The sequence below is a fragment of the Nyctibius grandis genome, chromosome 1, assembly GCF_013368605.1.
Source record: "Nyctibius grandis isolate bNycGra1 chromosome 1, bNycGra1.pri, whole genome shotgun sequence".
Classification (NCBI taxonomy): Eukaryota; Metazoa; Chordata; class Aves; order Nyctibiiformes; family Nyctibiidae; genus Nyctibius; species Nyctibius grandis.
The window spans coordinates 7,306,661-8,317,456 of NC_090658.1; the positions used below are offsets into that span (position 1 = coordinate 7,306,661).

Here is a 1,010,796-nt window from a genome sequence, read left to right on the forward strand (position 1 = left end):
ATTACCATATGCTACTCTGAAAGGGAATAAAGGGTATAGCTACAAACAGTGAAGCTGGCATTCATGACCAGTATATAAACAATGTCATTGTTCTAAGCGGTCCTAGATAGTTATAGGGAAGTTCCAGTTTAAGGCAGCCAGCTCCTGAGGAGTGTGCCTCTGCAAAGGAAGAGCAGGAGGCACAAAGAATTGAACAATAACTCTTACTCATAGTTTCTGTTTGCCCCTTGTTGCTCAGGCCCTGAAGTGCAAAGCTTGCAAAGTGGCTTGAAAGTTTCTGCAATCTTTTCTCCCCCCTGCAATGGAATGAAAGTAGCTGTGCAGAGCAGCATATTTCTTATAGTTGTGTAGTCAGTTTGAAAATAGGAGGCGCTTCTGAGGGCAAAGCTTTTATTTTGGGATGTGACTCAAGGTAGCATTTTTGCTTCCTCTTCTTGTTACCAAAAATTAAAAGTATTATTAAACTAGTAATGTTTGCAGCTATGCTGGGGAAACTATATTGCTTTAACGGGATTGCACATGTGTAACTACTTAAAACTCGGGGCAGCGGGGGGGGGCAGGGAGTAGGACACTAAAAGTGGATGGAATCCCACTCCATTTATCACAATTACATTAGCTACACAAGGCTAACTGGAGTGAGGAGTCAGAAAATTCCCTTTCATCACTGAATGGTAGGTAGAGCCAGAATACTATAAATGTATCCAGAGCACAACTCTGAATTCAAATTTTCTGGGTTTACAGTTCTGTTTTAAAGTGACTTCTCTGCCCTTAGAAATAGGTCTTGGAAGTGGACTAATATAAAAATTTGAGGGGACAGATGGTTGAGACATGCTAAAGATATGTCCATTTTCCCTGTGTTCCCCAGAGGAAGGCAACTATGCTATATTTTATTTAGTTGATGGTACAGGGGTTACTCTGAAACCATCCAATCCCCTTTTGGCTCAATTTATTTAATACTGACTCTACAGCAATTACCTCGTTTCTTAGAGAAATGTAAGTGAGAACTGTCAAAGGGAGAAGAATAGTCCATGGAGCATCAGAGAACCAAAGAGCCAAAAGACTTTGACACAACTGACTTCCCTTATGACATGTATTTCAGTGTGTACCTGTCTGTTGTAGCCACTTCATCCTTCCCTTTTAATTTTCCCTTGTATGGGAGATTGTACCTTGCCAAGCCTCTTAATTTGAATTTTTACAGCTGATTTATTATGATTTATCAGTTACTGCTTTTCCCTTGTTAATTTTATGTGTTCAGCTTCACCATGGTCCCATGTTACTCATGAAAGGACCTAAACTATGTTCATTGATACATACCAAACTGAACGTGGATTGAGTACTGCTGTGATTACCTGTAATATAATCTGTTCTGCAAATGTGGGAGTGGTAATTGCTGATTTCAAATTTAGAAAGTATTTCTGAGGAAAAAAAAAAAGTTTCAACTATTTTGTTCTGCAGAACTTACCTAAGTTTTCTTCCTTATATCTGGTGTTAAAATGAAGATAAATGAAGAGTTACACTTTCTATGATAGGAATCCTATGATTTATGATCAATAGGAGAGAGATGAAGAAAAAAAAAAAAGTCTTAACCTAGTATCTATAGAGGTTATTCCAAACAGAAGACTAGTATTGGATAAAGGCGTCAAAGTACCGACAGAGAGCACTATGAAAAAGACTCGGAAACAGAGCATTTGGAGTGGAGGACTCACACAGCACCATAGGCTAAACTAAAGCCCGAGATGTCAGTTTAGGTAAGAGTCAGAAAGTTCTGAAGCTGAAAATGAGAAGCCTGAATGTGATGTGAAAGATAAAGGAATGATAAAACCAGGTGCCAAGGGCAGGGGGTGGTTAGCAGCTGTATTCCCAATAAACCAAGGAACGCAGGGTGACAAGCAGGAAAAGGGGTAATGTCAAAAGTATATCTGTTATGGTTTGAGGATCAGAGAGAGAGGAAAACAGGTTTGGAGGACAACGTGAAAGGAAAGCAGATAGAATTTAGCAATAGCTTAGCTAAAGGAGAAATAGGTTTTAGTGTTCTGATGGTGGAAGAAAAGAAAAAGTTTGACAGAAGGGATCTAACAAACTTGAAACACTTTTTTTTTTTGGTAGTTAGCTGGAGGTGAGAAGGCACACCTTCGATTCTGCTGCTAAAAATGGGAGCTGGGAGTACAGCCAGCAGAGATTTAGATCACTCAAAGGCAAAAATGACTTTTGGAAATACTGAGAATAGGTGATGTCATTGAGGTGAAAGAGACAAAGTGCACCAAAAGAGCTCCCCACGAGGCTGCAGGACAAGGAAATTTGTCTTTTATCAGCTTATTCAATGAGTTTAAGTTGGAGGGGGAGAAGTTATTACTTTTCCTTTCTTCTTTGACATTATATAGATTGATAGGTGCAATCATCAAAAAGATTAAAAAAAATATTATGAAGATAAGATTCAGACTTTGTCAGTGTCTTCCTGGTCGCTTGGATAAGTCAAATTTCAGTGAAGGAAAGGGAAAAGTATGCTGTAGATTCAAAAGGTTTAGAACTAGTTTTGCTACATAAAACATTGAAAAAGTTTTGGAGAGAGGTTTGATGGAACAGGTTTAGTAGTGAAGATGAGAGGCTGAAAATGAGAGAAGAGTCTGTGGAGAGCGGTGTAGGCTGACTCTATGTGAAATTTCAAGGTAAGCTCAGTATTTCTCAGCACTGTGAACAAGGTTGAGTTTTAATGCCCAAGAAGTGAGGGGGAAATGAATTCTCTCAGAGAGGATGAAAAGTGACTCCTGTGGCTGCTTCTACCTGCCTGAGAGAGAGTAAGTCTGCAGCCATTGTAGACAAGTCAGACACAGTGCCATGGCAACTGCTACGAGACCTAGCAAGTCTGTCTCTTGCCTTCTTAATAAATTCTGCTTTTTCCATCCCATAGGTCTGAAAGGTTCTTTATTTTCTCGTCCCCCACCCTGTTAATTGCTTGCTTTGCTAATAAGTGAATATAAATGAGGAAAGATGTCATACAAATTGTTAGACAAAGGTAAGAACACATGCAGGGATGAAATAACTTGAGAAGGCATCAACAGCAAAATTGACTGGTTTTAATGGGCAGATGAGAAGGCATGTTTGTGTTTCAGAGTAAATATTTTACTATCTAGAAGAAAAAGTTAAGTGCAGCAGGAGGAGTTGTTATTACGGATTGATTTAAGGATACAGGTGAGGAAGTACTTAAGGATATGTTTGCTTCATGTTGGCAGCTTCGTATGATAGAGTCCATTAGTTTTAGAAGGCTTGAGCGGAGTCCTGTTTGCTTAAAAATATCTTGGAGTTTTTCATATTGATTGGTAAAGCTTTTTGTGCCTAGGGTCTTGACTACTTCAGGGGCTTGATATCTGTCTTTGTGCTGTCACCTCATACGGACATCATTCATAATACCAAAGAAGCCTAAATGACCTCAGTAAAGGACACAAAAGATATTTAATCCTGATCTGAGGGCTCAAACGCCAGAGAACCTACTACAGACCTTACTTGCAATGGTTAATTATTTTCACTTTTTAAGAAGGTGAACCTTACCTTCACCCTTAAATCTTGAGCTTCCAGCTCTTGAATTGATCATGGATTGCTATATTAGACTGGAGCCCTTCAGAGTCAAAACTTATCCAAGAGTGGATGATGATCAAATTATATTTTAACACACTTGGATGAAGAGTCAAGTAAATGTTTTTAGAACTGCTTGTTCTTGAAATAGTATTTGATTGAACTAAGTACTGTGTGGATTGATTTCACCAATTTGGGAAAGAAAATATGCAGTACAGAAGTTCTTAGAGCAGATTTCCAGTTCAAAAGCACTTTGGTAAAGCTGGACAGAAAACTAGCAGTAGAACTAAGTGAGATTTTACACTTCTGCAGCACATCTGAGCAATCAGCCAGACCTTAGTGTTTTAATATGCATAATCTATTCTATGGTTTAATGAGATCTTGAGTTGTTGGCTCTGAAGATTGTTAGTACCCTGGTGAAGAGCCCTTCAGACTTCAGGCATACAATGAGAATTTGCTTCCTCTTTCAATTCTTCAACTTCTTGGATAGAATTTATTATTTCCCTAAATATAAGCAGCTGCCAAAATTCATTATATATTATAGTACCCCTTTCTGCTATATTTAAATCTGTCTCATTAAGTAGATTAAATGGTTGCCTCTTGTAATTAAGTGCAGATCAAATATTATATTGCAATACTACATTAAAAACATAAGAAATTACACCTTTTCAGCTGCAATTCTGAACTTCTTAAAGACAGAAGTGCTACTCTGACGCTGATGGTTTTTTTTGAGAAACATCTGGTCAATATAAAAAGTATATCTTCTTATAGATGTGATGCCAAAGTCAGAAATATCACAGATGAAATGTGCTCTGTTCTTTCCCACTTGAACTCCATTTAAAGAGAATTCTTTCTTTGCCTGTTTTATCCTTTCAGTCTCTGGGTGATGACGACTTCCTTCAAAGATTTCTGTTGGATGTGGGTTATCTGGACACCAGCAAACTTAAATATTAGTAGAGCTCAGGGAACAGAGAAAAAAAATATAAACCTAGTAGGGGCTTATGTATTAATTCGGTAAGTATTTGTTATATTTTATAACAAAATAACCTTTCTATTTCCACTAGCTACTTAGGGACAAATCAATCTATGAGAATTACTTACAAAAGTTCTCTTGCATGTTTTAAAATTTGATCAAGACAAGTATTGTGGACCCAAACCTTTCTTCATATGAACTTGCCGAGTCCCAAATCTAAATTCAACCCATCTTAACATCAATCACACAAGTGAGGTTCTTCAGTTAAGACTGTTTATTGAAATGAGAGAGGGATTAGTTGTTCTAGAGGTTTGATCCCCACCTAAGAATTGCATCACCCTTGAAAGCACCTCTCTCCCTTTATTGACCATAAGGCAGTGCAAGGCAGCCATGCTCCTGATCTAGGCGCCCCTGTTAATGCCTAAAGTTGGGGGATATAAGCTCAGTGATCTCCACTGAGCACAACGTAACCAAAATGCTCAGTGTAACTTGGTCCTGTAACTTTGGAGTTAACTAGTAGGCAAATACACAGCATTTCTCTGAGTTTGGTTCAGGTATGATTTAAGTATAAACTAAGCGTGTGTTATTAGTTATCTCAATCTGTATCCTAGAGAGATTTCTTTGGATAATACTGTCACTAATTCTGATTTATCTGGTTTCAAACTGAGGCACTAATTACATGATTTCTAAAAGCTAAATTCTGTTTCCCAACTCTAAGGGTAAGTAGAAGTGAGAAGGCGGCTATTTTACTACTGCATGCATAAGAAAACAAATCCTATTATGAATACAGGCTGTCTCTGTTCTGCTCAACTCTGCCCTTTACTCTTTTGTACCATTTTCCATCCTACATGGTTGTGATGCAGTGGCAATCAGCCCATTCTGTCACCAGTGCCTGAGTCAAGCTACAGCATTTTCTCAAAAAGAACAAAGAGGAGGCATCATACTACTCTTATTTACCTGCATTAGACCTAGCCATTATGAAGTCCTTAATTATGGCAATTTATCAAGTTAGCCTTAAAATTATATGTACCTTTTCCCAAATGCCATATCATTAGCATGCCCTATTTTGGCTGTCTTTGTGAAATAGTAGAAAGCTTTCTTTAAAATAAAACAGTCTTCCCACCCACCCCCAGAAGCTGAAATAAGCTTGATATAGTGTACATTTTCACTTTGTTTTATATGGATTGAAAAGTATTAAAAACATGGGTTGCCCTGACTAGGTTCTTAATCTGTAATTTCTTGCAGAAAGTGATTATTGCATGTGCAGTCCCACTCAACAGAGATTCATGAAGACAACGTAGCCATAATTTAGTGTGGGAGGTGGAAAGTGGTTGAATTTGAGGTCATATGAGAACAGTTACATATTTCGGCTGAAAACGCTTCTCTCCAAAGAATAAGGTCAGGTTAACTCTAACAGAACCATACAAACCAGCCATCTGAAATGCTTGTTGCAGTGAATTGGTATATATGGAAGATGCATTACTTTTGTGAAAACATGCATTAGTGTTCATAAGTATTATCACTTAAAATACATTCCCTGCTCTGCCCAGCTGATGCAAGTATCTCCGAAAGTGCTCAGCAAAGTAGAAAATGTAATCAATATATATATTTACGTGTGTATGATTTATATTTATGTCTTTTTGAGAGGGCAAGCCTTAGGCATAAGAAAGTACTTGCATCTTTGTTATTTTGCAAAGCCTTGAGGACTCTGCTGACCTAGTAAGTTGGAAGTTGTTCCATCTTCTCTTCTAACAGTAGGAATAGAAAGAGAAGAGACTCACTTTCTAATTTAATTGCTTTTCCTACAACACTGAAGTGAGAAGGAACTTTCTCCTAGTTTCATTCTGTCTGGCAGCCTCTGCCCCCCGCTTTAGCTGGAGATCTAGAACCTAGTTGGATTCCAGATTTGCAGGTTATCATCTTTTTGTCATAGTTCTAGGTTTTATTAGCAATTCTTAGGCTCTGGATTGGAGTCTCATTATTCTGGGCACAGTGAAAACAAGTACAAGAAGTAGCTTCCACCTCAAGAAGTCTTAAAATGCAATCTGCTTTTCTGGGAGCTTTTCAGTTCTGTAGGCTGTGTCTGTGTTAGCAAATAGTGCGGAGCAGTGGATGTGGAGCTGCAGAAACAGGTGGTGATGCAGGCTCAGTGTACTCACTGTATGGGTTTGGGAGGGGGGGAGCAACATCTGACTAATTAAGATTTCATTCTGTGAATTAAATGCTCGTTAATTGTTTGAAGTGCACTTCCAATTTAGTTTCATCTGAAACTAGTCTAGTTAGTGCACACAAAAAAGGTCCACAATGTGAACCAAAGCAGGTAAGTGGGGACAATCAGGAGATTTACTTTGAAAGCACATTCTTCAACAAAATTATCGCACCCATGGTGTTTTTTTTTTGTGTAAAACATGCTGTTGTAGTAGTGGAAATACATTATCTGTGTCCAAGAAGTTCATATCCTGAGTGCCTAATGAATCTATGTATCTGAATGGAATTCAGTTGAAACCAATGGCTTAATACCTTCCAATTAATCTTTGTTTTCTATTATTTTTCTGTGCCCAAAACACAGGCCCTAATGACTTACAAAATACCACTTAAAGGTTCTTTGTGTATGACAGTGACTATCTTGAGCAAAACTCAGGAAACACTCTTGGAGCAGAGGGCTGAAACATCCACATAAACACCCAAACCAGTGTTTCCTTTTGTGCTGCTGCCTTTTTGCCCCATGCTGCTGAACAATTTTAACAAAATATTTGAGAGTGTCCCCCAAACCCTCTGTTATGCAACACGTAGCTGAGTGGTTAAAGGCTCAACTTTTAAAACTTTTATCTTTTAAAATATCTTCAACCTTTTTAACCTAACAGCAGTTGTTAATAAACTATAAGACCTAAAGTTGAGATGAAATAGTATATAGTAAAACAATGATATCAAAACAGCCATCTTACGTTAAACATAATGAAACTCTGCATAAGCTTGTTAGGTAACTGGAATAAACATGCACAAGAAAATATTTTCAATGCTCTTCATTTCTCCTTTTAGTAATTATTGGATGGTTCAGAAAAACACAAACAGTATCTTCATGTAAGATCACTTCTTACTAATGACAAAATTCCTGAACAAGTCAGCACAGAGTGAATTGTTTTTGGGGGATGGGGGGGAGATATATAGATAAGTTTCTTTGTTAAGAAATAATGCCTTGGCTCTACTATCATTGTTGTAGCGTGATTCAGGATAACCGGCCTGGTCTGTGTACCCAAGTATATTGGTGAAATGTGACAAGCTACCAAAAAGCCTCTAACAAATCATCATACTGATAGTTTTGCTAATGCAGCAACAGGAGCTCGCTCTGAAACTGAGACAAACAGACAGAGCCTCCACTGTTCTGCCCTCTATGAGACAAAAGGTAAGAATTACATGTTGGAAAAAGAATTTCCAGTGTAAGCCCTGGCACTGCCTATCAAGTTTGCCCTTCATGTGGCTGCAGATACAAGGCCAACAAGAAGTGAGAAATAATGATCGTATTTACCAAAATGTAGAGTGTTTCTGTGAGCTCTGTATTTACTCTCGCTACACTAATGGAACTATTTCAAGACTGTTGGTCTGCAAAATAAGATACTTTCATTTTACCATCACTCATGTAAACTTGATGTTCTACTGATGTTGCATTAAGGATAAAATTATCTTCTGTGAAAACAGAATAATATAAGAAAACTCAGATTGATTATATTACCTTCAAATGGTGAAATATGGTTTCAGCCATTACAAATGCAATTTCTTATGAAGCTCACTGTACTTTAGAAACAAAGTTAAAAGTGAAAATATATGACGTAAGGTACAACATAGCTACATTTTTTTTAAGTACAGTATAGTCATGTGATTAGAGAGGCTTCTAGTTAATATTTCAGTATCAGGGTCAACATTGCTCCTGTCTCTACCCACTTGCAGAATGGAGCTCATTCCCAGGAAGCTTAGTCAGCTCTGTTAAATAAATCGCAATAGTATGATTTTAAATTGTATGATCAAATTTAACACTTACTCTTGCAGTTAATGTAGGATAGAGTCATTTGTAAAGAAAAAAGTATTTGGGGAACTCGTAACTCAAATGGCTGACCAGATTTTGCTTATAGTGTCAGTGAAGCAGTATAGGTCTCATGAGCTATGGCTCTGCTGGCTGAGCTTGAGTTCTATGAAATTTTTAAGCATAGTTCTCATGCTTTGCAAGACTAAATAGGATGTAAGTATAGTCACATGAGCAGCCATTAAAGCTGTAAAGTTCGATAGATTCATTTCTTGGCTTAAAGCACTAGTGCACAGCTGAAATTTGAGATGCAAGTCTTCAGTGGCACCAAATGCATCAAACTGTATCTGGTGGAAGCTCTGCAAACTTTGTTCTTAGAATATGTCAGCTACTCAAACCAGAAACATTTTTCAGGAAGAAGTATACCCATTTGATTTAGTAAAGATTTCATAGGCACACTTTGGAAATTCTGATGAAGAATGGGAAAAGAATTAATAGGGTGGTGGTGAAATCCAAGTTCCCCCTCTGTGTAAGTTATCTTTTTCATTAAAAACCAAACTAAACACATAAAAAAAAAAAAACCAACCCAAAAACCTGAAGTTTTGGATCTAGTCTAAAAGAAAAATATTTCTGAGATCTCAAACATTGGTGTTATTTCCTGTGTAGGATGCTGAGAATGGGACATAGTCCGGTAAACTGATGGCAATGGCTCAGAAATTGACATGATCACATAGTCATAAAGGCTGGGAACCCACAGATCAAGCCTTTAATGGAAAGTGATATGGAATCTGGGGTATGTCCTTTTTGCCATGTATTCCAAGTTTTTCAGTAGCTACCATCTGGAATTAAAAACATTAATTATGAGATTAGAAGGATAAAAATCTATGACAGCTCCTGCAGATATTATAGCAAAGTTCATTCCATGTACTCAAGGAAATAGTACTGTACCACAAGTTAAATATTCTCAGAGTTGTTTTTTATTTAATTGATTTTCATTTTAATATATACAATGTATTTTTTGTAAGGAAGAAACAGTTCTTCAGAGCCTTTAAAACAGATGAAGGGGAAAGATGAGTGCATAATTTATGTACCATTTGCAACACACTGTCCTGCACAAGAGGGGAAGTTCAGAGGGGGAAAAAAAAGCCACCTGTGCAGTTTAAAAGAAGATGCTGGGATGTTAAATGAGGAAGAAATAGAACTTCTCTTCCACAGTTTAAACTCTGAAATGTTAGCATGTTTTTCCTTTATACTTAACTAAAGCACTTGAGACACTTTTGACTAAGGCAATGGAAGCTTCGTAGCTAAGAGTGACAATACCTAAATATGACTGCAATGTGGCACACTGTTTCTTTCAAAGCTATAACAAGCTGCTATCCTAACAATCTTTTATTGTACAATTACAGCTTAAATTGTTACCTAGTACAGAACTCCTTATTGGTCATGGCATTTTGTTTCTTTTTAATCTTGTCTACTGTAAAACTACAGGAAATGTCTCAAAGGAATTATGGGAAAAGAAATGTGTTTTTCAGGTTCTCTGCGGGAGACTGGAACAGGCTGCCAGGCAGAAGTTTCAAAAGAAGCCTTGCTATGTGAGATGCTATGGGAGTGTGGAGCAGCTGAGGAACAGAGAATTACCATTACACAAACCTTCTAGTTCCTGGCTGAACAAGACAGATTTCTTGTAGAAATTGAAGTTACGAGCTAATGCAAATCCCTAATATGTGTGACAAAGAAGTGTCACAGCTAAGTGGGAAAAGGCATCCAGTGTCAGAGCTCTGTCAGGATGAACCCAAGAGGGGCAGCTGCCCCAGGTGTCTGTGGGGTGCATCAAATGACATGTAGGTGAGTGAAATTGTTTTACTGACAAAAAAAACCTGGTGCACAGAAAGTAGAATGAGCAGGTCTGACTTGTAGGGATAAGGGAAAGAGGCGAATGGTGCTGGGCCAACAGGTGCCTTTTCTTCTCTCCCCCTGATGCCATCCAAGGCAGTTTGCATCAACTTCTCTGCAGTGGGATGCAGTCACGGGGTAGGTACCAAACTGTGTGGTATCCCACTCCTTTGGAATGCAAACTTCATGGGGAAGAGCAAACAGAGATCCTGTCAGGGTACTGTGTGGATTCAGTTCAGCCTCAAATACTTTTTTCTTCCATCTTAAGAAGGAAGAAAAAAAAAAAAGGCAAAATGAGTGGAGAGAGAGCCCTCCTCGCTTTGGAAAATAAATTCTTGCTCAGTCCAGGAGTGGGCAAAGTTAATACAAATCTTGGTTTGATTAGCATGTATATGAGTCGTTTGCAGTCATTTATCTGCTTTTTCCTTAGTGCTTTTGTCCTAAGCTTGTTATTTTGCTCTGCAAAAGTGAGGCGCTGATTAGCTGCTTTTCTGTTATCCTCTGAGGAACGAGTTCTGCAGGTGCTGAATTGCACTCAGAACGGTGGAGAACTAGCACCACGATTTACAAGGAGGCATCAGGTCAATACCCTGCTGAGGAAGAGAAGGAATAGGTTCTGATCAGAGGAAGATAACTGCTTCTGCCTGAAAGTTAAACAGGTGCCCTTGAGGGGAGACCACACAAGGATCACAGGTTCAATCAGCTCCAGAGATGTGGTAATCACTAGATGGGTCATTTACCTAAGTAGTTTAGAGGTAGCAATAACTATTCATTACTGCAGAGCTCTCAAAATGATGGTTCTCTTTTTTGCTTCTTTTCATGGGCTTCTTTCCCTTCTCTGAGCATATAGAGAGCAAAAAAAGAAAGCCATTATATTAAATAGCTCTTAAATAAGGTGGAACAATGAGCTTGGTTATAAGTAGTGTTTGTAAATGGTACCGAAGAAGAAAAAAAACCACAGAGGACAGTCTACAGCTATTAACACAAATGATTTCCACTCATGGGTTTGGAATGTTCTTAGTCCAAATTGACCTAACTTCATACATTTGAGTGAGTAATGTTACAAGAGATTGATAGTCTTTCCTTTTGAGCACAGGAGTAAAAAGAAGATGGGCATTCAAATCAGTGTCATCTGATGAAGGGTAGACTCGTGCCAAAGAAATCTAGAAGTTCAAACTGCCTGAGGCACAACCTGGCACAACAGTCAAAGCAAGTTACTCAAAGCTGCATGGTTAAAGAGGACAGGTTAAAGAGACACTTGATATCCGTTAAAGAGAGCTATTCCTGTGTTGTTTAGACTAATCTGTTTGCTTAGACATTCAGCTGGAATGCAGAAGACTTGTATTCAGTTCCAGATTTTATAAAGACAGCCCATGCTCCCTGGACAGTTATTTGACCTCTTCTGTGGTTCCTATATGAGAAATTGGTGTAATAGTTCTTTTGCTCACAGTTATGTGCTGGCAACCAACAGAAAGATTCCTGCTTAGGTGCTCTAACTCCGTGCTCCATCCACTAAAAGATAGTTCAGAGAAGCAAGAATGGATGTTTTCTTTGTGTAAGCTTTCCTTATGAAATATGTTCTCCCTGGAAGCCGTTAATCAAAACACAGTTTGATGCATGGTTATTTCCTTGATCTAATGTTTACTGAAGTCAGCAGAAATCTTTCACTGGTGTTTAATGTCTTCCCCCTGTCTTGCTGTGATGCTTTAAGGTCAGTGGGCCAGCAGAGGAAAAATGCTTGAGAGTAAAAGCCCTTGAGATGAGTATGAGGCAACAAGGATCCAGAAAAATTAATCTGAAGGGTTATATAGTTTGTAATTTAAAAGTAATCATAACCCTACAGTTAAGAGATGGTGTAAGTACTGTTGCAGCCATGGTGGTTCAAAGGTAGAAGGGAAATAAGATTTGTTTATCTTCTAAATCAAATTTAAATGCATTTATTCTTACTTTTATTACACTTATCCCCATAATCTGAACTGCAGAACTGAGTGCCCAAGAAGCTGAACACTGACCCAATAAATATTTGTATTTCATCAGGTAGAGCAATTGAATTTTGAAGTTGTAAATACCATTGTTTGAACTTCCAGAATTCTTTGCTTGAGACATAGCCTTCATTAGATAACACTATCTTGAATTTGCCTTATTTTCCCACAAAGGCTGATAATAACCTAGAATTCAGTCTTTACGTAAGGAACAGAAGCAGGAGCAGCATGTGGCACAAGAAAGGGTTGTGTCCAGACACAGCCCACCCAGCTCCACTCCAGCACAAGTAATGGTTGTCTCAGCAGCTTGCTTATTGAGGGGAGCTCAACACCATAGCCTCTAAGTGGTGAGAATCCTACTCGCACCATACAAACCTAACGTGCAAGGATGTGGGCAATGCTGAGGAAAGCCAGGGAGGTAGTTCCTGAAATTGTGGGATTTTGTTTTGATGGGAATGAGGAGGATTTAGGTTTTTGCCTCTCCTGGAAAAAATAAAATTTTAGTGTAGTCTCCTTTCTCTCCCACTCCTGTTCTGTGATTCACATATCCTGACTTATAAATAAGAGCTACATGATTAACTTCTCTAGTCATTGTTTTGGGGGTGTCCAGCCTCTCTTCACATCAAGTGCTTATTTAGTGAATACCTGGAACACAATTTGTAATTACTGGGACAAATTCAATATGTCCACAGAGTGTTTTAAGGGGATGTATTATAATCTGCTTGTTTTATCTTTCCGCTAATAGTTTCTGGAGTGATCTTTATGCCTTTAAGACAAATTAGCTGATGAACCTGGATTGAAAAGTAGGATTTAGTCCTAAAGAACAAAATACCTAAAAGGCCTTCAAATTCTACAGCTATAGGATTTTTATGAACTAAGTAAGGAGCAGCACGCAAGAGGTCTTCAGGTAAGACACTTTCTATATTATACGTATTAAGTGAAAATGTGTCTTGAAAATTCTGCCCTCACTTGATATTTATTCTGCTATCTATTATGCGTTGTCTTTAGGACTATGTTTTCTATACCATGTGATTGCACAGTGATAAATGATTCAACAAAATTAATATAATGAAAAATGGGAATGAGATTACGTACTTTTACTATGACTTGTCTGGTTTGTACAGATAAGGGAGTATATGAAATATAATGTTATCAGTTTAATCTATTTTACTTTGGACATTACCATACCTGTAGTTCATTAACAGTAACGTTTTTGCTGTGTAGGTTTTGTACCAGTGAAGTTGCTTAGCAACCTTAACTCCAAGATAATGATGGCTTGCTGCCTGTGATTAAAGAATGTTTTTTACTGTATTCTGTTTATGATCTATCTAGCTTACTTATTTTCTTGTTTGCAAACTCTGTTCCTTATTTTTCATTCCAAATATAGCAAGGTATGTGTACATTCCTTGAATAATTTTATATTTAAAATTCACCGCATAGTCACCTACTCAAGTGAATGCAAATAGCACAATAGTATTATGAAAAAACTCACACTGTACGGTAATGCAGAGACCATAAAATGGAGAAGTGGTCTATAGAACTACTACTGATACTGCTGAATAAATCCCTAAAACCTTTTCAGCAGAAGTGCATTGCTAATAACCGTGGATAATGCTTTAGTTCCATGATTTAATTCTCATCATAAATAAATAAATAGAAAGCTATGGGAATTGTCCATATGTGATACTATACTTTGGAACTGGTCCAAAAAAGTGAAATGCTACTTTAAGTGCTAGCAAATGTCTTTTGATACTGTTAGTAGATGGATCAATTAGTTTAATAGTATTTATGGAAGTCCATTGGACCTCAACACTAACAGTATTCTGAGCTAATATCTGAAGGATGGCACATGTTAAAATGGATATTGGGTGACATTATCTATTCAATATATTTCAAATGATTCTGTTAATTCCTGCAGAGGTTATCACTATGGTTACTGTGACAGAAATTAAACAAACAGGAGAAATTTAAAATTAATCCATCCTGAATAAGATTCCAATGGGATCTAGAGTCTCATTTAAGCCAAACTGAAGAGTGACAGCTCTTCAGCTAATAGCATAACCTGTGCCTGCTGGAAGGAGGGGTTCCATCCCTGGATTTGATGTCTCTGTCATAAATTACTTTCCAGATTTCACCATGTAGGAAGTAACGGGTTTGGAATGGAGGCCTAGCTAGGAGCTACCGATGTAAACTGTCTGCTTCCAGTAGACTGGAATTAAATCAATAATACTTCATGGTATAGAGATTTGTAACTGAGATACTAATATTGGTATGGATGCAATATGAATGGAAATACGTGTATGTGGCAGCACCAGAAGTTACAGCAAAGTGTGTGTTACAAGACTGGGACTTGTATTGAACTCTCGGGATATTGCTCCCAAGACACTGTACCCAGTAGTAACATTGAGGAATATGCTGTTTAAATCCAAATGAGAAAGCTTGCACTCTGATAAGGGCACAGCACAGATGCTTCCTCAGTGCAAGACCCTCCATCCTAAGCCTAGGAGGATGGCAACAATTTGCAGCATATCATATATGCCAATCCTTTCCTTTTTCCCCAATGGGAAAACATACATTTCAAACAAAAAAAAAGGAAAAGCAGACAATGCATAGCGAGCTTAGCTAAGGCTGATGGAGCTATTGGAATCAAAAGCAAAGCACCAGCTGCCAAAATGGGTAAACGGCTTGTCTTTGTGCTTCAGTATTACTTTCATTCTAAATCAAATTAACTTCATCCAAGACATATGGACAACTCCTATAGTGTGGCATTTACCTCTGATTTTGAAGAGCTTCTAATATATCAAGTTGCTTACAGTTCTTAACTGTTTATTTTTATTTCAACAATTATCATTACTTAGAAATACAGAAATCCTGATCTAAATGAGCATTTGGAGTAAGTTTTTAGTTACTGAACTCGACTGACTTTCACGGCAATGTTGGGTATGTGAGGATGTTACAGAAAGCAGGAGGGGAAGGCATCTAATATGCAATTGTGCTAATGTCTATAGCAAACTTATTGTTAAAGTAGTTTCTTTAGACCAATGATGTAAAATTGCAGCATTTGTGCAGTGACATCCTGCTGGATCAGTCCGGTATTGCTTGAATATTTTTGTAAAGAATACTTTAAAAAATAGATGTGTTACCTTAATAGAAGTTGGAAGTTGTCTCGTGTAGGACATAGTCCCCCTATGTGAAGCATTTGTTTCAAATGTCTACCTTCCACTTGTGTAACAAATCTGAGATTGTGTTTGGTGCTTAGTTTGAGCTGGAAATCCTGTCTGCTCTCCTATTGTTGCCATAGTTGCCATGGGATCTGAGGCAAATTAAAAAAAGTGTTCTTCACAAGGAAATTCATGCAACCAAAATGCAAGACCTTGATAAGAGCAATACCAAGGCATAACAGGAATACAGTAAGGTCAATTAAAATACCCTATTGAGTGACAGGGAATTCTGCTACGTTTAGTTCACATTTACTTTATTCTCTATCTTACACCACATAAGCATGCTTATAAAAGTAAATCTTTGGCATTTGGAGATCACCCTTTACTTGAAATCCTGCATCAATTAAAACACTTTAGTTTATGCTGGACTAAACATTAGTCTGTACAAAACAGTACAGTGAGAAACATCCAGGAAGCTGTTAACAGACGTACCAGGTTGAGGATCTCATGCACTGATGATTATGAATTAAATTAATAGAATCTGGAGCACCCGATTTCTTTGTGTAATGAGATGCCCAGTGGGGAGTTCACAGTGGTACTGTTGGCTGGCTCTGGAGTTGAAGTCACACTAAATTATAGTGAGTCATAAAGGGACGTGAATCTTGTATGAATCATCAGAAAACAGCAACTGGGAATAACACAGTATTTTTAAGGGAATCCCTATAACCCGTGTAGTTAGTGCATATGTAGTCACAAAAGAGTTTTACTCAGCCCAAAGTGAGTCTCAACAATATCTGGTATGTAAGAAACTTGAGCAAATCAGAAAGACTGCATTGTGATAAGTTAAAATGTTTTCTATTTTTTAATTATAGCTAATGTTTTTTCACAGGAAAACATTTCTTGTAGGAAAACCTTTCAACCTTGGTAGCATTTAAAGACAAACCTATAACTTCAACAGCTAAATATAGTTTTCAGTGGTAGTATAAGAACATCTGAAATAAAATAGTCAAAACAACTTTCACATTATACACTCACTCAAGATTCAGGTTTAAAACCTTCATGGGGAATCATGTTTAATATTTAGTTAAACATTGCCAATTATCTTTGGAACCACACAATAAAATAGAACTCTAGTACTTGTCACAAAAAGTGACATGAAACAGCTTATTCCAGTATGAATGAAGCTCTGAACGTAAGTAAACCTTTTAAACCAGAAAAAGGAAATACATTAAAGGTTCAGTGGCTCTTATTAAAATTAGTCATTCCCAACACTGATCAGGAAATGTGATGCTCTTGAAACGGTCTCAAAGAGGATACTGTCATTTTGATAATTACACATGACCCCAATTTATGCTAAGATATATGTAAAAGTAAACTACATCTTACTGCTATTCAAATATTTATAAGCTTTCCAGCTGAGCAGTGCTAATTAAAGATTTATACACTTAAAAGAAAATCTAAAATAGTACTTTTAGCTTGGCTTTTATAGAATCCTTTTTTCCACCAAGATGTCATATAGCAGTACAGCTGCAGTGGCATTATGTGCAGAAGGCCATCATAACTGAAGAGTAAATTGGGAGCTACTATTTCCATTGCATTCAAATTTCCCATGACATGTTTTGTCGGCGTTGGTAGAGTCTGGTTCAGAACCGTGGGGTTCAAATTTAATTATTTAATTTGAATGTTTCCCAAGGCCTTTAAGAATAGTTACAGAGAGTATAGAGCACCGGTCTGAACACCCATAGCTATTATTCCACTTTGAGCTAACTACAATACATTTTCTTGGCAACAGAGATCTTTAAAGTTCTGTCTCTCCTCCCACACTCTCAGAGCAGTATTTTCAACTTAATGTGACTATTACTTGGTAACATTACTGTTCACATCAGGTTAGGGTTAATAACATTAAAGGAATAAAAAAAGATGAACTGGAAGCTAACTTTTAGAGATAAAATGTCTAGTTCAGGCTTACATGAAGCCTCTGGTGAGAGAGCAGGCTCCTAAAGCCCTTTGCATTTATTAAAGCCAGAGTTGGATTTACACTGAAAGCTGCAGAAACCTGAAGGAAGCCACCTGAAGGGTCGATAAAAGACTGTCAGGTTACTGATAACCCAGGTCAGTTTCTTCACCCAGATCAAACTTTATGCCAGCACAAGAGGAGGATGGCATGGAGTAAGAACAAGGGACCGAGGTACAGATGATTCTTTCTTTTGGCACCAATGCACTGCCGACTTGAACTTTGTGTGGAACTGTAAGATAGTTTTCTTTGGTGTAAAGGAAATTCTGCTTGAGGATTAAGCAGAAGAGAAATAAACATTTTCCTCTCTGTTCTACCTAAAGTGATCACCAGTAATTCCTCTGGTTGGAAATGTGGTGTTCTGAAGCCTGATTTCTGGGTAGAAAGTATGTGGGTTTGGAGGCCTTGTTTCTACCAGCTCCGTGGAGTTTTCGTTTGAGGAGAAGGAAGGCAGAGTATGTACACATGCGTGCATGTGCATCTGTGTGTGTACTACACAACCACTTTGCACCTTCGTAGTCAGTTGGGCTGTTCTGGGGAATACATTTAAAAGACGTGTAGATGTGGTGGTGCTCAGGGATGTGGTTTAGTGGAGGACTTAGTAGTGTTAACAGTTGGACTTGATGACCTTAAGGGTCTTTTCCAACCTAAATGATTCCACGATTCTAAAAGGAAGAACAGATGTCCTGAAACTGCTGGTTTCAAATGTTTGTCACTAGCTAAAATAAAATTGCTCAGTGTTGTTATTACTTGCTAAAGGTAACATTAGGCAACAGCACTGCAGAAATTTAAGTGGAGAAGTATTCTTGTGGGGTGGTACAGCCACAAGTGCTCTCTCTGTAGAGAGTGCTGTGCATCAGACAGCAGCTCTTTATAGGAAGGTGCCTTAGGTACTAAAATCTTTCAGTGCAGGTGTCTTATATTCTCATTGAGTGTGGTGGATACTTACCTTTCCGTAATAAAGACGAGTGAGGATATGCCACCACAAGTTGTTTCTTGAATTGTTTAGTAGACGTTTGTGCTGTGAATGGCTGCTGGAGAAGTACAAATTGCTGCCTTATTATGAAGAACTCCCTCCCTTCTCAATCTGCCTTTCCTCATCTTCAAGTTCTAAATGAGATTTTCAGCTATTTTTGTGTATGTTTTTAAGGATTAAAAGTTAACATTATCTTGCATATTTCTTTGGTTTTGTAATGTTAAAACCTATAACTACTTTAAGCAGATGCTTATATCAAATATTAGTACTTATAAAATCTATTAAATCTAAATGTGATATTTTATTCAGGTATTGCTGTGCTGCTTTTTAGCTAAGCTGCATTCTAATTGAATGTCACTGTTTTTCAAAAGCTTTATTTCAATACATAAAGTCTTTGACATATTTAATGTCTTATTTTTATAGAACTATTTAACTTGTAATAGTAATGTATTAATGTGATACAAATTAATAGCATTATTTATAATTTGGGCAATCACATTAATATAACAGCATAAAGTAACATATTATTGCAATAATATTATGAAATGATACATCTTATTATCACATCTACTTGCAGTTTATACTATGTTTGATATTTGACAATGGTCATACAGTTCAGACCACAGATCATGTGGTCCCAGACCACTGTCCAGTGTTCACCAACTCATGTATACTTGAAGAAAGCACTGAGTGCTGTCAAGGGCGGTCTGGATCTCTTCCAGTTCCCTGTTTTTTACTTGTTTTCATACTTTTTGATTTTCCCTTCCACCTTTTATGTTTCTTGTTTTTTTTTTTTTTGTAATTACTTGTTTCTTCCTGCCTTGCTTAGGGAGGACACTTCAGCCTTGGGAGCAGACTTCTGCCTGTCCTTAAGAGGAGGCTCAAAGGAACAGTGGCCACATAAGAATGTTTCTGAAAGATTAAAAACAGAGTAAGTACATAGGATACTTTCTAGCCTCCATCTACTGAGTAGCCCAGAGACTTCTTGGCCTAGATATGGTGCCTGAGTATTTAATAACCCTGGCAAGTAGTTCCTTAAACCTACTCTCTACTACACAAAGAAAACTCTTGTGTGTGTTTTCAGCATAGCTCCTAATAGCTTAATTTGATCCCCCACAATTTTTGTTTGGAAGAGGCAATGAATATTTCTATCTGACCTCTCTATACCACTTATGATTTTGCAGAGCTTTGTCATACCCCTTCTTAGTCATCACTTTTCCAGACTAGAGAAAAATATGTATTTTACAAGTTTTTTTGAAAAAAAACAAACTTATATAAACGTTTTTAAAACTGTAGGAAAACATTACTGCTTATGAAAGACACCATCCGTTCTGTAGAATCATGGGCAGTATTCTGCTTTGCTCCATGATCAATAGATGGTGGAGCTATCTGCTTTTATGCTTGGTATGCCTTTATCATCACTAGCAGGGGACTACCCCTTTACTTGCATGGTAGTAATCCTTACCGTAGTGAGGCTTGCTGTGGTCTGCCAGGCTGTTCTGCAGGCAAACAGAACCACCCAAATAAATTACAGCACAATAATAGGTAAGAGACATTTTCTTCTTCCCTATCTAATATCTTACTGAAACAGCTTTAGTAACACATAGTTAACAGAAACAGACTTTTCAATGTATTTAAAAAGGACTGTCAATCACAATGGAAGTCATATCGTTCTACCTGCTATCTGTAGTTACCATTCAGAAAATGACACGTTCATTGAATCTTCTTGTAGACACAGGAGCCTTTGCTGAACTTGGAAATAACCTGCAATCTTGGCATATGACAGTAAAGTAGAAACAAGAAAACAAACAACATCAACTTGAAATAATCAGAAGAATTGCACTGGCAATGCACTACTTGGAAAAATCCAGCAGTTAGTTTAAATAAGAGATGATTACTCTTTTTGAGTACTTCAGTATAAATTAGATTACATCAAGGGAAAAATACTGTGATTCTGGATTTTGTCTTTTGTAATAGAAGCAATTGAGTTTCTTTGCTTAATTTTATCATAGAGTCACAGAATAGATGAGATTGGGTGGACCTCTGGAGCTCATCTAGTCCAATGCCCCTGCTTGGGCACAGTCACCCACAGCAGGTTGCCCAGGACCCCATCCCATTAGGTTTTGAATATCTCCAAGGATGGAGCCTCCACAACCTCTCTGGACAACCTGTTCCAATGTTCAAACACCTTCACATAAATAAACATTTTCTTATACTCAGCCAGAGCTTCCTATATTTTTAATATGCCTCTTGTCCTGTCTAGATACCACTGAGTGTGGCACAGTTTTCTTTACTAAAGGTCAGTTGTAACAGGAAAGACTGAAGAGAAGCAGCATTGAGTACCTTGGTCTTTTCTGTGTCCTTTGTCATCAGATCCCCTGTTCCATTCAGCAGCAGGCCCATATTTTCCCTAGACTTCTTTTTGCTGCTGATCTAATTGTAGAAGCCCATCTTTTTGCACTTCACATCCTTCAACAGCTTCTACTCCAGATGAGCCTCAGTTTAAATGTAACAGATGATTTTAGATAGATTTAGCTAATTCCAAAGCCTCTTGCAAATTAGTCTGGCTCTAGCAGAGGTTTCAAGACTGAGTTTTACAGATGCTACTTGTTACTTGAAGAACCAGGAGTTTAAGAAAAGTAAAAATGCAATTCCCAAACCAACACAATTGTTGCTTCGGACGTCAGTTTCCTGAAATGTAGGAAATCTATTTATTTTCAAATTAATTTTTGCCAGGAAAGCAAATTAGACTGTCCTGGACCTGCTATAGCTGACAAAGCACTTAGAAATGGAATGACCCTTATGAAAACTGAAGTAACTTGGTGTATTGTTCAAACTGTCTGCCTCTGGGTTTTGCCTTTCTCTGTAATATGCCCTTAGAGAATGCATAATACTTTGGGAGGAGACAAAACGACATTGTTGCTCAACTTAGCTGGAGCTTATGTGAAACAGGTAGCTTGTTAGAATTGGAATGTAATTAATATAAACTTCGCTAACTATTAATATTAAATTGATTTCTGAGTAGGCAGTAAAAAAAAATTTGGTATAGATGGTTCAGCACTCTAAAAGCACTAGGTCAGAAAATTCCTTTGCCTCACAAATCCCTCTGACACATACTATGGCACTGAAAATTACTGTTGACCACAAGATAGACCTAAAGTCTCTGTATTTCACAGTTGAAATACATGGAACATTTAAGAGTTCTTAAACTCTTCATATTTTTCCGTGACTATTTCTTCATTTTGATGTGCTGACTGCACATTTTCCTCCACTGAGTCACTTATTTATATCATGAAACAATCCATAATCTTATTTTTTGAAAACTTTTCTGGAGAATACATAATCTACTCTCAAATGCAAATTCAGTAAACAATGATGAATTGGGCCTGCGTTCAAAAAAAGCACTCAATTAAAAGTTTAAGCAAATGTTCAAACATATGGAAGCACCTTTAAGCATGAATTCAAAATTAACCCTGTATGGGATTAACATGCTGAACTGGGAAAGCATGTCATGTTGGTAGGACAAAAATGTGAGCACCCAAAAGTTAACTGTAACACTTCTATTTACTGACTGATTAATTGTCCTCTTTTATAGTGGTAGTAAAGAAGATGAGACTGGGGAATGCAGTCCTCCATGTTCAATCTGCAGGCAAAGAGGTATTCCCATCTTATACATATGCTTTACTTGCAACTTGTAGTTTTTTTGGTGCATGCATGAAATGTTTTTTGTACCATATGTGTGAAAAGAGAGGCAGAAATGACCTTTTACTATGACTTTGTGCTGGTTTTGGCTGGGATAGAGATAACTTTCTTCATAGTAGCTAGTGTGGGTTGTGTTTTGGATTTGTGGTGGGAAACAGTGTTGATAACACAAGGATGTTTCAGTTACTGCTGAGCAGTGCTTACACAGTCAAGGCCATTTCTGCTCCTCACACCACCCCACCAGCGAGTAGGCTGGGGGTGCTTGAGAAGTTGGGAGGGGACACAGCTGGGACAGCTGACCCCAGCTGACCAAGGGATATTCCATACTGTATGATGTCATGCTCGGCATGCAAAGCTGGGGGAAGAAGGAGGAAGGGGGAGACGTTTGGAGTGATGGTGTTTGTCTTCCCAAGTCACCATTACGTGTGATGGAGCCCTGCTTTCCTGGAGACGGCTGCTCACCTGCCTGCCGGTGGGAAGGAGTGAATGAATTCATTGGTTTGCTTTGCTTGAGCGTGCGGCTTGTGCTTTACCTATTAATCTGTCTTTATCTCAACTCGAGTTTTCTTTTACCCTTCTGATTCTATCCCTCATTCCACCAAGTGGGAGTGAGTGAGCAGCTCTGTGGTGCTTAGTTGCCACCTGGGGTTAAATCACGACAGACTTCCATGGTGACAATCCTCATTTTGGTGTCATTAAACTGTTCATTAATATTGAATTAACTACAAGGGACATCTGGAGTGGACATGATATAACAAGTAAAAGTAGAAGAAAGTGAAACTTCATTAAAGATTGTGCTTTAAATTTTTTATAGACATCTGTTTTAGAAAAGCTTTGCAATTCCATTGCCTTACACTGTCAGCTTGCTTTACACAAGGCAAACAGCATGTGAGGAAAACAAGTACTTGCAGTCAAGGCTGTTAAATTGCAGAGAGGTTAGGTCTTACATTCTTAATCTTTGAATTTCATTCAGTGTGTCCTGGATATGAGAAGAAAAGAAATTATGCACCATTTCTTTCAAAACCATTTTTATTTTTGAGGTATACATACATTTATGTGTATTTCTAGATATCATACATCATTCACATTAGCAATAACTGAAATAAAATGTCACTCAATTCTTTAATTCTTAATATATAGGGTATAAATTAAACAGTCTTGTTATGCTGCTGTGTGAGCTACGGAGCTGTATTTGCAACATTTGTTAAGACTGAAATCCCATAAATAAAACATCTAAGAATTCAGTTTATCTGCTTTTGAGATGGCACGAATATGTTCACATATTGTCTGAGCTGAAGGAATCTGGGCTTCTTAGATTGAAGAAAAATAGGTTATAATTGGTAGCAGCAAATAGTGTGATCATCAAGAAAATGTGCACTATTTGTATTGACTTTTAATAAACAGGAGTAATGGCCCTTTCTCTCTTTAGCAGAAGACACTTCAGTAGGTATTTAAAGTTTCTGCTTTATTAGCACTAGGAATTTAGTAATAACAGGTGTGAGAACTCCAATGTTACCTATGAAATCTCATATTTAATATTTGTTAGATTTTGCAGAAAACACAAAGCAAAAGAAGGAATGGTTGTGTAGTAAACATTTACGTCTTCCATTTTTTACTATTAATAATTTTGCATCTGTGCTTTGTTTTTTGTTCCCCCCCGCCTTCAATTGTTCTCATTTGAGGAGCCTGCTCTTTTCCAGACTAATGCATTTGCTTACATTTATGCACCACAATTATTTCACCCAAGTCAACGTGTTTCTAGAATTTGCAAACCTGGAACCAAAGCATGTGTCTCAATAAGCAAGTGAATCTGACTTTCCAACTATAATATCTGTCAAATGTAATGGAAATACAATTATTTCAGGGGGGCTTTCTCTGAGGAGGTGGGTTGGTCAGAGTTTACTACTTAGTAATGTGTTGTGAAGTGTTACCATCTCTCTACCTAAATTCTAAGCCCCAGGTGAAGTTGTTCCCCAACTCATTGTAGCTGGGCCACCGTCAGAGGTTCATAGCCCCAGCCACTCACAGCAAACCAGACTTCTAGCCCAGGCGCTTGTGGTTAATGTTTGCAAATCTAGAGGACTTTGCTGTTGACCACTCAGCTAAATGTATGATGTGAAACGCCCTCATTTCAGAGCAAGAGTTTGTTTTGGAGTAGTGTCTGGGATTTCTTTGGCAATTATTAATTTTGCTAAACACGGTATCAAAATAGTGTATTTAAAAGTAAAGATCACTTTTGTTATGAACTGTTTTCTTCTACTTAAAACCACTATGTATCATCTTCTCAGTACTGTCAAGAGTCTCTGACTTAAAGCTGAAGATATCTTATTTTGAGCTACTATATGTCTGTGAATTAAAATTTCTTAGGGAGACAATTTTTAAAGACAGAATAACTGAGGTCTAGTCTGTTGTCGTTGACTTACATCAGTCCTTACAAGCATGACAGGCATAGTGTGAAAGCTGCTTTTCTTCGGGTTGATTGTTCCATCTTATGCTAATGTTGCTCAGATTTGGTGACATCCTTCATTATATACGTTGAAGAGTCTTACATTCCTGATTAAAGCACATAAAAGTTCACTGAAATTCTCTCAAACTATTGTTTCATTTAGTGTAAGTGCCGTGGGCATCACAATCACTTAAACAATTTTTCTAAATGTTTGCCTGATTGTATTTCACATTAGCCTGACCTAGCACTCATATCTGAGAGGTTGTGTCCGGTTTCATTCACTGTAAGTCAGTAAAGCCTCTACTGACAGCCTGGGGATATATACAGAGCTAGTGAAAGTAGCTATATGCCTTGTTTTATTATTGCTGGAATTTGACCTGTAAGAAACCTTCAGTTTTTATCCTGCAGAAGCTGTTTCTTAAGCCAAGGAACCCAAATTCTGTTTTTCCCCTGTAGTTCTTTTCTTTCTCATATATGAGCTGACTACTGAAATATTTCTGTGGTTTCTGAAAAGCATACTGTTGTTTCCTTTTATAAAAACAAAACACACACAATTTCCTACCCCTCTCCACTCACCAAAATACTGTCTGTGGCTACTGATATAAATCTTGTTAATGCCCATCAATATGACTTACATCATACTAAAGGATATAAGGATAGCCTCTTAGGCGCTATCCTTGATCTACTTTTTTTCCAGAAGGAAACTCTTATAAAAATCTTTTCTATAAAGGGAGAATATTGTAATTCTTCAAAGAAATAGAATTTCAGCATCCTCATTATCATTTAATCAGAATTTGGAGCGCAATGTCTTGTGTTCAGGTAGTTCCTTATCCCTTTTTAGTTTTCTCTTTCAAGGTATTACTTTTTCGATTGGAACTTGACATCACCTTTGAAATGGCATTTATCGCCATGGACGGCATTCAACCATCATTAAAGGCAGCAGGCACTTTTGTCTGCAGCAGCTACCCTTTGAGACTAAAAACCTGTTCAGAATTCTCTCTAATCCTGCTCAGATGCAGGAATATACCATAAGAATCTGATAAAACTCTACTGTCAGATGAGTTTTGACAGTTGTATACAGTTTACTTCTATCAGGGTAGCATTCAAAAAAGAAGTCAAGTTAATGCAAGTGTTATAAACCTGTAGATATCGCTGCTGAATCACTGCAGTGTTTCATTTGAATAGCATAATGTGAAACTGTGGATGGTCAACAGTGATGGCCAGTTAAACATAGAAAGAAAGGTAGAGACAGATCTTATATGAGGCTGGATAATACGTATGAAAAGTCTGCTGGCAGAGTGATATCAGTAAATGAACATCTGAGCAAGAATTGATGTTGTTGGTTCATCAAGCAAAGTCAGTTGTACTAACAAAAGCACTTTGGTATCAGCGTTATTGTGTCTCTACTGGAAGGATAGTGGAGAATTAATTAAAAAAAATTAAATTCAGTAGTGTTTCTAAGTTGGAACATTTTTTTTTTAAAGTGGGTTTAAATTGATTTTTCACTAAATACCTACTGCTAGGATTTCTATTTTCTGGGCTTTCATTTTCTTCCCCTATTCATGATTTGCATTCTATTGGCTTCCTTAATCTAGTCTTTAAATCATTTCTATCAAACTGTCTCATCTTGGTATTATAATATTAACATGCTTTGTTGTTTTCAGCTTGGCAGTCTTGTTCAAAAATGTACATCGTTTATATTCAGGTAAGACTTTATTTGCATGAAGAAGTTCAAGTGCAGCAGCTTTTCTATTTTCCCTGGAACGTTTTTCACATTTTAAACATGTAACCATTCTAGATCACCTTTTTCCATAGCTTGTATAAGTCTATTAAAATGAAATTTGCTCTAGGCAATAAACCAGCCTAAAGCTGAAATAGTGACTCTGACCCTTTGGAAAGATGTAAAGAATTTATCAGAAAGTGTTGTGTCCCTTTGGCAATGTCACAACTGATTATCCTTGTGACATTGTACATCTGGCATTTATATTGTTATCAAATGGCCAGGGCAAACTCAAATGCATTCTGTTGTTCCTTATTTCATACAGAAACTATTTTAAAGTTAAGCAGATATTGTTATTATAGAAAGGGGAAAACTGTGAAACCTTACTGCAAAACTCTGCTAAGGCAGATATAGTCGTATATTTCTAAGCCCACTGTTAATCTAGCATTCTAACTTCTCATAGATGTTATAGTGCATACCTTCTTATGTTATCTTAAGCTGTGTCTTTAACCAGAAAAACAGAAGTAGAAAACACAATTTATCTGCAAGTAAATTGTACCTGATCTTGTGATTGTTTAAGGTGAATTTTACCTGCTGTGTCTAGATATATGGCTTAGGGTCGGGGGACTGGGAGTGAGTTGTTCTGGCAGCTCTACTTGAACTAACCTCATTACCCTTGGACTCTTCCCTCAGGCTATTTCTACCCCATTTTGTACAAGTAGAGCAACATGAAGAGAACGAAGTTTGCAGAGACTTGAGTCTATGACATGAACTACTAATTTATCTAACTTTTTTCTTTTTGTCTAAGTAGCTGTTTTTCCTTAGAACTCACTAAGTTGTCCAATTAGATTGTCAGAAGGAGCATTTTATTACTAAGGTCTGAGAAGGCATCTTTGAGGTGTTTCTTTAGTGTTTTAAAATCAGTTATGATTAAACAATATTTTTTAGTAACGTTTCATGTTGTTTAATTTTTAGGGTGAAGTTCAATATGGGAAACGATCAACAGATGAGATGAGTATCAAAACCAGAAATCATCATGAAAATGGTTTTGCTACCTTTACGGACACAGTCTATAATTATAAAGTTTTTAAAAATTAGAATACATATTTCGTACACAGAAAGCTGTTAGTATTTAATGAACTGCAGAAGTCCTTCAGGATGCATATAGTATTTCTCTTTTTGTTTACAATGGTATTTACCTATCCAGAAAAGTTGTTTTCAAATGTAAGTTAAGCAAAGTCCAAAGAACTGAATTATTTAATATAATTAAATTCAATTATATTGATAAACCTGTTTATTACTTCACATGCAAAGCACCAGAAAGAAAAGATCCAGTCTAAAATATGTGCAAGTCCCCAGCAGAAAGAGATTAACAATAAAAAGATTATGGAGAGCAGCCTATGATAATACTGTTCATAGATAAGAACCTTCTTTGATATAGTTTCTTTTTTCAAATAAAAACCACTGAAATGCAACTGGATTTAGGCATAAAATGAGATAGTATTTCAAAAATTCACTACTTAAAATAATTACATCTGGAAGCAAATATTTGATAAGCACTTCTTACATACATCACAGTTATAGCTTAACACTTGAAATTGAACTCATTTAATAAGTGGCATCTTCACAAATCACATCTATGGGATATTGATTTGGATACTAAAAATAAGCAGATCCAAAATTAATGACCACTTTGCAAAATGCAGTTGTGCTGAAATATAGTGGGGCAACTCTGGCTGTATTTGGTGAATTTCCATTTCTACCTGATTGCTAGTTTAAGAACCTGGACTGATTTATCAGTCTTGGGAGTATTTTTCAGTTTCTTGTCCTATCAGCAGCAAGATACAAGGCACTGATATTATATGCTATTCTAGATAACAGCAGCTTATTGCTATTTAATTTTTCCAATAATAATGATATATTTCACCACAATAATATATCATAATTTTAAGAATTTTATTGAAAATTGCAATTTTCAGCCATCGCATGAGAGAACACTGAAAGAAACAGCTTTTAAGAGTCACGACTTAAAAATTCTCTCTCGTGTCCTAGCCATTTCAGATGCTCTGTGTTCAAATGTATTTCACTGACTGCTTATGTGACTACCAGAAAGCCACCAGAAAGATGGACAGAAGATAAGAGACATTTGTGGCTCAGCTAATAACTAGTAAGTCCACCTGTAGTAAGATGCGCGGTTGTGGGAGGGAGCATAATTTCTGTGAGGTAGTGGCTGTTTACCAAATTCATTGCTGGGGTCCTGGGGACAAATGCCAGGCAATGTATCCCACTGATGGTCCTGCTTCTCGCTGAGCACATGACACAGTGGCTGGACTTTTCTGCTGTGAAGTGCAGACTTGACATCTCCTGCTATTTCTGGTGACAAATCACTTGGGAACACGTGGCCCTCAGTGTCTGTGGTGGCCACTGTTGGACTGCCAAATTGTGAATGCAGGTGGCTGCACTCTTAAGTGTTTTCTTTATTTCTTTAGCACATGTAAGCTTCTCAGGAAGCTGTCCTCTAGAGACTTGTTTCAATTCTCTCCCACTACTCTGGTCACTTATAACAGCTGCAGGTGTCTCTGAGGCTATCATCTGATCTCCCTCTTGTTCCTGTCTATTTCCCCAAGTATCATCTCAGTGTCCAGACAGAAGGTAGCCCTCTAAGTCAGGGCTCAACAAGAAACACACATCCCTACAGTGTGCCCCAGAGAGTGACTAGAATTACTGTCATTGCTTTGTAATCTTTCAGCCCTGGCAGGCTCTGTGAGTCGTTCATACAGTTAAACATCAACCACGCTCTTTGCTGAAGGATGGCCACATCCAGGAAACTCAGGATGTATACAGTGACTGACCCTTGCTTCCTGTTATTGCTCAGTGGTGTGAATGGTGTATGCTGCTTGTCTTTGTTTAGCCCGCACCCGGGGCTAAACAATAGCAGTTTTTCTCCTGCCCAATGTCCCTTCCCCAAATGAGGAAGGGAATTGGGAAAAAGAGAGGGAGACTTGTGGGATGAAGTTAACCAGATTTAATGAAATTAAGAAAATCAGTATAAATGACAACACAAAACAGACAAAAAATTATACTAATCCAGAAACCCCTGGCAAGTTGCTTCACGAATGACAACAAGGAATAGGGAGAAGGAAGGAGAGCAGGAAGAGCCCCCACCTCTTCCCAGCAAACCCTCTCTTTTATAGTGAGCTTGATGTCAATGATATAGAATACACCTGTGGGCCAGCCTGGGTCAGCTGCCTAGATTTAACTGCTGAGGGCCTTGATCACCATGGCTGGCCACAAACTGAAACCAAATCCCAGTGAAACCAGGACACTGCTTTTTGCCAGCCTCGGCCACTGTCATTACCATGGCACCCAGGGGACAATTAAACCAGGTCCTCAACTCCTGTTGACCTCCACAACATTGCTTTGGGTTGCTCCAGATACCACCACAGCCTGCCTTGAGCCTCCTGAAAGGTGCTTCCCAGGTAGGCACTTCATGCTACTGCTCTGAAGGTTCCCTTAACAGTGAATGCATGGGCCTGCTGCCTATCCATGCTACCTTTAAATAACTGGGCAGATGCAGTCTGGGTGTTAGTAAAAAAAATTGTATTTAAGACAATTTTTCAAATTTATTTAGAGAGATAATGTCCCCATTTATAATGACTATGCAACACAGTTTGTGACTGTGTTGGAGGGACTAAACCTTCATCCTGATAAATTATACTTTGAAACGCATTTACTTGTTTTGAAACATTAGTTCTCTGTGGTTTTTAAAAAAATGTTTTCTGCTTCTGAAAACAAACAAGTTATCAGTAACAGGGTACATTTTGTTATAAAACTGTTTTGTTTCTATTCTAACAGAATGTATTTGGGAGACAAATTTTCGTAATTTGCTAACTAATAATGTCATTCTTTTCCTTTAGAGATAATTCTAACACCTTAATAACCCTGTAGGATACTTATTAAAATATAAGAGATTAAATTCTAATGAGCACACTACAGACCTCTTCTTGAAAATGCTTTCAGGAAGCGATTTCTTTAAGGAAAAAAGATTAAATTAATTTTCCAACCTATAACAAAAGGCAGAATGTAGTACCTAGCTGTCACCACCTACAAGAATCATCATAAATTAAGTATTGTTTCCCTGGTTAGCCAGCCATTTATCCCATAGACTGCTATGCAGGCAGAAAGTCTGCATTTTTCCCAGAATGGATGATTTGGAAACTTTGCTATATATCAGCCTTAACCATAATTCTTCTTGTATGTAAGTACTGATGGATTTACAATAAAAAGGATATCACAGAATCACAGAATCAGCCAGGTTGGAAGAGACCTCATGGATCATCGAGTCCAACCGTTGCCCCTACACGACCCTGTCAACTAGACCATGGCACTAAGTGCCATGTCCAGTCTTTTCTTAAACACATCCAGAGATGGTGACTCCACCACCTCCCTGGGCAGCCCATTCCAATGTCTAATAACCCTTTCTGTAAAGAAATTCTTCCTGATGTCCAACCTGAACCTCCCCTGGCGAAGCTTCAGGCTGTGCCCTCTTGTCCTATCGCTAGTTGCCCAGGAGAAGAGGCCGACTCCCACTTCACTACAACCTCCCTTCAGGTAGGTGTAGACTGCAATAAGGTCACCTCTGAGCCTCCTCTTCTCCAGGCTAAACAACCCCAGCTCCCTCAGCTGTTCCTCATAGGTCAGACCCTCCAGACCCTTCAGCAGCTTGGTCGCCCTCCTCTGGACTCGCTCCAACACCTCAACATCTTTCTTGAAGTGCGGGGCCCAGAACTGAACACAGTACTCAAGATGCGGCCTCACCAGTGCCGAGTAGAGAGGGACAATCACTTCCCTAGACCGGCTGGCTACGCTATTCCTAATAGAGGCCAGGATGCCATTCGCCTTCTTGGCCACCTGGGCATCAGGACCTTTGTCAAGCTTGTAGATAACCCGTGGAAGAGGATACACAGTGCAAACACCTTCTGCATTACTGTATAGTCGGAAAATGACCTGGTGGGAGGAAGAGAGCATTGTAGAGCCATGGTGATAAGGCTTCCAGATCATGGAGATCCTCAGAGGACAATGGGCTGTGACCATCATTATAGTCCTACCCAGGTCATAGCAGGAGTGAAACGTTATATACTCCCTGGTTTCTCTAATACTGTTAGCACCTAGGCTTTGGATTCACTGTGGTTAGTAAAATTCTATACTCACGGTAAATTATTCACTCTCAGTCAAAATAAAAAGAGGTTTTCCTGGTAAGTTCAAGATTAGCAGAATAGAGCTCATATACAGTTCTTGACCAACTTGAGGGGGGGAAATAAAACCAAGCCTGTTTCCTACAGATCAGGAAATACTTGTGGATTATGGTTTACTACTAAAAAAATTAGCACTGATTTCGGCACATTAGGAAAAGCCATTAATATACTAGCAACAAAAAATGTTGTAATGAGGTATAACATATATTAAAACTAAACGTGATGAGTACTATAAAAAATGAAGGTCAGAATTAAAGCATTTTGTAAGAATTGTGATGTAAATATCCTACTTTCCTAGTATATCATATACTATGATGTCAGTTATACAGTCTCCTGGTTTTGGCTGGGATAGAGCTCACTTTCTTCTTAATAGCTAGAATAGCGTTGTGGTTTGGATCTAGTGTGGGATTTGGTACGAGAAGCATGTTGATAGTACACTGATGGTTTTAGTTGTTGCTAAGAAATCAACGACTTTTCAACCTCCCCTGTTTTGCTAGTGTGTGGGTACACACGAAGCTGGGAGGGAACATAACCGGAGCAACGGGTCCAAATTGGCCGATGGGGTGTTCCATACCGTGCAGCGTCACGCTCAGTGTGCAGGTGAGAGTTGGCCAGGAAGTTGCTCTCGCTGTTCTGGGATTGCGGTTTTGGGATGTCTCTCCTTCGGGATCACTAGCCAGGGCTGGGCTGGGCATTGGTCAGGTGAGCAGTTGCACAGTGCATCACTTGTTTGTATATTACTATAATGTTTTATTTCAATTATTAAGTTGTTTTTATCTCAACCCATGAGCCTCTTTACCTTTCCCTTTCCGGTTCTCTGCCCCATTCCCCAGGGGACAGGGGAGAGCGAGCGAGCGGCTGCGTGGTATTTCACTGCCTGCCAGGTTAGAACCACGACATGCAGTAACGTGTTATTTAGTAACACAAAGCAATAAAATACAACTGATGGGGAAGACATTTTAATTACCAGCATTCAGGCTGAGTATTGTTATGAATCTCCTATAAAACCTGTACTCCCAAATTATGAACTAATTTTTGCCAAGTGATTTAACATAATTAAACTAAAACCAGTACACACAAACTGTTAGGATATCCAGGTAAAGCAGTTATTTACATTACATTACTGTTCTCCCCTCACACCAAACAATTTAGAACAATTCAGTTGAGAGGAAAGTAGTTAAGTGGACATGGGGTATATTGCATTAAGATGGAAGAAAAAATATAAGGAAAATGTAGATATGCTTTCACAGTGCTGGAAGCATTTAAAGAAAAAGAGCAGAAGTATGAGTTGTATTTACAGGGGATAAAAATAGAGTGTACTACTAATGGAAAGGTGAGCAATAAACAACATGAAAGGTTAGGTGAAGCAAAGGAAATGCAAGAGAAGACAAAAGAGTGAAGTAAAATTAGAAAGAAAAATAACCTGGAAAATAACCATGCCATTGCTTCAACAAAATTGAAAGACACCCCCCACCCCACCCCTTTTTTTCATGTTGGACTCCATACAAGTAAAAAGATACAGTTCTTTGCCTAAAAGCAATGCAATCCAGCGTGAAGTCCAAGGCAGCAGACAACATGAATGTAGTGCAAGAAAGGTACAGAGTAATCGTGATAGGCTCGTGTAGTTTTATGTATTGTGGTACATCAGTCGATTGAACTGAAATTCTTTTAAACTATTTTTTTAAAACTTGACTCTAGATGGAAATGCAAGAAGGATGGTGAAATCAAATCCAGCAGCAGTTGAGACAGGTTGCCCAGAGAGGCTGCAGATTCTCTATCCCTGGAGGCTTTCAGAACCCAACTTGGAAAAGCCCCGATGCAAATTCAGTGCAACCTTGCTGTAGGCAAAAACTTGGACTAAAGACCTCCCATGGGCCCTCCAGCCATGGTGAGTTTGTGATCCCTTAACTTTGTACAAGCTATGATTGTGTATGTATCACAAGCACTATCTCACTAACATTAATTAGCAGATGTACTTTTGTAACTGAAATGTGCCTTGAGAAGAGATTTGTCTCCAATCTACAAAAGGTGCGCAGGAATTGAGGAATTTAAAGCAACAGAATCAATCAGAAATGGTGAGAATAGATAGCCGTGAATAGATGGCATCGTTTGGAGGGGAAAAAAGCCAAAACAACCGAACAAAGAAGAGATGGAAAAGCAATGAGTTGAAAAATTAAGTTATTTCTTGTTACGTATGAACTAAACATATATTTATAGATAGCCTATCTTTTCATCAGTAACTATTTTGTACTTATATATCATTTTAAAATGTTGACTTGTCTTTCCAGTTTTTACACCTTTTATCTACTCTCTGTGCTCATTCTTTCAATTCTCAGCCATATCTTAGTTTTTTTTTTCCTGTCTGGCTACAAAGTTGTTGTAAAAGACAAAACAGGTAAAATAGCAGAATAATGAAAGTGGATGTCCCCTCTGGTGAGATCTAGATTTCCTCAGTGGGAGATATATGACCTTCTTTCATTGTTGACACTTGAAATCTTTCTTCAATAATGTCATTTCAGTCTAATTTTATACAGTCAGCATGTTAGATGTCTTTTAAAAGTACTCCCATCTTTTATTGCTTTTAGCAACCAATTAGTTCCCAGCCCAACTAGTCCCAGTTGCTCAGCTGTATACTGGGGATTTGGCAGGCATAATGTGTTGGAATAAATCACTCGCCTTCTGCACCTTGCAGTCTTAAAATAGAAATCAAAATATAGATGTAGATGTGTGCAGTGACAATGGAAGAACCAAAACAACAAAATGCATCTGTTTACCTCTTCTTATAGTCACCCCACATAAACCTTTCTAATGCCAGAACGTTGCTTTTCTGGAAAGTAAAGAAGCAAGCAATCATTTAAGGAATTTTATAATAAGGAAATATTTCCACTACTGCTGCAGATTAATACTACGCTTTCCTCTGCTAGATCTGATCGCATTTAATTATCTTCCGTCCTTGCAAAGCCACTTGATATGGCTTTCTTGATTATAAGAAGGTTGTATACAGCCAACAGTTGCATAGTATGTCAGTGGTGCCGGTTGAAGTCAATAGAACTACTTTTATGTACTTTTAAGTTTGAGCACATGATCTCTGATCCCAGAGAGGAGTCCAGGTTGAACATCCCTGCCTTTTTTTTTCTAGGTCTTCTGCTGCACATAGAAATTCAGGTCACTGGCGTTCTTTTGGAAACTCTGAAAAGCTCTTTCTCCTTTGCAAATGTGGATTTCGATCATAGGGTATGGCTGGTGTGAACAGTAACATTCACCATATTGCAGCATTCAGCTACAACATGGTGTCCATTGCAATAATTAAAACATTCATCAGTCTCACATGGTATAGATAATCACACCTGCTACTTCTGAACTGTAATTAAGTTCTGGGACTTCTGCAAAGTTTGGGAACATACTCCATTTGTTTACATTATAAGACCAAACTGTGTTACGATACTACTGTGTTGGAACAAAGTTTTCCAAAATAGTTGACTTAAAATAGGTCTGACTTCAAAGCAACTACAAATTTCTCTTCCAAAAGTGTTTGTGATTTAACAAATCAAATAAAGACAAGTGTATATCTAAATACTAGAAAATGAGAGTCCCTTAATAATGTGTCTATATTAGATAATCTGAAAAATTATCTCAGATCAATGGTTTCAAGTGTTTAATGTTTTATTTCTTTACTATCTAAAAAGACCATTTCTAGATACAAGTATAACCTTAGTGGATAAAAGATGTTAAACTGAAATACTATGCATCTGACTTGTCATGAAATAATACCCACAGTAAATCACAGCAACAGTACAGAAACATTCTTCTTCTCTTTGTTTGAACAGTTTAGTTCTCACATTATGAGATGGACCAAAATGTATTTCCCTGACAAAATGGATTAACATCATAAAGCTGTAAGAAACACGAGTATAGTGCCTTTCATCTTTCCATCCAATCACCCAGTTGGACAAATGGGGCTTGCAGTTACTTGCCTCCTCTTGAGCTCTTTTTGCCCAAGGCAACAAACCAGAGAATTTACAGGTGACAGTTTATCAAATGATTGAAGTCAGTTAACTCCCTCTCTGCCTGTCACTAGGCACCATTTTGTCAACAGAACCTTGACCCAGGTGTGCTGGCAGCTTGAAAGTTTAGAAGGTAGGATGCAACTGTCAAATAAAAGATGGGTGATGTGCATTTGATGTTTTAAATGCACATTAGCGTATCTGAGGGCAAACGTGCTCATAAAAGGTGACATTTTATCAACAGTATTGTGGAAGCCTTGTAAAAAGATCTCAGAGCAGTTTTATCCTGTGATATGAATGGACAGGAGGAGAGACGTTGTGGTTACCGTACAGGGGCTGCAACTTTGCATTCAGATTTCTTGCGGTGGAAGTGTGCACTGGCACAGGATTGAATCAAAATGAGCAAGACTGTGCATAACACTACAGGTTGCTTTGATAAGTAAGAATAATGATGGTTGAAATACATTTTTATTAAGTATAAATCATTTATAAACCCATTTTAGATTTTTATATTGCTCTGTTATTGGTATAATAAATCAATTTTGTTTAATAGCTACTGAAATTATATATTTAAAAATGTACCTTCACATACATAAGGAAAGAATTTTCTCTTAACGTGTGAAATTGTCCATAGCGTTCTGTTGCTTTTCTTTTTAGTGAAGTAGAAATTGAGGAAATAATCTTAATCTCAATTTAAATTTGCATTTAAAATTTGTATCCATTAATGGAAGTGATATTTATATGATGAAAATTCAGAAATATTTAAGATGTTTTTAAGACATCTTAATTTCATCTTTACCTTTTTCACTGTATTCAATGGAAAGTTAAATAAACTGTGTAAATACCGATGAAATAAAGGACTGCTTTTCATTGTACACAATGAAAAGGACTGCTTAGTGCATTTTAATTTCTCTTAAATTCAATTTTTTTGTTTCATGCCCCAGCATTTAACTTTGTAGCAGTACAAGAAGCTCTTGAAATTAATTCATAACCAAGACAGTTTCTAGTTGAGGAAAAAAAAAAAAAAGAGGGAGAAGAAAACCACAAATATTTTGTGTTAGATGAGATTAAAAAATCTTTTAGGTACAAAGATTGAAAAATTAGTTTATTTATGGATTCTGTGTGCAGTTTCTGCACTATTTTGTTGGTTTAGATTGTTATAAAGTAATAAGGAAAATAAACACATGAAATCTGAAAAACAAGGTAAACATGGCTGTATAATGATTACTGCACATTATTAAAAAACAAACAAAACCCCAAAACCAACCAAAGAAAGAAATCGTACTTTTTTTTTTTGTATATAACATTTACTGCAGATAGAAGGGTTTTATTATCTGTGTAAACATGCTTTTTGAAGTGAAGTATAAGCAAGTAAGAATTAATTCCAGGTAACTCACGTTACATAACCTTTGAAATGAACATACTTTACAGGTTATGTGTAGTTCACAGGCATATTTTAAACTGTTTTATGGGGCAGCAGCTTCTGACAGTTGCTTCTGTGATGAAGAAGATATAATTTTTCTTCTTGCTAAACACTGAGGCTTTTCTCACTAAACTGCTGAGTTTTGCTGCCCTCAGTTCGATGTCCACAAACACAGACCCTGGCCCTGCACTGTGTTGTGTTCGTGAACATGGCATCGGTTTGCCACGTCTAAGTGCCCTTCCCTCTTTTGCACAGCGTTTTTCCAACATTTTTAAGACTACCAAGATCTGGAAGAGCCAACTTCCATTCCCATCCTCTCCATTTCTCCAGCAACTGATATTTTTATCCCTCAAGATCTGTGCCTGAGACCAACCCTCTCCTTCCTCTCTTCTGGTGTGCCTTGTACCCCATGCCACAACGGACCCCTGTGGAGGCACCGCTCATCCAGTGGCCAAAACCTGCATCCTCCAGGGACCTAAATCTGCTCGGCTTTACTCCGCTCTAAGCTCAGCGTGGGATCTGCCATGTCACTGCCTTTATTTTGGTCAGGATGGTTGACAGGGATTGTAATGCTGTGCATAGGTGCCTTAATGCTACTTTGGTTGGATGATCCAGCAGTTTGAATTGAAGCTGTAGCTCTCCTTTGGTACATTTATTCACTTACATGGTGTAGTATTCACTCTTATAATAGGAAATGTAAATTAATACATCCCTAACAGGAACTCCCTAACGAGTCATTACTTTATCCATATGTTAAATGTTCATTTTACAGCTATTAGTAGAAACCTATATTGTGCCTAGGCTATATATCTCTTAAATGTCATTTTTGGACATTTCCCACTTTTCCTGTCTTCCTCTGTAGAATGTTACCAGTGTGTTCACTAGGCCTTGGCTGGCCTAAATACACCCAGATCATTAGACAAATACCAATTTCCTATCAGTTTCATTTTCATGCTCATTATTTCAGCAGAACGTTTTTAAGCCTTCTGAGCATTGCTTTAGCCTACCATGTACACCTCTCACTACAGTTTTCTCAGAAAAATAATCTATTTTGTAGCCAGATTGGTTTTCACCCAAGTACTGAAATGCTGCTTTTCAGATAAGTTTTCCCTCCACATTTGATACCGCCAATCGCTTCTCTCAAAGATCGCTGTCTTTGACTTCCACGCATCAGTTCTAGTGCTTCTGCTCTTATTTTTCTGGCCGTTGTGCTGGTGTTTTTTTTGTGTAGACTTGTCCTCCGTTCTTCTCCATTAGCATCTCCTGGGATTTCTGTTTGCGCTCACTCGAAGTCTTTGCTATAAATCTAGTGTTGTCCTTGAACAATTTCAGCCATTTACATGGACAGTTCAGTGTCTGCCTAGAGGCAGAAGTTAATTACTGTATTGTGTGTTAATTACTGTATTGTGTGTTATACAAATTAGTACTGTATCTAAGCAGCACTCCACTTTTAGGATGCTATCTGTTGGGATGTATTCCTTGCTTGGTAACAATGGGCAAACTTTCCACTTCAGGCTAAATCTCTGATTGGTGACGCTATGAAAAAAAGAAAATAAAATGTATTTATATTTAATGTTATGCCCCTGTGCCTGCTAGTCTGTTGCAGGAAGAAAAATACATAGTCTACATTTTGTTCCCTGCTTTCCTTAGGGTTCACGGCAGTGTGTTAGTCTGCTGCCAGCATCCAGGGAGGAGGATTATTATTCTCGTCATGTGGATGTTTTCTTTCTTCCACTGACTGAGAGCCACAAACTTGTCAGAGAGAAAGTCTGATATATTTGTGCCTTTGTCCCTTTAAAATTCATTCATGGCAGGCATTACATGTAGGCAACCAGGGAAAAACATCTTTCTTTATAAAGAAATTAGGTGTGTTCCCCAAACAGCATTTCTAACAGCCGATTTGCCATATATTATTCTAGCTCTGGCTGTGGGAATTGCATGCTTGCAGACAGCTGTGGAATGATTATTCATGTTTCATATCTACAAAGCTGAACGTTTTGTTCCTATTCAGGAACAGCGTGGAAGACCTAGCCCAAATTAGCTGGGAAATGACTTAAGATTTTACTTGACCTGAAGGATCAGTGATCTTTGGAAGGTTTAAGGCCTCCAGAATCAACAAGTGTAAGCAGCAAAGGACAGGTCATGCTCACGTTGAAGTCAGTGACATAATTTCTTATGGCTTCAGTGGAATCGATTGTACCACCAGCAACTGAGGGAGGGGAAAAAAAAGTAAAACGCAACAATAATTTTCTTACTGGAATTGGAACATTTGAACATTTCTGTTTTTAAGTTGAAGAAAGTTTTACTCCCATCTTTTATGTGGCCTTCCATTTTGGTGCTGGTGTAAACACCAGGCTTCGTGATTTTTTTGCTTTTATATACTGACATAAAGGAAATGTATGTAACATACTTTCGTTACATACTTTCCAAAATTATGGCTATTGTAGCGGCTTTTACAAATGAAACTGAAGAATGTGTACAGATGCCCTTTACAGGAAGAGGGTTAAGGTTTCTCTCTCTCCCCTTCTGGTCTAATAAACATTGATTTATAAAATGTGGAACAGATCCCATAGGACACTAGAATATTCAGTAGCTTGGTAAATATGCAGTGATCTAGGACGTGGGTTCAAATATTTGCTCCACATCACGCAAGCAAGCATGATTTAAACCAAGAGCTCTTTTTTAATGCCTGTTTAGCTGTTGGCTTCTCTCTCATTTTCATTATCAAGATGAGAAAACTGTGCTTAGGCTACCAAAGCACGTGACCTGGGCAAAGTGAAGAAATCAAGTAAAGACAGAAGATAGTAACATACCCTTAGGAGGTGATCTAGTATGAATATTTAAATATGCTTTGTAAAGAGGAATCTTAGTCTGATATTTAACTGGTTAAAAGGTAAAACTCTGAGTGCTCCCTCGCATCAGTAATTGTGAGACTAAGGATCTGGCTGTAAGGAATTGTACCGTGACCTAAGATTAATGGTGAGAGTAGAGGTGCTAATGTGTTTATCAGAAACTATGAGAAAAGAAGTCGAAACATTGCTATGTTGTGCCTCACCTTTCTTTGTTACAGGTCAAGCAAAAGAGCGTTGCTCTTCACCGAAGAAAAGCCTGTTCTTGACCAGAAGGTGTATGTAAGATACTCCGTATGATTTTGCTGAAATGGTGCATTTTTCATGTGGATGGACACGGACGCCTTCATGTGCTTGATTTCAACCAGACATCTCTGTCCCACCATGAACTACTCTTCATAGGTAAAGTTGTGCTGGTTCATAAGCACTGTGAGGCAGACGAAGGCCGTGGGTATGTCCTTTGTCACCCCAACCCCTCGTAACTCCTGCGAAGCTCCACGTTAAGCACCCGCTGTGTTCCAGGGCCAAATCTGTTCACCTGCACGAGGAAGGGCCCTTACCTCCACGTGGATGCAAGTGAAGCAAAGAGGATCCGTACAGCTGCAGGGAAGCTTTTATATTTATTTAAGTCTATGGAAGTTTGCGTGTTTATTTAGCCAAGGATAAAATTAATCTCAGTAAGGAAAAGGGAGAGCGAAGGAGGCGCCGAGGCGGGCCTTCCCTGACCTTCGGTCCCCAGGTGGACGTTGACTGCGCCCGAGGTGCGGGTCTGTGGTTGTGAGCGGCGTTTGTCGCAGCAGTATTACAGGGACATCAGAGCGCGTACCGGCGAGCGGAGCCCCCCCGCAGGCCCGGTACCGGCACCTACGACGGCAGCACCTCCGTGTAAACCGGCCGTGGCAGCTCTTCCAGTCCCACTGCGGCGGCGCCCCCGACGCGCCACAGGGGGAACCCCGGGAAGCGATCGAGGCGGGGAGCGCTCGGCCAGCCGGGGTGGGTTCCGTCGGGCCCCGCCGCGCCCGGTCCCGGTCCGCAGGCCGCGGCCCCGCCGGGCCCCGACGCCGTCTCTTAGCAACGGCTCCCGCCCTCCCGGCCAATCGGCGGCGCGCTCGGTAACGGCCGGCAACCCGGAAGCAGAGGGCGCTCTGCCCCGCCCCCCGCGGAGGAGGCGGGGCGGTGGTGGCGGGACGGGGCGGGGGGGGGGTAGTGCCCGCCCGCTCCCGCCCCGCGGGGGCACCGAGCGCGGCGCCGCCGCCACCGCCGCGCAGAGCGGCCACTGTCGCACCCAAGCACCCACCACACCTGCCCGTCCCGGCGTCCCCCCCCACAATTTCCCTCCCTTTACACACACACACACACAACCCAGCGCCGCTGTCCGCCCCTCCACCGCGCTCAGGCTCCTCCTGGCCGGTGCGTTCGCCGGGCCCGGTCCGGCGGCAACGGCGGCGGGCGGAGGAGGGGGCTGCTGAGCGGCGTCTGCCGGAGCCAACGGGCGGCGGGAAGGGGGGCGGGCGCTGCGGGGGTGTCGGGTTAGAGCGAGGCGTGACCCAGCTGACGGGCGCGGAGCCGAAGCCGGCGGGGAGCAGCAGCAGTATCAGCGCACGGCGTCGGTGTCGCTCGGCTCTGGCTCTGGCACGGCGTCTCATCCGCCCCCTCGTGAGCCTGGGGAACCTGCAGCTCAAAGCCGCCGCCAACCACACCACCATGTACCCCGGCAACAAGCGGAAAAAGCTCTGGCGGGAGGAGAAAGGTATTTACCGCCCTTCACCCCGCTGCCGGGCCCGGGCCCGCTTCTCCCGCCCTTTACCTCACCCTGATCCATGAGGGAGGGACGTGGGGCGGGGAGCGTGTCCCGGCCCTTCAGCGCTGCCGCCCCGCGGAGGGGTGCCCGGCAGCGCTTCCCGCCGCCCGGGGCTGAGGTGACGCGGGGGGAGGTGTGCGCTCTGTGTTCTCCGCCGTTGTCCCTGCGCTTTCCCACCTGAAAGACCCTAAAATTTCGCGCACCCGGGGGTCCCCCCAGCCTCCCGGGGGCGGGACGACCCCCGAGTACGCGGGGTTTGGAGGTGTTTCCCCCCACCTCGGTTATCGCTGACTAACTTTGCCTGTGAGCAGAGGGACCCTGGGGCTGAGGGGAAAGGGGGCGGGAAACAGCCCCTCTCCTGAGGGCTTCCCGCCCTCGGGTCGCCTGGCGTGGAAGTGTTTTTCAGGCCGAAAAGTTGGGCACATGCCGTCAGAAACATGCTTTATTTCTTATTTTAATTTTTCCAGGGGAAAAAATAATGGTTTATTGGTATCGCTGGTGTAACGTGCCTCGAGTTTAACTTCTAGTATTGATCAGACGGGGTGAAATGTTTGGAGTATGGACGTATGGAGGCTCTCAAAGCACCCCCCACCCCCCCAAAAAAACCTATTTATTCTTTATATTTTTTTTTAAGGACCCCCACCCTGTGTAGTCTCCGTTTATAAAACCCCACTGTCAAACTCCAGAGTGTGAAAACCGTGGGACAAGCATTTTATATAGACCTCCCCATTTTGATACTTTCTATCGAGCACCCGAAGAGCAACATAAATACAGAGAAATTCCCACAGTGGAATTATAATATTTACACTGGCTAGGAGGAAGCTCTTTGCCTCACGGGTTTACAGATAATCTAGAAATCTACAAGGAGGAAGGGAAGAAAAACAAAAACACACCAGACGGTCATGTTTCAAGTTTTTTTTCTTGCCTTCCATCACCTATGTGACTGTGCCTGTGTTTCAAGCAAAGAAGGCAGAAGACCTTTTTGAAGGATAGGATTCATCCTTTTTGTCTGTGGCAGAAATCAAGTGCACGTTGCTAATGAAGAGTTGTTAAAACACAAATAAATTGATCTCTCTGTAGGTTAGCTGATTCTGTCAAACTCTCCTCAAAGGAAGTGTGTTTAGTTGCATGCTTTTTTTCTTTCAAAACTGTCTTACAAAGCATGTTTCTGCAGTTAAGGTGAGGCAATGAATTTCCAGCAGGCATCTAAGTTTCTGTTTTCAACAGAGAAAATATAGTGAAATCTTCTCAGGCATTGATTACATGTGATCAGCTGACTTTCCCTGTGCAAGTCCTTAATGCTGTATGTCATTACCTTCAAAAAATGCTGTTTTTGTTCAGGGGGCAGACAGGGAAAGGTTTCTGGTAGGCTCTGGTGAGTGTTCCCATTACTCCCACTTGTCTCTTCCAGCTCTGCTGCTGTCTGTGTGAATTCATAGCCTGTGCATGTACTTGGTAAGGAGGGTCAAGTGGAGGGACTGGAGAGTTAAGCTGGAAACCTGAGCTGCAGGCATGCTTTTGTTGTCTTAATCAGCTGTGAGGAAGGTGGTCTCCATCAGTATGGTGATGTTACTGAAAAATCAGAGCTCACGACTACTGGTGAGATTTTTCTATCCAGGGAAGTATGTTTGTGAGTGCTAGCTGGCCAGAACTCAGTGTCTCTTTGCCTAGTGAGAACGAACAGCATTTGCCAGTTTTCTGCTTCAGAAACTGCTTTCCAGCACCATGCTGGTGATGCTGGCCCTGGGTATTTTGAGTGAGGAGGGCAGAAAAAACTTCTGTGTTCATTGTTGGCACTGCTTTTCAGTTTGTAGCTCTGACTGTTCTTACCAAGTACCTTCTTTACTAGAGAGGAAAACTATAGAAGCCCAACGTCTTTCCTTCCTACCCAGATTATACTTCTGAAATCAAATCTCTTCTTGGGTCTGCCTTTGCTTTTCCCAGGTACTCCTGGCCCCCTGTAAAGCTGGCTGTGCTCTCCGGTTCCATTCTTCCCATGAAGCTCTGAGTGCAATCATTCTCAGCCTTTTATATTCTGAAGAACTTTCTTTTAAAAAAGAAAAAGAACTGATTGCTAGATATTGAGTTCAAACCCACTGACAATACGCTTGCTGTTCTTAATTACTTTCTTGGTAATTAAGGGTTGGTCCACGTTCTCCCAGGGTGGATCTTGCATGGGAACTGATGGAACAGAGTAGGAGCGGAACTGGAGTTGATTTCAGTGTCTTACGGTACAGGACTGGTCTGCCTGCAAACTTTCAAAGGTACTTCATAAAGCTACAGGCAGAAAACTGTTACTCGCAGCTAAGGCCGTTGGAAGCATCTTCCAGGAGGTTTGTGTGTAATTAAAATTCAGTTTAAATTTTCACTGCTGACTCATGAGAGCAAAGTTTTATCAAACCTCTCCATAGAGAGGAACTTGTGTTTTGAAGGCACAGATCTGGCTCTGTAACCTCTTCGACAACAGGCAGTCAAACTTCCTCTGCTTGTCAGTCCCTCAAACCTGACATGCACACACGCTCTCTCAGGTTTGCCTTTCTGTTCTGCACGTTAAATACTTGGTGTTTTGCATGCTTGATGAGCAAGTAGTCGAGTTAAGTGCGTATCTGTTGTGCACAATGGTGATCCTAATCACATTAATTTTACTTTTGCATTTGTAAATATCTAAGTAAGATACCCAAGCCTGAATAATGTGAGAGAAATGCTTTTGTCAACTGAAGAACTCGGTAATACTGTCATAAATATCAAAATAAACTTATTTTGATAAGGGAGTCTGTGCTCAAAACCTGCTTTTGGTTATTGGACTGTGCTGATTGCAGCCTGCATAATTAGGAAACTTTGTTTTGCAAAAAACCCTCCCAAACCCAATGAAAGTTATCTTTTTTTTGTTTTTTCTTTAAGGTTTGATCTGAGAAGCAGTTTCCATGTTCAGCTCACTCACTGCTCCTTCAACTTGAGATGAAAATATTTTCATGCCCATCTAGTCCTTTGTACTAAAGGCAGATGATATGGGTCTAGCCCTCCCCTACAACCCTAAAAACTCTTCAGTCATCAAAGAGCATTTATTACCGATTAATATGTCAAGAAAAACTATTAGTATGTTAACAGTAGTACAGTGCCACTGGTAAAAACAGACCCAGAAACTTGATTAGCATATGGGTGTCCTGATATGCTCTACAGTTTTGTGTGTTCCCCCTACCCACCTCCTTTGGGAAGGGGAAAAGCTCTGCGTCGTGTGCTGAACTAATACTAAGCATTGATGAGGTGGGGAGGGAGAAGAGGATGTGACTGTAAAAATCAGGTACAGAGTCTTGCTGAAGTGCCAAGTTGTCTGCAGTGTTGGGTCGTTGGGATGTTTTTTCTTATCTTAGAACTTGGTCTGTTTATAGCAAGGTCTGAAGAAGAGTGAAGGTGGCAGTAGCTGTCATAATTGTACAGTCTTTGAGGCTTTACTTTTCACTAAGTGTCTGACAAAAGAAGTGGTGACTTTCTCAGGAGAAAACAGCCATCCATATGTGTTTTAGTGTGGTAACCGAGTGTGTCATATTAATGCTCAAATAAACATCTCTTAAAGCTTAACCCATGCTGCTCACTTTAAACCCAGGTTCTGTTTTGCAGCACTTCAGCAGATGCAGTTTGTGCTGGTCCTGGTCTGCTTTTTAGAAAGATGTTTGGCTGGTGGATGGCAGGGGGCTTTCCTAGCACTTGGGATTATGTTTGACCAAAGTTTGTCAAACTTGCATGCTTGTATTACTAACTCTTGGGTATCTAACAGATACCACAGTATTTTCTACAGCTACTGATTTTTGTCTCAAAAGGGGATTAAATGCCACTGGATGTGTCTAAAGCAAAGGACAGCAGTTTTCTCATGCTGCAAACTACATTGTTTGCAGAACAAAAAAACCCAACCAAACAAAAATGCCTTTCTTATCACCCCAGCCATCTTGAAAGTGACGTAACATTTGCTTTAGCTCTGATTTCTTTTGTAATGTGGTAGCACTTTGTTAATTTTGTGCCCTGCTCCCTGCCTTTGCTTGCTGGCATTAAAAACTTGTTTCAATAAAAATGTTTCAATTTTGATCTTCTTTTTTTTTTTTTTAAAGTTCTAGTTTACAAATGAAGAACCTAAAGAATAGACTTTAATACCTGAAAACTTCCTATAAAACAACAATTCCTACTTAATAACCTTGCTGTTATCTGATCTGTGAATTAAAGTGGCAGGAAGAAAAGGCACAGTAGTGATGGGGGGGGAGGAAGTCTGGACAGTTGAAAAAGCAGTGAAGAAGCATTTCTTTTTGCTGAACTGGGATATCCAGAAATAGGTGCATGCAGTTGTTCAGATGCACTGTGTTTAGCTCCTATTACTTGTAACTCCCTGAATCACCTGTGCTTGGTTCTCTCAAATGGGATTTCATTGCATCAAGGACACTGAATTGGTCACTACTTGGCTGAAGTGCAAAAATATATAAAAGCTTGCAAAACTTTTTTTAATTTCTCTTTTCCCCTGAACAGAGCGCTTGCTGAAGATGACCTTGGAAGAGAGACGCAAAGAGTACTCAAGGGATTATGTTGCGTTGAAAAATATTCCAACATGGATGGAAGACTTGAAAAGTAAGAGCGAAAGTGATGGTGAGTAAAACAGGGGAATCCTGTAAAATACAAACCATTCTGTTTTCTCAGTCTGAAGTTACTTTTAGGAGGGCCAAGACTTAGAACCCATGTTGTTACTAACAGTAGCAGCCTAATGTGGGGACAAGAGCACTTCGGGGGTGAGGCAAAACACCAACAAAATTCCTTAGAGCCTCACTGGTGTCCACTAATTCTGCAGATACCCCCGAACAGAGTCATGGTAACACTGATACCCTTATGTGTGTAAAATAGCTATTCTCTGCATGAGCTTTACTTTCCAGATACTCTGACACTCAGCCATGCTTGATGAACTTTGTCTTTGAAACTTAGTGAGCCTAACGGTGTGGGGATTTAGGGCAAAATAGGGTTGTTCTTGTCAGTGGCTGAAAAGCAGAGGGGAATTGCACAAGTTGTGTTTTTTTTTCTGAAAATCCAAAAATGGGAGAAAATTGGATTTGAAGCCTCCCTTGAAAACAGCATTTCTTACTCATGGTCCTGCCTACTTTCTTGGGCTAAGGGACATCAGCCTGGCCTGGATTAACTCCACTTCTCTTAGCATGTGCAGTGTTATCACAGTAACAGTCACCAGTAGAGTTGTCTAAATACTTGCAGTGAAGGCTGACCAAAAATGAGAGTCTGATTCACTTATGTAGAGTATTCTGTACGTAATTCTGTAACAGTGACTTGTTTTTCATCTAGTTCTTTCATCCACACACATGTGTGGAAGAAAAGGGGCTTTTTCTGAGCCGGTTTCCTCCTCCTTTTTTCTTTCTATGTCTTGTTATCCTACTTGGCTGAAGCTTGTGTTTTTTGGAGGGGGATCTTACTGAGACATGAAGCGTTTCCTGCTTGTGCAGGCATAGGACTAGTTTTCTGATGCTTGTTATCATTAAGGGCAAATACTGGCTGGTGTGAACAGGTGTGTAGAGTAACCTTGTGGCTGCAGGTGAACATGATCTTTATGATAATCACTCCAGGTGAGATGAGGCCTGGAACTAATCAGCTGTTTTTAATAAAATGGCAAAGCTGTAACACTTTTTTTAGCACAATCTGGAGGAGCTGACAGATTTGCAGATGCCACTGTCATAAACAACGAATGCTATCCTCTACTCCTAAAAGCATCTTTAATGACTTCTGAAGTGAAAATATGTCAGAGGTTGCTGAGCTCTTCTGTGCTGATGAATAGTTGTATTGCAACAGTACCCATAGACCTCTTTCTCCCATTATAGTAGGTCTTTCATATCTTACAACATCAAGAAGCCTCTCCATCTAGAAAACAAAGGCTGCATAAAAATAATAAAGATTACCTGACCTCTCCAAAGTTCATTTCGGGGGCCTGTGGTACATGGGGTTATGCAGTCTGTCATGTGGTTTAACTGGGAGAGTCTTTACCTGTTCTAGCCTAAACTATGTTTTTATTCTAACTGCTCTCAGATTCTGTGTAAAGTGCTAAAATTCACAGGTCTGGTATTACTTGGGCTGTTGAATGTGACAAGGTGTGGATTTACGTTGTAATTTCTGTTACACTTCACATAAGCAAACTGTTGGTGTCTAATATGCAGGTATTGAATCACAGCAGCGGTGAATTTATTTTCTTGCAGCTGCTCTTGCATTCTGTCTGTTAGTATCCAGTGCACTGCAAAAAATGCTGGAAGGCAAAAGTTGTGCTGAAACACTTTCTTCTGTGCTACTTGAAGCTTTTGTTATGCTGTACATTCAGGAGAAGATACCCATAGTCACATGTTTTCTTTGATGTTTTTGTTGTAAATAAGCCATGTGGAATAGTGAACTTCTAGAAGGTTACACTGCTGAAATGCTTCCATATTTCAGCTGATCAGTACAATTAAATAAGTATATTGATGTGACTGTTACTGCATTTGTTTCAAACTTTATTTCCCTTAAGTGTTGACCCTGCTCTGAAGGTATCAAGAGTGTGTAAGAACTGTCCTTCTGAGCTGAAATACTGAAAAATTAGAATTTAAGTCGTCTTGTTGATGAGAACTTCTGCTTTGTATACTGGGACATACAGAGGGCAACTGGTAGAACCTAAATGAGACTTTAGAGGGAGCAAGTGAAGCCCCAGGTATGATGAAATCAGTGATGAGTTGTCAATGCCATGCCCAAGTTCTGATATTTTCTTCAAGTGAAAGGCTGCTTCTTGCAGTGACAAGCTAAAGAGGTCTGAAGGGGGGAAAACAAAACCAAAAAAACCCGCTGTACGCTTGACAAGCCAAAACAGCAACTGATGGGGAATGCAGAAAAAATTCTTTACCATTTACTTCCAACACTGTATACAATGAAAAAGTGACAGATTGATTAGTAAAGTGTGGAGTGGCTGTTCAGGAAGAGTGATGAGGAGAAATCAAGAAAGGAACCAAGAACAAATAAAGTGAGGCAGTTGCAATCAATCAGCTGCTGGAGTAAGAAGCTCTAGGAGAAGGGGAGGGCAACTGGGTTGGCAATAGTCCCTGTAGATACTCAAATGGAGATTACAGGTGTTCAGTACTGTACAAATTTTTGTACAGTTAGGAAAAATTGTGTGAACAATACAAAAGCTTTATGGTACCCATTTTTAAATGCAAATGACTCACTGGAGGGTGTTAGGAGATTCCAGTTAGGCACGTATTTTTGTTATATGCAGGTTTAACAGAAGATTATTGAAAAGTCCATGTGTGGAACTGTGGAAACTGAAATGACCTAAAAGGTTCGTGTTAGGAAGGAACCACCCTGACCGCTGTGATACCTCTGCGTGGTCTTTATTGACAAGTTTGGAGAATGTACCTTACTTTGGAGGAAAATGTTTCTTCCCCACCCTTTGGTGTAAAGTTGTGTTCAGAATAAATTCTGAAGAAAACCAGTGAGGCTTGGAATAAGTTGATGTTAAGGTAAATTTTGGCAAGGCTGGAAGTCTTTGGAAGAGGGATGTGTAACAATGTAAAGGCTTCTGAGGAGTGAAGTTAGGGAATTCTGAAGGCAGCTGACAAGGGCTTTGCCTTTCTTTATAGCAGCAAAGGTGTTTGAAAACATTTGGAAGTTGAAAGCAGCTGTGTCTAGTTTTTGTTTTTGTTTTGCTCTTCTGTGACTCAAAGAAAATCCTACAGTTTTTGCAGGTCTCCTCATATGGATGTGACTAGCCATAAGAAATCAAGTTGGTGTGAGTTTTGGCATGGAATTTGGTCAATATTTCTGATACTTTTTGATTTGGGGAGTGGAGGGGGGAAGCGTGGCACAATGTGAAATGCAGGGACTAAGCCCAGTGCCTGCTTCTCTGAACTGAGGGAAGCAAGCTGATGGGGATATGTGCATTTCCAGAAGGACCATGTTGTCAACACCCCTTGGTTTTGGTGTACAACTTGCCAGGCTGCACCAGTGGACCTCAGAGATCAAGTATTTTAACACTGTCCCTCTTCTTTCCACTGCTGTTACTGACAAGTGGCCCTCTTTAGTGTCAGAGGGGATGGAAGGGAAAAAAATTCTTGTTCTTGAAGTAGTTCTGTAAGCTTTCTTTGTGTTAACTGCATTTATTAAGGAAACAAGGAGTTGTCTGCTTTGGAAACAAAGAATGAGCCTGTCATACAGATCTGGATAGTACATATATACTGTAATCAGTCGTTCCTCCCACTTCTTGTCCTTCAGATATACCAAAGGCAGACACATCTCATCTGTTCTGTTATGTGCTTTGGGGAGAGTTCCCTCCTGAGAACATGGGAGTAATGGACTTGTTTTCTGAAGCTCTGGAATTTATATACCTTTATTGCAATGCTATTTATTATATACCATTTTATGCTAGGCACTCATCCTGTACAGCAGTGGTAGCTTATGTTTTGTGATGCTTGGTGAATGAAATGCCAGCATGTAGATGAATAACTAGTGTTTTTTGAAGTTAAATACATATATTAGCTTTTTCTTGGTTATTCCCAAAGATGACTGCTCTTTAGTGGGGAATGTGAGCGATGACTTCAGACAACTTTTTCTTGAAAGCTTTTTGAAAAATCAGGGTCTCGGGAATTCTGTTGTCACTGAGTTTTGTGTGTCACTGGTAGAAAAATGTTTTGTTGCATTAATGGGATAATTCAGAAAATAGAATGAAATATATAGTTTAACTCAAGGCAGATGGCAGTCCTGCTGACTCTCACAGCCTCTGGGATTCATTGGTATAGCAGTGGTGCCAAGAAAACAGCAAACTCGGGTGATGGTTTAAAGATCTTTGCTAATGGTAAGAACTACCTTTGATTGGATGAAGTTAAAACAGGAGGACACAGTAACTGTTGAGCTTTTTATTTTTGTTCAAGATCAAATGCCATGAAAGGTCTGCAACTCATTTTTTTTAAGCAAGTCTTGAAGTATGTTTAGATGTTTTGGCAGCCTCTGGATTTTCTGAATCTCTTTTATTTTCAGAAAGTGATATGGTTCAAACTGTATTCAAATTAATCTACTTTAACACTGAGGGTTTTATGTATAATAGTAAGGTTTGGATTTAATAAAAGTGTCTTTGTACTATGAATCTATAGTTTTCTAAATATTCACAGTCAGTTGACAGAAGATTATAGAGACAAAACATCTAGATGAGCCACTCGAAATGCTTCATGCTGAAAAGAAAACGTGTGGTAATACTGAGCTCCGTTGACCAGCATTTCTTGAGATGGTTAACTAACCACAGGTAATACTGGCTTCTTCAGAGTGTCTCCATGTGGCCCTGTTTGATGTGAGTATCTGTCCTGCAGGAACCAGGAATCAAGGTGATGATCATCAAACGGCCTTTGGAAAGTAATGCCTCTACTAAGCTGCAGTGAAATTCAGCCACATGTCTACAAGTGAGAAATAGCATCTCTCTAAACCACTCATTATTTTCAGTGAGTTATACAGAAAAAGAAATTATGTTCTACTAAAACACTGAGGTTGTCAAAAGTTGGCCGACAATCGATAAGTTCTGTCTGTAATAGCTACATGAAACCAGTATGCTTCAAGACCATCCCCCCACCAAAAAAACCAAGTCCATCAGCTTGCATTATCTTTTTTCTTATAGTGACTTTCAGCAGCTGTCTTTAGAACAGATTTCTAGCTGAGTGACAAGGATGAAAGTAAATCGAGACATCTTTGCTCAGTGTGGTGCTTGCTATCTGTCAGTCAAAGAAAATGGTGCTTTTGCTACTGAAACTCTTTGTTTGGTTAAGTTCACAGTGCAGCAGTTTTTCTGCTTAGTTCACATAGAAAACTGCAATAACTTTTGTGTGCCACAGTTCAGGATCTCCTGCTGTTAGCTGCGGCCTTGAATGTGAGTTCCAGCTTCGCTTCAGCTCATGCTGTATCTGGTTTTGTCCTTACTTTTCATATTTGGCGTGACACACTGTTACTCATGCTAGACACGTTATCACAAGGTCTCTTGAAGACTAGTGTGTTTAAGGTCAGAAAGCTGTGTCATTTAGATGCACGCAGAGATCACTGCTTATTAATTGCTGTGTATAATAGCTGGGGGAGCTCCGCTAAAAGACTAACATCTGTGGGTTCTGTGAGTTGTGTGAAGATCATGGTCATGAAGTGTTCTGAACACTTAAGAAATGGCACGCTTTTTGTGGAAGTGGCTATAAATCTGTTTGCTCATTTCTGCTGTCTGTCCATGTTACGCATATATTAAGGAAGCAACAAAGGAATTCGAGTGGTAACACAGCAAACCATGTTTGCAGCTTATTAGTCTGTTCTAAAGGTGTCCAGGAGTCTGTGTGCCCATGGCATAACGTGGAGTGACTTCAAGGCTGAGATGGTTTGCAGTTGGCTGCGACAAATACCAAAGGCTGCCAGAGCAATAGGGTGTAACCGGAGCCCTGTGTGCTCTGCTTCTCCCAGGCTCTTGGCTGCCCTTTGGGGATCTGTCCTGAACAGATGCAAAGCTGCAGAGTGGTACAAATCTGACCATGTGATCTACTGACCCCACACACCTTTCTGTATTCTTAAACATATACCTCAGCTATTATTTTCCAAAGATAGCCTTGCACAGCACAGAGATGGGAAAAAACTATTCAGGTGCAAGTTTACTTGAGTGTAAGCTGAGAAATGATTGGGGGGGGACACACGACACTGTGTTAGTTTGTTTTTAGAGGCAAGTATTCCTGTCTAGTTAGTGATATCTCTGATGTAAGTGGATAAAGCAGTGTGTTTACTATGGTGGGGGGAAAAAACCTACAGTAAACAAAAAGAACCAATATGTATTCAATTGACCTTGTAATTCCCTGGTGAGCTGCATGCACATAACCTTTATAGGATGGATTAGCTGTCAAAGAAATGACGCTTGTGTTAGTTTTCCTTAAAGTGTTTTTTTTTTTTTGGGGGGGGGGAAAAAAAGAAAAATCTTGCTTTCAGCAAGTGAGAGATGATTATTAAAACACAAAAAATCAGTTCTGTTTATATAGATTAAGTACACATAATCCAGTGTGGCTAATCCTCTCTCTAAGAAAGTAAATCACTTGTCTTTGATGTAATTAAGATGAAGACTTCTTTTTAAGCTGCTGTTCTATAATTTTTTTCAACAAGTTAACTTGCACACAGCATTAAGCTTATACAGGTTCTTGATAGAGTTCTCATTTTGTGGCCCTTCTGCATGCAGCTGAGAGAGCCCTCTTATCTCCAGTGGCAGCCAGCTCCTCGAGGGGCAAGAGTTAACCGTAGGAAGGGATGCTGCTCTCCACAATAAATTAGTATCCTTATTGAAGCTCTGCGAACTCTCAACATGTTTTGGAGAGTAAAAGTAGGTGGAGGTGCAAAGGGAAGTTAAGCACATCTTTGCTAGAAAGAATATTTCTAATGTTTAAGTGCTGGTGGCATGAGTCTTGACCAGATGAATAACTCACAAGTTTCTGTTGCACGCAATAAGAGAAACAATCCCTTTTTTTTTTGTAGCTACTGAGCTTCACTGTGCAGTGAAGTTTTGTACAGAAGTCCCTAAGGAAGTACTAACCAGAGTTAGAAAGTCCGGATGATGCAGTGTGCTGTCAGCTACTAGGCTCGTTCGGAGTGTGAGGAAGGATGGCTTTAACAGCAGTGATGCCGTGTGTTAAGTCAGTATGTGCTGTTCTTCAGAAATTGCTGAGAAAGTGTAGGGTTTCTCAAGTTCTAGCCTGGAGTTTTTCAGTTGCTGACTTGTCTCCTATTCAAGACTACTAAGGGAAAGAAGAGGAATAGTAACTTTTTGAGTGAGATAGCTTAATGTATGCGGGGGGAAAAGTACTAGGTTATGCATCTTGGTTTCCAGTAATTTGTGTTTATGTATATGTCTGTCTTTTCTCCTTTGATTATTATTTTTTTCCCCACCTCTTTTTTGTGTATAAAGGATGAGCTTCTTTTGAGCACGGGGGATTGCAAGATCAAATCCTCAAATTAATTTCTTGCTCTACAAAGATGGTTACAGTAAGTCATCTAAGTTTGCTCAGTCTGGTAGCTTGGCTAAAGCCCTAATCTACAATTTATGATGGATTGTTGTATAGTCTTTTGCAGACAGATGTGAGCCAATGTGCCAGCCTGACTACAATTAGGTTGAGGCCAAGATCAAGCTGTTGAATTGTACCCTTGTCATGGCTTAATAGTGTAGACCTGGTGCCCTGTTGACTGGTTCCATGACTTTTGAATATCTTCAAGCGTAGGTGGAAAAAGCTGGTGTCCTGCAGAATACTGAGAGTCTCTTTTGATAAGACAGTAAGAGACTGGTGTGGCTTGTCTTATTTTACTGTAGCTTAGATGTGACATTTATGAAGGTGCTGAACTATTGCTTCAATTAGGATTTGCTGCCTGGTGCTGATAATAATTAGTGATCACACAGGGTAGGCTTGTGAGCTGCTGCTCTTTGGATGTGAGAGGCTTGCATCAAGTCTGGAAGTTAACCACCACGTAAGGATATTGGTTTAACACCCTTGATAAAGCGGTGGGATCATTAATGTAGTTTAAGCTCATTGAGCACTGTGTTTGGATAATATTAACCAACTTTCATGCGTAGCTGCATTTGCTTCATGCACAGTTAAACACTTGATTGCACACGTGTTAAAAACCCAATCATTGGAAACCAGATATGCTTGGTCCCTTTTTTGGTTCACTAGAGTCAGATATGTCTCTAACAAACCAACTAATGTCCAAATAAGTTGCTGTAGTGCTTCCTATGTGAAGTGATATGCAGCTTTCCCTGTGAGAGGGCATCTAGATGATGTGCCATTGGAAAATCCAGTTGACAGAATTCCTCAGCCCTGTAGGAAGTGCTGCATACAGTCGCGTTTGTTACGATGCACAGAAAATGCCCTTCTGTGCTGGAGACAAGGCTTAACAATCTGGTTTATATTTAAACTACTATTTTGCACAGCTTTAAAAACCATTGAAATTACAATTTTGTGTGGCTCCATTTCACTAAAAAATACTTCTTATTTAGATAGAGGGGAGGGGGAAGCATAATGTTTGTGCACAGGAAAGGTACCGAGACTCGCAGCTGTTGTGTGTTGGCTTGGCATGTTTGCAGAAGTGTGTGTCACAAGGGCCTTTACCAGAGTTTCCAGATGTATTTTTGTGGACAGGATGCTAAAGAATGCACATCTTGCAAAAGTAAACCTCTTAGCCTTGTGCTGGTATAGCCAATGTGTTTATTTCTGAAAGTGGAAGTAGTTCTGTACATGCATCTTTGCACTAATAGCATCTCTCGGAGTTTGTGATCAAACCCTGGGTTAGAAAAGACTGCTCTATAGTTTACCGAGAGAATCCTGTCCAAAAGACTCAGTCCATCTATAATGCAGGTATGAAGAAAACATAGAACTGATTGCACAGCTGTCTTGCTTTAAAACATTTACCTGCCTTATAATACCTGCCCTTTGCTTTTTTGCCCATATGCAAATATGGGCCTTTTTGGTTGTCTCTTTGGTACTGATGGTTACTCTGCAAAGGTGGCATAAGGTACTTGTTTTTCATTTGCTGCACAAATATGACGTTTAGTTGAAGTTCAGCCTGCATTGGATATATTCCTGTATGTTTAATGTAGTCTTTTCTGTATGAACAAGGTACTCTAAAAAATGCACTGCTCTCATACAAATATATTGTGTGTTGCAGTGCTGTCCTTTTGTGGGAATACTTTATGAATCCACATCAACTGAAAGCAAACCCCAGACTTTATGTAACTGTCGCTGAGGGTATGGATCAGTTCTATTTAAAGAAAAAGGAGAGTTCCATATTTTCCCCTTTCTGCGTTGCTACCAGAGTTCTTACAGCAGAAGGTTGGCGAGTGTATCGCAAATAACTGAATCCAGACAGAATAGCTGGTCCACGCCAACATATGCCTGTATTGACTTAAGGGCTTTGAGGTTGGTTGTGTCTTTTTTTTTTTTTCACAAAATCACAGAATGTTAGGGATTGGAAGGGACCTCAAAAGATCATCTAGTCCCATTCCCCTGCCAGAGCAGGATTACTTAGATCATATCACACAGGAACACGTCCAGGCGGGTTTTGAATGTCTCCAGAGAAGGAGACTCCACAACCTCTCTGGGCAGCCTGTTCCAGTGTTCGGTTACCCTCACTGTAAAGAAGTTTTCCCTCATATTTATGTGGAACCTCCTGTGTTCCAGCTTGCACCCATTGCCCCTTGTCCCGTCAAGGGATGTCACTGAGAAGAGCCTGGCTCCATCCTCATGACACTTGCCCTTTACATATTTATAAACATTAATGAGGTCACCCCTCAGTCTCCTCTTCTCTAAGCTAAAGAGACCCAGCTCCCTCAGCCTCTCCTCATAAGGGAGAGGTTCCACTCTCTTAGGCAGACATGCAGAAGATAGAGCTAAATCTTTATTGTAACTGCCTGCGAGTGTGTATTACTTTCTGGTTTTCAAGTCCTTAATGTAAGCAAGTATGACTTGCAACACTAATGGGTCTTGGTAGAGTCCTCTTCAAATATTGAAGGTTTTCTTCTGTCCCTTGCTGTTGGGATTGAAGCCCTATTCTTTCTTAGGGTAGCAAATTACATGCGGTATCTTGGACAGTAGGGAAGGGGAATGCAAGGTAAGCACTACCCACCAACGTAATGTCTTCATGTGGAAAACATTATCTTTTGTACTTGCATAAAAACTTACCTGTACTAGAAAGCAAAAGTTTCTACTCCCGTCTGGTAAGCAGTTTGTCACTGTCTCATGCAGAGAGGTTCTTGAATGACAATGCCATGAAGTATTTGCTGACAGTTTTGCGGAGGTTTCACAGTTTACTGGTAGTAACTGTTTATTTCTAAGCTCCACAGTAAGGAGTACAAAAGGCTGTAATGCTCAACTAGAGAAGCTGTTGCTTAGCAATGGTGTAGGGAACTCAAAAAGCAGAGAATATAGAGTAAAAATTGCCTGACTGCTTAGTAAGCTAATGAATGAAAGTTAATGAATTTGTCATTTCCCCCTATAAACTTATATTAATTCTACTTGATGCTATATGTGCTGTGCACACCTATTAAAAATGGGTTTTCACTTCTTGGTAAATAAAATAGATGATACTGAAGACCTGACACCTGGTTGCTCATGAAAAGGCATTCTTTTCACGGCCAGTTTCTAAAGTTGAGTGAAGGAATACCGTGCTGCTGGTAGTGTAAGTCTTGGATGAAGGCTCATAGTTATCCCAGGAGGTACTGGATTGATTTGAACATACCAGGAATACTTGTATGAATGCTGTGATATTACCAAGACACAACTCTTGCAGTGAAGGTGATCTTTGGCTTTGAAGGAATCTAGTGAAGTAGCATCACCTGTAGTCTTTTAGCTTTACAAAAAAGCACCAACATATTTCTGTGAGGCAATGAACAGTCGTCTAAAAGAGTGCATTATGTTTTTCCTCTCAGTTTTTGAACTTCCATTGTTAATTAAAAGTTCTCTGTCGTAGAGGGAGATTACAAACTAGGAATTGAGTCAGAGATGATGCAGTGTAGTTCCTGCCTCCACGTGACCTTAGTTGACCATTTAGTGTACTTCAGTACAGTGCACACTCTTCTTCTGGAAGAAGGATCTGTGTATCGAAATTCTTGCTATCCATCAGATTGAGGTACTGTTAATCAGGCTTGGGCAAGAACTTAGTAAATATGCTGTCTGGCAGTGTTTTTATTCCAGTATATAGTCACAATGTCTTGAATCCCTCTGAAGGCTCACATTTAAAAAAACCCACCAAACAAGACAGTGATTGAGTTTCTTTAAATACACAAAGCACAGCTCCTTCTGGATCACAGCTAAACCAGCAGCCATTCCTATGGACCCTAAATCATGGAATCTCAAACCGGCAGAAGCAAGCATAGCGACTGTAGCAGCTGGATGCTGATTCTCCAAGTAAACACACAAATACCCTAGGGCCTCAGCCTACTTATGTCGTGTCTTTGCTGTCACTGTGCATGCCGCTGAAGTGAGAAGACTTTGATTTATGAATTGACAATTGTGTGTCCCTGCAGACCAGGCTCCATCACAGATAAGAATCGAGAATGTATTCCTTTTCTTGTTCTCCTTGTTTCTTATTACTGCTTTCTCAAACTTCGGTACTTCTGCATTCCATACCAAGTCTTCCCTTGTTTTACAAAAAACTTCAGAAAAAGGGGAAGCTTCTCCATTCTCTCTCCTCTTCTCCCAGACTTAAAGGGTTTTTTTGCTTCTCAAGTTTGTTTATGGGGGACATACAGCTGTGTGGGATAGACTGAGGAAAAGGCTGGAACATGACGCTGCAAGGACTACGCAGACCTTTGTAACGCAAGAATATCTGCATTTTGCATGAGCGTTGTGCGGGTTGTTAGGACTGACTGGCAATTTTTTTAATCAATTCTCATGGTACACCACTCATCCTCTCTTTCATGTGTGATGTAGTCTTCAATGGCTCCAATTCCATCATGTGGCTGAAAAGTAGGAGCTTGTATTTACAACCCTGTTCGTGGGCTGCTGATAGCATATCACTACATTTAACTTGGACCAAGTGAGTTAGTTCTGGGCTTTTTGCAGCAGCTTTAGATGGGTGTGTTATAGCACTGTTGAACTCAAATTATGGTGTGGTTCATTGGATGTGGGCTCCTCGGTTAACCAGTGGACATCAGGTGATGCTCACATCCTCAGATGGGGATATTTCATACCTCCTGAAAAACCTTTAATGGGTGATACCGTGACCTCCTTACCTGGAAGATGGGGCTGAGTGCAACCTCAACAAATCTGTGAGCGGTACAAAACTGGGAAGTGTAGTTGATGTACCAGAGGAGCCAAAAGGATGATCAAGGGACTAGAGCATCTCTTCTGCAAGGAGAGGCTGAGAGAGCTGGGGTTTAACCTGAAGAAAAGATGCCCCAGATGGGATCTGATCAATAATTATAAACATATGATAGGAGGGTGGGAAGAAGATGGCTCCAGACTCTGATCAGTGGTACACAGTGACACAGGACAAGAGGCAATGGGCACAAGTTGAAAGAGGGAATTCTTTCTGAGCATAAGAAGACACATAGTTACTGTGAGAGTGGCTGAACGCTGGAACAGGTTGCTCAGAGAGGTTATGGAGTCTCCGTATTTGGAGATGCTCAAAATCCAACTGTGACAGGGTCCTGGGCAACTTACTCTGGGTGACCTGCTTTGAGTGGGGAGGTTGGAATTGACAATCTCTAGAGGTCCCGCCCATCCTCATCCGTTCTGTGATTTGTGGTGTCTGTATGCCTTATGAGCTTTGTACTTGGCTATAGTCCTTGGCTAATCCAATTATGCCACTTTGTAATTAGCTGAGGCACAGCATGTTGGCAGAGTGTGCAGCCAGGGAGAAGGTGTTGGTGTTCATCATGAAGTGCCTTTGACTTGCATGATGTGCTGCGTTTTTGGCTAGGTAGAAAGTGATTTGTCTGCAACAGATGTTTCTTCCTTGTGCTCAGGTTCTGATCTCGTTTAAGTCCAAGAAGTGATGGAGCAAATCTGTACAACAAATCTGAAGTACTAGAGTGCATCTGTGAATGCTTTCCCCCTGGTGATGGAACATATGGAAATAATGCTTATCTTGATTTAGATAAGCAATTGCTTTTCCTGTACAATCATCCACAGTTAGTAGGAGTAGAAGCAGGCACGTAATGTAACAAATCTTACAATCTGTCTTCTCTAACGCTTTGTAAGCCTATGCAGAAACAAATGGATCGGAAAGCTGCGCTAAATGTGAGATTAGTAATTGCTAATAGTTTGTCATTTTTAATCTGTACAAGACACTTGTAAAAACAAAGCATTAAAAAAAACCAGCACTGAGGGAAGAGCGCGCAGAGTATGTAGGAGAATGGTTGCTGTACCTGTCCCTGTGGTCAGTGCACTCTTAAACCTCGCTCAACTCCTTTGTTTTTTTTCAGCAGTCCAAGAAAAGTGGAGCAGCGTCCAAGTCCAGCCTTTGCTGAGGATTCTTCTAGGAGTGGAAAGGCTGGCTCTTGTCTGGGGTCGATGTTGGGATTTTTTGTCCCTTGCTCAGATTCTTTTCCAGCATTGTTTCCAGATCATGTTATAGACTGCTGTTGGAGAAGCCTTCCTTGTGAGGACACGTTTCTACTAGTAGCTGTTGTAGCAGGGATGAGATAGCAGACAGACTGCTTATTTATTTTTGACTTGGAATTAATTTACTTCCTTGAGCTGTGAATTCTAAAGCTGACTATAAATGATGAAACTCTCCCATTTTTAGCTTTGTTTCTTGCAATTCAGTCTGTTACTCTTGTTTTTATGAACTAGAGGGGAAAAAAAACATTAAGTTGTTTGACTTGTTAAACAAAATTTCATTTTAATACCACAAGCCGTGAGCCTAGCTGCCATAAATCCTTTTCACTTGCTCTTTGATCTCTTCTTATCTGTGTTTACTCATGGAGTGCCAAGAGCCATTTTCTTTGCCATAGGTACCACTTTATACTATGGGGCTTTAGTAACTATTTGTACTACTTTGTGTGTACTCTACTCTTTCATTGTCAAATAATTTTTAAATAAAAATGTGATTTTAACAGAAGCTCTTCCACTGTAGGTCTTGGTTGCAAGCTCTTCGGTATTGCTGTACGGACTTCTATAATTGTACATCTGAGACCTGTTTCAAAAATTAAGATACTTTAAAACGTACTAGACTTTAAAATCCTGGCTATTTTAGCAGTGACTGAGTTTCAGAGTTTATTTTATAATGAACTTAGGTTTGTGCCATCCTTTTCCATCGTACCAGCAGAGCGTATTCACGCCCTTTATGGGGGCTCCCTCTAGTGAGCTGTTGTGAAAGTCCTTTTTCCTCCTAGTTCTGAAGAACTTCATGCATTTTCTTTCCAAGTGCAGTTTTTGTTGTCTATCTAATGCATTTTTCTGCACATGTGTAAGATGTAAGGGTCCCTTCCCTTTGATGCAACCTAGAAGGAATTGTACATAAAGCTGAGGGATAGGACTGCCTGTTTGCTGTACTTGGCATTAAGATCTCAGCTGATGAGCTGCTTCGTACTTCAAGAAAAATGTGCCTAGAAAGAGCTCAGGGGCATTGAGAGCATGACTAAAGGGCCAAAGGATGTGACCTAGGAGAAAAAGCTGAAGGAAGTTGGGTTGGGTACAGAGGAATGGAAGATGGAGTGAATCTGGAGGTGGGACAAAAATTTTCAACTGTTTTATGTTGAAGATATTCAACTCTAATATATCCCTGAGCTGGGGAAGGGCAGGGGCAGGAGGACCTAGAGCATTTGTGGTGTCTCCACTGTTGTGTGTCTTTAAAAACAGCCTAAACAAAACAGATTTTAGGAAGGATATAACAGGATCAACTCTATCCTTCATGTGTGTGGGTACACAGGTGATTTAGTGACTGTTGACTTTGCTTTCTGATAGGAGCTACAGTGAGCTTGTTTACAATACTAAAGTTTAAAAATTAAAAAGCTGTCTTTATTTTTGCTTTATTTCTGTATTTGATATTTTTCAGTGTATTGCTACATTTCCCTAGCAGATGTTGTTTCTTGATTTATTTTTTTCCTGTCAAAATCACTCCATAGAAGGGATGGATAAGATCTGAATTAGGGCTAGTTAGAGGAGGAAAGTTTGAGAGTTATTTAGGTTAGAAAACTGGCAGAAAGGCTGAGTAGGTACTTGGGAAGAAATTCAAAACTTAGTCTTATGAACTGCTTTCATATTGTGTGTTTCCTTAGGGTTCTGTTAGGTCCTCACCTGCTTGTGAATATGCAGATTTGTGGTGTGTGTGTGGGGTTGCTTTACACCTCAGTGTCTCACTTTGCAAATTTAATTTAATTTAATTTCTTTCCAATGAATAGACTTGAACAGACTGTAGTTATGCCTCTAGTCACTCTCCGATAGAGCTTCTATTGTGTGATGTGAGTGGAATTCAGAAAGGCATTTCAAAAGTTTGTGAATATTCCATTTACCCTCCTCCTTAATAGTTTTCTTTGTGCCAATTAATTCTTTGAATTCATTTGAACCTGAAAGCTGTAAATGTGAAATCTACCTGTATGTGAGATTGTTGCTTTGCTGATGCTTTTAGCCCTAGGTCTTAAATTAATAGGGCCCTTTATTCCAGAGGCAGGGCTGGCACTAACTGGTCCTGGGAAGTCTTCAGGAATGAAGACTCTGGGATTGCACTGTCTCAGAAATCAGATAGCCAGCCTTTACGTGAATTTACATTGTAAAATCCACATTAAACAGAACAGAAAAAGGGTTGTTTTGCTTTTGTCATGCACATATAACTGTAATGAAATTCATGAAATGTTAATGTGCTCAAACTGCAGTTTGAGTCCATTCATAATCCTTACTGTTCATGCAATGCACATAACTGCATGAATGTGGAGATTAAGGAAGAAAAATGAATAACAAAATTCACTGTGCGAGAGTTGGGGGGAATAAAGATGGCCAAACTAATGCTGGATATTGCTGCTTTGTGAGAGCTCACCAGGGGTTTCTTTTTATTTCAGGAGGGTCTCCCAGTAAAAGCCCCTATACTTTTACTTTTTCAGTGGAGATGGACATGGGGTAGAGGTGCGGGCAGTGTCTTGCTCTGGAGGGAAGTAATGCCCCAGAAATGGTCTACCCTGGGGGTATACAAGCATAAAAGCCCCCAAAAATCAGAAGCCATTGCCCTACTTAAGACTGCCACAGTCCTATTTCAACAGCTATTTTAGCATTTTACTAACCATGGCTTAAAACCTATGATCTGAAGGCATCCAGGCTTCTTGTGCAGGTGCTTGCTATGTGTTTGGTTTTGCTTGTGAGCCAGGAGAGCTGTGGTGATGAAGGAGATGGGAGCAGTTCTTCCAGCAGGGAACAATCCTTCCTTCCTTGACAGCCTTCACTGCCCAGCTGGATGATCTTCAACATCTTCTAGTGCCTCTTAAATTTTACTGGAGCTATAGTGGAATTCCTGTGGAGGTACTTCAGAAAATTCAGTGTCTCTTTTTCTACTTGCTGCTTTGTCCTGAAAACTTGTCGTGTTCACAGCCACAGACCAAAGAAAATATTTTCTTGTCTTGCAGTCTGTGATGCCTTCATCTAAAACTGAGATGGACTTTGTAATAGCCTTGATGTCGCGTGGGTTTAGTTGCGGTGTTTTAGTTTGTTTTTTTGGTAGGACTGGAATATATCTGAGTCTTCCTGGCTTTCCAGCCGCTCTGCCTTTAAGGTGCATTCTGGACAGCCAGTGTGGAGACAGGCTCGAAAGTTTGATTTGCTTGGCAAGCAGGCTCTCTTATCGCTAAAAACTTAGGCCTTTGAGCCTCGGCACCCAACTCTCATTTTGTGTCTTGTACCGAAGACTATGTTACATAGCAACCACTTCAGAGGATTTATTTCTTGAGGATGTATGTAAAGCTGTTTCATTAATGAGAGCAAGAAATATTCTCATTACGCTACGAATGCAAGGTAAATCTGTCACTGCCAGGATTTTTATTGATGCGCTAGTATGCACACATGGTGTGGGTCCTTTGCAAGTGAAGCAATGTCCTGGAATTGCTGGTTTGTCCTTGCTGAGTTACGGTACCATGAACTACAGGATAATACCTACAGCATTTGAGTTTCTTGGGTGTATTTGAGGACTTACTGTGCTTATTCACAGGTCTGTGATTCACCATTACCTTGGGAATAGACTTCGAAGTAAATGAGCGCAGTTTTTTTTTTTAATCTGAGAAGCAGACAAAAGTGTGTGTGGTGAAGGAAGAGATGGGAGACAAAGGTGGGAAGCGAGTTATTTGTAAGGGCCAGGAATGACTTCGCTGTCTCTGCCAAAATGACTGAATGGACTACAGGAGAAGAAAATATCCCCAATCAGATACCAGCTTTGACTTTGTTAGGAAATGTTGTCTGCCAGGCCCAGAGATCTGACAGATGGCAAAAGGGTCGTCTCTCCTACAGCTATTTGTATGACATTGGGATTACTTTTGTAATCAGCAGCATATTAGTAGACTTCTTGAGTGTCTTTGTGAACAAGACTTGGCTCTCCACAACTTCCATCAGTGTTGAGCATCCTTCTGTAACAACCAGAACGAAATAAAGTAAGTGCAAGCTCAAAACCTCTGTCAAATCAGACCTTTATTGAAAGAAATGGGGGTAACCTATCTAAGATGTACACGGCAGCATATGCTTTTACTGCTGAACTGTATGAAAGACAGCAGTCATCAGGGCTCTTCCAAGAACTCTGGGGCAGGTAAGGGACTTCCTGAAGAGGATGTGGTAGATCATATAGGAATAGTGGTTTGGTTGTGTGTTTGGTTTTTTTTTTTGTTGTTTGTTTGTTTGGTTTTTTTTCCTTCCTCATGAGGCAGTGAATTTACTAAGGCTTTTCCATGGGGAAGGAGTCTCAGCAGAACCACACCCAAATATATTCAGTACTTGCAAAGAGTGAGAACTAGAGGCAAACTTGTGAAGTCTGTAGAGGATAGAAAATGAGGAGGCAGTGCTGGTGTGCACAACATCGTGTTGTGTGGCCCCCTACAGAAAGAGTTAGATGACCGTGCTGGTGAATTGACTGAGGGACATCTCTGCTTTCCCACTGACTCAGAAATTAGTGATAATGAGAATTAGCTTTTTTTTATTGTGTGGTATCTGTTGTCTTCATGGCTCCTCCAGGTGTTTTTTTGTTGGTTTTGTGTCATATTGGCACAAATACTGTAGCATCCAAACTGTACTTTCTATTTAAATGGTTTTAGTTTGGAAAATTCAACGTGTTTGATTTGATGTTAACTAGTGTTTCAGTAACTCAGGCAGAAGGTGGAGGGGGAGGATGATGGTGTGCGTTTTAAATTTGGCAGAGCTCCAGTAGGATGCTCACTGGGGAGAGATGGGGAAAACAACTGTCCTACTTGCTGGCAGAATGCAGTTAACATGACAGCAGAAAATAAGTCAGACTGTAAATCGGTCACGGAGGCTGATTTTTATTTTACTACAACTCAACAGCTAACTGCAATGGTCATCTTCTGTGGAAAAATGGATGAACAGTATAGCTTTTAGGTTACAGTGATAAAAGGTTCTTATTATGATCATGAAAACTTGGTACCTTTCCACAGAAACACTCTTTGCTTTGGTTAAGACAGTGAGGGTGATCTAGTGGGAATGGAATAGTCGCTGAATATACATGAATACAAGACTACCTCTATGCTAACGTATGCCATACTGGCAGCATATCTTTGGCTGGAGGTGGCATGAATTTTGCACCTAGGCATTACTATAGCCGATCTGAAGTAGAATTGAGTGAGACTTGGTTGTTTTGGAGTGATTGAGATACATGATTTCTGATACCAGTCACTTGTGCTGAAGTTAGAAGAGCAAGATCTAAAATAAATGCAGCTTTCTTATTTCTACTTATGGTTGCTTGTAATGCTGACAAATTTGAGCAGGTATACTGGAATTGGTGGAAATTGATTAAAATGAAGGTTGGTGTAAAAACTAAAGGGCCAAATTTGGTTGGATTGCTTCTACCTTCTCACTAAACCTTCCCTTGAGGTCTTTTTAATGACAAATTTCCCTTGTTTTTAAGATTGAGAACTGTTTCCCAATTAAATTGTCACTTTAGCAATACAGTTCTATTTCTGGCCGATATATGAACTCAAGCCTCTTGAGACTTGGCTTGTGTCAGAGTTAATTTTAAAAAATAATAATAAAAATCAATTAAGCAATCTTTCCTTCTTTCCTTAGTTCTTTGAGGTAGATGTCTAACAATGTGAGACTATGTTAAGCTTTTGGCCAATATGTGCATGTAGAAGTGTTTGAGGTAACTGAACTGTTACATAGATTATGACGCAAATGAAGTGAATTAATAGTTTACCAGAATAAGGGACCTATTATAACGCTGTTTAGTACCAAATCTTTTGAAAGCTAATGTATATTATGTCTTCACCCCCCTTCTAGTTGGGCAATTTAAGGCAGCAAAGCTCCAAGTTTAAATCTGCTGGTGTTTTTGTTCAGGCTTTTCTTCTTCCCACTACCTGCTGCCAGGGCTAGTTCTGAATTTTGGGACTGTTGGCAAATGGTGTGCTCATGTGTTGTTGTTCACATTCGGAATAATTCTGGGTTGGATAAATTATTGCTTAGGTAGGAGGATTATCTTAACTGATTCTTCATTTTTTGGTAATTTGCACCCTTGTGGTGACCAAAGAAAACTATTTGATGGATCTAGCTCTAAAAAATGTGTATATTTATATAGTTATTTTAATCATATGGTATGTAGGCAAGGAATCAGTGCTTCATAGCAGCTTGCATTTGATAACAAATAAAAAGCAAGTAGTGTGTTTGTTTTGTTGGGTTTTTTTTAAAGGAGATGCTGTTATCTCTGTGGGTTACTGGTGCCCTCTCGAGGCGAAACCGAAAGATGCAGCAGTCTGACAGCAATAGTGTAACGGGAATTGTTGATACCTGCCCTGGACTTCTGATTAGTGATCTCGGACCAACGTTTGTAATCTGGTTTTACTGCTTTCTTGTTTTGTAGGTGAAAATGCTAAAGAAGATCTGCAAGGGAAGAAAAGTCTGAGCGAGAAAGTTTCTCTGTATAGAGGTGACATTACACTGCTTGAGGTTGATGCCATCGTTAATGCAGGTAGGTGGTTAAATGTTCTATGTTGTTATGGATCAAAAGTCTGTTATAGTGCCACGTTACAAGTTTGAACTTTGAAAAGTTTCATGGAATTGTTATCTCCTGTGGAAATCTGTTGGAAACTACATATTTTTTTCCCAATTTCTCTACATTGCATCTGTTAATCTTGTGTGCCTTTACTGTGACAAGGATTGTTGCGAAGCTTTAATAGCATGGTCACCAAGAAAAAAATAATGCTCTTGTATTCATGTTTTGACTTTACTTGAGTAGCTGAGACTTCACACTTCGTATTGTAGAATGCTGAACTTTGATACTAAGCTGCTGCAGTACCTTCCAGTCTGTTGTTAGAAATCAAGGCGTTTGTGGGCTAAGTAATGTGAAAACCTTAACAATATGGTTACAGGAAAACTGAATTTCTGTTTTTGTGTGGTTTGACTATTTGCTTTCTTGTAGGAAGATTGTGTCTTTGAAATTTTTGGTCATGACCTACACAGTTCTAAATGTTTTAGTACCTCTTCTCACTTAGTGACCATGTCTATGTATGCAACTGAGGTGAAGAACTGTGCATAGCATCCTCTTGTGACAAAAGAGGGGGAGAAATGCCTATGCAATTAATTTCTTTGTGGATTAGGTTATAAGAAGCTGATTTGGCTGATTGGGAAACACTGTGGGAAGGCTTCCCGCTCCACACATGCCCCAGCCAAATCTTGCCTGCACTCCCCACCCCAAAAAGAATAAGGTTTGTGTGTCCTGAGGCTAGAAATTTTTTTCCCCACTAGTATTTGGCTGGCATTTTTTTTAGTTGCTAGGAGTATTGATTCATTTTCAATAACTAATTTTTGGTGGTATTCATTTATTGGAAGGAAACATACTGCAGTATCTTCTCTGTGATGGAATAAAGTGCAGGGATTCCTAAGGTTGTGTTGGCCAAAATTGATATGTTTGCTGAACATAGTAAAAAGCTGTGTGGAGACACTGGCTCATATCTGTAAAGGGTACAGAAATGTTTGCTCATACAGTGTGGAAGTTAGTAAACAGACTCTCTTGGATTGTTTGATGTTGTTTCTCTCTGCCTAACACGCCACTTTACAGTGGAGACATGTTACTGGGTTTTGTGGAGTACAGGTAGAATCCTTGGTTATCTCAAAATGCATGTTTGCACTCCAGCAAGTAATGAGGGTGGTATTTCCATGCAAAAGTCTTCAATTAATCTTCTAGTTTACTGATGCACAAAAGCCTTTCCAAATTACAGACAAACAATATGGTAGCATCCATGTAGTAACATAATCCTTTCCTCACTATGTTGGCAAAGCCTTAGAAGCTTTCCTCGTTTAATTCCACCCCCTGCCCCGATTCTTTCAAGATGACATTTCAGTAGTGCTCTCACTGTCTTCCTTACTTTATTACTCTACAGTAAGTCAATATTAGCATACTTCTCTCGATTTATATTTAGATTCTTTGTTCATAGGCGTCCTTTGAATTACAGGCTGGAACTGGTTGCAGATTAGCTTCAGAATGGGAATACTTTGCTTTTCTTGATTTAAAGGGTTTTTCTCCTTTTCTCTTGAAATGTCCAAAAACCTGTATCCCAGATGGTCGATGACATTATCTATCTGTAAAATTGCCTGCCATCCTGGTAAGGAATGCATCTATCTGAGGAGAAATAAAAAAACAGAACCCAATTAAAATCAACGCGTATTAATATGTAATTTTGAGGGAAGGATTAAAGACCGCTCAAAACCACAGAGTAAAACTGAGGTTGAAAGACCTAAAGAGGGACATAAGACTCTTCAAGTATCTAGAAGGCTATTAGCAAAAAGAAATAAGTTGTTTCTGCTGATGTCTTCAGTAATTTAAAGAGGAGTTGGATTTGGGCATAATGAGAGATTCAGATTAGATGTTGGCAAAACTACTTACTGGAAGGGACAGCGATACCCCATGGTATCAGGCTGATGTGTAGCAGCAGTCCTAGGTCAGGGCATTGGTATGGGTAGGTTTTTGAGATTCTTTTAGCCCTTTTCTTCTGTAATATTTTTGTAGTTCCTGAAGTGCATAATATATTGACCATTACAAATTATTAATATGCTTAGATTAAAACAGTAACCTTTTATTACCTTGAAAATCAAATATTCTCTATATGTCAATGCAGTAATTAAATTTAAAGTCTAAGCCTTTGATTTGCTCATGGTTTCAGTCTTCCTTTTTCTTTTGGAGTTAAACTTTTTAAACTTATTGTGGAGGATAGCTGGAAAGCTAAATGAGGAGGAGGGTGTTTTGGTTCAAGATCTATATTATTTATGTAAAAAATCCAGTTGCTGTATTGAGAGATTTTTTTAAAAATGAGAAAAAAAAGTTTCAGTGAAATTGTAGCATCTCTTGGATGGTATCTAAAAATGCGTTTCTGCACTCTGTAACGCTTTGGCAAAGAACTCTATTGTTTTTCCTTCTGCAATTAAAATTATCCAAGCCTCAAAGAGATGAAGCAAAAAGTAGTCACAGTACCAGCTTCTATCCGTAAGTTGAGTAAAATGCAGTCTGTCAAACATGGAGTGGGAGACAAACTTTTTAGAGGTAAATCTGTGCAAGTTCTTTTTATACTTAAAGCCTTTTGGCTACCGCAAATGTTACTGACTGACACTCTTCCTAACCCAGGGCTTGCAACTGGCAGGAGGAAGGAAGGAAGGGACCCTCTTGAGACTTTCCCTCTGAATTTAGGAATTCCATGAACTATCTCCTGTAATAAATAGTTTAACATACAGCAAGTCATAGACAAATTAAAGCTGCAGGAAGATACTTACAGTTTGAATGTTTTCATTTGCATTGACTTATGCAAACAACAAACTGTGCCTTAATTAAAGGGAATAGTGTGTCAAAATCTGGGGCTGTGGAAGGGTTCCAGGTGGTTCAAATTGTCTCTAGATTTGGATAAAAACATATTGGCAAAAAAACCTTGTACTTTCTAATACCTGCCTGTGAGGGGTAAGTGAGACATAGGATTTACTTGATTAAACAGGGGTGTGAGAATATGTGCAGTAACTTGTGTGTAGCGCTGACTTTATACAGTGATGTTCTCCTTCGGGCATGCAGCTAACAGCGTGACTGTTCAGAGTATGGCCAAGTTTATTTCTGAGCTATACTACACAAACACTTGTGTTAAATGTAGTAGCTTATCTTGTGGTCTGAATTCTGTTTCACTTTTGAATTTCTCGTACATAAATGAGACAAAGTGGTAACGAAATTTCTTCCTTTAGGCTAACAAAGGTGTTAATGGTGGTCTTATGTAGCTAAATGATGAGCACTGCTACAAAAGGATCTCCTTTTCTCCTAGACTAACAGACAAACTGAATGTTACTTTCCCAAAATGTTTTACAAATATTTTATGCTAAAAGAGGACAACTATGGAAACAGTGGAAGTAAAAGTTTGTGTCTTTGCTCATTGTCAAAACAACCATATCAAAACAGCCACTTTCAAATCATTCGTGATCACAGTGAGGATCTATTTTTCTGGCTTCTGAAGAGAGAGTGAGTTAACCTGAGATGCAGTGTGATGGAGACAGCAGCTGAAAAAGGGAGCTGATAGGCCATTTTGCTAAAATCAATGTCAATTATCTACCCCTGTACATGTCTCATCCTTCCAGAATGGTTCCCTGAAACTTCCTTGCTACTGATTGCATTGCAGACAGGTATTAGTTTAACTTGATGTTTTGCCTAAGGTGTCCTGTAATGTTAATTTCCTTTCCCCTTTTTTTTTTTTTAAGGATTCGGGTAAGATCTGTATGAAAATCTTATTTTTACTCCTATATCCTTTTCTGCTCTTTCAGTATTAGACTCTAAGGATGCGAACAGGCTGTCCTTGAGGCATGTACTTACTGTGTAAATCCGTGATAACTGGCCTTTTTAACAAATTAAATATTCCTGAATGTCACTTCATCCTGATTGCAAAAGTGCTTCAAGCACCTGGAAGCCAGATAACCACAATTAGCCGACTTCCAAATAACCCATGGGAACTGAGCTTGGGCGGGGTGTGTGTGTTTAGAGGAGGGAGAGGGGGATCATTTAGTCCCTCTGCCCCTTTCCTCTCAGCTCTTTTAACACACGTTTTATTCAAACTGCAGGCACTTCCTGATAGAAAGCATTTCTGTGGACCAGATGGGCTATGTGAGAAAAATAGTTTCAGGTGATATTGGAATACTAAAGCCACAAAATGTGTAATACCACCCCTACAGCCTCGCCAGCTCCCTCTACCTTAATGTTTTTGAGCTGCTTTGTCAGAGGTATGATACGGATTTAGGGAGCAGGTCGTTCTGCTGGCCGTTAATTTAGCAGCAGTCCAAAATAAGTGGTGTATGTCCTGAGTTGTGACTCTCAAAAAAAGTTGTTTCCCTCTGAGTGTGCTTGTCTGCTGCCTCTGCTTATTTAACGTCTGGATGGTATGACGTGATGGTCTCATGGCTTAGGTGGGTCTGATGTTACGCTGGTCCTGGCTGAAGTTTTCAGGGCCTATTGGAAAAACAAAAAAAGGATTAGTCCACCAGTCATGGAGCTTATTTTACTTAATTCTAGGCTTCCTCAAGTATGTTGTTTTTACAGAACAGCCAATCCCAAGTACAGAAATAAGCGGTAACAGCCTCAGTAAGGTTTGAAAAATAAATTGTGCAATATTTGTAGTACCAGCTAAGCAGTAAGTACTAAATTTCCTCTGCATTTTTAATAAATATAGGGAAAGATATGTTGCTATTTGTGTCATATGCAGTAACTTTTGTGTCATATGCAGTAACTTTTTAAATCTGAAGTAAAGGAGTTGCATTTTTGGAGTGTGAGATGTATGTCCATGTACCTGATGTACCTTAAGCGGCAGTTCATTGTTACTGACCTCAGGTATTCATTCACTTCTTACCTGTTAATAAATCTTACTGGCCCAGTTCGAAGATAAGGCATGTACTAATGTGCTTGTGAGTGTTTTTACTAGGAGCAAGATCGAGGGGAAATGATGATGCAGGGGAAAAAAAAGGATTATCCTTATTTTTAGTTGATTGGAGGGAGGAGGATGACTTGCTGAACACTAGAAGAAATCATACTTCTTAGCTTTGAAAAATATTCTTGGATACTTGCACAAAAGTATGGTACTGAGAACAGAAACCTTTAACCTACGGGAAAAAGGAACGTTATCAGTTCTATTCAAGTAGATATTTCTGGTAATAAGTCTATAGTGTTGCTTCTAAATTAGTAATTAGACAGTTGCTACAGTTATAGCAACTAGGTGGCTCCTTTTAAACTGTAATTGAGTGCTGGAATCATGTCTAATCCTCCCAAATTTGGGGCCAAACCGTTACTTTTTGAAAGGAATATTTTTTTCTGTTTGAGAAAACAAATGGGAAGTAAAACCTTACTCTGATAAATAATGAAAAGAGTTAGTGAAGAAAATCAGTAAACAACTTTTTAAATCAGTTTTTTACTAACCTCGGATGCTGGAATTGAGTTGCTGACTCTCATACTGTTCAAGAAGAGGTTTCGTCTACAGGAAACCATCTACGTATTTGCAGTGAGTCACTTCAGCTGGAGATGCTGGTTTGGCAGACACGCTGCACAGGTTTCTTCGCTTCCTTGGCACACTGTGCAGGGCCAGCCGAGAGAAGGTATGCAGAGGGGAGGATCTCTTGGTTGCTTTAAAGAGGGAAGGGTGTTTTCATGGAGTGAATTACATCTTTTTAACAAATTCATAAGAGTTTGAAACACTTGTCCTGCTGTACCTCCCTGTCCCCAGTACTGGAAGTGTGTGGAATTGGAAAATGTTTGGTTTCAAATATTCAGTGTTTGCTTTGCTTGTGGCAGATCTGGTTTCAGCTGGAGCCTCTGCATGACTCCACTTAGAGGATGAAATAGTCATTTTCATATGAAGTCTCAACTTTCCCTAATGAAATATGCCTTTCCTCCCTCAGGCTTCTGACTTCACAACCATGTTTAAGTATTTTAGTGTAACAGCAATATCTTTCTCCAGTTTTCTTAACAGGAGATAGTAACAGATTTTCTTCCATACTCTTTCTTTTCCTGGCCTTGACCTTGAAGTATAATCTGATTGTTTAATTTTATGAGGCATCCCATTTTTCTCAAGTCCAAAATTACACATCAAGGTAGGAGTACTATGTATTAAAACTGGGATCTGAATATATTATCAGTGAATTATGCTTAAAACTGGGATCTGAATATATTATCAGTGAATTATGCTTAAACTACTGTGTAAGTATAGATAGTGGCTGAACTATGCCTTTCCACATAAACAGCTTGTTAATGTGCAATCAGTCACTGCAGTTGCCTTGAACTTGGTGCTTAATGAACAGGTGGGGAGAAAGGATGGATTCTAATCTGGAACAGATCTGACATCAGGCAGTTTCACTGATTGCTAATCCATTTCATTTGGCAACTTAATTTATCACACAAAATTTTCATCTTGTAGCTTCTGAAGTAGAAATTACTTTAGAAGTGGCCTGTCTGAATATTATGAAGGTATTTGAATCAGTTGTTGGGCCTGAACTAGTGCTGTGTATGTACTTACTCTCCCCCTTTTTATTTCACAGTGACTGGTAGTTCTTACTCTGGAGCTTATTAGAAATTATTCTTCAGCTCTTCATTCATTATAGAAATAAGTCCCTTAGCTCAAATGTTCCTGCAACTGAAAATGGGATCAACAAAACATGAAATCTGCCCTTAAGTTGCTTATAGGATTTTTCCATGGGATGTTTGCATTTATTAATGTTGATTTTGTGAGTGGTTTTTGTTGGTTTTTTTTTATCCAGTTGAGCTAAACACAAATGCTTGCTTATGCTGGGATCTTATTAGTGAATTTGGCGTATAGTGGCATGTTTTGTAAGCACGTTTGAAATGTTTTATCTCCAGTGTATAGATAGGGGAACTGAAAACTTGTACTGAAATATCTTGCATGGAGTCATCTGGCATCTGTCAATGTAACTTATGCTGTAGTAATTTCCTCTAGGAGTAGAACCAATAATGGTAACAAATTGTTGTTAATTTGGTTTTCATCTTTAGTGTGAGCAGACTGTGGTGTTAATCAGAGGTTTCTCAAGTTAATTTACAGTTGGTGCAATTACACTTCTGTATAAAGCTCCAGACTAATTTATTCGTAGTCGCCACTTATTCATCAGAAAAGTCAATGTTAATAGTTGAGGGAATTGGTCATTTTCAATCATGACATCTGTGAGTGAGTTTATTACTGCCTTTTGTGGAAAATAAGTGTGGCTGGTGAGTAGTAGACATGGTTAAACTTGCCCTCTGCTTTTGATCTAATCTGATTTCAGTGTAGTTCTCTTTAGTATAATACTCATTTGGATGAAAACTAAAAATCTGTGTAAAGTGACAGTGATCGAGAGAATGAAACCAAAGAAAAGTACAGCTAGATGTGCTGTTTAATTTGGGTGGATTGCTTCAGCTACTGTCTCAGTCAGACACTGTTTGCTCTAAGGATGTGGCAAAGGCTTAAGATTGAGGAGACTCAGAATTGTACTGCAGCAAGGATGGTCACAACGTACTTTGAAAATATCCCAGGTGTAATTAGTGTAACTTAAAACTTAAGAACAAGAAAAGAAGGGATTGGCAGTGCTACAGACACATGGCAGGAATGAACTTTTTTCCATGTTCTGGGGTGCTTTGGAAGGGGAAGTTAATTGTGGTGAAATGTTTTCAATATGCCAATATATTCCACCCGTGTGTCACTTAGCTAACAGAGATGGCTTCTCTGTGGGTCTGTGCCTCAGACATGGGCCTGGCCATTATGCTCCTGAATCATGTGTTGTGCTTGCGAGCTGAGGGTCTCAGGTGATGCAATGAAGACCTAAACCTTGCATGCCTACAAGGAAGGCTTTGCTGATCAGCCTGCCAGATGCTGCAAACAAATAAGCACTTTGTGTTAACAAGCAGTGGGATGGAAAAATACACTTTCCACTGGAACAATGCAGTCAAAAGGCTCTTTAAACTAGCAGATGGTGGACTGAGGCTTGGGATGCACTGCAAGTTGAGGTTCAGAGCAATGCAGATGCTATTTGATTTCCCATGTTATTCCACGCCAGTGTAGAAGTCTGAGTAGAACGAGATGAGGGTGTAGGATATATATCTAAGTATCTAATATCTTAATATCTAAAACAGGTTGCCCAGAGAAGTTGTGGATGCCCTATCAATGGAAGTGTTCAAGGTCAGGTTGGATGGGGCTTTGAGCAGCTGGATGTAGTGAAAGATGTCCCTGCCCATGGCAGGGTGGTTGAACTAGATGATCTTTGAAGGTCCCTTCCAGTCCAAACCATTCTACTACTCTGTGAAATACCCTGGCACAAAGTTAGATGGCCAACTATCTCCTGTGACTGGATTCAGCAGTCTGTTAATCTTCTGAGAATCTGTCATAAAATGGGCAAGGTAGACATTTTAGTAGCCTAATCTAACCTGATGGTCTATGGCACGTGGATTTATTTGACAATCTGGTTGGTCTTCATCAGTGTTGATGCTTTCAGGCTGCTGTCTGTTTTACCTAGACCAATATGTTCTCCTTATTTCTTTGTGCATCCATTGTTGAACCCATTTATTGTCTCTGATTCTCTCTAAGCTCCCTGGGGCAATAATTACCTATATAAACCATGTATTGATGATATTTTTTTTCATAAAAAAACCCAAATGCAAACTGCTTGAGAGCTTTATGAATACAAATAAAACATTTTGAGTAACTTTGACAGTTTCTGGAGTAGGGGAAGAATGGGCGGGAATAGAGGACACTATTTGCATCATTTGTGACTTGTCAGGTTTAGAAGTAACTCACTGTATTGTAGTGTTTGTGATTTCACTTGATCGCTTCTCAGGTTTGTGCTTGGCCACTCAGACTTGGCACGTTTTATCTCTCTAAAACCAGGGACTGTATGTGTTGCAAGCAGGGCAGTCAGAGCTGTGTGGTCTCTGCTGGAGATTTGGGTTTCTAGCAGTGTTCAGTAATTAAGGGGAATTTCACAGGCTGTGAAATGTCAGGCCTTTCACTGTATCATCTTCTCTTTTAGCTTTTTTGTCCTCTGACACTGCTTTATTTTATCCTTTGTGGGTTGGGGCAGAGGGGTAACTTAAAATCCTTGTTCCTGTTACTAGAACTTCTTTCCTGTCTTCCAGGACTGTAACATGGACTTTAGTAACCATCAGACCAATGTGATTATTGATCCTTCATGCCGTGGTTACCCTGGACCTTTTGTCTGTGCCACTTCTAGAGAAAACTAGCAACATACAGGCAAAAAGCCTGCAATGTTGGACTTCTGAAGTCTTTAACGTCCTGCAGCTGTGAAGTGTGAGGTGGTGCGGGATGCCATGAATGCTTGCTGACTGCAGGTGGCAATAGTGCCACTGTTACTGTGAAACCACTTTTTGCCTGTATACCTTAATTTTCCTGGACATAAAATCAGTGAAGACTTAAGCAGAGGAAACAAAATGCATGTATTCTAGGACTGCTTGTTGGCTAGGCCATTGATACGGCTCGTACTTATGTCTACTCCTTTTCATTATGCGTGTTTAGTGTGTGTTTGAAATAGAACGGGAGACAGACGTGGTTTGGAAGAACTGTAAGCATCTGTTTTACTTCATAGAGGAAAATATTTAGGAAGGACCTTGCTAGCAGCCTGTGTCATCCTACATTTGACAGTGCAACTGTCATCTTGAGCGTACTGATGGAGCCAGTGTGGCGTAAGAAACTACTCAAGGTTGTCTTGAACAATTGTGCTTAGTTTCATAATATTAAATCCACTTTTAATCAGGACTTGTGGGGGATTATCCAAAGAATTGTAGGCTTTTTAAGCCAATAGTTGCAACCGTGTGTTCTCAGCCAAGATGGGCATGCAACATGGTGTTTTTTTCAAGCTTTTGCTTTTTAAAAAACCCCAAACCAGTCAAGCTTCTAGTAATTGCAAAGTGTTAGCACACAAAAGAGAAGACTTCTTTGAAGTCTCTTCTCTCTGCAATACCTACAAAATCTTGGCAGCAGGTGGTCAGATGGTAGGCTGAGATCATCCATGTAGTGTTAATGTTGCCCCCTCATACTTCTCTGTCCGGATGTATGTTTGCTCTTTCCTGCCTTTATGTTGTAACTATAAACACATTGGGATGGACTATGTTGTTCTGGGTTTGTACAGATATTAGCTCAACATGATCTCAGTCAGTATAATAAGTACAGTAAGGTTAACATGGGAGTTAGTATTTTTGTGTGTAACATAATCCTATTAAATACATGCAGTTAAGTATTGAATAGGGGAAGGTCCACTTTGATTGGAGCAAGTAAACTTGAGGTTTATCTCATCTAACTTACTAGACGCAGAAAATGGGATACCTTCTCACCAAAATGGTAATGAGAGCTGATGTTCAAAAATGCGAACCCCGTCTGTCTCCTCTCCCTTCTCCTTTGGCAGGAGGCATTGCTTTTGCCTAATTCTCTTAGCTGCTGAGTAGAAGACTGATGCTGTGTCTTCCACCCTTTGTTATGATTTCAGGCTTGCCCTGGGTTTTGCCATTTGCTGCAGATTTTGGGGAAGCTTTTCAGAAATGTTAGTCACTTGAAATACAGTTTCAATTACTTGTTACATAAATAATTATGGACTGTGAAATGCAGTTTGGGTTTTGTTTTGACCCATGGCTGTTAGAAACCGACGACAGGAAAACATTTTTGTTGCAAAACCAGAAGTTGCTTTCTTTAGGAATTCAGAATGTCTCTTGCTTAACAATTAGTATTAAGTGTATGACTTGGCTTTAAAAATCTGGACTCCAAACCCCTTTGTGTGACTTGCTGTCACAGTCATAAAAATTAGTAATGGCAGCTAAATACACATCAAAGCATGGTGGAGGCTTACGAAAGTGGTATTTGCTTGTTAATCCAAGCACAATGGCAAGTGTTGTTTGCATCATGTGCAAGTAATAGACACTTGTGTGTTTATATGCCGTTGTTCAGAGTTGTTTCTGAACGGTGCTGTGTTGTTTGGATGTATGTGGGAATTGTTTTAATTATAGTATTGAAGGTGCTGCAAAGCCCAATGCTTTCCTCACAACAGTGGGGTGATGAGCTACTGCTGGTCCCATACATCTCTGAATCACTCAAGGTTTGTTTTATTATCTCCTGCCTGAATTGTCACTTGTACAACGTGCTGGAATGGCCAAGAGGGGACATGGGTGGTAGAGTTCCTTTCTTCTTTGGGGTACCTTGTCTCAAATACTGGCACCCTGGCTGCAGACGAGCTATTCAGAGCTTTGCAACTTCTCCCCTGAGCTGTGCTGGCGGGCAGGCAGTCTCATAAAGAGGAGATCACTTGGCTCTTGTAGGAGCTATGTTGTAATGGCCCTTGTTCTCAGATGGTTTCAGCAGTGGTGCCTTGAAGCCTGGGGCTTTTATTGCCTATTATGTTTGAGTAGTTGAAAATTGTGGAAAAACACAGATTCAGAAAACTTTTTAGGATTACTGCTCCTTCTCCATTTTGTCACTTGCATGTCTACGCTGCAGTAACTTTAACCTGGTGTACAACATGAATCACTTAAGTATGTCTCTGTAGCACCTTCATTTTATGTTTTAAAGTTGGTTCTTGTCGAGTAATAAATAGAAATAGTTAGTATCTGGTATGCCTAGTTGTAGGCTGTCTCAAAAAGATGGCTCTGTCAGCTATATTTGATTTGTATTTAGAATGTTTTGCATTGCAAATCATGTTAGAAATGCTTTTAAATTTAACATGTGAACCATATTGCTTTTTCAAGAGAACTGTACTCTTGTGTCATGTGAAATAACTTTTTATTTCAGAAAGAGATGGTATTGCTTTCAACTCTATCAAACCAGGTTATAGAGGAATATAAGTCTTCCTAGTGGCTTGATATGCTACATAATATTAACTGACAACCCATCTCCTTTACATTTCTAAGAATTTGTGGTGTATAGCCTGTTTCAGAGAAACTGTGGTTTTTCATCCTGTTGGTTTCAGTCCACTGTGAAGTGATTACATTGAGCAGTGTGGTCCAGGCCACCACTTGACTAGTTCTGAATTTCTGCAAATCTGAGTCCTGGTATTACTCTTTCTGAAATTAAAATCACATTTTATAATTACTTCCAGAATAGTCAGTCAGTGAAAAATGGTGGATTTTACCTGAAGAGTTCACTAAACTGCATCAGGAAAAAATAATAGAAATCCAGAATTTATGCACGACTTATTATTTCTGAGGTTCTGTGACAATTTTCATTTTAGGTTGGCCATTACCTTAAAAAATAAAACAACTGAATCTACCCCGGGGGAAGGGTGGACTAGGACAAATACAGCAGTTCTTAGTTTTCCTTTGATTCCTTGGATGAAGGCATCTCCAAATGCTAGAGGCCAGATGATTTTTGCCTTGTGTCACAGCAGAGCTTTGCCTACCAGCAGTTCTAACCTTGGCCCTGACCCGATAATTATTGTTCCCCCCTCCCCCGCACTGCTAGATGACAAAACCCAGCATTTCAGAGAGCTGAGTGATCAGCATTAGGGTTGTTTCGCCACAAAGAGTGATTTCTCTCCCTAGCACCTCCTTTCTGGCAAAAATGAATCTGCTTAGGAGGCCCAAACTTGGTGTTTTGATAGGGCTTAGAGCCCAAAGGCTCTTTAGATCAGGAGTTTACAGCTTCAGAGGCTACAACTCTAGTTCAGAGTAGTTCCCAACACCAGTAACAGATAAAATAAAAACTGTAAGATTTTGGTTCCCTACTTCTTTCTTAGTGCCCATGTCCCAGGGGTTGAGTTACATCTGGCTTCTCCTCTTCCTTCATGCTGGCATTGTTGGACTCAAACCAGGATTTGAGCCACAAAGCATAGCTCAGCAATATCTCTCCTGCCTTCCTCTTCTTTCCTGTCCTCCAGTGCTAGCACCCAGCAAAGCAGCTTGCGGTGACTGCGGCCTCCCTTTTTACCCTTTCCACCCTTACCCTTCTTGGGGAGGAGGATGTGAGAGGGGAAGCATACATAGTGTTGCCTGTTTTCCTTAGAAAGGCCCCTACGAGCTGTTATCAGATGTAGCCTCCTAACTGCAAATCAGTGTCTCAAATCATGACCTTCAACCTTTGGTTTCAGCAGCCATGGGCACCAGCACTCAGGGAAGCTGTGCTGATGTATTTAAAACCGCTTGTTCTTATTTGGGCTGGTGCTAATCATCCAGGAAAGCCCGAGTTTTGTTCTTATTTCTTGTCAGCCTCTTTTAGAGATCCAAGGCTGTTCTGCTTTGCCTGGGGGTGAGAGTGAGATGGATGACTCCTTGGTGTCTTTGCTATAGACACCGTGCCTCGGGAGCCTCCCCTGAGCGCCGCTGGAGTCACTTCATATTTCATAATCCCCTGCTGACAATTAAGTCAATTTGCTGCTGCAGGCGTGATGGAGCTAAGCTAGGACATGTTCCTTTCTTAGCCAGGATATGGAGTGAAAAGCTTACTCTTCTGCTTTGATTGAATTGAAAACTGAAGCATATCATTACCTGTCCCTGGCTTGGAACATGGATCATTCATCAGTGGCATTGACACCCTTTCTGGACTTCTTACTCATGAATTTCTTTTCCTTTATTTTTTTTTTTGTTTAAGGGGAGGAGGAATCAAGGCAGGCATGCATTGAGTTTGGTGCAGATGGTGGGAAAGCACCACTCCTCAGCAAGAAAGGATCCAGCCATGAGCTGGGGAGCCTGGAGCTCTAGCTAAGGACCTGCTTGTGGGAGTGGAGGAGGGACATGGCCTCAAGATACAGGGCTTTAGGAAAAGGGGACAGGTACTTTGGATCTGTGCAAACTAAGTAGTCATCTTCCAGCATGGTCTCTGGAAAGGGATTATTTTTTCAATTCCCTGGCCAAATGCAACTTTCCTCCTGCTAGAAGTATTGCTTTGGCTTTGATTTTTTTTTTTCCTTTTTTTCCTTAAACAACAATATCTTACATAGTCTTGCTAAATATATAATTTGGTTAATATTTCTTGTTCTAGCTTGGGCCTTATTTTTCTTCAATCCTGGCATGAATACAGTGCTGCAAGTTTGGAGTTAGTGTGGTGAAATGGAGGATGATTTAATATTAAGTGGAATTTTGTGTGCTTTCTGGTTGTGATGAGATTAGTTTATGAATTGGATTACATTTTTTCATGTGTGGTTGTTACGTTTTTTAGACACAGAATCTTTTCAGTTGATGTTTGTACACTTTTAGCATGGTATTTCATTCTCAATGCCTATACTGCAACATTTAATATGTGTGTATAGTTGCACTCATTGTATTTTGATTTTTTTTTTTTAAGTTTAGCTGCAGTTTTCAGTGTTTTTTTCAAGACTAGCTAAGTAAATAGTCTGCACCATCAGCAGTCTGCTTGGCATTGTACAAATACTGAAGATAAATCCTATATAATTAGAGAGACTGAAGAGTTTTAAGTTATGATCCTGAATTCTGTTCCCTTGCAATATACCTCTTGTGAGTGCATATGAAGAATCTATGAATTAGCTAAGAAAGAAAATGTGCATATAAACCAGAAATAAAAACAGTTGCTGAACAGCCCTAGGCTTTTACTTCAGCTTTTGTATGAATTGGTCCAGGTATCCCACAGTGGGCTAATTCTTAGCAAGACTGAGGTAAATGTATTAATACAACTTCAGTGGTGCATACATGAAAGTTTTATGTTACAGAAGTTTGTATGATCTTTCCTTCAATTAGAAGAGAGCATTTAAAAGACGATCTATGTAGTATCATCGCTGAATTTCCTGCCATGTAACGTACATCCATGTGTGAAGATAGCTGATGGGAGAAGGGAATGGAAAGATGTTTGAAAAGATTATTTATGTTGTTTTTTTATTTTTTTTTATACTGATGCAACTGGGGGCTCACTAATTTCTTTTGAAAACCTTGCTGGGAGAAGCTGAGGTGTTAATGGATGTAGGATTTCCATTTTCAAGTTATGTGAACTATTTCAGCTTAAGAATCACAACTCTGAATCTGGTACTTCCAAAGCAACTTTCTTCTGCTTTGTCCAAAATGTTTGCTTTTCAGTGCGCATGGGTGACTCTTTTTGGTATGACCACATCATTCTTCTGAAGCTTAATACCTACATTGTATATAACAGCTTGCCAGTTTTATGAAAATGCTGATTTTAAACAAGGCAGTCGTGTCACTGGGTAGATTTGAGTTTAAGCCTTGAACCTGGAAAAAGCTGCACAAGTACTTAAATTCTAGAGTAGGCATAGTCGTGTTCACTTTGGAAGGATTGTTCATACATAATTTAAGGACATATACGAGTCTTGAAAAATGATGTGTTAAAGGGCTATTTCTCATTGAAGTTTTTTTCCCAGTATTTAATAAAAAGGCATTAATTTTTGTTCTCTTTAAAAGCTGCTCTCTAATCACTGTAGTTCATTATTTCAGCTTCAAAGTGTAGACTGTACAGAGAGGCAATGAGGTGTATCCACATCTAGAAATTAAGCAATAATCATGTAGTTTGGTGTTTCAGCAGGCTTTGTTCATTAGTAAGTACAATGAGCCATTGTAAGTACTTGCTGTAGTCATGATGTTCTTAACAGTCTGAAACTGAAACTCTCCAGAATGATTTTAAATATATATACTCCAGACTGAAGCGGTACTACTAGGTGTACCAAATGCCATTCCATGTGTCTTGGTGTAACGGTGACCGTTCTACAGAGTCATTACGGGAAGAATATCGGAAATCGTGTGTGTAATGTGTGCGTGCAGGCGTACGTGGCTTTGGATTTACCAATAATTCGTGCTTGCACTGAGAGCGAGAACAGCAACAACTATGGGCACGGCACAACGATTGGAAAAGCTTCTTTAACTAAAAGACATTTGAAGAAATTGAAGCAAGAGCAGGAGAAATGAAGGCACAGCAAACACTGAGAACAGGGAAAGGGGAGAGAAAACCTAAGTGCTGCAAATCAGTGGGACAAGGAAGCTAACGTTCAAATACAGGTGGGCACATGCAGAAGAAATTTAGTGATTTGGTGGGTTTGAATTATTGAAGATCATCTTGCAACTCCATGGACCCAACTCTTAATCATTAAGACGACGCCTACAGATTGTGAAATTTGATCAATAAGACCGTAGGATGTGAAGAAATGGGTGCTTTTAATTTATGAGAAGATGAGGGAACGTTTAGATGTGCTAAAGATGTGAGCGGGAGGGAGGGGGAGACGGTCACTTGACCAGGGTGTTGTGGGTCAGGGCTGTAATTATACAGCAATTTGGAAGCTTCTCAGCAATAAAAACCAATAACACTTTACTCTGAATGTGAGGGGTCTGTCTGTGTGCTTTAACTCCTCCCCTGGAAACTGCCAACCCCAGACAGTCCTGAGCAAGTGCATGGAAATGTGGAAGTCAGCCATTCGGAGAAACTTCTTTAACCTTTCTAACCTTAGTGAAGGACTGTATGTAAATAGTTTTTCTTGATAGTGTGTGCATGGTAATTATGAAATGCTTACATTGAGGGGGAGGGAGAGAAGGAGCCTGTGTGTTTAGTTACTTTTGATTTGCCAATGGACTGTTACAGAAATTATTCTCCATCTATGATACTGAACCACCTGTACAAAAGCTGCTGATTTTCAGTCATGTTTTACAGCACAGACTGTACTTGTAACCTAGAAACTGTGCGAGAGGATGGAACAAATGCCACGGGGTGCAAAGATCTCTTGAATATGGTGTGTTCTGAGGGAGAGTGTCGTGGTGCGGTTCTGCTGGCGCTCGTGTGCCGCGCGCTCTGCGGCTTCTCCGCGCAGGTACAACGCCGTTGTCTGCTGCACATCGGTTCTCAGCCAGTAACACGAAGTGCAAAGCCATAGCTCATAAACTATTAACTATCAACGTTTAAATCTGATCCAATGAAATGGCAAGCTGTATAATAACCCCAGTTGCCTTCACATTATATTGAGAGCAAAAGGTTGGTGATCCCAGACCAATGCTGGCCTATCCTTTGCATCCTAACAAGCATAAAACATTTTATAAATGGAGGCAGAGTTCAAATTACTGCTCTTTAGGTTTTTTTGGCGTGCGGAGCACTGAATTTCCACAGTTTTTATTGTGGAGACTTCGAGTCACTAGAGTGTGCTGCAAGCCCAGCCCTGTGCGGCGTGGGCTGGCTGCGAGCTCGCCCCAGTGCTGCTTTCCATGCCGCTGGGCGACCTGAATTTTTCATCATGTTGCTTTGCTGTTGCCTGGGCAACTTGAGCGAATTCCCCTGCTATTTTCTTTGTGTTACACCCTACTTCCCTGCCAATGAATGACCTGGTGGCTTGTTAGCCTGGTACCTGGGTGCCCCAGGAGAGAGAGCATCATGTTGTTAAGCATTATAATGTCCCTACGGCAGCCTTTATTTTGCCGAATAAGGATCTCGTAGCAGGTTGCCACGCTGATGGCTTATAAAGAGTTGGTATCAACAGCATTTAATTAAACCCTTTATAGGCACTGTGTAGTTATGTTTATGGAGTTGGGCTTTTGAGCTTTGTGGTGGTGAATGCGGGGAAGAAAATGCAGACCTGCTGCATAGGGCTGTGGATGGAATAAAGCACACTGTGTACGGTGCTTGGAAATCTATTCACTTTATCAAAAAGTCTTAGTTCTGCCTTTTTAGAATAAATGTGGTCTGTTTTCCATGTTCCTGCAGGTTATTCTTTAATAGAGATGCACAAATTGGAAGTAGTAATATTTTTTGACATTCAATGCTTTTCTGCTTGGTCAGGAAAACTTTGTACAGTTGGATACTTCTCATATTTTTGGTGAAGGCTGAGGCAGTCTGGATGTCTAGCTGGAGGACAAATCCAAAACTGTAGAAATGTAATTAAAAGATTTTTTTATTACTTCTGCTGTCCTGTCTTATTTTAATTAAGTTCATCCTCTGATGAAAATTGCACTCTGAAATATAGTGGGAAATCCATAACGCCTTCCCTTCTTGGATGAAGATCATGGTTGACAGTTCTCCTCTGCGGGCATACTGTGAGTTTCTGCTATGAGAATAAAAGCTCAGCTGTGCAGGGAGCAGTTTTCATAGGGACAGGGCTAAAGTTGTGAAGCTTCATACAGAAACGAAGGACAACTGTCTTCCATGTGAAGTGTGAATTAACCTGTCTTTTGTGTAAGTAAATGTGTATTTTTGAAGTTGTAACTTTCCAAAACCAAAAACCTGCTAAGAAAAAGCACTGTTATGTGTACATTTCTATACCTATACATTCTGAAAAGAAAGAAATAAATGATAAACTTGTTGCTCAATGCTTTACTGGAAGGCAATCTAGTACAAGGGCAAAGTCTATATGAGCACCCCTATATACACAACAGGATTACCAGCAGTTACTAGCATCAGGCTACTGTCAGGGCAACCTCTTTTTGTTTTCCTTGCAGCTGTGTGTGCTGTTGCATGCTCCAGTATTAATCTTGTAACTCATTCTGTGAAGCAGCCAGGCCATTTTGTGCAATTTAACAGAAAACTGTGGGGAATATGAGCACGGATTACGACAGGTAGGAACAAATATTCTGCTGAAATGTCCCCTTTTCTGCCCCTCTGATAATTTAGACTATTTTGTGTCTCCCCGAGCATGTGGATGAAGTGGCCAAATCAGACTGGCAGAATCTTTAAGTGGGGTTAGTGTTTTATGGCAACGTGATAACTTTGTTTAATCTGGAAGTAGTTACGGCTGCTAACATGTCTGGAATTTGTGCCAGATGGTCATTTTCTTGTCTAGAATGATACAAGCTAAACCTGAAAAAAAAAAAAACCCAACCCAGCCCTACAAACAGGTCTAGCAGCTTCACTGTTCATACAATGCATGGAGCTGTTTTGCCCCGTGTCTTTAATTGAATGTGATGAACACAGGTTTGACACACCAACTTTTGAAAAGTAAAAATTCTCTTTTTAGGCCAGTGAGGGATAAATCCTTCTTGTTAATCTTTGCTTTACTAATGTGAGAAATTTTTTTTTTTTTTTTTTTTTTACTATTTTTGAGCTATATGTTAAGATTGTAAATTTCCTTGGAAAGCTAGCAAATGGAACATGCCTATGAAGAGATTAAAGTAATTATACTGCAATGCTCCACTAGCAACCAAGAGCAGTCTGGAATAAAATTATTTGGAGACACGCCAAAGCCAAGTTTGGTTCCTTTTTAAGCTAAAACTAATTAAAGTTGTCAGGTCTCACAGTGGTCAAAGGTTGTTCAGCTGCTACTTGAAATAAATGAATCTTTTTCTCAATCAGTAACGCCATCAGCTACATGTTTGCAGCTGCCTTCATAAAAAAAAAAAAAGAGCTCCAAGAACCTTCTAGTTCTTCTATGTATGTTCACCTTGGCCTAGGTCTATTTTAGCATGTCAAATGGTATATTCTGGCCACGATATGGAGTTACCTGTCTTGCCAGCTCTTCCCATTAGTCTTTTTGTCTATGCCCGCCTTTTCCTTTGTTATTTTATTTCATTTGTAGGGAGGAATTCTTATGAAGAAACTTTATCAGGAGGCTGCTTTAAGACTTTCTGTTTTAGAAAAGCTGCTTTGAGTCATTCTATATATTTAAAACAGCTGTACAAGATTCAGGAGAACAAATACAGATTCCTAGAATGTAAAGTCTGATTAGTCTACTAAATTTTCTAAAATATTCTTAATTTTTCAGATGTCATATGCCAAATACAATTGACCTCAAATTCTGCTGAATGAGCTGTTGGTCATGAAGATAGTAATGAGTTTGCCAGTTTTAAGTGGTGTAACCATCCTGACACTCTGGATATTTTTTTTTTTTTTTAATCATGCTAAATGTATTCCTCCCTCATGCAAATACTGACATGTAATCATTCAAAAAATGCTTATGGCACTTTCAAGAATGTAGAGCCTATACTTACTGTTAGTAGTAGGTTTTCGTGAGAACCTGTGTAGGGGATACCGCTATATATAATGAGGATGCATTATCCATATGTTCCTAAAAATGTGAAATGGTTAAAAAGAATGGAGTTGCGATTATTGGGTTTTTTGCTATCATATCCGCATTGATGTGGAGGTAGATGTATATACTCAACGTTTGAGCTCAGAATGTTAAAACTGAATTTTGCAATCCTGCATTTTGTAGTTTGGAGGTAGAAAGTTGGAAAATGTGTTTTCCAGTGTCCAACTTGCTGCATTTACTTACCCAATTCTGGCTTTCTGTGACACAAAACAGCATGAACCTTCAGAAGCTACTTCACTTATGCACCCATGCACACACATGTGTGTTGAAAAAATATAGCCAAGCAGGTCATTCTTTTGTGCTTTTCTTATGGGTGAGAAATATCTGGGTGAAATTTATGTTTTTGCCTGAAGAACTATCTAGAAATACATTTGTTTGCATTACTTATTAGTCCAAGTGTTTTTCCTCCAAAAAGAAAAAAAAAATGTTAATTTTTAAAAACTCATTTAAAATTTTATTCTTAGGTTTAGCTGGATCTGTTTGTACATGAGGAGGAAAAAGATCTGAGAAGACATGGAGTAAAGAGGCTGATATCAGCCAGAGGTGCTTGCTGAAACGCTGGATGTATTTCACTTTTACATACCTCTTTACATCCCTCTTCCAATAAATAAACTTTTACCTCTAAAGTTTCACCTAGCTCTACTGTGGACTTACCATGAAATTTGAATTTCAGGCTTGACTGGCTAAATTCCAACTGGGATAATTAATAATTTGCCCTTGAAAATTAATTTGGGGTTTTGTATTCCTTCTTTTTTTTTTTTGTTTCCCCCCTCTGCCCTGGGCAGCTTTGAAGTGGTACTTCTAGGTTTATTCTGTGTGTATGTGTGTATATATTTTGCCATGTGATACCTGTGCATTAGTATAATGAGGAGTATTGATGAGACAAGCTTGAAAGCATGAATTGGGGTTGGATGTCAGTTGGCTTTCTGTGCTTTTGGATGTCTCAACCTTGATATTTCGTGAAAGGTATTGGGTTAAATTGACTTTGTCTATTAGTCTTAGGAAGTAAAAAAAAAAAAGCTTAGTGGATATTGCAGGTTGCAAAGAGGTGCTTTTATGGCTCTTAACTATGTTGCCAAGATATTTTTCATATATGAAAATTGGACACATATGAGATCAAACAGGTTGTGTAAGACTTGCTTTGACTTTATAGCATCTATGTATAATTTTAGTAATAATGTTTAAACACAATTATGAAATAATACTGTTTCCTTTCCTGTGAATTTTTGTGCTTGTAGAGCTTACCCTTATAGTGAGCTTATATACCTGTAACTGTTCACAACAAGCTTTCAACACCAACTACAGAGGAGACTTATTTAACCAGACTGGAATGGCCATCTAAAGCAACGCTAACGAACCCCGTGGGATAAGGGTAGCTCTAGTTACAGCAGGTGCTTGCTAAGCCGGGGTTTAGCAATTTGTTGCCTCAAGCTGTGAGGAAGGCAACCTGTCTGACCAGAATGTCAGTTTATGAAACTTCTGTGGAGATGGCTCCAGAGGGGTCAATGTGTAATGTTAAAAACTAACAAAACCTTTTTATTAAAAAGGGGAAAATACTTGCTCTGAGTGCGTTGAGAAAAGCGAGGAAGCCCCCTTCAGGGGAGGTTCAGGTTGGACATTAGGAAGCATTTCTTCTCAGAAAGGGTCGTTAGACATTGGAATGGGCTGCCCAGGGAGGTGGTGGAGTCACCATCTCTGGATGTGTTTAAGAAAAGACTGGACATGGCACTTAGTGCCATGGTCTAGTTGACATGGTGGTGTCAGAGCAATGGTTGGACTTCATGATCCCAGGGGTCTCTTCCAACCTGATTGGTTCTGTGAAGTTCAATTGCTGTACTTAATTTTTCAGTAAAAGAATCTTAAAAGTGTCTATTAACAATAAAAAAAGTTATAAGCATATTAGACTGGATGCTGTCTTTACGTGTTACCCTACTGAGAGAATTACCCACTGCTTGGCCATGGCAGTTCCTCCACGTCTGTTTGGTGCTCCCTTTGCCTTTGCAGAAGGGCCCTCTTTGACCGTAGTGTGCTGCCTCGTGTTTATTGGTGTGGGGAACTTGGGCTCTAGCATTGAGCAGCAGCCTCTAATTGCCAACTTTCTTAATGCAAAATGTATTTTAAATTGTTTGCTGCTATTGCTGTAAAATCTCTGGACCAATTTTGTACCAAACTGCTCTGGTTTGGCCATCTCATGCCCTGTGGGAGGGAGGGCTGGCAGCCCTTAACCTTTCAGAAGAACGGAGGTGGCTTCAGCGTTAAACTTCTCAACCTCTAAATCTTCATATTGTAAAAGTGATTAGACAGATTCATAGTCAATGGGTCATAAATGGATAGTAAAAGGACTGGACATAAATGTACGCTCTAACATCCTTAATGGAGCAGTTACGGATGCAGGGGGAGGGGACCGCAGGCAGTTGCCAGGCTGCCACGTTCTCCCTGAACATCGTCCCCTGATGCTCCCATCAGGGAGAAACTCCTGTGCTAGACAGACCATTAGTCTTACATGGTAAGGCATTTCTTCCTCTTAATAGTATTTTGGAGTAGCTATCTCTTGCTCTTAAAAACTAAACTACTTGGGCTTCTCAGGACAGGTTCGTTTCCCCTCTTTGCCCCTGTCATCAGGAATAAGTTTTAATTTGCATAAAATATGGAAGAAAAGCTTCTGCACTTATTTCTGATAGCACTGACGTCCGGAGCCGTTCTTCCCTTGTAGGAATAAATGTCATAAGCTAAGTCCACCTTCTCTAAATATTTTTTTTTTCCCTTTTTGTGTTCACAGGTTGCCTTGTAATGACTGACAGATCAATTATTTCAGCAATATGTAGCTATTTGGGATGTCATGGAGTGGCATGTATACTTATATATATACACTCCAGTAGTTAAAGCCAACCATGGCAGTGATGTGAAGCTGAGTGCTGTATTCCTAGAAACAGGAATATCCAAGTGGCTATAGAGTGAGCTGAACGTGGTACCTGTTGGGGATTTGCTGTTGCTGGGATAAGCAATAACGGTTAAAATAGAGATGTGCATCCACAGGCACACAGGTGCTTTTTTAACACAGTGTTTTAATCGAGTACAGGGTATGGAGGAGAAAGTTATTACGTTGTTTCTGTGCACATAGCACAGTTAAGACTAGAGTATTTTCTTGAGAAGTTCACAGTGGATTGCCAGATGTTTTCTCAAATTTGCTTTCAAACCTACACCATGACAAGCTGCACTTGCCAGTCTGAGTTGCTAATGATATCTAGAAACCTTTATGTTAGTCACTAAAACCCACAAACCCCTGAACAAGCAAACGAATCAAAGAAGTCATGGATTAGCTTGTTACGCTGTCCTGGATGACTTGTTTTTCAGTATGCTTACCGGGATTGGTTTCTACTGCCCACCAGTTATTTAATCCTGTTTTTAACACGAAAATTTGGTGGGAAAAGCTACTAAATCTCCTTTTCTAAAACAGAAGGTCTTTATTTATTGTTTATCACAGAACAATTAAAATTAATATGAATGTCTATTTACGAAGGCACTAAAGCTTGTAATAGCTTTCTTGTTTGCTTTGGGATTTATTTAGGGTTTTTGAGAGCTACCAATGCCAGGTAAGAAATAAAAGACTTTTGAAGCAGAAACTGGATGCTGGGGTTTCGTAACTTTTTTTTGTTTTGTTTTTTTGGAATTTTAGGATTACATCAGATTATGAAGGAGACAGGCCTTCAAACAGTGCCAACACAGTAATGGTAGTGTTTAAAACACGTTTTGTTTTGTCAGTAAAATTCTTGAACTTTCAGTATTTGTATGTCAAAAGGTAATTTTTGAGTGATGTTATGTACATATACATGATGGTTTTTATCACCGAGTAGTTCAGTGTAAGTATTGAGTATTTCACACTGAGAAATAAAGTGGAGTTGTTTTGTTTACTGCTGGTAAACAGTAAATATGCTCTTCATATTTCATACCAGCGCTTCAACAAGTATCTACTGCTTTACAATGAAAAACCCCAAAAGCTTCTAGGTTGCAGCTGGTGAGAGAGGTCATGTTTGTACCTGAGAAGAGGTTGATTGCAACTGCCAGCTCTGCTATAATTCAGCTATTACCTATCGGTTGATCAATACCACACAGACAGAAAAACCCCAAGTTGAGGCAGAAGTGAAACTCGCACTTTTCCTGGTCAACCTTAACTGAAGTGGCTGCTGCCCGTCCTGAACAGAAATGCTTTTGCTTTCATCTGTGGTCTGCAGTGGAAGGACAAAAGGGGAGACTTTCGAAAGCCATAATGAGAATCAGGAGCTGAAATCCCATTGACTTATAATGAAGGTTAGGGGCAGACGCTTTCGTTGTGCATCAGAAACTCCCCTCCTCTTTCTCAATTGTCCCAAGCTGCTGATGGTGGATGAGATGTACCCGTGATACCTTCTGAACTCCTTTAGGGACAAAAGTTGTCTTGAGTTATTTCGTTTGCTGTCTTGCCTGAGCTGAAACACAGATCCCATTTACTTGTTTCCGTGAAGAGCAGTCTGTAATCACATACACATCTCCGTCCCTCTCCTCTACGTGCTGCAGAACCGTGTCTCTCTATAGTAAAGCCTCTTGAAAGATAAAAGCACTGAGAACTTACTGCTCGGTTACTTTGTACTGGAACACTGGGTACCATGAGAAATAAGAGTTAAGATTTTCTGAAGGTATCTTGTTGTGCTATTGTATGGGAGAAGTTTTGTCTGGTGACCCGCAAAAGATGTTGCAAAGGACTCTTTCAAGCAGTGTTGGAAATACTTTCCATGTACCTACATATGGCTGTGCTGTACAGGAAAGGTAGTTTAATAAGTTTAAAATACTTCTTCATTCCTTGAATGACTGAAAAAGTCACGTCCCTTTTTTCTTTAATATATGAAGATACTGTCACAATTTATACATTTTTACAATATTGCGAGTTACAACCTTGGAAAAAATGCTGCTAGCATACAGAAGGTTTTTTTTTTTTTTTTTTTTTTAAAAAAAAACATTTGGATCTTCCTCTCCAGGTATGCTTTTCCTATGCTGAGGGAAGCTGCTCCTGTGGCAAGGACCCGTTAGCGCACACACTTGCATAATTCACTGCAAAGTGTCCAGGCAGCTTTCTGACTGTCTGGTATTTGTGGAGCAGGGCCACAGCCTCCCTGTGTGAAGGGGTGGGGACAGAGGAGTATTGTTGTTTTGGGAAATATATGGGAAATACAGAGACTGATTTCTTTGAGACTTTAAGCATTCTTGGATACAGCATGGAATTAAGCCTATTTTTAAATCTTGGTGTTTGTACTTTCCTAATTGTCAGCTGATTCCTCCCTCTCTGTGTCTGTGAATGCATTGTGTATTGTGTGCTATGATCTCTGAGAATTTAGGATTTAAACTGATTCATAGTTACTGTTGATAAAATTCTTGATCCTTCCTTTTGTGTTTGAAGATCTTTGTACTTTGGTCGTTATTATAAGCGCAGCATTTGGTTTTAAAACATGAGACTACATGAAACTAATTTAACTATGGGGAGTCTGCAGCGAGTACCTCTATTTCCTGCATTATTTTAGGAGCTGAGGAGGAGATGCATCTGTGTGTAACCCTCGCTGCTTTTGGAAAAGCCTTTGGATGCATTATGGATGAAGCTAGAGACAAAGTGCGTTTTAAAAAGTATATCTTGCAGAGTCATATGATTGTACAATCTATACTTGTTATAATGACTAGACTTGTCCACCTTTTTGCTTGTGGCTTTCCTCCACAATTCAATAATCTTCTTTATTATGCGTACATTAAATGATGAATGATCACTTTATAAAACTCTGCCAATAAAACGTTGGAAAGTATTGGAAGTGATGTAGGCTCGCCATTTGTCTTGAGCTGGGTTTCACGAATCCGTGTGTCTTGCCTGAACTGATAGTTACCAAAGGTGCTCTTCCACAGGGCAATGGTTGGACTCAGTGATCCCAGAGGTCTCTTCCAACCTGATTGATTCTGTGATTCTGTGACTGTCTGTAGAAAAAGGGTGTTCTTGCACGTGCATCTGCTTACCTCTGTGTGTGTTGTGTATGGATTTTACTTTGCCATACCATATCAGAAAACTCAATATCACCACAAGCTAACGTGCTTTCTATAACGTTATGAAGTAACCTACATCGGTGGTTGTTCTTCCTAAAGGTTAGAATACGTTTTTTATACCCTGAAGAGTTACTACTGGAAAATTAAGCTGAGGTCTCTGATTTTGGCTATTAATATTACACCCTTCAGCTGTTCTGTCTGCATCTTTATAGTTTTGTAACTTTATTTTGGTTTAATCTTTCCATTATATAAAATTTTGTCATTTTTAAGAACCAATTACGAAAGCACAAGTCAGAAGAAACTAGTCTTGGGTGCTTCTGGAAAAAACTGAACATAAGGGCAGAAGTATGGTAATATCTTTATCACTGATTTAAAAAAAAACAAAAAGATTGGAAGGGAGGAGACAGGGAACATTTTAAACCACCTGAGCAATGTTTTCTTGGCTATAACCAGTAGTGTCTTTATACTGAAAATGGACGGTGCCCTCGCGTGTTATCTTCGTTATCTGTCTTATGTAATGTTGGCCCAAAACCTAAGCTGTTTTCCGAGTGTTTTGATAACTGAGAATGTGACAGAAGGTTATTAAAAAGTAGAGATCTTGAAAGTCTCCAGAATAATTAAAATGCAAAAACCACAAGTAAGTAGCAGATGGCAAGCAAGTGGTTGAATTAAACCAATAACTCTTTAAATACATAACCTTAACAGCTAATGTACTGACATGGCAGACTGTACTGCATTTCCTACCAGCATTGTTTTAATGATGGCGAGAGCTAAAATACAGTTTTAGAGACTATATTTTAAAAAAATAACATTCATTAGCTTAGTGTGTTTTAGATTTGATCTCATCCTCCCTCCCCCATTCACATGGATTTTGTTCTTCAGGCTGGTGTTTTGCAAACTGTTACACGGGCTGGAGAATGGAGAGGAGTCGGTGCCTCTCACTGCTTAGTATTTAAAAAAAATAAAATGAAAGTAGGTTTGCCACATGAATTTCAGTAAATGTGGTCAAGGCTCAAATCACGTTTGTTGCTTTGTGAAGGGAAGAAGCATTATTTAGGAGGGTTCGGAGTCAGCGTAGCTGAGAAAGTGGTTCTTGCGTGTTTTATAGTATGGACCTTGTTTTCACGTCATCCCCATCACCTGCTTTCTGTTAACTGGTGAAATTTGGATTTTCAGGCTTGGCAGAGTGAGCCCTAAGAAGGCTTTAGATTGAGGCTTTATTTGCTGGCTTTATGCCCACCTGGTTATAACACCTATGTTCTTACATGTTTGTATATTGAATTTTTTCTAATTTTGACATGAGAAATCAATGAAACGCATTCAGTTTCAGGTGCTAGTGTGCGTTATTTTGGGGTTTATTTTGGTTTTGGACTTTGCACAGTAGCATTACCAGCTCAAAGATGATGTTCATATTTCTATTCTTTCTAAGATTGGTCCAATGGAGGGACCGCTTTCAGCAGCAGTATCTGGTGGATTAATTGATTGCTGTGACAGCATATATGGTATAATAACTGTTCCCTGCCTCCCCAGCCATGAACATGCAAACATAATTGTGCTGAACATGTACTTGAGAGTAACATAAACAGGTTTTGTTGCTAATTCTTCAGTTTAAACTATAGACTAAACAGTTTAATGGTATTAGAGCCATTAACAGTATATATATGTTGTCATGGTAACAAGGACACCTGAGATAGTGCAAGTCTAATGTGATATTTTTTTTTTAATAGAAATGGTTTAATGGAGTATTATGTGCTTCTTACTTACCTCCATAGCTTAATTTACTTTCTCTATGAGAAAATGTGTTTGCTCAGCCCACCCCGAGTCCCCTTCTTTCTAGCCTCGTAGACTCCTTTGGTTACCCTGGTCATGCTGTGCTGTGGTTTTGATCAGTCCTGTACCAATCAGGACAGATGCTGCACTCATTTTTTATGTCTATAACTTTCAGCATGAGGAGAAAGAAGGGAAAGAGTAAAGGAAAGGGTTATATCTATCCATGTGTGAATTCATTTGTAAGCACATGAGCATTAACTTTCTCACTTTTCTTCCTTCCTTTCAATCACTTCATTTTAAAAATAAAATCTCTTAGAATAGTGCTATGGGTTTTCCTGAAGGCCTTTGTAACTTCCTTTGTTTGGTGGTGGTAACTTGAGCTCAGCAGAATACCTTGGAAGGATTCCTTGGTGGTGTTGCGTGTTGTAATTAATGGGATTTCTCTGGAAGCGAGACAGGTAGCCAGGGTTTTGGAAGCAGAAATCCTTTGTAGGGGAGCAGTTAATGAGACAGAGACAAGGAGAAGTGTAGTAGCGGAAGCATCTGCTGTAGTTTGTAGCAGTTTTCTTTGTGCTAGAGCTGCTCTCTGCTTCCCTTCCAGTCCAGGCTGCTGCACCAAAAGGAAGGAAAAATGTCTTTTTTTCCAGCCTCTCTTGTGTTTCTGCCTCTTCTTAGGGAAAGCAGGGAGCTGAGTCTGGTCACTTACTCTGGAGAGGGACTGGCAAAATTTGTTTTCTGCCCAAGCAATGCAGTTTATCTCCTGTTTTACAGAGATATTTTGGTAGAATAATAATTTTGAAGATATTTTTTCTTAAAGTTCATATGACTTAATAAGGAATTTAATATTTCCAAATGAGAATGCGATTTGTGAGTACACATGCTTGCGTTTCTCTTAGTCAAATCTTATCTTTTCAAATTCAGACTTCTCGGTGCTTTTGCAAGAAATCAACAACAGAAATATCTGAATAATTTAAAACCATCTTTAAAGCAATATGTGTTAGAACAAATTCCTTTTCAAAATTTCTGCAGCAAGATCATTCTCTTAGGATTGTAATGCAGAAGTTTAGTAGGATATCGAGATGCTGCCTACAGCGTATGTTAAAAGAAAGGTAGCACTAGGTAGTGCTTTTGTTACGACACTGTTCAAAGTTACAGAAATATTTCCTGTTCTCTCTAATGGAAACTCTTATTTTTACTTGCCTCACAACAGTAATGCTCAACTAGTCATTAGAATATCATTGCCAGATATTTTGAATAAACTGTTTTCCTTGAATGAAAATATTATCAACAAATGCAAGAGTGTATTCACTTATGCCAGATGTACAAGTAAGAAATTTGAATATGCATAAATAATTTCCCTTGGATTGCTAATGAAGTCGACAGGCAAGAAAACAAATGGCATGCATTTTTATTCAGTAAACTCATTATTTAATTGAAGAATTATTTAAAACTTCTGATACAATGACTACTTCTTGGACCTTATCTTTGTATCAGTCTCTTCTTAATTGCTTTTAATTCCATGTAACTCTTTTTTTTTTTTTTTTTTCCTCAGCCTTTTTAAGCATTGTGCGTGATCTGAATCCAGATGTGTGGGATCGGAGTTAGGCTGAATGTGGTGTTCTGGTATTCTCTGCACTTCTGGCCATATGGGCATCTTTATTTTTCTTTTGTGAGTCTGCTGAAAAGCCTTACCGCTTACTGTAGACAAGAACACTTGCTTTTTTCCTTAATGTGTTTGTTTTCAGTTCTCTAAAGCTATGAAAATCCTGGCAAATGGAGGAAAAGAAGATCATTCCTATATGAAGTAAGTAGGAGTGAGGTTACATTCCATTGAAAGCCCAGGAGTCCTAGGTGCCTGTCTTGGGCAACCCTGGAAATTTCCCTCTTGGAGTTAGGAAAGAAATTCAATAGTTTATTTTATCTTAATATACTAAGAAAGTATCTGTTAGCATTTAAAACATAAATATCTTGATATAGCAGCATTTTATTGAGCTTGTTTGACAGCTGTGTATAGGCTAGGTTTTCTTCTTCTTTCATAGATCTAGTTTTCTTCTTGGTCTCTTCTCCTTGGTGCAGAAATGATGCAGTGATATGTTTATATACGATCAACATTTCATTGGAATGTAAATACAAAGGAAAAAATTCCTTTAAGACTGAGTTTAGGTTTGAGATTGCAGCGTGATGAGGAGAGATGGGAACAGCGGTGGAACTTGGTCTTTTTTGGTGACATTAGTTTTTCTTGTAGCTGCCTTGTGCTTAAACATTTTAGCTTGATTAAAATGAAGCTAAAGGCAATCCTTGATTCTCCTTGAAATCGCCTACTGCGCTCCTGGAAAGCTTTTGTTAACTAATGTTTGGTTAGCTGATAACAGCAAAACTGTGGCTTTCAGGTGTGTGTTAGCAGGCTGTTAGCTGGGACTTGGCGCTCGGTGGTCTGCATCAGTAGCAAGCCTCAGGATGAAGCTCCCTGTTGCTTTGGCGGTGGTAAATTTCCCTCTGTCAGGTTTTACTTACCGCTTTGTATTTTAACTGTTTCATAGAAGTAACAACTTTTGAGCTACCTGTGTTTCGAATTGCAAGTGTTTGGAAGGTCACCATGGTAGTTTTATTCCTGAAATATGCAGCCATCTGGGTGATAGCCTGGAGAGGTGTCCCGTAAATGAGAGGAGGAGGGTGAAGGTATGCTGTGGGTGTAATGAAGCTGGGGTGAACATCCACTTGTTTCTGACGAGCGTGCCTCTAAGGAGAAGTTATGGTTTGGAAATTGGAATAAATTTGAGAGAGCAAAAGTGTCAGCTGTATGATAGGAGCTTTCTCTTGAGCAAAATAGTTGTAGAAGCTGACCTCAGTAACGTGAAAGAAAATGCAATACGCTGCTTGCACCAGCTTGGAGCCCAGGCATAGCCCGACCTCGTACAGCTTCTGCCTCTAAAGCAGCCAGTGGGGCTGAGGGCGTTTGCATTTTCTGCATTGAACAGCAAGTTATTCAACACACACATGTGTCATTTTGGAGTGCTTAATAGTAATGGAGTAGAAATTACTTCATAAAATGAAATTTGCAGCGAAGTGCTGTTGTAAGGAAGGAAATTCAAATGCAAGACTCTGGTTTCATTGATTTATCAAGTAACCTGTTACAGGATTGAGCTCTTGCTTGATTCAACAGATGAGAGGCTCTCTAGCCACATCTTCGTAAAGCATAACGGCAAGTGAAGTTTTTTGTGTTGTAAGCAGGAATAGTATCCCTTTCCAGATAACTTGCCAGACTTCTTGTCAGTCGCCATGTTCTTAAATGAGTCTTGAAACAGGGCAGTGCTGAAGGAATTTATGGGATAGGTTTGTAAATCAACTGATAACTTAATTAACGTAGCATCTTAACTACTCATCTCTGATTTAATTTTTTCCAGATGTTTTGTTTTAATGAAAGTCTCTTTAGAGACTCATGAGGAAGGTAACATCTGGGGAGAGCATTTACGGCAAGCTTGCATGGAAGTAAAGTGATGCTCCCTTAGTCATAGCTCCCTGTTCATGTCAACACAGGTGGCAATCCTGAGATTTGGACAGGTTATACATATTTTTACATATATCCCCACACATAAAAGAATAAAAACCCCCCAGCTTTAAGTAATGTGCTGATTTTTAAAACAAAACCAAACCCACAACTGTCAATAGGCAAGTGGTAATCACAGTTCATACAGGCAACGTTTTTGTGGACTTGGACAAAAGCGCAGTGGTTGTTACAAGTGATGTACATGGAGGTCAGCTTTCAAGTCAGTCAGCTTGGCCTAAATACAGCTAAGCTTGCTCCTGTGTTATGGTAAGACTTAGCCTATAAAGCAGGAGAGCTCATCTGAAATACTGCAAATAGGATGCAAACAAAAACCAGAGCTGTTGAGTTCTCTTTTGCTGAAAACTTTTAATGTGCTTTTAAGGTGCATGTGTTTAGAGGAGTGTGAGCCACTCATTTAATAGCCTGGATGAGAGCAGACAGCAGTTGGGGCACTAATGTGATTGTAAGACACTTGGCCTGCATCTTCAACAGTCACTTTAAGAGAGTTTTTCTTTTGTTGTGTTGACTCTATTCAGATGACACATTGAAAAGCAGAGTCTATGTCAATACCTCATCAAGCTTTTGCTTTTATAGTACGCTGTAGAATTACAGGATAAGTTAGCTGCATTTTCTATCCATATGCAAATACTTACAAACAAAAAAATCCCTTGCAATATTGATTATCAGTGTTAGATGATCTAGCTGCTGTTGCTTTAGTTTGTGTGGCAAAGTGATTCTATTTGTATGCATTTCATGTACTAGGAGAGGAGCTATTAGGAGTTGTAAATGGTGGTGCCCATACCCAAAAAGTAGTAGGAAACGCTCTCCTGAAGTCCTGTCCCAATGGGACAAGCCAAGCACTTCCAGATACATTAAAAGTGTTAATAAAAAAAAAATAATTTTTTTTTAAAAGCTTTATGTAAAAAGCATATTTGTCCATATGTTTTAGATAAGCTATCTATATTTTTGTAGAAAACTGATATTAAATGGAAATTCAAGCCTTGGCGGCTTTCTTAACAAGAGACACTTGTGGTCTGGAGCTCTGAGATCCCAGGACGGTTCCATTACTATAATTCCACAGCGTGAGCTTTAAACGTATCTGGAGATTTTAATGGATCACATGGGAAGTAAATCTCTTTGTACCTGCCTTAAGCCATATGTTAGTGATACAAGATGTTGAGCTGCCTATCTCTTTCACTCAGTCGCAGCTGTGTGCTTCCAGAAGGGTTGGGTTTTTTTGAACTGTAAAGGGAAGTTTCAGATTCCATTCTTCTCCCACATTATAGGCAATCTCATGCTTTGTAATTTCAATTGTGTAATTTTATGGATTTTTCTAGAAGAGGTAATTTTTTGATACATTTCTAAATCTAATGATGCTTTTAAAAATGCTTTATGACTTTTAATATAGTCACTTCATTCTTTTGTTTCTGTATGCCTTTCCTGTTGTTGATCAAGTTTCTTTGTTCTTACCATTTAGATAGCATGCACAAAACCTATTTGCTCCCAATTGATATTGCTGAATATCGATGCAAAGCAAAATTAAACATTTGAATAATGGACTTGTTTTTTGTACTCCCTGTTTTATTGTTTTCTAATATAACTGTAATCAGTGAATATTGTAAACAATTCATACAACTGTGAGGAAAAATAAAACAGGATTGAAATTTTATGCATGATAGGACACACAGACTGTTAATATCTAAGATGCAATTTATTTTTAATAAACTCACAATTCCAATTTGCAACTCTAACCACTCTTCTGAATGCTGCTTGTGTTTGTTGTTCAGAAGTCATACTGGTTACTTCACAGTTCTTTCAGGGATGTCTTAAATCACTGATTGAACTCCCACCCTGGAAAACCGAGACTGATGTTCTCCCTCAATAACCAGGACTTTCTCTGCTTGCAATTCCTGTAAGAAATATTTACGGCCAGTAATTAGTAAATCTGTAATAGTGAAGAAAGACTTCTTCCACCCAGAGTATCTTGGTTGTAGTTGTAAACCCAATCTTTCTCTCGTACATGTACGTGGCATGGAACTCGAGGCAGTTACTTACCACTCTTTTTATGCTCTTTTTTTTTTATTTAAAAAAAAAAAAAATGGGGATGGGGAGGTGGTACTGGGGGAAGTGCTTAGAAATATGCTCCACACAGAACTGCAGGTAGCAGGCAGCTCCTTTTTCAAAAGCATATTATGCATAGCAGAGAGAAGGAGCCTTTATAGAGAAAAATTGAAATAGGGGGAGAATAGAGTGGCGGCAGCAGGGAGTAATTTTTTATTCCTTTTTCGCTTGGTAAGGAGAAGATAGTTTTGTTGAGAAGATAAAAGTGCATGGGGGGAAAAAACCTCAAAACAAACAGTGAGGGGGAGTATAATGAGGCAAAATGACTAAGGGGGAAAGGAGAACTGAAGGGGTCAGCTAAAGGGTGAATGTTGGTGAGGAGGTTTAGAGAAGAGGTTGATGAAGTTTATACCTGATTCTTCAGGATGGGGCTTTTTCAGCCATAGATGTAAAAGCTAATTTTTGGTATGACTTTTGTTTCAGGGAATAATGACTAGAAACTTTAGTTCCTGTAGAAATCTTAATTTCTTTCAGCATTAAGCAATATGAAGCTTATCCTTTTGAAAAGAAAATTGATGCAGTTATTACTCCTTTCAGCAAGATGCAAATTATATGCAGTATTACCAATGAAGTTTATACAAGATGCTCTGTACTCATGGTCTTAGGTTTAATGAGCTGGGCTAATTATACCATGCCATAACTAACCAAGTAATAACAAAATTGATTTTTTTTTTCTTCTACAAGATGCTCTGGGCTTGTTCTCAGATTTAATGTACCCATGTAATTGCACAATGTTGTACTTCAGCAAGTCATCAGAGAGTATTTAGGTTGTAAGTAGTGTTGCGAGAGTGTGCAGCTTCTCATCTACTTGGTCCACACTTACACGTCTGCGCTTTGACTACTGAGGAAAAACCTTGTTGACTGAAATAAACATGGAGTTGCTGAATTTCAGTTGTCTGATGCATGTGGGAAAGAAACGTTTCTCAATTTCACATTTTCATTTCCTGTTTTATTTAAATGAGCCAAAGGCAAGCTATGATGTTTTTGTAGTAATGTCTTTTTTTTCTGTAGGCTAAGTAGTGCAGATGGAATTCACCTCAATTTCAAGTCTCCAAGTTGGCCTTCTGCTGCTTCTGTAGGCAGTGGAGCAAGAGTGCCCCTCCAAAATGCAATCCAATCTTTCCTAAAATAGGTGCCTCACAGCTGAGGTAGAGTCTCCTTTGGAGTTACTGATGTCTCTCCATTCCATGTAGACAGAGATGGAAACTGTTTAAACTAAGCAAAATATCTAATTTAGACCTTTGTCTTGGTGTAAGTACATTAAACGTAGCTTCTTTCACTTTTTCGTCACCTTTAATGAAAGTCTACAACTGTCTGTTTCAGACTATTTCCATTTATTTGAACTGGGCTTTAGTGGATGTTACTACCTGTTTACATCGAGATAAATGGCTTCTTGTTCAGGAACACAGGCAGCCTTTGAACTGGGACACCTTAACAAGGTACTTCCCAGCACATTCTCAGTGTATCCAGAGAGTAATTGTGTCCCCAGATAAGCCAGGGAGACTTGGCTGAGCACATATGGAAGGGTCACAGAGGGGTTCAACCAAAGAATGTGGCTGGTAGTAACCAGGAAAGCTGTCAGACACTGCAGGCTTTTGGAGAACTTGAGACCATGGGGTCATGAGGCTTGTGGGTTTTTTGTTTTTCATCTGGAAGTCTTCGTCAGTTGATGTGCCGTGTGCTGTCGCGCTTGAGATGAACAAGTGACGCTCAGTCTTGGTAACGTGCTGTTGTGGGGTAGTTTTGCTCTTAGCTCTGTGTGAGCCGACTTAGCTCCTGTGATTGCTAACATAAAAGTCTTTTTTTTCCTGTAGCTTAGATTAAGCTTAATGATTTTGTCATCTTTTCTGTTACTTTCCTTTAAGGAGGAAGTAAAAAACCCAGTACCTTGTAAAATAACATCCATCTTTATTTCCTTTTAAATAAAAGACTACATGGAGCAGCCATGGCTATTTAAAATATATCATAGAATATATCATGCAGGAAGAAAAGCCACCAAATAAGTGGATTTAGAACCATAATTTGACGAGCAGTGGGTTCCTTTTGAAAGTTGGTGAATTAATATCAGTTTGAAGTGCAGAAAAAAGGCAAAAATTTCTGCCTTTCTCATATTTTGTGTGAAGTGTTTTAGGTTTTAATTTTTGAACCCACTATATTCCTTCTTGAATGAGATGAAACTGTTAAGCCAAAGAGCAAGTTGGCCATTATACTTGTCTTTTTAATCAGCTAAAGAAGGCTTAATTTTACCAGCAGTATAATTTGTTTGCGTTTTTTTTTCCCCCACTCTCTTGAAGAGTCAGCAGAATATAAATGACGGATACTCTGCGAATAGGTACCAGGTATTTGACATCATTAGAACTAACGCTGCTCTTGCCATAATGCCACAAAAATGCCTTCAGTGCATTTGTTTTCCTAGGACTGAATTCCAGATGTTAATTTACAGTCTGCCAGCTGCTTGGTTTTGGTGGTTTTGTCAAGTTGCAGGTCAAAATTATGACTTTTTTGCTGTCCAGAGGATGCCAGTGCTTGCATCACCCGTGTCTTATGCTGAACGCTTGTCTAATTGCAGGCTAACTTGCAGTTTTGCCTTAAATTGCTAGATGAAATGCATGCGTAGCCTGAATCTGCTACAATTGTATGTGACCCTTCTTATGTGTGTACGCTCTTGGGTTTCTGGTGTGCGAACTTACAGGCGATGCAGCTCTGAATTTTATTCTTTCTGGGCTTGTGGAGTAAGTGTGGTAATGCTGGGAAGCAGACCATGACCTTCTCATCTTGCAGGAGTGTCGGCACTCCTCCTTGACACAGCGATCAAAAGCCGGGTGTAATCTCGATTCTATGACTCTAGTAAACGTTGGGTTTATTGCTAAGTGAAAACATTTTCAGCTACTAACTATGGAATTGTAAACTTATATCTCCGTGACAGCAAAAATAAATGTCAGTCTCTCACTTAGAAACATGGCTGAACAATGTGTGCTAACAAATAAGCTAGTATGATTTTTTTTTTTTTTTTTTTGCTAAAAGCCTGTGTTTGAATTAATGTGAAATGAGTAACATGCAGCCTCACTTGGAAACTCATTATAGTTCCAATCATTATCTAACACTTCAAAAGATAAGTACACTTAATCTCTTCTCTGACCTATGTTGATAGTTGGGTTTCTTTACACAGAATTTGCCTCCCCCCCTCCCCATTTTTTTTTCTTTTTCTTTTCATGGTCAGATGAAAAAGTAGTAAAGGAAGGGGATGGTTGGAGAACCAGATGCCTCTGTTTTTACCGTGAGGACACTGTAGGAGTTTGTGCTGCTCCAAAAGTGATTAAGTCCTAAGGTCAGGTACAGCATACACACACACATGAGCAAAGCAGTGCATCCCCACAACTTAATGGGAGTAGTAACAGCTCCTTTAAAATTTAGCTTTTGGGCAAGTCTTCGCTGTAATTTATCATACTTGCATTGCAATAATTACTGTTCCTGAAGTTCTTTAAAGCTGTAAAGCAGCGGCTGAGGATGCTCAGTGCTGACAGGTGAGTACCTGTGTTGTCTGCTGTGTTTTTCACTTGGTAATGAGCATTGTGCTATACGCTTTTTAAGAAGTAACCGACTTTGCTTTTGCAGTATTTGCATTTAAATAAATTTTATTTCTGTAATGTAGTGGCACACATTGAATTTTAAAAGTAGTGGGTTATAAACACTAAAGGTAGTTAAAAATACTTTAGTTCTTCATTTAGCTTCCAGTAACTTGAATTTATGACATATCTCTTTTTAGGCATATTCCTTTCTTTTTTCCTGAGCAGAAATATGTTCTGATATTTTAACTTAGCTTCCCTCTTAGAAGGAAGTTGATATTTGAGACACTGGTTTGAAATGGACAATAGTCTCGCTTAGAAACCGTCAACAGTAGTGTGCGCTTTTAATACATCTTTCTGCCATTGAGTTAACTTAATTCATATATATTGGTGCTGTGAATGGTTATGTCAAAATATTTTCTTTACATTAAAATCCTTCATGCTTAGTGTTACTGTGCAAATGAAATAATGCAAGAGACAACTTTTGCATGTAAATTTCTTTAAAAGGGGAAAAAGCAGTAGAGCGGTAACATGTCTCTGATGTATTGGAGAATGAAAGATTGGGTTGCAATGACTTCTCAAAAGACAACAAAGAACTTCTGTATCTCTGCTATTCTAACCCAAAATCTGGGTAAATGTTCAGAACAGGAAAGCGCTTACAGCAGTATAACTCATGTTTACCTTTTTTGTTTCTATACAAGAAACTAAAACTTGTTCTGACATAGTTAAAATGGAAATTTTTTGTCTAGAAAGGTTAAAATACTGAGAAAACAGGGTCTTGTTTTCCTTCTATAGATTTACTTCTATCCTTCAGCTTCAGTCTGTCTGAATTTTGTTATTCTTGCTGTTATTCCTATGTTATTTCCTATCAGGAAACTTCTTAAAACTCTTATAACCATAAAATCTTCCATATTGGGTTTCACTGGCAGCTCAGCATCAAAACTCACGGCAATCTGGCTGGAAGGCTTGTTGGATCTGCCTCCAAATCTGCCGCTGGCGTTTGTCAGGAGTGGGTCCCCGCTTCCTCTTGCCGGGCAGCCACGAGACCGTGCGCCGGGTCTGTCTCCCTTGGCTGGGACAGTCCCTGACTGTTGCAGGTTCAGGCTGCGCTTCTGGCTTCTAGTGCTGCGTGACGCTGTGAACACCGTGTGTGACCTTGATCTTATTAGTTTTCCTCCGTTGAACCTGTAATACTCGCCATCAGCTTTGCTCTGTTGCACCTTCGTTCAGTGGCATCCTGCTAAAAAGACTTGTGGGCAGCTAATGGTTTCATGGTAAAAACCCTGCTTTGAGGCAGAGAAGTTTTGACCTGCCGTGGCTTCTCGCGTCCCATGAAGCAGGTCAGGATAATTTGAAACGTACCTTCTTATAAACGATGGTCATATACGGACACTGGCACCAAATTCCGTTCTCTTGTTGTGCATATAGTGCTCTATCCAGATGTATGTATGCTGGTAATTAGCAGCCCTGACCTAATTGCTATTTCCAGATTATTAAGAGCTAAAATCCACCTGTAATTCTTAGTTACAATAATTAGGATTAAGTTGGGGCTGCCAGTTATCAGGCAGGAAAAAAATCAAATGTAAGTTTTCAGTTACCTCTGTTAAACAATTGTATGCACTTGCAAACTCAAATAAGATGAATAAATTCTCCATGTAACTTACATTTTCCTGTAGTGTTGCAAAAGAACATGAAGTTTCTGGTGTGGTTTTTATTTTTCTCTTTTACCATGTGCTCACTGTATATTGCATTAAGTGTGAGCAACACTCGTTTAAAGAACTGAAAACCCCCAAATCCTGGAACTGGAAAAGATTATCCAAAGAAATGAGAAGCTTGTTTCAGGGAGTACTTTTCTCCTGCCAGTTTAGCTCTTTTCTGGAACGTAACTGTTCAGTGCTGGATGGCAGTGCTCTTTTGCCTGTTCAGGGTTTCAGAGTGGGGATGGTGGTGGTGAGAAATCCACGATGATGGAGGAGGTGGACAGGTCTCTGCTTCCCCTTGCTTCAGTTGTTTAAATTTTTTCCCCTGGATCCTAGGGGGCTTAGTCCTGCTGGTTCCTGCCAGGGTATATATGTGCATTGGCAGGCCTGATATTTATAACCTTTTCCATACCTTGTCATGGCCAAGTTTTCAGTCTTGTAATAAAATCTGATAAAGAAAGCTTGTATAAGCTTTAAATAAATCCATGCACAAGTAGGCATTTGTTCCAAGTAGTCAAAACCCATTTGAATAATATTTTCCCCTGCTCCTTCTCCCTAACTTACTCTTGCTTGTTTTCAACAGCTACCAAACACGGTGTTACAAAGCAAAAGGCAGAAGTTGGAGGACACCAGGAATCAGGGTTTCAGGGTTATTGTGGAAGCACTTAGCCATGTGTCTGTGCCCACCATTAATTTATACGGGATTTGGTATCAGATGTGAAATAGGAATTTGTTAGCCTCTTGTTTTGTGTTTTGGTGCTTTTAATGGCATTTTACTTAGTCATGGTAATTTTCACAGATTGAATTTAGGTTTATTTGGGTATTTTGTTTCCTAGAGGTATAATGAAACTGAATTCTCTTCTTATGTATCTTGTTATGTTGCCAAATAAGCATAAAAGTTAGTAAACAATTTTTGGAGTAGACAGCTCCTCTCTTAGCGAGCATGAGCAGGGGCTGTCATCAGAAGCTGCTACAGCTTTTCAGTGGCGATTCAGAGAGATCTAACGTTTAAACTTTGCTTCAGGAATATTAGTGAGTGTGTTTTCTTTAAAGAAGTTACAAGGGAGATTGAAGAAATTTAAAGTATTAGTGACTAAATCATATTTGTTATGAAAATGCTTGGTTTATATAGTAATAGAAATATAAAAGTAGTCATTGTTTTTGCATAAAAGCAGCTGGTACTGCTTGATGCCAGAAAACTTGGTGCCAAAGAGAAGTTCCAGCAAACCCTATTGAACAAAAACAGGGCAGAGAAAGGATGATTCATAGCCATGAAGAAGTTAGAATAGTAATAAAAAGGAAAGGCAACTCTCCCAAACTTGGGTGAGAATGTTTTCAGAGAGGGATGTTCCACATGGTACCCTGATGCTGATCCCCATGGAATACCATAATAGTGTTCAGCTTCGGTTGGGAACCCACAGGGAATCCATTTAATGGCCATGCATAGGTGGATGCAGTGTTGGTTGTCTTTGAAGGGGATAATTTCCTTGGCCAAATTCCTTGGCCAAACTGTTTGAGCTTTAGGGATACGGTTTACATGTGGTGACGCCAAATACTATTACAGGTATATGTGACTTGCTGTTGTCTGTTAAGAAACACGTTGCTTTAACTCAAAGTTTCTTAGAGTTTTTACAGACAGGTACAAGAAAGGTTGAATGTAGTGGGTGTCTTTACGGGGGCAGTCAGGGAAGGTACCGAAGTTGGAATTGAATTTTATCAAAATCCCTGAAGACTCAGCGAGGTATTCATAAGATTTGACAGAATAATCCCACGTAGGGTAGGCGCTAGCAAAGCCCTGAAGTGCCACATCTAGGGAATGTGACAGAACGTGGTAGATTTCTAATGGTCTATAAAAATAGAGCCTGAGAGGCGGCGTGTGCTGGTGGTTGGATCAGTGAATTTCCCCTCCCTTAATAACGGTGCCCTGAAGGCACCATTCAGCTTAGTTTCAAAATGGTCATGAACGTTAAAAGCAACAAGCTGCTTCAAAAGTGTGTTGAAATTTAGGATGCTCTGTTTCAAAACAAGAAAAGAAATTACAAGGCTGGAGCAAACAAGGCAGGATGAGCAATATCAGGTTGTAACTCTTCTCCCTTACGAAACAGTCCTTGATGCAGCTTTTCAAGTGCAGCCTAACGGCACACAATTGCATGTAAAGTGTCAGTCAATAAAGAATACTTTCACAATAATGAAATGATTACCTTACTGGAGTTGAAAAATACATGAGGGAAAGTTATTTTCTGAAAGAAAATTATTTAGAAAAAAAAAAACCCAACCAATTTAATGCGTTGTGAAATAGGTGATGTTACACTTGCAGTACAAATGTTTAAATACTGAACTTAGCATGAAATAGTTGTATCAAACAGATGAGTAGAATAGAATGAAACTCTTAGAAGAAAAGTAAGCTGCGTTAGTGACACACAAATCACAGCTTATAGAGGGTTTCTCTTAGAATTAATTATTCAAATATATAGGTGTATGTATATATAAAATGTATAACCCAATGGTTGTAATAACCAGAAATGGCACGATGGGTATGAATCTCAGTTAATTGTTTGATAGTATCGCTTTTGCAATATAAATTTATAAATTCAAAGCATTTTAAACAGTAAGTCACAGGAATGTTAGTTTTTTTTGCACAAAGCGCGTGAGTACTAATTAGAATAGGAACCTTGCAGAGAATTGTTTATATGATGTCAATATTCATGTTTAGGGTAGCACCATAAATCTGTAATTGCTATTTTCTTGTTAATGATGGGGGGCTTCGTAACAAGGGCTCGCATCATTTGAAGAGCAGTAGCCTTTGTATCACATGTAACTTCTGTTGTTCTGGAGGGTCTGACCTATGAGGAACGGCTGAGAGAGCTGGGGTTGTTTAGCCTCGAGAAGAGGAGGCTCAGAGGTGACCTTATTGCAGTCTACAACTACCTAAAGGGAGGTTGTAGTGGAGTGGGAGTCAGCCTCTTCTCCCAGGCAACTAGCGATAGGACAAGAGGACACAGCCTCAAGCTTCGCCAGCGGAGGTTCAGGTTAGACATTAGGAAGCATTTCTTCTCAGAAAGGGTCATTAGCCATTGGAAGGGGCTGCCCAGGGAGGTGGTGGAGTCACCATCTCTGGCTGTGTTTAAGAAAAGACTGGACATGGCACTTAGTGCCATGGTCTAGTTGACATGGTGGTGTCAGGGCAATGGTTGGACTCGATGATCCCAGAGATCTCTTCCAACCTGGTTGATTCTGTGATTCTGTGAATAGATGTGTATCAGCATTTTTTTACAAACGTGAGAGTATCTTTTGAAATAAATGCAAATGATTTCCTTTGATACAACTGTTAAAATTTTCTTAGACTGACGAATGAATTACAGACAGTGAAAACTTGTTTTAGAGTTTATTAATTGGGTAAATAACGATCGGTTGACTAGTCAGAACTGTTGCCTGTTGTATCCATAGGGTACTAAAATTACCAGCAGCTCATTGCAGTGCTTCCCCTCTGCGAGAGCGCATGCTGGCGATCTCAATTAAGCGAGGCATTTTGATAACACTTATATAATAAGTATTGTCAAAACCATGTGTACAATAGCTTGTTTTTACTGTGGTGTCTGTTACTGTTCTAAATTAATAAATTCTCTGAAGTAAGTTTCTTAGCTGCAAGTAATGCACAGTGATCACGTGTGACACTGCTCCCGCTGCACTGCTTTTGCATCTTTACACAGGGAATACTACCCCTAGGGACCACTCAGAAGTTGAAGAAAAATGAGTTTTCTTATAAAAATGATGTTTAAACTCATAAAACCCATCCTAGAAACCTGTGATATTTTAACTTTCTCAGCAATTTTATTGGTATTACTATTTTATCTGGTTTATTGCATCCTAGGTTGTAGCACCTGGAGTTTATGCTCTTTGATGTATCCTGGACTCTTAAACATGAGAGAGATGTTGATCGTGTGTATGCTTTTAAGTTTTCAGTGTTTTGGGGTTTGTATATATATAAAGTCAGCTTGTTCTGTCAACATTTAAAGTTGGTCAGTCAACAGTTCGCAGTATGTAGAAGGATGGTAAAATCAAGGCGTAATGGGTAATATAAAATGCTTCTTTTCTGAGAGAAAGGAAGGAGAAGCAAAAGTAGAAGATTGTTTGGAAGTTTTTTCTCTTGCTCCTCTAGTCACTAAGCTTGTATTGAGCTTTACAAACTTGAAATGGATTAGCCCTCATGGTACTTTATATGAAAACTTAGCCAAAACTTTGTAAAATCTGGATCTTGATTAGATGAAAAAAATTTCAATAATGATCTTGGCTAAATTGTTTGAACTTGTTTAAAGCTTCTGTTTTACTGTTCACTTGAGGGGAAAAATCCCTCAAGTGTGAAGAATAGTATTTTTTTCCAGCTTCTTTGTGTCACAAAACAAGAGGAAACCTATGTGTTTCATGCTTTATATAGCACAAGAGGGTCACCAGATTTTTTTTTCACTGACTGCTTTTTATCCCCTTCAATGGGCACTGACCAAGAGGAATAAACCTAACGTCTGTCTTTAATAAACTCAGTAGAACTGTGTCTTGGCGAAACAAATTTAGTCCATCCATTGCCGGAAGAGTGAAAACAGTTTTCTGATTCTTAATGGTCTAAAATGTCCAGGAATTTCTCTCTAGAGTGTCCATGCAGATGTGCATTAAGGTAAATATGTTCTTATATGCAGATATCATACTGCATCTTTCCCTCCCTGTGTCCCCAAATGCCACCTTTTACACCCTTCCTTCTTTCCCCGCCCGCACTTGCTACTGTCTCTGAGGTCTCTGGGCCCTGGCTGATGCTGGTGCGTGTGTGCTGCTTTGTAAGACTGGCAAGGTGTTAATCTAGGTCTCTGTAATCCACATCGACTTACTGATTTGTTGCCAAACATATAAATAAATACCTTTAATCTCTGTGCCTCTGAAGTTGCTTAACAGGCTTGAAGGCTGGTACAGGGAGGAATGATCACAAAAGTCCCTTTCCTTAGGAAAAAGATTACACTGGCAACAGTTCTACCTGTTCTGCGATCTAATACTTTTCTTTCAATCAGCAGTGTAACCATATGCTATTGTTTTGTGAAGTATTAGAGCTTACTTGGGCACAGATGTTATTTACCGCCTTGGTTTTAGTTTCATGGATCACTGTGCTGTTCAAATCCTCTTTTTCTGCTTTTTTTGACCTTAGTTGCAGCTGAACTACTGAATGCAAAGGCTTATTTCAGTTTGGACTAATATTGATTGCTAGTGCTCTTGCGTGCTGTACATGCTTCCAAACTGAATAAAATAAGGAAGGTTGTTTCTTAGACCTGGGTTATATCTCTTGATACAACCATTCTTGAGACCATGATGAAAACCAGCTGTTCGTAGCTACTGAGCTGTCTTGGCCAATATCTTCCCCTTCTTACCTTGGAGTAACTTTAGAGGATGGGGCTCCCAAAGACTGCCAGCAGCTAGAGTTCAAGAAAGTGCAAAAATGATGTGGATTTCATACTTTAATTAAAAGCAAAATAAGGTCATTACTAATAGTTGTTAGTTCTACATTTAAAAACACGGTTGCTGTTTGCACAAATGATTTCTGGAGGAAAAAAGCCATCACAGTTGAAAATGTGTAACAAAATATGTGTTATTAAAAATCTACTGAATACTTGATTGTGTGTGTGTTTTGCAGGAAGATGAGATTTTAAAAAGCTTAATGCTGTAAAGTTCATGATCTACCCTCCTGGTTTCCAGGTGCTTTCACTCATATTTGTCATTCATCAGAATTCCTCATTTCTTTCTACTGTCCTGTAATTCCTAAGGGAATAGGCGACACGGCACTGGCTGTGGCCCTGGGTCTCATTCCTGTTCATGCATAAAAATTTCCATTTCCCTTTCCGAGGGCAAAGTTTATCAGGCGTTTTCTGTATTCATTTAGGAAAATTTCTGATACTTAGTACACCACATTGTTTTCTCTGATATCATCAAATTTCACGGAATCTTCTCTCCTCAGATGTTCCTGAGGGGAATCTGTTGGTTTTTTTCAGTAGCTGCGTCAATTTGTATATCTCAAGACCTTGTATCCCTCAAGCTTGCTTGGCTTTCATAGTCATGCCAACATATTTCTCAAGGTAGTTAAGGAATTATTATTTTTTTTTTCACTTCAGAGTTACTTCTATTTCTCTGAGGGGAAAAAGTAGAAGAAACAAAGCAGAGGAAAATTGACAATATTACCCAAAACCCTGACTATAAAACAGCTGCTGCATGTTCATGTCTTATGGGAAATCTTGGCTTTATGAATTAACTCTTTTACCAAACTGTTGAAGCTGATTTATTACTATTGAGAAGTACTGACTGAGACTAAAAATCTGAGGTCTTGTATCTGAAATGCTGTAAAATAGGTGGTTATGAATAAAATAGGTGGTTATGAATAAGCTTATGAATTTACCTTTTTTTTTTTTCCCTTGTGGTATTCGAAGATAAGAGTATGTCTAATTTCTCTGGGTAGCTTTGTCTGTTAGGTAGCTCAGGGACTAAAATACTTAATTTGTTGGCTGTATGATGTATATAATATCTAGTTTGTAGAAATGGGCTTGTCAACTTAGCAGAAATGGATCCAAGATCATAAATTTTATTCCCTCCCATCTGTTAACCCGAATTGTTTCTTTACCACGCTATGTCTAGGAAATACAAACCTAAGAAGCTAGAAAGCTGGTAGAAATAGTCTGAATCAAATCAAAGTAACCTAATTCTATCGCTGCACAGGAAATTAAAGCTTAAATCCTGGTATTCCTAATTGATCAGTGCAAATACGTTTATCCAGGAGCCTCGACTGTAGCAGCAGTAGCATCTCGTAGTGAAGCTGGGTCAATTCCTCCCTCAAGTCAGTGTTTCTCTGGACATATGGTGGGACATATGGCTCTCGCAGGACTCTGTGCCTGGGTGTTAGCTGGTGATAGGTGACGAGCTCTGGATGTGCAAGAGGGAGCTGCAAACCGCACCTCTGATGGCTTTTTCTTTCCCCACACCATCACAGGGAAGTCTTTAATTTGTCAGTTGCTCTTTTTTTTTTTTTTTTTGGCAAGTTGAGAGAAGATTGCACCAAGGTAGCTGAGACCATCTCTGACCTGATGTTGCAGACTGGCTCCGGGTCCTTTGCCCGCTGGGTGAAGAATTATTTTACCTGACTTAAATGGACCTTTTCCTAGGTTTAAATCCCTTTAGGTTTTTGTTATGCTTTCAGCCTCTCCACTACCTGTGCTGCTTTACAAAGCTGGATCGCGTCTCATCTCCACCTTTTCCTTGCTGGTCCGGAGAGTCCCAGCCTTCCCAGTCCTAATGCGGCTGCATGAGTGTATGTTTTCAGCCACATAGTTTTTAAATCATAGCTTGCTATGTAATGTACAGGACTTTGGCAGCACTTATAGTCAGTGTTTTCTGGAAGATAAGCAGCAGTCAGACTAAACCTTTTCACTTAAGAGAATAAATGTCCTTTTAGAGCTATACTTCAGAGATTTGTAAGGAATTGAAAAATGCTTTTATTGAAAATTCTCAAGAGATTTCAGATGATGAACACATAATGTAAGAGTGAGGCTGAGCCACTCGGGGGGTGTGTGTGTGTTTTTCTTGAGTTATTTTCAAAATATCTTCTCTGGCACTAGAGTTCTTTTAAAAAAAAAAGAAAAAAAAGAAAAAAAAAAAAAAAAACAAAACCAAACCTCAAATTCATGGAAGTGGTTGGTTTGACATTAAACTGTCTGGCATCTCTGTCATTTTCTCCACCTCCACTTTGCCACACAAGCATGACATCCCTCAGATATCAGACACTGCATTACTGTGTGCTCAGGAAAAACTAGGGAGCTTTTATGGCTGTTTTCCCACAGTGTGCTGAAGGTAGAAAACCTGTGCAAATGTGTGTCTGATTTACAGCGAGTTGCACAATGGGGTTTAAATGATTAGCTGTATTTCAGTCTGAAACGTGCCTTTCTTTTGGACAGTTTTACATCAATTCTTACAGCTAGCTTTTTTTGAGAATTATATTTTTTGTCATCCTTCTCTTGTAAAAACTAATTATGTTTTAAAATTTGTATTTTGTTAAATTTATTACTATTCTATCCCAAAAACTAGGTGGCCAATGACTGTAACTGGGTAGGCTGCATGCAGAGAGTTGGCAAGTCACTGGCACAGGGGTCCCAGCGTTTTGAGCCAGACTTGTGTGTCATCCAAGTCAGTATCTTCTCAGCTTCCTAGCAGAGTCCTGGGGCTGTGACTCTGGTCTTAGGGGTTACCATTGTAGGGCATTAGTTTTTACAATAGTATTTCATCTGAGTAGATTAATAAGCATACTTTTAACTTTTTGTATCCACACCTTGGTTTTTGTACTCCTATCTTAAACCATCTTCCATTTGTCTCTCTTTACTTCTACTCCTGTCTTGCTGTGTACTTATTCCCCCTTCACGGTCTTTTTCTTTGTCAGTGACTTCTTCCATTTTTCTGCCTTCCAAGTTATTTTAATCACTTTTCATTCTCTGTTTCTTTATAACCTGGCAATTTATACTTCACATATTCTAAACCTTTCCCAAAATACATTTTGCTGCCTCTTACTGTTGCCTGCGTTCCTTTCACTCTTCATCAGGCTTGAACATGCTTACATCATTTCATGTATATCAATAGTGCTTTTGATTTTCTAGCTCCAGGTACTCTGTTTTGCTCTGGTTCTCTGCTGCTCTGCTCCACTTCTCTCTAATCTTATGGAGGAGTGATGTTAGATTGGCTTTGCATCCAAGCTCCTTTCTCTGATTTCTTCCCAAGAGAAGTGGGGAAGAGCAGAAACAGAGTCCAGCCTCTCCAGGAACCTCTGCAACTGGGGAAAAACCAGCTCAGCTTCAGGACTTGTTATGAAGGTGTCACTGATTCCCCAAATGGAGAACCTTGCCCCGTACCTCACTTGATCTATCAGGTGAGGCTTTTTCCAGACATGCTCAACATAGGAAAATGTGATATGCTTTTCCATGAAGACTTATTTTACATAATGGGATATGAAAGTATGTTCTAGATGATTTGCATAAAACTAAAACAAAAACTTGAGAGAAGAAAAGAACTCTGCTACCTTTTATCATCCCATGTTTTAAGATAGAAGTTACTCACAGATCTAGATAAATTTTATGTATTCATCGCCAAGTAATTAAGTTTTACCGTTGTTTCTCTCCATTTTCCTCTCATTTTTCTTGCAGTGTTCCATCATAAATTTTCATTCATGAAAATCAACCCTTCAGATTTTTGCAGACAGTGATACTGAGGGACAGGCTATAGGTTGCACTCAGCAGAAGCTGTGTAACTAACAAAAATTTTCTTCTTCTGTAAAATATATTAAAGGGAAGTTGAGATGCATTTAAAACCTACCATTAATGTTTGATTTTTGTTGGTTTTGTTGTTTGTGGGGTTTGTTGGTTTTTGGTTTGGGTTTTTTTTTTGACTAAAGAAGCTGTAGGCATATTGGTTTTAAAAGTAGGCTTTAGGGTCCTGCTGCTGGGCAGAGCTTTGAGGTGAGTCTGTACAGACTCTGATGAATGTTGGAAGGCTTTGAAACATGGGACAAAAAGCAGGTTTTATTATACTATAAACTAGAATAATGGACTGTTCAGACAGAAGTCAAATGATATGGGAAGAGGTAAAAGAAATTAAGAGGTTCATGTGCAAATCCTTCCTTGACTGTTGTGTCCTGGTGAGTGGATTCATTCTCCCAGCCTTGATTTCAGTTGCTCGCTGACTTTGTGGTGGCAAGGCCTTACCTCGAGATACGGTGCTCCCTTGTTGTAGTCTTCTAGTTTTTAATAAGGACGTGAGAAGGGTTATAGTGGCCTGTCTATGATGGACTGCAGTGGGATGCTGAGCAGTGAGCATACAGTAATATATTTTCCTAGAGTACTCTTTCAGCCTCCTCTGACAGGTAGCTTGGAGACTGCTTGAGTACGGGTGGTCTCTCTGGCTTTAGCATTTGTCATTTTTCTGCTGTGAATTTATCCAGGCACTTTTTGAGCGTGTTTGAAAACAGTGAACTTCATCATGTCCCTGTTTTACCTCCTTCCCCGGTCACCTGTGACCAGTGAAGAAGACAAGCCCCAGCTCTCCTGCCTTTGTGAAAACTGCCCGTGTGCTCTGTACTTCTGTCTGCAGTCCATCTTTTTAACTACTTTGATACACACGTGAGGACCTTCTGTATCCCACAGCCACCTCTTTGAATTCAGTTAAGAAAACAAGATATTGTGGTATCCAGAAACGAAGTTCTTGCTTTATACCAGTTTTTACTGGTGAGCTGAGAAAAGACTAAATATTAGTAGACGTATCTAATTGTGTTCTTTTGGGGGCTTCGGTTTATTTTCTTCTCCTAGATCCTTCTTTGCTTAGCTCTTAAGCTTTTGAAGGCAGTTTGTTTTTGGTTTAACATGAGTTGATCAGGAAATGCAGCCATTTTAAAAGGACTGAAAATTAAGAAAACCTACTACATTGAAACAAAAAGGAAGGAGAATGAAATCTATTTTTTCTTCTTGACTCAGCTTTCTACTTCAGTATTAAATTGCAATAACAATGTAAAAGTAGGGCAGCAGCTTTAGAAAGCAGGAAAACTACTTGGTGAATATTATTATTATTTTCATAAATAACTATGTCAAAGTACAATTCTGAATGGGAAGGGCATTTGGTGTCACAGCAGCAATGCAAGTGGCATAAATCTAATAGGAAATTACAAGACTTGTTCTGAGGGACTTGATGCCTTCTCTGTCAAGCACAGGCTGGTGTATCTATTTGCATTGGAGTATTTTATTCTTATTAAAATAATTGTGTGTTTAGCACTTTTTTTTGGTGAAATGGCAGCCTTATAGGGAGCTCTGCAATTACAGATCAACAGTGTCTGTATTCAGAAAGAATGTGTATTTTGTTGCATTTACTGAAGCAACAATACTGTAACGTGTCTTTTTGTCCCAAGCAGTCTGAAAAGTGCTTAATCATGTAATTGGTGTATTCAAAGGAAAACTGTAGTGCTGAGTAAAGAATTTATTAAATGAACGTGATTTTCAACTCTATCAAAAGGCTTTTAGTGAATATTTGAATCTTAAAATGCTAGGAAAAAGAAATGTCTTTGTTTAAATTTCTGTTTATTTTTTGAAATTCTGGAGGAAATTACTCTGTTTTTCACATGGCAAACACACTGTATTCTTTGTAAATATTAATACAGCCTTTCCTATTCTGACATGGGCTCACTGACTTTGGCACTTTAAATGCATATTTTACATCTTTTGTGGACCTGGAGAGAAACGTTTGTGTTTTCAAGTAAAATGATACATTTTAAAAGGGCAACAGATAACATCTTATTTTTCCTTTAAAAGAAATAACAACAACAAAACCCCCAATCTATAGGTTTTTTTTCTCTCTGATTTGTATTTGGGAAAAGGGAGAAAAAGCACACTGCTGTCTTCAATATGTCAGTGTATCTGATCACAAAATATCAGATGCATTGAAGCAGAATAAGAGGTCATCTGTGTTTCTAGCCAGTTTCTGCCACTCTTCTCTCAATTAAATCTATTAGCATGACAAAAAAAACTTTGTGTCACTGACACACGCTTTAAAAATTTTCATGTGGAGGCCTGTTCTTATTTCATTAATTTTCCCTTAAATAGCGGTGCCTAATTATGAGCTACATTAAAGCTTATATAAAAGGGGAAAAATCTGATGCAGATAAAATCAAATTTTCTTTTCATTTTACAGGCTTTCTGGGGGCTACTTTTGAACTGGAATAACAGTAATGACAATCAAAAAAATTGCTCTGACTTCAAGGGTCTTTTCTAACCGTGGGAGCTGGACAAATTGGAGTTGAAAGGACCTCTCCAATTAACATGTCATCTTCTGCTTATGTGTCGGACAATACACTGAATAGCCAACTAATTACAGATGTTTCAGCTTGTGTGGTTTTAGGTCCGATCACAGACGTGGCTCATGCCTCTTGATAGTTTTTTTTCCTCCTCTAATAGCCTAATGAGAAAATAAGCACTCCAGCGAGAGTGGGAGTAAGTTAGTAAGATGGCCTGGATCTAAATGTCACACTTGAAATATTGGGCTGAAACAGGTCTGTTGTGTTCGGGAGGGTTTTTGCTGTATGGTGACTTCTTTGCAATGACCTTGTTTCTCTTCTGGACAAAGGTTTGAAAAGCGAGAGTAGCACTGAGGGAAATAGCATAGGTAAGAATCTGCATATTAAAGTGGTTTTTAGAAAACACTGCAAAGGATAATTGCTCATTATTTCTCTTCATTGAAAACTTTATATTTTTGAGCTTTTTTCATTATAATAACAACTTTTGGGTGAAAGAGTTGTCGAACGGATGTGGCGGTCGTACTGCCCTGCCCATTTGCAACCTCAAAACTAGCCGAGCTTTGATAATGTTGTCTACAGATTTAGAGAAGAATCCTGATTTCTTTCTGAGGTATGGAGTTCACTTTCAGCCATTTCAGCCTGGGTTTGTATGTGAAATTTAAAACAGCATGAATGAAGGTGGTAAGAAAGTAGGCTGAACATTCAAAAAGCTTTCTATGTCTTATTGGCATTCTTTCAGAAACTATCCTCCTCCCAAACTGTCTGGGAGCCCAAAATAAAGGCCATTAATCTTTACATATTTATTGTGTGCCCTGCCTCACCCGAAGGCTCTGTCTCAGGAGACATATTTGACTCTCTTTTTTTCTTCCTGCAGTATGGCTGTTTGCAAGGCCAGCAGTTCACTTCACTGGATGCTGACTATAGTTTTCATTTGGCCTATAAACTATATTTTGCACCCACAGAGCTGAAATCTGTGCACCTTCTGCACCTAAGTACTGTTTCCAACTTTCAGCAGCTAAGACATTGGTTTAAAAAAAAATGCAGCCATGAAATAGAATTTTTGGTTTCTCTAACTTTAACTAGTGCATAATATTCTCCTCTACCCTTAAAACTTTGAGGAAAGTCTCCAGTGGGTGACAGATGGCTGATTAGGTAGAAAATGTGTGCCTGAGCCAATATTAATAGAAATGTTTGTGGCTGAACCGCATTAGTACTAACCTCGCTTGCTGTGATCCTGGGAGAGGGTGATAATGCTTGTTATGAAACGTTGAAGTGACAAATTAGCCATTAGGATTTTATAGCTGAGGTTTTTATTAAATGCTTGTTGCAGGGCGTTTTGGCCTCAGAAACTGATGTGCTAAGGGTATAACGTTACTGTTGTCTCCGGCCACCTGGGAATGTTGTTCTTGGTGTGGGGGAAATCAGTGGTCATCTAATTAGGTGCAACATCTTAAAAGTGATGCTCAGAATATCAATATATCCTTCTAATTTTGCTGAATTTGAGGGACAGTTACAGCCTGTCCCCTGAAGAGGCGGCTGGGGTTTGTTTGGGAGACAGGGGTGGGGAACACATCTCTTTCACTGTCAGATCGAGCTAAAGGACTGTTAGGGCATGGGATGAGGGATGTTGAGCACCGGTTCTGTGGTTGAATCAGAAAAAACAAGTGTCAGAGCTCCTTTTCTGCTCTGTTTTGTCCTGTGGGCTGGACAAGGTTAGGGCACAGCACTAGATGGTTTGATACTATGATTTGCTGACCACTGAAAGCAGAACTTTGTGGATATTTAAAGCTGCCATGCTCAATAGTGGTCACAAATATGTGGTTTCCAAAATATTGATTACTGTGGAGATCCGGTGGTGATTTTGGGACATTTTAGTTCCTTTCTTTTAGTGTGTGAGGAGCTGTGAATCTGACAGTTGTGGGTACTGGAAAAAGCTTGAAGTTCCCAGTTGCTAAATAATGTGTGTTCTTTTCTCCCTGTAATGGAAAGGTGGGGTAAGGGGCTCAGGAGTGATTCTGGATCTGTAAAATTATATTGGAACAAATGAAGTGCTTCTCAAGTGCAAAATAAATAGGTGTATATTGATGTCACCTACAGATAAGCTAATAAAATATGTGTGCTGCTCAAAACCCATTTCATTTTCTTACATCTGCACCTTCTAAATAGGTCTGGCTTCAATTTATTTTGCTAACTTCAAAAAAAATTGTTTATTTGGACATTAAAAATTGAATTGTCAATTCCATTATCCTCCTTGTGAACTTCAATTTCAGGCTTATCTGCATCGATGAAGAAGTGTTCCAGGAGGTTTTTTTTTTTTAATTGAAAAAGATCTATTATTACTTGCAAAACCTATGTAGAAAGTTGCACAGTTGCTGATAATCTGGGATTTCCCCAGTGTATGTTTTTTGCTTGCTTAGAGTATTTGCAATTAAAGTCTTCATCTCAATAGTATAATTAAGAAATAATTTACCACTTGGAAGGAATAGGTCTCTTTGGGCAATCTGCACTGCTATCGGTTAATTATTACTAATTTTTGGTTATCTGATACAGTTCTTCCTGACCTGACATCTGCATAATGTAGAAGCTAATGAGAACAGAAATTAAGCCTAATAGTTGACATGTCCTCTATTTGATTGGAGAGAGTAAGGTGGAAAGAGATTAAAAATAAAATTGTCCAAGTGGGACTTCAGCATTACTGGAAACTTTATACTATGCACAAAATTTTTATGTAGATATCTATCTATGTAGAGAGAGAAAGACACACATGTGATTTAGCAACACTTCAATTGCTTTTTGTCATACTAGCTGAAATACTGACTACAAAATCTGAATGCTACAGCGTACTTTGCATAAGCTTAATACCTAGTTGCTGCGGGACTTGCTGTGAAATCTAAAGTTTTCCTCTTTTTTTTTTTTGATCAATAAGCTTTTTACCTTTACTGTTGCTAAGGAAATATTTCCATTGCATGATACACAGTGATGTTTTTTATATTATTCACTTAATATGTCTGAGGAATGTCTCTACACACTGTGTCGGATTGTCAGACTCTTCTGTTTGCTGTACTCTGGTCCAGAAGGCGAGATCCTGCCGCAGCTCGTGTGGGTCACTCCTCTTGCACCACGCTAGTTCTGGTGTTACGCCTAGTGGGTTTTCTACACCTCTCTTGGCCTCAAAATGTTTAGCTTTGTCAATATTTAATCTTTGTCAAAGCTGGAACTATTCATGGAGATTATATTGAGCTGCCATGGGGGTGGAGATTATGAGATCTGTACTCGGCACTGGTGAGGCCGCACGTTGAATACTGTGTCCAGTTCTGGGCCCTGCACTTCAAGAAAGATGTTGAGGTGTTGGAGCGAGTCCAGAGGAGGGTGACCAAGCTGGTGAAGGGTCTGGAGGGTCTGACCTATGAGGAATGGCTGAGGGAGCTGGGGTTGTTTAGCCTGGAGAAGAGGAGGCTCAGAAGTGACCTTATTGCAGTCTACAACTACCTGAAGGGAGGTTGTAGTGAAGTGGGAGTCGGCCTCTTCTCCCAGGCAACTAGTGATAGGACAAGAGGATATAGCCTCAAGCTTCACCAGGGGAGGTTCAGGTTGGACATCAGGAAGCATTTCTTCTCAGAAAGGGTCATTAGCCATTGGAAGGGGCTGCCCAGGGAGGTGGTGGAGTCACCATCCCTGGATGTGTTTAAGAAAAGACTGGACATGGCACTTAGTGCCATGGTCTAGTTGACAGGGTGGTGTCAGGGCAATGGTTGGACTCGATGATCCCAGAGGTCTCTTCCAACCTGATTGATTCTGTGATTCTGAATATTTCAAAATACTCTATGTTTAACATCATAAAAACATGCACATACATTTGGGTAAAGGGAGAAGATGGCCTTTCAGGTTTCAATGCAAACTTTTGTTCAAAGCAAGCGGGCGTTTTCCATGGACTGGTCGGTGTGAAGCCTTTCCTCCTTCTTGCCAGCAAGAGGTTTGTGGCCACACGTGCGCACACAGAGTACACATTTGATATTTGCTCCCCAGTAAATCACGGCCAGTAGCTCCAGGAGGCACTTTGTGCTAATAGTGCTGGGAAGCCAGAACGTGCTGGGGCTTTCTGTGATTTGAGGGCAGACGAGGGGAAAGAAGGAGAAATTGTTTAAACCTTTCTTTCATATCCATCCCATCAAACTCAAAGTGTCTGTGTGCCATGTCAGCATAAGCTATTGGGGAGGGAAATCAATTTTCTGGGATAACATAGGTCGGGGGGGAAAAGCAGAATTTGGGTCCCAAAAATAAATTGGGGTGAGTTGTGGTTCTGGTAGCCAAAGGGAGCACCCTCCTTGGCGCTTTGCTGAGGGAGCCCACAGGAGTGCCACGGCTCGACAGATGGGTGCAAGGGGAGTAAAGAGGTTTGCACAGACAAAACTGTTATGGTTTCTATAAAAGGAAGTGTTCTGCTTTGAAACTGATAGCAAAACTCTTACTGGTATTTAATTTCTGTGTTTTAATTATTTAAATTTTTGTATCTAATAAGACTCTAATGTCTCATGGAGACCATTGACTTAAATGGAAGTGCACATGCGAAATAAACTGTATGTGACTATTTTAAAGCAAATAAAGGTGAGATACAGGACAAGACCATTATGGGAAGTACTAATCTGATGTTCAGCTTGGTTCTTGCAGCTCTTATACAGTGGTAAAAGGTTGTTTTATTTGGCTGAGACCAGGTTATTCCAATTAGCTGTGAACATGGACAGGTTTATTCAGAGACGAAAGGCCGCCTAGCACGTTTCGAAGGTAGTTTACCCATTGTAGCTGTGACCTTTATTGATCCAGAGGCATTAATCCATTTTAAAAAAAATGCTCCATTTTGCTTTTGTTGACTGCAGAGCAATAAAATCATGTTACACTTCGAATTTTTCTTAATGAGAAAATAGCCGTATCCCAATCGAGAGGATTATTATGATAAATGGGCAAAATCTGCTCCCATCTCAGAAACTAAATGCATTTTTTTTCTATTCAGCAGCCACACAGCTCACGAAATATGATGACAGATGCAAACAAGCAAGTTAAAAAGCCCGTACAATAAGATCTCATCAGAACTTTTAAAAAAAGGGGGAGTGCAGCATATGAAACGAAGCCATCTGTCTCTGCGCTACAAAGCATTCATTCCCTTGGAGAGCATAATTATGGGTCTGGCTTTTCTGTTGCTGGATTTTTATACAAAATTGGCCCTAAGAAAAACAGAATTGTTTCAGAATAATGTAAAATAAATAACTTGTGCTACTGTAAGTTCCCTGGAGTACGACCACAGAGTTACAACTTCCATTGCTGTTCTCCATCTCTCCAGTAGCATTAGGTGAGAACAGTGGTATCTGCGGTGGCGGTTTACTGACCTGGTGGCTTCTCATTAAAAAAAGCTCATTCATGCTTTATCAATAAAATAATTTAGTACGTTGGAAGAATCTTTTTTTTGAGACAACAGGTAAATTCTCAGTCCTGCTGCTTTAAGTGATAAATTGCTTTTGGGCTTGCTAAATATTAATTATAACTTTTAAGTAAAATTGAAAGAGCAACTGAATTGTATTTCTTATAAGGGGGAAATTGAGCAAATTTCAGTATTTAGTTTAGAATTCTGGAATATAATTTTTTACCTATTTTTAGATAAAATATTACTATTTTGAATAATACACATAAGTATATTTGAATCACCCAAATTAGCCACGCTTGAGTCCTTTCAGTCTCTGGTTCCACTTAGTCATAAATTACTTATCTTTAAAAAAAAAAAAAGTACCAAGACTTAGTGTTATAATAGAAGTGAATCAGGTAATTTTTAGTTGGACCACAGCTGAATTATAGTGCTCTCCTGAAGATAAGAAAGGTGGTGTTCAGGAATTGCGCATTGCTCTGTGTAAACTATTGTATTGCTTAAGTAATTTCACTTATTTAAAAAAGAGGCTTCTAAAAGAAATATAACGTAGAACAGAATGTTCTCGTGTGGAAATAAGATTGCTTTTACCTCCTTATATTGGCTCTGAACTTGAAGTTTCTTGATGGAGGTGGTGTCAAGTATGGAAGCGGTACTGGGATGTGTCTTGGCACAAAAACTAATAAGGCAGTTAAGGGAAACATTACAAGGAGTGAAGTACGATGATTTGGAAGTGCTTTTTACTCTGAGAACATGGGAGCATTCAGCATGTTATTAAAAAACAAAGAAGCTGGTTTATATTTTGCATGTACCTATTCCCCCTGAATAATTCTGTCATTGATGTTACAAACGTGTATCACTCTCCTGCTCTCTGTGTTCAGTCTGTACCCTGTTGCAGTTTTCTGTTCCTAAAGTTTAATGGGGTATCTATGAGAATCCTACTCCTTGAAGTAATAAAATTTACCTTCTTAAATTCTCGTCAAGCTGTTCAGCGAGGTCAGATTTGCTGTCAGTTAGCTTAGCAGCTTTTTATCAGCTTACGGTCGTGCACCCTCTGTGCAAGTGTTTGCTGCTTTTGCTATGGCTCTAGAGGTGCAGTAAGCCCAGGGAGGTTACGTGGGATGGAGGGGAGAGAATGGGAAGCCCTTAAAATGTCAATTAACTCATCCATCTCAAATTCCAGTATCAGCTGCTGCGTGACTTCAGGTGGCCAAACATCTTTTGGTTGACAGCAAGAAGGAAAACCTCTTTTCTCCCCGTACACTCAGAATCTGTTGGCTGCTATGAAATTGAGAGTTGGCTTCCACCTGTATTTTTAAATACTTGCCCATGAGTTTGGCTCTGAAACAATTTCCAAGCTTTGTTTCCTTCCAGTCACTTGTGGAAGGTTTTTCCTTTGGTCTTGCCCCAGCTAGGTTCGGTTTTAACGTCCTTGTTACCTTACGGTGGATGGACAGACACCAGTGACCTGCAGCTTTCCTTTTCTTGACTAATCGTCTTGCTTTGGGTAGCATCCGCTTTTATGCTCTCTTCCAGTCTTCTAGAAGCAGATGCTTATTTTAAAAACAAATATTAATACATTAGTATGCGATGCTCAGAGCGGCAATTTGAGAACACAGTTAATGTAATTTTCCTGTTCTGTAACACTTGTTTTCCTTGTATGCAAACTCTGGTGGAGCAACTGTGACAATCTTCTGAGTTGAAGTTTGAATATTAATTTTGCACCGGCTATAGGAGCTGGTGACAACGTAGACTTTAATAAGCCTGGCACTCAAAAGCGTTGAAGCATAACTGGCAGTGTCTTGAGAAAAGATGAAAACTCTCTCACGTCACCAAGGGGCAGCTGAAGTCAAGAGGAAGCCAGCTTTTATTATCTCCTTGACAGTCTTTTCTAATTGGTTTTGTTGGGCTCGATCGATCTTCTTCAAGAATATGCAGGGTTTCTTGCATTCTCCGTTTAAGATTTTCTTACTAATTTACCAGTTTGCCTTTTTTTAAGAGGCACAAACTGAACACCCTTTGTGAATCTCATGGAAAGCAGTCCCCTGACATCAGAGAATTTGGATAACATAGATGCTACAGGGAACGGAGGGTAATTGTTATGTAGCTTCTGCTTGCTGACAGAAAACAAGATCATCTGTACCGAAGACGTATCAGTAAGGATGTGTGGACACCAGTCCCCATCCAATGCTGGGGAGAGACTCGTCTGACGTGGTAGTTATTGTAGTTTCGCCCTGGCTGATGTCTGTATTTTATTTTTATGTTGCAAAGCTCAAGTTCCAGTTAACTTAGATAAATTGATGCTTGACAGTAAGTTAAATTCTTTGACAGTAAATTTTGTCCTTCAGTGTGAATTTTCCCAGCAGTTTTTTTTTTATCTTGAAGGTATGCAGCTATTAATATTCGCAACTGTTCTTAAAAAAAACCCCAACAAAACAACCAACAAAAAAAAAAAATGAAAACACCTCAAACAAACTCCCAAAACCCCCACCCCATGAGTAAAGGGCCTCCCCACAGTGACCGAAAGTAAATGGCAAAAACTAAACCCCTAGTACTATTTTTTAAAGGGTCTTTTGCGGTCTTTGGCTGGGAGCTCTATGCAATAGAGCTGTAATTTTTCAGTGTGTTAATAAGCTGCATTTTTTTTTTTTTTTTAAAAAAAAAAAAAGGTTAATTGGACATTTTCAGTCTAACCAGTTAGGGAAACTGGGGCAAGTTCTGCTTGCTTTCTTCCATCAGTAATTCCTTGTGGTGACTAGAGCTGCTTATCTGGAGAAAAACGCCAGCAGAATTTGGTCTGTTACGGGTAACCACTGAAAACTACAATTAACGAGTCTTAGCAAAACGCGTGTGCTCTGTGTACGAGCGCAGTGAAAACTGTCGGGTGCGGATTTGGGTGGGAAAGGGACAGTATTTGCATGATGCTGTCAACGCACTTCCTACAGTGCGTTTGGGATGAGTTGATTCTTTTTCTGAAGCTTTAGCCATGCTCTGATGGGTTACAGCAATGCTTGGGAGAAAACTGAAGGCTTGAATTCATGAGAAATCTGTGAGAAGATTCTCAATTTGAGTCGAACAGTCAGGCCAAAGAATTTTCTGCACTCTTTGCAGTGTGTATTGATTTCCTGCTCCCCACGTGAAATATGAAAGCTGTGGTCATTTCTTAGTTACACGGAGTATTGGACTAAATTCAGAGGAGGACAGATGACTGACACTGGAGCAGAGCTAATCTGTACTGTAACATGTGCCTTGTTCTGTAGAAAAACAGGCAGGTAAGTGATCTGGTAGTGTAAGTTGGGAGGAGTCGAGCGACTTGAATTACAACCAGCAGCTCTGCTTCTAACTTGTGCCACTTGGGACAAATCATTTCAACTCAGAGTGAAATAGTGTTTTCATTAAATCAAAGGTAAACTTCTCTTGGTTTTGGTGGAACGTGGTTTCATCCTCTGCAGTTTCTTGTGTGTTTTCAGATATGATACACAGGTGAGAAAATGATGTGATGTTGAACATCATCAACATGATTACGCTGCTGCCAGCAGAGGAACAAGCAAATAAAACCTATTGTGGCTGCGTGTGTTAGGACTTTCTTTACACTGATGCTTTCCTTGGTTATTGAACAATTTTGTAATTTCTCATTTGCACTTCTTAAAATCTGTTGTTTTACTGACATTTTATTCACTTGTTACACTTTAGACCATTTGCTTTCTGACAAATTTGCCTGTGGTATTTGCACACACAACTTATTGTATTTGTGTGATGCTGTCTCTTGCTTACTGTAAAAAAACAAAAACAAACAACCACCAAACAAACAACTACTGAAATATTTTTTAGGAAATACATGTAATAAATTAAGGCTGTAATTACATAATGAGTCTTACCAACTATCAGAAAAAATCCACTTTAATACATTCTAATCTGTACAAGTATTTCCAGAATGTGACATGATAAACAGTACACTTGGGTTCCACAAATTAAGACATATAAATGGCTGTTGAAGATGGTTGAAAAATTGCTGGTGGTGGAGGGTGGAGCTTTGCTTTACGCTAATCTTACAGCAGCTTATGTAAAACCTATCGTTTCCTTCCCTGCTCTCCTGGCCTGCCCTGCAGTCTATGCAAGTCCAACTGGTCTGTCTTCTGCTGTTACACATCTGCTTCTAGGCTCTAGCTAAATTTTACAGTATGCAAAATTACTATTTATTTCTCGCAGAGTTGGAAGAACAGGTAGAGAGGAGAGGTTTGCAGGGACCAACCTCCAAGTTTTTAGAGTGAAAAGAAAGATGTTAATTGTTACCAAGGAATGAAAGCATCATCTAATTTCCCATAGTCTGATAACTGTCAGTTACTGCTAACTATGGCCTGATTTGAACAAGCCACATAAAAGTGAACAATTATGTATGGGATTATTCAGTACTGCAGTTTTAGTTTGCCCTAATCTTTTATTTAATTTGCTAGTTCACGTTATAGGATTACGTGAGAATTACAAAAACGTAAAACTATGTAAGCAGACAGGTTTTACAAATTCCTATGTAATATTTTATATATGATGCGTTTATTAATATGTACTTCACGTCAGTTGTGAAGTTCATTACATTCTCAACTGCCCGTGTGCTCTTGAGATGTTTCACTGAGGTTTTTTTTTCTTTATACTGGTTTTTGCTTTCCTTTTTCAGCCAGTATATGCAAAACACCAGTTGTCATGTTCAGAAGGAAACAGCCGCATCACTGCTGGCATGCCAGAGAAGAATGCCGGCAGTTTGTATTTCAGCACAGTAAGATGTTGGGAATCAGTCCATCATTGCTAAGGAAAGAAGTGGGCTGGATTCTCATTTTATTAAAAGGCTGCTAAGGCAATCTTCTCCTGCTTGTTGATTTTTACACTTTGAAGAAAAACTGCTTTGCTAAGAATATCTTTGAACCTTCTCAGTCTTTATTTTTATAACATAATAAAGTTAAAATCAACACTGCCAACACAGTTCTAACAAAAGGTAGAATATAGTGGTGTTATATATTTCATTATAAGTATCTTGAATAGGTGAAATGTGTGTTTGCTTCAGAGACTGAGTGTGTGAAAATAAGGAAAAATAGCGGCAAAGAAACTTCTTAGGCAGAACAAAGTCTCATCCCCAGCCTCTTTTTTCCAGTACGCTGTATATGGCTCATTAAGGCAGCTGCCTTCCTATAGTCATGGCTATATATAAAAACAGAAGCAGCTTCAAATGTTTCTGGGCAAAAGCAAAGTTGTGAAGTCTGTAGATTATTGACACCTGTGGCTAGCAACTGCTGTAAACCTACAACTTTCTCACTTTCCTTAATGATTTTGCTGGTTGTGGATGCTTGAGCCAAAGCAGAAATACATTTTTTTCGTATGCATCTGTGGTCGTTACGCACATGACTTACAAGCCATGCTCTCTGTTAAAGAGCTTACAGGGGCTGCCTGTTGCAAAGACACTTTCACCACAGATGGCACAACTTGCGCCTGAGTTCGGAAGTGAGGTTTTCTGTAGAGGTCTTTCAGGCAAAGGAGTATTTTCTTTCAAAGTGCCTCTTGGGATTAGTATTTCCCACAGAGGACCGTACTGAAAACCTTCTGCGTGGTGGCTGTAACTCTCACCTTGGGAAAAGGGCTTAATGGATCCCCTTGTCCCTAGGGGCATTTCAACAGTTTTGCCTTTAACTACGTCCACTGGATATAAAATATGTATGTATAGGTCTTACTATGCTTTGTGACAAATGGAAGGTGTAAAAGCAAAGCCTACTCAGATAAGGGTTTGCTGTATCTCAGTTGTAGGGAAATTAAAGGAAAAGAAAACCCATGAATGAAATTAGTGTTTTTGTATTTTTTTCTAACTCAAAGGCTAATGTCTTTGAATTGACAACTTGTTACCTCACTGAAAAGAGCTTAGTCTTTTTGAATCCAACTCCTTAATCTTGGAGATGTGTTTTATGTAAATATTTTTCATTTTAAACTGTGACTGGAACATTGTAATATGCCACCTAGAAAACAATGCTGGTGAAGATACTGTTTTTTTATAAATATACCTGCAGATATGGCCATATATTGGACTTCTATGTACAGCAATCCTGTGCAACTTCAGAGCTCTTTGATGTGCAGCCTTCAAGGATAAGAGATTAACCTCTTTCCCTGGTAGACAAAGAGTTCTTATTTTTCGTCTTTTTATGGGACCTTATCCAAAAGTCATCAAAGTCTATGGAACCCACCCTATTTACTTCAATGGGAATTGAGTGATTTCTGTGGTCCAATGTATAAAAAAAAAACCCCAACAAAAACTTTGCAGTAAAGTCATAATTACATCCAGATGAATTTCTCTAAGCGGTTGTGAAGCAGCTGGTGGAAATGCCTTGATCTGACCAAATTCAGCATGCCGCTTGTTTCTGTATGTGGGAAAATCTGACACAATCTGGAAGTAATTAGTCTGGAACCAAGAGCCACCCTGAGTGGTCCTTTTTAAATGAGTTAGAAATAAAAAGGCTAGAAAATCCTTAATACAAGGTAGATAATCTGCAGTGTGTTGCGGAAGACATTTTTACCAGTAACTTATCTTTTAGGTTTTTTTTAATGTGCTTTTTTTTGTGTGAAGCAAGCTGTACGTGCAACACATTGTACAATGATGGTTGTCTTCCTATCGTTCTGTTTTATTCTGTTCTTCTGCACGTGATGCCCGTTATGCAGCCTTCTGGGTTAAAACCTCTTTTTACATCAGTATATGGGACACCAGACTTGAATTTCTAAGCAAGACTCTAGCTTGGTGATGCGGGCACAGGAACCTTAGCTTTGCTCTGGGCAATTTTCTGGGCACTTCTGTGTATTGCTGCTGAGGAACTAAGAAATATGAATGAAACACTTGTGAATAAAACTAAATAAAAAACAGTGAGATGGTGAAATGGAGATAAATGTGTATGTAATGTTCAACAGCAGGTTTGTTCCTTGTGCTGCTCCTCTCTTTGCGGTGGGGCACATAGCAATTCATTCCTGAGCACAGCAGTCTCGGGGCAGAGCATCATCCTGCCTCTGACAGTGTTCAGTAGCAGGTGTTTAAAGAAGACAATAAAAAGACAAAAAGCTAGTAATAGCTCACCTGAATTATGTTCCCACCTTCAAAAATGGGCCATAAATGTATCTCACCAATTTAAGTGGAATTATTTGTGCTGGTTTGAGTAAAGGAAATATGAAGGCAGTGGCCCTACATCTTTTTCCTGTGAGGTCAGTGCTGAACTGCTGAGCTATTACTGCTTGACCAGAGACACTGAAAAAATAGGTTGGGGCAAAAGAGAGAAGCAGCTAAAAAATTTAAAACGAGATGATTTTTGGAGAGGCAGTGCACACAAGAGTTGAAGCATTCCTAGGTATGCCTTTTAAATTAGCAGTAGTACGTAGGAGATGTATTTCATAATGTAAAATGGGAAGAGGGAACGAAAGAGAAATTTGAGAGAAATGCAGTGATGAAAAACCAGCAAGATGTAATATACTCTCAAGCTTCTAAAACAAAGGAACAAAATTAACTTTTAAAATTCTGTTATGATTAGCTGAGCTGTAATGTAATATAGTAAATCTCTCAGCATTATGTAATAAAATTAGTCAAAAGATGACAAAAGCATAAACAATGCACTAATGAAAAAGCCTTGCAGGACTCATATTTAGATTGGATTGTGCCTGTTTGATTTATGCTGGTGTGAGATTGAATTGTGCCTGTTTGATTTATGCTGGTGTGTAAGTACAGCCGGCTCAAGTGTTTGTGGAAGCATGGACAGCATCCTCTCGCTCTGTGTTTGCTGTTCCTTTTCTGTATTTATTTTTTTAAGGTTTGGGAATGTATTACTAAATATTGTAACAGCATTGTCAATTATAGAGTACTGGGAATAGAGAAGTCTGTTGTGCAGTCTGAGAATATAATTAGGACAAGCAAAAAGCCATATTTTACTGTAACATGGTAAATGATGGAATTGCTAGATTGTCTTGAGCTCACTTGGCTCAGCTTAGGTGCACATAAAACCCATGCGCAGCAAACTTTTCACTTGAGCAATATCAATGCATTTTAAGAGGAAGCATTCCCCTGGTGTCATTTAGATTGCAGGCCAGAGCTCTGCATGTGTTGCTATTTCAGAAAGCAAAATACATGCAAATATCCTTTTTTTTCAACATCATTTCTGATGGTACCTCTGATGTCGCCGTGATGGTGGCGACTGCTTTGTTCATGCATAACGTGCGTGAGCCTGCAAGCAACACTGTTCGCTGCTTTTAAAGCAAACCCAAACCCAAGTTATATAGATGAGAATCTAATTTATAGCTGTGAAAGATGAAACAGAAGTGGCTTATCAAGTTCCATACCAGTTCCTTGCCTTGTGTCCGAGCTTTGTTTCTGCCCGCCCTGTTTGCTGATAGAAATGCCACTTGATGCTTCATCAGTACGTTGTTTTCAGCTGTAGCGTGGAAATACTGTCAATGTTTTAGTATCCCAGGACACTAGAGCGTAGCTCTTTCCTGTTTTGATTTGACATGACAGATATGTTTGAAACCTCTGTTCTGAACAAAAGCGCGTGGATGTTGGCAGCTGCTCTATAACACAAGTTATAAAGAAAGTAGCATAATGCAGTGGAAAAGATAAAAGAAGAAAGATATTAAAACTGAGTACTTCTTTGTAAAATGTAATCAATTTAAATGAGGAAAAAAGAGGATTGAATATAACCAAACATAATGCTAACTGCTCAGGGATGAAATAGAATGGACTGGGTGCTCAGATGTGTTCTTGCTTTCAGAATCCCGTTTGCTTGCAAAACTACTCTTGGATTTATTTATGCCTCGCCCTCCAGACAGGCCAGGAAACTCCATGTGGTTGCAGCTGAGCAATTAGGACTGCGCCCTTGTCCTAGTGACACAGTACGTCTGCAATGCTGTTGCAGAAGGCACATCTGTACTGTATTTTTAGGGCTGCATCTTCAACGGAGCAAGTATCAGACTCGCTGTTGGGCACTATCCGCTCTGCAGGAGGTAGGGATCTCTCGTGCCCCAGCACGCCGGGTGGCATGGCGTGCCGATCGGCGTGCCCCGGCACAGCCCGTCCTCACGTCGCCCACCGCCTGCAAGGCGGTTACCTGAACAGGAGCGGGTGGGAGGCAGCGTCTGTCTGAAGACGCCTTCTTGAATGATGCAGGGATTAGGTAACTTTGTAGGATTTAATGGGATCCATGTGACTTGAGTTGCTGATACCAATACACTGATTTATGTGCTGATGTATATGACAAGCACCCAGCCTCCTTTGAACCCTCCACCCTTGCCTGCGTTACGGAGGTGCAACGAGGTAACACTCATCCCTTCACGGTCTCGGTCCACCCACACGCACCATATGCATAATTTTTCCATAAAGGATGACTGTCGGGATGTATATGATCTGAATTTAAGACAGTTGCATCTACTGTTATTTTTCACATACAACTGTTTAGCTATATAGTTTATCTAATCACAGCTAATTGTTGAACACCCGAATGAGGCTGTTTGTTGCATTTTGAGAATCACAGAATCACAGAATCAACCAGGTTGGAAGAGACCTCTGGGATCGAGTCCAACCGTTGCCCTGACACCACCCTGTCAACTAGACCATGGCACTAAGTGCCATGTCCAGTTTTTTCTTAAACACATCCAGAGATGGTGACTCCACCACCTCCCTGGGCAGCCCATTCCAACGTCTAATGACCCTTTCTGAAAAGAAATGCTTCCTAATGTCTAACCTGAACCTCCCCTGGTGAAGCTTGAGGCTGTGTCCCCTCGCATCGTGTGATGCTTTTTTAATGAAGGTCCTGATACCTGGTATCTTTTTTTCATATTGCTCAATTTCATTGGATATCTTGCATTTGTTAATATAAATGCTTTTATGGGAATTTTTTATTAAGTATGACAATACTGTTTGCATACCAAGTTACAGATAAATAGTTGAGTCTTCAGAAGTGCTCATTGTTGGGTGAATCCCACTGAAGTCAGTGGTAAATCCTTCATTAGTATCGAGACTAGTACAGTTAAGGCAACACATGAGCACTTTTGAAGATCATGTGCTAAGAAGGTGTCTGTCCGCTTGCAGGACTAACAGGATAACAAGCTCATTGCTTCTGTTACAATGTTAGAATTTGGCTATTTGCATAATATAGAGCAGTAACACTTTAATTTACAGTTCATGAATAAGCCTTTCAGACAGTGGTTTCAGACACGACTGAAATTTGTGAACGCTTCTCAAGTAAATTGCTGGGTTTGAGCACGTTGTTATTTATCTGGAAGTCGAAATTATACTCAGATGCCCAAGCCTGAAAACAGAATGTAATTTGGCATTTGTGCATAAATGGTTCCTGAACAGGGATGGTGGGGAAGCGCTGAAACGATTCTTTATTTAGTTATGCATGTAATAGGTAAACTTGGTTATTTTGTTCTTGCATTGTAAATGTATCGGGTTTTTTTAATTAGGTGGCTATAAAGAGAAAAAGGCTGCAGTTAAGAACAGTCAATCAATATCAACCTTTTTTGGTTTTTGGTCAATATTTAAGGGTAGTGCTAGTACTGGAGAAGCCCTGCTTGCTCTAGAGCTGTAAGAAACTGGTAGGTTTAAAAAGGACTCCTGTGTGTACTCTACATGACTAAAAGATATTGCTGGAGCTTTTCCTGTGGTTGCTGTGCCGGTCCTTTGGGTAAAATGTGAGATAAAGCCTGAGGTGGGGCCTGGGAAGTGTCTGGTGGTGGTATTCATGGGCTGCATGAACTTGTCTCCCAACAGCAGGATTGTGGTGTTCCCCGATGCCAGGGAAGTTGTGTGAAGATGAATGTAGGAGTAGTGGCAGATGTGCTGACTGAAGAGCTGCATCAGGAGATGAGCTGACATATAGCTAGAAAGTAAAGTCATGTATGATGTCTAAGTGATAAACACGATAAAAACTTGCTGAGGAGCAGCTTGGATTACAAAGAACTTCTTGCCTCTTTCATGTCTCATGATAATGAAAGGGTCCATTCTTATTCAACATCTTTCAAATAGGGTTCTAATTAAGCAATAACTAATGAAATACGAGATTAAGCATCAGCAAATCTCTGGTGGTGAGACACGTGCCCAGGGCAAAGTCCAAAATAGTTTTGTAAAATTTGTATTTGAAACAAAGGAAAAAAAAGTTATTAGAGAAACGGGAGATGGATCCTGTGAGCGCAAATGCAGATTGAATTAATTTTCTTAGTGCTATGCTGAACTGGAAAAAATGTAAAATTAAATATGTATCCCTTTTAATGTGGTTGCTATATCTTCACCACAAATTTTTAAAAAAATGCATCTGTAACCAGATAAGAAGATGCTATCAGGCACTTTTAATTTTAATTAAGGTTTAACCTATTGGAGGAATATATATTTAAAGAATTAATTAAAATTCTGTTCACTGTATAAGAGATTTCAGTATAGGAAATGAGTTAATTGCGGTATCATAGGGGATCTGTGCTTTGCAAGCTGTTTTGTGATGCTAAAAAAGCATCTTCGTGTGGATGATCGGGACCTCTCGGGAGAACCAGAAGATGATGATGGCTGCCTTCTTGGTTTAGTTTGAACAAAGTAGTCGCTGGTCTTGCTGCATCTGTGTGTGTCAAACAGTCTTATTTCGGTTTCTGTTTTTCTTCAGGGTGGGTGGCTGGCACTAATGCTCAAAATACTTGAGATAATTGGGCATAATTTGATTGCATCATGATAATCCTGTATCTTGCACGAAGGGCTTTTAAGGTGGTTAAAATACCTTTAAAGACTGAAGTCTTTCAACGCTGTCATTCTTGATAACCTTGTATCATTGTGGGTTTTTTTTTCGTTCTGCTGAACATACGAAGTTACTGCTGGAGTTCCTCAAGGATCAAATCATGCCTTATTTAATATTTTCATTAGCAGCCTTTACAGAAGAATTAGAAGCATGCTAAATAAATTTGCCGACTCCAAAGCCGAGAGACGTTGGCAAGGCCGGGGGAGGACTGGATTATTATGTGAGAAGAACCGCTTTCCTCTGCCGTTAATTGGTTTCAGGAGAATGTCATGTGCTTAAGGACAGATGATATTAATTTCTGCTATAAGCTCACCCTCATCATTTGGGAGCAGCAAAGAATGAAGGTGTCCTGCTTGTATTTAGGAAGATGAATTTAAACTGCCACAGGTCGAGGAAGGGTAATTAGGATGATGGTGGAAGGATTGGCCAGCCTTTTTATGAGTAGCCTGGAAGAGCTTGGCTTCAGCCTAGAAAAACAAAAGCTGAGAGAAGACAGGATTGCTCTCCATACGTATATGGAAGAAAGAAAAAAAGTAAAGCTATTTAAGCTATAGGATGGTTTTAGGAGGTGTTGAGTGTAAATATGGAATCCACTTAGGCTGGCAGGCAGGTTATTTCTCACCCCCTGTTTGGTGCTTCCCCATGGGCACGCTGCCTTGAGCATTAATGAGTCTTGGCAGACCCCAAGGTCAAGCGTTGGAAGTAATTCTCTTCAGAGCACATTGATTGGGGAGCTTGCTTTAAACGATTGCTTTGAAAAGAAAGAACAAAGCTTCTAGAGGAGAAGTATTTAAGAAGCGAACGTTAACGCATAGGCAGCCCTGTCTTCCTTAAGGATTTACTGCTGCTCTTGGTGGTTGCATGGACGTGCCAGACTTCTTCCGACACCTCTGAGTAGGTGCCAGTCTGTCAGAGCAGCTCAACTAAAATAAACCTTTCTCCCACTCTCTGCCTGCTATCGACCCTTTGAGAGAGAATTACCTTTTAAAATGTACTAGGCTGTTCGCTGGGCTTTTATTCTGCGGCTTTAAACTAGTTTTTAAATGAGCAGAGAGGAGCTGAAAAGTGTTGGCCACTTTTAATACTGTCATTTAATGATCTCATCCTTTGAGCCAGTGTTTGTGGAGAGATGGCTTATCTTGAGCCGTTCTCTCCTTTCCTTGCCTGTTTTCCACAAGAGTGTCTCCTATTGTATTAAGCCAATAACCCTTTTTATATAGGTCAGCATATAGTATTAATGAGCTTTTATACCGTGGTTATAAATGTCACACACATTTCTTGGAGTAGGGAGTGGGGAATAGAAAATATTGCCTGGATTTGTTCTTTCCTTTCCAACAGTAGATGTGTGAAACAGTTGACCTTCTGATAGAAAAAAAAAAATTCGCTTTGATTAATCAGAGGCTTTTAGCTTTTGTCATTTAAAATGCAATACTAAACACCAAATGTGGTGCTTGCCTTCAAAAGCATCTGCTTTAGGAAAATTTCAGACATGAAGTTGCTGTGAGATAGGTGTACCTGTAATAAGAGAATTTTACAGGACAACTTGCAAGTAAAAGTTGAGAGCTTTTATTTGTCTTGTGAACCTGCAGTATGTTCAGAAGTGCTCAGCTGTGATGAACCTCTGCTTGCAGCAGAGCAACGTGAGTTTTATCACCGCCTCAAAAGGCAGCAGGATTAGTGCTGACAGAGTCATAAACGTAGCAGGCTGGGCTTATACCAGGAGTGGCCAACATGTCTGACTCGGTGTAACGTGTCCAAGGCTTCATATGGATGGCAGGAATAAGAAAACATCTTGCATAGCCCAGAAAGTCAAGTAGTGGGAAAGATACACAAGTGGCTCATTGAGAGGAGGTGGTAGCAGCTCTCCAAGGCTCTCGCTCCTGCCTTCTTGAGTGTCTGGATTGCAGAGCGCTCCAGTAATGTCCTCCTTCAGGGTTTCTACTATTCAATTTCCTCCAGCAGCAACCACTCCAGCACAATGTTACTCCTGGTAAGATGCGGTAGCCCTAGTGCTGTCGCTTCCATTTTGTTTTCAGCCACAGTTATCTTAGTAAACAAAGGACTGAACATCTGCAATTCTGCTTTATCAAATGGTCCTATAATGCTGCAAACAAAGAAAAGGGGAAGCTGAACACATTAGAAAGTAGCTTAATAAATTAGTGTTAGTGTTGTAATTTGCTCAGTCTTTACTTTTGGATTTTGGCTACGTAGCAAAAATTGCTTGGAAGAGCAATTAATTTTACCATAAGAATGATGATGCTGTATACAGAAAAATATCTGACCATATGTTTGTACTTATTTTAAAGGACAATGACTGATGAAATTTAAATTAAAGGGAAAAATAAATTATTATTATTAGTATACATTATACTTTCGAAGAAAATGGAGAATAGATGGATTTAGAGCCCTAATTTTCTCATTTGCATTATGGCTGTGCATAATACATGCTTTTGAGACTTCTGGGTAAGGGTCATCTGAAGAGCATTCTTGAATGGCAAAGTAAATACCACAGATTTTGCAGTGATAAACAGATGATCTGATATGTACTTGCATGGATTTCAGTATTTTACAGCTTTTTGCATATCTGGTTAGTACATTTTACGTTCCTCTGGCATATTGTGCTTGTTCCTTCTATTGCTGCGGTTGGGCTAAGAATTACTGTCAAGTTGTAAGGTCTTTTTCAAGCTGATTACTTTTAAAAATCGTTAATGAAGAAATAATATTTCAAAAAGGCCTTAAAAAGCACATTTTAAAAAAAAGATTTTTCTGGACACAGAAAGTAAATACTTACAGGGTTTTAAAATCAAGTTGGAATATGGCATTTACTCACTATGGTGGGCAGGAGTGTGTGTTCTTTTTTTTTTTTTTTTTTTTTCTTTTAATTTCCTACTAGTTTTAGTCTAATAGGAAACACCTGCAATTATCATTGTTGCCTTTCACCACATAGGGCATGGGTTTTTTCTAGGCAGGTACAATGATTACTCCTGCAAAACTGACAATTTAACAACAAACCCCCCTTGCAGCGTTCAAGGAACCTGCATCATCAGCATGTAATAACGTATTATAGGCATTACGTAGCAAGCGATTCTTTTACCATTAGAGAAATAGTCAAATCTGGGTCAGCCCCCAGGAGAATAAGAGTTTAAAGGTCTGGGACAACTTCCTAATGCCTGTGTATCAATTGGCCACCTCCCTGTTGTGCTTCAGCGGTTCACGGAAGTGCTGGCAGTTTTTCATGTGCTCTCTGAGTCCTGTGCTGAGGTTGCTCATCTGTGGGCTCACAGTGCTGCTGTCCTCTTTCGAAAGAGAGATGCTTCAGGTTGGTGTGCAGTGTTTTAGGACTGATGATGGGGCTCTTTAGATGTCTGTCGTGCTTGGAATGGGTGACATGCCATACATTTATACCTTTACTCATATTAGGTAATTGGGATGCATAATGCCCTAAAATAATCTTGGTGCCTCTCTTTAATTTTTCTGTGAACAGACCTAAAAAAAAAAAAAGTAAAAAAAAAAAAAGTAAAAAAAAAAAAAGTATTGGAGGCGTTGGGTCTTCTGTCTCAGCAGTGTCTAAAAATCCTTGGAGGAACTGAGGGCCACTCCTTGCCTTCCTGTTCTCACTGCCATTGAGCCTGTGGTCCTTCTAACATAGCACTAACCTGCTCAGCCAAATGGTAGATGTCATGGAGATATCTTCATGTTTGGCTTTTTTTGTGTGTGAGGTGAAGCAAACTTCAGTAATCCCCCATCTGACTATGGAGAATAAATGTGAAGTTGCTTTTGGGCATACTTATTATTCCATATCCTCTTTCTTATTCCTGTTTGTTTTCAGGACGTGACACTAATTTGCACTTGCACAGTTCTTCTATCTTGATTACTAAGCAGGCTGGATGATGTGAAGACCAGCGATGACATTTTGAAAGACCAGACGCTTGCCAGTGTCTTTAAAATTCTCTGTTTTCTTCCTTGTCTGATCAAGACCCAGGGTGAGACCTCAGAGGCAGCTTCCTACAAACGCAAAAGCAGTCAAAAATGTGATCCCTGGCTTGTTGGTCAGATGAAAGTTCATCCTAATTTTTTGTTTGCAATGAAGCAGTAAGTATGGCTGACCATTGACCAGACCTAGCACAGGTGTCAGCACCTGCTGGAGCTGCTTCTGGGACGGGGAAAAAAAAAAATCTCCCCCCCCATACTGTGTTTTTAGCAGGCTGTAAGACATGACCAAATGCCTTGGCAGGTCTCCAGCGCCCGTTGGTGCCTGGCATGGTTATTTCCCCATCTTCAGGAATGCCGCTTCATTCTGGGGAAGGACTGAGCACGTCCTAGAGGGGTTCATCAGTTGATGGAAATGGACCCGAGCGTACCCAGACATGAGCTGCTTCTGTTTTAAGACATTTTCCTATTTATTTTCTTTAAGCACCAGTTTATGGCAGTGCTGTACAGATTTCTATGAATGACTCTGAGACAATATGCATTTTATTCACAAACTAGCTTGCAAACCTTAGAAAGAGGTCTATGATGTGGGGATTTGACATAGTATCTTGCTGGAACTAGTATGCAAAACAGAATAAGAAATATTTTTAAGGGCTAGCCATATTTTGCTTCTCTTGAAAGTATTTTGCCACTGAAATCTTTGCATCAGCCAACTGCTGCAGAAATTTTGCATAATCCAAACCAGGCTTTTGTTAATACTTCACTAGTATCCTTTCAACCCACTGAATGCGTTTTAATTGATTTGGAGGGATTATACTGAAGGATAAAGTTAGTCTTTATTAGCAGAAGGAGAAAAACGAGTAATTTTTTTTTTTTTTTAAATAAAACAGTGTTTAATGTGGTAGTGAGTACTTTCAGTAGTGTTAGGTATTCTGTGGAGGAAAAATAAAATACCTGTCAAAAATGTGCTGATTATGGCAGCTTGCCCAGAGCTAACCTCATTGCAGTAAAACCTCCCGGACCGGAACGGGGTGCCATTCATGCTGTTCACCTCCTGAGTTGTTTTTGCAGCGTGTAAACCCAAAGCCAACAGCTGTCAGGTTGCAAACGGCTGAAGAGCGGTGTGGCGAGGCCCCGCCGAGTTGCTGGGCTCCTGTCCTTTGGAGAAGGTGTCAGCCAGGCCATGGCAGCAGTGGCCGGAGCCTGGAGGAGCTGAAAGTGTGGGATTAGGAGAGTTTACATCCTTTGACTTTGTACAGGATCAGTGGATTGAAATCACTTTGATAGGTGCTTTTTGAGGATTTTGCAGGGTTGGTTGTTTCTTGATTTGTTTGGGTTTTTTTTCAAGTCTCTGGAACTAAACACTGGGCTTTGTGCCCCCTAGTTTTGCAGCAGCACTAGTATTGAGTTTAAAGTGGACATTAAGACAATCAAGCCTGTACTGACCGTATCAGCGGTGTGCTCCTTCATGGGACACAGAAATATCACCTTCAAATCAATATCAAAGACAGACTCCCTTCCCTTCTCTTCCCAACCTGCTGCGGTTGCTTTGGGAACAAGATGCATTTCTTGCATGAGCAGCCCCATGGGTCCTTTTGTCCATATAGCTGGGTTTGTGAAAGTTTGTTTTGTTTTTGTTTCCCCCCCCATCAGTAAAACAAGAAATCTACCTGCAGCATATTGTGGCGCACTTATTTTCCTAATTAGCATCTTAGTGTAATGTCTCTCCTTCCTTCCCCTTTTCTCCCATTCTCTAATAGCCTAAAAACTAAATTGGCAAACCACTTCTGGTGCTTTTAATATTTAATGACCAAAATGATACAAATATTAAGAAAGTCAGTTGATAACACAGGGAAAATGGGAAGATGTTGATGAACCATGCTGTGCAAACTTCCATTTACTTCTATGCAGAATATGTATTGAAAAATATCGTGGGGGAGGAGGGTGGCCTTAATTAAAATGTGCTCGTGATAACTAGCATTGGGTATGAATTCAAATAGACCAAACCTTTAAAACTTATTTTACAGGTAAAACTGCTGGGTATTATGTCAAATCATCCATGCTTGAAAGCTATGTCATTTGGTCTTTGGGTTGTGCTTGTTTTTTTTTTTTATTAAACCATAGCATAGGATAGTAATAGATTTCAGATTTTGGGACAAAATTTTTTAGGACAAAACTGAAAACTTGGGACAATTTTTTTTGGAGAAAACCAGTCCCTATTACTGTTGTTTTCAGAGGTCTGGGTGCATTCAGCTCCTCTTAATGCCTCTGTCAGCACCCAAGGAATGCACTGATCAGTGCAGGCCCGTCATCTGTTGGGTCCCCAGGCCAGCAGATGATGAAAAAGACCTGACACAGAGCACTTACTGACACAGATAAGCCATGATAAACCAAGTAGTTATTCTTATTTTCAGTGTAAGTCAGTTTTCAATAGTAGAAATGTTATTTTGTGGTGTTGCATCTCTCCCCCAAAATTCTCTTTAATTGACCTTGCTTAAATATACGCCGGAGGAGAGCAGCGTTTGAGAGCAGCTTCTTAGGAATATATGATTTTTTTTTTCTTTCTTTTCCCCTTAACATCTATTTTTAAGCTCAAGTATTAGTGGAGATTTCCAGAGTAAATATTTTGTGGATGTGCCTACCTTGGATTTAATAGCAAACTCTTTAAGGCGAGTTTAGCACCATTCCACTGTGTATCAATAAGTACAATTAGCAATGAAGAGGTTTTTACATGCAAATCAGTCATGTTTACTGAACAAGCTCTCTCAATAAGATTTAAAAAAAAAAAAAAAAAAAAGAAGATAAAGAAGAGCTTAGAGGTAGTTATGGTCCTGCTAGTGCTCAACCTTCTTGACCCTTTAAAGTACTGACAAATTTTCTTGTAGTCAAAAGCAGCAAGACATAAATAGGAGAGCTGAGGGGTCTGAGACAGCCGTGGATGAGCTGTTTATGTCCTACGTGCAGTTCCACCGCCGCCTTTTCTCATTTATCTGAGGAAATTGCATGAGGTCAGCAATTTAGCTCCCCCACTGGTATTCTCCTGTACCTGACTTTTCTCTTCATTTGGCTGCTAAGTGCTGAATTTCAGCGACCAAAACAACTCCCAAGATCTGTGAATACTGTGAGGTTTTTTTTCTTAATTTTTATTTTAGGAGGCTGTATGTCATCTCTGTAGAGAGAAATGAAAAGGTTTTTAGTGGATGAAGTAGGTAACATGCCATTAAAGAGTTCTTAGAGTAAAATAGTTGCTTTAAAGACATTAGGCACAGAGGTTCTGCATTATCAGCTAATGCCCTGAAATGATGTTTGCTCACTGGGTTAGCACTTTCCCTGTATATGCCTTTCTATCTGTTAAGGAGCTCCTGTTCCTTACGGGCAGTACTCTGTCAGGCTTCAAAAATAAGTCTTCAACATTTCTTGTGAAGACTATTGAAACCAGGTAAACAAAAAAACCCCAGCAGATTCTGTAGTTGTCCACATTCTCGCGCTGAGTTCAAACTGTGTAGAAAATGAAAACAGAGTTTATAGTTTTGCAATGCAAATAATTTTTGTTTCTGATTAATTGTACTTTAAATAGGGGATGAGCATATATAGTACGTGCAATCAAAAAGTGCGTAGGGTTTATACAGGCTTGGGTTTTGCATGTACTTCTGGAGTAAGAGTTACAGCATGACTTCTTAAATCCTCTGCTTTGTCAGAACATCAGCATTCCTGGGTAGAAGGGTTTACCTCTTTTAAAAGTTTTGTTTATCATTGAATCCATGGAAGAACAACACTTAAGGAAGCCAAATTAACTCCACTTTATACATACAGAGCATAGCCTAAGATGATGCGTAAGGTAAGGACGCTTTCACTTATCCTCTGAGTTGCTAATGCTTGTTGTAGTAATTTAGGAAATGACACTAATATAGCAGGCTCAGAGCTGGACAAGGGCTTAGATTTCACAAGTGTTACCCAGCCACAACGATTTCTGCTTCTAGTCCATAACTGTGTATGTAAATTCAGCTGCTCGTCTGCATCTCAAAAAGCCCCAAATTTTGAATAGGATCTTACGGTGGTGAAAACTGATCTCGTTACCCTAGTGCAATTCTTGCAATAAAAGCCCGACTTCAAGTTAAAAACCTGGAAAGTGTTATTGTGAGGGGAGATGGGGAAGGAAAGTTTGTGGGGAGCTCTCTTACCCCACCGGCACCTGCCTTAAATATGAGTTGATGTGGGATAGGTGTTCACTTAAAATTGTCAACCAATTCACTTTTGTATCCAATTAAAACTGAAAGATTTGGAGTGAAACAATTTGTCTCTTGAGTTAAAAAAAAAACAAAACAAAACAACAAAACCAAAAAAAACCCCCCAAAAACCCCCCAAAACCCCCAAAAAACCCCACAAAACCACCCCCCCCAACTAAACAAAACCTATCCCCAGAAAACATCTGTTTTCAAGTAGAAAGCCAGTTGCCTAGTAGGCATTTATCAGAAACTAAGAGCACTGGAGGAAATCAGTATTACATAAATAGGATATGGCACTTCTGATCTAAATTTTTAAAAGTATTTTGCATAAATTAAAAAAGTTAAACTATGCATAATATGTGCATAATTCCATGCTTTTGAAAATGATGTTCCCATAGTTAATGATTAAAGAACATCGTGCAGTCCCTTGATTTGGAACAATTAAACCTTCCACAGCTGCGTCTATAGATAGATATTCCTTAAGCTCGGCAAGGGGACAGGAGCGGGTGCTAGTGCTTGGCTATGATCCGATCCCTTTTATTGATTACTTGAGAGGGGCTGTTCAGGACAGAGTATCAGCCTATATGAATACTATCAACCAGCTTGAACAAGTCAGATTATTTAATTAGCCCTATTAAGATGCTTCTATTTTTATAACTTATTTATGAGTGCTCTTGCTAAGCTTAGAAGGTCCAGCTTCAGTCTTCAAAAAGCACTTTCAGCTCATGTTCTTAATCTTGAGGGGTTTTATACCGTGATTCCACTATGTTTTCATCCTAAAAAAAGGCTAAGGGGCTCTGAAAAGCAGTTGAAGTTGGGTAATAAGACTTCTGCAGTCCTGGCCTGCAGGTTTCAGGTGTAGGACACTTACGATGTCCATGCATGATGGACATCTGCTCGGTTTCCAAAATGTGTGTTGTGTGCCTTTCCCTTAGACCACCAATAATCCAGAGGATGGTTATTTCTTTTAACATCCATTTTGGTGAACTGTTTTTCTTTCCCCTAGGACGGGAATGTTCCCCAGCCACCACTTAAAGACTACTGTAAAATGAGTACCTTGCTTGATGTCCAGTGCTGGTAAAACGCGGATGATGCTTGTTCTGAGCTAGATGCTCTGTCACTCTTTTACTGAGATCCATATACTTCGTGTGTTTTTATGTAGTTTTTTTTTTGAGAGGAGCAGGAAATTATTTGATGAAATAACTATTAAATCAAACATACATATTTAAAAAAAAATTTAAAGCAACGGTGTCCAGAGTCTGATACCTGTGTCATGGCTGTACCTTCAGAGTGTTTGAAAAGGCTCTAGTTTCATCACAAGGGCAGGACTCCTACTCCACCACCCCCAAAATTAAATTTATTGGCAAAGAAAAACCACGCTTTCAAGTGTAAAATTTTCATGTCTGAATTCAGTCAATGGGCTTTTCCTTTCTGGCTAAACCACTCCTGACTAGTTTGGAAGAAGAAACTCCCCACTTAGGGAATAACTCTGTGCTTTGTAAGGTAAACTTCACTGGTGGTAAGCCTGGCTTGTGGCTTGAAGCTTTTGTTGTTGTTCTGGTGTCAGTGAAGAAACAGTTAATTAAACAAAGATCAGTCCTAGGGTCATGCTGAAACAATAGATGGATTGGGAAGCAAGGGTAAGGTGTTTTGAAAGCAGAGGGTATTTGTGTGAATTATGGTTCCATCCAAAACAAATTTGGTTTGGGTAAATCCAGGCAGATGGCCTCTGCCAGCTCACATTTGAAGATCTTACCCAACTTTAGCTGCAAGTGAATATGCAAAATTGCATCCTCTTACTTAGCAGAGAAGTCTATATATGTGCTTAGTGTGTTATGTCGTCAGTAAATTACTTTAATGGCAAATAAGGCTTTATTATTTTGCTCTTGCTTTATTGCATTTGCTGCTCTACATTCAGCATGTACAGCGTTGGCACAATATAGCTTGCATGCTAGCTAGTGCATTAGCAGAAGAAATGGTAACTGTGTTCCAAGACCGTGATACTTTGATATTGGTACTGTTAAAGCCAGAAGAAACAAAAAAAAGACCAACCCAACAGTTGTTGCATTTCCAGCTGCTGTACAAAGGTAGGAAATAATAGCTTATAAATGAAGCAAATTTAGTTCTGGAAGGTACCGAAATGAGACAAAATTAATAGGGTTTCCAAAGTACTCGGGTTTTTTTTGGAGTCAGCTTTCAGGTTAAAACGGAACTGTGAGCAATCCAGGATAGCAATATAAATAAATAAAAAAGGGTGGGCAATAATAAAGAATGTAAAAGATACTTGGCATAGTATTTTAATAAGGAGGATGCTGATTAAGTCTGCACATGGGTTTAGGCAACGCTGAAAAAAAATTCCACTCCTTGCTCCACAATTAAATATTGAACAGTACACTGAAATAACACGGAATTAGAAAATGATTTGAGATAAATTTAATGTGGATTAATGTTATTTTGATAAATGTGTGGAGTAAACTGCTCAATGTAGTAATCCGATTTGCCTACGTATATAACTGTCTAATAGAATGGATTTATGAGTGGTGCTAGAGAGCACTGCGTGCTATAACTGCTGCGCTATGATAAGTATAAGAGTCTTGAGAGACGGGCATGACATGGAGCAGAATGGAAATTTGTTTAAGTATCAAAAGAAAAAAATGAGTCTAGTTTAAAATTAATCTTTCACTTGCCAAGTTAACGCATTTTAATATTACGCGTGTTGCATAAAAGTTGGTGTAGAACCTAAGGAAGATCTTGTATGCATGATGTGCCATTTTTTTCCCATGGACATCAATTGCAATAGGAGGATACCAGCTCTCCCTGCAAACCTGGCCTAGTTCTTGGCAGAGGACTGAATCACTTGTCCAGGTTTTGACCCTCTTTCTGCTGGAGATGAACCAGCAATGACTGGGCCAGCCTGCTGAAGTTGCTTTGGAATTGTCTCACGATACATAAATTTCACATGGAGAGTCCTTGTACTTAAGGTTCACATGCAATTATCTCCTCCTCAAGTGGCAACTTTTTTATAGCCCATGTGACCTTTGAGTGGAGTCACCCAAGATGCACAGTAGATGGTATGTACCCCTACTGGGCTACCTCTGGATGAGGTGCCTCAGGAGACACGTGGGAGAGTACTCATTGAGTTTTCTTTTACCCTTTTCACAACACAAATTTGGAGTCAACTAGGAGAGAGGTTTTCATGTCAATAGCTTGAAAATCAGCAAAACCTATTTAATTTTGTTATTGGAGAGCTGATGGCATAGAACTAGTAAACTATTGCTGGTGACCCAGCCATTAAATGGATCTCAGATGTAAGAGTCCCGATATGCTAGCTTAGATGAAAAACAGGTCCATCTTCTCCATCTGCGTTGGTTTTCCTTTCCCACTTACTGGTCGGGCAGCTTTTTGCACAAGAACGTAATGAGACTCCACATGCTTAGTCTTGGCTTTTTCACCCTTCCCTGTATTTCTACCTGATGGGAAAATAGAGCAAAAGGGTCTTTAGTGCATTATACAGAGCTGAGCACACAGTTGTTTAGCATAACGTGCCCTTTTCTGTTACTTCTGGCATCGTGGATCCAATCAATGTTCCATGGGAAGGAGAAGATGTGATTTGTGTAAGGTCAGTAGGGAAGCACAATGCTGCTCCTCCACTGCTCAGGAACTGGAGGATAAAGGTGAGGTTGAGGAAACAGTACCATGGCACAGGGAGTTTGAAGAGGAACTTCCCTGGGCACATCGGGAAAACGAGGATGAAAGCTGCATGTTACTGGAAGTTTTGGGTCTGCGCAGTTAGATGGATCCCTGGCAGGAGAACTCCTTGCAGGCTGACAGCTGAAACCATCACTCTTGGTGCTTCTCACTGTTTTTTCTTGTCATCTTCTATCCTTTACCACTCTTAGGGAAACGGACAGGCCAAGCACCGCTAACATTCTCTTAAAACTGAATTGTAATTGGTTTACATTCCTTCTTGTCTGAGAAATTGTCCAAAATATTAAGTATTTTTCTTTTGATTTGCTGTTTCTGTTGAAAAAAAAAAAAAAAAACCAAAACCAAAACCTCTGAGGGCTGTAACTCCATGCCTTCCCTCCCTTGCATTGTTGATACACTTCAAAGTTGTGAAAACTTACTTTCCAAGTAATTAATAATAAAGAAACCCTGCAAGTGTGATACTGTCAACTTGAACAAAGAAAAAGGTGAAGCTCATGACCTGAAAAGTATAGCTTCTGACTGGGTTTCCCATCAGTGCACTGCAGAGGTGCAGTATTATTTTGAACTAATTTTTCAGCTTTATTCATCAATAAGACCAATATTTTTCATAGTTAAGTTACGTATGAAAAAGTGGGTATTTTATTTTTTTCCTTTTTTTTTAGTTTTTAAAAGCTTGATACACGTAGCGTTGGATCAAGGCACATACAAGACTGGCCAAAGGGCGTACAAAGCACTTTGGTTTTTAGTTGAAGAAACAAATGATTTACGGCAACAGAGAGTGGCGTGGGGTTTAAACATGAAATAGCTCATAGTTCAGTAGGAAGGCAGAAAGAAACATGTTACCTTACAGATTTGTCAAGGAATTTTTGGAAAACTGTGACAGTAATGGGCAGTATTCCTGACTGTAATGGCAATATATTGAACACATACCTGCATACCCCCTGGGTATACGCTTTAAAATAGCTGTATTCCCCAATTGTCTGTTTACCTTCATGACTAAAGTTTTTGAGACCTTGCTTATATTGCCTGTTTTTTTTTGTCTTCTTTTTTTCTTCTGAAACTGCACTTTCAGCCCTTTTTCTGTTCAAAGCAGTTTCTAAGTGTGTCTCTGTCCTCCTGCCCTTGCCTCCCAAATGCCTGTGACCATCCATCACTGTTTTCTCTGTAATAAGCACACCACTGGTATTGATAACCAGAAATCTATCCCTAAACCACATCTACCCCCTTGGTTTGTAAAGCCTAGCGCATTTTTTAAAAATTCCTTGTTAGGAATTTGATTCTTTCTTCCAGGGATCAATTTTTTTTTTTTTAATACGTGTCAACAGCTTCAGTCTCATGCATGTCATCGATTTGATTATTTTCTTTTAAATTGAATTTCACCATTGTTGAATGGATATATCCAGACAGCTGATATTGCCCATTACTACACGCATTTTTGTTTATTGAATATTGTTGTGGTTTACAGATTTAATAGACCCAACATTGAAAATTCTGTGAGTTTTTGCAACCATTTCTTGATCTTCCTGATTTGCCAGGTTCAACATTGTTTTATTGATACCAAAGTGAAAAATGCCTGTGCTTACACTTACAAGGATCTCAGATGAATGTTCTGACTGCTCAACACGGCAAGAAAATTCACTTTCACAGTCAACAAGTCATCTTACTCAGTAGAACACAAAAGTTAAATGGTCTGTAACTTCAATATTAGCAAGGAAAATACAGTACAAATTACTAAAAAATACTAAAATATAGAATTGTGGTCAGGTATCCCCACTACATTAATCGCAGCAGTAGCCTGAAATTTGAAACTTTTAATAAAAAGTTCTTAAATATAAATTATATGGCAAATGTACAGTACATTGCTTTGTCAGTCTTTTAATCCAGTGTTTTGCAGTAGAACAGCAACCGTTAAGTCAGTCTTTTCTCGTTTTCTTTAAAAAACAAAACAAAACCAAAAAACCCAACAAAATCCAAACCAGTCTTTCGTGTCCTTCAGTATCATGAGTGTGAATGATCTGAATCTGGAATACCACTGTCTCTGTAGCTCCTGTTACTACTGCTTTCACTGTGGCTGTTCTTGTACAGATTCATGCCGTTAGGTGGAAAAATGGTGTGTATTACAAATTCCTCCTTGGACACTTGGTCGTTGGTTATTGGTATCATCTGGAAAGAAGTCTCCCTGATTTCTAGGATGGAGTTATCCTTCTTGGTTCCCGCTTCGGCGTAGTCGTCCTTTCTCCGGCGTCCCTTGCTGTAGGTGCAGTTCCGGGAGAACAGGGACCCGTTTCTGTGGACGTACCAGCAGACCAGGGCCAGCAGCGCTATGGCCACCAGTGCCACCGCGCCGCCGATGATGGCGGCTAATGGCAAGCTGGAGTTTTTGTAAGGTTCTTTCTCCTGCTCCCGGTTGAGGGTCGTGGTAGGGTTGTACATCTTAAGAGGTGCCGTCTCAGTCTCGATGCATTCGGGGGTTTCGTCGGAGAGATAGATGTTGCTGGTTTCCATGGGAACCATGCATACACGGTATGGTGATTCTGGTTCGAGAGCCGTGAGCAAATAGTCGTTTCTGTCGCCCGTAACTATCGTTTCAGTTATAGATCCAAAGGCAGGGCTGTGACCCATCTTGAGCCAGCTCAGTCTTAAAGCAGTCATTGGTAGAGCAACTTTCCAGGAGATGTGAATAGTCTCCGTGCTTACCGATTTCACAAATATTGTAATGATTTTGCGTACCGGGCTTGCTGTGGTTCTGTAGTTTTTATTTAGGTTGGGAGTCTTGATGTCTGGTTGTTTGGTCACAGAAACCGGCCAGTGTCCCTGGGCCGGGTATAGCGTGTTTGGTACCGCAGTAGTGATTTGAATGGTGCTTATCATGCCATCGTCCTTACAATCAAATAGTTCCGCGTTGAGGTCTTTGATAGCCATTCCACGTACTTTTTCTGGTGCCTGACACATCAGTCCACGTACGTTAACTTTTAAAGGCAATGACTGTAACCAGTCGCGTACCCATTTCATTTTGCACCCGCAGTGCCAAGGGTTGTTGCGAAGAAACAGTTGAGTTATGTTGTCCAGATCATCAAAGACACCCTGAGGTAAATTGCTGAGATTGTTATTGGACATATCTAGTCGATACAACTGCCTTAAGTAAGAGAAAGCATTGGGTGGCACACGGTTGATGTGGTTTTCTTGAAGATAAAGCTTTCTTAAGTTTGTTCCCGGCAAATTTACCGGTGCGGCTGTGAGCGAATTGCGAACCAGTGACAGTTCTGTGAGATTGACTAGATTCGTGAAGACTTTGTCTCCTAATCCATGATTATTTAGAAGATTTCCATCTAAAACAAGGCGTTTTAGATTTGTAAGGTCTTGAAGGGACAGCTCTGAAATCGTGGAAATACGATTATCATCCAAGCGTAGCTCTTCTATCGTTTTAGGCAAACCCCAGGGAATGGTGCTAAGGTGATTTCGAGAGAGAAAAAGAAGTCTGAGATAGATGTTGTCCCGGAAAGCTCCATCCTCAATGCTAACAGCGGAAACGGAATTATCATCCAAATGCAGTTCTTCCAGATAAGGAATTTGTGAAAGTGAATCATAAGTAATGGTCCTTATATTATTCTCCTGCAAATGCAGTTCCTTAACGTACTTAGGGAGGTTAGTGGGGAATTCATCTAGGCTGTTGTGGTATAAATATATTCTTTCCACCCTAAGCAAGTTCTTCAGTTCTGAAGGAATCCCAGCATTATTTATTTGATTGTTCTGAAGGAAAAGGGTAGTAGCATCCTCTGGGATTCCTGTAGGAATAGACGTCAAATCGCGATCATTACAATATATGAAACCCACATCACAGCGACATACTGAAGGGCATGGTTTGGCACTAACAGAACAAGGTGCCATCTCAAGTAACAGCCCTATTTTAGTCCAAACTAGGAAGATGCTCCAGGTTACACTAATCATGGTCAGGAATGGTGAGATTTGTATACAGTTCTGATCTTCAACAATCTAAAAAAACCAAACAAACAAAATTATCCAGATCATCAGTGAAGAAACTGCAATGAAAATTCAACATTACAGAAGACATCTGAAACACACAAATTAAACCAAAATTCAAGCTTGTAACACATTTTACTTTCTTTTCCTTACATCAATAATTGTACTAGTTCTTGTACTAATTCAATTAAGTTAATAGGTTATTCTGCATAGTAACTGAAAATAATATAATCAAGTATGTCTGATCTGTGAATTGTTTTGCTTAAGCAAGAAGGCTCTTTCTAAGGATTCTTTTAGACTTCATGTGTAGAGACAATCTTTGTTTGCAGAAACCAGGTAAGTACAGAGCTGAAGTCACACCAGAGTTCAAGTAAATCATTCTATATCTGAAAGATAAAAAGTAATTACTAAGCCAGCTAACTGCCCTGGGAGCCTTCAAGTGAACTATAAAACCCTTACTAAACCCACAAGTTTAGTGGCAGCTATTTTGGATGTGCAAAAAACTCCTAATGGTAAAGCATAAAATGCAGACGGAAGAGCAAGGGCCAGCTAAAGACTTTTTTCCCAAGGTCTTACAAGTGCTCAATGTCACGTTGTGTATCTTACAAATACTGCAGCCTACTTCTGTTGGTTTTCGAGCTGTAGTGTTTAGAAAGGTGAATGTTAACAATTGGTAGGTAGCTAACAACCTGATGCAGCTGGTAGAGCTATGGCTTTCTAGTTGACTGGATGGAATATTTCATTACATGCTTAATTTCATGTTTAAATATTTGCCATTCTCAAAAGTCTTCTTACTAAGCAGTACACTAATAAGAGACTATTTGGCAGGTTTAACCACATTTTCCCATCTTATTAGTTCAAACTGTGCAGGGCAGGATAACATAAATTAACTCTTGAGACTGAAATTGTACTTTGCATTGGTAGTGTGTTTGTACATTGAGCTCAGGTAATTAGTATTTTTATAGCTTTTAAGACAACATAATTCAATTACCATTGTAATTAGGGTTGTGAGAACTTCTGCAAGATGACCTATGCATTAAGCGGTGTCATGACCTTTTCTCTTGAGGGTTCATATCTTAATTGAACTTTATTCTCTGAGGCATGAAAAGAAAAATAAATTAATATTGATCCTACCGTATTTAAAGGTACGAGTAAATTTTGTGCTTGAGGATATCCAGTAAAGAATGTCTTTCTCGCCAGTCACTCTCACGGTTTACTCCATGGAGCTGTTTTTTTCTTGTTGGTGTTGACTCAGATGGTCCTCCTCAGCGGTGTGTGTTTCCTGGCTCCTGGCACGATACTCAATGAGCATTCCAACCAAGATTTATCATGGTACATAAGCACACCAGGCTGGGGCGTAGTAAAGCTTCAGCTTCCCTCTATTTTTGTTCTCATGTAAAGTCTGTGAATGAAGAGCCTCTTTTGTTTGGTTTAATGCCTTTAGCAGGAATTACTTTTCTTTGTAACTCTTACAAACTCTTCTGTGCAGCGTGGTAGTCGGAGGTGGTACCTTCAGCGCCGCGTGATGGAAGCTTTTCATTATGCTGAGGCTTGAAGGACGGCAGCCTCTTCAGGAGGTCAGGAACGGGGCTGCTTTTTCCTGTCCAGAATTATCCAAGTATAAACTTTGTACAGTAGCTACATCCCGATACATCCACACCTCTTTGAGAGAACCATTAGCCAACTCTCACTTTTTAACACTTTTTCCAAATTTGTAATGCAGGAAAGAATTTCTCCCGCGCTGCAAGAACACAAGTTACTCTACTGTAGAAACGTTAGGCAATTCAGGTGGTTTTCTTCAGTTAAAAAACCCACAAAAATTATTTCCTTCCCAGAAAACTCTTTTAAAGCTTTCCTTGAACTCTTAATTTCCTGCGAAAGTAAAAACAAACAAAAAAAATCTGAATTAATAACAACAGGTGGACACTAGTATTCACAGTTGTGTTGCATCCCCTACATAAACCGTGCTCTGCTTACTGTATACATGACTAGCACATCTTGTTTTCCCAAAATATTGGTATTTCAGCAAAATACAGAGCTCTCTTAAGAAAACATTTTGCTGTTTAGTCTCATGTTACTGCAGTTTTGCTGGAACTATGTTTTCCTTTCTTTCAGTAGAAAAATAAAGTCATCCTGCATTGACAGACAGTAACAAAATATTTGTAAATGCTGTTTCCCACCTGATAACAAATGCCACTCCTGCCTCCTTGGAGGAGGCCAGGATGGTTGCTTGCTGTGTGTTCTTGGTAAACTGAGGTAGATGATGCTCCTCCCCTTGGTTTTAAATGCAAAGGGAGATAATTACCATTCAGTAGTTACTGGATGAAAGCGGAAATGGTTTTGATAAATACCGTATTAATATTTGACATTTGCAACATGCTGATTTGGAATTGGGGACCAACTAGGCATCTGTATCAACTCTTGGACAACAGAGATACATATGGGGGTTTTGTCCATGCAATGTGCTTGATTTGCAGTCTGAACTTTTAAGCTATTGTATTTGTCACTTTGCACAGTGGAACTGGTGTTTAGATTAGCATTTTATCTGATTTTTCTAATTTCAAAAAAAAAGAAAAATATTTTCAGTGTTGGCTGTTTGTATTTCTTGAAGAACTCTAGTTATCTGGTTATTTTTGAATGTTTGTTTTTTAATTTGGGCTACTTCACACCACTATTGCACAAAATATCCAGTGAGATACCAAGCCTGTGTTCCCTGAGAGCATGTAGGTAGTATGTCTGAAATACAAGAGGTTAAGTTGGAAATTAAAAAAATCCTTAATGTTTACTTGCTTCTCCCTTTTGTGACTGCATGTTGTCCCGAGAACTGAGCACAATCCTCAGACGTGAAATGCTAGGAAGAAAGAGCATGCTGAGTAATGCTTGCTTAGCTGCCTTCCTAGGAGCTTAACTGCAGTAGCTTCTGGGCCTTCATAAAATATTAGACCTGAACAGAAACAGTTTCTGTTTTAAAACTTGTCTTTTGTAACAAATTTGAAGCAGGTCCATCATGAAATAGCTCAGTAACAATCCCATAGTGACAGGAAGTATGCAATGATACAAAATTATTGACATAGATACAAACCATGCTGCTCTTTTTCATAGAAAAATGTTTTTTTAAAAAAAAGCCCCCACTTTAGAGATGGTGTGACTGTGTCTACTGAGGGAATGGTAGAGCCTTTTTTCTCCTGATGCTGCTTTCATGCTCATCTGAGCTTTGGTTTTGCACCTTGTTTTCAGCAGCTGTGTAATGAAAATAGTAACTTAACATGAGAGACTCCCACTGTGGCATAAATAAGTATTTTAATGTATGCTTTATTTAAGGCAAAACCTCAATCTGTGTGGCCACACTTTAGAATGCATATTTTTTGGCAACTTATGTAATTTGGGTAACTTATGCAATAGGCATTATAAAATGGAACAAAAAGGCTCCATATTCTTGCAGTGTCCAGTTTTCTTGGTCTGTATTACTCAAGTTTGGAGAAAGAAGTCCAGGCTCTACTCCTGAAACTTTGAAACAGAGAGTTGCTTAACAGCTGTATGAAAAATGGTATCTCTTAGGAACTAATGTGAAGTTGTGATAGAGGGTATTTTGTGGAAGTATATTGTGAAGTAGGAATATAAATTTCTTAAATAGGCCTTTGAAGGTTACAATAACTCTGAAGTACTTACTGAAAAAAAACCCCAACCCAGAACCATAAATTTTCTTTAGAACTTTTAGAGCTGTAAAAAACATGTTAGTATTAAGCAAAACAGAGGCTCTAGTATGCATACATTAGATATATACATACACACACAAGAAACCAAGTTCATTTGTTTTACCGTTCTAGCCTATAAACTGTTTCCTCTTTGCTCCATTTGATAGTCATCCCTTCCTTTATTGCCGCTATTATAATAGCAGTAATGTGTAGGATTAAAATGAAAGCACTAAAGCTCATTAAGTTCTTGGAATTTTTTTTATCCCTTCTCTCAAAATTACATGAAAACAAGAGAGAGAAAAAGAAAAGCAGGTCGCTTTGGAGAAGACGACACTGTTTCAAAAATGTGGATTAAGACTATACCCCCCACTCCCTTTTCTAACCTTAGAATAGTTTTCTTCAGGTTTTGATTGTTTGATATCTCTCACTTCCCTTTTATATCTCAAGCCATAGCTGAAAACAATGTTTTTGCATATCAAAGGCTCCAGTGATCTGTCTACAGAGAAGAAGGGAATCCTGCTGCCATGCTCCAACTTTCCCCTTCTTGAGCCGTCTCTAAATATTCCCTGACATCGAGTCATTATAGCTGATCCGGCACGATGAAAAGAAAAGTGACCCCCACTGCTACAGACACTGTGTCCAGGTTTCTGCAACATCAAATTGGGAGGCTTCATGGACACATGGTTTTGAAAGAAGCCATTGCTTTTGAACAGAGCAGATTTTTAGCAAGTATGTGCTAAAATTCATTTTTGAAATGCAAAAATGACTTTTATTGGCAACAAAAGTAACATTGGAGCAACTGAACAGCAGCTTCTTTTTGCTTATCTTTATTCCAAGTTGAATGTTTTCATGAACTTTGCTGAACTGCATGGTTAAATTACTTTTCCTGGGACATTGTGTAAGCAAGTGTATGACTACAGATAGCGGTAATGCTTGAGCCTCGCGCGTGCGCTTATCGCTGTGGTACAGCTAAGCAGGGGGACATCTTATTTTAACATGTTCAAAGTAATTTGCACTATACAAGAAAAATGTACCAAAGAAGGACATTGTATTTACTATAAGGTTTGGAGTCCAGCTGCACTCCCTCTCCTGTGGGCAGGTAACAGCAAAAAAAAAAAAAAAAAAAAAGAAAAAATTGAAAAAAAAAAAGTTTTGGTATATTTGAAAAGTTGGGAGCTTTTCTAAAAACGGTGCCAAAGAGATCTTTTCTTTCCAAGCTGTGAAAAAACGTGAATAAAATAAAGACCTGCTTCACTCGAGGTCACACAGTGCTTATTTGAATTTCTAATCTACCTCTGTGTTCTCCGGCAGGAGCTCTGGTAGTTCAGTGGCTTCTTTCTAAGCATCAAAGTAACAGGGGGAAGGGAAACAGCTCGGTATTTTTAGGTTATAAATGACAAGAGTATCGTTTAAAGTTAACATTAGAATATACATACTTGAGAAGCCTAACAATTTTGCTTAATCAGTGTACTTACATTCCAGAATTACCTCTGTATTTGTTTATAATCTGAAACATTAAATGTGCTTATCTTTTAAAATACTTGTGAAGTCAGTCTACTGCATATATTGCCAGTTGAGCTTACAAAGGTCATGCTGCCTTCTTAAATAGTTTCACCAACTTTTTTTTTTCTTTTCAAAAAAGTTCCACAGTGCTAATCTACACTTAAAACAATGCCCATACTTTGTTTTCTTTAAGTGTATTACTCAGGGTTAGTTGATAGTGACAGCAAAATGCTTTCTAAGCATCCTGTCTAGGAGCTGCAATTTCCACGATCATCATATTTCAGGAAGGTGCCCCAGTCTTTTGTTTGGTGCTAGGCAAGCAGAAGGTCCTCTAGCTGTCTTTCCAAGGGGTAAAGAATGCAAAGGATTTTGTTAAAGTGAGAGTGAGCCCTTCAGTCAGCTTCTGTCTCTGTGTTTTGGTGAAATTTGGGGGTTTTCTTCTGTTGGAGGAGGTTTTATTTAGTGGTAGAAAATTTGTTCCCCCTCCTCTTGTGTAGTAGTTGAATATAATACTGCTTTTGTCTTCTTAGTTCTAACTCGTGTCATAAAAAAATGCAAATTTTCATGTGATCTTCCCTCAAATGCAAGTGAATCTGACTTAGAAATGGATTCTGAGTAAAAGCTTGACTCCACGCCTAAGATGAACCAAACCAGTCTTTGCTGTAGAGGATGAAAATGAACTAAGAGTTGTTCTCTTCTGAAGTTTACTTTTAAAACCTTTCCTGGTTTTGAAGATGCTAGGTTGAAAAGATCCAGACTATTATGCTATTCCTCCTCGCTCTCTTGTTTTGCCTACTCTGCTCCTGCAAAGGTTGCACGTTAAAAAAAGCACTTTGAGGGGGAGTATTTTGCAATGGCTTTTGCTTTGGTGTTTTAGGGCTCTTTCAGTTTAGCCAATTATGGCTTCTAGGTTTTCTTTTTGAGCACTGCTTTGCTGAGGTAACTCGCCCGTGCTTAAAAGAAAAGAATAGAGAACAAATGCTGCCATTGTTTCAAGGTAAAATCCATTTTTTTTCCCCTCCTCTTGACAAGTTTAGGTGGAATTATACCTGATAGGGAGCTCCTGGCACAAAACATTAGGCATATAAAAATATTACTTAAACACTGGGTAAAGTTTCAGTAGTTTTTCTTTCCCTTTTAAAACAATTGTTTGCTCATGTCCTAATTATTGCATTTGCTCCTTAAAAGATTAAGACTTAAAAAATCGTGAAGCTGTAAGATTACTTGAATTCTTACAGCTCATGAAAGGAAGAGCAGAGTTTGTGATGACAGAATATATTTACTGAACACTTTTCAAGATGCCTGCCCTGAGTGACTTTTTTAATCACTTATTAGAAATAAATGTAAGCAATCACATATTAATTCCTGGGTGCATTCCTGTGCTTTGAAGTGATTAAGGAAAAAAAAAACCTTCAGAAATAACTAGCCATTAGCATCCATGCTTCCTGCTAGAAGGAGACAAAGATGGCCATCTACCAACCGAAGCCACTTCAAATAATTGCAATGCAAAGTTTGCAAACTCCAGCAATTGCTTTCATTAGTCACCATCGCCTTACGCAATATCTTTCAACTTTTAGCTATTGGTGACAAGGGAAAAATGAAAAAAAAGGAAAAAAAACAAACCCAAACAACCCAACCCAGAAATGCATCTTTATTTTGTTCTTGCTGTAAAATGCATACACTTTATTTCTGGAGATGAAAGCTTGCTGCAAGTTTACTACAGAGTTTTTTGCCCACTGGGGGGTGGTACACGCTACAAAAACTGCGCTTTTAAGAGCCACAAGTCAAGATTATTTTTTTCCTGCTGTCCAGTTTTCTCTGCTTTAATTACAACAAAGTCTTCTGTTGAGAAAAACAGAGGCAGCCTCCAAAGGAGAGGGAATAATAAAAAAAAAAATTAAAAAGAACCACTCTTTCAGAGAGTTTACAGAATCTTATTTCCCATGCTGATTGTATTAACTACGGTATTTATCTGCTCATTCTCCAGTTAAAATAAATTGGTATGAATGTACCAAAAAAAAAAGAGAATTAGCATTTTAAATATATGCCAAGGGCTGTCACTGTTTCTAGTATATAGGAGGAACGCAGAAGGCAGGAAAAAATGCAGCTTTTAGAAGTGATTAAATGTAGATGGAAAAACAGAAAAGCCTGATAGCAGCATGAATAGAAGGATTAGAATAACCTCAGTATATTTTAAGATAATTGGCTTTCTATAAACCCAGGTATACCTTTTGTTTATGAAATACTTGAAAACCGATCTTAAACAGGGCTGTATTGTATGTTTGGGAATAAATTAAAGGAAACTTGAGGGTGGGTTTTCTTTTCTTTTGAGGGAGGGAGGGAAGGGCACTGAAACCTCTGAAGTATGACCTAATGTGTGGCATATATTGACAAGGCAAACACATACGGATCTTTTTGTTTTATAGCAGATAATTCTTTTCTTTGTACACTTGAATTGACAAATGCATTTTTTTCTCTAATTCAAAGAAATGTTCATTAAGACGCCATAACCCCAGGCAGTAGATGGTGAGCATAATTGATGCTTCTATCTTTTTGGGCAATATATTTTAGGCAAGGAAATTGGGGTCAGGATAATGAATTGAGTTGTTTTTTTTAAAGCCTGAACATTTTCAGCCTCTTCTTTCTATACTTTTTCTCTGCATAGAGGATTTACATGGAAATGCAAAACGTGAATCTTCTTTTGCTAAGTGGCAATAAGAAAATGCATTCATGCTCTTTCGAAGGAATATGATCTAACTGTAATGTAATTCTGCATTTCGGTGTGAATCCCTTGAAGAAGGGAAGCGACTTGGCCTTCAGTCCAAATTAGTAACCCATGGCTAACACCACTCCCCGAATTAGTTAATTACACGCACTCCTCGTTGCGTTTGCAACACTCCGCTGCAACTTTGAGTTGGATGCGCCAGGGTTGTGCTCAACCCCCTTTGCGGGCAAAGAAATTAAAATTTAGGCTACCTCAAAGAGAAAGGACCGAGCCAGAAAGGCAGCTGTCTGTGCAAGAGCAGAGCTTTTATTGCCAAAGGGGGTGATCTCAAGAACGAGGCAGGAACCAAAAAAAAACCCCTCCAAAATCAGAAAGATGCTGTGAGCGAGGGCAAATGCGGGGGAGCAGGGCTGCTGCGGTGAGGGGTGGTGAGGGGGATACTCGGGCTTCGCCTTCCCAACTAAGTTGCAGCTCCTAATCGTGGTGGAGGGAATCGGTAAAGGCAAAGGCTCTCGCACATCCAGCAGTCGGGAAAACAGGTTTTTGGGGCGAGAATAACGTAGAGATGAGGTGTGCAAAGCAATAAGCGGATGAAATACTTATTTGCGAGCCATTTCTAAATGCATTTGCTGTGCGTGTACGAGGGCAGAGAACCGCTTAATAAACTCGGAACAGCAGCAAAGTTGATTAAAACTAGGCAAGGACCTTCCGAACGCCCGGAGGATTATCTTCCCCAAGAAAAGTGGGGCGGGTTTGAGGAAATTTGGGCCTGTTGCCTTCTTTCTTAGCGTACGTGCAACCATTTTGTTGCCCATCTCCTCGCCCGCAGACTTTGTGCGGGAGGGCGCACGGCCGCGCGCGCCTCGGGGTTCTCAGTGTGTGCGGCGGGGGGGGGGGGGGGCAAGTTTCCAAACGAGGGGAGAACGGCGGGGTGCGGGCACCAACACTTCCCCCGCCCCATTAAAACCAGGGGCTGGGGGTCCCAGGAGCGGCGGAGCGGGGGGGAGCCCGGCGGCGTTGCTCTGCAGCTCCCTCCGCCCCCGCGGAACGCGGTTTTGCGCTCTTTCTCCCGGGGCCGGTGCAAGGCTGGCACCGCACGGCCGGTTTCGGGAGTAGCCGGTTTGCGCCCCAAGTACACGGCGGGGGTGTGGGGGGGCAAAGGCCGGGAGCAGCTACCGCCGGGGGTGGCCGCCGCGCTCCTGCGCGCCCTGCCGCGCAGCCAGCGGGGAGCTCTCTGCCGTAGCGCTGTGCCTGCACCCCGGGGCTGGGGGTTCTCACTACATATTCCTTCTCTAGCTCCGCACCCCTTCCATCCCCCGACCCGCGCAACTCCCGCGGAGAAAGCGCTTTTATCCCGCACTTACCTGCGGGGCGCGGAAAGGAGCGATCCCGGCTACAGTGCAGCCGCCGCGGTAATTCCACTCGTGGCTGGGAAAGGGCGCGGGGAAGGAGGCGCCGGCGGCCGTGGTCGGGCGCGGAGCGATGCGCCGAGCGGTGCGCTGCGCTGGCGCGGGGCAGCCGCGGAGCTCGGCGCGCGCCCTCAAGTCGCGGCGGTAACGGCGAGCCGCGGGGGGCGGGGCCAGACGTCACGGGGGGGGGGCGGGGCCGGCGGGAGGGGCGGGGCGGGGCGTGGCGCGCGGCGCGGCCGCTAGGGGGAGCAGCAGGCGGCGCCATGGCCGGGCGGGGGCGGGGGAGGCGCGGCGGCGCCTCAGTCCTGTGGGGAGCGGGGGGGTGTGTGTGTGTGTGTGCTGTTCGCTTGTTTCTTAATTTTTTTCCATTTTTTCGGTAAAACAGCGGTGGTGCCGTCGCTGGCTGTGCTGGGAGGGAGGTGGGTGCCCCCTCGTCCCCTCAGCGCTGCTAGTTAAATCCCGAGTGACCGTTTTGGGTTCCCCGGTGTGGGTTGGACTCCTGCTGGGGCAGGCGACGCTGGGCAGGTAACCCCGGCCACGGCCGCCTTCTCCTTGGTTTTCGCCCAAAGATCAAGGGTGGTTGCGAGTTGTACAAGTGCTTTTAAAAGAAAAATATGAATAAATCAGTGTCGCTTTCCTCAGCTCCTGCAAACAAACGGCCGGGAGTGGTGTCCTCCAAAAGCCCACGTCCAAGCTGTAGCACTTCGCTTGAGGCGCCGGGAGCGACGGCGGCAGCTTCCGAAGGTTTAAAGGTTTTCTCGAGGTATTAGCACTTAATACTGTTTAAAATCAGCAAGTGGATAAGCGTTGCGTGGTTTTCGTGCTCCACCCAGAACGGCGCTCGCTTGGAGATACCTTATCGTGCCCGGCGAGACTGAGATTGAGGGCAAGTGAGGCCCGGCTGCTCTGCGGTCTTCAGGGATTTTCCATTGGAAAATAAACTTTCTGCTCTTCTAAGAAAAGCAAAAATTTACGGTGGTCAGAGGACAAGCTAGAAAATATGTTTTTTCATAAAACTTAGTTTCCCTTTACTTGTAGCTTACTAACTTACATGAGCAGCGTTAGATTTGGCAGATGCAGTTGATGTTTCCACTGTTGTTTTTTTAACTTTTCCATCAAAATGGGGGATTCTTTGAAGGCAGACGGCCGCTGCCTTCACGAGTGTCCTGTTCTCGTTAGCAGCACATAGGTGATCTTGACCATCTCCTGCTTTGACGCAGTGTTCACTAGCACAAGGAGCTGATGTCCGGGGGAAGGCAGGCTTCTGAGAACCATCTCTGCTGGCCTTAGTTGTCCTGCAGTTGCACTTTTTGCTAGTATCAGAAGATGGCAAGGCCAAGCTCCATTAAGTCTAAAGAGAGCTTGATTTCTTTAAGGCCTGTGGAAACCACCAGAAAGTTGCATTTTCTGTATATAAAGTTTGAATACTTAAATTCCCTTTTTTTACCTTTTGACAAAAATAAGTATGGACAAACTAGAAAGTGTCAAACTTCATCCTTTTGTCAAGAGGAATTGTAATGGATTTTTGAACGCCATTTGATGTATTCAGATGTTTGAAATGTTATATGCATGCTATATTTATTCAACTAATTAAAAAAAATTCCTAGATTGATTTTCCTTGACCATGAAGGAAAAAGATTTTTTGTACTCACTATCACTTCAATTCCAGTCTTTCCCTGAGAAGAGCAAAAACTAATAATAAATTGACTACTAGTTGAGGTACAATTGTCTCTATTGATGGTCCTGGCAGAGCGAGCTATGCCCTGATCAGCTCAGTATATACAACTGTTGCATATTCATCTTAATGTATATGTAACGTATGTATGGCTGTGTGGATATGTCTGTACACGTACTATACAAATATAGGTATGCTTGGTATTGCAGTGTGTCCGTGTCTCGTTGTGTGGGACAGAACAGTGAGCCGTGGTAAAGCAAAAGACCTTTTGAGATGCTGCGAATCCTGTAGATCTTTTTTTTAACTGAGATTCTGGCAAGATTATAGCAGCATTTTTCAGAAGCGTCGTGTATTTGGTATTTCGCATGCCTGAGTTAGTTGTATTAGTTAACAGATCCCAATGTTATGCTGCTGTGCCATGTTGCTAAGCTTTAACATATATCTGTGGGATATTCATAAAAGATATGTATGGTGAGCATTCATCTGGCCCAGTGCTTATGGCACCAGTTAGAAATTACAGTAAATATTCCTGGAGAATTCCAACGGGCATGTGAGAAATAATTAGATTTTATCAGGTCACAGCTGCTCTAGAGTACTGAAAGGTCTTTAATGTGCTGTTGCAAGCAGATTTTTCACTGCATTCTTTTATGTAAACTCTGTAAATATACTTCTTAAGAACATGGATAGCCTTTAAAATACTCTCCACAAAAAACCTGTTGTATGTGGAGAGCTTGACCGTGTCCTCCATCTTCTTAAAATGTAGAAGTTCAAGGCCTCTTGAATTCCAGGAGAATGGAGGAACTCTGTTAATATCGATGGAATTACTCATATGTGGGGAATAAAAATATGCATATGTAACACAGATGTATCAAATCCTAGGAATATAATGAGATATTTTAATTGAATTTCTAAGTTAAAATAGTCTTTTACCTGTATTTTGTTTATAAAATTAATTACTGCTCGTGACATGGAGATTAAAGTTCTTGTCAGACCTATAGGGAAATTACCTTTGGAAGGCATGACAATCTTGTTAACTTGAGGGAGTTTAAAAGGTGGCAGATGGGAAATTTAGAGTACTTCCACTACATAATGTGTTTCAAAGAGTTTTAATGCAAGTTTATAACACACACTTGTAAGGTGCTATTAGGTCAACGTGATAATGATGATGCTTGGGTTTTTTTTTCCCCGGAGCACCCTGATGGCATGATAAGAATCCCAGTTCTGGGAACTCCCTCAGCCAAAGGTTGACCTGGATGACTCTTGCTGTGACTTCACAGGCATTTTGGATCTACTTTGTCCTGCTGTAAATCAGGTTCCAGTCATAAACATTTCTGGGCAGGACGTTTATGAAATGTTAGGAAACCAAACACATTGACCGGGAAGGGAAATTGAATCTGAGAGCACTCATCCTCAGTGCAGAGGAGAGAGAGCTGTCTTCAAGCATTGAAACTGAACCATTGCTTCTTTGAGCTTCCCAAGGACAGATTTCTTTTAGATAAAACTGAGAGTAATAGTTTGATATTCAATGAAATGACCTGAAATGAACGTTAGTGGTTTTTAGCTTTAGGCTTTTATCAGGTTATATTGATTTTTCAAAGCAGGCTGTCCCAAATCCAAGCTAGGCATTGGTTGATTTATAGAGACATCTAAGAAAAGAAAACACTATAATATATGAACTTTCATATGATACATGTCCTGTAAGGTTTGCTGATATTGACTAAGTACAGTTTCTCAGCAAATACATGTTGCAGTTTGTATTAGAGCTTAATCTTTAAATGGTCTGAACCATTTCAACATTAGAATCCAATTTTGGATACATTCCTTAAAAAATAAATGCCTATCAAATTCAGCTTTCAGCATCGTGTAGGTACACAGAGTACCTTGTCAAAGTTGGTGTAGCAACTCTGTATCAAATGCAAGAGAAACGAGAATGTAATCATGCCAGACAGCCCACAGTAGAGTTAAAAAGGTATGAAGAGTCTAAAGCTAAATACTTGTTTGAAATTAGGTGGGCTCAAGAGTGCTGCTTTTTTTTTTTTTCCCTACAGAGGAATGTTTGAGAGATAATAGTTGTAATTGTGATTATTCTTTTGTTCTGTCTGTAAGGGCCAGGAGATTAGAGCTCTGCACCTGTGTTTTCTGCCATTCCTCTCCCTTCTCTCCATGCTCTCTCCCTGTTCTTCTTCCCAACTTTCCTAAACAGCCCCAGGGAAAAGCCCTGTCAACCCAGAAACACCCCTGATGCAACCACATCTCTATTTGTCCTAAGGCAAATAAACACTTTTGCTTATCAGATCATGTGCTATTGATAGCAAAATTAAGTAACTTAATGGGCTACTTGAAATCGCAAAGCCTGTGAATAAGGTATTTATTTTTTTTTATTTAAAGAACATACAGAAATGGATGAAGAAAGCTGACTGGGTAAAGCCCATACCAAGAAACTTTGCTCCTAATGCTTAAGGCTGATGGCTTTTTGTGTTTAGAAGGCAATTTCTTCTATTTGTTAGTTGTCAAACCAGGAAGGCATCGTGCGAAAATTTTTAGGAGAAACAGAGCTAACTCCTTCACAGCTATGAGGAATATGGAGTTTTTTGCTTGCAAACTTGACAAAGTAATCGATGCTGTCAGAACAGAATAGACTTGCTGTACTCTTGACGTGGCTGTGAAAGTGTGTTAAAGGAAGGAAAAATAGTGTTCCCCCAAAACACCCTTGAAAACTTTAACCGAGAGTGTTAGTAATGTCTAGTATGTGCGAGGAAGAATCCCGTAGAGGACAAAACTGCTTTTCTTCCCCCAGGGCATTCCTTACATTTGCAAATTCATGCTTTTATGGATGCAGCCTATACTGAGCCGAACAAAGCGGTAAATGCATTTTTTTTACGTCTGCCTCTATATAAAGGGTCCCAGTAGTAGAGAAATACTTTTAAAAAAATAAAAAATAAATAAAAAATCAAACCTTCTGAAATGAAAAAAAATTCTGGTGCAGTTTTAGTCTTGGACTCTTCTTTTTTGGAGCTTTGATTTCTGCTTATGCGACAGCTGCCCAAAGCTGGCCTTCAAGAATAGAGAGATAATGCAAGGCAGTGGTGATTTGTGGCTTGCTAAGAAGGGGCTTGGGATGGATGACCCCTTTCTGTCCATCCTTCTGTTCCTGTTTTGCCTGTTGGTGTTTGTGAACTCTTTGCTGCTCCTGCTGTTGACTGTTCAGATACCAAGCAGATATCTGTTTGGTGAAAATTCATGGTTCCTGTTGGATTCTTTGGGTCTAGCAGGTGTATATCCACTTGAAGATTAAATATGATTTCTCCATTACTTGAGGAATTGGGCAGTTTTTAGGAGACTTTTTGGATGAAAAATCTGGATGCTGGAAGTTAAATAACAAGATGTGAAAATGTTATTGTAAGTGCACTTAGGTTACAAGTTATCTTCACGTGTTAGTAACCGAGATGTGGGGATTATTTGAGTGAGTGTGATTTCACTTTACAAAATTAAGACCTCACATTAAATATCTTGACTCAAAATGAGATTCTCTTAAAGAAATATTTTCATGGAGGAGGTAATGTTCCCTTGGTGATGTTTTTTACGGTGGAATTTCCCCTCTTCTGAGGTAGAAGTTGAAACAATGCATGTAGCCAAAAGAACAGTTATATTTCCATATGCAGTTTTCATAAATCTTAGTTCTTCATAGCTGTATACTGAAAGCTAGTAAGTCACATTCTTTCTCACAAGTTTGTTTTCAGGCCACCAAAATGCTTCTTCTGGTCCTTTCTCTTTGTTCTGTTTTACTTCCTGATGGCCTCCGAGTTTTTGCCACCTCTCCATTTCTTCTCACCATTGTCAGCCTCTCTCTGCCAGGCTTTCTGCGTACACCCTGCCTCTTACCCACCTCCTCTCCTCCTGCACTGCCCAATAGCTGTTCTTCTGCACATCCAACCCACACAGGAGCGTTTACATTCCAGCTCTGTGCATTCATCTTCGGCCATGAGAAGCTGTTTGTGCTGAACTCTCTTCTCTCCCTCGTTGTCCTCCTTTGGCCCCCTTTTACATGTTAAAGATTTATGTGTTTTCTTTCCTTCTCCTATTGGTCCCAAATTAGGTGAGCAGTTTCACATAGGTCTAATCTTGTAAAATTACAGTGGCCAAGGTCTATGCAGAACTATAATGTATTAGTTACCCCATTTGAATATTTAGCATTCTTTGTAAACTTAAAGCAACTGCGTGGATATAGTGCTGTTGAAGGCTTTAGGTGGTGATGTGTTATCTCTAAAAAAAATGTACATCCCCCGCCCCGCTTTGCACACAAATCAAAGCAAAGCATTAGCATGCTATATTGGCCAAATGCACCACCCTAGTTGTATGCGTTGTTTGTGTCTAGTCTGTGTTAACATCTGGCAATCAGCTGGAGTCTGTGCATTTGCTGATTTGCTTGTGTAATACCTGGTTTTGAAATTATGAAAGGGTATGTGCCAGTGTTGAATATATGAATAACTCTAAAGTGTTTATTCTCAGGAAGGACTAAGATTACATTGTCTGAACAGATTTGTTTAGTCGTAAGTAGGGGTGATTATTCTGTCTTTGTCTATTCAGCAAGAGAGGGCGTTTCAGAGGTGGCTTTGCACGACAGCAGTTAATGCCGTTGGCAGAAAGTTACAAAGTTGATACGGTGATTAAAAATGAGTTAACAGGAATTTTGAAATTTCCCTAGCCATGAGGAGTGTAGTTACATTTGGTGAGATTCTGACTCAGAAAGAGGATATATATGCAGAAACTTTATCTCAGTTGAGAAGACAAGCCGCTCTTGTACGAGAATCAACTCCACCAGCACCATCTGCGTGAATCAGTGTGGAAGCTGGCTTGTCTTCAGCATCTGCTGGCTGAATGTACTGTGGAAAGCTCCTTGAAGCTAAACAGAAAAAAAAAGTAGTTGTAAGGCATATGTGTATTCTTTCACATTTGCTTTTCCTAGTTATACATTATTAATCCTGGTTTTACTTTTTACCAGTGAAATTTTCTCTAGAATTTACCTGGAATGTAAAGGAGATCTCATTTCTAAAGCATTGGCATGCTCAGCGGAGGCATACTGTTCCCTTCAAGTCTCAGAAGCACATTCATGTTGGAGGGTTTCCCGTGTATTCCTAGAGAGATCCCTTTGCAGTTTTCACCCGCGTCGCAGTTGCAGCACCTGGAGAGAATGACTAGGAACAGTGATGTGTGGAGAGCAGCTCTCCCCTGCCTGATGTCTGCCCAGAGCCTGCTGGTAAGCAGGGAAGTGAGGAGAGGGCCTGAGACGTGGGAATTACTTTGAACAGGTGATGGGCACGCATTATTTAGTTGGTATGGCTTGCTGCTACTGAGGATGGACTTCCCTGAAGTAGTAAGAGACTGAAGTTTCATGGGAAATGGGATCTGAAAGTCATTTCAAGCTTAGCGTCTGGAGCAGTGTTCTGCGTTTTTTTTATTCTTCCTTAATCCATCTTCAATCTCCGTCCTCCAAGGTTTTGTTCTTTGGCCTTTTGTGAACATGCACTAATTGCTGCTGCCAGTCCCAAGGCCTTGGGGGGAATGTTGGGAATTCTGAAGAGAAACAACCTGTAGAAACCCATAAGAGACCTTCAGCTCTGTGACTCAGGAAAACAAAGGCATTTTGGCTGAGCACAGGTTGGATGTGGCCATATATGATGTGTGGCATGCAAGACAGATGTCTTGGCTGAGATGGTGACAGCAGTTCCTTTATTACTGAAGAATAGAGTCTTTCTGACTGTGGATGGTTCAGAGAAGTAGGAGATTGCAGAAGGCAGGATGGAAATCTTGAGGTGCAGCAGTTGTGCATTTGCTGAACACTTTCATCAAGATCTTTTATTTTATCTGAGTTCCTTGTTTTTCTTCTCACCTTAAAAGTAAGAAAAACAAACATAACCTACATTTCACATGCATAGTAGAGCATGCTTTTGACTCCCCCAAGAGTGGTCTACTCTCTAATAGCTTTGTATCAAATTCATTGGTGGGGAAAAAGACTGTTAAAGCTGCTTAACAGTCATTCTCCCAACTGCTCCTCCACCCTAAACCGCACAACTCTCCATTGAAGGCTTGTGGCATCAATGTCAGAGGCTTCATCTCCATTCCCTTTGGAGAGGAGTTGGAGAGAAGGTCAAGGGCAGGCCTAGGTCTGCCAACCCAGCAGGTAAAGCGAAAGGCCTGTAGTGCAGTCATTATAGTATAAGTGATGCCATGGAAGAGAGAGATCTGTGATATACGCTCTTAGGTGGTTTGGCTTTTCATTTCTTTGCTTGGTAGTCTAGACAGGTTATAAAACCAGAATACAAATCAATTTCTAATTTTCAGGTATAATGACAAAGCTTGCAGGTGCAAAACTCAGTTTTACACGTTGCTATGAAAGCAAAAACTATTTGGTGGTGTGACAGGGCTAGTTGGAGCTATGATCTGAATCAAATATGGTATGTCCGTGGTCCCAATTAAAGTGTTAATTTACCTATTTCTAGATAAGCAGCTTTCAGATACAGTAACATGTATTTTATTTTTAATTTAATTTAATTTAATATTTAATTTCCAGTTATTGATTAAAAAAAAAAATCTTCATTTGAATGAGAGAAACAGAGCAAGTCCCCTAATTAAAACTGGAGTGGTTCTTGACCTTAACAGGGGTTGTTTAAAATAATGCATTTCTAAAACCATCAGTGGTGCCTGAACTAGCACATTATTTATAGTTGTTGTTCACCTGATACATATATCAGTATGTCTTTCAATAGATTAAAAAACACGCAAGATGCTTGTTAGAACAGCAATGTGATTTTATACATAAAACTTCAAACATTTTACAACTAAAATGACCATGGTATCCCCTGAGATACAAAGTATGATTATTGGAAGTAATGCACGAGACATTTGCTTTTGTAGTTTTCAAGCACTAAAACCAGAAGTTTGCCTTGCAAATGGCAGCAGATGCAACACCCAAACTCCAAGAGAAGCTCAGGAAGAGCTGTTAACAGCTGCACTGGGAAATTACCTTCCTATTTAAATATGAACACATCTAAAAATAACCCCAATGAGAAATGAAAACTGTATTTGTTTCTAGCTTGCCTAGCATTTGTCTTTATTTCTATTTTATGTTGCGTTATTGTTCGTGGATATAACAAAGCCTACTTCATTTCTTCTTGATCGTTTTTCCCAGGGGATGCAGAGAGGCTCTGATTGCAATTGTAAATTCTTTAGCGAACAAGTCATGATTGCTACGGATTGTTCAACCACAATCATATCAGGCCTGTGCTGGGTCAGCTCCGTACTCTGTGCACACAGTGGAGCCTAGAAGCATGTAACAGAAGGGATTCAGGTTATTGAGTTCGGTTCGCTGATAACTCCAGGCAAGCACAGCTGAAAATGGGCTGTAACAATACAGCTGGGCTCTTTTAACGGCTGGCTGCTACCACGGAGGGCAGCCCCATCTCCTCTTTTGCATCAGTGCTTGTGTTTGGCCAATCCTTTTGTTGGCTCAGCTGCCAGAAAAATCACACTGCCCCCCAAAATAAAATCTGTTCTGCCGGTGCTGCTTTTCCATCCAGCTCACGATGGAGCCAGACAAGTGCTGGTGCCTGCGCCACCGCAAAAAGGGAGCGGAACCATCCTCTTCCACTGCAGCTTGGTGGCTCGGTCAGGCGTGCTGCACTGAGGAGCTGAAGTTGGCTTTTGTGGCCAGCTTTAGCAGCACTGCAGGTATGCTTTTCAGACAGGTAAAAAGTCAAGTTTCAAGCCTTGATAGGGGCTCTGCTTAGTATCCACAGATTTAGTGGGAACTCTGTGTATATGTGTGCGTGGAACGGTTTCAAGTACAATACATCATCTGGAAGAGCAGATGATCCAGCTCTAAATGACAGCCAGTGACAGTGCACGTCACAAATTGCTGCTGGCTCACTTTCACTTATTTGTTTGTTTACTTCACTGTTCTGTGCTGCCTGCAAAACAACTGCAAAGCCCTGCTGCCTCCTAGTTAGCTGTGGTCTTCCACCCTCCATCGCCATTCCAAACTGACTTCAACGCTGCATCTGTGAACTTCTGCCTTAGAGCTCTTGTATAAACTCTTAGTAAACATGCGAGTTTGGCATATGCAGCTGTCAACTTTCTTATGGTTTGTGTTGTCTGTCATATTACTATGAAAACAGTTTTCTTCTTTGCTTTTTAATTTCTGAACTTAAAAAATACTCGGTTCTTTCTTTAACATGTAGTGATACATCTACTTATATTTTTTAAAACGATGGATACTGTAACGTGCTGGGGCTGTTACTGTGGAATTACTTTGTTGTTTTCCTGATGGTCTTCAGGTTTTTAATAAGTTGGCAAAATGCCTCATCGAAGGGATTGTGGGATTCATGTGAAAAGTGGCAGTTTTGTCAAACTGTGTGGCAGCAGTTCATTTTGTCATGGCTAGCGACCCTTTGCTCTCTTGCAGTGTGGTACTTATTACTGAAGATTTCATGTAGAAGCAGTCTCGTGCAACTGTTGATGAAATGTGCAGCATTTATTCTGGTAGTCACCTGAGCAGTGGGGTTGCTGCTTGGTAGCTACCAAGGACAGTAGAGTTCATTAATCCTACGTAGGCCAACTATGAAATCCAACCACCTTCTCATCCAAGGGTGGTTGGGGCTCTTTTCCCTCTTAGAGATGAAGAAAAGTTTTTAACATGGCCCTTGAGTTGCTTTTGGAGTGACTGCTGGAAAAACATGACTGTAACCAGTGTAAACCTGGGAATGCTGTGGAGAAACGCAGGGAACGGGCAGTATTATGTCCCTTGCTATGAGATCCCAATCTGTAGAAGACCATAAAGCAAGTTTATATATGCTGGGCCAGAGAGCCAGGAGGACATGGTATGTTTTTGCATTCGCAGTTCAGCTAGCAAACACATTGCTGTGTTGTGTTTGCGGTGGAAAGCAGAGGTTGATGAGAACGAAGGCAGCCGTGGCAGCCAAACCATAAGTCATTTACAAGAATAATGATGAGGCATCGCTGTAACAGGCACTGACCTGTTGCTGGCCTGTGAAGGGTTGCACCTTCCCTCTTTGAAGCTATACAAGTTTAATAGTTTTTACCTGAAAACTTTGTAATTCTGTTGAATATCCTCATAACACCGTAGATAATTTGCATATGTATTTTTATTTCATCTCGTGACAGGAATATGTTGCCTGGCTTATAGACATCTTTTTGAAATAGCAAATTAAGGTTCCTTTAAAGTTTTTGGGTTTGCAGACTGAGCTAAGCCTTTTCGAGGTTGTTTCAAAAGTGGGTGTGGAAAATTTTGCAGGCATTAGTGTGTTGTTTAGAAAACAGACAGTACATATCTTCAAGTCATCTGACTTTTCCTGGGTTAAGAAGGAGAACACTGCAGACAAAGAGGCCTTTTAAAACCCATACTGTCAATTTGTGTGTCCTGTTGCCTGCCGGCTCCTTTACCTCTTTCTGGAGGGCTTAGTCATCCACACAGTTAGTGGTGTGTCTCCTTTCATGTGTGTTTTGGGTCTGTTATTTGAAATGGAGTTAATGGAATATGCCTTTTAAAATTTTAAAACAATTACTTTGTAATAGTATATTGCAGTGATCTGCAACAGAGAAAACAAATTGGTTAAGGAGCACTGGAGTAAATAATCTGCTAGAATAAGGCAAAACCCACCCCATTTAGAAGAATAAAGGAAATATTTTATGGCTTCTAGAACTTTTTATATAATCGAGTGTGACTGCTTTCCTCCCTGTCTGTGCCCTGCACACGTGTGCACATACGTATTTTCCTTACATTCCAAATGTTCCTGATCAGAGCAGCTAGTTTCAGGCAAAAATGTTGCTAGGAAAATACCAACCCTGGAAATGGCAGCTATTGAAAGATTAGAAGTGACTGAAAACAAAATCTTGTAAAAGAATTTCTAATGTAATTGTAACATAATTTGCTGCTGCTCTTGCTCTGCTACGGCACGATTAAGCACTGAATTTGAATCAGCTTTTAAAAGAAAATGCTTAGTTTCATTCCGCAGCACAATTGGCAACTAAATAAAAGTTCAGACTGGGATTTTTTTTTTTCAGCCCTCTTTTCACAAAGAAAGAAAAATGTACATAGAGTCTTTTGTGTTTTTTCGGAGAGGAAGTGTAGCACAATAGACGGTTGGAGGAAAGCAATTCCGATAATCAGTTTTCTGTACTACTTATTACAACTGGTCAGGACTGGGTTTTAATTAAATTTTAGGGATAAAGGACAATAGTGTGTGCTAAGGATGGCGAGTCAGCTTAAACTTAGAATTTCCTGGCTTTTATCCATTTCTGTGCCAAGTGAGTAGTACTTAAATGTATGACTTCAGATGGGATTCGCTTGTATAGAAAGTAATAACTGTTGAGGTTTTTAGGAGTTTTTCAGTCAGTCTCTTTTGACTTCCAGAGTAGGTATTTGTCCCTGGGTGGGTAATAGGAGTGTGGCACCTGGTCGTGCCCCCCTTCTGTGCCAAGCTTCAGCACTGTGTGTTTGTACAATAAGTTGGCAAGTTTGTTAGTTTGTCATTATTTTAAAAATAAACTTAAAATATAATGATTTCAAAAGGATAGTTTATGAAGAGCCAATGCTTTTTGACTCTTAAATGTTTTGTGTCAGGTTCAGAGAAGATGAAAGTAACCTCGTGTGCCATTATGACATTTAGCGTGACCTTTGGTATAATGGAGCCCAAATAACCTCTCAACATTATTTTTTTGTATCAGAGCTGTCACAGGCACAACTTCAAAAAGCATCTGGTCTTCCAAGGTGAAATGAAGAATCCACTGCATATCTTAAATATTAACTGTTGCATGATCGCCCTCCAAACTGCCCTCGCTATTAAAATCTGTTCTCTCCAGTTTGTGATTTGTCTGGCTTCAGTGGCTTTGGACATTCTTTGCAAGATGAGTAATCAACTTGATAAGAGTCCTCATGCATTCTGGGGTTTAATGGCTGCAGGCAAATCACTCTTAACTTGCTGTTGGATACGTATATTGATTACATTCCTACGCTTGCCTCCATTGAAACAAATATTCTTGGTTTGTAATTCCTTCTTGTAGAGCTTTTCTAGTGCTTTTCTAGAGCTGTTAACATTTTTTTTCCCCAAGGTGGATACAGCTGCAGCAGTGATAGCTTCAGATGGACCTCTAACAACAGACCATTTGAATTCTTTACTGATAGCATCCCTACTTTTGCATAATTTTTGCCATGCTTTCTTGTCAAGCTGGCAGTCTACAGACCTTTTTAAACCAGTTTTGGAGAATTCTGATTCTCTGACATAGCTAGAGTATTAAAAATGAAAAGCAAAAAGAGCTGTCTTACAGGCAGCGTGGAATTTTGCTTTTGTATTCTTTAACCATCGCAAGAATATCTTAGAATCTTGAACTGATACTCCTGCATGTTTATTGATGAACAAGCACCACTGTTTCAGTATCTACTTCATAGAGCATGATATTTATTAGACAATTGAATAAAATATATTAGTTTTTGAGAACTCCAAAACACCACATTGATATATATAGAATTTACCCACTCTGAAAGAGGACACTGCTTCACAGACTTTCCCTTTATACTTTTGTGGGTAATATGCTCAGCTAAACTGTCATGTTATATACATGCTGTGCTCTACATATGCATTACAGTAGTTTTTCAGCAATGATGTGAGAAACTAAAAACCCCAACATGATAAGTCAATACACAAGTTAGATCTTTTGTACCTATCTGCTTTTTAGCTGACTTTATAGGTTACGTTTGTGGTTCTACGTGGTATGGTTTGGGATACTTAAAATTTGAAAAGCTTCTAGGCTTAAAAAAATATGATTGTAAATTAGTTAATTTTAATCTAGAATTAATTTCATTGACTGAATTGTAAACCACTTGAAAATGGAGGCACCTATGAGTTTTGCTGACACATCCTTAAAGGGAACACTGGTAGCTTCACAGTACACAACTCTATAAACAATGTTGTTAAACCTAATTATTAATACTGTAAATATTTGGATAGGTATTTGTCATAGCATTTTTAGGGCAAGTTCCTATACTGTATTTATCCTAAGTCTAAGGCATATGCTGCTTTTACACAGACGTTCAAAATCAGTGTATTCAGGCTGCTTATTCCCACCTACTCTCATGAATCATTTGAAAAAGGAGGATGGAAAACACTGACAGTTTTATCAAATGCAATCCAAGAAACGCATTAATAAATACTTTCCGCACACCCCCAACAACTTGAATTAACAATAAACCTGATGTGAGACTATGAAATCGATACCCACTCCCCGTTTTTTCCCGTGTTTGTGCCATAAATGGTACAGGGAAGGCTATTGAGTAATTTTGCTCAATGATGGGTTATATATTGCTTTTACAGAGATCAATTTTCTACTTTAGACAACAAAAGCTCTAGTATATATTTTTTTTATTCTAATAGCTGAAAAATTATTTCAGCTAGTCTTGCTTATCATATAACAATAAAGCTTTAGGGCAATTGACCTGCTGACCTTAATTCCCAGGAAACTGTCACATTTGTTCTTTATTCCTTTGTTCAGCCTAACAGTGTGACCCAAAATACTACCGCGCTTTAAAGTTTCTCAGCGTCGTAAGGTCAAGCTTTGGTCGCCATAGTTACAGTTCAGCTCCGCGGGTCAGAGGGCAAATAGATTAATGATGTCAGACACATCTTTAAATGGTTCTTACACCGCTTCGCCATGCGGTAAGCAGCTGAGCATATTTGATATGACAAAGGCCTTCTTAAGTCTTGCTAATAGGAGGATCTTTGGAGACATCTGATGGAAAGGTCCTTTCCGCTGGGCGCCGGCGTTCAATATCGAGCGGCGGTGGGCATCGGCGGCGGGCTGTTTCGGTTCACACTGTCGGAAGAATATTGCAAAGAGTGGATAAATAGCCGCTGCTCCCCTGCGCCTTTCTGGGCATCCGATTCCTTTGTCCAGGATTCGGTCCAGTGGTTAAAAGCCCCAGAGAGGATGTAAAATAGTAAGCTGGAAGAATATATTAGCATTCTTGATGAAAGACGTGCTCTCTCCTTCGCAGCAGTGAGGTGACACACAAGCCAAAAGTAATGTGTTTTATGTGCCTGCTTTCTGCTAGGTGTTAATAAAAGCCCTTCTTCATACATGTTATAGTCGCACATATATTAAAAACATATCTAGGTTCTTCCTCTAGATAATGAGACTTTTTAAATTAAAAAAGGAAATAGGCTGGCTTGATGAATTCTATGGGTTCCTCGTGGAACAGGCCGTGGTGGTTTGGTCTAACATAGCACATTTGTATCAGAATTCAACAAGACTAAGCAGCTATATGATCGTTTTGATTTACAAGCAAGAAGTTTTCTCCTTTATGAGATCTTATTACTCGCACACCTGCACTATTGCAGTTTTTTCCGAGAATGCTGCATGTTGCACAAAACTGAGAAGCTGTGGATGACCTTACGTCATCGCTGTTAGTTTAAAAAAAAAACAAAAACCAAACCCCCCTCCAGAACCACGCAAAGTACTTTCATGTGCACCGTATCCGAGTATCTTCAGCAAACCCCTGATTTTGAAACACCATCTGTGTGAAGCATTAATGTATTCTTGAGATGGAAATCCAACTAAAAACATGTGTAAGTCACCAAAATGAATGAAAGGAATAAAAAAATTTATCATGAAGCATGTGAGCAAAATCAGTATTTTTCATTCCATGTATATTCTACCCTTTATCAAAATGCACCATCAATTCATCATTGGGATAGCTGACAGCAGGAAAGTAAAGACTGTTGATATAAAACGGATTTAGCTGAAGAGTGGGGTCAGAGCCTCTCCTCAACTGAGTGCGCTGATGCTGGTGGATGGCAGAGTAGCATTGGTCTTGGGAGGGCCTTGGTTACCTGAGGCTGTTTCACAGCGATTTCTTGCGACTGGCAGAACCACATGGTATTTCCTTTTCAATCCACTGGAATTAATTGTAGCGGAAGAATTTAGAAACCTGATGATCAGCAAAATAAATGCTGAACTGTCAGGGCTTATTCTATTGCGCCGTATTAGGGGAATAACAAACAAATTTTAATGTTCTTTAAAATAAGAGTCATTAATACCTTACTTCTGCCTCTGAAAGGTGGGTTGTTAGCTTTTAGGGTAGTTTTCCTAAACCTTTTTTATCTTAATACTTGGTATTTATCAGATTCTGTTCCTTTCAATACAGTTCCATGAATGGAAAGTTGTCTTTATCCTAATACTAATGAAGAGTAGAGCACTCTGGTTAGGTTCAAATACTTTTTTGTTGTTGCTGTAAGGGGAAAGAAGGGACTCCTTACTTTCTGATATAACTTTTCCAGTCCCGTAGGATGTATTACAGCCTCTTTCTTTATAGCTCTCTCAGCATCTTGGCCCAGTGCAGTTTCCTTTCCTTCTGCAGAACACTGATGTAGCACTTGACAGGTAAATGCTGTCCCCCGTTTCTTCTGGTCATGGTGCCCTTCTCCCTCCCAGCCCAAGTTGTTTCACTGATATTCTCACATCCTCCCCTGTGAAAACATTCTGGTTTAGCACCTGTTTTTTCAGCCTGCTCTGGAAGTAAGTTTCAATTCCTTCAACTTTTCTGTTGTATAAATTCTTGCAATTTTATTAGACTTTTGGAGACTTTCAATTGTCACTGAGTTTAAAAAGTTAACTGATGTTTTTAAAAAGTATTTCTCTTCAAGAGTAAATCATTTTGTCTTGGCCTTGAGAAAACTGCGGAGTTTCGTCTGTGTGACATACCTGGATGTACTAAATCCTGCACAACTGTGACTTAGCCTGTGGCGTACGACCGAAGTGGGAGAGAATATCTAAACGCGGTAGACTAGGGGCAGCGCTACCAACACAGAAAAACAATGTGCATCCATAGTAAATTGTTGATAGAGCACTATGTACTAAATGAGTGAGGCACTGTTGGTCCTGGTACTGGTGCCATCCTGGGAGAGGGGGAATTGTTTTCAGTGTTGACTTCTTAATGCAAAGGTATTCTCTTGCAAGATGAAGAAAAAGCAGCTGCTGCAAACTCTTCCACTTGTTTCCCTACGGCTCTGTGCACCTTTCAATGCTTTATTGATAGAACAGCTCAACTAAGGTATTTCTTAATGTGGCAAGTACTGAGCTCGGGGCACTTGTGTCCTCTGGGAGTTGTCAAATACTGTTGCTGGAGTTTGATTTGGCTGTGATCGTTTGATGATCAGTGATGACACTATTCTTTATGGTCATTATTTTGAATCAATTTTATGTGATTGACAGACTCACATAATTAAGAAAAAAAGCCAAACCCCAAGCTTTAAACACTAGCCAGCTACTGTAATGTGCTGGTGATGTGGGAGAATGTAAGCGTGACATCCTTTTGTATATGGATTGATTTAGACATTGAAAATGTAACCTAAGGTTCCTCGATTTCTAGAGCCTTACCATATGTGCTTCACTAGATAGCCTATTAGTATCGTTAGGAACTATGTCTAAAATGATGTTATTCCATAAGGTAAGACTTAGTTTCCATGTCCCAGTAATGAAGTGTATTAAAGGGGTTTGCATCTCCTTAATTGATGAAGAGTGATTCTCTGCTGGAAGCAGACTACTGGGATATAATAAAAGAATTATAAACATGATAAAATAAATACATTAAGAGGAAAAAAATATGTTATGGATCTCTGGCTGCAAATTTGTGCGCCATATCTTTCCAAGATAGCCACTAAAATCAAGGAAATTTACTAACTTACTAGTGAGTTTGTTTGCTAGGTTTTAGTTGATATGTTTTGACACGTGTTGTAGCCATATGTTCTGATGGGGATTTTTTTGTCTTCATTAAACACCCATATCCTTCAGCGGCTTCAGCCACTGCCTGAGAAATGGCAGCGAGCGCCTTTGCCAAACCTCCCCGTGAAGCAGCTCCCTTTGTGCTGCCTTGAAATGAGTGACAGCAGAGCGTGCTTTCCCTTATCGGCTCTCCCCTGCTTTGAACAAAACCACGGTCCTTTCTTTTGCAGCTACTTTTATTAGAGCTCCACGAAGCCCACGTTTTTCTCATGCTTTCTAACGTTACCCTGTGTCTGAGTTTTCATTTACAGTGAAACTTGAGGCACAGTTACTGCCCCATGTCTTCCCCTATCTGAAAATAATTCTTCTTCCTTATGGTCTCTGGGACAGCCTGTGCTAGTCACTTCAAAGGTCTGGTTTCTTTCAGGGAAATAGTTGATAGGGATGGAAATTTCCACAGTCCTTTCCTGATGTTAATATAGGAGCTCTGATTTATGTGAGGTATAATTCTTCTAGTTAGAAGTTTTACAATTTGTGAGTCGTTTGTGTCCAGGTTATTATTAGATTAGGTATCCATTTTCTTACTAAAAACTCTGGACGAGACGAGGCTCAACATGAAGATTCAGAAAGGGAACTGTTAAAAAAATATGGAATACTTATTTTTTCAGGATATTTTGTTTTATACTAATCGTACTATGCGAAATAGAAGTGCTCAAGCACAACTTACAGTGAATTTTAGTCTACTTCTGAAGACAACTTTAATGTCATGTAATTAAATAACTTTTAATATCTCTGTGTTATCAAGTACTGTGATGTTTTCCTTTTTCACCACAGCGAAACCAATTATCCCTCCTTCTTCTGTAATAAACCACTACTATCCTTATCACTCTGTAAAAATAAACCTGTTGAACTGACGTTTTCACGATTTGTGTGTCTCAAAAAATTTACTTGGGAAGCTCGAAATGAAGACTTTCCGATGTGAAGCACGTGGTAATTGCCCGGGACTTTGAAGGTGCACAAAAATAGATTTTTCACAGTGATTTCCTAAAAAATGAGGCTTGTGCCATTGGAACTGAGGCATGGGTACATGGACGATTCTGTACAGCAATTTTTAAGCTATTTACCAATTTAAGAAAATGCGAATTAAATGATGGGGGAAACTTATAGTAGCCAAATATACCGACGTGCTGCTTTTTTAATATGAAGTTTAAAAAACCCCGTGAGTGTCGTGTCTGATCTGATTGTCTGCCATTATAAATGGTGTCTGGCAGAGTGGATGTAATTTGTGTACAAAAATGAAACGAGCGCTTAAGGGTAGAAAGTACTGCAGCTTTTTTAATATAAACACAAGCATAATGCAGGCTGCTTGTTGATGCCTCTCTTTTTTTCTGTATTAAATCTCATCAGTTACTGTGCACCACTACTTAGGTAATGTTTCCTTTTAATTCCATTCATAGCTAACATCTTCATTTTTGTAAAGCATCTGAGATTTCTTTTTGGTCAAGAACTCTTTTGAAGTGCCCAGGAGTACTACTTGCAGCTGCATAAATGGTTTGACACTGTACTTATGATCCCATTTCTCAAAGGTATACAAGGGGAGAAACAAAAGGGGGCTTCCCCTAGTCCTGCTTACATCCAAGAATGGCAAAAACAAATCAGAGACTATAAAAATAATCGTAGCAGATTTAGAGAAAGACAGGGGTTGGCAAGGAGTTGTGGTAGGTACATTTCTTTGCAGATGTTTAGAGTAGAAACTAAATAGTGTGACATATCTAGTATTAGAAAAACAATATTTAAAAAGTAGAATAGAGTAAGAAAGAGGGAAGCATTTTTCCCTTGATAGAACTGCAGATAGGGTAATCATCTCAGAGAAGGTTTGAAAATCAAAATGCATAAACAAAGTTCAATTTAGTTGTACATGTGTATCCTTTCAGCTGGTAGACCAAATTATTCTGATTGTTCCTCATCAGATTTTAGTCCTTCTGTTCCGTGCTGTTTATATTAACTTCCATTAACCTACATGTTTTGAGTGAAAGTTTAAAATGGGCTATGAAAATTGCTTTCATCACTTCTCAATTTTAAAATAAGCATCAACACTGGATTACTCTGTTCCTATAATAGATTAGTTTTAATCCACAATAACATAGCCCAGAATGACTGCATGCTTTTAAATGGAAGTTTAAAAGTTTAATTTTTTATTTTGGTCAGTGATTTTAATAGATTTGCAGCACACAAAGAAAGAGTTGTGTTTATTGAATGCTAGAAATTAGATATTTAGGAGTTCTTGCTTTTGCAGTTGAGAGATCTTGTTGCACTTTAATGTAATGCACTTACAATAGTAAATCTATAAATTGAATAGCCTGAACTTGCTGCTTCTGTGCACAGGTTAGCTTCGAGTTTGAGTACATTTTCCGTTCTTTTAAAGTCATCGGTGATGAATATAGTCTAAGGATCCGAGAGTATGTATATGCATGTATTTTAAGCATTGTTGTTCGCTGAATAATTCATGTGAAAGCTGCTCATAAAGCTTGGCTAGTAATGTACCTTTGAAAGGTATTACCATCAATATCTGACACGACTTTGATTTCCGCTAATGATATGTAACCGGGAAGACTGCTTCATCTGTCACTGTGTATAAATCACTGCATTTGGGTGGTCAAGGAGACCACTGTATTTGGTAGTTTGGGAATGTAAATCCCTAATCCATCACTGGTAAACTGGATTTCTAAGTGCTGCTTTATACGTTCTGTTGTAGGTCTTTGTTTATAACATATTTGATGGGTTTGGAGCTAGTAAGAGGCGAAACTGAGCAGAAAAGCATTTATTTAATGCTAAAATCCCAGCACGTAATGCTCATTTGAATAAGGAGAACTAAAACGTAGAGCAACAAAAGGTGAATAAACTATAAATGAGCTATGAACTACTAACCAGCTGTTACATGCCATTTTAGAAGCAAAACAAATTAACGCAAAGGAAAAACCCAAGGAGAACGGAAAAGGATTTTTGAAGCAAAACACAGATAACCAAGTAGCGCCAAGAATGAGGCGGGAGGCCAGCTCGGTCACGATCGCAGGCGAGGGTGCAGTCATTAATTGTTCCATAACGCTTTGCCCCTACGCAGCGTGCGTGCACACACAGGCACGGGGTGTGCGTACGTGGGGTATTTTATCCTCATTTCCCAGCTGAAGGAGCAAAGATGCTTTACCCAGTGCTACGGAAAGACTCGGTCTGGAGCCGAGATTAGAATTTAATTTGATCAGCCTTTAGCGAGAAGGAAGCATAGGCAATTAGAAGGTGATGAAGAGCCTGTCAATACACCTATAGAAGGCTTGGGTATAATAATTCTTCTTGCTGGGTGGAAGAATTATTCTGTGTAGTAAGTGACATGTTTGGGTGACAAAATATCACCAACTTTGTAAGAAACGAGTTCATTTCATGCAATTATGGCAGTTATCTTCCCAGCCACATCCTAGGCTGATGCTGTTGGAAGAAAGTGAACGAAGGGGATTAGGATTTCAAGTTTTATGAACAGTGAAGGAAATAGCCTTAATGTTTTTATCTAGTAAAAACTGTCTTTACTTTCAAACTAAATATAACAGCTTTTGGGAAGGAAAAATGAAGAAGCCAGAGGATAATGGAGCTGTGAGCAGTAAGTGAGATGAGCTTGAAATAATTAAGCATTGCTGGAAAAAAGATACTTTTTGAGATAATAACAAAAGTTTTGCCCAAAGGACATAGGATAGTCCAAATGAATCCAAGCCTTCTGTATGTGTCACACAAAATAAGCATTCTGAAAAATAAACTACTATTAAGTACTGTTTGACACTCCACAGTGTATTGAAAAACTGGGTAGAGAATCCCAAGCAGACTAATTCAAGACTAGTTCAAAACAATACAATCAGTCGATGAATCAATTGACCATTTGCATTTTATGGAGATTTATCCATGTATATGTTGTTGTTTGTGGCATGAGGCTGAAATAATGGATGATAAGTAAGCTTGTTTACTTTGAAGATAATACTTAGTTTAAAGAGTTCAAAAAAGGCCAATCTATAAAAGGAAGTTAAGGAAAGAAAAAGGAAATTATTTTCCTTCGTGGAAAGTGTTTTGTGCATCCAGGAAAAAAAAAAAAAAGTAAAAAATGACGGCAGTAACTTCACAACTTGGTTGTTCTGTGAAGAATGAAAAGTTGGTTTTTTTTTTTCCTAGGAGCAAATAAAAGTCAGATGCTTATTTTATACAAACCTAGCAGTCCCTTGCTATGCTGCAATGGGCTGCTGAAATGCACGTAGGAGTTGGCCTCCCTAACCAGCCAAAACCTCTGTAGCATCCCATCTCTCAGACTTGAAACACCAGGAAATTCAACCATAGCCCCACGATCTGCTGTATCTTGTCTCTTCCCCTGTTTCTCCACAGAGGAAGGTGGTTTGAAGGTAGTATGTGAATGGAAAATTGCTGACTGAAGCCCTCTTGGAAGAAGAGCTTCAGTTCTTGACTTTTTACGTCCAGTTGAAAACTGAAGTTCTTGGGTCAAGAACTAAAAGTAAGCTAATACGAATTTTTCCTTAGAAGTGAGAGGGTGAAGGATCTGAAGACATGGATAAAGAAAAAGTATTGAACAGAACTTAAAAGGCAAACCAACAATGCAGTGTCTTAATTGGATCCTATAAAAACATTTACTTCAGTATGGTAGTTACCCTTTTATCGTTGTTTTGCAGTTTCTAAGACATTATAGAGAAATCATTTAATTTCTATGTTTACTTTGAAATGAACTAATGCATAGTGCTAGGTTTTCTGTTTTATGACTTGCGTTATTGCTTCGCTGTGTTAAAATCCTCTCCCAGTTCTTTAACCAGCACAGATCTGTTGATAATTGAAATCTAACAGTCAGCTCTCTAAAGAAAGAAAAGGACAGGTATTTTTTTCCCCATGCTAATGTAAATATTGATTAAGTAGATTGCGTGGCAATAGAAAAGCTAAAGTGAAAAAATATTTCTGATTTTTAGATTCCCTTCTTTTGGTGTATAAGGATGTAAAGCAGTGTGCATGAGTGGAGCTTGTGAGGCTTATACGTGGAAGCAAAACCTGAACAGGAGTTAACTTTGTTCTCACACCTTTCTGACTTGAAGTGATTTGCATATCCCAAAGAACCAAAAATTAACAGGCCAGATTTCCTTGCTTTTATTAAAAGTGAACTGATTATTTGACTAATCTATACATATCTTGTATAACAGTCTTCATAAAGTTCATACTGCTTTTAAGAAGCTTTTAAAAATGGAATAATTTTTTCCCTTTCTTCTAAAGCTGTGTTTGGAGGGGCTTTCTGTGCAGTCCTTGCAGCCCTCCTGGGCATGGTTGGCCCCAGTCTTTCTACCCTGCGCAAAGCTCATGTACTGCTCCCGTTTTCAGCTTCATCTTTGTAATTGTAATGGGAACTTCTAACAGAGCTAAGAATGCAATTTTACACAGACATTTGGCTGACTTTCCTCCCCTGTTTAAACAGAAACAAATATTCCTTCTGATTTTGGTGACAAGATGCTGTGTATATCCTTTAAGTACTAGTTCACAACAGTAATTGCTACTGTGTGACAGATTGTGAAATGAAGCCATATTTTTACTGTTTTTCATGGATTTTCAAATTATACTGGATCACCAGTCACTGCTGATTATTGCTTTGCAGCGCAGAATTTTAAGAAGAAACAATGCAAAGATGAGGTTTCTTGTAAGAGCGAGATCTGAGCTGCATTAGGTCGTATTCGAGGGAGGCTGATGAAGTGTTCTGGAGGAGCTGATTTCTGCCCGTGATGAGCTGCTTAGCTGATTGAATAGGTGACTGAGTTCTTGACAGCTGTCAATCTTGATATTTGCTTCTGAACCTCTGGTTTGCCTCAGTGATCTTCATCTCCGATTTTCTTTTCAATTTTTTCTTTTTTGCTTAGTCTCGTGTGCTCATTTAAGTTCTGGTCTCTGCGTTGCCTCTTCCTTTTCCAGTGGCAAACCTTTCATTGCTTTCCTCCACATGCAAAGATATAAGTAGGCTGCTGTTTTTAAATTCTAATTTAAAAAAAAATACAGAATCTGCAGGAAAGAGGATATATTTTAAAATCTGAAAAAGCAGTCTAAAGATGAATAATGAAGTTCCCTTTGTCCAGAGTGGCTAATATAAGATAGATAGAGATATACATAAAAGATACCTCAGTTGGGAAGTGGCTGACTGAAAATCAAGATTAAATTGTCAGAATGAATATGTATGTATCCGTCCAAACAAATTTTTAAATGCACTTTGACCATCACGTACACTGAATTTTGCTGAATTTTTTTCTAGGAAGAAAAACCAGGACAGGGATGTCTTTGAAAGTTTCCCCAAGATGTAGCCTGAATTAAATTTTTTATACACACAAATCACAGAAATTGATCTGCAGCTTATAAATAAAGTATTGTTTTTGTTGTATCCGGTTATGAATTATGAATAGGAATGCCTAAAAAGTGAAAAGCTACAATAGTTTCCAGACTATTAACTGAAATCAGAGCTGTTTAATACTTTATTTCTTTTAGACTGACTCTCAAAGTACTGTAGTAGATTAATCTTGCCATTTTTAACAAGAATTAAAATTACATATATCATGCCGTTTATTGAATTGAATGTCACATTCATTGTGTGTGTAGATAACACTACTTAAATATTAAATACATTTTAAAACAGAAACAAATTTACTCCAGTGCTAGAACACTGAAGCCAGGAATCCTCGAGTCCGTCCCTAGATGTGCTGTAATTTTGTGACCTATTGCGTGCAGTCTGTTAACGTTTGTTTCCCTGGCTCAGGAACGTACGAGTAGGTAAGGAATTTAAATACCTAACTAAGAAATTTTATTACGTGAGTAGCATGCTAGTAATTATGTCTGGATATAATAATTTTTTTTATACTTACTATCCTGGATGAAATTTGAATGTTATCAAGAGGGGAACTGGGCTTAAAGCCTTAAAGTCTGTCTATTTATTCGTAATAATTTAAAGAGAAAAGACTGCCCTTTCTATTGCTGCACGCAACAGATTGGGCAAAGCATGGTCTCCCTACATTTAATTGTGAAGTTCGGCATAATTTTCAGTATCTCTGAAATACCTGGCCTGGTTCTGTTTTATAGAAGAGGAAATTATCAGCCACACAAAACCTCCTGTATTCGCTCAAACCTTGAGTATGCAATTTAAAAATAATTTAAGTATTCTGTTGTAAGCGTGACAGTATTTCACAATTAATGGAAAACTCTTGTGCCTGTGGAACCTTTGAAATGGGAAAGGAGATTTTTATCTCTCCTCCTGTTCTCATGCTTATGCACTCCTCTGCGTCAGATTTGCAAATGTGTTGGATCTGGTACTGTGTGTTGCTAGGTGGCACAGATGATAAAAGATGAATTTTCAGTGTTCTTCTAAGTGATTTTGTTTGTGGTTGATCTGTGTGTATTGGTGGCTTTTTTTTTTTCCTCCCTGGAGGTGGTGTGATGGTGGGGAGGAGGAGAGGTGCTAAATTCAGGTTTATAAAGCAAATAATAAAAGATGTTCGCACCTTCAAAAATATAATCAAAGCGGTAGTTTGGCCAAGAGCGTGGTAGTTTTGCAAATTTTTCTAACATATTTATTTGAGAGTAAAGTGAGGTTTTTTTCTCTCTTGAGTGTAAATTGTCAAAACCAAGATGATGTGTTCCTGGGATTGCTTTCCTGTAGGTGACTGACTACAGGTTATAGTTTTACAATATAAGATGCTGTTTTCTGAAAGGACAGGCACAGAATACATATGGTCGAAAGGGACTTCTGGAGTCTTCCAGCCCAACCCTGTGTTCAAAGCAATTCCAGTTAGATCAGGTTGTTCAGGACTGTGTTCAGCCCAGCTTCCCATGTCTCTAAGGATGGAGATTTTACAACCTTTCTGGGCAACCGTTTCTAATACATAACTGCCCAAATGATGAAAAGTTTGGCCTTACAACTCATTGCAATTTCCAGTTAATGGAAATCTAAGGTGGCAGGTGCCAGGATGTCATGCAGAGGATGGATAAATGCACACCAAGGTGTTTCTTACTGGTCCAGTTATATTCTGTGCAGCGTGTGAGGTTTCTTGTCAGAGCAATGAGGTAAATGGTTTGACATTTCATGTTCAGCATCTGCTCTTTTGGCTTCTTTGTTATGGGGAGAAGATTGGTTGGACTCAAGCTAAGCTGACCAGCAACGTAATGTCCTTTTTATTCCTGAAGGCATGACCATGGGGCTCAGGAATCGTGCATCAGGTCCTTGGCACATGCCTGCAAGAATTTTGGGTTTTGAGTGGTAAGAGCCACTGATCATCAGTCCAAGTGATTTTGCTGCCTGCACTATCTATGACAGTCATCAGTTGTCAGATCAGATCACATTCCTGCTGCAGATGCTACTTCTCCACGCTCTCATTATTTAAACCTAGATGATCTTTGTGTATGTGTTTATACAAGACCTTGTTTTTTTCTAGCAGCATGCACTGTGTGTTTTCATGAAACTGCATTTCCACAGTTCTTAAATAGCTTGAGTTTGCTGTGGAGGATACCTCTAACCTCAAACTCATGCTTTTGGATGAAACATGTTCAAGGTAAGAGCCATCTTACCTCCTCTTACATGTCTAACATTTAAACACCTAGATGTGAGCTACACATCTCTCAGCTTTCTGTTACAATCAATGGAGAGAAATAAATCACAGAAAGTGATTCAGCTTGATCAAATTAGGACTTGAAGATAAGTTAGAGTAATTGCTGTCTGAAGCCATTTATTCCTTTCCATTGTCTATAGGAAACTTTGACAGTTAAATGTAAGCTAGTTACGTTAGCTCGTGGAAACCTTACCTTACGTGACTGAAATCCCACCTTCCTGTTATTGTGCTGCACGTCATACATTCTGCTTGCTTAATTATGGATGCCGCTTTTAGCAGACAGCAATTCTGTCTGTTTAATGTCACAAATTCAGTGACAGATATGTTCTGGAAAGAGATTTTGGGGTGAGCGATTTGTTACGATTTAAATGATTGAATGTATTTTGATGTGACAGTTACATTGTCTAAGCAGAAATAAGTATTTTCTGAGTTCTGAGGGAAAATATTCTGAGGAAGGACAAATGGTAACACTGTGTAAAGGTAGCTGACAGCCCATGTATGGTGGTCTGAAATTTCCATACACAAAGATTACGCAAATGTTGACAAGACATAAAAATAAGTACTTGTGAAATATTGTACTTGGTCTGAATAGTAATAAGACTGGTTTTAGCCAAGCTATTTCCACTTGAGGCCAGCACTCAAGTGTCTGGGAAGACACTAGATGACCTGGAAAGAGAAGATGTGGGGATTTTTTTTGTTTGTTTGGTGGTTTTTGCATTTTTTTAGGCAGCTAACCTTCTCAACTGCTGGCACTAGCTGTCAAAAAAATACTTATTTGAAACATGGAGACCGGCCAGTATTTTTGACTTAGGAATAAAGACAGAAATAAAAGTTAATGTAGAAGCCTGAATCTATTACAAGTTGGTTGGGGCTTTTTTTTCATAATATTATCAGCTTTGTGGATTGATGGCATGGAAACTGTTTTGTCTAAGGAGTAAAAAAATTAGATGACCGGTTGTTCCTCAGAGGCAGAAAGAAGATGCACCTGATGCTGATAATTTATGAGATAATTCTCTGCAAACTCTGGACTCGAAGGGAATACTTGTAATTTGAGATCGGGGTAAAGTTGCGGCCATGTTCAGGAGGAAAGAGATTCTGACTTGTGGTTGGGATTTGATGTTTATTTTAGAGCTCTAAAAGAGCATGATAGTATTTGGAAGATACTTTAATAGCAAGTGAGGCTGTCACATATACATGATAAAATGCATTTTATTACGTGCTTTTGCAATTCACCAAATGGGTAACCCTACGTTAAGTGTAGAATTTATAGATAGAAAAGCATCGCAAGAATATAGCTCAATATTCCAAAGTATACCATCTATAAGAGGCAATGAAAACATGTCTTGGCGCTCAGAATTGCGTTCATTCATAGTTCATCACCAGCAGTTGTGAAAGTAACTTTTACTAAAATACTCTGATTTTTTTCCATATTAGAATATAAGGCCTCTTGAAGTTTTATGTCACTTGCACTTTTTTTTTGGAGTTTTCCATTTTGTGTTCAATAACTGACAAGGAGGTTTTTTTTTTTCTTTTCCTCATGCATGTTTTCTTTCACCAAGAAGGAAGTGTTGTGCTCTCAAAACGTTAACCTTTCCTACATCCCTGTGTGAGATTCATGCATGAATATTGTCTCAGTCTACAGGGACATTATCCCCCTGGAGCTATAGGAAGGTGTTGTAAGAACTTGGATTAAAGCTCTTGAGTCCCTTGTTGTAAAGCTCATGCTCAAGGAGGTAGAAGCTGCTTTTCTATGCAGTGGCAGGCTTTTTTGGGCTGGCTCAAGAAGTGCTGGTCACATGAGAAGTGTTTTGACTAGAAACAACTCCAATCAAACAAATCTCTAAGGGTATAACTGTTGTGTTTCTGATCAATGAAAGCTTACGGTGAGGTCTTAATTCAGTCCATTACAAAACATCCTCTGCCTTCACTGAGGTCAGATGACATTTCAGGTATTGAAATGCTGTCTGAAAATCCCTACCTTATTATTATACGTTTTAAAAAGTAAATTGTTAACAATAAATGCACTTTTATCAACATATCAATATAAATTAGAGATTAAAAAGATGGATAGCTTTTCCATTGTATGTTAATATTTAACTGACTCCACAGATTTTTATATCTATAATAAATGAAAGGTGTTGTCTGAAAGATTCGGCTCGAGTTCTTCGTAGTTACTCATTGTAGATTTTCTATACTGTATTTAATATTGGAAGAAGAGACCTAAAGTAATTTTAAGTAGCATCAGAATTTTGTGATGACCTTTAAACTTTTGCAGTGATGTAAGAGAGTGACCTTTCATTGTTAAAAAAAAAAAAAGAAAAAAAAAAAGGAAAAAAAAGTACCTGCCACAGGAGAGCAAATGCCATCTGCTGTACTTAGATGTGTTAAAAACTCATCCAGGTAGAACAGCCTTCTTTCTCATCTTGGTCGGTAAAGATAAACACATGTTAAACCTTCCAACAGTAGCTCTCCGAGTTAGGATAACGGCTGGTTAGACCTTCTCAAATAAAGAGATGCTGAAGCGTATTGTGGTTGTTCCTTCCTGACTTCGAATGATGGAAGGAAATATTTTTATTAAAAATTGAAATGTTTCTTTTGTTGTTTAGTTTCTTTATTGGAGTTTGTCTTGTAAACTTATAGATCGTGAGAATGCTTTAAAGATGCTTTAAATTTACCGATTAGTGAAATCTCAATCTCATTCTGACTACACATTTCCAGATAAGTCTGAAGTTTATTGAGCTGATTTATTTTAGAGAAAAGTAGCATGTAGTCCTTTTAAACAACGCACGTAGCAAAGATTATTTTTTATCTACTGGTTGTGCAAAAAAGAAAGCATATACAGTTTGGTGTGTTAGCTCGGTTTTGTAAGCAGTGCTGGGCGGTGAAGTTGTGGTAGAAGAGTGCTCCATGATTCTTCCTTGGGGAAAGTGCTGAGCTTTGGGATCACCTAAGTTACCTTTTCTCTTCCATACAGTTGTTAATATCGTTTGGTTATTTTTTGGTAGTGTTTGCCTATTTTCTGGAGGGTTTGTTTGTTTTAATTGTAACCAATGGAAGATTTCCCCTTCTGTTGGGAAGAGGAAAATGTTGACTTTTCACAGTGCTTCCATTTATCTCTTCAGCTCTTGCCTGGGGCTGTGTGTATGTGTATATTCTTTTGCAGATCTGAATTATATTTTCTGTCTGGAGATCATAAGTTTTTTTGAAAGCGAAACAAAATGATTAAACTGAAGTCAACTGCATTATTTGGAGCTGCTGTATGTGTTTATCCTCGTAGAGCTTAATCCTTGACTTTGCCTCAGGCTACTAACCCTGTCTGGTTATTAATTCCTTAAAAATGCCCTGAGCCAATGTTGCTGCTGTTATAACTTGTTTGGGGCTGAAATGAAGTTGACGTTTTTCTTAGCTGCAGCATCTTCTCACTCTAATGTCACAGGATCAATTGGTTACAGCAGTGCTGCTGTTTCACCATGTGCCTCGAAAAATTTATTTCTCCTACAGCATCTGTTTAGGCTTCTCAAGTTAACGTTTAGTCTACCAGGGATGTAACCCATTTTAATGAATGAATTCCAGAGTGGTTTTGGAAATACTCTCACTCTACAGATCCTAAGTGGCCTATTATGAAGGAACCCGTGTTTGTACTATATGAAACAAAAAGAAACCCATCAGCAAGATCGGAAACTTAAGTCATTACACTGTAGGAATAGGAAAACTATGAAACTGGGGTGAAATAAAATACCATTTGAGACATTATAAACTTCTTTCTGTATATGCTTTGGGGCTGATTTCATAAACTACTTTAAGATGCTCCCAGGGATAAACGTTGGCCCAGTGTGTTTGCGTGTGAGATTTTCCTCTCCTGAATGTGTGGATGAGCTTCTTCCAGGCTGGAGTTTAGAGTTTTCTGTTTTAACAGAAGCCTTCCTATAAAAAAAATCACATAACATGCTGTAAAATCACAGATTAGCTTCAGGAGCAGCAAAACCAGCTTGGCGAATTGTCTCCTAGCACTAAAGCCATTCCCTTCCTCGTCAGCTGGCATGAGCTGTGTGATAGCCGGCGTAGCGCAGACAATTTGTGCTGCCGGACGCCCAGCTTGACTCCGACTGACTCAGCGGCGATGGGGGGACGTGTCGGAGGAAGGATGAGTCTGAAGGATGTGACGGTGCGTGGAGCCTCTGCTCTTCTGTGCCCAGCACGCAGCTGAGCTGATGTCCTGGGAAATTCCCGCTGCCGTGGGAAGCCTGTGGACCAGCGTGTGGCTCTGTGAAAGCCCTGTGAAGGAGAAGGAGCAGAGTGTATCTGCCCAAATGCCACCATCTCTTTGCTATGCTTTTATAAATGTTCGCTTTATTTTTTTTTCTTGGTGTTAAACGTCTTCTGGTTCCATGGGTTCTTTGAGACGTGCTCTTGGTTTTCAGGATGAGTTAAAACTTCTTTAAAAGTGGGGGGATCACTTGAACACCTTCAAAACAGCCTCCCCTTTTCCCCCACACCAAATTTTTTATTAAAAAGGAAGTTTTGTCTCCAGATTCCTGTTTTGAAAATGAGTGCCTTAAAAGCCACTGCAGAAATAAAATCCCAAACCACTGCTGCTGCCTTCTAGGAAACCATGCCCAGCAGGTATCTTGGAAGAAAAATAACTCAATTAAAAAACAGCAACAGAAGGAGGTTGTCCATTACCACCAACAGTAATATTTAGCGATCTACTCTTCCCTTTGACTAAGAAGTCCAACATATAGAATACTTCTAAGTGTCTTGGCGTGTCCAACCACCAAAGCATCTTCTAGCTCATGTTATAGACTGCGCAGATAACTTGGTTTCTAATCCTCATGTGAGGGACAACACAGAATGTTATTTCAATGCATCTTCGTATCAAACTATAAATAGGACTTAAATATTTGAATAATATAATGAAAACTTTTAGTCAAATACGTTACATTTATTATGTTTCATTGACCTTTTTGCATCTTGTTCTATTGGTATCACATCATCATAAAGCTTCCTCTGTTCTTGTAGTGCCAGAAAGGCTTCAAATTACAATTTCAATGGTGGAGTTAATCATGATAGATAATTAAAGCAAAGCCTGTGTGAAGAATGCTGAAATTCTGTGAATATTAAACCAAGAAATTACTTTACGCAAGATTACTGTAATAAATACAATATGAAATAATTTCATCCATGCTAAACAACTTTACTAACTATAATCCATACTTGGTATCTCACCATTTTCCCTATTTTCACACTTGTGGGAGACAAAGTTAACGAGACGGTCAGCAGTCCGTAATTAAGAGGCAAGCGGCCTCATGGCGTGGGACTTCCCAAACGACTATTTTTGAGTCGGTGAATATAATTTATACTTCTAAGTTTGTTTTCAGCATATTTATAATGTTGTTCAACGGCGGTATAATAGCTTACTGAAGTCAAAATGTGAGATGCGTAACGCTGGTGGTATGTAAAGTGCTTCAGAAATTAAATGGAGACATCCAACTGCCTTTTCTCCAGGGGAAAGGAGAAGAGTGTATGCTTTCGTAGCTGCATAAATTTTCCTTAACCAGAGCAAGTTACTACGTTCCATGGGAGGAGAAGGGTCTGGGCCAGATCTGTAATGCCTCATGAAACTCCTGTTTGCCCAGCACACAGCATGGAGCTGCTTCTGCCACCACCATCCTGCAGCAAACTTTGTCTTTTTGGGTGATGGTGATCCCAGAGCAAATAACATCGGGGAAGACTGGATCGATGTGAAACAGTCTGTAAAGGCAATGGAGAAGCTGATTCAGATAAGTGTTATTTCTTATGCATTAAAAGCTGTGAATTAAATGCTGTAAAGGAAAGATCTTAAATCTTGAAAAAGCAGAACAGATTTAGTTTCAGTGTTGAACTTGGTTCTCCTGGCTGCACAGAGAAATCTGTGAAGATTTTGAACATTTAGGAGAATTGGGCTCGGCATCAAGACAGTCTGGAGTTTGAGCTACACTGATCTTGTTTCAGCAAAGTTCCTCGCTGCAAATGGAGGTTCAGCTCCCTGAAATGTGCAGCACAGCCTGTGATACGGCAGAGAATTAGCAAAGAGTTAAGAAGCAGGAGTGGTTGATCAGAATAGGTGAAATTTTCATAGCGCTTCTTGTGTTTTTGAAGCCACATTTTCAGCTCTTATGCTGGCGCGGGAGAAGGCAGGGAGCTACTGGCAGGGAGACAGCAAATCACAGCCATTCACACTGCGACCAAACTCTGCACGGCGGATGGAGGCGGGGGCGAGGGGGTGACATACGTACGTTGCATTAAAGATCTGATAGGGGGGGTGAAAAAAAACGAGTCATTTTAGTCCCGTCCCCCTCCACTAATCTGACGCAGCCCCTCTCCGCTCCCTTGCTTCAAGCGCAGCCCTGGAGGCACAATCTAGTTGTTTCAAGAGGAGTTCTGCTCTGGAAAACGTCCCCTTTCTTACTCGACGGCGCTGCCAAAGATTATTGAAAGCCTCTATCTGCTGACTCCAGTGACAATTTCTATTAAGTTTTCCACCACCAATTTCTATGGTGATGCATGAACAAAAAAGAACGCAGCTTGACTTTCAGCTCCAGAGCTATTTTTACAAGGCTGGCTGTTAAAGACAAATAACAGAAAACATTTTCTTTCTAAACTGAGCATATTTGACATTGAAGGTCAATGAGAGATAGTACGACCAGGACTCTGATATTTATGCACATGGTTGCTTATGGAGCAAATTAAACAATTTAATGACCTGATGACTTCCTCTTCTATCTTCCCTGAATGAAATATAACCCTCTTCACCCCTTTGTGTGCCTCTCAGCCTGTCTCTTTTTGCCCAAAAACCCTTAAAGGATTTTGTCTGTGAAATCAGCACCTTCCATTACCCTTGCCAGGTGCAGCAACTGGAATTCCTGAAAAGAGATTCAGGGACGTTGTGTGACTGCTGCTGCCATTATGCAGATGGTCATTTCTTCCCTTGCTAATTAATATCAAACAACGAAGAGAAAGATTAAAAGGTATCATGTGCTTCAAAGCCTTTTTTTTCCCCTTATATTCTCTGAAAGAAAGAAAAAAAAATCCTGGAAACCAGCTGGTCAGGGAAATGCAGAGGGTTAGTATCTATTGATGCTGTCCTGGTTTGGCCCAAACCAGGCCAATTAGTCTTAAAGAAACCAAGGTCACTGCTAAATTCCTCACTGCTTACGAGTGAAGAGCCAAAGGGGGGTTGCACCTGCAGGAAGGAGCAGACAGGGCAGGTGACCCAAGATTGACCAACGAGGTATTCCATCCCACACACGTCATTCTCACTTTCCTATTTATCACTAACCCACTGCCTTCTGGAGGTGGGGCCCAGGAGGGAGAGGCTCTCCTGTCTTCCACTGATTGGTACCAGCTTTGCCAATTCTCCAGTTAAAAGCCTGCAGGTGTGATGGCAGGGGGAGCTACTGCATTTTCCCCTCTGCCCATGCTAGGGGGAGCAACTCTGCCTGAGGAGGACTTCCAAGCTCTCAATCTTGGTTTTGTATATATTTGTATATATTTGATTATTTCTATTATTATTGTTATTATACTCTTTTTCATTACTATAGTTTATTAAAACTGTTTTAACTTTCCAACCCGTAAGTCTCTCTCCCTTTTCCCTTTCCCTTAGGGTGGGGGGGGAGAGGGTTAACAGAGAGCGTCTGCCACCGGGTTAATAGCCAGCCCAGCTTTAAAACGTGACAGATGCTCAGAGCTGTGCGTAAGCCAGCCCTCCTCTGTGGAGAGGGAGGGGGAAAGAGAGGTGTGGATGTTTTTGTCGGAAGGTGCTTTTCTCACGGTGCCCAAGATAAAGGGACTGACATTCTTGCAGTGCTCTAATGGGGGTGGAAGAGTAACTGGATCCTGAATTAGGTGGTTCACTAATGTGTGTATTTTTTCCAGTCCAAGTAGTTCTGCCTAGCGCCTCGGGCTTCTGGAATGGTGTTTCTATGCCACTTAAAGCCTCAGGTTTGTGCTTTTCAAACCAAAGAAGATGCGAGTTTTGTAATGTCTTCATCCTCGCCTTTTTTTTTTTTTTTTAAATAGTAGGTTCAGTCCAAGTGATGTTTTTTATCTTGGGTGGGGTTTTTTTTGGAATCAGCATAATTATAATATTATGTGGTTAATTTTATTTGGATGGAAATAATTTAATGCAGCATATAATGTATTGAGATTCTGATTTTTTTTGTCGAGTTTACACTCTTTTTTCCAATGTGGGCTTGCGGTTTCATTACAGCAAGTTCCTGCTTTGGATGCAGAGACTTACGTCAGATTCACCAGCTGCTGCTCCCTCTAAATAGGCAGCGTGCCAGTACCAAGGATTAGCTGGGTTACTCTTTGTCCCACCAGTTGTTTTTAAAAATCTTTAACTGCAGAAACATCCTTGTGTGTTGTCCCTGCAACTCAGAGCCTGATTCCCTCTGTTCCAATCCTCCTTTTTTTTTAATCCCAGGTGATCTGTTTTGCTCGCACTTTTGGTATTCAGTTACTTGCTTTGGAAAATACTTTTGTAAATGTATTTGTGTTTTATTATAAGCTAGCAACCTTCCATATAAATATCTTTCACCTCTTGTCTTCGATGATGGCTTCTTGGGAATAGGTTTCCTTCACCTATCACAATGGCTACAGTATTCAGATACTGTCATTAAAATGCTTATCATAGGGGGCAAATGACTTTCTGATAATTCAGGATGAGAAAACAGCAGCAGTAAGCAATGCTTACATGGACTACAGTTTGCTCGACTCGTGGAACGATTTCGTGAATAAAATTACCTCCATCCTACAAGGGCCATCCATGGCTTGAAGACAGCGGCTTTGTGCAAGTCCTTCTCAGTCCATCATCTTCACTAATAAAGCTGGACTGAAATCCTAAACTGGCTCCTCATTTAAGCTCAGTTGCCAGGTTGGTGCTGCTGAGCAGCGTGGCTGTATTGCAGCCGAGGCGGGCAGGGATTTGCCTTACAGCGGCTGCCTGAAGGACCAAGCGGGTGTGTTTCCCCGGAGGAGCTGAGGCTGCGAGCGGTAGAACCCAGCTCTGAGCGCCTGTGTGACGGCGCTGGGAACAGAGCTGTACCCCTGTTATTGTTTGTGCGCTGTTTCTGTGCTCCCACGAGAGCATCTTGGGACATATCATGTGTTCCTACTGAGATGCTTCTGCGGTCTTCAACTCTCCCCCTTGCCCAAGTTAATCGTGACAGTTTTGGAGCAGGTATGTCCTTTAGGGCAAATAGCAGGGAAGTTATTGGAAGACCATGAACACTTCGATGCATTTGCCTCTGTGCTCCTTGCAAAGATGACAGGTTTTAGCCCAAGTTTAAAAAAGAAATCTGAATTATAACCACAGCCCAAGCCAGAGCAGCCAGCCCGGACAGACTGACTTGTACTAAAGGGCCAAAACACGCGTAGGAGCTAAGATGAACCATGAGTTGAGTGAAGAGAGACTGCAGTGCTGTTCCTCTGCTCCAGGGCAGCTGCTTCCCTCCAGGCTACAGGATTTAACTTCGTTAACCATGCTAGGTCAACTGGAGCATGCATTTTAATATCTACAGAAGATTTATTCTCAAAAGGCGGAAGAGCATTTTCAGGCCTATAAGATTCATGCTGTGAGCGTAAAGAAGAGAGGTGTCTGGCAGGAGCCTGAGAGTAGCTTGGTGGGGGAAGAAAACATGTCAGGTTTAAGATTGTGGTTTCCCTCTTTTCCCCTGAATACCCTTTGGACAGAACAGTGTGGGTCTTTGCTCTCCAACCATGCTGTTTTTCCCCAGCACACAGTTTTGCCAGGTGAGTATAATCGTGATAAGAAGTGTGTGTAGAGCTGCATCATCTTCAGTTTCAACCTTTGTCAGCAGCCATATGTGATAGCGGGATGTGTTTCTGTTTGGACTATTAGTATGTGTCTTGAGGGAATGAATAGGGAAAAGCTTTTGTTCAGAGCTCCTCGGGATGCTATTGCTGTTGTCAGCTCTTCAGAGTTGCAGATGAGAGGGCCCTGGCAGCGGGTGATTGAACCAGCTGTAGAGTATATGTTGCTGTACAGGCCTGTGCACGGTAAACATTTCTTCTGCAGTTCTTGCTGCTACTCAATGTGATGAGCTCTGCTGCTACATCACCTGCTGCTGCTGCACTGCTGATCTGCCCAAGCCAGGTTGTTTCTCTTCAAAGAGCTCCAAGCCTTCCCTCCCCACGCTTGTCTCTTGTGATTTCCAGCAAAGAACTCAGAAAACATCATCAGGTGATTTTTTCTTGGGCAAGCATGCTACTTTGGCATTCGTGCATCGGTTATCTAAGGGATGTGTCCTACCCAGAGGACTGTGCACCATGAGTGCCCACTCCATTCTTTAAACATACTTCTTACGCTGGATTTAAGATTACCTGAGGAAGCTGAAGTGGTAATAACGGGAGGAGAAAAAAACCCACCCTAATTCTAGTTTAATAAATATTGGACTGTTATACAGCTTTAAAAATGTATATAAATATAACAGTTAATATGCATACACATTTTAAGAAGGCATTACTTAACCATTTGAAACCTGGTAGTTGCCAAGTAGTTGAAGACTACTTAATTGGGGAAATCAGTGGAGGGATATGTCTGATTTTAATTTTTTAAAACTGTTTTCTTAATATTAGTTTCACAAGTAAGAAAGTTTACCTTCTTGTGCTCCCCTTGATGGACTCTTACATAGTTCACAAGCCAAAAGATTCCAGTGTTTTGTTTTGTTTTTTTTTAAATTTCAGTAGTGTCTCTCATAGTATGATAATGCATAGGTTGCCAGTACTCTGAACGACAGGAGGAAAAGGTGGTTGTCTTTGCTTTGAGAGCTGGGACCTACTGAGCAAGCATCCTACCTAGAAGAGATTCTTTCCTTTGTCAAGTGCCATGTTTCATTTTGTAAACGACATATAACTACGATGGCCCATGTCTCGTTGGCTTTCCCTTGAGATAGAAGATACAAAATCCTGCAATTTCCTGGAAGCATTTCCTTGTCCCACGCACTGATACTAAAGACTGTATAAATGATGCCTGTTTAATTGTTGGAGAACTGACATTGCCGTGTCACTAAAGGATGTTCTCTGTTGAGGAGAAAAAAATGCGCTTTCTGACCTCAACAATTTAATGGATTACCTTAAAAATCAACTTAATTTAAGAAAGTTAAAAAGAAGACAGTCGTAAAAGCTCTGGAGTCCAAGGAGTGAAGTTTAACTTTAATGGTAGCCTGGACTGTGGTAGCTGGATCATGTTAGTTTACATTAGGTGCCAGTTAACAGCATGATCTCCACAAAATGATTTTATTCTTCCCCATACTCTATTTTTATTTAACTGTTGTTTGTGGTTGGTAAGCTGCTCTTTTGATGATTCAGTGAACTGTCATTACGGTCCATCTTGTCTCTGTATCTTTTTTTCTTATTTTCCCATGCCATCTTCTAAGGCCGTGTTAGCACACAGATGATCAGCAACAGATTCAATGCTGCTTATGGGCAACCAACTGTGGACTAGGACCTGATCCAGCAAACCATTAGGCATGGACCTTGTTTCATTGACGTCAGTCGTGACTATATGTGTTCTTAAAGGTGAACATATGCTTTGGTGCTTTAGTGAATCAGTCTGCAAGGATACTTGTAAGTTAACGTCAGAACTGTCATGAAGAGGAAAAAGGTGGCTTTTCCTTAGCAATGCTTCTTCGGTGGTGTCCAGCAGAGCGTTTTAGAGACACCACCTGAAAATTATTTCAGATTTTATTATGGGGGAAAAATCCAACATATTTTCTTGCAGATAGCATTCATTATTCCAGTCTGACGTGACTCAAAATTTAGGAAGAGGTGCCTGTATCTGACTTGGACAAATGCTGCTTTGTCCTTGGTTGAGGTTTGTCAAATTATTACGTCGAAAGTTGAGAGGCCCGTGAGGGAGTTTCATGCTGTTTGTGGGTGGACCCATGCTTGTTCTGTAAAGAGAAGTAAGACTCTCTCCAAAATACGTAGCTAGTCCTCCTCTGAAAGAAGTACTCCTCATGTTACCAAGTTTCATTCTTACATTCTTAGAACACAAAATATTTTCTATCTACTCATGGCATGTTTGTTAAAAGGAAGTGTTCTCCTGTTTTAAGATTGATGTTGATGTTTCTGAACTTCTTTGTGCACTGGGTTATCAAGGTAGGCCACCTAGCTCTTCTGCTGTCAAAAGGTGTGTTTCTTCTTTAAACTTGAGAAGGCTGGGGGAAAATAGTCGCCCGTTCTCATGGCCTTCCTGGCTGTGCGAATATGTTGGAGTTTGGCTGTGTGCTTAGAGATAGTGCAGTTCTTGAAATAAAATACACAGATCCATTAAACACCAGGGAAAGAAAAATGGTGCTCATTGTACTGGTATCACTTCAGTCTTCAGTTTGTTGTGGATATGAAGTTAAAACTTTAGTATCCAAGAATGTTCTAAAAATGTGGGTAAGTTAAATTATTTAATTTATTATTCTTTTCTAAATGTCATAGATATCTTACTAGTATTGCCTAAGTTATCTGATTTTGCTTTATACTAGCAATAAAGTTGTATGTGTGAGTTGATACAGAAAGGATTATTCAAAGCATAAGGATTAAAAATGAATTCCTTCTCAAATATTTTTAAGAACACAGACCATACATACTTTACACAACACTTTAGTAATATACCGCTTCTGTAAGAGAACTTTTAAATAGATCAGGATCAGTCTGATTTCTTTTGTTTTAAAAAAATATATGTTAACGCAACTGCGTAGCATTTTAAGAATAAAAAATTCAAATGTTTGAAATCAAGATAGCTGTAATGTTGCCACATATTACAGATGTTAGTACGCAAATACATTAAAACAAGAGAATTACACTTTTAAACTGAAATTTGTTGGTTTGAGTATTAATTGAAGGTAGTGCAGATATAGAATATTGGATGATCCATTGTGGCTGTAATGGCTGCAATCTTTTCATTATCTTTTCAGTCTTGGGAAACTGCCAAGTCCTGGAAAGTTACAGCTTTAGAAGAAACAGAGTTTTTTGTCTTGCTTTAATCTTGTATGTGAAATGGTTATGCTGATGACTTAACAGCTTTGAAGAATCCCCAGTTCTTCTCTCAAGACTAGTACTCTTAAAGACCAGATTTCATGAAGAGGTGCATCAGCTTACATGAGGGTTCCTTTCTAACTGCTAGGGCTGAAAAGTCAAGTTAGTAACCTGAAAGTAAAGCGTAAAATGGTATGAAGAGACTGTTCTGTATATAAGAAACAATCTTGGTATTAAGCTTGTATAGTTTATATAAAAACTGTAGCTTCTTAGGATATTGCTGCTTTTGCTCTTTGACAAAACAGCATTACTACAGTGAGTTAATCTTACAAAGTGGACATTTTGAAACAGCACTTGTAAAAGCCATGTAAAGAGAAGCCAGGTGAAGACGTTGAGTTAAATTTTGGGTTTCTTTTTTCCATTCAAGTTGAAGATGGCAATTAATGCAGTCGTCTTGATCTTTTTGCATTTAGTCATTCAACATAAAGCATGAAGCTCTCAATTCAAGCCTCCATACAGCGAGTGATTGCTTCCTACTACTCTGAATAGGGCTGTTTCTGAACTGCGACTGTATCTAATCAGCAGAGAGTGGGCTGACTTCACACCAGTTATTGAAAACACATTTTCATAAGGCTTCTTTGCTGACAAATATCCAACCAGAATTCTCTTATATGTTGTAGTATGCATTGCTATTGAGAAATGTTTAGAAATGCATGTATAGTATCAACCGTACAAATACGGGTTTGTAATACTACTTAGCATATTCATTATGAATTCTTGAAATGTTAAGTTATCTCTGTCCTACAGTGTATCTGCACTGAGCAAACTGTGGCTGGGGGCCAAATCCATTTTACAGCTATCCAAAACAGTCTTGTGACCAATCAATCAAGTTTACACTTACAAAATGCCCATAGCGTAAGCACCTAAGGCACTGTGCATAATCCATACTAAAATAAATACGATATACTATCTCTGAATAGCGAAGTCAGGTGAAATTAGACATGTGCCTCTGAGGTTGTAGTAGATAAAGGAATCCGCTTCTGTAGGAGGAGATGATTAACATGTGGTACAAATGCACACAACTCGTAAGGCAGTTGCATTTTTGAGATGTGAATGGAAAATTGATTGAATGTCTGAAGGGACCGAAAAGATAGTGAATAAGAAGGTTTTATAAATGGGACACAATCAGGCCACTGAAACTTCCACAAATTAATGTTTAGCTCTGACAAGAGGTCTATCGTCTCCTCTAACACAATCAGAACTCCATGAGCTTCAATTACTGCTGAAACTTCCCTGCTGTTTGGTCAGGGGTGTTGACTGTAAGAGTGGACAGCCCTCAGGCTTAACAAATTTTGCAGTAGGAGCACTGTGTATTGGTAAAGTGTGCAACTTGGAAGCGTCTTCTTTTAGAAAAAAGGAAAAGAACTCCATGTCATGAATGAAATACATTTAAAAAAATAAAAGGGTCTGGATACTGTGAGATGAACCAACGAGATGAGAGGCTTTACCCTGTTTGGTGATCTCACGCTCACATTGCACCCTCCCAGCATGACCTGCACTAGGTCCCTGCTTCCTTTCCCAGCAGGTACATATTGTCCATGGGAGGTGGGACCGAAAGTCAGGCTGATCCATGCTGTGCCACTGCTTGCTGTTGGCTGTCCTGGGCATCACTGGCCAAGGTCCCCAGGTGGCCCCGATATTTGCCTCCATGCATAAGCCTGATCTCCAGGATCTGTCCTCCAACCAGCATCTTCACCTTCTCCTTCCTGCCTCCCAAGTCTCCCATTTTACTGGTCTAACTTGCCCATGTGCAGCAGCACAATGTATGATCTACCTCCTGGTTTGTGGTTCTGTCTCATGTCTGTACCAGCTGCAGCTAGCAAGTAGCAGGTTAGTATCTGAGCATTCAAAAGTTCAGTTTTGCTCCCCTCAATTATCTGCTGCCCATTAGCTTTTGCGATTTAAGCTACTTTTTTTTTTTTTTTTGCCAACGACACCCCAGCACTCAGCTATAAGCAGACTGTGCAGCTATGAGCATCCAGCTGCTCTGTGTGTGTTACAGCAGTAATGATCGAAAGAAAGCGGGGTTTTTTTGAGAAGGGGTGAAATAGTTTAGCTAGTGCAGCATTTATTCTAATACATGAATCCAGTATTTAACGTGCAGGTAGAAAAAATTGCTTCCTATTCTGCTAATCCTTGGCTGGATAATTGACAGCCTTCTGGAACTTCATTTCTAGCCTTTTCAGCTTTCGTTGATAAAGATGCAAAAAAGACAGACACGTACAAAAGGACTGTATATAGCGTATAATTCGTTTTGTAGAGCTAGAACATCTAGCTGAATGTGCCATTGATTTACCCTGGCACTAATTCCTGGTGAATAGCTCGTTTTGAAAGTAGCTACAAGTTGGCGTATTTGCAGGAGCATTGAATTCTGGCACGCAGTCACTGTTGTATTAAAAACATGATGTGCAGCAAGTCTGGAGAGCCTTGGAAAGTGAGATATGAATAGAAGCTATGAGTTGCATTGTTATTCTCGGTACATACAGCATAAAAAACCCCAAACAGAGTAAGCTATGTATGTTACCAATAGCGTACAGTTTGTGGCGTGGATTTTTCTTGCTAAATGTGTTAGCGACGTTGCATTTATTAAAAAATTGTACTCAAAGCCACTTTAAAGTCCATATGGTATCTGTTATGATTGCCTTAATAACAATAGCGTAATTATGGGTATTATATCTTTATAGGATTGAATGTGCAACAAACATTGCTTGTGAGCAGCAAGTTTTCATAAGAGATGACAGCTGTTTTAGAACCAAAATTATGGCTTATTTATTGTGTGTATACATTCGAGCTGGGCGAAAAATAGCAAAAGAATGAAATCTGGGAAAGAACTATTTCTTGCTAAGTGTTATTTTGCAATATAAAAGCTAGTTGTATACTAATGAACAATAAGAATGGGTTGGTTGGAAATAACATATTTCTGTAAAATAAGATGTTTCAAAAGGGTGCCTCTAGCTGCAGAATCTATCAAGTATCAAGTTTTTTTCCCTTTTCTTGGAGGGAGAGGAGGAAGACGAGAAGGGGGAGCTCCTTCAGAATTGGAAAACTTTGCTCAGCAGTGGAAAGTTGTAGTGGAAAACATTGAGCTAAAAGAGATGACTGATCGTCCCCTCTGTAAAGCAAGGGTGGCTGTGGCCCTGGTGAGAACAGAGTGGGGAGAAGGAAGGAGCTGCTGAAGGTTCATCATATTTTGTATGGATCTTGTAAGGGAAAGTCTCTGCACTCTGGTCTGGCAGAGACAGCGCTGACCTTCAAGCAGCGGCCCTTGTACGAGTACCCCAAGGATTAGGTACAAGAGTGAACTGAGTTGAAAAGAGTGGTTGCAAGAAGGTTAACTCCAGAGCAGGGTTCTCTTCTCTCTTTTTTCTGTAGTTTTTATAAACCTGTGCTTGTCTGAAGCAGTGGTGAGTACCACTCAAAAAATTTAGGTACCTCAAACCTTTTACATCCTGTAATCTTGATGTTGGAAATGACGGCCAGGTCTTTAGGATAGGTTGCAAACAAAAGTATTGTAACAAGAAGTATTTTAACTGAAAGTTAGTTTTATACTGTTATTTACTTGTCTGAGAAATCTGTATCGCTTACAGGTTCTAGGAACTTGTTGAAGGTTAGAGAAAATCCAAAGTTTTAGCTTGTAGATTGTTATTGCAGAGCCTGTCAGCCTCTCACAGAATTGAAGAACTGCGAGGTGGGAACTTGTAAAGCTGTATTGGGGAGGTGGGGGTGGAGAGGAATGCAGATGGGTGTCTTCATGGCTGCAGATGAGCGAGACTGGTTTCCAAGAAGGGAGGAAAAAAAGGACGTGCAATACAGATGAACAGACATTCCATAGCAAGGCTTATAAAGCATTAAATTTCAGGCACAAATACAAACCAGGGCTCTTGCATATACAGAAAGGAACGTTTGTTCCATGTGAAGGATCTTGGCACAAAGGGAGTTTCCAAAATATTATAAGATTGTTAAAAACTTGTTCCCCGGCATAAATGAATGGAAAATTTCTGGTGTTTGCTGCAAGTTAAATGTCCATTGGTTGTATCTCACCGAGATCTAAAACTAGGAATAAGAGTGACAGCTCAGATTTACCCTGCGGTGATCCTGTGACAACACTGTTGGACAAATTCCCTGTAACAGAGGAGAAAGGTTGATCATAGATAAACTAGGCTACAAAAAGCAACTTCAGCAATTCTGAAAATCCTGAGCGCAGTGAGGGAAAAATAAACATGAACCGAAATTCTGTATAATTCCTGTTTAGGTTGTGTACCGTGTTGCTGAAGCTAATGTGTCTGTGGACACGCTGGACGAAGGGCTGCTGTATATTATAAAGAAGACCAAGGAGGAGTGATGGGGAAAAGGAGAATTCAGGGAGTGGGAAGGTTTTGAGTTTGCTTAGAGGCATCATTGCTGGCATGGGCTCAGAAGCCGAGCTCAGGCTGCATTCACCTCTCGGGTTTTATCCAGGTTTAAACTCTCTTAATGCCTTACCAGCATTTGCTTTACTTGTAGGCAACTGAGCGCAATGGGGGTCTTGGTTTTGAGGAGCTTTTCTGAGGGCTGCAGCCACGTAGACTTTTTCAAAGGCAAAGGCATCTTAAAAAGCTCTTCCCCGAGCTGCTCGCTCCCGTGTCTCTGCTGCTGCTGCTTGGCACCCGCCGGGATCCCCCGGGACTGCGCATGGAGCGAGCAAACCCTCGGGAGTCTCCGGCTGCGCACTGCTGGTGCCTTCACATCGTGAAAACAAGTGTCTGCTTTGAAATCCGACGGCGGAGAGTTTATGTGCTCTGACAGTTGACATGGGAGCAGAGAGAGATCTCTTTTCTGTATGGAAGAGGTTTTTCCAGATGGCATCGTGGAAAGAAGCACCATATGATGGGTTGCTTTGAAAATGCTTTGTAAACTCAGGACTCCTCCCGGCTTTGTAAAAATAAAATAGTTTAGTTTTTTTTCTTTGTTTTCTTTTCAGGATCATTTTAAACATAGTGGGATGCCAAATCCTTTGAACAGCAAATACTGGCAGACTCTATGTTCTCTCTTTTGTGATAGAAATTATTGTCAACGGTGTGAAAATGGGATGTTGACTATTTATGCAGTGACAGTTGTGTTTAAGTAGCTTTAAATTGTGTAGATCTTGTTAATCTTTCTGAAAAAACATAAAATGTAGTGGAGTTTAATGGTCTTGGGTTTTATTCTGTGGCTGTGTAATTTTTTATTTTTTATTTTTACTAAAGCTATGAAATGGTTGCAGATCTCATAATTTTATGGAAATACGCTGTAAAATAATAACCTTGTTACTCAATTTTGTCTGTAGTCTCTGATGTGATTTAGAGCAAAGTTTTAAAAAACATTTTGCAAATTGCCAGAGCTTATTACCTAATGCATTGAATTACAGATGGAAAGAAATGCTGTAGTGGGTTAATACGAGTATAATGGCTGATCCTGTTGGGACCAGGCTGCAGTATCTTTAAAATGTGTACATCCGAAGTGGGTGAAGGTGTAATTTCGAGGCCCTACTCATTCCCAAGTTGGCATTTGTGTGGGAATTATTTTACTAAATTCCAGAATGCTTTGCATAGAAATCCAACAAATAAGGTTATGTTATGACAGGAAAAGTGATTATTTTTTTCTTCAACAGTAACATCAACAGGTTTTCAAGTAGGATGGAAACCTGTTTGCAATTTAAAAGACTGGAGGACTACTTTTCCTTTAGGAAAATGTTGTGTGATCAAAAACTTGAAGTTGTGATGGAAAAAAAAATTGGAGCTGATGGGCAAGTTTTGCTTCTAGGGGAAAAAAAAAATCCCTTTTAGCATGAAGTGTTTGGATCTGAAACAGCTTCCTAGTTCTGTTTTTTTCTAACATAAGCTTGCATTAAAAATATATATGTATATCTAGAACAAAATGTTACACTGACTAAAAAAGTTAAAGTTTTTTCTTTTTCCAGAAATGAGTTGCAGAAGCTTGTGACTCTCTTTTAGCTTTTTTCCACTTCAGAATATGAAGGGGTTTAGATGTGGACTGTTTGGCATAACAGAAAATGCAATTCCTACTGAAATCTAGTCTTTGCAAAGCAATCAGATAAACCATTGTAATTTGATTTTAATTTTTTCATTTCAGACTTTGTAAGGTGCACCTTACAAAATGTCCTAGAAGCATCTGCTGATTGGGTGCTGTAATTAGGATTTGAGGCAATAAATTGTATTAGTTAAAGATGTTTTGGATTCTAAGGAAAAGAATGTATTTCTAAGGTGATATGATAGGTTTGCTGCATTCTACCAACATTGGTTGAGCACTATTTTAATATTCAAGAGTACTTTGTCTGTCCTGGTTTCCGAACTTAGAAGTTACTCCAGGACATTATAACTACATATGTTTGTGCAACCTGGTGTAGTGGAAGGTGTGCCTGCCTGTGGCAGGGGGATTGGAACTAGATGATCTTTAAGGTCCCTTCCAACCCCAAACCATTCTATGATTCTAACTATTGCTACTGCAACTGCTGCTGTTTGTCTTTGCTTTGTGTGAAGCTGATGTTTGCAAGTGAATGAGCCGTCTATTGTGATGAATCTTTTGACGAATTATTTTAGGAAACAGTCAATCTTTCAGAGTTATTTTTAATGACGGAACTGACGCAAGGAGGAAAAAAAATCTTGCTGATTACATCTGTCCAGATTTTGTAGGTGTGTAATGTCAGTCATTAGGCTAACAAAGGTCTTGCTAGGGTTTCCACTTCAGCTGGCAGACTTCCTTTCACTTAACTGGATGTTGAATCTACTATGAATAAAGACTCAACAGGTCTGTAATTAAATGAGTGTAACGCTGAACTCTCTTTTGCCTTCTTGGCATAGTCATCTGCATCTGAGACCCATCTGCAAACTCTGTGGTGGTGAAAACGGACTGATTTATGCCACTGTGACACAGCAACCCTTTATGCCAACAGGAAAGGACATGCATTAGGATCAGAGCAGACTTGATTTATAAAAAAAACAGTGTTTTATCTGTAGTAAGAGACCCTTATACAGAACTAGGGTCATTTCCAAAGTGATTCATTATATATCCATATTTGTTTATTAAGTCCCAAACATTACAGGGGATGTTTATGTTATAGAAATTGCACTGGTTATCAGAAAACAGTTTTCAGGCGAGTATTATAGTACCAAAGCTTGTCTGCTCTTAAATCCTGGAGTGTGTCATGGAGTTTTGGTAGAACACAAAGAATGATGTTGCTGTGGTGTAATGCACATACCAGAAGGGATTTGCTCTGAAATGCTGGTAACCACAAAAAGCAGAGAATTTTCCTCTCCAATTTCCATTGTCAGAGATGGTCCAACATGGGTTTCAGGGGAGACGTGCATGCTTGACACGGTACAAGCAGAGTTTTGCTTTTTGCCTTTGTGGCTCGAGATCAGTTCAACGCCTCTCTTGTCCTCGAGAAATAGATATTGCAAAAAAAAATGTGCAGCATAAAATTACCTGTTTTGATTTGTTTACTTTCAGGTGAATGCCAAAAGTACAACTTTAAACAGTTCATCATTTAATGATCAGAATAATCAGTTCATTTGAAATAGCATGCTGTTTTAAGGCCTGTTTTTAGATCTAACCTGTTTAGGCTAGAAAGGAACTTGAAATAAAACAACATCAGAATCTTAATGTATTTGCAGACAAACATCTGCGTATTCCCACTGAGTAATTCTGCTACTTAAATATTCTTTGCTCTTCTGGTTCTGTATCTGCCTGTGATCTTCAGGACGATTCCTTAGAGATCAAGGAGTCAAGCCAACCAACACAAATATAAAAGTGTTGACAGCAGAGGAGAAATCTGCTTCTTTGCAATCTTAATCTTGGGTTTGCCTGAGTTTCAGCATTGTGCAAACAACTGAAGGACTTGAGGGTATGGGCACTGTTTTTGTGTTTTTTTTTTTTGTTTTTCTGAACTCAACACTAATGTGAAAGTAGAAAACCATATCATAAACTAGCCTAGTCCTTTTCGTCATTCTTATTTACTTCCTGCTGGTTGATTAGACTGTTCTTATTTGTTTGACTCATAATACTCATTTTAATAATTCACCTGTTTCTTTCTGTTTCTTATTTATCCAGTCAGTGATTGGAATATTTGTTTTGCAAAAGAATGTAGACACTGTCAATAGAAATGGTTCTTTTAATTGCATTCGTCACCTTGACTTTGCCAGAGAGGTTGATAGCCTATAAACACTGTGGGAAGACAAGTCATCATAGTTTTTTTTTTTTTTTTAAAGACAAAGAATCTTGATTTGTTACACATTAATATACAGAATATTTAATATAATCTAAATAAATGGCATGTTGGTAATAGCAGCAACACATGAAGAAGAAGAGTTGTACAGACTAAAAGTTATTTATAAAAAGTAATATTTTCTAATGAAAAGTAATTGTCTTTATCTGTTATTCTGCAAGACTCATGTTTAAAAATTGGTATGAATATTTAAGTAAAGTTCTTTAATATGTTAAAATTACATGTATATAAAAGTCTTGCCTCATATTTGTCGCCTGAAATTTGTTTCCTGCAATAGGAAAATAACAGGAGTTTTCTTAATTAAGTAACATTTTGTTTGGAATACATTCTTATTCAAATTCATTTGTTTTCATTCTGTCTTCAGTTAAAGAAGAGCTTGTAGAGATGAGTTGCGTACCTGTATGCCAAGATGATCAGGTCAAAATGCTGTGACTTGTAAAGTCTTTTTGTTATAAATATATTCCAGATAATTCCATCTATTTTATTCTCATTGGAATCAAATTATAGCAAATACTTGCTTTACCCAAGATCCTCTGTTCCCCAAGAACCCTTCACCATTACTTTTAACGTTACTAAAAATACTACTGAATTTAAAAATATCAAAAGCAGAATTTAAGCTGGTTACATTTAGTGCCTTTTTCTTCTGTAGGTGACTCAGGCTCATTCGTCTTTCTTTAAATTGAGCATTTCTGGAGGTTTTTCCATTTGCACACTTTGCACATGATGCCTTCCAGGATAAGGCCCATGCCGTTGAAGGTCTGTCAGATAAGTAAAGAAAAAGCAAACTCTGATGTCAAAGCTGAAGCTGGAAAGGATGTGAAAAAATCTCTAATGTATTTGCTATAAATAAGGGACGTAGCAAAAAAAGTCTTATTTGCAGAAGGTCAGTGACTAGCTCATTCCTGTGTAATTTTGGGTGGGGATATACAAATTGATGTGAATGCTCCCCACCGAGTTTCATTTTTAGATTGCCTTTGTATTTCATTTTGGTTGTGAATTACAATATATTGTGGAAATCCCTGTTTTACAGTCCCCCTCAAACCTTTTGTAGGGGTCTAAAACTGACCGCTTAAAAATCAGTATTGAGTTTGTGAACCATGGACAGAAATAAGTGATTTGATTATTCAGTTGTGAATAATTTAAAGGATTTTTTAGGGGGTTAAGACTTTAAATAGAACTGTACAAAGTATGAAACTTTTTCACTGACTTCACTTAGCAAAACAAAAAGAGACGAGGATCAGAGAAGATTATTGTATTCTTTAAAACCAACCTGGCTTTTCTTTTTCCTACCCCTGTGAAAAATCCATTTGCTTCTAACTATCATAGATAATAACCTGAGGTTTGGCAAAACTGCTTTACCTGGACTAGAAGTGACTGCTGCTGTCTCCTGTGGTTGCCGATTAAAACAACGTGCAGCCCAGGAGAGGTGGAGCAGAGAACGTGGAAGCCCCACCAGGGAGGGTAAGTCACTTCTTCATGTCTCTGGAAGAAACTGGAGAGATTCATGCTACAGAAAACTTTCTTGCTGGAAACTTAGAGGCTGTATCTGAAGATAAAACAAATGTGAAAGAAGTTACGAAGCAAAATGTGCTACAAAAACAGTCTGTAGCACATTTCCAGGATGAGGTGGCGTTTCTCAAACGTTGTGAAGGTGCTCAAGAATGGGAAAGGTGAATTACTAATGGTGTAAACGGTTGGCTAAAATGGTTTTGGTGGATAAAGTGGCAGACGTCATGCCTTTATCTTGAACACTGCACCGGGAAAGCTGAGGACTGCAAGTTTCGTTATGTTCTGAGCAAGTTATTAATAAGTGTGATGAAAACTAAAACTTTTAACACCTGCATAAATACAGCTAATGCCAGGTTCAGAGCATGCAAAAGCCAGGCTTTCCTACACATTGGGTACTAAGCTTGTGAAACTTGTTGCCAAAGGGTATTGCAGATGCTTATGGTTTAAAGAGAGGCTGGATGAGTTCATGGACAAGAAAATCACTGAGGATTACTTAGAAACTACAGCCATCTGAGGAACTCCCTGAGCTGAAAGTGTATGGAGTATTAGGAATAATAACTGTATTTGGGAATATTGTGCTTGGTTATCCTGTTCTTGTACTCTTTCTTGGTCATCTTTTCATGGTATCTGCTAGAAGTAGGATCTCAGGCTAGGTGGACCTTTGCTTTGAAATAGTACTGCCGTTCTTGTGGTCTTTTCTTCCAGAACACCATCTGCCACGTATGAATGGCTAGTTACAGAAATAAACCAGCAAACGGCAGAAAACACAGCCTGTTAGAAAAATTCCATGGAGGTATGCGGGAAGAGCTCAGCAGACCAGTCACGTATCCATCATGTTTTCTCAATGTACTCCTCTCTTTTTCTCTGCAGAGCAACGCTGAGTTATCAACAAAGAAATGCTCGAAGGAAGATTAGGGCAGGGCCTCTGAGTTTGTGCTTGTCTGGAGGGTTGAAAGGAATTGCACAGCCTGTTTCTTATCCCATGCTCTGGTACAAAAGGCATGGGTGGGAATGTCTGGAGGGGAGTGGGAGGTCAAATAATAGTAATTGGTTTTGTTTAGTGACTTGCATTCCTTGCTCCTGATTACCTATCATTAGTCCCTGAGCTTGTGCATCACTGCTCCCTGTGCCCTGTGAGCAGCATTAGCTCTTTCTTTGGGGTTGGGGTTACTCTGCTTGGTTCCCAGGCTGGTGTATGGAAAGGGGAGGAACAAGTGCTTCTCCTGAGGGCAGGACCTTTCAGATCTTGCTTTGCTGCTTCTGTACGAAGTGGCAGGCTGTCTTTTTTCGCTGAGATTAGCGGGCACGAGCTTGTCAGCAGGAGTGCTCGTTTTCTGGAAGCAGGATGAGGAAAAGGCAATTGCAGGGGGCAGGGTAAAACGTGATCCAGTAAGAAATTGTATATAAGAAGCAAAGTGGACTTCAAACTCTGTGAGCCTCCATGTTACTGCAGAATAAGCCGTGCTGAAAAGTATCAAGTATGCATACTGGATCATCCTTTCAGGAATAAATGGCACCCGTGGCCTCATTTTTACTTCAGTCAGTTGCCTCGTGATACTGGCCCTCTGTCTTGGAGGACCTGGATTCTAGAGGCAGGCTGGGTATTGATTTCCTTTCCTGTCTTCTTGCAGAATAGGCTGTATTTTGGATTTCCTTATTTTCAGTTCCTGAGGCTGTAAATCTGAGAAGTGGTGTATGGAACTGCAAGTGTGGAGGTCTTTGACTTCCATTTGTCCAGCCATTGGAGTATTAAAATAGTAGGATTAGGAAAAATCCTATTAAACTTTCCACATTAAAAGATTGCACTTATATGACTTCACAAATTTTTAAGTCTTATTAAATTAGAATTTTTACAGAACCCACATAGAATCGATACTTCATTGTACAGGCACAGCACAGTGTGATCTGGTCCTTAGAAATGCTTTGTCCATAGATGTTGTCGTGGGGATCTCTCCTCTTGGTGAAGGAGCAGGCAATACGGTTGCACTTAGAAGGCTGTGATTCTTTTAATCATAAGCGTTAGTTTAGGGTGGTTTTTATTCCACATCGATTTTTGACAGTCTGTTAGGACCATTAAGTTGTTTAGATCTCTAGGTAGTGACAGAGGAAGCAGCGTCATTCAGTCTGCCACAGGCAATTAAGTATTTTATTTTCAGGATCGGAAAGGCAGGGTTACTTTAGAAAGAAAAATCAGAGGAGAAATATGATTACCAGTGAAGCCTAGGTAACACTTGTAATATTTAAGATAGATATACTCTTGGACAATTATTTGTATTGCTATGATTTCTGAATTTATGATATAGAGATGGGTTATAAGCAGGGTTATAATATTTTATGTTTTTAATTACAACTGATAGCGCCAAAGCCAACAGCAAAAAATAGTGCGATGGAAAAACAAGTAATTAGGGTCTTAAAACAAAAACCAAACCCAAACCCAACCCTCTCTAGAGGCAATATTGTTAACAATTTTTCCATTGTTACAGAGTGTGGATTCAGTTTTTAGTCCATAATAAAAGATGCTGAAATAGACTTCCTAGAATTGTGTCTGTGAATAATCATCCTCAGTGCATGTGGAAGTAGGGGGGAATATCTGTTTGTAAAAATTGCTCATTCTTTGGCAATCAGTGTTTACTCACTTTGATTAGAGAGAATCTAAGATTGGGTGACATATTTTCCATATCGTGTGTTGAAGCTTAGAAAAATCTTAACTGTTTATGTGCCTAAGTAACACACTTAAATTTCTGTCTAGTTTCTGAATTTAGCTTGTGATAATCTTGAGGTTTCCTCAACAAAGTTTCCACTGAATGTGATGAGACTTTGTCGATAACTAGTTTAGCAACTCTTAAATATTGAGCCAGTTGAAGTTAATTGATTCTTTATGTACCCAAGTTGGATTTTACTGTCTAGTTTTAGGTATGTGTATTATGTTAATAAGAACAGAATACTTCTTAAATAACATTGTAAATACTTTTAAATAGCTAGCTTTTGACGAGTGTTACAGGCATAACTTCTGGAATATATCCTTCATTGCATCTAATTTTAATATAAGCAGAAATTATATTCACTTTTGAATCACCTGGTTTGTGATAGGATCCTTATTTGGTTAAGAAAACCAAAGAAACTGGAATAAAAAGCCTTCGCTGAATTTTTATCTAAATACTTCATCTAAATTCAAAAGATAGATGATTTTGGCCCATGAGAATTTGTTTTTTTCTTCTGAAAAGGGCTTTGGAAAGTAGGCCTAGCTAGTTTTGCACCTGAGCACCTCTTAATCACCATAGTGGGTTTTTCATTGACAGCAAGGATGAGGCAGCATGATAGTAATAAGAGAAATGGTCATTAACCTTCTAATCCTTTCAGAGGTAGTGGCTTTGAAATTCATAGCCTTCAAAGTCATGCTTTTTGAGAGTCAAGTTATCAGGCAGGAATTCATCCAGCTAATGCTTTCTATTGCATATGGTTTTATTTGGGAAGTACGTGGTTAGTTAGTGCTTTGCTTTTGCTACCCAGTTGTTTAACCTTTGTTTCAAACGAATGGGGTTGTTTCATTGCTGCTGCCAGATGCAAGAGGCATCTTTTTGTGTTCGTTAAATGGGCAATGAAGTGCTTTAAGTGCTCCAAAGGTTTCCCCTTTCAATTATGTAAAACAACAATAACAAAAAAAGAGCTACAACTTTTTAAGCTTTTTCCTAGCAGTCTTAGCAGTCAGGTGAAAATAACTGAAGCTTGTTCTTTGTTCTGTGTATGTGACTACGCGCTGTGCTTTGGGGTGCAGGAGAAGGAGCTGAAGGCTGGATGGACCTTTTGCTTACATTTTTCTTCATTACTTATTCCTCCTTAGGGCTCTTCGTAGCTCAGAACTTGGTGTTTCAGTGGCAAGGGTGCTTGAGATTGCCATGTTTTGCTACGTAAAATGAATAAAATCAAGGAGAAGAAAACAGGACAAAGAAGCGAGTTTGCCAGTAATTTGTCTTTTTAGTTTTGAGATGCTCTCATCACCTTTTCCGTGTGCTCCTCGATGGGCAGCACGCAAACCATATTGATGGAACAAATTACCATTGGAGTAGTGCTGAGGGAGGACTAAACTCTGGTGGAAGACTTGCTGGGGGATGCAAAATCCTGCTCATAGAAAACATGCCAAACTCTGTGTAAACACAACTTCTGTGTTCTCCACGGTGTCGTGGTTAATCGGTGGGAGTTGATAGTGCCGTGGAAAGCAGGAGTTAGCGTGTGCTGATCTGTGACTTGCCTGTCAGAAGCTTGAAAGCCGTGCGGAGAGCTGTGGTACGTGTCGTGAAATCCTGACTTTTTCCCTGTTTATGTAAGCTGTTTCTGTTCTGTCTCATTTTCCTCACAAGTGGCGTTTTTAAAGCATCGTGTTTTGTGAAAAGTATCTGAACAATTTTATTTCTGGATGATTTATTTAAGGGAAAAAAAATCTTTATTGTACTCATTGTAGAAAAAATAGCTGATACGTGTCCGCTCACTCAAAAGAAAACTGTAGTGGATTTGAACTGGGTCTCCTGAGTACTTCCCTTTCAAGAGAGACTGCCTTTCCCATAATCATGATCCATAAGCTCCTCTTAGTAAGACCTGCTCATGTTTTCTTTCAGAAGAGCTTCTGGGCTCTTGAATACCCAAGCTCTACTGACATCCATGAACCAGATTTGCTGTGGCATTTGGAAGTAGTCTAGAGGGGTGATGATACGATATTCCTACCTGGTGCTAAACTGTCTGTGCCATTTTCTGCAGAGTTTGATCTACACTATTAAGTGCTCAGTATTTTCTTTACCTTCATATTTAAGAACTGTTAGACAGAATTATTTTTCAAGTATAATTGCTCAGTCTGTTTTCCAGATGACGTATTATGGTGTTAAATTTCTGGTTTAAACATTGTTTATAATCCTAACTGCACACAGAGCCCAACTTCCCCCCTGAGGAGCTCCTGCAGAGCAGGTGGCAGGATACTGGCAGATGAATTTATACTGTAAAGCCTCCATTTCAGTCATTAATTCAGGTTTCCCCTCTCTACCTCCGTGGGTAGAAACTAGATGTTGCCATTGGTATTCCTTCATGAAAATACTGGCTAAAAATGAGACAAATGATCATAAGGAAAAAAACTTGGGGCTTTAATGTCAATGTAAGTTTTCAGTTAATGGTAGGAGAAGGGTTGTTGTTTGACCTACTGTGCTTGAAATGCAATTGCAATATAGGATTTTGTTGTTTTGTTTGTTGTTAATCCACGTAAACAAGTGGAAGAAAGGATGGGGAAAGTAAACTTAATTTGAGAAGTAGTAACTCTTCTGAGACAAATCTTAAATCTTGCTGAACCAGAGAGGTTAAAATAGTACTCACTGAGCACTAAATTTAACTTTTCAGTATTTATTTCCTGTAGGCTGATTAAATTGTCTGGTCTCAAGGGAGCAAGTTTTTTTTCACATTGTGATAATGATTGGTATTCAATATCCAATTTAGGTTGTTTGTTTAATGATTCAATACTCGTGATGAATCTTGCTAAGTGAAACTTTTTGTATATACATCTGAGTTGTAGTTGAAAAATAGCTTAATATCTAATCTTAATAGTGCATATATACATTTATATCTTACATACTTCTGTTTTTCCATAAATAGTATGACTCCACAACACACGTTTGTTTACAGCTTCTTAATTATATTGCCAACGTTTCTGAGACACTGAGGGACAAACTTTAAATGATATACATGGTGTTCAGTAAAATGTTCTTAAGAGCTTTGTTTTTGAGAGAAAAAAATTACCATAATGCATATGAAAAGATAATGGCTATTCTTCAATCAAGATAGTTCCTGGTCTCAGGTGATCTTTTAACTCCCAAGCTATCAGATAACGTTTTCTAGTTAGAAGCTACATTCCCTCTCAAGAGAAAACCCTGATAAATTAATTTGATTCTGAATTTTTCTTGACTACCCAGGGGCGTGTTGTAGGTATCTTTCGTGAAGGAGGACTCTGAAAGATGGAAAGCAGCTGGGAAGTTGCAGGCAGTATTTATTGGGGCAAGGAAAAAAGGGTTATTTTCTCAAATGTGAACGTTGCTTGGATGAAGCCTGCTTTAGGCATTTACATCTAATAGCTGCTTGTTGGGATATTTGCCTTCTTTCTAACTTAAGTCACTTTAATCCGGTTACTGGAAACCGTATGTGCTGAAACTGAAAGGCAAAATGTCATATGGCGGTGGAAATCTGGATAGCAAACGGTGAGAGAGCAGCTTGACAGAGGAGCAGATGGAGCAGAAAGCAAACTGGTTAGGCGACATAGACCTGGGGCGAGGAGAAAGCAGCTGGGAGAGGAGCTGAAGAAGAAAGAAGTACCTGGTAGAGGACATGGTTGTGAGAAAATGTCATGTGTAGAACCTCGGAAAGAGAGGAGAAATGTAGGGATTAGGTCAGGGGGAGGGAACCATGGGGGGAACTCGAGGGGCATGAGTGCTGAGACAGGATGGCTTTCCTCTGAAAGAAAATCTTGGAGACAAATAGTGCTTGTTGGCCCTGATAACAGCATCTCTTTCGGGCTCAAGATTATTTCTTTGCTCAGGAGTAGCAGTTCTCAAAGGGTTGCTTTCAATTAAGCACTGCAGATTGTGGTATTTTGGGCACAACTGGCTTTATTTAAACATATGTGCAGTCGTGGAAGGATGAAATGGTCATATAAGACAATCCCTTGCAGGAGTCTCAGGCCAGATAGAAGTACTGAGTAATGTGAAAATACAGCTGCTAACTTAAAGTTCATACCAGCTGACTTAAACTTGTGTTTGTGGATGCAAACCTGGTCTGAATCACTCTCTGATGCATTTCCACTTACTTGTGACAGTATCCTCTGAGTGCTCGAGTTCTCCCACTGTACCTGCTGTGCATTTGTACGAGGGGCTCACTTCAGTTCTAACTGGATTTTTGCTTAAGAGTCTTATTGTGGGTGAAAACACAGACTTTTCTACTGTGGTGTTTGACTGTGTTGTACCAAAGCGAAAATGCTGACAGGCTCCCAAACTGCAGTAACCTCTTACTCTGCAAGATCTTGAAAACTGATATCAGCTGTCCCTTATTCTCCTCCAAAGTGCAGATTTCCAGCTCTGAATATGCATGATGTGAATGCTGTAAAACTTATAGGTCAAATGCTGTTATTGAACCTAAAGAAGGAGATTCACAAGAGCTAACTGGATCCATCATACAATTGGTGGAAAGAGGGACATTGCTCCACGGGATGGGAAGGTTGGTGGCTATATCCACTGCGTGCTCCAGCTTGCTTTCTAGAAGGACTGATGACTGTACGGGTAACCAAGGAGAGCAGTACATTATGCTAAAATGATTATTTGTGAACACCCTTTGAAATATAATAGTCCACATGCTGTCATTTACAAATTCCCAATTTGCTTTCCGCTCATGTGGCTGCAGCAGCATTAGTTAAAGTTGGCTGGTTTAGCAAACATTTTTTGTCATTACGTGTATTTGCTATTACATTCTTCAAGTTTAAATCATGGAAAAGTAAAAGCATTAAGCGGTTGAATAGTAATAAAAATATCTCAACCCGATGTTCTAGAGATGATATATATACAGCCATTTACAAAAAGAGAATAAAATGGAAGAAAGAAGAAAGGAATATCAGTTGGGAAAAATCTTATGTCTTCCTGGCAGTTTTTAAAGCTGCTATAAGTTTTAGTAGTTTTCTTTTTCAACAAAAGAAACTAATTTTTTCAATTTAATGAATTTAATAAGTAGGTGATATTACACAGAAGTTTTAGTTAAAGCTTTTTTTTTTAAACTGCAGCTGAGTAAATGCTCAAAGTATTTCTTGTTTAACAAAATAAAAGCAGATAATTTAGCTTTTAAAATTATTCCTTTGGGATGTAGAGAGTTTTCTTATAGTTTCTAGACTTTAAGAAGATGCCTCCTGAATAAACAATATTTTGCATCTTTTCTCATGGATTTTGTTCCTTCTGGTGAGCTTTTTAAATGATGTGTTAAAGTGGAACATGTAATCCTCTGTCACTGTATTTTTTTAACAGAATGCTTTCACATCTGAGTACAATACCATTCATAAGTGGTCATCGTCCATTATTAAATAGATGATGTTAATAGAGGATTTTTAATGCATTCACCAAGCATCTTAATTAACATTGGTAAAACCTGGTTTATACCTTGGCAAATAATGCAAGATTCAGTTCCAGCTTGTTGGCTCTTTATCAACCCCTCTTAAAGCTGCTGGCCATCAGGATCTTAAGCCTCCCATGCCTGTGCTTAGGGTTTACCTGTTGAATATGATTTTGATGACAAATTTAATGAAAGTTCTTATATGGAATAATACTTTTACACCATGGCAACGGTATCAAAACATTACTGCTCTTCCTGCACTCATTTTCTTTTACTGGCCAGAAAAGCGGTTTGTGACTGGGGACTCTGAGAGACTTGTGAAAGCAGAGAAGTGGTTTTTGTTGGGGTTGGGTTTTTTTTCCTTCACTTGATCTATAGGCTCAGTGTAGGTCAAAAGTACCAAGACAGGAAGTATACTTATATTAAAATTAACTAGAACTCCTCCTAAATAAATAAGCAAAACCCCCAAATAACCCAGCTTTGCAGAAAGATACGTAGAGCTTTTTTCTCCTCCATAGTAGCTCTACAGTTCTGTCTCGTAGCAGGTTAAATTGAGCCCACTGGGGTCATTGGGACATTTTTCCCTATAAAGGCTGTAAAAACACCTACTTTCCCCTAACGATAGATGCCATTTCTAAAAGCATAAAACCTCTCGTGCTCTGGAGCCAAAAGCGTAAGTGGAAGCCTGGTTTCTAAAAGCGCAGTTCAGGGCAGATGGGTATTTGCCGAGTCCCACACCGGGCTGTCGCAGCGGATCTTCGCCGGCACCCCTCGTCCTGTCCCAGCTCCCGCGGGGCAGCTGGGCTGGGCTGCTCCCAGCAAGGGTGCTGGGTACGGAGACCCATGGCAGTTAGCTGACAGCATGAATAACTGGGTGCAGGGGGAAGGTCAAAGCATCTGATAACAGGGGCTTCTAGTACTTTCCGACAGTAACTGCAAGAGGTATTAATTTTGTCTGTCATAACAGACTAAAGCAGTGCTTAGGAGCTGAAGATTATTCATTTAAATTATGAAAAGGCTAAAGTTACAGTGATGGATGTTTTGGAGGATGCAAGAGGGGACTAAAGTTATATTTAAATATGCATCCACTATGAAGCTGTCATAACATCCCTTTCAGTAAAAAGTGAAATTGCTGAGCTGCGAGATTTGTTTTCTGAAGCTATACTTAGGACATATCCAGTCTTCTGCTTCTACGGTATTTCTCAGATTAGGGAATTTAATCTTTTTAAGCCTGGCTGTTAAGTACTGACCCTCATGGTGGTTGTGGCATGAGAGCTTTCCGTGCAGATCTGAGTTTTGGTTGGGTCCCACAGGAGGTCCGTAGGTTGCACGAAAGGGGCTTGAACCTCCAAATGGACATCCTCTGGAATTATTGATTTTGCAGAACAGGAAATACACTTTAAGTGCATTTATTCTTCTCAAGAGTCCTTTGGGTCCACCAATGGTTGAGTTTATCTTTATGAAAGGATGTTTTGCACGCTGGACGTAATGCATTTCAAATCTCAGCTTCACTGAGATGGCAGTGATAGAGTATATTTTAATATCCTCTCGTATAAAACTAACATGGACTGTTTCATTTCTAGTTCAGCTTTTTTTTTTCTTCATTTTAAAGAACTATCTTAGATGCTTCAAACAAGTATACTTTTGTTCTTTTGAAGATTAATTTGGAAATTGTAATGGTGGAACATATAATCTGATTGCATTAATAATGGTTGACTTCATCCTGCCATATGAGATGCAGTTAATGTGGGCCTCGATGGAAGTTTTCTTCAATTCATTACAGGAAAGGTGCCCATGATGATGATAGTGGTATCCCCCACTAACACGTACAACTGATTTTTGTGTTGTTTCTTGTAGGACCTATTGCAGCTTTTATAACCGTAATTCTTTTAAAAAGTGTCTCTTGGATACATTTCAAGAGGTGTGCTTAAAATTTGTAATGTGAATTGAAAATATAAATACATTGGTGTATCTTCGGGGGATGGGAAGAGACAGCGTTTTTAGCAAATCTTCTTTTGTCACAGTCTTGCCTTTATTTGCTTCCTTGGGATTAATGTTTCTTGTTTGTTGAGTTTCTTGAGTTTTTGGTTGGGGTTTTTTGGGGGTTTTTTTGGGTTGTTTTTGTTTTTTGTTGGTGTTTTTTTTTTTCCTCTGGTCCTCTCTTATTCTGTTTTCTAATTGTTGATCTTGCAGAGGGAAAACAAATTTTATCACAAACAGAGCAGGCAAAAAAGCCATCAGCTAGTAAGGAGTTACTGCTAATAGATCCATGCATCTGGAATATTTAAATTCTGTCCCTGTTTTATTCAGTGGAGGTTTTTTTAGTGCTTCAAAAGTCAAAACCTTCAGGATTTGCAAGCTCTGCAGCTTTCCCCATCTTGTAAGAGAAGAAAAGTCTAGGAGAAACTTGGGAAAGAACTGGATAAAATATCCTTTCAATTGTTTAGGATAAAGCAATTGGGAGTGGGTAAGGATACATGAGGACATCTTATCTAAGTCTAGAACTTTTAAAAGCTTTGATTGAGGTGTGTTGTCCTATTAGATATGCTTGATCCTATTAGCACTACAGCCTTTTAGATGTTCAAAGCTGGGTATTTTTGAACAAAGGTTGTGAATAAGTGACTTGCATTTACATAAGGATGAGGATTCTCCACCCTGGGAGTTTACATCTTGATATCCTTGATTAGATAGTCCCTTCAGGAGAGCACTGCAGACCCAGATACAGGCACGGTGTGTTTGCTCATCAAGATACTACTGCTTTCTGCAGTTCTTTACAAGCTAAGGGAATTTTTAAAGACTTCATGGCTACAGACATCTTGGCACAGAAGCAGACCTTGTGAAAAGCATGTGTGTTGTCTTGTAACAAAGTGGTCTTTTAAAAAAGACATGACGTATTTCTCTAAAAACAGGCATGGTTTGCCTTTTGTAAAGTTTATATAGCTCACCCTTCCATGTTTCCATGCAAACTCCAGGATGCTAAGTACTGCTGTGGTATTCTCCGCTGCCCCACCCTCCACAATTTCCATTATTAAAAGATTGGTGAACACAATTACTTAAAAACTTGTCTTGGATTTCACAAGTTTCCTTTTTGGAGAAGGATTACAATTTTTGTCTGTGGTGAGACAGGATTTCTCTTTTCTGCAGTGCATGTTATAAAACGCAAAGCTGTCTGGTTGGTGAATTCAGCAAAAATAAAATGATTTGCTCCAATATTTTTAGACTTTTAAGTGTTGGTATTTCTCTTACTGGCGTCAGTCCTTGTTTTATGGCAGCTGGTTTTCCACTTTCTGCAGTGATCCCAATGTCTTTCCATAGGAGTCACCAGCATGCTCCTACCCCTTTCTTGTACAGATCAGATGGCTTTGCAGTATTAGTAGAATGTAAACTAGCAGTTTAAATGAGATTACTGGGATTAATCATCTGGACGGGGAAGATTTAAAGTGGCCTTGATTGAGGTCCTTAAAATTATGAAGCAGACAGTAAAGCCATTATGGTCAAAGAGGAAAAATGATAAAAAGAAATTAAGTTGCAAGGAAAGAATGGATTTAGTTTATATTTTGTTTATTTCAAAAGAAATAAAGGCATGATGTTACCTTGTATTTTTCTGATCAGCATAGAAGTTTCCTTGTGGTAAGAGAGAAACATACCATGAAATAATTACGTTCTAAAAAGAGAGTTTCATAACACAAAGAAATACTTCTGCTCTGGAAATCAAGTGGAGGAAAGCATGTATACTTACTCTCTCTAAATATTTTTAAAGAACTCTGTGTGTGTATAACAGGCTTGTATGAGACCTTTCATCTGAGGATTTTTATATAAAACAGAGCATTTCAATGAGCAGTTTATGCTTTTTCTTTTACTCCTTTCTGTTTTAGGGATCTGCTCTCCTGGTGTTATTCTTCAGTTTGATTTCCACCATTGTTTTTCTGCACTTGAGACATTTATCTCCATGTTTTCTCCATTCTTAGTGTGGCCTACTAGAATAATTTTGTTTTAGAGACGTGGCAAGAAAAGAGTGGTGGCTCCTAGCCTAGTTTTCTCTCCATGTGCCTGGACAGCTCTCTTATGCTTGAATTATTAGCTGCTTTCTTTTGGTAGGAAAGGGACAATTAAGCCATCCTGGATGGTGCATGTTTTGCTTTTCCACTGCTCTGTGCAGCAAGCATTTGACCAAAAGACTGAGTAGGAAATACAGTTTAAAACTCAATCAAGGCTTTGGAATACTGAAGTAATAAACTCTTCCCTCGATTTCACACCTTGGAAGTCGGCTGCGCTGAGTTTTATTCTTGGCTGGTGGCTTGCCGTTTCCCCCTCCTCAGTCTGATAGCTGTTGTCTAAGGAATATTAGGATTTGTCTTTATTTTTGATCACTTCGTCTGCCTCACGTGCAGGATCAAACTGTTGCCACCCAGTGTTCTTGTGCTACCACGTGTAGCTTTTCTCCTTTGTTCTGTTGTAAGAAGTAAGGGGGTTTTTTTTTGGTTGTAATTTTCAGTAATTAAACTGATTAGAATTAAACTGGTGGGGAAACTGCATTTGATTACACAGGCAATACAGAGGAGGTAAAACTCATCTAACTAGGTTCCTTTCCAGCCTTTAGGCTTTTAATAGCTGAGTTAATTTCCTAGAGGAATATGGGCTGATTGAGGGAAAAACTATAATCATTAATTGCAGTAGATTTAATTTGCTCGAAGTATAAAGAAAAGACTGCCTGGGACTTCGGGGGAAGAAAAGAGCCGTGCTCCTGCGCAGTCACTTATTCCAGCCAGAGTAGTATGTTTTTTGCTGCACGTAACAAATTCTGGTAAATTTTTTGGACTGTTTGTGGCTTTTATACATATTGGTAGGATATGTATGATCACAAGGTTATTAGAAATAAATTAACAGGACATCTCTTCCTGCAAAGCATGACAGTAAACTTATGCTGTGTATTTAGTAGTGTAGGTTTTGTATTGTAATCTATCTACCTGATGCTTCAGGAACATAAGATCTTCTCTAGCTCTCCACTGAACTGTTTCTGTGCTGATGTGGTTATAGAATATGAGATTTCTGTAGTTGCTTTCCAAGAGAAAACAGAATTTTCCATATTCAATAACGTGGCATTTTTATGTCATTTAATTTCTTTCTCCCTGATGATTAGAGCATGTGACTGGTGTTTTGAGGCCTCTCTCTATTAATTGCCACTAGAGAAGTAATTTTACATAGAGCTTTAAAAGATGATTCATCTTTTTATTTTCTGAGCAGCTATAAAAACATACTTTACCTGCCCTACAGATGTGCTTACATATAGCACAAGATGCCTGTAATATCCTTTGACATTAGTGGTCTCTGTATTTGTATAAGCAGCATTTGCACTTTGCCCAATTCTGTCTTTTTTTCGCAGTACATTTTTCAGGAGTACTCAGCTGGTTCATAAATCACCTTCGTAGTATTAGAATAATGAAATGAAGTGTTTGCTATGCACAAATTAGATTATAGCATCCCTGTTTTGTGTTTCCTAGATGTCGACTAGATCACTGTGAGTACATACTAATCCTGGATACAAAAGGTCTATGTGAAAGCTTGGAGCTTCTTAAGATTTTGAATTTTCCTGATATAAAGTATAGAAGGAATGATAACTCATTAAAATACCTACTTATTGAGAACATTTTTTTAGAAAGTTGCTCTAGATGGGCTGTAAACATTGCAGCATTTGGGAGAAAATGCCTAACCTCGGACTGCACACTTTCATCATGGTGTGGTTTCTGTGCTACATGTATTTGTCTCCCTTTTTGCCTTACAGAAAGACAGGTATAACCAAAAACACCGATGTGCTTATTTGATCAACACTTTAAAAATAGTCAATAATAGGAAAAAAAAGGAGCAGCAAATTTTAAAGTGATTAATCAGCTTTCCCAAATTTATCTTTGGTCTAATTGTGTGTAGAAATTGTTTCTAGGATTATTTTTTTGGCTTTGTTTCCTCTGTCTTAAGCTCTGATCAGCGAGCCTCAGTCCTTTTTATTGAAGCTTTCACTGAGAATACCTCCAACACTTAGGTGCTATGGTATACAAAAAAGCTTGTGATTGAGTTGTGACCCACACAAAGGGTCAAACTTGTTTGCTTATTTGTTTTACTTGGTGGTACTACTCTCGAGTCAATGGGCAAACTTACTAGAAGCAATGGAAGCAAATGTTAGCAAAAATAGCAAGTACAAGCAGTTCTTGCGGTTTTGGGTAGTGGTTATAGCTGAAAGGATTTGCGGTGGAAGTGCTTGTGGTGATGATGGTAAATTAACCACAAGCATCTTTGCCATGAGGGGATGAATTCACATCATCTGTCTTGGGTTCGCATAGCACAGATGTCCCCAGTTGGCACCTGAGAGTGCCTCCCTCTCCTGTTTGGCCATTTAGGGAAACTGGTCTTCCGCATGTGGTCTTTTGATCTGCATCCAAAAGTTCTGTCTGCTCTAGAGAGCTCAAATATATTGTCTAACTGGGAATAGCCCTACATGACAAGGTAGCATGAGTCCTGGTTGATATGGGCAACACTTCCATATCTAAATTTGACGAGTGGAATTTGCAGGAAGCAAGGATGGGAAATTTTAGGGATGACAGTGGTGCAAATACGATGAAGTTATTGATTAGGTGCTGCAGCTTGATGGTTTCTCTTTCTGCATGGCATTATCAGTGCGTGACAGTGCAGCCAGCCTGCCCTCATGTTGCGCTTCAGAGAAAATGGCAGATTCTTGTCCAGCCTAACCTCAGTAAATTTTTCATCTAAGCCTTAATACCTCTTCTGCCAGAGATTATCTGCTTGAATGCACAGCCTTATAACAACAGTGCCTATTTACTGCATTTTTTTTTTGAGGAGGGCTTTAATCTCCTTCATCATTAAGAAGTGCCTGTGATCTTTGTGTTAAAAAGGTATCTTGAGTCTATAATAAAACTGACTCCTTGCTTTACTTCTCACATAGCCATGGGGTACCCAAGGAGCAGGTACGCAGCTGATATGCAGGCAAATAAGGTGCAGGGCAATTTTTGGTAGGCAAGTAGCTGAGCAGTACGGCTCCAACCTGACGATTGTTGAGATAAATCGTGAACTGTGAGCATCTGCAGCTAGGAAAGATTAGAAACCCCCAACAACCTGACAGGAACAAAGAATTGTCCCACACAATCTGGAATCCTGTCATTGCCAGGGGTTTCATCTGGGCTTTTAGCTTTGTCACGCCTTTGAAAATATCTACAGGCCTTCACATCATTTTGATTACTTGTGATCTCCCTTTTCTTTAAAGTTCCTGAATAGAGTTTTTTAACTTTTCAGGGCATGTGAAAATGGTAAGCTAACGATAATTTTTTTTCCCCCTGTATTTTTTCAAACTTTAGATTGTTTCTCCATTTTAAGACATATTGTGGATTGTATGTTCCGGGAACAGTAAAATGGAGAATACAATCGATCTCTCTCTGACTGAGCTGACTTACTTTTATCATAAAAGGGGCAATTTCTGATTTCTCTGATAGAGTAAGTAGATGGCTATACTTTGTTCTTAATATCTTTTATGGTCTTCTCAAGGTTTGTTTTTTTTTTTTTTAGCTTCTAGATTGTAACTTTTTGAAACAATCGGTTAAGATAAAGCATGGATAGTATATTCGACAACAGCATGCAGAAAGGTTTGAGACAATATTCTTATGGACAGTGTAAGATATCCAATCCATATTTTACTGTAATGCTTTATTCCTGGTTTGACTGAAATACCCGGGTTATTAAGTTCCACTTTCCCTTATAAAGGAATACATGACTGTTGTTACCCAAATATTTAGCCCTATAGCAACAGTTTGAGCCTGTGTTTGAAAACAAAAAAAAAAAGCACAGTAAAATACATAACCAGATTCTCTGTTTCTTCTGTCATGTGGCTCACACTGACCACAGTGGGAGCTGCTTCTAATTTCAGGCTATATAGAGAAAGGATCATTAGAGAGGTTACACAACACGTTCATACACAGAGCATGTTACATTCACTCAGTTGGATACGTTTTAAAGTAGACATTACTTCAGTGCTTTACTTGCAGGCTCTTCAAATCCTACATGTCTGCGCTGGTTGCTTGCAGGAGCTTGTAATTAATTGTCAAAATCTTCCTTCCAGGCTGCTCTTGCAAAAACAGTGCAATAACACCTTGTCTTCCTCTAAGTTTGTGGCAAAATTTGCAAGTGAAGTCTTGTCTGCATAGCTGGGAAAAAGTGCGAGGGCTGTTTTGGTAAGGCATGAGGTGTGCCTTTTCTTTTTTTCTTCTTTTTCTTTTTTTAAAATGAATATTGTTCATGAGTGTTAATACCCCAAGAAAAAACAGTGGTGTGGGCACTTACTACTTTTCCTCCAAAATATGCCCACTGAGGTCAGCCCTGCAGCTGTAGCCAGGATTGTCCTTGTTTCTGCCTTTGAGTAGATCAGGAGCACCACGGGGTACGCCCCTACCACAGGGTACCTCTTGCTGCTGGTTACCCTACAGAAAAATGCCCTGTGCTGCTGTCAGGGCAAAGCCCCGGGTAGCTTCTTTTCAGCAGTGGCCTTTGGTTTCATAACGAGTCAGGGCTTTTTATTGTTTTGAAGCCTGAATGTTGAATATTAATGTTTTCAAGACTGAAATATGCTCGTTTTTATCACCTTTTGATTTCTTTTTGATTTTCAGAGTGTAATTGTTGCTTTATTAAAACTTTTTGCAATCAGATGTTTTCCTTCTTGAAATCAAATATTATGCAATTATTTCCTACTGAAGGAAATTGAAATGAAATCTTGTGATTAGGCACACCATAAGTATTGTGCCAAATTATCATTATTTTTTTAAAAAAAGTATAAAATCTAGGATAGTGTTCTTATGTGCAGGTAGACTTTGGGAGGTTCAGAGCTGGCTGTAATTTTGAAAAGACGAAAGCAAAGAAAGCACAAAGAACTTCACTTTAATTTTTTTCTGTATTCCAGATAACATGTTCTAGTACCTTTGGGATACTGGAAAGATACATGAATTATATAAATTTCACTAACTATTTTGAAATAATTACTACCAAAACTGCTTTTCTAATTGTGCTGGTAGAACCTAGGACTACCTCATACTCTGTTTCACGTAGGCTTTTAAATATTGATGATGACTCTACTTAAATGGATTAATTATATACTGCAGCACTTTGATTCCCTTTAATGTTACATTTACAAACCACACAAATGGCCCAAATTATGAGATGAAGAATTGGCTGTAGTAGACCTGAATATTTTTTTCCTCATTATTCTACCCTGAAATAAGTTCCTGTTGCTTTATGTTTCAGCTCGGCTATATTTTAAAATACCTTGATGATCTAGAAGGCGACTTTAAGTGGTTGAGCAAACCACAAATTGACACACAAAATGGATGAAATCTTAATTCATAGCTTTCCCTTTAGCGTCTGGTAGTGTGTGTGACAATTTATCAACCTGTATTTTAGAATGAAATTATTCCTGCTTTGTGCCTTTCTTGCGTTTGTCAGAAAGAATGAGAGGGACGTGGAAAACGAGCGTGCCTTCTGCAGAGGGGTTCACTCAATCCATGACGATGGATATTTCCATGCTTACCAGCCAGTTTTAGCCTTTTCTAACTCCTTCCCATTCAAACTGCAGCTTCTGATTCAACAAGTCTGTCATCTTTTCCCTCCCAAGGATGAGATCAGCCTCATCAAACAGGTTCTTCTAACTGTCCTTCACCAGGTGTTGGTGGGAAACCTCTTTCTTTTGCATCACTTTCTTTTCTTTGATTTGGAATAGATGTTTCTGGCTGGCTGGAAATAATACCAGTGGATGGGGATAAAGGGTATTAATTTCCTCTTTATGAATGTGTGAACTGCTGTTTTTGCAGGATTTCACCTGAGAATATTTTGTGGGGTTGTGTTGGGGACTGAAGATCTCCTGATCACAGAATCAACTAGGTTGGAAGAGACCTCTGGGATCATAGAGTCCAACTTTTGACCTAACACCACTGTGTCAACTAGACCATGGCACTAAGTGCCACATCCATGATGAATATGTTCATCTGGGTTTTTTTGGATATTCTTTTAAGTTGCATTTTTTGCTATGTTTGACTGACTTCCCCACCAAGAAGCAATTGTGGTGATTGAACTCCTCAGGCTACTCGAAAGTTTAGGCTCCCTTTAAAGCTGGAGCCTAATCTTCAGTCCATATGGAAGTTTATACAGCAGCATTTAGGAAGTACTCTAGGCCAAACGCTTTCTCTCATGTGTTTTTCTCAGTGTGTGTTAGACAACTTCAATTTCTGTTAATTTTCTCACACTCTGCATTAAAGCAATTAGTGTATTTCACTGTAAGGTAAAAACCTGTCATTTTGCTCCTTCTACTTTGAAGATATGCCTCCAATGTACTATAGATTTTAAATGCCAGACTGATCACTGTGTGCTTATTTCTATGCTGCTTTCACAGTACACTGATGCTGCTGCTGCCTGCTGCCTTGCCTACGTTAGGTTTTGTGGGTTTGGTGGTGGTTTGTTTTTTTTTTTTTGACTCTTCATATCACATTTCAGAGATGCTTTGCATATGACTGATTAAGCTTAATGGGTGTAATATATAAATTTTAAAAAAAGCTTTCTTGCACAAATGCATGTTATATATTGAGTTGGTAATGTATTAGAAGAAGAAAAATAACTGAAAAGTTATGACAGTTATTGTTTCCTTATTGAATTCAGAATGTTGTGAAGGCAATTTCCTTGACAGGATCAACTCCAGAGCACTTACTAGTATGCTGATACTTTTTTCCCTTACTCTACCTATGAAATACCTTTTAAAAGCTTGAAATTGGAGATAATGACTGCTTTATTTGCAAAGATGGCAAAACTTAGTTTTAACAATTTGTTCTCCATACAGAATTTATGAGGGGGGAATAGAATAGCACAGGTTGTACGACAAGTAAACCACAAAGCCGTTTCATTAGTTCCAAATACAAAACCTGTACTTTTAATTGCACAAAGCCTTCCGTTAGATTTTATTTATCTTTAAAGCAGGACAAATTTGTAGTGTGCACTTGCAGTATCTGGGAAAAAAAGTAAGGCATGGGAAATTCAGTCCCTTTCTTCCGTCTCCTACGTCATCTGTTTTGCTAACACAGATGGTGGAAACTTTGTAAGCTGAATCGTTTGGACTCATTAGGTCATGCTTCTGGGCATCTTGGCCCTTTAGAAAGCGAGCTTGAAGTTGGTACTTTTTACTAACCATAAAATAAGACTTGGGAGACCTTCACTTCTGTTTACAAAGTTTTTTTATGGGCAGAAGAGGAGGAGATTTCTTAATACGTAGAAGCTCAAGTCTTTGAGTGTGTATCGAGAATATGATGTGCTCTTGATCCCCCGTTAAAAGCACGCAAACCCCAGAACTATTGGGCTAAACTCAGAAGCGTCTTAGGAGCCTTCAGGAGCAGAGCGGGTCAAGGCCAAGTCTTTGGCCAATGCAGGGATTGCTCCAAGGAGCTGTGGCATGAGGGCCAGGGTGCGCAGAGCAGCCAGCCCTCCACAGGGACTGTCCCACTGCCCTTGCACTCACGGTGTAGCCTTCTCTGTAAGCCTCCAGCTTGTGCATCAGCCGAAGGATTCAGTCCCAGTTTGGCTAATTGGTGTTAGTCCAGAGGGGCGAAAGCCCTTTCCAGGTATAGAGAGAAGCAACTTGTTTGCAGAAATCTTCTACACCTTTGAAAACAGTTAAGTAAATTGCTGCTACCCGTGTTACGAAGCTGTTTCTGGTACACGCTTGCATGCAGGTTATTTTCACACCCTCCATATTGAGTAAGTATCTGAAGGCTGTATTTACAGAAGGCGTATAGGTGTCTGAAGATGCTAATAGTGGTGCTCACTGAAGTGCCTAAATGTTTCAAGTTGATCTTATTTTGTAGGCTGGGTGGTTTTCTAATTTCCACTAGTCTCTGCTTTGCATCATTAGGCACTTACATAACTTTGCAAATCTGGCCCAGTCTGGTATTATAATGTTATTTTACCTCTCCTGATTGCTGTGGCTTTGTGTGCAAGGAAGTATTTTGAGTAAAGTTTAATTATAGTGGTGACTATACTGTAGTATGTTGTATATGGCTGTATTTTATTTACTATGTATACTTCGAAATTACTTCATGATCTTTAAGCCTAAAGCTTTTTACTTTAAGGCACCAAAACACATTTCCTGTTAAAAATGGTTGAATGTACAAGGTGAAGATGATAGCTCACTCTTTTTTGTTCTCTCTGCTTTCTTGAGAGAAGATCAAACAAAATGCAGTGGCAGGTAAGGATGTCTCACAAAACATGCAGAAGAAATGTAGCTTCCTGTTCCATAAATTACTAGTACTCTGCTCACTAGCTGCCTGTTATGATGTTTTATTGATGAATAAAAATGGTGTCTGAGGCAATATAATGTCTTGCATCTTACAACACTGCCAGTTATAAAGATGTCTTCTTGAATAAATTTCACAATTAGAAAGTATTGACAAAAATATTTAATCTTTTTTACATCAAAATAAGCTCAAACATCTGCTGCCAAAGTCAGACAATATCAAGTAATCTTTTAAAAGTGTATTTTTATTATACTGACAGATGCATGGCTGCATGACATAGATGTCAATTTAAGTTACTAGTGCCATTAATACTTGACAAAGACATGCTCCCAGAAGAATTTACGTTTTTATAATGTTGTCAGATGAGTATATGCCAACAAAAAGTAACCAGAGTTATTCAGCTATGTTGTTAACAAAGCTAAAAGCATGTTATCTCCAGAGACATCACAAAAATTGGTATTGGCATCATTTCTTTTTTCTAAATTTCACTGAATTGACAGCAGAAAAAAGGTAATTCCGTGTCTGCAAATGTCTGTTTAAGTAACCCATACATATATCCTTTTTCACTTTTCATACCTTTTGGCTTACAGCGCAGAAAGATTTTCAGTTTCATTTGAGGTGAACTTCTTCGGCATTCGTTTGCTTTCCACGAACTTTCAAATAATCCTACTTCTTGGCAAGGAGGCTATTGTAAAGAGAACATTGAGGAAAATGTTAAGACCTGTGCCAGAGTTTCTGGTCTGCTTATTCAGTCAAAAAAGTGTTGGAAATCTATATGACTTAATGTATTAAGGAGGCTGAGATTTAAGACATTCATGTCCAGTTCTTATTTGTCAAATATGCTGGTATATTCATTATTCGAATTTGTACACTTTAGTAACCTGAGATTTCATTGTGGGTATTCTGTAATGAGAAACTAAGCTTACTTTAAATTCTTTCCTCCCAGGTCTTTTATTTTTCTTTTCTTTTTCTCCTCTCTCCCCACAGAAGTGTTTTAAAAGGAATTTTATGTCTTAGAGGAAGAGTGGAGTTTTCTGGGTAGACCAGACCAGTGTTGATGGAGTTTGTTTAGTAGCACTGTCCTAATGCTGCTCCTCTATGTTAAAAAGAATAAAAGTCTAGTCCATTGAGGTGCTGAGTGATTTGAAATACTGAATTTCTGGTTGAATCTGGGGTTATAAACATCTCATTAAGGGCAAAATCGTTATATTCAGTGATTAGGGACTGGTTTTTCTTTTAAGAGGATTTTTTTTTAGAGCGGATTTTTTTCTCAGAGATGAGCCTGAACTTTGTAGAAACACTTTTTACTGCTAATGCTTTTGATGTATCTAATAAAAGGAAATCTAGAACTAAAGGGCTGAAAGCCATATTATTACTTCTGGATGTATTTCTGTTCGCTGTACTGAGGCAGACTGTGAGGGTGAGATCTGTCCCTCAAAAAGCAGAGTTCAAGACTCCTTTTAAAGTAGCAGCAATGAGCAGCATCTCCTGTGCTGTGATTTCTCTCATCCTGCAGCCACTATTTAAAATACACCACAGGAACTGGTCCCCAAATGTGGCTTTTTTTAAAAAAAATTATTATTATTATTGGTTTTTATTGAAGCCTATGTTACTGGTGCAGGCAAAAATATTTAAAATTAGGTGAGCTCTCACTTCTGCTGCCTTTTGCAGGCCATCACTAAGTGAGATGTTTTGAATGGGGCTTTATCAATGTGTGTTATATTTCAGTCTGACAAGGAAGTACGTAGTCTGCTGGCTGCCTGACCACTCTGTGTCATCACTCCTCTTAGTATAAATGAGTACATATTAAAATAATATTTCAAGGTTTGTAATGTGAGTGGATTTTCAGAACTAATGCCCAGGAATCTATTGTAGACTGTAGTTTGTAAGGAGGCAATTTTAAAACGGTTGGGCAGGTCGACTTGAAAGGGTAACATGTGGAATGAAATGAGGTGCAAGAAGTCTTTACCTCACATTTCTTTGGAGCCCCTCTTATGCTTATTTGTTTTGTTTTACTGTTCTTTGCCTTGGTTACTTGGTAGCAATTCAGTCTTCTTCTTTCCTCCCACTCCGAGTCTCCTATGACTTGAGAATCTTGTGCAGCTCTGGAATAGAGAAATAAGGACAACAGGTTAGTCAAGATGGATTTACTAGTTGTCTACAAGTGTTGTAACATTTGCTGCCTAAGGCTGGGCACATGCTGAGTTGCGGGGGGGAGTTGTGCGTGTACACAGTGTAGTGGTGCAGCCTGGGGGGCAATTTGGACTGCATCAAGTTTGGAGGTTGAAAGCTCCCAGGGTCCCACTGCTGGTTGCTCGTACCTACCCATAGTTGAACCTCCACAGCCAGAGCCCCTTTCAAAGTGTTTTGCAAGACTTGATCATTTGGGAGCACTGCTGGACAACATGCAGCTGTAGATTAACACTGAGGGACTGAGAAGAGAGGCCACGCTTGCTCCAACACAATATGATGTGATTACAGCTGTGGGGCTGTGCTGACCTCCTCTCTGAATCCAGGTGAAAATCCCCAGCTCTGGCTGGAGAAAAATATTTGTTAGGTGCTAAGTGATGAGTTACTTCTTTAATGGTAAGGCTTTCCCAAAGATGGAAAAAGAGGTATATTTTATTGAACTTTTCGAGTACAGTCTGAAAAATCTGAAAAGAAAAGTTCTTGCTTTTTGAGTGACACATTATCTTTCTGGAAAGGATACTGTACATATAATTCAGCCATGTTCTTTCCTGGCATCATAGGAAAATGGTTTGATTTTCCTTCTACTATGCAAGCATAATTCTTTAAAAAAAAAGTGCCTATGAATTATTACTGCAATTTCAATAGCTGTAGTAGATGCATTGCAGCCAAAATCTATTTGAACTGTTTTTTCTGTTTCTATAGAGAAGTGTGTGATGCTGACTTATAGTATATGTTATTAACAAGTTTTAGAAAGTATTGGAAAGATGAACATTGTCAGGAAAACTTAATGAGAGAAACATAATTCTCTGAGAAACCATCGAATGAGAGTTTGCAGTGGGGATGTTGGCTGGGTATCAGAAGAAACTTTTTTAGCAGTGGAAACTCTGGTTGCAGTCAGGTATAACAGGTCTTAGCTGTGTCTCTCAAGTCTCTCAAACGTTAATAACTGAAATCCTGGAATTTGACTCATTCAAGAACTAGAATGGTAATTGTAGGTGTATTCTACAGTGCCAAAAAGAATAAGCTTGAATAGCAGCCTCACGGCAGTAGACGACACTTTGTTACTTTTATTTTCTTCTGATATGAAGTATGCTGATTTTTGTCTCAGATAAACTCATTTTTCTGCAGGGAAGGTGATGTTACCTGTTGCAGGAGGCGTTTGGAAGCTGCTGCAAAAGTATATGGGGCTGTTTTTAAGTTGTGTCTTTCTTAAATAATCAATTTCAGTGAGGACAAGAGCAGATAAATATAGAAATATTGAAGTTCAGTGGCACTCTTTGCGATACCCCTGCACACATTTATTATTACTGTCATTATATCTTTTTCAAAGGCAATTTATATATGGCAATATTTGTTCCCTGCTAGCATTTATAGAGGATAGCCCAGAGGTGTTCATCTAGTATGGACGATTGATTGTGTTGTCCTCCTTTTCAATTTTCCATTTTGTGCCTGTTGCTCCAAACTTTCTGTATCTCCAAACAGGCACTTCTTTGAAAACGACTACGAATGACTTTGTTTTGAAAACAAAGATTATTTGCCCCATTTTCCTCCATCTAATCTTGCAGAGTATTAGAACCAGACTTGGATCAGAAGGATGCACGAGAACATCTCTCTAGGTCTTGGTCTCAATGATTCACTCACTCAGTGTAGGAACAACTAGTCCTAGGATGGATAACTGTCTGTATTTTGCAGTTTACTTTGATTTGATGTGGTCAGCAATGCTGGATATAAAGCTGCATATTTATTTCTTTAAAGAACGTTGCATTTTGAATAATATAGAGCTACTTCTTGAGTCACTGTAAGATGATAGTATTAATGATAAATGTTGCTTTTAAAATCAGAGATCTTGGGTATGCTACTTTGATGGAAAATGTAGCTTTTTGATGAAGACAGTTTTACTGCAGCGTCGAGGAAAGCTGGCTGCAAATGGTTGAGCTGAAAGTGGATGTTAAGTCAAGGGTGTTTGTAGAATACCTGAAAAAGAAATGAGGAAGACAAAGGTAACTGTCAGTTTTTTGTAAAAGTCTCAAGAAAGTGATGGAAAAAAACAACAGCAGGGAATTTGCTGTTATAATCCTCTATTTAGGAAGCTGAGAGAAATCATAAAAACAATAAAGTATAACAGTAGAAAGTTTGGATACTGAAAAATACCTAATTTATTCTGTGCATCTTGCCATCTACCCTTGTCCTGGAGCAGGAAATGGTTTGCTGTATAGCTTCTCCCTTTACTCATCAACAAGCAATAACAAAGACCTGTGTCCATCACTTATACTCTTGCTTTTATATTGTGTTTTATGTATATTACGATACGACAGGGATTTGTTTCCCACACATCTAAAGGGTGAATACTCAAGGCAGGTTTAGAAGCCTAGGCTGTCCTTCTGTTTTGCCTAGGCAGTGAAAGGAAAAGGTTTGGCTTGGTTCCAACTGTGCTAGCTTAATTTGAAGAACCATCTTGTATCACCATGGTCTGAAAATTGCTTTCCATAAGTGATTAACCATTGCTGGCATGAGTAGCTGGATGGTTACAGGACAGAGGCAATTAAGCATACTGAGTGAAATCCCAATTTAATTGCATACAATGGTAAAACACCCTTTTATATCAAGGGGGCCAAGGTTTCCCATCGTCATCCTCAAAGGTCCCATGTCACAAAAAACAAGGAGAGCTAATCAAAAGTTGCACCAAAGTCTATTTAAGTTTCTGTAAAATGAAAGACTTTTACTTCATTTGGTAATCATAAAGGAAGGTGGTCTATAGAATTATAAATTCAAGATTGTAATTTCATTCAAGATATTAGCTTTAATAATTATATTACCGTTTTATTTATTAACTTATACGTTCAAAGATATTGCAAAATAGTGCAAAGATAAAGACTGATTAAAATTTACATGAATGGTTGTTTTTGCAATACATGTTTTTGGATAAGTGTAGAGTAGCAAAGTTACTGAAACAATGGAAAATCTCTTGTGAAACATCTTCTGTTTTGGTTCCATCTCTATTTAGGAAGCCCAATGCTAACGATTCTCTTTTTGTTCTTCTTGCAGCTAATTCCAGCCTTCTTGGAGGTGGAGGAGGTGAGTCTTTGCTTAATGCTGTGTTTATTCTTAAAGTGTGAAATATATGCTGAACAAATGTAGTGTTTAGTTGGTTATAAAACAGTACGTGGTAAGTTCAAAAGATGGAAATGTAAAATAATTAGATGGGAAAACCCACCAAAGTCGATAATGTTTCATATCATTGAGGCAGAGTTTGTGACTGCTGCTGAATCCTGTTTCCCCTCTGGATTAGACCAAGGCTGACCTGTATATGAGGCTGACTGACACATAAAGGATTGAACTGCCTTATGTTATGCTGTGTTTAAGTATTTAGGATTTTTAATTTATTTCAAGGGAACCTTGAATGCATGTTAAATAAACAATTTTAAAAGAAATGTTAAATAATGAAAACACAGTAAAAAGTCATTTTAGTAAATTAATGAGGCTTTATCTTTGTACTTTTTTTTTTTTTTTAAATCTGGGTGGCTTACCCCATTCTTTTTTCCAGAATACTCAAGTAGATTTCAATACAAAACTTTGGTGCACGTAAGAGATGCTACCAACATGTCTACTAGTAAGACAGAGATGCTCAAGTGCATATAGTGTGTATTGTTTCCAAATATATGGATGCTGTTTTATTTTAGTAGATCGATGCTATTTTGCTTTTTGTAATACTGAAGTACCGTGGCTGTAAAAGCTTACACAAGTGTTAACAATTCAGGAAAAAAAAAAAACATGAAGAGCTTGATCTCAGTTTTCTGTGACTTCCCCTGCCTCCCAGAGGGAAGTAAAAGAGCTCAGTTCTGGAAATTTCACAGTGCAGGAGTGGTACAGGCAGCGACTAATCTTCCTTCCTGGCTGGAGTTAAAAGGACTTGATGATCAGAGCTTACATATGCAAGGGTAAAGGAAAGGGCTCTGTAAAAGAAGATCGCTGTTGCTTGTGAGGCTTGAGGATAAGTCGTCAAAGCTTTTGTTTTAACAGCCTTAAATGAAGAGGCAGCCCTTATTTCTGGACCATGAAAAGGTGCCTGACAACTGCACCTGAGCATCTAACTAAAAGTGTTCATGTTTCTCAGCTGTGTGTCTGGACAGTAAAGTACAGGGAAGCCTTACCTGGTAATCCTGTTGGATTAATCTGTTTCTTTTGATTTGAGTTAGTTGTTTGCAGTATACCAAATTTTTCTTTGTTTAAAAGATAATCCTTTAAAAGGTAATCCTTTGCTAGCTGTTCATGTTCCTGGGGAGCCGTTCACATGCCTTCTCTCCAACGCTTGCTCCCAGCTGGTAATGTCAAAAAAAAAAGAAGTATAAATCAATGCAAATGTTCAAATTCCCATCAGGTTCCCAGAGCACTGCTGCTGCTGAAAGGATTTGGCTATTGACTTTCCGTGGTATTTATTCAGCTGGACTGTACTTCAAAAGTTGATGTCGTTCAGCGTGGCACTAGATAACGTGTCTCTCCCTCTGCGGCAGATGGGATGAGCCTGCACTGTGGGTCAGGTCGGGATTTCCCCTGTATTTTATGCGTTACAAGCAAGGGAGTTTCAATCAAGTTAATTTATTGGCAATTAAAAATGTCCCACCCCCACCCTTCCCAGTTTCCTGACTCCTCAGGGTGGGCTGAGGTGATGGCCGCACTCACCAGGCTGGGTCAGAGTGATGCTGCACCTTCTCTTCTGCATCTCCCCTCTCTTCCTCCTGCCCTGCCATCATTTTGGGCTTTTACCACCATTTCTTAAATAAGCTTCCTCAGCGGTCTCAGGAGGCTCCTGGGGCAGGTTGAGTTTTGGCGTGTGGTGGGTCCCTTGGGGAACCGGCTGCGGGCGGCGCAGGGCAGCCCTGATGTCCTCCCACAGCGCGGAGGGCTCTCTGCAGCCCCCCGGGCCAACACCCCGCGAAACACAATCCCAGATCCTGTAATCTCCGACGGAAGGATAACAACGTAGCCCCTTGCTTGCAATGAAGGTAAAATACCAAATTTGAGGATTTTATGGCTTAGAGTTTGACTGGTAATGGTTGAAGGGCGGCGTTTGTGCTCTGCAGGTGCTGTGAGCTGCCCTCAGGTAGGGTGGCCGACTCGCCCTCAGAGTGCACTCACTTAGGTTTTCCAAGTCTTTTGAGGAAAAATTCTGAGAATTTTTCTCCCAAAGTATTCCCAAGTTTGGGCAGCCGCCATGGGGTGTCTGTGGCTCCGTCCTTGGGTGCATGCGTTGTCTGTGACCTTGCAGAGGAGGGATGGGTGCATGGGGCCTGCAGGCTGGAGCTCGCTCAGGGGAGCACAAGATGGCGGCACCCCTGGCTGGCCCACCGGCCTGCTGCAGGCACGGGAAGCCCGGAGCCCCTTGGAAAAATAACTCTTGGAAAAATGACGTGTTACTGGCGACGTGCCTTTCTTTGTAGAAGGGATCATTTCATTTCCAGCTGAATGGGTTTGGATTTTAAATTCTGGATATATTTTTCCCTTTTTCCAGAAGGAAGTGGCGGCAGCACTCCGCGTGAAATATTGCTAGTGAATTATTAAAACACTATTATATATGTAAACACCAAAGCCGCCTTTTGATTGTAGATGCTGAATATTTGTGATAATGTATAGTACCAGCGTAGTTTCTCCAATAATGGGATATAATTCAGTAACGCTCGTTAATTTAATCTCTCTGTCACTGCTGGGGGTATGAATAGGTATCTTAGTTTTACAGAAAATGAAAACCAGAAATTTCTGCTTGTCCAAGCTTGTGCAACAGATTTTGTGATTTTGAGCTGCTTTTGAGCTGTTCTATGTTTGAAATCTTTTCAGAATTGAACAGAAGTTAGTTGGAAATAGTTAATTTAGACACCCTGGTCTAATGGTTGTGAATTACTCAGTATGTATGTTGTTAAAGCCATCTTCTGGAGGAGAACTGTTGACAAACCCAATAGGCGATGTCGGTAAACATAGCGCACTTGGTTGTAAGTTCAGGTGCTGGTGGGTTTCGGTGGCTGCTTATCATCCCTGCATCACCTCAGAGCCACATCAGGGCATCCGTGTGCTTTGATTTCCCCGAGCCGGAGTAATGATTTATTCTTGCATTCCCCATTTAAATGCTGTCTATTCATTTTCATGACCATTTGGAATGAAGAGATAAAAGCACAAAAGATACTAGAAACAATTTTTCACAGAACTGTTTAATCATAAAATCGAGAAACCCACAATAGAGTCTTAGAAGAATCTTTAGTTAAATATAGATGTCGAAGGTTTCTTTGACGTTTCAAATAACTCTGAAGTTCCCAGGATTTCATTATGAGTTTGGTGAGTGAGCCTTTTTTCTTTTTTAATTCTTTACTGTTTTTAATAATTGATTTTTAATTAGGAGGCATATTTCGCTTTCAGGTCTAGATTTATCACATATTCAGCATCTCACTGCTCCGATTAACTTGCACAGAGCATTATGTCTTATTGGTATTATCATCATGTATTATTTGTCCCATTATGTTCTAACAGTGTAAAGGTGAAAATTATTAAGAAAATTACCTGCATTTGGAGGGAGTGAGGAAAAAAACATTTCATATTTTGAGAAAAAGTGACCCCTTTTAAAAATGTATCATGAAGTTTTGGCTGTGGAGAAATCAAAATGCCCTATTTTGTATGGCAATTTTTTTCTTTACGTACTTTTACAGCTGTGTCAAGGAATGAAAGTATGTGATTTCAATCACTTTGTTAAAGCAGAGTGAGCAAGAGCTGAGATTTCTCCTCCTCCTTACACTTTTCGATAGTTCGTGGGGTTTTGGGGGTTTCGTGCCCCACTGTCCCCACCTTGTTTTCAGTTATTTTCCTTGGGGTTCATTTTTCCTTTACTTCATTTGCTGACTGTAACAAGTTCTTGTTACATGCTGATTTCTGGATTGGCTTGCTTTCTTTGACCTTAAATTAAGGGTATATTTAAAATAGTGAGCTAGGGATTTTTTTTTTTGCTCATAAGATTTTGTTGCCCCTGCTAGAGTTGGGGAAGGAGACATAGTTTAGTGCATCCTGTTATGAACATCACTTTTGTCAGCTCTGTACTTGAAAATGGTAATTTTGTCTTTAAAAACTCTGAGAGGAGACAGGTTATATTCGCAGGCTTTTGGAAGCGTTGTTTGGACCCAGTTTAAGTTGGTTGCCCCAAAAGATCTGTCTGCTTTTCTGTTTTTTCTCCATCTCTCTCTTTTTTGGCCAGTATAACTGTGTCTTTTCTAGGGCTTTTGCTGGCATGGAAAAAATTAATTCCTATATAGCCATAAGTATGTTAGCATATCTTAAATGTAGACCAGACCTACCTCTCCAGTCTGCCAAGATACGGTTTGTAGGCTTGTCATTTTCAGCAAATGTTACGGCATGAGGAACTTGTATTGTGTTCATGATCACAGCAGGGAACTGGGTTTCTCTGTATGTTATGGGGTAGGCTCCATTTTGAAAGTGGGATTTGCTTGCCGCCTTTGTTCGCCTTTAGCTCTGTGTTAGATTATGATAGTGGCAAAAAAAAAGTGTTGTCTCCCGCTAGAAAGAAATTACCACAGGCTGTCTTCTATCCTGGAAAACGGGTTTATCAGGAGGGAAATGAGCTACTCAATGGCTGGAGTCTTTTGCTGAGCCTGAGCGCAAAATGACATGATGGAGGAGATGGACTTTGTGCGAGGGTCAGTATGTCACTCTAAAATGCGAGCACCTGTGCTCACCTACGTGCATCTAGTGCCACATCAGCCCAACGGGATCTCCGAGATAACAGACATGGATCTGGCAGGTAGGACACAGGGCTGGGTGGGCGTTTGCACCTCTCCAGAATGACAGCTGAGGGTCAGATATGTCACTTTGTCTGGGACAGCTGAAATACCGCTAGGTACGAGTGTGTGAGCATTTGGGTTGTATCACGGATCCAAATTGATCGTGGCGTTGTCTTCAAACATGGGTACAGCAGGTGTGTGGCAAAACCATCACGGCTGCTGCTAGTGCTATAGAAATAGAGGATAAAGGCTGGTAGGGTGCTGCCACAAAGTCACCAGCATTTGCCAGCCACCCTATTTGTCAATTAATTGCAGACTAATGGGTTCAGAAAGCCAGTGATTACCCGGTCAGTAGTGGCAGGAGGGAACAGCTGACATAAATCTCTTTTCTTAGCATCCCTCCCCTTGGCCAGGGATAAAGTTTTGTTCTCATGGCTGTGACTTACATACGCTACTAACCATTTCCAGCCTCCTGATAGTTAAATCTCTACCAAAAAAAGGAGGTGTTTCACTGTCTGAATAGTAACTTGACATGGACTTACATGGCAAATGAATATTCACGATCTTGAGAAGTGAAAGTTATACAAGAGAAAATTGGAGGCAGGAAGGAGACAACTTGCAAAGCACCCCATAAGATTGTAAAAGGAGAATGCTTTAAGTGTTAGACTGGCTTGATGCTAGCCCATTCAAGATGTATAACAGGAAGAAGACAAGCCTGTTTTATCCTGAACCAGGATGAGATGCTCTCTGTTTTGGATTTCACAGGGCTTGGGCTTGATATTTACATAATTTAAATACAAGTGAAGCAAGGGTTTAAATCTGAAGTTCAAATTTGTGCATGACGTGCGCGTAACATGAATGCATCCCTGGAGAGGAGAAGAAAGAGTTTGGGAAAGGAGCACTGACAGGATTCTTTCATCAAGAAAATAAGCATTATTATTTTGTATTTTTTTTTTTTTTTAATGTCAGTCTGTTGGCATTTTCTTGTATCATGTCAAATGCGTTTGTCAGATTGGGGTGTGCTTGTAACAAATGGCTTTGTGGAACAAATGTGCTTCATCTGGGATTTCAACTATCTTCAAAAGCTTTCAGTTACTTTGTACACTGCGTCATCATATCGTAGGTATTTAGATAATAGCTATGAAGGTACAAAGATTTTCCTAGTGAATAATGATCATGTAGAAGAACTGATAATTTAAGGTAAATGGCCGTTTGCCTTTGTTGCTAATTAATCCCTTTCTGCTAGAAGATTGCTGCTGCAATTCTGTAGGGTTGTTAAAGTGTTTTATCTCTTTTTACTATTTGCATGCTGTTCTGTTTCATCTCTGTAAATAGAGTGGGTTTGAGAGGGCTGTATCCACCAGTTCCCCCACTGTGACAGTACATCAGCCAATTAAAATTGTAATATTTATACTTTTATGTATTTCTTGCTGTAAAGCTGTTATACTAGTTCCATTGGTAGCCCAGTAGCTCAGGGTAGACTGTAACCCTTTCAAGGGGGTTGGTTCAGCCCAAAATCTTGTTATTATTTATGAGCTCTTTGTTGGATCAGATCAAAGCAAATAGATTTCTCTGTAATTTAACTGCTTTTATAGAATTTATTCAAACTTCCTATGTAAGCCAAGTCTTTGTTTACAGGTCAGTTATTCTTGAAAGGTTTGTTTTTCTTTCTTCAATCTGTGTATGTATGTTTGCTTTTTTTTTGCCTTCTGTTATTGCAAAGGATATTTCCATGTGAGTTTCAGTTCAGCTTTAATTAAAATTAGTGGATTTTCTCATTTTATAGTGCATTTAGAGATATAGTGATGATAGCTCTATAAATAAATAAGCATAGTTTATTTCAAATGACCCTTAACCCAAACTGCCATGACTGTATTTAAATGTGTGCTCTTTTTTATAGAGTTTCTTTTTGCTGTTGTTTAAATGTGATCTATTTTGCTGTTTGGCTAGATAGGGTGCTAGCTTCCTTTCTCCAGTCATTTTATACATTCTTATGGGTAATAATAATAAACAGAAAGTCTCTGGATTGATTTTAAGTATTTCTTAGATTTTGCCTAATTGTATTCTGTTAATTACACTTTCCCAGCAGTAACTTAAAAAAAAAATAAATTATGTTTTGCTGTTTACAGGAACTGATACAGGTATATGATCAGGTGTTAAGTTTCAGATGTGTACATATACTTGTTAATGCACACAAATTACTTTCCATAACAATTTAAAAATACATGTTCAGCCTGTGATCCTTTAAAGTGGTTCTCCTATTCCAGCCACTGGTATAGGAACATGACTTTACATTTCTGTCATGAAAATAATCTAAAATTTAGTGTGTCCCGGCATACTTACTCAGTGCTGTCCTCAGCCTTTTAATATTGCCGCTGTGTTGACCTAATTAGGCATTAGAAGGTGATGTTTTATTTTTCACTCATCAGTTACTGAATGCTGAGTCCACAACGCTCTGAGCTCCCACTTAGTTGTGAGGCCTTTTTCTTACTCAGATAGACTGTCACACTGACTCTCCTCATTTTGTTATGATGTAATTACAGTGTTTTGTACCCACAACTAAAAAACATACAGTTTCTGCCATATATATATGACTTTCATATATACATACTTATATATATGCATGCCACTGTATATTTGTGACTGAATCTTGCAGTCTTTTCAGAAAGCCAGACTTAATGTGTGTGTGTGCACACATGCACATGTGTATAAACAAATAAAAATATGGCATTAATTTTGTTAGACTGGGAAAGACCTTTAGTTCATGGTCACTGAAAATTTAAGGTGCTCTTGATAAACCCAAGCCGAAAAGGGAGGCAGGTATATAAGGAATGTATTTCTTTCTCTTTTCATTTTTGTTTCTTGTTACGGGACAGAGCTGCAAATCAGGATGAGAGGTCACAAACCTTCCATAATCCACAGATATCACATGATGTATAAAGCAGTTCATGGTATGTTTGTTACGTGAATTGGATCTATGCTCTAAAAATGTTAAACCCTTTTTCCACATATAGACAAATAAGTATATATGTCTCACATGTATGTCTTGTATGCAGAAAATACAATTGTTTTTTCATTTACCAAGGTGCTGCTCAGACTTCTTAGGATACTTCTGTTGAGACTCTCCCTCTGTAGTTGGAGGTGAAGAGCACAGCTCCCAGGGTGAAAATAGTCTGGGAGTGCAGGAAGCGACGTGGGTGGCTGTGTGCTACAATGAGAGTATAGTGAGTCAGGCATTCGAGTATATGTATGTGTCAGTCTACAGAAGACAGTTTTTAAAATTAAGCATTTGGTTGGTTTCCTTAAAGAAAACTCTGTAGATCGGGATACCTGTCAAAGCTGTTCAGTTTCATGCCTAACAATCCTGACAGTGTCCCTTTTGCTGAGGTAAGAATGAAGCGAGCGCTGCAGTGAAGACATGTTTTATTAGGCTCAAACAAGGGGGGTGGTGGTTTTAAACCTGTTTTTCAGATTTAAGGTCTACAGCCATTTTCCTGGTCCTGTAACGGAAGCCCTGGCTATTCAGTAGGAGGAAAATGTGAAATGCAATTTAAAACATTTAAAAAACACATTTATTTATTTATTTTTACAGCTGATATTAAAAGAAGTAGAATAAATGAAATAAAGGAGTGATGGAGGTACTTGACTTGTAGACATAGAGGCACTTTTGAATATTAGACCGTTTACTCGCGCTTTCACATTGGTTTGCCTAAATACAAAACAAAGACCTTAATCAGTAGAGAGTTCCTTATAAACCCCAAGCTCATTACTTTCCACATCAGATGTATATAAATGATACATGTGTGAGCAGCAAGGCATGGAAAAATGGCAACAACTATTTGTTGTTCCTGTTGGTTATTGTTTTTAAAATGTGTGCGTGTCCAATAAAATGAAGATACGGGCATTGGGTGTCACTAGCACCTCTCCAGAAGGAGGGAGAAGATAGCTCTATGTTTGCTGATGTACTCGGCATGAAAACTCGCATTCCCCAAAGGTCAGAGATTGGAGGTTGTCATCATCATTAATGCCCCACCTCCTGTAATGGAAAGAATTTACAATAGTTTCTTCTTGTTGTTTCTAATGAAAGCAATTACTTCATAGTCACTATATTTTCAAAGACAATCTTGAATAAAACTTAGAATTACACCATAAAGGCAAGCGAAAACCAAGTAGCGAAATTACTGATATTCCAGAAAGAGTTTATAACTTTCTTCTTGCTGCACAGAATGAAGGATTATGAAATCAGGTCTACATTCACCTCTCACCTTCTATTTCAAATTTTCTGCTCTTTCCACAGAGCTTCACTACTCATTTATGAGTTGCTCTTTGCTGATCACATTTTTCCAAAGTTCCTCTTCTCTGTGCAAAACACTTACAGATTATAACATGCAGCTTTTCAAAAGCCAAGAAAAACTCCAGCAGAGCAGCTGGCAAGATGGTTGAGCCGTGGAAAGATCTGTCCTCCTTTGTTTTCTGCGTGCCTATCCTTGCAGTTCCTCTGCCTTCCAGTTTTGGGAACCCTCTATCAAACAGGCAGTATAAAGGGGAATGAACTTTGGCATAATAAAAAAAAAAAATGTGGTGATTGCTAATGAAGGATTAAACTCTCATATAGATGTGCAACTTATTTTTAAGAGACATTAGTCGAAAACCTGCAAGTACAAGTCTGTCTCTGCAGTTGCTCACCTTTAAAACTGATAAAATTGGATGGTAACACAGCTTCCAGTTGCTAATTTTCATTCTCATGCTGTATGGCAAGCTACAAAGTGGACTGCTCCTGTGTTTTGAGAAACAAATAAAGTTCTCCCCCCACCCCGCCCACACACACACTTTCTAGGGCTTCAAGTTCAGCCTGAATCACTTTGCAGATTCAATTCAGAATTTATTTTTAAAATCAGTTGTAGTGGGGGAACAGTAGACCGAGGTGTGAAGTAAACCAAGGTCAGGAACTGCTGAAGGTGGCTTTACTATGAAAGAAAACACATGATGAACCTCATCCATCTGAGCATTATTATCACAGAACCTAAATGCTCCACAGACCTTTGGTCCATTTATCCTAATTGCTCTGTAAACAGAAAAGTAATGTTTTCTCCATTTTACAGTTGGGAAAATGAGACAAGGAAACCGTATGTTTTGCAAAAGGTCCAAATAGAAAAGAGCAAAAACCAGCTCTCTGAAGGCAAAGCGTAACTCACTGGGGTTTCATAATGCCTAGATTGGTTTTGCAAATAGGAATTTTAATTCCTATTTGGAAGGAAAAGGAATTTTAATTTTAGTACCAGTTTCATGGGTAGGAACAGGATGATACTTGGAAAAAGAGGAAACATACTCTACTGAGAGCAACTTTCTGACAATTAGACCTTAATTGGTTATACAGCAAATTCTCTAAAGGAATGGTAGAAAGACCACCAGCTGGAAATAGGTTACTGCTAGATAACCAGTTTTACACTAATGGAGATAAAGTTTGACTATAGGAAAAATGTGACATATTTGAGGCTACCACCATTAGTAATTCTAAATAAACAGCAATTCACTGTACTTATTTGGGGCTTTTCTATATTAAGTTACAGAAGGGCTGTTTACTTTTATTTTGAATTTGTATAATATTTATAATAAAGCATTTAAAAATCTTTTGGATGACAAAAAGAGTCTTCCGGATTAAGAAAGTATCTTAATTTTGTTATCTACCAAATCTAGCCTCTTCCAACAGCAGAATTTCAATGATTCTCCCATTCAAAATGCTACCTTATAATTATGTGTAAAATAGTTGGGTTTTTTTCTTTACAAAGTTGCCTTTTTCCTCGTTCTTATGTAAATGCCTTGTAATGTGTAGGGTTTATCATTGAAGTTTCTTTTAAAGTTAATTTATCTTTTTAAAATTCAAAATCATCTTTGTGCCATTTGGACTGACAGATCTGTAGTGTTGTAGTTTTGGCTACATACACAGTAGCAAAGAACAAAATATTTTTTGTCACACTTCTACTGTTACAGTTCAGTCTGTTCCTTTTACATTGTCAACTTGTTTCTCTGGGCTTCATAGAGGCATCTGTTTTAATTTTTATTGGGCAGGGCTGCAACTTAGCAAACTCATGTAAGCTTCACAAATCATTCACAAATGTGGATGATTAAATCAATTATGTCTTGGCTGAGTGATCTATGAGTGTATTATACACACACAATGTTAAAAGAATGTTATTAAGGTGCAAACCCAAGTACTTAAAGTTAGGAAGTGCCAAAATTAAAGTTGCCTGCAGGCTCGCAGTCTCTATGCATATATGTATTATGATATTGCCTCTAACTGTACAATTGCACTGTTTTTCCAGCTGGAACCTCATCTCAATCATCCTCTTTGTTCAAAGCATAACCCATGTTTTACTTTTTGTGTACTTAGACTCTGGTCTGCAAACCAGTATTTGTTATGGTACTTACCAGTTTGGTATACGATTTCATAAGTAAATTAAAGATTTCATAGGTAATAAATTTGTCTTCCCCAAAACAATGGTGTTATCTTTACCAAAAGAAAAAAAAAAAAAAGAAAAGCAGAGATTAAGGTCAGAATTCTGATTTTAAGGCCCAAGCTATGCAACATGGGATTAATTTCTGTAAAGTAATGGAAGTCCTTGAATCTCAAAAAGTAGGTTTGATAAATTCCAAGCAATTCTGCAAACTGGAACTTGTACATCAACTCAGGATGTAATGCAACATCATAAATCATCAGACTGATATTCACCTTGAGATTCCCACCACCTTCTCTACTTCTTGTTCACAGTCCCACTACCTGCATTTTACAGTTTACTGCTCCCTTCATCACATTCGTTCAGAACTCTGTTGTGCTAAATTTACATATTAAAGAGGGCTTGGTTTTAGGGAGGGTTTTTTACTTAGACAATTTCAGACTGTGGTCTTAAAAAAGTTTGCTTTGACATGATTAAGGAGCATAGAGCTGATAGAGGAGTGATGGGTGTGGAAACAAGTGAGAAGGGGAAGAGATCAATGATAACTTCATCTGCTGCTGGGCACGTTGTAATGTGAGACCCTGTTCTCAAACATTTGGGGTGGGGGGAGTGAGTGTCCCCTTCCTAACTGCCTACCTTAATGTTCACTTCTAAAAATTAGCCTCTGTGTCTAGCCAGTCACGGTTTCCTCTCTGCTCCTGGCTCACTGGCTGATTTCTTCACTGGGAAATGGTTCCGTTTTAGTCCCAGGCCAACTTCCCAGATCCTCCCTCTTTGAATTTGCGTGCCTGTGCCCTTTCATTGCCAGTGTCACTCTTACGCCATATGTTGATCACAGCTTTAGTCACCGGTCCCTCTCATCTTGAATCCTGCCATCCACCCTTAAATGCAGGTAGTGCCCCTTCTCCTTCCTTTCACCAGTCTGTACTGGGATGAAGGGAACAGTGTTCTGACCAGGCAGTAATTTGTCGAGCCAAATGAATTCATTACTCAAGCAAATGAAAGACAACTGCCAATTTCAGAGTTGCTCTAAGTGAAGAAAAAGTTTATGAAAGCCTACAATTACGGTTGTCATCTTTGTTTATTTTTTAATCACAATTCTGATTTAAAATGGTTAGCCCAACCTAGCTGTACCACGGTGGTCACCCCGTCTGCCGTTCCGTGCTCTTAGGAATGAAGGCAGTATTGTTGGTGTAAAGGGATCAAACCCCTGGTGTTAGTACTTTCTTTGTATTTCTTCACCCTTGATGATTCGGCAATGATTTCTCCACGGGGATTATTTGTTCAAGGGTGGGGTCTCTGTTCAATCTAGATATAACCCAGCTGCGGTGGAATTTAGCCTTTTCTCTGGGCTTACAAGCAATTAGTGCTTCAGCCAGGCCTGCCTGCCCTCCCAGAGAACAAAAGATTCACCAGAAAACTTGTCCCTTGAAATGACAGCTGGATAAAAAATCGGCAGATTTAGCAGACAATTACTTCGAGTCACTTTTTATGGAAAAGTAGCATGACCTCACCATGGACCGAGATGGAGACCTCTTATACGTATAAATTTATATGTAGGTAACTAGTGGAAAGGGTGTCAAAAAAAATGAATATTCTTAATAACACCAGGTGCAGATAACAGTCATGTGTGAGTCTTGAAGGAAATTTGCTCTGATGACAGGTCAGTTTTTCATCAGGAGCTGGAAAATTGCAAACATATGATTATTCAAATAAGATGATATCTGCAAATAGGATATACTAAGCAAACACTGTGAAGTTCATATGCGATATTATTATCATCTTCTCCCTTGAGAGTTGATTCAGCAGGAGCAGTTGAATTTTTTTAAACATAAAGAATGTGGATGTTTAGAGGAAATTGTTTCAGGATAAAGGCAAAAAAGTACCAATGCACATCAAATATTAAATAAGATTCTCTCTTTTTCAAAATTAATTCCCAAATTTGATGCTATAAAATTTTAACAGTTGTGGGAGAGCTCCCAGAAGACCCTTCATTATATCTCATTATTATAGCATATGTGAGGCCATAGTACCCTTGGTTGCCATAGTTCCTTATTTAATCAAGAAAAAAATGTTTCATAGCTGCACAGCTGGATAACCTTCTGTATCTATAGTTTTCTCAAGAAAGTCGTATCTATGCTCCATACTATCTTAATATGAATTTTGCTTCAAAAATTCGTAAACCAGACTACTTTTTTTTTATTTCCTGAATACGTGGCAAAGGTTTAAGGTCAGACCACAATTTTGCCTTATGCTTTTCTGGGTTTTCTTAATAAAGGGAAGGTTTTTTTCCTTTTGCAAGGCCAAATGTGATTGCAGGCTTGTAGTATTGCAGCACAAGGAAGGCAGAGAGTCCATGCTGGTGGGTGTGACAGGTTTGCCATCGAGCATATGGGTGTATGTTTTTTAAAAACAACCTGAATTCTGAATTATGTGTTTTTCTTTAATTTATGTTATTTAAAACCTAATACTTCTTACTGAACAAGTTGTATCAGGTCTCCTCTGGAACTGCTATCAAACAGCAGTTTAAATATTACTTAGCTTTAGGTGCTAACTTTAGTTAAATATCTGCCCTGCCAGGGGAGACACTGTGAGGAAGGCTTGTTTAGCTTTACAATGCCAGTGGTAATGTTTAAATAACTTTGCAGGCATAAAATATCGAAGAAGGCTGCTGCAGTCTCTAGGAGCTTCTTAGAGCGAATTAATGCCTTAATACTCAGGGAATATTTACAGTGTAATAATTGAGGAAAGTTGATTAAATATACAAAGCATTTAAATACCCATTTTAAGCTCACATTAATTCCTGGCAAGCTAAAATATCTTGGCATTTAGAGAATTACAAACTTCTAGCAATGAGTTTGGGCCTTAGAGCAGCGTGCCCACTTCATGTGAAATAGAACGTTTGGCTTCACAAGGCTATGACATACGTGGCTGTATTAAGTCATACTGAGTCTGATCTCTCGTGGTGGTGGGATGTGAAGATTTGCCAGTACCGTTCCCCCTAACTAAGATGGTAGAAGACAACTGGAAAAGTTCTTGTTTTATTATAACCACGGGGATCGTTTCTTTCCCTCATGTGACTCTGCATACAGACATCAAAGCTGCTGATCTTTCGCACGTCTGGGTAAGAGCATCCCGACTATTTTAAAAGATTCTTTATATAATCAGAGGAAAGTAAGGCTGGGTCAGACAGTATCACTTCTGCTTAGGTCACTCCTGGTAGATACTTGTCAAACTCTTCCTTGTGTTCTTGCTTGTGACTCTGCAACTTCTCCAAGCACTTTCCAGTGCATCACTATCTATACCATTATGCCATTGAAACATTTTTCCCTGGAATCTTAATTGTTTTTAAGCCTGAAATTAAAGGATTCCTGTTGCGTTAGGGGGGAAGAAAATGCTGCCATGTCATTCACAATGTCTCATCTGTGAGAAAAGCAGGTGCCTGTGAAGCAGCCCACAAGGCTAGTGATGAAGGATGAGGACACATAAGAAATTTGTAGACTCCTTAGTTTGTTCCAGGCTGCCCAACCTGGTTTTGCTTTTGTAGTGCAAAATGTCTGTAAACGAAAGTACTCTTTCCGAATTTCTGGAGAGAGAGACAAGATGACAGCAGTACTCCTGCCTGCTCCTTTGTGAGTAAATCTTCCCTGGATGCAGTTGCCCTGAAATTACAAAAGGGTGCAGATGGCTGTCTCCTCCTCATCTGTGGGAATAAATCAGACATGAGAGTCGTAGGCTTGGCAGTTAAGCATTTCCATTTGTAGAACACTGACATACTAATGACGGTAATTTTGCATTTGTTACTACATGCCTAATCTAATTAAGTTTTTCTTAGGGTACAATTGTTGTTTTCTGTATTTAATTATGTACGCACCAGGTGCAAATGTTAACAGTAGCTGAATTCAGAAGGAAACCTTTTATCTTTGTGTTATGCAAGACCTCTTTTCTGTATCTTTAATATTGCAGTTAAAAAAATGCATACAGTATTTGGTTGTTCCAAGGACTTATATTGACATTTCTGATTGATATACATAGGAAACGCTAATGAGGACTAAAAGTTTACATTACTCTTAGTTTAAATGTGTTTAAAACTCTTTATGAGCTCTACATTTTTGGTTTCAGGTGTTGCAATAGTTCAGACTCCTTTTCCCAGCTATACTGCTGATTTTGAGCGTTGGCAGACTTCCCACACTCCATGACAGACCTGCCCCTGTCTGTTTGAAAAGGTCTGAACTACGTAGGGGTCTGTTGTCTGAATCTGAATTTCGTGGAGCACTGGTAAAACTGCTTCTGTGACTGCCAGCCTGGCTGTGAACTTTTTGCCACCATTTCATCAATGCTTGTTCAAACATTGAAAGAGAGTTTTCAGTAGAATTTGTTCCCTGGAATAATAAACTCAAGTATTATTTTTAAAGCTCAAGGACTTGAGCTTTTAAATGATGTAAAAGACTGCTTGGAGGCAAGTGACTCTCAAAAGATTTTGGAATTATAACATTAATTTCTAAATAAAGTGAACTGGAATTTCAGTACAGTTTCCCACCTGTATATTTGTAATTGTTTTAATCTATTAAGTAAAAATAAGTAAAGCTTCTATTTTCTAGTTTCTAGTCATTCATTAGTAATCTGTATTTACATAAATTTGGCATTAAGTATAATAGAAAAATTAGATAAATGATGGATGGATGCATGTTTGTTCTAAAGCAAAAGACACCCATAAAACATTCCCATTACTAATGAATGAAAATTGTCTATAGCAGCATTTTTCAGCCTTTTCTAATTTGTGAATTATTATACATTTTATAGGAGAAGTACGGCCTGTATGTGCTGTGAGTTTAAGCCTGCTGCCAGCATGCCGCCTTCTCTTAGTTACCTTCCGTGGATTCCTTCAAAGTAGGATTTTAAGCCCCCCATGGACCACAAGTCAGTTACTAGTGACCTGAAATACGCTACCTTTCATTTAAGGATCTCCAATAACTCCTGTGCTTAATGATCACTTTTCATTGGGCTGTGAGGTATGGTCGTACGGTTGAATGTTGAACCATTTTCAGTATAGAAACATAAATGTTCACATTTATCCTGGTGTAAGATTGACAGCATCCGTGGTGTTTATTCGAGATCCAGGTAAACAAAGAAGCTGTGTCTGATAGGTGTTTTGAATTCAGCTTTCCAGTGTTTTTAATAGTAGCGATTTCCCCCATCCCTGCCATTGTTCCTAGAGACCTCTGTTATTTCAAGTTCGGTTTGTTTCTCACCCTTCAAGCTTTTAATTTAGACTCCACTCCATTGATGGTTTATCACAAAATTTGTTCAGAGGCTTCCATTTTTTAAGGTAGCCTTTTAACTGCTACTGATTATGCATTGCATCAAAGAAAAGTGGTTGAAAACTTTAAAACTACAAATAAAATATACATCAATGGGTTACAGTAATGAATGCTAACACACTGATTCTTCAGAAAGAGCCCTTTAGGGATAGAAGACCAAGTTTCAGGTGATGTAAAAAATAGTAAACTTGACTTCTGAGAACAGCTTGCTGGAGTTAGTGGTCAGGCTTTACTAAAAATGAATTTTTAATAGATTAAAATAGGTGCATTTAGTATTAGTTCATAAAAGTCTTCAAATTAGTACCAGGATTAGTTCTTTCTGGCAATGAGGCCCGCACACTGATGGGAATAATAACTTGTCACTTAGTTCCTAAACTTTTTTGCTTTTGGGTTCATTTTTCCATTATTCCTGTTCCAGGTGTTGTTTTTTTTTCCCCAGAAGTACAATGATTTCTTTGGGTGATAATACACAGGCTGTGATATTTTAGAGGTTGGTATCTGTTTCCATGTAGGGATGCTTGGAAAAAAAGAAAATAAGACTATCTTGCAAAAAAATATGCTGGCCTCATTAGGTGCAAAAGTGTCTCAAATGGCCCTTTAGCAACACTTTGGCTTCTCCAGCTTCTCAGCATGAAAACATGTCTAAGTAAGTTATATTATTTCAGGACAGTGAACAGCTTGCTTCAGATCCAGCAACTGTGTTTATTCTTTGCTTTTGGTTTTTCTCCCAAATGAAGAATGTCACTCTGCATTGTTTACACTTACATCTCAAAACAATTAAGCTAAAACAGCTTCATAAGATTTAGAGCTGGCTTTGTCTCGGGGAAAGCTTTACAGTCAGTTTCCAGAGTCATGCAGTAAATAGACTTATTTTTGTTTTTTCAAGCTGGTGCGATTGCATATGTGTTCATCGTTCTGAAGAGGTTTGAATGCTGTTGATTTTGAGTTGTGCATATTGGCAAGGAAATTTACCCATAATTTCTGTATAGTGCTTTAATTATCTTTATGAGAAGAACAACTAACTGATTTATTATACCTTTGGGGATATATTTTATTATATCCTTGGGGATCTCACTGAAACACCTTTTTCGTGAAGAAGTGGAGTAGAAAACAGTAAAAGCTTGCTTGCCTTTTGACCTGGTTTTGCAGGGATAACATTTATAGAATCATTTTTCTGTTCCATTTTGTTTTGGTTTGTGGCCAGCCATGGTGATCAAGGCCATCAGCAGTGAAAGCCAAGGCAGCTGAGCCAGGCTGGCCCCCAGGTGTGTTCTATAGCATTAACATCAGGTTCCCTATAAATGGGAAAGCTTGCCGGGGATGGGGGGCTTTTTGCTCTGCTCTTCTCTCCCTATTTGTCCTGTCTTCTCTCCTCAACATTTACTATCCCTGGAGGGACTTGCCACCACTCTATGAGCTAAGTATATTTTTGTGTCTTTTGTATTAGTATCGATATTGGTTTCCTTATTTTATTAAATCTGTTTAAGTTTCAATCCGCGAGTCTCCCTCCTTTTCCCAATTCCCTTTCTCCGTTGTGGAGGGGTCTTGGGTGATAGAACAACTGGTTATTGTTTAGCCCTGGGTGCAGGCTAAAAGGAGACACCTTTTATTACAGGATCAGGTAGAAACAAAATACAGAGACTTTACTCCTTTTATTTTTCTGTGTCCTTGCCCATCTGTGAAATACATGAAGAACTTTTACAGTCTGAACTGAACTTGATTTATAACATAATTGTATTGTTCTAGTGCTTAGTCACAGAAATATTACAATATGTAGGGAACTTTAAACAGAGTAGTGTTGCTAAGGTTTAAGGGACCATCCTGCTCTCTCATTCCTTCCCCACTTCCATGTTTCATCGACCTACTCCTGTATAACCACGATACATGTTGCTGAGTGTGCAATCCAACACTTCTTGGCTTTCTGTTACAATAACTGGCATTTCTTTCTCAGTAGGCAGAGCTTTAAAAGTAATTTCCCTTAGCACAAACCACTGGGGTAAAAGTTTTAAAAAAGGCTGTAAAGCTTCAGACCTTCTCAGCTTTCTCATTTCTGGATCCTGATTCTGTTTTCTCCTTGTGGGGTGAAAAAGGGGTGCCTGAGGTGGCTGTAAGAATGAGCTGCCTTCTGTACACTGCTGCTTCCTCCTGCCATTCCTTACCAAGCGCAAAGCCTTGTTTCAGCCAAGAACTCAAAGTGGTTTGTACTAGCTGTGCTATATGGGTCATGCACACATGGGACTGAGCAGATCAGAACTGTTAGGTAGCTGCTTATATGGCTGTCTGCTATAACGACCTGCCATCCAGGGCTGTATGAAGACCTTCTGAAGCATGGGCAACGTAGGACATCAGTTTTGTCGCCTGTATACATGCTTTTCCCTATATGTATGCTGCCTGGGCTCTTTGAAGCAGTGTCTGTCTCTCATCCTCTGACCTGAGCAAGTTCCCTGTGAAGAGTCCCAGAGTGTTTGCATATCCATCCTACTTGCCAGGGAACAGAGCAGGTGTGAAGCAGAGCGAATGGGGGCTCAATCCCTTGCAGACTGAAGGAGACCCTAGTTTTCCTTCAGACGCTTGTCATGCCTCTTCCTGAAGGTTGTCCCTACAGAGCTTGGGGCAGCCTGCTCACTGGAATTGGTAAGTGGTGAGCAAAGGCAGGCATCAGGCTATGAGAAAGGTGCTCCCAGTTCCCAGGGCCAGTGCTGTCGCCTCTGGCATTCCCTGTGCCCCTGCTTCCTTCCCGCAGCAGCAACAAGAATGGTCAGCGTCATTCCTCCACAGGCTTTGCAAACGGTGCAACTGCAGTTAAGAGGTCTGCTGTCAGCAGGGGTTCAGAGGGCACCGAGGGGGGGGATTTAGCCACTGTTGCATATACAGTTCAGAATAATTTTCTGCTCCTTTGATAGTCCTTGATGTGTGTTATTCAGTTCCAGCCTAATCAAGTTAAATGTTTTAGCACATTGTCTTTCTTCAGACTTTTTACAGAAGGCCAGTGTAATCTTTCTTAAAAAGAAAAAATAATTCCCCTTTCATCTTTCTAGGGAGATCACTTTATTCATGTGTAGTGACCTAGCTCAACATTTGATAACTAGTGTGTCACTGAAAGTTCCTCATTACGGTCCCAGCTTGCGGACCGCCTGGAGTGCTTCATTATTAATGTGAACTTCAGGTTAAATTTTTGGATCTGTGCAGGTGCATTTGCACTATTCATTGCAGGCTGGTGACACATGCCTCATGGAGGGACAAGAGTACGTAAGGCTGAATGTGTCTAAAGGCGTATGGAGCACTTAATGTTTTGACATCAGCCATATGAGGAGTGTAAGGACTGAGGCTCGAGCTCTGTGTTGATTATAATCGAACTTTTGCTTTCCTTGGCAATCATTCTTTGATATATAGGCACTTAATCTCAGTGTCTGGAGAAAAGAAGTAGAGAGATCAGAGAGGGAAGGATAAAGGGGAAGCCACACTCCGATTAAAGCCAGTAACATGGGAAAAGCTTAGTTCTTATTCTAGACATGAATGCGTCTTTGGATGTAGATGATAGTTACATGGCAACCAGACACTGCAGAGCCCTCCAGATTGCTACTGGTTGTAGTGCAAGATGTAAGTAATCCTGTTGATGCAGCTAGGATGCTGTTAAGGCGATAAGTTTAGGAAGAATCTTGCATCTCCTTGACGGAAGCTTAATTTTGACTGTTTTTTGCAGTAGTTGCTTAAGCTACCTAAAGTCCACCAACCATCCATCTTTGCCTCCTGAAATCAAATAAGTGACCTACTGAATTAAATCTCTGATCTTAACTTGTTTGGTTTATAGTCTAAATAAATAAAAAGGTAAAAGGTAACAGAGTCTAATGTCTCATACAGAACAAGAGAGCTCTGTACAGTTGCAGGGTTATTCATTGTTTTCCCCGAGTTTTTGTTTGTGGGTTATTTTTCCTTTCTTAATGGCGAATTTCTCTGGGGACGTCTCTATCTCTCCCCACCTCTGTCTTTTGTTTTGTTTTGTTTTAAAAGAAATATGGAAATAGCAGAAGTGGGAGGAGAGGTGGATTGTAGGAGCAACAGAGCTGGAAGGACAAAGGGAGATGGGCTGAAAAGGAGGGGAAAAAGAATGGTTACAAGTGTGTGAAAGGGAGTGGGAAGAAGAGGAAATCTGAGTGCGGGACTGAGAGCACTGGGAAACGTGGGCAGGAACGAATTGGATGTGGGAAGAAAACTCCTGAAACGTTTTCTTTAAAGATGTTGGCATTATTACAGTAAGATAGCCTCCGCTTTACTCATTGAGGACCAGTTCTTGACCTTACCTGCTTAAAACAAGTGCTAAAGCACCAAAAGGTATTTCCTCAATAGCTTAATATTTTACACAAACATCTCTCTCAAATGCTGAAGGATTAAGGGTTTTAAAATCTTATACAATTGTATATCATTTGTGTAGGTGAAATCTTCCTAGTCATTTTACTCTATTTAAACTGAATATATATACTGATGGTTTTTTCTTTGTACATGCGAAGAGCAGTGCCCTGGTTTTCTAACAGGGTATCATAGAATCTGCTTGAGTTGAAAATATCATATAGTCTGAAAATGGGAATGCAAACTGCCTCTGGGGTAAAATGTGGTTTTAGTGACTAAGGTGGTCATGATAGTCTGCATTGAATTGAAAAGCTGATAGAAAATTAACAGATCTGATGACACTGTAACCACCGCAGACTAGAATTTCATAGAAATAATCACTTTTGAAAATTACAATTTTATTCATAAACCTAATCCATACAATAGCTCTGTCCAGTTGTATCTGAATGCATCACAGTTGACAAATCAAAGTAAGGGTATTTTAGATTCATGTTTCTGGTTCTGGCCAGTAGCACTAGAAGATGAAATCTCCTTCTTGTATGACCCAGCTCCTGAAAATCCCTTTTTCCTCTTAAAAAAAAAAAAAAAAAAGAGTACATTAGATCTCTAGAGACAGTTTTTCTAAATTTGCTGTTAATACAGTGATTTTGCCTTTTGGAGTGGTTTTCAAATATGTGTATATACCCATATTGTAGCATTTTAAAGTGCTAAATTGCTATTTAAAAGATGGAAGAAGTCTGGACATTTATTGACTAATTTAAAGTGAATTAAATATACCAATTGAAGTCATTTAATATCTGTTATCATTTGTCATCTACACCTCAAATATTTATGGGAAAACATCCAAGAACTTGTATGGTATATTTAAAATGTGTCTGGTGAGTGTCCCACATGAAATAAATTATTTTTATTGCCTTTTGGAAAAGTACATATTTAATAGTGAAATGCTTTGCTTATGTACTTAGATAACTCCAGTGTATAATATGGGTCCAAAGGTCTTTAATTTATCATAAAGACAGGACTTTAATGACAAAGTAATGGCTCTGATGTATCTGTAACTTTGGGATTAGATATTAGTAAGGTATCATATCTTTCAGCTCTTCCTTATGTGATGTGACATTGCTGCCCCAGACATTTTTTACTGCATGAGCAATCGACATAAATGAAAACTAGAAAGCATTCATGTTAAGACAAGAAGCAGTGTTATTCTCAATAAGGTGACTTCAGAAAACTGTCACAGAGATATTTCACTGGAGACATTCTGGTTTGACCTCTACCTCAACATTCCTTCTCTGTCTTTTTTTTTAATGATTAAACAGGGGAGAAGGGGTTTGTAAAAGCCCTCAAGAAAACTGACAGTTCATTGTAGAATGTAGCTCTTTCTCATTTCCATGTATTTTCCTGCAGGAGAATGGCTCTCTGAGAGCACGTTAGCCTTCAACCTTGGCAGGTGTAGAAGTAAATCTTCAGTATTGGGATTGAAATGTTATACCTGCTTATTCTGACATGATAGGTGACAAATGACAGAGGCATTACTGGGTCAGGTGAAGTCTTTGTCATAATCCCTTTTCCCCTAACTTTTAGCTGGTGCAGCAAAAGAGAATCCTGTTTCAAGGATTGTTAACACCGCCTGCTACAAAATTCCTTCGGGAAGGACCAGAGTGCTTTGGATTCAAACACTGACTTTGAAACCTGTAGGAAAATGGCACAACCTATGCTGATACTGTAATGGCTACTTTGGTTTTGTTACTGTGAAAATGTATTATTGAGGATATAAATGCAATTTTTTTGCAATGTAAAAATATATTAATTTTAAATGAATTCCTTAAATACTTGTGTTTAATGGGATTTAGACATGCAGTCTGCTGCAACGAATTGTGCAGCAAGGTTTAACTGATCTCTGGGTTGAGGGCTTGCCCTTTAATTTTGGGTAGCACAAATAGAAAGCTCTATCTCCATTATACAGGATTTTTTACTCATCTTTCTTCTCCAGCACCGTTTCGTGTTTTTGTAAGTTTTACCTCATGTCTGGTTCATCCATAAGGCTGATTCTCCCCTCAAGACTGCCTGTGGAAAAAGTATTTCTCCCTTTGGTAGACGACTGCTGTCCTACTTCTCTCCTGTAACCCCGATACATTCCTTAGGAAGGAATACAATGCCTTCCTGGCAGGCTATGGGGTCTGTGGCTCATACGCTGGAAGGGCAATGGGTTGGAGAGCAGGGAGGACAGGTACCTGACAAGAAGCCTGAGCACCAAGTTTGACCCCAGTCCATCTCCCATTCCTGTGTTGGCTTTTGGACTACTTCAAAAGCCAGATGAGGGAATGGTGTGTCTCCTTTTAATTGGCGAGCAGCATTGATATAGTCCGTTTCCTGCTGGAACTGCCTGGAGCAGAGCAGGCAGAGCAGAGAAACAGGAGAAGCCCTGGGCTCTTTTCGTCTCAATCTCTGATTGCGGATCCCCCTGGAACCATGGGGTGAATCTGTCCCTTTGTATTTTTGAGTGAAGTGAGTGCTGATTGATTTGTCAAGCGATTACACGCTCAGATGAGATACTGGAATGTATAGTTTGATTCGTATTCAGTACCACAGCAATGCCTAGGAGTAGCTTCATATAGTACAATGAAGATTGTAGTCATTGTAGGAGAATGTGTACGTAAAAAATCACCTTTCTGAATGTCTTTTAAAATCTTATTCATGAGCGTATATTTTAGTTTGTTTTCTTCTTGGGCAATTTTCTGACCTTGCACTTGCAAAAACGGAATGCTGCAGTTTAAACGTTGGCCAGAAGGACCTGTTTCTGAATAAACAATACCAAGGTGCACTGAAGTTAATTGCCTTTTGAGGGTATATCTGTCCTTTCTAAACTCAGGTGCCATAATATGTACCTAAGCCATGAGGAGGTTTCAACTCATCAAGAAGAGCTTTAAACAAATACTTTGGTTGATTGGCACATTTATACTATGAAAGATGTTGCTCCTGTGAATATGAGTCCTAGAAGGTCATCTTTCTACATAAATGCTCACTCTCTCTCTCAAAATAAGTCCCCTCAAGACCCAACTACCCATATTTTGTTCTTGGCTGGCCTTTTTGTGCCATCCCCTCTCAGTCCCTTCACTTGTCATGCCGTATTATTTACAGGGTCAAACTTACATTGTTGGGGAATCTGTAAGCTCCTTTAAGACGAGGCTGCTTTCCACAATTTTAAGCTTTGAAACTTAAAAAAAGATGGCATTTTGCACAGTTTTTAGGCAATGCCTAGGTGCTGTTTACTGCAGTTACTGATTACTAATGTACGTGTGTTTCTTGAAAAGCAGTTTTCAATATTTGAGGCATAACATAGTATGAGTCATTTTTTTTCTTTTAATTCAGAAGAGGATTTTTGTATAAGAGAATCTTAAGCAATTGTTATGATGTGAAGTGAATATATTCAAGTTGTGATTTCTGAGCTAATCTTGGAGTCTGTTTTAGAAATTACGTAAAGTTGAGGCTATTTAGAACAATTCGTATGTAGTAGTTGCATTTACTAAGCAGCGGCTCTTTGCTTTGGTGAAAGCAGGGAGGGGGAATGTTGTTTTTTTTTTTTGTCTTGTACATTAATCACACATGTTCCCAAGAAGTGACTCTCTGTTTAAGGACATTGCTTTTCCAGAACAGAAATAATAGTTTCGTAAGTTTTATTGCTATCAAGCCACTAGTTAAAACAAGTTTTAGGAATACTAGAACTAATAAAAGTTTGAGTTCCTTTGAAGTTGTGGCTTTGAGTTGATTGAGAGCTCAACCAAACCTCTTTCCCTTGCAGTTTGGGCATATGAAACCTGAGAAATAATAACTAATTGTTATTTGTTTGGCAGAGACCTGACTGGATATTACCAAATGAAAACTTCTGGGTCTCTAAATGGAGCAAAGAATGAATGGTCTTAAGCTGAGAAAGGTGGGGATCGATGAACCAAAGGCAACACAGATATTAAATATGAGCTTGAGTTTGTTCCCTTTATTTGTAGAAACATCAACAAAGAGAGGGGGGCGGTTTGAACTGGTGTAAATTTAAAACATGACTACTAAGCTGTAGTGAGTCTGAATCTCTCCATTGTCTGCAAGTCATTTGGTGGTAGTGGCCTGAGGCTTAGGTAACCCCTTGAATACCGGCTTTCTCCGTGTTAGGGGCATGTGTGTGCATATATTTATCAATCTAAATGTGTTTGTGTGTGTGTGTATATAATAAATGTAAAGGTAAGTATTGGGCAGATTTCAGTTCGGTTTTCATGCTCTCACTGTTTTAACAACTGTAATAGTTGCAAAGGGATGTTGCTGTATTTACAGTCCTTGGTGAAAGATGGGTTACACACGCAAAAAATATTTGAGAACTGTTGGTTAAAAGTATCTAAAATGGCTAAATTCTGGAACTTGCAAGAAGCGAAAAACACAATTCAACAAAAATCTTGAAGTGTTTTGAGGTGATAGATGGATACTAAAATGATTGACAAGCTACTCAAAATGGCCCTGATCTTTTGAAGTCTCAGAGTAATATAGCTTTTGGGATGGGACCTTTTTGTTTGTTTATTCCATCTCTAGAAGCCAAGTTCTGGGTTTCTCTGAGAGGTCAGAAGACCACTTTAAACTCCTCTTGGCAGAATGACATTCATCCTCAGTGGGTTATCTTGGTGCTGACGTGGAACCCACTTAGAAAGCAGAATCCTGTTCTGTTCTACTTGCATTTTGTAACAATCTCTCCCAGTACTTCTTGAAATACCAATGGTAATATGAAACACAGATTCTTTCCAGATGGGTATGGTGGTGTCCATATGTCAACGAACATTATTTAGGAAGCGAGGATAGTTCATAGATGAATACCAGAAAATACTAAAGGATATATTGTTGCTCTGATTTCCCCAAGACAGAGCAAAGGAGGATAGTGTGTCTTCCCTCTCCTGCTCCATGGATAGAGTAGGGAAAAGAGGAGATGTTTGCATGGTCTGGGAGGAAATGGGATTCTTATTAGAAGAAAGGCATGGACAAGATGAAAGGGAGTAGGTGTGGTACTTTAATGCTATCTGGGTTGCTGCTGGCTCATGGAATGAAAGGGAGGCCTTTTGGGAGGAAGCTGCGAGACAATACAGCTTTTCTGGGCACAAGATCATCATCTTGTGTCTGGAATGATCTCTGGAAATATATTTCAGGAAGTAATTTTCAACTTCTTTTAAACATCCCTGACATGTTGAAGCAATCAATGTTTTAATTTCATTTTGTTGACAAAGTGTTTGTTTAAGAATATGTTGTAGCAGTGAAGGCAAGCCTGTAGCGCAAACTTGCAACTGGCTGAAATGTGGTACGTTTTAAGAAATCTATAGCTCTCTAATGACATTCACAAACAATAGCAGGCATGATTATAAGCAAACCAAAACCAGTCTCTTCTGGTCAGTTCCTACATGTGTAGTATTTCTCTCTGTGTTGACTGTGTGCTAAACAGAGAACTTCCTTTAGGTAATATGTAAATTCCTTCTAACAAATATAGTTTATTAAGAGAGTGACAGACATGCCTTCATTGCCAGTCTGGAACGGGCAGTTTTTAAAATGGAAAGAAATGTCTCTTCACTTGCAAAAATAAAAATATCGCTTGAAACATAGGTGGGGAACATGATTTGTTCCTTTACTCCATACAGATATTTTGACCAAATCAGATGTAGAATTCCTGTGTGTTTTGTTTTTCATTAGAGTTGTGCATCTATTCCCTTACCTTAGTGTATAACACTTCATGACGTGTATCATAATCTGTGTTGGAGTAATTTATTTCAAATCTTGAAAGGTAAAGAGAGTACTGATGCTCACCCAAGTTTCTTTGGCACATACGTGTATCTCTTCCATAAGTGCTGTAAATAACAGAGCAAGTCATTCTCCATTTCATTAATGCACCTCAGCTTTGTTATTTGAAGTTCCTGTCTCGTATATGTAATAAGTGAAAAGGAAATGAGACTTTGGAGCAGATAATGTAAACACACACCATTTCTGTGGTTTAACTGAAATGAAATGAACACTTTGTTTTATAAAAACCTAATTATTGCTATACCTTCCATGCATTCAGGCTCTTAACTCTGGCCTGGCCAAGCCTGTAGTGCCTCCATTATTTCAGGCATCAGGTTTTATGAAATATAGTATTTCATATTGTAAACACAAAGGTGCTTAATTCTCTGCTGACTTTTGCACATTAGGAAAAAAAAAGGGAAACCAAGGTTTTCACCTCAGTCTCTTGATGTTTGCTAACTTGGAGATAGAGACAATTTAATTCTTTGTACTTCAGATTTCATTGTGAAGGTGTATTCTCATTACATGTGCTGCGTGTAGGTAAAATAAACTGGGAACTGGGAATAAAATAACTTAAACATAACATAAAAAGTTGCAAATCAGTGCACAAGCCTCCCCAGTTGTAACCTTGTCTCTAATTCTTAGCTCTTTTGTCCCAGATTATTTTCCCATCCTTCCAACTAGGAGTTCTACCAAGTTCTTGTTTCTGTCTAGTTTCCCTCCCCTGCCCCCAAGCTGTTGTGATTCAGTCTTTAGATTAAATAGTCCAGACATGTTCTTGAAAGTATTGAATTTTCTTGGCTGAATCTTCTTTTTTTTTTTTTTTTCTTTTTTTTTTTTGAATTCCAAAGTGTAAAATTTAAAATCTGGTCAAGTTATGAACTAAACTCTGGACCTTGTAACAGATTTAAATCTTTTTTTCTTTGTACTTATGCATTTCATCTTTCTTTGCATTACAAGTTCCAGAATTGAAGAGAGATTTGTATCTCTGTTCTGTATATCTTGTCTTTGAATTACTGTCAGTTCTGACCACTATCTATCTGTTTATATTACCACACAAAACCGTGATTCCAGAATGATAATTGTTTCATGTTTTTGTCCCTCTTCCTTTGGGCAGTTCTGTGGGTTGGAGGTTGATAACTAGAGGCTGTCAAAGCTTCATGTAGACTTTTTTTTTTAAAAAAAAACGGAATTAGTGCTATGCTATCTAGTTTATTTCTTTGCTTAGGAATGATAAATAGTGTGTATATATATATCTGGAGTGCTGTGTCCAGTTTTGGGCTCCCCAGTACGAGAGGGAGAGATGGAGCTTAACTGGCTTTTGAAGGTTTTCCTCTAGTCTGGAATGTCTAAGAACCTCCACACATCTAGCAGCTACAAAGGATTTTGTGAAGATTGGCCCTGGCTTTTTAAAGATACAGGAGTCTGAGTGGTTAAGGTGAAGTACCTTTCTCATGCTGAAAAAGGATTCAAGATGCTTTTTTAGCACCACTTATTTCTCAGTTTGCTTCTCGTGCACAACAGTCAGTTTTAGAGACGAGAGTCCAGGGAAATGTGTCAAAACCAAATATATTGAAAACCTGATCTTTGAGAAAAGGGTGACAGACTTGGGTTTGTTTTGTTTGAAAGAGAATAATGATCAGTTGTTTTCCATGCCTGGTGGCTACGTTAGAAGAAATAACAGCTTAAAGTTGTAGCAAGGGGATTTTAATAGGAGGAAATCTCAGTTAAATATCGAATAGGCAGAAAGGCTTCTTAAACATTGTATAGATAAAGATTTGGCAGGGATGCCATAGATATTTAAGTAGCTTCAGAGAGCGAGAGATCATGGACTGCATGACTTCTTGAGGTCTGATCTTAATTTCTATTAATTCTGTCTGTAGAAATACCTTCTTATTTACATCAGCATATCAAAAGTGACTTTCTTTTTTGGGTAGAAAACCCACAGTTTCTGAGGAACCCTTCACTTATTTCAATTTATCTAATTGGGCAGTGGAGCATAGGAAGTGTCAGGTTATATAATTGAGCTTTATTGTTGGTGGATAAGGAGAGGAATTAAGAGATTGCCAGAATTACATTAACCATTTAAAGTGCAGCCTTGCTCAGAACGCTTCGTCTGGAACATCCTGAGAGCCATCCACATCTTCAGCATGCTTTTCCAGTGAAATAGAACAAAATACCTAGAGGCTTACCAAATCTGTTCTCGTAGAATACCAACTAGCTAATTGTTCTGTACAAAATGTATAAAGTTAAGGTAGAAAGCATGTTGATAACCAGTGTAGGCATGTGAGACCATGAACACATGACCTTATTCTCTTCAGCAGCATGTAGGACCAGAGAAGCATTTCGAGACTCTTTTCTTAAGTTGTCCACTACATTACAAGGGCAAGTAGTGACAGGATGAGAGGGAATGGTTTTAAACTGAAAGAGGGTAGATTTAGATTAGATTTTAGGAAGAAATTCTTTACTGTGAGTGTGGTGAGACACTGGAACAGGTTGCCCAGAGAAGCTGTGGCTGCCCCCTCCCTGACAGTGTTCAAGGCCAGGTTGGATGGGGCTTTGAGCAACCTGGTCTAGTGGAAAGGTGTCCCTGCCTGTGGCAGGGGGGTTGGAACTAGATGATCTTTAAGGTCCCTTCCAACCCAAAACCATTCTGTGATTCTATTCTATGATGATTACAATGGCAGTGGCTGATGCCTCAGTTGTCATTCTAAGTATACATATAATTAACAGTTTGAGTTTCTATCTAAGTACATATACATTCTCTGTGGAATGGACATGGTTTTATTCCAACGAATATTAGAAAAAATTTGCGTACTCCTCTGGTAAGTATGAAGTGCTCATACATGCATAATAATAAAAGACATTCTGATAATAGACTATAACTTTGCTAATAACTTTACTGTCAGTTAACAGCTGCTCACTTGTATGCCAGATCCTTCTGGGAGGTTCTTTAATGTAAACAGTTTCCTTTAAAGAAGAGAGAAGTGACTGTTGCTAGCCATCGTATGCTGGGTTTGTTACCTTGTAACAACTTTGAATTTTCATTCACAATTACAGGCTATTGTTACTGATGGAAAAGCCAAGTCAAGCTCATTTTAACACTGCCCTGAAAACCCTATTTTTAGGTTGTGTCAACAACAGGCTGATGTGTTCCAAAGCTGATTAACTGGTAGCAGATTTAGGTGCTACAGAAATATTTGTCTTCTGCATGAAAATTGATATGCCAAAGATATACTTACATCAAAAAGCCGAATGCTTGAAAACATCTATGTTTTGCTTTGTATCTGCCATAAGATTCTTCCTTCCTGCTTTTCCTTTTCATGTTACAGTTTTGAATTTCCAGTTTACAATTTTTAGGATTAAATGTTATTAAGTGTAAGCATTGTCTTCACTGTATTTACTGGAAATTTCAGGTATCTATTGTGAACTTTCTCAGCCTTTAAATGAAGGAGTAAGGGCTTATTAACAGCCGAGCAGTGTCTTGCCACTTTCATCAAATATTTGAATTAAGAGAGATTTGGTCATAAAATACTACTAAGTAGCATTTTAAACAATCTGAATGAATGTTGTTTTTCTCAGAATCAAATTTAATTCCTCTGTTATCTGGAATATTACTTTACCACCTTTCTATACTGTTATCTCTGAAAAATGGCATAGAAAACAATAGAGTTTTCTAATTAAAAAAGAGAAAGCACAGTATATCTGGAAGACTTGAATGTTCTGTATCCATCACAACAATCTGCACACTGCAAAAAAATCCTTTTCTCTGGGAATATCACTTTTAAAGATGACTAATTTCTAGGATGGCTCATCTAAAGAGATTAAAAATTATGCAGTCTCTAAATATTGATCCTTTGTGTACAAATATGTGTGCTGCTTCTGCTACATTGTCAGGAAGACTTGAGTGATTGTGTGTGATATTAGATCGTTGTGTACAAAGAAGAGACATTAGCTTCTTAGTCATCAGGAATTACATAAATCTAGTCTGTGTGCTTAGTGCAGAGTGTGTCCCACATAAAAATTCAGAGTTGGTATACCTCTGGTTTTGGCTCTACTGTGCTGCTTCATAAATGGATTTTAAAAAAAATGTTATAATGCTGTTCTCTATAACAGTGTTTTCGTTTGCTTCATGTGGATTGAACATGTTTCTACAAGTAAAATAGCCCAAGCAAGTATTTTTATAGCTCATACAATGGTGTTACTTCAGTCCCTACTTAGAAGTATAGTTTTTGAAGTATGAAGGTAGTTCAAATGTTTATGAGCTTTTGTTCCTATTAATGAACAGCGATACATCCATTTCAAAGCTAGATTGAGGGCAACTAGTTTGTTTTAACCTCTGTAAGGTGCTTAAGCCTTTCAAAAATTCGGGACTCAATGGGCTAGAAGTTTCAGTGTTTCACTACTTAAGTCCTGAGCCATTGCACCCTCGGTTTTCGGGTCTGAAAGCTTTATGCCAGAGGCACATTTAAAAGGTAACTGTAGCAGACGAGAGAATTTTAATTTCAAATAAAATAGTATTATAGTTTATGTTCTTATTCACTCACAGTGTCAAATGCCATTAATCTTTATGTCAGTTTTAGAGGTTTAAGAAAAGCCAAACGCCCAATTACAAAGTACTTACAAGGTACTTAATGCAGCTGTTTAAGGAAGGGTGACGGTGGGTGGCTGAGTGAGTGAAAGGGATGCTTGCGCAGATCCTTTTACTAGTGATAAATTATATGCAAGTACAAAATTAGTATTTAAACAAGTGATAATTCTTTTACTATTTCAAATCTTAGTGCATAAAAGTATTTATAATTTGAGAGGTAAAAGAAATCCAGATGACAAACTTTTTTTATGACTAAGTGTTCTAGATCTCTTGTATCATATAGGCCGTTTTATTAAAGTTGATCTGTGAAGTGCAAAACACCTTACCCTGCCCTGAAATGGAAGAAATGCAGAAACCTAAAATACATCAGGAGAAGGTTAGAGATTGATGAACTCAATATCTGAGGAAAGTACTGAAACATCATCATGAGATCAAAATGAAAGGGCGAATAAAAAGAGCTTAGGTCAGCTTTTAAAATGTAATATTCTTTGGCTAAGATCCCACTCCTTCATGCTTCGATTTAATCTGTCAGGGCAAAAGGGCAAAGGTTCGCATGATTGCTGGGGAGGGTACAAGATGCATGACAGAGCAATTTGCTGAATTTCTCTGGATGAGTGTAGACAAAGCTTACATGTCTTTGCTCTTTGTCTCTCTGACAGTAGCCTTTAACATAGTCCTTATTGTTCACTTTCTGGGTCACTGAAAGCATTTGTAAGGTATTTTTGATGCAGAAAGCACGTTAAACTGTATTCTAATTTGTCTTAATTGCTTGTCTCACTAAATGGTTAATTCACATTTGTATGTGCTCAGCAGTTTAGAAAAAAAGGTGTTTGTTCATATATGAAATCTCAGTAATTACCAAAAGTCATTAGAGGTGTTAGTGGATGATCAGCATTAGACCACCTAAAACCATTTATTCTCACTTCTCCTGCTTTACTTTAAAAAGTGCTAGATGATTATTTTATAGTTTGTAGCACTTTACTGAAGTTGTACTCAATCCTTTTTCTCCTTGGAGAAATATTTGGTCATTTGAGATTGTATTTCTTGATTTCCCTGGGTGATGGTGTATGTGTTAACCCTTTGTTGTGCTGTTAAAATCCTGTGGCTCAAATTGGCCTTCAAGTTACAAAACAGTATGTGTCTTCAAGTCAATCAACCTGGTAGTAAATAGAGGGAAGTATGTGAGCATAGATGCATATCTAAAAATTTTCATATCTGGTCAGAACACAGTTATTTCTAAGTCATGAAGATTCCAAAGACAGTCGTCTTTTCCTTTTCTGTGCGTTACTACTAATATGTATAACTTCTAAAGAAAATGGAAAACTGCTGGCTTTTCAGGTTTGTAGACTGAAGTATTGATCCTGCAGTTGAATATTCCCAAACAGAGGGACTTTCCAACCAGATGCAATGGTCCGTTTGCAAAATTTATCATAGATTTGGAGTCAAAGTCTGTACAAAATATCCTCTTGGTTTAGAGAGTTGAGTGCCTTTGTACAGTCTGCAGAAATAGGTTACGAGCTTCATATCTCTTGCTTCATTTAATTCAGCTTTATTCTGTTATTACAGAAAGAAAGGAAATGTCTTGCAAGCGTTAAGTTTGCCATTAGCAGAATTAATGCAATGGTTTTTGTGCATCTTGCGTATGATGGTAATGTTTGGTAAGTCACTCGTAGTAGCAACAAATGCCTTAGATCAAGGTTAATTTTGTTAAAGAACAGCAAGACTGCTGGTAGCCATGAAAGCAGAGAGGAAAAGACTTCACAATGTATTTGGGCAGTTACCTAAAAGCAGTCTGCTTCAATCTATGTGCAGATTCATTCTCGTTGCCTTTTTGAGCAAAAGAGGAAAATGACTAATGAGACTACAGTAGGTCATTTTACAGACCAGGTTTGTGTCATCGTATTAAATAATGAGTGCTAGGTACTTAAAAGAAATTATTAAATGCATCATGACATTCTAGATCTGATTAGTGATTACCCACAGCTAATGTAGTCACGCATAGAGGACATCAGTTTGTCAATACTTCGGGGAAAAAAGCATCATTTGTTGCTCATACTTCATAATCATCTTAGAATCATACTTTTTCTCCCCTCCTTCTTTTAATAAGTGCCTATTAGTGTTCCAGTTGCTGTGCTTGGAGAGAAAAAATACATTACGCAGCCCATAATGCTTCGGACTGCTGACCTGTGTCTGGATTGATGCCCAGACATAGAAGATGACTTTAGAAGTCACCATAGAAGATGGGGGGTTGGAACTAGATGGTCTTTAAGATCCCTTCCATCCCAAACCATTTTATGATTCTATGACTTGAGCAAAGGTCTGCACCTGAGCAATGGAAACTACGTAGTTAGTGAGTGGGCCCAGCTCTGAGGCCTAACCTGAGAATGTTGACATTAATGTTTACAGGTGCCAACCAGAGTTTTGAACAGTTGGAGCTGAGTAAGGCTTCCCTTATCAGTTGCTTAATTTTGGCTTTTATTTTTGGGAGTTATAATTTTACCGGTTTGCCAGACATGACAATGTTTTCGTAGCTCTGAACATTTAAGACAAATAACAATTATTAAAGAATGCTAACTTGTTGGTTTCAGAAGTAGCAGTTACTAGCCATGATTTTTGTGATGTCCTCTAAATTCAGCCCTCTGTTTCATATGTGCCTTTCCCAGCATCACATTCAGTTAAACTGTGTCTGTACAGACACCCCTGCCTCAATGCCTGAGAGGAGGTGGGCGTGAAGATCCTTTCCTGTTGTATCACTTCTCTGTTTTACACTGACTGAAAATATTTGTTTTCAAAAATGTCCCAGCTTAGCACAAATAGCTCCCTGAAAGAAATGCAAAGAACTTATTTCAAAATCATTTGTTTGCGGGAATCACGGGGACAGTGTTTATGTTTAGAACCTTTAAATAAATGGGAATTGAGTAAACCTTTTTTTTCCTTCTAGTATTTTGCGCTGCATCTTAGGATAAATCAGTGTCCAAGTTTTTAACTAGCTTTATTGTTTGTTATGTCTTTACTATTTTTCTATTTTTGGCATGCCTTCCTTTGCTGATGCTTATGTTGACATTTATTCTGATTAGTTTAAATGAAGGGCTGAACCCTGGCCCTATCCTTTTAGATGGCATTGCTTATGAAAGAATAGGAATGGCAATTGTATCTAACTACACAGTGCATTTAGGTAGTTTGTATTTAATGTCCATAAAAATGTATTTCTTTTCTGAGGTAAATGAACCATGTACATTATGTGAGAAATTCGTGCTCCTACATTCAGTTTCTCCATGAAAAATTATCTCTTTAGGTAGGGCTTGTGCTGTACTGAGAAGTATAAAGCTTGAAACTGTTGATGTGTTCTGACATTGTACAAGGGCTAGGAAGATTGTTCTGTTGCTTGTATGTATCCAATGATAGGATTTCAGGGTGTGTGGGGTTTTTTTCTTTTTTTTTCTTTTTTTTTTTTTTATTTTAATAAAGAATAAGTGATACTGAGATGTTCTGTTTCATTCTGTCTGGGTCCAGTTTGGTAAGTTATTGGATTCCTGTGGCTGTTACTAATATGGCATGAGGGGAGAGCATTCAATACCTTGTAGATCTGATTCCTTTCCTGTTCTCTGTGTCCATTTTCATTTAGAAAGTTATTTTCATATCTTTTTCTTGAGAAACAAATTCTTTCATAGGAATTCTGTGCCCCAATTCTTTGCTCAGCGGTCAAAGGTGGAAGTCTCGGAAGACATTGCTGCAGATGGGTTAAACAGTGGATTCTCTTTTGAACACTGTGCTTGTGCTTCTGCCTGAGGCGTCTTTTATGTGGGAAGCCAAGGGGATACATTTGATTAATTTTGAAAATACACTTCCTCCATACCCCTTGCTATTCTTAATGTTAGGGAAACTGGCATGTTTGTGTTTGACAAGATTGTAGTACGTGGCTTGCTTCTAGCTTTACAAATGTTTTTGATTTGAGCGGTATTTTCATTTGCGATTAGATCCTAAGTGTAATGGTAAATGAGAACCTGTTTTAAAATTATGACATGGAATCAAATGATGATGTGAAAATCTCATCTTTCATTTGAAAAGTCACTGCTTCTCATGCCAGAGAGAGCAGCTTTCTCAAAGTGGGCTGTAACAGGGAACTTTATCCTACCACTTGATATGAATCTGACATCTGTAGCATGCTTCTTCTTTGCATGGGCTTTACCATTTCCAGCAAATCCTGAAAATATGAACACTGAATAGATGAAATGTAAAAATTGTCTTAGTTTTTTTTTAAAGACCAAAATATGTAAGCTAGTTCAAAACCCCTGAATGCTTGGACTGTAAATACTGGGAGTTGAAAGTCCTCTTCAGAACTGGCTGCTTTGATTCTGGCTGCTGCCTCTGTCCGTGTTCAATTCAGGGAAAATCAGAGAGTCTGCACAGAGATTTTGCCTCAGGTGACTCCTATTTGAATGGGGATCTCTGCTGGAATATTGCACTTGAACCTCTTCCTGCATTGGGCTGTTTCTGATTTTAAATCCTTCTGCCTTTCCCTCGTTTGTGGCTACATGTTGGAGGACTTCTACCTGCAAAGCTAGCATTAAACTTGCCTATAAATGTTTTCAGTGGAATGTAGATATGACCCAACTTTACTTAATTCCTACTTCTTCCTGCATTTAAAGCCTTTTTTTTTTTTTTTTTTGTTGACTGAAGTATAAATGGGGTGGGGGATTCCTCTCTTCCCCTTTTACAATTGTGATTAAAGAAAAAAGAGAAACACTTAATCCAAGATACTAGTTTTCTTTCATTGGTTTTGTGAGATATGCTTCAGGAAGACATTTGTTCCTACACAACCTGTTTCAGTGACTGGAGAACATAATATGTCACAGGAAGATGGAGACTGTGTATTTGTTGGGGGCACACTGTGCATTCGGTATAAAACAAACATTTTTTAGGTGCTTGGCAAATGTGTTGATTGGCCTGTCATTTGAAGAAAGGTTTGAGAAGAGTAATAAAGCTGAAGTTGGTTTGTATTTTTTAAGTGAAAATACTCATTTTGATAAAAGCAGATCCTTCATATACACAGCCTACGTAAATTATGTGTAAACTATCTGGATTAAATCGGGAAAAGCCAAGGATAATTTCTGCAGTCTTACATACCTGAAAGAGTTGGCATTCAGTTACCCAGGCAAGGCTGCAAGCATTTCTGTGGGGGTAAAACCTGGCATTGCAAAGTATCCAAATTAAATATAAAGTCAGCTAATGCAAGGAACCCCCTGTTTCGTTTAAATGTACGTTCCAGTTTATGTGCTTGCTAATGTTACATCTGTTTTCTGACTTGCATTGGATTTTTTTTTCAGCTGAAGATAAAAAAAAATTAGCTAGACTTGGTTTGAACAGTTGTTTAGTATCGGACTTGTTCTGTTTGGCAGACAAGAGTGAGAAGGCTGAAGAATGGGGAGGCTGGAGGAGAAGTTATGTTCTTGAGAGTGATACATGATAACTCCTTAATCTTTTTGGTTATATCACTTTGTCTGTAACTGTGGGTTTTGACAGTCTAGTATTGGCTTATTTTACGGTTATGAGCTGAACAGAAGCCTCCCTATTCTCTTGTAAATAAATCTGAGAGCTCCTAAAGAAAATAAAAATCTATGTACCAAAAACCATTTATAACAACTTAACTTTTGACAGTGAAGGATATCTGTCTCCAGTAAAACACTTACTGTTGGCTGGTTTGGTTTAGTTAATCATTGATTTGCCACACAAAAAATAATGACAAATTATGTAAACTAATCTGAAAACTCAAATTTGTTACACCTAGCATTTACTTTGCAACTTGCAACCCATTCTGCATAATTTTACAGTTTTATAGAAATAATTGAACGTGATAAGTAAGTGGGAATTGATGTACCAAACCCACTAGTAGTATGATTTAGGTTATCTGGTAAGTCAGGCTTCTCTCTGACACTAGAGAAATGGCATAGCATGTTTCAGATGATAAAAGCCAATCTACCGTTAAGGCTTGAATTGAATGTTGTGCTGTTTTAAAGTGCGCTCAGAATATTGCTTGAAAACGTGGGAAAAGTGAATGTTATGAAAGTAAAAGAAACAAAACGCGCTCAGGTAATCGGTATCCCCAAGGAAAGGAACCAAAGCTGTGTAAGATAATTGAAATGGCTTGTGATAAGCACAACTTTTAAACTGGTTGGCTGTGGATGCACCATTTTGATTTCTTGTGACGGCTGTATTCTGGGAATCTCATTTGAGAGGTCAAACTGAGTCCCAGGAGCTTGTCAGGCTTGGACGAATAAAAGCCGTGTTACAAAACAGAAAATAATGCAGGGAGGAGAGAGGAGAAGGACAGAAAAATACATCTGGAAAGGTCAGAGATATTCTCACAAGTACTGGTGGCCAGTTTTCCCTGATTTGTGTATCTTCTGTTTTAAGAGTGTCTGATTTATTGTGTTGTGGAAGTAATACCAATTTTATAATAATCTATTCTAAAGATTAATTATTAAAGCCCATTATTAAGGGCAGTATATTCTTAACCTTATCTTTAATTTACGAAGGTCATAAATATATCCGAACAAGGGCAAGACCACTATCTAGAAAGCAGATGTGAGAGCCAAGAGCTTTGGATCTCTTCCAAGTGGTTATTCTGGGCTGTGGACCAGCTCTACATCTAATAGAAAGAAGTGGTTTTCTGGGATCTGTTCAGAGTAGAGTGGCCACTTGATCCAGAGGTATGGAGAGGAGCTTCCCCAGCCTGCCATGGGGGAGCTGCAAGGCTCACAGCCCTTGCTCTAACCCAAGAGATTTGCTCTCCTTGCTCTGACCTGTGCACAAATGGCCTTTTAAATTTTTTTTTTTTTTTAATTTTTCCCATTATTGTCTGTGAAATATGCCATACTCAAATGGTGTTTAAAATCTCGTGTGGCAAAACCTAGAGTCTGTCATTTCCAGCAAATGTTTTGAACAATGCTAAAGCAATTTGGAAAAACCTTTTAGCATACAAATTAATTTGCAGTATTAATATTTTCTCATATATGAAACAAAGGCTTTGTTTGGTAGAATAAAAGATTTTATCTCCAGGTAGTCCACGTTTCTCTAAAGCAGAAATTGTAGTCAGTCATACAAGGTACAAGGAAGTCACTGCTATGTTTCCCAGCTGTGAGTTAGAATGAAAAACATCTTCAAGTGTTGTTTTTATTTTAACTTGATTACTATCTATGAGTTTATTCTTGCACTTTTAAACCATTTCCTTCCTGTTATCAGTAGATGCTCCCTAATTAAAAGCTTCTAAAATGTAACATAAATTAAGTATAGAGGAAGGAGGCAAGAGTAAACAAATATTTATAACTAGCTTGCTATCAGTCTGGGGCGTAGCTGGTTTGGATGGATGGATGAATAAAGCTTAAAATAACCCCAAACAACCAAGCTGTAGAAGCTGAGAAAAAAAACTGGAGAAAGCTGAAGTACTACCTGAGATGAAAAGCCTTGTATGATTCAGGAATTGGAAATATGAATGGGATCATTAACGATGTATTACCTGCCTTTCTGTCTTAAGGATATTAAGATGGCTGAATCTTGATATCTGAAAATATTATTTGATTTTTTTTTCCTGTGTTTTAAGTGGTATGAAGTGGCAGCCTTCCGACTGAAAATGGTAACTAGGCTTTTTTTTTTTTAGTCAAGATGAAGACTTCACTGTGTAGTGAGTTATTGCTTCTGACCTAGCTCTTCTTTGCTCTATAACACTGAAAGTATGCTGAAGGAGGGGTGAAACATAATAAAGTAGATCTCGGCGACAGTAATTCTGAAGCCATTGACACCAATTACTGCTGTTGTAGATAGTGCTGTGGCAGACTGGAATTGCATTTGGGTGCCTTTTAAGTTTCTTCTCCCTTTTCTGCAGTTGGGCAGAACATCAGCTCAAGACCCCAAGGGCCATGTTAATTACAGCACCACTTTGCAAATTTATTTGCACTTTTTTTTGGTTGTATTAATGCCAGCAATGTATTTTAATTTCTTCATTTCAGATAGTGATGATTCTGCCAAAAATATTTACGTTGGAATTTCTTATAGTCAGCTAGATGATGATTTTGCATATTTATTTTTGCTAATTTTTAGCTAGTAGTCCTTGAAGAATAGATCTGTCTTGTTGAAAAGTGGAAAATATTAACTTCTTTGCACTGTCCAATGTATGTGCCAAAGAGAATAACCAGTAATGAGAGAAGTACCTGGCAAGGATACAAAAAAAGTGCTAATTACTTTTGATGGGAAAATTACGTTTTAATTTATTTAATGTCTTCATCTGATACATTCAAGACATTTACTATTAGTAATGATAGGGAAAATCAAGAGCAGCTGCACATTCTGAGGAACCATCTATCAGAAACTGAGCTGAGATCACTAATATTTAGCTCTTCATACTATCGAATGAGCAGCATCAGCATTTCTCTATTTTTCAGGGCTTTTTCCATTCCAGTATTTCAAAAGTTTGGGTGGGATGGGAACTTGACAAATGCTCATAACCATTTATTAAATAATACCTCTACTCTCAACCATGCTGTGACATTAATGGTACTAATATTTAGCATTGCTAAAGCAATTTTCATCATCGTATCTGAAAGGACTCTGCACAAACAGATTGGAAATGTTAATCCCAGCGTACAGATAAGATAAACTAAGCAAAATAATTGTGGTACATTTTTGATGGTGAGATGTTTGGGGAGCTAGCCTTAGATTCATCAATTCTCTCATTTCCCATCTGTTCCCCTAGCAGCTGCACATACAGGAATTTTTCTATCACCCCCAGTTGTGGTAGGAGAACAGAGATTGATGGATGGAAAAAAATGCAGCACTCGAGCACACGTATTTGCTAACACAGGAGTAGGCTGTTGGGTGTGGATGAGTAGTCGGCAGGAAGCTGCATGGGACCAGTTAGAGCAGAGATAGTGCAGGAGGAGAAGAGGGAGCAGGACACTTTGCATGCTGCTTCGCTCTGTGTGATGTGGGTTTAGGAAAGGAGAACGTCACCGAGATGAAATAAGCGCAGAAGAGAGATTGAGTTGGCAGGAGCCTGTAAAACCAGTTGCATGTACAGCGCTCGGATGTTGGACGTGTTCCTGGTCTCCCCATTCCCACCATTTTATATTGCAGCCTGTCTGATCCGCAGCTGCGTGTTCAACATGCTCCCTTTCATCCGTCCTCTCTCAAGCGCTCTTTTTTAGTCTAATATGAACTTTATTGCTATTTCCCTTTCTCTTTTCCTGTCTTTGTTTCCATATTTTCTTTTCTTTTAATTTGGCCTTTTAATTATGCCCTTTCTTATGTCATCTTCCTTGTTTTACTGTCCTATTAATTCCATTGCAACGCCCCCTCCCAGCTGTAGGGAAGGAACACGCAGAGCTCACTCAATATTTACCGACCATCATATCCCCTCTGCTTCTATGTTGTATTAGCAAATCCTTCTCTGTTTTGTCAGCTCCCGGGAGCCGGCACTGACTGCTGTGATTCGAACATTTAGCAAAGGGAGCTACCTTTTCAAAAAAAGGTTTTATCTATCAGTATGTATTTGCGTATTCATAAGTATCTCACCAGCACTTGAAGAATTCAATCCTGTGCAGTGCCAAGCAGTTCCTCCAAAGGCTCGAAGCTCTGTCAGCTCTCCCTGACCTGGGGGCACGCAGCAGGTTAGACTTGCCCGCATCAGATCACTGTGACAATTTATTTCAATACTTTTAAAGTCAAATCAGTATAGGATGCTTGAAAAATCTCAACCATGAAGTTTTAAATATGTTTTTTTGGTAGCTCAGGTTCCCAAAGATGATCTTGGTCTCATGTAGACATACTGAGTCTTTAAATACGTGTGTGAGTGTGTGCATATACCTGTAGATAGTCCTGACTTGAACTTCTTTTCTCTATTCATTACATAAACAATGGTTTTTTTTAAGTACTTCTGAGGCTGAGTTATTATTTGCAGAATTAGTAATAGAAAAATATTCTAAATATAGTATTTTATAAAGCATATAGCAGCTTTAAAATAAGCTTATTTCAGTGTGTAATTTAATAATAATACAATGTTAATATAGGATATAAGTAAAGAACATAAGGGCAGAATTGCTTGACCTTGATTTTTTTAACTGTATCACTTGCATGGACGCATTATGCATTTGCTATGGTCAAGATGAAAAAAGAATCTGGAATTGTTTTCATAGCCAAAGGAAAATATGTGAGCAGAAATAAGAAGACTGGCTATGTCAAAATCTGGAATCATTCTTCAAATTTGCTTTGAAAATTAAGCTTTTAACACCAAGCAACTGGCTCTCTTAAATATCTTGTTTCAAGGAAAATACAGCAAGCAATAAATAGCAGTTTCCAATGGCCACTGTAACTAAATCTTGTTCTTCCTTCAGTGGCCTCAGGACAATTGCTCTAAAGTCTCCTTGAAAGAAAAAGGCTATAATTACTGCTGCAATAGTTTGCTTTGCCGCAGATGTAGAAAACATGCTTCCTCCTCCTTTGTCCTTTTTATGGCTATTTTAGCTTCACCTTTCAATGTATAACTGTTTATGTCTAAGTAGATTCTCTGTAAGGTTTAAAGACTGCAAGTGACTAAAATGTAAATTGACAGCTTTTTTTGATAAATTGAACATCATCAAAGTGCATTAATACTATAAAATACAAATTTCATGTTTTGTTCTCAATGTCCAGAAATTGAAATGTTTACCTAACAAATGATCTGCTGATTATACTTTAAATGATATTAAAAAGCACATGCTAATTAAAAAAAAAATAAAAATCCTGTGAAATTTGGTTTTACTGGAAATTAATACCCAACATTTTGCAGGATTGAGGGTCTTGGCAGATCTAAGCAAAGCTGTTTCTACACAGTTGCTGATATTCATAATCTACTGTAGAGAAGAGACTGTTTTATGAATGTTGAGAAAAGATCAACACTAACACCTAACAGATGGGTTGCATCAGGAGAACATTTGCTAACAATACTTGATCTTAAAGACCTGCTGATACCTTGTGGAAAAGATTTGAAAACCGGTTCAGAATAGATTGAAGAATAAGGCTTCTAATGACAAAGATTTCACAACTGTATATGTTGTTTTAATGGTCTAATTAAACAGATCTCATTCTCTGAATTAGTTGTTCCACATGTCAATTTGTTTGGTCGTGGGTTCTTGAGTATAGGTTTTGACTTCTGCGTTATGATCTTAAATAAACTTCTGCTGTACATTGGATTTTTTAAAATGCATAGTCGGAAACGTTTGAGACAAATCATTAGATTTACATATTTAATTAGGTGAGTTTAAACAGGAAGCATACTGTGAAAAGATCACTTTGTGCTGAAACTTTCTGGCATTTCAGGATGGTGTAGCTCTGTAAGAGAGGAAACCAGGCTTAAACAGTTTGGAACTGGAGATGAAAAGGAATTAAAAGGCAGAGAGGTGGAAGTTCATTGTTTGTAAAATATTTATTCTGCTACAGTGCATGAAAGTAATGGATTTTGGGGGGCATTAAATCATTCATATTCTCTTTAAAGGAAAATTTCTTCTTGCTGTAATGTGAATTATTTTAAAAATACATTTGTTGAAATTTGCTGTTAGCACAGGGCATCTCTAGCTGTCTTGGGTACTCCTGTGGTTCCCATCCCAGACAAATGGAAGCACGTTAGTGCCTTGGATGTATTAATCTCTTTTGCACCAGGAACTGAAGGACAAGGCCAGTGATGGTCTAAGATGAGGGGACTTGGACTTGATTCTCTTGTTACTGAACCTACCTAGGCAATACCAAAGGGAAAATGGTTAAAATGTTTCCAGTAGTGTTATTTTTATAAGTAAAGCTATATACTTCTAAGAGGGCTTGATCCTTTGCATACAACCATCTTCTTGTAACTTGTAAGTTTACCCACTTATTTGTTCAAACATTGCCGGCTGTTTGCCAAGCTTATTCATTTTTCATATTTTTCAGGTAAAATGGCTTATAAGAATAGAATCATTCTTTTCCTTAAATATCTCCAGTACTTCTGAGTTTTAAAGTACAAATTTGATATTTGGCTACAGGATGAGCATTTGCCCCCTTTCTGGTAGTATTTTATTACTTGGACAAGTTCTAAACAATAGCTGCATTTTCAGGCTTCTTAACATTTTAACGAATATATTCAGTAAAGAGTGCATCCATGTGGAACGCTGTCTGCTTCGGAGATAAAAGACTTTTTAGGCGACTGTGTTTCCATGCAGTTCACAAATGCAAATAATAGTGCTATTTCATTAGTATGAAAATAAGCTGAGGAATGTTATTAAGCACACAGGTAATTCCATGTCAAATGTCATGACTCCTACCAGGATATTTTTGGTTTTCATGGCTGGTCTTGGGAAGCATCTGAGCAAAAAGTAAATTGAAAAGTGAACAAGAAGTGGCCTCATGCTGAACAGCAAGAATTAAAAATTTGAGTAGTTAGAACATCATCCAGTCTTTGTACTGAGTCAGGCAGATGTTATTTGGGGAAAAGCAGCCACCCATGTAGTATAACACAATGGACTGCATTAAGGCTTTACACATAAAATTCAAACTGGCATTTCCTAACTCTCAAGTGGTTCTCCATACGATAATTATCTTAAAACGTAGTTTTGATGTAAAAGATAAACATTTTCTGTGTAGCTAGTGATATCTTTATCAAAGTGTGTGCTCAGGAGATCCATATCTGAAAGTGTGTGAAATAATTTGCTGTTATTACCCATCTTCAGCTGCTTTGCCCCTGTTCATAGGCTCAATCCTTTTTTTCTGCTTACCCTCTATATGTAAGTGTTTGCCCTTACAAAGCATGTCTGTGAACGTCCTGTTACTCTCCAAGTGCTTCAGGTCAAGGGTTTGTGAATGTTTTCATAGTGCAGACCACATTTTAGCTGTAATTTAGGTTGCGGATTCTGTGCATGCCACTTCTGACTTTATATACAGCCTTTCTGCTTTATCAATACTTCAGCAGTTGCTCAGAAGGAAAATAAATATTTCAGAAGTATTTTGTGCTTCTTAATGCAGTTCAGCAGTTGAAGAGGACCCATTGCTGTCAGATAATAGCAAGCTTATCTAGAAACTTCTTTGCTAAGCACTGGTGATACATAGATGATGATATAAGAATCTGTGCTGTAACTGTTATTTTTCCCACAGATACTGTAAATTTCAGGTAATGAGCAAAGAGTGCATTTCCTAACTTGTCTAAATGAGTTATATGCATCAATGCTTAACAGGAACTTTTTCATCATCACAAAAATCTGGCTCTGGGAAAGAAATGTATTCTTCATTCCCGAAGGTAAGCTGCTATTTGAGTGGCAGACTTAGAGCCAAATGTTGCCTCATTGCTGAAAAAGCTTTGTTAATTTGAGCTGAATGCTGCCTCTTATGTAAGCCTGGAAAAATTAAAATATTGTTGACTTTGTATTCAGTAAATCAGAACTTCTGATCACAGAGCCCACAGCAGCATGAAGATGTGCTTTGCTTTTAGAAGAGAAACTGTAACCAGAAAACTCTGTTGCAGGCCCTTGTTACAGCATCAGGGTATAGATAACAGGCTGGAATGGAGAAAAAATTTCCCTTCCAGGCAAATGACGATTATGTTTTGAAAACACCTGAAGAAGATGAGAAATGTGGTCAGACTTATCCCTGGCACTTGCTTAACTAGCTCAGTTCTAAAATTTCAGATGCACGCAAACTAACCCCAGATGGTATATTACTGAGTCTTTAGGCTTTGTTTTTTTTTAAACTTTTGATGTTTAAAATGTGTTAATATTTCTGCTTCTCGCTTACTCGTTCATGACTGTTGAGGAGGGTATTTTACCTTGATACTATATGTTTCCTGGGAGCTGCACTCTCCCTTGATGCTGGATGCCCACTTATGTCATGTTGCCATTAGAAATAAACTTTAAAATTAATTTAAGATAGAGCTACCTTCAGTGGAAACTTGGAAAAGGTAAGTCTTACTGGGGGTGTGAATGGAAACCTCCTCTAGAGTATCTTTATTTTTTTTGAGTGATCATGGACAGAAGCAGGGGATGGCACATCTGTCTCCTTGCCTGGGAGGTTCTCTAGAAGAAAGAGCAAGTCCTTATGCCCCAGGCAGTGTCCGGCAGCTCTCCCCTGTTCTGACGAGGAAGGCTAACGTGAAGAAACCATAATTTCCTGATAAATCTGTTCGTCACCTTTCTTGGAAGCATCTACTACCAAGTCTCTCCCATTAGCCTTTTCCTTCTGCAAGCAAATGCTTTTTTGCAATTTTCAAACAGTAAATATTAAGATCTTACTGCCTTTTTTTTTCTTCTTCTTCTTTTTTTTTTTTTTTTTTTTTAAAATCCCTTGAGGTTCTCACTTTGAAGATGAAACTTGTTAGGTCATCTCTTCCATCTCCTGGCACGTTCAGGATTGTCCCGCAAAAGCAGTGATAGCTTTTTGTCCAATTTAGTGCTCCACTTCCCCCTGGAGACTAGACTTCAGATGATAGCTTAATGCATCTCTCAGTGGCAGCCACTTTGTGAGATGTGCCATATAAATGCCTGGATTTATTTAATGCACTGTGTCAGCTTATGATTCATATTTAAAATAAAGATATTACTTTACCTGTATGAGTAATAACAATTTTAAAAGTAAAAAAACCCAAAACAACCTTCTGTAATAATCTATTGTTGTATGTCTTGTTAGAACAGTTTCCAGGGCATGAACAGATTAATGGAGTCAGGACCGGTTTTGTTCAGTTTCCCTTAGAGATTCTGCAGCACTTGAACTGCACAGTTTGTTTGCAGAGGTTTGTGGCTCTTTAATTCAAATTATAAAGAAAAAAAATCTAGCAGTCACAAGTTTATAAAAATTCCCCTTTTACACTTACCTATGTTGATTGATAGCTATTTTTTTTTTTCACTTTTTTGGGAGTCAAGATACCTTTTCTGTTAGAAAGTTTTAAATGAAAATTTACCAAGAAAATCTCTTTTATATGCTCCTAAGTAATTTACAGCATCCTGTGTCAGAAGCTGTTCCAGCTGGTTAATTACATATGTTAATTACGACCCTTATTTCTGTCTGAACTTTTCTGGACTCAGATTTTAACCACTGGACCTTTGCTTTGTTATATCAAAGAGTCTTTTAATGTCAGATATCTCTGCATGTGTTGCAGGGACTGGTGGGAAGACAGCGTGCTCTCTCTTTCTTTCTAATTTTCTTGTCCATTGGGAAAAAATTCTACTAGGTTGTTACCCATTTCTCCCCTTAGCTTCAGATGTGGTGGTTTCCAGACAGCGATCTCTTGGTTGACTCATGCTTAGGTTGATGCATCTTCTGCCTTGTGTGGGGCCAGGAAGCCTCGCTCCAAGGTCTTGGTTTGTTACATCCCACGCAGTAACAATTGATACATAGCACTGAACATCTGAGACTGTCCTAGAGTCATGGGCCTCAGCTGCTAGTTTGCTTGGTTTAAATTGGGCATATGGTCCTATTTTATTTTTTATTTTTAATTTTTTTTTGCTTTGAAAAGATCATAGAAAACTACCTAGTATTTATGTGACTATTTACCTAAAATATTTAAATTATGATTAGGGGAGGTGGAAGGGGCAGTGAGGTTCCTAGATATGTGTTCATAGCACTTAATTTGATGTTTTTATCACTATGTTGTGATCCGGCCCCTAAGGACTTAGTAAATGGCAGTAGCTTCAGAGTTAAGTGATGTTTGGGTATCTCTTGACACACGGGTATCACACAGTGCTACACCCTTGGCACCTTGCAGATATAGACCCCCAGAGAATAGCGGCATATGATCTCATCAAAGATCTGTAAACTCATGGGAGGGTACAATGCCAAGTGATAAAAATGGACAAAAGATGCCAGAAAAACCTGAGGAATAGAGTGGAAGCTCCTGACACCGTATATTGTAAGAGACAGAAAAAACAAGACAAAAACACTTTCACCAGCTCCCAGACGAAGGAAAGAATGACACGTCATCCCATTTTTGTCAGATAACTCTTAGTGGAGATCAATTACAACCTAACTAAACCATACCCCCTGCTGCTGCTTCTGTGGCCAACACAAGAGAGATTGTTGTTACAGAAGAATAAAAGTAGTCTTAGAGTCTGTTTTTTTTATTATCTTTTTATTTTTTTTTTAAGACAACAAAGGAGTACAGCTGTGAACTGATCTGATGTCCAAACATCTACAGATACAAATATTTTTTGCATGTGTATTTAACCTCAGCCTTTAATCTCTTGGGATTTTAATAGCATTTATTCAGATTGTTACAGTATTTCTGTAAGGATTCTCACCCTTACAGACATCCATCGCGATTTCAAAAAAAAAAGATGCTCAGCTTCATCACAGACCATTTTAGATTTGAAAAATCTGTGATCGGTTTGAATTTCTGTCCTAGTGAACTTGTCACTCTCTGAGAAATAATCTTATTCCTCTACTACTGATTTCCTTTAATTTGAGTCTACGGGTTATTTTCCTGTAAAAATTATTCTATATATTAAGGACTTATTAGTTGTTCAAGGTCACTAAACACAAAAATCTTAAGAGTAACTTTGAAGTCAAATTGCATTTTTCTAACCAACTTAAAAAAAATAAATCTACAAATACAGTTTTATAATGAAGATGCTGGCAGGACTTTATTCATGGCTGCATAAATACCACTGCTAAGACATAGTCACAGAAGAATAGCACTACCTGTTTGTAATTTTAGATGTAGTTATATAAATTTGTTCTGTTTGTGTCACGTAATGAACTGAAGCAAGGCTGCAGGCAGTTAATGAGGTTGGCTCCAACTTCTAATATTTGCAGAATTCTGCATATGTTGTGGCATTTAAATATTGTTATGCTGTACAGCTACTGACATGGTTACTATTAACTATAAAATCAAAATGGGTGGTGATTGCTGTTTATTTGAAGTGGGGTTTACATCAATTTTTGCAGAGATGAATGTTTTTTACAGTGTCTTTTTTCAGCCTGAAAAATGTGATTTCTTATTAATGTCTTTACTCTGAAAGATGCAAAATGTATTTCCTTTTCCTAGACTACTGATCTTCCACTCCCCATCTATTCTCAGTGTTAGCTGGGCTTTTTTTCATGGGCAGAATGTCAAGGGGACTTGTAACATCTAGTGTTGTGGTCCTTCTCCTAGGTCTGCCTTTCCCCTTGTAAGGTGAGGCACCTTTTCTTTTCCAGTTTCCCAGGCACAACGGTTCTTTGGACAGCAAAGTATAGGTGCAAAACAGGTTTGCTTGGGTTGGAAAGACGCTTTGCTCCTGGTAGCTTTCTGTTTTCCCGTTAGCCAGAAGTCTTTACCCACTGGCCAACCTGTAGTAACCCTTCACATTACAAACACAGCCCACCTCCTGTACCCACCAATAATTTCCAGACTGAAGGCAAATGGCACATGCTGGGTCTCATGTTTTGCCCAGTAATGCATTAGAAAGACACTGGCTTGCAAGAAGTAATTATTTTCTGGAACAGAAGAAAAGCTTACAGAAAGAACAGTGCATTTAAGGGTGGTCAGATATCCTAAATAATACTGTGGTCATGTAAATTGGATTACTCTGGGGGAAGGGAGAGGCGAAGTTGTTGCAAGACCTTGAATTGGCCAGAGCTGGGAAAGGGATCTGCCTTTAAACTCAAAAAGCCACATTGTATTTGGATGCGAACTGTAATATCTCGCATCTTAAGCAGAGAAAACTCAAAGTGACTAGGCAAGACAGAACAAAAATAAAAAGGGTTTATAGACAATCTCCCCCTTTGTCCTGGCAGGCAGCTTCCTGCTTTCAAGCTCTGTTCCAGTCAGCTCGGTGCCCTCGGATAGCAGCAGGGTGATGGGAAGAAGCTTTCGGAGAGCAGGCTGCATGCCCCGTGCCTCCTGCGGCAGCCTCTGTCGGGGCGCGGGCTCTCCACATCTTGCTGGGGGTCCCCCCTTTCCTGTCTGCCGCAGCCAGCCGCGGGAGCGGGGAAGGGGCAGCTCCTTCCAGCAGAGAGCTGATCTCCCCGTGCCCCTTCGTAGCCTTTTAAGGCAACACCGTAACTGTAAACTGAGAAGTAAAACAAAATAGAAGTGCCTCTCGAAGGAGATTCCTTTCAAATCAAAGATAAGATCAGGAAAATGCCACTTTTTGGTATAAAACTGCTTTCAGATTGCAACAGTTGGTCAGAATTGTTCTGCACTAGGTTTGCTCTTAAGGTTTGGATTAGATACTAAAATTTCTGGCGAAATCAGTTTCTTCTCGTGACACAGTTGTGGTTTCCCTTTTTTTTTCTGCATTAAATCTGCTGTTCTTGCCTACTTCTGAGGATACACATGGACTGCGGTCACTGCGGATCTTGTCTGGGCATTAGCAGTAACCGAGAGCTGCTGGCGCCTGGAGTCCAGCATAGCCTGGAAAAATAAACACCAAAGTGGTTAACGTACGCCTCGCTCTGTGCTGCCATAGGGATTTTAAGACTAGCAAAGGTATCCATACGCTGCACTGCAGCACAGGTACAGCAGCACAAGTTGGCTACTAAACAAAGTCCAAATCTCTCTCACTCAGTTGTTTTAGAGGACAAGCAGCCTCGACTGTACCATGTATCCATTTGCAGCTCCCTTTTATCACAAATATCCTCCTGGAAGAGCCTTCTGCAAGCCTAGCACCGCTTCATTGCCCGCCTGCCCCAACTTCAATAGTTTCAACCTACGTGATTCTGAGTGAATTCAATGCTGTGAATTCTAATTTTCACGTCTAGTGTCTGTTTTTCACGTACTCGTGACGTGCCAAGTGAATGTGTGCGATTTCGGAGTTTTCTTGGCTTGTGTGTCTTGCAGGGGAGGCAGACATTTCTCCTAAAGTATCTCAAATAATTAGTTTCCCATGGTTATTTTACTGTTTTATGTTGCACGAGGCTAATCCTTACCAAAACAGATTTTGACTTCACTGGAGAGATGGAAATTCATTACTTCACTGTTATTTTCTGCGTCTGGCTGCTTTGTTACATCTGTAGTCACTAGGAGTTTTGCCCCATAGCATATAAAGGCCATTATATCTTCTGCTACTCCTTACGAATGACGTCCAGATTAAACTTCCAGCCCTGTGCCTTGTTGAGGACTATTAGAAAGCATCACTGTACTGACACATTCCATAGCTGCAGCTCCCCCAAGGTGCTGTTAATGTGACTGAAGGATTTCTGTAAGTGAGCCGAGGGTGGAAGAGCTGTAAAAGGGAGAGAGGAGTTTTTGACGTTTCTACTTATTGTAAATTCAGAATTTAACTGTTGTCATGTACTGGCCTCTGCTTGGCCTCACAGAGCTTTTCTTTCCAATTATGTTGTAAGATGGTACTATATAGCTTCTCATAATATATCCATCACTGATCCCAAGTTTTACGATTTGTTATATGCCGTATGTTTTGATTGCTTACAGATTTTCATTATTCCGAAATCGCCTACGTTTTAAAACAAGGTGTGGGGTTGTGAGACAGAATATTCAGGCACTTATCTAGACTTTGAATCATAAACTAGATCAATGATTTTTTTAAGAAAGCAGAAGAGAGAACATTATCTACAGAAAGAATTGCACTCGTGGGCTCTTGGCAGCAGCATGTGGACCTCTTGCTTTTATACCTATGAAACTGAATTCAAAAACATATATTAGGTTTGTTCAGTGTCGCACCTTGTTTATAGAGCTTTTTGGGGAAAATTGTTTACCCAGATGTTTCGTCATCAAGAATAAGCCAGTTTAAGCACAAATTAACACAGTGCTTGGTTATTAAGTATTTAATTCTCAGCGGTGGGCCATTACAACAAGTTTTGTTTCTCTGTACGGTATAGTAAGGTATTGATTAAATAGAGGGTTAACTTATGCATTGGAATATGAGAAGTTGGTACGTCATAGCAAGGAAAAAGCAGGACAAAATTACTGCAAATAATAAGGAGAAATTATATTAGGTAGCTTTTATTGTCTGATGTTGAATATGGCTCTTCTGTTTTTGCTGGTGGAGGCGTTATTAGGTCTGACTCCAGTTTGTTTACAAAATGTGCCTGGGTCCACTTTTTGTTGTGAGCAAAGCTGAAGCATGCAGCGGTGGCTCTGAAAGCCCTGGGGCACTGACAAGGGTCAGCTCAGACAGGTGTGTTAAACTTTTTCAAAACGGCGCCTCTATATCACGGCCATGTCTTCTGTGCGACGTCACATTCAAGAGAAAAGAGCTTCGCAAATCAATCCCAAGTTGAAAGTAGGACTGAAATCCAACCAGTTCACTTGAATGCCATTTATTTATGACAACACCTTCACTCCATGCTGTCGTGGAAGCTTGTTAGTTTCAGCAGAGTCACAGGACATGCAACAGTATGTCTTTGGGGCATACATACTCTTTCTGTGTTTTTATTTCAAGGCTGGGCAGCAGTATCATGCTAATAGGGTGCATGCCACTCCATTGTCCCTGAATCTTCAAGGTCCTGTGGCTCACTAGATCTTTATGGCGTTTTATATGAGGCTTAGTCAGTGACATTGTTCCCTGGTGGCAGAAGCAGAGTGAGACAGATGGCAAAAGCTATTCTTTTGTCAGAAAAGCTGAGGTGGAGACAGGAAAATGGAAGGAGAAAGTGTCAGTATAAACGTGTATGATGGGGAAATAAGGAAGGACAGAAAATTACGGTATACAGGGGTCAAAAAAGCAGGAAAAATCAGTGTCCTGTCTCTTGGTTAATGTACCCCAGTGATTTCAGAAGTTCTCTATTGCGAATAGTTTTTCTTTGCTCGTTTGTCTGAAGGCAGGTGATCTAGCAGTAATATACTCACTGTCTGTATTTCTAGCCTTGAGAGTGAAAAGAGAGTCCTGCATGTAAAGACACCGTGCTCTGGTGTGTAAGGGTTGCTCCAGATTCAGCCTTTATTTTTTTTTAGGGAGTCTGAAGCATTTTCCTCTGAAATGGGTAAAGCAGTCAGAAACTGTGTTAATAAATGGGATGCCGTACACCTGGCTATCTAAACTCACGCAAATTACATTTGTGCTACTTTTTCTGTCATCATGGAAAACTAAGTCACAGATCATGAGGTTAGCAAGTACCTTGGTTGCTTCCCTACCCTCAGACAGATGGTGCTTCATTGCTCTGCAGCGTGTCATGGATGTGAAGAATCCCACAGTCAGAACAGCTCCTGATACCTGCCTCGCTATTCCCCGCCTCAGCCTGCCGCCCCATCCACCCCGTTACAGTCTTCATCAGTGCTTTCTACTCCATCACTCCTTAGTGTGATTTCATTTGAGATTCTCTTTTTCATAAAATAAGCCAGGAACGGAGCAGTTATGTATATACATATATATAAGAAAAAAATTCTCAGTGGTTCCCTAATATCTCCATAACAAGTCTCGCCACAGACTTTTTAATTTGCTTGTGTGCAAGTAATTTTCAGCAGTGCTATTGGAAAGCCTGAGCTGGCGTTCGGTATGTTCTGACAGTCAACTGCAAAATTGTATTGCATTGTCCCTTTTGTCTACCAAGAAAGATTTGGCATTTTTGTTTTACTCCGACTCCTCTACCACCCAAGGACCTACCTGACCAGGTTTGCAGACTGGTTAGGGCTAATCCTACATAAGTAATATAACCCTAGAAGTTTGGGAGGAAGGAGAGAGCAATTTGCAGCGTAGAAGTTACACATTTTTTACCTCTATATGGACACAGATTAGCTATTTGGTTCAAATATTTTTAAAATGTTCCCATCAAAGAACAAGCCTGTCTCACTTGAGTCAGAAAAGCAAAACACCAGAAGAGTATACAGGCATCTGGCAACAGTGCGTTTCATTGGAAAGTCTGGGGCCATCCCAGTTTTTTATCTACAGTGTCCATCTAAGTGATTAGAAAATAACTCAAGTCTTATGAAGCCTAATTTTATTAGGTCTGATAGGCCTTCCTGAACCTTTTTACTTCTCTCCTGATTTCCTTAAATCCGGATTTTTATGGAAGTTATTTCTATCCTGTTCTTCCACCCTGCCCTTCCACTGACTGATTTAAAACAAGTCAAGCTTTTCTAGCACATATGGCTTTCCGCGGCTCAGCTATGCTCCCTGAAATAGTGATTGCTTTACCAGATCAGTTTTCTTGCAAAGACTTCCAAACAGTGATCTAATAAACCTGATATGTTAAAATACTTAAGCATTCAACAAGTGTTTGGCAAGACAGAAGGATGTTCTTGGAGTTAATATCCACAGAATATAGAACACGTAGCATCTTACTGTGCTGACAGTGCTGTAACTCATTTTATAGTTTGCTGCCTGTAGATTTTTTTTTTTTTTTCCCCAGTCTTGTTTTTTTCCCTGGTCTGCGATCTTAATTCCTGAGGTGCAAGCATGTACGTTGGGCAGGTCAATATTCAGAGTGGCTTTCTCCAGCTGTACGCTCTCTGTGCTTGTTTGGCCAGTGAGAATTTGCACTAATACATTGACTTTAACTGGATGCTTAGCTGATTGACTCTGTCATCACCTCATAGCTTTCTGCAGACCTGGGGGATTTGGGGAGGCCAGTCAGAGGGTGGAATGGCTGTTCAGCAAACCTAAGCTTAGTTCTTCCCTCTCCTTCCCTGAAACAAACTGATTGTTTCCAAAGTGATTGATAGATAGAAAGAAGGTAAAAATCTTAACAAGACATTAAGTAGTTTCATTGAGAGGTAATTCTTCTAGGAACAGATGGAGGCTTAAGGAAGACCTAGGGTCTTGGCAAGGACTGGTTTAATGTCTGTTTTTCTTCCTGGATTTTATGTGTGTGTGTACATACACATTTTTATATATGTACATAAACATTTTTATATATGTACATACACATTTTTATATATATATATATATATACACACATATAACATTTCTCTCTTGAATAAAAGGAATTAAGTTTTCCTGTCCCTGCTGTATTGGCTGAAGAGCTGGCCCATTGCCTTAGAAAGCCTCTAATTTTCCTGTCTTTGCCCCGATCTCCTCTTTTTTGTTCCATTGGAAAGTGTTTTGCCTCTTCTAGCACTCATGCCTGATTTGTAGAAAAGCGAGAATCAGCAATGGTAAGCGGGATGAGCAGGGGATGCAGCTGTTTCTGTTGCAGGACTGCTGCTTACCTGTTGCTTTGTTCTGTCAGGGGTCCTTGCTTTGCTGGGAAGTTCTTGTATCCTGCTGATGTCTGATAAGGATTTAAAATTCTTTTTTAAATTGCTGTGGCTCAGGTGGCTCTAATTAGTGACTATGGCACTGCTATTCTCTCTTGATGCTAACATGGAATGATAAAAGACCCTCCCTGCCCTGAAGAGCTCACCATGTAAGTGGAGGACAAGAGACAACAAGGAGATGTAGAAAGCAGGCCTGGAAAGCCCAGCACAACGGAGAGGTCGTCGTGAATTTTGGGTTAGGCAATAGTCAAAGCATAGCAGCTACCAAGGCCCTGTCAAGGAATTCTTCATGCTGGCAGCTGGAAGCAGCTAGCTTGGAGCAGGCTGCCGTAGGTCTTTATCTGTATACAATCCATATCCAGGGAAGGGAGCAGGATCGAACACCTAATATCAATAGTAGTACAACCACATGAATCTTGTATATAACAGTTATTATTGTGAGAAAGGTGGGGAAAATGTTTTCTCAGGATCTGCCAAGCCCAGCAGAGGAGAGGGGACTTGTGTGAGGAGCAATGTGCCGCGTGAGAGCGGGGAATGGCAAGAATAATTAATGCCGTGGTTAGGGGAGTTACCTCTACTTAACGTGGGCTTCAGTTACATGTTAAACATACATCATATCCACTCTTTTTAAGCTCATCGCAGGAATTGCACCAATTCCGTTTGCATAAGTCAATACAGGCATTGTGCTGTAAGCAGATTTTGGAAGCAGAGTGAAATATGGTAGTCTAATAAAACATTTGATGACTTCAATTTCTTATATTTAGATATGGTCCTTAATTGTGTAAGGACCAAAAATTAATGTAATAGTTTTAGCTGGCACACAGTGTCCTGTTTAAGAGTTCCATTTAATCTATAATCTGTAACCCTTTTTCCAGTGTCTTTGAGATTATGCAGTGTACTGAATTTTCAGACCTAGTTTTTTAGGATATTAGACTGGACTGTCTGTTTTACTCCTTCCTGGTGTCCAAAAGTTTTTGAGTTTGAAAGCACTGTTGATTTGGTTTGCTTAAGATGTTCTTTTCCGTTCTTCAGTATTCCTCAGTGTTAACATTCTGCTGGTGTAACAAATATCCAATTTAAAACATAAGAAGATCAAGTGGGTAATAGAGGTTCAAGCTGACTTGATTTCTTCCCAGAAAAATACACAAGATGGTGAAATAGAAGCCCAGACAAATAATTAATTATTGACTTTAAAAATAGAAAGGAAGAGACAAGCTACATAAAAATAATTAAGTCCTGCCTTCAGAGAATACTATTTATCCACACATAAGAGAGTAGTGACCTGTGTTTCTTGTGAAGAAAAGATGATGTCAATTAATGTTTTTCTACAAAGCTTTAGTTCTGAAACATTTTCTGCTGAATTACAAAAAAAAGTGTAAGTGGAATATTACGGAACACAAAAACAAAGTGAATTTAAATTAAGCAATAAATTGTCATGATCAATTAGCGCTTCCTATCATGTTAAAAATCTACTCTAATAAGTGAAGATTTTAAAAAAATATTTCCCTTCTTATCCTCCACTCCTGAAGAAATTAAATAACATTGACAATTCAGACACTTGGTAGAGAAAACAACCCGGATGATTAATCTGTTTAGTTCTCTGACTGACATTTACAGAGCTAATTGTGTAGTGATGATGCTTCTTTAATAGATCTGAATATTAATGGAACATTTGGTTAAAGTTGGAAGTTGTTTGTTTAGGAATATCACTGGAGAAATAAGAATGCTTCATCAACTTCAGATTTTCATCACAGGTTTTATGACATATCATGGAACTTAAGTGCTTTTATGACTTGTAAAAAAAATTGCTTCAATATTTGACATTTTGTGCTTCAAGGAATCCTGATTGGCAGTTGATTAGCCTTTTGCTCAAGTCATTATCTTCTTTAGTGAAATTAGTTGGCTAGAAAATTGCATTGTAATTCATCAAGGGGAAAGTAACGTTTCAAAAGCTCTTGAGAGTATGATCCTTTTTATTTAGTATACAATATAAATTATTTTCCTAGCATGCTCTTCTAAAATGTACTATTCATCATATTATAGCAGTTTGTGTTAAATTATTGTATTCATTTTCGTTTCAGTCTTTCATTGAAACTAGGTGATACCTGTGTTTAAATTAGCTCGTGAGTAATATTGAAGGATGTGTGTACGAGAGTTTGGCCTTGAATCAGAAAAGCACTGAAACATGCATTTAAAATCTAACCTGAATATGTGGAAAACTCTTCTCTTAATACATTTAATGCAATGCTGGTAGTCAGATATTTCTCATTCAAAAGGAAAACTTTCTGCAAAAATCATGTTAATAAATAATGAACAAATGTTATGGTAAGGTGAGGAAAATATATTTGCAGAAAGAGCAGCAGTTCTACAAAGTCAGTAGCGTACTGAAAAAAATAAGACTATAGTTTTGATAAATGTTCCTCATTACCTAAGTGGAAAGTACGGTGCCTGAAACACACAGCTAATTAGGTGTGTATGGGGGCAGCACGGTGGAGGTCATATGCTAGAAGCAGTGGGTAGGATTTTCCCTGCCTCGACTTCAGGGACTTGACTTGTCTTCTCCTAGGTGCTTTCCTGCTCTCCCAGGTGACTGCGAGAGCTCACCGTGCAGATACCTCTGACATGAGGTAAGACAGAGAAACAGCAGTGAGACAATAGGAACCGTGTTCTTCTGAAACAGTGGGTTTCTAACCAGTTCCTTTCCAGACACCTGAAACATCAGATGCATAGATTGATGGGGGCTGATGTCTGGAGATTGTCCTGCCCTGAGTGAGGGGCTGGACTACAGGACCTCCAGAGGCTTCTTCTCACCGATATTTCTGATTGCTGTATAGCATATTTCAGTTTGCTACTCCTATTGCTCTTGGGTTGTGGAATAAAACCAGTTTTTTGCGATGTTGTGGCATGCAGTGGAGATCATTCTCTTTTCCTTTTAGTAATTCTCCTTCTATCTCCAGCCATGGCTTAAGGTCACATTAAGCACAAAGAAATGCTTTTTGAAACACTGAGTGTCACCATCTTAACTAACTTCAGATTGTGATACAATCAACAAGGTGCTTTTTTGGTGATGTTTTCCTGTTTTCATAGCATGCTTGTTTTCAGATGTTTTAAAGCAGCATCTTGATATTAGAATTTCTAGATTAATTAAATATATATTTAATCGGAATACAACTACATGTGTGCTGTGTAAAATTAGCTACTGTGCAGTGATTATCCAGTGGCAATTAATCCTAGCTTGCCAGTAATCTTTTCCTACACAGAAAGATAGAAAATATTTTATCATTGCAGTTAGCATTCCTCCTGTGAGGTAAATGTCTGGAAGAAAACACACATGTCAGATGAAATAAGAACATTCTTTGTATGTGATTTAATACCAGTTAACTCACTGGACATCCTCTAAGACCTTAATTAAAATGATGTTTTTGTATGAGGCTTGTTCCAGTATTGACAGATGTGTCTGCCTGAGATAATTTAATGAATCACCTCACCATTGCAAATAATGGCACTCTCATAAATTGTCTCCTAACTTCTGTGAGTTTCTTCTCTGTGCTAGAATAGGCTTATTCTTACCTCGTGCCTTTCCACCTACAGTGCAACATTACCTATTGCTACTGTATGCTACTGTTGCCCGGTATCTGATAGATAAGTAGCAAAAATCAGTTGGGCAGAAACAAGCCAATCTGAATTGTATTTACTGTAAATGGTCTGAAAAAAGAGTTTCACAAAGTTACCTCCCTAGTTTGAAAGTCAGAATTTTAAGCATTTTGTGTTGCATGTTTTGTATCTTTCTTACTTTAATTACTGTTGTTATAATAATAAAACAGGTTTTTTCCTAGTGTAAAAAACTTAAATTCCTGGATCGTTAATAAGACATACCTACATTACATTCTGTACAAAATATTTGTCAGAAGGAGTAATTAAAATTAATTAATGCTTCTGGTAAAGCAGTAATTGTCCCCTGAAGGTATAGAAGCGCTGGACTGGAAGATGTTTTCCAAGAGCTTCCAACAAAGTAAACAAAATAAATTTCTTTAAAAGAAAGACTGCTTTGAAATTCGCCCTGTATTAATGCAGCTTACCTCTCCAGCTTATTGATCGCTTATTGTCTTAACAAAAGGAACTCCACAGTCTCTCCAGGAAACATTTCCAGCTACGAGCTATCCCTCTTGGCGGTCAAGGTCTGACCACATGATGAAGTATCACTCCTCATGCATAAAATACAGGACGGAGGAATTGGTCATATCTGTTCCTCCCACCCCCCAGATGTTATATTACGATATGCTTACCAGGAGTAATGTCACAGCCTTTAATTATTTACAGAAGTCATAGCAGCAGACAGTGTAATGATGATGATGCTTTGCGTATCTGTAGTTCTTCTGTCTGAGGAATGTAAAGTACTTTACAAACATTAGTTAAGCAAGTGTTATCTTTCCATCACTACTACGAAGTGGCCCTACTGGAATAATCAGGCTGCTATTAACTGAAGTTTGTCTTCTCTTCATTCATATTTAACATGCTGAAATAATTGACGTATTTACTGTGTGCTCTTATTTTCCCTGTTCCTTTTACTTTGTGCCTTATTCCTTTAGGGCTAGTTTTGGAGGAGGGAACTTAATTTTTAAAGAATGTTTATTCTCTGAATGTGAAACTGAAAAAAAAAAAAAGAAAAATCATTTCATAGGAAGGTTGTTTTATAAGGAGTTTTAAGAATTCGAAAGACTTCGGTCTCCAAAGGCAGGCTCTCTAAAGCCCTGTCTCAATGCGTGTTGCAGAGTAGCTGGAGAATATGGTGCTTTCTTGAGTGTTTGTAGAGTTGCCAGAGCGCCTTTTAGACAGAGGGGGGAATGTAATTTTAAAAAATTGTTTGGCAGTAGTGATAGGCTAGCGTGTATGGTTCTAAAGCTTCTTGGCAATATTGTGTAACTCTTCTGTCTAGGAAAAATATAAAAGTTGCAGACAGCTTTTATCTAACCTGACAGGGTGCAGTAAAATGCAGTGCTCGCAGCTCAGGAGGTGCTATCTTCCCGAATGCTGCCAAAATATATTGGTGTGCCACAATACAGTGCTGCTTTATTAAACTCTCTAAACGAGAAAGTGGGATGGGATTTACACATTTCCTGTCTCATTATCCCGAAGTACCTCTGTTCCCTTTCTGAGGGAAAACCATATTCTCTCTTGTAGGATGTTCACTTTATGGTCTGAGACCTCGTATCACTCATTTGTATCAAAGATGTGACACGGCAAAACCAACAGAAAGGGTTTTCTCTTTGGCTTTGCTGATTTTTGTTGATGGGCGTTTTGTAAACTTTGGTGTTGATAGGTCAAGAAGTCATCCGAAGGGCAAGGGATATCTTACAGCTGTGAGGAGATATCCTTTTCTCCAAGCCAGAAAAACAATGCTGATTCTTTCACAGCATATTTGTGATTTCTTTCCCTGGCAGACATCAGAGTAACATCATAATACCATGTTTGAAAAGACAAAAGGGCTGGGACATCTTCTAGATGGTAACTTCAATTATTTGTCACCATTACCTGTACTGGAAGAATTTTTAAGATCTATCCCTTCAGTTTCTGCAGTGTTTCTGGATCTTCTGAGTTGAAGTAAGGGTTTTTGAAAAGATATAACTTTCTGTGAAGTTCCCATTGTTTAATGTGGTCATTGTGCTTGACAAAGGATACTTATTTTATTGTGTAGCAAAAAAAATGTACAAGGGAAAGTTTATGCATAAAATTTGTAGCATTTCTTCAGCTTGGTAAAATCGACTAGAAGCATAACAGAAGCTCTGAGGCATAAGGAAAAGAAATCAAATTTCATGTTTTCTAATCTTACACACATTAAATTTCTTTTGCAGTGTTTTTTAAGCTGTACTGTGTTAGGTCAGCTATGTTCCTTGCCTCTTCTGGGGAATCTCGGCATATGTTCCTGAGTGTAATAACATCTACACATCTTTTTTTTTTTTTTTCATTTTTTTTTCCAGCTTTCCTTTTCAGTATTATAAAAGAATTACATTTATGCTCTTGGGAACTGTTAATGGTTTTGAATCACTAAAGCACTCTTTATATGAACAGCTAACATTGATCATTTGCTTAATAACTGTCAATTTATGTGCTAATGTTGAATAATCAAAAGTAAGATAGCGAAAACATATTTGGTTATTCATCAATGCCCTTTGACTGTTCATAGTCTTTTCAGAAAGACTATATAACTATATGAGAGAGAGACACTGGCAGAACAGGTATTTAGGAAGAATTTGTTTGCTTGTTGGAAAAAGGATATATTTGACAAAAGGTTAATTGTTGTTTTCCCATACCTGTGCCAAGGAAGAGTATGTGCTGCAGTTAGGATGGCGCTTTTCTGCGTTCACCCAAGTGTCTCGGCATTGGGGAGAGAACGCTCACAAAATCCTAATTTTTGAAGAGACCTTTCAGATATCCACATTTACCCTCTGCAGTGTACCATGTGGTATTGCATCCAATTTTGGAGCTTTTGAAAAATCATGCCTTGTTTTGTACGTTGTAAACCCGTTTCTGCTTTGCTTTGGAGTGGGTTTTGTTTTGATGTGTAGTGAAGCGGTATCTAGACCAGCGTAACTAAATGGAGCGCAAGAATTGGGGAAACAGTAAAGTACAACAATCACACCTACTGCAGCAGAAATGGGAGCAGAGCCATGAATACCTAATTGACTGCAGTGATGACTCTGCCCCGTACAGACGTTATTTTTGAGTGTGTTTTAGCAATGCTTCAATTTTGCCTCTTTCACAAAGCTCCAGACCAGAATGTGTTTAGAAAGTGCCATTAAAGAGTATACCAGACTGATGGCAACGTGGGTGAAGTTTTCATCCGAGCCGAGGAGTCTTGTGTATTTCAAGAAGTTGCTCTCCTTATCATTTGCTGCATCGTGGGAACAGTTTATTTTGTCCTTGAGATTAATTTCAGAATGTATCGATGGAAACAAGAATAGTGACACTGGCTCGTCCTAGCATTTCTACTCTACGAAAAGCTTTACATACGAATCTCTACTCTTCTTTCTTCCCCTTACTGCAGTCCCTCTGACTTGCTTTGCTGTTTTATTGTTGGTTTTGAAGGGATCAATCCCTGGGTAATATAATTCTATTATTAAAGTACTTCTACATCAGTTTAAGTTTAGGCATATACTGAGGCCAATAAGTAGAAAGAGGATTTAAGAGGAATGAAGGGGCTTTTTTTGGAGCTATCCTGCAATGTCTTTTAATTCCTCTCAGGATTCTGGAAGTATCTGTCGCCAAGGTGACTGTCTGGAGTCCTATAGACGAGGAGGCTGGTTGGATTCCTGAATCACGAAGGCCTATTATGATATACTGATGGTGCCAAATTTTGGACTAAGTCCATTGTGGAGTTACCGAAGAACATTGTATTTTTTTGAGAAATGCTGCTGAAATGTTGCTCTGTGTTTGCAGGGGAGAAGAATACCTCCCGATCTGTGGGAATTAAAACTTAATTAGGCCAGGTTTCTCTGAGAACACCTAATAATTGCGTTTTCCTTTAAAACCCGCAGGTTTATGAATAATAGAAGGGAAAGATTGAACGTGGCTATCTAAACTTTTTTTCTTTTTGCTTTTTATTCTGTGCTTTCCTGTGGTATCTCTCTGAAGTATCAAGAGAACATTATTAGTTTCACAATGATTAACTGTATGGCATCTAAACAAAGTACAAATGCTGTCTCGTGGAGCTGTTTTGTTGCTTTCAAGTAGGTTTGCAACACTAACTCGTCTCATATTTGATAGGGAATCTGCTGAACATGAGAAAATGTTCAGACTGAATGACTTCCCAGTCAATATTCCACCAATAAGTGCTAGAGGTGAAGTCCAGACCCTGATGTTCCCTGAGTCATCTTGTCAGTCACGTCCATGACCTTAGCTGTATTTCATAAATGTTGTGACCACAGGTGCACACACTTCACTTACTCATTCACAGATGGGCAGATTGTTGTAGTGAAACCTGGGGCTCCTTGAAGCCAAAGACAGTTTTGTCAGGGATTTCTTGTCAAACTGGAAAGGAAATACGTGATAGTATCCATCTGTGCTTTGTTTATGCCCCTATCTGCATCCTATATGAGCAAGCTGCAGATTTTGAAACACTCTTATTCTGGTTTCCTTGTGCTGTCTCTTGCCTACTATTAATTAATTCCCAACATGTTATTTAATCTACTGGTTATTTGCAGATGTATTTGACACAGGGCTGCAAGTTTCAAAACAAGTGGGTTCCTGCATATTTCTGAAAACTGATGTCCAGAGAGAAGGTAAAGCCTCTCTTAAGGGGGGAAATCCAGGGAGATTCAGCCGTTATCTATTTTGTTGACATTGTGTGGCTGGCCAGTATTTCAGCTTCAGCATAGCACATGTGGCTTTTACCCTGCCAGCAAACCAAAAAGGTCTGGAGTGGACATGTGGAAGAACTGAGTGAGGGGAGACTGGAGATATGGAGCTTTCTGGAGATGTAGGGAGGATCTGGAAGGTATTGAAAATACCATGAGGTATTTTACCTTCAGTTTCCCTTTCTGCGTTTCCCTGTTTGGTGTCTGTCTCCTTTATGAAGTACATAAAATCCTCTAATAAAAAAGCTGTGTAAAGCCTTGAGGAGTTGTTTTGATGTGATAAACACTCTTGCATTCAAATTATGTCTGGTCTGTAAAACATTGCTCAATGAGATTTCTATTCAAAACAAATATTCTTGTAATATCTGTATCTGTGCTGACATGCACATAAGGCATTAATGGAGAAGGAACAATCTATTGGTACTTGACAAAAAAAATCCTATTAATTTTAAACAAAAAAAATCAAGTAGGAAGTGTAGTTCAATAGAGGAAACTACCTTTTAGAAGGTTGTGAATGTCACTCACCCTTTTACAACAGGGGGGCCGGTAATTAACTGTGTCCCACTGGATTTTATACAATAATATTTAAAAAAATGCTTTTGTTGGGTTGTTTATGTAAATGCTTTTAATGGGCAAATAGATTTGTTCAAGCAAAACAATGCTTAAACTCCAGGCATTGCGTGCCAGCATGAACTAATTAAAATCATATTGTGCAATAGGTCAATAGATCAGGAAGTCGGCCTTCTAATTAGAAGAGATAGTTATATAAAAAAAAAATTGTTATTGTTGAAAAGGAAGAGCAAAATTAAGAAAAAATAATCTAGATGTGAGGAAAAGAAATCAGAACCCCAGTTCTCTGCTGAAAGCTGTGTTAAAAGTCAGCCTTTTCTTTTTGAATCGCACTGTTGCATATAGAGATTTGAGGCTGTAGCTTGTCCCTCATTAAGGATCCTTGCGCTCATCCCTCTGCCTGCGGTGCCTGCCCGTGTTGTGCATACCTCCGTCCTCAGATAACAAATAATAGTCTGGCCTCCACAAATGGAGGTCGGACGGGAGTGTTCAGATCTGGTTTGTATTTGCTGTCAGCTTGGACCTTTCATCCTCCTTAATACTTCAGCTACACCTATTTTTTGTGGTTCTTGCTATCACCACAAATAGGTGCCTGGCCAAACTGAATAGGTGTCATCTTGGGACTGTTTTTGAGTGAGCCTTTTGTGCCAATTATTGTTTAGCTTTCGGTCTTCCATCTTGATAATTGAAAAACATTTATTTTCAATAACAGGTAGGTGTTGGGTGTTGTTTTACCCCGGAGCATAAACATAATTAGTAAAAATAATAACAATAGAGAGATTTTTAGATGGTAGAACAGCTTCTTGACCTTTTCTGTAGATTTTCATCACTTCAGAAGGGTGAAAGGCAGATCTGTTTCAACCATGCTTTTGTTTTGTAAAGGAAAATTGAGCAGGAGGTTGGACTGCATAACCTCCAGAGTCCTATCCAGAGTAAGTTATTCTCTGATTCTGTGAAAGGATATATGTTGAAAATAAAATACATTAATACTATTAAACCTAGTAAATCTAAGATATCTGTTTATTGAAGTGAAAAGCATCGTCTTTTCATAGGACCATGACGAGCTTGTCTCTACAGTGTGATGCTGGTAATACTGAAACATGTGAAATATTTATGGTATGGGATTGTAAGTTAACCATAGGGCTTCTGGAGACTGTCTTACAAAATGTTTCACCAGCATATTCATGCGTTTTGCTCATTCAGTTTGAAGTGAGATGTGTATTTCATAAGTACTTAGCTGTGTAGAGTTTTATGTATAGTGTGGAGGATTACTTTTCTCAATCATCTTCCCATCAGAAGTAACTAGAACGATAGCATTAGATTATTTGTGTAAGTCATCTCGATGCTCTGAAAGAGGTTCTCCATCATTCCCTCAGTCTTGCTGCTTCCTGAAGCTTCATCCTTAACATCACCAGTGCAAGCAGATCATATTAGTCATTCTAAGACAAGGCTTGTTTATGCTTGTACCCTCGGGTAACTGCTGAATGTTCGTCTTCTGCCATTGCTCAGTTGTTTGTTAGAGCCCGTTTACAAGTAAAACCTTAAGGGATGACTATCCGATCATACTGACTTCTGTGTGTGGCTGGTGCAGTTTGAGTTTGATCTGAATTGTTACTTTGATCTTTAGCACTTTGATTCATACCGGTTGTTAGGGCTCAGTAACAAAACTGCTGCCTCCTTCTAATGCGGAGATTTGTTTTACTTGGCTATGAGAATGGGAGCTTTTCCCCTTTATTTGCAGGTACACTAATGTAGGCATTACTAAAAATCCTGAAAAATTCAAATAAATTTCAACTAAAATAATACTTAAAGGGTGCATTTACCTTCTTGTTTATAGTTGGAGCCTTGAATGTGCTTTTGAAGGAAATCCCCTGACTCTTCTCACTGCTTTGGTATTTATCATCATCAAGTATCTTGGAGCACATGAGCTAGGTTTCTTCTTGGTAAAAGTAGACTGGAGGATGTGTCCCTAATGCCTTCCACTGCAAAATTGGCGTTCAGTCCATGGACCAGACAAGAACTAGCCCAAAATAAAAACAAATAAAACCCAAAGCAAACAAAAAAACACCCCATCTCCACCACCAAAAAAACCCTGAAATGTGTATATTATTTATATTACAGGTTCTCAGCACCAGTTATTTTACTCCACAGATGTGCTCTTATTTTGACCCACTGTATTTTCTAATGAAGATGTACCCGAAGTGCTGTATTTTAATAGAAAAATGTAGATGGGGCTTAATATACCTTTCGTATAGACAGTAGCTCACAATGCCTCTGCGAGCTTCCTTGCCGAATTCACCGTAGTTTATTTTTGTAATCCTGTGTATGACTTCCTATTTGTAAGCCTTTGAATCATATGAAAGTAGGCAGGCAAAGCTATTTTTAAGTGTACCTTCTAACAGTGAGTAGAGTAATATTAAGAATTATATTGAAATTTATTCTGCATTTGACACCATTGGTATAAGCTGGTTTTTGTGGTGGTTTTTTTGTTTTTTTTGTTTGTTTGTTTGTTTGTTTTTTAATATGGGTAAAGATTCTGTTCTGTAACTGTTTCTGGAAAGGATACTGATTTGGAAGTGGAATTTATGCCCCGGGTCCATCACTGATGCAGTCTTTGGAGCTTCAGTATCTTCAGTCAGTGTTACATGTCCTCTTACTTTTTTCTTTGGCATATTAGACTGATTACTTGTTTCTAATGGTATCAGGCTGCATTTTAGATATGAATCACGTATGGTTAAAAACCCAATAAATTTAATGAGTCTGGCTTAAGAGTTCCAACATAACTTTTCAGAAACAGATTAACTAGGTTATTTTTATTTCTCTGCAAGCTCTTTAAACTGGAACTTTCCATCTTTTTTTCGTACAATGCTAGAAATATACCTCACCCCCCGCCCCCCCCCCTCCTTTTAATGAAAGCTGGAAACGGAAATTTGGAGGCTTAAGTATAATACCAAATATCCCAGGATATATATTGTTCAGTCTTTCTACTTGTTATCATATGTGTTTTCTTTAAAAAAATGTATTTTTATATATTGGACATATGCACATTTGAATATGTTTACTGCAACTTTTATGGGCTCATGTTGAGCTGCTTTTTCTTTTTAAAGTAATGTCTCAGTGCTCTTGTATTATTTCGTTAATATTGCTCAAACTGCAGAGAACTTGAGATGGTTTGGGTAAATTGTTGTCCAGAATTACCTCTTCAAAATGCCGTTAATACATTATGTATCTGTGGAACATTGCTATAGCGTTGATGCTGTTTACTCATTAATTACTGTAGGCTGCAGCTCACAGTGTTGGCACTGTGGCTTGTTTGTTACATGTGATGATCACTTTATAAATGTCAATAAAATCAAGACAAAAACCTCTAGTACAACTGGAAGTAACAACTCAGTATTTTCCTCATTAGTTTTGGCAGCAAAGTAGTCTTACAAAGCAGTATGCAATAAAACACCAGCCAACTGAGTCCCACACTGTGGCTATAATTACATATTTTTGCTTGCTAATCAGTAGAATTTTTCTGTGTACACTATTATACTTTAATGGTTCTGTTGCAACACCAAATTTACTACAATGTTCTCTTGAAGAAAATGGCACATAATGATTTTGTATTTACTACAAGAAGATATTAAACTAAATAATATATAATGGTGCTGCACAGATTAACCAGCTCTTTAGTTCTTCTGTTCCTTATCTGTCTTTTAATAGTGTTTTAGCACAAACATAAAGTTGTTTGGGAGGGAATTACCAGAATTACTGAACTGGTAAATATAGCCATCTGAGGGGGATATCTTGTTTCTTACTCGAAAACTATTAGACTGTAATTTTAAGCTGTGCTTAGTACTTTAATTTCCCTTCCCACAACTCATGGAGCACGAGGAGGGTTGCAGCCAGCTCAGATAAGTAATAAGTTCATTAATTATAGGCTTACCTTTCTTGTAGGTTAAAAAAGCTTTGTGGGACTTGATTAAACAGGCTGTTGGGGTACGGCCCTGTGGAGGGCTGGGTAGTGAACAGCTCAGAGAAGTTCCCTGTGCTACTTCTGGATTCAGTGTCTTCCATTAACTCTAAAGGTCACTTGCTATTATCAGGCTTTGTGTCCTTCTCCTTTTTTAATTATTTTTGTCCGATGTGATTACACCACAGAATAAACAAGCATAGTGGGCAATGTGAAGGCTTTTTTTTTTGTCTAATGCTCTTTCCATTATCTTGTTTTTATTTCTGACCTTAAATAAATAAACAAATGCTCAAGAATTTTTATTCTTTTTCTTTTTGTGCATGGTTATGCAAGTCACTCAAATTCCACTTGATCATTATGAATGTGTCTGACAATCTTAGGTTAGTATAATGCTTTTCCATTTCCAAACAGAACTTTACTGTCATGGACAATCTGCCCAGGAGTGGAAATGGAAGGCAGGGTCTGATGATGCCAGCTTGCCCCCTTTACTCCATGCACAGTTAATTATGTGTGAAGGTTATGCCGATTTTTATAGATTTGTCAGATTCTGCAATGCAATCTGACATACTAGTGAGCATAAATAGTTTTTCTTCTGTATTTGTTTTGCAGTACGAGTCTGTATGAGGATACGATACCGTTTTTATGGAGGAAGTTGTACTCGGTGTATGTGATATTTTTGCATGCTGCTGGAAAACATTTGATATTTCAACATTGCTGAATGTTGATTGTGTCCTAGATCTTTTAGGTTATCTTTTGGCAAGCATTTATCTTAGATGTGTTGCACATATGATTTATCATAACCTATCAACAAAAGGAAAGAATATTTGAGACTTTTTATGGGTAATTAGTTCTCAGGCTTGTGTTAAAACACTGTCTGAAAGAACCTTGTTCATACATAATTTTCTGGTTAATCTCGTGTTTACCTTTTTCTTCCCTTGTATTTATTCCATTTGAATACATTGTAATGTGTTCAATTGGATTTACCTATTGCAAAGCAATTTTTGTATAATTAATACTGTTAATTAATCTGGCTTGAAACAGCACTCCAAATTGAGAGGCTGTTTCTGTGATTGCTGGCTGAGAAGTATCTCAACCAAGTTTTCTTCCTTCAGTGGTTCACGATAAAAGTAAATTAGCACAAGTGAAAATGGTCCAGGAAATAAGAAAACCAGCCGCTACTCAGTAAATAATTCCTAGTATTCCTATAGCCTGTTAAGCCTTACTGCAAGCAAGAGAATATCTCCTTGTTGATACTTAGTCTTACTCCTTTGTACATCCCAGCTGCTGCCCTAATTCAGAGTTCCTACAATCCCCGTGTTTTTTTTAAAGTCCCTTTTGAAGTATGCCCAGAACTGGATGTATTTTGCTTCTGTAACTAACCTTTCCTCTGTTACTTTCTTCATCTTCTCTCACATGTAGATAATATATCACTTAAAACTGCATGAAGATTCAGTGCTGTCACATATGGGTTAGAGGGGAAGGGAGGAGATGACTCTTGAAAACAAACAAACAAATTGTTAATAAAAAGTGTTTAGAACATAATATTTGAAATCATAAGTTATTAAAAATTTTTCTTGGCAGACCTGCTGATCTTTGCTTTGCAAGATGAGAGAGTTGGGGCGGTTCAGCCTGGAAGAGAAGGCTGTGGGGGGACCTTATAGCAGCCTTCCAGTACCTGAAGGGAGGCCTACAGGAAAGCAGGAGAGGGTCTTTTTACAAGGGCAAGTAGTGACAGGACGAGGGAGAACGGATTTAAACTGAAAGAGGGTAGATTTAGATTAGATTTGAGGAAGAAATTCTTTACTGTGAGGGTAGTGAGACACTGGCACAGGTTGCCCAGAGAAGCTTTGGATGCCCCCTCCTTGGCAGTGTTCAAGGCCAGGCTGGATGGGGCTTCGAGCAACCTGGTCTAATGGAAAGTGTACCTGCCTGTGGCAGTGGGGTTGGAACTAGATGATCTTTAAGGTCCTTTCCAGCCGAAACCATTCTATGATTCTATGATTTTTAAGGGAAGTGGAGCTATTCACCTTGCATGACATACCTCCTTCGTCTGGCTCAGGCTCAGTGTCTTCTCCCAGGTTTTCTCAGAAGCTTTAATGTATTCTTTATTCTAGCACTGATGTATAGTATTCTGGTGCTTGGTGCACCTTATAGCTAAAGAAAAACACCACATTCTCCCATGTCTGGTTAAGTTATACTTACTTAGAAGGTGTATTTCACTACAGAAGCCTTCAGGCTTCAAATACGCAAAGACCTGAGTGAGAATGGCTTTGCTTCCATGTTGTCTGTGAAGAGAAGGTCTTCGATCACATCCCATTGGATTTCAGTGGGGGAAAAGTGGTTAGCTTTCAACATTTTTTAAAATCTATTTTCAATACACCTTTAAAACTCTTAGGAATGACATGCCAACAGCCTGTTGGGCTGTGAGGATGCACCACAGTTATAAGGCTCCCTTTGACACAGCCATTTTACAATTACTACTTGGTACCCTGCTCAGTCTAAATCCTTGACCTGTGCTTGACAACTGCTACCTGATCATAGTGAATAAATTTGTATAATCGCTGTGTGATGGCTGCTTAATAAGTGTACTCTAAATATGCAAATACCTACGCTTGCCTAATACAAGTCATCTGCCATGACTGGCCCATGCATTTAGTATTTTTGAAGCGTTTGCAAGTAATGGAGCACACCATTGCAGTCTCCTGTCTTTTCATGCGGAGCCCTAAAATGCTGAAACCTACAGAGAAGGAAAAGATGTATTACAAAAAAAACACCAAAGAAAAATAGTTATTGAACAACAGACACAAAGTGCTTGTCTATGTGTGTTGTAAATGGGGAAAAAAAACAAACAAAAAAAACTTCCTTAAAGACTTTGCAGTAGTTTTTCTACTTTCATTCTTTTTTTCTAGATCAGCAGCATGCTTTTACTCAGAATAATCTGCAGTATTTCTTTCCCTGCTAATGGTGCTCTCCACATTACACGATTTTATGTAGAAAAAAATTCGGAAGACACACAAAATTGGAAGATACAAATCCAAATGCTTGTATGACTCTTGAGATTCTCACAAAATGCTCACCGAAAACCAAGAAAAAAGCATGTCCAGAGCGATACAGAAAAGACATCTTGCGCAGGCCTGTGAGTTACCAGTACTGAAGGGTTGGAAAAATATTCTGTGGAAGCACTGGTAATTTCTTTCTCTGATCTTGCCCTCTTCTTTTAAGCATTTGCCTTTGGTCATCATGTCAGATAGGCTGCTGAGGCAGATGGACAGTGAGTCTTACCAATTTGTCCATTTCTCTGTTCTTGATTTAATTTACATGCAGCATCAGAACATTAGTAAAACTTTTTTTTTTTTTTTAAAAATCTGAGTTTCATTGCCCTTTCAGACACATTATTTTATCTTTTTAGATACTTGTTTCTTTACTGTTTCTCAGAATTTAACTTAATGTTTCCAAATAGTGCAGGAGGAAAAACAGACCCCGTAGTTCTGTGCACTACACAGAGATTGATATGACGGTAGTAGCCTTATGTCATCAATAGCTGAATAGCCATCATGGCCAAAAAGAGTTTTGGTGAGATTTTAAAAACAATAATGTGGATACTCACTGTGAGTTTTTCCTGTGCTTGAGGGAGGAAGCACAAAGGTGATTGCTTAAAAAAAAAAGGAACAGGTGAGGGGCTGAAGGAGGCTGGCATGTTGGTCCAGGTGAAAATGGGCATCGACTTTTCTGTGTGGAATTAGAAATAAGTGTTAAGCAGAGCCTAATTTGCAATGGGCTGTGAAAGTGGGGGGAAAAAAAAGTTCTGATGTCGTCTCCCTAAACATTTACATCATTTAAGTTCAAGGTGGTGCAAACCCCTAAATGGTAGGTTAAAATTTAGCTAACATAATTTAATTTGTATCCCTAAACCAGGGAGTGCAAAGAGTGTAACTAACCTTCCCAATTTCCTGCCTTTTCTGAGGGACACAGCTATAAATTTTTTCACACGGTCTTAATCTGTTCCACACACTTTTTATTTTTTTAGTGGGCATAAGAAGAGGCTGTGATGCATGAAGTTGGACTTCAGAGTTGTTTTCTTTATGAAGAATGAGAATCCTGTAATAATAGCACACTAACATGAATGGAAATCCAGGATAAAGGAGGCATCCTAGCAATGAGATGTAGATAAGCCTTTTTGTCCTTCCAATTTGTGTGGTATCCAGCTGGCAATGAAGTCCTGTTACTGCCCAGGAGGCTGAGGAAAGGATTTTGGAGTCACCAAAGCCATTTCTTCAGGGTGATACCACATGAAAAAAACTTGCAGCTTCTTAATAGTCAGTTTGGGAAGCTGGGGGAGCAAGCTGAGATGAACATGAGCTGAGTTTGGTTTAATAGCATAGAACAGCCTGAAATTTCACCAGACTTCAGCTTAACACTTCTCCATAAACATCAACATGCAATTTTTCTGCTTCCTGCAGTGAGGTATTGAAGGCTGAGCTGTCTCATTTCCATCTGTAGAAGAGTGTGGTATGTCAGGTGTCTCAACACTAACACAATTAAAAGGAAGTGAACGGTTCCTTCACACATGCCTTAATGTCAGTATCTTGGACTGGGAAAAACTGGAAAACCACTATTGGAGCCTTTCCTAGTTCTTTTTTTTTTTGCCTGCCAAAAGTGTGACATTCAGACAGGTTTATCAGACCCATGTTTCTCTGAGCCCTTATGCTGCTGGAGTGGGCTGACAAAAGTGTGAATCCTATTGACGTTATAACTGTCTACAGAACTGGAGAGGACCACTCAGAGACTAAGAAAGATGATATCCTGAGTGAGATAAAACAAACACTTTCTTCATTGCTTAGTCGTTTATAGAAGGAATTTACAAATTGTCATTGCTAACGTGACAGAACAGCTTTTACTTGGCTTTTCATATATTTTTAATATGAGTTTCTGATATCCCAAGATACTTGACTGAAACAAAAATCTGCCAAAGTTTGTGCATTTACTATTGTTTTGTGTTTTTGTCAAAGTAAGAATGATTGGTTGTGTGCAATAAATGTAGAACACTTAAAATTTAACAGGTCCGTGGGTAAGTGAGCTTTATTTTGAATCATTGTTGACTTATTTATTTCCATTATTTCCATTTATTTCCTTATTTTATGTGTTTTTGCCAGTTTATAGCATGGACATTGATTAAACTAGATCTTTCAGCTGCTTTTGTTATGCTTGAATGTGAACTGCATCCAGATCAAGGAGAGCCTTCTCTTAAAACAACCAGTAGGTTTTAAAATTTAATTCCCAGCACTTTTTACCATAGCAGGCAATAAGTGATGGGCTTTAAAGATAAATTTGGAGGATTTCAGCTAAACTACATTCTAAAATATAATTTTGCCTTGTATGACTTTACAATAAAGCTTACACATGCCATTGTTATGAGTACGTTTGTTCCTTGCAGTTTGTACTGGAATAATGGTCTTATTATATATTATTATTACTTTTCATTACACTCATTCTGCAGCATGGGTCTAGTTGGTGCTGGGAGAATTTTAATTCTGGCAGCAATGAGGCCCCTTGTGCAGCCTCAAAATGTCGATTCTTAAATGAAGATAAACCTTTCACAGAGAATGTGTATTGACACATGAGGTAATCAGTAGCTGAAGCATCAAGACTTTAAACTCTCAGTTCTGTCTTAATTTAACTCAGGTGTGGGCACTAAGAGTTTCTGAAAATAAGAATTTTAAAGGAACTATAAATTTAGATTGTCTGTGATGAAACGTGAACCTAATTCAGCGAAATAGCCATCTCAAATAGTTTATCTGTGCTTTTTGTTTCTAAAATGGAGAATTTTAAGGCTAAATCAGATTATGCTTTTAAACTCCTTGAGATCTTGGCCAGAAAGTACCGTATAAATGATAAGTATTTAAAATTAATTATGTTGGAGGCCTATAAACCAGTGCATTGATTAAAAATCTTCAGTTCATTAAACTTCCCAATGGCAGAGGCCATCTCTGTAATATAAACTGCCATTTCTAGCAGCAGCGGCCGACTGGCATCTGTGTTGTAATCTTTTTAAGATCCCCACCTTTGTTCATTAGACCAGCAGCTGTTGTCTCTGGCTGGGCAGGATTTATTTCCCCTTGACATCTGTCCCAGAGGTGCAGTTGCAACTTTGGCAGCACTTCATTCCAATGAACTTCCTAGAGGTACTTTACCAGTTTTGCAGAATGAGGTTGCTTTTGGTTGTGAGTTGGGGTTTGTTGTTGTTGTTTTGGGGGGTTTTGGTTGATTTTTTTGGGGGGTGGTTTTGTTTGGTTTTGTTTTGGTTTGGTTTGGATTTTTTTCTACATACATCCTTGCAATGGGCATTTGTGACAGGTCCACAAGGACTGAGGGCACGTATACCAGAGGTGTGCTACAGTCTGGGCAAAACAGCTTCCTCTTGCGTGTCCCTAGCACTATATCTGATATAATGACATTTTTCTGTTTTTATTCACTCCTGGCATTTGCCATGTGGAAGAACAGTACTGTTTCATACATAAATCATGCACAGTTAACTTTCTTAAATAAGTAAATCACTCGAATTTCCTAGTGAAAACGAGAAATGAAAATCTGGAAAAGCACCAGAGAACACAAATTACTATGGAAAAAAAGAATATATTGATTCTTGAAATATAACTTGATAAATCTGCATATATTGTTTACATTGTAACTTCAATTTATCCAGACTCACACACAAGGTCACAAAAGAAGTTTGGGTCTTATTATTCCCAGGGGAATTTGTATTTTTCTGCTGTGGTGTTTGATTACCTTATCCTTTTTTATTACCATCTGCACTGCAAGGCTAGTTTTGCTGAGGGTTTTTGTTTTTTTTTTTTTTTTTTTTAAGCAGCATCCCAGGATACCCTTAATTCTGTGTTTCCTGCGCTTTTGCTTCATTTGCAATTTTAAGAGATTTTCTATGAGACAAAGATTTATTCTATATTGTATATCAGTAAATTAGCTAGTTTTTACTATGTAACTTCAACCCTGGAGTACAAATACAGTTGCTTTACAATAAATTGAATAAGAAAGGATTTAACCTTTTAGTGTCCTTTAGTGTGCAGTATAGAAAGATGATGTCAAAGATTTCCATATTTTTGTTTAATGCATTGTTTTTAGTACACTCTCATTTTGCCTAGGAGTTTTATTTTGATACTCGATTTTGTCCATGTATTTTAAGCAATTATTTTCAGGTGACTTCTTTGTGCAACCAGTGCCATTAACTGCAGGAGCTTTGGAAAGAGTTTTTCTTCATTAACGGCTTCTGCTGAATTGTTGGGAGAACAAAATGCTGTCCCTAAGTGGCTCCTAAAACTTATGGATGCATGCAATGAGATTGCTAATATTATTTTTAATGAAAAAATGTTGGAGTAGTACTTTTAATAGCTTTCCACAAGCATGAACAACTTGAACTATAGAGTTAAATCTCAAGCTCCTTGAGCTGTTCTTCAGCCCTCAAAATACAGTTCATCTGTGCAGGTCTTCAAAACTAAGAAGCTCCTCCCACGTGCTCGTCCAGCCAAGCCATGGTGAAACAGTAAATATAGAAACCCCATTTGTATGGGGTCTCCACACGTGACATTGCAGTGAATAATGGGATCACATGTCAAAAGACAAGTTGAACTGCTTAAGTCTTTGCAGTCATCTGAAAGCAAAAGCGTTGTCTGCTTTTTCAAAGCATTTATTTTACCTCAAGGTAGATTCTGGGGAGCATTAGGCAGCCTGGCAGCTGCTTGTTGGGAGGGGAACGCAGAAGAGGGACCATCCTGTGGATCTTTGCCACCTTGCTGGTGGCCCCAGGCAGGACTCATTAATGCTGTCAAAAATCCTTAGAAATAGCTTGGTTTATAAGCATGAAACTCATATCAAGAAGCACAGTATCAATAAGGACAGTTAGCAGCCTGTCTTTACTCCCTTTCAGTGTTACCAGTACTTGGAAATGCCAATTAACCATCATGCGGATCGGAGATGAGATTTCTTGTCAGTTATGAGTGATAGTTTTGTCTGTGGGATTTTCCCACATCTTTCCCATAGCTGTGAAATGGCAGGTCACTTGTGTATATAGATGACCCGAAGTGTATATATGATTTCCATAAACCTGGACAGGAAGGCAGCGTGCAGAAAAAAAGGCATACTGTGAAGCAGAGTGATAGCTTCAAAGTCAAATGACATTTTTCATTGGCTGTAAAAAACAGTGATAATGCACAATTCCTTATCACTGTCACATGACGTAAGTCAGATTTGACCATAAGTGCCCGGCTTTTCAGTCAGTTGCACAAAGAAATTCCAGGGAAGGAACAGTGGGATATGGTTTAACGTTTTCCAAATCTGTTTTGAAAAATGCAGATGAGCATCTATATAGCAAACTGATGATACAGATGAAGTATCTGAAACCAATATATCAAAGATTCTTCACTTTCTATAAAAGTAATTTGGCCGCATACCATTATTATTATCATGTAAATCTCTTCCTCCTTTACTACACAGTGACAACGTAGCTTTGGCCATCATTTTTCCCTCTTGAGGTTGTTGACATTTTCTGAAATTTCCTTAAAGTTGCCACGTTAACAATGCTTACTTCTCTGTACACTTACATTACTAGTCAGTGCACGCTTCCAGCAAACAAAATATCTCACGTAAATGTTTTGTGCATGCCCGTTCCATATTTTTTTGAATTAATACAGCTAAGACATGTTTTAGCAGAGGCTGAAGTATCACATTTAGATGTGCTAATCTACTCTGCCTTTGCCAATTTTTTTCTTTGTTATGCAGAGTATTCATATTTGGCAAGATATTTCACTGCTTGGGTTTTTGCTTTAAGAATTATCAAACTTGTCATATAGATTGCGTATATTATTGGAAACGTAGAATATTTCCAGCGTGATTTATTGAGTTATCATATTAAATGGAAAATGCATACGTAGATCAGAGGTCATCTCTGCTCAAGTATTTAATAATGTACGATAGAAAAAAGGGGTTATTCAAAAAATTGTGGGTAGTTTGGTGTTTGGGTTTTGGGTTGGTTTTTTTTGTTGGTGGTTGTTCCCCCCTCCCTCCCACCTTCATTCCTCTATGTCATCAGTCACTGAAGTATATCAAATGCTAATGTCTGTGTTTCCATCTATGCCTGTCTGGAGTATTCAATCATTTTCTGTTATGCCACCTTTATAAGGGAAATATGCACGTCTACTTGTTTGGTTTTGGCAGATGTCTTCCATTTTCCTTGTCATATGTCAAAATTGGTTACGATAGAATTGATTTTCCTCCATTAAGAATTTAATTTTTTTTCCATTATGTTTTCATCTTTCTGGAGACTGCTTCGATTATAAAGACTGGACAAGGGCCTGTGTGGAACCAGCTCCAGGAAACTAGTGATAGACCATCTTCCTGTAGATGTATGTGCATTAAGAGCATGCTGCTTCTGTCATGAGATCGTTTATAGATGGGGAGCTGGGACCGCCTATGTGTTGGCTGTCCCAGCTGATCTGGCACGTGGTATGTTAATATATCTGATAAGTTAATACATAGCAGATTTAGAAGTAGTGATGAATTTGGGCTTCTTCCCTGCCAGAGGCAGTGGTTCCTTTTTGCGGGCTCTGTTGTTTGGCTCTGCTCTGAGCTGGACTCGGGTAAAAATTAATGGAGTTTGGGGGAAAAGAGGTTGATTTATCCAGGTGGTTTGGTTGAGAAGGCAGCTGAACAAATCATTGTACAGACACTGCTCAAGGGAGGGTGCCTGCTTGTTAGGGACAAGAAGGAGCTCAGGGGTGGAAATGATTAATCCACTGCCAAGGGAGTAATTGCATGGACTTGAGCCCTTGTCCAGTGCTCCTGAGGTGAAAGTCGTCTTCCTCTGTAGAGAATCGTGCAGAAAGTGCTAGTCCTAAGCATCAGTGCTGTTTTTATGTTAATGTCTCAGGAAATATTAATGTTGGTAAAGATTGTGGTAGTGGTGCTTATAAAAATATACTTGAGGTTTCGATGCATACTGGTTTACTTATCCTGCTTGGTTTGGAAAAGCATTTAGTAATTAAGTTAAAATAATTAAATTGGATATTACGAGCACAGGACAGATTTCAAGCATTCTTTTTTTCCCCTCGAGGTTACAAAATATTATTCTTGCATTAGCATCTTGGAGTCTGTTGAGCAGAGATTTTGGGTAAGTTAAAACCAAAAGTTCAGCTAAGGTAGAGTAAGAAGACTTGGCGTCTTGGCGTAGATAGTGCACAATGTGCTTACGGCTGGTGGTTTGGCATCCACATTCTTTTCAATATGAATATTTTAGAAAATTTCATTGAAAGTGCAACATCACATGATTTTGTAATTATCTGTCTAATATAAAGTATTTCAAAATGACGTTTTAAAAATCAATGGCACTGTGTCCAGGATGAGTATGGACTATTACAAGGAACCACTTATTCATTTTTACTGTCATGTGGATATTAACTCTGGCATAGAACACCTCAAAAAAGGCGACCGAGTTTTTAACACTTAGTAGAAGGCGGCTTCATTCAGAGAAAGACGTTAATCTGCCCCTCCACTTGGGAATATGTGGCTTCAGGGAAATACTTAACACCTTGCAAAACCAGCTATGCCCTTAATGCAGCAAGGCCAGTCATCGTTTCCATTCCAGCTTCAAAAAACATCTCAGGGTGAGGGAGTTATCAAGTCTCCCTGCATCCCAGTGGGCAGTGAATGGGCTGTGGGTATGCTGAGTGCCCAAGCCTTGTATTGCCCAAAACCTGGTATGTGAGCCTGTAGAAAGCTACACAGGTTATGCTATGAACAGATTATGTGCATCTCTTGAAAACCCCTCTCCACTTGGCTTTTCAAACCTTTTGTGGTTTAATTGCTTCAAAAGTGCTGTTGGGAACTGCTGTAACTTTGAACTGGTTAAAGCTGAAATAAAATATTGAACGATACGCATACAGAATCTTCCTTTCTTGTCTGCATAAGTATTTGTTTAGCCTTTATACTTCAGCTTATTTTACCTTTTTTGAATTGATCTTGTAGTTTATATGATGGTTATTTCTCATAGTTGAACTTCATCATTGCTGCTGACTTAGGGCCTTACTGTAGTTAATATGTTCAGGCACACAGTAGTTCCCTTTTTTTGTTTCCTTTTTCTTAAACTTTTTGCCATAATTACAGTAAATGATTCCTTTGATTGCATGTTGAGAGGGCAGAAATGCTGTGCCAGCAGCCTTTTTTTATTTTTTGCTGCTGCTCCTATTCTTCTGCTGCCTCCCGAGGGTGATAAGATCTATGCACTCCACTAATTTTTGTGCATACTTAGCTGCAATCGCAACCTTTGGTAATTATTATTTAACTAACTCCAAAGTATTGCATGAATAATGCAAAATTAAAAAATGTAAAAAAGAAAAAATGTCAAAACAAGGTATTTTTTAGATTTCAAATCTATACGCATAATTTCTTAGAATTTTTGTATAAGGCAGTAATAGCATGGTGACATTAAACGGTCTGCATAATTGTAGGTGTTTCAGAGGTATGTAGTAAAAGAGAATTTGGCATTTAGCTGGGGATCAAATTTGTTTTCATAATTTGTAGTGAGAGTTTCTTAGAGCCTTGAATAAGACCCTTTTCTAATGTTGAAATTTTAATTCTGCTTTACCTTTTCTAGGTGTTTTCTTTTCAGTGAGCAGAAGTTGACTAAATATTATTTTTTTGATAAACACATTGCCTAACTCTGGCAGAAAAAATGTATATATTTGGATATCCACTTAGAGATCAGTAGGTCTGTGCTGTGAATGTAAAAATGAGCAGTAAATATTTGTGGCCGTGTATTTGTGTGAAGGCAACATAAAGACTGGCTTTTAATAAATAAAAGTTTCTGGGTTTGCTTTTGTAGTGGATGGCTGTATACACAGAGCTGCTGGGCCCTGCTTAGTTGCTGAATGTCGCAACCTGAGTGGCTGTGAGACTGGACAAGCAAAAATTACGTGTGGATATGACCTACCTGCAAAATGTAAGTCAACCATTTCTCGGTGTTTTCTTTTTGTTTTAAGCATATGGAGCTGCTATGCGTGCTTTATTTCCCTGTAGTCTAATTCGACAAGGTATTCATTTTACAAAATTAGCAGTGGGACTTAATTAAGCATGTTCTGTAATAATGTCTTCCCCTTAAAGCAATTCAGGCTTTTCTAAATGATTATTTCACCTATGTTATCCAATCAAAACCTATATGTCTCTAAAATATAAAGCATCTTTCATGTTTATTTTTTGCGAGCTAAACCATATCCTTTCATATGCGTAATAAAGGATTGGAAATGCTTTATGAAGAATGAACAAAATATACATTATCATATTTAAGTTCCACGGAGACACTTTTTGGAAATGTTACATTTTTCATATTCTTCATGCAGATTCCTTGGTTTTGAATACTTTGAGAGCTGAGGAGATCAAAGTGATGTATTGTGTTTTCAGCTGCTACGTAGAGGCTGATTGGCAATTACTGTGAAGGCATCTGTCACACTTTAGCTTTCCACAGAGTGCAGCTCGGTGCTGGAATGTGTTTGCACTTTGAAAGTGGAATTGTCAAAATTCCCATCCTATTCAAAACAGGAAGATGGCTATTTGACCTTGTTGACTAGATGTTGAGTTTGTCTTGGAAAAAACTAACATATTGACAGCACATTGGTCAGCCAGTCTATTATGTAAGAATAAAAAGTAGGAAAACTACAAGTTAGGATCTTACAGAGTAGTATATTAAGATATGATGATACAAATACCAAGAAAGGATTACAAACAGCACATAACTAGAATTCGCGCTCTTTTTTTTTTTATATGCAGTCTGCACTAGGAACATGGCTCATTGAAAAATATTTAGATCTGCTCTCTTAATTTGTTCTACACTTTTTTTCATGTAAAATCAAATCCTTACTACAGTACCAGGTATCTTTTTAGGTTCCTGTGGCCCTTTTAATGCCTTAGGTAAAGAAAATTGTGTTCCCAGTCATTTGTTGGCACCTTCTATGATGATGATAATGATGAGAGCTACCAATTATTTCCTTGACAGTGATAATTGCTATATACGGGAAAACTTTGCTATATTTTATACCTAGTTTTTACAACGTGTTAATGATTATTTATGAAAGGTTAATTTGACTAGAGGTCAGGGAAATTGTTGAGGAAGATTCAATGTGGTAGTTATGTTAGGTTTGTAATGGCCAAAATCTTCACCAGATTCTTATAAAACGGATAGAATTGTTAGATAACACATTGTAATTTACACTACTGGAGATTTTTGATGTTTAATTCTTCCCCTTTAAAAAAAAAAGTCTTGGGAGGGCTGCTCATCCATAGGTGCATAATTCCTCCCATGTCTTTTAATGAGAGAAATTAAATACAAGGTATCAAAGCAATGAGTGCTGAACTGTGTTAGAAAGGGAAAGGGTCATGTCTGAGGTGTGGCCTCCCTTTAAATTTTATAGCAGTTTAATGGGTCTTGCTTCAGTTAGGTTTGTAGAACGGGATCCTGTTTGAAGACTGTAGGAAAATTCTATGGTTTGTCCTTTATGTAGGAATAATAAACAAAACAATGAGAAAACCCATTATCAGTTGCAGTTGGAAATAAAACCTGTAACCAGACATAGAGAAAAGTCAATATTCTGCTTAATCAATATTCTTAGAAATTGAAATTGCATCAAAGACACGTCTATTTGTATTTGATCATGCATCAACATGAGAAGGGGAAAGGATGCATTAACTGACAAACAGGCACAGGGAGGGAAATGTACAGTTTGCATGCAGAGGCTGAGAATTAGATACCTGTGATTTCTTAGATTTTTTTCCTTAAAACATATTTGCGTTCACCAGCTGTTGTTTTCTTTTACTTTTCCCTTTGGAAGCTTTGGGTTGTAGGCTTATTAAATTATTGTACCTTTTAGACCATTCATCTGAAAGTGATCAAACAATCAAGAGTCTATTTCATATGGGTATCTTTTGTCACTCTGTGTCACTTTGTCATAATAGTATGACAATTTAACTGTGGAAACTATTTTACATCTGATTTTAGTGATGAGAGCAGCAACATGATGGGAGGTCTGGACTTCCCCATCCAGATGCGCTGTGATGCAATTTTGTGTGGCGGCAATTTGCTGAAGGTTATAGGTGAATGGATAACTGCCAGCTTTCACAATGAGTTTGCTTTTCACTTATCTCTTTGTGTATAGGAGACCAACTACAATAATTCATTAACAGTTTGAATAGTGCAATGATTGTTTTGTTATCTCTGCTCTTCTCGTGATTGTAGTTGGATGAATAATGGTAGTAAATGTGAAATGAATTTCCTAGCATGATGAATTGTTATTTTTTTTGTTATTTGACATAATTGTAAAATGTTACAATCATATTTCCTACCCCTGGGATTTTCCCATCCCTAGTTCTTGATCGTGAAGTGCTTTGCTTGGAAGCAGTTTACTGAAATCAGCAAAGCTGCTCTGGGACAGAGCAGCCTGCATGTGTGCTGTATGACGCAGGACTTGGGCTTCAGCTGAGGACGCCATGTGAAAGAAGACTTAGTATTCAAAGATCATGCAGCATATTGCTTTGTTTTGTAGGAAACTTGGAGGAAGATGGAATTAAATTTGGCATTTGAAGGGAAGGTATGCTTTGTTAGGAGGCTGGTAGTTGGTAAATAAGAAACACTCTGGCAATCTCCTTTATGATCTATTGTATTTTTATTGACTAGTTTGTTGTATTTACTTAGGTTAAATAAGAGCAGGTCTGGTAAATAATTTCTTCACAAAGGAAAAATTGAAAAATAATGTCTGACTGCAAAATGCAAAGATTTAGGGTATAGACGAGCTTTCTGTTATTTGTTCTTGTTGCATCTGAGTCAGAGATCAGTTAGCAAAATACGCAAGTAACAGTAAATATTCAGGGAGAGAATACATAAAATAGTTCATTTTTTTCCTCATCTTTTTATCCTACTAGTGTGAACAGGCCGAGATTAACATGTCTATAGCCTAGAGAAGTTGCTTTATGAACTTTTCAGGATACATATTTTTGAATGCCAAAAAATAGTCTGTATGAAAATAGAAGTGAAATAAAATTAAGTTTTCTCATTACCAGTTAATGTAACGTTCAGTACAGTTTTACAGAAGTCAGTGTAATCACCATCTGCCTTCTGTGCTGCAAAAGCCTACACAAAGCCCCCCCAAATGCCAACAGAGTTATTTACTGAATACATAATTTGGTTGATGTCATCTATTGTTGTTTTTCAGCAAACACCTATGCAGGCACCCAAGTTTTCATAGCGCGTTGGAGGGCTGAAAAAGGCAGTGCTTTTTGCTCTAAGATATTTTCCTTTAATGCTCTCCCAGACCGATCATCAATTGCTTAACTTCTGTACTTCATATTGTTGTTCCTTTTGAAGAAAAGTTCATTCTAAATATTGTACAACTGGTCTTCAAACATTGAGCAGTACTCTGATACCGTCATGCTTTAAATAACAGATGAACAGTATCTGTTTAAAGCTCTACAAATGCTTGTTTTCTTTCTCATTTGATTAATAGTCTCAGTTGGCTCTACTGGCAGAAAATGGTCAGAATGTAAATTGTGTTTATGGCTGGAACCAAGGGTCCATAACAGCCTCGTGGCTTGTTATCTGCTTGCAGAGGTTCATGATAAAAAAAAGACCCTGTCAGAACACACTAGAAAATACAGTCCTGTTCTGCAAGGTATTTAACAGGCTTAAAACCCCTTGAAGACATGGTGACTACAACCAACACAGGTAATTGGTACCCCAGCCTTGGCAGGAAAGGACCCCCAAACTAACTTTTATCTATTGTTAGTATGTGTAATAATAGTTTCTTTCTTTTTCTGAAAAATGGTTGCTAATAAAACCCCTAAACCTAGGAAAATAAAATCTTACAGCCTCTAATATGGGATAGAGCCAACCATTAGTAAATTAAACATGAAAGGTAGACTTTCAGTGGAGGTACCTTGCTGGAAATGCTAGGCAGTTTCTAGTACATTGTTTTATGTTATTAATAAAGCTATAATATTTAGAATAAATTTCTCTGCTTGATATTTGTAGTACTTTAAGCAATGTCCTTTAGGAAATACCATATCTAGCATAGTCTTCTGGTGCAAAGTCACTGTGTAGATCAATCTGGAGTAATGATGTGAGTGTGCTCTCAAAGATAATTCCTGCTGTGAAATAAGTAGTTAGGAGGAGTGCTAGTGTTAAATGCAATAGGAGGAATCAGCCTTTAAATTTGTTTAATCAGATGAAAAAGTGGAGATTAAAAAGTGTGCTGCTTTATATAGACATAATTTTCTGTATTTAAAGGATGAATATTTGGAGGGTATTATTTTAAAGTAAGGCTGTAAGGGTAGTGATTTTAAATCTTTCCGTATTTTCTTGGAGATCATGTACAGAGCTGTAATTAAAAGGTTGATTATGCAGAAACGGAACTCCAAAACTCTACTCCAGTACTTCAAAACTGATAAATTGGAAAAACGGGGCATAATATTCAAGTGTATTATCTGAATTTCCAGGATTCCACAAAAACCTTTGTACTTACTTTTAAAACTTTGGTTGGTGTAATACTGCATAAATTTTGTTTCAAACTGTTCTAAATTTCTGATATGCGAGAGTCAGAGAGATACTTTCTTCTGCATGGTTCTGTTGTGTAGAAGAACATTATCTGTGCATGATTGTTCAGTTTGCTACCTCTCTATTTGTTTTGGGAAGAGGTAAGTCTGGGAATTGGAAAATAAGTCTGGGAATTGAAAAAGAAGGCATTAAAAGTGAGCAATATGTGGACAAGAGAGGATTGCTTAGAGAAGACTAACTTGGCTACAAACTCCCAGTTGGTCAAGGTCCTTGATCTTCTCCCACAATTGCTTTTAAATATTTCAGTGACATCAGGTATGCCACCAGATGTATAACTAGACTGAAGTTTGCTGAAATTTCAGTTGAAAAATGCTGCTGATAAGCATAGGGTGACACAACCATTAATGTAATTGAAGCTTCATAAATGTTATGATAGTTTTCCAGGAAGGATGTCTTTACACTCTTTGTCTTAGCTGAGTAGCATCCCATTATTGTCAGCGTTGTGCCCAAACTGCGTGACACTGACTGGAAAAAAAGGTATAGCCAGGAAAAGTTCTAGATAGGTATTTCCTGAAGCAGCAGACAGCTGCAGCAGCTGTTTGCTATCCCTTTTCTGTATTTCTTAAATCCGTATCAGTGCTTAGATATTTAAAACTAAATTAAAAATAAAGCAAGGCAAGTTAATATAAAACAAAGGTCCAAGACCTCTTGTTCTCGAGTGATATTCTTGTTGTTTAGATTTTAATGGGAAATCAATTTTTTTAAAGGTTAACAAAACTACTTACTACGTTTTTGTGTGTTTTTCTTCTGAGTCGGGGATTTTTTTATAACCTCAATTTATGTATTTTATAACCATTTTGAAAGTAAGTGCAGTGATGTCTTTATTGTGTTTTAATTTGGTCTAATTGGCTCCAGTCATCTTAATGACCTGCTATATTCACCATTAACAATAGCGTACATTGCATATGCTGTAAATGTGTTGGAAGGGAAATACTAATGATTACTTCTTTGGTCCTAAAACCTGCTTGGATTCTAGAGAGGCTTTTATGGTATATTGTAAAGCTGTATGGCTTGTCTCTCCTTTCTGTACACCCCGCTATGTACACACACAAAGGAAGAAGTTAGGACTCGTGGGGAATGGTGGGGAATGCATTTATCAACTTCAGTGACACAAGTTCAAACATCTTCTCTTCTAAGTCTGCTCAGGGTCTGTCATCTGTTTGGGTGGAAAAGGGCCAAGTGCTGTAGCTACCAGTTGAAATGTGTGGTTATGAATCAGCAAGAATCTTCCATCACGAGAGTATATGGTCTTTGTCCTTGGATTCGAGCCTAACTCATATACATTTTTTAATGGATAGATTCTTTAAAATTTAATTTGTGAATGGACTGGAGTGCGCGTTTGTCCGTGCTCTGTGTAGTGTCGTGCTGTGGTTAACTTACGGCATGTACTGCTGGAAACCCTCATTTCACATCAAATTGTTCAGTTAACAAATGTATGCGTTGTGGCTAAAGGAAATGTTTTACTATTGATCCTCACTACTAAATCTAAATCCTCTTCTTCTGGGCATCACTTGTTACAGTCTCATCATTGAACACTGGACTCCAGGACAGGAGTGGGCACAGACAAAATTAAGAGGAGGACTGAACCATTTGCTCAATAATTGTGTCCACCATTGGCTTATAACGTGTGTGTTAATACAACATAACGGCAGGCAGTAGAAAACTGATGCCATGAATTTCCCTCCCTGGCCTTATTTCTGTATTTCTGGACATCTACAATTTCTGCAAAGGTCTAATTCTCGGTGATGCTGAAAGCAGTTGCAGAGCTGAGTTTGCAGTGTAGCGTGGCTGTGACGGGAGCCCATGCTGTTTGGTACCACAGTTCCCCGGTGTCAGCATCCAGTGTGCTGGGGTTCACCCTCTGGATACCCCCTTGATGAAACAAAGAGTAAGTTACAAGGTGTAAACACTTTCCTAATGCTTAATTTATGTGTACAGTGCTATTTAAATTGTCTCCTAATTCAGTGAAAAATAATTTACACTGGAATGTGCCTTTCCACACTGGTGGCTATAGTCATTCCTCAGGCATGTTGGCACTGGAGCAGGGCGTTGTGCCCCTTGAGGCTAATATATTTTATTTCCTCCATACTTTGATATAGTTGGTCCTTTTTACTCAAATAGTAATAAAAAAAATAAAAAGTCTAACGTGTAGCAGAAAAATAAACAAAATTCTGATCGCTACAGTCAGCTGATGAGGAGAAGGGGTTATAATGGGTTGTAATAGAGATGTTTATGCTCCTTTAACTGCAGCGGTTGCTGCTGCTTCCACTCGAATATGTTCCCTCAGTAGCCAAAGCCTGCACTCAGTACTTGAAAAATTAATCTTTGATGCATGAGATTTTGTCTGCCTGAATTTTGCTTGTCTCATTTTAAATGGTGATAGAAATTGCTTACTGTAGTAAAACACAACATTAACCTCATAGTGTGTTGGCACTTTGTGATTTATGCTGGTTTAGTCTCTGAAAAATATGCAGCCTGTCTCCAAAACCTGGATTTAGCTTATAAAATATGTTGGCTTGAATTGGAACACTAACTGCTGATCTTCCATCTCCCTAGGGTAGGAAAAAGGTTTAAAATTGTAGCCTCTCGGAGGTCATTAACTTCATATCATTTCTTCAGATTAATAATAATTATATTATTGTAGCTGGAACATTTTAAAAACAGTACAGCCTAATTTTCTTTCTTGCAAGCAAAGTATAGGATTCCTTTTTGTGCTGAATCTGCGTGTTCCTCAGCCAAAATTATGACAAATTATTTGCAAATGGAAATAATCAGATCATAGGTAATAAATAAGGACATAGCTATTTTCGTTCTACTATTTTGAAAGCAAAAGGAATAATATGGACATGAAAGGTGCTGTGAATTTTCTGAGTTATCCTTCACTCGCCCGCAGACCTCTCTGTTTACTTGAGGATTAAAGCTGCTAATTTATTTTTATTTTTTCTGAATATATTTTTGAAAGAATCTTACAGATGAAAAGTGGGGCTATTTCAAGAGGAGTTCTTCACCTGTAACCTAATTCCTTTAGACCACTCTAAAGTGGATAGGGTGGGAAGGATATGTAAAATGGTTTTAAAAAGATCTTTCACCGAGCAGAGGGATCTTGAGGCTGTTTCACATAACCTAAGTGTACGGACTGAAACATGTTTTTTTTGTGAAAACTTGGGTCAAACATTTGAAACATTTCTCTTCAGGAAGCAGACATCAGGTGTGAGACTGCAGGGCGTAAATAATGTTTTAATTGCTGAAGGAAAGAATCTAAATACTGATTGACCAGATAGTAAAAAAAAAAAAAAAAAAAAAAAAAAGAATTGGTATTATTTTACATGCTGAAGATGCTGTTTTACTACTGGTGAAAAGATACCATCATCACGGGGATCAAAATCACATGGATTTTTTATGTTGTTGTTGTGCAGCACTAGAAATTTATGAGAAATTAGTTCCCCATTTTTTTTTAGATTTCTGATAGCTCCCCCTTTTCTTAACAGTCTTCACACACAGATTTTTATCTTTTTTTTAGTTTTGTTTGAAATATTTAATGCAAGTTGAAGAGGATACATTAGGCTTTACTTTTTAATTTGTTCTTAGACTTTTCAGATTCTTTCTTTCCTTTTTTTGGTATTAGTGAGTTTTCGATGATGTTTGTGAGTTGTCATCAGTGTTCTCGATGTTATATTGTTCTTGCTGTTATGTTCTTGAGTTATCATCAGTGATCATGTACCTTTTTAGAAAACAAAAGGGAAAACCAAGTGATGGAGGGGATACATGTACATTACTGTATATGTAGCTAAATGTGTATTTATATTTTTCTCTGCATGCTAGTCACTGTTGCAGATTATTTACACCATTGTGTGACTTGCAAATGTTCTACCACTTATTCTCTTCTGGATAGATGGCAGTATCTTTTAGGTTAATTAGCTGATAAGACAAAACAGGTTCTGCATGTCATTCATTTTTAGCCATTTTCAGAATACTCTGAGAAGAAAGGTTAGTTTTTAGTGGTTGCAGCACAGGGCTCTTAGCTTGCTGGATTAGGACTGGAGTTTCACTGTTGGGAATACAGAGGAACTTTGAAATGTATCATCTACAGGGCACAGTGGTCACTCTGATCTGGGCTTTGCACCTTTCTGGATGTCTTTGAATGTTAACATAAAACCAAACCGTAACAAAAAAGACCCAGCAGTACTCCAAGTGACTGATAATAGCTTTACGACCAGGTTTAGGAGGAAAGTGTTATTCATGCAAGATACAGTGCTTTCAGTGTAAACTTTTTTATAGCTGTTTCTGCCCACATGCTGGTTTGTAGGTGAGTATAATTTGTATAAAATAATTTACGCAGTAAGAAGCCAGAAGAAAGTGTTAATTAAACAAATGTCACCAACTTTGAATTACATCTTCTTACATACTCTTCGTTAGCTATTTGTCATGCTACAAATCTCTCTCCTGGCTCCTCAGGAAAGTGAGTTATACTGAGCTCTCTTTAACCTCAGACACACTGGGCTGAATTTTTATTATCTTCCACTGATGTATCAGAGAGATGGACAGAGAAATGTCTGGCTGTTTTAATGTTTCAATATGGCAAAACAGAATGTATTTGATACATCACTGCATACTTCTAAGTATGCTTCCTATTTAATTTTCAATAAAAATCGTTGGTAGCTTTCCAAGGCTTTTCCAGGCTTATAAATAAATACATAAATGGGAAATGCTTTGCAACACTAAAAGTAACCTTTTGATATCTAATTATATGTATGTCTATCTGGATCACATTTATTTTTTTGCAACTTTCTTACTACGCTTTCAGTATAATTTTATACAGTGTTTGCATTAGAATTAAAACATGTGGGTCGGTTTTGAGAATGTAAGAATACAGTAAGAATATTGTTTAATATCTTGTAGCCTGCATGGGCTATAAACAGCAGGTCATCAAGACTGTAAACTGTTAAAGTACCCATGAACACAAAGGAGGAAACAGTTTCTTGTTGAAGCTTTTTGTTTTAACAGCTGCATTATTCATTTTTAATTCTCCAGTAGAACTGGGGAAAACTCTGCACATGTTATATGTGAAGCAGAGGGGGGGGAAAAAAAAACCTTGAGACTTTGAGAGGTGTCATGGATAGCAAAATAATGTCATATAATACGCTCTGAAAGCCCACAGTTTTGAAAATCACAATTCATTCAAGTAAAAGATTGCATTTGTGTCAGGTGTAATCCTGTCAGAGGTGTAATCTTGTTTAAAACAACTTTTTTTCGCAAAATGGAGCAGAAATGTTTCCAGGGAAGGCTGTTCATTTAAAATTAATTTGTTGTAATACAGCCCTATTCATGAGAAGCTCAAAGTGAAGTTAATACAAAATTGACTGGGGAGCCATGAATATTGTTGGATTTCTTTCAGTTTAGAGAGTTGAACATAAGCAAAGATGCAAAACAAGTCATTTTAAATCAGAATCTTACACTTGGCAATGAAAGACAACTTCAGAAAATGAGTTTTGGCTTTGAACAATTGGCCACAACTTGAGAATAAAACTGCCTCCCCGTCACTGCCAGGATCCCCGTAATTGCATGATTTTTGAAGGGTATAAAAACTCGCCTCTTGTTGTGATTTATTGTTAAAGAATTTATTACCTGTCTTGCTTGGGACTGTATAAATGGAGTCTGCGTTTGACATAAAAATTAGTTTTAGCCAAGACTGATGTTTCCCTCCAGATTACAAAAGAAAAACAAAATAAGACCAAAAAAACCCCAAACCCCCCAAACAGCAACAACAACAGCAACAAAATCTTGTTTGGGTTAAAATTTTTACAGTGGTTATTGTTAAAATGCTTCCAGTATTGTCCTTGCCTTCCTCACTAGCTCACACTCCTGAGTTAAATTAGCTCTTGTATGGCACAGCCACCACATTGGCCTTTCTTGGATTTGCTGCTTTTGGCGAGGGAGGGGACCTATCTGACACCCCAGACTGGGATGTGAAAGAAAATCTATATTATGTTTGATCAACTGGAATGCCACTGTGTTAGCATGGGAATAATTAGGATAGTAGTAAGAAAACATATACCAATTCCCCACCATGGGGAATTCAAAGGTGTCAGAGAAGATCCATGTTGAAGCATCAGGGGCCTATGAATCTTCCAGATACTTGGACGTCCTATTGCAACTACAGATCCACGAGTGCTCTTTCTTTACGGAACTTTAATTATGCAATGGGGTATCTGGGGTTTTCTCGTTTTAAAAAAATTAGATATGGAAGTATGCAAGTTCCTCAGACCCATTTTGTCAAATCAATGTAATTTATAACACTTCACGATATCTAAGACCACAGTAAGATTTTGTCCAATTTTTTTCTCTCCCTTTTTGTTGTTGATTTTAGACAATGCTTTATTTAGCTTTTCCACCAGATGGGTTTTTCAAAAAGAGCAGTTAGTTCATGGTTCAGAGAATCTCTTGTGATCATACATAGAGGGTGAGACTGAAAATGAGAGAGGATTTTTTTGGTCTTTTTTCTTTTTTAGTAACAATATTTTAGGGGCCCAATGACTATGAATAAGAAACCAGGGCAGCACAGATGAGTAAATTCCCCCTATAGCAGACACAGCATGTTCTGAAAGGAAATCGTCTAAGATGGGACAAGTCCTCACCTCATATACCAAAGAGCTTAGGGGACTTTGGCCTTTTTTACACGTCGTGAGGCTGTTCGGTGTGTCGCGTGTTCCTGTGGCGTCTGAAGAAATTGTAGCTGCAGAGCTCCTTCTGCTGCTGTTGCTCTCCTTCTCCCAGACAGCTCAGAGCTGCGCTCACGCCTGCAGGGATGCAGAATTTGAGCGCCTGTTTAAAAATAAAAAACCCACTGCGTGTAATCCATGTTAGACAGGTGGGTCAGCATGACAGCAAGGGGAAAGAGAAAGTTTCCAAATCTGACTTAGGCTTACTATCTTTTAATAGGAGGTGAACATATTTTGTCAGTTTTTGGAATATTCTGTGCTTAAAAACTGTTCTTTGAATTAGTTCCAACTGTGGATGTGACTTTTGTATCAGAGTAACTTACCCACCGAGAACAAACCGAGGGTATCGGTGCATTTCAAGTAATCCACTGAACCGGCATCAGTTGGTAATAACTTTCTGTCACTGCTATTCAGTGTTGGATTTGAAGCAGAAGTGTGTAAGCAAGTGGCTCTGTAACACATTATCTAATCTAGCTCCTCATAAGAATCCTGTTTTATTAAATAAATGACGATTCTTATTAGCCGCAGGTGTGGTAAGTCCCTGTCTTGTGTTTTTCCAGCAGCCTGACAGTGTGAGCAGCCTGAGATTTCCATGTATCACTGTAAAGTGAATGAATTGTTTCCTAATCTGCCCGGTCTTTTCTTTTAGGAGGTGAATTCAGTGGCTTTAAAACTGGGAAAGCTTTGGGCGGGGCCAATTGCTCTGGGCCCTGCTCTGAAATGAATGCCTCCAAAGTGGTCACCTCTCGGTAGTGCCATTTTTGGCCACATGTGCGGTACACGTTTGTTCTCCTCCCACACTTTCCTCACTTTTCCCTATTATCTAACCAGCCAAACAAATCTCCCAGCCTATGGCAGAGGAATTCAGTGTGTTTCTTTGATACTGGGCCTTGCATTTAACTATTAGCTCCAGGTTATCCTTAGTACAAACCAGTGCTAATGCTCATTTGGATTATTGTGTGTTTTATTGGAGAAATTGTAACGGAGATGTGCTGTTGATGTTTGGAAAACAATGTATTTGCCTACCAGTGTTTTAAAAAATAAAAGCACTGCTCTTGGCGTACAGTAGCTGGATGTTCAACAGCAGGAGCTGTGATTTGGCTCCAAGCCCAGCATCCATTATATCTTGCACTTTTAGCCTCCAAATTGATAAAATGGCAGGCGTACAATTAACAGATTTAACTACAGTGTCTCGTACCTAAATGCTGTGCCTGGCAAATATATTATCCCTTCCCTACCCCTGCATTTTTGTACTACTTCAAACATCACCCCCAGTCTTTCGACCACTTTCTTGGTCCGTAACTTTTAGTGGTGATCTCTTCACATTGTTATTGTGTCTTTTCAGAGAGTGACAGAGCATCCTTGATCAGTTTAGTGTTTTCCCAACCATCTCTCACCCTTTCTCAGCTGTCTTTCCTTCTCCATTTATTGTCCAGCTTGCTTCTGTTTGGTGTGAACTCTTTTTGCTTTTAGTGTTTACCTCTATTCCTTCCTTCCACCTGATGAAAGGAACATGTCCTCTTAGTACAAAGCTGGGTCTAAATCTTGGGTTTCATTGAAGTCATACTAGTTTGAATTAAGATTTAGGGTTCATTCCTACTAAATTTAAGAGAAGCAGCTGAGCTTGGGCTATGGAGAGATGGAAATGCTATCATCCCAGAAGCAAAACAGTCCTCTTTTATCAGGTATCTGTGTAGCTAGGTTCAAGCATTTCCAGTTGATCTGGAAATATTTTCTCATCTAAATCAATATGTTAATTCAGGCCATAGTTAATTCACAATACAAGTGTAGTAACTAAAGAGATTTTATTTTTCATCTTGGTTATGCACCTTGTTTTAATATATGCTTTAAAAAGATGATTGACATTTCTTTTTACTGCATGAGGTGTAATATATGCAATACTCTCTTCTATACATACAGGGAATACCCCTTCATTTTTAACAATCACAACCGCTGAAACATTGCTTGCATATCATTGCTCAAACCATACACATTTTTAAATGCATTCCTTCTGCTTCCTTCCTATCAGATGTTGAGAAATGGCTGATTGCAATTTCTCAAAGTTGCAAGAACTAGTCTAAGCTTGCCTTCTGATCAAATACAGTCTTAAGACATAATGCTTTATAACAGGCCAGACTATGATTAAACACACAGAGTTTTAACTTGTGAATACTTGACCAAATAAATGCCATAATCAACAGGAATAGATGGCATGTGATGATTGTGATTCCATGGGTGTGAAAATCCTCCTTTATTAAGGCATTTGTTACTTACTTTCATGACGTGAGTTTCATCTGCAATCAGTCTCATAATATGCATAGCATCTATAAAATTATCAGGGTTTTTTTTGTTTGTTTTTGTTTTGTTGTTGGTGTGTGTGTTTGGGTTTTTTTTTAAGAAACCATGGCTTTTCAAGTGGTTGCATTTTGGGTCTTCATGGAGAATTATGTGTTCAACTGGTGGGCTGAACAAATATTTCCTTACCTTGCCTACTGTAACATCACTCATAACTAGTTATCCTATTAGAAGTGTCTTGAGGCTTTGGTAAAAATCATGCTTTTCTCCCTTTTTAAGTGATCATTGTTTTTGAAAGCTAGAGAGACGACTTTGTTTCTTAGCTTTTAGTCTGAAACAGCATGCATTTCTTCAGTCTTTAAAATGCGAGGTTTCTGTGTAACCAAGGATTGTGAGACGCTTTCTTTTGTACATTGATGTTTGAAGGTATTCATTCGAGGGTAATTCCAAGTAAAAAGAAAGTCTCTTGTGGCACAGTGGATGTCTGCAGGTGTTCTAATCTCCTGCTGTATCACTGTCTGGGAGATTTCACCTTCATGTTTAGGGAGTTCATTTGGGCTAACTGGGATTGGCAACTCTGTGCAAATGAGATTGTAAATGAAGCTTGAAAGTGGAATTTATTTTAAAGAAAATATTTGGATTAAAGAGACTGTGATATATTTATCATTCTATTTTCCTCTTCCAGCTGAACATTCTTAACATTTTCATATTTTGTTAAATTATATTAAAAATGTAAAAAATGTAAAAGAAATCGAGGTGGATCATTAATACATCCCACTGTTCTTTTTTTTTCCTGAATATCAGTCATACTTAATGCATTCAGAACATAATTGTAATGTATGGAGAACTCAATCTTAACTAACAGGCTAAGAGACGAGTAAATCGGTTTTCCTTCTTCATTTTGAAGTGTTTTCTTGAGAACAATTTTCTGATGGCAAGAAGGTTGAATTATGGGTCACATTTAGGTAGCTCTTTTTTTAAGAGCAGCGAGAGATGTTATTAAATGCTGTTTCGCCCTGGCGTCCTTGCTAAACTCAGTGAAGTTGGCTTGAAAACTGACAGCGCTTTGCCCTTCATGAGTAGCTGGCTTATCTTTATGTTTCTGAAGACTAGTGGAATTTACTAAATCCTTTAAGGAATAAATGGGATATACTTCATATGTACAGATTTTGATCTACTTCCCTTTATTTTATTGACGTTACATCCGCGTGCAAGGTCGGTGAACGAGGCATGGGCTTCCTCTATTCCTGCAGCACGCTGGCAGTGCTGTTCTGTTCTCACAAGCACTCCCAGTTCTCTTTCTTCAAGTTTCTACTTGACTAATGAAACATTTGCATTGCTCTTTTGCCCGGTTCCTAACAATTCCCTGAGGAGCTGTTTTCACTTTCTGTAGCGCATTTACATTTTATCTTTGTAAGAGAGGGGTTTTGGCATCTATTTTTTTTTCTACCCTAATGGGATTGATTTCGGAGTTACCTACGCAACCATTCCTACATTCCTGCATAAGTATAAACCTTCAAAATACATAGAACAATGTCCTTTACATATCAGAAGATTAACTAAACTGGAGAACAATAAAACTTAGTGAAGCAGGAAACTTCAAATGATGTGGAATGATTTTTGAAGCTTATGTCAGTTTTGTTAGAGCTTTAATTTTACATTCCTGTACTTTTCAGACTACTTGACAGTGAGCAAATGGTAGGGTGTACTTTTTCTACTTAGGAATGGAACAATTTAAAAAATAAAACTAGTGTCTTGCTTGAGAGGAATGGTTCTTATTGCTTGAGACATCTAAGACCAAGAAATTTCATTTTGCTCTCTGTTAGAGATGTCATTTCAGCAACCTGAACAAAGTGGTGGCGGAAAATTTTTGCTTGGAACGTCTTTTTGTGAGCTTAATGTGGTTTGCAGGTTTTCTTGTGATATTTAAAAGCAATTGCTTAGGTTGTGGCAGCGACACAATCCTTAGTTATGCAAACACAGGTTGGTTTTCTTTCTCTGGCTTGTGCCCTTCATGTTAAGACAGTTCCTGTGGAGTTAAATATGCTGTCTACGTAAATCTATTTCAATATTGTGGATAGCACTATAATTCTGTATGTTCATACAGCATACAGTCATGTTCTTCAAATAAGGGAAATCTTAAGAGAAGAGACTTTCAAGTACATAAATGAGCACTGATCCTTGTGGAGGATAATACTTCCTGCCATTCAAATAATTTTCCAAATTCTTTTTTTTTTTTCCTCATTTATTTCTGGGCTTAGCCAGGCATGGTTGATGTGTGTAATTCCAAAATAATGGAAAGAATAACATTCTGGAATGAAATGCCTTCTTTTTGGACAAAGCAAACATAAAGCTGGAAGGCTGGAATTAAGGCTGGAATAGCTGGGAAGAAAGACGGTTTGTTAAGAAATGTGTAATTTTGAAGGTATTAATTCTTTACAGCTTGAGCTGTCACGTTTAAGTCTGCTTCCTATGGTAGAATATCGGAAGTTACCCATTCAGATTGTTAACACAGTTAAACAGTCAAAACAACTTAAAATTGCCCTATGTGAATCATTGTCCTGAGGAATTTGAAAGAAAGTAGTGTCGCTGAGATATGTTATGTTCTCAGCAGGGAAAGCAAACTTGACTTCCCAAGACTTACCTGCCACTTCCTAAATACCATATTCAAACCCATGCATATATTTTCATTTGTTTGTGATAGGCATAGAAGTGGGAAGTCCCCATTCATCCCTACTGCTCTGAACACGATATCTAACAAGGTTGACAGGTCTTGTAATTTGTTTGCTGCTTCTGTTCTTTCCTTTCTTTTTCTTCAATTCACAAAAGAGCTGTATTCCAATTCCTGTCACTTTTTGTGTGCTAAATTCACTTCTAGTGAACCTACACTTAAATCTTCTGCTCTGAATTAGAAGGTGGCTGCACTTACATGAATAGATTTTTAAGGATGAAAATAATAAGTTTCAGTAGCTTAAAATTTTATTGCCTAAGTCTGTTGCTACATACTAATTCTAAGCACTCCAGTGCTGATTTAAGGTCTTACTAGACATCTTCTCAGAGAGATTGCAGAATGAGTGTGTGGGTACTAGGCACATGGGAAAATCTGGCCACTAAATAATTCTTTAGATTAAAAAGAAAAGGCACTGTGGAGCCTGAAGAGTCTTGCTTAAAAGATGTCCTGGGTTGAAAGTTCAGTCCAGCAATCCGTGATTGCTACAAGCATCAAAGAGCCTTAAAAAAAGGTTGCAGCTACTTAATGTGGTGCATTGCTTGGTGGAAGATATTGCTGTCGAACCTCCAAGTATACATTTTCATTGCCTGGGAGTGTCACCATAGCTGTATAAACTTTAATTAAGGGCTTAAAGCATTATGTTGTGGTGGAAGAGGGGTCAGAGAAGAAGAGGAATTGAGAATTTAGATCAAATATAGAATTTAGGCCAAAAAGTTGCCTCTTAGTTCCATGCCATTTTTAGTGTTAAAATTCAGTGTTAAAAAGAAGAGGAATAACTGAGTGATGAGTTGCTGCATGAAAATTTCCAGGAGGACTTTCTGTTTTGTGGCTCTGTGTCAAGAGTTTTCTTACTAAGTGATTGTTTCATAAAATGAGTGGAGAAGTGGTTGAAAATGTGTGTATATTGAAGCTTACTACAGTAAACTATCATTAAATGATCAAGATCGTTTGCCCTGTGTAACACTTCTCTGCCTGTGGTGATTTTCTGAACACCAAATCCCAGTGGCTCTGGGTACCTCTGGAGTGCTGCTAAAAATCTCAACTTGCTTTACAGGTTCTTGGCACCTTTCAGGAGTGGATGGAGGAAGAATGTAGCAAACTTGTTGGAACAGAGCAGTTATGAGTGCATGGAAAAAATTCTTCCACCCATACCATGACTGGAGATAGGGTGTGTCCCATGAAGTTTGGGATGGGAAAGATTGTTTCCCGGAGGCAGTCATCGTCCTCCCGCTGCTGCCTCTCCCCAGAGTGAGCTCAGAGGCGTGCGTAGGAGGAGACCCATTTATTATGTCTCAGGTCTGTTGTCAGAGCCAGCTTCTGTAAGTGGCTGTAGGGATCTGCCGTGGAGTTGTGCTCCTTTAATGAGTTCACACTCTGGCCTGTGGTACGCATTCTTTGCGTTTGACATCATGGCAGACTGCTTGGCCTTTCAAGGAGAGGAGCGAGGTAGTCTTCCAGTCTTCGTTATGGCCCATTTCAATGCAAATAATGAAATAATCCACTATTTTAAATATTGGAAAGGATTTAGGCCCATTTATGCATTCATTTTGGGTTTCCTTATTTGTGATTCTTCAAGGCGCAAGGTTAAAAAAATAAATTGGAAGGTACATATTTCCCCAGCAGGTCATTAGTAATGAAATAGTGAACTTTATCTTTTAATTTATATTGTTATTAGACCACACTTCCAGACATTTGTCTTAATGCTTGTTTCCATGTTTAATAGCTGAGCTAAAGGTTAAAAAAAAAAAAAGGGTTGCTTCATCATTCTTTCAGCATTCAGTGAAAGTTAGTCCAGCTTTAAGGTGTCTGTACCAAAGTGCTCCAACTCGGAGCTGCATGATTGGCTTCTGAGCAAGGGCTTTGTGAAGCACGGAGGATCATGGTATATTGGAGATAACAAAGCATACCACATTATAACATTTCTCTTTTCTGTTTATGCTTTTATAGAGCAGAGGAATTTTTTCCCTAGTGTTTATTGAGGGAATCGGTGATTAAGTTGCGGAAAATAAAATTATTTTCTTGAAAGATATAAGTGCTTAAACCTAATACTGAAGCAGCAGGTGAAAAATAATAGTGAAGCTGGTTTTAATGCGGGAAGTGGAGAATGCGTAATTGAAACAGTATGATGATGAAAAGGCATTATGTGAAGCTGTCAGAAGTCATTATAATACACTAATTAACACACTTTGCACTCTTAGCTTATGCTGTTGTGTGCTAATATTTCTTCCTCTTTTGCCTTTTGTATTCCTTAACCTTTTCTGCAGGTATTTGAAGGCAGGCAGTGGTATTTCCCGTATTTTGCTATTTGCTATTTTAAATGCTTTTGTTAGAGGAACCTGTCACCTGCATAGTATGGATTTTCCTCTGGATAGCAATTTAATGTGTATGCTTGGGCTTTAGTTTTGTTTTTCTAATGTCTAGAAGAAAACATAGATTATATTTCAACCTAGGGTAGATAATGTCAGATTGTAAAGGGACAACTGTAGTCTGTGTGTGTGACTGATACCTTCCTTTGCTTGCAGCTTATCTACCTTATGTTGTGAGTCTTTCTGCAGAAAGCCTCCTTTTGAACATAACAAATGTAAACAACCAGTAGGTCTTTTTATCTCACAGGACTTCTGGAAACGGTTCAGTGTGAAATCATAGAATCAGAGATTGTTTGGGATTGGAAGGGACCTTAAAGATCATCTAGTTCCAACCCCCCTGACACAGGTAGGGACACCTTTCCACTAGACGAGGTTGCTCGAAGCCCCATCCAGCCTGGCCTTGAACACTGCCAGGGAGGGGGCATCCACAGCTTCTCTGGGCAACCTGTGCCAGTGTCTCACCACCCTCACAGTAAAGAATTTCTTCCTAATATCTAATCTAAATCTACCCTCTTTCAGTTTAAAACTGTTCCTCCTCATCCTATCACTACATGCCTTTGTAAAAAGCCCCTCTCCTGCTTTCCTGTAGGCCCCCTTCAGATACTGGAAGGCTGCTATGAGGTCTTCTCGGAGCCTTCTCTTCTCCAGGCTGAACAGCCCCAACTCTTTCAGCCTGTCTTCAAAGGAGAGGTGCTCCAGCCCTCTGATCATCTTTGTGGCCTTCCTCTGGACTCGCTCCAACAGGTCCATGTCTTTCTTTTGTTGGGGGCCCCAGAGCTGGACACAGTACTCCAGGTGGGGTCTCATGAGAGCAGAGTAAAGGGGCAGAATCACTTCCCTCAGCCTGCTGGCCATGCTGCTGGTGATGCAGCCCAAGATACAATTGGCCTTGGTGAGCTTCTCATCAACCAACACCCCCAAGTCCTTCTCCACAGGGCTGCTCTCAATCCATTCTGCGCCCAGCTTGTATTTGTGCTTGGGATTGCCCCGACCCACGTGCAGGACCTTGCACTTGGCCTTGTTGAACTTCATGCGGTTTGCACGGGCCTGCTTCTCTAGCCTGTCAAGGTCCCTCTGGATGGCATCCCTTCCCTCCAGCATGTTGACTGCACCACACAGCTTGTTGTCGTCAGCAAACTTGCTGAGGGCGCACTCAATCCCACTGTCCATGTCGCCGACAAAGATGTTAAACAGGACCAGTCCCGATACAAGCCCCTAAGGAATGCCACTCATTACTGGTCTACACTTGGACATTGAGCTGTTGACCGCAACTCTGAGCGTGACCATCCAGCTAATTCCTTATGCACTGAGTGGTCCATCCATCAAGTCCATACTTGGACTTGCTTAAAATGCCATTTTAAGCATCAGCCTGCTTAAAATAACATCACAGGGTTTATGCACCACCTGAGGAGATAACAGTTTAAATGATATGTAGAGCAGGAATTGGTGCTATGTGTGAATTTCATCCATCGCACTCAATTTAGCCAGTAATGCTTTAGACTGTTTACCATGATCTTTACATATTTATGACTGAATTTTGCCAGTGCTGCTCTTCTGTTCTCCCTCATGGGTCTACATACTGTGTAGTTTAAGGCCTACTACAACTTTTCAGTATGTTTCCAGGCTCCCAAATACAGAAAGCAGGGCATAAGCTGCTGTCCAGCCTTTCCTAGCTGGTCCACACTTTGCGAGGCTCAGTTGATGAGCTCTCCATCCCTAGATGTCCCAACTGATTTCAAGCCCTGATGGGCTTCCCTCTGCTCAGATATGTTTAGCCATCTGAGTAAACCTTGCCTCAGTTAATATTTTCTGAATGGAAGAACGAAAAATTAAAGATGAAAATGGAGCAAATACCACGTGTTGAAGTAAATCTTGGAAGAGAACAAACACAGTGAAATCAGACTCCTGTTTCTGTCCCCGGTGATGAACTTGAGATGGGAGAAGCTCTTTTGTTCCTGAAGTATTTAGAGCAATTTTGCTTCTTTCTGAGGCCAAACATGGAAAACTTCAGTATAGCAGTGGGAAGAGCTCTCAACAGAAGCTTCTGTTTATGGAAACTGTTGTGCAATCCATGACTGCCACGGCTTTTCTTACTCCAGTGCGCATGCTCACATACACATCCCTGCTGAAAATATCATTTACAGTTAATGCCTTAGGCATATCTCCAGTGCAGTGAACATGTATAATTTCTGACATAATATTATGTGGTAACTGTTGGCAAACTGTTCGCTTCATGATGGAAGTCAACTTAGATTAATTACTTCTTGATGTTAGGAAACGGCAGCTCTGAGAGGTACAAGCTGTCCCGTGTGCTTCAGAGGCAAGTTACCATCACGTTCAGGCTAGTTCCTGCTGTAACTCACTGCTTGGATGATCTGAGAACATACAAGTTTATCAGAGGATGCTGCTTGGGGCAGAGAGTTGATACCAGGAAGGGAACGAGGTCTGGGCTGTGAAAGTGTAGCCTGGGGGGGGTCATTTCCACTTAGGGGTACTGCTGGAAGGGTGGTTTTTCCATGGGCTGTGGTTGCTGTAATCTGCTCCTGAACTTTGACACGGATTGTGAAATGGAATTTCTTCCTCCTTCCATTTTTGCATAATCATGTGAGAAATCGTTAGATATGCATCAGTCCTAGTGCTACTTTGGGACTTCATAATTTCCCAAGATATTGGGGTTAAGGTGGGACCTTCCAGCTAAGATGCTGTTCTTCACCGAGTTTAGCAAAATATGTTTTACATAGGTGAAATTTTGCAAAAGCACAAAGGAGCAACTGTTGGCTGTTTTGTGAACAGCCATTCTGAAACCCAGGCCTTTTGCTCCATGAAAGAAACAGATGAAGAACACTTCCAGAAAAGTCTTTTGGTTTTGTAAGGTTATGTCTTTGCAATAGGTCTTACCTGGATTTGCTCTCTCAGTTTACAGAATTACTTGTGTGGTAAGAGAAGTGCAAAAAATGACTTAGATCCTCATCTCCTCTTTTAATGTGACCAGAACATTTTCTGTAGGGAGACATTCCTGCAATTTTAGTTTGGAAACTCTTTGGTGCTCTGAGTAACACATATAATCTGAAAAATTACCTGAGAATTATAACTCAGTTGGGATGTTTATCTTTTAAAGCGAACATCTGTTTGATTTGCTCAAGTTTCTTTTTAATACAAGACTGATTTCTGTGTATGTAATTTTAGATTGATTGATTTGCTTTTCTCTTGTCAAGACTGGCCGCTCAGGTATTATTGGCAGCTCTGGAACACTTTTAAGATTTGCTCAGTAAATTGAACATTCATCGAGGGTAGTTTTCCATAGCAGCTGATACAGTGCGTCATAACAGTTATTTCCTACTTTAATGAGTATTTCAGTCAGAAAATAATGGGATTTACCTGGGCAAACCTGATTCCTTTTCCTCTTGCTTAGCAAATGTACTGTACCTACCAAACTTAGGATATGTTCAAATAAGAAATTGATAAAAAGGACATTAATATTGAATCTCTGAGATGAAACTTGCAGGTATGTAGTGTGCTACCTGATGATAAGTTAACTTTTTGAATGCGCTTTAAGGACAAGAATTGTTTTTTTCCTGGTCAGTCTGTATCCACTTTTGAAAGACGATTTATTCTTTTTTTTTTTTTTGGTAGAAAAGGAACTACTTAACACTAACACTAGAAGAAGATTTGCACTTATATAACAGATCTATTAGGCAGTCAAAAAGAGCTTTCTAAATCTTACTCTCTATCACATTCACTAGCAGTATCAGATATTTATAGTAAAAGCAATTATGTTTGGTGGGGGTGGTGGTGATGGGGACAGACAGGATGGAAAGTGGTTATAAAATGCGATTTCTCACAAATGGTAGATGTCAAACAAAATGTAAAATCTGAAGGTGCCATGTAAGCTCTGTTCTCAGAACCTTTGTTTGGAAGACATGAGTTTTACTGACAGCGTATGACAGGAAGCTTACATTTTTCGGAGTGGGCTGAAATGTGTCTGAAACCGATGGCAGTCAATCTCAGACATTCACATCTCTGGTTTTCACGTTTTGATGCAGCTAGAATGAAATGAAAGAAGCACTAAAGCAGCACAAACGAAGTAATTGGAACCTAATCACACTTAATTATTAGGCATGTGTTTTAATTTTAGGCATATAAATAGGCTTGCTGAAGGGAAAAGGACATATTCTTTTCATTACCTAATATGACTTTTCAAAATGTATGCTGTTCAAGTAGCTGTATATCTCTGATATTTTTACAGAAGATCCTTACAGTCATCCAGTTACACAGGATTTTTTTTCATAAATGGGCTTTAACTCTTTGTTAAGTTTTCCTGAAAATAAATAATCTGACAATAGCATTAGCAACATTGAAAATGTAGCCATGTTTCATCGCCTTACTTAAGGTTTATATCCTTGCTCTCCCCTTTTTATATACGTATAAATTTGCAATTTGCTGTCTTTTGTTTCTGTCTTTTAGAGTCATCTTGCCTTCATTAAATAAGAATGGTTAAAATATCTTCAATTGTAATGTGTCCTCCACATTGCTGTTTTAAAACTTTCTAATGATTGTAGTTTCCTGTCTGTTGTTCCTTTTCTTTTAAATTCTTGCTACCGGAAAGATCCGTTCCTGGGGGGCATGACTAGCATAGACCCTGATCCTGCACAGCTGCCTGCAGAAAGATAGTAGCAATGATTATTGCTGGTGCTGTCAACTACTTGAAGTAAACAGCATTAAAAATGAAGCATGCACAGGTTCCAGAGTCAGAGTTGCCAATGGGTGGACACCTCCGACAAGTCCTATTTTTTAAAAATAAGAAAAATGTTTGGCTTTTGGGTTTCTGCTGAATTGGCTTTGTCAGCTCATCCAGCCCTTCTTGTATGGGAGGCCAGTTAAGAGCAGCCCAGAGAGGGAAGTGGGTTTTACAGATGCGTGATGGCTGCCTTTTCAGCTGGCAGACTCTGACTCTGATTTGAACGAGGCAGTTCAAGAGCTAATGTCCCGAGTTCCAGCAGTTTAAGCTCAGCAACCAAGGTCCTCGTGACAGCATCTGTAACAGCATCCCTTCTGCACGGCTTACGTGTAGTCATCCATCACTCTGCACAGGAAGGACTCTGCTGTGCCTGTGGAGATGCTGAGAATGTGCAAGATACTGATAACACCAGGATAGTTTATTACGTTTACCTGCCATCTCAAGAAGGTGTTTTTCCTAATCTGTGCACTCTTCATGCCTGTCCAATTAGTCTTTGGATAATCTGTTGGTCTCTGTGCACACATTAAGTGGTGGAGTTTTCATCATTTAAACAAACATATTGGACTGTGTTACTTTCCTGAAACACTGTGTGTTGTGTTTGGCCATATTCTAGGTTTGTATCTTTAAAAACATAATGCCATCTTTCACACACCCTGTGTATTGGTCCACACGTGAATGCTGCATAAAGAACATGGCACTAATCCGACGACTGTGCAGAAAGACTCCTGGCTGACACCCAGCCCTGCCACGCCTCTCTGTGGTTTTGCTTTATTGATTTATCTGCGTGATACCAGTGGCATGAGACGTAACAATGTGTTTTTGCTTTTCATGCATTTGTCTCTTTCATATTTTTTTCCCCCCACTGCAAAAGGGAGCATATGTTCCTCACTGGTTGCATTAATGAGCCTTTGATGCCATTGCTAAATGTAGCAGGTAGAGGAAACTCATCCTTGATTTCTTATTTAAAGAGGACCTGTTGATATATTAATATATATATATATTTTTTTTTTTCTTCACCTGGATGCTCAGTTTTGCTCAAGCACAGTCACTGTTGTGGCACTAGATGTTTGAAGCAAATAGAGAAGATTTTGTTCTGTGTCATATATTGGCACAGGTAGAACTTTTACATGAATGCAGCTTTCTGCTTAGAGTGTCCACATCAGAGATTACACAATTACAGCAGTAAAAATATGTACGTTTACATTGGCATAGCAAAAAATACTTAAAGAATAAAGAACTATGTTTATTTGTCATAAAGGGTAAGAGTTTTAAATGTCTTTCTATGTTTCTGGCACTAACTGGATGGTATTTTATATGGATGCTTTCTGTTTGCAGAATGTATTATTAGAGCAGAAGTGTGTTGCATTTGAGTTTAGACTTAGGTCTACCTTTTACCTCTGGAGATGTATCACATAAGTTTTCACTTCTGAAAGTTCATCTGTGCTGACATTCTCATTTTTAACTCATTAGGAGCCCCTATAGCAGAGAAGCTGAGGAATGCTTTGTGGTCCTGAATTTATATATCACTGGGGTAACAGTAGAGCCTTGAAAGCTGCAGAGGACTGAATTTCAAAGAACATGGCAAGCCAAAAGGTTGCCGAAAATCATGTGTCCCTGCACCTAACCCCATCACTCCAGTCGTTTTCAATTGTTCATAGTCATATGCTTTTCAGTCTTGTTCAATAACAGGTTTACAGACCTTTGACATCTCTATGTAAAAATGAACTGACAGCTTTCCAGCAACAGCTGGTGAAGGGCACTTCTAGCTGTTCATTATGAAACAGATTAAAAAAAAGCACATGGTTTCATATTCCATAGTTTGTCTCCAAGTTCAAACTAATATTTATTGAATTTTTTTGGTTTTGCTTGACATTGATTTAGCTTATATATAATATGTGCTTTTTACTTTACTAAACATTTCCTTACGTGGGAAGTGTGAAACCAACAGTCTTGGCATGGTGTTTTGGCATTGTGAGTAAATTTTATAATTGGTTGAATTGCTTTTAAAATGTTAACTATGTTAATTTCCTCAGATGCCGCATCTCTGATTTTTCCAAACAATTCAGAGACCATGCAGTTGATTGCAATTGGAATTGGTTTTGCGATTTAAGCGTAGCAGATTGAAATCTAACTTGGGGTGTCCCACTGAAATACTGTAGCAACTATTTGTAAACTTTCTCTATAAATTTATTTATAAATAGGTCAATTTCTCATTAAGATTCCTGGTTAATCATAACAACTGAGTATAAAGGGAAGGTCGGCGTTTTCCTGGAGTCAGCTGGCAAAGGTTGTACAGTCTTTTAAACAAGGAAATAATTTTATAATATAAAAGCACATCCACACATTTACACATTCCTAAACGCAAATTTTAAAGCTAATTTCCATCTCACTATTTAAATATTTCCCTAGACTGATGGCTGGCATTTTCTTGATAGTTTGAAGTACAAGGCTGTGTGTTTATGAAAAATCTGAAGGCTTAAATCTTTGGTGGTGGCAGTAATCATCTTCTAACCAAAAAACATTCATCTGACTGCTGTGATCTTCAACCACTGCTATGATGCTATTGAAAGCTCCCCAAATGTGTCAATTTGCTTTCAAACTTTGATCCCTGACTCTTCTCTTAAGTTCCCCCAGGGCAACATTCCACTTCCCTGACCATCTTGTATGTAAATTGTTTTCAAATGAGTGAATTAATCAACATTGCAGAACCTTAATTGAAAACACAACTGATGATGCATGTCAGTTCATTCAAGTTAGAAATATATTTTAATTTTCATGTTCCCCAGAGAAATTAGCATCTCTCACTTTAACATTTCAACCCTTCAAAATTACAAAGAGATTTTAACCTGAAAAATGCCAAAATTACCATTGTCAAATATCAACTTTTAACTTCCCTTCTGTTAAAATCCCCTAAAAACTTCTAAGAAATATTCATCAAAAAATTTCAATGACAGACGGAAAGTCAGGAAGAAGTTCCTAACAGAAGATAAAACGACTGATTTTGTTTTATTCTGTGGCTTGAGATATTGAAGCTTAAAAGACCAGTTTAGGCATATTCCCAAAAGAGTTTTCAGGTGTCGCAGAGAATCATTTGTGTAGTGATACTTCTAGGAAACTAATTATGGCAGAAGTGGAAAGTCATGAAAATAGAAGATACACTTCTGACAGAGGAAAACTTGATTTCTAGAAAAACTGCTCAATCAACACTGACCCCTTCAGTTGTGTGCTGCCCCGTTTGTCCCTGTTTGTTGTTTGTGCGCACCTTTGCCTGGGGTGTGAGGTCGTTGGTGCTTTGGTGGGTTCTTCCAGTTGGAACATACCCAACACATTTCTGCATCTGGCTTCAAATAACGATCTAGCAAGATTGGTGAAAGCAAATGACAAAGCTAATAAGTCCTTTTTTTAAGGCCCCTGCCTTTTAAGAGGGGAAAAAAGAGTTGTCTGTGTCAGTATGCATCAGTCTCTGCCGCTATGAAACGCACTTTGATTTTTGTGCTTAAAATATTAGCCTTTGCATTATACTCTCAACAATTATGTTTACTATTTATCGTGTGTAAGGTATATATGCATTGCTGATTGATGAAACACCCATGGTAGGTATTATGCTGTCCATACTTTTTTCCAGCAAGATATTGCAATGAAAATAAGTATCCAGGTGGTAGCCATGGGAAGGGATACCCTGGTGACTAAACACAGACAGACATTTTAGGTCAAGTAGTTGACTTTTTTTTTTTCCCTGTACAGTTGTACCTCTAGGTCATTGCTATCACAATTGTTACTGTCAGCTTCAAGTAATTCCTTCCCCCACATCTTTCAGTATATTAAATGAATAAAGTGGTTCATGTGACTCAAACAGCTGTACGAGGAAGGGTTTTTTTTTTTTTAAACTATTCTTATTTTTAAATTGAAGAGCTTATTAAAAAAGAAGTACTTCAGTAAGTTAAATTACTTAATGCTGCACATCCTTGGAACCCTAATCACTTCCAGATGGAGCAATTCATACTTCTAAGAGAGCACTAATTTTAATGTGAATCGGGGTTTTGGGTATATGCATCTTAGAGCACCCTTGTACATTGCAGAGCCAAAGCCCTTAAAAAATTAAGCAATCTAGTTTTGAAAAGAAGTACTTTATTTTTAAACTTTCTTTAAGTAGTTCCCATTAAAAATAGATTTTATTCCCTGCTGCTGTTCATGTGGTACTCGTACACATTCTTTTGAAACTGCAGTAAACACAGAGGCAGGAGGGTAGGAAATGTAATTCGGTGAAATACCTTAACCTTACCTCTGGAGAGGTGACCTCTGTGTAGGTGAAAGCGAGAGATCTTCACAGGTACCATTAGAGGCATTTTGTAATATTTGCTATCTTTGCTAAAAATCTTACGTATCTCCTCACACATCTTGTTTTTAAATTCCATTTTCAAATTCTCTTTTTACAGTTAATTACTTTCGCTAATTAACCCATTTCTGTTTTTTTGTATGGGCTTGAGGATATGAATATATCTCTCACCATTGCAGTATTCGGACATCCTCTCTGTAACATCAATGCAAAATCAGTGTCATGACTTGCTTCTTGGCCTCTTGGGGCACTTTCTTATGACAGCAACAATTTCTTAGTGATCTGAACATGATGCAGCTGCATCTTTTCCCTTAAGAGTATTACACAGGCTAGTATTCACTGAAAAAAGGGTTAAGTATGTAGTGGTGTTTCATCCTAAAGTGTGTACTGGCTTAACTTCTTGTTGCTCAGAGCTGTAATTGCCACTTGAAGAGTGGGATCATAGAGTCTCTGTGTCTGCAGTTGAAAACTTGTAAATGTGAAGCAGATACAACTTGTATAGTCAATTCTATTTGAAATTTTAGATATTTCTAACTGGAAATGTCATTTATTTCAGTGAGCGTGATTTCAAAGCGTAGATGCTATCATGGTTAGCCCCACTGCTCGTTGTTTCATTTCTTAGCAGAGGAAACAAAAGAATCGTGTACCTTATCTAACACATAAAATAAGTCTAGCAAATGCTAAATCACATGTTCATTTTGCCGTACAGATATATGTAGAAAATCTTAATGTGTATTCTGCGTAATCTACTTGATGACTTTTTATGTTGGGGTCAGTGGAAGGTAGGTTGGGAAAGATAGGAAATCATGGGAGATGATAGGCGTCATTGTTCTCTTTGTGCTCAGAAGAAAAAAGGGGAAGCAGTAAGGAACGTGTGTTGTACTGAGGTAAGAGTCAGGTTGTAGGGACCAAGTGAATCATGCCATATTCACTGGCACGTTGATACCAAGATAACACCAAATATATTTCGTCATTTCTTACCTTGTGACTTTTTCTATTTATGTAGTGATCTCTTGGACAGCCAAAGGCAGGTTCCAAACGTAGCTGCAGTCCCAAATCACTCCCCTTTATCCCTAAACATGATGCGAATGGCTGTCACTGAAACCTGCCCTGGACATCATATCAGCTCAGTGTTTTGAGTAACTATGTCATTGCTTCTAATAGCAAAGGCAAAAAGCTGCAGCACAGTGTTTGTGGCTTTCAACCCAAGCGCGGTGCTTCCCAGTGCTTTTTTTTAACATGCAACATGGTTGCTTTCCTCTGGAGAGAGAGTTTTTATTTAATAATGAGTCCTGTTTAGGGGTAAAAAAAGTGTATTTTATCATGTTTTGTGCTTGTCAGAGGTGTTTTTATTTACTTTGAAGTCACTCACTTGAATCCTGAAACAAGGCTGGATTCCATCTGTGTTTTCTCCCTACTCACAGCCTCAGTAATTTATGTAGAGATTTTATTGTAAAATATTGAGAGATTTTAATTATCTGTAAATTTACATTCCACATTTTCCTCTCACAAATTGTGATATAAAAACTAATTCTACATGTAAGTGTGTCAAAATATAGCGTATACATTTCTCAATAAATTTTAAGAAGTACAGTTTTTCTGTGATTGTAGGCTAAAAATGTTTCCTGCTACGACAACCGTTTTTTAAGTTGTGGGTACGACATATTTTAGTGATAACATATGAGTAAATAATTTCTGAAAGCTACTGTTTCTGTTGTTACTATGTATCTATAACAAACTCCAGGTACAGTTAGTGGTACATACACATGGAGCATTTTTCTCATTTTGAATTTGTTAAATGTAACTCGAGCAAAGCAGGAAAGATGTGTGATAATCCTCTTGCGGCAACAATCGGGTGATAATAACTTTAATATTGTGAAGCGTAAAGGAAAACAGCAACGTTAGAAATATTGCCATTAAACGAATAACCAGCACATCATGAAAGCAATAAACCCGTGGTGTAAAGGTTTGACAATCTGAAGTTATTGGAAATACCTCTCATTTTTTCAATTGATGTTGAAAGCTGTTTTCTTTCAAAGGTTTGTAGCAAAACAGAAGTATGTACCATGATCCATATTTACCAAACATGTTTATAAAAGCTGACCTGTAAAATGCTCTAAAGTAAAACAATTTTTTTTCTGGAACAGGTCATACTCTTGGGACACAAGATTTTATAGTTGAGTGTGTTGGTTCAGTGTAGAATTTACAGACTTGAAAATTTGCTACTGCTCATTTTATGAAAGCTAGATTACAAATGGAAGACTATGTATTCATGTGATATGCAAAGTCTAGGCCTGCCTTGCCAACTGGTAAGCTGCCAGTTATAAATTATGCTGTAGGTATTTTCATGTAGAATATGGGTAACATACTGCAATTTCTGTGTTTAATTTATTAAAGTACAGTGCAAAGCAATATATAGTCAGCCTTTGCGTACTTTAACTCCGCAGTAGGCATATGCTTTTGTTCTAAATGTAATCAAAATTATGGTGTCTCAGATACCACTTAGTGAAATCTGTTGGCAAAGGCTACAGTTTTTATTGTGACGACTATATTTTTACATGTCTTAAAACTAAATGACATTGCTGTAGCTGCTGATTTTGGAGGCAGCGTTCTTTTCCTTGCAGTGCGGTGCACAGCTGCTTTGTGAAACAGGTAATGTGCTAAGGGTGATAGTACTCCCACCTTTCAAGTCAGTACTACTAGCATAGGGAAAGAAATAAAAATCATTACTCTAATGCTTTTCTACATATTTCTAGCACCTGCTCCAGGGGTGGCCATGAGTAAGTTCCCAAGTAGCCCCGTGACTCAGATTAAAGTGCCTTGGTGTATATTGCCAGCAGTTTTCTTGTGTTGAGAGGAACATCCTGCAGGCATGGGTATAGTCAGCATATACACTCTTGGAAGATCATTATAGCATAGGATAAAAAATTCACATGCAAATCTTCCATTTGGATTCAGTACAGGTAGAGGGAGCAGAAGACTATTGCATGATGCCAGCCCTTGTTCCTTCGTAAATTAGCTTAAAAGTTGATGCAAAGTTATCTTTGATGATTCAAACGCCAATTAAAGCAATAGCAACATAATCAGTCATTACAGCATACTGTATTTTAATGACTTGAAGAGCTTAAATCATCTTCTTCATCTTTGACCACACCTCCACGTATTTTATTTCCATCTGAGATGTCAGACATTCAAATGGTTTTCAAAAGTTGGGCGTCTATTCCTGGGGGCCAGAATAACTTCTTTATTTTAGCTATTCTGTAAGAAAATTTGAGTTTTAGGAGAAATACTTATGAAATAAATATTTATGAAATACTTATTTATACCAATATTTATTGGTAACTGTCACTGTCTCGTCTCAACTGTCTATAAAAGAAGGGCTAGTTTCACTTTTCACCTTCCTTTAAACCTTCCCTAATATTCCATTAGGGTATCAGCCCTATCCAGAGAAGTTGTTTTACCCTGTGGTCCTGAAACACACAATTAAAAAAAATACATACGTCTTATACCATCAGGGCAAATTTTGGGTTCTGAGCCAAAATCTGCGGGCTTCTCTGGCCTCTGTATAGTGAATTAAAACCCCAAATGTTTTCATAGCTATAACCTTGAGCAGTTGTTTTGGGATAGATACCAATAAATATAATGGGTCCACTGGGAAGAGACAGAGCATTTTCAGATTTATGAAGGGGAAAAAATCAATAGTCTCCCTGAGGCTGTATAAGTCATGAGTAGTACCAGTATTTTTATGCAAAGTTGACAATATCATGAAATATAAACCCTTGGATTGGAATTTTACCAGAAATTAAAGTGGCATTAAAAAGAAAAGTAAATGTTTTGGCATATGTAGTAAGAAGGTGGTTTGTATTTCTTATCATTTTGCACTGCGGATTCCTTTCAACTGAGCAATAAAAGACAGTTCAGAAAAGATTTAAGAAGAGTTTGGTTCTCAAGCCACATGTCTCATCTGAATTATGTCTTTTTTACCCCTTCTGATTAACTGTGTCTGTCTCTGAGGAATACTCATCCTATAAATGACAGGTCACTCGGGCTGTTCTTTAGCAAACTGGGTGTAATGGAATTAGGAATATATGATGGTTTTGAAAAGGTTGTACATGCCATTCAATTATAATAGCATTTAATTGCAAATATTTACACCTAATTACACAACAGTTTTGTGAAGTAATCTGGTTGCTCCCAGGTCTCCCTGGCTGATTGTCCTCCTCGGCACTTGCTTTTTTGGTTTTCCATTTGTTGTGTTTTTTTTTTTTTTTTGTCTCAAAAAGGGGAAAAGAAAAAGAAACTGCACTAAGTTTTTACTGATATATTTGGAGAGAGGGATAGGTTCTTTTGGAGGCAGAAGGAAAAGAGGTTCTTCACACGAAACAGATCAACTAAAAGAAGTTCAATACGTGAGTAGCATGAATTGCACTGTAGCACAAATTGATCGTATGTACTGGAAATTGTACTTCTGTCTTTGAAGTATTACTTCTATAAGGCTGACCTGTGTTTGTGAATGAAACAAAGGGAAAATAATTCCGTACTGAAAACATTCTGGTTCAGTACCGTCCTTACGAGTGAAAGTCGAGTTGCAAAACACCTCATCCTGTTACTACCCCATCAATATTTTTAGAATGATCATTTTTCATTTTCCCATATACATTGTAATATGTCCAAAGAGTAGCATTGTCCATGGATGTTTCATTACTAGTTGCTTTTATCGGTATGTTGGTAAGGAATTTGGGATGACTCCCTGATGATGCTCAGTCATGTTGTGAACGTGGTGTGTTGTTTGAAGACTGTGTGCAGATTGTTTTGTATTCATTTTCCCTCAGTATATTATAAATCTAGATATCACAGTAAAGATCACAGAATTAAACCATAGGGGATGTTAAATTGAGAAGTACTAGTATTATATTTCTGCTGCCCCCCCCAAAAAGGATAAGTGTGTTGTTGCTACTGGAAAACTGAGAAGCTTAAGAGCGTGTGAAAGATTTTTTTTTTTTTTTTTTTCACTCTTTATCTGCAATGAAAAACACTTGAAGGGAGATACTTGTTTTAAGTATGGGCTGGAAGAGAGCCCTGCTTACTCCTCGTTAGCTATGCTAATAGAGGTATAACTAAGAAGACCTATGTAATCTATACTGGCATCTGTGCATCAGCTTTCTGGTCACAGCTTTAGGCTGGGTTGCCTAACCAGCAGCCAGCTGGCTCTGCCCGCGCAGGTCGATTCATGTGGCCAGCCTCCTCCAGCAGCCTTTGAGGTGGGCGAAGATGGCTTGATATTAGACGTGTTCGCCTCCGTGGTCCCAGACAGCTGTGTTGTGCGTGGAGGATAACTGTGTCTCTTCCCATGTGAACGGTGTCTTAAAAGAAAGGGGAACCTGCTCTCTGGAGACAGTCCTCTTCTCGTCAAGCCAGGCTTTGCAGGGCTGGTTACTTCCATGGTGAGCAGCAAAGCTCGCCCTTCCTTTCTGCCTTGGCTTTGCAGAGGGAAGGGGAGAGGAGTTTTGCGCTATCCATCTCGGGGTTTGGCTATGTCTGTGGTCCAGAAGATTGAATTGTACCAAGCTCTGTTTTAAATACAGTACCTGCATGTAATTAAAAAAAAAAAAAGAAATAGGTCCAGCAGTTTGGGACATGCACAAAGTTTGGATATGCACAAATGGAAATAAATTTAAACATGCAGCTCCAAAGTAAACAGATATGGCTGTGGATATACACAGGGAACAGATCAGTTGAGCTTTACATAGTAATTTTTCAAGTTAAACATGCTTTAATGTAAGCCATAAATTTCATCATATGAATATTTTTATGAGCTGCATTTCATCCATTTATTACCCTGGAGTTCCAGATAGTGACAATGGGTAAATACAGTGCCAGTTCACCTGCGTGTTGAGACACCAGGAGCCTTCTCTCTTCTACACGTTGTTTAAGCAAGGGTAACAAATTACTGGTATCATTTCAGACATATTTCAGTGAGATTTTTATTTGACAGCGCAGCTGCCAAGATTTCTTGTATAGGTCCAGGCCATGGATTTCTGACTTTACAGAATCACAGAATGGTTAGGATTGGAAGGGATCTCTGGAGATCATCTAGTCCAACCCCCTGCCAAAGCACGGTTTAAGGTGGAGGGTCTAGTTTTGAGGGTTCAAATGTGGTAGTAATGGCAGCTTCTTCACAGCATTTTCACCCATTTTGGGGCAGATTTTACTTTTACTAAGGATCTTGACTCTCAGTTTGCAAATTAAAATGATGATTCCTAAATCTGTAAGACTGTGGTGCTCATGAAGCAATGAAGTACAGTGAAAGTAATATACATCAGAATAATTTGCAATAGATTTTGGACAGATTACTGTGCACATGCCATATTATATGCACCTGTGTTATTAAAAAAAAAAATTCTCATTGTCTAAGAACCCTCTGAGAAACACAGTTGCGAAAGGGAGCTTTGCCGTAGTCTGCCTCAGGCAAAAAAAAAAATCTCGATTCCCTAAAAATATTCTGGTGAGGACATGGAGACTGTGGCCTGGTAAGGCCTAGATTTGTGCTGTCTGTCTTGGGGCGCTTAACTGAGGGATCTGAGTTTAGGTGTCTGTAGATGTGAGCGAAGGAGGTACACTCCTCCCTGCCTCCCGAAGAGGGATAGCTAAGTTGCTAATTTAGGCATATTCATTAAGTGTCTGATCGTAGGGTGGGATAAATGCCACCCATAAACATGGGCAAAAGACAATCTGTTATTGGAAAAGTTTTTAGAGGATGGCAGCACATGTTGGACATTATGTATTTAACCAAGTCTGTTTTCTGTAATTATTAATGTAGAATAAAATATCTTTTCTGATACAGAACCCCCCTTGGAAAGACGTCTTGTGTGCATCAAAGTGCGAGTAGCGTGGAAAAAGCTAATTTACAAGTAACTACTTATCTGCTATATTGATGCTTTATACATATGACTAAACATACTGTGTATTTAGAGGGTAGGTTAGTATTCTTCCTACATATACCTGAGACGTAACGATCCCTTTTGAAAGTTTTACTGCAGAGAAGTACATCAAGGCACACTCCAAGAGCCAGTGTAGCTTCCTAAATTTGCTTTTCCTATTTCAGTCTTATTAGTATTTTCATCACTAACTTAAAATTGATCAAGGAAGACAAGTCCTTGCAGCCATGAAATCAAGTGCTGGAAGCAGTCATTGCCTTTGTGAGTGCTGTACCGTAGCAACCCTATCTGTGGCATGTAGCGAAGCATTGCAATTTGAATTTTGGTAGATGAAGGAACTAGCTATAGTATTAGCAGACCTTAATCTGCAAACGGGATAGAGCTTTGGATGTGGAGTGACCTTGTTTGCTAGGCATAGCACTGTGCCTCATAGCTGTATAGTAGCTTTCTAATACTTTTATTTTCCAAGAGTAATGACATCTCTCACCCGTGTATTGATGACAAAGTCGCCACGTTTCTAGAGAAGGGATTGTACTGTATCGCGTAATCTTTTTCTCTGTCTTCACTCAGAGAGATTATATTTGCTTTAAAACATCGTGGTAACAAGCAGCTGATTCTGTAAATTTGAGAATAACACCCTCCCTCTGCCCCAGATATCCAGACCTTGTTTTTTTTTGAATGTTATTCATTTCTTTATGCAGAGAAATCCACTGTTGGCTTGGTCACTGCAGCTTCTTATATCTTTTACTAGTGTTACACTTAAGGATTTTGTCATACCGATTCAAATAAAAATTATATGCTGAATTGGAAATGCTTTATGGTCCTTACAGTGGATAAAATATGTTAATTTGTGTAAATACTCTTCTGAGTGCAGATGCTTGCACTGAAAGCGTGCTTGTCTTAAAAGCTGCATGTCTTTCATTCTGGCCTTCTTTTATATTCACAGTTTATTTTTTTTTAATACGTGTCTTAATATTTGAGAAGAGTTTTTAAAGGACACATTTGAAGCTAAGTGAAAAAAAAACCTCCTAGCTTTTTCATAAATATTCATGGTCTCATAGAAAAAACTTGTAACTGAATTGCCATTTTCTTTTGAGGTTTTGTGTGTTCTGCCCCTTTCCCCATTTTTTTTCCTTTATGCTTCATTTCATTGCTATAGATTAGCAAATTAAGAATGCTAGGTTGGCTGAGCCATTATATGCTTGACATCAAGTCTGGTATGTGAAGTGTTAGTCTGCTCACTTTTGTCACAGAAATTTTATGTTTCTTAATAATGTGTGATAACACACAAAAAAGTGAATTATGGACTATGCACTTTCAAGGTTTAGAGTGTAACCTGAAGTATTTACTTTATTTGTGTGTCATAGTTATTTAGCTTATAAATAGAAATACATGCAAGTTGCATTTGAGGCCAACCACCACAATATGGCATTATATGTTAATTATATTATGAAGGAAAATTTAGTGAGAAAGTTTTTTTGGCAATACCTCTGTTTGCTTCTTATTGAAAAAGATTTACTTCAGAACTCAGCTGTGAAATTCATATTCTGAATCCAATGGTCATTTAATTTAAGCTACATGACAACTTGGTTCCCAGGCACAGATATGAAAATAGACTATTTCTGATTCAGGGGAAGTTGCTTTTGTTTTATCAGATTCAATAGTTTTGCTCATCGAAGAGATGTCACGTTGCTCTTCCTATTTTTAGTAGAACCTCTTTTACTAGAAAGGCTTTGATAGAAGTGATGCCAGGTAAAGCAGAAATAAATGTGTGGTACCAACAGCTGGACAATACCATTGCAAATACTGACCTATTAGAAAAACATAACGGAATATATGCAGCAAAATACACTGATACGTTTTCCTTACAGCAAAATACAGGCATATATAATGTTATAATCATTAAATATTAATTTTTCAGGTTTTCAAGTCTACACCTGCGGTAGATCGGTACACTATATAATACATAAAAGATGGACTGTGTAGTGTGATAAGAGTAATGAATTTCACATTTCCCACTACAAAACCCACAGAGCCTGGTACCAACTGATCATAAATAAATGCCCAGTCAACAGCAGTGTCAGTCCCTGTAAGGAGAACATCGGGGTAAATAAATCAAATGTTGTTGAGGACATTTTTCTCAGCAGGAAAGAAACACACAAGTGCTTTCCGGATGTTATTCACTGCTGATTATTCATTGCACACTTCTATTCCATCTCATTCACTGAATTTCAATGTGTTAGACGTTTAAAATTCAGTCAAATGCCGGGGAGAGAGGGTAACAAAGGCAAAGGACTAGGATATTCAAATCTCACCAGAGAAGTGAGTATATAAAGCTGAAAGCTGGCAGCACACTATAATAGCCAAGACCTGTAGTTCTTTTTCCCTGGTCAATAGCTTAGTCAAAAGGACAGCTTTGCATATATTACGAGGGTATCTTTTAATAATATATTTCCCTTTTAGTGATTTGCCCTTCTCCCCCTGTCTTTTTTAGCATTTTTCACCATGTGCAATTTGCATTCATATTACATATTCCTGTTTGAGTAACATATGTGCGTGCTGTCATTTTTACAGCTTAGACCCATCAATGCCTTGCTTTGGGGCAGAGGGGGAATGGCTTTTAAAAGTCCCAAACTCACCTGTTCCTGCTCACCGTAGAATACACTGGATTGGAAATTTATTACCCAGAAAGCTATGTTCTAGTTTTTTGCTGTACTTTTGCCATACAATTTCTAATGCTATTTCTAGGAAAGCTAATTATAGGGTCCACAAACAGAGGTTTCAAATTCAGATAGTTTCTGGTCCTTCCAGTTCCTTATTTTGAGATGGCCTTGGGAATGGAAAATCCAGTGATTTGTCCCTGGTCACATCTAGGACTGCAATGGAATGGGAGATCTTGAAGAACTGAGTGTAGGGAAAGGTGAATATACAAAAGTAGTGTGTGTAGTAAAAAAAGTGTTTGCATGTTATATACGCTGACCTGAAATAAAAATCGATACAAGTTATCCCTAGAAGCAAATAATTTTTAAAAAGTATTAACCACAAGCTTTACATGTTCTGGGCTCGTGCAGCCTGTATCCCCTGGCATAGCATTTAATGATGAAATCAGGAATGAATCTGGGATTCAGATTTCCTCCTTTGTTGCAGGTGAGCCACAGTGGAGCACAGGGCTTTTGTGGTCCAGTCTGAAGTTTGGCCCTACACACGTGTATTTTCTTACTGTTTCAGTTCATGAGGATTCTTGTTTAGTGCCTAGGGGTTTAACATTTCTGCCCATGCCTTTTTTTGTTAGCGTGGTTGAAGCTAGCAGGGAGACAAACAGATGAAGAGCTTCCGAGATGAGCTGCATATGTAAAAAGTCACACCAGCGATGGCCCTGTCATCAACTCCTCCTCTCTTTCAACAAATAGACCGAATTATATAAGCTGTGTATATAAGAAATTGCCACCTTCTACTTCTTTCAAGTTCTTTTGGGTAGAAAAGGTCCACCAACATTTATGTGAAACACTTACCTAAAATTACTCTGGCTGTTTGCGCTCTGCTGCAATGCTACCAAAAGAGATGGTGTTGAAATAGCTTCGGAAATTCTACAGATTTTTCTCCTGGCTTTTTAAATGGTCGTTTCCGACTTGCGGAAACGTGTGGCTGTGCCACAGCAGAGTGAGTGGAGGCTCCTCTTCCTTGTTATTTTGGTCGTGCGCATATGCATCCGTGAAACGACGATAATAAAGATTGTGTGACCTAGCTCACTGTGGAAGTCACATCTATGACCTTTTGTAATGTTGAAAACTGCAAGCCTCCGGAATCTACCAGTGTAAATTATAATACGAACTTAACCTCCATCTTCTGTTTGTTTGGATTCACAGTTTCCTTTTTGTGGGAAGCATATGTTACGTCACCTTTACTCGAGTTTAGAGCAGGAAAGAAGCATTTCCCTGAAGTCAGCAGATCTTTGCCATGGACTAGATGTAGGTTATGACCTCCCATACCCTGTTGTAATCAGTACACATGCTGCTGCTGTAGCACAATGTTTGCTGCATGCCAGAGTAAAATAATAATAATAATAACATCAACTTCCAGTACAAGGCTTGAATACTACAGAGATGCTTAGGTTGATGACATAGTTAATCCCTGTCTTTAAGCTATAATGATCGTATAGGTTAATGTACTATTAGACAGATAAGTAAAATGATTAGTTGTACTTTGCTTAAATAAAAGTTAATAACTAAATGTGGATAAGCATAAGCTGGACGTAGCCAAAGTGACAGGCGAGGTGAAATGACTTGAGTATATGACTGGATGTATATAAAAGGAATTGTAGCAGATATGCGGAAGCTCAAGAGTAGGAGGATCCTTTCATCTTAATAACAGATATTTAGGACCTGAATGGGAAACTTAAGAATTAAGAGGCTTGAAGAGAGAGCTATTACAAATTCTGCAATGAGTAAATAAAGAAAAAACTGTTGAAGAGACTATTGGGAAGGAAAAAAGTACTGACAAACAAGGAAATACGAACTTCAGTTGATAGTGGAGCAGTGGCAATGTCACTGATAGTTGGAACCAGAAGGGATTCAACAAGAGAAAGGAACAATTGAATATTTTCCTGCTCATGTATTTGTGTTACTCGTTGCCTATGCAGGGTATGATTACTGGAAATATGTAAAGTGGCAAGGAGATGAAGGGGAAAGGGATATAAAATGGCCTGAGAAAAAATTAGTTCTAGTTTATTCTGCTTTAGTATGGTACATGTAGAATTAATAAAGGAAAAGGAAATCATGATGTGAAATGAAAGAGCAAGGCTGACATAAGTTAACACATTTAAAGGACTTGATCCAGTTGGTTTAATGTGTTTAAGATCTTAGTGTATATCCTGATGCATCTCAGATTAAACGCTCATTGATGTGCGCTAAAAGAAAATAGATGAAAGTCTCTTGAATTTTCAAGGCAGGTATTGTTTTTTTAGCTGTGAAATCTGACTGCCAGTGAGTGCATAAAGATTTCCTGTTAAGTGAAAACAGAACAGGGGAAAACGGAGATAAAATCTCTTCCATCAAACTCTATTCTATCAAAGCATATAAGGCACATCTTCCTCTCACATTTGTTTAGTGAATGTTAGTGTTTGAATCTTACAGGAGACCTTGGTCCACAAAATGTCGTCACCCTTTATTTTTGCCAATACTGTACTGTAGTTTTCAGGAGAGAAGCGGAGTGGAAGTAAGAATGCCCATACAAGTAAATACCTTACACTGTCATAACCAGCCGCAGAACGAAACACGGGAACGCGTTACACTTCTCCGATAAACCGCCAAGGCTTCAGAGAGCTTTAATATCCCCCCAAAATCCTGTCATTGCCATCACACGCTTTAACCCCTTTATGCCATGACTCGTGGTTTTGTACCGTAGGACGCGTTGACAATGGAGCAGCTGTCATTTGCTGGCTCTCTGCTACTGGTCTTTGAATCAGAAATGTAACTGGAAACAATGGCAGACTGAGTGGTGCTGTTTGGAGGAAAGAATTCTGACTTCTACGCCTGGTTTATTAACGTTGACAGAGGAAATGCTGTAAGCATTAAGGAATTCTCTATTTAATAATACTGTACTATATGCCTGTCTGCTTTAAACATCTTAGACTACTGAAAATCAGTCTTGATTTTAGATCATAAAGAATTGTAAACTTTTTATTGACAGAAAATAGATTGCACTTAATATGGAAATATTTGGATATATTGCATGAACACTTTTTTTTTTTAATATTGTAAACAGAGAAGGAGGAACCAGGGTATTTACTTCAAAAGTATCTTAAGTTTCTAAGGTGCTGAATTTTTTTAGTCAGTAGTGACTTTTTTACCCAGAGTCTCCACCCAGACGATCTTAGTATCTAGGTTAGATATGAGGTGACACAACAGAGAATAAGAAAACATTAGGCCTGGGAAAGGGAGAGGACATTTACATAAAGTAAATGAACCTCTTTGATTGCACTTGGTTACACAAGATAATGGGTTAGTGTGGTCATTTCTTTGGGGAAGGATTTTATTTTTTGTTTATGAATAGGTTTAAAGAGCAGAAGACTAATGCTATGGCTCAAACTGTTCACACTGAAAAGGGGGGATTTGGCCTAATACAGTTTGATAGAAGCATCTACTAAAATTATTCAAAAGGCTTTTTCTGAATTCCTTTGATCATGTAGCTTTCAAAACATAATCAACCTGCTCTTTGGTTCTAAAGTAGGGCATTATCAAAGAATATGTGCTGCATAACATCACACTTCCCTGTAGTCAACCAACCGCCTCACTTAGTCTTCACTTGGAAAGATGCAACACGGGCCGGTATAGTTTGTCTCAGTTTTTCTCGTTTGTTTATTACACCCTTAACGTGTTGCATTAATGCAAAAAGAGACACCCCCCACACCTGGGGGACTGTTATACCACTACCTCTGGGCATGGCGTTCCAGTACTGAGAGAACAGCAATGCCACCTGCATGGAAAAGTAACATTGGTGTTTTCAGTACACTGAGATCTCAGTTTTAGCTGCCTTTTGCGTATCGTGTTTCTTTGTGTTTACAGCTCTGTTCTCTCCATAGACTCTTTCTCTAAATGCTTCTGCATACCCTAGCATTCTGTAGACCTAACCATGTCTTTGTGACATCCTTGCCGTCCCCTGGGTTGCTTCCAGCCTCTTGAGAAAAGAAGTGTTTACGCTCCTTACTGCAGATAGCAGTGAACTTTTGCTTAAGCAACTAGGTTGACTGCTGCTTGTCTGTTGTGCAGTTGGAAATCACAGCCATCTGCAGTAATGACCTCTGTGTCTTGGGTGTTTAATTCATGCATTAAATAGAAAGCTTTTCTGTGCTTGCTTCAGTTTTGTGATCTTACCACATGAAAGGGATTCTTTGCACTCATGAGATCCCGTGGGCATTGATCCATAGTCTTTATCTGTGCACATAGTTGCTCTGAGAGAATACAAGAGTTGGAAAGCTTGTCCTTTAGTACAATCCAGACTAGCAGGTATGTTTGTGTTCTTGGTGGATGTGTTTGTCTGATTGCCCGGGTGAGATAGCAGGTTTTTAGATAGTCTGTATCCAGCATTCAAGCATGTTTGCCAGAGATAGTTAGCTGATCCTGCCTGTCTCCAAAGTAAATGGGTTGCTTTTCATGGCTCTTCAGCAACTAGGAATTTGGGATTTCTGAAACAACACATTGGGCTCAACTTTGGAAATAATCCAATACGTGTTTTGTAATTTGTTAGAGCTAACATGCAAACGGGTGGCTCAGATAAGGGTGATTTAGGAAGTGTAGCAGCTATTTTGATGAGGAAATTGGGGACCACTGTGATGGGAATATGCTGGCAAATTTCAGGAACCACAAAGCAGCATATATATATATATATATATGCTAAACTACTGTGCCATTTATCACTTAACAACTAAAAATCAAGCGTTAATTAAACATATTAGTCAAGTCTTAGCTGTACAGTACCGTACATCTGATGCTGTATTGTTGGCTCTGCTGGCTGCAAACCATGACAGCTCTTCATCCCTGAGGTTGAGCTGGCTAAGCCTGAGAGCTCTTTGATGAGGAAAGCCAGTGGGCATCACCTTTCTTTCCCAGCCTCCGTTGTGCATCACTGGTGTTTATATACACTTTTTCCATGCATCAGGACCAGTCTCATCCAAAGGATTATATTCTCTTTTCATAGGTCAGAACTAGTCTATTCCAGTGTGTCCAGAGGGTTGTTGCCTTCTGAGTGCTGATCCATCGTGGCCTCTTCAGATGCATGTTACCTATTTTCAGACTGGGTCATAGTCATCACGCTTATTCAGGGTGTTGCAGTCTGCGTATGACTTATGACTGGGTATGATTATCTTAGTCTTACTCCTTTTTCTTTCAACTCTGCCAAGCACAGATACTACAAAATATTTCAGCTCCTACACTATGACATGCCCTCTTGTGGTATTTTTAGGGTAGAGGGCAAATGAGATGTGTTCCACAAATAGGCCTTATGCTGCAGTTGAATGGGGATTGCCCTGAAATTATATACACCTCATGTCACCTACATCAGATAGCATTACAAAGGAATTTAGTTGCAGCGTCAGATCCTTTCTAATTGAACGGATATCACTTGGGACTCTTTTCCTTGAAGTCTACCCACACATTTTCTTTGAGATCCAATCATGAGATCCTTCACTGAGGAAAACACCCATTGAGTAGCTGAGCAGATGCCTTTCTAATCTGTTTGGCTGTCTGAAGTCATCAAAGGTGTGAACTTATATCAAAAAAACATTTTGCCTGTGTTCATTTTATAACTGCATGTCTTCCTAGAGTAAAACATAACAAAGAATCTTCTGTATGGTCAAGACGATAAAACCGTGCCAACCTCGAGTTACTCAGACTACCAAGCGTGTTCAGTAAAAGGCATGATGTGGGATTTTTTTGCAAAGCATACATATCTGCTTATGCAAAGGAATTTTGCATAAAACTAATTTTAGAAAGGCTCTCTGATGGGTGATACCTTGACTTAACTTGTCTGATGAGACCCCCTCTGTTTTGCTGCCTCCAAAGTATTTGGTGCAAGCATATAGCATATCAGACTTATCTCTGAACATGGCTTGTAGACAAGGAATGGAGCTCAATAGGTCCCACCTGAGTCTCTAAAAGAAAGGGAAACTGTGCACCCCCTATCTTCAGCTCAACAAAATACAACTCAAATTCTATCTAAGCTGTGGGGAAATCCTGTCATTTCTGCTGTCTTGCTTCACTGAAATGGAAAAAAAAAATCAAAAGCAATGTTTTATCTTATTTGGCAGATATGGCCGTGTTCTGCCATAATGGGGCAAAAACGTAGTTTATGTAATCACATAGTGCCACTCCTTGTTTAAAGAGATAGATGCTGTAAGTTTGTCAACATCATGGCTTGCATATATTACAGTCAAGGAGATCTTCCCTTGTGTGGACTTCTCCCCTCTCTGGGGCTACAGCATGAGTAGAAGTCTAGAGCAAGAGCGTCAGGATTCAGAATATGTTATTGCAATCTTACTGTAAAGCACAGACAAAAGGTTTCTTCCCTTCATTTTCCCACTTTTATGATAAAATATGAGTGTATTTCTTATGCAGTGAAGAAGCATGCCCAATTACGCTATCCTGGCTTGTTAGTCACTAAGTCTTATGAAATGTTGCAGGACTTTAGAAAAGATTTCCTATCATTGTCTGCTTAAAGAACCCTCTCTATTAAAACATAAAGCTTCTCGGTTATTATTAAATGTTTCAAATTGAAATGACTGAGTGAATCAGAAATTGCTATTTTCCCAGCAGAGTCCTTTGAGAATTTCGGAAAGGGAGTGTATCTTCTGTGAATTGGATGCACTGCCATAAATGTGGTTGTTCACTAATCAGCTCTGTGTATGAACATAAATTTCATAAAACTTACCCTCTGTAACAGTTTTTCACAGGATCACTGCTTCACTGAGGCTGTGATACCCTAAGACATGAAGGCAGTATGTATTATTCAGTAAATACTTCCTTTGCTTCATAAAGAAATCTAACCTGCTCAGCATTTGCATGTCATTACCCTGCCACAGCTGTTTATGAGCAGTGCTGCTGTCTCAGCTCTGGGAACAAACAGGCTTGGGCATGCATGTGAATGACATGGTTCGTTCCTGTCTATTTTGTAAGCCAGAATTGTGGAAGTATCTCCCATTCTTGGCTTGACTGTTATTCTCTATAGCAAGCCTTATTTTCCCAGGCAGATTGTTGAAATGTGCTAATGAGCCTCCAAAGAATATAAAATATGTGCTCCCATGGTTGCACATTTTCTAGTTCAAAAGCTACTTCTCGTGGCAGACCCAAGCATAACAATCTGAAGCAATCGGAGATCATTTGCTCTGCTGTTTGCATGGCCACACCCAGAATGCATGTCTAGTTTGCTATTGTCTTATAACAGTAGTGTTGGCTGAGACCTGAGTATTAAAATAAAGATTTGCAGTGATGTATTTCTTTGATACACACTCATTTTCCTTCCATAGGAAACCAATGCCGATAGTTTCTTCCAAAGTAGAACGTAATAAACTAGAAAGCAAATGTATATACGTAGCACGTTGCTCAATAATAATCTCCTTTGAGAATAAGGTAGCTTTACTTTACAAAGTTAGTGTAAGCCATAGCAACTGCAGTTAGGACCCTATATGCTATACATACATTCATTCCACTTTGCTATGTACCAGCTTCCTTGCATAGAGTGAGTTCTCTGAGAAAGTGGTCTTTGCAGGCTAATGTCCTCTATAATCTTTGTTTTAGGAAAAAAAAAAATGGGTTCCTCAGATACAACTCTTCTTTCCCATGCCACAAACATTATCTCCAGCATAAATGGACACCTGCCAAATTCTCTGTTATCCTTATGATCAGAGCAGCCTGTGTCTCTTAACTTTATGCCTCAAGAACACCTGTGACTTGCGTGATTGCATACAGCTGGCTGGCTGTCCCAGCTTCTTGCCTTTGCTGGGTCTCTGATACCTGGAGGAATGTGAAGGAGGGGAGAAGGTGTGGCTATTCCCACCACAATGCCTTGGGTCCTCTCAAGCCCTAGCCGGATAGTGTAAGGTATTCAAATGAAATTTTGAAAGGTAGGCGGTGACTTTTTTTCACATTTCTACAATTCTAACTTAATCACAAAATAAGTACTGTATGTGCTTTCCACTGATACACACTCTTGGCTGTACACAGCCGAGTAAATGTTGCATATACTTGGTTTTGTAAAGCTGGGGACTTTGTCTTTGAGACATTTTGCCAAATTCCTGAATGGAAAATAACTAGGTGATTTTAATGACAGTATCCTGTGTCAACTGAGCTTAATTCTTTAGCATTAGTACTCTATTTTTGAGAAGAACATTTCCAATGGAAAATTTCTGAATTTTTGATTAAGATATTTCCCAGAAATGCTTTGCCCAGCTCAGTTCAAAAACCAAATGTTCAGTAAAATCAAAGACACAGTGGGTGTTTGTACTTCTGCGATTTCACAGGAAAACTTTATGACTTCACTTTTTGTTGTTTTTGTAGATCTACAGTGCTTTATTTTTACAATGTACCTGTGATTTAGGGCCCTTTCTCTGTTTTGGTAGAAAACAAAATTCACGACTTCAGTAAATTGGCAATGTGGTTCTTATTTTATCACCTATTTGAAGGTGTGAAATCGTTTTTGGCAGAAAAAAATAATGCTTAAATTATTCTTATGAAGAAGCACTAAACTTCATATATGAAGTATTATGAGTATTTGGTATTAACCAAATCAGTGCCATGCGCTGCTACACTGCGGTCTTTTGAAAACAGTGTTATTTTTTTTCACTGATCAAGATGAATTTACCTACATTTTAATAACTCTTTGGTGACAAAGAGTTATTAAATTGTACAAAATGTCATTTATAAATATTGTTTATACAACCCTCTTCTTAACTGGACAGAAAGCAGCAAGTGCACGATAGTTGTGCTTGTTGCCACAAAGCCTGTCCACGTGAATCCAGTTCATTGGAGCATCCATACGCACTGGCCCAAGGCAATAGCTCACTCAGCCAAAGCTCAAGAGGTATCAACTTCAGTTATTACTATCAGGAGTGTTATCTTAATCTTTCCATTTCCGTGGTGTTTCTTCTCCTCATAATTCCCACACCTTGGCTGCTTTTTATAGAATTCTTTGAAGTGAGTTAGCTACAAAAGGGGTCAGATCACAACCTCATGTGAATCACACTTGTTCCTTGAAATGAATTAGAGAGCTGGACTTACCTGTTCACCATCTGCTGCTTCGCTTGTTGCACACGGAGGAGCGTTTCTGCTAAGTGCATTCAGTAGGATTTTTTGTTTGATTTTTTTAAGTCCCTTGATACATCGTTAAATACTGATCTCAAAACAGATTTTAAACAACAAAGGAAAGTTAATTGATTTTAAATGTTGACACAAAACACATTCTTTTCTCTGTTAACAATTCTAAGTGAGTAGGAATGGTTTTTCGGGGGACTCTAATTTTACCTCTCCAAATGCTCTTCAGAAATGAAGAGAGAGAAAGAAAAGTTTCTTTGCAGGAGTTGAATGCTGTCTGTACTATAAATCTGATGTATTAGTATCTCGTGAATAAAACAGAGTGTCTAGTGAAAAACTGCTCTAAGCAGAGAGGAAAATACCACATGCTTCAGTTGAGTGTGAATAACTCGATCAGAGGTCCAATATAAACTCAGTATACGTGGTACAGTACAGTGCACCACCAATACGTAAATAAAAGAATTCCTTTCAGGGATTACTGTCTTTCTGTATTTTAGATTAAAGCAGTTTATAATGTGGCATATACAGTTAAGAGTATCTTCCAACTATCTGTAATTTTCAGAGATGTTAGTTCATAATGATTTTGTCTCTACATGCAATGGCATTATAAAATGTCTCTCCAACTCTTCTAGCATTAGGATATGTGTACCCTACAGTCAAAGTGCAGTAGCTTGAAAAAGAAGTGTGATGTTTATTAGGTCTAATTGCGCATAATTTTGAAAAGCTGTTTGACATCTAAGAAGAGATAAATGTTTTCACACTTCTAACGTTCAAACACGGCACACTGCCTTCACACCAATTATGCCGCTGTATCCTATGATATGACCTTCTCTTTAGTTTTCAAGCTGCTTCTTTTCATTAATTTCCTTCCTAGAAATTAAGATTTTGCTTAAAGATTTTGAAAAGCATTGGATTTTTCTGCATTCGTACTATTTTACTATGTGTTAAATAAGGTACAGGTGTTTTTGCAATTACTGAGCCTTAACATCCTCCTTGAACCTAAAATTCAAATTACATTCACATCTATACAGAGTAATACTTGTGGAGAAAAATTTTCAAATGACTATGAATTTTTCAAAGCATGTATACAGTTGAGGTTCACTTATTATTCATTGTACAAATTATACTTATGCGCTGGATCATTACATGTTGTTTTTTATTACAAAAAGCACGGAATTTCCTTCTGTATTATAAAGAACCAGCTTTTGTGTGCTTTCTCATGCAAGTAAGATCTTTCTTCATCGGATTTTCACATCTGATCCAAGAATTTGTATTTTAATACCTACACAATAATGTTTCTGTTTAGATTTGTATCTCTTCTAAATAGAATAAAGAATAAGGATGTGATTGTAACATGTTTTACATATTGCCATGAATACTTTAAGGAAGGAAGAAAGAATGGTAGTTAAAAAAAAAACCCCAACAAAGTGGTAATGAAAAATTTTGTAGTGAAATTTAGGTGACATTTTAAATTGTTGAATCTGGGTATTAAGCCTTTGAAGTTTACTTGTTTTAGTCCCTCAAATAAATATTTTAATTCTCTCTCACAACTAGTGACTTCTAAGGAATACTCACACACTCTCACATTTTGGCGTAACAAACTCCACCAGTCCTTTGGGAGTCATTATTTTCTGAATGGCATTTTCTCAGTTGTGTTCTTCACTGATTGCTTTCTCTTTTGAGTGGGGAGGTGAAAGGAAGCAGAAATGACTGAATACTGTTGGTGGCTATGGTTGCAGCAGGGAGGGATTTTTAGGAAACAGATGGCTGTCTGCCAGCAATGGAAGTAAAACCATTCACTTGAGGGCATAAAGTGTAAATGGGGGGCAGAGCTATCCTGTGCAATGGGTGTAAAATGTCAAACAGCCAGTGAATGAGAACCAGAAATCCAGATAATGTGTGTTGAGTAGGTTGAGAAACCTGGATGAAGTCCTTGGGTTTTATGTATTAAAATAAGAAGGCAGTCTGAAGAAAGGAAGAGGAGAAGACAGACACCTAACTGCAGGAATGAAGAGGCAGTATTATACTTAATTGAAAAATCAGCTTCAGTGGTAGAGTTCAAGTGGAAACCTAGGGAAGTGATGGGGGAAAGGAGACTACATGAACATTAAGGACATACCTCTCTGTGTGTTGCACCGAAGTATTTGATCAAAAGGTGGGGGAAGAAACCAGCTAGAAGATGTCATATTTTCAGTGAAGAACAGGAAGAGGAAATCATGTAAGAGAAAGGATGCAGCAATGGATGCAGAAATACCAAAAGCAAAGGCATCACTGCAGTACTAATATTGATGAAAATTGCAGGTTAGGTAGTGAAGCCTATGGAAGAATCCAATGTTCTGCTAGTGAACAGAAAACCTTCTTTTCCTGCTTTAAATGAGTCCAGCCATTTTCCTTACAAGACTCTTCTTCAAAATGGAAAATACTGAAAGGTGGAAAATGTTACAGTGCATTCAGAGCGTAGCAGAAAACAGTAAATGGTGGAGTACATAAAAAAACCCCAATGCCATCAGTGTGGGTACGTAGGAGTATGGTAGTGGCTGAGAGGAATCACTTCAGGTGAGAAGGAGGAGGGGAAGGGGTGAGGTGGAAGGGATCAAGGTGGGAAGGAAGAGGTAGCAAAACTTTTTTCATGGACAATGCCCAAATTTCTTAGGGCTACCTGCAGTCTTAGATTTGTCAGTCATGACACAGAGTGTCTTCAACAAACCCTAGATGGCAACCTTAACTGGTTTTGAAGAATAAAAACATAGGAGCATGAATCTGTCAAATTGTAGCATCTGGCATACTATAATATCAAATTCCCACAGAGACTGAAGAAACATATAGTGAAATATAGCACCACTGAACAAAAAAGCAGACCTAGCAGATGAGTGCAGTGGACAGCATAACTTGCATGCCCAAACATGTGATCTCAGAAGTACAAGTTAAAAATTGCGTAGTTATGAATCGGGGAAAAACTTGAAATCCTCTATCTTCAGTTTGAAGACCTAATGCAGAAAGGATGTTCCCTTCTTTTTTCTTTGAAGGATGGAAATCTTTTGTTCCTCATGACAGAAAAGTCAGCTCTGTAATAATAAACCACTAACAAATGGGACTTGCCGTGGATTCCAGGGGACCATGAGAAATATTGTCTGCGTAGTATTTGCTGCAGCAGATATTAAGTGATCCATTTCTACTGCTGGTTTCCAGGTGATGTTTTCATGCTAGCCTGTGACATACTTGAAAAACCCAATAAAGGCAGCCTTAGTAATGAATGAAAAAAATAAGGAAGTGACTTATTTAGACCATGCAAGTTTGAAGAACATCTTGGTTAACAGGAACACTAAATAAAGTGGCACCAGTGGCAGTTCAGAAAATATAAAAAGGATGTTCTTATTGGGTAGCTTGTGGGCTAAACCACAATATTTAAAAATGCCTTTTCCAAACATAAAAACTTAATGAGAAAAACTTGCAAGTATAGAAGAGATTGTTTTAGGAACCTGTGTGATTTCACATCCCATCCTCTTGTTAGATGGATGGCTTTCAGTTATTTTCGTATCACAGAAATGCCATATTAGATACAAATATCAAATATTTTCCTATTAAAGAAGTCTAGTTGCCAAGAGACAACTAGAAAAGGAAAGAGAAAGACCTTCAATCGCTGTTTGATATTCATTTATGCAGTGCTGAAAAGCCATATAGAAATTCTAGGAAGAAATTATTTAGAGTTCCATAAAAATAAGTAAGATTTGTTATTACAAGAAAATTGCTCTTATATAATACTCATTCCACACTCCATTTGATACAATTTCAGTACTGTTCTATCTTAGTTTCATTATTTCATGGTTAAGAGGGTTTTCAAGCTAAGCCCAGTAAAAGTTGGGTGTGTCTGTACTTTTCCTCAGGATCATTAGACTTGAATTTATCAAATTCTCAGGCCGTCATGGAAAAGGACTGTTACGAATTATTTTTTTTCTGTCTCTAGCCATTAGAGAAGCATCTAATGTCTTGCATCAGATAGTTTTGCTGTAATAGATAATATGTTTTATTTAACCAACTAGCTTCTGCCCTGGAACAAGGCAGAATAAAGCTGTATTTTTTAACTTTATGCACTGAGAGTGGATAGAGCCTGTCAGTGGGACAGGGCCAGTTCCCATCTCTGAATGATTAGCAACTTCTCAGCTGGGAATAATCAGCAGAATGAAGTCCATCTGTGCCATCCCTCCTGAAGGCCATCAAGATTTATTAAGGAGTCAAGGATGTAGAGCAGGATGTCTCCAGCAGAAATCTCTAGTGTAGGAAAAGGGGATGTAGCCTTTGTGGGGGACCTGGCTGGGTAGGATTCTGGGGTAAGGAGACTAAAACTGAAGTCATTCCTGAATCCTCTCTTTTGTTACTCAGTTTTGAGTTTGGGCTTTTTTTGTTTGTTTTGGCTATAATAGAGATTTTTCCATTTTCTTAGTAAATTCATACTACCCTTTCTCTGACCTTTGTTCAAGAATAGCACATGTGCTGTGGTTATGGCAGCAAGGATGGGATTTTTTTTCCCCTGAGGGTTTCTGTTAGCCCTCTACCCATTGTCCAGCGATTATATTGATTCTCATCTTTGTAGATTAATTTGTTTATAATGCTCTATATGTTAGGAGTTTTTACTTCCATCTGAAAACTAATTTCAAACATTGAAACCAGTAGATACTCGTATTTCCCAACAGTATAGCAGGAGAGATTAAAAAGAAAACAAACCAGTATGTTGCTGTGGGACCGAGGTGCTTTTACCTAACTAATCAGTATTCGACCATTAATTCTGTTCAATTCCAGAAAACAAAATTTCTTTCTTCAAGGTTGCAGTTAAAAGGTATTCACATATCCAGATGGCTTATGGGCATTATCATGACTTGTGAATTGAATTAGTGTTTATGTGGAGTTCCATTTTTCTTGTTTCCTGATTTGTGTTTGCATAACTTATGGCAAGGCTGCACTGACAATATGCTTCACTTGAAGCTATCCTTCTATTTTGTGTGGCATAGCAGTGACCAGCAGGGCCTGAAAACAATAACAATATTTCAGGAGTCTGATAGGTGTTCACTGTTTTATAAGTTATATAGACTTTTCCTACAAAACCAGGTTTTCATCATTGGTACATGGCATTGCTGATAGGTTGTCAGTGGGAAAAAAAAAAGAGTTCAACATGGGCATGATAAATGAATTTGAAAGTGCGTGATGTTGCCTTAGAAGGTTTAGAAGCAGCATTGCCTGGGTAGATTACAGTGTGGATACTGGCATTTTACATGTTATAGTAATAAATGCAGATGGGCCATCTTTATCTCTGTTACACACACTGACATCTGCCATAAGTATTATATTTGCTCGCTGATAAAGAGCTTTTTCCAGCGCCCTTAATGATGCACAGCTACATTCTGAAATGAGTCTTTTTCCACATTAGCCACATTTATTAATGACTCTGCCAGAACTTTTTTCACATCCACCAATTCAGAAATGTAACGTGTTCACCTGCAGCATATTGTAATTCAGATCCCTGCAGGAAAACTGAAGCTTAACATTTGCAGATAGACTCTATTTCATTGAATGTGATGGATGCGGATACAGATTCTCTGTACACTGAAGAGGTTGCAGGTAAAAGCAAGTATTCTGTCTCGCACTGAACGTGATGAATGTGAGACTTGAATGCCTGGATATTGAAAACACACATTGCTTGAACGGACAGGTATACTGTATCCACACTTCTGATCTCTGCTGCATACCTATCCACGCTAGTCATTTTCTTTGGTGCCTGCTGTGTGCCAGATTGCAAGTCTAGTAGAGGGGGAATTCAGTCTGAATCTAAAACCCAGGATTTCTGGGCCTTAACTAATTGAGACAACATGGGAAATATGAAGAAGCATCTGTTACCTATGGTCACATATTTTAAAACAAAAAAAAGCAGGGTAAGTTTCATCCTTTGAGTAGTTTGCTGGCCTTTGGTGTAAGAAATAAACACAGGATGTTTGTTGGCATTCAGAGTTCATTTTCTTGAAGGGACTGATTGTTAGCAGCCGCCTCGCAGCGATGCAGGATACCTGCTCTGCTTTTCCCACTTCCCTGCTGGTCATGTTGAAGGTGAATGGACCATTAATGGATGCTCGTGGTCCGGGAGCTGCTTCAAGCTTCTTACAACTCTTCAGTCTGGAACTGAGCAATTTTCCTTGGAAAACGCTGGTACAATCTCTCTCGTGGTGAGAGGAGACTGGATAACATGGTAGACTGAACAAAGGACTGCTCTTGTCTCTGACTTGAGCTTTTTTCCTAGATTTTTTCAGAGTTGTACAAGCCAGGCCTTTCACGCTGTACAGGCAGACTCTAGAGAAGCTGAGCACTTGCAATTTCTACTGGAAACAATGAAAGCATAGCAACTCTGAGAAAAGCATGCTGGTTTTAATTTAGGAAAGTAAATAGAGATTATGTGGCTATTTGGGAATAGACAACTGATCTAGGATCAATATCCGTAGCCTTTGAGAAGGGGCTTTAATTACTGTTAAAATCCAGCGTGGAGGAGAAAGACTAGTACTAAAAGGATCTTTAAGCAGGGAATGGCAGGCTTTGAAGAGCTACTCAATTTGTCAAGAATTATACTATATATTCTTCTGCCCAGCCATCCTGGGGACTTTCACACCATCCCTTTGCATGCTTTTGCCAGCCAGGTGTCACGACCCTTTAAAGGTAAAAATGGCTCAAACAGGAGACTAGCATTATTGTGGAGTTTGAAGAAGAAAATAGTAAAAGATAATTGATTGAGAAAAGGGAGTTGCAGAAGCTTAGCTGCTCCGAAACAGAATCTCAATTTTATTACATGGAGTAGATTGCAATTCTCAGTGACACAGCTCCACTTCTTTTCTCACTTGAGTTTCTGCAGTCATTTCTGATAAAATACTAAAAAATTACTTTTAAGGCTGTGAAGGAGTGATGAGGGATGGTTGGGATTTATGATGTTGATTAATAGAGTATAAACCATCAAATCTGAAAGGCAGTATCGAAAAAGGCCGGGAAGATCCCTCTGACACACAAAGTGTGAATGCAGGTGAGCTGCTTGAAAAGTTTATAATATTAATAGTGTAAGGCTTAGTGCAGTGTGCAGTATAGTCCCATGTTTTAATGTGACAGTGTTTTTCAAGTTGTTCTTGACAAAGCATGTGATCAGCACTGAGTACTGAGTGAATACATTTCATGACCTATCAGTTGTCTTAACAAGCCTGAAACCTTGTAATTCTTCCTTCTGCCATTAAAGGAAAGGCCTGGTACATGCATCTTTTTCAGTGCCTCACCACTTTTCATACAGCTTTTCCAAAGAAGTGCTTGGGTTTTCAGAATGTCCCTTCATTTTGGGAAGAGAATGTGCTTTCTGAATAGTACAATTCTAAATTTAAATGTATACCCCAGTGAAACGGGCTGGAAACATCAGCAGGTGTTTTGCAGAAGAACAGCAAAAGACTAAGTAGGGACCATGCCAGGCAAGGGCACAGGGATAAGAGGTGACTAGAAATATTTCTTTCTATACTCTTCAAATTTATGTAAGCTGATGTTAGTAGTCTAATTTGTACAGTGCATGTGCAAAAGGATAAAGTTCTGCTGACCTTTCCTTAATTATTTATCCCGTAAGGTTTCAGTGCATAACCTCTGAAGCGCAAACAATGAGACAACATAGAGTGTTTTCCTACTGATTTCTTCACTAGAAGTCTGATGGTGTAGTACATATTGTACTTGTGGCATTCAATGTAAACTTCAGAGCTGCAGATTTAACAGGTCCTGCTAAGCTAAAAAGAGACTTTGGGGCAGGAAAAGGCTGCAGACTTTCTGTAATGGGCTGAAACAGGTATGTAGGTATGTTTGACTTAACAGAAACATTGGGACTAACCTAAGTCTCTGTAACTCTTTAAAAAAAACCCAACTAAAAAAAAAAAAAAAAACACACACCAAAAAAAACAACAAACAAAACAAACCAAAACTCCAAGGAACCCCCCTCAGCCTTCCTCCCACCCTCAGCTTTCTCTAGGTACAGAGCAGACAAACATGTTCAGGAAAGAGAATTTCTCTTAGAAAGGTAACATGGATTCTTGCTGTGAGAAATAAAGTTTTTTTTTTTTTCTTCTAGAAAGAAGAAAGTAATATAAACATAGAAGTATTTTTGCTTTTCAAAACCAATCAATAAAAATTGATTTTGCATACAGCATACATTTGTTTTAATGGCTTAGTTTGTGTGTATAAGGAGCACATGCTCTTGGTAGTTATGAAGTAGAAAGAGATCTGGGGAACTGTATTTGGTAAAAGTACTTCAGTAGAACTGTTTAAAGATTATACAATTAAATTTTCGTAAATCTCATGATGTTTTCTGAGATACTTTAAATTTCCAGTGTACGAGAGACATTTGAATTATTTTAATTGTGTTTACCTAGTGCCCCATGGAAAGAAGTTTACTCTAGACTTCACAGAGCAAAACAAGAAGCAGGAACAGTCCCTCTTTTCAATAAGAATTAGAATAACTGCTGATTTGTCTATAGAGATTTGCAGCTGTAAATAGCTGTCATTATTAACAAATACGTAATCCATTGTAAGTTGCTTTTCTCAAAGTTTGAAGCGGACACGTCAGTCTGTGAGAGATGGTGTGAATTTTAAGCAAAAGTGCATTAGGAGGACAGGCTGCAGAAGGTCTGGGTGAAGAAGCTTTAGCACTTTCATCTGTTGTTTAGGGATCATGCTTTTCAAGCAAAATACCTGGACATCAAAACACATTGGGAAATAAACTTTTGTCTTACATGTAATATTATTAACCTTAAGCACATTCTAATATTTTTAGTAACTTACTGGTTTGCTTATTTTCTTCTAATTTGGAAGATTGGAAATATTGGAACTACTTAGAATGCATTTTTAATGTAATCTTATTCAGACCAAAACTAAAAAAAAAAAATCCTGTTTTGACAGGCTCATGGGTCAGAAAACAGAGAAGTAGAATCCCTTAAAATTTAATTTCCAGTAATGCTTGAGCCATAGCGGCTAAATACACTTCCCTTTCTCTTTGCTTCTGAACCTTGCAAGCTGTTTTATGACAGCCAACGAAGTCTGTGTTTTATGCACGTGTACAGTTTGATAAGAGGGAAAATTACAAAACTGGAGAAGATGAATTTTGCCTTGATTGACCTCGGACTCTTATTTGCTGGTTAGTGAAGGAACACTCCTTTGAAGTGCAAACGCAGTCACTGTGTTTAAAGACTTGGACTGCACAAGTGGGAAAACAATCTCATGGATGTTTTTCATTTAAAAAGTTGCTGTGTAAATGATAATCAAAGAGCAAGCTATTCAAGAGTTTCTTCTCCTCTTGTTCTTTTAAATACTTTCTATTCTTCTTCTGCATTCCTTATGCTGCGCTTTGGCATTTGGAGATGAATGTGATCTCATATGGTGACAATAAGGCCAATTCAGTGCCCTTCTGTAGGACATTAGGCTGTATGTCCTGCTACACGTAAGGGATTAATTAAGTAGCTGTGAATAGCATATTTGAGACAGAAAGGTCACTGTCAGCACTTTGTGTGCTTATGCTAACCAGTTATGTTAGGAGAATAAAATGATGCATTAAGCATAATTAAACATGAATCTGGGATGCTTCAAAGTGGAACCAGTTATTGTCAATCAATTGACTTGGTGGTGTTTTGTGTGAATGGTTCAGACTTTGTTAATGACAGAGTATTTCCATATTTTTGACAGGGTTTTTATTTTCTTAGCAGCCCAATTCAGAGTCTTTTTGTCAGGTGGCCATCCTTTGGTTGCATAATTGTATGTATAACTACTTTATATCTGTCTATATTATTAGCCTCTATTCTAAAAAAGAAAATATATATTTGGAAAAGTACATGTCTAAAATCCCTTTTGGAAGAAGGTCTTATCTCTGTTGCTACCATTTTTAATGTAACAGAGGGTCTCCACCAAGAAAGGAAAGACCATCTTCTTCATGGCCCTGTGTGCACCAGGCTGCTTCTATAATGTGCCCTTTCATGTGCCCCATGATGCCTGTATGAAGCTGCAGTTACCAGCATAGGTTCTTCTGTACATCTTTATTGAAAGATGGGCTGCAAATTGCAACCCCTCTTGGACACTGGCTCTGTGTTACAAACTGGATGCTTTCTTTTTGGTTATTACTGATATAAATTGAATACCACTGTTCTGGGCGCTGTAAGAATGGATAATAAATGTCAGTCTTTGTCAGAAAGAGTTATCAGTCCAGATTGGTTTGTGGGTAAGTGATGAGGCAATAGACTGCTAATGCACAAATTGTTCAGGCACATGGGAAATATTTAAGTACTACTGTCATGATGTTTTCTATGCTCAATTTACTGGTATTATTATGTCATACTGGTGAGTTCATCACCAGGCCCTCTCATATTGCTTTGTATTTATAATAACTAATACAATTTGTGTGCTTTTCTTTGAAATTATTTCATATTTATAGTGTATTCTTTCGATTTTGTTTTTCTAAAAAAAAAAAAATGAAGCAAGCAGAAATCCTGGCTGATGTTTGGGAAGGTTGTTTGCCTCAGTTTTTAATATGTGCAGATGAGGTTATTTATTGCATGTATTCAGCTGGCTTTTTCTCACAACGACAGACTATCACTTTAGTACTGTAGGGTAAGACTTTAATTTTATTCATTATAGTTGGTGGAGGATTGGCTAGGATAGCCTCTAAGGATTAAACCCGTTTATCTGGGTATGAAAGAATCATTTGGTAATCTGCCAGAGCACTCTTGTTGTAAGGGGAGGTTTTCCTGTCAAACTGAAGAACCACTCAGATAAAAAGGCTTTCTGTGTAGCTATCTTCAGTGCATGAAGTCGTTAGCTTAGGACACTTGTATCTCAAAAACTCTTGGGTTACCTGCTCTGCATCAGATACTTGTGCTGACGTATTAAACATCTGTATTTCAATCCTTGAAGTCATGTTAACATTCTTTCTTATCATATTGCAAATACATCATCAGAGGTTGTTTTGGACTTTCTTTACATGGTTTCCTCGTCAGTTGATAAATGAGTCTCTTGACAAGAACAGCTCATTCAGTGCACAGTAACTGGTAGCTCTTACTGGTTGTAAAACAGAAGCCACAAATGTAGAGCTGTTCTTCATCTTCTGGAACTTCATAGGTTACCCAAAAGTATAATTTCAATCAAAATAAATCCATAATGCATGTAGAAAGTGCCATAAAAGATGCATTCGTATTTTTTGTGCAAGGGAAAGCAAAGAATTAAAAACAGTCTACTGAAGCAAGGAAAAAATAAATATAATGACTAATTTATGTGTATAATTAAATAATAACTAAATTAATAATTAAGACAATGGCTATTATTTAATAGTTCATTTCGGTTTTGTGTCTGTCTTGTTCTCAGTACAAGAGGGGAAAATGTGCTCTACTGTCATGCAATGGGAGATTATTTTGATCATTTAAAACCTTTAAATGCCTTTTTAGCGGAGGAAGACAGCATTTGATATTAAAAAGTGATGAACTTCACTTAATAAATCTGAACTTGTTTCATTGAATACTGCTGATAGACAAGTAAGTAAAACCTTTAGATGTAGAAACTTGCTCTTATAGGAAGGTTCTGCAACAGTGCAGTCAGGCTCTTGCATTGCCAGCAGAAGGCTTACTGGAAAAATATTATTTCATTTATGAGTTTATGCTGTTCTTTGATGCACTATGTAAAATTAACTTTTATCTCTAGACAAGATCTAAAACGTTTCCAACAGTTCACTTAAAAGGGTGGGGAAAAAGAACAGTGTGTTAACTAAGAAGATGACATATTGCCTGAGGCAGTCTGCTTTGCTCTTGGCTCTAGGAGGAATTTGCTGTCTCCTAAAGGTCTAATTCTTTTAAGTGTGGGCTTTTTTTTTCTTTTTAAACAACACGTAGCTGTGGTCTTCTCAGATATTTTATGAGTGCCAGTTGCCAAAACAAAAGAATAAAAATAACCCATATTTCTGGATAAGGTGAATCATCTGCTACCCTGCCTCATCTTCGGTTTAAGTACAGTGCTTGATCCACGTAGCTCTGGGGAGCGTTCTGATCCTGAAACAACTGGAATCCATAAAATTGATCCGGTTTTAAAACGTGGGAGGTGATGTGTCTCGCAAGTGCTTTTCATTGAGAAAATGATAATTGAATAAAGTTTCAGTAGCACTTGAGTGGTTAAGCTATCATGTGTCCGACAGAAAGAATCCTAACAGCTGTCTGCCCCAAACAAAGGGATCCTTCTCGGAGTTTGTTTAGGGCCACGTTATGCCGTAGATCTCAGCTTTACAAGTATATTTATGGACAATGAAATGTAGTCTCCTTTGTGACACTTTAAGAATAGGGAATGGCAAAAAATCCTAATCTGTTTAGCAAAAAGGTTTTTTCACCAAAAAAGGGAACAGATTTTGGATATAGCGTGACTTCATATGCGGCATGCCTCTCTGTTTAAAAGGCAGTCCTAAGGACTTTAATTTCCGAGCGTGCAGCTAATCGGAACCCTGATGCTATTTTGAAAATCACCATGGGAATGTCTACAAATAATAATCATTTCTGCGCAAATTAAAATATAAATGAACTTGTACGTAAACCCTGTCATCAACTTTAATATTGAAAATGCTACTGAGCTTTAATGTGTTTTTCTGTCCACTTAGATATTCTGCCCTGATTCATTCTCAGGCATAAGACTGGGCCTCAGCATCTGTTTTGTCCTTGTGTAGAAACTGATCCAAAGCCCACAAACATCTAACCGAGTTGTGAAATTTGGATCTGATATCCATCTTATTTTACTGGTTTTTAATGAGGATTATTGGGTGTGAAATTCACTTCCTTGCATGTCACAGAAAAACACTTTAATTAGGAATTCTGTGTTGTTTTTCTCAGCTTTGTCTTCCATGGCACCTTCCAGTTCCCATGAGGTGAGCCTAAGGTTGGAAGAGTGTGGGAATATGTCCATGTGCCACATCCTGATGCCTCCGAAGGTTATGTAGGTGGAACAGATGTATGAGGCAGGCCAGCAAAGCTGGGCATATCTATGATCACAAATTCTACTCGTCACTCGTGTATAGAAAAAATAAAATCATTTAGTGATGATCTGATAAGAGCTGGAAAAGGGTAGGAAGATGGGGTTATATAAGGGGAAAAAGGGAATCAGAACAGGAGTATCTGTACTTTGTCTTCCCTGTGCTTCTGTAGCCTTTAAAGCTGACACTTGAAAAGTCTCTTTCCTTTTTCAGGTGGTGGAATGAGCCATCTCTACACATCTCTGTTACACTCGTCTACTTGCAGCCCACTCTGGTTGCTTTGGCACTCCTTCTGTGGCTGTATGTTTGTCTAATGGGTTTGCGTAGCTTCATTTTTAAATAGGGTATTATTATTTTTATAATCATTATAGAAACCAAAATGTGATAGACTTCCACAGATTTTTTTAAAATTTGGAATAGATTTTTTTTCTTTTTCAAATTCCAAATCACAGGAATGCCAGCTTCTGGGGTTATGAAATCCCAAGTGCCCCCAGCACTTTATAATTCTTGTGCAAAATATGCAAGATTACACTTGCAGCCAAGTTCTTGTACTTGGGCATAGCCTTAGTGTCACAAATTAGATTTTAGGGAAGGTGGTAGCAGAAACGTTGGCATACCTTAACTCAGTATTCAGGACCAAATGATGAGAAATATTACTGTCCTTGGGAAATGCCTTCCTCTTCCAGTGATGCTGTTCATTGTGGTTTAAGATGTTCTCACTGGGTGAAAAGTTTCCCATTCAGTCCACTGCAAAACAGTAATAAGAATGCATGAAATCAGTGAAAATAATTGCTTCTATCACCTCATTAAGATTTTGTATTAATTTGTCTAGCTATACGTGCTTGTTTATCACAAGGACATTGTTTTTAACTTTGAAACATGTTCTGCAGATATTTAACCATGCATTCTTTTTGAGTGAAAAGTGACTACCACCATTTTTTAACCACTTTTTCGAAGGAGACCATTTTCATTGAAAGTTTTGTTGATCTGAATATTTGTGCTTTGTAACGTGCAAAACTAAAATGTTTCAGTGTATGCTGTTTTTAAGGAATGATCTGTTGCATGAGATGATTAAACCAACAGGCCAACTTGTGAACCTCCGACTTGGCAGTTGTGTGGTCTATGTTCAGCATATAGACCTAGGACGTTTTTCAGGTAACTGTGGAGCCCTTACTTGCTTAGGTTACCTATAGCTTAGGATCTCAGAGGAGCTCTGTTTGATGTATCTCTATGAATCAAAAGGCCATTAACTGGAAGGGTCAAAGGGTTAATGGAAGAAATAGTCTCCGCTTGCCATTATCTTGCAGCATTCTGCAGGAACTGGGGAACGATAACACTTGCTCCCCTATTTCTGTAGGTGGTTTCTAAAAAGGTGACCTCAGTGTTCTGTGACTAAATAAAAGATAAAATGCAAATACAGAGGCCAACAGAAATGAACTTGCTTAAACTGCTAGCGGAGAGCCACGCTCCATTAAATGACCACTTTGGTAGCATCAGGTCAAATTCTTCTTAGATGAGTAAAGGTCATAGAGATTGTATTGCTTAATTGCCTAACTTTCTCTTTGTGTGCACTGTTGTTATCATTTTGTGTACCCCAGGAGAAGAGCACTTACTCTCTCGGGGACTTGGGTGTATGGAAGATAGAACATGGAGAAAGATAAAAGGGAAACTTCAGCTTAGTATCATATCAGTGATATACTCACCAACTAAATAATTTTCCAGAGTGTCCAAAAATGCTTGAAAAATACTTGAAAGCATTAAAACCAAAACACGTAGCTTTCTCCAAGATACACACATGATTCGTCAAATAGACAGGAATATGTATATCTTGCCTCCATGAATGGTTTCTGTCCAGAAATCTCATGAAGCTGTTCTACGTGTTACAGATTCTTTTATTAATTATGAACGCTTCTTATAACCTCAGTTTTGATGCTTGGTTAGTCTTTTGGAATAATAGAAACAAATGTAAATCACAAGGTAGCCCATGGTATGTTGCATAAAAAGGTCACTTGCTGAGAGACCAGAACGTAACTAAGGTAACGTTATATCAGAAAATCGGAGAAGATGCTACGCAAGAAAGATTAGATTCACTCTGTGACATCCGCATTGCATTTGGTATCAATTCTAAATACCCACGTAACAGTTGTGAGGGAGAATGAGAGAGGTGTCAAAAGCCAAAAAGAGTAAGGGAAGAGTCCAGACTGAGTGTTTAAAGAGATGATATGTGGATGGTTTGGGGTTTTTTTTCCTTCTTTAGTTTTAGGCTTGTAAATCAGATTGGGCTTGAAACAGCCAATGTGAACTGAGTTATTTGCCACATGAGGGAGATTCAGTGTGGATGTGAAAAGTTGAACTTGTGCATGAAGTTTAAGTTTCTTGGTCCAAAGGATACCAAGTAGCACTTTTTAATGGAATTTTTAATATTTTGCTAAACATTGAGATAGTCTTGATGGCCTCAGTTCAGCTTCTGAACTGCGTTTCCTACATTTGTCTGCATTATTTTAAAGCTGGCTTAGAACTGAATTTGGAGTAAATTAACTGATTGGGACTTCAGATTAGAATGCATATGCAAAACCAGATGGTAATGCATTGATTAAAACTACATATATACACATATGTATATGTAGAGAGAGTTTATCTAAAGCATATTACCAAGAGGAGTCTAGAAGAGGAGTGTGTCCTTTCTTTTTTTTTGAGCCTAAACCAGGTCAGAGCCATCACCGATGATGTTGTTCACAAAGCTATATTCCAAGCTGAATGAAGTACAAGTATCCTTTTGATACTTCTGGCTAAAAATACTTTCTGTGCATCAATCTCTAAGGGGTCATAGGGCACGGTGAGGCTGACGGATAGGTAACAAACCAAATACCAGCGTTATGCCCAAGGCATTATGTATTCTGGCCAACTGTGTAACTGTGTTGTTCATCCCCAGGCTATGTGATTTTGAAGCTAGCTTGAGGTTGTTGACAGTGTCAGTTACTGCTGTCACTTGATTTCACTAATTCTGACAAGAGAACCATGTTTGGATAAAACAAAGGGAAGAAGAATTGCTCTTTAATGTTATCCCAGATGGCTCTGTCCTTTTCCCCTTTGCCTTCATTTATTTTGGGCCATACAGTAATTCAGTTTTCCATTTATTTTTTTCATCTTCATTACAGTAAGATGCATTAGTGAACAGGGCCACACTCTTGTTTGTAAAAGCCCCACTGTGGAAAATATTTGGCAAAAATCTGCTATTGTCTTTGTCACTTGTCAGTTTTTCCTTTCAGTTTCTTTTCTAATTACACCATTTCTTTTCCAATGCATCACTTTCCATATATTAAACTCTCCAGTTCTTAAAATTGCAAGTGCCTTGACTATTTTATTCCTGCACAATGAATATGGTGATTAAAGGGACGTGTTACACATGTTAAACTTTCACTAAGCAGAGAAGACGCTTTGGGGAAAAGCACTAGACCATTCCCAATTGCAATTAAGAGAGAAGACTAAATTTGAAAAATTTAAACAGTTGTTGAAAACTCTACCTTCAGTTTGGCCCTCGTCATATGGTTTCTTACTTCATTGCACTAAACTAAAATTAGCGATGAGTCCTGTTAAACAATTGTGCATTTTTAAAAAGTTGCTGCAAATTCTTACAACAGCTTTCTTTTTTGTTTGCTGCTGTTGTTGTTTTGTTGTTTTATTTATAAGGGAATACTAGTCTTTTTCTTTCAGTATTTTGACTCATAATACTTCTTTTGACAGGAAATTACATCCAGCTTGTGAATAAAAACATGTAACTTCCAATAGCTGTTTAGTTTAATTGTTCAAGGGAAAACAGAATTGAGGTTTTTCTGTCATAGTCACATCTGTGAGTTACTTCTTGTGCATGTCCAATAGGAGTTGAATAAACTTAACTAACAAAATCTTTTCAGGTGAATAATACTGTTCATTAAGATAAACAATTAACTGTTATTCATTGCAAGGGAAGAATTAATTTCATGTCACTACAGTGGTGATTTCATAAATAAATTTCACGCCAAGTCATTCTTGACTCTTTAGAAGATTTTAAACATTTCCTCCATTCCCCTGTAAAAGATCCTTTCTCACTTCTTTTGGCTTCTGTGATCTTAAGCCAGCAGACACTGTCTTTTTTTTAAGGTTGGAGGTTAATCGGACAAAGCATTTCTTCATTCGTGTTTCAAAGTCTTCTATCTGATTTTTCACTTTGTGGAAAGTCTTTGAACTTCTGTTGGAATGTCAGATCTCTAAAAGAACTTCATTCAGGGAACCCAAATTTTTTTTTTGCCTTACTTCAGGGGTTGGGGCAATAAATGATTTTTAGGCCTGTCTGAAAACTGCACTGCTAATTCTACCTACTTCAATTATACTGGCCACGAGCCTCCAATAACTTGCCTTTTCTTTCATAGAGGGTGAGTGACCTTTTTGACTGATGCATAAATGAAGGAACAACACACAAGTCGTCTCTCAAAAGTAGTTGTTTGTGGCCACCAAAGAGGACCTTTCTTGGGCAAATGAGAGAGGGAACTGGGGATTGTAAAGGCCAGTTCTACCAGTGAGGTAGATCAGAGTGTTGTGCTTTTGTAGCCCTGTAAAGACTTACTGGGGGAGCAGTGGCTCCTGGGGGATTAGCCATAGCCTACAACGTGCACTTGAATGTTGATACCTGTCAACAACCTTGGCAGAGGGGCAAAGGATGCAGCAGAGCATCCGGTTAGCTTTTGGCAGGAAGAAGTGGAAGAATATAGCATCCCTTAAAATGCTGTTGAGGGGACTGCAAGATTAGACAAGGATGGAGTAATTTACCTTTTTTTTTTTTTTTTTTTTTTTTTTTTAAGTGCACTGCTATTTAAATGTGGAAATGGAATTTTTAAGACTTCAGGAAATTCAGAATGAATCTTTACTATGTTAGGTATTTTAAAAAGTTTATCTTATGAATAAACCCTTTCACACAAAGTTGTCAGTTGTTCTTGTAGGAGAATCATATGCTTTGGAAACAATTTTTTATTACCCGTACTATTTTTAGTCTCTCTCCCAGGCTAAATCACAAGTATTTTGTAGATGCTGTATTTTGTAGTTGTGAAAGCATCTATCAGGATGACTACTAATAGTGATGCACTTCTCTAATCTGTGTTTTCTGACATGGATCTTTTATCTTGTCTCTGGAATGGATTATTTTTTTTTATTATCTGGTATGCTTTTTTGCCGTACATCTTTGGCACCCAATAACCCATGGAGAATTTCGTTTCAGACAAAATAGTGACTCCAGCAGAAAATAAGTGGAGCCTTCTCCTGTGTAAGTTGTAATTGAGGTTATGGCATGGCATATTGCCTTTGGCAGAGTTCTATTACTGAGAAACTGAAACCATGATTTTGAGGCTGCTGCAGTGTAAGCACAATGAATTAATTATTAGAGACATAGGAAGAATTAGAGGAAAAGAGAACAGCTTCTTGAGTGAAATACAATGTATTGAATTTCGGAAAAAAGAGGAGGAGAGCAAACAACTTAGTAATGAGTAATCCACTTTCAAGTAACTAATGACTTCTTTGCAGATCTGCAGGAGTTTTTCTGCTGGTTGGGATGGCTCTCCAAAGTCTATCAAGTGTTTCTTAGAAAATTTATTTTTGTTTCTTCAGATTTAATTGTGACTCTTTGATGAGGGGCATGTCAGATATCAAGCCACTAATACTACTGTCTGTAAGTTGGTTTTAAATATATTTTGAAATTAATTGCAAGAGCTCTCACTTCAAGAAAAGAAAACAAATGGAAAAGAAGGAAACAAAACTTGTTTTTTTTTTAACAAATTAGATGAAAATACTGGCCTGATTAAGAAAACATTCTAAGTTTATTATTTAAAGGACATGGGATATGCTGTTGACGTAAGTCTTTATAGGTATGTGCCTCATTCATTTGCTGAATCAAGTCTTTCTTTCACAGAGGGACACAGTACTTTAATTTTGAGTTTTTTCTTTTTATCTGCTTTGAAAGAGTGTTTTGTACAATCTTGGATGGTCTCTGCATGAGTTTAGGTCTGTACAGAAAAATAACCAATCTGTGTTTGGATTTTCCTACATCTGCTGATGTAACTTTATACCCTACGAGCTGTCTTCTAGAGATAGATGGCAAGGAGCAGGGTGGATAATAGGGACTATTTCACATGTATAATATGTAGCAAACCTGTCCTTTTCTCATTTTTGCCTGCCTTGCACTTCGTTAGTTTGTTGTTTACCTTTTCTTTGTTTCTACAGTTTTATTTTTCCAATTTCTCATTGAGGTCCATTATTTTGATCAGACATCAGTGAAGTCATTACTCGTTATTTTCTGAGGGTTGAGGAATGCTGAGAGTCTCCCTACACTGGCAAAAAGTGATTTTTTTTTAATCTCCTTTGAGAGTCCTCACATCTCATCCAACTCGTGGTTCCAAAATGTTCAGTTTTGGTAGTAGGAAGATGCTCTGTGAGTATCACAGGTGGATCTGATCAGTTCAGTCTCTCTTTACTCTGGTAAAGGAGGGTGAATCCACTGTCACACGATGTTATTCTTCAGCAGTCCACAGTAATCGGTGCTTATGGTTAAGCCCACTGCCTACGCATTTAGTGTTTTTATAATGTGAGAAAGATTTTGCAAGCATACAATTAGGTCACAGATTTGCATGATTCTTTTAAGAGTCTGCAGTAGTACCCTTATCTCATTGTTTTGCTTGTTAAAGTAATTTTTAAATAAGAGGGATGTATCTCTACAACTCCCATTTATATCACAGAATCACAGAATGTTAGGGATTGGAAGGGACCTCAAAAGATCATCTAGTCCAATCCCCCTGCCGGAGCAGGATTACTTAGATCATATCACACAGGAACGTGTCCAGGTGGGTTTCAAATGTCTCCAGAGAAGGAGACTCCACAACCTCTCTGGGCAGCCTGTTCCAGTGTTCAGTCACCCTCACCGTAAAGAAGTTTTTCCTCATATTTATGTGGAACCTCCTGTGTTCCAGCTTGCACCCATTGCCCCTTGTCCTGTCAAGGGATGTCACTGAGAAGAGCCTGGCTCCATCCTCATGACACTTGCCCTTTACATATTTATAAACATTAATGAGGTCACCCCTCAGTCTCCTCTTCTCTAAGCTAAAGAGACCCAGCTCCCTCAGCCTCTCCTAAGGGAGGTGTTCCACTCCCTTAATCATCTTCGTGGCTCTGCGCTGGACTCTCTCTAGCAGTTCCCTGTCCTTCTTGAACTGAGGGGCCCAGAACTGGACACAATATTCCAGATGCAGGCTCACCAGGGCGGATACAGCTGTAGTTTTCACCTTCTAAGAAAATCTAAGTTTCTCAGAAAATGGGAAAGGGCAAATGTTATGTTTTAGGATCCTTGATATGTCAAATAAAACTATGGTGGTATGAAATCTAAGTAACTGTTAGTAAAATAGTTGGGATCCATGCTAGAGCAGCTAAGAGAAAAGGAAAACTTTTGAAGACTCTTCTCCTGAAGTCAGGGCTTAAAACATAAGTTTTTAAAGAAGCATTAAATGCTTCTTTATGAGGGCACAATGTGACTTTTGTTGAAAGCCAGTTGGACTTGTGCATTTGAAAAAGATACCTTTAAAATTGTATATGGTGTATAATGAAATAGTGTAGAGGTTGTAAATGCATGTATTAATACGTATAAGTTGGGTTCAGATTGCGATCGTTAGAATGATTGAAGTAGTAGGGGAAAAATGCGCTCTCAAGTTCTTTCACCTTTTCTTTTTTTAATATGCTTGATATTTTTATAACAGCCTCTAGTTTACCTTTCTTTTCGTGATGCTAGCACCCTGAATTGAAAATTATGGCATAGCTCAAGGACGAGGTGGATTGAAGTGCTTTTTATTACTGACCATTCCCAGGCAAAATGTTTTAAGCAAACTGGGTAATGGAGGTAAATTACATTATATGGGGTGCTGGCCTTAAAATGATCTTTCTATTATGCCATCTGATAAAACAAAATTGCATTTGAGTTGTGTAAAATGGTAAAACAAATGAATAATTGCAGTGTGTAAATAAGAAAAAAAGAAGTGTGTTTTGACTGGTTAAATAAATAAATTGGAAAATCCATGAAGTTGAATAGGTGTTTACTTGAACATATTTGATAGAAGACATCCAGTCTACTGGAAGGCTACTAAAACAAACCAACTTTACTTTTGAAGGAGCCTGAAAAACTGACAGATACAAGCTAACAGCTCACCAGAAGTCTGTAGCTTTTTGTATTGAAAGTGCCTATGTCACAATTTTGGAAGTGGAGTTTAAAGATTGAAGTCCTCCCACAACCATCTACAAATTTTACCAGTTTGGAAAAAAAGATGATGACGCTGGCTGTACTGGATCAGACTGAAGATGTATTTAGCCTAGTGTCGTGTCAGGGGCCAATGAGAATATTCCCAAATTTCAGAATATTCTCCTATCTTCCAGGTATTTGTAACAGAGACTTCCTCAGCCAACAGTAGTGTCTTATGAGATTTTAGTTTCTTAAATGTCTCCTGTTGCTTTTGAACTCGCTTAATGCTTCACATTTGCAGCATTCTGTCACATTTTTTTCACTGTTTTATTGCATGTTCAATGAAGAGCCATGGCCCCTTGTTTTTCTTCTGTTTGGGTTTTTTTTCAGCCTCCCTGCTGCCTGTTATATTTGACTCCAGTTCTTGCCTGTGAAGAGGCGGCGAACAGCTGCTACTTAATCACCTTCTCCAGGCCACTCAACTTACTATGATCCTTAATCACAATTTTTAAAGTAATAATTATTATAGTTGATATTTTAAAATCTTTTATGTTAATTAATGAAAGAGAGTGGGGTTTTTTTGTATACTTAATGGTTTTTGCATATTGGTTAGGGCTACGTGCTGAGTTCCTGGAGCCCTTAGTAGGGTTTGGAGGAAAACCTACTGGAGTTCTCTGTTATGAGAAGAGGGTGGTGTCCATGCGTTCATATAAACACAGGTAATTACTAGATTGCTGAAGGGGTGCATAGAGCTGCATTTTCTTTGTTTTGATTTGTCTTTTTTTTTTACAACTCCAAGATAATACCTTTGATCTGCTCTTGTGGTTTATGTTGCACCCAGGAAGCAGCCAGCGCTCTGTTCTCCAGGGTGAGCTGTACCTGTGCAGCTCTTGGGAGAGAGGTCCATCATCTACATAGCAAGCACCCTTTTTTTTCTTAATGCAGTGCTGCTGCTTATGTGGTCAGATAACTCATTTTTCAAAGGGCAATACACTATAGTTTATTTCCATCTATTTTACATCAGGCATGTTTTGCTTTACATCTGCCTTAATGTAATTTGCTTTACATCTGCCTTAATGTAACTTGCTTTACATATGCCTTAATGTGTTGGCTGTATGAAAGGCAGGCAGCCCTCTTAATGTAATTACGACATATCTCTTGGGGTAGTAAACCCTAATAGTTACAGTTACATGCTCTGTGGGATGGGGTAGTTCTGAGGACTGGTAGAGACCTACTGAAACCTCCGTTACTGGATAAGCTGTCCTTTCTAGCTGGCATAGAATAACTTGTACAAGAACCTGCCTTAATAAATTGCACATTAGTCAGTAGCCATAGCAAAGAGATCAATGCCACGTGCATCCCTCTTTCTGACCTGTATGCTTCATCCCTGTCCTCCCTGGTGTGTTTAGACAGTGTTGATACAAACTTCACAACCTTCTCAGAATCCCTCTCTGAAGAGTAAACTTCAGTCACCTGTAGGTGACTCAATCTGGCTGGTTTTGTAAAGAATAGAAACGGGCGACAAGATAGGATAAAATGGTGGTTTTCATAAAACGGTCATAACAGATGATGACTGTTTATTTGAGAAGGATGGCAGACGAAACAGGAAAGGAGGAAAAAACCACTAAGAAAAGAGAATGCTAGTCTATAGTTCATGAAACGGACCTCAGAAGTTCTTATGGTCGTCTTCCTCATCCTGTGATACTTCACTTTTCATAACAGATTGCCCTCTACACGGATATGGTGTGGGTTTTTTTCAAAATTTCAAGTAAATATTTTAAAGATTATTTTTAAAATGTGAATGTGTTTGATAAGGTGATGTGGCCCCAGTTCACCAAAGCACTTAAGCATGGGCTGAAAAGCCCTGGTGAAAAAATGGCTGATACAGAAAGTTCTCTAGTGGTCCGATTTATAAACCCGTTTTCCCTTTTGCTGGTATCCCATTTTCCTGCAAATTGCCATCTTTTAACACTAACATTCCCTTGCCTTCAATATAACATTGTAGCATTATTAAAACTGGTGTTTGGGCGGGCTTTGCGGGATACAATTTGGAAGAATTTAGTGCCACTAAGCTGCAGCACTGTGCACTTTCCTTCTCAACTGGCTTGTGCTTAGCAGTTTGAAAATTGGTCATTGGGCCCCGAGGATATATATATTTACTCTGTTAATTTTGGGACACCCACGTTGTTAGAGCACAGTTGGTCTTTACCACCTAGGTAGAACATGCTGTATTCAACAAGGCTTTTGAGCTCTCTCGTACTTGGATTTTAGGATGTCATGCCTTGGTGAGCAGATTGAGAGGATCTTCATTTGCCTTTCACAGTGAATTTATGGCCCTCGGCCAAATTAAGCTCACATACACTCCTGATGCAATATGTGCATGGGCGTGGAAGCACAGATAGAAGTTCTGGCTTTCCTATAATGGGGTAATGGAAAGTCTGTAGGGAATGGGACAATAATTTCCCCATTATGAATGGGCCTAGGAAATGAGTTTTCAGTTTCACTAATGTAAATCTTCTCTATGCCCACTCAATTTACTATCCGCTATGCCTCTGGGTCTGCACTAAGAAGCGCTTCTGCACTTGTCTAGACTGATTAAGATTCATATAAATAGATGCCTTCTATATGAAATGTATTTTGGCACTGTATTGACATTGGAATATATTACTCTGTTAGCCTTTAACAGTTGAACAAATTTAAATAAAATGATGGTTCATTTTTACAAGGTGATAAAATGAATATAATTGGGTTAATATCTTAATCTGGCAGCCTGGAATTAGATTACACATACCTCTATGTGCAAAATTTGATTAGAGAAAATCAGATTTTCCATTCCACTCACTCCTTTTGTGACCTTTGGATATTCCATCTTGTTGCCTAGAAGGAGCCAGTTCAGACCAACCAGTCCAAGTCTAGTGGTGTCACTCATTCCTCCCCTCAATTTTTTTTTTGTCCATACTGTTTTCTTACTGTGAGAGAACATTTGTTTTCCCTTAATATTCCTAAACAAATTTCCTGTAGAAATGGCAGTAACATGCCAGGTGGCTCTCACAATTATTTCCTGTCAGAAAAAAATAAAATTGACTGAGATGAATTTTGGGATACTAGCAGTAGTTAGTTTGGCTTCCTAGGATTTGCTGTGTGGACTTATTTTGCTTATCAATCTTTGGTGTTGGTTGGGGTCTTTTTTTTTTTTTTTTAAATTTGTTTTCTGTTGCAAAAACACCACAGTGGGGTTGGTTACAAAAGCTTGCCCAGTCACTTGAGAGATCAGTGACTTCTGTCACCAGGGCTTCAGGAACAGAACAAAAACTGCCAGAGCCTACTCCTAGACATACTAAAATTATTAGCACTGCTTCCTCGCCTGACTAGAAGCTTCAGTAACATCACTCTCTGCTTCATATAAAATAAGTCCAGTGACAGAAAATAACAAATGAGATAACAAAGCACAGCTTGTTGAGATTTGTGCATGGACTCTTAAGCAATGGTCATTGTTTCAGTATTTTATATCACTAATCGTTGCTGATCTGCGTATTACTAGTTTGTTTATGTGGGGTGGGATATGATTTAGAGAAGGTACTTTTGTGCTGAGTGTCCAGGTTCCCCAATAGATAGTTTGTTGACTAGAAAAAAGATACATAACCTGGTTTGCGGTGTTATATTAGAGCCTTATCCTGCTCTATAGAAACTCTTACTGAAGGTAGTGACTGGGGACAGGTCCAAGAGCGAATGTTTTTAGTGCATCCCTCTGCTGCTGCTCGATCAAATAGTGAGAGGCAGTGAGTGGCCAGCTGAGAGCAGCAGTTTGGTCCCCATGTGTTCATTACTGAGCTGGGTTCTCATCTGCTCTTTCAGACAACGTGAAGTTGGACTACAATAAGACATATTTGAGTTACATTTCAGTCTGAGGGGCCAGTCATTACAGGAGCAAATTATTGTCCTGTAGCTTCATCACAGTGAATTTGAATCATATGCGATCTGTCAGGAGAAGTAAGGTATGTGCTTTCAAAAGAATAAAATCTTATGAAAGGAAGGATGCATAAAAAGGCATTTCAAAAAACTTCCAGACCACCTCCACAAAAATCCACGAGTCTAGTCCTTCCCAGGGGAAAGGGGTTTTGCTCCATCGGTTGTATTTTCTGTTTATCTCACACACACACTTTACTGTCCACTTTGTCATTATTCTAATAGTTTATTCTGGTTTTGGCAGATTTGGTGTCTCTGTTGAATTGTGCTGCATTGTGTTTACGTGCCTCCACCACATACTGCTTTGTAGCCACTCCTTTTCTCTCTCAAAATATTAAAATACTGCCCTGGGACTGCCAGGTTACATTTGTGACATGTGCTCATGGTAAGGCATAGCTAATGAATCCTAATTAATTTATTGCCTCTTGTAGCTGAAACACTTATATATGACTAATTTCAATGTTGACAGCAGTTTAAAAGCTTAAATACCAATTGCTGTTCCAGGAAAAAAGTTGTTTTAAATTAATCACTTAAAATTCAAATTTAATGTGGTCAAGTTTAGCAATTCAGTAGACTATTTAAATAGAGCATCAAATTAATAGATCTGGAAACCTCTAATGTTCCAATGAACAAATTAAGGCATCAATGCTCATTTTTTAGGCTTTTAAGGATGAAATAATGTCAATGCTTGAAGGTTGGCAAAAGTTATTTTTTATAGGACATGTTCATCAGCCCTCAGGAGCTGCAGTAGCCCTTCCCCTACCTTATGAATTATGCTGTATTTTCAGTGGTGTGTGCTTGCATGTGTTGCAGTGACATATATCATTGAGGCGCTACGGAAGATGATCCGTGTGCCCTGGAATGCACCCGAGGAAGTTTAGATGAAAAGTTCAGCTTATGTTCTAGTATGGGTGAACTGTTTCCACCTTTTCCAGGTCTTTTTCTGCCTGTAGGTCTGTTAGTAGCAATTTCATTCAGCAGAATCAGTGACAGTAAAATGCTGTGGCATTGTTCACTTCTGGTTTTACTTTTTAATTTGCTTTTTCTTTCTGTCTGTTGCTGTGCAAACTTTGTGCGTGCGTATCTTCCAACATAAAACAGGTTTCCAATTCCTATTTCATCCTTGAAAGTTTAGTCCCATTTTTAGTAAATAATTTTATTGTGCTTTTTAACAGACAGTATATATTACTGGTATTATATTATAGTATTACATCTGTCATTGTAACACCTACAAGGGATCGCAGATTAAATTAATCTCAGAATTTCAGACATCTCTAAATTCCTTATCCTGTACAAGTTTGTATTGCTGATATAGTGCTTTTCTATGTAAACATATATTGAATCTCAGATGCCCCCCTTGTTAAAAATGTTTGTTATCATGGACTGTTGACCAATGTATGACTGCAGCTAAAAAAATGAACCAAATGTTAGCTTGTCTAAGGCATCCACTGCAAGTGTGTGCAGAAGATACTGTAATGACGAACTAATTGCGTGTTTGCGCTTCCGATGCTTCTAGACATGTTTTCTCGGAGAAAAACTGTCGCAGAACTTAAAATGATCCACACTTAGGCAGTGAAAATAATTTAGGGGGACAGAAAGAATCTTTTATACAGAAAGACTCAAAAGATTGCCTTCCCTGTAGAGGAAGGCGTAGAAAACATTGATAGTTGTTATATACAACACAGCGGTAAGACCTTGGTTTGTTTGTGGCGTGTGAACAAGCTACAGAAAGCAAAAACTGATATAAGAAATACATAATGTTTGATTAGTTACAGCTCTTAAAATATTAGGCCAAACCTTTAAAAGAAGTAAAAGCAAAAGGTGGGAGGGGAGGTGCTGGGCATAGACCTTTGTAGGGTCAGTAGTCACACGTGGAGGGAAAAGCTTCTCAAATTACTTAGTGTTCAGTCAAAGGAATTAAACCATGTTTCCTCTGGGTACGTGTCCTTTATCACCTGAATATCTCCCATGAATTAACACCAGCTCCTTTCCTTCTCCTCCCCTGGACTGCACAGGAGACCCTTAGCTCTCCTGGGTCAAAAGGCTTCGGCTTGGGCTAGACGTGATTTGGTTGATCAGCCTGTAAGTGTGATGTGATTGATTGGCTGGGTGCTGCCAAACAGGATGTATAGCTGCAGGCTGTGGCCTGTCTTTCCCTCAGCAGATGCATGAATTTAGGTGTTTCTTTAGGTATGTCGACTGGCTTTCATGATACTCTGAGAGTATAATTGTCTCTTAGACTTTCTTTTTAGTTTTGCCCTTTCTTTTTAGTTTTGATGAAGTTGTCCAAAAGGTTTAAAAGTCACGTTTGTGTGGTGGAAGAAGGGAAACTATCACGGCCAGAGCACTCACATAAGCTTTCTTGCTATGTGAAACTAGACCTAAATGAGAAAACCTGGGTTTTGGAAGTAATTTAAATGACCCTGCTTCAGGGCAAGAGACAAACTCAGATTACATTCACAATGTGGAGAAAACATTTATCTTTAAGCATAATGTTATCCCTTAACTGTGTCCATCTGGATTTCTTCTATCTTCCTCGGAAACATCTGGTATGGGCCACAGTTGGTGAAACGATACTGAAGAAGTTGAACCACTGAGATGATCTTGTCTGGCAATTCCTGGACTGCCAAGTCATTAATCTACCACTTTGTCCTCAGTTATCCTGATTAATACAGCTTACAAATATTCTTCTTTTTCTAAGAAGAATTCTAATTTTGTGTACGTGCTGATAATTTCTTTTCTGTGTGGTCAAGATATTTTTATTCCTTCCGGAAGACGCTAAAAGGTAAATTTCAAACGAAAATGCTCTTGCATTTGAGAGCAGGAATGGCTTGTGAAGGGATGAGAAAGTGCTACCTTGCTACCTTCCTTCTTGAACGTGCCTGAAGAGCAAACTAGAACACCAGTCACTGACATTTGAACATAACATATGTTGTGTGTTGATCCAGCTCTCTACCCTTATAAAAAGGGGGGGAATGCTAAAGAAGATGCTGACAGGCCAGCATAGTTTTTGTGGTGTGTGATACGTGCCAAATTTCCAATGATCTAACAAAGCCATCTGCTTTCACATTTATCAAAGGTCAGTACTTATGAATTCTAGCAGCACAGCTGAATTGATTTACTGACATGAAGGTAATTATGAGCTCAGGTCAGAGTCAGGATGAAGGTATAGCAGTGAAAAATTCTGTATTTTGATGGCAATCCCTTATACTGTCTAGAACATACTAAACTGAACTGTTGTTAAATCCTGTATTTTCTTCGGGGTACATGGACTGAGGTGTCCACAAAACCACTGAACTTTTGAGAGAAAATCATTGACTTATAAGGAACATCTATATAATATTTTTTAAGAAAACTCCTAGAAATGAAAACAAAAAACTGGGAAACCGGAAGCATTGCTTTGAAATGGGAAGGATCTGGTAGATGTCTTTCTGGCACAAAAAACCACAGTAAAGCAGCTCTAGATTCACATCCTAATTTTAATGCTTCCAAGCATATAGATTGTATAATTACATTTGTCTGTTAAAATTCATTGATACCTGATTCATTGAATTTTCAGGACCTTTATGAAACAATATTTTTTCAGTTAAATTTTCATTAGCTCCTCACATAAAACCAGTTTTTGCTCCTCCGGTTCTCACATTTGTCTCTAATTAGTCTAGAATTTGAAGCACTAGAATCTTTTTTATGCACGTTTTAGAATATGAGGTTATATGGTTTAGAAGCATCACAGCCATATGAAAATCTCTTCTTATAAACAGAGCAGTCATAGCTTCAGAGTGAAACATGGTTTAAGACTGAAGGCATGTACTAATATCCATATATGATCTACCATCCATGTGTGAGAGGCTGAACCAAGAGGATCAGAAGTTCCTTGATTCATTAGATATTATTCTGTTATATTACTCTGTGGATATCACTCCCATCTTACAGATGAGGAATGGAAAGCAAGTTTGACCTAGTGGACATAACATAAAGGTGAAAGGCAGTGTATTGGTGACCACTACATGACTTTTCTCAATTTATTTCATTGCCAAGCAAGCTAGACTGTTTTCTTGTATCCTTTCCTCAGAGAATCTGCTGTGTCGCTTTGCCCCTGAAACCTCAGTTAAGTGCTTTGTAGAAGTTATTTTCCCTGTAACACAGGGTTTTTCTGGGAGTTTTCAAAGAGTAAGGCCTAAAATCCATTCATTTGCTTTTGAGCTTGTATAAGTATGACATGTCTCGCTTCTGCTCCTTCAGGAGGAAGGACAAGAGAGATTTGCTGACACACTAATCTTTACTGTAATTCTTAAAGCCAGAAAGGAAAGATTTTTTTTTCCTATATTGTTCTTCATCATCATCTTTTGAAGACAAAGCTTGTATAGCCTTGAAATTCGTGAAGAGCCTATTCCTCCATCCCAGCTTGAACTCTTATAAAGAGAACAACCTTTGCTAAGTCAGCAACATCCAAATTCTTCCCTTTCAACAAGAAATCATTCAGAGGTATGGATTACTTTTCTTCCTTTCGTTTTCTTCTGATTTGCTCTAGTAAGACAAAAGCTAAGTCTTGTTGCTAAGGCTCGTGTTTCCTCAGCAGATTAAGATGCTTACTGTGGAAACATATCTCATCTTACAATCTAGTCAAACCCAAGAATATTTTGAAAGACAAACACTTAGCAGGCCATCCATTTTTGTCCTTTACATGGTAGAAGACTACCCATCCCTCTGATCAAAGTTTTCGTTTTGGCACAGAATTTGCCAGCTGACAACACTCATTTGGCATACTTTAATTACTCTTTTAGAAAACCATTTTACAGCTTGGAAGACATGTCTGTGTAAAACTCCATCAGTCAGAACTGAGTGGAAGTTTTGCTATTGACTTCAGTGAGGTCAGGATTGCATCCATTATTTTTTAACACTGTTAAGTAGAAAGACAGAAACTCTTCCTGTCAGTAACCATTAGTTGTGGAAGTGCACTGGAATTATTACTAGAACTTTAATGGCCCAATAAATCAAAGTGGTTCAAATTATGAGGGCAGCCGAAGATACGGTCACAGTGTCTGACAAACCAGGGCGTCATGATTCCTTTCAGTTTTTCAGCATTTATTTCTTCTCTCCATACAGCTCACCCACTTCTGGGGGGAGGAAGAAGGGCACGAAGGGTGAAGAAACGAGCCAAACCTGCACTGTAAAGTTAAAATTCTATCATGATCATTTTTTACAGATTTAAAGGGTAACCATTAAACCACAGTTGAATACATTGCTATAAAATATAGCTATTGAGTGGCTTTGCTTCTTAGCTTTTCCCTTTTCTCCATAAAATTTCTGCTTGATTGGCTGGGATTCAGTGAAACCTCATTAGGGCACCATGGTTCATTAGACCTTAAAGAGGCATCACTGAAAATTGAATTGACTGTGCTGTGATTCTCTAGTTGCTGTGATTAGTAATTGTCTGATGTTATGCTATGTCCTTTGCATACGTAAGTCTTTCTAAACTCCATACTATTTGTTAGAGAGTTGATTTGTTTAATAGTTAAACTCTGAATTGCAGAATTGGCAGAGAAATTCTTTATACAATGACCAAAAAATATAAGCAATTATCTTTCATTCCGAAATATTTTTCAGGAATTACTCTGATAATCTGTACAAAACAGTAATTTTCACACTTTGGGTTTCTTAATTATGTTTTTTTGATTTGAGAGATGAGAATCTGACAGTTCCTTAGACTTGCTAGTGCCGTTAGCCAGGTTGATAGTTGAAGAGGAACAAATGCCATCATGAAAAATCAATCTTTAAAACTTTTCTCCCCATCCCCCAATAAACGGACTAATAAAGTATAATTAGGGTTTTTTAATCAAAGTTAGAATCATGTTTGCCAGAGCACCAATGTTATTCTGCAAATGTAATCCATTGACAGTAAAATTAAGTCTGTCCTGATTTGAATCATGAAGTAAGATATATGGAAAGGAATGGGGTCTAATGTGAGAAACCAATGACTGAACTGGTGAAAACAGCAACAACAGAAACATTTTCTCATGTGCAGACACAGAGAATCCTATTTGCCTCCCTGAGAGGACAGTTGTACCTATAAACGTAGTTTGCTGGTGAAACTGGAAGGGGAGACCATGACATGTGAAAAGATGGTAGAGATAATAATTGACTTTCGCTCTGGAATGATGATGATGTGACTATATTTGAGGTAGGAACTGGTTCTTTTTTGCCCTTCAGCTAAAAATCTGACGTTTTACGAAGTTATTGCTCCTTGAAACAGCAGTGTCAGTTTTTTTTAAACAAGCAGAAAAACATTTGTTTTCAAGGAACAAGGTCTTCCCTGCCTTGCTTTGGAAGTGCAGAGAGGACCTCCGCAGAAGAACTTCAGTGGAAGAGAAACACAGCACAACTCTTCCTAGGAGCAAGGAGAAATCTCTTTGGTCTGTTTGTGTGGGACCTGGCTGAATGTGCTGGTCCAGGGCTTGACTGCAACACGGGTAACGAAGGCAATCATGCCGCACAGTGTACAGCAGGACTAAGGCATCGATAGCTCAATATTACATTTCACACTCCTTTACTAGTCGCTAGACCTTGTCCTGTCCTATCTGGTAACTCTTTGCTGTAATAACTTAATGGGTGATGACCAGATTTCCCTCCTTGATATTGGAAGAAATTTAATTCATTTATTTTCTTGGTTTTATACGTATAATAGTCTGTTAATTGCCAAGAAATTAAAGGGTAATACATAGCTGTAGATAAACTGGGAGTGAGTTTTTGACTCAGATGAACTACTTTGAGGAGAGCTTGCAAGCCTCTGCTGTGAATATCAGTATTCTTACAATGTGTTATTATCAAGCCTAGGAAAGAATATTGTAGCATTATTGTTGGTATCACATAAACTTGGGTTTATCTCAAATAATAGAGAGCAAGAAGCAATGATAATCTCCAATTTAATCTGTGTACTCAGTGAAATGAAACATCATGCAAAATTACTGGGTTTTGTCTCTGAGGAGGCAGAGCACAGTGATACAACGACATATATTTAATCAGAAGGAATATATTTAATAAGAAGGAATTATGTGACAAAAAAATGTGACCAAATGACATGGGAACTGCTTAGAGATATCAAGACACAAAATTTACACTTTCTATTCCATTTCTATGAAATGAGCATTTAAAGGTCAGGAAGAAAGGCTAGTATTTGCATTTAAATGGAGATATTTTAAGTTGAAATGGTGATGGCTGACCTCTGGACCGACTCAAGTGGATTTTTGTTTCATTTTTAGGACTCAGAATGAGGTATTAAAAAAAAAAAAAGACAAAATACTATGAATCAGTAAAATGCTAAAACTATTTCTTAGGCTCTACTGTATTGCTACGTATTTGCACATACTTGGTCTTCGTCAAACTATTCTATGCTTTGTGTAGTTTTAAATAGATGTTTGGCCTCTACGACATAACCATCTGAAGGTGAATACAAATTCAAGGAACCTGACTATGAAAATACTACAGGTAACTGCAAATCCACATGTTTAAGCTCTCTGTTCTCTCAGAGCACGCACATTTCTCAGTTGGTGCATGAGACACCCGAGAAGTTTATGCTGTTTGATAGCCTGTGGTTCAGCATGACATATACCTGAGAGAGTTGTAACGTTTTCATTGTGTATTGGCAGTGCACAAACTGATGTTCCAACTTTGGAACTACACAAAAGTGTCTCAAGGATGCAGGTTTGGTGTGAAGCGTTTTTTTCTTTCTGCTTACTCAGTGCTGATGGATGGGATGTTGGAAACCTTTAGCTGGATACCTCTTTACTCAGCTACGTGTTTCCCTCTGGAGCAAGTAATGCTTGTGTTGCACTGTGCGGTTGGGAGCTGAGGCTTGTTTCTCGCATTAATTTGTGCTGAGTGGAAATATTAATGCAGCAAAGATTGCTTTTCCCATTCTCCTCTTGATCTGTGATAGGTGTAGGCTAGATGAAAGGTGATGATACAGCTGTGACTTCTCTGCCAGTTCCAGTTTGGGCCAGGCAGTGTTAATACAGAAGTCACCATCCTGGGATTCAGATTTGCTGTCATTATAATGCTGACGCGCATTCTGCTGACAGCGCTTCAGGTAAAACTTGAAGAAACTTGTTGTGTACAAAGTTCTTGAGGGATTTTTTACTTAGTGTCACACTGCCTACAAGTGTGTGTGGAAAAAAATACCACGTTACCTTCTAAGAACTACCTCTAAGATGTCACCTGGATCATCTTCTGAGCTGTCAAGATTGGCAGCAAAATTTTCACTTATTTGTTAAAGATCTTTCTCACTACAGGGGTCTGCTGCACTGGAAATAACGCATGGTAGACAAGAAATGCATGTAAAATGTATAACTTGAAATAGATTTAAAAGATCTAATATTTGAAGAGAAGTCTGCTGTACTTAAAACTTTGCGTGCAAAAAACATAGTTACTTATCAATATGTAGATAATCTTTGCAATTAGGTAGCATTTACACTGCCTGTATACTTAATCTCTTTAAATACATGTTGTATATTTCAAATTTGCTGAAGAGGGAGCTTGAATAGTTTCAGATATTTCACTGACGAGATCTTCCTGAAAATTTCTAGCCTTAGAACCACATGGTTGTGGCCTCTTTTTATCACTCTGAAATAGGAAATACTCGTGTGAGCTGTTGCGAACTACCTGGGCAAACTGGCATGTGCAGGTAGTCAGAGAACTGGAGAAAACCAACACAGCAGGAGAAGTTTTTATCACTCCTTGGTAATGATAATGTCTTAAGACTTATTGGTAATAAAATGTTCAGCTAGAAATATGAGGTTTTAATTGATGCCGCCCTTTTAATAAATCATGTCCAGTCCAGATTCCTGTTCCCACAGACTTCAGCAGGGGTGAAGGGTCAGCCCTCTTTGCAACTGCTTGCCTCTCGAAAAAGGAAGAAATCCTTCTTTGCTCAGTCCCCAGTTAGGGGCAAAACAAGATATTGAATTTCTAGTTTCGCCTGTGCTGCCTCATGAGTGACTTCCAAAGCTGCTGGGGTGACTTTTGTTTTTTCTGAAAATACTGCATTGCGGTATATCTTGGTCTTACGGTACTGAGGTGTCAATACATTTGTTCAGTCAGAAACACACTGTCTTTTTTGAACATGACTTTCTGAGTCTTGCTGCTCTGAAAGGGAGTGTTTCTCTCCTCATATTGATTAATTATATTTATTAGTTATGATTAATATTGATTATCCCTCTTCAGTTTCTGATGTCAGTTTTGTAACAAGAACCCCATCTCCCCATGATGGACTTTCTCTTTCCTTATTAATGCTGAGAGATGCCAGTGCTCATGGCTGAGCAGTCAAGTAAATGAAAGTTCACGCCTTCCTGCAGTTGCATTCCCTAGTGACAAAATTCTGCCTAAAGAGATGCTGATTGAGTGCTGGTATATTCTATTTTTGCTTTTAAAGGAATGGTTTTAAAACTAATGAGTTTACTTTGCATGTATGGACCATTACTTCTGTATGTAAATGAAGTAATTATTTGATTTTCAGTTATAAAAGGAGTCAATCTGTAGAAGAAACTTAGAATATTTTGATAAATATATTTGAGCTCTTCCACCTTTATTTCATCAAAGATTTGTCATTTTCTGATACCTGTTGATGTGGCTTTTGGGATAATATAAAAAAGGTACATGGCAGTAAACAATTCATTGTGCTAGCAACTGGAGCCAGTATAAGTGTTCTTACATGAACAAGACTGACATCTCCTGAATAAGAATTTAAATTAGTTCCACTTTTCAAGTTTTCAGCATCAAATGCTTGCTTTTGACCTTGGGCTTAACCATTGTGAGGTTTTTTTCCTGGATGTTCTGTATATTAGTCGGTGTGTCTGTAGACCAACATCTTTACCTTAATTATGTGACAGGAGGTTATGCCATACTTACTAAACAAGATATGCTTGTAGATGTAAGATCTCTTGTCTACTAAAACTGTAAGTACATATTTCACCGCCAGGAAGTAACAACATATTCTGCCTTAGCTGAGGAAGGTGAGACTATTTAAAAAACAAGATTATTAGTATAGATGCTTCTAAATTCAGGGCTCATTAATCAATTTTACAATCAGAGCAGCAAAAATAAGAAGTGTGTCATCGGGAGCTGTGATTATTTCCATCAACAGCAGCAGTTTAAAATGTGACTTGTGCAACTAAGGCAATAAGTAGGAAGTAAAACGAAAAGAAATTATATATTCCCCAAAGACCATAACATTTTAATTGGAGGTTATCTAACAAGCATGAAAACTTACGGTTCTTGCCGTTTGCAGAGTGAAGGGTGAACTTCTGGCACGCTGACTTAGACTCTTCGTCTGAGTTTACCTAGTTTGAGATAAGCTAGCTTCATATCTTGTGACAGTCAACTGGGACCCGGTTACTTCTTTACAGCTATGGCCAAATTCATGAGTCAGAGGAAACCTTCCATTTATTTCAGCCAAACCCATTTTTTACAAGCAACACTAGAATTTTCACATTTTTACTGGGGACATTCGAAAGGGGAAGAAAATAAATGGAGTAATGAAAGTGAGAAGATAATTGTCAGGAAAATGAAATGGGAAAAGAGAAAAAGTTATTTTAAACAAAAGAAGGGAGAGCCAGCTAGGAATTACTTATGTTTTCTCTGGTCTGCTTTTGTTAATGTGGAAGCCAACTTGCTGAAGGAATGAGAAGCTCATGTGTTAACCTACGGAGAGGAGAAACAGCAGAATACATTTGCAGTGCTGTGAACCTGGTCTTGCTACCTTCGTTTCAATTTCCCTAGTGCTAATAGCATAGAAAACAGCAATAAAGATGGACCATCTGCTGCTGCATCTTATTAAACACTCTGCTGTTTAAACGTGCATTGAGCAGATCCAGTTGATACGTCTGGGCACTAAGAGGTTATGCTTGGCTATGAGTGGGGCAGCCGGCATTCCTGGATCCCATAATGGCCTATAGATTCTCAAAGGCCGTCAAGGAGATAATAGGAAACTGGGGCTTCGGACAGCCCCTATAGTACAAAAGGGGCCAAGAATCTTATTATTTTTATGAAAACAACCTAAAGAAATACAGTTCTGTAGGAAGAGAGATGTATTTTCTTGGTATCATACGGAAAGAGCAAGGTAGGGAAAGAGATTCTCAGTTAGTTTTAGCACCAGAAGCAGATTTCTGTCCGTCAGCCATAGCTACCCGAGAGGCTTCTCAGCCTTCACTCAGAGAGATGCCCCAGTCCTGAGATTGTATTTTCTGGAAAATTATTCTCTATCATGCACAATATAAAGACATAGTTTTGGGTATATTTTAAAAAGTATTTGAAACAAATGGAGATTCTGATTTTTTTTTTTTGTGGCTTTAAGTGGTATTTCAGAAAACAGATGAAGTTCAAATTGTGCCATCCAGTTGTGCTATGCTGAAGTAATCTGTCTTATGTCAGTGAGCTCACTGACGTTAAATTTTTCATATGTGATCCTGTTGAGGTTTTGAGGTTTCTCTAAAGGCTTTTTTAAAGAAATAATTATTATTGTCCCATACTTAAGTATTTTCCAATGTTGGGATTATTTAGGTGCAACGTTACCTGCGGTTGGATAAACATGTATGCCATTTATAGTCAACACCATAAACAGCACAAACATGGCAGGCTGTGTGCTTGTCTATGTAATGATTAGCAATTTCATAGTTTTCTTTTTAGTGATGCTTGAAAACCATAAATATAGCAAAACATAAAGCTGTCACAATACATGATAGTGGCAGCCTACTGAGAAGATAGTCATGATGCAATTAGGTATTCATTGTGCTTTTTGACCAGTAAGTGTTTGTCAATTGAAGAAAGATGCAACAGCAATAGGGACATGCATGTTATAAACTCAGTCAAGGAAGTGGCAAACACTGAGTTCTCCAGCTACCTAAAGTATGTATGACACGCAGCCACTTTTGCAATTATGAAGACCATACGAGTCTCATTTGCTCAGATATATTTATCTGTTTGTTGCCTTGTATGGATATGATAAGGAAGAGTGGTCACACACTGTCAAAATAAACCACTGCAAAAATGAGTTCTCTACCCCCTCTGCTGATCTGCAGAAATTCTAGCTGAGTATTCATCTTCATAGCCTTGTATTTCCAGTTCCTTTTAAAATGCACTTTAAAAAAATTTTGACAAAGCTTATAGAATAAAAGAGAGATGTAGAGATGTATAATGATGGTTTAAGGGGACAATTTCCCACTATATCATGTCTTTGTTGTGTGATGTCCAGAACCATTTGTTAAAAATCTTACTGTGAATGGATTTAGGTCCTGTGAAGTTTGAAGTCTCCTTTTTTGCTTCATGTTCAGCTTTTTAAAAAAAAATCTACTTGATAAGATGAGGATTCTAACTTAGTCTGACAGATCAAGGGAAATTTACAGTTGTCTTTTCTGTCCTTCTTATGTTCCTTTTCTGCCAAGGAAAATACTGCCGCATGGAGATTGTCAGTCATCAAATAGCACTAGGGTAGGTTTCCGTATGAGTTTTGGCTGTCAGCAGTATGTATGGAGCATAACACAGAATGGTTTCAAATCCCTCCGTACCCACACATTGCTCGGTTAAAGAATGGGTCTTGATCCCTCCCCCCTTAATTTTAAATAAGGTTTTTCCCAATATGTGCTAGATCTTTATAGACTTGCTTTGAGATTTGCTTACAACACAAGATCCTAATGTGTTCACATGTGCTGCATAGTATTTTCTTATGCATGGCATAAATTTTGATTTAGGAGCTGATAAGCTGAAATGAGGACATAAGATTTCAGCTAGCAATTAATGTTTAATGTCATCAAAAAGTTTCCTATAACGCTTTTTGCATGGACTTGCAAGAAGACTGACACACACACACACACACACAAAAGAGTAGATCTAATTAGATGTCAGCTTTGTCAAGCTAATTTGTTTAGAGACGTATCTGGCAAAAAGTTGCATAGCGCACTGTAGGCTCCTGTTCGTATCTGACAATTTCAGTAGGGCTGCCTTCATCTGCTCTCCCTTCCTGATCTGATTTCTGTCTGTGGTCGGCCTCATCCCTGTGACAGGCATTAGAGCCCAGCCAGAGGCTTTAACTTTTGTCGTCTTCACCTTTCAACTGATTTAAAGGAACCAGACTTCCATGGAAAAGAGACTCACCCTGGACATCTGCCACTTGCTAATTGATTTAGTTTAAGCAGCAACATCCTGATCTGCCTGGATAGACACTGAAAGCAGTGGTGGTGGTGCTGGTGGTAGTGATGATGGTGGGGAAAGGAATTTGAATATGCAAGAGAAAATTCCCTATCCTGACAAGCCCACCAAGCACAATGAAATTGTATCTTATTGTGAGCCTGTGGCTACAAAAGTGGGTTGCACTGGAAAAAATACATATCTACCATACACCTTGTCATGTAGGACAGATGATGCCCTGCCTTACTCAGACCTCTTTCAAAACCAACTAACTTAAACAGGATGTGAGAACACAAACCATAAACCAGAAAAGGTCCGTGACCTCCTCCATCCTGCTTGACCAGCAAGTGCTGCCCTGTCTCTGAGGCCGCAGTAATTATACTTTCTCATTTCAGCTTTGTATTGCATTCAATGTTGTTTTAATTAAAAATAAATAGGTAAAATAACTCCTTAGAAGTGGCATCCCAGGAACAGAATTCTTCAGGGTATTTTGCTAAAGTTAGGCTTGTTTTAATCAATTTTCCTGGAGGACATGGAGGATGGATGTCAATTCTGTGATCTCAGTTAGGTATGTTAAAGCTGAAGGAATAGTTAAAAGGTTACAGCTAAAATTGACCTTATACTCGTTTGATGTTCAAATCTTTCATGTGTTGACAGGTCCTCTCAAGTGAAGGTCGCTGCTTCAGCAGCAGTAGTTTCCCACTTCTGTATAATGCTCAGCAGCCTCATAAAAATATTACATTCAAAGTGGAAATTACAGGGCTGTTGACTTTCAGCTTCGGGATAAGTCAAACTGAGTGCCCCTAAATAGTCCATTGATCCATTTCCCAGCAAACACACGTTTTAAAGCTGGAACAGATGTTTAGACTATTCGTCAGGACAGGATTTCTGTCCAGTATGTTTATTTTTTTCCTCAATAGTTATATGAGAAGTACTTCTACTCATAGGTGATTTCTTACTTCTTATTAGGCCTAAATTTTATGTTTCTTCATTCAACCCATTGCATCCAATAATATATGCCTTCAGATAAACCCAAACAACTTATCTTTGTCCTTTCCATTGATAGCCCTTATAGCTGTGGAAACTGTTAAGCCCCACGACCGCTTAATCATTCCTTAGCCAAGGAATGGATTGAATTTTTTCAACAGTTATGAGATGTACTATTCTGTACGGGTCTTGTGCTACTCCAAAGTATGTCAGAAATGTCCAGCATTTAATTAAGCATTGAATTGAGCAATGTGACTAAGTCCTGTCACTCTTTGTTTGTGCCCTTACTCTGTCACCAGTGGGAGGAATGTGTGCAGGACAGAATTTTGTTTCTGCTGGGTCTTTTGCTGCTTTACCTTAGTGTGCGTGAGCTGCTGTGTATCTCATTAAAGGCTAGGTTTGGTGTGCAGTTATGAGTTTGTTCACTTTATCATTGAAAACCTGTGCCAACCCTGCTGTTTTTTTAAAATCTCATTTGGTATCTTACTCTTGCCAGCCTGGAGTCTTAGTTTTTTTTTTCTTGCTGAACTCTGGTGCAGTTTGTCTACATCGTTCACAGGAGTCAGCGTGGTGTAGAGGTCGGGTAATAAATCTGGGTTCCTGGCTCTGGCTCAGACGTCCCGTGTGAGCTTGATAAATCATTTACCCTTATTGCCTCAATTATGAAGCAAAAAGAGGTAATATTTACTTATCTCAGAGGCACTGTAAAGTTAAGATGTTTGAAAGCTTCTCCACCTATTTCTCTGGCTACTTATATTTCTCTTATCTTTAATTGAACTTTGTCTTTGGTGTCTTTTTTTTTTTTTCTTTCCCTTTTCCCCCTCAGTGGCCATCACTCATTTTCTATTGTAATTATTTTATCCTTAGTGGAGAGGAATGCTCTCTGGCTCGTGATCTGTCAACTGTATGGGTCATCCTAAAACTCTTCTCTTGTAAAGTCTTCTAGAACATTTTGTTAAGCTGCATTTTTTTTGTGTGGTTTTTTGTCCAAGCTTTGCAAAGTTGTAGCTTTGTAATGTGTTTCTGCTTTGTTAGTACCACCTCATTGTCTTCAGTTAAGTTTTCATATGAAGGTTTAAAGACACTGTGCCCTTTCATATATTATACTTGTGCTTTTTTCTTAATCTTTTTGTGTTGGTGTAAGAAGCATCCCTAGGAAATTGTACTATGTTCTCAGGGAACAGTAAATTGTTCAGTAGTAATTTACTGTGAGGGTGGTGAGACACTGGCCCAGGTTGCCCAGAGAAGCTGTGGCTGCCCCCTCCCTGGAAGTGTTGAAGGCCAGGCTGGATGGGGCTTTGAGCAACCTGGTCTAGTGGAAGGTGTCCCTGCCTGTGTCAGGGGGGTTGGAACTAGATGATCTTTAAGGTCCCTTCCAACGCAAACCATTCTAGGATTCTATAATTACCTTCTTACAAATACGCCTATATTCTTAAACAAAGTAAAAAAATTCTTAAGTTTTGGGGTAGAGCAGAGATGCCTGTGTACCTGAACTACTTCAAAATGTGCCTGTTTGTGCAGTTGTATCATCAGTGAACACATATTTTATGTTCCCCCGTGAGTGCCTGTCACAGGGATGATGTAAAAGACAGATGAATAAACAATTGTGTGAAAATGAATATGCTTGAACTTTGAGTACTATTGTTCTTGTTATTTGCATGTTTATTTTGCATAATAGATTGTTAAAATAACAAACCCATAAGGTCTGCTCCTTCTTTTTGTTCATTTTACTTTGGACGTGAACTGCAGCCTTTCAAAGGTATTTTGCTGTACATCTGGGGCTCTTCTCCCTGTATTTATTTTTGTAATGAAAGAATAAAATATTCCAAATATTTATAAGTTTTAAGGAGATTACGCTGCATTTGAAATAAGGGTTATGGCTGTTTAAAATGTACTAATGATGCCTAGAGACAGATCAGTCAGAACTGCAGGTGAAAACTTCCTTGTTCCTGGTCATTCAGTAGAAGGGGTGCACAGTCAGGCAGATACTGTGAAACACGCTTTTTTTTTTTTCTTTTTTTCATCTCTCCCTACTGCTAGACAACTTCAGACTTCATTTTTTTGGTCTGCACTCCATACTGTCTCTGATATAGCTTGGAGAAATGTTTACTTCAAGTCCAGATCCTGTTATGAGTTTCAGGCCTAATCAGCAGACTCCATGAGAGATTACTAGAAAAGTGATTTAAGCTCTTCTCTTGAGGTTTAGACATTTTCTGCAATCCTTCAGCTTCCAGGGCATGCGGTGGAGCCTCTTTTTAACCGCAGTTCTCTCTATCTCTCTGCTTCACAGGCATTGGGATTTAGATCAACATACCTTACAATTTCAAAGGGTGTTGAATCTCATGGAGCAGATTTGGATGTACAGAGTACAGAATCATGGCAGGCGCTTTTATTTTTTTTTCCAACAGGTCCGTTCAGAGGTGGTTCATTTAATGATCCTGCCTCTGGCTGGAGTTCCTCTTCCTCTACAACTCTCCCACAGCAAGGAAGTTTGATAATTTAGCATTTGGAAGCTAAATCAATAGGATACATTCATGAGGATAGAGATCCACGAGCATTAGTGGGAGCAGTTCTTGTTTGCATGCCAGTAACTCTTGTGCCTTAAACGCTGCATGAAAGACACTTGCTTGAACTAAAATGTACGTGGGAGTTCAATGGTGGTAGTTACTCCCTCTTCTGTAGTGTTAACTATAAGGTATCAATTAGAATAATGATTATGCTGTTTAAACAGCACCTGTATTTCTATTTTGAATTGGCACTTTAAAAGCCAGTGATCAAGTTATTGCTTTATTAATGTAGATCTGGTGAATATACTAACTAATGACTTCAGAATTTGATGTGACGTGAATGTTCTATTAATGCAGAGGAAATATTAGGCTATCATCCCTGTCAAGTAAGAAACAAAGGAATGATAAATGGGGTGAATAGTTATCCCAGCTCCGTGCAGTTTCACGCAAGTTTGAGGTACCACCCTGAGATTATAATTTGAAGAGTTATTTTTGGAACAAAAAAAGAATAAAGTGAGGTGGCACTTGCCATGTGTTAGACCGCCCGAATGACAATATAATGGGACTTTCCTAGGCACACAGGGCAGGAACATCTTGATGTTTCACCTTCAGCATCCATCACTGGTGGTTACTGCAGTGCAAAGTTGTGAATGAAAGTTAATGCCGTGATTTTCAGTAAACTTGAACTTTATCTTATTTTTTTGTGGCTTAAAAGGCAGTAAAGCCCCCTGCGATGAAACTGCATCTCTCAAGTGACAGGAAGCTGTTCTGTAGCACCTGCAGCATTTATGCTAAGGACTGGCTTAAGGTCTTCTCTCCTTCAGGTACAGTTTAATAGAATGAATACTGCAACCATTTGTTCCAGAGATATATTCCTCTAAAAGGTTTCTTTATTGACTTTTTTTTTCAGTATTCCCTTTCTGTAATTTCTGTGGAGTTTAATTATTAGCCCCAGGTATCCTGGTTGAAATCCAGACTATAAGAAATGGAGGTTTAAATTGAGACTTGTCTTTTGAAGTACTGTAGAATAGTTTTAATATAGTTCCTATAATGTATGGGGTTTTTGTTTACACTGTTGGGTAAATGAGACAAAAATGATAGCTTCTGTTTGAATTTGGGTTTATGAAGTCAGAGTCTCAGAGCAAATGTCTGTGTGATTAAAGTGGTATTGAAGCATTATTAAAAAGCTGCAATTTCAAATATTTTATGCTTTGTTTCGCATATAGTCAATCTACAACGAAGACTAGTTACTTAATGTAATTCTGGTGCTTGCACTCTACTGAAGTCGAAGAAACTTTTCATTGGTCCCTGCTGGCTTTGGATCAAGCCCTTGGTTTTAAAGTATTGATTAAAAGAGAAACTCAATATGAATAGGAAGCCAAGAGAATTAATACAGTGAATGCGGTGAATTAGCAAAAACAACAAAAAAAAAAAAGCAGCTCCCAAAAGATTGCATCCACAAATGTAATTTGTTCCTTTGATTTGATGAATCTGGTTCCAGGTGCTTATTCAAAAGCTGTCTGAGTAGTGGCTTTGCCTGTACCTACCCAACTGCTTTTTTTTTCTTCCTCTTCTTTCTTTTTCTAATAACTCTGCTGTTTAATAGATTTTTGTGTTCCTAGCATTTATGAGATTGCTATGTGGTAAAAAAATATGAACAGAGGAGATTTAATTAACAGCTGCTACAGCTGTTGAACCTTAGAAGATAAAATACTGTAGTAGTGAAGGTTGTCAAGCACCCCAATAAAAGATGAAGTGCCCACTGGAAGAACCAGTGTTGTCACTTAAAATGTGGTAGCCTAAGAGGGAAAATCAGGATGGTGCAAGGTGTCCGCTGTAGTCTTGCCTTTCCTAAATCACAACCCTCAATAATACAAATGCATGGTTTTAAAAGGAAAAGAGGAAACAGAATTGAGTAGTTTCTCAAACAGCTCCCTAAGGTCTGCCATATCTAAATACTGTGAATGGAAATTGCTGAATAAAATTAATGCAGCCTGTTTGACAAATCATATGCTGATTTACCTGTGTTTTGATATCCTTGGGAGGCTTATGCAGCAGAGAAAACAACTCAAAAATAATATAAATCCAGAAAACATATCACAGAACTTTGTTGTGCAAGCACGCTGTGTTTCAAGCTACGTTGATTGCACAGATCAATGCTTGTGGTTTAGAAACTATATTTCAATTGAGTAAATAATGTTTTATATGTCCCTTAAGGTGTTTGACATTTCAGCCATCCAGATTAGTAAAATAGAAGCAAATCTGAAGGATATCTAAAATTGCAGTCCAGGTAACAAGAAGATTAATGAACATATTATTCATCACAGCACTGCTCACTGGGGATATGGTAGTTTTTTATCTACAGACAGAAATACAGAAGAGAAGGATGCACTTTAGGGACGTACTCCTGATCATGGTTAGCTCTCCCTCTCTTACACAGCATGGCCTTTTTCCTGCGTACCTTTTTTCCTTTGGCAGACCTACTATGTCAGAAAAATCTATAACCCTCTTGAGAGCGAAGCAGACTGCTGCTGAATCTATCACTTTATTAGGCTGCAGGTGAGACCCCGTCCTAATACACTGAGGCCAAATGATCCTTGGCCTGGTCTTCAGGTAGGGAGAAAAATTTGAAGACTTTTAGTGTGCAGAAAAAGCATCTGTAAGAGCAGAAGACCATGTATTTTGGCTTTTCATTAGGTCAGCCATTCCACTGGTGGAATTAAAATGGTGGGGGAATAGAGTTTGGGGACAGACAAAGGAGAAGAGGGAAGAGTTATGTACCCTTATGTACCCTATGGTTTAGTCATTCTCAAATCACTATCCACATCTTCAAAATGCATTTTATAGGCTTAAAGTTCAGTCGTGCTCATGCGAAGGGCCAACATGAGATGCCATTTTACTAAGTGTATATGCTTAACAAATCATGAAACCCATCACTAAAGTGTGGATCCACATTTTGCCTTAATGGAGACATAATCATATACTCTCCCAAACATACAAAATGGAATCTAATACAGATTTCTTTTCCTGTCCCTGAGATTAACCTTATTTCCAAAGAAAAAAGAAAAATATGTGTCTAATAGTAGACACGTAGATGCAAAAGCAGTCTCATGCTGCTAGCATCTACGCTGCTAAATAGAGAGGGTGATGAAGCAACCTTGAGTGTTCCCTCAGCCCTAGTCTGTGTTGCTCCAACTTGCTCTCTCAAAGACCAAGTCTGGGGCTGGCTGGAGATCTAACCTGCCTCAGAAATTGCTTCAAAAAGATAGTATGTGCAAGAGTGCAGCAGGCTGGGCTCCTTCTACATGGCATGACAATTCCCACTGTGTCTACAGAAGACTTGCATCTTATGATTTTGGTTAGTCCACCCTTTTCCTGAGAGAGCTTGTTCTCATTATCTAATGTGTCTGTAAAAGGGAGCTTTTTTCCCATTTTGATACCCAACATTTGGTGGCTTCCATTTCTGAAAAGACTGTGGCAACCTTTGGTCCTCGGGTTCCGCTTTCTAAACAAGTGTGCGCGCGCACACGCACAGAAAAATAAAGATTAATAGGTATTTTTCTGTTCAGAAGTTGAGATGAGCTCACCTTTCCTTTCAAAAGATTTGTGTTTTAAGAAGCAGTTGTGTGTGTTTGCTGGGTTTTAGCTGTTTCATCATTCCGTCTGATCAATTAAGTTTCAGAATCATAGCAAGTGAAGATCCATTATGTTCATAGTCAGGTATCTTTTAAAAATTTTCTTCCAGTTTTGAGTTTGTTTGGCCTCACTGAAAATTCTGCAAATCACATAATATACCCTGTGTTTTTAGGCAGAGCTGGTCAAGAATTTTCCAAGATAAAGTTTTTTCTTCAGAGCTCACCAGTTCCTCAAAAGAGAAATGTTTTCAAGAAATGTATTTCATATGCAGCTGATGGAGCTAAATAAGTAACTGAGGTCTACCAATTAATTGCCTGCTTTTTCAGGTTTAATAATTTCTTAATTTTCTACCTGTTTAGTGAGTTGATCAGTGAGTCAGATCTATTTCCCTGAATCTCTGCAGTTAACATTTCAGAGCTCTGTGAGAGGGAAGAATATATACTCAGTAATAAATTGTGGATAAATACTTGATAGATAAACCAACTTTAAAAATTTAGTTTTTCTTCATATCAACTTATCAAATCTATACAACAGCAAAAGAAGTATTTTATTCAGGAATGAGCGTGCAAAGTTTTGATATGCAGTCAAAAGTATATACTTGTGATTTTTCTGTGCTGTTATTTTATTTTTACTGGAGAACAGAAGTGTCTCTGTGCATCCCTCACGATGTTCTTGAATAGAAGACCAATGAGAATACATCTAATAAATTAAAAAATAAGTTTCATTCCTGTATTCAAAGGGGAGTTTAATGAGTTTTTCACACAGTAAACAGTAGTGAGTTTATGAACAGTCCTACCATGCTTGTGGTGAAGGCTATGTAAATTACACTGATGCATATTTATTCATGTACTTCTTGTGGGAATATATTTAGGGGCCTATAAGCATATATCAGAATTTGTTACAGGGAAGGAAATTTATGAGGAAGACTTATTATCCCAAGAGTGGAATTAAGGTGAAATTAACAAGTAATTGAAGTTATCTTTGATCATGATTTTTCATTCCCTTTTTTTTCCCTGCTCTAAGGAAGTGAATATTTTTGATGTTCAGTAGAGCAGTACAATGCTGCACAGAGAAGCATAATGCTGAATTTTCATAATACTGTTTGTAATGCAAATGAGGGACACTTCAAAAACAGGTTGATTAGCATTTCTTAATAAAATGCCAGTCTCCTCCTTTTTCTTCATTAACTCTATCAGCAGATTACATAGCTAGATTTTAACGTCAGTAAATGTGAAGTGTGTGGTGACTTCTCGTGATATAATTATTTGGTGGCTCTAAATAGTTTCAGATCGTGCGTTTAAAACAGTTCCTCCAGCACTAAAGCATTACAGTGAATTAATGAGCAGCTTGTCACCTCTGGGACCTTTCCTTTGAAATCCAGTCTCGCTTAAAGTGAACTCCTGCCATTTCAGGCCAGCAGCTGGTAAAAGGTTAGAAAATGAATGAGCTCCAGGGAAATCGCTGAACTTCCACAGGAGCATATATTTACTTTAGTGCTGTTTTTCAGAGATCAAACTGGGGGAAATGCAGAGCTGCTGTGCGGTTCCTCCCACGGATGGCATCAGCCAGCCAGAGTATTCCCCCATCGCACGGCTCTCAGTGATGTGCTTTGCTCTCCTCTCCTGCCCTAGCTGCCGCCAAGGGAGGCATGGCAACATAATAGCTTGAGGAAACGGGCTGCCTTCTCCTTCCTATGTGTCATTTAGGCTTCTTAATTATTTTTGTCATCTTCTTTTTAATTGCCAAAGCTTCCTCCTGTTCCTTCTTGTGCTTTATTTCATTTTTTAAATAATTTATTCTCTTCCTTATCTCCCAAATCTTGCTTTCTCTTAGTGTGTGTTTTTTATTCTTTTTTTTTTCTCTGTTGTTTCCCAATGGGAGACCCAATGAGCTATCTCATGCTCCACACCGGGTGCATCTTTCCTTCCCTGCTAGACACCTGTGAGGAGCTATCTTTTGCCCTTTTTGGTTCCCATTAGAGAGACTTCAGAGAATGCAATGCTTGTTGTGCTGCTTTGATTTTAGAGGAGAAACAGGAGTGACACTGTATGAGCTTGAAGTTCAGAGCATCAGTAACAGCAGTTGGAGAGCACAAGTCTCTGCCCAGTTTTGATTCCAGTTGAGCATTGCTTTGCTGGTCAAATTTCTTTTCCTAACTGCATGAGGCAACAACGAACTGAGTTTTCAGGGACAGTATTTAAATAATACGTTCAAACTATGATAAGCATTCAGATTGTACAACTGAACTTGGAAATTTAAAAGCTGTGGAAGAACTGAAACTCGTTACTGTCCCCAGAGAAGCACTAAATTAAGGATACTTTAATCTGTTCTAACTTTTGTGTCTTAATGCTGTCTTGCTTGTGGTTTGTGGCACAGGGCTGGATCATTGTGATCAAACTGTGCAGCTACCTAACTAACATCTTGTTTCTTCTAAGACTCTATGCAGGATTCTTTTTTTCCTCCAAATTTGAATGTAGAAATAACGTATAACCCTTCCTTTTATTAAGATGGTCCTAGAGACTCATCTTTGTTAGCAAATCATCTTGACAATCTTCTTCCTTTCATGTGTGTTGATTTTGATTAGGTAATTTATCAAAAGCCTGTTATTAGCCATTTCTTAGGCCTTCTGTCTCAGGCAACCACTTGTCATGTTATCTGGTTGGGGATTACTGCTCAGCAATCGAGCCAAGGCTTGCTGCATGCCAGGCAGCTCCGTCCTCTGATTTCAGTTACAATACTGAGGGACAGGGAAGTCGTGTGGAATTGCCCTTTTTCAGTAACTGAGTCACTTAAATTTGGCATTTAGGATAAAACAATGATTTCCGCTATTGATGATTACTTAAGCTCTTTCCCGTTGATATTGAGTCGGATCTTAATTGTTTTAAAAATAAATGTAGCTCCAGCAAGCTGCGTAGTTTTACAATCCGGCAGTTTAGTTTAACTTGTGCGTGGCAAGTTACATTGATGGCTTTTGCTGTCCTCTTTTTTTATTTGATTTGAGAGAGAGAGTTGTATCATTTAAAAACTATTGTTACTAAATTAATTGAGTGAAGCAAATTAATTTGTGGAAATATCTTCATTTAGGGGAAAATGTTGCTGCTTTTTTTTTCTTTGTTTTTGGTTTTGAATTAGAACCACAGAAAATTCTGGCTTGGAAGGGACTTCTGGAGATCATCTGGTTTGGCATTTTGTTGCAAGCCTTAGATTTCAGGCCTTAGATTAGGTTACCCAGGACATGACCAAGCTGAGAGTTGATTATTTCCAGCAAGGAGATTCCATCACTTCTCTGAGCAATCTATTCCAATGCTCAGTTGCTCTCACGGAGAGGATTTTTTTTCTTATATCCAGATGTACTTTCCACTGCAGCAACTTGTGCCAGTTACCTCATGTTCTGTCAAAATGCATCCTGGTGAGAAGAGTACCTCTGCTTTCTCTATAACTACTTTTTTTTAGGTATCGTAAGATTATAACTAGATCTTCCGAGCCTTTTCTTCTCAAGCCCAGTTCCTTCAACTCTTCTTCCTATGACAAGTTCTCTAATTCTCTAATCTTCCTGGTAGCCCTTTGCTGGACCCTATCCAATTTTTCAATCTCTCTCTTGAAATGTGAGGGGACCAAAACTGGACACGGTATTCCAGGCATGCCCTAGCAAGTGCTGAATAGAGTGCAGTAATCACATCCCTTGACCTGCTGCAGTCCAGGACATGGTTTCTCTTCATTGCCTCAAAGGTGCTCTGCTGACTCACATTCACCTTGCCGTCTGCCAGGGCCTCCAAGGGCTTTACAGGAGAGCTATTTTATGGACTTGTGTATGTCCAGTTTGTACAGCTGGTCCCTATCTCAACTCTCTTCTACAACTACAGGCATCGCTGGCCTTTTTAGTTTGAGTTGTATTGGGGTGTGACTATCACAGCGAGAGGTGCTGAGAGGGAATTACTTTAACTGTGAGTGTCTTCTGGAGGGAGGACAGGATGTGTACACACACACACCGCCCGTCCTTCACCTCAGTGCTCTGATACTAATGGAAGGGAACTGGTGTTTTAATTTCTTTATGTCTCCAGGAGCAATCTGGTTTTTCATCAGAACGAAGTTGAAAGAGCATGCACTGTTTCTGCATTGCGTAAAAATGCCTGCCTGGCCTCAGACACTCACTACTGCCAGTGCTGTTTGCAGAACATTGAACTCACCAGGCTCTCATCCCGTCTGCCCTTTTTCTCTCTATTTTGCAAACTGACCTGCTCCCTTTGCCTATTCTCCAAGCCAGGCATCCAGAACCCAGCTCCAAATCCAGAGACAGGGGGCTGTGTTAGCATGACCTCAGCTTCCTCAGCAGGGCCCAAGTGTTCAACATCAGCACTGTTGGTTTCCCGGCCCACCTGGACTGGAGCACCAAGCAATCTCCAGTCTGTTGTGAAAGACCTGCCGTACTTCTCACAGGGCATTACCTCACAAGGCAAAATAAGAGGAGGAAGGGAAAGGATGGACTGCGTAGCCTCCCTAACCACCCAGTGTTATGTTTGCTCATTGTCTGCCACTGCCTCCAGCAGCTTTGTTACGAAAGTTTTCTTGGGTTGTAGACAGCAGACTCAGCCTTTATGCTGCTCTGTCAACAATTACGTTACAGATGAGTACTGCCAAAATTTTGATCATTTACCGAGTTGACAGTTGAATGCATTTGCTCAGTGGAAACGGGGTTGCAGTCTTCCACATAAAGGCAAAACAGCTGCAAGAGCCGTGGGAGGATGAGCTAGCTCAGGGTATGGGGTTGGGAAGGCAGGACTGCCCAGCCACAACAGCAACTCCACTGGCTGACCAAGAAGGGGCAGTGATGTAGCTTCTGCTCTTGCCTGTCCTTTTACTTGAAACATAACAGCTATGTGTGTTGGCAGGTGTCTGGCCAGGTTTCCAACATGGGAAGATAAATAAGGACTTTTTTTTTTTTTTTTAAAAGAGATAAATAATTGCAGTTATTATTGATCGTGAAGTGCTTTATACCTGAACTACTTTCAGAGTCTGTGGCTCTGTCGATGCCCTGTATTACCTGACAACAATTACGTAGGACTCTTGATAGATGGATGATACGGGGCCAACCTCTCCGTTAAGCCTGTGGGCTCTTTGCATGATTGGATTAGGTCAGTTCCTAATGGGATCTTTTTCCATATCACAAGCCAGACTCAATACAATGTAATCAGAGAAGAGCAGCTAGCGTGCTAGCACGGTTAGTTGTAATGCAGAGAAAAATCAACTTCACTTTTTCTTAGGTTGTTGCAGTAATTTAACAATTAAAAATTAATTCATTAAGGAAGCTGCTATAAAGTGATAGTGTTGGGGAGAGTCAGAGCTAGGAAGTTTTCCTAGCTCCCCTTAAAGCCAGTGGAGAACCAAGAGATGATCAGTATGGAGTCTGATAAATTGAGAAGCACTCAACACATTAAAAGTCTAAATTTTTATTAGACATTAAGAACTTGACTCACAATGGCTCTTTATTTGTATGGAGGGGAAAAAAAAAAGGAAAATATGTAAGTATGGCAGGTTTTAATTTAGGCTTGAGAGGACAGTATCTTAGCCAGGTTATTAACATTCACCTTTCAGCAATGGTTTGGTTATATGGCTTATTTTAAATAAATCTTCAATGAATGAAGAAAAACAGAGACCATTTCTCTGGTAATGATAAAAGCCCAGTGCCCTTTGTCAGTAATGGGACAGAAACGGTCCTTTTTTGCATAACTTTAAAGTTTCCAATTACTTTTCCTTCTTGTTTTCCTTCATTCTGAAGTTAAAAAACATTCAAAATTGTGCTTGCATTGTTCGATGAAGGTGAAATTTCAGAAAGTTAAATGTTCAGAAACAGGACTAATTTGATTTATGTTAGCTGTCCTCCTGGGAGCATTCCTTTGCTTCCTGGTGTAAAGGCTAAGGAAAGTCAAACAGTTCCCATATATTCCCAATATTATACCCCATGTGTCTGATGCTGTAACACGGGTTGGCCCAAGACCCAAGGGGCTGTGTCCTTTGCAGGCTACTGAATTCTAGTCCAACTTGTGACTGGTGGGAAGGAGACAGATGTCATATTCTAATCATGACACCAAAAAGGATCTGAAATGCCTTATTTACCCTGACCATGCCTTTACCAGAGTCTGATGGGGATCTATTAAATGAAAGATAGTAGCTAGACCAAAGGGGAAAGAAAGCATGAAAGTATGGTCATGAATTTGATCCTGAAGTTAGAGGAATGCTGGAATATATTGAACAGGTAGGTGACAGATAGTAGTAAATCCATGCTAAGAATAGATTTTGGTAAGGAAAATAAACCCCTCCAATTAGTTTCCTCCATGATTCATTTAGATTAAATTTTCAGTATTTGGGTTTATATTTGGGCTAATGACAGCACTGGACGATCAGTTTGCTACTGGTGAGTAGGAAATTGTATCTGGAAGGGCATGGTAGGAAGTGGGATCCATTTCATCAATTTCTTAGGAAATTAAGTTTTCAATTAAAATAAAATTGATTTATCTTCCTAGAGATAGGCCTGTAGAGGCTTACATTTGGGAGATTATCACCAAACATCCACAAACAGATGGCTCCCATGTTTCTTTACTTATTAACCTGCCCAAGCAGGGGAAAAAAAATAATCAGTACTACTGGAGTCTTGTTGGGGAGCTGTAGAATTGACAAGAATCAGGTGTATGTGTGTAGCGGGGTTCCTGGTGTTCAAAACTATTGGAGTTATTCATAGGGAGAAAGACGTACAATCCACAGTGGAAGAAAACAGATGAGGTGACAAAAGCACTCAGCTAAAGTCAGCAAGTTAAGCCTGTTTGTCCCAATGACTTATCTTTTTCACAAAAAGCTACTTTTTTTTTCTATTGGAAAAGTCGGGGGGCGGGGAGAGGTATTTCTTTTTTTTCTTTTCTTTTTCTTAAAAAACAAAGAAACACACCCTCCCCTCAAAAAAACCCCAACCTCTGTAAAATCAAAACGATTCCCTGGAACAGTACAGCCAATCTGGAATACTTATATTGACTTCATTTTACCTCTGTTGGGATGAGGGAAGAGAATATTGAGAGAGGCAGTGTTAGGTATTTGAAATTTGAAAAAGGTTAATATTCTGGAATTTATCATTAAAAAAGCTGAATAAATATTTTTTGTATGTATGTTTAAGTGGTAAGTGCTGTGGTCTAATTTGGAGGGAATTACCTGATCTCCTGTTGAGCTGGAAGCCCCCAGCAGAGCCTGGGGAAGGTGTGAAGCTCTTCATTTCAGGATCACTCTGCTATTTCCCCAACATGTTCCCATCACATGTGTTTCCATATTCCTCTTAAAGCATTTACTAGCATGTGCAAAATTTCCAAAATGTCTAGTTCTGTTGAAAATTATCCTTTCTAAACTAAGGTTTGATCTTTTCCCACAGATGCAAAGTTTGATTTCTGTTTGGGGAGGCAGGGGTTTTATAACTGAAGAGTTTATATTTGCTCTCAGTTGGTGCTAGGTAGAGATTTGGGAGTGCTCAAACCCTCCCCCACTCTTCATCCCACGCTTTCACTTCCACAAAGCTAGAAACACTACAGATATGCCGGACAAACAGAAACAGCATTCTTAAGTAGAGAAAGAGGGAAAAAAAATGCTAAGATCAAATAGCATTCACTACTGCAATTCAGTGTGAACAGCTGGAGGCGGCAGACAGAAAATGGAAGAATTCAAATAATCCTACATTTGCATTCACAAAACCATGGAAAAGAGAATTTCTCTTCAAAACTACTCACTCCTGAGATGTATGCAACCAGGGCAGAAAATAAAGATTGAAGGCAAGGCAGAGCAGAGGCAAGCACGGACCAAGAATGTCAGTTTGGTTAAAATAAAAAATGGTGAAGGAAAAATTAAGGAAAGAATATTGAAAGGGAACATGTTGAAGGATAAAAGCTGTCACTGAAGAGCAGTCTAATGCATTGAGGTATTGATCCAAAAAATGCCCTATAAGCTTTGCAAAGAAAGATGTGATGCTTTGGTTTCCCTGGAGCATAGAGGTACGATAATTTTGAAACAATTCAGATCAAAGGAAAAAAATGTATCTTAAACCTAGTAGAAAGATGAAGCTTCTGTCGTTTTCTAAACCCAAGTTATTATGCATTTCACCATACTTGAAATGCAATCTGAATTTGGGAATCGCTAGGATCTGGGACTACAGGTCTTGCTTGCTGTGATCATCTACATTCTGAGAATTTTTGTGCAAATGAATTTAGGCAATGCCTCCAAACTGGCACATACTGTTTTCTATATAAAAATATTGTAGAGAGAAGGACAGATAGAGAAATATATATATAGAATAATACAAAAATATTCTTTGAGTATAATCTCAATCCCAAATCATTGCTGAGTATTGACACTGATTTAACAAGAGCAGAATGGAGCCATTTGCAGTGAATAATGTATTAAGTAGTTGGAATGTGAAGTGTTTACTAAAATAAGAGTAATTATACAAACCAAGCTAATGGCAGTGAAGTTGATGGGAAGCCTGTGGAATGTGATATGTTGGTTTGCTGCAGTATGAATGCTGTGAGTAGGGGTATTCTTGTGGGTTTGTTTTGGTTTTTTTTACACAATACTCTGAATTTTTAAAGGGTTTTTTTTTTTTTTTAAATTGCTTTTACATGGGAATATGGGAACATGAAGTAAAGCATGTTTTTCCCTGGTCCTAATGTCTCTTCATACCATGTTTAAAAACACCCACACAGCACTACATGCAACATGCAGAGAGTTGAGATTTCCTTTCCAAAAATTTCTGAGTTTTTATGTACCATGCTGAGATTGCAACCTTTTTTTGTTGGTTTGTTTTGTTTAAATAAGCTTGCACCACAACATAATGTGATAAAAAGGGAAAAAATGAGAATGGTTTTTCAGCATCTTCTGTCTGGAGGTAATACCTAACAATATAGTTGGTTACATCATTACACAGATTTGCTGGTTATTATAAGGACTGCACCCATATCATTCAAAGACCGCTAGAAGCCTATGAAATAACTTTGCGTTCTCAACAGCAAAACTAAACTGATTCCGTGCCCACTGGCAAAGGCTGAAGTTTCCATTGATAAATGTGTACAATATGTAGAGACTTGGATTTTGTTGGTTTTTTTTTTTTTTTCCCAGCCAAAATTTATGCTTTAATGTTGTGAAGAATATATTAGAATACTGTCAAAATGCCCTTTTAATAATTTTATTCTTGATTTAACGTTTTCAAATATTGAATCTGTCTTTCAGCTTTTAGTGTGAAAGTTAATCTGTTATCTGTTATTAATAACTCCTCAGACAAATGCTTTTTTTCACAGATGCACACATGTGCAATGGAACAGAGAGTTATTTAACTATAAAACTTGGAATCCAGCCCCAAGCCATAGATGCCAAATCAGAATTTTTTTTTCCAATTTAGAATAAAGGCAACAAACCACTAACACACAATCTTTAGAAAGATTTTTGAAAAACGTTTTTACAATTTTATTTATTCACCATTCCTTATTTTATTAAACTAGTTAGCAAAAAAACCTCTTGTCCAGATATTGCAGGTAGGATGTGTTGTGAGAAACAAGGTGTTTTTTCTTCTACCAACCTGCTTTGTTTTGTGTATAATTTATAGGCGAAGACATATCAAGTAAGCTAATGAAATAATTGGAAATTGATTGGCATGTCGCATAAAGGAGGGCATACAGCACCCTTCTGCATGACTGTGATGAATAGTGGGCATGGGTAGATGAAGTGGTTGCTTGTGCTCGGTATGATCCATAACCTTGAACTTCAGAAAGCATCCTTAATCTTGACAACTATTGAAAGAGTCTCCTGTGGATAGAAGGGCAAAAAAACCCCTGAGTTTTCTCAAAATGTCTGTTGTTGGTTCCTGAACCCCTTTGGCGTTCTGCAACTAGCTCAAAGCCAGGAGCCATCTGAGCAGCTGTCCAACATCTATGGGATCTGCCCAGAAGGGCCAGCAATGGCAGGATCGTCTTGCTTTTGTGTGGGTGTGAATTCAGGGGCATTCCCTCTGCCCATGTGTTGATTTCCCAAAGTGAAGGGACATTAATTGCCTACCATTTTCCACCCCTCTTCTAGGTCTGGCTGAAGCTGGCTAATGGCTTCCAAATGTGTTAGAAGACAATTTCCATAGAAAAGGATGGAGAGGCAGGTAGATGGGAGGAAAATCGCCTGGGCCTTGTTTATTATAGGAGCCAGGATCAAACCAGAGCCCATATGTGCATTATAAGAATTAATCTAGACTTTGGGTCTCATCTAGGGATGGGTCCCTTGCAAACACTTCCCTCTCCAACAGTATGAGTTGAAACCTTTGTCTCATGACTTCTCATTTGAACACGACTGCTGTAGACTCAAGTGTTGGCGGTGTATCAGCATGTCCCGTGCGTGGTAGGAAATTCATTCTAACTGTTTTGCTGCCTACTGAGGGTTGGTTATTGAAAGCTGGGACTTCCAGTGAACTTTGGGTCAGATGAATAAACTGTTCTGGTTGCAAGGAAGCATCTTGTTATTGAGGAATTGACTTCTGAGTAGTAATAATTGTATAAATTAGCATTAATTTTCAAAAACACATAGTATCAAGAGATTTTGCAAAACCGTTGAGCAAATGTTGTATGCAAGAACAATTAAATAGTGGGCTTCAGAGGTTAGGCTGGATGAAGAAGCAAGGAAAATGGTTACAATAACTGCTACCAGCAGTTGACGGAAGGTGTTTCAGCAGCTTGACTTTTTGAACATAAAAGGTGCGTGTGCATAAAAGGGTTAAGATACGTGTCTATGGGAAAGTCGCTTCTCTAATTGTTCCTGTAGTATAGATGACAATTAATCAGAGCATTCAGAAGTTTTGAAACAGAATTGAGGTGAACTCAGCTGGTTTAAAGCATACCCAACAAGTTGTATATGGCAGAAGCCAACCAAGCAGAACTCTGTCCTTGACAGCAAAGATTAACGACCCACCTCCCTTTAACTGATGGTATCCAAAGTGTGCTCCCTCCCCCTGCCTGGGGCAGCTACCAGAGGCTGCATCAGGTAGATGCACTCCACTGGGTTATTTAATTTCTTTTTATTGGCATTAGAAGGAATATTTAAAAACAAAATCTGCCATATGTGAAGCTCTACATATTTTCTGTGGACCTAATCTCTTGGTAGCCATTTATATTTTAGGAACTGACATGTTCAGTTTTATTAAACTAGCCTGAAAATGAAGAGCAACTGTTTAAGACCAGAGCTGTTGACCTTATATTTCCCAAGTAATAAGATTTTATTTACTGTAGTTACTGCAGGCTTACTAAAAACTGAGGAATTTTTTTTTTTAATACTTTGCCATTTCTGGTATGTGTATGTAGATGCACACACTGTTCTTGCATGTTGTTCAAATCAATAGCCAAAGAAATAGTTTGAGAAACATGACAGTAGACTGAAAAACATCTGAATGCACAAGTGCTATTTTCAGCTCAGACTGCAAGTTTTCAAGCAGAAATGCGCACCAGTTTCACAGAGTATTTTTTTTTTAATTTTGGTTTGACATGTAAGTCCTTCAGCATGCAGATGGACTTGTGGCGTCAGTATCACCCTTAGAAAAGAACAAGGATCCGTTTTCGCCAAAGAGCGGTTGAACATTTTTTTTTTCTGTTGTGTTAATTTTCATGTCTACGTCCATCATTCCCACCTGTAGCTTTGCTGTACTATAAAGTCGTAGTGCTTTCACACTGTGTTTTATTTACAATTTTACTTAGGCTTTAGGAATCAGAGTTTTCCTGTGTTTGACTATCTGAATATCCTCCCAGTAAGGGGAAAAAAACCCCATATAATTTATAATCTCAAATGATTTTTGGTTTAGGTAGGCCCCAAAAGATTTTGAAAACCCTGTTACTATTTTGTACAGGACTTGATTGTCTGTGGAGTTGTATTGACTTTTTCTTTTTCCCCCCCTTTGGACTGCATTATGCTTCCTTGGCAAAGTTAACAGATCTGAGAGAGACTGGGTTGTGCTTGCAGATGTGAAGCTGCTCAGTAGGGTTGGGTTTTTAAACTTGGTTTTGGTGTGGTTTTTGTTTTTCTGAGAAAGTAAAGAGAATGAGGAAATACACTCAATTAAGTAATAAAATAGTTTGCAATAAAGATAGGTTGGGGTTTTTTCTTTTTTTTTTTTCCTCCCTCCAGAATGAAAGAGAAATAAATGAAAATTAAACCTTTCATTTATCTGAAATGTCCACGGGCAATTGGAGGGAATGACTTTTCTTACTAGGGTGCTTCAGTTGCGGACCTCTACATGGAACTGGAGAGTCTGTGTACCGTGCAGGGATTTTGATTTGGGATTTGGTTATGTCTTACAGGAAGCTACAGTACACGTGGAATCCACCATCTTGCTGTTGCTTCTGACATATAAATTTTCCAGAACAAAGCAAAGGGAATGTATTTACTGTAACATCTGTGGTGGAGCAAATAAATGGTATGACTGTGGTTGATCAAATAACTCTTGTGATTGAGCGCTGTAGTCCTGTGTCAAGGGAGGGATTTCAGAAGAGTGGAAAAGCCTCATTGGCAAAAGTATAGAAAATGGTTTGGGTGAGGTAGGCTGAGGCATTAGGTGGAAAAAAGCAAATGGGTCCTTTTTTCATAGCAAAGTGTCCTGTTTGAGTGCACCAGCAAAATCATGGAAGAGGGAGAGAAAGAAATATTCCATGAGTTACGATAAATAACAAATAGAAGACGAAAACAAAGGATTTGGTTCGGTCAAAAAATTATTTATGTTTTCTCAGTGATGAAAACAACCCAGGAGGATACGTACAGATATATTTATTTTGTGTGTATCTGCCTTCCATGTTGGCTGCATACAAAGTACATACAGAATAATTTATTGCATCTTTCCATGACCTTGCTGGTAGTGGAGATAAAAACATAAATTGTGATATTTTTTTTAAAAATGTTTCCTTTTAATTTGATATCCCTTTAGACAAAGAACAAATGTTCCTATGGCGTGACAGAATTCCGAGTTCCTGAAATACACTTGTCTACAATTCTTTTTTAAATCAGAAAATTGTTATTCTGTGTAACAAAATGACTAAAACTGAAAGTTTGATGGAGAAGCAAAGGAAATTGGCTTCAAGGAGTTCTTCATGCAAAACCCATTAAGACAGTGGCTAATGTATACCTCAGTCAAGAGACATGCCAATAGTTTAGGTGTATCTGTCTTTTAGAAGTGTCACACTCTTTCTTATACATCCAAAGTGGCAGCTAGATTTTAACTCAACCCTATTATTTCTGAAGAGATTAATCATTACTTGCCAAAACAATACTGATGTTAGTTTATGGACTAATACTGGGTTCTCTGATGCACAGATTTTTAGCAGAGGCAGGAGGCCTAAGTTCTCTTATGAATATTTTAATAGGTTGCACTCCCTCGTTCTTCCTCATTGGCACATAAATATATGCTCCCTCTCTTGACAGTGAGCTGGAAGTGACACTTTGCAAAATAACTTGACAAAGGTACTTTCAAAACTGTCACTTCCTTATGATAATTTAATTATTCCCTTTTTCTTCAAAGAAAACTTCAATCTGTTTGCAGATTCTCATGCGCATTTTTATCTACTGCTTTTGGAGTTGGAGCATAATATTACTGAAAGGAAACAGTGTAAGAAAAATCTAGAGATTGTCGCTTACAAATGTAGGTTTTGGTATTACAAGTCTGCAGATTTTTAAATCAAAAAGAAATATTAAAATCTGACCAAAATACTGATTTTTGCATTGAAACTGTCAAATAATCATTTAACAATATAAACTGCATATCCTACGTATTCATGCATAGCATATCATGAATACTAACAGGCTAGATTATAATTTTATAAAATATAATATTGTACATCATAAAATTGTGTGTTTCAAGGAAATGTTTGGGGTTTTTTTTATTGTAAAATAATTTTTATTATATGGATGGCTTTGCTTCTTCTAGAAGGTCCAGGAGAGAACATTTGGGACTATTAAGAGAAAGGTTCGATAAAAGAACAGATATGCTTGACATGGCTTAAGTGTTGTGTGTTTTAATCAGATTTTTTCCAAGAAATATCTTTTTCCAGGATTTCAGGTTAATTATTTATAACAGAACTCTACTTGATAGCAGCGAGAGCTGGATAGGTAGTCATTTTGATGAGGTAGTTCTCTTGAAGAATACTATTTATTTTAATACTATTCTCTGCTTCAGTGACAGTATCTATAGCTAACAGAATACGTATTTTAGAACTTCATCCAACGTTAAGGATGTCGTATTATGGGGAGCATCTCACAGTCCTTGCTGCCCTCTTTGCAGGATTAACTGAAGACCTGCTTTGGGTTCCAGAGCTTGAGCCACAAGTTGTAGGTTCCTCAAGCATCTTTACCATCTGAAGAGTTTTGTGATGTTGGCTTTTTGTTCTTTTATATGTATTTGTAGACAGACTGGTTAGATTTAGTGAAATATTTGCAAAAATCCATTCTAATTTTTAGGACAAGAGCGTTATTTTGGTGACTTTTTAAATGTGCACCTCCATACTTGGGTTTATGTGTATTGACGCACGCACAAACACCATGTATAGTCACATTACATTCTATACCTTGATGTCTGTATTTTTAACATCAAAGTAGTGATGACCCTAAAATACTTTTTTTTTTTTTCTGTAATATAGACAGTTTTAGTTTATAGAGACAAACACTTGCAAATTGAAAAGAAAAAGTGACAATTTCAGAAAACAGTAAGGCCACAGTAGTACAATCTCCACCTAGTATGTGATACTGTATATACTGAATTATAAATATTCCCCTCCAAGTAGAATGGCAATATGCATTTGCTTAAAACTCCATGATAGTTAATGTCTAGTGTAGCTGAATATTGCTGCAAAGACCTTTTTTAAAGTCTCCAATATTGGAGGACTCAGCTGAAAATAGCTGCGTGACATGCCTGAAACAGATTCAGACGTCTCTGCTGAGCGTGAGGAAAGACTTGAATACCAGGATTACAGATCCCACAAATCCTCTGCTCAGTTTTACAGAAGGATCAGGCAGTTTATGTATTCAGTTAATCTATTTTCACTTCAGTGTAATGACTTGCAGCTGTAGCCCACTTCATTGGCAGATCAGAAGCTATGCTATAATATCTGTCCGACCCATACCATTTGTCTTGGAAGGCTAATTGTTTAGTTTACGGCATGTTTTATTCTCCCAGGCTATGCTTAAAAATAAACAGAGCCCAGGCAACCCAGACCCTACTCCCCTGCAATAACTCTGCGATGTCCGTGGTACTTGCTGTCTGCACTGGAAGCACAGGCAGAGGAGCCCGGGCACCGCAGATTTATCTTGCCAGGCCCTGTCTGGGTGTTCTGGTAGGTGGTCAGTCCACACGTCTCGCGAGGACTCTTCCACAGATCCTTTTCAGATGCTTCCTAAAGCCGACGCTTGAAACCCTTTGGCTCACCCCGCTTGGGAATGCTGAAGCGGACTCTTCAGCAGGGCAGGCAGGTGAAGCAGATTTTCTGACTTATCCAAAGTTAAGAGGATAACCCAGCCTCCAAAACCATGGTGCCTCTTTGGGTCTTCAGTCTTTATTTTTAAAACCTCCCTATCAAGTTGTGTTATTTTGTTTAACAAAGAGCAGTTTCCTTTACTGCCATCTAGTATTTGCATGCATCGAGGGCCAGACTCTGTTTGGAAGTCAGGCTCTACATTTCAGGGAAATCAATACCAGAGCTTGGCTGCTGGTGTGCAGCACCTACAGTAGCTGAGCTGTCATTTGTGGGCTGTATTCTGCAAAGTTTCATAAAATTGCCGATGCTCCGATGTTTTGCTGTGCTAAGAGTAAGTTCGTTGGGGAGCTGAATGAACTCTCAAGTTTTCAAATCATCAAATTACTTGAAAATGAGAAGATTCTTCTTTTCTGAGAGGAAAAATGTTCAAATCTTTCAAAGTATGAAGTGACTGGAGCTCATAGAACCTGAGGTCCCCTTGGCTTGCTGTAATATGTTGGCATCTATATCACTTTGGAAGATGGGACCAAGTTATTTGGGCCATTGCGAAAATTTCACATTGAAGCTTCAGTATGCAAGGCCTACATTGACCTACTGTGGGTGTAGAACAGGATGGGAAGGCAACAACTTGTCTCTTTTCTGCCATGAAGCAAAGAGTTTCACTTCCATTGAGCCAGTATGCACCTGAAGGTGACGTGAACTTCCTACATAAAAACGCGGTGCCTGATGAGCAGGGCTCGCCTAGTGTGTATTTAGGTGGAGGTTTGCATCAGATCAATCTTTCAACATTTGCTTGTGCAAACAGGAGACCTCACTGGTAACAACTGTGAAAATACACATATATGACCTAATGTATACATTCTATATGCAACTGTGGGACGTGAACTTTATATACATTAAAAAAATTACGAGCACACGTACATAAGCACACCGGCATGTTGCCTGCTTTGCTGTGCATATTTTGGACTTCATTAGCTTCTGTCCACAAGTAATTAGAAGTACAGTCCAGAAATACTTGACTGCTCCATTTCTTCTATCACTTCGGATTCAGATCAGCTCGCTTGGATCTCAGCATTTAATGCAAGCTTCTGCAATTAAACTCTTCCCCATGGCGTTTTACCACGTGGTGTCACGCTGTAGCACTGTTTACTTAATCGCTGTACTTTGCTGGATGGCAAGTATTTCATTAGGAACTACTATGAATTTGCTATAATGCAACGTAACCTAATGAGGTCTTGTCTCCAGTCAGGACAGGTTTGCTTTACTGGTTGATCCGATTATCTAGGTAAAGCCTCAGTATAAACGGGACTAGGGAGTCTTTTGCACACACGTTTTAAAATGCAATTATGTTGTCACTAGATGACACGCCTGCAAGACTTGGTAAGATTCATTTAGTAGCTCAGCTGTGAGGTACTGCAAGAGACTTTTGATTTTAAAAGTTCAGACAATTAATTTGACACGTAAACAGTAATTGTTTGGAGAGATACCATGGCTATGTAATATTAGTGTCGTTCTTGTTTTATTGTGGTAAACTTAAATTTAGCATTGTGTTGTAAAGGCAGAAGCATGCTTTTAATTTGAACTATAAAAGTAAGTTGAAACATTGCCTTCCGGGTATTTGAATTGAGTCCTCGTCTTTGATTTTACTAAGAGAAAAGTTAGTGGTGGGAATTGGTTTAGAGCATGTGATTCAAATTCATTCTTTGGCAAGTTCCTGGATTCAGGGTTTAATCTAGGGCTTGGCACTGCTGACAAAGGTGAAGTGTAGTTATTTACCAAATGGCACCTAAATTAAGCACTAAGCACATGCTGAATTATTTGTATAAAGATAACCTGTGCTTTCAATGTTACTGAATAGGAAAATGCTGTGGCTCCCCTATGAGGACCACAGGAATTTTCAGCTTTCGTTTCCCCATTGAGTCTCCTTCGCCTCCCTTTTTAGGCTTTGTGCAAACCTTTGAGTTAGATTTACTTTATCTTAATACGAATGAAATGCAGATTTCTAGGAGACTGAGATGCTTGGCAAATGGGCAACCTAATATATGGAAATGTTTTTACATGTTATTAACTGTGTGTCCTCAAGAAATGTTTTGTTTTTTTTTTCAAAAAAACCCCCGTTTGACTTGTTTTCCTGCCCCCGTTTGACTTTTTCTTGTCTCTCTTTTGCCCCTTTTTCCTTTCCTGCTTGCTTCCTTGGTTGCAGAAGTTTTGTAACTGTGAATCATTGAGCAGCAAATCTCCTTTTGCACTATGTTCACCCCATTCTGTGGTTTGCATGTTTACACTCTCATGTGCAACTTCATCTGTTACCGGACTCCAACATGCAGCAGAAGTGGCTCTACACGTGAAAAGGCCCTGGGAAGGACACAGGCTACCACTTCAGTGAGCTCCCATCAGCAACCCTTTCATGTGTAAAGCTCGCACAACCTACTGCCGAGAGAAACGGACTTGGCAAATCCATTTCTCTCTGCAGCAGACTCCGCATGCAAAGAGCTTGGCAAGGTTGAGCTGCAGAGAAACCCAAGTGTGACATGAAGGCCCGAGTATTCATCATCTGGGCCAGAGTTTGGCACCACTTTATGGCCTTTTTTTTTTAAAAAAAAAAACAAAACCAAACAATCAAAGAAACCCCACAAAAACCCACCCGCCAAACCCTTATCTCCCTTTGCCTGACAACTGCTAGCTTATTTTCTAGAAAAATATCTAGTGTTTGGTGCTAAACTTCCTTTTAGATGAAAGTTCGAAGGAGTTTTACAAGATAGGTGCAGAAATTAATGTTACTGACAGCTGTTTAAGCTTTACCTAAATGAGGCATTCTTTAGCCAGATGATGTAGCTCGTTGTTATGCTGAAATATTGATCTAGAATTACGAATTCCTAATCCCTTCCTCAGGTTCCCATTGCTGGATTCCAGATGTGGAAGATAATGTGTTAAAACAGCGCTGCCTCTTTTCCATCCCTCTGAGTTTCATTTCTTTCTCTTCTGTTTTGAACTCCATCTCCTCCTCTAAGATGTGATTTATTGATTCATGATTCATGAACGTCATCAGTAGTAAGCAACGCCCTGTCCCAGCACCCTAATGTTGATATGATTTTACTTACACACAAAACTAACAGTTCTTCAGCAATTTGAACTCAAAATTTTTTCTCTGCCCCATACGTGCCAACTAACAGGTGTCTTTACTACTTCTGTTGTAGTAATGCTTTTGAAGATCACTTACTTAAATCAGCCTGTACTTTTTTTTTTATCAGAAGCATTAGAAAATGGGTATTTTGAAGAGTTTTCCTAGTTGAAGGTGCTCCCAAACCTCTAGATAAGTTGCTGATTGTATGTATTTGATTCCAATTTAATTTTCAGACTGTAATAAAATTATATTAATAATTCTGAATTATTATTATTAGGAATACTTACATTTAATAATAAATATACTAGATTGCTGTAAATTAGCATTTATGTACCCAGAAGATTTTCCCCAAAACAATGGAAATATATTGCCTGCATGGCATAATTATAGGCTACAGATTCCTTCTTTTGCTGCTGTTCTAGGGATTGGTTAGTAGGAAATCAGATGTATGGCCACTCCAAGGACACCTTTGTGCTCATTCATGTGCACGCACACAGGTAAAGTAAGATTTGAGAGCTGTTTATATTTGTTTATAGCCCATTCTGTAGCACACTGCATAGACTAAAGTAATACATGATAGGCTTTTTTTTAACATACAGATTTACAACGCTTGGTAACTCTGTCCTTTTATTGCTTCCCAGTTCTTCCAGGAAAAAAAAAAAACAAAACAGATGGGAGAAGTACTCATTTGAGTTTCATATTGCGGTATGGATGGCCTTAAAAGGATTTCATAAATTTATGGCCTCTATCATCTGAAGTTCTCCTCTTTCATAGCATTACAATAGGCTGGCTGCTGAGTTGTGCGTTGCTGTGCTCTACTTGAGCTGTTTGGAATATTACTTTGAGAATTGGAAGGGCTCCGGGGTGCTAAAACTGATTATGAGATTTTTCTTTGCTTGACAAGATGAGCAGGTCCATGTGAAGTATAAGGCAGTTATGTGGATTGACGGCAGACAGGTTTCAATCACAGAATCATGTTGTGTTTTGCTCATCTTTGAGGTGGGATGCCAGCAAAATTGAGTTTCAAGAGGATAATTACAGCCCAATCAAATCCTCAGGTTAAGTTTCATGACTTTTTTTTTGTTGTTATTTTTAAAGAGTTTCCTTCCAGTGACTCAAGTGTTTTCTAAGAGTTCTTCAGAAACTTTGTTTGTAGTTTGTCCTCCTGAGAATCAGAGTAAAAGGTAGTAAACTGAGCAAAAACTCCAAGCATCCAAAAATCTTCATTTTAAAAGTTGTAGAAGTTGAATAATGTTAAGGGTGCCCAGTCCTCATTGGTAAATTTTTCCATCTGTTAGTGAATATTATTCTTCAGCATGCATTTGACAATGGCTTTGTGTGCTGATACCTCTGTCAGGTAGCAGTCTTAACAGGCTGGTTAAGTGATCCCGGCTTGTAATTGCCCACCCCAGAGATAACCTTCCGTAGGCAAGTACCCGACCCTCTTAAGAAATCCAGAGTTAACTCTATGAATGGGGACTGTTTTGAGTGGTAAAATAATCCCTTTGGCTAAGCAGGATAAGCCCTGAGACCAGGCAAAGCCCTTTTAGGAAGTTATAGTTATACATTCCTCAACAATAACACAACACTAACAATTCCCCTAATATCATTATACCATTTATTGGTCTCTGACCACAGAGGTTGGGTAAGGACTATGGCACTTAATCTGCTTTCTTGAGAACCATTTGCTGCAGTCCCTGGTTTTCATTTGTATGCTGGAAAGTCTCAATTTGGGCTCCTGTTGCTTGACCTGTCCCTCCTGCCAACTGCTTTGCACTTCCAAGTTGAGTCAACTCAATCTGCTTCACTGGGGATGGGGTTGGGCTCCTGCTGAGCCCCAAAATCCAACTCCAAAGGTTCGTCCTTTCTAAACCTCCATGGAAGACCTTCTGGTGTTATGGGAATACTCCAGTAATACCCAGACATCCCCTCCCCTGGTTTTGGATGGACTGATGTCTTCCAGTGAAGTCCCCAGTAGCTGGAATCCTACCTCTGCCCTCTGGGGCTGGTGTTTATCCCGTCCTCTTTTCCGGTATCACGCATTAGTACAAGTTATTTCACAAGGTGGGGGGGGTTCTTTGTGAAGGTGCTCCTCACCCTTGCAAGGCAGGAAGCGATGCTTTAGGTTTTGATACTCTAACACACAGTTCTGTCATTTAAGACATTCCCATTACTTTTTTTTTGGTCATAAGCATTCTTTTGTACCATTCTCAGCTTTTTCTACTGTTTCTACTTCTCTTATTCCTACTTCTTGAATTATACCATCTCTGAGTTGTAGACAGCTGAGTTTTAACTCTGAAATGTAGCTGGTGTGGTTCAGCAGTGCCCTGGCATTGCTAAGTTTTATTATGTTGAAGTTCACTTTTGGTTTGGAAACCAAATTCCCCAGGTGCCTTTGAAGAAATTCTACTAAATTCCTTGAACAAACTTTTGTTGCTTAGAAGGCCATCTTTGTTCCTTTTATACACACAGAAGCACCATTCACGTACAGAAGGTGTCACTGAGCCATCTGAGCACTTGCCACCAAACTTGAGGAGAAAGCGAGGGGTTTTGAAACCAGACTAAAAGAAAAAAAAATGAGCTGCTTTTGCTCAATTATGCATGCCCTCTCTTTGGGGCTTTGATCTCACTGCTGCCAAAGGCAGTCTCGCTCTTGGCTGACGCCCTCCCAGGCATGTGGCTCTGCCCCTTTGGTGGTCCAGGTCTGATGCATGTGGGAGCTGTTCCACGCTGTTACGTCAGCAGAGAAGTGTTAGATAAATATTAGATTTTCCAATAACCAGCCCCAAACCAGTGGGATGGGAGCCAGGCATCCTGTCTACAATAGACAGAGAAACTTTTGGTATCTGTGTGTGACGATGGGAACAGAAACACCAGATCAGTGGAAAATAACATAGCTTTTCACTTCTACATAATCTAAGATGGTTGACATTAACCCTGGGACAAAATGCAATTGAAGCGTAGCAGTCCAGATCCAGTTTAAGTGATGTTGATGTTTTTCTTCCAAATTCATTGTTTGGCACTGTGTAATTCTTTAATACAAAGCAGTTGTTTTCATTTTTAATGTTAGTTACAGGAAAATTTATGATGTATTTGTACTTCTCTGCAAATATTCAAGTGCTCTTCTGGAAGAAGGTATGCAATAAATAACGTTGCTTCATACACAGAGTGGACGTTAAATCATTTAATAGTATAATAAGAAAGACTGGAACCAAAATCCTTGTGGACTTTCTGAAGGGTTTTTTTTTTTTATTTTCCAATATTACATTCTTTAATGGAAAACTTTCCCTCCTGCTAGTATATATTCTGTCTTATCTTAAAACTAAAATATAGCAAAATATTTAGTGTAACTGCAAAACGGAGATATACAGAAGGGAGAAAATATATCTATATTACATCATTATGCTATAATTTAAAATATTTACATGCCTTTTAAGAATACTGGCAAGTCTGAGTGGCTGACAATATATAGTGGTGCTCATGTTAGTTCAAGTTTGCAAATACCAAAATCAAGAAATAGTTTGTTTTTTTTCCAGTTTCCAGTGATCACTCTGAATTACTTTGCACTCACAGTTTCTCAGAAAATGGGTTGTTGGTTTTATTTCTCAGTGCTACTGTTACATAAAAAACCTTAATACTAGAGTTTTCTCCTCAAGTAAGCTTAAAATGCACATGAAAGCTTTAACTTCTGACCTGATACAGATACATATTCAGCAAGGACTGAGTGCAAGACTGACAGTACCAAAGCCCTTGAGCTGAAGGAGTGACTTCGTTAGCTGGCATCACTGGTAGCCTTTTATAATCTTTTTAAGCCTCATCCCATTGAGTGGCCATTTCACCCACCCAGACCATCATCCTCGCAGACCTGTTTCAGCTTAGTAACAGATCACTGCAAGTCCTAAGCCTTTTTCTTTTAGCGATGTACTCATGGTCTGAGAAGTGAATGTAGGGGATATAATTGTAGATATGAAATTTTTGCATTTCATTTGTCTCCGTGACTCAGATTAAATGTATGCGCACAAATAAAAATATTTGTTTGTCTGTAGCTGGCTGTTTTTCCAAGAGTTTGCAAGTCAGGCTTCATGCTTTCTAACCAGCTAGCTATCATCTCGCTGTCTAGCTTCAGAGGAAATACTGAAGGTACGTGGAGGAGCCCTAAAGATAGGAGGAACTATCTTCAACTTGTCACCCTTTAGGATAAAATTGCACTTACAAATTTTGAAAACCTGAGAAGCAAATTAATATTTCTGCTTTGATTCAAACAAGGGGAGAAGTCCTCTGTCTATTATAGAGAACCTGGCCCCCAGAAGAGGTGCAGGTAGCAATTTCTCCCCTGGTCTCCAACAGGACAAGGCTGGCATTGGATTCTGTCCATGTATCTCTATATAAAAATACCTTGTCAGAAATGATCAAAATTAGATCAGATTCTTGGTCTGTAGGGATGACATGTCAGAAGATGTGAAATTTCCAGTGAAATAACTTGTATGTCACGCAGTGAGATACGCCTGCATACATTCTTGTGTACGGTGCGAACACCCACAGATCTGCTTTTATTGCCCTCTTTCCTTCAGCTGAGATTCTGTGAAATCCCACTCAGAGGGGGGCAGATTTTATGACTGGATTTTATTTTATTGCTTCTGCTTGTGCATTTGCTTTCTATATTTTTGAACTTCCTATGTATATCTGTGTATGGTGTTAGAAATGTGGGAATAAATTTGCAGCTAATCTTGAAGAAACCTTTGCAGTGCAACGCTTCGCTTCAGGAAGGCTTTTTGGTCACGTATTTGCTTTTAAGAAAAAGTGGAAATAGACTGAAATACATACAGAAAATATTCTGGTGAGAATTTATCTTGCACTTATGGTTGATTTTAAGCTGTGGCTAACAAAACCATGGTGCCTTATACAGCACAGCAGCTACTTCAGCCATACGCATTCACTCTTTCAAGAGATCCCACCAAGAAGATGATTTTTTTTTTGGCTATTTTTTTATTTCTGTGTCTTTTAGTCCCTTCTTTGTTCTGAAAATGTGGTGCGTGGCATGTTTCAGTTCCTTTGCTCCCTGGAAATGTTAAAGCCATTTGCTGTTCTAACTGATCCCTGCTTGGAGTGTTTCATTACTGATGCAATCTCGAGGTGAGCATTATAAAGTGAAGTATTCTTCTTGATCTCACTGCTAAGCAGTAGGGAGTCAAACTGCAGGCAGCCAATGTCAAAATCGCCTCTTCTAAGGGGTTTCTTTTTTTAGAGAGAGGGTGAGGCACATTTAAGGCTGTGTTTGCTGATCTTGAAGCTTGGGATGTAACGAGTAAAATGACAGAAGAATATGACCTTGCAGAGAACGAGAGGGATAAAATCTACATGAGCTTTGGGAATAATGGAAATGAGGCACAGTCCAAATGAATGAGACCTTTAAAGGTTGCCTTTCCCTTCAAAAAGGTCTTTTATACAATATGAAACTTCTAACAAACCCTTAAGAAAAGACAATTATGGTACTATCCATAGGATTCAGAATTCAAGGTGTTCAGACTGGCTTCAGCTTGACAGCCATAGAAACCATTTCACATTTAATATATTTAACAAGAATGAAAGAGTGTTTTCTTGCTCTTAGTATGTAGACTATTTAGTCATTAATATGGTTTTATACTGTTTTCACTGCTGAGATTTGAGCATATTGTGGAAAATTAATTATCTTGGTGCATACCATACTTATGAAGTATTCATTTGCCTTTTCCAGTTATAGAAAATGGTACCTTTTTCTTCCTCTTCAATTGAATTTATTTCTTCAGAGGAGTTAGGCTGGAAAATGCTGCATGAAAAGCCAGTATTTTGAAAAGCAGGGGGTATTGAGTGGATTTTTTGAAATTAATTTGAAATATTTTGGGGCAGCCTTCTTTCACAACCACCTCTTGTAATGGATCAGTCCCCAGAGAAATTACGCAGTGCATCTTCAGCCGTTACGGAATCAGGACTTGTACAGATTTGAAAGACGTTGATGACGGTGTCCATGGAGGGCCCGGTCTGAGGAAAGGCAGTTCAACAGTTCCCCTTTGGTAGCTTAGGCCCTACGAGAGGATGTCCTTCACAATGAAGGTAGCAATGAGGTTTCTGTGAATAGCCACGTTTCTTACACTTAGTGATGGTTTTTTATTCTGCTGGTGCAGCTGTCTTCTGCTTTCTGTGCAGTCTTCTTACCCCTGATTTTCACCACGTTCAAAGCTTCTTCCTCTGTCCCTGCCTTCATGGAACTGAACTGATTTTCTTTTTTATTCTAGGATTGCTGGTTTTGGAAAAGGGAAAGAGAGATGGGGGCGGGAAGGAGGTTGGTTGGTTTGCTACATGGGGTTTTTCTGGTGCGGGTTTTTTGGTTGGGTTTTGGTGGTGTGTTGTGGTGTTTTGGGGGTTTTTTTTGTGTTTTTTTTTTTTCATAATGCCAATTTTCTTGGAACTGAAATCAGTAGTTTTAGGAACTGTGGAAAAAGATACATGTTTGCTTTGATTCTTCTGGGGTATTTTTGCTTTCTATGCCAAATGTCTCTAGACACCTCTCATGACTGGCACCAGTCACCCATTGGTGTCGCCTTGCACGTCCTTCTGTAGTTACTCTGCTGCTGTGTGTAATGAACCCTCCCTCTCTCCCCACCTCTGTGCTGTGCTCTCCCTTTCTCCTTTTCTAACAGATTTCATTTGTGATTTCTTTAGCTGACATATGAATGCTCAGAATTTCAAAACAGCCCACAGCTACAATTAGCCATTTGTCAAGGTGTGCATGAACCAACCGGCCTCCTTGCTGCAGTTAAGTCCTTCAGTTGGTCTGCTGACACACCACAAAATTACCCTTTTAGCTCAATGAATGAGAAAAGACCCATAGCAATAGAAACCGTCTGGGTAATATCCAAAAACCCATTGTGTGTATTCACCTCCCCCCCCCACCCCGCAATGCAGAGTTGTTTCTCCATTTCATCTTAGTGTTTCTAAAGGCAATAAAAGCTTTGTCCACCAGCAGTTACAAATTTCTGGTGTGTCACACCCCCAATTCAGCGCTATTATACTTAGGCTTGTACGGCTGGAACCCCACATGGCATTTTCAAGTATCTTCTCCATCCAACTCAAGCAGTTCTCATCACTCCAGAAATGTCTGTCTTTAGCTTGTAGGACAGAAGAATGAGCTCCCTTCAGAGCTTAATATACCTCTGCTTCACACAGCAGCTGAAGGGGTGCTGAGGTAATGTAATGAGAGCACAGGCAATCCGAGTTGGAAGTAAAATACATTTTCTCTGTGATGTGCTCAACCTTTTCTGCCCTGGGGCTTAAAAACTGAAATCTACTCTTTAATTTAGCGTTCTCCGCCTATACACTGAAATGCCGCTAATGATTCGAGAGAGTTAACAAGAGGGTAGCAAAAATGATATGTCAGATATGTCTGAAACCATAAAAATTCTAGAGGCAAGACAATTTGACTCATGTCAGTGGATTTTGAAAATATAATTTTCTGTCTACTGGAGGTCAGGGAAGAGAACATACTGAGTACATTTGTGTCACAGTATTTTTACAAACTCCTTATTAAGTCAAACTTGAAGTAAATGTTCGTTTTAACAACAGTTAGTGTGCTATTACCCTTATTTCTTTAGAATGGCAAAACAGAATCACTTTCAAATTTAAAAATAGTCAAAAAAAATCTAGATAATTTCAACACAGAGACATATTTTGTTGGTGGTTTTTTGCGTGGTTTTGTTTTTTGGGTTTTTTTTGTTTTCTGTAGAAGCGGTGCTCCCGGGAAGAAGGCTAGGATTTGTGATTCACTAGCTCAATTACTCTTATGAATGTGTCACGTGTGTCAGTTGTTCTGATTTTTTTTTTCTTTTTCTTTTTTTTTCCATGAGCTTCTATTGGGCAAGCTTGCCATGCGTCATGAGTGCAAAGGCACGTGTTCCAAGGGGATTAATGTCTGTTTCCAGAAACATGGCAATTTCTCATGATTTGTGATTCATAGAGGTGGTTATTTACACCATCTAAAAATGTTGAATAGGGCATCTATTATTTAACCTGTCTAATTCTTTTTAATGCTGTAAAGTTCATTTATTCCGTAAGATAGTTGCTTTTTATCATCTGTTTCTGAATGATATCTTCAGCTCTGTAGTGAAACTTAAATCTACTTTGAAGTTGGAATCTAATGCGTGTTAGTGATAGCATACGATGCAATTTTAAGCTGTTCACGTGTATTTAAAACAAGATTGATTTACAGTAGTTTCTTTCACAGGGAAGTACAACTTAAACTAATTCTTAATGATCCAAATGCATTTAAAACTGGTTCATAACATCCTCAAAAACACAAAATGTGGAAATCTTTCAAAGCCAGTTTACTCCAGCCTTACTGTCATGGCTAAAAAAGCACACTTTCCTGACAACTGACTGGTCCGCTGGTCTTTTCTTGGCATTGTCTTTACTTAGCTCACAAAATGAGATGGAAAAACACATTACTGCAATATATCCTTCTGGTGCAAGTCAGCTGGAGCTGCAGTTGGGAAGGTACATTTCTCAGAAAATTGGTGTGTTTCTTAACAGAAGGCTGCAACTGAAGGCAAACCCCAAACTAGCCTGTATGCAACCATATGCCACATGGGTTTTGGGGTGTGCAGCCAGCTGCCGCAGATTTTTGCAGGGGATATTGTAAAGGTACGAACACAGGATGCTCAGATGATGCTTCGGGAGCACCAGCTTGCCTGGTAACTGCCCAAGTCATTAATTTTGACCTGCAGCTGGGGTTGAATCTGTGTTAAATTGTGACCAGCATTTTACAGATTCACGATGTGATGTAAATGGAGTTAAATGTCATATTAGATCACGACATCAAGGCGAAGTGAAAAGTGTAGCGCTGCTATCCCATTAACAGCACAGTAAATTGAATCTGCTAAGTCTAAACAAAATTTGCTTTGGTCCCTAATTTTGAGCATACCTTTATTATTTTTAATGGATTGAAGCTGACAGGAGATTTGTGTAAGAAGGTTTTTATGTAATTCTAATGACAATCTGAGTGCCCAACCGAATCCTAAATCATTCACAGAATTTAAGATGTTGTTAATGTTATCCAAGATTATTTACAGAGTATTTTTAAATGGCTGAATGTTTCTTCATAATGTATTGGAGACATTCACAGGCTTATACAGGGTCTTGCTGATGGAGTCTGTGAATATACACAAGCCCATCAGCCTTCACTGTTACAGATGTGCTGGGTACAGTCACCAGAGTATTAATAATTTCGATCAATTTAGGTTTTTGTCAGTTAACAAGCTTTTAATCACCGATTCTGGTGTTGAGAATCGGCACTGCTCCTCTCTGTAACGTCAGCCCCCACGGCGTCCCTCGCGTCCCCGCGGCGGGTGCCGGGGCTTCCCCCCGGGCAGGTTCTCCCGGGGCAGCCCCGTCTCCTCGGCCAGCGCCTGCCCGTGGCGCCGAGCACTCGCGAACGCCCCCGTGAGCGGCCCATCGCTGCCACAAAGACAGCGGGCCGCGGTCCCCAGCCCGGGGCCCGGCCGCCCCTCAGCCCCTCTCCGTGCCGGCTCGGGGCGGCTGCGCGGCTTCTCCTCAGAGCGGGTCCCGCCCCTGCTCCGGCGCGCGGGCGCCCAAGTCCCGCCCCTGGCGGGTGCTGGCGCGCGGCGCTGTTGTGTCTGTCAGGGACCGGCCGGGGCCGCCCCTCAGCGCCCCCCGCGCTTCAGCGCCTCCGGCCGGGACCCCCCCGCGACTCGGCCAGGCACCCCCACCCCGCCTGGGTGCTGCACGGAGTCATGGAGGTCGCGGCCTTGGAAGCCCCTGAGACAGCAAATACTGTTGTAACTGTGAAACGAGTGTAGCCAGTCTCAATAACCGGGCAGGAGCTGAGAAGGGCTGTGGGGAGCATGGCGGCGAGAGCTCTGTGCTGTGCTCGGGCTGTGCTGAGAAGCGGCAGAAGGACGGATAAAGGAAGCTGGATGAGAGCTTTCTAAGCCCGAAAAGTGAAAGCAGACATCCTCGAGGTCCCCTCCGTGTTGGCACCTCCTGCGTGGCCCCACACGACTGCTGCCCCTGGTGTCATGGCTGCTATGGGAAGGGCCGTCGGGCGGGTGGCAGGTTAGCCAGCCTCAACGGGCCACGAGTTGGGTCTTGTGCAAAAAGCAGCACATCAGGCATTTCTCTTGGTGAAAGGCAGCAGCGGCTTGGTGTAGGTGAGGTATTGTGTTGATGGCCATACCTGCAGATACATATTCTCCCAGCAATCCTGAGGTGTGGCAACCAGGCCTAGCTTGGTTAACTCCTGCTCTTGTCTGTGGGGATAATTGCAATATCCTGTGTGTAGCCATGAGCAAATGTAAACTTTTGCAATGGCAAGAAGTACTGCATGGAGTGTTTAATCCCTATTACATAGGTAGTCTATTTTCAACACCTTTTTCAAGGCCTTTTCTGTTTTCTTTGAGCATATGGGCACTGCTGAAATAATATATTAAGAAGGAAACAGAATTTTCCTGCTGCCTCAGTAGTAGGCTTCAGTTTCTGGGGTTCGTAGACTTGTATAAAATTTATCTTATCTGTCTCATGATCTGATGACTGTTTAGTAATAATGGTCACCCACACAGTGTGCCAGGACATCATGCTGTTTGGTAATGAGGACTCCTAGAGTTCTGTGAAGGCCCAAATTAATCATCATAGTGCCAATTAAAAAGGCCATTAGAAATACTGTCCGTCGCCATCAATCCTGCGTAGGTATTCTTTCTCGAAGAGATGCATGTGTAATGCGCTCAGATTTGCAGACATGCGTACTTCTTCTTCCGGTCAATATGACCTGGCACAACGATTGGGCAAAATATATTGGCAGTAGCAATGAATTTATATTCTGTCTTACATCATATTATAATTAGCTCCCAAATTTATTCCAGTCTGTTAAATCTTAAATCAGGTTTTGTTTTTATAAGTGGGACATAGTTCTTCATGTGGCATAGTCACACTCAGGCTCTCATTGGAGTTGCACTGCACTATCATCAGGGTACAATATTAAGGCCAACATTCATTAAATCCTTTCAGAACAGGGACTTTGTTCTCCCACAGTTCCTGGTGGGGAACCGTGTGCCAGTTTGGGGCTCCAAGCACTCCAGTAATATAAATAGTTGTAGGTGCAGCAGGTAGCATTTTTACCTTACATTGTTTATTACTTTTCATTTTGAATTCTTTTTGTCAGCTGCTCATAAGTTTTTCATATTTCATATGTTTGAATTGAGACATTTTTATACCCATTATGTGCCCTGGCATGGTTTTTTTTTCCCCTAAAACTCCATTTGAAAACAGTTGAATCATTTATGAGACCAAGAGTAAAGTAGAATGCTGTTTTGTCCATATTAAAAGCAAAAAAAATATTAGGAAGCAGAGCTCATGCTTTGAGCAAGGGTTTGAAAATTCTTAAGGGGATATGTTTTTTTGTTTTTTCTTGTAAAACATCTGCCTGAGTTTTTCCAAGTTACAGTAAGGCACTGAAAACCCCAGTAGTCTCATGCTCATCAGAGCTGTTAACATTTTAGAGCTGTGTTGTGCAAGAAGAATGGAACTGGATGGGATGGATCTGTAATAAGTGCAGTACCTTTATCACGAATCTGGAATTGAACTCAGGATTTTTCTGTGCTGTTAGCAAGTACTTTATGAAACACAGGAGCAGATATATATGTTATCGTCCTGTTATCACAGAAGATAATCTGCTACCTGTGTCTTTTACTTCAATTGCTTAGGTACCAGATTTTTGATAAGTGGGTCTTCGGAATTCATGATATGCCTGTCAGCATCAACGTGCTGCTCCATAATGGGATATCAGTTTGGCTTTCCAGTTTACTTTAAAAAATAGTAATCTATGCAAACCAATTTTTTTTTTCCCAACCTCCAAACCCCAGAAATTACATACAGAGGCTATGCATAAAAAGGGCAGAGAGTTAAAATCACTTGCACACTTTTGGTTAAGTCTTCTCCTTTGTATATGATCATCATCATCCAGTTTTTAATGCTGTGATCGTAGAGCCCAAAAGATATTTTGATTGCAGAAGGTGATACAGCTCTAGGAATCAGGCTTGTGTTGTGAAGGAGCGTCCTGTGTCATTTTGTTGCTGAAATCATGAGGTCTGTGAGTCTTGTGAAGAGACAAGCCCATTATTTGTCTCGTTGCATGGCCACTGTCATAGTCTCCTCTGTGGAAGACCTGGCATCATCACATCAAGCAGACAGCACCTGCCAATGTCCCTGTTCCTGGAGTGAAGAGACAGAGGCCTGAGCAACTACAGTTCTTACAGCTGCCACTGAAATCAGGGGAGAGATGCCCTGACCCCCATAAAATGCTAAAAAGTTCTGAATACCCTCAGTGGGTGGACCTGCCGGCTTTTCACGTGGGCATGCAAGGATCTTGGAGTCAATTGACCTTCATCTTGCTGTGCCCCTGTACCCCAGCTTTTATCCAGGAGAGGATAAAATGCCTTTGTCAGAGGGGAGTGGGAGAGTTTGCAAACAGCAAATAGCCTTTTTTTTTTTTTTATTTTAGGTAGTCACAGGCTGGCGTGCCGAGCACCATGAAAACTAGGATGATAGTAAGAATTTTGCATTCAGAGCAAAATCCAGAGGGTGTTACAAGACAGCCAGAAAGGACAATAAAGCCAATTATTAACTAGCTTCCTTTCATTCAGTGGGAGCCCGTGTTTGTCATTTATGGTGGGGCAGAGGGAAGATGCAGCTTGTGAACAAATGTTGGGAGTTTAAGAGGGTGAAATTTTAAATGAGTCTTTGTAATAATAAAAGAACATAAGGCTTGTATCTGTTAAAAGCAAATTTAAAAATGAAGCCTCTTTCCTGCCCTTCAACTTACAATCTTACGATTATCTTAAATCCCAAAATGAGGGTTCATTGTTAATTTCCTTCTTACCAGAATGTAGAGTAACAGGAGCTTGAGGTTTTAGTGTATGGGAAAAAAAAAAAGTAATCCCTTTTCATTATAACTTCTGGTAGTGTTTTAATTAAAGGCATTAGGAGAACCATCATGTGCGACATTTTGAAATTCTTGTACAGTGTGCTAGGAATATCTAAGAAAGGGATTATGTGCATAACTTGTTCACTCGCAGTGAAGTAGACTGGATTTTGTTATCCTTGACTGTTTATCACCTGCAACTTGATCATGTGGTTTTATGTGGCTAAGAGGAAGAATGTCTTTGTGTGGGTTCTTTGTAGTTCATAATCTATTTAACAAATTGAGACTGGTTTTGGCGAAGTTCTTTGTTGTTTCTTCATCCTGAAAGAAACCTCATTAAAGAAAGCTACGTAAAATTTTGACAGACAGTTAAAGAAAGGACCAAGAAAATTATTTATCTGGTTGTGTGAGTAGCTTTCATTTCTTCCGGGTTTTGCTCCACCGCCTTTCCCCACCTCCCTCCCAGGTATGCCCTCATAGCATGTATCAGCCTGTGTTTGTATGTGCCACCTTCAATGAAGGATTTTGAAGATTCGCTCTGATGAGCTGTGCTGTTCTGTCAGAATCATATGGCGTTATCTGCCTGGCTTCCTGGGCTCACACTGCGCTGCCTGAGTGGCGAGGTGCTGCCCTTCTGCAAATTCCATGAACTTAAGAGGGTAATCCGACAGAACTCTTTGCAAGCATCCTCTGATCTGGTGATTGACAGTTTATGCCAGTAGTTTTCCTTTTGTGTTTTTCTCCAAGAGTTTGCGTTATGTCACTACCCTGTAAAACTGAGTCTAAAGTATATTATGACGATGAGCAATATAGAGTTTTATAACAAAAATTGCACTGGTTGCTCTTTAGAGTGAATGGGTTTGGGTTTTGACCTCCAACATTTTGAATGAGAAGAGTATGGAGGAAGGAACTGGGGCAGTTGTCCCCAGGAATTGTCATGTAACACATATTTGTATACATTTTAAAAAGTGTAAAGTGCAAGGTTTTAGGGAGATGTTTTAAAAGTAGAATGGTGTTTCCACCCACTCCTTACCCTCTGTGTGAGACAAGAGCGTCACTGCTTTTAACAGCTGCCAGTGCAGCTGACCCGGGTTTGAATGGGAAAATCTTGTTGATTGACGTTTAAACAAAATGCTAATTTGTTTACATGCCACGTGGTCCCAGTGGACTTGTTTAGATCACCAGATGCCTCGAAAAGCCAAAGTCTTCGGCTGTTCTAAGGAATTTGTGCAATTTCTCTGTTTATCCTTTCTAGTATTATCTTCCTCCAGGTGATCATTCACTTACAAGATGTCTTTAAGTAGGTCTTTTTAATTTCCTATTCAGTTAAAAAAAAAAAGTTAAACAGGTGTCTAAATTCAGCAGAAGTTACTGGATAAAAGCACATAAAACCAATTTATTAGGTAAAGCAGGGTTACTGTTCAGAGAGACAAGTGTCTCCCTGAAATAATAGCATATGCTGGCTTCTCTGCTTGGACAAGAGGAAGAGTTGTGTGGTTTTTGAACAGCTAGTAAATAATGTCAGTTAACTTTTTTCTTTTTTGACTTGTTTAGCTGACAGCTGATTGACCAGCCATTCTGAAAGCAGGTGGGAAAATCTGTTCAGGTGCCCCTTTTATTCTTTTTCTTCTTTTGTCAAGTCCTCAGGTTCTCACCTAATTACAAGGTGTGTAGAGTGCCTGTGGCATAATTAATTTTACCTAAACAAGTAACATCCATTCAGGAATCTGGGTGTTCCTCACGTGTTTTCCCCAGATGAAGGGATCTCAAGTTTGGTTAGCAATAATACAATAAATCTGAATTTATATTGCTATGACCATATGAAAAGGAGCATAAAATAAATTCATACTTCTTCCCATCTGTGCTTGGTACAAGGGTTGGTACACTCATAACAAAAATCAGGTCCAGGTGTTTCATCAAAAACAAAATCTTGTCATTTCTTATTACACAAAAGCAAAGTATTTATCTTGCAAGTGTTTGAAGGTTTATAGAATCTATGTGAAGAAATTTCTGCCCATTAATGCATATTATTAATGAATGCTTCTGGTTCATTTGGGATTTTTGTATATAGGAAACAATATTAAGAAACTTGTGTGGATGAATTTTTCTAAAATGTCTGTAACAGTATTTATTTAAGTGTGAATGTCCTGTGGACATTTGCAGTACCAACATCTCAGCAGAAAGCCCAAGGTGAAATTTTATAGAGTGTGCTTAGGTGTCTCAACTGATTATAACATTCAATAACTAGAACGTAATGTAAATAATATAATTATCTGAAAAGTTACTACAGATTGATATTTTTAATAATTTTTATTTGGTGAGATATAAAATGATGCATTATGTGAGCTAATGTTGTCACTATGCTTAGCTGTGTCAGTTCTGCTGGACCATCTAATTGATCCAAGAACAGAATATACAGACATCTCCTCCCAAAGTACCCTCAGTTACATGGTTTCACTCTGCTAGAGAGTGTGTGTGTGTCTGTGTGTACACACAGCCACAGGCATACTCTTTTTCTCAGAGATCTCAAAAGGTGAAACTGCAATACCAGTAATTTTTGATTACATGGCCATTGTAATCTCTTAATTATTAGCAGTTTGGTGCCCATCGAGAGCAGCCTTTGCAGCACTTTCGGTCGTTGAGGGAACCGAAACTCTTGGCTTGACAGAAGATTTCAGAGAAGCCCAGAGAGCCCTGTGGGAACTACTTTAAAATCCCAGATAACTGGAAGAAATGATCCCCCTAGGTTTCAAGGTCCCTGTAGCAAATTTAAGCATGGCTTTCATTTCCTTGTCAATGAGATGAAAATGGAGCCGTTTCCCTGAGACTGTGGAAGCAAGCAGCCACACAGTGTAATAGCATTTTGCAAGAGAGGTCGGTGAGGGATAACGCGGGAAGTGGGAGAGCGCGCTGGTGTCCATGACCTTCCTCCCCTCCACAACTGCACGTTAAATGTAGGCTGCTGTTGATAGAGGGGCAGGCAGGTTTTAACAAGAAACAAACAAGTGGGGAGAGCAAATAGCTCTCACTGAGTTTATTCCTTTTATTCCTTCTGCGAAACCAAGGGAAGCCTCTGACGCTTTACTCCTGGCAAAAACGTTTGTCCAGTTTTTACTGCCTCGTGCCCTTTCTTTTGACATGTCGGGCAAAATGAGCAAGTATGAAATTGAAGCAGGGATAGAAGAGGGTAGGAGAAAAGGAAGGACCAGTCCTAGAGAGTGAGTTAGATGATTCTAGCCCTTAAAGCCTAGCAAAAAGCTGTTTAAAATTGCTGAGTACGAAGCAAACATTGCCTGGGTCAGCTTTCCAGCATGACAGCAATAAGCACGTGACCAATAATTCAACTCGACAGAGGAGGTGTTCAAGAATACAAATATCACGAATGCTCTGTTCTGCTTATGCACCTGAAATGTGATACGTAAGCCTGGACTTCCCTGACAGCGTGCTGTCTCCTGTCCTCTCGTTTGATGAGCGTCTTCGATGAGAAAGCGCAGCCTTTCTGACCCCATTAGAGGGGAGAGGCTCTGTCTCTGCGGTCCTTTCTGCAACCTGTGCGCTCTGTGAAGCACGCTGTGCGTGGGGGATTTGTTAAGAGATGCACTGGGACCTTACGTGTCGCAGGCAGACTTGTTACAGATGAAACCCCGTTGACAGAAAGGATTGGGTGCAACTGAGAGATAAAAACAAGAAGTGATATTTTTAAGGAAGACCGCGGTGCAAAATTTTGATTATTTATCGGGCAAGAAGATAGTCAGGGCTTTGTGTTATTAGAGATTCTGTACCCTAGGAAACTGGCAGCGAATCCAGCCTGGTGCTGCCAAACTGTACTTCAGAATCTGAGGTTTCATATGAAAAAGGGGAAAAAAAGCAAAACAAACAGAAAACCCTCTATACCCTGCAGCTGCAGAGAAAATACTCAGAAACTCACTGAGACCAGAGTTGAGCTCTTGTCTTGAGTCAGCAATCAGCTTGAAGCAATACCTTTGAGAAGAGTGAGCTGTGCTGGTCATTTCAATGCATGTGAGCTATGAAGTCTGACATGTTTACGCTGCAGCTAGCTCATTTCTGTGCTTTTTTTTTGCAAAAACCTCAATGGAATGCATGCTGTTTGAGAACGTATGTTCTTGGGACAGGAGAACTAGAAGGAAGGTTTATTATTTTACATGTAAACTAGAATTAAACTTCCCTTCCTCTCTTCTTCTCCCCCCCCCCCAAAAAAAAGCAAGCAACTTTTCAAGTTGTGGAGAAACAGAGAAACAAGGGATATTTTCTTTGCCCACCGGAAAAAGCTTTAGTCATATCCGGACTCTTGAAAAAATCAAAACAAAACCCCCTTCTTCCCACTAACTCCTACATTCTCCTTGGTGCCATATGCCCCAACTTACAATTATCCAGCTTTTAATACATTCCACTTCTGCTCTGACAGCTATACAATGTACAACAGTTGCAGAGTCAGAAGGCAAATCTGTGAAGCACAAAGAATAAAGAATTCGGTGACAGTTTAAAACAAATGCAGTAAATATGGAAGTAAATAACGCAAGTAAAACTGGATGCTGATGGTATTTTTTTCATTTCTGTATGTCTGTCTAAACCTCCTGTCTCGAATGTACCTACACAGTACTGTGAATTTCCCTTTTGGCATCAGCTCCACTGAATTTACGTTTAGCAGCCTATGAAATACAGGGGATCTTGTACGTGGTGCTCCTGATCACCCCAAGGAACCTGTTAATCAGTGGGACAATTGTACGGTTATATGGCTCGCATCATGTTTGAGCATTGGAGCTCAACATTAGAAAAGCACTGTAATTGCTAATAATTAGTACTGGGTAAGCCTCACAGGGTTTACTTATGATTCCCCTCGTGTCAGATTCATATCCAAAGCGTATCTGAAATACCTGAACCATTTAAGGATCTGGGAGGTAATACTTTGTCATTGTGTAAGGCAGAAGACCTGTGTATGAAAGGGCAAGGGGATTGTGAAATAATTACTGGCTCTGCATTTAATTTGAGTCAATGAAAATGCCAGAATGATTGAAGTGTTTATGCTGAAGATCAAGGTGTTAGACTGGAAGAGGGTAATCAAAACCAGGGACATCTTTCTTAAGTTTTTTAATATTTCTTAGGGAGGAGATAATGGAGGACTGTGAGAGTATGGCAAGGGAGTGTTGGAAGGAAAGTCAGGATCAGAGGTCACACCTGTGTGAAGAGATGGTTTGAAAATGACAAATGAAAAATAGAAATACGCTTCACTTGACAGTGATGAATGGGTTCCTTGACCTGAGGAGGAAGACTAGAGGTGTCTTTGCACTGTGGAGATGGTAATTTGATAGTGGCAGTTACAGGTGAAAAAGTTTGCTGTTAAACATACGGTGGAAAAAAATGACTGGTCTTAATTATGTATGGATGCTCATGCCCCTGGGCCTCGATTGCCCCGGCAGCCGTGCTTCTCTGCAGCAATGGCTGTGACACTCGGTTTGCCATTTTTCCATACTTTCAATATGATTCTTCCACCCCTATTTTCTCCAGCTGTTCCCAGTATGCCTTTTACTTTTGTGTTTGTGTTTTGCTTATCTTCAGCGCTGGCGTATTCTGCACCACTCACCCACCCCTTTCCTCTGGCACCACCAAACTGTTCAACTGGCCTCATAAAGCTGATAAACTGATGAGCAAGACTCATAGAGTCAGTATTGCTATACCTGGGACTGTACCTATAGTTTCCATGACGTGGCCAGTGGGATCAGTCATATCTTGCTTACATATCCCATATCTTGGGATCTCTTGTATCCCAAAGGCAGGGAAACATTTGCCAGTGGCCTATAACTGTGCCTCTCTGCAAGCAATAAATGCCAAGAGTCTTGTCAACTTTTAACATACTAAGAGAAGCAGCATGTGATGGGCTGCTGGCTGCTTCTGTTCAAAGATGAAGTTTGAGGTTAGTAGAGGTCTGTTTGCTTGAAAGAGGTTCTGATTGAGATGAATTATGAAAATGTCAATAAATACCACATTTTAAAAGGTAATAAACTGACTATTAATGTTGAAGGCAGAGCTCCAGGCAAACATTAGCAGCAGCCTGAACCACCTACCTTTATGTACCTTTTTCCTCCATAGCACTCGGTATGAGGAGCTGAAGCAGCCCTGGACCCCAGAAGGGAGTTCTTAAAGGCCCAAATAGTCAAAAATGCGTCACAGGCACCGTGCTCGTGGGTTTTGTTCCTTTGTGTGTGGGTTTCAGTCATAACTATCCACGCAAGTCCCTTATGTGCATGTGACATCAATCCGTTTCTTGGCTAAAAATACCTAGTACATTACTGTTTAGTAGGGTGCAATTAATCATATGTTTGGGGACCGTGATGCCAAGTTTTATTTTGTTTTGAAATACTGTGTATGGAAAATTGGAAAAAATAAATAATGAAATGCCATGTTCAGTATAGTTCTCTTCTTTTGTTATTCGTTGTAAAAATGTACCAAAGATTTCTTCTAAAGACTGGAGTTAAAAATAAGTAATCTTTTCATACATCAGGTCAGGGTTTAATTGCTTGCCCACCCAGTGAGGAGTTACCTGCTACTCACCAAGTTCCAATCTGTACACGGTCACACCACCAGTTTAGAGATGATCAACTCAAATGACCTATTTGGGGAACACTTGTATCCATAGGTCTCCCCCCTTCCCCTTCGCTGGACTTGAAGTCTGATTAGTGTTTAGACATTGCTTTGAGATGATGATAATGTGCCTTTTAATTAGCATCAATATTTCTGATCTTTTGGGAAATAATAATGTGCTTCTTTTTTACTCCTTGACTGCTGACAGATGGCCGCTTATTAAACACCATTAAAGTCTGACATCAATCATTTTTGTGCTTTTTAAAATATGTTCGTCATTTCAATGAAATGATATATAGAGGAGGGAAGTTTTTCACACCGGGTTGTTTGGACTGTGATGCAGTGCTGCAACAGCGTTTGGTGGAGGCCTTGGGTTTTAAGGCGCTATAAGTCTGAACTCCGAGGCCTTGCTAGCTTGTCGTTTTGGTATACGTGCGTGTGGTAAAAGGGGCTCTTGTGTGGAAGTAGCCCGAATGCTTTTGAGACAAAGCCACTATTTAAACATTTAGAAACTTGAACTTTTGAGAAGCCTGTGCTCATGTGCAGAAAACATTCCATGCATTTACGCAAGAATTCATATTGTGTGTGTTTTTGTGAGTGCCGTGAAAAAGTGAAGATGAATTCCTGTACGTTATTTGCAGCAACACCTTATTTGACTTGATGCATTCTTGGCTAGGACCTCTGATTTGTTATTTGTGAAACTTTGTTTAATGGGTACAATTACAATCTGTATTGTGTCCTTGCTCGTCTTAATAGCAGTATTAATTTGCAGGAAGGGACAAAAATGATCTTGTGGAGAGTTATCAAGCGGTGTTTAGGCTTTCTGAATGCTAATTAATTCAGAGCTCAAATGCTGTACCTGCTGTTTAAAAGGCTGGCAGCTTGTATTCATCACCTGAGTGACAGCTGTTCCTAGCCTTTTTTACTCTTAAAAAGAGTGGGGAAGATTAACTCCTTCCATGACTGACATATTGAAATAACAATTGTTGTGTTCAAAATTTAAATTTGCAAAATTTTGTCTTTAACAGATTTGTTGATTTTGACAGTATATTAGAGAAAGGATTGGTGACAGGATATTGTTAAAAGAAATTGCTAAACATTTCTCCAGTACACTCTTAGTTTTTCTGGGCAGGGAAAAAAAAAAGTCTCTGACATTTGATGTCAGAACCAGATCCTCCGTGTAAGCTGGGAGAGAAAGAATTAAAATATTGCCAAGTCAGATTTGAACATTTGTAATGAGTGTGGAATCTGAAGAATTTTTCTCTTGGAGTCAAATCCTTTTTTTAATGTTTACTGTCAAGGAAAATATTTATTAGTTGCAATTCAATTAAATGTTCTCTTAAGCCCTTTAAGTGTCACATAAAATGGTAAAGAATAGTTTTATATTTTATACGCTGCATTCAAAGATCACTGAGTTGTTATTTGTTAAAATGAACTCCTCCGCACTAGGAAGAAATGGCAGTCTTCGGTAGAGAAAAGGGGGTTTAAAGGCATGCAGGTAATTTAATTTAATTTAATCTGAAAGGGTATCATCTGGTGTAATGCAGATGTTCTTATGCAGGCTTGAGAGGATTACACAGTTTGCCTGATTGATTGAGGAAGTGAGATACTAATATGGGATTACATTCCTTCTTTTTCACAGAGGAACAGATAGCTAAAATATCTATTAACTCCATCCCTCCATTCCCTCCTGCCTCCAATCAAAACATTTAAATTATATTACATTTTATTTTTGGGGGAAACATGAGACAGATCAACAGTTGTCTTATGTCGAAGGGTATTGCTGAACTACGCATACCAAACAAAATTCCACAAAAGCTTTCAGTTAGTATTTTAGGGTGAATTCAAGGTTTTTTTTCCTTTTCCTACTTTAAAGACCTCTGAAGTCTGGTATGTGTTTTGCTATATAAGTATTTCAGAAATACAGATGCACAGTAGACATGTCATAATAATTACAAAATTTTCATTCACGTTTTGGGGGCCCTGTATCTTTAGGGAAACTCAGGGTGGACTTGCCTAATGCCTCTGGGCTTTGATTCTGCTCACATCGGTTTTTACGCATTCTGATTCAGTAAATCTCATTAAGCACATGTTTAACTTTCAGTATTCGCTGGAAGTTCTGTTGACTTCAGTAGCAAATTAAGCACATGCTTAAATTGTTGTTCAGAGCCTTAGGGAAAGGTGATTAAACTAAAGAACAAAGCTATGCTATTAAAATATTTTAACTCATTAAAATCCAGTAGATTTGCTGATACTGATCCACCAAATACTCTGTATTGGAAGTAAAACAATTACCTTGTAGTTGTCTAGCTCTCTTGTGCAGCTTGGAACACCGACATCAGTGTATTAGCTGGGTATTTTTGCTGTGACAATATATTTCCTTTTACTTTTGACCTACTGTTCTATTCTAATAAATAATTAGTGATTATAATGAGTGATTGAAAATATAATGGGAAATAAAAAGGTTTCCAAGCTTGTTTACAAAGTGTTCTCAGAATGAAAATAATTTTTAAGAAATTGTTGTCTTATTCCAAGTTACTCAAACGTCTTTTGTTATTACTCATTAACTTCAAAAGACATTTTTAGTTTCCACCCACAGGGATGATTTTTTTAAGCGTTAGGAGTATTGTTTTAGTGTTCTTTGTGTGGGCATTTTCTGTGTTAATTTATTGCGGAGTTTGATACAGAGTAATTAAAAATCATGCTTTGGCAAGACTGAGATGTAGTCTTTGAATTAGCGTGTAAGATGCTCTTAATGAGTCCAGCAAGCATTAAGAAAATGTACTGCAGTATGTTGTTCTGTCCTTGGTATGTTATTTATTAAAAAGTCCCTCAACTTTTTAGAATTTTGTGAAATACTTTCTGTAGGGGAGATGTGTTGCTCTCTAATCCATGGGGAGAAGGTTCTAAAATAACCCCGTAATGATTCAGAAACCAGAAGATTGCTTAAGTGTTTGGGGTGGGGGGTAAGGGGGCAGCAGGAGGTCAGAGGGAAGGTTGTTGGGTGGTTTTTCTTTTTATTTAGTTTACCATAGAGGAAATAATCAGACTAAGACTGGAATATTTTGGGAGGCTGGACATGGCATTGTTAGCTTTCCCAAATTCCTGTCCTGGAACAGTTACTTTGTGCACAAAATCATGAGCTCATTGAAGTGAGCTCCTGGAGTGAGTTATTTGGGGTCTGTAGTCTGTTTGCAGCTTCTTGAAATAAATCTGAGTGAAAAAGCTACATAATTGTTGCTACTGCGGTGTTAAAATCTTACGATGATTCAGTCGCAGTATGCTCACTGAGTCAGACCAAGAAACCATGGAGTCTGCGATTCGTGTTTGCTTCTTGACCTTTTGGCAAAGATCAAGTGTAGCATATGTTTTTATCAGTTTAATATCTGTTATGTCCTCAACTTGAGGATTTTATATTAAATGAGTTTGGGGACTGGGAAATGTACTAGGAGCTTACGCCATCCTCTCCGTGCATGAAGCTGTGTTTCTAGAATGGTGTGAAAAGAAAAAGAAAAAAAAAGGCAACAAGTCCCCTAGTGACCATAAATGAGTGTGAAGGGAAGAGCAAGAGTAGAGCAAGCATAGATTATGCTTCTTTAAAGTATTCTCTTAATCTCCACCTATTTTCAGCTCAGAGGTTTTCCTGACCCTCAATAAAACCCATGTAAAAATAAAATAAAATAGCACTTCTGATTGCGTATTAATCTTGTTTTCGCTGTCTTCTCAATCCATGTTAGTATCCATTTTATAATGTCCAATATTACAACATCAGATTTTCACCTTCAGGAATGGGCGTTACTTTGACTTATCGATACAGTGATCCCTGTTGAAGAGCAAGTTATTACATCACTATTGCTGTTTATTTTCACTGACCACTTTTAGAGGTGCTGTTTTTCTGAAAAATGAGATAAAATAGCAATCAGAAATAACCGCAAAATCCAAAAGAGAAGAAATATACTATATCATGATGAAATGGTACATATAGGGTTTTATTTGGTTTGATTGAAGACCGCTGGAAAGAAATAGATGCAATCGATATCTTTGAGGAAACACTGCTGTCACAAGCATTTAAAATATATTCAGAAATATGCCAAAAACTATGGAGAGTTGATGTTCACTTAAACATTTTTGATTAAATACCAGCTTATGCCATTTTATAAACTGGAGGTGCACAACCGTTCCTACATGTCGCAGTCAGTGGGTGGCTAACAAAGCTGGTTTTATTTGGCCTGTGACATAGTTACTGCTGAGGTCTATGTAATGCAGCGGGTGATGACAAGCATGGTTTATGACATCTTTTGAAACAGAATCAAGCCACTAAATGCCAAGTTGATGTGACAGAGTGAAAACTGGAAGTTGTATTAGGGGCAAAATGAAGATAGTTCGGATCGAGAGTGATCAAAATAATTTCTAGATGACATAAGAATTTGACCCTTCAAGGATTTCTTACTAAGTATATGAGGTAATACAGAGAGGAGGAACCTGTGTCATTGTAAATTAGTGTCCTTGAGTTAAGTCTCATTACCAAGACACCTTCAGTGTTTTAATTATTTGACCTGCCATGGTTAAGAAAAAGAAAGTTAATTTGGTGTGACATTTTTGGTGGTAGCTTGGTGCACTACCAAATTAATGGCAATAAAATAAAATAAGTTTCCAAAAAAACCATAACCTTCCAGTTCCTTCATTTTGAATCGGTTGATGATTTCTTAGTCATTATTTGTAGCCTCAGTATTTAAATTAGGACATGTTAAATAAAACTGATGTTCTGGGGGAGGAAAAATTAAGTGTTTGTTAATTGTAACTATTTTAATGTTGCTATTTAATGGAAAATACAGTATTTTCGTTCTTTAAAATTTCTGTTTAGAACCAAAAAATAGTGTCTACAAGATAGAAATCCGCTGCAGCAAAATACCATCTTATTACTATGCGTGCTACGATGCTTACAGGTTATTGTCAATATGCAGTGTCTACTGGCAAGGAAGCTTTTGTTTGTCATGGGAACAAAATGATTGCTCCTCATTTTTCTTGACTGCTGAGTTCTTTAAGCGAAAAGCATTTTGATCCTGGAATAAATATTGATTCTCTCTTTTCTTTCTCTGAGAAAATTAATTTAGTGTGAGCTATATTCACCCAGAAGAGGTAAGGGCAGCTCAGGACCCTGCAGGCTACTTAAACCTGTGAAAAGGCCGGCATTCAAGAAGTGTCTTCATTACCACTAGGTCAGCACATATATGCTAGTTCTTTTGAAGAGTGTCTCCTGGGGCAGAGGAAGGGAGGATTCATGGGCCACTTGTCTATAGCAATAGGACTGCTGGCTTTCTTTTTTCTAGCCAAAAAGAAGTAGAATCTATCTGCCTTCATTTCTGTCCACCTCCCCCATTTCTGAGTGGTTCTGTACCCTAAAACCAGGTGGTCTAGGTGAAACCAAGGGCACTAATGTGCTGTGCCTTCCCGAGACAGCCTTTGGAGAAACGAAGATCTGCATTTTGCTGTGCTGATTTTTAGCATGCAGAAATCCTTTTCATGGTGCATTGGGGGAAAAGTAGAGAGGTTGGCCATAGCCAAGTCTTCCCTTTGTAAATAGTCTTAAAACACAGGAAGAGATAATGCAGAGTGTTGAGATAATGCAGGGGAATACGTTTACAAAACTTACAAAACTGAGCGTCCATTGCTATGGCCACTCTTCAACTGACAGAGGACAGCTCATCCTTGGAGAGGGGCTCAGTGGCATGTTCTTGATACATAAAATTGAAAGAATAGAAAGAGCAATGGGAACAGTTGGACAGATTTCTGTAAAGAATTACACTCTTCCACCTCCCTCTCTTTGCAGCTCTCTTAAGAAGACGTTGTTGTGAGAAACATCTGAACCTTTGCAGATGACTCTGTGTGGCTGTTGCTATCATAGTGTTTGATAGCTGTCTGTGTGCGTGCGCATCCCTATCAGATGGAAAGCATAAGCCTGTGTTACGGTAGAAATTATGTCATGCAAGTGCAAAATTTCTGCTGCCCCAACTTAACAATTAACTTTCATTAGTCAATTAACCATTAGACCAGATTACTGGGTTCCCTTTAGGGAGTGATACCTATGGTGTCTTGATTTTGCTATTTTAAGAGCAACAATTAGCATTCTAAGAAATTAGTTTAGTGGAATTTATTGCAACATGATAAGCTTTGGTATTTGTAAAGTCTGTGTAAGCTTCTGACGTGCTGAATCACTGGATATTATTGTGAAGCTATTTTTTTGATGTTTATGTGCTGTACACTGGTCTTTGTATTATAGCATTGGCCATTTCCTTAGTAAAATGTTTTGAAGAGATGAAGAAAAATGATAAGGATTGTACATCTCTACCACAATGTTAACTGTACATCTCCAGCATGATGTTATCGTGCTTTTGTTCCAGTCAGTACTATTGAATTAATGTTGAATTTACCTTTCATTTTTATTTTTGACTCCTCATTTTTTTAAAAAACTCCACCACAATAAAAAACAAACAAAAATGAGCTGACATATAAATATAACTCACTCACTCCTCCTGTGCCTCAGACAGAGCATAATCCTGCCATTGACTTTCTGCAAACAATTAGGATTGTTTGAGAAGGTTTTAAGCTGAAATGGGGACTTCCATATGGCCTGTATTATCTCTCCTCGAGGGAATGCATTTTGTTAAAGTGACGATTTATGAGATTCAGTACTAATGTCAAACTTTGTTCTGCTGTGTGAAATAACATAATTAAAACACCAAAATAGCAGAACACAAGCAGTGGAATGTTGTTGAACTTGTAGATATTTCCACGTAGGTGATTTAAAATTTGATGGAACAGTGATATGAGTGTTTGAGGCATGTCCATGTGAGATGTAAGAAAAACAAGTCTTAAGCAATTGAGCCATTTCCCTCGGAAAGATTTTATCCAGAGAGGAAGACACAATATTTATGTGGAATAGCAACTGGGAATTTTTAGAATTATTTTAAATTCCTTTATAATAAGTCTCTGCATGATTAGAGAATAGATACAAATCAGATAAGGTACCAGTTTGTCCCATTTGAGTGAAGTAGTCTTCCAGGATAAAATTACAATTTATTTCCTTCTAAATGTGGTATTCATTTGGGAGTTAATTAATTAAGGCTGAGCTGATAAGTATCCACTGTTGTTCTGCAGTCAAGACATGACAAGACACTGGGTATCTACATGGAAAACTCATTCGTACATCAAAAAATAAAGTGCCGGTGCCTATTGTTTCTAGAGCTGTTACATGACATTTCAAATAAACGACTTAATTCCATGTTCAAAATACCTAAAGGTATAATATTTTATTACTGTTGTTACTAACTTAGATTGCATTAGTGTAACGTCTCTTTCCTCATTTGAGAGCCTTTTCTCATGAGACACGAAGGTGGTGTCTGCACACTGTGCCCTACCTGGTTTGCTACTTTATCCAATGACTTTAACAGGTAAAGATGAACATCCTGTAAATCAAACTTCCTAAAATGACTCTCAGTTTGAGGTTCTTTCAGTGATCTTCACTGATGGGGAAGACATATTTGGAGGTTTTGTCAGTGGGATCATGATATGGATTGCTTAGTTACTTTGTACGTGCTGGAAGACTGGGTGGTTTCCTTGTTTCTCTTTGAGGGGAAGTCAAAAATTCATGCAGCAAAAAGATTAAGACTGTCAGTGTTTGGTACAGTCAGTTAAGACAACAGAGAGCTGCACATGAGCTTTCCATTGAGTTGTAGAAGATCTTGACTTGATGTCTACATGTGTTTAACACAATTGCTTTCTATGCTTAATACAATCATCCTCTGTCATTTTGTGTTGAATTATTTTTCTGCCTTAAAATTAAGCTAATTGCAAAACAGTTTCGTATAACAATATTGAATGTAAAGGTACGTGTTTCTACGTAAATGTTCTTTTGTATGCATTCTTTGTGATACTATCTCAATGAGGTGGATGGAAAATCAAGTGCTGAATCTTTTAAAAATGCTTTTGAATGCTATCTTCAGGCGGATATTATGAGGAATGAATATAGCCAGAGCTTAATCATAAACTTTTCCCTTTCCTGACAGTACTGACATTTACTTGTTTCTAGACAAATAGATGAATCATAGCTAATGAGTTGTTTTGATCATTTGTGGTGTTAATGCAAAACCAAAGCTCATATATTTTGACCATATACCTCTGAATTAACTGTAAAAGACTGAAAGCCTAAAAGGTGATGTTTTGCAAAGACTTATAAACTACTTTAAAAGTTGCTCCATTTGGTAGGCTTCAGCCTGGCATTGCAAACCAGTGGTGGGCCATGGGTGACTGCATACGGAGGGAGTCTGCAGGGCAATCCATCATCCAGTGGACATTCGCTGTCATGTAGCGCTGGAAGCTGAATATTTAGTAACGCTCTTTTTTTTTTTTCACGTGAAGCACTACCTATGGCTCTTGCTGTGAGTGAAATTGAGTGGTAGCCTGTGATCCCAGTGAGTCTGATTCTCAGCAAGCTTTTTAGTTAGCGCGTTTCACAGCGCTATGTCTGTACTTCTTACTGTCTGCTTGATTGTCCAAATATCCTCCATTAGGGCAAGAAAAGGAAATGTGGGTACATGAAAGAGGGAAGAGGACTAAACAGGGAGATGCTAAATATAGAAAATAAAAAGGGAAACCTTGACTAGACGAAAGTTAAGAATACTTACCTGTTCCAGTTTTAGTATTCCTATATTTTTCTGTGAAGAGCAACGTGAAGGAATATGGTGTTTCAAAGCGTGGGGATTTGCAGCTGCGACATGTTGTTGGATACTGGAACAAGATTTCGATTCTGAAGTTGGCTTCCAATAGTCAGTTTGGGAAGCATGATATTAATTCTCTGGGGAGCAGTATTAGACTTTGCCTGTAGTTCAGCTAAGGTAGCAAATTTAGTCCTTGAACCTTCACGTTTCTGTGATTTTAAAAATATTTTGCTGTATGTAGGGCTTTTTTTTAAAGTGGATGTCTAACCCAAAGGCCATGTACAAGCCTTCAAGTTTAACCTTTTCATTTTACTTGACACTCTATGAGAAGATAAGGGGGGAATGCTGTCAGAGAGTTTACACAGAGGATGGAGAGTGGTGGTGGTAAAGGGGATAATGACTTCAGCTCTGATTTTTTTCCTCCCGCTGCAAAAAGGCATCTGTATTCTCTGCTGGGTGCAACCAGCCTGCAGGAAGCTTTCTTTCCTGCAAACCACAAGTCAGCCGGCAGATCATCTGGTAAATTAAAGAGACATCAGAGCTGGACTTGTGATGACCTGTTTTAAAAAAAAATAAAAAGTGTGGATGGATGGTGAAGGGGAATGATGGGACGAACACAAGGAAGGGCTTAGGTATACTTCCATTTACAGTGTTATAAAGATAATACTGCTATGGTATCAGGTGCCACGAGCTGCCAGCCACCAATAGCAACAGATCTTTGTCTTCCATTTCACATGCAAAGGGAAGAGCTCATTCAAAAATGAACTTGCAGCTGGCTGGCACTTCAGGGTGATCACTGACAGTGGTGAAGGAATAAGTCTGAATGTTTCTGGGCTGAGATTAGCTGAAGTCTTCCCTTATCATAGAATGGTTTATTATAACATAGTATTCAGGCTAAAGTGTATGGTGTAACAGTGTGTCAGTTATTTTTTCTAGTAATGAGACTCTTTATTTTGTGCTACAGAAACAAATGCCTTTTTCAATTACTTTAATATGCTACAGTCTTTAAATTAGATGGTCTATAGGCAACGTATAAACAGCACTCTCCAATATTATTTCAGAAAATGAATAGCACATGTGATGCCCATGCTCATCTACAGGAAAAACTGCAGAGTGACATAGGTTCTTGTTATTTGCTTCCATATGAACAGCTCTGAGTAAGTGTCCGTTCTCAAGAAATACACATTTGCTGCATTCTGGCTCAGGAAGGCTGTGTGTCTATTTGACATGCTCTCAGTGGAGAATTGCTTATCCATGCCTGATCCGGACTGGTTTCACCTTCCAAAAGAAACTAGCATAGGTCAAAAGTTGGCAAGATGGATTGAAAAGTGTTTCCAGCTGATGGAAATGCTTTTGGTAACCAAGTGGGGGAATTTGAAATCTAATCTATTCTCAACGGAAAAACAGCAAATAGTCCATGTTTCAACACGAACAAGCTATTCCAGCATCTGAAGTGCTGACATACACGAGTTTTTCAAATAACAGAGATCGTGAACCAACTACTTCTGCATGAAAGGTACAACTACAAAATATCTTCTTTAATGGACTGCGGTATGCAAAAAACCCTTTCTTGTTTACTAGTTTACTGCAGTGCTAATGGCCACACTTGTATGTGAATGTCTCCAGACTCCCCTTCCTCCTCCAGTTCTTATGTTCAGTGATTTTGGCATTCCTAATTTCTCATTTCTTTGCCTTTCTAAATTCTTAATATTTTCCCTTCTGAAGTTGAATCTTTCCCTCCCTTATTTGAATATTCATAATTTCCATTTTTCCTTTTTTTCTCATCTGAATTTCTTTTTCCTGTTTACTTTTTTCACTCTTGCCTGTTTGCCATGTTTAGGTTCTTCCATATGCCATTGCATCACAAGTAAGTTCCCATATTGTCCAACACTTTGAGGGAAACACACGTTCTCAGTTGTTATCTGTTCCTCTACATGGAAGAGTGCGTGCTGTGAGGTTAGGAGGAGAAGAGTGTGTCTTGTTGGGCAAAGATTATTTTATTCCTCCTTGATTTTCTTAGCTGTTTTTCTTTGCCCTCCATTCCCTCCATCTGTCTCTGACTATAAGCAGAGTGTAAGGCAAGGTACAGGCCAAGTCTCTGTTAGATTTCCTGTTGAATACAGAATAGTGATGAGGATGTGAGTCAGACACTAACACTGAGCATAACAGCATAGAAGTGCTGCACATATGTTTCTTTATTATAATTTTCCTGAGTTTTATTCCATTGTTTGTACTTTTTTTTCCTCTTTGTACCTCTCCTATCTCATGTATACAATTAATTGATCTATTGTAGGAGATCTTTAATCAAACGTGGTTACCTTCTCATTTGTCTGTAACAGGGAGGTCCTTAGGTATAGGAATTGTACCAGGAGTGCTGAGATGCCCTTCTTGGCTTTGCAGGGCTAAAGAAACCTCTTGTTACACCTCCCCACCCACCCTGCCCTTTGCATATCACAGATTTCCTAGTCAAACTCTTGTGTGCAAATTTCTAGCATAAATTCTGACCTAAACAAGGCAAGGAACTAAACAAAGCAAGGAGCCCCTACGGTTGTTTTGGTAAAATCTTTAAAAACAGTTTCAAAATTTAATTCTCCTGACAAGGACAATCAGCAAAGACAAATTTCTATAGTATGGAAGCAATCTTGTTTGACTGTCTTGAGCAAATGCTCCCACTACCGACTGCCTACTGATATTAAGTGGAATTTCTAACAAATCCTGTTACAATGTCAAGCACTGTCTCTCTAGTTGTACTTATTTGTTGCAAGCCTCAGTAGAGGTTTATTTTAATGCAGCCATTTTATGGTGCTTGGAATATCTTCGTGCTCTGCATTGCTGCTACTATAGATAATGGATAACCACTTGGTTAATGTTTGACGGCAGTTACAATACACATCTCCCAAAGTTAAGTGTCCTTATGTCTTTATACGAGAACTGACCTTCAGGGACAGTAAACATATTGTTTGGCAACAAGTTAATTACAGACTTTATCTTCCAAAAACATTCATGTCACGGGTGGGATAATTAAGATGTCCTTGCACGTGAAAAAAGTTCTTGAGTTATAGTAATGTTCCGAAGTAGGTGTTAGAAACCGAGGTCACGACGGTATTACAAGAGCTGTGTACTCATGTTATTTTGACTAAATAATTCTCCTCTTCAGGATATAAAAATGAAAGATGGAGTTACCTGATATATGTGGCAATATATTTTGTAAGTCTGTGAAAACACGGAAGGGATTTGGGTTGTGTAGGGGTATGATGGGCAAGCAGAACCGATTGTGTTTGATTTACTGGGGGATTGATTGCTAGGGTTTATTTTGTTTTTCTCCTGTTTCCTCCTTTTAAGGTCTGTATCTTTTGTTAAATGGTTAGGATCATGTTGGCCCTTTCTAATTTTATAATGTGAACTTCATGGTGATAAATAGCTAATTATTTGCAATTGAATTAGGCTATGAATTTAAATATGACAGAAACAGATGTACTGGTGATTACCTTCAATGCGTTGCTCAGGGGATCTAAGTTTAACATAGTATAAATACCTTCCAGAAATGTGATTTCTGAAATGGAGCAGTGCAACTATTGAAGAATATAATAGAGATGTTAATGAGTTCTGTGGTACATTAATATCCTCCAGACTGATGTATCTCAGATACCTGTGTTTTGTTTTGTTTTGGTTTGTTTTTTTTTTCCTGGAAGAATTCGGGGAGGGAAGAGAGGAGTGTCCACTGGTGAAAGCTGAAGTTCCAGTTCTGGTGTGTTGAATCTGTGTTGAATCAACAGCTGGAAGCATGTTGTTTGGGTGAAGTTATTAAGTATTTTTTTCAGAATGTACATTCAAAAGAGGACACTGAGAATCTTCGAAAGATGGAGCCCCTAGAGGGGCACACTGCAGTGCTGTTTTGTGGGTGCTACTTAAATGAAAGTCTTTGTTGGCTGGCTGAATTACGACATGATGCAGCAGGTTAACTTGCCCAGTATGCCTTTGTATTAACATGAAACTAAGAATGAATACACACACTAATGCAATTGAAAGATTGAATTGTAATATCAGAAAAAAAACCCGTGGCCTCTGCACACATTCTCTTCCTCAAAACTTGATTCAGGAGATCAATAGGTCTAATACTCTGAGCTACTATTTTCGGTTTCAGTTTTTCTATTTGGAAACTTACGTTCCACCAGAAATCAGTAATTAATTTTTTAATGGACAGTGCAATTTTGGACAATCAAATAACTTCAGAATTACTTTTATTTTCTTCAGTAGAAGAAAAGTAATTTACAATTAAAAAAATATTCCCCGAGTATAGCCATGATACACGGCAGCTGTTGAGTCATACCTTGCCAAAATGTAGCAGGAGTATGGATGATTGAAACATAGGCTTAGAGACCTCTTTCCGTGTATCTGTTTGTGGTTAGAATGGTAATAGTTAAGCATGCCAGCATTAGAGGATAATAGAAAAATGGGATCTAAGCGCAAAGACTTAGATTGATGGAACTATGTCATTCATGTCTAATGCAGCACTGTTAACACACCCATGTCTCATTGATACAGAAATACAGCCTGTGTCCAGGCTGTGTTTGTATGAAGTGCAAGGCAATAGAACACTTTCAAAATGGTTAAGTTTGAGGCTGTCTCAGTGACTGTCTTGAAAGCTAAATCCCTGTATCTTCGCACTTATGAAAAGGTTGTCTGTAGATATTTGGGCATGGTGTGCTCAAGGAAAGGCAGATAATCTCTTCCAGATTACTTCATTATTAAATGGCACTGGAATGTGATTTTTATTGTGCAAATCAATTCAGGGGTTCCATATTTTGAAATTAATCTCCAGCCCTAACCCAAAAGTTAGTTCATATTTGTTTTACCTTCTGCAGTACATGAGAGTTGAGTATGTTGGTTGATCTCTCAGTCAGGATGGGGTATATCTTAAAACGAGGTTATCAGTGAACAGCGCATGCGCCATGGAACATTTTTATTTTCATGTAAACTAGATAGTTTTTGGTGAGCAAGCTTTTTAGTTTTACATATTGTAACTTTTTAAATATGCGGTCTCCTCTTTGATTTCTTTTTGTTTTGGAAACTTCATAACTTATTTTCAAGTTGTCTCTTGTTTATCAGATTTACTTCTGTATTCTGTTCAACGTAATGTGGCTCTGTTGAATTTCATTTGAGGTGATTTTTTCTGCATAACTGTGTGCAAATAAGTGTTCTGATAATCCCTTTCTTTTTAAATAAACCAGTTTAATACTTGCTTCTGTCACTGTTACTTGGAGATGAGAGACTTGACCTATTTTTAAAAATGAGCTTTTTTAGCTTTGTTAGCTACAGGAACACAGAATTTTGGATTTTTTAGAATTTATTTTTTTAATTAGGATTTATTTTTTGCCATTAGGATTTGCTGGGGCACACATGGATGATATTTTCCTTTTAATTCTTGTCTTTTGCAATGGAACTTAATGGAATTGTTTTCTTCTCGTAACCCCCTAGCGCTTCCTAACCTGCTTAGTGCTCTTCAGCGTTAAACTTTGACATGCTGTATAGGCTTCAGCTTTGTTGCATGAAAAATTGCTTGGATAGTGCTAGAATGTATAGATTATTCCATTTCATGTGCATTCAAGCAACAGGCATGAAAGTTGATTTATATATGATTACAGTTATTTCTAATGTGACATTTACCCCAGAACTATATTAAATTGTTAGCCCTGGAAAAAAAGTAGTGTTTTGTTAATGCTATTCTGTATTCAGTGGCTTCGATGGTACTTGTTGCAGATGTTTCAGATTACTGTCAAAACTTCATTATCAGTGATAATATACTAATGCAGTAAGTTGACATAGGGGTTGACTGAATGACTATTGCTATGTATAATTAGGTTGGTGTAATATGATACATTTCCACTGATCCTACACAGCCTTTAAATGAAATCTGTTTGAGACTGTATTCCCTTGCTGCATTGTTGCCGTTCCCAGAGTGACTGCTACCCTTTCTTTTAGGATTCTTGCAGAGTGGTGTGAGTACGTTAAAAAAACAACATGCTACACAGCTACAAATACATTTTCTTTCAAATTTTCTTTTAATATTGATATCACTGGAAATAATAATACCATTATAGAATTAGCAGAACGTGTATCTCAGTCTAAGTCTAATCAGATCTAAATATATTGTGTTTATATTATATATAATCTGTATACTGTATATTACTAGTATTTACAAGTATTAAGCCATTTGGGAGCTACAGCAGTTTCTAACCTGTATAAACAAAAATACTGTTTGCAGAGATGTTTGCCTGCAGCGTGAAAAACTGAAATTTTAATGGACTCCTTCTAATAGCTGTCAGTTTCTTCCTCAGAGTTTGATAATTGAAAGGTTTGTTATTTTTTTAGAAAAGGAAGATGGTTTCAATTATCCAAAGCTAGTGGAATGTTTAACTACCCTTCTACTATCAGTGGACTTGTTTACATTGGGATTTGGACTAAATTGAGATTGCATATATCCAGATGTTATCTGCCCGGGTGACTTTTTCATTTGCTTTGGCAAAGTATTTGACGGCATATTGCTACCATCTCTGTGTCAGTTTTCACATTATATATCGCAGGCTACGTTTAGACTTTTCTTTTATAAACTTCTTCCACTAAACTGTTAACTCCTAAACTTTTGCTCTTCTTTTCTAAGGGTGAATCCTCATTTTACAATAGGCTCGTCTGAACAAAGATTATAGGATATGGAAAGTTGTATGTTGTATCCTTTGCGTGTCTGTACACGCAACTGAGGAAGTGCTAAGTTTTATTTTTCAGTTTTTATGATTAATTTCTTTTGGTCTTATACACATTGGGAATGTCATTGCTCTAAGTCTAGACTGCAGCCTTGCATTTTGCCTCATGTGGAAAGCACAGTGTTGTTAGGCTGCACGAGAGGCAGCACGGAAACCATACTGAAACCAAGAGATGGGATTTTGATCCTTACTGCAGGTTTTCTCATTGGTTAGCATGAAAAAAAGCCGAAGTCCCTGACAAACAAACCCAAAATCCAAAAGAAACTTCTCTTGCTCTTGATTTTTATCTCTGCTTTGCTGCGCTAAGGGGCAGGGATGTGTCGGAAATGCATCCACTCTGCAATGTCTTTCAGCGAGATAGGAAAGGCAAAGCTCTCCACCAAGAACTGCTTTCTTCCCCGCGTCCAGTGACCTGTTGTGCCAACGGCTTGCGCAGAGGAGCAAAGGCTCCTCATACGAGTAGCTCACAGCAGGATAACATTCCACAGACTATCGGCGGGGAATTGTAGAAAACACTAGCCAAGACTAGTCAGAAGTAGAACTATAGTATTGAAAAATAGGAACAGTTGAACAAGAGTATCATCTGATTTGTTACTGTAATGTAATTTTTCAGCACTGGTGGGGGTTGGGAGTGGGTGGGGAGGGAGACATTTCCTAGCCCAGAAACCTTCTACATGGGATGTATTAGGCTGAGAAGCAGCTTGAATAAAGAATTCCATTTTTTATGTCTTTAGAGTGCTAAAGATGTAAAGTGGGCAAGTGCTCATGCTCAGCAGTGATCAGACAGAGCTGCAGCCAACAGAAACGGGTTTGAAAGCGTCAGATCCTAATCTATGTCCTAGTGAACCTTTCTGTTGAGTTGCTTTACCTCTTTCAACCTCCAGACTTTCTCGTTGCAAATTAAAGAGAGTTCATGCTGGTGCTCGCGTGACTCACAGATGCATACATCCTACATTAGGTCTGAATGGAGCTCCTCTTATTAATGTTTATACAGACTGGGTAGATCTAATCCTATTTGCGAGCTTTTAAAATGCCAACTTTTTATTTTAAACCTGGTTTGCTTTAACTGCAGTATTTAACCTCAGAAATGTGTTTGTGGGATTTTTTTTCCTCAACGGCATTTTAAAAAGTGTGAGGTTTTAAACCAGTAAAGGTAATGAAAATGTATATGCTCTTTTGAATGTGTGATTTAAGCATACATGTGTGATGTAACCATACACAGAGAGATTTGAGTTAAGCAGATTTAATTGTTGTTAATACCAAATGCTTATTTTGGTAATGCCTAAAGACCAGCTTTGCTTGGGAATGTAGAAACACATGGGGATGGGTTTATAATCTCCTGTAGTAGCCAGGGGTGAGTGATACCGGTAGAAGTTTGTGGTAAAATCCATGAACAGTTGATGTCAGCAAATACCAGACTAGTTCCAGTTTGAATATGGGAGAGAGGAGAGAAAGGGAGAAGAAAAATTGACTATAGAGATGCAAGATAGTTGAAAGGAAATGTGACACTGAAAAGGGGGAAATTAATAAACAGTGACACTGAACTGAAGGGTAGAGGCAGGGAGGGAAAGTAAAGATGATCTGCTAAGCAAAAGAGCAGTTCACACAGGAAAACACATCAAAGCTTCAGAAATTTATGAATCACCAGAAGTACCACTTCTTGGCAGCTTTTGCAGCTGCTTTTACTAGTTGGAGAGTGGCTGGGTTTCTCTCTGAGAAATTTCTCCCAGGACAAAGGATGGAGAGAGATTGGGCATCTGCATTTAACTATCTGCTGTTAATAAATTATTACCAATAATTAGATGTTTTTAGATGTGTGCCTACAATATACCCAGGGCTGTGCAAGAGGTGAATGCAAAACTATGTCCTGTCCAGTGACTTCACAGCCTGCATGACAGCTACAGAGAAAACAGGTTGTGTGTTACTGTGATGGTGGTGGTAGCTCTTAGTGTACCTCATTTTCTTCCTCTTTCTTGAATTTTGTAAGAGGGAAGGGGTTTGCTCAATATTGGAATGAATCATACTTCCAATAGGCAGTTGACTCACTGTGTAATGACCTGATATCTCTGTAAGATTTGTGAGATTTAAGAGAATGATTTTTAAAAGGTGAATCTGAAAAACATAACATGAAAATAAGTTTTATGGGTATCTTACAGCATCTGCTGGGTGGGGAGTTAGCCTGCAGTGTTAGCTTTTGTATAAATTTGAATAATATCACTTTTAGGTACAGGAGCAATAGCAGAGTATCATGAAAATCTGAAAGAATCAAATTATTCTACTTTTTTTCCATTGGCCTCTCTGCAAACATGTTTGCTTTGCATAGACTTTTTTTTTTTTTTTGAGAATGGTGTTTAAAAGGTTGGAATTTTGTTTTTATAGGATGATTTCACACAGAGTGAGTAGGGCTGCTGCTTCTGGGCAAGTGAACATGGGGACAAGTGTTAGAAACCTGTATCTTCCCTCTCCCTTAGGTATTTACGATGGCACTGATCAGGCACTTAGCATTTAGTTGCATTGCTACGTTGGCATTATGGCCTGGCCAGAAAGAAAGTGCAAGAGCAGGGGAAAATTTACCGGTGCTGCTTTTCGGGTCAGCCAGGGTTCCTTCAGGAGCTCCCAATAGATCATTCTCCTCTTTGCTCCTTGCCTTGTATATAATTAATTTGGGCTGAATGACTGCTTTTTAACTGAGCTCAGTGTTAGCTGCTCGTTCAGAGAGTGGGGCCAAGCTGTCAGCCTCTGATCTGTTTACTGTTATCAAATGTCTTCTCAATTGCTGGGAATAATTTACTTAGAACAAAAGAAAATACGGGCTCTGCTTAAAACCTGAGATTCCTGTGTCCTCTTCCCCTGCAGAGCTGGGAGTCTTGAGAAGGCAGGGAATTTAGACAGGAGCAGAGCAAAGAAACCAGGATTAGAATCAAAATACTTCAGAAGTATTTGGAGAGATGGAGTGCTGTGGCTGGAGGCCAGAGGGACAGCATTACGTAGAAGGAAAACCATCTGCCAAAGGACATCACAGAGGGTTCTGCTAAATTCCAAAAGGTATTCAGGAGTGAATAAAGTGAGGCTTTGGGTTGGAGGGATGTTTGGTTTATTTTTTTCTAGATTCTTTTATCTCTTGGTATATCTAAAGTAGAGGTTCATAGGACCTCTTTGAAAGCTGTGTGTTACGTACGTCATCCAGCCCTGGTCGCTGGAGAGAGAGAGGCACTGTAAGCCAGGGTGCCCAGAAGGAAGGAGCTGTGAGAAACGCGTAAATTTAAGCTATCAAGTGGTTATTTTTTTATGAGAGGTGTTGTGAATAACTAGGGAAGCTTGGGATTATGTCTCTCAGTAACTCTTGCCAGAAGAAAGAGACTGAGCTGGTACTAACTTGCACCAAATGAAACTTGAGAGCACCTGGGTGCATACCATGTCTAGTTATAACATAAGAACTGCAGCTGACACTATTTCCCTGAAAACTTGACAGGTTGAAATAACAGTGGGAGACTTATGAAAAGAGTGGAAAGAAATATTGTACAAAGAACTGCACGGCTGATTGCATCAGTGCCTTTATGTCAGGAAGTCTTCGCCATGAGACATGCACGAAGGCTGTGGAGCACGTATATGCACATTGTAGCGTACACATGTCTCTTTCTTGTGAGGTGTCATTAACAATAACAGCTGTTTCTTCTAAAGATTTCTATGAATTATATTTAAATAAAATGATCAGTATCAAACACTACCTGAAGCATGCCCAGATTTTCACATTCTAATATTCAACTCACTATGTTTCATTTCACGTTTCATTCCTGTTAACAGGCAGAAAGGATTAGTTGGAAGCAAGAAGGCACAAACTGTTTTTATTTGAGGAAAGAAGGTAAATTATACAGTATGAGATGAGCAAAATTCAAAGAGAATTCAAGCCTTACAATCTCAGTTATTAATTACTTTGCCTGTTGAGTCTCGGAATCGTAGCTCACAAAAGCAAAATGAAACACAACTTTGTTACCAAAACTTTAATGTATCAATCCAAACAGAATGTGCTGAGGTCAAGGGAGTGCCAGAAGACAGCACCCTTCAACACAGTGTATGTCAGTGAAGTCTGCCAACTGTAGTTCACTACATCCTGCTCTAGTGACTTGACCATTTCCCAGTCCCGTTTCACAAAATGAGTTCCCTGGTCCCAGGTGGGCCTCGGTGCAGTTTTACAGACCTGTCTGCGTGGAGATCTCCAAGCCTTTGACTAGAAGCTGCAAAAGAGCGTGCTCCCCGTTGACTTCCTAGTGTTGCCATCCCCCCCTCTCTCATATTCCTTTAATTTCAGCTTTTTATCAAAATGCTCTTAATCAACTTTCTCTAGACTAGATTCCATAATTGTTCCACAATTTCACAATTGCACTTACCTACATTTAATATTATTTCCCGAAGTGAGGTTGAACTCTGAACAGTGTAATGCAAATGCAACAAGGACAAAATAACGTGTAAGTTCACTGGCTGACATTTGCCCTTATGTCTAAAACAAGAGCATAATTTCTTTACCCTTTAATCCTTCTTATTTTAAGTTTCGTGCACAAACTTTTAGCTTTTGTAGAAACCAAAATCAGCGCATACATTCTGAATGCTTTAGAACCAGGAGGTGTTCATGTTTTTCTCTTGAGTTCAGATCCTTTTTCACCTCTTTCTGAAAGTGTTTCCTTAGTTCAAATTTGCTACGCTTGTCTCAAGCGTGTGAGTGTTGCCTTGGATCATTTGCAATGAACAGCTGCAAGGAGATCTCAGAAAGAGCGAATATGCTAAGTAAATTAGTAGTTTTAACTGCACAGCAGTCAGCAGTCTTTCATCTGCGATATTGTGTGCTTGTCTATGAATTTGGGAGTAAGTTTCCATAGTTCCAGAAAGCTCTGGTTTTGATGTGTGGAATTCCAATGAGTAGGAACTTCTGACAGCAGCTTTTCCCAATACTTAACCTTCACAATGTCAGTGAAGGCAAGCTCAGATTTTTTTTTTCCTCTGTGTCACCCCTAAAATACTTTTGTCTGTAGAGTTAACAGTCACTGTTAAGAAACTCACTGCCTGAAGGTAGGCTTTACAGATGAACTTACGCTCATCCAGAACACCTTAGTATGCAAGTAACATCCCTTGACCTTTTTTACATCAAGAGGGTAGCTGTTACAGAAACCATATTTTATCTATACAGCTGTTGTCTTGGCTATCACTGGTGCTTTAACACCACTCTTTGATGTTGGAGAATTTTGGGGTAAAGTGACAGTCATAAATCTTCATATTGGTAAAATTCCTGAAACGTAATCGCTACATGCACTTTACTATATATTCTGTACTTCAGCCTGGTACCTGCTGATGAAATTGCAGGCATTTGGGAGGGAGAGTGGGGGCTTTTGGGTGGATTTTTTATGTTTATCAAGTTAAAAGGCATTTAATACATCAATGTCATTATAGTATATGCCATCCTTTCGTGGTAATTTATGTAAGGCAGTAAAATATGTTTGTTCCCAACTGCTTCTCCATTGTGAAGTAGCATGAACTGTTAGGATAGCTATGTGAAACAGGTTTGAAAAAAATGATACCATCAAAAACTGGGTTTAAAATGTGTAGAAAGCACAGCGTATTTTGAGACTGAGTTCTATGCAAAATTTCGTTGTTCCATCTTTAAAACACTGAGAGCAGAGAAGTTCTGAATTCAGTTGACAGATGATGAAAAAAGTCTGAATGGAGCAAAACTTGTCCCACTACCTACTTTGCATGTTGTGTGTCAAGATAGAGCAAAATTAGTCCCTTATGAATAAGGCGCTGGTAATAAGGATTATAAAATATATTAATTTGTGCCAACTTTCAGAAACTTCTGAAATGCACAGAGATTTTGAGAATAAGTAGTGGTTGCCTAGCCACCCTAAGAAATGCCACTTTCTTCTGCTAAAAATATGGGTAAATCTTCTTGTTTAAGTACATGCTGAGCTCTAATTTATCATACTAAGGTTTATCTGTCATTTTACATAGGAACAGCAGCATACTTCTCCCCATATTTTATCTGTAACTATCAGAAAACAAGCTGATTTTCATTGTCAAAAGCAATATTTTCATTGTTCTGGTAACTAAAGAGTACAATATTTCCAATTGTTACGCCAGAGGCATACATTATTACAAATACACTTCATACTTATTGGAAAGTTTTTGCTTTAATAGAGAGATGTGTTTTGGAAACTTTTGTCAGAGTAGCGGTTGGGGTGGTTCTACATTAGCACTTCTGGGATTTATGCTGTATTTTGCATTACAACTGTTAAAAATTACTCAGACAAGCACCTGCATCTGTAGAAGAATAATTATCCTAGACCAGTAATAGTTCCAAAAGCTGTCATTTTTCTGCTAGGAACCAGGATTTGAATGCAGCATTCCAGCTGCTAATGGATATTCAGGGCCCTTCCGGATGGAGTCTTGATTAGTAGATGACAGATTAACAGAAGAGCTGTGTTTTATGGTTGGGGAGGTTAAACAAAACTCACGTTGCCTTTTGGACGGAGGGGAAGCAAGATCATTCAGAGACTTCGCAGGAAGTCACGGGAGGGGAATGCCATAGTGATTGATGGAGGTGGTCCATTATCAAACACTTTGTGAAAACTTTTATTTCCTCTAAGTAAATTGCATAGCTTGTACAGGGCACAAGTAGAAAATTAATTTTGTTGAGTTTTGCTGGAAATATGTCAAACAGTATTCAAGCCAAAATTTAGGAAGGGAAATTGTATAGTGTATTTAAGCCAATCATGTAATTGATGTTCCCTTTGAATTTGGCAGCTTCTATTGTTTGGTAAATAATGTTTTGTTGGAAATTAACTTTTTATGTCAAGGTCTTTTAGATTTGTATATCCAGGCACATGAATTAGAGCCACTTAAGTTACAAGCTTTTTCTGTAAAGTAAATATGTAAATAGGTTGATTGTTTTCATCTAACTTAGAGTATTGCAATTTTCTTTTATTCTTACCAAAACAGTATTTAAGTATTATTTAAGGAAATTACATTTTTCTCACTTGCTATTAGCATTTGAGGCAGCGTCTATCCCCTAGGTAAGGAAATCCAAGCTTGGGGGATAATAATTTTTACGTGCCACGTATTGTGAAAGTGTTCTTTTGGATACGAAAGATGCGAAGGTGTTCAGGCTCAAAAAAGTCATTTGACAAATCCTTCTGAACAAGAATGGTACATGCAGTCATCCGTGGGCTTTACAGACTTCACAGTCCCCAAGGACTGCAGCAGCCTGGCATGTAGAAAAGGATGTATTATCCCTGATTGATGTAGGTAGGACTTGTTCTGTTGGATGATCCTGGAGATCAGGATCAAGGTTTTCAGTTTGAATAGATGCAGGCTGAAATCTACTGGGAGCACAAGGTAATATCCATGAGGGACTGTGAAACAAATGAATCCCTTCTAGCTGCAGAAATGCTAATGAATGTTTCTAAGCAGCCACATTTTGCACAAGCTTGAACCTTTTTATTACGTCTAGATATCCCTATATATGGCAGGAGAATCAATATGGCACATGTCTGAATCACTGTCGAGGGGACCCTGTCTCAGTGAGAAAAGGATCAAGTTTTAAGCCATGTGCAGGCTGGAGAATAGCTTTCTGTAGTCAATTATTTTAGTTGATCATCTTAAATTATGTTTTAAGCGTGATTCTAAGCTTCCCATCACACTGGAAGGAAGGGTGGGGAAGGTACTAGTTGGAAAAGGAAGACATTCCCCAGCAGTCCTCTAAAAAAATATTCACATGAGACTTGTTCAGGTTTGTTTTGTGCCAAGTGTTCTTTTGTGCAAGAAACTGATACTCCTGGCAGTCCCGAATAATCAGGATTCACACATCTTCTTTTAGACTCTGGAATAGCTTGTAATCTGTGAGACAAAAGAGAGATCAGCCTTAGCTTCTTTTATCTGACACTGTGTTTCTGTGACCTACATGTCTCGTGGCAGATAGATTGAATAACCTAATGCAGTTAGCCTTTCTGTACACTGAAGTGTGATATCAACTGAAGTATGCTAAACGAAATGTTGGTTACGTGGGTGAACTGTATAAGGATCCTAAGTAAGCCAGAATCCAGGGGTTAAAGTGTGCCATTGCTCCCTTAAATCATGCCAACCAACTGAAAGGTGCCAACATTCAGGTAATATTCAACACTGGTCCACTGTGGCTCTATACAAAAGTTCCCTGCATGGCTCCCTGACTCATGTAACACAAATTGTGCTGTGAAATCTGAAGTGTTGTAAAGCTCCTTTAAAATTTCAGTCTAATAAAAATGAATAAAACAAAAGAATCTAAAGTTCAAAGACCCCAAAGGCTGATACAGAGATTTTCCTTGCATATGGAGGTACTTGAAGGTAATCTCAGAATAGATCTCAGTTGTTTGTCAAGAAATCTACACAGAAAATCTGTGGTGTTTAAAGAATTAAATATATCTCCTATTTCCTTGTAAAAGAGCCTGAAAGGATGAGGGAAGGTAGGCCATTCTTTCCAGTCCCAGGAGAAAGTACTCATCTTTTGTTTACTTCCTTAAATACGAAAGTTTAACAATTTGCTCCAAAATTTTTATGAAAGAGACTACTGAGTCATTAACAGCCTGTTAACTGACTTGGGTTTTAATAGCTATGCTTCTGCCTCAGAAAGAGATGTGTGTTAGAAAAATCTCAAAATTGGAAGATCTGATTTGCCCTTCCTGCTTTTAACTTCAGGTTGGATGTAAAGCCATTTCCTAACCTCTGTCAGATGCAGCAAAAGTTGCATAGGGAGGGCTTCTGCCCTCGTATAGGTAGACAGCGTCATTCAGGCTGGAGCATTTAATTGCATTCCTGTATTACCCACATCTAGATTCAAGGTAAAAATCCCTCAGTTTCTGCCCCCACGAAGTTCAGCAAAATGGAAGTTCATTTATACTTAATTCTGTTTGCAGTGAGGCTTGCTTAGTTGTATTTTTCTCTCCATTATATTTTTTTTTCCCAATTCTTTAATTGGGAAAAACTTACAATTTATCTATTTCCTTACATTTGATTTTTCTTGCCTTAATTTACTTTTTTATTTCTCTCCTATCTTTCTTATTCTCCATTTTTTTCACTTCTTTGAAAAGTAACTGCATCTCTCTTGATGCTGTTCTTTTGCTCGCCTCTGTACTCTCTGGCACACTGTTGTCTTTTGCTTTTTGTCCAAATATTTTTGTGGTATATTTGCTCAGCCTTCTCTAGGGCTTTTGCTCTGTGAGCTTTAAACTACATGGTCAAAATGATTCCTTTTTGAATGAGTCAGTTAATCTGGTCTCCACATATTCAGCTGCACTCTGTTGTCTTTCAAAGGCCTATACTTATCTCTAGTAACACTTAAATGGCACTATAATGCATTAATTGTTGAAGCATCATTAAAGATACTTAGTCAACTAGCAGTATTGTTTTCTGGATGGAGAAGCACAGATAAAGGGAGAGACTGTTCATGACACAGGAGTTTTAGGTGATAATTTCCTGTGTTTTTCCCACTAAGATTCCTCCCTGCATCCATTGTGCCTTTGAAAGTTTTGCTTGAAACGATTTGCCTAGAGCAGGGTGTAAATAATGCAGTGAGAAGGTACCATGCGCTTGCTCAGTACACTGCTCTGCGTGTCCTTGTCGTGGATGAGCAGCATTGCTGGTGGTCTCCTCTGGTGGGTCGTTGGGAGAGTTACGAAGATGCAGGAACTTCCCTGGCATCGGACAGCCGCAGAATTGGTCTTCCCTTGCTAGAGCTGTGAAGACCTTTGTAAAATCAAAGTGTGGTTTTCAAGAGACTGGTGTAGGCTTATGTGGCATAACAAAGGTTTTCACGTTATTAACTTATATATTTTTAAGGTGCTTTTAATACTTCAAAGGAGAGTTGTGAAGACCTGCAACAGACATCCCAAAATCCAAGTGGGCCGCGGGACTCCGCTGTCCCTCCCTGCTCGCTAGGAATCCCTAGAAGTTTGGCTGTATTTGTTCGTATTCAGTTTCAAGACCCACACTCAGGCTGCCTTGCACATGTGCAAATGCTTGGAGTATTTCAGGGTCTTTCTTTATGTGGAGTGAAGACCTGGAAGGAGGGGATTGCAAAGTAGCCTTTTTTTCTGTGTAGTCCCTGGTTCCAGTCTGTTCTAGCAGTACAAAGTGCAATAAATGAATTTAAAAGAAGCTTTTGAAGAGGCCTCCATTACAGGGTTATGGCCAAGTCCTCTCTTGGTTGACCTCATCTGTGGTTGACCTCATCTGACATCTCACATTTATTGAGGCTTTCTAAATTTAAGTGACTCTGGCTTTTTAACTTTTAATACTTTCTCCCAATTAAGATGACTAGGCCTTGAACTTAAAATATCTTCTCTCGGCTTATCCAAGTTGATGGTCCTCTGGGTAACTCTCCTGACTAAATTTCCACAAAGGCTTTTGCAGGGGGCTAAAGAAAGTTTTTTAACTTATCTTTTTTAGTTCCTTTAAAACTGACCTCCCTGTAGAGCTGTCTTTACTTTCAAGAGGCATACAGCGTAAATCCTATGCGTTTTATCGCTTGATGTAGTGGAATTTCTGATGCGAATAGATTTTCTCTGTATTTGAGACAAAGTGTAACAGTAAAACAAGGAGCCTGTTGTTGTAATATTATCATTTTGTATCAATGAGTTACTAAAGATTCCAACTGACTCGCGCCATTAGGACTGCAAAATTACCTGATAACAGACAATGCAGGCCTGAAATCTGTGATAAGAAGATGACAGAAGGTTTTCTACAAATACATATTCAGGACTTAAGAAGTCTCTTTAAACTCTCCAGCTTTTCTATCCAAACTGATTCAAGCTACAACCTACAGAATCTGCAAAATTACGCTGCTCCTTCCCTTTATGACAGGTCTTCATGCCCATACCCAGCCTAACTTCCTCAGGCAGCGTAAGTGATTTCTCAAAATTTCTTCTTTGCCCATATTCCCCATCAATGTAGTTTTGAAACTTCACTCAAATAGCCATACTCTTGTCTATCTCCCACAACTTCTTTGCAGTTCGTGTAATTTCTGTTTGGTAGAAAAAGACACCTGGGGGTAGGGCTGTAAACAGATTTTGCACAGTGGTCTCCTTATCCTACTTCCCCACATCTTCAAAAAAGAGGCTTCCAAGTTGAATGATTTTGTAGTAGCAAATTCCATTTTCTGTTAGATTAGATTCAAACTGGGTTCCTCATCTTTCAAACTCTGCACGTGTAAAAGACTTGGAACACTTTTTTCACCCATTTTGCTATATTAGTAAGAAACTTTCACAAATGGTAATGAAGTAATAAAAGCTCTTGTATAGAAAGTGTTGTCTAAAATAGAAATACAGATTTTTATTAGTTACTACTTATAGCAGTAAGTAGCTGATTTGTGTCTGGCACGAGGAATTTTCAGTGTAACTTAACTGTAGAATGATGATGTGCACCTGAAGAAGATCCAAATGTTAGTGCTTCAAATTGCCACCTGGTGGTATTGCACTTTGAATGTACTACTCAGGTTGCAGCAAAATCCTTAGTAGACTGAAAATAAAATCTTACGCAGATGACAACTTTGTGAATGACAAAAGATGATCTCAATGTTTATGTGAAACATCATCATCCTGGCTCATCATTTGAATTTTGTTATGTTCAGAAATGCAAAAACTGCAAAGATTTTGCAAATCAGGGACTGTTTAGATTTATTTACATGTGACATTTGTTTCCTCTGTTTTGACAGCTAGCCCTACACATTTGCTTGTAAATAATTTAAAAAATCAGATCCATATGACTTCTTTCAGACAACTTCTTTAGAATCTGTCTAACAATAAGCATAAGGAAGGTTCAGATGGTTCAAATATAAGTTCAATTCTGAATAATCATGTATTTAATTGCTTTGCTAAATTGAGCAATGGCTTCCAGTCAGCAATAGCATGTAAGTGTGTCTCTGCTTAACTTCATGTTCAGATGTTTTTTGAGTAGGATATTTTGCTGACTGTGGGCCCCCCACGCCCAAAGGTGATTGATCCAAAAGAAGGAGGTGGTATGAAGAATGGCTTTTCAGAAAAGAACTGTGGACTCTTTTTCAACATTACTGTTGCAGAATGCAGGATCTGCACTGGACACTGTGGCTTTGTACTCTCTCTGTGGGCTGCTTTCTGGGGTCCACAGGTACAGTCTGGTCCACGTCCAAACCAGCACCCTCCTCAGTGGTGGCCCGGGTCTCTTTTTGCTTCGTTTCTGGCTCTAATGTTGTTATTTTGGGGGCTAGTTTTTGTTTGCCCCAGAAATGCATCTGACTGGGACATTGTTCCGAGACTTGAGATACACCACAGTTTATAATGTTGTATTCGCGATGATAAAAGTCCTTCGTTTTTGATCTTGTGCGTTTTTCACTTTGACTAATTTAGAGGACGCTGGTTTAACTGCTAGCATGTAAAGAGGTTTGATTTCTTCATTGTGTGAGTGTTCAGTTAGTGCAATGTCTACCATTCTTACGAGGGAAGAACAGTTGTGAAGAATTTTAAGACTTCGATGGTGTAAGTCCCACTTTTTAAGGTAATTAAATGGTCTCATTTTCAGTGTTTCTTTGAAAATAGATCTTAAAAAATCAGCAGTAAGTTTTTCTCCTTATGTGCGATGATGAAAAGGATGGCATAGAGGATCTTGTGAAATCAGAGAATACTGAGGTTTTTTTTTTTTAATTTATCCCAGGGTTAGAAAAAATATCAGGGAAAAAACAGATTTTATTCTGTTACTTTGGGCTGATAACCCCTTTGCATGAAATCCATGCAGCTGAGCCCTCTGGAAGTTTTGGAAGGTGTGTGCAGGAGCCTGGGAGTGTCATGAGTTACATGAGACAAGCTAAATACGAGGGTGACTTGGCAAAATCTGTTAGAGAGGTCGGCAGTTGTGCAAGTTAGAAGAGATAAAGGGGGGAAATGGGTCTTTTGTGGAATGGGGGAATAATAAAAGCTGCTGCCATTTTGTGGGGAGTGGACTATTTGGAAAGCGTGGTGGGGAGAAAGGACACAGGTGTGCTAGCTTCAGAGGTGATGAGCTGAGGAGAAGATGGTGATCAGCAGCTGATACCGTGCAACTGTGAAAAAAAGGCAGGGGCAGGCTGCACTGCTTCAGAGAGCAACAGGACAGGGCTAGGGAAGGTGAGCTCCTGGAATATCGTATGTGATTCTGATCCTCTGCCTTCAAGAGAGATTTCTGTGGGATGGGTAAAGAGTTGTTGGAGTGTTGGAGGAGAAAGCGTGTTGCTTGCTTGGAGAGATGAGAGCTATCCCTCAGTACAGGATGGACATACGTCAGGTACGGAGATGGAAGAAAAATCATGTTGGTAGCATGAGCTGGTCCTGTTTGAACCTGGAAAAGACTCAAAAAATGGTGTTGACTTGGGGAGGGAGTGACGATAGGACTTAAGAAGTTTATGAAAGGGTTTATGTGATACTGTCCTTGAACTAGCAGATTTTTAGAGGCCCTTCTTCTCTATATTCCCATGTACTAACTGGATATTAGTACTTGCTACTACTACCAGCTACCATGCTGTTAAGGGAAAACTGCTTTTCAAGCAAGTTATGTGAGAAGCCTTTTGTACATACTGTAAAATATTTCATCAGTGTGTTCTTCAGGTTGCTTTTCTGTTGTTACTTTTGCTGAGGAAACTTAAGCTTGAATTGATTTGGATACTGTAGTGGCTTGAGTTTAGATAGCAAAAGGTATGGTGAAGAATATATAACAAAAATAAAATGGGATTTATTTAGTTTTGGTAGGTACTGTTTATTGTTTTCTGATATAGTGATGAAAGTACATCATATATAATCAAGTTCAATGCAGTTATGCAGATTCATCTGCTTTTTCATGCTGTACTTAGAGTTCTCAACAAATCATGGAATATAACAAGTGTTGATTTAAAAAAAAGAAAAACCAAAACCCAACAACACAAGCCACTCCAGCAGAGTTAAATGTGGTGCTATGCCCTTAATTCTGTGTTTTTCTTTCTGCATGCAATCATTTCTATTATTTGGCAATCATTATGTGGTGTAATGGAAGTGAGCTGAAACACTCTAAGCACAGAGTTGTCTTTATAAAGAGATTTTTAGAAAGAAATGGGTTGTGGCGGGGCATTGTTGTCTGAAATACATCAACATACACAGAGTATCTTCCATATTTAGTGGCACTACAAAAATATTTATAATTAATTACGATGCATGGAGTAATTCTCAAGGGAGCAATTTCATATAATTAATTTCCAATAATTGCATTACTATGTAACATCATATCACAGAAGAAGATAAATACTCTGAGTGGCAGCTGGAAAATATAAATGGCTAATTCTTCAGTTCTTTAAAAAGAACAGATCCATAGAGAAATGGCTTCTCACAGGGGGAATAATGCAGATGAAACGTTGCGTGCTGTTTGAGGAAGCAGTGCGGGGCTTCTTCCAGCAGGTCTTTATTAGGAGTGCCAAAGGACTCATGCTTTGGGTCAAGGTATACTTTTATTTATGGTTTGGAGCTTACTGGCTCCAAGTCACAAAAGAATTTGACTTTTTGTTATTTTCACCTCGCTTTGAAATCACAGTACATGGGAATTCTTTGAAGTAAGTTTACTTATGTAAGCTGTTGAATATAACATTTTTTCATTAAAACATAAGTCTTCAGGCTTACAGTATATTGAAGTTCCTTGTAGGTTCTGTAATAGCTAATAGGAGGCCTGATTAAAAATGCAGAGGGCTTGTCAGACTATGAGAGGTGATTTACACAGCTTTTGGGCAGCTTTTTACGTAGAAAACCAAGACCTTCCTTTCATAGCGTTTTTTAAATCTTCCATTTCTTCCCACCCACTTTTCCATTATCTTGTATAGTGCTAGTAATAACAATGAATATATTGTGAATGTCAGGTAAAAGCCAAGTCTCTGTCTGTTATAACTAATGAAAATATATTGAATTTAATATACTTGGTTGGAGTTTCTGGCAGTAAATGATTGCTCACACTAATTATGGTCATTATTGTACAAGTAGAGTGCATTCTTTCAGTCTGAGGTATTACTGGTATTTGAAATGCAAAAGAAAGATGTTTTTTAAGTTTTGAAAAGGATGTTAAGCTTATTTTCAATGTTGTTACTTTACTGGCCACTCCGAAGAGAACTGAGTCCATCCCAGCTCAGTAGGCTGGCAAGGAGGCTGTGGTATGTTCAGAATTACTTGGCTTGTGTGGGAAGGTGGAGGAAAGGTGGCGTATTGGCTTGATGGGTCTTTTCTTTTTCCAAATCTTTTCTTTTTACCTCTTAATTTCCGCCACCTCCATTTCATATGTGTAGGGAGTATCTCAGGATAAAGGGACTGTCAGCATGGGCGATTCAGTCAGTTGGGATCACAAAGGTCCTCTTCAGGCATATGGGAAGAGATGAAGGATAGTAGAAGAGAGAGCTAAGAAAATAGAGCTTTCATGGGCTGTTAGGATCTAAACCAAAATACTTTGGCTTTTTTTTATTCCTGCAATGGAGAGAGGAGCTCCCATGAAAAAAATTGCTTTTTTCTTGTGACAACAGCTGGGACAAGTCAGGCTAGCCCAAATTTTGTGAAAGAAAAGGAAAAAATAGTCTTTAGTTCCTCCTTTGAAAAGTTCACGTAATGAAGATGTCAGATTGGTTCCTTCGGCTGTTGCTTGGCAGACAGGGAGAGCTGTGCCACTGCCACCCCTGCTCTGTTGATCGCAGCAAGGTGGCTGAGCTACATCACTGTCCTGCTGAGAGGCTTTTTCCAGACTTAGTTTCTTGAGCCTCCCATGGGGAGAGGGAGAAGGAAGCGTTGAAGAATGCTCCCACAGTGATTTTTAAGTGAATGCTTATTAAATTTGGACACCGTGGTTCAGCATGAAGTAAGTGTGTTGGCTGTGCCTGGTGACACTCGGTGCGCAGTGGCTCTTCAGTGTACGTGCGTGTCCCCCGCACTGCCCTGAGCCTGTGCCGTTCCCTGTCATCCAACTAAAGGATGCCGTAAATCTGCTGTTCTGTAAGGCTCTTCCTGCAGTGAAACAAAGCCAAAAAAAAAATTACAAGCCTATCTCTGTTTTAAATCAAGAGAGAAATAAAGCTTATATATCCGTGGGGAGGGGGCAAAATCCAGACAGTGTTCTCTCTCTTTCCTTGTACATAGCAGCACAGCTGTCAGAGGTTATTATATCTTTAATTATTCCAAATTACTTTATATAGTGGCTTTCAATTATATATGATCAAGACACTTTTTCATTGTGCTGCTCATTTCTTTCAGAAAAGTTTGTGTCTCATGTTAGCAGGGTTACTGCTTTGCAAACACGTTGTACCTTAGTAATACTTTCCTATGCTGTTCTTAGGAAAATTTCTATATAAATCTATATTTCTCAGTTACTGGTTATGAAGCATGTATTTTTAGAATGCCAGAGGTATTGCCCATAGGATGCTGCTACTGTTTGATGTTCTGCACTTTACAGCAGATTATTTATTTCAATTATTTATTTCAAAGTTTATTTATTTATTTCAAAAGTGGAGTGGGAATTCCCAGGGGTTCTATGGAAAAAATGTTATCCTAAAACTGAATGTAAGCTGGTTTTCTGTTTAAGAAGCCACCTGGCTTAAAGTAAGGGCAAAATATTTTGCATCATGTGACCACTCAAGTTTTTTTTGCATCACCAGTCCAATTCCAAACAGAATAACTGTCTTTAAAAACACCATTGGCTAAAAATACAGCTAAATATTCTGAAGTTTCTGGAAAGCTAAGTAGTATTTAATCTATAAATACATGTGTATGCGTGTATGTTTCCTCATTGGCTTGTTTAATGGTGATCAATGGAGGTCAACAAGATAAGAAATCTGAGTGTTTTACCACAAAGTAAGGGCTGATCTCTTCCCCAAAGTGCTTTTGACCTAAAGGTGAGGTGGGTAGTTGCTTGATTGTTTCATTACTGTTGTTTGGGGTTAATAGGAGATGCTCGTAAATAGAAAAAGAAGAGGAAGGAGTAAGTTTAAAAATAAGAGGAGGAAAACTGAAAGAATATGCAGGGGGAGGCATAATAAAGTTGAGATAAAGATAAACTGCAACAGCAAAGGCAGGGGAAAGCTCAAAGCAGACTTTCTTCAGTGTAGGAGAATGTAATGCGTGGGCCTTCATAAACTGTTCTGCCACCTTCCCTCTCCCAGCTAGTACCTCCATCTGTTTCTCCTCCAAGAACCAAGTCAACTTGGTGGGGCAACACTGAATAGCAGGGGAGAACTTAATTTTTTAAGGGGAATATAGTCTCTTTTTCTCTGTTATTTTTTCATGATGTTGATGGCAGCTCTGACTCTCCCAGCTCAGGCCCCAAGCTGTGGCTTGCTTATGTTGTGTGATCAGATATTCTGAAATACACTTTTGAACACAGCTGAATGTGCTTGCTTGCCATTCATCCTCTTGATTAATTGTGCCTGCTGGGAATGCCTCTTTGGTGAGGGTTGGCTGCTCTCAAGCAGCTCTTAGGATCTCACAGAGAGAGAGATCCTAAGTGAAGTGTTGGAATTGCCTTCACAGTTATGAACAGCACTAGAAGGCAAGCAGTTGTAAGGCTTGTGCTTGCGTGTGGTTGGATGGAAAGGGTCAGGTTTGACATCTCTTCTGTCTCCATTTGCGGTGAGTGCCTTAGAGGTGAAAAGGGGAAGAGAAGAGGACTTTGAGGATGGGAGGCAATGAGCTTCCAGGAATGAGAAGATAAAAAGCGCATCTCAGCAGTAATAACTTCAGTGTGTTTCCATTTGACTTGATAATATCCTGTATTAGTGATTCATTGGCTTCATATGAAGTCCATGGGAAGCTGGTGATCATTTCTAACTTTTGGTTTTGTGTGGTTTTTTGTTTGTTTTTTTTTTTTTTTTTTCTCCCCTCCCCATTGAACTCATAGGGCTTTGGAACATCCCCGCAGTCACAATTGGGTTATGATGGGAAGGTGTTTGAATTATTTAATTTGCCATGTCCTGCAATATTTTTAAAATTCTATATATTTGTGAAGATGAGTAATTGTAGAGACTTAATACATATGCTCCCTGATGTTTTTCTTGTGAGGATGTATCAGAAGAGAAAATTAAGTACTGTAGTCAGAACATTTTCACTTTTTTTTTTGAGCTTGAAATCCTACTTCCAGTGTATAATAGATGAAACAGTTCTCTCTGTGAGTAAACCTAGAAAGCATGTGTTCCTCCTGTGATAGTATGTTTGGGCTTTGGTTTCACATGTGATTGTCTTTCTAAAAATACCAAAACAGAAAGGAGAACTGAAAACCTTTTAAAGCTTAGACATTTTTTAATCCTAAAATAATGGAAACAATAAATTTGTATATTGTGAAATACAGCTGTTTTCTACAAAACAGTAGGAGAGCAGAAGAGCGAGAGCACGGCTTTAGCTTAATACAGTTTTTTGTTGTTGCTTTTTGTCACCTAAGCAGGAGTAATACAGGCATCATCTGTAACTTCTGGCATATTGACAAAAGAAGAATTTGTGGGATCACATCTTAAATCCTCGGGATGAATCTCTTTTACCAAGACCTGTGGTCCCAGTCTACTCGTAGTTGCTTAAGATGAATACCTGAATATGAATGTCTTTCTAAACTGGGGCTTTTGACTATAATTTTTTTCTGTTTTTTTCTCCTTTTTTTTTTGATCAGTTCATGATAGCTGTAATTCACATACAGTAATGTAGAACTCATAAACTGTCAGACTAATTAAATTATCTGTTCCTTTAAAAATTTAAAAGGATGGAAATATTTAACAAGCATAGAGAATATTTTCAGGGTACTATCATACCTTTGTCGAAGCTCCCCAATTTGACAATATATCTGTGTGTGGCTAATGAACTAGATTACTGTTAGAATGTGAAAACAAATTCTAATTTTTTTACTGTGTGTTTCAATTAAATGTTAATAGAATGCTGAATTCTGCAGTAAAATGTATTGGATTTAACATACTCACTTGAGAAAATCTGTTCCCGTCAGCTGCATCTGATTGTTCAATCTAACTGTAATTATTGTATGGTAAATGGGACACATTTTGGAGATGAAGTCATAAGAATATTCTTCCTTGCCCCTTCCCTCAAGGCCGTGGAAATTCAGAAGATATTCAGTTCTGAAGTGCAATGGGTGCATGTGTATGCATGTTTTAGGCACTTGGATTTTAAATAAATGCAGAATGCAAGATGAAACTGTAGGCCGTGCATCTTTAGGTATGCATCATTGGCTGCACTTTTATTGCTTTGAAAGAATGGTTGCCTTTATTATATGTAAGTCATGAGAGCTGAATGATTCTGGCAAGTTAAAAATGTAAAAGCGACATTTTCAATGTTAAAAAATGCAGGAGTGTAGCCACTGATATATTAAATTAAGGTAACTGCATGTAAATGCCCAGTGTGTATTCATTTAGCCTGTTGCTTGGACTAGCTGTTGGATGACTAATGAGTTGCTTCCTATTAGTCAGCAGACACAGAAATGAAGAACAGAAGACATCTAGAAGCGGTTAATTCATCTGTTCATCCAGCCTGAGCAGCTCTTAAAACCCCTGCAAGGCTTAGCTGCTTCTCCAGTTCTTGTAATGTGAATAAAATGTAGTATCTACATTAATTAGTATTTTTGGTAAGAGGCCAAAAGGAGGAATGCATTTGTTTATTAATAAGAAAATAATTATTGTATAATTTCCTTTTGACATACACCAGCGTTTTGCAGTAGTTTTCTTACTAGTTAATGATAATCTCTTGCAGAAGAGTAATCTTTCCTCTTTTGGTGGGGAAAGTTGGGGGGGGGAGGAAGAAACTACTAGCTGATGTGTTTGTAATGTCTGTAGTACCGAGTACTGCTCAGAATATACATATTTATTTATATTTATTTTCCCAGCTTTTTAGGAATTCTGTGTTGGTTGTTTACATGAGTAGTTAATGGGCCAGCTTTTTTATTCTTAATGGGAATGGTCCCTCCTGATGTGCTAGAAGGCCATCTTCTATGGCCTTAGTAAAGTGCATAATTCAATTATGTACTTAGTAAAGTGCATAATTCAAAGAAAATAAGTACATTTACCGGATCCAACTTAAAATTTTTGTCATTTTTGTTTAAATATATTAAACTCTGCCATTTTCCAGCTACTACCCCTCCTTACTTAATGGCAAACTGACAGTCTGAAGGAAGGTAGGGAGCTGGTGATACCAGATTTTTAATTACCTTTTTTTTTCCTATAGATAGTCTCAATGCTGTTCAGACCTGTTTGATGTTAGATTACTGCTCTTTCTCCCCACTGCCCATCTGCACATTAATTGGGAACAAATAATTTAGCAAATTAATATCTAAACCCTGTGGCTCTAAAGAAAAATAAGAGAAACTGGTAGCCCGGAAAGCCTATCTAAATGCAGGGGAGTTAAGTGCTTGATAGTATCAATAATGGTCTGGCCATCACAGAGCTGACATTTCTTAGTTGACAAGAAGATGAAAAGAAAAGCAAGCATTTAGACCATCTGTATGTCTTTAAAGTGATTTGGGATCCAAGAAGACATCTGATTTCACTAAAGAAACTAAACATTCCCAAGAAGATAGTAGTAATATCAGGAGCTAAAAGGTGATCCCATTTTATTTTTCTCAAGGATAATGGGAAACAGCTCATCTGAGAGAGCTTCTGTTTTCTCTAAGAATAGACACAATTTACTGAAACTGGAAGGCTTAACTGCACCATTCACTGGGCCTAAAATATTTTAATTTTCTTTAATGAATTTTCCCTTCTGCTTTTCCCCTACGCACTCTCATACATTTTGGCTTGGAATGGATCCCAGGGCAGTGTTGCTTTTTGTACAGTTAGCCTTATTGCAGCTGCATATTTTTCTCACATGTGTGCTAGAAAGTTTAAAATGACATTGTTGTTTGGAAGGCTAACAGGGAAATGATGCTCTAAATAAAAAACAATTACCTGTGCCCAGTAAGGGTAAATATCACTACTGAAACGACTGCAGTGCTTTCTTCAGGTCAGAAAGAACTCAAACATTGAATGTATTTTTTGGACTTGCCAAAAATAATTTTGTGGTTGCCTCATGTCGTTATTTTGCACTGATTGCAGTGAGGTGTTTGGACTCTTTACTGTTTGTTTCCAGGTTGTAGGTGGCTGATGGCTTGGTATTCATAGAGGTCCAAGTTTTGTGAAGAGTGAAGTTTGCTTTGACTCAGCTGCTTGTGACATGGGTGTGAGCAGAAAAGTCTGTATTTATTTTTTGAGTAGGAGGTAACTTGCAGGATTGTGTTTTGATCATGCCTCTTAGATCATCTAGCACCTGGATGATCATCTTCTACAAGACTCATGGTAGTGCTTTTTCCAGCAGCACCCAGCAAAAAGCAACGATCTCCTTTGTGTCACGTTACATTAGAGACTTCATCTCTTCCAGTAGAGCACTATGCAAGATAGAAGCTACTGGTGGCTCCTCACCACTGCTTAAACAGTCCAGCTTAAAGGACTGAAGTGTCATCTGACTAGAAATTAAAGAGATTTCCCACCACCATCTGGTTTCCTTTGGGTATTTCTAGTTGGTTGACCCGTTATTAGAAGATGTTGGCTTCTGGCACTCTGCACGTGCAGCCTTTGTGAGGTGTGTAGACATCAACTCAGAGCTACAGATGTATCCAGTTGTGTAAATTAAAAATTCTTACCTAGCAATGCTTGCTGCATCAATTTAGGATGTTTCTGAACTTCATGTAGGTGGTTAATAGCTTGTGGTTGATGAACAAATAAGCATATAATTTGTTGCTATTGCGTGTGCTAGCACCTGGAGATGAATGAGGCAAATGCTGTGGAGAGGTCATCTTTCAAAGGTGATGAGTGCAGATAACTTTTCCTGTTACTCCTAAAATGGTAGCAGCATCTTTGCATTAGGATGCAAAGAAGTAGGTCCAAATTTGGCAATCCTAATAGTATGATCTGGTTAATACAAAAAATAACTTGAACTAGTGATTTTTGAATGTCTGCATATATAGTTCTGTAGGTCCTTTTGAAAAGCTATCATCAACGGGAAAAGACTGGAAATTTTTTTGTAAGAAAGCTTTGTTCACAGTATATAAGTTACTTTCTCTACTATTAAAAAATAATAATTACGGTTGAATAAATGCGATAGTTCCTGTCAAGCAAGTTTCACCCAGTTTTTCTATACAACATCTGGCTGGGAAGCTTGTTGGCATGATACTCTGACTTGTTATGAATGTCACTGTTGAATGAAAGTTGGGTGTTTTGGGGTTGTTTCTCTAAAGACAAATACTTTGTCACCAGCAAAATTATAATCGTCTTCAACTGGATTGTGGTTGTCCCTTGAAAAGGAAAACTAACATTATTTAATTTTCCATTGCAAGGGAGTAATGAAAATTTATTGCATATAAAGATGAACTAATTTCAAGTTGCTCAAGGACATACTTTTGATGGTGTGTTGTTTTTGTGGTTTTTTTTTAACCTGAAGTGCTACTTCATAGGCTAACCTTGTAGTGATCAAGTTGAGTATAAAAGTCTGTTTATCGTTGTAAGGTGAAATAATATTTTAAAAAACTACCTTGAGCTCAGTAACGTTCTCAAAGAGCACAGCCTTTCTGGAGATGCCATTTTTAAGACACTGTTCAATTTGATACGCTTTTCTCAATTTCTGACACAACATTTAAAATAATGGACCGGCTACACCGGCAACTTGCAAAGGGCTTGTTTATATGTGTTGCTGGTTTTTATCTAGATTAGATCACTTTGTGTCTGTTGTAGCTGATACTTAAAACATTTTACCTAATTATAGTTTAAGAAGAAAGAGAAACCATGACATTATATGATATTTTAAAGCATTTGTTGTTGTGTCCTCATTTTCAAAGGTATAAATGCATTGAGAGGGGAGAACTGCATTTTAGTGAGCTTAATGGTATTGATAGGACTTCTCTCGCTTTAATCAGTCCCTGGAGCAACTTAAATCTATATATAATGAGCATTCTGGAAACAGCATGTCTACCTCTGCTGTTAGAAATCAGAGCTTACAGGTTTTTTGCTTTTGTAATTGGTGTGATGTTCAACTTGAGTAAATTTCATTCACATTAACCTTGAAGTAAGGAGCTTCAAGTTGTTGATATTTTTTCAAGTCTTGAGTGTTTTGTTTCTCATTTCTTTGTGCTTTTTATCATAGGAAAATGAAATGGAGTTAATGAAATTTATTTGTATCGTCTTTTATATTCTTTGGTTACAAGGAAGACTTTTATTTCAGTTGCATAAGGAAAGAAGATTAAAAACAGGTGCTATCAGCTCTATTGCTTCCGAATGCACTGTTAAACAGACGCTAACAAAGGTGCTGGGTTTATAGGCTTATTGACAAACAACAAATGAATTTTATCCCTTTTCTTCTCTTCACTGCTTCTTCCTTCTTTTTCCTCTTAGTTGCGCTTTTCTGGGCAGGCATAATAATTGAAGTGCACAGCATATGAATGGTACTGACTGGCAGTGTGGCGATGTGATACAGTCTGCACGTGGCTCCTGACTTCCCTGCATACGAATTTGAGTCAATTGTTTTACCACTTCCCTGAGAAAGGATTTTAAAAGGCAATAATTGAGGAAAGGTAGATTATATTTTACTGTCTTATAAGATACTGTTTCAGGAGTAAAATACCCAAACTTCATTTAAGCCTCTGAGAAATACTGTAAATATTTTTAGAATATAACTTGTTTTTGTCAGTTTCCACGGATGTTTTACCAAATTGGACCATATTTAAAGAAAAGGATTAGGTGCGAAGGGTTCCTGGTTATGAGTTAAAATATTGCAAATAACAATGTTTCTGTTAAAGAATTTGTTCTGAAATACCCAGGTTTTTAGTATATGAACTTACTTTATAGATGAGCAAGTCTTGTAAAATGTGCATTTGCTTAATTTTTAATGCTGTGTGATGACATATTAACAAGTTGCTGTCCTTAACAGGTAAGGTCAAATGCTTTTACTGATCCATACATAGTATGAAACTTTCAGTGATAGTATCATGAGTGAAATTTGCATATTACTTTATAAAACATCATAGGAAGCTGCCATTTAGTGATGTTTACAGCAATCTGAAAGCAGCAGATTTTTTTCTGGTGGTGTCATGCCATACTGGAGAGCATTTGTGCATACAGTTATGCTATTAACTTATTAAAGCTAGTATGAAATTTAAATAAAATAGTGTCAAAGTTGTACTGAAATCTGTTTAGTTGTAGAGGTTGGAAAATTACAAATCAGGTGTGCTAAGTAGCTGGTTTTTTTCACTTTTACACTTAGTCACATTTATTCCCTGTTCAGCTACATTATTTGCTTGTTAAATGCACAGGAGAATAATTTTGATAAGTTATATACACTTCTAGTAGCTTATGCACACATAGATACTAAAGAAAATTTGCATTGCTAAAGCAAATACATTTTAGATCGACTGCTAGTTAAAATGTACAGATACAGATGTCAGGCAGTTATTTGATGTATGCTGTAGAAATGTCCCCTGTAGCAGATGTGTGAACTGTTAAAGTCCCCTGATCCAGTGTGCATTGGACTGGATGAGAGATTTTCCATCTGTTTTGGGTCTGCGTTTGCAAAGACAAGTGGAATTGTTTAAAGCAATTTTTTTTTGTTCAGTTCACATATTCAAAACCTATTAATGCCAGGTTTGGACAAGAACCGTGCTTGGTTATCTTGCTGGCATTCTTACTAATTAACTCTATGATTGTGGAAAATAAGTCGTTGTTTGACCTTCGGGAGAAATACCTGTGGGTGAGCCTGATGCCACCACTAAACATGAGAATACTGCTGAGGTGACCTGTCCGTTTCCGCACTGTGGGCTGCAGCAACATTAAGCAGCTCCCACGTGAATTTGCAATGGAAAACAGAAGATAAGTTGAGTGAAGGTAGCTACAACTCATTATTAAAACAGAAGAGAAAAACCAAAACAGAACACCAAAATGTTTCCTACAAAAAGCCTCTCTTTCATCTTGGGACTCCTTGTCCTCTCTCAGCTCGTAGAAAGCCTGGCTTATTGCACTGTTATTCTTTTCTTTTTATTTGTTGTGCGTAAGGAACATCCTAACGACATTTCTGTGTGGTTACACGACGTTTTTTTTAACTATTAGTCAATGGAGTAGGAACATGGCTGGATCTAGCCAGAAATTTTATTTCAGGAAGAAAACTGCAGGTTTCCAGAATATTAAAACCCAGTTCTTTACTGTTTCAAACAAAGTTTGTTTGAAGATTATAATTAAATAAAAAAATCCAATTGAGAACCTGATGAATTAATGCTCATAAAATACTTTGGAGCTGTAGGGTGCTGTTTCCAGTAGTAGTCATTTAATCTGGTTTGGTGGGGTTTTTTTGGCATAGGAAGACATGTTTGTATCCTCATTATTCAGAATAAACTGTTGCAGTCTGAGAGGAGTTGTGCTGGACTATGTGGAAGCTGAGTGCTGATTAACATGTGTATAGCAAAGATGCTCGGCTTCACCTGGGTGCCTGGCTGCCCAACTGGGGATGTGCATTATCGGCACTAGTCTGTCTTGCTGCTTAATTATCTTTGTGTGTAAAGCTGGAAAGAGAACACAGGAAAGAAAAATGTCTTTGCACAGCAATAATCAATAAGACCAGCAGTATTTTAGGCCTCTGGTGATCACAATTTAGTTGTTTTGAAAACAATCACAAGAAAGATTAACGATGTAGAACTTGTCATTTGCTGATTGTTCCTGACAACTCAGAAGAAATTGTGTTAGGAATGGGATTAATTAAATATTCTGTTTATCTGATTACATTACTGAAAGCTTGAAATATTAAGTGTAAATTGTACTGCACAGTTTTAAATCAGTAGCAAGCTTTACTTCCCTGCCAGATCACGTCTCTTGAAGAGCTTGGAGGTCTCCATGCACCATGTTGGATCCAGCTCCATTGTAAATTAATGGGAGCTGAAGCAGCTCTGTAGCATGTGCTTCTGGGATAGTACTGTAGTGTTTGATTAAAGAGATTGATGGACCTACGTTTGAAAAATTACTTTTTTTGTGAGGAAAGTGGGTGAGGCTAGAAGTGCCAGTTCTATTTTTTCATACCTATGTGTAAGTTTGGAGGGGAAATGCTATACAGTTTTCTATTAGGTTTCTGCTGAAGAGATTCATTGGACTATTGGAAAGTACTCCAGTGGACCAAATAGTACGATCTCTTTTTGTGGAGTTCAAATGCATATATATTTCTACTAGGATAACTTTTATTTGTTGGCTTTCTAAGGTGAGTGAGCCAGATAAGTGATGATGGGTCTTAGTAGTCTTGTATGGTAGTGGCAAGTTATAGGGTTTACTTTTGGGAATAAAATGTCTAGATTGAGGGAATTACCTATTGGTTAGCATACATCTTGTCCAGCAAGTAATATGCTGTGTTCAGACCGTTTTGTACAAAGAGCTACACGTAAATAAGTTAAAACTCAGAAAACATCAAAGCATCTTCCTTTGAGACCACAAATAATAAGTCTGAAGACAGACTTGGGAGCAGAATGTAATCTCCTTTGTGTATTTGTTGCAAATATAAAATCAGATTTTATTAAGAAGTAATTTTGGCTGAGCTGATGAACTGCATAGCAGCTGCTGTGAGGGCAAAGGCAACAAGGATGTAAAGCACAGAAACATCCAGGTGACTCTCTCAACTGGTTACTGCGGTATGGAGTCATCATGATTGCCCATGATCAGGGAGCTAGTGTGTAAAGGCTTCTAGAATGAACAATATTTTTGGAGTTACATTTTACTTACCACTGCTGCATCATCAGTGTGATGAAGATGCAAAAAGAAGTGCACAAGTGAGCATATTACTAAGAATCTCCTGCCTCAATTTGGGAGGGGAGTATGACAGTTCTGTTTCAGTGCTTCCAAGGCTACTCGCTCAGAAGCGCGTTGCTTATTCCAAAGAAGAAATGAGAGTGTGAGGAGGTGTAGAAAGCATGACTTAAGAGGGGAAAAAATATGGGAATTGGTTCCATTTAAAAAAGAAAAGACAAGGGCAGGGGGCACGTCTTTTATTTTAAAATATTTCTATTTTAAAATATAGTAATCATTAATTTTCTGTGTCTTGTGGGGGAACCTTAAGAAGCAATTGGTTTAATTTGAAGCAAAGATGGTTTTCCTTGGATGTCAGAAAACCTTTTTTAAGTAATAGGCTTAAAATAATTTTTTATTGGGATTTCCTTTATAGAAGAGAATTCATATACACTTATCTGTCTATCTAAAGCAGCCTTGTAGATATGCAAATGTGTTTCTGTAGAAGTTATATGGAAATGTATTTCCATCAAAGTCTTGGGACTACATAATCTCTTCCAGCTCCGTATTTCTCTGATCCTCTGGTGATTTTGATTTTTCTTGCTTTGACCGAGAGGTACTTGAAATGTGCATTAGCCGTTATTTCATGTGATAGGTTCTTGAGAAAATGCACTGAAATTCCCTTTTAAAGCTGCAGGTACTACAATCTGCAATTTGTAAGTCTGTTGTCATTTTTGTTGTATCCTAATAAAGAACAGGTCAGGCTGTTTGAGAAGACAAAATTATGATGAAGCAAACCAATCTACTTCCAAGAAATTTACTCCTGAACTCACTTTCTGGTCTTCAGATTGACTGAGATTACCTGAGTAAATAAAACTATAGAAGTAGTTCTTCATAATAGAAAGAAAAATTGATGGTGTCCTGGCTACTGTGTAAGCAAGCATTGCTATAAGCGTTGATGATGTGCATTTACCTTGGCTTCCATGCACTGTTTTCTAACCAGGTGTCCTTTTCCTGGCTGTTTTCTGTTTTCTTCTTTGCTGGTAAGCTATCATCTTCCAGTTACACAATTCTCCTGCCCGTCTAATAAATCTGGGATGGAGACAGAAGGTGAATAAAACACCTTGAAATGTTTCTTGTGCCTAAAATATTAGGAAGACCCTGATATTTCACTGAGAACCTTGGCAACTGTTAATGTAATGGGAATTGAATATATTTGGTTGGTCATTCTGGGCTGAGCTGCACTCAGTTTTGCTGCACGTGGAATTGGGCCACAGACGGTTTCTGTAGATTTTCTGAGAGCTGCCATCGGGACAGAGTGGTCCGAGTTGTATATTAGTGAGGGTATGTCTTCATGGTCATTTGCAAGGAAACTTGAACAAGCTCTGCCTATTCTCTGAGCTGGCTGGAAGCTCTCTGACTGTGCTAGTTTGCTGCCAGAGCCTGATCTAACATCCTTTTCTTCTTTCCCTGGGAAATCGGCTTGACTCAGAGCAAGCGAAGAGAGCAATCTTCACTCAGCGTGAAGTGTGAGCTCATGAGTGCAAAAAAAGCTTCTTACACTAGTTGTTTAGAACTCTTTTGTTAGCAAAAAGTTTCTCATCCTCCCAATTGTGAAAGAATATTTTTAGAATGTAAATTCCAAAGACTGCAGGGTTAGGACACTGCTAAATTAGTTTTTTGGTTTGTTTTTTTTGTTTGTTTTTTTTTTTTTAACAGAAGTTCTTCTTTGACTGAATTGTGAATATTTTTTTAATTCTGAAAACTTAGGAGGAGGGGAAAAAACATGTTAGGATTTTTCAGCTGTAATTTTGGCCTTTTGAGATGTTAAAATTCACAGGACCATGTAACTTGGAGATTGAAGTAGTGCGTAGGGCTGTGCATGGAAATGGAAGCCTCAGGCTACATACACCCTGCTGCTCTCCTAGGCTGGTACTGGCAGTGCTTCAGGTGAGGGGAAGAAGGCTGTTTTCATGGGCTGAGTTTACTGGTTCATAGCTTGGGTTTAGTGGTCAAAACATAACACGTGACTGTGTTTCAGTACGTATTCATGTACCCGGGAAAAACAGTGGAAGGAAGATTAACATACAGCAACGAAATTTAGTTTACATATGCAGCTTCTTACACAGCTCTTCGATATCCTAGTCTCTCTTCAGAGTGAGTGTGACTTTTATAGGAGCTCTCTGAAAAACAGGCTTTTTTCTGTCTGTTTTTCAGACAGTGGTTTTAAATTTCCATTAAAACCAGGCAGTATGTGCTTCAGCAGGACTTCCAGGATGTGCCTCAATCACTCCTTGGGCTAGAAGTGTGGGTAGCACTCGGCACTCCTTGCAAACCAGGTAGAAGCAAATCTTGTTACAGAGCTAATCGTTCTAAACAGTGATGCTTTTGTTGCTCCTTAGGAGTTTTCCAGGACTAGCAGTCATTTTACACAGTTTATAAATCACACTTTTGGGCTGTTCTTACTCCTCTGTTATTTAGATTAGAGAGAACCGATAGAAAGTTTTCCTTACTGAAGTGTGTAGATATCCTGGGTGAGCTTTGTTGTCACTAAAAGGCTCCATTTCAACACAGTGCACAGAAGGTGTGTTGTGTGGGGGCTTTATCCACAGTTGTACCTGGAATCAAACGCAAATCTGCAATATGTGGCACGCAAAGAGCTCGGGGGTAAGGAGTGGCCTGTGTTCATCTAGGTCAAGAGGCCTGCTCTCTGGAAGCCGCAGTCTCTTAACAAAAGTGTTTTCCATTTTTCTCTTAACTGCTACCTATCTGAATACAAGATAGTGTTCCCTTTTACCAGGAAAGACTAGGAACACGTTGTATTACAGAACGCTTTAAAAAAAAAAAAAAAAAAAGAGCAGAGACCCTGATAATTATTTTTCCAGTAATTTGCCTTTAGTGTTTTGAGACTTATTCAGAGAAAAAGGAAGTTAACTTTTTGTCAGTCAACATAAGCTATTGAACAACATTTAAATATTTAAAATGTTCCATTTTTAAAGCTCTTTAAGAGATGTAAGAAAGACTTCTGAAAATTGCATACTGCTGTGCATCAGAACTACTAACATAATATCAAGTTCAATTATTAAAGTTTCAAGATAAGTGGAAATAGTCACTGTCGATTCAGGAAATATAGATAGGCCTTGTGGCTTGTCCTGAAACTTTGACATTTTTGAATTCTAAGTGTTTTTTTAAATGCTGTTCGTATCTTCCGTTTCTTGAATGGGACTTCAGGAGGGTAATAACGTCTATGGTGACAGTATCTCCGTAGTAAGGAAGATAAACACAGGGTGGAAGGAAAGGCTTTAATGTGCAAGCAAAGCGGTGATTTACAGTTACTATCTATATTTATCTGTATGCGTAGGAAAGGGAGAGTAAAATTTTAACTTTCCAAATGAAAAGGAAGATGAAGAGCAGGGATGGAATTTCACTGATGGAAAACAATGGGGAGGGAGCCCGCTGCGCTGGAAAACCAAGGGAGGAGATCTCCAGAGTGCAAACGTTGGGAAGCAATTGAAGCCTCGTGCCAGTGTTAGTGCTTGAGAGTGTCGGTGCTTTTGTCTTGATTTTCCCCTGATACCTGATCTAAAGATGAGTTCCCTCTCTGGCATGTTTATCTCGCCCAGGTCCCCAGACCTTGAGGATGAAAAAGAGAAACGTGGCTGTTACATGTCAGAGAGATCATTCCTGGTGTGGGACTTATTCCTGCAGAGTCTGGAAACCAGGGGAAGCAGGAGGGCAGCATTTGGGCCAAGCAGGTCCATTTTCAGCTCTTCTGTGCTGCAGCACTACTTTGGTGCCTTGGGAGATGGTTTCTGAGTCCAGTTGGCTTGTAGGAGAACCGTCTGCAGTGTTAGTAATTTTGTGACTTAAAAATTATTTTTCTATATACTATTGTAAACTTTGGGATAAAGTTTTAGGGAAAATTTTAGTTGGGAACTTGGTGAAATCAGAGAAGTTCTGAGCACCTCACTTCTGAAACCTCCAGCTTGAATATAAAATGTAGTTTCCAAGCAATGTGCTGTTGGCTTTGCATACAACTATTTGCCTTTGCAAATATCTTTAAACTTTAATTATTGGAAAGGTATTTTTGGATTTACTGTTGTGGTTCAGTTAAGGCCAGCCTGCTACCAATATGGAAAAAGATACATTTACATAAGCCTCAAGTGTTTGCTTCTGTGCTTTGACATCCAGTGTGTGCAGTATCATTTATCGAGACAATTAGTTTATGGCTTGTCAGTTTGGGAAGGCTCATGTTGAATATTAAGAAAATATTTTAGGAAAATTCATTTTAGCTAAAATATTTAATCAGTCTTATGATGTTCTTTCTTGGTATTCTGTTTTTTCTGATGCACAGGAGGGGAAAAAAAAAAAACCCACCTTTATTTCTGAAAGTTTTCTTGAAGTGTTCTGCTTCTAAACCGTGCTTTTCGGAGCATGAAGGCAGACAAGGAACTAACTAGTTTCCTGGAAAGTTTGCATTGATTTTAATTTAGCAACGTGACTAAATCAGGTGAATTTCTTCAAGGGATTTATTGTTATTTGCTTAAAAAAAAAAGCGGCTATTGAATCTCAGTGTGCATTTTAAAATCCAGTAATAAAATAAGTAATATGACTGAAAAATGCACATTGGGATTAGCTTTGACACTCTTATTTGCTTTATGTCTAGCTTTATCTTATGATGCATTATTCACTGGTAATATACAGACTACTTTATTAAGTCTTAATCAAATGCATTTTATCATAAGCGTCAATTCAATATTTTGCTATTGCATTTCTGCTTTAAAATACTGAGCTTTTTGTCGGAGAACGATAAATATTAGCAGTTTGGTCAGAAAGGGAAGTTTTTATATTGGCATTTTGTAAAATTATCTGTAAACTGTAGTTGTACATTCTGTTCTAAAATGCCTGTGGACTCAGTCTACTTTATTTGCTTATATGAAATTGCAAAATTGAGGAAGCAAAGTGGCTGATATATATTTATCACATTTAGATGTGTTGGAAAGAGTGTTTGGAAGTGTATCTGAATGTGAATTAAGCCTTTTTGATCACTGTGAATTGTGTTTGCATTAGAACTAACAGGAGTTACATGTACGTGGCATTTAGGGTGTGTGTTCAAAGTATGATTTTTGTATTTAAAAATGGGGACCAGGTAATTGTGTATGTTACTGTACGCAACTGTGTAATGCTGTAGCTAGAAATATACATGACTTACATATATGAGTCTGCTTTTTGGACTCTTTAGATGTTTGGGCTTGCATAGATCGTACTCAAAAAGATCATTTTGTCTGCCTTGAATTGACTGGATGATGTACAGCAACAATTAGTAGCTGTTTTAAATCAGAATCCTGGCACTTTTCCCTGATTTCCTAGCACACCTTAGTTGTGTTTTAAAAACTTAGAGCTGGACACTTAGCCCTGTGTAGAGCTGTAAGGAGACTGTAGTTTTGCAGGCAGGTTGAAAGAAAATATGATAACTTTGAATTTTTAGCATCTCAGCTGAAGGCTTGCACTATCTTCCTTACAAAATAGGAGTAGGTTAAATCGTTGCTAACAGTCTCCCATATGGGAAGCAAGAATTAAGTGGTTTCCATGTCACTAATTGATTTGTTTTGTTACTCCTATAAATTTACATTTCTCTGCAGCAACAAAGACTTGTCTAACTACAAAGCATGCTTAAAAAGCAACTGCTATTTTTCATTAAGAGGGACCAAAAGATAAAGCAACCCATTTACTTGGGCTAATACAAACCCTTCATTTTTCTCCATAAATTCCGCGTTAAGCTTCACTAATGCTGATGGGAATTAAGCACATATATGGTAAAGAACAGACCTCTGAGGCTGCAACAAACTCTCTCACAAGCAAAATAGATGATGTTCACTGCTGGTACTTTTTTTTTTTTTCCCCCAGGCTGACTGAACTGTTTGGTAGGAACACACATCATGACAAACAAAGCAGTATTTATAGTAGCATTAGGAGGTTTATAAGCTCAGAATCAGTGCAGCAGTTGCAGTGTTACAAGTTCTGGCTATTTCATCTCAATTTTATGGCCCTGAAAATGTGGCATCTAGAAAAAATGAGGACATTTATTCTCAAAGAAGGGTTGGGGAGTGTATAAGTATTATTTCTAATTTCATTTGTTTATAGAGTAGAAGTTAAGGTGGAGGATAACTGACCTGCCTAGGGCATGAGGCAGTTATATCGCGGAACGGTGAAATACAATCACGTATCTGGCAGGTTTGCCTGGGCTTTTCCTTTACTTTCCATTCTCTGTCCAAGCTCACATTGGGGTATGGCCACTCTTACCTAGAATGAAGTAGGCTTTGTCACCTGGCTGCTGCTTGGCTCGGGAAGCACAGGCTGCATGTTCAAAAGAAACATCTGCATAGACGGGGGGGCTGGAACTAGATGATCTTTAAGGTCTCTTCCAACCGAAACCATTCTATGATTCTATCTGAGTGCTTCTCCTGTGTCTCAATCAGGCTGTGCTTTGCTGCTGACTGTATGTGTGTTTAATGACCAAAAAAATAAAAAGCTTATATAAAAGTACTGCTGTACCAATCAGATTCAGTCCTGCCATTCTGAAATACTTAAGTCTGTTTAAATGAAGTGATGCCTGTGTGCAGAAGTGGCTTTTAACGTGTAATAAAAAGAAATTTAAATACGTGGCGTCCTGTTTCTTGTATATATGCGATCAGGTGCTGTTTTTCCATACGTGCTTGAACGAATGAAATTAGGCTGATATAAAAGAAATACAAGAACCTTGCATTGAGCTATGGATAATAGATGGAACAGTGCTAGAGCTGACATACTTGGCTTTTTCAACCTTATACACAATATTCACTCTTATTTGATCACTTTGTAATATAAATTTAACAGGTCCATAGGGTTGTCAAGACAATGTAAGCTGTAAGAAACTAGGATGGCCGTAGCTTGAGAGTCGTTAGAAAATACTCCTGTCCTGGGATCGTTGAAAATATGCTGAAGTTCGGTCTCAAAATTTTAAAAGGTATTTAATGGTAGAAATGGTAAATTTTCACTTTGCATTTTATAACATTTTTTCATTTAAACATATTAAAATGTGTGCCAAAATGTAATTTTTGGTAATGAATTTGATTCAGGTCGTAATGGCCCTGACTCCATCCTTTTTGGGGAAATGCACCTGTGGTTGAATGGGAAGCTTTCCTAAATTCCTACTTGAACTTCTTGCGTTTGGTTAGTAGGTATAAAACTTTGCTTTGCTGGCAGTGCTATGGTTTGAGTTGTGTGGAAATTCTGCAGATCGTCCTTTCTGAAAACGAGACAAAATCCCCAAGAAGCTGTTGGGTTCCCGACCCAAACACCAGGGATGTTCTCTGAGGCACTTGGTGTGTCTGTCTTTATTGAACATGGTGATGCTGAATTTAAATATTGGGGTATGTTGATATCTGTTTTGGGATATGTTTATATCTATTCTGATTTCCTTAAAGACTTTGTTGTTGTACTTAAGCTATGCAGAAGCTTCTCAGGTCTTCATAAAACATATATAGTTGTGATACCGAAGCGATCCATTCCTAAGACTGCTGGTTTTGGTGGGTGTCATGTTCATACTTGATCCTTCTGTGAAAAGTGTTTTCTGTGAAACCACGAAGTCATTAAAGGGAATGGGGAGAGAGATGAGCATAACGAGCCATAGAATTATATGGAAAAATTGGTATGGCATTTTTAGTTACATATATTGGTTATTTTTCCTGGCAATCATCAGATCCCTTTGTATTAAAAACTTGACAGGTGCAGTAACGTTTTCCTTGCTTCACCTACTTCATTTTTATAGCTTCTAAAAATTCAGTTTCACTGCTCTCTATAAGCTGGCACCACAACACGGTGTTTAAAGTCTCTTAATAGAAGAACATACGAAAGCTACCACAACCTTTTGTCTGTTTGTGCATTCCTACTAACAGCTAATGTACTCTAGCCTACTCATTGCTTTTAGTATTTTGCCAGTGGGATTTACAGAGGTTTTTCTTTAGCTTTTCTTCCTTGACTTATAGAAAAGAGGTTTTCAGATCTGACTATTTTTGGACTTGAATGTGCCTCTGGCATTGCCAGATGATTTTTTTTTTTTTTTTTTCTATATTGAAGTAAAAAGTAGTGTAAAGCTAGAGAAGTGATTGACTGAAAATTTGCTAACATGTCAGACTTCTGATTCAGGTTCAGACAACAGAGATCTTTCTAGCCTGAATAACAGAAAAGTTTGTAGTTGCATGTGTGTATATAGACATTGTCTATTGGATTGGTTTTAAAGAAAACACATCATTTTGCATTTCTCTGTTCTTTATTCTGGATTCATTTTGAAGAAATTAGAATATTGCTTGACCTGTCTTGCAGAGAAATTGATTCTCTTTTGAAAAATGTATACAATTCCCATAAGTAAATATTGTGTCAGATCTATGCCACAGTTGCACTTGAGGGCTGGGAAGAGAGCAAGAGCTTATCATCACTTTTTATGTGGCTCTGCCACCATCTGAAGTAGGAGTGATTTCTAGGAGTTTCACCCATTATTTCAGTGTTTTCTGTACCCTTATCTTCCCTTCCTGACCACCACCTATTTTCCCGTTCTCACAGTTAGTCCTTCTGTGGGAACTGCTCGTGGTGGTGTACCCAGTTGTGCAAATTGCATGTGTACACACGCACATTTCTGAACCCCCTATTTCAGGTCCCCAGTATTATTAATTATCAGTAGAAACACAAGTACAAAAGACTATAAATATCAAGACTATGGCATTTAAAATAAACCCCATAGAAAATACCCTTCCTGGGAAGGTAGATGTCCTTTCAGAGCAAAGAATCCTGATCTTACTTCCAGCTATGTCCTGTGCTGGGGATCTATTTCAGGTCTTCAAAACATGAGCCCTTAGATCCTGGAAACATAGTCTATTATAAACGATGACAGTACTGCCCTTTTCAAATGTATTTTAAAAGACATGTAAAATTCCAGGAGTAATTTGCAAGTGAAGTACATTTTCCCTTTGGGGTGTCATAATTATTTTGGAGACTTAATTTGTCATGTATTCCCTGCTGAGTTCTTGAAATATTAGTTTGCTTTCTTGATGTTTCTCTGATGTGCAAGGGCAAATTCGGATATTTGATCCTCTGGCTATAGCTGCATTGATATGACAAATAGGTCAATTTGTGTTTCTAATCGTGCTGATAATGTAGTATTCAAATCCATGATGACAAACAAACAGATAGGTACATTGTGGAAGAAAATAAGAAGTCTCTTAAAAAAAGCAGGGTGTTTATATGAAATTTTTCAGTCATTATACTTTGAAATGTAACATTTATCTTGGCATTCAGTTTCATTCTGTACTCCTGAAGGCCCCCCTCTCATTTATTACTGTTAGCATACCAGAACAAATGTCTTTCAGATGTGAAAAATCAATCATCTCAAAAACGTCTCCAGTAGTTATTTGGGTGGATTAATGCAAGGTGTTGGGAGAGTAAGGTTGAAATGAAATGTCATAATTGAGCAGTGGAAGTCACCAGAGAAACGATAGTCAATTGATCACGGTTCCAGCTTGAGAAGCTTTTTAAAAAACAAAACAGGAAAAAAAAACCCCTCGCCAAAAAAATATAAGGAAGAAACGCAGATACACAATACATTAGATGCTGGAATGAGCACACACTTTGTGAGTTAAGTTCATTGAATACAGCACGTGGTTCTGCTCTTCAGATTTTTGGTTGTTGGCCGCAAATCTGTTTTCAGAGCTGCTTCATACTCCTCTAGAAAAGAGAAAATGTCGACCAGTAATAGACTTATTCTGTAATCTCTAACACTTGAGTGTCAAATCCAAAACCTTTCTCATCAAGTCCACATACCCTTGGCACCTGCAAGGGAGAAGATGAGTAGTGATGGTCTTCTCAAATGAGAGTTGCAGAGAAATAATAATTTTTTTTTTTAACTAACAGTTTAAATCAGTTGTCAACAAATACAGAGAGTTTTAGCTGATTTGAGGTAGGATAAATCCTGTCTGTGTAGCTGAGGGGAGGCTGTCCAGATGCCAAACAAATTGTAACAAATCTTTTTCCCCTGTAAAATGCTAAAGAATAACTTTTATGAATAAGAGAACACCTACATTTACACTATTCTCTGCATAGTGAAGTGAAATTACAGAAAACACTTTGCTAGCTCCTGCCACGTTCTGACTGTTGTCTTCAGTGACTGAAGCTTTCACGAGAGGGAGGAGGAGGGTCATTAATGTATTATTAATAGAATAATGTATTATTAATATAGCATATTTTGAAAGCAGAAGAACATTTTATTATACAAACATAACCTCTTCCCCTAGTATTCTGATGGTCTTAATTTAGTGTGTAGATGACTTTCCCTTTGCAGTGTATGAATAAACGTGGAGAAATGAGAAATGTGTACCCGTGTTAGGGTTTTGGTGCATTTTCAGTGAAAGAACGGCTATGTTTTCTAGTATGTATGGATCAAACACTGAAGCTGATTTGGGGAGAAGAAATATTTTTGAAAGCTAAATGGATTTGCTGGGAGAGGGTAGAAATAGACTAAATACTGGTAATGCTTGGAAACTTTTTTAGGGCCAAGGAAAACATTATGGTCCTGTCATACATAGGGCTCCACTGTAATATGTCCATTGCAGTGAATCTTAGAGACCCATGAGGATGTTGTTTTGTTTTGTTTTTTTTTATAAATTACAAAAGCCCATGACATGGGTTAGCTTGGCATGGCTCATTACAATGCAAGTTTTTTCCAGAAAGCATTAGTGAGGCTAAAGTGTTTGTATGCAAACTACCCACAGGTCATATTCTCTGAAATCTGAGTGTTTTTCTGGAAATTGGGAAACTAATTATTAAATGCCAGTTGTGATTGCTGCAAAGTCTAAGACTGCAAGAGAAACAAGTTTCTAATACAAAACACAAAGCAGGACACAACAGGTGTTTCAAAGTTAACCCTGAGCTGAAAGGAAGTAGATGGGGGGGAAAAAAGCATTATTTGATAGTATTTTGACATTTAATTATTTCATGGAATTGAGTTCTGCCCTGTGATGTGTTTTAGTACAGATACAAAAGAGGGTATTGAGAGGAAAAAAGGGAGTGGTGCAAGGTGAGAATAGAAATGTTGATTTGGGAACTCAGTATCATACACTTTTTCTCAATACGAGTTTCACAGACCTCTAAAGAACTGTTCTGAGGATGGACTTTTAGGTCAAAATTTGAATGTTTGTCCAGGCCAAAGAGAGTGTTTTGTTAGTGATTACATTGCAAACGTTCTGGTTATGATATTCACCATATTAACTTGAATGGGGAAAAACTTTGGACTTTAGCAGTATATAAGCTGTTTAAGGTCAGGGATATAAACTAAACTCTTTAAAGTTCTCAGGCTCCTTCCTCATTTTACGAGGTATATTCAGGTGAAATTCCTGGTTCCATTGAGTTAAATGGCAAAATTTGTGTCAAGTCTGAAGTCAGAATTTCTTCCTCATTTTTTTTCATTTTCTTTTTTTTATTATTTTTTTATATCCCATACATAAGCTCCGATAGAGCCATAGAAAACAGGGCTGTTGAATATAGCGTATCTTAAAACAAAACCAGTACAAAAGATGTTACTGTGCAGGCTTTCCTTGATGATAAATGATTAAATTAACTTAGAAAGATGTGCAAGTTGGCTAAATGGTGATTTTCTCCTTCTTTGCCCTCAGTTCACTTGTGTGTGGGTTGGTCCTTTTAGCTGTGATATCCCTGCTCTGACTTTGAGATCTACATTGATTTGGGAACCTTCTCAAAAAGAGAGCACCGAGTGATCTGTATTTAAATTCTGTGCATTAATTTGGATTCAGCATTGTCCTGCCAGCATGCCTAAACACAACAGGCCTGTGCAGCCATACATCACACTTGAAAGTATCTCCTTCAAGGTGAACTGTAGCTTCTGTTTATGAAAAGCATTTATAAATTAGCAAAGATGAAACAATAAAATGTAAAAACACTAACATATTAAATAGTTTTGTTTAGATGGTAAGTAATTCAGCATGGATCATTAAAATTAATTAGAACTTTGTGCTTATTTTGAGGCTGTAAGAATTCAAAGCAGATGGGATTTTGAAGGAAAGGGTAATCACCCTTTCTGTATCTTTCAAGAGTTTTAAAAATAACTAAGTGACTTCAATAACACTCAGTCCAGTAGGGCTCCTTCAGCTGGTGGGCTAATACTCTAGCGATGCCTTTCCCTTCTATATAGCATCCCTTTGAATGCTTCATGGAGTTTTCTGACTTGCAGTTAAAGGCCAAAGCTTTTGAAAATACTAATCTTCCAATTAATAAACATGGTATTTTTGAAGTTTATCGGGAGACTCCAATTAGAGAATGCTCACTGTTATGGAAGAAGTGATGGCATGTGAGCCGGAGCAATGATATAAGCAGTAGAATAAGTGACTAAAAATGTAAGAATATTAAGATGCATTGCTTTGCATCAAATCCAACCACGACACAAACTTGTGCTTTCAGTGTGCCATTGCCAAGCCTGGCTCAAGAAGTTGAAGCTGTAAGGTTGAATGAAGGCCAATATGCAGATTGCACAGGTGATTAGTAAGTGAAGAGCAGCAATAAAGAGCATCATTTAGGATACCCGCATTATTGTTTTACATTTTGTATTACATTCCAATCAGCCATTCTGTCATTTTCAGATGTAATTTTGTTCTGGTAAGTAGTCTGGCGAAGGGCACAGAGATTTTTGTTCTTGATATGGTAGCGAAGCTTGGTATCTGTTACGAGTCCTGGATGTAGCGTGGGGGTCCAGACCAAGCCCCACTGGGCTGTCCCACAGTCAGGCAATGACTGGGAAGCAGTGTGATCATACTGGAGTACCTTCAGTGGACTGATTGTCTGAGGAAGCTTTTGGTTTGAACCTGGGTCCAATTTGGACTTAGTCCACCAGTCGTTCCATTTAGTGGTGTTTTGGTTTATTTGCAGAACATTCTTATAGTTTCATGATTTTAAATTTGAAATATTGAGCCAATAGAAATAATTATTCCTGTCACTTCAACATATGCCTCAGCAGTACTGTCTCTGTAGTCTCTGGCCTTTCTAAACAAATAACCTACGGTCAAGAGGTTCTTAGGCAAGCCAAAATCCTTGCTAGAAATCCAGGTATTTGAAGCTCTTATAGTATTTTCCTTGTCCTACTTAGTCTTTCCTTTGTGACTTTAAAGGAAGCCTTTGCTGTAGCCTGCTGAAGATGTGAGCTGTCACTACATAGGTACTCACTCGCTTCCCAGAGGACCAGAGATCATAAACTAGAGCTTTAAAGGTAAATTGATGGCTCCTATAATCTATTAATTGATACCATGTAAGTTTAAAGGGAACAATCAGTGAGTCAGCTAGCCAAATGTTAGTGGGGAGCCCTGGGAAGAACAGAGTTTTAAAGTAAAACGGCTTGTACAAATGAAGCAGCAGGCTAGCCCAGACGATTTCTTTTTCAGTGTGCTTGTTCCTTACATGTACATTACCTTTTTTTGAGGGGGGGGGGGGGGAATCTCAATTCTTCTGTTTTTAAATAATGTATGCAGCTAGTACTCCTTTAGTATGTTGGGAAATAAGTCTGCCAAAACCAAGTTCAACTTTAATGTATTTTTTTTTCTAAAAGTGGAATTAAGGTAACTCACTCCCACTGAAAGCTTTTTCACTTGCAGTACTCATCACCTCAGCTGTCAGTTCAAACTGTGGAAGTTTACAGGAACTTGGCCCTATTTAGGGTTTGGTATTTACCAATTCTGAAATGTTTTTAACATTGTTGGGGAAAAAGGATTTGAATTCCACAGGATTTTTGAGGCTCTATGCTTTGCATAGATACTGGACCAATGCTGTATTTTCTTATTGTTTTATTGGGCTACATAGTGTAAGCATGGAAGGGAATTGGTTATGACACCCCAACTTCTCTTTCGGTGAGAAGTGTTGAAAGATGTAATACGGTTTGATTGTACAAACTGATAAAGAGTCAAGGGCTGGGCATGGCTTGTTCCCTGTTGATCTTTGGTGAACATGTCATCATAGAATCCTAGAATGGTTTGGGTTGGAAGGGACCTTAAAGATCATCTAGTTCCGACCCCCTTGCCACAGGCAGGGACACCTTTCCACCAGACCGGGTTGCTCAAAGCCCCATCCAGCCTGGCCTTCAACACTTCCAGGGAGGGGGCAGCCACAGCTTCTCTGGGCAGCCTGTTCCAGTGTCTCACCACCCTCACTGTCAAGAATTTCTTCTTAATCACGTGTAAACCTGTTCAGTATTTTCCTTAATGACCTGGATGATGCAATGGAGTGTGTGCTTATTAAATCTGCAAGCGGTTCAGGCTGGACTGTGAGCACAGTGAAATGCAGGAGTAGAATTCGAAGTCATCTTAAATTAGAGAAACAAACCCCCAAAGTTGGATGACATTCAGTGTGGACGGGTGTTGTGCTACCAGCTTTAAAAAGCAGGAGGGCTACAGGCAGGGATCTTGGGATTATAGCAGATTACAAGCTGATGAGGAGTCAAGGAGATCCTGTTGTTACACAAAAAGACACCTGATTTGAAGGTGTAAACAGGGTAATGGTCTGCCAGAGGTACCCAGTAGTTCTCCCAGACTCTGTTCAGCTTTAGCAAAGTCTCAGCTTAGCATATTGTGCCAGTTCAGAAAGAGAAATAACCATTTGAAGAAAACCTGAAGGAGACTGATCAGAGGTCTAGAAAACATGATTCCACTAGGTATGAACAGGAGATGTTTAGCCTGAAGAAAAGAATACAGGACATTTAAGATTTTTTTAAATGTGTAGTCTTGCAGTAAAGAAAGCAGGAAAAATCTGTTTTGCCTTTGAACAACAGGATGAGCAGGAACAGGGTAAAAGCTAGAAAGCTAAAGCCTGGGAAAAACTGCCTGTTTATAAAAAGAGCAAACTCGTGGAATAAAGCAACATGAGAAGGTGGTGGAGTTTCCATCTTTGGGACTCTTTGAGGACAGTTGGAGAAACATCTTGTTTAGTTGATCTTCTTTTAAAGCTGGGAAACAACTTCCCAAAACCCCTGGCAGCCCTACTCTCAGACTGCGTACTATATTCTGCCTCCATTTTGTGTGAATGGTTTTTGTTCACTGGCAAATGCCTGGGAGTGTGAGAAAATGACTGAGTTTAGACTTGCTGAGATGTTGTGTATTTAGTCACTTGGCAGGTTAGATGCCGCAGAAATGCAAGTGCTTACATGTCTTGTAAGGGGTAACAGCTTTTCTCACAACTGAAGGTGGTCTCTTGTAGCTTCGCAGGAGAGCCTGCTGCTGCAGTGGATTACAATCCTGCTGCTTGTGTGTGGTCATCCTGAGGAACTACAAAGTTGTCATGAGCAAATGCAGATTAAGTTATGAAAAACTGGCTTTTGAAATGTATCTTCATTAACACCAAGAGAGTGTAGTAACCTACAAGACTTGTGAAAGAAGTGCTGACAGAGAAGAAATTTGATAGCCTTGCCAATAGGTGAGCTCCTGAAGGGCTCCTTGTAGCCAGTCAGATATTCTAAAGGTAGCTTGAAATGGATTGTGTTTTGATTTCATTGAAGAATTTGAGATGAAGTTTATTACAAATATAGCAAGTAAGAAGGTCAGACACCTTGCTGCTTCACTGAAGGGTCTGATTAATCAGCTGTTGATCTGTACTGAGAGAAACAATGTAATTAGAAAAATGGATTAACTGTAAGTAAGCTTAATCACACAGTTTAAAAAATTGTATAGAAGGAAATCCTCTCTTGCAAATTACATTCAAAATAAATTTGATTTTTTGTGAGCAGGTTACTTTTCCTTTAGAGATGAAGCCTTGTCTACAAAAAAAAAAGGTGTATCTGTTAGCTAAGGAAGTGTGGTGACAGCCACGTCACCCTTCTGGACTTCTTCAGTATGGATGTTCCTGTACTGGCAGGGTGAGTGCTGGCACGAAGGGGAGTAAGCTGTGTCAGTGTAATGCATCTTCACAGTGCAATCACACCTATTATGCTGGTAATAAAGCCAAAACCATTTCTGGTGGGGAAAAACTCAAAAAAGCCCAACAACAAAATACCTTTTAGCCCAAACCCCACAACCAGCAGCAAACAAAAATGCCATGGTACCTCCTATCCAGAATGGTTTTGTGTGCCCGTAAGTGCCGTGTAGTTTGGGAGCAGGAATAATGCTGCGCTGTGGAGGCTGGAGAACAGCCTTATCTCTGTTCTCTTGGGCCCAGGAAACATGGAATTTGAGGTTACAGTTTCTGTGTGACTCCCAAGTTGCTATAAATGTAGAAGGGAATGTAATGTGAATAGTGTGTTACTACAACTTATGAGTCTTTTCTTACCTGTTCTTTCCCTCACTATAAACCATCACATCTCCTGCTCCAGCAGAGATGAAGTGGCTCTTTCCTTTGCCTTCTCCTCCTTCCTTATTTCTTTGCCCTGTTTAGCTTGAAGCTTGCTGGGTTTAGGAAGGCAGATGGGTGTCTCTTACTGGAAGAGAGAAAAGCTTTCATTTATTTGCCTCTTCTGAACAGGAACATGTGGACATAAATGCTATCCTACCTGACTGAGAAACAACATTGTGTTTTCTCTCCTCGCCGACCCTGAGGTGATCTGGCATGTTCTGTGCTGAGCCCCTCCCTGATGAAGACTGCCATTATGCAGCGAGCAGCCCAGCTGTGGCAAATTTAAAGAGTCACAGGTGCAGCAGTTAAAGCAGTCAGCAGGAACTGAAGCAGTAATTTTGCTATATGAAAGACCTGAAGGAATAGCTTGCAAGCCATTTAAGCTAAAAGCTGTAGGAGGCTCAGTTGGCTGTCTCTCCATCTCAGGACTTGACTTGTATTTTGGTAGTGCTCAGTATTTTTGGAAGCTTAGCCCAACTTTGTTGTCAATAAATGTTTAATTTTATCCATTTTGCATTTGATATGCATCATCTCGTCTCAAGCCTAACCTACTTACTCAGCCAGTGACAACATCCAAACCTTGTAGTGTGTTGCTTTCTCAGTTACCAGCACAGAAGCAGCTGTGGACTGCAAAGCCTTTCTGGTTAGTAATGTGTGACTGAGCTCTCTTTGTGTCTTGCAGAATTTTTTTGTTTTGTTTGGTTTCTGCTTGTCGTTTGTTCCCAACTATCTTCCAGCAGGAGCTTTGTTTTATGTGCTGATGGTGGGACATCTCCCTCACAGGCTGTTTCCTCATATGCTTCGCTTATCTCACCGCTTTCCCAGACTCTCTTGCCCTTTTTTTTCTTTGCCTTGCAACAACCTTCTCATCTTCCCCCTCTCACCCTTTTCTATTGTTCCTTTCTCTCTTTTTTTTTTTTAATTTTTTGTTTTGTTTTGTTGCATCTCCTTTGTCTGTTCCCTACTCCCCAGCGGCTCCATGTGCTTGTGATAGTTTGCCAAGTGCAGGACATCCAGTGGGATTGGCCAACATGTGTTTTTGCAGCTGCTGTGTGAATCCAGAAGGGACATTTTGGGTAGAGAAGCTGCTGTTTACTTGCCACTCTGTATGCATGAGTTACCGTCTCAAGCATGGGCCCCCTATGGGAGCCAAGGAAGAATGGGGAAGGGATTTTGAAGCGCTCAGCTCTTTATCCATAGTTTAGGGATTATGCTCACAGTAGGTGGGTTAGATACACAACTTCCCAGCTCTACAACTTTTATCTCCCCTGTATCTAACAGTGCTAAATTCCATAAGGATTTCAAACAGTGAACACACTTTTGTACTGAAGTTTAAATCAGTTATAGGTTAGATTAAGCCACTTTCTGTAGGGAGGGAAAGTATGCAAAGATCTTTAAAGGTCACAGAGTAGGAGGTGATCAGAAGAACAGACTGTGCTTGCAGCTGTGTGCAAGTGCCAGGGGAAGACAGTTGTATGGGCTGACTCGGGGCAGGGGGATTTCATGGTTCCAGGTTTGTGTTTCCTTGTAGCTGTAGTGGTTGGTGAATTAATGGCAAGAGCTCAGAATTTACTTGTTACCGTGTTTTTCTGCAGTTAACTGCCCTGCCGTGTCTAAGCTTTGGGAAGTATTATGTGCTGTTAAGGTGACTGATTTCTGAGAACTTCTAATACAAGGGAAAGCCGTCCAGCGTGATGGGTGCAGTACACAAGGTGTAGTGGGGAGGAAAGTGAAATTCAGTGAGTGGTTTTGAGACTTGACCAACTGATGTTAAATGGTGTTATGTTACACCTGTGAGCTGATATTAAAATCGCACAGTTGGAAATCCTCAAATGCAGTGGCCATGGATTGCTCTTAAGTTGGACAGGTTTTTGTCCTGGTCTGTTCTGCAGCTGAATAGTTGTTGTTTTGCAAGGGCTTGGTAGGAAACTATTGTGGTTGCTACTTAGGAAGAAGCTCTAGGTGGTTTCTGGCACTCAGTGGTCTGAGTGTATGAAGGCGGTGACATGGCTGGTTGATGTCTACTGAGAAAATAGCAGTGTTTGCAGGTGGCAGTTGGCTGCCACAGGGGACTCTGAAAGACGGAGTCTTCCCAATAAACAGCTAGCTGTTCCAACAGGGAGCTTTGGGAGAAGAGTTTGGGGAGGGTTTCAGGTTCAGATTCCCTTTAGCCTTACTCTGCCCAGCCCTACTGTGAATTGTTCTCCTATTTTAATTCCAAATTAAGACACTGAAATTTCACAATTATCTACGATCTGGAACATGGCATATAATTTCTTTCTAACTCAAACACAACGTGAACAGTAAACACAGTGGCTTTTTTGGTGTAAGGTTTTTCTTCTTTTTTTATTTTTAAACAAGCATAGAAGGTTTCTAAAATACGTTGAGAGGTACGCAGCTACTTAAAAATTGACATACGTTGTCTATGAAATGACATTTGTTATCTTACTGTTTTCTTTAGCTGCAGACATTATTTGAAATTATATCTGGCTGTAAGTTTCCAGAGCTGTAGATATTTAATTTCTATTTTCAAGACATGCTACTAAAATCAAAATTCAGTGTGATTTGTGATTGCTTAACTGTGCAACATGACTTATTCAGTCATGGTTCCTATAATGTTTTTCAGCCAAGAATTCTGTTTATGGTAATAGGGATGAAGTAATTGTGCATCCTAAGGGGTTATAGTACTTTGGAGTTGATAGTTTCTGGTTCTTCCTTCCTTTTTCGTGTTTTTATTTTCTTTTGAAATTTAAGGTGGATAGGCCAGAACAGCTACATTGTCAGAGATTTTTCGTGCACTTTTTTAAAAATAGGAAAGTTTTCTGTTCCTTTTTTTCATAAAAATGTGATTCATTGTATAATTGGCTCATTTTTTTCACTGTTTAGGGAAGGCTTTTTTTGCAGTTTTGGTTAAATACATCACCTTGTTTTATGATGATGAGTGAAAGGGGAGCCTTAATGTCGCATTGTTCTATTTTTTCTATTTCACTACTTGATTCCCTTCCTTGATCATTATTGAGATAGAATTGCTAGGGAAAGCACAGAAATGTCATGTCTGTGCAGTGTACACCAAATTGGATGGCATATGTCAAAAAAGGCTGAAGTTCTGGCGTTCTAGTGAGTTAAATTGCTCAACGTATCTGTGCAATTATTACTGCTGTGTCGAGGGGGAAGAGGGGAATGTTGATTTGCTGACCTTGCAAGTGCAAGGTTAAATCCCCCTCTGTGCTGACTCAGACATGGGATGGTGGCAGCTGATTAGTCAGTCATGTGTGCCAGTCCACCTGTAGTGTTACAGCTAGCAAATTAAATCACACCGGGTAGAAATGACAACGGCTTTGTATTTTAGGCCAGCAAACATCAGCTTTAATGGAAACTCATGTGAAAGAAGCCAGGGCTTTTTTTTTGGTGTGCGTGTGGTTTTTTTTTTTCTCACGAACATATTCCTTAAAGAACAAAACAAAACAAAAAAAACCCCAAACTCTAAACCTAGGGCTAGAATTCAGTCTTGTTTTCCTTTAAAAAAAAAAAATCAATCAGTGGGTATTCTAGATAATAGAAGAAATAGCAATTTTGAATATGAGGTGCTGTCTTCAATGTACTTTGGCTCACACACTAACATACAAAAGATAAGGGAAGAAATCAATGCAAAACCATTCCAGTAACTAAATGGATCCCTATTAGTTTTCAGGCAATTGATTTTTAGTAGGCATTTGTGTATGTTAGCTGCTCTTTTGCTGTGAGTGGGGTGGTATTTCCAATTAGATTTTTAACTGTCAATGATTTACCAAGCATGTTATGTTATTGATGGATGTTCCTTCCACACAAAGAACAAGGAGGTGGGGGGGGTAGGGGGAAAGTCTTTTTCTGGTCCCAACCGAAGGCTGAATTTTTCTGTTATGCCATTGTTACAGGTGACTTTTCTAATATGTTGATTTTTCCCAGTGCCATTGCTTTTCATGATTAAGTTTGGGTTTCTTGAGAAGTTTATACTATAATCAGATTGGCTTCATGGCAAATTCTGCTGTATCATTTTAGTGATGCATAGAGAGCCCCATATAAAATGTAGAAGAAGAAGAAGAGTTTCAAATTTTATATTTGAGTTTTACTGCTTTCTGGGTAGTAGCATCAGTCCTGATTAGATTTGGTCAAATAAACTCAGGGCTACTGTGTTGGAGCTGTGATGCATAGTGTAATGCATGAGATGAATCAATTTTCCTAGTATAGGGCACAGCTACTAACTCTGCACCTTTTAAGACTTGTATTCATAATACATCATTAAAAGGAAAATAACACTTTGTATTCATATCTTATGCTAAGCCATTTGAATTTCAGCAAATGAAACTGAATTTGTAAGCCACTAAAGGTGACTAAAATGACAGTGGCAATAGCAGGAAAGTCTTGCATTGCAGTAAACTGAGTCTATTGATCTTGAAATTAAAGTTCAGTGGAAAAGCTGATGGAAAAAGTAACAGAGCACAAAAAGACAAGCTGCACAACTGATTCAAATGAACTGGCTGACTGTGAACATTCATGTGAAAGAAATGCTAATACCAACAATGCAGAGGAAGAAATCATAATGGAAAAAAATACTTCCCGTATTGTGACTTTTCAAGTATACGTAAGACAGGTTTTCTTATGGAAAAAGAAGTGTTAGTGGTTAGTCAAATAAACTAGTGTGTTCTGGGATGTCTGTGAAAGCAGGAACTGAACACCTAAGGTTTCTCTGCAAAAACCAGTCTTGGGTATGTAATGGCTGGAAGTCCAAAACTTCCAAACTATCAGCGTGAACACGCTACTTGATCATAATGTGTATTGAAAGGCAAATGCAATCAAAGTCTGTTATAGTGTTTCACTGGGTACAGTAAAACAGTGTCAACTCCAAAGAAATTTTGAAAATAGCTAAAAGGCAGCTGTAGAGAGGATGCAAATTTTTGTTTACTTCGTGCGCACCTGTGAACATGTGGCTTAGAGAATGTAAAGAATTCCGCTATGGGAAGGATGTCCTTTAGAAAGATAATTAACCTTCCTGGAGTGAAATAAAGGAAAAACTGACATGGCATCTAAGAATTTCAGGCAAGTCAGTTAAATTGATGAGTGAATCACACATGCTTTCTCGGAGATGTACTTCTGAGTTTATAGTCTCACTGTATATGCAAAAGGATGGAGTCATTTTCATATGAACTTGACTGAACAATCAGAGGATAATTTTGAGAATAGTGATTGAAGTTGATCAAGGAAGATGTCCATCACGTAAGAGATGCCACATAGGACACTTTATGGTGTCCTTTCAGGAAAAGGTGACAAAGTGCAAGGAACGGAGGAGCGTTTTTGTTGTCAGCATAAAAATTCAAAAAATTATGTATTCCTTTTCCCTCAAATCGATCATACAGCATCGCTGGTCTCCTCTAACACTACTGAACTTTGTCTTCAATATCACAGGTAACAAAATATGGAGATAAAAAGAGATAGGGAAGATGATACCAAGAGTTACCAACAAAAAATGTTGTATCTCTACCCAGTTACTGAGAGTAGCATGACACACTGGTAAAATTGCATACGTATACGCTGCGTGGAAAAAAGGATGTGATATAAATCACTTCTCTTGTAAACTGTTAAGTAATGACATATTTCTTTACCATATTTGTGATTTCGATTGAGACTATTATACAGGTTTTAGGGAGTTTTATGACTGAAGTTTGAATTTTAAGGGGAAAACGTAATTGCAGTCGGGAAAGAAATAATTGTTCCAAAGTGTTTCAATTCACCAGTCTTCTGACCACCACAAAAGCCCCCTGGGGCCCCAGGTTTTTTCAAGTGCTGATCTGCTTCTGTTTTTCATAAGTGCTTCTTGATCTTGTATGTATTCACAATGAGCTTTATTTGCACCATATATAAACTACACAGCCACAGGTAGTGGAGAAATGTGTCGGGATTTATTTTTAAAAATGCTTTTCAGTTTTCATATAAACAGTCTGGGATGATCAAAATGAAAGACAAAGCATAACCCAGATGAAGGGTCAGCATCTGTGTAAACTTGAATGCCAAGCACATGTGTGGCTGGATTGTATCCTACACAGGAATATATGTTATTTATCATGTGGTTTTACAGCATTTATTAAAAAAAAAAAAAAGAATAGAAACCCAAAAAAACACTTAACCCTAAGTCTCTCATTTTAACTAGTATAAATACATTTGCATAATGAAGAATTCAAAGTTGACATCAGATTAAATAGAGTCAGAAATCCTGAAACAGCCATCTACATACCTAAGGCTGAATCATATAACTAGTTCCTGGCTCAGGACAACCAAATTGAGAGCAATAATGTGTGTCCTGTTGTGTTTATAGCTCTGTACTATACATTTAACCCACACCATCCTGTGACTTCACTTTTCTGTAGGAATTCAACAGCTGAGTAATTAAGCTGTGTTTCAGCCTCTGTGTTGTGTATTAATGTAGTCAAGCCGACAGTGTTAAGCAGAGAAAATACATAAAACATGCTAGGGAAACATTTTGAATAAATTCTGTTTTAAGTGGAGAGGATTGTAGCATGAAAGCATGACAACAGAAAGTTCAGTGCTTTAATATCTAAAATTAGATATCATTGTAAGTGCTAATTGAGTAGAAATGTATTTTCAAAACGCTGCTAGAAAGAGTATATTCATATGATGACGACTCCTCTTAAATAGCTCTGCTTTTATCCTTGAAGGATATTGCATCAGCACAGATCAAAGTCGTCAGACATATGTTGCTTTACAAATAATGTATCTATTTTCTTTTTCTTTTAAAAGATATGCCAAATGAAGAGAGTTATTAAGCTCTGCAAGACAATTTGAATAAGATGAAACTTGTCTATGGTGGTGCGCTGCCAAAAACAAATAATATGTTGTCAACATTAGAAGAACAAACTATTCCCCAAACAGTCTGTGTTGGGCTTTTACGCCCATCAGACGGCACCATATTTCGTTCTTGAATATGATCTGTAATTCTATGATAACTCCCCCAGACAGTGATAAAAATACTTCAGGTAGACCTCAAGCACTTCAGGAACTCAGGTTGTGGAAGAATAAGGGGTCTGTGTTACATCGGTATGGTTCAGCCAGCATTGCCTTTCGTGTCGATGACAACAGCGCAGCCAGTCTGGCTTCTTGGTGAGCCCAGTGTGTTGTCTTTGCTGCTTCGGTAAGGGCAGAGAGACTGCAGGGGACTGACACGGCTCGGATAAATGTCTGTTTAACATCCAGGTGTATGAAGTGCGAGTGGAAACGGATCATAATAAGATTAAAGTCCAGTGAGCTTGCCTTTTGTGTCTCTTGCCATGTACATACAAGTAGCAGAAGAAAATCATAAGCCATCACCCTTCAAGGATTCATCTCGCCCACCCCCCCCCCCCCCACTTCCCCTCCTTGCATTGCATTCAGCTGCAGCATTCAGAAGAAAAGGAAGTATCCAGATTATGTGTTATTTACATAGATCCACATAAAGGAAAATAAAGCCTGTGCTGTTGCTGCTGCTGCATTTGTGAGACTGTACAGCAGCATTAAGACATCTTCTCTTGTTTAAAATACAAGACGGGAAGTGAAAAGATGAACTGCTGTCTCGAGCAGATCTGTGTAACACGGTAAATGTGATGGTTGTCCAGACAAATCTCATTTTAATTCTTTGCAGAGATTATAAGGAAGCATAAGGAATGTATAAGCTTTGCTGAAGTAATACAGCTTGAGTTTATGATGGTACAAATTGGCAGTTGATGCTGATGAGAAGTATAGCTGGACAGATGAGAAGAAAATGACTAGAGGGGTGAGGGAAATGTATGGCAAAGTGTGTGGTTTCGTACGGAGATGCGTTGGTTTCATTTCCCAGCAGCAATCAGTTCAGAGCAGCAAAGTATTTAAATTACTTTATTACAGATGATGTCTGAAACTGTCTTTAAAAATTAAGAAAAAAAATCTAATTGGTTTAGTTGAACTTCCTGGAAGCTTAAACATGAAATCTGTTGCTCTACAAAATTTCCCAACCTCTTTCCTGTGTATATAGTTTGTTATTGTAGGATTTCCGAAGAGATTTGACTTAGTCACTTGACTGTTTTGCAAAGCAAATGGTGGTGTGAAAACATCAGCTTTTCCAAAGAATCTCTAAACAAAAACGGATAGACTTCCAGGGGGGGAAAAAGGTACGAAGGGAAAAATGATAGCCTGGTCTTAATGTCCTGAAGGCTGTAACGCTTGTTTGGCATTTGGTGTCTGTATTTTCAGAACAGAAGGCAGAATGGGCTCAGAGAGGGCAGAGCTGGCACTGGGAAATCTGACTTCTGTACTGTAAAGGTAGTCTGATCCTTCTTCAGGATTACAATTTTTAATCATAATTAGAAGGTTCTGATATCCTAGAATTTGGAGATGTTCCCTAAACATGTACACTAGGAAGGGATAGTAGTTTAAGTCCAGATTTGACATTTGCGTAGTCCAAAGCACATTCACTGTAGCTCCCCTGCTGTTTTTTGATGTTTGTGCAAGTTCGAACTCTCATTCCAGATAATTAGTTCATCTTTTGCAATAATATCAGAAAGCATCGGATTACTTTTAAATGTCTGAAATTTCCATCTGAGTTAGTTGGACAGCTTTATGAAACACCCAATCTTGAATCTATGAGTGAAAAGTACGATATGAGAGATGAGATGAGAGGAAAGTCTAGAAATGTGGCACAAAGTAATTTTTTTAAAAGAAAATATTATGCATAGCTCAGGTTTGGTTCATTTCTGAAGTGGTACAACATTTTTCAAACAATAATAGAACTCACATTTTTGCATAGTTTGCAGTTTGACATACTTGGACTCTGATAGCTTCATAAAGTAAAACATCCCCCAAAACCAGTTGAAAGCAATTACTTGGATTGTAGCTGCAGAGGAATTGATTGTGCTTATGTGTCATAATGTGAGGGCACATCCGCGTTTTTATTCCAGGAAAGTATGTTTGTGATTACTTTTTTCATCTCTTACTGTGGAAACGCTTTCTGGCTCTCCCAGCGCACGTGTATGTGATTGCATGTGACCACTGATACCCTAGTAAGGTTTGCATTTCTGTGCATAGGGGGATGGATAAAAAGTTTTCCCATATTTTTTTTTATTTCCTTTCATCCTGAATGTTGGCAGGAAGATTCTTGACCCCTTCTGTTAAAAAGAAAAAAAAAAAAAGAAAAAAAAAAGAAAAGTCTGAATCCACAACTTGAATTTGGGAAGAGCCATAGGAAGGAGGAAAGGAGAAAAGCAGTTAGTTTCTTTAATACCATGCATGGGAAAAAGGGTTCTGCACTCCTAGTAAAATAAATAGGTAGTGCACTGATCCTCTTTCACACAACCTCGTTAGCCGAGGAGTAACTTTCCTGTGATGAGGAGCTGAGTCTTCTCACGATTGCATTGTAAAACCAAAGTAGTTGTTATATGGGAAGTTAAAAATAAAGAAGGGAATCTCTAGCCTTGTGCTCTTGCAGGAGTGGATGAGATAGTTCAGGACGGTCCCTCTATAAAGGGCATTTAATACTATGTTTACTTGTTATGCAAAATAGATGTAAATGTATGTAAATGCACATGCAGAATAGCTCTGACCCTCAGGCTGTTGGCAAGATGCCAGCGTGGCCCTGGGTACTACAACACTTTCGATCTCTATAGCCTGGCAATTTCCTGGGATTATATTATCATTTGATTTTTAATGCGAGTTTCAGCCACTTAACAGTCTGATCGGTTTCCCTTTTACCACCAGCTTTGCTCGAGCACAAGTAAACAGACGTATTTATCACCCCTGGGATCAGTAAGTGCTAATAAAGTTGCTGTTGCTTGCATTTTAGGTTTGTTTTCATGACAGACGTGTTGTAAATGAACTAGTAGCATTGTACTTGCGCCACAACTCAGCAGGAAAGGTAAAAGATCTGAGCCCAGCAGCAGCGCTGGGGTAAGAGCATTGCGATGGCTGGGCTGGCTGCGCCTGCGCGTGGTCCCTGTCCTGTGGGTTTGCTCTGCGAGGGGTTCCTCGCTGGCCTGGGGAGCTCCGGTAGCTCGCAGAAACCAGCTCGGTTGGTGGCACTTCGAGACTGATGTTTCAGATGGCTTCATTTCGTTTTGGTTCCAGTAACTCTGTGTTTACAGGAGAGTAGAAGTGAGAGTCTCTAACAAACTCGAACCACTGTGGGGTTTTCCTTTGCTTTTTTTTAAAAAGTTGGCTACTGCAGGCCAAAGCTGGCTTCATTTTTGGAAGGAATACCACCTGTCTTGTTACGTGTGGAAACCCTGTAATTACATTTCTGAAAGCCTACTTAGACATCTGTCTTAAGTGTGTTCCTGTGGGATTCCATAATAATACATTACCTTCGTTAAAAAAAAAAATCACTCTGGCACGTTATGTCATCACAATGCAGGACACTATCATTTGTGTTTGACTTTCTAGGTATTCTGATTCCTGCTCCCAGCTATGCCTTTTAAACTAATGGTTTGCTGTTCCTGGCAGATGTTTCCAGTGGATGTTCTGTGTTAAAAATTCTAGGTCTGGGATTTTTGAAGCAATGTTTACAGATGTAATTAATTGCTGAAGGTTAACGGGAAGTTACTTTTTGCAAAAGCAGCACTGACTGTGTGGCCCCTGAGTTTCTTGCAAGGCGATATTTCTCTTGCAGTACAGATTGTATTACAGTATAAAAGTAATTTCCACATTAATGTGTGATGCTTGATTTATAGAACAAAATATTATTGTCTAATTTGCCCATGGAAACTATTTCAATTATAGGCTCCCACTCATGTAATCAAATATGTAAAATAAATAAAAAGAAAACAAGTAAAACATCCCTTCTTCTTGCAGTCCAGCCAGGAATTTTAATTCCTTTTAAATTAGCAAGTCGACTTGTATCTTTTGATTTTGTAGTTTCCTTTGACAGTAATGTTATAGGGCTAACAACATTTTCTGAACACTTGACTATTAGTTTTGTATATTGAATCATTCTTCTTGCATTTTCATTTCCCTGTTGTTACTAGTGAGCTTTGCTGTTCATCAGCTTATTACAGGCCTTGGCAATAGAACCAAGCCTGTTCTCACAGATGTCTGAGTACGTTGTTATTCAGGAACACAGACGCGCGGTGGGTTTGTGAAGCAGAAAGATCACGCTGCTTTCACACATGCATTAAAACAATGTACTTAGTATCAAGTCACCCAGAAGATACTTAGAAAAACTTTCATGAAATAGTTGTGAGAACAAAAAAATAAAAAAGCTGTTACATCACAGTCACGCTTTTCAGTTGAGGATACTTCACAGATGCCTTCTTCTCACATTGGTCCTTGGCTCCTGACCTTCACCTGTTTGCAACATGGTGACCTGTCCTCTAGGTGAGCAGCTCTGCTCAAAACCGCTTGAAGGGTAAAACACTGAACCTGATGATGATGATGTGGGTGTGCCTCTTCCCCCAGGGCTGTCTCATCTGTAGCCCTCCCCATGTGTATGGGGGATCTAGAACAGGAATAATACACTATGGGATTTTCCAAAATGGTTTGTCACCCTACCTGTTGGCTTCTGTTAAGCTTTGTCACAACTGTGATGGGTATTTACAGTATTGGGATGTCTCTTAGACCTTGTGAGTACTCTCGTACTTGGAGTGTGTTGCTTTTGTGTGTCTAGTAGCTGTAGGTTTTCTTGTTAGCCTTGAAGGTCACTTTCTAAGTAAGTGACAGCTTGCTTATTTACCAAATGGAAAAAATCTGTCGATAGAAATGGGGCATGGAAAATGAGAAACCATTCCAAAACCAGAGTGAAAAGTCTAAGGCAAGTAGCTTTGAGCTAAAGATTTTGGGCTTGTTTGAAAAGGCAGATGACGGGATCTGCTAGATTTTGAGCCTCCTGTTGGGCTCATTGTATTTTCCTAAATGTTTTCCAAAAAATAATCCACGATGAAATTGAAAACAGTGTTTCTGTCAGGCTTTTAGAGGTCTGGTGCTAACAATGACATCATAGTAGCATTACATTTTAGACACAAACAGTGCACAGAAGCACAGAACAAAGACTCTTTGCACAAAGAGAGTAACCCACTTTCACTGGTTTAAAAGGTGGTTTGATGTTTTTTACTGTCCTGGACTTTGACTGAAGAGCCCTGTAGCATTCTGTGGGGCTAAGTCTTCTATAATGCTAAAATATCCCTTGTAATGAAGAATTTCAGTGATTTTTTTAATAAAAAGCTTTATTTTCAAGTCTTGCTTTTTTATATAAAAAAATACTGAATTTTCTTACCACATTTAGACAATTTGTTTTAGAGTGATTCTTATGGGGAAAAAAGGATTATATTTGTACGGTTGTTGTGTTTCCTTTTAAGTGAAAAGGCTTACAGAGGTGAGTACTTGATAAGCAGAAGTGCCCTCTTCGTCTGTTAGTATTGGTGTGATCTGTCTTTGGAGCATTGTTGACCTGAATCAATGATTATGATGGAAAAGGGAATATTTAGATTAAAAAAAATTGATTCAGTTGTGTTGTCAATCAAAGTTGTCATTGAATCTCTGTTATAAAGCGATTAAAAAGCTGTTGCTGCACTAATCTTTAACTGTAATGCATGATATTGCTCACTTGTAATAGAATTAGTGTAGTCACTTAACTTGGCTCTCTGGCTATTGGTGCCAATATATCAGCCACTCTGCTGCTTTCTCAAAACAACAAAAAAACCCCAGAGCCTCAAACTACTGACAGATGGGGAATTTTTGCCTTTTCTGTAGGAGTTTGTTTCATTGAGGCCTCCAAGAATGTCTAACTTCAGTGATCTTAGTGCATGGGACCCTTGCACTAAGAACCTCTTGAACCCTGCGCTTTCCAAAAACTTGTTTCCACTAAGGAATTTCCCTCATTCTTTCAGATACTGCTTACCATTGCTTCTATTCCTAGCGAGATACTGCTTGCAGTGCTTGACTCTGGACTCTATTACAAAGGAACACATAAGTTGGCAGTGTTTTCTCATTCTTTTTCCTATTGATTTGCTTTCATGTCACCCTTTCAGTAACTCATTTTCTTTTAGACTTCGCATCAGGGGAATTGCAGAAGAGGAGGGAATGTAGTCATGGTGAGAGCCATGCTTTGCTCTTATTTGAACATTGCTAGGACCAAAAGTTAAAAAAAAAATATCAAAGTAATAAAAAAAAAAAGTTATTTCTCTGTGATAGTGTCCTTGTGATAACAGGATTTCTCTGGAGTCCTCAGATTTTAACGACCTCAATCAGAAGATGCATATAGGGGTCAGTATGTCTGCATGCTTTTGCTTGATTAGCGATTTTTGGTAAAGGCCTGCCCTGGTTTTTAGCTGCAGGATTTACTTTGTCACCTGTGGAAGTATGGTCATTTTAGAGTTTACAGAGAACATTCATTCCTGTTCACCTCTGCCATGTTGCAGTGTTTGGGCAGGAATATGAGATTTGGTCTTGGAGGATGGTGGACAGGGTAGTCCAGAGTAGGTGAGAGAGAGACCTGGGGGGTAAAATGAGGTGGTAAAACCTGTTTGGTTTTTTTTCAGAGCTGAATAAGTTATCTTTGAAGTTAGTGTCATTTGTTTAGTTTCTGCTATTCCTTGTTTCTTATGCAAATATATCTTACCCCCATGTTAATGTGAGATTATATGTGTTATAAAGAAGAAAATTTCAGCATTTGTTATAACACCTCTGTTAGACACCCAAGTTAGCCACAGTCTGCTTCATTTTATTAAAAAATAAAATGAGGTATTCCTTGTGAACTGCTGGCAAGCTGCTAATTTGTCTCTCAGATGTACGTCAGACAGCCTTGCAAATAGAAATGCTAACCTTCTGGATTTGTTCAGTTGCAGTACAGAAATGTATGTTCTTTAATTGTTCACTTCAGGATCACAGAAACAGAAATGCGATCTCATCAATATGCACTCGAGGCTTAAGAGCTCCATGCTGTTACATCTGTGTAATTTAGGAAGTTTAAAATAGGCTTTGCAGATGTTGGGAGTAATGGCATGTGTTGTTTACTTTTTATTCATTTCCATCATATGTCATACTCTACACGTGAATAGTCAATCATATTGGAGTATATCTTCTATAAGGATTTCCGGTGCTTTTAGTGTGTCCTGTTTATAAATATTTAACTTTTGTTTGTTAAATTTGGGTTAGGCAATATTTCACAAGGGTCTCTTTCGTAAGCGTGAAACACAAGTTAATTTGTTTTATAGGTACCAAATCCTTGAGTTATTGGTGGTTTTACCAATATGAATGTCTTGCAATAGTACCATAATGCTTCTAAAATAAGGTGGCAGGTTTTTTAAAAATACGTATTGAAACAGCCAGAAGTCAATACCAAAGATCAGCCATTGTGACTTGACTTGTGTCGCTGTGATTAAATCAATGTTTGACGTGCTGCAATTTACAGCTGTAGTGATACCGACAAAGTAAGAAACCTTACCTGTAAACTGGTAAGTTATTGCTTTTCTTAAAAAGATTCTCTTAATAGAAGATCAATGTGACATCAGTTTTGCTGGGCAGTATGCCTTTTGTAATGCTTTTAATTTTGCTTCAGCCTGGACCCCAATGTGTAAATTAATTATTATTCATTATACTGAGAAAAGTTAGTGTATTTTATGCCTGTTACATACATGAGTAATTGGTGCTGCTTTCATTACTGCCTGAATGCTCTTTTACTGCTACAATAATGCATTCTTATTTTACACGAGTTCCTATTGCAGTAGATTTCCACCGCTCTGTTTTACATACATCTATGCTGTACTAAAGCATAAAAGTGAGATCAAATTCAGTCACATACTTGATATACAGACTCAATGTCGTCTTGGTCCACCAGTTGTTTTTTGGTAGGCAAATTGTCCCCATAGCTGAGGGAGGAAAGCTGAAAAGATGCTGTTGAGCTGATAGGTTTTCAGTATGTTTCCTTGCATTGCTTTAGGAAAGAGTAAAATATAAAGCTAGTGTTTGCTGTAGGTATCATGAAATTTTCTATACTGGTTTTACTAGCAACTGCAGTTTGGGGAATAAATGTCTCTATCTTAGCCAGCTGGAACTGCACTGGACTGTAACTTAGCATTTGTTATGGATTTTTGGTGTCCGTGTGTTCATAACCACACATCTTGTTGAATTAGATCCAGCACTTGCATTTATGTGTGCAGTATATTATCTTTAAAAGATAAGCTGTTATGCATGTACATATTTTAGAGTACAATCAGACTTTAGCATATAAGTGGTCATCCTCGATGCTAAATTTTATTTGTCGGTAGCAGTGTTGAACTAATTCTAAACCATAATTTTTTTTTATTACATAATATTATAGGTATTCAATATGCAAACAAAGAAATGCTTGGGTTCAGCTTTCCTCCATATGCAGTGCTTTTTTCACACGTTCTGAAACTAAAATTTGGGGGCTTTTAAATTTCTAAGCGACATGCTGCTAGCACTTAATATTTAAAATAGGCACAGAATGTAAGTAATTGTTTTATTGCCATCAACATATGTCTCTCCATAATTGTTTTGGCTTGTGCCCTGGGTGAGTTAGGAGGTGGCAACCGTGACTTTTAATATTCTCATCCCTGTGCCCCTTTTTTTCTTTTTCCCCCTTCTTAGTTGCAAAGAAATTGGGCTTTTAAAAATTTTTGGGCTAAGCTCATACATATGCCCTACAGTCTCCCAGTTTTTTTGATTGTAATGTGGCCTGGTGGGAGAGGGGAAACAATAAAAAAGACAAAGTTTTTTCTCCAGTGTGGAAAACAGCCCCAGAGAAATTAGTGACTGACTGACAGTCTTTTTCATTATGAAACCCACAGAAAAACAGCAATGATACCTCTCCAGTCAGGGACCTAAAAGCGGGGTGGTATTACTTTGAGGTTTACTGTATGAAGAAATCTGTACTTGAAAGGAGGAGCCCAATTCCTTGGGCTTACCAGGAAAGGAACTGTAGTCTGGGTGGCAAGGAAAAATGAAAGAGGATTGCCAGCACCTTTAGAAATGAGAGAGGTTTAGTTATCTCTTGACGATTACTCTCCATAGTACTGTCTTGCAATGCCATTCATAGACTTCCCAGTGAAATTCAAGGAGCTAGTCTCAGCTTCTAACAAGTAAGTAGTGTTGCAACTTTCTTGTAATCCCTCCCTTTCCCTCAGGAAATTATTACATTTATTATTTATGTTATTCAGCAGAATCATGTCGGCTGGAGGGTGTTTGTGGTTTGGTTTGGGTTTTGTTCTGAGCATGAGAGGGCTCTGTAGTGCATTGCTCTGTCGAGAGCTTTGGTTTTGGAGCTGGTTCCCTATATGGTCCTTCTGGATGTGCTTGAAAAGCCGCCTTTCTCCAAGGCTGGCAAGGGTTTGTTTGGAAAGGTGAGGTTTTTTGGAGGGATGTGGGATAAGAATAGGGGAATGGATGTCATGATAAAGCTAACAGCCAAATTGTTCTCCAGATATGCAGTTTGCAACGTGATTGTAAGCCAAAAGGGTGAAATACATGGAATTGAAGCTCATGAAAACATTTGTTTGTTAAGAAGTGATGTTACAGGGAGGTGAGAGGGAGAGGGGCAGGGGCAGAAGGCCCTGGGCTGACGTTTTTGTTAAATTAAGTTTCAAAATCTATTTGGCATGGAGAGAATACCTGATGTTTCCATTATGGGTTAGCACTGCTACTGTAGCAGGAGCTGGCTGAGAGTGCCCAGATCTACAGTAAGACCAGATTGCTCTGGAGGCTGCCATGGAAGTGTCCTCTGCTACAGAAAACAGAATCTCATCCTTAATATTTGTAATTACCAAGAGCAATAGTGACATCCACAGCCAGGAGGCATGGCAACAGTAGATATGTGACAACTGCCTTTGTGCCTTGCTGTGATGCAACTCTGCCCCCAGAAATAGGGAACAACATAATATCAAAGATCATCTTCAGCTTCCCTTCCTCCTCTTTCAAGATGGATGACAAAATAAATGTGTAGGGATGGTACTTATTTCCTAATTGTATATAAAAAAGATTTAAATGAGGGATAGTAATTCCTGCTTTCAGTCTGAAACATGCTTCTGAAGATCAAATATTCTAATGTGTCTTCAAAAAAAAAAGTTTATTAGTAGCTGGGGAAACAGAGCAGAAGCTCAGCTATGCTTAAAATGTAATATATGCCACGTTGGCACTAATCATTTTGTGGTATGTGGTGTGATTCCTTTAATCACCTATGAGAACTTTCAGGAGTTGTTAACATTTTCTTTCATTTGTACAGCAATGTCATTCTCTGTTTTTTTGAGGAAAGAAAAACCCTCTGTTGGCTTATGCAAATAAATCATCTCTTAATGCACTTGAAACAGAATGATTCCCAAAGGAAGATGAGTGGCAAATCAAACTGGCTGCAAATGAAAGTAACCTCTCAGACCAGAGTTACAAATGTTTTATTCAGATGAACAAAGCGTCTTTATTTTAGCACTTTAATCCATTTTCCTTTCGCTTTTTTCCAAATAGTACTGTCATCCTGAAACGACAGGGATTGATCGTTAAATTACCGTTCTGTAATTTGCCTCATCACTCCTCTGTAGACAGTGTTTGATTGAAAGTTCAAGTCTTTTGACGGGTATTGCTTATATGGAATTTTTAAAGTTTTGGGCAATATGTTACAGTTTTTGACAAAAATGCAAACACTTTGCTACTTGAATGATTAACATTTAATTAAGAGCTTTGCAAAAGAATCAAATGTGTTGTTTCTAATTAGTTAAAGGATTGCATTCTTAGTGCATCCCAACATGATAGATTTCTCCCAAATTGCCTCTGTAGCTGCTTATTTAATATTCTGAAGGTCGCTTTTAATGTGGATAGCTTTTGCAGGTGGTATTTTCCAAGTCACTTAAGTTTCACTTCTCTATTAGTCTTCCATGAATTATCCAGGGGATAATGTTTTGTAAATATTTATATAGTATTGTGATATTTTTAATACTACAAGAATGTCATTGTTATGATTAGGAAAAAAGACGCTTTTTTTTTTTTGCAGAAGTTATCCAGATAAGCCAATATGTTTCTGTGAAACTGCCCTCCACTAGTGTCATGGATTATATAGCTGTATTTATACTCGCAGTGCTTCTGGTGAAAGTTTTCTCAGAAAGGAAAAATGCAGCAGGTGAATGTATTGGGTTTTGCCAGTTTGCAAAGCTGAATGAGCAAATATTGGCTGCTTTTGACTGTATGCGTGAGCTACCCCCCTTCCCTGAGCCTTGCTTTGCTGAGTGTATTGGATCGCTGTCTCTCTGCCAGCACTGCGTGTGTTTCCATGTTCAGGAGGATTTTTGATGATCCAGCTCTCAGCTGCCAGAAGTGTAGTCAATGAACTGATGCTCCCAAGGTCACCCATAATGCGCGTGGGTGTATTTCGTCGCTGTAAACTGTGTTCACAGCCATCCCAGGAAATGGAACTGGCTTTGATTTTTGACTTTGGCTGTAGCTTCAGACAAATCTGCCTCTTCACTTAAAGCCGGGAGACAGAAAGCTGACAAATACAGGGAAGAAAGACGGAGAAACAATGCAGTTTATCGGATCAGTGGCTTTAATTAAAATCCCAGTGCAAAGTTTACCAAACGTACACTGCATAGTTTATGCTAAAGCTTAGTAAAAGCACATTTAAGCACTCATTTGTTAAGCGATTGTTTTTTTTAGGCAAGGGATAGTTGATGCTGGCAATAAAAAAGTCATTTGTATTTCTAGATTGCAGTCAGCAACGTTCTTATGCTGTTGGTTTTATTGGTTTTATAATATTTACTTCTTTACTTATGCCAAGCAAAGGAAACACTAAACGTAATGAGGGATTTTAAAAAGTGTCTGAAAGCAACAGAAATTCCTGTAAATTAAATTCAGTTCTCTGTAAGGCAGAAGATTAAGATCTCTCTCTATATATATATGTATGTTTGTATATGTGCAAATGTGATGTATGTATATTTATTAAGAGAGGACCTGCGTTTTTTTTCTATGAATGCTCATGCAGGTGGCCTTTATCTCTTTTTTTTTCTTAAAAGACAAGGTAGTTTTGTATTTGGACATGTTGAGGGCAAGCTTTGTGCTTAGTTTTGCATGAATGGAAGCAGATACCGAAATCTTTGTAGTCATCTGGTCTGACTTTTTATGCCTCTTCTCTGCAATGTAGGAACTGTTTGGGCTGGATTTCCCTGATGTGTAAAATCATGTGGTGCAGGCACCACTGTTGACATTAGCTGCTCCATAAAAGAGAGCATTATATTTGTCTGTGTGTTCACAGTGGGTTGTGTATAATGTACAAGGAACAGCCTCATCAGCAGGGAACCCAGACACTGGCAAGTAGCGTTTATCTCAGGGTATTTTGGCTACAGCCCTTTTGAGAGTCCAGATAAACCCTAACGTATCGTATACTCTCATATGAACCTTTTGTCCAGAAAGTAAAAAACTACTGAAAGTCCCCAATGGGAGTCTGTAGGTAGCTGGGGAGATGTAAGCAGGCAGTGGTAGGCTGTTTTTATTGATTTCTTTCTTCTTTAAATTCAGGACCTATGACCATGCTCTCACCCAGTCAGCTGCACAGAAGGACCATGACCTTGTTCTTGCTCCTGAAGTCAATGGAAGCTTTGCTGTTGACTTCAGCAAGAGCATGAGTCCAAGGTGAGAGAAATGGCTGCAGATCTTTAATAGAAAAAAGCCTAATGCTTCTTATTTCTTTTGGGTAATATTTAACTGTTTAGGTTTCTCTCTCTGACATCTACATGGAAAAGAGAGCTCTTCCTTGTGGGAGTTCATTGCAAGACTAAAGTTGAAGTTACATAGTGTTGTGCAACATTGCTCGGCTGCTCTCATAAGGATGTTTTTGATTGACATTATTATTTTAGGTGTTATGAATGAAGGGTACAGAGCAATTGTGATATTGAATTTTTTTTCCCCAACAACATAGTATTAGTTGAGGTTTTAAAGATGCTGAGCACTGATGGTTGATTTGTATTCCTGGTGATCAGGCTTGTCTCTGTGGCGAACAAGTTCAGTAGCCAGATGAATGGAAGTAAGACACTGCTGTGTCTAAATATGCCACCTGAGACTTGATAGAATTGAGAGCGGGGTAATTATAATGAGATCATGATTCATCCTAGGTCTTTATCCTGCTGCTAGAGTATGGGGCCATGTATGACTAATTCATGGACTGAGGTCCAGAGTTGTAAATATTGTTCATACCACAGGTTGGTTTTTTTTTTTGATTTTGGGTTTGTTTGGGTTTTTTTTTGTTTTGGTTTTGTTTTTGGTTTTTTTAAGGTAGAATTCATATTTTCATATTCTGTCTTTATTTGGCTGCATACAGACTTCCTTTCTGAGTCTATGGTGATCGCAAAAAAAAAGTTTAATATGCAGCCTCCTCTGTATTTTGCTTCACTTTTGTTTCATTTTGTTACTTGCTTCGCCCCTTCTATTGCCTTCACAACCAACTGGGGCAGCTCCTCAGTGAACGACCATCTTCCATGATCAAATACCCTTTTGTGTTGAGTGAATGCAGGAACTTTGACAGTCTTTAAGGGTAACTCTGCATTTGGAGAAAGAAAAACTAGGGAAAATCCAACTCTGTTGCCTCATGCAGTCTATTCATTGGATTTCTATTTTGACGATACCTTGTCAGGAGGACTAGAACTTGATTTTAAAAAAAAAAAAAAAGGGGGGGGGTGGAGAGAGGCAGGTCATAGGACTGTGCTATGTCTAAGAATGTGATGTTAATTATTCTTATTCAGAGTAGTTTGCTTTAATCATGTTTGTCATGGTTCAGAAGGACTGTAGAAAAAATCAACAAGTGTTATATCCTATTGCAGCTGTAACCTGACACATAGGACTTGACGCTATGTGAAACACCATATTGGGTTTTTCTTTCCTTACTCTTGCTGGTATTTTGAAGAAGGTGAATACCATTATAGTGTTTCATTTATTGGAAAAAGAAGCAGGTGCATGCTAAGCGAATTTCCCAAGACATGCAACCTGCCAGTGCTAAAGACTAGAACAATAACTGGGTTGTCTTGTATTCTTTATGTGCATATATATGTGAAAAGTACTTCCTAAGCTGCTTGAAAGGAAATGCAGGGGAGAGGTCTTACAGACTTGTTTATTCATAATAATATTTGCTTTTTGAGTACTAACTTTTCCAGTTTTTGTTAATCTAAGAGAAGAGAATGAATAGAGTAACTTTTTTTTCAAATGTTGTTCATGTGTTTGGTGTTTGAAAGAAGTGCCACGTGTCCTCTGAAAGATCCTGGCTGTTCAGAAATCCGGTTCCGTTTCAGTAGCCACATCTGATCTGCAGCTTTCCAGTTTTGTTTTAAGGATGTGAAGTTATTGACAATCCTACACATCCGTGAAAAGATAAGTAAATGAATTGTTATTAAGGAGTGTTGAAAGAAGTGATTGTCATTGAAGAGTTAGAAAAATGTTAATGTCAGGATTGACAAGGAGGTAATTATACTTCGGTAGCTTCGTATGCAATTGATGTTTACTGGCAGGAGATCTGGAGTGTATTGCACAGACCTATAGCCTGCCTCCTCCTTATTCACATTTTCTACATCATTCTCTTCTCTGTCTTCTGGTTTCATTTGTGCCTTTCATGTATGCACACTTGTATGCATATTCTCTTGGGGAGGTGGGTTTAAAAAGCTGCAGCCCTCTCTCTTCTTTCACTGGATGTAAAAAGATTGTTTCATTCAGATTAGAACTGAATTCAGTTCATTGGAAGTCATTACCAATTATGAGAGCATTACGGGCCCCATTCTGACACTTCATGTGCTTTCTGTGCCTTCGGTTATCTGTGGTTTAAATGGCAGGGGCAGGAGGGAAGTTCTCTGTTTGCAACGTTGGTGTCCTCTCTTCTCAACTTCCTGAGTGTTTATTAAGGCACTTGTCAGAAAACTGCCAGTGTTGGGCTTATTTCCCACAAGGAGGTAAAAATAACAGAGGGAGGAATGACTGGGCAATCAGTGTGATGGTTTGGGGTTTATTTATTGATTAAAATTTTTCAAGGCTGGAGTTTGCCGTGACTGGGAAGTTGCATATTCCATCTGGTGCAAAGCTGTAGGTTCCGACACCCGAAAGAGGTCCTGTCCTTCCCAGGTCCTGTCCCTGTGTGTCCAGGAATTCATGCCATTTCCTTCATTATCTAGTAAGAAGGCCATCTTTATAGTATTGTGGGAATGAACAGGTTTTCCTCAGAGCCATCCACTTACTCATCTTTAGGAGCTTTGAGGTCTTAACTGAGAGTACCTTGCAGCTGCAAGATGTGTAGGGGCCAGCACCAGTAGCAAAGGAACTTGGAGATTTTTTTATATATTTGACACCAATATCCCCAGCCTATTCCTGCTTCCTGTGGTGGAATTCCAACAGTTGAATCTTGCTACTAAACTGCCTGGGCAGAAAATACAGCTAGTTGTCTCGCTATTTAGCATACCAAAAATGATGTCCTCGCTGTGGTATGACAATCACTTCTGGGAAGCTAAGGAGCAATGGGAATGCCCCTGCGATGAAGGCCCATTTCAGGTGAGAGACGCTTCTCTCAGCTGCTCTCCAAAGGACAGCAGCTTGGGCAGAAGAGTCCCAAAAGGTCTGAAAAGCTTGAAAGCTGTAGAGCAATTTCTGACAGAGTGGCACCTTCCCCAGGCTGCAGTTGCTGCAGAGGTGTTTCTGATGAGTAGAGGGAAGAGCTGGTGCTGTTGCTGTACTTTGGTCAGCCGGTTACTTGAGTGCTCCTGCCTGTGCTACATCAGGACCTGGTTTCCCCCTCAATACACAGAGCAACTTCAGTTCTCTTCGTCTGTAGTAGGAGACCTTCTCTCTTTCTTCAGAGTGCCAAAACTTGGCAACAGTCTGGGTTTGAGTATTTATTTGATACCAACACTGCAGAGACCATGGCAATAAAGCCATCCCAGTCCTGAGGGGACTTAGTCCTATTTGTTGTGCATTTCCTATGGCAAAGGTTGCTTCTTGCTGTGTTAGGTCAGGGCTAGCAAACACAGGAGACTGTGTCCTTTGCCTTTAGGAACTGGAGTTTGAAAAACAAATGCCAGACTCTGCTGAGCACCTGTAATTTCTTTAGATGGGGAGACAGGTACCAGCAACTCTCCATAACTGGCCTCACAAAACAATTGGCTGGCAATTTGCAGGCATAAATAGCTGTGGTGCTAATTTTCAGAGGTGCTCAGCACCATCTGTTCTCATAGGACTCACCTTACTGAAGAGAAGGTTAAGTGGCTATTTAATCATGGTCTGTAAGTACCCACTGAGGGATAAGATGTCTGGAGCGAAGGGCTCTTTAAGCCAACAGGCAAAAACACAAGATCCAGCGGCTGTGAGGCGAAGTCAGCAAAGATCAAACAGGAAATGCAAGACGTATCTTAAAGTGAGGGTAATTAGTCCTTGGAACAACTTGCCGGTGGACGTGGTGAAACTGTCCATCACTGCAAGCGTTTAAATCGCATCTTACGCTCTATTGCAATCACAAGTAGTTGGGCTAGACAGAGAGGCTCAGCAGGGAGGAATGCCGTGACCTGCGTCGTGCGGGAGGTCACACGAGATGGTAACGTAACCCTTCCGGCTGTAAAGCAATCCACCTGGAGTCCGGGGTGCTCCACAGAACCCAACGCGAGGGGAGAATTTCTTACCGTGCCTCTCCAACTTTCACAATTGGCTTTCATCCTCCGGTCAGCTACAAAAGTCTCTTTGTGTGCAGAAGAGGTATAAGCCCTACAGATGGACAGTTACATTACTGAGCTGGGAAATAAAAATTCAAGTCTCTGATCTGTGTCAAGCAGGGCAAGTTTTTTCATCGCAAGCTGCAAAATTAGACAATGTGTAGGATTGAGTCCAGCTCTCCCATCTTCTTAGCTACTGACCTGTCTACCTAAATAGTTTAGGTCTACCCCTGAAAGCTAGTTTGAAAAAGAAAAAGTCTGCCTCTATGAAATGATTCAGCTCCAATGAAATGTGGTATTTTCATTCAAATTTGCAATTAGATCATGTGCTCAGGACCTGTGAAAATCAGCTGTGAGCGAAGAGGAAATGAAACAATCGCATCATGATTGGGGCTGGAAGAAGTTTTGCTATTTCATCGAAGAGAGAATGCAGTTCTGCAAGTGGAGGATTAACCATGACAATTTTCTTGCGGGGTGGGGGATGTTTTGTTGAGGATTCAAAAGAGAGAGGCCAGCTGGGACAGGCAGTGAAAGGTCTTTCAGTTGCAGGGCACGCTGTGAATAAGGATGCAGAGGATCACGGGAGGGAGCGGCGGAGGAGGGAGGGTGAGCGTTGCCCTCTCTGCCCAAGTGAGCTCACCAGCTGGGATGGCTGGACATGGCTTGTCAGGCTGTGCCACAGATGGGTTCAGGTCAGCACGTGCAGCGTTTCCATCCAGGAAACAGAGCCAGAGGGTATGAACAAAAAGAAGGATCAAGATTGTATCCTCTTGCTCCCAGTATATAGGATGCTTTACAGTAATTAGGATATGTTATTGCTGGAGTCCACCTAAGTGCTTAGATTTGTGTGTGTTGTTCTGTAGGGGGTGGTTGCCCAGGCTTCATTTTTGTTTGATTTGATTGGTTTTGGATTGCTTTCTTGACACTGAAAAAACATCTGCAGTCCAAACTCCCTGAATATGTAACAGGAAGGATCCTTTCTGCTTGCAGCATGAGTATTGGTTAGCTCTCTGGTTTTCTGCATTGATATTGATCACCCCACAGATACACCCTTTTTTCTAATGGTGAACCACTACGTTTGTCTGTCCCCTGTAGCTGAAATCTTTGTACGCGTGGCTAGCACTTCAATCAGATCCAGCTGGTGGGATGGCATTGCCTGGGATCCAGTAATACATCGTTTACACAGGACACCACTTGCTACCCTCCCCAAAAAGTGACGTGAGGGTGGGGAAAGAAGTTAAAATTCAACCCAAGACAGGCTGAAAAGAAAAAGAAAAGCCTGTCTTGGGCTCCTCAGCCTTTTGGGTCTGTCAGTCACTGCTAATTGCTGCCCATGGAGGGCTTAGCTCCACAGGCAAAGCATTTTCCTTATCAATGCTGCCACAGAGCACAGGGGCTTTCTTTAAAGCTTTAAAGAAAATCGGAGGGTTTTCAGAGATGTAAGCTTTTCTTAGAATCAACTGTCACTTGCGTGTTGCACTGTTAATACTAATAAGTTAATACCGTGTGTATGAAACAAATGCTGCTTTTTCATTAATACTGAGAAAGTCTGGAGGCTATTCGATTTGTATGCTTGTTTGATGAAATTACAATATATCAGTGGTCAAAAGGATGTTACATGGTAATTTACACGACACTCGGGGCAAATCGGAGAGCAGTTTTAGCTGACATGCGTAGTAAAATGTGTAGCGGTTACAATATTTTTTTGGTTCCTTAACTTCTCTCTGAAGTATTACGTGGGTTTTGATTTTGCACAGGCAATTTATAACTCAAATATTTAGATTTAGCCTTTTAAATGGTGTGGTACGTGTGTTTTCTACGTGTTTTAATCATGTCTGAAACCATTTACAAACTTCACAAAACCATTTAGAAACTGTATGTGCAAGGAAGACATAACTCTGAATAGAGAGATGATTTTGGACAATAATCTTTGCATACAAGATTTCTCCTGTGAGAGTCGGAGAGGAGTCACAGATGTCCACTCATCACAGGAAAATTCTCTTGTGGTCTTAATGTCCAGTCTGAGCCAAATTTGGCCAAATCTGTTCTTTTTAAGAGAGCAGTTGTATTATTTAGCAGCACACTTCTTTGCCTCCTAGCTGAACACAAGCTGACCTTATTGACTAAGATATGACAAGTGTAACAAGACAGAACAATAACAGAAGATCAAAAATAATAGCTTCAAAGCTTGCACTGGAAGTCTCCAAAGAGGTCTGCAGTGTTCTCCTTTCCATCCCCCTTCCCCAGACAAATATTAGAATAAATTGTTCAGATAAAGTGTGCCCAGGGGAAGGGGGCATGGATGGCTTCATGTCGAAGAAGAATAATATGCACGAACAAACTCGATTGCGGTCAGGTAACCACAAGTAATTTGGACTAGCATCTGGCATTTTATATGTATGGGCTTCATCTGCAACTATTCTCATCAGGGGATTGGGGTGGAGAAGGGAGGGAGGGAGAAAGGTCTAGTCTTGATTGGCTTCTGTATTTTGGCTAAGAAGATTTAAACTTTGTGGGAGACATCTGCTTTATTTCACAGCAACAAAAAGCAGATGGGGAAGAGGATATAAACCAGACAACAGTAAGGTGGAAGGTTAACAGGGATAGCTATGTCTGCTGTTGAGATACCAGTGTATTTCTTTGAATAAGATAATGTACGATTAAAAAAGAATTTCTATTCATTATTAATAATGCAGTTGTAATTGTTCTTATGTCGCCTATGTGCCACGCTGACAGGAAAAGATTTATTTTTGCTGACGTACATTGAACAAAAACCCGGATCAGCAGTAATAGGATAAACTGATCTGTTTTGAAATATATGAAAAAATATTATAGTACTGCCAGTAGCATCATTTAAGTGGGTGTTTCCATTTTAAAGCCGACTGGGTTGAGAGCTGCTTCTGCCAACAGATGCTTAAGCAGACTTAACCCATCCCCTTGCGAGCCTCATAGCTGGACTTGCTTTGCCAAAATGCCCTGTGCCTACCACCAGTCATCAAAACTACTCTTCTACATTGCAAGGAGAACAGTCCTGGTGAACTTCAGGGGGCTATTGGTGAAAGCTTTGCTGGCCTTATTTCAGCAAGAATTTTCTCTGATTTGGGAGAGAGAAAGATATTTCTAACCCTTTCTATGTTGCAAGACCAAGCAGGCTGCCATTCAGTTGAATCTCTGACTGTATGAGTTAAATGAGAAGCAAGAGTAGTCATGCTCTCTTCTGATGCCAGGCCAAGTACAGTATTGGAGCAACTCAAAGTAATAAACAGCCAGTGCGGTGATAATTCAAGTTTGGATCATTTGCACATTCATTCGAGAAAGATCCCTCAAATATTAGCTGTAAAGCCCAGGGTATTCTTCCAGCTTAAGACATCGTTTGGAGGAGCTCAGGATATCGGGATTTCACAAACATTGGAGTAACGAATGTGCAGTAGTTTCTGTAAGCAAATCCTTTGTTTGCTGGGTAGGTGATGTATAAAGTTGCGTGCTTGCTTGTATGTTGTCGGGAGGCAGCCCCAGTGTAGCTGTTCTCAGTAACTCAGGATCTCTCCTACATCTGAGCCAACTGCAGAGGCACAACTCTGGCATTTCTGCGCTGTAGCCGCCTCTGGGGCCCAGCCTGGCAGGCGAGTTCGGACCGTGCCCGAAGTCCCGTGCAAAACACAGCAGCTGCCCCTGTCTGTGAGAATCACAGGGAAGATGGAGAGAAATATCCTGCTATTTGCTTTGGATGTGGCATCCCTGGCTTCTGCGTGATCCCAGTTTGACTGATAGCCTCCAGCCATGCTGAGCACTCTCCATCATGAAGCTTTTAGGTTATTTATCCCGTCAAAACTGCAGATTTATGGCCCCAAATGCAGGCTTGCATCAAAGGGGGAAGCTTAGCTGTGACTCAGTTGCCTCTGGCTGGGTATAATGCTGTTGCCTCCCTGCAAAGCCCAGCACAGGTTTTACCTGCAGCGGTTGATTTAACCAGCGCCCTGGGCAGCTGAAGTCACTGCTCAGAAATTTTGGCATCCTGATGTTTTAGTACTCTTTCTGCAGAACTTCAATGGGAAACATTTAGTGTGATGAACTTCTTGCATTATGTTTGCTCAGTCATGTGCAACAAGGCTTTTAGGAAGAAAAGTTTTGTGTATCTTTGTAATAAATACGTGTTTGTGTGTGTGATGAAGAATGAATGCACACATTGAGGCAAGTGCCCAGGCACACATATATATATATATATATATATGCATATATATCCTTTCTTTTATGTTTTAATATCATCATGATATGTTTTTGGATGAGGTAGACTTGCATGGTTCTGAACTAAATGCTTTATTATGTTTGTGCTGATGTCCTAAACATATTTGTAAATGTAGTCAGTAAAGTATGTTTTAAAATTATATCTAAGTATTTATTTGTGTGTTTACTAGCTTTTTTTGTATGCTAAGCTATTTTAATGACATTTTTCCAAATATATGTGCTCTGCTATTCCTCTTCAAGAAAAATGAAGGGTTATAAAAAAAAAATTAAAATCTGGTGATGTGAGAAATGTGGTTTTTTTCCAATACTCCCACTGATTTCAGTTGGCAATTTCTAATGAAATGCAAACATCCAATCCCCATGTTCAGTTTGAGAATTAAATATGAATAGGACATAAAAGCATTTAATTCAGATGCTATTTAAGCTCGTCTTGTCTTTAATAGCAATAGACTCAGCACGTTTCCATTGGTTTGCAATGCTTTGTAGCCATATTTTTAACAAATGTAGGTTCTTGGTGGTTGTAATCTTAAAATATTATTAAATATATTTGCTGCTACCAGAAATACTGTATTTCTGGCAGTAAGAAGAAACATTTGAAGGTCAAACATTTCAGAACTATGGGAGGCTTTGGAAAAAGCGAGTTTCTTTTTAAGCTTTGTAAACTTAAGTGGTTAAATGTGTGATATGCTTTGACGGGATATGTAGTCTGCGTGCGTTTCCTTAGTCAAAAACATTTTTAGTGTTGGGTGCTAATTTAATTTATATTGTAACAGCTAAATTATAAACCTAGGACACAATTGATGTTAATTATGTCTCAGTTAAAACCCTAGTTCAGGTATGAATCGTCAGGATGACAATAACAAATAGAGTGTATGCTTTGTGCTTTAAATCTTTGTTGGACTCTGGCTGCGCAGGGAGCCTGGATATTAATTCCGCAATCACACTTTGTAGTGATAAAAATGACTTTTTACTTGTAGGCTATTTAAACCCAAGAGTAAGCTGCTCAGTGAAAAGTAAACTGAGAGCTTGCCAGAAAATCCCTTGGGTCTGGGGAGGGAGAAGGGGCAAAATGTTGTCGAGAAGTGGGATGGGATGATTTCAGATTAATTTTTCTTGTTGTTTTCTCTACTTACCATGTGCAAGGCACTACATTACTAGACCTGGCAACTGAGAAAATTATCTTCCAGTAGAAACAAGGGCCACACGTACTCAATATGGGTGAAAAGAACCTCATCAAATTAATCTAATTCTGCACAACACAGAGTTTATTCCCGTTCAGGAGAATTCTGGAAACTGGCTGGATTTCAAGCTATGTTTTAATGCAACTTTTTGGCTGCCTGCCTCCTCGGAAAGTCAAGGGTCGCTGCTGAATAATTGAGTATAAATACAGTCAGTGCAGTAGGCCTTCGTTTCAGTCATGCAGAACCAATTTCTGGTTTGATGGTATCACTATTGCATACTTTTAATTGAAACCATTGTGAGAAGCACTGACATAAATCTCATTATTATTCTGTTTTTCCTGTAAGCTTATGGTGCTGTCTGACTTTGTTTGATATTGCTGTGATCACCGTCACTAGTATTCAAACATAGATGTATTCTCAAGTTTGGGAATTGGGATAAGAATTACCCTTTGATGATTAAAACGGGAGTACCAGAGAGTACCAGTGTATTCATTAGGCTGTTAATCAAATGCTTCTGCTAATGCCAGTTATAAAGATTTAATAGGTTTAACATGGGGCTGTGGCACAACCCCAGCAGCCCTTAGTGCTCATGCTGAATCTAAATATTCATCCTGGCAAATAGCCCTAGTGTTTGTTCCCTAGTGATTGCTTCCCCCTGCTCCCCAACAAAAAGAAGCGAAACTCTACTGTGTATTGCACATTTCCCTCAAAAAAATACATTTAAAGTAACAAGAGCTTTCCTTGAAATTCTGTTTTTTCTGCCTTGTAAAAACTAACAGTTCCTGTTAATAAGTCATCTCTAGAAGGTACTTGTATCTTTTATAAAGAGATTCTTTTAATCAGTAACTTTTTGTTGTTAATAGCTCTTGTATAGAGACACTTAGATGCCGAAAAAAATGCTGTCAGTGTAGTTCATTTGTATGTCCCCAAAAATGAAGTAACTTATACCATGTTCATAACTTTTGCCGGGCCACGTGTCTGGAAAGCTCTTCCCTCTGGCCCTAGCTGGTACGCCAAGAGCAAGAGGGGGGTGAAAGTCCTAAATAGTGAATTTAGAAAATTAATGCAGTTGTAGAGAGAGGAAAACTTTTTCAGCAAGGGTCGGGTTTTGAAATTCATCCACCGCTTCCTTCAGCTTTGTGATTGAAATGGTTATATGGGGTTTATCTTAGTGACCTCTTCCAGCCCCCTCAATCTTAAAGGTATCTTGGGAAGAATTTCAAATGCAGGTCTGCAATACCATTACTATGCAGGGAAATGTGATTTTTTCCTCTCCCGTTTTTAAAGGCTGATGCTGAAGCGCAGGGGAGACAAAAGGACGCAAGCTGTTTGCTGAGTGTCGCTATTTTGAGGAAATCTCTTCTGGTCTGTGTTTTCAGACAGCCCCTGCGGGGTTTGGGGGATAGATCTGTTCAGTGACCTGTCTCCGTAAGGAGCCCGGCATAGTGAAGACTCTATTCTTCGCCCCTTTTTAGTTGGGATCTGAATAGATGGGTTAATTTTTCTTCGTGTATTTATATGTACGAAAATAAGTCTGTTCATTAACTGATTTATAGCTCTTTTACAGACTGTTGCGATCTGAGCTCTTTAATTTATGAGATAAGGTGATGGAAATTAATAGCCATATTTAGCTCAAGTGGTGGCAGCTGTAATGCTTTAATATCAAAACACTTTGCTTCCTTTTGTCCTCTGTGCATATCCGAGTTTGTTATATTGTCTCATATGACTTACCCCTGTAACAGTCCTGGAATTTCAGAACTGATGCAAGAATATGAATAGTTGAGTTTTACGTTCACCTTTGGGTCTCCTCCCTTTTTAAACCGATCTCACTGTCTGCTCAGGGCAGATCTGGTTATTCCCTTTACTTTTTAATACTTCTACGATAGTTAACGTTTTTGTCACCTCCTACTGCTTCCTCTTTACTCTGTAGATATAATTTAAGATACTAAAATCCACCTGTAGCTCTTCACCATCCTATTCACTTTAAATGCGTGACACTCCCTGTTGGAAAAGTAAATTTCCACGTCTCTTTCTGTGTGCTGAGTGTATTGTTAAATATTTGAATGTTCTCAATATTTAATCATTCTAGGTTTTTTTCAAAGGCACACAAAAAAGCTGGCAATCCTTTTGTTTATTTATAAGTAGTAGGCTCAGGTAGGGTGATTATATGTTGTGTCAGCAACAGCAGGAAAGGAATGTTTGGGAAGACTCTGAAATGTAAATTTGGTGAACAGCCTACCAGGAGGGAACAAAGGCGGGGATTATAGGAGAGAATTTGCAAGCAAAGACAGATTAGAAGGACTTTGTTTTTCTCATTAGTTTCTGTTCCTTCAGGAGATAGCTACAAATCACCTGAAAAACTCAAGAGTCCACTTGCAGGCTCTGAGCACTTGAAACCCTGTTGGGTTTTTTTCTCACACCCCTCCCTCGAATACCAGACTAATTGGAGAGAAAAAGTGTATCTGCTGTGTGCACGCTGATGGGTAGTATAGATCTGCACACTTTTATATAACACTCTAACTTTTTAGATGAGTCTTCCAATATTGTTATGGCTCCTCTATGGGGAAAACTTGGCCCAAACTCTGCTCTGGCCTGCATGAGCTCAGATGCTGTCTGGGGAAGCATAGTTCTCTGAAATTTCTGTAGTAAATAGCTAGGAAAATACTTACTGATGTGAATTTAATGGATAGGCTCAGTTCTTGTAATAGGGAAAGCAATGGCAGGACGTGATTAATCTGCAATGGTTGGGGTTTTACTCTCCCTTCTACTTCTGGCTCCTGGGTACCCCCAGAATGGGGAACACCTTTACATTCTGTGGTCTCTGCGGGCATGTAGTCTTAAATTAGACCATGTGTTACTCTAAACTTATCACCTTTTTTCCCCACTGAAACCTTCAGCAAAGATCCCCAACATTTGTAGGCAGTGCTAGGTCTGTTTTCTAGGAAGAACCTTAGTTAACGGTGTGAGGAAAACATTTTGTTTCCAGCTTCAAGGAGCTGCAGAAATCTTCTCCTCTTGGCACAGAAAACCCACCAGGCCTGAATTCTTCTTTCCAGCTCAGCGTGGTGATCAGGCAAAGCCCCGTGTCGATCACTGAGGAACACCCAATTACAACACAAATTTCCTAATTCCATCAAGAGCAATTTATCCAATGGCTTGGCCAGCAGTGTAATTGCAGCTTGAGATTCATGTTAGATAATCTGAGCAGACAGGTAGAACAAATTAAAGAAATAACATGGTGGAGCGGGGTAGGTTGACGAAGCGTAGCTTGCTGCTCCCTCATTTCCCCTCCGACTGTGTGAACGCCAGTCTGAATTTCTCTGGACCCTTTGAGCCTCGTATTCTGCTTAGCACTATCCCTGTTTTCATCAGGTGTCACTTGGCCAAGTAGTTGTTGGGACTCCTCAAAACCTAATCTGTAGGGAGACAGGGGCTTCCGGTTTATTTCATTGGTGATTGTCTTAAATGACTGACTCCTCTTGCCTATTGATATCTGCTGGTGTGTGACTTCCCCCTGCTCTGCCCCTCTGCAGATTCTGCACCAAGGCTATAATCCTCCATCAGCACAGAAACTGAAAATTCCTCTTTATGAGTTTACTGTAGGGTCTGCCAGAGTGAGAAATTCCTTTTTGAAATTGTACGTTGATAAATTGTGTAGTTTGTCTTCTGAAACAGTCCCTATTCTGATTTTTTTTTCTTTTTTGCACGCTTATTTTAACTCTGAATGCAGTTTGCGTTGAGGAAGAAGGTCTGCCGTTCTGTGCAATACATACACTTGCAAAACCTCTCATGTCTTATTGTGCTTGGATGTATGCAAGACAAACTCAAGTTTTGTTCATTAAGAAGCACTTATTTTGAGCAAGCTTTGAAATTTTGGTTTTATTTTCAATTTGTGAGACGTAATTAACTTTTTTTTGTGTCTGTGTTATCAAATTAGCACAGCTGAATTTACTATAAATGCAAATGAAGTTTCTGTTGTAAGATCTGTAGCAATTGAACTTAGTATTTCAATTCTCTGCCTTGCGTTTGGCTATGTAAAGTAAGATAATGAATACATGATAGAATCGGGTGGTTTGGCATAACCAGAGGTAATATAAAGGCCAATCGAAGTATTTGTTAGTGAGAAACAAAGTATTTCAATCTTTCCTTGAATGAAGAACACAGAACAGCATGACTTATATCTCAAGGGGCTATAGTTTAGCTTTCAGTGGTCATCAGACTCTACAATTTTTTTGCACCGTATATTATCTGTAAATTACCTTGCTGCTTTGTTTGCACTAACCAAATTGAGATTGATAAAGATACTATTCTTCTTGTTAGAGAAACACAACTTAATAACAAGTAAAGACTTCATACAGATTGACAGATCAGTACTGAAATAGTTTAGCGTTCCAGTCCTGGCGTGCTTATCTCTTCATGGTTTTTGTTTGCCTATTGAAAACAAAAAAAACCCAAAACCTGCTTTTTTCTTTTTTTCCCCAGCTTATAGTAAGACTACCTTTTTTTTGGCTTCTTGTGCTTGAAATAAAATCCATTTTTATTCAAAATATGTACGGCTGGTTCTCAAAAAAAAAAAAACACCAAAAAAACTATGCTATGAAGGAGGAGAATAAACATGTCATTAGGTATTCAAAAACATTAACCATAGTTTGCCTTAAGCGTTGTAATTTTCATTCACATTCTTTTCTATTGAAAAGATTTTATTCACCTATTATATTGACTTTATGCCTGCAAATTGTACTTTTTGCTGATAATATACAGGAATTAATAAAATCTGCAAGTAAGAGATATTTGCAGGAAACAGTCCCACGCAACACTTCAGTATTCCATTTCAAAATAAAAACTAAAAATCAAATAATTGCAGAATATGATAGCATAGCAGTTTACATTGAGTATAAATTTGGTTAGACACATTTTCTTTGACTGTTAAATCCGAACTTTGGATCCAGATTGTTCATGACATGATGCTGACCAGCTTGCTGTCATGTGGCATGCAGTTTGTAAGAGAAGCCTAGGATGGGGTCAGGACTTAGATGCAGAGCTCTTAAAAACCAAATAACATCACTGTATTTAATTGCACTGGGACTTACTGGAATTTCCCCTAAATTTGCACCACTGCCAGAATGCAATCAGGCATTGAACGTGCAAAGATACCATCTTTTACATGATGTCTGAACTGGAGTGGATCTCTTTGGCTTTAGTGACTCTTGACATTTTTCCCTACATGAGTGTATTGTTAGGGTTGTGTTTGCAAACTCTCCTTGGGATTTCAGTTTACCCTGTGCTTCAGCACAGAGAGTAACCAGCAAACTTTTCAAAAAAGCTTTTGCCATTTTGAAGTATGGAACAACCATCTTCTCTGCGTGTTGGGATCTTTCAGAGTAAAGCAACTTTATAATCCAAGATCATGATCATCCCTCTAGCTCCAATGACAGGGTTTTGGGGATCTCAACATCTGTTGTCTAACTCTTCCCAATAATTTTGGCACTGGACAGGGCTCTGTACTGAGCAGAAGCATAGCACAAGATACGAATAATCTGTAATTGTGAGCCATCCAGAGAGCCTTGCATGTAACTCATGGCAGTGCTGTCAGGGACTTGCTATAGTCGTTATTTGTTCCACTTATTCACAAAATAAATTGTCTTAGCTTCAATCCATCTGTGCTGGAAATGTCCACAAAACTTCCTCCAATGTAGACAGAACAAGCAGCTCTGCATTTGCACCGAGGCACCTGGTCCTCTAACTTTGCCTTTCATTGCAGTGCTTTGAGTTTTGAAATGAAAATAAAAAGTCTGCTCCTGACAGCAGATGGGCATATTCTCTGGTAATGGCTTGAAAAATTCTGGAGTCTACAGACGTGGCTGGATGGGGTGTGTGGATGTTTTTAAATGGTTCTGCTGAAATCGGTGCTGCTGTGGTGCACAGTGGTTCATTTAAGTAATGTAATATATAAAACCAGCCAATAACTACCACTCTAAGAAATCTTACACTGAAGAACTATCTTGTTTGGCTTATTTTTGTAGTAGGAAATATTATTTATTTTTCCCAAAATACTGCTTGGGTTCTTTCAAAGGGATTGGGAAAAAAAATGTATGGAGGCTATCTTCAAAGACATGATAGCATAAATACCTGTTTCTGCTGAAATTCCACAGATGTTTAGCTCTTCCCCAATACCAGATGTTTTTGCAAATGCCTAACTGAAGGCAGAGAGGGACAAATCCATCTCGGTTTCCAAGTGGCACATGTGAACACGTGAACTCATGCCAATGAGAGCTCAAAGCCAATGACATCTGGCAAAAAGACTGCCAGAAAGCCAAGGAGTAATTGGTACAGAATTGAGCTGAGACTCCAGTGCTTCAAGTGATCCCAGCTGGGATGTGGGCATGATAATAAAGCAAAACATCTTCTGTCACTGGTCATTCATTCTGTGATTCAACTAAATTTCTCAGTCCTTTTACGAGTACTAAAGTTCACAATTGTAAATCTTCCCTAAAAATAAGGGAAAGAACTCTTCTTCTCGTTCTTTTTTTGGGTATATAAGCATTTTATATGATGATAGTTTTAAAGACTCTATGTGTTTTACCATACTGGCAACCTTTCGTGTGTTACATGGTCAGTCCCTGATGTCTGAACCCTATAATTAAGCATCTGTCAACCCTATAACCATCTCATCGTCTCTAGGATGGCATTCTTTTCCATATGCTCAAAATGTATTTTTAAACATTCTTTTGACTGTATAGTTGTGTTTCTTATTATGAAATTGCCATGTAATTATTTATAATAATAGTATTCTACAATATCATTTTGAAGCAAGCATAAATGCACAGGAGTTTAAAAAGAGTTTTTATAAACATCCTCAGTATATGCAGTCTAATAAATCAGCTGGTGGGTATCAAGTTGATCTCAGTTCATTCAGTTGAATATTGAGAGTCTGATTCTTGGTAAGTGGTGGGAATGCTGTAATACTTGTTAGTGCCTCCGAAGAGGAAAACTCTATCGTTCATCACTGGGTTTAATAATGGTAATTTGCGTTCTGTCAGGGCTACTGGTCTGGTTTTGTTAATCACATCAAACTTCTCTGATTTATGTTCAGTGCAACACTTTTTTGATGTAAGGCTTGATAACTATTCCAAAAGACAATGGTTCAAGAGTGGGTATTTAATTACTAGGTGGTTTTGAATGATTTTGCTACTGCTGAACTGCTTAAAAGCTGGTACAAAAATGTTGCTCTCCAGAAACATGTTTTTATTTTTTATGTAGTCCACAAAAGTGTGGGTGTGGTTTATTTTATTTTATTTTTAAAATTGTATGAAACAATTTTAAAATTGTTCAGTATTAAACTGGATTTTAAGTTTAACATCGAATTTCATTTTTGCATTGATGTCACTGACATACTCATACTTGCATCTCGTTGACTCTAGTAGAATTTAAATGAAAAGATGGGGTTTTGTGCTCTGCTGGACTTATATGGGTATTTACAGTTGAGTGTCTATTTCAATATGTGGATGAAATCTGTGGAACTGACTGGTTTCCATGTTGCTTGCAGTGTCTAGACATAAACAAAAGAAAAAAGAAAGGATTTTGTCCCTTTGGTTGTTTTGGTATGCAGGTGCACTTTAAACTAATTGCATTTATTTTTTGAATACTAGATCTACGCAACAAAGCAATGTTTTAAAGTGCATAATCCTGCTGGCTTCAAATCATTGAAGAAAAACAGTGTTGTGCCTGATTTCCTGGTACACTGCCCTGCTTCTACCCTAGCATCGTTAGCTTTGTTTTCTCCGCAACAGCTTTTTGGGTAATGTGGGCAGAGAGAGCTGGTGGAACGCGACAGAGCGTTGGGTCCCGATCTGAATACGGTGGTGGCTGCCAGAGGGTTGATCATGCCCAGGGTCACTGCTGAGTCCCGGTGGCCTGGGCTGTGCAACGCTGTGACATGATTTTCTCTTGATGCGCAAGCCGGCGAATTATTCTGTGGAGGTATTAACTCAGCGAAGAGAATTGACCTCCTGCTCTTTAGCAAGAATATCAAGTCACTGGATAATAGTATTGTGTGCTTCCACTAACAAGGAGGTTGATTTAAAGTCTTATCAGTTGTTGTTCCCACGTGGACCTACGCCAAGGAGCTTTCATTGAGAAAACTACCGAGCTAAAATGGAAATAATATGCACTGGGGGGGAATAGCAGCTGTATAAAAATAATCATAATGGTTTGTGTTTAAATAACACACTGCAGCATCTTTCACGGGTGCATATTGTGGGTAATAAAATAAACACATTAGGTTAACTGTTGTAGATAGAGGTTATATGGCAATGAAGCAAACCCTTCTGTCCTTCGTGTAACTTATTACATGGCAGTGCCTCATGGATGCAACTCGCTGTGTTACTTCACATGACGCTATTCACCCGTCAGGAGCAGAGATTTGTCTTTGCAGTTAAAAGGGAATAAAAAAGCCACTGTGTGTGCATGGTCCCTCTCGCGGGTCACGGGACAGTTGTGGTGGAGCTGTAATGATGGAAACAGGGCAGTTTGCTGGGTGAGTCCTTCAGAGGAGCTAGCCAGAGTGGCAGCTGCTCTAGGCTTGTCTGTCTATAACAGTATCCCATAGTGGAGAGAGCACGTGGATCTTGGTTTATATTCGATGCCTTCTGGCACATCGAAGGCTGCGTTGTTTGCTCAGCTGGTGTTACTGAGTACTCCGGCACAGGAGCCGGTGAGACAAACCTGGCCTGTGTGTAAACAGCTTTGGAGGCTCAGGGCGCACAGATTAATTGAGGCTGCAGAACAGAGAGTTTCTTCTTTCCTCTTACAGTCACTTCTGACTTGCTCAGATAGGTGCTGACTGTTCTGATGGCCAAGCACTTTTTCAGCACACTGTCTACTTTCTGAATTGTTTGGTTAAAGTATGTAATAGCTTACTTCAAGCCAACAAATAGTTCAACAAATATATTATTGTGTTAATGTTTAGTTTCAATTTTTCTACTTCTCCTTAATCTCCCACTCCCCTTGTTCTCTCACTTTCACGTAGCTTTGTTATAGTTGCGTATGTTTATAACCATCTAGTAATAGACAAGTAGTGGATATTCTCAAATATTTCCTAACACAGTGTATCCTTATTTCCCTCCCTTTACTGTAGGGATAGCAAGGATAGATGGCAAATAATGGCTTATTGATGGCACTGAGTCCTCTGTGTTCATATTTGCAGAGAGGCGTAGGTAGATGTCCAGATTTGTACGGGTGTTCAAACCGAGACAAGAACAACTGCTTTAATGGTGCGCTCTCCTTCATTTATCTTCCTTACGATCCTGATACAAAATCCAATTCCTCTGCTCATCTCCTTCCACACCCTGTATTAGGTTTTTGTACCGCTCCATAACTTTTACAAGAACTAGCAGCTCATCAGACACTTGAAATCAAAGTGTTGTTTCTTTCCAGTTGGCTACACAGTGCAGTCATACAGCATGAGTATCATAAAGCATCTAACAAGCTAATGGAAGAGAAAAGGGAGCAGCAAGAAAACGCGCCGAAAATACACCGAATGCAACAGAAGTACACCTTAGTCCAGTGCTGCAAGGGGTAAAATACTGCGCCTTTCAGCTAATAATCTGGAATCCCATTATCACTGAGCTGTAAACTGAATTATTGGTGACGTACAGGCTGGATTATTCTATCTACTTTTTGTGCCGTATATCCCAAAGTTGACACTTAATTATGTTGTCTCACAGTAGATCAAGTTTTACAACAGCAACAAAAGATTAAAATGGTTTTATATTGGGGACATTCAGAGGATAAACAGTGCTGTATTATAGGAGGGAATGGCAGTCAGCTGTGTTGCCATCTGGGAGAGCAGCATTGAAGTGCTATTAATATTAAAGCCTTTTAGATTTTTTTAGAGTTGGTAGCATTCCTAAAATCTGATTACAGCTCTGTACTAAATTTTGGTGTCAAAGAATGCTGCAAATAGTATTACAGCAGCAATTAACATGGGCAGAACTATAATCTCATTTGCTTTTAAGGTATCTTCTTCAAACACTAGTGCAGCGAGAGTAACAGATCAAGTTAGGTTGCGTGTATGGCAATAAATCTACTGTGTTATAGAAGTGCTCTCCATTTGACACAGAAGAGAACAGAGCAGACTATCTTCTCTATCTCAGCAGAGTTTATCCATATTTATTTCAGCTAATCTTTTGATTTAACGTGGTAATCACTTAAATATCCTAATTGGCTAATTTTATTATTACATTCACTGCTAATGTGCTAATTGTTTTATTTCTGTGAAAGTTGTAAAAAATACTACTCAATATTGATTTGTCTTCTACTCCATTTATTTTTATTAAAATCTCATTTGGTTTATCTGTATTTCAGAAAATAAATATCATACATAAGCCTGTCAGTGAGGAAGGGTAGGGGCAGAGTGAAAACGGAGAGGAACCATCATACAGAACAGATATGAATACAAGGTAGAAATTTTGGGTTTAAATGAATTTGTTGTGTGGTCAAAACATGTCTGGCTGCATTTCATTCATCTAGTTTCCTCGCAATAAAATGCAAAAATAAAAAGCCAATCAGTACAAACTCTCCAGGGTTTTACTGTCCTGGTTTCTGGTCAACAAGGCCCAATTGTCTCTTTACTTTCTTGAATGCATCAACCCTTTGAAAAGGCTCCTATAGCTGTACCTAATTGCTGAGAGTGTGTTTTTGCACAGCCCTGAGCTATGGCAGGGAATTAGATCCAGAGCGAGGATGCTTTCCTTGGGGGGAAAGCAGGGGAGGAGCAGCTTCTCATCAAGATGATACCAGGTGAAGGTACAGAAACTTCTAAGTCCCATCTGGAAATGGTTCCCCCCATGACAGACAGAAAATCCACATAACACTGTTTCATCAGTTTGTTTGCTATCTTTTTGCTACGCCAACTATTGCGATGGCTGTGTTAGCTACTCCATAGGCCAATGCTGACACTTTCAGCGGTCAAAAGCAAGTGAATGGTAAGGATTTGCTGCAGTCGTATTTTTGCCTGCTAGCTTAATTCTCCTTGAAGTCGCAGAAACACTGCACAGAAATAAGATAATGCTTACACATAAAATTGAGCCTATGCTAAATGTAGTTCTGGACCATTTTCCACCTTTTGTGTTACTGAGTACAAAACTGGGAGTGAGACCCACAGTTTTGAGTCTCCTCAGTTGTTGCTAATTCTGGAAACTTTATCCAAACATTCAGCTTACAGTATTTGCAGAAGGTGCTCATGGATCTGGTGTCTCTGTAGATAAGTTTCTCTAGTTTCAGAGTTATTAGTGACTAGCAGTACGGTTAATGGTTTGTTCTTACTCTTTCTGATATGGGGGAGGAAAAAAAGTGTCTTCTGACCTCCATAATTTCTCACTGTTTTGTTACAACACAACCTAGACTCTACACATGCTTAACTTATAAGTAATATGAATATTTGGGTTTTGAATTTACCTTTTAGTCATGGAAATAAGAAAGGAATTTGAATTCACTGAAACCACAGATAATGTTAAAGAATTAAGTTAAAGCATTTGAAAGGGTCTGCTGTATAAAGACTAGACTTGAATATCCAAAAGACAGTGAACACTCTTCCCAAACACTTCTTTAAGAAGTTACAGAAATGAAAGAAGGCTTCCTTTAACGAGAAGTTATAATTAGAAATTTTATTATTTATTGGTTAAATAAGTATTTAAAGTGCACTACCTGTTTTCTGATCATATAGCACAGCTGATGCATTCATTTCATGTGACCTTAGAGGTGCCTCAATGACTTTCTTGCAGTCAGTGGACTTTCCATGTCACCTCTGATGAATCTCTGAAAATCCTAAGACTTTTTTGCTCTTTCTAAAGGGATATTGGGCTCATTCTCTGAAGGAGATATCCCTCTTCTCCTATAAGTTTTTTCCAGCATTAAAATGTAGTGTTGTATTTTCCTAGAAATAGAGTTTTTAGGTGAAAAGTTTTCAGGATACAATAAATTACACTCTGTCTTCATAGGTATATCAAGCACACTTCTATCCATTGTTTTTTTTTTTTTTTATCACTGTGCTTTTTAATGAAATACGTAGTTTCTAAATTCTCAAATGAAAGAATTTGGGTAATGGTGCAAAAAAGTTCACTCCTAAGGCTATCGAATCTACTTGTAAACCTTTCTGCGGCTTTTAGAGAGACTGGAAACCTGTGAAAAGGGTATTGTTAGTTCAGAGACTTTAGGAGGAAGTTGGGTGCTAATAAGCCTTTTGTAAGTTTTACAGAACCACCTACCTGCCCCCTCCTTTCTGTGTTGCAGCATAACAAAACGTTGCTTCCATAGGAGCAGTCCTCCAAACTTATTTCCACCCAAAGCTGGACACTTTAAGCGTTATCTATTCCTGATGTGAAGTTTCAACAGTATGCACAGCTTATATCTACAGTAATCATCTATTACTTGAAAGAAGGCTTTAATTAACGGAACCCTGATTTTAATGAGGTACTGAGCCATGCTCTTGTAAATTCTGCGGTACAGAGAATCACTTAGTTCAGGTTCACTTGTAACAATCCTCAACAGCGCGGTGCTTTTTATGACATCGTTGAACAGATTTTTATGTTAATCTAGGAACCCTTTTTGGAGTAACCGTCGTCTTTTCCTTGTAAGCATGTTTTGAATTATTTGTATTATGTTTTTCAAGTAATGATACTGTTATTTGCCTTCTGAACAAAAACTTCCGGTATGTCTGAACTATTCACCCTGTGTCCACCTTGGGACTCCAAGGGGATTCACCACTCTCAAATCCTTTCCAAAAGCATCTTTGCTGCAACACCTAGGCCAGTCAAATTTCATTATTTTCACAGCAACCACTCATGTTTAACAACTGCAGCAAAGTAAACAGGTTATGCCATTTCCCCCACCTCTTCTTCTTGCAACTGCAGGAATGAATGCTGGGTAGGAAGAAAGGGCAGTTCTCAGCGGTGCGTTTAATACCCCGGCTGAGATGCGCTGGTTTAAACATGCTGTGCTTCACATAAGAGCAGCAGGCGGGAAGAGAGGCAGGGAGGGTTTGGTGTCAGCTTTCTGTATCCTTGCATCTGAGCCAGCCGATCACCGGTCCTCGTCTGATAGCAAGTGACAGCAGCATGTTGAGCTGCTTTAACCTGTGACGAGCTCTCCCTGCTCCCGAGGGGTAATTCTGGCAGCGCTGGAGATGCTGGGGGCAGAAAGATGAATCCATGAGAGCCCTTTCCCTGAAAATGCTGCGTGGGGCAAAGAAGGTGGCTCTGCAGCAGTGTGTAAATGTTCCCTTTGTGGGAGGGATGGCCCTGGGGCAGCAGTGCCTGCTGCTTTCCCTGCTGTTTCCCAGAACCCTCGCTACACAGAGCACGTAGGTGAATTTAAGAGTGAATCCTGATGTGACTTATTTTTTTTTTTCCTTTTTTTTAAAGTATCATCACTTACAAGAAGCCATTCAGGTTGTTGTGAATGTTATTTTAATGGGGCTATTAGAAAGACAGGGCTCCCGCACAGAACCAAGAACCAGAAATGTTGAAATAGTTCCCTGATGATGGAAAAAAAGATCATTCTGACAGATTGTAAGCACTAAATATCCAATTGCTTATCCATAGCAAAATAGAAAAGTCAGAAGGCTCAAAGCATGGGTGGCACTTTTTCAGATAATAATCACACAGTAATCCAAATTGTTTATTATTTGATTGTGAATAACCAAAATGCCCCAGTATTAACTGTTCTTTAACTATTTTGGACCTCTAGCAGTATTTTTAACAATAAATACTATGTTTTTAAAATTGATATGTTATTTAATGTCCTACTCACTCATTTCCTTGAGCAGATAACATTGTGTTCATCTCTATACTACCAGGATTCACATTTAAAGTATGGATCTTTGCTTACATTTTTTGAAAAGTGCATTTCATAGCATTTGAATTCAGCATAATCGTTTGACTTCCCCATGAACCTTCATTTCATATTATCAAGGATCTGCACTTCCAGAACTTGTAAACTGGTGCTTCTGTTCAAATTATTAGTAAATTGTTCTGTACGAAGATCAGCAAATTATAAGTAGTAATTTTGTTTGAAAGTAAGTAATCTTCCTATTCACAGGCTTTTAGAAGAAAACTTGAATCAGTGTTCAAGTTCCTATTCAGGCTCTTGTTTGTTTTAACTGATGATGCATTTTCATTGCCTTTTTGTCCTACTCGTGTTGAGGATGTAGAATTAGACCTGCTGGTATCTGTGGTTCATACCATGAACAAATGTAATTCTACCCGACTTGTTCATCAGCTGGTAATTGAAAACATCAGCCATGGTTTCCATTTCAGTCTCAAACTCTCAACAGTTTTGTTTATGGGTTTTTTTTTCAGAATTTAGTAGAAGTGAGCATGTACTTATCTTGGCAATCCCATTTCAAGGGATGTTTTTAGGAACTTCTTGTTGGAAGCATCAGTGTGGTGTTCTTGGACCTGAACCACTGTTGAACATTTAAAACTACTTGACTAGTTTTCACGATCTGTTGTCCTGTAAAGTAATAAATTGCCCAAATTTTCTACACACTAATTAAAATTCCATTTCTCATGAATTCCTTAATCGAGAGCAAGTCATTATGTGCTTTGTTGATTCTTAAGTGCAAAGATAATTGCAATGGGCAGCATGAAAGTGGTTTGATTATTGCCTGTCGACTCTTGTGAATTCTAATAGGTCTAATTGCATAGCATCAATTCATCATCTCAGCATCACTTCTTTTTATTATTAGCTCTCTGAATTGTAATATGCTCATAAAGAAGCGTAGTAGTATATCAGGACTGACATGGTACCTGGCCTATTGTAATTTTCCTTCCTTACCTAACGTTACTATTGAAATTAGGAGTTTATTATATGGTCCCCTTTTCCAGAAACTGGTTTAAAAATTTGTCTCCGTGAAGAAAAGGGTACTGTCATCCTCTGAATTTGCATTTGTAATTTCTCTGCTAAATGATAGTCAGTCCTATTTTTTACTTTTCCAAATCGTTCCCATAAATCCTGACTGTAATGTGTTGGCTGCAAAACATCTATCAAAAGCTTTATGACAGGGTTCTTTGTTATTGCTGAACATTTAGATGATGAGCACTCTGTAATGAAGTGAAGTTCCCAACAAAAACTTTATTGGTTGAGAAGCAGGAGAAAAGGAGCACTCAGATATATTAGAAATTCATTCTGTGGGAAATCAGGAAGGGGGGATTGGTTTTGTTGGGTGTCTCTTTTTTTTTTTTTTCCCTTTTCTTTTTTTTCCCTGCTAAAGCAAGGATATATCAGTTGAGAAAAAGTTATCTTGAAAGTAGCTGGAGATAGCTAGAGGAAGCCATAGTCTTGTAACTAAAAGTTACAAGGTTCTGGATTAGTAGTTTTTAATAAATTTTACTGCAAACATGCAGAAAATTCCTAGCTTCTCCAAAAGATGAAGTTTCAGCTAAGCCAAAGTATTACAAATACTTAAATTATAAACAGTCAGCACTAACATGGGCTAAATTACTTATTTCTGAAAAAGTTTCCTCCTGAGTTTTCTTAAAAATTGAAAGATTCCTTTATGCTTACGCTAAAGCTTTGCCTTTTTCTTAAACTTTGTGAGCGTAGTGAAATCATCATCCTAGATTCCTCATCATTCACCTCTTCCACCTGCTGCCGCAGCACCAGTAGCATCTACAGACTTCTCGGAGCACTAACAGCCGTTGATGCAAAGTGATCTCCTGGGTCCAGGCATGTTTCAGCACTTCACTGTGGAAATGGCACTAGTGAAGCAATTGGGTTTAGCTTTTTCCAGTGCATCGCTTTCACACGTGGGCACTACGCTGAAAACATTTGTGTGCAGAAGGTCAGGATGTTTACCGTGATTAATATCAGGCATGTGGCTCCCCTTGAAAAAACATTTGCAGTGGTTTCATGGGAACACGCGAAAGCACATGTCTGTGTTTTATTTTCTTCACTGCTGCCTTGCCTAACATGTTTTTGCTACCTTGACTGTATATTGCTCAGCTGGCAAGGTTGGCCAAATTGCTGCTTCACGTGCTCAGATTTCTGGCTTTTTGTAAACAGTGAGAGCTAACATTATTCTTGAAGTAAATGCTTTCACTGTGAAAATATCAGTATGTCTTTCCGACAACCCACGCAAGGGGATACGATGCTGTGAAGCACGACTTTGCACACAGACTTCTAAAAATTTCACCTAAGCCTCAAGCTGGCATTAAAGTGGGTAATGTGAGTTCGCAGACATTTCCTCTTTTCCTAGAGAAGTGATGCATTAAGCTTGTGGGCACTGCAGGCAGAAAAATAACCATTGTGCTTCAGTAGCAAGTGCAATAAAACTTAAAAATATTTTTCTCAATATGGTTTCCCAGAAATTGAGCAGTTCCCTTAGTAAGGCACAGCTTCACGTTTGGAAATGGCATGTTGTTCTGACACTTGTCACCCTTTCAAGCTTTGCCGTTGCCACATTGTTTTTTCCAAAGGCATTACTGCATTTACAAATTATTGCTACCATTTCTAGCCCTGATCTTTTTGGTTCCCAGTTCCTAAACCACAACAACTTATTTAAGAGACTGGTGTTTAAAACTTCCCACTTGCGATTGTCATTAAATGCTTGTGACAGACCAGCGGGATGCTATGATGTTACTGAAAGCGTAAGTTGGCTACATTTACATCTATGTTTCTTCTACAGCAAGGCTAAGCTCAAGACTGTCCTTCAGCAGCTCTTTAAGGTCATTACATGACTTTCCAGAAGGTTGTTTAAGTACATTTTGCTCGATTGAGCTGAACAAGGTATGACACCAGTGTTTTTCCAAGGGCTCTTCCTTGCGATGTTGGTTGACATAGAGAACATTAGCAGTGCAATAAGCCTCTGTAAGTTCGTGATATATTTTGTCTTGACCAAAACAAAAAAGAAAAATAGTTCCCCTGCTTCTTATTTTGGTACTCTTGCTGCAAACTCAACTGTTTACAGCTTCTAAGGATGTAAAGCACTCTCAAGATGTTTGTCAAAGCTTGTTTGTCACTTGAATCCACACGAGCATTACATATTGTACAAAATACCATACCACAATTTTCGTTAAATGTCCTCGTTGGATGCATTTCATTTCTTTGCTTAGCTTCTGTATCTGCCAGCAGTTCTGAGCAGATTTGCTGGGGACTCTTAGCTCCTTTCCACCTCAGTGGTGCTTACCCGTGTTGTTGGTCAGCTAAGCTGCAACGTAAGCAGGCAGCTTCTGTACCACAGTGGGCTGGTAGCCTGACCAAGCTGGTCACAGTCCAAGAGGGGGTGTGTATACCTTAATGTGAAATACTGCTGAGTTAGATGTTGTGACACAAAAGCAATCCGGACAGCAAATGGGGTAAAGGGGTGGTGTTTTCTTGTCAGTACCTTGTTTACATTTTGCTGTTCCTCTCCTCTGGTGCGTGTATCTCTCTGAGCTGGAGGGGAGCAGAGATCAGAAGATTTCAAAGCAATGTTTCTGTGGTTGTCTGTGAAAGCTCAGTTCTGTGGAGGTTTCTGAAAGAAAAATGCTAAAAGCAGGGCCAGCGTTGAGGAGAGAGCAGCGTGTTCAGACACAGCAGTATCAGCCAGAACAATGGCTTCTTTTTCCCCTCGTCTTCCATGAGGTTCATCCTGCCGCCCCATCTGCAGAGATATGGACTGAAGTGCAAATTGTACGCTTGGGCTCAAATTTAAGGAGTCCCAAGACTGAGCAAGACGTAGCTGGAAAGTCATGGGCTGTGTCATGTTTGCGTTGGGCAAAGGCTTCGGTCGGCTGAGCGTGCGCAGGACAGAGCGCTGTTAGGGTGACCGTACCTTGACCGTACCCTTGCTCACCTGAGCAAAGGATCTGCTCTCACTCGCGATTCAAGCCTTATGTTTACTTAGTTCTGCTAAAATAGCTGCTGGTTTTATTAATAATATAAATTAGCCTGTTTGCTCATTTTGTTTGAAGTATTTGGAGAAGTAATAGCTGTTTATTAATAAAGCATGCAGGGAACAGCATTGAAGCAAGGAAGTTCTTTAAATCTGTTATTTTTTTCTTTAGTCTGCATCTGTGGTATAGTACAGGCTGTGTAGATAACTGTCTTTCCATTTTCCCTTCCCCTGCTTAGGTTCAGGCTTGCTCATGCCCCCGTCATCTGCTGGGTTTGCTTTTAAGATGAATTGCAGAGCGATGCATTCCAAGTGCTAACGTTTGTTTCGTTGCCAGCCGATGAAACTATCTTTCAAACTAGAGAGCATCTCTGGGGAAGAGACTGGGAGGAAACGGTCAAAGGAATTTATCACGGATGCTCGGCATGCACTGCATTCCCACAAGTTGGTATCTGGAATATGTTGATATCAGGAGGGTGCTTCAGCCTGGTTTCAGCCACCTAAATTAAAATAAAATTGATGATAGAAAGCGAGATTCCTCGTCTAGGCATGAAGTCTCATGTTACGGTTCAAAGAGCTGTCCAGTTATTTCGCTTATCACACTTATATGAAGCAATTAAAGTGGCACTGCCAACTTGAAATCTGGTCAGCTTTCAAAAATGAGTTGAACTTACTTATGGGTACCGCATATGTGGCTGTTTCCATTGACTGTGTTTGTTGTGTGAGTTTGGAGAGAGGGGGCAGTAGTAAATTTAATTTTTTCCTCTTTTCATTATTTTGTGATGAACTCATAGGTGTGGCAGGGGAAACCGTCTCTAAAGGAACTGACTGTAGACAAAGGTCTGTGAAATACTAGAAGTTTTGAACGTACAGAAGATAAATACCTTAAATGAAGTAAATTGGAGAGGATATCTAGATTTTTTTCTCATTACAGTAAAAAAGTACTAAAAGTGAGATTTTTTTCAATGATGCCACTTAAAAGATGAAGTGATAAAGGTGCATTCCTTCATCATGGAGAAGATGTGCTCTCATTTTCCTTTGCTGGTACTTGGATCCTTGCTGTCTTTAAGCAGTGGCTGCACTGATTTCAGCGGGACTGTTCCCAGCCTTGAAAGCGGTTTGCAAGTTGAGAGCTATAAACACTATGTGTGTTGCTTATGAGGAAAATACAGTATCCTCGGTATAAAATGCAGTCCTGTAGCATGGTTCACTTGTCTCCTCAGCTCTGTCTTTTTAAATTGGGAACATGTATTTTAAAAAATATTTAATGGTTTCAGTCTTGTCATTTCTAACTTTCTCCTCCCTCTGCATCCACTCAGCTTTAAGAGGTGATAAATGGTCCCGACAGGCTGCACGAGGCTCTCCTGTCTCTATTCCAAGAGCAGTGTGTTTGTGGCAAGGGTGATACTAATCTTTCCTAGCATAGTTTCCTAAGTTTTGAGTGTTCAAGCCTTAATTAGGCTGATTTAGCTACCACTGGTTTCTTCAGAAGATATGTGGAGAGCCTCTAATTTTATCACCTTTTCTAATTTTTTCTTAAAGACGATATGCAAAATTCTTAGCAAAGCACGTATTTTTTACTGTGAAGGTGATGTAGATTAGAGAAGTGTCACATGAAAAACAAAAAACATGCTTCAGTTTCTGGAGGTGGAAGTTGATTGTTTATTCTCAAGAAAACGTGTAGAAAAAGAAAATGAAAAAATGAGCGTGGTAACTTTTTATAATGTGTTGCCATCAAGAAATAGATGCACCACAGTGAAGCTACGAACATAATATTTTTTCCTTGAAACTTTAAAACATACTTTATTGCTGCTTTAAGAAGCCCATAGAACCTCCTATTAAAGAAACAGTTCTTTCAGTCTGATTTTTAAAAATCTTTTTACCTGAAGTGATCTGATTAAAAAATCTGTCTCCCTTCACTGGACAGATAAAAAATGGTGCTGGCAGTTTCCTCTCATTGCACCTGAGGTTATTCTGCTGCTAATGTGTGATTAAGGGTTGTTTCTTTTGGTCTTCTGAAAACTTCTTGCTATAATCACCAGTCCTTTCAAATGAAGATCCATGTTTTGTAGATGTTTGTGCTGATAGTCTTAAATCCCATGTAAAGGACAAATATTTTGAGTGATTCAATAGTTTCATAAAGGGAAAGAAGGCCTTGAAGTATTGGCACAATGAGCTCTGGTTCTGACACTCGCCCTGCAAACTGTCTGGAGACCTGCTTGTATTCAAGACCCAGTTCAAGATTTTCCATGGCTGTGGCAAACATTAGATGTCAGGGTGGGTTTTGGGGTTTTTCTTGAGTCCTTTTACGGTGGTTCTCTTGGGCTGCCTTCCTTTGTTTCAGCATCCTTGCAATGATCTCAGCCAAATAGTATAATACGGTTTAATATGAAATGTTAGTAATGTTATCAAAACAGAATTTGCATAGGAAAAATCCTTAAAATAGGAAATAAGAGATTTTTCCTATAGCTTGTTGTTAAATTATTAGAGCACTCTGTAGCACTGGTTGGCATTTAGAGGAAAGTAGAAGAATTTCAGTTCTGAGAGTAAAACTTTTCTGGATAAAATTAGTCTGGTACTAAGTTTTGTAATGAGGCTGAGTGTGTGTGTTTGTTTCCCCCGCCTCCCCTCCCTGAAGGGCCCATCTATGCTTTAACTGTGCAATATATGAGCAGAGGTAACTAAATCAGCTTTAACGGAACTGGGTTGGACACCGAAAACAGTCCAAGTGTCGCAAGGGGTCTGTGCTTTAAGAAGCTGAGAGCATTAGCTCATTTCTGATTTCTGTGCCCCTCTAATTAATCTGATTCCAAAACTAGAACTGAGGCTAACTTAAACCCCGACATATTTGAAATATTTTTGCATATTTTATGACTTGATTTGTGTTGGATGTTTTTTAGGGTAATATTCGCAAGCTTCTCTTTTGAATCAAGAATCAAGTGTGGTTAAATATACCTTGAATTTATGTGGCTAGTGTTATATCCTTCACCATGCTGTGTATTTTGGTTTGAAATGTTTGTGGAATGGCAGACTGAAATTCTGTCTTAGTGTCTTAAGAATAAGCACCCTCAATTTAAGGGCAAACAAGTTTATTTTTGAGTGCTGAAAAGCCGACTGATTGAATTATTAGATGAATTAAAAACAAACTCACTCCCAAACATCTTTTGCTGCTCAATGAAGGGAGAAGTAAAGAGAGAATCTTTGTGGCTCATGCTTTCCTACATGTGGCAAACATGAACCAAAAGACAGATTAAGGTATCTTTGTCTATAGCCTTGTCCACTTGCAAAGAATAATAGTCAGAGAAAGGTGGAGAGCATTACTTGGGTCAAGGGGGTCACTTGGTGTGTGTTTCCTGAGCCCCTCAATGAGGACAGTGCTTGGCGGAGCTCCTCTGCTGCAGCAGCAAAATGAGGTTTGCCATAGTGTGATAAGGACAAAATCTGCTTGGAGCAACATAATTTCATTTCCTTTGTTCTGTTTTCCTAGGTATGTTAAGGTCTTTATTTGGGTAGGTGATTTGTAGAGGGGAACAAAGATAACACTTGAGCATTTCTGCTGCAAATGCTTCAAGTCCAGAGTAAAAAAGAAAACAGAAATAGCAAGTCACGGATGTCATAATTTCACGTTAAGTCATATGTTCATTCATATTGCATCGCATTATGAATATCCCAAATGGAGCCGCTGCCTTTTAGTTTTACATGTAGGCAATTATTTCCATCGAAGTTGTAGGGCCGTCTGTCTAGTCGCTGCTTTGACATCTGTCATCATCGTACTAAATTGCTTTGTAAAACCTATTACTTTGGGATATAGCATAGTGTCTCTTAATTGCACCACTTGCTTCTCCTGCCTGAACAGAGCCTACTTTTGTTTCCGACGTTAATGGCGAGGCCCTGATGGCAGAGCGATGCTGCGAGTTCATTGATGGGAGGGGAACTGCTCTGGGATTACAGGGGCATACTTGGGCCTTGTATTTTATGACAAGCACGAGTGCCAAAAACGCTTGGGTTTTGACTTGCATGACTTAATTCTCTGGCCGGCTGTTGAGGCAGTGGTGTAACCGTTGCGAACAAGCTCTCTGTGTTTTTTAGCTTCCCACAGATGCCGAGCGATCGCTCTCTGCTAAATGCCGGCTATTGAGCGCAGGCTCCTGCGGCTCCCCGAAGGATCTCTTGCGCTCGGCAAATCCTTCGCCTCTCCCTTTGGGAATATTGTTTTCTGACTGTCTCTGCTGTCTTGTACTTAAAATATACACCTAACCCACAAAGAGGGATGCTGGTTAATCATTTACAATAAACATATTCTTTACCTTTTTTGGGGCAGACAATGCCATTTACGTGAAAAATGGCTTAAATATTTTACACGAATGACTTCTAGATATCATAGCTTTTGTAGCTAATGGAACATACTTTGGTTTACCCAAACCAACTAATTAATCACTGAAGGCAGCTATAAAAGGTACAAACTTCAGACTGAGCAGTGCTTATTGCTCCAAGCCTAAAAAAACTGAGACTGTCTCTTTAACTGCTGGTAAATAAAATATATATCTATATAAAGCAAATAAATACTTCCGAGCGGAGGGGCTGTGTCATACGTAGTCAAGTTTAGCATTGCATGATCTATAAAAGATGTTGTCTTGCATTTTAAATATTCAACTCCGCTGATCCAGTTTTGGAGGCACATATTAGAAAATAAATCAGGCTGTGGTCCTGGGGGATTCATTTAAGTCAAACTTAAATTAACAGTTGTTTTTTACACACTGAAAATGCACATTTTATGTGCAAGTGCATGTAACTAGAAATAGAAAATGAACAAGCTGAGCAAATTAGTATACCAAAGCATTAAGCTACATGCATTCCTTAAGAACAGGGATATTCAGTATGTATGAATATCTGGAGGTAATTCCATTTCCCATCAATTGAACCTCAGCTATCCTTTTTCAGCGCCAATATGGTGGGTGTTTATTGTGTAAATCAACTGATAAGATTTACAAATGGAGCCCTAAATGCTCTGACTTTGTCAGGTCTATTTTTTCTATTCAGTGGCACATGCAATGAGGTATCTTCCTTCTTAAAATTCATACGGTTCCTGCGGTGATTGACAGGGTACAGCTTCATTATGCAGTTTGCTAGATGGGCCGATTATGGCTACGAATGCGTGAATGGGATGAATGAGAGAAATGTGTCATTGGTTCTAGCCATGGTCAGCTATTTCATTAACGGTGTGAACGTGCCGCACTCGCGTCTCTAAGGGAAGAAATGAAACTTATTTGGCCTTTTTCAATTGTTTGGAAAAATTCCATTATGCTAATATTTTTGCCATCTAATGTCACTTTTACGAAGGACAAGAGAAGAGTAAATTACATCAGAAGTAAATTACGCTGGTCCTTCAGGTTGGTTTTTGAGGCACAGTCACTTCTTTTCATCCTTTGCAACTGGAAGTTGTGTTTTGTCTTTGCCCATGCTGCTCTACCCATTCTCCATAGCAGTGTAGATAAAACCTCATGTGACAAACAGCATGTTAAGATGTATGGACTGACTTTTTTAATGAAGAAGACCAGAGAAAACAAGCCTCATTGGTCTCATGTAGAGCAGATGTGGTTTCATTTTGGACTGGCCTACACAGGAGTTTGAGGGGACAGTAGCTCTGCTTTTGATGTGTTGATTAATTGTGCAAATTATATTTATTTTCACTGGTGGTGGCTAAGTAGTGACAGGATGTTTTAAATGCCCCAGTGCCTGTTATACCTCCAGATTAGTTTGTGGTTTACACAAGATTCGGTCGTCTGCTTTCATTATAGTGCTTCAGGGAAAAAAGAAGAAAGCCCGGACCAAAAACAAGCAGAGATGATATAGAGGGTGTGCACAAAAAATCGGTGTGGGATTGTCACAGGCCTTGCTTTAGCTGCTGAAATTTCTAACCAAACTCCTGAAAGTCAAATGATCAACGAGAGAGCAGTAGATCCTATAAACTCTCCTTGGATCAATCAAGTGTCACAACGCAAACCTTGGAAAAGCCAATGTAAAAATAAAATGTTGCTTCAGGCCTAAAGGAGCTCCAAAACACAGTTGTACAGCATAGATCTGTGCTGATGCTTTCTTTCAACTGCCCCTACCTTCTCTTTGGAATCCTTTTTGTAGGAAAAAATATCTCCTTCCCTTATAAATACCACTTTAAAACTAAGCAGCTTCATTAGCATTAAAAGCAGTTTGACCCATTTCTGTGGCCTGATCCCAGATGAGAATATACCTTCTTCTGGGGCTCTCCACCTCTGTGTACTGTTAAAAATGTAAGCAAACATCTCTGCTCTGTGTACACAGAGAAAGTGATTTACGAACATGTGGATTGCAGCTTTCTTTTTAATAAAGTTTCTTATCAGCGTGCTTGGCTAGAAGACTGACCATAGTAAATCAGAAGCTTCAAAGCAGTGCTGGCAGCTTCATTTGACATAAAAATTAAAATACTACAAATGGTGTGTGTGGCATTCTCTGAGAGCTGACTGTTCCCAGGTTTTACTCCGTTTGCCTGGTTTTGAAGAATAAAAAACCACGTTAGAGGATTCTTTGGGGAAATGTCCATGTCCCTTGCTCATGTTTGACCTCAGCTAGGGAAGGGGTGCAGGAGCTCCAGAGAGGAACAGGAGCTGTTTGGTAGCAGGGATCTCTACCAGGCTTTTCCAGCCAAACTAAATTTCCCCCAGTTTAAAAATCTTTAGGTGATGAGACCGCTTCTGTTTCATGCCATTGTGCCTCTGCATGCACAGTGTATCTTCAATGTGTCGTCATGCTTGTCCCCATGGCCAGTGCTCCCATCTGCATTGCCCTCTGCAATTGGTTTGCCTTCTTCAGCAAAACTCATCCCTGCATGTGTCCTGTGATGGTCCTTTACCGTTGTTGAAGTCTGACCTTGGTGTTGGCTTCAGAAAGGCCGTGTGCTTCTCTAGGGTGGTTGCTTGTTCTGGCTGTAGGTAGACAGGTGTGGAAGGTGATAAGTAGGGCTTGCATGTCCATGTTTGTCCTCTCCAGCGGTGCTGGAGGTTCGCATTTGGGGTTGGCTGCTGTAGCAAGGGGCTGGAGTAGCAGGGCAGCAGTTCTGCCCCTTCATTTTCTGGTAGACAAATGCCTGTAGACATCCCCACTCTAGCGCACCCGCCCTCCTCTGTCCTCCAGCTCCTTAGCATACAAATTTCTCCAGCTTTGTGCAGCTGAGTGAGGGGGGAATGTGTGAGCAGAAGGGAAACTTTATTGTGACAGACAAGCTGGAAGATTGACACAGTCTTCTTAGATTATATTAAAAATAAATGGCTCTGCTTGAGCCTGTGAAGTCTGATCCTCATATATTAACTGCATGGGCTGGCAGGGGAGAGCTGTTTTATTTTCTGGTTTGTTTGCTTTATGCCTGTATAATCTCAAAGGGTTTTACCTGCCTGCAAATCTATTGTAGAATAGCTTGAGCAGAATAATGTGTAGTTTGGGCAATGTATGGATACACTGATTTTATTGACAGTGTACAACAATAAAATTATTACTTCCCTGTTCGTCTGCTGACCATGAAACAGACTGGCACGTTATTAATGCTGCTCTGCTAGTAAAATCTGACTCTGTCGTGTGTTTCAGAATAATAATGTGCAGAATAATAATTTTTGACAATGATACTCTGTAAACAATTACAAAAGTTTTGATATTTTATAAACCAATTTATCACCATCTTCAGTGTACTGTCTAAAGAGTCACGTATGATGGACTTGTAAAATTTAAAACATAAAAGCTCATAAATGCATTAAAGGTTACCTATTTACGTGAAGTGTCTGGTGCAGTGATAGAAGGTTGGTAATGAGGCACCATGAAAATGCTAAATCAGGAAGTTCTGAAAAAAAGATGACAAGAAAAACATTTCCTATTCATTAAGCTGAGAATTTTTCAAATTTGTGTTTAATAATGGAAGACTAAAGGAATGGAGTTAAACATTTAATGAGTGAAATGCATGTAGAAATTATACCAAGGGAAGTTTTATACAGAAAGACCCAAGCAAGAATTTGGTACTTGGGCTGTTCCCCAGAACTCCTTCTTGTTGTTAAGTAATAAATTAATAATTTAAGCCATTAAGCTTCAGCTTTTAAGCAACTGCACCTTGAAATGCAAGTTAACTCAGCCTTAGCAGAAAGAGGGAAATCTTTTATGATTCTTTCTTTTATTAATCTTTTACACTTTCTAAGTTGTTTTTATAGTCGTTCCTTTATTTGCTTGTTGGCTGGTAGGTGGTGTGATTTTGAAATGCGTCACGGTACCTCTGATCGTAGTGACTATAAATGTAGAAGGAGCTTTACTAAGATCAGATTCACTAGTATATGTCTTCCCCCTTGCTCAGTGATTGCAGCTTTACTCTTTCAAAAACAAAGAACAAGGGAAAAAAAAAAGTCAAGTGAAGCTTTTTCTTTCTCTGAAGTTGCCAACAGCCATGTGCCAACACTTCCAAATAGAAACCTTCCTTGGGAAGTTTCAACCTGAAGGAAACTGCTGTAGTCATGGCCTGAAATTATGGTCTTCCCTAATGGAAGTACTTACACAACCTTATCTCTGCAAGCAGAAGCAAATTTTAAACTAGCTATGCTATTTCTTTTTTTCTAGGTCTTAATAGTTCTCAGTTTATCATAGCAGCTAAAATGCGTGTAAAAAAGTAACTCTTTTTTTCTGAACTCCTGGGTGAAGCCATTCTGCTTGTTTCAATCGCCTGCTATCGTCCAGCTCATCAGTAGGTAAAGACTCAACACCTACTTGATGGTTCAGTTGCCTGAAATGCTGTAGGGAGGGTTTGCTGGAGTCACTGTCTGGCAGCTGTGACATTCAACAGAAATTATCCAATCTGTCCATCTTCCCACAACTGGAGAAAATTACTGTTATCAAAATGGAAAGAAGAGTAGTTAACCTTTTATTTACTTCTCGGTAGGGTGGTTTTCTGTAGCAGTTGGGAAGTTTAGCTCTTGTGGGTTTCAGTTTCCCATCACAGCCAATTCCTCTGTGTTTCTGGGCATGGGGATTCTCTGACATGCTTTTATTTGCTGAATATCAATACTTTCTGGCTAATGTAAAGAAAAATTTTGGAAATATTCAAATCTTTACACCTCGGAACATAAGCCACCTTGTAAGTAGTAGAGACCAAGATTTGACAGATGATGGATAAAAAAAAAAATGGATGTGGATTAAAAAAAAATACAGCGTATGTTTTAATGTTAGTTTGGCCATTTTCACTTCTGCTTTGCTATAGGTTGGAGGAAAATAATCAAAGACAGCTTGGACAAAGAGTAATGGTGTGAATTCTGTAGGATTTGTGAGTAAATTAAAATATTTTGGAGCATAACAACAGCAGATGTTGCTTGGAAACCTGTCCCAATCCCTAACATTCTGTGATTCTGTGATATGGGGCAGAAACACAACCTAACCAATGGGACCAGCAGTACTGCAATTGAAAGTATTGGCCTAATCCCTTTTTGTGGCAACGTTGCAAAAAATAGTGCCACTGTTTAATGCTGCTGCTGCTGTATATTGCAGGGGATGATAAGGAAGGAAAAAAATTATGTACCTACCACCATAATTCATTCTATTGTGTTCGCATATGCTATAGAAGAATAATGTTTGAAAAGTAAATGTGTTTCCCTACTAGACAAGTGTGGGATGAAAAATATTTTTTAAAAAAATCGTGATACCTTTTAGTTTGTAATTTATTTTCACGTTTGTTTTTTTTCTCCAGGCTTTTTACTTCATTTTTCTTATAGCACTTTAGAGGCTTTGATTGATTGCTGCATCTGATTTTGATGAGTCCAGAGACATCATACCTAAGATATTCCCTGACTATACATTCTCTTTTTGTTCATTAAGTTTCTCCAAACAGGATATTTTGTTTTATTGCATGGTGTCTCCATCTGGTCTGATGTAAGAGGAAAGCACATTCTTTGAATAACTAACACATTCATAGGTCACAACTTTTCTCCTCTTAAAATGGTTGCTGAGAAAAGACATAAAGTATTAGACAAAAAAGATGACCTGTGTATCACCATCAAAGTTCTGAGGTTTTTGTGTAGTGAACTTTCCCAGTGAGAGGACCTTCACGGGGTGAGAGCAACTGTGAGTTTCAAACAGTTGTACAATATTTAGTTGTACAGCCCTACAGATTTAGGGTATTCATGAAAACATTTCATCTATCCTGCATGTGGATTGCAGTATGCATATAACAAGTGTTTAGTGAATTTTCTTTGGGTTTTTTTTCAGTCCAAGTACTTCAAAATTTAGCTTTACTGTTTTTCATTGTATTTAATATATCTTATTAAATGGTTTCCAGCTATAATAATTTTCTTACAATATTATTCCTATCTTTGTGTCTAGGTACAATACCAGAATGGATTGACTTGAATAAATAAATAAATCACCTTAGGATGTCTAAATTTTTTTTTTTTTTTTATTTCTTGCAGATGTGATCCATACTGTTGGGCCAATCGCAAGAGGCCATCTCACTGACACTCATAAAGAAAACTTGGCAAATTGCTATAAATCCTCTCTGAAACTGGCAAAAGAAAACAACATCAGATCAATTGTAAGTACACTGTGAGAACCCATTTTTTCTAATTTGGATCTTTTTTTTTCCTTGCTGTCGAATAATTATAAATGTAATGGTAGGCTTCCAGAGAATTTGTTGCTGTATATGATGTTGAAAAGCAAGAAATTACATATCGTTTGGCCAAAATAGTTGCTAGAGAAAGGATATGGTTATTTTAAGAGATAAGGAAAGTTGGCCTTGTAGTATGTGTAAAAACAAATAAACCAATAAGAAGGAGAGGGAGCTGTTCACGTGGCTCACTTTTACAGAGTATTATTTATTAAAAAAAGACCTAAGAAGCCACTGGTTGGGTGCATAACTTCATGCAATACTGCCTCATAAATAGGTGAGAAGTTACTAATTTGTTGCTTTATCTGTCCATTTTTTTCCTAAAAATAAACATATTGGTCAAGTGGCAATGTTTATAGCACCCCCTCACCGAAATCCATCATAAAATAGCCTGTTATATGGTCTTTCATTGAATGATAAAGGTTCTTTGATTGCTTGAAATACGTGTTACATTTTTGTACCTCAGAAGGCCAGATTTTCAAAGTCCACAGAGCAAAGGAGCTGTTCCCTGTCCAGCTCTGGAGCTTTGATTCTGTAGCTCAAACTGTAGCAGCTGAAGTCTTTAGATATCCATAGGTTAGTTCCCTGAATGTTTAACCAAGAAGGAAGTAATCGCCTGGGCATGACTTCACAGCTTTTGGGTCATTTCAGCTGGTTGTGTGATAGCATGTGTGTTTGGCTACTTAAAACACATACTTAATCTAAAAAATGTTAATTGAGCCAATGGTGTTCTATCAGTGTGAAATACTTAGTAAGAGAAAGCTATTAACATCAAAAAATCACAAGTGGAAAATAAAGCTTTTTGAGGAAAGGGGCAGGACAGGTCTAAGGCTTTGAGCCCCAGTTAGATGTACCCTTCGGAGCTCAAGATGATGAATATTGCTTATTTCTTTCTTTTTGGAGTAAATGGTGGCCTTCACACTTTTTCTGCTGATGAAGTCCTCTCTGTACTTCTTAAAATGCTATCCAGTGAACCCTCTCTTTGCCAGTATCCAGCCATGAAAGAGAGGTGGTACCCAGTTTAGTTGTTACTTGATTTTTATTGTCATGTTTTGAGGTTTGTGGTTTTTTTTCCTTTTAATACTATGCACATAAATTAGAACTGAAAGCAACCTCAGGGTGGGGAGACATGTTTTGAACTCCTCTCTGGGATTGTTTAAACATACAGGGATGTTTCTCTGTCCTGCTGTGACTCTCACTGGAGGCAGTAAGATCTCTGTGCTGTTGCTGCTACACTCTTCCTTGTTCCTGCCTGGAGGCTCTGGGCAATTACATGCTTCTTCTGGGTCATTCCAGTTAGTGAGAATAAAGCTCCTAACATGGCGGGGAGGGGAAAGAAATGGTATAAAAAAATAAGAATATTGAAATAACAAAGGAAGAACTGCAATGGGCATTGGCCAATGCTGATAATGCTTCCATCTGTTGCAATTCTTTAATTTTAGGACATTCTAGGTGGTAACTTTGTATTTAACGTGGAATAATAAAGAGTGGTCATTCTCATGGGTTTCACGAAAACCAGCCTGATAGTTTAGTAAGAAAAGATGACCATGGGAGAAATGATCCATGGATTATTTCCTTTCTGGTTAAGAGCTGTTGACTGTGCACCTGTTTGAGATAAAAAATACTCAACACCCAGACTTGCAGAACACAGCTGCACAAGCTGAACAGAAGCCAAGAGCCATTCATTCATACCAGCATTAAGAAGCTTAGCAAGCAATATGGATTTTAAAGTCCACATGACAGATCATGGGCTGTTCTGAAAAGCCCCAAGTCCAGTAATTTCAGTGATGCTTTGGGAAGTGAAGGCTACTTGAGTGTCGACCCTAATGAACAAATCAAGCCTGGAGCAAGGCAAATGTATAATTCATTCAGTTAAGAAGCAGTAGATTACTGTGAGTCTGAAGAAAAGAATACAAAGTGCAGGTGGGTTTCACAAGATCCAGTACAGGAGACATAGAGGGAAAGGAAAGAAAATGAATAAAAATACCTACAGACTTCTGAGGCTTGCAAAGACCCAGAAGAGAGAACAGGAGTACTCAAATTGACTTGAATAGGCAACATTTGAGTGTGGACTGGATATAGCAAGAGAGAAATTTGCAATAGAGAGAAGATAAACAAAAAGTGGGGGAGGGGGGAAAGTTACCTGTGTAAAATAAGGAAGAGAAGATCAGCTGTGCTGATTGACAGTGTATTTTGGTGGTGTCTTTAACAAGAAGATGAAATGAGCATGGGAAAGAGGAAAATGAGGAATTTTAAAATAGGTACGGAGTAAAAGCAGGAAAAGCAGTATACATATGAAGTATAAATAAATAGGTATTGATGATAACAAGTAGTATACTAAAAGAATTTACTAACCCAGAAAGTATCGGTGCACTAGCAGTTGTAGCAAGGAAGAAGGAAGCAAGAAGGCGTAAAAGGATTGTAACAACATGAATGTATTACTTATCTTCAAAACAGAAAGGACAGCAAGTCTAGGAATTAATGCAAAAAGAGGGGGGAAAAAGCCCCACCACAATTCAAATGGTTTTGAACATGAATTGTGTCATAGGAATTAGAATTGCTGGCGGTATTATGAATGAAGTGTAATGATGAATGGCAATGTATCAAGTTGGACAGAAGTGTGCAGGGTGACTCAGGGTGCACCGCTAAACACAGTTTAATTTAACATCTTTATTAATGATTTTTGAAGAGTACATAAACAGCTCATTAATTACATTTACAAATGATGCTACATTAGGCAGTGTTGCAAACACTAGAAAAGGACAGAGATATATGATGGCGATTGATTACAGAGACTGCGAATATAACCTCATCCAGCACCCACTACAGCACCAGAAGGGAGCTTTTGCCTCCACTTCAGCGGAAGATAGGTCAGAACCAAAGCTGACAGCTACAATGTAACTTGGCGTGGGAAAAGATGAAGTAGCACATGGTGGGGAAAAATAACCCAGTTTGCAAGTAGTCAAAGGGAGAAGCGTGCTGGAAAACCGGCATAATGAGGAAATGGTCTTGAATAATAAGCCTCAAATTAGATATACTTAGAGCAGTCACTTGTTTTGTTTCAGTATTACATATTATTGAGCTGCCTATAGAGAAATGATGGATGCCACAGAGGTTGTAGTTTCTGTTTAAAGTAGACTGGGGAGAACAGGAATAAGATTCGGAATAGATCAAAACTCACTTACACATATGTGTTATATATATGTTTTACATCCTGAGGAGGGGAAGCAATGATCTTGAAATACTGTGTAAATTGCGAGATACAGCTTTATAGAGGGGAGGAGAGAAGAATGTCATTGTGTGTATGACAAAATGGCAGTTAAATGGTGTAGCTGATATTAATTTGGGTTGTGTTCATGTCCAAGATGTCCAAGCATGAATGAGAGCAACTCTGCGCTAACTCTTAGGGGAGCACTGAAACCTCATTTGAAAATGTTGTAATCTCAGTATATAAAAAAAAAAAAAAGATGTGATGGATAAAACCAGAGATGAGATGAGGGAATAGAATGAAATGCCGGTCAGTCTGATTGCCAAGGTTTGTGATCCACCAGCAGCCCAGCCACGGGTGAGGATTTGCATAGCCGTTAAAGCAGAAAGAGGAGCCTCAGGAACCAATCTGATCATTCACAGGATTGTTCAGAGAAATCAAGCAGCCCCTGACGTTTGTCTCACACACCCGTTTTCTCAAACCTTTTATGTTCAATACACGGTTTCGAATGCCATATCAGCTCTTCTCATACAGTAGCTGGTTTCTCTCAGGTCATCTACTCCATCTGCCTTTTAGGTTACAAAAGTAAAGTTTGTGTTTGTACTCGTTATCTGGCATTCTCAAAAACACGCATCACTCTTTCCTTCGCGCTTGTTTATGTAGCTGTGCTGACTGTAGGACACTTGAGCTGCTCTCTGACTATTTGTGTGGTCATCGGCGCTGGGTTGAACCTTTTGTGTTGGATGAGTCTGTTATTTATACAATCCTCTGTCTGGTTACTTCAAACATTGTTTCTGTTTCTCTCCACTTAAGTCAGTACAGATCAACAGGAGAAAAAAATGTTTAAGGTGATACAAGGAGTTTATTTTAGGAGTAAATAGTTGTTATTTAAGAAAATTAAGTTTCTGAAATTTTCAGAATAATTTCCTAGTCATGTAAAAAATTGTATTTTCATGTTGGTCTCTTTAACACACTAGTAGTGATTGCTATCCTGCATCGCTTAAATCTCTGCTGCCTGAAACACTGTGAATACATTATGGGCATCAAATCTTCACTGAAAGAAGAAATGGTAAAATATTCCAATAGATGCTTTTGCTTTTTTCCCGTACTAGTTTTCTAAATAAGAGTCTTGCAGGCCAATTAATTGTTAGGTTATCAGGCAAACTAGGGGAGTTGTAATCACTGTTTTCAGAGATTAAATTGGTCCCCTGTTTACACATTGTTTGAAATTACTTACTCTGTGTGCTCTGACTTTTTTGGAGGACCTCCTGTCCTGCTTTACTTTGTATACATTGCTTTGAAGCCATCTGATAACCTGGAACTTTTCTGAACATCAAGCACTTCCCTGGCAGATACTTTATTGAGACTTTACTTGTAGTTGGAAAAAGTCTCAATCAATTGATGTCAGTTGAAGCTGAGCTTGCAGTTAAACCGACACTTCCTGAACTACAGAGAAAATAAAACAAGATGCTGTGTGTTATTGTGGCTGGGTTCCAAGTCAAAAAGAGCCATAGTGTGTTTGCAGACAGGGAAGCTGGTGCTGATCCTTCACCCAGAAGACAGGGCAGGCCTCCTCTGCGGTGGTTATGGAAATGGAGGAGTTTAATAGCTCTGCTGTTGTTCAGGACTGCGTTCAGCGTTGCAGTCTTAAGGAACGCTTCATGTTGGCAGGGTTCACCCCCTGCCAATTGTAAAGCTTTAACAAGAAGCATTTCTTTAGACCATGCTCTCTGACCTCCACCTCTAGGGAGAATTATGGCTAGAGTGTGGGGGCTGGAGGAAATCCTCAAAGAATGCATCTTTGTGAGTTGCAGAAGGAGGCCTGCTTGCCACCAACAAATATATTAACGGGGTTAAATACAAAATACAGAAATTTTTCTATCTGATCCCTAGAGTCAGGTAAGGAAGAGTACATGCTATTCTAGAGCCTTACTAGATTCGTTTGCTGTTGCCTAAAAAACCACACACCAAAAATATCAGTCTCTCTGCCTGGATATGTTTGTCCTATGAATGCAAAAGGTAGTCCTGTTCCAGGGAAAACCTTGTAGCTGGACTTTATTTCGAAACACAACTACCGCCCTCCTTCTGTCTAAAGGATATAAAGGCAAAATGCTGTCTAAGAATATCTCAGAAGTAAGAGGACCTATTCAAGGGCTGATTTGCTCATCTTCAGGTCAAGTGGAAAAGCCATCATTTGGCGGTGTGATGGCTAGTGACCTGTAATGATAGGATATTTCTGGGAGTGTAGGTTGTCTCTTTTGGCTCTGGATAAAGTGGGTCCCTCCTGTGCACACAGCTTGTGCTCCACTTTGGTTAGGGTTATTATAAAAGTATGCTAAATAAGGTCAGGACATGCTTTTTGAAATCCATGTTGTGCATCCATTTCTGGGGTCTTAAATTACCGTACGCAATGCATGTAACTAGCTGTGCATATGCCGTGCTTTTAAATTAAAGTATTATTTGAGGCTTTGTTAGATAAATATTCCTTTCACGTAGAATTTAAGTTAATATACAGGGAACTCCAACTCATATCCTTTTGTAGGTGTTTTTCATAAACAAAGGTCATTTACTTTAGTTTTATTTGCCCTGGTATTGGCCAAGTAAATACCAATACTAACATAACACAATTGTGCAGAAACACAGCCTATTAATTATTCAGAGCAACATGTAAAAATACATCAAGAAAGGTACATGCCACTTACCTGTTTATAGCACATAAGAAATAACAGAATTGTCTTTTTAATTGATTTAAATATTTGTCCTCACCTGTAATTATGGATTTTGAAAATAGACTTTGCAGCTGTACACTGATGTTCTTGATATTTATTTACCTTTAAAAGGAAGGTGTACTTCCAATAGGCTGCACTGTTTCTTTGAGCCCCGTTTGAGTGAAGACATACTTAGCCACGATGATGCCTGAATCTTCAATTGTAACTCATGGACTTAAATTTTTAATATCAATTTCAAACCCAGAGTCTTCTCAGCTCCTCCTGTTCTAAACTATAAAATTCAGCAAAGAGGAATTTTACTTGAATTGTAGAAAGGCACGTAGAATGGTTTACTATAATGTATTGGTCTAACAGATTGTTTTACAGTCTTGCCTTTACCTGCCTTGTTCTCTCATGATGCAGAGTTATGTTTTAAGGAAAAGTAAAGCTTTTTTTTTTTTTTCTAATTTTAAGGAAACTTATTTCCTGTTGCGAATGTTGCCATAGCAATGAGTTATAAGTCTGAAATTCCTAAAGGTTACTTTATTCTATCATCTGTTTTTCTGATATGGATTCATATCCATCAATCAGAAGAGTTGCTTTGGAAGGAAATTTCTGCAGCATCATAAATCCACTTAATTTGTTTCTTTGAAACACTTGTTTAACTTGTAAGCTATGATATGACTGATCTTACATTTTCAAACTGAGTTTTCTCTCCAGCTTAGCCTTCCTCTTTCTTTTGCTTGCTAATTTTTTTTCTTGTCTTAGATATTTTCCAGATAATATCTTTAAAAATTGAGCTACTACATTACGTTTTTAAGTTTGCTTAAGTACCACGTTGGCTTTTTACATCTGCATCAGATGAGGAGGTTGTGATCTTTCCTTTTGGTCACAGAGATTGCTATAGCTGGCTATGCTTTTGTTAACCCAAGGTGAACCTGCTGCTGTGTTGCATGTGTTCTCAGCCATTTCTTCCAAAATGACCTTGGCAGATTGAATCGCAATCCTATTTCTTCAGTAAGGATTTCATTAAATGAGATGTATTCAGCAACATCAAGTGTAATTCGTTACACCTAATCATTCAACCGAGAAAGGCTGAGGAATGACTGTAGCCCCCTAGGCAGAGGTTCTTCGGAGAATAAGCTGGAGTTCGTAGTGGATCATGCACTGTAAGTGAGTTGACGACATCACCCTGTTGTGGGGAAAACCAAGAAAGAGGAGCAGCTGTAGAGTGACAATTAAACAGGAAAGATCTGTGAAGTTACCTATTGTGCTACTGTAGTAGAGCAAACTGGACTGTTGTGTCTAATGGGGGAACTGGAGACAGTTTTTCAGCCAGGGATGATTAGACTTAGAAACGGCACCAAGAGTAGAGTGAAAGAAAACAGTTTTTCAAGTCCAGAGAATAGAAGACTAAAAGTGAGGAGAGTTCAGTTCTTCATTTTGTTGTTCTGTGATGTTACTGCTGTAGCTGTTCTGCAACATGGTGGTTTTGTGATGGGAAGACGGAGAAAGGTTGGTTATTTGTATTGGGTTTAATGAAACACTGACTATACACTTTAAAAAAAACCTGAACTGGTGGAATAAAGAAGAAAATTACTTGTTCAGGAATAAATTCTGCAAGTTTGTGTATGTGATGGGTTTAACATGTGATAATTCACTCATCACCCTGTGAGAATCCTTTGCTTAAAAGGATGAAACTTTCTAGAAACACTGCCTGTTGGCTCAATAATTGGGGAACTGTCTCATTAGGGAAGGACAAAGTACAAATCTGTCAGTGGACCAAGACGCTAGTTATATGAAACAGCTCATAAAAACTAGGGATTGCTGGAAAGTCTACACCATAAAGTGCACGGGAAGAGAATGATTTATGTTTCTGTACAGAGGAAATTGTACTGGGGGTGGGGGGGGAAATCTTCATTTTGATTGAAAAAAAGAAAAAAAATGTAAAAATATACGAGGAATTCTTATTTGCATGCAAATCTTGGCTGTCTGGAGTCAAGTGTAGAAGGTGCTTGTCATTATTTGAATAACAGGTTCTTGTAATGGAAATTTGTAGTAAAAGTTGATGGCACATAAAAATTCCTCACAAAGCCCATAGAGCTGGTGGACTGTGGTCATCAGGCTCTGTGCAAAGTCACCCTTGGCCTTCTACTTTACTTCCTTCCATTGACCTGTTCCCTATCATCTGTTTTGCATTTTGTAGGCTCTTTGGGAGGGCTTGTGTTTCCTCTGTAAGGACAGTCTGTGTGTGCTGTGAAGGTGCACTCCCTGTGAAGATGCATGGGATTCACAGCAACAGCAGTAACGGAAAATAATAGTTGCAACAGGGTCAGGGTTTTTTTTGTTTGGCACAGACTGCAGTGACTCTCCCCATCACCAGAAGTGGAGTCAAATTCTGCTGCAATTAGAAATTGCTTATTCACAGGTTTTCATGCTGGAGGTACCCTCCGTGACTCCTAGAAATGTATGAAGGGCTGTGTGGCAGATAGTGACTTGTCACTACTGGATTTTTTCCTCGCCATTTAATGGTGAGGAAGAGAATGTGTGGTGCTGCATTTTAACACTGCATGGTGCTCACAAGGTCCCTGTCACTTGACATTTTTCATCTGATAATTTTGAGACACTTCTGTATATCCTGTTCGTTTGTTTAAACATTGCCTTAATTTACCTGTACAAATAAAGAACTGTAATGTGAAGTTCGTATCTGCTTTTTTACCTGAAATCAGTCCATTTTTCAAATAGCAAATTAAAAAATTTATTATTTTGAATGTTGTTTTTGATATTTACATAGCTAATATAAAGCAAATAAAAATTAAGAGCATAAATTGTTCTGTGTATCAGATGAGTATCATAATACTTAACTAGGTTAAAAAAAAAGTATTCCATTACAGCATAATATCTATTTAGGATCAGAGTAAATATATTGAAAAGCAGTTCTGAAAAATAAACAGAAGGGGCATGCTTTCATGGGCATTGTTTGCAGGTCATTAAATATGTTTTCCCTGAATTGCTACTAGTCACTTGGAGCCACGTACTTTATACAGAAATAATATGTCATGTCATAACTACCTATAAAGAAATAGCAATGATCAGTAGTTAGCTACAAAATTTATACCCTTACCTGAGAGGTTTTTAATATTGTTCCAGTATGATGCTGTCACGTTGTCTTTTAAGGCCTGTGCAGAGTAAAACCAGTGTAATTTGAATGGTCTAGTTAAAGAAATATGACCAGTACTTCAGTATTGTATTCTGAAATATTCATTTCTTTAATCTGATGAATTGTTCTTACTAAATACAAACTACATGCAGTCCATATTCAAGTAAACAGTTTAGCAGCCTTATTTTTTCAAAGCTGACTTCCTTATCAACTTCAAGTGATGTCTGCCGGTTAGGATTTAGAGATTTGTTCATAGCACAGGTGAAAGCAAATGCAGCACGTAGAGTCCAGTAGTTTTGGTAAAGAAAACTGTGATAGAAAAGGTGTTTATTGTAGCATGACTTCCCATGGTTTGCCATAGAAAGACATCACTGTAAGGGGGAGAGAATATTTTTAAATTGGGATAATTATAGGTAGATGATTTTTTTATTTTACCTTGTTATGCCTTTCCTTCCTAAAAGATGATTACCGAAGTTAAAGCTATAAGCCAATCACAGAATCACAGAATCACAGAATGTTAGGGATTGGAAGGGACCTCGAAAGATCATCTAGTCCAATCCCCCTGCCGGAGCAGGATTCCCTAGATCATATCACACAGGAACGTGTCCAGGCAGGTTTTGAATGTCTCCAGAGAAGGAGACTCCACAACCTCTCTGGGCAGCCTGTTCCAGTGTTCAGTCACCCTCACCGTAAAGAAGTTTTTCCTCATATTTATGTGGAACCTCCTGTGTTCCAGCTTGCACCCATTGCCCCTTGTCCTGTCAAGGGATGTCACTGAGAAGAGCCTGGCTCCATCCTCATGAAACTTGCCCTTTACATATTTATAAACATTAATGAGGTCACCCCTCAGTCTCCTCTTCTCTAAGCTAAAGAGACCCAGCTCCCTCAGCCTCTCCTCATAAGGGAGATGTTCCACTCCCTTAATCATCTTCGTGGCTCTGCGCTGGACTCTCTCTAGCAGTTCCCCGTCCTTCTTGAACTGAGGGGCCCAGAACTGGACACAATATTCCAGATGCGGCGTCACCAGGGCAGAGTAGAGGGGGAGGAGAACCTCTCTTGACCTGCTAACCACACCCCTTCTAATACACCCCAGGATGCCATTGGCCTTCTTGGCCACAAGGGCACACTGCTGGCTCATGGTCATCCTGTTGTCCACTAGGACCCCCAGGTCCCTTTCTCCTACGCTGGTCTCCAACAGCTCTGCCCCCAACTTGTACTGGTACATGGGGTTGTTCTTGCCCAGATGCAGGACTCTACACTTGCCCTTATTATATTTCATTAAATTACTCCCCGCCCAACTCTCCAGCCTGTCCAGGTCTCTCTGAATGGCTGCACAGCCTTCCGGTGCGTCAGCCACTCCTCCCAGTTTTGTGTCATCAGCGAACTTGCTGACAGCGCACTCTAATCCCTCATCCAAGTCATTAATGAATATATTGAATAGAACTGGTCCCAGTACCGACCCTTGAGGGACTCCGCTAGACACAGGCCTCCAACTGGACTCTGTCCCATTGATCACCACTCTCTGGCTTCTTTCCTTCAGCCAGTTTACAATCCACCTCACTACCCGATCATCCAGACCACACTTCCTCAGTTTAGCTGCGAGGATGCTGTGGGAGACCGTGTCAAACGCTTTACTGAAATCGAGATAGACCACATCCACAGCTTTACCATCATCTATCTGCCGGGTTATGTCCTCATAAAAGGCTATCAAGTTGGTTAAGCATGACTTCCCCTTGGTGAAGCCATGTTGACTGCCCCTAATGATCCCCCTATCCTTGATGTGCCTAGAGACAGCACCAAGGACAAGTTGTTCCATTACCTTTCTGGGGATGGAGGTGAGGCTGACCGGTCTATAGTTCCCCAGGTCCTCCTTCTTGCCCTTTTTGAAGGCTGGAGTGACATTCGCTTTCCTCCAGTCCTCAGGCACCTCTCCCGTTGCCCACGACTTAGCAAAGATGATGGAGAGTGGCCTAGCAATGACTTCCGCCAGCTCCCTCAGCACCCGCGGGTGCATCCCATCAGGGCCCATGGATTTACGGACATCCAGATTGCTTAATTGGTCCCTGACCCAGCCCTCATCTACCAAGACAGATTCCTCCTCTATCCTGACTTCTTCTGGGGCTGCAGGGGTCCAGGGCTCCTCAGGACAGCCTCCAGCAGTATAGACAGAGGCAAAGAAGGCATTCAATAACTCCGCCTTCTTTTTATCCTCTGTCTCCAGGGCCCCCACCTCATTCATCAGTGGGCCTACATTGCCTCTAGTGTTGGCTTTACCTGCAATGTATTTGAAGAAGCCCTTTCTGTTGTCCTTGACCTCTCTTGCAAGGTTTAATTCCAAGGAGGCCTTAGCTTTCCTAGTTGCCTCCCTGCATCCTCTGACAACAGACTTATATTCCTCCCAAGTGGCCAGCCCCTCCTTCCATGATCTGTACACCCTCTTCTTCCACTTGAGTTTGCCCAGCAGTTCCCTGTTTAACCATGCAGGTCTCCTGGTACCCTTCCTTGACTTCCTACCTGCTGGGATGCTCTGATCTTGAGCTCGGAAGAAGCAGTCCTTGAATGCTAACCAACTATCTTGGGCCCCCTTACCTTCTAGTACCCTGTCCCATGGGATTTCCCCTAGCAATTGCTTGAAAAGGCCAAAGTTGGCCCTCCTGAAGTCCAGGGTTGCAATTCTGCTAGCTATTCTGTTCCTGCCACATGAGATCCTGAACTCTTACCATCTCATGGTCACTACAACCAAGGCTGCCCTCAACCTTCACCGCTTCAACCAGACCCTCCTTGTTAGTGAGGATAAGATCCAGCAGCGCTCCTCTCCTAGTTGGCTCATCCACCATTTGCATCAGAAAGTTATCATCAATGCACTGGAGGAACCTCCTGGACTGAGGATGGCTGGCTGAGTAGTCCTCCCAGCAAATATCAGGGTAGTTGAAATCACCCACAACAACCAGACCCTGTAATTGCGAGACTGCTCTCAGCTGCCTGTAGAAGGCCTCATCACCCTCCTCATCCTGATCCGGTGGCCTGTAATAGACACCCACAACAGTATCACCCCTGCCAGCCTGCCCCTTAATTCGCACCCACAAACTCTCAACTCGCTCCTGATCCGCCCCGGGACAGAACTCAATACATTCTAGCTGCCCACTCACATAAAGAGCAACTCCACCACCTCTCCTTAGCGGCCTGTCTTTCCTGAACAAGACATAGCCATCCATGACCACATTCCAGTCACGCGAGGCGTCCCACCAAGTCTCTGTAATTGCCACTAGATCATAGCCCCCCGACCGAACACGGATTTCCAGCTCCTCCTGTTTATTCCCCATGCTGCGCGCATTGGTGTACAGGCATTTCAGGGAGCGAGCTGAGCACACCGATTTCACCCCAGGGGGATGGGAGGCCTCCTGGTCTACCTCAACACTAGAGCGTTGCCCCAGTGGTGCAAGCCCAGCTACCACCCCATCCCCCTTCAAATCTAGTTTAAAGCTCTCCGAATGAGCCCTGCTAATTCCTGTCCCAGAACCCTTTTGCCCCTACGACATAAACCTTTCCCATGTATCACTGTCACGCCTGTTGTCTTATAAAACCAGCCATTATCAAAGAACCCAAAGCCCTGCCTGTAGCACCAGTCTCGTAGCCAGGCGTTAATAGAGAGAATCCTACTATTCCATCCCACGTCATCACCTGAAAATGGAAGGATGGAGGAGAAAACAACTTGTGCCCCAGACTCTTTCACCAACCTTCCTAGGGCCTTTTAGTCTTTCTTCATCCCCCTCAGACTACGGGATGCAGCTTCTTCCCCACCTGTCTGGAAGATCAGCAGGGGGTAGTAGTCTGTGGCCTTCACCAGGTTGGGGAGTTGCCTGGTGATATCCCTGATTCGGGCTCCAGACAGGCTGCAGACCTCCCTGTGATGGGGGTCAGCTCTGCATATTGGGCCCTCAGATCCCTTTAGGAAGGAGTCTCCAACCACTAAAACTCTTCTCTTCTTCCTTGTGGAGGAGGTAGCTATACGCCCGTCAGGTTTTTCTGACTGTGGTGGGACCTCTGATATAGGTTGCCTCTCCACCACATCCCCATTGGACCAGCTGTATTCCACTAGGGCTTCATATCTATTGCTCAGAGGCACCTGTGGAGGCAAAGTAGGCAAGGAGGGCACTTGCCTTTTGCCATGGCCATAGACTTGCCTCCACTCACTCCTCTCCTCTAGGTTATCGTTTTCCACCTGAGAGGGGCAGAGTACAGTTGTCCCTCGATCCTGGGAGCTCTCCGGCAGGTGCTCCCATTTTTGTTGCAGGGAGGGCAAAGCCTGGCTCTACCAGTCTATCTCCATTTCAGCCTCCTGAATGCTCCTAAGCCTTTCTACTTCAGCTTGAAGCCTTTCAACCTGGCTTTGCAGCTGTGCTGCTCAGCCGAGCAGATCATCTACCTGCTCACAGCGCACACAGCCCCCTGACACCACAGAGATGGTGTAGCATTCCCTGCAGCCTGCACCATCGCCTCCTTCTGTGGGAGCTCTGTCTGGGTTCCCACATCCATTTTGGTCTTCTTCCACCGGGTAGATACCATTGTTCTTTCACTGAGCTGGGAAATACCTGTTGGTGGCACCCCTGGTTCACAGCTCCTTGGCACCTTCCTCGCCTTGTGCACTGGGAGGGAGTCAGTGCCCTCCCCAACGAGCTGCAAATGACTGCAGCCTCTCCTGCCCTGGGACACACCCAGTCATTGCTGACTCACACAGGCACTGCTGAGTCTCCCTCTCCCTTCTGGCCAGGGACTAGTCCCTGCCCTCCAGGAGGCTCTTTATCACCCAATCAATCAATCAATCACCCAATCAACAGGGGGTGGTGCGTTTAAATCGTTTAAATTGCTTAAATCGCCCGTGGTGCCTCTGCCTGTGCCCCCTACTCTCCTGATTCATTGCTGGGAATGTCCAGGTCTGGGGTGGGGCTGAAGTAGCTCGGGGCTGAAGCAGCTTGGGGGAAATAACATATTTCTGTAGACTGCAGTTTGCTTAAGAATTTACTTTACCAGTAGTCCTGTTAAAAACTAGTATTTATTCGTTTCAGATTGGAATATAGAAAATGTTACATTGCAAATCTTTTATTTTTCTAAGCAAAGAAATCAATGTATTACTAGTGTTTATGAGTTGCCATACCTTTCTGAGCTTTCTCTGCCGTACACTGCTGGATTAAATCTTGATGAACTAAATCTCGACCTGCGTCAGTTCCACACAACCGTGCACTTCCAGAAGAGGAGCAGACATGACTCGGTGGTTTTTGTTCATACCAAATGGCATCGTTTGAACAGAAACCTTGGATGGCAATCTCAATCAAGAAAACTTAGGTGGTGTTGGGGCAGAGTTATCCACTAACGTGATCCTGACTCTGCACTTCCATAAACACAGTGCAGGTCTTTCCCCTGCTTGTGCAAAAAAGGAAAACTGCAAGTGTGTCAGAGCCTATATGAAAGGCGAGAGAGCGTAAGCCCAACAAATTTTTATATTTATTACCTGCTGGTATTCCCTGTTGTGGAATGAATCCCTACCTGAGTCAAGCATAGACAGTCAGGCTTTGTGCAGGAAATTTTGCTACTGTAGTTAGTGAAGGGATTAATCTTCCTGGTTTGTAAGCAGATGATGCTGTTTTAATATGACCACTCTGCTCTTTATTTTTGTCTGCCCTGGATCCATCTCTGGCCACCCTTGTAAATGTGCTTCTTTGTGTTTTGGCCTGTTGGAACTGAAATGTCCACCCCACTCGTCACATCCCTGCAGCTGAACATCCGAGTGTTTGCGTGATACCGAAAGCTTTGTACCTGCCTGCCTCCTGCAGAAGAAGGAAATGTTCCTGTTAACGACTCCGGATTGCTAAAATGTTTTTGATATTGATCTTAAATCTCCATCTCCTGTGCAGTTCTCATTGATGTCCTTTCTAAGGCCTTGTGTGAGTGTCTTTTCCAACTGGATCATTGCAGATCAGAATTTTGTTTTTTTAAAGCAAAACACATGATGGTGCAAAGCATTTCTTCATACATCTGTTGCATGCAGGCATTCTTGTTCAACCTTTTCTTATCTATTCTTCCATTCTCAAATACACCAAGGCTAAGTTTAGTGACAAGGACAAGCTCAAGACAAATGTAAGTCATCAAACTGTCATTTTATTCTTTCTTTCTGCTGCATTAATGTCTCCCTTGCATTCTAATTCCCCTGTTTATGTACCATGCTGCTGCATTTCCTTTCTTTAACAAACAAACACACACTCTGTTCCAAACATCATATCATTACTTACTGCAATCTTGAGTTGTTATGTTTATTATTGTCTGTAGCTTTTTTCCTTTTAAGTGTTTACATAGTTCCCTTCTTTGATCCCTCAAAGTGTGTTTCAAAATGTTAAATGCCATAGGATATTTATTTATCCATTTCCCTAATCTCTCTCCATCTCCCTTTTGTTCTGTGTTCTCATGTATCTTCATTATTTCACCCCTTTTGAATCATCTGCAAAATTGCCAAAGGTCTTTGGCATCAGAGTATGAGTGCATTATATAGAAGAAAAGTTGTGTCCAGACCTAAGACAGCAGATACAGAAAGATTCTCATTTATCTCATGAACTTGTCTTTTCTCCGTGGCCCTGGCACAGAGATGAGTGTGGCATATAAGCTGAATTTTTGATGCAGTGTTAAAATCTGAATATTTGTAATTCACCAGTTCAGAAAATGCAGCTTGCTGTTTCCTTAGGAAAGCAAGCAAGCCAATAGCACTGTATCCAGGTATATTTGAAATTAAATATAAAAATTTTGCTAAAAGATGGGAGTCATAAAAAATAGTTTCATTAGAGCACCAATCCTTTGGTGGTCCACGAAGCATATTACTAAAAAAACTGCAAAGTAGTGACGCTGTCTGACATTGATTCATTCAAAAAGCTGCAGTCTGAGAAGATGTATATCCATCATATTTCATTTCAGTACTTCACCCCCAGAAGCTAATGACATTAATGACAGCTAATTCTACTTAGGCCTGATGGTGGTGGTGACTACAGCCTGTAATTGGGCGTTAGAAACAGCACACTTGATAAATTCAAGGACGCTGAGCCAAATCACCTACTGCACTGTTGACTTTAATTGCTAGTGATCGATGTTTTTAAAAGCAGGAACTGCTGGTGTTCTTCATTACCGTTTATTGTGCGTCGTTTCAGTGGTATGTCTGTTTCCTTCATTCATAGCTGGTAGGGGAGTATTTTGCGTTTTTCTCATGTATTTGGCCTAAGCTGGATTCATCTTTAGAAGGCCTAGTCCAGTGTCATCAACATCACCTGCAGGATTTCTGCAGGTACCAGAGACAATTGAAATAACTTATCCCATTCTGGCTAAATACTCATGAATCTTGGCCAAAAAGAGCTCTTTCATAGCTGCACCACCTGTAGTCCCTGAACTGGGTAGCTTGGATGCATTAGTACGATTTATCATCATACCTTTCCTTTGCAGTGCAGACGTACTTTAAGTAAATGAAACCATTTTTCTTTATTATCTCCTTGTTAAGAAAACCAGCCCTTGCCTTTTCCCCAAATATAGGGCTTCTCTGAATAAATATGCAAAGTATCATTTCACAAAATGACATTCTACCGAATCCCTTTGTGCTTAGTCCTGCCAGAGGAGGGAGAGCTGAGATGGTTTATAGAACAAATACGTTCACCTTGCAAGTCTTTATGAGGTAGTTTGGGGAGAATAATGGAATGCTGCACAAGTGTCAGGGAGATTTTGGGTAAGTGATAGGCTCCAGAAAAGGCTTTGGAGTATAAAATGCAAAGTTAAATTCTCACTAGTACCTAAATAACAGTCTGGAATGAATAAAAGCATTTCCAGCCAAATAAAATATTAGATAGTTTGGGCTGAATCGTGAAAGATTTTGTTAGTTAAAGATAACAGTTCCCTTGTAATTCTGGCTTGTGAATAGTACCTATTTCAGCAGTTAAATCCAAAAGGGAGAATAGCAAATAGACAGGAATGCTCAGGCGTGAGTGCAGCGTAAGCATAGGTCAGGAAGAGCTTGAAAAATCCTACCCAAGGCAAACTTGCAGATTGTATGAACGCTTGTGGAGAGGGCTAATTAGAAGCAGATGCTTAGTTCTTTGGAGTTACAGTGTGACTGATGGCAGGCGTTGGGAAGGCTGAAGTCAAAGACTTACAGGCTGAAGAGTTGGGCGGGGAGAAATTTAAAGAAATATAACAAGGGCAAGTGTAGAGTCCTGCATCTGGGCAAGAGCAACCCCATGTATAAGTTGGGGACAGACCTGTTGGAGAGCAGCGTAGGGCAAAGGGACCTGGGGGTCCTAGTGGACAGCAGGATGACCATGAGCCAGCAATGTGCCCTTGTGGCCAAGAAGGCCAATGGCATCCTGGGGTGTACTAGAAGGGGTGTGGTTAGCAGGTCAAGAGAGGTTCTCCTCCCCCTCTACTCTGCCCTGGTGACGCCGCATCTGGAATATTGTGTCCAGTTCAAGAAGGACAGGGAACTGCTAGAGAGAGTCCAGCACAGAGCCACGAAGATGATTAAGGGAGTGGAACATCTCCCTTATGAGGAGAGGCTGAGGGAGCTGGGTCTCTTTAGCTTAGAGAAGAGGAGACTGAGGGGTGACCTCATTAATGTTTATAAATATGTAAAGGGCAAGTGTCATGAGGATGGAGCCAGGCTCTTCTCAGTGACATCCCTTGACAGGACAAGGGGCAATGAGTGCAAGCTGGAACACAGGAGGTTCCACTTAAATATGAGGAAAAACTTCTTTACAGTGAGAGTAACTGAACACTGGAACAGGCTGCCCAGAGAGGCTGTGGAGTTTCCTTCTCTGGAGACATTCAGAACCCGCCTGGACGCGTTCCTGTGTGATATGATCTAGGTAATCCTGCTCCGGCAGGGGGATTGGACTAGATGATCTTTCAAGGTCCCTTCCAATCCCTAACATTCTGTGATTCTGTGACTTCGTAAAAGCATATATATAATACATCATCCATATAACCATTCCATGTGTGTTGTGATGTTGTGAACATACAGGTGATGATGTTTGATTAAACTGCTCCTAGGAAGAGTTACTGGGTGCTGCTTGTTTGTGAATGTGTTTTTTCACCTTGGTGTGTGCTGAGAGTGTGGCTCATGGGAGGAAGACAGTGCCAAGGTCAGCAGGGAAGTTTTCACTGAGGTGTTTGCATGTTTCATCTTAGTGTTTTCTGGTCTGCCAAAGAAGTTGAATTTCATTACAGAGAAATGGCAGCTGATCAAGATTAAGTGCTCCTCCAAAAATTAGTAAGCAATAGTGGTACGATGCTATGATTCTATTAATATTCCTAAGATCTCTCCATCAGTAGGAGGAACTGGTTTGTATTGACAAAAAGCATTAACTGCTATGAATGTGTCCAGACCTTTGTCATAAAAAGGTCTCTGGAAACCTTCTGTTTCTCTAGACTGTAAGTTGTATCTTTTTTTTTTTTTTTTGGGGGGGGGGGGCAGGGAGGGTGTTGGGGTTTTTTTGTTTTGGTTTGGTTTTTATGTTTGTGTTTTCTTTCTTTCTTTGAATGGCTCAGGAGATCTTCTTGTAAATCCTATGGGTTCTGTGAGTGTCAAGGAAAACACTGTCCTGAAAAACTCAGAATTAGAGTCAGTGAGCTGAATTCAGGTCAAGTGATAGCTCACTTGCAGATAAAAATACATTCTTATTCTAAAATTTCTGAAAGCGGGAAATCTGTAGGTGAAGGGTATGTGTCCAATGGACCACTTTCCTATTTTTCCCCAAGGTTTTTCTAGTGTGTTTCTAGTGTGCTTATTAAGCTCTTCCAGAATACATTGTTCAGATGTTTTATACTGAAGAAGAAATAAATCAAACCCTTTTAATGCAGCAGGCTCTCTTAATGGTGAAGAGTAGGCTTGCAGCTATACAAGTATCCTTTTCTAAGGTGTTATCAGGAGAAATAAAACTTTTCAAGGCTTCTTGAACACAATAGCATTGAGCAATTGCTGGAATTGCATTAGTATATGTTTGTTTTTACAAAAAAAAAAAAATATAAAATTGTTTGACTTTAAAATAGACTGACTGTAAGTGTGCTTTTTCCCAACTGTTGTGAATGAAAAGTCTGGACTCAACAGAAGCTACTGGAGTCAAGATCCCATGTTTTGTATCTGAAGTAAATCTGAGTGAGAAGGTAAACTCTCAGCACCCAAAATGACTTCAGTTGGCATAACAACTGCAATCAATAAATAATAATCAAATCACAGACTGGAGAAGGGAAGGTTCTGTAAGTGTTCTGATACATTGTGCATCACCATGTTGATGTCAGCAAACAGCATCAGTGGAAATGATCAAAGCGGGGTAATATTCTGCAGCAGAGTGTCAAAATTTTAAGTTTTTTGCAAAAAGATTTACAGGATTTTCTATAAATTTTCATTTCTAATGTGACATGAATCATTTTATACTTGGGGTTTCACTGCAGAAGTGCTCAGCTGTTGCTGTGAGCTATTTAAATATGCTTATTGCAGCTGATGGTCTCTGGCTTCCAACAGTTCAGTGTAACAAAAATTATTAAAGAAAAGTAATAATTTAAAAGACACAAATGCTGGTATAATTTGAAAGCTAATGGGCAACTTTTGCCATAGGTAGTGATGGATAAAGCCCCAGCAGTGGAAGAGTTGCAAGTAAATGGATGTGTGCTGAGGGCTAAAGGGAGGAGTTAAGCCTGCCTCAACATTGGTAGATTTCGGATTCATAAACTGTAGCAGGTAATACAGTCATACAGTGTGCACAGAGAACCAAGGCTGATCTTATGTTTGCTTTATTTTGCTTGCCTTGGTTTTAATGTTTGTTCCTAGCAAAGTAACATGAACGCTTATACGTTTGGTTGAAAGGCTACTGTGCGAGAGCTTCATGGATGAAGCTTTGTGTCCTGTTTTGGTTGCCTGAGAGGGTTAAAAACCTTGGCACACTGTGAACTTGGAGACATTCCTGTAGTCATGTCCAGCATGGAAAAAGACATGCTTAAGGGGAAAGGAAATTAAATCTGGAGGGGCTCTGGTTATGGGATTACTGACAGAAACAGAAAGAGTGAAGAATAATGTAATTTACAAAAAAAAATGTAGATTATCAGATTACATAAATGATCTGGTTACAGAATGTAGTTAGGGTCACAGTACCTTGGAACTGGAAGGAGGCAGAATAGATAGAAAGTGCTGGATATTTTTTTATTATTATTATTATTTAAATGAATTCTGAGTTAAGGTAAAACAAAAGCATGGATGTTTTGGGAGAAGCCTTGGGAGGTGACCTGAAGGTTGCAGCCTCTGTGGAAAAGACCAGGATGAGAGGCTAGTGAAGAAGGAAGAAAAATGGAGGCTCTCTGAAGGGGAAGGGGGAGAAGACAATAAGGTTTTACAAAGTAAATATTTTGATGGTACTACTTGGAGGTTTATTTGTAACTTGGAAAAGCAGATAGGCAGGTGTGGACAGAGGCAGGCTGGAGGAGAAGATAGTTCCATGCAAAGCAGTGTCAGGAGTGCCTTGGTGACCCCATAGAGGCCAAGTACATACATACATATTTACACGGAAAGTGAAATTTACTCTTCTCTACATAATGCAGCTGTCGTGAAACAGGTATCTCTGAATCCTAATTACTCACTTTCCACCTGTTACTTAACTGGTGTGGGCTGAAGGAGTGTGGAAGTCCACAGGGGGATGCATGTAAAAATAGTAGGGACTGTCAATGGAAATCATAACCTGACTCATTAGTGCAGCCTTCGTAGCAGTGGGAAGAAAACTGTAACTTTTGCCTGGTACATTCGGAGTCAGTAATTAGCCAGTGACATTGTCAGTGTTGCACTAGTATTTTTATAGTAGCTACAGATGAGCTGTTCTTAGGTGACTCGTCGCTCCATTGTAGAAACTTAAGCTTTAGTCCACGCAGAGTTTTGAAATGAAGCAGATGGGAGAAAATCCTAGACTTTTCTGAAGCAGATGGATAGGAAAAGCCTGAGCTAATGAGATGGCATATCCTGAGCATCAACTACTGCACGTACTGCTGAGCAGTGGGGCTCTCTCTTTGAGTAAGAGCAATTCACCTCTTGGTGCTGCTCATACAAGACTCAGTACAACGTCATGGTGGTGTGCATCACCATCCTCTGCACTCGTAGGCTGCAAGTGCCGAGGGGCTCTTGGTGTGCAGGCTGGCATGTGGAGCTCGTTTCTTAGCCTGCTCTTGAGGCTGCTGGAGTGCTGGCTGCTATTTCATGGGAGGAAAAATGTTTTCTACTTCCTTCTTCCCCTGCTCCCTCTTTTCTTGTAGTTGACACAGGAGGTTGAAGGAGAGATTACAAATATATTAGAAGTGTGTTATTGTAAGGTACTTTAATGCATCTTACTCGTTTTCCCAACACATGCAGATTTTCACACTGTTGTTATTTTTGTCATTATATAGACAATATTTAAAATAAGGATAGTTTTGAAGAGTCTGCTTATGATATTACCAAAGTTCACAATGTGAGCACACTTTGCTTAGACTGAAGTATTTTTAATTAGGGTTTGGGTTTTTTTTTACACTGTTACCCAGATAAACAAAACAAGTGGAGAAAGGCTAATTGACGTACCTTGCTCAATTTATCGGAATGCTTTTGATAACATTTGACGTCATTTTATTAACGCCTAGGGTGCATTTAAATAAACTACAGTGCTAAGTCTGAGCAAGAAAGGCCTAAATAGCCAGTGAATTACTCCTATTTGCATTGAGAAATTAACCATAATTAGCATTCAAGTTTTAATGATATTGTATTTGTGAAGCTGATAAGGCCTCTGGGAGTGTGGTTGCAAGAAATTTCTATTGTTTACTATATGCAAATCTAGCCACTTAGCTTTAATTAGAGGTTGAAACCTGGAGCAATTATCAGCAGTTGCTTTAGTATTAATGAGCTTGACAGAGCTGTCCATCATGGTGTTTTATATGATTGAGAATTAGAATATCAAATCCCAGTTGGTTCACTGTTCAAAAAACTTGCAGCCTTCGTCAAGCAAAACCATTTCATTTATTATGCCATACATTTCATTAGTTCCAGTTATTGGAAAGACTGAGGTCCTTATAAATTTGCATAGCTGCTATTTTCTGCATGATGTTTGAGAATGTATGAGAGAATTTCTTTTAAGGCATACCTTGCCAATAAATTTTTTAAAAATAAATGGTTCTAAGAGCACTTATATGGTTGCAATATAAAATTTAGTTGCTTGACATCCGAATAATACAGTTTATGATAACTGTTAAGTGATAACTCACAAAATAAGGTCCCTTCCAACCGAAACCATTCTATGATTCTATAAAATTAGCTGATGTCTCCTCTTACGCGATGGCATTGGATACTTCCTTTCACATTCTGGTTTTAGTAGAGGACAAGAGAGAAGTAAGAGAAAGAGAGAAAAAGCTTATAATGCCTAGCCCCTTAACTGTTTTTTATTTCACTCTCAATGGAAGCACTAACCATTAGTGACTCCTGTTGCTGCTCTTTAGTGGCTTTTTTGAAAAAGCAGCTTTTGTGTCAAAGTAGTGAAATGCTTCCATGGAAGATCTATATAGAGGAAAAAAAATTAGAAAATGTCACTTGAAGTTAGTACTTTTGGTAAACACTGTTGAAAGTTTTCTGGGTTTGGACTATTTCTTTGTGAAACCATTTTCCCTTCCACGAGCCTTTAAGCAATTAGAATAGATAATTTATGAAGGTAAACATAAAAATTACATGTAATAGATGGTTTGTATTTATAATTTTTTATTGTAATTTGATAGACAGCAAAATATAATTGTGAACTTTCTTGTGCTTTCATGGGTGAGGCTGAAATGAAACCACAGATGGTGTTTTAGCATCTCTCCGTATTCCTTAGTATGTAAAAAGCTTTACTGTATTGAATGACAATGCAATGCCATCTAACCTACTGACCACTGGGGCACGAAATGCCCTTTTAGTCACATGTGTATTTAAGTACTAGAGGTTGTAGGTTTTTCAACAGAGATGAAAGACTGGAAGTGTTTACAGAACATTATTTTATGAGGTGCTATCGAACAGCCCCAAGTTTTAAAGTGCAAGGTGAGGCGAGCTCTGGGAATGGCTTACGGCAGGGGATGAAGCATCTTTTGGGGTGTTCTGCCCTGCCATCAGGACGTGTATTTGGTTTCTTGTGTGGATGGGGGCTGCTGCCCTCACAGCAGGGTGGGTTTTCCCTTCTGCTGTGGGTTCGGGTTGCCTTCTGTCCCCACACTGCTCCAGAGCAGCTGCCACAAGGCAAAGCCCGGTTACACGCTTAGCGTTGGAAGGATTGTATTGAAAAAGAAAGCCTTGTTTTTCAGGGGGAAAGACGACTATAGAAAGTTTTAAAAGGCTAAATAACAATGCATGTTCTAGATCAGTATCTTTGACAGCTAAATACTGTGGGGAAGGTCTCACGCTGAATCTCAGTTGTTTGTAATTCAAAGTAAGCCGGCTAGAGCTACATGGAGCAGAATTATGAATTAGATACGGAGGTGCTAGTACTAATTTTTTTCTCCAGGAAAACACAGCGTATAAGCCACGTGCTTTTTAATTTATTTTCTAGGTGAACGCAGTTGAGGTTAAGGGACTAATGCTATATCACGTAGGCAATCGGTTTTAGTGCATTGGTTTGTTATGCAGCCGTGTTGTATAGGAAATGTACTATGTAGCGATATTCTTAGCTATTTCATCTTTGGGAAAGGGCTCGTTAGGGATGATCAAATAAGTAATCCAGCTGACTGATTAGAAGCCATTAATTACTAACTAGCTCTCAAATCATCACCCTTCCACTTCTGGCCTGTGCGTCACTGCTCAGATTGTCCATAGCGGGGCCAACTTTGGCATAATCATATGTAATAGTAATCTATAATTCACACAGTGTCTGGTAATTTGATTTAAGCAACAGAGCACACAGGCTACTAAAGGAGAAAAGGCAGCACATAGGTTACTCACCTTAATGAGGCTTGTTTGAGCTGTGCTTTGCTAGTTTATTATTAAACAGTGAAAATGGGGTCTATTTTGCCCCTCTACCCTCTGGCGTAAGAGGAAATTCAAAAATTGCTGCATATATCATTTCCTTATTGATACGTTCCTTGCTATTAACTTTATAATACCATATGCATTTTTCAGTACCTAAATTAATTCATTCTTCAAAGGTTTGTTTTCCCCATGTTTTTCAGCAAGGAAATAGTGATTTAGTCTTGCCCTAATCGCTCTGAAGGTTATATGTGGCTACAAGAAAAGGAGAAACTGTTTTTTTGTTGTTGTTGTTCTAAATGCTGCTAAGCTTTTAAAGTATTCTTGGCATGTAGACCATTTACAATTATTTTTTTTTGTATAGCAGAGCTTATAGTAATACATATTTAACATTTGTTATCTTTATTTATGGCTCCTATTAGTTATTATATTCATAAAGATAAGACCCATAAATTACCAGTGAATTGAAACCATGTTAAGCTATATTTACTCATCCAGTCAGGCAGTGTTTCTGTTGCTGTTTAGGGCTCTTGCTCATGTCCTGTTACCCTTTTATATTTATAGCCATTCATCAGCAACAGATTTGTTAAAATTTTGCAAATGGGTGACATGTTTAACATTTCTTAAAGCCTTCCAGCCGCAGTATTTTTTGTTGGTGTGTTGTTTCATTTTCATGTTTCACCCACTTCATTTGCACTTTTGAAGTCTTGGTGGCAGGAACCTGGAGGGGGGGAGGTTTGCGTATATTTTATTTTATTTGGAAATTGGAAATAGTCTTAACATTAACATTTGTCATTGTACCCACTCTCTGATCAGATGCGAACCATATCAAACAATCATCACTGAACATATTAAAGTTTGGAAGCAGGGTTTGTATTTGCTAAGGTGCCATAGGCATTTTAGAAGACACAGTGCTATTTGTTCTAGATATAACTCTTTGGGTTTGCTTACATCAAATCTATTTTGCACTCGCCTAAGTGGTAGCTCTGATAAGTTCCCCGGTAAACAACCCAAGGTCATTGCAATTCATTCCCACAAGTCACTTCTCGCTGTGGAGCAATCACTTCAAGGCAGACGTTTGTTATTTAGCAAAGAGCAAAAGAGAGATGGGACCATGCGGCTGCTTTAGAGCGGCTTTGATCTTCTCTTTCCTAACAACAGTGCACAATGGTAATTACAGTTCCTTTTAAAACATATTAGAGAGGTAGGATAATAAGTGAAAAGGGAATTTTCAGTCATTTTCAGTGTTGATGAATGCGTTATTAACTCCCAGTGATTTAGCAGATGCTATTTCTGCCAGATGAGCCCGAATGAGTGGTGCTTGCCAGATCAGCTATTTGAGGAACTCTGCTTTCTGCACTCAGCAAAGGATGGTTCCAGTCAAGTCAACTTGTAAACCCAGATCTGGGAGACAGGGTGTCTGTTTGGGCTGCCAGGGTATTATGTTACCCCAGCTCTGATTCTTTCGTCTAGAGCAAGACTAAAAACCCTGCTAGAAAATTCCCTTTTTGATTAATGCAGCCTTGGCTGCCTGTCTTATTTCTGCATTATGGAAGGGCAATTACAATTAGCTTTGCAGATGTATCCAGGCAAGGCAGTGAAACTGAGGAAGGCTGCTAAGAGACAGCCCCTTCCAAGACAAAATAGACCACCCCATATGGATATTGGAGCACCAACACCCACGTGAGGAAGTTGCACATTTTGTCTTTGTGTGACTGACGGGGGTACCTTCTGGTCTCCTTTATGGTTTGCAGTGTGTGAACTTGGAATAAAGAGCTTGCAAGTGACTGTGACTCCCTCGACATAAAAATATGAAAATATACCAACCAGTAGGCAACGAGGATGTTTTTTTTTTTTAAAAAAAAAAAAGGGAAAAAAATTGGGATTTTCAAATCTAAAAACTTTTAAGTTTTCAAGAATTGCCCTAACCCATAGGTCTGCATTGCTTTTGTTTGAAGTTATTTTGACTTTTTAGACTAATGCCATGTTTAGTAAAGGCTGTAATGGAATTCCTGAGCTCCTAAGTAGTAACACAGCTAAGCAATCAGTTTTAATAATCCATTGGCAGTATTGCTTACCAAGAAAATGTGTGCATTTCGAAAGCACTTCAGCAGAAAGCTAATCAAGCTTAGTCACACTCTTTGAATGGCTAACTTCTGCCTAGGAATTTTGCTTGATTTCTCATATTCTGTAAGAAATGCAGTTTTGTGGTTTTATGGAAGATTATCAAAACTAATAGCTTTTCAGAACTCTGCTGTTAAAGAATGTGATAGGATTTCCATGATCTTTTTTTATTTTATTTTTTTTTTCCTGGACAATATTACAGGACTAAACCTGTCTTTCTCTATTTCGTTCAGCCTTGACAGTTGTAGCTCCTAATATGCTTTAGTTATCATTCTCAATGTCTGGATTTGGTGAAGGAAAAAAATGACAGCCAGTTAAAACGTTCATGTGATGCTGCAGAGTCTTTGTTCTTATTATAGTAGAAAGTTGAATCTTGGATGTGTAATTTGAAATTTGTGTGCCATAAAATTGCAAGGGAGAAAAGAATTTCTTGAGCAAACAAATAACACCTGTAGCAATGTGATGACTGCAAGCTGTTTCCCATGTTGTTGAGCCATCCTCATGATTCCTCAACATTCCCATGTTGAGCCAGCCATCCTCAGTCCAGGAGGTTCCTCCAGTGCATTGATAATAACTTTCTGATGCAAATGGTGGATGAGCCGACTAGGAGAGGAGCGCTGCTGGATCTGATCCTCACTAACAAGGAGGGTCTGGTTGAAGCGGTGAAGGTTGAGGGCAGCCTTGGTTGTAGTGACCATGAGATGGTAGAGTTCAGGATCTCATGTGGCAGGAACACATGAGATAGCTAGCAGAATCACAACCCTGGACTTCAGGAGGGCCAACTTTGGCCTTTTCAAACAATTGCTAGGGGAAATCCCATGGGACAGGGTACTAGAAGGTAAGGGGGCCCAAGATAGTTGGTTAGCATTCAAGGACTGCTTCTTCCAAGCTCAAGATCAGAGCATCCCAGCAGGTAGGAAGTCAAGGAAGGGTACCAGGAGACCTGCATGGTTAAACAGGGAACTGCTGGGCAAACTCAAGTGGAAGAAGAGGGTGTACAGATCATGGAAGGAGGGGCTGGCCACTTGGGAGGAATATAAGTCTGTTGTCAGAGGATGCAGGGAGGCAACTAGGAAAGCTAAGGCCTCCTTGGAATTAAACCTTGCAAGAGAGGTCAAGGACAACAGAAAGGGCTTCTTCAAATACATTGCAGGTAAAGCCAACACTAGAGGCAATGTAGGCCCACTGATGAATGAGGTGGGGGCCCTGGAGACAGAGGATAAAAAGAAGGCGGAGTTACTGAATGCCTTCTTTGCCTCTGTCTATACTGCTGGAGGCTGTCCTGAGGAGCCCCGGACCCCTGCGGCCCCAGAAGAAGTCAGGATAGAGGAGGAATCTGTCTTGGTAGATGAGGGCTGGGTCAGGGACCAATTAAGCAACCTGGACGTCCATAAATCCATGGGCCCTGATGGGATGCACCCGCGGGTGCTGAGGGAGCTGGCGGAAGTCATTGCTAGGCCACTCTCCATCATCTTTGCTAAGTCGTGGGGAACGGGAGAGGTGCCTGAGGACTGGAGGAAAGCGAATGTCACTCCAGCCTTCAAAAAGGGCAAGAAGAAGGACCCGGGTAACTATAGACCGGTCAGCCTCACCTCCATCCCCAGAAAGGTGATGGAACAACTTGTCCTTGGTGCTGTCTCTAGGCACGTCAAGGATAGGGGGATCATTAGGGGCAGTCAACATGGCTTCACCAAGGGGAAGTCATGCTTAACCAACTTGATAGCCTTTTATGAGGACGTAACCTGGTGGAGAGATTATAGTAAAGGTGTGGATGTGGCCTATCTCGATTTCAGTAAAGCGTTTGACACTGTCTCCCACAGCATCCTCGCAGCTAAACTGGGGAAGTGTGGTCTGGATGATCGGGTAGTGAGGTGGATTGTGAACTGGCTGAAGGAAAGAAGCCAGAGAGTGGTGATCAATGGGACAGAGTCCAGTTGGAGGCCTGTGTCTAGCGGAGTCCCTCAAGGGTCGGTACTGGGACCAGTTCTATTCAATATATTCATTAATGACTTGGATGAGGGAATAGAGTGCACTGTCAGCAAGTACACTGATGACACAAAACTGGGAGGAGTGGCTGACGCACCGGAAGGCTGTGCAGCCATTCAGAGAGACCTAGACAGGCTGGAGAGTTGGGCGGGGAGAAATTTAATGAAATGTAACGAGGGCAAGTGTAGAGTCCTGCATCTGGGCAAGAACAACCCCATGTACCAGTACAAGTTGGGGACAGACCTGTTGGAGAGCAGCGTAGGGGAAAGGGACCTGGGGGTCCTAGTGGACAGCAGGATGACCATGAGCCAGCAATGTGCCCTTGTGGCCAAGAAGGCCAATGGCATCCTGGGGTGTATTAGAAGGGGTGTGGTCAGCAGGTCGAGAGAGGTTCTCCTCCCCCTCTACTCTGCCCTGGTGAGGCCGCATCTGGAATATTGTGTCCAGTTCTGGGCCCCTCAGTTCAAGAAGGACGGGGAACTGCTAGAGAGAGTCCAGCACAGAGCCACGAAGATGATTAAGGGAGTGGAACATCTCCCTTATGAGGAGAGGCTGAGGGAGCTGGGTCTCTTTAGCTTAGAGAAGAGGAGACTGAGGGGTGACCTCATTAATGTTTATAAATATGTAAAGGGCAAGTGTCATGAGGATGGAGTCAGACTCTTCTCAGTGACATCCCTTGACAGGACAAGGGGCAATGGGTGCAAGCTGGAACACAGGAGGTTCCACATAAATATGAGGAAAAACTTCTTTACGGTGAGGGTGACTGAACACTGGAACAGGCTGCCCAGAGAGGTTGTGGAGTCTCCTTCTCTGGAGACATTCAAAACCCACCTGGATGCGTTCCTGTGTGATATGGTCTAGGCAGTCCTGCTCCGGCAGGGGGATTGGACTAGATGATCTTTCAAGGTTCCTTCCAATCCCTAACATTCTGTGATTCTGTGATTGTCTTTAAAATGCTGATTTTTAGAGATCCAGCAAAACCTCAGTTCATAAGAGAATGTTTCTAAGAGGACTTCCTTGGTTCCTAAGCATTTTCTTTTATATTCTACTGTAAAATATTTTGGGGCAGTAAATGTAAGGAAAATTCATTTAATATTACAATTAAGTCAAATAATTGCTCTAATAATATTTTTCAAAGTCAAAATAATACTAAATATATAGAGTAGATGTTTTCTGAAAAGAAAGCTTTGATTAAATTTCTCTTGTGAAGATAGTGCTCCTTTTTAGGATTCACTTGCAGAATTCTTTCTACTGAAAGATGACAATCAAAAACATTTTCACAGGACTTAGTTGGACTTCACACTCTTTTCTTGAGCACTAAGGAATTTAAATGGAGTTTAAATCCTTCCTCCTCCATTTTAAAATTTTTCTTTTCCTAGATATCTTTTACTTTGATTTAATGTCTCACTCGTAACATTATTGTTTTATTTATTTTTTTTCTTTTTTTTTGCGCCTCAGTGTATCTGAGGTCTGGAATCCACAGAAGTGATCCAAGGGTTTTACAGGAGAGTGCCTTCAGGAAGAAAAAAAATAGTTTTACAGCTACTGCAATAAGAGCTCAGGATATTTGATGTGTAATTAGCTTCTGCTTTGAGTTGGTAGCAAGAACATTTACAAGGAAGCCTACATGTTCTTGCTGCAGTTCTCTCCTGGTCACTTGAATACGTGATGTCAGAATTAAAGCCATTAAGCTGGTAGTGGCATACCATTGCTGGTTGTGCACTGGGGAGTGAGTTATTTTACTAGAGTTTTAGTTGCTTGTCCTGTGTAATTTTGGATGTTTGAAATTTTTATACAGGTAGAAGGGGTTCTCTCCCCATTCCTTTTTTTTTTTTTTTTCTTTTTTTAGTAGGCAGTTTATGCGCTATTCTTCTGGGGTGGTCACAGTGTTGGTGCTCTGGACCTTGACTTGCAGGTGTGATATTTTGTAGTGGGTACTTGGATCAGGAGACTGGCACTAAAATATTATGCATTCCTCTTGAGACATTCTTAGGTATCCTGTTGTTGTGCAGTATGGGATGGATGAATTTTGAGGTGGATTGCAGTTGCCTGGTCCCTGCATGTCATTGCTGTTAACTAAAATGTCAGCTGGTGTAGAAGCTCATTTCATTAATGGGATTTTGGTGTTGACTTCAGTGGGATTTGATTTCAGTCCATATTAAGCTAAAAGTGCTTTTAAAGAGATTTGCAACTGTCCTCTTTATATATTCTCTATTTTGGTCACAATTAATAAGCACAGTGTTAGGGTGTGGAGGCACCTTGAAACTTAACACGTTGTATTTTGCTTCCTTTAGACTTGCAATGGCAATATACAATAATAAACCTTTCCAAATTTGTATCAGTTTTTGTTGAGCCATCTTACTCATCCTGTAAATAAAATACGTAACAATCAGGAAGGCATTTATAGCCTATCTAGTGTTGATGCTATTAAATTGAAATTCTTGTAACCTTAATAGTGTTTAAATTCATAGTCTATTTATCAAATTGCACAGTTCTTGTAGCAGGAGGGCAAGAAAGGTGTTACTGAGTCAGACCAGAAATCGAGCTAACTCTTGGTGTTGACTCTCAAAGAGTGGCCAAGAGCAAATACTTGGAGGAAAAGTATGAACAAAGGAGAAGCATGCAGCGATATGAAAATTTTTGATCTTTGTTTGCTTTTCTTAATCTCTGCTAAGTACTGAACTGATGTTTTTGCAGAATTACATATAACTCCACACTCTTGTTTCTGCGTTCTAATAGCTAAATTACAGCTTAACATTGTGTAAGTAAAGTCAGGAATGTTTTTTCAATGCATGTTAATTTACATTTGTCAACATAGCTTTTCATCTGCCATTTCATCACCTAAGCAGTCAGTTATTGTGGCAACTTTCTGCAGCTGTTTGCAGCAGGATTTGTTTTTCAGCTGTCTTGAATAGCTTTGCCCAGGTGCAGGTCCCTGCCAAAGGACAGGGTTGTTGGTGGGCATATAGGTGCTTTCTTGGTGGCTGCTGGTGGTCTGTGCTGAGCCTCAGAGGAATCAGCAAAGAGGGGTGGTGGGATGGTGGTGGTGGTGTGACTGTCCTGAGACATTAGTCTTAAGGGTTGTAACTCTTCAGAATATTTCATTCAGGGCTGAATTGCGTCTAGCACTGTTAGAAATGCTTTTGAGCTTTGGCCGAGCTTCCTTTGCTTGTTTTCATTTCTTGGCTTAAGTTTTTGGAGCGGTTCATCAGAGCTTTCTTACGGTGTTAGAGGTGGCTCGCTGGCTTTGCAAAGTCCTCATCATTGGGCATGCCCAGCTGAATTGAGCATGTCACTTTTAACTTTTATAGGTAAGGTAAGTCTCGATTCAGTTTTATAGGTAAGATGTTCAGGCTCACAAACACTACACCCTTGCAGATGTTGGGGTGGTTTTGTGTGGGTTAAGGCTTCTGATACGAGACGCCTCTTTTGACAGGTCATAGTCCACATCTGCCAGATTTTACAATTTAACATTTCTTCCAGAAATTGTACTCCCAATTGCGCTGCTGTTGGCTCTGAAAGATCCGTGTGCCTTTTCTGCTTTTATTAGTGTTTCTGCTGTTATTGTTGTCTGCACTTTTTTCATAAATGATCCCTTCTCATTGGATTGCAAAAAAAAATGTTTCTCAGCACATCTTTCTTCCATGGCACTGGCAAAAGGCATCGTTGGTGAACTGCTTATAGCAAACAGGCTGTGAATTTGGGTAGTAAGAAACTGAACTTAAACTGCTGTCAGCTTTTTTAGATAGATGCCGGTGAGAGATGTTGGGATGGTTGGCTCCCAGCGGGGAGTGCGAGTTAACAAACTAGTGCTGGTGTGAAGATAATAAAGGAGTTTTGCTTAACATTTGCTTCTTTGTCTTTCATTAGTGTCTTAAGAACATTACTGTCAAAAGATTATTTGTCTCCTGAGAAGAAATGCCACACATTTGTGGTGTTGTATTCTTGGGAAAAAATGGAACTACCGTGCCCCTTAGGCAGCCTCATTAATTCTTTTGGGTTTTTGGGGGGGGCGGTTTTGGGGTGTTTTTTGAGGAGGTGAGGGGGTATTGTTTGGTTTTTAGTAATTTTAAATATGACCTGTTAGATGGTCTAGATGTTTTGTGTAAATCTTCTGCACAGATATGGCTATGCTTTGATCAATGGGGAGAAGCAGCACTTTTTTACCTCCTTAGAGAAAATTCCTGTAGTCAGATGAGGATTGTGAGGAGTATTTGTATTTTTAATTATTTTATTATGTGCCTCCCAAATAAACTTTCTCCTAAAGGAGTATTATACAGGGAGGGTTAGGAAAGTGTATGAATGGTGACAGGACGTAAAATACAAACCAGTAAGAAAGGATGTGACTGAGGCATGGGACTGTGTCTAACCATTGATGTCTTGCTCTTAAACAACCAACTTTAAATACAAACCAAAGCCCTGTCCTCCCTCTTCCCAGGCTAAGTGATGCTTCAAAACACTATCAAGGTGTCATATGAGATTCTATATGTTCATAAGTTGTTTAAAGAAATACAAAGAAAGGTTTAGCAGAGCATTTATTTGGAAGAAAAAACTTAATGAGTGCTTTAATCATTTAAGTGACTACTGTGGGACAGCTTATTTTCTCAATAATTATTACACACTATTTTTTTTGACAATTTATCTTTTGCCAGAGAACACAATTTAAATGTCAGTTTAAAATAGTAGTTTTAATAACTTTCCTGGTGTTATTCCTATTACTGGGAACTTTTAATAAAGATTTTTAAATCATTAGAAGTTACATTTCTTGATAATTAAATGCAAATTTCATAATCTTACCACTTTTAATTTGTCCTGAAATGACGTGAGAGAATTAGGAGGTTGGTGTAATGCTCATAGTCAAGGACACGCTGTTTTAAATCTGTCTGTATCTTAGAAATCTTGCAGAACTGGTGATTGGGCAGCTTTCGAAGATGCATATAAATCCTTGCTCACTGTCAGAAAGTGATAGACAGAAGGTTTTGAAGTAGAAACAGGTTGTGACAAAGCAGATGGCAGGAATATTGGATTTTGGAAGATTCATTAAAACCTCCAAATCTGATCTCACAGGCAGGGAAAAGCTGTTCTTTATTTCTGAATGATTTTTGAAGGACCACAGAAAGATGCAGCAGGTTAACTGCCTTATTAATCACACTTTACTGCTGCTTTACCCATTGGAACTAGGGTAGTCAGAGGTGTCTTGCTGGTTTTGCACTACAGGTTCCCATTTCACTGGACTTGGGTGTCAACAGTTAAGATTTTGGTCCAGCTGAAAGCTTTGGGAGTTTTAACTGCATCGTGATTCCAGTGATGAATAGATTTGCAATTCTGTTTTGAAAGATTTGAGAGGGGGTAGGTTTATGCAAGCCTCATTATTTTTTTAAAAACAACTATTGCGAGTTCTAATTCAGTTTTTGGAAGGAAAAAAAGTGGTGATTGAAAATGTCATGCTATAGTCCATTGAGGTCTCTTACTGAAAAAATATGGAGAATGAAAGTGGTTGTCAAGCAGAGTAAGACAGACATAATGAAAATGCTACATAGTGCTATTTCATGAATAAGCATCACAAAAATAATAATCTCTACTAATAATGAGGAGGCCTATATGAATGTGTTTCTCGTTCCAATGTGAAAGAGAAACAGTCAGAACTCTATCCCATTTCAGTTCAGAAATGTCATAGGTTTTATTGTTCCCTGCCATTTTGAGACAAATGTTGCAAATACAACTTCAGAGATTTCTAATTCCTTAGCCTCCAAAAGACACCCCCGTCCCTGATGCATTCCTGGGGAGATGTCCGTGTTGTCTCATTTAATATTAAGAAAATTCAAGATTTATTGGCGAGAAGGCTGTTATTAAGTCACGTAACTTTATCTCCAAACTGCCCTGTGGCAGTGAGTTCCACAGTTCAGACTCACATTACTGATAAGAGTGTTTGTGACAATATGAAAAAAAAAAAAAGGAAAATAAAGTAATAATTTACTTTTTCTGTATATTAGCCACCCTCTGGTGCTTAAATCTTCTTCCTTGTTATGCATCTTCCCTCTGACATATGAGCACACCGAATATTTAAATCAGTTTAAAATGAGCCAGCTGGGACACCGAAAGCAGTACAGAAGTGCCATCTGGGCATTGGCACGGGCTGATTTGCTTTGCTTTATTGCATGTAACCCTGTGCGAAGTAGGTTCAGCCTCAGGTAAATGATTCCAGTCTTTTCAGTCGCTTTTCGTGAGGCCTTTTCTAGGCAGTTCAGGAGTCTTTGAACCCTCTCTAATTCTACAAATTTCTTTTGGTGGTAGTTGGTGTGCTCATAACCTCTCAAATCATCCGTGCTGACACCTGCCTGCTGCATGCCCCAGTGTTTCCAGTATATCGGGCTTTCCTTATGGCAGTGATCCTAGTTAACATTTTTGCAATATCAAAATACATAGGAACTGTTATGAAATATTTGTTATCTTTAACTCTGGGTTAACTTGATTTTATTAATGTCAGTCCATGAACTTTAGGTGAATGCTTAATGTTGTCTAATATCCTCAGATAGTTTATTCCTCTACTTTCGCACCCTTCCTTAAGGCTAAATGTGCTTTCTTTACTATTCTGCTGTGTCCAAATTGTTTGGAAAAGCTGATGCTCTCCTGCACTCCGAGGTCAGTGTGCACTGACACATGCACAGAAAATCTGCAGTGTAGGACTGGAAACAAAGGGAAGATCTTTATCAAGATAGGGTTTTTTTTAAGATTTAGAGAAATTTGAAATACAGAGGAAGCCTTTGTCACAATTTACTGTATTTCTAGAATGGGAGTTTCCCAATGAGCAATAGGTGAAACTATGATTTAAGTGAGGACAGAATTGCCTAAGCAAAACCCTTTCAAAAATACTATGCTTCTTGGTTTGTAGAGCGGTAGGAAATGTTGGTGAGCTCCCATGTGCTTTAAAGATCATAGCACACATTAATTTTCTATGTAGATGTGCATTTAAATATACTTAAAATGTAATGGTCATATTTATTACTGGGGGGAAAAGGCACAGCAAGAGTAAGCAAGTAGACGGTCCGCCAACTTTCTTCTTTTGCGTGTAGGCATTACAATATATTGACTGTTCCTCAGAAAATACTGTGTTATTTTAGAGGTGTGATACTACAGTTAAATCATCAGAAAGCATTTTGTATGGAGAGGTGGAGAATATTCCTCTCAAGAGTTGTTTCAGTATTCTAACTACTTTGGAAGCGAGGAAAATGAGGTTATTTAAAATGCTGTGAGGCATATCCCATGACCAAACATATTTTATGGATCTTTCTATTCAGAACCTTTCAAAACTATAAAAGAACAATGTAAAAATGTTACTACATAGGTTGAAGGATTGTTTGTTTGAAGTTGCAGTGTTCTGTACGAACAGATAGTTTGGAAGAATTACACTTATAATTATGATTTGTGGCCACTTAACAATATGAGAAACATAAGAGTTGGATCGGCATGATGTTATTGATGATACACGTTAGAAGGAATAGATCACCCTCTTCATTAGTTATGCCAACACCACACAGCTTAAGATGACAGAGTAGGACAGAATGACTGGTTGCTGTAACATGGGAGGACTTCTGAAGAAGCTGAGGTAGTTCATAGGAATTGCAGAGGCGATTCTTTCTGGGAGTGGGCCAAACCATAAAAAGTTTCTGCATGTGTTACAGCTTTTCTTCTTTCTTTCTCCAACCTTTTTTTAGGCCTGTTGTAGTATCTTTCGTCTCCTCTAAGCAGCTGATGACTGTTATTAAGTTTACCATGTAGATTAGCTGTCCCGAAGCTGGGAGCCAGGAGAAATATTCTTGTTATCTCCCAGTTTCATTTTGGATTTTCACAGAGGCAAGTATCCTAGGCAATCTGCAGGAAGAAGACCGGTGAGAGATGAAAAAAGCATTCTTTATAAATACTGCGTGATTTAGGTCATGTTTTCTGTACTGATGTCAGACATTGATGGGGCAAGAGTAGCAGGAACCTGAGGCTGAGGTACTGGCCTGTCTCCTTGTCATGCCACAAACCCTTGCTCAAAGTCTTGCTGGAACCAAATTAAGTCCTTAAAGGGTTGTGGTGTTTTGGGGAAGTGAACAATGATTTAAACTCTTCGGGAAGCTCCCTATAATGTTTTGTATTCATTCATTCATAAATAAATACTTAAATTCATAGTGGTTTGCTGTAGACATAACTGGTAACTGTTTCAGCGACAAGTTTGGACATGAACAAAGTCATGTCACTGTTGTGTGCCTGCTTTTCAGCACAGTTGATGCATCTAGACATACAATGGATAAATTCTTACTAGGCAGGTATGTTCATTTCTCCTCTGTCTTTTGGAGGGGGTGAAGAGGAGGAAGAGAGGAAGCTCCTTCCTATGTAAGGCATCTAAATACTAACATAGTAAGCAAAATAAAGTTGTTAGAGACATAAAATTACACATTATTCACTGCTAATCTAGAGCACACGAATGTCTGCACTATGGAATTTCCTCATCTTGAAGAGTTAAAAAGTGAACAAACAAAAAACCCTCAAAAAAACCCACCTCGCCTCAAAACCAGATTCCTGAATTGACCAGGAAACTATAAAAAACAGGGGTGAGATCAAGGCGAAATGCAGATTATGTTGTTTTTCTCCGTGTTCCTGGTGACATTTTTTTCCTGTGTTAAGTTGGGCACTGCATGATTTTCAGTCAGTGACCCCTTGCCTGCGTATAAGGAGTGGAGAAAATGAGGCTGGAAGTACAAGGTAGCCAAAAACTACCTTTGGTTATCATATCATACCTACCGATGCAGTGTACCACTCTTTCCTTGAGAAAAATCACTTGATTCAATTTGTCATTGTTCTTAAGAGTTTTGTATATTCTTTGTATAAGTTTCAAAAAGCTTACAGAAATCAAAATACTGTTCATGGAAAACTTAATTACTTATCGCTGAAGGATACTTTCCAGAAAAAAATGTCATTTTTCAGTTCTCGTCTGTTTTGGTACTTGAAGGAGTTGAACAAAAGGATTTTTAAATTATATTTTTGTGAAAAATGTGTTTTGACTGTTCACACAAAAATGGTTGAATCATTTCTTCAAAGTACCTAGAAAAATTCAGCTTAGAACAGAGTCTGGTAGGTAGAGAGTTCAGACCATATTGAAACTGAAATAGTCTTAAATAGAAATGCTAATTTTTTTTAGACAATCTTAAAGCTACTGCTCTGCATGCTCCTCCATCTACTGTAAAAAGTCTGAGAGAATTCGGTGTAATATTAATCTGTAAAGATCCATTTAGCAAGAGCGTAGGTCTGTGAAGGGATTCTATTAAGCTAAATAACTTGCTGAATCAGGGACTCAAATGTTAAGTAAAACTCTCTTAAATAAATGTGTAAAAATGCATAAGGGCAGTAGATTATCTAGGGTAAACTTTTAAATTCAAATTTTTAATCCTTTTTGCCCTTTTCCCTTTCTGCCAGTTGCAGGCTGCTATGAAACTGCCAATATCTCTTTGATGCAGTAGTTCTGTGCGCTATACAGATTCTACTTGTTCAACTTGTCTAATTTTTAAAGCCATTTTTGCAGCTGATAGTTTCTGACTGTCACTAATATGATTTATGTATCCTATAACGAGTGAGTTTGACAGTATGAATAGATCCTCCATCTCAAAAGCTGAAGGTTCTTTGGTGCACAGATTTTACTATAATCACTAGAAAAACAAAATACTCCCTTTTCCACACCAGTCTGCAGGAGAGGTTCCCATTCCTGGGATGTTTATATTTAGCAACAGGAACCTACACCACTTATCCCTGTCTTTATTGATACACTCCCTTCAGTGAGTAATTCAGCCCAAATATACTTTGGGGTTGCTGCCCAACATGTGATTAGAAAAGGGCCACCTGAGCAGTAGGTTGTGGTGTTAACAACCTGTTGAGATACATGACGTAGTTTGAATCTCAGAAACATTTTCTTGGGGGATCTACAGTCACGGACAGGTAATTGCTTTGTCAGTTATGGTTGGATTGTTTCTCTCCGCAACTGCAAGAAGCTTTTCTTTAGGAAAGAAAGTGAAGCTGACATTTTGGTGCAGATGCATGCTTCTGGGAGCAAGAGCTGCAGGCTCCAGCACTGCTACCTGGTGGATTATGATATCAGTATGTTTATGAAATGCATCATACTATTCTATCCACATGGTTTCAGTGCTGAACCATTACCTCACTGTAGATGTTACTGTAAAATCCATTTGAAATGCATGAGAGCTTGTTTAGTCAACCTGCATGTTATTTGTATTTGTAGACTTGTCCTCAGAAAGGCACCTTTCCAGAATCTCAACAGAGGGGACCAATTTTATGGACTGCCAGTATCAAAAACGCATTGCAGCTCTTCAGAACAGCTTTACCTTGCTGATGCTTCACTAAACCGGTCCTGGCATAACTTGCAGATGTCTTGGGGTTGACATTTAAGGCAGTCTTCCAGCCCATGCTGTTTATCATCTTTTCTGTCATACTTCTTCCTAATCTTATTTCTCTTTTCAACAACCTTCAACACTGTAACACCTGGGAGATTTTAAAAATTATTTTTATTGCTAAAGTACAACCAGGCTGTCATAGCTCAGTTGTCCTTCACTCTAGATTGAGTACTGAGATAGGACTTGCCTTAACTGCATCAGACTTGATGTCCTTCCATCCCCATCGCTAACACTGGTGTGTCTGCGTGCTTCAGACAGGCAGTTCAAGTATTGAGCTACTGAAAAGGAGGCAAAAGCCTTTGCTGATGATTTGGGAGATCAAGTTGAGGATATTGATGATGCGTTACTTTGTATTCTGAAATAGAGGAGCAGAGGCGTTTTCTTCAAACCCGATGCTATTTAACATATCGATAACTGGGCAGCTGATCTCTGACAAACTGCTGCTAATAAATCTATTAACAATTTGTCTAAACCTCTTTGCCAACAATTTCTAGCTCTAAGGTTGGGATATTACTTCTTTTTTCTCTAATTTTAAAGGTTGGTTAATTAAAACACTTGGATAATGAAATGTTAACAATTGAACTGCTAAAAAGACCAATTTTAGAAAGAATTTCTAGGTCTTTTTGGGATGAAACAAAAATATTTTCAAGACCAAACAAACCTTTTCTCCCAAACATAGCAAGATGTAGGAGCCCTGCTTTAGGCTAAGCAAGAGCCTCATAGATAGGATAGTCTCCCGAGCTGTGAAAAACGCATGCTTCCCTGGTGCTGCAGCTTCTCTCTAAACCTCAGGTTGTTGTGTCAGCCTCTCCCTCAGCTTCTCCTGATGTCCCTGTTTTACTTATTACAGATAATTAAGTATTCATTTGGATGAATATTTAATACGGTTATGGAGAGGGAGACTGATGCTAAAGATCAGGGATTTTTTTCATCATGTGGGAGACCCAGATTCCACGTAACCGTCTGTCCAGTTCTCTCTGAGCAAAAGAATATTGAGTCATCTGTATAAACTGGAGCAGCTTCACCAGACAGCTTCAGTGACAGCATCCCAATGCCTCAGTCTGCTTGTGAGGGAAGTGCTCTCGAAATATGTGGAAAAAGGAATTTAACTGAATTTGCTTTCATCACCTCATACCATGTGTGCTCTTCTATCATACTGAAGGAACATTTACAAAGAGAATATGCAAGAAATAGCTATTGGTCCACACCAGGTTTTAGAAGACCCTTCCTTCACGTTATTTGATTTGTGTATCTAAAGATTCTAGTCAATCATAGTGGAAAACTTTATCCTCTCTGTGACAGAAGAGGAAGAAACACATATGAGTTGGAAAGAGATGTCAGATAGGCCGCCTCTGGAATCGGTCCGCTTCAATAAACCACCTTACTGATCTGCTGTGTGCTGTTGTTACGGCTGCCTCTAAGGCTGGAAAAAAAGTCTGGTTTTTGACAAAGCTGGATGCAATATGATTGCTTGCTCCATGACAGCTTCTCTTTCTTTAGTCTTCTGAGCTCAATACAGTGTCAATCAAGTATGCATAAGGTTTTTTGTTAGATGTTGAGTTGCTTTTTAATCTGGGCTTAATTGAAGACTATTGCATATTAATAGCACTGTTCTACTCTCTCACTGGAAGTTGGTTTTAAGATGCTAAAATGGAGTATTCGCTATCTCTGGTCCTTGTTTAGAGTTTTCATTTGGGGTGAAAAAACAAGCTTTGCATGAAGAAAGAGTGTGTTTCATATAGTAAATCAAATCAGTCTCTAAGGCATGTTGATGAGTCTAATTACTAAAAATTATGTGATGCTTGATTTTTTTACTAATTTGGGAGGAGCTGGAGTTTTATCTTGACTGCAGTAAGCAGTTTTGATGACATTTAAGGAAACCTTTTCTTCAGGAAAGAATGAATCCAATTCTCGTTTATTCTTTCATTTGCTTTTGGTTCTGGGCAAATATTTTCAGATTATTGTCAAACAATTAAGGTAGGATTCTGTTATGGTTATCACAGAATATTAATTCCCTAAGATATTATTGTACACAAGTGAAGATTAGATAGGTTTGGGTAAAGGGCAGATGTCTTTTAGTGATTTTTGGCATTTTTTTTTATGATATATACCCTAGAACCTTTGTTCTGATCTTTTCAAATCACATGGAGAAAATATTGAATCTAGGTTAGAGACAGGCAAATAGTTATGACCTTCATTTGAGGCATTAAACCTTTGTTTTGGAACAAAGATTTTGTTAGGGTGAAGTGCTACAGTTTGAATTTAGAATGACGGAAGCACTGAAGTCGAGGATAAACTAAAGCAAGAACATTTATTCCCTCCACTTTTGACAGAACTCACATAATAGACACCCAAGATGGTGATTTGCAAACTTCGTGGAGGAAATGGCTACTTTCAGGGTCTCAGCGTTTGAGGAAAAACATCATCGTTCTTCATTGTCGAATGTTTTAGAGCTGAGACGTGGCAGTTTTACTGGTTAATGTGATTCGCTGGAGCAGCTGCAAGCCGCTGGCTGTGCCTCGCCGACCATCAGCTGGGAACCACTGACCCAGCACATGAGCAGCTTTGGAGGCAGAGGGAGGTCTTGCATGGTTTCCTTTAAAAATGAAGATGTAGCTGATATATAGTGTATATTCAAGTGCTTCTCTCTGCCAGTGCCTTTGTCTCTTCAGATCCTCAATTTCACTGGGTTTCTTCGATCCACTTTTTCATTTGTGAAATTACTTACCATAACTTAGAGATGAAGTTCATGATTATACAGTTTTTTAGTTCTCTTTGTATTTTATGCCCAAGGAAAATAATTTTTCCAATAGCTAAGAAATGTTTCATAATTGCATCCCTGCTTTAGCCTTTGACAAACGATACATAACTATTTTTTCCTCTCGCTTGATTGTGCTTGGGCTGACTGTTTCATTTGGTGTTATTCTGCTTGCAGAGACAACTTTGCTGATGTTGCTGCACCTATTTCTAAGGCCAAGCATCTTTGTCTTCGCTTACTGTATATCTTAGCTCTGACCTTAACACCACGAATCAGATGCATAATTGTATCTCATTACTTAAATCACCAATCTCTGTTAACTACAAAGACTTTTTTTGCCATGACAAGACCTTTTATTATTAGCCATTATCTAATAAGACAAATCTTGACCAAATAACCTGAAAAAGAGGTGAGCTAAAACTTGCGTAAGGAGTACCCATAAATTTAGCTGTGTTAATACTGCGGGTGGATGTGGATGCTATTTTAAGCAGAACATTGCAGAAGTAAAATTGGTTCCAAATCTTTCTCGTCTGTTTTGAGAATCTCTCTGCCAAGGTTGCTGTAACTTTTATTCTGCTCCTTTTCACTTACAAAGCTCAATGCAAACCCAAAATAAGCAAAGGCTATGTTTTCTCTCTTCCTTTAGTCTTTTCAGGCTGAAAGAATGTCTATGTATCCGTACATCATTATGTGTGATATACGAATAGGAATGTTATATATAATGTGAACGAGATTGTGCCTGACGGATTGATTTTTTTTTTTAACCAGTGTTTTTCTAATGTGCCATTCTGACAAATGAAAGGTAACTAATGAAGTATTAAAACACTCTTACATAAAAACGAATATGCTAGTCCTGTGTCACAATGCCACATAAGGTAAGGAAATGTTTCCGAATATACTTAGAGCAAGTGTCTGTCTTACTCCATGTAAGTTTTTTTTGAGTTTACCTCCCTCTCCCTGTTTCAGACAAAAGGTGCATGTTGGCGTCATTCAGAAGCAAACTGAAATGGAATAAAACATTTGGAAAAAGCTTAGCGAGTTTGATTGACTTGGGTTCCTTTTCATGAAACGTTCAGGACAGGAAATATTTTCTGGCTTTGTGTGTTTATCATTTACGTGCTTAACATAATATGAGCAGATTCATTCTATGTGGCCAAAATATGCAAGTGATTGCAATATTACTTATGGCGAGTGAGCCTGGCACTGGCCAGTCAAAAAGGAATATTTATGCTCATTTCAGCTGACTTAAATTTTTATATTTCTTCCATATGGATTTTAAGCTATCTCATCTCTACATGCACTAGGATAGGCTGGGTTGGAAAAAGAAACACCTTTATGTTTCAAAACTTCTTTGGAAATGGCTGGTGGAGACGCACACATACTGTTCCTGTGTAGTCATGGCAGTTCCAGCCACAACCTACCTAATTCCTCTCTAATTTTGGGGGTAGCTTTCTTAGGAAAATCTTTCCTCCAGACTTTCAAAAAATGTCAATCTGCTCTCAAGTAATATCTAAGCAATGTCTAAACAATCTTGTAGACGGGAAACACTTACCTCGGAGCTTTGCATGTGCTGTGCTACTTTTAGTCCAGTACTATTTGACTGTTTGTGGTAGTGGTGTTGGAAGTAAAAACACGGGTATTTTTGTGAACAGTGCCCTTTCCTTTGAAATAAGGTTAGTAGATGTATGCGTACTCTGTGTGTGAGAGAAGTGTTTATGGCAAATGGGGAAAAAAAAGTGCTGGTGGAATTTTATGTTGCAGATGTCATAGCACCATATCATTGTTTTCCGTTAGATTTAGCTGTGAACTGTAATAGTGACAATAAATTGCATTTACACGTCATGCTTGGCACGTATCTAGCCCGAAATACTTTAGCCATGTTTGATGCAAGCACAGTTAGTTAACTTCTGTATAACTGTTTTAGTCAAACTGTTGTAGACGCTACAGATGTAGAGAAAGAAGCTTAAAAATACAAAATAATGTACCTGGAATGGGGGAAAAACATGCATGAACATTATTGTACATTGCAAGTTTTATTGTACTGTTAGTGGATGTTAATTTACCTTAGATCAGTACTAGAAAATAATTTCAGTCAAGGGTCATGTTGAAGGTTTTCACGTATGTTAAATTCACTGAAGTCCATTGCAATTCTACCCTGACTTCATAACAAATGGGTAGAGTAGCGCTCTGAAGTTACTGCAGATCCTTCTTTTAGTGTTTTCATGGTCAACAGGGGAATGTTGCAAATGGACATCCAGTTCTGCAGTGTTTCTTTCAGGGCTGTGGTCTCCTACCTGCTCCATTGTATACTCAGTGGAGATCTAAAGATGTCTGCCCTTTCCTCATCCTAACCTTAGGCCAGGGAGTAAGATGGGAAGACAGCAGGGTGCATAACGGAGATAACTGGATTTGCTGAAATCTCAAAATGGATTTCAGCAAATCTGAGCTTTAATCTGTTGGAGTGTGGGAAGGAAATCTATACTTCATTTTTGGCTTGGTTGGTGGTTTGCACTTTCTATTATCTAAGCAGGTGCTAGTTTCTTCCATTCCTGTTGTCAGGCTCACCTACATGTATGTGGTAAAGCTACAATAACTGAACTGCCCCAAAACCCCCACAAGTATGAATGGGTTTGTATGGCACCTTATCTCAATGATAAATATGTGGTTTGTGTCTTCATGTATATTACTATTTTAAATGAGCTTGAAGATCACAACTCTGACCTCTGGATAAACTACCTTAAATACTTGCATAGAATTGGTGGATTTCTGTGTTCATTAGAGGCTTATGCTATGAGCCGTTACGAAAGTGGAATTATTTCTCCACTTTACAACAAATTTGCTACAGATCATTATTGAGGTCAATGGCTTGAAAGTTTGAAAAACTATCTGCACAGCTATTTGGACTATCTGTCTCTCTAAGGGGCAATTAAATTAGATATTTTTAAAGTATTTATGTAACTGTCACTAATGAAAATGGAGGATTATAAAAGGGAATTCAGTGACCAAACACGAAGTTGGGGAAAAGAATATGTTTGTTGTTGAGATAGACATAAGAAATAAGCAATAGTGAGTAAAAGACTTGCATTCCCCTTGTTCCTCAATACATTACAACCATAAGATTCATGGTATGATCCCGAGGCAGTTCTGGCACTCTTGCTCAATCGATGAATACACTACTGTCCGTTTGTACACTTGGACAAGTCCAAGAGTTGAGTGAGTATTCAGAATAAAATTGCTTTTCTCTGTGAGTCAGTAGAAAATGGAGGTGATTTTTCATATTAGCACATTTGTATGCTCCCCTGATAGTAAGATGGGAGGTTAGGGATTGCATAAAAGCCTGATTCCTTAGTGCTGTCTTGTCTTTCTTTTCTAAAATAAGACTACTTGAGTTTTACTTTTTAAAGGGGAGGGAAATCACCTCAGTAAGGCATAGCAGAACTGTGCTGACCTGGCACAGTGGCGTGGTTCATTAACACAGGCTCACAGTACTCCCATTTTGATATCACTTCTCAGTAGTATATTGGAATCTGTAAAAGCAGATAAGATTTATTATTTAATAATATGACCTTATCCTTGCCAGTGGCATATGAAAGATGTTTGACAAAGCCTTGTTCGGTGTTGACTTTTTTTCCTACATGCACAAAAAGCAAACTGAAGTTTTAACTGCATGGAGTAGCTTCTTGATATAAAAGTGTGTTTTGGGTGGGGGGAAGATGTTTCTGTGATTGTGGGGTTTTTCCATATGAAATCTGCCTACATTTTGAATTACAGTTAGTTATTAATGAGCCACATGCAGACTAAAATTAATATGATCTTCCATGGACTACAGTGCAGTGACCTCCTGCTCTATAATTCATGAATATTTTTCACATAATCACAAAATAGCTGAGGTTGGACAGGACCTCTGGAGATCATTTTGTCCAACCTCCTTACTCAAAGGACAGCCACCTAGAGCAGGTTGTTAGGACCATGTCTAGTTGGAGTTTGAATATCTCCAAAGATGGAGGAGACCCCACAACCTTGCTGGGCAACCTGTTCTGGTGTCTGACCACCCTCACAGTAAGTAAGTGTAATTATAGCAGATAACCAGTGAATTTTTATGCAAAGTTTACATTTTTGAAAGTGTTAATTTAGGGTGGGAAGACAACGTAGACTTTATAAAAAATAGGACTTTGTAAATAACTCTGCAGAGCTGTATAACATCTCTACTGTGGTTATTTACTCTAAGCTACCTCCACCTGAAATCTGTGAAAAGCCTGCTCTCCGCTTAGGTGGATGCTTGGGTGAGACCAGAAGTCTTGAGCCTGTGGAGATAACTGAGTCATTCTTGTCTTTTTGGAGCATGAATCAGGATACCTTCTTCAGCAAGGTGGCATTTAATTTAGAATCTTTTTTTTTTTTTTCCTCTCCACTGATGAGGCTGATTAATTTTGTTTGTCAAAATTGCATTTTAAGAAGAAATCATGAAAACAGTTATTTCTGATAAACTTTCCTTTTGGCTGAGCAGCCCAGGTCTTGCTTTTCAAGTCAATGTCAGTGTGTTACAGATACTGTTTGGGACAGAATGATCAACAACAAGTTATTTTGTCATGGAATGAGTTAACTGATTTCTGATTCAAGGCTTATGAGGACCGAAGACTACCAAGAATAATTTGTGTTTGTTAGAATGAATCCTTGAGGTCATTCTCAGAATATCAAAGCAAAGATCTTAATTAGGATAAGTTCCAGGTCTTAAAGAAATTGATTGTGATAGCTTAGGAAATCGGAAAAGATCTGAAGAGTGTGCTGTTCTTAGCATTGTCAGGGCTGAAATTTTTGATTGAATTAGAAGAAAGAGTTTTAATGGCTTTTTTGTGGGCAAAAGAGACAATTTTGTTATGCATTGGTTAAAGAATTATACTTTTTTTTTTTTAAAGGCTTAATCGGTTGAAGTCAGCCAGAGAAGTGCACGTTATTAAAGTAACTCCTGCATTCCTCATTTGCATCAGTCCAAGGCTTTCAAGTTACTGCGGGGCTGTAAATCCACACATACACGGATTTTATGTATGGATAGATTTATATTGTATATAGACAGATGAACATTTAGTGTAGAATTCTAGTGAGACTTGTGCAATATACAGAAATAACCTAGTTTGCATTTCTGCTTTACATTTAAGATTATTGCTTATAATGATTTTGCCAGTTTGTTCCCATTTTGTTTAGACTAATTTTGATCCTTAGAGAGGGAGAGAGGGGATCAAGCTACCAAAATGATACACAGTACTGCCAGGTTTTCCAGAAACTTCAGAGTGGTTGTTATTCTTTCACTACAATAAACAAAATCTTCTTTTGATCAGAAGAGAAAATTAATTCAGCAATGTCAGCCCGGACACGAGCTGGAATTTATCGCCATCACAGAACCCACCACCTAGTCTGACACTTTTTACTTACCTGATTTGAGAGCAATTTAGAACTGAAATAATGGTGTGCTTCAGATCAAGATTTATATGTATGAGCAAGGCTCTACAAAGAGTTCGCCCATAGCTGCTGGCGCTCTGCCTAGGGCTGTGTAGGAATTGCCCTTAGAGATCAGAGTGGGAGTCCATCTAACTTGACGTTTGCTGTCTGACAGCTTCTGAAGAAGAGCAGGGAAAAAAGCCTGTGGCACATGGTTAAGAGATATCCCGCCCATTACGTACTGTTAATCCCTTACTAGCAGAGGCTAGCTTCAACTCTCATGCAAGAAGACATTGCATCTCTTCTGGAATGCTTATAATGCCAGATAACTTGCATTCAAATTTATTACTTGATACTTCTGTATACTGTTTATCTGTTATTTGCAAATTCATTCTCTGGCAGTTAGTTCTGTATTTAGTTTTGTGTTGCATAAGAAAACAAACAAGCAGCAATTCCTTTTGAATTTTGAACTGTTTTTCAGTTTCATTCACTGTCACTTTGATCTCTGAGAGGGACTAGAAATTCCTAGTACATATTTCTTACGTAATTTATTCTTATATCATCTTGTGGTTTGCGTGCTTTCATCTTTCTCTACGCCTCCTGTGCTATCCAGCAGCATAGAGATCAGAGAGGGGTCATACCAGATTGGAGCAGTGAAAACGATTCCTGGTCTGGTGTGCAACTTGCGTCATGTATGGAAGTCAAAAACAACAGCAGGAATCACTTGCAGGCAGATTTTTAAGGCAAGAAAATGCTTGTGCTCTATTCAGTTCAATTAAAATAGACCATTCTGCCTAATCCCTGCATCATATTTTGTTGCGTGTGCTGGTTTTGAGATGCAATACATACGAACTCTTCCTGCATGGTCCCCCTTGCCATGAAAGGGCATGAGACAATGATACCACGTGCATTTTCTAGTTGCAGAATAGATGTGTGTGCCTGATATGTGGATTTTTCTTTTAAGTGGTTATCTTTCTCATCAATAGTGTATTCCAAATGATTACTATTGGCAAGAGAGAATAAAGTTGGTGAGTGTAGGGTGTTTCTGTTACTGTTATGAAAGTACAGTCAGTTGCTATAATTATTTTATACCGTAAAGCACCTGTATTGTCTAGCTTCACCGTTATTTCTTATAGCTTAGTATGATTTATGGTACATATCAAGCCCTGTTGGAATGCTGCTATACATTAGTATGAACGTAAATCTTTTTTTTTTTTTTCTTTTTGAACTAGGCATTCCTGCGTACCCCAACTTGCCACTATTAAATTCTGCAATATCCTCTGCATGTATTTTCCAAGAGCCAAGCCCATGGTGGCCAGCTACGTTTTATTCTCATTAAAGGTGTTAAAATGATGAAAGAGCCTGTTTTCAAGCTCTGCTGCCCTGGGTGCACCTCAGCACATGATTGCGTAATGCTTCTCCAGGCCTTTCTCCTCCTCTATAAAAAATGGAGGGGAAATGACAGTATACTGAAGAATTTATTGAGAGTTTTTTTTACAAGTGTTTATGTCCTACCTACGCTGCGCCTGAGTGACCATGCAGTAAGGGTAAAAGGGTAACCTGGAAAACTCAAAAGCTTTAAAAATAGTTGGAGGGGAAAAGTCTTTTGCATCTGGAGCAGAAGAGAAGAACAGACTTAACAGACGCATTTCCAGCTTCCTAATCGGCAGTAACAGCATGCTTCTGCTAAGCCAGCTTGGTTCTTTATTATTTATGGTTTACAAGTTATTTTGAAAGACCTTCATAATAATAGTCCCATTTCATTTCTGTCTTTTCTGTAACTGCTTTTCCTCCACCACTTCATTTTCAGCTCCAGCATTTCAATCGCATGGCACACCGAGAACTGCTGTTAGTTGCTGCTTTATGGTGGAATACCTTTATGCTCAGTGGCGAAAGTACATTGCGTGTAGATCTTAGGTGATATATTTTGTCTCACACATTGGTTTTGAATATGTTGTTTTTAAGAATGACTGGAGAGCGAGCGAGCCGAATGCGGCATTAGGAGGATGTATCAGCTCGGCCAGTTCTATTACTGACTTTCCTAAGTGACAGAGGCAACACCGAGGCAATCAGTGCAACTGTCTGCTGTGCCTGCCAAGTACCTACGAGTTATATTACGTGCCAAAAATACTTTTCCAAACTTGCCATGTATTTACTGCAATGACTTGAGTCAAATGCGGGTGCTGGAGGAAAATATTAAGAAGTAAGAAACACAGTTTGGTAGTTCAATGTGAAGCTGCCACTTAGGAAGGGAACAAGTTATATTGATGGATCCTCTGTTGTTTATGGTTGTTTTGAACCTTTAAAAATATTAAAGAGGAGATTAATGGTTTTCTGGCTTAACCTTCTTCTGCTTCAGTGTGAACTCCAAGGTCTTCTCATGCTCTTGTTGGCACTTCCTTACCATTTTAAGGTATTTTATTTTTTCCTTTCTTATATTACTTTCCCCCTACTCCTTACAAGTTATTCTGTTTGGCTAAAAATAGGATTAAAAATACCCTTATCCAGTCCTGATGTTGCCTTTGCTAATGAAAATGATTGAGCAAGTATTTTTCCTTTCTGTTCCTGGGTACCTCCCCCAAAGATTTATTACAGCCTGGGTTTAGTTTTGGCTGTAGTACAGAAACAGCTTTCTCCTGTGTTTTATGATCTCCCTCACCTTTCTGGTTATGACAGTCCCCTGTGTCCTTGCCCTTTGAAAATATGGACTGTTACTTTCTCCAATATCACTGCCTCAGCAATTTCTGGGAGGTTTGCTTGTTTTCTTCTGCCATGCTGGTGCTAGCCAAGAAATCAAAGCGTGTTCCCTTCTGCTAGTGACTGTCCTTCTACTTCATAACTCTTGGCAGGGAGAAACTCACTTCAAATGTGACTGTTCATGGACCTGTAAACTTCCTTTCCTCAGCTCTTTGCCAGAGGGGCCCAGCCTGACATCTGTGTAGGGATGCTCTTCTTCACGCACTTGGCGCTTGGTACCAGCAGTCCCCAGCCTAAGCCTGGCAGCTCCTGGGGAAGCTGTGCCTGGGGCTCTGGAGCGCCATGCAACATGTGCGGAGTGGCGGGCACCCCAGGCTCTGCCCGTTCATCCTCAGTAAGAGGAGCTGTGACAACTCCGGTGGGGTCTGAGCTCTCCCCACCTGTCCCTGCTCCTAGACATCTTATGTTGTTATTCAGGATTTGCAAGTGAAGACAAATGAAGTTGATTTGATTACTGTAAGAATTACATACTTGGTAGGAGATTGGAAATGAAGTTGCAAGAAGACGTTACTGTGACGTGCTGTTGCTGTCAGCTCAGTAACTGGCAAGTCCCTTCCAGGCTCTCGAGAGCACCCTGCTGCTTTGCTGGCTGCGCCTACATCCCGGTGCGTCCCCGCTGCCAACCCGCGGGCTGAAGGGCTCGCAGAGTCGCATCGCCTGTGAGGGGACCCCCAGCTGTCATCTAATCAAAATGCCAGCTCTGAGCAGGTCCGGGTAAAGCAGAGAATATAGTTTAAGAAGCCAGAGTTATACATACGGCTGATTAATATCATGCCCTTGGCACTGCACAGAGATTAAACGTGACTGGAACACGTGTGGGGCTGGGAGAAGAGATGCTGACCTGCGTAAGACTCCCTTTGTGCTGATCTCTTGTTCCACGGGACACCATCAGAGAAGGGATGAGAACAAGTTTGTGGGGACAAGAGATCAGGAGATTGTTAGGAGAACTCACTAAACAGGAAAATTAAAAACAAATTCCTGTTTGTGTTTTGTGTATTATATACTGTGTGTGCTAAGGAAATGGAAGGGACGATACAAAGTAAGTAAAAAACAAAGCAATGTCACACCTATCTCTTGAAGTCTCTGAGATTTTGCTTTTGGTGCTTGCAGGATTCATTTATCGGCTTGTATTTCATTTGAATGTTGTTTTTATTTGCATTACTCTTGACCACTTCCAATTTTCTCTTTCACTTATTGTTTAAATTTGCAGGATTTTATATAATTGAAAAAATACTGATTAATCTCTGTGTCTACACATCATACTCATATCCATGTAATAACATCAGGGGCATATCATAACTGGGGATTGGTTTTGCTCCATGCCCAGGCATCTGCAGAGTACACACGATATGAAACCGGTGCTTTTGTAAACAAAGCTTTGTGATTGAAACCAACCATACCGTCCTTTCTAAATACACCTGAGGAGTCGTGGAAGGAAATTGCATTCAAATCCGTTGATTCATTGTGATGTGATATAGAACCTGTTTGGGTTTGAGCTTATTGTTTATTACAGAAATACGCAGGTAGTGTGTAAGGTATAAACACTGCAAATGCAGTATAAACACAGGTAAGACCTTGTCAAAACTACTGAAAGAGAATGGCATGGTATTTGGAAATGAAGAAGTTCATGCCCACAAAATAACAGCTGCAAAGTTTTTATCTTTAATGTCTCCAGTTGTGTTGCAATGAAAATGAAATCTTTGAGCAAGGAAACAATTTCAATTAACTGTGCTCAGTGTTCTGCAAGGAGTAACTGATTTGAATGAAATACCTGAAAATTACTAATAATCTCCTTCTGATCTTGCACAAGGAAAAGAAATACTGCTTCTGCAGTGAAAAGGCACTGATAAGTACAAGATAAGTTACCAAGGAAATATTCTGCACCAGGGCTTGGGATCCCTTCTCCTGCTGAGCTGTGGGTGAGAGAAGCGTTTTAGCAGCCAGTTCTTCCATCTGTACTACAGCAGGCTGGCAGCCAGGGCTAGAGCTTGATCAACAGCCTCAAGGGGATATGGCTCACCAGCCAATGAGTGATCTGTTTGGCCGCTTTGTGTTTTGTAGATTGATTTTTTCTTTTTTTTTTTTCTTTTTTTTTTTTTTTATACTGGGAATTGCCAAAGTAGCAGCCCACCTGCCAGCAATCCAGCCTTTGCCAAATAATTTGTGCTGGCATCCAAATTAACTGTAAAGTCCAACTCAAAGAACAGAGCTGCAGGCAGGAGGAGAGGAGCATTGAAGACATTCTGAAACTGTTTCGCTGAGAGGAAAAGATTTTTTTTTTTTTCCCGAAGGAATAGAGTTCTGGTTGATTTCTGCCTCCTAGGAATGCGCAGTAGTTTCCTGCATAGCGTATGGCCTGCAGCAGGGGTGCAAAGCAGTGATTTAAGCAATCTGAGCCAAAGGAGGCCTTGATGGAAGTCCTCCAAGGAAAAATCTGTGTACTTGCAGGCACACGAAGAGCGGGTTGGGTGGTTCGGTAGGCGTCCCTCCTTCCTCTGGAGTCTGTCTGTCCCCCAGCCGTATGGGCAGCAGGTTTCCACAGCATGCCAAGCTTGGGTTTACTGAGATTGTGCAGCTCAGAGTTGTATATTAATTAATGAGAGAGCAGATGGAATTCTAGATGAATTGAGCATTTTTGCCAGACAGTTGAGCTAAGAAATTGGGGTAATGAGAACATGGGTGTAGAGAGATAAGTAGGAAATGATGTGGGAGATGGCAGCCATAGCGTCATCCAGCCAGCACATATCACAGAAGCTGGATTCTTCTGAAAACCAGGAGATCCCAGGAGGCCAGGGACTGGAAGGCTTTGGCTTCAGTGGTGAAGGGAGTTCAGTCCTGCATTGTGTTTAAATGTCAGGAATTTTGTTCTTGTGGTGCCTTGAGTCCAAAATATTTTTTAGAGGAGATGCCTTCTAGCAAATCCTAGACAGTCAATGCATTCTAGTAAGCAACACTACTGATGTCTTGTATGTTGTTGTTCATCCCTTTACATCAAAGCAGTATCTAAAGGGACATTCCCCACCTCTAAAAGAGAGAGGATGATGGCAACCAAGAAAGGTGAAGTGTCCAGGCAGGATCATGAATTTGAATCAAGGTCTCCTGAACTGAATGGTGCTCTGGCTTTCTGGTGAAACATCTCCCTTGAACAGGTTCTTGTGCCCATGTGATTCGGTACTAGTAATCTGCAGGCTACTGGCTGCATTTTAAACATCTTCTGTTCCTGTTTACTTTGGACAGAGCCAAAGGCCTTCTGCAGCTAGCAAGACCTAGTCCTCGGTACATGAAGTTTTCTAAATAAATGCCTAAGGTCATGCAAACCTTCTTTGGCACATAAACAAAGTTTTATACACCAGCTTGTACTAGCTTGGCAGTGAATACGATCTTGTGCAGTCGGGCTTAGCAAAACATCGTATTCGAACTGAGCAAAGTATTTAAATATGCACTTAACTTCATTGCGATTTAGCAAATCGCATAAGAACCTTAATGCTTTGGTCCACGGTGGGCCATAGTGCAGGAATTTAAGTCATTGTCACAATCAAAGCTCATGTTGTTTCTTAACAAAGGAAGAAAAATACAAACAGAAACTTTATTAATTCACAGTTATTCAGTTGCTGCAGTAAATATAGCCATTTCAAAAGACTTATTACAAGAATACTGTAGCTGATAAAAAGCGTCTTATATTTTTTATATATGGAGAGCAAATAAGATAGATTCTGAAAGGACATTTACTTCTACAAGAACAGTGGGGTTTGGCTTGCAGTGATTACTGTGTTCTTTTCCTCATGGCATTGCTGGTTAACATAGTTATTTGTTATACCAAAGGAGAATTTGTCGAAAAGATGTATTATTCTATGTTGATTTTGGCCAACAAAGTTGTTTTCAATGATTTCTTTTGTTTGCATGAATTTATGGTGTGCACTTTACCAGCATTTCCAATTGCACTCCGTATTGGGCGGTTTTCTTTCAGTGCGTTTCATTTGTATGCCAGCATTGCTTACAAATAGTGTATCTTGTGCCTTGCTGTTCATTATAGGATTGTTTTTAAGATTTGGCATTTTCATTACTTTTTCTGTGTGTGTTTTTCTTTTCTTTTCCAGTTGGCATAATTATGTGCTTGTGATTATTACCTGCATAAGTCAGCTAAGCATTTCTTTGCTTGAATGTTAATCTTTCTCAATTCTTCACCCACTAAGTGCGAAGTTAATAGTATTGCTAACTGGTTTCTGTGAGGCTGCATGCTGAAAAACATTTCACATTAACAGGGTAATTGAAACTGTAGCTAATGTATTGGTCAGAGTTGGTAAGCTTTCTAAAGGCTTCTTGCAGGGATCTTATAGAGAGGTCCTGTGGCAATTATCTTAAAGAATAGACAATGTATGTAGTGAGCTATTCAGACTAGAAATTCAATGCTTTATGTGCCGTTCGGGGTACTGATTCCATCACTCTGCCTCTTTTGGACATTGGACGGATAATTGGTGGAGTGAAGTCTTGCTCAAACAGAATAAAAGGCCCCATAATTTTGTTTTGTCCTGTTATGAATGGTTCTTATGATTCAATGCGTGGGTCATGCATGCATCCTGTGGGCATACTTTGGTTTTCATCTTTTTGCAACTAGAGTATTTTTTTTAAAGATTGTTAAATGTAAAAGTTTTCAACTCGACAGAGTACTGAAAATCCGTACATTTAGACTAATTATTTTTAACTGCTTGCTTTTAAATTTAAGGGATAAGTTTGCTGCTGCATTACTAAGGGTGAATTTGGCTTTCTGTGTGACATCTGTGTTATCTCTGTCTCTCTCTTTAGCTGTCTACATAAGACAGTTGTCTGAAATTTTACATGGGTTTTGAGTTTTTCCCCTTGAGGAAGCTGGGAAAAATGAGAAAAAGAGGTACAATCTGTCCCTCTTAAAGTTAGCGGCAGAACTCTCGTCGTTGTAACAGCGCAATATCATTCTAACCTCTGTGCTGATTCTTTTAGAAGATAGGGCAAATTGGTTGACATAGAGATTACAAATTGTTTTGATAGATTTTATAGACTAAGCCCTCATTCATTACAGGAGCCTGAATCACTGGAGGCAGCAGTGTGGAAGAAATTGGATGCTGTCCTCAACTTTTCTTTAAGAGCAAACCTTAAACCCAGAAAACCTGTGGGATGAAATTGATGCCAGTTGTAGGCTTTTACGCCAGACCTCTGCCACTTGAATGACTAGAATAACCCACAGGCTGGTAGGTAGGGAGAGGATGGGAGGGAAGTCTCAGACATGGAGGTAGGGTAACAGGGGAAGAAACACTATAAAATGAACTTGGATGGTTCCCTGGCAAAATTGGGTTTTGTTTTGTTTTCAAATTAAGTTTTTCATTTCTCTTAAGCTCTGTCCATTGCAGTTTTTAAAGCAGGATGCAGTATCTTCCCAGGAATGTCTTCTGGTAAGCTCCACTTACTGAGTACATAATAAATATTACTCAACAAAGTGCTATGGATGTGTACAGTATGGTCAGAATACATTATTATGGTGGTTATTTCTGGGTTTGGACTGCTGTAAACTTTATAAAAGGAATTTGCCTTGAGGGCATGGAAAAAGGAAGAAATTCAAATCTGTGGTTACTTTAGCAACTATCGTTTTCCACATGAAACTCCATAGTTTATTTTATGCTGTGGATGCTGTATGGATCAGTGCCCGAAGCACCTCAGTACTTCCTTTGGCGTCCCCTGTGCATACTGAACCGAGGCGTGACGGAGCAGCCTCCAGGGAGCCCTGCACAGAGGAGTAGCAAGGACGGGGGAGGTGCCCGGTCCTGTTCTGTCAGAGGAGCGTACAGAATCATTGCAGCAATCATGGTGCTAATCCAGCTCTTCAGTGTGGTAGCATGTTTTGTTTAACTTCATAAAATGAAGAATAACAACAATGTCAGGCACGTGCAGATGTTTCTCAGTGAGCAATAAAGAAAATAAAACCCTCTAGCCCCTGGGTGTTGCCATGAGGAAAGAGAATCAGCATTATCTGTGCATGGGCAGAGGCAGAGCCACATGGTATCACGTGAGGATGTGAAGGTTTTCCATTCTCTCTGCAGCCTTTCTGCATATTCTGAATCAAAAAAGGAGACACTAGCAGTAGGAACAGGCAATGGTAAGAGTACAGACTCCAGCATACTATGTTTTGAGTAAGGACCAAACAAGTGTCTGACAATGTTGTGGTTTAACCCCAGCTGGCAGCTAAGCACCATGCAGCCACTTGGTCACTCCCCCTTGGTGGGATGAGGGAGAGAATCGGAAGGGTAAAAGTGAGAAAACTCGTGGGTTGAGATAAAGACAGTTTAATAGGTAAAGCAGAAGCCGCACGCTCAAGCAAAGCAAACCAAAGAATTCATTCACTCCTTCCCATGGGCAGAGGTGAGCAGCTGTCTCCAGGAAAGCAGGGCTCCATCACGCGTAACGGTGACTTGGGAAGACAAACGCCATCACTCCGAAAGCCCCCCCCCCTTTCCTCCTCCTTCCCCCAGCGCTATGTGCTGAGCATGACGTCATATGGTATGGAATACCCCTTTGGTCACCTGGGGTCAGCTGTCCCGGCTGTGTCCCCTCCCAGCTTCTTGTGCACCCCCAGCCTACTCGCTGGTGGGGTGGTGTGAGGAGCAGAAACGGCCTTGGCTATGCGTAAGCACTGCTCAGCAGTAACTGAAACATCCCTGTGTTATCAACACTGTTTCCAGCACAAATCCAAAACACAGCCCATACTAGCTATTATGAAGGAAGTTATCTCTATCCCAGCCAAAACCAGCACAGACAACTTCTGCCCCATGGAAAGAAATCAATATTTTCAATCAACCAACAATGGCTCCAGTAATCCCCTTCAAGTTTCTCCTGGCCACAAAGAGCTGGCACCTAACAAGGCCAGAGCTCTCCCAGCACCTCTAGAAGCATACTGAATACGACTTTGTCATGACCATGACAAATTTGGTCCTAATCCCGTTAACCTTCTCCGCAGTCTAGATTGATGGCTGGAAGACAAATAGTCACAGTCATTAGTCTGACCCTGAAAAGAGGATTTTGATCAACACTTATATACATTATAGTAAGAGTAATGAAAGGTTTCTTTGTCATCACTGCAGTTCTCAGTTGAACCTCCAAATACTTCTTTTCAGGATTTCTCCTCCCTCTTTTATAAAGCTCTGCTTTAAGAAGTCCCTTCAGAAGAGCTCAGAAAATATGAGCAACAAGTAGTTATTAACTGATTTTCCTGATGGTGAATGCACATATCAGTTGTGGCACTGCAGACAGTGTATCTTTTCTCTGTCAGTTCCTACAAAAGCGAAATTTGTCTTTACGTTAGGCTTAGCAAAGTTCCTTTGACACATAATTTCCAAATTTCAATGAGACAACACCTCAGATCTGGGGTTGCGATGAGAAGACTAAGATTTGGAGTTGTTTTCACAGGTCTGGTGAAATACAGTCTTTCACTTTATTGCAGCAGTTTGTCCCGTCAAGGTCAAGAAAGCTTACTGCTTGCTGGTTGTTAGCATATCAACTTGCAGCAGAGCTGAAAGGTAATCTTACAGCTCAATGGGGATTTTACAAGATATTTACAGTATTTTAAGGCAGTTATCAGGAAGAAATATATGTTTAAAAGAGAAAGGTGTTCAGGGACAAAAATTGGAAAAGGTAAAAAACATCCATGCTCCTTAACTAGATGCTATTTAATTTTCTTTATCAGTTGTGTTTGTCAAATTCAATATGAATTTTTTTGGAGGGGGGAGGTAGGAATACTTAAAGACAAGACTATTGGTAAGGTAACATGAAGTTTAAGACCTCAAAAGTCCAGAGTTTCCATCCATTTTTCACTATTCTTTTCGGCATCTGTTCTATGTCAACTTTTCTTCATTCTCACGGGCATCCTTTTGAAAAGCTAATTTTATTCCTAGATGTAGCAAAAAAGCAACTAGGATTGTATCTGCTGGCAGGTCTTGCATTAATAAGGGCGTTTTCTGCTGCAGAACATTACTGGTGCAGTCAGATGCCTGAGAAGCCCCAGCCACTGTACACTTGAAAAAAAAAAAAACCAACTTGGAGCAATTATCCAGCAAAAGCTTTACAGGTTGTGTACCGGTTCTTAATTTCTGCAGTTAATAAGTATGCTAAGCGAATAACAAATCCTGGATCCGTTGTGGATATTAATGAATATGTTGTCTCCTAAGATGAATTAGGGTGGCAGTCTAAAAAGATCCCAGCAGGATACTGTAAGTTAAAGTCAATACAAAAAGAATGGATACTTATAGTATGCAAACTTCTGTCTTTCTTCCCAGCCGGAGAAAACTGTACATTTTAATTATTTATACTACGTTTACCTTGTATTTAACTTTTTTGTTTTATTATTAACCAAAACACTGATGATAGTTAAAGAAAACCTAATAGCTGATTGTATCCTTACTTGATAAGACCTTTGTTGTAAAATTATATATCTTGCAGATCTCCAGTGTTGTTGAACAGATACATAAGGTGAAAAATGTGCTATATTAGGAGCATGGTTTTATATGCACACACATATATGTATACAAATAAAATCAATTATATATCATTGTTAATAATGTAATATATAATTGTTGTTTTATAGAGCAATTTATATGATTTCATTAATAATGGGCAGTGGTATACTGGCAAATTAAGTCAGAGCAAGACATACCATTACTGTTTTCTTGCTCACATTATATTTAACATTTCTGTTAAATAACAATTATATTATTAGCAATTACATATAATCAGCAGCTGTAATATAAAATAAAAATGATATTATTAATGATGATATATAATTGTTTTTACATATGTAGGAACACTTCCGAAGAACAGAACTTTATTTTTGCAAGATGAAGGTTAGAAAAGGCAAATGTTTGATGTTTGTGCTGAGTTAATTTGAAAGCATCTAGTTACAGGTGAGGCTTTGATCACTAATAATCTCTTTGATTACTTAGTCTTTTTGTTATTGTTGTCTGTCTTCACCATGTTATCTTTTTGTGTTTGGCAAACACGCTTCTGACTTTTACTTGAAATCTGTCGTCTTAACTTTTTTAAGATGATCCTTTATTTTCTGCTTCTTCAACTACTTGCTGGAAGATGGTAGAGAATATGGAGTTTGATTCTCCACCACACAGTTTGCATTATATCTCTCCCTTAATTTTAAGGGACTTCAACTGACTTTATTAAAATAATACAGAGAGCTAAGGTCTTCTGCAGGGACACCCCTCTTCCCCCAAGTCCCAAAAGCTTACTTTTTCACTAAAACAAAGATGGGATATTTTGGCAAAGGAACATGAAAGCCTTAGTCATCATCTCTTACCCGTTAGAGGTATAAGGAATTGTTTGATGTGTTTTCAATAGGCAGAGATTGAGAACGGACAGGCTGATATGCTAGCAGAGTAGTCAAAGGTGCAGTAAGAATACAGAACAAAACAGGTTTGTTATTCCCAGTTAAAGTCTTAGACGTGATACTTTCAGCAAAGGGACAGACTAGTCTACAGCAATCTGTTACAGCTAAAGACATGTGGGATCTCGACAGCCAAGATGACAATCGCTCAAAATGTTACCCTGGTAATTATAAATTCTTTCCAAAAGATGCCCAGTCTCTCTATGGATCAGCTGGGGAAACAGGATCTCTTTTTTGAGGTTCCCTTTTCAAACAGTTCAGGCAAATCCCAGGCTCTGAACTGCTATTGTATACATTTTTAAGCCTTTGCTGGGCTTCTGCCCTAGTAGTTATTTTGGTATCTTGTTAGCTGCCCATTTTCTAGCTTTACAGTTAACGATGAGCTGCAGCAAACCAACCACAGTAACAACTCTCTCACTCCTTAGTCGTGTCCATCCTGCACCCTTTGCAGACAAAAAGGAATATACACGTCACTTCCCAATTTGGTATAATGAGGTTTTTCTGTCAGCATATTCACCACCAGACACCCCTCTGGCTGGTACAGCTGCAGTCTGTGCGGGCTGGCACGCCAGGGCTTTGTCATAAGATCTCCGGTGTGCAGGTCTCGCTTCCAGGAAAATGACGTATGGGGTCTTTTTTTTAACCCCGCTCTGTAATTAAATCAGCCCATGATGATGATTGCATTATTGGCCTGAATGAAGAAAATCCATCTTCTAGCAGGTTGGTAAGGTAGCAGGAATGATTTCTGTTGCCATAGGTATGAAGCAGAAAAAAAAAACCTCATGAATTTTGGGCAGCAGTATACTGGTAAAATGAGTCAGAGCAAGCTTTGGCATAACCATTTTCTTGCTAACATCCAAATGGCGATGACACAGTTGGTAGAAGAAAGGTAACTCATGTAACCATCTTTAGAGAAGGGACAACTTGGATTAAACTTCCTAAAAATAGTTCCAAGAAGTAACCTACAAAAATAGGTTAATTAAATAGTAAATGGGCATTGGGAGAACAGACAGGGACTAATGTGATCATTAAGTTGACTCTATGCTAAATTTATTCAGTAGCAGAATTCATTTTTTTCCCCAAGGTTAAAAAATGATAATTCAGGAGTGCAGAGAGTTGTAGGTCAGCTGACATGAATCCCTGTTCCCCTCCACTCCCCAACACAAAGTCTTTTGGGATGGTAACTGTGTGTGTGTATATATATATATTTTTTTTTTTTAATAATAGTGCATTGCACATTTATAATTGTAGGAATTTCTGATCACTATCATAGTTTTTAAAAAATGGATATATCTTGTTATATGGGAGGTTATGTCATATGACAGTCAGATTACAAAGATGGGTCTGGTGAAGCCTGCTGTGCTTGTAACTCAAAACAATGGGAAAAAGCTTCAGGAGGAATGTAAACAATTTGGAGTTATTCCCATTTTACCCTATTAATTTCTAGTTTTTCTGAGGTATTTTGCTTTTAGTGATTGGAACTGGAGGATGTTGATGGATATGAAGCCTGTAGACTTTAGCTGCTGATATCAGATTAGTGATTTTTATGCCTGGCATTGTATTTAAACCCATGACTAGCAGATCAGATGAGGGAAGTACAGTACCATTAAGCCTAGACAGCCCTACCTGGCTGAGCTAAAAGGAAAGAGGAGAACAGCAGGAAATAAATAATCATTTTGTGAGTTTTTTTCTCAGCTCATTTTTATTGGGATCTTTGGGTTTTTACTGTGAATCCACTCAGCAGCACATCAGCTTCAGCTTTGCCATATCAACGAGCTGTGGTGCACCTACCCTGCAAGGGAAGTGCTTGTTGATGATACAGTTATGTATTGTTCTGACATCTAAAACTGAAGAACACATCTGTTATAAGAAAGCGCTCTTACTGGTCTTTCAACTGGCCGCAACTGCAAGAAGGAATAGAAGGAGTAACTGGAGTTTGGTGACTCTGTAGCACTGATGATACTCAGTGTTGTAGTTCAGGAGCCAGCAAAGCCTGTGAGAATTGCTTAATGCCTCCCAGGGGTAGCATGGGAAAGCTTTATAGCATGGGGTTCCATAACCAGAGAGGCAAAAGAGATCTTCTGCAGAGATTATGTTCTCATGAAACCTTGTTTTTCCTTTACTTAATATTATTAAAAATGGAGAAGTGCTATTTGCAAATGCCGGTGGTGAACTATACTTGTAGTTGACTTGGACACGCTTGGTGAGGAGAGCTGGGAAAAAAAAACAAACTTGTGGGTGTAACCAAAAGTAAAAATAGGCAGATGGGACTTTTTGGCCATAGGGTTTACCAGAGTGGTATCAAGGTTCTGCGGAGAACATGTAATAGTCATCTCTGGCAGAAGCCATCCCGCTCCATCGCTGCGTCACCTTTTAGTCCTTGGCGTGTGACTCTGGCTCTTTCCTTAGTACAGGAGCTCCCATCTGCTATGGGGTAAGAGCCAACCCCGGGCTCAACCTTCCAGCCTTGGCTGACTCTCTGCAGGCATGGGGACTGCCGAGCTTAGAAGTTGCCTGCAGCTGTTTGTTTCTGCTTTGTTAGGGAAACAGGATTTTAATGTGTGGGGTTTTTTTGTACGCTAACAAGATTATGTTAATGATGTACCTGATTCATGTTGCTGCTTTATTACATCATGAAAATGACTCTGCGAAGCCCCAGACTCGGGCTGATCCGTGAGGGCAGGCTGCTGAGAATGAGGGCTCTCTGAAAAAGCTGCTCGTCTTCATACTTTCAAAATATATAAGCTCAGAAAACTCTTTCACAGGTGGAGCACACAAGGCTATTTCTGCACTCCATGAAGATCGATTAGGAGAGTACATCCAGTATGGGAAACTTCCAAAAGGGTATTAAAGGTCTTTTCCAGAAAGAAACAGTGAAGGAGAAAATCTACAAGCATTTGTTTGATAAAACAAAATCCAGCTGTGGTAATTAGATCCCAGTAGGATGAGTTCTGAGGGTTTTTTTATTTGTCTCCAACCAAAGATTGATATACAGCAAGATGTCATTGTTTCAAGGATGCAAATAGAAATGGAATATTTAATAAAGATTAGGGTAGCAAAAACAAAAGCGATTTAATTTTGCACTTGGGAGCATACCAAAATGCAAATTAATCCTCAAGTGTCTTGCCTCTGTATTCTGCTAACAGGTGAGAAGATATTTGTTTTTTTTTTCTTTTTTTATATATCTTAAAATAGCTAGATGCTTTCTTTAATGTTCTGTAACCAGACATGATCTGACCAAAAGCGTTTTTCACAGTGAGGGCTGCTTGTATTACGCTGTTCAATATAGAAGGCAGATAATGTGGCTACCATTAATGAGCAGCTGATGGACATCAAGTTTTACTATTTGAAGAAGCAGGAAAATTATAGAGCTTTGCAGACCCTGTGGAAGATGTGCCTGATAAACTAGTTCACTGGTGTTTGAAATCACCAGAAATACCAGAATTCCAGTCCATGTCATGCAAGCTGCTGCTTGACAAGCAACGGGAACTGGGCATCTGGAAGTGAGACTTTGCACCAGCAGAGAAGCAAATCCTTGAGGAGGTAACGTGGGTGAAGCACATGTGTCTATGAAGCTGAAATTCTCAGTCAGCTGCTAGAGAAAAAATCTTGCTTAAAAGCAAGAGTAGGTTCAGCAGAGTGACTTCTTGTGCTTTTTTGTTTCTCAGATATTTGTGTGTCTCATGGATTCACTTTTGCTCTGAAAGTGATATTCTTTTGAAAATAGTTTTGAAGTAAACATTTCAAAATTGTAAAGAAATAATTTATTTCAATAGCAGAAAATGGGAAAACTGGCTGTTGTTAGGAGACAGCTGTGTAAGGTACGCTGAGTGAGCAGAGCTGAGAGCCTGAGCAGAGTTGCTGCTGTTTGAAGGCTGCCTGCAGCCTGAGCATCTCAGGCTCTGTGATACAGCCAGGTTTTGTGAGCCAGGCAGTGTTGGGTCAGTGCTCAGACTGTGAGTCTGGAAACAAAACCTGAGGCTCAGCAAGGAGCGTGTTTCGTCTGCGTCGCCGCTGTCAGTACACAAGCACAGATTTCATTTCATCGCTGCTGGGAGCAGAGGAGTTGGCCGGACCAGCAACCGAGCAGTACAGCCGTGTGGTACGCTGCAGGGTTGCCTTCTAGGTCAGCCAGACTGAGGGGCAGGTGTGTGCTGTTTCCAAAATTTGTTCTTCTGATCTAGCTCTAAAAGGCTGGATGTGAGGGGAGCTCCTCAGTGATCAAAAGAAATGCACAGATTTCTCCCCAGCTGTAACAAATCTCTAGTAAAAAAAGAAAAGACACGAGTCAGGCAGCTATATGTCTAACTCTGATACTGATTTTTTTCGCATGTGAATACCCCACACTAGGAAATCAAGTTGTTCCTATTTCGACTGTGGTTTGATGATACAGTAAATCTATTTGGAGGCTCTCACTGCTGCGGTAAGGCTGCCACAGCCATGCAGTGAACGGCGCTGTTCTGGCATAAAATCATTACGCTGGCTCAGTGTCAAAAACCTTGTCGTATTAGGTGTTACCTCTCTGCAGCTCCCTAATTTTATGCTGGATTAGAGTCCGTCTGCAATAGTACAGCCAGCTTAAAGCCAACAAGAATTTTGTATCTGGTGTTCTGGCTCCTTCAGGGGAAATGCAGTCAGGGGTCCATCTGAATCCTGGTCCAGTTTATACTGCCGATGGATCCAGACATTCACAAAGCCTTTCTGGTGAGTGTTGGGTGGTTGCATGAGTGGTTGGAGAGTCAGGAAGGCCAGCAAGTTGAGGAGAGATGCTTAAAGATGCTTCAGAAGATGTTTAAAATAACCTAGTTCATGCTGATGAATTGTGCTTTTATGAACTGAATGAGTTAGGGCTCAGCAGAAAGAAATGCAGAAATCATTAAATTGTAAAAAATACATCCAAGGGAGAGTGAATGAATGAGAAACTGTATAACAGTCTTAATTCTAGAGTTTTGTGATTTTTGAATATATGCATTGGCAGCCTTATAAATGGTATTTAAACCTGTCTTTATATGCAGAGTATTATTACATTAGTTCCCAGGAACTACATGGTCTAATTGGTAGCTCAGAGAGCTTATCTTTCTAAAAACGTAAGTGAGATAGGGATGGCTGAATAGAAATTGTTTTGTGTGCTGAGGGAAATGCATTGCAAGCTTCAAATACGTTTGTGTTTGGAAACAGACTCTGACACTTGTTTCCCCCTCTATCTTTAATGTCATGGCATGCTTTTATAGCAAAGCCTGTTTATATGTAAATAGTTCCTTGATGGAGAAATCAGCTTAGTCAAGAATATGCAGCAGCCTTCCTGGGGCTTGTGGGTTTTACAGGGCCAATCTCTTATCATGATATGCTGCAGATAAGTTCATTTGAGTGGCATATTTGTAATATTTAAATCCTTGGAAATGCTGACTTTTTTTCCCTTCCTCCCTTCAATGAGGGACTACTTGAGACAGCAGCTCACTGGGAAATTGCTCCTAGATTAGGGTAGGTTCAGCTGAGCCTATTATTCTGGTAGCACCCAGAGTAAGTTTTTCTTGAGCTGGGAAGAATAATGGCCTATTCCAGGCCTACATCTTGGGTCAGGTTCAGATTTTTGTGTACCTGGCTTGAAACAAGATAAGTGGTGTCTGCGCTGAGGCACCTCTGCTGGAAGTACTTCAGGCAACAGCTTTTGTGTACTCTTTTTCTGTAGGGTTTCTAAATGCGCAACAAGTTCGGTCTGTTCATTATCCCATTGTGCTTTAACAAAATGTTACCTGGCTGTCTTTAAATTTTGGTTGAATATAGAACAATGCTTACATGATGCTGATTTTCACATAGTATGCATAATCCACTTTCCACTTTGTTTCTTCCTCAGTTATTGTCTGTTGGGAAAGAAGTTAATATACTGGTGAGATTGAAAATCATATTTTCTGTGGCTAAGCTACCTCTGTGTATTCAATATATGTGAGATGAACATGCTATCGACACAAAGGCAGCTAAAGAAAAATGTTTAATGGTATTGGAAACTGAATACACCGCATAGGTGCAGCCATTGGCAGTCCCACGTGTGACAGGATTGACTTCATCCCCGCAGCAGGAACAATTACAGAGAAGAGTGTGCAGTCCTATTATTCTGATTTGAGCAGATTGCTATTTCTACTATGTAAAGGCCAATATTGCAAAACTTGAGTGCTTAAGGCTTCAACACAGCAACCTCAATGCCAGGAGAAGCGAATACTGGCAAGGCCGCCCTTGTGCATCCCCAGTCATTGCGATGATGTTCCTGCAGCCTCTTCTATTTTGGCAAAGGTCTGAGGTCCCTCTCTGAGTGTCATACTGCCTTCCAGCACTAGACTCCAAGCACAGTCTCTGTAAAATATACTGCCGATAGCAAGTCCCTATAACATGGATACTTTCCTTTCCTGGCTTGTGCAAGAGGAGGTTGTTGGGGCTTTTTGTTTTGTTTTTTTTAAGGCAGAGAGTTGCCTTATTCTAGTTGTTGATGGCAAAACTTGATCAGTTTATACTGTGTTTCTCATAGTAATTCATAGCCTGGAGTCAGGATTTAGACCATTATATGTGTATTTCATGGCAAAGCGTGGCATCTAGATTGTAGTGAAAAGTATCATTTATCAGGGTTTTTTTGTGCAGTAAAATGTATTTATTTGCTAGTTTTCTTTTGCATTAAAGTAATTAGAAACAGAGCAGGTAAATGTTGTCTTTTCTTTGGCTTAAAATACAAAAGAATGGACCTTCCTGCCCTTCAAGAAGTGAGGTAAATTATTTCGCAGTAGAAAAACATGGAAGTTGCGCTATAACTTGAATTATTCATTGGCAGTAAAATTTCTTCCGTTGTTAAAGTAGATTTGGAAATCAGAGATGCTACTGAGAAAAAAAAATTATTAATTTCAGTTTTGTATACAAGCATCTACTAAATCTATGCTAATATACATCATCTGTCTTTTTTTGGGGGTAGTTGTTTCCTGACAATAAGGAAAAATAGTGAACTCTTGGTTTTGGCCATTGCTTTTTGAATTTAATTTGCTTCTTGAGAATTAAATTAAAATAATCAGGAGAAGCTATTAATTAGCATAGTAAGAGCTTGTGTTATTTTTTTTTTGTGGAAATTGGTAACACAGCAAGCGCTCACCTGTCTTTGGAGGTGCTTTATAACTGCCCAGGAGATTTTGCAATGCTGGGTAAATTTGACCGGCTGTCACATTTGGAAAGCTGTGGGGAGTGTTGGACCAGTCTGCGGGTGCTGCTGGCTCGCCTTTGAAGGTAATGATTAAAAGAAAGAACAAAAAAAGCCAAAGTGCTCCTCCCATCGACTTCAAGAGAGCAAAGACTACCTTAGTGGACAGATCTGTAAGCATTTAGGCACAAGCAGACATTGATGCTCATTCTTTGTATAACCAACACGTGGAGAAAAACATGCCAAACACTCGAGGAAGTTCAAATGCTTCTGGAATAACCGTGGTCATAAAGAATTTCAGCAACCTCAGTTGCCTAGTGCAACATTTCACCTGGGTTTTGGTTTCACCAGGGGTGAGTTGGTCAAAGCATAACTCAGCAAGGGTATGGCTGGTGCACAGTCAGTGTGACTTGCAAGTTCTTAAAAGTATAAAATACTCTGGGTTGCAGAATTTCACAATAATTAATGATGTTTTGAGAGTATAAACATTTACAATAGTTAAAAAGGAAATGTGACGTAGCTCATAGGGAAGTTTGCACAAGGAACAAGTAAAACTTGAAGAAGTCCGTCTTTTCCCTTACATGCTTCTAATTATACTGCTTTCAGGGAATTTCCTAAAAACCTTTTTGTTGGGGATGGAACCTTTTCCCCCTCCTTCTCTTATTTGTCCACACAGCTACATGTAGCGAGGTAAATTATTTTGCAGGAGGGATGTGCTAGTATTTTATGAAGTATGTTCGCTACTTGTTTGTTCTTGGAGGTTTTGCATTAAAACAAAATACTGATAGATTTATAGTTTATGGTGTATGTGATTGCAGCCAAATGCTTCTTGAATATCTTTGATGTGACAAGTCTTCTTAGAGTAAGACTCGTATCCTCATGGGCTTTCCCCTTCTACCCTCCATCATCCCCCAATTTTCTTTAATTGAGCTTAATATCACAATTCCCAGACAAGGCTTTTCTGTAAATGGCAATCTGTTACGGTGTCCTGGAACCGACCCTTCACCGTCCTGAACAATGGCATGGCCATGTCCCAGAAACTCTCAGGGCTCAGGACCTCACGAAAGGAGTATTGCAGCTGCAGGGATTGACATAGGAGAAGCGACTACAGTTTGCCAGATTGCATATGGTCGCATAAGGGACCTGGCCACTTTCTGTTCCATACCATAAACCTAGGCGTATGGCTATACTTGTTATAATACAGTAAAACATATTAGTGTTGATGTTAATTATGGGTGAAGTGGCAGCCAAAATCCTGCATTATATTAAAGTGGTTTAGCCTTAATCTGTGTATTTAAATGTCCTGCTTTTTAATCCATAAAGAATTTATGCGTTGTCTTTACTGACCCCAGCAGTTGAATAGACCAAATCAGTCACAGCTGATGCTTTTTTACTGCTGGTGTATTTAAGAATGCTGCTTAAAGACCAGGAGCCCACTGTAGAGGTAGCGTTAGCTGTTGTGAAGTAGGCTCAGCGTAACGCCAGGGTACGTTTTGTTAAGTTTTTTGGATGCTGATGTGAAAAAAAAAGGTTTTAAGGAATAATTTGAAGGAGAGAAATGAGACAGCTTTGTGCCTCACTTGTGGTACTTTGGTAGTCGGCCGAATTACCCCAAATATACTCCCTGTACAGGTTAAGACATACTATTTCGATACAGCATTAATCATGTGCCACTGTTTTAAAAAGAAAAGCTGAAAACCTTTACCAGTGCTCTCCGTCCTGTAGCCACGGGATCGAGCAAGCTGAAGCCAAGGTTGCTGTCACAGTGGTCTAGGTGCCAGGGAAGACAATGGCTGATGTTTCTTGCAGTGTATGGACTAACAAAGGTCCAATAACATGTAGTGTTCAAGCTATTTCTCTCGTTTCTTATTAGAACAGGTAAAAACTTGCCTGAAATGTTATGTGTATTGGCCTCCCTCTTTTCTGTTTGCTTCCGCTTGTGCTTAGTATTGCTGGTTTTGTCCAGCTGTACCTGTCTGTCCCGGGCAGTGTGTGCCGCCCTTCACCGAGCTAAGGATGGAAGTCTTGACTGTCTTGTCCAGTAGCACCAGAGATAGTCTCATTCTTTCTTTCTGGCACCAACTAGACTAGGAAGGCTTGTGCTGCAATGACAACCTCCCTTTCATTGCCAGATATTGTTGAGAAAATAAGCAGCGTTGTTTATTGACAGTAGACAAAAAATAATTTCACGAGACAGAGAAGTTGGTAGCCTTTGGAAGTCACAGATTAAAAATCAATTAGCAGATTAGAAATTAATACAAAGAATAATAAAAATCCATTCTCTTGATGAAAGAGGTTAACAGTAGTATTAGGGGGAGCAGTGTCAGGACCAGTTTTGCTCCATATATTTCACAGCTTTTCCAGCAGTGTGCTGTAAGAGGGCTATAATTTGCTGATGACTCCGAATGACTGACAATATATATAAACCTCAAAGACTTTGGATAAAAATTGCAGAATCCACAATGGAATCATGTCAATGACTAAAACACGGATGGGTTCTTAATTAGTTGTAACTCCTTGGGGAAAATTTTTCTGAAAGTGTTTTTAGATGACTTCTTGAAAACAGTGCTGGGTGGAAAGGCAAATAAAATGCTCAGCTCTTAAGATGTAGCCAGGGATAATTTTTTTTTAGGGAGGTGGATGATGTGAATGCTGCTATCAGGTGGAACACTGAGTTACAAAAAAAGGGATACAGCAGAAGTAGTCTGTCAAATCTTTAAAATATTATGACAGTCAGTGTGTTCAATATGTTCATGAAAGGAGAGTCTAAAACATGCCTCTTACACATGTTTAGTTTGTCATAAAGCAAGACAGCTATAACAACTTAAGACAATGTAGTGTTTTACTTTCCCAATTCGGAGAGCTGTTCACTGCGCAGGGGTGAAAGTCCTTCATAAAGCCTCCCACAGCAGCACATTGGGAAGAAGCAATGAAGGCCAAAGAGACAAAATCTTCCCAGAGGAATTGAGAAGGCTTCTTTGTGGCTGGAGGCAGAGCCAGCAAGGACATGGAGGATCCATAGTCTCTTTTTATGATTAGTACTGACTAGTGGGGTACATGTTCCTTGCTCATGCCATGGGGAAGCAAGAGCATGTTGAACAGCAAACTCCCCTCCCTGCCACTTCCTTGCCAGGTGAGGGTGGCTCTAAAGGACATCTACAGCAGCAAGTGGGATGAAAGACTTGCTCTCCAAAACAATGTCTTGTGCAGGGCAGAGGAGGCTGGCGGGCTGCTTCTGTGTGATGGAGCCATTCTTTCCCCTTTGCGAAAAGGTACTGCAACAGTCCCGTGCCTCTTATATAGGTTGTTTTTAGGCTGCTTCTGGTCCTGACCTTTGCTGACTCTGTGAAGCCTTGGTAAAAGGCTGAGGAGACGTTCACCGAGTAGGAAGAGTCTCATGTCACTGGAGAGGGTGGGTGTGGTGAGCACTAGCTGGTGTCCAGCCAACATGTGCCATTCTCCTTGACTGTTGGTGACATGCTGACAGCTCCATGAGCTGTGTACGCCTGAGCCGGTGGTTGGCTCAATGATCCGTGTGTGCAGTTTGCTGCTTTAGTGGCTCTCCTCCTATTTGGCATTTATTGTTGTTCTGATGCCATTTGTTATTTTCACAGATTTTAGCCTACAAAAAAAAAAAAACCTCCTCTTGCCAGCTTGTCCACAGTTTTCTCAATAGTTATGCAGAAAGTTTGTTGAAGACTGTATGGACGGCCACACTGGGTCAGATCGAATGTCTGTCTCCGTGAGTGCCCGGCCTTTGCTTTGGCTGAGAGCTGATGCTTAGTGAGGAGTGTAAGGACGGGGCAAGCATTTAATGGCAGTTGTCAGAACACTCTCCTAGCCCCAGCTTTTCATCGCTCAGGGACTTTATAATCCACAGATTTTATCTTCATGCTTTAAATCCCTCATTGGCTTTTTCTTAGGTGAATTTGCAGTATTGATATTCAACTCCCATAAACTTTTCTCTTATGTGTGTCATCCACTCTGCTTTATGTGAGGAGGCATCTCCTTTTGTTTGTTATGAACCTGCAACATTCTGGTTTCATTTGATATCCCCTATTTTTTTGTCCACCTGCAAGTTTGAGTTGAAGGATCCTTCGTTCTTATTGTTGTAATGTAACGTACTGTCACTGTGTGCCACACTATAACAACACAGTTTTATTGTGTTGGTTATTTCATTGTAGGGTTTTGCTGATGTGTAGAGGGGACAATGCATACACTTAAGCTGAAGAGGGGTTTTTTTGTTAATTTTTTTTTAACTTCAGCTGTTTGGTTCCATAATATAGAATTAGCGTCTTGATAATCTGTTAAGTTTAATGTAGTGTTACTTAGTGCTATATTGTAAATGACTTAGTATTGCAATTCAAGTCTACAATGTAATTATTATCTCAATGTATTTCTTCTCTCACAACTGGGTAAGTCTTGACTTAGTAATTTTGGAATATTACTTTATTCTTGAACTGATGGTTAATAATGTCAGCTTTTAGGGAAATAAACACTTTGTGGATGTGTCTCCATCTGCTGGAAGAATACTCAAAAGGACCTACACATTTTGTCCATACATTATCTCCTCTTTGCTAGCTAACGTGGCAAGAATTTAGAAAACATGGGTGGTAGGTCTGTCAGATGTGGGTGGCGAATGAATGAGTCCCAGGTGGGGAGAGAGGCAGAGAGGGGACAGAAAGGACAGAGACACACTCTTTCCAAAGTAAATGTGCAAAAGGTTAGAGAAAGTGTGGCAATGCCTATATGAACAACATTAAAATCCCTGAACTAGTTAAAGGAACCTTTAAAGGACTGGCAAAACAGATGGTGCATAAGTTAAAACTGTACAGGAGCAACTTACCTTCTGCGGCAATTTCAGCAAGACAGTTGTTTCCGTACTTGTTACTCTACCATTCAATCACAACATGCAATTACTATAGCAAACCTTCTGTCATATTGCACACGTTTTCACACTTGTCAGAGGAAAAGTCATAGATTAAACAATATGGTTTAAAGCACTGTTTAGTTATGAATTTCGTAACCGTATTTTAATGCAAGACAGAAGTGTTCTGTTGAAGCAGATATCAAAAGAACAAGAACCAGGGGAATAGGCTCAGGAAGAAAAACAAGTATCGTTGGCCATACAGATCCCGTTAGCACCAATGGAAATTTCTGTGTTAATGCCTTTGCATCAGTCTGAAAACACAAGCAATTAGAGCCCCGTTTTGGAGTCGCTGCATGTGCAGAACTCGCTGAAATCAAAGGGTGCTTGGAGAAAAGACACAAAGCAGCAGCAGGGCCTTAGCACTAACATTTCCCTTTTTCGTTTATACAGTCCTTACCATACCACATGGTACACAACCTTTCAGTTATTTCTTAATTCTCTTAAAAGTGTTTGAAAACAAGAAATTGTAAAATCAGTTTCTTAAACCTTTACCATCCACAGATGCAACTTCTACATTTCATTCACTTTCCTCACTGATTTGGGATTTTTTTTGGTGTGTTTTTTTGTTGTTTTTTTTCTACCCCTGTCTGCTGTATTTGTTCTCCAGAACTGGGATCTATTTGGCATACGTAGCTGTTTAAATGTATATATGCTCCTTTTGTCTCTCATACTAAATGGTTTGCATGAATGATAAAGTATTAGTAATGCAAGTGGTTGTTCCTTATAACGTTTCTTGAATATTAATGTGTCTCTGGTTTAGACCTTTTCATGTCAGTCTTTCCTTTAAGAAAAAAAAATTCAAAGCAACAGCACAAGGATCTCAATATGCTTTTTTTTAAAAAAATGAAAGGGGCATCCAGGGGCAACTCAGCCAGAAAAGACAGGGAAATCAAGGAGATAGCTATATTTTTCTGTTCCATTTTGATTACTCTGTGCAGTTTTCTTCATTTGGGAAATACATATTTAAAAAAAAAGAAAGAAATCTTTATGCCTTTTCTCCAGTTTTGCTGCTTTTACTTTTTTAAAAATCTGTGTACCAGTTATTTCCTTACAAAATATTTGAAAATAGGATGAATATGACAAGGCATTAAGTGTTACTTGAGTCCAATACAAAAATCTATCTGGATCGTTATATTAAACAGGAGGACATAGAAAATTAATGTCACACTTCCATTTAAAATTGTTAACCTTGTATCTTTGCAGCAGCACCTACTGAGAGAAAGAATAAATGTCTGTAAGAGAACGAAAGCTGGAAGAACTTAGAGAAAATATACATATTTTCTCAGTTGGTTTTTTTTTTTTTTTTACTTTTCTGATTTGTGTGATGGCCTTTCTTGCGTTAACATTGAAGTTTTATTGAGATGTATCCTGACACGCTTACAGATGCCAAGTGAAGCATTATGCAGATTCATTCAACTTGGTAGAAACACCATTGGGGTTACTCAGAATGAGGAAATGTGTCAGAACCTGCAAACCTGGCTTGGCCTTTCTTCAGGACTTGTTTTCTGAGTGCCCTGTTGAACACACTGCCACTGATTTTTCCAAAACTTTCTTTCAGACAGTGTTGTTTTCCATTTTCTGAACCAACCCCACTGTACCAGGAATGAGGCTTCCAGAGTTGTTGACCCATTTTTGGCAATACTGGTGTATCTTAACTTGTTTATTTGTGTCATTCGACAGCAGTTTGAAAGAGGAAGAACAATGGAAATAGGATTTGGATTGCAGTTGAAATTGAGGTTTTCTTGCTGCCTGCATTGGCTCCGAATCAAGCCACAGATGGTGATGAGGTTCCTGTAGCTGCTGCTCTCCTTGCACAGGCGCTCCAGCAGCGCTGAGAGCAAGGAGTGGCCTTAGGAAAAATTGTAAAGTGGATCTGAAAGCAGATGTGCTACAGCTGTAAGGGAAGCGATAATGGAAGCAGTGAATTCAGAACGGGGCGGATGGCAGCAATCTGTCATCTGGGGCAGGGTGGAAGGACGGAAAGGAAAAAGGATGAGTTGGGGTGACAGCAGAGAATGAATAGGGAGGGGAAGAATACTGCATTGAGGGGACTCAGGATAGCCATAGAAACATCTGTAGAGACTCTGCCTGGGAACAGTAGAAAATAAGTTAAAAAATACAAACAACCTCCTTGGGCTTTAAAAAGAGTCTCAAGTCATCTTTATTGTGATTTATGTTACCAGCCCTCCTCAACAGAATTACAGTCGCGTAATCCACAACTGCTTTTATTTATTCTGGATAAATAAGGCAATTTTGACTGTGATCTCCCTTGACATTTCCCATGGTCTATTCCTGTCTCATACCTTTCATCATCATGTACTTCTTCAAGGCAATCAGCAGCTCTCTAAACTCTCTCAAAAAGAAACATGCATTTCAGTCACTCACCCTGGACCAGAGTGACACAGACGTTACAGGTTCGGGGAGATCAATTGCATAGCCCTGCTCCTCTTCACCTGGGAGGATCTTTGATGTGTTGACAAGGTTGGAATCCAAATAAGACCTTAACCCACTGTATCACAGTGGCTAAGGTGGCAGGAAGGAAATAAAATAGCGTCTTATTCAACAAGGTATCCTCCCTTTTTCATTTTACAATCTGTGTCAATGGCAGTTGGAACTATTAGACCTGCATTAAAATTACATATTACTTATATAAATGGGAGCTATAAATATCACAAATAGTAAAACTGAAATTGCGCCGAGGTTCAGGAGACTGTATGTCTAAAACCTACAAAATTAAGGACATTTAGAGGAAAGCCTCAACCTCCATCTGCCCTTAATTTACCTCATTATTCTTGGTTGTCAGAGAATGATCTCAGTACTATGTTAATGTCATTTAGTAGCTTTTTCTTGCAAGGTTGGCTCAGATCTGAATCAGACCACAGTAAAAGGTTCAGCAGTAGTTCCTTGGATATGTAGGTTTAGGTGAAGCAGTAAGGACAGGCTAACCTAGTGTTAAGGATGGAGCAGTTATTTTCCCTGCAGTCAGTAAATACTTTTGTAGCTAAATATCTCCTTTCAAATGTTTTTATATTAATATAGTCTTGTGTGTTCTTATTCCTTTTTCTTTTCATTTGTAAGTATTATAAATGTAAAGCTAGTATTGATTTATAGATGTGGCACAATATTGATTTGGATCAGGACCCTACACACCAAATCTGAGCTTGTTAAGAATGTATTAGTAAGTGTAACAACCAGTATGCTGGAAATGCTAATGCTGCATTAGGTATGTCCTCTCCTACCAGCCTGTGTGGGCTTGGGCCAGGCTTACAATGTCTGTGTCTTCTGAGCATAACCTATATCTCAGCATTTGCATCCCCTGGGGTAGAAATCGCCCTGGACTACCAGGAACCTGCACTGTGGCCAGCAGATCTGATTTTCACAGCTGTGCTCCTGGAAATGAGACCAGTGCACAAGACTGAGGATGCTGTGTAGTTCTTAATTAGCCCTTTTGAGAAACAGAGTGTATTCGCTGGCCTGGAGGTGCCTGCTCAGTGCTGGCGTCTGTGCGTTTCTGTCTGAGGCAGGATTGTGCCAGACAGACCTTTTCCTGGACTGTTTTAAGCTCTCCTTTGCCATCACACCGTGAGTCTGACTACCATACAGCATGATCTCATGAAGGTGGGGAAGTCTGGCCCATCATTTTTCATTAGAAGTAATTTCGTATTGAATCAATGGAAAGAATATTCCTGTGGTTAGGACTCAAGAGAAAGAGAGTTCCTGAATATGCTTTCTGGCAAACACGTATGATTTCCTGTGCTCAGGGAGAGATTTGTTTCACCTAAATTTAGCTTAGGTATCTAGCTTCACTCTGTAGTCAGCGGTTCCCCACGAGAGCCATTCATTTGACCTGAAACAGCTGAATTACCCTCTTTATTAACTGTAGAGAGAACCTTAGACCAGAAGTCCAGCCTCGAAATGGCTTAACTGAGATGAAGCTGGATCCTAGCTTTCCTCTTAGCGATACACACATAAGGTGAGGTCAGTGGGTCCTGCAGAATCTTGTGAGTAGAAATATGCCAGTGGGGGTGAGATGCCCGAACACTGCTGTGAAGACGGCCTCTGAGGCTAAAGAATTGGAATCCCTTAATACAACAAGTTTTTTTGAGGTATGATTAAACAATAACATTAGACTTCTGAAACTAGTCGGTACCTTTCATTTTAAAAAGTAGTAAGGGCTCTATCTGTGTTGTTCTTGTGAAGTAATTTGCGTATTCAAGTTTTTCTTCACAAAATAATTAGACACTGATAGTTCAGGGGGTCTAGAGGCAAATCTAGCAACTGCTCCGTGCTCCGCAGTGCTTAGATGCTGATGCAATATGGGGCGCGTAGGTGAATGTCTCTTTCTCTCCTTGAAAAAGGCAAGGGGTTTTAAAATTCTTGCTCTTTAGCATGAAGGAAACTCATAACTGTTCTCTGCTGGGGATAAAAGCACATCACAGATGTAGTTCAAAATCAATTTGTCATTCATTCCAAGGCTGTTTTGGCATGGGTTGATACAGAAAGCAAAAAAAATAATTAAATCTGTTCTAAGTTCTCATTTAATGTTTTATTCTTTCCTCCTCATCATCTGTGCTTTTGCTGCTTTAATTGGTGTTTCGACTGCAATGGCTTCTGAACATCCTAGGCAGATGCTGTCTTATAACCCCAATTGTTATGTTTCTGTCTATATTTTTTTGCTGTGTGTGAGGTGGACTGAAAACTATCTGAGCTGCTGGTATTGAAGGGTTGTGGTCAGTGGCACAAAGTCCAGCTGGAGGCCAGTCACTAGTAGTGTACCCCAGGGGCCAATACTATTAAAGATGTTTATTAGTGACTTAGGTGACGGGGCAGAAAGCACCCCAGGGAGTTCTCAGACAATACAAAGCTGGGAGGAGAGGCTGATACACCAGATGGTCTTGCTGCCTTTCAGGCACACCAACAGACTGGAGAATTGGGCAGAGGGTGCCTCATGAAGTTCAGCTTAGGGAAATGCAAAGTCATGCCCCATGCAGTCCTACATGCTGGGGGGTGACCAGATGGAAAACTGCTCTGCAGAGGCAGCCCTGGGGGTCCCAGTGGTCAACAAGCTGACCATGACCGCCAAGCAACTCATCCTTGAGGCAAAGCAAGCCACCAGCTTCCTGGGCTGCATTAGGAAGACTACTGCCAGCAGGTCAGGGGAGGTGATCCTTCGCCTCTGCTCAGCTCTGGGCTTCCCAGTACAAGAGAGACATGGACATACTGGAGTGACTCCAGCGAAGGTCCACAAAGATGATTAAGGGCTTGGACTGTATTTCACAGAAGGAGGTGCTGAGAGAATGTTTAGCCTAGAGAAAAGGCTCAGCAGCAAGATGTTATCAATGTGTATCAATGCCTGATGGGTGGTGAGTTAAAGAGAGCACCTCTTCTCAGTGGTGCGCATTGAACGGCCGAGAGGCAATCGGTAGAGACTGAAATACAGGAAACCTGTTTAAACATAAGAAACCACTTATTTACTCTCTAGTTGGTCAAACAGCAGAACAGGGTGCCCACAGAGGTTGTGGAGTCTCCATCCTTGGAGATGTTCCAACCTGACTGTCCATGGTCCTGGGTGACTGGCTTTAGGTGGCCCTGCTTTGAGTGGGTGGGTTAGACTAGGCAATCTCTAGAGGTGCTTTCCAACCTCAGCTATTCTGTGGTTGTTTGAAACATACAGTTTCATTTTTGAGAATTTTTAAATTTAAAAGGTTTTTGATTTTTAAAAATGTGAACCACTGTTAGTCCATAGTTCCTCTATCAGCTTTTCATTCTTCCTACAGATATGCAAATAGTTCAGAAAAATAGCAGACATATCTCCTCACTCAACTAAGCTTATACTTGGGGAAAGCAAATACATTATTTGACCAATTTTCAGTCCAGGTCTTTACCCAGGCAGTTAATTGAGCTGTTATTTTTATTTAACGAAAGGTAAGGAATTTGAATTTTCTAAAATAAAAATTCATGGGATTCCTTAAGTAGCGAATCTTCTTAAGTTAATTCCATACTATAATGCTCTACTATCTCACAAAGTTCATTGTAGCAGCTGGTTTCAATATCTTCAAAAATCTATTTTAAATTCACATAAAGTTAGAATACACAGCTGCGCAAAAGAATTTGCAAAGCTTGGTAGTGATTGCTCAAATTTTTTTTCCCACATTCTCGTCATTGACTGAATGTTCTTTGGTTGAAGTTTGTAATTATTTCAATAAAAATTAAACAAAATTTTGTCAGTTGGTTCTCATTGCCACTTTTGTAGCAAACAGGTCATCAAGGGAAGAGCCTTCCCTGCAGTCCCTTTATCTATTGAGTTTGGTTAACAGGAAATAGTAAAGATGTTCTTTTGGCCCTTTTAACCTCTCAGGTGGCCTCTTTCAGTAACTGCTCTTTTGTATAAATAAACAGACTTAAAGAAAAACAGCAGTCTTTGTGGTAAATATTGGTCTGGAGCAGTCTTTAAGTGTGACCAGCAGAGGAAATTTGTGGAGATCCTCTGAAAAATTGACGCATATTTGTTTTGGATTTCTGTGTTTTCTGAGTTATGATGAAGTGCTCCATGCACTTGTTGCAAATCATTTTTACTTTTTTACTTTTTTAATCATTTTTACCTTTGCGACAGGTCATCTCTTTCAATAATCATTTGCCACCTAGCTGTTAGATTTTTATTTTAAATTTAATTACTTCTGTGTATCATTTTCTAAACCCCTTGACCTTCAATAGTGCAGTATTAACTTACATTTTGGTAAATGAAGGTGCATAGAAAAGCCTTGAGCCACGACACAGGATGTTTCACATTGGGTCTGAATCTGAATTTCAACTGTAGTTGCTTGACCAGCATTTGTCAGCTATCAGCATCCTTTGAGAACCTTCACATAGCTGGCATGTAAACTTTTAGGCATGTACAATAGCTGGATGCTTATGTTTCTACCAGAAAATTCCCCCCAACTTTTTTTGGCACTTGCATGGCCAGTGTTTCTGACCGTGCTGAACAGCTGGATGTTGTAGCTCATGAACCTGCCAGTGTGTGAATGAGGAAGCTCGTGTGAATGCCTAAAGGTTTGTCTGTCATCTGTCGTATTCAGGAGACTCATTTTTGAGGCAATAAATACTTCTGTATTCTTTAAAGACAGATTAATAAACATGCTAATATGGTCCATAATGGAAACTGAGTTTACACATTCTCATATTCAATTCTTCCATTTAATTTTTTCCCTTAATTTTCAGTATAGAGAATTGCCTTAGTTTTCTATTAATAAGCTTTCTTTGAATTATAGTTACCTGCAAAATTTGTTGTTAGTTAAATTGCAGTTCAGAATGATGACAAGTATAGAATCTATGGCAGGAGACTGACAGGAAAATAACATGAGTTTTTATTTTATTTTTCTTCCAAATAGTAGTATAAGGATTTTCAAAAGACAACAGGATAGTATTATAGTTAGTCATTTATGAAATGGCTTGGTTTATAAGTTTGATCTAGTAAAAGTGACGAAACTTGACTCTGAATGTGTGTTACTGATATCTTAAATATGTATGTATGTACCCTGTGAATATTTTGTACAGCTTAAGAGGTACAATTGGCCCTGAAGTTTATAGGTTTATTGTGCTTTTTGGAGTTAGGTGATTTTATAGAGCATGTTATTTTGAAATGCATCTAAGGCACCCCATTTTTTTAGATTTTTTTTAGGAGCTGATCAACAGGAATATCAGTGTAGCTGATACTGAAGTTGATGAGCACTGAAAAATAGTGCTATAACTGGGTCCAGACTGTTTAGGCTCACAGAAATTAAGTTAGGGCAGACTAACGGTCACGGCAAGGGGAAAGGGACAGTAATTTGCTGGTTCTCCTGGTGCTAACTCACGCTGCTTGATGCTAGACTTAGGGCTGGCCAGCTGGTGCCCTTACATACTTCTCACTGTCCCTGAGCTCTACAGATCATCCTCTGTTGAACTGTGGGCGCAGACGGTGCTATTTGCAGTTGCATACCACAAGTCAGTGTCCGCACAACAGAGACGATTTAATCTAAAGCAGGTATGGGAGTACTGGTGTTAATGCTGTAGTGAAATGCCTGGGGAGTGGTACTGGTGTGCACACCTGATGTTACGTTTGTGTGTACCAGCTGCCCAGGTGGATGCTGTCAGGACGGGTATGGGTGAGCTTGAAGGGTTTCCAGTTTTGAATCCTTCTGCTTATACATTGAAAATAATGATTACAATGGATCTGGAGCATGTGCAGCTGAGGGTTAAATATCATTTGCTGCCACTAAAAGAACTGTAAGGTTTTGTCTAAGTTCATCCAGGACCATGCCTTCTCTGCTATTTGATATTCCAGCTTGACAGCTGAAATTCATCTCAAAATGTCAGCAATACCTCGGGGTGGTAAGGACTACAAAATGCACATCACCAGCCAAACAAGCAAAATGAAAAATACCTTATGTTGAACCACACCGAGCTCTCCCCCATCTTCCCATTTCCTGGCTGAGGTCCTGTACCTTCCCTGCCATTGTAGCACCTCGACCATGTGCTCCAAGTGATAAACATACACAGCTATATTCCCCACCGCACCTCTTCACCACCCACTAGATTCAAATCATAAGATCTTGTCATGAAAATAAATTATTCATTATTGAAACATTGATACCATTTAAATTAGTTTACTTTGTGGTGCAGCTGATACTTACCTTTCGTAGCACTGTGCCACAGTCTTGACAACAGCACTTCATAATGCCACGATGTATGTGCCACAGCTTTTTGGTGTGGCATGTTAAAAGATATTCACACCATGCTATCTAAACATGTTGTTTTTTCCTGGCAGAAAGCATAGGCTTTAGGCAGTAAGTAGTATTTTTTTTGAAGGTGGACTTGACAAGTCATAAAGTTAGTAAAGTGCCAAGGAAATCAGAACATTATTAATCCGTGATGTTCTACAAAGTTATTACAAATATATATTTACGTTACAGTGAATTTTTTGCAAACATACATGGGAACTTCAGGTGTGAAAAGTCTTGTATTATACTTTAACTCTACACAGCAGAGCTCATTCTAGCGTAGGCAGCCTTTACCTTGTAACCCTCTGCTTTACCTCTGCAGAGTCCCTCTAGCACTCACCCTCATGAATCACAGCAGAGCAGTGTTCTCAGGGCTGCTCTTAAACAAGCAATTTTCTCTCTGCCCACTCACCTGCCACTTCAGTTCATGAGGCAATCACCAACTGTAAGACAACCTAGCAAAGCTGCTCACTGTACTACTTTTAAGACAAGAATGCCTACTGCACGGAGGAACTCATCTTACTGTAATATTTTGATATAAATGAAGGAAGATGAAAAATAAAAACTCAAGTCTAACTTTAAAAATAATAAACGGACACTGTAAGAGCATAGTTTGGCTGGGGTTTGGGTCAGGTCCTCTGAGTGGCAGGAGGGGGGCATTCTGCTGTTGAAGCAGGGACTCAAGTTTCTGCTGATCTGACATGGAGAGTGTATTGGCACTTAGATTTTTGGAGCTTTGGATCTCTCTTTGGTCTGGGTGTTAGTGCTTCTGCAATTTCTTAATGCTGCTAAGGTGCTTTAGGGATAGTCTCTCAATGTGGAAGGCAAGCTAATTATTTTTGGTCCATAAAAAACAGACAAAGAGAAATAACTGCATATAGTTTTCTTTGCCACTGTGGAAAATACAGTTGCACTGATGCAGTGCTCAAAGCCAAGACCCAAGGCGACTTCCCAGTTGCTGGCAAATAAGGGGCAGAAGGTCAGAAAGAGAATCTGTGAATGGTTAACTCCTAGCAATGTCAAGGGGATAAAGACAGGCAGCTCAGGAGCACGTGAAGCTTCACAGGCTCTGGGGGAAGATGATAAGGGAAGTAGCCCAGCTTGAGCTGATACACGAGGGCATTGTCTTCATCAAACAAAGGCTGGTTCCTACCTCAGATTATGGAAAAGAGCAGGGAGATGAAGAGGCAACTTCTGGAGATCACAAAGGAGCAAAGTGCTTGTTGAACAAATCTTTTCCCAATGTCGGTTATCTGCTGCTCCTCTAGCAAAATGCCTCTGTCACAGGTCCCAGAGCGCTGGGGATACATGGAGCATGTTTCCTGCGGGGACGATCCACTATTGCTCCTCAGACTGAGATACTGAGAACAGTAGTCTTTGTTAAATCCTCAAGTTTGTTCAGATGCGAGGTTTTCTGCAGTGGTGGCACAGGCCCTAGCTAGCAAGGAAAGTGACCAAGAAAAAAGTCCAACAAGGTTTAAGGTATATGGCCAATTTTTTTCCAAGGGAATGTTTGTTACCTTGAACTTGCTGGAGAAGCTTCTGGTGTTGTTTTGTGTGTAACACATTTAACTACCTTCAACCCAGAGATATTAAGAACTTTTGACTTGGGCAATTAGATAAAAATCATTTCTACTTGTAATTTTAGTAAAACCAAAGACTTTTTTTAAAAGTTCATGAGTTTTTGTGAAGACTCAGTAACGCAAGTTGAATGAAGGAATGGCTCTCAAACATGAGTATTAGTTAGTCCGCTTCATGAGGTGATGCAGTGAAATCAGAGAAAGCTCAATTTGTGTTTGATATTATTTTTGTCTACTATGTTATGTGCTGGAAGACAGACAGGCAGAAATGACACTGGGATGCTGGTGCAGGATGCCGAGCACTTCATTTGAAGAAAGTCCTTGCTCTGTGGAAGCAATTATTAGGACTGCAGTAGGAGGCATCTGGTCATGTAGACATAGCAATTGTATTCATCTAATGTATAACAGTTACTACATTACAGCTCAGTGTGAACTAGAACCCCTTGTTGTAGAGAAGCCCTTAAGTATTTAAATACCCAGGTTGCTCTTATTGAAATGTCTTAGAGTCCAACTTGGCCTCCACATGGTGACTATTGTAAATTTTCCTCGTGAAACTGCATTACATCTCATCCTAATTAGCACTGCTGCTGTAGCCTTAGTAAAGAAACATTAGATTAAAAAGCACCAGAGGCTGAGCGCCCACATCCTCTCCTACAGGAATTAAATCCATTTCAGTCTTACAGTATTCACACAGCTGATTTAATTTGGCCTCTTTCTCTAGGTGATTGCAGCAGTGTAGTAGTAGGAAGCTCTTGCCGTTATTAGTTGTGTTTTACTCCAGAGTTGTATCCGTTTTGAGTGCTGTCAGGGTAGCATTTCTCATTAGCCCTGAAGTAAAGCAAACAAGCTATTTCAGTACCAAAGAAATTAAAGGTTAGTCAATAAATAGCAGTTACTGACAACAAATTAAGATGAGAAATGTTTTATTGTGGAAATAGAAATGAATGTTTCCTACTGTGTAACTGAATTTTTTATTGAAATCAAATATATAATTAAGATATTATTATGCACAGAAAAGGTTAGAAATCTTAACATCTTTTGTCCATAAGCCAAATATTGTAGTATGTTGATATCCATGCTGTGAGTTCCCCATTACTGCTCTGCCAGTAATTTCAACCTGGCATCTAGACTAAATTGTCTCCCTAGGAGCCAAGAGGAAACACAGTTGATGTGTGATCTCGGGCACGGGCCTTTCTTGAATGAATAAAAGCACTGTCACATTTTACAAAATTACATCTGCTGGTTATATGCTGTGATCATCTCTGAATGAGGGAGAGGGCAGAGCTCATCAAAGTTATGGCACAGACCGGTATTCGGAAGGAGCTTGATGGGATTTTACACACTCTTGTAGCTCCATTCAGAATATGTTTCAGCTGCCTGACAGAAACTGAAAGCAAGGTAATGATGATGATGTGTCTACACAGTAATTTTAAAGTTGGTATTAAGAAACACGCACAACACACAAATTGCTAGCTAAAGCTTGCTAAACAGAGCAGTGTATTCTGTGAATGGAGACGAACAAATGAGACAAGTGTCTGCCATGCAATGCTGAAAATGCAGTTGTCTAACTTCTCCGAGCAAAGCTGAAAAGGAAGCCCAGTCCCCTGGAGCCCGCAGGCTTCCCTTCAGGCACTCGGCTCCAGGGGCCCCGATAAACACAGCTGCGGTGCAAGGTCATAGAATCATAGAATCGTTTTGGTTGGAAAGGACCTTTAAGATCATCGAGTCCAACCATTAACCTGGTACTGCCAAGCCCACCACTAAACCATATCCCTAAGCACCACATCTACTTGACAGTGTGTGCTGAGCCCATCCCATAGGGCAGCGACCGGTCTTGTAAATCCCAAGATCACCATCAGGGCTTTAAGTAGATGCATCTTGCTTGGGTATCGTATCAACCAGATACCCTTTGCTTTGCGCAGGTGATAAATCTGCAGCGACATGGAGTGAGATGGTGCATGGTGCTCTTTTGCTACCTGGGGGCTGCAGAGCCACCCCAGCCCGTGGTCCCCCAGGTGGGTGGCTTTGCCACATGCATGGGCCTCTGAAGTCATCAGTGGTGGTGGTGCTTCCTGTAGACACCAAGTGTGGTGTTGCTCAAGGAGCTGTGGGATTGACGGGATTTCAGAGGTGCTGCAGGACTGTTTCCCCTTGCCCAGAGTTGTGGGCCCAGTCAGAGAAGGAACCTTGAATACTCTGTTACTCATTCCCAATGGCCGATAAGAGTTGTCGTGTGCTGTTACTCAAGTTGTGGAAAAGAATGGAAAACAAAACACTTGTTCAGAGCAATTATCTCTTAACATGTGAAACTTCAACAGTGCTGAATTTTTAAAATCTGTCGGTAAACTGGGCAAAATCATCCTCCATGCCTCTCTCTCATTGCTGGAGCATCTGTTGCCACCTCAGCCTGAGACCTGTAGCCATGTGTGGGTTTTTTTTTTCCTACTCCATTCCTCATTTCCTTAAAGAGCTGATTCATTGTGATTTATTGGGTACAAACTACAAAGCTAAGTATTTTTCAGGATGTAAATTGTAGTGGTTGTGAGAAGGAATGAGACTATAATTCTCCCCCACTTTATTTTACTTAAGTATTTTCAGAGGGGAGGGGAGGAGTTATTCTTTCCATTAGACCTCTCCTTTCTTAATCACCATTCCCTAATTAATTCCCTGGTTAAATATAAAGCAAGCATTAGCTTTGAATAATGTTTTCCTGTGTGATTAAGTAAAGAAGAATTCCTTTCTTTTGTATGATGACTCATGGCCAGGGGATCTGGAGGGAGCCTGAGGGTGGATATTTGAGACTTTGGTCCCAGGTGCTCTTGTACCTTTGAGCTGTGTTTGCTGTCAGTCCAGAGGTGGGAGGCAAAGGTGATATCACATATCAACTGCACACAAAGAAAATTGTCTCTCTTGTGAAACCACATGGGTAGTACGGCTTCAGTTTCTCCTGGTGGAAAACTGACTCTGGCTCACAGCAATGCAAATCTCTAGACAACACATACAGCTAGGAGAAACGTAAATTGCCATTCTTGCTGGCGCAGTGTCTATAACCATCTCTTGTTGCATGATGCACTTTCTTCGCTGTCTAAGCTGACCGAAAAATGTACCCTTTCTTTTCACCCAGCATCTTCTAGTTCCTCTCCCTGCACCAGTTTGCAAGCCTTTGACTTGTACCAGTACAGCTGTGTTGGGTCACACCATAAACCACAGGTCTGAAAGAACTCAGGTTAAAAATGAAAGGCTCTGAAACAAAAAAGGAGGTTATAGTGAACACGGGCATGGCAAAGAGGCAGCGGAGGGCAGGGCAGTATTTAAGCTGTCCAAGCTTATTTTACTGCTGAAGAAACACTGTCTAACTCAAGCCAGAGAATATGACTTTTTTTTCCTACCGTACCAGCTTATGGTGTTAATTTTTAGCTCATGGCATTAATTTTTAGCTCAAAAGGCAGATTTAATAAAGATTCTGGGTTCAAATGTTGCTCGTTGCTCAAGATGAGAAAAAGAATGTGGCTTTATTAACATGGCAGCAAGGAAAACATATGGAATATGTTTCATATAATGAAATGAAAATGCCTGTGAATTGACTGCCATAACAGTGAAGGCTACAACGTGTAATCTCTGGGTGTTGAAAAACAGGCATTTAAAAATACCCTTGGTTTTGATAAAAAGTTTGGCAAACAGAAATCCCACTGATTTTTTTTTTTCTTTCATTTGTTTTACAGGCATTTCCCTGTATTTCAACAGGAATTTATGGTAAGTAAGACTTTAGATATTGCTTATTGCTTTTTCAGTTTTTCCTATTATTACTATTTTAAACAGTGATATTTCATATCAGATGTCTCGTCAGTCATTTTGGCTTGTGAATCTATTTATACTGTGTTAGATAAGAGAGACCCAAAGCCTTTGACTGTGACTGGATGCTGGTGTGCTGGTAAGTAGGATGCTGTTGTGCAGCCCCTAGCACAACCCTTAGCCCATGAGCCGAGGCCCACAGCTGTGATTACACTTCTGTAGCTCCAGTGACTCTTACACACACTGCTGTGGCTTCAATGGGGAAAAAATAGGGTTTTGGCAAAATTTTTCCATCCAGAAGGCAAGTAAGCAAGACTCCCCAATGTCCAAGGTTGGGGAAAAAGTATGTTTTCCTCAAGCAAACTTGCTAGAATAACACGAAATTGTCTTAGCTCCCTTGAGTTGTGCGTCCGTATTTTTAGTTTATTAATTTACATGCAAATTAATACAGCCTGAGGAACTGGACGGAAAGGGTTATTATAAAAGCTTGTCACTTACTTTGTTGTAGTCTTAAGGCAATCCACCACTAGTAGTCAGCTGCTTTTGGCTTGACATTGTGGAAGAAGTGGGCATGATATTTGAAGGAGGAAAAAACCAAGCTGTTCCATATTTAGAAAACAAATGGAGAAATTTGAGGACATGCAAATTACAAGGGGACAAAAATATTTTTTCATTTAAAAATAACATAAACTGATTTTTCTTTCATTTAGGTTCAGTAAATGCATACAAGTGATAGTAGGTTGGATTACTTGTACAATTGAAAGATTTTAAAGAAACATGCTAAGCAGCAATAAACTAAAAAAAGCAGTCATTATGTAACACCATTGTGTGACATAACTGTGTGAAAATAATGTATAGTAATTTTTAGATAAAGTAATATGAGTTTTGACTAATCAGATACTGCAAATGCAGGGGGAAAATAAAGTGACAGGAATATTTAGGGTTGTTTCTTCTATTTCAAGGACCTCTTATTTAAAATTGATTGTTTGATGATTGTGAATCAGAATTAGGCTTCAGAAGGTAGAATCTAATTTACTTTGGGTGCTGTATCCTTTGCTACTTGAACTGCACTTCCATTATTGCAGAAGAACATGCAGATGCCGTTTCCACGAACACTAGAAGTCACTGAATATGAATCTGCTTTCAGATGAAGCTCTGCCTTGGTCCAGCTCTTGAACTGTCAAGGGGGCTCTGCATTTTATTTCTGGACTCTCTGGCTTAAATCTTGATCTTTAAATCTTAACATAAACACATTTTTGTTATTAGTTTGCAAAAACAGGCAGGACATGGTGTAAATATATGGAAATTACTAGTAAGTATAAATAAATAGTTCATTTTATTTTAGAATTGGCGTAGTTAATAGAAAAGGTCTCAGCAGGTGAGGAATATGGTTCCCTGAAGGTCAGTAAAGAAAGGTGGAAAGGATCTCTGATAGGAATCTTGATTTTTCTTTTCCTAGGTAATGGATGCTTTTCTAGAAGTTAGCATTGATTTTAACTGGAAAGATGTGGCATTACTGAACCATTATATAGTGTGGCAGATGCTATTTCAGTAATTGTTTGCTGTTTTCACCTTTGGAAATGAGTTAAGCCACACTTCTGCTAAAATACTCTGGTTTTCTGAGGCTGCTTTTTTAGTTTGTTTGTTTTGGGAGTATAATCTCAATTGATTTTACTGTTTATGTTTTAATAAATACTTTATATTCCTCAATGAAAAAAATACCTACTTCCCAGACATACTGCCTGAGAGTAGCAATTAAACAGGCAACCCTGCATCAGGCTTCACGTGTCAATATTGTCAAGAATGTTTCATAGCAGTTGCAGCACTAAAATCATGCTGTGATGTGTTTGAGGTGTAAAGTACACCCAAAACCCGCAAAGCTATGCTTTCATCTTTCTGGTTTTGTTGGGTTTTTCCGCTCTATATATGCACATTCCTTTAGATAAAGTCAGCGTCTAGACAAGAAAGCAGATCAACTTCATTCCTAGTGGCCTAACTGATTAGGATTGCTTTATGCGTTGCGCAGTTAACACTAGACTATCCCAATAAAATGTTATTGAAGGTACATAGAGCCTTGATTTCTCACCTCAGATCCATACGAACAAACGCTGTCCCTTCAGAAACCCTTGGCTGAGAACTGAGTTTCACCTCCAAATGGAAGTGGACAGATTTGCAAGAGATCAACTGAGCATATCTAATTTAAGAATCTGGATTGCGTTCTGCCTCGAAGTCTTGTAAATGCTTAGATTGCTTGCCTGTCTTATTATTAGGAGAGAGCAGTCACACTTCTCTGGAGTGCAATCCTTTCCTGTTTGCATCACTGCAGAGCACTCCTTTTCTCCCATAAAAAGGAAACTGGGAAGAAACAAGCAAGCCAGCCTCTGTCTGAGGCTTTGGCTAAGGGCAGATTGCTTTTCATGAGAGGGTGTTGGATAGAGGAAAGTTCTGCCTTTCCTCCCCAAACACTTTCCTGACGCTCCATTTCCCCCCATAGCATTGTGGATGTTCCAGCTTGAACAAGTTAAAGCCCCGAGAAGGCCATTGCCATTAAGGCACCATGCCAGGAGTCAAAACTTTGATTTTAATGTGCTCCTATTTAAAGAGCGCTGGCAACAAATTCACTCATGAGGGATCTTTGTTTTAGAAATCTGATAGCCTCAAATGAGGGATTAAATCTTTAAGAAATTACGTAGAAAGCAACCAATGCTGAATGTTTGTAAGGACTGCAAAACAAGTAAGGATCTACCCCCAGACACTTTGAAAAAGAAGCGGTGTTACCTTTTCCCAAGAGATCCCTGACACCTCTAATATGCTTATAAACAGATAATCAGTCTAAGAAAGGAAAGGTTGTGAAGACTCATGTCCCCATGGATCCCTGGGTTACTCTCTTCTGTTGCAATAAATGCTTTCCTTGATAACGAGCATGAAGTTTCATAAACAAAACTGCTTCAGGAGGAGTACAGAGGACTTAGTCACTCCCATATCGTTAGGGAGGCACTGGAGTATCAAGCGACGGATCCTCAGTAGCTGTTCAATAATACTCAAACTTGAGCAAGAGTGCAATCTTAACCTTATCACAGCTTTTCTCCAGGCCAGCTAGATTTTTAGGGATTTTCTTAAGTTTTGCCTCTTTTCCGTTTTTCAAAGCAATTTTACTGTTTAAAAGAAAAATTAAAAAGTGATAAAAATAAACCTACAGACAAATCTGTAGTCCAGAGGGTTGAAAGTGTTGTTTTAAGCTGTAGTGTGTCAGATTTTCACCTTATACACAGTGAATCACCATTTACACATCCACTTTCCCCATAATTACCATCTTGTTATGTCTGAGGAACTGCCAGAAGAAAAAAAAAAAAGCAACTTTCTTCAGTAGATTTTATGGAAGAGCACCTCGTTATCATGTCTTTAAGAAGTTATCCACAAATTCTGGTGTTTGCAGCCTGCAAAGTGAACACGGATGTCTGATATGGTGCTGCAAACCTTACGAGAGCTGCAAAATTAAAACAAGGCTCTGTAGATGGATGTGAGAAGATGGGAATTTTCATGTTTGTCACAATAGTCTGTTGAGAGATAATTATGGGGTGGACTACATATGGAAGGAGTTGAACACGTTATGGTCTATGCACACCTATTTTTTACCTTCTTACTGTTATTTTACAGTAATACAGGGTTTGGCTTCTGTTCCTAGATACTTATGTTGGCAACATAAGCTGCTCTCTGGCAACATAAGCAGGTATTTAAATGTTATTTTAAACTTGAGAGGGAGGAAAAAAAAGGGAAGAGGGGGGGAAAGATAAAACTTAAAGAGAAATCTCCAGCTGGTATTTCTTTTTGTCTCTACATCAGTATAGCTGTATAGTTTACCTTGGCTTGACTTTCACTAAAATGATATAATCTATACTTTCTGAGAAAAAAGATAATGGCAGCTCTTAGGCTTTGTTATGAATATATATTTGCATTTCTTTTAAAAACACAGAGAGAGAAAGGAAAAGAAAAAGACCGAAAGCCATGAAAGCGCAGAATGTCTGCAGTGATTTAGGCAGTGGAAATGCACAGGTTCACCCCATTTTAAACACCTTTATTACATTGGAGTAAGACTTGTTTATTTTAGAATCAGGCCACTTATGCTTACTTGTAGCTTTTGGCCTGGTCATGGCAAAACATTGCAAGGTTAAATGTATTATGTGTTGCTAAAGGGGAGTCTGAAAAGCAAGCTTAGAAAGCAAGGAAAGAAAAAAAAAAAAAAGGATTCAAGTATGCAGTGTGTGTAGGAAATAGAAGCATATAATACGTTCTCAAGGCAGGATGCAGGGAGGTCTCGCAGATCCTCTGCTCTGCTTTGTCTTTATCTGAGCAGAGAGGTCCCTTGGTCTAGCGCCAGCTCATGTCACAGCTGTCCTGACCTGCAGTGCGTCCTCCTCAGTATCCAAAGAACGATTCATCCTGCCAATCCACAGAGGGCTGGGAGCGTATCCATCAGCTCTTCTCCCCGTGAGGTGATCCAAGATAGATTATAACAAGGGATTAACCGACAGGTGTGCTACTGAAGGATTATAAAAGCCCTCTGAAAATCTGAGTCAGAAGACTAAACCAAATGTTTTCAAAAGCAGAATAAATTCCTGACACAGGGCTAAAGGTTGAGGCAATCTATTTCCATCTTTCCTATCTGTTTCTTCTCATTTTCTGTTGGCGTTTCACTCCTAAGGTATGCATTTCTTTTTAAGAGCAATCTAATCTAATTGCACTCTCATCTTTCCAAGGAATGAGTTAGCTGCAAATTTTTCAGGGCCACTGTACACAAATGTATAATAAGTAACCATGAAGCAGTCTTGTATTTATCTCCAGTCTGGTGCTTTGAGTCCCTGTAACCATCACAATGGCCTCATGCTGTATGTGATCATCAGCATTTGAATATTGTGATGTCAATTACGGTGACCTAGGAAAACAGATATTATCATATAAATTCTCTGTGATGGGGGGGGGGAGGAAAGAAAAGAAAAGAAAATCCAGCTGGTCACATAAGGAAAGTTCCCATTGAGAAGATTGTCTCTTAACTAAGCCAATTTTTTAATCTGAGCAGCAGCTTCTCATCCCTCAACTCAGACTGCGTCAACTTTTTTGACACTACTGTGTGGTTTTTAACAGTCATTTTTTGTAACTCATTGGGAAGTTAATTGCATTTTGGTATTTACTCCATAATTTGTGTAATGTAATATTTTAACAAAAATGAAGATATATGATAACTCATTTTTTGATGCTTCTTTTGGGACTGTTCACCAGTTAACTGAGATTATTATTAAAATTAATAATAGTAACAGCTGTGAAATGACTATTATAATATTCAAGTAATCCTAGAAATCTAATTACTACTTGTATAAAAATTTGTTGCATGCATTATTTAACAGTGTTCTTATTTCAGAGAGTGTAGTGTCCATGATACTAATTGGTCTCTTCCCATATTTTAAATACTAAAAAAATTATTACTGGAAAGTGTAAATCGATGAGCTCTCAACAGTCTAAAATTAACATTCACATGACATATTTAGCAAGGAGAAGTTCAAATTTGATTCCAGACGAGAGACTTAATAAGCTCTCTTTTTCAGTGGAAATTGGCATTTTATGGATATTGTAGTTAGACTATCTAGAATTTTATCTATTCTGAAGCTCTTGCTGACTGGTCCAACTTACAGCATTTCCCCTGAGTACTAGACGACAAATCCTGTCCTTCATTAAAATGACGTTTAGTGACTGTCCTTAAAAATCTCCCTGCGAAAGCCTAGACTGAATACTCAGTTGCCTTATGGCCTTGCTTTTTGTCTTTACCCTTTTTAGGAAGAGAGACTCTATGTAGTTACTTTTTTCTTTTAAAATCGGCAGAATCATGAAGAACTTAAGGCTTTGTAAAGCCTGGAAAGCCTGGCTCCTTTGTTAGGCTAACTGCTCGGACTTTATATTTGCATATATTAATTGCCCCCTTCGATCTTGCAACTTCTGCCCACACTCTTTAACCTCACTGTCTCGGTTCTACTCTGCAAGAAACAACTGTGTGTGTGCGCTCTTGCTCTTATTTCATAGTGGCTTACATCTTGAAGCTCCTGGCATGGCTCATGTCTAGTTGCTTTTGCAATGAGCTATATAGATATCTGCAGACTGTCGAAGAAATGCCAGTAACATCTCCAAAGGCATCAAAAACACATTGCACTTTGGGTGCTTTTCCCCTTTTTCCTTTCACTTTTTGTATTTTTTTTTCTGGGCAAACTGTTCTGCAAAGCATAAAAGAGTTGGAAAAGATCTCTGGTATTCAGAAAACATATTGCTGATATCACAAACGGGGCTTCAGCTGGTCAGATAAAATGTTTGGTTTGGTGTTTGTGGTTTTACATTCAAAGAATTAAGAATGTGTCAATTACCATGATGAAAGTTAAAACTCTGTTTTGTTGTATACCAACAGTATCACTTAATTCCCTTTTCTAAATTTTCCTGGCTGATGTCAACAAGATAATCTCACATGTTTGTTCTATGGCTTTATAATCAGTAAAAGCTAAAGCTCTTTGAAGCTAATTTGTTAAGAAATCAATTTAAGTAAGAAAATAAAGATATATGGACCTTGTCCTGGAGATATTAAATTAACATGAGACATGAAGTATAAAATACTTCTTGGTAAAAGGCCGAATTATCGCTATCCAAAAGTTTTCTTTGATCTAATCTTGCCCCTTCCCCCAGAAAAGAGCATGTCTCTAAAACTAAACTTGGAGCCCAATCTGTTAGTGAATTCCACTGTTTGCTTTGGCTTTAATGAGTGTGGAACATACCACAGCATCAAGGAAGAAGCCAGCACCAGAAGGATGCCCAAGTTAAAATTATGCAATTTCACTTTATTTAGCTTTAAATGTATATAAAGGAATGAAGTGGCCCAAGATAACTTAAAAATTAGTCTGAAAGAGTTAAGAGACTACTAGCAACTAGTCTAATCGTTTGGATACCTATTCAGATAATTAAATCAACCAATTAAGTGTGTATATTGCTATTCATGACTACTTCTCTACATTTATATTTCATCTTGAGAAGTCAGCATTCAGAAGCAAAGACAAAGATGTGGTCTCTTAGGGTTCTCTGAGGCCCTGATTAACCTCGTCCAGGTTTGAAATTGTTCCTGCTTTGAGCAGAAGGTTGGACCAGATAACCTCCAGAGGTGCCATAGCCCTTCCCACCTGGGTTTTTCTCTGTTTCCAAGCTTCTTACATGTCTTCTTCATTGATGAATGAGATTCATATCAGGGAATCACACCATTACCTCAGATTCCTTGGTGAGAAGTGCCAGGTCTTACACTTTGGCCACAACAACCCCATGCAGCGCTACAGGCTGGGGGAAGAGTGGTTAGAAAGCGGCCCGGCGGAAAGAGACCTGGGGGTGCTGATCGACAGCCGGCTAAACACGAGCCAGCAGTGTGCCCAGGTGGCCAAGAAGGCCAATGGCATCCTGGCCTCTATTAGGAATAGCGTAGCCAGCCGGTCTAGGGAAGTGATCGTCCCTCTCTACTCAGCACTGGTGAGGCCGCATCTTGAGTACTGTGTTCAGTTCTGGGCCCTGCACTTCAAGAAAGATGTTGAGGTGTTGGAGCGAGTCCAGAGGAGGGCGACCAAGCTGGTGAAGGGTCTGGAGGGTCTGACCTATGGGGAACGGCTGAGGGAGCTGGGGTTGTTTAGCGTGGAGAAGAGGAGGCTCAGAGGTGACCTTATTGCAGTCTACAACTACCTGAAGGGAGGTTGTAGTGAAGTGGGAGTTGGCCTCTTCTCCCGGGCAACTAGCGATAGGACAAGAGGACACAGCCTCAAGCTTCGCCAGGGGAGGTTCAGGTTGGACATCAGGAAGAATTTCTTTACAGAAAGGGTTATTAGACATTGGAATGGGCTGCCCAGGGAGGTGGTGGAGTCACCATCTCTGGATGTGTTTAAGAAAAGACTGGACATGGCACTTAGTGCCATGGTCTAGATGACAGGGTGGTGTCAGGGCAATGGTTGGACTCGATGATCCCTGAGGTCTCTTCCAACCTGGTTGATTCTGTGATTCTGTGAGATCTCATCAGGTGCTATAGCAAAGCAAGTTTTCTTTGCAAAAGGAGAACATTGTGTTGTTGCGGGTGTCTTTTAACCATATTCGTGATTAAATGTAGTGGACAATTTAGTAATTATAAGAACATCTTTTGCACGCCTTCCCCATCTCTACAGAAAATGTTGTATATGGAATATGTTACCTCTGAGTTTTAAACACATTATGAAAAGACAGCTGGTTTAATGGTTTCAGTCAAATTTCATGATGCAACTGAGCTTCCTTGAAAGGAGGAACTTAATATAAAATTAATCCAGTTAAAGAAGAATAGGTGTCATCTTGACAGCTGTAAAACTACTTCTGGGTTTGAAAACTTGCACTAGAGCTGATGTGTGTCGTATTAGCAGCGATGTCATTTGCCCGTGCGCTGTGGCATAACTAGTCTTGTATGTAATCTTAGTTATACAACACACATTCTCTATACTTCAGCAGCTAGAAAGAGATCTAAAAGTGCCTAGGGTAAGATTTTTAGTCCTAGATCATCACCTAAAATCATTTTAATACTGTAAAATTGTTTTATCTGATGTTTACAAATTAAAACTGTTAAGTGTATTCAGTTAATGCTGAATCCCACTCACAGCCTAAAACTTACGCTATGAGAACAGAATAGTCATACTAGTCTGTGCTGTGTGTCCTTAGGTAGCTTTTAAAGGCCCTGAGACACTGAAGTTGACTAGGAATAATACTTGTGGTATGACATACATCAATTAGTTTCACCACAAAAGTATTAACTGTATCTTTTTGAACTTATGTGACTGCATTATCATAGAATCATAGAATGGTTTGGGTTGGAAGGGACCTTAAAGATCATCTAGTTCCAGCCCCCCTGTCACAGGCAGGGTCACCTTTCCTCTAGACCAGGTTGCTCAAAGCCTCATCCAACCTGACCTTAAACACTGCCAGGGAGGGGGCATCCACAGCTTCTCTGGGCAACCTGTTAGATAATAAATGCCTTAGGAAAACAGCTCCTCTTTCTCATTCTTTCCTTACTTCTAGTGCACAGTGACAGGTCTGGCCACAGAATATTGTGGAGCTGCCCCTTATTTGTCCTATTTTTTGTTCTCCATAGCAGACATTTACTATTACTGTGTTATTTATATGATACCTATTGTAATGGGCCTTGTCTGTGTTGGAGACCCTAAATACTGCTCCAGTACAAATACAGAAAGTATTTGTATATACATAAATTTACTCTGTGTTACCAAGATCATCTATCATTCATATGTTTGGTGTCTGAAGGTCACTTCAAGAAGTGCGGAAGAAGTATGTGTGAGAATATTGGGGCTTTTAGGTGGCCTGTGAAAGGTAAAAATGTATTGCTGTTAGGGCAAATATTTTCTCTTTCTCCTGAAATGAAAGAAAAGATCAACAGAATAGACCTGCTATTGAGTCTCATTGAAGTACCTGAAAGACAATTTAAAGGTGTCTCTGCCTCCAAGGGTCGTTCTTGTGTTGTCCTTTTTTCTGCATCTTTGTTAGATAGGAATGCTGCCATATATCATTGGAAAGGGCAACTGCCACTGAGGCAGAAGAAGAATAGCAAAGTTGGATGGTTCAGTGTAATGAATGACTAATCCTGTTTCTAAGACAGGATCCCTTTTATAAGACATATTCTGCAGTTCTGCACACCGCAGAGCTTGGTGGTGGTTGTGTTAGTGGAAGGCCACCTTAGGCCTGGACGAGAGTTGTGCATTTTTGTCTTCAGAATGTATTTAAAGCCATTCTGTGCCGCTGACTATTGGAAGTACATTCACCTTTCTTCTCTCTGAAGATGGTGATACCCAAGACAATAGTACAAAATACAATGAATTACAACAATGGAAGGAAGCATCTATTACAGTGGTCTGAATTTTCTTGAGGGAAAAGGGATTTTTTTCTTAACTGAATTTCTAAGGTAATAGAAAATTAGATTTGTACACATCCTTTGAATTTATGCAACTTGAGTAATTTGCTGGTGGTTGTATTGGTGCATAAAATGAATTGCATGCATGCATTGCCGGGAATGAGGTATTATTTCTCAAATTCCACATTAATAATTATTAATAAAAAATCAGGTCGTTGTGGAATTGTTTCCAACTTCATTAATCTATCAGAATCTGATTATTCAATTTAAGCTAGTTGTCTGTATCAATGAAATATTAAACAGCTTGTGAGAACACGTGAGGTTTACTGCAGAGGAAACGCAGCAAGAGTCAAAATTTAGCTTTCTCTGAGTACTGTTCAGGAGAAAGTTGGAATGCTTTTAAGAGCTTCTGCACAGAGCAGAATCATTGCTCGTGTTGTTTACTTAGCAGTAATGGTATACATATTAAATTCCCCTTCAGGCTTACTCAGGGTGAGGCACTCAAGAAACAAATGTGCACCTTGTTGATGAGTGTTAAGTCAGAAGTTCAGTATGTATTAACAAGGTGACTACAAAAATAAATGTGGATGGCCTTTTTGTGTACCTGCTAGGCCGTCTGGATAGAAGTCAACCATTTACTGAAGAGCTTGGTTAGAGAGGGGGGTGGGAAAAGTCACCTTCTGCTTTAAAATACGCTTTGGATCAGGTTTCTGCTCAATAGAGCTGAATTCAGTTTATTTCTGAGCTGTCACTACTGCAGAATAGCACTGGTTCAAGGGGTATTCTGTGAGGAGACTAACTGTAATTGGCAATCCATTTCTTCATTTCCATGCTATAGCCAGCCTTGACAAATTAATCACAATCAAATACAGGCTGCAGGAATGGGGCAACCTATGTAGCACAGAAGAAAAATGAGGCCTCATGCTGGCATGACAGACTAATTTTCCATTCACCCCGTTAGACTGAACGAGGGGACTTGTTGGTGTGCCTGTCACCAGCACCGCCCTTAAACAAACTGTTCATTCGCGGCGCTACGGTTTGGCGGGTGCGATAAAGGTTATTGAGTGCCACCCGGCACCTCGTCGATCATTGCTGCAGGGCGGGAATCACCTGGATTAGTCCTGAGGAGGAAGAGTCATTGTGCAGTGGCTTACAAGATTCCTGGAGACAGTGCAACCTAAATTAATGTTGTGAGGAGTGATTTTGTGTCTGATCCCATAGGAACTGAAATGGCTCCTTGGATTGGGTGGACGTGTTATGGCTACTGCACAAGCCTGTCACAGCAACGATTGCTGCTAGCAGGTTTGAGCAATGATAGCTAGTCACTGAAGTTGTCCCAGGGAATGGGACCTAGGTGGGTTCCAGATGGAAAGGAAAAAACTGCAGCCCTAAAGAATGAGATTTACTCCATCTATGGAAAAAACTTGAGATCTTTTGGTAGATGTTTCAGTTAGCTTTCTTCTTACATACTTCTTGGAATGGTGCAGCACATGTGTGGCTTCTACGGTTATGTTAGAAACATGAGACCCTATTTTAACTCTCCTACTCACAGAATCACAGAATCAACCAGGTTGGAAGAGACCTCAGGGATCATCGAGTCCAACCACTGCCCCTACACCACCCTGTCAACTAGACCATGGCACTAAGTGCCATGTCCAGTCTTTTCTTAAACACATCCAGAGATGGTGACTCCACCACCTCCCTGGGCAGCCCATTCCAATGTCTAATAACCCTTTCTGTAAAGAAATTCTTCCTGAATTTCATAATAATGTTCTTTACACTATCTACTGCTATGATTTTAGGTTTTCATCTGGTAACTAAAATGGAAACAGAGCTAAATTCATGCTGAAGTAAGTCAATATACCTTGGTTTCAGAGAAGCTATAGTGGTTTGCGCTAGCTGTGCAGTATTACATTGCATTTAGAGGAATAGATGTAGCTTTTTGTAATTGACCCTGTTTGCTTTGACTCTAACTTCATTGGCTTCAGCAGAGGAGAAATCTGATCCAACATATCATAGCTTTCTTACAATGTTCATTTTGGGCTGTCTTGGTTTTGGCTGGGATAGAGTTAATTTTCTTCATAGTAGCTAGTATGGGCTGTGTTTCGGATTTGTGCTGGAAAGAGTGTTGATAATGCAGAGACGTTTCAGTTACTGCTGAGCAGTGCTTACACACAGTCAAGGCCTTTTATGCTCCTCACACCACCTCACCAGTGAGTAGGCTGGGGGTGCTTGAGAAGCTGAGAGGGGACACAGCTGGGACAGCTGACCCCAGCTGACCAAAGGGATATTCCATACCATATGACATCAGGCTCGGCCTATACAGCTGGGGGAAGGAGGAGGAAGGGGGCGACATTTGGGGTGATGGTGTTTGTCTTCCCAAGTCACCGTTACGCGTGACGGAGCCCTGCTTTCTTGGAGATGGCTGCTCACCTGCCTGCCCGTGGGAAGGAGTGAATGAATTCATTGGTTTGCTTTGCTTGAGCGTGCGGCTTCTGCTTTACTTATATGGGCAGAGAAGACTTTGTTATCTTACTTTTTCTTTATACAGTATCTAGCCCCTTGGAAAGAGCATTACTTTAAAGTCTGATTTGTAAACGATTTGTGTGTCTCTCTCTTTTTATTCCTTTCAATATATTACTTATATACAAGAGAGTAGAGTGCTTGCTTTCCTGTATATTGCTAGATGATAAACTGTATCTATCATTTTCCAATTTAGTTTTGGAAAATGCAGCATGTCACTTCCCCCCCCCCCCCTTTTCTTTTCTCTCTGTGATGTTTTAAAGAACCCTTTAACAGAAAGAATGTATAGTACTATTAGTAGGGCAATAATTTACTGTATGTGATGCTGTGGCAGTGGGAGACTTTCTGTCCCCTTCTATTTTCATTTCTCGCTGGAATAAGAACATTAAACCTTCACTTTCAAGGAATTGGAAGTATCCCATATGGAAAATATCATCTTTCATCACACGTTGTGACTTGTTCTGTCAAAAATCAAATTCTGGTTTGCTCAGTCAAATTGAGTAGCACAGGTCACTTGTTGAGGAAGGTACCATTCAGTGTGAATAATGTTATGCTGATCCTGCGTGGGGAGGGCCTGGTTCAGACATCCGTGAGCTAAATCAGAGCCAGTATAAATGTCAGCACAATGTTCCAGCTGGCAGCCGGGTAGCATGTTTTCAGTATCCATTTTCCTGTTTCTCAACTTTTATGATCAAAAGCGTATTTCTAAAGTGGAGAAGATGACAGTGTGAACTGTTGGGCGTTCTGATGAGAAAAATACAGAATAGGAAGATCTAGAACCTAATCTTTAAAAAGCAGTTGCATCCTTAGGATAAGAGTAAATGGACCGTTCCAGCAGTGTCCAGTGTGTGGTGCATAGTTTAAGCTTTATGTACCAGTTCATTATCCAATGTTGGAAAAAAATAGTATCAGTTTTATGCAGAATGGGTATCAGCATAAATTGCCCAGTGTAGGCTGTGAGCTGTAGAGAGTGCAATCATAACGGCTTTCAACTGATGCAGTTTTATGGGTTCAGAACATTAATCATTTTCTTATGCCTTTAATTACCGTAAGGTAGTTATACTACTCCATAACAGGTGCTAAACATTATGCCGCTGATAGGTTTTTAACCATTCTTTTTGTTGTAGCTAGTAAACACAATATAGCAGACCATTATGAGTCTAGAACATTGTTTTTAGCCGAGTGCCATTAGGAGCATTACTGCTGTAAGTCCAACAACATTTTGAGCTGTATTTGCTAGCTGATTGTAGTCTTCTGGGTTTTTTTTTTCTGGCTTTAGGAATGAGAGAAAAGAACAATTCATTTGCTAAATGGCATTGCTTAATGAAGAGAAGATTATTTTTGTTCATTTTAGAAAAATAAAGCCTAGTTCCCAAAGTGAGAAAGGAAAAGCTGTTGCATTTTCCATAGTACTAAATACAATATAGAGGAAAACAGGGATGCAGCTTACGTACTGACCATGCTGGTCAGTGCTCTAGGAATCTTTGGTTTTATTTTGCTGTTGACTTCATAAGTTATAATTTACTAGTTTTCAGTGCAGCAAGGGTTTACTGATGTATAGTAGGCTCTTCACAAAGGAAGAAGTGAGATTCAAAGATCCAGTGTAATCGAAGCTGTCAGCCATGATGCAGGTAATGAGGGTATGTATTGGTGATACTTCTGTGTCATTCCTAATGGGGATTTCAGGCTGTGGAACCTTATACCAGTCTCGCTATTGTGTGGCCTGATAATGAATTGTCACTGTTCTATTGAATATAGGTAATCAGAAGCAACAATTGTATTTACTATGCTTGGCAACCAAGAATTGGAGAATGTACAACTGACAAATTGAACGTACAAGAATCTCTATCTGTTTTTGGGCACACAGGGTTTTATCAACTCCCTGTGTATATTTTCACTTGATGTTTTTCAAAATTGTGCACAAGTGACATGGAAATACTCAGATGCTCTACCACTGAATTTCTTTAATAATGCCAGCATATTCGAAATTGTCTCACCAAGGGCAGGCAGTGATGTTCTAGTTGTTGGAATTTAATGCATTTGATGGTAAAGAATTAACTTCCGAATCCTTTCTTAGCTTGTTTCATGTTTTCAAGATTTCTTTTCCTAGTGGTTGACCTTCTTCTGAGTTTCCCGTGTTGATTACTTGGCATTTATGCTGACCTTAACTAAGCTGAACACTTTCTGAAAAGGAATAGATAGAAATGTTCCTCCATCAGCACTTATGCCAGTAAAACATAGACTTTAGTTCATAAACATATATTACGTTTAAATTACATATGATTTCAAGAAATTATTTACTTTAAAAAATTACATTGGATAATGAATTATATTGACTTAATAGACTAATTTTCACAAATTATTAAAGTTTGACGGTATCAAAGTTTCTGGCTAGAAAGAGGTCACCTTGATATTTACACTGGTTATATTTCAGCCTTGGCTTGCACTTTTTATCATTCTCAGTCTCTTAAGTTTTCTGTTACCTCCACAATTTTTTTAATCAACTTATTTTTATTATTTGTTTTTATGACTCCTACTGTCAACATATTTCACTGGTTTTCTACTGACTAAACAAAATGATTCTGCCTGAATTTCATGTGTAGTCTTAATTTTGTAACTTTTAATGTATGATCCCTGCTATTTAGGTTACTCTGTATTTATTGCTTGTTTTTGTCACTGCCTACTAAATACATTAATGTCTGTGGATCTCTAAATTATAAGGCTCCTCTCTTCCCCTAAAATGTTGGAACTGATGATGAAACTCTCTTCCTCTTCCTTCACAACAAATCTAAATATCCACTTAGTAAACACTAGGAGGTAATCATGTGCTTCAATCCAGTCCTGAATTGTGTGTGTAATTTTCAGCGCTTAAGACAGCATCATCACATTAATACGCATTGAATGCAGTTCTTTAAAAGATACTTTGCTTTAAAAAAAAAAACCAAGCAAAACAAAAAAAACCAAACACCACCACCACCAGCAAAACACCCAGACAATCCTGTCTAAGCACTATTTGGCTACTCCAGTTCCACCTGCTGTGAGGATGCTCACCCCACAGATTCCCTTGGCCACCCCATGCCAGGAGTCACGGCCTCCCCAGGTCTGTCAGTCCTCCTGCTTGCTAATCCATTTCGATCCCAAAGAGAGTGGCTGGGAAAAAAAAAATGCTACCAGGCGCTGTTTTGCCCTTTCTAAAAGCGGCTTCCCCTGAGGTGCCGCTGGCATCATGGAGGAGCCTGGCCGTGCCCTGTGGTGGGGCTGCCGGAGCCGGCCACAACCGGCTGTAACAAGCTGCAGCCGGACGGGACAGCCCTGGGCTCTCCTCACAGGCCCTTCAGCCTCCCTGCTGCCAGCACCTCAGCCCCTGCGCACCATACAACAGCAAAAACTTAGCCAGAGACCAAGAAATATTACGAAGTTTTATTTTAATTTAGACACATTCTTTGCTGTCTCGTCCGTGATCGCTGCAGCGGGAGGAGGAGCATTTGTGAAATGCTTTTTTCAGTGTTAAAGCATAGAGCTGGGAGAGGTTCTTTTTCCACCTCCAGAGGTAAATCCTGCGGGGAGAGCTGAGGTAAAACCTCCATAAATCTGCCTGAATTGCCCTGACTTCTCTAGATTTTGTCCCATACAGTGATAATTTTCCCTCCTCCATGCAGTTTTGGGGTTTTCTTTACTGGTTTCTGTCCCCAGAGATGTGAAGAAGACTAGGTAATTTGTAGAAATAATCCTGGCCCGACTTGATGTTGCGGTGGTATTTTTCACAATCTGGAGATGTGCAGCTGTCGTGTTAATGAAAGCTATCTTGAATGTAATTGTTTATATAGAGAGGACCCTTTGATCTGATAAAATTAATGGAAATCACATTAGCTAAGGCTGCTCCGTAAGCTCGACTCTAACACATTTGGTTTCGTTTATGTAAAACGCTGTTTTGAACTGACGCACCTACTTTTTACATTTCCCCTAATTAAAGATCCTTTATTTCCCCTAGTTTCCTTCATTGCTTAATAATCAATGACATCTCTCCATCCAATAACTTTAAATGCTTTTCCATATGCCTGCTGCTAATCTACCTGGGATGTCGTGTTTCCGAGAGGATTACTGGTGTTTGGCTGCGGCGTGTGGAGATTTGCCTCAAAAGTGTCATTTTCTCCTGGCGTGGTGTGGGTCATCTCATGCTGAGCATACACACAAGCTAAATTTAATAAAGTGCTGGAATAAACCACCCCTTTTGCTGCCACATGGCCACATTTACAAGGAAATTGAGGTGGGAGGTCAATTTTCCCTTAAAGACTCAGGTTGGAGATGCCTGTTTTTTTAAGTGGAGGTCTTTAAATCTCACTTGTCTGACAGGTGGTAAGAAATTTACATTTAAATTGTCCAGATCAGCCTCTTATTTGTACTGGGTTGTTGGACAAAAGAAATTTCTTAGTCTTCCATATCCTTCGCTGCTTGATCTAACCAACCATAGCATAGGCTCCTTCTTTTCAAACATGGGCATTGCTTCTGGCTACAGTAATTGTAATTTGCATTGGCATTTCTCTTTCTCCTATATCAGTTTGAATATTGTTCAAAACGACATGGAGAACATGTTTGTTTGGGTTTTTTTCCCCTGAAGAATGGCCTCTCACAAAATGAGATCTTTTTACTTTAAAGCTGGATTTACCAGCCTTGGTCTAACCAGAAATGTTGACATTTGTTAAACCTTCCTAAACATTACGAATTTCCCTTACCTGCTAAAGCAGAACACATCAGCTTGTATAATGATTTAAAAAAAAATTAATAAAAAAACCCCACACTGACAACTTGTCAGAATACATGCTGAAAATGCTATTTAAAACAAGTGTTAATAAGACCTAAAGTTCATATCAAGACTAAATTGGATTTGAATTTGTGGGATTGGAAGTGCCATTAACTAGTTATTTAATTTCTTCCTTTTTGATTGAAGTATGCAAGACTCAGTAAATACATAATTGTGAGTGAAATGCAAATTGGAGATGTTAGCAGAAATCATATTTTTAAAAAATGCTTGTTTGACAGTTAATGCTGTGATCTTTTGATACGCTGAAGAACCTGATGAGATCTGAGATATTTTGTTGATCAGCTAGTGTTTTGAGTATAAAAGGCAACTGATGCTACGGGCTGATTGTCAGTCAAGACAAGTGTTGCAATAAGGGGATGCTAACGTGGGTATATATAATTAGCATGTGAGTGAATGAGTCCTTAAAAACAAAGAAGATGGAAGAAGAGTCAAGGTTTTCTAAGAGATTATGATATTTTTATATTTTACCCATTAATCGTTTGTTCCACGCTCTTTAGCATATTTGACATCAGCATAGGACTTGCTAAGAGCATCATAAGTATGAGATGCACAGTTGTAACCAGTCAGGTTTGCTGAAATCAGAGTTTTAAATTTCAAGTTTTCTTTATCCTTGCTTTAACCAGTTTTCCCATTAATCCAATCCCTAAAACTCTTTCTAGTCACGTTTCTCCTTTTGTGTTTATTGCTGTCATCTTGCATAACAGAACAAGCAAAACCAGTTTCCAGTGCAGCATTGGGAGGAAGTTTGAATAGCTGCTGGTGGCTTCCATGTCATTTTTGTTCACAAAGTTGCTGCAATACAGCCCGAAATGAAGTGCATCTAGAGTAGATTGGCTGGTTGCCGATATGTACAGTAGCATAAAATCAATTAAGGCGCACTGTGACCCTTGCTGGATAAAAAGAAGGATATGTATTTTGAGGTGGAGCTCACCTCTTGCCAGGCAAATGTCTTCTACAGAAATGAAGCAGCATCTAGGCAAGGAGGAAAAAATGCTTCCTCTTAAAATATTAATGCATAAAATGTTGAGATAGTGCAATGATGTGTTAAGTCAAACATCCTGCACAAGCACTTGTTTTAGCAGCATTCATGTCTTGTTTTAGCAGCATTCATGTAGCAGGTGCTGAAGTATGAAGTGCCCTACTGTACAGTGAAGAACTGAAGCCATTAAGCATCAAAAATAAAGTGCATCCCCCTCTCTGTTCCACTAAAATGTACTGGCGTTTTTGAACCCCAGATTATCTGGGAATATTTCACTTTTGAGCTGTTGTAGATTTCCTGAGTACAATAGCTGCTGGTGTGTGTGACCCTTTGGTATGGTTTATCACTGCCTGAGGCAAGAATGGAAAAAAAATCCATAGTGTGAGTAATATACACAAACCAAGAATCAATAATGTATTTGTTAAAAAGAGTAAACTAAGTAGATTAAATATACCTCACACAGTATTTTGCTTTTTCACCCAACCTGCCCTATAACTTTTTTCCATATATGTCTTTAGGGGAAAAAGATGAAAGAATATCTTTGTTTCCTTTTTTTTTTTTCCCCACAAGGAGCGAGTATATGTAGTTTCAGCTGATTTTCTTTATGTGCTCTTAGGAAATCTTTGATTTCCCTTAGAGAGGAGATAAGAACTGTGCTTCAGTAGAAATAATGTCAGACTATTTTGTTTGTTCTTGTACGCGTATGGCCTTCACCAAGTACTCTGTTGGTTTTAGATAATCTCGCTAGGTCCTTGGGTTGCATCTGTCAGAGCAATTGAATGTGGTAGAAGTGATGTAAAGGATAGAGCTGGGCTGGCAACACTGGCTGTTTTCTTTATGTGACTTTATTTTTGTCCATTGCTTATGTATGTTTTATTCCTCTGAAGTTTCTCAGACTTTTTATACTGTCATCTCCTTTCATTCTGCCGTGGTAGCTTGTCTTCCCTCACGTCCCTCATATACATGTGTATGGCCAAGTCCTTGTACTTGTACCTCCTGTTACAATGTGCTGCCTATTCTAGTCGAAATACTGAGAGCTCCAGCAAAGCCCTCATATTGTCTCTGCCAAATTCAGCCCTCCTCCCCAAAACCCTGCACCCCATCTTGCAGCAAGAGGTCCTATGCTCCCTTCCTCTCCTCCTCTTCCTCCACCCCAACCTGCTGCACTTCAGTGTGCTGTCCTGGCTCCCACTGTCTGCACCAAGATCCTGTCAGCAAGGAGAAGAAAGTGCTTCTCATAGCAATTTCTCCCCCTGCCCAGCCTGTAGTGGCAGATGCATTAGTAGACATCAGGGACTCCAGCAAGGAGAGGCACGTTGAGAATATCTCAACTTCAGGCAAGCCCTCAATTAGAGTTTGCAATCAATTGCAAGATGCATTTCCATAGGGAACCAGGCTTTGTGAGGTCCAGGATCGTGACTTTATTCCTATTGCTGAACAGCAGGTCTCTGGATGCTTAGGCTTCCCTCAGTGTGGGCCAAGGAGGGCCTGGGATAGTGTCAGTAAAGGTTAGGCATCACTGCGTTGGACCACATTTCTTAGAAAAACTACCAGTTTCAGGTGGAACTCAGAGGGTGAGGAGGTTTTGTTTGTTTTTTATCTCTTGCAGCATTAGCAAGGCACTTCAGGAAGTTAGAACTGACTCCCTACACATTGCTTCAGTAGAGAACAACAGGGCATTTTTATTTAAATCAGCGGGTAGAATAAATGTTTAACCTTGTTGGAATTGTAACTACAATGAAGCCAATATCCCATTGCTGTTCAATTCAGTGTATGATGGGAGATTTCACAGCTGACTAGTGCTTTACACTTTGTTTCAAATTACTTTTGCTGTATTATGGTGCCACCCTAAAAAACCAACTTGCTTGCTATATATGGGTAAGTAGGAGATTAAATACTCAGCATTAAGGAGCTCATGTACACTTCGAAACCTCTTTCAATTAACGTTTCTCTGTACAACACTTGTTTCTGGAATAGCAGTTCTGGATATGGTGTATAGCGTGTTTTAAGAAGAATTATGTACTTGAGCTCATGCACAGCTGCATACAAGTGTCTTAAACGGCTGTGTAATTTACGCAAACGTTGCATACACACTCTCATAGGTAGATTTTATAATTGCCAAACTACCCGTGTAAGTATATCTCTCACTTGCATTTGCATTGTGTGTACTTTCTCTTACCGTATGAGAATGCTAATTGCCAGAGTAGTGAGATCTTTTCCCTTTCAGTGCTGTGGTGGTATCTTTCTGGTGTTTCCCCTGTTATGCTCGACTTGAAGCCTTGATGTTCCACATGGGCATTAGAAATACCCTGACAGACAGAAAAGCTCTGTCACATAGCACAGTAAACAGCACAGCTCTAAAGCAGTTTGCTTCCCAGGCAGTCTCTGAGTATTGCTTGCTATATTTTTTTACAAGATTGTTAGAGAAGCCATTTATCCATGATGTGGTCCCCCTGCAAGCAAACTCCTTCTAAATGTTGGAAAAAGAATGAAACCAAAATCTTGACTTCTAATAAAAATTCGCTGACTGCTGCAGAAAGGTGAAATTCTTGCAAATGTGCAGCTGTCCTGCAGAATCCTGGTATAACCTGCAGTGAGGTACTCGTAGGGAAGATCTGTTCCTCTTCACCAGCCCAAGTGTAAATGCATTTTCAGTAAAGTCTTATTTTCTTTTTTTTTTTTTTCTCCCAATGCTAACAAATATCAAACAGCTTGGTAAACTTAAAATCTAGTTTTTCTTTAGTGGAATCCTAAGACCTTGTTAGTGCAAGCCTCTGTCTGCTCACATGACCTAAATAACTATAGTATATGCCTATATTCAGCTGACACACTTCACACAGTTATATGGCATTTATTTTCCTGATGATATCAATGTAGTGAAGTGTGAAGTGAAGCATGGTATGATATCATGTGTTTCAGAGAAAGAGCACTGACATGGTTTTCCTTGCATCTTAGCCACCTTCTTGTAATTGACCTCTCTTCGACTGCGGCCATAAGCTGAGTCCAGACTTGCAACTCATACAGAAAAAGCAGCTGAGTTGTAGATGGCGGTGGATTGCTGTGCTGATCAGACAAGGGACCACTGTCAGTCAGCGCAGCAATGAGCACACACTAGGCATCTTTTCTGACAAGCTGAGGCTGAGCCAGCGCTGTTGTCAAGAGAGCCAGCGCATCTCAGCCTGCAACTTGTCTTGGTTTTGCTGACTTGCATGAGGTTTAAAATGTGCCCTGGTGCCAGCATGGACCCTGGTTGACTTAACCAGGGATCACAGAGTTATCCAATGCATTTCTGTGGATGAAGAAGGGCTCTCTGTCATTTCAGTACTCTACCTGCTTTGTGTCACTGCGTCATAGCAGAGACATTCTGTTTCTTGCATTAGTTGCTAGATGCTTATTTTGGGTTTCTTTATTAACCGTCTTCTACCAGCTGCCTCTTTGTCGTGTCAGCGGTTGAATGCAATTGGCAATCATTCTTCAGGAACTGTATGTATTTTCCTGTTGCTGCTGAATTTTTTTCACTCAAGGAAAATGAAAAGGCATGTTCCTTGCTTGAGAGGAATTGAGAGACACATTGATCTCTTCAGAAGAATGTTTTTGTTTATGCATCTTGAAAATTTCTCATTTTTCTTTGATGTTTTATATGCATGGTAATTAATTACTGTAGCATAGTCTATAAGGGATACAGTGAATATGTGCAGCTTTGTTTCTTGGGGTAACTGGGGTAACAGAAAGGTTACTGGCTTTTCACAGTACTTAATTTCTGAGTTTCTGTCTTTCTGAGTTACTTTTTGAGTGGACAGCAAATAAGGTTTTCTCTGGCTGAATGAGTTCAATAAGGCAAGGTAGCTTATTTAGCAGAAGATTCATGGCTCTTCTCTTTGGTCTTCACTGCAGCTGATGAAAATGAGGGCACTTCCTTTCCAGGTTGCAAGAGTCCACAAAAATGATCAACCTAGCAACTTGTCAGCTTGTTTATCCAATAACCACGTGACAATGGTTATATTAAAAAAAGGGGGGAGCTCAAAAATAGCAACAACCTAAGCTTGTTGGTCGAATACTCCCGTCTCTGCTTCTAAACAAACCAGATTTACCATCGTAATGGGAATCAACCTAGCATGAGTGAATTCATTTTGACTACTAAAATATATCTTTGACAAGATGATTATACGGGATCGGTTGTAAGATTATAATTTCACAGCTGAAGGGCAAGTAAACATATTGAGTAACCCCACCTCAGGCATGCTGGGCTGTGCATATCATTCGTTTCCTTTTATTGTCATAAAGTGATAAGGCTGAAGTGTTGTGATTAGTGTGTTGTCAATAGCCAGCCTTAACCCACATGACCATGATGAAGTGCAGTTATTCACGTCTGTTGTGATTCAGAAAGCATTTGTAGCACCAATAATAATACTGGGTTTCAGAACATATATGGAATAAACACTTAGTGCCTTTTTTTTTCTTTTTTTTTCTTTTTTTTTTTCTTTAACAAACCTGGGCAGTATCTTTATTTTCCACGCCATCTGGTGCTGATGATTCCTACATAGCAAATACTTGATGCATGGTGGAAACACCCTGTCATACTGACTGTAGAGAGGGCCTTCAGTACACTTCCACAGTTTAAAAATGTGACTGTTGAGCTACTATTTGAAGAGCATCGCTTACATATTATTAAACATCATTGACAAATATATAAACTAAAGAAATGGAAGTTATTACATTTTGACAGTCATGTTGATTAAACAATGGGACTCAAGTTTGACTTTGGAGCTCGTGAACAGTGAGTAAACTGTTGCATCTTGATATATGCACAAACATGCCACTGTAGATATTTTTCTGAGAAAGTACGAGAAACACATAACGAGTATTTGTGTTGATGTGCATTTCATTCTTTTCATGATTTGCTTCAAAATGAAACCATTAAAACTGGCAAATAAGAATATTAAGATTGTGATGAGCCTTTCACAAACTATAGAGAAGGGAGAGTGTTTCAAATGAATAAAAACCTGTTTAGCATGTAGACTGTGCTAACAAAAAAAGATGAAGACCTTTTTTTTAGCAGGATGAGTTGATTTACGGAAAACATTAGGCATCTCAGTTAAACTGACAAATTATAACACTTACCCCTGCAGCTACTGAAGTGATTTTCTGGATTGACATTTGCTTGTTAGTGTTATAACCTGACTGATATAATCTATTATCATAATCTTCAGCTTTGTCGTATTAAAGGTTGATTATTTAGTACTTATGTTTTGTTAATGGGCTTTTCACGGGGAGGTGGCATTACCTGATTGTAGGTTAGACATTTTTAATAAGGTACAACATTGAGCACAGTAAGAGAGACAGATAAAGCTACCAGCATCTCCATACAATTTTGGAGTCCCTTAAATAGATTTCTATTAATTTTATCTCACAAAATCCTTGTTGCGCTGTTATTCATGGAAAAACTTCTTGTATACATTTTTCAGATACTGCACAGACAAATTAGGCATACAGTAACAGACACAATAGTGTGAATGTTTCTCTGCTAAATCCCCCAAGCACAAAAGGATGAGCATTTACACTAGGATGTCTAACAACAGGGAATTCATCACGTATTTTCCCTATACTGGTGAAGCGGGGCTTATGTTCTCACCAGTTGCTTTACAGAGAATAAATACAAGATGTAAGGGAAACTTCAACATGTATCTCTACAGTTACTATCTTTCTTGGTTCTTCTCCATGCTGTCCTCCTCTAAAACAGAACATTTATTTAATATCAAGTATTTCAAAATAATTCTTCCAGCTCTTATCATGCCTTCTCTGGAAAATTATGACCGTATTGACTGTGAGAACTTGGGCAGTGTACAGCTTGTTTCAGCAGCCATTTCTCAGGTCAGTGTTAGAATTTCCAGGAGTAAGGTGGTAAAGATCTGGAAAGGTAGATCCTGGTAAAAGATGGTGAGATGTCATTAGCGGGCACTGCAAAATGCAGAGGACCACAGTAAAATACCCGCTTGCTGAAGCAGCTCTTCAGGAACCAAAGATCGTCTGCCCTGGTTTTGTGGTATGGAGGGATTTGTTGCCAAAGCGTTGGCTTTGCCACTGGAGGATGTAGGAAGCCCAGTCCAAGTTAGAGGCTTCTGTGTGTGAGCAGGTTCTACACTTCTCCCCACACTTATCCATGACATACAACCTGCCAACCCTCCCTTTTTTTCCAGCCAAATAAACCCAGTGAAGTCCTCTGGAGGCACCGCTTGCCTATACCTTACGGCTAATGCTTCTTTGCCTTTTTGTGCCCTTGTCCTTTTCAGTATTCCAGAGGAGCACTCACTGCAGTAACATGGGCCAGTGTCACTCTTATTACTTTACCTGTTTTATCTTTTGTGAAATTGAGCCTTTAGCCAGAATTGCCTGAGCTGCTGCTCCAGCAGTCGGTTAACTGTGAGGCTCCTCGAGCTCATTTCTCTCAAGTAATTTGATTCTCACGTGCTCACTGAGATTGCTTTTTCGCTGAAAGGAAAGTGGGGAAGGAATGGGTGCATGTATGGGAGCAGACCAGAAATGTTATGGCAGACAAATGTAGCTTAGAGATAAAAACAACACAAAAAACGTGTTTAAAAAGATCCCATCTCGCTTTATCTCCCTTTAACCCAGTCCTACAAAACAAAATGTTTTTCTGTCTGAGAATCAGAGACACAGGGTCTTTTGTGCTAGTGCAGGGTATGGAACAGGGGGGTAAATTCCATCCTGCTTCTGCATAAAGCCAATAAGGTAATCCTTTCATTAACATTACCAGAAATGCGTGTAAAACACTAATTAGATTTTTTTTTTTCTTTTTTGGTAACTGGCCATAAAAGGCTTCTATGGATTTCAATATATGTTCTGAAATCATACACAGAATTCAAGGCTTTTTATTTTGGTTGCTGAACTGTTTCCTTTGCATTGTGGTTACTTAGGAGTAATTGACCACCAGTTCTCTAGATAAGCTTCTATTTAAGATTGTTTAGTATGGCAGGAGTTTTCTAAATAATATACAATTTATGGAGAGATTCTATAAAATCACCAGTGCTTTATCACAGGTTTGGGCAAATACCCTGCTACGAGGGAGTGAAAAACAAGCCTGAAAAGTTAATCTTGCTGGAGGGAGAATTGTTCTGAAAGTAACTGTTCAGTGCATAAACAATGGTATATCAGTTGTCTGAAATACTCATTTGTCCTTCTGCATGGCATTCTTTGTATGTCCAGGCTGATCTACCACACTCAGGGTACAGAATTTCTATATTACAAAGTCCCAGTTTGTTAGATAGGATATTACTAATTCAAGCAGACGGTCTGCTTGGAGGTCTGTTATTTTATATGATGAAAATGAGGCTGTTGGAAGTCCCTGCTTTGGGTTTCGTTAGTGTTCATTAGTTTGTGTCATAAGACATATGCCTTGATGAGATCAGCAGCATTATTAAATGTCATAAGAATATATTTTCCCAGCAGCAGTGGAAGTATCCACAGTAACACTTGACGGATCTTAGCTAAATTTCCATCTTGGACCTGGAAAAAGATTTCAAAAAATTTAAAAATCTGCTTTATTGAGAAATGTATTCAAAGGAAGCACATGCTAAATGTCAGTGTTACTCAAGCAATGACTATTTTACTTGCTACTCTTGCTGGGTAGTTGTCACCTATCACTTCGAAACAGTGCACATGCTGCTGGACAAAATCCTTGCAGAGTTGAGTTACAGTGAGTTGTGTTTTGGGGATGTGACTCAGGGTGGAAGGATTTTGTTCTTTTTTTTTTTTTCTTTTTTCCTAATCTACCAGTGCACAAGTTCTGAAAAAGGGTTAAAGAAGACACGAGTTTGGAGGATAATGTGCCAGGTCAAAAAGCTGGACACATCTACTAATTTTTGCAGCGTCTGCATTTCAGTTTACGGTGCAAGGGGTGATCTGTGATGTAAAAAAGACTGTATATACACAGCTGTATGTCAAATTTCATGACTGCTTCTGTCTAGCCCTGTTGCTTGCTTGTACGCTGTGCCTGCAGCTCCACCTCTTCAAAGACTGTTCTATTAATCTAACCTACTGAGAGCAATTCATACAGCTTATAGGTTTTTATTTTTAAATCCTCACAAAAATGATTTGCTGCCCTCAAGTTAGGAATTTAAATGAAAATTAAATTAAGGCTGACTAAGTAATGAAAGCATCTTTAGATTTGATAGATAGAGACCATCAAAGCAAAAAGTCTCTATCCCTGGAAAGATTTCTGATATTCTTTATTGCTGGGGGGACTTACTATTTCTAGTATATCATGCAGCATCAGGCCTTAAATTCATACGCTTATGCTTCATGAATTCCTTAATTTCCAAAGTTGTTCATTATGTTTTAGGTCATAAATTTAAAAGATTTCTAACTCCAACATTTCTATCCTTGCATGGCCTGTGGCGTTGGGGTCATAGTGGTGTATAGTTTTGCTGACAGATTGATTAAAGAAAGCAAGCCTTAAGAAAGCCCTTGTGCTTTAAGAAATGTCTGAATTTTTCTTGCATGCCATGAAATGTAAGCCTAGTATTTGAAAACTGTGATATATGTGTTATATTGTTGCCTGCCTAGTATGACACATGTATAGCCCTCTATTTTTCTACTTCTCTTGAGCTGTGGAGCTTTCCTAACTAGAGTTTAAAAAAAAAAAAATCCAGTAAAACATCACTGGCCCTATTTTCAACTTGTTTAGCTGGCAAAAAAAGTAATTGATGTCACCTAAAACCTTTATAGAAATCTGTGAAGAAGGGTTTTGACCAACTGTAATTCCAAAATAGTCCAAAAAATAGAAAAAAAAAATCCAGATTTTTGTTTTCTTATGTGTAGAAAAATGTATGCCTTTTCTTTATCTCTCATTTCTTCTGTCTTTAGGTTTTCCAAATGAGCCTGCTGCTGTCATTGCCCTTAACACTACTAAGGAGTGGTTAACCAAGAATCACGATGAGGTATGGAATAAAATATAATTTTCCCAAATTTCTGTTTAAGATTATGGTCTTTGACTCCGAAACTGTGAAAAGAGTAAACGTTGGCTTGAGCCTCAAAGTCTTTTATTATTTAGTCTAAGACCGAGGAAATCAGGTGAGGACATATAGCGGGGGAAAGATTATTATATTTAAAAGCTACATTGGAGTTGAAGGGAAATACCTTTGTTTGAAACCATACTGTGCGTTTCCTGGGCATTGTAATCTTTCCTGGCAAAGTAAAAGACTATTCTCTCCCCAAGTTGTTTTTGAACGTCAGAGTTTTTGTGTAATAATGAGGAGATTCTTGGAAAGGAAATGTATATAACAGTTGTCAGTAGAAACAGCCACCAAAGGTCAGTGGTGTTCCAGGGGTCACTTTACAGTAAAGAGTTGTGTGATACTATTTTCTGTTTTCATTAATTTTTGGTTTGCTTACAGTTAAGCGTTTATTTTCCCTGGATCGCTCACTAACTATGTGATACAACTGAATTTTTAACAGGACTGGTCTTCTTCCAGTGACAACATGATGGTGATTATTTTTACAAGACAAAAAAATGCTTTCAACAGAGTGATCTCCATATCTCTCTTTTCTAGTTTTTGTCTTTCTCTGGTTTGAGTTCTTAGCAGGCTGATAGTTCCTGGTGTTGAATCGGAGAAATGCAACAAAGAAGTGACAGAACAAATAAAATAATCATAGTGTCTTGAAATGAAGATATGCCTGTTTCCTCATGATGACAGCTAGCAGATTTCAGACAGCTAGAGTTGTTCAGCATTTTTGTCTGAAAATATTTAACAAAGCATCCAGTGGAGAAGCAGTGGGTATAGGGACATAATTAGTAGTATTTTTCTTCTGGCAGTATATTCAGGAGACCTATTTGTGACAAAAATCTGATATGTTAGGGTATGAATTTAGCAGGTTTATGTGGTTTGGTTTGTTTTTTTACCAGCTTTGAATTGAAAGGAAATACTATGTTGAGATTTGAATGGTAAGTTGAGTTTTCAAACCTGAAGGTACAGTAAGGAGTGCATACGTATTTGGACACTGATTCTTTGTAGCACTGAGCACTTGATAGCTTCCTGTGACTTAGAGATCTGAGCACTGAAGCAGGAGTTTTGGATGGACAGCATTCGTTAACACTGTAGGTGCCTAAGTGTCATCAGCCTAGTTCTAGGCTTATATTTTGGGGAATCTAGTCTCTTAATATGTTAATTTTAACCCTTAAGTGTAAGGCTAGAACCTCTATGTTTGCACTGCTTTGCCATCTTATAATTTCTTAGTTGCATTTTTTTCTGCATAATTTAAAAAAATACGCCAAAAATCTTTTTTGGCTCCAGAAGTAAGTTTTTCTTCCTCAAAAGCTGAGTATGCATTGTATATACACTCCTTAATTACTTTTCTCTTAGTGGTATACAAGAAACCTGACTTCATTTGATAAACTGCCTGTCAAAAATGTACAAGTTTTCTCAATGAAAACTATTTTCTGAAGTATTGCTTCTCAGCTATAAGATGATTTTTGCTTTCAATATGCTTTCAGTCTTCCCTTTTTTCTCCTTTTTCTGCCTCTGACCTGGAAACTCTCGTATGCCCTGTGTGTCACCTTTTCCTCTTTCTTCTAGTTAGTGTGATGCTTCCACATTTTTCTGGTTCCCTCCATAGACTTCAAGTGAGTTCCTCTTGTCCTCGGAAAGCTCCAGGTCTGTTTGGAAGAAGACCTGAGGTTCTTAGCAGATAGTGATTGAAGTGACAGTGTTGGTCACATATGTTCATGCCTCTTATCTGAGTTATAATGATTTTTTATGTATTTTGACCTGCATTTGCAAAATGCCACTGTATTTATGGTCCATACAGATTAGTGTAAACTATGAACACCGAATATGCATGAGTCCTCCTTTCTCACTCTCTGGAACAAATTCCCTTCCAATTCTTAGCCTTTGTGGCTGCCTAGCTCTAAAGCTTCTGTCTTGCTCCCCACAAACTCCAATTTAACCTGAATTCTTTTTAAATAAGTAGCTGTAGTTTACAATGTTTGGACAGTGAAAGGAGCCCCAGCTGTCCAGACTACAAAACAGTTGTTAAAAATTCTCCTACTGAGCTTACGTCATAGCTGGTTTTTGAATTTGGACTAGTATAGCTAATAGTTGTTATATTAAATGTTTCCTAACACCCTGAATCCCAGATTCACAAAGTTGGGATCTCATGCTGTTTGATGCACTTGAAGATGTACATGTGAGGCATTTGATGCAATTATTACATATCAGTGAATATGACAATTCAGAGCTAATCCCCAAGAGCTTCTGTTAATTTTTGAAGGAAGTGGAGTACAAGATGTCGGTCAAGATATGTTTTGAGGGTACAGTTATCCATAGCTTTGTACTTTCTTGTACAAACCTTTCCCGCTTCGTAAAGTTTTTCTGCAGTCTTCTGGCTTGAATTTTAGACTGTGGCATACTAGCATGTTTCACGTGTCGTAAATAGGTCAGCAGCAAAATAAAGAGACTTAGCAATTCTGTTGAAGGTAGCAGTAACTTGCGCAGTGAAAGAGATCTTTGAGAAGCATACAGTTGCTGGGTTGCTGTTGTTTAATGCATATAGCAAGGTGAGCGTAGTTCATCTGGTTTAAATGAACCGACGTAGCTCTGTGCCAGGTGTCAATCTGATCCATTTTATATTATGTACACTTACTCGCTTGGATTAGATTTTGGGTTTTGAGTAATAATTTTATACATCACCCAAAATTTTCCCAAAAGCTGCTCTTTATACAGGAAGTGAATTGAGAGGGACTTTGTTTCTCAACAATATAGTCTCCTCTTGCTGCAGATAACCATATGATATAGTCCTTTCTATAAACTTCTATCATAAAGATAGAGCAACTTCCACTACACACACTGGATATTTAAATTCACATGTTCACTTCGGAAGCAAAACCTCTTAACGATTTGCCATGAGGCCAGCTTTTCAGAGGGTTGCCCGTGTTTCATTCCTGTTATCTCTAACCAGAACCACTCCCCTGACACTGGCCACGCTGTCAAAATGAGTCAGTGTGTCCTGCTAGCAGCCTCTCCTGAACAAAAGAGGCCTCCTGCACTTGGCTCTGCTAGAGTTCAATGAATCAAAGTCAGCTTCTTCCCTTCATTCCTTCTTGTGCAGTCTGCCTTGTCTTTGATAAATCCTGTTCAGGCTCTGCTCCTGAGCAACGAAGATGTTTGGCATCCAGTTATCCCCTTGGTAATGTTTGGCACTGGTTGTCCTAAGATCTCAAACTCTTTGAGTGTAGAATGTGAATTGATTGAGTGAATTGAAGACGTTTTAGTGCAAGATGGAGACCAAAATGATAGCTTGCTCACTAGGAAGTTTGCCTACATAACAATACACTTGGCAAAAACAGATAGGTGAATAAGATGGAAACCTGACAAATTTGCGAGTCTTTTGTTGTGCTCTACAGCAGCAGTCTTATCTGCCTTCCTGCATCCCAGGAAACTGTGACAAATTTGTGAAAGATAAGGCAATATTGTTGTTTTCTCCTCTCTACCTTCCTGTAGTACTTCTCTCCTTTGATGCTATAATGAAGATTTTATCCACACTGGTATTAATTCAAAATATAAATAAATCAGTGGCTATATTCCTTAGCCTGGGGGCCTGAAAATATAACCTAAATGACTCCATTCTTGCAAGCTGTGTTAGAGTCCTACGAAGTTCTCTGTCATAGTATTTACAAGACATGTGATTTGCATTTAATAAAAGGTTTTGTAATCCAAGTCCATTGTTGTGCTTGACCCCTCAGGTGTTTGCATAAAAACTTATTAGCATGCTTGACTCTGATGTCCCTCCAATGAATGTCTCATTACCATGCAAATGAAGTTAGCTCCTTTCTGAGGTTAATTGTTACAAAGCAACACAGAGAGAGATGTATTGTAATTTTCTGAACAGGGAACACCAGCTAGGCAGGGCAGCAGCCATCATAGTGTAGCAGCCTAAAACTTAACTACATAAAGTCCACTAGGGAAAAACAACAGTATTGTAAATAACGGTTTGGACTTAGTTGCACATAACACACAGCACTGTTCTGGTCTTGAAATGCAACTCTTAGTCAAACTAATTTCTGGCCATGTTTTACACCAAGGTCTGCTGACTGGCAGCCAGAGGGCAAATCTAGTTTAGAAGCTAGTAAATGGTGTTATACTGTTAAGCGTAGAAATCCCTTGGAGCAAACTCACAAGAATGGCCAGAGTCAGCAGTACTGGGTTAATTTACTGCAGACCACCTAGGCTATCTCTTTAGCAAACTGCATTTTCACATTTCACAAAGTGCTCTAAAGGTTTAATAGAATTCTTCAGAGCACAAAATAGAATTGGATCCCATCCTTTAGGAAATAATACACTGGGATTCATTTGAAAATGCACATTAAGCTCTTTGAACAGTTCAGAATGTTTCTTTCTGGGATAATTTGGCAAGGTTTGAGATACTGCCACTTGATTTTGCATAATGGTATCACAAAAAAATTGTGACACCTTTAAATACTGGACCCCCTACATTTTTGGGGGCAGGGGGGTGAGGGTTATGTTTGTTTCTTTGTGGTGAGTATCTTTGAACATTTGCAATGTTAGAAATTGTTACTTGCTTTTACTTCAGTACCATGCTTTGCTTCTCAAAAGGGTGAAAAATAAAAAATGCTCAGTGTATGCCTCACCTTATGTCACTGACATGAAAAGCCTCAGGACTTTTTCACTGCTCAAGACTTTAATTTAACGGCACATTTAGTTCACAGAATTGTTCTTTCTCTTGCACAATATCTCACAACATTTATTACGCACCCCAGTAGAACAACAACCAGGAAAGTGCGATTGCAATATATGTTCCATTGAAATAACTGATGCAGATTAAAAGCACATAGATGGAAAATAAATCAACACATTCCTGATTCCTTTTCATTAGAATCACTAGTGAAGAGAGATTTTTTTTTTTATTTTGCCTGAAGTACATGATATTTAGGTCCCTGTGTTTCAGCAAGTAGTTATGCATCATCCCACTGCCAAAAAAAATTTGTACACTTCCAGCAAAACAGGATAAGCAAAACCCTGGTACAGTTGAAATGAGTGGAACTGTGGTTTTGGCAAGGGGGGCAGGATCACACTTGCTGTACTCCTCGTGACAGCAATTTTCAGGAGGAAACACCTGGTTTGTCAAGTTAGGCACACCACAACACGGGTGCCCTGCACGTGTGCTTCGTCCTGTACTGTCCTTCATCCAAATCATGATGATGTTTTCCACTACTGAGACAGTCAAAGCGGAATTTCCTGTGCACTGATTCCCATATGCACTTGTGCCTTGGTGGCATGCAGGGGTTGGGCTGGCCTTGCCTCATCAGCAGGAGCTGTGGGCGTATGAGAGCAGAGAGAGCTGAGGAAACATTCCCTGCAATGGGGACCATGGATATGACTGGAGGGACTTTTATTCTGCTGATAAAAGCTGTGTGAGCCATTGAGGATGGGGACGGTATGTAGGAGTTGGAGGAAGGGAAGATCTGTGATGAGAAAGCAGAGCGTTAGGGATTATGCTGTTTTTCTTGTCCTCAAGGAGCTCATAACCCTGATGCTATGGTAAGCAGATGTCTCCTCCTGGTCATGAAGGGCCAGAGTAGGGCAGTGAGGGAGCAGCTTCCTCAAGTATAAAACGCAGCTGAGAGGTCCAGCAGGACTTAAACCAGCTGTGCTCTACATTGGCTGCCCAGGCCTAAGCCTGCTTGAGGCACCTCGGCTCAAAAGAGTTATTGTTGCTGAAATAAAAAGAGCACTGGTCTTAGGTGCGTGAGGGAGGACAGGACCACTGCATGGACTGGCAGATATGGCACAGGACCCACAGGAGAGCCATTGGCCTCCAGAGGGAATATCTGTGTGCCAAGCAGGATATCCCAAGCACCTAAAATGGTCCTAGGTACTGGTGGCTAGTTTGGAGAGAGATAGATGTTCTGCTGGACAGCCACTGCCTGGTAGGACAGAGCAAAGGGTGTTGTCGCTGTTCTCTATTGCACAAGGCAGGGTAGTGCTGGTGTGCTTCAGTGAGCTTTTAAAGACACTACAGCTTTATTTTGGGATAAACTAACATGATCACAACTTTGTGTCATGTGCAGCTCTCTGCAGGTAAGCATGGCACCCCATGGTATCTGTGTGGGTACTGCGTTAGTCTGGCAGTATCTGTGCTATGCTGTGTTATGTTATATAGGCATATACCTAGGAGGTGTAAGACAGCAGGATAGGAACGTTTCTTGTGTCTCTGCCTTCAAAACCAGGTCAGGCAGCTAACAAAAAGCTGCTTTTACCTCTGAGCCCATGAAAACATCAGGGCAACCCAATTTCAGTATTTCTGTGGGCTGCTTGCCTGAAAGATCATTTCAGTATTGATTTTTTTTTTTTAAACTTTCTTTTCCCCCCTCCCTTTGGTGGTCTCAGCAACCTAATTTTGGCTCTTCATTCTTCAGAGACAATTCAACAGAGTGGCATCTTGAGATGAGGTCTTGTGTTTATCTCTACAGAAGGGTGCAGACAGCGTGGCTTGGAAGACGTTGTCTGATGCAGTTTCCTTTGACGTTAACCTCAGTTATATTCCCCTAGGCAGAGCAACTAAGTTTCTGTGTTTATTCCAAAAAGGAGTAGAGTAGCTAGCTGACAATATTTAATTAATGAAAGCAAATATTTTTCAAAAAAATGTAACTCATGCAAACAACTCCTCCTAAGATAGTATCACTTTTGGTTTTGCTTGGGTAGTTTTCATGCTTACAGTTTTACAGTTGTCAACAAAACTATGCATAATTCTGAAAGAAAATATATGTATTTATGCCTAAGGTGATATCTTTTACGACAAGTTTGGGCCTGCAGTGGCATGTCTTTATTTTAAAGTATATTTATTACTCAGAAATAAAGCTCTGAAAATACAGGTTTCGATTGAAGCCACTGACAGATCCTCAAGGACAGTAAGGGTGCTGATAAAAATTCAGGCGGCTATTTTGGTAGCTCTTATATGCCAGTATCATTTGATTAACATAATCTCCTCCCCTCCCCCAGCACCGTTCTCTTGGGTAGGTTAAAAAATGATCTCCTTTCTATTTCTACATTCTAATTAGGTGGTAATCATATGCTGCTCCGATTGAAATGAAAATCAGCCATCATGCCGCTGTCATCTAGCTGAAGTCGAGGAAAAAATGCTTTTCAACTTGTACAAAATTAAAATGATTTACTGGCTCTGTGTAGCTGCTCTCTCACTGGGCTCAAAGAGATTCAGTGCTGTCCCCAAAGCCCAAACCTAACTATCATCCCAACAGACAAGTCATTTTCTGAAATGATAAGTAAGCTGCCAAGGCAGCGATGGTTTCTTATAAGTTCTTCAGACTGCTATTGAGGTAGAAGGCTGATAAAGCAGAGCAGACAAAGCCCGTATTCATTACACGTGATACTTTATTTATTACACTTTAAAAGCTTTTGTTATTTTTGATACAGCTATTGAGAGAAAGGCAGGAAGGCATCCCTCTTGGAAAGAAATGTTAGAGCTCGCGATTGCTGCGAACATCCCATGTGACTGATGTCCCGTGTGACCGGTTTCTGTGTTACTCACTTGTGACCCAAATAAAAAATGGTGGGGAGGAGGAGTTGGAAACATGACTTCCTGTCACCCTTTCCCCCTAAAACTTGTTAGGGATCGAGGAAATCCACTTCTATGCATAGTGTAGATGTTTTCAGTCGATATATCTTTGTAAAGATTTATACGCACTTAGTGTACTGCATAAATAATGACTCCTGTAACTCCATTACAGCTAATGAGTGTCACTAATACAAGACAAGGCTCTGCATGGGTTCTTTTGTGTTTACAGTAGTTAACTATCTAATAATTGAAATTTGTCAAAGCATTTGTTCTTTTTATCCTTACAGTTTAATGGCAGTTATGATAAGAGGAACCTGAATAGCTAGAAAATTCTACAGGCATGTAGCTAAATTAACAAAATTATCACTAGTTTGGGGTTGAGATTTTGTCTTGTTTCTTTGATTTTTCCTCCCGATTTCTGTATGTTTGGAGGGGCCTGGGTGCTGTAGTGAGCTGTGTGAAAACACCTTAAAAATAAATTGAAATAATGTTACATTTTTTCTTTCCTGTTACTTCTTGCATGATAAAAAAGATCATGACAACATCCCTTTATGTACTGGCTTTCAGCCAGAAATCCCAATAATTTCAACTGGCTTGTCAAATCAGCCAGAAGAGGTCCAGCCTTTGTTTGGGGAGATTCAGTTATTGTTGTTACCCTTCTGGACACTCTTTTTCTTTAAATTGGCCTGTGCTGCTCGCCCCATGGGTACGTAGGAATAAATAGACAAATAAATGATGAATAGTAACCCATGTAGCTCTAGTGAGATAAGATACTTCATGAGTAACAGAGAAATTGCTATTACAATCTTTGTTTTGCTTCTGAGCTCTTCATGTTAATAAATCTGTTGTGATTTATGTTTTGCTATACTTTCGTGTCCGACTGAACTGTATCTGAGGATTACAGCTGCATCTTAGCAGGAATTGAGCTGAGATGGGGTAAGAGGAAGGAGAGGCAGGAGGAGGTTTGCCTTTGATTCTATGGAGGTTTGCAAGGAGGCTCCCATCATGAAGACAAGAGTTTTGTGAGACTCAAAGTGGAAGCTGTCTGCTGAGGATGGGTATGGGCAGGCAGTCGCCAGCAGCAGATAAACCAGGTGGCCACCCGAAGTCTGTCCCTGATGCCAGTCAGCCACCCAGGCCTCATCAGGGTGCTGGCAGAAACCAGGGGAAGAGTCCCTTTGGCCTGGCCTCGGGGCAGGGAGCCCAGTGCCCAGCCTCCTGCTCCACAGCCTGCAGAGGATGTCTTTGATTTGGGGGGGTTTCCTTCAGCCACAGGGTTTTCAGTTCTCTGAACTGACTCTCGGGTGATGTGTTCATCGGTCTTTGCAGACAAGAAACGTCTGTCCAGGTGACCTGGGCCTCCCCAAGTGCCCTGGAGGTGCTTTAGCTGTACAGCCCAGCACGTGCTGGAAGCACGCGTGGTCGGGGCAGTTGGCTCCCAGCTGACGGCTGCTCTGCCTGCCCAGCCCCAGCACACAATGCGGTGCTAAGTGAAGCCACTCTGCTGGCATGGGCAGCAGCCCTTCCACACGAGCCAAGAGCACATGCTTTGTTTTGCTGGCACTTCCCTGGCATCCTGCAGAGCGTACGATGTCTGCTTTTTGGTGTTCTGTTTTCACTAAACTCACGTAGCTGTTTTTTGCTTCTGGAAAGCTGCTGCTTCTGTTTGATTTAAATTCAGTTCTGTCATCTACCGTTTTCCCCAAAGCAGAATGTCCAGCATGGCATGTGAGGGTGAAATAATAATAAAATATAAAAATACGTTAGGCGAATCTCATACTGGAGCAAGCATCAGATCACCCTACAAGGCACCAAGCTGGTACAAGCTAGCTAACTATAAAGGGAATATTTTCTTAGGTTTTATTCTGTCTTCCCATCTGACATTTTATCTGGCCAACTCCTACCATCATCTCCAAGCATGTTAGCCATCAACAGTAGGTCACAATCAAATCTATACAGAATGAAACCTGCATGGATTCTTACAGCCGGAGTGCATTCCCTATGAGGAACAAAATGAGTTTATTGCTGCTATACTGCAGCATCTTGACATATAGTTTGAGATATATGATTCTGACATTTAATAGGTTAGATGATATTGGCCACATACTTCATAGGTTCTGTATCATACTGTATTCCTGGGAAGGTGACAAATGGGTCTGTCTATTATATATGAAATGACAGAAGAGATGAGAAGAGCACTGTGGATGTGGGGAGCATTGACAATAGGAACCTGTGGAAACATGGGAATGACTGACAGGCTTCCAAGATAGAATACCTGATAATTAATGCAGAACAACTTGCTTAAATTCAAATGTGAGCACAGTTTAAGGGTGTGCATCACCTTCCTACTTAGACTTCAGGACAGATTATGTACTGCTTTCATTTATTTGGGATTAATGAAAAAACGGAGAATAAATTAGGTGAGCTATGAAATTCTTCAGCAGGAATAAATGATGCTTCCTGAGAAGAGTTTTTGAACACAGGCTACAATGAAACTTGCTCAGGTTCTCATCTTGCTCCTAACCTGATCTCTCATGAGATAACAGTGTGAAGATTAATTTTTACTAGCATAGGCTGTTTACAGCTGCTAAATCTAAATTTGATTCATTTATTGAGGTCTTATTTTCTTTTTTTACGTTAAAAAAAAGGATGAATGTACTTTGGGACTAGTAAAATAACTGGAAAACTGTCAGTGGTTAGAAAAGACAAATACTGGCTGAGGGTAAAAGCAGAATTAAGTAGGTTTAAAAGCAGTATAATTTTACAGTTGAAATGAAAGTCACCATGGCACAGAGCACAGATTTGACTTACAGTTATGCCTTGGAAATAACCAGGTTGTCATTGCCCATGTCTCTCTGCTTTTCTGTCTGTCTTCATCCTGATTCAGGAGTGCATTCTAATATTACCGGAACTGAATTTAGGATGATTTTCTGAACCAGAAGTATTGAACTTTTCTGAGTCAGTATGTTTGTCTTGTCTTTGCTATTGGACTAAAGGTACCACATGCTAATATACTGCTGTACTCTTTAGTACTGCAGTCTGAAATAAAATCCTAAGAACCAGCTGCCACATGCTCATCTCCATTATCAATGCACAGTAAAGCCAGGGGGATAGGTGTCTTTCTGTTTTCTCACCCTTGCAAGAAACTAGGCTCTTTCATGAGCCCATCTCCAAATGTCCTGGATTTGATGAGGTACGAGGAAGGGATTTTCAGGTTCTGTATTCTTTTCTGGACTCTCTCATGCAGCTTTCCCACACACTTACAAGGGACTGTGTATTTAAGCCTCAATCCAGCTATGTGTTCTCAGGTTGGGGGAAAGGGTTTTATGTGTGACTTTCAGCCTCTTCTGCTGGCAATTTCACCTTTCATTTAAAGTTCCTTTGGGTTTTGTAAGCCAAAAGGTTAAAAGCCTTACTCTTCTATTTGCATATTCAGTCTTATCCTTTAGTTGAGATGTTAATGTATAACTGTTGTTTTATTCCGAAAATACAGCATATTTGATTCATTTCATTAATTCTTTTTACTTTCACCTTGTTTTGCAAGAGTATGTGTCAAATGTCTTTTCCATGTGTGGAAAAAGTCTTTGAACTTGCACTGCTGCTTACTGTTTTGAAGTGAATGTGCAAACCTTGCCCTAATATGAAACAAACTTATCACATCGCACTTTGAATCCCCTGAATTTAATCTTGATACCCGTCAGGTGATAACCTCTCCCCTGTGGATATTTAAACAAACATCGTCCTTTGGGACAGCACACTAATAATATACAATCTGTATGATGATAACCTCATTATGTTTCAAAAGGCACAATAGAAATCACATGCTTTAGTCCTGCTGACGTTCACTGTGGCTGTTGCTTCACTGCTCTGTGTTCCCTCTTAAAAACTGTCCCTACAGACACCATATTAAGTTCGTTAATATTTACAAAGCAAATATATTTCCCTTCAGACAGTTGAAGCACAACTGCCCTTGATTTTTGTTGGATTATATGAACGTTGACACAGCTTTATATAGCATAAGTGCAATATCTAATTAATATGCATACTTATATTCGTAGAATACCCTAGGCATTTTTTCCCAGTGTGATTTTTATGGGGCATATCATATGAGAATAAAATCTCATTGTAAATACAGGTTGCTTATGCATGTATGCTGCTCAGGATGGGGTCCGAGTCTTCATGGGAATTTGGAAAGTGCCTGGCGTGCTGGTGGTGCTGAAGCTCCTTTTAGCAAGGTGCACTTGCGTATAAAAAGAAACTGCAATACCACACGTGATCAAAGATACTTGTAATTCAGGGCTCTGAGTGTAAATGCAGAGGGTAAGCTCCTATAGACTAACACTAGTCCTGAAAGCTCTCCTAAATTTTAGCAGAGAGAGCATTTTTTCAATGAAAGAATTTTTGCATCGCAGTTGCTAACGAGGAAGGGCAGGCATTAGTATCTTTAATGATGGCAGTGTTAGTATTTGTTACAGGGGTAGATGAAAAGGCATTCGCTCCTGTGTTGAAAGTACAAGTATTTACAGAAAATATAGTTGTATCTTTACTAGCACTTGTGGTGGTGTGAGCATGGTGTTTCAGATTCTGCAAAGCTCACTTTGAGACAGAGATGTGTGTGAGGGACAATCCTATCACATGTGGTTTATAGCCATGGTATTACAAAAGTGTATCTAGCTTGTATGATGCCTCCAAATAGCAGAAGCTGAGCGGGAAATAAGTAACTGTAAGATTTTTCAGAGACTATTAAGAGAATATAGAATTCTTTACAGGCAGATAATAACACGTATAAATGTTGCTTCAATGCCAGATTGCTCAGTGAACTGGGATTTCCATGTAAATAGTAACTTGACCATAATATTGGCAATTTATGGTCACCTGTGTTTTGTATGTGGGGAAAGAGGGATCCTGCTGTGGTCCTATGAGCTACAAGAGGGCAGATGTCAAGCCATGGATAGTCATGAAGAGTGTGTATGTTTTTTTCCCTTTGGTCAGGACTGGGAGTGAGCAGGAGCAAGGTAGGCGGACACTGTCTTTTACCTGGAGTATTGCAGGAACTTTAGGAGTGAAGTGCTGAGAAGCTATTTGATCCGGTTTCTTAGTTCCCAGATAGCCTAGTTGAAAGAGAAAGCTGCCATAGACCTTGAAAGTGCAGCTTTAGCTACTGGGTTTTCTGAAGCTTGCTGGTGGAAAAAGTTGATTTTGGATGTCCTACATATCCAGAACAGTTACATAGAGTAAAAATGAACTCCTGATAGAGGGATCTGGCAGGTTCAGTACATCTTGCTCTCCCCTCATTTGTACCTTCTTTCCCTTTGCAATTTTTTCCTTTCAGTTATCCCTGTTCTGCCCCCTGTGTGAGTGGTGAACTTGTCTCTTTCTATTCTGCTCTGTTGCCTGGGCATTTAACTAAGTGCTTTGGATCAGGAGAGAGGAAACAAAGACTGTACCTCTGCTCTGGGTCTATCTTGTGTGTTGCAGCTGTTGTTTTTAGGTAGGGATTTCAAGTCCAGCTGCTCCTTATTGACCCTGTGGGAAGTGGCAGGTTGAATCAATTATTTGACATGCACATTCTCTGTTGGCAGGATTCTCAAGAGCCTTATAATGGCACAAATGATGTTACTTGCTAGTGCAAAAGAAAGTTACAATTGGGTATAGCAATTAATATGCAATTAGGAAGGCATTCTTTTTTCTTTCCAAGTGTTTTTTCCAGTTATTTTTAGATTTGAATTGACTGAACAGTTGAAGAATTCCTTTCTGAAAGGAGGAGGGGAGGAGTGTTTTCTTCTGCATTAGCTTTGATTTTTCCTCCTGCAGGGACACCGAGAAGCACAGACAGCTGTTATTTAAAACAAAATTGAACACGAAATGCTATCAAACCATTTACTATCTCTGAACTATAATGCAGCAGTCCTATGTTTTAATGATGTATTGTTGTTTATTATGCGCTGCATTACTGCTCAAACTTACATTTGTTTAGAAAAGTAATGAGATTTGGACATAATTAGAGTGTATCTCTAGAAACAGTCTATATGTGCCATCTAAGGTATTTTGGTAATTTACTGGGCTTGCTGCCCAAGGTAGTGACATTGCCCAGCAGGATGCAAGGAGGAAGGGGTTTGAAGGGTATTGGGCTGTGGATGTGTTGAGATGTCATCATTATCAGAAATGACAACGTCTGTGAGCAAAAGAACAGAGCAATCATAAACCCCCTTCAGCCTTTGGCACCACCGCTGGGGCTGCCAACAAGGGTGTCAATTTGTGCCAGCCTCTGGAGCGTTTTTTGTGATGGTGACGCGTGTCGCTTTGGAGCTGGATCGAGACAATAGATGCATTTCACACGGGCCACCAAGCAGCCCTGACCCCAGCTGCTATCCACTTTCAGACACCTGTCACCTGGGCTGTGTTTGACCACTAATGATGTACAAGCAAAAAAGGCTCTATATTTTGTAGTAGTCTCCAGAGCAGTCACATCCCAGTTTTTGAGTAGATTAGTTAGCACACATGTGAGTAATTCCATCACAGTCATTTAGAGCTGTTACCTTTTTTTCCAGATTTTCTTCTTCTAAATGCTCTAGAAAGTGTCTTTGAAGAAATGTTCCATGGTCAATGAAAACATCGATGAATGTAAAGCCACAGATGGTGTATAATTTATAAAGCTTTATCAAATGAAAATATATGACAAGTGTAGGGTTTTGCTGGCTGGGTGGCCTCTGTGGGCTGTTGCTAAAAGAGGTCAAATTGGATCTGTGCACTTAAAACCACAACTGTACTAATAATGTGATAAGAAAATGTTAGGAAATGCAGTATAATTATTCATAGAACTGGGTCATAATTTCTTTTTCAGTCTTCTAGCATGTTGCCACACCACAGTGATTGCCATTAATAATGAAGACATTTTGGAGAAATAGTATTAGCAGCTGGTTGACTGTAGTTAATTGACATATTATTGTATTCCAGCACATTCTGTCAGGGACTGCTGTGAACAGCTTAAAGGCTTCTAGGGAGAAATAAAGCAGAGATATCCAAAGAGAAGTTATTTTAACTTAACAGTTCTCAGACTCTGTATACTGTGATTCTAGGAGGCAATTTACTAAAATATGTAGAGAATTTTGATTTAGAAAATAATGATGTAATGTACTTAATAAATTTTGTCTGTGGAAATAGCACATAAGCTCCTGTAGGAGTAGGGCAATGCTCTGAGCCTTCAGAGTGTTTTAAAGTCTGAGTGACTAAACAGCATAAATCCATTTACTTATGGATTTAATCCAGGCTGCTTTGTCAAAAATTGAAATAATGAATTGACAAGGAGTTTAAGAAATGAACCATATATGTAACTGAGGCATGCTAATTACTGTCTTCCTCCCCTCCCAAAGTTAACGGAGCTTAAAATGAATGCATCTTTGTTTTCAGAATGAGGGCTAAAGAAGAGACCCAGAGTGAATCTGGGGAGGCTATTTAGGAAGCCTTTCACCTCCAGGTCACTGATTCAAATCCAGACCATTTTGTTTATGTCTGAGAACTTTTTTGGCCTTTGCGCTACTCTGGCCCGTGTAGAACGAAATGGAGAACATGGCTTTGGTCCCTGTCACAACTGACGTGACTCTAGTTGTACAGAGGAACATTATGTATTTAAAGAGTCCGATTCTGCAGTCACTGCACCCAGCTGGAGATTTTGCTTTTCTCTCCAGAGTAGCTGGGATTAGGCACAAAATAGACAAAGGCAGCCTCTAGTGCTGATAGTTTCAAATGTTCATGGACGTATAAAGGAATTTCTTCTTAGATGTGCTTACTGAAGGAAATGGGAAGTGAGTACTTCAAAGGAACCGAGCTATTTGATCATGGAACATTTTATTGTACAGTTAATTACATAAAATAGGCTGAACTGCGATAGAGCTCTTAGTGACTATTTTGCTGTCCGTATAATTAGATATACAGAGCTGTTTCCTCAGCTAGTGTCAGTCTGCCTAGCTCTAAGTCAATTTGAATCAGCTGAGAAGCTGGACCCTGGTACTTATGGAACTGTTGGCTGTTTATTATACCAGAGTGACACACAGACAAGTTCTGTACCCTAAGAAAATTTAGGCCAGGTTGTATAAAGTAAGAAAAATGGTACTGTGTTCATTTTTAAAGTAATGATGGGATAATCTCAACCTTCAGCACTTTTATTTGAAGCTTGTTAGAACTTATAGCAATTGGATATAGAAGTAAAGAACTACCATGATGTTTTGGGGAGGTACTTGAAATTGGGAAGGAAACATGACAGGGGATTTTGGGGGGGTGTAGGCTGTGATCAGAAGGCAAAAAAATAGCAGGCATGGGAAAGTTTGTAAGCGGGGAGCAGGGGGAAGACTGACCTCTAGAAAAGCCTTTATCACTGAGTAACGGAGGAACAAAGTAGTAAATGAAGAAACAGTAGTTGATAATGAACAACCAGGGTACAATAACAGCACTCCGAATGCTCATGTTTTCTGTTCTTTCAGAAGTGTTTTACATTTAAAAAATGCAGAAACTCTCCATATGCAAACTTCCAGATTCTGATTTTAAAAGATGACACTAAAAATAACAACTTTCATGTTATCAGAATTTGAGGCCAGTGATACTCTGATGCTTCCTACAGCTGAAAACACAGGGATCCCAAAAGAGTAGCAGTCTTCTGTATTAATTAAATGATTTTAAAACAGTTAATCCTTCAAATCATGCTTAAGGTGTTCATGGATGTTTTTAGCACTGTAGACCTTGGAATGCTCGGTTTCTTGCAGTCTGCTTTTTTGTTCATCATTGCCAGAAAGAGGGTTAACACAAGCATTAAAAATATTTTTGAAAATACCAATGTCTAAATCATTGGGAGTAAAAGCCCTGTTTTGTTGCATTGAAACAAACTTGGCTGTCCTGTCTTGGAGAGACCTTACTTCAAGAATTACAGACTTTCTTTAGCTGAGACTCTTTGTCATTGATATACACGAGGTAGTGTTTCTGTGGAGAATGTGTGTGACTTTTCTCAGCACTCTGCACTCGATGAGTTGCTGCTTTTCTGGACAGGACAGGAACTGAAGACTGTGGTCAGTGCTTGGGTCTGGCACTGTGTGGTGGGGTTAATGCATCCACGAATAATGGCTGTGCTTATTTTGTTCCATTCAGAATAAGAAGAAATATCATCCCTTATGACATAAATAGTCAATTATTTTGTTAGTTCTTCAATGATGATTCTTTTTAATAATCTCAGGATAGTCGCACGGTCATCTGAATTGTGTTCTCATGCTCTGGGTAGGGATGGTTCACACAACTTTTGAAATAATTTAATTTCACTTTCATAATTATACACAGGAATTCTGTAATATCCTACATTCCTCTGTGGTGTCAAAGCAGTTTAGTTTAAAAGTTTACAATACACTTAGTGATTAATGAAGTTAGAGTCATTTACCTCAGAACTAATTCTGCTTTGAAAAGATGGTTTGCCTCACACTAATTATTTCTGTATTGTCCTTATTTGCATCACAGGCATTTCACTGCTCTTCATCTTAACTTATTAAATCCTTCTTGCTCATGCATGAATCTGGACAGCTGGATGCTACTAATGGGGCAGCTAGTGCTACCCAGTGGTCTATAATCAACATTCTGTTGCCACACATTAGCATCACACCGCATGCCTAAAAGGACTAAAAATTTGATTTGTGAAGCAACAGCTGATTAGGGATGATTAACAAAAAGACTAGGGGGTGGTGGATATTGTGTAACACTGCTTCCATCCTTTCAGAATCCAGCAAAGAGTGGCATATCTGATATGTCATGTGAACAAAAATAGACGAACCATTATCTAAATGTTTTCATCACTCGTCATTTTTCAAAGGCTGTTTAAAACCAAACACATTTAATAGCATTTCAATGAAAACAGAGGTGGAAATCATCATAAAACCATGACAAAGAAGATATGGCTGTTTATTTTAAACAAAACATATCAATTAGTTTTTCTGCAGTATCAAGGCAATAAAAGATGCCATGATAAACATATAAAAAGATTGTATTACTAAATGTACCTTAAATGCCTTGCTAAATACAAGAGGCTCCCACACATTGAGGTTGATTTGCAGTCTGTAAAGAGAGATAGTTCATTTTGGATGCAGAATGAGAGACACTGGAAAAAACTGTAGATGCAACCGGCAATCCTGAATGACCACTGAAAAATACGTTCAATGGTTTCAGTGTAACCTGATTATACCTTCATAATAGCTCCATTTCTTCAAACTGCTCCATATGCATCATCTGCACTGGTATGCAGGACTGTTTCCAGTTTGCAGTTTTGGATGGCAATGCTTTTCTTCATTAAAAAAAACCAACAACAACAAACCAAAAAACTCCCCACAAAACAGCAACCCCCAAACCACCCCCCACAGAAAACTCCCATCAAAAGCTTGTGTGAATCCAACAGTTCCTCTGGTGTGTCTTTCCACATCCTGGAGACCTCAGTATATTTATCTGTTGATCTTCTACTCTTCTCATGCTGCAGATGGGCCAAGAGGGGAAACAGTTATTTCTGCTCTTACTTCTGTTGCTGAATGGAAAGCACTGATCATCTTTGCTGCCTGTATTCAGCTGTTATCAGTGCTAGAGGAATAATTCATTTGGGAAATGCCCTTTGCTGTGGGATTTTGACAGTGTTCCACTTATTTCAGATTCTTGGCCACCCAGCCTAAGATTGGATGTAAGCAGCAGTTTGAAGAGTGGACAATATGGCATTTCCTTGTTTCAGTAATGCTGTGAGTCCAGACATGGTCTCTGTTTACCAGGAATTACTTTTGGATTTTATTTTTGGACAGCAGAGAAGAGGATGTGATATAGCTGTGTCTGGAAATGGCCCATCTGGAAAGGGTTAAAAAACAAACAGCAAAAAATTATTTTGTCTTAAATACCAAAATATTATACAAAAAATGGTATACGATACCCTCTTCCTTCTGTCATACTTCCACTGGCAACTACTAAAAAGGCAAAAATGTTTGCTTTAAAAATTGGGAAGTGAAATATTAGTTGCCGCAGTCTTGGTAATAAACCACAAAGTGATGTGAATTACAGAGCTCTTGGTGCACTTCTGAGGTGACTATAGGCAGAGAAACCTAATGCAATTAAAGTGTACATAAATAGCCTACTAATGTACAAACTGCTTCAGTTCATCATCGTAGTGGACATTATTAAGATAATTATTTTATCCTTCATGACTTGCTATTCTATTGTGCTGTTATATAAATCAATCCAATCTAACTAATATGTTTTGAGGGACAATTTTCATCTCTTCTTACAAAAAAGGATTATTGCAGAAGGCAGTCTTATTAAAGACTTGTCACTTCAGAGATCTGGTGACAATAGATGCTTGGCTGTTCATTTACTGGCAGGTCACGTTTCAGTTAAAAACAAAAGCAATGCAGGAAGTGGCATGTAAAAAAATTGATTGTCTAGCTTGGTGCCTTGGCTGCTTCTATTTCTTGTCGTTTTGCTTCAAATCATACCAAGTTGGGCTTAAAACAATGTCTTCAGGACATTTTGTTCAACCTTCAAAAGTTCAGGAGGTATCACTGTAACATATAAAAAATCGAAATCTAATTCAAAATTCGTTATTGACCTAAGTCTTTTGTTTATGTCTTACCTCTTTGCTAATCATTTGTTTGATTAATTGAAAAGCTGAATGTAAAATTATAAGCTGAGGTCATAGTTCTGTGTTTCAGCAATAGTGTCCCCTTTTCCTGCTCCCTGTTTCTAGTGCAGCTTTGAAGTACTTTTGTGTGTTGAGAGTTGTGGATCGCCAGCCCGGGGCCATGTGCTACTGAGATAGCTGCAGTGATGGACAAAGGCAGGGTTTTCGAGTGGTGTACAGAAGTGTTTTTTGGGAATCTAGTTACTTTTCTACATTCGCTCTGAAAGGCAGTATAGATGAATCTGTGTTCTGCTGTATTAGAAATGCATGTTTCTTATGGAAAGGATTGCATGCAACCTCTCAGTTGAAGTATTTGTAAAATATATGGTTGTTGATGTTTGACTGTCTTGTATGAGTCATTGCCTGCTTAGAGGCTCTCAGAGATGCATGGAAAGATGCTCTACGTATTAACGAGTACAAGAAGCTGCGATCCTTGTTTCCCTAAATGAATTGTATGAGGATGCCTCAAATAAGGATTTGGTTCAGATCAGTCCATTGTAGTCTTTTGCTTGCCAAGTGAAAATGAGGTTGTTCTCTTTACAACCATACTTGCCTTGCAGGGTGTTTGCCAGCTCTCCGGGAGGATCCTGGCCTATGTGGTCCCCTGCAGGGAATCTGTGTTCCTGCAAGACATAGTAAATCTTCAGGCTTAAGGCAAGGTGTTAGAACTGGGTTTACCGAAAGTCTAGTTCTGCTGCAAGGATGGTGGTGATGTGTCCTGAAGTTAGGAAAGAGTTTCCAGGCCTCCAGGATATGGTTAATTCTTTGCTATGTATGTATTATTCTTTTTTTCTGCCTTTCCCTTGTTCAGCTGCCTTCCATATACCTATACAATATATAAAAAGCTTGAGTGAAGAAAGTGCTCGTTTCCTCTGTTTTCATTGTGTAGTTGTATTAAAAACCAGGGAAGAGTTCTTAATACTTCGTAGATGTCTATGTATGTTTTCTGCTTGCACGTAGAGAGTTAAGATTGATGACTTGTGAATATGTCATCAAACACGATCCCCATTTACCCCCAAATAGCAATTACAATTTCAGCAACCTTAATAAGTACTTGGGGGTAACATATTGTTAAGAATATGGTATAAATTCTCCCTGATGAGCCATAGTCCCTCTCACTGTTTGTGTAAAGGTACCATATGGACGTTTGGGTCTTTCCTGTCTCAATCCCTAATAGACTCTTCCTCTTTCACAAGAGTATAGAAAAGGGTTTTCTCAAAAAGAAGGAAGCCACATTATGTGTTTATTTGTGGGTACTGATAAAGAAATAAATCACAAAACATGGAGTTCTGTCAAGAAAACAAAAAAAATTGTCCTAAATATTTTCCAGGTGATTACGAACAATCACCCATCTGTAACTTCCATTGCAAGCACACAGTTAAATATATTTCACCTTTTTTGTGGACACATGGGTCTTTCAACTATTGACTGAGCTTGTCGTGGGAGAAGAAATATGAGGAGGTCATGCTGACTTTGGAAGGGAACAAATTTGGTGGAAGTGAAGCTCCAGTGAAAATCATGCTGTTGAATGTGTACAAATGATTGTGTGACTGAGGTAGTTTGAGTGGTTTGCATACACCAAAGTAAACATTGCAGCTCATCTTGGCCTTAGCAAGACTGAAACTGTTGCCATGTACGTGTTAAATTAGCTTTTTTTGGTGATTTATGGGTTCACTAAACGTAATCTGATTTATCTGCATGACTTCAGTAATACCTCTTGGACTGAACTGACCAATTTCTCAAGAATGATATGAACTTATACTCCATCATTGTAGTACCAGTCATGCGCGAGAGTGGTGACTCTATAGAATATTTGTCAATAAATTTTGCAGATTATGTTGTTTCTGGGGCAATAAGAATCAATCAAGCAGTGCTAGCTGATTAGTCTGTAAGTACAAGTTCTAGATGTATGTTTGAATGATTAGAGAAATGACAGTGGCAAACAGAAAAGACTCCAAATAATATAATATTAAAAGGTAATTATGGCTTTTTTCTGTGAACTTCTTTAACTGTGTTTTCTGAGGTCAGTGATATTCAGCTGTTATTTAGAATACAGTGGATAAAGAGTAGCTATATTGTAGCTTTACTTTCAATGAAAATACATCAATGGAGAGGTTATAGGCTTGTTCACAGTGGAGCATTGGCAATTACATTTGGTAAAGCCTTTTGGGGAGGGAGTCAGAAGCTTACAGTTTTGGGTGGATTTGGATGAACACAGAGAGATATGTAATTTTTTGTTGTACTAAGCCTCTGGGTGATGGTTTTCAGATTTTAGGTCTGATTATTGCCAAACACCTACAAATTTTGCATCTTAAATGGAAAAAATAAAAAACCCACAATTTTCTACATGCACAATATGGCAAGAACTTCAGTGCTTAAGAGAAGGCAGCCCTAGAAAATTAGATCAAAAGCTGTTCTCTGGAATTTAGGATTTTAATAGCAATTTGCATCTTCAGAATGAAAGTGGAAAAATGAGGTATTGTTTATTATTGCAATTATAAGCACAATAAAAATGACAATAGGCAACAAGTTTAAGGCAGGTCTGCCAAAGTGCTCCACGTGACAGCTCCTTATATTTGTCAGCAATTCTGTTTCCAGAAGCATTTTGCTTTGATGAACAAATTCAGCAAATGAACGCTAATGTATTTGCATACGGCAAAACAGTAGTGACTGGCAGTTGTTGATAAAGATGCATCACCCTCTGGTTTTGTTCTTCCTCATCCACATGGAGGTGAACTGGGAATGTGTAGCTTTTTATCTCTTCCACATGGGTTGTCTTTGCTGTACAATGACAACACTGCAAGACTGGGAACTCGTTTCTCATTTTGTGAAACAGTGAAAAGAGTCAATTATTTCCAATGCTTCAGAGGCTGGTCTTCTGTAAGAATACTTAAAAAAAGAAGAAAACTACTACATATTAAAGGACTCAATGGCTTTTTTTTCAGTGTTTTTCTATACCTCCCTCCTCTCCTGTTTCCCCCCATGTAAGTAAAGAAACAAAGCAGCAGCTTTCTGACATTCATCGTGAACATTAATTATACTATCTTCAGCTTGCAGGACTAGGAGATTATGAGGAATGTATTAACCATTTTGGCTTTTTGAAAATGGTTCATTATTAATATGGTTAAGTAGGAGTACTGGGTCAGCAAGTGAGGGAAAGTACACATCAAGAGTGTTCCTTTGATTTTGGAATAAATATTTTAGTTCATAAAGCACTCCTTAATTACTTATGGGTAAATAGATCTGGGGAGCGTGTAGTGGCTAGGTCTTTATTTCAGAACTTTCTTTTCTGGTCTAAGCCAGGCAAAATCTTTTCAATCTTGAATTAAAAGTTATTTTGAGGAACAAGCTGTGATTTGTGTAGTGCAAAGTTACGAGTTAGCTTATTGATTCTGTATAATTCTAATTATTTTTTGATGTAGGGCAAGATACCTTCAACATTTTGCATCAGCAGCGCTTGCATAATAAAAGTTTTAACAAATGTGTTTGTTGTAAGGGACCTAAATGCAATCTCCCTTCTGAAGAAATCCTAAGTGAAGTCCTCCTGTACTATCATTATCATGGAAGAATGCTACAACAAACTGATAATTACTTGTCCAGGCAGATTTATAATTTAATTCACATACTGATTCTTTTAGAAGCGTCACAGAAAATATTTCTAGCAGATGGCAATTTAAAATCATACCTAGAAGCCTTACCATGAAAAAACATGATGTTTGGTATGTCTTTTTGAGTAACATCAAAGATGTCTAGAGATATGTTGACAGAGAAGCTATTTAAATCTAGATGTACCCGATCTACTTCTTGTAACAGAAAAGTAGGTTTTCCAAACAGTGGAAGAATTTGACTTTAAACTTTAACTGTAGAATAAAATATGTGACAGAATAGTTTTAAAAAATATATGGAGACAATACACAAATGAAGAAAGTTTCTCACCACTGAAGTATGATTACATCAGTGCTGATTCCCAGCTCATGTCAGTGAAGCTTGGAAGCTTTATCATACATGAAGACCTGGCCATGTGTCGTCTAATATATAGCCCATACATAGAGCTATAGAGGCTCTTACACCCTGTCGGAGTGTGATAGTGTCTATATCTCTGCAGTTTCCTGTTGTAAAACTGTATACTACTAAATTTCATGAGATAACTAGACGGTGTTGTTGGATTATGTCTTGGAAGTTAAATTTCCCTTAATGAATGGATGGGGATTTGCTATTTCTTGCAGTTTTTTCTTTTTTTTTTTTCAGTTTAACCATCTCAGCTTGGGCACAGATAATTTATCATTTCGCATCTCAGAGTATACAACTTGAATGAACAGTCTAAGTATTTTTCCTTTTCATAATCTTGTAAAGTTTTTCCTTTTATTTGTAACAAGAGACATATTTAGGTGTTCAGGGCCATTCTTGAATACGGTTTATGAATTTCATCTGATTCATTTTATCTTCCTTAATGAGTTTTCCTAATTGAAAGTTCAGAGTTCAAAAGCAACAGAGCTTCTATTTTAAGCTAATAAACAATTGAGAAATTATTTTTAAATGCACATTTATACAGCTTAGCATATTTTCTCTTTTTTTTGGTGATGGTGGTGAACGTTGTTTAAGAGCATGATTCTGAGAGAGAGCCCCTTGAATCTGGACATAATACTGCCAAATTTGCCAACTTTACTTGTACTGTAGCTATTACTGCTCTATTGTAGGAAGTTCTCCATACTTCCAGACAAGGCATGCAAGACCTTTTGCACTGCTTAGGCTGATGGCAAGGAGGATGTTGTCTGCAAGTATTTTCTTCCTCTTGGTACTTATATCACTGCAGCGTAACAAAAGGTCATAAATGGACAATAGAGTGGAGTCATGAGTGAATTATTCTCTTTTAGCTACAAGTATGTCACACTATTTTTATAATTTCCTGAAGGATTATTAAAACGTCCCTTGAGACCTAGAGGAAACTGCTGAAGTTTTGGGATAGTTTTCTATCCCTTTTTTCTGCGTCAGTTTGGGCGGATACAGCTTGTAATTCTATCTGAAAGATACAGATAAAACTTACATCTGGATTGTATGGGGCGGAGGATGTTGTGGTTTCAGTTTTGTTTAAAAATAGTTTATTTTTCTATGCTGAAAGTCTTCACGGATCTGAGTGTGTCGTGTATATGTTTTGATAACTCTGAAAATTGTCTGTTCTTCATAGGATATGTGTGTATTGGCATGATGCTCTAAAGATAGAGGGCTGTTTTAGTAGACATAGTTTGGTTGGAATCAATAGCTGTTTCACGGTTAATTTTTTCCCACTAGTTCAAGATCTTCCCCAAAACACTCAGTTGCCTTTTTGTTAGTATTGGCCAGATGTACGCACATCTCCCTTTTCTGCAGCTAAAGACGCTTTTTGCACAGGTAGAACAGCAGAAGGGCTGATTGCCCACATCTGAGAAGAAGGTTGCAGCTGACATTTTGTATCAGTTTACACTTCAAATAATCTGTTGCCGAGGGTTCAATTTTCACTTGTTTCTCAGAGCATTCCCTGGTGCTGGGGAAGATTGTACTGAATGGCACTGTGCAGGAGAGACTCCCTTTTTCCTGAACAGGTGAACTGCAAGACTGAGGCCACTGTAGTTTCCCTGAATTGAGCTACAGGAGATGGGCATGCAAGCTGTTGGAGGATAATCAAATAAAAACGTTCATGTAGTGCCTTGTTTCACCTCTGTTTAGAAGCAATGTGTAGGTGATCTTGCCGTGGGATGACTTACTTTAAAATACTGTCTGTTTTCTTCCCCTGCCAGATTTTTTTTTTATACTTTTATCATCCCCATGTTGAGACTAACATGAACTCTAGAAGAAATCTCAGTCAGAGAGAAGTCTCTTAGGCAGAGATTTAGGTAGCATCTAGTGTCAACACTACCCTCAGTACACTTAGTAAAATCCCTACTGGTTTTACTCTGAGTTCTTTGTCTTATCAGTTTGAGAAGCTTTTATAATACTGTCATCATCTTCCAGGATGCAAGGGATAGGGAGTAACATCTGTAAAGATACAGTGATACAGTGACCCAATAAAAATGGCTAAAATTTGGATTTAATACTAAAGGTTTTGAAACTTTGCCATTAGTCCCTAAGTTCAGGATGAATGCGATGCATACAGGTAACTATTTCACATGTGCCTATGTTACTCAAATGTTTAACTCTTGTTTCAAGCAAATCTCGTACACGTAGAAGCCAGAGTCTCTCTAACTTTTAGTGAGAAGTCTCAAAAGCTTTCCATGCGAACTGGTGTCCTGAATGACTTAAGTAACCTTAGGAAGTATAACCAAAGCTCCTAGACAGTGAAGTCCTTCAGCTGGACTCAGATACCTTGCATGGAAATACAGATATGCCTGAACTGCCAAGACTGTGCCTCAGAGTAATTGTCACTGTATGTCACTTCTAGTCTAAGTTCGCTTCCACCCATATCATCCTATGATGGTGCTACTACATTGTAGGCTGGTTTGTGGGCACCATGCCTAGGAGAAGATCAGCGTGCCTTAAAGCAAAATGATAGCGCTATTATTTTAGAAGGTCACTGAACATCTTTTTGGCATCTGGCATTTATATATCAAATGAGGAACCCTTCAAAATGACATTTCAGGTAATGAAAACTAAACCAGTTTGAGACCTGGTACATACCCATACAGAGCTGAACCAATGCCAAAGCACATCTGTGCTTTTCTGTGAGATCAGTGACATTTAAGACCTGATACTATGAAACCATCGGAGTCGGAAATTCAGGCCTTCCACTGAAGACAAGTTGGCAGTCATTACTTTGTGGTGCTCTAAAGGCAGGTTTTTCCAAATCTTTCCACTTATGTTTGGGTTTAGTAAGTGCTTTTCCTAAAATGGTTGTAACTTATAGAGCAGGTTTTGTGGTGACGGGTATACATTGCCCAGATGGGCCTATTTGGCCATCACAGTGGTTGACGTCCATAGCTGGTAAATGTCAGGTCCCTTGGCATGGATGAGAGCTTTGGCGTGGCATGAAACTGGCATTATTTCACCTTTTTTGACTGCTTCCAGTAGCAGATAAGGCTGGACTAACAGATGTGCCTGGACCATGGATGGTCTCGGACGAATTCCAGGTGTAAATCATTGATCTGTTATGTCAGGTTTGTTTCCAGGCTACCCACAGTCCATTTCAAGTATTGGAACAATCAACATTGTTTATATGAAGCAACTCATTCAAACGTGTTTTATTTCAAAAGTAAAGACCCTCTGAAGTAGCATATTGTGTCTTTTTGTGCATAACAATGAAATGCGACTGGAGATTTGACTCAACCAAAATGAATTGTTTGTATGACTTGGAGCAGGACAGCTCACTGAGCTATATCTAAAAACCTTCTTATTGTGAAACATAATCTCTTCTGCAGAATATATGCAAAATATTTGACAGTTAATATGCCTTTTAACCAACTACAGTGTATTGCCATTGTACTCTGCTGCTTCCAGGTTCCTTTACTTGATTTAGGGTTTCCTGAATTTCAGAGGCATCGGTCTATGGATATTGTAATTTTTTTTTTTTAACCAAGCATCACAAAATTCAGTGAAGCTATGTATAGAAGTGGAGATTCCCACACACATATTCTCACAGTGAAGCAGTTATTTAATTTGTCCTTTGCTTTCAAGCAGGCAGAATTTTAATCAATATATTTATTATTAGGGAGGCTTGAACATAAGGAGAAATCCAATCAAATGATTTTCTCTTCATTGAGAAAGCATTTATCATTTGGCTATGCAACTATCCAGGGTGCTGGAAAATTATGACTTTTGGCAAAGGTACAGGAAGCACATTGAAAGATGAAAGAATTGCATGGTATGCTCACAGTCCAGTTAATACCTGTGTGCCCGTAAATCAGTGGTACAAGGTAAATATTAAGCTGCAAATCAGCTACATGAGACCCCTGTTGATCGTCTAACATAATCCTGATAAACTGTTTAGTTCTCGGTTGTAAGTGGATCTCTCTCCTAGACTGTCATCTGAGCTCCTCCTCTTCCTGAGTTTTAAGAAGAAAGAAAAAAATACCGTATTTTTTTTTAGGTTTGGTTGCTCAGAGAACTGACCCCTGAGGATTGCTGGGCACATGCACAATGGCTTGGGGGAATAAATCTCTTGCCTTTATGAATCCGTGGAGCACTTGTCGCTTTTTCTCAGCAGGATCAAGCCCTTCAGGCAGGCAAAAGCAGCCAGCCTTTTACATCTGTTTAACTCTTACTTCTCTAATTTTCTATTTAACTCCATCACTCTGCAGTGGTCCTTTAAGCTTAGATGAAGCCATCGGCTGAATGTGTTTCACAGGGGAGAGAAAAGTGTGTGTGCATAGATGGATAAACATTTTTATAAGTTGTTATATTTTTCCTCGTATTTGATAATAAATGTGGGTTGGCCCTCTGTTGGGAGTTAGCAACAGAGGAAATGATGGAAATTCATGATTTAGCAATCTGTGCCCCATTGGCTTGCACTAAAGTAAAAAAAATGGTTTGCAAGTCTTTGTAAATGTGCTTGTAACTTTGAGATGTGTGTTTGTAAATATTTGGATTATGTCTTTGTCTATTATCTGTGCTTTCAAACTGATAGCTTCTATGGATTTGGCATAGAAAGAAGGATTTGATTGATTTGTGATGTCACTGTCATAAAGATTCATGCTGAGTAACTGATTCTCTAGCATTTAACATCAGTTCAAAAATGTTAACAAACTAAGTAAAAGGCAAAGTTATATTTTTTCATGAATGCTTTGTTAAAGGAATGTCCAGTCTTAAACATTATCACTAGAAGTGAAATTATGGAAGCTAGCTTGGGAGCTAAATAAGCTGTAGCATTTCTTAGAGCTCTATAAGCATAATAGCTGCATTAGCAATTTCTGTGTCAAAGTATGACCATCTCCAGTGTTTTGCTGTTAACAATCTGTCAGAGACAGTTCCTTTTTTCCTCCTGAGGGTTTGTACCAAAGCTGTATGTTATTGATGGACTTAAATACTTGATATAGACTTCCCATTTCTCATTAATTTATTAGCATTCATTATGCCCTCTGTCTTGGAATATATAATCAAGTAACATCCATAGCAATTATATAAATTATCGTCGGTAAAATATGATGAAATAGAGTTTTGCATTAGACTTTATCCTGTAAGTTTCCTCCTCCCTTCCATTTCTGAGTATTGTTTCTTAGAAGGTGTTGTATTCTATTCTATCTGTCCTCTTCAGTAAATGACTTTTTGGTACTGAATTTGCTTTGTGTTAGGATAGCTGCATTCCTGTCTTCATCAAGGTTGTCTCTCTCACTCTGTTTTTCTTTTATCTGGACATTTTCAGAGTAGAACTTATATTTTGGTATCAAGTTCCTTTTCCTTGCTACCTCTAAGCCATTACAGATCTTGAGCTGAATTTAGGTTATAGCATTAAAAAAAAAAATCCACAGCATTAAATTGGTTTCTAGAGTCTTGAATCAACCCTGGATGTGGTTTTTTTTTTTCATCTTCTATCTAGATGCTGCTTTTAAGGCATGGTACAGAACGCTCTGACTAGGTAATGTTCACTTCCTTCCTCCCAGGCAGACTTCCAGCCAAATGTTTCTTGCCCTAAGAAGACTCAACCACAGATCATGTCACAGAGAAAGAGGAGCTACAGATGTTCCTACTTGTGTCTGTCTTACTGCAAAATGAGTCAGATTCTTGGACGGAAGAACCCAGAAATTCTTAGCTTGAGCCAGAAAAAAACTTTTTAAATGCCCCCATTCTTTTTAGAATAAATGCAAAATATATTCTGCTAACATTTCAGCTCAACACCCTGCCATCCCCAGTCCCCTGCAGTCAACTAGCAGAGCTGCACCACAGGACACTAGCACCATGATGCCTTTTCCTGCCCACCCCCTGTTGCTGAAGGGAATCAGCAACTTTTTTAGCCTCCCTCCTATCCATTGCAAGCAAGTAAATGGAATTATCAATGGAAATACCATCCTGGCCCCAGGAAGGAAATAAACAGGTATTTCTCATCAGGAGCCTTATTAGGGTGTATCTATTTACAGCAACATCTCTGAGTAATACAGGGCAACTTCTCTCTGCATTGTCATAACGCATGAGCTCTCCTCCATGCCCTCATGGCTATTCCTTTGCTGAATCCTAATTCAGTGGTAAGCAACTGTGTAAGTTCAGCATCTCTGCAGGTGTTATCTGGTTGCCTGGTTTTATGATGCCAGTTTCCACTCCTCAGGTGGGGTTGGCCACCACAAGGTATATCTGTGGGATCCACTGCCATGAGCAGTCCCTGCACCGTTGTTTACAGTACCTTTTGCTTGATTCGATATCACATTTTCCTCTGCCTTTCTTTTTCTTTGTCCAAATATCAGCCTTGCCTTAATTAATCTTTCTGAAAGCAGAATCAGCTTTAGGTGTTTGAAGTGAGGAAGTGCAGCTTACACTCCCCATTTCCTGACATGCCGTCCTCTTCTGATGGATGTCAGTGCAATGATTCCTAGACGTTTTGCCAGAAGCCGCATCTGGCTCTTTGCCACTCTCCTCAGGCACTGTATTTGCAGCTTTGAACTTGCCTCTGTATATATCACACAGTTAACATGTCACTATCTTCCATTAGCGTTCTCGACTGCTGTGCACTACGTTGGCAGTTTCCAAAGGCAACCTCTACATTTTCAGTAAATTGTAGTCTCTGTATTGTGAGTTTTTGAGAGCCTGACTTTCAGGGGGGAATCCTCTCTTTTTATCTATCACGTTGCACAGCACAGGAGTTCAGGTCACGTGTTCTTGTGTGAGGTAAATAGAAAGATCTATAGAACCATGGGAACGCCGTCAGAATTTCTGCATTGCTTTTACATAGTGTTACTTCCTGATAAAAAAACAGTACTTTTTTTCTCCGCTACCCCAAATAAATCCTGAAGTGATCTACTGCTGTATAATGTATGCAAAGGGTCTAGAACTACTCCGTTTGATATCCCTAGCTAACCTTAGCAATACACGCATCCGTGTTAGTTGTGGCAGCAAAGGCTTTCTGTTATGAAATGTTTGCTTAGTTGTTATAGGCATATCGATGGGAAATATCTTACTACTTTACTAAATTCTAATTCTAGGTTTATTGCCTTGGCATGCACTAATGGGCAGGTATTTTTAAGGAATCACAAGATGGAACGAGTGTCATACACAGTGCTTTGTTTTCTCTATATGAGAACGGGTTTGAAAAATTGGTTTCATTTTTTTTACGAAATTTTCATGTGGCTTATTCAGCAAGAGAGTTAATGCCTGGTAGCTGTAGAATTGTTTTGTTTATCTAAAATGAATTATGCATGAATTTATACCTAATGTAAGAGCAGCACCAAGTGTGATGAGATCAATATCCATTGTGGATAAAATTCAGATCCATGCTAGTGTCCAGTTGAAGGCCTATGCATCACTTAAGTCCTAATTTAAAGTCTTAAATGAGACTGAAGTGGTTCACAGGTTTTATGCCATCCCTCTGCACAGGAATGAATTTTACCCAGTATGCACACACAGAAGATACAGGCCAAATGACCTTGGTGCCTCAGGAAAAATACTTTGTAATTGTTGCTTCTGATAATTTTGCTTTTTTTTTTTGCTAACACAGTTTTATTGTGAATTTTGCATTGCTTGCTTGCCTTAAAGCCTCAGGTCCTGGCATCACATAAGAGTCTTAGCTTTCATTGAAAAGGAAAGAGTTTCCCTCTTCTGGTGGCTATAGAGGAAGCTGAAGACCCAGTGCAAAAGGCTTAACAAACCCAGAGAGAGAAAATAAACCCCAGTCTTGTAAAAACATGGCATAAGAACATAGAAATGGTCACAATGGCTAAAACCAAATGTCAGGCTGGCCCTGTTCTGTTTCTCTGAGTGACCAATACTAGGTGCTCTGAGAAGGAGGGAAAAAAAAAGAAGAAAAAGAAGAAATAATAGGCTAAACACAAAGTGTTCTCCCCCACCTCCCTGTTCTTTTCTGCCAAATTCTATCAGTCATTATTTTCAGTACTTTCTCAGATTTATTTTTGTTGGGCTGGCATCACAAGATAATTAACTTTTAGGAAAGTGCTAGATGTGCCATGTTAGATTTAAGATTGTCCTTGAGTCTTTTGTCATGGCCCAATCCTGCCTGCAAAAATCAGAGATTGATATGTATTTGGATTGTGTTGGCAGCGTGAAATTTATTTGTTGCTGATCAGTGCCACTAATGAAGCTTCTTTGATGTAAACAGAATATTAAGTATTTATTTGTGTATGTGCCAGAGCAATCACAGAGTTTTGACATAGGCAAGCTGGATGTGAGCTTAGATAAGCACCGGGAAATAAACACTTCACGCATTGTGTAACTGAGGGTCTCCTGCTATCCCTTACTCTTAATTGTAGGGGATTTTACTCAGTGAATACTGAGTAGTGGCAAGAGCATCTGACGATAAATGTTTGGTTATTTTCACAAGCAGCCCTTCACACTGATAGATCCTCCAGCCTCAACAGGATCTGTATATGAGTTTTTGCACTTACATGAGTAAATAGAATTTTTTTCTGGTTTACTCAATATGTTATTTTTTCTTTGTTTAATGTTGTTATGAAACGATCAAATGCCTCACTGAAGCTGCTCACACTTCACTCCTGAGAGCTGGACTTTTAGTTATATATCCACTGATTCGGCATTGAAAGAACAGTCCTCACAAATTTCTTGCTCTTCAAGTTTCATTCTTTAAAGTTTTGCTTAAGGAGCACTGATGGCAAGAGGAGGGAGCAAGTGCTGATACAATTTAAATAAAAAACAAATGCTAATCCCATCAGCCAGCTAGTCTGGGGAATGATGGTTATATATGGAGTTGTTCTGCATGGGAAGTAGATGCTCTTATATGCTTTCCTAATTCCTTAGACATTCTAAAACCTTCAACTCTAAGTCTTACTCCTCTGACGCACCTTTCTCTGATGCCCAACAGGACGCTAACCCCTCACTAGCTGTGAAGGCCAGGTGAGATACAGTCACAAAGCTAAACAGAAATCTCTTCTTGTTGCTTATTGTTCATTTTTGTACTTGTTCACATAGCCAGGTCTATTGCCCAGTTGATAAACAGCAGAGAATACTTTTTTCCCCCTGATAATAAAATGACCAATTTCTTAAATATGAGAAGTCATAAAAAACTTTTCCTGTATTTATTTCTCAGTCTTCAGAGTATTTAGGAATGGTTCACTGGGAATATTTGCCATTCATAGTTTGTGGAGTGCTAATTAGACTTATAAGTCACATGGTGATGTTGATGTTATAGGGTTGAATGAACAGTCGTCTCAGCATGAATCAGAAAGTCAGCACGTGAACATACTGTAGATAATTTTCTTCTGAATGTTTTAGTAAGTAAGATCAGAATGTGCTGTTGCTGAGCAGCACTGTGAGTATACTCATGTGCCTTGGATTTTTGTGGGTAAAGAGCACAAAATAGATGCTCAGAAATGTATCATGGAATGAATATTTGCAGAGAATTTTTTCCACCTTTACTTATTTCCTATTTTGGCTATAAGAATTTGGGTTGGATCGCTCTGATTAACATTTCCAACTGTAGAAAAATAAGTAAAATTATATAATGCAGATTTATAGTTAGAGTTTTCTGCTTCTGTAGTTTCAGCTATTCGAAATATAAATACATTGTGTGATCCTATTAATAATTCCATGTTTTATCAATACAGTTTAATCTGAAAGTCATTGCAGTGAAGTAGCCTACTGGATGGTGGTATGAAGGTGGTATCATAACCAGGGAGGTTTGCTCTTAGTTAGCTAAAAATAAATCACTGTGAGCATCAAAAGTCCGGTGAGATGCTGATGAGAACTGATGACATTTCAGGTTTATGGCCTATGCTTACCTTGTCGAATGGGAATTCTTCACCCAAAGCAATTCTGCAAATTAATTGGGGTGTACAAGTGTAATATTTGCAGCTCTGCAGAATGTTCAGATGGAGAACAAGTATCTGTTTCTGACTGAAGGTAGTTTACTTGGGATCTAGTGCCCTGATCTTTATTTCTCAGGAGTCATAAACAGAGCACTCACTTTCGTCATTCTTTGAGCCCTGCTGCTGAACCTATGTCTTGTTCAGCGAAGCATACTAACTTGGAGGAGGAAAATTAAAAAGGGTCATATACGTCTGTGTTTTCTTTCAGGCATGTCATGAAAAGAGCCATTCTGGGAACATCATAAAAGCTTTACCCATCTGTCCATTTCACACTGTTTGGGGAGTCTTCAATTCTGGCATCTCAATGAATAGTGCTGTAATGATATGATGCACGCTAACAAGATAAATTTCTTGGATGCTGAAAATGTGATGCAAGTAGTGGATTTGTGTCATTTTTTTTTTTCATATGGAAACATTCAGATTTATGGTTCTCCAGAGTTAGACTATGAATTCTTGCTTGTTTTTCTGAAGTCCTTGTTTATATTGAGGTGATTTACTTACAACAAAAATGAGCTTACTGTGTGAGTCATGTCAAGTAAATAGCAGGTTTTGATATACTGCCCTCTTATAGTTTCCCTATTAAATGTAGTATGTTATTTATGGTTATATGTTTCCTCCTCAGTGATCTTCAGTAGTAAAGTGTATAGCACAGTGTAATAGCTGTTTTTAACTTCCGAAGACCTGGTTTAAAGTTAAAGCTCTCTTTTCTTAATGTAATTAATTTGATAAATAGTATGTATACAGATACACAAACACTTTCTAACCTTTTGGAATATATACTATGCACTTTAGAAAGTTGTTTCTGAGGGATGGAGAGTCTTCCTTCAGTTGTTTGGTTTTGGGAGAGGATGGGGCAGTGTGGGGAGAGCACTTTGCCCCCAGTGAGCACTCCTCAAGCTGTGCGTGCAGCAGGAATAACTATTGTAAAGTCGGTGTTTTCAGTGGCATTGCTCCACAGTTATGTCCCCCACCCAGCAAAGCAAGCGTATGAGTTCTAGCACATGCCTGGATACCTTGCTAACCCCCCTGAACATGTGATGGAGTACATTGCACAACGTAATTTCAGGCTTGCATTGTTCCTTTAGATGTTGGATGGTAGTAAGAGCTGAAATCAAATGCAGTAGCTTTGTATGGAGAACTGAAATTCAGCTGCCCCTCCAGCCTTTTATCTTATTTGGTATTCTGGAGTGGCATGAAACACTATTTATGTTATAAAACCTAATATCCATATATGTAATAGAAATATGTATTCTACAGGAGAAGCAGAATATTGAACTAAAGCGGATATCCCTCATCTCTGCTAAGCTGTTTGTCTTTTGGGCAGCAAGGGAGGTTTAAATGTTCCCATTTCTTGATTTGCTATCATATTACCTTCTGAGCATATTTAGCATGCAATTTTTTTTATATATGCTGTTCACTGTGCAGAACATCGTAAACTACTTTACAGTCAGAGATAAACCAGAAAAAGAATTCTTTAGTTACAAACAGTGAGTTGCAGGCAGCCAAAGAGGGAAAGAACAGTGCATTAAGATGCAGTAAAAAAATGAAAGTTGAAATTTAAAAGTAGTAAAAATGCTAATCAGCATGCTGAAATGATTCATTGCAGCCTCTTTTCAGAGACGCTCACTGTAGTGCGCCGCTTTCAATGCTGATATTTGCAAGTATCAGCATATGCTGTGTAGTATATGTTCCTAGCTTCTGAATGCTGGAGTGTGGATCTGAATGAGACAGAAAAAGAACTTTTCTGGGAAATTGGATTAGATCTAGGTAAAGGAAAAACAACACAGAAGTGAATGAAAAATATTAAGTGGTATATTTATAATGATCACAAATACCTGTTCACCTTTAAGCAAGCTGCAGTTTGTTCCATTGTTTTCAGGTCAGAGTTGATATTTGTGGTGATCTAAAGGCTTTGGCAAGCTATTTATTTGTTTAAAGCATTTGCCCAGATGTATTATAAGAAAGTTTTCTCTGATGCTGTGACCAAAAAATGTTTACTCCATGTAAATCAATAAAAGCACCTCATGCTTAGCTTTCTTCTGCAGTCATGGCTTTGCTGAAAAAGACAACGACGAACACTATGCTTAGTATAGCATAGCTGTTATTTTAGTGCAAAGAGGCACGTGGGCTTTTTTATACAAGATGTAGTGTGCATGATCCACTTTTGATTGCCAGTATTCTGCCAGCTAGAGAATTCTGCCAGATAGGGGTCCCCAAACTGCTAGATGTTATAACCTTTTTTTTTTTTTACCTCCTGCAGATAGGCAAACGTTAGAGATGTGATTCACACAGAATAAGAAAAGTCTTAAAATTTAATCCCTGCAATAAAAAGGAACATCAGGGGAACAGAAAAACATGCAGTCATTCTCTCTTTCAAAGTATGTCATTATCCTACATGTCTTGAATTTCTTCATTTCTGGGATCCAGCTAGAGCTCAAAGCAGGAGAGACAAACTGGATAAGAAGAGCTATTCTAGGGAGATTATCGGGCCTGTTCTGTTCACTTCAGAAAATGGTATAAGTTACAACTTCTGGGCATTTTCTTTGAAGAAGTTTGGAATATTTTGGTGCCTATATATCGTGTCAGGCAGGATACACTAAACTGTATTCAAACACAAACTTTCCCTTCAACGATGTTATTTCGGTGTATGCTGCTTTTTCAAAAAGCTAGTGCTTTCGAAAATAAACCTTAGTGCACTTGATAATGTTCAGGAAGTTTTAATTTGAGTGCTTGACTGTAAGTGACGGCATATTTTAGAACCTCAACCCCAATAACAACACAGAGTATGTAGTTTTACTAATCAAACATATTTTTCTAAAGATGTACTTTTTAAAATGGAGAATTAGAAATTGCTAGCAGAATTAAAATGCTGACTTTTTAAAATTAACTTTCCACTGTGGGTTATCATCAGCTGCATTTCTCCATAAGTAGAGCAGACTTTTATCATGTTTTATTAGTGTATTCTATATGAAGTTGCATAGAAGTGACATATCTGCCACCAGCAGACCAAAGCTAAATGCTGTCATCACCACGATTGCTTTGTTTTCCGAATTCAGCGCTTTTTGCACCTCTTCTTCAGTGACAGGGTTTTGCCTTTGGACAAAAATAAAACAAAATCATTTGGAACTGAAATTAAGATGGCAAAAGTGCACAGAATGCTCCCGAGGATTCTTCAGATAACTCTTTAGCCTTTGTTGTTAGCAGTAAATTATACTGTTAGCAGTAGTTATCATTCAACTGGCCCATACAGTGGCTTTGAGATGCTTTTTCCTTTGTACCAATATAAACCTAGGGGGCTGTTGAGGGGATTAAAAGAAAAATCAAGACAAACCATGGTGTAGTAAGAGATATTGCAGAGTATCTTCCTGACATCTGTATGTTAAACAAGTACCTGTTCAATGCCCTGAGCACGTATTATTATGTGTTATTTTAGTATGATCACCATTCAGATCATTGTACCATATCACTAGAAGTCCCTGTTCTAAAGAGGTAAGTCTAATTTGAAGTGCAAGTGTGACAAATGAAAAGAATAGAAAAGGAAAACAGAGAATAGCACAAACTAAAATTTCACTGTTACACTATTTGTTGCATGATTGTTTGCAAAAAGCTTATTTTTAAAATCAGCTATCCCCAGCTACTACTTAGCCATAATTGGTTAGCTGGGGTTTTTTTGCAGCTTCAAAGTAGAGGTGAATCTTGAGGACAGATCTGAAGTGGGAGAGAGAGCGTGCAGCTTCATTCAGTTTAGAGGCAATTTTCTCTTCTGGCCAGCAATGCTTTGGAAAGAGATCTGTGTTGGACCGTGGCATCACTATTTGCTGCGTGCTGGGACAGTAGGTTGGAATACAGATGCAGTTATCCTTTTGTATATCTTTGGCACATGAAACTGTGACAGCAAATTGGGGAAAGTACTTTGGATTTCCTATGGTATGTACCTGATTGTCCCTGGGAAGGGCTACTTATTGACTAGGGCCAGGATAATAAACCCTCTTCAGGAATTTATTTCATTTGACTACGCTTGTTCTGTTCCAGATAGGCTTCATCTCACAACGCTGTAGCTAGATGTGGCAATGTTGCCTTATTTAGTAGGAGCAGCTTCCTGACTTTCTGCATTTGTTACTTCACTTTTTTTCTTCTCACTCTCTGTCCTTGCTGCCGTTGCCAGGCTTTGCACTCCTACTCGGGTAGCAGTAGCTCAGAGCCTCCTACATCTTAAACAGCTTTTTCTTGCCATAATGGGTTGGTGTTTCCTGTTTCTTAATTCAGCCTTCCTTTCCCAGCAATGGCTGATCACACCTTTCACTATGAAAGTGGTTCTCATCCCGGCTTAGTTCACACATTCAGAAGCTATCTCAAACTGTCAATTTTAGCTGCCCAAGTCAGCAGCTCTCCTCCTGGTATAGATTAGTTTCACGTTCTCAGCTTAATATAGATTACTTTCATATTTCTGACCCAGCAAGATGCTGCCTGTCCTCAGCTACTGTCACACTCTCTGTTCTCCTCTCTCCTGGGAGAAAAACGGGTGACCACGAGAAGACAAAGCAAGGCAGCATTGGAGACACTGCTTTTTTTCCCTGAGCGATGTAGTCTGACAGTTGCCCTGTCCTATTTCCTATCTCTGAGAGGTGCAGGCTTTGATTTAGTTAAGTGTCTCTTGTCCTGACCCTTCCTTCAAATAACCTGGCAGAAGGCTCCCCATTTCTGCTTGCACTTGTGTCAGAGATGTGGAGGCAATTACACTTCTGCTTTTTTTTCTCCCAGAGATTGAATTTTTTTCCTTCCAGGTTAATCCTGCAGATGCCTTTCAGTTGGTCTGTTTCTCAGAGTAAGTCTTAAAAGCCTTATGCCATCTCTATTCATATCAATTAATTTCTCTTCTGTGAGAAACCCTGCTGATTTCCACATCATTTTCAAAGTAACACATTCTCAGTGTGCACATGCATAGCATCGTTGCTTTCATTAATATTGACTACATCATGGAAATATGCTTCTCTGAAAAATTAAAGCTAGCACAGATATGGTTCAAATAAAGACATTCACTGAGAAGGTAGGGCAGAGACAGGGTGCCTCACAGGAATTAGTATATGGAAATGAACATTATCATAATGAAGGTGGAAGCCAAGCTCTAAACTCCTTACATAAATGCCCTGAAGTCATGGGAGCCAATGTAATCTCCTTTCCAGAATTCAGAAAGACATGATAATGTGAAACGACTTCTTTAATAGCAAGGGTTGGTGATAAATCTTTTCAAATCAGGGATGACCAATCAAAAGAGGAAGACAAAGTGATCTGGCCCACTACAAACTTATTCATCTATTCTGAACAATATGCAGATTTTTTGAGCAAGAAAGGAAGTAAAGAATAATTAAAGGCACAGAGGTTAATGGAGAACTGGGATAAAATGCAACCATGACTTTGCCAAAGACATTGTTTCAGATATTACCTAATACCTTTCTTTGATAATGGCCTTGACTTCCTATTTGAAGGAAAAACGTTAGATCTTACCTGCATTTTGATAAAGCACATGATGCAACCTTATGTAGGAAATTTTTATTAGCTGAAGAAGGCGGCGTTGTGTAGAAAACTGTATGATGACTCACCAAGGTTGTGGAGGCAATGAGATGCCTACAACAAGTAGTGGGCTAGAGAAAATTCACGGTTCTCAAACTTTGGCCGTGGTTTTCATTTTCTTTGTTATTTCCACTGATGGCTTCGGTGTGAGAGTTAGCTGAAACCAATGGAATTGGTTGATGAAAGTTGTGGGGCTTCTGCTATCCATAACAATAATGGATAACGTTGAAGACTAACAGAAACGTGATTAAATTTGCAGGGCAGTTATGAGGTAATACACATTACGGTTAAGAAGAATTTCTGTTATATCAGGTAGGTTCATCAGCTGGAAATGACAGAGGAAAAAGACTTGCGATTATTAAATCACATAATGACTGAGAATGAGCAATGTGATGAAGCCATGGCTAAGGCAAACACGGTCTTAGGAGGTATAGTATGAAATATTCTAGTAAAAATAGGGACACAGTCATTATGTGAAAGACACTAGAGAAACTTAGTCTTGAAACCAGTGTACCGTTGTGATCGCTTGTGTTTAAGAAGGATGAACACAGACTGGAACTGGAAAACAACAGGGAGAGCTTACTTATTGAGAGTAGGATAAAAAAAATTGGCATGTTAAAACTAGCAAAATTAAGCTGAAAGAGAGGATATTGTTGCTCTCTGTAAATACATCAGGCGGGTAAACAGCCAGAGCAGCTGCTGAAGCTGAAGGGTAATGCTAGCACTGGAGCAAATGGAGATGAACTGGCCACAAATGAGTTGAAGCTGGCAAGAAGGTGTTTAAGTATCGGAGTGGAGAAATTGTGAGCAACCTGTCCAGCAGGGGACAAAATAGCTTCATTAGTTTTAAGACAGAGCTTAATCACTTTTTGGAAGGGGGTTCATGACTTGGTTGCCAGTGGCAAAAGGAGGCTGAAAAGTTGGAGAGTCCAAGTTGCTCTTTGTCTACATTTTCAAACAGGAATGCCTAACGCTACAGTGTTAATTCTGTGTTAAGCAGCCGAACAAAAATATTCTAGGTTTTTTGGGTTTTGGTTTCTCCAGGAAGTACTGGCATGGGCTTGGATTTAGTGAGGTATCTGTAGAACTTGGGCTTTCGTATAGTTACCTTGGTATTTAAACACATTGAAGAGGTTAACACCAAGAGGAGCTGCTGCTGCAGCAAAATATTTAAACATCATAAATCTTCAGAAGCCAGATGTGAAGTTTCAGAATCTGACCTCGGTGTTTTAACAGAAAGACAAATGTTCTATCTTCTCTGTTGTTTCTTTAGTTAATATTTATAAATAAGTGCATCACTAGGATCTGTCCAGAGTTACTAAAATGGGTATGTCAGGTTCCCTATGTTTTTCCTATCTATACAGGATGCTGGTACAGGGTTGTAATTTTCAGAGGGACTGGTTGCAAGTATACATTGACATTTCTGAAGGGCCATATTCCACATTCTCAATGTTTGTGGTTTTTTTAAATGCATGTAATGGGTGAGGTTCACATACTTTAGGAATATTCAGAAATATGTTTCAAGCAGCTTTATGGAACATAACTGTAAAATCTTGACAGTGTTAATTCCTTTGACAGTAAAATAATATCAACTGATAAATCAAAATATTTTTCATCCCTCTCCCACCCCTTCTCATAAAAAACCAAACACACATCTCCCTCCCAAAAAAACCCTGAAACCCACAAAAAAACCAAACCAAACCAAAACAAAAAACCTCACCTCCCAGAAACAGAATTTTTTCTTCCCAGAGTGGAAGAAATAAGGAAGTGATTATACAGGTAAGGTAATATACTTTATCATTCTCTAGAATTTAAAAATTAGCATTGGACTGGACTAGAACAGAATCTCAATCAACTATTTAGATGGTAGTTAGCTAGAAAAAAGGTGTACTGCCAGTATCCTACTGGGCTGATTGTGGCAAGAGCAGAAGTTTATGCAATCTTCCGCTGGTGTGATCTGGTTTGATCATTGCTGAAACAAAGGACAGAATTTTTTTCCTCTTTCCTTTTGTTTTTCTACATTATTTCTTGGTATTAAAGAGGAGATTTGAATAAATTCATTTAAATCAGCCAAAGCTTGTGCTTGGACTACATCCCCCTAAACTTGCTTCTGTACATTTATTCCAGATGGTTTATATGTTCCCAGTTCAGTATCAATGGTGAGTGACACTGAAAGAGTATTTGCTACAGCAGCTGCTCTGTCAGTTGCTATCACTTTAAATCATAGCAATAAAGATATTCAGTAAGTATATTACGATACAGCCCCAAACCAGTAACAGTTTCAAATAATGCATTAAGAAATGTTAGCACGTTTTAGTTACTATCCTTCCAGGTTTTTATACACAACTTTGACAGGCATTTGACAGAAAGTGCCTGCAGGTCATCTTTTGTTACAGGCTGTAGAATATGTAGAAAAATTAAAAATTGTGAAAAGGATGTATCTTGTCCCATGAGGGAATATGAATGAGTCTGCTTTTTTTTCCCCAGTACCATTTTGCCCTCTGAATATTGAACTATATTTTTATTTTAGACTTTCTTCTACTCCTGCAGCAGCTGATTGCACACATCCCGCTGTAGTATTCCACAGAATAAAGCTCAAAATCACTTCAAGTTCTATTGAGGGTGTTGTACCATTGATATAGCTGGTAAAAGGCTTGTAGATGGTACCATAATCCTTGGTTAGTAGAGGTACAGATCACAGGAAACAAAGAGTAGATTGCTCTGTAGTCTGTAATAAAATTTTTATTTACAGATAGTATTTTTAAAGTTCTTTTTATAAATAATTCAATGTTTTCCAGTTGTCAGCAGCTCCACTTAACCTGTCAGTTAACCTGTAACCTCCTCGATAAACGTTTCTAAGTAGAAGGCTTAACAAATGCAAATTACCTTTCAGAATTCCCAAGAGAGTTTGCCTATAGGTGAACACTGAAACAGTGATAAAAGATGCTTCGTAGGACAACTTGTAAATCTCTTAAATGCTATAGTAACTGTATGTGGGATTCTGTAATCAACTCTTTCAGAAGAAAAATGGAGATGTTCTCATTAAAACATTTCTATTATGTAGGCTAATAGCTTGGGTGGTGTTCTAGAGGGATTTTATTTGCTTGTTTTGTTTTGGCAGAATTGAATAATTTTAACAGAAGACAGTGTTGTAAGTGAATCATCTTGCATGATAATGCTGAAAATGGCTTTCTTGTGAATCTGAACAGAACTGGCTCAAGTACTTGAAAAAATGGCATCGAGACTTTAATAAAAAATAAATGTTATTGCAGAGATATGACAAAATGTCAAGGACATGTACACTGAAGCAGCATTAATGAGGATGAACTTTGCTCATATGCAGGGGTTTTTGATAAAATAAAAATTTGAAAAGTCATTGTGTTTAAACCATTTTCTTTTAAAACAAAAAAAAGTTGGAAAAGGACTGATTTTTTTCAGTCTGGTGGTAAAATACAGCACTTTTCACCTTGTAGACGTGTGTTTCACACTGTTCCTTGGTTCTTGTGGTCTCATCCCAAATAAAATACTTCAATATAATCAAGAAAAAAAACATGGAGAGGACCACAGATATTCCTAAAATCCTCATGGGTCTTATAGTTCATTTTCTGAGCCATGTTCTCCCATTCCTTCCTGTTTCACTTTCAGGACTGGCATCAGGAAAACAAGTAGAGACTGGCAGGGGTGTGGGAGGGTCTCAAGGCTGCTCCTTCCACGACCTCTGCTTTCAGCTGAGGTGACAGCACAACCAGTTGTGTTCTTGCAGGGAGTAGCAGAGCAAAATTATTAGGGCGATGGGCTTTCTGGTGGTGCTACATATTTAAAAGAGGAAAGGAGAAAAGAGACATAGCATTGTGACAAAAAGATGTCACATCTTATGTTATTCTCTTTTCCTCTGTGTCGCTGTCTTATGACTTTTTTTTTTTCCCAGAATTTCCCATGGAGGCTTTTTCTGTAGTGGCCAGAAATCATTATCATTTGACAACTGTTCGCCTCTGTGAAATTAGCTGAATAGTCCAGTGCCAGGTATCCATTTCACAACACAGAAAGTGTTATCGTCATTGGCAGTAATTAGTGTGCTTGTCTGCAGCCTAGCAGCAGATGTGAAGGATTGAATGGTCGGGGGAAATGGTCACCCTTTGAGGTCTCTGTGGAGAGGCATGTTGGCAGAGCATTAAGCTCCATGTCATAAAAGTGGATGAATAGGATTTCCTTTCCAGGCTTTTGTCATTTATTTTAGCGCTCTGAATTTTTTAAAATGCATAGAGAATAAAAACCTTGAGATAGCATTAATAAGTGTTAACTGGGGTCCATTTGCATCCTGAAAGGCTGTTTCTAACTTGTAGTTTTAGGGGCATTCTCTTTTTCCCCCCTTCTCTATTCTCAGTGAGTGAAATTACTCGTGGTTTTATATAGAAGTCCCTTTGTACCCATTAAGGGGGAAGGACCAGGTCTTCTAGATCAGTGGTGGGTGTCTTGGGTGTTTGCTGTGTCGTGAAAGGCATTGGAGTTTATTTTTACACCCATCCAAATTTCCAGCAGAAGAAAAACTAGTAGAGATGGTGATGGCTTGTCATTTAGATCTGTGGTTTAGATTTGTGCATCACATCAATATGCAACAGCAAAATTAACATGTAATGTCCTAGTATGTATAATTTAGGGAGGGCTGATTTCAAGGTCTGTAGTTGACATAGCCTATTATGTCCCATTTTATGACCTGCTTTCCTTTGCTTAAAGGTTTGCCAAGCATTCACTAGCTACAGGTTTTTTTCCAGGATGCACAGATGGCATGTGCTTTGGACAAATCACAGCTAAGTAGAAAAAAGATGCTGTTGTTTCAAGGAGCTTCATGAGGATGTTGTGTCACACCATATGTAGCAGAATTGAGAAGATGGGGAAAAAAAATGATGGATGCTTGTAAAAGAGAGAAAGGATCATGTGGTGGCCAAGAAAGCCGCCTTGAGAACTAGTGTCTGTCTGGGCCTGTGAATGAGTCATCCTGCATGATTTTAATAGAACTTCTTCATGTGTCTGAGAAGAAATATTAAGGTCTGGCTTTCAACAGCTAAACAGCCAGAGGCAGCATTGGTGAGAAAGCTAAGTTACCTCAAATAGGATGCTCAAAAATAGTGGACATTTCTTTAGCTCATCCTTCTTGTTGTCCCCAGTTCCCTGTCTGTAAGTTGTATTGCAATATTGCTTGTTCACCCTGCAGGCATAAATCCATGAATGTCTGTAAATCTTGGAGAAACACCATACTTGAATACTAGGGAAAAGTTAACATTGTTTAAGAATATTTTTAATAACATGCAGTTAACAAGATGTGAATGTGGGGAAAGTAGTACTTACCTCTTTAGTTCCTCCTCTTGTTCAGAGGTACAGAATATTAAACCTGCGCTTATTTTGTGAACGTTAGTATTCTGTGTACTGGTTAAAGAACGAACAATGTGGAAAAATGTAGTATATGATCATATACTTGTATAATTCAGTGTATTTAGCTCTTTTCATCTGAGTGCTTTAGCAGACTTTGTGTGTGTTTAAGGCAGTAAACATAGCAAATGGGAAACTTTACATTTCCTACATGGGCATACAGCATAGAGAGGACAATGTCAAGAGCAAGTTACCAAAGGTTTGTATAGGTGCGTTCTTGCAGGGAAGGGGTGGATTATCTTACTTTATTGTGTAGCGTAAGCTGCCAAATAAATGTTATGGTCTTAGCAAATGACAGAACATACACAAGAACCGTGTGCCTGCATTAAAACTTCCAGGCTGTCGAAACGATTTGCTAAAAGAACGAGACATTCATTCACTCACCTTGAGGAGAGTCCATATGACATGCAGGAATTTGTTAACGGCACGGCAAAGCTTGTGCTTACACGAGGGCAATAGAAATGGATTTGTGCATTTAATCCCTATTGTCACTTTTTCTGATCTGAGTTCTGAATGGCTCCAATTATCTTTTTCCTATTCAACTCCAGAAATGTTTTCCTGGATGCTGAATGAGCACAGAGTCCTATTTCGCAAGCTGCAGGGAAAGGACTGACCTGATATGAGGGAAATAGAATGGAGCAAGTATTGTGCTTTATACACCTTACTCTCAATCAGATCAGCATTGCCCATACACTTAGTTAAACATCCATATCCACCGGTTGTCTACACTGAAACTTCTTGTATTCAGTCCCTGGCAACACTTGGAGAAGTGTCTGAAAGACGTGATGAATTTGCAGGGTGTTTCCTTTAAAAGTGTGTTTTGTTCAGAAGGAGCAAGCAGATGACTCCTGAGACAGGTGGGATATATTTTAGTGCTGTTCCCAAATTTTGAGAAAGGCAATGGGGGATACAAGGTAGGATGTGGGAGGACACGTTTCTGACCATGTAGGCATAACACCAGCACAATCCAAAATGTGAGACTAAAGATATAATGTAGTTTTGGTTTTTTTTAAAAAAAAGTCACCATAAGCCCTTTATAACCCCAGAGAGATTTATTAGCACCGTGTTTGGCCAGAGTCAGATCAGGAGTTACACATCTTCATATACCTGTTAGATGCTCGTATCTGATATAGTTGTAGTGACTGACACAGGAGCACTGCAGTAAGTCACAGAAGGGAAGCAGGGAGAGGTTTCCTTCCTTTGTGAAAGCAAGGAGAGTTGCTCAGTAACCACTTAGTACTGGCGTTGTGTCTTACAGAGGCATTTGCATCTCTAAGGGAGGAAAGCAATGATTATTTTATTAGAAAAAAAATAGTAAGACCATCTTCTGGATAAGGAGAGATTAGAGTGCATTTTGGAATGAAAGATCAGATCTGTCTGGACACCTGGGAAGCTTCAAAGGAGAGATTAGCTATAAAGGCTTGCATCCTCAGGGAAGATGGAGCCACGTGAGGGTGAGCTCTGACAGGTGCTTCCAAGGGTTTTCTTTTATTGGAAGCTCTCCACGGGGAAACTCTCCCTTACAGGGAAATTTTCTGACAAGACTCGGATGTAGGCACTGTCTAGCGGATACAACCTCAGGCATAAACCATGCACAAAGAGTGAAACTGTGGAATGAGCAGAGACACGTATAAAGGAGACAGTATAATTAAAGCATTGCTTTCCTTTCATTTCTGCACCTATTTCTTTTAAAAAGTTGTGTAACTGTGCTGGTTATTTTGGATATTCCAAATAAAACGTTTTTATTTTTGTTCATCTTAAATTGGCTTTAAGCTGTAGCACCATTTGAACTATGTGAGCCAGATGGGAAAGCTTGGCACCACGGGGGTCAGGAGAGGCAGGAGTGTCGCACGATGAAGCCTGGCACATGTTTGTAAAATATCAGGGTGCCTGCATGAAACCAAAGTCTTCAGGGAGCATGTTGCACATTCTGTTAATCTAAACATTATTTTTCTCATCTTTTTCTTGTACTTTAGGAGCACAGTGTGGCCAAACCACTGAGCTGGGGGATATTCTGTGATTTATCTGGATTTGGTTCCAGCAAGTGTGACTTAAAGATGATTAAATGGACTGAGCTTTTGGCCTGATTCTATTATAGTTTCATTACAGAAGTTTGAATTGAATGTAGTAAAAGGCAAGCTCTGCTTTTATCTAGGAGCCTTGTTATGTGGAGAGAGCCATAACCTACAATTCACAGTTTGTTAGAAAGGGTTTGGTAGGACCTTGAAGTGAAAAATGTGTACATGGGTAGAATCCTATCATGCTGTTTTCTGTTTGAATTCATCCAGTCTAGAAAAGCTGAGACAAGCTGCTGATTGTTTTCTAGTCTGCCTTGTCAAACCTCACTTTGCATGCGTGCAATGTCTTTCTGTTGAAAGCTTTTAGGATTTGCAAGCCTTGCTTGCTTTCCCAGATTTGCCAAAACCGACTCTCCTTTCCTAGTTTTATCAGTATTAGCTTGAACTTAAACTTTTGCTGCTTTGATTTGAGTATTATCTTGTGAAGCTGTAAGAATTCATGTAATAAAGTATGTTTTCTTCTTTACTTAAAGGGCATTTTTAGTTTTAGTGGAAAAGGTGTTTGTGCTAATTGCCTGTCAAACCCTAATATTTCATTTTTAGTTCTTCTAATAACCTCCTAAAAATGATGCAAGTTTCCTCCCTAGGGCAAACAGTAGTATCATTGAAACTAACACTTAATTTAAAGTGAAATAGCAGATCTGTAAAATGTTAAATACTGCTTTACATACTTTGTTAGGTGTACGCTGTGGACTGTCCTTATATATTTGTTTTGGTGCCTAGATCGATAATATACAATATCCAAAGAGGGTGAGCAATGTTATTAGGTGCCTGTGGATATGGTAAACTTATAATGGGACTTGCAAGTATCTATTGTTCTCGTTGCACCGTGCATCCCTGGGTTTGTAAGAGATATGTATGAGAGAGCAGAAGAGATGTTTATGATGTTAAAACTGTCTTTTATGGCAGTAAACCAGATAGGGATGTGGGCTTCCACCGTGCACGTATTCACTGCAGTGTGACATTGAGTTGTAGGAGGAGACAACAGCACTATTTTTTTGTTATAGCAATATGAATGCTTGCCAAAACCACTTATATAAATCGATACATGCACAGCTATAAGTTCTAAGCATTTAGACCAAATTAGTAGTATTTTGATCAACTCCTGTTGTTTCTTTGTAATATTAATCTTTTATCAGCCTGTGCAGCCAAACATTTTATTGAGTCTTTTTCCTTTTTCCCATATTTCTTTTTTAAAAAGGACAGTCAGCATTCATTGTTACATTGATCCACACTGCTAGCTGGGGAAGGGAAGACAGCTTTTTTTTTATTCTTATTGTAGGATATTGGGGAGGTTTGGAAAAATACAAAAGGTCAGTTTTTCCCGAAGAATGTGATGTGGTCTGGCAAATTTGCACTCACACTGTTGCGATGTTACCTTCAAGGCAAGTTTATTGTAAGAAAAAAATACATGTACATTTTTAAGACATATTTGATACGTACAGAGGAACTCGAAATGGTCATCCAGAAGCAGCCAATGGGTAATCACACTCATGCTAAGGCTCCTTAGTTAAGCTGCTTGGAACTCGACTGCCTCAGGCACAACTTACTCATTTTATTAAGGGCGGAGGGAGAAAGTCAGTGTACATTTTCGTAACCGTGAAAGGAGTCAGAAATTTTTAGGTGTTTCATCCAACCTTAGGGCTAATGCTACTTATTTTGCACTGTATAATCATAATTACTGTTCCCCAAGGCAGCAAAGACAAACAGTGCAGAAAGCCTGTGAAGTAGCAAAGGCTGAAATAATGAAAGACCCTAATTTTCCTACTTTTTTTAAGGAAAGCTCAGAAATTCATTTTTAAGTCTATTTTCTTTTATAAAGAGTTATACAGAGAGCTTATTTTTTAAATTATTATCTTTTTTGAAGATTACTTTCCTTAACCTCTGGCAGATTTTGGGTGCAGAGCGTGGATTTTTAAGTGGATTTCACAGGAATGTATTGACGTATGCCTCAAGTGATGGAAAGAGTGAAAGACATAACTTTATGATCCTAAAAGTCTACAGGAGACTTTTTTTTTTTTATTTGTATTGTTTCTGCTTGGAAGCATCTGAAGCTAAAGGAGTTGTGAACTACCCTGAGTCTACATCTTTTTTCCTCCTGTGTTTTGCCTAATGTTGCATATATGATGCAGTTAGTGGAGTCTAACTTCTTGTGAGGGACAGACCAAGCTCTCCAGGATGTCGTGCTTAAAATCTGGAATGAGATTATTTTTATTGCTGGCAAATGCAGCTAGAGGGCATGGAAGAATGTAGTAGTTCATGATACAACTGTTAACCAACCTTCCAGATTTCCATCTCCTCACTGAACCAGGCTTGTTTTCTTCATTAAGTTCATATAGTAACTTATTTTAAACTTTCTTCAGCCTACCATATAATTAAACTCCATGCTTGTAAAATGAACTGTTGGTTCAGTTGGCGTTTTGCTGATGTGAGATGCTGCTGCTTTTTTTTTTTTTTAACTTTACCCTGCCTGTAAATATTTTTCTGATCTCAGATGAAGGTAGAATTGCCTGTTGATTTTCTGGACTATGAAATGTTTCTTGAAACACCACAGTTCAGATTTTCTAAATATGTCCCTTCAGTATTTGCAAGAGTATAATTATCTTTTCTGAGGAAGAACCTGGTGAAATAATTGCATTGTAATTTGGAAGTTGATTCCTCTTCTTTATAGTCTGCTAATCCAGCTGAGAGGAAGCTCACGTTGCACTGAAGGTTTTGTTTGTATTTCTCTCCAACTTTCTTTTTTTTGTAACTGCTCACAGTTGATTGCTTTAAATGTTGTTTCTGTTCTTTCATTAAGATTACTCTTTGTTTTCCATGTGTTCTTTTACAGCTTTCTAGTATTCTTTCTGATATTCCTAAGTAATTTTGAGAACCCAAATGGCTTGCACAGCATGTTGCTGTATATATGAATGCTGCACGCAGGTAGAGGACTTTCCATTACGTGCATCACGTTTCCATCAGGTTCCATCAGAAAGCCTGATGTAACCACTGTCAAACCACTGGTGGCCCTCTTTGGCCCCGTGCTTTAGTCAGCATTTGCCCATTTAAAGAGACTGACAACTATGATTTTCAGAAGGACGATTGAGACTCCATTGTCAGGTTTTATTTCTGGACTCAAAGGACTAAACACTAGCTGTATGGAGGGTACGTCAGTGGAGTTGTTCTGCTTTTACTCCTGTGACTGAAACGAGAATCTAATCTCACTTTTTCTACTCTACTGTCATCATCAGAGTAGAGAAATGTTATGTTTGATAGTCATAGGTCAGAGCTCATCTGTCTACATTGGAAAGACTTTTTCACTCCGTCAAAAATTTTGCAGGTTTGCAAGCAGGAATAACTGTTTTTTGCAGAGAATGTGTTTTTTTTGCAACTGCTGAATTTTCCAGTGCTGACCTAGGGCTGAGTGTCTGTTCTTTATCATCTGCTCAGAGTGTGCTGAATATTGGGAACAAGGTAGCAGCTGAAATTAGAAACAATCTCTGTCAGGAAATTTTTCTTCTGTGAGAAATAGATTTGTTGGAGATGCTTCCTCTCCCACATCTATATTCCCTACAAATTTTAGACTTAACACTGTCCTGAGTTTTCATTTCTTTATGTTTTATTATTAGTAAATGTCTATTCACAGTCGTGAGATGATTTTCCTTTGTGAGTTCATCAACTTGTATTGTTGCATTGCTGTTTTGATGACTCTTGGAGCTAATGTTTCAGGCCCAGGAGGATGTGTACCAGTGAGTAATCCCAACTCACTCTTTGAATTATGTATACAGCTATTGGCTGCCATCTCCCATTTAACAGTGTACTTCCGAATAATGATTCTTCTGATTATAGACTTTTTTGATACATAAAAATGTACTTCTCTGACTAGATCGTAATTAAGCCAGGAAGCAAGTGTGTTTAGTTACTTATGCTGCTCAGATATGTAATGATTTACTATTTGCACTTGTAAACTTGTCTAAGGCTTTCTAATTGAAAGCTGTTCAAGGACACTAAGTTTACGACAATCTGTTAATCTCTTGGCATTCTCTGTGCCTCTCAATAGCGCCATTAATGCCTTCCATTATATTCTTGCCGTGTGGTTGCGTATATCTGTTCTTTCTTCTTCTGGAGTTCAGTTTATTGAGCACAGGTGAGCTAAGTGACTACCTATTACTAGTTAACCTAACACAGCTGAACACCAGCTTTATTGAAAGTTCAGTGCTTAATTAATTAGACAGTGAACTTAAGATCTGGAATATGTTAAAGGCAACCAGCTCTATGTCAGCAACAGATTCTTATATTCATTCTGCATTACCAAAGAGATCCTTAAGGTTGAGGCTGTCCGTTAGGTATTAAAATTGTTGTTGATTTGTTTGATGAAAGGTACAGTGAATTCTTCAGTGGGGTGTATCTGCCTATTAATAGAAATGTCCTACTAACATAACAAGGCAAGTCCTGAATGGGGAGAGGAGCGGGACAGGAGTGGGTGATGTTCAAGCAGCTCTGCTTTAGACTCTTCACGTTTACATGTACGTGCATGTACAGCTATCTCTATTTATGCTGTTTAGGCACCAGTTAGGTTGAGTTTTGTGGCAGTGATAATACACAGAGTTATGAAGCAGAAGTAGTTTCAGGACCCCTCGCCCTCCAGTTCTATAACTGGGATCTTCAGTTCATCGCTTCTGCTGCCTCTGCACCCGATATCCCCTGTAAACAAGGGCCATAGTCACACTTCTGTCCTGTCAGACCACTGGGGGTGCACATTGCTTGACATCCTGAGCCTTCTTAATGTGACAGTGACTGAACCACCTGTATATCAGTAAAAATCTTAAGTACAGCTGAATTTTTGATCTCATGACAAATGTCTCAACCTTGATTTGCAACACTCGGGCTACTTTCCATCTTTTTGCCTGCAGTGTGCCATCTCCCATCCTGCCTATAAAAATGGAAGCGCGTTTCTGCTATTCTTCAGCTAAACTTATTTTACCTTTGATCATCATGTAAATTTCTGGCCAATTCAGGCAGAGCTTTTCAAACCACAATCCACTGAGCAGGGGTTTTCAGTCGCTCTTCATCACAAAGCCTCGCAATCTAGCTCTTTGTTACTGGTGTTCAACTTGCAGGCCACGCTCCCTGTAATAGTTACTTGTTCCCCTATAATTATTCACAGCCCTATTTTGTCTCTTTGTGAGGGAATTTGTCCAAGGATACAGTATACTGCATCTGTTGCAGATGATACTGCAATTGCTATGTCTGCTGCCTCCATGGTTTAAGATTCTTGAGGAGCCATACAGGCACTTCGAAGCACTTAATTTTTGACCTTGAGAGGTCATAAGCAACAGTGTGACTATCGTTGCCATGTCTTGCAAGGTCATTTGGCCATATCCAAGGTTACTCCCTCTGTGTTATTGTCTTCATGATTTGTGTGGATTAGATCTAGGAAATATAAGAGGATTGGGGATTATTTTGCAAGGATTTTAAGCCACATATCAAGGTATACTTTTTTTAACTTTCTTGTTTCTCATTTTCTGACTGTACTTACGGAGCAGTTGCCAGAATAGAGTCAGATTCTCTGGCTTCCAGTCAAATGCTCAAACATTAATCTCAGGTGTCATCCTCCCTTGCTCCTTGCAAACTCCTGTTTCTTACCATATCACCCCTTTCCACCAGAGGAAAGAGAAGCATGGTCAAGACGGACTGTTCTCTATGCCTGTTTAGGTTGTTGCAGAGTTTAGGTTGTTACCTGCCCTCACTGCGGTGAGCAGCTACCAGTGCAGCAATGTGCTGGTACCCTGTGTGGGATGGTGTTAACACTACCTCTCCTGGGAGGCAAGTGCTCCAGGTGGGGTTACAGCTTGTGAGCCACAATGTGTATCCAACTCCTTTTTTGGAGTGCAAGAATTTCTGGGTTTTTTTAAATTCAGGTGATATATATCAGGTGGGCTAATACATCTTGGGTTTGTTTTGTGTTGCAAGTAACAGGATGTATAGTTTGGGCTTTTATTAAAAGCCAAGCACTACAGTGACTGCAGCAGTAACACACTCTTACTGCGCTGGGACTTCACAGGTACCTGCTAATATGTTAGTTGGATTTAGAAGAATAAAATTGTAGGGGGTTTTCACTTTCACAGTGTATGACTGAATAGGTGTTGACTGTTGAGTTGCAAATCCAATTATAATACATAGAATTATACGTAGATCTCAGAAGGTCTTGGTTTATTATTACAGGCTCTAGCATTGCTAATGGGCTTGGCTATCCTTTGGCCTCGTTAGCCACACCATCTCAAACCCCTTTTCCCTCTTTGATCTTTTATTAGTTGTTCCTGTAGAGGAAGTCTTTTAATTTGATTTTGCAAGTTAAAATATTTCCATGTGACAATTTGTATGAAAACTCTTCAGGCTGGTTTTGTTAACACGTACAGCCCACCTAACGGTGTTTTCTCTATAAAAAGTACTATAATGATGCTTGTGATGTATCCTCATCCCACACTGCAGAACTTGCTACACTGTTGTTTTTCAACATGAAGTGTGTCTTTTGCTGCTGTTTATTTTAGAATGTTGTATAGTTCAGGGCATTTTAGCTAAAGGTCCCTTCTTTTCTCAGCTCCCTATGGAAAGAGTTGTTTTGCCTCTAAGCTCTGGACTTTCATAAGTCCTGACTTTTATTTCGTTGCTGATTTTTTCAGCGTCTTAAAGCTCCTTCTTCCCTGAAATACACTGAAGATTGATTTATATGAGTTTTGAATTCTGTCCTTATAATCTGATTGATAATCACTATGGCAGGAGTGCTATTCCTATAGATTTTATTAATACTAAGATAAGTATTGCAGTCTCTTTCAACTCTTTCAACTGTTAATACAGTTAATTTTTTTCTCTGTACTTCATTGATATCTATGATTGGTTTGACTTTGTGTAATTGTATAGACAGATCTTGATAAGTCAGAGTGGAAGTACTGGGTTCCCAACAAATATTTCTGAAATAAACTGTTAGACTAGATTATTATTTTCAAAATATCTTAAATATTGAATCATTTTGTTTCTCATCAGGTTTTGGCTGAGTTAGTTTACCTTGCAAATTATTTTTACCTCTCTGCCTTCTCAGTTGTTCAATAAAATAGTATGACTGCTTCAGTAGTAAGAAAACAGCTGCTTATTGCTTTCCAAAAGGGAGAGAATACAAGCAATCATCAGACAATTTTGAAAGAATTGAAATTGCTTTTGGCCAAAGCTCTAATGCACATTTAAAACCTGTGTTCTTAGAAAACTGCATGTGCATTATGTGGGTTTAGCATCTGCCATTTTCATTCTGTGTGTGTTAGGCCCTCTGAAATCTCCCAAAGTAACTTCTCAGGTTTGCGTGCAAGCTTTATTGAATGTAAGCTTTGAACTGCTGTGCTCCACATCGCTGGACTTCTCTCCCATCCTCAGGTGCAGGGAGTGCATGTTTCTCTTAGTTTGCAAATCGATGTAGAAAACTTATCTTTTTGATTTAGACTTTACTAGATGTTGAATTTTGTGTCAGTGTTATAAGCTTCAGTGGTGTTCTATCTGCTGATTAGTCTTATAATGTAAAGTGCCTGGTGATGCATTACTTAGAAGATGCTATAAAAGTAGTTTATGGTGTGATAGCAAGGAGAAATGTGGGGAGCACAGATTCACTTTATTAGATGAGCAGGAGTCCCCAAGCAATCGTTTGTCAACAGTACTTAAAGATTAGTTTATCTTCAGTCATTGAACCTTTAATAAACATGTTCTTAGCTGAAGTAAAATGGTTATATTGAAAATAAAGTAAAGGGAATTTATATGTTTGTGTCAGTTTTATCTATTGAGAGGAAAAATTTGAATGATTATCTAATTTTCACACTAAATATCTTTTCCAATAACAGTGTTAAGGAAAATAAAAAAAAATCGTCTTTCTCAACGCTATATGAACAAAATCCTTTCCTGTGACAAAAGCAGCTGAAGTTCAATGTGTTTGTTTAATTATCCCTGTATATGTGTATTATATTTAACAGTAATTAAGTACAACCATTCTATATAGAGAGATCCTATTAACTGCAAACATAAATGTTTCTTAAAGCTATTTTTCAAGTGCAGTCTATCATACTGTGGCTTATCTGGTAGTGATCAGCTTGTTTTCAAGCCTTATTTGACTATGGGCTTAGGCAGTAAGAATCTTGACAAAGTCAGCATCCAAGCAACTTTGGGACTTGGCTTTTGTACCACAAAGCTCTTCACGAATATTAGCCAACGAACTTCAGACAGCCCTGGTAGGTGACATTATAATATTATCATCTTAGTTTTACCAATGGTGAACATAAGGCTCAGACAGCTTTAACGAGAGTCTCTGAACTCACATGTGCCTTTTTTTTTTTTTTGTTTGGGAGTGTTTTTTTGATGGACTTCAAAAGTAATACGAGAATTCCTGAATCTTGGAATAAAGCTTGTTCTAAAACCTTATAAACATTAGCAGTAATTTTACAAATGGCTATCTGTGTGACCACACTGCAACAGCTTGGCTTGAGGCTAGAGCTCTGTGCAGGAGAGACACATTTTTCTTCTGTGGGTTAGCTTCTGGTGAACATAATTGATGTCTTATGTTAGCTTCAGTGTAAGTTTAGTGTGGATTTTTTTTCAGAGAACATTAATGGGACATAATTGTTAGCTGCAGATAAAAGGATTGTCTTGGGATGGTTTTGTCTGCTTGTGTTTTAGGGGCAGTTTTGCTCAACCACTATTGCTGAAGTCAGTGAGATTAAAAGAAATTGGCTTTCAGGAAGAAAAACATGTGCATTAACTGTATTTTTCAAAATATAGAGCTATGTGCTTTGTGTGTAATTAGATAACCAGCACTTGTGGCTGTGACATCTGATCTTTGTATCAAAGATGTAATATGAGACTGTAAAATAATTAGCATTTTAAAAGTAAAGATTAATGTGGAGAACAGCAACCTCCTGTCTTTTCTCATATGCGTGTTGAACTCTGAATATAACTATGGAAATGTAATTGTGACAAGCTATAGCGTATTCTGGTATTACAAATTAGCCTCAAAATAATCTGTGAATCATATCTTAGTACTGATTTCAGTAAAATAGTTCCCAAAGCTGAAATTTTTCAGGTGAGGCATGTGCCAAGTTTCCATTGTTTGAACAGTGAAATGCAAAGAGGTGCACAGGCCTTCGCATCATCTGCAGAGATGGGAGAGTCTCACTGGTGCTTGGAGGGAGATGCTAAAAGCAGCTTCACCTCCTCCTTCACAGGGAACAAAGGGCCAAACAGCTGCTGATTCCGGTGCACATTAGGCATGTACATCCTTTGAAAAGCTCTTACTGGTGTTCACTTACATACTTTCCGAAATAAATGTGTAAATTTTTTCTACTCAGTTGCCATGCCTCCAACTGACAAGTGATTTTCCATAAGCTGAGATACAGGATTTCTTTCTCTGGGTCTATTGTTGTAGCTGTTACTACTAATTTACCTTCAGAAGCAGTCTTGCTTCTAATTAGCTTGATGGAAAGGCAATAAACCAACATTTTTTCCTTCGCAATTCTAGATATCTAAGGAGGGTGGGAAGTAGAGCAGGATAACAGTGCTGCATCGCTTTCACACAAGAGCTGCTTAAAGATAACTTCTGCTGAGGGCTTTTAATGACATGGCAAGTATTTCATAGGACCCGTTTATATTGTAGAAGTCTAGTTAATGAAAAATAAAAATGTGCCTATTAATTATTAAAAGGAGAAGACTTGCTGCAAGCTACCAAAATCTACAGGAAAATAGTTGAGAAATGTTGCAAATTTTGAGAAGAAATATAATGATGTGAAAAATAGGAAGAATTTGAAAAAAGCCACTATATCATCTAAGTAGGCTCTGGTGAGGTTAAAGAAAGAAAAAAAAAATACTAGTCCTCTTGCTGCATATGTTCATTTGCATCAAGTATAGAAATTGTATATGCATCTGTCATTATTCATGTAAAAATATGTAAGTTTCAAATTTTGTTAAGTCACTTTGCAGCAAATTCTAAGAATTTTAGCACAATATAAACAGGTTTTTTCCTGTTTCTGAAAGGAGGATCAGTAATATATGTTATTAACGAAACTGAAAAACAATTTTGTGAGTGTTCAAATTGATCAGTTATCATTTTCTTAAAATAACAATCTCTAGCAGAAATTCAGTGCAAGCTCTCCTGAGTGGCATTGTTATAATAATTGAATATCGGGGTTAATGAAATATTCAAAAGGTTCCCTTCCTCGTTTTCTCTCTTGCCCGTCTGTTAGTGAGATCAGCAGTTAATGAATCTTGAGGTAGCACAATGGTTCTCTTACCCTCTCAATATATATGGACTTCCAGTAGAAAGGAAATTTTTAAACCTACAATTTAATATCTTTTCATTGTCTAAGAGCTGTCTCTTGCTAAAAAATATTATTTCTATGTATTGAAAGGCTTAGAAATGAAATATGCTAATAAAAGATTATCTGATTCGTTATCCAGAGAATAATTTAATGGGGGGGGGGATTAGAAAAATGTATGATTCATATTAAAACATAGTTTTCAGTTGAATCTGTGACAAATTTTTCTGTTCTATTTTTGCAGTAAAAAATAGATTGTGACTGCTATTAAATGGGTGCTTGCAAGTCAAAAGAGGAGGAAGTTTTGTAATGCATCGGATCCTCAGGGCCAAATCAGCAAGGCAGGCTATGGGATTTCGAAGGGTACATTTATGTAGTTGCTTATTATTCAGTTTACGGTAGTACACACACTCCCTATCAAAAGCGTCGAATGCTGCGTAGACACCCTTTGTAGCATAAATCCTGTCCTGGAGGTCTCAAACTTGAGAAAGGGGGGGAAAAAATAGGATGAGAAAAGAGCACCACTTCTTTTTGTCCTGCTATATCTGTGACAGTTCAGCAGCTCCGGTGAGCTCAAGGAGGGATTTGGGAGCTGCAGTGGGGTCTCCTGCGTTCCAGTGCCAGGGCGTGTGGGTCCATCTGACCTTCCTGTAGGACAGGGTACAAGGGGAACTTGAGCTCCTCGTGGGATTAGTCTGGTGTTCCTCATCACCCTGTCTACGAGACAAGGGGAAGCAATTGGACCTTTTTTCCCTCTCTCTCTATTTTTTTTTTTTTTTTTTTGGGTGTGTGTTTTAATATTGATGTCCAGGCTGTCTTTGCTCATTATTATCATCTCATGCAGTGAAACTGCACCACCTAATTCTTTCACATTGTGTCTCTTCAGGCAGATTGATAACATAGGCTTGTTTTAATCTTCACTGTGTTGGAAAAAGAATCTCTGATATTTACAGCCGTCGTTAAATACGTGTCCTGATGAGGCTTTTGTCCTGTCATTCACAAGACTGATTTGTGCCCTGACTTCTGTGGCAGCAGGACTCCTGAAGCTACTCTAGTTAGAGAAGCTGCCAAGCTAAGTTGCACTAGTTGTGTCATCATTTCATTACTGAGAAGAAAAGTGTTTTTCTTCAGGAAGTGTTTGCTTTCTCCTTTATTGATAGAAAGTACTTCTCACGTGCTGTTCCTCTCACAACACTTTCTCTGTCATGTCAAGAGTCAAGCGGGGGAACGAAAGTGCAAGTTGCTCTCAATGAAGCAGAGAAGAAAACCTTCCCCCTTTCCTCCAGTCAGGTTTATTGAAATAGTTGTGCCTCTTCAGCTGTTTATTACTGCCTTGCTGCAAGTGGCAGCGCTGTTGTCTCTATGCTATTAAGGACCAAGCCTACAGTGAACACTCTCCACTGCTACCAGCCTGGGAGGGCAGTGCAGGAAACCCATGCTCAGACCTTGTTGAAGGCCAAGAAATCTGAGTACTAAGGGGAACAGTGGGGCAGGCTGACCCTCAAGCGCCGAAGCCTTGCTGCACCTACGAGGACTTCCCTAAGTCATCTGCATGACTATAACTCTGTGGAAGATCAAGTGACTTAAAGCTACACTTGGGTGACAGATCTAGCATAGAAATATGTGCATCTCTTCATGATCACAGAAGCTAATGTAGTGCTATGAGAATTTTAGGCACAGTAGTGAAATTTTGACTTAAAAATATCCTTGTAATCATGTTCTTTGCAATAAAAGCTGGTATGAAGCTACTAATCTTGTTCAGTGGAGATATGCGACACAATTTAAAATTCTTTCTGAGCCTTTGTTCAAGTTTAAAATAGTTCAAACTTTTAGAGAACAGATAACATGTTAATAGAAGATTTGTGATAAACATTTTGCCTCTCTGTTTCTCTCTGGGAGAGGTTATAGACATTTTTTGATGTGGGTGTCTGAAGTTGGACACCTATAGGAACAGCCTAGTTTTCAGAGGGGCTAAGCACTTAGATCTCCCACTGAATATTAAAGGACTGTCAGAAGTCCCAGTGAGAGGCACTAAGATTTTTAAGAAGCTCTTACTGAAGTGTGCAGGGTAAAATGGTTGTAAGACAGCTAGTACAGCGCTTGTGTTATGAATGGCTCCATCTCTAGGGTGAGCGGCTGGACTCATATTTCTCTATTCAGTGACTACATAAGCATCTGGCAGTGTCTAGGGGCATATACAGTTCTCAGACCTGTGTAAATCCCATCAGTCTTTAAGCACTGCACATGCGAAATGAATCTTAGGTAATTCTTCCCTTGTAGATCCCAAACCAATGAAGATTCATGAAATGGTGAATGCCCCTCATTATTTCCAAGCTTGTTTTTAATGATTCTGATTTATCTAAATATTTTCAGCATGTCTGTATGTTTACAGTAACAGGATCTGAATTTCCAGCTAGCAACAAGAAACCTGAAATTGTCATAACACAGAGTAACTTCATTTTAAGCAACGACCACTTGGTACAAGATAATGTTTTAAGGTATAGTAAAGGAATGTGGATAAGAAACCCCACAGAAAATAAGTGTTTTGATATAGCTGTCTAATCCAGCTGTGAGAACAAATAATATATCTTCCACTTGGCAAAGCTGGCAATTGAAAAACATACTTGAGAATGGGGATTTATGGCAAGATGACAATTTAATGACTTTTATTTGGTTTCAGGAGGTTTTCCCCTATTCCTGATTTTTATCAGAAGTAGTATAGTAAACAGAAATTGTTACCCTAATAATTGCTAACACGTATTTTATAAACTTCTTCAATAACTTTCTCACTTTCTAAACCCAGCAACATTTAATGCTAAACATCTATATCTTAAAATAAACTGTCAAGACTGGTTCTTTCTCACAGCTAGTACAAAAATGAGCAATATAAGCAGGAAGACATTCTTCAAGTAACACATTCACTTGGACAACTGAAATGCATAGTACTGCTTGCCTGTTCCAGAATATTTTAAAAATTGGTTTTAAATGAGTTAAAACTAATGGATAAAAGATGAGAAATGGTAAGAAAGGCTCTATACAGTAGGAATTTGCAGAAGCAGACTTTTAATGCAGTCATTGTAGTTTCAGGGTCTCTTGTATGTTCGATACGTTTTTTGAGAATGAAAAGATCAGGCAAAAATACTGGTAGTATTCTTTACAAGGCTGTTGCCATCCTGTCATAATCCATGTCTTCAGGTATTGGTGTGTGTAGATGTCACCTATGGATGAGGGGCTCAACTGAAAAAGCAGTGCACTTGTCAAGTTGCCAAAAAGTTTGGGACATCATCCTATTGCCTATAGCAGTTTTCTACCACTTGTGTATGATAATAACACAAGGAAAGCGGTAGAAAACAATAACACTTAGCCTAGCATTTGCCAGATGCCAGTGACCCCATCATCTGAATTAAATAAGGTTTGCTCTTAATTTGTGTGGATTGTGATAACACAAGCCAGACGGCAGCCAGGTATTATGAGACCATTTGCTTGGCTGCTCAGGTAAAGGCCTATACAAGTATCTCATGTGGGATTAAATGTCAGGCTAGATTGTATATTATGTGTCCATAACATGGCATAAAGTTTGTCCACTGCAGGTCTTGGAAGGGCTTAGTACGTGCTCCCTAACGGAGAGAAATCAAATTCTCTGGTCCCTTTAGGAGCCTTGAAGAAACGCTTAGACAATCCTTCAGATGGATCTGTAGGTCTCGGACAGGACAAGAGCCCAGCAGCTGTTGTGGCAGGCTGGTCTCTGGCCCTGACTTAGGGGCCACCAAGCTGCTACAGCTCTCTTTTACCTCTGACATTTGACTCTTGGCTATTCTGCTGCCCTGAGCCCTATTCCCTTAGATTCCTCTTTCCTCTTGAGCTGTGGGTGCACGAAAACCTTACTTTCCCTGTACATCTGTTGGTTTTGTCATAAGAAAAATGTGAGATACCTTCCTTGCTTTGGGGTAAGATAGCTCTTTTTTGGAAAAATTCTTCATGGGCCCTGTAACTCCAGACAGCCAGTTCCACTCTCCAGCTTTCCCTCAATGTTGTCAAGAACAAATGAAAGGCTGCTTATTGCTCAGCCAGTCTCTGGGTTACTTACAAGCCCTTCCGCTTGTTGTCTTTCACCTGGTCACCTCTTTTCTGGGATCCTGAGTATCAGAGGGAGAGTAACAACTCACCTTGTGACAGTCCAAAATCTGTGTTTCTTTCCTGACCAGGCAAATGTCCCAGTTAGTGAAACCATCACAGCCCACAGCCATTCATGCACTGAAACGTGTCCCTGACTTAAAATATATTAACGATTCTGTTCATCTCAATCTGGCAATTCCAGAATCGGGATTGCTTCTTTTTAAGTCTCATCAATCACAAAATTTAAATTCGTAGTGAAAATTAGAATGAAAATAAAAGAAAATGTAATTATTTTAAGTTTCCAGCAATAGTGGAAAGTGTAGTTAGCAATGCTCTGATCAAAGGCCAAAATTAAAAGTGAATGCAAGTAAGAAGCTATGAAAATTGAGGACAATTCTTATGTTTATCCTAGATAGCTACAGCAATTACTGTGGCGCCTTTAATACTGGCAGAGAAGGCCCGTACCACTTTCAACTAAACAAAAGAAACCACAACAATGGGTAACTACTGATGCAGCACACTCGTGGAAAAATTGCATCTTGAAAGGTGTAACAAAAGCTTTATAGACTAGAGGTTTTATTTAATAGTAAAAGTTATTGCTTTAGAAAGTCCCCTTCAAGCGAGATGCAGTATTTTTAGCCTTTCACTTTGAAAGGCATGCTGTGTGTCAGTTTTAAACCCACCTGACTAAAAATGATCATAAATACCCATTTCTTCCCCGTACTTACATGCATTTAGTTCAGTGACCCTCAGCCTGAGAGTTTAGAGTAGGAATTATATACTGACCTGTCTCTCCATATCGAAGGATTACCTGACACTGAGCCTTTCTGAGACTGTCTATATGGACACTTGCATTAAATGAGTATCTGATAGCATTCAGAGTCATTACTGCTGATGTGGATGGAAATTATCAATGAGTTTCTGAAGAAATAAGGAAAAGACAAGAGAAATTGCTGGCTAGGTAAATAACAATTGGAACTAGAAATTTAGACCACAATTTTATGCCTATAAATACTAGATCTATGCATTACTGCATCAAATAGAAGTACAGATTTGATCTGATCTGATGCAGACATCTGATCAAATCACCTGAAGCATGTGATATGGAGCTTACAATAGCTTAAATTATTAGGAATGAGGGTGAAAACACAGATAATTCCTAATATGACTTGCTGCCTTCTGTTGGATTGTTAATCCATCAAAACCATTTTTGATTAGTGTGATCTTGTAGAGTAAATGTATTTCAGTCAGCCTTTGCATCATGGAATTGGTGACTTTCTTAACTTAATGCTGGGTGTTCAAAAGTAGGTCTTGCTGTATTATTTATCCCACAGCTCTCCGGGATCTCTCTACCCAAACTTGTCATCAGATGGGCTCTGTTGCAGGGTTATCTATCTTGGGACTAAGTCTATACATCGTATTTAGTTGACGGTGACACCCCCACACACCCACATTTGGTAGAATTGTGCCATGTGACTGAAAATCATTAAATGATGCAAGAGCGCACTTCTAGTGCTATAGTAAGGGAGGTACCGAGATTTCTAGGTTTATTAGGAGTGCAAAAAGGCTTAGACAAACAGATATATAGCATTACTACTGTGGAGAGTATTAGTGAGAATGATGAAAATGTCCATTTCTGCTGTATGCTTGCAGGAAAATCTGCTGCAAATTCAAAACCAAATAAACAGAACTGATTTTTTGAATTAATTTAAATATATTGAGGATTTTCTGCTTTGTCAATATTTATTTGGTTTTGCCCTTATTTTTCTGTAGATTGCAAAGTTGCTAAGAAAAAATATTAATGTAGTTAAATTTTTAATCCCTCATTACTGGCATTATTTTGGTTCATATCCTAAGATCTGAAGCAGATTGTTCCATTTGAATGTCAACAATTGATCAGTGGCAGAAGTGCTTTAAGTCTTTTTTGACTTGTCTGACAAGGGAGCAAAGAATTTCCTGAAAAGCGAGGGAAATCTACTTAGTACACTGTGGAAGTGAATATGCTAAAGGTAAATTACTGAAAACCCTTTAGGGAGGAATCAGGAGAGAAGACTAGGTACGTAAAAATATCTAAAGTTTGAGAAGGGCTAATGGTGCTTGATGAAAGCATAAGGTAAGTTTTACAAGCTAATGTGAGTAATCTGTAGAATTGTAAGCACTACGTTGATGTCCACAGCTCAGAGGAATCTTTATAACTTCTAAAATATGGAACTGGCTGCTAGGTTGCAGAAAATGGAAATAAAATTTGTTGTCCTTGTTAATGTTGTTATTAAATATCCTTGGCTTTTTGCCTATCTCTTCTTAAACCTCACTAAGTGGAGCTTGGAGTTACGTAGCCGTAGTTGAATATCCGTTCTCTAATGCATACATTTAATGCTCAGATTTTCCTTCTTGGTGAGCTGTACGTCATGTTCATTCGTCTCTGTGTGACAGCGTTAAAAGTAACATGAATATTTATCAGCTAGATTGAAAGCATATTAGAAATCAGTGTTTTTCTATTAATTAACTTTAAAAAAATTAATCAGTACTTAGTCTCATGATAATTTTATGTAAATTCTTATTCTCGTATCTTTTAAAATGCTCTCCTTAATATATTGATGCTTATTGAAATTGTCTACTGTTCTGCATCATACTTTGGCCAAGGAATCTTCCAAGGGTTCTACAAGCCAACATCCAATTATTCTTTTACGTTACTTTATTAGTAACAGGCACACTTTATATTTTAATTTTCATTGGAAAATATCAAACCATTATTACTAAGGACATCATACATGCATATATATGTATATATGTCATTATATCTAGCTTGGTGCATGCAGGGGGTAAACCACCAGACTGACATGTTTAAGATGCCCACTTAGATGTAAAAACGAAGAGGCTGGTCTTGACAGCGTGAGTCCAAACACTCAGGTCAGCCGTTTCTTCGGTCCCTTGCGGGGACAGGCATAACAGTGAAGGGCAGCGGATGGGAGGGCACAGCCCACCTCAGATCTGCAGGTCTCTTCAGAGTGTCGTTTGGCATCAACTCTTTTTCTTTACAAAAACCTCAAACAAAACCTAAATAATTTTTATTTTTTTTCTTCAAGGACATGTGTATTTTAATGTCTCTGTTATCTCTAAGTTCACATTAAGAACCGCTGGTTCTAGATAAACATAAGTGTACAAAACACAAGTATAAAAATAATTAGAATGCAATTGCAGACATAGACAGTGTGTTGCAGAGTCCACGGCAAACATTTGCTGACATGACTTAGAAGTTGTCCAGGATGGCATGTGTTGAGTAGGATGGAGAAAAACTGTTCATTTCTAAAAATAGCCCTACCTGTTTTTTTTTCTTTTTTCTTTTTTTTTTTAACCAGAGTGGAGCATGGTTCTGTTCTGAACAAGGCATAAGCCATTTTTCTCTTTATCTGATAATTGTTCTGTGTGGTTTTCGTGATCAATGCTGACCTGCAGTCTTTCTGTACTGTGTGAGATAGCATCACCTTTGGATGTTGAGTTCCTGCTTTCTAGTAAGTGGGAAAGAAGGGAGGACTGTTTGAAAACAACCCAGACATTCTTCACAATATGGAAATAATTGCAAGCAGCTAATCTAATTGGAAATCCAGTATTTGCGGCTAAAATGCAAAAACCAAAGTAAGATTCAGAGTAAGACATACAGCTTAGTCCTTATCTTACTATGGTTATTGGTTTATGGGATTATTTAGAATTTAGCTTGTGTGTTTGTTTAAGGTAGAGTTTCATATTGCTGTGTGAGGCTATAAACCAGGTTTCCATTATGCTATGCTGTTTATACTCAGGACCTTACAAAACTTTTCATGCCCTTTAACCTAGATGACAGTGCTGGGGATTCATTACATGGCTGCCTAAGCACTTTCTTTTTATATCAAAATGATTTATACCTTCTGTACTTTTCCCATTTCCTCTTTGGAGAATGCCAGAAAAGGAAGACCAGTGCAGCATTCGTTGTGATTGATACTATGCTTTTGAAGACAGATGGGAATTATTTAATGCTAGGGGACTTTCCAATTAGCTCTCTATCCTACCCATGTTTAGAATTATCAGTTAATTTTGCATGCCGAGTTAGCTCAGCAGCTCCTGTCACAGGCATACTTAGCAGCACCAAGAACTGAGAAGCTGATATGAAATACTTTTCAGCTGATTATCATATCATCTAAGATGAAATGGTTTTCCAGATATTTATTCAGGAGCGACCCTTAATATTTAAGATGTTTTACATCAGTATAGGGTCACTAACCTTGAGGAAATTTCTCCCAAGTCAAGCCATTAGAAGTGACCTTCTTCTACTACCTGATTTTCCATTCCTGATGAGGGGGAGCAGCACTAAATGTGATTGATATTCTATCTCATTGTTCTACCCCAAAACTTAGCAATTAAAGTTGAAACACACAGAAACAGAGGTTTTAATAACTGGTAGGCGGTCAGAGACTCTCCAGTCCCTGGGCTTCTGAAATGTGGCACACCCGTAGCACAGAGTATGGAAAATCCCAAGATACGTCAGGCAGTTGTGCTCTTTGGCATTACCCCCAGAAACAGCAGCTCCTGAAATCGCCATTTTAACAAATGTGTTGGGTCGTAAGTCTGATGCTAGAAAATAGTTGCCTTGCTCTTTAAGAAGAATAAGAGTACTGTAAGTGAACACTGAGAATCCGTAACAGTTGTTAAGCCAGACAGAAGCCTGTGCAGGCAATAGTGAATATCGCTTCACTGTAAACGGAACACACAAGATTTTCTCTCTAATGATAACCCAAGAGTTTGCATAGTTTCCTTCTCTCCAACTCTACCTGGTGATAACATTAAGTCACCTGACAAAAGCATGCGATTTTAAGAATCCAGCAACTTGTAGCTGTGGAAATAGGTAGAACTTTGAAAGAACACGAGTACTAGAGCGACAGCCTGGCTTTACATGCTTTACTGGGAGATCGTATGCTACTGTACTGGTTTTGTAGCATTCCTTTCAGCTAAAAAGCTTAGCTCGTGCTGTGTTATCATTATTATCTCCCATCCAGGTTTACAGTGGCAGAGACGGTAATTTGAGTAAAATATTTTCCTAGAAATACCCTTTACTGTAGAAGCATATTTAGCAACCTTGGTTTTGTTTGCATGTAATGTACATTTCTGCATATATCCAGGAGAATGTGATACGCTCCTGCACTTACTCGAGAAATGAAGCTACTGTTCATTAGGAACAATGGAATTCTATGTAAGAGGTATTTCTAGTATTTGTGATAAATAATAGTGATTACTCTGCTTCACTGCTGCACAGCCATTCTGAAAAGAGACATTTGCCTTTTGCGTGAACAGAGAAATATGAACACAACTGATAAATTCTCTCTTTATTTGCCCTAGGCAATATGTTATTTATATGTAGGTACAGATTGTGAGAATTAATCACATTTTCTTACTTTCTACGGATCAAAGTTAAAAGACTAACAGGTAATGTGCAAAGGAATTTGTCAGTCTTATTTTCTACATTAGATTCACTGCTATCCTTCGCTTTATTAGAGCGGTCTCAAGCAACAAATAGTATTAAATCATTAAACTGTCATTAGTGAGTAGAATGTTGTGGAAAATTCTCACTTTTCTTTAAAGGAAAGGGAGAATAAGGGATGTGTGAGTCTAAAAATCCCAGTGAAATAAATTCCTTAAAAAAGAATGCTTCTGGCATTCTAATGAATGAGCTTATCAAGTGTCACCTACATTACTCAAGATTAATTATTTTTTAGCCAATCTTTTTTTTTTTTTCCTTGCAAATATTCATTTTTCTTTTGTTCAGCTAATCGGGTAACAAGTACCTGCCCATTGTTATCTCCATGTTAACTTGAATGTTGCACTGCAATTCAACCCGTCCTTTAACCTTATCACATGAAGAACTTAAGTGAACTGAAAATTTCTTATATGTTCATAATCCATTACTTATCTTTCATTGCTCAGGAGATAAAATACACCCATTGAACTCAACTCACCTGGGAGATTTATAAAATACTAGTACTCTGAAAATTGCTAGTTTAGTCTATTTAGATTGCCACTTATTATGCAGACATACTCATTTTACATTCGACTCATTCTGCTGTCCAGCCATTTTTATGCCACTCCATCTAGGCTGTTGCTAAGAATCTAATTCATAACCCCCTTGCAGCAGGGATTGTAGGCTGACTCCAGCTCTGTCGACTCCCATGGGAATTGTGTCCTTGGCTCCTGTAGGTCAGGATTTACTTTGTAACCTTTACTATTTTTGTTGTCTTGACAAACAGCATCCTCTGTTGTAGAACCCCTGATTGCCAGTGTAATCTCAATAATGCTATACCAATATGTAGAAATGTACGCGCTTCTGGTGTGTGTGTAAGGTTGTAACTCGTATCTACCATGATGATATGAGAACACCTGCCCCATGATAGTAAACACAGTTCTCTGATTGATTTTTGTATTTGGGTATGGCAGCAATTGCTAAAATGCTTTTTTCTTATGCTACTTATCATAAACAGACTTAGTGTGTTGAGGGTTTCTGACGTCCTGCATTCAGTGTGTCTTAACCCGGATTTATTTTCACCCATTTGGAGATAGCTTGCCTTTATGATAATTTTTTAAAAAATTACAAAGCAGAAAATGTTTTTTGTGCTTGCATTTGTATTAGTTTGTATCTGGAGTCTGAGAGAGTTTTTTCTTGTGCTGCGTTGTGACTGATGGGATATGAGCCCCTGGATACTGTATGTTTAGGCAGCTGCTTAATAGTTGTCCTTAAAATGATAGCTAACGCCATCGGTTTTTCAGAACACCTCCTCTTCCACAGCTCTGCAGTGTATTTACTCCTACAAATCCTTCCTGTTTCTTCAGCTCCCAGTGCTCAAGGCCAATCCCTGGTAAAGCAGTCTGAGTAGTCTGCAAAATACAGTTTTTAAACCCATGCAGCTAGATTATTTTTTCTCCTGTTTTTATTTATCAGAACTCTCCACATCCTACTTTGGCTTAATGGAGAAAGCCAAGCAGTAAGGTCAGGGCCTTTTTTTTCATCATCTGTCTGTTTCCAACCACCTAGTCAGGATCAAGCTGCAGAATTGCCCTCTAGAGCTTTAATTTAATCTGATACATAGGTTTACGGAGAGCTGTGCCTATCCTCCCTTAGCTGTAGGGAGAAAGAAGTAACAGCCAAGCTATGCCCTTGGTGCTGCAGAGCTGCACGTGCCTTTCCGAGGGTTCATGGGCAATTACAGGTGCGATGTCAGGGATCAGATTCTGACTTAAAGAGAATTGGGGAATTGATTTTAGTAGCTAAAGGTCTCTAAAAGTACCCTAGGTAAAGCGTTAGGGTTGGTGTGTTGTGGGTTATTACATTCTAGCTATTTAAGTTGGTTATACCTGTCTTAGGCTGTGAACACCCAGAACAGCTATGGCACGTTTGAATTGCTTCCCTGGATTGGGGTCTTGCTTGCAGGGCGATGTCACCGCTGTTTTTGGTTTTAATCCAAAAGAGGTTAGGTCTGGATATATAGACGCTGTTTCAGTGTTGGAAATGTAGTCCTTCTCCTTATATGTTTTAACAAATCCTTTTTCTGGTGTGTGTTTTTATTACAACAATCATCCATTATAATCCTGTTCCCATCCGATCATGTTCAGCTTCTCTCCGTTTTGCACCGCCTCTTCTGTTCACAAGTTTACGCTTGCCTAATGTCCCTCGCAATCGCAAGCAGACTCGTGCAGCCTCAGCACTCGTCCACCTCCCGAATCCACACGTTCCCAGTGGTGCTCATCTCCGAAACGGTCGTGATTGGATGCCAGGACGTATCCTAGGAGATGCTCTCGGCCTCCCAAAGCCTTGCAGTTTACATTATTAATGGCTGGGTTGTGGTTTGGGAAGTTCATACCAACAGAGATCATGCAGGTCCCAATTATTTTTGCACTTGTCTCACCAGTTCCCATTTACCACACTAAGTCAGAAATTTTCTAAAGAGAAACAAGAGCATAGGAGCGATTTTCTGTTCTTTGACAGATATTTGAAGGGGGAAAAAATTTAACAAAGCTTTACATCGGCAAGCACTAAATGGAAATCAATTAATTAGAACCAATGCTTTAAAAAGGGATATTTTCAATGCCTCATCACTTTATATCAGGCAGCCTATGATTTTGAATCATAGGCTGAAATCATATCATCCTAAATTTTGTTTAGATCTAACTTTATATAAATGAAATGTTGTCAAATAGAAGAGAGATTATTCTTCCCCCCCTTTCCTTTCTTTTCCTTCACCCTCCTCCTCCTGTTTTCAAGGAATGGATTGTGTTGCTTCTTTTTTTAAAGGTCTGTTTCTTTTAGCGAGTCTGACTGCTGCTGCCTTTGTTTTGTGTATTACAGCATCCTACAGGAAGTGTATAATTGATTGTCAAAATAGCAGTGGACAAGAAATTGTTCAGAGTCAATTTATTTACACTGAAATAGGTTTTGTGTCTACCCCTTGTTTCACAGGATCTCCTCTTCGCTTTATTCCTGGTGTTCGTTGTGTCAGACAAATGCTCATGTACTGAATAGAGGTAATTAAAGATCAGGTCTGTCATGTCACGGCAGTATTTTTTATATTCACAGAAGGCACTTGTACTTGCTTTGTGAAAATACTGTGCCTGCTCTAAAGCTACTCAGACTGCTTCGTGGTTTTACATCAGCTGCAAGTTTACCTTTGGCTGCTCCAAACCATGGAAATTGAAATAAGTACTTCTATTAATGTGAAAAGCTGTGATAATACAAGATGAAAGTGCCTTGTGTTATGCTGTCCACCACAACCAATGTCTGCTTCTGCATTTCCTTGTAAAAATTCCCCACTCCATTATAGCCAGGCATATATAACTATCAGATTATAGTTGTCATGGTTTAACCCCAACTGGCAGCTAAGCACCACAGGGCTGCTCACTCAGTCCCCCTCCCCGGTGGGATGGGGGAGAGAATCAGAAGAGTAAAGGTGAGAAAACTTGTGGGTTGAGATAAAGACAGTTTAATAGGTAAAGCAAAAGCCGCGTGCATGAGCAAAGCAAACCAAAGAATTCATTCACTCCTTCCCACCAGCAGGCAGGTGTGCAGCCATCTCCAGGAAAGCAGGGCTCCATCACGTGTAATGGTGACTTGGGAAGACAAACGCCATCACTCCAAATGCCCCCCCCTTCCTCCTCCTTCCCCCAGCTCTGTATGCTGAGCCTGATGTCATATGGTATGGAATATCCCTTTGGTCAGCTGGGGTCAGCTGTCCCAGCTGTGTCCCCTCCCAGCTTCTCAAGCACCCCCAGCCTACTCGCTGGTGGGTGGTGTGAGGAGCAGAAACGGCCTTCACTCTCTGTAAGCACTGCTCAGCAGTAACTGAAAGGTCTCTGCATTATCAACACTGTTTCCAGCACAAATCCGAAACACAGCCCATACTAGCTACTATGAAGAAAATTAACTCTATCTCAGCCAAAACCAGCACAATAGTAAATTAATTTGTTTGCTGATTTGTGTGTTTGGACTGGTAAGGAACCACCATCCAGGAATTTAAGCTGCACTGTGTCACAAATATGGACTTATTCCCTTGTTGGAAGTGCCTGGATATTTGAGTTTTTAATGCAGATCACCCTTCCCACACTCTTTGCCATTGTGTGAATAGGATAGACATGTCCCAGATGCGTTCAGAAAAGTGCCCCCCAGCCTGGATGGATGGATGAAGCGGGTCATTGCCAGCTCACTGCTTGTGCAGGGAGAGGGAGTGTGTGTGTTGCAGGTGCCATTTGCAGCATGGAGGGTGCACTTGGCTCCAGCTTGGCTCCCACAGGGTGCCTGCTGCACGCTCCAGCATTCAGGAGCAAAGAAATGTGCCTGAGCTCAGCAGGAGCCCTCGCTCCTCTGAAAGGCCAAATACTGCTGCTGGGGAGGACAGAGGTTCCTGACTCTCTTTCAGCTGCCATCACAGCTCAGCGGGTTCCTGTGGTGCCGATCAGCAGTGCGAGGAGCCCTACTCCTTCACATCAGTATGTGCTGGTTAGAACAAAACCAGAGGGGATTGTAAGATGGCAGAGTGCTGTGTACAAGCACGTTTCCAGTGCTGTCTTCACCTTTGAAGAACACGGATGAAAGTGGCATCACACAGACCTTGTTAAAAAGGAAAAAAACAAAACAAAACCAAACCAACAAACCACAACAACAAAAAAAAAAGGGTTCAGGATCTGACATATCTGTAGCTCAGTGTTGCAAAGCATTTTAACATCTCTTGTGAAGTGCTGGCTGCTCTCAATTCTCACTTACTTTAATGGACGTTCAAGGCACTTAACACCTTACAGGAGGCATTCAGCACTGTTTAGCGTTGGTCCCGATTTTACATTCGACTCATCCTACTGTCCAACCAACTTTTTCTCATCATTCGTTCCCTACTCCCTAGGTCTTCACTTATGAAATAACCAGCTCTGTAAAGTAGAATAAAAGTTTATTTTGACAACCCGTTCTGATGTATGGGTCCAATTACTGAAGGTCTCCAGACTCATCTTGGTTCTGGAAGATTTTTTTTTTTGGATAGTAGAAGCATAATCTAAACCAAGGAATTCTCCTTTATGTTACATTCCCTCTAGGCAAAAAAGTAAATATAGGAAGGAAAGGAGTTAATGGAGACTATAACTCTTACTGGTTTTTTTTGTTCCTATACATTACATTACTCTGCCACACTCACTTTTTCTTATCATTCTTTCCCCACTCCCAGCTCTCCCTTTTCTTATCATATTTTTACATCAGCATAAGTTTTTGGATTTCATAGGATCCACTCCTAATTTAATCTAATGCCAACAACATGGACGTTGGAGATGTAATTTACACCATCAAATTGAACCAGGGCCAGGCACTTCTCTAAGAGCTGCACCTGCTTTCTCTAGGCTGTGTTTAGTGGAATTTTTCCTTTCATGTTTAATTCATATTCCTTCTGGGAAAATATTTAGCAAGCTAACAATTGAAGTTAGGGATAGGGGAACTTAGTACAGCTTGAAGTTCTGTAATGCAGATAAAACATTTTCCAAACGTTTTGGATATCGCAAAATGAGTTTTGAATTATGTGAATTTCTCCCACTTCTCTTTCTCACTGTTAAATCCATGTTGCTTTTCATTTCATTTCCATTAAAAGCATATATTTTTCTGCCCCAAGGAGGGAACAAAAAAAACCCACCCCACCAAAAAAGCCCACCAAGAAAACCCTCATGAACAAGTAAGCTTTATAACTTATCCTTCTGTTCTGGAACAATGCTCAATCACTGGCCCTTCCCTTTTATGGGAGAGAAAGAAAGAAATTTTATCCTGTGAAGTAATCTGCCATTTACAATACATAGCATAAAAAGTGCTTAACTGCATGCTCAGAGATGTATCAATGAATACATAAAGAGTTAAAAAAGAGTGTTATTTCTGGCTTTGAGGATTGCCTGATGAGCAGATATTGTTATCTGAAGTTAATGTAGTTTAGTAAAGACAACTCTCTTTTTTTCTGTGGTTCTACATTAAAAACCAGCTCATGTTTATTGTCAGAAATATTGGAGCAGCTTCCTCCCTATTTTTGACACAGATCAGTAAAGACAGTTAGATGTCCTAAGGTATGTGGGATTAGGAACCAAGCCATCTGTACTTAGAAATGTTGTTTGTTCTCTCTCTACCTAGTTTTTCATCCTTCCATTTTTCAAGAGCAGTTAATCCCTGGCAACAATATCCTTTTTATTGGGCATGAAACAAGTTTCTGTGACCGTGTATTAAGAGCTCCATACTGAGAGACAGCAGACAATAACAGGAGAAGTTTCATGATCAGTGCATGGGACAGTGACTGCAGCAGGCTGAGGTCCTTTCTGGCTCTCTCCCAGATTTGTTGTGGTTTCTAAATCAGATAATCACTGCTTCATTGTTGTCTGTAAAATGGGGAAACAGTATGAACTTACACAAACCCTTTCATCTCTCACCAATGTCGTGTCAGTTGTCCATTAGAAAACTGGGATGCATCAAGTTTCAAGTCTTTTTTTTTCTAGAAGACTGCGGCAATTTTTGACAGCCTTTTTTGTCTCTCTTATGGGAATGAATGGGAAGTTCTCTGCATCACGTGTAATGCAATGGGTCGATGGTTTGGACTGCTACAGTACCGCAAACCTCTTTGTTGATCCCTTAGCAGTACCCAGAAGCTACCAGACTTCTTTTGGTAGATCTAAGAAAATACATGAGCTAAGCATACGTATCATTGGATTGCATGAAGACGCCTGGTACAAGTACCTAAAACTCCTAAAAAGTCTGGGGTCTATAACACAGGAAAAGATGCTTTTAGAAATTCACCTTGCAATTTATTATCAAAATTATACTCCTATATGGCTACAGCTTTTGCAAGGTCTCGTGTCAAAAATGATAAATGCTCGAATTGCTGGTTGCAATCTATGTCTGCTCTTGTATTCCTGCTCAGCTAAACATCCACTTTGAGCATGTACTTCTTGGTGGGAAACATAAGAATTCAAAGGATGAACTTAAAATTTCAAGACTTTTTTTTTTTTCTGGTGTAGAAGGAAACAGCTTGTGGTACCTTAAAAGAGCTCATTGTGGTAAAGCCAAGAAGAAAAAAAAAAAGAAAAAACACAAAAACCAAGGAACAGATTGCTCAGCCTGTGGCTGGACTGGTACAACCAATCTGTTCAAGATTTCTCCAGAGGAAAAATCCTGAGACTTGGGCTGCTGAGAAACACAGCATAGAGTAGCAAACTGAAAATTGTTGAAGCAGCAGAACCTATACTGGGCTTAAGACAAAAACAGATCCCAGAGAGTTCTGCTGTGCCTGTAATTCTTCTGTTCAGCCTGCATCCTCCAGGGTTTTTCTGTTAGAAATGAATATTCTTCTGGGCTAGAAGTGGAGTCTGCGAAACTTTTACAACTGGGCCTGTTATGGGAACAACCTGGTCATATTTTGATTTAACTTTTAGTCTACCACAGAACTTCCAGCTGTTTGGATTTTGGCTTATCCGTATGTCCCACCTTCTCAATATTTAAGTTATAAAGTAATTGCTTAACTATTAAAAGCCTATGTCACAGGTTGTATCTTGGAGTCCTAAACCAGGGAAGGAGCAGCAGCCTTGTGGCTTTGTTGAAAATCACCTATTTATGCAAACTATGTGGTTCCCTTGGTTCATCTTGCAGTGCACAGTTGATTCCAGATGGAAATTTGATGCAAAATCAATACTATGATACCTTCCTGTTTTCATGCATTAATGTTGTTTACTTCCATAACCATAACACTGTCAGTAGCTCTGTGTTCCCTTGATGCCGTGCTCAGTAGTGAGGTATTTTCTCTCCTGGAGGAGGCACGCAGCAGGAATAAACATAGTGTAAATTGTGTATCTGCTTGATATGTTTTTGATTGTCTGGAATTTGTCACAAAATAGGAGAAAAGTGGCAACTAATGATAAAAGGCTAATGCCTTGGTTTGGCAGAGTAGCACTCTCTTTGCTTGCTGCTTGGGCTGGCAATGGCCAGCTCCTGTTGAAACTGTGAGTTGTTGGGAGAATCCACCTAAGGCAATCAACTCTGGGCTCTCCAGGGGTGTTGGCAGGATGGATAAAGCAAAACCTGGATAAACATATAAATTGAACACAGTCAGTATGTCCCCTTTTAAAATACTGGCAGCTGATTTCTGCAGGCTCGAGGGCTGACTGCGCAGAAAGGCAGGACCATGGCTGAATGCCTGAGGCATATGCTCTGTATCGTAAACACCACAGTGCTGAACTGTGGCTACCAGCATGGGAGAAAGATGAGGGCTTATTTCATCCTCAGCCTAGAAAACCTGCTTGCTGATTATCAAGTGCTGTAGATTAGAGCTTTTTGCTGTTGGTTTCATCCTCACTTCCTGTTAGATGTTTGCCCAAAGCTGATTTTTCGGAGCTATTCCACGGGATGGCAGGAGAGGAGGCATTCTCACAAAATTACTGGTAGCGTCATCTCTTTGTAAGCAGCATGTGGGCACAGCATGTTTCTGTTCAATAACATGCCATAACATATGCCAGACAGGATTTTATGTTCTAGACACGTCCTGGAACAGAGCTTTTTTTTCGGGGCGGGGAGGGGGGGGAGGATGTGTTGGTATTTTTTTTTCCCCTCACCTCTAGTTTTTGTCTCTGAACTAAAGAAGATATTCAGATTCTTTGCAGAATGAATCAAACAGCACCAACTTCTCGTGCCATTGAAAACGTATTCCTGATTTTGTCATTCAGTATTCTGAAATGTCAAGCTAGGTACATGGCTTGTGAGCGTGCACAAGGCCCATCACTTATTGAAAGCCTCATCCTCAAGTGCGTTAAGACTGTCTGGACCATTGTTGTTCACTCTCTTCTCAGACTGTTTGAAGAAAATATCACTTTTATTTCTAATTAAAATGCCTGCAGATTAAAATAGTGTGAGCTTTTGAAAGACTTCCATAGGGATCTGTGCCATTTGCAGTAAATATTGTCAAAGGAAGTCAATGAGCAATGACAGCGATGTCATCTTGTATCTAATTGCCTGAAATACATCGCTCTGCCCTCACTTTCTTTGTGCATCTTTATGATTGAAGCACATAAGGCTTAATGCATTGAGAGAGCTTCTTTCAGGAAACTGTTTATCATAAGAATCAAGTACTACAATTCTGTATAGTTAGAAAACTGCACCCATGCTGTCACCCCAATTATTTTTTGAGGGAGAGGAGACAATAGTTTTAAACTGTTGTGGGGGGTTTTTTATCTGTTGTTCAGAAACCTGTTTAAAGCACATGCATAATTGAGAGTGAGCTCTCTCTTACCCAAGCAAGAGGTTTACTGTTCTTCAGTCCTTGCCTCAGCTCCTAAACAGTCACATTTCCCAAGATAATTCTGTCTCCTTCACTGGTCACTGAAACCTAAATTGCTGTCTTCATCCTGTAATGAGGGGCCACTGCTACCTCTCTCTAGGTCCTTGCATCCATTCTGTGTCTAAGGCTGGAAGATTTTTAAGAAAAACACCTTTTCTTTTTTTTAGCTAGCCACAGAACTGAAACTCTGGTCCAAATATCATCTCACGTTACGTTTCCAGCTGTCTTTATTTTTTCTCTGGCTCTCCCAAATGCAATTGTGGCTGCTTCTCACCTATTTGGGATGCTGCTGTAAAGATCATGTTCTTATCTCTTGCCTTGTCCATTTTACTCCTTTTTTTTGTGCTGCCTTTTTCTAGCACAACAGATGGACATGTTCACTTCAGTGGCCTTTTTTCTTTATGATTCCACACTGAGAATTCAACTCCTCAGCTGGGCCAGTGTCTCTGTTATATTCTGAGATAAGACCTTTTATGCGTCCTGCAAATTATTTCCCTTCTCCGTGAAACCATTTGTTAAAATTTGTTAAACCCTTGAAGTCCTTCCTTAAAATATCCTTTGGCATAATACTCGCAAAACAGTCGACATCTCTCTGCATCCATCTGTTGTCTTTTATCTTATAATGAGGCTGTAAAATTCAGGACTATTTTTTTCGTAGTCACAAAATATTTTTGAAGTGAGCCTTGCCCATACCAGTGACCTCTGAAGTACTGCAGCAGCTATTGTTGTCAGGGCCAGACAGGCTGTTGATAACTGAAGGGGTTTCTGCCTGTGCATTATTATCAGAGTCTTTGCCATTAGCATCCCCTTTGTATAACCTATTTTTAAATGACACAAAGGGGGTGTTCCCAGATGGTGAGAAGACTCTCTATCTGCTTATGCTTTGCTGAAGTGTGCTGTATATAACATCCCTAGCAATCCAGAAAATACACCTTGTAGATAACCAGCTGTTCTTCATTCTAAGAACAACAGGCTGAGGTTTGCTGCTGGAAGCATAAAATATCATCATTATCTATATGAGGCACAGTCTACTCTACTTTCTGCAATTCAGTGTAAGTCCTTGGAAGGAAGAGAAAGTAGTAGTGCGTTCTTGGTGGATATTAATCACTGAGTAAACAAAACAAGAAAATTTTTTTTATGACTTTTTTTAGGTAGCAGCTATTGTGCCCTTTTTATAATAAGCAGGCATTTGTCAGCTGCAGGTGACACCAAATTCAAGGTGTTTACAGGGTGATGGTGATTCAGATTCAGAAAACCATATGGCATGAAAACTGCTGATCTCTTTCTCTGAAATGTAAGTGACAACAGTGCCATCCATTTGTACAGTATGATCAAAAGCCTTTTCCTTTTACTAGCAAGAGTCACATCTGCATCTTTTCATTAATTCCCAATAACAGCACACATTCGAGGGAGTTTTGCATGAACAGTACAGTTCCTCTGAGGCATCCTGAGAATATCAGATTTACTCAGTAAGCGTGGGACAACTGGGCTGGGCACTGGTTGTCCAATGAATGTTCCTCAGTAATGCACAGCACACACACAGTGGTCCTTACTGGATTGCTGCAGCAAAGAAACCATCATGAATTCGAACTGAATTGAAGCTATATTTATTTTTTAAGACTTCCTGCAGCCAATTCTGTTGTAGTTATTACAAGAAAAGAAATCAAGTCTTAAACTGGAGCCTGAAATAAAGGAGATGTGGTTGCATCATTCATGGTGTTTATGCTTTATTATCCCATGGTAACATTTGCCAGAGGCACAGTACAATGGCACTAGATTGGGAGCAAAGCAACATCATCTACACGGAGTAAAGGTATTCCTAATTCTCTTTCCCCCTTATCTTTCCTCTAGTCATAAATCCTTTATGTTTATCCATATGCCATATTTTCCCATGCTCTCGCTCTCCTGTTTTTGTTTCCTCCTCCATTATCTTTCATGGTGGAGTGCAGCCTGTTGTGTACAGGCTGGAAAACTCTTGGAAGATGTTTCTGGATTTCTAGTCTATGGGAGTCTGCCTTATTCAGTAATGAGCTATCCCAGTCAGGCAGGGAGCATGTTGCTAGCTAGGAAACCAACATGTATATTATCAGGATAAAAATAAGAACTCTTCTTCTCTGGACTAAACTTAAAAAGCTAGGCTGAGCTCTGATTCCTTTGAAAACAGGATATCTTTGTCCATCTTTAGCCACTGATTTTAGCAGCATTCACTAAATTGTCAGGGTAGTTCAACTATAGTTACCTTTCTGCTCTGCTGTTTCTCATTATTATTAGATTTACATAGCTGTTAGGTGTGTATTATTTTCTAAGACTGAGCAAATATCATCAGCCATAATTCTGTGGGTTTCTCCTGAAGCCATTACCATAATTAAGATAATGATATTTAAAGTGAATGTTTATTTCATACTACTTTGTATGGCAAAATATAATTAGATGTTTGGCTGCATATGTACATGGTTGAAAAGGATTTAGTATTTTGAAAGAGGCTGTAAATCAGTCTGAATAAAGCAGTAGTTTAACTCTTAGTAGTTTAACTCTGAAACTTCAAGCAAGTGTGCTGTGAGCACACCATGAAATTTGCTGATACAGAGTAAAAAGACTCTCTTAATTTGCCTCCACTTGAGGAATTGTTTGTCCAGAGTGACAACTGTAACTTTAAATTTACAAAATTCCCAGAAGTCTTGTGTTAACTGTGCTAACTAATGTTGCAAATATTTATCTGCCTTACATTTGAAGCTAAATAAAGAACATTTTCTTATCACACTCTGCAGTGCAATGTGGGCTTTTCCCTGTAGGAGCTTGTTTATGTTGCCCACATAGACTCTTAAAGCCTGAGATCCTGAGCACAGAAGCAGATTGCAAGTGAATTAATTCAGTTGGATATCTTGTGGCTCTAATCCTTCCTTTTCTATTTGAAATGGCAAGTTTTGGAAGTGTTGATATCTTATGGTCAAAGTTGTGTGAAAAAGAAGGTGCCTTCATGTTTCACGCTGACATTTTAAGCTTCACTTGATGCCATTTGTTTTTTCTTTTGGACAGGACTTCTCTATTTTTTGAAAGTTAGCAAGGATAAGACACAACCTGACAAGATGAAGTGCACCTTTTCTGTATCTCACTTGGCTTGTTAAAAAAAAATAGTGGAGAAGAAAAGGATGACTATCTACTAAGTAACAACACTACAAGTAATATAAAGGTCAGAGAGCAAGAGAAGAGAAAAAAAGGTTTAAGCTTAACTGTCAACTTTTTTCAAAACCAATTGAGTGCTGATTTAATTGTTTAAATACAATAGTAGTGATTCAAGTTTGATATTAGGTAAAATGTTTAGATATTATATCTTTGAGGAAACCCTTTCTTTGTTTTCCTACTCCCAAGAAGTCTTATTCTAACATATGCATTCTTAGCGAAGTCCTGAAGAAGGCTTCACTTTTTCAACCATTTTAGCACACACTGCATCTCTCATCCATTTCACATTTCCAGATACCTCCCTTCTGAATACTTCTATCAGCATGAAAAATGATTTCTCCATTTTCTGTCAATCAGTGATGCCTGCAGATATTTATCCTTCCCTTTTTTAGCACAGTGGTGAACACTGGACCGCACCCATTTCTGTGGAATGACTCTGAAAGTTGATTTTTGCATCACCATTACTCTTTAAGTCTTAGACTTTCCAGTTAAAATCTGCATCCTCTCATATTGGCTACATCATTCATCTGTGTCTTTGGAACTTTCTTTTCACCCCCTAGTCATAGTTTACCTAGGCTTTACTGTTTAGTTTACCTAGGCAAAACAGGTTACCTATTTTTCTATTGCAAATCCCACCATAAAATTTCAAATTTAACCCATTGGCCTGATGGTTTTTTGAGATAAGATATGGTTATTTTAGTGTGTCTTTTGTTCAGTGTTGAGCAGTTTGTAGTGGATACAATTTGGGCTGGCATCTAGAGATGCTATTCTCCTCTGCTTTTCTAAGTACTTGCTTTACACCACAGGAATATTTATTGGTGTCAGTAATAAAGCACAATTCATGGCTAGCATACCTAACATGGTTACTAAGGTCTTCTCACTAACAGCATGTACACTGAGCATACTGGCCGTGTGATGTCTGTTCTTCATCCTGCCTGGGTAGGAAGCGTGTGGGAGCAGTCACACCAGTTCAGCACCAGGGTCAAGCTGTCAAAGAAACAGGTCACATCCCAGGCCCCATCAGCTCAACTGTGCTGAGAATTTGGCTCATTCTCCAGGTGAATCAGTTTGAGTCACTGAAATTTTGACCGTGTTTCATACAAATCATCAACTTCACTGGTGGGGCTTAGCTGTACTCTACCAAGAGTACAAGGCCTGAATGTGTGTTTGAATGGGTGGCTCTGCACATAGTATGGATTTGGGAAAGGTTGTGACATGCCTTCACTCAAAGTTCCGTCTAAGGCTCAAAGACATACAGATTTCTTTGACAGAGCTATTGATAGGAAAGGATAAGAGCATATTTCTTTGTATTTCACTGATGTAACAGGGTGAAGTTGAAAATTTTTCCTTCCTCAGAATTTTAGTCTCCTTATTACTGTAACCACTAGCCTGTACTAGTGGGACTAGTAAGACAATGAAGCCCTATTTTCTAGCACAATTCAAAGCTGTAAAACAAAATATGTAATGCTTGGGATAGGGATGCCAGGGATTTTTTTTTATTTTTTAACTACAGGAACAGTAATTACTATATGTGAAAAACAACCTAAAATATTAACATGAGGGGAAAAAAGGGCAAATGGTCCAAGTCATGTCTGTATCTTGCATTCTTCAAGTGCACAGGTTTTTCAACTGGTCCTCTTGTGGAAAGACCATTCAGAAGCAAAGTATGGATCATTTGCCATAGAGCCTGTGCCTAGTATGTACAAGCAGCTTGGAGAGGAACCCATATTTCTGACACGATTCACTGAGGTCAATTATTTGATTGAGTTAGATTCTCATAGATTACAATCTCATTTCAGATTGAAATGGATTCTGTAACCACAACTCCACTGATGTATTCAATTTGAACAAGGAAAGAATCAGCACAGATATTTAATAATTTTGTATCCCTAAGACTCAGTATTTTTGTCATTACTTACTGTTTAGATTCCAAGATAATAGATTATATAGAGCATCTCTACCTGGGCATGTTAATAGTTAATTTGGGAAAATCTGCAACAGTTAAGAGTGAGGTGAGGAATGCATCCTGTCTGAGCTCCTCACCAACCACCTTTTGTGTGAAATGGTCCCATTTCTAACTGGGACGAGCATCTGAAAGAATGACTGTTTGCTCATATATACACACGGTATATAGAGGCACAGGAACTAGCAATGAGGTCTGGCAAAGTCTGCTGGTGTATTTTCATAGCACGTTGGTCATCTTAGACATATTCTGTTCTGTTCTCAACTTGGTTTAGTCTTAAATCTCTCTGTGATTTTTATTTGTTCTCAGTTCAAGGCCTGTCCTTAAACTGAAATCTTATTCCCATTGATTTTTATAGCAAATTCTCTGGTTTCAGTGCAACTGAGGTTTTATTTCTTGTGCTTAGCTGTGCTTCAAAGCATTTCACCAGATTTGGCAAAACAGGGAAATCAAAACTAAAGGGAAACTAGGCCATCTATACAATTTATCTAGATAATGCACATACATGCCTCCCACCTGAAGGCGATGATATGATCAAAATGACTAATTAATTTGGGCTAATAAAAGGTACAATTAAGATTTATAGAATTTGACCTATGAAGATGCTTATCTTCAAAAGATGTTTCCAACCTTGCATTTTGCTGTAGTTGAGGTTTTCCTTCAACTGAAGATGAAGTTCAGTTGAAAAACTGAAAAGGAGTACAAAAAGTACTGTACTATTTTATGGTAGGAAGAGGCATGTCAAATGTTGGTCTTTTACATGTGTGTGTGAGAGGTGGTTCTCCAGTGGCCGGGGCAAAAAAGGGGAAGGTTGGGAGTGCTGGTGTTATTACCAAATGGAACAAGTGTCCTTTAGCTCTGGTGATGGAAGGACAGATGATAAAGGGTAAAGAGTCCAGTTCTGGTGACTTCATTAGTGAGTGCATTTACATATGAGCTTTATTTCAGTTACATAATTGTTAAAAATGAATCTAACGAAAGGGAGTAGAGAAATACTGCAATCACAATTTCTTGTGTTCCAAATAACCAGGAAGGCTAGAAAAGTATTTTAAAAAATAAAATCAAAAGTGCTCTAACATTTCAAAAAACCTTTGTTAAGCATTTTAATAGAATCAAGAGCATTTGCCAGTCTGTTGTCTGATACTTAAAATCATAAAGCATCAGAAATTGTATCCATTTAAGCTGTTTGTTTTGAAAGTTACTGAAATCTAACGTTAATTTTTACTGACCCCTTTGTATTTGATGAGGAATGTGTAGGTTACTTGAACTGGCTATATGTGTATTTAAGCTTCCTCTATAAAATGTATTGTCTTTGTAGTGTAAAAGAGAGACAGTTTCAGCTGTCTTATGCTACTTGCTATATATATGCAGATATTTAAAATATCATGCATTAGGATATATGTTTACTGTGAGATTTCTCTGGGAATCATTCTTGACTGTGGTAATGGGAGGGTTTTATAAGAAAAATACTTCGAAATATAAGGCACGTTTAAGATTGAAATGGCTTCTTTTGTGGAAAGAGCCGTCTAGGAACTTCAGTGCTGGTGGTGTTTTTGAAAATTTGTGGACTTCAGTAGAGCCTAAGAGCAGCAAATGATTTTTCAGTACGCGTCTTTTAGAGTTCTGTTACTCTCGTTTTCCTCCACTTTCCTCCTTTGATTTACTGGCTTTGTGTGTGAGATTCAGTACATTTGGGCAGATGCAAGCAGCTGGAAGTAATAGAGTTAGAGCACTTTGAAAGGCTGAATTTTCGCAAGTGGTTTGGGGTTTAGATGCTGGGAGTCATTATCTGGTGCTTCAGAATAACATTTAGAGAACTTGCTCTCATGGCAGAGATTTGAAAGAGGTTATTCATGGGTTGTATTTCACTTCTAAAAAGTTGTATAAAATTACATTGCATTATATTTTTAAATGAAGAAATCTGATTGAGCCATGCAGACACATTTTAGAATAATATATATTCTAATGGAACAAATCACTACTTTTATTCCATTTGTTCAGAAAAACATATGCTCCCAGAAGCTTTGGAGAGAACCTTTTTTCTTGCCAACTATATATAGTACAGTGAGTGTTTCCTTTAAACTCAAGCCAACATCCCATGTAAACATGATAAAGTTAGCTATGGCAGTTTTATGGGGGAGCAAGAATTTGTGGTCTTATATTGTGCATTTGTTTGTTGCTGTGTTTCCCTGCTATCCTTTCTGTCTCTGGAGGTTGGTTTCATTACTTGTCATACAAAGAAGTTTCCCTTGTTTTATCCGTATCTCTCTATGATTCCATGTCCTCCATTTATTTTATTTTATGTTTGCTTTCAGTCGGGTTTTTCAATACTGACAAAATCTTGAGGGGCACCTATTTGTAAGGCACACAGTGCATTATCTCCTCATATTGTGTTCTCCTTTATGGCATGTCAGGTGGAGTACTTTTTTCCTCACTAAGAACACAAGGAGTAAAGCCACCATAAAGCAGAATAACAGGCCCAGATTGTTTCAGTGGATGTCTGTCTGTTGTAATTGCCATTCCAGCTACAGTGCACCAGTTCTTGCAACAAATTGCTCTGTAGACATGGGCAATGCGTCGCACATCTGGTGTTATCCTTTCCTTAGCTTTTTTGCTGTTACTTCTGCAACTGAAATACTGGGTAACTTTTCCCACATCTGTCTACCTCTGCTCAAAAGGCAGGTTGTAGGAGAGTAGTGCCATACCAATTATACACGCTCTTTGGATATTGTTGTACGCTGTCACTTTCAAACAGAAAACATAAATGTGTGTGACCTATAACGGTACATGAGAACGTGTACTGCATCCCTGCCTTGTGCAGAGCCCAGACAGCACATTACTGATACCTTCATCCATCAAGCTTTCGTTTCTATACATCTTTAATGGGCTTAATATTAAATTCTTAGAAATAAATTTTGGAATAAGAAACCATTAAAACAGTTTCAGCTCGTCCTCTCTCTGAGTGAACCAGAAATGACAGTTTTGGCCTCCTTTAAAATGAACATGTCTCAGTATAAATTAATAGGAGCTTTTCAAGAATATGATCATCCAAAGTAATGTCTGCAGGGAGCTGGAAGCTAACAGGTCTTCTGTGCTGGATTTACAGAATAAATAACAAAATACCATTGCAGACAAAACTGAAAAGACTCTGGGATAGGGCTGTAGGGGATATGGTGAAGTCTGGAATTCTTCAAAAGAAAAGGTGAAATATCATAAGCTACATTTACTTCTAGTAAAAATATGTGTGGTTTTAGTGGAGCTGTGTGTAGGTGTTCATATTTGTAACTGTAGTGGCAGTGTGTGTTCAGGACCAGTTTTTTCCTCTCTTGCTTAAAAAGATAAGATATCCAGGCAGGCTTTATTATCTAGCTCTGTTGTGATCTGGTTTTAACTAATTTTTTTTTTTTAAATGCACCAGGCTTTGAGTGGGTCTGAAAAGGTGATTTTAGAACGATTATAACCTCCATGCTGCCTTTGTTTAAAGAGAAAACATAGTTACTCACACTCTGTTATTTGAACATCTACTGCATGGATGTGATTTAAAACCCACCTTTAACAGAAGTTGCATTTGAAAGATATCACTTCCATGTGGTTTCAAAATGATATCAGGATAAATCTTCTACTTCTCTATATGGACTGAGTACTCTCTGGGGTAATTTCTAGCAAAATTTGGTGATGATTTCTATAGTTGATATATTCTACCTAGGGAAATAAAAAATGTGAAGTAAAAGTTGGAATCAGCAGCTGAAATGGTCTCATTTCCTGCCAGACAATTTGCCTTTGGTTTGTATTGAAGTTGATGTCAGTTTGGAAAAAAATAATGCTCTGGTTTTACATTGCAGTTCTTTAAAAATAATTGCCCTTATCTTATATTCTGTTCAACTCTACTACTCCGAGTTTAAAAGAAATTGAGGTCAAAAGGCCCATAAATAACCATCTGCTCAGTAACAATACAGAAGAGGGATAGTATTGGTATTTCCTACAAAATTTCAGGTGCCAGCTGTCACTTGACGTTTGCCTACTCTACTTACACAAACAAATTCATCAGGAATGTTTTGATTTCCAGAACATTTTTATCTTTGCGTTTGGAGTATGAAAGGAGAAAGACATTCTTTATTTTTTTAGAGGGGAAAAATAAAATAAATGTGTATATCTTAATCTGTTTTCCACTCAGTGCTTTTGCTCCAGAAAATATTTGTTAGTTTTGTTTTCTGCATCCCCAGTTTAAATGCATTTACAAGTCACAAAAGGTCTAGCTGACAATGAAATATTCTGAGCCAGATGTCGTTTCTCTTTGGTGCTTCATATTACCATGTTGAAAGAAAAATAAAGCCCAAGTTGCTCAAGTAACAGATGTTTCTACCCATACCCACGGTCCATTTACCAGTGTTACATTAGACATTTCTCTCTTCCAGGGACCAGTCAATCTGAATTTTCCACGATTCCAATTCCTTAGCATCAGAAAGCAAATGTTCATAACAAACAGAGCTTTTTACTTGCAGACTGTGAAATTCTTTCCTGAAAGAATGAATGACTCATTTCACTGTTCAGCTTACAAGTGCTGTGTAGATGACACTATTCGGATTAATGCAGTGCTGCCCAGCAGATTGCAAAATCCTCCCCACTTGTGGGGAAGTGCATGGGAACAGGTTCATTTTGGGTCCTGGGGAGGCAGTGAAATGCTGTTTAATGGAAGGATTCAAGTGCAGATTGCGGCATGCAGTGTATCCTAGAAAGAGGTGGTCAGGTTTTGGTGGCCTCAAGATGTGATTACAGATGAGGAACATTTCCCCAGATGAGTCATCACCACTTTGACTGTCGGCACATTCAGCTGCTGCTGCTGCCAAGTCACCTCAAGGTCTCAGTGTAGAGTGGTTTTATGTTGAGAGTTGTTGGCCTTTGGAAATGCTTTCTCCCTGATAATGAAATGACGTTCAGGGGAGGTACCACTATTTGCATGCCCAGTTCATCCTCTCTTCTGTGAGCATCCATTACTGGCTGGTGATAGAGGCAATTAATTAGATCCCAGGCAGACCTTTGTCTTGCTCCAGTGTAACTGCTCTTATGTTGGAATTGTGGGTTTATTTGCAAAGACTTCAGTGCAGGATTATGCCAAAATGGGTAAAGTCAAAGTTCAAACTTCTGCATTGTTTATATCAGTCTCAATTTTATATATAAAAAAGAGCATATATACAAATATAAATATATATTTTTATATATATATATAAGCCTTTTTTACGTAAAAAGTCCTACTTTAGGGCACTCTGAAACAGCAGTTGTCAAATTGTGCTGAAGGCTGACCCCACTCTGAGCTAGGTATTGATCTCTACCTGGTCAATACAGGTTAAGAGGCCAAAGTTGCCACAAAGGACAGCAATCGCATTATTCACTGCAGTGCCACTGGGTACAGAAGCTGTGTGCTCTAGGCCAGGCTAGACTGTGGGCTACGTAAATAGAGGACAGAAATTCTGCTGCTTTCTTTAATCTGTTCCAGAGAAAACGAGATAGATCATGAACAAGGACAGGCAGCCAATGTGGTTGTAAGAATAAGTGATTCTTGAGAAGGGCATTTGTATATTTTACAAATGTAATTGTAAAGTGCTACCACATGGCTGTCTTATTTTGTATGCACCTAAATAAGAATTCAGAATTGTTGAAATAAATTATTTCCAAAATCAAGGCTCATGACCAAATAGCTTGTAGCCAAGTTGAGATGATGTTGCTTACTTCGAGGCTATCTTAAAACTCTGTGGGCAGGGGGAGGCAAACAAGCCACCCAAACTCCAAATGCTATTAGCTCAAATAATCAATCCCAGAAGACATTTACATATACAATTGGATTGGCTCATTAGAAGTTAAGCTCAGCTGCTGCCAGTTAGGATGTGCTAATTTGCATAAGCAACTTGATTGTGTAGCATTGTTATAAACTGCAGTCAGATTTGCTGTCTGAGGAAGCAACAAGAAAACCTTACTGCCTTGTCAGATGGATTTAGCTGGTCTGAAGTCAAAGTGTCTGTGGTGTATGGAACTGACAATACATTCATAAATGTTCGCAACTTCTTCATATTGTATTTTTACTACATTTAACTTTGAGGGAGGATGTAATTTTTTTTTGCTGAGAATTGGATATTTAGGAAGATTTCAATCTTTCAACCTACTAGAGGGAATGTGTTTGAGATGTCATGAAATAGAATTTTTATGAGTATTGCTTACCGAGAGGAGAGCAGCACGGTGTGCAATTCACTAGAAATATGTATCATCTAGAGTTCGTTTCTTCAAGTTACCTAAATCCCGTGGCTTTGAAAATAACTAATGATACAGCTTGTAAGGTTGAGAGACAGCAAAATGACTCAATTTCAAGAAAATATATATTTCTGCAATGAGCGTCAGTATATTCCCTTTCTTTAAGGACACAGGCACACTACCCATTAGAAGACAACATGTTGCTCAGCAATAGTGACAGGCAGGAAATCATAATGGTGTTATCTCGCTTCATTACCTGAGCACAAAGCTACAGGAGAAGACTGTATGGTGCTTCTATACAATTATCAGATTTTTTTTTTGTTGTTCTGTTTCTGGCTTTTTGAGTGGAATTGTGTCAGTTATAAGGTACAGAATATAGGACTATATATCAAGAGATAAAATATTAGAAGTCTGGTTTAGATGTGACTGCAGATTTGGTACTGCTTATTCTGGTTTCCCAGCACTGGATTTCCTCTCACTACCTACTTCTGTCCTTTTGTTTAATCGAACATGGAATTACAAGTTTTCAACTTGGAGTATGTCTTGTTGTTTAGTTCAGTTCCTTTTCTGCTTTTTCTAAAATACCTGTGGTCCTCAGTGCAGCATGCAAGTGGGAGCAATGCAATGTTTCTGTGTCACAGAACACCTCAGACGGGTGAGAACGCTGTCAGAAGTTAAGCAAAATTGTTATGTTTCTGGAGAGCATTAGTTCTATGTAGCAAAGGACTGGTCATTGAAGTTTGCTCTGTTAAATGAAAAAAATCTTACCAAAAAACATTTTAGATTTTTTAATTAGAACTTCAGTTGGGATTGTTACACTTACTATATCAGGTCATTCAGAAAATATTTTTTTGTTTGTTTTATTAATCACAGCCAAAAATTACTTCCAGCTTTGAATACTAAACTTTTGGTTTATGTGGTATGTTTAGTCTTAGACATGCAAGGGGAATACTAAAAGTTTAGAGGCTTTACACTTCACCACTTTAACTTGAGTGCAGGCAGGTAATTAGAGAAAATTGTGATACTGTTGGATGGCCAATTTGATGAAGTGAACAGTCTGTTGGAGAGTGGGCACATGCTTTTTTCTGCTCTTGTGTTTCCCTGCTGCACAGGTTTGACAGAGGTCAGTGGGTAGAAAAATCTGATAACCCTCTTTGTTCTGAAATGTAGTGGCACTGTTAGAAAGTTCGGGCAGAGGGTTTCAGGATCTGGGGCCATTGATTTGGCTTTTCTGAGCAGTGACATTTTAAAAGTATTTAGGAAAAGGAGGGGAAAACAAAGCAAGGCTAGGACAGCTAGAAGAGTTTTAGTTTTCACTGAATTTGTCATCGATTAAACTTTTCAATTTGAGGCATTACTCTAAAAGGAGTTCAGGGGTTTTTATATAGTTTTTAGTCTCTGAAGAGTTACTTAAAACTTCTTTTTAGGCATTGGCTTTTCCACTCACTTTGTTTGCATTGTGAGCCCAGCCTGGCTACACTAGCAGCCTTTGAGAACATCCATGCATATTTATGGACTCTGAAGTTTGAAAACATCAGATCAGTGGGTTATGGTGAGGCTCTGGCCAAGTAAATGCACCATTGTTCATTCCAAATGTTAGCCAGAATGATAGCATTGCCATTTCCATCGTTATTCAAATAAAAGAGCCATTGAGAGCTTTTTTTTTTAAAAAAAAAAAAAGTCTCCATTAAACTAAAATATGGAGAATATAAGAAGTGTGGAGAAGTGGATTCCACATCTCCTTGTGAATTGTCAAAACTCGTGTTGAAATGAACTGTTAGAACATACGTCGGAGCCAGGAATTCGATTTTCCTTTCTAGAGGCCAAAATATACTTGATATGAGGGGGAAAGGGGAAGGGAGCCTGAGGGAGTGTCACTCTTTGGTGAGTCCTCAGTGCCTGAAGCACGGGGAGGGACTGAATTTCGCCAGGAATGTTCCCAGTTCCTGTGGGTGCTCCCTAATCCTGTGGCTCTGACTAGAGGAGCTGAAAGAAACTGGCCCTTCCAGGACCAAGGCTTGGGAGCACGTTTTTCTGCATGGCAGGGGCCTCTCTTTGCTGTGCCATGGGATGCTGGAGTTCCATGCCACGCACTGGAGCTCTGTGGCCACTGGTGAGAGTAACCCACCATACCCGATTTTTTGCTGGTGTATGGCAATAACAGGTGTAAAAATTCTCCATGCATTAAGTATTGAGGTTATGTCTTTAAGAAAAAAGGACAAGTACCGATTTGAAAACTAGGTGCACAAAAAGACTTTCAAGCGAATGAAATTGTTGTTTGAAACACCACCAAGTTGACAGCTGTTCATCCTTCTGTGAAAGGTACAGGAGGCTTTGCTGATGCATAAAAGCAGGTAGGGAGCACCTCTCAAAGAAAATATCTAGTGTGGCACGGAGGAGTTTAGAGGTTGGATCCCCTAGAGCATCAATTCTGGGAGCTGACCTTTGCTGCCTTATTAAAATCTTCATTAACGGTGTCTCACACCTGGCAGGGAATGGCTAACTGGGGATTGTTCTTAAAGAGCTGGGGATAGTCTTGGTTTGTGCGGATGCAAATCAGGAGCACTGTGCGGCTGCTGCAGAAGAGCATGCCCTGCAGCCACCGACACATCTGCTGCCTTCACCAACCTGACCCCGGCTGGGCTCCTGCAAGAGCTTTGCAGTGCTCTCATCACCCAAGACAGGATTGTCCCTGGTTGGAATCTGATCCCTTAAAGGGTAAAGTGATATGTATATTTTCAGCCAATGATTTTCATTATTTTAGGATTATTATTTTTTATTTCTGTCCAGAAATCAGCTGTGGTATGCCAAGGCTTAACTATGTTTAGCCATAGTTTTTCTGTTAAATCACAGATGTGTTTCTTGAGATGCTTTGTTTTAAGATTGGGAAAGTTTCACTTTTAATCAGTAGTTTGGAAATTCAGTATTGGTTTATATATTCCCAGTTAATTGCTTATAGTTATTTAAAAAAAATAAAAAAGACAAACCAAAACTCATGTTTGTGAAACTGGATATAGATACTGAACATATTCATTTTTAAGAGGAATAATATGAATAGAGAAGTACGTGAATTAAAAAAAACAGTGTTTCCAGGCAATTAAATACTGACTTCTGACTTGGTAACTGCAAAACCAGTTAATGAGTGTACTATGTGTATGCCACCATTGTAAATGTTAGTCTTAATAAGGTACAAGGCAAGAGCAACTCAGCAACTGTAATATTTAAAAGGGAACATTTTCCTGGCACATAATAATTTAAAAAATTGTCCTGTTTCCTAGGATATACATCAGTGTCACTTTAGTGACAGTTAAAGGGCAGGGTAACAAAGTGAAAAATGACAGTTTGGTCCTCAAAGTGAAAAAGTATTTGGCATGTGTGGCCAAGAAGCAATGTGGTGGGACATCAGGAAAGCCTGACCTCAGCAAATTGAATGGCGGAATTGGCATTAACCTTACCAGAGTACCAGGATGTTATTTGTGAGCCACCGTCTGCTTTGATTCTTTGTGGAGTAAAATTTGTTGAACTGTTTCTCTTGTTTCATATGTCTGTTATCTGCTCACATGGCTCTGTAAGTACTATCTATTACAGCATCATGGATCAAATATAGAGAGTTTTGAAGGATAAAGTGTCATCAGTTTTGTTGTCCTGAATTTATCGAGGTGGTGGACAAGGGTTTTGTTTTTTTTTTCTGATGCATGAACCTTTATAATCAATTAACTGTACCACTTTTTGCATTTTTACATTCTGTTTATCATATCAAGAGAGATATCTTGCTTTTTTCCCCTTCCCAAAGGGCTGTCAATGTTTGTCTGGGATCACAGCGAACACGAGTCCATTTCTAACGCTTCAGCTGCTTTTAGTTTTTAAAGCTGGACAGTGGTCAGCTGTATCTAAAGGTTTTCCATCTTTGGGAAGATGATTTTGCACTCTTTACAGCAGTTATCAGTTATATCAGTTCTGATGTTTGGCTCTGCTAGATATAAAATATGACCTGAAATGCTGCTCTCTCACGGTTCACTGTAAACAGTGTATTTTAGAGCTGTCGAGTCCATGTATTTATGCTCCCATCCATGCTCTTTTATTTATCTTTATGACAAACCTTTGAAGTTCTAGGTAATAAATCAGGAATGCAGCAACTAGTTTTGAAAAGTACAAATCTTGGCAATTTTATTGGTTCCATAATTTACCCAATCTTTTGGTTAATGCCAACAAAACTGCCTAACTCTGGATGTTTTCTAAGTCAACTGATGCATCCCAAATATAAATCTATCTTACAAAGATCAGGGATAAAATACCTTAAATACCAAAGCTCCGCTCAGTATTTGTATAATTGAACTATTAATTTGTCCCTATCTTTTAGAGTGGTCAAAGTGAAAAGCACAGTATCAGTACCAACCCCAAAGTTTGATGTTAACTGAGTTTTGAATATATATATTTAAAATGTTAGAGGCCTCACAAATCATTAAACTAAGTTAGGAGAAGTGAATGCTGAACAGGTGCTTTAATAACTCACTGTAAAGCATGTAATTTAAAATACACCTTCTCTTAGCTGCCACATTGACCTTCTGGGCACATTGCAAAGGCTCATTTCTTTTCAGGGCCACCAGTGGTAAGTAGGTGTGTCTGCTGACTGGAGGAGGAGGATGCGAGTCTCCTGTCTGTACCTGGACGTGGTGCTCTTTCACAAGAGAGCACGTAGCCTTATGCATGCTATTTGTCACAGGGCCTGGATTTAAGCATGTTCTCTAGTGTTTCTTGAAACAGCATCTGAATTGTTGTTGCAGTTCATATGCATGCTTTTAGATGGTTATGATGCATACATGTAAGTGCTGGAATAAAACCAATTAAAGGGGTAAACTTTCATTTCCTGCCACATTGCTTCGTGGTAAACTTGAGGGAAAACTATCCTTTTCTGTGATGTTAAAGCTGTGAAAGAAAGATCAGCTAGCAGTTAACTGTGAAGACATAGAAATAGTCTGTAAAATACAGGCGCTCTTTTTTTTTAAGTAACATGCAAAGAAACTTGTAGCCCAGTCAAATCGTGCTCTATAGTGGCAATATTTTCAGTGATTGGGCTCTGATGTCTGTTGGTTAAGAATGTGATGTCTATAACAATACACAAATCTGTTGTGTTTGAATGAAAATTAACCCAGGGCTTAATTTTCTGTCTGTCTTCACTTGTGCATGACCTGGAAAGGATCCAATGTGTCCATTGGCTTTGGAAGTGAAGAATCAGATTCTGACATAGATCGGCTGGAGGTATCAAGCCCTAGAAAGTGTCTTCACCTACACCTAGTGTGTGTAGGTGAAGATCAGAGACAGCCAAGGTTGGACGTCCATGACTATAACCATTGCAAGCCGGAAAGATCGCAAGAAAATGATTGACTGAAAGGGCACTTCTTTTTTTTTTTTTTTTTTTTTGAGATGGTTTCCATGGTGGCAAAGGCTCTCACTGTCAGTGCTCTCGCTTGTTGCATTTTTTTTTCAGAAACTGCTCTGTTTTCAGCCCTGGCAGAGGAGGGCAAAGTGGTTAGGTAGCTTTGAGCTTAGGGTAAAGTACAGTAAAATACTGAAGTATTCTCTGAAGTACAGGACTAGAGCTACAAATAAATGTGTATCTGAACTGTTTTGGCATGGGCTGCTTAATCCCATAGCTGCTTCCCTAGGTGGGGTGGTAAAAGAGCTACCTGAGCTGCACATCCCTTAGAGCCAGAGTTACCAGCTGAAATTCTGGGCTCCTCCAACAGTCTTGGCGTCTGCCAACCTGTAAATGCACCTGGACATGGAAAGAGTGGTGAAAAGCAACTAACGCTCACAAGTTTTGCATCATTAACCACCCAAAATCGTGGGAGGAGAGCTGAAGCTAAGACAATTGCCAGATGCCCTTGGGGATTGCAATCTCACTTGAAAGACTTATGCTGATTTATTACTTAATAATTTTCCAACTTTTTCCTGATGTTTCTTCCTTTCCCACCTACCAGCAGAATTCTCTGTGTTTTAAACCCTGCAATTCAGTAAAGCAACCCTACAATTCAGTAAAGTAGTATTACCTATAAAGGTTGCTCGAGGGAAGTTATCCACTTCTCCCACATTTCTGGGTGTGGACTTAGGTGGTGGTATTTAGCTTTTAAGAAGGAATCCCTGGATGATTGAAAGTGGCTCTTTTTGCTACTGACTGCACCTGGAACAACCAGAGGTAATGGTAATTAATGGTTGCTGTACACTTGTGTACAGTAATTCACTATTATGCCGTGCTTTTTACTTGCATTTTTATTAACAAGAAAACAACACAGTATTATTTTCAGTGAAGTTCTGAAAACCGTAGGAACAGAGATTGCCATCTGGACCAAACTAGTAGTCCAGCTTATCTCACTTTCATCCGTGACAGCTGCAGAACCTGAAACTAAAGATTGTTTCTCTTTTTAAGCATGGGTACATCAATGCAAACTAATCACTTCATCCCTAATTTTGGCTAATATTTAGTGTTTCTCAGTGCTGCTTTGCTGCAGGTGGTGTAGCCAGGACCTGGTTTTACCTTAGTGGCAATTACAAGATTTTTGTATGCCATTTCAGTATAACATCAATAATTTGTACGAACAACAGGGCTGAAGATTACTGTGAATTTTTATTATGATGAAATCAAAAATGGATGATTAGTCAGAGAGCTGCAACAAATATTAACCAGCAGTTTCATCCTGAGAAATCATTGCAGACATCATCTGTCCTTGCATATTAACACTGCAACAAGAGTTTTGTTTTTAAGTACAAATAGTGGCCTTAAGGCACTTTGAGGCCAGTTATATACTGCCTTTCTATGTTGCAGCTTTTGGAAAAAATTGCATTTTGGGATTTTTTGAGAGTTGTAATATTAATTCCCACTGCTGCAGTTGAGTCAAATATATTGTCTTGACATGCAGTCATGATGAATTTCAGAAACAGGCATGTTAGTGACTTGGGAGTGTTTAACTACCAAAGTTTTAATGGATTTTCTTCATTTTACAGATTTAATCACCACATAGTAGGCATGTCATTGATTTTTAAGCGTATTTCATTATTGACTTCAATTGGGAGTTCATTTTAAAAATCAATGGCATAATACGGCCATATGTCTTTCTGCTCTTTTCTGCAATTTGTGCAGGGCCGTGGACTGGTCACTGTATTGTATTAATTCTATGAAGTGGTCATGGATACAGTTTATATGGAAAACACTCTACTGCCTGAAGTTGATTCATAATTTTTGAGTATCTGAAAGAGAGAAAAAAATGTAAGTGGAGGTGAATTTACTAAAGTGCTTGTTGATAGACATGGCAGATTGAGAGAAGTGAAATGGCTTTGCCCCTGCTGCCATTTAGCTGACAGGAGGGCGTTTGTGAGATGGGTGCAGAGTTCATCCTTCACCCTCAGCAACCCACTGTTAACTTCAGCGCACAAAAGGTCAGTGGGACCTTAGTGCAATTTTAGGAGCTCAGCGAAAGCCCTTTTGATCTCATTTCACCATCACTTATCGTTCTCTCTAAAGCTGCGCTATTTGTATTTTTCCCTGATTTCCCCATACGTGGGTGTCTGCCACCATTTCTGACACCAGCAGAGACTTTAGAGATGGAAGAAAAAAAAACAACAAACCATTGCGTTTACTTACTTCAAAGTTATCCTTACCATTTTGGGTAGTAAATTGAGAGAACAAAGCACAACTTAATTTTTATGTGTCCACAGCTTTGCTTGGGCCTATAAAATATAGATAGAGAAATAGAGATTGATGTCAATGGGGTGTTGAGTAAGAGAGAAAATTTCATCAAATCATCTTGGGTAGGGGACGGTTTGATACAAAATAGCCAAGCGAACGAGTTTGATGACGGATGATTAGAAGCAGATTGAGAGATTTATCCTTAGGGCCGGAAGAGGGAGTGGATGGATGTAGGAAACGGTGTGGAGGATTAACTGCAGTTTGATGAAAGGGAGGAGAGGGAAAATAACTGGCAATAGTTTGCAGCGATGATTTGTATCACGAAAATAATGTTTCCAACCAATGTTTCTCACCCTGAGGTTTCCAGGGTATTGTGACTGGAAATGATACCTTTACTTTGTTTTAAGTAAAGATGGGTGAATATAGAAAAGTACAAAATAATCAGAAAATCATCTGGAGTCGGCAGTAACAATGCATTTTTTTCAGGCATGCAAATGTAGTATTTTGTTGGTGGGAAGGTCAGAAATAGGGGAAATTAGTAAAATCTCATTCTGCATGATTTGTGCAGATTGGTTAGATTAATGACAGAGGGGAATATTGTCTGTTTTGGCATTTTGACAACAAAAAGTATGCTATTTTATTAGCGTGGCATTCCCAACAGTTACTGCAGTATCTCATAGTGTGGTTTAGGGAGCAACATAAGATTTAGTTGTATCACGTACACCATAACACTTCCAGATTCATAAAAATTTATTGACTAAATCTTCTGTATTCATACGGGACAAGATTCAAGAACATATAGATATAGATATATAGCGTTGCTAGTAGCAACACAGTAAAAGGAGTTGTCTAAACTCCACCACCTGTCCATAAGATGTCTGCTTTACCTGTAACAAATTTGTGTGAAACTGCAAGTGCCTACCTGACATTTACCGTTTGCAGTCCAAGGACTGACGCCTCGTTAATTCCTCCTGGGACTTCACTGTCCATGACAGTTCTGAGTTACTGTAAACAATATGCTGGAAAATTTGCTTGTCATATTTTACTGTCAGAAATCTCTCTTCTGTAACCTTTCCTGTTTGTGTTAGAGCGGTGTGTAGTGGAGGGCTTACTGGCACTCGTATCTAGCAAAGTTTTCAGAAGAGATCATTATTTTATAATAAGCACATCTAAAATGAAAGGTATTAAATTTTGCAAACTCTGACATTGCCAACTGCTCTAAATCCTGGTGCTAATTCACATCATTCATCTTATTTAAAGCCATAAGTCAGAGCTTTCTTGTCATCATCTTGATGACAAGCCCTATTACTAACTTACTGCATCTTTCCTTCTAAAAGTGACCACTGGAGACAATAATTAGTGTTTTTTAGAGTGTAATAATAAAACTCGTCATCAATGAAGAGTTTATCCCAAATATTTTAAGTGGTAGTTTGTATAATGTTTAGAAGTCATTGGCTTTGCTTGCCTTGAAAACTAGTATTGAATTTATTTGAACACCATGGATAAATATTAGTTAGAATGCCAAGAATAAATGAGTGGTTTTATCCATGATTTTTCAGGCAGGAGTGATGCTGCAGCACAGATACTTAATCTCCTTTTAGCATTTTTCATAAAGTGCAGAGCTTTTTGGAGAGTAATTTTGTATTGTAATTGTTGACAACAGACATAAGTTGTTTTAGTGCATACATAACTTGGGAATGAATTGCTCAGATGGTTTGGGGGAGTACGCTACCCAGGATTTAAGAAATAATTACATCTGGAATCCCTGTTTCACAACTTTTATTGCAAGACTTAAATATTATGGGTGCCTTTAGATAGGTACACACAGCACAGACAAGACAGCATGAAATAAGTAAGTCATCAGTCACTGGGAAAATTCTTTATACAAATAGTCCCCCTGTGAGGGACTTTTATTTGCCTGAAAGCTGTTATATTCTAATGGACTTTTCTGCTCAAGGGTGTAAAAAGGGTAGGATGGGGAATGTGGATTTATAGATTGCTAGCAGCTCTGCTGCCTTGAGGTGTGGGCCTGCTTGCCTAGGCACTTTTTTTTAGCAGGCAGGGAGACTTTTGTGGTTGTCGAGAGTAAGGACCTGCCCGGAGCTCTCCAGCAATGCCTTCTCTGCAAGGGAATATCCCTTCTGGGTACAGGTTGCTGAAAGAGGCTTCAAGTGCCTAAAATCAGCTATTGTGAATACTCAGCTCCTGAGATCCTATTACCTGTGTAGATTCAGGTACTTCCAATGCTTGACCTGTTCTTATACATATTAAGCTACACCTGTGAAAGATCCTCGCTGTGGAGACAGAAAATAGCCATACTGAGATTGGTGTGAAATAGCATATTGTAAACTACTGTCCTAACTCATTTTCTGCTAGCTTTCCTGTAGAGAGCAGGCCTAATTTAAAACACCTAAAACCCTGAAAATAACATACTATACTTACCACTGCAATGATAGTATGCATGAGTTGTAGTGATAATTTTAAAATAACTTTGTAACTGATTATTTTAAGCACTATTTTTGTTAGGTGTGCAAATTGAGTAAATTGTTGGCAGCTTTTTTCCTTTGTGTAGTGTAACACAGCCGGATGAAAGCTTAGGTGCAGCGGTGTTGGAAAGAGAATTGCCAAGAGGTACATCCAAAGAACTACCAGGTTTCCTAGTGGAAAAAGATATATGTATATATACTCGGGAATTCAGATGGCTCTGGGGAACCGTTACCTTGCCTGGTTACCCAAGCTCTTGGTTTTGAATACAGGCCAGAGTGTAATTAGCTGAAATTAATGTGCCGATGGTGTTAGAAATGAGGAGAGCAGCTAAAGGGAGAGGAGAAGGGAGGCTGCCCCTCCACAGTGGAAGCAATGAAGTTTGGGGATAGTGTTAGGCACGTGCATCTCCGAAGGCTATGACACTATGCATATGTGGAGCAATCGCTTGTATATAGAGCGGGTCTTTCTGTTTTGCACATATAAACTCTTCAGGGCTTTCTGGCTCAGAAGTAACCACTACATCTCATCTAAATGATAGCACCAGAATTATGTCTGAACTTGCTTTGGGCCAGAAGTCTTCTCTTCTGTCTTTCCACATCTGCTGTAATTTGGCCTTACTTTAGCCTACTCTGTTTTCCAACTGAATTACATTTGGGGCACACACAGAATGTGCTCTCTATGCACCAGCCCTTTCCCCTTATATTTTCAGCTTGTGCCCCTCATGCCTGACATTTTCTTCACCGTTTGCTTTCTGCAGACCTGATATTCATTCTATATAGCCCTGTCCCTAATGACCGTAATACCAGAAAGAAACTTTTCACTTTAAATTGTTTATGGACACAAAGCTAAAGAGCTGAAGTGGATTTGTGACCCTTTCTGTGTAAAGCAATCTGTAGAATGGCATGATGATTTTCAAAAACTCAGTCATCTCTGTGGGTATCAGTAATACAAAAAACACATCTAATAAGTTTTTCAGGAGCTACTTTATTACCTTATCATTGTTCCTAGTGGTAGCTTACTGTAATGGACTGAGCATATAAAACACCCCCGGGAACTTCTGTGATTAAATTGAATTTCTGATAATGATTTGCACTGTGAACTTAAGAGAATCATTTAAAGCCCACTTGTAAACCTTTACTTCCATATTGGAGCAGCTATTTCACAGAATTAGTACTGAAACAATGTGATGGCCCTGGTGAATGAATGCTTACAGCCTGGACCTTGATCTGTCTCTGCTTGCTTCTATAAAAAAGAAATGGGATACTTACCTGCCTCACAAATTATTGTGAGGATCGGCTGTTTGATGTTTAAGATCTGTTAAAACACAATTTTTCGTGGAGGAAGAACAAGGGAAAAGGCTAATTACAATTGCTCTTCTTTCTGAAAGCTAAAGTAAGCATGCATCTTTTCTGTCATTTCTGGGGTTTGTGGTTTTTTTTCATTTTGCATTTTATTCGTTGGCCAATTTATCTATGGCAGCATATATTTAGAATTAAGCATGCATATTTTCAAATTCAGCAGCCAAATATACAAAAATACAAGGGCGATGGGATGAAGCACATGGTTTTGTGTTTTTCTGGCATGATGTCTTGCTAATTGTGAGGAGCAGAGAATGACACGCTGAAGACAAGTCTCTGTGTAAGGCAGAATCGGCTTTGTGCTGGGAAGGGACAACTACATGCAGTGAAGTCTGCTTTGCGCTCTATTTTTTTTTTCCTGGCATAACTTATGCATCTGATACTGAAAATCTGATCCAGAACGTTTTACAAACAAACCCTAGAGGCTGCACGTACGCTAAAATAGCAATTTATATTTTGTTTACATCCCTTGCAGAAGACTGGTATGTTATAAATTACTGGTTGAGAGATCCTATTTCTGTGCTTGCTTAGACATATGCTCATTTTAGCTTCCTGGAATCTTTAAAAAAAAGAAAAAAGAAGCCTTAGAAAATTTTTAGCAGAAATAACCATTTCTTTATATTACTGCCTTTTGCCCAAGAAGGCACAGTTCACAGCTCTTACCCTTAGGAGACAGGCTAAGATCTGTAAGCAGATTTTGCTGGCTGAACTTGTGATTCAAGATTAAAAAATTCAAGCATCTAATAGTTACTGAAGGTGCCACACGTTTACATTAACAGCCCCACATCATCTTTTCAGACTTTTGCTTTATATCAGCCCTGTTGATGTTGAGCTCTTGCCAGGTGTGTTTGGTGATTAATGTGTTTGTCCCATTGAAGTAGGGAATAAACTCAAACATACCAGCCACTTTATCTCTAACAGTGCTTCAGGCAGAAAACACGGTATTAGTAAATACTGAGTCCTAGCTAGTCTTCAGAAATGGCATTTAATCATGAGACTGAGATCTGAGTTTCCATTTAGTTTGAAGGAGTGAGGAAAAGGACAGGTTTGGGATTTGTTGTTTCATGAGAGTGAGCTGCTCTAAAGGAGCCCAATTAAAGCATGACCTTTCATGTGTTGTATGGCTGTATCTCCTTGTAGTCTTGTCAGAGGAAATGGTAGGTGGCTGTGCAAACATTTTTACATAGTTATTGAAGGCTTATACACACCACAATGCAACAAAATATAGTTCAGCTAGGAAAAAAAGAGAAGAATTTGGATTCTCGGTGACTCAGTTTGAACTGTTCTTAAAGCTAGGTTCAAGTTCATTTGACTAATATAGTTATCACTGAGTAATGTGCATATTAAAGCAGCGGGCAATTCAGAAACGTGTGTCTGGGCAATAAGCAAACATAAAGGCAGATCACAGAGGCAGGTCTGTGAAGGCCCTCACGAAGGTGTCTAGTGAATCCTCTTGATCTGAGTCAGTACTGAGTACCCTTCTCTCTTTGGGAGGTGTGTCTAACCTGTATCTTGAAACAAGCCTCCAATAATGTGGATTGCACTGTTTCTTTAGGTTGTTCTGTTCCAGTGCTTAACTGAGTGTACAGTGAGGTAATTTGATCTAGTACCTTAAATTTATGTTGTTACAAGTTCAGCTGATGAGATCTCATTTCCCCAGACCAGATGCGTGGAGCATTTGATGATCACTATCCACTCAACCATGTTTGAGCATGTTGCTGGCTCAGCCATCTTTTTGTAGGCAGAACACACGTACAAACGCGCACACATACGTATATTTCTCTAAGCCTTTCTAAAAGCACATTTCTGAACCTTTCTTCTGTGTTCTTCTCTGGACTCTCACCAGTTCACCTGGTGTTATCTTTTTTTGTAATCCACCTGAGACCTCATGGTGGACTAGTGATAGCAATGGACTAATTGCTCTGGGGTATTAGGAATTACACTCTTGCTAGTGCATTCCTAGAATAATGCTTTTCATCCTTTGTGGCAAATTTTGCATCACATTGTTTATTTGCTTATCCTGTGATGCATGTTAAATTCTTCAAATCCTGTTTTCATAGTCTGGCACTAACCTTTTGTATTTATGACCTATGTATTGTAGGTGAAGTGGTTCTCACTTGTCTTTGATTTCAGACTGCTTCTCCAATTCAGCAAAATTTGTTTTCCAATTTCATCCTCCAAAGTAATTACCTTTCCTCTCATTTTTTTTATTGGCCAGTTTTATATGTGTATTCATTCCATCATGGATGATATAAACAATCAAGCATCAGAGACCAGAACAGAGCCACTGATGCCTGTGTTGATATGTTTTCTAATTTTGCTGGGAAATCACTGGTAATTGTCCCTGAAGAGCAGTTTTTCAGATAGCCCTGCACCTGTTCTGTTGTGGTTTTGTGCTAACTGCCTTTCTGCGGTTTGCTTAGGAGCATGTCATGTGGAATATGTCAAGAGCATGACTGAAGTCAAGGTAGATCCCATCTGATGCTTTCTCTTTAGCCCACTGTAGACCACTATAGGAAATTAGGTTGGTTTGACAGCATTTGTTATTAGCACCTCCATGCTGGCCATCCAGGCATTTTGTTATCCTCTAGATGTTTGCTTAGGGATGGTTAAATGCTTTTTCTAGATTAGAACTTTTCTAATTTATTTTATTGCTCTGTAATTTCCTGTATCCTCATTCTCTTGATCTTTCCCTTCCTTGTTATTCTTTGGGATTTCTCTCCTCATCCATGAATTCTTCAGGAGAATGGTCAATATTTCCCTGGACTCTCTGGAGTGATTTCATCAGGCTCCACTGACAATTGTTTTACCTAAATATGTTCCAATTTGTTCTTTCTCAATTTTTTCATCCCTTTTCTTTCTTGTTGAAATTAATTATGTTAAGGGTTTTGTCACAATGGAACATTTTTGTGAAGAGTGAAGCAAAAAGACATTGAATGCATCAGTCGTCTCCATTTGTCGATTACTTCAGTATTTATAAGTAAAGGACCTTTCCTTTCCTTTCATTCATTTTTTTTATTGCTCCTAATGTATTTACAGGCTCTTTTCTTATTGCATCTTTTCTTGCAGCATTTTATATCCTCACACCAGAATGTTGTAAAATCACTGTCAAGCTAATAACCCATTAGTTCAGTAACTGTAGCCAAACAGTAACTGTTGTTTATTCTGCATGATAGTTAGGAAAATCTGAAATAAACACGTAGAAGATGCTCTCTACCTCTCTGTTATTTGTTAGCTTGGTGTTTTTTTTGGCCTACAAGTATGCTAGAAAACAAATGCAAAACAAATGCACGAAAAAAGGAGGGAAATGTGTTTCTAAACTTGCAATTTTGGCAGTGTTACTCTGTGGAAAACTATGCTTGGATCAAGCTCTGTATGTTTTGAGGGTGGTCATCAGCTGTACTCATACACGCTCCCGTGAGGACCTGGAGCATAATTGTATGTGTGTTTTTCTCTGCGGCGTTTCAGGTGTTTACATCTCTGGGCCACCATTTCCACCCTTGCTTTGGGTTCATCACCTCTTCAGTTTGCCAATTTGCTACTTGTTACAGGGAAATCATCTCTGGTTTTGGCTTTGTTTTTCTTCCATGTCCTCTTTGTCTCCATGGAAGGGGAAACATTTGGCCTGTTGTCAGAAAGTGACATTAGAAAAATCCTTAAAAAGAAGTGGAAAGAGAAGTGCATATGGGAAAAACTATATATATTGTGGACATTACAGAATGTCTGTTCCATTGAAATCCAAACTGTCAGGCTGTGTGGGTGGTCAGAGATGAAAGGATGATCTGATAGCAGAGAGAGGATGAAAGAAGTGTAAATGATAGTTGAGTAACTATATTTAAAGTGGAAACTCTGTGTTCCTAAGTGTAGAGTGTTAGGAGAGGGCAGATCCAAATTGGGGTGAATTGGTGAAGCTGCATCAGCTTTCATGGCACTCTTTTCTGAAAATCTGGCAGTATCTTGGAGTTTTATACGTTAAATCCATTGAGCTTTGCTTTTCTTATTTGGAAAAAAAAACAACAGGATCGTACGATGGAACTGTCTTGGTCGCAGGAACTAACTTACACACTGGACAAAATCAGTGATATAAAAATGTAGCCTGTGCATGAATAAAAGGATATAATTGTGTTATGTAAGCTGTTAAATAATGCTGGTGTCAGTTTTGGTTTTAATTTGAAAAGAGAAAGCAGCACTTTGAATGTGTAATTAACTTCTTCAAATTGCCTGTGAAACTATGACCAGTCATAATTAATTTTATTTTGAAAATTGCATCCATTGACTTCAGTGCTTGAATAACATCATAGATGTTACACAATTAAAAATAAAATTTTCAAAATATTGTTTTCAGTGGAGAAGGTTACAAAAGGAATCCTGTAAATCTTTTAATTTTGGGTGTATAGAAACATAACAGGCAAAGTTTTACTCCTTGACTACGTTATGTGTGTTTTGCAGGTTTTAGTACTAGTGATTTTTTTTTAATTTTTAACTTTTTTAGCTCTAGCAGATGTGTACATCAAATGTTTATAGGGAAAAATATTTTCACAAAAAATGAGATCTTGTGAAGTAGTAAGAATTTTTATTATGTCTGTTTATGCACAAAGCATTTGGTTTCGAAACACTGTGGGCATATAAACATTAAAGAAGTAATGCTGTATATTCAGAACATGATGTGTCTATCACTTCTCTTTGTCAGAATTTCTCCCCAGGTGATACTTGCAATTGTAGAGTTCCTAATAGTTTACCCAGCTTTATACTTCTGATGGCATCCTGGAGCAGTGATTTAATGTTCTGCCGGGACTACTTTCAATGTTTGGATTCTTGAATGCTAGAACATTACTCTCTTGGTTTATTTGTGCTGCAGTTGTTTCACCTTCCCTTATTATTTCTTCATTCCGTCACTGGGATAATAGAGTACAATTCTCCTAAGAATTAGAATGGGAAAAAAGAAAAATCTTGTTTTCTTGTCAGATATCATAGATTACAAGACTGGAGAAGAGGATTGTGATGAACTCATAGGCCTTCTGGCAGAGACAAGATATGGAAGTACCCTGGCTTTAATGTCTTAACTTAGTTTTGAACTGGAATACATCTTAGAAAATCCATCACTGTTTCGTAAGGTCACTAAAGTTCCATTTACATTTTTGTTAACCTTTGCACCTTAATTCTAGCCTGAATTTATCTAACTTCTTTCTGCATCCATTTTCTTTAATCTGCAAGGTTAAAGATTCTGTAATGTTGTATTAGGATCTCACGTTTGCTTGATTATAGAGTCAGAATCAAAGAGTAATTCAGAGTGGAAAGGAGCTCTGGAGACACCCAGTCCAAGTTCCCTACTCAAAGCTCTGCCCAGTTGAGTTTTGAGTCTCTCCAAGGATCAAGATCTGATGTTATAGACAATTTATCCAAACCACATCACAAGAATTTGGCTACAGGATACTATAGTGAGTGACAGTGATGAAAGCTTTACTGAAATGAAGGTCACCAATATCTGCCACTCCTCCTTTGTCCCCTGAGTCATAGAAAGCAACCAGGTTTGTCAGGCAAGATTTGCCCTTGGTGCGTCCCTGATGGTTTCTCCAGTCACCTTCTTGTCCTTCGTGTGCTTGGAGATAGCTTTGGGAAGATTTGCTGCATGATTTCCCCAGGAAATGAAGTGAGGCTGACTGGCCTGTAGTTGCTCCTATCCTCCTCCTCTTCCTTCTTGGACATGGGCACAATTGTCACAAGTTTTTGAAGATGATGTTGCAAGTGGCATCAGGTGGCTGCCCAGCACCCGTAGTCATTGTGACCAGCATGTCCTTCTCACTTGCTGCTTTCCAGGATAAAGTCTTTACTCCTTAAATATGGTCTTTATTCTTTGTTTCTGGATTTATTTTCAGCAGCAGTACGGTAGAGATTTGGTCCTTTTTGGCTTCTGCTTGGAAAACATCCAATTCAATTTTAAAACTTGTCAGTTAGCTGATCTGTCGTATATTTAATGTATTACATTAAATTTGTAGTGTTCTTATTTCTGAAACAAAATATTACACAACACTGAACTGCATACTTCAGGGAAGTTTATCATCTCAGCACCTTTACCTTTATTAACTCTATAGTGTGTAATGTCATAAGTACATATCTTGAGTTAGATTGGCAAGACCATAAAGACTTTTGATTGAAATAGTCCTTCTTTAATTACTTACTCAAAATGGCTGTGTTGCTTGCTCTGTAATTTTGCCCAGGATTGATTTCAGGTGGTAGGTCTCTACCTACTTACATCACTAAATACTCTTTTTGCTATATTAGCATGTTCACTTTCTTCCAAACCTCTTGAATTTCCTTAGTGTTCAAAGAGTTATTCAAAATTAATGTTAATGGTAAAAATTTCTCCTTGACAAATATTCTTTGAAGGTGTTGGCCTGAAGCTTAGGCAGGCCTGCTGCTTTAAAAAGGTCTGACTTTAGAAGCTTCTCTTTAACATCACCCTCGGTTACTTCTAGAATGAACGATAAATGTTATCATCATAAATGGTATGACTTTATCTTCTGCCTTGTTTTCCAGATACAGGAGAGAGAAATTTATTGAATGCTTGAACCCATTTATATCAGTACTGACAACTAATCTTTTTCATTTGCTCATCAACAAGAAAGTTGCTGTGACTCCCTTTGTTCCTAACAGTTTTTAAAAAACGCTTTTATTTGCATCTCCAATAATTGCCAGTTTCTTCTGTCTCCTCTTACTTTTCCTTTGAATTACTACTTTCAGTGCATCATCACCTCTGTTAAGTGCCTTATTGATATATTAGGTAACAAAAGTAATCAAATTTTTATATATGTGCATGTCTCTACACATGTTTACATTTCAGGTTGTTGCGGGGCCTGTGTATATCCATAGAGTAAATGTCTTTTTTTTTTTCCCTCCATGTTTGTAATGGCCACCCCTTTTTCCTCTGTTTAAGCCATTCTGAGTACGTGTGCCTTTTTATTCCTGGAAGGCTGTTTTCTCTCTTCCTTGTGCCAATTTCTTTTTGTATATGGATAGCCGCCTTTCTTGATTGTGAGTTATGAGGCAGTTGGTGACACATTTAAACAGTTTTTAATTATCTGACACATTCCTTACTCAGACTCCTTGTTTTTGTTTCTTGGTGCATAAACTTTTTTGGTTTAGGTGAAATCACTCTCCTTAAAAAGCCTCAAACTATTACAGATTATTTTCTTTGTACAATAAAAATAATCACGTCTTGTTCATTTCCATGAAGGCGCTCATGACTTTTAAATGTAGTCAGTCTATTTTTATTTTTCAAGATGATATCTAATGCTGAACTTATCTTTTTATAGACTTCCAGAATTTTCACCTGCAGGTGTGGAAAATTCTGAGGAAGTTGTCCCTACAATTTATGGTTATATTGAAAAAAGTATCACAAATTGACTGTGTAATATTAGTTGTGAAATTACATCCATCTAGTGCTCACCATTATGCATTCTCTGATTACCTGAGCAGGGTTTATGTCATTTCCTCAGCCAAGGTAGCCCGTAAGTATTTTCAGGGAAGCAAGAAATTTGAAAGATGGATAGAATTATTTTCTTCATTTCTTCTTTGTACTCTAAATCAAAAGGTATAGAAACCCATGCTTTTGATTAGCTAATAAGCAAAAAAACACGAAGCTCCAGGCTCCATCATCTGATATGCTAATTCTTGAAATAAAAAACAGCAGTGAAACTCTCTGTAAATGGAAAGCGCTGAACGTCTGACAACAATGCACTTGCCAGAGCGCTGAGAACCATTTCTTATCTCAGCAAATCCTTCCAGCCTTGACTGTCATATTAGCCAGTTTTATTCTTCATTGCTTGTCTTTGATCATCTGCTGCATATTCCCATGGGAGAAAGTTATGCCCATTTGCCCGTGAGCTACTTGCAATGTTTAATGAGTATCTGCACGTTCTATCAAGGTTTTAAAGCACTTGTGCTCGGATAAATTGAGAAATCCTTTCATTAGCTTTATATATGCAGACTTTCTGTTCCTCTCAAAGACAATAAGGCATTAGACTATTTATTTTGTGGGTGGACTTGCAAATTGCTATTTTTTAAAGGATATTTTTGCCAATGTTTTCATTTCAGCTGGATCAGAAGACCTACTTTATACCAGTTTCTGCATTACAGTGTAATGCTCTCTCTGTTGAGTCTTTTTCCAAGGAGACAGCAAAAGATTACATTTGTAAACACTAGTGTGTAACATGTTAAAATAAAAGATATCTTATTGATTGTGACATCTGACAAGTTATATATCAACTATTTCCCAAAAGGGACTAATAAGTCAGTATTTTTTGGCACCGGCTGCCTTGAAGTGGTATATTTTTTTGATCAATCCTTACAAGCAAGTGCTTAAAAATTGCTATTTTAATGCAAATCCTTCAATTTATTATTTTTTTTAAATCCAGATTAATTTTCCTTCTTTTTATCTTGTCTGGTTTTCCATTTTAATGGTGTGAATAGTATAGAGGTGCAAAACTGACCTAAAGAACTGCAGTGTAGGCATGTGCTGGGTACATCTTGTGTCCATTGCACTTTATATTGGATATTCATTTACTTTCATTTCTGTCCTTATTTTTAGGCTGTCTGCATTTAATTTTAAGTTCCTCGATACCTGTAAATTGTTCCAAATGTAATTAAAACTGTCCATTTGTAACAGCATTATTGATTCCTCAACAATTGTTTTGTTATCATGGCAGATTATGACTTTAAGGAGGTGGAAGTGTACCCAGTAGCAAATGGATCCTTAGCATTAGAAGGATCTCAGCTTAGCGCTGGTATCTTCATGATAATTGGGAAGAAAAGGGAGCAACCTGGCCACTGCTATCTGAGGGAGAAATGTTTTTCAAGGTTGTAAAAGGGAGTCGTGTGATTGAGCACTACAGGCCCTGTCAGCCAGCTGGTAGCTGGGAAGAGCGAGAGTGCTTTTTTGCCTGAATACAGATATTGAAGTGCCTTTGTGGTAACAGCACCATTTGGAAATGAGGGCAACCAGAAATGGGAACATTTTAAAAGAAGATTAACTATTTCTTTTTCTTTGTCAGGGAAATTTAATTTCATGCTTAGATTAAAAATTACTTTTTGTTATTATAGAATGACATGAAAACAAATAATCTTTAAAAGATAAAATGCGTTCTTCTTTAGAAGACATTTGGAGCAGGAGCATGGACCATTTTAAGCTTTTATTTAAAATTAAAACACTGAAGAGTCTCTGAACCGTGTAGACAGATATACTGCTCTTTGCAGTGTTGGCATGCTGGTGGGAAGAGGCCACCTCTTTGCTGTGCCAACCTAGAGTGCATTGGAACCTCATTTCTGTTTCAATTCTGTGTGTGCAGAGCGCAAAGAGCTCCTCTTTAAAAGACTAGTAGTGAGGAATAAAGGGTAAAAATGCTGCTTTCAGATAAGCTGGAGTTACTGTTTTCTCTCTATGCATTTTGCAGTCTGTGAACCAACAAGTGATACTGCTTCTTTCTTAATAATTGTAGAGGGCAAATGGGAAGCTGTACAGCGACATTAATTACTAGAGGGCATGGGCCAAAACTTGCTCAAGATCTTTTTTGTTGCTCCAGTGGAGTGGGCAGCTTGTCTTATATTTCTGCCAGAGGAGGATGTCCTCTAGAAAAGGCAGATGCCATGTTGGTTTTTCATAGCTTCCTCTGTGTCTGATTAACTGAGCAAAACTCCAGAAACCATTAATGCATAAATGTACATGGCTGCTGATTTCCCAGCATGTGTGGACTGACAGCCTGGCCCTGCTCCCTCTTCAGGGAAAGATGAAGTAGTCTTGCAGTAAGGAAGAGGAGGAAGAAGTAAAGTTCTAGGAAATCAGTGATGATATTTTCTGGGTTATGGAAGTACAGTAAGACAAGTAGTGTTTGGAAGGGTATAACTCGGGGCTCAATAGAGACCCTGCTAGCCTCAGAAAAATGAGCAATATTGCTGTCTATCAGCTGGCCTGTGTGTGGGCAGTGAGCGTGCTGCTGATGATGATGGCTAAGAAGCACATTATTTAACTCAGGTAATAGATACCTTAGTTCTGAATTGAAGACATCTTTCCTCTGAGAGTTGGAGTTATAAGTGAGCCCTGTTAGTCTGCAGGAAGTATCTGAGAAAGGGAGGGAAATTTGGATGGCAACACTGGAGTGAGGGGCAGAACTAGGACTGGCAGATGTGTGTCACTGCGCAGATGTGAGAGACTAAATGATGAGAACAAAGGAACAATAGGAATTTCTGAATACGCAGACAAGCAGGGATTTGAAGGGAGGAAGGAACAATGAAAAGGAAGAATATGACAAATCAAGGGGAGGAGATCTCTAGAAAGAAGGGAAAAAGTGGTAAATAATGGAATAATTTGGCATATAATAAGGATAAAGAATGGGAGAAAATACAGAATGATTAGTCTTAAGGAATATTATGAGTGTCTTTAGTTGCAAAATTATGCATTATTTTCCTCACAAAGACAAAGTATTAGAAAAAAGCTGTTTCATCACAGTCGATGAACATGTTTCATCAACTGCACAAAATTGAGAATCGATAAACAGAAATATGACATAGTTAATTGAGATAGTACACATTAGGACTCTTGCAGCAGGTAACATCACACAGGATGGGAAAGTGGTTTACAAAAGAATCCATATTGCAAAAACCTCTTAATAGGTAATGTGTAGTTTTCTTACTGAAAACTCCACAGGTTAATGTTCGTTATCCATCAAGGACTAACTCAAATGCATCAGTTGCCTAATATTGGATCATGGTGGTGAAATGCTTTTCAAGAACCTCTACTTTCATATCACGAAAACTGAGCAGAAGAGGGCTGTCCGACTGCTAGTTTCAGGTAAGACATAAGCCTGCATGACCAGCAGTAAGCAGTTCCAAAATACTGGGGAGGAAATAATATGCAATTGTTATCCAGGAGGATAAAGTAGATTAGCTTCAGGTAAGAGTATTTTGTAGCAGAGGTTGCATTCCTCAATATTAAGAAAATAAAGCGGACACAGCTTTTCTGGCCATTTACGTCTTATCTGAGCTTTCAGTCAGAAACCACGTGACAGTTTATTTTCATTTCGTTGCAGTGTGTTTGTTCTAATATCCAGAAATACAAAATAGAGAAAATTACCAAGTCTAGCAGAGAAGATTTCCTTAGTACGTTGTAGAATGTCACAAATATTTTTTGTAAATTAACTGTGATGAACAGCAGATGCAGTGATATCCTACTGTAAGGCAGGCCTACCAAGTAGGTCACCCCTCTTTCTCACCAAGCACATAGCTAGAAGACCCCAGTGTTTCCACACCAAAGCATTCACTTATCACTAGCTGCTTTAGCCCATGACTGCGTATTGGCAAAGATTCCATGTCGTCCTGGTGGTCGGCTTGTTACTACTCCAACCGTAAGCGACAGGACCATGTTCTTCTACTCCAACATCATTTAATGGTTTTGCAACTTAACTGCAGATTGTAAATCTGCCTGGTAGGCAAAGGAGAGCATGTGCACAGACTAATCCGTAGTCAAAATTCATTGACACTCTGTCAAAGACAGCAATGTTTAACCACGTTGAAGTTTGACAGCCAGAACTTCACCGGGCTGTGATTCAAGGGATCTCCAGTGCTGTGAGTCTACAGATGTATTTCTGCATCATACAATTCATTTCAGTGCTAGACCCCTTTTCCTTCTGTCAGTTCTTATTAACTTGTGTAGGTTTGTGAATTTACCATCATCTAGTTAGTTGCCTGTTGGAACCTGCCCAAAGCATATTAAGTATAGGTGGTGTTGGCAACAGAAAAATTAATCAAACAAAACTCTTCCACTCAAACCCAAAACTTTATTACTGCTCATGATACAGAAAGGAAAAAGAGCTAGTTCAGTAATTGGAGGATAGAGCTCATAATTCAGAAAATCCAGTTGTCAAATCCTCAATAATAAATTTAAAATCGTAGTTTTAGTGTATATTCATTGGCTGTCCTTCAATTCTGTGATACAACTTAGCCCCTTTCTCATGAAAAAGATCATTTACTAAATGTATCATGAGTTATATGGAAACTGTTGTATGTTACAGCTGGAAATGTTTTTCCCTTCAAACCGTTCAGTTACTGTATGTGACAGCTCCTCCAGTTTTATACCACAGTAGATCAGATGCACCGAATCACTTCCAAGATAAAAGTAGTTTGAATGTGTTCATGATCTTTAAAAAGGCACATTCCAGATGTTCGTTAACTCCTTGACTACCATCAAAAGAATGATGTAAATACTGATGTAGCACAGCATTTTTTTAATGAAATAGCAATGGTCTTTAGCTACTAGCACAGCAAGGGTTAACAAAGTGTGGTTTTTCCACATGTGCTCTAAGTTCCATCTATTAACTTGGCACAACTTAGGATTTCTAAAATAATGACAGCATGCTGCTCAACAAGCTTTATTTATAACTGGCTCATCCTAATATTGCTCTTTAGTTGTAATTAGTAAAAATAGAAAATTATGTGCCACTAGTCACTTTCAAATTGATTTAAAGAAAGATAAATAAATTTCAAAAATCTATAAACAGATCTTCTAATAAGACACCCTTAGCACAGACTTTTACTGATGACATTTCTGGCTGCTGCCTCAACAATTCTGTAATTAATTATTAAAAAAAGAAAATTCTCTTTGATTTTTTTAAATAAATGCAATGGCATAAACAAAACCTGAAGTCAGAGGGTTTGGGTACAAAGATTTCCTGCCTTGATTCCCTCCCTGCTAAAGATGAACATGAGTCTCAGATCCCGGATCCCCGCTGGCAAGAGAGGAACAGTTGATTTCAGTTGCCCTTAATTGGGTTTGCTGGCATGGGATGGTTGCACACAGTAAGTCAAGGTGGGATTTAACAGAACATTAGCTGCTCTGCTTTAACCCTCATGTGAACACACTTGATACGCACTAAGGGTGCAATTGTGCAGTGTAGCTCGCTGGATTTTGTAAGTTAACCTGGGCGACTTCGGTTTGCCTCCATTAGCCTGACGACGCAGAGAGGTTCCGTTCCTGGAGATCTTTGGTGTCCACTGCATTTTGGGCTGACCCTGTTGGTACCACTGTAACACCAGGCATATATGATGGGATCCAGATGAAGGATGATATACAGGGAAGATACAAGAACAATAACAATCAGAGAGATTTCATGGGATTAGGCTTCGATTTGTTCATTTGCATAGAGTAATTCCCAAGACTGTCACAGGAGCGCATTCAGGCAAGCGGCAGGCAGGAAGCTAGGGACACTGCTGCTAGCATGGACATTGCACCAGCGCTTTCCTAATGACTTCTCAGTAAAAGCTGTAACTTTCAGAAAACTTTTCCTCTGTGGGAGCATCTTTTAGAAACAAAACACCAGGGGAAAAAAGGTATCTAAAAAGGGAACAGTTAGACAAAAACCTTCCTCTTTTGGGCTAGGAAGAGGGAAAGGAGCTTAATGTGGTTGCAGATACGCAGGATTACTAGTTAACTGTGCTGTATAAACGTAATGAAACCGCCCTGAGCAGATGCCATAAGAAGTTTACAATGTATAGGTAGCTAATGGTGAAATCTTTGTAGGATGAGTTAAATTAAACCGAAGAGAAGACACAGTACTCTACAGATCAGCATTTAGGTACTCATTATCCGTTCATGACAGCCCCCTGTCCCCATGGACATCTTTCTATCGTACCTTGGTGGGTGAACCATGTGTTAGTATTGTTAATGTTAGTATAGCCAGTACATAATACATTGATACTTCTTTTTTTTTTTTACTATTGCCTCATTCTCATAAAACTACTGAAAGAATCCCTGGGAATGGTTTTGAGAATCTAAGACAAACATTCCAATATTAAGGAAATGGTCAAAGTCCTTCTCTCATTATACTGCCGGAATGACTATTCTAACAGCTAATAAAGGCAGTTGTAATTTCTTCGTCATGGAAGCCTGTCTTGATTTCTCTCTTTTGCTTCTAAATGATAAAATAAGCTGAGAACAGCAAAAGATTTAATTGGGTCACTAATTAAATGTCAGGCATGGGCTGCCTGTTAAAATCGAAGGTTAACTGGCAGCAAGAGCATTTGTGACAGAGGGGATTCAATGTCTAGAGATATGCAAAAGTATGAGATCAATTTTTATGGAATATGTTGCTCTCCACCCATAAAATGCATTTGTAGACTTATCACTATTTTTTAGTTTATGGTATTGCCAAACACAGGATCACATAGTTTCTTTCTCAGTAAGTGTGCCTTTTAAAATCAGCGTATTAAAAGATGCAGTAATTACTGTCTCAGGAGATTATTTTTGTTCAGATTCTGCAAAAGAGAGGGGTTTTGTGTTCTAAAAAGAGCTGTTAAAGTATAATACTGAATTAAAGCCTGAGACTTTCTGTATTGGAAGCAGAAGTGAGCTTATTTGTGCAGTGGTACTTAGGAATTTGTGGTTCATGTGATTGAAGAACCTGACATTCTCGAATATATTACAGAGCTCCTTTTTGGCATTGACTAATATCCCCATTTTATAGATGGGGAATAGAGTACAGAGAGATCAAGGTCTGTTGACACTCCCAGTGGGAGTTCGGTGTAGATAAAAGCTTTAGAGGAGCTATTTAGCCCTGGAAGTATATGGAGGCTCTGCTTAGATTCCCTTACCCTGGTTTTCGTCAAGGTAAATGAACCTTCATGCCGATGCAGCTAGGGCTGCTAGCTCGTGCGCGTTTCTGGAAGAAATTTGAAAATCTTGCATTCTCTTATACAGAAGAAATATGGATCTTTTTCTTTCAAGAATGAAACTGTTCAGAATGTTTGACTTGTGATAGCGCTGATAGAAGTACTGGAAATTATAAAATGTGCTTTTGAATATATATTTATAGGTATATCTCTTTATGTATGCATACTTGTGTGTGTATCTAAAACTGAGTTTCCTAAAAAAGACATTGAGAGTGAATGGCAGGTGAATTTTTAAGAAGCTTTGAGCCACAGGATGCTGGAGAAGAATTTATAAACCTCCACATGACAAAAGTGTATTGCGGCATAATATTGGAATTTTACTTCACTGAATACTTTTTTTAAAACAGAACAAAACCACCTTATGACTGTTATGTTGTACTGAATACTTCATTACCATCATGATGATGGGCAACAAAACCTTTAAGTCCTTGTATTAGCTGGGTAGTGTATTAGTATTACTTGGGTGAGACAGATCAAGTAATGCCAGAAAACATTCAGAGACCACATTCTTGTAGCCTCAAGGTAAGTTTATTGTAGGCTGAAAGCTTTTTGCCTTCGTTATGTCAGACTTGTGGCTAGTTCGTCAGTTCATCTATTGTTGATGTAAAATGGAGATCAGATGGTCTGTTTTGCAAAGGCAGGTGACCTGCTTTGATCAAGATCCCCAGAGTTTACAGTCCAGCCTGTGTTTCCACTTAAACAGAAAGTCAGCTGTCCTGAGGAGTTTCCCACTTGTTTATCACACAAATAGCTTTTGAGGCTGCTAGTCTACCTTTTCACCCTCCTGTCAAAAACTCAAGTTGCTGATTGAGAATAAAGCCTTAATGTTTTATACCAAACCAACTTTTTCCAGTCTTTTGAAAACTGCTTTTGAGCGGCAAAGAGAAAAATGTGTGTTTCTATTTGCAAAGCTGACAGTCATCTTCCGTCAAGAGGCAAAGTTGTTCCTTTACTTCTTCCAAGCTGTGAAACCAGCAAAGGGAAAAACTTCCCAAGCCTTTGCAAAGCAAAACCCAGATTTGTGAAGGCACCTTCTCTATTTTTGCATATTACAAACTAGATGGGTTTTACTAGTAAAGTGTTAGCTCACTAAAACTGAATTACTTGGATTGCTACCGTAAAGTAAAGCATGCATTTAAGTGCTTTCCTGGGTCAGGGACTACTCCTTCATCATGTTCAAATTGGATCTCAAAACCTGTGTAACTGCCAAGAAGTTGTTCCAATGTGTGCTCCAAATGTGCCAAGTTCTCAAACCTTTTCCCTGCAAAAGCAGAGAGGAAGGAAGGATGGCTCTTTATATGAGAAAATTAGTTATAGCATATATATTAAATGTACAGTCATTGCATTGTACTGGTCAGGTGGATAAAATCAGCGGCCCCTACGCCAGAATTGTTTACTCACAAACCCTCTCCAGAAGGTGTAACTTTACCCCACTTCTTTTTTGTCTTTGTTCCAAAAAGAGTGGGAAATGGAGCAAGCCCTAACTGGGGTGATGGAGACGTTTTCTCAAATGATGAATTCTGATTTTAATGGCCACCAAAAGAAACGCAAAGGCCTTCTGCACTTTGGATTGATAGCAGTAGTAATCCTGCTCAGGTTCCCTTAATGGTCTGAGCATCTGAGAGGGATGGGAAAAGAACCACACAAAAACATTTAACTAGCCTGTACAGACGGCAGTACCAAATTAAGTTGGCTCTAGGGCTCTAAGGCCTTATTAATCTCTCTGTAGCTCTGACTAATAAAGTAATTTAGGCTGAAGATTTAGTAAAAAACTGCGAAATCTGGCAGTTTTTACATTACAGATCATTCATTGTCAGAGCTTTATTCCTGCTGTGTGGTTCTCTACTTCATGAGCACTCGTTCAGAAATCTATCAGAGATTTATTAAATCTATCTGAGGTCCTATTAAAATATGAAGGAAGGGTGCATCTTAAAATTCAGCATGTTTGGAAACTGGAATTTTTATGTTGAAGGTCTGGCTTCTTTCAACCTTCAGATTTTCTCTGTAGGTAAATCTCCCTGAAAGTTCATCCTGAAGTTGAACAAAGCTGTTGTGAATAACAGCTCTTGCTAAGAGAGAATTATGGTGTTTTACTTAGAGGCTGCCCTAGAGCAGGTCAGTGTATTTTGGAAGATTCCTTATGCCACCTATGTATTCAGTCTTTTCCACCTTTGTTCCAGTGCTCATAGAAATGCAGACTGATGTTCCTGCTTAAAGTCACAGGTGGGGTGGTTTGGTTTAGTGGTGTGGAGTTTGCTTTTCAGCTTTAACACTGTGGTACGTGGCAGCATCAAATGATAGACCTTCTGTAAAGAAGTTTTTGAGGATGGGGCTTGTGGGAAGAGTTGTCTGGAGTTTTTTTAGTCATGAATCTTAAGGAAGTCACCTGTAAAAGCAATTGCTTTGTAATTACTGCAGTCAAAATTCAATGAAGATTTTGCTAAAACCCTCGTGCAAGTGATACATGTTACATAGACAAAAAAGCTTTTTTTTTTATTATTTGAAAACAGGCGGTCAGACTTTTTTTCTGAGCTCTGGTTCTTCACAATGACTAACAACTCTTTCAAAAACTGGACAAATTCTGATCCTTGTAAAGCTTCCTCCTATTGACTTGATTTTCTACAGAGTTATGTGAATGACTTCAAAATGGCACCAAAGAAAAAAGTTTCATTGATGATGAAGTGGCTGGTATAGGAAAGGTACAGGTTGATTTTCAATCCGTTCAGGACTGGATGGCTACCAAATATTAAGAAGTGTGTAGGGTTTTGCGTGATTAGCAGGAGGTTATGGTGTCTGAATGCAATGGGTATATGGCATGAGCCTCAATCTTTCATCTGTGTACAAAAGAGAGAAAGCTCTTTGTGTTGGCTAGTAATGAAGAAGTTATCTGGAGCATGATCTCTGGAATAGACATAAAAGACCAAGTATTACATGTATAATGCACACATCATTGAATTGGTTAGTGAAACAAAGTTTGCATTTAAAATCCTTTGGATTTGTGATACCCAGTCTATTTTAAAACTGTGGCAAGGCATCATATGAAATGGAAGTGAATGTAGGTATTCTTTCACCATATTAACAACAGCTTTTTTTTCTCTGTGATAAAATACTTAGTTTATTTAAATTACTCTGTTGTGATGTTACCTATGTAGTAAATTGTTTAATTAGAGCTTGTTCATTTAGCACCTGTGAATTTGAGTTTTGAGTAGGTCAGTGCCCTATAGATGATAAAGAAATCAGATGATGAAGAAGAGAGGAGTTTGTCATCTCTTCATTAGAGAAACATTAGAGGTCTGAGTTCAGAAGGGAATGTGAAGTGAACTTTCCTCCTGATTAGTGAAGTCCAGCTGCTATTACTTAACAGTGGGGACGGATAATATAAGGGGTAAATATCAGAATTTGGAAAGATGCTCTCTGCTTCAGGAGAGCATGACAAATGAGAATTACAGCATACAACATATTTAATTGCATTTACCATGACATCTAACAGATGCTGGGAGAAAATGGGATCAATAGTTCTGTGTCCCAAGGGAAGGTCAGCTCACACCAGATGTACCAGTTTTCTTACCCCTTTTTATATCATAAAAAATGTGCTGTGAATTGATTTAAATCTTACATGAACCTCCCTAGAGAAGTATGTATGTAATAGTATTTCAGCTTTACTGACAATATAGGTACCATTCATTTACCCAAACTCTTTCCACCATGCTAATGAGGTAATCTTACTCTGAAAGAACAAGCCATTAGAAGTAAAGTTTGTATACAGAAGCATAACACTTCTTGATGGGGTATGTGCTGCCTTTTGCTAGTAATCACCAGGGAGTTTAAAATAGGAAAGAATGCATTTTTGCCAATTGTGTACCTTTTATATGATTTACTTTATCAAAAATGCAAAGCTTAAGTAAGCTTGGATACAGACTTAGAAACAAGAATGAAAATCACTTTTATAGGAGAATATAAAGTGTAGCATGATGTGTTGTGCAAAATGTCATTATTGTAGCAGTGGAAAGAAAAATGTAAACTTTAGGAAGAGACTCAAAGCTGATGGATGGTGTGTTATCGAAGATGAATTTTGACACCTGCCTATCTTTTGATCTCGAATGAAGCATCTACTCAATTCTGATTTTTTTTAAATCCTTACTTTATAGGCATATTCCCCACTAGATAGCTGAGCTCTATCTTTAAAATAGCAATGGCTTAAGAAAACAGATAATTAATCACTGTGTTCACCTTCAAATTTCAGACTATTTCAAACAGGGCAAGTTACTATATCTCTGCTTAGATGAAAGTTTAATCTGCTGGATGCTGTCAAACATTTAATTTGATGAAAGAATGACTTTACAGATGGGTCCGTCATTTTCAGATACCACCTGGGAATTAAGTGTTATGTAAAGGTCAACTGTATTTGTAGAAATCTGTAGTCTCTTGGTGCTCAGAAAGAGATTTCCTGGAGAAACTGTTTATTAACTCTATGGTGTGGTATGCAGCCTCATACTTGTGATCACACAGGGCAAGTGGCTATCAAAGAGAGGGCATTGCAAGGTCATTAAATTCCTTTTCATGCTGGGTAATCATACCCTCTGTGGATAACCAGTTGCCCTGTACTCCCTGTCTCGCAGCAGGGTAAATTGCAGAATCCCTACAGGTGCACTTATTGATTTTAGTGTGTCGCATCTGCAGGTCAATTATTCGCTTACAGCAAATACAGGGTGTGTAGTTGGCTGTTATTGGGTTTATGTCCCCTTTCATCTGTCATCATCAAAATGTAAAGATGAGAAGATCCTCATTTTGTTTCCCTTCTGAAAGAGTGGCTGTATCTCAAGCATTTGGTCCTGCTTTCATTTATGTCAATTAACAATGTAAATGATGCTGAAAGATTCTATTCAGAAATAGCTGTTCTTTCATGACCAACAGCTTTTGATGAGTTTCGGTTACTTATTATTTGATTTACCTGATCTATGAAAATGATAAGAATTCGTGTGCAATTGATGAAATAGTAGTAAATAATGTTCCCTGAGGCTTTTGATGATGTGTACGAGAATTAGTCATTGAAAGAGTCGGGCTAAGAGGTGGGGATGCTGACGATCATCCGTGATCCAATGGGTTTTGCCTTAGGTGTGAGTAGAAAAATTGATTACCGTAATTGCTATTTCTAGTTTAATTACTTATCTAAATCTGAGCTTGGATAATGTTCACAGCAGTAATGGGAATCTGATATTTTCTTGTGAGTTTTCAATCTCTTTCCAGTCCCTCACAGAGTAAGTACTCACAGTCTTTATTCAGGGTGAATAGAGAGTTCTCATATCTTTCTTGCAAGAAAAAATTGAAGACAGTTCCTTTAAAACACCCCCTTTTTGGCTTCTACAACCCTAGCACAAAGGACATAGGCAGTGCAATAGGTAAGAGAGAAATCAGCTACAAAAAGGGCAAAGCGGAGCTGAGGTGAAGTTGGAAAGGGGAGGTCGAAGGCAGCCAACTCAAGCCACTGTGTGCACTCAATGAATAAGCCATATCCAGCTCTGTGTTTTATTGCCAGATAGTGTCCTTGGAAGATGTGGCCTAAATCCATTGTGGTTTTTATGTCTTGTATGCATTTTTGTCATGGAAATTGAAGATATAACATGGTAACGGGAAAAGCAATCTTTGCAAAGTGAGTATTACAGGGTTTTAATAGTTTTACAAAATCAGTTCTCAGTTTCAAGCCTACAGCAGAAGTTTTATTGACTAAATTACAGGTGCTCAACACCTCTGACAACCAGAGCTCTTTTCAGTAGACCTGGGGAGCAAGTTGTAAAAATGTTCACTTGATGTAATGAATAGTAATTAGCTGATGTTGCCATAAACACATCAGAGGGCATTCCTTGAATGAATGCTTCTTACTGCAAAAACCCACCGGATCTCCCTCCTCCTCAATTTAGCATTCAGAATGTGCAGAGAAAGAAAATTAGTTCCAATAATCTACTTGTCTAGCCAGAAATATATATAGCCCCAAAGCACTCTGAAAATGAATGTTTTCTGTTATAAATGAACGTTTTCCAAATATTTTTAGGGGTTTTGTTTGTTTGTTTCATTTTGTGGTTTGGTTTAGGATGTTTTTAGGAAAAGAGATATGTGAAACATTTTAAATTACTTTTGATTAGCTGTATTTCTTTCCTCCTGCAACAAAGATTGAATTGGTTTTATTGTTTGAAAGTGTTCTCATTCGGTTTAATGACAGTTTTCCCACACTTTTCAACTGTACAGGATCAGGACTTTTAGTGTAATGGATTTTTCTGAGAAAGACATGAAGTACTGTTAATCTGACCTGACTGCTTGGAGTGCCTGGATTAGACTCATAATCTGACAGAAACCAATTAACCTGGTTTTACTCTGGGCTCATGAAATATGAATTATGCTGAAGTATTTTGAATAATTGAATAATAGATGTGACTTCTAGCAGTATGAAATACAAGCAAATTATTTACATTGGGGGGAAAAAAGCCCCAAAGCTGCAGGCAGCATTTTGGGCCTTTGCTGTCCTGCCTCGTTTTTGGTTCACTAACGGTACAAACATTGATTAATGAGTTCAGTAAAGATGTGACAAAGCTGCTGCTGCTGCTGCCTCATGTTTGTTTTCCCTTTTCATGACACATTGAGAAAGATATGTAATCTTGTCCAAAAGATTGTAAGTGATAAAACATTGCAGTCATGGGAGAAATGTACTGTAAATGGAATCTTTTAGCTATGATTTCTGCCTTCCATCAGCAAGAAATGATTGAATCTACTAAGTGAGAGGAGGCTGCAGAGCCAGTTAAGGTATTATTGAAATGGATTTTGGCATAGACTGCTGCCTAAACAATCAAAGATTTCAGCAGGGATAGGGCACAGTGTATATATCCTGTCTATATGGCATTTCAAGCACCTTGAGGGTTTTTTTCCCGTAGCTCCTGACTGTAAGCATTTTCCTCTGTGTTTGTGGTGGCTGGAATTGGTATGACTCGACTTTGTTCCTATCTTGAGAAACAAAAAATCATATGACACCCCAGAATATTGGAATAAGAACAGAAGTTAGTCTCATAGCCAAGTTGAGCTTTGTGAAAACAGAAATAATATGAAAGTGTGTGAGAAAAAAAGGGAACCAGAAGTAAGGGAGCTGTCGAGAGGAAAAGTATCTCACACCGTAGTCAGAGTAGCCATGGTACTGTATACCTGGAAAGAAAAAGGGCTGTGAGTTGCTGAGTAAGGAAAAAGTGCTGCAATCCTTTAATCACAATGATCTACTTCACCTTATGTATGGTCTTCTCGCTTACAACAGGGCTACTCACACGGTAGGATATTATTTATTTTGAGTAGCTGCTTCAAAGCACAGCCTTAAAAATGGTGGGTGAGGGGTTTATACGCAGAGAAATCCCTGAGAGTGCTTTGAAAACAATCCCAAAGGGCAGAAAGACAGTCAGGTACATGGAGGGCCATCTAGGTCGTGCCGACGGTGTTAGCGTTTCTCTCTCCTGAACGTACTCACACTGGCTGTACGGGATCTAAAGGGATTTGTGACAAATCCTGCCTTGCCACAGTTGCCTCTGCTGAGATTGCTGAGCTAAACTGGCTCTTATACCAAGGCTCATCCTCTGGCTCCCATCTTCTATTACAGGCCACTGGATCAGAATGAGGAGGGTGATGAGGCCTTCTACAGGCAGCTGAGAGCAGTCTCGCAATTACAGGGCCTGGTTGTCATGGGGGATTTCAACTACCCTGATATTTGCTGGGAGGAATACTCAGCCAGCCATCCTCAGTCCAGGAGGTTCCTCCAGTGCATTGATGATAACTTTCTGATGCAAATGGTGGATGAGCCAACTAGGAGAGGAGCGCTGCTGGATCTTATCCTCACTAACAAGGAGGGTCTGGTTGAAGCGGTGAAGGTTGAGGGCAGCCTAGATTGTAGCGACCATGAGATGGTAGAGTTCAGGATCTCATGTGGCAGGAACAGAATAGCTAGCAGAATTGCAACCCTGAACTTCAGGAGGGCCAACTTTGACCTTTTCAAGCAATTGCTAGGGGAAATCCCATGGGACAGGGTACTAGAAGGTAAGGGGGCCCAAGATAGTTGGTTAGCATTCAAGGACTGCTTCTTCCGAGCTCAAGATCAGAGCATCCCAACAGGTAGGAAGTCAAGGAAGCGTACCAGGAGACCTGCATGGTTGAACAGGGAACTGCTGGGCAAACTCAAGTGGAAGAAGAGGGTATACAGATCGTGGAAGGAGGGGCTGGCCACTTGGGAGGAATATAAGTCTGTTGTCAGAGGATGTAGGGAGGCAACTAGGAAAGCTAAGGCCTCCTTGGAATTAAACCTTGCAAGAGAGGTCAAGGACAACAGAAAGGGCTTCTTCAAATACATTGCAGGTAAAGCCAACACTAGAGGCAATGTAGGCCCACTGATGAATGAGGTGGGGGTCCTGGAGACAGAGGATAAAAAGAAGGCGGAGTTACTGAATGCCTTCTTTGCCTCTGTCTATACTGCTGGAGGCTGTCCTGAGGAGCCCCGGACCCCTGCGGCCCCAGAAGAAGTCAGGATAGAGGAAGAATCTGTCTTGGTAGATGAGGGCTAGGTCAGGGACCAATTAAGCAACCTGGACGTCCATAAATCCATGGGCCCTGATGGGATGCACCCGCGGGTGCTGAGGGAGCTGGCGGAAGTCATTGCTAGACCACTCTCCATCATCTTTGCTAAGTCGTGGGCAACGGGAGAGGTGCCTGAGGACTGGAGGAAAGCGAATGTCACTCCAGTCTTCAAAAAGGGCAAGGAGGAGGACCCGGGTAACTATAGACCGGTCAGCCTCACCTCCATCCCCGGAAAGGCGATGGAACAACTTGTCCTTGGTGCTGTCTCTAGGCACATCAAGGATAGGGGGATCATTAGGGGCACTCAGCATGGCTTCACCAACGGGAAGTCATGCTCAACCAACTTGATAGCCTTTTATGAGGATGTTACCCGGTGGATAGATGATGGTAAAGCTGTGGATGTGGCCTAGCTCGATTTCAGTAAAGCGTTTGACACTGTCTCCCACAGCATCCTCGCAGCTAAACTGAGGAAGTGTGGTCTGGATGATCGGGTAGTGAGGTGGATTGTGAACTGGCTGAAGGAAAGAACCCAGAGAGTGGTGGTCAATGGGACAGAGTCCAGTTGGAGGCCTCTGTCTAGCGGAGTCCCTCAAGGGTCGGTACTGGGACCAGTTCTATTCAATATATTTATTAATGACTTGGATGAGGGATTAGAGTGCGCTGTCAGCAAGTTCGCTGATGACACAAAACTGGGAGGAGTGGCTGAGATGCCGGAAGGCTGCGCAGCCATTCAGAGAGACCTGGACAGGCTGGAGAGTTGGGCGGGGAGAAATTTAATGAAATACAACAAGGGCAAGTGTAGAGTCCTGCATCTGGGCAAGAACAACCCCATGTACCAGTACAAGTTGGGGACAGAGCTGTTGGAGACCAGCGTAGGGGAAAGGGACCTGGGGGTCCTAGTGGACAACAGGATGACCATGAGCCAGCAGTGTGCCCTTGTGGCCAAGAAGGCCAATGGCATCCTGGGGTGTATTAGAAGGGGTGTGGTCAACAGGTCGAGAGAGGTTCTCCTCCCCCTCTACTCTGCCCTGGTGAGGCCGCATCTGGAGTATTGTGTCCAGTTCTGGGCCCCTCAGTTCAAGAAGGACAGGGAACTGCTAGAGAGAGTCCAGCGCAGAGCCACGAAGATGATTAAGGGAGTGGAACATCTCCCTTATGAGGAGAGGCTGAGGGAGCTGGGTCTCTTTAGCTTGGAGAAGAGGAGACTGAGGGGTGACCTCATTAATGTTTATAAATATGTGAAGGGCAAGTGTCAAGAGGATGGAGCCAGGCTCTTCTCAGTGACATCCCTTGACAGGACAAGGGGCAATGGGTGCAAGCTGGAACACAGGAGGTTCCACTTAAATATGAGGAAAAACTTCTTTACGGTGAGGGTGACTGAACACTGGAACAGGCTGCCCAGAGAGGTTGTGGAGTCTCCTTCTCTGGAGACATTCAAAACCCGCCTGGACGCGTTCCTGTGTGATATGGTCTAGGCAATCCTGCCCCGGCAGGGGGATTGGACTAGATGATCTTTCGAGGTCCCTTCCAATCCCTAACATTCTGTGATTCTGTGATTCTCCTGCCCCTGTCCCTGCTCATGCTTATTATTGTTGTTGCCATTTCTAATGCCTAACTCTGGGAATGAGCTGAATCAATCGGTTGAAGCAATCTCACACCAGTACTACAGGCTACAAAATACCCAGTGAAAAGAGGGTTCCGACTGGGAAGTTGGCTGGTGTGGATGCACACCGCATAGCACTGCCATCTGCATTTTATGTCGATGCTCAGTTCATGGGCTGATCTGGAAAACTGTTTTAGCTTCTTGTAGGCAAAGCGAATTAGGAATGCTTTACAGTGCTTTCAGTGTGTTTATACTTTTTGTGTACTTGGTACAGTGGAAAACAAGGTAAATGACAGATTTGTTTTACATTTCTGTAAGCGGTAATAGCATTTCAAAAAGAATGCACCTGGAATATTACATGGCAAAATCCTGCCACAAAAAAATAACTTATGTCAGATGGATTCGTGTAGCATTCTCTTAATTGCTATCAGAGCCATGATATATGAAGTCTCAAAAGCATCTGGAAATGTGGAGACTTTATCAACAGGAAAATGCTTTAGAATAACATATAAAATAAACATAGCTTTTTATTCATCTCTGGTGATTTTTCTAGGAGGATTAAGATCTCTCTAACATCAGCAAGTGTGGAGCTCGTGAGATGTATCATTAGTGAGTTATTGCTTCTGCAGAATCTTTTTTTGGGCAAATCTGGTTTTATCATGATCTCAGTCTAATCATATTCTACTGATTGGTGGCTCATGCAGACCAGGCTGCTTCTTTATTACCTTTGTGTCAGCTCTGTGCTCTTTTAGCAGCCTAGGAATGGAAATTTACTCTGGAGAGCTTTGGTTTTCCTTTCTCCCAGCTTTGCTTGCGGCGGGTGGTTGTTGGAGTGGCGTTACTGGGTCGGGCTCTGTGTCTGTAAGAAGAGACGTGAGGCCTTCAAAGGATTACTGGTAGGCCTGTGATCTGAATAAGAGTGTTATACAGGAAAGATTTCATGGAGGAGTTTCTTTGTGGACGAGCAGAATTGTAAAAATATATTCATTTCAGTGGAACTCCTCTTTCAAAATCCCTAAGCAAAGCAAATACTGAAATTGTGGAACTGGCAAATGTGCTTCTTGCCCAGTTCTTACAATCTCTCCATTGCTCACATGGGAGCCCAGGTGCAGCTTGCAGCACCCAGGAGAAGGCCACAACTTAGAAATGTTTCTGACCAGCGCCCCAGTCCTGCCATTTCTCTTGTAAGCTCCTGCCAGGGAAAGCGGGAGGTGACACATCACCACCTCCTACTGTGGCAGGCTCTTATTGATCCCCCCGGTGACTCCATTCATCATTTATATCCTGTGAAAAATAGCAAAAGATTCTTCCCAGGCTACTCGAAGATGATACTATGTTTTTGTGAATGCAGGACCTGACAGCGTGTATTACAATCTGCAATTGCCTTTTTTAATAATAATTAGCTATCTAATTGCATGTCCAAGCCTAGTTGATGCATTTGCATTTTTAAGTAATTAGGATTTATGTGAAAGCATGCTGGTTTAATGATTTGTCTCCACTTTCTACAAATGAAATTACAGATAAATTTAATTTGAAGTAATAAAGTAAAACCAAAAACCAAAACAAAACAAACACCAATCAAAACCAAAACAAAACCCCATAAATGACACCAAACATATTGATCAAGCCCAACTCATGCAGCACTAACTTCTGCGAGCTTTCATTGTGGAAGAGTTTGCCTTGAATTCTGTTGAACTTGCCTGAGTAAGATTTACTCTGTCAAGTAATAGCTGGAAGCATGTTGTGGACCCATTAAAAATGCAACCACATGTGTAATAAACTTGCAGAACTAAGTACCTATTACAAGTATGTACCTGCCTAATAATTTGTTACATCCAAATTATGTCCCACAGTATCTGCCTTTTTGTCTAAGTGCCAACAATCTCATTTGTCTTTCTCCTAGCCTGTATGCTCAACAAAGATTAGACAGAATAACAAATGATATCATTATCCTTCTAAATGAATATAAAGGAGAGAAAATAAAATTAAGAGTGAGGCAGGAAATTGTTAATATGTTTATAGAATTATTGTTATTGCATTAGTGAAAATAGGTTTTCATCTACTTCTGGCTTCCCTTTTGATTGCAACAGTCATTTGAGTAAAGCAGGATCAACATATTGCTGGCTTCTACATTTGTTTCTGTGCAGTTGCAGGCAGGTAGATACTACATTAATGAGCAGGAGCATGAAGATAGGTATATTATTGTAAAGGAAAAATATTTTTCAAAGTTTGGTTGTGATTTACCATTTCAGATGATCTCGTTAAAGATCCATCTGTAGAAGTTACTGAGATAATATGTATTATTTGGGTTTGTTTCTGTTCTTTTTTTGTTCCTTTTCTCTGGGGAAAAGGCAAGGTCTCAGGGAAAAAGGCTTTGTGTCAGAAAAGTCACTGATGCTCTTCATAAGTTCACTTCAGATGCCTCTTTACGCCATGGCCTCATTATTTTAATGGTGTGCTAGAAAAAAGGGAATACTCTGAAGTGCCAGGACTGCTGTAGTCTGGTTTGGGAGTCTAGAGCACAAAGAATGAGAGCAGGAGATGATGAGCAGCTCCTCCCCTAAGGCGCTGGAGTGGTGAATGCTCCATGGCTGTTTTGGGTTGATGCTTTCTGCTCTCAGAAGAGTCTTTTTCACAAAAAAGTGGAGCATATCTAGAAAGTGGTTACTTTTGGAGAAGCATTGACTTGGCAGAAAACTATTTTTCGTATTTGAGGATGAGTCCAGCCTGAAATAGAAATACTCCCTGACTGCATTCATGGTCAGAAGGTCAAAGCCTCTGAGGTGGCAGTAGGCACTCTCATTTGGTTAAACTACAATTTCTGTGAGGCCCTGGACGTGTGTGCCCATTACAGCTGTGTCAGTAGGGGGTTTGTTTTTGCCATGAGTCTGGAAAAACCCTTTGCATCTCTAGCAAGATGCCATAACTGTTCTGCCACCGTTTCTCCTCTGCTTCCACCCGCTACTTAATTTGTAGTGTAAAAATATTCCCATTTATTTTTAGGTGACACTGTACATGTGGTTAGACCTTATGGGATGCTTAAAATGTATGTTTTGAAAAGACTGCCTTTTGGCTTTGTGGCTTTTTTTTTTTTACTGTGGGCAACATCAGCTGGGAAGTAGACTGTTTATGAAATAATATTGCCCACTGGCGGTGAAGGAAGAGGCAGATAGAGTAAGTGTTTTATGTCATTGTGACAGCTTTCAAAGCAGCTCATTCCCACAGTTTAGTCCAGGAGGAAAAAGCATTAGTATGTGCCTGAAGGAATTTTATGCTACAAAACCTACATATAACTTCGTATTAGAAAAGATTACATACATTGAACAAAAAGGCTGAAGATCTCAAGGGGCTTCAATTTCAATACCGAGCCTCAGAGAGCAGGTACAACGAATGTGATATTGCACATGCCACACTGTAATTATAGCATTCAGAAGCCCCCTACTAAAGAACATAAAAATGGCACTCAGTGTTTGAAAGAAGGAAGCTTTATTACGGTTGAAAAGCAGTCAAAAATTAAGAAATGCCAACGTTAAGAGCATTTCTCCAGCGTGAATCCAGCTGCCTTGTGTTGCTCATGCTCTGGATTGCTACGACATCTGCATATGCAGAAGGCAGCTGAAGGAAGGTTGTTATGGGCCATTTATTTAATGCATTTCTTAACTTTTTAGTGAACACCTTTCTGGTGTTCTTTTGTGTAGGTCTTTAAATGCAGCTGCCTAGGGTTTTAAAAGAAGAAACTGTGATGAGGCATCCTCTTGATGCCTTTTGTTACTCATCAGGGCCCTCTGTACTTCACTAAGAGAGGAATTGGTGGCAGAAGCCAGTGTTAGCCTTGATGTGACATGGCACTAGACAGGCACCGTAAAGGATCTCAGGGATATTTGCTGGTAGACAAGCATGGTGAGATGCAGGAGAAGCTGCCTGGTCCCCTAACCTGGACTTTTTTGGTGTCCCCTAATTATCCCTGCCCTGTTGGCTTTCCCACTGTCTGCTCAAGCCAAGTCTTTGCTTGTGAGGCTTGTGTTTGCTTGTGAGTCTTTGCTTGTGACTCTCTTCATGGTCTTTGTACCCAGACTCAATCCTAGTCTTGCTCTCCAGCCACGTGTTTGTAGCCGCCGCCTTCACCCAGTCTTAATGTGATACCAGCCCATCTCACCAGTTTGTTTTCTCTCCCAGCTTACATTTACCTGTGGAGGGTTTACCTGTTTATGCGGAGCAAGGTCAGCCGCCTCCTCAGAGCCGCTGCCCTGGCAGACCCGCCTTCCCCTCCCCTCTTTCACAGGCTCATTTTCCACATGCCATTTCAGTTTCTCATCAGCATTTTTTTTAACACTGTTTAAAATGAGAGGCAAGTAGTTATTTTAGAATGACTTATGTGCCAGTGACTGTGACACTGGATAAACCTTCTTCAGGAATCGACATTTAGAAGTAATGTCCTTGGCAGAGATTTGCTAAAACCACCGAGCAAAGTAGAAGTGTGAAGCCCGGTGGTGTTTTGATGGTTCAGTGGATTCCCACTGCAGTCCATCCTGTTTGATCTGGATTTATAAATATCAGAGCCATTAATGCTACCGAGGAGGTTAATGGCTATGTCCAAATGTAAAGCTGTAGAGTAAATATGAATGGGGATGTAATGTGTAATATGAATAATTTGCCTAGAGCTAAGTGATCATTCTGCTGTGTGTGTTAGATTAATTGGCAACATCTTGGTGTATCCAAACTTGGATTTCAACAAACGGAAAGAAATGAAAAAAAGTCATTTTTAAAAAATGAGTACGTTATGCATTTATAGTTACATCTGGTCTGTGATTGCTGAGGTTAACAGCTGCTCCTTTTATTTTTGCTGATTTTTCAATCATAAAAATAATGCCCTGTTCCAAGCAGAGGATTTGGGGAAAATACTGGAACAGATGAACCATATTAGCAAGTTGCTAACTAAATATAATAGAGGAGGTATGCATTTCGATGTATTCAATTTTGTGGGATTATGGAGTTGGCATAGCATTAAAATGGGTCCTTATTATTAAGCTATCAGCCACAGAAAATGATTACATGTAATATTATCATTTATTTGATTTCTAATTTGGCTTCAGACAAACTCTATTACCCAAATATTCATCTAACTGTAAAAACTGGACAGTCAGTATAAGCCTGCTGCTCACTAGGACTGAATGAATCCTACGTGTTCACTGGCGATAAAAAGGGTGTGCGTAGTTTGCAGTCAGTAAGCAGGCAGAAAGAATAAGGGATTCTCTTCAGAAACCTTGACATTTCCAAGCTCCTTTAAACAGTATGCATAGGGTAATAATGATATTTTAATTAGAAAAAATTACAGCTCTATCCCACTGCTCGAAGGGACCACTTAACAGTATAAAAAGCAAGATTGCATTTTCTGTAATCATTACTTTTAAGAACTGGCTGGAACAAAGAATTTCTTTCATTGGTCTTTATAACTTCACATTGTGGCTAGGGAGACTGTTACCCCACAAATCCCCTTTATTGGGAGCCTGCCATAACCACCAACTCGGGGACTGAAAATTTGTAGATTTGGTGTGCTTTTGTGAGCACATATTATTCTTTTCTTCTTTTGCATCTGAAATAAATGACATGGTGTAGTTAAAAAATTAATGTATTCTTTACCAATATAAAAACTGAGCGCATACCGTGTTAGGTATTTGTTATGTCTTCCTGGACCATCACAAGGCTTAATTATGATTTATATTTAGTATTTGTTGTGATACTTGGAAAATATATCCAATATATCCAAGTCCTAAATAAATGCACAGAAAATCTGGAAAAATTGATTTTCCCCTTATTGTTTTTTTTTTTGTAAGAAGTTTAACATTTACTAATATGCCCCATATTTCTAGGCATGTTCATTTTTGGTATAACTTTCATAGTATTTCAAAAAAGAGCTAGAAAATTTTCTTTTCAGCCAAAGCAAGGAGCTGTGCTGTAGTCTCTAGCGCTCAATGATAGTGGTTGAGATTTGGGTACAAAGCTGGGAAATGGGTTGACACGACTGACTCACGTTTTACCTGCATGTGCTAGAGCAGACACCAGCACAGGGATGTTCTCAGGAGATCCTTACTTCAGGTACAGTCCGACTATTCCAAATTATGGGGAAGGCTGAGCTGGGTTCCTGCCACTTACTTTGACGCCATGCTCCAGCCCATTGAGCTACGGCTGAGGACGTGGGCCTGTCGCCCACATGTCAGGAGGGCTCTCTGGGGCAGGATTTGGAAACTGGCTCAGTCAAATAGCCAGGGAATTTACGCTCAGTGCTTTGGGTTTGTATCGCTCATTTGCGAGGCAATAACATATGGTTATTCCCAGCTCTGGAATAAACATTATCTAAAGAGCTAATGAGATGCAATTGTTGTCTTTGTCCATTACATCCATAAATATTAAATAGTTCTTCTGTGACTGAGTAAACTGTTCTCAAGTTGGCTAAATAATTACTCCAGCAGTCTCAATAATCCTGCAAGGCAAAAAACCTCTCAGTTCTGTCCTGTACAAGCATAGGAAGGTACGGCAGTCTTCACTATCACGACTCTGCTACTGTAGGTGCTTGCCCACAACTACTTCTGTTATTTTGGCTAGAACAACATTCAACAAGATGCTCTTGCCCTTCTAAGTAATGACCATTCTGTTGAGATTAAGTGTGGATGTGCAGAGGGGGGCTGCTTTATCTGGTGAGGACAGAGGAGATGGCAATCTAGGGAGAACATGGCCCAAAATGACAGATAGCTTACAAGTAGCATGATGTGACACAAATATCAGACATCCAGAAAGTATGTTTTTGTTTTGAAAATCATGCAACTGATGGCAGTTTGGCACTCTTTTTTTTCTGTTTTGGTTGAATATGATGAAAAGGGTACATTTCGGTTATCTGTTGTTAATTTAGTATCCGTGGATAATTCATAACTCGCACATCTCACACACTATTTGTATTTTTTGAAGGCTGATACAATCCCATTTCCCAGTTGTAATGCAATCAGGGCACCAGTTCAGAAGCTGCTGCCATATCCTCTTAATTAATGTACAATTTAAAATCTGGGTGAGAATAATGGATTAGATGAACGCAGATGCAGTCAAGGGAGATGTCAAGCATCTATCTAGCAACGAAGCTCAAAAGGCAGAAAAAATTCAACTTCAGCTTCAAGTGTTTTCCTCGATTTTTTTTTTTTAAGTTTTTATTTCAGGAAGCAATATGTGGGGGAAAAAAAACACGCCAGCATTTGCCAGAGCAGCAGTAGCTGTACACTTAGCACACAGCAAAGTCTGCATTATTTCATAGCTGTTTCAAGGGAAAGCATTTTATCTTTTTTCCTATGTTGCCTCAGCGTAATAGCAGTGCTTCCCATGTAGGTCAAGAGACCATGAGTTTGTTGGTCTCTTTACCGTAACATCAAAAGTATATAAGTGTTACCTTATTTGAGTCCCAGTGGGGCTTTCTTTCTGATTTTTTATTTTTATTATTTAGGTGCAGAGAGGGTGAATGAAAGGTCTTGTTAAATATAAATTGGAGCATACAAAGAAAAAAAGATATGTATTATAAAAAAGATATGAGTAGTGCTCTGTACGATAGCTATGTTAAGCATCAGTAGATAACACAGTGCTTTTCACAGTAGATATCTCTGATCTTTTTGCTTCTTTTTTCCCCCCTTTCTCCCTGTGATTACACTTTACTCCCTCTCTGGTCTCTTTCACACCTCTTAGCCTTTCCTGACCCGTGCGATATTGAAAGTACACTTAGCATCTGAAACGCCGTCGTCTCAAAGATCACTCACCCTAATGCAGAGCACTTCCTTCAGGTTCAGTGAGAGCAGCACGGACTCTCAGACCCTGCTAGGGAATTACTTCCTCACTGCCAAAGCAGACTTTTTAAGTTTGAGCAGTGGTCCTGCATGGAGTGAAACAGAAATGTCCGGGATAGCGAGGCTGGTGGTAGAGACAAGATAGCGGCTCTGCCCGCTCCCTCTGTGTCCCACTCTATCTCACCGAAAGATTTTTGCTTGTCAACATCTCAAATGGTCTTTTGTATATGCTTGCATTGAGATTTAACTTGTTCATCGTTGGTGAAGGTTCAGTCAATAAGATTAGAAGGAATTGTGGTTGGCTCCACAAAGGGTACGTGGGTTGAAGGCTTTGGTCTTTAGGCAGCACTGATCTAGTACATCCATTTCCTCTGCCTAAGGCTTGAGCAAGGCTTTTCTTATAAGGAAGAATATTGTGATATTTTGTGAAATGTCAAGTGATTATTTTGTAAACTTCTCAGCAAAAATTGAATATCAGTGGCTTAGCTGAACTAAAAAATGACTGAATCTAATCTTTGCCATAAATGAGAGAAAAGCCTAAATAACTCTGTGGGCCCAAATCTGCAGTTCATTATAGAAGCACATCGCAAAGCTTCCCTGCGAGCAGCACTGCGCTGAACAGAGAGCTTGAAGTCACCCCTACATACATCTGTGCTCAGTGCTCAAGCCTGGGTAATGATGTTCAATAAATGAAATTGTTCCATATATATGATAATATTAAAATCAAGATACTGTTAATATGTACTGCAGTGCAAACTGGGTTTGCTGGTTAACTCTGCATGTGGGGCAGATACCTATTACAGTCTATGAAGAAGTGATAGTTAAAATGAGAGTCAGTTTGAATCTAGTATATTCGTGTCAGATTTTTCTTTTTAAAGTTGCAGGACTCTTGCCTATGCTGTGAATTCATTCAGGGTTTCAGATTATTTATTTTTTTCCTCTTGTAGAAAAAAGAAGCGTTTTCCCCGAGATGGGACAGGCCAAAATACCGGTTATTCTAAAATGAGAATGTGAAAATGTTCATATCTCAGCAGATACGACTAAGCCATTAAAATTACTGCTTGGACAGAGAATTTGGCCTGAAGGAAAACACAATGTCTGTAGCTAGTCCTTCACTAAGACTCCAGATACCTCAGCTTTTGGCTTGCCAGATTGTAATTTCTGTCTCTGCCACCCTGCAAAGCAGCAGTTCGACACTCCTGGCTTCTGCCCACCCTTCTGCTCACTCCAGCCCCAGTGAAACAGAGAATGGCAATGATGGAGATGAAAATTAGCCTTTCCGATCCCAAATCAATTTTACCGTGAGGCTGCGTCAGGGTGGAAGTGACTCAGGAGTAAGGAATCAGTCAGGGTGGGTAGGAGAGCACAGGCTTCCTTATTTTACTTGTGCAACTGTTATGGCTTGTGTCCATGAACCCATGGTATTAAAAATTTGCCATCGATCTCTGCTATAGACTGCAATTAATAATGGTGGAGCGAGCTATTGCAGTTTAAGCGTTTAGCATAATCTGGGATGAACATGCCTACATGTGTGCAGCTACACCTGTTTGCACACATTGGCTTTCTTCAGTTAGAATATGCCAAAATATTAATTCTCAGATAGGTAATGAAATGAGCAGTGTTCATTTAAAAAAAAAACCCTCCTGAAATAAGAAAAATGCCTAATATCTTATGCATCTGCTTATACATGTTATCAGAGCAGTGAATGTATGCTTATAAATAAATATATGAAAATATTTTATTTGTATGTATATATTAAAAATTATATTCATATTACATATGTCTCCATGTAGGCATTTACTGTAAATACCGGATCAGATGCAGGGAGGTCAGCCACACTGAAATTATTTCCAAATGATTTCAATTTATTTGTGCTGTATGAGAAAAGCACGCTCTTTTCCTTACAGCTGCTGCTTGCCGTCTTTTTGTATTGACTCGCCTCTCATACCTTGAAACATGCTGACGATAAAGACAAATGAGCAAATAAAATACTCCATAAAATATTCTGCAGGAGTCTCGTCGCTCGGTGTAATGACTTTGTGACCAGTATAGACACTCTTTGAGGGCTAGTGCTTGACATGCCCATCTTTGTCTGTTAGTATAAATTTTAATTTAGTGGATTTAATTTGTATTGTTAAGTGGCAAGAATGTATGTTATTGGAGTAATTACTGTAAAGCTATTTAATTATTGATCTCCCCAACATAGCGGGCTTGACATTTTACCAGATATAATGAAGGAAAAGATGCACATTATCAGGATGGATATGGAACAAACAAGCATTTTCAATAGAGACTTAATTCATTTTAATAGATATACAGTAATTACCTTGGAAGCAAGACTGTTTTCTTCATTGTGACATTAATGATTCAGATGAAGTGACAGAGAGGTAATGTATAGGTATATCGTGACTGTTTAAAACACCAGGGTTGCCTTATGAGAGTCTGGAGGACACCAGCATTGGCTTTAAAGATGCATAAAACCTTGAGATTTACTCATCTTTTTTCTTTACCACTAAATAGAGTTCAGTAATAACACATATTTACTTCACACACGCACACACACACACCCCCATCCCTCTCATCTTTTAATGATTTCTCCATCTCCATTTGAATTACCCAGGAGCAAAGGAATCGACTTTGCTCCTAGTTGGAGAGCGCAGGGCAGGGGGATGCGGCTGGTCTGATGCGGTTCTGTCCAAAGTGGCTGGCAGCTCCGTGCCTTTCTCCCTGCTTTCATCTCGGTGAGGGAGACCCCATGCCCTGAAACACACCCTCTGCAATTTACTTTGCTTAGAAAGCTGAAGACATGAGGCAGTCCTGGTGGGGTTTAAATGTGTGGTTTCAGGGATCCCCAGCCATTTTAAACTTGCTTTGCGGGCCACTGAGCTATCTCTTTACGCACAAGCACCTGTATTGTAGTTCAGTAATTCAGCCACAGCTCTCCTAGATGAGATAAAAAATAACTGCCCTCTCTTTTGAAAGAACAGCAGTGCATCAAACCCAGAGGCAGACACAGAATGGAGACTTCCCTGTGACAGTCTCCTCTATCTCTGTATGTGAACATCCTGGGACAAGTAACTGAGGCCATCATTAAGGACAACTTGAATTGCTGCACATGCCACTTTTTTCCTAATTTTTGAATATGCTTTTTTAACTTTCCATTTCTTGATGTGCAGTTATACCAGAGCTGATTTCCCTAACACAAGCCGAGCCTGTAGGGCCCGTGAAGCCCGCAGAAGCAACACAGCCCAGGTCAGCTCCAGACTCTGACGCAGGGAAGGAGCCTGTGGGCTCTGCTGCAGCCCCAGCATCCCCCCAACACCCGGGCATGGGGGCTCATCATATGGGCTCCAGCATGTTCCCAGATTCACATAATCCACTTTTAAAAGCAGCAGGAGTGTGTTATTACAGAGGAGTGTTGTACTTGCTTTGAAGCAGGTTTAAGTCACTTGATAGGCCATAGATAAGAGCACAGAAGGATGTTCCAAGGGCTAAGGTTTATCTAGGATTTGAGAATTTTTAAATTCTTAGGATGTATTCATGTCCACGGAGAGTAAAGACATCTGTAACTACTGTGCCTTCCTCTACAGCTGATGGTATCATATCAAGGCAAACCCAGGTGCCTGCAAAAAAAAAAAAAGAAGAGCAATAACAAGGAGACATCACTTCTGATAACTGTTGATTATTGCCTGGTTCCAAAATACAAGTTCCTCCAAGCAACCGGGGCTATGGGGCTTTACCACTTACTGAACAGCACCTACATCATGTGTATTTTATCATAGCAACCCTAGGCTTTGAAAGAGTTTGGCTTTTATGTTGGGAAGCTGCGGGTAGTCTTGTTGTTTACCCAAATTAGGTAAGCTCTAGGAGCTGAAGGAACATTGCTGAATTGATACTATCCCATATAATAACGAGTCTTTAAATGGTTTGTTTGACAGAGACACCTGATATTTCAATGTGTCCCTTGCTTGCCTGTCCCCTCATGGGGACAGGCCGTGCTGTGTGCAGCCGAATGGGGAGCTGGCAGTGGGTTGCAGCCTCCTTTCTAATACACACGTACAATTTCTGCTGGTGTTCAAAATTGCATAGGTTAACATTAGGAAATGTGTAGCATGCTATGATAGGATTGCTGGCTTCTGCAGTTCATGTGGAAGTGAAATAGAAGATTTGCTGGCATCTTCAAAGGTTTAAGCCCTAACTGAGGGAGGCTGATAGCGAAAACTGCTATTATTGTACGGTGTATGGTATAAAGAAATAAAAGGCCAGATTGTAGCTAGGCAAATTTTTCTTTATTCCTTCAGAGCCAGCTACCCAGGTTGTACATGTTACCAAGGGAAGGAGCAGGCTGCGTGCAGCTGCCGTGCCGTTTGCAGCTGGGTTTGTAGCCAGCACTCTGCAGGGAATACACCGCAGAAGGTCTCCGCTTTGGACGGAGATCTCACCTTTCAAACCAAAGGGAAAACCCATTTGGCCAGCACAGCCCCTTGTGACAGACGTTTTGCATGCCTGACAGCTGAAAAAGCATAGTTTCTCCTCGTGTCTGTCTTGTGATGGATCAGTTCCCTGATGCCATTCGCTGTGCTCAGTGTCTGGGCTCGCTGTGGAGGGTGGTGCGGGGCAGGGCTGGGAGGCGGGTGGTGAGAGACTTGTGAAACACTGCCACCAAATGTGAAAAATGGCCTTTCAGCAGGGCCGGGATTTGGGAGCAAGCTTGAATGTGTCCCTGTGAGCTTCGGGTGCTGCGGGCAGGAGGGCCCAGAGCCGCAGCTCTCCCTGTAGCCTGCCTCAGGGTGAGCCACAGCCCCGCAGAGTGGAGGTCATTGCGGTGGCTGAGAGGGAGAGATACTGGAAGCGATGTGTCTGCTACAGCTGCCCTCGGCTTTCCTTAGGGATGTCCAGGCTCTTCTTTCCCATACTAGTGGGAAGTATCATTAAATCCATTCCTTTTCCTCATGAAAACTCCTCAAAGGAAAAGGTTTGGGTTTTTTTTGTCTCGTTTAATACATGTTCATATCGTTTTACTGTGCTTTGTGTCAGGCTTGTCTTGCAAAGTGACCTGGTCAAAGTGCTAAACTCATGTAAATGTGGCTGTGCAAAATTCTCTGCACAGGCCAGGCCACCTCCTCCAGGCCCCACACCCGAGTGTTTCAGTAAGTCCGGTACGTGACCAAAACAGTGAACAGCTCAGTAATAACTCCTGTGAGGCACAAAGTCGAATAGTCAGCAGTCTCCTGAAAGACTGATGTGAATGGTGTGGCTGTCTTGTGGATAACAAAGGTTAGAAGCAAGGAAGACGGGGGCTCGGCGCCATTATACGTGTGTTGTAAGTCAGGGGCCTGTCTTGTCAGTGTCCTGGCTTGTCCATAGCAAACTGACACCCAGGGACACCCTGGATATCGCATGCGCACAGAAAAGTTTTATTCATATCCTTTTCTTTCCAGTCATCAATATTTTAAAATAATTACACTGGAGATTTCATATTGTACCTTTACTTGTAATGCAGTGATGTCAGTCTGGGTGCAGTAACGACGCTACTAGAATGATGATTTTGGTCTCTGAATTTAATTAGGTGATGATTTGTTTTCCAACCTATAAATTAGGATTTAGTAAAAATTGAAGAAACTTGATGGAAATATTAATTTGTAAACAACAAATCCTTAGCTTCTATGAAATCTGCCTAAATCTGTATCCATACAGGCCTGCTGAGAATAAGGGCTAAAGATGTTATAGTCCACTGGATTCATGCTCAGCGTGTGGCTGTTGGTCAATTTATGGGACTATAGATACCACATATAAAATTCTCTTTAATTTCGTGCAACCTAAATTGAAAAACTGTATGATTACCAAAAAAAAAGTATATTCATGCAGAATGCAAATACTTTGAAAAAACGTATCTTTGGAGTACTATTAGTCTTTACAAGTAGAGGAAACAGTATATTTTACCATTGCAAAGAACTTGACGGGTAGTGTAATGTTACCACCTGTTTTGTATATACATGGGAAATATTAGGAAAAGCCAAGTGCTTACTCGTTGTGAATCCAAGTCTGCAGTACTCAAAACAATTTAAAAACTAGGAATCTAACAGCAAATCTCTTCTTCCCATCTGTGTGAATGCCGTTTTTTGAAAAATTACAACCTTTACTTGACTAGGAAAGCTATCTCAGCACCACGGCTGAATTTTACAGTGGAACTCAAGTTAGTTCACTTTTCTGGAAAAGTAATTCCACATTTTTAGGAGGAAGATGTAAACATATTGCAAAAGTTTCCTCTTTTTTGAAACTTTCTAGTAATTTGAGAACTAATCTTTGCATTTAAAATGAGTGACCCTTGCTGGGTTCATCAATATTTCCTAGAATGGAAGCAGATTTTGTAATGCTGTACGCTTGCATGTGATATACTGCATACTGAACTTAGCTGTAGTTCCTGTAAATTATTAACAAGAAATCCATGAGAGAAAAATATATAAAAAAACATCTCCTGTAAGTTATTATTCTCAGATTGTTTTCAGTTGTTCTTACCTTTTCCTTGACCTGTCTTAGTGGCAGTGATTTAACAGGCATGAAGGGACAGATTCTCACAGTTTGGTTTCCATGGTTAAAGACAGTTTTTTAAAAGGATTCCTATTTAGGCAAGCTATGGAAGATAAAATTTTAATTTTGGAGTTGGTGCGCGTGTATTGCATTAATGCCATTATTTCTATAGGCAAGCTTCTTGATTATTTTTTAGTTAGGATAGAGACTGTATCTTCTTACAGGTTAATGAGTTTATGGCACAATGGATATGTATTAAGAAGGGGGAAAGATATATACATAATCTTCAAAAAATTTTGATTTCTGGTCCTATTTTTTTTCTGTTGTGTACTAAGTTTTTGGCGCCTCTGATGTACATAAATTGTCAACAGGAAACATTTTGAGCTTTGAAGGTTGAGGCTGGGGCTACTGCAACTGTGCGATCTATTCTCTTAACAAAATCTCATCCACTTGCTCAGTCTTAAATATCTCAGACTTCTTCCTTCCTTCCTTCCTTCCTCAGCAGGCAATGAAATGTGTTTGAAATGATAAATAGTATTCTTTGGGATTTTTTTTTCCCCAAATGAGATTTTTAATATTCTTTAAGCCCTACAATTTTCAAATTGCTCCTGCAATTTATTCATTAGAAGTTCTCTTGTTTTTTTGAACTTTTGGTCACCAGACTGCACCAGTTTTCTGTTAAATAATTCAAATGTTTTTTAAACAGAAAACACAGACAGTTCAACGGTTTGGATAGAAAATCTTGCGAAGAGGCGGTGTAATGCACTTAAACTCTATAACAGTAATCACTTTAATGAGCAATCAAATATGCATTCTTAAAGTCTCAAGCAGTTAAAAAAAATCTGCCATTTTGAGGGTGGCATATCTCCTTTCTGTTTTGACATTCATCTGCATTAGTGTACACTTGTTAGACTTGTGTATCTAAATCCTGCTTGTCAGATATTCTGGAATCTACTTACACTTTCACCCAGGGCTCAAGTTGCACCACTCTCAAACCACTTAACACATTTCAAGTGCCTAAGTGCTAACAAAGTCTTCCCTCCATCACAGAAAGTGCTGCTATTATAGCTCCCCAAAAGTACTTTTAGGCATGGAATGGACAATTAATAAACTTGAATGTTAATAATAATGAAATAATGCTGCTAAAAGCAAGGTAGGGCTGAAAAAGGGTCTTTCATTAGAATTCACTTAAAACACAATCCACTCCTGCTTGCAGAAGTCGCCTCAGACAAACTACCCTGGCCACAGAGGATAGTGTTTTCAAAGCTACTCTACAATCTTAAACTTTTTTTCTCTTTTTGGATCTCTGTCTGAGTTTTTCTTCCTTCTGTAGGTTTATCCTGGAGGTTATTTGTATTTCTTATCTTTATGGGATAAAAGGGGGTGTACCACATTTCAAAGTGCTGAATTTGTTTTAAGGGAAGAAGAGCAACTGATCTTCAGCCTTAGCGCAGCTCCACCTCTCTTCTGTAATGCCGAAGACATGGTTTCCAGTCAGCACGGGCACACCCAAACTTTTCAGTCGCTTCAGCACCAAATGTTAACAACTCTCTGTCTAATAGCAGCTGACAGTGTTTATCTACTGCAAGATCAAGCTGTTTGGACTGAATTCTGAAAATAGTTAATTCTGTAATTAAGCATTTGCTTACAGTCCAGTGGCTTTAAAGACCCTCAGTGCTTAGCTCAGGAGTATCCTAAAGTGCTCTCCTGAACTGGAGCCAGAATTTGTACCCAAACCCCCTTGTTCCTCTTGCCCCTAGGTCGTATATAGAAATGTTCTCTGATTGACAGCATTTCACTAATTTAATTATGTTGCTGAGCATGTTGGTTGAACATACATAGCGATCAAAAGGTTACGTACACCTGAAAGATGCCATCTACTTTCCTCCAAGAAAAATAGTGCTGCCTTCGAAATGTACGGTAACCTGATACTGATTTGGATGAGTGGTGTTAGACTTTCACAATACTTTTAATAGTGATGGGCAGATCAGTTAACCTTAGGAGCTTGCCAATGCCAGTGATGATTAGGAGGGATATGTGTAAGGCAGTAATGAAAGGTTAAAACGTTTGCTTAACACCTGAATTCAGTGACCTTAAGATGTGCCTGCTAAAAATGTGATTACCTTTCCTTCCAATTTGTGCTTATAGATGAAGTTTTATTATGTGTTTGCTTTTGCATTTGGGATGTATCTTATTTGCACTACGGCTAGAATCCCTGTCAGTGAAAACACCAGGTCAGACACAGTATGAAGGAAGGGACAAGATATACAGTCCTTTCCATTATTCATAATGCAGCATACATGGGACCTAAACAGACACTCCACTTAAGAAATGAGAGATTTATATGGATGACCCGATTCATTAATCGTTCAAAACCTCTGAATATATTTATCCCAGAGGGGCTAACTCAAGATTTAATGTTTTTTTTTTTCTTTTTATTTCTTGTCATTATGTTTATTATGTGTTGCGCATCTCCTCTGGAACATAAATTGCTATCAGTAAATTAATAACTTGCATTGAGACACCCCAGTGTATGAATCCAGTCTTTCACCAGTATAGCCAGATTATTTTCATTGATGTTAAAAACTGATATGAAACAGAAATGAAGGTGTGGCAAATCTGATTAAGAATTTCTTTATGGAAATCTGTGCTTATGCTACTAAAAATCCCATATGTCTGTAAAGATGGTCATAAAAACAGCTTGGAAATTATATTTGGAAGGACTGCTTGTGTATTTAACTTCAAACACCTCTGTTTCTCATATTTATTAGTTCTTTCATACATTTTTTCCTGGTAACTGACATATAAGCAACATATTGTTCATTGCGTATATTCTTAAGATCTCACTGTTAACCACAATTAGTGGGGAAATTCTGAATTTAAGCTGATTCTCATGCTTAGCTTAAGTAAGAGTTCCGTTTTATTTCCATTGGATACACACCAAGATATTTTAGGTAGTCACAGTAAATGAGAAAAGAATTAAGCTTTGCTGGTGCTTTTAGCTTCTCTTTTCAAGTAGCAATGTTCCAGAGAATTTACCCTTAACAGTTTTGGCCCAGGTGTAAGATTATGAGTATATTTTTTAAAGTCATTTAGTTCAACTTTATTGACTTCTTTGGGGTCTGTTGGAAGAGCGAAGTGCTGCTCAGCAAAAATACCAAAATGGTGTGCATAATACTGACTTGCTAGCTACCTTCTAAGGATTTAGTCCAAAATCCATTCCGGTGATGAAATTTTTTTGAAGTTATTTACCTGATTGATAGCTAGACGTCCTGTGCATATGAACTGCGGTAGTTGCTTTCAATTACGCTGAGAGGTTGGCATCATCAGTTAGTCTCTTTGATAGAAATATGTTTTGGAAGTCTGAATTGGGAAAAATGTAGTTCATGTAGCATAACCTGCTTTTATCATTCACAGAAGCAATTCAGATGTTATTATAAGATAGTTATTGCATTTCTGAGCTATATTTTCATGCAGCATTTGTCCCAGTGGTGGATCTAGAGGCTACTAAATGTGGCCTGAGGAACATGTGCAGTGATTCTTTGGGTCCTTCTCTTCAGATAGAAAGCAGAAGCTTCAGCCTGGTCCTGACCCAACTTTCAGTTCAGTTCAAGCTCAGATCCATGAGGGAGTATTTGGTGCTCCCCTTTGTTCAAAGAAAAACAATCTGATGGTTTTGAGTTTGGGAACAGCAGTGCTTTTTCTTTTCTTCAACTTACAAAAGACCCCCCCAAAAGGTCAAGACCCATTTCAGCTTGCTGATAAAAGTGGAAGCTCTTCTGGTTAGGTATTGTTAACAGATCACACGTGTTGACCTGTGGGACAGTCCTTCTCCGAACAAGCTATCAGATGAAACTGTTAAGGATGAGATGTAATCAGCTCTGGGCAGCCTTCCAGAGCCACCACATCCCCAGTCTCGTACTAGTTCTGTTTACTGCTTCACTTTTGGTAGGGGTAAGCATGGACATAATTCCCATGTTTCTTCCTGCACTAAATTATTGTTAAATTTTGAGATATCAGTGTTCTTGCCTGATAACATGATGCTGAATAGAAGGTATATTTTCAGTTGGCATTACGGAAATATACTTACTTTTCAAAAAATACAGTTAGCTCCATTGCTGTTCAGTGCAGTGACCCAGCAGTGGTGGGAACAAGCCAGAAGTAGATGGGACTGTTGTTGTTTGAAGGTTAAGCACCAGTCTGCACTCTGTTGTCTGTTGTTCTTACAGACTTTTGTACAGAATGAAAGCTGTCTGCTGCGAGCAAGTAGAACAAATGCTGCATGAATTTAATTCATTCTGAAAAGCATATATAGTAAAACACATTTGTTTACTTCATGCTGTGGAATGGGGCCTTTAAGTCTGTTTCTAATTTATTCCAACTTAGAAATATGAGGTAAACGCAGAAATCATGCATTAATAAAATCTCTTTATGTTCCCAGCTGGCATGAGAAATAACAGTTGTGGTTCACTGAAAATGACTTTGGGCCAACACTTTTGATGTGATTTTAGGTTTTATTTTCAGCCATGCAAGAACTCTCCTGCGATGCTTTCTTTTTAGTGTTTTATGAGCAGTTAGTGTTTTTGTGTGTCACTGAAGAATGAGTAAAGAAAAAACTCCAAATTTTCTTTTTCTATGTTTTTTGGTCACAAAAGAGTATTAGAAAAGCCAGATCTATCCAATGTTTATCACCAGCAGAAGAACTGGTTAAAAAAAAAGAAGAAGAATAAAATGAAAGCACACATTTGCAACTAGTTATTTACAGAGCAGGCAATGTTAGTGAATTATTTGGTTCTAACAGCAAAATTTAGCAGTCAAGAAATGGCTTTTATTTCTGAGATCCTTCGTTCTGTGCTGAACATCAGCCTTGTTTCTGCTACCATTTTCCCTTTGTTTGCCACCCTGGCCTTAGCATGTGTATCCTTCCACTTCCTTTTTCTCCATCTTTTTCTCTCTGTGCCAATTCCTGCTTTCTAGTGTTGCCTGGCGTCTTTATTTCTCCACTTTTTAAATTTTTCCTTTTCTGAGACCTGTCTGTACCATGAATTCCAGCAGTTCTGTGACTACTGTATTTGCAAATTAATATTGCCAAAAAGAAAGATCTGCTTTAAGCTATAACTCGACAGTGTTCATGTATTTGTATTTTTAACAGAAACCATTATGTCTTGTCAATTTGTACCACAGTTTGCAAATGAACTTGTTCATATTGTGGAATACAGAAGTGCGTGATTAGTTTGCAAATTGACCTCTGAAATACAAATATGTACAAGACCAGAGTCTCATTTTCAATAAATTGTCATATTTCCACTGGAAATATAGAATATTAGACAGGAAAAGAGACAGTTCCATACTACAGACAGATTATTAAAATGTTCAATAGTTTTTTTACTTCAACCTCATATACAGGCTGTTTTTTTATATACAGTGGAGCAAGGTATTTGTTAGAAAGTCTATTTTGCTTAATCTTATTGCTCCTTAAATAAATGATGTTGTCATTTTCTTCTGTGTTGTTAGAACACTAACACAGGCACTTAGTACCTCCCCCAACAAAAGCTCTTCGAAGGCACAAGATGAAGTCCATTGACTTTGGCTAGGTGTGACTTGTTTTTTTTCCTCCTGAAGGAGGAAGCTTTCCTGAATCAGTGTCTGCATTGCTGTCCTTATAACCACCGAGCCTGAGCCTATATGGCTAATGATAGGGTAGTCCTTCCTAAAGTAATTCTCAAACAGACTGTAATACTCATCTCTAAAGTCAGAGCCATTCTGGAGTCAAGGGTTATTTGGTCCCCAAGCGTTTCATTGTACTGCCGCAGCCATTAATACCACAGATAGTTATTTGTCTTACTGACTGTCAAGTTAACCATCGTTATTTGAAAACATTGTCTGACTTGAGATGTATGATCTGTAGTGTCTTCTTAAATATCTGTCTACAATCCTTTTGCACTATTTAACTTGAAAATGCAATTTGTGTATCAAAATTGGATTTCTTATGGGGCGCTCAGTGAATCATGCTTTTGTTGTACTTCAACATATCATGACAGAGGGCAGGATTTTAAAAACAGCACAGGATTGGTCTACCTTTGCTGTCAGTGATGAAACGCCCCTTTTTTTTTCAAGCACTTCCAGAAATGCCACACATCTGAGCCAATACTGTTAAGGAATGCCAGCAAGTTCCACCCGGAATAGTTATTCCTTGTGCTGTTTTATTACTGGATACACTAAGGGAGACTTTTTCCTTAGTAAAGGAAATTCCAGTACATATAAGATGAAGTCTTTTGGGAAAATGATTTACTGGGAAAAAAAAACTTCTCATATTCAATAAATATGCACTGCATTTAATTCTTATTCAGCAAAATAACATAATAAGTTTTTCTTTCTTGCTCTTATGTGGAATGACACTTGTCTACCTAACAACATTTTAAAATGTCACTTGAATTCTGCAAACATTTCTCACTGTTCAATAAGGCTGGAACTTTTCTTATGTATTGATTTCACTTCTCTCCAGCTTTACTCCAGACTTCTCACACAACCTTGGCAAGTGGTTTTATCTTTCTCCATCATAAATTTCCCATGTGTAAAATGAATATAATAAGTCATATGCCACAGGGATCCATGTGGCTTAGTTCATTAATGTATTTAAAGCACTAAATAGAAGAAGGCACTACAGAAGTTTAGAGTATCACTGTTGATATAGCTGGGAGTCTATAGGCATTCAGTTATTACAGACTAGAGGATGACAGGATTCACATCAAAGCCACAGTGCAAATTTGTATAAATGCGATCTACATCTGGAGTGAGAACCAATTCATATGTTACGTTCCCCAAAGAAATATTTACTCAGCTGCAGAATATGTATTGTTTTAGCGAACATCAAGAATGATGGGAGTTTAAGACACTCTACTGGCAGTAACCTAATTAACTCACTCTTGATCAAATATTTCAGATGCTGAAATCAAAATAATTACATCTGCAGTCTCAACTGAAGACAATACGCTGGGAAATAACATAGGGGCAGTTCTTGAACTAGTGTTAAATAGCACAGATTTGTTGATTTTGGTGGAGCCACACTGATTAACTGCAGATGAGAGTCTGGCCTGCACCATTTCAGCTGGAAACTAAAAGAGAGTTGGGCTTTTAAAAAATAAGGGTATTGTATAGTTGAGCTAAGTCTTTAAAGTCAGAAAGGTTGTACTTTTCACTGGCACTGACTTTTGTGGAATATGCTGTCCTGGAGGAGAAATTCTCGTTGTGAAGTGCTGGTGAAGTACTGTGTCTGTCTGTCATTTTGTCCTCTAGGTCAATTAGACTTGGAATATATCTGGCAGAGTATGCTGTTAATTATGCTCTCTATTTATTCATCTTCAATGTATATTGTGGGTTTTAATGCTTTAGTTGCTTGCCTTTCTTTTAACAAATTTAGCATAACATGCTATCAGTTATTGGGTGCGTTCTGTTTATCTTGCAAGATACACTTAATCTAATGCTAAACTATGCCAGAAGCTGATTTGACTGAGAGGGAAAAGCTGCAAAATCTACTCAGGGCATCTCAGTCTCTGATAGGGATCCCTGTCTCAGGCTTCTTGACAGTGAACTTGAGAAAGCAAAGCAGAAAGAGGACAAAATCGTGGATATAGGTCAAGAATTTCTAACGCTTACATTCTTTTTAAAAATTGCTCCAAATAACTTTATTTTTTTTAAACAGCACTTATTCAAAATGTTGGTTGGGGAGCAATCACCATGGATGATTTAGGAAGCAGCTTTGAGAGTGCTCAACATAGATGAAACTTTCTGGCATTGTAAAAGCTGTGTCATGACTTCATAACTTACCTGCTTACTTAGCATTCAGTGTGAAAGCCTCAAATGTTGACTCCAAACTTTTAGACCTTCTGGACCTTTGTTTGTCAGAACATCAGAGCTTCAGAAATATCAATAGCACATTTTGATTGTTTCATTGTATTGGACTGCCATCTCTCATCTCCCTGATTCGGTCTTTGGCTGTTCTTCCTTATTCAGGTTATTGATTTGTTTGTGCAACTGTGATATTTTATAGTATTACCTCACACTATTAAAGGACTTTATATCTCTTGAATATTAAGTGATTTACTCTAAACTCAATCGAATTGCTGCTACGAGAGTTTGCAGATAAAGCGGTGGACGCTTAAGGACTGTTTTCCCCAAGAATGATTTAGTGGCAGAATCCGGGACTCTCCTGGCTGTGGGCTCTGAATCGCATGTTTTGTCGCCTTTCATCATTTCAAACACTCCCCATTCAGCATTTTGGTTTGTTTTTTTTCACTTCTGCATTTCGTTATGTATTTGCTCACCAGAAGGGGTGCTGAGAAAACACCTCAGTGTTTTCTATTTTCTGTTATTTTATGACATTATAATATTTGTCACGTCTCTTCCAGTGGTGATCTTTTCAGACACCTCCTTATTGCTCTCTTCCTCTCTAAGGAAGAAAGAACTAGGGACTTCCTAACAGCTACAGAACTGTCCCTTAGAAAAAGGTTTTAATAGTGGTTTTCGTTCCTTTTTTCTTGTAAAGTATACTCAGGAATGTGGACCAGCTAGTAAAATAAACAACCCCTGTGTACTTTGCCTTAGGATGTGATAACATCAAAGGGTAATTTATGGTTCTGTTTGCCAGGTGTCAGTTTGTTCACAGGGCTAATTGAAGTTGTATGGGAATATATATTGGTTCAACAGTGGAAGGATCAATGAATTGATTTATCGTAAATTGCTGTCAACAATTTAGCCTTTGGCAGCACTTAGCAGGCGGAGTTTATGCGTAGTGGTGCATGAATGAGCACTGGAGATTCATACGGGTTAGTTATGCTGCGAATTCTTTCAGTGTTTTAAAACAGATTCTGCTATTGGTATGAGCTTTTCCTATATTTCTTGCCTATCGGGATTCAGGTACAGCATAAAAATTGTAAAATTTGGAATGTAGTGGCTTATGCTATGGCGGTATCAATCTCATTGGCCCTGCAGGCCTGGAGAAGAGACTTTGCATGCAAAAATGTGGCTTTTTTTGTACTTGCAGTGCCTCAATTTTTATGTCTGTTGTGGCAGTAGGCACAGGAACAGACAAAAGAAGAGCTTTACTTGTTTTCCAGCCTCCCGTTCTTCCCTTGCAGCCACAGGGCTGTTCAGCACCGATGCAAAGAGCAGTGCTGCGTAGGTGCCCTACACTTCTGTGTGTGGCAGACATGCAGGTGGTCATAGCAGGGGATTCCTGCCCCATCTACCCAGTTCTGCTGTGCTGGGAAACTGCGGGGTTGGGTACAATGGCCCAGTGAGAATGCCATAGGACTGACCTCCCTGTGTCCACCATGGGCCACAAAGTTGGCTGTCGGCATCTTGGCAAAGGCTGCTGGCATCTCAGTGAAGGCAGTGGGAAGATGGGGCAGTTCCCAGGAGTGCTGCCAGTCACAGCAACGGCCACACCATGGTATTGACCACACGATCCCAAGACTTGGCTGTTCGCAGCTGAGTCTTCCTGTGCTGACCTTGCTCAAATGCCTCAGTTTATATTTAACGCGTCTATATAGACAGGCTGGCTGTGAGTATTCTTGCAACCAGAGGTGCATGCATGTGTGAACATGAGAGGCTTTCCCCTATTTTAAAAATACTTAGATGCACATAAATTATGTATTTCTTCTAATTGATGCATCATTTAATACATCTTTTCAAAATTTACTGTGTATTAATCTGTTGTTTTAATGCATTTCCAATCAACATATCTTCTGCAGTTGGTCTCCAGTGGCTACTCTGTGCATAAGTGATTATCACATTTCCTGGAATGAAGTAGTTATTGAAATATATTTCTCTTAATGCCTGCCTTTCCCTTCAGCTCTTTTTTTCAGCTGCACCAACAGTAGGTTTTGTTGTTAGACCAAAACATATTGACCTTCTTGTCATTGTGTTTTTGCATCTCCCTTCCTGATTACACCTAAGCACTACAGCTGGATATCCATATTCATGTTGCTCTACCACAGAAAAAACAGTCCATCTGCATAGACTTAGCAGTACATTCCCACCTGAAAAAGAGCGCTTTACCCCATCCATCAAACCGGGAGCATCCTTTCCAAACCAGGATTACATCAGTGACACATACTGCGGTGGTGTTCAGGGTATGTCATTTTAACATCCTGGGATGAATGCGGTGTAAAAAGAAAACTCAGAGAACAGAATTTTGGAGAATTAAAGAAAACAAGCAGCCTATAATTTCAAGGAAATGAAGATTCAAAGAGATGAGGTGATCTATGTGGCCACACAGTGAGCAGAAGGAAAGGTTTGAAATGTTACATTAGGCCAACAGAATTTAATTAATGATACCAGGAATGGATCATCTTGATAAACTGTTCAGAGTACAAAATAAATAATGAAGTGTCTGTAATTAAAAATAGTGTTCAAAATTAACTGACCTGCATTTCTGATACATTTCTTATGCTTGCACTAAGCATTAAATATTCTGCCTCTTTGCAATGTGCCTGTTAAAAGCTCTTCATGCCAGAGAGGAGGCAGAAAACCAAAAGCCAGACTGCCCTAGGGAAAGTTCCCACTAACTTTTGCAAAGTTGAGAGCGTGTTTGCTCCGTTCTGGAACTGGCCAGATAAGCATGAACTGGGGACTTGGGAGTCTGATGGAGAAAGGACTGACATTTCCCATGTTTCTCCTGACGTAGTGAGGTGAAGCCATGGAGGCGTGACAACTGCTGCTCCACTGACTGTAAAAAATTGGTACAGACCAGGGATGGAAAGAAAAGCCAGTTCTGCTCCATCAAAAAAAGCCCCATAGAGCTCACAGTGCAAAGCCTGTCTGCCTCTGTTGGTTTATGTCTAGAGCTTCAAATGTGTTGGCAAAGTTTTCAAATGTCCCGGAGTGATTTAGTGTATAAACCCTGCCGAAAGCAAGTGGAGCCAAAGGGCTAAGGTTGCTTGGGCACTTCTGAAAATGTTATCCTGTAACATTATCCTCAAAGATCAAAACACCAAATTGGATACACTAGCTTAAATGAAATTACCACTGCGTGCCAATCTTTTATCAGTCACTTTGCTCCAGGGCATCATCTGTTGTGGTCAGAAGAAATCTTTCTTATTTTCCCATGCTGTAAATTGTACAGTAAGGGTCAAAATCTGCTCTGGGGCTCACCACTATCTTGGTTTCAGCCAAGTTGATTAGTATGTTGATTAATCTTGCTAGTAGCAAAATCTAATGTAACTTGTTTCGAAGCATCTGGCACTGACAAGGCTACTGGACCCTCGCTCCATTCTAACATAGCAGTTCCTGGGTTTCAGAACTGAAGTGAAGTTAACAGCGCTTGGATGTTAGCCCATGGTCAATGGCCATCTATTAGCAAGATTGCTGCTAAATGCAGAAATGCTTTAGTTCAAAAGTTGGTTTGAACTAAACTCCGGGCATTTAAGAATTCGGAGTTTGGGATTTCACTACCGTTAACTCGTACACATAAGCCTAATTGCAAAGCCCCATTTAGGTGTGTGTCGGGAGTTATCCCACTGCACAAAGCTCTGCAAAAATGATCTGAAACAAGCAAAAAGCCTTCATTCTGAGTTTATTAGCTTATGACACCTCACCTTCCATCTTGCATTTACCAACATTGCTCTTTGTCTTCCTTCTCTACTCCAAACCTGCAGTCCATAAGAGAAAGAAAATTCCTCCCCCTTTTCCTCAGCGGTCTCGCAGAGTGGAGGAAGAAGGAGTGGAGAGCCCTGTGGCTGGCTGGCCAGATCAGAGAATGCAATGTGAAGCCCCTTGGGCTCCCATGTGTTCGAAGGGGAGGGATTATAACCCAGGATGGCTTTCTGTATTTGCCGTTGGAAATGGTCTTTAGCATATATAAGCAAGTAATATTTCTCCTTACTACCTTAGTTGTTCTTTTTTGTTCTTTCAGCTGCTGTATTTTCTTTTTTCATCTCTCTTTTGATCTGTATTTATTTTCCTTTTTGCCCTCTCACTCCTTTGAAATAGGTGGCAAGCATTTCATTTTGATGTGCCCTCATCTCTGTCCTCCTGTGGGTGGTACTTCTGGGGAAGGGAAGCAGAAGGGAAGGAAATCCTTCCTGGATGCCCTTGCACAGAAAGCACAGGCCGGATGGGAGCTGCATCCTGTCCCCAGCCACCGGCTCTGTAGGTTAGGCCCTGTACATCCCTCTCCTCCAGCAAAAGCTGCTGCTGCAGAGTGTCTATGGCATTTCCCTGAGCACATGCAGTGTCCAGCCGTGGGCTGAGCACGGAGAAAAATGGTCCTTGTCTTTGCAACACTTAGAATAATTTTGGCTTAACTACAGGGGACCCCTTATTACTAATTACACTCATTTTGAAAAGAGGGGTTTTTTTCCCCTCACATTGACCAGTATCATGTACAGCTCTTTATGAGGTATTGATGCATATTCTTACTATATTGATGTGTTTGCACCTAAGTTAATTAAATGTGACCTTCCTCAGTGTTTCTGTAGGAAATTAGCAAACCAGATTTTTTCCTTTTTGCATGAATTTTACACCTGAAAGGGAAGTGCTGAATCAGAATCCACTGCAGTAAGAGTAGTTTATAGCAGCAAGGCAGAAATGTCCCATATAAATATAGTTAACAACTGCTTCATATATCTGTAGAACTTTAGAAGGGTTCAGCTGATGTTTTATTTAGTAATGACACGATGAAAAAGCTTATAGAACATTAATAATGCTGAACACTTGGACCCTGTAAACTGTCTCAGACTACTTGTCTTGAAAAGTGGACTTTTCCAACTGTTTTTGAGGGCAACAAACTCCTTTTTTATTAAGTTAAAGGGAATATTTGAGATAAGAAGAGTAGAACGTAGTGTACCTGTTATTGTATATGGCGATGGTCTCACCCGCATGCAGTGTTGAGCACTGAGAAGCTGCCTGCCCGTGGGTGCAGGAGCGGGTGCCCATGCAGAGCCCTCCACCATCCTTCATCATTACCTGTAGCAAGCGAAGAGGTTTGTTGGTTTGTGCCCGACACCTGACTTGTGGTGTCTGCACCTTTGCTCTTGCGTACATGTGAGACCACCTGCAGAATAAGCTGCACAAACCTTCTACAGGGTTTTATTCTGGATGTCCTAGAGTAGTTAAATGCTGCCTTTCATAAATATGCATTAGATATATTTGTGTTTTCCAATTTATTATGTTAGATAGGGAATATCAGTCCTGCATTTTAAAAGCAGTTATCCCTTTCTCTGAATGCATTTGTCTTTATACCCTCAAAAAGAAAAACAATCGGATTAACTACCTTATTTCCTGCACGGTGCCAAGGATGTGTTTTAGTGACATTGTTTGGTATTTAATTAAAATAAACATAGAGAGGAGAGATTCTCCCTAAGGAAAGAAGTTGACTAATTGAGGCTTCTCTACATTAATTCAGAGCATTAAAGCATTAATGCTTTTATAAAACTGTCTTTTTGACCTGCATAGGTTTGGGAAAAATTAGAAGCTACTGTCAATGGCTCTAATTTGTCCATATAGAAAAAATTGCGAGTGTTTCCGTAATGCTCCATTTTAAAATGGCTTATGATGCTGCTTAAAAAGTCTGTGTGAAATAAAGTTACAGGGTTAAAGTATTGTGCTGCAGGTGTTTCACTTATAAATGGTAAGTGCTGGGAGTTATAGGCTACAGTGCTTGGGTGAGGAGCTGAAAATTGTTAACTTGCATTAACTTGATCACCTTTCTTTGCATCTAACCTAAATTTTCAAATGTAAAATCCAAAAAATTGTGGTTTATGACTGAAAGGAACTTGGCGGTAAATCACCTCTTGCCTGTCAGCCTCCTCGTGCCTACAGAGGATGCTTTCAGCAGGACACAGTGATGCTCTCTGAGGTCCCCACATTCTCAGAGAATATCTCTCTGCTTCACTTCAGCCCTCTACCAGCTTTTCACACACTGGCTGTGAACCTTGAGCTACCCTCTGCTCCTGCTAACCAAGGGGAGAGGGCACTCAACGCTCTTTTAGGGCTGGCATTTGGGATTCCCCTCTTAGTTCTCTCTTCTGACCTTGGCAGGACTCAGGATACAAAGCCATGCTAGAGCTAGTCTGCATGGATATCTAAAAGGGTCTTTATCCAGTCTTTATTTATATTTTTAACAGTTACTCAGGTGTAAGCTGTAAACAATTTTTCTTGATCCATTTTGGGTAGGATTTTTGTTGCACTGTGGCTTTAAAAGCTTCCATTTGTTTTGATTCTCGTGTTTTTAAATACGTGTTTCATTTTTTTGCCAGACTAATACATACGCATTTAAGTCTTTTTTATGTTCTAAAGATTTCTGCAAATGTGAAAAGTGTTTCCCTTATGAAAAATTACTGTAAAATTGAAGAGGTAATGATAATATTTCTGTGGAGGTTTTTTTAAAAAATGAAGCACAAAGTGTTATGCCCATGGGATAGAAATCATAAGATGGTTCAAAAATATATAAAAAGCTTGTCATTCTCTGATAAATTCTTCAGCTTTTCAGACTATTTTCCTGTTCAACTCAATTAGTTTCAGCTAAAGGCATCTAGAGGCATTTTCCTTATAGGAATTGATGAAACTATTTATCTGGTAATTCCTATTATTATGTTGTAATTATACATAACGATTAATTTTTCATGCAGAAAGCTTAACTATTTTTCCTAAAATGCACCTGATGGTTTTCATCATTATACAACAGTTGTGGAAAAGCCCAATACAAGTGAGTAATAACGAAATATATGGTTTCTGTGGACATTTACTAGATCTGTGCAGCTGCTATCCTGGAAAACAACCAGATTTAACGGTGAATGTGGCACTTTCTGCACGATGCTTCTTGTAAGAAGATACTGCATTTCATAGTATCAGTCGGTCACTCTTCTGCTCTTGGTACATCGGTGCTCCTCATCAGTGCAGTGTTTGAGAATCGTGCTATTGGTTTTTGAATGTTTCCACTTTTGAAAGTTAAGAAAATATATTTGTTTTTTTTCAGTAGGAGCTAAGAAACAGTGATTCCCACTTTCTTTTAATTTTGAAGTAATGATCAACAAATACAGGTGTTGCTGGGTTTTTTGATGCATTTTTCTCAGGTATCCTACTTAGTGTAATTGCCACCCTTCTGGAGATTTTATGTGGCTTTCATCTCTTGTTTTGTATTTAAAGAAATTGATGATAAATGACCTTTAGATCCTGTGGCACTAATGTATTCCAGTTCTAATGAGCTGCTAAAGGAATAATAAGTGCAGTAAACCGTGTTTGTCACCACTAACGAGGATGAAGAGGGCTCACTTTTGAGAGAAGGTGAACTAATTGACTTAAAAATAGTAGAATGGTCCCTGTGGGTGGCAGGCTACAGGCAATCTTTTTTCTTCCTTAAATCAGAACTTTTAATATGTTTGTACTATTGCATGTGCATAATCTGCCCTTTGCATTTATTATTGGTTCTCTAGCAGCTTTAGAAGAGGGTGCTGAAAGTAACGGCAGTCTTCCAGTTAGTGCCTTTGAGACATTACTTGATTTTAAGATTCAAGAAACTCCATGCCAGTAGAATTTCTAATAACCTATCCAAATATTGCTGTTTCTGTATTGAAGGCGAATGGATTACAACCTTGGTCCCGATGACTTTAATGGAGCTATGCCAATTTAGATCGATTTAAGATCTGCCGCATCCTTTTAGTTTTGCTTTGTTCCTTTGCATTGTGGAAGCAATGTTAATTTACATCATTTATGCTCTGTTAAGCTGAAATGCCATATACATTCTTGTACTCCTTTGTTTGTAGCAGAGGACAAAAAGGCAGGCAATTTGATTTTTGATTTTATCTGGTTCCCTGTGGCTCAGTTGTCCTGCTCTGTGTGTGCATTTGTTTATATATAAATAAGACATGTGTCTATTCAGGCTGATGTGACAACTGAAAATGCACTTTGACACCGTCAAACAGAAGTTACCCGTGTAGTTTGAAGTATTATCAGTTTCCATCCTGGGGACCCGTTCCGAAAGTGAGAAATCTGCACTGCGGATTTCGGAATTGTGCCAAGCAATTGCTCTGAAAGGATTAATGCAAGCGGCATCAGTTAAGCAGTAAAATATAGTGAATTTGTGAGCTTCTGCTGCATGGAGTGAGACCTGGATAGGACAGGAGTTAGCCTGCTTTCTCATCCTGGAGTGCGTTACCGAACTAGAGGTAGCTCACATGCTGCACTACCCAAGCGTTGTGTTGGAATAGTGCATTTTACAGATTAGCTGGAATAAATATCAATAAATATCATTACAGAAATGTGCTGATTTGCTACATTTAAATATTGATTTTCTGAATACCTATTCACAGGATGCTGAGTGTCATAAACTCTCCAGAAATCCCTGGGTTGTAATTAGTAGCTTACAGCCAGTACTGGTTGCAGATTGCCCGCAGTGGTGTAGAAATCTAGACACTGAAGCAAGGGTAGGAGCAGAAGGGATGCTGACTGTGTATAGCCATCAGGATTTTAATCTGGAATTATCCTGAATCACAATGATCAGACATTCTTTTTATTTGTAGACTGTTTTTACCATTAACTCAGCAAATGATGTAAAAGCTAGGCAGGCTCTTTTAGCCTGTGTGTTTAGAAGTGTAAAATCATAATACTAATTTCTGAAGCCAGACTTAGGGAGTTTCCTAAACCGCTGAATTTGACCTGCATGGTTCCAATCAGAGTGGTTCTAGCAGTTCCCTTTCCTTTGCCTTACGTCAGTCCAGGGTGGTGGGGGATACATTTTAGAGGCAGCATGCAGGAGGAACGTACACAAGCCTGCTTGTCTGTTAACCAAATTTAAGCGTATCCCTCCTAAGTACCTCTTTGAAATATTACTCTCAATTTAGCTCTTTGCTGCAGGTGTCAAGCAACAAATTTCAGATCCCGCTTGTGCTGACATTTGCTCTTGGGGAGAAGGAAATTAGATTTCTACTAGTCTGAAACCAGAAACAAATGTTAGAACTGAGAGCAGTTTGTTTGAGCTGTAAGTTATAAGACTGCAAAAATAATGAAGTTGGTAGCTGAAGCTGCTTTTTGCCCCTCTGTGCAGGACAGCTGAAATGATTCCCTCTTTATTGTCAGGGTTTCTTTTTCTCTAATGTGTAAGATAAAAGGAGGGACTTTTCTGATTGTGATTCCTCACTTCAGAATCACCTCGTCTTTTCACATTCATGTCCAGCTGACACTGGAGCAGATTCTCCTTCCTTTCCATGCAGCTCAGCACAGAGGCTGAGGAAAAGCTTTTCCCTAGTTTGCACGGCCAAAGGACGTTACAGGTTGGGGCCCTTTTGGTGCCCAAAGAGAAGCAAAGAAGCCATGGTTATGCAGAGAAGCTGCCCCATGAAATGGGGAAATAGGGGCAGTGCAGGTCACATCCGTGAGTCCCCGGCCTCTGGAGCAAGGTGCTTTCAGGGACCCACGCGCGACCCGGTCCCTCAGGAACACATCCCTGTGAGGAAAGAGAGGGGTTCAAAGTGCCTCGGGACTCCTGCTTTCATGGCAGTTTTCTCCTCACCTGCTCGGTCGATCTAAGTCAAGGAAGCCATGAGTGAGCCAAGCTCCTCACTGGGGCAAGAGCATCTCATGGGTGTCCTCTGTATATGCCGGAGCTGCACTCTGTATGTTACCGAGGACTGGGACCATACTTTCCGCTTTAAAGAACAGCTCTTTGCTGTGTTTATCGATGTTCCTAGTTTATTTATCGAGCCATCTGCCAGGTATGGCATAAAATTTTGACAACAATATGTTATGAATTACAAGTTCTCTTCCTTCAATCATGTCCAAAACAAAGCTATGGCTGCTAAAAACAGAGGAATCGGGAGGAATAGGCCCTGCTTTTATTTAATGGAGAAGAAAAAGGAATGAAAAAAAAATTAGAGAAAATATTAGAAACCCCTGTCTCATCTACACGTGAGTCCTTTAAAGCAGTGTTAAGTTTCATAATTACTGTTTGTTCTCTGAGAATAATTGTCCCATCCAGCTTGTACTTGTCAGGTTAGAATTAGTCTGCAATTCTTTGAATGTTAAAGGGTAAGTTTAGTCCCAAAGATGTGGGCGGGGGTTTGTTGTCTGTTATTTGACCTACAGGGGTATATATGTCAGAAATCTTGTTAGCATATAGGTAACAATGCTTTCTTCTCATCGCCTCATCCTAGGGGCTGATTTTCATAAATACACATTTCTGCCAGGAGATTTAAATACCCTGTTTTTCTTCTCCCACTGAAATTCATTATAGCATATTTTCAGTAAAATACACAGCATAATATATGTTCTGTTTTTTCAGTAGTTACTGTAAGTAGTCCCCAGCTACAGGCTCAGAGCAGAAGATTAGAGGGAGCGTAAGTAACGAATCTTTAAATATTCTTTAACTTAGGAGTAGGCTTTTCATTGTTTTCCAACAGACATTTCTGTGGTACCAAATGATGACAGAATTTGCTGGACTTTGCCAGTGAACAAATTTGACATGTCTCTTCAGAGACATTGCCCTGGATATTGGTTCTGCTGTTTCTGTTTGCAAATCCTGCAGCAGTATTGTTTTTTGAGACTGTCAAAAATCAGTGCTTTGGCTTTTGAACTTAAATATACTTTTAGAAATAACTGATCTCTGCCGGAGCTTTCCTTTTTTTTGGTCAACAAAAGGTAGAACTTAGAAAAAGAACGCCAAAACCCCAACAACCCCAAACCCCACTGGCATACTTTAACCAATTTGGATTCGGTATTATGGCTTCTTATTGGCTTTGGAGACTGGTGGCTACGTCCTCATGCGGTGACTGGCTTAGCATTTATGATCCATATGATGACCAGGATTTCCTGGAATATACGGGCAAACAGGGAAATGCAGTACAAATAAGTAGAGAGAATTTTTTTCTGCCTAATTTGGTTTTATGGACTAAAATCTGTTGTGGAATCTGGTTCATGACTGCCATCAAAATATCTAGCAGCTTTGGACAAATAAAAGCATCGAAGGATAGTTAGTATTAGAGCATCTGAAAGCGTATCAGATAGGTGCTTCGAAATGATTCAGGCTCTTTTGAATATCTCAGATTGATACATGCACTATCAGGCAAAATTACGAGAGTCCTCAGAGATGATGCAGTAGGAGGGAACAGCAGAATTTCTGTAGTGCTCTTTGAAAACCTCCCCAACCAGCCCCTGAAGGTGCTGCTCGCTCCAGCAATCAGAAATGCCGTAGCTGCCTTTGGGCCCCCTCACTCCTGCCATGTGCTTTTAGGATTGGGTTACTTTGGATTGGGTGGTGAATGGGGCAAAGTCCAACTGGCGGCCGGTCACTAGCGGTGTTCCCCAGGGCTCAGTTCTGGGGCTGATGCTGTTCAATATCTTTATAGATGATCTAGACGTAGGGATTGAGTGCACCCTCAGTAAGTTTGCAGATGACACCAAGCTGGGTGGGAGTGTCGATCTGCTGGAGGGTAGGAAGGCCCTACAGAGGGATCTGGACAGGTTAGATAGATGGGCCGAGACCAACGGCATGAGGTTCAACAAGAACAAGTGCCGGGTCTTACACTTCGGCCACAACAACCCCATGCAGCGCTACAGGCTGGTTAGAAAGCGGCCCGGTGGAAAGAGACCTGGGGGTGCTGATCGACAGCCGGCTAAACATGAGCCAGCAGTGTGCCCAGGTGGCCAAGAAGGCGAATGGCATCCTGGCCTCTATTGGGAATAGTGTAGCCAGCCGGTCTAGGGAAGTGATCGTCCCTCTGTACTCAGCACTGGTGAGGTTGCACCTTGAGTCCTGTGTCCAGTTCTGGGCCCCGCACTTCAAGAAAGATGTTGAGGTGTTGGAGCGAGTCCAGAGGAGGGCGACCAAGGTGGTGAAGGGTCTGGAGGGTCTGACCTATGAGGAACAGCTGAGGGAGCTGGGGTCGTTTAGCCTGGAGAAGAGAAGGCTCAGAGGTGACCTTATTGCAGTCTACAGCTACCTGAAGGGAGGTTGTAGTGAAGTGGGAGTCGGCCTCTTCTCCCAGGCAACTAGCGATAGGACAAGAGGACACAGCCTCAAGCTTCGCCAGGGGAGGTTCAGGTTGGACATTAGGAAGCATTTCTTCTCAGAAAGGGTCATTAGACATTGGAATGGGCTGCCCAGGGAGGTGGTGGAGTCACCATCTCTGGATGTGTTTAAGAAAAGACTGGACATGGCACTTAGTGCCATGGTCTAGTTGACGTGGTGGTGTCAGGGCAATGGTTGGACTCGATGATCCCAGAGGTCTCTTCCAACCTGATTGATTCTGTGATTCTGTGACTTTCATATCCCCTCTGTGAATCACAGCCTGTGAGTCTTTTAAACATATGCTGGCACTCCTGCTGCACTCCAGATAGACCTCAGACTGGATCGCACGCTTGGACGTGGGTGTTTCAACAGGACAGTTACCTCTGCAATGAAATTGTCCTTTCTGGCATCAAGACTTTTTCCCTTGATACACTCTAGAAGGGAATGTATAAAATATTTTTTCCCTCTTCCTCTGGCCTTGTGATGACTTTTACAAGACTGTCATCCATAAATAAGGAATTTGTTTTAATATAATTTAATACCTAACCTTCAGAAGGGAAGTTTTCTAGCCCTTTGCAAATAAAAGTGAAAATATTTTTGGCCTCTCAGCCTAGTGCACGCATGTTATCACCACTGCAAGAGTAGATACGTTAAAAAAAACACGTTGGGTTATTTTTAGTGTGGTTTCAGCACCTTATAATTATTGATGGCTTCATGTCAAATGTCATGGACTTGTTTATAAGCAAAATATTTTGAGCAATCTAAGGAACCTCAAAAGGGGGATATAGGATGCTTTTTAACAGAGACAGTAATGTGATGACTAAAGGAGATGATGAACCCAATAGCACTACCAGTCAATATCACAGTGAACGAGGTGCAGACAAGGTGAGAAATATATATGCACCCATAACCTGGAAAAGCACACTGATCCATCGGCTGAGCAGTCACTGGCATCAAAATAACCCCTCAAGTTACTTCACAGCCCTGGTACTATTGTAAACAGCGTACTGGTCTCCTACACATTAAACCCCAAGGTTTAATCCTCTTCTGTGAGCTCTCTGTGCGTTCCCCCAGACTAATTTTTTCTTGTACCTGGGTTTTTTTTTTCCAGCGTCCCCACTGTAGGGCATCGCCACTCAGCTTTCCTGATAGCAATGTGGAGCCACATCTGCCTGCGGTCGATCGTGCCAGGCACTAATGAAGCTTAGCAAGCAGGACATCCAAAGCAGGGCAGTAAGGTCATCTTAAAACTCTCCCACTGTGCCTGCCTGAGAAGAACGGTGGCAGAAAATGTTTAGGCGCCTTTCTGGTGCAGGGAGCAAAAACACTAAAAAGGCTGCTGACCACCTTCAGGAGATTAATGAGTCCTTGGTGGAGAACTTGGATATAAATCCATTTATAGGGCAAGTGAGGCGGAACTAGCCAGCCGCACACAGGAACAGGCTGGGGCAGAGGCACAGAAATATCCCACTCGTAGGAAAATCATGGATGGAAGATGACTGTTATGCTTTTTGAGGTAAAATGAGGTATTAAAAGTAATTCAGATGATAAAACTAGGCAATACACTGTGACATGACTGCTTTGAAAGGTGGGGAGAACCACGAGACAGGGGTAGGATAGCAGCTCAGGCAAGTAGGGAGTTAAAAAGTAGATGGAGCTGTGCTGCTGGGAAGGAAAGGTGATTAACAGCCAACAGCTTTGTTGGAAGTTAGAAAGGATTAAACATAGTAAACACTAAAGAATTTAGGAACATTGTTTTTCTTTCAAGGAGGCTTGAGGGGCTAAAAATAGTAAGGGGCAGGTAAAAGGTAAAGTTGAACGAGGCAGAAATTGTGCACAGGCCAGCCCATCATACTGTGCTATGCTGGAAGTGCCACATGCCATTTCTTTTGGGGCCCCACCAAGGCTAGGAAGTTGTTAATCTAGACATATGTGGATCATATGGACTGTGCCTAGCAAGGAGCAGAACATTGCTTCTTATAATTAGTGCTACTTATTATGTAAATGTATTCACAGAGCCAAAAATATTGTGAATATATTTTAAGTTGATACTTTAAAAATAGGCTGAATGAAGTAAGGAAAAGGTAATATCAACATATTTATGCATACTCATTATAGAAACGTATTTTCATAGAGCATACATCAGAGGCTCAGGGACAATGCAGTACCTCAAACAGACACACGTACCTTCAGCATGGTGTTCGATCCCTGGTTTCACTTCTTTCCTCTCAGCTACTTAAAGCCCATTAAAAATCATACTTATTAGAGTGTCACTTGACAACACATCAAGTGGTTGGCTTCCAACAATGGTATTTTAGTGAAAGCTGAAGTGTATATATTTAATTTAAATGAATAGTGCAAAGTTGTTGAGATTATTTTATGAACACTTTTCAGCAAAGCAACACAGCTGGGAGAAGGAAATCTAACACATAAGTGTTAGTGTCTGAAAATTATACGGAATTATTTAGCCCATTAGCTTGTTAACCAGGTGCTCCTTGCACTTAGCCTTATTTTCTAAACTCAGGCTGTGCCTAATATTTACTTGCAGGTAATGAGGTAATGTTGTTAGGTGTGGAGGACACCTAATTCTTTCTTGGACTCCTTCCATTTTCAGGCTTTGGCAGTCTAACAGCTTGTCAGAGAGAGACATCTGGAATGTGATTGTTATTGGAGATGGCTGAAAATGTCTGTTACAGTGGGGTTTGTGCAGAAGATAGAGGGATTTGTCTCATTTTAAATTTGTGGAAGGTATCTTATTGTCTTGGGTAAAAGCAAAGGTCTTTGGAAAATGCTGCCTACACCCCCCACCCCCCACACACCTTTTATGCCCCTGGTTTGGGAGCAGAGACGAGTTTTTGGGCTGAGAAATTTTAGCTCAAGATTTATAGGGAAAAGTATAAACCTTCCTAGAAAGAGAAGACATTCTACGACAAGAAATCAGTTAAAATGTCTGGCTGCCCTCGTGTACATTTTCCTTCATTACCACATCTGAACATCTAGGAAAGTTTTATATTTCTCAGTACTTCTAATCTGGCCTGAACTCATTTCACTTTATTTCGACATTTGTAAAATACAACTTATTCTTATTTGTTCTTCTTTTCCAATCCGTAATTGTGCTCTTTTTAGTCAAGGCTGAAAGAAGTCTCAGCACAACATCATAGCTGTTCCTTTCATCAGTCCAGCCCTTCTTCTGGCACACTGTGCTGCCTTTCCAAAAATACAGCTCCATTCTGCTCCCCTCATGTGCACAGAATAGGCCTTTCTTTTGTATGCAGCCTGAGCCTTGTAAACATGGACACTGCAGGAGTTCCTTTAATAAATTAGCTGTTAGCACATTCAAAACTTTTAAACGATAGGGTGTTTTTCTGCAGTGAGGGAGGAATTTTCATCAGATTAGAAGCTGTTCTCCTCATGCTGTGAGTTACAGCTCAGGAAACTGCCACCAGTGTTACTAGCAGCAGCTCCACAAGCATGCCAAGGGAACAGGGAGATCGATGTTTAACCCTTACGCTGCCCTTGTTTTCCTAATTGGTCAGCCAAATGAGTGCAAGAGAAATCCATACATAGGCACTGTGCAGAGAATCAAACTCTCTAATAATGGAGGTCTCAATCCTAGAAATGCATGCAATTGAAAGGATTATTTTAGTGCAACTACTCTTGGTACTAAGAGTCAGACCCAGAGGTAGGAGGTCAGCTTGGATACCCCATATCTGGTTTTATTTGCTTCCCTATATTATAGGCTTTGCAAAGCAGCTGAAAACAATGTGCCTGTTGCATTCGATATGATGTAGTTGTTGGAAATAGATTCCTGCAGGATTACAGGTGCAATCACAGTGCCTGACTCTTGAGACTCTTCTGAATAACAAGTCCTCATATTGATTTCCCTTTATGGTGAGGAGTGAGGCGATCAGGGGAGATGGATATAGATAAGCACATTTCTACTTAGACGAGAAATGATTTGGGTCTGTTGAAAATCCCATTGCTGTGGAAGAGAAAATCCCCTGTTGCTTTCCAAGCTATTAATCTGTTTGTGATTACTTTATTAAACATTCCTCTGCTGTTCTCATAAGACTGTCATTTATAGGGTTAACCATGCAATTATCTCCTGGTATTTGCCAGCTATTTTTGTTCCCTCTTATTTATTTAAACAATTTGCCATCAAAGACTTAAGTGATGCATTTAGATAATGGCCACAGGTAATTGCTTTAACAGGAGAGTCACCAGTGAAATTGCTGTTTTAATACCAGCCTGGGATGACCATTCCCTGTTAGACTGTAAGAAAAGCAGTGTCATATTATGGTAAACCTCACCAGTTTCAGAGGAAATCATGTGAATTCCAAGCAGACGGGAGTTCAGCAGCAAAAGTCAGGCAAAAACCACAACTATTTCTTTGTAGAAGATCCAGCTGTGTATTAGGTATAATACGCCTAGGAGTGGTCGCCTCTGTAAATGGAAAACAGAAGGGGGAAACGCTGTGTGCCTGCCTAACCTCTCTTCATGCTAATGAGAAAATCCTTGGCCTGTGTTCAGACGGTGTTGGTGTTTTTCTTGGAAGGCGCGTTGGGCATCTTGCACGGTATATAATGCAGAATGTCTGCCCAAATGTGGTTTATGAAGTGTTCTCTGTATATCTGTTCTTAGAGATTTGGCATTGTCTGTTGGGCTTATATAGTATGTGCCTTTAAAAACAGCCCTTCCCCAAAAAAACCCACCAGAAAGCAGAGACCCAAACAGCCTCCCAACACATCAGCATTGGTAATTCAATACTACCACACCATTCCTTTGCTATTAAATAGACAAAAGAAGTAGAAAGGACCCCACAGCTTGAAAGCTGATGCTATTTTGGTCTCTAACAAAAGTCTTTGCTTTGGAACAGAAGAGATATTTGTTAAACTACTTAAGGAGTTAATTTTCAGGCACTGAAGGCAGAGTTGACATTAAAAAAAAGGAAAAAAAAATAATGTTAAAACACGTGTGGCAAGACATTTTTGTTCTTTCAGGAAATTAAAACAATAGTTGGTGGATGCTGATGCAGATTCAGCATTGAAGAACATAGCTCAAGGGGCAAATCCTTCACCCTGCAAATCAGGGATGATCTTCCAATTTAATGTGTGGTTCTGCCCTTTCCTGTTTGCAGGCTTATGTGGAGAGAATCTGGGTTTTTCTGCTATCTTTTATTATTGATTTCCCAAAATTAGAAGTCTCTTTCTAATAGAGAGGAGGCTTAAAAGCAATCAATAATGTTTATCTTGGGAGACAGTAGTTCGAACTGCAGTGGAAGGTGGTGTAATTCACCCTTTCCCTTGTTACTGATCGTCTCATTTAGTGTAGTACTGCACACCAGATCCAGGTTTTAATGTTGTAAATCCCTTTAATTATGCACTCACCAAATGTGTTAAAAATCATTTAAAAGTGTTAGTCGGGCATTTCTGACTGTATCTCACTCCTCCCGTGCTCATATTCTGCTTGCAAATCACTGCGACTTAACTATGTGATTTGTATTGGAAAGATTGTTTTTTTGGTTCATTTCACTTTATTATCTTTCAGCAGAGCTGTGACATCCACTTAGATATCTTTACAGCAATTGTTTCTTGATGAGATCAGATTGCCCACTGCAGCTATATCACAATAATAGTAAGATAAAATTCAGGCCGCCTTGCTTCTTTTTGATGAGCTGCTGTAGCCTGGCTTCGGGGGGGAGGGAGGGGGGAGGAAAAAGAATAGCATGTAAAAGAATGATAAAAAAACAAAAACAAAAACAAAAACATTTTGCAATCAAAATTGCTTTGAATTAAGGCAGATTGAACCTTTTAAATAAACACAACATGAATAAAAGGGAAGTAGACGGTTCTGAACGTTACTACAGGGTAAAAAAAAAATTCATTAAAACTCCTAAAGCCAGCGATTTGTATACTTCTCTCATTTCAACAGAGAGCACGTTTCAGTTCCTCTGATTGAAAATATTTTTAATGGCTACTTTCTGTTGCCAGAACGTGTTTAGCAGCAGGCTTTAAAACCTATCCGTGGCCGTACTGTTTACTGTAAAGCGAGCATTTTCCTTTCGAGTTGGACTGATGTTAACTGAAGGAATCCTGTCGGCAGCACTTCCCCGCTCACCACCTCGAATCATGGACTTTCAAATCAAGCAACACGCACTCACAGGAGTTTGCAACAGGCAGTATTACTGACATCGTTAACTTTCCAGATAAACTTATCAGGTCAGGTTGAAACCTTGTAGGCAAAGTCCCACAGAAGGCTTCCAAGGCAAAAGGCAGGATCCTCTTAAGATGATTTTGGAGTTTTCTTGCCACTTTCTTCTTAGCAAAGGAAGGGTTAGGATAGTGGTAGCTTTTTGGATGTGAGCTACAGCCAGTTGCTTCTACCTTGCTCACTCCGTGCCTGGCAGCGTTGCTGCAGCCAGTCCTCCATATCATTAGTGTTATTCCTTAGTGCCACGTTACAGGCTCCAGTGGAAGAGCTCTACAGGGAGATGAAGCCTAGAAATACAGCTCCAAGTGGCAGTATGTCCTGGGGCACATGCTAAGAAAAAGCGCAGCGGAAAAAAAGCTCATTCACAGAGCTGTTCCTTCTGCTGCTGCTTCAAATCCTCAGAGCACCTTCTTGGATGTTTCAGGAGAAAATGACCCACTCTGCAAAAAAAATGCCGCCTCCCTTTTCAGCACAGTAAAGAGAAAATATCCATGCAGGGACACTTCTATACAGGTAATGGCAGGAGGGATGTGACCTATTGTTCTCTTCCAGGGAGGCAGAATTGTGCAAGGGCCATCACAGAAAGCCTGACCCAAGTCCCCTCGTAATCAAAGGAGCCTGACTGAGTTCAGTATGAACAGATTGGAGCCAGAGCAACCTTGCAAATCATGTCGGGGAGTTTCAACTAGGTCGTATGCCTCTGCTTCAGTGGTTCTCTCGTGTTCCTGTACTTCTGAAGGATGGATAATGTAGTCTATATTGTTGCCAGCTCATGTGATATTTGATGTTTTTCACAAAACCTGAGCTTTGGAGGCATACAAGACACGGGTTTGGTTTTTTTTTTAATCTATTGAGTGTGTGCTTTTAATATGTTTTAGTCTTTGTAGTTGGAAAACACAGGTGAAAACATGACCTGGTTCCTAAAAGCTCAGAAATGACAAGGCAGAAGAGATGCCCACAATTATTAGTTTGTGAAATGCCGTGATTGTTAAGCTGTTGTCATGATTTTGGATGGCTAAGGATGTAAATATGGTGTTTACAGCAACAGTGTGTTTTCAGTTCTGCAGACAGAATGAGGCATGTACTAACCGAAAGCTGTGTTAATCCCACAGAAGCTCAATCATCTATCACTCCAATGGGATCTCTTATTAGTAGGCAGAGTTGCCTTCTAAGGAGGAAGATGCCATCTTTATTCTGTACAATAATCAGAAAATAATGGAAGTCTTACTCCCCCAAGAAAGCATCATTTTGCCGTGGATCAAGAGGCAGTTCAAACCATCATATAACATCCCTTGAAAACTGGCATTTGTAGGAACGTTACATTTGAAATGTTATAGTTATAGGACTTCCATTATGTGTATTATAAATCCACATTTTAGAGGGTTGTAATTTAACTGTATACAGTCATTCTGCTTTGGAACTTGGCATAAAAATCACAGCCCTGGAGCAGATATTTTTATAACAGAAAATACATGAGAAAATTTATTTGGCTTTTCAGAGATTTAGACATGTTCAAGTTGTTGCTTGGCACATTAGACTTACAGAAGCAAAATTTGTTGGTGAGTTACCAGATACAAGAACGTGGAGCTTTGTGTGGGTGTTATGTGATCCACAGCAAGTAATAATTCAGTTTTGATAATCATGGATAATGCAAATACAGGGACATGCTGTGTGGATTTTAACACGGGACTACTGAACATGAGCATCAGAAGCTAAATCAGTGGGATTTGTCTCAGATCAGTTTTGCAGATGCTCCTTGAGTACTTGCAGGCAAAGCCACTAGTAATGAATCTGAATGGAGCTGCGCATCCCTGTAGGTGTTACAGTCAGGTCCTGGCTGCCTAATGGGGAAAAGTGCCACAAATTACCCTGACTGTAAGATCAAGGACTCCTCGTCATCTTGGTGTGCTTAAGGTTGCAGAGAACTGGGAATCGGTAGGAATTATTGAGAAGAGGTGCCTGGTAGACTCGTGTCTGTTATGGGAGTTGGTTGTTTGAGTTGAAATGGTTTATTTACAATGTTTGCATGAGATGTGCTTTTATTCTTTCTTTTGTTCCCCTTCCACCTACAGCAGATTAAAAGGCAGTGGAGAGTATTACGTAATTCTGTAGCTTATTATTATTGGATAATGTATATGTCTGGAATCCTGACTGTATCATACAAATTTTTAACACCAAGAAGTACTGAATCCGGAGAGCAACTGCGTGAAAGCGAGGTGCCAGGCGAGAGACTTTGCTGTTGTAAATTGCTGTAGCCCCCCAGCAGCTACCCTGACTTACACCAGGGCCAGCCTGCTCCATTCACAGCAGCCAACTCTCCTCTGCCCTCCCTGCATTTTCCCTTTTTCTGTCTAGCTAAAATGAGATAAAGATGTTGCTTTGTGAGCAGGAAAGACTGATAGCTCACCACGGAGCCAGGCAGAATAAGAGCAGGTGCTGTGCAGCGTTTCCAGCAGTTCAGCTCCCTCTCAACAGGCTTGGTGCACCCCTCACTTGAGCGCGGGGCCTCTCCAGAGCCCAGCTTGGCAGCTGCACCAAATTGAGTGCTAGTCCTGTAAGGCTGCACGATGCTGGGAGCCAGTATATGATCTCGCTGTGTTTACCTTATGGATAAGATATGCAGTGGAGCTGCCCTGGAGTGGTTTGTAAACTTACACTGTAAACACGGTAAAATGTTTCATCTGTTCAAAGTCAGTTCAAATATCCTTTCTTTCTTTTCTTTCTTTTTAAAAATCTCTAAATTAGTTTCTCTGTTTCAAGTGGAGAAAATAGGTCCAAGCTTTATAGATCAATGTTAACCACATCAGATATTTCCCACTCTTGTTTTTCGTTCTCCATTAGTTCAAGAATGAAAAACGATGCTGAATAAATATACTTACCAGCTATCAAGGGTATAGTAGGGTAGTTGTTAATAGGAGATGGGTGTGGTGTGTTGCAGACACGGTTCTTTAAAACTCTTTAAATCTGAACATCCGGACAGATTTGTAGAAGAGAAATTCTTGGCTAAGTTAATCCCACACAGACTAATTTATATTCTGGATAGACATGTGTTTAAACAAATACAAGGCATGCATAAAATATCTCCTGATTTGAGAGAGTTATAACAATGATGGAGCATATCACCACCAGGTCAGCCAGGAAGCCAAAACCTCTGGAAACACGGAGCCAACCTGACTGCAGGTGGTACTCAGGCCAGCTGTAAGTCATTACCATTCTTGCTAACTAATCAGAACAGGAAAATGGTGAAGTTTTGTTGGTTTCTGGTTATTTTAGACTTAGATTTCCCCCACGAACGTGATCATGGAGAAGCAACTTAGACCAGAGATGGGATAGCCAAGCATCATTTTTTTCATCAGAACAGATGTGCTCGTAGGTATAAAATGTGACCTTGTGAAAGCTCTCTGCACTCTCACTTGGGAAGGAAAACTCACAGTCATGGCATCTCTTCAGTCACCAAGGGTAAGAGGAAAGAAAAAAAACAGATAGAGGGTGATCAGACGGGAGAAATCACAGAGTGGGGATAGATAATGATGATACCATCTAGTTTATATGTAATGCTTTTTACCAGGAGATAACAAAATAATTTGAGAGCTACAGCTCTCACAAAGGTGAAAGGGAATCCCAATCCTGTGTTATATCCATTAAGCCTGTTGCATCTTGAACATATCGAAGAGTCACAGCTAACACTAGTGAGCCACTATTCTCAAATGTTTTGGGCAAATAAGAAGAATACCATAAAATGTTTGCTGTCTCACTATGCAACTTTAATTACAAAGCTGTGAAGGGACCTTATACCTGGTATATATTGTGAAGAACTTGGTAATGAATGTGTTGCAGAAAATTTCCAGCTGAAACCCGAACAGGACCATTTACAGATGCTTTACTGAACAGAAGTGCCAAATCTTAGGTTAGGTTTTGGCTGTGAACCAAAAATACTTTCCACAAGAGGTGATTATTATGTATGATTCATACAGTGAGTCCACATGAGTAAAAATAATACTGCTTAGCTCTCAGTGTTCAAAGTGCTTTTACATTTTCAAAGTGCTGTGCAAACATTAGTTAATTAATGGCATAAAGTAAGTTACGTTTTTGTGCATTTAGTATTGACATTTTGACAATAAATGGTTTTGGAGGCTTTATATGCATCAGTGCATTTGAGCAGCTCATATAAATTGTGCTAATGTTCTCAACTGTATTTGAGCAACATCTTAGTAATTCAGATGCTCTTTTTCTTATGATGAGCAGATAGACAGAGCGAAGGTTATCTGTAGATAGCAATGTACCATAAATAAGGTATCTTCGTGTCCTTTCTGATAAAACATAAATCTGCGCTTACTCACCTCTGTGGCTTGTGGGCCGTGATCTGCCGCAGAAATAAGCACACTGGTAGAAGTCAGAAACCACTAAGAGCCATCATTAGCATTCCAGCTGCGGAAACAGAGCTCCGTCCAGAAGATGGATTTTGTGGAATTGATGTACCCAAGGTTAGACGCTGGGACTTTGGTAAAGCGCTGGAACATCTGCTGGCTATTTTCAGAGAACTGTCAGCCTATTACCGTCTATTAAAATTAATTTAAAAGTGATCCCTTAGAGATGAATCTCTTTTTTCCCTTCATGATCCTTGTGAAAAATGTTGGCATACAGTTGACATTTATATGTTCCAGTGGATTTTTTTTTTTTTAAACAACCTATATTAAAGATGCAGTATCCTCTGTGGAAGACATTCGTCAATTGTATCAAGCTGGCTTAATGACCTTTCACATGAGGACGTTTTGGCTGAATCGCAGCCCGAGCTCACGTGCCAATCTATAAGCACATCTGCTCACAAGAAAAGATCTTCCTTACTGGTCCCAGACTCTCACAAGTGCAAATATCTCAAAAGCAGGCTCTGCAGTACAGCCGTTCCCTGAGTTGACCCAGCCACCGGCTCAAGTTCTTGAGTTCTTGGGGAATAAGTATTTTACGTCAAATATTCTTGTCTCAGTGCTCATTGTTCCTCCTGATCTCCCTTCTGAGTAGCAAGAAATGCGGCAGAGGTTGCATTTAGATCATACAGACTCCTGACTTGGTTTCTTTTAGGATGCTGGGAATCAACCATTGTGAAATCCTGTGAAAATAACTCCTCACTCTACACTGTCTTATTTGACAAAAACACATTATTTTGTCAAACTTACCTATGTGTCTCAGGCGTGAATAGGGTGCAATTGTGACTCTAAGAAGTAACTTTACAAAAAGGAAGAAAGAACTTTTGTGTAGGAAGGAGATAAATAGACTTTTTTTTTTAAATTACGTGTACTTTACCTGGCATCTATCTGACACGCAGTAAGCAAATGATCCTGAGTTGATCTCCTTTTTGGAAGAGACACTGGAGGGAGCACCCTGGGAATGGAAGTGGTTTTTTTCCTAGCAGTAGTGGAAATTTAACAGCTTCCTCTTCTGCCTGGTTCTGTCTTTTTTGATGGTAAAAAAAGATTATCTCTAGCATTAGAATGAGAGACGTACAGTATTTGAGAAAATCAGCCTTTGTCCTTTAAAAACGGTCTTTAATAGCTTGCATTAATGAGTTTAATTTGATCCATAAATGACAGATAACTTAATCGTAAAACATTTTCTTCAAGGAGAGAGATAAGGTAATATTTACGTAAATGAGATTCAGTCCAGGTTTTAGTACGAGCAATGGTTTCAGAGCTGTTTCAAGTTATGCGATGTGGCCTGTATTCTTGGGAAAGCAATTTTTTTTAGAACTTTTTTTAGAAAGACTCATTTTATATCTACAACAAACTTTTTGAATAAGAATTTTGCAAACTCTGTGTATATATTGTTCCTTTATAACCTGGGTAGCAGGTATGTTACCCCTTCACTTTACTTCCACTACAGGAGTTTTAATCCCCTCAATGGGAAGTAATTATTAACTTTGCACACCAGTGTTATCTCTACCTATATTCTCCCTTGAATAAAGAATAGAGAATATATGGACGTGCTGGGGAGGAGAACTCGCAATACGTTGCAGACGATCACAGTGGTAGTGCTGCTAATACAGGTTAAGTGAGCACTCTTCATCCCTAAAAGTGCAGTTTTTATGACACTTCTTGATTTTTTGGAAACCTAGCTGTAGTCAGACAACCTGGGTGTCCAAAGTGCTGCTGTTGTCTTCCCACCAGGGTGGGAAACGCTTAGCTGCAGTGATCCAAAACCCCTTTGAAGTCAATGGCTTTTGGGTAAAGACTAACTAATGTGAACGTTCGTGTGGGATGAAGGTGAGAATGATTAAAGAAGCGGTAGCAAACAAGGGAAATACCCAGTATGAGCTTCCTTCAGGGACTGCTCTCAATTGCATTAGGTTTGAGGGACTTCTACCCCAAATCATGTGTTTTGCAAAGCTTTCTAAGGTGAAACCTTCCAGGTTCTAGGTGTGTGTATAATTTTATATGTGGGGATCATCTGGCCTCTTTCGATGGAAATACTTAAATAAGTTGAATTTTAAACCAACTTTGTAAGATCAAGCCAGAATTTTTCCTGTCAGTGACTTAGAACATAACATGAAAAGCCCAAGTGACAGCAGTCAACAGTTGTGAAGTACCCCAGCCACCAAGGTGAGGTAAAACCTTTGCTTGACCTCAGTGAGAAAATTGTTGCTGAGTTTATCATGACTGCAAATTTACCCTGCCTGTAACAGTGCACTTGAAAAGTTATTTAAGCCATCATTTGCTGCTTCTAGGAACTGTTTCTCCTGCTCTTTTTCTGCAGCTCAAACATTTATTGTGCATCCTCAGGAGCCCGCTCAGGGCTTCTCAGCAGCACAGCCAGAAACAAAGATTTCTGTGCCAGCCACGAGACGCCAGCACGATCCTGTTCCTGTGGCAGGAGGGGACGCCCACTGCTGCCACGGGGAAGAGCAAGGAAGGCAGAGCTTTTGGGGACTGACAGATGTATTTCCCACTGCTGAGGGACCTGGTGACTTCTCATAATACATAGAAGTCACTTCCATTCCCTGCCTGAGCAGCACAGCAGTAGGGAGCTTTGCTTTCCAGGGCATGAATCCCCATTGCTCTTTCTGCTGGTCCCCAGCCTCAGGCAGGTCTCCCTCCTCCTGACACTAACTCTAGCATCCAGACCTAAATTACTTGTACATGTCTGAAGGGTAGGAGGTACCATCACTTGGTCTCTCTGTGTGGTTTTAAAACGTGGGCCTGTTTTATGTTCAGAATCTTTCAGCAGCCACAAAGATAATGGCAAGGAGCAGATTACATTTCTGTTTTCAAGCATATTCTTCTTTCTTGAGTGGTGGACTGTGAGCAAGTAGCGCTGATTCTCCTCCTGGCCCTGGGAAGGAGTAGAAATTGTAGTGGTAGATATTGTGTGGTACTACAACAAAACTCATAGAAACATCAAGAATACAAGAATTTTCCAAAGTGACACCTTTAGCCTCAGGGAATCCAGCAAAGAGCTTTTGGTGTTAGTGGAACTTGGCACCTTCTGGGAATTAGTCTGCTGCAGGTTGGATGCCCAAACAGGCTTAGGACGCTCATAATTATTGGGAACTTTGGGGTATTTAAGTCCAAATCGTACTAAAAAGATACTGAAAAATTGATGTTGTAAGGTAAATTGTGGCGCAGAAAGTTGGCCTGTGGGATTACAATGCCTTGCTTGATTGTATGCCATGATACCATGTTATTCTGTGGAGATCCACAATGAGGATATAATGATAACTGTAAGTAAGCTGATGATTTACCTCCTCAAAAACGCATGGTTGTTGTAAAACTGCCTATCAGATATTTTCAGAGTACTATCCTTCACAAGCCCTTATTTAACACAGTTACATTTGCATGCATACCCTCTCTTCACATTTGCCATTTGTCACTGAGATAGCAAATTACATTCATCAGAATCCATTCATTCCCCCAGTTTCGCTGAATACAGGATTATCTCGGCTGTGTCAGCTGCCCTATGACTGGTAACTGTGAAAAATGGAGGTCGCCTTCAGATATTCCAAACATGTATCTTCAAAGGACAGTAGGTATTAAGCTGGAAAAGATTAATGGGCTTTATGTCATCGTGTTTGTGTGGCATAAAAGTGAATTGTGCAGGTTGATGGATATCTTGGTAAAAACAAATGCATTTTTAAACTACTCTCTTGCCCCTTTCCTGACAAGTTTTAGTGACCATCAAAAGAAATATACTGAGACGTTGCCTTAAATCCTAGGCTGATTTTACAGGTTTTTTCACTTTTAGGAAACTGAAAAACTTTTAGTTGTTGAACAAAAAAACCACATGTGGACTATTAACTACTGGTTATTTTATAGTCTGTCTGTGTTTATATTGGCACTACAGGACTATCATGTCTTATTTGTCATATAATCATGCAATATATAAGTAACTGGGACACGTACAATTTTGTTGCTGACTATTTGTAAATTCCTCAGAAAATGTTGTCATAATTTCCTATTTTAGATCCAGATTGCTTCTTTGGGACAGCCGCTCTGCTTATCTGGCAGGTGCTTTGTTCATAGAAAAAAGTAATAGCTCAGCACAGAGCCACCAGGTCCAAAAGGGAAAGCTCTACCTGTCCTTGAATAATACACTGTATTAAAAAGGTATTGAAGGCACAGAGTGGATTCTCTCAGGGAGAATAAGTAACCTTTAAAAAACAACCAACGGATTAGGGAAAAAGAGATATCATCATTGATTCTCACAATATATGGGCACATTGAAAGGATATGCCAGAGGAAAACCAGTGGTGTGCAGTGAAGCTTGTGCACTTTGCTTGTGACCAGTGATAGTATTTTTTTTTTCTGTAGCATCTTTGCTTGGGAGAGAACAGGAGAAAAACTCCCAGGGTCCTGGTCTAATTCTGCTACTCTTGTTCTCTGTGACCTTGGGCACATCAGATCTCCACCTGGAGGCAAAGATCTATCAGAAGTATCACAAGACTGTAACACTTACCTGTGGGTGAGGTCGGTGGGTAAAAGTGCTTCTCCACTGGGAAGTAGTATGGTTTTTAATGTGTTTCAGTAATGTGGAGATAGGCTTATGCTGTAGCGATAACTGCAGTGGTGTGTCTGGCATCCGTGTGATACAGGGAGTAATTAGCCCCCATCTGTTGAGTACAAGCAGAGCTGTAGGAACTGGCGCAATAGACAGGGAGAGAAGTTCTGACCATGTTTTAAATTTATCTTGAGTTTCATTGCTAAGTGTGTGGTGCAGCGGGTACTGCACTTTGTTTTAGAGGCAGGGATTGCTGCAAAGCCTTATGTAACGTTCCTTTGGGATGTTGTTTATATTAATATTTTAAACTTGTAATAAATTTCTGGTGTGGTTTTTTTCCTTTGTTTTTAAATTGCCTTTTGACTTTTAATTATCTTTCACTCCAAGCAAAGTATGCTTTCACCCATGAAGCAGGATATTAAAGCACTAATAATAACTTTCTGTTTCTGTTTTTTAACTTCAGTACGACCACCATAGAAAACATTCCACTCTATTTGTGATAAGCATAAATCATTCTATAATTCATGTGTTTTGTATTATTTTTTCTTTCAGTGACTGCCTAAGTAATATGATGGTTTAAGTAAGAGTTGCTTCCTCACAGCGAGTCCTCAACGCGTATTTGCTCTTGATGTAATATCATAACGCTCCATTAATACCATTACTTGCAGGAGGTTACACTAATGTGGATTTTTATTTAGATTTTTGCTTTGCATTCAAAGAATCTCAAAACTCAAATCCATGAAAATCAAAGACCTTTTTCCTGAGAGACTACATCTTTCTCTCTCCGCCAGCAGGACTGAAGGGTGATCTAGAGATTGCCTGTTTGAAGCTGGGCTCGTTGGGGTGCCTGCAAGTTCAAGTAAACGGGAGGGTGTTTTGGCTCAGGTCTGCAGTGGATTTGAAGCTGGGCCAGGTGTAAAGATCTTAAGGCTAGGTGAATTGCTTTGTGAACATCATCACACAGTTCGTTGATTGTTAAATTCACCGTATCACCAGTCTGACACCTCTGCCCTGCTTAAATCTTGTCATGAGAATGGAAGCGGCGCCGAAGCTTTGTATTTGCCATAAATATTTGACTGAAGTTCTTTTTGAGAGTAATTCTGCAATTATAGACCATGATGTCATGCAGAAAGGAGCAGTCAGCTAGACTCTACACTTTAATGGTTTCTGTGAAATTAGTAATAATACCAGGAGGCTGAATTGTAATTGACGGTGCTGTGAATGGAGTAGTTTTTGTAGGGCCTGAAGCATTTACCTTTGGAAGGACTGTGTGAAAACTTCTAGCCTTGTCCATGGTTCATTTCCAAGTGGGATGCGGTCCTCTCTGCTCTTTCTTTTTGGTCACGCAGATTGCTATCTGAACAGCTGGCCAGATGTGCGTGGCGCTCAGGAAAGGCAGCACCGCTGGTGAAGTGGATCGCAGCTGCTGCGAGGGATATGGCAGATTATTTTATAAAGCTGGTATTTCCATCTGTTAGTTCATTGCAATAGGATTACTAGAGGATCAGATCAGGCAGAGGGTAGGCTGAAGGGGAGACTGTTGGCATCAAGAGCATCATTTACCAGTACTTTAAGGGAGCAGAAACAGATGTCGGTCTCTTTGAACTGTACCTCTGCATGTAGTCAATTCAATGTGTCAGCTCAGCGCCGGGCATGGAGGAACTCTGTCATAAAAACAGAAGAGAGAGAGGTGGAAAATGGGGTCCCTGAAGGTAAGCGAGAGAGAGATGTGGACTTGAGAACAGCAAACTGAACCCTTACCACAGAAATAGAAGAAATTTTACACAGTGTGCAGGGACCAGCTAGGACACTCATAGCCTGATCCTGTGGTGCATTAAACATCTCTTCCTGCTTATCCTTTGCTTCCCACAATTGAGAATTTGATTCCATGATAGCATGCCTTGGAAATCTGACTTAGGTGGCTTTGTTCCCCCTGATCTCTGTAAGGGAATTCTTGTCAGGCCATGAAAGACAACAGGGCTGCCCGAGCAGCCGTGGTCTGGAGGGAAAATGTGGGATTGTGGCAAGGTTGAAGGTTAAGGACTTGTTCCTTACAGGCAATGTAGTTGAGGAGTCTTAATGGGTACAGACAGCTCTGAACTGTGACTGTTAAGGATATGTTTGAGAAAGTATCTGAAGATTTTAGGATATGAAATTTGAATATCAGAAGAACTCTAGTTCTTAAGGAGGCAAATGTTATTTCTGGTGTTATGGAGTATAGGCGCCGATCCAAGCATGCTGAAGTCAATAAAAAGCCTCCACTTGGCTTCACTGAGTTTTGAATTAAGTCTACAGAATGTTTGATAAACTAAAAACGTTACAGCAAGCTTCTGGTGTTCACCATCGCCTTACGACAATAGATCCTGGTGGGATCAGGCAAGGATGTTTCATAAAAGGGATCTGCTAGACGTACAAAAAGCAGAAAGCTGCTTAATTCTCTTTGTTGTTTGTTACCATTCATTTGATTTGGGATTAGGAAACATGTTTTACAAGTTAGCATTGTTTTTCTATTGTGTATTTTCTGGTGAGATTTAAATTATGATGAAACTTATTGTCACATATAATAAAAAGCAGTCACTGCCCGCTGGGTAAACGTCTTGGTACTGGGGATATGCATGAAATACTTGGGAGCACTGAAATGCAGTTGGGTTTATTTTTGTTGCGAGTTGTTGTTTTTGTTAGGACAGAAGGTGGCAATGACATGGAAATGCTCATTAGATAAAGTAGTCTAGAATGTCTTTTGATCAGTTTTCTGCCTCAAATCTGTGCTTGACATATACAGCTTGGCACCTGGGTGTACATACAGCTGTACGTATGACAACATTTGGCACGTCCTGTGGATTGTGCTTGGCAATACCTCTTTGTAGCGGTGCTTAAGAGCATGACTAAACATTACTGTCCCCTAAACAGGTAGGGAAATTAAGTCAGAGGAATTGGACAACCTGCCAGAGGCCACAGCAAAAGAGCTGAGATAAAAACAGAGGCATTTTCGATCCTAAAATGTATATAGGTACAGCTGTAGAGTATAAACTCCCCCACATCAGTGTCTGCGTGCGCAGATGTGCCCATACACATGCAGCTTCCTCCCCCACGCTGCAGGAGAGGGCAGGGTGCTTTAGGGAACCTAGTGTGTACTTTATTTTGCTGGGAAGGCAGAGCTTTTTTCCTACTCAAAGAATCCATAAAAAAGGGTGTAGCGTTGCCAGAAAGCATCAGCAGACTCTTGTTTTATTGTGGCCTTGGATGTGGCGAGGCTTGCGATCATTTCTTCAAGCGGTGCATGTTCATCTCGCTCCGTTTGCCTTCTGCGGGCAGATCTGTCTCTGGTCGGCGGTGGCTGTGTGTTGGTGGAGCTCGGCTGCCGCGACGGGGTGCAGCTCCCAGCTCTGCTGCGTGGTTTGTGGGACCCTCGGCAGCTTTTCATCGTTCCCGTGCTGCGGTGACGGTGCGGTCTCTGAGCACCTGCCCGCCCCAGCCTCCCATGGAGCTCTTCTAGACCATTAGTGGTCGATGAGTGAACTAACCCAAGGTGCATTAACTCACCAATAAACTTAAAACTCACTAGATGCAAAGTGCTCTCAGATTCACTGGGGAAAAAACAAACAAGCCAATTCCCACTGAACAAAAAACAGGAGGAAATATTCTTGCTAGCTTTTTTGTATTAAGATCAATGCTGCTGCTATTAAGACCAACAGTGTTTTTGTACCCAGTGGAGGAGTTCTGAGTTCATGAGATTTGGCTGTATCCTTGTAAAATCCTGGTGTTAATGACTGACTCTGGGTCCATTCCACTGCAAAACAGCCTGAGCCCTGTGAGCCACACAGAGCCCCAGAAGTTTATTGATCCTTATCAGGTGCAGCTAACAAAACCACTGGGAAGGTATCCCCCTTCACGATTAAATGGAGCCTGGCAAGGAGAGAGGGGCCCAAGGAAAAAAAAACGTATTGGGGGAAAAAAAAAAAATCAATGTACTCACAGCCTTGGGCTGCGAAGCTGCCTACTAAGTGAACAGCCCATGCAGTTTAACTCCCTTCCTGTGTTGCAGTGCTCTTAATTTTGGGGTTCTTTGATCCACCTATTCATAGGTGTGAAGAGAGCAGAATTTAATCAGGCTGACAGGGGAAGGCTGATTTCAATACCGGCCTCCAAAAAAGAGCTGTCAATCAAGGATGAGCTTTAATACCTTCAACTTGCAGCTCCTTTAAACTTCTGCTGCAGTTGAGTGGTGCGTGGTCAGCTGTGGAGGAGCCGGGCACCTACAAAAGGTGCTGGGGGCTCCTTGGGCACGCTCGGGGGAGTCCCTGGGGGCTAATCCCTCCCCTCTGTGAAGGGGTGGTGTAAAATGTCTAATCAAGTTGGCATTTCCTAGCCACATGAGAGGAGAGATTTCCTCTTTTAATAAGGAGCAGCTTTCGTAAGTGCGCATCCCAAAAGGCCTGCTGAGCTTTTGTGAGCCAGCAGGCAAGGCAGGTTTGGAGTCACTTGGATTAAACCTTTCCTTATTGTAGCTGGAACTGGAAAGAGTGAGGACAAGGGTTACTTTCCATACCTAGTTTTGAGTTATTTTAGCTGGGATGTTAGATAAAATAATCAATGACTGGCAGGATGATAGAATATGGTTTAATTTCAGATTTACTATCTGCCAACACATGCCATTCAATCAGATAAACACAGGATTTCAGCTGTCATCACAATATCTTATGCATACGTAAAAATAGAGCACTTTTTCTCACACCAAGAAGAAATTGAACAGGTTTATATATAGGATGTATACAGTCAGGAGGCTAGAAATTCTGAAATAGCTGTTTCTGGAGAGATTGTCTATCTTTAAATTAAGGAATTATATTAGAAGTAATAGAAATTCTCAGGGTTGCGGAAGTTTCATCATTGTCAACTGCACCGAATATGTAAAAGTAAATGGAACACCTTGAGAAGTTGAACTGTATAAAATGAGGGAGATGTCTGTATTATTTACAGCAGAGAATATGAGACTATATAGAGAGCAAGACAACTCGGAACTTCTCTGCGTGGGAGTATCATTCCTCCTCTGGTTTATAAGTTTCCGTCCTTGCTCTTTTGTCTGTCCTGGTTCACGTTTTGAGCTTTTCACTGTAATGCTGGAATATCTGTTTTGCTCGGGAGGCAGAGGTAGAAGATGGCAATCTAGCATCACCCCAGCACTGTCCTAAACCAGTTTTCACAATAAATGTAATTTAAGCATTCACTGTCTAAAGCTTCCCTCCTGAAAACACAACTTCACTTAGGTGGAAACTCTCATAGAGGTAAAATGTGGCACCTCTTTCCGATGCTTTACGCTATAAATTTGGGAGTACACAGATGAGTATGGCTTTTTGGCTTGAGCATTTAACCAGTGTTCGGGTTTTTTGTTATATCCCTTGTGAAGAGTAGCCGATGACACAGTCCAGCATGTATTTAAGGTCTAGCCTGGTTTGTTTGCGAGGGATGCACAGAACAGCTTGTTTCTGTAAACCATCATATGAGCAGGCAGCAACAGGCAGTTTTCTTGCTCACAAATCTGCTGATACACTTCCCCGGCAAGCAGTGTCCGCCCAAGCTCTGCCCCACTGCTTTCTCTCCTGCTCACAAGCCTCTTTCTTCCTTAACGCCCGCATAACCTGTACCTTCAGTCTCATCTTTCCTACCTAGTTTGCTCTTTCAGGTTTTGTAGTCAGCTTTGATTCAGAAATGTCTTTGTTAGCAACTACTAGCATTTTCTAGCATAACTGATCATTGCCTGCGCTCATTCCCTTCTGTATTTCTACCAGGCTGCTCCAAAATGAGCTCTGAAATGACGTCCTGAGCTGCTCAGCATAATGATATCTTTGAAGCCAAGACTTGTACTTTGCTTCGAAGAGCAGCTCTAGCAAAGGGCATCATTTTCTACTGAAGATAAGGGAAAGAAGGCGGTTTTTTGAGAGCGTTCCTCCTGCCGGTTTCCCTGCAGGGGGTGGCTGGTGCTTTTTCTACCATGTGCAAAGGCGCTCTTGAGGAGCTCTGCTATGACGGATCAGCTTATTGCCCATGGAGACACGAGGACAGCATAATGCCAGCCAAGATGCTGAATTTCCTATTGCTTGGGCTTCATCCCTTTCTGGTTAAGCTCTCATGCACTTCAGAGAAAAACTTAATTATTGGGTTGCAGGTCCCTCAGCTCAGCCATAGGAGGGTCTTTTCGACTTCCACAGTTCCCTCCTGGAGCTGGGTTTTGGCTGCAGAGGCGATTTGTGCTGAGCTATGCAAACAGATAAAACAAAGAAATAGTAAGGCTAGAGTGAAGTCCAGTGTGGGTGTTTTTCAGTCTTAAAGGCTTTGGAATTCTGTTTGGTTTTTATTTTGTTTGGCTTTTTTTTTTGGTCTCTTTTAGAAAAGCCTTTCACATACAATCATGTTCCAAACAATTTATTCGAAAACATTGATGGGTGGCACATACATTATGGGCTGTGGTTTCATTGGTATGCTCAGTCTCACTAAGTAGATGGCATATTAAATGTTTTATTTACCCCGTGTGCTACCTGTCATCTAATCAGCTTTTGTTTTTGCTGCATTCTACTTGTATTATAGCAAGAGTAAGTGGTTTCTTGTAAATTAAAACCGCATGAAACCTTTTAAAGCCATTTTAAAATACTAAATGGTTTTGCAAATAGGTTTGTCGGACAAGGATTGAAAAAAGAGCTCTTTGCTTACCCATTTACTCTTTTGTATGCTTATTAGAAGCCCCCCATGTGACTCTTTCATCAAACATTGCATCCCAATACTCATCTAGAATGCCAAAAGTCATTTATACTGTGCTCAAGAGTGGTTTGCATAAACAGGAGGCAGTTAACAAAGAATACAGTTGTGAGCTGCAATTGCAAATGTTGTTTTATAAATTACAACACAGCTGCACAATAAAGTCAAAACATGCATCCCTATGATGTTTTCTTGCTTGCCTGGGGCATAAAAGCATGTTGGTTTAAAAGTTTCTTTGCTTTTATTAACTATTATTGTCAATGTTCATGGTTGCGATCATCTCACTGTGAATAATTTGGTTTTTACAGGTGGATCGTATCATCTTCTGCGTCTTTTTGGAGGTTGACTACAAAATTTTCAAGAAGAAAATGGGCGAGTTTTTCCCTCTAGGTAGGTATAGTAATCACGTGCCATCTGACTTAAAAAAAAGATGCTGCAAAAAGACAAGAGTTGACATCCTTTCTTCTTTCCCTGCCTAAGCCCAATACTAAAATGTGAACATTCTTTAAAGTTCAGCTGCACGTAGAGGCTCTGATCCTGGACAAATGCAGACATTTAAAATTTGTGAAGCAGTAAAACTACTTGTGACACTGCTTTTGCAAAATCAAGGCCTGCTTTTGTATGCTCAGTACAGCTAGTTTCTTCATTCTCTGCTGTATCCGTATCTCTTCCCCAAACCTGATGCCTGGCACTGGCTGTCTTGACTCTGAGAAGAAAATAATTTGCACTAATGTATATAGCTCCTAGTGTATATTGCTTTTCCACGCACTTTGTACATGCTTTGCTCTTTCGTTAACGATGCTGGTAGGGTTTCTCTGGGTCTGAAAAGATACCGCAGGGGTTAGAGCCCAACTGTGTCTGAATGAGAACTTTAAACTTGAGCTGTCCCTGTGCAAGAATGAATGGGAGAAAGATGGCTCTCGCCGGAGCACTTGGGAAATGTTAGCCATTCATCTTACGTTTCACACAGGAGGTTACTTTCTAGAATTTAAGAAAACCTGGTGGATAGTAAATTTGTTAATCCCCCTCCCCCCCATATGCCTGTGATTTATTTTTATCATATAACATTAGAAATCTGTGTTCCCTTTTTTAATCAACCTTCTCCTGTTTTACTTTGTTTTCTATGACATCACTCCTAGTATATGTGACAAGATCCAGATTTTAGTATTTTGTTTCTTCACCCGTTTCAGAAGTGGCAGTCACTTAAATACTCCCCACGCTGGCTGGCTGGCTGGTGGAAAGGGCCTTTGAGTGACGGGAAGCAGAGCTTTGGTGTGTTGTGAGTCTCTGTTAATTCTAAAGGACCGTGTTGTCACAGTAGCCACAGTGGTTTTTTCCTTTCGCTTTGGTGGGTAGTGTGGAAATTGTGCTTTTTTTGCCTCATCTCACTAGAATAAAGCTTTTTGGAGACGACTTAGTAATCTCTAGTTTGCAATGATTGGCAGCTGAAACTTAAAGACCTATTCAATTATTCAGGTAGCATAGAATGGTGTCTAACTGCGTAATAATATTTTTGTCTGGAGCACATTGAACATGCATTTCAAAGACTGCATTCGTGTCTAATCCATTCATTGTGGGGTTTTATGGTTTTTGGCAGTGTACCCCAACACATAGGATAAAGTGGCAATGCCCTGCCTACTGTTGCTGTCTCTGTCCCTGCCCTTCAGATTAAGTGAGAGTAGACTACAGTGTCATTTGTGAACACATTAGAGTATTAATACTCACCTTCATCGTTAAGGTCTTCGAAATCATGGATTAAAATCATGTTGTTATAAATGTAAAACCCACTTGGGTATGAAAGCCTGAGAGACAAGCAGATGCTTCATAGTTGAAGCATGGCAAGCCCCAAGGGGAAAAGAGAGGAAGATGGGAGATGTATTTCTTTTCTGGGGTTTTCAAAACCTGACATTGTTGAGCTCCTGTCGACGGAGAACCTGTGTGCTTGGGTCTCATGTTATATAAAGACTTATAATTGCATTATGCCACATTATATAGATGATCAGTTGTACCATAGTTTTAAAAGTATGTTTATTCTCGTGCATGGAAGGTTTTTACAATTTTTTTGCTTGAACTAAAACTGGGAATTTGATATGTGACCATAGAGAGGTGGTCGTGGTGGGAACCCTCTAAGCTTCAGCAAATTCAGTGGTTTGCATGTGTCTATGCAAAAGGTTGATCCAATGCTTATGCAGACAGATGTCCAGACAAAGATGTTTTAGTTCCCAGCAGCCACAATTTGGTATAGATTGCTTAAAGATCTTAGGACCCATTTTCATAGGCTCCCCGCTGTAATTTTCTCATGACTAATGATTCTGAATACCAGTTTTGATATGCCTTGATGATGCTGGTTTCCAGGAGGACCTGAGCACCTACTGGCTAGTGAGCTGGAGCTTTAAAAGGAACAAGTTTAGCATTTAAAACTTTATCCCTAACTCAGTGAAGTATTTCCTGTGATTAGGTCAATACTCAGTGATTCAGGAGATTTGATTTTAATGTCTTGTATCACCACAGACATTTGGTATGCCGTTACAGGAGTCACTTAGATCTTCAACTTGTGAGGAGACGGGGAGAGGCAGGAAAGATACATGCTACCCAAATGTCTCACCATTAGTGTCCCTGGAGAAATGATCAGTATCTGATCCTTTCTCCTGGAGGAGCACCCTAACAATTAATATACAGTCTCAGGATTTCTTTGCCATCTTGAATTGATGCTTTTCCACCAGGTACCACCACTTCAACAGACGTCAGCTGAAGTCAGCCCCATCCTAAATTGCCTATAGCCTACTAGTGAGAATATCAGCTGAAGGTCTGGATGATGATCACCAGATGACCGTCATGTCTGCTGTTTGTTCCTTTTTTCTGGACTCTTGGGAATTGCCATCTGCATTTAACCTAGTAGACTGACGAGTTATCAGCAGACTCTCCTACTGCAGGGATATTCCATCTCTCTGCAGGACTGGTTTCTTGCACAGATCACTTAGTCAACGTGGCTCTGTGTCAAGGAATTAGCAACTGTCTCTACCTTTGGCAGTAAATTCCTGGTATTTAGACTGTGGAAGGAATTGACAAAACTCTGGTGGTTTTGTTTTGGTTTTAAGTGAATCTATTAATGTAGTGAAATGAAAGTCTTTAAGGATAGGCTTGCCCTGAATTTGAATTGACAGGACACTATCTGAATACTCACAGGAGAGAATAACACTGAGATATTACTTTAAGCTTAGAGAAAAAGCATCGAGATGTTTTTGAAGTGTGTCTAGCATTCAGAAACATTATGAAATATATCTATTTTAATAGATGTGGACAAAAATGCTTAGAAAGAATAATATATTCATGGAGTTATACACATAAATAGTTATTACTTTAAACCTGGTGCATTAATAAATCCAAAAAGACATCCAAGTGCTCAAGCTAGTCAAGTGATAATGAAATGAAACTAGAGTTACACCTCAGTGCATTAGAGTAAGTGGAATATAGATATAGGGAAATTGTTCCATTAGTTGAACATGTCATTAGGCCTATTTTGCAAGTGGAATGCCAAAGAAATTAGTCAAGTAATAGTACTGATATTAAGACAGCTGCCAAGAGCCTTGTCATTTGCAAACTTCAAATATATAGGGGGAAGAGGCAGACTTCGAAGTCATTTCATATCTTAGGAGTGTAGCAGAGTTGTTTGGTAACAGACCAGTTGTCACAGCCTCAGCATTTCTGATTTAATATCAGTAATCAGTAGCCTGTACAGAACCTGAGCCACAGCCAGCGTGCCCCAAGGGGGAGCGCCACTTAATCCTTAATTCAGACTTAGGATCTCATCTTAGTGGTTGTCTAGAAAAGTGCTGATTTAGAAAGTAAAGGGTCCTGGTCCATGCAGAATTTTCTGTTGAACCTCTGGGGTTTTGCTGAGAAGTTTTTGTGTGTCCTGGTAGAAAAAAGAGCAAGGGTGGAAGACTGTTTCATGGAACAACCAACCAACTGTTTTAACATATTAGGTGCAACAAACAATGATATTTTTTTGTTTGTTTGTTTGTTTTTTTTACCAATTGAGTCTTATCTTCTAGTGTAATGAGATAGCCCAGCCATTCTCCCTTCAGCTGTGTTGGGAAATTCTCTCTGCTTAAGCCGAGAGAATGTCTTGCTACATATCTTTCAGGCAAATGAAATATCCTTGCCTGCAGTTCTGGCTCAGATGTGTAGTTCTTACATCACCGGATTCATTGCTACTAGTATTATGAGTGAGCTTTCCGGGAAAGGAGCTGATACTTGTACCATTTTTTCTCTTGGAATTCATTGTTTCTTCTAACAGAATTCTACATGGAGCCTAGATACTAGGCATTACTTTTATTGCTAAATATGTATATTTGTAAGACTGACCAGGAAATGGTATAAAAACAGCCCCCCTTGAAAAGCTAGATATACCAACATTTACCTTACAGTGTTACGTACTTCCAGGATGCTATTCGTAGGAGTGAAATTAAGAGTATTTGTAAACCGTTGCCAGCTGGAGGCAAAGATACCTTTTTTTCCCTCCTGTATGCTGTATATACCTAGCTACTTAATATGTCAGATAGATAATCTTGTAAGGACCTTTGGCAAATGCTTATTTTTCATGGTGGCTGTTGTATATTATGAAAGGTTTATCTTAAATTGTAATGCTTAAAGTATTTCTAAATCTACCACCTGTTATCAGTGGATTGGAGAGGGGGGAATCATTTTCTCTGAAAATGTTCTTTAGACAAAAATAATGTTATAAAAGGTACGTACTGTTGAAGGTGCAGCATTCGAGGTTATATTACATTCTTACTACTTTAAACAGAGTAACAAAATTACTTCACTAAAGCATTGCTAAAATTGTTAGAGAGAGGACAGGTTTGCACTTTTATTAGACCAATTGATGATGGAAGACGCAAGCTTTTAGACTCCGTGTCCTTTCAGAGCTAATGAAAGGATGCTGAGCCCAAGAGCTTGTTCTTTTTTTTTTTTGAGCCATATCAGTTGGTGTTAGGAAAAAGAGAGAGAAATTGCTGCATCTGGAAAAAACTTTCTCTCTATTCCAGCTTATGACATTTAATGCATTTTCTGCTTTTATCCTGGTTGACGAAAACACTGTCTCCCCCTACCCAAAGCATATGGATAAGAGCTACTGTCTTATATTAATCCTCCTGTTACTTCAGAAGGATGCACAGCATCCTAGTTGTGCCTAAATGTGCAAATATATTACAATTGCAGAGGAAATTCATTGTTAGAGATCTACCAGGCTTGGAATCAAATTGGAAACTGTCTAAATGGCTGAATGAAGGGCTTTGTATTAAAAAGGCAGATCCCTGCACTAATACGTGACTGAACTGTTAAGCAGAGATTGTAATTTCTGTACTGGTATTGAGAAGCATCACCCTTTCCACTTAATATGGCAGACTTCACTGGGGCTGAAGTGGTCCTCAGTGTGAGCAAAGGAATCGTAAGTTAGCCCTTAGTAAGTAATCCTGTATCAAATGGGTAATTCGTTTGATAAATTTAGCCTCTCTATTTGCATTTGCAGTGTTCATGAGCAGATTCGTTTCCTTAATTCATCACCTGAATGTATTCCACAAAATATTTTTAATGGGCTTTATTTTACTATGTGGATAGGTGCCAAGCGGTTTACTGGAAGTACCCGATATCCTTTATCTGAGGTTTCACCTGGGTGGTGATTTACCACCAGGTGACAAGACTCTGGTTTTCCTGACTGGTTCAGGCAGGAGTGCAGAGGCCACCGGGGCTTTGAGCCCCCTGGAAATGGATGTGAGGGAGTAAGATTTAGGGGAGTTTGAAATCCCTTTGGCCTTCTCCTCCTGAGCAATGAGGGCCATCCTGAAGGTTGTGGTTGCAGCTACTTTTCCTTTCTCCGTGCAGAGTTTTCAGGTTGTCATGTTCACAGCTGATAACCGCCTGTGTTTTCACAGGTTTAAACTAGAGGTAGTTAGACTGTCATCTCCCTTTCTTCACTGCTTTCCCTCACAAAGCTTTCAAGGCACTGTGGATGAGCTGGGTCCCTGCTGATGACATCGAGTCTAAATTTGTGTCCAGACATGTGCTGTGGGTACACGAAAGCATCTGGGGCTGAGCAGAAGCTGAGACAGAGCCAGAGTGACCAGCCACTGCAGAAGCAGATTGGGGTGCGGTGTCACAGTCTTTAGCCTGTGCCCTGTTTGTGGCCAGGATCACCTGCAACCCAGGCCTGCTTGCTGGAAGGAGTGAAACGAGTCTTGCTTCCCTGACCCCACAGCTCTGATGGAGCTGCAGTCCCTGCTGTTGTATGGGGATTCTCTGGTTTCTCTGGCTTGTGAAACTCTTGACTTGTCACTTGGAGATCCTGCTTGGCTTTCAGGTGGTCAATGTGCAATGAGGTGGTGCATGACCATGCATCCCTTTCCTTTCCAGGGCTATGATTCAAACCATTGAGAGCATACCAGGGTATGCATTTATGCATTCACAGCCACCTGGCCTGCTCTGGACTCCATGCTGGCATTTAATGTTCCCCCCAGATTTCCAGTCTAGGGGGGGAATCTTGTGTTCAGGCAGACATGAGTGAGGATTTTTCGGTGGGTGGAAGGCAGCAGAGGTTTTGAAGAAGCTGTAGCACACTGACAATTTCATATGTGTGTGCAATTCTTTCTGCACCCCTTTGAGCTGTCTTTTTATTGGAGGATGTCATCCTCAGACGGCTTCTGCAAGACCCCTTGCTGAAGGACTTAATTCAAAACAGTTGGGGAGAAGCACAGCCCCACTGTTTCCCATGATGGTTCCTTGTCTCTCAGTAGTGGAGGCTTTGGAGGAAGCTCTACCCATATGGGGAAGCTGGAGGAGCCTGTGCACTAGAATACGGTGCTGGCTTTACTCTAGTTCTCTCTCACAGCACCTAGAGATCCTGTTGAAGTACATTCCAACGTAAATAGGATGCTATAAAAATGGTTCTCAATCCAAAAGTTTCGTGTAGCCATAATACTTAAAATACCTGTCCATTTCAAAATGTGTCTGAAACAACTTACCTTGTAAAATCTCAAGCTAACTAAAAGCTAAAGGTCTTTGTAAAATGTGAAACAAAGGGTTTATGTGGCTTTTTGTCTCCATTTGCTATGGCAATGACTGTGCCAGTCCTACCACTCATTGGAGTTGTCTGTCTTAGCCCCTTTTGCCAGTGACTCAATCCTCAGGATGGTCTGTAGTGCAGGAGGATGAACAAGAGACAGCTCAGGAGCAGTGCTTGGGAGGCTGAGTGTGTAATTGATGGCTCAGGTACTATTTTCAGTATCTTACGAGATATGCAGACCAAGAGAGGTTCCTAGCACCTTCTAACATGGCAGTGGGTTTCCAGTACCTAATAAAATGTTAATGGACAATTTTCTGCTTCAGTTTGAATCATAATAAAACTTCCTGGTATGATCCTTTCTGAATTATTTCCTGGCTGACTGCTGACAGAGCGTTGCTCTAGATTTTTTCTAGAGTCTATTTCTAGACCAATACAACAATCGGTCACCTCGGACTTGGGGCTTGGATCTTCTGGTTGTACATGGTTGACAGAGGCTTGTGGTATTGTCTGCTACACGGTCTGGAAAATTTTTTGCCTCCTCATTCCTGATAGCAGCAATGGCACTGCCTGGAGGAGGGTATGGACAGACGAGGGGACTGTAACCTCTTTCAGCGCTGTTGTCAAGAGCTTTTGCTTTGCTAGGTGGAGCTCTCTCTTCTTTGCTCCAATAGCATCTTGTCGGCGTTTTCCTTGTATCCTTTTGTGAGACTGATGGTGGAGCCTGCAGTCAATCCAGAAGTTGGGGAAAAGGCTCTTTCTATGTATTTTTCCACTCACTTGAAATCCCTGAGCTCTCCAACTCCTGGGAGGCACCTGGGTAAGAGCTGCATTGAAACAGCGAAGTGGCAGGCGATGAGGATGCCTTTGAAGGCACGGCGGTCATGCAATTGTAAGGGACCAGACTGCTGTGTGTGTTAACAGAGTGGGAGAGCACAGGGAAGATGATGAGTGCAGTAATTAGAAAGGTGAATATGGAGCAATTACTTACCATCTTTTGTAGCAGAAGAAGTGCAAAGTGTCCCAGGAAATGATGAATCAAGAAGAAAACATTCAAAAGGAAGTAGTTTTTCATCCGACATGTAGTTAGAGTATAAGAATGCTTGCTATGAGGTGCCGTGGAGCCTGTAGGTCTTAAATGTAGTTAAAAAGAGGATTAGCTTGACCAACAGAGGACTGGTCCAACAATGGCTATTCATCACCACAGTCTCTATGTAACCTTAGGCTCAGGGAGAGGCTGGTAGGAGGAGGGAAATGTATTGCTGTTCTGTTCTGCACACAGATGCCTGGCACCAGAAGGTGAACAAACACAAGCTTTTTCTGTATAATACCGTACGTGAATACATCTTTGATCAGGGATCTTTTCTTCCTGTTGTGTTGCATATTGTGGCATCCCATGTAAAGCATTCCAAATGCATTTTATGTCATGCTCAAAAATAACCTGTCCTCTCTGGTCACTGACACTGAGTCACTTCACATGCTGCAGACCTTCTGATTGCAAAGGATGCAATTAAATTTGTGTTTGTCTCATTTGATTGCCTCTGCCTTAGGTTACTGATGAGATTTTGTTAGAAGCTTGTATATAGAAATGTGTCACCACATGCAAAACATACCATTTTGTGTGTGACTACTACATTAGCATACATGTGGGTGAGAAATCCACTTTAGCCATTGTGTAAACAAAACTCAGTTGTTTTCAGTATTTTAGGGCAGGGAGGAAATAAGGAAGTTTTGAAACAGGTTCTTTTTCTAAAAACTGATATATATTTTCCCAAGGAGTGCCTCATTCCTTTTGTGTAAGGTAGAAGCATCTGGGAAATAGAAATCCAAATCTGATCCTGGCTGTGAGCACCATTTCCTGCACTGGAACAATGTTGTCCAGTTCACTCACAGTGGGAACGGCAGCTACCACGTAGCCTTTATGTGCAGCTGAGGCTCGTATGGGTATATGTATTTTACAGCAGATCAAGTGATACAGTACATAAAAGAAGCCATCTACGTGGTGACAAATAAAACCAGTGCCTAACTTCTTAGGAGGTTGGTACTAAGGATTTCTATTTGATATGGCTTCAAAAGCTACAAACACATTTTACATTCAGTGAGACTCCAGTGTTGTGGGACTAGTGTAACTAAGCAACACAGGAAGAAAAACTGCACCAGTGCTGCAGTAAGGTGAGGATGTACAGAGTGTATCAGTGGAAGTTTCTTTATAATCAGACTAAAAAAATTGATTAAACTTGCTTAGTGTCAGGTGGAGGTTTATATAGTGCCTATTGCTCTGTATGCAGGATTGCATTATTAAAGGATACAAATGTTCAGAACCAAAAGAAGTCCTATTTCTTCTTCCAAAGCAGAAGAATGTACTTTTTTGTTAAGGATCTTTTTGGTTTACCTTTTTGGTTTTTTCTTCCTCTTATGAGCACGGAGGACGAGGGAAAGCTTTATGGAAAATATAATTTTTTACAAGTAGATGTGAAAAGAGTCAGGCCTGGGTTTAGTTGATCTCATCTGGCAGAGATTTCCAAATCTGCTTTTCCTCAAAGAAAACGTTCCCTTTTTCTGTGCTGTTGGTCTGTCTGTTGTAGTATCTCAGTGGAGAACTGAGTTGGGGGGATCAGAACAACCCGAAATGCTTGTGAGCTCCTAGGTTATTGCGAGCCTCATGTGTATGTTTGGGCTTCATCAAACCCATCCTGGTTTCGTGGGGATAAAATTATAGAATCAGTGTTCTGTTCCGTTTTGTTTCAGTTTGTGGCCAGCCATGGTGATCAAGGCCATCAGCAGTGAAAGCCAGGGCAGCTGAGCCAGGCTGGCCCACAGGTGTATTCTATAACATTAACATCAGGTTCACTATAAATTGCAAAGCTTGCTGGGGAGGAAGGGCTCTTTGCTCTCCTCTCCCCTCCATCTTTCTCCTTCTCCTCTCCTCAACGGTTACCATCGCTGGAGGGACTTGCTGCCACTCTATGAGCTCAGTGTAATTTTGTGTCTTTTGCATTAGTATCGATATTGGGTTTCTTATTTTATTAAATCTGTTTAAATTTCAACCCATGAGTCTCCGTCCTTTTCCCAATTCACTTTCTCGGTTGGGGAGGGGAGATTGAGTGATAGAACAATGGGTTATTGTTTAGCCTTGGGTGCAGGCTAAACAGAGACAAAGCCCTAGGGTGTTTTTCTGTGGTTTACTACGCTACAAAGATGTTAAGGCTGAGATGGACAGAGAGCCTGTACACTATTGTGAAGCTCCTATTGGGCAGCAGCAAGGGTCATAAGCAATCAAAAAGTGATTTTTAAATTACTAAGGATTGAAAATAGATGTGAGACACGATTAGAAAGCTCCCCAAGGATGTTAAGGTGATCACATAGATAGGTGGGTGAAGCTTTGGGACAGACTTTCGGAAAGACAAGTGTGGTGGAGAGAAACATGGAGAGTGAGAACCCACTTGGTCTTTTCAGCTGCTGGAAACCTGGTATTGTCATGGTTTAGACAGTTTGCATCAGGTGGGTACCCTGGCCCACACTGCTGACCACTCCAAGATTGAACACAAGAAGCTTTTCGTTTGAGCAAGCAGAGGCTGCCCCAAAATGGGATCCATTTTCCTCAATGATGTGAGACTGTTGTGCCGCACATCCTCTGTTATTGTAGTGGAAACTGTACAGGCAAATCATGAAGTACCTGCTAGGCAAATGCTTGAGGGCAGGAGCTTTTTTCAGCGGGACTACTGTTTTTGTATAGCAAATAAGCTCGACGGGATGACTGCAGCTGTCCGTACTAAAAGGTTTTATGGGGTTTTTGATTTTTTTTTTTATCATACTGCATCAGCAGTGTGATCACCATCTTCAACCTCCTATACAGCTCTGCCCATCTCATTGCTGTTTGCCAGTGAGTGTGTATACAGGCTGCAGAGGGGAGTTTGGTCCAGTCCCATAGTGCCTTCCCAGCACCTCCCGTGGTTATGTTCAGTACGTGGAGCCCCACTTGCAAGGAGGAACAGGCTGAGACACGTGGGTTGGCTGGAAATAAGGAAACGTCTGGAAATCAGGAACGAGCAGAAAGTGCTGAGAAAAGGAACAAATCCTGAAGGATGAGACGAGGCAGCTGAAGGGAGGTCAGAGGAAGGCAGGGAGGAGCTAGCAGCGTGCAGTGCTGTTGAGGGAGTGCCGGCAGCCCGGGATGCAGGCCCTGAATGCAGATGAAACACCAGCCTCCTGCAGCAGGGAGCGAGCTCTTGTGTAAGAGCTCTTCAACGCATGCACAGTTAAAAATAAAAGGTGTTTGTATAGCGTTGACTCTCCGCATGCTAACATGCATAAGAATGCGAATAGAAGCGTGAGCAACAAGGAGGAGGCGGTTTAATGGCTTTGGGGATTAGCAGCGGTATTTAGAGCCTTTCACCTCTCTGTTCCTAACATAAATCTTAACACAGATTGATGGTTTTAGCCATCTGGCTTGTGTTTGCTTGTATGCAATGACTAGTGAGACAGAGTAAGAACCTGACCAGCAAGGCAAAAGGAAAAAAAAAAAAAAAGTATATGACAGAAGAAGGCGGCGTCTTCTCCAGTGTCAGTAAGAGCAGGTATGGTGCAATTATTCTGTTTCACAGAGCTCAGCAGGTAACAAGGAAGAGGGGAACGAAAGAGTAACAGGCATCACATGCTACATGACTTTACCAGGGAGCCTGTGACTTATACAAATGTGTATTCTCTGAGCAACTTGCTCCCAAATGCAAAGCTCTGTGATCTTTAGAGATATAGATAGCATGAGAGTTAGAGGGCGAGTTTCAGTCATAGGTTGACTGTCAGCTGTGAATTATTTTATACTTGACTGGAAACTGTTCTCCCATACATAACCCATCTAATACCTTAGTTTTATATACTATAGCCCAATTTATAAGCTGGAAGATTTTGCGCGCTCAACCATATGACACATTTTGGGTTAGATGGCTTCCGTGTATCCTAAGACTTCTAAATACTGATGCGAGGTTTTTTAGGGATGGGCTGACCCTTTCAGGGAGTCACTGTCAGTTTTCCTCTCGCTCCAGGCTGCAAGGTCTGTCATTGCTTTTCCAGCAAGGTCATCTTGGTAGAGCTTCCCAAAATCCAGGGCTTTAGTGGGGAGCCATGTGAAAGGTCGCTGTTCTGCTTCTCCAAACAAAAGAGTAACCAAGAGTGGGTACGTGCATGCACACACTATAGCATCTTTTCCTAGTCAGTTGTTTTTCAACAGTTCTTGAGTAATGGTGAGAGCTGCAGAGGACCTCACCTCTGGTCTTTCAAATGGGGGAGTTTGGGCAAGAAATATTGATGATGTCTTTAAGGAAATGTTTACTGTTGTCAAAGATTTGCTCTTGGGTTCTTCTGTGGTTTTACTCAGTTTTGCTCTGGAATTGACTGTGGTGCATGTTTCAAACCAAAGCAAACTTTATAGCAATCTCAGCAATGATTTTGCTTTATATTAGGCATGTAGAGCTTCAGTAAAAGATATTTTTACTTGCTTTTACTTCTTCAGAACCAGTAACCAAGAAACTGCCTGTAATATTTTTTTTAGGGAGGAAGTGAATGAATTTTGGATATAGATTTCTAAAACACTGTTTTTTATCTCAAGTAATTGGTTTTGGTATAGAGTTCTGACAATTAAACATGGGTGTTTATCACTTCACCCAGCCACACAAAGGTCAGTGAAAGATACCACTTTATATTTGACAAGGAAGCACTTCCACCAGATGCATTAATAGTGTGAGAGTAAGAATTATAGACATATGAAGTGACTGTGGAGTGCTGTGTGCCAAAGTGAAACTCAGATTCAGGTCTAGATTGGGGTAGAATTTTCAAGGGCACCACAATGACCTAGAGATCATGTCACCAAGCGGTTGGGAGTCCAACTCCCATTTTCAGAAATGACGTAAGGGATTTACTGCCTTTCAGCGAGACTTAGTTCCTTTTCCCAGAAAAAACAGCCTTTAATTCACAATTAGTTCACAAAAGCAGTCTTTTCCTCTTCATAATTATATTGCATAATGACTTCACTACTTTTTAATAACATCAGATTTCTTGTCTCTGTCCATTATCACCAGCTTAGAAGCTATTCTGTTGCTTTGGGAATTTCATATTCCAAGTCACTTACAGAACTATAATTAAGAACTTCCGCAGAAGACCAGGTGATATATGTATGTTAAGATATTATATTCTGCTGATTTAGTGTCAAGTCTTAGATTAGTTTGAATTTTTATCATGCTGGTTTCATTATAAACGCTTCCATGGAAAGAACATGTTATTGAAAACTGAATAATTAATAATCTCTATGTTAACCAAATGTTTTCTGAGTGGTTTGTTGAAAAATGTCAGGACTCCAGTTGAAAATCCTGGCTCTGATGAAGTCAATGGTATAATTCCATTGGTTTTAGGAAGATTTTTCATTTTCTTAGCTCAAAAATTACTTGTCAAAGCTCCTTAAAGTTTATGTGTACGAATTCATATTTGTACAGTAGGGGTCCATGTGCCTTTTTGATCTCCAAAACCATTGTTTGCAGAATAAGGAGAAAGAAAGTAAAATGTGCAATGTCTTTTTTCAGTCCTGATCCTTTGGGCTGGACTAAAGTGTACTCAAGAGAAATGTAACATGCTGTTGTTTAGTGGCTTCTGAAAGTCCTGCCCTCCAGATCATGTCTGAACGAGACGGAAGGGGGAGAAGGGTGGATATAGATCCATCTACTGTAAATTCACAAGCATCCATGAAAATTCTCACGCTCATGATTTTAATGCTTATACCAAACATAATCCCCTATGGAGGCCTCTATTATTAACCAATTGTTCTGTTCTCATCCTACTTAAAATATAGTTTCAGGCTCTAAATCTTGATGAAAGCAGGGCTTAATCCTCATAGTGTGTGTCACAGCATTTGGATCTCAGCGGAGTTTATAGTGTAAAGATCTGACCTGTAAGTTAGGACCTAAATACTACTGTTAGTTTCCATTACCATTGATCATAATATTGCAGAACTGCTTTGGGTTCAAATGATGGTCATAATATGCACATATGCAAGTTTGAAAGATGTTAAGCTTTAGACAGAAATTGTAGGCTTACTACAGACTTTGCACGGGCCCAAATCTATTTAAAAGGGTATAAATGGAGTCTATATGAATTGGGAACATAGTTGACACAAACTTCTGCGATCAGTGAGCTCTCCGTTAGATGATTAAGGCTCTGGAACATTGAATTACCTAGATGTTAAATTAAGGCTAATAATTTTTTTTTCCTCATCAAAACAAATTGCGGTAAGAAATTCCTTTGTTACCAAAATGCAACTTTTTGCAAAAGGAATCTGCTTTCTTCATGTATCATCTTAATAATTACAGGTGTTCAATTCTGAGCTAGCCCAAGTTTGGTCTTAAACCAAAGTCCTGTCTGGCAAATTTATAGTAACTTCTTTATGCGGTATGATTTCTGGATAACTAGTTCTCTTCTTAACATAGCCAGCTGTTCCTGGGAAACAAAACAAACTGAAACTTGACGAGTAAACCAAAAAGTCTGCTAGCAAAGAGAACGCAATTCCGTTTTATACAAGTCATAATTTGCAGAATTCTGTAAGCTATGCAGAATTTTATTCCCCGTCTTTATTCCCTGCGTTTCCTGTATCTGGTAGTAACTGTCTAGTATTAAAACCTTATTTTCCCATCCACCTCCAGATCTCGCTGAAAGACGTTAAATGGGAGGAGGCAAACTAAGATATTGGCAATTTGAAACATGGAATATTTGATTTTAGATGTTTCCTGGTATTCTTCTTAATCATTTTCTTTCCATTTTGTTGACAGATGATGCTAATGAAGAAGGGACTGAGCTGAGTGAAGAGACAGGTGAGTAAACGATATTTTATGCTAAAATACATCATTTCTCTGAAGCATCAAGCAAACTGAAAGAATTCTTGAAACTATTTGCCTTGGTTGTGATAAGCAGTGCCAATCATTTATTGCCAATGCTACAACAGTCATCTCTGGTTTTTAACATAACATAAGGTAAACCATCCCTGATAATAAATAGTACACATAATAAAATAGTACACAGCAAGAATGGCTGAGACTACCTTTTTAATGTCATCATCTGTTATGAGCCTCTGGGTGATACTCGTTTGCTTTTTATTAATAACTACTTTGAACATGAATGGGAAATAATTAAGATTCCGCAGTGTCTTTGTCTTAAAAAGGTGTGAATACAGCAATTCTTAAGTCATTTGCAATTCTGAGTAGTGGCCATGATCTGTTTGCAATGAAAACGGTAGCAAAACTCTGCCGCAAACTCTTAAATATGTTGAACTTGATTGGCTGATATTTCGGAGGACTTTTTTCCTCGTCCTCCTAGTTTGCTGTTTAAAACAAGTGACAGTGTTTAGGGTTTGTGGATGTGGATGTGGATAGACTTGCAATGGAAACGATGGATAGGATAAAGGAAAGAAAGGCCTGAGGAACAAGAAAAGGAGAGGACAGAGGACTAGACATCTCCCATGAGGACAAAAGCTTCCAGTCAGAAGACTCCTGCTAGTTTTTTGTACAGGGCTTCATCCACTTAATCTTCTTGATCAGGCTTTTTGTAACAGGCTTCCACCACAGCACCCTGTGTTACTTTCCCTGCTGACCTTCACCTAGAGGTTCTCAGTGGACACCTCCGGTTCCATAAGAGACTTCTGAGCAGTGAAGGACCTCCCTTAATACGCAGCATAGCTCCCCCTGCTCTTCTTCTTTGCCTCTCCTTCCTAACCAGCTAGTACCCATCTGTGACAATGCACCAGGCATGTGCAGTGCCCCCCAGGTCACTGTGACTCTGATCCCATCATAGCCCAGTGACTATGCAGGAACTTCCATTCTCTTTACGAAAAGATACGGGATCAGAAAGGAGAGCCACATGGAGAAAGGCAAAGATGAACCAGTCAGAAAACAGAGGTAAAAGCTTTCGAAGAAGTATGTTTGCTGCTTAAATTGGCAAGATTATCCTAAAGACAAATGGATTATAATGATTTATGCAACTAGTTAATTAGTGTAGAAATACTTGAAGAATGGTGTGTATGCATAGATGTAAAAACATGGATATACGCATTAGATATGTGTTACACTGATGGATTAGCACATTCTTTTATGGCTGTTCTGGCCTGTTGATTTTATTACATATAATTATAATTACTTTTTGATGTCAAGATTACTGGATAGGAGCTTTTAGCAATTTTAATACAATTAGTGTGATTGGTATAGTTGTACATACATACATAAAAGTAGAAAAATAAAGACAGTCATTATACAACAAACATTTGCCAAAGATTATCCTGCAGCTGAATTTGCAGTATTCATCTAACATTTCCATTTTCATTTTTTACAGTTATCATGGCATGTATACTTTTATAAGCCCAATTATTTTGCATTTTTTGTCTTATTGCTATTATGGAGATTATGCAAATTACATTGTGTTTTTTAAGCATTTTAAATTAGAATTAAAAGGAAGTACATTTCCACTTAATAGCTGGTCTCTTCTTTCTCGTCTTGTATCCTTCACAGCTTCATTAATTTAGGTGAAGCTACGTAGCCGCTCTGGGAAATTGTCACTGAATTAAGTCATTTGAGGATATTTCCCTGCCTGTCTGTTTCTTTGTGCATATGAGGTAGATGAGATCATAGCTTCCCTCACAGGTTTGCCTGTAGGGTGCTGTGAACTTCAACAGCATGTACTTGGTTATTTCTTTATCACTTGGAGATATTTTGGGAATCTGTGCAATGATTGTCAACAATCAATACGTACATGGCCAAAGAGAAGTATCTTTTGTATATCTGCTTCACTAGTGGGGCAGATATACAAAAGTTATGCCCTTTTGACCTGTTTGTGTACGGACTTTTTAATGATTGTAGGATGCATTTGCAGGAACTATAAATACATACATAAATTCTGCATTGAGGGGAGTTTTCATTTTTATCAGTTTGAAGGATATCTGCTTTTTACTGTTCTAAGGGAAAAATAGAGTAGCAACTTCTAGTCACTGCTTGAAGATATTAATTGAATAATCATTCTTCATTCCACTTGACTACATGGGTCATGACTCCAGCAGATGGAGTCAGCAGTTGGCACCAATATTGATGACCCTGTTTTTTTGAGCTGTCCATATCCAATCTGCTTTGGGGTTATTTCTCCAATTCCTATGCTTAAGAGAAAAGAAAAAGGAAAAAAGAAATGTTTGATTCCTGGAGAGCACATGTTGCAGACTAAACACATGTGTAGGACCTTTGGCAGAGATTCAAATATTCTGGATTTCACCTAAATTCCTGTGCCTCCAACTTCCTATTGGCTAGGTGTTTCTGAGGACCAATATCGAACCAAGAGAAGACACAGAGAATTACAGGGACACAAATGAGATGTAGACTCATTGTATCTGTACCACTTTTCCATTTGAAGAATGTAGTAGAATGAAGTGAAGGTTACAGAAGTGGTCCTAATTTAAACCTTTTGGCAAGGATTAGAGGAAAAAAAAATTGATCCTGGTCTGGTGTCAGCTGGTCAGTGGGAATATGTCCATTGAGTTCAATGCACACCAGATTAGGCCTTGGGAACAGCTAGAGAATTAGCTGGGAGTAAGGAATAACAGATGACCAAATGTGGGTATTATTGAGTGATGGATACATTATGAAAGTAGTCTGTCTTGTGTTTCTGCCACTCTGAAGTACAAATATATCACTACGCACAGAAAGACCTTTCTATGATTTCTCTTCAAAATAAATACGGGAGTATCTCAATTACATCTGCCAGATAACCTCCATTAATACGTACATTAATACTATAAATCAACAAGCATGAATGATCATTTTAGCGAGTTAATCACATAACATCACTGCATATATTGGATGTACTAGAATAAGAAAAGCATTTAAAAATAAAAATAACCTAGTCTTATTAAATATACACACTCAAGACCACTCTTTTAATGGCATTTGACTCATGGGATTTTAGCCCATCGGTTTGTTATTCTGGATGCTGTGTCTTGTAGCAGCTGCTAAGTTAACGGCAACCCTTCATTCAAAGCACTTTGATGTTATCATATGTCATATAGTTTGCTGTTAGGATGGCTTGGGTCAAAAGGGCAGATATAGCGGGTACAGACCTGTGCAGTTCTACATCTCAGCTTTCCGTTATGAATGATTTCTTACATAAGCAAAGAGAAGGACCAGATGACCTAGTAGTCTTGTCTACCTTTAACTTCAGTGATTTAACACTGCAGAGTCATAAGGCTTAATGTTTTAAGCTCCATTAAGGGAAGATTATTCTAAACTTTAACTTCTGAAGGACTTCGTTTTTATACCCATAGATTCACATATCTATGCACAGAAGCATGCAAAATAAGCCCTAATACTACCATAATTGTGTGCACGATTGCAGTGATTGCATGTGGAAATCATAGAAGCGTGTGCTCTTATGAGAAGCACAGTCCAGATTCCTACACAATAGTATCACATTATTATGCACTGACAGAAGTTAATTCTCTTACCATTCAAAAAAAAAAAAACCCACCACAGAAAAGAGTTTCAGTTCTGAATCTATATTCTCCCTCAACCTGTTCAGCTTCACTCTCCACCATGTGCCAAAACCTTTTGACCTCACCTGTGTGAATGTTGCCACACTACTGTCTCTCATTTCCAATCTAATAGTTGTTCATAATAAATGCCCTGCTGGTTATCCTGATTCTATCCTGAGCATCCTATTTAACCACCTATTCATTACTTCAGAATCCACAGCCAGCTAGGATGGCAGGACAAAGGATCTCGTTCACACTAATGAGGGAAGCCCTGTTATAAACAATGCTGTATAAATACAGAATTTCTTTGTATGTTCCACTGTGTGCACACTCTTATACTTGGACACTTTTTTTGGAAGGAGACTTCTCTTTTTTTTCTGAGATGAAAATAGCAATGACTTGTAACCAGGGAGATTTGGAAGTTGTGAGGGATTTGGGGAATAGCTTACTTGGAGACACACTGTGAGATTTAAGTGGCTTGTTGACCCCTCTGAATTAGCCTGTAAAGAAGAATCATTTCTCCCAGTGTTAGAGCTCAGAAACCTTTTTTGCACAGATGATCATGATTAGAAAAGCTTTTATTATTATCAGTTCAGAGACATGTCTAGGTGTGTTGTTTTTAAACAGAAATTTGCAGGCAAAATTTCTGTAATATTTGTCTAACTGTTCTGAAAGATATACATACTGTTGGAGAGCAGAAAGGGTTAAGAGTTGTATTTTGACCATAATAAAAAGACATTATTTTGAAGCCTGCACAAATCCTTTTCTGTCTCTGGAATGAGGGAAATCGGCTAAAAAGCAGTGAAATTGTGATTGAAATCTTGTTCTCCTGGGACAGTGCCTCTACATCCTTTTGTGAGCATTTTAAGGTTCTTTACAGAGTGCAAAAAGATCATTTCTTTTGAGATAGTAACAGTTCTGACTTCTCTGAATGTAAGCCCTCTCCCTCTCCGTCTTTGTGCTGTCAATTAAGATGTTGGTTATATTATCTAATGTATTCAGATACTCCTGAAAGACCTGGCTGGACGTTTGCACTTAAACTTGATTGACATTTGACTTGTGGGACTGGAGGAAGCCTCACAGATTGGTTAGATGATAAAATTCATCACTAGAGGGGTGAGTGTTGATTGAAACACTCCTATTGATCCGATTCCCTGATGTGAATCTTTGTCAGTCAAAAAAGGGAACGTAGCAGGTAGTTCAGAGTGGCATTAGAACCAAAGAAGCCATACATCAATATGGTCAACTATAAATATTCAAGTTATTTTTTAACAGAATGGGAGAGTGTTGGCAGGAATCAATCTTTAAAAGCCTGGTTATTTTCAGGATCTCTCTTTTGTATTGAAGTTGTTGTTGAACTCTATCACCATTGCTCCTGAGTAACCCCTTTCAAGGGGTGACAAAGTGTGTCTTTATTTGGTGGGTTTTGTCTTTATTTTTCCCCACAGTGTTTCTTGTGGTTACTCCTACATTCTCACCACTCCAGAAATAAATTCATCTTAGCACTTGAAAACTCTTGTTTTCCTCAAAATATTGTATTTGAATTTCAAATTCAGAGGAGCAGATGTGATGACATGACACATGACACGTCCTATGTTAAGTGCTGTCAGGAAAGGTCTACCTTCTGATACCAAGCCAAACCTCAAAGCATGTTCTGCTTTGCAGTAACTCAATTTATTTACTGGTCGCTAGGGGCCCTTCATGGTTTGAACTGCATGGAATTCTATAATGAAACAGAAATTCCCTTCTAGAGGAAATTTTTAAGAACAATATTCAGTTTGGCTTTTTGGGGTAATGCTCATTCCTTAAAATTAAGGAAGTGAGACAGAATTTAACAACTCACATACCGATCTCCATTTTGGAATTTTTGTTGACATTTTGAGCTGTTGTTTCACATATATTCCTGCCAGCTTCCCAATCTGTGGCCCTTCATTTTGGCCATAAGTACAGCAGAATAATCAGTTTCACAGGAGGGCAAACAGAGAACGTTTCTGAGTTTCCTGGGCTCTGTGCAAAGCCAACAATTCACTCCCTTTTTGTCTCCTGAACAAACACAATATTCCCCTTGACCTTGCAAGTTCCCTTTCCACATCCTCAGTTACTTCTTTCATACCTCCTGTTTGGAAACTTTTAAGCATTTTGAGTCTAGATAAATGTAGTTGTGGAAGGGTAGGAACTAAAAAGAGTATCTACAGCTCTTCGCAGGGCCAAGTCCTTTATGAGAAATAGGCATCTGATTGCTGAGAGCTGTTTAAAAATCCAGCAACATACAGAGTAGACAATTGTTTGGGGTATGCATGACAGCAGAAGAGACGGGAGTTTTTGGAACACTTAAGCAATTTATAATACACATGTAGATAGCTTTTTTTCCCAGTTGCTAATTAGCTAATCAGTTTGAGGTAATACTATGCTTCTTATTTTCTCACAGCATGGCAGTAGGGGTAAATCAAGCAAGGTCATGTGTCTTCCTAAATTTCCTGCTTACAAGTGGTCAAGATTTCTTTCTAGCATGCACAAAAGTGTGTTTTCTTTAGACTTCTTCTTCATCCAAGCCCTCAGTTGGCCACAGGGAATCGGGAGGTTTGGCAGAAAGTCAAATGATAGAAAGTCATTTTCCCATCACAGATGAATTGGTTCAATAGGTGCAATGAGTTGAGTTTTAATTGTCTGCCATTCTCTGCTTTTGTAGTTAAGCAACAATGTTGGAAGAATGTTTTAAGTAGTGAACCTGCTTTCATGAAATGTCTTAGTTTACAAACACTTTAATGATTAATTTCCAGCTTGGCCTCCCTTTTGCACTAACAGGCTTTCTGTGCTACCAGTTTGTGCCTTGAGGTTTACCTTAGCAAACAAACAGTATGAGATGTATTGAGATGACAGGATATCTTGAAAATGTTGTAGGAAAAGTTCATAATTTTTAAAGTTTAACCAACTGATGTTAAACACTGTGAACTTCAATCCCTACAAGTAGGGGAGATCTTAAACTTCACTGGCCTCAGTTACTGTTTTTACTTAGGAGGTTTCCCTTTTCTTCCATCTTCCTGTTACTTTCTGGCTAAAAGGTTGGAATGGATATTTTTCAACCAGAACATTTCTATCTCATAAAGCTTTCATTTCCTTAACTTTACTTCACTGTCAAACTTGCTGCCCTACCTTTCATGTCATCACTAACTTCAGTCAATATTCATTTGTTACCGTATTATAACATTGAACAGAGAATTGAGCTGAGAGGGAAAAATCATTTTGTTAGATTATTTCTCCACAGTTCCATAATGCAGTATAATGTATATTACGTTAAAAACTTCAAATTAAAACGCTATCAATTTTTTTATTTCTGAAAAAATTAAGAGCTTGTGAAGAAGTAGGTTATCTTAGTGTGAGCTTTCTTCACTGCTGTCATGTGAAAGTTAGGGAAAGTCCAGTCCAAGCTGAAAGGTGCCTATTATGACTTTTATAACAGATGACACAGTAATAAATTTTAATAATATAAAGATAGACATCGGGCACTGAATCGAGTGCTGACATAAAATGTGATAAGTTGCGGTATCACACATGGTAATATTTGGTACAATAAAACAATTTCAAAATAATATACGTATTTTTTTTTTTAATCTTTAAAGAAGGATTGGAACAAAAAGGCCAGGCTCCATCTCCCACAAAGAGCAAAGCAGAGCAGCCTGAGGACCCTCAAGATGATGCTGAAGGTAGGTGGTCTGACGGATTTGCAGAGCTATTAACCAATTTTGCATTTTGTGGGGAAAGGTTTACTCTGAATTCTTGAGAAGAACTGGAAAACTTTAAGAATGTTATTTGCACACACTTGGGAAGTCCCTTTTGGCCTAGATCATGAGATTGTAATTCTTCTGAAGTATGTTTCATCTCAAGGTAGATTCACCATTACAAATGCTATTTTTATGTGATGTGCTGCTAATTATTGCTGATATAAAATGAGAAATTGTTGCTGTTTTTTCTCTAACCTGTATTTATGTAATTAATAATGCAAAATGTAATGCGTGTTGTGCAGGGCTTGAGTCATAACCTGCTGCAAAACATGGAGCAAAAAAATTCTTGCTTTCCTTTTGTACAAGAAATTTTTACTGTATCCCTTTCCACTCATTATGGTGTTTATGGCTCTAGACCATATTCAGTGTATTACATCTATCCATGGTCAGAAGTCACAGGTGATTACCATTCTGCCTGTAGTGTTGTTCCTGTAAGTGTGCTTTCCTGCACTTGAGTCTTCACAGGGCAGCTTGTCCATGTGTATGGAGGTAAATGTGGTCTACGTTGTTCCAAAATTGGATCCAAGTATCTTTCCTTAATCTGTATCTCATTGGGAAAGTTGTTAAAAGATGTTAACATCAAGAACTTATTTTCAGAGTGCAGTTTCATGTCGCTCTCATATGTGTGGAAGAGCAAAATGCCCCAATGCTGGGGAATTCCCCTTAGGTGAAATGGTTAAAAGGATGAACCTTAATCTTTAATCCATGACAGTTCCTTATCATGGATTCTCTTTGACCTAATGTTCCTCAGATGACATGTCTCATTCTGCACCTCAGCCAGTGGCTCCACGATCTTCATCGTTTTGACCCAGCGCTGTGCATTCAGCTCCTAAAATATTCTGACTGGGGCATAGCACGAGTAATAAAGAGCAGAAAAATGTTAACATCTATCACTTTAAGTAACTGTTGGTAACATCCTGTCACTAACATTGTGACTGGTTGTTAATGGCAAGTACTTAAAGCAATAGCTGTCATCGCCTGGAGGGTGTGGGGGGACCCAAGGAATCTCATCCTGACTGGTCTTCTTTCCTTTCATGCTGCACTAAACCCAGCTGAAATGGAAATACCAATTTTATGTTTGGATTAGAGAATTCAGTGATGACAAACCACATGTCGATTTGTATGCAGGCTAAACGGCATGTGGGATCCTGGTGTCATTTTCCATATTCCTAAATAGGTGAAACGATAATAGTTTTTATGATATGTTTTTATTTGGAGTGTGGCTAAAAGCTTTCCTTGTATCACTGTCAAAAAAAAAGAGAGGGGGGAAAAAAGTGTTGCAAAACTGTAAGGTTTTCCTTCCATTGGAAAAATAACTGATGTTGTTCCACTGTTGCTGTGGCTTAGTAGATACAGTTTCCTAGTTTACTATGCCTGTCAGTGTTTCCTGGTGACCTACAGTTCACTTTGTGGAACACAAACAAATGCATTGGAAGGGTGAAGTAAATAGCATGGCAATAGAATGATTGCATTACCCTCGAGCTGTAAAATGCCTGAACTCCTTGAATTTGATGCCTTACAGTAGATTTTGCTGATGTAGAATTGAGGCCTGTAACACATAATCACTGCTGCAGAATTTAATGTAGCTGGTGACGGAGTCCTCTTCTCCTTAGGCAGGAATCAGGCCTGTAATGTTTAGGATTGAAAGTCTAAATTTAGACTTGAGGATGGTTGTGATGCAGGGGGAAAAATAAAAGGTAATTAAAGTGTTTGCTGAGGGGGGCTGGGGAGGAAACCTGGATCAGATTTCTGTGGCGTTACCTGTGCCTCTGTTTTGAAGAGGAGTCAAGCTGTTAGGCTCTAGACACTGGATTCCTATAAAGTTGCCGAGTGGCTGGAGTCTAATGTAACACACCTGTGAGCCATTTCCATTTAAGTAAATGGGATTTGCACACTTTTGTCTGAGAATAGGATTTAGTTTCTACTGTTCTCATTATTAGCTGTTGGTTTTGTCTAATTAAAAGACCTTTTAATGGGGAGCCTTGAAGATTATGAAAGCTGTGAATATGTGACACGAACCAGAACTACATGTCTGAGTAATTTTATTTAGGTAGGAGTTTGTCTTCACTTCCAAAAACCTGCCTTTTTTTTTTTTTTTTCTTTTTAAAAGAACTTCTGAGTAGCTAATGCGTATAAATAGTCTCACATAAAAAACAATAAAGCCAAACTCTGCCTGAGGTCAACCTTGTTGAATTTTCCTCATGGTAAAACTGAAGTGCTTTGTATTCAGCATGTTTTAACTTTGGAATAGTTCACACGCTTTAGGTACCCCAAATGTAAAAAAAATAAACAAAACTGAAAAAACAGCAAACAAAAAAATAATAAATAAAAAAAAAAACACACACGACCCATAGCTTTTAGCAATAAAAGCAAGTCCAAAGATACTTATATTTAACATAAGATATTATTTTTCCCTTGGTAACATGACCAGATATAAAATATTTAACAAATATACACTGAGGCACAGGAAGAACCAGGTATTTTTTTCCTCAGCTTAGTTGTCAGCGTCCTTTTAGACTGACGATAGGAATACAACTTGCTATTTTAACAGCCTCATGCATGCCCTTGTGGCAGTCTGTAAAAACTATTCCACTGAGTTCAGTAATATTTCTGCTGTAATATTTTTCCCCAGCACACCAAGCTGGTTCATTGGCTAGAGGTAATGGAGCAATATCTTTTCAGTGCGTGTAAAAATCTCCACAGAAGATCACAGAAAGTAGGCTCCTTCATTATTACCCTCTCTGCAATCAAGGAAAGTTGAATAAGTGGCTGTATGTAAAGAGCTTGTTTTGCAGTAAGCTAAAATAAACACTTGACATGCTAATGAAAGCTATTTTATACTGAACCTCAAAGTATTAATGGTGTCTGTTATTATGCTATTAGATGTATTGTTCTCTGCCTTCAGACCCTTGATAGAGAAAAGCAAGTGTGAACTGCATAGCAGATTCTCCTGTCAATGGTGGTATTCAGTAGTTTTTCATTGTAGTGTGGGTGATTGTCTGGGGAAATGAATAGACTGGATACACGGAGAAGCATCCTTTACTCCCAGGTTCCCTGCAGTATTTCAGGTTTGACATGTGCAAACATACAGTGTAATTTTCTTTTTTTTTTTCCTGCCCCCCCCTTTTTCTGTGTCCTGGGAGAATAAAATCAGCCAGTGATAATTTTGCCTTTCCCCTCAGTCAGGTGCACTCAGTAATTGAGTAAGTGTAAAGTCTCAGGTGAGAAAAATGTTTGGCTCTAAACAAAACTTAGCATGTCTTACTTCAGTAGCTTCGTAACACAATCCTAAAGTAATTACATAGACAAAATGGCAGTACTTGTTACAGCTTAGCAGCCACAAGTTAGCACAAACGCTACAGGTCACCTGTTCTCATCCTTGCTGATTGCCACCAAGCAAAGGCAAATACTTTTTAGAAAAGTCTAACAAAACAAAAATTTAAAATGTTCCTTATTTCTCTTAGGTACCTCCCCAAATGTCCTCTTACATGTGCTGAATGGCGAGATGTGTGCAATAGATCTTCTTGGTACTGGGAGAAGCAAAACTGTTTGCCTTTTCCTTCCCTATGGGATTTCTCAGCATGATATAAAACGGAGCCTGCCCAAGAGCTTCCCCATCTGTTCCCACCGTGGTCTACAGGTGATCAATATTGTATCAAAGACAACTAATACATCTAATAACAGCAGCATAAATGCCTGATCTTTCTCCTCCTTCAGGAGAAAGATAATCAATCAATGCAACAAAAGCCATTTCTGTGCCTCTTGAGGTCAGGATCCTCCTTTCCCTCCCCTAAGGGATGTGAAGACAGAACTGGAGATCTGCAAGTTGTCTTGCTCCAGCTCTTCTCATAAGCTTCTTCCAAAATGAATGACCAGATTCTTCCTGATAGATTGGTTGGTCTCACATGATCACCTTAGCTGAGGCCGCTGTATGTGCAAGGAGCTGGTCTGTTGGAATTGCTCTTCCAGGATGAACTTTATCTGCTTTCTGTTCACTTGTTGGGAAGGAGAACAGTTTGATGGATAAGCCAAGCCAGGAAGGTCAAAATGAACATAAACTACCTTTAAGATAGTTGGTAGAGTTGGTTCCTTTGCCTGATAGGGTCATCATACTATCAACCCCTTGGCTTTCAAGGGCAACATCAAATGTCTGAAATCTTGCTCAGCAGTGTCAGAAGTTGAGGCTTACCAGCAGGCTCCCACCTCGCTCAGAATCAGTTGTGCTCTGTCCACGAGAGACATCAGTCTCGTGATTGGAGTATGTAGTAGAAATGAGGTGAAATGGAGTCGCATCTTATCTCGACAACTCATTGGTTCAGCAGGTCACTGTGATTAGGTGGGATGCTCACTGAGAGGGAGATACCCTGGCTCCTCATCCCTTCTCCCAGAACATTTCTGTCCAGTGACAAAAAGTGCATAGTCTTGGGGCTAGAAAATAAAACTATTTTTACAGTTTAATTGGGAGATTAACGTAAGGTTTCCCCTTCCTGGTTCTCCTTTATAGACCACAATTTTTGCAGCTTTGCTGCTCACTCCATGGCTTCATAGAGAGGGATGTAGTGTATGCACCCACAACAGCCAACAGTGCTTGGCTTGTGCTGCTTTCCTCCAAGGTGGGCTTAATCCTCCCTGGGGCTGGGGGGTGCGTACAACAGCTGCTGTGTGTTACCGTTACACAGCGATGTTCAAAGCGTCTTTTCTAGGGGCCTTCTAATGCTATGCAGGTCTGATTGTCTCTCTCTTTAAGGTGTGGATTAATAATAACTAGATTCGACTTCTGATTAGTTTTAAAACGTTCCTCAGTTTATAGCAAGCAATTCTTTTATAATTTGAGAAATTGTACCTACATTTCTTCTTTGCATCCCACAGGGCAGTAATATTCTTCAGTAAATTTCTGCTCCACTCATAATCTACTAAAAATGAACATCTAGACACATAATTATACTTCAAAAACATACAGTCTCTTATTCAGCCTTAAAAGTGCTACTTCTTATTAAGATAGCTTAGAAGTTACTGTATTCTCTTTGCCACCAAACCAAATCCTTAAATAAAATTTTAAATTAAGATAAAGTACTACAGAAAAAATTCCCTGGGAAGCGTGTGTATCAAACACGTCTGTAAAATGTTTCACCTTCATGCAGATTGGTTATATTTAAAGGGATGCTATTAACCCCTGTCCACTTCAGTTGATAGCTTCTTTTTTCACTTCTGTTTTGAAGTCCACCATCTGTCTTGACTGATTACAGCTCTCAGAATATCGGGTGATCACCTTCCTCTTAGCCTGGGGAAAAACAGGACGTTATCTGTATTTTTATTTGTATTTGCTCTTTGAACAAACCCTTCTTAGAAGATTCTTTTCATTGCTGAAGTGGCTTCTACTGTTTCATTAAATCACTGTGCATGGCTACACAAGACAACTTTTAAAATGCAGCTCATTTTGGCCTCCACAGGTGACCCGCAGTCCTGTTGTGTTGACCATTTACCCATTTGGGTTTCTTTTAGCAGCCAAATGTACGTGTGTGTAAACCGTACCAGGCAGACAGTTGCAATTCCTGTTTTCACGCTAGTTGCTTCAGAGTAGATTTTCTTTCTCCTGAGATGAGCTAAGGTGCAAAATACTAAGTCACTAAAGTGACTAATGCAATGTTGTCAGAGAAGAATTATACACGGTGACAAAGCAGCATACCTGCAGGGGACTCATCTGTCAAGGAATTCGTTTCTCATTTCTAACCATGATGTGAATAACAGTAAACAATTGTGATTGTTCAGGTCCAGTGTAGAAGACAGTCTCTTAATTCTGAAATGCTCATGAATGTTTTGGTTCACATTTTATGCTGGTTTTAACAAGTGTGATCTCTTGTGTGGCTTCTCTGTCCATTTCTTCACTTGGTTACATTGCCACATCACATGATTTCATGACCTATGTGCAAAAAAAATGAAATAGGTCTCATTTTATTTTCACTGTGGCTTGGAAGAGCAGCTGTGCCACAGCCCTTAACGGTGTGCAGTTACTTAGTCTCGTAGCAACATGAAGAAAGAATGAACGAATAGTAAATTGACATAGTAACAAATTTTGTGATTGTATCGTGCACCTTTCACGCACGGGGTCCCTTTCTTTCTCTGTCTCTCAGACAGGACTGCCCATAGGGCTAGCAGTCATGACTCCTCCATTCTGCTCTGAGCTCTGCCTCGGCTTGCTTTTCAACATGCATCAACTTGGTGAGCAGTTTCTGTCCGCTTTTCTGTACTATGATAACAGTGATAATACTTGCGCAGCACCGTGTGTGTATTTTTTGCATCAAAATGGCAGTTGTATCTTTGTCCTCTGTATGGGCTGCATATGATGTCTAGGCTGTGATGTCCATATTCTGGTTATGTTGGAGAGCTCAAGCTTCCAGGAGATGTCTGCTTTCATTTGGTTTGAACAGTCACAGTTGCAGATTGTCAGAAATAGCCATGATCAGCATCTTTGGCGATGAAATTTTAGATGTCTCTTGCCAGGCACCTGTATTGCAAAATCTTAGTCATGCTGTATGTCAGACAGAAGAATTACACCCAGTGAAAAACCAGCCTAGCACAGTGTTCCCAGCAATGTTATGTATGAAGTGGGTTAGGACAAATCTGAGTGCTTGTGTCTTCCAAGCACCTAATTTGATGCTGTAGTTGTTGTCCCCTGGTTCTTCCCTAGCCAGGAAAGGTATAATGAAGCTGAGTTACTTGCTTTGTAATCCATGGAGGAGTGAGGCAAGGGGAACATGCCTAGTGACTTCAGTGGGCTTTAGATTGGGCTTCTATATTTCTCAGGACGTTAAAAAGGTGAAATACAATAGTGTTATTTTTAACCGCTGAGATAATCCCCACAAGCTACAGTTTTCTCATTCTTTTCCCACACTCCTCGACAATTCTTGACAAAATGCTGCATGAAAATGAAAACCTGTTATTTATTATGCTGCCAGCTTCGCTAGGCTGGGTGCATTCACAGCAGCGCGTCCAGGTCTGCATCTGCAGTGAGGTAAATGGTTGAAGCAGCACGGAGGGAAGAAGTCTCATAACTCCATTAAACAATTACTGCAGATAACTCTTTACTAACCCTTCTTAAAATTTACCCCAAAGGGGTTATATACAGCTAGTGATTAAAACTGACCTAAATCATAATTTAATTAAAAGAAATTAAAATGCAAACTGAAAATGTTCGGTAACCTCAGGCCACCACCCTAATGGTTCATTTTAATGCGTTTGTAGTTCTACAATAATGGCCTTTGTGTGTATGTGCTTTTTGGTTTATGTCTGATATCATTTTTCCACTGGAATAGTCTGAAAATGGTTGCAGGCTGTATGATCTTGAGTGTATATACGGATATACATTTGCTTTCTTCTCGCATATTATGAGTTCCACTAAAGTCGGCATTATCTACTCGTGTGTACAGAATGTAACAGCTGTAAGATCAAGGCCTATATTTTTAATTTTCTCATTAATTAGTTTCCCTGTTATCCTAGAAGGACCTTCATATCATTAGTATGATTACCATGGCAATATTTTTGTGCTGTAAAAAAAGATAATTCAAAACTGGCATCTCTTATCTGCCAGATCTTGGTTTGCATTTGCATTTGTCACAGAAACGTGACCCAGCTTGGAGAGAGATTCACAGGCCAGACCATGAGAGAGATGCATGGTCACTGGCCACCTGGAGAACCAGAGGATGCACCAGACTTGCATGGCAAGTGCCATGCGGGGATATAACAGGGTCAAACCTGGTGCTCAAGGATGTGGTATGTACACAGATACGTGAGAGTGGCAAACAAGATGTGAGCCTGAGGCACTGGCCCTCTGTCTCTTTTACTTCTGCTCCAGGAAGGAGGAGGTTGTTTGGGGGATTACTCTGTTGGCACACTATGGATGATATACGTACAGTATGCTTTCTCAGTAGTGAAAACAATTTTATTATTAATAATATCTATGTTGAAGAGGTAGAAGTAGACTGGTTTGTACTGGTTATGCAGAATTTCTTCCTTTAACTAAAAATGTTACCTACAGTTCTGTTTTCTTCTGGAAAATGTCTTTTTTGCACCAGTTTTTGAGGCACTGACTTTAGCCTCAGCTCTAAGTACGCTGCTGACTGCTTGTGAAGAAAGGTACTGCTGAAGAGGAGTAGGTGTATGAGTGAACCTGGCACTTATTCAGCTCTGAAATGGGAAAAGCCAAGAGGCCAGCAGGCTATTAATAATTTTGACTTGCCATGTTTGTCGCAAGAACAGTGAAAGATGTAAAAAGCCATGTGCCTCTAGGCTCTCGCAGAGAAAATGGGAAGAATACTAAAACCTGCTCTGATGCTGCTGCTGCTGAGAGTTTGTCCTCCGGACTTTCATAGGGATCCTTGTCCCAGCCTTCTCCCATCTGACTGCTGGCTTATTATTTATCATATCATCTGCTTTGTTTTGGGGCTGCTCCTGCAGCTGGCATATCACTGTGCATGCTAAATACCTCTCTTTACCATAAAGTGGGCAGCACTCGCGGAGTATCCGGTTTTCTAGTTTAGTTAGAAGTGCCGCTTGCTCTGCCAGCTTGCTGAGCTTGCTGATGGATCACTGTTTAGCCTGTTTTCTACCAAATATAAATGGAGGGCATATATCATTTGGGGAGAGGGGATTTTCTTGCTGATCCCAAAGAAAAAGGCCAAGAGGAGAGAGCGAGCACCTATCAGGCAGTAGTCAGCTTGGCAAGGGAAAGCAAAATATATGGCCAGAAGTAGGTATTTAGTGTATAAGTAGGTATTTATATAGTGTCTGGTGTGCTTATTTTGTTTGCATGGTGCTACTGTAATTCTCAAACTCCTGTTTTTTCAGCTGACTGCCATGCCAGGGAAAAGAAACAGATGTTCCCATTTGTCTTTTGATGTGGCTCAAAATCATTTACATTTGCTGGCCTAAAATGACATGATATGTCGTTCGCCACTTTTTCTGTCTGCTTTGGAGTGAGTGACAGATTGCTGTTCAATTACTAGTATAATAGAAAAGCAGATATTGTGAGGACAGCTTTCACCTAAAGGAAATGCAATCGCCAGTTGCTGCAGTAGTGGAAAGAGAAGGATGGCAGATACTGTAGAAGCCATCCGGTGGAAAAGACATTTTTATTATTAATAATGTCATGGGAAAGACTCAAGGGAAATGCCCTGGGTCTGGCTTTTCTGCCTGGAGAAATGGAGAGCCAGGGGTGAATAAAAATACGGTGAAAAACTGGCTTGCTACTCTTGTAAAATATATTTCCAGCTCTTTGCCTTGAGCATGTGCTACTTAAAGCCTTTCCATTTGCTCTGCACCCAGCTCCAATGGAGAGCAATAATTACAGAAAGACTCTTCATCAGTAGAAAACACTCAGTGAGAAGTTCATTAGAAGGGTTTTTAAAAAATGGAAAACACTATTTGTCAGACACTTTGGGATTAGCCACTTCTCCACCCTATAGTCTGCTTTCTTATCGGTGTATTCGTACTCTGCTTCCTCCCTTTCTCCTGAGATGAAGAGATTCTCTAGGCCAAGCAGAGCTTAACCCTTACTTCTGCAAGTCATTTACTTGAGGATCACTTGTCCACTCTTAATTTTTTAACGTTTCCTTTTCTCTAATTCTATCGGAGTCACTTGGCAGTCACAACACGTACTTGCAATATGCTGATCGAGATTAATTTTCATGTCACGATCCAGTCAGTCTGTTGGACTGGGTCAGAGTATAAGAAGTGAAGCTTCTGCTTCAAGTCTTTTACATTTTTCTTTTTAAAGGAACAAAATGAAGTGTTAGATGGAAAACATGTTGAGAATCCAATATATAGCGCTGTAATTATCGTTCTATTATGTCAGTTTTAAACAGTGAAACTCCAGTGAAATAATAGACTTAGGGTTGACAAAATGTACTGATGAATATGTGCTTTATCTGAAAATCTGATGAACCAGATGATCATTTAAACTTTCTTTTGTAGTTTGTTTGCTCCGAGTAAGTGACTTTAACAAGAGATGTAGTCCTTTGGCAATAAACATGTATGAATCCTTGAAATACCTGATTTTAGCCAAATAGCTCGTGGTTATAGTCATAATTGTTATAATGGATGTAGAAACGAGTATCGTCCGGAAATGTAGTTTTATGTTGTGAATGCAATGAGGTAATTGCTGAAATGATTTTCAGTGATGTATCGGTAGTTACCATTTATGCGTGACCTGCTTCTTCTGAATGTAAAGTCCTTCTATGCAAAGCGAAACATGTTGCACTTGGCCATAATGAAATCCTTTATGCTCTGGCACCGCTTGTTTCACAGTGATGCAATATTCTCTTTGGATCTGACCTAATGGTAAAGATTTTTCAAGTGTCACTGCCCTGTTGTGTTAGAGGATTGTCTTGAACGTACTGTTCCTTTCCGCAGCTCCTGAGCTAGATGACTTTATCCCTTTGAAACACATCCTGGTGATGCAAAGGATTTTTTTTCCTTATTTATTAATTGCTTGCTGCAAAGCTTGCAAAGTCCCGAAGTCCATGTTTTAAAAGAAAAGGGGGAGGGGGAGAGAAAAGTTTACCTTCTAGTACAGCTAACTTCCTATTTTACATGCAGTTCTCCTGTTGCGCATGGACAGGCAGAATGCTGATTTTGAACAGAATGCTTTTTGATTTCAAGCGGGGAAGGGAAAAAACCCAGCTGGTTTTATCAAGCCACTTTGGTCATCCATGTAATGCAATTTCTTACAAGTTAGAGCTCACTAATGTGCTAAGAAATCACTGTAGCTAGTCATCCGTTAAGGCTGGTTAAAATAGGTACAAAGAGTTACCAAGCAGGCAGGAGGCCCGAGTCCCCGCTGACGGCCATCAGCCGCTCCCTGCACACCTCTTCTTCCCTCTCAGGTGGGGTGTCAAACTCCTGCTCCACTGCCTCTCCTCCTGAGAGCAGCTCTGTGCAGGGTCAGCCTGGAAATACTTCTCCACTAGTCCCATCTGCTGGATGCCAGCATGTATTGCCTGCTGGAAAGAGGGAGAGCCTCATACCTCAGCCTTTAAATATTAGCTGAATGCAGCGTGCCACCAGATGTACGCTTGCTTCTGCAAAACACACGCTTTCTCTGTTTTTCTTCCATCCACCTAATTGCATTTGGGCTACTGCTGTTCTCTTCAACAGCCTCCGTGTGTTAAGTAAAAGCGAGGTGGCGGCACGAGGAACTTTAACCGTGTTGCTTTACAGAAGCTGTAATCAGAAAAACCCAGGAGCCAGGAAAGATCACAGCAAAAAATATGTGTATCATTATCAAGCCATTTACAGGCTTGGGAATGAATTTCCTTTCTCCCAGTGTATGTGCTCAGCAGTCAGTTTTTCAAATGCCTCATTAAGGCTGGTACTCAGCTGTTCTCGCCGTCTATCTCTCCATGCTGGAATAGAGGGAGCGTAGCTATCGCATCTGATCCAGTGTGCTGCACTGCAACCTCTAATATTGTCATGTTGCTAAAAGAGCCGCCTTCATCATTGGAAATACAGACTTCCCGATATATTTCTAATCGGGCCAAGCAAAGATTAAGAGAGCTTGATCTCATGTCCATAGACTTTCCCCAGGGTATTACTTTTCTCGGTGGTAATTCGCTGTTTGGTACCTGCCTTCAGAAAGGGAGCTGGAGGGAAGGAAATGGGTAATGAATGCGAATGCAAAGCAGTGGAGAAAATTGGGAATGAATGTGAATGTAAAAAGGGGAAAAATGCATTCAATGTTAGCAATCTTACTTTGGCTTATTTTGCTCTCTTCTTTGCAGTCGTTTGTGATGCATTTTTATGCTTTATGCTAAGTGGTGTTGTGCCTTTTGGTTTAAAATAAAATTTGGGCGATTCTCCCCCTCCCATTCTTACCTTCCATAGGCATTAAAGTAGGTTCCGCAAGTCAGAAACACAGCCACTTCAAGTATCTTGTGGAAATGTTACTAGAGGAAAATAATCCTAGAAAAAAACCTTTATAAAATACATAGACTAAGATAAGGAACAATTTCATCTATTGCAGACAGTGTTTAGGAAAACATACCTTTATTTGGTATACAGATATTTCCAGTGTGTCTATTGAGATAAAATCTTTAATCTACACCCCCCCCTTCCTCAGCTTGAGATGTGAAAATGTGACTGTTTTGAATGTAACTGGTTATGTTTGCAGGTTTGTTCAATTTACCTTTATATCTCTCTCCTTTTATCATGGTGCCTTGCTGTGAGATAGCAGTTTGTGCTGAATTGGTTACAATTAATATTGCTGCTGCTGTTACCAATAAAAAGATATATCATAAATAATTTTTACATGTTTTACTTGATAGGTGGTGGTGGCACAGAGGAGAAGCAAAACCCTGAAGAAACTGAGGCCCAGAGCAAAGAAGCAGGTTTGTGCAGAGTTCCTTAAAGGACTTAGGTTTTATCCACCTTGGTGAACAATAACCTTAGTCAATGCTATTGATGGAGAATGTTTGTACATTTTCACCAGATTAGCTCAGGGCTTGAGCAATTCTCCCGTTAGAGACCACAACTCCATTCATTATGAATGAATGTATTGCAATGCAGGAATGCAGATTTCCCTCTTTAGCTTGCCAGCTCTACATTCTCCCTTTAAGGTGGAGTACCTCTAGCTAATCCTCTAGCTAGAAAGAAATAATTTTCCCTCTGTCTACAACACAGTAGCCCTCTGCATAGAATAGAAAGGGAGGAAAAGGAAATTTGGAGGAGGAAGCAGGCTTTCTTTACTGAAAACTGTATTTTTGAAGATTTTAAAGGGTATTTTCAAGTTTTAATAAATTGGCTACAGAATTCTGTGGGGTTATGAAGATTTAAATCCATACAGAAAGATATTGCATATACTGCAAATGAATGTCAGAGTTCACGAGCAGTGGGTTTTGCAGATGGCATGCTTATAAATAATCATCAGTTCAATATTCTAAAATATGTCCCTCGGTGTTCACAATTGATTTTCTACTGGTTTTTTCTGTTTATGGTTGTATTTTTCATCCTACCCAACTCTGTCCAATGCAAAAGACAACTAGAGTTAATCAGGTATCAAAAGAGCTGAAGGAACAATCAAAATGTCTTAGGATTTCTTGTTGCGTAGTGTTACATGTAACACCATGCTCTTCTTGCTTGATTTTTTTTCTCATAGTAGTGCAGGATGTTGCTTACACATACTTAATTCAGAGAGCGTGAAACAGTTTTATTCAGAACTTTTTTTTTTAATCAGACTTGAAGATTGTTTTCAATATGTGGAAGATTGAGCTTGAAGAAAGCCAATGCAGCAAAGTAAATGCAGCAAAAGAAATTAGTCAGCCTAGATTCTTACCTGGTTTGCTTGCTGCATTGTGGCTGCTTCCAGATGAGGAGTTCATTCGATGAGGGTCCATTTATTTTCCTATGCATTGAGCACTGCATGTGTGGAAGTGCAGCATTTCTCCCTGCACTCCACAGGTCAGTCTTCTGCAACTAGGTGTTAACAGCTGATGCTGTCCACAAGTGCTTGAAGTCCTTCTGTATTTCATGTCCTCTTTATCACCTCCTCTTTATGTCCTCACATGGGGCAAGCAGTGGGAGGCGAAGCCCTAGGCGTACAGTATTATAGAATAAAAAAGATTCCCATGGACCTCATCAAGCGTTGGACCTAGGCTCTCTATCCTCCCCAAGATAAACATGCAGTGGTGTTTTGTAAGTGCTGAAGGACACCCACGTTTCCTTTCCTGCATTTTTCACTTTTATGCTAATCATATTTTAAACAGGTGAAAGGGACAAGAAGGGAAGAATGAGTTGCTCTGCCTGAATCCAGACTCTGTTTTGAATCTCTGACTAGGCAGGGGGATGTCTTTGCCAAGTACTGTTTGGGTGCTAGCTTGCCTAGGAGCTGGTACTGCTAGGAGCTCCCAGCTCCAGCTGCAGAGGTTCCTGTTAAACCCAGTTAAACTACTGTCTACAGATGCCAAATATAGCCCATTATGCTTGTCAGCTGTATTCACTCTGATGGCGTGTGTATTTCCCTGGTATTTTGATTTGCAAAACAGTTCGATTGAATGAGACACATTTCATTTTTCCCAAGAGAAGTAAGGAATATGTACCTCTCTAAATTACTACTTTGCTACTGGAGGTGTCTTAAATGTATTGTGTTTTTCCCCAACCCGTCATTATGACTTGTTATGTTACAAGCTGTCAGAGCTGGTTTATCAGAGCCACGATGTACATTCTTTTGCTATCTCGTATTGGTAGTCATGTTTTGTCACTCGTGAAGAGAGTCAAAGAAAAGATCCAGACGTTTTAGGTCCCAGATCTGAAAATGTCATACTTTAGGAATGCGTTTTAGGTACACGCCTAAAGATAGTGTTGTGCCTTCGCATAGCCTGTGAATCACCTCCTCGGCCACAGGCACACAGTGTTACAGGAAAAAATTATTTGGCTTAACATTTATCCCTACTGGTTCACATAGTGATAAGAACACAGAGGTGTACAATTACCTCGAGTTGGTTATGTTTGGCTAATGAGTTGCCGCTGCTTTCCACTCTACTCATTGTGGAGACAAAACATCATCAGGAACTTTTAGGGTTGCTGCTTCTGTGCCCTTTCTTCACAGTAGGAAATGACCTGTTTTTCTAAGATATGCAGTTGTACACCTGAAATGTTTCTAATCGCTATGAATGATCATTGTGAGGAGCAATCCTATCAAAAGTTGAAGTTCTTATTTGTATTTTCTAAACCAAAAGGCATAACCTTCATCTGAGTGTGACAAATCACAAGTCATTTACTTTGATAATGTGAAAGAAAAGAAAACGAAGGAGAAAAAATAGAAACTGTATTCTTACCCAGTCCGTTACATAAAGATTTATATATTCTTATTACACAGTAGATGAAAAAGCCAGTTATGGTGTACCAAGACTGGCCTGAAATTTTTCAGCTATTACTGAGTGTTTTCTTTAAAGGCTGGCCTCCAGTCTATCATCAGTGAACTTCACAGTTAACACGTGGAAAAACAAAATGGCAGGTGGTTCAGAGCTCTTGTTTCAAGCTAGTTAAAAATACTTGATGACTATATTAGGAAAAAAAATTTGTCAGAATCATCAGAGGCAAGTCTTTTGAAAGACATGAAAGGCTAGAAATGAAAACAAAGGCTTATAAAGGTTTTAGAACTATAAAAATTGCCAAGAAAAAGCAACAGTGGAAGTTAAAAAATTCTATTAAACTCAGGTACTAGTTTTATCTATTAACTACAATACTTTTACCCACATGCTCTATCATTAAAAAACTCCAAGCTGCAGATTTTCAGGGACTTGCTAAATTTCAGGCCTGATTCATGAAAGCTTCTATTTTCAGTGAAGCATTTGCATGTAATCATTTTTATTCCAATGGGCTTCATGGACATGATTAAAGTTAAGAATGGCTTAATTGTTTTTTCTCAAAATAGATGGATTAAATGAAAAAAAAGGAATCTCAAAGCAAATAGCAACACCAGCCTACCCATGAAACTGATAGCTATTCCTCTCTCTGTATTACGAGAAATTGAAATATAGAGTTGATCTGGCAGTATTGTAATGTAAGTGTACCCCTGGCTTAGGGAAGACAATCAGACCAGTAATGGCTGGTGAATGCAATGTGAATGAATGGAAGCCCAGAAAATCAAATTCAGGTCTAGTATCTCGCCTCAATAAGGCGTAATACTTTTTTTTTCAGTAAAGTGGTTTATCAGTTTGCTATCTAATGAATAACTTCTCTTTCATTTCCTTGGTTCTTATAGATGAGATGAAACCTTCAGCTGTAGACAGCCTATCATCATCAGAAGAAAGAGAGCTGAGTGAGGATAAAGGTACAAATTCTAAACTGCATTTCCAAATATCCAGTCCCAGGAGGACATTTCATAAAGCATTATTTTCCTTTGTCTGGAAATTGCCAAAATCACAGTTAAACAATATAGAAATAGGTAAATGCTTGGATTTTCATTTACAAAAGTCTTTGTAATGAAGTACTTGGCACCATCTCTTGTGCTGGTAGGAGAGATGCTGTGAATTCCTAAGTCCCCTTGTTATAGAGGTAATACTAAAATATCATACATGACATATCAGAAATAAGCCCAAAGCTTGGGCTCGCTAGGGCGACTCACAGGCATAAAGTTAAGTGTGCACATGTATTTCAGCAATATTAGCTTCCTATTCAGTTCTCTTCTGATGGGGAAAAAGAAAAACACAATAGCTATAAACACATCAAGAGGAGACAGGAGGAGATGAAGTCATAATTGAGAGGGAGAAAGTGATGTTTATCTTGTGCAGACTGTGCTGGGCACTCAGATCATTTAGTTTGTGATAAATATTTAAAAGTGTCACAGGGCCAAATGACAGGGAGTGTAGGAAACAAGAAAGAGAGATGATCTAATTTAAATGTTTCAAGCTGAGATTTTTCCTGCGGAGTTGTTGGTTTACAGATAGGAACCAGTGCACAGACGTACTGTTTTTGATACTCTTATGATATCACGCTATTAATTGCTTGTGCCGGTCTATGGGTTTTGGCATTTTTGTGGGGGTATGTCAGGAAAAAGCCTGGGTGATTTATAAAATGTTTGCTACTGGTAATTCAAAACAGGAGTTATGCTATCTATAATAAATAGACTTCATCAGTACAGCCTTCAAGAAAGACTAATAGAAAATTTTAATGCATTTTACTGAGATAACATAATTATTAACATCCATTAACTTATTTATTTTAAAAGATTTAATGTTTAATTCAGCGTGGCTGCTTGACTCTCTTCTCATTTTTCTAGATAAGTGTGATGAGGTGTGAGATCTTGCCCTTTTGTTCCAAAGACACATATTAGAGAGCCCACATACTTACCTGATTATGAGTTCAAAGCCTTGTGCAGGTTGATTTAAGTGCTCTCTTAACTCATTGATTGATCCTGCAGAAAAAAAACCACAAAAAACAAAAAACACACAAAACCTTGCTGGAGCACTGGCTTTTGCTTTTGATATCTTTACAGACTGAAGTCATGGCAAGACTAGTGGAAGACAGAAATAGTGATAGATTCAGCCCCAGCACAGTTGCTGATTGCCTGTCATTCATTTATCTTTTTTTTTGCTGACATTTGACCTGTTTATGTATCCTGTATCTATAAGATCCCCCATCAGATGTGGTTTTTATGTTTCATAATGTGAGGGTCATGGTGAAGCTTTGGGTTTGCATTTTGGTTTTTTTTTTGCTGTCTGCAGTCTTACTGAAGATCTCAACGTTTTGTTATTGGTTTGAGTGCTTGTTCCTGACTATAGAAGCCAATGTCTTCTGATATGCTTTTCAGTGACAATCAGAATGTGTAACCACTTCAGTTTTTTGACCCATTGTATTAGTTGTCTATTCTCAGGAAAGTAGCCATCTTGGTGCTACAGGTCTCACTTTTCCTATAATATGCTAAGAGTACAGTGTTTTCCCCTCTTCTCTTGAGAGGTTGACAGAAAAGAGAGCGCCCTGAGAAATCCAAAGGGCAGTTTCGCTTTGATATCCTACCTCTCCTCAAAAGTAAGACAGAAAGCATCTGGTAGGGAAAAAGGAGGGAGACAGAGTCTCCTCCATGTATTTTGTTTGTAAAGTTGTACAAGTAGAAAAAAAGGAACGGTGGGAAAAAGAACAAGTTTTGGGATTTGCTTGCTAGTTTTTTAGCTGTAACCAAGAATTTTGAAAGATGAGGCGGCCACATCCACCAGGCCATGGTTTTAATCCTTATTTCTATTAGTAGATTTTCAAGTTTTCAGATTTTAGATTTTGAGTTGTTTTGAAATGAACACCAGCATTACAAAAAACTTGCTACCGCTTGGGAAACGGCACTTTTACAAAATCCTGGCATTTCTGAAAACACCTGCTGCTCCCAAAATAAATTTCAGCCGTCAAATTGTTTGCCCACTGAGTTAACACAGCTAAAACCTGCCAGGTTCTGGAACATACTAATTTCTGTAGTTTATCTTCAACTGAATGAACAGGATGTAAAGCATTTAAAGAAATTATATTTTTCCAGTCCTTCCATCTAATTACTGTGAAAGGAGATTTGTGGCAAATAAGTCTAGGCTACATATTCCCAAAATGCATAGTTTAAACCACTTGGAATAGGAGGTTTCCAAGCCTATGATGGAAGTATAGCAGTCTTTCAAGTGTCAGTTCTGATGAGTGTACCAAAACAAATATTTTAACTCCAATTAGAGTTGACTAGTAGTTTTTCCTGCTTATTTTTTCTCATATTTCTGGGATTAGAATATAGCTAACACGTTGAAATAGTTATTAATTGCTCTAAAATGTGGTGATATTCAAAACAGAGCACACGCATCTCTGCTACCATGAAGTTCTAGTATTTTTGCCTTACCTGAGTCATGTTTATCAGGTTTTTTTAAGGGAAAGGGGAAGGATGGGAACATGAAAGGGGATGTTTTGTGATAAGTGTGTGGAACAGTGCAGGAGTCATGTTTTGAGGGGCTCTGATTAAAATGAAAACCTACTGTGAGATTACAAATCTCATAGTAATGGGAAAGATCTCTTCTGTTATTCACAATAGAAGAGACACTCTCCAGAAAAAAAAGTCCAGATGGGCCCAGTTTGCTTGTGGCCTTTGAGCAGGCTGAATTTTTTGAGTGCTCTATCTGTCCTCAGGAAAAAAAAAAAAAAAAGCAGAAGAGTCATATTTCAAGAGTATTAAGATGTTTGATGTTACGCTGTGGAGGTATCCTCTTATTCCAGTCTGTGCCACGTTTCTATTTCCACTGTCTGGAAATACTGCAAAGAAATGTTGCGATTTTACCCTTGAAAACTTGCATGCATATCTATTAGCTCTTGGGGAGAGAGCTGACATCTCTAGGCAGCACCTTCGTAGCGCTTCATTACTGTGCATATGGAAGTAGATCCTTTATACACAGCATATTTCAAATTAGAGATGCTTCTCTTTATGAAGTGTAAGGGCAGAACAAAGTGATTAAAGTCATTAATGTTTATTCAGCAGATAAAACACATATCAGACAAGCTGCACGCAGTCTAGTATGCCTGTCCATACAAGATTGTGCTGGGACTACAAACCCATTTTAAATGGACCTTATGTATATAGCTGTGGATTGGTTTGAACCTGTGATTTTTTCTTTTTTAAAGAGTGTGTGTGCGTGTGCATGCATGTGTGTGAGAGAGCGTTCTGCATCTTCATCTCCGTTACCTATCCTACCACTTACTATCTAACCTGACTTAATGATAGGGCTTTCTGGCAGAAGAATGAAATAAGCAACTGGATTTAGTACAGGTGAAGAGTGAACTCCCCATTATGTAATCATGGCAAAGTTTCTGTGCACAATGCGCTGATTTTAATTCATTAGCACTTAATAGGAACTGAATTTTCATTTGAAGGTCAACTAAATTAAATCATATGCTAATTAATTTTAAAAATAAAGTAACGATTAATTATTTCCAGGTGTTCACCAAAGTCTGTGCTCCTGTGAGAGTGCCATTTAAAGCAAGTCACTATTTTTCTACGTTCTCTGAAATGGAGTCAGATTCAGTCAGCTGGAGGCCTTATGTTGTCAGAATTAGGTATATGCCTTGGCTAGGGGTTAGCCTAAAAACTCACTTTGTGCAACCCAGAAGCCTGTAAGTATCCTGCCTGTAAAACATAATGGATATAAAATTCCTGTTTGGCCAGCTGTAGTTGTCACCGTGAAAAAATCTTGATGTCCTAAAGACATAAATGATGGAGAAGGGATAAGCTGAAAGATAGAGCATTTCAAATGCAGGGGAGCTGTGCAAATTGACGTAAATTAGACATTGATAAGTGGGTGAAAAAGATTGACTGAAAGGCCAATATGTTCAAAAAGAGGTGTTTAAAATCAGCTCTTAAGTATATATTAAGACATCTAAATGAATGACCTGATTTTCAGAAGTGCTGAGCACTCAGCAGCTACCAATGAAATGTTTTTACTTCACCCTTGGGCTATGATTAGACCTGGAAAATTTCAGCCTGAAAAATTTCAATTATAGGTAACTGAAAAAGAACCTTTTTAATGGAAGAGTTTCAACACCCCCAACCATAGCTGTGGCTCTGCATGCCAGCTACAGTGATAACATCTTTCTCTCCCTTGGTTGGAAGGATTTCTGTGAAAGCAAATTGGCTAACACAAGCTAAATGGTGTGATTTGGGTTTTTTTTTTAAACCAGGTACGTAACCATCACCATGCAGCTAAGTGCCTCCTCTCCTAGCACCCTGCATAATGGTCGCTTCAAGCTGTACATAATGCGGGTTATTCACTTTTCCTTTTAATCTGACCTATCTGTAGCATTGCGCATCCAGATCATAAACTACTCAAGGTATTTCTGCTCTACCCTTCACCAGTGCAGGCAGCCGCAACAGCTGACACTAATCTACTTAGCTGGTTTATTTAGATCCTACTTATTTTTAAATATTAGCTGACCTGGAGCCATCCAGCTGCGCTCCTGTCAGTCCAATGTGAGCACCTACTCCTTCTGTCTGTCCCCCTCAACCCTTACCTTTAGCTGTGTGGTGTCTTCTCCTGGGAAGGGTCTAACCAAGGCAGCAAGGTTTTTCCCAGCTTCTTCCTTTCCCAGTGCTCTGTTCCACAGGCCCTGCCCCTGATGGCAGCAGCAGGATGCCCACGGCTATCATACCAGCTGTGCCTGAAATGTCTCTTGTGGATGGGAGGTGAGGTTAGAGGGGATGCCCTTCTGTCAGCTCAAAGCACGACCGGGTTGGGAGTGTTACTTGGTGTACCCCACCTGCGGAGATAGAACTGCCTGGTCTATTACCCGAAGACTTGCAAAAGTAACTTTACAGGTTGTTGCACCTAAAAAGGTCTGTTTTACCAAGCCGTATAAACTTGGGCTCCAGTAAATCTAATCTGTCATAAAGATAGATTAAAATGAAATTTTGGTGGATATAAAAATAACATTTTAAAGTCAAAGCTCAAGAGTATCTCTCTAACTTCTCATAAATCACCATTTTATAGTACTTCATTTTAACACGTTTTCCTCGGTTTATGAGGCAAAAGAATACCCTAATCATGTAGCAGCCTCCGTGCACACCATTACCTGTAATTTTAGATGTCTGCTCGATTCTTTTCACTCTGGAAATATTCCAGTCATTTTTCACAGTATCATGCTTAAAAAATAAAATGCACTGAACCCGTTTCTTTCATAATGACCAGCTTTTTCCCTCTTTAATCTTCTTACAGCTCCCTAAAACATGGTGATTTATCTATGCTGCATGCACGACCCAGGTGTGTTGCACATTAGAAACGACTCAGTAAATAAACCATACAGAGAGTAGCTGGGGAAGTGAATTTTAAAAGATCATTAAAACCACTTAACATTCAGATCTTACCATTTCTCCTCTTCCTTATCATTTGCAAAATTTTGTTTGAGTCAAGTTGCTTTATACAGTCAAAAAAAAATATGAATGGCATGGAAAAGCAGGGCGGTTTATGCAGCATTTAGACAAAATAGTGTCTGATTATTGGCAGGAAGGGTAGGATTGATAGTTTATTGCAAGCTACACAGTTTTCTTGGAGCTGAATTCAGCATACAGTTGATGTACTGGAACAGTGAATATACTTGGGCAGTATTCTGATCAGCTTACTTGAAGTCTACATATTTTCTTCACGGGCTGTTAAAGGTTGAGGCTAGTTCCCAGATGCATTCAACCATGCAGCCCCACAAGACAGTTGTTTCAATACAACGGAGGGGTGTAGAGCCAAGCGCTCCTGACGTGGACACTGTCACTGCAGCCACCAAGTAAAAGCAGGTTTGAAGGAACTAAGGGATGCTCAGGCCTCAATGAGCACTTCAGTGCTTGATGTGTAGTAGATAAAAGTGGTCTATCTTTGGTTCACTTATGTCATTAAGTGTCATGTTTGGTTCATTCATATGTGATCAATGATGACATTAGGAACTGTGCTCCAGTGTAGTATCAGAAACATTGACTATTTTAAGTCCTGCCTGGAGGAATGTTAACCCTTACAGTTCCAATTTGTGGTTACCCAAGGTAAATAGTGCCCAGCATGTGTTATCAAAAAACTAAGCATACTGTGCTGTGAAATAATATCCTGACTTGGATTCTCCGGTACGATTTAACAGACAAGTAGCTGTGTTAGGAGAAGACTAACACTGCTTTATGCCATTTAAAAAATCAGAGTTAGTTCCCTAGCCAAACAGAGGTAAACGAAGGCTTTAGGGTTGGCCAGAGGTTTTGTAGACGCTGGAATCGTTTAGGACTATGATACTGGCTTATGCCCAGTTGCATAAGGCTATAAAGTGCTAAGTGAGCACAGAGGACCAGCTGAGCCCAAGGAATACCACTACCCTTCTGAAAACTTGCACACAGAAAGCAGTATATCATCAGCATTTGTGGGATTCCCACCACTGCTTGCCAACTGAAATGGAGGTGGCACTCTTGCCTCGTATCCAATTTGGGAACAGCTTTTATCAACTGGTGCATTTGGTCTTACACTTTTACTCTTACTTGGCTCAGATTTTCTTCATAAATCTGGGTTGATTCCTTTGCTTTATTTTATTCTTGGTAATCCTGAAAGTAAATCTGTCTTTGGACCTTTTGGCTTGAATGTTTGATCTAATATTTGCATTTGAAAGGAAGAAATCTTTGACATGGTCTTGACCTTAAAGATTTTGAAACTCAGAATCTGCATACTAATGCAAAGACTGATTTCTGCTGCTGAAATAAGAGTGGCGGACTCTTACGGCTAGGCAGTAACTCCTGTCCATGTTCTGCCCTTTTCAGAAACACGCTTTACAAAAAATAACTTGTGCAAAATTTCCATTGGGATAATTTGGAATTCTGTGCAATTAAATTGCTTTCTTGAACCCTGGAACAATTAGAAAACTGCTTATGATCAAAATGAAAATTTAACACAAAATTGCAATCCCATGAGAATAAAATGTGCCGAGACAGCTATGGGAATGTGTGAAGATGTGCCAAATGGCATAGGTGGTCTCTAGCTGTGGTGCCTAATGCCGATGCTCAGTGCAGCTGTGGGGTCAGACTGCCAGCTGTGCCAAAGGGTGGCACAGCAACAACTCCCCACACTGTGTGATAACTGTAGTTTGCCATAAGCTATGCCATGCTCCGCAACAAACAGCAGTGTGACGGGGCACATACATCAGCCAAGCATGAGGCTTCTTAAACTCCATTTGTTATTATTGACCAACGCGTGTAATTGTTCTTCTGATGCTGGGGATTGATTTTTGCATGAAATTGGAGTCATTCCTCATGGTGGGAGAAAAGGTGGCACCTGTGAACCGAGATGAAGGCACAGGTCTGGGAGTATGAAGTACTGTGCAATAGGTGTAGGATAAGATCGCTCTAAGGGTCAGATGGGACAGAGCCGCGTGCATCTCTCCCACCCATGACAGGTAATATCACACTTTATCACCACTTTTGGCTGTTTGAAGGGCTGTGTTTGGGCCCTGGCTGCATGGTACTTAAGGCAGAGGACTTCTAATTGCAGCTTTGTCAGTACAGTTCCTTTTACAAACATGCAACTAAATAATACAGAAAAAGAATATATTAATTTAGGGTATGGAGCTACAGGTGGTACAAATCTTGGCTTGCTTGATATCCTGAAAGATTGTCAAAAACTTCAACAAAGCCAGAATTTCACTTAATGGGTTTCAAGTTTGCTTGAAAAATTCCTTGCAGACTTTTAGTGCCATTCCCATTGATACCAAGAGGTCCTTCATCTGGCTTTTTGGTTAAACTTGGAATTTGATGAAATTCTGATTTATTTTTGCTCTGATTCGGGCCGATAGGGTAATCCCTTGTAACTCACAGCACAACGTGGCATCCTGGTATGAAAGGCCAGCACAGTGGTCCAGCTGATAGCAGAGTAGCGTTTTAAGTCCACAGTAGGGTGAAAAAAAAGTGCAGCAAGGGCAAATTTTAGTAAATTGTACATCAGTGAGATATTCTGCTTTCAAACTTGGATTTATTAACTTATTGTCATGCCATGAAAGAAGTAAGAAGCTGTGCAGGTAATTAAATATTTGCCTTGGGGGATTATTTGCAGTTAATTAAAGCCACACACTTTCAGTGGATACCTTTTCTACAGATTATTAAATTTGGATCAGATGTTAACAACCCAGCTTTCTCACTTATCCATCAGAGATTATTCTTGGCAAGTTTCAGGAACAGAGTTTTACAGGGGCATCGTGTGGTATATTGTAAGATTTGCTCTGCTATATTGTAGAAAGGGACCTTCCAGAAGTAGAGCCGTAAGGAGACTGTTACAGTGTAATTTATTACCGTGCACTGTAGATCTTTTGGCACTGTTACTTAAGTTTTCCATCTAGCAGCATTTTAGAAAGTGTTTCACTCTGGAACAAAATACTGATTATCTGTTACCGTTGTTATGACCTGAAGTGTACTTATCCCTGTAGTTTGCAGAAATGTCCAGTTAGATCAGCGGTGTTTTTTAACAAGGCTCAGAGAGCTCTTTATCCAGTGAAAGCTGTGTGTTACGCGGATGAGCGGGGCTGAAACGGGTGGCTGTGCTGCTGTGATTTCCTGGCTGTGGTGGAATGGTGCATTTCTCCATCCCCATGCAAAAACTAAGGAGTGGCTGTTGTCAGAAAATGTCATTTGACATAACAAAATCATGCCCTGTGTTTATGAAGGCTGCAGATGGCATAGCGATTGGACTTAGGTCATCTGATTTGAACATCACTGTGCCACTGGTTCGGGGTGAGGCTTTGGGCGGTTCATTTTGCTGGTCTCCCCCAAAAAGCAAAAGCAGTCTTGGCCACAATAACGACCTTGGGAGTTCTGACATCAAGTGAAATGAGCCTAGGATTTGCACTGGGATTTATAGGACTTAATGTTTGTCAAGCTTGTGGAAGTCCAGCCATGAAAAGTGCTGGTGTTGTTGTAAATAAATAAGAAATAACTTTATTTAGCAAGTAGGTGCTTCATGCTGTTTCTCATAGCTTTGAGCCACTCCGTTCATTAGAAATAAAATTCTCAGTAGCGCTGCTGATTATTCTTACACGTCCTTTCTTGCCAGCTCCTTGTTTAAGGTTTGTACTGCAGGCAAAAAACCGCTCAGTAAGTGTATGAATTTTGAAATCAATTTGAATAATTGAAACCCACGAGTATATTTTTGTAGTACATAAGCCTGTAGTTAAACAGATAGAAAATCTGTCAACATATCAGAATGCCAGATATGAAGCTAGCACCTAAGGGCTACCTGTGTCTGAAGTAACTACCAGACTTTTCCAGCATGAAAACCGCTGCAGGATTTGTTTGTTTGCTGTTTCCTCAGACTCCCCGAAAGACTCCAAAGGCGCACGGGAGAGTGACCCAGTGCATCCTGTGGGATGTGAACAACATCAAGCTGAAGGTAAAGTTTTGTATCAGAATTCTTTAAGATGGAGATAATGAACCAGTTGGGAACCTTAGTTCTTCCAGTTTCAGCATCCAGTGGTTTTCAGCCTGACCTTTGCTGCCTTAAGAAAACGCTGTCGGCTAATACAGGTTGTGTGCCAACCAGTTGTGGTGCGGTAATCTCTGGTGTTGCTGGAAGACAAGCGTCTCCAAATATGTGGGTTTAACCATATTGATCCTGGGTGCATAGCATTGTTCTTATTGTCCTTTGTTGTTCTAAAAGCCTGTGGGGTGATTCAGTTCCTTCTGCTAAGTCGTCTGTCAAGTGCAAGCGCTTTGCAGCAGCTCCTGTGAGGATCAGTGTGTCAAGGCTGAGCTACAAAAGAAGAAAAAAAAGGAAAAGTTGATTCAGGGTCAGTTTTGACCAGCCATTTAACATACTTAATGCTTAGAGTTTGTTAAGTGGTATTTTCATATATAAAATAATTCCAACATTGTTCATTTGATAGAAAAAAAAGCAGTACTTGGCTGAAAAAGACCGTACTATATGTTCGGTTCGTATCATGTTTTGACAAACTTGCCATTGCCTGCACACAACCATTGTGCTGATGTCATTTTCAATTTGTCGTGTTAACAGGACAACAGGACGTTTCTGCAGAGGAGGAGATGAAAACTGGGGCAGATTCCCGAAGCATGGAAATAGAAGGTACTGCACATACCTTGAAACCAAAGAGCAAGATTAACAGGCAAAATGCTAGTTATTACTCAGATGTTATCAGTAGTGTTTAAATACCCTTTCTTCCTCCATACTTACTAAGGTAAATCTGTGAAGCTGGATCTTCTTATGGTAACTCTAAATTCAACCCTGATTAGGGGAGTATATGGATTCTTGGTGATAAAAGCTGACTTTTTAATGACTGCGACTATTAGAGAAAGAAGTGAATGTTGCATTTCTTATTCCTGATGACAAGCACTTCAGCCTTGTACTTTCGGAGCACTGAATGCTCCATCCCCCGTCCAGCAAAACACTTGAGTATGTGTGTCTCTGGTCTCGTGACGAGTCCCGGTGAAGTCCCATGCTTGGAGCTAAGCACATGGGTTTTTTGTGCTAAATCCCAGAAAGCTCAGCATCTTGGAGGATCAAGGCCTTGCTCTCAACTACAGCCCCTTGGATTTTCCTGAGACAGCTTTTGTATCTGTACCCTTGGGGAAAAGGATCCTTTTGCTCTGCCAGTGTTTTTAATGGTAATCTCTCTAGTGTATGTTAATCCTTTTATGTCCATTCTGAAAAGCCTTACTGTTCGTCTTCTTTTTATTAAATTTATTCAGAGCCATTGTTGAACCAAGAAGACACAACAGCAGTTGAGATACCTTTGATTCATGGTGCAGAGGAAAAAGAAGGAAAAGAAGGAGGAGGTGAGGCTACTTATAAAATAGATTGAGACAGAGCATGCTGCTGGGCTCACGTTCTCCTTTTCTATCGTGAGGAAACATGGAAAGAGCACACAAAAGCTTTTTTTTTTTTTCCTATGAAAATTCCTTTTTGCCTATCCTTGAGTGTTATTTTGGTATATTGAACTTGGATTTACATAGGAAAATAAGTGAAAAAAAGTGCACACTCAGGTTCTAAAGTGACTTTAAAATGAACACACTTTGCATTGCTTCTTTTTTGCATTAAAGTGCATAAGACTGATTAAACAATCAATTTATGTCCATTTAAGCACTCTCTTGATCATGTTCGCTAGAAGCATCGAGAGTATTTACAGTAAATGGGTATGATAATTATTTGTGAGGTCATTAATAGAGATTTAACCAGTAATTAGCTAAAACTAGTAATTCTAATAAAGAAACCAATATTTGGAGCAGGAACACAGAGTCTTCCTGAAGCAGTGATTTTTTTCTGGGAGTAAAGTATTTAAATCCTTACTAATGCTTTTGCAAAGAAATGTAGAAGTTTAATTTTAAGTGTCAGACATTTCTGGGAACACCCTACGTTTAGCTCACCATTTGTAACAGGCACATGGTTATATAAAAAATAACATATTATGTAAATAATTCTCTAATTGTAAAGTAACTGAAAGTTCCTAATTATACGGTCATTTGTAGAGCACAGGGATGAATTTTACAGTGCCAAATTAAAATGCAGACGTGATTTTTATTGAAAATTCAGGTCAATACTAACTGTGTTGTCCTAATTATATACTCCTTTTCCCAGCCACATTGACACCAACTTAATTGCAAACGTGTGTTAGTAATATTGACGCTTTTCTTCACTGCACACCCAGGTTAATAGAACCTCTTTGTTCATATACAGCTAAACAGCATTTCCTCTCCTCTTTTTTTCTTTTATTGCCTATCCACGTTGAGACTAATCACATCTCTTTATTATCAGTCATGTTAATGGTATTGGTTTTGTGCTTTATTACTGATGCTGAAAATAAAATTGATATAATCCTTACTTCAAATTCAGGTATATGGTATTGCGCTACCTCAGTTGCAAATCCAGGTTATATAATACAAGCTCACTCTGATTGCAAACACCGAAGTCGTTATGTTAGTTTCCTCCTAATAGAAATTATTTACATTTTATTTTATGCCTCATCAAAAGCAAGTTGGACAAAATGTAGTTTCATTATTTGTACATTTCCTTCTCTTTAATACTTTAGTGTCCCCTACAGCTAGTCACTGTATAGTTCTCAGTGGAGAGATTATAATTCACCATCTGTTCTACCTACTATTAAAATATGCAGCATTCAGGAAACGAAGGTAATGTCAGAAAAGGGTTGTTCTTGGCACTTTTCCTTTTTCTGCCTCTGATTTAAAAGTTTCAAGTACTAAGTAAAAGGTTCTTTCCAAACATTTTGGAACATGTTCCTACCTGGGGGCTCAGGTATTGCTCCTGTACAAGATTTGTCTAATCCAAAGCTCATTGAAGTTCATAGAAGGACTCTCATTGATTTAAGTGAGCTTGCAGTCAGTTCAGTAATAAGAGGAGATGATGTGTTCAGTCTATGTGCAGGGTAACAGCACTTAGGTACCTGCTTTCATATTCTGTTTAGCTTCTTCCAAACATACTGTCTTTGCGTCAGGGAAAATAAATGGGTGCTTTTTCAGAGTTTTGAGAAGGAAAGGTAATTGAGGCTGTGGTTTCTCAGGGTTTTGAGAAGGAAAGGAAATTAAAGCTTTTCCTTGCTTTGTTTCATTCTTATGGGTATAAGAACATGTAGAGCACATTCTCTCTCAGCGCTCATCTTGCTAGATGCTTCCAGTTCTGGTGGGCATGTACTCTGCCACATGAGTTCTGAAAGTTCGCCACAAAGCATGGTGGATCTGGACAAAGTGAGGTAAAAAAAGAAAATCATCTAAAGTTCAGACTGATAAAATAAGATATATTCCCCAAAGAGAGACTCCTCTTAACAGGAAGAAACTACCTGGCCTAAAACAGATTTAATACGTAATATTATTTAATGTAATCCAAGTGCTGCCTCATTAACTAATTTGGTTAAATAGTTTTCCAGCAGAGCATCCACAGTACATTTGACATACGATGAAATGGCATATTTTTGTGTAAGAACACATGAAAAAAAGCCCACATGGGTCTGCTAGTCCCATTAAATAGAAATATATGGATCTTAAGTGGTTTTGACCTGTACTACACCTGTATGCATAGCCAAATGTAGCAGCTACTATAATGCAAACTACCTGGTCTTTCTATTCTACATCTGATACTTTTTTTGTGTTACCAAGGTCATTCTGGAGCAAAGGGTAGCACATAGCTGCCTCTTCTCTCTCTCTCTCTCTCTCTCACTGTGAGCCATTAGATTAACGGGAGCAGTCTGTGACCTGTGCTGTCACCAGCACTGGAGCTGTGGAAGCCACTAAATGACCAACAAAGATCAAAGTTCCCTTTCCAACCTAAACCTAGATTTCTGCTTAGTTACTGATTGTAGCTTTGAAGCGTGCTAGGGATTTTTTCAGTCATCTGGTTTTCCATGGAAAAATGACTGTTTGTTGCTGGTTTTGAGAAGTGTCTCACTTTTTGCAAACTTTTGACAAACCGTAGGTAAAGCTTCTGATCTGATTGTGCAAGTTTTACTGCCAGCTCATCTATGTGTTTTGGGGGATTTTAGGGCTTGCAGGGTCCTTTCTGTATAGATCATTTGGCGTCACAGCTTCAGGGTCACACCAGAGGCCTATTACCAAGGAGTCACGGATCCTGGCGCTTTCGAGGTTCTGGGGTGCCGGGAGCCCAGAGGAATGAAGCAGCAAAGTCTTGGCAATCTCACTGCTGTTTTACCATTGCCAGCAGTAAGAAACAAGCCAGATTACCCTGAAGAATTTAACAATGTAAGGCACTGTGTGTGTTTCATAAAAACCTGCTGTTGCTTTTTCCAGAATCAGTAGTAAAATATAGCATGTGCCAATTTATTCCTTTTTCATACCGTAACTTAAAGTTACATATTACTAGGGAGCAACTGAAGAAAAAAGACAAACTAAGATGCCTTTTTAATTCTTTTTCAGCTGCTGTAATGCTGGAACTCATTCTAGTTCACAAAAGAATAATGAAAATCTGTGTTTCTTATAAGATTAGGGAATATTCTCAAATCCCTTTATTAAAAAACAGAGTAAGTGGCCGTCACTGACCTATTTGCTGACTAGGTAAGTGTATGCGCTTTTAGTAGATTTTCAGCAGTCCCTTTATATGTACACTTGGAAGTAGTCCTGTCATGTTGTAATGGCCATGCATTCAGCATTTAGTTGTAGTTTTAATCAGCATAGTTTTTCCACAACACAACTTGCGGCACATGGAACTAAAACTCATGGTTTTTTGTGTGAATACGTAGCCATTTCCTCCTCCGAGCCTGTTCTCCCCTCTATCTTCTTATTTCCCACCTCTTTCTATCTCCCTTTGTCAAGACATTAGATATGGTGATTTCCCTCAGTGATCATCTCTGGAAGTTGCTTAACTCTTTGGAGGACAGGATTTCTGTCAGAGCACTGGAACAGGAACAGAAGTAGCCATTATTTCTCTGTTGTCTCTCTTCTGTATTCGGGCTAAAATATTTTGTCTTATTGTGCTGTTTGGAACACGAGTCGAGCTTCAGCTGGGATGTTTCTCCACCCAAGAAACAAATTTACAGTGGTTGGGTAGCATCCTCCCTGGGCAAAGGACACATTTATTTTCTGTTGGACAAGTCCAGAAATGCAGAAGCGGGTTGCTGCTGAAGCACAATCAAGGAGCAAAATGCCATAATTAATGCCTATAAAAAGGATATTAAAGTGTCCAGGGTTTTAGCTTAAGAGCAGGACACAGCCCTTACAATTAGTATTTCTGTGCAGTTGCATCTTTACCTGTTTGAATGTCGTGTTTAGGGAACTGTATTAACCATCTTTTTTTCTGTATGAACCTGGCAATGTTAAGGCAGGCTTGGGAATGGGCTGGAGGAGGTTTCACAGTTTAAATCATTTGCAATATATGTGATTTCCTTTGCTGGTCTTCTGATCAGTGCCTGTTTACTGTAAATTTGAATTCTGCCTAATTTCTGTTCTAGCTAAGTCCAGTTTTACTCAACAGTCTTTGTTATATGCATAGCTATGAACTCCGTAGCCATCATTTTGTCCGTTCTTCACTTAAACAGCTGGATTTTCAGGTCATTTACCCACCTGTACTTTAGAAAGAGAGATAATTTTATGGCATAATCTTGGAGAGAATTAAATATTCCAAAAGCTGGAGGAAAAGAGCTCTCAATCTTTTATAGTTTCAGTCTCAGGCATTTATAGGATTTTACATGCATTGGTACAGTCGTAAATAATGTCAAAATAATGACTTTCTGTGATATGACATTGTGGCTATAGAGAAAAGAAATACTTCCTGAGAAAGATCTTTTCAGACAAATCTGACATCTTTATTCTTGAGTCGTGGCAAATGTAACTACCCTTTATTTCTTAACCAAACTTCTTTTCAGCTTCAAGTGGAGATGGACGAGACATTTTGGAAAAAAAACAGAGATTTTAAAAATCTTCCTTATATACCTTTAACAAGATATTTTCTTTTTGTTTGGAAAGAAAAGAATACAAAGATATTTTGGAGTGTTGTGAACATCTAGTATAAAGGCTCCAACTTCTTTTATTCAGTTGTCCAAAGAAAGGAATAAATATCCCAAATCAGATACAGTGTGTTTGATCTTTGATAACAACCCATACTGAATGGATCAGCTGATATTTTTGGGCTGTTACAGCATAGTCTGGCCCTAAATATGAAATATATCTTTAAAATCTGCTTCTGACAGGTATTGATATTTGGCAAAGAAAAAAAAAGATGCACCTTTGGACCTTTTGCAGGAATGCTGGAAGTGCTGTGGAACCAGAAAATTGCAAATGGGTATTGAAACTCGCTTGTCTAAAGCTCTAAGCTGTGCAGAGAGGTGGACTGTTGCAAAGCAAGTAGGTGGAAGTGGTTGGAGGTACACAGTAACAAGATTATCACTGGAAAGCCAAAAAAGTGCCTTTATCCAGGGGATACCTTTAGGTTTTGAGAAGCCTCACTTTACACACCTTTATTTTCTCGAGAACTTCAGAAAACGCAAGTGAACTTTGCAGTTGCAGTTTCAGTCAGATGAGGAGCTTTTGCGACCAAATGCTGCTTGCCAGCCTGCTGCAGTCTATCTGTGGTGGTCCAAGGGCTGTTCAGTATGTATCTCCCAGTGCAAAGCACTTTGCTCTTCTGAAGGCATCATAGCTGTGGCAAAAAAAGTATATCTAGGTAATTTCTATGCCTTGTGGACGTAGCAAAGACTATAACTGTAGGCAGGGAAAAGAAACCTTTTAGCCTAGCAAAATAATACTTTTGGAATGGGAGGCAGGATTTTTTTCCAAGTTTGCAAATGATATGTTGGATTTCATGAACATACTTGAAATGCCCTCCATAGATATGGAATTGGGGTGCCTCTGTGAAAAGCTGAAGACAGGTGAGGCTGACCTGCCTGTGAGTGACTCTGCACGAGCATGGTCCGTGCTCCGCAGGGATGTTGCAACTTGTGGAAGAGTCTCGGTGTCCTTGGTTACATTTGTGGTGGCTTTGTCAGTTCTGAACTGGGAGCTCTTCAGGCTCTTATATCAGCAAAGGGTAGTTGCTATCAGCAATGCTTCACTGATGGCAAAGGATCAGCAAGATTATTAGGTGGGAGCGTTGCTTCTGTGGACCAGCTTTGCTGACCCATGTCCCCTTGCAGACTGTCAGGACTAGTGGTGTGCACCAGCAGGACCATGGAGGTGATGGGGTTCGTTCATTTTCTTAGCACAGGCCGGTGCAGAAGTCATACCGCATCAGGCAGCACACGCTGCCCAAAATGATGATCCTCCCTGGCTCTGAGAGAGGCAGCAAATGGGATGCAGACCCCGGGCAGGCCTTCCCTAAGGCCGTGCTGAGCAGCACTGTGCATTGGCAGGATGGGGTGGTTATTATACTGTCAGTAGTCTGCTCCAGATATTGATTTCAGTCTCCTGGGGGGAAAAAAGTCGTATTTTTTTTCCTGCCACAGAAGGAATCTGTTTCTTTTGATTACTCTCCATATATCAGATTCTAGCCTGAATGTATATAAAGAATAGGTGCTGCAAGATCAATTTTAAGTTTTAATTATTTTTCATCTCTTTCAATGACAAATGATATATTTTTTCTGTGTGCTTTTCTAATAAAAAGTAGAAAATGTAAGGAATTTTTCAGCTTAACCATTTTGCCTGCTGTCTCAGTCACTTTATGTTATCAGGCTTGATGGTAGGGTACAAGACAAAAAGCCAAAAGGAAAGAAAAAAAGAAACAAGAAAAGGGAATACTTTAACAATGATAGTGTTTAAGGTTTATTGTGTGTATTTGATTGCTTTCTTCATTTCATTTTCAGTAAGCAGAACAGAAATACTATTATGAATTGGCAATTTCTATTTCATTTAAAAATCTGATCTCTTTATTCTTGCTGAAAGTGTTGACAATGCAGCCTTTGTTTAGTTTCATTAACTCATGTTACATACTGAATCAAAACACACTCAGCATTAAATCAAGTAAAATAATTTTTAGAACTCTTTTCCATATTCAGAAAATAAAAAGAAATTTAAAAAAATTAAATCCTCTGAGAAGCTGAAGGAGAAACTGGATGTTTTTAATGGAATATTTTGAAGTGCCATTTTCATTTTTACTTTCCATGGTAGGAATGCCAAAAATATAAAGTCATGAAATCCCACTGAAAAGCAGATGCTATGAAGTCATTCTAAGTCCTCATGTTTATAATAGTATTACATGATGTTACATGTTTTGTACTTTAAGCTACAAGGCTTAAAGAGATTTTAGATACTGATAAAGCTCAATTAGCATATGAAAACTGGAAAGATGGTGGAATCCCTATTGCATCTGATGGTGTCCCAAGTCTACTAGGCTTTGTTTTAGCTCAGATCTCCAGAGAAGCAGCAAATGAAATGGGTGTCTCCTTCAAATTGTCTCAAATAGCACCCAAGGAACAAGTGAAAGGAATATGGGAGAAATACTGACATCTTAGAAACTTTTTCCTGTAACATATTGAAAAAGTAGGGCTCACTGGCCAAGGACTGCACTGTTACAGATGGCATCATAGTTAACAGTATATCTGGAAATTAGCTTTAGCACCTCTAGGGAAATGGCACTATTTAAAATACACTATGCAGCTACAGAGGCGTCTGTTTGAACAGCGGGCTTAACTCCTGTTTGCGACAGGATGAACTTCGGTCTTAAATTAGAATAGGCCCAGCAGAGCGATGGAGTGTGGGGCGCTACACAAGGAAAGAATTTGATCCCTTGTGGACAAATTTTATGCTCTTGTGCCGTGTCTGCTGCAAAAGGAGGTTTCATTTTGTTACACGCTGATTAATTTTGGAATCTTACCTCCTTTAATAAAGTTTGTTTATGATGGGATATGCACAGATCCAGCTGATCTGGCTTTGGGAATTGAGGATTCTGTGCTCTCCCTTGCTTTACGTTATGTACCACACCGCCCAGGTTGTTGCACTATTTTGTAGCTATTTCATAAATGCAAATAGCCACACACATAGAGCAGCAGAGAAAGAAACTGCACTTAGCCAGTGATTTTCGTGAAATCGAGTGAGTGGAGTGCAGTCATAACCTAAGTGTGGAAAAAGCAGTGGGAGTGGGGAGCGGATGACTTGGGAGAGATGTCTTTTATTTCAAGTACAGAACAGGAACAAATTCAAAGAAAGCAGTCTATGTCCTAGGATCAAAAGGTTCCCTCACTTATTCTTCTGTGGGAGTTGGCTTTCATCACATTTCACCTCCAGATGAGCGTGTGAGGTCACCACCAATATACCTGACCCATAGTGTTAGCCCAAAAGCCCAAGTTGACCCTGTCTCTGGTCACCATGAATGATCTGCCAGGGAGGAAGCTAATGTTTAATCTCACCTCCTACATCTCTGTGACTGCACCTGTATCTTAATGATGCAGTAGTGGGATCTCAACATGTTGGTGCAGGAGTGCAGCTCTTTGAGATTTCCTGTTATTTAACAAAAAGTTCAGCATCTCCTTTTTGGGGTCTTGCATGAGCTCTGGAGATCCTTTCCTGGAGCACTCCAGTGTGCTGTGAATGTGTTCGTAGCTGCACTTAATCGAGTCCGGCAAAGCACTGGATGATGCACTTTGAGCTGCAGCTATAGACAGTCGATGGGTAACTGCAAAAACACCTGGTTTTGTTTGAGAGATTTAAGAGAAATATGAAGAGTACGGAATGGGGTTGCCTTTTACTTACCCGTATACTTGCTGGGATGCTCATAGTGTAATTGTTCCATACCTGATTAACGCTGTTCCTTGCGCAAATGTTTATTAAGGATTTTTCTCCCAGGTTCAGAATTTACTTGTGACTTCTGTCCTGAGTTTTATAATCCGTAGATTTCTGCAGCTGGCAAATTTCAACCACAGAACGCCCTTCGTTATTGTTTCACTGATGCAGGGTCTTTACCCTGAAATGTTGGGACACGTAAACCTTCTGTCTCATTGTTCCCCTTTGCAGATGTGCAGCCTTGTTTGTTTGTTTGTTCCCCAGTCACTAGTGTGAAGGGCATAGCTCTACCAGTAATCATAGCTACCGCAGAGGCCAAAAACGCCTTTATTCCATTTACAGCATCCTGTCAAAAAACACTCAATACCTACATTACTTGACAGCCCTTGAAAGACAGCATGTTTACACGTTCAGCATTTCCTCTGTGGAGGAAATAAGCAGTCCCTTACAGGCTATACCATTCTTACCTGGATAGAAAAATCAGTTAAACTGTGTTCTGGATTTGCAGAAGAAAAAGTCAATAATCTTTTCTCCATTGCCCCCTGGTTACAGCTAACAATGGTACATAGTTAGGGGGTCAGGGTGGCAAAGTCAGTGTCTCAGTGGCTGGAAAAAAATTGAGATTCCCAATTTGTGGCAAACTGCCATTGTGGTTGCAAGGTGTTTCATCAGTTAAAACGCATTCGCTGGATGCGTTTGTATGGTCTGTCAGCCTGAAATGTAGCACAAAAGCGTCAAATGAGCACAAATGGAGATACCTCAGGTGCTTCAAAATAAGATGTCACTGTGCTGAAAAATCAGTACCTAACTCCAGCAGCTCGATTCAAGGAAATTAAATTGGCTGATTCTTCCAGCTGTCCAGGCAACAGGGAAGATTAGCAGAAAAGCTTGCAGACTAAACAGGGAGGTAGTCAGCAGGGCTATGTCTTGGCATCTCCCCCTCTCTGGGGTGCTGGTACCCGAGCATAGTGCCTCTGTCAGTCCGGAGAGGATGGAAAACTGAGCAGGACTTGCTCTTTCGAGTGTGCAGCAGCTACACTGCTTTTTGTTTTGCTTTTTCCTGAGTTTTGAAAGGGCTCCAGAGGTCATGCATTTTGTTGGTGGTAGCCCAACATGCGTGGGAAGAATGGAAGGGGCTTTCCATCACAGCTGCCTCACTAGGACGTGAGGGTAAGGATTTGACCCCTTCCAGCATGGAGAGGGACTCAAACTTGAATTTATTTCCAGCGTGCTCTGATCAGCAGAGTATGAAGGCAATGGTAAGCACTGGCACAGTCCCTCTCCCTCGCTTGGGTTTGGACGCTGGTGGCTGCTGCAGTCATGTCTCAGTTCAGTCTCTGGCCCTGGCTCTTGTTATCCCACCTCACACGTTCACTGTGTCTTGGCGTAGTCCCTACCAGCACACCCATTCCTTCCTTTGGATATCAGGAGCTCCTCTCTGGTGGTCGCATAGGTCTGCAAAGCTGGATCTCCAAAAGAGACCAGAGTTGTGCTCTCATTTCCTGGGGCCTCCTCCTTGGGACAGCAGATATTTTACAGTTGCTTTTACACGAGCGTAGCTAACAACTCCCAGGCTGGTCTTGCATTGGCAAAACTGGCATCCTCTGTAGTTTTGTTTGTCTTATCTCTCTGTCTTCCACAGTAGTAACTGTCCAGTGTGTAGTAAGTACAGCTGTTGTGGTCGCTTTATACAACTGTCAATTTTTTAATGCCTGTCTCATCATAAATCTGCTTGCACATATAAACCTAAGTCTTGAACTGCACGGTCTGCGCCGGGTGAGTCAGTAACCACATGGTGGTACTGCAGCCCCCCGCAGCATCAAGGGCCAGCTGGAGCAGAGCTGCTTTTCAGGTATGTGTCCAGAAGTTTGGATGCTTTTTCTGCTGGGTTTTGAATCCCCTGGCCCTGCAACGCGGGCAAGTTTGCTTAAAAAAGAAAAGAAAGGAAAAAGAAAAAGTCCTTAAATAGTATTTCTAATATTGCTCGCTTCCAGCATTACACAGGACGTGGAGGGGAATAGATTTTCTGGATGCAGCGTTGCTTGCAGATCCAGCTGGCTCTTGAAGTGTGTGAGCGTGTAAAGCAGATGATAAGAAATATATATATATCTGGTACCTACCTAGAGAAACCCAAGTTATCTTAGAAACTGAGATACACAGAGATCACAGAATCTGCTGGTGAAACTGTTCCCTCTGGCATCAAATGCAGCCAATGTTTAACAGTACTGAATTAGAAGTGTGATAGTTTAAGACACAAGAACTTTTTCCAAATGAACCTTCAAGGGGAGCCTAGTGGAGAGAAATTCATGTTGAGATTTGGCTGAAGAATAGGGTTAATGCCATTTGTTCTTATCGCAACTGCTACGGGATGTTCAACGACCACAGGTAGTGAAGGCCTGGGTTTTATATCTGATCCTCCAGACAGCAGCGCAGTGCAATGCATTAGATCACCGGTAACGCTTCCTTCTTTTAATGAGGTCTCCCATCCAAGGATGGATATAGCCTGCTCTTGCACAGGTTGTGAATCTGACTGGATCACAGCACACAGCCAAAATAATTGGAGAAGAATCTGCATGTGGGAGGGCAGGAAATCAGCTGCACATATTCGCATCCCGAAGCGAGAGTTAGCATAGCGCTGCTCTTTGGCAGAGGTTTGGTCACAGCTTCTGATGTCGAAACCAGCTTGCTCTTTGCTAGCATGCACCTGTAGTCAGCCGTAGCCGTATCCAGCTCATTTGAGAGGAGAAGGCACAGGAGGGCTCTTCATTTGGATCGCAATGGCACGTTCGCAGCTCATGGCTGACAAAGCCATTTAGAGCAAAGGTAGCTCAGATTTTGCTCCGGTGTGTGAAGTTTGTCCTCTGAACGCTGTGGTTTTCTCTAGCCGGTCTTAGAGATGGGAAAACACAGATGAGCCTTAACTAGGCCTGAAGAGGCTGGAGCGCATCAGCTGCTTGCCATATTGATGAAACACCTGGGGTGTTCATTTTGAAACCTCAATGCAGGCTGTTCACCTGTATTGCCAAGTACAACAGAAGCTTCCTTCTGGCTGGCAGGGTGGTATTAATTTAAAAGGTGTATCATCTGCAGGGCCTTGGAGAACAGCAGTTGGAGGAGAGAGGTCACCGGAAAAAGTCTCATTCTGATCTAGGGGCCTTGCTGCCCCCATCTATTACTGATAATTTCTAATTAGCAGATGTATCTTGGGGAAAGCTGCTCCTATTCGCTTCCTTGCAGATGCTTTTCTTGCTAAGAGCTGCTGTTTTTGTTGAGCCTCCTAAGCTTGTTTCGCGGGCTTTCACAGGCATTGGGAGCGGTAATGGTCTCAGTGACCCAGTAATTAAAGGAGTGCTGCACCTCCTCGCTGCGGAGAGCTGCCCCTTTGTCCTTCCTCTCTTCTCTCTGCAATGCCACTACCAGATGGTCGGAGATTTTTCACCCTTTCAAAAGCTTCGTGTTTTTCCCATCTAATCAAGCATGTCTCAGCCATGCTTAATTAGCTTAAGGCTTTTCAGCCCCCCTGATTTGCCCCCCAGGAGATCAGTTAAGGACCTGAACAATTTCAATAAAGAGCTTGGAAATCAAATCCTTGGAGGCTAGGCATAGCTGGAGAATGTAACGTTATTTAGCGTCAGGGGCCAGTCGTTTGTTCTTTCTTCTCTCCCTTCCTTCTGTCTGTCCTCCCGTCCATCCTTCTGTCCATCTTTCCTTTCCCATTCTTATCTCTCAGAATATCCAGGGATGCCCCTTGGTTCTTGGCAGTGTTTGGCAGCACCTGATGGCTGGTGATACTCAGAGGAGGGCTGTCGCCCTTAGGCCCGCAGCAGACCACTGTTGCTTTTAACCTGTTTTAATCTGTTTAGGTCTCCTTGAATAAAAAATGGCAAACATAATTAGCTAACTAGTGCTAGGAGAGTGTTGAGTTGGGGTATTTTGGTTTAGGGGTTTTTGTTTTGTTTTGTTTGCTTGTTTCGCAGACTTGTTTGAAACTAGCTTGTGAGCTTTATTTACAGATCAGAGCAGTTGAGATGAAAGCTTGGTTAATTAACAGAAAAATAAATTTGCATCTTGCTTTGTATTTGACATTGAACAGCATTTGTTTCTGCATTGTCACATGCACACTTTTATTCTTAATCTCCAGGCTTTAGCTGTATGACTGCAAATGAGATTTAAAAAGAAACAAAACACCACTCTTTCCCTTCTTCCCTCCCTCCCTATAAAGCATGAGAGTGAGCTGTTAAAGCATGTGAAGCACAGATTGTGTGGGGGATGTTGGATACCTCAGAGGTACCTGTGGACATTTGCCACATAATTGAATTCAGTGGCTTGTGTTTCACTTTTACAGGCAAATGAGAGCACCAAGCCATCAGGTGTTTGTATCACTAGCATTAAATACCTACTAATTTAGCCACTCTGGAGATAAATATTTAGATATAATTAAAATGGCTAGCTGTAAATACCTGAAAGTGTCCATGGATGACGGAAAAATGTAGGAGAGGGTTTCTTCACAAACACGGAGGACGTGACCTCAATTACTGCCGTTTTCTCCCTGACGCTCCCCTTTATGGTGTATATATAAAGTAGATGTTGCTGGGTGCACACTTCCCAGAGGAGAGCAGCGCTTTATAGGAGAGTAGATTGAAATGCTGTTCTTATGCTATTGCAATTCTTGGTATTTTTTAATCCATCGAGGGAAATAAAATGCAAAGAGTGTGTCTAAATGAATGCATGATGTAGTTGTGTGTCACAGGGAAGGAGGCCCTTAACGTTGCTACCTCCATTTGAGTAACTGAGGCCATCGTTAAACAAAGAGGAGTGCAGCTCCCCGGTGCATTGACATTGCTATTTACAGACCACGTGGTAATCTTTGAAGTGCTAACTGGCGTTTTTTAAGAGAGATGCTGCATTTTTCTTTTATATTTGTTTTCCACAAAAATGGAATGTTAGTATTTTTATGATGGCTGGTGCTTAGTTGATTTCCTCTGTGTAAAGATAACAAATGAGTTATGTGACCTGACATTCTCCCTGGGAATGTGCTCAGAACAAAGCCAGACAGTGGCATTTCAAATTCTGCTTTTAAAGTAGCTGATTATATACTTTGTTTGTCACAATTGCTAGGAAATACCTTTTCTCTGCTATTTTGCACCTTCTCTTAATTGGCTGGGAGGTGGAAGAGTCTTTGGGCAAAGACTCCAGGACCCAAAGGACACATATGCAGAATACAATTGCGGTACTTGAAGCTGCTCAATGCTTTACCGTATCCCTATCCTGTCTGATAGCTTGAAGTAGTCAGGCCTGCTGCAGGCTTTGGAAATGAAGTGAGCTCTAACTCTTCGAGAGCAACCACAGCAGGTACAAATTGGGGGCACTCTTCACAATTACTGTCTCACTTGTTCTCTCGCTGCATTGCTGCTGGAAGTTGCTGAGGAGGCATTGCCTAGAGCAGCAGGGGATCCCCAGTTACTCATTGAGCAGCCTTGCTGCTGGTGATGTGTGTCCCCACGTGAGGAATAAATCAGAGTTGTATGTCCGTAGGGAAGCTGGAGGAAGGAACAGGAGGCTGGTCCATCCTTGGCTGTGCTCAACCGAGGTGGCCAAGGACACCAGAGAGGCTGTCACCCAGCAGCCCCCAAAGCCTTTGTGACAAGGTTTGTGCAAGTTCTGCGTTTCTACAAAATACTTTGTCTTTCATCCAGCGCTATATATCACCAGGAATTTTGTTTCGGCAAGAAGGCAACTCTTTTTCCACACTTCACCGGTTTCTAGTTTCTGGAGACTTCACAGTTTTGTTGCTATAAACCGTCACGCAGTTAAACTGATTGGCCCACTAGCAGCCCTTGAAAGACTGTTTAAAATAAAACCAGCTAAGGACATAAAACTACCTTTCCCGAGGCCTGATTTTGAAATCACTTTTGCGCTGCCCTCGGGAGGGATGGCTTTTGTTTCTAAGCTCCGCTCTGTCAGCCGAGAGCTGGCTGCGCATGACCACAATGGCAGCACTCCAAGGACTGAACTTCAGTGATGAATGTCACAAAACGCTGCTAAATGGGCTCACTCTGGGGAAAGTAATTCTGTGTACAGTACGTGGTCTATGTCACCTGGAGTCCTTGTCATTTCTTTCAGCTATTTGCAGAGTTCTTTCGTGTTTGGGCTGCGGAAGGAGCTGCATTAATTCAGAGTTGGTAAACCTGAGGACAAGCAGAAATACAATGAATCTGAACTTTGCTATAGCAAACGCTCCGTGAGAGTGAAGAGCTGGTAAACTGAACTTCGCAAGCTTTAATTTGGGTCTGTTTTCGTTATACTTTCTATTGTACCATAACTGGTACGCTATCAAGTCATCTCTTGGGTTATGAATTACTACTGTATTAAGGAAATGAAACTTAAGTGAAGAATTTTGCTGACAGGGAACATGCAGAAGGATAAGCAGGATCTTTTTAACCATTAGTTTTGTTACTATCATCATTAATCATTACTGCCATATATCATGCAACACAGTTCCTAAACTTGAACTGCTAATGTCGTGCAAGGCACTGTACACTGTTGTCTCTACCCAAGGAATGTACAGCCTAAATTTCATGGCTTTGCATGCTTATCAGCCTACTTGGAGCATCTGTTTCATGGATTTCCAGCACAGTTGTACTGCTGTCTTGTACGTGCATCATCTGCGATTAACAGGCTTCCACCAGCTCCTGCTGGTTAAAGAATAGCTCACTTAGCTCTGCCAGAAATACTTGTTGCAGGAATGACCAATACACACACTCATAGGTGCTTCCTGCTAGCTAGTCAGAAGCACTTCCCTCTTGTTCCTACCTCCATTAAAATTTTTTTACAAAATCAAAAAATACTCATTTCCTTTTAAATTTGGGAGGTTTTTTTACTTTTTTTTTTTTTAACAGAAATCTGATAGCTTCAGTTCATAGTTTTGGCAATAGCCAGCACTATTTCTCTGGAAATCTTGGGCTTCTCAGGCTGTGTTTGTATGACTCCCTGAAAGCATGACATTTCCCATAAAACTATCTGTTCTTTTAAAAGAAAAAAGAAGTAATTTGAATCAGAAAAAAGGTTTTGTTAGAAATATTTTGATCAACTCCACATGTGCCTTTCCACTCACTTCCCTGTGCAGCAGGACCACCCGCTGCCTGTGGGATGCAGTAGCTGTGGTGGCTTTGGTGCGGTGTCGGGGCTGCTGCTGACTGCCCAGCCGGTCTCCAGCCTGAGCCAGGTGCTTTCACAAGCTTTGATGGCAGGAGGCAAAGCAGCCAAAACTTCTGCAAGGTGCCACGTGACGTGTTAGGACATTTAGACTTACCCTCTCCTCCTCCTTCCCCGTGTTTGAGGTATGTTTGAGGCTTAAGTAAGGTTTTGTTTTATTCAGCTGTTGCATTCTTGCAAGACTGTGTTCCTTGAACAAACCTAAAACCTGTGGCTATCGTGTGTAAATGCAGGTTAGCCTCTGCCATGCGAACTCCTTGTCATCTTGTAGTGCACAGGACTAAGTCAAAGTTAGCTTTGCAAGATACTCCCAAATTACAGCAGGTTTTACCAGGCTGAGGATCAGTGCTGCTCTGTGCTTGGGTCCCTCATAAGATTTTTCAATCAGTGCTCAGCATTGTCACAGTTATTCAGTGTGAACTGAAACAACCCATTAAGGCACAAGGCTTGTTTCTCCCCTACAACCCTAAATAATCTCTTCACCTAATAACTGAAAGGCCACAAACTTTTAAGTTAAAGCACATCTCACACAGGGACCTCTTTTAGGTGCTTACATCAGAATAACAGGGTAACTAAGTAGGGAAGATATTTATCTAGATTTGCTGTGAACTATAAACTCTCTACACCTGTTTTCTATGTAACAGGCCCTTTTGTTTTGGGGTCTGTAGTATTTAAAATAGATTCTATGTGAAAAGAGCCATGCAGGGTGTTTATTTTATTTCCCTGCTTTCTTTATATACATAAGAAACATCCTGTGCACAGTTGTGAAAAAAAAGTTGTTTGAGTCTCCTCAGCCTGTCGGATTGATGGTTTTCAGTTCACTGAAGTGTAGTAAAAAATGGAAACTATAAGACAATATAACATAAATTGTCTAGACCTTTAAACCTACTCAGGAAATCTAGACAGATATATATATATGTGTGTAAAGAAACTCGATAAACCTTGTTTTTAAGATTGTGAAATTTGCTATTGACAGGGCTGAACATAAACATGGTTCAAGGCCAGTGACTTAATTCTAGGTGACACCACTCCTAATCCTTTATGGCTGAATCCTTCAGTTTTATCTGTGACTCCGGGAAAATGTCTGTCAAGGCTGAAGTCACTTGCACCAAGGGATTAGCAATTTTTGCATTCTTTTGAAAGCTTCAGTAATTCCTGTGAAAGAACAGGCGCCAAGGCATTTGTGGAGACTGTGGGCAGTGGCAATCCTTACACTGGCGTACAAATTCTTGCAGGCCTGGACCATGAGAAATAGTGCATATCTGTAGCCTCTAATTCTGACCCTCGTGCTATATGCTGGCAAAAGCTCTGTGTTGTACTCCTGCTGTGGGTACTCAAGGGGAGAAGAAGAGGGGAGACGTTGCTGCTGTTTGACCTGAGGGTGGAACCACTATATCCACTTCTCCTTTTCTTTTTTTTTTTTAAAGCCCAGAATAGTTGAAAGCTCTGTAATGAAAAGGCTTTGGGCATCTGCAAGTTCATGAGCTAAGCAGCTCTTCATTATGAATAAATCATAAAACGTGGTCCAAATCAAGTGTTCTGAAGGAGTTTAGCTTAGGGAAATGCTTTTAATGTATGCATGTCATCCTCCTTTAGCAGGACAAAAGTCTGCTGCTGTCAACTGCTAATACAATTATTCTCTTCTGGCTTAATTGGTAGAGGTCTTGACTTTGGTGCTAAGATCCCAAGTATAAGCCTTTAAGTTTTCTGGCACCCCATAGCAGGGGGATGGCGTTACGGGAAGGGCTAAGTACTGCAGCGTGCCAGCCTGGGTTTCAGTACTTCTATATGGCATGTGGCATTTCTGAGTACCCCACAGCACTGGCTGCTGTATTCTGGGCAGACCTTCAGAACACTTCATTGTAAGGAGCCTGTGTTAGCCGTCAGTTATTAAGAGGATTTTTGGGAGATGTGATAGACTTGCTCAATATCTTCAAGGAAAATTATAGTTATCTTGTTAGACTCAAGAGTGTGCCAGTTTTCATGATAGACACTGGTTTTATTAGCAGTTCTGTAAATTCTGTTGTGGGAAAAAGAAGGCAAAAGCCATGTTGTTAGCTATGTCACTGAGCTTTCTAAGCACAGGTTAGAGAGGTGGTGTCATCTTTAGGGCAGTGAGAATTGGCATTGAATTTTAAATTCGTGTTTAGGATCCCAAATAGGTGGCCTGATTTTCAAAAATGCTGGGCATATCCCAAACACCTTCTGAAGTGAGACCCTTTGAAGCCAGCTGGAGCTGATGGGTGCTTGGAGCTTTTGAAAATCAGAATCTGAACTCTGTTTTAAAGAGCTCCTAATATTAGTCACCTATTTTTGAAAATACTGACCTATGTCTGCTGGCATCTAGAACAACCTCTGTGTTAAAAGAGAGTTTGATGGAGAGATGGGATACGATCTCCAGTGCTAAAGGGAAAAATCCAGGTCTTTTTGAAAGCATATTCTCTGATAAAGAAATTGAGACAAAAATGAAGGTTTCCTTCCCCCCTTTTTTTACTTAAAGACTTTTGTTCAGACTCTATGTGGTTTGTATTTTTGCCCTCCAGTTTCTATTTGGTGCCTCAAGATATAACAGGACTTCAAGGAATCTTCAATAATGTGGGGCAAAGGCAAGATGGTTGACGAAAAAATGTGCCTCAGCTTTCCAAATGAGTTGCTCCAATTTTTACCTGACGTAACAGTAATGGTCTAGTCATAAGCCAGCCTTGGTCTAACTTGCTATTTGAATTTAATTTCTTTTGATATAAATAAGTCTCTGGTATGTGTGAAACCTAGAGTAAATTTCTGACCTCTTGTTCTCCTGCTTATAAAGTTGCCAGGGTAACCAGTAACAGCAGGATGGACCTCTTCAAACAGTGTGAACAAGCTCATATAAGGGGAAGTGTTATTAGGAATAAAGCTGTTTGGGAGACAGAAAAGCCCCCAGTACTTGCCCCCTCCACCTAGACTGAGCTACAAATCTGGTAAATCACTGGACCTGGGTGTCAATGTTGGTAGATGTTAGAGTTGATGAACCTGACTTCTCCGGAGCAATTTACTGTGGCTCTAATGCACGTTGCTGGCTTTTTGCAAGTCAGGGGCAGCATGGGGAGCAAGGCTTGCTAAAATCAAGGAAAAGGAAGGGGGAAACAGGAAACGAGCCAAAAAAAAAAAAAACCCAACCAAAAAAAAACCCCTGAATGTTAGATTCCTGAAGAAAGAGAAAGAAATGTTCAGCTTAAAGCAAATAAGCCAGATCTCTGTTTTACAAAGCTAAGGTCAGTTGGGAAGTACTCTGGAGCTGTTTGGAGGGGGGAGGATTATGGTTGTTAGTATTCTTTGCATTGTGTTATCTAAATGTAAATTCCTGTCTCTGATGTAACATCCTAGTTAGACACTAGAATTTATGAACGAAACAAAGGATGAAATGTGAAAAAGTTGAGAAGAAAAATTTGCAGCTCTTTTTGTAATTCTTACTGAGAGCTGATATAAATGGAAGACAAATCAAAGGCAACAATAGCGCTGCACATTTTATCTCACACCCTGTGATGCATATTAGTGTTGTTTCCCATTGTGAGCCAGAAAGAACATTTACAATTTTAGAAAACACTGCATAATGGCTCTCCGTGAGGAAGAGAAGCAAGCGTATGACTGCCAGTACTGACGCTTGCTTTCTCCTGGCCTGCAAAATTGCTTTTCTGGAAGCTCTGTTGTGGGCAACATTTTTCTACCCCACGCTATGAATTTTGAATTTGGTCTTAAAATTTCCTCCAAGAAATAGAGCAAATAAACCTCACTGATTTGGCAATCTAAGTCCAGTCTTTAGCCTTGCCAGGAAATACCGACCAAGCCAATTGTTGCGTGGCGATACACTCCTACGGTGCTGATGATGACACCCAGGCTGGTGGATTACGTTTTTCTAGAAGCAACTGTCCTGGTTTCATTAGGATTTGGTTTCAGTTTGTGGCCAGCCATGGTGATCAAGGCCCTCAGCAGTTAAATCTGGGGCAGCTGACCCAGGCTGGCCCACAGGTGTATTCTAAATCATTGACATCAAGCTCACTATAAAAGAGAGGGTTTGCTGGGAAGAGGTGGGGGCTCTTTCTGCTCTCCTTGCCTCTCTTTCCTTCTCCCTCTTCCTCATTGTGATTTGTGGAGCAACTTGCCAGTGATCTGTGGATAAGTATACTTTTGTCTGTTTTGCATTGTAATTTATATTGATTTCTTTATTTCATTAAAATCTGGTTAACTTCAACCTACAAGTCTCCCTCCTTTTCCCAATTCCCTTCCTCATTTGGGGAAGGGACACTGGGTGAGAGAAAAACTGCTATTGTTTAGCCCCGGGTGCAGGCTAAATGAAGACAGCAACCCACAGGAGTCACCTTTTCCACTGTACTTTTCAGTGTTTTGGAAATACGCTTGTCTTCATGGGAGGGAGGTGAGTGTCAGGAGGACAGGGAGGTATTTCAAGTGTTAAAACACCAGCTACACTGTCGCTGTCTGGCTCTGCACCTCCCTCGCTCTCCAAAGCGTCAGTGATTAAAGCTGATTTTTAAGATGTGCCACTGAAATGGGTGGAAGAGCATGATTGCCACCACGGAGCTGGAATGCCTGTGGTAGTAGCTAGGTTGTTCTTTCAGTCTTGTCCAGGTTTGGGAGTAGATGTCGTGCGATTCCCTCTGGCAGTGTTGTGTTTTGGGGATTTTGATCCTCTCATGGCATATTTCTATATGCTCTGTGTTCAGAGGATGATGTGGTTATTGCCTGCTGGCATAGGGCAGCTGGAGGTTAGACAGCCCCTTTCTCTGATATAGTTCTGTCATTTCTTGGGGAAACATCCATGTCATTGTTGTAAAATTTTGCTCTTATATTCATCCAGTAGAAATTAAAAATGGCATTCACGCTTAGGAGGTAATATTGCACTTGCAATATGTTTGCTCTCCCTCCTGTTCCTTTGAGGCTGGCTGGTGTTGGCTTGCTCACTGTGTAGAGGAGGATGCCAGACTTTCACCAGAGAAATGGGGGCAGCAATCAGCATTAATGACATCCTCTGACAGCAAAAGCCGCACGAATCTCCAGAAGCCAGATTTCAGCGATGGCTTCTCTCCACAGGGTGCATGGCGCTTCCCGAGCAGAATAGAGAGCATCGCCTTGGGTAATGCGTCCAGCACCGCCATCCATCACTTGGCTGTTCCCTTCTTTACCGAGGGAAAACAACTCCCAGCCATTTATTTATGAAAAATTTCTTACTGCCCTTGAGCGTAAATATATACACACAAGTCTGCCTGTGTGTGTGTTTTATTTAAACATCTGTTATATTTTGATGAGTCACCTTCCAGGTCTGAAACTACAGCCCTGAGAACTGGAACAGGTGAGGAACTCAGTAGCAAAATTAGTCCTTAAGGCAGATTGTGTTTATCGCCATATAGTTAGACCTGACTGTAAAATTTTGGCTTTGAAGGAGTCAGAGCAGAGCTCAGGTAAAAAAAAAAAAAAAAAGTTCTTTAATTATTTTTGAAAAATGATCATTATTGAACAGGTGTCTTCATAGGGGAAAAAGATATGAGAAGTATCATCTGTAAGGTCTTTGTTAGTGAGTGCTGCCAATTACCACTTATTTTCAAGCAAATGAGTTTCATATCATGTTCAGCTTGGGATTAGGAAGTTAACAGGTTTCTAAAAATGAAAACAGAGTGCTTGGTCAGGAGGTGATGAGCCTTTAGAAATACAAGTCCTCTTTCCAAAGAGCAAGACATTTCAGCAGGGTGTGTTGTATACTCTACCTCTGGTTATCCAGGTTTTTACTGAGGTATGTTTTTTTGGTGTTTGGGGTTTTTTTATTTATTTTTATTTTTCATGCTGACTGTTGTATCTTTATATCACAAAATGTTTTAAAATTACAGCCTACCTGTAAGGTCACATCTGTTAGCAGAACTTTGTTGAACTTCATGTGCCTCTCATTGTGAATATTCTGTTTTATTTTAACCTGTAAAATTTAGGTTGAGGTCTCTGGATACATAATAGGAAGAAGTCTTTCACCCATGCTGTATATTGTTACTGCCTTGCAGGTAGATCCATACACCCTCCTTGTTTACCCTTCTGCTGCTGTTCCCTGCTACTTTGAAGCTCATTCTTCATATACTTGGCAATAGTCTCCTTGAAAAGGAATTGAACAGAATATTTTCCAGGGCTTCTCTTTGACTCAGCAGTAATCTCTTTCAGAAGCAGTGACCCCAGAAATAAATGGTTGCAGCCATAAGGGTGAGCAGCCCTGCCCGTACGTTGTCAGAAACCCGGGCAAAGCCTCCTTTTGGCCTGTGCACATGGCGTGCTTTTTCACCCCATCATCTTCTGCACTGTAGATGGGGAGAGGGGACTTCATAAAAGCTGAGGGCGCTTGTCTGAAAGGTTTTGAACGGTTGGAGAGGACTTTCCTAATTTCCAGTTTTTGGGTAATTTATTTTTTGTGTCCTCTCATGTTCTTACCCTTTTCCTCCTCACTCTTCCCTTACAATTTCTCTTTCTCATCCATACTGTTTATATTCACTCCCAGCACCTACTAGTTCTCATGCAGCTGCTCAGGGCTGAGGACTGGCATGGTCTCTTCTGTTTGGAGTGGCTCCTTTGGAGAGGAACGGCAAGTTTCTTTCCCTTTTCTGAAATAGTGTGCCGTTGTGACAAATCTGGCCTACTTAGGAGATCCAGGACCTCTGTGCTTTCACAATCTATTGCTTTGCTGCGGTTGCCTCAAGATCGTTTGAAACGCTCAGAAAATACAGTGAATGCAAGATTGAAGTGGAATAAGGGCACAGTACGGGCCGATGGAAAATCCAGCGGCAGCACGAGCTATTAAATTGTTCGTGATGGAGGGGAGGACAAGGCCTGTTAAAGCCATTGGGCTTCTGGACCGGTTCTTCAGTATTAAGGACTGAGTCCTCACCCCAGATTAGTGGTGCAACCAGGAATTAATCTTGCCATACAAGGACAGCTGGAGACAGATAGGTACATGGTGGTGAACATGGTGAGTGTGAGGAGAAAATAATGTTGTGACGGGAGTGGAGGTGCAGGTATCCTTCTGGCAGTCGGCAGTCGTTCAGCAGGCTTGCTCTCATGGCCGAGGAATTAGAAAAAACATTTCTGAATGCCCAAACATCATTCCCCCTGGTGAAAGCTGAGCCTTAGGAGACCTGGAGATTTCCTATGGCTTACACAAAAGCGTCCTCTAGTGCTGTAACTCCTGACACTTGTGCAGCTTTTTAGGATCAGGAAGCTAGAGATCAGGAACTGAACCAAATCACGAGTTTCATAAATAATTGAAGGTGGCAGAGAAAATGACAGAATGGGAAAGAAAGGTAAATAATCGTGCCATTTCTATCTATTCAGAAACCCTTCACTTTTCATAATACCGCTGAGCATACTATCTGCCTTGTTTGTAGGCAGGGAAATGGAGCACAAGGGCTTTGGAAGCCATTTGGGACGGGTGGTCTACTAGTTTGAATAAGAACAGGCAACATTTTAGATGTGTTAACAGGCAGCGATTGAGGAATGCAGTGAGAGTTTCTGGGTGCTCCATTTGAGACATTGCCTGCTGCAGGCTTCTTATCTGATGAGAGATTTCACAAAAAGAGCGTCTGGAAAACAGCAATGTGTCCTCTTACACAGCTAAGGCTTTGTCAGAATAAAAAAAATCAAAAAGGGCTTTCCTTAAAACGATATGCCCTTGTATTCATCAAGAGCCTGCTGGGTGCAGGTTTATCCTGTTGTTACAGAGAGACAAAAGATACAAAGAGCTCCTGATGGGCATTAGCGATTTTAGAGATGCCCAATTTGTATGGGTCTTATGGACCATATTGCTGAGAGACAATCCTCACTGTGCTCCCATTCCCACCTTTAGGGAAAAGGAGGCATAATGAGATTTACTAAGAGCATGTTTAATAAAGGGCTGGAAGGGGATAGGGATAAGCAGATCTTAGACACTTTAAAATCGCGTTAAAAAAATTGCAGTTCAGCTTGAGCTGGAAATAACAGTGGCTGGAAGCAGCGCGATGCCTTTAGGTACAGTTGCGTGCACAAACACAGAGAGCTGACATGATGCACACTACACTGGAGGGATGGGGAGCCTCGTTGCACTGGGTTACTCTGGGAGACAAAGCCAAAATGCCAAAAGGGAGGGTAAACACTCCATTTAACAAGGAAGGGGCTGCAAAGTGAATCCTGACAGCCCACGTGTGGCATTAAGAAATGATGCTCAGCGCCTTCAAAAGCCTGCAAAGGTAGCATCCCGGCCAGCGCACCGTCATCTGAAATCTGCATCCTCGAGTTTTCTTTTCATCTCTTTGGTGCCTAATTGCTGGGGGGTTTTTTTGATCAAGGTAGAATATTCCTGATTTAACAGATGGAGATGTTTGTTGTTAACGAAGCCACACCGAGTAGCGAGAGGCGCCTTTGCAGCAGCGCCATTCCTGCAGGCTCGTCTCTGTCATACTGGACATGTGCATTGCAGAAGGATAGCGAGGGGGAAGACTACCTGCCAACTTGAACATAACAAAGTACAGACGGACCATGATTGCTGTGTTTGTTTTAGAGCCCTGAGAGCAGCAGGTTGGGTGGTTTTGCATGTAGAGCCGTACGAGAAGAGAGCGTAAATCTTTTATGTGGTAGAATCTGGTCTGGTTAAAAGGGTCAGTCATCCCAGGTGGAAGTGTCAAACAGGAGTCAAACTGAGCCCTTGCATCACAGACAGGTTTAGTTTCTAAGTGAAGCAACATTTATAATGCTACTAAAATACAGCGGTAAACAAAGTATGTGAAGGCTTGACAGTCACGTTAGCAAAGAGCTACAGTGAAATCAGTGGGAAGAAGGGAAAACCAGCTCTGGCTATTTGCAGAGCAAGAAAAATGGAACTAGGGGAAGCGTATCTACAGCTAAACTCAAAATAATAGATTTTATTCAGTGGGTATGAATTAGGGGAATCTGGATCATTCAGAATAGCTGCGATGTGGTTTTCGTATTGCAAAATGACAGAGGTGATTTTTTCAAAGTATATAACGTGAGAAGAAGCAACTGCTTTACAAATAAGTTATGACTAATGAATTTCCCCTGGTTAAAAATTGTCCATGGGCAGGATAGTATTTTATTGGAATTCCTGTGGCAACACCCAAAATTGCTGGGCAGACATGTTCTGGGAATAATGTCCTTGCCATTTTGCCTGTAAGAATAGAAGTAGTTGTCTTAACTGTTGTATTATTGATAACTCTTTTCGTTCTCAAACATTCAGAATGATCTTAGGAACAGGATTTCCCTCTTAGTTGCAAGACTTCTAAAATTGGAAAATTTTTAAGATTTAATTTATCTTGGTGTTGCCTGATTGCACTGACAGAACTCATGTATGCACGAAATCTGTTTTTGTGTTTGTCTTGAAGCTAGTCTATGACCTTATAACAAACTAGGAACTAACAGCAGAAATCCAGATTCCTGATTCAGAGCCCACTTGACAATCCCTTACCCACACCTGGTGCGAGGTCTCTGCCAAGGCTGGTCTCGGAGGTCAGGCTCTGCCGAGAGAGCTCGATCTCCCAGGCTCCCTCGATAGTCAGCAAAGAGAAATAAACTCCCTTAAGGTGGGCAGCTCAGAACAGAAACCCAGTTCAGGCACCTTCCAGGAATGATTCATCGATTCTAGGGAGACTACATTGGGATTTTGCTTTGAATTACCTGGGAGAGGAGCCTGCCTCTCTCTCCTGATTACAAAGGCGCTCTTCAGTACACAGCAAAGCCTTGCTGATGGTCAGGTAAAAATGAGTTTTATGAATTTCTCTGTGTTACAGCTTCTAAGCCTGCGTAGTTGCCTGCTTTTATCACTTGAAATAGATGTAAACCTTGTGCAAAGAGAGGAGGAGGGTTACGCTTCTTACTTATTAGGATTTATCAGGGGTGTGGAGAATAGATGTCTGTCCTTTATACTCGGGCACTTTTAAAGTTGATGCTAAGGCACCAACAACTACCACATTTTCATGTTAATCTTGTGAATCATACATGAACCTGGAACCATGTTTCTCTAGAGAAAGAAGTGTAGTAGCTGTAACCATGTGGAACTATTGACAGATTGTGACTATAAAGGAGAACAAGAGATGAAATAACAGTACAGAGATTTCTGTCTTCCTGGTATATACTTGTCTTATTCATTTCAAAAGGCTGGGAGCCATCCTTGCCTGTGTCAGAAGTCTGTTGTCACTTAGTGCTAGGCTGGTTGTGTAACCAGCCTGCAAAGGGTTCAGGTAACGAGCTCTGTCAGGAGCGCAATTGGAAATGGTAATTGAAATTGAAAGTGGTGTCTCCCAGGCTCCCTCCCCTTTGGTAACTCTCAGCTCCTGCTCAGAGACATGAAATACCTCCCTTGTTTGTGCTCTAACCTGAAGCAATCAAAACAAGCTGGTGAGGAGGTGCCTCTAGAATAAATTAGTTGTCAAGGCGATTCTGGTATTGATCGAGTTCTGCTGTTTATGTGAAATGGGCTCATTTCTGTGTGGCACTCGGTGTTACTGCACGGTGGGGAAGAATCTTTTTGGATAATACCCTTTCCGCATGCATGGCAGTGTAGTGAATGCTCCTGTCCCTCACCCACAATAATAGCAAGAGAAGAAATGAAGATTTATATGGTCTGAGTTTGAAAGTCTTCCCAGAAATTGGACAATATAATGTGCAAGCCTCCTCCCAAGGTTTGCAGTGGTGCTCGGCTTTGTTAAGGTTTAAAATATCTTCTGCCTTGTTTGTCCCTGAACGTTGTTTCCCACTATTGTTTTCTGGCTGACAATATCCAACAATCAACATACACTATAAAAACTCCCGATACGGCCATAATCCCCTCCTAGGAGGGATGGGGAATCAGCTGTTCAGATTTGGAAAGAAGATGAAAAAGCAGAACACGCATTAGTGCTCTTCTGACAATGTTTATGGCCCTAAACCTCTCGAAAAGTAATTTTGCAAATTTGCTGCTGTTACTCTTTCCAGCCTCCCTCCAGGGCTGCCCACCCTGAGAGGTGAACCTGTAGCTCTTGGTGTTGGCGGCCCTCAATGCCTTCTGCTTTTGTCCATGCAATGGCAGCCCTAATTAACACATGTGCACATGTACATGTACGCCCAAAATGTCTTCCCTTTAATTAGGCTCTGCCTTCACCTAGCTCTGTGCCAATAATCCTTTGCACCTGCCAGCTGCATGAGAGACTCCTGAAATTGAAAGTGAGAAACTTTTCGGCAGCGTGGTGCAGCCAGGCATGCCAGCTAGTTAATGGGAGACTTTGGGATAAGGCCTGGGAACTTCACGTGAGCGTCTTTAGGAGCTGACAGCAGGAGAGCGACTAGGTATCTCTAGCTGTTAGAGAAACTGGGAGCCAAGATGCAACCTGTCATATCGTATCTGCTTTATTTGGTTAATAGACGATGTTTTAGAGGAGGCAAAGTCAGATTCAGAGGCATCAGCTGCCAGTCGGAGTGCGTTGGTATTTAGCAGGGATCCCAAATCCCTGCATCAGACATCTGAGTGGCTTGGTGGGAAGGGCTGCGTCCACTGCAGGCTGCACTTATGGTGCGACAGTTGATTTTCCAAAATTTTGCTTTTCATAGAGCTGCTTCCCCCAGCAAATCAAAATGTAGCACAGCCTGAATTTCCGTGTATCTTCTGTGATTCATCAATGCTTTCATAGTCACCCAAATTTTATATTGATTTTTCTGGGAGAAGTCAGGCAGGGATTTTGAACATACCTCTCAGCCTTGTACTTGACAAGATCCTGCCATGTGCTCACACGTCCACAATGGGGTGACCTGGGTTTATCCTTTGTGTGAGCCAAAGAGAGCTGTGGGCGAGCGCTGGGAAAGCTTGAGCCTGTTTGTGCTTAAGAAACCTCAGGAGAAAACCACACTCACTCTCCTGAATTCCCTGGAGAAGCATCAGGGATTTGATGCACCCGCAAAGGGGACGTCTCAGGCATTCGCTGGGAGATGATTTGAAACTGGTGAGGAACAGGTGGAGCTGGTGATACGATGATCCACTGAAGGATTTCTGCAGTAGAAGTAAGATCTATTAAAATGATGGGTGGCATCTCCATTGCTGTAAAGTCATCCATTGCGCTTACCCCTACGCTCACTGGGATGGCTAATTGAGCTCTCCAGTGGCTGTTTTTTGTTGGTTTCTGATGTGCTGGGTCCTTGTTTTAGCATTTCGATGCTTGGTAGGACCATAGGTAATGTGCTGGAAGCTGCCTGTGAGAATAGCATTGGCAACATAGCGAGCACAGAGGAAACTAGAATCTTCATGACAGTGTACTGGCTTGCAGAAAACTGTCTGAAAACTTCAGTGGTAGAAACATGTTTATGGACAAAATAAACGTAGTGCATTCAAGTGCACTTAAAGAAACCCACTCTAGACTTCCATGGAAAGGGGAAGGAGGTGTTTGTGGGATGGTGAACATTTCGTCTCTTGCTGAAGAGGTAAATTATTTCAGCTTAAGAGTAAACCATTTTTGAAATGTCTGTCCTTACTACACTTTGCTGTCTCATAATAAGCACCCAAATGTCTGGATCGCTTAGCAACCCGTACCCTGACATCCTATAGTTCAACCGCAGGATAGGTGCAACAGGCTTTATAGCAGCCACAAAAGTAAAGAAGTAGTGTGATGGAAATTAACTAAAAATTGGCTTCTCAGCACTCCAAATGGAAGAATATTAGGTGAACTGTGTATGAAACAGCAAAACCACTTTTTTTTTTCCATTTCAAATATTGTTTGGAGATTGAATCTAAGCTTCCAGACAACCTTGAGGCAGACGAGATAAAAATGTTGAGTTACAGCGATAAAATGCATTTTCCTAAATTCAAATTCTAGTTTGTGTCTGACTAGCCGGTATATTTGAACTCTCACTGTATCTATTTTTATTCTGCTAGCTAAAGAAACTTTGTGTGATTAGGTCCCATCATATATTGCATTTTATGAGCAGAAGGGATTCTTCAAAAATGATGAGAAAAGAATGGCAGGGAGGCAGAAGCACACACCATGATGTGGTTTTAACAATCCCAGTTAGAGAAGAGTGCAGATCGCTACAAATATTCAAGCAATTATTTTCAAACCATGTTCCTCCCCCTACATCCTCTGCCCTTTTCTCTAATGGCTGCCACTATACAGCAGCAGAGCCTATAAAGGTAAGAGCATGCCAGAAGAAAAAGAAAATAGACATACGGAGTCTGAGAGTTATATATTAATCAGCTACTGTAAGTATTGATTTTTGTCCTTCTTTTGTTTGTCTTCTAGGGATGCAAGGGAAAGAGGAAACTTCTGCAGAGCCCATGAAAGTTGACCTCTCATGTGACACAGCAGACATTTCAAATAAGGATGGTACGTTGTTCTAATATTTTAACTGTCCTGAAGTGGATATGTAGCATGCCTTCCTGGGGTTTGTTTGTACACTTCCCCCCCAAAATAGGAATTATATTTATAATCTATTCAACTGAGTCTTCTTGAGAGTTTACAGAGTCTCTACTGTCTTGCAAGTCTGGTGGAAGTACCTTTCAGTGCTGTAGCCCTCCTTTTCTCGTTGACTGGGTGTATGTGTTCAATTGATATGTTCAATCCGCCTGCCTTTTACCTAAACAATGTGTTAGGCCCACTGTAATTTTGGTCTGGATATCGAATTGGCCAAGATGTGTGTGGTCTCACACAGGAGCTGGAAGATATTTCTGTAAATTTCTGTGCTAGTGCCCAACTCCATCGTGGGGCAAGCGTTGTCTGTATAACTACTCTGAACTCCTATGTTGGCCTCCTTCTAGCTCAGAGCTGATTTGCCTTCCTCCTCCTGCTCCTTCAGAGTCCATGCATAGCTCAGTCTGGTAGCAGATGGAAGTTCTCTCCCTAGGACATTTACTATTGCTAAAACTATCACAATTCGGTGACCCAACCAGTGAGGCTTGTGGACATTATCAACCCAAATCTTGTGACTTGGAAATGAAATTCTTTTGACATTGACCTCCGTGAGCAGATGACCCAGCTGTCTGGCAAAGTCCCAGCAAGGGCTGAATACTAGGACGCTGCTTAAGCTCTGTAGTGCATAACATATTCGTGAACAAAAAAAATCGTCATTCTAGGCTCTTCCTGTGTGTAAAGAAATAATGGATGGGATTGGCATCCTGGTGCTTAGGTTTTGGTGAGGCAGACCCTTTATCACTCATCTGGATCAGCTCTTACAGCTTAACAGAGCTACGTAAAGGGTTTTCTTGGTTTTTACACAAAGGGTTCTCTTTACGGCTCCAAATGGCAGTGGGTTTGGAATTGGGGTTCCAGCCCTTGTTTTATTATTGTGGACTCCCCTCTGTAGTGAAGGCTGATTTTTAACTCCTCCTTTAACCTCTTCAGTATTGACATAATGTAAATTAAGGGCATACCTTTTTGCATCTCAGAGAGAAAAGAGTTATGTTCTTTTTGATATTTAGTTGCACAAAGAATCCAATGCTGATTCCTTTCTCTGATGTCTGATTGTGCCGCAGCATTTGAATCAGTGGCTGATTTAGATACGGGCCTGTAGGGAAGTTTTTGTAAGCACAGGAAAAGAAAGCAGGCATAAGCGTGGACTTCTTTTTTTTTTTTTTTAAATACTAGGGATTATGCTATTACTAGTAAGTGTGCAGAAAAAAGCCAAACCAGCCTTTGGTCCTTATCCCCTGAACAAACAAACCAAAAAGATCTTGATAGGTTTCTTTGTTTCAAATCTTGCTTATCTTGTAAGGTCTTCTACGTATAACTCATCTTGTAACTTCCTTTTCTGTGAACTTTCTAAGTTATATGAAAGGACAGGAAAAGGGTGTTTGCTAAGGCTGCAGAAAAGTATTGTTCAGGGAAGTCTGCATTTCTCTACAGCTTAAATTGCTATTGGGATTATATTAAAGGGTGTTTTTTCTTGTGGACCTATATTATGTGTTTAAAAAAATCAGAACAGAGGAAGGAGGGTTAAGTTTTACTGAAAAAAAGCCCTAGAATGTTTAAATGCACTGAGTACTAGTTGAGTGCTAGCTCATCACTTCACAGATGAAAGCACAAGCGTGTATCACCAGCTACCCCCTGGCAGCCTGGCTCTTGTGTTTTAATTTCATATACCACATCACTGAAAAAAGTGCTTTAGAAATGCAGAGAGTTTGGACAGCTTAGGTGGACCTCAATATTGGTTCATCTAGTGGGCAGGGCCGTAATAGTGATATATTTCAGAAATTACTATTATTTGAAAGCTGGACATGATTCTCTGTCAGGAAAGCTGTCAGAGGGTACACACGTAAGCCTGAATAGGGATGTGTATACAGAGATTCAGGTTGCTACTGGCAGGTCTCCATCAGCCACCAGAGCGAAGGCCCCTGGATATTACATTTCTTGTACCCAGGACAGATTTGCTAATTAGTATTTTTTTAATGATGACAAACCCCACATTTGGTGATTGGTTTCCTAGATGGTATTTCCTTGCCAGCAGCCTTTTTTCCCCCTCTTCTTTTTTTTTTTTTACGCCACCAAAGCTTTAAAGATTACTAAGGTAGATATTAGTCTCCAGCTGGTATTAGGCAGATCAAACTTCTCCTTTCATAATGAGGTTACTCATTCACCTTTTTTATTTCAAGCCTGTGGAAAGCTGCATCCTGACTCGCTGACACAATAGGAGAAAAGAAAAAGATGAAGGCAGTGTCAAACTTGAAATTTCCCATTTTTTTTATAAGCTCATGCAGGCTGATGAATGCACCTGACCTTCACATGATTCACCAAAGCAATATAAAAGCAAGATCTCAACAGCTAACACCCTCGTGCTCTTTATGGTGTTGATGTAATATCCAAGAAACAAGTAACTACCGAGTAAACACATGCACGTGTTTCATCACCGCACAGCGGGTTGAATTCAAGATAGATGGTTTTCCTTCTAGGCAGTCTGGAGTTATAGCTGAATGTGCTATAGCCAAGTTATGTGGATGCAAGGGGGAAACGTTGTTTAGGAATTGGCTGAAGAAAGAGGTTATGTTTGCAAGTAAAAGTCTGACCAAGCTCCTATTTAAATCAAGATGGTAATATTTTGGCGTCATCTGCCATCCAGGTCTACAGCATGATATCCTGCGGTGGGAAAATGTGCTTCGCTCTCTCGCAGACAACTCTAAACTTGGTTTTCCAGTCTCCCGTTTGCCTGTCTTCTCTACTTAGATACTACGCTGTGACTCCTGCCTAGCTGACCTTTAAGCACGTAGCTTTCTTGCAGGGGAGAGGCAGGGTGCCTTGCTGCCGACGCACATCCACCAGGTCAGCGGCAACTGCAGCACTTTGATGGATGTGAACTATTTGCTGGGTTATTTCTTCTCCTCTTGTGGGGAACTTTCTTGCTTTTTTGGGGAAATCCTTCCCTGGTCATAATTTGAGAGCTGCTAAGCAGCTTATAGATTGAGAGAGGAGGTGCAGACAGGTCCTCCTCAACGGGCCAGAAGTGAAGGGAAAACAGACAGGGAGAGTGCAGAGGAATGTCTGTTTCCGTTGCACAGAAATGTCCGTTTCTGGCCTAAAAAGCCCCGTGTGAAGCTGCAGAAGGGGGAGCAGGTAAAACTGAATTTAGGAGCTGTGCAGCCTCCTTGAACTTCAGGTGCTTTGCTGAGCTGCTGGCTGTTATAGCAGATTACAGTAGGTGCAAAAAGACTGCTAACATAAGTTAGCAGTTTAACACCTCTGAAAACATTGTGTAGCGGGGAGAAGGCCAGTTTTGGCTTGCGATGCGATCGGATGTAGCGTGCCCAGGGCTAACGATATCGTTCTGACACTAACTCGTGCTGGGAGGCAACGAGGGCTGTGAGTCACATCCCCGCCATACCCGGTGGCAACTCTTCCATCTGCTCTTGCAGTAGGTGCTTTGCTGCTGTGTTATTTTCCGGCTAAATATAGAGGATTGTGTAGGTGGCCTCATAGTGACATCTGTTGTTAGGGTTCACCCAGTGGTCTGCAGAAGCTTATCCTTCAGTTAGATCTTCCTGTCCCTACCAGTGTTAATGCAAAGAGCTGAGCTTAGTCACAAACACATAGGAAAAAGCTATAGTGAAACCCGCTGATGCCTTAGCACTTGTGAGCCACCTCCCTGCTGCAGTGTGCACGACGGATGTTTTTTGCAATGGTGATACAGGATGCTTGGCTGCCATTTCCACTGCAAAACAGTGGGACTCAGTGATTCCTCTTGCTTCCCTACTGGCAGGGGCTTCAGGTTCCACACCTCCACCGGGGCTCCCCCATGCTTTTGCATTGCCCTTAAAGCATTCCTGGGTGGTTTGCAATTTGACCCCCTCTATGTGGCGTGCTATCAGCATGATGGATGGGTTCATAGAATCATAGAATCGTTTTGGTTAGAAAGGACCTTTAAGATTATCAAGTCCAACCATTAACCCAACACTACCAAATCCGCTACTAAACAATATCCCTAAGCACCACATCTACTTGTCTTTTAAATACCTCCAGGGATGGTGACTCCACCACTTCCCTGGGCAGCCTGTTCCACTGCTTGATAACTGTTTCCATGAAGAAATTTTTCCTAATATCCAATCTAAACCTCCCCCGGTGCAACTTGAGGCCGTTTCTTCAACAAGGGTCAACTGCTCGTAGCCATAAAAAAAAGAAGGGGAAGAGGTGTACTCATCTGGGATGCTGACAGGGCCTAACCTCGGGTTTCAAATCAAGCTTTAGTTTTGCAGGAGATCTCTGTAAAATGTGAGTGAGGCCTTACGGTATTTTCAGAAAACCCAGCCAGTGAAACTGGCCGGGATGATGAGGCTGAGAAAGGCTGCTGTCATCAGTGTGCAGCAGCCTTCCCTTAATGATTTTTTATTAAGCATCCTGTCTTTGCTATGCAAATGCGTGTAAAGAACCCAGCATCGCTAAATGCATTGTGCATCAGAGATCCGTAATCAGGAGCGGGTACTTTTCTTACTATTCATTGCATACATCCAGGAAGCCATTATGGTTTCTGTCTGCATATGGATGATGAATAATTTACAAATAATTCATCCAAACCCTAACAGGTGTATTGACACGATGTTGACTCAGAAAGAGATCATACTGCCTGGCTGGAAGTAGCATAGTTATTGATTTTTGGCTTTTTTTTTTCCCCTCCTCCCTCCCATCTTGCCTTAGTTTCCAAATCTCCCGTTCAGGTTTGAGGTTTTTCCCCGTCACCCACGTCAAATGACTCATAATCTGCAGTTGATACCACAACATAAAGCAAGGTTAAAGAAAGGAAAAAAGTCTTAATAGAAATGGCTCCATTCAAATTCATTGCAGAACAAATGCTAAATACTAATCTTAAAAATGCCCGTGCTGAAATAACCCTTTTATATTTAGCCTGGATAGGACCAATCACACCTGCCATAGTTTAGATGATGTTTTTGACAAAGGTCACGCTGAGATGAGTTTAAGCTTTCTATTTAAATTACTGCTTATTTTTTAGTAATTTTAAATGAAAAAAATAAGATTGGTTTTGTAAATGGATAGTATGTGTAGGAGCATAGTCGTGTTGCCCCTGAATCCTCTCCTAGGCTCCAGCAATTTGCAGTTCAAGGACACGCGGAGGCAGCAGCAGCATCTCTGTAATTGGAGATGGATCTGTGTTTGGCCCACAGCTCAGCCCCAGGTCCTGCCAGGGACTTCGTCAGAAGCCTGCGGATGTTTGAATCACAGGATCAAGACCACTTAGCCCAGCGAAACTCTAAAGCACCCTTTGGAGATACCTATATCTCTGCTTGTGGCCCACAGAGACAGAGGAGGGTCCTTGAGCTCTTGAGCTGGGCACCTCGGTTGGGCTCCAAAGTCAAACTGGATGGATGCGGATCAAAGGGAAAAAAATCTGGCTCCAGAGGCTTGCATTTCTAGTGATGCTGAAGCCTGTGCCCTGGCAGGACTGCTCATCGGGGTTTCGTGTAACTGCAGGTTAGGATGGCTGCCCTAGCAGACCTTTTTGCAGCTTGACGGCATAGAAGTTTTAATGCGATAAATGTCCCCTTTGGGTTAGAAGCAGTTATTACTTGACGTGATAAACTTAACAAGTATCAGGAATGGAATTTGATGGCTGTCTCCTTTTGTTTTCAGCTGAAATGAATAGTCAAGTTGAAAGTATAAATGATCCTACAGAAAAACAGCGGGAAGCTTAAGTAACAGGTAAGACCTTTATGGCTATTTTTCCCCCCATTTTCCATTCAGTATATATTTGAAAACTTGCTTTTAAAATTACCTTAATTAAAATTAAAATTTACAAAAAAAAAAAAAAGGAAAGGAAGACAGAATACAAAGGAAAAGAAATTGTGTAATATGGCCCATATTACACCAAAAAATGAAAATATCCAGTAGACTTGAATAGTCAAGTAAATATTATAGTAGCAGTCTGCAACTGTAATGGATTTAGACAGTGCACGGTCTTAGATCATCAGAAGGCAAGACAGCACCGAGATAAGGAAAGGAAGAGTAACCGAGTGAACAATTTTTGGCATTGCTTAGGAAAATGACAGGCGATTTCTACCGGTTGGAGCCAAGCTCAGTTCTGTACGATCTGTATTCTGGGAACAGCAGGTTCATGTCATGAGGGGTTTATTGCCCTTGGTCTCCAATGCCTAACGTCACTTGTAGCGATACCACTGAAAAACAAGGCAACATCAGCGAGCTGCCTTCTGGAGCAATGCTGCCTTTCGGAGCTTTTTGTGGCTTTGTACGCTAAACGACAGTGCTACGGCAGGAGTGTGCAATGGTTGGTGTTGCTGCAGAGTTCATCATAGGCTTAAACAGCCTCGCCCCTAGATAAAAATTAATAATTTGGTAGGAAGACAGAAGTCTGAGGCTCATCCCCAATTACAAGAAGACGTTTCTCCCTCAAAAATAGCTTTTAAGTGTTAATGCGTACCGCTTCCTCAGCGTAAGGTTATCATGAGATGACAATATCATATACAGCAAGATGGGTTATTTAGGCTTGTAATGGGATTTCATGTAGCTCTAGACCAAATATAGTGGCTTCACAACAGCAGCAGCTGTATCATAGCGATTTAAAATACAAGGTCTTATCACTGAGCGTAGCCCTTTGTCCCTGTCAGCTTATAGATGATGCGCTGCCGTACTGCTGGCATGAGAAATAGGCCTGATGGGGTCCCTAGTAAAAAGTACTGAACCAAAACTAGATGTCCTTGCCATTAAAATGCAGTTTCCACAGCTCTTCCTTCCCCCTCCCCTGGCTTCTGGTTGTATGTTCTGCTCAATCAAAAAAGAAAGAGGAACTACTGAAATCATCACTGTTAAAAACACGTGGAAAGGTTAATCCCCTTCTTCAGTTTAAAAAAATATATCTGATGGTTATTACCGCTTTCACGCGGTCTGTAGGAAGTCTGTGTTTCATGCTGCATTTTCCCGTGGAAAAGATTATCTGTGAATGTTTTGGGCTAGAGTCGTTTTTACTTTATGAAGGCAGAGGTCACAGGAATAGTATCACAATTAGCAATCAATTAATAAATCCCTTCAATTCCAGTGTGAGGCCTAGCTCCGCCAGCACCTCTCTGAACCAAAGGGGCCCAAGCCAGGGCGCACCATGTCTCGCCCAGCATTTTACTGGCATGTGCAAGGTTAGAAGCAGGCATTAAATCCTTTGTGGCCCTCTATCGAAGTGCTCCTGATGCTGTTGCCACTGTTTTAATTGCAAGGAGCAGGTCCTGGTGGAGGATTGATCAGCCTGTTAAACTTCAAAGGGTCTTGCTTAGGGTCTTTCAGAGCTGAGGGGATCCCTTTGCTTACTATGTTTAGTATTTAAGGTGTTGTTTTTAACATATGTTCTGTGGTCTAGCACCAAAGCACCCACCAGAGCTGGAAGCCTCTGATACTGAGCTAGGTAGCACGGTGCTATGGAAAACCGAGAAACCCTAATGAGAGCAGCCAATTTGGTATAGACATAATAGTGGCTGGTTTATATATACATATATATATATAATATATATATAAACCATGTGACACATACACATGCTGCGCGAGTGACAGAAAGAGAAACCATAGGCATCTGTGCTAGAAAGATGAGACCTGGGTTCTGTGCAGACATTTGAAATTTTGCTTTTTTTTTTTTCTTCTCCCTGCCCCACTGCGGTGAACGAAGGATGCAGGAGAGGAGAGACCCGAGGAAACCCGACGGGCAAGCGCTGACATCCTACGGCATCTTTCTTGGCAGAAAAGAGCACGCAGAGATGCTTCGTGGGTTGGGAGGGAGGGAGCTTTGGGGAAATGACTCTTTGCTTTTATTTCTTTGTTCTTCATTGCATTTTGTTCTGTAAGCCTAATGGAAAGAAACATAACTTCCCAGTTCTAACAATGTTTTGCAATTATCCCGCAATTATAACAGTTTCTTCTGAACCGTGAGTCCCTGTCTTATATTGGGTCTCTTTTGCTCCTGCATCATATCATCAGTAGCCTGTTTCCAGGCCCACCCTTTTTCTAGCATCTTTATCTTCTTTCCCAGTTATGGTACTGTCTGCAGGCTACCTGTGGGAGCCAGCTTATGCTCCTTCTCACCCCTCCTTTTTTTTTTTCTGTTCCCTGGGATACAAATGGAGATTTGCTTTGAGAACATGAACTGCCACAAAGGATTATAATCCGCACACCTGATAACCAACCACCCTCCTTGTGCTAGGGGTTTGAAAGACTAGGTGCTCCAAAACCTCAGAAATATTGATAGAGACAGCCCTGCACGTTGCCTCCCGACTTGTGGATCGGCAGCTCTTGCCGGCACCCGCCAGCAGGTCACCGTGTCCAAACCCTGGCTGCTAGAAGAGGCGCTGGCTGGATTCCCTCCAGTACGTGCTGGAAGCAGAGTTTGCACATTAACTCTGTCATCCCAATGCCTCAGGATCACCCGTGGTTCTGTCCCTCCCCTTTCTCTCTGGCGTAGGAAAGCTAATCCATGACCAGCCTACACTGCATCACGCCCCTCCGGGGGTCCGACGCACGAATAACGTGCATGGCCTCGAACAGCCGGTGCCCCAAATCACTCGTGCTCTTTTCCAGTTAGCTCCATGCACCTCAAAATCAGTGCTGTGAGAAAGACCTTCGGGTGCAGGTAGGCAACAGATATTTCCTCGAGCCTGCGAGTGACGAAGGATAGCAGGCGCTCTGCGTTCAAGGCATCTTTAAATATGGCTCCTGGCTTTAATAACTTCACACCGTATCTTCTGTGAGCCCTCATTATATTTTGTACTGCATATGCACGATTTCTTTTTTTAATTTTTAAAAAAAGCAATTAACAGTTATTTGGATAAGAATGTCTCACCATATGTCAATTGTTCTGCCAGCAAATGCTGTGCTGAAATTTTTAGAAAAGGAACAAAAGGGTTTCACGTACATTTCCCAACCGTGCTGTAACTGAAACTGATAGATAATACACTCAATGGAAGAGCCCGCAACCTATGTCCAGGGTGTGATATGCTATTTTAAAACGCTGCTGATAATAATTTGATCATTTTAAGCAAAGTAATTAATTCTGTTCAGGTTTTCTTTTTTCCCCAAATATGCAGCATCCCAAAATAGTTATTTACTAGCTGGCCAAAAAAGAAGAGAAAACTGGAAAAAAAGAAAAAGAGTAAAAAAACAAGGTAAGATGTATCTGTCCTCCTGTGATCTGGGTTTATCCCAGCTAGAGTAGGTCTGGCGATAAATAGTCCGCTGGTGTAACAGTGAGTCAAATGTGGCCCGAACACACCTAGCACTGGTTACGGCAGTTGATGGCTGCCGTCAGCTTCAGATTAATTCGAAAAGGTGTCAGGACGAACAAGGATTAGAAAGGAAAACAAGAGCTGCCCCAGATTTCACCTGGTGAGCATGGCCCTGAGAAAGGCAGCCACCTGTCTCCCCATGTGCAGCTCCAGCGTGTTTGTGGTGGGATCAGAAGAGTATTTCCGTGTGCCGACTCCTCAGGTGTTTTATCCCAGGTGACACTAGCGCCAGAGAAGATTTTGAGGAGCTTCTTTGCAACCTGTTTCTCCTGGAGATGGGTGGATGCATAACCCTGAACTGGATTGACTGTGTAAGGAGTAAATGAGCTGACGGAAGCCTATGAATTGGGTTTATAATATTGCTAAGTTTACCTAAATTTGCTAGATACCACTGCTTTGGCTCTTGTTCTCCTCGGACCACCCTTGAAGGGACTCCTTGTTCCCTTTGAGGTGTCTCTGCTGCTTTTCTTTCCCATCCCTGGGGTCATGTTTGATAGAATGTGTCTTTTAGGACATGGATTTTTTTTTTTTTCCTGCTGTTCCTTCACCTTATTTCCAGACGATTGCAGTTTTGCAGTGGGAGGCCTTGTGGGTAGTACCTCTACGTGGTGTGCATCCCATATGTTTCTGTATATTTTCCATTCTGGGTGATTGTGGTTGAAATGGCCTGTCGTAATAGGTGGAGCAGGAGTGGATAAATACTTCGGGAGGAAGAGGACTTAGCGCATTGGGTGTCTCTCCTGTCAATGACCTTTTGTGCGGTTGCTGTGAAAAGACCAGGATTGAAGGGCTCCCTCCATCTAGGTCAGTGAGGGAACCAGCCCCGCAGGGCTGGTAAGAAACTTGGCAAGCTCGACTTTGAGCTGTGCAAAATGTCGAGGAGATATGAGGCAGACAGGTCCTCAGCCGGGGTGAAGTGAGCCCTGCAGAGTTGCAATAACTTCAGTTAACAGAGTATCCAGTCCCCTGAATCTAGCTCTGCTCTTGTTTCCATAGTGCTCGCCCATGGGCAAAGTTAACGGAGCCATAGACTGCCATCAGCCGTGTATCAGATGTCCCTCTTGCCATCGCCAGCCTCAGTTTTAGTGAGGGAGCCAAAGGGAGAGCCCCGCCGAAGGCTGGCTGCTGAGGTGTGACGGTTCAGCAAGGAGACAGAGACTCCTTAAACTCCTTGTGAAGACTGACCGATAGTTTAAAAAAAAATATTAACTGCAAAGATGCGTCACATTAGACACTCTCTAACCCCTGACAGTAATTTCATTGCACTTTTCATTTAACCTTGGTCCTTGAACAGCAGCGAGTCTTTGAAACCATGAACCGCTTGCCCAAGGATGCAGCAGCAAAGCGTGAAGCCCAGGTTGGAAGTGTAAAGAAAGGAAACGTAGGAGTTGATTAAGTCCTTACAGGACAATTTGCAGCCGCGTCTATATCTATCTTTCTTCAGGTGGGTTTTGGCTTGAATTGCTGGGGTTTTTCACTAGTTATAAAGTGAGTATAGTTTGCCAGTGTGAGTTCTTCAGCTGAGTTAGCAGTCGAGGCTGGACCCGTGCCCCCCGATGAAGTCTCCGTTGCTCTTGCTGGAGCTGCAGAAGCGCAGGGACCTGGTGTTGTAGAAGAGCAAGCATCAGACCAAGAATCACCCCGCAGGGATTTGTGTCAAGGATTTAGGTTTAAACCCGAAACGCGTTTGCCGTAGGTGGCGTAAAGGGAATAGCAGCCCTTTGTGCTGACGTTTGCATATCAGGTTCTGCTTGATCATTGTTCCTCCTGTGTCTGAAAGTGTTCATCCCTACCATTAGGCACGCTATTCCTCGGGCTGGTGACTACTCCAATGGCAAATGGTTTTCCTACCATACAGACATCCAAAGAGGATGTTTGAGACATAGTCTGTAATAATGGGTCACACGTGCGCTGCAGCTAATTGTCAATCTTTCTATAAAGCACTGAGAAAGCCTCTCTCTGAGTTAACACTGTTCTGCTTTAGGCACTTATATATATATATATATATATATATATAAAAAATAAGACTTTTCTCTATATGCAGTGCATGCCAGCTTTGCTTTTAAAATGACAAACTTAACAGAGTATGTGGATCTATTTTCTCGGGGAATAGGGGTTTTTATCACATGATTCATCCAGGATTTGCCTTACCCTGACATTTGTGATATAAAGGAAAGTTTAAAAAAAAAAATTAAAAAAAAATAAAAAAGGTCATTTTCTTGATCTAAAAATATGTTTTTACTTCAATGCAAAGAAATGTAGACTGTTGCTTGCAAAATGTCTTCTAGTAGATGGTCTAGCAGCTGTATCGGTTAACACATGCCTCTTGTGTTACTCTGCCATTTACCTGCTGAATTTGCCTCCGAGTCTATTATTTTTCCTTTTGTCTGTGCCACGCGTTGCAAAACTTAAAGAACCGATGCCTTCATACTACGGTGTTTGTTAAAGCAAAACGTTAATAAAGCTTGTCCTGAAGATGAGGCGATGCCGCTTGTGTGTTTATTCCCTCCCAGCCGTGCTGAGCGGGCAGCGATCTTTTCAGTTGTCAGCGTTTCAGTTTGGATGCGCGATCACCAGTGCGCGCAGCCAGGTCCTCATTTAAAAAAATGTGCTGTTCACTTGATGGCGGAGTCTTGTGAGGAATTGATACCTCGGAGGGATTTTTTGGACGGCATCACCGAAAGGTAAGAACGGAGACTTTGCAGTTCAGAGGGGAGGAGGTCACACGGTCGGTCCCATTGCTGCACCAGAGATGTTACAGGGCCCATCCCGGCAGTTGTGCCAATACTAAATCTCTGGCATCTGTCAAAGAAAACTCCGAGATATATATATATATGTAATGCACAGGTATAATAGCGAACACGCAGTGTATGCTAAATGTTACCCATCTGCCCTTTCTGCCATCACTTATTTTAAGACTGAATGGGTAGAAGATATTGCAAAAATTGGGAAGGTGGCTTTTTTCTCCCCATGGCACTGGTATAGATGAAAACACTTGTACTGACCCTGCCTTACTCTTCTTATCCAAGGCCAAGGATTTAATAGTTGATAACCGAATTTAGGGGGCTGGCTTTGTGTGTTCAAAGTTCGCTGATGAATAGATTCCCTCTGTGAAATGTGACCTTTCCTGGTCTGCAACCCTTTGGCAGCCAAATTGAAAAGGCCGAGCCACAGGAGATGCATGCAGTGCCTTTTTGCTGGATGCAGGACCCAACTGTCATGTATGGTCTTAGTAGCAGGGCAGTAACCTGAGAGAGGGAAATACCAGCAATAGCTGTAACACAGCATCTTGTTGGATTCAGTTTGTCAAGAGCTCTGTTTTTCACTGTGTCTCAAGAACTGTGCAGCCTAGAAGGAGGCGCTTGCTTTCCCCATGCTGTAGCCTGTTTAAAAGGAGAAAAACGAATTCATCTGTCATCTAGGAGCAAGTATGGACTGTCCCAGCTTTTTTTAAATAGCATAGAGTGGAAAGGAAAACCTCTGTGGTTCTGGAAGGTGAAGAAGGGCGGGTGTTTGAGGCTGCTCAGAGACTCACAGCAATCGGTGTTTGTCCAGATGACGTGAATTAGGCAAAGAGCGAGTCTGCTAGGATGTGAGTGATGTTTGATAAACTATCCTTAATTATACTCCTGCTGTTGGCCAGATTGACATGTCGCCTTCAAGATCTTGTTTGGAAAAGCAGTAGATTTGTGCCCACAGAAGTCTTCTGCTGAGCTGACAACCACGGAGGTCACTTTAAGTCTGCAGAAGTGGAGGTCTGGTCTGGGGGGGGTGGTTGCTCCATCTGGTGGCAGCTCAGGGCTTGTCGCTTGGGGGGGCGGTAGGAGGGGGTGGGGTGTGCACTTCTGATTGCATGAGTCAGGTGAGGTTTCCCTCAAGTTTAAACATCAAACATTACCCTCTCCTCAGTAGAAGAGCATACACATGCACTTGGTTGATGGTGAAAAGCAAGGTTAGGGTTTGCATTTCTCGCTGAGCATTTTCACAGTACCAGTGCTTCAGATGTGAAAAAGACGTGTTGCCCAAAGCCAGGTCTGACTCCAGCTTATCTACCATGTGGGATATCTGCCCCTCCAGCATTTGTATGCTGAGCTGAAATAAGCTTTGTCTCAATGAGCTTTTGGGGAGAGCGAGAGGTGCTAGAGGAGCTTTGGAGGAATCGCATGATGGCAGGTAAGTGTGCTCAAGAGGATCTTGGGAATGTTGTGCGATTGCAGGGGAACCAGCGCCCAGTTAACTTACACGCTCCTACAGTATATGTTTCTGTAGTCCATCCTCATGTGTCTGGACATGTCTCACCTAGAAATGGTACCATGAAGAGAACAGATAGCTAGAGCTAGGATTGCGATCAAGTTGGGTTTTTCATCAGAAAGAAATGGTGTTCAGTAGAGGAGGAGATGATTGAGAAAAGCACCCCCCCGCCCTTTAGAAAGGGTGTGTAGTCAAGAAGGGCAAGAAAGCCAAGACCAGAGCAAATTACCTCACTGCAATATGGGCAAGAGCAGAGCAAGATTTTTATTATTATTTTTCAGCACAAACCTAGGTAGCAGTGCCATCACTGCTGCAGGTTTTTGTGGAGCCCAAGGAACCAGTTGGGTCTGTGCCGTGTACTTCCAACACCTATGTGTTTCACACCAGCTTCTGAGCACCTGCTCACTAGCAGCATCCTTCTGGATGGGAAATGTAAGTGTAAACTTGACTTTTTTTTTTTAGGTTTTTTGTTTTTGTTTTTTTTTTTTCCCCTATTATTCCCAAACCCATTCCTGGGCTCCTCACTATAAGAAAGACATAGAGGTGCTGGACAGTGTCCAAAGAAGGGCAACAAAACTGGTGAAGGGTCTAGAGCACAATCATTTTATGAGGAGCAGCTGAAGGAACTGGGGTTGTTTAGTCTGGAGAAAAGGAGGCTCAGGGGAGACCATGTACAAGTACATGAAAGGAGGTTGTAGCAAGGTGGATATCAGTCTCTTCTCCCAGGTAACAAGTGATAGGACAAGAGGAAATGGCCTCAAGTTGCTCTAGGGGAGGTTTAGATTGGATATCAGGAAAAAAAAATCTCTGCACAGAAAGGGTTGGTGAATATTGGAACAGGCTGCCTAGGGAAGTGGTGGAGTCACCATCCCTAGAGGTATTTAAAGGATGAGTAGATGTGGTGCTTTTAGGGACATGGTTTAGTGGTGGACTTGGCAGTGCAGGTTTAATAGTTGGACTTCATGATCCTAAAGGTCCTTTCCAACCAAAATGATTCTGTGATATTATTATATACAGTACATGTGCTGCAGCTAATCCAATTGAAGTGTGTACTCTGTAAAAAATGTATTTTAGATCAAACATTTTTATACACTCTGTAAACAATAAAGGTAAAGGCTGTAATATAAAGTAAATATATAATATAAAGTAAATATATAATACTGTGTACGTAAATACTATGTAACCTATACCTTACAGGTACTGTCTAGTATGGAGATAATATTTACCATCTATATAGTACAAATCCTGTGCTGCAGAGCACATATTCTAGATAACATATGTATTATATACTGTTTAATAGTCAACATATATTAACAAATATGTTCTGTAACATAATATACTGTTAGGGGCAGTTTGTGTATCATACCTGTAACTTAGGTGTTGTATCATCTGTACACAACAGAAGTCTAATTATGTAGTGTGTAGTTTGTAGCCAATAATCAGCTATGTGTACTGTGTATATATAAAATTATTCTATTGGTATAAGAGTGTGTTGTAATTATAGCATCCTACTATATCGTCTGTTTGTATAGTATATGTCATTAGGAAGCTACAATACATAATATAATAGATAATACATAATGTAATAGATATTACATAATGTCATGAGGTATAAGTGGCATGTAAATAATATATGAAAGCTTCTCTGGTGTCTAGTAGTTAATGTAAACACATTACATGTTATATTGATAAGTTATAGAGTAATTATAGTTGTCTTCTATGCAAAACAGCCTATATTGTATATAATATTCATGGCACATCTATTATGTTGTTGTGGATGTTTCATGTAGTATGTGTTTAATAAAATCAGTAAATATACATCATCTGATTTATCTTACATAGCATCTAGTGTCATGTGGCTGAGATGACTGCACCCATATGTGCAAGGAACATGTATAATATAGAATATGCAACATTCACTAGATGTTATTGAGGAAATTGATACAGGAACAGTATTTGCTAGATAGTACAGCTTACTTGCTCTCTATGACACAGCCTGTGCAGCATAATGTCACAAAGACATTGCAGGTGCACATATCAGTGAAATGATATGGTCTGTGATTTATAATCTATATACATACAGCATACACTGGATGCATAAACATAGCATGTACATACAAGGTACATAGCTAATGGAATGATACCCATATGTATACACACACAGTCAGTGTAGTGATTCTATGCTGGTACTTACTTCTGTCAGAGCAGCCAAAACTGAAACTTGCCAGTTCGGGTAACTTCGAAACCGAGTCAAGGCTCGCTCCTTCCTTCCTTCCTTCCTTCCTTCCTTCCCTTCCTCCCTCCCTTTCATCACTCCCTCACTCCCTCTCTCCCTTTCATCACTCCCTTTCTCACTCCCTCTCTCCATTTCATCTCTCACTCCCTCACTCACTCCCTCTCTCCCTTTCTCACTCCCTCTCTCCCTTTTGTCACTCCCTTTCTCACTCCCTCTCTCCCTTTTGTCACTCCCTTTCTCACTCCCTCTCTCCCTTTTTCTCACTCCCTTTCATCACTCCCTTTCTCCCTTTCATCACTCCCTTTCTCACTGTCTCTCCCTTTCATCACTCCCTTTCTCACTGTCTCTCCCTTTCATCACTCCCTTTCTCACTCCCTCTCTCCCTTTCATCACTCCCTTTCTCACTCCCTCTCCCTCTCTCCATTTGTCTCCCTCTCTCCCCTTCTTTCTCTCTCCCTCCCTCTCTCCCCTTCTTTCTCCCTCCCTCCCTTCCTTTTTTCCTCTCCCTCCTTTTCTCTCTTTCCCTTTCTTCCTCCCTCCTTTCCTTCCTCCCTCCCTCCCCCCCCCCCTTCCTTCCCTTTCCTTCCTTCCTGTTTTGGTCCAGAGGTTCTACAGAACAGCCCACTCACTCCAGCCCCAGATCCCCAGAGAACTGTTTGGGTGAGAAGATGTCCCAAAGCCACCTACAAATATGCTGGCCTGTCTCAGTTATGCCAGGCTCCCATGACCCTCTCTTCATCCTGACACAGAGAGGGGGGGTGTGTATCTTCTTCAAAGCAGCATGCAAAGAAAGAAAAGCCTGTCTTAGACACTCAGTTGACACAACCTAATACTTGCTGTCCAGTCAGCTCAAATATAAACATGTCACTCACTGAAGCTGCACCACCTTACACCAAAATATGACACAGTCCCGTATTTTCATTTACCTGATACTGCCCTTGCATCCTTTCTGTAATGCAGCATGTTTCAAGGGCATGAAATATCCAGGAATCATGAGAAGGATCAGGAGCACATCTTGATCCTGAAAAGCCATAAACAAAGATCATTGAAGCAGTCTCATAATCACATCATTAAACAAACCACCCAAATACACGCTTTTTATGGGCAGGTTAAGACCAAGCAGGTGTCCTTGACAGCTGTGAAAAGGAACATATTCCTGCACAACCGTGGAAAGCAAAGAGATGCCACAATGCACAGCCCCACTGCTAAACAACAAGGCACAGAGCTGGGCAAGTTGCATACACACACAGAGGACAGGCTTGATGAGCACCATTGCTCATTACTCAGATTGAGAGCAGCAGCAGGGCCAAAGTCACCCCCTTGACCTGCACATAAGCCTCAATGCATCAGAGCTAAGAGGAGAGCAGCAAACAACAGCCCCAAACCTGGCCAAAGTGACCCCAATGCATACATGGAACCAGGGCTGGGCCCATCTAAGCAAGAAGACAAGGTTGGCCCCCAACATAGGCACACGTGGGGGAAACAAAACAAGGGAGAACACAGGGGCAGGATCTCAGAAAACCCACAAGCATTACAGTCAAAGTTGTAGCTGACTTTCCATCCAAAGTCTCAGTTGACAACTGCAGGGGTCAAACAGCCAACTGCCATGTGGCTTTGGAGCTGCCAAGAGCTCCTGAGAAAGCCTAGGTCACTGGGAGGACATGGGTCTGTAGGGCCAAGTGGTTGGTCAGCCCCCAACCCACCAATGGGGTACAGGTCCCACAGCCTGGTGTCTGGCTCCAGAGAGAGAAAAAGTACTGCTAAACCCCAGTACAAATACCCATTGATGCTCTGGGTGGACCAGGAGGTGTTTCTTCCCTCCCACACTTCTTGCTTGTTTGGTTTTATTTTGGGGTTATGACTGTATCTCTCTACACTCTTTTTTTCACCATATAAATAAATAAAAAAAAAATTAACAGCATTTGCCTTAAAAAAAAACCTGCCCAGCTCTTCTTCTCCTTGCTTCTGTGGAGTGGTCAGTGCCCTAGGCCCAGCATGCCTTGCCAGAGGATGCGCTTGCTTTGTTCAGGTTGCCTTCGCCAGCTTCCCATTTGTGGATGTCCACACCTTGGGCCAAAGTCATCAATGTTGGTAGGGAAGGAAGACTTGAAAACATCATCTTTCTTCCTTGGAGTGAGGCATCTTATGGGCTGCAAGCATGATAGGAGACACAAAGAGGAGAAGGAAAACCAAAAACAAATCACAGAAACAAACCCAGTGGCCGGAAATAGCAGCCTAGATGTGATCCTTTGGACCCAGCACAGACTGACTGTGCTGTGCACGAGCAAGAGCTGCAGTCTGTCAAGCAGATCTACCATGTGCCCTTGGATATAAGAAGCATAAGTGGCTTCTTAATAATAGAATTATATAATTAGGTATCAGGAGAGGTGAAACTGGAGAAGTGCTTGGCTGGTGGCCATTTTTCTTTCCCATGGTACACAAGGTATCCTCCTCCCCGGGTTTGAAGATGTAACCAAACATTTGGTCCAGTCTTTGCATGGTCATCCTGCCCCATGGCAGCCTTGGGGTGGGGCTCCTTCACCTGGCTTTAAAGCTTTAATTACAGCATCAGCTTTACAGCTGTGACAAGCCACCCTTCAGTAAGGTCATACACTGAGGGCAGAGTTTATTAAGTGCTTGAAACATGGCAACAGTTTCTGGCCAGGTTTGTAGTGCCATTGGGACTGCAGCAGCACACCCGGTCACTGCCACTGTCCCTCCTTGGGAGAAGCTGCAAAGCATGGCAGGCAGGTGGGAGGGGAGGGGGAAGCCCTTCTAACTTGGCTTTAACAAATTCCCTACAGCTGATGATCACACCACTAAGACCAGCTTTTCTTCAGTAAAAACCACACTAAAAGATAGGCAGAGACATTTACAAGAACACCATCAGTGCAGCATGAAAATTACTGAGAAATGAGAGGCAGGGCAGATGGCCTCCAACAGTAGCAAGCCCAGTTTTGGACCTCCAGAAGGGCCAGGTTGCTCTGGACTGTGCTTACGTGAGCTGGGAGGAGAGCTGGCTGCAGAGACTATTGCTGGTTTGCCTGTCAGTCATGCAGCACTTCTACAACCACTTTTCTCTGCAAACAGCCAGTTGTCTCCCATAGCTACTCCACAGAGTCCCTTCTTCCCTACTTCTGCTCCTCTAGTTACTGCTAGTAACTAGTGAACCTTTGCATCTAATCCCCATGTAGAGTAATAAATACACAGCCTAGGTGCCCAGGACCACAACTTTCTCACCCTCAAATCACACATACATCAATTCTTGCTTGTTTCCTTTCTTCCCCCATCTTTGGGAGAGGAGGTAAGTTCAGAAGACGTTCTCAGAGAAGTAGGTTTTTTTAAGTAGTGGATTTAGGGCCCTTTACTTTAGACACCTCACTAGAAATGTAACGCGCAGCTACTGGCACGCAAAGCTGCAGAGACTCTCTGCACACATAAACACCTTCTATATACTTACTCTAAATAGTTTTAACACCCATAACCTGCTAAGAAACAGCCAGTCACCACTTACTTTGGGCAGGCAGGAGATGATGTATCACAACAGCTCCTATACCAGCACCTGGTCTAACTCTGCAAGGCAGAAGTGCAGGTCTGGGTCCTCCCCTGAGCCTCTTACCAGCAGACCACACCCATCCCCAGCTCTGTTCCCACTGCAGTGGGGCATGCTCTGATCTCCCCCCACGGGCCTTTTAAGGCTGCCAGAGGTGCAAAGCATGCTGGTGCTAAATCTCCCTCACCTGTGGCCATTTGGCCTCACCCTGCCTTGCCCCCTTGTTTGGGGGAACCACTTGCACTCGTGGGGCATGAGCTCTTGCAACCACAACGTGGTTTTGGTTTTCTTTCTTTCAGTCTGGGAGGCAGCTCTTCCCTTTACGGCATCATCTGGAAAAAAATTTGCTGCAAACACCTCCTGCAGCGCAGGCTGCAAGTGCATCCTTCAGGGCTGAGAGCTCGCAGGAGCGAGAGCCCCGAGGAAACCCTCTTCTAGGTTTTAATAAAAGGGAACCCACAGGAGGACGGGGCTGGAAGGTTTGGCTTGTAACTACACAAGGGACAAATAAAACTGCATTAAAAAACACCTCCAGCACAAGGGAAGTGTTTCCTGGCATGGTTTTGGTGCAAACCCCAAAGTGCGTGCTGTGTTCCATCCCCAAGGGCACACTGTGCCATGTCCATGCTGCCTGGCAGCACGGCTTGGTCTGCAGTTACAGGGAGGTGATGGAGCCACCGTCATCGAAGGCGTGAGGGAGGAGAGAGGCAGGACAGACGGACGCGTGTCTTGGTCCAGGCCAGATGGCCGCCGTAGGGGGCTGAGGGCAGACAGGGGTGCGCAGAGCAGAGAGTTTGGCGTGCGGTCAGGAGTGTGCCGGCCATAATTATATCCCAGATCTCATTGATCCATAGTGGCCTGTTTCTCTCTCATAAGAAAAAAGAATAAAACAAAAAACCCACCCTGTTTCCTGGCAAGTATGTTGTTATGAATGTATCTAAAATAAGTATTAAAATACCCCACATATTTTCTTCCATAAAATTGCCTCTGAGGACTTGCAAAGCCGAGCGCATTTGTGGAGCAGGAAGGGGAAAAAAAAAAAGAGATTAAAATAATTACAGCTTTCTTTGAGTGGGTCTGCTTAAGAGGAGATTAAAAAAAAGGCATATTGAAAAAATCCCCTTGACTTTAACCTCTGTTAGAGTCCATCTGCCGCTTACTTAACCCACCTCGGCACGTGCAGGGAAGCTGTGGTAGCGACTGCAGGGGATTACTCGATGAGGGTGACAGGACAGCTTTCTCCTCCCAAAGATGGACCTGACGTCCCCACAACGTTCCTGGCTGCCCCTCCTGCTCCCGCCTCCCTCTCCGCTGTGGTTTCCCAGTCTCACGCTGAACGCGTTTAAATATGTCTTTAGAATTTAAAACTATATTGATCCAAAATTGAACAGTTTCAGTAGGAAACTCTTCTGTTCCCTTCTGCAGAGAAACCCCAAATGCTGTTTCATTCATGCTGAAAGGGACCCCTTCCAGGTGGTTTGTTTCTTACTGTTTGCTTGGCTTGTGCTTTACCTTGACTCAGGCCACTCATTATATCAAACCTCTGTCCACAAGTGGCCTCAGGTTACCTGGGGGTCACACTGCAGGGCCAAAGTCCTGTGCACTGCCTCTATCCCAGGAGCATCTACCAGGCTTTGCTCTGGGTCCCCTTGGACCAGTTTCCACCTGCAGCTAAACCTCCTCTGGTCCCACTCCAGGACATGGGCTGCAGGAGCCCAGCCCATCAGAGGAGATGGGCACCTATCTGAGGAGACAGGCATCCATCAGACCCATCCTTTGAACCAGATTTTATTGCCAAGGGGGAGGATTTCAGTTGACGGGACAGAAGAGCACGTGGAGGACTTCAGGCAGTGAACCTGAAATTACTGACCCAGGGCAGTGAGCAAGTCCTTATTCATGAGGATCACAGTATTGGAGTCCCTCTTACCTGTCCTATTGGGGTGAAAATTGTATCACTTATGCACGCTGACGGCCTTTATACATCTCTGGTGCACGTGTGTCCCCAAGTATTTCATAGCTCTGACAGGGAATACTGGACCTTGAAGGGTGAGGGCGTGGAAGGAGTGGTGCAGGCAGATTTTCATGTCCCTGCACGTGTGTGCAAGAGTTGGTGGTTTATTTACTGCCTGGCTTTTGACACCCTTTGCATTTTTTTTTTTAATATCATGATTTTGGTTGATGAGGGCTGGGTCAGGGACCAATTAAGCAACCTGGATGTCCATAAATCCATGGGCCCTGATGGGATGCACCCGCGGGTGCTGAGGGAGCTGGCGGAAGTCATTGCTAGGCCACTCTCCATCATCTTTGCTAAGTCGTGGGCAACAGGAGAGGTGCCTGAGGACTGGAGGAAAGCGAGTGTCACTCCAGTCTTCAAAAAGGGCAAGAAGGAGGACCCGGGGAACTATAGACCAGTCAGCCTCACCTCCATCCCTGGAAAGGTGATGGAGCAACTTGTTCTTGGTGCTGTCTCTAGGCACATCAAGGATAGGGGGATCATTAGGGGCACTCAGCATGGCTTCACCAACGGGAAGTCTTGCTCAACCAACTTGATAGCCTTTTATGAGGATGTTACCCGGTGGATAGATGATGGTAAAGCTGTGGATGTGGTCTATCTCGATTTCAGTAAAGCGTTTGACACGGTCTCCCACAGCATCCTCGCAGCTAAACTGGGGAAGTGTGGTCTGGATGATCGGGTAGTGAGGTGGATTGTGAACTGGCTGAAGGAAAGAAGCCAGAGAGTAGTGGTCAGCGGGACAGAGTCCAGTTGGAGGTCTGTGTCTAGCGGAGTTCCGCAAGGGTCGGTTCTGGGACCAGTTCTATTCAATATATTCATTAATGACTTGGATGAGGGATTAGAGTGCGCTGTCAGCAAGTTCGCTGATGACACAAAACTGGGAGGAGTGGCTGATGTGCCGGAAGGCTGCGCAGCCATTCAGAGAGACCTGGACAGGCTGGAGAGTTGGGCGGGGAGAAATTTAATGAAATATAACAAGGGCAAGTGTAGAGTCCTGCATCTGGGCAAGAACAACCCCATGTACCAGTACAAGTTGGGGACAGAGCTGTTGGAGACCAGCGTAGGGGAAAGGGACCTGGGGGTCCTAGTGGACAACAGGATGACCATGGGCCAGCAGTGTGCCCTTGTGGCCAAGAAGGCCAATGGCATCCTGGGGTGTATTAGAAGGGGTGTGGTCAGCAGGTCGAGAGAGGTTCTCCTACCCCTCTACTCTGCCCTGGTGAGGCCGCATCTGGAGTATTGTGTCCAGTTCTGGGCCCCTCAGTTCAAGAAGGACAGGGAACTGCTAGAGAGAGTCCAGCGCAGAGCCACGAAGATGATTAAGGGAGTGGAACATCTCCCTTATGAGGAGAGGCTGAGGGAGCTGGGTCTCTTTAGCTTAGAGAAGAGGAGACTGAGGGGTGACCTCATTAATGTTTATAAATATGTAAAGGGCAAGTGTCAAGAGGACGGAGCCAGGCTCTTCTCAGTGACATCCCTTGACAGGACAAGGGGCAATGGGTGCAAGCTGGAGCACAGGAGGTTCCACTTAAATTTGAGGAAAAACTTCTTTACGGTGAGGGTGACTGAACACTGGAACAGACTGCCCAGAGAGGTTGTGGAGTCTCCTTCTCTGGAGACATTCAAAACCCGCCTGGACGCGTTCCTGTGTGATATGGTCTAGGCAATCCTGCCCCGGCAGGGGGATTGGACTAGATGATCTTTCGAGGTCCCTTCCAATCCCTGACATTCTGTGATTCTGTGATTCTGTGATTTTCACTTAATCTTTCAAGTTTTGCCAGGAGCATGGAGGGAGCCAGACAGAGGAAACATACCTTGCACCAGTTTGCCGTATGCCATCCTCTACAGTGCCACAGAGTAGCCGGTAACAGAGCTACATGGCTCTGCACAATGTCCCCCGACCCCGATGTGCCGGACACATGCCTACACTTACCCCAGTTTCACCAAATCCCAAATGTATTTATCCCCAATTCCAAAGGGATGGGAAGCACGTGCTCCTTTTTTTAATGTGCCTGAGTTGCACAAGGGTGAAGTGGGTGGCACCGTGACAAAAAGTGCGTGTTATTAAATAAACAGTAAAAAATCCCAACCCAGACGCTGAGAGGGGAACTCGGCGCCGTGGGATGAAGCTGTGCACAGAGTCAGTTTTGACCCTGGCTCGCTCCTCATGCTGTCCCACAGCTTTTCCTCCAGTTCAGGCTGGGGAAAAATTGAGTGGCTGATTTCATTAGCATCAAACTTCATTACTGAAAGCAGCTGATAGGAAGTGTAGTTTAATTGTTTTAATTTGCCTGGTAATTTATCAAACAACTGGTTCCTCAGCACACACGGGTCCCTCATCTCCTACCTCCAGCCCAGCTCCCCACTGAGGTGGGATGCGCATGAGGCAGGTGAGTGTGGAAACCCACCCGGGGGGGGGTCATTCCCCACCTCTGAGCCCACACCTCTTCAGCTCATCTCCCATCCCCTGGTACCCAGCCTTGCCCTCTGCGCCCACTATTTTATTTTCTTTTTTTAACATAAATCAGCTTAGCAGATGCAATCTTCATTAATTCCATGAACTGATGAGGAATGCTCTGACCGCAATTATTTTTTTGACATCGAGCGCGAGGAAGATAAAGACGCATTAAGAGTTACTCCACTCGAGGGTCTGTATCATCGCACACACTCAGCATCTGCGAAAGCCTCCCAGGGAGTTCAATTAACATCAAAGTGACGTTACATGGGAGGTGTCGTGGCACGGCAGGACTCTGTTACCACCCAGTGTGGGATTACATCTGCACAGGGAAAAAAAATGTTGCGGAGCTCATTTCTGAGAAGTTTTCAGTCTGACAGATATCAAGATAGAGCCTTTTCCCACGACACGTGGTCCAGAAGGAAGAACGGCTGCCCACCCAACCTCAGCAGAGAAACTGCTTCCAAGCCACCACAGGGGTGATGGCAGCTGAAGACCAACGGCACAAGCAAATGAAAGGGATAAAGAAATATTTTAATATTAATAAATACAACCAGGCTACAGTGAACATTTGTTTGGAAACAGTTAACAAGGATCTAGGGAAACCTTTAGCTCTTTGCACCGAAATCAGGGAACACGCTGGCGATGCAATGGCGAGGAGCGGCGAGGAGCTGCGCGCACGGCAGGCTGCATCCCTCCTTCCTCACCTTGGATGCGCTGCTTCTGTGCTGGATGATTTATCTCCTTGCCTGGGGGTAAGAAAAACCCATTTGTGTGCTTTGGTGTTTCTGGAAGGGAAAAGAAACATTTTCAAACTGTGGCAATCCAAAGAAGTTGCAGGCATTTTCCGAGACTGCAAAGCCCACGCTGCAGTGTGCGATGCTAGTGCTTATGTATGCAATTAATTTACATAATAAAATTTTAATAACGATGCCTGATGAGTGCTCAGCTGTGTTTTGCCCATGTACAACTGGGGAATCTGTGACTAAACATCCAGTGGTAAGCAGCACAGGAATTAAACCGACTCCAGCAGGACTGAGCACCAGCAGACGTGGGCGCTGAGCTTGGACCCAGCCTTTCCACCCATCACACCAGGCAAACCCCTGACATGCCGGAGCCCAGGAAGCCCCTCTGGAGGTGAGGACCAGCAGGCACCTGGGCCAGGGCAGGGATGGATGGGGAACCCAGTCCCTTGCTCAGAGAGGAGACAGCAGCCCCAAGGTCCCCCGCACCCCTCTGCCCCAGGGGCCACTGTGTTTCAGGGAGATGGGGGTATCTCTCATGGTGTCCAGCTATATGTTGGGATGCAGCTCATGGATGTATGTCCCCAACATAAACAAACCTCAGAGCACAAGGATGAGGAAATGGAACATTCATAAATGCTGTCAGATAGACCAAAGGGAAATAAATAAACAAGACATATTACCTTTATTTTACCTTTCTTTTTTTAGGGTTTTTTTCACTTTAAAAAGTGATTTCACTATATGTCAAATAAATTTTTGTTTAATTGAAAAACATACATACCGTCTTCTTTTGAAGCAGTTCGCCACGATAAATGAGGCAGAAGTCCACTCGGCCATTACCCCACTAACTGACTGTGGCACAGAGGCTGAGGTCCGGTACCCTCCTCAATCCCACCCTCCTCTCCTGCCTAAGGGCCTCAGCTACATCCTAGACAGTTTTAGGGGCCGAGCTGCATCCCCCACTGCCGAGGAGGCCATTCTGCTGTGGACACTTGAATATCCACCGCAGCACGAAGCGGGGACGCGGAGCTCCGCCTCGCCGCTCAACACATGAGTTACCCACACGGAAGGGAATTGCTTTTCATTTTCACCATCTCTCAGCAAAAGTACTGAGGTTCAGCAGTGCTGGGCTAATGCCCCGCTTCCAAACCTCTGTTGCTCGCTCTCCATCTGCTTTTATACACCTATGGGAAACCAGAACCACCCTCCGGCCACGTTTTCCCCTTGCAGAGAGCTGAACAGCTGCGTCAGGTACCCGTCCTGACACGAAATGCTCCGCCAAATAACCAAGTCATCTCTAATTAAGTGCAAGATGACTGTATTTATTTAAAGGTGCCGTATTGATCAGAGCTAACGCTGCACCAATCAATCACTCCAATTTAAACTTCCTGCCTCTCTGGGAATCAATACATGCAAATAAAACTGCTGGGGAATTTACATGATTTAATTCTTACCAAAACCACTGGGATCAGAAAGATCTTGAGAGAAAAGCGAAGCACGGGTCCACCTGCCACACTCTGGAGGGGTGTTTCATGATGTTTTTACACCTTGCTTTTGTCAACGGCAGCTTAGGGCTTAGAGTTTAGGGAGGGCAAGCAGATCTACGAGAGTAAGGAGGATGCAAAATTGAATTTTCATTTGACTTTGATTTCCTCCAGCCTTGGCAGCAGCTGTGCCTTGGAAGCTGTGGAACCTGCTCGTGATGGTCTCCGGAGGGGTCTGGTCCTGCCAGTGGGCAATGCCTTGCAACCCCTGCCCTCGAAAAGACCTGTTCTCTCTCCTCCCCGTTGCCTGGCAGGCAGCGCGTGGTGGGGGAAATACAACACTCTGGTGGATAATACAGGCAAGGAGAGAGGTTATAGAGAGAGAGAGGAAGAAGGGATGAAAAAGAGAACAATTGTATTTAAAAAAAACTTAGAAAAGGCTGTTTGAAGTCCAAATCTCTCAGCAAAAAAGCTTTCACAGCTTCACAGGATTTTCAAGCCATTACGATGAAAGAAACATGTGGAAGTCGCCATCGTCTCATTATCACCCATCTCCACTGCTCACCGCTTTCAGGCTCCGTCCTGGTAACCTGCGGGTGAAGGAATCCCATTTTGAAACGAGGGATGGTCTAATTTCATCTCTCTCTTCTCACAGAACGATGGCAGCCCCTTTCTGACAGCATCTCTCTTTGCTTACCTCAAAGATTGTTCTGGTCTCCAAGAGACCGTTGCTTCTCGGGACAACATCATCACAATCAGAAAGTCCCTAATTAGATCTCCCACCACCCTGACACATATTTAAATACCAACAGGAGCCACTCAATATCTCCAACACGCTGCTGAGACGTAACTGGAGTGTTTCAAATTTTGATATGTCAGCAACTAAAACCAGACCAAAACGGGCAAAAGCTTTTTGTACTTTTCTTTCCTACTTTCCCTTTTCCCTTTCCGTGTCTTCTTGCAGGCACAGGTACAAGTTGGGGCGGACTGGAAGCTTCAGCTGTGAAACTAAAGGCAGAAGAAGTCAGCAGGCAGCTCAGGCTGCTTGCTTAGGCATTTTGTGCTGGCTGCTGCTGAGTATCCCCAGACAGGCTCCTGTTACAGCTTTAGCCATGGATAATCATCCCTTTTTTATTCCCCTTGGAGGAAATCTGCCTTTGCAGGGGTTTGGTGACACTGGGGGAGACCCTGTGAGTGCTCGCAGCTGGGGGATGGCTGGGCAGACCCAGCTGCTGGGAGGGGGTAAGGCCATAGTTAGTTTATATATATATATATATATATATATATATATATATATATATATAAAAAAAAAAATGTCTCCTTCTACCACCAACCAAATGTCCTGTTGTGAACTGCTTCTCCAGGCAGCAGATTGGCAGCTAATTGCCAGGCATCAAGCTTAAACAGCCTTGTGACAGGAAAAAAGCTGCGACGAGGTGTGCTAAAAGCCTACAGGATAGGCTGTCTCAGCGTGCTCGGGTTGCTGCTGGAGGCATTTGATGCAGTTTAACCTCGTCTGGGGTATTATTAAAGAGGAGAAGAGTGGACAAAGCCAAGGGTTATGGAGCTCGTTTATCTTTGCCTGCCTCCCTGGGTCCATTCATCGGTTGCCCTTTTGCAGACAGTGCCTCTACAAATGCTCCCTGAACTCGAGCAGGGCAAAGCCAAGTCCACCTTGGCACCTGGGCAAGACAAACGCCAGCCACGCTGAGACCCACTGGTTGCCAGTAACTGTGAAAGGACAGTACCTATGGGTTCATCCGTACAGTGATGTGGGTGCCTCCAGGCTGAATTTTTAAGCACCTTGATCTTAGTGTGGCAGCAAAAGCTCTGCTCGGGCATCTACACCCTCTCTGTGCCACCCAGCCCTCCAGCTTCAGCTCTGCAAGACAGAGATCATTCTCCCTGTCCCCTCGCTCCCACAGGGTAGATTATAACCTGATTAGGTGGAATGGCAACCAGAGAGCACAAGCATGGCCATGCATGGCTTCAGTGAAGCCTACAAGCTGGATCTCACTCTCCCCCCAAGCAAACTCTGGCCTCTCAGTTTCTACATCTACGAGGGACAGGTCTGCCCCTTTCTCCGACAGACACATCCTTAAAAGCAAACAACACTTGGGAAGGACCCAATATCGTCGGTGTGCAGGCAGGAGGGTCAGAGACACTGTTGTCCTGATTCTGGATGTTATGGGTTTAGAAACCTGAAATTTGTTGAAGTTCTGGTTTGGGGCACCAAAGTCTGCCCCTAACCCTGAAAATACTTGTGACAGCAGGGTCCTTTGCTCCTCCTCTGTACCTGTGTGCTTCAGTCCTGCGTGATTAATTCATTAGCACATCTGCCTTCACAAATCCCCTTCAGGCACCCACGGTGTGTGCTGGAGAGCCAGCTAATTGGAGAGGCCACGAGACCCCCTTTGCTCACCTCATGGCCCAGGGAGTGCCGGGGCCACTCAGGGCACAAGGCATGTGCCCATCAATCACGTTGCTGTAGGGCATCGCTTGGCATTTTATAGTGGCGTTAAAACATCACCCTACAAGCGAAGCCATAAGTAAAGGTTAGCCTGGATTTCGAGATGTTGTCTCCACAGCGCTGCAGATGGTGACGGCCCGTGCGAGTGCCGGAGGCTCCGCGGACGCTGGCAAAGATGCTGCTGAACGCCAGCCCGCAGCCCCTCTCGCTGACCGCTGGAGCACGATGACCGTGCTCTGTGCAATTACCCTGTTCTCCTTTTACAGCCCTGTGAGAAAAAAGAAAAATAAGTGTTTCGGCTGCAGATGAAGCTTTTATGTCAAGCTCTGCTCAAAGACAAATCCTACTCAGTCTTACCCCACAAAAACACTAAAGCATATTCACGAAAGCAAACAGCATAAGCAAACGCAGAAATGAGGACGCACATGCATAAAACAAAGCAAAGGCCAGAAAATGAGGTGATATTTCCCTTCTTAGGAAATTACAGCATTGACACGATCGTTTTACTGATTTGAAATACTAAACAACCGAGTCACCTCTAATTAAGCGGAAAGCTGCAATACTCACCCAAACGTGCCGTATCGACTACTGCGTGCCCTGAAACCAATCAATCTTTCCATTTTAAGTACTGAGCCGCGAGCGAAGCGGCAAACATGCGCAACGCCTCCTGACAGCTATCGATAACTTCACACCCCGTTTCAAACCCCTTTCAAACACCCAGCGGCCACAAAGGTGCCGATCCCAACGTGCCAGTCCTCCATTGCCACGTGGTCCTTCCAGTTTCCCCATCTCTCTTCCGGTCCCCCTCGCTCCCCTTATTTTGAGGGATCTGCAATGCACTCAATGCTAAATCAGCCTGAAACGTGGTGAGAAAACCCAAGCGTGACTGGATGCTTGAATGGCACTTAAACGCGTTTTTCAATCTTGGAAGAAAAGCTACAGCTGTAAGCAGCAGATCAGCTCTCGAAAGGGGATTTATTTATTTTTTAATCTGCTTTGTGCAGTGCACACCTCCTCACCCCCAGCCCTCAAGCAGAGCCGGGGCACAGAGCACCCCTGGAGGACACCCTGGCTTATGGACACAGGATGGCCTGTGAAGAAGGGTTGACCTTTCTTAACGTGGCTGATTTGAGCAGGTTAGGGATTTTTCTGCAGCAAGAAGAGGACCGGCTCGCTTGCTGACGGTGGCCTGGTCCTTATTTTGTTTTGCCTGTGACAAGCCAGTTGCCTTCAGGTAAACAAAGAAGAGCCTTAAATAGTCAATAGAAATGAGTTTCCATTGCGATCTGTTGGGCCTTATTTCCTGGAGAGCTCTGATCTCAGACTCATCATACTTCTCCAGACACACATGCACCTGCCCTGGCGTGGGGAAAAAGCAGGTTGATAAGCTCAGTGTTGCCCATTTAACAGATTTCCCCTGTCCTTCCCATTTCCCCATCCTTTATAAAACATACTAGGGGTTAAGAGGAGGCACACACATACCCTTTCCCTTCCAGCTCAAGTTTAAATGAGAAGGCAGATCACAGCATGTCTTGGTCGTAGGCTAGAGGAGGTCACGCTGCACGTGATGAGCAAACCCAGTTTACCTGCTGTGGGGTCCAAAGCGGCTACGCACGGGCACGGTCCTTGCGCCGCCCAAGTCTGTGGTCTCCCAGGCAGGAACAGCAGCTTTCAGGAGCGCTTTTGTCACCCAGCCTGGTGGAGGAAAAAGGTGTTTCCTTTGTCCTTCAAACTGTTCCAGCTCTGCAGATAACAGACAGGGAAAAAAATAAAAGCCACACACTCTCATATCTGTCTTTACCATTTTAGGCCAGTTGCCTTAATTTGGTGGGGAGAGGAATTAACTCCTTAGTCTGGACACACAGTAGTGGTAAGAACAACAACAACAAAAAAAATCACATTCTGACATCAAGAAATAATTTACCATTTGAAACTTTTCTCTAGCTCACTTCCCAGGAATCTGCAACCTTATTAATTACAAAAGCCCATTACAATGCCCCAGCATTACAAGGCTTAAAGTTTAGAAAACTGAGTGGCATGTTATGATTTAACTTAGTGAATACAGTTCTCTCTCAAGAACTTATTTTCTTAGTTGCAGACTTCGGTGAGAAACTTGCAGCAATTGTTTAGGAGCGCCAGACAATAAAGCGAAAAACTGTAATTAACCGTGTAGAGAAGCAGTAAATGTTTCGCTCGGAGTGAGTAAGGCACGTTATCTCCCATTCATGAAAAGCTGGGAATGGAAGAGAGGATATTTTTTTTTTTTTTGGTAAGAGTCATGTTTGCTGTCAGAGATGAAATATAGAAAAATCAATATTAATGAGAAGCAGATAGTGGAAATGCTATAAATCCGATGGTGCTGTCTGCACCATCTTCCTGAAATGCTGTTAAAAATGCTTTAAAAAATGACAATGAAGGAGGGGAAAAATAAAAACAAGCAAAGAAAAAAGAAAGGGAAGGAGAGAACAGCCCCCAGCCCAAGGACTCACAGATGGGCTGGTCTCTTTGCCACTAGCTTGGACGAGAGCGGTGCAGCTCCGCGCTTGCCAGGCTACGAACTTTCCAAACGCTTACGCCTTATGCGTACTGCTGATGGGATGTCGTCTTCCAACAAAACGAACTACAGAGGCTCCCTCTGGTGCAAATTGGATGCGTTCTCAGCTTTCTTTAACTTCTAAGCCCAGCGTTTCAGCCAAAGCTGGTCCTCAAATATTTGGCGTGCGAGCCTGTAGCAGAACGAGGAAGCAAGAAGGACAAATGGTGAAATGGCAGCTCCCCAAAGAGGCTCCTCTCTAAAGAGCCCTTTGGCTTGTATTAGAGAGCATCTGCAGGGGGCAAAGCCGATGGCTGGAAAAGTGGGGAGTGAAGAGACCAGAGGCCCTTCATGCTAACCAAGCACAAGATCCAAGCAGTGTGCATTCAAGAAACCTACAGGAAACTGAAATTGGATAAATTTGCTTAGTTTGGAAGAAAGCTCTTGCATGCATTGCCTATGCAGACCAGAAATTCTCACCAAGCTTGAGATGCACTGGAAGGTATCCTGCAAGACAGACCTAATTTAGAGCATCTTGAAAGCAACTGTCAGACTCATCTGGACTTCACCCATTCTGGATAAAGTCCCTGAGAAAACTTCTTGAAAATGTCACTTAGTTCCAGACAGCTTCTGAATTCTTAGAAAGCCCTTCTGGATGTTTCATTTGGAAAATGCAGAAGCTATTGGTGTGCTGAAATGAGACAACCTGCAACGATTTAATGAATTTCCTGTTGGAAAAGTCAATCTTCAAATAAAAATAGGAAACAGTAAGAAAAAGTAAGGTTCATATTTAAAATATTGTGAAATAGGCTCTGTTCTTCATGGCCTTTATAAAGAGATTCCCATTTCATTTCTGATCCTTCCATCAACTGCCTGATTTTGGACAAACTATAATAACTTGCCACACAGAAAAAACACTTAATTGTTAATGTTGGCAAAAGCCTTGTGGAGTCTTCCCTAACAGGAGTTTTGAGTAAGCAGGTTCCTCTGAACCCCAAAGACATCACCACATACCTTATTACAATGATGTTAATCCTCAGACTAGAAACTGTCTCCTCTGCTTCTACCAAAAGCTGTTGAAGCATTACAATAACCATCTGGTGATCCAGTTTGGATCAATCATAGTAACCAAATCTTATCTCTACCACTGTCTTCTGTGTAAACCACATCAGATCCAACAATGTAGACCCTTTGGCTGGCCTGAACCAATACAAGTCCTTTGGAGATAACAAGTATAGAAGCCAATACACACCAACCAATGACTGAGTCATGAAGTTTTCCTCCACATTTGGTTATTGAGTCAAGATCTCAGAGGATAAACTATTTGTCCAAGAAAGTACCTGCTTCAGGCACATGCCACCCAAAGTCCAGAGGAGAAATCCTGGCTCTGTTGATGCTGAAGGCAAAACAACCCCTGACATGAGTGAGGCGAGACGTCCTGCAGGAGATCTCTGGATTTTTGGAGTCTTATGGAATGTACAACCACACTATTAGCCATTTCCCACGTCCTCCTTGTATTTGACAGCTGCTGATTTGCCCGGGCCTCATTTGTCACTAATTTCGTCCGCTCAGCTCTCCAGCAGCCCCAGTGACACACTGCCTGGGTTCCTGTTTCCTGCATGCTTTAGGAGCTCAGATCTTCTTTTACCTTTATTTATCCCTTTGTCTTTGTTCCATCCCCTACTTCGGTAATCCTTATCAAACATTTATGCTTCTTTATTTCCCCACTGCAGATCATTTCATCATTTTCACTCTGCTATGATGTTTTATATCTCTGGCCCGCTTCTATTTTTCTTAATTGCTACACAAAAATACTCAACACCTTATTTCATTCACATGGATGTATCTTTTTATTCCAACTGTGCTCCTTTCTGACCCACATGTTCTGTCTACAGTGCAATGCTTAAGGATTCAAACACCACTCCTAAGAAACCCTTCCTTTCCTCCACAGTTTCGTTTGCTTCTCAGAGGATCTCAGCTAGACATCTGCCTCTCTCTTCTCACCTGTGGATATTGAGCTCTAGATCATAACAGTCTGGACTTCATTCTAACTGGTATTATGGATTGTTTCATAACTGATGTGGTAAATCACACAGGAAGCATTTGGGAGGGTTGGACCTATTTGAATTGCTTTTGAAGTGCTCAGAGAGCAAACAAGATAATCCATAAAAAGGTAATTGTGGCCCAAACTGTCCCTTGCTCAGACTGTTGCTGCTCATCAACACCAAGCCAGTCCTCTCAGACCCACCTCTGGGTGAGGTGCCACCTTGTCAGTAAAATAAATAAGCTAAATCTTTGAAGCATGCTGTCATAAATGATGTCATGGTTGTACCTGAATTAAAGTTTTCCAGTGACTCAGTAAAATCTCAGCTCAGGTCCTAACTCTTTTTTTACACAACTTTCCCACATCCTTTCGACTGGCTAATTTATTGTTATTACGTACCACTGAGCATTACCACTGGCAATGCTCGGTGGTGCTAATACCCACTGCCTTCAGAAGGAAAATGGTGCAGTCCATCCAACTAGCATGACAGTTTTCTGAAGGGAAGAGATTTTAATGAACATATTTTACTAAAATATACCCATTTCCAATGGGCTTAAAAAGTGAATTCTGATTTTTGGAGAACACAGGACTTTCCAGGAAATAACACAGGCAGCTTATTGTGTCTTGGAAAGTGCTTACCCACCTTTAGCATGAAAAATTGCACCAGAAGAAACTTCAGTGGGACACAACGCAGTGGTTCTGTCAGGCGGCACTGGGAAACGAAATCACTCCAGAAAGGCAGGGGAGGAAGTTCTCGAGGTCTCCAACAAGCCCTCTCTCCTGCAGATGTAATGAACAAAAGATGACATAAAAAACCCAAATCTCCCAGTTTTATTGACTGTTGTGATTATTGCAGGTCAGGAAGTAAGGGCCACAGCCAAACAGAAATTTCCAAAGGTAAAAAACTGGGCAAATTGAGTTGCTTCACCTTCCCAAGGGGAAGTTCAAGGCTTGGGGGTGTAGGATTGTATTTTCCATCTCTTTTTCTTAGTTTCAATATTCATACCGTTTTTATAAAGTCAATTTTAACAGTGTCACATTTAGGCAAGCACACCAACACAAGCTGAAGAGACAACAGAAGTGCCACAGAAACGTACAGATGCAAGAAGCCCCATGAGGATGCCAGATCAATACCCCAGAAAGTCAGCAGGTTATTAAGATAAATGATTATCATGAGATTGGTTTGAAAGTTTGCAATACCTTCAGAAATTTAAAGGCCTGCTTAAATTACGGTGGCAAGATACTACTGTTTCAGAAAAATTCTTCCAACGAGAGGGAGGATATATAGGGGAAAAAAAAAAAAAAAAAAAAAAATCAATAAATGCCTGTGACCTGAAGCTGTGTTTTCAAATTAGTTTTAAAGTTTTTTTTTTAAGGCATTTGAATCTTCAGCTTCTGTTGAATCGCAGTGTTTAAAGCACTAACGTAGTGATGCCCTGGTTCTACAAGGAACCACAGGAACAGGGTAAATATAAGATGTATTTGATAGGAAATGAATCTCTATGAAAAGGGTAAAGAGGGGTTTTTTTTGTTTTGTTTTTCTATGTAAGGAAGTAGTTTTTAGGTAAAAGGCAGGGGGGGGCCACAAATTCTTTAAGCCAAATAGCCTCTTCTGTTCTTGTAGTGCTTTGTGCTGTCATTAGAATACCATTGGCCATTAACTATTTTAAGTCCCAAAACTATTTGACTTGAAAAAATTGTCATAATTTTGTCTCTGAGGAGGCACAGGTCAGATTTATCCAGAGAAAGTCTGTTAATCCGTTCTTACTCAAGAGATAAAGCACACAGCTATTTAACCACCTTGCCATGTGCAGTTCTCCCTCTGTTTTGATTCAGAGGTTCTGTAAGAGTTACAGAAACACTGATAACAATTTAAAAAAAAAAAAAAGGAAATAAAGAAAGGTGTTTCAGCTTATCACGAGCACAGTAAGTTCAGCTGGGCAGACGGCTTTGGAAAAAATCCTGCTGCCACTGAAGCCTGTGGGAGATTCGTCATTGCCTGTCCTGGAGAGTCAAGTGTCACCTTGCGAATGCCGTGAGGTTGATTTTCCCTATCTATAGAGCAGGGATCGCAACTCTGCCTTTCTTCTCCAGGGAAGCTCTCCTCTCTGTGTACACTGCAGGCTCACCAGGAGGGCAGCGTTATCTCCAAGTATTTGTCTGTAACATACTTCACAAAGTGGGACCTTGCTTCCTAGTGGCCTCTCCACGCTAACATGAGTACCAATAGAAATAAGGTACAAAACTTGTGCTGACCAGGTATCAACCACTACCAGCAACCTGGTTGGGTCTAAACAAATCCCCGGCATGGTGAAGCACTGCATTTTGATGTACTGTTAAAGAAAGAGGGTATCAGGGCTTCCAGTTGCACAAGAAAAGTTCCTTACATTTTTGTTATGTGGGATGTAATGTAGCCTGAAGGTTTAAAGTCAGACTGGAAGCCACTGGGTTTGCATTGTTTTATTTTTAGAGATGAGCTTTCAGCACAAACCACTTTTTATCCTTTGTTTTGCTGGCTTGGTACCTCCTGGCAATGGAAACCCCTTTGGATAACTAATTTCTCGTGGCTCATGCAAAAGCAGCCTCTAACATTTAACATGCTTTGGATACATGGTTTGGAGCAGTGATTTGTTCCCTTCAACAACTTTGCAAATGTGGGCACTGAAGGACATCTGTAGAAATCAGCTTTAAAGCATGCACAGTGGCATCTCGTGCAAGCTCTGGGACTTCTCAGGATGTCTTTTCCAGGATGCACTATAGACACTATCCACCCAGAAGAGATCTCTTCTCTCCATAAAGAGGAGACACAGAAGAGAACTTAATAAAACTTTTGGAGCTAAGTACTGTTGCATGTTTTCAGCTGAAAAAGAATAGCCTAAAACAGTATCAGAGGTGGCTGTCATAAATGTTGGAGAGGGTAGTTAGGAAAGAAAGAGCATCGCAAAGGCATCCCCCCACAGATAATAGAGCAGTGAACAGGCTGCACCCTGCAGAATTTTTTTTTTTTTAAAAATTGGTTTTGTGGTATACAGAGCAGGTGTTTGCACTGTAATAGTGCCAAAGAAAAAACTGAAATTTAGGTAAGGTTGCAGGAAGGAACAGCAGACTTTTTATGGTGCAAGAGCTGCTGTTCAAGGTCAGTGATAAATAACTCCTGTGTTTAAGATAACAAAAAACATGCAGGACTAGAGATAAAATGAAATTTGCACAGAAAGTGGACAGCCTTGCACATCAAGCGCCTCTGGGTACTACAAACCAATGGTAACAACAAGGACTCCATTTTCCTGGGGAAAGGAATCGCAGAGAAAAGCAAAAAGCCCCGAGATGTCTCTTTGTACTGGAAGAGCCTCCATTTTATATCCACTGCCATCAAGAGGATGTTCTTCCTCTTGGCAGAAGAGGACCAGGACTCACCATGGATACCTCATTCCTACTTGATTAATCTGTCCAGAGGGTCACTTGCTCAGCTATCAGGTGCATGAGAGACTGCCAGGAGGTTCTTCAGGACTTCAGATGAGAGGCAGATTATCCACAAATGAAGGGAGGACTGTGAAGGTGAGCATCACCCTGAAGATGGTGTAAGGACATGAGACATTAGCACATGAAAAGAAACAGAGAAAGTTGAAATAACTTTGAAAACAAATGTTTGAAAAAGATTGGGAAGATCAAGTAGAGAAGACGGAGTGAAAAATGCAACCGTCAAGGAGATAATGAGGCATAAATGGCTGTCAGAGAATAGGAAGCTCCAGTGGGTGGATCAGATGCTCATGACAGAAAAGCGAAAACAGCCAAAACAAGTGATGAAGGGGGAGCTTAGATCTTCAAAGAGTGCCAGGCTATTCACTGGAGGACTGAGATCCTTTGAAGCAAAGGATACAGTCAGGAAGGTATTCGAAAGGGGGTGGGGAGTGAGCGGGAAGGAGACAGAGATGAAGTCAAGGGCCAAAGACAAATGACACAAAGCATGGCGCTGGCGGAGACCAAAGGGAGCCCGCATTTTGTGTGCGGCAGCGGGAAGCACCACCAAAGCAAAGGGTGCAGCCTTGGCCTGTCCACAGCCATAGGGCAATGGCCATTTCTGTTGGCAGCAAATTCGGGCTGATGGTTAACGCAAGGCAGATACAAGCAGAGACCGGAGGGAACACGGGCTTTGGAGCAGTGTTAAAATAGACCATCTGACCGGCGGCAAATTTTAAAGGATCAACGTACAGCCGGGAGGGGGAAAAAGGGTGACACCAGAACTCTTGAATTTAGTATCTACTTGCCTCTTCTGCTCACCTGCTTTCCCAAGAGGCTGCGGCAGGCGTACCAGGAGGTCTGGCGTCACTGCAGGCTTTACAGCCAGCGTAGTGAAAAACTGCTGGAGTTTTCAGGGAGCTGCCCCGCCATCATCCTGTAATGAGACATTTTAACAAGTGTTGATTTTCTGTCCGCTAATTTCATCCAGGCTTAATTAAAAGCAACTAGAGCGAGCAAGAGAGACAGAGGGAGGAGGAGAGGGGGGGAAAATAAAGTTATTGAACTTCACGTTCCAGGGACCCGTGCACAGTTTGGCAACAAAGTGAGGCTCTTGAGGTTTTTTTCCTAAATTTTTTTAGTTTTTAATGATATGTGCTAAGTTTATATTTATAGAGCTCCAGCTCCCCAGCACTGCCACTTCCAGCCAGCCTCATTACAACTCTCACAGTACATGGCCGTTAATACTAATTCCATAATGACAGTGGAGCACTGAAGTAAAATTTAACAGTTCCTCAGTTAATCATTAAAATTAGCCCATCTCAGTGGATGCTGGGTATTCTAATGTTTTACTGCAATGCAATTTCAGGTAATAAATGAGATGGTGAAAGAGGGTTTTTAATGTGTTATCACCCCACGGAGGGCAATAAGAGTGCCTCCATCCTGGCTCAGAAACGTTGGAGGGGGCTGCGTGGCCGACTCCTTTTTGCAATGGTTCACCGGGCAAAATCTATGTGGCCATGGCCATGAGAGATTAAAAGGTCAAAGAAGGTTAAGCAGATCAAAGATAGCCGGAGCACACGGCAAGCAAACAACCGTGCCTTATTTTTCTCATGTACTTTCAGAGATGATGCTGGGGAAAGGGAAACGAAAACGAAGGCACCACGCTGGTCAGGTTGATCTGCACTGTGATTAACCCTACCAGGCACAGATGCTTAGGGCTTTCTTCTGGCTTCAGTCTGGGGTTTTTTTGTTATTATTATTCATTATTTTTTATTTTATTATTCCTAAATTGGATGGTCTTGCCTACAAGATGAAATGCTGTGGCGTGACCTAGGGATTGAAGCCGCCTCAGAACCTGCGGGGGGGACATTTGAAATGGTTCAGGAAAGGGACAGTTGTCTTATCAGGTTAATGAGGAATTCTTGCCCACGAAGGCTTTTCAAAAGGAAAAAAAAAAAAAAAAAAAAAGTATTTTATCACTGAAAAGGCAAGACTGGCAACAATAAAAGATAAAAATTTTGTTCTTCCTTACGAGTGGATGACTGGTGGGAAATCATTATTACAGATACTTCAGAAATAATCACCATCGTCTCTTATCAAATGTTGCTTCTTAAAAGCTGCAGACAGGTTTTCTTAAATAATGGCGTCAAAATCTTTGCTCCTTTCTAGAGAGAAAACCACCGAGCTAAACAACTGCTAAGCTAATAAGTACTTTAACTTTTGGTCTAGTTGCTCCTGTATGAGCTACCGGCTTTAATACCGTCAGCTTGAGTGCTGTAGCCACACAAATGTGTCCATGCTCCATAGGAGGATGATTTTATTTTGGAAATCCTTAAGGTAATTCATCCCGTGGGGCTGGAGTGCCCACCTCTGCATCCTAATTGAGGATGTCGCCTGTGCTGGCGACAGACGGCGTGTTTCAAGGCAGCCCCTATAAATAAGTGTAAGTTGGTGTAAGTCAGCACCACTGAATCCATTTTGGTCTTTGAAGTCGATTTGTGGGACACTTGTGGTCCTGCTGCTACCCTACGTGTCCTTTCCTTCCTCCTCTTCTTCCTCCCTCTCTGCCTCCTGCCAGTAGCAGCCCAACACCACTGGCCAAGCCAGGATTTTTTTCTAACAACTGCTGTGAGTCCGTGACCAAAAACAAAGCTTGAAATATTTTGAACAGACAGGTGCTGGTACACGTTGACCGAGGTTTCGAGCGACCGATAATACCACATACTGTGCTTACCTTCCTTCAGCAATGAAGCTGTAAGGAAAAGACAACAGCAGAGAGGAGAGCTGCATTTTCTGGAGTCGGTGGTCTCACCTCCCCTTGTCGGCCTTTGCATACACTGTTTTGTCTTCAAGAAAACACAATCCGCTCTTCATAACAAAAGCAACTGCAAGAGCTCAAGTAACTCCCCATCTTGGCCCTCCTGTCCTCCCAGGAGACATTCAGGCCCGCTCTTCAACTCAACAGACTGCTGCATCGGGGGCTGGGGGCATCTCCTTTTCTTAAAAGAAAAAGAAAGTTAAATAACGTTTTTACTGCCAGTGAGCGTCTGAGAGGTCAAGGCCAATCACAGATCTTGTTCAGCTACATAGCATTGCTCACCATCAGAGCCAAGTTACCACCTGCAACTCCCTGGAGCTATTTATTCCCTACAATTAACAGGGCAGAAAAAGCAAGTTGTGAATGGCATCGCTGCAGTTTTAAGCACGCCGCAGGCAGGGAGCGGCTGTACCCGCTCCAGGGCACGGCTTCGTGAGGCACCTGTCCTGACGCTGCTCCTGGTGCTGCCTGTGAGCAGCCTCCCTCGCTGCCCAGACTGCAGTAATAAACGCTGATCCCCAGCACAGCCCAGCGGTGTTTCCCGTCGGCTCGTCCACCTCTGCTCTGTGTTCTAGGCAACTAGCGATAGGACAAGAGGACACAGCCTCAAGCTTCACCAGGGGAGGTTCAGGTTCACATTAGGAAGCATTTCTTCTCAGAAAGGGTCGTTAGACATTGGAACGGGCTGCCCAGGGAGGTGGTGGAGTCACCATCTCTGGATGTGTTTAAGAAAAGACTGGACATGGCACTTAGTGCCATGGTCTAGTTGACGTGGTGGTGTCAGGGCAATGGTTGGACTCGATGATCCCAGAGGTCTCTTCCAATCTGATTGATTTTGTGATTCTGTGATTCTGTTCTATCCAAGGCCACAGCTCCAGGCGAGCGAGTATTTGCATCCCTTCCCTGGCTATTTGCAGGAGATTGTTTATTGCTGGAAATAAACCTTGTCAGGGCATTAATTGACCTCCTTTCTAGTGTTTATTATCTTATTCTTTGCGGTTTACAGAAAGGAGGTGTTCGATGTAACAGATATTGCTTGCTTTGCTTTCGAGTTTCTGGAGGCAAAGCCAGAATTATCCTTAAGCTTTCCCTGTAGCATCTGCTCGTAACAAATCTGAGCACAACTTGCAGACTGAAACCAACCTCCCCAGCAAGGAGGGAGGGTTACTCTCTCCCTTCCAGGTGGCTGCTGCAGTCTGGCAGCGATCGATAGACACAGAGCCATGAAATGAAGCTTCACAGAGGAGCTGGAGGACTGCCAACAGGTAGGACCGGTTGGTCGGTGGTTGATTTTGCTGCCGCAGAAAACAAGAGAGGTTTCCTTGTACTACTGCCCTCCTCTCTCCCCTGCCCCCCGCCACTCTTCCCCTCTGACTGCCGGACACCCAAAATACTTTTTCAAAGCAAAACGATGCTACGTCATCAGGAATGGTGGTAAAATTATAATTAAACAATGTGTTTAACAAGCAGGGAACAAGATCAGAGCCGACTGTGTAGCTGTGAGGCCTTCTTTATGCAGCAAGAACAAAACAAAAATACATGAAATAAGGTTAGTTAACTTCGTCCGCCTAAATGAACATTATAAGGACAAATATTCTGCTCACATGTACCCTTTCAGCAGCATGTTTAATTTGTTAAGCCCAAGTGCATTCATAAAGTGAGCCCCTTTATCTTCATTAAAACTGATGAGAATGAATCGCAAGACGTGGCATTATTATTCTGCCGTGATTCGCTCCGTGTGCAAGCCGTTAAAGAGCGCAAACAGGCTGCAGCACGGCCGCGGCAGGCTTTGCCATCGCCGCCCTGACAAACCTGAGCCGTTCCCTCCCTCACCTCAGGGTACGTTGAAGCAATGGCAGTCCAGCAGCAGAGGCAAACAAAAAGACAGAAAGCTCTCTCATTTAAGGGGGAATCAGAGAAATTGTCTGTTTTCAAAAAGAGACTGCCACTAACCCAGCAAGCAGATGCTGAAACAGCTTTTCAGCCTTTGCAAAATATTGCTTCATGTCCCTCATTAAATGACAAAACAGGTACTTAATTTTTAAAACCATTCTTTCTAGGCTTACAAGGATTTTAATTAACATTTTCTTCATTATAAAGAGGCAGAGCTGTGTCACTTCTTGCTCTCAGATTGCCTGTAGTATGTACCTTCTTTTGGTCTCTCTCTCCCTGGCACTGACATTGCTTCCAGAGCTTTTCAAGGCTTTCTGAGAAAGCTCATTACTTGAGCCATCAGTCTAAATTAGGGCAAAAAAGAAATTTAAGAGTGAGCAAAGCATGTAGACAGACTGCTCCAGCTAGCGGGTGTCTGTGGGCTGGGCAAAGCATCCTTGAGGCTTGTAGGCATAAACATAAGCCTTTCTTTATATGCAGAAGAACCTTTAAAGGTCGTATAGGAAACAGTAATGGCCTGTCAACAATGATGCTAGGCTTCAGGAAAAGGCATACACAGGACCATTCAGGAATTTGCATTATGTGGACATGAGCAAAATGCTACAGCTGAAGGAGGAGGCAGCTTCTAGCAAACCCTTGCTTTCCTGGTGAAACCCTTTGATGAAACCCTACATGAACGCCAAAGCCCTTAAACAGAAAAAGAGTCCACCAAGCATTGCAATGCTTGGTTTCAGCTGGGCACCAGGAGCTCACCATTGGCAGGGCAGCCCTCCCTTGCCAAGTATGCGACCTCAGCAGTAAATTATTTAAATTATTTTACCTTTCTGGGACACCGCTATGGCCTGGTCACCTGAAGCAGCTTGAAAGAGTTTGGTCTGATGTCTCATCAGGACAATAGCCTTGCTGCTATTAGTTCAGTGTCGCAGCTGCTCCCATCTCTGGCTTTCTCGAGATGAGCTTGAGCTCAAGAACAGATGTCCCAGATAACGGTAAGTGCTAAATACAGTGCACCTATAGAGTACATTAGATCTACTATATTATAGCTTCATTACGTCAAATCCATAGCCTCTCATGGGTACAAGCAGACTGATTGCCATTTAAGAAAAAGACTTCTTCCCTTGGCCAAAAATATGTCTTATCCCTAAACTCTCTATCAGATCACAATCATGGCACCTCGAATCAAACTATGAACCCCTAATCAACACCTCTATGTACTTTCTAGCCAAGGCTGCAGCCTGATTATGCACTCATCGATCATCTCCATTTGTCAGCTTCTTGCACTGAGATCCTCTGGGTGAAGGCCAGTGGGAGATGAGGTCTGTGTTGGGGTTTGAACATGATCCATACAGACCGATTTCCCAGAAGAGGCATTCGCCCAGCAGCATTGCTACTGGAGACACCTTTCTGCAATTCAACAAGCTGGAGCCATCCCTCACACCCTGGATTTGAGTCTAGAGAGGGTGAATTCCTTGGACAGCAGGGAAGCCATGGTCCAGCTTGCTTCAAAGATTGAATTCAAGACCCTGCACTTTAGCAGGAGCAGTGCTGAGCACAGGGCCCTCACCTAAGGTATTTTCAAACCACCTCTGTTCCTTTGGCTGCTCACAGATATGGCATAAAACAAAGCCACAGTGGGCTTTGGGCAGAAGTCTAAGGAAAACACTGCTGTAAGGGAAATGCAATTGTGGAGAGCCTGGAGACATGTCTGTACCCAACATTCCCCCAAGAGACATGCAGACATTACTGTGCACTGGAGGTGTAGCTGCTCCTGCGGGCACGTAACTCTCAGTGAGCAGAAATGAATCTCTGAGGCTTCAGTTCATTTTGCTGTTGAGAGGGCAGGCGTCCCCACCAGATCCTGGTAATCAGATTTTGACTGGCTCCTCCATACATTTCTTTCTCCTTCCCCCTCAGTTTTGTTAAACTCCAGACAGCTGCCACTAATCCACGTGCGCCTCGCTGGTGCACGCTGTGACATGTTTAATGTGCTGTTGAGGAAGGATGGGAAGTGAAACAATCCCAGCATATTGGGTATTAGTTTTTGAGGAGCTAAAGGCTCTTTCTGGCATTTTGATGACAGGAGGAGACAACTCCGTTCTTCTTCAGTGGGACTTATAAATATGGGTATGAGGAAAACTTCAGAAACAAGAGGCAGAGAGAAGCAAACAGGCTGGCTCTGACCTCGGGGCAGGCACTTGGTTCGCTTTGCTGGGTGTATTAAATCTGCAAATAGACATACATAACCAGGTCAAGGCTTTTCCTTCACGTGTTTGCTTTTCAAGACAATGGGTAGACAAGCCAAATTATTGTTGGGGTGTTTGGCCACCTCACGACTCCTCAGAAAGAGATTTGCATGTTAAAATCTCTTGTCACTGCAGGAAAACTTGGTTGTACCTTCTCCACTGGCACCTCTGGGCAAAGCTGGGTGCAGCCCTCGGGCACCAAGTAGCAGATGAAGGTTTGACGATGCCATGCCCATCCTCAGAGGGATACCAAGTGATATGGAACAGCAGGGAGCGCAGAAACCTTCTGCCCCTGGAGGCAAAAGAGCAGGCAGGCACGCAGATTAACTTACAGAAATTAATAGTTAGCTCACTGAAAGACCTAAAGGCAGCACTTAGTACATGCAGGGAGAAGCCCATGCTGGGGAGCTTTAATTAAACTAAGCAGCCTGCAGAATAAAGTTGAAAAAAAATGGATAAAAAATGCACGGTGCCTAGGAGTTATTACCATAAACCCTCACCTGACACCTCACCGGGGACACCCTCCTTCCCTCGCCGTTGCAGAAGGCCCAGCTCCTAATCCCCCCAAACGGCTGATTTAGGATGCAAAAGATCCTGCGCCAGCTGATGGATGAGAAAGCGGGTTGCCAGAAGGGATCCCTGCTCAGGGCTGGGAGCAGACGCGCAGCACGGCCAGGCAGCCGGCTTCCCTCTCATTACTCCGGCGCTGGCTGATGGCCAGGACTTTCGGTGCTGTCTTGTCCCTGGCTGGGAGCAAGGAGCCAGAATCACTCTGTCTTGGATTTTGGAGCTTGCAGAAACGGGTTTGGTTTTTTTTACGACCGTCTCCTTTCAAACAGTGCAGGTCAGCTCTCTCCAGACCGTGTAATTTTCATTTTGTCCCCAGGCTTTTCTGGGCAACGTGGAGGCATTTGCTTGGCACCAACATTTTTTGCTGCCCTTTCTTTGCCAACTCTCTGAAGACGGGTGCTCTTGCTCTGATCCAGTTTGGAGCCCCGGTTTGAAAAATTTAGGCACTGGCTTTGCTGTTATTTCATTATGTTTTATGGCCACCGCTGAAAAACGGGTTTTCATTTGGAAGATGCCTCCTTCGCCTATAACGAGGGGGAGAAAAACACACAATTCTTACAAATAAAACCTCATGGTGTAAAATAAACACACGCATTCACATGTGATCTCTCTTTAGTACATGATATCTATAATTTAGCAGCTAACTCAGTGCTTTACACTACAGCACACTGCAGCTCCTGAGTGAGCCTGTAGATTACGTGATTCCTCATGGGTGGGATTGAACACTTGAATGTTTGAGACAAGCCTAAAAAATCGATGGGTGAATCAATGCAAATGAATATTTTACCTCTGCCACAGCCACAAAGCATCATCCACTGCGGCTCACGGTGCCCTGACTGCTGGGGAGGAGGATCCAGGATGCTGGCAGAGGTAGCTGAAGTGAGGGTTTGCAGAAGAGAGGGTTCAAAATTCATTTCTGTATAGTTTTCACTGGTCTTGATGGTCACAGGGGGACAAGTTCAGACACAGCTCGTTCAAAGTCAGCATGCAAATAGTGCTGCTTTCCCCTCCTCTGCCCAACAGTAGGCAGCAGGGTGGGCATGCTGCCCTTTTCGGGGCTGAATCGCTCCATTGCGTCAACAGGCAGATGGCAAAACTCTGTCAGCAGTGTTTCCTGGCCCACAAAAGCATTCCTGCAGGATACGCCAAGGATCAAAACTGTCTCCTCTATTAGGCACTGCCACAGGAGGTCTGGAGGCAGGGAACCTGAAGGACGCAGGTGACACTGCTGAAACCCCTTGGTGTTGGGCGCTGCAATGTGCGGGGCAAGGTTTCTTCCACCAGCACGTGGTCCTGGTGATCCTGGTGACACGATGCACATCAGAGGTTGCTTTGGCCGTGATGGGGCACGTCGGACGCGTGCGGACCGTGACAGGCACGCACTCCTCCGCCGCTTGCCTCCGCGCGGTCTGTGCTCCACATGTTGCCAATCCATGGGAACTTTTAAATAATCAGTGTTTGAGGGAGGGATAATTACCAGCTTTTAGCTTGCCCACCAACATCAATACTATCAAAGAAGCCTAAATGCATGCTCTCTTTTCTGAGGAATTACCACCCTGTAACGCAATACCTTTGGCTCGTATTGATCCACCCATGGCGGATTATGCACAGCTGTTGACAGATAAGACTGAAAATATGGAACAGCCCCCTCAAAGTGCTGGTACCGTACAAAGCCTTTATTAAACAGCAATCTAAGCATTCAGGCTGCTCCTCTCAGATAACCTAATCTCTTCCTGCGTTAACACCTCGACGCTGAAAGGAATCAATTATGTCTATCGGTCCATATAGATTGGGTGCTGTGTTTTTGGAAGCTTAGTCTTGTTCCTTCATTATTGGGTGATCAATAAACCCTTTCAGTCGGAGCATTTTACAGTTACATAATGAAAAACATCATATAAGTTTGGCTCCAGCGGATCCTCTCTATTGTTCTTTTTTCGGGGGTTGGATTTACACATACTTTTTTTTTTTTATTTTATGGCTATGAATTAATTACATAAAGCAGTCCTGAAACAGAAATCCAATCTGTCCTTTCACAGACCAGACATTCTTTTTGCTGCTTATAAGGAGAAAAAAAAAAAACAAACAAGGAACCTAGCAATAACAAAACAGAAGTCAGCCGTAAATATTTCATGTTTTCATTTTCCCTGAATTAACTGTTACTCTTCCCTTATTATTAAGCTCCAGAAGAATTGTCATAGCAACAGTGGCAGCTCATTGAGGAAACTACAAATGAAATGTAACCCTAACGGTACAGAGGTGGCTGCAGCAGTGCCCTGTGCAGGTGGGACCAGAGCAATGGTCCAGCCAGGCTCCAAGGGTGCTCCATGAAAGGCTGTGCACACTGGCAGCCCAAGAAAAAAGGTGTCAGCAAGCTCATTACACCAGTATTTGGGGCAGTGGATGCTGCTCCTTGTTCTCTTGGGGTTTCTTACCTCGCTCCCCTTTTCTCCAGAGAGATCTGTCACTGTCACTGCCTCTTATTCAATGCCCCTGCGAAGCTTCTCCAGCAATGAGCTGCGAAAAAGGTGAAGACAACAGTGAATTTAAGCGAGAACCTTCAATAATACATACCTCATCTTAAAAAAATCATTGGAAAGGAAGTTTCCAGATTCCCCAGAGAATTTGCCATATTTCCCCAAGGTTAGCACGAAATAAGCTGTTTTTTTCTTTTAAACCAAAATATGCTGGAACATGGCATGGGTTTATCTAAATTTTCAGAAGGATGTTCTCAGTTTATGAAAAAACTTTGTAGGTGAGGGAAAACCATGCCTTGAAGTTTGGACAAAAAATTAGGATTCCCCACTGAAATTTTATTTGAAAACAAATCACCGGGTGTTTTTATGGCATGTTTTTTCACAAATATTTTCTGCAGAAAAAAAGTCTGACCAGTTCTGTGTGGGTTGCTTTTACGTTGTGTCCAACAGAGTACTGCCAATCCCAAACACACACACAAACCCATGAGTCAGGCATTTAAACCATCATAAGACTAGCTAAAAACAGAGTTAAAAATTTAAAAAAAAAAAAAGGCACCAGGGACTAGGGCTGCCACATGGTTTCTGACTTTTAGGATTTATTTCAGTGATATTTCCAAGCTTTTCTCTCCAAACATGAAGGGTACAAACCTGGAAGGTGCAGGAGACGTGGTCACTTATTGTTTGGCGGCCAGACGTCGACGATAGTCAGGCTTTTGTGGGGCAAGCTAGCCACTCTCTTCTAGGGGTTTGAAGACATTTCTCTGCCATCCTTCCTCCTCTTTCAGCCGATCATCCCTGTTAGAAGAAGAGATGCAAAATCTGGGATGTTTTCCAGACTGTTTTTTTCACATAAGCGAGATGCTCAGCGATGGCAACATGGAATCCATCTCCTCTGCCTGCAGCAAGGCCACCAGCAGCACTGAGGCTGTTCTTTAAATGCTCGCTGGAGACAGGCCAGCTCAGGTGCTGTGAAGAGGAGCCCTTTAGTTTTCCAAAGCTTTTCTCAATTTCAGATAAGCCAAGGGACTATCTGCACGCCTGCAGAAAGCAGTCTGTGGGAAGCATCCTACCAAGCACAACACTTAGGCTGGCGATCTATACCCCTGGTCTCCATCACTTGGTATTCATTTACGGGCTGGATTCCGTGGAGGTCGAATACCCTCAGCTCCTGTTTCACCTGGTGTGGCTGCTTTAGGTTTCCCTTTGGTGGCACATAGAAGATGCACTTTGTAAAAGTTTCCATTGGCTCTTGCAGCACGACTGCTCTGAGCAGTTTCGCCCCAACGCCAGGTCTAGCAAAGGCTGCTGGCAGCAGCCTGCACCTCCAAAGGTCTTTCATTCCTCCAGAGCCCTCCTTGCCATCAGCCCTGGTGCCGCGCTCTGCCTCAGTACCACGCTCAGTCCCACACTCTCATGCACGTCAGCGTCTTGCTAAATGCTTGTTTGCTCTCAGCTTATTCATAAAGATTTAAAGACTGCCCTGCCTCCCTTCAGAGGTTGGAAATAGAGGACCCCGTTCAGCTTTTCAAGCGTATCTGAAAGCACTTCCAGGCTTCATCTTCTGAAAAAAAGCCTGTGAATAACTGGATGCACAAAGCTGTCATTGCCAGCGACGTGCCCAGTCGTCAGAAGATGATGGTGGCTGCATGCAGATGAACATCAAGGTGTACAACAGCTACGGGAAAGGATGAATATCAGCCGAACACATGCAGCTGTAATAATGACATCGCACTAAAGAAAATGTCAGGGAGACGCGGTGAAGTGTTAAAGAAAATGGGTTTCCAGGCTTTGCTGCGCTAAAGCAAAAAAAAAAAATTGAAAATGTGGCCCAGGAGTCATCAATGCAATAATAATTTTGTAATTTTCTCAGAGAGCCTGAGAGAACGGCTCTGGAAAGGACTCGGCGTCCCAAAGCTTTTCAACGGGCGGTGGCAGAATGCCCTAAATCCTACAAATGGGAAACCTGAGGCACTCATGCGCCCAGTCAGTAACTGATATTAATATTATATGTGCGCTATTTGGAAACACCACAACGGAGCTTCAGTTGACTGGGAAAAGGCTGCGTAAATAACGCTCTTCCGTTACGCCATCCATGGCTGTGCTGGCAACGACAAGCCTGCTGCAAGTCATGTTTTGCAGGGAGGATGAAACCACTATATGATGCTCCTGGGGCACCTAGCTTTGCACTATGTGCCATAAATGTATAGAACAGAACATTTTCAGTTGGAGGCAACCTACAATGATCATCTAGTCCAACTGCCTGACCTCTTCAGGGCTGACTATAAGTTAAAGCATGTTAAGGGCATTGTCCAAATGCCTCTTAAATACTGACAGGCTTGGGGCATCAACCGCCTCTCTAGGAAGCCTGTTCAAGTGTTTAACCACCCTCTTGGTAAAGAAATGCTTCCTAATGTCCAGTCTTAACCTCGAGTTTATGCCTATGGCTCTGTGGCCTTCAGGATCCCCCTTTGCTAACGGAAGGAGTACTCACATATACCCAGAAGTGTCTTCAACATCTTGTGGGTGCCGACACGCAGAAGAGAAGCTTCACCAGGAAAAGAGCACCTGAATAGGGAGATAAAAGTGTGTTTGAAACATGGCAACAACTCAAGAAGCAACTGAATTCCAGAACATAAATGCAAGTGAGAAGCCTGCAGAGAGGGCTCCTCACTGCAGCACACCGTGGGACCATGGAGTGAAACTGGTATTGGGGGACACCTCAGGGCCACAGCAGAAATCTCAAGTATTGGTGCAAGCTTGGGTTGTTTTCCTCATTTTCTTCTGTACAGGTTTTCCAATTCTATAATTGGATGCCCAATGCTTTATTTAAAGAAAATAAACTTAATAAACTTTCTATAATTAAAAGGGCTGCTTGCAGAGGGATCTGAGACACCCTGGCATCTCTGGGAGCATCTGCCCCCAACCTGGACTGGGACATCCCTGGAGGACCTGGCCAACATGGATTTTCAGCAGAGCCCGATTTCTTCATTTTTTAAAATGGTTTACATATCTTCCAGCCAGCTACAGCGGCAAGTGGAAGGGCCAGTGATGAGAAGTGCCATGCCAGAGGAGAAAATTCTCCTTCGGCCTACAGAAGCAGGGCCTTCGGTAGTCAATGGAGAGAATTATGGACCTCAGAGGGACAGCCTGTCATCTTTAGGTTAAATGCCTAAATTAGGCTCTCCCTCTACACACCTTCTAAACACCAAGGTGTCTCTCCAACAGGCACTTCAAATCCCAAGTTGGACACCTGAATTAGATCCAATTCACAGTGTTCCCCCTCACCAACTCCAGCCCATTTATCAACCTCCGCTTTTCTACTGCTCATGATATAATTACTGCTAAATAATGAAATACATAGATATGTGACAGGTTAAACATATATAAAAAAAATAGTATTATATAAAATATAATAAAATACGAGTATTATATTACAGAATTACAGTATTATATAGGCACTAACAACATCCTGGGCACAAAACAAAATAACACAGTGGTTTCTCTGTGGTTATGCAAGACACAGTAAATCCTACAGTGATTCATTGAACCACTCTTCAATCCAGAGCAGTTTGATGCTTTTTGCCCTCCACTGGGTTATCATTTGGCTAGTTCTCTTGTAACAGCTGATTAACCGTGGCATAAAACATCTACAAACCATTAGCCTTCAGTAAAGCGCTTATAAATGCACTCATCCAGTAATTTGTGACCACTTCGTTGGAGAAAAACCCACCATGTCTACTAGGAGCACTTCTAGCCGCATATTTAAAATTCATAAATATTTGAGTGTTGAAATTTTCTCTTTCCCAAACCCAGTTGCTCTAATACTCATGCTAAGTGAACTCCAAAAGACTGGAAGTAAATATATTTTTAGTTTTAGGCAAAGAGACAATTTCCAGCTGTATCCACCTAACTTAACCTCTCTAAGAAAAGGTCCTTCTCCCTCAAGCCTTTTCCACAGTAAGTGTGCCCTCCCATGGGTCCCTCTCAAGGAACGCTATCTTTTAAACCTTTGCCTCTGCAATTCACTCTTAAGGCTGTGGATGTGTACAATAAGGAAAATGAAGTCATTAATACGGACCTAATGTGTGCGATCGTTTCTGCAAAGTACCTTACAAGTACTGACTTCATTAAAAAAATAAAATAGAGGAACTGGTTATACTGCTGCAACATTTGTTTGTTCACAAAGCTTCGGTCACAAACAAGCCTGACCCCATTATAGCCCCAAGTATTTCTTAGTGCATGGGAAACTGAAGTATTGACTGAATAATGGTTATAGCTCTTGCTGCCATCGGTGTAAACTTGTCAAAGAGGAAGGACTAAATCAAATTATTAAACAAGTCAACAAGCTGAAAATTTACTTTTTCCTCTAACGCTTCTGGCAATGGCTAAATGAACTACTAAATCAAACACATCATAGCAAATTAGCAAAGTATGTTACAGCAAAAATGAAGTTTAATGGCACACAGCAATTGCCAAGATTTTTAATCAATTCTTTGCAGCCTGTGTCCTTAAATGTTTAACAATGGAGGCATAATATAAAGCAGATTAGCTCAGAACACAAAAGGAAATTCCCTAGTGAAGTTAGCAACATGGAAAGGTGTTTTTTCCCCCCATCAGGACCGCCTCTACAATGGTACTGCATTTTCACACTAATTTCAATTTGAGTTTCAGTCCTGCTTAAATTAAACCACCAAAACAAAACGTAACTGCAAACAAACATATTCACTCACATCCCTCTACACCTTTAAAGGTACAAAATGGAAGACAGAAAAATTACGAGGGAATGATCAAATTGTGGGCTCCCCTTTCACACCAACACGGGCTCCTCTTTGGAAGAAAAACAACATATTGTGAGGTTCCTAAAAATGCTACAGCTGTTGGCAAATTTTACTTGCTTTTTTATGTCTCCATTGAATACGTAATTTCTTTAAGATGTGGTATGTTTTCTCAGAAAAATGTTGACTTTTCTGAACTATTAAGGTTCTCCAGTAAAACAAAAATGTTTTCTGGTGCTGATTTGGCCCATCTGGGACCACCAAACACCATGATGGACTCAAGGGGCGCAGGTAAGACACGAGGCCAGACAACGTATCAGCTTTTAAAAGCTGTGTTCAGTATACTTCAGGCCCTTGATCATATTAAATGCTGCTATCCAGCAGAGGACATCAACGCTGTCTCCAGCAATTAATGGAGTTACATTGGTGGGAGCAAAAGGAGGATGAAAACCAGTTGCTATAGCAATTGCAGAGAAACCAGAGCGGTACAGGGCTGGAGGCAGAGGTATTTGTGAAAAATTGGGCAAAGGAGAGAAATAACAGGAAGTCATGTTTGCAAGGATGTAAAGGTAGAGATGACTGCTGTGACCACTGCTGCATGTCTAAAGACAAAGGCATCCCTCAGAGGGAGAAAGGGCTACAACTGCACCCCTTCTGCACCTGCTGAACTTTATGATCTGCTTGAAAAGCCAAAATCACTAAATTGCCTATGTGATCAAAAGCTGCTATGCAAATTTGAATATTGGCAAAACAAAACCGTGGGATGAAAGTCAGTTGTTAGCTTACATAATGTAGCTCCCTGAAGGTCATGATAACATCAACAACATTTGTCAGTAACAGTTGGCACTTGCCTCTTCCTCCTGGGATTCATTTTGGCAGATTTGTGTTTGTTTCCACGCTGATGCGGCTCTGTGCTTATGACAGAGGTGAGCCAAAGACCTGCCTTGTGTCCAAGGAGCAGAGGGCAGGATGTCTAGGGGGGCTGCTCCTCCAGCGTAAGCTCACCCCACAGCCCCAAGGCCAGCGCCGCAGGCAGTGTCGGCTCCTCTGCAGACAAGCTTTGCCCATACGGTGCTGGGCATCGAAGCTGTGTGTCTTCACAGCTTAGGTAGGGACCTGGCCCTGTAGCTGTGTAAATCACAATCTCCAAAACAAAAACTAGGGGGTTGCCAGGAGAAACGAGGCCAGTGGCTCATGCCAAGTTTTGAAGAAGTTGACCTTATGAACTCAATTAAGCCACCACATTGGGCATGTCCTGCTTTGATACTGGAGGCAACATCAGAAAGTGTCACTTGGACTGCAGGAAGCCTCTCCTGGCAGCCAGGAGATCTGTGCAGCCCCACGATTTCCCTGCTCACGAGCAAGTACAACTGGGCAGAAAGGTGCTTGTAGCTCCGCTGGGTCACAGAGGAGGTGCCTGATGATGGAGCATATTCTTGCTGCCTACCTAAGCCTGCTCTAGGATGGCACTGAGGCCCCTAATTAAACCAGCGCTGTGCTCAGCGAGCAGGCACGGTGCCATGCCAGCAGATCAGCATAGACGAGCCCTGCAGCAGTCCTGGGCATTCCTGCCCACCAGCGGGTAGCAGCAGCCTGGGGTTAAGAAGATTTGATGTCCCTGCTCCATCTTGGAGCTCAATTGCACTGGGGAAAAAGCAACAAACCCAAAGGCAGCCCGGGACAGTGATGGTCTGGCTGTAGGGTGAGAAGCAGCTCTCTCTGTGCCTGTCCCACTGGGGCTGGCTGCACACGTAAGGATGCTTTGGAGCCACCAAAGGACACACCTGGACATGAAGTCCTCCAGCCACAGAGGCATTTAAATAAAATTGACCCAACAGCTCAGGATTGCTGTCCAGAAGTGTATTTACCTTACCCTGGCTTGCGAGGAGCACTGGGATGCTGTTTTGTCCATCCCTCCTCTTCATCATACCCTGGACCCATGCCGGCACATGAATTCCCAACCAAGGCCCTGAAGAAGTGGGAAACATTTGGTGCTGCAAGAGAAAAAGAAAACATCAAAATCTACATCTTGGTGAAGCCCATCTGATGATGCCTCCTTGCTCCCTGATGAACCCACATCCCTGGAATGGCAGCTTCATCTCGCCCATCTCTCACTCACTTGTTTTTTCTCCCATATTGCTCTTCTCCCATTTAACCTGTTCACACTCTTTTAAAGCTAGTATCAGCGAACAGATTTTTAAATTAATATTTAAGTAGAAAAAAGCTATCTTAAACAAAAAAATTTTAAACTAAAAAAATTCCACTTTTCTTCATCCCTAACTACTTGCCAACTGCATACTGAATGTGAATATTTTCAGCATTCCCGAAAATATTCCTGCTTCTCCCACAAAACTCCCCCTGGGGAACAAAACCCCACAAATCTTTCTGCTTGTATTGCTTGTTTTGACATAATCTTTTTTACGTTTGTAGCATTACCGACCACTATGCCCGGCACACGGGAGCAGCGTTATACCACAGCTGTCATGTGCCAGCCCAGCCACGTACGGACAGAACTTAAAAGACCAACTTGGTCCAGAGCAGGTAAAATCCCAAAAGAAAACCTGCAAACAGCTGAATCTCCCTGGATACATTTATTTTCTCTTTGCCTGCCTCCTCCTGACATATTTGCACGTGCCTCGGGCCCCAGGGTGGGCTTTCGTGGGAGCTCGGGGCATGTTTTAGCACGTGGATGATCCATCCTCCTCGTGGAGCTGAAACCTTCTTTCTGTATTCGTTTCTCCTACTGTTAATAGCTTTTTTTATTTAAACAAATCCTCAGTTATGCATTCTAACGACGAGCGATGATTCATGAGCAACAGATGTCAGCGCCAGCGCTCACGGAGCAGCATTACTCGCTGCATAGTTTCAGGTGCCAAAATAACAATGTTTATTAACCATCTCTACTGAAGCCTCAGGAGCTTAGAGGCAGGTTTTACTGCTGGCACATCGAAAGGGGAAACAATAACAAAAAAAAAAAGCCAGTGAAGGTATCATTACTAAAACATTTACAAAATAATGTGAAAGTTTAACTTCCTCCCAATGCAGAAAATAATAGAGGGTTGCTTGTTTGGTTTTGTGGGGTTTTTTTTCATTTTGATTTGTTTGGATTTAAAGACTTATTATGAGACTCAAGATACTTTTAAATCAATAAGAAATGCTTTGGTGCTTTTTATTTATTTATTTTAAGGCAATTCTAAAGGTATAATGAAAGGTTTTAATTTTATTTCAGAGATGTAATTAAAAAAATCTCAGCTTCTAAGAAGGTCAATATGGCTTGCTAAACAACATTGATTTTTGGAATATTACTGATGCACATAGTGATTTTTTTTTAAGATAACTTCCATCCCTTCAAGAACTCTGTCAGATATAATTTGATTGGTAAATACCTACTCTAAATTAAACTCGCACAGTAATTACAGGTGCCTCATTACAAGTTATTGGAAAATTATTCAAAATGTTGAAGGCAAGTCTGAGGACAACACAAGTTCTCTTCTACTTCATATTTTGAACCAGACATTTGTTTGTGAGCATTATTGGGGACAGGAGGTCCCTGAAGTGGAAACTCAGTCATATGAACTTCAAAGGACTTTGAACATCGATTTGCACAGGACAAGGATTTCAGCTCTGGTTTTAAAATCAGGCTCTTTTACCAAGCTGGGCGTTTCTTGTTTGCAAGTTGGGGCTGATAATATGTTGTCTGTCTCGTATAGCATTACCACACTTAATGCTTAGCAAGCGCTTTGGAAGCTTTAATTGAAAGGGTCAAGGTGTTTGAATTAATCATCATCGTATTGCCCACAGAGAATACCAAGCTTGGAGAGGGGACCACCTCTATGGATTAGCTGTCTGATAAATCTGCCCCGCTGATTTTGGTTTTCCTCAGCAGGCAAAAGACTTGGGATTAGTCTTCTGCAGGGGCTGGTGTGAGGACGAGCTCACAGCCAGTGCGAAGGGCTCACTCAAAAGAACTGCTCAGTATCATTCAAACACCCTTAGTTTCAGCCTACTTTGGTCTATGGGTAGGGACAGAGGATCTGGCTTGACTAAGTCCCACTTTACAACCAGAACCAACAATTTTCCAGTGGTAAGGGAACCCTGCCAACACAGGAGCCTGCCTGTTGCGTTTCCCCCTCAGCCCTTTCATTTTATGGCTCTTTTAAATGAGTCCACATAATTATTCCATGGAAAACGCATTCGCGGCCATACCTTTGAGGGGAAGGAGAGATGAAAGCGTCATTCCCACCAAGGCGAGGGATTTCCAACAGAAAAGCAGCCCTCATGCAACGGGGACACCTTGTTAGCAGCTTTGATTAAAGAACATAACCCAGCTTCAGCTCCCTTCAGTGATCCTGTGCTGATGGATACAGATCGGAAACGGTTTTATTCCCTCATGGTAAATAACACATATGCCTGCAATGATCCTAAAATAATCACCTGCCCCAAAGGATACAGCCTTCAAGAATGCTGCCTGAGAGATGAGGCCCAGCTGCTGTACATGAGCATCCCCCCCTGTTTTTGGGGGAAAAGCCTGCTTTCAGCTCTCGCAGCATGACCAAGGATTACCAAGGATGCTCTGTTAGCTTAAGGAACACACACAAAGGGATTCGTTCCAGTGCTGCACCTAGGTAAATTCATGGCCATAACCCTCATTTTACAAAGGTGTTAACAAGCACTGAATCAGGCTAAAAAGCTATTCTTGTAGCTATATACAGCAAATGAGGTGCCAATTATTGCTCCAATTTCCCAGTCGAACACAGCCGCCTTGTTGGGTTTCAATGAAGCTATGCTGATTTTTCTTTTTACATTTTTTTTCTCAACACGCAAGTGACAATGGCTCCAAAGACAACTCCCGTCAGGCTTGCAAACATTTGGGTTTTGCCCTGCAAATATCTCCTGGTTGCTGTCTCCAGTGCAGGGAACGGTTCTTTGCCTGAAAAAGGCTTGCGGGAGAGAAGGGAGTTCAGGCATAGATGTGCACACAGGTCCTGTCTTCTGGGCTCCACCAGGATGTCCCATGGTGGGGACACCTGGAGTCCCTGGAGGTGGGGACTCAAATGGTGCTTTCCCAAAGGAGCACTCGATGGTGGGTTACTCCCAGGCTGATGGGCAACTGCTTACACTCTCACCCCTCCAAACATGTTTGCTTTGGAAGCCCCCATGCCCAGGGGGCTGCCTGTCCTCCCTGTGCACCCAAAAGCTGCACAGCAGCCAGGGTCTCACCCACATCCCCCAAGGGATCCCACAGCACACTAAGCCCAGCCATGAGCCACCCACAATGGACCCACCTGCACACAGCACCCAGGGAGCACCCACGTGGGATGGGTTTGCAGAAACTGCTATTCCTGCAAGAAACCAATAACAGCCTTTACTGCCAAGAATTAAATGAAATCATCGCTCGAGATGCAGAGATGAGACTGCGGGATCACCCCAGGGCCAGTGAACCTCCGCGCACATGCAGCTGCATGCCGTCTCTCTCCTACACGCAGCCTCGAAGCAAGGCCTGGGGCAGAGCTTGAGTGTGGCATTTCAGAGTCAAAAATCATCCCCTCCAGCCAAACGTTGGCAAATGTTAAGAGAAGCATCAGAGAACGTTGCTTTGCTGCAAATGGAAACCACTAATAGCTGTGCGCTCTTTGATGTTCATGACAGGCACATGAAGCGCATCAGAAACAGAAAAAAAAGGTAGTCCACATTGTCTAACTCCCTGCCATTCCCACAATAAATTTGAAATAATTCGTATGCCACTCATACATGCATAAAGATGCAGAATGTAGTTTGTTACTTGGCATTTCAACCCGCTGTACAAGCACCTGTCAATTTGAGTTAGAGAATCTTCACAAAGTGCCAGGCAGGAATTTAGGAGAAAAACCACCGATATCTGGTTTTATTTCATAGTGGGGGAGAAATATTGTCACAGTTTCTCCGATGCTCCTTTCTACTCATAAAAGGTGAACATTTTTAACCACTCTAAATACTAAGTCTCAACCAGAGGGATGCGCATAGGAGTATCAGGTGTGTGCACACACATCTGGTCCTGGTGCTCATCCCAGGGAAAAAAGGTTATTTCCCTCTCACATATCAAGCTGGATTCATCCTCATTACTGGAAGAGGGATGAATTAACTTTTGATTGACTTAAATATTTGAGGCGTAACTTAGGATTTGGCTGTGAGAAGTAGCACTGCATCAGACAAATTGTTTCCATGTCACCCTGAGATACCTGCAACTACCTTTCACTGCTGCATAGGCTCGAGCTCCACTTCCCCCCGAAAGTGCTCGGGTGCCATAAAATTATAATCTGCATCACTCCAGCTAACAGGTATTGGATAACAGAGAAGGACTCCAGGACCAAAGCGAAGCTCTGTGTGATGTGATGGGGGCAGAATGAGGGTTACCTGCACATCCCCCCCTTTGCTGGGGGCCTGGATGGAGTAGATCTGGCAAGAGAAGAAAATAGGACCAGCACACAAGACTGACACAGCAAGGGAAATCAGTGCTTCTCTAGGACAGTAATTACACTCGTCTTTTATTCTTACTGTTCAGCTTTTCATTCATATTGAGAAAAGAGATTTCTGTCAAACAGTTTGCAGCACTTTTTTTTTTCTTTTTTTGATAAATGAGTTCAAAGAAAACTTAATCTTTTAAAAGATGGTCAATTCCCTAATTAAGTGTTCATCTCCCTCTCCCATCAGTAACACCAAAACCATATCAAGACAAATTACCTGTACGCAGATGCTTGGCAATAGCGTCTTTTCTTCCTAAATCCCCTGGACAAATCCAGTTAAACTGCAGCACCAAGTATGAGAGATAACACCTGAGCCCCCTCCTGACTTGCAGCGGGGAGCAGAGATGTCTGTTCTCTTTGCAAAGTTTTCCATCTGCTCCTTTTGATCACAGAGAGAAGACAGAGAGAGAAATGTGTAATGAAGATGAACTGTAACTTACATCCTTGCACGAGGCTTCACTTCCAAATTAGGGAAGAAAAGGAAGGGGGACAAAAAAAAAGGGCCATACACCACAACAAGCGTTCGGAGCAGTGAACAGATGCCTCAGCAGGGCAGAGGGATGCGGGCCAGCCCAGGCACTCAGACGTTTGGTGCTGGAGAAGGGAAGAGCTTGAGTGGTTTAAGTTTTCCCTTGCCTCAGTTTTGGTTTATAGTGGGCAGGGGTTGCTCTTGTCTTATATACAAGATTGGGAGAATAAATGAGGCTGAATCCATGGATGAAGTACTGTAAGTCACATGCTACCTAAGAAACTCCACCCTCATTTAATTTTGCAGCGTAACTGATTTGAGTGAGATGCTTCACACAATCAGAAACAAGCCATTTGGTTTTGAGACTTTGGGAAACATCATAAAAAATATTCACCAGAACTGGGAGCCTGATGCCTTTGTGCAAAGGCTCCCGACCAATCCCAAGCCATTACTCAACAAAGGCAAAGGGAGAAGCCGCTGCCCAGCCACAACCAGGGTTTGAAGTTTCTCCAGCGAGGCAAGTGCTCAGGCCCACGGAGGCTCTTTCTGCACCTCCTAACCCTCAAGCAGTCCCTCACATACCTTGCAGTGGCCAGAGAAGGCCACCCTGGGCACTAATAACATACCCCAAATGCCCCAGCCTCACTCACCGCATCAGGGCAACATGCTTGCCTTGCTGTCATGAAGCTGAGTACTGTGCACAGGGAGCAGGTCCTGGATTGCTCCAGGTCATAGGGTCATCAGCCTGCAAATCCTTCCCAGCAACTCTTTTATACCCCAAGCCATGTTTTTATTTAGCACCAAGAACGAACCCCCCTCCCAGACACCCTTCCCCACTGCAGAAGCCAAAGTTCAGTCAAAGGGCCATGAGATACAGCTACACAACAGAGGAAACACCACAAAGGAGTATGTTTGAGCAACATGATAGTCGGTGAATACTCTCTAATTATGTCGACAAAAGAGACAAAAAGCACATACCAGCTGACACTTGGCTGCGTCTCCACTGCGCTAACTGGCTGCAATTAATGAGACAGCGGCACTGAAGCTAGAAAGAAACCAAGCCAGAAAGAAACATCACTGATTAATTAAAAATTAAGAGAGACCCAGAAGGAAATCTCCCCCTACTCCTTCCACTCTGCAGCCAGCCTTGGAAAAGCTTGCCGGGAGAGAATCAGGAGAAATCTGAAAGGAGAGCAAGCCCCAAAATTCAAAGCGATGCTTCAAAACCGGCCAGAGAATTTGCAGGTTGTCCACCAACCTCATGCAAATCATAAAACCCAGTGGCAGGTGGCCAGTGATGGCCTGGAAATGAATAGCACATCTGCGTTGTTAACATCATAGGAGAGAACTTGCATAGATTTATGCTCTGCTAATGTTCGTAAGGTGTTGCAAAGCAGTGAGGATAGATAATAGCTTTGATGAGCCAAGCGCTAGAGCAGGGTGGGACCTGCACCGAGAGTAGGAAGGCTCCATAACGGAGAAGCGGCACACAGCCAGTGTAGCTTCCTGGCTTCAGTAAAACCCTCGTGTCCTGTGAGAAGCAAACCCTTGGCTGGGAGCTGGGATACAGAGGGGGATGAGCAGCCTTAGCTCAGCTCTGGTCCTTATCTGGTCCTTTACTGAATCAAACCCAAAAAGAACCATAAACCAGAAAGGAATGTAATGAAAATGGGATTGAACTGCCACACAAATTGCCTCCAAGAAAATATTAGGGTCTGATTTAAGGCTCACCAGTCAGCGGTCATCTTTTCACTGTTTCTAACAGCCTTTGGATCTGATCACTGTGTAACATATCTTGATCATTTCTTGCCAACACAGAAAGCTATAAAAAAGCCAAGAGAAATCCATTAGTTTTAGACAACAACAGGGCGATAATGCTCACTGACTTCACAGCTGTTGTGGAGTCTAGTAGTATTTTCAGTGCATTAAAAGACATAAACCCTGTTTTAATCACAAAGTACTATTAGTAAAAATACTCAGACATCAGGAATAATTTGCACTTGCATTACCCTAACCTCTTTCAGCTCAAAGGTTAAGGTCCCAACCTCCTTAGTAAGTCAGATTCACACAGAAATCATACATATGTATATATGTGAATACATATGTATAAAAATATACATATTACCAAAGAAACTAAAATCCTAGCCAACTAGTCAAAGCTCTTTTGTATTGAAAGACAATGGCTTGATTTCCTCCTCAGTTTGCACTAGTACAAATGCAGTTACTAATCACTCACTCATCGAGTGAGCCCTGATGGCATACTGAGTTGTATCTCATTGCCTGTCCTGGGATACTCAGGTCACATGTGTGCGCCAGGAAGGCATTCAGGCAGGAGTAGAACTAAACAATTATTTCATCTCCTGCCTCTTTTTCCTCATTCACAGCATTAGCACTGCCACACAGCCTCACAGCTGCATGCTCTGTCCCATATCAGGCTTGGGAAGACGAAGAGCAGTTTGGGGTGCAGCAGGAACAAAAGAAGGGTAACTGCCCATCGCTGGGTCACTTCAGCTCACACAGCTGTTCCCATGCACAAAGAGGCTCTGGAAGGGGGATATGAGCTGTACATGTTGGCTGATGTACACCTCAGACAGGTAAAACTAGTCACTAAGGTAAGCACTAACGTGCCCATCGCACCCAGTAAGATGCCCTGTGAACCTTTGGCAGTGGGAGATCTCCAGGCATGGAGCATGGCTCACTTGACGTGCAGCCTGCGGTGCGAGAGCTCCGGTCAACACAGAAATAATGGACTGGCATGTTTTTTCCACATACTTGGGCTGGGAAAAAAGCAAATTCTGACATTAGTGTTCATTTTTTCCTAAGTGAGTCAAAATTCATGCCCTGTACGGTTTGACTATGCAGTCCACTTTCACCCAGTACGCACCACTTCAGCTTATCCCACCTATTTTATTAACAGAATTAGTGTAAAGATTTACACAATCTTTAGAAGACTTTCTGTCATAAACTTAATTTGCCTTCTATATCACTCATGGGAAATCAAGGACTGAGATAATCAATGAAGTTCACAGGAGTTCCTGAATCAAAAAAAAATCTTGAGACAACAGAGTTTCTGTGTCAGGATGCACTTAGGTGTTAATTCAGGCAAATACATTATTTTCTTCAACCGTGCTAACCCACACACTCGCTGATAATAACCTTCATGTTAGATTGCTTTGACCCATCACCACTGCTCAGGATTTGGAGAACGATAGATTCCAGTCCTGGCTTTTTGCCACATCAAATAAAATGAAAAAGCAATTTATACAGCCTCTTGGAGGAAAATGACAGAGCTCAAAGGAAAGGTGCTCAAGATATAATTTAATTTAGGTGTGATGAGGTTCACATATCTCTCCTGGGTAAATCAGTCAATGAAGTTTCCATCTCATCCATTAGTTGGGTTAGACTATTTTAAACTTTTTTTTTTTTTTCCCAAACTCTTACAGAGCAGGCCAGGAGATAAGGTCAAAGATATTAATAAAGATGGTTAAAACAACGTAACACCTAAAAAAATTGTGAGGTACCATCAGCCCGGGGCACATCCAGAGGGAGTCTGTACCAGAGACCAACCAAGAATTTTAAAGAGCTGAGAGATGACGTTGATGCAAAGGAGCTTGAGGTGGGCTCCTTCACTGCCCCCAGGATCTGCTCCCCTTTTGCTGACTCTCTACTGGACACCACATCACGTTTACTTAGCCTTCATCAGCTTAGTGCAGCACTGTTTCACATGAATGCAGGATCTGGAAGCAAATGTACACAACAGGCATGTGGGGAACAGGCCAGAGTTGCATAAGAAGGTACCTAAAGCCAAGGTGAAGCAGTGAACATATAACTCACGTTCACGAACAATGCAAAGATATTCCTGTCAGCTGCAGGCTTTTATTTACTAAAGCACTTCTGGTCGGCACATGGACAGCGGCCAACTCGGTGAACAGGAGAAAGGACACAAAATGCATGGGGCAAAACAACAATAGACACCATTAACATCTCTTTCTTCAGGGTTAGAGCAGTAGAACAAAAATCAAATCTATTTTGTTTGTATTTAGGTCCCCATCCACCATTCCTGCTTCCTCCTGCTGGCCCCTCCAACACAAATGCTGCCTTTCCTCAGCGTGACGTTCAGTATATACCTGTATCCTCACAGGGACCAGTGTCTTAACAGAGGGAAGAAAAAACCCATCCCAGCAAAGCCCACTTGTGATTACTGCTGCCAGAGGAGGCCCATGTAAAACGTTTGCCCAGCTAATAAATCTTTCCTTGCAACAAAATACCTCGAGAGCGCAGAAGCAGAAAAGCAATTTGACCCTGTTGAGATCCTCCGTGGCAGTAGGAGACAGTAAAACATGAGGTGCTACCTCGTTCTTCACCTCTCCCTGTCTCCTCCGCCCACAGGGGACTCTGCAGCTTCCCTCTATCTGGGGATATTGAGCTGAAGATAAGGTCTGCTCGGGCAGGATGAATAATTAACAGCAAATGCTTAGTGCAAACATTTCTGTACAGCTCTTGTGTTGGGCATTAATCAATCAGCTCCCTGATCTCTAATTGCCACATTGGCTGGGGGTTTCTCTCTTGGTATAAATGCAAGGCTCACATCACTACAGTCCCTGCTTGTTGTGTTTTTACAACAGGAATCAAAAGAAACCCAACCTGCTCAGTGCAGATAAACTTAAGGAGGCAGCAAGGTTAGCTACTGTCAGCTGATGTGTGAAGGAGAGAAAGAAGAAAGTTTGGGGGGGGGGCGGGGGGAAAGAGGGATGTTATCCACAGAGATTTAGGAAAAAAGAGAGAAATGGGAGAAGTAGACAAAATAAGAAAGCACTTGTTAAAGTAGGGGAAAAGTGGTAAAATCACCAAGGTACCAGGAGTGCCCAGGAAAGGAGCCTCCCTTGGCTAAAAATGCCATTTTGAGAAAGACACTTGGAGAATCAGAAAACCAGGAAGGGTATGTAAAGCCTCTGCTGCAAAAGCATACTTGGGAAATTTGAGCATATGCTGCTCAGTGATAAACACCCCCCAGCATGCAGCGAATTAACTGAGGAGCTCGCTGCGCCCAGATGCTTAATTAACCAAACTCTGAACAAGCCACTTAGGGTGGAAAACAGAGCAGAGCAGCCTAAACATGGCAGTAACCACCAAAGCATCTTGCTACGAAATGGGCTTCATGGGATGTCACGGGTCATTGCTGAGCTGGGGCTGCAGGGTCTTCACCACAAGACCCCTGTGGGGTCACTCTGCCGTGGGCTGGAAGGCAGCAGGACTGGGAGGTGAAAGGGGCAAGGTGCTTGGGTGGTTTCTGTCCAGGACGCTGCACTGCCAGAGCCCTGAAGTAGAAAAGCTTGCATCTGGTTTTGAAAGCGAGCAAGGGATCTGCGTGATCAGAGCCCAAACAAGAGCAAAGTAAGTCTAGAGATTGCAGGCTAACATCACTTTGGGATGAGACAGGTCAATAGACAAAGGTCTGAAAGCACCTTCCCACACCTCTGCTGGCACAAATAGGCTTTTCTCCTCATCTCACTCAGCCTCCAGCACCTTTCAGGTCCTCCAGTTGTATATTTAAGACAACCTTTGCTCTGTCAGTCTCTGGCAAGGGCCAAGGGTCCAGCAGTTCTTCTGACTGGTCTGTGCCACTGTGGGAAACCCAAACATAGTAAAGATGACTCATAGCAAGCAAAAATTCGTGTCCCCTGTTTGAATTTCAGGGCCATTATCTGACTGAATCAAACTGCAGTGCAGTTTGGTTAAGTAGTTAATTTCTTCACATGCATACAAAATAAGAAAGAAAACACTACTGATATCCTGGGTTTCAGGAGGCTTAAGATATGTGCCTGTTCTCCACCCACTGGTTGGTGTTCAATGCTTCAACCATGTGCTCAGCTATACCCATGCTCCGGGGAAGCGTTACGTTCTCACAAACACCATCTTCTCCTATTTATATTCTTAGGAACAACCTAAAATTCTAAAAAGCCAATTTGCCGTGTGTCTAGAGGGACAACAAGCACCTGCCTAGAGGTTTGCAGCGTTCCTCAAAGACGCTGGTAATTTCCCAGGAGATAGCGACTAAACAAATTCAGCCTTTCATCTGCAGCCTCCAGTTAAATCGCCTTCCACTTATAAACTTGTGAAAGCAGCCTCTAGTCTTACCTTCTTTTTTCAGCTATGCAGCTGAGCAAACCCCTCTTTCAGAAGTACCTGTCCTACACCACGAACCTGGCTTCAAAGCCTCCCTATTTCTGCAAGGGAGGAGACTCTGACCATGTTGGCTTTGGAGTTGGGTCAACTTCTTGGAAGATTAGTCTTCAGCTTCCAGGGTTACCTGCACTTAATGCTGCAATCTCTCCAAGGTGTAACAAGGACAAGATTTGGGTCAAACCTTTAAGCTCCTAAATGAAAGTCATTTAGGAGCCCATAATAAACTCCTGGAGAAGATATCTAATTTTTAAAGAATTTTCAAGAAAAACCTCACAGGCTAATTAAGCCTCCCCTCCTGAGCTCTCTGACTCCTGATTTTTATCAGTCCCCATGCTGGATTCCTCGCTGTGCACATTAATGGCCTTCTTGCAAAAGTGTGGTTAATTCTCTTGACACTAATACCAAAGCATTATTTCTGAGTTAAACATAGACACTGCAATAATGAGATGATCTAAGAAATTTAAAAAGAACCCAAGCAATCTAAAGAAAGCCTAGCTGATACAACAGGACAGGAGAAAATACAAATGTCTGTAATGGTTTCCAACTCTAGCAGTGTGAATGCCGCTGTAGTGATTTACAGTCCTGCTGTACAGAGCAAGGACACAGCTACATCCCCGGAGGTGAGCAATGCCGACAGCACAGCATGAAAAATCTTGCCTCCTGTCCACAGGGCAAAGAAGGGATTCAGAGCGTCTCAATAAACCTAAGTCAGGTTTCCAACCAAATCATTAGGAAATATTAAGCCGAATGCATTCACCTTCTTCTGCACGCCTCCCAACACCAAGGCTAGCGTGACCAGGTGGACACCGACCACAGCGCTTTGCTTCTAGCAGGACAGCAAAGCCTTTTACCACCCTCACAGTTAATAGCACTGATTCGGCATTCACACCGCCTGCACAGACACATCCCTTCTCCTTTTCTTGCCTCAGAGTCATTTGCATGGGCTTTTCAAGCACCAGCATCGCTTATTTTTCATGCCCTCCTAATTTTGCTCTTAGGTGAAAGGCTTGGCTGCGCTGTCAATCACGCTTTCATTCATGTGGTCCCGGTGAGGGAAACCTGCTGCATTTTAATAGGCTCAGGTAAATCTTCCAAAGTCTGAGGACTTTATCAACGTCTGCGCTTCATCTGCTCACTGATCTCATCCTTTCATCTCGTCCCATTCATTCACTGGGAGGGGAACTCCAGCCTCCAAAACTCTCCTGCTCCCATCTCTCCTGCGGCCATGCCGCTCTCTCTGCTGTTTTCTCTAATCTGATTCAGTAAGTGATATCGTTCACCTCGGATGTGTGGGCAAATCACAGCTTAATCTCAGCAGATAAAGGGAGGTTTGCCTGACTCCCACCATTTCTGCCTTGTGCTTTTATCCAGGAGGAGGTTCAGAGAGGAGGCAATGGGAGCGCTCCCCCGAGTTGATTTTGCAGACTGAATCTGCTTTAATTATGCTTGCACATGAATTAAATATCACCCCTTCCCCCAAGCACAGCCTGGACTTGGTTTGCCAGGTGGACGTGCGGAGCAAGCGCAGCCGATTACAGCCGTGACGCACGTTGGGTTGCAAAGGGAAACGCCTCGCGCTCCTCCTGCAAAGCCTCTGCACGCAACTCCCGTTTGCACGCATGATTACTAATGAGCTTGCATTTCTATAGTGGAGCATACACAGGCACACGCGTGAACCAAGACCTGGGAGCACAGGTAATGTATTCAAACATACACACGTGTTGTGCTTTGTTTTTTAAACGCACGTTCTCATAAATCAGGTTGCTATTTTTTTTTTCATATGCTCTGAGGTGGGTTGATTCTAAGCATAATCCTAAAACCTGGCAAACATGCTACATGCTACTCGAACACACGCTCAGAGCATCGCTGCATAAATCCCCTGGCAGCCTCCCAGTGCATACTTCCCTTACCCCCTCGCCAGTGCCTACATCTGGGATGCTTGAGGGAGAGGTGGAGCCAACACGCTTTTCTCAACAGACATAATATCCATAGGGAAGTAAGATATGAACAGCAAATCAGGGGCTTTATCAATATAGAGGTGGATCATAGCACTAAATAGGAAGAACTAGAAAACCTTGAGGAGCTGGGAAAAATTGAAGTGGAAAGAAGCTCAATATTGCCAAGAGAGGGTCCCGCGTTTGGGGATTACCAAAACATTTACTCTGTTGGGGGTGCACAAGGTGAGTGTGTGTTGGGGGTGGCAACACAAAGCAAAAGAATGCAAGGTTTTGGTAAGGGAGCTCTGTTGAACCACCATCAGCTCACAGCTATGCAGGAGGGAAATTTCCTCCGAAATGGTAGTAGGAAAAAAATATTTACAGTGGAGCCAGAGATGCCAATATCAGCGTACAAGCAATTGGTGCTACATTTACCACTAGCAGTGAGACTTCTGGTGTGTATTTCTTAGCTCTTACTGCTGCTGTGAGCTTGTCTGCCCTATAAATTATCTTTCAGTGGAAAATTATGCCTGTTATTTCTGAACAAGTGAGGAAAGGAGAGCTACGTAATGGGATGCTAAGAGAGTCTGGCCAGGGGATTAGCTGCGAGGTTGGGTTTGATCCCTTCCAAGCCTTCCTGTGCCTGCTAACTCACAGTGACCACCCCAACCTCCCCTAATAGGTGCTTATTCATACACACACGTGAAAATGGAAGCTCTCTTTAGAGCTTACATAGAAAAAGACGGGGAAAAAAAAAGGAAGGGGAGTGCAGTTTGATTTAACCCAGCCCAATTAAGACAATAGGTGAGTCCTGGGTGCTTCCAGCTGAAAGGCTCTGAGGTGCAAGGAAGGCGCTGCCAATCCATACTAACACGCCAGCTGAAGAAAGGCAGAGGCTTTCATCAACACCCACTGGTTGTGCAGTCACTGGTCCTTTGAATGCCCTTTGACTGCGGAGCCCACTCCTTGCCTCAGAACACAGAGAAAGCTCACGGCAAAGACAAGGACCATCCTGCATCACCCTCTGCCATCTATCACCAGTATTTCCCCATATTTCTCTTGCAAATAACATTTTATTCCTATATACATTTACCTTGAAGCAGTTTGGCATTCATCAAGCAAAGATCATTTTTAGAAGTTACCACAAGAAAGACGCTCTGTTTTGCTCCCAAGCTGGGTATGTTCTCGAAGACCTGTGAGCTGATTCAGCTGGGGAATACATGGAGGTGCTCTGCTTCCTGGGGGATTTCCTTGCTAGGTTTTCTTAATATCACCTCTCGGTTGTCAGTTCTCTTCTGTACACATGCCCTTCTGCAGATTAACTTTCAGGCAGGTGAAGTCCCCAGCCAGATGATTTTGTGGTGAAATCACTGGATGTTGCAGGCTTCTACAGAGCGCAGCGAGAGCAACGCGTGTGTACAGCCCATCACTCACAGCAAAGAGAGAGAATTAAGAAAAATCACCACAGAAAAATGAGACCGAATTAGCTGAAATTCACAGTAACAATCTATCACAAGTGTATCACAAGGGACAGAGTTTCACATGTGAAAGAGCTTTTCAATCCACATCTGAAGAATAGTATATAAATGCTACAGGTTATTTAAGTTGGCCTTTCAAGTAGTATAAATTGGCGAGTCAGCCCCAGTATTAATCATGAGATAAATGTTAAGTCAAGCCGAGTTCTTTTTGTTGGGTTTTTGAGCCTGCAGGGTCACGTTTGTGACCATTTTTCTTAAGTAATGAGGACTAAAGAAAAAAAAAAAATAAAATGTTTTTTTGATGAAAGCTGATATTCACAGAGAACTGAAGAATTCCTGACAGTAGAGCGTTTTGTAACCCCCAACACCATGAGACACGCAGTAGGAGCTCACAACACCAAAACCACTACAAGGCTGTGTCTCCACTCGCAGGCAGAGCCCTCTCGCCTTGGACTGCTTCTTCCAGAAATGCTCTTCTACAAGATCTCACACTATTCTCTTTGAATCCTCACTAGTCAACCTTCGGTTTGTGTGGTACACCATGATAACCAAATACGGCAATATTTTTTTTTCCTCCCCAGAAAGCAGCTTTTTAACAAGAGCACAATAAATTATTGACAAGATATAACAAAACAAATTCATTCTTAGAGACACACTCAAACACACAGAAAAGGAACTCTTTGAGCATAGTGAGTGTTGGTATGAATCATCCTCCTTTCCAGCCATTTAATTAGTCCATGATTAGGAGTGCATAAGCTATGGTCTGCACTTTTATTAATGAAAACATCCATTATTATTCTTTTATGTGGAGCAGTAGAGCACCTGGAGGCCTTCTGCAGCTGAGCCCTTTATGCCTGCACCCAGGCTGAGGAAAAATATGCCCTCAAACACCTTCGGATCGTGACAGATTTGACTGCTAGTGATCCTGGTCTAATCATAAAGCAACTTTGAAATACTATACATTAAAAAAAAAAATTAAGTCCTGCAGGAAACTGGCTTTGAACATATCTGAGTGATAGCGGTGAATGTGTCTTGCTGAGAAACGGCACTTTGAAGTTGCTCCCAACTGGATAATGAACGATTAAAAGAACAAATGATTTAAGCCAAGTAAAATGCATGGGTGTGCCCACAGCACCCTTCATCTCGGGAGCACACTGGCTTCGCAAGACTATTTCAAAAGGGAGGAAGCATCTCCATGCAAAGGAGCACTACATACCAGATCTGCACAGCACCTCGCTGCTGACAGTGCTCAGAAAAGCTCATGTCAGCTTGCAACTAAAACACTGCACTGCCTGACAAACTCAATGCCAGATGGATCATATGCATCAGATAGGTAGTCCTAGGTTAGGAGATGCATCATGTTCGGGTAGGAAAAAGGCACCTAAAGACTCATCTCAGCCTCATGGGCGCTACATGGGAAATACCACATTTGGTACCTAAGCACTTGCCTAATGGAAGAAAGGTTTAGCCCAAGCCATTCTCCTGTCCCTCAACACCAAGACGTGCTTTTCCAGGTGGTGTTGCAGAGCAGCAAGCAGGCACGCTCTCCGGCCCCTGATTTAACCGCTCTGTTAATTCTCATCTCCCTTGCAAGGCGGCTGCCAATGCGATAATTGCTGTTGCGTCCTTTTTCCAGGCAGTGGATCACAGACACAGCTCTGAGCCTGCATGATGACATTGCTGAGACTGCTTCTGGCCTCCTCCTTCCACCCTGCACAGGTAGGGCAAAACCACAGCAGATTCCCTTCAGGGCAGTCAGGGAAGGGATATCAACTTGGGAAAGCCTCCCTGAGTTACCCAGTCCCTGATGGGGCAATCTGCGTGGCACTCTCAATAGATAATTAATTACACTGGAGAAAAGACAGACATTTCTCAGACATATGAGCTTTTCCTTTTTAAAATCAAGGAGATAGCAGGAAAAAAAAACAAAACAAAACCAAACCATAAATAAGAATTGAGGACAGAAATTATAAATAACACCTGCTGAGGCCCTCCAATCTGTGTGGATGACATCCAGGAGCTCAGAGATTCCCAAGTCACCTGCAGAAATGCCACCTGAGAGAAAAGCAGACAGGAACCGAAAGCAAAGATGTTTAACCCAGGAGGAATTAGGTGCAAGCTACAGGCACTCCAATCTGAAAAGCATCCCTTGAGAAAGGATACCAATGGCTAAATCCTCTACTTTCAATTTGACATCCCAACTTCCACGGGACAGAGTGTCCAGAAAAACACCACAGTGAACTCAGAGCAATGGAGAAGCCAGAGAAGCCCAGGACATCATGTGTTTTTTTAGCTCTGGACATTACTGTGTGACTGTGAGCAGCAGCACGGGAGACATAAGGAGATGGCATAATGCTTGTTTGCAGAACTTTTATTGCTAATGGACATTTCTGCAGAGGTCCCCAGACAGTCACAGGCAGTGCTGGTTGGTCAGGCCATAGAAAGCAGTCTAACGACACGTGCTGTGCAATACCCAAACGGGGGCCACATTTCTGACAGACTCCAGCAAAGAAGTAATGGTATAAACATGCCTAAGTGTGCTAAATCTGAGCAGAAGCACTTGCAGCCAATCTTTGTTCAAACAATATGATTGCCTTACAAATCGCGTACTTCCTGCAGTCCCCACATTTGTTGCGAGATGAGCTAAATCCCTCGGGGACCATCAAAGCATCTCATTTAAGAAATATCAATGTATACAAAGGAAAGCTTTCCTTTCAGTCAGCAAGAATGGCTTCAGGAGCTCATGAAGGGCTTTTACTTGTTTTGTTGTTCTCTGCGTTTAGCTCATCCATCCAGGGAAGTAACAAGGTGTGAAGACCAACTTTGCAATCACAGAGGAACGTTGCTGATGATTTCCCTTTCAACTGCTTGCTCAGCTTTACCGTTGCTAGAAAGGACTACCTGTTGCTGACAAAAGGTGTCATCTCCACTCAGATTAATTGTACTCACATTAATTACTAGCGCGGACCAAGGCTGACTATGTGTAACATTATTTCAACACATCAAATCTAACAAGCTTTAAGGAGAGTTTGCTGTACTGGGACAGCACATGGTTCTTCCAGCTAGATGCAGAATTGCTGACCCTGTTATTCACAACCAAATAATCCTTTTAGTGTGACTCGAAGCATGATGGTCAGGTGTTCAAGCATTTTCTCTCCCATTATTTCTTCTCCCTTTATGTCTGTTTTTCCTCCCCTCCATCATGGTACGTCATGGCATGTTGCCCTAAGCTTTATTAGGTGACTTGTGGAAGCCCATTTCACAGCCAAGAGCCCTGCAGGAGCAACGCTCTGCTGTGCTGAAATTGCATCCCCTAAAATACGCTGCTTTCAGGATTATATTTCCCCAGAGCACACAACGAGTGCCTCGGACTCCATAAAACATCGTAGCGCCACTGACTTGGGCTGAGCCCCAGCAGCAGGCGTGGGTTGAGGATCTGAGCCAGCCTCAACAGTCCTGTTCAAGCTTTTGCCAATGCAATGAGGACAACCACCATACCCAGCTACCACAGATCCAAGCAAATTCATGTACGCTGTAGTGGCTGCAGCCTTTAGCTGACACACGTAAGCCTTAGGGAGGATAAGCCGGCACCACGCCAAGAGGGAGGCAACCACAATTTGGTCTCAGAGGTTTCCTGCTGTTGCAGTTGGGGTTAGCACTAGCTGCACCATCGGTAAATTTTTACTTGGTTCAGCACCTGCTTAATTAGCTATGAAAGAACATGACAAGTGGAGATAAGAAATCTAAGAGAACCTGTACCTTAAGCATTTCACTCTATCCGTAGCCAAACTCGACACTGCAATGATGTTGCAAGAGTTCATTTGCCACCGGCCAGAGGGACCACGCCGAGCCAAAGCCCTGCAGGAGATACTCCCTTTCCCAGCGAGGCTCAGCCTGGAGATCAGAGAAGCAGAGATGAGGAATCTGCTTTCCTCGCCTCCACCTGCACTCTACTTTGAGAGGCACAGCAGCACCGAGCCCGGTCAAAGCTCTTTGCAGGCCAAACCAGCAGTCCTGAGTCTAAGAGCTCAGGGTTCAAAAGGACTTTCTTTTCCCACTAGAGCTGAGCTCAGTGCTTGGTAGGACAGAACCAAGAGCTGAGTTTACAGCCGGCAGAATATCTTGCAAACAGGGAGCTTGTAAACTTAAATGATTTCTCATATAGACACAGGGCAAGACGTGGGGACTAGAACAAATAGCTTGGCATCTCATCTTTTTATATCTCAGTGACTCATCAACTTGCAGTGCAAAAAGTACGGCTGGCCTCTGTCAGGCACCCTGTGGGGACCCTGCTTCTGGCTGTGTCCCAGCCAGCCTCACCATCAGGACCTGAGCAGGACACGACAACGCGGCTGCTCTGCAGAGCCCCAGACTCCAAACACAACTGCAGGGCACTCCCACTTGTGGTTCGGAGCAAAACGCATCCACACACAGCTCTTCCTGAGACTAGTCCGTAAATCAAAGAGCCGAGCCTGCCATCTTTATGCAAGGCTTACTAAGGTAAAGCTCTCTTACATACCATATGTGCTGAAAGGTCTGGGGTGCCTCACAAGTACAACCCACCTCCAGCACACAGAAGACATCTGTGGGGCTGAAGAAAGCTGGCAGGATCTGCTCCACACCCTGCATGATCCCACACAAGCCTCTTCCCTTGGGCTGCCACCAGGAGCCCAGTAAACCCCAACCCCACAACACCCAACCCAGCATAACCCTGCTGCTTCGTGATGTCCGTGTAGCCTCGTTACAAAGGGTTTTGTCAATATGCTGGTAAGCAGCAAGAAGGTTAAATTTGTTCAGTTCATACATATTTAAGTACCACGACCTGCATTATCAAGCTCAAGCTCAAAATATTTGTAATGGCACAATTAGCCTCAGGCACATTATCTCACTAGTATCAGCAACTGTATGTATTTATTTACAAATGACACAGGAGGGAATTAAATGTTGCTGTCGCTGTTGTCAGGGAAACAATCTACTTCTAAATTTTTAATTTTTTAATTTAAAATGTTGTATTCTAAGCAGGGATAGTCATTAAAATTGTATGAGGAAAACGGGGGAAAAAAACCTGGTGTATCTACCTATGGTGGAATTGATGTACACTGTAATTACAGCAGGTTATGGAGGAAAAAATGTAGCTTTCATGTGAGACCACAGTTACGAACGTTTCTGCACATTACTTATGATTACTGTTGCTTAAGAAGGAGAAAATTTATTCTGCATGTGTAAATCCTCGGCAAAAAAATTGCAGGTTGGAATCCATAATTTACCTTGTGTACTGCAATTTTTATGTAAATACTAGGATCATCACCATAAAAATGGTTGCTCAGTAGAGACAGATTTATAATGATATAATGGTAATTCGTGTAGTTGAATTTAATAACTAATATCCTAATTTAGTACTTTCATAGAATTGGTGGTACCCAGGAACGTGCGTGCTCTCCTTGAGCAAATACCTTCTAAAGCCTCCGTGGTAGAGATGGACTATCAGATCTGTCGGGAAAATTGCTGCAATATCTTGTCAAGGCATTTCTGCAGAAGAAAAACCAGGCAACGGTAAGAGGAAAACAGCATATTTTGAATAACATAAGGCAAGACTGCTAGTCTCTGGCCTTACGGACCTCAGAATTACTCGTAATCAGTGTTTCACCAAGGAGGAAACAATGCATTGAAACCTCTTTTTTTGAGCCCACTCCTCCAAAAACCTGAATGCCCAAAGATTCACCATCCTCTGTAAATCTAAACTCACTGCCCCATTCCGTACCCTCCCCTGCCCATCTCCCTGTTACACCACATTCACATTTTGTTTTTTAAACTGACGTGTCATTTGTGTGGCCAGAAAGCAACGCCGTGTTCCCTGTCTGTACCCGAGCAGCGCGGTCAACGAGCCAAATCGCTGTGCAGAGCAGGGGTGGGCAGTGCTCATCCCAGGGACGCCCGCACCCTTGGGGTCCTCCTCGCTGTCTGGCTGCAGCTCTCTCTCCCACCCCACACACCGCAGGGAAGGAGCATTTGGTGATGGGAGTCAGATGGAAAGCTCATTATTTTGCTCCCTGGCCTATTTGCATTACCTGAGCTAATAGCTGGCAAGGAGGGGCTCTCTGGGGTACCCCATGCGTCTGCAGAAATCCTGGCTTTGATTTCTCAAACATGCAAGCCATCTGTCAACAGCTCCAGCACTGGGAGGAGGGGCAGCGGGATGCCTCAGAGCCCTCCTCCACTCTCGTGTCCTGGCACGGCCCTCTGGAGCATCCACGTGCCCTTACCGAGAGCAGCGGCCACGCTCATCCCAGCGGTCCCACATACACGCAGCTGGACTGGCTGTTGGGGGGAAACGTGCCTGGAGCTGGGAGATATGCGGGACAGTTCGGCCAAACCCAACAGCCCTCCCACGGGCAGCCACTCCAGACCAGTCTGCCCAGTCTGCTCCAGCCCCTGCAGTGCCACAGGTACCACACGCAACATCCCACTGCAGCTGCATTGAGATTAGAAACCCAGAGAAACTTTTTATAATTAACAGTTATTTTTGCCCTGAGGCCCGTTAACATCAGATGTATCTCTCTCTAATTACTGCTGGTTCCCACTCCCAGGCCCTTTATTCCTTTTTCTTTACCGCCATGAAGTAGTTTGGTTTTCTCCCAAGTATATCCCCAAATAAAAGGACCTAGTAACACACGTTCTTGGACATTTTTGTGGTGGGGTTAGTAAGTCACAGCACTAGCTGTGATTCCGTAGATTAAAGCTGAGGACATTAAATAGCGGCTAATGGGTTAACCCCTTGGTGTCAATAGGTTCCCAGCTTCAGTGACTTCCATTTGATAGAGTTGGAAAATCCTTGACATTTTGCACCAAGGGGTTAATTTGAAAAGGGATGAGAGTTCAGTTTCAGTTACAAGCTTAGGTTTAATAATAAAGGAATGAAAAATCTAGGTTACCTGGAGACCAACCAGAGTGTAAAATTGTCCTTGAAGGTGAATTTCTATGTGAAGGTGAAAACAGGGGGTTTTGAACATCATAAAGCTGGAGGAACAGAGGAAATACAAAAACACATGGGTACTTCGGCTTGCCTTTTTTTTTTTTTTTCCACACCTCTGGCAATATGTAAGGGGACAGTAAACAAATTACACCAAGGGAGTGAAAAAGGATCAACACAACACGTGCATTTAATCTCCAAAACAACTGCAACTGAAACATGATTTACTTTAAAAAGGGCTTGGGCAAAGGAACCAGAGGAAGTGAACATCACTGGAAACCCACAAACCACAGAGCAGCTCCTTCACCACCACTTGGGGGAAGTTGTAGGAAGTAATTGGTGAGTGCTGAGCTTCGTCAGGCAGGTTAACCTGGGGAAGGGGTATTAGACTTGGCTCTTGAGGTGCCCAAGTGGCACCAGCACCTTTCACGGTCCCCTTCTGCCATCACTAGTTTCCTGCATTTTGAATGGGTATCTACTACAGGAAGGGAAGTTTCCACCTGAGCAGTGAATACTGGCCGAAGTGCAGACAAATCACAGGCTCACAGAACAAATTAGTTACTGTAAGTTGAGCATATCTCCAAGGAGAGAGAGACTGACCACGAAGTTTTCAGCAGAGAGCTCTGTGCAGCCTCAAAAACCACAGCTCAATCCCTCCTACCTGGATAATAAATCACTCAACCCAAGAAGGTCCTGTTCTCACTGATTTTCAGGGATATCATCTAGGCAGTCTCACTTACCAGCCTTGTCAAATTGTTTCTGGAAAGGTATTACAATAGCCTTCGTAACGGTGTAGTGAATATTATCATAGGCTTTTTGTCCTGCAAGATGCAGGATGCCAGACGGGCATTAACAAAGCAGCCAGACTTGCCCTGTAAAATCTCATCCTGCATGTAAAGGCCAGACTACTCAATACGACTTCCAAATGGCACCCTTAATTTAGTTCACACAGAATGAAATACATGTTGCCAATACACCCTAACAGAGTCCCAGTTAGGACTGGGAAGCCCACGGCTCCACCTCTACAAGGGAACTTGCATATGAGATGAGCTGTGCTGAAGGATGCTCTCATCTGCTTCACACTGGAGCAATTCTGGTTCCATTCAGCAGATAATGCTATGCAAATGTTATTGTTACCAGAGATTAAGAAATTTGTGATATATGTTTTTAGAACAAGCATTTGGTTTTGTTTGGTTTAGTTTTTTAATTTTCTTGCATTTTTTTTTGGCATACTTCCATTCTCCATTGCCTTTCCTAACAACACCCAGTGCTACTCACACAACAGATAAAGCCAAAGTCTGGCATATAATTAAGATGTTAAGAGGTAACTTTATCTGGACACATAAACCTGAGCACCTGGCTTATGAAAGCAGGTGCCAGAATCAATACGCTCAGGCAGCTTGGAAGCTTGTCCAAGAGTCTGATTTCACAGGCTGTTGAGCAACCTTTTCGTGTCGGAGCACACAGGGCATCTGCCGTACTTCCTGGAAGCACTCGCTTCCCAGAACTGGCAATTTCTTTTATCCATGCTGCACTAATGAACACTCCCGAGCTCAAAACTCGACAGATTTGAGTAAAGGACAAACTGAGATATGTATCTAATTACTCACACACTCTTATGCTAACCTTTCAGAGGGCTGTATTGCCCCTACATCGTCCAGCACTCTTCCCTTGTTGCTCAGCTACTAAAATGATGAGAATTAGAGTTGGTTATGGATGGAAATGTGCCATGTAGCAGTACATTACCTTGTCTCCTGTTGACCTCTATGGAACAACAGTGATTTGACACGCGGATGGTTTCAGTTTCAGAATAAAAGATAATCATGATGCAGAAGTCCTGAAAATACACTGAGATTTGTCAGATTTGCCATTATTTCACACAAGAATAACAATAATCTCCCTCCCTCCATTTTTGAGATTCTGATTTCTAATGTAATTCACAATACCAAAAAAGTAAGAACATTGATTTTGCAGAACGTGACTAAAACCTAGTTTTAATCTGTGATCTTCGATCCGTATCTTAAGGAAAGAGAAAAACAGATTAACACAGAGGCAACCCCTATCTCAAAGCAACATTAAAAAAGGTTAACATGAAGAAAATACACTGTTGGGCAAGGATGGTGACAAAAGGCAGAGTCCCACAAAGACCTTCTGATCTAAACAAGGAGGTGTCATTAAGTAGAAGGCTCCCTCTCCTCAAACACATTGTTTGAAGAAAGGCTCATCTCAAACGTTAATTACGATGGAAAAGAATATAGGAATGATAATGAAAAAGTACAATGATGCCCCCAAAAGCTGTAGCACGCGAGACCTTTGAAGGCTCAGAAGTTCAAAATATGTTAAAAGATCAAAAACTCATGTTCCACTTTGCTAGATCAGAAGATAACTACCTCTTTTCAAATAATAAAGGGTTTTCTTCAGCTCTTCCCAGCACATTCTTCTAAACCACACGTAAAACAAGAAAACAGAAAGGAAATAAACGAAAACTTACAAAGAATGAGAACAAGCCATTTGGACAAAGCTGTTATGAGAAGACAGAAGAAGCTATCAAGAGAAACCGAGCAGGACTTAGAAAAAGAAATAGGTCTAAGAAAAAAGTCTACAAACTTTTTCAAAGATCGATCTCTTAAAAACAACAACAAAAATGCTGCCGGAACTCTGTCAGAGCACACAAGCTGTGCTATGGAGAGCTGACACTTCAACTGTCAACATGACATTGGAGAAAAACATCAGTGTTTACAAAGAAAACAAAATTATAAAGAAGAAAATAGAAACAGGGCTTCCCATGCTGCCACCAGCATTTTTTGCTGAGACACGAGGCTAAAAAGCCGCTAGTCCAAAATCTTGCCTCCATTTTATGAAACAGTAGTGTGATCCCTTTGTAAGGCTTCCCCCCACACACACTCCTTTTAAAACTGTTTTAAAACTCAATCTCAAGAAGTCAAAACAACAGTACCTTTTGTGATCTGGTATTTTTGTTCCAGTTGGACAAGCTCTTTTACTAATTTAACTGCAGTAGACCGGATGGCATCATGGAAGTTTACCTATCTCCCACAAAAAGCATATTCAGGTCACAGCTCACTTTCCCTACCTGTTTCAGTTTTGGGTTTCTTCTCTGATCAACTTTGTTATCATTGTTTTGGAAAAAGTGCATCCACAATAGCATTCTGGTCTGCAACCAATTATAACAAAACACTCTCTTAAAATAACAAAACAACAATTTAAAAAGTGGCAGGATCCAGTATATCAAAAATTCATTTCACTGCCAAGAAAATATTAGGACTTCAACCCTTTAACTGGATTTCAGGGCCTATGCAACTCCATAGATCTTAATTGCTCATGAAGACTTTCCTGCGAAAGAGTATCTTCTATTTCCCATGAGGAGGTTGGAAGCCAACAAGTTTTTGCTTTTCAGCTTATCAAACATATTTTTTTTTCCCCAGGATCTAATGAAACAGAGAAAACAAACCTATGGGTGGACATAAGAATCTTCCTAGTTAAAAATAATTCATTTCTTCCAATTCTGAGGCTTCAGTGAAAAAGCAGCAAGCCGGCAGCATACAAAATTTCAAGCTTTATCATAGTCTAGTACAAACGTATTTCTTATAAACAGGACAGGTCATATGGACAGTAAATAGGAAATTCTACAATAGCTTTTAAAGGACCACTGATTGAACTGGAAAGATCGGGTCTGATTGACTGGAGCAACACATTTAGTGCCCCCTGTTTAATTTTACATATTTCAGTTCCTCATTTTATCTGCAACAACTGCAAAAACTTCAAGTAACCAGCCAAGCTCTACCCAGGTGTTTTTTCCCCTCACATTTTCAGGGCAATTCTGAAGACCCTCATCTCTAACATCATCTCTAACAGCAGCAGCTGAGCATCAGTTTTAGGACTGACCCTGCGGGCTCTCGGGACAGGACAGCTTGTGGCACAAGGGGACTGCCAGAAGCCATTTAGCAGCAGGGCTTTGGAGGCTGCTCTACCTCTTTCCTATAAGAAACAGCATATTCAGAGGAAAAGCACTTCCAGATAAAGGAGTGGAGGGTCAAGACCAACAAGGCAGCTTTGCCCAAAGGTTTTTTGCATCTTGGTTAAGTTGTCATGCAGAAACATAGCCCAGCACCATCTCCAGTGTGCCTTTTGGCCCTTCTTGTGCATCCCAATCGATGAGAAATTGCTGTAGGATCAGCAAGGATATAAGCCAAGTGCTTTGGTGACTTAAATGGAGCCACAACTTCAGTTACATAGGTAAGAACAATGGCCCCACTATAGGAAAGCACTTAAATACACACCTCACTTGAAATACAAACAGTCCTGACACAGAAGTTAAGGTTTCACTTCAGGACTTCGCTGATGCTAAGCTCACAAGCCCAATTTCAGAGGCACTTTGAAAAAAAAAAAAACTGTACAAGCCCTGGAGATGACTTTCACAATGTTTTTTAAGTGCCAATATTTTGAAAATAAAATTAATGGAGATTTTTAGAGCCCAAGGATGTCTTACGGAAATGCAGTTTGAACGTCTCGAAAATTGCTAATAATTTCAACATGCATCTCAGCTTCTATTGAAAATTTGTTATGAAGTCTGGGTTTAAAGACTGTACGTTATAAAGAGCCATCATATTTTTACCGATGAAATTATTAAAAGACGCCTCGTCTTCTAGCCTGAGCTTGCAGTCATTGATTAAACTCTGCGTACCATCGAAGGTTAGCTAAGGTGGGAAAAGCTGGTAGCCTGGGGTTGTGGTCCTAATTGCGTGCTTACACCTGCATTTCTGTAGCTTTTAACTTGATGACATTTTAAATGGAGTGATTAATCGGCCTTTACTTTGTTATTGCAATGTACACATTTAACGCTGCAGGCCAGATAAACTAGCCAACATAAATTAACCACCTTATTGGCAGGTTTATACCACTAGAGCATCTGGTCCTCCCTGAATTAATTTGTACTGTAGGCAGGAACCGAATACAAGTCATCTTTTAAATTAATGTGAAAAATATTAATATTCATATTTTTCACTCGACTTAACGCTCTGTCTTGTTGTGTTTTTCTTAAACAGATTCTCCAAATCCAAAGTGACACGAAGCATGGGACTTACCTCTGGGAGTCCTGTGCGCTCAACCCTTCCGGTGGAATAGCGATTGCCACGTGGCACGACAGAGTCTCGCTCACCAGGCTCTGCGCCGCTTGCCATGGGAAAGCACTTGGCACCACTGGGTTTTTTTTTCAGGCAGGAGATCTGCAGAAACTGGGTTCGTGCAGCAGATAAAGCAGCTTGCCATTTCTTGGCCTGCCAGGTCCTTTTGCAGAAGTGGCACACAGGAAATAATGCTCTACAGTTATGTAAAATTCATTATTTAAAACTCTTAAGCAGTAATTCTTTATCACATTGCATTGCAATGATGCAGGACAGGGAGCAGGCCAAGGGAGAAGGAGACGGAAAAAGACTTTCTGGTTTTAAAGTGAGATTTAGGGTCAAAGTTCCCAGGCCACTATGAAAACC

General features: G+C 39.8%; 2 protein-coding genes and 1 non-coding gene across 6 annotated transcripts; 2 read left to right on the plus strand and 1 right to left on the minus strand.

Moving 5' to 3' along the window:
* The first annotated feature begins 41,521 nt into the window (after nt 1-41,521).
* Nucleotides 41,522-938,376, plus strand: MACROD2 (mono-ADP ribosylhydrolase 2). 4 transcript variants are annotated; one of them, XM_068410970.1, is made up of 19 exons: nt 41,522-41,736; nt 46,300-46,416; nt 66,325-66,432; nt 234,067-234,096; nt 313,201-313,317; nt 559,751-559,872; nt 645,123-645,153; nt 672,349-672,422; nt 852,509-852,590; nt 867,072-867,113; nt 874,423-874,506; nt 886,902-886,964; nt 890,339-890,407; nt 899,895-899,972; nt 900,594-900,662; nt 901,286-901,372; nt 930,262-930,345; nt 936,088-936,156; nt 938,119-938,376. In XM_068410970.1, exons 1-18 carry the CDS (start codon nt 41,691-41,693, stop codon nt 936,147-936,149), a joined length of 1,365 nt encoding a protein of 454 aa, XP_068267071.1. In that variant the 5' UTR covers nt 41,522-41,690; the 3' UTR covers nt 936,150-936,156; nt 938,119-938,376. The 4 variants fall into 4 exon arrangements, with proteins under 4 accessions (XP_068267071.1, XP_068267061.1, XP_068267077.1 ...); XM_068410960.1 differs by having other exon boundaries at nt 938,123-938,376; XM_068410976.1 differs by having other exon boundaries at nt 874,426-874,506; nt 938,123-938,376.
* FLRT3 (fibronectin leucine rich transmembrane protein 3) lies at nt 148,073-151,297 on the minus strand. The gene is made up of 2 exons (XM_068410898.1): nt 151,190-151,297; nt 148,073-150,067 (listed from the first exon to the last, which is right to left on the minus strand). The coding sequence occupies exon 2, from the start codon at nt 150,020-150,022 to the stop codon at nt 148,073-148,075; it is 1,950 nt and encodes a 649-aa protein (XP_068266999.1). The 5' UTR covers nt 150,023-150,067; nt 151,190-151,297.
* Nucleotides 446,986-447,151, plus strand: LOC137672725 (U2 spliceosomal RNA). The gene has a single exon (XR_011049622.1). It is a non-coding gene; the product is annotated as a U2 spliceosomal RNA (small nuclear RNA).
* Nucleotides 938,377-1,010,796: the final 72,420 nt, after the last annotated feature.

Excerpts from the sequence above, each read along its gene's own strand:
- FLRT3 (XM_068410898.1), bottom strand. The coding sequence starts at position 150,022 with ATGATTAGTGTAACCTGGAGCATCTTCCTAGTTTGGACTAAAATAGGG.
- MACROD2 (XM_068410970.1), top strand. The coding sequence starts at position 41,691 with ATGTACCCCGGCAACAAGCGGAAAAAGCTCTGGCGGGAGGAGAAAG. Across the intron at positions 313,318-559,750 it reads ATATGACCTACCTGCAAAAT|ATGTGATCCATACTGTTGGG; the intron begins GTAAGTCAACCA and ends TATTTCTTGCAG. Across the intron at positions 852,591-867,071 it reads GGGCGAGTTTTTCCCTCTAG|ATGATGCTAATGAAGAAGGG; the intron begins GTAGGTATAGTA and ends TTTTGTTGACAG.